This window comes from Macrotis lagotis, chromosome X, assembly GCF_037893015.1.
Source record: "Macrotis lagotis isolate mMagLag1 chromosome X, bilby.v1.9.chrom.fasta, whole genome shotgun sequence".
Taxonomy (NCBI): domain Eukaryota; kingdom Metazoa; phylum Chordata; class Mammalia; order Peramelemorphia; family Peramelidae; genus Macrotis; species Macrotis lagotis.
This window is the reverse complement of record NC_133666.1, coordinates 463,046,099-464,199,531: the sequence shown is the minus strand read 5'-3', so window position 1 is coordinate 464,199,531 and position 1,153,433 is coordinate 463,046,099. Positions and strand designations below refer to the sequence as shown.

General features: G+C 36.1%; 3 protein-coding genes, 2 long non-coding RNA genes and 1 pseudogene across 14 annotated transcripts; 3 read left to right on the top strand and 3 right to left on the bottom strand.

Moving 5' to 3' along the window:
* Positions 1-263,729: 263,729 nt before the first annotated feature.
* On the top strand, positions 263,730-264,393 carry LOC141502127 (large ribosomal subunit protein uL11-like; annotated as a pseudogene).
* Positions 264,394-303,685: 39,292 nt separating this feature from the next.
* L3MBTL4 (L3MBTL histone methyl-lysine binding protein 4) lies at positions 303,686-850,225 on the top strand. Of its 8 annotated transcripts, none has more exons than XM_074202631.1 (20): positions 303,686-303,783; positions 439,840-439,919; positions 440,450-440,552; positions 458,070-458,124; positions 508,637-508,728; positions 532,198-532,302; positions 534,387-534,522; positions 536,641-536,732; positions 542,647-542,801; positions 543,675-543,751; positions 549,172-549,257; positions 558,540-558,650; positions 589,960-590,074; positions 630,287-630,389; positions 675,133-675,306; positions 696,126-696,196; positions 822,766-822,935; positions 847,499-847,561; positions 848,583-848,778; positions 849,031-850,225. In XM_074202631.1, the coding sequence occupies exons 3-19, from the start codon at positions 440,481-440,483 to the stop codon at positions 848,742-848,744; spliced, it is 1,839 nt and encodes a 612-aa protein (XP_074058732.1). In that variant the 5' UTR covers positions 303,686-303,783; positions 439,840-439,919; positions 440,450-440,480; the 3' UTR covers positions 848,745-848,778; positions 849,031-850,225. The 8 variants fall into 8 exon arrangements, with proteins under 8 accessions (XP_074058732.1, XP_074058728.1, XP_074058734.1 ...); XM_074202628.1 differs by adding an exon at positions 360,146-360,188 and having other exon boundaries at positions 303,698-303,783; positions 848,583-850,225; XM_074202627.1 differs by having other exon boundaries at positions 848,583-850,225.
* LOC141499857 (uncharacterized) lies at positions 834,792-840,083 on the bottom strand. The gene is made up of 4 exons (XR_012471775.1): positions 839,757-840,083; positions 838,230-838,525; positions 835,242-835,328; positions 834,792-835,115 (listed from the first exon to the last, which is right to left on the bottom strand). It is a non-coding gene; the product is annotated as an uncharacterized LOC141499857 (long non-coding RNA).
* Positions 850,226-954,721: 104,496 nt separating the features above from the next.
* LOC141498176 (uncharacterized) lies at positions 954,722-956,302 on the bottom strand. The gene is made up of 2 exons (XR_012471575.1): positions 956,085-956,302; positions 954,722-954,868 (listed from the first exon to the last, which is right to left on the bottom strand). It is a non-coding gene; the product is annotated as an uncharacterized LOC141498176 (long non-coding RNA).
* A 491-nt stretch (positions 956,303-956,793) lies between these two features.
* Positions 956,794-961,749, top strand: TMEM200C (transmembrane protein 200C). The gene is made up of 2 exons (XM_074202076.1): positions 956,794-958,558; positions 958,601-961,749. Exons 1-2 carry the CDS (start codon positions 956,925-956,927, stop codon positions 958,737-958,739), a joined length of 1,773 nt encoding a protein of 590 aa, XP_074058177.1. The 5' UTR covers positions 956,794-956,924; the 3' UTR covers positions 958,740-961,749.
* A 37,587-nt stretch (positions 961,750-999,336) lies between these two features.
* On the bottom strand, positions 999,337-1,147,537 carry LOC141501859 (uncharacterized). 3 transcript variants are annotated; one of them, XM_074206233.1, is made up of 8 exons: positions 1,079,697-1,080,026; positions 1,079,465-1,079,557; positions 1,061,301-1,061,390; positions 1,053,855-1,055,441; positions 1,032,603-1,032,739; positions 1,025,358-1,025,518; positions 1,010,752-1,010,864; positions 999,337-1,000,513 (listed from the first exon to the last, which is right to left on the bottom strand). In XM_074206233.1, exons 3-8 carry the CDS (start codon positions 1,061,316-1,061,318, stop codon positions 1,000,004-1,000,006), a joined length of 2,526 nt encoding a protein of 841 aa, XP_074062334.1. In that variant the 5' UTR covers positions 1,061,319-1,061,390; positions 1,079,465-1,079,557; positions 1,079,697-1,080,026; the 3' UTR covers positions 999,337-1,000,003. The 3 variants fall into 3 exon arrangements, with proteins under 3 accessions (XP_074062334.1, XP_074062335.1, XP_074062333.1); XM_074206234.1 differs by lacking the exons at positions 1,079,465-1,079,557; positions 1,079,697-1,080,026 and adding an exon at positions 1,147,249-1,147,537; XM_074206232.1 differs by having other exon boundaries at positions 1,079,465-1,080,026.
* Positions 1,147,538-1,153,433: the final 5,896 nt, after the last annotated feature.

Sequence of the window (1,153,433 nt, the reverse complement as noted above, 5' to 3'; positions counted from 1 at the left end):
TTCTCACTAAAAGTAGCAGTAGGATTTGGCAACACCCTGGGTGTCTGAGCAGCCTTTTAAGGACTGCACTACTAACTTTCTGGTGTGAAGAAGAGACTAGAAAAGATACCCTAAAATGGTCTATTTACGCACCTTGGCCTGATTATCATGGCAGGCAGGGATTTAATCCTACAGTTGAAACACACACACACACACACACACACACACACACACACACAAACACACACACACGAAAAAATACAAAAACTTCTGTGAAGATGATTAGCATCGGTGCTTGGAATGTGCATCTCATAGACAACACAAGATCCAATAGACCTAAAAGATGAATGGGTCTTATCATGTGAAAACTTAGTAAGTGTCATATCCAAACAGCAGCCCTAAGTGAATCATGACTGACAAATAAAGGCCAGTTTACTGAAGATGGAGGAGGTTATACATCTTTCTGTAGTGGCTGAGTAAAGGGGAATAGTGTAAAGCTAGTTCAAATTTTGCAATCAAAATTAATCTTGTCAATAAGATTGTATACCTACCAAAAGGACTGAACAATAGTCCCATGACAATGAGGTTGCAATTTGAATGAAAACTCCACACCACCAACATCAGTGTCTATGCTCCCATCATGACAAACTCTAATGATATCAAAGAAAAATTTTATGAAGGTTTGTAGACCCTAATACTAATGTGCCAAAAGAGAGCATGCTTATAACTCTGGGTATGTTTAATGCTAAAATAGTCTCAAACTACCAGATATGGCAGGGAGTCCTTGGGAGGAATGGAGTTGGAAACAACAACAGCAATGATCACCCGCTACAGAAGACTTGTATATATCTCATGATCTTCTCATCATAAAAACTGTCTTCCATTTACTTAAATGCAATGAAACTTCCTGGATGCACCCTCATAGACAACACTGGTGTGTAGACACCCACCTATGTGATTATAAGAAGAAGAGACAGGCTAGATGTGAGAGTGACAAAGGCAATGTGAGGTGCAGAGTGCTGGACTGAACACAGACTCATCCTCTCCCCATACAAGTGAAGTGATCCCAAGGCAAGGTGACTACCAGAAAAATGAGTGTGAAGAGTGCTTCTCTGAGCAGGAAAAATTTATTGTTAACTTGGAGGAAAAATTGAATCAACACACAGTTGTCAACAGTGAAGTGGAAAAGGAGTGGGTAGTTTCCAGAGATCTAGTGTACAGTACTGCATTTGCTCATCTGTGCCTTACAAATTTACAAACACAAACATCAAGACTGATTTAATGAAAATCATGGGGAAATACAGAAGCTGCTAAATGAAAAATTGAGAACTCTACAGATTTACCAGTAGGATAGTTCATCCATTTCTAAGAAAGCAGCATTTAATTTCATCAAAAGTAAAGTACAAGTGAAGCTTAGAGAGTTGCAGGACTTTAGCTCAGTAAGAAGGCAGTTTTATGCTGATAGTAACAATACAAAGTATTTTTATGACTCTCAAAAGGCTATTTATGGTGCATATGGTGTATATCAACTATTTAGTACTGATGTGATTAGTAATAGGGACATGATCTTAGAGAAATGGACTGAACACTTCCATAGTGTTAACAGCCTATCATTGATCAATGCTAAAGACCATCCTACTTCAGGTTGAAGTCATTTCATCCCTAGTTGAAGTTTCAACTGAAGAAGACATTTTGAATGCTATTAGTTAGACTCCTTTCATGTGGCAAAGCACCTGGTGCTAATTCTATTCCAACTAAAATTTACAAGGTATATGGGAGGGCCCATTGCATATACAAAAGCTATCTGAAATTTTCCAGATTATATGGCAAGAGGAGGTTATCCCTCAGGATTTCATGGACACTTACTTTGTCCATCTTGATAAAAGGAATAGATTGTCCTATGACAGCAATTAGTCATTGCTGACAAAGATTCTTACCAGAGTCCTCCTTAATAAGCTGATCCTTCACCTGAAAGATGGTCATCTACCTGAGAGCCACTGTGACTTCAGAAAAGGCAGAGAAACAGCTAATATAGTGTTTGCTGCCCAACTGGTCCAGGAGAAATGCCAAGAGCAGAATAAAGACATTTTGTAGATTATTGCCAAGGCCTTTGATACTATCAGTTGTGAAGGCTTATGGAAAATTATATCAAAATTTGATTGCCTAGAGAATTTCATCAATATTGAATGTCAGTTTATGATGACATACTTGCCCGGGTTCTAAATAATGGACAATGCTATCATGATTTCCCTGTCACCAGTGGAATGAAACAAGGCTGTGTTATCACACCCATGGTTTTTAGCATGATGTTTTCAGCCATGTTGTCAAATACCTTCAAATTTTGCAATCAAAATTAATCTTGTCAATAAGATTGTATACCTACCAAAAGGACTGAACAATAGTCCCATGACAATGAGGTTGCAATTTGAATGAAAACTCCACACCACCAACATCAGTGTCTATGCTCCCATCATGACAAACTCTAATGATATCAAAGAAAAATTTTATGAAGGTTTGTAGACCCTAATATTAATGTGCCAAAAGAGAGCATGCTTATAACTCTGGGTATGTTTAATGCTAAAATAGGCTGAATGTGGCATCAGTCACTTCACTGACAGTAAATTCTTCAACCTGAAAAAGCAAAACCAAACTTGAGGGAGCGTTGGTGTGTGATTTTTTTTCTTTTTGTTGCAGATAGTTGTGCACACATTACAGTGCCTGAAACTGAGATACAACAATGTATGGATCAAATCTATGTGCTTATACTAATTTTAACCTGACATTTAACACCAAGGAAACATGAGTGTTCCATCAGCCAGCACCATACATGTATACACCTACCAATTACAATAAATGAAAAATTTGTGAATACTGTAGCTAAGTTAATTTAATTTGGTAGTATACCTCCCAGGTATCTACATTGATAATGAGGTTGACATATGCATTGCTAGAGATGGCTTAGTGCTTGTGAGGCTCCAAAGGAAGGTGTGGAAGAAAAGAGATATTAGACTGACTACCAAACTGAAGGTCTAGAGAGCCATTGTGTTGACTTCATATACTGGAGAGTAGACCAGTGCCATGCCAGGAAATCAGATTGCTTTCTTTTGAATTGTCTTAAAATTCTGAAGATTACCTGGAAGGATGGGGCAGCTAGGTGGTGCAGTGGATAGAGCATTGACCCTAGAGTCAGAAGTACCTGAGTTCAAATATGACCTCAGACACTTAGTAATTGCCTGACTGTGTAGCCTTGGGCAAGCCACTTAACTCCATTTGCCTTGCAAAATCCTTAAAATAAAAAAAAAATTACCTAGAAGGATCAATAGACACTGAGGTCCTTTCTTGAACTAAACTTCAATGCATTCCAACTCTACAACAAAAAAAAAAATGTAATTTATGAGCTGGCCATGTTGTTCAAATGTCAAATGTATGCTTGTCAAAAAGACTATCTTATGGAAAACTTACACAGGGCAATTGCTCACATAGTGGATGATAAAGAGTGATATAAGGATACTCTCAAGGTCTCTCTTTAGAACTTTGGAATTGATCGTATGGAGTTTGAATGCTTGACAGTTTAGTTTGAGAAAGGAAACCTATCCTAGAGAAAAATGGATTTAGACCACATTATTTCCATATTTATTTGTAGTTTTAAATCAAGATGAGGTGAACTATAGTGTCAAAATATGCCTAAGATTTTTCCAAAAAGAAATAAAAGGTTCAGCAAGTGCTTTTCACTATAGAATCTTATTTTTGGTGACTATTGAGTCATCCTTTGCTCCTTTAAACTCTGATTTGATCCCATCATGTTAACTGTTCACTCAAGGAAAGTCATAACAATCTTCACTTTCTTCCACTCATAATCCAAGTCAATGAAATGTAGTCAGAGAGTTTAAGACAAACCATCTAAACCCTTGTCACTTAAAATTTAGGCTGAAGTTGACTAGGTTGTGGTTGCTTCATGACAGTCCTTGCGTTCTTCTTTCTGTCACCTTCCCTCAAAAAAGTCCTATTACAGTGACTCATTGTCTAGGCAGTCCTAGCTGGATTAAAGAATAAAACAATTTTTAAATCCCATCTCCAAATATTAACTTATGTAACAACATCCCTACACTGAACCAAAGGTCTGGGGATTGCCCTCTCTCACTGGGAGACTCCAGCTCTGGGGTCACATACATGGATCTAGGTTCCAACCTGGGAGATTCTGAGCTCTGAAGAGAGGATCAGATTATTTTTCTTCCTATTTTGAGATTCTTGCACTGACATCCACCTCCAAGGGTCTGGTGTTCTTAGATTTTTTTTTTCAAAGTACTAACTCTTCAGGCCCCTTCTTTAACATTCAACTAAAGTATTAGGGAATTCAGGGCCTATAGTTCTGGATGATTCTGTCTGACCCAGCTCAGTTAAACTGTGTTGGAAAGCATCATGGTTCTCATTGAACTGATCAGCACCATAGTTTGCACTGGGTTGGTTATAATATTTGTTTTCCATTTATTAAAAAAGACCACAATCTCAGGGAGCTGTCACCATGACAAGCAGGTGAATTGAATTTGAGTGAAGGATTGCTGTGATAAGTCACTAGCCTCACTTTCTCATCCAGAATCATCTGGGTCCAGTGGCCAGACATGAGTCATGATGACTGGGGATGGTACTGGATGTGAGGCAATCAGGGTTAAGTGACTTGCCCAAGGTCATACTTCTAGAAAGAGCCAAGTGTCTGAGGTCAGATTCAAACTCTCATCCTCCTGACTTCAAGGTCAGTGTTCTAACCTCTGTACCAACTGGTCTGCTATTAGACTCTTGGGCTTCCAATGGATTTAAGTGGCATAGTCAATAGAGCCCTTGGAGTTAGGAGTTGGGAAGACCTGAATTCAAATCTAGCCTTAGATATTTACTAGTGGTGTGACTCTGGGAAAATCATTTAAGTTTTATTTGTCTCAAGTTTTTAAACTGTAAAAATGGGGATAATAAATATAAGCATCTACTTCACAGGATTGTTGTGAGGAGTAATTGAGATAATATTTCTTTAAAAAAAAAGAAAAGTTTAGCATAGCACACACACACACACATGCACACATACTCATACACTGACACATACACATGTTCATTTCTCCCATTTTCTTAGTTCTTATTTTTAGCACAGTGACTGGTACATACTAGGAAAGAGTAAATGCTTATTCTTTTCTCTCACCCCACTCGATCTGCCTCCAAGTATACCACCCTGATGATTTCCATCTACTCTAGAGCACTTGCTTCTTACTGCCTCAGGCTGAAGAGGCTTACCTATCTCAGATCAAGTAGGCAAGCACTAGAGCTGGTTTTGTTGAGTTAAGAAGGGCCTTTCCTATTGCCCCAGGGCATGTGACTGACTTTTTGGTGGAAGGTATCCTCTCTGTAGTGTCTTAATGGATTTCTATATCATAATGAAGGTAGGGGAAGAGTCAAAATGGTGGAGTGAGGGCAGGAATTCCCAGAAACATAACCCCCCCCCCAAAGCTCCAGAAATTATAAAATTATTACTCTGGCTAAAATTGAGAGGGGGCAGAACCCACAGAAAGACTGAGTGATACAATTTTCCAGGCCAAGACAATTTGAAAGGTCCACTGGGAAAGTCTGTTTCACCTGGACCAGAGGTTGGAAAGAGTCACAGTGCAACCGGAGCACAACCCACTGCAACCACACCAAACCTGAGCAAACCAACTCCAGCATACCAGGAACAGCCCCAGGGGCACCTGGGTCCCTGGGGGCACCTGGGTCCATTACAATGGACAGTTTCCAAATCTTTTGATCCAGGGATCACAAGAAGGTTTGAAGGGTGGTGAGAGAACTCTGTCTCACCAGAGTGAGCACTGAGCCCAGGCCTGTGCCAGGCTCAGAGAAGCTCTGTGGTAGAAACCTGCAGTAGGACGCTGCAGTGGGAACCTATGGAGCCACCCAGCAGCTGCTTCCAGAGTGCCCAGCCCACAGACAGTAAGAGGGTCAGGAGAGACTGCAGAGATCTCTCTGTTCTCCCTGGGGCAAGACTCTGCTTTTTTGCCGACATTCAGATCAGGTTGCAGTCTGGGCCCCCACACCACCACAGTCACTCAGGGACCATCCTCACAGCTCCAGGACAGAGAGGAGAACTTGTGGGCACCCACAGGCCAGAGCACAGGCAAGAGAGCAGTCAGAGTCTCTAAGGAGATCATGGAAGAATTGAGGTCCAAGGGGAGTATCTAAAAAAAAAAAACCTCATAAGACTTTGGAAGTGTGGTAAATCAATCTTGGACTGAGGAAATGAGTAAACAACAGAAAAAGCAGAACCTGACTATAGAAAATTACTTTGATCCCATGAAGGATCAAAATACAGACTGAAGGTGACAAAGTCAAAGCTTCTGTATCCAATGCCTCCAAGAGAAATAGGAAATGGACTCAGGCTATAATAAAACAAGTAAGGGAGGAAGAGGAAAAATTGGGAAGAGAAATGACAGTACTGCAGGTAAATCATGAAAACCAAATCAGCAGGGCCAGCTAGGTGCATGGTAGATAGAGCACTGACCCTAGAGTCAGGAGGACCTGAGTTCAAATTCAGCCTCAGACACTTAATAAATACCCATCTGTGTGACCTTGGGCAAGTCACTTAACCCCATTGCCTTGCCCCCCCCCAAAAGTCAGCAGCTTGGTGTAGGAGATACAAAAAAATACTGAAGAAAATAACATGTCAAAGAATGCCTTAAAAACAGAATTGATCATTTGGAAAAGAGATAAAAATGCTCTTTGGAGAAAATAATTCCTTCAAATGTAGAACAGAGCTAAAGGAAGCAGATGACTTTGCATGAAATCAAGAAATAATAAAACAAATTTAAAAGAACAAAAACTAGAAGAAAATGTGAAATCTCTCAAGGGAAAAACAACAGACCTGGAACAAGATCCAGGAGAGATAATTTAAAAATTATTGGGTTACTTGAAAATCATGACCAGAAAAAGAGCCTGGACCTCATTTTCCAAGAAATAATCCAGGAAAATTTCCTTGAGATCCTAGAAGCAGAGGGTAAAATAGAAATTGAGGGAATCCACTGATCACTTCCTGAAAGAGAGATTTCCCCCCCCCCAGTAATATTATAGCCAAATTCCAAAACTCCTAAGTCAAAAAGCAAATACTTCAAGCTGTCAGAAACAAACAAATCAACTACTGTGGCACTATGGTCAGGAATTTAAAGGATTTGGCAGCATCTACATTAAGGGCTCATAGATAGGGTTTGGAATATGATATTCCAGAAGACAAAAATTCTTGGTTTACAACCAAGAATCAACTACCCAGAAAAACTTAACATCCTCTTTCAAGGGAAAAGATGGACTTTCAATGAAACAGTGGACGTTCAAATTTTCCTGTTGAAAAGACCAGAGCTGAACAGAAAGTTTGATCTTCAAGTAAAGGAATCAGGGGAAGAAAAGAGAGAGTGGACGAGAAGTACTAACTATGAGGAACTTAATTATATTAAAATGTGTTTAATGATGTTGAAAATGAATTCCTGCATGAGAAGAAGATACTGATAACTCATATGAACCTTCTCATTTATAACAGCAGTTAGGAAGAATCCTATATAGATGAGGCACAGGAGGGAGCTGAATATAATGGTATAATATAGTATAAAGATGGAGTTAATGGCTGATAAAGGAAAGTACTGGGAGGAAGGGAAAGGAGAGGTAGAATGGGTTATCTATTTTACATACAAGAGTCAAGTAAACGTTTTTGCAATGGGGGTGGCTAGGTGGCACAGTGGATAAAGCACTGGCCCTGGAGTCAGGAGTACCTGGGTTCAAATCCGGTCTCACACACTTAATAATTACCTAGCTGTGTGGCCTTGGGCAAGCCACTTAACTCCATTTGCCTTGCAAAAAAAACCCTAAAAAAAAGTTTTTGCAATGAAGGAAGGTGGGCAGGTGAGGGGAAATGAGTGAGCCTTCATTCTCATCAGAAATGGCTTAGTGAAGAAATCGCATAGACACTCAATAGGTTATAAGGAATCTTAACCTTAGAGAAAAATGAAAGGAAAGGGATGGGATAAGGGGGACTGGGGGCATGGATGGGGGGGTAGTAGGTGATAGAAGAGAAGGAAGATTGTAGTAAAGGGTAGTCAGATGCAACACACTTCTGAGGAGGGGCAGAGTGAAAGGAGAGAGAATAGAATACACAGGAGTGGGAAGAAATAAAATGGAGGGAAATACAGCTAGTATAGCAATTGTGGTAAAAGTTAATGAAGCAACTTCTCTGATGGACTTATAATAAAGAAGGTAATTCATCCCATAGACAAGCCGATAGTGAATAAAATGTTGGATCTGGAATCAGAATGAAATGAATTCAAATCTAGGCTCAGACTCTTATCAGCTGAACATAGACTGAAGTAGACTTTTTTTTTCCCTCTCGCTTCATTTCTCTTAAGGTTCCTCTATCTTGGGGGAGGGGTTCCATTTACTTTCACAACAAGATTATTGTAATATGAAAATAAATAAATAAACTATAAAAAAAAATTTTAAATCATGTGAGGTAGATTTGAACTCACATCCTCCTAACTCCAGCATTGGTGCTCTATTCACTGCACCATCTAGCCACTCTGACCTGAGTTCAAATCTGTACTCAGATGCTTGACACCTAATAGCTACAAGCTGATTTTCTTGCTCCAGGGCCATCTCCAAGCGTCCTTATTCATTTCTGGACATTGGACCAGATGACTCTGAAAGAGAAAGTGAGACTGGTGACAGCACTTCTCCTCTCATTCAAATTCAACTCATCTGCTTGTCATGGCATCATCTCCATGATGTTTTGGTCTTCTTTGAGGATGAAGGACAAACATCATCATTACCGTCACTCAGTCTAGTGTGAACTTCAAGATTTTGCCGAAAGTAACACATGTAGTCTGGCTGACTTATCTCCCATTCAGGTGGTCATTTTGTTAGGAAGTTGCTTCCTCTAGTTTTTAAAGGATAAAATGATAATTTCTTTTCTTAAAGTAAAGAAATATGTTCTAAAAACAGTGAACAACCCCTAATCTGTCTCTTTTCTAAACCTGGACTTTCTTGCATTGGATTGTTTGAATTGATGTTCTTATATTAAACAGTAACATTACACTTACACAGAACTATTTATGGCTCACAAAGTAAAAACCCATTAACCAGTTTAGGTGGTGATATAGTGATTAAAAGGCTGGATCTGGAATCAGAGTGAAATGAGTTCAAATCTAGCCTCAGACACTTATTAGCTGTATGACTCCAGGCAAGTCATTTAACCACTGTCTGCCATAGTATCTTTACCTGCAAAATACAGATAATGTAGTATCCATTTGTCCTTCAAAATTCAACTCAAATTCTACCTCTTACAAGACATTTTCTATTTTCTTACCTTTTAAAACCACTTTTTTCTTCCTCATACCTCAAAGAACACTTTAAATGTTCTTTTCACTTCTCTTATCTTATTTGGTATTATAAGAATTTGCCTATGTGTCTTATCTTCTTTGCAAGATTATATATTACATGAGAACAGGGGCTATATCTTACTGTTTTTTTATATCCTAAAAAAGGTGCTCTTTGCATAGTAGCTGATTTTTAAATATTTTATTTTTCTTCAATTATATGTAAAAACAATTAACATATTTAAAACAATTTGATTTTCAAATTCTCTTTCTCTCTTCCCACCTCATTTAAAAGGCAAGAAATTTTAAATAGGTTGTACATGTGCAGTCATGCAAAACACATTTCCATATTAGTCATGTGGTAAAAAAATCCACCCAAACAAAAAAAAAACAAGAAAAATAGAGTGAAAAGATTAAGAATTCTTCAATCTGCACTCAGATTCCTTCAGTTTCTCTGGGTGTAGATAGTATTTTTCATCATTAATCATTCAGAATTGTTTTAGATTATTGTAATCCTGAGAACAGCTAAATCATTCACAGTTGGTCATCATACAATATTGCTATTACTGGGAACAATGGTTTCTTGGTTCTGCTTATTCCACTTTGCATTAGTTCATTGAAGCCCAGGTTTCGCAGATAGCATCCTACTCATCATTTCATATGATAGAACAGTATTCCATTACAATTATATGTCACAACTTGTTCAGTCATTTCCCAATTGATGGACATTCCTCAATTTATAATTCTTTGCTACCACAAAAAGAGTTGCTATAGGTGGGGGAGGGGTGGCTAGGTGACGCAGTGGATAGAGCACCTGCCCTGGAGTCAGGAGTACCTGAGGTCAAATCTGACTTCAGACACAATAATTACCTAGCTGTGTGGCCTTGGGCAAGCCACTTAACCCCATTGCCTTGCAAAAACTAAAAAGAAAAAAGAGTTGCTATAAATATTTTTGTTCATATGGATTCTTTTCATTTTCTTTTGAGGGGAAATATATACCTTTTAGTGGCATTATTGGGTCAAAGGATATGAATGGTTATATAACCCATTAGGTATAGTTTGAAATTGTTTTCCAAAATGGTTGGATCAGTTCACAACCCCACCAAGACTACCTTTGTGTCTCAGTTTTCCCACATTCCTTCTAATGTTTGTCATTTTCTTTTTCTGTCATATTAGCTAAATTTGATAGATGTGAAGTGGTACTTCAGAGAATTTTTATTTGCATTTCTCTAATCAAAAGTGATTTAGAGTATTTCTCATAATAATACCTTTGAATTCTTTGTCAACTACTTCATATTTTTGACCATTTATCATTGAGGAATGACATAATCTTATAATTTTGACTCTACATATTTGAGAATTGGGACTTTTATCAGAGAAATTTGCTGTAAATTTCCTACCACTCCCCTCCAGTTTTTTGATGTTTTTTTTATTGTTGCTGTTATTTTCTTTCCTGTTAATCTTAGTTGCATTGGTTTTGTTTCTGCAAATCCTTTTTAATTTAATGTAATCAAAATTATCTATTTTACATTCTATAATATTCTCTATCTCATATATATATGGGAGTTTATCCATAGTCCAGATAAGCAAACTATTCTGTTCTCCCCTAATTTGCTATACATTTTGATCTTATCTTGGTTATCAATGTGAAATGTTTCAATTTGAAAGTTTCTGTCAGTTTTCCCATCAATTTTTGTCAAAACCTAATTTCTTGTCCTGAAAGCTTGGAACTTTGTGATGCAGTGGATATAGTCCTGGAGTCAGGAAAACTCTTTTTGGTTCAAATTTGACCTCAGTCACTTACTAACTGGGCAAATCTCTTAACCTTGTTAAACCTCCATTTATTCTACTGTAAAAATGAGTTAGTAACAGAAATGACAAACCTTTCCAGTATATTTGCCAAGAAAACCCCAAATGGGGTCACAAAGAGTCAACAGGACTAAAATGACTCAACAAAAACAAACAATTGACTCAACATTTATTACCATGTATCACTGGTCATTTATTACTGTGTATTATGTGCCTTATTATCCTACTGATTTACTACTTTATTTCTTATTCTGAGATTATTTTGATGATTACAACTTTATTAGACAGTTAAAGATCTGGTACAGCTTTTGCATTTTTCCTATTCTTGACATTTAGTTTTTCTATATGAATTTTGTTATTTTTTTAGCTCTATAAATTTATTTTTGATAATTTGATATGGCACTGTGAAAGCAAATTAATTTAGGTAGAATCATCATTTTTATTTATATTGGTTCAACCTACCCATGAACAATTAATTTTTTAATTGTGTTAACATAGTTCCTGTGTTTGTCTTGGCAGGTAGCCTACAAGTATTTTATATTGTCTATAGTTATTTCAAGTGGGATTTCTCTATTTCTTGCTTTTGAGCATTGTTTGTAACATAAAAATGCTGAAGATATATGTGGGTTTATTTTATATCTTACAATTTTGGTAAAACTGAATTATTTCAACTAGTTTTTTTTTAGTTGATTCTATAGGATTCTCTTAAGTACTCCATTACATCACCTGCAAAGACTGATAGTTTTGTTTCCTCATTGTGTATTGTAATTGCTTCCATTTCTTTTTCTCCTCTTATCACTATAGATAGCATTTCTAGCACAATATTGAATAATAGTGATGATAATGGGCATCCATGCTTCACCCCTGATCTTATTGAGAAGGCTTCTAGCCTATCCCCTTTACAGATAATACCTGTTGATGATTTTATATAGATACTACTTATCATTTTAAGAAAAGTTCCATTCATTTCTATGCTTTCTAGTTTTAATAGGAATTTTAAAGGAAATGAGTCTTATATTTTGTCAAAAGCTTTTTTTCTGCATCTATTGAAATAATCATTGTTATTGAAATGACCAATTATGCTGATAGTTTTCCTAATATTGAACCAGTCTGGAAAAAGAAATGACAAACCACTTTAGTTCTTTTTCAGGAAAATCCCAAAGGAGGCCAGGAAGAGTCAGACATGCCTGAAAAATGACATTGTTATAGTGATATTATCTAAGCTCATTTCCCAAATAATGTTCCATATGTGTAATAAGTGGTGCACTTGCATATGATCTCCCCAGCACTGCTTTTTTTGTATTCCTGAAAAATCTACTTGGGACTTAAAATCAACTTTTACTTGTTTCAAACCCATGACCTAGTTTGTTCTCTTATTTAGAATCAGTCCTTAAAAATCATTTAGACTTCAGATTATGACATCACAAAAATAAATTGCTTAAAATAGCAAAGCTTCTGATATAAAGAAAATGCATTAATAGCAAAGCATCTCTAATACTTGTGACCCCAAATAAACCACCTCATCTCCTTCCAGCTTCTAACAGGTGGGAAATTAAATGTCTAGGGATGCTTTTATCAGGAAAGCAAAAATCATCTCCTAAGCATTCATCCTTGAGATGTAGAAGTCCTCGTTAACATGACAAAAATACATTGACTTTCCTGGACTAATGTCTTGCCTAAAGTCTACAAGAGAGAGAACATGGAGTGCCCAAGTTAGGCATCAAATGGAGCAATGAAATGTCCTGGTGCTACATCAGTTTTATTCAACCAATATCCAACATCCAACCTTAGCAAGAAAGGAAGATGAAGTCTCCAAACCCTTCAGCAGGATCTATCATGCTTCACTATTTTTCTCCCCTATTTTCTCTTTTCCTTTTTCCCAGAAGATTTTAAAAACTTTGGTAAAGTTATCTCAAAATTTGTGCTTATCCAAACACAATCTACAGTGGGACTCCTTCATCAGCTGTCATTAGATTCTTATTGTCTGGGAGAAATAGAGAGATTAACAATTAGCACATAATATTTGATCACTGTAACAGATAACTTGACAAATTTGAGCCTAATCCTTCTTTTTTTCATTTCAGCTGTTCAATTGACTTTGCCTATGGAGACATGGGTTATGTTGTCTACACCCTGAAACCTCTAATCTATTCAGTCCCAAACAAAGAATCATTCAATTCATTGGAGGAATAAAAGGTCAAGGAAGGTTTGTTGGGTTTTTTTTTTAAACATGACATAGACAAAATAAATAATTCTTTGGTTGACTTCCCCACCCTCTTTTCATCTGGCTTTTTTTTTTGTCATATAGACATTCTTAAAGGCTCGGTTTTCTAGCAAGATGAATTCCATCACTTTGGGTAATTTGATTCTTTTTAACTGGTTGATTAAATTAAAAGGAAAACCAGGGAAAATAAATTTAGGAGTGTTTTTTCCACAGTCTAAACTTTAGAAATAGGAGAATAAACTCAAGGCTTAGTTGACATGATTCTTGTAAGGAGGTCTTTGACAGCTGTATGAAATTAGATTTTGTTTTAATTAGCTGAACCATTCCCAGGCTTCCATTATAGATCTTGGAACCAGTGTTGAATCTCACTGATAGCCTCAGAGCTTTCTTAATATTCTTTTTCACCATATCTGCTTCAGAAATCCACCAGTTCTTCTGTCTCTCTTTTATCCAAATTTGTTCTTAGGAAAGTTTGTGATATACTCATTCATACAAAGATGTTTCCTCTCCCTATCCTGTGTGTTTGATTATTTGCATAAAAAAGATTTAAACCCAAGGATTGATTTGGGTGGGAGAGAATTAGGAAGAAAAGGAACATCAACATATATGTGCTTATATCAATATCTCCTTGTCCCCCTATTCCCAAATCACTGCACTTATTTCACCTACCCTAAAGTTAACCCTTGTTAAGATTAAAGAACTTTAAAGATTTTCTCTCTATTTCAACAGAGGCAGGCTCTGATTTAAAGCAAAGACTAAACTAAGGATAGGTCTGTGGTCGATTCTTTTTTTCTTATTCTTTCAGTAATTTTGTGAGTTTTGACAAGTCTCTTGATGTCATCCCCATATAATGAAGAGATGAACTAGATAAAAAAATTCTTTTTTTTTCCAGTATCATGGTCCCCTCCTCTCTCTCCAATATCTTTAATGCATAAATAAAATATAAATTTACAAAGAAAATCATTGTTAGGGGCGGCTAGGTGGCATAGTGGATAAAGTACCAGCCTTAGAGTCAGGAGTACCTGGGTTCAAATCCGGTCTCAGACACTTAATAATTAGCTAGCTGTGTGGCCTTGGGCAAGCCACTTAACCCCATTTGCCTTGCAAAAAAACCTAAAAAAAAAAAAAGAAAATCACTGTTATTGAATTATAACTATAACAATATTTTTGTAATTCCCTCCCACAGGTTAAGACCTCTGAACTTGAGGATCTCTAATATCTCTTTCATTTCCAATCTAAGGATGAAGTTTAGAGATGATATAGCCATTGTATCTAAATACAAAATAGGAAGTCCCTCATTGTCTTTCCTTAAAGAGACAAAGATATTATTAGTAATTACCCTTCTTGCAGTGTCAATTTCCCATAGTTATATCCCTTGTAGAATTAAGAGCATATGAGATTGTCCCACTGTGGCCACAGTGACCCTTCTCTCCTCCTCCAAGCTCTCACTTCTCAGAAGCCCTGCTCCACTGCCTACCAATATTATATTTATGCATAACAATGCTTTGCAAGGAGTTTCTGCTAAAGAATTTTTACATGGGTGAAGCATTATTTTCTAAATGGAAATTAAATGGTAAAAATGACCATTACTAACTTCTTAGCATGATATCTGTAATTTCCCTAACCCAAACTTATGATTCTATCATAACTGAATTTTACTTAAATGAATTAACATGTGGATAGTTTTGGTTTTTCTGTGTGAATTCAAGTATGAATTATATTAACTGCTGATTCTACAAAATGGGGTTTTTAATACTACTTTACTTCAACTTGAGACCAAGGGGGAAAAAAGAAGACTCCAGTGAGGCTATGTCTGCCAAATTTATATATATATTTTAAAATTAGAAGTAACTTGTAGCAAAACCCAGCATAATTTGAAATATTTTTGGAGCAAGAAAAAAGTTTAAAACACATTTCTTGCATTACAAAAACCTATCCCTAGAATATTGGTAACTCACATATGTGAATAGGATACAAAACAACATGTAAGCCAAGAATGGACTTGTCATTTCAAAAAGGTAAATGAATTACAGAAAGCAAAGGCAGTGATTTAACAGTGAAAAGTAAACCTGATTTTAATAAATACATTTCATTTTCATGGTCCCTAAGGTACTTGTTTCTGAGCATGTGGGCTTAGCCTTGGCTGCTTTTCTTCAATGGCATGACATAGCTTAAGCTCTCTGCCATAAAGAAAGGCCTCTTGATGTTGCTGATAAACATCCATCTTTTTTTTCCCTTATTTTTGGTGAGTTGAATTCTTGGCTCAGGAATGAGTTAGGGAAGGAGAAGAAAATCCATTGAAAAGAAACCAGACTAAAATTTTTGTTCTTAGTTTTAAATGAGGAATGCCTATTGTCCAGATTATGACATGTGGTTGGATGGTCATCAGTGAATGAATCAGAACATGTATCTTAGAAAGCCAATGCCTACAAAAAATGAGGCAAGCCCAAGATAGGATAAACTACATTGCATTTGAGAAATTGTACAACATTTCAAGTCTGCTCCCAGAAACAAAATCTTCTTTTCAAAAAATCATTCATATCTTCCCAAAGGTGCTGTATGGTAGCAAATCATTAAAAAGTACCTTCCTTCAAAGAATCAAGACTCTGGATGACTGCCAGGGAAGTGGAAAGGTATTTGTTAAATAGGGTACAGTATATGCAAAAAGTGGCATTAAGTCATTGCTAAAGGGGTACTATATGATTGGAAATGGAAGTGGGCAGATCATAGGGGAATAGCTAATAGAGTGGCCTGGCATGTACTGATAGCAACAAAATGTTAAAAAAATAGAGGAAGGCCTCCATAGATCATCTACATAATATTTTATTGAGGATATAGATTGTATATAGAGGAAGACAAGACATGTATGGGCTGTAACCCATGCCAATGGAGGTGATCTCGGATCCATGAAATCAAGGGTTCAGTGATATACTAAATTGTAGGCTCTGAAAGAAAAGGGCAATACAGAAGTATGAAAGTAAACATGACCAAATCTTAAGGACCATATTATAAAGAAAAATAACTTTTTAGTGGAAAGGAAAATGGAAATGGATAATGATAAAAAGGTTGAAATATTCAACTTTTGCTTCTGTTTTCTCTATCATGAAGTTTGATTTTTGGAGTGAAAAGGATAAAATTAAAACTTTAACAGGGAATTTAAGTTGAATATGTCAGGAGGAGAGATCTCTCAGCTACTGTTAATGAGTTCAAGTTGCCAGGAAAATACAAATGGATTACATTCTAGACTAGAGTATTAAAGGAACCAGCATCTATGACTGCTAAACTTCTGTCAAGAATATTAGAAAGAACTTAGAGAATGGACAAGATGCCCTAAGGAAAAGAGAAAATGTTTTCATTTTAAGGAAAGAGAACAGACACTTCAAACAATAGACCAGTGAACTCAAATTTCTGGCAAGATTTTAGAATTGTTATTAATAACTTGATGTTAGCTTCAAGGTGGGTCTTTAGTAGAGTCCTTCAAGATCAATTCTTGACGTACTATTTAACTCTTTTTTTAAAATTAATGATTTGAATGAAGTAATAGAAGGCATGTTTCTTAAACTTGCCAATGACACAAAGCCATTTTGAAATAGCTGCTATGTTAGATGACACAGTTGGGAAATTTAACATGAAAGAGATCTCAAGAGGTGAAAATAATGGTCCAAATTTAATAAGATGAAATTAAATATGTAAAAATATCTTAGACTTCAAAGAAATGACTTCTTGTAATTACAAGATGAGAAATATGAGCCTACTTACTGTGAAAAACTTTCCACCACAAACTCAATTTGAGTCAATAGTGTGATGTGGCAGCCAAAAAATATCAAGGCTATGCTTGGCTGCAATGAAATCCATCATGACATATACATTTATATATAAAATATACAAATACATATAAATACACACATGTGTGTATATGTACACACATGTTATGTGTGCATACATATACTTAAATATTGCTTATTCAGTATATATAATATATTAATTATATATTACTTTATGTTGAATTATACATAGTTTTCATGTGTGCATGTATGTAATATATTTGTCTATATACATATATGTGTTTATTTCTGACTACAGAAAAGAACATCTATTAAGACACAGAATGAGTGTTAGCTACAACATGAGTACTTACATCAATGAAATCAAAAATCTTTTAAAATATTAAATTACTTCTAAGGTATTGATTATTTTAAATAATATGTTAGCATTTATATAGCACTTACCATGAGCCAGGCATTGTGGTAAATGCTTTACAATTACTAGATCATCTGATCCTTACAACAACCTTGGGAGGTAGGCTATTATTGAATTTTACAGATGAAGAAATGGAGGTGGTTGGTAACTGTCCAAATTAGGATTTGAACTCTGGTCTTCTTGACTCTAGTTTTCAGAGCAGTTAGGTAACAGAGTATATAAAAGGCAGGGTCTGAAGTCAGAAAGATTCATCTTCGTGAGTTCAAATATGACTCTGGGCAAATTACTTAACTCTGCCTCAGTTTCCTCATTTGTGAAAAGAACTGGAGAAGGAAGTGGAAAGCCACTCCAGTCTCTTTGCCTAGAAAATCCCTCCCAAAATTGGGTCACAAAGAGTCAGACACATCTGAACAGCTTCCCGACTCCAAGTCTAATTCTCTATCAACCAGACTACCTAGGTGCCCAAAACTGAGACCATTGCAATGAAACCTACCTGAGATTTGAAGGTAATTGGCATTTGTAGACCACTGGAATTGTTCTCTGTGACCTAAAGTCCCTTGATTTCCCTGGGTTTCCCCTAGGAATTCAAACAGGGGCAATGAGCCACATATATTATGTATTTGTCCAAACAAGCATCTCTTGAGGACTTTCTATATGTCCAGCCTTGTGCAAGGGACCATAGAGGGCACAAAAAAAGAGGCAAGGCCACCTTCCCCCCCAGAGGAACTTACCCTCCTATTGCTAAGACAATATAGACATAGAGAAGCTGGAGAACTGGTGTAAAGGAGTATATAAGGCACTATTAGACACCAGGACAGGGGTCTTGAAGAAAATATAAAATTGGTATGGCAGAAAGTAGGGGGTGGGGCCAGAAGGGAGAGAAGAACTAAATGAGCAAAGGAACGAAGGACAGAACATTGTATATAGGAGGAAGAAAAGGAGATTAGTCAGATGAGAGGGTACAGGTAGGTAGGGGATAAGTGGGAGAAAAAGATTATTAGTGATTTTATTTTATGATTTAAGATGATTTTTAATTTATGTTTTTTATAATAATAATAATAATAATAATAGCTAGCATTTATATAAAACTTTGAACACTTTGTAAATATTATCTCATGATATTTTCACAACAACCCTAAGAAGTAGATACTACTATTATCTTCATTTCACAGGTAAGGAAACCAAGGTGAAGTGCCCAGAGTCACCCAGCTAATAAGTATTTGAGATCAGATTTGATCTGGGATCTTCCAGATTCCAAGTCCTAGACTCTATCCACTTTGCCATTCAACTGCCTTTGAAGAACTGTATTGGAAAGAGAACTGGAAGAAGAGTAAGGATCCATGTTCTAGTATTAATTTTGCTGTTTTTGTGTAACCTTCTGCAAATCATTTAGGCTCTCTATACCTCAGTCTCCTTTTCTGAAAAATAAAGGCTTGGGGGGAGCAGCTAGGTGGTGAAGTGGATAGAGCACCAGCCCTGGAGTCAGGAGTACCTGAGGTCAAATCTGGCCTCAGACACATAATGATTGTCTAGCTATGTGACCTTGGGCAAGTCACTTTAATCCCGTTGCCTTAAAGAAATAAATTTTAAAAAGTTTAAAAATTAAAGGATTTTGGATTGTTGGTAGGGTCATTTTCAAATAAATGAAAAGATCTAGAGTCTACATACTAAAAAAACTTGTGAAATAATAGATGTGAAAGTATAGGCTTCTCATTCTGAATTGAATTCTTCCAATTTTGGTGGAAGGGTAAAATTATTTCACTAATGACCACTTCATCAGAAAAAAACTGGATCTACTTCCAGCCATTAACACAGTTAAGGAGTGACTGCTCAAAATGAAAATATTTTAGACTTATTACATGGTGTCACAAATGGAAGTATGACCAGGTACAGGGGGAAAAATAGAAGAAACCAGGATATCAGACCTGAAGGAGACAAGTAGAACCAGATGTCAGAATCTAAACCCTGGCAACCTCAGTGAAATGTTGAGAGGAAATGGTGAAACTGAATGGGAAAAGATGAAAGGGAAAGCCAGAACACAAAGTCAGACTGGACTGATATCAAAGAAACACTAGAGATCTGCCCCTGTGGAGATGAGTCACCTGGCAACTAGGTGGAATGATTTGCTAGATCCTTTGGATGGGGAGGGTTGGCCACACCCATCTTAACACTAGACCCTTCTCAATACTGGAAGGATCAGTGGCCAGATTGTTGGTGTGTTCTGAAAGGAAAAAGAGAAATTCAAGATATTGGATCAAGGGAAGGTCTTCTCAACAAATTGGAAACTTGTACATTTTCGGATGTAGATGAAAGAAAAGCCAGTGGGAAAAGAGGTTCAAGTTCTTTGGAAGGACAACACATGTGAGAGAAAGATCTATAAGAAGGTGAGAAAAGATGGAATCCAAAGACTGGAAAAGGAGTTAGATTTTAAAAGGGGGAGGGATCTCTTTCTAGTCATCTATCTCTTGATCTGTCAATCTCATCTATCTGTCTGTATCATCTATCAATATCATTTATCTATCAGTATCATTTACCATACATATATATATATATATATATGTATACCATCTGTTTCACACATATATTCATCTGTAATTTATATTATCTACCTATCTATTCATCTATCCAATCATATCTATGTCATCTATCTCATATATCTATTCATCTTCATCTCTATTATCTATCTATCTCTTGCTCTGAGACTCAAGAATATACTGGAAAGTTGTGATATGAGTATGTTAAGGTAAATGAAAATGTTCTTGTTTGATTTGGTAAGAGTCACTAAGCCACATAAAGTCACTTGTTAAAACAAAGGCTTGGAAAACTGAAGACAAAAGAAGTTATTTTTATTTTTGTTTTTAAATCAATAAAAACTATGTGGGATGAATTATAGAACATAAGGGTAAAGGTCTTAGGGCAATTGTAAACTTCAGTACATCCCAACGATGGGAAACTAAATGAAAGAGAAGGTGAAGATTCCATGGATGAAGGATGGTCTAAACATAAACATCTAGAAGCGAACTTCTGTCAGATTCAAATTAAACCCAGAATCAGCTGCTTAAGACACAACTCTGTGCTTCAGTGTTTCTGTTAGTAAAAAACAACAAAAACTTGAAAAATCTATGAATTTCTGTAGTATAAAGGCAGAGACAGAGAATGGACATGTGATTTCTTTGGTATAGGAAAGTCCTGGAAGACAATTACCAATGCAGGTCAGTGCCTTCTCTGCAATCTATAGATTGTTTTATAGAATGTTGTTATTCATGACCCTATTTTGGGTTTTTCTTGGTAGATACTTGTATAATTTGCCATTTCCTTTTCCAACTCATTTCATAGTTCAGGAAATAGAGGCAAACAGTGTTAAATGACTTGTCCAGGGTCATTCAGTTAGTTTCTGAAGTCAAATTAGAACACAGGAAGATAATTTCTTCCTCATTCCCAGTCCAGGGTTCCATCGATTGTGCCACCTAACTGTCCCCTGGAGGCAACAAGAGCTTAAATTACTAAACAGGGTGGACTCATCAAGTGAAAAAGAATTTTTAAAGGTTTATTATATACCAGACAGTCCTTTAAACTCTGGGAATATAAATACAAACAAAAAATAAAGAGGTCCTGCCCTCAAGGAATATTCTAACAGGGGAAGACCACTCATTAAAGGAAAAACGAAAAGAATGGGCAAGGATGAAGAGGGAGGAGAGAAAGTACCGCAGTGTAATGAAGCCCTGGTCTCATGCTTTAAAATGAAGCTTCCTAAAATCAGAGGAAGAGATTACAGAGGCAGAGTGATTTTTTCCCGGAAGAGAAAACTTAGGGGCCATGTTGGGGAAAGCCAATCTATATCAGAGGTCAGGTTTGAACCTAGATTTTCCTGATTCCAAGGTCAGTTCTCTATTTGGGACACCACATTGCCCATCAGTGTGAGGCTAAAATAACCAAATGTTAGGTTTGTTTTTTCTAAAATTTTCTAAAAACTTTGAAGACTTTGAAGAAAAATTTAAATAAACTATTACCAATATTCTTATGATCAAGCAAAGCATCTGGTTTGGCTATCTACTTCCAGGGCATTTTATTGAAAAGAAGAAAAACAGAGGAAAATAAATTTGATCCAAAGACTAAGCATGTGCAATTGAAGGATCTTTAAAGTCTACCCACTCATTTAGATTCTAAACTTCACTCCCCCCCCCCCAGCCCTCCCTACCACACACACACATTTTACATTCCATAGTAGGTCAAACAAATAGCACCTCCCCAGGGTTCTTCTCCACAGTCCCCACACACAACATGTTTCTCTGGAACAGGACATTCCTAACAGCCCGGAGTGACAACAAATGCTTTGTGTGTTCCTCCCAACATACCAGTGACAGGCAGCTGCTTCCAAGGTCAATGCACATTAATAATTAAATATGTGATTAAATAAAAACTCCAACAACCTCTCACATTCTCCTTAGATGAACCCTTTTTGTTACTGTTGTACTTTTTTAAGAAAGAGAAAGAAAAGAATTCTAAATTGAACTCAAAAGATATGTTGTTATTAGGAAGTCAACATTAATATTGAGAAATGGCAGAGGACCATTGTAAATTTCTTGGAAATCTCGATAGATTTACCTGTTCAAGATGAAGTCAAGGAACATTCCAGGCTTAGAGCAGAGTGCATGGAAAAAACCCACCAGTATTCAACTACTCCTAACTAGAGTTGAATAGCTTGCCCTTGACACCTTGCTGTGTGTCTATTTTACTCCTTTGTTCCTGGCACTGTGCTACTGAAAACCTGAAGCATCCTTTATTCTTTCTGCCCTGTATATCACCTGGCAACCCATTGCTTCTGAACTCTGCTAAGGATTTAATAGGATGTACATTCCCATTATTTCCTTTGGAGACAAGTTTCTACAGAGTTGTAACTAGAAATGGTTAAACCAAAGGCAAACAGCATCATTCTCCCCTCAGGCAAGTGGAATGAAATCAGATGGCCCTCTAATCCACTTTTTTCCCCTTTTTTGGATTATATCTGAAATTTCAATAGTACAGTGATGAAATTCTCTCTAACACTGAAGGTCCACAACTTCTCTGAAACTTCTATTGTTAGAGAATTGTCTGTGATAGAGAGAGATTAGGTGACTTATCCAAAAAATAAAATCTTAAGACAAATTCAATTGAGAGGGAAAGGAGAATTGTATCACCTAACAGTATACATGAATCAGTAATATAATAAGAATTTATTAATTGCTTACTACTTGTCAGACAATATGTTAAGTAAGTTATTGCCAGGCAATATGAATGCGCTAGACAGATAGCCCAGTGGGTTATGCAATGGTCAATGCAAATCAACTATTGTTGGTGTTCCATCATTTCAGTCATGTCCCACTCTGGGGAACTCTGTCTATGGCAAAGATATTGGAAGTGGTTTGCCCTTTCCTTCTCCAGTGGTATATAGAGATTAAGGGACTTGTCCAAGGTCACACATCTAAGAAGTTTCTGAGGTTGGATTTGAACTCAGGTCTTTCTGACTCCAAGTTCAGCACACTATCCACTACCTCATTTAGATAATTATATGCAAAGCATCTGCTCGAGGATAAATGGGGAAGAGTTCACTTAAATTCAGACCCACAAGTACTATCAGTATCCTCTAACTTTAAATACCTTGGGATAAATCTCTAGTTGACTAGCCCTAGTTATGACCCTGAGTTTCTGACATGATGTTTAAGCAGTCAATAGACTTTGAAACATTTTTGAGGACTGTCATACTTTTTAATTCTCTCATCAATGGTTTGAAACACTCCAGTGCTCTAATGTAACCTGCTTCATAAGAAAATTCCATTCCCTTGACCACTTCCTTCTTTATAATAACCACTTCAGTCTCACAGAGTTCTAAGTTTGTAGGAGTTAATATCACATTTATAATCATGGAAATGTAATACATGAGCTTTTTGACAAATGGAATTTTGCAAATAACTATGATTTTGCAACAGTGTTAAGGTACTAGGAATGTTACATTTGTCATTCATATACTTTAGTTTAGATTACTGAAATATTAAATCAACCCCTTCTTGTTTATAATGAGAAATAAAGCCTTTTCATAATGATGAAACCTTGATTAATGAAATGTTCAGAAAATGGAGCATTCTGATTAAGAGTTAACCCCCATAAGCTACTTTGTCTTTAAAGTCTTTTGGAAAATATTTCCCTAAAATCTTAATACCTATACTTGCCAATGCAAGCATATATGTACATCATTTTTATATGAAGATTGATGATCTTGTAATAATGTCTTGTATGTGGTTATCTTACAAGATCAGCAGTCTCAGGGCCAGACTCTTAAAGTTATGAGAAATCTTACTGTCACTCAAGTTAACCCATACCTAAAGCATGACTACATATTTTGAACATGGATTATTATTCTATCCTTAATTCACAGCCTACCCTCCCTGTTGAGGGTAATCATAACAGTAATAATAGTTGTCCTTCATAATTGAAGAGGACCGTGTCCATATATATATATATATATATATATATATATATATATATATATGTAATATGATGACATGACTTGTAACATTATTATTATGATGATGATGAAAGGAGTGTTGTACAAAGACATTCTTCTCACTACCTTTTCTTGACCCATTTAATCCCTTAGCCAAATTTGACAGGAAATAGGATTTATGGTGATGTCTGAATGCTGTAGGAGTCCTTATTTTATGGATGTGGCCCCTTTCCATCACATTGAGGCAACATGGAGCTCCAGCAACACAGGGAAAGCATCAGGATGATTTTCTGGTGACAAACTGGTGACAACACAATATTCCCAAGCCTATCTCTTGATTAGTCTAATCATTAGTACTATGATTTTATGGCAATAGTCTTCCACTGAAGGTGAAGTTAAACTGTCCCATAATGTTGGTGAAACACGATATCTGAACCTAATCTCTTGATGCTCTAATCTTGTTGAGGATAACCAATAGAACTCAAATTTCTCAGTGACTTATGGAGTTGATCACTCCAAGATGTGAAGACTTTCACCGGTAGAATAGGCAGAGAACAATTTGTTCCAATAACCATGAAAGAGATGAATACTGTGAAGTATTTAGAGAGTGGCAGATATGGAAAACATCAAGTTCATGCACTGGACCTAGATGACTCTAGAAGAGAAGAGTGAGGCTGATGACTATGCAATTCTGCCTCTCATAAATCCAATTCACTTTCAAGTCAAGCCATCACCTTTCTGTTGTCACTGATCCTCTTTGAAAACAAAGGACAAACAACAAACCCAACCTACAATCTAGCTATGTTGTCCTTAAATCTTACCTTTTTCCATACCTATTTCTGGGCCGCCCCCATTAGCTACATTTTTACCCTGCTTTATGGGGCAGCCAGTTGGTGCAGTGTATAAAGTACTAGACCTGGAGTGAAGAAAATTCATCTTTATGAATTCAAATCCAACCTCATATAGTTACTAACCATTTGATCCTGGGTAAGTCACCTAACCCTCTCTGCCTTGGTGTCCTCATCTGTAAAATGAGTTGGAGAAGGAAATGGTAAACCATGTTAGTGTTTTTGCCAAGAAAATCTCAAATAGGGTCACAAAAAGTCAGACATGGTTGAAAAATAAACCCTACTTTATACTTAACCTGTGTCTCTGTTGAATCTTCTTTAGTTATTTAACTGTTGCTTTTTATCTTTCTATTCTCAAAGTCTAGCACTGTTCTATCTATGCATATGGATATGTGAGTGACATATGTGAATGACCTGTTGGACAAAGGGAAATAAAAATTTTCTCCTAAAATTTTCTTTATCACTTCCCTCACAAAAGAGGATTTTAAATCCTACTTTGCTGAGTAAATAGAGACTCTTCTGAGTATAAAATGAAGAAATTTCTAATGCTTAATGTGGCATATTCAAACATATTGCTATATTGGCCTATTGTAGGTTTTATGTTTTTAGCATCATAATCTTTTTTCCCAGTATCTACTTCTGACTCCATTCTGAGCCTTTCCTTAAAATTAAGAAAAGTAGTCAAGCAAAACAAGTTAATAGAGCAACTGTATCTGTTCAGGTATGCCAAGATATTTTCTGGATTACCCTCCTTTGCCACTTAAACAATCATAACCTGAATGTGACAAATTCAAAATGCTATAATTGATCTTTGTATTGCTGGATTTTCTTATTTCTTTTAATTACAAAAAAAAGGATCTGGGTAGGAAGAGAAATAAATGTGATATAAAAAAAGACATCAAATAAAATATTTAAAGGTTAGGGCTCTTTCTGTTTTTCCTTTTCCATTTTTTTAAAGTTGTATTGGTTTGTTTTGTTTTTACATTACAAATATTTACAGATCACTCCCATTTCCCCAGAGACTTCATCACAAAGTAAATCACTTAAGTAAAACTAATAATAGAGTAATCTAGGTGGCCCAGTGAATAGAGTGCTGGGTCTATAATCAGAAAGATCTGAGTTCAAATCTCACCTCAAATATTTACCTGTTCTGTGACTCTTGGAAAGTCCTTTAACTTCTGTCTACCTCAGTTTCCTCTTCTGTAAAATGAGGATAAACAATAGCATTTCACTTTTGGTGTCAGAAGAGATAGTTTTGAAGTGCTTATCACAGTATCCACCACGTAGTAGGCAATTAATAAGTGTTAATTTCCTCTCATAGTAGAAAGTATATGCAACGTTCTACATGTGTAATAACTATTTTTATTTTTCATAAATAAAAAATCTATTTTTTCTCCCTGATATCTGGACTGACTATTCCATTAGTTTTGTTACTGAAATAATGATACCCAATCATGCAACTAGAGTATTCCTTCCAGAACCACCTCTCTTCAGAATCACCAGGGAAATCTGATATGGCTCAGAAATTCAGGATCTGCTCCAACCCTTTTCTCTCTTAGCCTCTGCCTATTTCTTATGTGAGGAGACTGAATTCATGGGTTATTTCTGAGAGGAAGGCTGTGAACAATGTTAATGCCTCCACCAGTTCTGTTTCTATTTATTTTGGCTAGCCTAGCCATATAGCCCTTACAGAGAAAAGGAGAGATGAAGGGGAAAAGATTGATATATTTCCTTTTCAGAAAAGGAAAACTGAAGCCAAGTAGAGAATAGCAATAATTCTTGAAATTAAAGATTACATATCAAGTTGTTATTGAAATGAAAAACACACACACACACACATACACACATATATTACATCTAAAATATATATTTACTTTGGCTAGCCTCATCTTGAATCCCCAGCAGAGAAAGAAGAGAAGGGTACATATTACAACATCTTAATATTTCAAAATATTAATAAGGAAATTAAACAGGATGGCTGTTGCTGATGATCCAATAAGGAGAGGCAGTTTTACATAGCAGATTGGAAACTGATCTAAATCTAAAGAGCCTTGAAGGTTCAAGTCTCACTTCTGACCCATGCTCACTCAGTTAAACCCACAGGGTCTCTTTTGGCTCTCTAATTCTATAAGTTTCCATATAGATGCTTATCTGAATTGGTAGAGGGGAATTATTTACTTTGAATTTCCTACAATGATGAAATCTCAGGTCCAAAAAGTATATTTATATGTATGTATTCACAAACATATGTACATGAATACATACATACACACACACACACACACACACACACACACACAGAGGCATAATTCTATTGTTCTTTAGACCTTTGCAGAAATCATCACTCCTTTAGATTCATTTTATTTATTTGTTTGTTTGTTTGTTTGTTTGTTTTTTAGGTTTTTGCAAGGCAAATGGGGTTAAGTGGCTTGCCCAAGGCCACACAGCTAGGTGTGTGTCTGAGGCCGAATTTGTACTCAGGTACTCCTGACTCCAGGGCCGGTGCTCTATCCACTGCACCACCTAGCTGCCTTTAGATTCATTTTAATTATTATTTCTCTATTTGTGATGCAGTGAGGAGAGGCCTAAATTCACTCAGAGGACTTTATTCAAGCTTAACTTTGTCACTTGGGTAACCTCAGGATAAGTCCCTTAACCCAGCTGGGCCTCATTTTTCCCCAACTGTAGATAATACTCAGATCTTTTTTTCTGCTCATAAATCTATGATTCTATAATCCTTTCCAGCTCTAAATTTATGATCTTCTATCTTTGTTCTTTCTGTGGAGCTTGGTACTTGCTCTGCACTTCCCAGGTCTACTGTAGTTTCTCCCATTATCAATCCAATTATCAATATCAGCATAGTATGTTCTATTGTCATACATCAGTTGCCATGAGCAACACGGGGTTTCAACCTCATTACCATTGCTGCTTCAACCTTTTTAACTACAAGGGAGTCTATTTACAAATGGCTCCACTTAAATCAGCTTTGCAATTTTAAATGAGTCCCTGCAAAGAACAAAGGGTTGCCTTTGGATTGATTGTCTTAGACAGAGTAGACTGATTATCATCATATTCTGATCCATTAAAATCAAACATTTTGCTCTACTCTATATTGAAACTTTTCCTGAGGATTGAATTCATCTCTTTGATTCATGCTTCTTTAATAATTGGTACCAGGTGCAGCTTAAGTTATCCTCAAAATACACTGAGTTGCAAAAATGTTTCCTGGTTCCCAAGTATACTTTTGAAGAGTTTGGAGTACTTTGTGCTAAAAGTACAGTAAGTCTCTAGACTAACAAACACATGATTTACAAATAAGTCATTCCCTGCCCTAATATTTTGTTGGTCCTATCCCTCAACCCTCAGGCCAGACTTTCCCATGCTATGTATGAGAAGAAAAAATATAGAACCTAAATGACCTAAAATACAAACTGTGAACTGTAATCTAGAAAGGAGGAAAGGAGTGAAAAATGAAAGTATTCATTCCCTTTTCCAAGAAGTAAGGGGTGACCTAAATGGTACCTCCTTTTGATCAAAAATAGCTTCCCTTCACAGTCTGATTTTTCTTCCCTTTGGTACCTTACCCAAAAGATTATCAATTAGGATTCAATGGATTTCTGGTCTGGGAAGAGCAGAGCCAAGATGAGAGAATCGCTAAGAACAGCTGAGTTCTTCCTCCTCCCCAAAGATATAGAAAATGCACCAGACCAAATCCTGATTGGGAAATGCAAGAAAAAAAATCACAGCAAGTCATTTTTCCAGACCAGATTGGCAAAGAGGGACAGACAGAAAAGTGTGTAGACAATAGGAATTGTGTCTGGCCTGGAGCATGCCCCACAGAGCATTCCAAACTGTAGGGACTCAAAGAGGAGTGAGGCTATGCCCAAAGGTAAGAAGAAGTGTTACCTATACACCTTGATGTTGTACAGGTTGCAAAAACAGGTGCCCCATTACCCGATTCTGGGTCATAGATCCAGGTCAGATTGAAAAGGACACCTGCAACCAGGAAATGCATTCTGGACCAAGACTAAATACTCAGGCAAAATGTGTTCCAAAGCCAGTGGAAGAATAGTGCCTCTAATCTCAAAAGAAGAACAACAAATTGTAACTTCCAGCTTCTAGCAAAATCTAAAGCCTACAGTGGAATAGGACCAAAGGGGAGGCTGAAGTCCTTTCACTGAACTTGCACAGCTTCCCAGAAGGTAATAATGACTGAGTCCTATCTTAGTCCCACCTTCAAATTAGGGTCAAGATAATAGGAGTGTTGTCCAGACCCAAACCCAGGCCAGGCACTTGCAGAGGTCAAGTTTGTATGGACTTTGTGACTGGACTTTGCTATAAACTGAAAGTTTACAGACCCACCCACCCAGCTTGAGCCTTTTCCAGGTCCAGGAAAAATTCAAAGGTCAACACCTCAAGAAAGCATCAGAAGAACCCAAGAGAACAAAAGTTCACCTGAGACATTGCCCCATAAATGGACAGAACCAAGATGTGCAAGACTTAAACTTAGAAGAAGAGAATGATTGCCAAACCTGTATAAGTCTAACATCTCAAATAAAACCCAGCTTAGTCAAACAGGATTCCTAGAAAAGATGAAGTCAAAATTACAATACAAAGAGCTAAAAATATGAATTTAAAAACCAAATGAGACCACTAGAGAGGAAAATGGGAAAAGAAATGAAAGTTATGGACAAAAAAGTTCAGAAAGATTGGAACAGGAAGTAGAAAACATTCCCCCCAAGAAAATTAACACCCTTCTTTGTAAAATTCTGGGAGAGGGCAATCAACACCTTAATAGTTGTTAGAAACAGTTTTTATCCTAACTACTCAGATTGGGGCAGGTAGGTGGTACTGTGAAAAGAGTGTCAGATCTAGGGTCAAGAAGATTTGAGTTCAAATGTGACTTCAGACAGCTCATCTGTAAAATGAGGTCAAGAAGAAAATGACAAACCTCTTTGCCAAGAAAATCTCAAAAAATGAATCACAAAGAGTCAGAATCAACTGAACAATAACAAATGTGAGAAAAGGGAGATAAGCAGGTTTGTGGATCTACAGTTCTTTGGAGTATGGAGTTCTATATTGGGGAGATTCGAGGCATAAGACGAGTAAGGGAAATGATTCTAGAGGGATGGGAAAAAAGAAAAGAGAGAATGATCAAAATAAACTTCACTTATTTCAAAATTCAGGATGGGACCTTGTGTACCCAGGGAGGAAAAAAGGAACAGAAGAGGAGGAGAAAGAGTCTGTCCTTTCTTACTTCTGCAAAACATGGCCCTTTGCTGTCAGGACCCCAGATCCACACAAGTATATGAGTACTATAGTTTAGCTATATTATATGAATAAATAAAATAGGTAAATAACCTTTGTGTATAACATTTTTTTAATTGAGGTATTTTTTGATTTCCAGTAACTTTTTTTTAGCATGCTACTACATTTCTTCTAGCAAAACATACACAATGCTGTATCCATCTTGCTCCATTTATCTACCATGAGATGATGTGTGTTTCATCTTCTGCTCTCCAAAATTGAGTTGATCAATACAGTTAATTTAATTTTGATTGTTTTTAGTATTATTTTCATTTTTGTCATAATAATATTGTTCTCTTGATTCTGATTAATTAGTTCTGTATCAATTCATTCACATCTTCTCATGTATGATACTTTTTCCCATTGAGAAATGAATTTTGCATTCCAAACTGCCTCACAAACTTTTAGAACCCAGAGTTCCTATAAGCCTACATTTCATGATTGCAGGATAGTTTTAATTTCTCCTCTCCCCTTCCTTTTAACTTTTAATTTGATTTATTTATTTTATAAACATTTATTATCTCTCTCATTGTCTTCTTCCCAACTAAACAAAAAACATTATTAGAAATATTCATAGACCAGAAAAACAATTACTTATATTAGCATGATCCAAATATTTATATCTCAACCTGTATTTAAGTCCATCACCTCTTTGACTGGAGTTGGCTTCTTCCCATGCTTTTGAACTAGATAATTAAGAAATAATACTGGGGCAGCTAGGTGGTGTAGTGGATAAAGCACTGGCCCTGGAGTCAGGAGTACCTGGGTTCGAATCTGGTCTCAGACACTTAATAATTACCTAGCTGTGTGGCCTTGGGCAAGCCACTTAACCCCATTTGCCTTAAAAAAAAAAACCTAAAAAAAAAAGAAATAATACTTTATGGAATTTAAAACATAGGAAGAATGATAACTGAAAGGTAAAGTAGAAATTAAGAGCAGCTCTTCCCATTCCTTGGCTATTCTTATTTGCCAGTGCTTATTAATGGATTTGTAGCTGCTTAAACAATTAGCACTCTCTTGTTCCTTGAGGAAACCATACATAGCTTAGAGTGATGCCATTCAAATATCTCTGTGTAAAGAAGGGCATTTCCCCATACTAGTTTCCATTTACAACCTTATGCAATTTACAATGCTCTTATAAGCCTGTCATTTCATCTGATTTCAGTAAAGAAAGGTTATGGCTATTGTTCTAGATAGCTACAAAGCTCAAATCCTAATGCAGATTGTCACCTCAGATCTGTATTCAGTTTTATCTTTCTTTTCTCACACTCAATTTCTAATAATTCCATTAGACAGTCTACTCACACAGAATAATGTTTTTCCTTTTTATTTTGTTCCAACTAACCTTCAAAACTCCTCTCACAGATATTTAGAGCTACAAATGATCATAACTCATATCACCACACTAACGGACCACTATCATCAATAGACTACCTTGGTTTTTAGTTGGGGAAAAGGAAATAGGAAAGAAGCAGTAACTGTGGATATCCACACTAGGGCTCTCAACACTAAGAGAATTAAAGTACTTTTTTTCTCTTTGATTCCTTGTGAGAGAGTTCATCCAACATGGGCAGTATGAAAATGAATACTTTGTTCTACATGGTCATAGTTAATTCAAAAATGCTCTATTACTACTTGGTTGAGTGAATGTTTTCCCACTTTATACAGTTATAAGATGCCTTGTCCATGAAACAAATTTTTCCCCAGTTTTCAATCTTTCCTTAGTCTCTTTTCTTACTCCCCAACCCCCACCACTGAAAAAGATAACGAAAATACAAAACTCTTAAAACAAATATGCAAAGATAAGTAAAGCCACTTCCTGCACAGGCCATGTTTGAAAATGCATAGTTTGTTCTTTACCTTGGATTCATCACTTCTCTATCAGAAGGTGGGTGTCATATTTCATCATCAGTCCTCTGGAGTTGTGGTTGGTCAACAAATTGATCTGAGTTCTTAAGTTTTTAAATGTATTTTTATAATATTATTGTTGTAAACATTCCCCCCCCTAGATTCTACTCACTTCATTCTGCATAAATTCATAAAAAGCTTCCCAAATTTCCCTTAAAACTATTCAGGTACATTTATATTCCACAATTTTGGTTGGCATTCCTAATTAATGAATGTTTGCCTTTTCTCATTTTTTATTTCTTGCTATAAAATAAAACCTGCTGTATAAATATGTTTGTAGGTATTAGTCCTTTTCTATTTCTTTTGATCTTTTAGGCATACAAGCCTGAAAGTGAATCACTGGATCAAAGGGTATACAGTTTAGTGATTTGGGGGAAACAGTTTTTAATTGGGGTGGCTAGATGGGGAAGTGGATAGGGCACTGGACTCAGAATCATGAAGACTTCTCTTCATGAATTCACATTCAGTCTCAGACATTTATTAGCCATGTGAGCCTAGTCAAGTCACTTACCCCAGTTTGCCTCATTTTCGTTCTCCTAAAAATGACTAGGAGAAGAAAATTACAAACTAGTATCTTTGACAAGAAAATTCCAAACAGCATCATGAAGGAATTGGACAAAACTGAAAATGATAGTGCAACAACAAACTGCTTTGTTGGTTAGTGAGCACACTGTTACTGTATTTGCAAGCAGAGTCTAGATGATCACCTGTCAAAGCTGTTATAGAGATTACCACAATGCATTGTGAGATCACATCAGATGACCCTCCATGCTCCTTCCTACTCAGAGATGCTAAATGAGTGTAAATACTGAAGATTTAGATGAATTGGCAGTGTTTCCTGAGGAAACATTCTATGATTATTTTATAATTAAATTCAATTTGTATAGAGTACCATGTTAATGGAAATGCCTTATATGTAAACTAAAGTTCCTTTAGTTTCTAATGTACCTGGTACCCAGGTGGCAACAGGAAATCTCAGTTTCACACTAGATTTCAGCCAGCTCAGTTTAGATAGTTTCACATATAAAAGTTTATCATGCTGTAATGGCCAGCCTCAATCCTTATTCTAAACCCCATAAATTTAAACCCTCACCTGTAAGAGCATTCCTTCCTTGGATTCTGGAACCTATCCAGCCCTTAATCAAGAGAAATATATCCACTCTCCTAGCATCAAAGTCTTAGCAATTTGACATGAAGTTAGCATTAGGGATAGCTCTGCTTTGACCTTGAAGTCAGGGAACAGTAACTGAGCTCTTATAATAGGTAGCTGGGTGTTACAGTCATTAGAGGGGCGAATGTAGAGACAGGAAGATCTGAGTTCCAATCTTCATTCAAAATCACTCGCTAGCAAGTCACTTGACCTGTGGTAAATATGCCCTTAGAGAACCAAGCGATGTAAATCAAGGGGGTGGATGTTTCGCTCAACCCTAAAGGGTGTTCTGGAGTAACCTCTGAGCACTTAGAGACTCAAAGAGCTGACTGCCTTTCTCCCCACATCCCTCTATGGGTGGCAATGCCCATCTCATTAACACATTATTTCATTAACTGATATGCATTTCTTCCTTCAAATTTCTTTAGCTCTAGCTTACTCTAGGAAAACTTTTTCTGCATCCTTTCTCTGCTGTGTTTTAAATAAAGTTATTCACCAAGACAGGAATAACTCTTTAATCAAACTACTGGAAAGGAATAAAAACAACTCTTTGTTTTTACTTACAAACTCTTTAATCATAATATTAGAAAGGAATGAAAAAAATTACATTAATGCACTTAATCTGGGTATCTCCTCCCAACCCTCAAATTCTTTCCAGACCAGGCAGCCACCCTCCCTTTTGGCAGGAAAGTCTAAACCCAAGAGTTCAGTTCCCCATCCCAGCTGTTCCCTCAGGGAGCAAGTAGTGTCCACCACAGGGGTATTTTACTCATGACAAAAATACCTAGAAGGTCAAGGTCCAGTCATTTGGAATGACTGTTAACTCAGCGTGCCCCAGCTGGTCTCTGCCTCCTGCCAGACTAGGATGTGGCTTAAGCGGGCAGGACAGCCCCTTAGCAGACTGTTCAAGCTCTAATTGTTCTTTGGGGGGGGGGGTTGACTCTTTCCTCAATGAGACAGGGAAGGAGGAGGTGTTTTTCCAGAATAGGATGAAAATTTCCTGAGTCTCTCAGTCCTATCCAAGCAGCAAAAGGACAAATTCTTAAGTCCTATCCAGATACTATATACTATTTCTCTCCTCACATTTTGATTATTTTCTCTTTTTAAATGCTTACTCTTTGACTTTTTCTATTGTAGCCAGGATCTAAACTTTTTCTGAATAGATCCCACAGAATCACTACAAATTCAGATAAATTACATCTTCACCTCCAGTGAAAAAATTAAACAGTTCCTAAAGAGCTTAAAATGTACTAGAATATCAGTGAACATGCCTTAAGTTTCATAACTCAGGATGAAAGGTATATCAAAAATAACCACCTCATTTTTCTAATACAATATATGTACCAATGGCATTCATGTTCAAATTATATGCAAGTAGTGTTAGAACATGCAACAAACTACTGCACAGCATCTAATTAGGAGGTATAAGAACACTGATATATTTGACTAAGAAAATAAATCCTATGTGATATAGCCTTATATGTGTACATCATGTAGCAAAGTTGAATAACCTAATTTATGGGTCAAATATAGAGTCAGAAGCACATCTGACAATAGTACACATATGACACATTAGCACAAATGATAAGGTATTATATTGAATTTTAACATATTTTAAGTCTTATAAAACACATCAAATTTTCAGTTACATACAAAATACACACTACACAAGAAGCATAGTTTGGTCCCATGACCAACCCCTTCTCCAATTCTTCTTAATTAAGGATATACTAGTAAATGTTTAGCAACCAGTTCTCTAAAGAAAAAAAAAGTACACACAACACAGTTTTATGTTTAACCTGCATTGTTAACATTTTTTCTCCATCACTTTCTTAAATCTAGACAGTCAACAAAGTAATAAATCAAGTCCTGATTTAAAGCTTTTGCCAATTTCCAAGATGTAAAAGTTCACACTGAAAATTTAAAAATTCAGTTTCAGGGTCATCCTGTTCTAAGTGAATCACAGAAGCCTCTTCAATGCCCTAATTGAAATGAAATTTGTACCCCAGTCTCCTGAATTGGCAATGGTCTAGGTTACCTATCAACATCTCTAAACTCTTTAGGTTACTTCCTCTCCATTAAGTTTCTCTTCAAGCAGTATTAGTTATTAGATTCTTGGTAAACAAAGAGGGTTGTCCCCTGAATTCATCTCTTCCCACCCTGTCTGAGCTGAGGCTGTCCTATATCTGGGTCAAGCATCATTGATTTTCCTGCCCTCTAGAAGTTATCAATATTCTGTTTTTTCATCTTCTGAGCAATAATCTTCTGAATTGTTTACTATCAAGCTTAGAGAACCTTTCTGCAACTTGTAGACTATCCTCTGAGTCCACTAAGCTAACTTTCCCATCTATTTGTCTTTTTCTCCATGTGTACCAACTTTTCTTAGCAGAACTCTGTCACCTTGATGAAGACTCTGACAGTGAATTCAAGTGTCATACCATCTTTTATTTGTATCAGAGTTTTTCTAGTCTGAGATGATAACTAGACAATAGATATCTCTTAGCTGAAAGGTATACTGGTTTTGAGTTTCTCTTCTATTTACTAATGTGTAAAAGTACAAATAATTGGGGAATTGTAGTTCTCAATGAATCATCAGTAGGTATGGTGTGAAGTCTGTAATATCACTCTTGATAACATCTAAACATATGCTAAAATTTTTTTTAAAGCCATATTGACTCTCCCAAGCCTTCTTTTTTTTTTGGCTTCAGGATCCTTAGCATAGGTAGTAATATGTGTGGTCAAGATGCTTGAGCTGTGGTCTCCCTGAGGGAAGTAATGTGTGTTCTAGATTTCTCGATTCCTGCCAAAGCTAATACTTTCCTAAGTAGTTTGTTTTCAAAGCCTCTGCCTTGGTCAGAGTGCTTTCTGGCAGGAAAATACTTGTTCTATAATACCTAAACAACTGTAAAAGCTTACTGGTTCCTAATTGGGTTTGTCTATATATAATAGGTGAAATGATCTTATATCATGAGAGTGTTGCTTATATGTCTCTGTCTTCCAGAAACCAAAGAAACCTCTCTGTCTCTCTCTGCCTCTGTCTCTGTCTCTGTCTCTCTGTCTCTCTCTCTCTCTCTCTCTCTCTCTCTCTCTCTCTCTCTCTCTCTCTCTCCCTCCCTCTCTCTCTCTTCTCTCTCCTTTTTGTCCCTCTCTCTCCCACATCTTCTTCTTCTCTCTGTCTGTCTCTGTCTCTCTCTGTCTCTGTCTCTGTCTCTGTCTGACTGTCTCACTCTCTGTCTCTATGTCTCTGTCTTTTTCTCTCTCTGTCTATCTGTATCACTCTCTGTCTCTCTCTATTTGTCTCTCTTTGTCTGTCTCTCTCTCTGTCTCTGTCTCTGTCTCTCTCTGTCTCTCTCTCTCTCTCTCTCTCTCTCTCTCTCTCAGTCTTTCTATCCTCTCTCTTCTCTCTCTCACTCTCTCTGTGTGTACACACATACAAACACACACACATGTATATACATATATATGTATATGTATATGTATGTATATATATATATATATATATATATACATATAAACTTACTAGCACTTACATTGTCTAAGTACCCAAGACAAGTTAGTAACCCATTCCATTGAAAGCAAAAAGCACAAATCTCACACTTCTAAAAGTTTATTGATGCCATTTGGGGTGAGTGGATTCCGTATTTTTACTCACTGGAGTGTCCTCTCTTGGTCCTTATCTGATGGGGCCATCATGCAGTGTTTTCATGATTTTAGAATAAAATACCTTTTTGTGGGATTTTTGTGGCATTAACTGCTTTCTGGTACCATTTGCAGGATCTATTACAATGTAGCACAGCACCCCATTGCATGGATCCAACATCTGCCATTGTCTCAAAAATGCCCTTTGGGAGAATGAAGCTCTCAGCTACTTCCTTGTTTCTTGGCTTCAATAATTTCTCATCATCCATCATTAGAGCCATTCCCTCAGCTAGGCAAGAATGGGCTTGTTCAATGCATCATTTATAGCACATTCTCAGCTTGAATTAAAAAACTTTCAGCTGTATCTTCATGTGAAAAGATCCTTTTTCGTATGTCACTGATTGCCTTCACTGCTTCTATGTGTAGCTTCTGATTCACTTAGCATGTGCATCCAAATTATTCTTCTCTGGTCTAGAGGAGCTACTCACTAAGTCAATAGACAGTGTCAGATTTTCTGAGTTTTGTCAGTTCACATTGAATTCAATAAACATTATCATGGAACTTCTCCATAACCACTCATTTCAAATTCAAAGGACTCTAGTTGTAGATGAGATAATGAGTGCCATTTTTTTCAGTATGTCCTCCACCAGAAAAATTTAACAGGCTTCTAGTGAACATCACGGACTTGGTACAAAACTATTCCCAACCCTTCCAGGCTACACTTAGTGGATAAGACAGAGTTTGCCTGGGTTTTCATAAATCAGCACTGGTAGAAGAAATGTGAGATTTGTGCTTTTTGCTTTCAATGGGAAGTGCAACGAACTTGTACTTAGACAATATAAGTTCCAGAAAGTATTTGAAACTTTTATGTGTGCATGCATGTATGTGCTTATACATACATTCATACAGATTTTATATATACATATATACCTACACACACAAAAAAATACCAAGTTCCTGAGAATTTATTCACACTATATGTTCCAAAGATCTTCAAATGGTGACAAGCCAAATTGATTTCTAAGAGGCACAGTGGATAAAGTGCCAGGTCTACAGAAAACCCTGAATTCAAATCTAGCCTTAGAACTTACTTAACTATGTGATCCTAGGCAAATCACTTAATCTCTATTTCCCTTAGTTTCCTCATCTGTAAAATAGGGATAGAGCAGCTGGTAGCACAGTGTATGGACCACTGGTCTTATAGTCAGGAGGACTTAAGTTTAAATAAAGCCTTAGATACTTCCAAGTTGTATGCCCCTGGGTAAATAATTAACCCTGATTACCTCAGTTTCCTCATCTGTAAAATGAACTGAAGAAGGAAATGGAAAACCATTCTAGTATCTTTGCCAAGAAAACTCCAAATGGAGTCACAGAGAGTTAGATACAATTGAAACAACTCAACAACAGCAACAAAATGAGAATAATAATACCTACCTCAAAGGGGTGTTGTGAGAATCAAATGATATAATACTGATAAAGAATTTAGCATAGTGCCTGGTGTATAGTGTGTATAGTGTATAGTGCCAGCTATATAAATCTTAGTTGCTATTATTATTTCTTGGCCATCTGCTTTGGTTCCTCTCACTTTCATAACCATGAGTGAGATCACTGAAATGCTTAATGAGGTACACAATAATCCATCTCTTGCCTATGCACTGACAATTCCCATTAGAAAGTAAGCTACCTGTGAGTAGAATTATTTCATCATTCATATTTGTGTCTCCAGTGACTGACACACAGTGTTTGATGAATACTAGATTTATTGGATAGTAACAATTGCTTAAATCTTCACAAAGCTTCCATAACAGTCACTTAATTCTGGAAACCTTCTTAGGTCTTGTAGATTCTTTGGATTTGGGCAACTCAAAGTTCTCTTTTAGAATATTATGTAAGTCACATACTTGACTGCAGAACTAACATTTGTCAATTATCAATTGCAGACCACCATCTTCCAGTAGCTCTAATGCCTTAATCATATTCTTACATCTTCTCAAAGACAATGAACTCATTCAAATAGACCAACTTCTTCCTTTTCTTCAAATTTCTGACTACCTATTCTTTTAAATTTCTGAGAAATGGAAAGTGCCAATGAGATTCCGGGGTTGTGGGAAGAGGTGGCATGTGCTTAAATTGGTAGATTCCTGCTGGGAAGATAATGATTGCCTTCTCCTTTTTTCTTCTGTCATAGTATTCTGCATGTATGTGCTTATACATACATTCATACAGATTTTATATATGCATATATACCTACCCACTGCATGGGTCCAGCATTAAAAATGCTTGACAATCTAATCCAAGGCATCCCTTAATTCATGTCATGGAGTAAAGGCTTAGATTAGTTGTTAGTTCAGAGTCTACTAAAGCAATATCCATTTAATCTTCCCAGTCTTCTCCTGTACCACCAATGACTATAAATTGAAGAACTCTGTGATGATACTATTGGATTATAGTTCCATCAGGGATAACAATGATTAAGTACACATTAAATCACTAATGCAATGTAACCTAGTCTGTCCAAGGTCTGAAAGAACAAATAATGCATAAAATACTCCCTATTATACTACCCATAGCAGCTATTCCAAACCTTTTCCTCTTTCATGAAGCACCCAATTCCCCCTCTGAAATCTCTCAGTGCATGATCTGGGTTCCTACATTACTAAGAATGAGATTATCCATCATGAGCTTCTTCACCTTCTTGGCTTCTACCAGCACTAATCCTTTTTTTTGCCATTCTTCTTCCCTTTTCCTCTAGTTTCAGAGTGTGAAGTGGTCATTTTCCTGTTTGAACTGTCTTCTTTTGTTTTTAACATCATCCTTTTCCATCTCCTCCTGGAACTTGCCTCATTCTCCTTTATCACTATGCTCTTCCAATGTTCACTGTCTCCCTGTTACTGACTCCTTACGAATAGACTCAGACCTTTCTTATACTTAAAGCAGCCTTCTCTTGACACTACCAACCCCTCAATCTATAATGCTATTTCTCACCTCCATTTTACTACTAAATTTCCAAAAAGAATAGTCTATATTCTTGACCTCTACTACCTTAACCACTATTTTCTCTTGGACCTCTTGAAATCTGGCTTCTAACTCTCCCATTATATGAAACTTCTTTGTAAGAAGTAACCAAAATGGTCTTTTCATTGGTAAGTGAGGTAGATTTTTCAGTCAGTCTTCTTCCACTCAATTCTCACATATTCATATAGTGTTTGCACTTCAAGTCCTCATCTCCTTTTACTTAACCTTGTCACCTGCTTGGTACCATAACTCTCCTCTCTCTCCTTCTCCAATCTATCCTCCTTGAAACTGCTAAAATAGCCTTCCTATGACAAGGATCTGACCCTGTCACTTGGGCACTCAAAAACCTTCAGGAACAAATAAAATTCTTTATACTGTAATTTAAAAATCATCTCAAATTAAACCAGCTTATTTTCCAGGCTTACTCATTTTTATTCCCTTTTGTGAACTCTCTATTACAGTAAAGTGGAACTTTCTAACTGATCCCTGAACTAGATGTGCCATCTTCCATCTCCATGAATTCTTCTAGACCAAATCCCCCCATGCTTCAAATGCCTCCTTATCTCCACCTGTCAAAATATTTTTCTTATTTGATGACATAACTCAGGCACCAGTTCCTTCATGAAGACTTCTCTGATCTCCCCAGGGAAAGGGGAAGGCTTCATGAAGCCTCTTTAAATTTTCCTAGAACACTTTATCTTGGTATGTCGTTTGCCTCCATCACTTTGTATCTTATATATTCTGTCATCCCCATACACTCTACAAACATCTCTATCTATATTTCATACCCCCTTTTCCCCCAGTAGAATAAGAGCATCTTGCAATGAGGGAATAAGTGACCTTTCATCTTTGACAGTACATGAGACATAATAAGAATAGGGACTTACCTATTATTTTCCTAGAATTTTCTTCTTTTTAACAATGCAGATTTCTACTTTCTCTGCAATTTAAAGTTTTGTAAATTCCCTACTTAGAGAAAATCTATAAGGAAGTGAAGAAAAATCAGGTAGCTTTGAAAACAAATATGAGTTTTTCTTGAAATGGAAATTGGTTGTTTTATATTGAATTCTCTCCTGTGATCTGTTGTATACATGATTTTTTCTTTTTTCCATTTTGTATTTATTTAAATGAATAAAAACTTTTCAAAAGAAAAAAGAAAGAAAGTTGAAATGGAAATTTATTGTTTTATATTGAATCATCTCCTATGGTCTACTGTAAAAATGGAAATTTTTCTTTTCTCATTTTGTATTGAAGTTTAAAAATGAATAAAAAGTTTTCAAAAAACAGATAGTTGTTAAAGGAACTGAGAAATTAAATAATTTCCTCTGATCACAATTTGTATGCATGAGAAATAAGACTTGATCTCTAGTTTTCCTGACTTTTTATCCTCTGCATCAAGGGCTTCTCACAGACATAGTAATGACTTAATAAATGTTTATGGAATTAAATCAAATCTATTTTCCTCTACAATGGAGATGAGATAGTATCTGATGAATTTTAGGGTAAAAGCAATGGAAAACAAAACTCTTTGTAATGTAGTGAAAACAAATAGTTTAGAAAATGTATATCCACTTGAATTGGTTCCACCTGGAATGTGTAAGTATTCTCAAAGTTCTTCTTGGAGGCTGTGCCATTTTCTTCAATTAAATGATCAGTTTTGGTCTTAAAGAAAAATTATCTTTATATAATAACCTTAATCCCAAACCATTGTATAAAAAACATTATAATTTTGCTATGCTAGATATGGTTATCCTGAATACTTTCAATCCTCCTGATATCTCATCATACAACACACGCCCTCCCTAACCCATCCCATTTGAAACCACAAAACCATGATCAAAGATTGTCCTCTTAGTGTTTTCTTTGCTTTCATGGACAGTCCAGAAACCCCCAGGATACTACAGATTATTTTGATTAATAACAGTTGTGACATGACAAAAATGAGGCAAATTTTTAAATACTGTCATGAGTTTTTTAAAAGACAACTTTTCTGTCATTGGGCTAAATGACTGGGTCATTACTTATATTTCTGTAGGACATTCAAGTTATTAGTTTCCTTTACCAATTGTAGTTGTCACAGATAGTCTTAGAAAAAAATCACACTGCATAGATATGACCACATCTGTACCTGTCCCCTGTATTTCAAAATCCAGTAAGTTTACTGTATGTTTGAAGGCTTTGATCAGAAATGATAACAGAATAAAGGAAATTGTTGGTCTCTCAGTAGATAGAAGGGGAAACAGGATGAGGGGAGTCAATAATATAACTCCCAAAAGACAAAGAATCTTTAATGTCACATTTTTGTTAACCTCAGTCTTCTCACAAGAATTATATGAGAATTCAAAAGACAGAAGCAACAATAGGAGTTTGGAGAATGGGGGGGAGTGAATTCAAGGAAAGATCATTTATAAAAATCAGCTCAGTGTGTTCAGATCAAGAGATAAGACTAAATTGAGTCCCAAGAATGAAAAAAATTGATCATGTTGTTGTAGTAATGACCATCCCCATGATGGAAATGTTCTCTTTCACCTGTGCTTCTGGGAATCTCTAAATCCTTCATTCAAAGTTCAACTCAACCTGGGAAGATATAAGAACTGATGTAAAGAGAAATTATCAAAATCAGGAGATTATTGTACATTGTAAAATCAATATTGTAACTATGATCAAGTGTGAAAGATCTTACTAATCTCATCAATATAATGATTCACGGTTAATTCCATAAAAATGATTTTAAAAATGTTATCCATCACTAGAGAGAGCGGATGAATTTCTGAGGGCACATTAAAACATTTTCTCTACTTTATATTTCTTGCTTTTTATTATTTTTTTCTTTTGCAACATGACTAATAAAGAAATATATTTTGACTTCACATGTATATTTATATCATATTGCTTGCCTTTGCCAAGGATGGGAGGGAGGGAATTTGGAATTCACCATTTTTTAAAGAGTAAATGTTAAAAATAAATTCAAATTTAAAAAAAGGCTTGACTCAGATGCTTTCCTCTAATACCCCCCCCCAGTAATTAGTGTTCTCCATGCCTCAAATTACTTTGCATTGATTTTGTATGTATACCTGTATTTACTTATCTGGGTGTATACTCTACTCCCCTATAAAATGTAAGCTCCTGAGGGTAGGTTCTGGTTAATTTTTTTCCTTATATTCTAAGTACCTTGTCCAATGCCTTGGGCAATTTTTGAGAGTCATAATTACCCCCACTCATACCCCCAACTACCACAAACATACACAAACTCTGCAATACCTCAGTCTTTAGGAAAGGGAAGGGAAGTAGGTTCATAATTTAGCTAGGTTCCTATAGAGCACAATCCAGGTTCCAACTTCCAAAGTCCTTCAGGGTTGAGCCCCAGGCAGCCTGGTTTCTCTCAATCTTCCATACTTGGCTAGTCAGTTATACCATGTGGGCTCTTCTTGCACCTGAAATTGAGAATGACAAACAATACCAAACAGAACCAAACCCCCTTGGCACATTTCTTGGAGGTGGATTAAAAGAGGGAGAGCAGAAAAAACAAAGTCCTTTTCTTCTCACACTTTCAAATCATGGTGTCTGAGATTCAGGTGAAAGGGCAGAGTGAAGGAGAACATAGAAGAAAGAGTAGCTGAAAAGCAGTGGAAAGAGTTGAGCATAGTTTTATTGTTATTGTTGATTTTTTTTAAAAGTAAGTGATCACAGGAACCCCATAGGAATGTTCCCATATAGGACATGAATTCAGGAGGCATTCTAAAGACAGTGTGTTCTGACCATCATACTACTTTGCCTCACATTTTGTTACCCTACAAAGGACCAGGAAGATGAACTCTGTAAAATGGAGAGAAAATTGATTACAGCCTCCTCCCTTCTTCCTCCTCATGGTTCTCATACTGAAAATACAGGAGCTGTCATGGTACTGTGTGTCATCTGTATCTACCCTCCCTTGACTATATCTTTTATCTCAGAATCTTCTCTATTCTTCTTCCTTTTACCACAGAATACCTGACCTATATCATTTCCTCTTATAATGATTTTAGGTAATCTGATCTATTAAATCACATTAGATAAAAACTGTTGATATTGGACTGAGTGAGAATCTTCTAGGAGAAATTTAATGTAATGTAAAGGATACTTGTTTTGGGAGTCAAAAGACATGGAAGTTTTGTCTCCATCCTTCTCTCCCTTCCTTTTCATTTTCCTTCTTTCCCTCCCTCCTTCCCTCCCTTCTTTTCTTCTTCCCCTCCTTTCAGGTTTCCCTTCCTCTTTTCTTTCCTTTTCTCTTTCCCTTCCTTCCTCTCTTTCTTCTTCCCTCTCTTCCTCTTTTCTTGTATGGTCCCTCCCTTAATTTTGTTCTTCTTTCTTTCTTATTTCTCTCTATCTCTTGCTTCCATACTTTCTTCTGTCCTTCCATTCTTGCTTCCTTCTTTCCTAAATGTTTACTGAATACTTAGCATGAGATGAAAATTAGCTAGAGGCATTTAGGCTGCAAATGAAAAATAATTTTGACAAAGTTTTGAAATACTGGTACAAGCTAGCAAAAAATTATGGGATCTTTTCCCTTGGGGATGATAAATACACCTTGGCTCAGATGTTTGAAATGTGATTATTACTGAGGCTGAGGAATTGGTTTGGCCACTTCTGGTCTTGAGATCTTGCAATTTTGTGTTACACTTGGATTCCTACTCTGGCTATTGAGCTCATGTTTTACAACTCATTTCCTTACAGTGTCAAATGCTCAAACAAGTATGTGTGGTAAGAGGAGGGAGAGGGAAGGAAAGGGGAAGCAAAAGGGGAAAGGGGGCAGGGGGAAAGGAAAAAGGTAGAGGAGAGAGGGAGAGGAAAGAAGAAGAGAAGCTGAGGGAAAGGAGAGAAGGAGAAAGAGGAAAAGAGAAACAAATACAAGGGGTGGGGTGGGAGAGAAAGGAAAGAGAGAGAGAAAGAAACAGAGTAAGAGAGGGATGTTTTTCAAAGAGAGGATCTGGCAATTATCCAATTAATTTCCATAAGTGGAACTAAGGATCATTATTTTGACAGTAGGCATTATAGACTGGTTTTCTTATGTTTCAAAACATCATTGGATCTGTGATTTGACCAATTTGCTCCCTCTATTGCACAGATACCAATGCATATATACTTCCTTACCCTGGGAGATCTTGATCATGTCTTCCTACAGATCTTCCTCAGGGGGTACACCCATCATGCTGGGGTGTTGAACCTATCTAATGATGGAGGACATCAAGTTCTGGAACTAAGGATTACAATTCCAGAGTTGGATTGAAGTCTGTGAGTGGAAATAATTCTTAGGGAGTAGGGGGAAGAGAGAATGATCAAATTATTGTAGAAATTGGACCAGGAGGACACTTTTTGAAAAAGAAATACTGCAAAGACAGGAGTGTGACCCTTTATATCAGATAAGAGTTCTGGCTGTGAACTAAGAAAATGCCTTCCCTTAACCAAGAATATTAATTTACCTTTTTTTGCCATATGTGTTCTCTATAACCTCCCTATAATTTTACTTTAAATTTAAATCTATGGATATGTTTGTGGGAGAATATATACTGCACTTGGACAGAAATTTTCTATCAATCTTATTGTTCTTGCTTTACCTTTGAAAAAATCTTATATAATCTGGCTGGCTAATTATTAATGGGCACCACACTAGTGGATAGTCCCTCAAGGGAACCCTGAAAATGAGAATATCTTCTGTGGACCCTGACCTAGAATTACCAGTGAAAGATGGGGGAGTGACCCTGGAGTCTTGTAGGGCTGGTGGATCATTAAGGAGATTAGAAGAAGATGGATGCAGTACATATGCTTTCCCAAACCATTCTAACTGATCTGGTCCATCATTTCCAGGGAAAGGGGGTTGAGTATAAACCTCTCATCTAAAATTATTAGGTAGCCATCAAAGATATATGAAATTAATAATTGGTATGATGATGAATGTAAGCATATGTTTGATGCAGAATGGAGGTGGAAGATGGTGGTGGTGATAAAGGTATGATAAAGGTATAGAGCAATTATGCCAAGATTTGAAAATTACACATATTGAGATGTCATGTGTATTAAGGGAAGGGAGGACGACTCAGAAAATCAGTTCTATTGTGTATTGGGCTCAGTGACACTTGGAAAATTCACAAATGCTATCTTGCAAAAAAACCCTAAAAAACTTAAGAAGAAATTGGGATCTTGTTTCCTCATCCATAAAAGAATGTTAGATAAATTCCATGACCATCTTTGGTCATGAACATCCATGAGAATGTTCTGTATATAGTAGGTGCCTAGTAAATATTTGTTGCATTGGATTGAACTAAGTTTATTAAATGACCTCTAAAGTTTATTCGAACCTCAAAATTCTCTGAATCTAATGCCCCCAAAGTCATGTCCCATATCTAAGACACAATTACCTTCTTTAAATCAGAGACAAATCAGAAAGAAATTCTTTCTCATCCTAAAGTATGTTCTTTCATTGGGTACATGCTCATAGCTACCTTAACAGATAGATTGAGAGCTTCTTAAGAAAGATGAGGAACAGGGACGGCTAGATGGCATAGAGGGGGCGGCTAGGTGGTGTAGTAGGGGCGGCTAGGTGGCGTAGTGGATAAAGCACTGGCCCTGGAGTCAGGAGTACTTGGGTTCAAATCCGGTTTCAGATACTTAGTAATTGCCTAGCTGTGTGGCCTTGAGCAAGCCACTTAACCCCGTTTGCCTTAAAAAAAAAAAAAAAAAAACTAAGAAAGATGAGGAATCAAACCACAGTTCGATGTCTTTAGATCTGAATACTAAGAATCATATTTTCTCATTTCCTTTCCAAGTCTCTAAGCACATGTTATGTAATTCCTTATGAAAAAAATTTGCTTGAGGATGAACATTTTTAAAACTTTTGTAACAGCTGGGCTCAGAATGTTTCCATGTCATTATTTACCTTTGTGGAAAGCAAATATATCACCATGATGATAGCATAGCTGCCAAGTATAATACTATTAAGAATATTTTGACTGAGATTACTGAATGTGCTGTACTTATTACTGAAAAGAAAAAAAGGGAGGGAAGCAAATTAATAGCATCAAAAATTACCTAAAAGTCACTGATATTTGGGACACATTAGCATTATAAGAAAGGTAAAAGTAAGTTGATATCATAGAATGTTAGGAATAAAAGACCAAGGTCATGGTTCCATGATTATTTGTGTTGGTTGGGTTCAAGATTTCAAGGTACAGAGACAACTCACCCTAGGTTGATCTAACTATAGAATTTATTAATAGTAGATTAATCAATTTATTGGACATAATTCCTCATACAAGAAAGACCTAACATATACTCGATCTTGAGTCTCCACTATAACCTCATTTCAGGAAATTAAGTCACACATACAGCCATAACCAAAACAAGTGACTCTCTCCTGGAAATAGGTCAGTAATGGATAGCCTACAGCTGTTAGGAATGGAATGGTTTTATCCTGAGGGAGAGAAAGGAAATTAGAATGTGGTTAAAATGCATCAGTACAGAATAACTATTATATCCCTTTGGAAATACCAATCATAGTCACAGTGAAAGTCAGTAATTATTATATAGTATATTATATAGAATATACTATATTCTATAAACTAGGGACTGTGCTAAGTTCTGGGCATACAAAAAAATTGCAAAAGATAGTCCTGCTCACAAGGAGTTCATAGACTAATGGGGAAGACAAAATGTAAACATCAATGTAAACAAGATAAATACAGGATAAATTGGGGGGGGCTGATTTCAGGGAGAAGCACTAAGATTAAGACAGACTGGGAAAGTATTCTTGTAAAAGATAGGGCTTTAACTAAGACTTGAAGAAAGCCAGGGAAGCTAAGATGCAAAATTAAGGAAGGAGAATGTTCTAGACATGTAGGACAGCCAATGAAAACATTCAGAGATAGGAGATGGAGTACAGCAAGTAGTAGAATACAATAGTTAGAACTTTTATTTAGAGTTAAAGATGTGGCAGGGTTAACTCACAATTCCTGTTTCAAAATTATTTTACTTTTTCCAATTACATGTAAAGGTAGTTTTCAATATTCAATTTTGTCAGATTTTGAACTCCACATTTTTCTACCTTCTTCCCTTTCCTGTCTCCTCCCCTTGACAGAGAGTAACCTGAAATAGAGTATACATGTACAATCATTTTTGGGGGGGGGGGGTTAGGGGTTTTTTTGCAAGGCAAATGGGGTTAAGTGGCTTACCCAAGGCCACACAGCTAGGTAATTATTAAGTGTCTGAGGCCGGATTTGAACTCAGGTACTCCTGGCTCCAGGGCCAGTGCTCTATCCACTGTGCCACCTAGCCACCCATGTACAATCCTGTTAAACCTGTTTCCATATTAGTTTAGTTGTGAAAGAAGAAACAGAACAAAGTAACCCACAATTTCTGGCACTGAAAGTTTTAGGGCTTTTTGGTCCTCTCCCTCCCCACCACGATAGCACTCCTCTGCTAAGCAGGATTAACAAGGTCTAGTATCTTTGCAGGAGAAAACATTAAACTGGACAGACTAAAACACTGGGTTTCCTTATGTTTGCTCTTCAGTGGGCAACTACATATAATCTTCACCACCTTCAACTTTAGGCTCAGTTGCACTCCTTGACTGGGGTACTGTTGTGTTCTTTCTGAAGGAGAGACATTCATTCTAAGATATGCAGAAGCCTCTCCAGCTCTTTCCAGGTGGGGTCTCCATGAAGCTTTCCTTTCCTGCCTAGGAGGGGAGAGGTAGGAAAAAAGAAATTTGGCCTTTCTTTTGAACAATTCTTGACTCAGGGAGAGTGGTCATCATATAAATTGTTGTTCTGGTTTTGTTCATTTCATTCTGTATCAGTTCATACAAATCTTTACACATTTCTTTGAATTCATCATCTCTTATGAAGAAATAAAATCCTATTTCATTTGCAAAACTACAATATGTTCTGCTATAAGCCATTTGATGGGCATTTGTTTTGCTTTATACAATTATAGGAAGCAGTGATTTTTATCCACTTAGACAAGAGTCTTCAGAACCTCAAATATAAAGGAATAATAACAAAATAGGAACTTGTCTCAGAACAATTTCTACCTGAACTCCAACACAAAAGAAGAAAACAAAGGTGCATAATAATATCAATGATGGTAACAAAACATCTCATTTCCACAAGATAACACTTTTAATAGGAACTTAGATTTTGAACTGGAAAGTACCTTAGAGACCACTGGATTCAACCCAATCATTATATAGACTAAGAGAGATTAGATGATTTACCCAGGGAGTCTCATGGTTAATAAATGACTTACCGAGGGTCAAAGGTAGGATTTGATTCCAAATCTTCCTGATTTCAAGTCCAAAATTCCATTCATCATGCCATATTGCCTCTCTACCTGGTGTAGTAACAGATGATAATGATGGGACAAAGTATAGACTTAAGAGGAGTGAGGCATATGGAGAGATGACATGACAGGAGGTCATTTTGGAATAGAGGCATCTCAGATTTATTGATTGTGGAAGAATAGCTCTGGAAGGTGACATTAGATTAAAGTATAGCCAGACCTGTATATGATTGAGGTGGAGAGTAGTAGTAGGTCATGGGAGATGGGGAAATGGAGGAAATGGAGATGAGATGGGGAATTGGTGAAGGAGGTGTTTGGATTGAAATCCTCTAGTAAAAGAGTTGGGTTTGGGGGCAGAGAAAGACTTGGAAACAAGTGTTAGATTCCTTAAGAAAGAGAGAAAGTAACCAGAGGGCTGGTAGCTAATAGCCACTAGGATCTCGATAGAGTAAAAAATCTGGGTAAAGGCAACCACCTCTTGAAAAGAATAGAACCAAGTCCTTTTTCTACTTGAATGTTAAAATGGCGGTTGATATAATTTTACATGTGACTTCAGGGGGCAATCCTGCAATCTAAATCCAATCTCAAGTCTTCAGCACTGATATCTTCCATTATATATAAATTCTGTAAAACCTTTCCCAGGGACTATATGGTACTTATTCTCTCCTTTTGTCTTTTCTCTTTTGGAGCTGGACTATTTGGGTGCTCCTGTCTCTGTGGCCCCTGGATATGAGTGAAAGCAAACATCAACTCCTGGTTGAAGACTGAGCAGGCAGATGGAAATGCAGGTGCTATTCAGGACACCTTGCGGGGAACCTCCTGCTGCATCCCAACATTCTGTGCATGTGTCAGGAGCATCAGTGAGGATCAGGTTTATGGAGAGAGGTGGGTCCCCATAGGACTAATTATTTTTAAATTGCCCTCATACTCAGAATTTTCACTACCTCCAGATATATCTCTGATAGCTTATTGAGCAGTCCCTATTCAGGCCTTTGGCTTGGGGACAGTAACATTCCAAGGAATCAGTTTAACTGAGCTTGCTTCTAACAGGGAGCGATTGGAGGCCAGGTCCTAGTGGTTATTTCATTTTTCCAGTCATCTAAAAGGAAGATTTATTTAGGCAGTGGCACTATTCTGGCAAGGAGATGTGTGTGTGTATGTGTGTGTGTGTGTACATCTATATATGTATGTATGTCTTTTTAAAAGTAAGAACAATTTCCCACATGGAGGAGGCTGAAAAAAATCTATGTAAAGAAAAGTATAATGTATAATGGTAGTACACTTCTTCCCAATTTGGAAAACAAACAGACAATCTGTGGCTGATTCAGCCCTGTTAACTATTATATGAAAATAACTATTGATTGGCTATAGTGATAGGGCTTGGGTTTATTCAATAAGTCCTGGTCAGCCAGACCAACCCTCTTGGTATGACTCTTTACAGATTGGCATCAAAGGGGGTTTCCAAGTCATGAAGGAGCCTTAGAGTCTTCCTCATGGCAAGAAGCTGAAAGCATACAGCCCTGTTTGTTGCTTCTATCTCTGTTATAATGATTCTCTTCATTTTTAGTGAAGGAGACTGGAGATACATGATGACCCATCCATTCATTGGACATTTCACATTTGGAAAGGAATTTGGAATAAAAACTATTTAGGAACTTGGCAAAGTCTGAGTCCACTCTACTCAGTTACCAAGGTAGCAAAAGGGACAGTATGCCCACAGGTATTGTAAGGGAATGTTTGTAAGCCTTCATAATAAATATTCCTGTATAAAAACTCATTGAAATTGGGACATCAGTCTAACAATAGGACAAACACACTAAAACAGTACAGTCAAAAGCATTAGAGAAAAGTACACCTGACCCCCAGGGGTGCCCTACAACCAGCAAAATAGATGTAACTAGTCTTACTCCAGAACAGTGAGTCCAGAGCCTTACTCCACAAATATTGTGCTATTCCCTTCATAAATCTCCATTCTAGTAAGCAGGGGGATCATTTGCAGTGTCAACTCACTTTTATTTATCTATTTATTTGTTTTTCTAATTAACAAGCTTTTAAAAAAATGAATCTGTCCCATGCACTACCACAGAAATAAAATTCAAAACTAAAGCCATTAGTTCATAGCTGAATGTCTGCCAAAACAAAGTCCTATGTTAGCCATGTCTGAAAATGTATGTTTATTTAAAGTTCATCACTTCTCTGTAAGGAAGTGAGTGGTATGTTTCAACTTCATTCATTTGAACTTCTGATTTATCAGTATATTGATCATAGTTCTAAAGTCTTTCAAAGTTAATTTTCTCTACATTATCATTGCTTAAAATCTCCTACTAATCCTATGTATTCCTGATTCTGAATCTGTCTTCTCAATTTCTTCTGAAACCATCCATTTTATCATTTGTTATGGCATAATAATATTCCTTTATCTTCATGTACCACAGTTTGCTCAGTTGTTCATCAGTATTGGGAGATTCCCTTAGTTTACAATTTTTCACAAAAAAAGAGCTGCTATAAAGTTTTTTTGTACGAGTTGGACCTTTTTCTTTAATTTCTTTAGGGCATAGTTCCAACAGTGGTTTTGATGTTGGGGAAATGTTTTAGATGTTCTAGTCTAGTATTCGAGCAGGTGAATGAAGTCATTTAAAGATATACTCAAACTAGATTTAGGGACCAAAAAAAATTTATTCACATATTACTGTAGCTAAACAAGTAAAGAAATTCAATAGTAATACAGCTTAGGTTTCTTAAGGAAATTTAGCAGAAGCTGTGAGAGAGTAAATAAAGCTAAGATCAAGGGATAGGCAACATAAAGAGAAAGTAGCAGAGAGAGAGAGAAAAAAAATTAAGGACAGTTGGAAAATGATTAAAACCTGGCTAATGCTAGCGGATAAGCAGCAGCTGGCGGGGGGGGGGGGGGGGGGGGGGGGGGGGGGGGGGGGGGGGGGATCAGAGATTATATAGGGTACATGCTGAAAAGGGGGTAAGAAAGGAGTTAGGCTGGTACTAGGCAGGGCATAAGAAATGGGTAACAAATAGACTGAATATTCTGAGGGGTCAACTTAGTGTCTTCAAGAAGTTTCTGTAAAATAGCTTTGAACAATGGGATGGGAGTATGGGTTTATGGGTGACCTTTAAGTAGTTTCAGTAGCTTTGAACAATGGAATGGGAGTCAGTGTTAATGTAAGGCTAGTACAGAAAAAAAAGGTTAATTATTTAACATGGTCAGCAGAGAGGGAACAGATTAAATTTCTGCCTAATATTCCCTCTGCTTCAGTGTAGCTGGGTCAAATGATATGCACAGTTTGATAACTTTCTGGACACAGTACCAAATTTCTTCTAATTTGTTGAACTAATTAATAGTTTCATCAATATGCCCATTTTCCCACAGTTGTTACAACATTTGTCATTTTCTGTTTCAGTAAACTTTGCCATTCTGATGATTATGAGGGAAAAAACTCAGAGTAGCCATAATTTGAATTTTTCTAATTTTAGGTGATTTAGATTATTTTTCATTTGATTCTTGATTTCCTACCTTTAAAAAATTATCTATTGGGGGCAGCTAGGTGGAGAAGTAGATAGAGCACTGACCCTGGAGTCAGGAGTACCTGAGTCCAAATCTGACCTCAGACACATAATAATTGCCTAGCTGTGTGACCTTGGGCAAATCACTTAACCCCCTTGCCTTGCAAAAAAACAAACAAAAAATTCCATCTCCATTCATATCCCATGACCATTTTTTATTTATTAGCAAATGACTCAGTCTTATATATTTAATGGTTCCTTACTTGTCTTGAATATAAGACCTTTATCAGAGAAATTTCCTGCAAAGATTTTTTTCTCCCAGTTACCTGATTCTCTTTTAATTTTTACTTCATTAGATTGTTTGTTCAAAGACTTTATTAATTTTATAAGACCATACTATTCCATTTTGTCCTGTATGATCTATTGCTTATTTGATTGTGAACTCTCTTCTGAGAAGTAATTTCTTCCTAAATTTGTTTATGTGACCTTTCATATCTAGGTAATATATGAATTTGAAGCTTATTTTGGCATGTTGGTCAACATACATTAAAAAGGATATTTATCAGGTTGAAAACCTTACCATGTTTCTATGGAAAGATTATTAAATGTGAACCCAGGATCTCAGTTTGAATCATGATTCTGCAGTGTTCCTCCTATGTGAACTTAGACAAGTTACTTAACCTTTCTGGGCCTCAGTTTCCTCATCTGTAAAACAAAAGCATTGAACTAGATAAGAACTATTCGTCTAAATCCAAAATGATGGTTGCCTCTTATGACTTTTCTTAGATGTGCAAACCCAAAGGGAAGAAAAAAAGGAAATATTTCCCTACAATTCTATGCAAGAAATCAAACAGCATCAAAATGCCATGAAGAATGCCTGGAATGAAAAAAAAAGTTTAATTTTAAATGAAGAAGCTAGAGGTGATTCTGAACAACAAAGGAGTACTTGTTAAAGAAATTAGTGTTTAAAATGTAAATCCCAAGATGCCTTAGGATCTCTTAGCTAGTTGAATAAACCCAGACCAAATATTAAAACACAAAGCAAACATCTAATAATCATGCCTCAGAAAATCTTGAGAAATGATAAACAGATGAATTAAAAATGTAGACATATTTCAGAGAGACCAGCCAGATATCCAACAACAATAATAAAACCTTACATTTCTCCAGTTCTTCAAGGTAAAGTTGTTTGCTCCTAACAATTTTAAGAGGAAGGTTGCCCTAATATTAACTCCGTTTTATATGTAAAAGTTCCATATTACCTTCATGTCCCTAGAACCTAGTTTGTACTAATTATCTGGACTCACCTTTCTCTCTGAATTTGTTTAAACTAATTTCACTATAATAGTGAAAAAGAATATGGCTTTCTTATCCACCACTGGGGGAGACCAGCAAGACTGGGGTATTTTACCCACTCCCTGTTCTGTGCTTAACAGAGTGGTTTGGAGCAGATTCAGGGTAGAATGACCTGCATCTAATTAGACTCCTCTTTCTCATACTCCTCAGCTCAAAAATTTCCCCACCCTGAGGAAAAATTGCTGAAGACTTAGGTTATGGTTTGTGTCTCATTTTCCCAAGTGAAGAATAAAAGATTACTCAATGTACAATATGAATCAAGAATGGGGAAAAGTAATTTATTCCTGCATGCACAAGAAAGACTAAATAAAAAAATTCACAGACTTGCATTAATAGAAGAATCAGATTTAATCAGTTCAGTGGGTTAGAAGTGAATTTTATCTGAACATGAAGCGTTTGTGGAATGGCTGATTAGGTGGTTTTCATTTCTTTTCAGCTCTCTACCTCCAGTGTACTATAAAACTGAGTCTCCTTTGAACTTCATACTCAGCCATTTTCTTAGTCCACTGATGCCACACTCAAAGTTCTCCAGTTTTAAACTCGAGAGATCATGCCTTGGATGTGTCCATCTTGAGGTAGTTGCCTAATTTTCTAAGATCAGGACACAACACAAAGGAGGCACAAGTACCCCAGAGTCCTGGCAAAAGCTTTTCTAATTGCAGTTTATGAAGACCTCTAATTCCCACCATGGAGGGAGAAAATCCACATCACTTTGTGGAGGTCTTAGCAAAGCAGGGGAAGTCTGGACTCAGAGAAATGTTGTAATGCTTCTGTATTAGTAACAAATATTATCTTTTTTTTTGTTTTGTTTGTGTTCTCAACTCTGTATTGGCTTTTGTAAACCCTATTTAGCAGTAAATTATATATCTTTAATCCTAAACCACTCTGGTGGTTTAGGTGCCTGACCATGGTCATGCCTTTGGGCATGCAGCAGCCACCACTCATGCACCATAAATGCAACCTTACACCAGGTACTGGTTAAGCTTCACCCTTGGAGTGTATGTGTTGACTCCATTCCTACATCAGGTGTTCACAGCTCCTTAAATGCAGTCCTCATTCCTCCCACCACAGAAGTATATTTAAAGAAGGTCTGGCCCTCTGGTCCTCCCCTTTTCTCCTACATAACTCAGATTTATTTTCCCTTTCCTTTCTCCATGCTGGATCCATGTGGTCCTAGCTCCATGTGACTAGATCCTGTTGATCTAAGCCCAGTCACCACTAAATGTCTCTTTTTGTTTAACTTTACTATCTTCTTAAAAACTCACATTCAGGGGGCAGCTAGGTGGCACAGTGGATAGAGCACTGGCCCTGGAATCAGGAGGACCTGAGTTCAAATCCATCCTCAGACACATAATAATTACCTAGCTGTGTGGCCTTGGGCAAGACACTTAACCCCATTGCCTTGCAAACCCCCCCAAAAAAAAAACCAAAAAAAGGGGAAAAAATCACCTTCTTTACCTTGTTAAAGAATGAAAGTTTAATTCCCCATGTGGCTACTTTTTCTCTAGTTTGGGATCATTGGTTTCCTGCCTTCACTTTAACCTTTCTTTCCCTCAGCTTCTGCTAACCACAGCCTGACCTTTCCCTTTAGCTGACAGCAATAGTGTAACTCACTATCTTGCTCCTTCTCCAAAGAACCTAACTTGTGAACTTTTTGTAGCAACCTGGGAATTAAAGTCTATGACTTTTCTTACCATTCTAAACCAAGAGAGTCTGGTGATTTCATACCCAGAATAAATCACAGTTGTCTCTCGTGAATATCCTCAGCTACTCTGGCAGCATTCACACAATGGTTAAAACACAACCTTGATTTCCCATCCTAAATTAAGGGCCACTCCCTCGATGAACAGAGCCAGAAAGTAACTTTTTGCATCCTGTCTTCTGAGAGAGGAAATATAACAATCAGTTCCAAGACTCCATTTTGGGGGTCTGACTCTCTAACCTGGACCCCCCCCCCAATGCATACACATCTGTGTTATCAGCCAGCTAGGTGGCACAGTGGATAAAGCACCAGCCCTGGAGTCAGGAGGATCTGAGTTCAAATTCCTCCTCAGACATTTGACATTTACTAACTTTGTGACCTTAGGCAATCCTGATAGCCTCACATCCAGAACCATCTCCAGTCATCCTGATTCATATCTGGGCACTGAATCTAGATGGTTCTGGAGGAGAAAGTGAGGCTGGTGAGGTAGCACAGCACCCTCCCACTCAAATCTAATTCACTTGCTTGCCATATCATCACCACCATGATGTCATTGTCTTCTTTGAGAATCATCATTAGTCAGAAAACTTAGAGAAATATTAATAAACCTGTATGTTAAACCTACCTCTGTTTTACTCTTTCTTGAGACCAAACTGGAGGTTAACACTTGACCCTGATTAGAACAAACTCTGGAGTTTAATATATATATATATATATATATATATATATATATATATATATATATATATATATAAATTTGATTATTATTTTTAAGACCAAACTCACAGGCATCTTCAATAGCCAATAGTATTATGATATCAAGGTGGAGAAGGATCCATCCTTCCCACTGCTCAGAATTGCATCATGTCATCAGGAAAGCCACAGAAGAGACCCAGAGTTTGATATTAACTCTCCCTTTAATAGACACAGCACCCAGCTCCTTTGCTGATGTCAAGGGTTTGGGGGGTAGAAGTGGAAGTAGAGAGAGCCAAAGAGCCACTCACAGTTCCCCATGTTAATTTAATAATCAAAGTTCTTTCAGCACTTGGTCACCACTTGGCAATCTCCTGAACCCCCATTTCATTGATTGGAACCTGCATACCCAAAGGAAGGGGAGAGTAATGTATAGCCTTGCTATTCTTAATATTAAAAATAAAAGACAAAATCAATCAGTTAGTCAATAAACATTTATTAGGCATCTACTAAGACCAGGCAGTGTGTTAAACATTGGGAATATCAAAAGGCAAAAGACATTCCCTGCCCTCAAAGAGCTTAAAATCTGATAGGTGATGTCACAAGTAAACAAATATGTTAGAGTCTTTCCTAATAAGGGATAAACTTTAGATTCCAGTGTTTGACCTCAAGAAAGAACAAAATATGGGGCGGCTAGGTGGCGTAGTGGATAAAGCACTGGCCTTGGAGTCAGGAGTACCTGGGTTCAAATCCGGCCTTAGACACTTAATAATTGCCTAGCTGTGTGGCCTTGGGCAAGCCACTTAACCCCATTTGCCTTGCAAAAACCTAAAAAAATAAATAAATAAAATAAAATTCGGTTAACATACTCATTTATTAAAAATTCTCTAAGTTTACTGATTATGTAGTCATGCTTGTGGGACCCAGAGAATCAGACCCTCAAAATGGAGCCTTGAACTGGGGTTTTTATACAATTTGATTATCAGAAGACAAGATCTGAAAAGCTACTTTCCAAGGAATGGAGCCTCAGGTCTCTAATTTAGGATGGGGCTTTAGTGCTGGATATCAACATTCCATTAAAAGGAGTGCCTCCTCAGTTATGCTAAAGACCTCTCCACAAAGTAAAGTGAATCTTCCCCCTCAGGGTCACCATTGCAAACAAGTCATATGCCACATAAATAGGAAATAATTAAGAGAGAGAAAGCACTAGAATTTAGAGGGGTTGGGAAAAGCTTCCTGTAGAAGGATTTTAGATGGGACTTGTAGGAAACCAGAAAAGGCAAGACACTGAGTTAAGAAAGACCATTCCAAGCATGAAGGGGAGAGTCAGGAAACTGTGGCTCAAACCAAAGCACCTCTCAGGCCCCCTAGGGAGGAAAGTTTATGACTAACCTGGCCCTGCCACCTCACAATTGTTGTTAGCCCTGCCACCACCATTCTTAAGAAACAGGATCCAAGTGGATTCATGGTTTTTCCTTTAAATGGTCAGGGGAAAAAAAGTTTAATTATTTGATAACTAGGTTATTATTGCTGCCTGCTGCAAGAATATTAAGTCTTTAGGAATGTGCCATCTCTGCTCCCTTATCTGGAGTACACAACCAGGGGGGTTCTGGTAAATGTCTAACAACCAATTATTTGAAAAGTATGACACATATTTAAGTTTAATCACTTTCTTAAGTCTAGATTTTAAAAAATTCGAGATATCAAACTCTGATTTGCAGCATTTGTCAATTTCTGAGGCATAAATGCACACACTGAAATTTTAATAATCAGCTGTCTTGAGTCAATATAAATTGTCTCCAGCATGCCCTATACCCCTGGATCACACAACTGTATAATAATCTGAGGAAAGAATTCTTCCATGTTGGTAGTGTTGGCACACCAGCCAATCTTAATGTATGGTGGTCAACAATAATTAAAAAAGGAATTTCATAGCATGGAAGTCACAGGTATATAAATATGGCCATATCAGTCTAACTGATTTATCTATAAGATGATAAAGGAAAAAGAAAGGAAAAGGGATAAAAGATTGTAAGTCAGGGTCATCTCCCCCCCCTATACACACACACACACACACACACACACACACACACACACACACACACACAGACACACATACACAACTTATAAATGTAAAGTTTTTAATTTGAAAATTTCAATATATATGTATCTTAGACTTTTCAATTTCATAATTCTTGGTTCATAATTTCTTTACTTGTAAAAAGAGGTAAAGTCACATTATGTAGTTTTTATGTGCTAGGGACCCAGAGACAAGAATGAGAGTCCATATCTTCAAGGAACTTATGTACAATAAGGCAAGCATTATGTACTCATATAAGTAAATACAAAATATAAGGTAATTTTGGAGGGGGGAAGCACTAGCTGCTAGAAGATTGTCAGAATAGGATTCATGTAGGAGCTGACACCCAAGCTGAGATTTGAAGTCAGTTGAGAATTGAAAGAAATGAAGGTGAGAGAAGAGTCTAGATATTCTTGATAGAAGGGGAAGTTTGTATGAGGGTAAAGAGTTGAGAAGAAATCTTTTGTATGGGTAACAGCCAGCTGGCTAGTTTTGCTGGACTATAGAGATTTTGGAGGGCAGTAATGTGTAAAAGGGGGTAACTAGGTAGGATAGTAGATGGAACCCTGGATTCAAATCCAGCCTCCAGCCACTTACTAGTCATATGACACTGAGCCTGAGAAGGAATTGACAAGCTATTACAGTGTCTTTGTCAAGAAAACACCAAATGAGGTCATGAAAAGTCAGATATGACTGAAACAACTGAACAACAACAACAGCAACATGTAATAAGATTGTGAAGGGCTTTAATTACCAAACAGAAGATTTCAATAGGGAGTCATGGAAACTATAGAAAAGGGAGCAATATGGGAGCGGTTAGGTGGTGCAGTGGATAGAGCACCAGCCTTGGAGTCAGGAGTACCTGGGTTCAAATCCGACCTCAGACACTTAATAATTACCTAGCCATGTGGCCTTGGGCAAGCCACTTAACCCCATTGCCTTGAAAAATCTGAAAAAAAAAGGAGCAATAAAGTCAAATGTATTTCTTCTAGGAACAAATCACTTCAGGAACTTTCAGTTCTGGTACAAGTCAATCATTTTACTGAAATTCAAGAGTGACTTCCTACAGGTCACACAGGTAATTCATAGAAGTGAATAGAGTTGGTTCTATTTTCTTGCCCAACTATTACAAATTTGAAAAAATATCTGACTCTTGGAGAATTTTCCTAGCAAATCTAGATTTGGGAGCAATGTTTAATTTGGGTAAGCACAGATGAGGATTCAGGTCTTCAGTTTCTCCCCCACAATTGCCAATCTGACTGCCTCACCAGATTGCTCTGTTCCTCTTCTCCTTCCAGGGATATCAAAGTATTTTTTCCCCCATCTGGTCCAGTCATGATGTAGCCATGGTTCTATCCAGCTCCATTCCAAAGGAACCTTCTTAGATTTCAAGCCTTTAGTTGTGGAGAATTACACCTAGTTCTTAATGTATCATCATATTTTCTGAATTATTCTTGCTACAATAGTTACTAAGTCCTTAGCAACCTCAGACAATTTCTTAAGAAAACAATAAATGGGGAGACTGGGTGGCTCAGTGGATAGAGCAGCCCTGGAATCAGGAGTATCTGAGTTCAAATCCAGCCTTAGACACTTAATAATTACCTAGCTGTGTGGTCTTGGGCAAGCCACTTAACCCCATTTGCCTTGCAAAAATCTAAAAAAGAATAAAAAAGAAAACAATAAACTTCTACATCTTCCTGTTTTCTAGAACTAATAACATGATACATTACAGTATAATTAATGAATCCATTTTGACCTCCATTGAACCTTAGAATAATGATAACCATGGCATCATTTAAGCTGGTACTCAAAAGATCATTTGGATAGTTTTTCTCAAATGAGAAAGGGAATAAAATGTCTTTTATAGAAGAAACAAGTTACTAACATTGTTTCTATCACCTCAGCCATTCTGAGAGCTAGGAAGACTACAACAAAGCTGCATGGTCATTTCTAAAACTTTTCAACATATCATCCTATATCATTTGATCTTTACAATAATCCTATGATGGACAGATATCTTTAATCCCCATTTCTCAAGTGAAAAGACTGAGGCAAATAATTGTGTACGATTTCCCCAAGTCAACACAAATTAAAAATCAGCATGATCCTAAGTTTCTGATTCAAAGACAATTAGTGGATAAAATTTGTTAATACTTGGAATACCTTACTAACTCCTATATATAAAATGCAAGGTACTGTTCTAGTTTCTGGAGTGCCTGTCCTCAAGGAGTTTACAATCTAGTCTGTAGAAACAATTTTAGAGGCACTGTCTTGGAACCACTTAGCATCTTTTAAAAAGAGGGTTATATATTTCCAGCAATGATTTAGAAAGAACTGATTGAAATGTGAACAAGAAATTCATAGAGAAATACCTACAAGCTTCTCATTTATTCCCAGACTTTATACAAATACAACCAAAAGCTATGGACACCAGAAGAATACTAGGGCATAGATAGGAAGCTTTGATGGCATTACATATGACTGAAAAGCATGCCGCAGAACCCTGATGGGAAAACCCCAACAGAAATACTTAGCTCCTTATAGGGTTGACAGTACATATTAGAACAAAATCACAAGACTGAAAAATAGAAGAAATATAAGGAGAGTTGAAATGATATAAGAAACATGTACATCTTAGAAATTGGTAAATGCCACAGATAATGACTTGATCTATTGTTTTATTGATAGTCTAGACTTCAATATATCATACATTTTTTTTTACCTCTGGGGAATCAATTACTAAAATTTACTGGCATTCTGCTGTATGGAAGAGTTAATTTTTACAAGGGGGTTTTCTTCTTAGTCTGGATTCTCAAATCTATCTTTCTGCCCCAAATTCTCTGCTTACTCATAATATCATATCTCCAACTAACTGCTTTTCAGACATCTCAAACTGGATGTTCAATAAATATTGAAAACTAAGCAGGTTCAAAACTGAATTCATTTCCTTCCCCAAAAACATCCCCCCATATGCAACCCTTTCCCTTTCATTTTTAGAGAACACTGTCTTCCCAGTTCCATTGCCTTGCAACTTAGTTGTCATTCCAGACTCCTCACTCTCTCTCACCCTATAGCTAAGCTGTTTGCCAAATTCAACTTTGTACCATCTCCCAATATGCTCTTTTCTCTTCTTTTGGTACTACACCACTGTAGTATTGGCCCTTATAACCTCATACCTTGATTATTTGCAATAGTCTGCTGGTGGGTCTACCTGCCTATTCATCTTCCATTTATCTGCCAAAGGGTATTTTCTTTTTTAAAAAAAAAATTTGTAAAATAATTTTAAACTTAAATACAAAACAGGAAAGAAAAAAGAACATTTTCACATACACAGAAAAATACAAGGGAAGATTCAATATTAAATAATAAATTTCCATTTCACAAAATCCTATATAATAAATCCTACACATTTTTTTTCAAAGCAACCAAAGTTTTTCTATTCTTCCTTCTAGGTTTTCTTTCATTTTCTGCTAGTTCTTTTAATTTAACTTTTTTCTTCTCCATCCCACCTTAGAGAAAGATATAATTAAATACAAATATATAAAAATTTTACAATATATAATTAAATACAAATATATATAAACATACATATCTATAAATATACATACATATATGCATATATGTAAGACCATACTATGCATATTTCTATTCATCAGTTCTTTCTCTGAAGGCGGATAGCATCTTCCTTCATAAATTCAAGTCTTGCCATGATTTTCTAAATCATCCAACTCATGGTAATAACCCATCACAATCATATGCCACATCTTGTTTGGCCATTCCCCAATTAAAGAGCATCTATCATTTTATCCAACCCAATAGATGTAAGATGATATATTAAAGTTATTTTCATTTACATTTCTCTAATCCATAAAAATTTAGAGTAAATTCTCATGTGAATAGGCTTTATTTCTTCATAGAAAATTTGCCTGTTCATATCCTTTGAACATTTGTCAATTGAATTATGACTTTTTTTTACGAGCTAGACATTTTAAATAGTCTATAAAGCAATATATAATAACACTGGTGACACATATTGTAATTTATCTATTTTTCTCTTTTAATTAAACCCATTTTAGTTTTAACTTTGACTGGGATCATGATTATCCCTGCCTTTTTTTACATAACAAATTCTACAACAGCCCTTTTTATTATGTGTGTATAACACTCATTTTTAATGTGTTTCCTAAAAGCAACATGTTGTTGAATTCAGATTTTTAAATCCATTCAGCTATCTCAGCATGACTTTTCCAACCACTACACACACACACACACACACACACACATACACACACACACACACACACACACACAGTCTAGTGACTCTTCATTACTTCCTGGTTCTACTACAAAATCATCTGTTTGACATTCAAACCCCTTCACAATCTAGCTCTTTCTCCTGCTTTCCCGATCTTTCCCCTTACTCCCCAACTTGTCCTCTTCATTCCAGTGATACTGGTCTCCAGGCTGTTTCACAAATAAGACTTCATAATTCCAGCCATTTTCAATGACTTTCCTCCAGGTCACAATTCCTCTCCATTCTCACCTCTGCCCGCTTGCTTCCCTGGCAGTCTTCAAGTCCAACTTCAAGCCCATCTTCTATAGGAAACTTTTCCTGGTACCTCCTAATTGTAGTGTCTCACCACTTCTAATTATTTTCTATTTATTCTTGTTTGCATGTTGCTTCTGCATGCTCCCCTCCAATAGATTGCAAGCTCCTTAAGCAAAGGGAGTATCTTTTACTTTTTTCTTTTTGCATTCCCAATATCCAGCATATAGTCTGTAGTCAATACATGTTTATTGACTGACTGATCTCTGAGAGCAGAAGGAAGAGCAAAGGTTTGCAATGGATGAAGGAAATCAAAGGTCTTCTTAGAGGGTGAACCCAATCTTCTAAACTAAAGTCTAGGGACTTTATTTTTACTGAGAGGGAATAAGGCTGAGGCTAGCAAGAGGAGCCTGAGAAGAGAGGAGAAAAGGTTTTAACTCTTGTACACCAGAAAATAAGTAAAGGATAAATTAAATGATTTAGATACATCATATATACCATATGCTAGATACTGGGTTAAGGTTTATACCACAAATGTGAGGTGAACTCAGGTAATATAGCTCCATGTTTTTTTTTCCCCAAAGCAATATTGGCAATTAAGTTAAGAATAAAGAAGATATAATGGGGTTACTGCCAAAGTTGTAAGTTAGCCTGTCAGAAGAACAACAGAAGTTAAGGGGGGGGGGGTGAAAAAGTCAAGGATGGAAGGACCTTTACATAGGGTCAAAACTTTAAAGAGAATGAAATGAAGCCAGAATATGTAGAATTGTTGATGGGTTGAGGGCAAAAAGGCAACAATGAGGAAGAAGAGTGGTTTCAGAGGGAGAGATGGAAGAACTGAGAGGATAGGGGAATTTTATGAGAAAGAACAATTTCACAGTTCAGGATCTTGGAGACTGGGGCAATGACAAGATCTAAGGCAGAGGTTTCAATGACAAGGCTGACTAAGTCACATTGCAACATACTTTGAATAAGTATCTAGTCAGTACAGGGTAGAGTACTAGGCTTGGAATCATGTTTTAGGGAATTGAAAAGAGTATGTTAATACTTTTTTCCTAGACCCTGAGTTGAAGTGATGAGAGGAAGTTGTTAGACTTATCAAGGATGGAATGGAATATGCCAATCTAGTGGAAAGCATACTAGCTTTAGAGTCAAGTGGACTAGAATCTAATTTCTACCTTTAACATTTCCTCTATATGTGACTTTAAACAAGCCACTTAACTTTCCTAGGAACCTAGGAATCTTAATTTAGTTAACTTAGTGAACTCTAAGATCCCTTTTACCTCTATGATCCTATGAAAAAGTCACATTTCAAATAAGGTCACAAGGCAGAAGAAGCGTAAGAGGAAGAGGTTGAAGATTAAAAGGAGTTTGTTTATGAAAGTCTCAATGTTCTTCAACCGTACTTTGTAAATATAAATGAAAATTTTATGTGCTCTTTAAAAATTCTGAAAACATTCCTTTGCTTTATTTGTTTATATATGCATTGTATTATTTCATATTGTAACTGATGTGTACTGAAGAAGAAAGAGTATTGGATTAGAGGACTTCAAAGGCTTGCTTTGCCAGTTGTTACCTATTTGATCACATCACTTTAGGTGAAAGAGGAGGTGTTTTAGAACCAGCTCTAACCACCATGCAGAACTGATTATTAAATTTTCAGCATCAGTCTCAGAAATTAGCAATTGCTGATTCATGGATTGTCTAGACATGAGAAAGTGTTAATAATTCAGATTAAACTTAAAATCATTTGTGTATACATTTGTTTCCCAGAGAACCTGGTTGTTAAGCATTCACCAGTACACCCCAAGTGAAGACCTGTTTGTTCATTGGTAAAATGAGATTGAACTATATGATCTCTGATGTTTCTTAAATCCCTGGGAAATTTAAGTGTCAGAGAAATATATTAATTCTATTAAAAAGGCACTAACTTTATCCCCCAAAATATCTTCATTAATATTATCCCTCCAAATAGGTATAAACTTTTGGAGAAATGGAAAGTTTTCTTTTTAAGTTCAATCTGACAAATTGACATTTGAAGACTTCCAGGCTTTTCCATGCCAGAATTTCATCCTGAGCATGTTTCACAGCTGGAGACATACACCCTGTGGGCTATCAGCTGCCAAACCCCAGATATGAGTTATAAATTTTCCATCATATCAGATAAAATTCTGATAATAGAGTTGTCACATAAAGCTTTGATGTGTGGTACAGAAAGATGCTTCATTAACATACTAATTGAGAGTGCAAGATTAAAAATGAAGCCAGAGAGCATTTGTTTTGTTGAACTAATCTTAAATGCTATTAATCTGGGGAGCAGGTTATGGGTATCCATTATCTGCTCTAGGCTAGAGTATTTTAAAATAGTGGCAAAACTAAACTATTTAATAAATGCTCATAATATTAGAAAATAGTAAACAATTGAAACTTAAAATATCACTAGACAGAAGAAATACAATGCTTAAACTTCAGAAAACATACTAATGGACATAAATTAATCCAGCCAACCAACTTTGTTTTCTTTTTTAAAATCCTGAGTGGAAAAAAATATTATCATCATCATATAATCTTAAAGGAAATATTCTCAAAATGATCACTTGTCAAATCAAATTTTAACTGTAGCAAAACATAAAGCTTTTTCTATAATGTCTTTCTCTTAAAGGAAAACATAACTTTAATAGAAGAAGCTTCAAAGGTTCTTAATATCAGGGAACAGTGAAAAGAGTGCTAGGTTTGTGAGCAGAGTAGTCATCTACATTTCACTCTTCAAATCTTGCCTTTGAGATTATCCTTGTAACCTTAGGCAAATATTTAATCTCTTTGGAACTCAGTTTCTTTATCTGTAAAGGAGAAGATTGGATTTAATGACCTTAAAGGTCATTTCCCACTCTAAATATGTGATCCTACACTTCCCATTTCCTTAGATCCAACTTGCTATGAAACATTTTACCCTGTTAACACTTTGAGATTTTTAAACATAAATGGTGTGGATTATTGGAAAAAGCTCTGGAGTAGAAATCACAATCCAGGCTTGAATACTTAATTCTGCCAGTAATTTGTTGTTTGACGTCAAACGAATAATTTCTGGAACTCATTTTTTTTTCATCTGTAAAATGAGATGGTCTGGTCAGATGATCCCTTTGGGGTCTGGCAGTCTATGAACCTTTAAGTGCTCAGTATATGACCTTGAGTGACGCTGAGAGTATATAAAAGCTGGGGAGGGGGGGGGTGTAGAAAAGGGATAAAATGTGTGTAAAGATATCATCTGAATGTCTGTTGGAAGCATTTTAATAAGTTCCTGGTCCCTGGGGAGGGGAGCTAAGTACTGCTAAGCTAAGTGATGGTTGGGGGAAGGACATGGGGATGGGGGCAAGGATGCCCAGCCCCAACCTGTCAAAATCCTTAAATTGCATCAGTCCATAAATTGCACAAATCTAGTCCCAGTTTTCTGAACTTTTCACCTTGTCTCCTGGCTGACTTTTCTTTTTTAATTTTGTGCTGAGCGGCAGGTTTGTATTCAGCAGCTTCCAACTGAGTTTTTGTAATCAACAGCAAAGGTTAAAAGTCACAGCCAAGTGATACTGACAGTGGTGGACAGGCTAATGGCACAAGAGGCAGCCCAAAGGTGGGGAGTAACCAAAGGGGACAGCTAAATGGGAAATGACCCTCTAGGCTTGTACACAGGCAGCAAATAACCTTTTTTTTGGCTTTCAGGTCACAAAGAAATAAAATTTGTACAGAGTATCTGTAAAGACACCTTTATCGTCTCTAGAGAAGCATGCAATGACTTACAGGATCTGATGCTCGTAAGGGAGTCGAATCAAGAGAACAATGAACACATTAACCACAGCATTGATGGAAGCAGCTCCTCTTAGCAGGCCAGAAAGCTAGGACAACTGTATTAAACTAGCTATGGACTATATTTTCCCCATCCAGAGGAGGATAAAACAAAACAAAACACAAACCAAAAAAACCCCAATCCTTCAGAATCTGATGAACACTTTATAAAAATTATCACTTATATATCTCCTTCCTTTAATCCTGATTCCTCATACTGAAAATTACTAATCTGCAAACATGTTTATCAAAATATGTATATACAATGCTAACCTGACTTTGCCACTGAGGGGAGGGGGGGTGGGAAGGGAGGGTGGAAAGAAAATTTATAGCTTAAAAATATACATGTATGTATGCTTGATAATAAATTTAAAAAAAAATTTTTAAAGACATCTTTAGAAACTTTTATTCCAGAGCTAACTCACAAATTTTTCCTGGGGATAAAATTGACTCACATAGAAGAAATGGAGGTGAGAATTTAATACAATTAATTATTTTTAGACTCATTTACTTCTTTTTTTTAAGAATTATGAGTGTGTGTGTGTGTGTGTGCGCAAGTTAGGGTTAAGTGACATGCTCAGGGTCACACAGCTAGCCCTGGCTCTCTATCCACTACACCATCTAGCTGCCCTTGATTCATTTACTTCTGACATAGGATCATCATTGGGTGAAGCATATTCTTTTTCCTCTAATAACCAAACATAAGGGGTACCAGACTGGTCTTTCAGGTTTAAGGTAATTTGTGGTTTACCATCTTCTCAAAACCATAACTCATGGTTCCAGTTGATGTGTTTTACTTATCAGATCAGTCAATAGAAGAATTTGTTCAAATTAAGACTCTTATAAGCATAGCAAAATAAGGAATGAAAAATATTCCTTCTGTGTATACACAAGAAAGAAAATACTATCCAATATCATATCTTACCTTCCATCATCATCTGTAGTTAGGAGACATTTATATGGACAGTTGGGTGGTGCAGTGGATAGAGTACCAACCCTGGAGTTGGGAAGACCTGAGTTCAAATCCAGTATAAGCTTTGCTTCAGCCTCAGATGTGATTGCCATGCATACAGGATCATCTCCAGTCAACCTGCTCCATATTTGGCCACTGGATCCAGCTGACTCTGGAAAAGAAAGTGAGGTTGGTGACTTAGCACAGCAGCCTCTCACTCAAATCCAATTCACCTGCTGGTCATGGTAACACCTCCCTGATGTCATGGTCTTCTTTGAGAATGAAGAACAGCCATTATCACCATATGGATCCACAACACCAAGAAATTTATGTGAAGTGGCAAACATTTAGGTTACACATGGGTATAGGGAACATGGATGACCAAAATAATTGGCATCTCCAACACTAAGGAACTATCAATGCCATCTGGTAGTGTCATTGTGCTACTATCTGATGGCCATCTATGCTGAATTCATGCATCTCTATTGCCATCTGCTGGTCTTCAGTTGGGATGTGACCTCTTTCTCTCAAAGAGCAATCTGCTACTTCTTTAGCTTATAGCCCTAGAAAACTATCTTTAGCTTTTTTGTGATGCAGACCCTAGCCAGCCACATTCAGACCATAGCTAGAGAAGCCTTTAGGTGTTTGAATTTTGTTTTTGGAATTTTTTCTCCTGATGACACTTAGAATCTCTAGGTCTAGATCATCTTTTATTCCTTTGACTTCCTCTTGTTTCTATTTCCATTCTAACAATCCTAAGTCTACATATAGCAGAAGGGATGGATAAAGCAGACTAAAAGGCATTGGTGACTTTTCTCTCCCAATCCCCAGCAAACACTTCATCACATTCTCTATATTTATATCAGATAAATACTGACAAAGATTAAACTTTAATTTTAAAAATATTTTTACAAAAATTATGTCTCTCCCATGGCACTTCTCTTCAACAACAACCAAAGGAAACTCTCTTCACAAATAAACATAGCTCAGCCAAACAATTCCACATTGACCATACTCCAACATACATTTTAAGTTCATTAGCACCCTGGCACAAGGTAAGTGTTCTTCAGTTTCCTGGACCCAAAATTTATCATTGCCTTGATCAGAGTTGTAAAGTCCTTCAAAATATCTTTCTCTATAATGTTGTCATCCTTATTTAAATTGTTCTATTCACTCTACCCAAATTAATAGAGGTATTCCCCTGAAACTGTCAAGTCTGTCCTTGCTTCTGGCAGAATGATAATTCCATTCAATTCATATACTATAATTTATTGAACCATTCCTCAATGGAAGGACATTTCCTTAGTTTCCAAATTGGGGTTATTTATGCTTCAATTTATGCTTCAATTTCCCTGATTAACATTTTGGTACCAGCTTCAATGTGCAAGACTTTAAAAGTCAAGTTGAGAATTTTGCATTTTATCCTAGAGGCAATAGGAAGTCATCGATTATTTTTAAGTGGGACAAAAAATCATTTTGGCAGCTGGGTTAAGGACTAACCAGAGATGAAAGTGACAGGAATCAGGAAGGCCAGGGAGGATACTATCATAAGATATTGTGATGATATCTACATGAGTAGAGAGAAGAAGATGGATACAGAAGAGAATGGCAAATGATTAGATATGGATGTTTAAGCAGAACAATGATCAAGGGGGTTCCTGGGTGACTGAAAAAGATCTTTGCTCCCTCAATAACAATAGGGAAAGAACAAAGGAATAAACTGATCTAAAACAAAGGATATTCTGAATAGTAACAATTTAATAATAGGTCATAATATAGTTGATGTTTATATAATATTTATTAAGTGCCATTCTCTGAACTAAGGGTTTTATAGTTATTATTTCACTTGATTCTCACAACTCTGTGAAGAAGGTGCCATTTTTATCCCAATTTTGCAGAGGTTAAGTAACTCGTCCACAGTCACATAGCTAATAAGTGTCTAAGTCTGGATTTCAACTTGGGTTTTCTCTTATTTTACCTATAACTTATTTTGCCCTGAAGCAATTCATTTTCTCTATATCTCCTACTATCTGGGAAACAACTACAATTCTGTTTTTGTTTTTTTGTTTTTAATTCTCATTTTGTACAAATGTTTTTTTTTTCACATTAATAAAATATTCTTGTTTAAGAGTAAACGAAATACCCCCTTCCCCCCATGAATATAGACTTTCTTGAGCGATAAAGTAAAGGGGAGAGAAAAAAAATTAAAATAAAAAAATAGTAAGAATTGTAGGTATGGCCAGGTGGTGCCATGGGACGAAGCACCAGCGCTGGAGCCACAAGCACCCAAGCCCACATCCAGCCCCATAGACACAAGAATCATCCAACCATGTGACATGCAAGCCACCTGATACCCACTGTCCTGCAAAAACCAAAAAGAAGAAAAAAAAGAGACCCAAAATAAAATAAAATAGTAATAATAGTAGGGATGGCTGGGTGGCAGACAGAGCATTGGCCCTTGAGGCAGGAGCATCCGGGTCCAAATCCGGCCTCAGACACCCAAAGACCACCCTGTTATGTGGCCCCAGGCAGGCCACCCAGCCCCATTTGCCCTGCACCCTCCCCAAAATAATAATAATAAAAAATGTGCTTCAGTCTTTGTTCCAACACCAACAACTCTGTCATGGGTGGATCACATTCTTTATTGTAAGTCCATCACAAAAGTTACTTCCATATTTTTCCAACATTGCCATTGCTGATCATAACTCCCTCCTTTCTTATTTCTCCACTACCATGTACTATATTTTCTCTCTCCTTTCACTCTGACTCTGCTGTAGGGTAGCTGAGTGGCGCAGCAGACAGGTCCCTGGTCCTGGGCCCAAGAGGCCCTGAGGCCCCATACCACCCCTTAGGCCCAGAATCCACCTGGCCCTATGGTTCTGGACAGGCCTTCCAATCCCAGCCCCTTGCAAGAAGTAAAAAAGAAAATGTGTTATATCTGACCACTCCCCCCCATGGTCCATCCTCTCCTCCTTTATTCACATCCCCACCCCTTCCCCCTGCCCCGCCTTCTTACTCCAGATGCCTATAAACCATTGAGTATATATGCTGTTTCCTCTCCTAGCCATCTCTGATGAGAGCAAAGGTTCCCTCATTCCCCCTTGCCTCTCCCTTTCCATATCATTGCAATAGCTCATTGTAATAAAGAAAAATCTTATTATATGGAATATCTTGGCCTATTCCCCCTCTCCTTTTTCTTTCTTCCATTACATTTCCCTTTTTTTCTATTGACTCCATTTTTATACCATATCTTATCTTCGAATTAAGCTTTCTCCTGTGCTTCAACTATAAAAGCTCCCTCTACCTGCTCTATTAGCTGAGAAGGTTCATATGAGTATTATCAGTATCATTTTTCTATGCAGGAATACATGCAGTTCATCATCATTAAGTCCCTCATATTTTCCCCCTCTCCTCCAATCTCCATGCTTCACCTGAGTCCTGTATCGGAAGATCAAACCTTCTGTTTAGCTCTGGCCATTCCAAAAGGAACATTTGAAATTCCCCTGGTTCATTGAAAGTCCATCTTTTTCCCTGGAAGAGGACATTCAGCCTTGCTGGGTAGTTTATCCTTGGCTGCATTCTAAGCTCTTTTGCCTTCTGGTATATTATAATCCAAGCCCTATGAGCTTCCAATGTAGTTGCTGCTAAGTCCTGTGTGATCCTGACTGCAGCTCCATGATATTTCAACTGTGTCCTTCTGGCTGCTTGTAATATTTTCTCTTTGACTTGGGAGTTCTGGAACTTGCTTATAATATTCCTAGGGGTTGGTTTTTTGGGATCTCTTTCTCGGGGGGATCAGTGGATTCTCTCCATTTCTATTTTGCCCTCTGCTTCTAGAATATCAGGGCAATTTTCCTGTAGTAATTCTTTGAAAATGATGTCAAGGGTCTTTTCCTAATCATGACTTTCAGGTATTCCAATAATTTTCAAATTATCTTTCCTAAGTCTGTTTTCCATAACAGTTGTTTTTTCAATGAGATATTTCACATTTTCTTCTAATTTTTCATTTTTTTGGTTTTGAAGTATTGATTCCTGATTTCTGGTAAATTCATCAATCTCCCTGAATTCTATTCTTTGTCTGAAGGATTTGTTCTCCTCAGAGAGTTTTCTTATCTCTTTTTCCATCTAGCCAATTTTGCTTTTTAAAGCATTCTTCTCCTCAATAACTTTTTGAACTGTTTTATCCATTTGACCTAAGCTGGTTTTTAACATGCTATTTTCTTTAGCCTTTTTTTGGATTTCTTTGACTAAGCTGCTGACTTCATTTTCATGTTTTTCCTGCATCTCTCTCATTTCTTTTCCCAGTTTTTCTTCTAACTCCCTCATTTGATTTTCAAAGTCTTTTTTTGAGCTCTGTCATAGCCTGATCCCAATTTCTGTTTTTTTCTTGGAGTCTTTAGATGCAGGAGCTTGTGTTTCCTCATCTTCAGACTATGTATATCCATCCTTCTTGGGATCATAGATAATATATTTCTCAGTGGTGTTCCTCCTTTTTCTCTGCTTGCTCATTTTCCGAGGTTAAGCCTGTTTTGGGGGTGCTTCCTGAGCTTTTGGGGCACTCCCACAAGGGTCTCAGTGTGTGAGGCTCTGTCCTCCCTACTGATCTGTGAATAACCATATGTGCTCCTGTCTCCCACGACCTGAGGTGGGGGGGGGGCTCTGCTATTCTCTGTGAGGGTCTAGACTGCAATCAGTAACTGAATGTGTTCAAAGCCCTAGAGTCCTGTTCCAGGGGCAGAGGACAGAGCTCTGCAGTCTCTCTCTCTCTTCACTCCCCTCCCTCTGCTCAATGGGCTCATGCCCTGGAGGCTCCTGCTTACCAGCTCCGCCTGCTTCTGTTCCTGGATCTGAGCTGCTTGTTGTGTGCCCTGGGGGCTGGGCTCCACATGCACACTCTGGCAGAGGTCTCCCACTGTTCCCCCACTTTGTGCCCAGTGCTCCCCAGGGTGTAGCTCAGGAGACTCCCCTGCTGCTATGAGCTGGGGCTCCCAGTGCCCTGGGGCTGCCTCTGGGAGGCTGAAGTTCTTTTGCTCTGGTGGGCCACCCCTGCGACCCGGGGAGCAGAGCCTTTCTGCTCTTTTGCAGGTTACCTTGAGTAGGAGAACTGCCTCACTGGGTCCCTTTGTGGGTTCTGTCTCTCAAAAGTTTAGTTAGAGTCCTTAGCTTATGAGTTTTATCAGAGAGCGCCTAAGACTCGATCCTTTCTTGTCGCCATCTTGCCTCTGCTCCCCAAACCTTTACAACTACAATTCTGAATGGAGTATTTAGGATAATCAGAAATTCAGCTTAAAGCTGGTAAGTCCAGACTAGTGGTTTGGTTGATGAGAGTAAGAGTTGTGATTACACTTTGGAAAGAGACAGCAATTTTGGTATTCAAGTGAGATTAAAGAGTGAGTCAGTGTCAGGATTTGGAAGAATTTGCCATTTGGTCAACAAATATTGAGAATGCCCTGAGACTAAGTACAAAGCAGAGATTGAAAACTAGAGTATGGGCACTTGAACCTTTCACTTTTCCTCCTTGCCCCTTCACAGGTTTTTTTTTCTGTATACTATGAACTGTGAGGGAAAGGCAATTGAACAGAAGTAGATCATTGAATTACAGGTTTTGTAATGTGCATGTATGAAGGAGGTACTAAGTAACACAGGACACTAGGCTTGACACTGCAACCCCAAAATTGAAAGAAAATATTTACAATAAAAAGCTTCTCCTGTGTCATTCAAATCTATTCTATATATGAATTTTAAAAAGTCAAACAGAAGAAAATATTGTTGAGAACAATTCCACTCCCCATCATATTCTTTCCCTCCCTTTCAATTGGTTCTTTATTTCCTTATAAATAGGTATGTTATCTTTAAAATTTTTTACCTGACTTTGATTCCCTTCCAACTGGCTTTCTCTCTCTCTCTCTCTCTCTCTCTCTCTCTCTCTCTCTCTCTCTCTCTCTTCCCCCTCCCTCTCTCTCTGTCTCTGTCTTTGTCTATGTCCCTCTCTTCCTGTCTCTCTGTCTCTCTCAGTCTCTCTGTCTCCATGTCTGTCAGTCTGTCTCTCCCCCCCCTTTTTCCTCTCTCCCCTTCTTTTCACTTAAGTTTAAGTTTCACTCACTCGCCTTTTGAAAAAACTTCACTCAATGGTCAATAGAGAGATCTATGGTAGCTGTAAATTTACTGCAGCATATTACCAAGAAAGAATGGCATATTAGGATTGCCTTTTAGATATTGTCATCAATGTATATTGTAAACATTATAGAATGAAAAGAAAAGATAACCAGTGAAAAGTTATTGTGTTTCACTATTACTGACAATATCAAGAGCCCTAGAGGAAGACTCTAGTATTTTGAACTGGATATATGTCAGATTGTACAAGATGAGAAGGTTTGGATAAGATACAATGCACCCTCTTTGAGAATCTACTTTGATGTGATAGTCATACTAAGTTTTTTTATTCCTTTTTTGTCTTTCATATATGCCTCCATTCCAGTCATATCTGGCCCCAGATTATCTGTCCCACTATTGTTCTCTCTAATCAGGCAAATCTTAATTTTAACAATGTTCCTAGAATTCCTCAAACTTACACTAGTAACACAAAGGAATCTCTGTCAGCAGCAAAAGGGTTACTACACCAATGATATAATTGGGCCAGGTATCTCTTCATCACACCTAGATATGATTACTATATTGAAGGAACCTAAATTATACAGAATTAGACATTGCACTTTAATTGGTAGAGGTAGGATATTCAGCACGCCTTACACTAATCATATATTTTAAGTCATATGATTCAGAAGCTGGATGGAAATTATGAAACATTCATCTCTTTCTAGCCATAATTACTTGGAATAGGAATGTATGGCCAATGAAGACTATCATTGACTTCCAGAGAATACCATTTAAAATAAAAATTTCTTCCTTCATAGAAGCACATTCATGCAGAATTGATGGTAGATAAGATATAAAAGGAATCCTGAATTGGATCATTTGTGAAGGACTTTCAATTCCCACAGGAAATGATGGAAATTCCTGGAACTCCTTGGGAAAGACATAAACAATGGTTTCTGTATTTTGATGAATGGGATGGTAATGTATTCTCTTCTCTAACACATTCCTAAGGAAACATATACATAAGATAAGTTGCTGAGCTGGGAACCAACTCACTGTCTTCCATTAGGTACACACACATGTATTTGTATATACATACATATAAACACATGCATTTTATATATATATATATACACATATGATATAGGTATATCTGTTTGTGTACATATATATTCCAGTAAAATGTATGCACAAACACACACACACACACACACACACAGATACATACTAAACTTCCAACAGTGAGTATGTATGAGAGTGTGTGTGTGTGTGTGTGTGTGTCTATAAATTTTACTGGAAGTTTAGCACTATTCATCAAACTTGCTTTTCTAGTGTCTTTCATTGCAGGCCCAATTCCTTCTCTTCTGTTAATAAAAAAATTTTTGATATATATTTTCCTCTAAGGACATTTTGACTATACTTCAAAAATTTTTTTAAAGTTTACTCATTGTTTCCATTATCTTTAATAAAATTATCTATTGTTCCTATAATTTGTTGTTTGGTTGATTTTTGTAAGGATGACATGTATGGCTAAAAAATATGTAAACTCCCATCTATTCCCATTCAAAAAGAGCACCAAAGATCTATCATTTCTAAATTTTCAAAAATTCTGTTCAGGTCATTTATTTTTTGGTTAAAATTGCATAGCTATAAGGATATATATATATATATATATATATATATATATATATATGTTTAAGGTTTTTGCAAGGCAATGGGGATAAGTGGCTTGCCCAAGGCCACACAGCTAGGTAATTATTAACTGTCTAAGACAGGATTTGAACCCAGGTTCTCCTGACTCCAAGGACGGTGCTTTATCCACTGCACCACCTAGCCGCCCCTGCTATAAGGATATATTGAAATTAATCACTACTGTAGTTTCAGTCTTTTTTTTCTGTAATTTATTTTGCTTTGTCTTCAAATATTTAGTTTAATGTTCAGTACATATATAATTACATTTAATCCATGTCATGTTCATTTATTATATGTGGTACTTTTCAGAAAATTGTAGTTTCCCTGTTTATCTCTTTCAATTATGCCTATTTTTGCCATTACTTTGTCTGAAATCATACTTGTTACTCCTTTTTTTGAGCTCATCTGAGGTATGGTAGATTTTGCTCTGATCTTTTATTTTATTCTTTGTAAGTGCTAGGTTCTTGCAAGCAGCATATTGCTGGATACTACTTGCTCTTTTTTTTCATTTTATGGGTGAATTCATCCCATTTACATTCAGGTATGATAATTGTGTATTTCCCTCTATCCTAATCTCTTCCTCTCTTTGTTTCATACCCTCAAAACAGAGTCTTGCCTTTTAAATATTGCTTTTAATCCCTCTTAATAATAATCCCCTCTCCAAGTTATACATCATCTTGCTTATCTAAGCCTTCTCTGACTCTATGCCACCCTCTTATTCTCACTTTTCCCCTCTTCCTGTTCCCTCCTGTCTCAATATTGAATTGACTGTATTTCTACACTAAATTTTTTGTTTATGTGTATTTGTGTGTATGTTCTGCCCTCTTTTGATTAGTTCATAATGAACTGTTTTTAAAGAGATGGTTGATAGATTCTAACTTTTCCCTCTTGTTTTAATATGTCAAAATTTCCTTTCGTGACTTTTTGAAATGTGATACCCAAGCTTTTTTTGTTTGTTTGTTTCTAGATTTCAAGTAGTCTAATCTTTCTTAAGTTATCTCTTCTTGATTTGTTTTCAGGTCAGTTGTTTTCAATATGTGATACCTTAAATTTTCTCCTATATTTTTTGTCTTTTGGCTTTGTTTTAATATTTCTTGTTGCCTACCAGAATTGTCGACTTTTATTTCATTTATTCTGATTTTACCCATCTGTTACTTGGGAATGGTTTGTGTACTTATTTTAAGTTTTAATTATCTTTCTAAGTCTTCTCCAAAGCTCTTATATCTTTTTCACTTGTTTTCTCTATTGTCCTTTCATTTAAAATATCATTTTCAACTTATATCATTTCTTTGAGGAATTCTAAATGGTCTTGTGACAAAGATATTCTTCTTTGTGTTTTGCTTGTGGATGTTTTTGAGTTATTTTCATCTGAATTTATTTCTTGAGCGTCCCTGGAATCATATAATAGTTGTTTGCTTACTCATTTTTAGAACTGATGCTTTGTTCCTGGCTCTTGGACCAGTCTCAGATTTCCTTTTCTGCCTTCCCTGGAGTTCTTTCCTTTACATCAGAGGCAAATTGAGTCTCTAGATCCCCACTCCTCTGGGGTTTAGACTGAGTTAAACCCTACTCCTTTATTGCAAGGTTTTTTTTTTTCCATTTGTCTGAACTCTCCCTTCTTTGGAGGTTCAGAGTAAGTTAAACTTTTCCCTTCCCTATAGACATTGAACTCTTCCCACCCTTTACCCCCACCCCTGGAATCTGTCCCAGGACCACTCTTTTCCTGGGAGGGGGAAAGTTCTTCACTGATCCTGGTGATAAAGTCTGACTCCCTCCTCCTCAACAGAAATGCATCATAGTGACCACTTACCAAGTCAATTATATATCAGTTAGGACTGAATTGGAAGTTGTGTGTCAGTTGGTATTGAATTGGGTAGTGATGGAAAAGAGCTGAGATGCATTATTTCCTTCTATTTTACCATCTTGGTCTTTCTCCAATGACCATTTTTAAAGGATATAAGGCATGAGTTTATATGATTCTGAGAAGTGCTCTAAGTTAATACAAGTAGTATGAATACTGATACATTGACTCAAAATCATACTCAAAGAATATAATGTGATAGAATGGAAAAACTCATCAATTTTGGAGTTATAAGACCTGGGTTTAGATTTCATCTCTGTCACTTATTAGAGTGGAATCAGAAAACCATAGATCTAAACACATGACCTAAACACAATCCCCAAATCTATGAAGAGATAGCATACTGAACAACAAAGAGATGTGCAGTAGGGCAGCTAAGGCTGGGCCTGAAGACAAGAATACTCATTTTTGGGTAAAAACATCACCTGTACAAAAATATTCATAGCAAACCTGTTTGAGGTGGCAAAGAATTTGAAATCAAGTAAATGTCCTTCAATTGGGGAATGGCTTAACAAACTGTGGTGTATGTATGTCATGGAACACTATTGTTCTATTAGAAACCAGGAGGGATGGGATTTCAGGGAAGCCTGGAGGGATTTGCATGAACTGATGCTGAGTGAGATGAGCAGAACCAGAAAAACACTGTACACCCTAATAGCAACATGGGAGTGATGTTCAACCTTGAAGGACTTGCTCATTCCATCAGTGCAACAATCAGGGACCATTTGGGGTTATTTGTTATGGAGAATGCCATCTGTATCTAGAGAAAGAATTGTGGGGTATGAACAAAGACCAAAGACTATTACCTTCAATTTAGAGGAGGAAAAAACCATGTCTTATTATGTAATTTTGCTATCTCTTATACTTTATTTTTCTTCATTAAGGATATGATTTCTCTCTTATCTCATTCAACTTAGATCAATGTATACCATGGAAACAATGTAAAGACTAAGAGAATGCCTTCTGTGGGGGGGTGGGGGGAGGGAAGCAAGAATGGGGGGAAAATTGTAAAACTCAAAATAAATAAAATCTTTAAAAAAAATTCATTCTCAAATGGAAAAAAACTACTCATTTTTGTGAGTTCAAGTCTGGCCTCAGACTTACTAGCTGTGTATCTCTGGGCAGATCACTTGAACCTATTTGCCTCGGGTTAAAATAAGCTGGAGAAGGAAATGGAAAACCATTCTAGTATCTTTGCCAAAAAACAAAAACAAATGTCTGTTGGTCAGACATGACTGAAATGACTGAAAAACACCAAAGAGATATGCAGTAGTTTATCAGTGCCAATTGGTACCTCTGTTTCTATTTGAATACTTTTTTCTATTCCCATGGACACTGATCATTAGACCATTACCTCAGATACCCAACAGCAGGGTTTAGGACATGGAGAACAAGGACTGTATAAAATTAAACTCTCAGGGCAGTTAGTTGGCTCAGTGGATAAAGCACCAGGCTTGGAGTCAGGAGGACCTGAGTTCAAATCTGGATTCAGACACTTAATAATTGCCTAGCTATGTGACCTTGGGCAAGTCACTTAACCCTATTGCCTTAAAAAATTAAAATTAAACTCTCTTTACATTATGCTTATCATAATAGTCATAAGAGGAATGTCAGTTTAGTAGATAGAGGTCTATATGACCTTAAGAAAAATAATTTAATCTCTCAGTGCCCCTGTCAGTTTTCTGAGATTATGAAGGAGAGAGAGAGAAGCGAATAAGCCCTTAAATAACTTCTATTATTGTGTGGCAGAGAAGGTAATAATTTACATCAATTTTTCTCTATATCAATGTAATCACTGGTACAATGGAAAAAAATAATCACCTATATTTGTCTAGTGCTTTACAATTAAGAAATCTTGGTCTGAGGGAGTTATAGTTAGCAAAAAGTTTGTGGGGAAAAAAGTTCTAGTGACTGAATGCTCAGTATGAGTCAACAATGTAATGTGGCAGCTGAAAAAGAGTAACTTAATCCTAGATGCCATTAATAGAAATGTTCAGCGGAAAGGGGGTGATCATTCTGTTGTTCTCTGACCTAGGCAGACCACATATGGAATATAATAATCAGTTCTGGAGCTACTTTGAGAAGAGACATTTAAAAAATGAACCTCGGGGCGGCTAGGTGGCGTAGTGGATAAAGCACCAGCCTTGGAGTCAGGAGTACCTGGGTTCAAATCCGGTCTCAGACACTTAATAATTACCTAGCTGTGTGGCCTTGGGCAAGCCACTTAACCCCATTTGCCTTGCAAAAAAAAAAATGAACCTCACAGAGAAGAGGAAAAGAAGAAGGGATGAAAATTTAGTCATATCCAATTCTCCGTAACTGCATTTTGAGGCTTTCTTTGCCAAGGTACTAAAGCAGTTTGACATTTTCTTCTGCAGCCCGTTTGACAAATCAATAAACTGAGACAAACATGGTTAAGTGACTTGCCCAGGGTCACACAGCTAGTAAAGTCTTAATATTTAGTGTGGGGAAGACTTGGGGGAAATTAAAGTTATATTGAAATATTTACTTATCATATGAAAGATAAATTGGACTTTTTTTCCTTGATCAAGAACTAAGGTCAATAAGTAGAAGCTATACGGAAGCAAATTACGTTTCAACATAAAAGCAAAAAATATTCCAACAGAACTGTCCATAAAATTAAACAGGCTATTTCATTCCCCATCATTAAGACTCTTCAAGCAAAGTTCTGGACATTATAGAGCTAGACCTGGTAGGTATCTCAAAGCCCTTCTAGTCCAAAACCTTTTAGTTATAAAATTTAGGAAACTGAGGCAGAGAGGTTAAGTTTTTGTCTAAAATCACAGAGATAATAACTGTCCAAGTTAGAATTTGAACTCAGGTCCTCTGACTTTAATGTAACATCAAGTCAAAGGTGAGATTTGTACTTTAAGAAAAAGTTAGCTCTTCCAGCTAAGATGGCAGAGAGAAGACAGGCACAGTTCTAAAGTCTCCTGATCTTTCCCCATCTATCATATGAATCAAACATCTTAAAAGAAATCCAACCCACAAACCCAGAAAGAAAAGCCAGGAGAAAGAATATCTATCCCAGGATTTGTCTCCCTCAGCAACATTGGATGAATTCGGGTGGGTGAGTCTGGGCGCAGAGGGCGAATCAGCCCCAGATCAGCCAGATTAGCTGCTGAATTGGAGCCGGGTGTCTGAGGGCCTGAGAACTGGACCTGCTGGTTCAGTGGCGGGACTAGAGAGCGAAGGCGGGGGCTTGAGTCATCCAGAGAGCAGAGGCATGCTGATGCTCTGGAGCTTGCCAACAGAACTGGGGGGGGGGGGAGTTCCAGTACAGGAGAGCTACAGACACCATCCCTGGGCCCCTCTGGTCTGAGGAACTCTGAGTCTGCCTCCATTGTGGCTGAGGCCTCTTCCCAGAATAAACAATTGCAGACTACTTCCGCCTCAGGCACAGGTGTGTGAGCAGAAGAACCAGCCAAGCTGACAATAGGGAGAGGAATGACCTCAAGTTACCATTGACTGAAAGCAAAAGGATTCATTAGCTCCAACCCCTCCCTTCAAGCGAAAGGGGAAGGCCTCAATCAAGGTCACAGACACTCCAGAGAAAGCAACCAGCACCTCCTACTGGCAAGCCAGAGAAATTGCACTCAGTGAGTAAAGCCTCTATTGATCCCAAGCCCCTGTGAACAAGCCCCTCCCCAACTCAAGGTCTTAGCAAAATGAATAAGGGTCAGCGGAAAGATTGATCCATAGAAAAATTCTTGGAAGGGAAAGACCCTAACTCAGAAAGACCTAGAACCTCTGAGGAGAATACAATCTGGTCTTCAGCACAGAAAGATTTCCTTGAAGAAATAGGGAAGGAGTTTAAAAATCAACTGGAAAATTTGGGAGAGACAATTAATACCTTGCAACAAGAAAACAAATCCTTAGAAAATACAATTGGACAAATTCAAAAAGAAAATAATTCTCTGAAAACCTCAGTTGGTCAAATGGAAAGCTCTTTCAAAAGTAGAATTGACCAATTAGAAAAGAAGTTGCAAAAGGTTAATGAAGAAAACTCCTCTCTAAAAAAAGAATGGAGTCTGCAGAAACTAATGACTCCATGAGACAGCAAGAGCCAGTTAAACAAAATTAAAAAATAGAAAAAATAGAAGAAAATGTAAAATATCTCATCAGCAAAATGACTGACCTCGAGAATAGGCCAAGGAGGGGCAACGTGAAAGTTATTGGACTTCCTCAAGACATTGAAGAGAAAAAAAGCCTGGACTTGATATTACAGGATCTAGTGATGGAAAACTGCCCTAACATCATGGAACCAGAGGGCAAAGTAGTTATTTAAAGAATATATCAGGGCGCCTAGGTGGCGCAGTGGATAAAGCACTGGCCCTGGAGTCAGGAGTACCTGGGTTCAAATCTGGTCTCAGACACTTAATAATTACCTAGCTGTGTGGCCTTGGGCAAGCCACTTAACCCCATTTGCCTTGCAAAAACCTAAAAAAAAAAAAAGAATACATCGACCCCCTCCAGAAAAAGATCCTAAAATGAAAACACCAAGGAATATTGTGGCCAAATTCCAGAACTATCAGATAAAAGAGAAAATCCTGCAAGAAGCCAGAAAGAAATAATTTAAATATCAAGGAGCCATAGTAATGATTATGCAGGACCTGGCTGCATCAACATAAAGGGATCTAAGGGCCTGGAATGAGATATTTCGAAGAGCAAGGGAGCTTGGAATGCAGACAAGAGTCTACTATCCTGCGAAGCTGAGCCTTCTCTTCCAGGGGAAAAAGATGGACATTTAATAAAATAGAAGAACTGCAAAAATTCCTGATGAAAAGACCAAAGCTAAATAGAAAATTTGGACATCAAACAGGAGGTACAAGAGACACATGAAAAGGTAAAAAAAAAGTGGGTGGGGGGGAGTAAAAGAAAAAAAAAACTGGCTATATTCCAGCATGGGAAAAAGATTCTCATAAATCTTGAGAATTGTAACTCTAATAGAGAGAATATAGTTAGCCAGAAGTGATGGACATTCATGACCTATCCATGAGACTGCTATCCAGTGAGATGTAACTGGCTTTAACCCCACCTGGAAGAAAGCTAGAAGTGACAGATACTCAGAATTTTCTATGACTCAGATAGAATGGTCTACAAAAGGGGAACTTACAAAAGGAAGAGAAGGGAAAAGGGGGGAAAGGGAAAGGGGAAAGAAAGGGAAGGGGTGATATAAGAGGGCAAACACACTGAATGGCGTGGTATTCAGAAACCAAATACTGGGGGATATGGATAAACGGGGGCGGGATATAAATAGAGGGACGAAAGCATGGAGGGCAATAAAGAATTAGTAATCATAACTTTGAATGAGAATGGGATGAACTCTCCCTTAAAATGTAAGCGAATAGCAGAGTGAATTAAAAATCAGAATCCAACAATAAGCTGCTTACAAGAAACTCATTTGAAGCAGAGTGATACACATAGAGTAAAGGTAAAAGATTGGAGCAAAATATATTTTGCTTCAGCTGAAGTAAAAAAAGCAGGGGTAGCAATCCCTATCTCAGACAAAGTAGCAGCAAAAATAGATAGCGTTAAAAGAGATAAGGAAGGAAACTTTATCCTCCTAAAAGGCACCATAGAAAATAAAGCTATTTCAATACTGAATATATATGCATCCAATTGGACAGCATCCAAATTCTCAGAGGAGAAGCTGAAAGAACTACAGGAAGACATAGACAGCAAAACTCTACTAGTGGGAGACCTCAACCTCACACTCTCAGACCTAGATAAACCAAATCATAAAATAAACAAGAAAGAAGTTAAGGAGGTAAATAGATTGTTAGAAAAACTAGATATGCTAGACTTATGGAGGAAATTGAAAGGGGATAGAAAGGAATATACCTTTTTCTCTGCAGTACATGGAACTTACACAAAAATTGACCATGTACTAGGACATAAAAACCTAATGATCAACTGCAGAAAGGCAGAAATAGTGAATACATCTTTCTCAGATCACAATACAATAAAAGACATATGCAATTTTGGGTCAAGGAGATATAGATCCAAAACCAAGTGGAAACTGAATAACCTCATTTTAAAGAATTAGTGGACCAAAAAACAAATTATAGAAAGAATTAATATTTTATCCTAGATAATAATAATAATGAAACAACATACCAAAACCTATGGGATTCATTCAAAGCAACTCTCAGGGGATATATTATAGCTTTAAATGTTTGCATGAATAAATTGGAGAAAGAGGAAATCAATGAACTAAACATGCAACTAAAAAAATTAGAGAAAGAACAAATTAAAAATTCCCAATTAAATACCAAATTAGAAATTCTAAAAATTAAAGGAGAAATTAATAAAATCAAAAGCAAAAAAAACTATTGAATTAATAAATAAAGCCAAAAATTGATATTATGAAAAAACCAATAAAATTGATAAACCTCTGGTCAATTTGATTAAAAAAAAGAAAGAAGAAAACCAAATTGCTAGTATCATAAATGAAAAAGGTCAACTCACCACCAATGAGGAAGAAATTGAAGTAATAATTCAAAATTACTTGCCCAACTCTATGCCAATAAATTTGATAATCTAAGTGAAACGGATGAATATTTACAAAAATATAAGTTGCCTAGGTGAATGAAGAGGAGATTAAATACCTAAACAACCCTATCTCAGAAAAAGAAATTCAACAAGCCATCATTGAACTTGCCAAGAAAAAATCTCCAGGGCCTGATGGATTCACAAGTGAATTCTACCAAACTTTTAAGGAACAATTAGTTCCAATTCTATATAAACTGCTTGGAAAAATAGGGAAAGATGGAACTCTGCCTAACTCCTTCTATGAAACCAATATGGTGCTGTTACCTAAACCAGGAAGAGTTAAAACAGAGAAAGAAAATTATAGACCTATCTCCCTGATGAATATAGATGCAAAAATCTTAAATAAAATCTTAGCAAAAGGATTACAACAAGTTATCACTGGGATAATACATTATGATCAAGTCGGATTCATCCCAGGAATGCAGGGTTGGTTCAATATTAGGAAAACTGTTAGTATACTCAATTATATCAACAACAAACCTATCAGAAATTATATGATCATATCAATAGATGCTGAAAAAGCTTTTGACAAAATACAGCATCCCTTCCTACTTAAAACCCTAGAGAGTGTAGGAAAAAATGGACTGTTCCTTAGAATAATTAGCAGTATCTATTTGAAACCATCAGCAAGCATTATATTCAATGGGGAGAGGCTAGAGGCATTCCCAATAAGATCAGGGGTGAAACAAGGGTATCTATTATCACCACTACTATTTAATATTGTATTAGAAATGTTAGCTTCAGCAATTAGAGAAGAAAAAGAAATAGAAGGAATTAGAATTGGGAAGGAAGAGACAAAACTCTCACTCTTTGTAGATGACATGATGGTCTATGTAGAGAATCCCAAGAAATCATTCAAAAAACTACTGGAAACAATTAGCAATTTTAGCAATGTTGCAGGTTATAAAATAAACCCTCAGAAATCCTCAACTTTTCTATGTATGTCTAGCAAGATAAAGCAGGAAGAACTAGAAAGAGAAATCCCATTCAAAGTAACCTCAGACAATATAAAATACTTGGGAGTCTATTTGCCAAGACAGACTCAGAATCTTTTTGAAAACAATTATAAAACACTTCTCACACAAATTAAATCAGATTTCAATAACTGGTCAAATATCAACTGCTCATGGATAGGTAAAGCTAATATAATAAAAATGACATTTCTACCAAAACTAAACTATCTGTTTAGTGTCCTACCAATCAAAATTCCAAAACATTATTTTAATGAGTTAGAAAAAATTGTAAGTAAATTTATATGGAGAAATAAAAAGTAAAGAACTTCCAGGAGCTAATTGAAAAAAAGTGCAAAAGTGCTAAAATTATATTATAAACCATCAGTCATCAAAATTTTTTGGTATTGGCTAACAAATAGAGTGGTGGACCAGTGGAATAGACTAGGTGCAAAAGCAAGAGATGTTTATAGTAACCTGCTGTTTGATAAACCCAAAGAGTCCAGCTATTGGGATAAAACTCCCTCTTTGATTAAAACTGCTGGGATAATTGGAAGTTAGTATGGAAGAAACTTAGATTAGACCAATGGTTACAGGACTTAGACATAAAAAAACAATACTATAAGCAAATTAGAAGATCAAGGACTAGCTTACCTGTTAGATCTATGGAAAGGGGAGCAGTTTATGACTAAGGAAGAGTTGGAGAACATCACCAAAAACCAACTAGATGATTTTGATTACATTAAATTAAAAAGCTTTTGCACAGATAAAACCACTGTAACCAAGATCAAAAGAAATGTAGTAAATTGGGAAACAATCTTTACAACTAATGTTTCTGACAAAGGACTCATTTCTAAAATATACAGAGAACTGAGTCATATTTTTAAAACAAAAAGCCATTCCCCAATTGACAAATAAATGATCAAGGGATATGCAAAGGCAATTTACAGATGAGATGATCAAAGTAATCCATAGCCATATGAAAAATTGCTCTAAATCATTAATTATTAGAGAAATGCAAATTAAAGCTTCTCTGAGGTACCACTTCACACCTCTCAGATTGGCCAATATGACCAGGAAGGATAATGATCATTGTTGGAAGGGTTGTGGGAAATCTGGGACACTATTACACTGTTGATGGAACTGTGAACTCATCCAACCTTCTGGAGAGCTATTTGGACCTATGCCCAAAGGGCAACAAAAATGTGCATACCCTTTGACCCAGCAATACCACTACTGGGTCTATACCCTGAAGAGATGATGAAAAAGGGTAAAAAAAATATTTCTAGCAGCCCTGTTTGTGGGGGCAAAGAATTGGAAATCGAGTAAATGTCCTTCAATTGGGGAAGGCTTAGCAAACTTTGGTATATGTATGTCATGGAACACTATTGTTCTATTAGAAACCAGGAGGGAGGGGATTTCAGGGAAGCTTGGAGGGATTTGCATGAACTGATGCTGATTGAGATGAGCAGAACCAGAAAAACACTGTATACCCTAACAGCAACATGAGGGTGATGTTCCACCTTGATGGACTTGCTTGTTCCATCAGTGCAACAACCAGGGACAATTTTGGGTTGTCTGCAATGGAGATATGCAGATAAAGAGCCATGGAGTTTGAACACATTTCAAGGAATATTCCCTTTAATTTAGGAAAAAGCAGATATCTTATTGTCTGATCTTGTTACCTCTTAGACTTCTTGTCTCTTCCTTAAGGATATGATTTCTCTCTCATCACACTCAATTTGCATCAATGTACAACAAGGAAACAAAGTAAAGACTGAAAGATTGCTTTCTGTGGGGGGGGGTGAGGCAAGTAAGATGGGGGAAATTGTAAAACTCAAATAATATCTTTAATAAAAAAAAATAAATTTTAAAAAAAGAAGTTAGCTTAGATTGCCTTGTAAGTTCATTCTACCCTGTGGTTCTTTGTTTCAATGCCTTTAATTTCATATGCATTATGTCATAGCATAATGAACTGATAAAGTCCCAATCAATAATAGACTAATAGAGTTTTATTTTTTATCTTTAAAAGTACATGATTTCAGTTATTTCTCACAAAATCTCTGTGACACAGATTGAGCAGTGGTGGTTCAGTGAATTGAGAGACTAGACTTGGAGTCAAGAACACCTGAGTTCAAATCTTGCCTCAGATATTTACATAGCTATGTGAACTTAGGCAAGTAATTTGACTTTTCTAAATCTTCTTTTTCTCATGTATAAAATAGAGAGTTATTGTGAGAATAAAATAAGGAGACCTTAAATCATCATATAAATGCCATAGATGATGATGATGATGATGAAGATAATGGAAATATTTCATCCCATATTTCAGATGTGGACCCCGAGTCATTTTTCTTTGATTATTTCTGTTTTTCCCTTCTCTATTTAATACAACCCTCCCATCCTGGGAGATCATTTTCAAAAATGAAGAGTGAGAAGGCAGAGGGAATGTGGTGATACCTAGTTTGAAGGTGAGTATGAAGATTTTCTGGGAACAGTCATCCTCAACAATTCTTCAAGGCAGTTTCAAGGGTCATTTCCCTCATTTTGTAGATGAGGAGATTGAGAAGTCATTAGAGAAGGGTTAGATTTTCTTGTGATCATACAAGGCAGTAAGTTCAGAGCTGGGTCTCCAAATAGAGTATTTTTGTTCCTATACAACTATTTCCTAACAATTCTGAGCTTCATCTTGAACCGCATAAAGAAGATGGTAAATGATAGACTATTTGAAGATTTAATTTGTCAATATCTACATGGAGCTCCACTTCAATCTACAGGAAAAAATATAAAATCTTAGTGGGCTAAAAAGAGACAGTATTATAGAAACTGCTACTTGTTATCTGTTTATATATGGACAATGTTCTCTTTATAAAACTTTAATTATAAGTTGTATCACATACAGTCTAAAGGATTATCTCTAATAGTAAAAAAAGTTTTAATGTAATTCAATACATATTATTTCTTCCATTTTAAAAATTGATTTTTCATTAAATATTAAAGCATTCCCACACTATCATGCAACTGTGAAAAGACATTAGTAGCTGAGATACCATCTGGAAAATGCTATAAAATTCCCATATTTTTACAATAATAATTTTTTTTTCTCTCTGTCTCTATCTCTGTCTCTCAGCTCTCTCTCTCTCTCTCTCTCTCTCTCTCTCTCTCTCTCTCTCTCTCTCCTCTGTGTGTCTCTTTCTTCAGCTGTCTGTCTCTGTCTCTATGTGTGTGTGTCTCTCTCTGTCTCTCTGTCTCTGTCTCTGTCTCTGTCTCTGTCTCTCTCTCTCTCTCTCTCTCTCTCTCTCTCTCCCCCCATCTCTCTCTAGCTTTCTCTTTTTTTTCTCTCTTCCTCTCCCTCTCATTTTCTTCCTTGCTCTTCCCTCTCCTTCTGGATTATGTGTGTTCTCTTCAATCATTTTTTCTTTCTTTTTCAATGTTTTTAAGCAGTTGGGTATAGTTATGATAATAAATTCTGATATTACAGAGTACATTGCTGATTTACTGTACAATATTATATTGCTTGTGTGTGTGTGTGTGTGTGTGTGTACTTATGCTCTAAGGTATATTGTATCTGGAGGGCACCAGTATTAATAGCATTTACAGGAGTAACTCTCTACTCAGGAAGTGACTAATGGATTATTAATGCCTTTTCCCTCAGTCTGGGGATTTGTTCCTTCTGATTTCTTGTCAAATTCATATGTGCTAAGGTTGCTAAAATTTATGCACTAAAATTGTCCCAGATTTAAAGATTACATGAGTGGAGGTGAGGTGAGGATGGGGAATAAACCAATAGTATGACACATGTTTTAAAATAGCAGCTCTTGTGTTTCATGGGCTAGATTCATTGTTGGGGGGGGGGGGTCTTTTCAGAAATTACTCTGTTTGATTTATTTCCCCAGTCAATTTTATCCAAGTCCCTATAAAAAAAAGTAGAAGGGTTCTACAACTCCTATGTAATCATCCAGGCTCTAACTGTACATCAAATATAGGATAGGATTTATTTAATTTGATCCCAAAATATGCAAAACAGACTTGATCTTGAATCTATAACAATTTAGATAATTCCCTTGTAATACTTTACTATTACTACTCTTAACAGTTAAATTTACTCCTCCTCTTCCTTCTCTTCTCCATTTAGGTGGCACAGTGCATGGAGTACTGAGGCACATAATTCTGTCAAGTTCAGTTTTCTCAATTCTCAAATGAGGCTGCCCTTCAGAATTTCTGTGAGGATTGAATGAGACAAATATTTATGTCCTCTTAACACACTGTGTGGTACATAGTAAACACTTAATATATGCAGGTTCACTGCCCTTCCCTATCCCCACAAAAAAAAAAGAAAGAAAGAAGGAAGGACTGAAGGTTAGTATCAAGTTAACTACTCTCTGGTTAATTAACTGTGGTTAATCACTCTGATAGGCCTACCTTTCCAGGAAATTACAAAGTATCATCCAAACATACAGTAGCTTTAATTGGTTTTATAAATTGCAGTAACATAAGAGTACCAAAAAAAGTCCAAGAATGATTAAACAATTAACTTTCAGTAGAGAGATAGGACTAATTTTATAGTTTTTAGTGGTCTAAAAGGTTTTAGTAAATCCAATGAAAAGTCAAATCACATTGATGTTTGGGGCAGGTTAGCTGACACATACCAACAAAGAATTGATGATGATGTGAAATCAACTATTCAGCTGTGTCTATATGGCTTAATTTTTTTCAAGTAAACAATTTAGAAAACAATATCGATTGTGGTCAGACTACTATATAACAGCAAGTTATTTTTTGGAAAATCAGTTTGTCTGACAGTGGTTGTTGGTCAATAGTTAGAATTCTCTAGATTATAATTACCTAGCTGTGTGGCCTTGGGCAAGCCACTTAACCCCGTTTGCCTTGCAAAAACCGAAAAAGAAAAAGAATTCTCTAGATTGACTTTTTTTTAATATTATTAATGCCCAAAATTTTGTCCAAAAATTTGATATCTTTTCCTTTTTAGATTATTCATTTATTCCTCTCTGGCTTCTCCTGATTCTGTTTCAGATTTCTTTTTCCATAATACTCCAGCAGCCTCCCATCCAAGATGATGTCTCTCTGCCTTCCTGTCCCAGTTGTCTTCTCATTCTTAAAGATGCCTACATACCCTTGTTGCCTCTTCCTCTGATTAAGAGTCTTATTTCCATTATATACCATTTTCATTATCAATAATGCATTTAATTAGGTCAAGATGAAAATGTATTAATTGAGTGATATGTATGTCTGTACATCTATGTGCATGTGTGTGTGTGTGTGTGTGTGTGTGTGTGTGTATGTAGAAATAAAGAGGGAGGCAGTGAGTCCAACATACATAGTAAGACTCTGAGGGAGGTAAACTGGACATCTTTAGCCTTTTCTACCTCAATCCTTCTCTAAGGGATACTTCATTCCTGCCAGGAAAGAAAGTAGACCAGAAGCCACTCTACTCTTTTCAGATGGAGAGGGGATAGCAGACTAGAAATGTATCCATCTTTTCCCATAAATATTGTTTGGGACAGAAGCTACATGAGTGTATACATAAACATGCATGCATTATTATCATTTTCCCCTCAGTTTTATCTTAATTCTAGTCTTTGTTCCAATAAGTTAATGGTATGACTATATAGATTACTGATTACAGGATGATTCTTTTTTCTTGTTTGTTAAATTATAACTAAATCCAATTTGTGTCCATGTTATTATTCAGTGTTAGCTATGTCCAGCACCTACCAGTGCTTTTTTTTTTGGTTTATTATATATTTTTTTGCAAGGCAATGGTTAAGTGGCATACCCAAGGCCACACAGCTGTGTAATTATCAAGTGTTTGAGGCCAGATTTGAACTCAGGTACACCTGACTCCAGGGCCAGTGCTCTATCCACTGCACCACCTAGCTGCCACCATAGTACTTTTTTTTAACCAGATAATTAGGGTTAATTGACCTGCCCAAAGTCACACTTCTAGTGACAAGTGTCTGAGATTCAATTTGAACTCAAGTCCTCATGATTCCATGGCAGGTTCTCTATCCACTGCCCCACCCCATGCTTTTTTTCCACTCATTTATATATTTATTTATTTGTTTTTTTGTTTATTCAGTCATTTGTTTATTTGTTTGTTTGTTTATTTATTTTTATTTTGTACAAATAATGTATTTTGATATTACTAAATTATGTTTAAATTACTTTAATTACTTTAATAATACTTTAAATTACTTTAATTAAATTACTAAATTATATTACTAAATTATGTTTTATTACTAAATTATGTTTAAGAGTAAACAAAAAAGGGGGGACAGAGCCAAGATGGTGACAAGAAAGGATCCAGTCTTAGGCGTTCTCTGATAAAACTCATAAGCTAAGGACTCTAACTAAACTTTCGAGAGACAGAACCCACAGAGGAACCCAGTGAGGCAGTTCTCCTACTCAGGACCCAATGAAGCAGTTCTCCTACTCAAGGTAACCTGGAAAGGAGCAGAAAGGCTCTGCTCCTGGGTTGGAGGGGCGGCCTGCCAGAGTGAAAGAACTTCAGCCTCCCAGAGGCAGCCCCAGGGTGCTGGGAGCCCCAGCTTGCAGCAGCCGGGGAGTCTCTGGAGCTACACCCCAGGGAGCACTGAGCACAAAGTGGGGGAACAGCAGGGGGACCTCTGCCACAGGGAGCATGTGGAGCCCAGCCCTCAGGGCACACACCCAGCAGCATGGTCTTTCGCAGCCCAGATCTGGAAACAGAAGCAGGCAGAGCCGGTAAGCAGGAGCCCCCAGGGCATGAGCCCATTGAGCTGAGGGAGGGGAGTGCAGAGAGACTGCAGAGCTCTGTCCTCTGCCTCTGGAACAGGACCCTGGGGCTCTGACCACATTAAGAACCTGACTGCAGTCTAGAACCACCCATAGAACAGCAGGGCTCCCCCTACCACAGCCCTGTGGCAAAGGGGGGTGCATATGGTCATTCAAAGACCAGGAGGGAGGACAGAGCCTCACACACTGAGATCCTTGTGGGACTGTCCCAAAAGGTCAGGAAGCACCCAAAAACCAGGACCAGGCTGGGAAAATGAGCAAGCAGAGAAATAAGAGGAACACCATTGAGAAATATTTTGCAAATGATCCCAAAAAGGATCAAAATACTCAGTCTTAAGATGAGGAAGCACAAGCTCCTGCATCTAAAAACTCCAAGAAAAAAAAACAGAAACTGGGATCAGGCTATGACAGAGCTCAAAAAAGACTTTGAAAATCAAATGAGGGAGTTAGAAGAAAAACTGGGGAAAGAAATGAGAGAGATGCAGGAAAAACATGAAAATGAAGTCAGCAGCTTAGTCAAGGAAATCCAAAAAAAAGGCTGAAGAAAATAGCATGCTAAAAACCAGCTTAGGTCAAATGGATAAAACAGTTCAAAAAGTTATTGAGGAGAAGAATGCTTTAAAAAGCAAAATTGGCTAGATGGAAAAAGAGATAAGAAAACTCTGAGGAGAACAAATCCTTCAGACAAAGAATAGAATTCAGGGAGATTGATGAATTTACCAGAAATCAGGAATCAATACTTCAAAACAAAAAAAATGAAAAATTAGAAGAAAATGTGAAATATCTCATTGAAAAAACAACTGATATGGAAAACAGATTTAGGAAAGATAATTTAAAAATTATTGGAATAACGGAAAGTCATGATCAAGAAAAGAGCCTTGGCATCTTTTCAAAGAATTACTACAGGAAAATTGCCCTGATATTGTAGAAGCAGAGGGCAAAATAGAAATGGAGAGAATCCACCGATCCCCCCAAGAAAGAGATCCCAAAAAACCAACCCCTAGGAATATTATAGCCAAGTTCCAGAAGTCCCAAGTCAAAGAGAAAATATTACAAGCAGCCAGAAGGACACAGTTCAAATATCATGGAGCTGCAGTCAGAATCACACAGGACTTAGCAGCAACTACATTGGAAGCTCATAGGGCTTGGAATATAATATACCAGAAGGCAAAAGAGCTTAGAATGCAGCCAAGAATGAAGTACCCAGCAAGGCTGAATGTCTTCTTCCAGGGAAAAAGATGGACTTTCAATGAACCAGGGGAATTTCAAATGTTCCTGTTGGAATGGCCAGAGCTGAACAGAAGGTTTGATCTTCAGATACAGGACTCAGGTGAAGCATGGAGATTGGAGGAGAGGGGGAAAATATGAGGGACTTAATGATGATGAACTGCATGTATTCCTGCATAGAAAAATGACACTGATAATACTCATATGAACCTCAGTTAATAGAGCAGGTAGAGGGAGCTTTTATAGTTGAAGCACAGGAGAAAGCTGAATTGGAAGATAAAATATGGTATAAAAATGGAGTCAATAGAAAAAAGGGAAATGCAATGGGAGAAAGAAAAAGGAGAGGGGGGAATAGGCTAAGGTATTTCATATAATAAGATTTTTCTTTATTACTATGAGCTATTGCAATGATATGGAAGGGGGGAGGCAAGGGGGAATTAAGGAACCTTTGCTCTCATCAGAGGTGGATAGGAGAGGAAACAGCATATATACTCAATGGGGTATAGACATCTGGAGTAAGAAGGAGGGGTGGGGATATGAATAAAGGAGGAGAGGATGGACCATGGGGGGAGAGTGGTCAGATATAACACATTTTCTTTTTTACTTCTTGCAAGGGGCTGGGATTGGAAGGCCTGTCCTGAACCATAGGGCCAGATGGATGCTAGGCCTAAGGGGTGTTATGGGGGCTCAGGGCCTCCTGGCCCCAGGACCAGGGATCTGTCTGCTGCACCACTCAGCTACCCTACAGCAGAGTCAGAGTGAAAGGAGAGAGAGAAAATATAGTACATGGTAGTGGAGAAATAAGAAAGGAGGGAGTTGTCATCAGCAATGGCAACGTTGAAAAAATGTGGAAGTAACTTTTGCAATGTACTTACCATAAAGAATGTGATCCAACCATGAAAAAAAAAGGGTAAACAAAAAAACACCTCCCCCAAAAAACTATAGACCCACATGGATGATAAAGTAAAGGGGAGAGAAAAAAATTAAAATAAAAAAAGAAAAATAATAATAGTAATTTTAGTTATGGCCAGGTAACACAGTGGACAGAGCATTGGCCCTGAAGCTAGGAGCACCCAAGCCCAAATCCAGCCCCAGACACCCAACAATAACCCAGCTGTGTGACCCTGTGCAAGCCACCACAACCCCATTGCCCTGCAAAAAACAACAAAAAAGGTATAAAATAAAATAGTAATAATAATAATAGTAGGGGCAGCCGGGTGGCAGACAAAGCACTGGTCCTTGGACCAGGAGCACCCAGGTCCAAATCTGGCATCAGACACCCAACAATCACCCAGCTGTGTGGCCCCAGGCAGCCCACCCAGTCCCATTTGCCCTGCAACCCCCCCAAAAAATAATAATAATAATAATAATAAAATTGTGCTTCAGTCTGTATTCCAACACCACTAGCTCTGTCACAGGTGGATCACATTCTTTATGATAAGTCCATCACAAAAGTTACTTCCATATTTTTCCAACGTTGCCATTGCTGATCGCAACTCCCTCCTTTCTTATCTCTCCACTACCATGTACTATATTTTCTCTCTCCTTCCACTCTGACTCTGCTGTAGGGTAACTGAGTGGCACAGCAAACAGATCCCTGGCCCTGTGACCAAGAGGCCCTGAGCCCACATACAACCTCTAAGGCCCAGCATCCACCCAGTCCTATGGTCCCAGACAGACCAACCAATCCCAGCCTCTTGCAGGAAGTAAAAAAGAAAATGTGGTATATCTGACCACTCTCCACAAATGATCCATCCTCTCCTCCATCACTCACATCCCCCCCTTTCCCCCTGTCCCCCTTCTCTCCTTCTTACTCCATATGCCTATACCTCATTGAGTATATATGCTGTTTCCTCTCCTAGCCACCTCTGATGAGAGCAAAGATTCCTTTATTCCCCCTTGCCTTCCCCCTTCCATATCATTGAAATAGTTCATTGTAATAAAGAAAAATCCTATTATATGAAATCTCTTATCCTATTCCTCCTCTTCTTTTTCTTTCTCCCATTACATTTCCCTTTTATCTATTAACTCCATTTTTACACAACAATATATCTTCAAATTCAGCTTTCTCCTGTGCTTCATCCATAAAAGCTCCTTCTACCTGCTCTGTTAATTGGGAAGGTTCATATGAGTATTATCAGTGTCATTTTTCTATACAGGAACACATGTAGTTCATCATCATTGAGTCCCTCATATTTTCCCCTTCTCCTCCACTCTCTATGTTTCATCTGAGTCCTGTATTTAAAGATCAAACTTTCTGTTCAGCTCTGGCCATTCCAACAGGAACATTTGAAATTCCCCTGGTTCATTGAAAGTCCATCTTTTTTCCCTGGAAGAGGACATTCAGTTTTTCTGGGTAGTTGATTCTTGGTTGCATTCTAAGCTCTTTTGCCTTCTGTAATATTATATTCCAAGCTGTATGAGCTTTTAATGTAGTTGCTGCTAAGTCCTGTGTGATCCTGACTCCAGCTCCATGATATTTGAATTGTGTCCTTCTGACTGCTTGTAATATTTTCTCTTTGACTTGGGAGTTCTGAAACTTGGCTATAATATTCCTGCGGCTTGGTTTTTTTTGGGGATCTCTTTCTCAGGGAATTTGGTGGATTCCTTATTTACTATTTTGCCCTCTGCTTCTAGGATATCAGGGCAATTTTCCTGTAGTAATTCTTTGAAAATGATATCAAGGCTCTTTTATTGGTTATGACTTTCAAGTATTCCAATAATTTTCAAATTATCTTTTCTAAATCTGTTTTCCATATCAGTTGTTTTTTCAATGAGATGTTTCACATTTTCTTTTAATTTTTCATTCATTTGGTTTTTGAAGTATTGTGTCCTGATTTCTCATAAAATCAGCAACCTCCCTCAGTTCCATTTTTTGTCTGAAGGATTTGTTTTCCTCAGAGAGCTTTCTTATCCCTTTTCCAGTCTGGCCAATTCTGCTTTTTAAAGCATTCTTCTCCTCAGCTTTTTGAACTGTTTTATCCATTTGACCTAAGCTGGTTTTTAATATGCTATTTTCTTCAGCATTTTTTTGGATTTCCTTGACTAAGCTGCTGACTTCATTTTCATGTTTTTTCTGCATCTCTCTCATTTCTTTTCCCAATTTTTCTTCTATCTCCCTCACTTGAATTTCAAAGTCTTTTTTGAGCTCTGTCATAGCCTGAGACCAATTTCTGTTTTTTTCTTGGAGTCTTTAGATGCAGGAGCTTGGACTTCCTCATCTTCAGATTGAGTGTTTTGGTCCTTCTTGGGATCACAGGCAAAGTATTTCTCAGTGGTGTTCCTCTTTTTTTCTCTGCTTACTCATTTCTCCAGCCTGTGCCTGGTTTTGGGGTGCTCCCTGAGCTTTTGAGTGAGTGAGGCTCTGTCTTCCCTCCTGGTCTGTGAATGATCATAAGTGCACCCCTCTGCCATGGGGCTGAGGTGGGGGGATGCTGCTGTTCTATGAGGGGACTAGATTGCAATCAGGATCTGAATGTGATGAGAGTCCCAGAGTCCTGTTCCAGGGACAGAGGACAGAGCTCTGCAGTCTCTCTCCACTCCCCTCCCTAGGTTCAGCACTCATGCCCTGAGGGCTCCTGCTTACCAGCTCTGCCTGCTTCCAGTTTCTGGATCTGGGCTGCCACCACCGCTTCTCACTGTGTGCCCTGAGGGCTGGGCTTCATGTGCTCCCTCTGGCAGAGGTTCCCCCTGCTGATCCCCCAAGTTGTTCCTGGTGCTTCCTGGGGTGTAGGTCAGGAAATTGCCCTCACTGCTGTGAGCCCTGGCTCCCAGCACCCTGGGACTGCCTCCAGGAGGCTGAAGTTCCTTTGCTCTGGTGGGCCACCCCTCTGGTGGGCCATCCCTCCCACCCCATGGAGCCAAGCCTTTCCTCTCTTTTCCAGGTTACCTTGGGTTGGAGAACTGTCTCACTGTGTCCCTTTGTGGATTCTGTCTCTCGAAAATGTAGTTAGAGTCCTTAGCTTATAGGTTTTGATCAAGAGCACCTAAGAGATGGTCCTCTCCTGTTGCCATCTTGGCTCTGCCCCCCCCCCGTGCTTTTTTTTAAAGAAAGTATTTTTGATGTAGAGGTTGGAGGTTTCTTTGCTTTCTATAAGTCCTTGGACTGTCTCATTCCTAATCCACACTTTTTAATATAGATCCCACCATTGTCACCTATTTCTACCTTTACATTAAGATTACTGAATTTCTAAATAAACTTTAGAAAAATTTGGAGCATCCTATCAAATTCTAAATAGAATTTTTCTATCCCTTTAGCCTTTATAACTAACACATGAACAGCAATTGAGTTTGTGGTTGTCATATCATTGTCATGGTGGACAAGTAACCAAATGACACTTTTTATTGCCTTTAGGCATACAATAAAACTATCAATACTTTATTTTCTTAGTTGCAAACTCTTTTCCTCTAGTTTCATTTATAGACAGAATGTCAAGATTAATATGATTAATTATTCAGTTCCACTAGTATCACATCAACCAGTAGTCATTGAACAAGGATCTCATATGTAGAATTTTAATAAGTTAAAATGCATAAGTGTTCTAAAAACTGTATGATTCTCATCTCATCACTCTCTGTTCTCCTCTCCATTCCATGACTCTAGAATGGTGTCTACAGAAGGAGACCATGCTTAACTGAGGGTTGTTTGGTATTTTTCATCCACATCAGTCATATTCTCCTCAAACCTGGGCCGTTCTCCATTTCCTTCCCAGTAGCTAGCAAGGCCACCACTCTTAGAACCTCTTTCTCTAATTGTTGTATTTCTCCCCAAACCTCCATTTGAGAAAACAACAATGCTATTTGTGCTCTCTTTAAACGTGAACAGTCCATGACCACTTAAGCCACCACTCTATTTTTCACTCCTCTTCTTTCACCCCTCACTCCAAGTTTTCATTTTCTTTTTTGTATTATCTTCTCCCACTAGAATGTAAGCTCCTTGAAGGCAGGGACTAGATTTCTTTTTTGCTTGTATTTGTGTTCCCAGAGCTTAGAACAGTGCCTAATGAATAGTAAACCCTTAGGGCATGTTTTATCTATCTATTTTCATCTCTCTAAATTTGCTGTATGAGTGGCCAAAGAATTCAACATCATGTGAGCAGCTTATTAGTGATGAGCCTCTTGAACTTAACTGGGTCAATCTTTGGAAAACAAACTATGATTGTGGGTACAGTATCCCAAGGCTTTCCAGCATAGTAGAATCTGCCTCAGTTTATGATCCCCAGACAGAGCTTTTGAGAACCAAGAATCATCTTCTCCCCACAATGACACATCAGAATAGATATAAATGGGTTATTAAATATTATCAAGGAAGACTTATATGTGAGAAATGACATTCGAGGCATTACTGACAGAGAAAGAAAAAAATCTGGTCCTATAGCAAGAATGAAAGACAAAAGATGGAGGGTTCAAGTGTACCATTAGTACCCATGAGATATTTAAATAACTATAAGAAGGATCCTAGCTTATTTAGTAAAAACTTTAGAGAAGATTTTTTTTAGGAATACATAGATCAGTGCAATGATGGTAAGAAAGCCTGGAAATAGTACTATCTGCCACAATGGATGGAGAATCTACCTAGTTGAAAGAATGAATTCATTAGAATTTTTATAAAGTATTAGCAAAGAAGCAAATTTACACCTGTCATTATTGCCACCTTGAAGAAAAAAAAGAAAATATATTTTCAAAATAAATTTGTTTTCCATCTAACTGGTTTTTCTTTATTTAATCTAGTTCTATTATCACTAATATAACCATTGAAACTATGAAGCATAAGAACAAGTATTAAATAACAATTAGTTCTTAAATGGGAGAGAAATATTCCCCTTATTAAATCTTCTTAATTGCAGTCAATGCTGATTAATTCAGGCAAGGTAATGATATGCATAATGGAAAGAGAAATATGTCTGATGGTTATTAGTTCAAACAGAATTTAAGATTTATGTTTTTTGCCAAATGTAAACTATCTCTTTTTCAGCTTTTGGGAAAATTTTATACTTTCTCATCTCTCCAGGTTGTCCAACATGAGAAGCTGCCAATAATAGGAAAGGATAGTTCCCCTAAAGAATGTCATTTGTTATTTACATCCATTTTTTACTTTCAGTAGGCTGTGGGAAGGAAGCCTCAGAGGGGACCAGCAGGGATCAGAAAAGCAGGATGTACATGAAACTCAAGGGTTTGAATTCTAACAAGACAGAAAATAGGTGTGCAGTAGGAATCAAGAATATAAAAATATCATTAGGAAGCTCAAGGTCAAACTCCATGGTTGATGTAAATAACTTACAACCAAGAAGACTTCTAGAGTTTGTTTAAGGAAAGGGAAGTGGTCACTGTCAGGGAAGGAGAGGAGGCTAAAGGATTGAGAGGGTAACAGGATTGTAGGAATAGTATATCAAATATATAATGTAGCAAATAAAAATTTTAAATATTAAATTTAGTGACATTTTTTAAAATATCACCTATATTTCTTAATATATCCCCTCTTTTCTTCCCATCCAGATAATTATCCCTTGATCAAAAGGCATAAATATTCCAAAAAGATCATTGACCCCTAAAAAAAGTTCCAATATACACCAAATTATTTGCAGCAATAAATTTTTGTGGAACAAGACAAAGTAGTTCCCAGTGATTGCAAAATGACTGAATGAATTTTTATAGGTGAATGTAATGGAATATTAATATGCTCTAAGGATTGACATGTGTGATGAATACAGAGGAACATGACTTTTATTATTTCCATATCACTTTCAAATCTTATTGTATCTTTCCTCTTCTTCTACCCAAAGTGCAATTCCTTTGACCCAGAGATTTCACTGTTGGTCATAAACTCCAAATAAGCTATCAACAAAATGAAAGCCCCCCCCAATATACCCCAAAGCATTTATATTGTTGTGCCACTCTTCATGACCCTTTTTAGGATTTTCTTATCAAAGATACTGGGGTGGTCTTCCATTTCCTTTTGCAACTCATTTCAAAGATAAGGAAACTGAGGCAACAACATAGATGTCTACAACCATGAGACAGATAAACAAATTGTTAATACAGGAATGTAATGAAATATTACTATATTATATGAAATGATGAATATGATGAATACAGAGAAGCATGGAAAGATTTACATGAACTGAAGCAAAATAAAAAAGCAGATATTTGCAATAACAACAACAATACAAATGGAGGGAAAGAAGTAAGAACTACAACAGTGAAAAATGAGTATTACTAAATTATAAAGAACAAACTTAGCTCCAAAGAAGAGAAATAAAACAGAAAAGCCATTGGCAACATTGTAAGAGGTAAGATGTAGATGGAGATGGAAATTCCTGAGTATGGGATATGATACTTAATATCAGTCTTTTAAAAATGTATATATCAGTTTACTAGATTGTTTTCATTTTTTCTTTCTTTTCTTTTTTCTTTTTTTTCATTTCTTGGTTTTATGGGATGGTTCTCTGAAGGGGAGGAGAGAGGGGGGCTTGGAATCTAGAAGATGAAAAGAACAAGATATCAGCAAATATCCATTTTTTAAAAATTACATGATGCACAGTTTGGGTTTGTTATTCTTTTCATCTACATTACTGTAGTCAGTGAGAATATTGTCCTCCTGGTTTTGCTTACTTAATTCTTTATCAGTTCATATAAGTCTTCCCATGCCTCTTTGTTATCCTTCATAGTCATAATTTCTTAGAGCTCAATAATATTCCATCACATTCTGGTATCAATTTTAATTATTCCTACTACAACAATGTTCTAAAGATGACCATCTTAGCAGTAGGATCTCTAGGATATGAGCCTTTTAGTCTCTTTCTTATCATGATTCCAAATTGCTTTCCAAAATGTTTGAACTAATACGCAACTCCACCAATAATACATCAATGTTCCTATGGAAGGACCTTGTAAAAATCAACACAAACAGGTATTGGGAACCTAGCAAGATTGAACCTCTGACCCTGATACTAATGAGTAGCCTATTGATGCCTACCAGGTACATCTTTTCAGTCTTGAGTGTATCATTGAGTTTTCATTCCCAGATTAATTTGGCCTAGCAGTTTATCAATGATGATGAGGAGTCAGATGCAAAGAACTGACTGCTTGGTCAATGTGGGAAGGAACTAAACTGTGTAGTTTTTTTTGTGAGATATAATAGGAAAGCTATCTGTATTGGCATTTAAGGATCTGAGTTCAAATTCAAGCTCTCATGCTGTTTAGTGATAAGGCCCTAAGCAAGTCACTTACATTTTCTGAGGTGATCATCATCTGTAAAGTTTATAATAATTATAGTGTATCTTTCACAGGCAGTTTTTAAGTGCTATAGAATATGTTATCAGTCTCTATTAGAGTTTTATAGAATTAGACCTGGAAAGTTCTAAAAGATCAAATAATCCAAACCTATCCTTTTATAGAAGAAGAAACTGAGGCACAGAAGAGTGACTTCCCAAAAGTTATACAGGAAATAATAAATAGAGCCTAGATTTGATCTTAGCTCTTTTGATTCCAGATCTAGTACTCTTCATTGTACCTATTTCCCTCACAGTCTTCACACCTCACAGGCTGTAATATCAAAGAGTTCCCACACAACTATGTGTGGCAAGTGGCAGTTGCTCAAGTAAGTTGCTTGAGCTTGCCCCTTTTCCCCAAAAGGAAGGGGAGACTGACATTTCTGGGGTAGTGTCATTTGGCATGTGGAATGCAACCTGTTAAAGGGATGCCTGAACAGTCTTTAATAATCTGGCAATGGGTAGATTAGAAGGGGATGCATTAGAAGTTGAGCTTTCAAAGCAGTTTATTGCAGAAAGATTACCTGATAACTGAGAGAGAATTCAGGGATATCCTCACAAACTCAGCATGGTGGATAGTCTATGCCTCACCAGACAATGTAGCAGAGCTCCCACTGCTATACCCCAAGGAGTCAGGTTTTTGAAGCCCAGCAGGGAGAGCTGGAAAGAAGTCTTGATAGAGATTTTGAAATTTGGATCAAATGACAAGTTTTAAGTCTACTTTGCAATATATTCCATCCCTGAAAATTTGACTAATCTAGTGGTCACATTCAGAAGAATACAATATCAAAGAAAAGGGTGACTAAGCATGTAAGGGAAACAAGAAGCACAGGCAATCTAATCACAAGATTACAGGCAGCCTCTTGGGGAAATACCATTGTTTTGGCAATTTAGAGTAAGTCGCCACCACAAATCATTCAGTCTACCAGTGATTTGAAGGTTGAGGTCCATGTGGGAGACAGGACCCTGAAGGACTGTCACTATGGGTCAGATGGAGGGCTCAAGTATCCAGAGCAAGCATGTATGGGCTTAGAATGAAAATATAGTTATGATATGCTATTTGATTGTTTCAGTTGTGTCCAACTTTTCATTATCCCATTTGGGGTTTTCTTGGCAGAGATACTAGAATAGTTTGCCATTTACTTTTCCAGCTCATTTTACAGATGATAAAATTGCATCAACAGGATTAAGTGACTTGGCCAGAGTCACACAGCTAGTAAGTGTCTGAGGTCAGGTTCGAAATCAGGAAGATGCATTTTCCTAACTCCAGACCCAATTCTCCACCAACTATGCCACCTAACTGCCTTGGTTGTGGTATAGTATTCTTCTAGATAGAATATTTGTCCTAAAGTCAGGAAGACATGAGTTTAAATCAGGCCTCAGACACTTACTAGCTATGTAACCTTGGGCAAGTCACTTAACCCTGATTGCCTCACATCCAGGGTTCTCCAATCATCCTAATTCATATCTGGCCACTGGACCCAAATTGTTCTAGAGGAGAAAGTGATACTGGAATCTTTGCCCAGCATCCTCTAAGTCAAATCCAATTCATATGCTTGTCATGGTATCATCTCCCTGATATCATGGTCTTCTTTGAGAACGAAAGACAAACATTATAATCATCAACTACACCAAGAAAAATTCTAGCTTTTTATGCTAAAATTTACCAAGTCTCTTTGCATCTGACTGCTATTATCATCACTAACAAGCTACCAGGTCATGTTACCTTGGGAATGCATCTAACAAAGGTGAAAGAATTTTAAATGCATTTGAGATGAGTTAATAAACTACTCCTCAGAAGGGAGGCCAGTGCCCCATACATCATTGCTAACAATACATGCTTGTTCATTTTTACAAGCACCTTCCATAGATACATTGATTCTCTGTTGTTGAAATTGTGAATTAGTCCAAATATTCTGGAAAGCAATATGTAATTATAAGAAGAAAGGGACTAAAATGTCCATATCCCACAACATAGCTATCTCATTGCTAGGCATATATTTCAAGAAGGTCAACTATAGAAAGAAAGATATGATATACCAGAAAAAAAGCACTTTTCTTTGTAGAAAAGAACTACAAATAGGTGCCTATTGGTTAGCAAATGGCAAAAAAGAAAGCAAAGAAATGGGATGGAATATATTACTGGACCTTAAGAAATTATGAATGTGAAGAATACAATGAAATATGAGAAGACTTGTGTAAACTGATGAAGGAAATAAGCAGAAACAGGAAATATTCTGACTAAAGGAGATGGTAAAAAATATTGCAGTTTGGAACTATGTTCAAAGGACTATAACATCATGCATATTTTTTGACGAGGAAATATACCATTATTGGATCATTATCCCAAAGAGATTAAATATACATATATGCATATATATGTGTGTATACAAAAAATTTATAGAAGTTCTTTTAACTGTGGTAAAGAATTGGAAACTGAGGAAATGTCCATTAACTGAAGAATGTCTGAACAAGTTGTATATGACTGTACTATAAAAAATGATGAGCAAGATGCTCTCAAAAAAAACCCTAGAAAGATTCACACGAAGTAATACAAAAGAGAAATGAGCAGAATCAGAACACTGTGCACAGTAACAGCAATACTGTACAATGTTCAATTGTGTTAGACTACTCTGTTTCTTTTTATTTTTTCTTTAAGGACATAGCTCTCTGGGTAGAAAAAATGAAGGCATGGAAATGGTGATATAAAAACAAAAAAAGCAAAAAAATTAATTTTAAAACTTAAAAGTAATAAGTGAAAGAACTAAAAACAATGAATAATGGTCACAAAGAAACAGTTTTAGGCTCCATATAAGGAAAGACTTTCTAATCATTAGAGCCATCCCACATTACTGCTTCTGAAAGAATTGAGTTATCTTTTACTAGAAGTATCTAGGCAAAAACTGGGATATATTGTAGAGATAGGGTTCTTGTTTGGTATGGGCTGGACTAGATGACCTCTAACATTCTATAGTTCTGCATAGTGATCAGGTCTCATTCATGATTTATGGAACAAGTTCTAAGAGGAGTAACTTGGAAACTTTTGACTCTTCCATGGACTTCACTACCTGCTAGAAAATGACTTGCATTTATTAAATAAAGCAAATAAAATGTCTGATGATTCCATTTTTTATAAGCCAGGTTACTTTTATTTAGGTTTAATAAATCATTTCAATCATGTCTGACTCTCTGTGACCTGATTTTGGGTTTTTTGACATGGATGTCAGACTTGTTTGTCATTTCCTTCTTCAATTCAATTTGTAGATGAGCAACTGAGGTAAGCAAAGTTAAGTGACTTGGTCAGTATCACAAAGCTAGGAAGTATCTGGGCCGAATTTCTTTCCACTGTATCACTTAACTACCTTTTATGTAGGTACCACACAGATGAATTTTCATCAAAAGGAGAAAAAAATCACTGCCATAAAACAAATTTGCTAATATAGTTCTAAGTTCATGAGAAGCATCCTGGCCTCTGAACAAACAAAATACTTTTCACATTTAGAGAAAGGCATTTTAGCCTTAGGACATGAAATAAAGTGAATGAAATAATTAAGTCTCTACCACATGGATTAAGAAAGTAGGCAGTTTTCCCTAATTTAAACTGAGGGAGGGGAGAGAGAGAGAGAGAGAGAGAGAGAGAGAGAGAGAGAGAGAGAGAGAGACAGAGACAGAGACAGAGACAGAGACAGAGACAGAGACAGAGACAGAGACAGAGAAAGAAAGTCTTGAGAAATTTCTGATTTCATTATTTCCAGCGAGTCTTTGCTTTGGGAAAATATTATGAAAGCTTCCTTGCATGTTGAAAGGCAAATATTTAGCCAGAGCATTTTTTTTATTTGTTTGTTTGTTTTTTAGGTTTTTGCAAGGCAATGGGGTTAAGCGGCTTGCCAAGGCCACATAGCTAGGTAATTATTAAATGTCTGAAGTTGGATTTGAACTCAGGTACTCCTGACTTCAGGGCTAGTGCTCTGTCCACTGCACCACCTAGCCACCCCCAGAACATGCATATATTTTCAATTTTTTGTGTATGTTAACTTCATTTTTCCACCTAGCCACCCCCTGAGTAGTCACTTAATCCTTTTCTCCCCAATTTTTACACACAGAAAATGTAAACATAGGAAATACCAAAAGTCATTACTGATATTCTGTCTGTATAATGATTGCTCTGCTCTTCATTCATTCATTCATGTTCTTAACCATAATGCAGTCTCTCTAGTAATGACTCCCCCAAATTTCATTTAGATATGTCATTATTTCATGTTAAATAGTCTTAAAAGTCCATAAAAGTTTGGGGAAACAAAAATGTTTCTCATCCTTCTCTAGATGATACATAATGAAACTATCTTTAGTCAAATGGCTCCAAATATTTAAAAATCTATATATTTTTAGTCCTGCCCTCAACCACATTCTGATTTGGATTCCAAAACTCAGATATCACACAAAAAGTTCTACTTTCTCTCATTCAGGGTTAAACCACAGACTTCCTTCCTGCTATGATGTTGGAAATTAAGTTCAAAATCTCTGACCTTGGACCCCTCCTGGAGTTCATGAATTTATGAATTTTTAAAAGCTAGTTTTAATTCTATACTTCAGTCAAATATTTCTTAATCACCATTACGTTTTCCTAATGGATAGAAAGCATATAGAAAAATGGGAATTTTTATTCAGGGACATCTCTAATCACTGCTATTTAAACAAAACAAATATTTTCCTTAGGAGTAATTATTTTAGGAAAGCTTAACTATTCCTCTTCTAGAAATGGCCAGAAAGTTAAGGGAGAAAAGGTATTAAGAAATAGTTGCCTTGAGGGGAGAAATCATTAACTACGCCAAATAACTATATATATCTTAATTAATTTCATGTTTTTCAACACACATGAAACCCTTCCTTTCCTGTTTACTCTTTAAAACACAACCTAATACCATTCTTTCCTTTAAAAGAAAAGGGTTTTATTCAGAGAATTGAATTCTTTGCAAGAATAATAAGTATTTCCTTTAAGTTTCTTTTGCCTGTCCTATATTTATTTGGGGAAGTAAGAGTCAATTGTAGTGAGTACATTTGATCCGTCTTTATTTCTCTTTAAAGAAATACAAAGTAACCTACAATAAACATAATTTCTTTTCTCCCATTGCATACAATGTATATAATGGAACTAAAGATAAGAGTTTTGTGATTTTTTTTCTTACATTTTTTTTTTTGTTAAAGGCTTTCCCATGACAAAAAGAGTCTAGGTATACTTTAGAGGATTTCTCACATCTTGGTCTTTTTTTCCACCTCCCCTTTTACCTAGGAAATCTGTGTATGTACTTTATGACACCAGCCAGTGTATTGTCACTGACCCTCTTGGGAAATCAGCAGATCTCAAAGCTCAGAGAAGAACAAAGTTTATTTAAAGGCTAAAGAAAGCACATATTGCTCTTATAGAAAAGTTCTTGGAAAATGAAAATGCCCACCAATCAGCAACCCTTCTCCAGAGACTCTTTAGGCATATAAACTCTAGGTAGGGGTGACACCAGACTTTGCTTTTCCAAGTTGCTTAATCCCAAGTGCCTCTTACACATCTCTGAAATTGCTTCAGGTATTCTATGTTCTTCCCACAGCCCACAAGTCATGTCTGGGCTATTTTCTATCTGACTACATCATAAAATCAGAGCTCTAGAAGTGGAAGGGACCTAAGAAGACATCAAGGCTACCCTCATCATTTGGCAGATATGGAAATTGAAGTATTGGGATTTTAAGTGACGTGCAAATTCTTAGGGCAAGCTAAATGATTCATCTGCTAAAATAGGACACAAAAAGTTAGGAGAGGAAAGTGGTTTAATAGATATCTGCCTTAGAGGAAAAATTATTAATTATATCAAATAACTTTAATTTCCTAATCCAGATGTAGTTAATTTCTTTCAACACACATGGAACTCTTTCTTCACTATTTCTCTTTAAATTAAAAACCAAAGCCATTAGTGTTGGAATATGAATCCAGGACCTTTCTCTCCAGTCTTCTTTTTCATTCTGCCTACAGAATCATACATCTCTCAGGATCCTTTTATGATGCTTATTTCAGCATACATGATTGTACAACAATACAAAAATCAGACCAGCTTAGGGCTCTAATCTTCAGAGATTTCACTGTTACACATTGGTTCCCAGCAGCCTCTGGGAAGTTGGCTAAGGAGCCAAGGACTCAAATCTGAGCTTATTCTCTTCAAACAAGCCTCCTTAGTTGATACTGTCTTGTGACAGTATCATAGTATGATGACCCTTTCTTCCAAGACCGAATAATCCATCAGTCTAATTAACCCATTAATCAAGTATGTTTCTTGCCCATATCAGTACTTACCATTCATATACAGAAACTTAGCCAAATGCCTCAAATATGCCTCCCCCTTCCAACTGTGTATTCCAGATTACAAGACTTTCTTAGGCAAATTGGGCAGGATTGGGTCCTAAAGTGTAGGTCTGATCATTGCACTCCCCTAATCAATAAAACTCCAATGTCTCTATTGTTTTCACATCAAATACTCTATACAATCCTGTTTAACTTTCAGAGCCCTTCATAAACTGGCTCCTTTCTACCTGTAAAATCTTCTTACATTTTACTCTTCTCCAAATGCTCTAATGTCTAGGAAATTGACCTTTTTGCTGTTCCTCAAACTCAACACTACATCTATATTCTATAATTTTTCAAAGGTTGTCCTCCATGTCTGGAATGCTCCCTCCTCAGTTACACCTCCAAGTTTTCTTTCCTTTCTTCAAGACAATTCAAATTGGAGCACTTTTTCATATATATATATATATATATATATATATATAGCTTTAATTTCTTCATTTGAAAACTATTTATATCCTTTGACCATTTATCAGTTGAAGAAAGACTTGTGACCTTATAAATCTGATGCAATTCTCTATATATTTTAGAAATGAGACCTTTTTCAGAATTCCTTAGTTGTGAAGATTGTTTCCCAGCTTTCTGTTTTCCATCTAATTTTGGCAGCATTGATTTTCTTAGTGCAAAACCTTTCTAATTTAATAGGGTCAAAAATCATTCATTTTGTACTTTACAATGTGCTCTAATTCTTGTTTGGTCATAAACTTATCCCCTTTCCATAGATCTGATAGAGTATTTCTTGGTCTATTATTTTTTCTTGTTATTGCTCTTTCTGTCTAAATCCTGTACCCATTTTGACTTTATTTTGGTATAGGGTGTGAGATGTGGAGCTATGCCTAATTTTTGCCATACTATTTTTAGGTTTTCCCAACAATTTTTGTCAAATAGTGAATTTTTATCCCAGAAGTTGATGTGTTTGGGTTTGTCAAATAGTAGATGGCTGTAGTCATTTACTGCTACTTCTTTTGAACCTATTCTAATCTACTGTTCTGAAAGAAATATTTCCTGGTCCCTCTTCCCTCCCCTCAAGACTAGGACTTTCTCCCTGTGATTACCTAGATTTACAAAACACACACACACACACACACACACACACACACACACACACACACAAACACACACAGGGTGGCTAGGTGGTGCAGTGGATAGAGCACTGACCCTGGAGTCAGGAGTACCTGAGTTCAAATCCGACCTCAGACACTTAATAATTACCTAGCTGTGTGGCCTTGGGCAAGCCACTTTAACCCCATTGCCTTGCAAAAACCTAAAAGAAAAAAAACCACACACACACACACACACACACACACACACACACACACACATTTTTATACATTTAGTGGTTTTCATAGTGTTTCCCTCATTAAGGGCAGGTAGGTGGCACAGTAATTAGAATGGCTGATTTGAACTTAAGAAGATTCAACTTGGTAAGTTCAAATCTGACCTCAGATACTTATTAGTTATGTGATCTGAGCAAGTCACTTAACCAAGTTTACCTCAGTTTCTTCATCTGTAAAATAAGATAAGGGGGGCAGCTAGGTGATGCAATGGATAGCACCAGCCCTGGAGTCAGGAGGACCTGAGTTCAAATGTGGCCTCAAACAACAATCACCTAGCTTTGTGACCTCGGGCTAGTCACTTAATCTCATTGCCTTGCAAAACAAAAACAAAAAATAATAATAAAAGAATGAAATGGCAAACTACTCCTGTAACTTTTTCACAAAAATTCTAAATGGAGCCAGAGTCAGACATGACTGAAAAACAACTCCTCATTAGAATGTGAGCTCCTTAAGAATAGGGACCCTTTTATTTTTTAAATTTCTTTCTGTCCCTATCCCTTAGCTCAGTGTTTAGCACAGAATTCTTGTTGATGAATAGAGTAATGAGATTGATTGATTATTGAAATTATCCAGACATATTTCATACAGCATTCAGAATTTGGGAAGCCAAGCACCCTTCAGCATTACTAAGAGAAAAGATGAACAGAAGATTTTTTTTTAAAAGATCACAGTCCTTTTGACACTAACTTTGGACAATTTGAACCATTGGAGATGTTTAAAAGATGAATGTCACCCAAGCTAAAGCAATGGGTAAAATACATATGTAGACTTTCTGCTATAAATTTGTCTTCTAAGAGAGGTGTGGTATAATGAGAAAAGCACTGAACTGTAATGAGAAAGCCTAAGGTGAAGCTTCAATGATATAACTTTGAGCCAAAAACTCAGCATCTCTGAGCCCAAATTTCCTAATCAACAAGATGAAGATAAACACTTGTATCACTAATATCTCTGGATAATTATGACATTCAAATAAGAAAATATAGGTTAATTATTTCATAATTGCAAAGCATCTCCACTAAAGTACTATTCCAGTGAATCACTGTGGAGTTGATGCTACTCTATGGTCTCAAAGTCAATGCCAAGGAATTGATGGATGAAGTCCCTCTAAGTTGGAAAATATCTTCAAGTTAGGATGCAGCAATGGTATGTATGTCTATGGTCTAACACAGCCTTGTTAAGTTCAGAGGAAGACTCAATTAAATTTTCCCTCATTGCTTGCATGAAATGTAATTGATTGTGATTTTTTTTTCCTTTGGGAAAAGATTCTGACATGATTTTTAAAAAGTCTAGGAGAACTTGACAGGATGTCTCACATCTCACTCTCCTTTCTCCTAATCCAAAATATCTGGTAACTTCATCATATGATGTCAATCAAGGTGCTGTCACTGACTGCCCCTTACAATCACACAGATGAGTCCATTGACCAAGAGACCCTGGTTAGGAAGGGCTTACCAGAAACTGGACCACCAGTAGGAGAATGTTTGCAACTACACCAACCTCTGAACACTAATTAATAAGGCAAAAATTAGTACATTGGTTGAGGCACTTTCCACATCAGTGAAAACATGGATCATAGAAGTAAGACATATTTGTAATTATTAAAATATTTCTGTAACTGTTAATTGGTTGTGTCCAACACTTCATAACCCCATTTGGGGTTTTCTTGACAAAGATACCAGAATAGTTTCTTGTTCTCTTCTCCAGTTCATTTTAGAGATGAGGAAACTGAGGCAAACAAGGTTAAGTGATGTGCCCAGGGTCACACAACTATTAAGTGTCTGAGGTCAGATTTGTACTCCAGAAGATAAATATCTTTGATTCAAGATTTGGTGCTCTATTTACTGTACCACCTAGTTGTTCCTGATAACAATAAGAGTATATCTGAGAGTCAATTTACTTAGTAGAAGAAAATTGGACCCAGCAACTGGGAAACTTGGATTCATTTGACTTATAATGTCATATAGTGACCATGAACAATTTCCTTAACTTCTCAGTTGCTCAGTCCATTTCTTGGTTCTTCTTAAGACCATTAGATTATTAATTATAGATGCCATGTTGGTGAAGAAAGTTTTCCCACTGAAAGTTCTTAACACCAATGAAATTATCACTGTGGACAAAAATTAATTTCCTACAAAATTGTTCAACTGGTCAGTCAGCCAAGAATTTAATAAGCATTTAAACTGTGGCAGTTAGCTGGTACGACAGAGCCAGGCCTGAAGTCAGGAGGAACTGAGTTCAAAATTGGCCTCTGATACTTTCTAGGTGTGCAACCCTGGGCAAATGATTTAACCCTGTTTGCCTCAGTTTCTTCATCTGTAAAATGAGTTGGAGAAGGACATGATAAATCACTCAAGGCTCTCTGCCAAGAACTGAAAATAACTGAACAACAATAAAACATGCCAGGAACTGTACTGTACGATAATGTGGTCTTTATTCTCCAGAAACTGCCATTTTGATAATACGATACAACTCTAGATATATATAATATATGTAATGTAAATGGGAGGCAATCTAAAAGAAGAAGATACTGAAAGAAGGGATGGGAAAAGCTTTTTGACTTGAATAGCAAACATATTAAAATAAAAAATATTTATAATAAAAATGAGTTTATGCATTTATACAATATCAACTTATCCAAACTCCCACTAAATTCCCTTCTGATGCCTATGATTTTCTATTCATGTGTGTCTAAAAATATACATTTTAGAAAATGATATTGTTTTCTCAATGTATATGTAGTTTCTTATTTCTAGATAATGGAATGGGTTTTTTTTTTCATTTTTTATATAGTTTTTTTTCTTTTATGTTCTTCTGATATGTCACTTTTTGTAATAATCTTTATAGTTGTCTTTTGTTTTTACAAAATTATACCTTCAAGGGAGCAACTAGATGGTACAGTAGATAAAACATTGGCTCTTGAGTTAGGAGGACCTGAGTTCAAATTTGATTTAAGGGGCGGCTAGGTGGTGTAGTGGACAAAGCACTGGCCCTGGAGTCAGGAGTACCTGGGTTCAAGTCCAGTCTCAGACACTCTGGCTGTGTGGCCTTGGGCAAGCCACTTAACCCCATTTGCCTTGCAAAAACCTAAAAAAAATTGACTTAAGATATTTAATACTTACTCAGCTGTGTGACTTTGAGCAAGTCACTTAACTACATTGCCTTAAAAAACAAAAAACAAAACAAAAAAACAAAAAAAATTACTTCTCCCAGAATCCCTTTCACTCTTTCCTCTCAGAAAGCTGACCCATTATAATAAAGAATATCACTAAAGAACAAAAGAGGAAGAGGAAAAATGAAGTTAGCATACACAAAAAAAATTGAAAATATATGTATGTTCTGGGGGCAGCTAGGTGGTGCAGTGGATAGAGCATCAGCCCTGGAGTCAGGAGTACCTGAGTTCAACTCCGGCCTCAAACACATAATAATTACCTAGCTGTGTGGCCTTGGGCAAGCCACTTAACCCCATTGCCTAGCAAAAACCTAAAAAATAAATAAATATATATATGTATATGTGTGTGTGTGTGTGTGTGTGTGTGTGTGTGTGTGTGTGTGTATATATATATATATATATATATATTCCAAAGACCAGGACATCCTGTCTTTGCAAAAGAGTGGAATGGAGATGTCTTCTCAGATTTCTTCTTTGGGGTAAACATTCTTTGCAATTTTGTAACATTCCCTTTTGTTGTTGTGTGATTTTTTTTCCTTCCCATTTACATGGTTGTAAGTCATTGCATATATTGTTTTCTTAGTTCTGCTTACTTCATCAGTTCATATAAGTCCATGCTTCTCTGAAGCATATTTCCATCATTTCTTTCAGCATAGTAATATTCCATTATATTTACATGCCATGATTTCTTTAGTCATTTCACAATCAATGATAATCTACTTCGTTAATAATAACTAACATACAGCTCCTACTGTTTCTAGGCACTGTGTTAATCATTTATAAATATCTCATTTGATCCTCACAACAATTCTAGGAGATAGGAGTTATTATTATCTACATCTTATATTTGAGGAAACTGAGGTGGGCAGAGGTAAATGACTTAACCAAAGACACAATTAGAAAGTATCTAAGGCTTTATTTGAACTCAGGTCTTCCTGATTCCACATCTACCACTCTATTCATTGTTCTACCTAGTTATCAGGTCTTTATTTATATTTCTTTGCTACAACAAAAAGTGCTGCTATAATATTTTTGTGTACATGAGATCTTTCCAAAATAACAGTGATCTCCTGGAGATATGGCTAGAAGTGGAATCTCTGGGTCCGAGGGTATGAACAGTTTTAATCAATCTCCAAAACATTTGCAAATTCTCAACTCTATTATTACTCTAATGTACCTATCTCTTCACAACTTCTCCAACATTGACCATTCCCATCTTTGGTCAAATTTACCAATTGCTGAATATGAAAGAAAATTTCAAGATTGTTTTTATTTGTATTTCACTTATTATTAGGTATTTGGAGCATTCTTTCTCAATGTATTTAACAGTTTATAATTCTTTTGGGGGGGGGTTACAAGGCAATGGGTTAAGTGATTTGTCCAAGATCACACTGCTAGGTAATTATTAAGCATCTAAGGCTGAATTTGAATTCAGGTCCTCTTGACTCTAGGGCCCATGCTCTATCTATCCACTATGCCACCTAGCTGTCCCCAATTTATAATTCTTTTGAGAACTATTCATTTAAATCTGTCATTCTTAACCATGATATGATATTTTATTATATTACTTGTCATTATTATTAAGAAAAAAATGTCATTTTCTTTTTTTAGGATATAAAAATAAATGCAAAAAATAATTTGGTATATTGAAAGAAAAAAATTAGGTGTGTGAGAATTTTTTCTTTCTGCATTGAGAGGTTTCTCCCCTTGTATTGCCCTTGGATCAGAACCCTCTACCTTCATTCTCAGAACTTTCTCTGAGGTCCAGGTCCTGAATTCAAGGCTATTTCTTCATCTTCTATTAATTCAGTTACTTCATGTCACAATGTTATTTGCAAAAACATATAACCAACTACTATTATCTTTTATTATTTTTTTTAACTCAGATCAGCTTGGTTTTTGTTAGGCAGTTAAATGGTGACATTAGGGACTGAGAATGATGCAACAAAAGTAGGAGATGAGGGTACAGGCAAAGCTGGAGGCAGGATAGATCAATCAACTGTACTGGTAGTAGGACCTTCTGACTTTTATCTCCAGAACTACTCTATGAATCATTCAATATGACTGCAGCTCCAGCTGAGTTTGACAGCTATTCCCTGCACCTGAATGACTAAAGATTGAGCTAATAATAAATCAATCAAGCTATACAATACCTCGGTACTGTTTCAACAAAATAGATGGATATTTGGAGAGCATAACAGAATTCAATTATAATCTGTCAGCAGGAAACATATATCATCCTGACTTTGACTAAGGTGAGATGTGAAACATTAGAATGCTTCTTCTGTCAGCCCTATGTACATTAAGAAGATACTCTGACCCTGGATGGATAGATTTTATTTTAAGAATGTCAATTATCTCTAAATATTTTTAAACACCATAGAATCATAGTATGTCAAAACTAGAAGGAAGAGATGAGGAATTGTAAGGAAATATATTCTGCTTCAATTAATTATAGACTTTGTACAGCTTAACCCTTTAAAAAGGCAACTTATAAGTAATTCACCAACTTTAACTCAAAAAGTTTGCTGGGAATTAGGTGAACCAAAGTGACATCATCCTAGATATCTTAACAAGAAAAAATCTCAGAGAATTCTAAGACAATGACAGAGGGAGGGAAATTGTTCTAGAGGGAGGGAAACATTCCTTTAAAGACCACCTCAGAAAGGAGGTCAGTTTTAGAAGGAGGGCTACTTCAAAATATATTTAAAAGAAGAGACTTGGAATTTATGATAATGTAAGGGAGAAATTATCAGTGACATTCCTAGCCATCAGCTTCATTAGCTTTCAACAGATTATGCTTCTCAAAGTCAGTAAACTCAAAATTCCATCCATTTGGACACTCCCACTATTCTACCAAATAACTCTATGATACAGAGGGGAAAATTGTCCATACCTTCCTTTCCTTTCCAATTCTTGTTTATTCCCTTCCATAAATTATCTATGTAGTATCTACCCATTGTGCTGAATCTCTTTCTTAAGGTCTTCTAGCATTTCATGTTTACCAGGGAAACACTCAGATTGTCTGTTTACTATCCCTCATTCTCATTATGTGACAGCCCAGTCTCATTTTTTTAGTCATGAAGTCATCTAAATCACTTGTCATATGTAAGCCACATTATCTCAAACTTAACTCTTCCCAGTTTGTGAGCATTCGCTGATTCAATTTATATTAACCTAAAGATGTATATAGATTTTGAAGGTCCACTTTTAACAAAAAAAAGATGAAAATGCATTTTCAAAAAAATGGGTTAAAAGTACAAATATTACAAGCTATATTGGGAATTCAGATTGACTCATTATCTAAGATGGCCCTAAAAAGCAATCATTCTCTCTACAGCTAATGAGCAGAAAGGAAGCAGAGGATTGTATCTAGGATAGGTCTGGAAAAATTACCAGCCCAGTTGGGTTCAAGTAATCTGGCCAAAACATGCAGGGAAGTTCACACCAAAGAGAAAAGGCCAATCCAGAAGAAATAAGAACACGATCTGGGCAGATGTCAAATCTCAAGCATGACTTCATATTGACAAGAGTTCAAAATTGGGTTGGGTCCACCCAACTCTTAGAAGAAAGATGAAAGAGTAGAGGTACAGAATGAGCCGACATGTTTTGCTTGACTATGCTTATTTGTTATTTAAGGAACAGGGGATGAATTAGTAGTTATCAAAAGCTAGAGAGACAAGCTAAAGAGAATGTTACTAAAACATTTAAATGCTATACAGAAGAAAAAAGTTCAGAAGAGAAACAAAAAAGGAAATTTTGTTGCTACTGTGTTAAATGTATTCTATACTTTTAAGAAAATCTTTATGTAACAGGAGCTCACAGTTTCATATAAAACATAAATCTATTCACATAAGGATTTTTAATCCATTTCATTAAAAAATTCTCTTTTTGTTTTTTATATACTAAAATGTTTATTTTTGATCATTAAGCTTATTTTAAAAGATCATTTTCAAAAATAGGTTGATAGATCATAAATTTAAAACTGAAGAAAATCTTTGAGTACAACTCCTTCCTTTCTTCCTGACATTGTACCTCTTATTTATGCCTCTTATAGGATAGAAGTGGAATAGAGCACTATGTGTCCTATATAACAGATAAATTAGTAGTAGTTTAGTTGTGTGAGGGTTCCAAGGTAAGGAGGAAATGGCCAAGAAAGGAATCAATCATTTTGGAGATTATGAAGCATGTGGTTACTAGAGGAACAAGTTGTTGTAGTATCTATCGCCAAGTGAGAGTGCCTGGGCCCCTAGGAACATTCTCAGAAGTTGATTGGTTGATAGAAAGAAGTCCTCAGGAATATGAATGTTGGGAATCTACCAGTCTAATTTCTCTCCTTGGGAACAGAGCCAAGGAAATCTGAGAGAAGAGTTTGCTGCAAGTCAAATTTATTGTTTAAAGGGCATTATATATACTTGTGCTGTTTTCTTTTCCCTTCACCTATATTTTGGTTTTATTTAATCTATAATCCTGGCTTAAAGTGAATTAATGGCTTTAACTTGTCACTACAAATAAAAGTGTGTGGAGTGTACCCAGGCTTTGTCTTGAGTTTTCATTGCCTTTCTGATGGGGACTTCATCCTAACATTGCTGCAATGTCCCTATATAAGATACAAAGGTTTTCAGTAACAGTCAAGTTTTTGCCACCATATTGATCATTTCAATTTAACTGGGAGTAACAGGTTCTCATTTGTGGTATCAAGCAAGGGAAGGTTTGTTCAAAGAAAACTCCAACAAGCTTCTTTTAGGGTTTGTCTTAACAATAGCAAAAGCATCATGAATTATATATTTGGTCTTCTTCAGAAGTGCAAAGAACAGTACCAGATGGAATTTTATTTTTCAAGGACCAGGAAATTTTTTTCGAATCAAGACCTAAAAACCTACAGCAGAACATCAAAGGCAATATTTGTTGGGGGAGAGGGAAGGAAAGGGGAGGGAAAGAGAAAGAATAAAAATAGTAAGCAGTCAATCAATAAACATGCTAGCAGTCAATCAATAAGCATGTATTAAGCAACTATCATGGGCTAGTCATTGTGTTAAGTGATAGGGATAAAACAAAAAGGAAAAAGTCTCTGACCTCGAGTAATTCACAATCTAAGGAAGGACATAATAATCAAACAACTATCCAAAAAGCTATATTCAGGATAAATAGGAAATAAGAGGAAAGACCCCAGTAAACAAATGACAGTTTCCTGATTTGAATAAAAATGGCAGTGCTGAATCACATGCTTTTCCTTTGTATTATTTATTAAATGACATTTCTTCCCTGAAAATTAAACTTAAGAAATTCTTTGAACAAAACTGAATTCTATGTATGCTTGGGTAGATAGGAATCTAATTAAGAACCTTTGAGGATCTCAGCTTTGCAGAAGTTAGCAGTCTAATGAGGAAAAAATAGATGTGTAAAGATAAAAAAAAAAGAGCACCAAGAAAAAGGATATGAAAATACATTAGGAAAGAGAGAGTCTGCCAGAGAGGAAAGGAGCATGGAGCACTTCAGTGGTTTTCCATTCTATAACTCTATTCCTATCTCTCACACACACAACGTGACCCTGGGCAAGTTATTCATCTTCTCAACCCTAGGCAACTAACTTTCTGAGGATCCTTATTATTTGTAGGATAAAATACAAATTCCTCTGTTTAGCATTTAAAATTCCTCATGATAGTGCTCCAGTTTATTCTTCCCTTTTTGATACACATTATATCCTGTATGAATTCTATTGTCCAGCCAATGATAACCCATCTCCTGTCTCTGAACCTTTTTCCCAGACTGTCTCCCATGCCTAGAACACACTCCTTCCTCCTTCCCCCCCCCCACTCCCTTAGAATCTCTTGAGCTTCCTACGAATGTTGGGTTAAATTTCATAGCAGTTTCCTCCCTTTCTTCATATTACTTTGCCTTTACTTTGGATATATATGTTGTTTCCTTTTGTAGGTACCTGTAGTTCTTCCCTGTAGAAAGTAAGCTCCCTGAGGACAGGATCTGTTTTATTTCTGTCACTGTATTTCCAGAAACTAGCATAACAACTATCATAGAAACTAGCATAACCCTATCAATCAATATGTATTTATTAAATACATATTGATTGATAGGGTTATGAGAGTTCAAAGGTGAAATACAAAGGAAAAAGGGACTGTCTGATGCAATGCAAAAGGGAGCATGTATTATTAGTTCCCTAATATGTGACTTTACACATGAGTCTGTATGGCAGGGACCTGTCCAGTCTTTTGGTGGTAAAGTGGAGCCTTCTCTTCCATCACTGTTCAGTTCCATTAGTGAGCGGTGTGCTGACACAACCACTTAGCTTGAGGATAAGGGGCTTTTCTGTGTGTCAGTCGGGCTTTCTTCCTACACTCCAGAGACTTTTGACACATAGAAAGACTTTGAAAACAAAAGTGGAGTCTGTTATGCCCTCAAGGCATAACCTCAAAGGAATGCAGGAGAAAATGACAATGTAGAACTCTAAAGAGGGAAAAAGAACAGTGGTTTCTTCTTGATTGATGGCTGACTTGGCTAGATTTAAGTAGCACGGTTTTTTTTAATTTTTTTTTTTTAGTCTGGCCTGGAGCTTTAACAGAAGAAAAAAAAAATCTTCCTAGCTCCTGCCAACTCTTACAGGAAAGAACCACTGCATTGTATTGCTATGTATCTGTTTATTTCATTTCCTCATTTCTCTCAAACAAATCTCTAGGCACAAAAACTGCAGTAGGATATGAAAACCCTAAGAATGGAGTGGCAGCTAAGCTAATGAATGACTTTTCTATTAGATTTTAAGACTCCCTAAATAGTATGAGGGAGCTGAAAATACATGGCAGGCAGATCTTTTGAAGTCCAAGTTGGCTTGCCTTCAGCTCAGAAAAACCCTTGAAGTGAAGATAAAGGTGACAGTTTTAATGGACACCGCTGAAAACACAGGGAGATGTCCAATATTCTTGGTCTGGACTGCTTTTGATGCTGGCTTCCTGAAAGGAAGTCTGTTAGTATTCTCTTTTTTATATGACTTTCAATAGTATAGAAGAGTGATTCTCAAAAATAGGAATTGAAAAGACTGGAGCCATGATGAAAGAAAGATTCCAGAAGGATGGGCAGTCTCTCAAAAAAAGATGTTTCCATAGTGACTCACTTGCTAGCCTCAATTACCTTTAACTGGCATTCCTTCCATACTCTCCATTGCTTCCATTTTCTCTTATCTTTGATCTTCCTTGCCTAGTAAGCTTGACCTACCCTGAAGGGTAAAGATCAGGCTGTGGCAAGGTCTAGAGGTTGTTGTCCCATGTGAGTGTTGCAATGATGTCCAATTCTTTGTGACCCCTCATTTGGAGTTTTCTTAGCAGAGATACTGGAGTATCTCCAGATCATTTTACAGAGGAAAAAAGTGATCCAAACAGGGGTAAATCACTTGCCCAGAGTCCCACAGCCAGTAAGTGGCCTTAGGTTGGATTCACCTCTCTGCAAATGACTCCCAGATCCACTACATCATGCTGTTTGAAAAGCATGTCACACATGGTATCTTATCTGATTCTAATAGTAACCTTGGAAGGGAGCTGCTATGAGACATTATCATCCTTATTTTACAGAAAAAGAAACCAAGTCTAGAATAATTTAAGCAGTCTCTATGGTACATGTGTGAATGGCAGAAGTGGGATTTGAAGCTTGATTTTCCTGAACCCAAGTCCAACTTGATATCCATGAAAACTACCTTACCCTTTATGTTCATTCTGCTTTATTCTCCTATTTTAATTTCTTTGAGAGAATGTTACCAGTAACAAAAGATGAAAAAGGTGAATTCACACCAGGAAAAAGGAAATTAAAGCAATTATTAAAAAGTATTTTGCCCAAGTTAATACTAATAAAATTAATCCTCTAAATTAAATAGATGAAATTGCAAAAATATAAATTGCCCTGATTAACAGAAAAGGAAATAGAATGCTTAAAGAATCCATCTTAGAAAAGATAATTATTCAAAAATTCCCTGAGACAGATGAATTCACAAGTGAATTTGATCAAACATTCAAAGAACAATTAATTCCAATGCTATATATAGACTATTTGGAAAAATGGTCAAAGAAGGAGTCCTAATAAATTCCTTTTATGACACAAATATGGTGCTGATACCTGAACTAGAAAGCATGAAAAAAAGAAAAAGAAAATTATAGATGGTTTTTTCTAATGAATATTGATAAAAAAATTAAATTAAATACTAGAAATGAGATTACAGTAATATATTACAAGGATAATTCATTATAACCAGGTGGGATTTATACCAGGAATTCAGTCAGTTCAGTATTAGGAAAACTATCAGCATAATTGACCACAGCAATAACAAAACTAACAGAAATCATATGCTTACCTCAATAGATGCAGGAAAAAGTTTTGAACAAAAAAATTTTCATATTTTGTCAAATACTCATTCCTATTAAAAGCAATAGAGGGTGTAGGAATATAAAACTTTCCTTAAAATGAAAAGTAATATCTATCCTAAATGATTAAGAAGCATTACCTTTAATGGAGATAGAAGCTAGAAGTCTTCCCAATAAGATAAGTGGTAAAACAAGAATGATCATTTTCACTCACTCTTTGATAAAATATGCTGGGAAAACTGGAAGATAGTATGACAGAAACTAGGAATAGTCCAAGATATCACACACTATATCAAGATAAGATTAAAACGGGTACAGAATTTAAACACAAAAGGTAATATCATAAGCCAATTAAGAAAAGAAGGAATGGTTTACCTATCAGATCCATGGAAAGGGGAGCAATTTATGATCAAAGAAGAGACTGAGGACATTATAAAAAACAAACTGGATAATTTTGATTACATTTAATTAAAAGTTTTGCACAAACATAACCACTGCAATCAAGATTAAAAGGAATGTAGTACAGAACCAGAAAAACATTGTACACCCTAACAGCAACATGGGGGTGGTGATCAACCTTGATGGACTTGCTCATTCCAACAGTGAAACAATCAGGGATAATTTTGGGCTATCTGTGATGGAGAATACCATCTGGATCCAGAGAAAGAATTGTGGAGTTTGAACAAAGACCAAAGATTATTACCTTCAATTTAGGGGGGGGAAATGTTATCTTATTATGTAATTTTGCTATCTCTTATACTTTATTTTTCTTCCTTAAAGATATGATTTCTCTCTCATCACATTCAACTAAGATCAATGTATACCATGGAAACAATGTAAAGATTAACAGAATGCCTTCGGGAGGGAAGCAAGAATGGGGAAAAATTGTAAAACTTAAAATAAATAAAATCTTTTTTTTAAAAAAAGGAATGTAGGGCAGCTAGGTGGCATAGTGGATAAAGCACCAACCTTGGAGTCAGGAGTACCTGGGTTCAAATCCGGTCTCAGACACTTAATAATTACCTAGCTGTGTGGCCTTGGGCAAGCCACTTAACCCCATTTGCCTTGCAAAAACCTAAAAAAAAAAAAAAGAATGTAGATGTATACCATGGAAACAATGTAAAGCCTTCTGTGGGGGGGGGAGCGTAAGATTAGGGGGAAAATTGTAAAACTCAAAATAAATAAAACCTATAATAAAAATTTTTTAAATTTAAAAAAAAGGAATGTAGTAAGTTGGGAAACAATTTTAATAACTAGTGTTTCTGACAAAGGATTCATTTCTAAAATATATAGAGAACTGAGTTGAATTTATTTTAAAAAAGTCATTTCCCAGTTGATAAATGGTCAAAGGATATGGAAAAGTTAATTCTTCAACAAATAAATTAAGGCTATCTACACTTATTTGAAAAATAGCTCTAAATCATTTTTTGATTAGAGAAAAGCAAATGAAAACATTTCTGATGTATTGGAGAATGGCAGAACAAATTGTGGTATATGTATGTGATGGAACACTATGGTTCTATAAGAAATCGTGAGGAACACATTTCAGAAAAGCCTGGAAAGACTTGCATGAGCTGATACTGAGTGAAATGAGCAGAACCAAAAGAACATTATACACACTAACAACAGCAAGGAGTGATGATCTTTCCAATTTTGCCTCTACTCCTTTCCTTGGTTTTCAAAATCATTTTTGAGCTCTTCCATAGCCTGAGCCCAATTCCTATTTTTTGTGGAGGCTTTGGATACAGAAGCTTTGACTGGCCATCTTCTGAGTGTATATTTTGATCCTCTATAGGACAAAAGTAATTATCTATGGTCAGATTCTTTTTCTTCTGTTTGCTCATTTCCTCAATCTCTGACCTGATTTTAATACACTTTCCCAAGCTTTTGAGTGATTTTTAGGAACAATCCCCAGGGACCTCAATTCCTTCAATGTCTTATGAGAGGCTCTGCCTGCTCTCCTGGTCTGTACTCTGGTCTGTGGATTATCACAAGTCTTTGCCCTGGAGCTGTGAGGGGGGGGTCCCAGACTTCAACCTGGATCTAAGTATGGGCAAAGCAACAGAGTCCTGCCCCAGGGAGCAGAGAACTCCAAAGTCTCCCTCAACCCCTTTACCATCTGTGGACTGAATGCTCTGGAAGCAGTCACTGGTTGGCTCCACAGACCTGCTTCTAGTTCCTGGGGTGGGTCTGCACTGAGGCCTGGCCTGGACTGGGCTCTATGCTCACTCTGGTGCAACAGTTTTCCCATTGATCTTTCAAGTTGTCCTTGGAGATTCTTGGGCTGAGAGGTCTGGAAACTGCCCCACTACAAAGACCCAAGCACCTCAAGGGACCCAGGTACCCCAAGGGCTGTTCCTGGAAGATTGGAGCTAGTTGGCTTTGGAGCAGCATGGCATGGCTACCACCCAGGATGTGCTGCAGGCCTTTCCAACCCTGATGGAACAGATCCTTCCTGCAGATCTTGTCCAGAAAATTGTTTCACTTGGTCTTTTGGTGGGTTCTGTCACTCTAGAATTTGGTTAGAGTCATAATTTTGAGGCATTTGGAGTGGTCTGGGGAAGAGCTTCTGGGAATTCCTACCTCCATGCTGCCATCTTGGCTCTGCCTCCAACATGGAGTGATGATCAAGCATGATGGGCTTGTTCATTTCAGCAGTCCAATAATCAAAGACAATTTTAAAAGATTTACCATGGAAAATATCCATATCTAGAGAAGAAACTGTGGAGTTCAAATAAAGACCAAAACTTATCTTCAGTTTTTAAAAGTTGTCTTATATATTACACCATTTTTTTCCTTTCTAATGTTTTCTTTCTTTTGTTTGGATCTGATTCTTTTCTCCCAACATGATCAATATGGATCTATGCTTAGCACAGTTTTAAATGTAGAGCCTTTATCAGAGTGCTTTCTATCAGGGAAGGGGAGAAGGAAGGGAGAGAGGGAGAAAAATGTAAAATTCAAAAAGCTTGCAAAAAAAATTGGTTAGGGGCAGCTAGGTGGTGGGAACACCAGCCCTGGAGTCAGGAGGATTTGAGTTCAAATCTGACCTCAGATACTTAATAATTGCCTAGCTGTGTGGCATTGGGTAAGTCACTTAACCCCCATTGCCTTAAATAATTTTTTTAAAAACTGGTTAAAATTACCATTGCATATAGTTAGAAAACAAATAAATAAAATACTTTTAAAAATGCTCATTTTCAGTACTATTACTCAGTATTGTACTAGAAATATTAGCTTTATCAATAAAAGAAAAAAATTGAAGGAATTAGCATAGGCAATGATGAAACAATCTCTCTTTGCAGATGATATGATGTCATACTTAGAGAATCCTGGGGAATTAACTAAAAAACTACTTGAAACAATTAGGAACTTTAGCAAAGTTACAAAATTCAAAATAAACCCACATAAATCATCAACATTTATATATATATATGTATATATATATATATATATATATATATATATATATATATATATATATATATATATTGCCCACAAAGTCAAGCAGCAAGAGATAGAAAGAGAATTTCCTTTTATAGTAACTGTAGGCAGTCTAAAATACTTGAGAGCCTACCTATCAAGACAAACCTAAGAAGTATATAAACACAATTACAAAATTCTTTTCACACAAAGTCAGATCTGAACACAATTGCTCATGGTAGGCCAAGTCAATATAATAAAAATGACAGCTCAGGGACAGCTAGGTGGCACAGTGAATAGAGCACTGGCCCTGGAATGAGGAGGTCCTGAGTTCAAATGTGGCCTCAGATACTTACTAATTACCTAGCTTGTGTGACCTTGGGCAAGTCACTTAACCCCACTGCCTTGCAAAAACCTAAAAAATAGGAATCAAGAATAAAGTAGTCCTAATTCTAAAAAAAAAAAAGACAATGCCACCTAAATTAACTTGTTCAGTGCCCTATCAATAAAACTACCAAAAAGTTAATTTATAGAGTTAGAAAAAAGCACAACATTCATTTGGAAGAAAAAAAAGGTAAAGAATATGATGAGATTGATGAAAAATAGCCTAGCAGTTCCAGATTTCAAACTATGTGACAAAGCAATAATCATCAAAACAATCTGATATTGGCTAAGAAATATGATGGTGGATCAGTGGAATAGGTAAGGTACAAAACACACAGTAGAAAATGCACATAGTAATCTGTTTGATAAATCTAGTGTTTGATAAACCCCAAAGACCCAAACTTTTGGCACAAGAACTCACTATTTGACAGAAATTTCTGGGAAAATTAGAAAGCAGTTTGGAATAAATTGAGTACAGACCAGCATCTCACACTATATTCCAAGATAAAGTGAAAATGAGTATGGGATTTATATATATGAAGGGTGATTATCAAATATATAGAAAACTGAGTCAAATTTATAAAAATACTAGCCATTCTCCAGTCAAAGAATATGAACAGGCAGTTTTTAGACAAAGAAATCAAAGTTATATATAGTCATATAAAAAGTGCTCTAAATATTGATTAGAGAAATACAAATTAACTCTGAGGTATCACTGCACTTATCAGATTGGCTAAAATAACAGAAAAGGAAATTGATAAATGTTGAGAGGGATGCAGGAAAACTGGTACACTAATGCATTGTTAGTGGAGTTGTGAACTGACCCAATTTGGAACATATCCAAAGAGCTATAAAGCTAAATATAGCCTTTGAGGTAGCAATAGCACTAAAAAACATCTGTATCTCAAAAAGGGGTGGGGGAGAACATATATATAACATTTTTATAGCAGCTTTATTTCTTGATGTGGCAAAAAAAAGTGGAAATTAAAGGAAGGTGGAGTCAACTGGACTGAACAAATTGTGCTATGCAATTGTGATGCAATATTATTGTCCTATAAAAATGACAAAGATGATTTCAGGAAAAACCAGGAAAGACTTAAATGAATTGATGCAAAGTGAAGTGAGCAGAACCAAGAGAATATTTTACACAGTAATAGTGATATTATACAATGATCAATCATGAATGTCTTAGCTATATTGATCAATGCAATGATACAATACATTTCCTAAGAACTTATGATTAAAAAAAATGCTGTTACATGCAGAGAAAGAACTGATGAAGTCTAAGTATGCAGATAAAACATACTTTTTTAAAAATTTTATTTTTCTTGGGGGTTTGGGGGGGTTTGTGTATTCTTTTAAAACAGAGTCAACCTAGAAATAAGTTTCACATAACTTCATATGTATAACCTATATCAAATTGTGTGTCTTCTCAAGGATGGAAAAGGGGAGGACAGGGATGGAGGGGGGAATTTAAAACTAAAAAAAAAAATTTAAATGTTAATTTTTTGCATATAATTACAAAATATTTAATGAAGTAAATAAAAGCATATTGGGAGTGGGGAATGTAGTCCCTACACTCAAGAAACTTACATTCTAATGGGGAAGACAATAAGTAAGAGTAACTGGAAAGGGAGAGGAGAGAATCAAGGGCAAGAGACAGGAAAAGATACATCATTGCATCACTCTCCAGAGGTCAGAGGGAAGTCCAAAGGAGCAACTACTGAATATAACATCAAATGTTTTTCTTTTTCCTTTTGTAATGTATTGATGATTTTGACTAATTTTTTCTCTAATCTGCTGGTTTTTGTCATTGTTTTTAACGAAATTCTTTGCTAAAGGGACTTGGGGCAAATCTTGAAGGTAAAAAAAGCAAAAATAGCAATAAAAATCTATTTTAAAAACAGCGTTATTTGTAGTCCTATCTTTCTAATAATTATTTTTAGTGCAATGAGAAGAATTCAACAACTTACTGTGTAAAAGCATATGAAGTGCCTTCAAAGTGTCTCTCTCTTTTGTCTGAAATAGATTGAATATATTGCAATTTAAAGTATAAATCTACTATATCATCAAGATCAGTTCTATGTTGGTGGAAACAATATAGAAGCATGAACCAGAAGAGAAGTTGAAAGGCACATATATCTACTAAATTCCCAAAACTCATCATAAAAATCATCTGACAAAAGGGTACACTTTTTTTTCCCCTTTATGATCATTTAATTGGGGGTAGAGGGGAAAGGTCACTAGCTTTGGAAACAGAATACAGAGATTTGATTTCCAGTTCTTCTAGTTGCTATTAGTGTGACTTGAAGAAGTCAAAACTTCTATGGACCTTTCCTCGATGAAAAATGAGGAGGACTACAGTAGGTTAGGAGTTCTTATTATTAAGAGTTCTGGGGATAGATTTTAATCAGTCTATCAACTTGGAAATTTTAATATTTTATAAATGTATTTTAATATAATAAGTTTTCCTTTGTATTCTCATATGTTTTATGCTTTTAAAAACATTATTCTGAAAAGTTCATAAACTTTACCATACAGCTAAATAGATTATGACATAAAACTATTTACAAGTTCTTTCCTTAGATAATCCCTAGGGTTCTTTCTACCTACAAACCCTTGTACTTGAATTACCTGAAAATTAAATAGGGGGATGATTATGTAATAGTCATAGCTATTTAGTCATTGCAAGTTGATCCAACTACATATTTTATAGAATACTTTCTGAAGACCACAGTTATTAACTTGGATTACCTCCCTTCGAAAGACAAATCAGAGGGTAAAGAATGGCAAACAGATTTTTCTATAAATGTCTGGAAGGCAGAATAGATTTCTTTGCCTCCAAATGTCTACTAAACTCTTGAAACTCATCATGAAAGTGATAGAATCAGAGTTAAAAGTTTTGCAGCCTCACAATTTTATGTGTGATCTATCCTCTCTCTACATAGCTGTTCTCTTTACTTTCATTTCCAGTAGGAATAAGGGACTATTTCTGCATGACAGATTCTAAGACAGTGAAGCTACTTTCCCACTTACTAGTTAGCAGAAAGAAAAATAAAATGAATTGATGCAATTCTGCCCCAATGCTGATTTTTAAAAAGAAGTTTCCATTTTTCTTTTGTGTTGACCCAGCCAGAGAGAAAATTAGTCTTTGCTTTTGCATTTTTGTATGATTATTTGTCATGTGATTCAGGACACCTTTTCTTCCTGACTCAGGGAAAGAGATGATTTACAAGAAACTAGCTGCCAGTTTTCCAGTGAACACCAATGAGGGGGTGTCAACAAATGCTTTCTCGGAACATCAATTTGTGTTCAACAGGGCTCGACCAAATGGAAGTCAATTTAGCGTGCAGTTTTGGAGCCTGTTTCTCTGTATGGTTGGTTTCTGAGTTCTATTCCCCATTGATTCATAAGTGTATGAAGTCTGAGCATTACGAGTCCTATGTTTTTCCTCTTTTTATTTAAAAAACATGCAAGAATGTACTCTTCTGACTTTATAAACAAAAACACAAAAAAGGAGAAAATTGTATCCAACAAAATCTTTTAGATATTGAATTCTATGTTAGCCTCATTTAAAAACAAGCTTTTAAAATTTCAAATACAACATCCTGTTGAGATGATATTTGATGAGTATAGACATTTTAAGAGTGGTTAATACAAAGTTTCATGAGGCTTTCAAGAAGCACTAATCTAGCCAGAAATCTTTGTCTCCATTTCTTCTCCATATTTTCCTTTAAGAAGCATTCCAATAGAAAGAAAATCTTGGTAGAAACAGCAGGGAATATGGGGATAGCTAGGTAGTGCAGTAGATAGAGCACTAGCCCTGGAATCAGGAGGACCTGAGTTCAAATCCAACCTCAGACACTTGATACTTACTAGATGTGTGACCTGGGCAAGTCATTGAACCCCATTGCTTTGCAAAAGAAAAAGAAAAGAACAGTGGAGCTCTGATCTTGAAGTCTAACCTGGGTTTGAATCTCAGCTTGACAAAAAAACAAGTGTACAAGAACAAAATCTTTGTAAATGTTAGGAACATTCTCTCTCTGAAGCAAGTTTCCTCATTTGTCAAATGAACAGTTTGACTAAAAGAGAGTGATCAAGGATTATTTCTGGATCCAGATAACTCTTATATTCCTTCAGCAGGTGGAAAGCACCAAGTTAGCAAGAATTAGATAAAACAGGAAGTTACCAGATGGCATAATTCCTCTCTGAGTGAGAAGATCCTCAAGGTTTAGCACCATTCTGCTCTTTCCCCTAGTGGCATCATCCTTCATAGTGGCCTAAGTGTCCTGCAGTTTCTCTATCTCTCTCTCTGTCTCTCTCTCTGACTCTCCCTCCCCCCCCGTCTCTGCCTCTCTGTCTCTGTCTCTGTCTGTTTCTCTCTCTCTCTCTCTCTCTCTCTCTCTCTCTCTCTCTCTCTCTCTCTCTCTCTCTCTCTTTCTCTTTCTCTTTTTCCTCTCCTCTCTTTCCACCCAACTCAGGTCTCTTCATCCATGGAACTTTGTGTCTAAAGTCTCTTCTCAAAGTCTATCCTTCCCCCCAATACATTCCTCAAACTGAATTTGTCTTCCTGCTTGTTCCAGGTTTGTTGCTAGCTCAGAAATGCTAAATATAAACCTTATTTTTTTTCTTTTTAAGACTTCTCCCCATCTTGCCCAGGTCAGAGATACAAGGACTACCAATGGCCTATCCCACCATTGACTGATGAAATAATCAGGTCACTCTTTTGACAACCCTATGTTTTCCTCTCTCTGCCCACCCCCCAAGTGCTCATGACACTGATGTCAAACTTAGTTTATACATCCCTTGGAAAAGACTCTTTCAGCTTAGAACTCCTGAACTCAAGAAATCTACCAGCTGTAGACTTATACAAAATAATGAAAATAATGAAATAATTGAGCATTACAAATCTCATGCTTATAATATAGTGAAAAGCAAATCGAGCAGAACCAAGAGGACATTGAATACAGAAATAGTAATATTGTTTTAATAACAACTTTGAGTATTGGTAAACCATTGTTCTATAAGAAATCATGAGGGACAGGACTTCAGAATAGCCTGGAAAGACTTACATCAACTGATGCTGAGTGAAGTGAGCAGAACCAGAAGAACACTGTACATATTAACAGCAACACTGGGTACTGGTCAACTATGATGGTTTTGTTTACTTCAGCAATACAATGATCAAAGTCAATTTTAAAAGATATATGATGGAAAATATCATCTATATTCAGAGAAGAAACTGTAAAGTTTAAATGCAGACCAAAGCTTGCTATCTTTAATTTTTAAAAGTTGTCTTATGTATTTTTTCCTATCTAATTTTTTTCTGATTTGATTTGATTCTTACTTACATGTAAAACCTATATTAGATTGATTTCTTTCAGGGGGAGGGGAGAGGGAAAGGAGAGAGAGGGGAAAAATGTAAAACTCAAAACCATGCAAAATTGATCATTGAAAAGTACTGTTACATGAAGTTGGAAAAATAAGTAAATAAAATATTTTATTTAAAATTATAACTTTGAATGAATAGGTAATTTTGACTGTTATAAACACCCAAATTAACTACAAGGTACATATGAAGGAAGATGCTATCTGCAATCCAGAGAAAAGAACTGATAAATAGAAGTTTGTATAGAATGGCTCTACATATATATGTGTGTGTGTGTGTGTGTGTGTGTGTGTGTAACATATATATATATATACATATACATGTTCATGGCTAATGCTAGACATTTTTAGAGTGGAAAGAAGACAAAAAAAGAAAAATAAAGCTATATGATACCTTTTGAGAGAAATGGTATTTTCTAAGAGTTTTCCATTTTGAAAATTCAGAAATTAATCATTGTAGAAAATCTTGGGCAAGACTTATTCAGCCAAGAAGGGTAAGGTCTACAGAGAGTAAAGGCATGCTAAGTTTAGGTGAATTGATGGATTCCTGTCAATTTTTTTTACTAAGACAGGTCTGGAAAACTGTGGATTCTCTCTTATTTTCAGACAAGTGGATATAGATATTGATAAGTCCTTAGACCAAGACTAGGTACTCAGTGTCAGTTTAGTGTACAATCATAATTTTTCTGTTCTATTATATTGTATAAATGCTTGTTTTATATAAGAACATAATAAAATCATTTAAAAATTTTTTTAAAGAAACCTACTTGCCTCTTCCTTAAAAATCTCCAAGAACTATAAAATATCAACTATTTTCATTATTGTTATTCTTTCCTTCAGAGATAGCCTTATAAACCTTGTATTACAGCTCCATTTTTTTTATCATTGGTATAGTATTTGAAGACATGAATATCTGGGTTCAAATTCTTCCTCAATATTTATTTTCTGTGTGACTTTGGTCAGGTCACCAAATCTTTCCAGGTCTCAGTTTCCTCATCTGCAAAAATGAGAGGCCCTTACTCAATGACCTTTGGTCCCTTCTAAATCTATATCTATGATGTGAGATCAACAGCAAAGTATTATTAGGGAGTTGGAAACAAGCAACAGGAAGGAGTGAATACCTGCATCTTTAAGCTTTACAAATATATGGGTGACCATTAGACAGGAGAGAAACTTGTACAGATGCCCCTAATTGCAAACAAATAAGAGATATTTCTTTTTGCCCCCAGTCAGACTTGGGCGAGCTCATTGTAAAGCTCACAAGATATTTTTGACATTTGTCATGACCTGCAGGGAGATATTCTCTGGAGGAACCTAGCTTGTTGACAAGTTATCTGAAATGCCCTTTCAGTGAAGGAAGGCAAAAAACAGAGAACTACAAAAGACAATTTCACTGCTCCCCAGAAAGCCACTCTGCTGCCCTCTCTTCTGTTCAATCCCACCAGCACATTATTCTCCCAGCCCAGGCTTTATTTTTATGAGGTTTGATAGAAAAGCTGTACCAATAAAGTCTCCATGAGGTAATAGAAATTATACTTTATTTAGGTTTGAATTTAGGTTTAGATTTGAGTCTCTCTTCTGATATTTACTGGAGAGTAAGGAAATCTTAAGAGTCTTAGATGCAGAGACCATCAAGGCTAATTCCTTCATTTTAAGGATGCAAACACTGAGGCTGAAAGAGGTAAACAAATTACCCAGGATCATAGAGATATTAAATTTGTAAAGGCAGTTTTTAAATTATATTTGAATTTGTCTCCCTGCCTTTCTATCCATTCTATCACTTGATGAAAATGTTTTTCTCTGGGTCTCAATTTCTTCATCTGTAAAAGAAAAGGTTGAACTCAAAAACCTCTGAGTTCCTTTCCAGCTCTAAATCTATGATCCTATGAATCCTGGTTCTACAATTTATTACCCATATCCTCATTTTGTTGCTGTTAAGTCATTTAGTGTGCCTGACAGTTTGAAAACCCCATTTGGGGTTTTCCTGGCAAGGATGAAGTTATTTTCCATTTCCTTTTTCCAGCTGAATTGACAGATGAGTAAACTGAGTCAAATAGTATTAAGAGGATCAAAAGCTAGTAAGTGTCTGAGGCTAGAAGATGAGTCTTCCTGTATTTCAATCTTTTCAGTTGTGTCTGGCTCTTTGCAATCCCAATTGAGGTTTATTTGGCAAAGTTAACTGAAGAGGTTTGACATTTTCTTTTCCAGCTCATGAGGAAACTGAGGCAAACAGGTTTAGTGACTTCCTCCAAGGTCACACAGCTAATAAGTGTCTGAGATTACACTTGAACACAGGAAAGGAATCTTTCTTCTTTCAGGTCCAGCACTCTATCTACTGTGTATCATTATTCCAAGATATTTCTCCTTCTAGTTATCAGTTTCCTGATTTGTAAAAAAAAATGAGGTAATCTCTAGGTCTGTGAGGTCTCTTCCAATTATAAAATTCCCACACACACACACACACACACACACACACACATACACACACATATTCATCTTTGTTCCCACAGTAGATGAGGAACCTAAGACCCAAAACAGGAAATGAGTCCCATGGTAGTAGTAAACAGCAGAACCAGAACTGAAACCAGGTCCACAGATCCAGTGTCCTTGCCACAACACCATAGCTGAGTGAAACATCCCATGATTCAGAGCTAGAGGGGGAAAAGAGGTTTGGGATAATGTGCATCCATCAATGCAGACACTGGTTTGGGAAATCCTGGCACACTGGATGGGATCCAAGAATGGTTGAAGTCTCTGTAAGGACCCACAAGACTTGATTGCCCCCAGCAGTTCCCTGCTTTCCTTCTCAGGGTATCTGATCCTGCTTAAGGGAAAAAAACAAAAAAGCAAAAAGCAAAAAGCATCTCTCAGAATTTTGTGGAGGAAAACGGCCCTCCCTGTTTCAGGGGCATGACTAATGCCAGATTTACTCATCTTCAAAGAGAAGAAATGCATTTGTGCTCTGTTGAACCTAGCAATGAAAAAGTAGATAAGTACATGTGTGAAAAACACAAGGTCAGAGGATTTCCTTTAATCATGACTTTCCATCTCATGTTATGCCAGATCATTTTTAACGTTCAATGTCCCTACAAACTTTGCCCCAACAAGTTGTGAAAGTGTAATGGGTATCATCAGGGAAAGGATCCACCTTCAGACTCTGGCCAATGCTCCCTCGCATGGAGGATGAGTGGAGCTGGGTCCCTTCCAACGCCATGGATGCTTTCCTGGCAGCTGGGCCCCCATGACAGCCACAGAGCAGGGGGGATTAAAGAAGGTTGGTCACTGAAGCAGAAAGAACCATGCAGTCAGTAGACCTTAAAAGGAGTGGGACTTCTGGCTTTTTCCCTCTCAATGCAGGGTTTCTCTCTGAGGTTTTCTGGGAGGAGGAGAGTCAAGGAGGTGCCCATCTCCAAAGAAACAGTAGCTCCTACGATGGGTTTGTATGTGGTTGGGGCTAGAGTCCCGTTGAGAAGGAGGGGACGAGTATCCCTATGCTCTTGAGCCCGGCAGCAGTTCAGTATGCTGCAAATGCAATGAGGAGAAAATAAAAGCACTCCCTGCCTAAGGAAATTCCCTATTCCTATTAACTTGAAATTCATGGATTATTCGGTCAGTCAGTTCACCAGCAAGCAAATAGGTATAAGTAGGAGAGAGAGAGAGAGAGAGAGAGAGAGAGAGAGAGACAGAGACAGAGACAGAGACAGAGACAGAGACAGAGACAGAGACAGAGAGAGACAGAAAGAGAGACAGAGACAGAGACAGAGACAGAGAGACAGGGACAGAGACAAAGACAAAGAGAGAGAGAGACAGAGACAGAAAGACAGAGACAGGGAGAGGGCAAGCAAGAGAGTAGTGTAAGAATACTGGAAAGGTGTGTGGGGAGAGGAGGGAATAGAACTAAGGATTTTATATTTGATCCTGAAGGTGATAGGGAAGGAGTCACTGTAATTTATTGAGTGGGGAGCTGGGGTAGGGGCAACATGGTCAGGATGAATTTCTGAGGTCAAATAATCCAAACCCTCATTCTATAGATGAAAAATTTGAAGTCAAATAAATGACTGAATTACTACTAGTAAGTAGTAGAAATCAGATCTGAATGCAAGTCCTCTAACTCCAAATCCTGGACTCTCTCCACTGTCCCATACTGTCTATTTATTAAATTCTTGCTATGTACCAGCCCCATGCAAAAACAAGGGGGATATAAGGGTAAATAGTTCCCTTCCCTTCTCAGGAAGCTTAGAATCTAGCAGAAGCAAAAGGTATGCACACAAATAATGCATAAAAGGGAGAATATGAAAAAGGCAATGTTCAGGCAAAGCTCTTTGGGAAAATGTGTGTTTGAAAGGATCAAGGAAGGCCTAAGGGGAAGATGGTGTCTGACTAGAATGGTGGAAGAGAGAGAAAGACTTCATAAGGGGTCAGGAGTCAAGGAACTGTATTTCTGGAATCAGAAAGAGGGCAGTTAAAAGGCACATTAGATAGAATCTTCCTAGTCAGGAAAACTCATCTTCCTGAGCTCCAGTTAATCTCATGAACTTGCTAGCTATGTGACCCTGAGCAAGTCACTTAACCCTTACTTGTCTCAGTTTCATCTGTAAAATGAGCTGGAAAAGAAAATGGAAAACCTCTCCAATATTTTGTCAAGAAATCTCTAAATGAGGGGCGATTAGGTGGCACAGTGGATAGAGCACCGGCCCTGAAGTCAGGAGTACCTGAGTTCAAATCTGGCCTCAGACACATAATAATTACCTAGCTGTGTGGCCTTGGGCAAGCCACTTAACCCCCACTGCCTGGCAAAAACCTAAAAAAAAAAAAAAAAAGCTCTAAATGGGATCACAAAGAGTGGGACAAAACTAAAAAAAAGATTGAATAATAACATGAGCAAAGATATAGAGAAGAGAAAAGACAGGCCCTTAAATGAGAGCAGAATGAAGGAAAGTTTGACAAGAAGTTAGAGTGCACGAAATAAGTGAGTGAAGATAGGGGACTTTCAATGGATACCAGAATAGTTTAAAATTTCTTGATTAAGCAAAAGAGGAAGACTGAAGGATTGGGGTAGAACTATGGATTGGAAAGGAGGACTCAAAGGAAAAAAACAATTAAGAGGCTATTGGAATAGTATAGATAAGAAATTATAAGGTCCTAAATAAGCAGTATGCTGGGGAATTTTTAACAACCTGATACACTTTTAGTTCAATCTGTATTAGAAATGTTTTCTCGGGGCTGCTAGGTGGCACAGTGAATAGAGCACTGGCCCTGGAGTCAGGAATACCTGAGTTCAAATCTGACCTCAGACACTTAATAATTACCTAGCTGTGTGGCCTTGGGCAAACCATTTAACCCCATTGCCTTGCAAAAAAAAAACTATTTAAAAAAAAAGAAATGTTTTCTTCATCACTTTCTTAAATCTAGATAATCAATGAAACAATAAATCAAGTCATGATTTATAGATCTATTGTCAATTTCCAAGATATAAATGCTTGTACTGAAAATTTAACAACTGGCTTTTGAACAAGTATAAATTGGCTCAGGACACCTGGTCCTGAGCTCAAATAATTGCAATGGAAATGGAAAAGATGGATACCTAGAATCAATAAGATTTGATAATTGATTGAATGTGGAGATAAGGGAAAGGTAAAAGTAAAAACTTACTGTGAGGTTAAGACTGAGACCCTGAGAGAATGGTTGGTGCCAAAAAGAAGAAATTTAAAAATTAGGAAGAAAACAGACTTTTGGGTTTGGGGAATCTGAGGTAGACATCCCATAGGACGTTGGAAATATGAATCAAAGCCATGATGAGAGGTTAGGATACCAAGACACGAATTTAGGTGTCATCTGAACAGATGAGGCACTTTGGGGTAGTGAATAGTGAGCAAGACCCTGAGGCAAAAAGATCTGGATTTCAATCTTCTCTTTAGCTGGTACTGGCTGTGTAACCCTTCATGAGCCTTTAACTTCTCAGTACCCTAGATAAGGCTTTAAATTGAGAGAAAGTGTCATTAGTAAGATGGAATTTTCTCAGCAACAATTCACAATACTAATAAAACTATAGACTCAGACCTTATCCTAACCTGAAGAATGGTGATAATTAAAGTCTTTGCGGTAGATAAAGTCACTAATAAAGTGAATTGAGAGCACAATCTTAAGAGTCATCCAGATCTGAGAGGTGGTAGAAGACAGAATAGTCTGCTTTCCTTTTCTTCCTTCCCTTCTTTCCTTTTTCTTTCTCTCTTCCAGTCTCAGATACATACTGTGTGACTTTGTTCAATCATTCAACCCTGATTGCCTCATATCCAGGGCCTCCCCCAGTCATCCTAATCCATATCTAGTCACTGGACACAGTTGACTGGAGAGGAGAAAGTGAGGGGTGACTTAACACAGCAGCCCCCCCCACTCAAATCCAATTCACGAACATGTCATTATCAACTCTTCCACTCCTTTCCCCTGACTTCCTCCCCTCCCACTTCTTTTCCTCTTGTCCCCTCTTCTCTCATCCCTTCCCATTTTCTCCCCCCCACCTTTCTCTTTCCTTCCCTCTCCTTCTCTCCCCTCTTATCTCCTCTCCTTTTGTCTCTTCCTCTCTTCTTTTTTTTTTAGGTTTTTTTTTTTTTGCAAGGCAAATGGGGTTAAGTGGCTTGCCCAAGGCCACACAGCTAGGTAATTATTAAGTGTCTGAGACCAGATTTGAACCCAGGTACTCCTGACTCCAGGGCCAGTGCTTTATCCACTATGCCACCTAGCCACCCCTCTTCCTCTCTTCTTTCTCTTCCTCTCTCCTTCCCACCCCTCAGCAAAGACTTGAAGTTTGTATGTGGAAGTGGTTGGAACAAGAGCTGTAGCTTGTGAGTGATTGTGAAGTAGTATGCTCTTTTCTGCATTTTCCTTGTTCCCAAGGAGGAAATCATGATAATAAAGCTCAAAATTCAAGTCATGCTCAAATTGTTCCCTAATCTATCAATCACATTGGATCAAATTTAAGTTTTCAAAGCAAGTGCTACAGCTGCACAGCCTATATGAAATAAAATTGAAAGAGAGTTTAGAGCTAGATTGTTCAGGACCTCAAATACCAAGCTAATGAGTGAATACTTTAGTCTAGGAATCCAATAAAGGTTTTGGTGAAGGCAAGTGACAAGATCAGATGCTTGCATTAGGAAGGTTTATTTCAACAAAAGTATGAAAGGTGGATTTTAGATGGAAGCTATTGGAGGTAGGAAGATATTTAGCAGCTTATTATTATTATTGGCCAGGGGAAAATTGACAAGGTCTGGGTTATTGCAAGAAAATTAGAGAGCAATGATTAAATCTTTGGTTGACACAAGAATATCACCAAATAACACAGGTAGCTAACTAACTTTCCAATTTGTCAGTAATCTATAGCTTGTCAGGATACTTTCTAAAATATGTAAAGTGACTTTATGCATCTAAAAGGATATATCCTCCTGTTCCTGCCCTTTAAAGAATTTTGCTCAATCTCATATCTCACTTTTGGCCTGATGATTCTTATGTTAAGATACCAGAAATGTTAAATAATATATAATTTGGCAAAGTTCTAGTGTATCTTTGTCCATTGTTCAATCTGTCTACATTCCTAATAAAGTATCAGGATAAGCTTTTCCTATTTACCATGTTGTTTTAAATTCAATAAAAGTTCAACACAAATATATTCCCATCTATACATTTTAGCAGATGGCCTATACTGCCAGTGTTAGATGGTTTTTCAATTTTCTGAAATTGAGATTTCTTGTTATTGTTGAATCATTTCAGCCATGTCCAACTCTTTGTGACCCCATTTGGGGTTTTCTTGGCAAAATAGTGAAATGGCTTGTATTTTCTTCTCCAGTTCATTTTACAGATGAGGGAACTGAGGCAAACAGGGTAAAGTCCCAGAGATTGCATAAGAATGATCAATTATACTGAGTAACTGGCTACTCAGAAACACATTCTAAAGATGCTAAAGCCTTCATTTACCTTATTGTGTGTGTGTGTGTGTGTGTGTGTAGTCTGGTCTCCACAGAATTTCCCTTGACAAAGGGAAACTGGTCCAACTAGTTTTAAGGCAGTTCCTGAACTTGTTGATGTAATACCTCTGCTACCAAAAAAGTTGGAGCCCTTTGATTTTTTTTTCTCCTGTAAAATACTTAAGATTAAATAGCCAAAAGAAAACTATTTCAATAGGTACTATATTTAACAAGTGAGTCACTTCCAAAAGAGAGGACACATCGTTTTTGAAGAAGAGAGGAATGGCATCCCCAAATGCCACATACTGGCATTTATATCTCCTCTAAGAAGACTTATCATCCTGAGTTCAAATCTGACTCCAGACACTTACCAGCTGTATGACCCTGGGCAAGTTATTTAACCCTATTTGCCTCAGTTACCTCATCTGTAAAATGAGCTGGAAAAGGAATAATAAATTACTCTGATTATCTTTGCCAAGAAAGCCTCAAAAGGGGTCACAGTTAGACAAAACTGAAAACAAGATTTAATTTCATTTGTAAGAATCTTATTTCTACAACAAATAGTTTTCTTGAGTTTCCCCCCTCCCTTTCACTGGTATATTAAGAAGAACATGGAAATCAGTAAGCAAGATATTAGTTTCATGACCACTATGGGAATAAAAGGAAAAACTTTATGCACAGCCTTCCATCATTCAAATCCACATCATTTACATGTCAAGGCAGGACCTCCCTGATGTCATGGTCTTCTTCAAGAACAAAGGACAAACCACAACCTTATGTCTGACACTGTGCTAAGCTCTTTACAAATATTATCTAATGTGATCCTTATAACAGTCCTTTGAGATAAGTGTTATTATTATTATCTCCATTTTTTAATTAAGGAAAACTGAGGCAGACAGAGGTTAAGAGACTTGACCAAGGTCACATAACTACAAAGTGCCTCAGACTACATTTGAACTTGGGTCTTCCTGAATCCAAGTCCAGAGTTCTATCTGCACCACTTAGCTGCCTGGAATAGAGTTTTTGATTTCAGAAATTTCACTGCTACATTATGATGATGGACAGTTTTGCAGGGATGGGGGGGGGACAGGAAAAGAGAGAGAGAGAGAGAGAGAGAGAGAGAGAGAGAGAGAGAGAGAGAGATCTTAGAGTATTTATTAAGTATTTACTATAAACAGAATCTATACTAAGCCCTAGATATTTAAAAGACAGCAAGGAAAGAATGACAAGGAGAGCTGGAAAGCGGGGGGGGGGGGGGGGGGGGGTATCCACCTGAGGCAAGGTGAGGAGTTAGCCAAGAAGTGATATGGAGGCTGAGGTTCTGACAAGATAAGGCAAAAGCTATCAGAACCAGAGGAATGGAGGATGGATTTCAAAATTCTTCTAGGAAGGAGGTATAAATGATCCTTTCTAGTATAGAAAGCATAAGAAATTTCTGACCTCATTCTTCCACATTTGGGCCAGAAATATCTTCTTTTTAGGATTCTAGAAGTAACAGATATTTTTTCTATTTTTTTCCCTTTTCAACAATTGGGGTTAAGAGATTTACCCAGAATCACATAGCTAGTAAGTTTCTGAGGTTTAAGATTTGAACTGAGGTCTGCCTGTCTCCAGAACTGGTAGTCTATCCACTATATTACCTAGTTGCTCCAGAATAATTTTTCTAATGTTATTAACTCAAACTCACTCTGGGTATGTTCACTGAACTGTTACCTACCAGTTCCATTTAGGGAATAAACATTAAGTATTATGAAGAGATATTTACTTTGAAGATATTGTAAGAACAGAAGTCTGAGAAACTTTCCCATAATCTTCTGGGGTACACTCCTATTTACACTACCTTAGTTTCCAGGGATAGTGGGCTCAGAAAGAATGCTGTTTCTACATAGCATTAGTCACAGTAAATTCAAATAGTTGAGCCTTCTTTTCAGCTTCCACTGGACTGAGTCCCAAAGGTCACTCTCTATTCCTCAAAGCTAGATTGGTTTGTTTCAAGATCTGATGTGGACCCAACTCTCCTGAACCTTTAAAAAGATCATAGTAAAGGAATCAATCATATGATAAGGTCATTGCTATCTCCTGTCTAATAGGTGTTGTTGAGTCATTTCAGTTTTGCCCAACTCTTTGTGACTGGGGTAATTTGTCATTTCCTTTTCTAGTTCATTTTACAGATGAGGAAACTGAGGCAAACAGGGTTAAGTGTTCAAATTTTAACTCTAGAAGATGTCTTCCTGACTCCAGGCTACTTACCTTAGTCTCCTTAATTAAAGCAAAAAAGAATAAAAACCAAAGCAGGTAAGAAAACAAAAGTCCTATTTGTGTACCTAAACAATTTTTATCAGGAAAGATTCTTTAGAAGACTATCTCTCTCCAGAATACTATCAGACTGAAAGAAATCAAATAATCTACTGCACTCCAAGTTATTCCTAGTCATCTTTTGCTTTGCCACTGGACTTCAATGACTCTGAAGAGAGAGTGAGGCTGATGACTTTGTGCAACTCTGTCTTCTTTAAATCCAATTCATATATGAGTCAAGATGCCATTGGTTCTCTTCAAAAATGAAGGACAAACAATAACATAGCCAATCTAAGAGGGTATATGACTATCAAAATAGGCTACTGAATAGCTATTCCAAATATTTTCAAGATTCTACCAAGATGTTCCTGGAGACAGGATCTCAGACTCTCCCATAAAGAATAATTGCATCAGTACCTCTGAACATATTTATAAGTACTGGACTCAGGAGCCTGCTACTCCATGATACATGTATGAACACAGGGAATAAATGGTAAGAGATTCATCCGCTTTTTGAAGGAAGGAAAATGGATGTTGCTTCTTTACATCAATGGTCTTTTTCCTTCTAGGTCTTTACTTTTTGTTCTCTATTTCTTCCAAAGAAGAATTCATTGTCCTAAGGCCAAAGTATCCTAAACATAAATTAAGAAGCACGACTTGCATTTTCCCTCCATTGTACTTCATCTATATATTCTTTCTTCTGAAAGTACTTAGATGAAACAGGAAAGCATAAATTCAATTATGCTGACGTTTCTAGAGAGCAAAATAAACTCCTGTTACTTGTTGGTAGAAAAGTTCATCATTGGGGTGGCTAGGTGGCACAGTGGATAAAGCACCGGCCCTGGAGTCAGGAGTACCTGGGTTCAAATCTGGTCTCAGACACTTAATAATTACCTAGCTGTGTGGCCTTGGGCAAGCCATTTAACCTCATTTGCTTTGCAAAAAAATCTAAAAGAAAAGTTCATCATTGAAAAGTGCCTCAAGGGGCAGCTAGATGGAGTAGTGGATAGAGCACCAGCCCTGGAGTCAGGAGGACCTGAGTTCAAATCCAGCCACAGATACTTAATAATTGCCTAGCTGTGTGACTTTGGGCAAGTCACTTAACCCCATTGCCTTAAATAAACAAAAACATTTTTAAAAAAGAATGAAGTTACTAAAAATAAAAAATAGCCTCCTTGCAAAATGGTCATGATATGTCAATGAGAAAAATTGTAATTTGTCCTATTAGCTAATGATCATATTTGAGATTAATTGATGCTATTTTGATAAATTTAGAGTTGGCATTTTGGAGCACTTTGAATTGGAATTTAAACCTATATTACTACTTATCTTAGAAATAATTTTGGTTTTTTTTTAGTTGATCCATTTTAGAATTCTATGGATATGACCTTGTGTTTTCAACCAAATTATATTTATCTCTTTAAAAAAAATCAAACCATGTGGTTTTTATATCTTATTATCCATTGTCATGGGGAGGCAGGATGAGGGAAGAGAGAGTAGGAAAAATGTGAAACTCAAAAACTTACAAAAAAGGTAAATATTGAAAACTATCTTTCAAGCAATTGGAAAGAAAATAATATTTTAAAATTTGAGTTAAGTGGTTCTTTAGAGTATTCTGGAGAGGGAATTGGCAAACCATTCCAGTATCTTTGCCAAGAAAACCCCAAATGGGGTCACAAAGAAACAAAACTGAATAGACTGAATAACAATAGAATGCATTATAAGTGAGGAAACAAATGAGAAGATGGATGACCTTGTCTTCAAAGTCCAAATTATTTATCTACAATAAATTTTCCTCTACCCATGTAGGTGAAACCACAACATCAATATAACTACATGTTTAATGGTATTTCTAAGGGTTTTGTCTGTCTTAGGGCTTACTGCTTTATCTGACCTGCCCATCCCAGAATTCTCAGTGTCATGAGGTACCATAATTATGAAGGCAGAATAATTGGCCAGTGGGACTTGAAAACTGAAGCCAGTGATCCAAATGAAGAACCAGTCTCTTCCCTATTTTAACACTACTTGTGAACAGCAGATAAGATCACAAGAGGTGTTGGTTTATATTTCACATTCTAATATAATGATAGAGCTATATGTTTTGGAAGAAGAAAGGGTAAGATAACTACATGAGATATTCTTAAGGCCCAATAATGTCACATTGGGAGTGCATTTTCTTAGAAAACTTTCTCCAACGTTTCTGTGTGAATGTTATCTGTTGTCATGTTTGTCCTTGGGGAAAAGCTGGAATAAGCTTTTCTTATCTTTTGTTGTTGTTCAGCCATTCGGTTATATCTGACTCTTTGTGGCCTTATGGACCATACTGCCCATGAGGTATTTTTGGGAGCAATAATATTGCAATGGTTTGCCATTTCCTTCTCTAGTGGATTAAGGAAAGCAAAGGTGAAGTGACTTGTCCAGGATCACATAGCTAATAAGGGTTGAATCTGAATTCAAATCTTCCTGACTCAAGGTCCAACACTCTAAACACTGAACCACCTAGCTGCCTCAAGCTAGCTGCTTGAGATCTTTAGCACAGAGCAAACCAAAAGGCAAAGTAATGACTTGGCATCAAAAGTTCATTGACAGCCATATCCTTACCACCTCCTCCAAGCTCCCCTCCCCTTCATTCTAGTGTGCCTGTGTCAGAGAATTTGGACCTAGAATCTTTATTAATTTTATTCCCCAATTAGATCCAATAATTCATTTATCTTTTTTTTGTTATCATTGCTGCTGTTTTGTTTTTAATGTACCTGAAATCCTTAATTTGACTCCACTTCACTTTCTCTCCCTCCTTTCCCCTTCTCTGAATTTTTTGCTACTTCTAGTATTTCCTAGGCTGACCCAGGCTTGTATGAACACTCTGGATCTCAGACATGGCTTGATCTTGACCAGGAAAACCCCTTTCTTATCTGTCCTTTTCTTCATGGACTAATCTCCCAATTTGGGATCTTCTTCAGAATCATTCTACCAAATGTCCCTCCCTAGACTAATCCCCCTCCAAATTTTGTTCCCATGCTCAGATGCCTGGTCTTTGAACAACCATCTGCATCTATTTGGACCCTTGATCCTAGTTTTCTGAAATGTGTCTCCTCCTCCCATTATTTGAACCCAGTTATGGCACTGTCCTTGAATATCTCAAGCACAGTTAGAAACACACAATTACCCACATTGGATGTACCTACTGACAAAGATATTACCCAACACTGGATGTAGGTACTAACATAGACTAAAGGGGTGCAACTACCATTTGTGGAACTTTAACTGAATGTTACTACATCAAAACCCCTAAAGTTGATGTTGCCATAATGCCATGGTGTTTTGATGACATGGGGAAAACCTATATCTCAAAGGTCAAGGTCTCCTGCTTCATTCAGACCAATACCAGACAGCCCTGTTTCCTATACTATCAGATCTCTGGGTTAAGATGGTTTTGGAAGAAGCAGTGAGAAGGGTGTCTTTACATAACATTCCCTCACTTTAATCAAAGTCATGTGCATATCATGTAGCCATTCACTTGATGTCTTGGTTTTCTTAGATTACGAAGGACAATAATCAATTATTAAGGAACACCAAGAAACTAAGAACTTCTGCCTGGAAACAATATTTACTCTGTCACCAGGATAAGGACAAACTTTGGAATGGGAAAGGAAACTTCCCTGCCCCCATTCCAGAAAATAATTTCTTCAGTAGCAACTTCCCTACCTAAAGCTGGGGGGCAAATCCAAATTGTCAATCCCTTACATTTTTAAAGCCTATGGAAATGCCACTTATCCTTGATGTTATTAAACTTCATAAATAGGTCTGGCTGTCCCAGTCCAGAGAATAATAATAACTGACATTTATCCAAAGCCTTAAGGTTTCAAAATGTTTCGCATACATTTTCTCATTTGAGGCTCACAACAACCTTGTGAAGTCAATAATTCAGATATCCAGTGTAATCACCTCTACTTTAGAGATGGGGAAATTGCAGATCATAGGATTTAGGTGTTACCTGTGGTCACACAGCTAAACATCAGAGGAAGGATTTGAGCCAATCTTCCTAACTACAAATATAGTACTCTAACCACCAGATAGTTCTTAAACCCCAGAAACTTTCCCAGAACAAAAAAAGTTTTATATTATTCTTATCAATAATAATAATAGTTAATGCATAGACAGTACCCCAATATGTGGCAGATAGTATGTATTATTTCATTTGATACTCACAACAACCTTAAGAGGTAGGTGGTATAATCATACCCACTTTGTAGATGAGAAAACTGTATCAAATAGATTAAGTAACTTACCCAAAGTCACATAGCTAGTAAGTATGTGAGTCTGGATTTGAACTCAGGTCTTCCTGACTCCATACCCACCATTCTATCCAATGAACCCGCCTAAGTGGGTATTGGAGAAATGTGCAAAGAGCCCTCTAAAATATTTACAAAAGCAATATTTCTTTCAAATCAAAACTATGAAATTCAATGCAGCAGACTACTTTGGGGAAGGTAGATGGCACAGTGAGTAGAAGAAAGAGATCTGAGTCCAAATCTTGTCTCAGTACTTGCCAGATGTAGAGCCCTGAATGATCATCTAACTTTTGTGAACCTCAGTTCCCTCATTTCTAAATTGAAGATAATTGATATCTCTCAAGAATATTATGAGGCTAAAAAAAGATAATATCTGTATATCACTTAACATTAAAGTGTTTTAAATGCTAGCTATGATTTATTATTATTATGTCCATATATCTTTTAAAAAATATTCAATTATAATTTTTTTTAATTTTCATTTACTTATGTGAAAATAGTATGGGGAAAATGTGACTTTTAAAAAAAGAGAGACATTTTAACAATAGTAGATACTTATTATTTCCATAAAACACAATGTAAGCCTGTCACCTGTCTACTTGATGAAAGAAATACTTCAAAGACGTGGTAAGTGACAGCTTTAAGACATGAATACTTCTCTGCTCATGTCTGATATCTCCATCTTATCTGAAAGCAATAATTAAAAATGCTACCTCTGAAATGTAAAGTTTAAAAACAGTGAACAAAACACAAAGATTTTGTATAAGATGCAATTCATTGATCATATTTCCCCTGAAGACTATTTTGTAAATAAATTGTGACTTTTGAAATCCAAATTTGTTGTCACTATGAGATATCAGAAATTCACATGTAAACAAGAAGTTGAGATTCTTATTTTTTTTTAGGTTTTTTTTCATAAGGCAAACGTGGTTAAGTGGCTTGCCCAAGGCCACACAGCTAGGTAATTATTAAGTGTCTGAGACTGGATTTGAACCCAGATACTCCTGACTCCAGGGTCGGTGCTTTATCCACTAGGCCACCTAGCCGCCCCTGAGGTTGACATTCTTAAACATAGTAAGACTTAAAACTGAAACCTTAAAGAACATCTTATCCAACTTAGATACCCCCAAAAAATGAAGTACCTTAACAAAGGTCACACAATTAGCCAAACATCAGATAGAAAATAATGGACCTAGAATTTCATCTGAATTCCGTCTACTCCACTTTTTACACTGCCTTTAACTTCCTGTTTGGAAGTAAAATTCAAAGGAGGCTAAACTAAAAGCTACCAAAAGGGTTAGCTAATCCAATTACTTTATTTTACCCAGGAAGAATGAAACCTTGAGATAACAGTGAATTGTCTTCAGGTCATAGGCTAGTTAGTGGTGAGTATGACCTGAAATCCTGGTCTTCTCTACTCCTAGTCTTTTTTCGTTTAAAGTATGCTTCCCTTCTGTCATCTTTACTCCTCCTGAAGGCTGACCTTCAAGGTTTTGCCACAGCTTCCTTTGACCCCCAAATAGGAAATATGTATAAGTGCATGCATGCATGCAAGTATATGTATGAATGACTATTTGTATATATGTATAGGTATGTCTATGTGTGTATACATATACAGGTACATAAGTGTGTGTATATATATATATATATATATATATATATATATATATATGTCTATACTACTTATATTGTTATAAAAAAATCCTATATCTTCTTGATCTCTTTGATCATGTAATGAAAGCAGAAAATATAGGCTGCACTTTTGCTTATAAAAATAGAAAGAGATACTTCAGAAATTCATATTTGACTTTATTTTACATCTTAGATTGTTTTCTTTTTTTTTCTTTAGAGATTTACTAGGACTTCTCTGCCTAGGAGCTGCGAAACTATGATTCAGTATTGGAGTTTCTTATTATAACAATGCAAAATTTTAGGAAAATTAGATCATATAGATTTGGAAGGAAACTTAGAGGCTCTCTGCTCCAAATCCCTTATTTTACAAACAGGGAAATTGAGGTACCCTGTCAGTAAAACAGCTTGTTCAAGATCATGCAGTCAGAATTAGATCTCCTCTCCTTATTCTTAATCTAGAGTGCTCTTTTCACTACATCAATGCTAAAATCTCTCTACAGTATCTGTCTCTGTATTTGTGTTTGTGTATTCATTTCCTTAACTACAATGGTCCATGTCTTTAACCAAGAATTTGATTCTTATCCTTTATTTTGGAATCTAAATTTAAACTGGAAGTATTGTTTTTCTTTCTACTCTCTCCTTCTTCCTGAAAATGTACCTATATTTGTGCTCTTTCATGGACAGAATTACCTTTTTTTTTAGGTTTTTGTAAGGCAAATGGGTTAAGTGACTTGCCCAAGGCCATACAGCTAGGTAATTATTAAGTGACTGAGGCCAGATTTGAACTCAAGTACTCCTGACTCCAGGCCCAGTGCTCTATCCACTGCACCACCTAGCTGCCCCCCCTCCAGAATTACCTTTTAAGCAATCCTCAGTTCAAAACCTTATCTTTAAAGTCATTTTCGATGCGTGTGTGTGTGTGTGTGTGTGTGTGTGTGTATGTGTGTGTGTGTGTGTACCTAGGATACACAGTGTATAGAGCATTGGGTCTGGAGTTAGAAGATGAGTTCAAATGTGACCTCAGACACTTACTAGCTGTATGATCTCTGTTTGCCTCAGTTTCCTCAGCTGTAAAATGAACTGGAGAATGAAATGGGAAAAACCACTCTAGTATCTCTGCCAAAAAAACTCCAACAAACCCAAATGGGGTCACAAAAAGTTAGATACAACTGAAAAAAAATCAAACTGTTATTTCATATGAAAGTTGTTTTCAATCTCTTAGATAAACTTTTTAATGTTTTTAAACAGTATTTAAGTAAATGTTTTTAAATGATTTTTTGAAGTATTTATTTCATACCCACACAATAACTTTTAAAAGACAAATTAACAAACAGGAAAGGGAAGTGGTGGTTTGGAGACTATAATCTCGCTAGTTAGAAGATGAAATAGGTATAATGTAAACCCTGAAATCAGGAGGATCTGAATTCAAGTTCAGTCCCAGAAATTTACTAACTGTGTCATCTTGGACAAGTTACTTAATGCTGTTTGTCTCATATCCAGAGCTATAGCTGTCATTTTGATCCATAACTGACCTTTGGACCAAGATGGCTCTGAAGAAAAAAGAGAGAGACTGGTGACTTAGCATAGCACCCCTTCACTCAAATCCAATTCATGTGGATATTATGGTGTCATTTCCCTGTTGTCATGATCTTCTTTGAGAAAGGACAAACATCATCATCTTCCTCATCATCATCTTTTTCCAATAACTCCTAAATCAAGACTTTTGCCTCCTCCTACTGTTAACTCACTTTTTTTCTTATACCCAGTTATTAGAAGAAAACTTCATAGACTTCATTTGAATATGAATGAATGAATATAACATTTATTACTTGCTTACTGAAGGCTACTATGCTAAGCATTGTGGATAAAAATAGAAGAAAAATAAGACAAGTCTCAAGGAACTTATATTCTAATGAGTAAAAGATTTCAGTTACAAGTTAGATGGAATACCACAGGTTCTTAGGGTGCAACAGCAAAGCCAAAGAGTGGTAATACTTATTCATTGCTGTCATTTCCACTCATAAAATGACATGAGTTTGTGATTTTGAACCATTCAACAATGTCAGGGGAATTTAGTATAAAACCCTCCTTTTTTTAGGGTCTTCAAAAAATGCAGTTGTAGTATCTTCAGTAGCACTTGGCAGGTTTCATTTCCACCAAGCTTGTTTCCTAGGATGTTGACTACAGGTTCTGGGTTGAATGCGCTACTATTCCAAAGACTCTTGTGTTCAAGGTCCTGGAATGCCTCCATCAGGATCTTAATGAAGACTGAGATCAAGATAATGATGGTGGTTTGACTTGTCTCATACTTTGCTGCCTCCTGTCTCTCCCTCAGAATGTCCTGCTGGATCAGGAAAAAACGTGTAGAGTATAAATGGAAGTAGCAAGTAAGTCTGAGCATAAACATTTCAAACACAGGTAGCCAAAAAGTGCATCATCTTCCTAAAGTTCCATCACAAATTCACTCCCTCCCCTTCATATTCCATATTTCTGATTCTTCTCTCTAGATAAGCTAATGAAAGTTTCTTTGGTCTCAGGGGACTCCAAGATGCCTTCCTGCTCTAGAAAAAAGATGCTCTGATCTTATTGGCAAAAATATAAAACTTGCCACAGGAGAATAAAAAGGGGATTCCATCTTGATTTCTAAATTGCTATTGACTTTCTTCTCATGGATCACTGAGAAAAATCAAAATCTTCTCTCCCCCATCCCAATCCCAGTCATCTTATTCTCAAAACAGGGGCGATGGTAAAGAGAGAATAATGAACTCCCTTTTACCTTGAGGAGTCTGTGGAGCTAGAGCTATCAGGAATCTCCTAAACTAGGGGGAGCTAGGTGGCACAGTGTTGTTGATTCATTTCTAAGGCAATCAAACTCTCAGACTTCATTTACAACTTTTCTTGGCAAAGACACTGGAGTGGTTTGTCATTTCCTTCATCAACTCTTTTTTTAACCAAATGATTTGTTCAGTGACATACACTAGTAAATGTCTGAGGTCAGATTTTAATTCAGATAGATGAGTTTTCCTAACTCCAAATCTGGCACTTATCCTCTGTATCACCTAGCTGCTCCAAAGTCTCAATTTAGAAACAGAGACCAGGAATGGTACTATGATTTTATTGGTATAGTAGAGATTTTATTGTATAGTTTAGATTTATTGATTTTCTTGAAATAGCTAAATATTCCTTAGTGAGGAAACTCTCTACCATTGTTTGTGGATACTTTTTCAGCAATGATCTTTAGAAAGTTACCTAGAACACTAAATAACTTGCCCAGAGTCACCCAGTCAATATGTGTCAAAATCTGAACTTGAACTCAAATGAGAAAGATTTAGATTCAGGAGTGTGCTAGTAAATGTTTAGCAACCAGTTTTTAGAAAACATAATATGCCCTTTCAGATTTAATCTGCATTATTAACATTTTTCTCCATTACTTTTTAAAGTCTAGGCAATCATCAAAACAATAGATCAAATCTGATTTGCAATATCTACCTATTTTTGAGGCATAAATAAATGCTCATACTGAAAATGTAATAGTTGACTCTGACTCCAGCATATCACTGATAGATGTCAAATATTCATCACATTTCAACACAAACAAATCTATTTTAGAAAGACCTGACTCTGATATCTTCCTGAAGAGGGGATTTCATTACAAATGAAAATGAATAGTTCAGTCTGGTTTTCTAGCTATCAAGATCAGAACATACACCATTGCCTTACCAAAGAAAGAAACAAGCACAAGGTACTTAACATAGAATTCTTCAATCTTTCTGAATTGTTTTTTTCTGAATTCACAATTTTTTTACAATAAAGAGTAATTTAATTCTTTTTTCCATTTCACACTTACTTTTTAAAAGAAACTATGTATTTATTATACATGTATTTATTACATATTACATAATATTACACATCATATGCTTATTACATAATACACATTATGTATGTATTATCCTTTTCAAAGCTACTCAGTTTAGATACAGATATGTCTATACATATAAAGCTACACTATAATACTCCTATTTATCAGTTCTATCTCTGGAGGTAGATATTCCTTCATAGCCCTTTGTAGTTGATTTGAGTCTTTGTAATACTCAAAATAACTCAGTCATTCACAGTAGTTCTTTGAACAACATTGCTGTTACTGTGTATAATTTTCTCTTGATTCTGCTCATTTCATTCTTTATTTCATGTCTTTGCATATTTTTTCTAAACTCAACCATATTATCATTTCTTATAACATAGTAATATTTCATCACATCAAGTATCTTTTTCCCTTTAAGTGTGAGAACAAACACTATGAGTTCTTTTTTACTGCCCTATCCTTGGAAATATATCTGTAAAAATCAGAATCTATCTGTCCTGTTTCCTTGTGATTTGAGAAAAGCATTCCATTCCAGATTACTCCCTGAAAAACAGCAATCAGCAGCTACAGAAGGCAAAGGACAGCTTGGGCTTTTAATGCCAGGAAGGGTTTTGATTTTAACATTTTATATGTTAAAAGAAAGGGCTTCCCTTCTTTCCAGTCTCCTTTTCTTGTAGTCTGTTTTAAAAGAGAAATAAAACAATTGAAAACCAATTCATATCCTAAGTGAATTTGGGAATTGTCCAACTCTCTCATCTAGCTAAACCTGCAGAGAGGTAAAAGACAGCAAAGAACTGTTTTAAGATAAGATTTGTATTTCTTTAATGACAACTGGGAAGGTTGATATAATGATGGGGTTGAGCAAACCTGGGGGAAAAAACTCACAACTTGTATTACTGTTTCACTGGACAATCTATAGACAGACTCTGGAAGTGATAAAGGTAATGGGAAATTAACTTGATAATCTTGTATTCCCTTGATACCATATATCTGAGCATATTTCTTTACAACCAAAGGTAGCACCTCAGCCCCACTGCCATTCAAAGAAAATCACAATAAAAAACTCAAATGCCAAAGCACAATCATTAAAAAGGAAATAAGGGGGTGAAGAGGGAGGAGACAACTTGAGTAATGGTTTTTCCCAAATTGCAGATACTATGGCTCCAGCAGTAAGTGGAAAAATGAAGATTGTTGTTGGCAGAACATGGAGGACCTCAGTTATTATCTCAGGAAGAAAGAGTTAGATGTCAGATATCTGCCAGTCTTTACCACAAAAGAACTGCATTTAGAAAAACAAGATGCTAAAATCTTCCTGGGGTTTTATCTTTTAAGCTAAATTATGAGCTTAACCCAACTGCTCTCTTACATCAGGATATTTTTCTATTAGTATTCTCTTTCCAAAGCCCCTGATTTTTTTGAGTCTTCCCTCCTTTGACTTCCTGAAATAAACATCTAAAGGATGAGAAAGATACTTACAAAGACAATTAGTTCTCCTTGGGAAGACCAATTGGTCCTTCTGCTTATATCTCTAACAATTTTCCATAGATAACATATATTTTTTGTGAAAGATAACCTTAATTGACTTTACAAGACTTGGTAATGTATTTAAATTGTCTTGAGATATTTGTTACAAATCCCAAACCCAAGCTACTTCTAACTTTAAAGCATTGCCTCCCATAGTCTTTTTTCTGAGGCTTTGGTTTCAGGATGAAAAGTAAATCAGGATTTATGAGTTCTGGGTTGGCTCTGATGTGGTTAGAGATGAACCTCTTCCCATGGTGAAGGAGTTTTCCATCATAGGAGGTTTGACCCAGGTACTATGAAACCCACCGAGAGACTCGCAGGATGGTAGCAAATGAGTTCTGAGGATTCTCTTTCCACACACAAAAAAAGCATCCAACTAAAGACAGGTAACAAAAGGTTTTAAGATGAAATAGATATACAGGGGTATCTGAATTCCAGGGGAAAAGGTGTTCTTTAAGACATAAAGAAATAGAATAAAAATTCATCAAAATCTGAATTTGTCAGGAGTAATCATTAACAATCATGCATCAGATTACTAAAAAATAGTTGACAAAACTATTTATTTTCTTTTTTAAAAATTCAGCTAATTTTAATTCCCACAGTTTTGTATATATTCATTTCTGAATATATCTCTCCCCTCTCCCCTATTCAGCAAGTTGTCTTTTGCAAATAATTTTTGTTTGCAGACAAAAAAAAATTTGTCTGCAAACAAAAATTTTCAAAAGAAAATAGTTTAAAGGAAGACAGTATGGTATAAGTAGAGAGAAAGTCAGGTGTACAAACAAAGAATCTTAATTTACATCTAACATGCAATACTTGTGTGACCTTAGGCAAACCTCTCAACCTCCCTGGACCGCAGGTTGCTCAAAGGTAAAACAAAGGGATTGGGTCAAATGAACTCTAAGTTTACAATTTTATAATGTACAATTCCAAAGCCAAAAGCATTTCATCAACACTGAACTAATATGTAAACTGTAGCTGACTATAATTGTCATATTCCACATCCATTGTCCATTACTTTTTCCCAACCTTTCTCCAGGGAGACCAAGGTGATCTATCAGTTACTCATCCCTGCAGTTTTGTTGTTCTTTCCATTTACATTGCTGTCATGATGTGCCTTGTTTTCCTAGTTTTACTCTCTTCATAATGCTTCTCAGGATCTCTGAATTGTTCATATTCATGGCTTTTCATGAAGTAGGAATATTTATTACTTTTAAATATCACAATTTGTTTAGACAGTAGAGTGCTGAAGCTATAGTCAGGAAGACCTGAGTTCAAGTCCAGTCTCAGACTTTTATTAGCTTAATCTGGCTATCTCAATTTCCTCATCTTTAAAACATAATAAAAGCACCCTATAGGATAAATTTAACTAATATATATAATCATAATTATAAAATTAAGCAATATTTTCAAAGCACTTTGCCAATCTTAAAACTCTATATGAATGTTAATTATTTTTTTTTTGGTTTTGCAAAGCAATAGGGTTAAGTGACTTGCTCAGGCTCACACATCTAAGCAAGTATTAAGTATCTGAGGTCAAATTTGAACTCAGATTCCCTGACTTTAGGATCAGTGCTCTATCCACCTAGCTATCCCCTAATTATTACTATTATCTTTACTATTACAATTCCTCAGTCAGTGGACACTTACTCTATTTCAAATTCTTTGCTATCAAAAAAATACTGCTATGAGAATCCATGGCCCTTTCATTCTATCAAGTATTTCCTCAGGGTATATGACCAACAATGAGAAACAAAATATTTTTAATCACACAAACTTTGGTAAAGAAAAAATTGTCCTTATGTTCTATTCCAGTGCTGAACCCACAAACCAAAGGCATAGACTTTTGAGTGGCAAGTCCCTAAAACGATGAGCATTTCTACTTAGTTCATCTAGATGGAAAGAAGAGTTCTGACTTCTGCCTGGATATTTATCCAGAACATATTAGGAAACTCATTCTGCTACAATTATCAACCAACTCCTCCCAACAATAGAAGCTATCACACTGAGGAAACCACAAGGTGGAAATAACTTTCTTTCATTAAGACCCAGCACATACTTGTGATGTGTCCAAACCTCCAGCCTGAAAGACTCATCATGGCCCTTGTTCCCACTTAATGAGTCACCTCTGGAATGGTTTCACTTTATTTACTTAGCATTTGAAAGGAAAAGTCTAAAAGCCAAAATGTTAATAGGCAGAAGACTCATAGTTCCCTACATACCAAGTTGAATAAGCTGAGACTCTTTAATTGAAGAATAACTTAGCCAGAACGATTCAAAACAAAGAAGAGCATAGCCTGGCAAAGTCAGCCAACAAGTCAATAGCATTTATTAAAGACCTCCCATGAGGCAGGCACTCTGCTAAGGCTGATTAGGGCACAGATATTTGACCATGTTTTTGCAATGACCTGGAATTTTAAGGACTAAAGAATTTATCTTGTGTAGAGCCCTGGGCATGGAGTCAGGAAGATCTGTATATGAATTTTACCTCAGATACTTGATACTTGTTTGACTCCGGGCAAATCACTTTACTTGCTTTTCATGGTGTTTCCTTAAAATGGAAACAGTAAAAGCTCTGAACTCAATGGCTTGTTGTAAAGACCAAATACAAATAAAATACATTGTAGATATTAAAGCTCACAATAAATGTGAGTTATGAGGGTTACAATCTTAGGACTTGAGAAGAGAGAGGATCAACACCCACTGTTTTCTATTCTCTCCCTCCTTTTCCTCTAGGGCTTTGATGCTCATTCTAAGTCTCATTACACCCTCATTACAATGACCCCATAGGGACAGCAAGATTTTGCAATATATAGAGCTCTGAAGTCAGGAAGACCTGAGTTCAAATCCAGTCTCAGATTTATGAACATCTTGTAATGTACAAAAATAAAATAATGGTTGTTCTTCATTTTTGAAGAAGTCTATGACATCAGGGAGTTGATGCCATGACATGCACATGAATTGGATTTGAGTGGGGGGGTGCTATGCTAAGTCACTAGCCTTACTTTCTCCTCCAGAGCCATCTGGGTCCAATGGCCAGATGTGAATCAGAACAACTGAAGATGACCCTTGATGTGAGACAATCAGGGTTAAGGGACTTGCCCAAGGTCACACAGCTATGAAGTCAAGTGTCTGAGGTTGGATTCGAACTCCCGTCCTCCTGACTCCAAGGTCAGTGCTCAATACACTGCATCACACATGCCTTAACTATAGAACTGGGTTCTGACATACACTTTCTTATGTCAGAACTGGATTGACAAAGGAGGAGCTATTGAAAGCAGTAGCTGCAGGATCAGCAGCAGCATCAACAAGCAGCAGCAGCATCAACATCACCAGTCATATCTGTTGCAAAACTAATTGGGCTGTACACAAAATAAATTCTTTAGTCCTTAAAAATTCCAGGACATTGAAAAACTATGGCCAAAAATCTGTGCTTTAATCAATTGATATTGTGAGCCCTAGCAAAGTGTCTGCCTCAACAGAAGCCTTTAATAAATGTTATTGACTTGTTGACTGGCTTTGCCAGTCTGTGTTGTTATTTGTTTTGAATCAATCTGGATACTAGCTAAGTTATTCTTCAAAGTAACTGTGGGCCAAGTGAGTGACTGCCTCAACCTTCTGAATAAGGTAGTATTCTTGGGATTCATAGTGACGTGTAGGACACAGGCATGCATAGCACACTCCTGCCTCCGTTACCCAAGAATCATCCCATCCTTGAAATTTGTCCTCCACTCTGAAGGAGCTTATATTGACAGGAAGGGCAGCAGCTACATGGTGCAGTGGATAGAGCACTGGCCTAAGAGTCAGGAGGACGGGAGTTCGAATCCAACCTCAGACGCTTGACACTTACTAACTGTCGGACCTTGGGCAAGTCCCTAATTGTCTCCCATCCAGGTCCACCTCCAGTCATCCTAACATTCAGACAGTGGACCCAGATGACTCTGAAGGAAAAAGTGAGTCTGGTAACTTAGCATAGCCCCCCCTCATTCAAATCTAATTTATGGCTTGTCATGGCATCATCTTCCTGATACCTATATGGTATATTTAGGGAATAACAAAGCATCATCATGACTTCCTACCCCTCCCAATAATCTGAAAAGAAAAAAAAATAACCTTCAGATCACAAAATAAATATATGAGCTGACATGATCCATCCTATAATAAATACTCTAATTCCTCAAATGCAGGATATTCCTCTTTAAGATTTTATATCTCTTTCCATTTGGATAATTTCCTTGGATTGTGTTTATTTTTTCCTAATTTTTCCTTAATGTTTCTGATTTTTGAATTTTTATAAGTTCTTGCAAGAATCAAGAGAATGTTGTATACAGCCAAAGTAATTTGTTTTAAGAATGACGGGGGGGGGGGGTAAGTCATTTTGACTATCATAAATACACAAATTAAAAATAAAAGATATTCATATAAAGAAATAAAAAGTCAAGAATTTCCTGGAGCTTAATGAAAAAAAAGTGCAAAAGAAGGGGGCCTAGCCCTACCTGATCTAAAATTATATTATAAAGCATCAGTCATCAAAACTGTTTGGTATTGGCTACGAAATAGAGTGGTGGACCAGTGGAATAGACTGGGTGTAAAAGCAGAAGATGATTATAGTGCTCTGCTGTTTGATAAACCCAAAGAATCCAGCCATTGGGATAAAAACTCCCTCTTTGATAAAAACCTGCTGGGATAATTGGAAGTTAGTATGGAAGAAACTTGGATTAGACCAACCTCTAACACCCTTTACCAAGATAATATCCAAATGGTTACAGGACTTAGACTTAAAAACAATACTACAAGCAAATTAAAAGATCAAGGACTAGTTTACCTGTCAGATCTATGGAAAGGGGGGCAGTTTATGACTAAGGAAGAGTTGGAGAACATCATCAAAAGCCAATTAGATGATTTCAATTACATTAAATTAAAAAGCTTTTGCACAGATAAAACCACCGCAACCAAGATCAAAAGAAATGTAGTAAATTGGGAAACTATCTTTACAACTAATGATTCTGACAAAAGACTCATTTCTAAAATATACAGAGAACTGAGTCATATTTTTAAAACAAAAAGCCATTCCCCAATTGATAAATGGTCAAAGGATACGCAAAGGCAATTTACAGATAAGGAGATCAAAGCAATCCATAGTCATATGAAAAATTGCTCTAAATCATTACTTATTAGAAAAATGCAAATTAAAGCTTCTCTGAGGTACCACTTCACACCTCTCAGACTGGCCAATATGACCAGAAAGGATAATGATCATTGTTGGAAGGGTTGTGGGAAATCTGGGATGCTATTACACTGTTGGTAGAGCTGTGAACTCATCCAACCCTTCTGGAGAGCTATTTGGAACTACACCCAAAGGGCAACAAAAATGTGCATACCCTTTGACCCAGCAATACCACTACTGGCTCTATATCCTGAAGAGATGATGAAAAAGGATAAAAACATTACTTGTACAAAAATATTTATAGCAGCCCTATTTGTGGTGGCAAAGAATTGGAAATCAAGTAAATGTCCTTCAATTGGGGAATGGCATAGCAAACTGTGGTATATGCATGTCATGGAACACTATTGCTCTATTAGAAACCAGGAGGGACAGGATTTCAGGGAAGCCTGGAGGGATTTGCATGAACTGATGCTGAGTGAGATGAGCAGAACCAGAAAAAACACTGTATACCCTAACAGCAACATGGGAGTGATGATCAACCTTGAAGGACTCCCTCATCCCAACAATGCAACAATCGGGAGCAATTTGGGGCTGTCTGCAAAGGACAGTGCCATCTGTATCCAGATAAGGAGCTGTGGAGTATGAACAAAGTTCAAGGACTATCCCATGCAATTTAGAAAAGCACAAATATCTTATTGTCTGATCTCTAAGGATATGATTTCTCTCTCATCACACCCAAATTGGATCAAGGTGCAACATGGAAACAAAGTAAAGACTGACAGTTTGCTTTCCATGCGGGAGTGGGAGGAGGGAAGTAAGATTGGGGGGAAAAGCTGTAAAACTCAAATAATATCTTTAATAAAAATTAATTTAAAAAATAAAATAAAAGATATATGAAGATATGCTATCTGCATCCAGAGAAAGAATTGATAAATAGAAGATAAATAAATGCATAGAATAATTTTACATACATATATATACCTATTATTGTGTAATAGTAGCCATCTCTAGAGTAGAACAAAGGTGAGAGGAAGAAAAAAAGAAATTTATAACTTTATTATTTATTTAAAAGAACTAGCAAGTTGTACACTTTAGATTTGCAGTTTCATGTCCAATCATCTTTTTTATTATATAATATTATAGAAATGCTGGTTTTGTTTATTATAAGTTAAAATAATTTTTTTAAAATGCTGAGTAGTCTTCCTTCAATTTTATTTTATAGAATAAATAAAATAGGAATAGTAATAGGAAATATGCAAACACAAAAGCAATCAACCAACAAATATTTATGAGCCTACTATGCACTAAGCAGTATGCAAGGTAATGGAGATAGAAGATTAAAAATTAACCTTATGTTCTATCAGGAGAAAAATAATGTCAACATATATTAAATGTGGTGTATGTGAATACAAAGCATAAGGTACTAGGTGTGGATCAGGAAAGGTCTTATTTAGGAGGAAACTCTTGAGTTGAGTTTTGAAAGAAGCTGGGCATTCCAGAGACAGAGAAGAGGAGGGAATATATTCTAGCCATAAGGGGCAACCAGGTGGTACGGTGGATAGAGCACAGGCCCTGAAGTCAGGAGGATCTGAAGTCAAATCTGACCTAGTTTGTGATCCTGGGCACTTAACTCCATTGTCTTGCAAAAAACAAAAAACAAAAACAAAAATAAAAAAAACTAATCTTGGGGGACACCTTACCCAAAATGAGAGTAGGAGATGGTGCTTTGTGTAAGGAAAAGCAAGAAGGGCTATTTGGTCAAACTATATGATATAGTAATATAAAATATTAAGCAGACAAGTAATATATAGTAAGTCTAGAAACATAAGCTGGATCCAGGTTGTGAAGGACTTTAAAAGAGAAGTAGAGACTTGATGCTCACAGCATGGAAGATTCCATGAAACTTCAGATAGTCATGCAACTAGAAATATCTTTAGAAATTTTAGAAATATCATAGTGGCAGTAGTTTGGAGGATTAAGTAAAGATGAAGAAGATGAAGAGAGAGATCAGTTAAGAGGCTAGAGCAATAATCCAGTCAAGAGTAGATAAGGAGCTGCCCTAGGAATGGTGATTTTGAAAGCAGAGCAGTAGAAAGAGTTGGATGCAAGAGATGTTACAGGCATAGATTCAAGAAGACTTGGCAATTGATTGGATTTGTGTGATGAGGAAAAGATAACATAGAGAATGATTCCAAGTTTGAGAAATGAGCAAATGGGAGGATAGTGGTTCCCTTGACGTAAATCAAGAAGTTTGGGGAAAGGGTAAATGTGTGCATGTGTGTGAAAATTACTGAGTCCTGGGCAGTTAGGTCATACTGTGAATAGACATGTAAACTGAAATGTTCAATTGACAGTAAAACAGAATTGGAGGGTGGCTAGATGGCATAGTGGATAAAGCACCGGCCTTGGAGTCAGGAGTACCTGGCTTCAAATCTGGTCTCAGACACTTAATAATTACCTAGCTGTATGGCCTTAGGCAAGCCACTTAACCCCATTTGCCTTGCAAAAAAAAAACCTAAAAAAAACAGAATTGGAGTTCAAAAGAGAGAGTAGGGCAAAAGAAGAAAAGGTTTTATTGGTGATTTTTACTAATTGTTTTAAATAATTTGTAAATATTTTAAATAACAGCAAAAAATGTCTTACATTCATATATTCCCTGTGGCACAGGATCCTCAGAGAAGGAGGACCACCTGTGAAAAGGCATACCATTAGCAGATGGGTTGTCCCATATAGTGGAGTCAAATTCAAATCGCAATTAATCTATGCAAGTCACATATTGACTTAGAAAACCACAAATTAACATTATATCTATTACACTATGTTTTATTTATTTTATTAAACATTTCCAACCACATTTTAATCTGAATCCAAGAGAACTTGGGTGGGTCTTTGCAGTGTAGGACTCCTTGGATTTGTGTGTCTCTTGATTGCTCAAGAACCATCTACTCATGTAACAGCAACAGAAACAGGCAATTTTATGGCCAGGGTTAGGATGTATCTGACTAGTTTCCCATTTTGCTCTTACAGATAGTAAACCACCACCCAGAAAGGTTGAGTGCAATCAGGATGTGATCATTTCCTCCTTGGAAAATGCCAGATAAGAAAAGTTGCAGGAAAAAAGGGAGTTAGGAAGTGGAGTACATCCAGACCTGAGGCAACCAACCTATCATAAGAAAACTTTCACACAAAAAATTAGAGAAAGGTTTGGAATTATGATAATAAACCACTAGTTTCAATTTTCTCATCTGTAAAATGAGTGAGTTGAATTAGTTAAACTTTGAAGTCACTTCTAGCTAAAGGTTTGTGATCTGATGAACTGTTTATTATTATTGTTCAGGCTGATGCTCCGTGACCCCATTTGGAATGCTTTTGGCAAAGATACTTGTGTGATTTGCCATTTCCCTCTCCAGTTCATTTTACAGATGAGGAAACTGAGGCCAATAGGGCTAAGTAACTTGCCCAGTCACTCAGCTAGTAAGTGTCTGAGATCAGATTTCTACTCACAAAGTTGATTCTTCCTGATTCTAGATCTGGCACCCTCTCCACTGTGCCACCTAGTTAGTTACCTGCTCTGATTAACCCTTAATCATCTGCAGTTATCTCAGGGTTCTATAGAAATGACCCAGTATTCCCAAAGGTTATGTTGATGAACAGAGAGCTCAGATAGGTTTCCCACACACACAAACAACAATGAAACTATGGATTCTTGAAATATGGAGGATTTTAGCAACATTAGTCATCAAAACCTTGGCTTTCTAGTTAACCAAGTGGAACTTAAACTAAGGCCCCTGCATTTCAGGGAGTGAGGTGGGAAATATAACAAAGGGATTGTACTGGTGGCTATCTTGGAAGGAAGAGCAATCCAGCTTCCTAGTCTTGAAATCTTTGAATGAGTGAGGTCTTTAGGGCCATTTAAGTCCATAACTGCCATGGCTCAACATCTGTCTCTTTCAAAGTTAAAGGCACAGTGCCAGTGGCAAAGCAGGACAGGGCTACCAGGACACTCACATAATAATGCAAACAAACCAAAACTAATCTGAGCTAGTAGAGACATCATCAAATTGGATTACTAAAATCAATCAGGGTAAATGAGAAGTAACACCAAGTTTTGTCTTGTTTGCTTCAAGGTCATTGAAATTATTACTAAATCAAGGTAAGTCTGTTGTATAATAATAATGACTGCTGTGGCATCTTACATTATCTAATGCCTCCTTCTTCTAGAGCCTGGTCTAATTTTCTCCTTCCTTTTTCTAACCTTTTCCAGTCAAGAAAGTCTTTTCCCCTAAGATCTTAATGACAGTGTGCTTTATTCATCTCTAATGAACATGAAGAATAAAGACTGGATCTGTGACTTCACTGATATAGGGAACTATTAGATACTCTACCAATGTAGGTTAGTACCTTCTCTTTAATTTACAATCTTAGAGAATTGCCTGGAGCATCAAAATGGTATATGACTTACCCAGGATCATATAGTTAATATATGTCAGAGGCAAGTGTAGATCTTCTTGGCTTGGTGGTTAGCTCTTTTGTACAACAGAAATTGCCATACTACCTCCTATGGTCCAAATCTGCTCACTGACCATATTTAAAAAATGGAAAAACCTTTCTTAATTTTTGTCTTTTACATGTTTTTACCATGTATTATTGTCAATAATATTTATCTGCACATACTTCTCTCTCAATCCAATAAAAATTTCCTGAAGGCAAAGGACAATGTCTTAGCTGTACTGTGTTTCTTCTTTCCACAATTCTGATTATAAAGAGGTGCTTAAAATGCTTGTTAATTGGGTTGAATTAGCTCAGATCTTCATAACTGCACTGGGAGATAGGTAATGCAAATATTGCTCCTAATTTACAATTAAGAAAATTGAATCAAGGAAATTAAATGAATAATCCAAGGTTACTCAACATAAGCAAATGATGAGGTCACAATACAAACCCAAATTCTTTGATTTTTTAACTCAAGAACATCTGGGGGAATTTTTAACCTGAATTGGACTTGGTATGGGGGACCTCAACCAGTCAATTTCCTTTAATAGTTCTCCCATATGCCCTCAACAGTTGTCTTAAAGTTTTTGAAGAGTTGATTACATAAATGAAAGATCAGACATTCTCTTCTTGGCCCCAGAGGAATGAGTAGAAGCTAATTAATCAAATTAAGGCTAAATTTAAGCAAAAATTTTTTTATATATTATGAAAGCCATCATGAAGGGGAAGCCAATTTTTCCCCACCCCACCCCCACTAGAGGCCTTTAAGCAATTTGGGGTTGAAGGAAATTCTTGTTCAGATAAGGATTTCAACTACCCAGATTTCTTCTAGCTCTAATTGAGTGATTCTGTGAATCTGTGACAAGATTATGGATGGATCTTGAAGACCCCAGTTCTGAAAATAACATACTAAAGTATCCATCAAATTTATCCAACCAGGCAAGTCAATGAAGGCATTGTTGACTCTTCTCTGTTAACTGTATGCCTGTTGGCTGACTTCTTGACTGGTCATTTAGAAAATCCTCAGGAAGTAACTAGAGAATTGAATATGCCAAGACTTGTGGAACACTACAGACTTGGATTATTACCAAGTTAGAAATGTCAGAATAAGATAAACAAGTTTTTGCTTCAGCCAAACTCCTGCTGGAGGATTAATATTGGTCATTCAAAAAAGCAAAAATATGTAACCTTTTGGGGTACTTTGCAAAAACATAATAAAAACTGGCATATTTTCTTTGAGAATTAGATTGAGAATACCTATTATTTTTAATGAGTAAAGTACCAAAGTCACACAAATATATTCCCTGATAAGAACAAGCTTTCCAGAGCCAAGAGAAGCTATTGCATTTCTGCAGATATAAGAAAGTCATTGATTTACCCATCTTTGGATGGCTGGCTATAAATCAGACAATCTCCTGTGTTTGAAAGGTGGCCATTCAGATACTATCAAGTTTATAAAGCAGAAACTTCTCTGAAACATTTGCTTTTTTTTTCCTGTCAGAGACTTGGCAGACCAGTCAATTTCCTTTAATAGTTCTTCCATATGCCCAAAAAATTGACTTGGTGTTACACTGCCCAGTTCAATGAAAGAAGAGCATGACAAATTTTAAAGTTTTATCCTGATTGTGGAGAATTCTTTGGGAAAGCAGGAAGTAGAATCAAATGGTACAGATGGTATTTCAGTATTAAGTCAATGTTCAAATGAAGTATCATAGGAAGCAGTGTTGAAAAGCACACTGGCCCAAGTCAAGAGATCTACCCCAATACTGTGTTATCTTGGCCAAGAGAAGTCAACCTCTCCTGGCCTTAGTTTTAGCACGTACAAAATGAGGGTGTTTAGATTGATGAATTCCAACAGTCCCTTCTACCTTTTACCCCTAAAATCTTAGCCCTCTCAGTCTAAATTTTGTCTCTAATTAGCTCAGCCAAATCATATCAATACTTTGGACTTTACTTTCTACATCTATAAAATTAGGTCATCATAGGTAATCTCTAAAGTCTGTTTTAGCTCCAAATCTGACAGCCCTAAGATAAGCACCCTGCTCACTGTCTCAGTTCTAATGAGAGAGACATGAATATATAAGATCCACAAAGAGAAAATCAAAGATAACCTTGGAGGACACACCCACCTTATTTGTTCCAATGTTTCTTCCTGAAAATTCACAAGCAGGTAGACATGTGATCTTGGGTAGTCTCTTGGCCACTCTGAGTCTATTTCTTCACTAAGAAAATGTGTATAATAATACATAATCTGCCAGTTTTTCAGGGCTACATTGGCAGGAAAACACTTTTGAAACAAAAAAGTGCAATATAAATATCAGCATTATCATTTCTGATATTAAGTAGTGATACCACACAGAAAGTATTTGCTTGAACCAATTTTGCTCTGCTTTATTAATCAAGCAATCAACAAGTATTATTTAATGCCTTCTATATGGTCACATATTCTGTTAGATCCTGAGAAGCCAGTCAATCATTAAGCTGTGCCTGAGCTCAAAGAGCTTACATTCTATCCAAAAGAGACATGGGCAGTTACTGTAATTGCTTATGCTTTTCTAAGGATGATCCTGCCCAGAGATCAATTTTCATACAAATCTCTGGTACAATCTAACACTACTGTTCGTAATTATTTTCTATTTTGATTTACTAGATGTTCTAACCTGGGAAAGTCCCTTAACCCTCTTTGCCTCACTTTCCTTATCTGGAAAAGAAGCTAGAAAAGGAAATGGCAAACCACCCCAATATTTTAACCAAGGAAACCCCAAATAGGATTACCAAGAGTGGGACATGCCTGAAATGACTGAACACAACCAAAAGAGCACAAAATGTGATAGGTTAAAGGGGACACTAAATTATATCTTGATACTTTGTTGCATCTGTCATCTCATCAATGTGTATACTTCCTTCAACAGTGTGGATTGCAATCCATCCGTGGCTTTGCATCTATCTGTACCCTACCATAAATCCTCCATGAGGAGTTCATATTGGGATCCTTCCTCTAGATCTCTTTGCAGCATTCCCTCTGGAATTACTTCCCTAATTCCCACTGACTTTGGGGAACTGGTTTCCCTGAAGTTACTCTCTCAAGTACATGGAAAAACCTTAAAGAATAGTAGAATTTATACTACTGCCACTCAGGAACCCCCACCAGTGTATTTCCCATTGATCATAAGCTCAATTAGCCTTTGGCAAAGAAATCTTTTAATCCATAGCTGGTGTTTTTTCCTGTTTAAGCAGTGAGGTACCTTGCAGCTAGCTGCTTCTTCCCTCAGTGATTATCTTTCTGCATCCATCTGCATCAGTGCTTGTCCTTACTAAGGATCTCTCTTCTCCCATTCGAATGCATTTTTCTCTTACTAGGTTAGTCTCTTTGATGAAATGGTCAATTAAATAAGGTATTTAAACCATTTGGGCTCATTCCCCTAACATTGTTACATTTTTTTAGTGGGGTTTTTTTTTACAAGGCAATGGGGTTAAGTGGCTTGCCCAAGGCCACACAGCTAGGTAATTATTAAGCTTCTAAGGTTGGATTTGAACTCAGGTACTCATGACTCCAGGGCCAGTGCTCTATCCACTGCACCACCTAGCCGCCCCACATTGTTACATTTTGTTAGGGCTGCAAGAATCAACCTCCTCAGATGTTCCAGAGTTTGGAAACTCCCAAAATTTAAGTATTTCTCTGATAGACTAAATGCTAAAATTCAGCTATTTTCAGTCACCAAAGACACAATTAATTTGTTTGGTTAACTCATTACACTAGTTCCTTCTTGACCTAGTCAAAGTAATTCCCAATTCCTCAGGGATCACAGGATATAATCATTATCATCAGCATCCTCTTTCTTATTTATATGATATTTAGTGTGTGATTCAGCTAGTAAGTATCTGAGATCAGATCTGAATTCAGGAAGATGAATCCTTCTATCTCCAGACATGGCACTCTATCTATTCTACCACCTAGCTGTCCTGGAAGGTGGATGGTATTAATATGTTAATTTTACAGATGAGGAAATTGAGGCAAACAGGGTTAAGTGATTTGCCAAGGGTCCCATAGCTGGTATCTATCTGGGGTCAAATTTGAACTCAAGTCTTCCTGACTCTAGGCCTGGAGCTCTCTATTCATTGTACCATCTTGCTGTCCCAACTAAACTCCTGGTGACTGAAACTTAAATTCTTTGGAGATTATGGTATTCTATTAGATACAAAAATATGGCATCACCAGCAGAATATTGATTAAAGTCTAAGTTCTTTTTTTCAAAGAGAAGCTTGAGTGGAGTCATTGTTAAATCTAGAGTTATATCTAGATACTGAATGGATACCAATAGAGCAAAATGGATGCCTGCTGGCTCTCCCTCACTCTTACTACATGACTGGCTCACCACTTTCTTGGACTAATGGGTTTTGATGAGATCCTTCAAGCAGATTCTCCTTCATATTTCTTCATTGACAATATACTCTACCTTACCTGTCCTGACTAAATGCCCCTCCATTATCCTTTGGGTGATCTTCAACTCTAATTTTTCACAGATTGTAATCATTCTTGCTTCACAACCATGAGATGTCACCAAAAGGATGTTGTTGCTAAAATGATAGTTTTGTTCAAGGGAGAAGCTTGTAGTCATTAAAAGAACTGTACAGTTTTGTAAGGGCAATTCAGCCTCTTCCCATTAATATAGAATTACAGGAGTTGGAAAAGACTTCAGAGCTTTCTGGTCATATGTGAAGCTGTACTTCACATATGAGGAAACTGAGACCTAGGGAGATATTTAATTCTGGATCCATTTCATTGTCTATCCATGCTATTCTATTCAGAATATTCAGCCATTTCAGCCATGTCTTTGTAACCCATTTGGGGGTTTTCCTGGCAAAAATACTGGGCTGATTTGTCATTTCCTTCTCCAGAGCATTTTAGTAAACTAAGGCAAACAGAGTTAAGTGATTTGCCCAGTATCTATGGGGTATCCCTCTACTTGCATGTTGACATCTGAACATTAAGTCTCCTTCCTCCACTTAGTTTTTCCTTGTCTGAATGATTAGATCCAACTTTTTTGAGTGATAATGTTGTCCTTTGTTCTAGAAAAAGAACATGGCATTGGATTTGAGTGAGAGGGTACTGGGCAAAATCACCAGCCTCACTTTCTCCTCCAGAGTCCTCTGGGTCTAGTGGTCATATATGGATAAGGATGACTGGAGATGGCCCTGCATGTGAGGCAATTAGGGTTAAATGGCTTGCCCAAGATCACTCAAGTGTTGAGGTTGGATTTGAACTCAGGTTCTCCTGACTCCAGGGCTGGTGCTCTATCCACTGTATCACTTAGTGATGATAGATTTCATTTAGAAGAATTGATGATTTTCTCAAGATTGATCCAATGAGCACATGCACTCTATAAACAGGTACATCTGGAAAACCGCATTATCTATAAGAAATCCTTCTTCCATTTAAACTGTCAATATAAAAAAAACACACAGAAGTTGTCCGTCATTTATCACTCACTCTCACCATATAAAGAAGCTTATCTCCTTAGTCAGTCACACACCTCTCTGATAACATCTTTTATGCTACTTATATGCAATTCTTCATTAATCAAGTACCACAGTCTTCTCCCAACCACCTTGTACCCCTTCTCTGACCTAAAAACTTAAATCTTTGGAGATCATAGTATTCTATTTGATAAAGACATATAACATCACCAAAAAAATATTGCTGTTAAAAGATAGGTCTTTGTTTCCAAGAGAAGCTTGGCTGGGGCCATTAAGACAGGGATGGGGAACATTTTTTTTCCTGCCAAGGATCACATTTATATAGCATCATTTGTGGACTATATTTGATCAAACATTTAATTCACTTCTAAAAAGCTACTGGATTTATTGATTTCAAGTCTCACCTGGTTGTATTGGCAATGTCAGACCAATACAGCCGGTAGGTCAGAGGTTCCCTACCTCTGCATTAAAAGATATGTAATATTTCCCAAAGGCAACCCAGTCAACTTTCCTCCTCCTGGTCAGTTCTGGGATTCCCAGATACAGCTTACACAGTGCAGCATTTCCAGATAATAGCTTACACACTTAATGAAGAATCTATCAAAAATCATGTAATTCAACCATCCAACAGAGTCACTTGGCATTATTTTACATCTACTTGATGTGAATCAGTAGAGCATGGAAAAGACTACCATGAGAATACTAAAGAAAAAGAAAACTACTCCTGATGGAATTAACAACTCAGATTAGAGTTCATGTGCTAAACTAAAGTGATTGGAATAAACTTCTCATATTAACATATAAAAAAGAATTTAAAATTATATATGCTGACTACTTAATTGAAAGCTTATTTTTAGAGACAGAGTACAGGGTCTAGAGGCAGGAAGAAAACCTCTGATTCTGTCTCTGTCTCTGCTTCTGCCTCTATCTTTGTCCCTATTTCCCAGAGTTTCCCAGAAGATCATATAAGATATTTGTGAAGTGGTACATAGTAGGGACTTAATAAATAGTTGTTCCTTCCCCCTATCCTTTTTAAATAGTTCATCTTTTTTATAATAATTAAAGCTTATTATAGGCAGTAGCCTAGTGACTCCACTGATAAAATATTGCCATTAGGAAGACCTGAGTTCAAATCCTGTCCTTAAACACTTATAATATGTGTGACCCTGATCAACTCATTTAACCTTTGTTAGACTTAATCACTGGAGAAGGAAATGGCAAACCACTCTGATATCTTTGCCAAGAAAATCCCATGGACAGTATGGTCCACAGGGTCATGAAAAGTCAGATACAAATGAATAATAACATAATTAGTCATGTAGTGCTTCATGTTTACTAATCTACTTTAAAACATTATTTCCACACCACAAACCTGAAAGTGACAGAAATAAAAAATATTATTATTTCCATTTTTCAGTTGAGTAAACTGAGGCTCAGAAAAACTAAGGGTCACAGATAGTAACCATAGGGCTTACAACTCACACACTCTTTTCTCTCCATTAAACACTGGCATACTATTGGTGCTTTGAACTGATGCTTTTTCTCTTAACACATACCACACAAAATGGAGGGATGGTGATTATCACCTATGTTTTGTCTCTGATGCAATCATTTGGTTTAAAATCACTGAAAAGATCCTGAATAAGGTCTCTTGGAAAGAGAAGTTAGCTTTGTTAGTGACCCCTTCAAAACTGTGTTGTTAGCCCAACTTCTGAGCAGCCTGGGTTAAAAGATGAAAGGATCTTTGGAAGACATCTAACCCAACTCCTCCATTTTATAAATCAGGAAACCAAGGAAAAGAGATCCAACTTGCTAAGGTCATCAGGTTGACATTAGGGTAATGACTTGCCTTGTATTCATTCTCCTCTGTACTTTAAATTCAGATTGCTGCTAAACACACCTAACATATGGTATTTGCTCTGACTTTCTGAGCCTGTTGTTGTTCTGTCATTTATGAGTCTTTGTGATACCATTGGGGTTTTCTTGGCAAAGATCCTGTCGTGATTTGCTGTTTCCTGTTCCAGCTCACTTTATAGATGAGAAAACTAAGGCAAACAGGGTGAATGGACTAGCTCAGTTAGTTATTGTCTGAGACTAGATTTGAACTGAGGAAACTAAGTCTTTGTCCTTCGTTCTCAAGTCCAGTGCTCTACCACTGAACCCCCTAGCTAGTCATCCATTCAACTTTCCTCTTCCTCCAACCTTCCTCTTACTTCAAAAGTTAAGAAGGTTCCCTAAACTTAGGAAGACAACCTGGGTATTTAGAGGGAAGGAGGGATTAAACTACTCAATACAATTTGAGCTTCTTTGTGGTCCCTAGAATAACAGGGTGTTGCCATGCTGAACCACTGCCATCTAGTGGTTGGTTTTTCATGGGGTTCTCATGCAAACAGAGGGCCCAATTTCATTTCTGAAGTGGCTGAGTTTTATCTGTTTTCAGGCAAAGGCTTCATTTAGAAAATGTACCAGTCATGTAGATAAAACAGAAAATACTCTAGGCAAATGTTTATATTCCCAATAACCTTTATTTGACCATTATTTGTGCAAAGAACTGGGAAGGTTTTGCTAAAGCTCTGGATAAGATTTTGCCTATAATAACTGACCCAAATCCCAAGATTAAAATGTTATGTTGACTGTTTAGAATAATGTAAGCTCCCACAGAAGGATTTTGCTGCTTCCTACAGAGTTGGCAGGGCCTATAAAATGTTGCTGCCCTAAGCTCATATTTGTAAATAGGTTATTTGAATTGAATTTTGCAAGCTCTAGTCTCCTAATGAAATCATTCCAATAATAGCTCACATTTGTCTAATACTTTACAGTTTGGGAAATGCCTGCCTCAGACAGTAGCCAAGGATATAAAATGATTTGGGTCATAGACCCAGTAAGTGATGGAGCTGAGACTTAAACCAAAGACCTTTAGATTTGATGTCTGACATTTTTTCCATTGGATTACCTTGCATTTATGGCATTATTCACTTTCCCCATTCTAAAATGATACCTATCATCCTCACTAATTGATACTTGGCACCTTTGTGAAACTGTGACTGGCCATATCACATTAAAAATCTTGGAGAGTTTCCAAATGTAGCATCAAATAGAAAAGTCTTCAGTTTAACTCTCCATGTTTAACCAGACTTGGCCCTACAAGCAGGAACTGGACTGAGATTTGGAGGTATGGGATAGATTGAAAAGAATGTTGAACTTGGAATCAATTCAGTTCTAGCACTGCCATTTATTCTCTATGTAACCTAAGAAAAGTGATTTAAGCTGAGCTGATGAAGAACATTTCTTCTCTAATTGTTAGAAATGGTGTGATTTCTCTATGTAAATGTATTTCTTTTCCTCTGGTATAATTGGAATAATAGAAGTCTGAGAAATAATATTCAAAATCAGATGTTCTGAACCTAGGACCCAGGGATACCCAAGGGATCTATAGATAGCTTTCAGGGGGTCCATGAACTTAGGTGTGGGAAAATTGCATTCTTACTTTTAGTGCCCTTTGAAAAACAAGCATTTCCTTCCATTATTTGAAAGCATTGTGTAAAAGAGGCCTATAAACTTCACCAGATTGCTCAAGAGGTCCATGATATAAAAAATGCTAAAGAAACTTTGTTCTAAAGAATACTGTTAAAATGGATACATATAGATATGATAACTTCATTTCAAGAAGATATGATTAAATAAATAACTCAGCACTAGTCATTCATCTCTGCTCTGAAAATCAACAAAAAAAAACTAAAAGTCTTCAAATTTTAAAAAAATTCACTGGAACTATGGAATTGCAATAATAAACTATACCACATTATTAAAAGATAGATAAATTTAGATGCTAGCCTAGAGCAAGACATAATGTAAAATAGCAGAAAGAACACTGAGTGAGAAGACCTGAGATCTAGCTACATTTTCTTCTCTTCCCCATCTTTGCCCCCTGGTGAACCAATTCAATACTATTCTCTCTTGAGTCTCTCGCCCCCTTATCATATTTATAATCTTGCCCTATCAAGTCTCAGTCTTGGATCTTTACCACCATCTGCTGCCTTTATTCCAATGTAGGTACTTCTGGTCTAAGCGAGAAAAAGTCATGAAACTGTGCTGGCTGAATGTGCTACAAATTTTTGTTACATAACCTCAACTGGACCCTCACTGTTGCAAGGCAATTTTTTTACATCTTCTTAATCAACTTATTCTCCCATTCACCACAGAAGTTCATCCAAACCTTTTCTTTTCTCCTCAAACTTTCCATGACTCCCCTTCCCCCTATCCTCTCAGCTGAGAACCTTGCCTCATATTTTATTTTAAAGATTGATCACAGAGTCCCTCTTCCCCTGCTGTTCTTCATCTCACATCCCCAGGATACTATTAGCAGCTATTTGCTCTGTCATTCTGATTTCGTATGAAGAGGAGGCCTTTCTTCTTACCAAGTCTAATCCTTCTACATACACAAGAGATTCTATTTTATCTCCTCTTCTCCAGGAGATTGGATGTTCTATCTTTTCCACTCTCTCACTAATTTTCTATCTCTCTGTGTCTCTCTGGCTGGCTGTCTGTCTCTTTCTGTCTCTGTCTCTCTGACTCTGTTTCTCTCTGTCTCTCTCTGCCTCTGTCTCTCTGTCTCTGTCTCTGTCTCTCTCTCTCTCTGTCTCTCTCTCTCTCTGTCTCTCTCTCTCTCTCTCTCTCTCTCTCTCTCTCTCTCTCTCTCTCTCTCTCTTTCTCTACTTTTCTCCTGCCTACAAATATGCAACATGTCCATGTCTCCTCCATCCTCACTTGATCCATCTAATCTTCTTTTGGTGGCTAAATTCCTTGATAAGATCTTGTTCAATAAGTGATTCTACTTACCTTTCCTCTCACTCTCTTCTTAATTCTACAATCTCACTGTCAATCTCAACATTGTACTAAGATTTTTATCTAATGTTGCAAGTATTTTCTTAATTGCCAAATCGAATGATCTTTTCTCTATCCTCAATCCTTTAAACCTCTCCACAATTTTTGACACAATCATCTTCTTAATACATTCTTTTCTCTAGGTTTATATGACATTGTTCTTTCCTGATTCTCCTACCTGGCTCTTTCTTAATCTCTTTTGCTGAATCTTCATCTACATTATATACAATAACTATGAGAGTTCCTCAAAGCTCCATCCTAATCTCTTCTCCTTCTACACTCTCAGATCTACTTGTCTGATTCTAACTCTCCTAACTTCTAGTTTTACATCTCCAAATGTCTACAACTCAAATTGAACTTTGTATAGACATCTTAAAATCAACATGTACAAAACTGAACTTATTTTTCCTGAAAACTTTCCTTTTCCTTATTTTCCTATTACCTTTGAGGGCATCCTCCTCCTCACATTCTTGATTCTGCACCCTTTCTTATCCCTCATATCCAAATCAATTGTCATTTCTATCTCCATAATAGATCTCTATATACTATCTCTCTCTCTTTTGATACTCCTACCATCTAGGTCCAAGCCTTCAACACCTCCAGTCTTGATTGCATGCCTAAATGTTTCCCCATTCCAATTTTTTTTTTCACTCAGCTATCAAAATGATTTTCCTACAGTATAAGTCTGATCATGTCACTCTTCATATTCAATAAATTCCAAATAGTTCCCTATCACATAGTTGTTTTCAAATTGTCTCCCCGCATTAGATTGTGAGTTCCTGAAGAGAAGGGACTGGTTTGGCATTTTTGTTGCAACTATTTGTTGCTACTATTCTATGTTTTGTGGTTTCTTTGCCTTTTTCTGTATTCCAGTACTTATGGTACATAATAAGAGCTTAATAATGCTTATTGACCAACTGACTGGCTCCACAATTTATTAACAATGATTTTTGGAGAATCTTAACCACTTTGGGTCTGTTGTCTTCATCTGAAAAAGGGAGATAATAACACTTTCAGGATCTCTTATCCCCTGTCTGGTTAGACCCAGTATCTAATAATAATATTATTATTACTTACATTTATATTTTGTTATTATTCCAATTATTATGGAAACACCCCAAAATGGAAGAGGAGAGAGAAGGGAGAGAGAGAAAGAAATAGATAAAGGTGTATTATGGACTGTGTGATATAGTGGAAAAGACCTGGATTTGGAAGTAGAAGAATCATCAAAAATGAATAATCATGTGAGCATGAATAAGTTATTTAACCTTTATAAATCTCAGGTTGCTGATTTGTGAAATGGAGATAATACTTAGGTACAATGCTGAAAGAATGAATATGAAGTGCTCTGCAAACCCTAAAGCATCTGTAATTATCAACTATTATTTTTAATTAAGGGTAATCCTCAGCTGGGATAAAGCAGAGGAAATGACAAAATGAGAGAACTGTAGCCAAAATGTGAAAAAGAAGAGAAAAAAAACAGTCCAGTAAGGGGTATAACACCAAAATCAAAATAGATGAGAGAAATTGGTTGCCAATTAGAGAATTCAGAGCCAAGTGAATTCATAAGAGATTGTGAAACAAAAATGAAAAAGTATTTGCCTATTTTCTTAACTCAACTTGATTCCCTAAAGTTCAGGTTCTTTTTTTCCCTTAAATTGGTCCCACTCCCAAGTGGTGCTGATAAGCCCATAGGAGTCTATCATGCCTCCTAAAGGTGATTTACCTTTGCTAAGTCATTCACCCCATAGATTATCTCTTTTTCAGAGGTTTTTGTTTTTCTTTTAGGAGGAACAATAAATAATATAAATGTAAAGGGAAGAAGAATTGAATTTGAATCCTGCCTCAGATTTTTAGCTATCTATGTTGCCAATTTTGTTTGATTATCCACCCGTGAAGAATCACTCTTTTGACCCAGGAATGCAGGTGTAAAAAGAAAATAGAGATTTATTAAAGAAGTTATGACACAAAAGAAAGTAATAGGAAAGCTAAGAGTTTAAGGAAAAGTCAGGTGGATTGCTAATTAACCTTGGTAAACTAGCTGCCAGGCTCCAGAGAGACAGAGACACAGAGACAGAGACAGAGACAGAGACAGAGACAGAGAGAGGCAGATAGGGACAGAGTCAGACAGACAGAAAGTCAGAAGACAGAGAGAGAGAGAGAGAGAGAGAGAGAGAGAGAGAGAGAGAGAGAGAGAGAGAGAGAGAGAGAGAGAGAGAGAGAGAGAGAGATGAAGAGAGGAGGGGAGGCGGCTAGGTGGTGTAGTGGATAAAGCACCGGCCTTGGAGTCAGGAGTACCTGGGTTCAAATCTGGTCTCAGACACTTAATAATTACCTAGCTGTGTGACCTTGGGCAAGCCGCTTAACCCCGTTTGCCCTGCAAAAACCTAAAGAGAGAGAGAGAGAGAGAGAGAGAGGGGAGAAAGAGCCGGGAAGGGCAGGCAGCCAGAGAAAGCCCCATCCTTCTTGGATGGGAGCCCGGAAGAAGAAAGAGCCACACTTCCTATTGAATACACTTCTGGGGTAGTTTGGACAGAGGTTGGACAGAGGTTGGTGCCTAGGAGTGGTCCTACACTTTGGAACCAGGTATCCCCCAATGGCAAAACATGTACTGGTCCTTCTTGTCTCAAGGTGCTTTTACTTGGAAAATTTCAATGTCCGCCAGCACCCAGGTCAAAGTTAAGTGAAAGGGAAAATAGGGACAAGATATAAACAAGTGTCCAAGGGAAGTAGAATCTCAAGAGCAGGAACCCATTTAACGGATTTTGTTTCTGCTACATTCACAACTCTCTACAACATTTAAACCTGGGCATTTAAACTTTCTCAACTTCAGTTTCCTAACTTGTAAAATGAAAGAGTGAATTCAATGACCTTTAAGATGCTTTCTATCCCTAAATCTCAGATACTGTGAAAAGTGAAATAGGGTATAAATTAGGCTGTTTTTAATTTTTCCTCTTATTATTAGTGTGAATCTTATTCTCATTTATTGTGATGGAGTTCAGAAAGAAATGGTCTTAGAACAAGTCACAAATCTACTATTGTTCTTTTATATTCAACTTATTTATAATTTAACTTTTATTTAATGTTCTAAGGACTATTGTGATAATTTTATGCTTACCCATACATATTTGTTATAAAAAAGTTTTCTATTAAGGGACAATGGGGAAGGAAAATACGATGGTAGGTAGCATAAAAAGAAAATGTTTTTCAGTCTTTTTATTATGTCTTAACTCTTTGTGACCCCATGTGGGATTTTCTCAGCAAAGATACTGGAGTAGGTTGTCACTTCCTTCTCTAGTTCATTTTACAGATGAGGAAACCAAGGCAAACAGGGTTAAGTGAGTGGCCCAGAGTCACCCAGCTAGGAAGTATCTGAAGTTGGATTTGATCTACGGTGTTCCTGAATCTAGGCCTGACACTCTATCTAGCTGTTCCAACTTTTTAAAATACACCAAAGAAGATGAAAAAAGGTAAAAGGTAGAAGATGAGAAAAGGTAAAAGGTAAAAATTTTATGAAATACATAAATATATTCATACATGTCTATAGAAATATATTTCTGCATATATTTTTAAATATTGTAGGTAGTAGAAAACTGTCAATTACAACTATTAGGATATAAATTTAATTTCTGTTGGTTCCCTAGAAGCATCCTCATGACAATACTAGAAGTAAATTAGACAACAAGGATAATATGTCTGAATATCTGGAAGAAATTCCAGTCACCTGAGAAGATAACTCGACTTTACATTTGTGTAACACAGGTGAAGGAAGACTGTTATCAAAAGCTATTATTTTATACTTTTGACTATGGTGTAATGAGTATGTCTGAGAGGGAAGGGAATTGGTGTGGAGACAAAATGAAGCAAACACAAGAAGAGTTCATTTTTTAAGAAACTTTTGTTCAAAACTATGAGTGGTATAGTGTAACCCATTAGTCACTATGGTTACAAGTATAGAGCATTAGTGACTTAGCTCCTAGATCTAGTTGAGTACAGGTCTTGATGGTGTTTGAAAATAATCTCCTGACTTCTCCAGCTCACTCCTTTATTTACAATTTTACTAAGTGGAATTTCTAAAATGATTTGCAGAGACAAATGCTGGCAAACAGGAGCAGAATGAAAGTAAAAAGAGACATTCTTACCACACCTTAAATAAAAGTTTAGACCTTTTTTTGTGTCATGGACTTCTTTTGGCAGACTGGTGAAGTCCTTGGACCCCTTCCCAGAATAATTCTTTTTAAATCCCTAAGATAAATATATAATACTACAAAGAAAACCAATTAGATTGAAATACAGTTATCAAAATAGTTTTTAAAACAATTTCAAGGACCTCAGGTTAAGAACCAATGGTTTAAAATAGAGACATTCTATCAGAGACCACAGGAGAGCGATTCAAAGGCAGACTTTAAGGTCTAACAGTTTCTCAAGGTGGCTGTCTTATAATTGACTGGGGTCTTGAATCATAAAAGATCTGAAATACCCCTTGGGCTATGACTAAATGAGATAAGATTCTTGAACTCTAGCTTTTAAATCAGAGGATAGCCTAGCAGGTATTAGAAGAGAGATCAGTAAAGTTTCCCACAGAGAAGTGGAGAGAAAATCAACAAAGACTAAGAGCCTCCCTGTCCAATGATTCAAAGCTCAAAGTCCAATAGAACCATCAGAGGACATTGGTGTTCTGTTACATAGAGAGGAAGCATCAGTGGTGGTGGCAATGGGTATCTAACTATGAATACTTCCAAAGCATAAATATCCACTATGCTTTCCACGTATATTCTTCAACCGCAGAAGTGTCCATCCATGTGAATGCTTTTTCCCTAACCATGCAAATTCCCTGTATGTGTAACTGAAGGGAAAATGTACCCTTGTATCTGGGGGAAATCTTTCAGGTTACTTATTTTGCTTTGATTTTAAATAAGTGTCTTTTGCTTCAACAGATACATTCCTTAGGGAAAGTAGGGAGTACAGTGGTTAGAGGGCCAGGTATGGTCAGGAAGATTCATTTTCCTGAGTTCAAATCTGACCTCAGACACTTACAATGGATACATTGATGATATTCATTGATTTTAGTCCTGTTGAACTCTTTGTGAACCTGTCTGGAATTTTCTTGGCAAAGACACTAGAGTGGTTGCCATTTCCTTCTCTAACTCATTTTATAGACAAGGAAACTGAGGCAAACAGGACTAATGTATCCTTTGGTTGACTGGCAAATGAAGCATATCCATGGGGGCTCCTGAGCTATGATTTGTGTAAATATTGCCTCCTAATAATACTTCAAACCTTGGCTAGGTTTCAGGAGGGCCACGTTAGAAAAGAGTAGGCAAAGTGCTGCAAAAGAATATACCAAAAGAAAATTTAACTAGGTGTGCCTGAGGCATGATTTTGAAAATTCAAACAATTTGGTAATGCACCATTGAACATACTTTGCTCCATGGCCCAAACTAACCTTCCTCTAACTTTTCCTGGGGGATTTATTTTCCTATTCTGAATACCATACTGTGACAATGCCAAATGCCACAGTTTAAAAAACAAAGCAAAAATACAAACAAAACTAGAACTTTTGCTCAATTCAATCTTTCCCCAGATTTCATTTGATCAGATAGCCAGAAAGGATGCCATCATAGATTCTCCTTATTTTTCCCTGGGGGATGTATGATGGCTCGATTTGAGGAAGGCAACAAAGGACAGAACTCGGAACAAAGCAGAAAAATGGCTTATTTCACAACAGGAGAAAAATGGAAGGCAGGATTGCATTGGTAAATGTATCATAGAACTGAGGTAGCACAATGTGCAGTTGAGAACCAAGGGAAAAGGTGATAATTCATTGCAGTCTGCATAGCAAGTAGTGACTGTTAAATTATATACCACTCACTGAGTTCCCACACCCTCCTCTTTTCAAATGAAGATTGAGTTGATCCTTAACTTAGTCCGAGAAATGACTACATGTTCAGTCATCCAAATTTCCCTTTAGGGAAGCAGAATCTCTTCATTAAAAAAAAGGTCCAGTAGATAGGAAAAGTAATACATGAATCTGATCTTATGTAAATTCATAAAATCAGAGTAATAAAAAAAAAAAGAGCAAATTTGGGTCCTACCAAATGTCTTAGCTACACACAAGTTTGTACTACATCTTTAAAACTGTTGATATTTGTGAAGTTCAAAACTCAGTATGATTTTTGTTCAATTGTTTTATTACTTTTAAAATCAGCATTCTTGCACAATATCACAAAGGAAAAATGCTATAAAAACAAATACCAAAGTCCCCTGGTGTGCACAGGAAATGGAGGGGCAAAAATGCAATAAGGAAACCAATTTCATATTTTAGAATCTGAGGAGTTTCATGTACCCCATGTATTTGAAAATAAGAAAACTAGCTTTTAAAATGATGAAACCAGCAATGCGTGAGAGAATGCTAACAGTTCACCAGTTTATTGGAAATTTGAGAAATGTACAAAATAGTAAATGACTTCTGTGAGTGTGATTAATGAGTTAATGTTGTAAAATACATGAACTTGTAAGGGCACTGTATGACTAAATGTTATGTCAAAGATGAATTTTTTCCTACTTTTCTAGACTCAGAGAACAAAAACATACCCTCTGATGTCACTGAGGGAAGAAGGGACTCCTGTCTCTTTCCTTGACTCAGAGATGGTCACATTTTTGATTAGTTGTTTATAGTAGAGTGAGAAGTCAGATTGAATGTAGTCCATGTCCTCACCCAAATCACAAACAGAATTATGATTCTTGCCTACTCTGTATTTCAATGATTTCATATAAAAAAGATGCATACAGGGGTGGCTAGATGGTGCAGTGGATAGTGCACTGACCCTGGAGTCAGGAGTAGCTGAGTTCAAATCCAGTCTCAGATATTTAATAATTACCTAGCTGTGTGGCCTTGGTCAAGCCACTTAACCCCATTGCCTTGCAAAAAACCTTAAAAAAAAAAAGGTGCATCCAATTGGGAGAGCAGAATACAGGTGGAAATATTGAAAAAATAATGGTGATAGCAACACAATTCAATCTTTTCTACAACATGTGCAAGGCAGAAACTGCCTCGGTAAATTAATAATGGAAGAAACATTTACCTTTGTAGCATACCACTTTCTACCTACTCAACTCCTTTCTTTCCCAAGGCTATTTCCAAAGATAGACTTGTTGAAGCCCTAGAGAACAATAGCTATCATTTCTTTCAGGGATCTAGGTGTTAGTCTGAAAAGTGTTTCTAGATCTGCCTTTATGAGACCCTATCTGATGTATTTTTCAGATAATTAAATTTGAGGGAAAAAAAGAGAATTTACTAACGTAATAGTTAGCAAGAATTCATTAAAAGCTCCTACTGTGTTAAGTGTTGGGGATGCAAAGAAAGGAAAAAAATTGTCCTTGCTTTCAAGGAGCTCTCAATCTATTGAAAGAGGCAATATGCAAAAATGCATATGTATATATGGAACTGATCTCATAAAAAAGGCACAAGTGTTAGGAAGAACCGAAAAAAAAAAAACAGGATTTTAGCTGAGACTTGAAGAAAGCCTGACAAGCCAGGAAACTGAGGCAAGGAGAAAAATTTCCAAAAATAAGAGTTAGAACAAATCATTTCCCCCATACCAGGAATATCTTTTTCCCTTATATATCCAAGATTCCTGGGGAAAGTGAACTCAAACTTAGAAAGGACATATGGTGAAAGGATAAACTCACAACTCATGGTTCCAGAAAGTCATATTCTTCCTTTGGAGAGTCCTCATGAACTTCTCTTCTGGTAGAAGTATTTCTCCTCTGAGCTCAGAATCAATGCCACTGTAGAGTCCTGAAACTGCATTTTCTCAACTTGCCTAACCAATCTTCAATGTATTTTCCAATTCCTAATGTAGGTGCTGCAATTGGTTACTACTGTTAGCAGACACAGTTATGGGTATAAGGCCTCTAGCTCTTCTGACCTTACAAGTTCCATGGCCAATGGTGGTATGTGAGGGGATAAAAAAACATGATCCTCCCTATCAACCTTCCACTTCCCAGGTCATTTTCTTTTTCTTTTTTTTAATGTTTTATTTCTTTATTAACATATTACTAAAATAGTCTTATAAAATATAATCCCTCCCCCCCCCAAAAAAAATAGGAAAACTTCAAGAAAAATAAAGTGAAAGAAAAAGAAAAAAAATTGTACTTCAGTCTGTGTTCATATTCCATCAGTTCTGTCTCTGGGATGGATTGCATTCTCTATCACAAGAGAAGTTGCTTCCATATTTTTTCCCACAGTTGCTATTACTAATTGCATTTCCCCCCATCCATTCCTCCCCACTCCCATTTATTCTTTCCTCTCTCTCTCTCCTTTCACTTTGTCACTCCTCAAAATTGTATTATGGGGTAGCTAGGTGGTGCAATATTTGAATTGTTTCTTCCTGGTTGCTTGTAATATTTTCTCTTTGACTAGGGAGTTCTAGGATTTGGCTATATTATTGGCAGTTATTTTGGGGGATCTCTTTCAGGAGGAGATTGATGGATTCCCTCAATTTTTATTTTACCCTCTGCTTCTAAGATATCAGGGTAATTTTCCTATAGAAATTCTTTAAAATGAAGTCGAGGCTCTTTTCCCAGATCATTTTCTATTCAGGAGTCCTTCACTACTATATTCAAACACCATTTTTAATGGAATGGAATTTTAATTTAATGGAATTAATTTAATTTAATGGAATTTTAATTGCTGAATTGGTTTGCTATGTTGTACACAGACCCAGAAATGCTAGTCAGTTATATGACATTTCCTGTGTGGTGTCATTCAATTATCAAATTGATAGACTTCTTCCACCCTTTTTTATAAACTGATGAATTGATTTTTTTTTCAATTAGGCTATCTGAACTTTCTATGATTTATTGCAATGGCATAAACCCCCACTGGTACATTTTTATGCAGACAGAATGGACAGCTTTTTTCCTTACAAATATTTCCCTTTGAGAATTCAGAGGATCTTGAGAGCTCCTAGGTTCTTGTATTCTTAGAGAAGCTTCTGGAATTTCTCAGTTAATTCCACTCACATTGGAAGTCTACCAGTTGGGAATAAACCTTGGCTTCATGCTTCAATGCATAGCTCTTCTTAAAAGAAAGCAGATGTTCTTGCCAATCTAGTGAGTTTATGTGGATTTCTTACCCCTTTGCTCCTCTCTTTATTCACCCTCCAATCTTCTCCCCCAACTTCAGTTCTTCTTCTCTTCCCTAGACTTACTACTTAAGTCAATATTGTCTGATTTGGGAGGTTAAGCTCATCCCCTCTGCTTCGTCCTTAGACCATGACCTGTCTGTCAATGAACAATTATTCATCCCCTACTTTGTGACAGACTCTATGGTAAGCACTGGACCAAACCAGATGATCAGTTTTCAGTTCTTCCTTTTCTTCTGCTTCTTATGAAATTCATAGTACTAATAGTTGGAACCTCCTCTCATAGAGCTGGAAGTTTAGATTAATGACCTGGTTCTTGACCCTGTCTTGTCAAAGTATTATTTTTCAACTGGTTGCTGAAGTGATAGTATAAAAGAGGAAAAAGGTCTTAGGATAAAGTCTTCATAACATGATATGTGGGAAAGATTTTAAGTGCATCATAGTTAATAAAGTCTCGCTAAATGTGATATACTCATTGAACTTCTAGGTGACTAGCTCCTGCTGGCTATATTTAAGATTAATATAGGAAAGAGGGAATAAAATATCTTTAAACATCTATGTTACCTGTTGGGTTAAATAAAGATCTTTCTGAAATCCATGATACCTGTAACTCTGTAAATAATCATTTAAGCTAGCTGTTCAGACTAAAGGAAATAATGACAAAGAATAAAAAAGGACGCCACTTCTGGGGTCTGATGACTTCCTGCATGAATTTTGGGTGATGTATAAAAAGTAATTTTAACCTAATTGACTTGGAAGTGTTTTATTTCATTTTTTCTAGAGTTAGCAGAGTTCCAAGGTCACCTGAGTAAAATGTTTTCAGTGTCCTTTAAGAAAGGGCAAAGAAAAAAAATCACAAATTGTTGTTCAGTACTATACTTCTATGGTAGACAAATTCAACCTCAGCTGACATAGAGATTAAACAAAGCTTTGCCAAAGTACCTCACAAAGCACATTGTAGGGTTTTATCTCAATGACTGGTTTAAATGTCTTGGAGAAAGAGGATCAAGTAGAAATAGAATGATTTGTGGAACACTGTGATCTTCAAAGAATTTAAATTGAGGATCATTGAAAGGGCAGTGGAGAGAAGAAAGGAAGGATGATCTTTGTCCTTCGTTCTCAAAGAAGACCATGATATCAGGGAGGTGATGCCATAACAAGCACAAGAATTGGATTTGAGTGAAGGGATGCTGTGCTAAGTCATCAGCCTCACATTCTCCTTCAGAATCATCTGGATCCAATGAATCAGGGTGACTGGAGATGGCCCTGGATGTGAGGCAATCAGAAAAGAAGGAAGGGAGGAAGGAGAGAGGGAAGGAGGAAAGAAAGGAAGGAAGGAAGTAGGAAGGGAAAGAGGGAAAAAAGGATGGAAATAAACATTCGTTAAGAGTCTATTACTTAGGGGTGGCTAGATGGCGCAGTGGATAAAAGCACCGGCCGGGAGTCAGGAGTACCTGGATTCAAATCCGGTCTCAAACACTTAATAATTACCTAGTTGTGTGGCCTTGGGCAAGCCACTTAACCCCATTTGCCTTACAAAAAAAAAAAAAAAGAGTCTATTACTTGCCAGTTGTACACTAAGTATTGTTGAGGCATTTTTCAGTTGCATCCAACTTTTCATAACCCCATTTGGGGTTCTCAGCAAGGATACTGGAGTGGTTTGCTTTTTCCTTCTCCAGATCAATTTACAGATAAAAAAACTGAGGCTGATGGGATTGGTTTCTATTAAATTTCATTCATCTTATTAGAACCAGATCAATGTTCTATGCTATAAAGGTGTCTTTCATCCTTTGTATTAATTATCACTTCCAGATGTATGCCTAGGACACAGAGCTAGTGTCTAAGGCCAGATTTGAAATCAAGAAGATGAGTCTTTCTCACTGTAGGTCAGACACTCTACTCACTACGCCACCTATCTGTCCCTATGTACTAAGTATTTTACAAATACTTTCTCCTTTGATGATCACAACCACCCCAGGAAATAAATGCTATTATTATTCCCATTTTACAAATATTCCCTTATTCACAAATCTTGGTTTACAATTCAAATCTCATTTGACCCTTAAGATAATCCTATGAAGTATATGCCATTATTGTTCCAATTGACAGTTAAGGAAAAGGAATCAGGCAAAGGTTAATTGACTTGTCCAGGTCACAAAGCTAGTAAGTCTCTGAGGTTGGATTTGTATTCTGGTGGTCTGATTCCAGGACCAGTGCTCTACCCCCATACCATCTTACTACCTCTAAAATTCCTTGTAAAAAGGAATTATGAAAGATAAATGGTATAAACAATATCATTAGAGAAATGTGTGATTTTTAAAAAAAGATATAGTAGTCATATGGTGAGAGTAAGGATTAAATGACATAGATTTTGTGCTCCACGGGTGTGTCAAGAGAAAAAGTCTTCAGAACATTGACCAGACAAACCTGAAAACTTAAAGCAAGACTTGGCCATGTAATAGGATTGGTAGGCATGGAGGAGGGATATTCTGCTCAATCTTTTTTCCTCAGAACAAAATATTACAGACTAAGTCAGTCTAGAGGGATAAATCAAGCAATATATTTAAGCACCACTATAGTTAAGGTACTTGGAATGTGCTCAAGAAGGAAAGTCTGAAGACATAAAGAGGAAAACATTCCAATAAGGAAGAAAAATATGGATTTGTCAGAATAGATCTGCGTATGTAGAAAGAAATCAGGAAAAGGCAGATTTTTTCTAAAGTAAGGAAGATAAAAACAAAACTAGGTAACAGAGGATAATTTTAAAATATGACACTACCTTATAAAAAGTCATTTCAGGAAAACTAAAGGTAATGCTAAAGAATGAACCAAGGTATTCAAGAAAACAAAAAAGGGTAGAAAGTATTATTGACTCTATTTAGAGAAAAACAGTGAAAAAAGAAGGGATATATCACCTTTACTTTGTATGTCAGATTGATAAGTAACAGCAAATAGAAGAAAGAATTGTTCATTTTTAATTTTCCTTCTTGATTCTTGTCAAAGAGAATGATCTTGTAATTAAAATAAAAGAATTAAAAATGTGTAACAAAGAGGTATCAATTCAGGTCCAATTATGTTGTTTAGTCATGTATTACTTTTTGTGACCCCATTTAGAATTTTCTAGATGAGGATACTAAAGTACTTTGTCATTTCCTTCTCCAACTTATTTTACAAATAAGGAAAATGAGGCAAACAAAGGTAAGTGACTTGTCTAGTAAATATCGTCATCTTTTAGACTCCAGGTTTTGCACTTTATCTACTGCATCATCTAGCTGCCCCTCTTAAATCTGGATATCATTATTTTTAAAAGACATTGAAAGGGGTGGATAGGTGGTGCAGTGGATAGAGCACTGGCCCTGGATTCAGGAGTACCTGAGTTCAAATCCAACCTTAGAAACTTAATAATTACCTAGCTGTGTGGCCTTGGGCAAGCCACTTAGCTCTGTTGCCTTGCAAAAAAAAAAAAAAAGATAGTGATAACTTCGGGCCAAGATGGTGGAGAGAAGATAGACACTGTGATAGTGCTCTCTCTTTCCCCACAGAAATAACATGAAAGAAACCTCTTAATATAAATTCGATCAACAAAACCCAGAAAGAGAAGCTAGGAGAGTACCTACCAAGAAAGTCTGTCTCAGAGGACCGGGGATAAACCAGGAAGACAAGAGCATTAGTGAGGATTATCACTGGGGATGGCAGCTGAGGGAGGCCAGAGGGTCAGCCTCAGTTGTGGAGACTTTGGCTAGTGGTGGGTGCGAGATCCAGCTTTAGCTGCTGAGTCTTTGGCCAGGAGGAGAAGAGCTACTGGAGAGTGAGTTCAGAGCACACCTGGAGAACAACCAGCTGGGCCAAGGACCTGAGCTCCATACTTTCAGCAGAGCACTTTGCCCAGAACAAACAATAAACAACCCCCACCCGCTCAGGGCAGCAGAGCTCACTCTACAGAAAGAGAGTAACTCCCTCCCCCAGGGCCCAGCCCAGTGTTCAAGGTCAATTCAGACCCTGCTGCTGAGAGCCCCACTCCAGAGAAAGCAACCAGTGCCCCCTACTGGCTTGACCTTAGAATTACTAAGCCAAGTGAACAAAGCTTCTAGGATCCTCAAAAGCAAACCTGAGAGCCAGATCCCCCCAACCCCAACACAAGATGATAAAAGGCCAGAGAAAAGGGGGGCCCATGGAGAAATACTTAGAAGAGACAGATCCTAACCCAGAGAGATCTAGCACTATGAGGAGAATATGAATTGGTCTTCAGCCCAGAAAGTCTTCCTTGAAGAAATCAGGAAGGAGTTTAAAAATCAATTGGAAAAACTGGGAAAAGAAACTCAAAAGAAAATCAACACATTGCAAGAGAAAATTAACATCTCACAACAAGAAAACAAATACTTGGAAAAAACAATTGGACAAATATAAAATGAGAATAATTCTCTCAGATCTTCAATTGGGCAAATGCAAAAAGAAAATGATTCTCTCAAATCCTCATTTGGGGGATGGAGCCAAGATGGCGACAAGAAGGGATCCAGTCTTAGGCGCTCTCTGATAAAAATTGAAACTAAGGACTCTAACTAAACTTTCGAGAGACAGAACCCACAAAGGGACCCAGTGAGGCAGTTCTCCTACTCAAGGTACCTGGAAAAGAGCAGAAAGGCTCTGCTCCCTGGGGTCAGAGGGGCACCCGCCAGAGGGGTGGCCCACCAGAGCAAAAGAACATCAGCCTCCCCGAGACAGCCCCAGGGCGCTGGGAGCCGTGGCTCACAGCAGCGGGGGAGTCTCCTGTGCTGCAACCCAGGGAGCACCGGGCACAAAGTGGGGGAACAGCGGGGGACTTCTGCCAGAGCAAGCATGTGGTGCCCAGCCCTCAGGGCACACAGCTAGCAGCTTGGTCTTTCCCCTGCCCAGATCCAGAAACAGAAGCAGGCAGAGCTGGTAAGCAGGAGCCTCCAGGGCATAAGCCCATTGAGCTGAGGGAGGGGAGTGAAGAGAGACTGCAGCGCTTTGTCCTCTGGCTCTGGAACAGGACTCTGGGGCTCTGACCAGATTCAGATCCTGATCCCAGTCTAGGCCCCCCCATAGAACAGCAGGGCCCCCCCACCTCAGCCCCGTGGCAGGGGTGGGCGCTTATGGTCATTCACAGACCAGGAGGGAGGAGAGAGCCTCACACACTGAGACCCTTGTGGGAGTGTCCCAAAAGCTCAGGAAGCACCCCAAAACCAGGTCCAGGCTGGGAAAATGAGCAAGCAAAGAAACAACAAGAAGACCATTGAGAAATATTTTGCAAATGAGCCCAAGAAGGATCAAAATACTCAGTCTGAAGATGAGGAAGCACAAGCTCCTGCATCTAAAGACTCCAAGAAAAACAGAAATTGGGCACAGGCTATGACAGAGCTCAAAAAAGACTTTGAAAATCAAATGAGAGAGTTGGAAGGAAAAACTGGGAAAAGAAAGGAGAGAGATGAAGGAAAAACATGAAAATGAAGTCAGCAGCTTAGTCAAGGAAATCCAAAAAAATCGCTGAAGAAAATAGCATGCTAAAAACTAGCTTAGGTCAAATGGATAAAATAGTTCAAAAAGTTATTGAGGAGAAGAATGCCTTAAAAAGCAAAATTGGACAGATGGAAAAAGAGATAAGAAAACTCTCTGAGGAGAACAAATCCTTCAGGCAAAGAATAGAATTCAGGGAGATTGATGAATTTACCAGAAATCAGGAATCAATACTTCAAAATCAAAAAAATGAAAAATTAGAAGAAAATGTGAAATATCTCACTGAAAAAAACAACTGATATGGAAAACAGACTTAGGAAAGATAATTTGAAAATTATTGGAATACCTGAAAGTCATGATCAGGAAAAGAGCCTTGACATCATTTTCAAAGAATTACTACAGGAAAATTGCCCTGATATTCTAGAAGCAGAGGGCAAAATAGAAATGGAGAGAATCCACTGATCCCCCCAAGAAAGAGATCCCAAAAAACCAACCCCTAGGAATATTATAGCCAAGTTCCAGAACTCCCAAGTCAAAGAGAAAATATTACAAGCAGCCAGAAGGACACAGTTCAAATATCATGGAGCTGCAATCAGGATCACACAGGACTTAGCAGCAACTACATTGGAAGCTCGTAGGGCTTGGAATACAATATACCAGAAGGCAAAAGAGCTTAGAATGCAGCCAAGAATGAAGTACCCAGCAAAGCTGAATGTCCTCTTCCAGGGAAAAAGATGGACTTTCAATGTACCAGGGGAATTTCAAAGGCTCTTTTTGGAATGGCCAGAGCTGAACAGAAGGTTTGATCTTCAGATACAGGACTCAGGTGAAGCATGGAGATTGGAGGAGAGGGGGAAAATATGAGGGACTTAATGAGGATGAACTACATGTATTCCTGCATAGAAAAATGACACTGATAATACTCATATGAACCTTCTCAGTTAATAGAGCAGGTAGAAGGAGCTTTTATAGTTGAAGCACAGGAGAAAGCTGAATTCGAAGATAAAATATGGTGTAAAAATGGAGTCAATAGAAAAAAAACAGAAATGTAATGGGAGAAAGGAAAAGGAGAGGGGGAATAGGCCAAGATATTTCATATAATAAGATTTTTTTTTATTACAATGAGCTATTGCAATGATATGGAAGGGGGAGGCAAGGGGGAATGAGGGAACCTTTGCTCTCATCAGAGGTGACTAGGAGAGGAAACAGCATATATACTCAATGGGGTATAGACATCTGGAGTAAGAAGGAGGGGGGAGCAGGGGGAAGGGGTGGGGATGTGAATAAAGGAGGAGAGGATGGACCATGGTGGGAGAGTGGACAGATATAACACATTTTCTTTTTTACTTCTTGCAAGGGGCTGGGATTGGAAGGCCTGTCCAGGACCATAGGGCCAGGTGGATTCTGGGCCTAAGGGATGGTATGGGAGCTCAGGGCTTCTTGGACCCAGGAGCAGGGATCTGTCTGCTATGCCACTCAGTGTGCCTACTCTGTTGTTTAAGTGCCACTCTGCCTACAGCAGAGTCAGAGTGAAAGGAGAGAGAAAATATAGTACATGGTAGTGGAGAAATAAGAAAGGAGGGAGTTGCGATCAGCAATGGCAACGGTGGAAAAATATGGAATCAACTTTTGCGATGGACTTACCATAAACAGTGCAATCCACCCACTTCAGAGTTGTTGGTGTTGGAACAAAGACTGAAGCACATTTTTTATTATTATTATTTGGGGGAGGGTGCAGGGCAAATGGGGCTGGGTAGCCTGCCTGGGGCCGCATAGCAGGGTGATCTTTGGGTGTCTGAGGCCGGATTTGAACCTGGGTGCTCCTGGTTCAAGGGCCAATGCTCTGTCTGCCACCCAGCCACCCCTACTATGATTACTATTTTATTTTATTTTTGGTCTTTTTTTTCCCCTTCTTTTTGGTTTTTGCAGGGCAGTGGGGATCGGGTGGCTTGCATGTCACACAGCTGGGTGATTGGTGGGTCTACGGGGCTGGATGTGGGCTCAGGTGCTCGTGGCTCCAGGGCTGGTGCTTGGTCCATTGCACCACCTGGCCATACCTACAATTATTACTATTTTTTTATTTTAATTTTTTTCTCTCCCCTTTACATTATCGCCCAAGCAAGTCTATATTCATGGGGGGAGGGGTATTTTGTTTACTCTTAAACAAGAATATTTTATTAATATAAAAAAACCATTTGTACAAAATGAGAATTAAAATAAAATAAAATTTAAAAAAAGAAATCATCTAATTGGTTTTTGGTGATGTTCTCCAACTCTTAGCCATAAACTGCTCCCCTTTCCATAGATCTGACAGGTAAACTAGTCCTTGATTTTCTAATTTGCTTATAGTATTGTTTTTTTACGTCTAAATCCTGTAACCATTTGGATCTTATCTTGGTAAAGGGTGTTAGGTGTTGGTCTAATCCAAGTTTCTTCCATACTAGCTTCCAATTATCCCAGCAGTTTTTATCAAAGAGGGAGTTTTTATTCCAATAGCTGGACTCTTTGGGTTTATCAAACAGCAGCTTACTATAATCATCTCCTGCTTTTACACCTAGTCTATTCCACTGGTCCACTACTCTATTTCTTAGCCAGTACCAAACAGTTTTGATGACTGATGCTTTATAATATAATTTTAGATCAGGTAGGGCTGAGCCCCCTTCTTTTGCACTTTTTTTCATTAAGCTCCTGGAAATTCTTGACTTTTTATTTCTCTATATGAATTTACTTACAATTTTTTCTAACTCATTAAAGTAATTTTTTGGAATTTTAATTAGTAGGGCACTAAACAGATAGTTTAGTTTTGGTAGAATTGTCATTTTTATTATATTAGCTCTACCTATCCATGAGTAGTTGATATTTGCCCAGTTATTGAAATCTCATTTAATTTGTGTGAGAAGTGTTTTATAATTGTTTTCAAAAAGATTCTGAGTCTGTCTTGGCAAATAGACTGCCAAGTATTTTATATTGTCTGAGGTTACTTTGAATGGGATTTCTCTTTCTAGCTCTTCCTGCTGTATCTTGCTAGACATATACAGAAAAGTTGAGGATTTCTGAGGGTTTATTTTATAACCTGCAACATTGCTAAAATTGCTAATTGTTTCCAGTAGTTTTTTGAATGATTTCTTGGGATTCTCTACATAGACCATCATGTCATCTACAAAGAGTGAGAGTTTTGTCTCTTCCTTCCCAATTCTAATTCCTTCTATTTCTTTTTCTTCTCTAATTGCTGAAGCTAACATTTCTAATACAATATTAAATAGTAGTGGTGATAATAGATACCCTTGTTTCACCCCTGATCTTATTGGGAATGCCTCTAGCCTCTCCCCATTGAATATAATGCTTGTTGATGGTTTCAGATAGATACTGCTAATTATTCTAAGGAACAGTCCATTTATTCCTACACTCTCTAATGTTTTTAGTAGGAATGGATGTTGTATTTTCTCAAAAGCTTTTTCAGCATCTATTGATATGATCATATAATTTCTGATAGGTTTGTTGTTGATATAATTGAGTATATTAACAGTTTTCCTACTATTGTACCAACCCTGCATTCCTGGAATAAATCCTACTTGATCATAATGTATTATCCTAGTGATAACTTGTAATTGTTTTGCTAAGATTTTATTTAAGATTTTTGCATCTATATTCATCAGGGAGATAGGTCTATAATTTTCTTTCTCTGGTTTAACTCTTCCTGGTTTAGGTAACAGCACCATATTGGTTTCATAGAAAGAGTTAGGCAGAGTTCCATCTTTCCCTATTTTTCCGAAGAGTTTATACAGAATTGGAACCAATTGTTCCTTAAATGTTTGGTAAAATTCACTTGTGAATCCATCGGGCCCTGGAGATTTTTTCTTGGGAAGTTCAATGATGGCTTGTTGAATTTCTTTTTCTGAGTTAGGGTTGTTTAGGTATTTAATCTCTTCTTCATTTAACCTGAGCAACTTGTATTTTTTTTAAATATTCATCCATTTCATTTAGATTATCAAATTTATTAGCATAGAGTTGGACAAAATAATTTCAAATTATTACTTTAATTTCCTCCTCATTGGTGGTGAGTTGACCTTTTTCATTTATGATACTAGCAATTTGATTTTCTTCTTTTTTTTTAATCAAATTGACCAGAGGTTTATCAATTTTATTGGCTTTTTCATAATACCAACTTTTGGTTTTATTTGTTAATTCAATAGGGTTTTTTTTTGCTTTCAATTTTATTAATTTCTTCTTTAATTTTTAGCATTTCTAATTTGGTATTTAATTGGGGATTTTTGATTTGTTCTTTCTCTAATTTTTTTAGTTGCATGTTTAGTTCATTGATTTCCTCTTTCTCCAATTTATTCATGTAAGCATTTAAAGCTATAATATATCCCCTGAGAGTCACTTTGAATGAATCCCATAGGTTTTGGTATGTTGTTTCATTATTATCATTATCTAGGTTAAAATGGTTAATTCTTTCTATAATTTGTTTTTTGGTCCCCTTATTTTTTAAAATGAGGTTATTCAGTTTCCAATTTGTTCTGGGTCTATATCTTCTCACTTCTTTCTAAAGCTCATTTCATGTAATTGTTTTTTGAGACTGGGCAGACTCTCCTATAAGTGAATTTAGCTTCCTTTTCTTTCCAGAGGTCTTTTCCTGCCAGACTTAATGAGCTATTATTTAGTAGCAAAGTGATACAACCACAGGTAATGTGCCTTCAAAAGAGATTTCTACAGTCCGAGAATAACTACAAACAATTAGAGATGGCATGCAGCCTGGTGTATGAAAGGATATGTTCTCAAGGTTGCCTACTGCCCATAGACATAATTCTCTGAAGGAAAATTTTAAAATACTCTTTAAAATGGAAATGGAATTATAATTTTTCTCTTTAGTAAAATTATTTAATGCTTACCCATCTTCAGGAAACACCAATAGCCTTTAGACCTTTTCTTCTGGACAACTTATTTGAAAATAATTGACTGGCAAGAAGATATAATCAGTCCATAATACACCACTTTTATGGGCTATGAATTACACTTAAAACTCTAAAAGGAAATATTCCAAACTCTGAGTTGGAGGGAGAAAAACTGAATTTCTTTAATAGTGATACACACACACACACACACACACACACACACACACACACACACACACGCACACATAAAATGTGCTGGGTCTGGAGTCAGAAAAACCTGAGTTCAAATCCTGATTCTTACACCTACTAGTTCTGTGACCTTAGACAAGCCATTTAATCTGTATCTGCTTTAGTTTCCTCATCTATAAAAATAGAACTAATAATAATTATAATAATAATAATAATGATACCTACCTCCCATATTTATTGAAGGATAAAATGAAATCATAATTATAAAATGCCTTGCAAATGTTAAGCTATTAATAATAATAAATAAATGCTAGAAATTATATAAAAATATTTAATATTATAGTAATAAAAATTTTCTCAAAACAATTATTTGCTTAGCAACATCTCCCTTTCCCCCTTTTCCCTAAAGACCCATCAGCATGCTGTGATTTTTACAGTAACTATTATGGGAGGGGAGAAGAAGAGGAAAGTGAAAAGTAAAGAAACACATACTACTGTATTGTTCTAAATCTCCTCCCTATTTTGACAGTATCCAGAAGACAGGTGCTGACTAGAATACTACATTGGAGATCAAAAGACAATAGAGATTATTTGGCATCTTATCTATCTATGGAAAAAATAGATTCATTCAAGAACTGTTGTTAGAGTTGTGAATTGATTCAATCATTCTGGAAAACAATTTGGAACTATGTCCAAAGAATTGTAAATGGTGCATATCCTTTGAACCAGAAATATGTCTACTAGGTCTGTATCCTCAAGAAGTCATAGATAAAGGAAAAGGACCCACATATGTAAAATATAATTTTTGTGGTCAAAGTATTGGAAACTGAGAGGAAGCCCATCAGTTGGGAAATGGCTGAACCAGTTTTAATATATAATTGTGATAGAATACTATCATGCAATAAGAAAGGATGAACAGAATGGTTTCAGAAAAACCTCAGAAGACATATTTGAACTAATGAAGTAAGTATAATCAGGAGCACATTGTACATAGTAATAACAATATTGTAATGGTAATAAACTGAGATACTGATCAATATAGCAATTTATACAAATTTCAAAAGACTCCTGATGAAAAATGTAATCCACTACCAGACAGAGAACTAGTACAGATGGAAGCATATTTTTTTCCTCATTCTTTATTTTTCTTGCTTTTTTAATTCCAATATTACTAATGTGGAAATTTTTGCTTGTGTTCATCTGTATAATGAGCTCGTATTATTTGTCTTCACAGTGAGTGGAGGAATGAAGAAAGGAGGACAGAGGGTGAGAATCTGAAACTGAATATAAAAATTCAAAAATAAACAAAGATATGAAAAAATGTAATGCAAATTATACTTTAAAAGGGGAAAAACTATTGATGGATTGTTTTGGCAAAAAAAAAAAAGACTTTTCTTGTTCTTTAGTAATGTAATTCAACTGACATTAATTAAAAACCAACTACTTGCAAGGCAAAAAATGTAACTGATGCTTTTAGTCCTTATAATACTCTAGGACTAAGGTCAAAAAGAGGGAAGGAGGAGGTTCATTAAATGGTCCATATTAAGTCTTTGATTAAATTATCATTCTAAGAAGGAATGCTCACATATAAACTGGACCAGGAAGAAGAGTATCTAATATTATTGGTGCCAAATACCCAGCAGCATTAGAACATCACATCAATAGTCTTAGTTCTTGGGGCGGCTAGGTGGTGCAGTGAATAGAGCACCAGCCTTGGAGTCAGGAGTACCTGGGTTCAAATCCGGTCTCAGACACTTAATAATTATCTAGCTGTGTGGCCTTAGGCAAGCCACTTAACCCCACTGCCTTGCAAAAACCTAAAAAAATAAAAAATAGTCTTAGTTCTTTAGGATATGTCTGAGATAAAAGGAAAAGTATCCCCTAACATTTACCCTCTCCACCACACCTTTGCATTGTCTCCAGTGCAATTGTTCCCCCACACACACTCCTGCATCACTGGATAGCACTGACCAGCTCAGTCAAATGAGTTCAGTTGGTGATAGAACAATGATTATGAAGTTGTGATTGTGGATGTTTCCCCTATTTATGTCTCTTGTAAGCCACAGACTAGACCATCAACTAATGTGAAAATTTAAGTCATTTCATCACACTAGTAATTGAGCAAAACATTTTGGAAATGGTTCACCATTTATCACCATATTGGAAAGATAGCCTACATAGATGCTATGCTAATATAGGGTCAGAATCATCAAATTTACAAGTAAAACATGTCTAATCTGTCTAATCTGTATCAATCCTTCTAGGCATCCCAAAAAAATGCCAACAGGCCTTTAAACAAAAAAATGTTCAAAGTTTTCTTTGCACTGCCAATCAAAATTTTGTCTCTTTACCCATTCTCAAAACTGAGGCATTGTTGGTCCTATTTATAAACACCTTTTAAAACAAGGTACTATCAGGTACAGAGATCACAACAGAAAAAGATATTAGAAACCATCTATTCCAACTTCATTTTTCACAGATGAAGAAACCTAAATTAGGTGACTCCCTTGCCCAAGGTTTCACAGCTAATAAGTATCTGAGGAGGGTTTCAACCCATCTTCCTGATTTCCAAGTCTATATCTTTCATACATCAACACTGAGTGAAATGAACCTCAAGATAATTCCACCAAGGTAGACATGAATAATTTAGTTTACTAAAACCATATTTTCATATACAATTACTTTCTCATTAGAATTTGGGTTTTCCATTATATGTATTAGATATTTACTGCATATTACTTATATAACAAAATAGCATTATTCTTCACAAATAAGTTGAATCTATACAGATATCTATACAGATAAACCTAGCAGAATATTATCAATTGAATACATCATATTTTCCTTTAAAATTTTTAATGTTCTTTAGATAGTAAAGTCATATCATGACCACTACTGAGAGTGGCAAAAAGTCTTCCTTCTAATTCTGAAAAAGAGCTAAAAACAATAACCAGAACAAAAGTAAAGTAAAGGATTTTAAATTCAAATTCATGTCATTAAAGGTTATAATAACAAACTTGAAAATGACTTTGCCTCCAATTATTTTGCACTTTAAAGAAAAAAAATGCTGTTAATTATTAATTTATTTGAAATGCCCTTTGTGTCTGGGATTCTTGATTTTCTTGCCATTGGGAAGAATTTATCTTAGACACACATAACATTAAAAATCAAGAATTTCTTTCAAAAATGTACAAAGAGGCTTCACTAAACTACAGATTTGAAAATGTCAGTTTCATGTCATAAAATGTCAAAGATTCATATTGGAGAGGAGAGACCAAAGAACACAAGAAAAGAAATCATTTTTCCTCAGACAAGTAAATATTTCATAAACTTTTTTTTTGTAAGCTCACTTTCTTGGCCAAAATAGGTAAGTGGTAATGAGAAAAAGGTGGCAATTTGGGACAGAGGATGTAGGATTACATGTCAGTTCAGCTATGAACTATCTTTGGTGACCTTGGACAAGTCACAACCTCTCTGGGTCCCTATTTCCTCATCCTTTAAATTAAGTGGCTCTAGTAGATGATTTCTAGAGCTATGTCTAGCACCAAATCTATGTGATCCTATGATATGTGCATAAATTGTGGCTAAAGACTGTGACTAATTACATAACCAGGACAAAATTATTAGCACATTTATTAATACAGGTCATGTTTGGACTTCTGTCATCAGATAAAATTATCTTTTGGCTCAAATTGAGGTCTTGGTCTGTTACAATCAGTTCTGTCTTTAGTCAGGTGAATGATAACTTGATGAGTCAGTTAATATGTTGGCCTCGGTTTCCTCATGTGTAAAATTAAGGAAATATTAATGTACAATACAATTCCTTCCAACATGAATCTTAGTTGATCCTATCAGCATTCTACCTCTCACTTGAATTTCACAAATGCATAAAGTCTTATGAGTCATTTTTCCAAGTAAAGACTCACCCTCAGCCCATATTTTCATTGAAACATAGTTCTCAACAAGATATGTGTTCATAAATTACAATCCCTTATGTAATAGACCTACAGAGAAGAACTTTAAATAACTGATTTGGAACAATAGCTATTCTCTGTGCTCTTCAAATTAATCCAAGTTCAGCCTTTACTTTGGATCTGCTGCACAGCTGTTTATACTACTTCTATTACTCATTGGAAGACCCTGATTTTGTAAATGATTAAAGGCAAAAGGAGAAAGAGACGATTGTATCATGGAAGTAAAGAAGATGAGTTTGAACAACCTTCAGGAGATAGTAGAGGATAGATGGGCCTGAAATGCTATCCCAAAAGATTCTGAAGAGTTTGACATGACTGAACAAATTAACAACAGTTACTACTAACAATAATAATGTATATATAGCACTTATGTATCAGACATTGTGCTCAGCATTTTACAAATTGTATCTTAATTGATTCTTACAACAATCCTGAGAGGTAGGTGCTTTCATTATCCCCATTTTACAGATGATGAAACTGAGGCAGACAGAGATTAAGACACATTTCAGGGTCACATAACTATTAGACAGAATTTGAATTCAGATCTATTCAGAATCCAACTCTAGCACTTTATCTATTGTTCCACCTGGCTGTCCTGGAACAAAAACTAATCCTCACATCCTATTTCTTTAGCCTTATCATCCCTGTCCTAGCCCTATAATGTGAAGATGTGATAGCAGTTTAGAGAAAAACACATTTGTATTGTGATAGAAACTCTAGTGCATTAAACCAAAGAAGAAGAGACTAGCCAAACAAAGAAGGCTTCCTTTAGTTGACCTCAAAATCACACCGTGTGGGCAGAGCCAGACATGGATGAAAAGGCAATATATGTACATATAAATATATTTGATTCACACAAGTATCCTTAACCTGAAGTCCATGTGCTTGGGTGTTTTTCCCTTAATATTTTGATAACTGTTTCAATATAATTGATTTCATATGTATTTTATTTTATGCATTTTAAAAATATTCTGAGTGGGATTCATAGGCTTCACCAACACACACATAAAAAAGAATAAGAACTTTTGTTACAAAGAAATTTTTCCTGTTAAAATACCAGCAAGATGAGAAAATCTCTACAGAGAATGAGTTAGCCTAAAGAAATGAATTAAGCTTATATTTTTCTTTTATTTTTCCCCAATTACATATTGTGAAAATTTTAGCATTCACTTTATAAGATTTTGAACTCCAAATTTTTCTCCCTCCTTCCCCCCTTCTGAAAATGGCAGGAAATTTGATATAGTTTATGTATATCCTATCATGTGAAACATATTTCCATATTAGTCTCAGTTGCAGATGAAGAAACAGATGAAAAGGAAAACTAACCATGAGAAATAATAAAGTAATTGAAAAAATATGCTTTGATTTGCATCGAGAATCCATTGACTCTTTATCTGGAAATGGGTAACTTTTTCCATCCTGAGTCCTTTGTACTCATCTTGAATCATTGTGTTACTGAGAAGAACTAGGTTATTCACAGTTGATCATCACAGTCTTGTTGATACTGTGTAAACTACTTTCCTAGTTCTGCTCATTTCACTTTGCAACAATTCATACAAGTCTTTCCAGGTTTTTCCGAAATCTGTCTATTCATCATTCTTATTGCACAACAATGTTCCATTACTTTAATATCACAACTTGTTCAGTCATTTCCCAATTGATGGGCATCCCCTCAATTTCCATATTTTGCCATCACAAAAAGGGTTGCTTATTTTTTTTTTTTGCACATGTAGTTCCTTTTCCCTTTATTATGATCTCTTTTGGATACAGATCTAGTAGTGATATTGCTGGATCAAAAGACATGCACATATTGTACACCATAACAGCAACATGGGGGAGATGATCAAACTTGATGGACTCTCTCATTCCATCAGTTCAACAATCAGGGACAATTTGGGGTTGTCTGCAATGGAGAGTACTATCTGTATCCAGAGAAAGAATTGTGTAGTTTGAACAAAGACCAAAGACTATTACCTTTAATCTAAAAATTAATAATAATCTTATTATGTAATTCTGCTATCTCTTACATTTTATTTTTTCCTTAAGTATATGATTTCTCTCTCAACACATTCATCTTAGATTAATGTATAGCATGGAAACAATGTAAAGACTAACAGACTGGGAGGGAGGGAAGTGAGATTAGGGGGGAAATTATAAAATTCAAAAATAAATAAATAATTTTTTTAAAAAAAGGCATGCACAGTTTGGTTGTCCTTTGGATATAGTTTCAAATTGTTATCCGGAATGGTTTAATCAGTTCACAACCCCACCAACAATGCATTAGTGTCCCAATATTCCCATATCCTCTCCAACATTTATATTTCTCTTTTTTTTGTCATATTATTCAATCTGATAAATGTGAGGCACTATCTCAGAGTTGTTTTAATTTGCATTTCTCTAATCAAAAGTGATTTGAAGGACTGGCTTTTTTTTAATTTTTAAAATTAGTTCGAAAGGAGAGCAACAGATTTTCCTTGGGCTTCTATTCTCATTAAATCATATCGCTAAGTTATTAACTGGCCTTCTGCTGCCTTTTCTTGGCTCCTTTGGGAACACTGGAGTAGTCCAGTTTGTAGCCTGCAGCAGTTTGGGGAAGTGAATGGGGTAATTTGAGAGGAAAATGCTCAAAAAATGCAATGTTAATTCTAGGATATCTTGTTTGCATAATCAGGACAAAAAGCCCAGGAGCAACTGTTCCCTTTGGAAGTACTAAGCAGAGTACCTATGTCTGCTCAGTTTCGGCAATCCAATTGTACATGAGCACAAAGGATCCAAAGTAGGCTAGTAGTCTGGAGGAGTGGAATTGGCAGCTTGGGAACAATAATCCTGAAGTTTATCAAAATGGTGGAAGAATGGATGCTTGCCTGTGGCCTTCTGTTTTTTTCCTCTGAAACAGCATTCTTTACAATTCCAATTGCTGCTCATTTGACTAACCACCAGAAGTCAATCAAATTGTTACTCCTCTGCCAAATATGTAGACTGTCTAAGCATCATTCAGTTGATCATCCTGTGGATAACTTCCTCTGGTGGCTGGATGGTTGGACCTGGCATAATCTACTGTTTAATTCATTCTCTTTCCTCAGGGGAAGGTCAACTTTGTGAAAGAAGCTAAACACTGATGAGATTGAATTAGTTTCCAGTGAAGAGAGTCGATTTCTGGGTAATTTGTTCAGGCATTTATATACTACTTGGATTAGTTTCCCTAGTTATATTGGGTAGATTCACTGGTCTTTAGGGGATTGTGCTTCATTATCTATTCTTTCCTAATGATACCATCCCAGAGTTTATGTACCTTTACAAAGGAAATGCTATTTCAGCATTGGTTGAACTGGCTCCAGTCAGAAAGTTTCAAATCTTGGGTGACAGTTTTATAATATTCTATATTGCTACCTAATTAATCTCTCTGCTTCCAGATGTATTTCTCTCTAATCCCTCTTTCATGTAGTTAACCAAAATATCTTCTCTCACCTCTCCCCCAATCATCTTTCAACTCTGTATGATGCCAATTTTTGCTTAATCTCCTTAACCCAGTTGTCAATTGGCCCACCATATTGCACTTCAGGGGAGAATGTGGGAGTGATACTTAATCTGCTTCTCTCATGTACTACAAATAGTTACGTGAACTACAAAAAAAATGCTTTGGCTAAACCAAGAAGATGTCAACCACTGAATCAATTCTTCAATAGTAAACTTCCTGAGGACAAGAACTGTTTTTTTCCTTAAAATTTTTGTATTCCCCCAATACCTAGGTCAATACCTTATATATACAGCAGGTTCATGTTTGTTGAACTGAATACAAAAGATTTCAGTGAAATATAGCTAATATATATTTCTAATTTATGACCTAATAATCTTGACACCTCAAGATGTTCCCTAGAAATTTCCTAAAATCACAAATTATAGATTCTTTCCTCAAACCTCCTTATTTTACAGATGAGGAAAATGAGACCAAATAAGGTGATATGTCCAACTAGTTGGAACGGGTGACCAAGACTTGGTCTTGTAGTCAAGAAGACTTGAAGTCAATCATTTTACAACCCCTTTGTGCCTCAGTTTATTTATCTGTAAATGAGGATAATAATAGCATCTAGCTTCCAGGGTTATTGTGAGGATTTATAAAACATATAAAGCATTTTGCAAAACTTAAGCTGCTATATAAATGCTGGTCATTATTATGATTTATAAAGGATCAATAATTCTTTCCTACACCCAACTGGAAGCATTGAGAGAGTTCATCACCTCCAGAGGGCTCAAGCCCTGAGCTAGCAAACCTCAACAGTGGGAAGCTCTCCTGGATGCATGTGTATCCCTTGTTCCATATACATATACATCTGAAAGGCTGGTCCTTTACTATGCTCTTTTACAAGTTTGGTCTGGATTTCTCTAGCAACTCAGCTCTCTAAGGCACCACATTTAGTCTTGGGTTGGACTTAGAAGCATCCATGTACATAATGTACAATGATGGTGGGAGAAGGGGTTAAGAAGAAGAGGGACAGACATAATTTCTGGTTAAAAGCAGGGTGGAAAATAGAGAGGGTTGTTGATAGAGCACAAAAAAGGAAAGAATGAAAGAAAGAAAAGAAATTGAAAAAGGTGAAGTTAGAGGTGATCCAGGAACTATGTAGTAATGAACTTTGGGAGAAAAAGTTAACATGTCAGTCCATAAACAGGGGAGATAAGATAGGAATTTCCAGACTCAGGAAGTTGCCTTTTCACCCCCTTCCTTCCTGTAGTCAGGAGAAACTGCCCTATTATCTTACTTCTCACCCCAAGACTCATTTTAGGATTATGAGAATCAGACAGAAAGAAGCTAGAGGGAGGATAGCAAAGCTTGATTCACTCAATACATAGCCTTGAGCTCCAATTACCAAACCACATTGGAAATTCTGTAAATCCCTAAAATCCCCTTGAAACAAATTATTCATGCCTGGTGCTTCTGGTTCCCAACAGCACAGACATAGAACACAAATGGTTTTGTTCATTCTAAAGGTTTTACCTCCACACAGACTCAAGATTTTACCACTCAGAGACCCCTGGGAATTCTGAAATTCAATATGAAAAAAAAATCATTCTTTATCAGTCTTCTAAGATAGCCACCCCCCCCTCCCCAGGAAACCACAGGCATCCAGCTCTAGGATAAATCAAGAGACTATCTAGAAAGTACTAAATTCAACAGCCCTTTCTCAGTTCTCATTTTCATTCTATTAAATATCTCTTTAGCTTTTACACTGTCAGTGATAATGATCTCCCTTTCCTCCAATTCAGTGATGTGCAGCTTGGACCAGCTCTTGAAAGTCAATTGTTTCAGAGTTCATATCTAGTCTCTGGCACTTACTAGTTTTGTGACCATGGACATGTCACCCTCATTTGCTACCCTGCAGTCAAAGAAGAAAGGAGAGAGTCAACTGTTAAATTTTTAGGGTGATCCTTGACACCTCAGAAATCAACAAGCTACAAATCAAGGCTTGATTTATTGTTTTTGCTAATTGTCTGATCTTAAGAAAGTGATGGAAAAATGTTAATAGTGCAAATTAAATTTATAAATTTACCATACAGTACTATTTTTTTCCAGGGAGCTGGTTGTCAAAAATTTACCAGCACCTGTTCTAACCAATCTGGACCATTCCTCAGGCAAAACAACAAATATTTATTCAGCACTAATGATAATGTTTATCCTTCATTCATGAAGAAGAACATGACATCAAGAAGGTGATACCATAACAAGCACATGAATTGAATTTGAGGAGGTGCTAAAGTCACCAGCCTCACTTTCTCCTCCTGGGTCTGAAGTACAATATCAATGTTTGTGAAATTCCTATATAGAAAGGGGTCCCTGACATCCTTCTGGGCCCTGAGAAATTCCTTAGAAATATAACTTTGGCTAGGCACCTTTGGGTCTGAAAATAGACTGATAGGACACAAGGGGTCATAGACATACCATAAAATTGTCTAAAGATTTACAAAGCACCCTTGTTAGCCTAATTGTCTTGCTGTATCTGTTAAATTCCAGGGCTGCCTCCCCCTTCCCCAGATGTGGCTGGAACCATAAGATAGTAAATTCCTTACTCCCTCCATCTCAGACAATCATTAGACAAAGACCCTGACCCCTTCTCACCCCTATCTATATGGAACCCTATGTTTACATATGTATATGTCAAGATAATATATCTAACTTCTGACTTTGCTTCTGTATCTTGCTTGCTTTCAGTAAACCCCCCCGCAACACTATAAAAACCCTATCCCCTGAACACTCAGGTACTGTCTGATTTGGGTACTCAAACCCCCAGACAGTCCCCGGGAATATTAAAGATCTCCAACCTTATCAAATTCTGGTCTCCATCTCACTCTTTGGGTACAGCAGGTCCAATGGCCAGATAGGAATCAGGATGACTGGAGATAGACCTGGATGCAAGGCAATCAGGGTTAAGTGCTGGGAATTTAAGTGCAAATCAAAAGAAAAACTGTCACTGCTCTCAAGGAGCTTTTCTTCTATTGGGAGAAGACACCTTATAAAAGAAAGCTGAAAATCAGGGGAGTGGGAGTGGGGGGTGGGTTAGGGTTGTGGCTCAGGTGTTGGGGAGGGGCCAGGGAAGGCTTGGAGGAGAATAGATGAAGATATCAGCAGAGGGCATTTTTAAGAAAATTATGGCAGATCTGATGTGCTACTCGGAGAAGACATGACTGGCCTGGAAATCCTCTTTAAAGTGGGGAAAGAAGGGGGGAGAGAGAGAGAGAGAGAGAGAGAGAGAGAGAGAGAGAGAGAGAGAGAGAGAGAGAGAGGAGAGAGAGAGACTGGCCACAGAAAAAGGGTACTTCCAACATGACAAATCCAGGGGTGATGTGAACTTTTCTGAGTTCTAGTTCAATACTTTTCTCCAAAGATAATAATAACAGTAATGATTTTTTATTTGTGTATAGACTTATACAGTTTCCAATAAGGGATTTGTCCTTTATGGGTCCTCTGCTCTTCTCTCTCTATTACACATTCTCTGGTTGATTCACCAGAAGCCATGGGTTTAATTATCATCTCTCTGCATATGACCATATCTTAATTATCTAGTGATGACCTATATGAGTTTGGCCTTAAAAAATAATTAAATCGGGGTGGCTAGATGGCTGAGTGGATAGAGCACTAGCCCTGGAGTCAGGAGTACCTGAGTTCAAATCTGACCTCAGACACTTAATAATTACCTAGCTGTGTGGCCTTAGGCAAGTAACTTAACCCCTTTGCCTTGCAAAATAATAATAATTAAATTATACATGTGTTAACCTTCAGAGTTTGTGCTAATAAGGGAAAAACATTAACCTCAAGGGTTTGATCTCAAGAAAGAGTAAAGCAAAATTAGTTACCATACATATTTATTAATATTTCTTAATTAGGCAGGTTTGGATGGGAGCCCAGCTAAAAAACTAGACCTCAAAATCGAGTTTTGTAGAGGGATTCTTATACTATTCTACTATCAGAAGGCTGGTTCTGAAAAGCTACTTTCTGGTTTTGTCCATCAAGGGAACAGTCTTTTAACTTAGGGAACTCTTAATATCAAACTTTCCGTTAAAAGGAATGCCGTATCAGTTATGCTAAAGACATTTACAAAGCAATGTGAATCTTCTCCAGGATTTCAGTGCCACCCAATAACCATTGATATAATGGGGATTAGAGGTCAACACGAGGCATTCATAGTCATAGGAGGGAGTGAGGGAGGGAGGGTGGGAGGGTGGAGGGAGGGAGGAGGGAAGGAAGGAAGGAAGGAAGGAAGGAAGGAAGGAAGGAAGGAAGGAAGGAAGGAAGGAAGGAAGGAAGGAAGGAAGGAAGGAAGGAAGGAAGGAAGGAAGGAAGGGAGGGAGGGAGGGAGGGAGGGAGGGAGGGAAGAAGGGGGGAGGAAGGGAGGGAGGGAGGGAGTGGGAGGGGAAGGGAGGGGGGAGGGAGAGAAGGGAGGGAGGAGGGAGGGAGGAAGGAAGGGAGGGAGGGAGGGAGGGAAAGAGGGAGGGAGGGAGGGAGGGAGAACAAAAAGGTCAATGAAGCATCTTTTTCAAAAATACAAAGAGGAAAGAAAAAAGAGACCATAAGGAGTCATAGACAAGCAGAACAGCTCTTAAATAAGAGCTGACTTGTGCAATAAGTAATTTGCAACTATAACATCAGTTCTAGCAACACAGATCAACTATGGGGAGCAATTTTTCATTTTAATAAGTATTATCTGACTTTATTCAGTGCTAGACAGCCTTGTGTCCACACCTTACCCAGTTCTCATTTATGGCCTCTCTAACTTGACTACATAGTTTTCTGCTTCAAGGAAGCACCCAGCTTAGTATCCCTAGAAGGCATAGATCATCAACTTTAATCCAAACAGTCAGGAAAGGAGTATACCTATGGATTGTGAAATGGGCAAAGATAAAATAAAAGCTTCAGCATTTGTTTAGTGTGTTATTAGTGTTCCTCTAATACCTTGATTTTAGTCAGACTTCCCTAAGGCCTATTTGAAATAAGAAGATTTTGAACCATTGAACCACTAAGAAATTGCATAAAGAGACTGATAATAGATCATTTCCTTCACATATGCAAGGGATACTGCAACAGGGGAGGGAAGAATGCAATTTCTTCATAGTGCTATGGCTCTATAAGGCAGACAAATCAACAAAGTATTATGAAATTCTGCTAAAGACATTTGTTTAGTGCTCTGTTCTGTAATCGAGTTTTATACCCCAGAGAAAACCTTGGCAATGCTAGAGCCAAAGAAAATCTTGCCTAAGCATTTTCTCAGATGTGTGTGTGAATAAGCAGCACACTTCAAGATTGACTCAGTATAAATCAATCTATTACAACCATATATTTGAAATACTTGGATTTGCTGTAATATTAGAATTGACTGTTACAAAGATGATCCAAATGGCATATCCCTCAGGTTGACACAAAGGTTACATATAACACAAGTTATAGAATGACCTGAGATCACCCCCTAGTCACTGAGGATAATAGTGATGATGATGATAATAACTGATATTTACATATTTTCAATGTTTGAAAAAACATTTATTTACACATACATATGCATATACATGTATGTATATATGTGTGTGTACACATATACATGATTTTCCTAAAACTTTGGGCTAATCAGGTCCCTCTCCTCATAACCTCCTTCAATGGTTCCCTGCAGCCTGTGAGATAAAATATAAAGTCTCTTGTTTAATATTTCAGACTCTTTACAATATTGTTCCAATATACTACATTATATTTGTTCTATACCACTCTCCCTCATGAATTTTATAGTCTGAATAAACTAGCCTTCCTCCTTTTCCCTGTACATTATATATTTCTCTCACCTCCACTCTTTTATATAGGTCATGCCTGTGTCTGAAATGTTCTTGCTTTTCACATACACATCTTAACTTTCACTAGTTTGGGGGCAGCTGGGTAGCTTAATGGATAGAACACTGACCCTGGAGTCAGGAGGATCTGAGTTCAAATCCAGCCTCAGATATGTAATAATTACCTAGCTGTGTGAGCTTGGACAAGTCACTTAATCCCACTTAATCACTAGACCCTAAGTCTATATCCCAAAGAGATCACAAAAAAAAAAATTAAAAACACCACATGCACAAAAATATTTATAGCTGCTCTTTTCATAGTGACAAAGAATTGAAATCTGGGAGGATGTCCATCAATAAGGGAATGACTGAAAAATTGTGGTATGTGAATGTGATGGAGTTCTATTGTTCTGTAAGAAATCATAAGGGATGAGGACTTCAAAAAAAAAAGCTAGAAAGATCTGCATGAATTGATGTTGAGTGAGGTGAGCAGAACCAAAAGAACACTGTTCTCACTAACAGCAACATTGTGTGATGATCAACTATGATGAACTTGCTCATCTCAACCGTACAATAAGCAAAGACAATTCTAAAAGATTTGTGATGGAAAATACTATTCACATCTAGAGAAGTAAACTTTGATATCTGACTGTAGACCAAAACTAACTATTTTCAGTTTTTAAAATTTATTTTATATATATTAGTTTTTCCCTCGTGATTTTTTTCCCTTTTTGATTTTTCTTTCACAACATGATTAATATGAATATATGTTTAACATAGTTATTCATGTATAAAATATATTAATTGCTTTCTTTCCATGGGAGGAGAAAGAAAGGGAGGAAGAGAGAAAAATGTAACACAAAAATGATTGTGGAGAGCTAGCTATGCATATCTTGGAAAAATAAATAAATAAAATATTTTTAAAAATATTCACTCATGCTCCTTTAAGATTGTTTACAGGAAGAATTTCCTCAATACATCATTCAGTTGTTACTGTTACCTGGTCCCAAAATTACTTTGTAAATATCTTGTATTGTTCAGAATGTTAAATGTACATTTGCCTAAAATACAGAGATCTCACATAAGGCAAGCACTTCCAGGGAGGTCAGAAGAAGAGATTCAAAGTTACTCTCAAGGTCTCTTTGGAGAACTTTGGAATCAATCGTGAGACAGGGAGGGAGTATGGTGGTACATACTCCCGCCCAGTATGGTGCGCTCTATGAGCAAAGCAGAATTGCAGCAACAAAAGAAATGTGAGATGCAGACATTTAGACATCTCCCTTCCAAACATGAACTATTTGTGCCTGATCTGTGGTAGAATCCTGAGCTCATATTGGTTTGATCAACTATAGGCAGTCACATTGTAATTTAACCCTAACACAGTGATGTCATTTTGGTCCCCTTCAACAACGAAGGAAACAACTGTGTTTATCTGTGGACCTTTTGATTTTAGTATAATATTAATTCCTCAGAGGTAGGAACCCCTTCGTATTTGTCATTTCTCTTCTGAAGTATGACCACCTTTTTCTGATTGAATTGTAAAGGGAACGCTATACTAAAAATTGTAGGCACTGAAATAGCTAAACCTGGAATCAGACTAAAGACTAGAGGACAAGAGAATCAAGGTAGTTTTGAGGAGCTAGCAACTGTGGGAGCACCTGGCCTTTGTAGAGGAATTCATTTTCGTAATAAACATTTCTCTCTTGTCCCTTTCCCTTCTCCCCACCCCCACCTCGTGCATGATGCATTGAATTAATGGTATTCAACTAGTAAAAGAAACTGAAACCAGAAGAGAGTTGACTAGGAGCTCAATGGAGAGCTAGCTACTCTGGAATCAATAGGATTTTCTCCGGAAGAGAAAGGACACTGGAGCTCTTTAATTCTGAAGTTGTAAGTTGCCTTGGACACACTGATTTCCTTCAAGTGTGCCTGATTATTATTGTGCTCTAAGACTGTGCATATTATTCCCACAAATATTGTGTGTGTTTTGTGGGACAATGCACCTCTAATTTGGGGGGAGAATATTTTAAAGCCATAGAGCTTTATATGCTGTCTTAGTAAGAACTCTTGCTTTGAGTTGACTGTCTACAGTTGAAGGGAAAAATGCTGCTGAGGTCTTGCAAGCTATAGAATTAGAAAAGCAAACTAAAAATGCTTTCCTAGCGAGAATCCAGAATGGTTTTATAAGGACTTGTCCAGTCGGTGAATCAAGTATCTCTTGATTCTTGAGACCAGCATGGTCTCAGAGTTCTAACTGGAATTGGAGAGGCTTTAGTATTTATATAGCCACATCAATGTCCTAAAAAAATCAGCACTAATGTGGTTAGGGAAAATTCCTGATAGTACTGGCAAAAAAGTGGAGTCAAAATTCAAGTCAACCCCTTGCCTTTGTGTTCAGTTTTGCCATTTTCTGTTCTTCTCTTATGAGACCATTCCCCAAGTTCATGCTGTCTGCCTTCCCTTTAACCTTGCATCCAGGCACCAGATAGATTGTGAGATAGGGGCAACCATTAAGTCCTGGAAATGTCCATTAATAGCAAAAGATTATTTGACTATGAAATATTACATTTTTATTGCTGCTGCTACTACAACTAATAATAATAATAATCTGGAGCATGCCTACTTGCATTCAGAGAATGAATTGGTAAGTTTATCAATTCTGTTCTGATAAGAATAGATACTTCTGATAAGAACAATACTTGTCCAAGTGGTCACCACAACTAAAAACGTTTCATTTTCTGTCTTCTAAAGTCATTAGACTCACATAACTTCATGATGTGGCTCTAAACTAACTTTTCAAATTTATTCCCTGTGGTTCCCTTTCAGGAACTCATGAAAAAGTACACTCCAAATTTATGGAATTAATTAATTAATTAACTCCACATTTCTTCTTTCTTCTCCTTTCTCTCCTATATTTCTTTCTTCTCCTTCATCTTCCTTTTTCTTTCTCCCTATATTTTTCTTCTTTCTATCTATCTCTCCTCCCTTTCCCAAAATGTATTTTACTTTATATACATGGCACTTATAATTTACTTATAATAAAAATGGTAGTGAAAGAAAGCATATAACAATTTATTAGTTGTCATTTTTTCATAACAGATGTGATTGACTGTTCCAAACCAAAGAGCCAAAATTGAACCTCTGTTGGCTTTTAAATTGGTCTTAAAATCATCCAGATGGAACATTGCTCTTATGTTAGAGAGTCTTTTAGGGTATAAACCCATCTCTGGGACTGCCAACTTATTTGGCATAAATAATATTGAATTCACAGGAAGATCTGACAAGTGTTAGTGCATCTGCCTTGCTCTTTTAAAGGCTTCTCTTTATTTGTTAAAAAGTTTGGGGCATAGATTATCGTCTTTCCACTGTCTTTGTCAATGTTTAGCTTGCCTTAAAATCAGACTGAATGCTTCAATTAAAAAGCAGTGACTTAAATACCTTTTAAAACTATTTATGAAATTTGTTTCCTGACAATATAAAACTATATCCTTTCTGAGCTAAGTAAGAAGAGAAAGATTATAAGAAAAATTCAGATGGATTCTATTCTCCTTGTAGAACTATCTTAATATATTCTGCAGAGGAATATAGTTCTTTTGAAAATATACATTTTGTAAACAATGCTTAAACTTTTAAAATTCTATAATATCCTTTAACTAATGGTAATTCAATAGTGTGTTTTTTGAAGTAGTATTCTCTGACAGGCAGGGGACTGAGCAGACAATTTGGTTTTATCTCCATCTCTAACACTAACCACTGGGAAAAATTAGTTACTTAAAATCTGTAGCCAGGATTATGTAGAGTTATCAGGAAACTTGGAATGACAAATATCATTCCAACTTCCCACCTCTTCCCCAAACATAGCTGAAGAATTCTGATTAAATCCTGATGACAGCTCTGTTCTGACCAGTTTTGACAAGTTCCTAGGCTTATCCCTGTGGTTTCTGATGATGATGATGATGATGATGATGATGATGATGATGATGATGATGATGATGATAACTTCCATTTCTATAAGGCTTTCAGGTTTTCCAAACTGTATCACACAATTTTGTGAGATCAATAACACTCCAGATTCAAATGGGAATAACAATTATCTCCTTATACTTCCTGCTTACCACATTAGAAAAGTCTTTATAATAAGTAGGACTGACCCAAACTTATATCCTCTTGGTTTAGATTTGATGATAGGATGAAACAAAATGCTTAAAGGTTCTTCAACAGTTAACAAAATTAAAAAAAAAAAGAAAAAGAAAGACTTCCTTAACTATGTCACAGAAAAAAATATCCCACAAGACCACTGAAGAATCTATCTTTGGTAAAGCCCTTTTTCTCTCTCTCCCCCCATCAACTCCCAAATGGAAATAGGTCTGTTCAATAAACACAGTGTGTGATGCAAAAGACTCCAAGAAATTAGCCGTGTCTGAAGGTCCATTTGAATGGGCCTTTTTCTGCCCTTAGAGATGAGGAAACCACATCAATATAGCCAGAGACTAATAGGAAGTTGCTTCAGTGGACATATAAATTGATCCTTAATCCCTCTTAGTCAATCAAATCATGGGGACAATATCCTTGTATTGCAGGGAAAGACCTAACCTAACCTAGATGGGAGTGAGACCTCTGGTAGATAGTGTTCCTATCATTGCCTGTGAAGATACTTCTATACTCTTATATGGCTATTCTCTTAAGGAGGAAACAATGAAGAAATATAGATGTTGACTCAAGAGCAAAAGGATGTATATGAAAGAGTTTCCCAAGAATTGCTGAATCCAGTGACCACTGCCCATTTCTGATGGGTTGTCTAGTGACAAATGATTTTTATAGAAGGAACTTTGAAAACATTGGTGAGGATTATAAAGATCCTGGTTAAAGAAAAATTGAGGCTATGTAGATGCAGGTAGAAAAGAAAGGCAGAAAAAAATTGGATAAAAAAAATGACACCTGAGAATGAAATTTAGATTTCTTGATTATGGTTCAAAATAAAGGATTAATGAGCTCTAGGCAAAACATGTAAAGTTCCTAACAAGGGTTAAGAAAAATGTATATAATAAGAATTTTCTGAATGTAGCCAAGAGGACCTTAAAAGGAAAAGTACAGTCTCTGGTTCTAAGAAGCTATATTATGTGCCAGGTAAAATCATCTTGGAAGACAGACTAAACCAGGCTGAAGTCATCAATAGACCTCAAATTGGTCATTGAGTTAAGGGGATGTCTACTTCAAGCATGTGAAGACTTCCTTGGCAGAATGAGCAGATGAGAGCAATGTGTCCCAATAGAGATAAAGGCAGATGAAGAAAATACTGTGGAGAGCTTAGAGTTTGGTTGGACATTGCTGGTCATCTTGAGCTTTGTTTTGCTGCTGGATTTACATGAATTTCGAAAAGAGAATGAGTCTGACAACTTTGTACAACTCTATCTCACTTAAATCCAATTCATATATATCAAAACATCACCTCATGATACCATCTGTCCTGTTTTTCAAAGGAAAAAATAAAGAATAAATAAGAGGCTGAACAGACAGAAAATTGCCTACATGGGCTTAAGAAACTTATATAAGATAAATTGTCCCTTTAAGGTCTTCTTCATATGGAACAGTTTGACCACTCTTAAGAGTTTGAAAGTTTGGGGGTGGCTAGGTGGTGCAGTGGATAAAGCACAGGCCCTGGAGTCAGGAGTACCTGGGTTCAAATCCAGTTTCAGACACTTAATAATTATCTAGCTGTGTGGCCTTGGGCAAGCAACTTAACTCCATTTGCCTTGCAAAAACCTAAAAAAAAAAAAGAGTTTGAAAGTTTGACTGTAACCATCTGCTAGCTAGAACTTGGATCGTCTAGCTTAACAGAAAGTTGAAGTAAATGAATCAACTAGAGAAAAAGTAGAACTTGACATCCTTGTGAGACATACCCCCCCCTACTTAGTCATTATGGGGGTGTTTGTGCACACACACACACACGCACACACACACACACACACACAAAAACACACAAACACACACACATTTGTAATAGCAAATGTCTATATAGTGATATTATGATCACATATATATGCTTTATGTATATATTGCAGTGGGATCTGACTGCAGACATGGGGCATGTCTATATGATGACATAATGAAATTGTTTATATACATATATATATATATATATCTACAAATATATGTATATCTATATAGTAGGACACTGATAGAGACATATAGTCTATACAGTGACATTATGAGTATATTCATAAACATATGTGTATATCAATGTAGTAGAAGAATAAAAACAGAAGAAATTAATTTATAAGAGATAATATTGAAGTGAGGATCAAGTAATACTAGTTTTGCCACTTGCTACCTGTGTGAACTTATATAAGTTCTTCAGTCTCTGTAAGTCATTATCTTTATCTATAGGATGAGAGATTTTGACTAGATGGCCCTAAAATCTATAGCTACTATCTTATAAGCTTGTGAATAAGACATGGCCCCAGATAGTGATATACAAATTCACAAAATATGAATAATAAACCAGATGTACTGGATAACCTAATTCAGAGAGGAAAATGAAACTTCATAGGTATCACTAAAACTTGAAGAGAAGGAATTGATGAATTGATTTGGGCTCTAAAAAGTCTACCTTTTTTTAAAAAAAAATTTAAAAAGATAAAAGAATGATTTTATATTAAAATATAAACTCATGTGAGGAAATACAGAAAGTTGAAGGGAAAAACATAGTAGAATACAGTTGAGTAAGGAGGAAAAGTAATACTCTACATACCATCAGAACACAGGAAGAATTCAATGAGAACTTTGGAAAGTAGATCACAAACCTTCATGGAAGCATGGTACTGGAATTATAGAGAAATTAAACTATATAGACATGAACTAGAATGTTCTCTGGAAAACACAGAAATCTACTGAACATCAGAATAGCTATAAAATTTTGATTGAACAATAATAATTTCACTTTTTGAAAAGTTCACAAGGTGAACTACTTCTTCTGTAAGAAGGAACCTGTCAATGAAGAAGAAAAAGCAGGAACTTTGATAGCACGTAAAGTACAGAGTTCAGGGGACAGCTAGGTGGTGCAGTAGATAGAGTACCAGCCCTGGAGTCTGGAGGACCTAAGTTCAAATCCAACCTCAGACACTTAATAATTGCCTAGCTGTGTGGTCTTGGGCAAATCATTTAACCCCATTGTCTTAAAAAAAATTTTTTTAAAGGTACAGAGAATTTAGATGCTTTGTCAAGGAGTAGTAATTATATGACCTAGGATTTGAAAGCAAATTTTCTAACTTCAGATCCTTGGTTCTTAACAGGAATGATTTGATCTCATTGAAAGCAACAAGATGCTTTCTCCCTAGTTCTCTCAAGTTTCCATTCCTAGCTCCCAATTTTTCTTCTTTCCAATAGAAAAATCATTCTCCTTGGAAGAGAAAAAAAAATTAAAATGAAAAGTTAAGTAGTTCAATCTTTTCATCACTGTCAGTTATGATCTCATCCACTCTGGGCAGTATTGCTATTCCTTCTTACTCCTTATATAGCTTTAAAAATGTTTTCTTTTTCTTAACCAACTTACCCAGCCTCAAGCTGATTAGAATCAGAGAATGTGGCCTACAATGTCGATAAGATATCTATCAGAGCACTATCACAGCTCTGATAAATAAAATGTCTGCAAGAAGTACATGGGGTTGTTTAACAAAATGTAAAATTGGAGAGTTTTACTAAGAAATATGTTTTATCATTAATGATGGAAATTTGTAGAATTTATTAGAAAACATTGATCTTCAGGGATTTTGTCCAATCTTTTAAAGGCAAAATGAAAGATGTGATTTCCTCATCGTAGGCACTCAGTAATTTAGTCATAGGAAGTTGCTTGAAGACCACAGAGGTGAAATAGCTAACATAGCAGATAATTGAGGGCTAGACTTGAAATCTTAAGGGCTCATATCTCACTCCCAAAAGGCCAGTTCCAGTGTGATCCTGGGAAATTTCCTATTTCTATATATGCCTCAGGTAATTCCCTAGGCCTTATCTACTAAGTGTTTATACTAAAGAAGACATTTCCTCATAATGACTTTGAGAGATCTGACCAGTTCACTAATTTAGCAACAGCCTTTTCTGTTACCCACTTTCATCATTAATGATAAATCTAAGAATTCACACATCCACAAATACCCCCATATAAATGGAATGTTGTTCAGTTGCATCAAACTCTTCTGACCCCATTTCTTCTTATCAAATTTATTGGAGTGGTTTGCCATTTGCTTCTCAAGCTCATTGTACAAATGAGAAAACTGAGGCAAACAGGGTTAAATGACTTGCCTAGGGTCACACAGCCTGTAAGTATCTGAGGCTAGATTTGAATTAAGATTTTCCTGACTCCAGGCCTGGTATTCTATCCATTGTGCTTCCTGTATCTTATTGATGGAGTAGCACTTGATTTATCAGAGCTTTATCAGAGGTAAAAGATGTCTGATTTTCTGACAGAAATGTTTTTTCTTACAATATGTGCTTTGCACATATTCCTATAAACATTATAGTTTATAGTTTGCTGTGTCCAATTAGGTTTTTGTAATCCTATTTCCCTGTTCAGTCTGCCATAATTTAGTTCTAATAAGTAGTTTTGATATTTACCAAAATCTCTTCTTGTTTTGTTTGATGCTGTCAATATTTTCAAGCCTTCACTTTCTTTCTAAAAAAAATAAAGTTCCACGTTTTAGGAATAATGTAATCTCTGGGAAAAAAAACAATATGACTATTCAGATCCATTTATAGTCACAAGAATCTTATGTGGATACATCCTGGGTGATGTATATTCCTACATTTCATGAATTTGGATGAGAACTGGCCAACTGGAACATCTTACGACAATTATTCAAGCTTTGCTTTTTATCATGAAGACATAAAATACTCATGCTGAAGGATGAGAACCCCTGACAGGTTCCCTTGAAATTCATACATAGCTGACAAGCCAAGTGAAAAGAATTTTGAAGTCTGTAAGAATAAAAAACTCCTTTGCTGATGAAACTGAATGGTTATGCCATTCCTTGTGTATGTCCTCTATGTGTGCATAGGTATAGCTCATTAAAGTTTTAAGCTATACTTGAAGTCAGCTGGGCAGAAGTGAGTGTTTGATCATGTGATTGGGGGGCAATTAAAATCATCTTTTTAAGAAAAACTCAAATTTGGATGTGGGGGAGGAGGAAAAGGGAATTATCACTATAATTTTTTCTGTATCTTTAAGGAACTTTGATCTTTAATAGCAGTCTTTAAGTGACATCTTAACATTTAAGATACATGTAAGGGATGACAAATAACTTATGCTCCTCACAGTCTGGACTTTTCTTGCTTGGTGCCCTATCATAAATTTCCTATAAATTAGAGACTACATCATGGAAGGCTCAACTCCTTTACCTCTGGAGCCCTCACTAAACTAATTGGTGATTACCTGTCAATGTATACAACTATATCTAGCCATCCCAGTCATGCTTCACTATCTGGGTTATCTCCTTGCCTATTGCAGGACACTATAAACCTTTCTTCACTTCCAGTGTTGGAACCACAATCAAATCAATACTATCCATGCAGTTAGATAGAATGTATAGATCTCCTTTCCATACTCTCCAAATGACTTTTTTTGGTCACTTGTATAATAGCTCTTTCAAAGATAACATGCTTGTGCATGGGGGTGATGATCAACCTTGATGGACTTGCTCATCCCTTCAGTGCAACAACCAGGGAGAATTTTGGGCTATCTGCAATATAGAATACCATCTGTATCCAGAGAAAGAATTATGGACTTTTAATAAAGACCAAAGACTATTATTGTCAAATTAGAAAAAAAAATGTTATATTATTATGTAATTTTACTATCTCATACTTTATTTTTCTTCCTTAAGGATATGATTTCTCTGTCATCACATTCAAATTAGATCAGTGTATAACATGGAACCAATTTAAAGACTAACAGAATGCATTCTGTGGGGGTGGGGGAAGGGAAGCAAGAATAGAGGAAAAATTGTAAAACTCAAAATAAATAAAATCTTTCTTTAAAAAAAGATAACATACTTGTCCTTACTATGAAAGTCCATCTTCTTCATACCCTCATAAGTTTATTATGTGACTCCACATCAGAGAGCACCAGAATTTCAAAATAATCATTTTTAAATAAAGCAAAATGTAAAGGAAAGATGCAAAGTAGATATGAGCAGGCTCATATTATTGTAGGCAATAATGTTTTCTACATTAAAAATGGATGTAGGGGAAGCTAGGTGGCTCAGTGAATAGAGTACCAACCCTGCAGTCAGGAGGTCCTGAGTTCAAATCTTGCCTCAAACACTTAATAATCACCTAGCTGTGTGACCTTGGACAAGTCACTTAATACCATTGCCTTGCAAAAACCTAAAAAAAAAGTAAATGCTATTATTGAGAACATGTATAACCAGAAAAGAGTGCTTGACATATTTCCTGACACAGTAAGTAGGCACTTACTAAATGTTCATTAATTGATTGACTGGCTTCAGCAATAGTGAGAGTAAGAATTAATAATTAGGAGCAGCTAGGTGGCACAATGGATAGAGCACAGCCTTGAAGTCAGGAGGACCTTAGTTCAAATCCTACCTTAGACACTTAATAATTGCCTGGCTGTGTGACCTTTGGCAAGTCACTGAAACCCCATTGCCTTAAAAAAAATAAAAAAAATTTTAAAAGAATTAATAATTAGAGATCACATGTTCCACTAGAATCCACTAAATATGAAAAGCCCCAAGGGAACTCTTTTAGTAGTTGGGAGGGAAATTCTATAGAAGATTTATCTAACAACTCAGAAAGATATGACACAGAATAAGACAATATGAGTACTTCACAATCTGTAAAACAAGATCATGAATGTGTAACCTTGAATCCAGCAAAATCACTACTAGATGTGTATCCCAAACACATCATTATAAAAAGGGAAAAGATTTTACATGTGCTAAAATATTTACAGCCACTCTTCATTATTAAAGATTTTATTTATTTTGAGTTTTATAATTTTTCCCCTAATCTTACTTCCCTCACCCCACCACCCACAGAAGGCAATTTGTCAATCTTTACATTGTTTCCATGGTATACAGTGATCCAAATTGAGTCTAATAAGAGAGAAATCATATCCTTAAGGAAGAAACAAAGTATAAGAGATAGCAAGATCAGACAATAAGATACCTGTTTTTTTTTTCCTAAATTTAAGGTAATAGTCCTTGGTCTTTGTTCAAACTCCACAGTTGTTTGTCTGGATACAGATGGTATTCTCCATTGCAGACAGCCCAAAAATTGTCCCTGATTGTTGCACTGATGGAATGAATGAGTCCATCAAGGTTGATCATCACCCCCATGTTGCTGTTAGGGTGTGCAATGTTTTTCTGGTTCTGTTCATCTCACTCAGCATCACTTCATGCAAATCCCTCCAGGCTTCCCTGAAATCCCATCCCTCCTGGTTTCTAATAGAACAATAGTGTTCCATGACATACATATACCACAGTTTGCTAAACCATTCCCCAATTGAAGGATATTTAGTTAATTTCCAATTTTTTGCCACCACAAACAGGGTTGCTATGAATATTTTTGTACAAGTGATGCTTTTACCCTTTTTTTATCATCTCTTCAGTGTATAGACCCAGTGGTAGTATTGCTGGGTCAAAAGGTATGCACATTTTTGTTGCCCTTTGGGCATAATCCCAAATTGCTCTCCAGAAAGGCTGGATGAGTTCACAGCTCCACCAACAATGTATTAGTGGATTTCCCACAATCCTTCCAACATTGATCATTGTCCTTTCTGGTTATATTGACCAGTCTGAGAGGTGTGAGGTGGTACCTCAGAGAAGTGTTAATTTGCATTTCTCTAATAAGTAATGATTTAGAGTAATTTTTCATATGACTATGTATTGCTTTGATCTCCTCATCTGTAATTTGCCTTTGCATATCCTTTGACCATTTGTCAATTGGGGAATGGCTTTTTTTTAAAAATATGACTCAGGGGCAGCTAGGTGGCATAGTGGATAAAGCACCAGCCTTGGAGTCAGGAGTACCTGGGTTCAAATCTGGTCTCAGACACTTAATAATTACCTAGCTGTGTGGCCTTGGGCAAGCCACTTAACCCCATTTGCCTTGCAAAAAACCTTAAAAAAAATATGACTCAGTTCTCTGTATATTTTAGAAATGAGTCCTTTGTCAGAAACATTAGTTGTAGAGGTTGATTCCCAATTTACTACATTTCTTTTGATCTTGGTTACAGTGGTTTTTATCTGTTTTTTAATTTAATGGTAATCAAAATCATCTAGTTTGTTTTTAGTGATGTTCTCCATATCTTCCTTAGTCATAAACTTCTTCCTTTTCCATAGATCTGACAGGTAAACTACTCCTTAATCTTCTAATTTGTTTATAATATTGTTTTTTTTGTCTAAATCCTGTATCCATTTGTATCTTATCTTGGTATAGGGTGAGAGGTGTTGGTCTAACCTAAGTTTCTTCCATACCAATTTCCAATTTTCCCAGCAGTTTTTGTCAAAGAGAGAATTGTTATTCCAATAGCTGGACTCTTTGGGTTTATCCAATAGCAGATTACTATAATTACACTCTTTTCATTGCAGCAAAATTTTGGAAGTTGAGGGGATGCCTAACAATTGGGGAATGGTTAAAAAAAACTGTGGTATGTGAATGTAGTGGAATGCTATTGTTCTATAAGAAATGATGAATAGACAAACTTCAGGAAAACCAGAAAATATTTATATGAACTGATGCAAAGTGAAATGAGCAAAACCGGGAAAACAATGTCTAATCAATACCATTCAATGATGATCAAATGTGAATGATCCAGTTCTTCTCAGTAACACAATGATACAAGTACAAAGATGTCACAAAGGAAATTGCTATCCATATCTAACTAAAGAACTGTTGTTGCTGTTTGTCCTTTATTCTCAAAGAAGAACAAAACATCAGAGAGGTGCATAAGAATTGGAATTAAGTGAGGAGGGCTATGCAAAGTCACCAGCTTCACTTTCTCCTCCAGACTCATCTGGGCCCAGTGGTTAAATAGAACACGATGACTGAAGATGGCCCTGGAAGCAGTGAGAGACCTTGGCTTTTTAAAGTTAGGTCTTTCCCAGATCACAGTTGGACTGAGGCAATGCCCATTCAGTCATTAAGGTGAGAAATATGAGGCAAAGAGGCCAAAAAATGACCACTTCCAAAAAAGAAAGAAAAAAAATTGTTGGGAGGTTAAGACCCTTAGGGTATCTCAGTGATTAAGGCAAGTGAGAAAGAAAAGAAACAGAGAGCTGCTTTTTAGCACAGTCAAAAAAGAAAATCTTTTCTGGATTAGAAAATTAAATTGATGACTTTGCATAGCACCTTCTCTCTTAATTCCAACTCATTTGGATGTCATGGCATCACCTCTCCAATGCCATAGTCTTCTCTGAGAAAGAAGAACAATCTCTATGAGTAAAAGGAGAAGCCCCACTACTGGGATACACAGTCATCCATCCTTCCTGTCTTTTTTTTCTCTTTCTTCTCTCTCTCTCTCACACACACACACACACACACACACACACACACAAACACACACAGTGTTTTTTTCCTCTTTCTCACTTCCTCTCACTTCCTTCCTTTTTTCCTTCCCTTCTCTGCCCAAAAGCCTAGCAAGATTTATTAGAGTTTACAGGCCCCAAATTACTCTGGCTTTTCTTGATTGGTCAACAGTGAGTCCTAGGCTAAGTACCCTTAACCATTGTTTGGGCCTTAATTGGTGCTGAGTGAATCCAAACAGCAATTGTTTCTGTTTGGGATAGTAAAGAACTGATGGATTCTGAATGCAGACAGAAACTTTTTTTCCAATTGCTTTATTCTTTTTCATAGTTAATTTTTCCTTCCACAACTGAGACTAATATGAAAATATGCTTTACATGATAACATGTATATAAATTATATCAAACTGCCTACTATTTTCAGAATAGGAACAGAGAAGGAGGAAGGGAGGAAAAAATTAGGAACTTAAAATCTTATAAAAATGAATGCTCAAATTTTCACAATATGTAGTTGTGATACTTGGTAGTCTACCTGCCAAGGCAGATTCAGAAACTCTCTGAAAACAATTATAAAACCCTTCTCACACAATTAAAATCAGATTTAATAACTGGGCAAGTATCAACAATATGTAGTTGGGGAAAAATAATACACTATTAAAAATTAAATTAAAAAATAAAAGAAGGGTCAGTAAACACATATAAAATAAATCTACATAGTGCTACTAAAAAAGAGAAACTGTACTATAATAGTATCATGTCTCACCACTAGGTAGTAGATAGCATATGGCTAACTGCAAGCAAACCTGTCCATTGAATCAAATAGGTGTCCTCCATCAAATCTTAGCTATCCTAAAGATTTTTGACTGCAACAACAACAAACAACTCCCCAAAAACAACAGCAGCCAAAAACAGAAATCAAGTACCTGGTTGTAAGTATAGACTAAGAAATGCTTATGCTGAAAAAGTATTCAAAAATGAATGTTGAGAATAAGCTGAGAGACAGCTAGATGGCACAGTGGATAGAGCATCAGTGCTGGAGTCAGGAGGATCTGAGTTCAAATTCAGCCTCAGACATTTAATAATTATCTAGTTGTGTGACCTTGGGCAAGTCACTTAACCCCATTTGCCTTGGAGAGAGAGAGAGAGAGAGAGAGAGAGAGAGAATAAGCTGAGGCAAAGGAAAGTATCTAACAACCAATGATGTGGGCAAGACAAGACAGAATCAGAATTAGGTACAAATAATAAATTGGGAAAATAAATCAAAATACAATGCTTAATGGTAATTTAAAAATGAGAGATTGGGCTTATGCCAGTGCATGCCCAGTACACAGCATCTTACCTCTTTTTTTTTTTAGGTTTTTGCAAGGCAAACAGAGTTAAGTGGCTTCCCCAAGGCCACACAGCTAGGTAATTATTAAGTGTCTGAGACCCAACTTGAACCCAGGTTCTCCTGACTCCAGGGACGGTGCTTTATCCACTGTGCCACCTAGCCACCCCAGCATCTTACCTCTTTAAGGGTCTTATCCTGTTTAGATTTGGAAATAAACAGCTGATTCCATTGATTAATGGGTAGTGGTGAGCCAAATGTATCAGAATTAATTATTGACAGGGTCAGTTTGCTTCACAAGAAAAAATCTATATTCTACAACCATAAATTGTGTCTTCATTTACATACATTGCCCTGGCCAATAGTCTTGCAATTATGTAACACTTAGTATTATGGAGAGCTGGTTAGATATTTTAGAAGTCTTACTATATTCCAGTTAACTCTATAGAAACAAAATCAATGTATATGCTTTAAGTATCCATCAGAGTAGCTACTCTTTCCATGAGTATAGATAATTCCTTGACATTCTCTTCAAGCAGTTTGTCTTTGTGTTTGCTATAGTCTCAAACCTCCTTAGCCTGTTATCAACTTGACAATGATTACCTCTACACTTTTTTAGGTTAGTACTAGGAAGACAGACATAGAGGTCATCCCATGATAAAGCAAAAGAATATAAGATCCTTGAGGGCAGGGCCAGTTACGTTTTTGTTTTTGTATCATCAGTTCCTAGTAGAGTGCCTGGCATATCATAGGTATTTGGCAAAATCTTCCTAAATGAATTCAGAAAGGCCTGTGTTTGATGCTTCTTCAGTCTGACAGGACCTTGCAGAGTTTGGACTCTCTATTGGCATAGTCTTCAAGAACCAAGGGTCATATCCATGTCACAATAAAGCTTTGTCCAAAATGAGTTATAAGAATTAATTTTTTTAAAAGACATTTTATTGATATATTTTGTTGCTAGATAACCTAAATTTTTCCTGGCAATCTGTCTCTTCTCTCTAGATAATCTTGCCTATGACTATTTTTTTTGCAACAGGAAAAAAAAAGGAAAAGAATCAAAAGTAATCAATATATCAAAAAAGTCTGATAATATATGCAATGTTCCACCCCTCTAGATCCTTCTCATACCTCATATCTCTTTTTTGGTGTCACAATTAATCTTTGTGATTTTGCAATATTCATTTTTATTTTGTGGTGGTTATTCTGATCTACCTTGTTGTCATTCAACAATATTATTATATGACTAAGAAATTAGGTTTTCTGTTGAACTGATAAGATTTATAGGATATTGCATCAAAGATTGATGTCAGAGATTAGGAAAAAGATTGTGACTCTAAGTGTTATGGGTAGCAGGTAAATCCATTTAAGGATATTAAGGAATAGAAATTCAATCACACTGACTTCTAATCTAGCAATAGGGTTCATTAATATGATAAAAAACATTCAAGTCACAAGGGGAAAAAAAAAGCATACTAGGGGACATATGTTTCCTCCTCACTACCACTCTTGAGTCCCAATCACATAAGTAATCACAACCCAGAAAATTGATTCTATCCAAAATGCAAACTAATATAGTATGACCCAGGACAGTCAGGGCCTGGGGAGCTTTTATACTGAAAGAGACACAAGGAAGTTAGAACCTACATAAATAAACAACTTAGACTGAACAGGCTGCAAACACCTTTGAATACAGCATTTATGAACAGTTCAGATAATGACAAACACAAGAATGGATAGAATTACCTTGGCATCAGGGACTGCACCTCTGGACTCTGATCAATCATTTTTGTTATCTTTGTCTACTTATCCCCTCATTCTCCCTCCAAGGGAAGGGACCTTGTCTAACCAACTTATATCAAATAAATTTCTCTGGAAATTTTTCAGATCAGTAAAGCATTTAATTGCCTGGGGATGGTTTTAGTTTAAGCTCTATCTCACAATAAAATAATAATTTAATTAAATGATTACAGAATCACAAATTCTCAGAGTTGGAAGTGGTCCAGAGACCATCTAGTCAAATCCATACCTGACCAAAATTGCTTCAAAAACACCCTGTACAAAGAATCATCCATCTTGTGCTTGAAATTTTCAACTTTGAAGAAATATAGTACCTCCCAAAGCTTCTAATTCTACTTTGGGATATTTCTAAATGAATTCTTTCCATTAACTGTAAATCTATTTTTCTCCAACTTCCACTCATTGTTTATAGTTCTAATCTATGGGACCAAAAAAAATTCTTCTTTTGTATGACAGAGTCCTTTAAATTTTGAAGATCAAGTTTCCAGCACGTCTTCTCTTCCCAAGGCATTTTTTTTTTACCCCAATTCTTTCAAAAGACCATATGAAATGGTCTAAAAGTTCCTTATCATTCTGATATCTCTTCAGTTCATCAACTTCTTTCTTAAAATATGATGCCTAGAACTGAACACCATATTCCAGATATAGTTGAGAATTTCACATAATCTCTCTAGTCTTCTACTTCCCCAATTAAAAAAATGGGAGGATTAGATTAAATGATCATTGAGGTAGATTAAAAGATCACTGAGGTCCCTCCCATCCTGTTAACTTTCCTTTTTGTAGACATTATGACATCACTTGATATAGTTTAAAGTTGAATTAGCTTTTTTTCCCTGACATTAATGAATAAAGCATTTAGTACCATCTATGAGCAAAGTACCATGGTAACAGAAAGTACTGTACAAATGGAAAAGTAGGATGGTCCATGATATTAAAGAAGCTAAGAAAATATATATGAAAGATTTCAGACATAAGACATAAAGGTCCCATGGTTCTTAGGGTGCAGGAACAAAGAAAATGTTAATTTATCTTCTTTAATGCCATTTCTACCAACAAAATCACAGCATCTGATACTTAACCAATTGGTAGTGATAAGAACATTGGTGACAAGTTGGTTTTTCCCCCCTAGATCATTAGTAGCAATGGCCATAAACACCTGCAAGACCAGAAACCAGGCTACCTCTTTCTAGTCAGTGCTTTCCCATTTTACAGATGAGGAAACTGAGGCCTAGAGAGGATGATTTACCCAGCATCACATAGCTAGTAAGTGTTTGAGGCTAGATTTGAACCTAGATCTTCCTGACTCTGGCATCAGACCTCTATTTACTAATACCTACAGGTTTCTATTCCAAGGGATTATTGTGAGGTTCAAGTGAGATAATATATGCAAGCTTTAAAAGCACTATTTGATTGGGGAATGACTGAACAAATTGTGGCATATGCACATCATGGAACACTATTGTTCTATTAGAAACCAGGAGGGATGGAAATTCAGGGAAGCCTAGAAGGATTTGCATGAACTGATGCTGAGAGAGATGAGCAGAACCAGAAGAACATTGTACACCATAACAGCAACATGAGGTTTATGAACAATCTTAATGGATTTGCTCATTTCATCAGTGCAACAATCAGGGACAATTTTAGGGTATCTATGATGGAAAAATACCATCTGTATACAAAGAAAGAATTGTGGAGTTTAAACAAATGCCAAAGACTATTACCTTTAATTTTTAAAAAAGTTATCTTATATAATTTTGCTATCTCATATTTTATTTTTTCCTTAAGGATATGACTTCTCTCTCTCAACATATTCAATTTTGATCAACGTATAGCATAGAAACAATGTAAAGACTATTAGACTGCCTTCTGAATGTATATGATTGTCAATGATCTTTGAAAGATCATGGAGAGGGGTGGCTAGGTGGCATAGTGGATAAAGCACCGGCCCTGGAGTCAGGAGTACCTGGTTTCAAATCTGGTCTCAGACACTTAATAATTACCTAGCTGTGTGGCCTTGGGCAAGCCACATAACCCTGTTTGCCTTGCAAAAACCTAACAAAAAAAAAAAAGATCATGGAGAAGAGGAGAGGTCTCATTGAGATTGAAGAAGGGCAAATGTCCCAATTTTTGAAAAAAGGCAGAATCAACTAATCAATAAGCATGTATTATATGTCTAGTATGTGCCAGGCACTATATTGGGGATTAAAAAAAAAGGGCAAAAGACAGTCTGTGCTCTTGGGAGCTTACAAACTAATGAGGATAACATGCAAATAAATATGTACAAAACTAGCTATAAACAGGATAAATGGAAAATAAAAGAGGGGGGAAAACACTGGAGGGGGAGGGAAGCGAGATTAGGGGGGAAAAACTGAAAAATTAAAAAAAAACAAACAGAATTGACCAAAAGGAAAAGGAGATACAAAATTCACTGAAGAAAATATAGAATGGAAATAAAAAGATTAAGAATTTCTCCAATATAGTAGTTTTGTTCTTGGATGACCAAGAACCTAAGTCCATGGTTCAACCCTGAGTCCCAAAGAGGGATTAATTGCTTTTGTTGGGGGGGGGGGGGGAACTAATCTAGTTTATGCAGCAACTACCTTAGTAGTGTTGTTCCTAATACAAGCTTTACTAAAATATGTTTGAACAAAAAAAAAAAAGCACTATTTGTATATTATTGCATAAGAAATTGTGATAAAAGTCAAATTATATCTAGTTTGCAACAAGGTACCAGTCTGATATTCCTATCAAAAAAAAGAAAACAAAATGAATGGATTTTGAGGACTTCCTTGTTTTAGAATTTCAGAAGCCATCCCTTCAATAAGAAATTCTAAAATTTTTCCAGGATTTGGGAGTCAAGCAAACTGGCCTATAGTTTCAGATTCTACCTTTCAAGTCTTGTTTCTCCCCAACCCAGTAGACACTAATCTCCTGGCTGTTCCATAAACTAGACACTCCATTTCTTTGAGGGTATTCCCCCAAACCAATGCTCTTCCTCCTCCACTGCAACTGCTGACTTCCTGTTAAATCTTACTTAAAATCCCACATTCTCTAGGAAGTCTTCCTCTTAATTCCAGTGTTTTCCCTCTTTTATTTCCTATTTATCCTGTTTATAGCTAGTTTTGTATATATTTATTTGCATGTTATCCCCATTAGTTTGTAAGCTCCCAAGGGCACAGACTGTCTTATGCCTTTTTTTTTATCCCCAATATAGTACCTGGTACATACTAGACATTTAATACATGCTTATTGATTGACTCTAGCTTTTTCCAAAAATTGGGACATTTGCCCTTCTTCAATCTCAATGAGACCTCTCCTCTTCTCCATGATCTTTCAAAGATCATTGACAATAATATACGTTCAGTGGATAGAGCACTGCTCTTGAAGTTAGGACCGGAGTTCAAATCTAGCCTCAGACACTTGGCACTTGAGCTTGGGCAAGTCACTTAACTGATTGTATCACATTCAGGGTCATTTTCAGTAGACTTGTTCCATATCTGACCCAGATGGCTCAGGAAACAAAGTGAAATTGATGACTTTGCACAACAACTCCTCACTCAAATCCAATCCACTTCCATGACATCGTATCAACTCTGTTGTGGTCTTCAAAAACAAAGGACAGGCATCATCATTAGTAATTTCAATACTATGGTACATAATTGATCCGGACCCTATAATGTCAGCTGTAGCTACTACCTCTACACTTATATTGGCTCTTAATTGCTAATTCTGCATTTTTTAATTATGGAGAACACTTTAATAATTTATGTAAATATAAGAACAGGCTAATTAAAACAAAAACATGGAAGAGGAAGAGAAGGAAGTGTCAAAGAATCAGAAGGAGTTAATTCAGGTGTGCTGAATGAGGAATTGGATTATCAGTTGATCTTCAGTTGATCAAGCAATATAGAATGCTTGGACAAACATGGGAAAGGAGGAACCAGGGTGATAGGCAGCAGAGATGCATCTCATTCTCAGGACCCCTTGATGATGAATTTGCCTGTGTTGGGCTTGATACCAGTCTGTGGGTCTCCTTCAAATCTCATACCATATCTTTCCTGTTTTTGTTCCTGATGAAAAAGAATAAAATTTGCTCATCCTAGAAGGAAAATAAGAATTAGGTGTTCCAAACTTGTAATTTTACATTTCCCATATGGATAGATACACACACACACACACACACACACACACACACACACACACACAAATATATATGACAACACAAATAAAAAGATTTATGCACACCAAAGTGCTTTCCACTCTGATGGAGAACTGTTCTCAAAATCAGTTTGAAGAAGGAGAATATCTTCCAAATGTTTCAGCCAACAGAGACATTCTTGTCTTGCTCTCAAGACCATATGAAGAAACTCCTGGTAAAGATCCTTAATTTCTCAAAGAAGTTTGACTAGACTTTCTTTCATTAAGAGAAGAGGTCTTTCTTTGCAAAGAAGAATAAGAGTCATTTTGATCACTCTGGACTGAGTGTAATTGAAAGCCATTGATAACAACTTGGGGTCTCGGTCTAGATATTATAATGCAAATCTTTTCATGTTTTCAAGCACATTCTCAGCTTTCTTTGCTGGAGAAATATCTCAGGGATTTCTGGAAAGACTGGCCTGAACTCAGAGTTGAGTGATTAAAAATGCTTAAGGGGCAATCTTTAGGGTGGTGAGTGTGATGGCCAAGAATTGCCTTAATTGACTTAGAGAGGAGAGCTATCCCAAAGGAGAAGCCAGAGGATCAGAAAGAGGAAAATGTACCTGAAATGAGGAGGGGAAGTCGGGATTCCCCTCCAAGAATTTCCCCAAAAGATCATCCTGGGGGCAGAGAGTGACTATCAGACTTGAGAGACCAGGGAGTCTTGGGACTAGAAGTTCAACCAATGGTTCCAGAGTCCAGCCCCAGTTAAAAGGCTCTCCTCACTTCTGCCTGCCCTTCAAAGCTTCCATAAGGTCTCTCCAGGTCTGAAGGCTCTCTCCCAGTTCTTGGTCCCATACCCAAACTTGGTTTGAGGTTCCAGATTTAGATCTTGTGTGTGTGTCTGGAGATCTGACACTCCTCTGGGGGTCTGCTCCATCCTTCAGTAGCAGGTGTGCTCCCCAATCTGGGCCTAACTGCCACCCAGCAGCTACCAGGCAGTTAAACTCCTATGCAAAAAAAGGAATCCCCTTGATGGTGTTCAAAATAAGGAGCATGTCCTTGGCACCCACCATTGAAGGATAAAGAACCTGCTAGCTCTCTGGGTACCCCCTTCCATTTCAGGAAGTACAGTGTGCTGGGAAATTTGTCCAGACCTCAAGCTAAAATTTGCCTCTTGGCATCTTCCACCCACTGTTGCTGGTTCTCTCTCTCCTTATGGGTCCAGCAGAACAAGCTAATCCCCTTCAACATCCAAGAGTTTTTAAATACTAACTCACATTTATTGAACACCTACTGTGTGCCATGCACTTTGATGAATTCTTTATGAATCTCTCATTGGATCCTCATAATATCTACCCTAAAAGGTAGATATTATCCCCATTTTTTCAGATGAGGTAAAATGATTTGCCCAAGGTCATACAGCTAGGAAATATCTGAGGCTGGATTGCTTCCAGGCCTAGTGCTTTAGCTCCTTTGCCACTTAAAGATAGCTCTCACAGTCATCTGACTCCTCTCTTCTCCAGGACCTTCCACCAGTCCTCATGAGATCTTTCATCATTCTGCTCACTCTTCTCTGACTGTCCATTTCTTTCCCAAAATGTGATGTACAGGCCTGAACTCTGCCCTCTAGCTGTGGTCTGACCAGGATGAAATAGAGCAGAACTATGATTGTGGCCCACTTATCTAAGGGACCTGTAGGCCTCTGGATGCCCCTGGAGAAAGGCACTGGACATTCTATCCCCTAAAACCCCAAGATCCCTTTAACAGAAACTGATATGCCTCCCTCTCCCCAACTCTGTGCATGATGATTTTTTTTAAACTCATGTTGGGGACTCTGTATTTACCTCCATTGAACATTTTCATTTTGGGAAAGTAGCTCCTTCATTCTAGCAATTTGAAACTTCTATCCTGTCATCTGACCTCTCCACACCTTCCTCTCAGCTCTGGCATCAGCATATTTGGACAAAATGCCTTTTGCAGCTTCATTTAAGTCATTGATAAAAATGCTGAACAAGCACTTGGGAAAAGGAGAGAGATCCTTGGAGCAATTAGGACAGTTCCCCAGAGACTTCCTGGTGAGTTGGCATCTGCTCTCTTCAGCTTGGGCAATTTTCCATTAACCACTTACAAATCCAACTGACTCAAAGATTTTACTAAAATCTATGTGTCCTTTGCCACATTTCTCTGATCTAAGCTAAGACTAAGTTACTCATCAGAGGCTGGTTTACAAGGGATCTAGAATCTCAGCAGTGTAGGAGTTATCACATGCAGGTCTCCCCTCCTGTCCAGAAAGGAAACTGCTTCAATTACCTGTAGAGGTAAATCACTCAGAACTGGATTAAGCAGTTGTCCAGCTGAGGTTGAAAACAGTTTTCTTTATGATGCAGTTCCTACCTGCTTGTTGAATGAAACCACATTTTTATATATAAAGCCATGAACAGGAAGAAAGAATTCAGAATTCTTTGTTAAAAGTTCTTCAGGGGGTAGTTAGTTGGCATGGTGGATAGAGTATCAGGCCTGGAGTCAGGAGGACCTCAGACATTTAATAATTACCTAGCTGTGTCACTTAGCTTCATTGCCTTGCAAAAACCTTAAAAAAAAAAAAAGTCACTTGGGGGCAGTTAGTTGGCACAGTGGATAGAGTACCAAGCCTGGAGTCAGGAGTACCTGAGTTCAAATGTAGTCTCAGACACTTAATAATTACCTAGCTGTGTGGCCTTGGGGAAGTTGCTTCATTGCCTTGCAAAAACTTTTTCAAAAAGCCTCAAGCCGCCTACTATAGCGAATCAGTTGTCACCAGAGTCTTGTGTTGGGGGTAGCCAGGGCCTCCTCGGTGGCCAAAAGCTGAATGCTAAAGGAGTGAACTGAAGAGCCATTCTTACTCCTATGAGAGCTGTTGGTGGGAAGACGGAAAGGCCCAGGTGCTACTGGGAGCGGCAAGATTAAAGGAGAGGGGTGGCTAGGTGGTGTAGTGGATAAAACAACGGCCTTGGAATCAGGAGTACCTGGGTTCAAATCTGATCTCAGACACTTAATAATTACCTAGCTGTGTGGCCTTGGGCAAGCCACTTAACCCCATTTGCCTTGCAAAAACCTTAAAAAAAAAAAAAAAGATTAAAGGAGAGACACCTCAGAGGATGGTTGCAGGGTTCCTGGGGGGGGGGGGCAGTCAGCTAGGCCTCCCCACTGGAGCTTTGCTTGCATGGCTTGGGCTCTGGACAACTCTCCTGGTGCCTGGGACCCCCTGACCCCTAGGCTTCCCTGCTGGACGTCTTTGTCTCAGTTTTGCTATCTGAGGAGGCTGCTCCTCTTCCTCCGGGGCTCGTGGTGCCCGGTAGGTCCAGCCCCGCGGCCTTGGAGGAGGCAGGAGAGAGGCTGCCCCGTGCGTGCAGGCCGAGCTAGACCTCCTTTCGAAGGCCACTGGGCAGAAGGCAGCGCGCAAGGCCTGAACCAGTAGGCTCCCCTTCCCCACTCCCCCCGAGGGAGGGTCCCGAAAGGGCCGCGGTGGCTGGAGGAGCGGGCAGAGCCGGAGCAGCGGGGCGGGTCTGTGGAAAGATGGAGCCGGGGGGGGGGGGGGGGGGGGGGCTTGAGGGGCCCCAGCCTGAGAGAGAGACGCAGGAAGGCGGGAGCCCCGGGTGGAGGGGGCGCGCTGAGCCATTCCACATTCCGGCGGGTCCCCGTGGCCTCTGTCTTCTGCCCTTGGCTCCCTCAGGGCTCAGTCTTCCCTCCACGCCTTTGCCCCCTCCCCTCTTCTCTTCCCACTCTGCAGGGCTAGATGAAGCCCCCCCTTTCAGAGGGGCATCATTGGGGAGTGGCATGGGGAGCTGTTATCAAAATGGCTTTTATTCTTCTTTGCAAAAAAGTTTGACTTGACTGTTCACATAGGAAACACTAAATAAAAAGCATCTGTGGCTCAGATCATGGTACTCAAGGGGATGTGCAACTGTAGAGCTTACAAAGCTCTTTTAATAATCACAGGCTTCTCCCAGAAAGAACTGTCCTTTTATTATCAATACTCCAACAAGGTTTTTTTTTTTTAATAATCAGTTCTTCTAAAATGCAACATATGCATTTCTAAAAATAAATACACTATAAAAGTCACAGAGCTTACAGGAAAAAAATGTCTTTAGGGGCACAGCATTCATAAAATATATCAGCAACCCATAAAAAATAAGAACTTGATTGTAATTTAGACATAAAAGGTGTTAGCAAAAGCAAATTAGCTTTACTTGTTAAGAAGGGAAGAATGGATGACCAAACAAGAGAGAGAATATTATGAAGTACTAAATGGAAATTTTAAATTAAGAAGGTTTTACACAAACAAAACCAATGCAACCCAGATTAGAAGGAAAACTGAAAGCTGGGAAACAATTTTTATAGCCAGTGTTTCTATTTCTATTTCTATTCTATTTCTCAACTGAAAATCAAATTTATAGGAATGTAGTCATTCCTCAATTGATAAATGATCAAAGGATATGAACAGACAGCTTTAGATAAAGAAATTAAAACTATCTATAGTTACATAAAATTTTTCTGAATCATATTAAGGAAATACAAAACAACTGAATTATCACCTCATACCCATCAGATTGTCTAATATGGAAAATGCTAAATGCTGAGAAGTTGTGGGAAAATTGGAACACTAATACATTGTTGATGGAGTCCTGAACCTGATCCAATCATTCTGGAGAGCAATTTTAACCTCTGATTCCACAATACTACTACTATTAGGTCTATATCCCAAAAACATCATAAAAAGGGAACATGACCCACATGTACAAAAATATTTATAGCAGCATTTTTGTAGTGGCAAAGAATTGGAAATTGAGGAATGACTGGCCAAGTTATGTCAAGCACTATTGTGCTATGAGAAATAATAAGAAGGTTGATTCTAGAAAAACCTGGAAGGACATACATGGACTGATGTTGAGTGAAGTGAGCAGAATCAGAAAAACAATACAAAGTAAAAACAACATTGTGTGATGATCAACTATGATAGCAGAGGCTGTGTGGCCTTGACACTTTAGCTACTTTGGAAGGTAAGGGTAGAGAGGTGGGAGGGTTGTGTGTTGGAGGACCAGTTCCTTTTTTGACCACATCAGAAAATATACAACAAATATGGAACTTTGCCTTTTAAAAGACCTGAAGTTTGTGGAAGTGGGCATCATAAGGGTTGCAGTTTATGAATTATTACAAAGAGATAGTTTTCTAATTTCTTCATAAACAGTGCATTTAAGGCAGCACTGGCAGTGTCAGAAGCTCCATTCAGGGGTACAGACAAGTACTAAAATACCATGTCATAAATTTGATCAGTAACATGGATTTGTGACTTGGAACCAACCCCAAGATAGCATCCTGTCTTCAGGGTCTTTCTTCAAGCAGGCAGGGGGCCATCTCCAGTTGCCCTGAATCACATTTGGCCAATCAATTCAAATTACTCTGGAGGAAAGAGTGAGACAGGGAACTTTACACAGCCTCCCTCACATAAATATAATTAACTTGCCAGTCATGTCATCACCTTAATGTCATGGTCCTCTTTGAGAATGAAGGCCAAACAGCAGATGATCTGATTGTGCTTAAGCAAACTCAAAATTCACTTTATATTCAAATTGTTCCCAAATACATCAACCATGTTGGTACAGATTTGTGTTTTCAAAGCAAGGGTTATAGCAGAAGTGATTATTTCCATGCAACATGGAGACATGGAAATTTTTGAAGAACTGAAAATAAGCATCACAGTATTATACATTAACACAATGGATATGAGTAGGCTTCAACACATAACTCAATAAGCATTCAAGTGTCAGACACAGGTGATTCAGATACAAAAAGAGAGGAAAGATAAACTCTACCTTCTAGGTACTCACACTCTAATGGGGGAGGTGACTAGCAAATATATACAAGCAAGTTATATGCAAGATAAATGAGGATGATGTTTGTCCTTTGTTCTCAAAAAAGACTATGACATCAGGGATGTGATGTCATGGCATACACATGAATTGGATTTGAGTGAGGGTATGTTGTGCCAGTCACACTTTCTCCTCCGGTCATCCGGATCCAGTGGCCAGATATAAATCAAGATGAATAGAGATGATCCTGGATTCAAGACAATCAGGGTTAAGTGATTTACAGGTACTAAGTGTCTGAGGCTGTATTTGAACTTAAGTCCTCTACTTCAGGGCTAGCACTTAATGGGTTTCCTTTAGCACTGAAAAGTTAATGACTTGTCCAATGCCACATGTTCAGTATTTGTCAGAAGCTAGATCTTCTAATATGCTCTATCTAGCATACTATGGTGACTTTCATTTTCCAGTTATTTTTTCATTAATAAAAATATTCAATTATCACAATAATAGAATAATAGATGCAAGATAAATAGGAAATAATTAAAAGAGAGAAGTAAGAGTTAGGAGGAGTTGGTAAAGAATCTCTGTAGAAGATAAGATCTTCTTGTTCAGTCATGTGGGACTCTTCATGACCCCATTTGGGGTTTTCTTGGCAGAGATACTGGAGTAGTTTGCTACTTCCTTCTCCAACTCCTTTTACAATCAAGGAAACTGAATTAAGTGATTTGCCCAGGGTTACACAGCTAATAAGTGTCTGAGGTCAGATTTGAACTCCAGGACATGAGTTTTTCTGATTCTCAATGATTTCCTCTATCCACTGCACCACATGGCTGCCCAGAAGGTGGGATTTTAGATGGGAAATGAAGGAAGGCAGGGAAGTTAGTACACAGTGGAGGAGAATATTCCAAACTTGGGAGACAGTAAGAAAAAAATGTCCAGAGCTATAAGATGGAGTGTCTTGTTCTTGGAACAATCAAGACACTGGATCAAAAAATATGTGTTAAAATGCAAGATGTGAAAAAAACTGGAAAGGAAGAGGTGGGTAAAGTTAAAAAGGACTTTGAATTCCAAATGGGAAATAGATTTGTTTCTAGAAGTCATTGGGAACTACTGAAGTTTGAGCAGAGAGGTGATATGGTTAGATCTGACTGACTGAAAAAAAAAAGTAAGGAAAACTTCCCAAATATTGGGTGGACTCACTATGATGAAAAGACATGAACAACAATCAAAGAGGATAAACAGGCTGGGATGTATTGTTATCTGCATCACTAGAGGAAATCAGTAAGATGGCACATTCTTTTGCATTAAGTATTTCAGTCTTTCCTCTACTATTTGTTATCTCCATTACAGTCACCCTGTACAAAAGTCCTATCTCTTCCTTACTCTTCCTCTTTTTTATAGCAATAATTTCAAAGTACTTTTCTTACCATTTAATTAGCATTACCAGTATTAATCCATGCTGAGCCTTAGTGCTTTTATTGCCACCAAGGCAAATCAAGAAACTTAGCATGGTGTCTATGACATAGTAGGTTCTTAATAAATGTCAATCATTTGAATTGAATTAAAAATATTAGCTTCTCTGCATTTGCCCAGATTATTGAAGTCCACCACCCCTTAGACTATGATGCTTCTATGCCAGTTGTAGAATGTTCTACAAAGTCTTCATCAATTTCCACCCTCTGTCCATATGGTGTGCAGTATATTTCCAAAATATTATTGCTTTTTTTTCTGCCTCCGCTGATTTTTACACAAATATTCTCTGCCATGCTTGTCCCTTCTAGTTCCTATATTTCCTTATAGGATTATCATTTCTTTATATGAAATGTGTTCTTGCCCCAATTTGAATATATTCTTTTCTACTGGATTATGATATTCCCTTTCAAAGCCATATTCCAGTTATGAGTCCCATGAAGCATCTATAATAGCCAGAAGGTTTAATTTTCTTTCTTACATCAAGATTTCTATTCACTTTGATTATTAACTGTATAGTATGCATTTATAATGGAAGCTAGGTGATACAGTGAATAGAGTGCTGAACTGAAGTCAGGAAGACTCTTCTAAATTCAAACATGACTTTAGACATTTACTAGCTGTTTGATCCTGGACAAGCTACTTAACTGCTTCAGTTTCTTCATCTGTAAAATGATTTGGAGAAGGAATGCAAGCCAATCCAGTATCTTTGCCAAGAAAACCCCAAATGGGATCATAAAGAGTTTGGACACAACTGAAATGGCATGCATTTATAGATACAATTTGAGGTGATAAGATTGTTGGTTAATTCCCTGTGAATCACTGGGTATCACTATTTTTGTTCTTCACTGTTGTAGCTGCTTCTGTATATTTTAGAGGCACCCTAGGGGTGCAGTGAATACAACCCTGGAGTCAAATTCAAATCCAGCCTCAAGATTTTTATTAAATGAACAAGTCATTTTATTTTTCTATAACTCGATTTCTTCATCGGTAAATTTGTGTTAATAATAGTACCTATCTTCCAGCATATAGTAGAGGACCATATTTGTAAAGCACCTTGCAAACTCTAAAAGTGCTATATAAATATTAGCTGTGACTATTAGCAGACCAAACACCTTTCTTTCCCTTCCTTTTTCAGTTCAAAGCCCTCTTAATCTAGATTTTAGACAAATATAATTTTACTGATCATTTTAGGTACACTCCAGCACTGACCAAGATATTTTAAACTGTAATTCAGAAAGTCAAATACTGTTCTCACATTCTGCCTTCTTAATCAGCCTGTTGCTCACTAAATCTCCCTTCCTCATCTAAAGTTCCTGTTTTCAACTGGCAGTAGTAATGAAATAGCACTGACACCCCTGTGCTCATCCATTTCTGGAGTCCTCAATGGCCAACTAGTTCAACTCATACCCAGCTCACAACCTCTGCTTGATGATATCTGACAAATGTGTATGGAGGGGAGGAGGATTGTGTGTGAGGACGGATACCTTCTACATTTACAGACAGTGGTTAAGACAGCCCTAACCCGGAGATTTTTTCCTGACTTTGAGTCTAAATTTTCCTCTTTGGACCTTGCACTCTATTATTGTTCTTTGTTCTATCTTAGGGGGCATACAGATCAAGTTGAATCCCTTTTCCACATGACAGTCCTTCAAATATGTGAAACCTGCTATCGTATCTCTCCTGATTTTTCTTTTCCAGACAGTTTCTTTTCTAAAGATATAAGCCATAGTAAAGCTTTCTATATCACTTCTGATGGCATCATTTATTTTCACATGATACAAAGGAAATAGTAATCACTACCACTGATAGTGGCTATTAAATTTGACGTGTCTGGGGTGGCTAGGTGGCACAGTAGATAGAGCATTGGCCTTGGAGTCAGGAGTACCTGAGTTCAAATCCAGTTTCAGACACTTAATAATTACCTAGCTGTGTGGCCTTGGGCAAGCCACTTAACCTCATTGCCTTGCAAAAACCTAAAAAAAAAAAACATTGACATGTCTTGTGAGTCTCTCCATAAAATGTGTGTGTGTGTGTGTGTGTGTGTGTGTGTGTGTGTGTGTGTGTATGTGTACTTCAAGAAACAACAAACCTTTCTATGGTTTATATCAAGTCAAAAGATACTCTATTTGGAAGTGCTGTCGTCACTAACACCTGCCATTTAAACCTCTCACTTTTACCTTTAATCATCAGTCTCACTTCTGAAATTACATTTACATCATCAAATAACAAATAACTTCTCAGAAGATCCAACATTTTCCTCTGGTCTCTCTTAGCTTTTATCTTCCATTCTTTTATAGATACAAGATACTTGGTTTTTCAGGATTCTTGTGGGTACCCCTTGTAGCTAGTTCCTGTGACAAACTATTCTGGCAAACCTCCTGCAGCAACATTTGACACTACTGATCACTCCCTTCATCTGGATATTTTTTCTACCCTTGGCTTCCTTGATTCTGTTTTCTCCTGCTTCTCCTATCTGATCAACTATTTGATGTCCTTTATTGATGCATCATCCTCAGTAATTTTCATTATCTCCCCAAGACTCTATCCTCAACCTTCTCTCAATGTGCTTCCCTGCAGTCATTTCATACATTGCAACACAGATGTTTTCAAATTGGCATATCCAGCCTCTATCTTTTTCCCCTTGACCTCTATTCCTACATCTCCATTTGCTTAATAATCTCTAAAATTATGATCCAATGAATCCATTTCCAAAACCAAATTTATCATCTTAATGCCTAAGCTTACCCTACCTCCTAATTTCCAATATTCAGTGGATGAAAATCCCCTGAAATCTCCCCAACATTAAACTTAAAACCTCAATGTTATCCTTGACTCTTCACATTTTCTTGAAGCCCCTATGAAAATAGTTGCAATTCTTTCTGATTCTGTCCCTATAGTACTGCTCACATCTGTCCCATTCTCTCCACTTAAACCTTCTCTAACAATACAGATCCTCATCATTTCTCAATTGATAACTGGAATCATGTCTCCCTACCAAACTAATCTTCTTAATGCTTATTTCTACCATTATTGCTACCTAGTTAAAAAATACTTAGCGCCTCCCTACTACTGTGGGAGTATAGTATTCTTCCTGTCCTGACATTTAAGGTTCTCCACAGTTAAGCTGTAACCTACTTTCCTAGACTTATTTCACATCTTCCTTTCACACACTAAACTGAACTACTTACCTCATCTCATCAGGCACAATCCCTCAAATCTCTTGGGAAATCCTATATGTCTGGACTGTGCTTCCTCCTCATCTCTGCCTATCTTTCTTTAAGATCCAACTGAGATGCCACATCCTCAAAGAAACATTCCCTTTTTTCTTTCCTATCCTCCAGCTCAAAGTGATCTTTCCCCAAAATTTTCTTGATGCATTTTATTTCCTTTTCCCACCTCATGGTCTACTTTATATAATACTTATTTGTGCACATGTCATATTTCCCTCCTGCTAGATTATATAATCTCTAAATTCAGTTAGTCAACGGGAAATTGGTTCTTGTACTTCAATATTGAAGGAGACCAAAATGACATCACTATGTTAAAGTTACAGTATGTCTGAGTGTGACTGATCAGAGCAATATGAACTCAGAATGCTCTGCCACAGTTGGGAACCTATGTGCCAAACTGTGTTAAATATTTAGTATACCAAAAAAAAAAAAAAAAAGTCATGGTCCCTGCCCTCAAGGAGTTTACAGTCCAATGGGGCAGGTCACATATAGATGACCACATATAAACAAGCTTCTAGGGGATGAATTGGAGGTAATCCAATTGGAGGTAATCCAATAAACAGGGAAAGCACTAGCATTAAGAGGGTGGGATTCTTGGGGCGGCTAGGTGGCATAATGGATAAAGCAAAGCCCTGAAGTCAGGAGTACCTGGGTTCAAATCCAACCTCAGACACTTAATAATTACCTAGCCGTGTGGCCTTGGGCAAGCCACTAATCCCATCTGCCTTGCAAAAATCTAAAAAAAATTTTAAAAAAAACAGGGTAGGATTCTAGCTAGGACTTGAAGGAATCAGGGAAATTAGAAGATTGAGATAAGGAGAGAAAGAATTCCAGATATGGGAAATATAATGCTCACAGTCAGGAAACAAAGTATGTTTCTTGAGGAATGGCAAGGAGGCAAGTGGCATGGACTATGTCATTTTTATCCTCTTGAATTTTTATCTCCCAATACACTCCTTTACAAATATGTCAAAAATTTTTATTGAATTAAAATTTGTTAATAAATAAATGAATATATCCAGTGTGATTATAATCTTTTTCTTGTAAAGAAGAATTAGGAGCCAAGCTAAAATTAGAAGACAAACTAAAGCATTTTACCTGGTTAGTGTAGGAAGACTCATACAAAGGACTCTTTTTTTAAATTAATAGAAAAAGTAAAGTTTCTTGTTTCAGAGAAAAAATAAATTATGGGTAAGTTCTGTAACCATTTGAAACCTAAGAATCTGATATTGTGTGAGGCAAGGTATTCTGAAGTCATTAAAGGCAAGATGGAGCTTTGTTTCTCTCTGTGAAGCTATAAATGGAAAAGAAGGAAAGGCATACAGATTATAAAAGTTAAAGATTAGCAAAATAGCTTTCAAATTGTGCCCTAGATTTTATTATATTTAAAAGTTGCTCTATATGCATCTGCTTTGAAAATAGAGGTTGGTAATGTGTTTTAATTTGTCTACATCAATAAATACTTAGAAATTTTAGATAAATAGAAATCATGATTTTAGTCTGGATCTCATATGTGCAAGCATTTATCTTGTTTTGATCATGGACCACATAAATAAGACACATACTGAATAGTATTCATTCACCAGTACCCTCAATATATGAAAAAGGGGATGGAGATTAGGGAATAATCATAAATACTAAATCTGGAAATAAAATTATTGCAAATGTCAAAGGATAAAAATAATAAAGAACCATTTACATCCAGAGAAAGAATGAATAATTAGAAGTATGTTTAGGATTGTTTTATATATATACATATATATATATATATTTGTATATTTACATATATATGTTTGAATCTAGTAAGTCTAATAGTAGCTATCTCTAGGGTTGGGGAAGAAAGAAAAGAAAAGCAAAGATATAGAATAAACATATAAGCAATAGCAAGTTGAACATAATAGTTTTGCAAATTCATGTTCAATCATCTAATTTTCTATTCTACCATGTTATAAATATGCTTGTTTATTGAGTTTGGAATAAAATAAATAGAAAGAAAAGTACATCTCAATAGGCAATTTTTTAAAACACTCTACAAAGCTATTTTTGAGCATGTACCCATAATAGATATATGTTTAACTAAAAAATATATGTGTATGTATGCTATAAATTATATACTTGTATAAACTAATACATGTGTTCTATAAATTATGCAAACTATATACATGTGTATTATAAATTATATATCTACTGGACTAATATGGCATTATAATGTAAAATATAAATTAAAATGAACATTAAAAAGAATGCCATAAACATTGAATCAACGATAGTTTTTAAAATTCTTTAAATTTTTTATTTACTAACAGGAAAAAACTTGGTTTTGACAAAAATATTATTAGTAATAACAATATTTTAGGAATAGAAATGTAATTGAATATGCTTCATTTAAAAAAAAATCTTGTTTTACCACTATATTATACAGAGATTTAAAAAGTCCATTTCTAAATTTATTTAAATCCTTTGTTTTAATGGATATCATAACTGGTGAAGAACCTTCAAGATATTTTGATCTAGGGGCAGCTAGGTGGTACAGTGGATAGAGTACCAGCCTTGATGGCAAGAAGGTCTGAGTTCAAATCCTTGCCCTTAGCTGTGTGACCTTGAGCAAATCACTTAATCCCATTGCCTTGCCAAAAGACCCAATATTTAGATCCAAATGGATTTACAATAAATCATTATCTGTATTTACTAGATTATGATAGTTGTTTCTCAGTTCTATCCAAAGTTATGCAAAAGTGTTTGTTTAAATTAGATTATTAAATTGACTTGATTTCAATTAGTTTTCTTTCCAACTAATCAGAAGGTGATTCATTTTCATTTTACAGATGAGGAACAGGGTTGAACAACTTGGTCAGGGACATAAAACTACTACTGAGACCTGAACTCAGGAAAGTGAGTCTTCCTGACTCCAGGTCCAGCCCTCTATCCACTATACCTCCTAGCTAATGACCATGACAGAAATGAAAGTGTTGATTTGATTAGTGTTCCCAGGTTATAGGAAGTATCACAGCATGAAGGTGGCATAATGTTAACATGAATGGAGAACACTGACATGGGATATTCTGGATCTGGTTGGTTTTGAATATTCTCCCCAGTCAGACAAAAGGTCTTTAGTAGGACTTGTGGAGTTAGGATAGAGGCAGAGGGTATGGCATGAATATGGCAGGAGAGGGACATAAGGTTTATATTTTATAAACCTCCTTCTTCACATAAGCCTGTGGGAGAGTGGGGCAGATATATTTCCTCTGTTTTATATCTAGGGAGATTGAGGGTTTTTTTAAGATTAAAAGTTCCAAAGCAATTTGACTTAACTGTAAACAGATATGCATAACAACAGGAATGTGGACTAGGAAGGGAAAGAACATTGACTTTGACTCCCTGGTTTACTTTTTATTTATCTTAATTTCATTTATGGGCAGCTAAGTGGCATATTGGATAAAGTGACAGACCTGAAGTAAGAAAGACTCATCTTTCTGAATTCAAATCTGGCCTCAGACACTTACTAGTTGTGTGATCCTCTATGCTCTTTCATTTGTGCTCCCTAATAATGAGCATCTAATAATTTTTATTTCAAATTTTTTTTTATTCTATTTCATTATCATGACTTACCAAAGAGAAATGTGCCTGGGCATTTTCTGCCATGTGCTTCTAGCAGCCCTAGCTTCTGAGGATGGAAGGACAAGAAATCCCCCTCCCCCCTTTCACCTCTCCCCCAGAAGTCCAAGGAGAACTGTCTGAGTCCCAAGAGATGTCATTGAAAGAAAAGACACTAACCTATCTCTATAAACTCTTAGAGTCAATGAAGAAACAGCTCTTCTTGGCTAGTTTCTTTACCAAAAAATAATAACCCATGGACAGTATGGTCCATGGGGTCATGTAGAGTCAGAGGTGACTGAATTGATTAAAAAACAACTTTCCAACTCCAGACCTGGCAATCTATCACTCTGCCATCTGTTGCTGAATTACTCTTATTTTATAAATGAGGAAATAGAGTAAATGACTTGCCCAGGATCATACAGTTAGTAAGTATCTTGAGAAAAATTCAAGCTCCAGCTTTCTTGATTCTAATTTCAATTAGCCATATACTAGCTCTCAAGTATGTGTTTACAACATTGCAATCACAAACACACCCACACTCACAACAGTTGTATCCTGTAAACACACTTGTAATGTATATTGTCTCCATATGTAATAAATATGTGTTCATGGCTTATCTAAATGTTTAGATTTATATAAATGTATAGGTTTTCGGGTCTCATGAATAGATATAATCTGAGGTGAACCTGCTTTTAGGGAAAGGATGAGAATCAAGAAGAGCCATGCCTCTATTGGCAGTATAAATAGTTGGGTAGTTTCTACTCCACTATCCAAGAAGGATACTGAGCTAAAATTTATCTGCCACACTTCAAAATCTCTGGTCTAAGGAGCAAGTTGGGGTTCAGAAGGAAAGCCACTTCCCTGCTTGTTCTTAAGAGAAATGATAACCTCACCAGCTTAGCACCTTCCCCCCAAAGACTGATTTCACCTTTGTCCATAACAAGAAGACATAGGAAGCAAATACCTGCCAAACAAAGAGCAAATAGAAATCCAAAAAATTGCTTAGATTAGAATATAGCAAATAATATACAAGAATCAACAAACTCTTACCTACAAATGAGAGAATCACAGTTCACAAATGAGAGAATCACAGGTCAAACCAGGAAAGAGGGAAAAAAATAATTTCCCCCATAAGAGTGGGATCTCTAGAATTTCATGTGAGCTTAAAGATAAAATAAGACAATCTTCCTATGCATGTTCCCTGTTCCAAATGATTCCTCTACCACCTCCCCTAGATCGTCTCTACCAAAAGTATTTGGAACTAACTCAAAAGTCCTTTGCACAGATAACATTATTTTCTCTACCAGTAGAGTCATGCCTCTTTCATTATATTCAACAGTATGAAAAATGCTCCAAGTTTGGGTGAAAGCTGGGTCACACATATTCAGAAATACCTTTAACACCCCAAAAGATAGTAAGTTTTAAAAAAGTTGTAAAACATGTCAAAGAAATTTCTTGTTTCTTATTTTACCAATGGGGAGGTGAAATGTGTCATTCTTGGAAGTGATCCAGAGATCATTCTTCCTTTTAATTAATAGTTACTAACATCTGCCTTCAGTGAAAAATAAAAATTCAGGGTCCCTTCCTATCCTATATGGAAGTACCATGGGCAGCTCCAAGACTAAGAAGATAATTTTAAATGCTATATTCTAGTTCTTATGTAAAGATTTTTAAAAAATTAATATGTTAATTAAAAAACTGACCATAGTCTGATACATTAGTCATTGAAAAAATCCTGAATATCCCACATGACAGACAAAGTATTGAGTTACACAATCTTCTTTAAAAATTTCTTCTCTTGATTTTGCAGGCACAAAATAATAAAAGCTAACATTTATATAGTGCTTAATAAGTGGAAGACACTGTGTTGTGCCTTTACCTTACAAATATTATTTCATTTGATCCTCACAACAACCCTAGGAAGTAGGGGCTATTAGGATCTCCATTTTATGGCATGGGAAAACTAAGACAAATAGAGATTAGGTATGTGCCCAGGGTCATACAATTAGTATGTATCTGAGGCAGATTTTGAATTCAGGTCTTCCTGGTTCTATGCCATTATTGGTAGTGGATCCACTATTATGGCATTATTTGCAAAGTTTGTAATAGCTGTGAATAGCATCTTAGTGATTTTAGTTCATCCTCTGAAATTTTATATTAAAGGCTTATAGATTATGTTAGACAAATAAAGGTAAAATTCAATTTACTAATTCTCAACTCCTTCTAATGACTCAGGTTGTTGCCTTCTTGTATATGTTATATCTAAGAGCCAAGGTGCATCATAGGGAGCAAGCTCTCTAAGTCCTGACTCCCCTTCCCCCCTTCCTCCCTCACCCTCCCAACCCAAACCCAATCTTGCTCCACGAAGCAGAAAATTAGAGTTTTCACCCATGACTTCCTGGGACAATGGATGGAGTAGAGGGCAGATCTACAGGGTGAAGGGGAAGGGACCTATGAACAAGAGGACATTGTGCAAACATCCAGAATTATCCTAACATATGCTCTGGCATTTCTGTCCGGCACATTCAAACTTTGCCTGGGGAATGAATGAGTGATAGCTTTGAAAATGGAATTATAGCCAGTGAGACAGGAGCAGAATCTTTTTGCAGACTATCCCCTGTCAAGGTATTTTGTCATGAAGCTCTTTGAAACCAACAGGGAAGAAAGGTGGGTCAGAGCTCACAATGTGACTTGGTTATAGTCCCAGACAGGAAATGTCTAAACAGGTGTCAAGGTCCAAACTGCTAGAGATGTCATAGTGAGGTGGTAAGATGGCCTGCTTGCAATTTCTTTATTCAACCAGTATTTATTTTTTAATACTTGGGACATTTCTTAGAACAGTGCATTTGCTGGGTTGAGTGAGTTAGTTTAGGGTTCTTGAGAGAGCTAGAAACCATTTTAACATCCTGTGTGAATTTTCTCATTTCTAAAATGAGTCAGTTAGCACCTATGATGTGCCAAAATGGGCAGTTAGGTGGTGCAGGGAATTGTGCACTGGCCTTGGAGTCAGGAGGACAGGAGTTCAAATCCAGCCTCAGACACTTGACTCTTACTAACTGTATGATCTTGGACAAGCCTCACATGCAGGGCCATCTCCAGTCATCCTGATTCATATCTGGCCATTGGACCCAGATGACTGTGGAGGAGAAAGTGGGGCTGGTGACTTAGCACAGCACCCCCCAAATTCAATTCATGGGATTGTCATATGACATCACCTTCCTGGTGTCATGGTCTTCTTCAAAAATGAAGAACTAACATCATGTGCCAAGCACTAGGGGATACAAAGAAAGTCATAAGGCATAAGGGACAACATTTATAAAGGGTGGGGACAAGGTCAAAGTTCAATTAAATTCAACTTGAATTGTGTATTGATTACTACTTATTATATGTTAGATACTATGTTAGAGAATATCAAGACCAAAAAAATAGAACAATCCTTGCCCTCCAGATTATGTTCTTAGGTTTTTATTCTACTGAAGGAAGATAATATATGTGTATAACAAGAAGATTGGCTGCTGGCCATGCTTCAAGGACTAGGTTTCCAATGGTCAATCTCCCTGTTATATGTATCATCTGGAGTTTGCCCTCCCAAAAGACACTCACACTGTCCAGTTAGTCCCCACAGTTTCCAACTATTTTCCTCCTTTGAGGTCTAAGAAGTCACCCTTAAGGATTATGGGATTGAGTTTTAATACCGTCATTCATGAGAATACTATCTGTACCCAGAGAAAGAACTGTGGAATTTAAACAAAGACCAAAGACTATTACCTTCAACTTTTTTTTTATAAAAAGTTGTCTTATGTACTACATAATTTTGCTGTCTCTCTAATATTTTATTTTTGCCTCAAGGATATGATTTTTCTCTCAACACATTCAATTTTGATCAATGTATAGCATGGAAACAATGTAAAGATTATCAGACTGCCTTTTTTGGAGGGGAAGGGGGAGGGAAGAGAAGATGGGAGGAAATGTGTAAAATTCAAAACCTTATCAAAAAATAATAGGTAGATCAGTGTAACAATCAGGCACAATTCTGGGGTATCTGCGATGGAAAAGACCAAAGACTGTTACCTTTAATTTAAAATAATCCATTATCTTATTTTGTAATTTTGTTATCTCTCTAATACTTTATTTTTTTCCCTTAAGGATATGATTTCTCTCTCATGGAATTCAACTTAGATCATTGTATACAATAGAAACAATGTAAAGACTAACAGATTGCCTTCTGCAGGGAGTGGGGGGAGGAAAGTGAGATTAGGGGAAAAATTGTAAAATTCAAAATAAATAAATAATTTAAAAAAGAAAAAATGACAGATAGAAACTACTATGTATATAATTTGAAAACAAATAAAATATCTATACTAAAAAAATACTATCATTCACTAATGCTGATATTATATATTCCTCCCAATATGAATCAACCCATTAACATCTCCCCAGTCATCTATCTAATAGCACTCCAATATAATTTTAATCAGTATTAAATAATGATGATGATGATGATAATAATAATGTGTGTCCATTTTCAAAGAAGTTGATGCTATGACAAGCATGTGAATTGGATTTGAGTGAGGGGGTCTGTGCCCAAGGTCACACAGCAAGTGTCAAAGGTGGATTCAAACTCCCATCCTCAAAATTTCTTGAGATAATGTATTAGATAGCTTGCAAGAGGGTGAAGTGAAAAAAATAGGTGTACTAACTAGATTTGAAAGCCCTTCCAATTCTCTCTTTAGTTATTTTTTCTTTCTTTTTCTCTCTTCTTCAATGACTAGTTCTACAAGCAACAAAAAAGAAGAATGAAGAACATCAACAAGATAAGAAAGAAAACAAAATCTGTAATTAGAAGAATGTAGAATAAAAACTGCCTTTATGAGCTTGAACAAGTCATTTAACTCTTACTTCCTTCTATGTAAAATGAAAGGTTGATCTAGGTGTCATCTAAGATCAAATATGTGATCCTATATCATTCCTATTAATGAATCTTTAACTTAGGAATACAGAATGGATTCCATTTGGAGTGAAAAAAGTTGTTGGGAGAGGTGTATTGTTTTTTACGTTTGGTCTTATTCCTTGAACACGTTTAACAAATGCAACTAAAATCCCAAAACATAAAATGTGGTAATTAGAAATATAAACCTATCCTAGTTAGCTGGCTATATCTCACCTATTTCCAACAATGAAATCAAGTGAAGGGCATATTAAAAAAAAACACCAGTGTTGGTATTTTACATTCTTGTATATAATAAATTTGTCTGTCCCTGTTTTATTTTCTAGTCTAAATAAATAACTTCATATAATCAGGCTGATTAGATGAGTAAACATTTTCATTGCATGAAAGCTAAATGGAATTTGATTTTTTAAAAACTGTCCAGCATAAGATAGGGGCAGTATAAATGACAAAGAGAGTTATAATACCAACAAAGCATAGGATACTTTTATTTAGAAAGGCACAAGGTAACAGAGAAAGACAAAATGTTCAGAGCCTTCAGAGACTTAGACATTTATTCCTGATATCCCCAACCAAAGGACAAGGAAATATCCCTGCCACAATCCACTGGAGTATGGTTAAGCAGAAAGATAACTGACCTCTACTTGTGAAGCAGAGGACATAAGAGCTCTCTCACAGATCAATTTTTAACATTTGATAAGTCTTATCATTCTTCTTCATTTTCTTTTGTCTCCGGCATAGTCATCAATCATCATCTGACATAGCAGCTACTTTCTGTTTAACTTAAGAAACCAGAGAGGCTCACATACACAGGTATGGGTCTCACTGTCCCTAGGATGTCATTGCACAGCACCCGGGCCAGTTCAGCTTCAACCTCTCTCACTGATAGAAAGATGCTGCTCCAAGGAGGATGTTTCTGAAGATGTCCCTTGTCAAGAATTCATTTGGTGGGCATTCAAAGTCTTCTACTGAAGAGACTGAAAAACACCTTATTCAAGCACCCCCTCAAGCAGTTTCTAGTAGCTCTGGAACTAGAACGACGTTAGGAGTGATGCCAGTCAGTTTAGCCACTGGAGACTCATAAACATCTGTAAACCATCCTTTCTCATTTTTCCCCCTGCCTCAATCTGTCACTGTATCTGTCACTGATGTTTTCTTCTCCTACTCATTCCCTTATTCCCCAATTTCAAAACATCAATTTCTCAGGCATCCTCTCTTGCTTCATTTCTACTTCCCTGAGAATTCATTTAGCAACTTAAATGAGGGTGGGAGGCATATTGAGGGGAAGGAATTGGAAACTCATACAGAAAGATACATCTGTAACAGATATAGATATGTAGTTAAACCTAAACAAATAGAATTCAAATTTCTTTCAAACTGAAACAAATTATAATATCATCATTTCAGTTCCCTCCAATAATGCAGATTGCAACCCATTCCTTATCTGACCATCCTCAGGAAATTTTATACAAGTCTTTGCCTAAGTTCATCTTCTGAGGTTCACTCAATATGCTAAAGGTTTTCCTTAATTCTGAAATTGCTAGGACATCAGTGGCCACTCATCTGTCACTCTTTTTTCTTGCTATATGACCAGTCTTCCTATCTTATAATTCTTTACTGGTCTTCAGAGTTCCTCATTATCTATAATAAATGGCACAACCTTAAAACTATGCTCACTAACAAGGTAGATGTCGACTGGGGCTCTGACTTTGACCACTGTTATAGGCAGGCACACAATTGATTCAAGAATTATGAGCAAAGGATTATGATGGATAGCCTGGTTTGCTGGGGTTGGGGGAGAAGAAAATAGGGGATGAAAGTGAGATGATATATCACAAAAAAGGTCAGGGTAAGAACATTTTTATGTATAGGGATATTTTATCAAGGGCTGTAGGGAAGTAATTCAGAACATGCATATTTAGTTGCAGGTGATAGATTCCTGACAATGAAAGAGGGGAATAGAATTTAAAGTGACATTGAGAAATTGGACAAACTGAGGGTCAATAAGGACAATAACAATTAACTAGTAAGACAAATTTAAAAATATAAGTGGTCAAAGTGAATTCCAAGCTGAATATGATGAGTAATGTTAACTTGGGTTTTTATTGAGGTTGTTTTGGTTTCTTTTCACTCAATTGTTTCAGTTGTGCCTTACTCTTTTTGAGTCTACTTGGGGTTTACTTTGCAAAGATTCTGGAATAGTTTGCCATTTCCTTCACCAGTTCATTTTACAAATGAGGAAACTGAGACAGACAAGATTAAGTGACTTGCCCAGGGTCATACAGCTAGTAAGTATCTGAGGTTGAATTTGAACTCAGGTCTTCCTGACTTCAGGCTCTGGCATACTATCCACAGCACAGCTATTTAAATATGCCCCTAAACCACAATAAAAAGCAACTTTTAAAATTTTCATTCACATCAAAGTATGTAAACAAATGAAAACAAGTTAAATGTTGCCATCTTCAGAGTCAAAATCTTAACCTAGAGAGATTAGACTGTGACATTGCAACTTCAGGCATTAGACACTAAGAAGGCTTTTTTCCAAGACCTAAAGAAACAGGTCTGGGGATTAGAACCGCCCTCTGGAATTTCCCATGTTTCAAGCCTGTTCTCACTGCTTCATTTTTGGCTGCTGGGTCTGGTGGACCATTCCCAATTTCCTTTCAAACAGCATTCACCAAGCAGAACTACCTTAAACAACATCACCCATCTTCACCCTCACATCCCAACAAACAATCCTCCAAATAGTCTCCTCCAATGCCTTCCTTATTCTCTCTTCAGTGCTGCAATTAGACCCTGGTACCTACCCTGCATAGATTATGCCAAAGCTGGCCATCATTTCCTTTCCTAATTCTAGCAGTTGAGAAGGTAAAAAACAGTCAAAACAGGGGGTCAGCTGGGTAGCAAGTGAACAGAGAGCACCAGCCCTGGCGTTGGGAGGATGTGAGTTCAAATACAGCCTCAGACATTTCATAATTGTCTAGCTATGTGATCTTGGAGAAATCACTTAATTCTATTGCCTTAAATAAATAAAACTAAAAAAATGCAGTCAGAGTCAAACTTCTGGCTCCTCTTTGGCAAATTGCCCCTACCAGAGCTTTAGAACTGGGTACTAAGGGGGAAGCTAGGTGGCACAGTGGATAGAGCACTGGTCATGGAGTCAGGAGTACCTGAGTTCAAATGTGACCTCAGACACTTAATAATTACCTAGCTGTGTGGCCTTGGGCAAGCCACTTAACCCATTTGCCTTGCAAAAAAAAAAAACCAAAACTGGGTACTATAAACTTAGAGAACTCAAGAGGAAGACTCTGGTGGAGGATAACCTTTCATGTTTTTGATCATACCTGCACATTTGATATTTCTATATATAGTTCATATATACTCTTGAGGTTTTTTTTTTCTCAACTGTTCCTTGTCCTGATAAGACAGTCCCCAGAGAGCACAAGACCAGCTACATCTTTCCCTATCATTATTCTAGTAGTATCCCTAAGGTATTGGGGCTATCCTTAATCAATTTGATCCCCTATTCTGTTGTTTTCTCCCAATACTAACTCCCAGTTACAGCTAGTATTTCCCTTATGTTGTTCATATTTCTAGTGAACAGAACTCTAAAATTTAATAACTGGTATTTATTTAAAACTTTAAAGCTTGCAAAGTGCTTTCTAAATATTCTCTCATTTCATCCTCAAAACAACCCTGAGGGAAGGTGCTCTTATTATCCCCATTTTCCAGATGAGGAAACTGACTCTGAGAGGTTAAGTGATTTTCCCAAGGTCACTAGTAAATGTCTGAGGCAGAATTAAGCTCATCTTCCTGATACCAGGGCCAGCATTCTATCTACTGTGACACTCTATGCCCTCTACTATCATATAACAGCATCAATTAATTTTTACAAAATTATATTTATTGGAAAAATAAATCGAAAGCAGATGTTACAAAGCATTTCCCTCAATATTGTGGGTTCAGTTGTGTCCAATCCTTTCTGATCTCATGCGCCAAAGCATCCCATGTCCTTCTATCCTCCATTATTTCCCAGTCTGTCCAAGCTAATGTTCATTGCCTCCATGATATTCCTATCTATCTCATCTTCTATCATTCCTTTCTTCTTTTGTCTTCAATTTTCCCCAACATCAAGGTCTTTTTGAATGAGTTCTATCTTCTAAAGTGGTCCTTCAGTTTCAGTATTTGACCTTCCAATGAGTAGTCTGAATTAATTTAAATTGGAAAGATAAAGAACCTTGGTTGGTTGATGTCTTTTGAATTCCAAGTTCAAGTCAACTCAGTAGCCAAGCAAAAATCAATAGATTTCACCACGAAGGTAGGGGATGAGAAATAATTATAAGGACATATCTTCTTTGATCAGCTAGATGGGTGACTCATTGGATAGACGACCTGAAGTCAGGAAGACCTGAATTCAAATTTAGATTCAGAGACTTATTATTAGTGTTACCCTGGGCAAGTCTCTTAAGTTTGTTTGCCTCAGTTTCCTCATTTGTAAAATAAACTGCAGAAGGAAATAGCAAACTACTACAATATCTTTCCAAGAAAACACCAAATTGGGGTCATGGAGAGTCAGGCTTGACTGAAACTACTCAACATCAAAATATCTTCTGAAGCTTATGTTGGATTTGTAAATAATTGAGCAAAGACTCTGCACAGTTGGGCTGGGTCAGTCCTCTTACACAAACTTAAATTGTTTTGCTGAGGTCCAAGTGATTTATTAATAGCTGAATGTAAGTTAAGCAAATTTCTCAATGAACAGGTGAAAAATGAGCCAAGCTGAACATCTAAAACCTGGGATAATAGGGTTCTTGGGGAGATTACCCCAACTTGGGTATCCATTAATAGCTAATTCTGAGCAAGATAAAATGTAAGGTTTGTAGTCAGGAAGATCTGAATTTAGATATTTACTAGTTTTGTGAACCTGGATAAGTAACTTAACCTCTGTTTACCTCAGTTTCCTCATCTGTAAAGTAGGAATAACAGTAGCAGGAACCTCACAGGGTTATGAGAATCATTAATATATACAAGTTTCTTTTGCACATCTTAAAACACTATAGAAATGCTGTCAGTGATGATGATGATGATGACATTCTAACTTTTCCTGTGATTTGACTCAAAACTCTCAAAAGATCCTAACTTAGAGGCATTGATTGTTCAAGAGCAATGTTCACTTTTGACTAATGGACCATTTCTTCTCCTTAAATGTTGACACAGTCTCATGGGTAAAAATACTGGTGATGACAAACTCTAGCTGAGCTGTCATGTGAATTGAACTCTCAGTTTCAAAGGTGATCAAGTTATTTACAACCTAGAAAATTCCTATTTGCTTTTCTCCTTAGGTGCTAGGAAGGATTATTATCCCTAGAGACTGAGACTTTGTGGCCAATTAAACTATGTCTCATCCTCTATTCCCTAATATCTGTGAGATCAGATAAAAATGAATTCTATTTGCTGAAGGAAAAGTGAAATCTCAAAAGCAATCTGAGCAAGGTGAGCTAAAGGCAAGAAGACCAATCTGGGCTGTTGATGGTGGGAATTATACTTGAAGGCATAAAAATATACAAACACACATATCTTTTTTTAAAAAACACCATTTAATGGAGCTGCCACCTCCTTTAGCTGACTTCCTGAGTCTAATACTAGCTAACAGAGGTAGGGGACATTCTGGTGTGCTTTGATGGGGCTGAAGTTTAGTTCATAGGATTCAGATCTACAAGAGAATTTAAGAGATCTTCTACTCCACTATTACTCAGTAAGAAATCATGACTGACCAGACTTCAGAAAAACCTGAAAAGGCTTGTATGAATGATGCTGAGTAAAGTAAGCAGAACCAGAACATTAGACACATAATAGCAGCATTGTGTGATGATCAACTATGATGAATTTGCTTATCTCAGCAGTACAAGATCAAAAATAATTCTAAAGGACTTATGATAAAAAATACTATATATATATCCAGAGAAGGAACTATGGAGTCTTGAATGAAGACCAAAGCTTACTAGTTTCAATGGTTTAAATGTGTTTTATGTCCCCCCCCCCCATGATTTTTCTTCCTTGCTGTTCTAATTCATCTTTCACAACATGATTAACATGGAAATATGCTTGGCATAGTTATAAATGTATAACTCATATTAGATAATTCCCTGTCAAGGGGAGGGAGGGAGAAAAATGTAGAACTCAAACCTCATAAAGAAAGATTGTTGAAAACTACTTTTGCATTTGTTTGAAAAATAAATAAATGAATTTATTAATTAAAGAGAAGAGAAAGATCTATTTCAATCCCATAATTTTTTATTTTTGATAATTTATAAATGTAATTTTCAATTGCAAAGGAATTTTTGGAGTATGCCCAGATCATCTAACATGAGGACACCATGAGATCCTTGCCTAGATGAGACCAGATTTTCTGACTGAGGCACTCCTCCTTTCTTTTTTCTTTTTTTTCTTTTTTTTTTTTTGGCAGGCAATGGGGTTAAGTGGCTTGCCCAAGGCCACACAGCTAGGCAATCATTAAGTGTCTGAGGACAGATTTGAACTCAGGTACTCCTGACTCCAGGGCAGGTGCTCTATCCACTTCGACACCTAGCTGCCCCAGCACTCCTTTCTGATTATATGCGTGACTGTAGCCTCCTTTGATTGACTACATAATTGCAGTAAAACTGGGGAGATTGAGTCAGGCTGAAAACATGTCTTTCTGCATTTTAAGTTTCTTATCTTTTTCAGGAATTTCCAGGAACTAAGGGACATATTTCACCTTACTTCTTTGTGGCTCCCAGTTGATCCATGCATTTATAAAGTTCTAAAGTCTTTCAAAGTTGTTTATCTCTCTAATGTTATCATTATATAAATTGTTCTAGTTCTGCTCTCTATATTCTACCTCAATTTGTAAACAACTTCCTAGTTCCCTCAAAAATCGTCCATTTCATGATTTCTTGTGGCACAGTAACATCCCACTGCATTCATATACTACAATTTGTTTTGTCATTTCCCAATAAGAGAACATGACCTTAGTTTCAAGTTTGGACTACCATGAAAAATGCTCCTAAAAATATTTTTGCACACATAGAATCTTTTTATCTTTCTTTGATCTTTCTGAGTATAAGGAAATAAGCATTCATTATGTTCTTACCATGTGCTAGGGACTATCCTAAGCACTTTACAAATATCTCAATTTATATGCATAACAACCTTGGCAGGTAGATGTTATTATTATCTTATTTTACAATTAAGGAAACGAAACAAGCCTCCATAAAGTGGCTTGCTCAGGGTCACAGCTTAGAAGTGTCTGAGGTCACATTTGAACTCAGGTCTTCTTACTCCATCCCTGGTGTTCTATCCGCTGTATTATCAAGCTATCTCCAGATCCAACTAAATCAAAGGTTATGCACATTCTGTTCACTTTCTGAGTATATTCTAAATCACTTTCCTGAGTGCTGTTGGACTAATTCACAGTTCTACCAACAGGATACTAGGATGTCCTTTTTCCTAAAGTCCTTCTAACAACTGCCATTTTCTTCTTTTGTCTTTTTTGCCAGTCTGATGGGACTAAGGTAGAACCTCAAAGTTGCTTTATTGTTCAATTCTCTAATCATTACTAATTTAAAGTATTTTTCACATGATTGTTGATAGCTTGGATTTCTTCCTTTTGAAACTTGCCTAATCATATACTTTAATTTATTGGAATTTATTTTATTTATTTATTTTTTGGAATTTATTAATTTTATAAATTTAGACCTTAGAAATGAGACCTTTGTCAGAAAAAACTTTCAGCAAAGATTTTTTTCCACCAGATATCTGTTTGCCTTCTAATTCCTACTAGATCAGATCCATTTGTGCAGTAACTCCCCCATTTTACAAATGAGAAAGTTGTGTCCCAGAGGTCGCAACATACTTAAGGTCAATAAGAAGCAGATCAGAATTTGAACCCAGACCCTTCAGTTCTAAATTAGTTCTTTTTCTAGGGCAGTATATGGATGGTAGGGATAAGGGAGAAGAGGATAGAGATATTTGACCTGGGACAGCTGGTGAGCTCATGGTTTGATCAGGATAGAAATCTTCACAAGGATGCAGACTAGGAGAAAAAAGGTACAAAAGTACCAGAAACCACTTGCCATTTCTTTGTCCCCAGTGAGATACATATAATTGATTTTAAAATTCAGATAAAATTAGCAAACATTTATTAACTTTCTACTATGCACAAGACAAAAATACATTAAAATAATAAAGGGGTATTTTAAAATAAATACAATCACAAAAGCTTGTTTTCCATTTTTAAAACTAATATTTAAAGAAAACCTTTTAGAAATATTTTTATGTGATATAATAACATTTGAATGTATATGCATATTTTAACTATAACCCTCAAAGAAACCTTCCCCAAAAATTTTAATTCCAAAGGGTCAGAAAAGATCTTTTAAAACATTATTTACAGTTGCAACACTCCTCCAGCTCCTCCCCCACCTATTGAGTAAAAGAGGAAAACAATAACCATTATACATATGAAGTCACACAAAAAAGTTTCACATTAGCCATGTTACAAAAAGGGGGGAAAGCTGGGGGAAAAGCTAGATAAAAAGTGAAAAATGAGTTCATCACTTCTTTGTGGAGAATTTTATTCTTTGAGAAATGTCATGGATCATTGTCTTGATCAGGGTAGCTAAGTCTTACAATTTGTTACTGTGCATAGTGTTCTGGTTCTGCCTAATTCTCTTTACATCAGTTCATATCAGCCTTTTCAGGTTTTTCTTAAATCATTCCCTTCATCATTTCTTATATACCACAATTTGTTTAGCCATTACCCACTTGATGGACAGCCCCTCCCCATAGTTTCCAATTCTTTGTCATCACAGAAAAGAACTGCTATACATATTTTTGTAAACATGCTCCCTTTTCCTTTCTCTTTGCTCTCTTTAGGGTACAGAACTAGATACTGATATTGCTGGGTCAAAGGGTATATACCATAGTATAGTCCTTTGGGCATAGTTCCAAATTGTTCTCTAGAACAATTGTCATTCTAGAGTTGTTCATAACTCCATCAAATATGAATTAGTGTTCCTACTTATCCATGTCTCCTCTAACCTTGTCATTTTTCTTTTGTGTCATCTTAGCCAATCTGATTGGAATGAAGTGATACTTTAGAGTTGTTTTAAATTTCATTTCTTTAATTATTAGTGATTTAGTGCATTTTTTCAAATTATTGACAGCTGTGATTTATTCTGAAAAAATGAATGTTCATAAATTTTATCTATTTATCAATTAGGTAAAGCTCTTCTTTTTATAAATTCAACTCTATTCTCTATAAATTTGAAAAATTAGATCTTTAACAGAGAAACTTGTTGGAAAATCCCCCCCAATTCTCTACTTTCCTTCTAATTTTGACTACATTGATTTTGATCTTGCAAACTCTTGGTGATTTAAAGTGATCAAAATTATTTAATTTTACCTTCAATGAACGCCCCCCCCCCCTTGTTTGGACATGAACTCTTTCTTGCCTTATCCATAGATCATTTGTTTATGATATTATCCTTTGTGTCTAAATTATATACTCATTTTGCATTTATATATGGTGTGAGATTTCTATGCCTAATTTTTGCTAGCCTGCTTTCCAGTTTTCCAGTGGTTTTTCTTGAATTGTAAATTCTTGTTCCAATAGCTTGAATTATTGGTCTTATCAAATAGTAGGTTATTATGGTCATTTATTTCTGCATATTGTATGCTTATATAGTCTATTGATTAACATTCTATTTCTTTGAGATCTAGTACAATTTAGACTGCCTTCTTTTACTTTATTTTTTTAAGTTTTTGCAAGGCAAATGGGGTTAAGTGGCTTGCCCAAGGCAATTAGGTAATTATTAAGTGTCTGAGGCTGGATTTGAACTCAGGTACTGCTGACTCCAGGGCTGCCCCTATTTTATTTTTCATTGATCCTTTAAGTTAATTTTATTATTTCTAATTCTATAAAATAATTCTTTGATACTTTGCTTGGTATGGCACTGAACAGGTAAATTAATTTAAATAATGTTGTCATTTTTATTATATTTGGTTGACCTACCAGGAGAAATTAATATTTCTCCAATTGTTTAGATCTGTTGTTATTTGTACCTCAGAAAGCCTTAAAACAACTGTTCAAGGAGAGTGGTGGTCAAGGTACATGGCTAGGAGAGATCATCCCAATTTACAACAATTTGGCAACAACTTTGTCAGGTGATTAATATAAAATATTAATTGTATATTTCTGATAAGTTTCTCTGAAGGTCACAGATAATTTCATTATTCAGCAATTTTTTTTTAAACGGGCCAACTATGTTCAATACAATCTGTTAGGTTCTGAAGATAAAAAGACAAATACAAAATAAGACTGGCCACTAGCTTATATCCTATTGGGAGTTGGCATCCTCTACAGAATGTATAGGCAAGTTAAAAAAACCTGTGAGAAGGTGAGGCTATTAGCAACAAAGGTGATCACAAGAGGATTCCCCATGGAAGAAAGCCTGAAATGAGCTTTGAAGTGAGCAAAGAGAGATTATTTTATAGACATAGAGTGCAACCAGTACAAGGAAATATTCTTTTCACCTCCTAATAGATGTGTGGCAGACTCAGGGTGTAGTCTGAGATAAACTTTTTGGACATGACCAAGGTAGGAATTTGTTTCACTTTTCTATGAATATTTGTTACAAGTGTTTTGTTTGTTGTTTGGGAGTGGGTAGGTGACAGAAATAGATTTTGGTTAATTAAAAAATAAAGGAAAATCAAAAATAGAATGTGAAGTTTGGGGAACAACAAATAAGGCAATTTGACTGAAATACTGAATATTTGAAGACTGATAATAATGGAAAAGCAGGTGGGAATCAAACTATGGAGAGCTTTAAATGTCTGAGGAGTTTACATTTCATCCTAGAAGGAATAGGGAATCACTAAAGATTTCTTAGCAAATACTTTTGGAAGACTAGTCTGTCAGCAATATTGAGAATGGATTCTAGAAGGGAGAAACTTGAAACAGAAAGGTAAATTAGAAGTTATTACAATAGGTGAGACAATAGACAATGAGAACCTGAATTACAGTAGTAGACATTTGAATGGAGAAAAGAGGATTGAAGCAAGAGATACTGTGGGAATAGAATCACAAAGACTTGATAGTTGATTGAATTTGTGGGTTAAGATTTGAGAGTTGCTATAAGGTCCTAATTATGAGTGACTAGCAAAATGTCAGAATCTTCAATAGAAACAGGACAATTTGGAGGAGAAGCAGAAAATGGATGCTACCAACAGAGTCATGCTGCTGATGTGAGTCTAGAAGTGTTGCCAGCTCTCTTCTCTTGTTCTCTCTTCTCTCCTTAAAACTCTCTTGTAGATTAAAATGGCACCCTCTAGTCCTGTTCTCATGTTAGCTTCTTCTCTCCCAGAGTATGGAAGAAAAATAATTTTTTGCAGTTTTTGTAAAGTTCTTTGAGAGGACAGTTAAACCAATACATGTACATATTATCTTCCTCATTAAAGTTTAGGTTCATTGAAGGTAAGAACTGTTTACACTTTTTATTTGTAGCTACGATATTGATATTTAGTACAGTAGTTGCTACATGGTAAGTAATTAATGGGGGTTGAGAAGCAAATATATTCTGAAAGAAGGATGATTTAAAACAAAAGGCATCAAGGAAACATAATATGATGGGGAAAAGCATTGGTTTGGGGCATGGGACTTGGGTTCAAATCCTGAATCTGCTACATATTTTCCTTTGAGAACAAATGACAAAATTCTCTGGACCTGGGGACAAGCTAGGTGGTATAGTGGATAGAGCACCAGCCCTGGAGTCAGGAGGACTGAGTTCAAATCTGGTCTCACGTGTTTAATAATTGCCTATGTTGATGCAGGGGAGATGAAGAAAATTGTCAATGTAGAAATTGGGTGGGGTTGACTACCACCTACCCTTGAGATGTAAATTGACTTGAAGTAGACAATTATGATTGTAACTGAAACAATTTGTAATCTTAAAGGCTGTTCAAATTGGATGGAGATCCCCATTACCATTTGCTTAATGTAAAATTTGCATCCTGATCTCCTTAGGCTTTACCTAATTCCTGGTCTAGTAAGAGAAAGGGAGTTCACCTTTTGCCCTCTGGATGAGAGGCAAGATATAAAAACCTGGATTGGACTAGAGCTCAGGGCCAGTCTTCTCTACCAACCTGTGGCCCTACCAATACTGCTTGGCTGTTCTTTTATCTCTCTATCTCTCTCTCTCCCTAGCCCTTCCTATGTCTTGTAACCTTTTTAATGCATTTTAGTTTTATTTCTACCCTTGCTTTCCTGAGTCTAAAGAAAGATTCCTCATAGACAGAACTGAACTCAAGTAACCAGCAGCTACATGAGTGGCGAGCCAGCCAGGAGACTCTGCCCAGACTGGGAAACTGGATCAAGCTCCATAGGTGGGAAACAACCCTCTTTTTTTTTAGATCCTAGATTTTTAGAAAAGTAGGGAAATTATTTTACCTACTGTTATTTCTCTTTTTGTGGAAAATGGGAAAAGGTTGAGTTTTGTGGGGAGTCGGCTAAGCTGATCCCATGTAGTGTTTCCACAGTAGCCCTGATGTGGGTCTGCCCTGTTTTCAGACTGACCAGAGAAAAGGCAGTTTTGAGGTGTGTTTGGTTTATTCCCCATTGTGGAGTGAGGGTTGTTAAGGCAGGACATTCAGCATTTGTCCAATTGACATACATATACATTGACAGAATTTTACCCCTTGAAAGGAATTAGATTTGACAAAAGCAAAACCTGAGCTCCTGGGAATTATCTTGGGTGGAACTTTTACTCTTTCTCTTTGAAATACTCTTTCTCATTCTCTGCCATCCCCATCCTCTGCAGAGGGTGGGGAAGGGAAAAGGGAAATCTTCCTTTTTTAGAACTTTGAATCTCAAACCTATGTCTCATGTGGAATGCATGCTTCACTGCAGGAAGGGTAAGAACCCCCCCCCCCAAAAAAAAACTTGCTTTGACCCCATTGTTTAAAATAAGGGACTCCCATGCCTTCTTCCTGGTTTGGGGAAGAGAGGGGAAAATGACCATGTTTTTCTTAGCTTGTTTGTCAATTCCAAGCCCCATTTAGCTGAGCTAAAGTCCTACCTTTGGGAGGGGGAAGGGAAATGAGCAGATTGAGAAGCCTTGTGGTCAGTTAGTTAAGAAAAAAAGGGGAAGATTTTTTCTGGGACTAGGAAATTCAGATATCTTTTAATCAAGCCTGTGCTAATAACTAATATCTCTGTACTAGCCTAGGTGGCTCAGTGGATAAAGCACCAGCCCTGGAGTCAGGAGTACCTAGGTTCAAATCATTAATAATTACCTAGCTGTGTGGCCTTGGGCAAGCCACTTAACCTCAATTGCCTTGCAAAAACCTTTAAAAAAAAAAAGAATGCATTCAATTTTAACTATTGGTTGGCTATTTCAAAATCTTAATGAATATTTTACATATACATATACATAATATGAGGTTCCTCAAGAAATTCTGGTTTCTAAAAGTTATTTTTTTGACTGGTCTTAATTGGTACATTCAAAAAATATATAATATAAATATAATGTAAATGTGTATACATGTGCATTTAAACATCAATGGGACATTTTCACATCTCTCTACTGGCCTGGTGATGTAGGAAAATGTTTCTATATTCTGAGATTGGGAGCAGGCCAGGGTATCTATCCAATCTCACCTTGGTAAATTTGAAATCTTCATACAAAAGAGTTGTTTCTGTTGTTTGTGCCTGTGTCTGTGTGTGTCATTCAGATCTGAAATAATTAGTTACCTGAGTTAAATATTATTCCTTTTAGTTTGGGTTTTGAATTTAATTGCTTGAAAGAGTCTAATTTTAAGGAATTAATGAAGTTGGGATCTGAGCTTATCTGCTACCATTTGAAAGTTTGTTAAGTGTGGGAAGTTTGAAATCATTTCAGCTGTGAGCTAAGTTTTTGTTAACCTAATATTGACTGAAGGCTGTATTCAATTTAAGTTAATGGAGACTATAAGGTTTAGTAAATATAGACTCCCTACCCTCAAGGGGCTTTGAAAAGAGGTCGGGAAGACCTTTGATAGGAAAAGGTCACCACCTTGCTTTTAAAGAAAAAAGAAACAGAGATAAATGAGAGTAATTTAGTCACCTTTGAAAGTTTTGTAACAAGTCTTGAGAAGGAAAATATAATTGGGATAAATTGTATGTCAAGAAATTTGGGAATATTGAATCATATATAAATATATCTACTGATTTCTTTTGGGAAAGAGAAATATTATGTCAAATTTTGTAAGCTGTTCTGTTTTGATGTTAAATCAATATTGATAATTGTAAACTTTCTCACAATGCCTTTTGTTGGTAAAGGAAGAAAGTTTGTAATAATCTTTGTCTCTTATCTATCATTACATATTTAAGAAAAGGAATAAAAATGTATATGTATTTATCAGTTATGTGATAGTCTCTTGTAACTTCAAAGAAATTATATTAATAGTGTTTGTTTCCTCTTATGAACATAACATGTAAGCTATTTGAATACTGTAATGTTAAAGCCTGGAATTAAGATGTGATTGTTTTGAAGGGGTGATAAGGGAATATCACAAATTATGACCCCCTTCTGGGATACATCTGTGGATTCATGCATAATATAATGGAAATATTATTTTGTAAAATTTAATAACTCATGTTGTTAATTGATTTGAATGCCTCATTGTTTTTACTATTGTAAAAACCTTAAAAAAGAATGCATTCAATTTTAACTTGGTTGGCTATTTCAAAATCTTAATGAATATTTTACATATATGTATACATAATATGAGGTTCCTCAAGAAATTCTGGTTTCTAAAAGTTATTTTTTTGACTGCTCTTAATTGGTACATTCAAAAAATATATAATGTAAATATGTGTGTACATGTGTATTTAAACATCAATGGGACATTTTCACATCTCTCTACCTAAGATGTTCTAATGGTTTTGAAGAATTCTGAAAGTAATTTGTATTCTGATGATAGCTAGTAGTTAAAAGTTTATATATAGAAATGTTTAACTATATATGTAAACGGGGACTAAACTGTGGTTATTTGCTTTGAGGGAAAAGCACCTATGTAACATGAGGAAGATAAAATAATGATGATCATTTGAGATTTCTCTGGTACTCTCTAGCCAATTGTTATATGAGAAGTATGGAGATGATGGGCAACCTCCTAGCCAGGAGATGTTTTAATTACTTTAAACATTTTTTAAAAAAAAAATAGGAATTAGGATTATTGTGTTTATACATCTCACAATCTGTTTATTGCATTTCATTTACAGCACTGTCCTTGGGTACATGAGCAACAATTGAATTTTGATTTTTTTTCTGGATTTCTTATATCAAATTACAGCCTGACACACTCTTGGTTTTCCTTAGTACTCAAGTCACTTGAAGCTCTGGTAATAGGTAATTGCTATATAACAACGTATTGATAATTGATCGGCCTGACATCAGGTATGATAAAATATAAAGACAATGTGCCAATGAAGCCATTTAACCCTATGGGGTTTGATGTTAAATGCTTCAGATGGAGTAAGTGACCTTTGAAAGAATGACCCTAGCCTCAACTGGGGTAGGATTCTCTTAAAAGTTCCCTCACCTGGCTCATTAAAAAATATTGTCTATTTGACTTCATAAGGGAACATGTCCTAGTGTACCTCTCTGCTCTGTAATAGCAAATTGCCATGATCATTCCAGGTGCATCATCATTAAGTATGAGAGTGAGCCAATGGATCAGGATAATGCCTATTGTTATAGCTTTTAACTGCTTTAAAATGAGATCCATTCTTCAACTGGAATTTTTGTTCATTCTAAACATGGGAAAGGCTAAAATAGAAAATTTTGTTGCAAATTATATTTGGATACATGCAGTTTTAAAATGCTTTTTCAATACATTTGTTATACTATTTTTAAGCTTTTGTTTACAACTTATGTGGCATCTATCAACAAATCTGTGTTATATTGGAACCCATGTTCTTATTAAAGGGTATTTTGATACTGGCTTAAGATTATAAAGTATAATTCTTGCCCCTTATAGACTTTCTATTTTTTCCTAATTATTGGACCCCTATTAAATAACCTTCTTTGTTACAATATCTCTGGTTTTTACTTGTTCAATTTTTTTCCTTGAGTTTTGTTTCTCTTAGCTGTATAGCTCCCAAGACCAGCCTCTGCAGGATGCCAATCAGCTGTGCCAGCCAATCATTCCCTGACCCTGCCTCAGTGAAATCCTCACTATAATACATTCATCTTCAAATAGACTCTGAAAGGCCCAGAAGAATCTGGTCCTGAATAATTTTGAGGGGGGGAATGATGCAGGGAGAGATGAAGAGAGCAATGTAGAAATTGGGTGGGGTTGACTGACTACCACCTACTCTTGAGATGTAAATTGACTTGAAGTAGACAATTATGATTGTAACAGAAATAATTTGTAATCTTAAAGGCTGTTCAAATTGGATGGAGATCTCCATTACCATTGATCCATTGTTTAATGTAAAATTTGCATCCTTGATCTCCTTAGTCTTTACCTAATTCCTGGTCCAGTAAGAGAAAGGGAGTGAACCTTTTGCCCTCTGGATGAGAGGCAAGATATAAAAACCTGGATTGGACTAGAGCTCAGGGCCAGTTTTCTTTACCAACCTGTGACCCCACCAATGCTGCTTGGCTGTTCTTTTAGCCCTCTGTCTCTCTCTCTCTCTCCCTATGTCTTGTAACCCTTTAAATAAATTTTAGTTTTATTTCCACCCTTGCTTTCCTGAGTCTGAATAATGATTCGTCATAGGCAGAACCAAACTCAAGTAACCAGCAGCTACAGTGTGACCTTGGGCAAGTCATTTAACCCATTGCCTTAATAAATAAAATTTTTAAAAACTCTCTGGGTCTATGTTTTCTCATTTGAAAGATCCATTATAGCCTAAAGTATGCAAATAAAGCATTCCTTAAAAACTCGGCATTCTAGATGCTGAAGACCATATGGACTATGGAAAGGAAAGTTTGGGGTGAACCACTTGGATAAGCAGCAGGGTAAATTATTTTTACCTCAACAAACAGCAATTCTGAATCACTAGGATAAGGGTGGGGTTAGGAAGTAGGCATCCTCTGACCATAGGAAAGGGAAGAAGCCAGTTAATCAGAAGTGTCCAAGGTCCTGTGATGACTCATCATAGAGTTGGTGTGAAAGTGATGGGTGAGTTAAATTAATTTAAAAATGGAAATGAAAATTGGCAAATTTTTCCTCTTTAACTTTAAGATTTTTTTTAATAGAAACAATCTACTTCACACTTAGACTGATTTAAATCAGAAAGCATCCTTACTTTCAGTTATGTGTGATCTTCATTTCATGTCATCAGTGGGGAACATATCCCCAAACTGCGGTTATGAATATTTGACAAGCCTTTTCTCCCAGATAACCCAACATCAGAAATTAAATCATGATACTTCAAGACTAACTCCATATAATTCATTAATTTATATTTAGAAAAAATTAATCTCCTGGTTACTGTAAATGCAGAAAAGAGTTCAGAGAGAGGCTGTTCTTTGTAACATTAATGCTGCTAGCCTTTGAAAAAAAATTCTGAGCTGAGATTTAGCAGCAATGTCACTGTGATTCTAGCATTCTAGTGCTCAAATTAGGTCTCCCAAAGTAACTTGCCTGAGATTTGATTTTAATTCTTGTGCAAATTCTTCTCTGTTGTATCAGAGAGTTTTTCCCCAGAACAATTACATTGTTGTTAATAGACCTGATTTCAAACTTTAAAGCACTATGCCTATGCAAGATAAAAATTTCCTCATTTCATTCCCTAGGGTGAAGCAGTTGTTGTGGTTTGTCCTTCAATCTCAAAGAAGATCATGACATCCGGGACATGTGAGTGTTCCTGACATATAAGTGAATTGGATTTAAATTAGGAAGGGATGCCTTGCCTTCTCCAGGGTCATCTGGGTCCAGTGTCCAGATATGGATCAGAATGACTGGAGATGGCTCTGGGAAACCTAGGCTTTTTAAAGCTAAGGTTTTCCAGATTACAGTTTGATAGAGGTAATACCCATTCAGTGATTAAGGTTATGTAAGAGAAAGATGAGACAAAGACGCCAAGAATGACCACTTTTGTTTTGTCTCCCCTCCCCCAAAAAAACTAAACCGGGGGTGGGCAGGGTGGGTGAAGCAGTGAGCTGTAGTAGAAAGAATGTTCTATTTGGAAATGAATCTTGGACTGGAATCCTGGCTTTCCTGTCATTCAGTCCTTTTTTTTTAGGCAAGTCTGACTTTCTGTGCCCTATTTCTTGGGTTTGAGGTTTCTTGGCAAAGATAAAAAACTGGTTTGTCATTCCCTTCAATAATTTTACTGATGAGAAACTGAGGTACAAGGTTAAAGTGATTTGTCTATTGTCTAAGTTCAGATTTGAACTCGGGAAGATGAATCTTCCTGACTTCAGGCTGACATTCTATCCCTTGCACCATCTAACTGCTCATCTAACTTGGGCAAATTGTTTGCTATCTTTGGGCCTCAGTTCCCTCATCCATAAAATTAAGGTGTTGAATTAGGAGATCTCCAAGGACCTGGCCAGTCCAAGTTCAGTAGTAGGAAGGGCATGTTAAACCCTAAGGTGGATAAAGCAATATCCATTCAATGTATTACTGCTAGTTATTATTGAGGAATATATGTAAGGTGGAAGAATTTAGTCTACGGTAAGCATGATACATAACAAACTTTCCCAAAGTGCATGTTCTCTGTCTTTTTAAAATTGTTTTATTTATTTAAGGAAATGGGATTAAGTGACTTGCCCATGGCCACAGAGCTAGGCAATTAATTATTAAGTGTCTGAGGCTAAATTTGAACTCAGGTCCTCCTGACTCCAGGGCTGGTACCCTATCCACTGTGCCACCTAGCTGCCCGCATGCTTTCTCTAGAAGTAAGAAATTATTACAATGAATGAACAAGTAATTTTTATTTGTTTCTTGTACAATGTGGTTTGGTTTTATCTCTTCAATGCTCAGACCAAGTGTGACCTCCTTTGATACCTTTCCTTATTTCCCCAGTTTTTAGTCTCTCTTCCCTAACAATCACAATGCATCTCTTTGTATACAGAATATCCCAAAAGTCTTTAAACTATTAAAACTTAAAACTACATTAATACTTTTTAAACACTTTGGACAAGTTGCATTTATTTAATCTCTGAGTAGTTGTCTCTCCCTTTACTAGGATTAAGAATACCTTTATTATGTATCTCATGGATCCCTTTGGTGGTCTGGTAATCAGAATAATGTTTCAAAAGCATGTAACACCTTTTGGCTCCAGCTCTTGGTGGTGAAGGTGCAACTTCTTTCGGTTGTCCCCAATCCACCGGCAGCCACCCCTGCAGCATAGAGACGGAGCCTCCATCTTCTTCACCTCCATGCCTCCCAAGTTTGATCCTAATGAAATCAAAGTCGTGTTGTTAAGGTGCACTGGTAGTGAAGTTGGTGCCACATCAGCTCTGACCCCCAAAATTGGTCCCTTGGGTTTGTCTCCAAAAAAGGTTGGTGATGACATTGCCTAGGCAACTGGTGACTGGAAAGGGCTTTAGGATTATGGTGAAATTTCACATTCAGAACAGACAGGCCCAGATTGGGGTGGTGCCTTCTGCCTCAGCCTTGATAATCAAAGCTCTAAAGGAACCTCCTTGAGACAGAAAGAAGCAGAAAAATATTAAACACAGTGAAAACATCACTTTCTGGGGGTTTTTTTGTTGTTTTTTAGTTTTTTGCAAGGCAAATGGGGTTAAGTGGCTTGCCCAAGGCCACACAGCTAGGTAATTATTAAGCATCTAAGACCAGATTTGAACCCAGGTACTCCTGACTCCAAGGCTAGTGCTTTATCACTATGCCACCTAGCTACCCTGAAACATCACTTTCAATGAGATTGTCAACATTGCTCGAGACAGATGAGGCACCGATCCTTGGCAAGAGAACTCTCTGGAACTATTAAAGAGATCCTTGAAACAGTCCAGTCTGGGCTGCAACATTGATGGCCAATGTTCTCATGATGTCATTGATGACATCAATAGTGGAGCTGTGTAATGCCTGGCATTATGAAGATTCATCACTTCAAAGCCAGAAATTATGGAGGGTGTGACATCTGATTAGTGGATACAGTTTGGGCAACTGGCCTGGATTTGAGTTCCTTGGATAATTCATTGATTTATTATATACTCCTGGAGGCAATCTGTGTTGTCATTTTGATGTGTGATTTTTACATTGAATCATGGGAGTTACAACTGATTTCACACACTGATTTAAAAGTGAAATACATAAAGTTCAAAATCTAAAAAAAAAGCATATAACAAAATACAAAGGAGTACAAAGGAAACCAAAAATATTGAAAAATAGTTGTCTAAAACTAAAGGTACAACAAAAGAAAAAGTTTACAAACCACAGAATAAGAACCCCTTTTGTATTTATTTTTACAGTAACAAGCAAAAAACTCCTAGATTGTCCATTTAATAACAATTCAGGATCCCAATCAATTCCATTTTCCACATTTCCTCATTCTTTGGATTAATTTTCACCTTCTTCAGGCCCTCAATGTAGGTACCTCTCCTCCTCCCCCACCCCCAACTACATTCCTGCCTTTTTCAGTTTTCTTTTGGGTGTAGTCTTTCAGCATTAGATCATAATCTCCTTGAAGGTGGGGATGATCATTCTTTTACTTATTTGTATTCTTAGCTCAGTGCCTAGTATATTGTATGCACAATAAATATTTATTGTAGTGTATTGATAAATAAGAAATTTGATGCTACTCTTGAAATGGTGATATAAATAAATGCATCTGAATAAATCTATTGTCTTTTGATTAGCAATATGAGGAAAGCTTTAAATGAGGACCTTGAATACCTCCCAAATTGTTTTAAGCAGAATGTGTTGTGCTAACCCATATCTAGTCACAAAATTTCTCAGAAATGTATATTCTAGTAATTCTGAGACTAAGATGTGAATACAAATCACTTTCTTTAATATATATTTTTGTAAAATGTGATTGCCACTTCACTTATACATAAAAATAAAGCTAGATTGAGTTACATAATGTTTTTATCCATTTTCAAAAATAATCAGTGTTTGAATGTTGAAGATTGGAAAGTAGATCACACCATTGTAGTACCATTATTTTTAGAAAATATGAAAGATACCTTAGGAAACTCCAAAATGGAAATTTTAAATTTAGTTTGTGAGGAAAATAGAGACATTTTTTCACATTGCAGAAAGGGGGAGAAGGCATAAAGAATGGTGAAAGAATAAAAGTTCAAGAAAGAATATCATGTTTTAGCAATTTCTACAATAATCTCATTAAAGACCAAAGAAAGAAGATAAAAAAGGAGAGAGTCTGGAGGATTTTAGAGTTCCACATTTATGACTACTCTTAAATGTCAGTTGTTAACTGAACTTTGGACTCCAGAGACTGAGGTGGTGGAAGGTGGAGGGGTGAATAGGCTGAGGGGCTTGGAGGACTTGGCTTTAAATAGCAAGTCACCTAAAACTCATTGAATCATAAGCAATATCCTTGGACTTATCTACTAAACAGTTTGGTTTCTTCTTGGGGGACAAAATTCTCCAACCAGAGGAAATCACAGATCCTTCATGAAGATAACAAGTCAAAAGATCAATGCTTGCTAAGAAATCTGAAAGATTTCTAAACTAAGTACTTCTTCAGAGCTGTCAAACTACCTCCTAGTGCAGCCTGGAGCAAATTAAAATGTCATTAGGAAATATTTATGAAAAACAAAAAAATACAAGAAAAATAAATGATTAATTTCTGAGTATTTTTAAAAGTCAATTTGTGGCCCCTGTGAATCCTTAAGAATGATTTGGTACCTTATTCCCATTTGAGTTTGACACCACTAGAAATTTTCATTTACTCAATACATTTCTACGGGAACTTTTTTGATGAAAATTATGGAAGGAGATAGTATACATGCTGTAAATAAGGATCATTTTCCTCTCTTACAACTAGGGGATAAAATATGGAAGTATTTATGGGAATATTAGCTATCAATAGTCTATGAATATATTAACAGAAAACCCATTGTTATATTTTGATTTTGTTGTTGCTATTCAGTTGTTTCAATCACGACCAGCTCTTCATGACACATTTGGGATTTTCTTGGCAAAAATACTAGAGTGGTTTGCCATTTACTCTTTACAGATGAGGAAACTGAGACAAACAGGGTTAAGTGGCTTATCTAAGTTCACATAACTAGTAGTATCTGAGGCCAGATTTGAACTCAGAAAGATGAGTTTTCCTGACTCCAGATCCAGTGCTCTATCTATTCATTCTGAGATATTGAAAGACATTCTCAAATCATAGAACTACTACCTCCTCCTAATTTGGATCAAGGAAAATTTTAACTGTAGGATGCCTCGGAGGTTCCTCTTTCACCTCCATATTTTGGGCTTTTAGAAATAAGCTCATGATTACATGAATTATAATTAGTGGGGGGGGTTTATCACCAGTATTATTATGTTGTTAGAATGTACTTATGGCTTCACTACTATCTGTGTGTGTGTAATTAATGTCGCTTCTCTACTCTGAAGTGTTATATTCATTCATATGATACCTACTTTAAATAGTGTCCAACTACCTCATTGCCACAAGTTACAAATATGTATGATGCTTCACATAATTACAGTTTAATCTATTCTGCATGCTAGCTGATACTGATCTTACTATGTGAGCAAAATACTTATGAAATCAAGAAAGATAGAAAGATCCTACAAACTGGGTTAGGTAAAAAATATGGACTATAAATGAATATGTGAATGAGAAGAACACAAGAGGTGAAATTGTAAATCAGAGGACTCTGGGAGAAAAATCATGTCTAGTTTCTAGAAGTAAAGAAGGGCTGTGTTACCTGATTCATCAAATCCTTATCAGTTCTCTCTATGGACAGTGATCATTTTGCTGATAACTTGTCACATACTTCAAATCTGAGGATGACTGGAAAACCAGAAATGTTTCATTTAACATTTGTTAAATGAAAAGAATGAAGAAAATCATATTGCTTTTTAAATTTAATTTTCTCATGTAGTAAACTGGGAAACAATCTTTACAACTAATAATTCTGACAAAGGACTCATTTCTAAAATATAAAGAGAACTGAGTCATATTTAAAAAAAAAAGCAGGGGCGGCTAGGTGGTGCAGTGGATAAAGCACTGGCCCTGGAGTAAGGAGTACCTAGGTTCAAATGTGGTCTCAGATACTTAATAATTACCTAGCTGTGTGGCCTTGGGCAAGCCACTTAACCCCATTTGCCTTGCAAAAACCTAAAAAAAAAGCCATTCCCCAATTGACAAATAGTCAAAGGATATGCAAAGGCGATTTACAGATGAGATCAAAGCAATTCATAGGCATATGAAAAATTGCTCTAAATTATTAATTATTAGAGAAATGCAAATCAAAACTTCTCTGAGGCACCACCTCACACCTCTTAGACTGGCCAATATGACCAGAAAGTATAATGATCATTGTTGGAAGGGTTGTGGGAAATCTGGAACATTATTACACTGTTGGTGTTGCTGTGAACTCATCCAACTTTTCTGGAGAGAAATTTGAAACTACACCCAAAGGGCAACAAAAATGAGCATACCCTTTGATCCAGCAATACCACTACTGGGTCTATACCCTGAAGAGATGATGAAAAGGGGTAAAAACATCACTTGTACAAAAATATTCATACCAGCCCTGTTTGTGGTGGCAAAGAACTGGAAAGCAAGTAAATGTCCTTCAATTGGAGAATAGCTTAGCAAACTGGTATATGTATGTCATGGAACACTTTTGTTCTATTAGAAACCAGGAGGGATGGGAATTCAGGGAAGGCTGGTGGGATTTGCATGAACTGATGCTAAGTGAGATGAGCAGGACCAGAACAGCACTGTACACCCTATCAGCAACATGGGGGTGATGTTAGATCTTGATGGACTTGTTTGTTCCATTAATGTAACAACCAGGGACAATTTTTGGGCTGTCTGCAATAGAGAATACCATCTGTATCCAGATAAAGAGCCATGGAGTTTGAACAAACTTCAAGGACTATTCCTTTAGTTTAGGAAAAAAAAACTAGATATCTTATTGGCTGATTTTGTTATCTCTTATACTTTTTGTTTCTTGCTTAAGGATGTGATTTCTCTCTCATCACATTCAATTTGGATCAATGTACAACATGGAAACAAAATAAGGACTGACAGATTGCTTTCTGTGGGGGTGGGGGGTGGGAAGTAAGATTGGGAGAAAAATTGTAAAACTCAAAACTCAAAATCTTAAAAAAAATTTTAATTTTTCTCAATTACATGCAAACAGAAAATTTTAACATTTGTTTTCATTAAATTCTGAGTTGCAAATTATTTCCACCACTCCTTCCTCTCTTCTCTCTGAGAAGACATTATAAATGTGCAACCAAACAAAACATTTCTGTATTAGTCAAGTTGCAAAAGAAAACTGAAGGACAAAAAATAAGAATAATGAAGAAAGTTTAAACAGTATGTTGCAATCTGTATTCAGATACCATCGATTCTTTCTCTAGAGATGGCTAGCAGTTTTCATCGCAAATCTTTCAGAATTATTTTGGATCATTTGTATTGCTGAGAAAAGTCAGCTAATCCATCACTGTACAATATTACTACTACTGTGTACAATAGTCTCCTGGTTCTGCTCATTTCACTTTGCATCAGTTCATTTAAGTCTTCCAGAATTTTTTCCCCCTTTATCATTCCTTAAAACATACTAGTTTTCCATCACAATTATATATCACAACTAACTCAGTCATTCCCCATTTGATGGGTATCTTGTTGATTCCCAGTATTTTGTCACTACAAAAAGAGTTGCCATTAAAATTTTTGTACATATAAGACCTTTTCCTTTTTCCTTGATCTGTTTGTGATACCTGCTGTGTGGAATCAGTAGGTTAAAGTAGTGGAATCAGGAGGGGGCGGAGCCAAGATAGCTGCAGGAGAAGAGCCTCTCCTAGGTGCTGTCTCCAAAATATTTCAAAAATCTTAAAATTATGACTCTAGCTAAGTTTTTGAGACAGAACCCACAGAAAGATCCAGTGAAGCAATTCTCCAGCCTAAAGTAACCTGGAAAATAGTGGAAAAATTCTGTTCCACGGGGCTAGAGAGGTGTCCTCTGCCAGAGTGAAGAAACTTCAGCCTCCCAGGAACAGCCCTAGGGCACCTGGTAGCCCTGGCTCTGGACAGCAGAAGCAGTTTCCTGACCTACATCCCAGGGAGAACCAAGCACAACTTGGAAGATCAGCAGGGAGACCTCTGCCATAACGAGCACGAAGCCCAGGTCCTGAACTTGGTTCCAGCACAGAGTGCATTCAGCATGGCGTGCAGCCCAGATCCAGGAAACAGAAGAAGGCCCATGGAACTTGGAAGCAGGAGCCTCTAGGCAGCTGTGCCCTGAGTGCTCAACCCACTGAAGGTAAGGGAGTGGAGGGAGACTTCTGAAGTTTATCCTCTATCGCTGGAACAGGACTCTGGGGATCTGACCTGATCAGATCTTGATCACAGTCTAGGCCACCCAAAGAACAGTCCCATGCCAGAGGGGTGCACTTGTGGTCATTCACAGACCAGGAGAGCAGTCAGAGCCTCACACACTGAGGTCCTTGTGGGGATGTCCCAATAAGACTCAAAAGCTCAAGAAGCACCCCCAAAGCAGGCACAGGCTGGGAAAATGAGTGAACAGAAAAAAAAAAGGAACCTGACCATTGACAAATACTTTGTCTGTGACCCCAAGGAGGATCAAAATACTCAATCTGAAGATGAGAAAATACAAGATTCTGCATCTAAAGACTTCAAGAAAAATAGAAGTTAGGTTCAGGCTATGACAGAGCTCAAAAAAGATTTTGAAAATCAATTAAGGGAGATAGAAGAAAAATTAGGAAAAGAAATGAGAGAGATGCAGGGAAAACATGAAAACGAAATCAGCAGCTTAGTCAAGGAGATCCAAAAAAATGCTGAAGAAAATAACATGTTAAAAGCCAGCTTAGGTCAAATGGATAAAACAGTTCAAAAAGTTACTGAGAAGAATGTTTTAAAAAGCAGATTTGGCCAGATGGAAAAGGAGATAATAAAGCTGTCTGAGGAAAACTTACTTCAGATGTAGAAAGGAGCTAAAGGAAACTGATGACTTTACGAGAAAGCAACACAATACTTCAACACCAAAAGAATGAAAAATTAGAAGAAAATGTGAAACATCTCATTGAAAAAACAACTGATCTGGAAAACAGATTCAGGAAACATAATTTAAAAATTATTGGAATACCTGAAAGTCATGATCAGGAAAAATGCCTTGACCTAATTTTTAAAGAATTCCTACAGGAAAATTGCCCTGATATCCTAGAAGCAAAATAGAAAGTGAGAGAATCCACCAATCTCCCCCAGAAAGAGATCCAAAAAAACCCCGAACCCCCAGGAATATTACAGCCAAGTGCCAGAACTCCCAAGTCAAAAAGAAAATATTGTAAGCAGCCAGAAGGACATAATTCAAATATCGTGGAGCTGCAGTCAGGATGACACAGGACTTAGCAGCAACTACATTAAGGGCTCGTAAGGCTTGGAATATAATGTTCCAGGATGCAAAAGAGCTTGGAATGCAACTGAGAATCAACTAACCAGCAAAACTGAACATTCTCTTACAAAGAGAAAAGATGGACTTTCAATGAAACAGGGGAATTTCAAATATTCCTGTTGAAATGACCAGAGCTGAACAGAAAGTTTGACCTTCAAGTACAGGACTCAGGTAAAGATTAGAGAGTGGAGGAGAAGGGTAAATTATGATGAACTTAATGATGATGAACTGCATGTATTCCTGCATAGAAAAATGATACTAATAATACTCATGAACTTTCTCATTTCATAGAGCAGGTAGAAGGAAGTTTTATAGATGAAGCACAGGAAAGAGCTGAATTTGAAGATATAATGTAAAAATGGAGTCAATGGCTAAAAGGGAAATATATTGGGAGTATCAGAAAGGAGAGGTGGAATAGGCTAAGAAATTTCATATAAAAGATTTTTTTTTTGCAATGAGCTTTTGCAATGATATGGAAAGGGGAGGTGAGGGGGAATGAGGGAATGTTCACTCTCATCAGAATTGGCTCAGAGAGGAAACAGCGTACACACTCTCAATAGGATATAGACATCTAGAGTAAAAAGGAGTGAAGGGGGACAGGGAAAGGGGATTGAATGTGGGTGATAAAGGAGAGGGTAGCTCATAGGAGAGAATAGTCAGATATAACACATTTTCTTTTTTTCCTTTTTTCAAGGTGCTGGGATTGGGTGGCCTGTCCGGGACAATGGGGCCTGGTCATTGTTGGGTCATCAGGGTGCTATGTGAGCTTAGTGCCTCTTGGCCCCAGGGTCAGTGCTCTGTCTGCTGCACCACTGAACTACCCTACAGCACATTTTAGAAGAGGGACAGCATGAAAGGAGAGAGAAAATATAATACATATGGTAGTGAGGAGGAATGGATGGAGGGATTTACAGTCAGCAGCAGCAACTGTGGAAAAATATGGAAGCAACTTCTGTGATAGACTTATGATAAAGAATGTGATCCACCCAAGACATAGCTGATAGTATCAGAACACAGACTGAAACACAATTTTTTCTCTTTTACTTTATTTCTCATGAGGTTCTATATTTTTGTTGGTGAGGGGATATTATATTTACTCTTAAACAAGAATATTTCAGTAATGTATAAATAAAATCACATTAACAAAGAAAGAAAGAAAAAGAAACCAGGAAGGATGGGAATTCAGGGAAGCATGGAAGGATTTGCATGAACTGATGCTGAGTGAGATGAGCAGAACCAGAAAAACATTGTACACCCCAACAGCAACATGGAGGTGATGATCATCATTGATGGACTTGCTCATGGGGGTGAAGCCAAGATGGTGACAAGAAAGGATAGAGTCTTAGGCTTTCTCTGATAAAACTTTGAAACTAAGGACTCTAACTAAACTTTCGAGAAGACAGAACCCACAAAGGGACCCAGTGAGGCAGTTCTCCTACTCAAGGTAACCTGGAAAAGAGCAGAAAGGCTCTGCTCCCCAGGTCGGAGGGGCAGCCCGCCAGAGCAAAAGAACTTCAGCCTCCCGGAGGCTGCCCCAGGGCGCTGGGAGCCCCAGCTCACAGCAGTGGGGGAGTCTCCTGAGCTACACCCCAGGAGCACTGGGCACAAAGTGGGGGAACAGTGGGGGACCTCTGCCAGAATGAGCACGTGGAGCCCAGCCCCCAGGGCACACAGAGAGCAGCCTGGTCTTTCCCCTGCCCAGATCCAGGAAACAGAAGCAGGCTGAGCCCGTAAGCAGGAGCCTCCAAGGCATGAGCCCATTGAGCTGAGGTAGGGGAGTGAAGAGAGAGAGACTGGAGAGCTCAGTCCTCTGCCCCTGGAACAGGACTCTGGGGCTCTGACCACATTCATATCCTGATCGCAGTCTAGGGCCCCCCCCACTTCAGCCCCGTGGCAGAGGGGTCGCTTATGGTCATTCACAGACCAGGAGGGAGGACAGAGCCTCACAAACTGAGACCCTTGTGGGAGTGTCCCAAAAGCTCAGGAAGCACCCCAAAACCCGGCCCAGGCTGGGAAAATGAGCAAGCAGAGAAATAAGAGGAAGACCATTGAGAAATATTTTGCAAATGAGCCCAAGAAGGATCAAAATACTCAGTCTGAAGATGAGGAAGCACAAGCTCCTGTATCTAAAGACTCCAAGAAAAACAGAAATTGGGCTCAGGCTATGACAGAGCTCAAAAAAATAGAAATGAGGGTGGGGCGGCTAGGTGGCATAGTGGATAAAGCACCAGCCTTGGAGTCAGGAGTACCTGCTGTGTGGCCTTGGGCAAGCCACTTAACCCCATTTGCCTTGCAAAAACCTAAAAAAAAAAAATCAAATGAGGGAGTTAGAAGAAAAACTGGGAAAACAAAGGAGAGAGATGCAGGAAAAACATGAAAATGAAGTCAGCAGCTTAGTCAAGGAAATCCAAAAAAATGCTGAAGAAAATAGCATGCTAAAAACCAGCCTAGGTCAAATGGATAAAACAGTTCAAAAAAGTTACTGAGGAGAAAAATGCTTTAAAAAGCAAAATTGGCCAGATGGAAAAGGAGATGAGAAAATTCTCTGAGGAGCACAAATCCTTCAGACAAAGAATAGAATTCAGGGAGATTGATGAATTTACCAGAAATCATGAATCAATACTTCAAAACCAAAAAAATGAAAAATTAGAAGAAAATGTGAAATATCTCATTGAAAAAACAAGTGATATGGAAAACAGACTTAGAAAAGATAATTTAAAAATTATTGGAATACCTGAAAGTCATGATCAGGAAAAGAGCCTTGACATCATTTTCAAAGAATTACTGCAGGAAAATTGCCCTGATATTCTAGAGGCAGAGGGCAAAATAGAAATGGAGAGAATCCACCGATCCCCCCAAGAAAGAGATCCCAAAAAACCAACCCCTAGGAATATTATAGCCAAGTTCCAGAACTCCCAAGTCAAAGAGAAAATATTACAAGCAGCCAGAAGGACACAGTTCAAATATTGTGGAACTACAGTCAGGATCACACAGGACTTAGCAACTACATTGGAAGCTCGTAGGGCTTGGAATATAATATACCGGAAGGCAAAAGAGCTTAGAATGCCAGCCAAGAATGAACTACCCAGCAAGGCTGAATGTCCTCTTCCAGGGAAAAAGATGGACTTCAATGAACCAGGGGAATAAAAAAATGTTCCTGTTGGAATGGCCAGAGCTGAACAGAAGGTTTGATCTTCAGATACATGACTCAGATGAAGCAAGGAGATTGGAGGAGAGGGAGAAAATAAGAGGGACTTAATTATGATGAATTGCATGTATTCCTGCATAGAAAAATGACACTGATAATACTCATATAACCCTTCTCATTTAATAGAGTAGGTAGAAGGAGCTAATATAGTTGAAGCACAGGCAAAAGCTGAATTCAAAGATAAAATATAGTCTAAAAATGGAGTCAATAGAAAAAAAGGGAAATGTAATGGGAGAAAGAAAAAGGAGAGGGGGGAATAGTCCAAGATATTTCACATAATAAGATTTTTTTTATTACAATGAGCTATTGCAATGATATGGAAGGGGGGAGGCAAGGGAGTATGAGGGAGGGAACCTTTGCTCTCATCAGAGGTGACTGGGAGAGGAAACAGCATATATACTCAATGGGGTATAGACATCTGGAGTAAGAAGGAGGGGTGGGGATGTGAATGAAGGAGGAGAGGATGGACCATGGGGGAGAGTGGTCAGATATAACACATTTTCTTTTTTACTTCTTGCAAGGGGCTGGGATTGGAAGACCTGTCCAGGACCATAGGGCCAGGTGGATTCTGGGCCTAAGGGGTGGTATGGGGGCTCAGGGCCTCTTGGCCCCAGGACCAGGGATCCGTCTGCTGCCCCACTCAGCTACCCTACAGCAGAGTCAGAGAGTGAAAGGAGAGAGAAAATATAATACATGGTAGTGGAGAAATAAGAAAGGAGGGAGTTGCAATATGAAAGTAACTTTTCTGATGGACTTCCCATAAAGAATGTGATCCACCCATGACAGAGTTGTTGGTGTTGGAACAAAGACTGAAGCACTTTTTTTTATTATTATTATTTGGAGCAGGGTGCAGGGCAAATGGGGCTGGGTGGCCTGCCTGGGGCCACATAACAGGATGATCTTTGGGTGTCTGAGGCCGGATTTGGACCCGGGTGCTCCTGGCTCAAGGGCCAATGCTCTGTCCGCCACCCCTACTATTATTACTATTTTATTTTATTTTGGGTCTTTTTTTTTTCTTCTTTTTTGTTTTTGCAGGGCAGTGGGGTTGGGGTGGCTTGCATGTCACACAGCAGGGTGATTGGTGGGTCTACGGGGCTGGATGTGGGCTCAGGTGCTTGTGGCTCCAGGGCTGGTGCTTGGTCCATTGCACCACCTGGTCATACCTACAATTATTACTATTTTTTTTTAATTTTAATTTTTTTCTCTCCCCTTTACATTATCGCTCAAGCAAGTCTATATTCATGGGGGAGGAGGAGGTATTTTGTTTACTCTTAAACAAGATTATTTTATTAATGTAAAAAAAACTTGTACAAAAAAGATGGACTTGCTCATTCCATCAGTGCAGGATTCAGGGACAATTTTGGGCTGTCTGCTATTGAGAATACCATCTTTATCCAGAGAAAGAATTGTGGAGTTTGAACAAAGACCTTCAATTTGGGGGGGGGGGGGGACATTATTTTATTATATAATTTTTCTATCTCTTAAAATTTATTTTTTCTTCCTTAAGGATATGATTTCTCTCTCATCACATTTGACTGAGATCAGTGCATACCATGGAAACAATGTAAAGACTAACAGACTGCCTTCTATGGGGGTGGGGGGAGGGAAGTAAGAATAGGGGTAAATTTGTAAAATTCAATATAAATAAAATCTTTCATTGACAAAAGAAAGTAGTGGAATCAGTAGGTTAAAGTGCATACTCAATTTCATAGTTTTGGGACATAGTTCCATAAATCTCTTATTGTTCTTATTTTTAAAAGACTTATTGCATATTCAAAAGTGATTACTCTTTTACAGTTAAAATAAAACCCTGTATGAGGGCAGCTAGGTGGTGCAGTCGATAGAGCACCAGTCTTGGAGTCAAGCAAAGCTGAGTTCAAATCCAACCTCAGACACATAATAATTAAGACCTTGGGAAAACCCCATTACCCAGAGAAACCAAAAAAAAAAAAAAAAAAAGATAAAACCCTATGTGGGCAAGAGACTATGAAGAAAACTTGAAATTTAGGAGAACTGGGTTCTAGTTCCAACCTTATCACTAATTAATCATCAATGCTACAATTAGATACATAAATTCCCTTTACCCCAGTTCTTCATCTGCATGAAGTTAGACTGGGTATCATTTGAGGGTTTTTCTGGCTATTAACATTCTCTTCTCAGACTCAGAGAACTTGGGTTCAAATTTGAATTCTTCCCCTTAGCAAGTACATGACTTTGAGAAAGCCTCTTAAATTTGTTGAGTCTCTGTTTCTTAATCAGTAAAGTGAAGAGGTTAAACTAGATGGCCTCTAAGTTTCATTATTGCTATTAATTCATTGGTGTATAGATTCCCTTTCTCAACTCATTTTTCATTCTAACCATGTACGGGGTGGTGGTGGTGGTGATATAGTCATGAACTTCCTATTTTCTTTCGGACTCCTACCCCCAGAAAGCTATGAATGAGTTTTCAGCATTTGGAACTTCTGAGTCTAGGGAGTTTTAAAGAGTTCTGAAAGAAATCTAATAGTCAAGATATGATGTTTGTCTGCACAAGAAATGCCTATATAATTATGAAAACACTAGCTTCACAGAATGAGAATTCAATAATAAATTGAAACCTCAATTGTAACTCTTGTTCTCATCATCAAGATCTCAAAGAATGCCAGAGCTCGATATAGTGGCAATTTTCTGCTCATACCTTACTCTTTGTCTACTTCTTCAACATCTCTTGTTTTGTGAAATGTGTGCTAAAGACAATTGTTAGATTTTAATAGAACAATTAACACATTTAACAATACAATAATTAACACCTTTGAAAACAGTGAAATAATAGAGCTTGGTTTACTGTTTTATTGATTGTCTAGCCTTAAGAAAATGATGAAGGAAATGTTAATGCAAATTAAACTTAAAAGTCTATCTTTCTAGATTTTTTTTCCTGGAGAGGAAAATGTTAAACTTTTACCAGCATACACCTGAATGTTCTACAAAACATTTTACAACCTTCTTACTATTTAACAAGTATATTACATGTAGCATGTTGTAGTAAGTAGAGAGCTGACTTCAGAGTTAAGAAGACCTCGGTTTCTCTCTTTTCGACAAAAACTGTTGGGAAAACTGGAAGTTAGTATGGCAGAAACTTGGATTAGACCAGCAACTCACACCCTATACCAAGATAAGATCAAAATGGATACAGGGTTTAGACATAAAAAATAATATTATAAGCAAACTAGAAGGTGAAGGAGTAGTTTACCTGTCAGATCTATGGAAAGGGAAGCAGTTTATGACCAAGGAAGAGATGGAAAACACCATTAAAAATAAAGTAGACAATTTTGATTACATTAAATTAAAAAGTTTTTACACAGACAAAACCACTGTAAAGAAGATCAAAAGAAATGAGTAAATTGGAAAACAATTTTTACAACTAGTATTTCTGACAAAGGACTCATTTCTATAACATACAGAGAACTGGGTCAAATAAAAAAAAAAAGACAAGCCATTCCCCAATTGACAAATGGTCAAAGGATATGCAAAGGCAATTTTCAGCTGAGAAAATCAAAGCAATCCATAGTCATATGAAAAATTGATCTAAATCATTATTTAAGAGAAATGCAAATTAAAGCATCTCTGAGGTACCACCTCACACCTCTCAGGCTGGCCAATATGACCTGAAAGGACAATGATCAATGTTGGAAGGGATGTGGGAAATGTGGGACATTAATACATTGCTGGAGCTGTGAATTCATCCAACCTTTTTTTGGAGAGCAATTTGGAATTATGCCCAAGGGGCAGGAAAATTGTGCATACCCTTTGATCCAGGAATACCACTAACTGCATGTATACCCTGAAGAGATGATGAAAAAGGGTAAAATCATCATTTATACAAAAATATTCAGAGCAGCACTGTTTGTGGTGGCAAAGAATTGGAAATTAAGTAAATGTCCTTCAATTAGAAAATGGCTTAACAAACTGTGATATATGTATGTCATGGAACACTATTGTTCTATTAGAAACAGGAGGGATGGAAATTCAGAGAAGCCTGGAAGGATTTGCATGAACTGATGCTGAGTGAGATGAGCAGAACCAGAAAAACACTGTACACCCTAACAGCAACATCGGGGCAATGATCAACCTTGATAGACTTCCATCAGTGCAACAACCAGGGACAATTTTGGGCTATCTGAGATGGAGAATACTATCTGTATCCAGAGAAAGAATTGTGGTGTTTGAACAAAGACCAAAGACTATTGCCCTCAATTTAGGGAAAAAAAAGTTATCTTATTATGTAATTTTGCTATGCCTTATACTTTATTTTTCTTCCTTAAGGATATGATTTCTCTCTCATCACATTCAACTTAGATCAGTGTACACCGTGGAAACAATGTAAAGATTAAGAGAATGCCTTCTGTGGGGGGTGGGGGAAGGGAAGCAAGAATGGGGGGGGGCGGAATTCTAAAACTCAAAAATCTTTCTAAAAAAAAAAAGTCCTGGGTTTCAAATTCTACCTTTGACACAAACAGGCTTTATGCTCTGGGCAAATCATTTAACCTCTCAATGTCCAAAGGAAATTTCTAAGACTTCAAATTGGAGAATGGTAACTAATTTGCTTTGCTAAGAAATTCTTATGACAAGGAATCATAGATCTGTGATACTTCCTTTTGTAACAAATATATTTTAAAGTGCCAGACACCTTGATAAGTATGGAGTATAGAGATTAAAATGAAATAGTTCTTGCCCTCAAAGAGTTTAAATTCTTACTTATTCCAAGGTTCCACATTCTGTGAATTGAGAGTTTTCCAGGGGATGTTTTTCCAAAGAGAACTTGATAAGACACACCCCCTTACAGAAGCCTGCTACAGGATTCTAGTCCTTGTCTTTCCACAATATTCCATAAAAAACATATTCAATCGGGGCAGTTAGGTGGCACAGTGTATCCACTGGACAGGAGGTTCTGAGGTCAAATCCAGCCTCAAATACTAAATATTACCTGGTTGTGTGACTTTGGGCAAATCACTTAACCCCTTGCCTTGCAAAAACCAAATGCACACACACACACTCTCTCTCTCTCTCTCTCTCTCTCTCTCTCTCTGTCTCTGTCTCTGTCTGTCTCTCCTAAGTAGCCAGTGACTACAGTTGGAGATATTTTCTTGGGTCTTTTACTATTTTGAGTATGTTATCATTCAATCTTCATATATGATTCCCAAGCTTCCTTTCTGCTCATCCATTTCCTTTATTTTTTTATTTCATTTCTTTAAAAAATCATTAGTGATAATAGAAGCAATGTGGTAATAGAAAATTGATAGCCCAGGAGAACTAAAAAAAAATTGTTTTACTCTAGCTTGGGCAAAGTAAAAGCTGTTCAGATTTATAATTGGATTATGGAGTGATACAATTGAAAGAGCACTGGATTGGAGTTGGAATAGTTGGGTTCAAATTCCAGATCTGTAGTTTAATTCCTTATCTCAATAACCACTTTTGTATGATTTCTTATCCCATCCTAAAACAAGGAGGGTTGGACTAGACAATCCCTAAATTAAACTTTAATGTTCTGAACTGGTGATTCCAGTCAAGTCAAAATCAAGGCCAACCAACAGATCCTTCATGTAGATAACAAGACCAAATAAAATAAGATAAAATGCTTGCTAAAAATAAAAAAAAATCACTAAAATAAATTTTTCATTCAGATATATCAAACATGCAGTTGGTGCTGTATTCCTGAGTGAAGCCTGACCCAGATTAAAATTAAAAATTAATTGGGAATAGTTAAGAAAATAAATTAAAGTACAATAAAACATAAGTAATATCAATTTGTACTTTTAAAAGTTAATATGAGTGCCCCTCCCCTCCCCGTCCATCAGGGATTTTCATGTACAGTTTAGCCCCTGTTTCTTTTTTGCATTTCTTTTAAATACAGCTTAGGTTTCAGTCACTTATACTGATGCTGGGTATTTAAAAATGAACCTCCTTTTCTCTAAGGAGCATTCTAGAACAAAAAATTTCTCTGCAAAGATTCTTAACTTGAGGTTCATGAATTTTTTGAATATTTTGATAACTATTTCAATATAATTGGTTTCCTTTTTAATTCTAAGCATTATATTTTATGCATTTAAAAACATTTGTCTGAAGAGGCCCACAAATTTTCACCAGACTGCGAAAGAGATCTATGACAGGGTGTGCTGGAACCAGTTCACACTAGCTCTCAGGGCTGACTGTCAAACTTTCCTCTCTAGGTAAAAGGATGGTGATATGAGAGTTTGTGAAAGCATTTAGATAAGAAATCAGAGAGTTAAATCAAAACTTTTGGCATATGTAATAAGATAGAAACATATGGAAACCCCAAAGTAATCTATAAGATGTGTCTCCATTTGGCCTATCACATGCTAATTGTCGTTGTTTAGTCATTTGACTTGTGTCCAACTTTTTGTGACTCCATTTGGGGATTTCTTGGCAAAGATATTAGAGTGGTTTGCCATTTCCATCTCTAGCTTATTTTGTGTAAGACTTCCCCCAGATTGGGGGGGGGGGGTCCTTACTGAGTTTTAGCCTGTGAGAATAAATGTGTTAATCTTCCCAAAATTTGTCCTAATCAGGGACAAACATTACCAAAGGTTTTGGCTTTAAGAAAGACCAAAACAGAATTAGGTTAACAAGCACATTTATTGATATTTTTCTAAATTGAGAATTATGCAGGCCTAGGACTGGGGTGGGGATGGGGCTAGCTGGAGAATCAGACTCCATAAGATGAAGGCCTATTGTCCTTAAATTATCATGCCCATCAGAAAGTATGTTCTCTGGATGGTTCAATCAAAAAAAAGGTATGCCCCCCCCCCCCCCCCCCCCCCCCCCCCCCCCCCCCCCCCGCCAACTTAGGATGTGGTGTAACTCAGGAAGAACTCACATTAGATATTTCAGTTTAAAAAGTGTCTTCAAAGTCCTTCAAAGTAATGGAAAGATTGAAGTGCTCTTGAAGAGATTAAGAAGTCATTGTTCTTTTTATAATTAAAGGAGTAGCACCTTTTTTCAATTGCTAAATTCACTTGATTAAAGGAGGTTTTCTTTAGTATCTAAGTTCAAGTTTGCTATTACCCACCAAACTCTATTCTTAGAGAAGCAGAAAAATAATTATTAGAAGGGCAAAACTCACTATTGACAAAACTGAGGCAGAGTTAAGTGATTTGCTCAGAGTCATATAGCTAGCAAGTGTCTGAGGCCAGACTTGAATTCAGGAAGATGAATCTTTCTTACTTTGGGTAGAGCACTCTATCCTCCAAGCCACTTAGCTGCTCTTATCAGATGCTATAGGGTAAAGAAAATAACTCTGATTTTTAATATTCTAGTCAAATATTCCATTCTTATGAAGCTTTTAAATTTGTTTATATGAATGTAAATTAAAAAGAAAATTAAATTAAGGGAGCATCTCAATTTTTTAGTTATTTACTGGTAAATAATACTTTCTTTTTTGTTAGAATGCTACCTCCACTCTACCCCCCTGACATAAAAAAACACACCTTTTATTATTCATTAACTTCTACATAAAACAAGATAATGATATTTCTTTTTATATAGAGAATATACTTATGTAAAGCCTTTTTAGTACCATGTCTGGCCACAGTGGGCATTTAATCAATACCTTCTCCTTCACTCCATTCCCCAGGGAGTTAGAATAGAAATTGAAGATGTAATGAAAACAAAAATACCTCTCCTATCCTGAACCAGACAATGAATAAGTATGAGAGAAAATTGGTAACAGTTTCTAGGTGGCAGAGCTTGAGGCTGCCCCAGATCCCTCCACAAGTGAACTATGAGGAGACAATGCTGAGGTTCTCATACAGGCTCAAGTTGAGTAAGGCAGAAACCACATGAAACAGAAACAGGGTTGTTGGATTCAGTTCTGTTGCTGAACACAGAACTGGAGATTTTTTCTGTCCTTACATTAATCTCACTCTTGCGTTATCCCAAGAAACATACAAAGCTATGTTTCATTCCTTGTTTCTTTAAAAGTTTATTTTCTCTTTCATCATTCATTTTGAAAGATACCAGTTTCTCTAAGATAATGTGTTCACTCATTGCATTACTGATTCATAGATGTCTTTAGGGTGGTGAGATCCACATGGAGAAGGATAAATTTTATTATTGCTGAGAGGTATTCCCTAGTAAAATTGGGGGCTCATAGTAAAATAAATGGTAAAATAAAAGGATACATACTCTTTTTACACTTCAATTAAGTTCAAGTCATCAAGCTTAGATAGTAAAAGAAGTGACAGATATAATTGATTAGAGGTTCTGAAGAATAAGAAATGTGGCAAAGCCCTGTAGAAAGACAAATGTTCTAGTTTTCAAAAAAAAGTAGTATAGTTTTTGTAAATTATATAGGACTACTGATTACTTCTTTGGGGGGATTTTATTTATATTATGTTTCTTACATCACCACAGAAATCCCTTTACCTTTCCAGAGAGCTATTTTATAGGATAAATAGTAAATTTTTTAAAGGGGGGGGAGTCATCACAGCTGATTGGTACACTGAAAATATTCAAGTGTGTGTGTGTGTGTACACATATATATGCAATGTGTAACACCTTTGGTTTTCTCAATTCTTTAAGTTTTTTCCCCTTAAAGAACACTTTATAACTGAATCTATATAAGTCTTTTGTATGCTGTGGGAGGCTGAGCCTTAGTTATGCAGTTCATTTTGTAATTATCTGGAATGGGATTTCTCTTTTTAATATAACTACTTGTGTTTTGTTATTATTATTATTATTATATAGAAATGCTATTGATTTTTTGAAGATTTATTTTGTAGCTTACAACTTTGCTAAAGCTATTGTCTCAATTAGTTCTTGCTGATTCCCTAGATTTTTCAAATTTTTCAGTTTTATTTCCTCTTTATTCCTTAATTTCTCTCTTGTCTTATTGTTATTGTTATCATTTACATAAACATATCAAACAATGGAGGGTGTGAGCATTGTTGCTTCATTCCCATATTTATTGGAAAAGATTTCTTATGTCTCCAAAGAAGTATATGCTACTTGCTTTTAAAGTATAAAGGAGTATTTTGTGCTTTGTTGAAGGTTTTTTCTGCATCTATTTGAAATGATCATGTGTTTGGAATATTTTGGGTTTTTTTTATGTTGCTTGTTTTCTTAATATTGAATCATCTTTGTATCCCTGGTATAAATAGCAACAAATAGTTTCTTGAATAAATCACTATCATATTGAGTCACTGTTCATTGATTATATTGGTTTATGATTTTTTTCCATGTTTTTCTTTCTCATTTTATAGAACTAATAGTACAATCTCTGATTTGGATTTTTATTATATTTTTTTCATAAAAGGATTCAGGTAGAGTTCTTTCATTTCCAGTTTTTGAGAATAATTTCAAAGTGTGGTTTTAATTGTTCTTTAAAAGTTTGATAGAATTCTCATGTGAATACATTAGAACCAGGAGTTTTTTCTTTGATGATCCCTTTACAGCTAGATCTATTTCCTTTTCTAATATCAGGTTAATTCGGGCATTTTATATTTTTTTTAAGTACAGTTGTCTTCTTGGTTTTTTAAAGTATAAAGCTGTGCATAAAATGTCTTGGTTATTCTTTTTATTTCTTCTGATTTTGCTCTATCTTTACCTTGCTTATTTGCAATTTTATAATTTGATGTTTTGCTTTCTTCTCTTCTTTTTAATTAGATTAGCTAAGGGTTTATCAATTTTATTAGTCTTCTTGAAAAAACGGATTTTGTTTTATAATTTTTTGTTTTCAATTTATATATTTCCCCTCTAAAATGTTAATATTTTCTCATGTTGACTTTTTTATGCTTGTTTTTGGTTTTCTAATTTTTTTAAGATCACTAATATTTTTCTCCATTTTCTTAATGAATGTTTATAAAGATATGATTTTTATCTTCACAACTGCTTTAGTTGCATCCCAGAAATGTTGGTATGTTATTGTCACTTTCTTTTATATAGTCATTGTTTCTGATTTGTTTATAAGCCCACTCATTTGAGATTTCACTGTTAAATCTTTGTTTAGATCTCTATCTTTTGTTTGTGGTCTTTAAACAAATTTTTATTTTTGTAGTTTTATGGCATATAAAAGATGTTTTTAACTATTTCTGCCTTTTTATATTTTTTTTGCAACATTCCTGTGCTCTACTATGTGGTTAATTCTTTTAAGTTTCGTATGAATATATTTATGTGTATATTATATTCATTTGTTTTCCCATTTAAAAGACACCATAACTCTTTTAACTCTGATATTTCCAATAATTTGTTCAGTTCTAAATTTTACCTTTCTGTTAGACATCTTCAAAACTGATAGAGGGATATTGAAATCTCCCATCACTATTATATTACTGACTGTCTTCTTGAAACTCAGCTGTTTCATTTATGAATTTGCATGCTAATGCATTTGGAGCATATACTTTATTGTTTATATTGGTTTGTTCTCTATGATTCCTTTCAACACAAAATAGCTTTCTTGATTATCTCTATTTTTTGAATATTTGGGTTTTTTTGTCAGATTGGATGACTGCAACTCCTACTTTTTTAAATTCAATTAATGTATAGTAAATTTTTTTTATCTGCCCCAGTTTTATTTGGTGTATGTATTTGTTTTTTAACTGCATTTCTCATACGTGACAGATTGTAGAGTTTTTTTTTCTTATCTAATGTCATCTTTTTTGTTTTATTGTAGTGTTTAATCCATTCACATTTAAAGTGATGTTTCAGAATAATAAGAATTTGGTTTTTATTTTCCTCCATCTGCCTCTATTATGGAGTTTTTTTAATCAAGTTATATTTTTTCCTCTGTCTTCTGCTATCCTTCAATTACTTAAATTTTTTTTTTAAGGTGGCCATATCCTCACTGGCTGTCTTTCTATCACTACCTACTCTTCTCATTTGTTGTTCTTTTCCCTTTGGGGCTTGTTTATGTTACTTTTATTTTCCTGCTTTCATCTGATTATAGAATTCTTCCCTTGATTTCTTTCCACTCAGTTTTAGTCAAGCAGATTCCCTCTTTTTCTCCTCCCTTCAACTTGTTCTTTTCATTACATTTTCTAATTTCTTTCCAAAAAGACTTTTTCCTTACTTTTTTTTTTATTATCCATCCTTTCTATTTGTCTACTCTATGCCCTTACACTCTGATTTATGACATCTACAATTATTTGGTCTCTCTCTTTGCTCAGTATTAATCATGCAATCAAATTTCCCAATTAATGATTCCAAGCTCTCCCCCCTGGGTATTTTCTGCCATTTTCTCACAGGAGTTGCCATATATACATATATATATATATTCCTCTTTTTCATTGTATTTTACTCTTTGAACATTGCCAGTTATTGCAGAAGTTGAAAAGGAAACTTCCCCATAGTAAGGCCTTTCTCCTTTGTGTTCTTGATAAGGCAGCCCGGTCCATATCTATACCTGTCCCTGGTCACCTTTTTCCCACATTCCTCTCAAAATCTCTTTCCCATGTCCATGCTCTCCCAGGTACTGATTGTTCCCTGGGGTTCTATTGATTTCTTCTTTATTGTTTATCCTAATTGAAAAATATTCCCTGCCATGATATGAACTTAAATCCCCAATTTGTTCCTTACTCAGTTTGAGTCCTTGAGCAGAAATCTAACCTTTCTCAATCTTAGCTTCCTAATTTATAAAATGGGTATGGTATTACCCACTAGGCTGTTGTTAGGATTTAATGAGCTAATATCTGTAAAGCACTTTATAAATCTTAAAGCAGATGAGCTATTCTTGTTGTTGTTGTAATACACTTGTTTGTTTTGGCCAAAGGCTAGAAAATTAAACAACAAAGCAACTCTTCCAAAGATGAGAAGAATGTAATTAAATTAAGAAAATTGATTTTTATAAGGGAACTTGATGTAAATGAAATTTAAAAACCCAATGATTCTTCCAGAGCTGCCTAGGAAGAGAATCTGTCTAAATGAGTTTAAGTTGATTAAATAAAAACTAAACATAAGAGGAAACTTGTTGATGAAATCCAGGAAGTTGTAAAATTTTTTATAGATGGGTCATTCCAGTGACAGATTCATTTCAGTATGAATCATCATAGCATAAAGAGCAGAAGTAATGTTACTTGGGTTCTTCTGAGAAGAACTAGATTATGATTTTGACACTCTAATTCTAAAAATATTTTATTCCATGTTATATTGGTATGTCTCCATCAGTTTTTAGATGTATCAACTAAAGTTCTTTAGCACTAATAATTTCATCTTTGTAGAATTGTATTTCAATGGTACAGAGTAAAAGATTACAACCCTTTTAAATTTGGGAGTTTGTCTTATATAATTTTTAAATGATCATCCCACCTTGTAACTGGCCAACCAACTTGGCTGAGCTGGTTTACTCATCATCACTAGGTTAGTACTTGAAGCTCTTCTATTTTGGAACTATCTGCCAAAACATGTGTACTTCTGGCCTTGCCTTTGAGAGTACCAAGTCATCTCCATTCTACCATGAGGGAAAGGAGTAGTGTTTTAGTAGCCCTGTCTGTTAGAAGAAAACCAGCCCTTTTGTAAGGACCAGAACAATGCATTTGATTGTCCAGGGCAAAATAGATAGTGGCTAGAATGCTGAACCTTGGAGAAAGGATGATCTGAGTTTAAATTCTTCCTTAGATACTTAGCAGATATCTTGATCTATGGTAAATCTTGTATTGTCTTTCAACTCCAGTTTCTTTATCTGGAAAACAGGGATAATACCATCTACCTTCAGGGAACAGATAAGATTAAGTGATTTTTGGGGGATATTAATACACTTTATGATTGTGAGCTATTATTAGCTTGGGAACTAGTTTCAACCAACTTTGCAACTTTTTGGCTTATTTCGTAATATTTCAAGAAAATTTTCTAAACAAAAGCTTCCTGACCAATTATAAGTATATTAATTTTCCACCTTGTCATATCTTTAATATCTCATCTCAACAATTAGAATTTGTAGTCAAAAAATACAACACAATAATATTTATTTAAGCTCAATCTTAAAAGTAGTACTATTTCTCTTTTGAATGCTCTTCTTCCTCCTCTACTGAAGCAAACTTACCATATTTCCCCATGTAAAAGACACACCCTAATTCTAGGGCCTAAAATTTGAAAAAAAAATGTATAACATAAAGGTATTGAACTCAAGTTTTATTCATCATGAAATTCAAGGAAATTCTGCTCATAGCTTTCAGGCTTCTTTTGGGTAAGTCTGGTGCACGTACACATGCTTAGTGCATTCTGTTTCATGAACCTGAAGCACCAAGTGTGTCCTTTGAAATTAGTCACTTCTTTTACATCAGCAATTCTTTTTGCCTCTTGCTGAACCATGTTTGTGCATTCATTTCTTTTTCTTTTTTTTTTAGGTTTTTGCAAGGCAGTGGGGTTAAGTGGCTTGCCCAAGACCACACAGCTAAGTAATTATTAAGTGTCTGAGACCGTATTTGAACCCAGGTACTCCTGACTCCAGGGCCGGTGCTTTATCTACTGCCACCTAGCTGCCCCCGCATTCAGGAATTTCAATCCATCTCTTCAATTCCCTCTCTAACTCAGGCCATTTGGCTGACTTTTTTTCTCATGGTCTTCTTCTGAGGGCAAAAGAAGTAGATTTTCTTCTTCCCATAGCCAGTCTCAGATTGTTTTCTCAGTTGGAGGAGGACCAAACCGACATTCAGCACCACCAATTTCCATTCACTTCTGCAAACTTGATCACTTAGAATTTGAATTCAGCACTGTATGAAAATCTTTTCTGAGCCATTTCTGGGGAGAAGATGGCAAACTATAACCTAATATACCAGTAACAAATGTGAAACGTTGAGTGAAAAGACAAACACAAAAAAGTAGAGAAATGCAAGTAAAAAAATTTACAACCACTGTATAAGATGCTCCCTGTTTTTACATTCCATTTTTTTTTTAAAAAGGTGCATCTTATACATGTGGAAATATGGTACTAAGAATCTACAATGAGCTCCTGTTGGGGCAGCTAGGGAGCTATGGATGGTGTCTGGCCTGAAGTCAAGAAGACCTAAATTCAAATCTGCTATCACTTGCTGGTTGTGTGATCCTAGGCAAGTCACTTAACCTCAGTTTTAAAAAATGAGTTGGAGAAAGAAATGCCAAACCATTCCATTATCTTTGCTAAGAAAAAGCCCCAAAGGGATCACAAAGAGTCAAATGCACCTGAAAACCACTAAATAAAAACATAATGTGTCACTCTACTTAACACTAGGGACTGAAAAAGAGATAAAAGACAGTGCCCTTGGGGTGGCTAGGTGGCATAGTGGATAAAGCACCAGCCTTGGAGTCAGGAGTACCTGGGTTCAAATTTGGTCTTAGACACTTAATAATTATCTAGCTGTGTGGCCTTGGGCAAGCCATTTAACCCCATTTGCCTTGCAAAAAACCTTAAAAAAAAAGACAGTGTGCTCAAGGTGATCACTGTCTAATGGGAGAGAAATATGTTAACAAATATAAATGAGGCAAACTAAAGATGGAAAAATAGGAAATAATTAGCAGAGAGGAGTTGGAATTAAATGTAGGGTGTTGGCACATAAAGGAAGCCAATGAGATCAATAATCAGAGCAGATGAGGGCATTCCAGATATGGCGAACAGCAAGAAAGAATGCCTACAACTGAGAGATGGTGTATCTTTTTCATGCAACAGTCAGGAGGTCAGTGACACTGGACTCAAGAGTATGTCAGTGAGTAAGGTGTAAGGAGACTGGAAAAGAGGGTACTAGGTTATGAAAGGCTTTGAATGACAGTGTACTTTGTATTTGGTCTTGGAAGCAATAGGAAGCCACTGGAGTTTATTGTGTGTGTGTGTGTGTGTGTGTGTGTGTGATATAATGAGACCTGAACTTTAGGAATCCACTTGGATGGAGGGTAGGTTGAAGAGGGGAGAGATGGGAAGCCCACTCACTTGCAGGCTAATGCCATGCTCTAGGTATGAGGTGAGGAAACCAGAAAAGAGAGGGAGGAATATTGGAGAGATGCTGCAAAAGTGAAATCAACAGGCCTTGGCAACAGAATGAATGTGGGGATGAGAGGTAGTGAGGAATCCAGAATGACATCTAGGTTGTGAGCCTGAGGGAGTGGGAGGATGGTATTGCCCTCTACAGTAATGAGGAAGGTAGATTAGGAAGATGATAAAGGAGCTATAGAACCAGCCATGAAAGCCCAGTTGAGATTATATGATGTAAATTTGTAATAGACTCATTCAGAATGGTTCTTTGATTTTTCTCCACCTTTGATCAGAAGCATATGAATAGGAATAATGAATAGTGGCAGTGATTCAAGGCTGAAGCTTGACTGGCTGTAATCATTGATATGTTAAGGAGGCTAGGGAATTAAGATAGGAAGCCATAGTAGAGTTGAATTGTTTCACTGAGGGGTCCTGATGGCTAGTGCCTCAAGATGGCCTGGGGAAAAGTTGAGAGATCAAATGCTTGAAGATCAAGGTGTGGATGAAAAATAGAATTTGGTAAGGGAAAGGAGAGGGAGAGGTGAATGACTAATATATCATAATCAGTTAAGGAGATTTCAGAATTCTTGAAGAGAGAGATAGTTCATTTTTGGATAATGGCAAGATCAAAGGTATGACCATCTTTGTGTGACTGAGGTGGGATGGAGGAATAGCTCATGGAAGGTTAGTAGATTGAGGAACTGAGTGGTTAAAATATTTGAGGGAGAATCAATGTCTGTTGAAGTATCTTAGTATAAAGAAGGAATTGGGCAAGAGAGAAAAATTGCTATCTAGGTATTGAACTCATTGTGGAAGGAAGGGGTAGGTGACCTAGGAATCACTGAATATTCCTGTTTCATGTAACTGATTAGATTTAAATGGGGAGGGGTGGCTAGGTGGCATAGTGGATAAAGCACTGGCCTTGGAGTCAGGAGTACCTGGGTTCAAATCCCACCTCAGACACTTAATAATTACCCTAGCTGTGTGGCCTTGGGCAAGCCGCTTAACCCCATTTGCCTTGCAAAAACCTAAAAAAACAAAACAACAACAACAACAACAACAACAACAAAAGATTTAAATGGGGAATCCTAAGGGGAGCATTTTTGTGTTTTTTTTTTAATGTTGGATGGATCCATTCATCCTCAAATTTCAGGAGATTCTAATAAATCAATTACATTACTAACAGTCCTATTTCAAAGTTTCTCTTTTCCTCTAAAGCCCCCAACTCTATCCCTAATTCCAGTGTTTGAAATCTCCTACTTTCCTGAGATAAAAGTTATTATTTATTGTAAGCTCATTTATTTTCCCTTCTTCACAACTCATTGCCTCTGCATTTTTACTTTACTTTCTTTCTATCTCAGACTCAAAGGATGCAAGTAGCCCTTCTTTTACCAAGGCCAGTCTTTCTACTGATATCACCCTTTCTTATCCTATCTAGTAGTTTCTTCACACACATCCCCTTCCTCATTGCTTAGTCAGTCAATAAACATTTATTATGTGCTTGTTATCCACTATGCACTATTTTAAATAATGGGGATAGGCAAAAGATAGTCCTTGCCCTCAAGGAGCTCATAGTTTAGGGGGAGACAATATACAAACAACTTTGTGCAAAACAGTATATAGATATATATATATATATGAAAATGAAAAATTGGAAATAAAAAGCAATGGTCCTGGAATTTAGGGGAATTGGGGAAAAAAACTTCCTGTAAATGGTGCAATATTAGCTAAGACTTGAAGGAAGCTAGCAAGGACAGGAGTTATAGATAAGGAGGGAGTGAATTCTAGACATGGGGACAGTCAGAGAAAGTGTCTAGAGTGGAGAGGGAGTATCTTGTTTGTATAACAAGGATATCCAATGTCACTGGATCAAAGAATATATGAGGGGGGATTAATGTATAAGAAGACTGGAAAGGTCTTGGGGGGCAAGTTAGGAAATAAATGGACATGAACACCAAAGAAATTTTGTATTTGATCCTGAGGGTTATAAGAAACCCCTGGAATTTATCAAGTAGGAGAATGATATGTTTGGAATGGATCTCTGAGGTCATTTAGAAAAATGATTTTAGTGACTGAATGGAGCATGAACTGGAATGGGGAGTGGGGAGAGGCTTGTGATATGCAGACCTACCAGCAGGCTATTGCAATAGTCCAGGCATAAGGAGATAAGAGCCTGCACAAGGGTGGTGGCAATGTCAGAGAGAAAAAGGAGGTATATTTGAAAGATGTTGCAAAGATAAATTGACTGATCTTGGCAACAAATTGGATATGGGGGTGGGGTTAGAGGAGTGAGAGATAGCAGTCAAGATGACACCTTGGTTGGGAGCTATTGTTGTTATTTGTACTTCATTCTTTTTTTCTTTTTTTAGTTTTTTTTTTTTTTTTTTTGCAAGGCAATGTCATTAATTGGCTTGCCCAAGACCACACAGCTAGGTACTTATTAAGTGTCTGAGGCCATATTTGAACCCAGGTCCTCCTGACTCCAGGGCTGGTGTTCTATCTACCGCACCACTTAGCCACCTCTGTACTTCATTCTTTAAGAGAGCCATGACAGCAAAGATGTGATGCCATGACATGCAAGTGAACTGGATTTAAGTGACAGACTGGGAAGGTAGTGGTGCTTGTAAGAGTAATAGAGAATGGGGCAACTAGGTATCACAGTAGATAGAACACAGTCCTGGTATCAGAAAGACCTAAATTCAAATCCAGTCTCAGACAATTGACACTAACTAGCTAAATAATTTTAGGCAAATACTTAATCCTGACTGCCTTGACAAAAAAAAAAAAAAAAAAAAAAGGGAAAAAAGGACATAAAAGAGTTCAGTTTTGGATATGTTGAATTTATGATGTCTACCAGAAATCCAATTCAAGTTGTTTAAAAGGCAGTTGGAGGGGCGGCTCCATGGCACAGTGGATAAAGCACCTGCCCTGGAGTCAGGAGTACCTGGGTTCAAATCGAGTCTCAGACACTTAATAATTACCTAGTTATATGGCCTTGGGCAAGCCACTTAACTCCATTTGCCTTGCAAAAACTTTAAAAAAAAAGGCAGTTGGAGAGACTGAAGATCAGCAAAGAGATTAGTGCTGGATAAATAAATTTGAGAACCATCAGCATACTAATTAAATCAAAATGCTAATTAAATCTTTGAGAGCTGATGATGTCATCAAGAGAAATAGTATAGAGAGAAAAGAGGACCCAGCAGAGAACCCTATGGAACAATTATGATTAGAGAGGAGGCGAATTCAGCAAAGGTCCCTAAGGAATAGCTAGATAGTAGAAATAGAAGAATGTGGTCTTAGGAAAACCTAAAGAAAAGAGAGTATCAAAGAGAAGAGGCTATAGAGGTCAAGAAGGAAGCTTGGGAAAAGTCCATTGTATTTAGCAACTATTAGATTATTGTTCATTTTGGAGAGTGCTTTGGCTGAATGTTAAGTTCAAAAATCAGATGGCAAGGAGTTAAGAGAGTGAGAGGACAGAGGTATCCATTGTGAATGATCTTTTTTTTTTAATAGTATTTTGTTTTTTCCAATAACATGTAAAGACAAATTTTAACATTCATTTCCAAAAAAATTTTAATTCTGATTTTTCTTTCTTCTTCACTTTTCTGCTACCCAAGATGTTACAGATTATATGTGTAAATATGTAAAATGGATTTCCATATTAGACATGGAGGGAAAGAAGTAGACCAAAGGAAAAAAAGAAAGTGAACTTAGTATGTTTTGATCTGCATTCAGCCTCCATCAGTTCTTTTTCTTGATATCAATAGCAGTTCTTTTTTCTGGTGTCAATAGGATTTTTAATCATGAGTCTCATTGGATCATTGTATTGCTAGTTTTGTTATTCATAGTTGGTCATTGTATAATATTGTTGTTACTGTGTGCAATGTTTTACTAGTTATGTTTACTTCACTTTGCATCAATTCATGAAAGTCTTTCTAGGTTTTTCTGAAATCTATCTACTCTTCATTTCTTTTTTTTTTTTTTTTTTTGCAAGGCAGATGGGGTTAAGTAGCTTGCTCAAGGCCACACAGCTAGGTAATTATTAAGTGTCTGAGACCCGATTTGAACCCAGGTACTCCTGACTCCAGGGCCAGTGCTTTATCCACTGTGCCACCTAGCTGCCCCTACTCTTCATTTCTTATAGTACAGTGGTATTCTATTGTATTCTTATAGTACAACTTGTTTAGTCATTCTCCAATTGACAGGTATCCTTTCAATGTCCAATTCTTTGGATGGATGGATGATCATTTCCAGAAGGAAGTCTTGAATTGCAGAAGAGATATAGAATGACAGTAGGAAAGGAAAGATCAATTGAGGGTATTTTTAGGATTGGGGAGACATGGGCATGATTGTAGAAAGTAGCCAGTGAACAGGAAGACATTGAAGTCAGGGTGGAGATGACAGAGGGGCAATCTGCTGGTTTTAAATCAAATTTATCATCTTCTTTCTAATTCCTCCCCTCTTCTCAATCTCTATATTTTTATTGATAGCAAAGATACTCTCAATGTGCCTTTGTTCCTAAATAGTTTGTTCTCTCTTCCTCACCCTCCATACTATCATTTTTGAAGTCCTGTTATTCTACATCATCCCTAGTAATCATCCTCTTGTCTCTAATTACATCACCAGTATCACCATTTCTTGCACAGATTTTGTAACACCTTAACTGGTCTCCCTGCTTCTACTCCCTCAGTTCTTGAATCTAACCTTCACATAGCAACAAAAATAATTGTCTTTTAGTTCAGCTCTGATCATGTCACTCTACTACTCAGAAACTTTCTATGGCTTCTTATAGCAGTTAGGATAAAATATAATATTTTATCTTGGGAATTGTCTACCATTCTTTCTGTCTTTATTTCATAGTACTCTTGATTTACATATTCTACTTTTCAGTTCAAGTGAACTACTAGCTATTCCCTGAATTTGACAACCTGCCTTCCATCTTTACATATCTGCCAGGAATCAATTTCCTTCTTATCTCTATTTCTCAGAATTCTTGACTTTTTAAAAAGTTTTATATCAAGGCAAAATGCACCTTACTGAGGAAAACTTCTCTGAAGATACTCCTACTCCCCATCCCCAAAATTTTCCCAGAGTTCATCGCTAGGTTATCTCCTTTTATCCATATTATACTTGTCAAACAGCTTAACTCTGCCTTGCCAAAAAAAAAAAAAGGAAAAAAGATACTAAGATTTTTCGGGGCTCCTTTCTTCTCTAATAGAATGTAAGCTCACTGAGGACAAGTGAAATTGTCTTTTTTTTTAATCTGTCATGACTAGAACAGTGACTTGTACATAGTAAATTCTTAAAAAATGGTCTCTGAATGGTTTCATAGTTCCTATATTTCAGAGGACAGTCTAAGGGGCCTTGGAGTATGTCCAATTCATCAAGCATGGAAGACACTGCTTCTCTGGGTTCCACTACTACTAGACACCCCCAGGGTTCCGGGGGGGGGATGTTATATAGCCTGCTAGTCCAGTAGGGAAGCTCTGAGCAGCTAGGGTGCATGGGACTCAAGCCCAAGGAGAGGTAAGGTTTGGCTTTAGAATGTAGGATTGTGCTCTAGAGGAATTGTGCTAACCTGTAAACCTAATTGCCTTTCCTGTTCCAGAGACTGAGGTAGTTTGGAAGTTTAGGGGAAAGAAGGAAATTACGCCTCCCATGTGTCATAAAATAGTAGGTTTGTATGTTTGTTAAAAGTTTAAAGTGATTATTTTATATAAGCCAATCTGTCTGTTAGTGACTCCATCTCCTAGACTTGAAGGAACATCATCAATCAGGACTGGAATCGTTTGCAGGGAGCTTAGACAACTCCCTGGTCCTCCTTAAGAATACCAGAGAACCTTGGGGGAAGGGATGAAATGTAACAAACCTGACCTTCAGACAGTGGGGGCCAGAATAGTCATTGTTATATAAGAGAGGCAATTCCTCAGAAGCTTATTGAGCTTTCAATGACAAGTGCATATTTTTAAAAAAGAATTGCAGTTTATTCTATTATAATTACATTGTGGTAATTCAATTTAATTCTTCTATCTTAAATAACTTTTTAATTTAAATCACTAATGGGAATAATAGCAAAACACCAACATTTATATGACACAAGGTTTATAAAGCTATAAATAGATTATTCATTTGATCCTCCCACCCACCCTATGAATAACACCCTAAGTGTTATTATTATTATTACTATTTTTATAGGTAAGGCTGAGGCTGGGAGGAAAATTACTCATCTAGCATCAACTAGTTAATAGAGGTATTCGAACTCATGTTTTCTTGACATCAAGTCCATCACTATCTTCATTATTTTACTTAGCTGACCCATTACCATTAAAATTCTTTATGAGTTAAAAAGTACTAATGTATCAACTTTAGATTAATGTACACCATGGAAACAATGTAAAGACTAACAAACTGCCTTCTGTGGGGTGGGGGAAGGGAAGCAAGATTGGGGAAAAATTGTAAAATTCAAAATAAATAAAATCTTTCTTTTATAAACAAAAAAAAAGTACTAATGTAGATCTAATCCTGAGCTCCAATAGAAAGAACTATTGACTAGGGGTTCAATCCCAGCCAAACCAAAAAAATGCTTCCCATTTCTTTGGGTGGCATCATGGAATGAGGGGAATGATGGAATTGCAGTCAAGAGAAATTTGGCTTAAATGTTAGCTCTGCTACTTGTTCCCTGTGTGTCATTGGTCCAATGGTTTCCATGCTCTATTTGTAAAATGCTTGCACTAGATTTTTCCAGCTCTCAATCTTGGTGATAGTCCAGTCAGGAAAACACTACCAAAGCATTGGTAAGTAATTGACACATAACAATGGAAAAGAAATCACAATGACCATTTCTGAAGAAGTATTACAACAAATGAAAAATTTTGACTGCTGGGTTGTAATACAAAATAATCACAATCCTGTTAAGATTATATACCAGTAAGTATCCTTAAAATGTAAATTAATTAGTTAACAAGAATTCAATAAGCATTTACTGTGGGCCATTATGGTAAAAGCTGGTAATCCAAATATAAAATGTCCTTCTTATGATGGAAAAGGCCATCTACTTCCAGAAAACAAAACAAAACTATGGAGTCTGAATACAGATTAAAGCTTTCTATTTTTAGTTTTTAAAATTAGTTTTATTTTTTTCCATTTTTTTCCCCTTTTGGTCTTATTTTTGTTTTATAAAATGACTTACATGGAAATATGTTAAACATAATAGTATATGTGTATATACATATATATAAAACCTATATCAGATTACTCAGTATCTTGAGGAAGGAAGGGAGAGAGGCAGGAAAATATGGAATTCAAAAATCTTTCAAAAAATCAGTGTTGAAAACTATCTTTACTTGCAATTGGAAAAAATAAAACTTAATTAAAAAAAAGATAGTCCTTGCTATCAAATAGCTTACATTCTTTTAAGTAAAAAAGATTTATTCTATTTTCCTTGATTCAAGGAAACAAGGGAAGACCTGAAGTGCTATAAAGGGGGAAAAAGGAGAGCCAGAAGAAAAATATACATAAAAACAACAATAATAGCAACAATTTGTATTATATACATAAAAGAGAGTGGGAAAAGATAGATAATGTATACATTCTTATGCTAATGTTAAAATGCACATCTTTTGCAATTAAGATTGTGGTCTAGCTACCAGGTAACAAGAATTAACTAAGGCTGAGAAAGGCATACAAATGCAAACAGAAAGACCATAAGAGCTGACATTTCAATGTGAGAAAGAACACATAAAAGGGAGCAGGAGAGTAGTTAAGTTTTGAGAGTCAAAAGTAGAGCTGGGAAAGGAAAATATGATTGTCTTAGGTTCATCCTCAAAATGAAAGTTTTTTGTAGGAGGAAACTAGTGGAAGAAGAAGATTGCTGAGGGATATTCCAGAAAGAGGAGGGCATAGGCATTGAGGGAAATTACACAGTGGTACAGTTCAGAGAATCAGAAACAGAGCCAAAGGAGGAAAGAAGGATGGCTGCCCTAGGCAATATAGACAAATATAGTATTATATAGATATTTGGCAATGAACTTGAGAATATTTTGGATAAAAACTGTTAAGAGATGCACTGTGATAAAGAAATAATGACATTAATATATTTGCTATTGATTTATGCAATAAAGTATTGGAATTTGACAGCAATTTCAGAAAAAACTCAAAAGTCAACTTAAGAACAATATATTTGCTATTGATTTATGCAATAAAGTATTGGAATTTACTGACAGCAATTTCAGAAAAAACTCAAAAGTCAACTTAAGAACAATATACAAGTATGGTAGAGGATTTAAACATTTAAATTTAGCCTTTGTCTAAAAGGAAGTCACTTAAGTTCTTGACAACCAGGATGATTTCAGATTTAGCAATAAAATTAGGTATCTTTCATGTTTTGTTGATATTTAGAAGGTTATTTTTTTCTAGGCATTGGATATGTAAGCTGGGAATTATTATTATTATTTTTTTTTGCAAGGCAAATGGGGTTAAGTGGTTTGTACAGCTAGGCAATTGTTAAGCATTGGAGGTTAGATTTGAACTCAAGTACTCCTGACTCCAGGGCTGGTGCTCTATCCACTGCACCACCTACACGCCCCTGGGAATTATTCTTTAAAATTTATTATTTAATTTTAAATATTCATTTTTATAAAATTGTGACTTCTAAACTCTGCCTTCCTCTAGTCCTCTCCTACAATGATGATGTTTTACTTTCATTCTCAAAGGGAACCATGACATCAGAGAGGTGAATTGGATTTTATATGAGGAGGTGTATTTTTTGTAAGTCACCAGCCTCACTTTCTCCTCTTCAGCTATCTGGGTCCAGTGGCCAGATACACTCTCCCTTCCCTGTCACACTGAGAAGGCAAGCAAAATGATACCAGTTATACATGTGAAATCATGCAAAACATCTTTCCAGATTAGCTATGTTGCAAAAAAAAAAGGAAGAAAAATAAAGTGAAAAAACTATGATTTGTACTCAAGGTTCATCAGTTCTCTTTCTGGAGGTGGATAGTATTTTTCAATATGAGTCCTTCAGAATTGTCTTGGATCACTGGGTGGATCAGAATAACTAAGTCTCTCACAGGTGATCATTAATATTGCTGGTACTGTGGACAATGATCTTGCCCTGCTCATTTCACTCTGCATTCATTCCTATAATTCTTCCCATAACCTGGAAATCTCTGTTCTAAATTTAAATTACTGTTACTTAATTGGTCAGCATTACCCAAATTATAAAAATGAAATAATAACAACATTCAATGCTATGTTATTCTTTCAATTACTCATAGACCAGTGACAATTTTATAGTAGTTAACAATGTGGTAATTTTATTCTAATACACAGCTGTTCCAAATAAAAAATTATTCCTATTATTCTCTTAAAATTCTGCAAAAACTGTTAATGGATTCTTGCCTATATTTCTATATAATTTGAATTAGAATATAACTTAAAAGCACCTCTTATATTTTTCTAATAGAATCTTATGTCAGTAGTATTCACACACAAAAAAATCAGAACAAAGTAAATCTGGAAAAAGTTCTCTTCCCATTTCCTCTGTTTGTCTAGCCTATCTTTTTCTCATTTAAACACCCCATGAAAACAAGGGCTGTCAGTATCTTTACATGCTTAAGCCCAATTTACTTAAGAAATGTCTCAAAATTATGACATTTCCAAAGAAAACAGAAAAACCAAGGTGTTGTAAGTTCATAATTATTTTTGTATCTTTATAACTAGGCCTTAAAAGTATCTACACTACACATCACAGTAGGACTAGTTGTATTCTTAACCTTTTTTTTTTTTTTTTACCTTTTCATTGCTGGCAGCAATTCTGGATTCAAGATAATAGAACATCTCTGTCATTGGAGATAAAATAACACTCCAGGAAAAATTGATCACAATGCAACTTAATCACTTACTCCTTTTAATTTTCATTACCAAGAAATCTGTGTGTATGTCAAGGATGATGTGCCTCCATAGCCCATTATAGGTTGAATAAATCCCCCAACTAAGTTTTATTGCTTCATGGAGTATCAAGATATTTTCATGTATTCCTATTGTTGACAAAACAAACTTTCAGCAGCAGTATCCCAAAAGTCCATACTGTATTACTCTGAAATTCTATTTCTGAGTTTAGGACATTTATGAAAAAGGAACATCAAATATCAGTTTGCCAGTCAAAGAGGATTAATTAGTCAGTTACTATGTGTTAGACACCATGTTGGGCCTGATATAGGAAGAAAGACAAAAAAATCAACCAACCAAACCCCAAACTTGAATAGTTCTTACTCTTAAGGAATAAACATTCTAATGGGGTAGACAACAGGTATATATCCCTGTTGATACAGTTATCCCTTCCACATCAGGGGGTTGAGGAGACAAAATGTTTTGATTCTCCCTTCATACCAGTTAAGACCTAATTTTTTTCTTTTTCTTTTTCTCTTATAGTGCTATTTATAATACCTTATAAAATTTGGGTTGACATTACATTATACATATAATTTATTTATTTCTGACTTTCTAAACTTTTTCTATGTTGTCTGTTGGGATTCATATGTTGTATCTGCAAAACTCCTCCCAAATTCCAATTAAATTGCTTATGCTGACCTCTGATATATCAAAACCGCAATGTAAGAGGCATAACTGTATATACAAAGTAGATTAGATGGCAATAATCTGAGAGAAGGCACTATAAAGAAGGTGGGTGGGTGGACCCAAAGGTTTCCTATAGAAGGTGGAATTTCAGTTGACTCTTGAAGGAGGCCAGGAAAATTAAGAAGAGGAGGTAGGGGAGCTGGGACAAAGAAAATCATTCTAAGAATGGGGGAGCATCGATGCCAAGGAACTGAGGAGTATGAGAGATGTCAAATAAGTTATTTATGGTAGAGTGTGTGAAGAAATACAGGGGTAAGAAGTCTGAAAGTCTAGAGAAGGGACCAGGTTATAATGAGTTATGTTAATTTGTTAAACAGGCATTTTCAATCTGACATTGGTAGTGATTATGAGACATTGAAATATACTAAACAGAAAAAGAGTGGTATGGTTAGATGATACTTGAGAAAAATCATCTTGGCACCTGAGTGGAACAAGATGATGGACAAGAGAGATGGAGGGACGAGGCAGGGAGTCTTAATTGAAATGTTATTTTAGTAGTCTAGGTGAGAGAACCTATGGTAGACTTAAAGCTATATGCATGGAGAGATGCTGTTAAAGTGGAAATGGCAATAGATTGGATATGTGAGGTGATAGTGAAGAGTCAAGAATAACATTGAGACTTGGATGATACATTGGTTAATTTTACTGAATTGATTTTTCCTCTTTTTTAATTCTTTATTAAGGGAATGGGATGAGGAGGATATATTGGAAAATGAAGGTAATACAAAAAACTCCAAAATATATCAATAAAAATTTATATAAAAAACTTATGAACCTGTGTCTGAGTTTCTTTTCTTGCTTTAAACCTTTCCTCTGTTTTCTGTATCTTTCCTTTAACTGTACATAATATTTACATTTAGTTTGAAGATATTTCATATTAATTGGGGAAGTTTTATGAATGCAGTTGAGGTTCTGATTAAAGCAAATAATGAATCCCATAGTCAGATTATTTGAATCGAAATTGTTTTCAGTCAATATATATGCAATGGAAAAAATTTAGAGAAGTTTCAAATCTGTTTACTAACATAATAGGTCAGTAATGGATAGAAAAATATATTTCTGATTTAAACTTATTACAAGGAAAAGAAGTGATTAAAGAAGACAAGATATTAAAAATAATTGCCCAGTTTTAAATTGGAAAAAATATACAATATCCTCCAGCTTGTAGAGTGGATCCCTTTTGCAAACAGGAGGACACATACATTGTCTTTACTGACAATAAGAAAAAAGTCACTATTGTCAATCAAAATATTTTAGAGATATAGACTTAATTGTCTTCACTATCTTTAAATCTTCATTAGTAATGATGCATTTGCATGCTCACACCAAGTGTAGTTGGATGACCTGGAGCATTATTTAAACTCTGCAGTGGTGCTTTAAATGTGATATTGTTGGTCCCTGAAATATTTTTAACCATCTGGCTAAAATATCCAGTCTTTGAAAACAATTTTAATTACCCCTGCTTTCTTAAATGATCACTAAAGAAAGAAATGGAAGCAATAGATGGCTGCAGCCTCTCAGAGTTTGAGGATTTGGGAATTGATAAGCAAACATTGGTTTTAATTTAAAAATCTTCTCAGTTGCTATTGTTTAGTCATGTCCCACTCTTTGTGACCCCCACAGACCACATCACACCAATGTTGTCCATTAGGTTTGTTTGGCAAAGATACTGGAACAGTTTGTCATTTCCTTCTCCAACTCAGAGATAGGAACTTTCTGAGGTTGGATTTGAACTTAGAGCTTCTGATTTCTACTTCCTTCTGAGGGATCTCCCAATAAAAAAGAGTTAAGTGATACTTAGACACTAAATCCCAGGTTGACTTTTTTCCTTCTTAGAAAATGCTTGTTCTGGAAGGCATCATTTCCCAGAATAAGCATATTTTGTTCACATTTAAAATTTTGCTGAACAGTGTTTCCTTCAAAACATCAAGATATTTAGCTTCTATGTCCTCACCAGTATGGGTCACTTTTCAGATAATTTTAATTATCATGAAATTTAACTGATTTTTAAAAGTTATCGGATCAACCAATACTTACAACAAAAGTTTCATCACTTTCATTTCCATTTTTTTCCAGTGTTTTAAATAAACCTGAAGTTTTTGTCTGAATGTTTGATGGCAATCCATCCAGCTAAAACACTCCATTTTCTATCATTGTGACACTTTTATTCCCTGTAGTTGTTTGCCAGCCATAAAAAGCTATTGCAACTTTGCCTTTTTCTTGAATTATATACACCACAGATCTGACATCTGTTCTGACATCTATTTTAGAGTTATTATGATCATTTTCATGCAGAACCATTTTATCCAATTTTTGTTCTAATATTGTGATTGTAGTGTTTCCATCCTTCCTTTTGTTCATTTAATTAAAGATTCTTTAAGTATTTGAATCCACTCAATAATAATATGGAACCTTAGCAACACATCACATCCACACTCCACTTAGAACTTTCAACTAGTTTGGAGGTGCAATGAATTTTAGGTTGAATTAAATGTGACCGACCATCTATCATTTTATAACTCACACATTCAAGCTTCACATTTTCCAAATACATTAATTGGAACCTATCTATATTTATAGATATATCTATATCTATATATTTATAGATATATCTATATCTATATCTATGGATTTGTGACATGAGAATGTGCCCCACCAAAAAAATCATTAAATATTCTTGTTCATGTATGTGTCCTCCTGTTTGCAAAAGGGATCCACTCTACAAGCTGGAGGATATTGTATATTGTATATTTTTTCCAATTTAAAACTGGGTAATTGGACTATTTCACATCTCTAAGAAAAAAAATAACTAAGTTGAATAAAAAAACCCCAACTTTATGAAATCTTCCAGGAGTTCCTTCTCTTTCTGACTTGGCCTTCTTTCCTCTTCTTCTTTTTTTTTTTCCTTTTAGGTTTTTGCAAGGCAAGGGAGTTAAGTGGCTTGCCCGAGGCCATACAGCTAGGTAATTATTAAGTGTTTGAGGTCGAATTTGAACTCAGGTATTCCTGACTCCAGGGCCGTGCTACCTCTTCCATAGATTGCTGATATTATGTAGAAAAGAAAAATTCTTACCCCTGGGATGGGGGAAAGAGATCATTTTTGAAAACTATTGTTTTATGTAAATAAGGAGGCAGTGAATTATAATGGTCTTTCTTCTGCACACAGGACGAGTCAGGAGGATGAGTTTCTACCTAGTTTCGTCATTTTCTACCTGTCTCAGCTTCCTCATCTGTGAAATGAGAATGTAGCAGGGTCATCGAGGCGGCCAAATGGTCCCTCATCACCCACAGGAGCTATTCGGATCACCTCGTTCCCTGTTTCTCCCGTCTCACATCCTACTTTCGAGCTGTATGACCCTGGATAAATCACTTCTCCGCTCAGCCTCAGTTTCCTCATCTGTCAAATGGCTATAATCGTGGCACGAATGAGACAAGGCGGAGGAGCTCTAGAAATGTTGGCTATTACTATTATTATTGACCTATTCCATCCCATTTCTTTTTTTTTTAATCTCCAGTCTTTTTTTTTATAGTATTTCCAAGATGTTATTTGGGTTTTACAATGTCCCCCTAATCTTACGCCCCCCCCGTTTCTTTTGAAGGTCCCCCTCCCCTTTCCCCGCTGGCAGATGCGCACGATCTTCTTTAGCCAACGGCGCTGGGGCTGGCCAAGCCCGCGCGCGCGGCTCTCCCCTCGCGCCCGCCGCGCCCCGGCTCCGCCGCCCGCGCGCGGCTCTCCCCTCGCGCCCGCCGCGCCCCGGCTCCGCCGCGCCCCGGCTCCGCCGCCCGCGCGCGGCCCCGACGGGCGCCCCGGGCCCGGCGGCCGCTTCCGTTCCACCTGCTCGGGCCGGGGGAGGGCGGCCAGCCGGCCTCAGGTGCGCGCCGCCTCGGCCTCCCGCGGAGGCAGGCGGGAGCATGCGCGCCGGCGCGGCCGAGGGGGCGGCGCCCGGCTCCCCGCCCGCCCCTCCCCCAGCCGGGACGCCGGTTGGGCCGCAGAGGCCGGCGCGCTGCCCCCGCCCGCGGGTCGCGGCCCCGCCCGGCCCGTCTCGGAGCCCCGCGCCGCTGGGGTAAGGAGGGCGCGGAGGCGCGCGTGCGGGGGGTCGGGGAGGGGGCGCGTGCGCCGCGCCGCGCCGGGCCGCCGCGGCCCCGCTTCCCGTCCCGTCCGCTTTCCCTTTCTCTTTCGGAGGCCGCGCGCTAGGCTTGCGCCTCGGACGGGGCGGCCCGGTTTGGGGGGAGGGCGGGAGGGCGGAGGGACTCGCGCCTCGCCGCGCCTTTGTTCCCCCCCCGGGCCGCCCGGCTGCCCTCGGGGCCGGGGCCGGGGCCGGAGCCTTCGGGTCTCCGAGGCGCCCTGTGCGAACTTGACTTTGGCCTCTCGAGGAGGGAGCCCCCGGGAGGCGCTCCGAGGACGGGCTTCTTGCTCCTAGTCTCCATCACCCCGACTTGACCCACCGTCGGCCAGGATGAGGGACCCGAGGCCAACTGCAAAGGAAGGAAGGAGGCTAGTCAGGACCAGGACTTAGTATGCACCGCTGTCAAAAAACTTTCCCTCTGCGAATTCCACCATTACAATCATCTCACTCCTTTTTTTCTCTTAAAGATTTTTTACTTTGAGTTTTACAGTTTTTCCCCTACTCTTACTTCCCTCCCCCACAGAAGGCAATTGGCCAGTCTTTACGTTGTTTCCATGTTGTACGTTGATCCAAATTGAATGTGACCAGAGAGAAATCATATCCTTAAGGAAGAAACTTAAAGTATAAGAGACCGCAAGATCAGACAATAAGATATCAGTCCCCCCCACCCAAATTAAAGTTAATAGTCCTTGGCCTTTGTTCAAGCTCCACAATTCTTTCTCTGGATAACAGATACACTCCCTTCTTTATGACTAAATTGACCTTTCACTTGATAAAACAAGACAAAGAAAAAATTCCCTTACTCTACCCCCCCCTAAAAAAAAACACTTGTTATTCTTGTGAGGAGGTGTCAGTGTCTGGTCATTATAGGTACTCAAGGCTTTTGGTGAAATTAATGGCTAGTCATTTGGTCAATATTTAAGAATTTGATGAAATCGGTGCCTGGTCATTCACTCAGTAATCAAAGGTTTTGTGAAATCAGTGCCTGCTTATTCAATCAATAATCAAAGAGTTGGTGAAGTCAGTGTCTGATTATTATCAATTATCAAGGGTTTTGTGAAATCAGTGCCTGGTTATTCAATCAATAATCAAAGAGTTGGTGAAAGTCAATAATCAAAGGTTTGGTGAAATCAGTGCCTGATTATCATCAATAATCAAGGGTTGAGTGAAATCAGTGCCTGGTTATTCAGTGAATAGTCAAGGGTTTGGTGGAGTTTTTGTCTGGTCATTTAGTCAGTAATAAAAAGAGTTTGCTGAGCCACACAATTTAAGTGCAGAGGTACTATCCTTATTTTTAGGACTATTTTTTTTTTTAGGTTTTTTGCAGGGCAATGGGGTTAAGTGGCTTACCCAAGGCCACACAACTAGGTAATTATTAAGTGTCTGAGGCTGGATTTGAGCTCAGATACTCCAGACTCCAGAACCCAGGCTTTATCCACTACACCACCTAGCCACCCCATTTTTTAGGACTTCTTGATCCATGATCATACATTCACATTTGTTTTAACATAGATATCCATCAGAATCTTTGCAGAACCTCAGTTTGCAGAAGGTTATTTCCAACCAGTTTGTTGCTCTAACTCACCTAAAGTCTGATCAAATTTTACAGATAAGGAAACTGAGGCAGGGAGAGAAGAAGTTTGCCTCATGTTTTAAAGTTAGAGCTCTACAACTGAGATTAGAATCTAGGTTTCTGGAGTTCTGGTCTGTATTCTCTTCCTTATGCTTCCTGTTACACTGTAAACTCCTAACTTAAATTCAACTTGGAACTGACTGGGTTTATTTTTGATTAATCATATGATTTCCTTGAGTCTATTTAGCAACATTTATTCCAAAATGAATTTTTAAAAATTATCATGTAATTGGAAAATTAAAATGAAATTTAAAAAAAATTAGTTTTTTTTTACTACCTCTTGTTTTTGTATTGTCTTCCTTGTAGAGTATCTCTCTACCATAGCCATAGAGTGGGAACTTTTGTAAGAACTAATTAAAAGAAAAAAGAAAAAGAGGAAGAAAAGAAGGGAAAAACACAACCAACCAAATCATTAATTAATCATGTCTGACAGCATATGCAGTATGCCATCAGCATAAGTTGGATATATTACATATCAGTATTCCACCTACAGAGAAGGAAGGGAGAGTTTTTTTCTTAGCACCTCTAGGACAAAGCTTGGTCATTATACAACATTTAGGTTTTTTTGTAGTGGTTGTTTCCATTTACATGGTTGCCACCTTGTATGTTATTTTCCCGGTTTTACTTCTTTCACTTTGTATTAATTCACTTAAGTCTTCCTATTTAGAAGTAGAATGATAAGATCATAAGAATTTTTCTCATTTTTCAGATGAGGAAATAAGCCCAGGCCTAGGAGTTGTTCACCAGACTAAGGTCATATAGGCAATAAGCATCTGAGAATTTTAAATCAGGTCTTTTGACTCCAGATGGAATGTTCTTTTCGTATTATGTAGCTAAGTGACCTGGAGTCAGGAAGATCTGAGTTCAAATGTTGCCTTATCATTTTGTGACCCTAGATAAGTCACAATCCTGTTTGTCTTGGTTTCCTCATCTGGAAAATGAGCTGGAAAAGGAAATGGCAAACAACTTCTGTATTTTTGCCAAGAAAACCCCAAATGAGATCACAGAGAGTTGGAAATGACTGAACAACAACATACTTTCTATTTGGTTACAGATTACACTCTTTGCCTCAAAAATTCATATTCATTATATCTGTAAGCAGGAAGGTTTCTGAGAGAAGTGGGATTTGTGAGGTACATGAGTGTTTGGGCAGACAAGTCATTCACTGTTTTGGACAAACATTCACTATCTGAGGTAGTTTTTTCTGTGTAAACAGGACTTGCTAAGTCTACAGGGACACTTATTTTCATAGGTAGAAAGCTGGAGACTTGGTGAAGGTAATAGAATTGGTTAGAAAAACTGGGTTGGGGAACAGCTAGATGGTGCAGGGGATAGAACACCGGCCCTGGGGTCAGGAGGGCCTGAGCTCAAATCCAGTCTCAGATACTCAGATACTCAGATAATTGCCTAGCTGTGTGACCTTGGACAAGTCACATAACCCTATTACCTTAAATAAATGAAATTAAAAAAAAACTGGGTTGGAAGGATGAACTTGGTTGGGTTTTGGTTATGATGTGTTTAATATAACCTTGATTGTATTCAGTTACATTGAGGATGTTTGTATATTAGACTTTTGATTCATTTGACTAGAATTGGAAATAACAAAAGTTTGAGTATGTTAGTTAAGCAATGACAATTGAGTTTCAATTTCACGTATCATGGTTATTCATAATGTTTCAAAATGATTCACTGTGTTAGTTTTGACTTTGGAGATTCTGAAATTGGTTGCTTGGTTTTGGTCCTTTATAACTGAAGAGAAACAAAATGACATGACTATTTTGAGGTCAAGGTATAGAGACCATGGCTGATGGTCAGACTAGTATGATGGCGCTCAGAAGACTTACTAACACTTATTCTGATGAGGACTCACCAGGCTGTGAGCAGTCCTGTATTAATGACTCCCATGACTCACAGTAGTCTCAAGTTCTTCAAAGAGACCTTGAGAATGTCCTTGTATTTCTTCTTCCCTATGAATGCTTGCTTTGTGTGAATTCTTTGAAAATTAGTCTTTTAGTACCTTTTAGTACCTTTCACATTTGGACAGTGTTCCCAGACCCTTGGAATCATGCTTGAAGATGTGACAGTTCCACTCAAGAAGGGACCTCAGTGGGTACTGGATCCTGAAATTATTTACTTCTCTTTCCATCATGTAAATTCATCTCCTTTCCTGGATTTTTCTTTTTTCCTTCTACTTTGGATAGCTAAATAGAGGTATTTCTCAAAGTTCCGAACCTGCCCTTTTGTGTCATTTTACATTTTCTTTCTTGTAGGTCTTATATATGCCATTTCCATGCATTTTACATAATTTTAGTTCCAGACTTTTCCTTGAGCTTTTAATCCCTATTTCAAACTGGACAGCTACACTTGAAAGCATGTAAAACTCAACTTGTCCAAAACTGAATTCATTATCTCCTGGCCCTCACCTGTTTCTCTCTCTAAACAGCTTCTTTGTCCTGGTTTTCCTCTCCTTTTTTTTCCCCCTCTGGGCTACAATACACCATTCTCCTCCCAGTCACTCAAACCAGAGACCTTGGGAGTTGTTTCTGACATCTCCCTTTCCACCCACATTCAGTTAGTCACCCAGTCCTTTTGATTGGATTTGGTCTTCAATATCTCAGGCATCTACCCCCTCCTTTCCCTTCCTCTAGCCGACTCTGAACAAGGTTATTGCTGTGGACTCCTGACTGGTTGCCATGCCTCCAGTCCTACTGCTCTAAACTCTCCTACACATGCCTTTGTCAGATTAATTTTCTTGAAGCACAACTCTGATTGTTTGAATGTCCTCTCAGAATCCATAAGCCACACTGTTTGCTTATGGGATAAAGTAAGGTAATAGATTTAGAGTTGGAAGGGATCTTGGAGTCATCTAGCCTGGTCTCCTCCTTTGTTTTGTAAATAGGGAAACTGAGGTCCAGGGAGATTAAATGACTTTTCCAATTAATATAGCTTATAAATGTCTGAGCCAGACTCTAAATCCTTTGTTCTTTTCCTTTCACTTTATCCTTCATAATTTGTATCTTTCATAATCTGCCCCCTATTGAATGTTATAAAGACCAGCTATAGCAAACCTGATACTCCTTGAGCAACAATTTGTCCATCTGTAAAATGAGGATACTAAGTCATTCATTCTATGTGCCAGACCTTTGCTAGGCACTGAGAATACCAATGCTAGCAGAAAGGACAGTTCCTGCCCTCCAGGAGATTGTATTCTTTTTTTTTTTTTTAAAGATTTTGCAAGGCAAATGGAGTTAAGTGGCTTGCCCAAGGCCACACAGCTAGGTAATTATTAAGTGTCTGAGGTCAAATTTGAACTCAGGTACTCCTGACTCCAGGGCTGATGCTCTATCCACTGCCTCCTAGCCACCCCAAGGAGATTATATTCTAATGGAGGAAGCCCACTTATAAAAGTAAGCTGAAAAGATGGTTCTAAGCTCAGAACCCTGAGTTTTTTTTATTTGCTTTTGTTTATATTGTTTCCTGTGCCTGGGATGTTTCCCTCTTTCCTTTTCCTCTTCCACATCTTTCTGTAGAAAATCTATCAATTTTTAAAAGGTGCATTTTAAGTACTATTTTAAGTACTACTTTTCCAGGTTAACTTTTTACCACCCCCCCCACCCCCCACCCCGCCATGGAAGAGCTTTTTTGAATTTTTTATTTAAGGCTTTGGGTTTAAGTGACTTGCCCAAGATCACACAGCTAGGTAATTATTTAGTGTCTGAGATTTGAACTCAGGTATTCCTGACTCCAGGGTCCATGCTTTATTCACCTAGCTGCCCCTCCTTACTCTTTTAAACTCCTTTCTGTATAACCCCATTTTGTTTTTTTTATTTTATCACCTCAATAAACTCCTTGAAGGTAGGGGGATGTGAGTTGTGGAAGGGGTTGATACTTTCCCCTTCATCCTTATGTTCATTACAGCAGGACCTGACAGTTAGAAGGCCTTTGGTAAGTTTTGTTGAAGGAAAGAGAATGCTTTACTGGGGATAGCCACAAGTAGGAAGCAGGAAGAAACTGTGAAAGGAGTAGTTTGAAAAGAGCGTGAATAAAGTCAGTGCAGGGTTAAATCCAGGGAGAGCATGGTTTTTATAAGAAATTAATTTTCAGCATTAGTATCAAAGGCAGCACTGATCAAAGACCTTGGGATTTGACTAGAATGCAATACAGCATTTTTTAAGGAGAAAGTATACTTAACAGTTCACCACTGAAACAGAGTTGTTTGGTTAGTGCACTGGAGTTGGAGAGATCTGAATTTAAATCCAGCCTTAGAAGCTGACTAGATGTTTGAGTGCTCAATTTTTGCCTCACTTTCTTCACTTGTAAAAAGGGGTTAATAGCACATATTTCTCAGGACTGTTATCAGGATAAAATAAAATAATACTCAGAAAGTTATTTATAAACCTTAAACTTATCCTGAAAAAAAGATCACATTTAAAATGCAACAATGAGATATCATCATATATATAGAAAAGAGACCTATAGTAATGTAGATATTAGGTTTATCACTGATTTGTTAAATGAGTTCAGTAGCCTAAATTCTACACTTCAGGCTATATGCCATACCTTTGGATCCCTTAGAAAGAATTAGTTTGTTCTTCAGCAGGACTATTGTTCTTGGTTCTTGTCAGAGTTAATGATTCCAATAGTTTCAAGTGGTCATTTGAAACAATGTAGCTTCAAATAGTACAGTCTGTTCACAGTTTGGGCATATGACCAGGACAACATATCTACTGAAAACATATCAACTGACTTTAATATAAAATTGGTACCTTTTCCATGTAGGTTTAGTGATTATTAGGTATTTCAATTGGACTTCAAGACTAGTATCATTTATGGGGTCATCTGAAAAATATAAGAATTTATGCATGTTCATAATTTTTTAAATGCAAGCCCAACAAAGATCCTAAAAAAAAAGCTTTCTGAAAGTCTAGCATTCTTAATTGTTTAAAACAAATTAAAAAAAAAAGACTGTGGGTAGTGATTTCTTATTTAAATTTTTTCCCCTTCTATCTTCCCCATCTCCAAAGAACTGATTTTGCCATTATTCCCCAGTCTGTGGCATGAGGCATTTATTGAATTTAGGATAGCTTTGATCCATTCTGAGTTCAGTATTCCCCAAAGAGGTGTGAACCCTGCTGCATTATTGAGGGGTTAATTGTAGATTTAGGGGAAGGGGATTAAAAAAAAATCAGATTGGGGGGCAGCTAGGTGATGCAGTGGATAGAGCACTGGCCCTGGAGTCAAAAGGACTTGAGTTCAAATGTGGCCTCAGACACTCCTAGCTGTGTGACCTTGGGCAAGTCACTTAACCCCATTGCCCTGCAAAAACCAAAAAAAATCAGATTAGGTCCTCTGTGATACAATACTTAAGAAGGATGCTTTGTTTTACTTTTGTGTAAATTATTAATTCAACCAATAGATCTTGTTTTATTATGTCTACACAAGTTACTTTTTTGACAAAAGGGTGCAACCTACTTGCTTAGTTCATAGAATATTTTAAAGATTCAGAACTGAAAAGACCCTTAGATAGCATCATATCAAATCTATAATCTATGCTAGATTAGAACCTAGAAAGAGCTGGAAAGGGTCCTATGGAGTTTAGGCAGCTAAGTGGAACAGTGGCCAGGAAGACCTAAATTCAAACTCCACTTATTATCTGTGACTACCTTAGTTTCAGATGAGTCTCATTTTCTTTATTTGTAAAAGGGGGAGCAAAGTAGAAAACCTTAATGAATATACATTTTCATCTGTAAAATAGATTAACCTACTTTGTAGGATTAGCATGAATATTAATTAAATAATGTAGCTAAAAATGTTTGGCAGACTTTAAAAGCCTAGCTATATACCTCTTAGTTCTTATTATCCTTAAATTTCCTTTTCTTTTTATATATTAATTTTGAATAGTCAATGATGATAATTGTGCTTCAGAAATCCTTATTTTATAAACCTGATACATGGAGATGATGGTTGAGAGCAAAGAACTCCCAGAAAATATGTTGTGAATGTTTTCTGGGCAGCAGTTTAAGATATAACTTTATATTAGGCCTGGAAGTTTGAAACTATGGCTAGTGTTCAAGGTTGGTTTCCCTTTTTTGGAAGGCTGTTGCAAGTAACTTCAAGTCTGAGTTCTCAGAACTAAGTGAAGTTTCTGAGATTTCTGCTAATTGCCAGAGCTGAAGAGCGGACAAACTGGTTGCTAAAGACTTCAGTAAGCAAGGTTGTGGGCTCTGTAAACCATGTAAAACAGCAGCTGTTAACTGGCATCTGTCTTGTGGATCCTGTATAAACTGAAGGAAGTGCGTCTGCTTCCAGCTGTTGCTTTCTTTGTGTGGGGGACTCTGCCCATCCATTATCTTGCAATCAGTTTCTGGTAATCTTAAGAGCTGAGGTTTTTTTGTCTTGTTTGTTCTTTTGTACCCAGAATGAGGACAAGAAGAATGTCACTGAAATCTTTTTAAGAATTCCAATCTTCTGTATCCAAAATAAACAATGCTCTTTGCTATGGCCTGTGAAGAAATATAAAGGTAGCCTGGCAGGTGTAGTTATCCATTAGTCTTCCCATATGATGGAAGGAGTCAATAATGCATGGGTTAGTGGGAAATATTTGTTTGGTGTTTTCCTGCAGTTGGTTTATTCCTTATTTTATGTTTCAAGAGACTTTTCAGTTAAAATGAAATTTTGGTTCTGACTTTGGCCCTTAAATAATAAGAGCTAACATTTATTTTCATATGTGAGTTTTTAATTCTCTTGGTATTTTCTTCCCAAGGAAACATAGTGGTAGAATGTAATTTTAATATTACTCCATATTTAGATTCATAGAATGTTAGAGTAAAAGTTTAGACCTGTATAATTCCCACTCCCTTTTCATTTTACAGAGGAAGAAAATAGGAACCTAGAAATGTTAAAATAACTTATTCAAGGCCATGTAATGAGTTCATGAAAGAAGTGAAATTTTTCTTATTAAGAGGCTTCTTGGTACTTAGAAATTTTCTGCTGTTGAAAAAGTTTTCAGTCCTTGTCAGAAAGTATCTTATTTTAGAATTATACTCATGTGCTCAGCCAGCCCCATGCAACTCATCATATTCCCACTTGCAGCCTGAACCGGATTTGAATGTAAATGGGAATTATTCAATATAATAGTTAAAAATAAAATAAAACATAACTGATATTAATATATGTTTTTAAGTTAAATATCCTGAAGGTATCTTTATGTAAAACTTAGTGGCCACATATCTATCTGAGTTTGATAACACTTCCTTATATGATAAATTATATTTGATATTTCTTGCTAAAATTAGTCATAAGCAATGGGGTGGTACAATGAATAGGCCTGCACTTAGGAAGTCAGAGTTCAACTTTGCTATGTGACTTTGGATGAGTCACTTAACCCTGTTTGTCTCAGTTTCTTCAATTGCAAAATGGCAGATATAATAGAACTTACTTAGCATTCTCACGGACGTTATGATGATCAAATAGGATAATATTTTTTAAATGCACATTGTGAAGGCTGATACCATATTATATAAATATTATTATGTCTGACTCTGATCCCTGGACCATACTGTCTATGGGGTTTTCTTGTCAAAGATACTGGAATGATTTACCATTTCTGCAGTGAATTAGAAGAAAAGAAGTTAAATGACTTCTTCAGGGTCACACTGCTAGTAAGTGTCTGATGCCAGATTTGGACTTGTCTTCCTGACTCCAGGTCCGTCACTTTATCCACTGAGCCACCTAGCTCCCTCCGTTAGCCAATCATAAATCTCTCACCACAGTTAATGAAGTAGGGACAGATAGGTTGTAAAGTACCATATTTTTGGTGCATGTGATTTTACTATGTTAAGAAAAGCAAGCTAAGATATCCCATTGAGAGGACATTTTCCTGGCAATGCTTTTTTTATATAAGCTTTAGGTTTGATCTCAGTCATCTTATTTATGACTGTAGTGTTTCTTTCTCCTACAAACGTTGCTCATCTTCAAGAAGTAAGGATGAACAACAGCAAAATTCTGAACTGCAGTTACATGTGGAGAGGTAGTGTAGAAAAGTCAATAGAGAGCTGGCTTTAATAGCATAAAGACATGGATTAAAATCTACCTTATCACACATTCATGTCATATACATACCCCCCCACCCCGCCAGTCACACAAATGACTGGGTAGGTCACTTAACCTGTCAGTGCTGTAGGTGACTTCCTCAGATACCAGCCTATTTTTTTAATCTTAAAAATGTATTTATTTATTTATTTTCATCCATTTGTACATGCATGTTTCCAAGTTACAAAATTTCCATCCACCCTCCCTTCCCACTCTATATTTTTCCCAACATATTTTCAACTTAGTAATTATTGGCATGAAGAATTAGAATTAAAGGAAAGAGATACATAAGAGATAATTTTTATAAAGTATTCATCAGATTTGGGTTTTTTTCTGTGTGTTTTGTTTTTCTTCCTCTGGTTGGGGATAATATAGTCCATAACTAGTCAAATATAGTTGTCCTAGCTCTCTGGACTGTCAAGAGGAGCCGCTTCCATCAAGTTGTTCATCTCATAATGTTGTTGTTGTGTACATTGTTCTCTTGATTCTACTCCCTTTGTTCAGCATCAGATCCTTCAAGTCATTCCACACTTCTCTAGAGTCCAGCCATTTATGGTTTCACATAGAACAATAATAGTCCTTAGTTTTCATGTACCATAACTTATTTAGCCATTCTCCAATTGATGGGCATCCCTTCAATTTCCAATTCTTTGCCACTACAAAAAGAGCTGCTATAAATATTTTGGAACATGTAGGACTTTTCCCAATTTTAGTAATGGGCTTTTTGCAGACTTTGTAAGAGAAACCAGAATTTTCAACTACATGAAAAATTCCATATTTTTAGTTAATCTCTTCCTTAGCCCTAGGATTGATATCTTGTTTGAATGTTTCAGTTTTTAAAGGCATCAGCTTTCTTACTATGTGACCTTTGCTAAGGAGCCTTAGAAAAAGCAAAAATAGCCTCTGCCCTCTGGCTAGTCTAATGTAATGGACAGCATATATACAGATCAGTATATGTAAGATATGGGCAGCTATGTGGCACAGTGGATAGACAAGAGACCTGGAGTCAGGAGGTCTTATCTTTTTGAATTCATATCTGACCTTAGTCATTTATTTGTTCTGTTACCCCAAGCAAGTCACTTCACATTGGTTGCCCCAGTTTTCCTGATCTGTAAAATGCACTGGAGAAGGAAATGCCAGTCCACCTCAGTGTCTTTGCCAAGAAAATCCCAAGTAGGGTCACAAAGAATTTGACTTCACTGAAAGACATTGACCAATGCATGATATAGTGAAAATGCTCTAAATCATTATTGATTAGAGAAAGGTATATTAAAACAAGCTTGTGGTATCATTTGACACCTATCAGATTGACTAAAATGAATAAAGTGAAAAGTGACAAATCCTTGAAGAGGATGTGGAAAAAATTGGAACACTAATTGACTCTTGATGGAGCCATGTCCTGATCCAACCATTTGGGAGAGCAGTCTTGACCTAGATTGGGCCTGATCCAGCAATATCATTACTAAATCTTGTTTCCAAAGATGATTAGGGTAAAAGGGAAAGAATCTTTATATACCAAAAACTTTTATAGCTACACTTTTGTGGTGGCAAAGAACTAGATGTAGGAATACCTGTCAATTAGGGAATGGTGAAATAGGTTGTGGTATAAAATCATGATAGAATGTTACTGTGCTATAAGAAATCTAATAGAAAAACTGTAGAAAAACATGTATTGACTTTCAAGGAATGATGAAGAGGAAAAATAACAGAATCAAGAGAACATTGTACATAGTAATAGCAATATTGTTTTAAAAGCAGTTTGAGTGACTAAATCATTATGACTGTTATAAGTGCCCAGATTAACTACCAAAGAATCTGTTACTCCATCCAGAAAACTAATAGAAGTATGTATAGAATAATTCTACACACACACACACACACACACACACACCCTATGTGCGTGCATGCATATTTTTATCTAATGGCAGATATTTCTAGGGTGTGGGGAAAGGTGGGAAAGAAGTGAAGGCAAAAAAGTTACATGATAACTTTATATATATTTAAAAGAAATAACAAGTTGTGCATAATAGATTTGCAGTCTCATGCAGTCATCAATTCTTATTTACTCTATGTTGTAGAAATACTAGTATTATTTCACAAATTAAAAAAATAAAAGATATAGTGAAGACACTAGCAGTTTGGGAAAGAGTGACAGGAAAGATCTTTTGGATTGGAATCCAGAGCACTTGGATTGAAGCTTGGGATTCTGAGACTCTCTTGCCTTTTTGGTTGAGGTAGATATCCTGTTTATTTCCAGGATTCATCCTTTCACCTGTGACCTTGATCCATTAATTATCTCCTTTTTTACTCTCATACATAACAGTTTCTTTTTCTTCATTAGCTTCTTCTTTGGCCTGGGTGTCTAGTCATTCTTTTCTCCAAACACAAACAGGCTCCCATTTTTCTCTTCCCTTTCACCATCAGAATTCTAGAAAAAGTAGTCTATAATTTAGCTTCCTTTCTTTTCATTTTCTCCTTAGTCCCTTGAAAGATAGTTTTCCTTCTCCTTTGTGGGTTTATCTTCCTTGATTCTGCCCATTACCTTATTCTGCTTTTTCTTCAAGTTCTTGTTCTTGACAATTTTCTCCTGGCTTTCAACTATTATGTCTATATAGAATATCAACTATATTTTCTCTGGTCCTGCCCACCACACTCTTGCCAGACTCATGGATTCAACTGTTAGCTGGATTTCTCCTTCTGGCCTTCCTGTAAAAGATGGAATTTTTAAGGAAGCTAGGGAATTAAATAGGAAGAATGGAGGAGGGAAAGTGATCCAGGCCTGGGGAAAAGCTAGAGATAATTTATGTCTGGAACTGAGAATTAAGAGTTATCTTGTTTGTGAAATGGTCAGAAGTACAGTGTCACTGAATTTAAGAGTATATGTATCAAGGAATTGGGTGTAAGAAGATTGAAAAAGTGGGGAGGATGTGGTGGTTATGAAGAATTTTGAATAATAAACAGAGCATTTTGATCCTGGAGGTTTTTGGGAACCACTGAAGTTTATTGAATAAGGAATGTGTGACATGATCTTATCTGTGTTTTGAGGAAATCACTCTAGTGGTTGAATGAAGGGTGGACAACTGCTGACTTGCTTGGATTTCCGTTAAATCCCAAGTAAAATCTTACCTTCTAGGTGGCACAGTGAACAAAGTGCCAGGCCTGGAGACAGAAAGACTTATTTTCCAGAGTTCAAATATGACCTTGGGCACTTACTGGCTATGTGACCCTTGGCAAGTCACTTAACTCTGTTTGCCTCAGGTTTTCATCTGTAAAATGAACTGGAGAAGGAAATGGCAAACTATTCCAGTATTTTTGCCAAGGAAACCCCAAATAGGGTCACAGAGAGTCAGTAATGATTGAACAACATCACAGAAGTAATAATGACAGAAGAAACCTTCCCCAACCACATTTAATTCTATTACTTTCCCTTCTCAATTATTTCATGATTATCCTGTATATAGTTTACTTTGTATATATTTGCTTATATAACCCCTGTTCCATTGTAAGTTCCTTTAGGACAGAGACCAGACTTTTGCTCTTTTTGTATTCCCAGAACTTAATAGGTACTTAACAGATGTTTATCGATTGATTTATTGATTGGATGGGGGGGTGAACAAGGTAGGCAGACCCATCAGCAGCTATTGTAATAATCTAGGCATGAGATGATGAAGACCACCTGCACCAGGGTGGTGGCAGTGTCAAAGGAGAGAAGGAGGTATACTTGAGAGATGTTGCAAAGGTGAGATAGACTTTGGCAGCAGCTTGGATAAGGGAAGAGGGGTATTTGGGAGGTGCCAGGATGAAGCCTAGGTTGTTAGTTTAAGGAACTAAAATAATAGGGCAGATAGTAGTGGCAATGGAGTGGAAGAGTTAGAGGGAAGGATGAGTTCAATTTTGGAAGTGTTTAGTTTAAGATGTTTATGTTTATCTATTTATTTTTCATTTTTTTTGAATTTTTGCAAGGCAGTGGGGTTAAGTGACTTACCCATGGTCATACAGCTATGTAAGTATTAAGTGTCTCAGTCTGGATTTGAACTCAGGACCTCCTGACTCCAGGGCTGGTACTCTCTACTATGTCACCTAACTGCCCCTAAGTCTATCCATTTTGAGGTGAGTGAAAGGCAGTTGGAGATGTGAGATTAGAGGTCAGCAGAAAAGTTGTGGCAGAGAGGATAGATTTGAGAATGGTAGTAGTGGTAATTAAATCCTTGGAAACTAATAAGATCACCAGATGAAGTAGTATAAGGAAGAAGAAAAGAAAACTCAGGACAAAGCCATGTGGGACAACCTAAGTTCCAGAGAGTGTGAGACGGAGGAGGGGTCCAACAAAGGAAATAGAGGAGAGGCCACATAGGTAGGAAGAGAAGCAGGATAAAGTGATGACTTGTAAAGCTAGAGAAAAAAAAGAGTGAAAGTGATAACAGTGTCAAAGACTGCAGAGGTCAGTGAGAATGAGGATCGAGAAAAGACAATTTGAATTTGACAGTAAGAAATCATTTGTAACACGGGAGAGAGTAGTTTTGATGGAATGATAAAATTGGAGGCCAGAGTGTAAAGAGTGAGGGGATAGAAAATGGCAGCTTGTTATAGATGGCCTATGTAGTCCTTTTGTGATAACATCCCAAGGTTCAATTTCTGGAACTATGTAATGAAAGAGTTGGGCAGCTAGGTGTTAGTCCTGGAATCAAGAAGACATTTTTTTCTGAGTTTAAATGTGACCTCAGACACATGCTAGCTGTATGACCCTGGACAAGTCACTTAACCTTGGTTTCCTCAGTTCCCTTATTTGTCAAATGAGCTGGAGAAGAAAATTGCAAACTACTGCATTATCTTTACCATGGAAACCCCCAATGGGGTCATGAAAAGTCTCACAGGACTTAACTGACTTCTGAAAAAATTAGACAAGATAGTCTGAAGGTTTCCTTCCTGTTTTCTGTCCTGTGTCCTATTGTTGGTGCACCCTGACTTGCTTCAAACAACCCTTTCTGTGGTCTGTGCTCTAGCCAAAATGTTCTTACTCACCTGTCTCAGTTTTGTGTTGTTCCTCATGCCTCATTCCTTTCTTCAATTATGCCTCTTGAAAATTTACTTTTCTTTAGGACTCAGACCACATGATGCCTTTTCCAGAAAGCCTTCTCCTAATTTTTGTAAACTGAAAGATGGGAGCTGAGCCAAGGAAGATGCACAGTTATCCTGCTATAACCATAAAAGAATGTCTGACAAATTCTTTAAATTTTTTAAACTTTTAATTTATGGAATAAAACAACCATTTCCATAAAATAGTACTATAAAAAAGATAATTGCATACAAAATTGTAAATCTATTATGCATAATTTGCTATTCCTTTCAAATATATAACAAAATTATCGTGTAATTTTTTTCCCTTTCCTCTCCTAAATATATACGTGTATATATGTATTATATACTAGGTGTGTATGTGTGTATATATATATTTTATTTTTTTATTTCTTTCTCTGGATTCCAGATAGTCTTTCTTCATATGTAAATTCTCAGTTGCTAGTGGCTCACGTTTTTTTCCTTTCCATTGGTGTTTTTCCTGAACTCGTTTCAGATTGAAATCTGGTCCTGTTGAACTTTGGACCAAATATTTATTCTTCGACTCAATTTCTGATTCAAATCCTTCTGGACTAGTTGTATTTGTGAACACATGCTTTGGACTTCATGTGGGCTTCCATCTAGATTTTTAACTCCTTAGGAGTATCCGCTTTTCCTTCTTGGTTAGTTAATTACTCCAAATCTTTGGTAGAAAGCATCATAGAATACAAGAAAGAGGACTGATCTCTGCTAAGAATTTGGGCAAATCACTCAAGCTTCTTGGGTCTATGTTTTCTTTTCTGTGAAGTGAGGTGGCTGTACCAGTTGAACTTTTAGGTCCCATCTACCTCTCAAGCTAGAAGTCTATGTATGCTCTTTACTTTTTTGGTACTCCCAATGTCCAACCTTCCTCCTGAAATTGGAGGTGGTTTGGAAAGGTTTAGATGAAGGTGCATTCCTTTTCTTGACTGTGCATAGTTAATCAGAATAATTTGTACTTTTTTAACCACTTGTATTCTACTTTGTATTATTTTATGTCTTATAACCTTTCTAAATAATAAATGCTATGAGATTAGGGATTATATCTTATATCACATAAAAAAAGATATCACCATGTTTTGAAAGTAGGTTCTAGACTAATGTTTGTTGAATTATTGAATATTTCAGGAATATTATATTTTCCCTGAAAGTCAAAAATACATTTCTAGTCTTCAGTATTTCTTCTTCATATTTCCTTCAAAATACCTACAGGTTCACGAGTTATATCTCTAAGTACTTTTGGTAGTTTGAGATATTTGTTCATCAAGGCTCAGGGAACTCAAAGTCTTCATTTAAAGAACGTATTTATTTCTAGCATAGAGGGACTTGTTATCTGTTTTTCTTTCTTGGTCTTTAATTTCTAAATGTGTTTGTTCTGTTTTTTTTTAATCTGAAGAAAAATTCCCACAAATGAGAGATAAGAGTTAAGTATTTCAGCTGTCATATCCTTTAATCTTATTTTGTTTATGCAGAAATCGGCAGTGAAGTGAATATGGTTGTTGGACTTGTAGTCAGGAAGACTGGAGTTTTAATTCATCCTCAGAGATTTTTACTAGTTTAGCTGTGTTACCCTGGGCAAGTCTCTTAACTTCTTCAGTCTGTGTTCCCTCATCTCAAAAAAAAAAAATCTCTGGTTTGCTGTAAGAATTAAATAAGAATGCTTGTAAAGCAATTTGCTATATAAATACAGGTTGGTTCTTTGGTTCTCTTTTTGTTTCAGAGATACCTAAGGAGCTCTTTTCTAATTTCTAGATTCAATTTCAGTTTGGTCTGAGCTTTTTTTTAGATACAACCCCCCCCCTTTAAAAATATTCAGGGTCATCTCAGGTATTCTGATTCATATTTGACCATTGAACCCATATGACTGGAGGATAAAGTGAGGTTGATGATTCAGCCCCTTACACCTTTACTCATCTCCAATTCATAGTCTAGTTATAGCATCATCTCACTGATCATGGTCTTCGAGAACAAAAGACAAACACCATCATCAAACTGCAAAAGGATCCTGATTGCAGAGTTGTAAATGCTCACACTGAAAATTTAGCAATCATCTGTTTTTTTTTTAAGAATTTTTTTTGCAAGGCAGTGGGGTTAAGTGGCTTGCCCAAGGTCACACAGCTAGGTAATTATTTAAGCGTCTGAGGCCGGATTTGAACTCAGGTACTTCTGACTCCTGGGCCCGCGCTCTATCCACTTCGCCACTTATCTGCCCCCTACAATCATCTATTAAAACTGGCTCCAGCACACCTCTGAATCCTACATGATAATCTTATCTGTTTGATTTTTTAAAATTTATTTTGTTAACTATTTCCCAATTTTATATTTATCTCCCCCTCCCCCCTCCATCTCCATCTCCATCTCCATCTCCATCTCCATCTCCATCTCCATCTCCATCATCTTCATCTCCATCTCCATCCTCTCCATCTCCATCTCCATCTCCATCTATCTCTATATATTTAGGTTTTTGCAAGGCAATGGGGTTAGGTGAATTCCCCAAGGCCACACAGCTAGGTAATTATTAAGTGTCTGAGGCCATATTTGAACTCAGGTATTCCTGGTGCTCTATCCACTATGCCACCTAGCCACCCTCCCAATTATTATTATTATTATTATTATTATTATTATTATTATTATTATTTTAGGGTTTTTTTGCAAGGCAAATGGGGTTAAGTGGCTTGCCCAAGGCCACACAGCTAGATAATTATTAAGTGTCTGAGACCGGATTTGAACCCAGGTGCTTTATCCACTGCACTACCTAGCCACCCCTCCCAATTATATTTTAATGATTTCCCTGACCTCCTTTAAGTCCCAATTAAAATTCCACTTTCTACAGTAAGCCTTAAATAATGCCAGATAATTAATTCTTAATTTCATTGCTTTCCTTTTTTTTTCATTATTTCCTCTTTATCCTGCACATAGCTTACTTTGTATATATTTGTTTGCATTTTGTTTCCCATTTTTAATTGTAAGCTCCTTGAGGGCAGAGAAATGCCTTTGCCTCTCTTTTTGTAACCTTAGAACTAAACTAGTGTAGATGCTTCATGTTTATTAAATTGAACTGAACTAGGTTTAGCCCCACCAATATTTAGCCACTGTGTATTTCACTTGTGACTTACATTATTAGCCATTTTAGAGCCATGGAATAAAGGGTTATTCTTTCATTTTTGAATCTAAAACTTGAGGTGCACACATTCATTTACGTCTAGCATATTCTCACTGTGCTTTTAGAAACTATGAAATGACATGGTCACTTCCTCCAAGGTTCTGTCCCTTCCACTTCACCAACTCTGTTCCTGCTTGTTGGTCAGAATTAAGTCTGAGGTAGCAGTTCCCTTATTGCTTCATCAACTTTCTGAGAGATGAAACTGTCAGCAGGACAAGTCAGGAATTTATGAGATGCTCTATTTAGTGGAAGGAGAGATTTGTAGCAGATGTTTGGGTAGTTTGGGAAAAGTCTCCCATTTATATGACAAACAGCTATGCGACTGCTGTGAGCAGTGCATCAAGCCAGGTGCTGGGAGAGATACAAACATAAATAAGATGGCCCCTTACTCCCATCACTCTAATGATGATAATTATAACTGACATTTATTGAGGGACTCCAAGGTTTAAAAAGTGTTTTATATAAATAACTTGTTTGCACATCACAGCTATCCCTTAAGGTAGATGGTGCAAATAAGGATATGATCCCTATTTATAGAAATGAGGAAACAGGTTGAAAGCAGTGAAAATACTTGGCCAAGGTAGCACGGTTAGTAAATGTAGAACCAGGGCAGATATAGATCCTCTGACTTCAAATCCATTGATTATCCACTATACCACAATGGCCTCCTATTCCTTCCTAATTTGATGATTTAAATTAGGAACTTGAAATCCATCTTTTCCACCAGTTCTCACAGTGATCTTGGTTTTATTTCTCTTTTATTCATATTCAGATCCATTTTCCATGTTTCCCTTCTTTCCAGGTTTTGGATTTCCACTTAAGTATATAATTTTTTAAACAAATTTTTATTTATTGTAGCCATAGTTTTCAACAAAAAACTTTTGCAAGTTTTTAAGTTTCACATTTTTCTCCTTCCCTTCCCTCTACATGTATAACTATGCTAAACATAGATATACTTTAATCATGTTGTAAAAGAAGAATCAAATCAAAATGGAGAAAAAATTAGAAAAAAGCATAATACAAAAGATAACTTTTTAAAAATTGAAGATAGCAAGCTTTGGTCTGCATTTGACCTCCAGAGTTCCTTCTTTATATTTGAATGATATTTTTCATCACAAGTATTTGGATGATATTTTCTATCACAAGTCTTTTAGATTTGTCTTTGATTATTGTACTGCTGAAATGAACAAGTTCATCATAGTTGATCATCACACAATGTTTCTGTTAATGGGTGCAGTATTCTTCTGGTTTTCCTCACTTCACTCAGCATTGGTTCATGCAAGTCTTTCCAGGGTTTTCTGAAGTCTCATCCCTCATGATTTCTTAAAGAACAAAGTGTTCCATCACATTCATTTTCCACAGTTTATTCAATCATTCTCCAAGTTGATGGGCATTCTCTCAATTTCCAATTCCTTGCCTCTAGGAAAAGAGCTGCTAAAAATATTTTTGTACATGTGAGATTTTAACCCTTTTTTGTGATCTCTTTGGGATGCAGCCCTATTAATGGTATTGTTGTTGCCCTTTGTGCATAGTTCCAGATTGCTCTCCTGAAAAGTTGGACCAGTTTACAATGCATTGGTGTTCCAGTTTTCCCACATTCTCTCCAAGGTATAGAACTTTTTGACAAATAGTATTACTTCTAGTGATTGTTTATAATTTAAAAAAAATTTTTTAAAGAAAGTATGCTCTTCCATAATAATATTCCAACTATGAGTCTTCTCTTAGAAGGCTTCTTTGATATCCGAGATATCTATACTACATGGTTTAGTGAATAGAGTTCTAAGCCTAAAGTCAGGGAGATCCATCTTCCAACATCAAATATAGCCTCAAATACTTTCTAATTGTGTGGCTCTGGGCAAGTCACTTAACCCTTTTGCCTCAGTTTCCTTATGTGTAAAATGAACTAGGGAAGGGATCACACACCACTCCATTACCTTTGTCAGTAAAACCCATGAAAGAGTTGCACATGACTGAATAAAATAAGAACAGTATTCAAAATTTCAAGTCCCTCTTTTTTTAATGAAATGTACTTTATGCATTAATATATGTAACCTCAAACCATAAGTAGAATTTCTGCCTCCCTTCCCTCTTATTTCTTCCTGTGAGTTACTCAACACTATTGTTATTTATTTCTTCTTATTTTTAGTTTTGTATATTTCTTTGGGTATTTTTCTTCCCTTCATTTTCAGCAAAATCTGTCAGATTGGCAGGTTTTTTTATCCCTCCTGTGTCTCTGTTCTTCAAGGTATTTTTTTCTTAAATTTTCTTTCCAAATTTGTGTGTGTGTGTGTGTGTATGTATGTATATATATATATATATATATGTATGTATATGTATATGTATTGTATGTATATAGTGATTATATCTTAAGAATGCTCTTAAATTTGAGACAACTAGTTGTTGCAGTGGATAGAGCCCTGTCCTGGAGTTGGGAGGACCTAAGTTATACTTACTTAGCTAAGTGACCTTGGGCAAGGCACTTAATCCTATTACCTTGTAAAAACCAAAAAAAAAAAAAAAAAGAAAAAATGCTTCTAAATCGATTTATGTATGTTAACCTCTTAGTCTTGAACTTAGTTTGAAAAAAATTAGAATCTAAATTCAAGGATAAAAGTAGGATAGCATATTAGATAATTTATAAATTCATCTTGTTAAAAAAAAGATCTATTTAATTTGGTAGTAGCAGTTATTATACAGAGAATTATACATTGAAGTAAGGTTGAATTTTCTAATGAATACTTGATTTCTCCTGTGGTTGTCAATGTATTTATGGACTTCTTTGTTGCTGTCCAGTTCTTTCAATCATGTCCAGCTCTTTATAACTCCATTTGGAGTTTTCTTGGCAAAGATACTGGACTGATTTCTTCAACTCATTTTACAGATCAGGAAACTGATGCAAGCAGTATTAAATGACTTGCCCAGGGTCACACAGCTTTTAAAGTATCCCAGGCCAAATTTGACCTCAGGAAGAAAAGTCTTCCAGGTTCTTTACTCTATCCACTGTGCCACCAAACTGCCCTATGGATTAATTTGAGTGCCATACTAATGAGATCAAAGTTCCTGAATGGCTTTTACTCGCATTATCTTAGTCTTGACATTTTACAAACATTTACATAGATTGCCAGTAAGAGAGCATCTTTGGTGAAAGAACTGGTGTTGTCCTAGCATGAATCTAAAGTTGTTTCTACAAAAGTCATTCAAGGTTTGTGCCATCTTGAAGATGTGCCATTCTTTTGTTATGAAGAATGTATGACTTCACTTTTGGAAATCCTTTGAAAAACTATTACCATATATTAAAAAATCAGTTTATAGTCACTTTTTCTTTGAAAAAAACTTATGTTAACTATCATTTATATTAGTGTAACCTTTGCAAAATGCTTTATTAAGCAACTTGTTTATCAACCTTAGTATAAGGCACAGAATCTCAGAACTGGAAGGGATAATAGGAATTATCTAGTCTATTATACCATCTCATCCAAGAATCTCACCTACAAGCACCTCTGAGAAATAGTTACACACCCTTTGGACCCTTGGATGCTTCCTGTAATTAGGAGCTCTTTACCCAACCAAAGACCACCTGCCATTTTTGAACAACTCTAATTTTTAAAAAAAGTTCCTTCCTAAATTAAACTTCTTAATTGGGCTCCACATGACTACTATTAATTCCAAGCATCAAGGTCTACATTAAAGGCAAAATTTTGCCACCACCCTGGATGGGCAGAAAAATGTTTTATTGACTGATAAGAATTAAGTGTTTCAATGTGTTTAAGAGGGTAGCAGCTTTTTAGCCTCCAAAGCCACAATGTTTACTTTTTTTCCCTAGCACAGAAAAAAATATTTAAGTGGTTTAAAACTTAGAGAAAACACTAATGGCACCTTTAGAGAGATTGAAAATATTTCCCAATTAGAAAATGCAAACTTATTTTATGTCCTGAGTTTTGTATAGTTACTGGATGTTACTTCATTTTCATCCATTGGCATTGTCAGGTGAATGGAGATAAAGTGTGAAAACTCAGGGGTAGGGATATTTATTCTTGCTCTGTTAATGACTTGCATATTGTGAGAGTTCAGCTCATTAGACTGTCAACACCTAGGATGAGAGACACAGAGATAGAGAGAGAGCAAGTGAGTAGTAATTCTCATTCTGGCCTCAGACTTTAATTTTCAGTTGTTCATTGATTTTTGTGTTACGCATTAAGCATTTTCCTCTCTCCCTGAGTATATTCCACATTATGGTCATTCAGGGAAGTGTTTTAAGTTTTTCAAAATCATTGAGATCCCTGTAATTATCATTGATTCCCTCCTTCCTATAGTTTGCCTTCTCCCTTCTGCCCCACTTACATCTTTTTCTCCCCTTATAATTCACATGATTAGCTTGAGAATAGAAATATTTGCCAGTGATAAATTATATTAGCAATTCACCATAAAAGAAGATTTACAAGAAAACCAGGTTAAGGTGGTGCAATGGGTCAGACTTTGGCAGAAGAGCCTCTCTGTCTCAGTTTTCCCATCTGTAAAATGGGGATTAAAACCTTATAGGTTTGTTAGGATCAGTTGGAATCACATATATACATCATTTTGCAAACCTCAAAGATCTTTCTAAAGCTATGTTATTGGTATTGTTAAATATCAAATAGATTATGTGTTTTAATGACCACTGATAGGTTTTTCTGAAGGTTTATTTGCCTATTTAGATATATGGCTATGACTAATGGTTGCTTTAAGGGTAATGCTTGCTATCATGGTATTTTTAGGACATGGTGCTAAATAGACAAACTTTTGGTTATTTATCTGTTTAAATCTATTTTTAAAAGCTTATGCTTAGACAGTTTATTTGTTTCAAAAATATGTGGAAGTTAGCACTGCACTCCACATTTTTGTATCATTTTTAATGCTTTTTTAAAATATTATCTCATCTGGTAATATAATATCCAGATTCATGTAAGACTTTAAAGATTTTGAAATGCTTTCCCTATCCCATCCCTCTATGGTGGGAGTCAGGCACAGTGTCTCTTACTTGTCTGAATCTACATAGAAAGAGAGCCAGGGCAGAACTTCTAACTCCTGCATCGGTGCTCCAACAAGGAAGTTGACTTTCCATTTATTTTTAGTTAATGGGAAATTAAAAAAATCTTTTCAGTTGTTTTATAAGATAATCTACTAAAACTTGTAAAATCATGGCAGTGTTTTAGGTGTAAAAATGGAAAAGATGGAATTATGCTTTGCAAGGAATTTAATTTCAGTAAGAATCATGGAATAAATTCTAGTGGAAGGATATAATTTAGCAATGATCTGATTTTAACCCACTGACTGATTGGGGAGCTGGGGGTACTGCTCTACAACATCCCACTCTATTAAGCATTTACAATGATGTGAAGCTCACCAAGTCACAAGGCAACCCATTTGATTTTTATACATAGATGATTGTGATACTATTGTTCACGCCAGATGAAAGACTCCCATCCCTCTAAATCCCTGATCTGTCCTCTTTGGGTATTTTGTAGAAATTTTCTTAGATTTTATTTAGTAGTATTAAGGTGAAAAATGTATGTACCTCTCTATTATTCTTTAACCTATGTTTAAAAAAATTAAAATTTTTATATTTTACAGGATTTAATTTGATTAAAATTTGACATTTAACTTCCTACTATTCTTTGGAAAACTGGCAACACGTATGTCATATCTTAGGAATTCTTTCCATTAAGGATTAAAATAAGATTAAAATAACTGATTAAGATAGTTGCTACTAATGTAATTTATTATTTATATTTTCCAATTACATGTAAAGATAGTTTTCAACATTCATTTTTTGAAAGATTTTGAGTTCCACATTTTTCTTTCTCCTTTTCTTTCCTATCCCCCTCCCCTTGATGGTACTAATATAATTTTAAAGAAAATCTTAAATACAAAGCTATTTCTACAGTTAGGTGGCACTGTTCCCTTTTTCTTATCAAAGATCTGAGTAAGCCTGTTGGAACTACTAAAGCTTAAACCTTTCAGATTATATAGTCAGGTCAAAGGGACTGGTAGAAAAGAAAAATTAAGAAACCTAGATTACCTCTTGCCTCCTTGTGGCTATCTCTCAGTCCCTACTTGAATTTGGAGTTGGGGAGTGATTAGATTTTGTTTGGTGAAGGCTTCTTTTTGGAAATATGGGTGCCAGGTTTTTACTCTTCAACGTTCAGTTAAAATCAGTAAACACTCAATTGAATGTCTACAATGTGCAAAATTATTAGACTTGGAGATATAAGCTGAGATACAAACATTCACCTAAGAGAGAGAGAGAGACATATGCAAAAGAGAAGATGTTTATGTAAAATGCTATGAGAAATTTAGCAATAAGATTACTTTTACCTACAAGAGAAAGGTCTAGGCAAGGGCTTGTACAGGAGGTATATATAAGAGGTGAAATGTGAAGGAAGGGAAGAACAGAGATTGGGGAAGGCAGGGGGTGGGGAAGGACAGGACTTCCTAAGTATTGGGAGATTTCTTAGAAAAGGCAGGCATAAAGAAAGGGAGAGAGAGAAAATGAGAATTAGTATAAGATTAGAATATGAAACATAGGTTATAGAACATAGGATCATAGGACTAGGGCTGAATGGGACCTCACCTTAGAAACCAGCTAGCCTAACCCCTCATTTTACAAATGAGAAAGAATGTTAAAGACTTGCCCAAGTGTCTGAGATAGTATTTGAACTCAAGTCCTTGGATATAAAGTACATGAAAAGGAGTAGTATTAGCTGAGTCAGGATAGGTAGGTGAGATCTTGATTATAAGGGGGTGGGGTTTGAATACCAGTATCAGAATTTTATGGTTTTTTTGGTTAGTAATGGAGACCTGTTGGAGATTTTGCTTAGGTGAGTGACACACACATCAGAGCTGTGGTCTGATCATAGGAAGATAATATAGATAGCAGAAAGGAAAAGAAATAAGACTAGAGGCCAGAAGACCAGTTACTGTGTATAATGTTAACAATAATGAGAAGGGTTTAGGTCTTGGATGACTGGTTAAATTGGTAGAACCAAGTTGGGTAGAGGTGTGAGAGAGGTTGTGGAAGTAGCATCAACAACAATATAATGAAACTCAGGAATATGCTAGAGTCAATTCAAACAAGAAATTGTTAAATTTTCAATGTGAGCATTTACCCTTAGAAATCAGCTGTTGCTACATATAAAGCCTTGATTGATTATTTTGTTGATGGTATAAACTTTAAAAGATTATGGACATAAGAAAGCAAAGTTTGAACATAATGTTTAATATTTATTATACAGCTTTATTATTTAGGCTTTCTTGAAACCAAAACTTATTGTTTTATATTAAAAAATCCTCTTTTGTTTTGCTGTTCACATGATAATTTTTCTAATTTTGCAAAATAACAGATAAAAAAGAAAAAGTTATGAACAAAATATTAATGTACATTGTTTTGAACATATATTCTGCTCTTCTCTTCAAGCTAGCTGTTAAATATTACTTAGTTCACCCCTACATATGAAGTATCAGTGATATTGTATTTAAGATTTTATTTAAAATTATATTAATACCATCAAGGGGAGGGGGGTAGGGAAGAAAAGGAGAAAGAAAAATGTGGAACTCAAAATCTTTCAAAGTTTTAGTCATTGTATATCATCTATTATCTTTTCTTACTTGTATTAGCTGGTACAAGTCTTATTTCTCTGAATTCCTTTCAACAGTATTCTGTTCCACTCATATATTACAGTTTTTTCAGATATTACTCAATCTGTGGTAACATCCTTTATTTGCAGCTACTTTGATATGAATATTTTGGTAGCCTGTCTTTAACCTCTTTGGGATGTATATGGGTTCCTTCCTCATACTTATGAATGTGTTTTTGCAAGTCCCCATAATCCTAACTCTCAGTGATACAGGTTGAAACTGGAGGAGTTCTCAACAGCAGTGAGCTATGCTTATCAGGTGTCTGAACTATTAATGCATTTATGTGATTAGCCCCTCAGACTAGGAGATCACCAGATTGCCCCAAGGAAGGAGTGAAATGTCAGAAATGGAGCAGGTCAGAGCATCCATGTTGAGTATAGTAATGAGATCAAGGGATCATAATTAGTGTACTCTCAGTCTGAATGAGAAAGGGAGACTGAGCTTTTTTTTAAAAAGGTATGAATAGTTTAATGACTTTTCTCACATAATTCCAAATTGTCTATCAGAACAGGTGGTCCAATTCACAGCTCTACCAACAATGTGTTAATGTGCCTGTCTTCCCACAGCTTCTCCAACATTGACTAGTTCCTTTTTTTAAAAATAGTTTTTGTCATTGTGTGCAGGATAAAATTTAAACTATGCTACTTGGAATTTAAAGCACGATGCAGCCTGGCTGCAGGCTGTCTTTCCAGGTTGATGATACATTTTTTCTCTTGAGCACTGCACACTCCAGCCAAACTTGCTCACTCTCAACATCATTTCTATTACTTCCTTCTCCTTATCACTACTTTCCCCATTTGTGAATTGTTTTCTCTTCTTATTTCCTATTCTTGGAACTCCTACTTCCCTTCAAGGCTTTAGCCTTCAAATGCTACTACCTCTTTCAAGAAGCCTTTCCTGATTTTCTTAAGTTGTTATTGACCTGCTTATTTTTTTGTATAGATTATTTACTTATCTTTAAACATATTACATTGAGTAGGGTCATGGGACAGATTTAGTCAAACTTTTGGCTGGGACTTCCTTTTCTTTTTTATTTGTATACCTAGTTCTTTTTTTTTTTAGAAAGATTTTATTTATTTTGAGTTTTAAAATTTTTCCCCTGATCTTGCTTCCCTCCCCCTACCCAGATAGAAGGCAGTCTGTTAGTCTTTACATTGTTTCCATGGTATACATTGATCTAAGTTGAATGTGATAAAAGAGAAATCATCCTTAAGGAAGAAAAACAAAGTATAAGAAATAGTAAAATTACATTATAAGATAACGGGTTTTTTTTTTCTAAATTAAAGGTAATAGTCTTTGGGTCTTTGTTCAAACCCCACAATTCTTTCTCTGGATACAGATGATATTTTCCATTGCAGACAGCCCAAAATTGTTCCTGATTGTTGCACTGATGGAATGAGTGAGTCCATCAAGGTTGATCATCACCCCCATGTTGCTGTTAGGGGGTACAGTGTTTTTCTGGTTCTGCTCATCTCACTCAGCATCAGTTCATGCAAATCCCTCCAGGCTTCCCTGAATTCCCATCTCTCCTAGTTTCTAATAGAACCATAGTGTTCCATGACATACATATACCACAGTTTGCTAAGCCATTCTCTAATTGAAGGACATTTACTTAATTTCCAATTCTTTGCCACCACAAACAGGGCTGCTCTGAATATTTTTGTATAAGTGATGGTAATTTTTACCCTTTTTTATCATTTCTTCAGGGTATACACCCAGTAGTGGTATTGCTGGATCAAAGGGTATGCATATTTTTGCTGCTCCTTGGGTGTAATTCCAAATTGCTCTCCAAAAAGATTGGATGAGCTCACAGCTCCACCAACAATGTATTAGTGTCCCAGATTTCCCGTATTCCTTTGAACATTGATCATTGTCCTTTCTGATCACATTTGCCAGCCTGACAGGTGTGAAGTGGTACCTTAGAGATGCTTTAATTTGCATTTCTCTAATAAGTAATGGTTTAGAGCAATTTTTCATATGACTGAATTGCTTTGATTTCCTCATCTGTAAATTACCTGTGCATATCATTTGACTATTTGTCAACTAGGGAATGGCTTTTTTTTAAAATTTGACTCAGTTCTCTTTATATTTTAGAAATGAGTCCTTTGTCAGAATACTAGTTGTAAAAATTGTTTTCCAATTTAGTACATTTCTTTTGATCTTGGTTACAGTGGTTTTATCTGTGCAAAACTTTAATTTAATGTAATCAAAATTATTTAGTATATTTTTAATGTTGTTTTCCATCTTTTTCTTGGTCATAAACTGCTTCCCTTTCCATAGATCTGACAGGTAAACTTCTCCTTGATCATCTAGTTTGCTTATAATATTGTTTTTAATGTCTAAATCCTGTATCTATTTTGATCTTATCTTGATATAGGGTGTGAGGTGCTGGTCTAATCCAAGTTTCTGCCATACTAACTTCCAATTCTCCCAAAAGTTTTTATCGAAGACAGAGTTTTTATCCCACTAGCTGGACTCTTTGGGTTTATGAAACAGCAGATTACTATAATCATTTCCTGCTATTGCACCTAGTCTATCCCACTGGTCCACCACTGTTTTTCTTAGCCAGTAGCAGACAGTTTTGATGACTAATGCTTTATAATATAATTTTAGATCTGGTAAGGCTAAGCCACCTTCTTTTGCACTTTTTTTTCATTGAATCCCTGGAAATTCTTGACTTTTTATTTCTCCATATGAATTTACTTACAACTTAGAAAAAGTTAGAAATGAGTTAGAAAAACTCATTAAAGTAATTTTTTGAAATTTTGCTTGGTAGGGCACTAAACAAGTAGTTTAGTTTTGGTAGCATTGTCATTTTTATTATATTAGCTAGATCTATTCATGAGCAGTTGATGTTTGCCCAGTTATTTTAATCTGATTTTATTTGTGTGAGAAGTGTTTTGTAATTGTTTTCAAAAAATTTTTGAGTCTGCCTTGGTAGATAGACTCCCAGGTATTTTATATTGTCTGCGGTTACTTTGAATGGGATTTCTCTTTCTAGCTCTTTCTGTTGTATCTTGTTAGTCATATCTTGTTAGTCATATATAGAAATGTTGAGAATTTATGAGGGTTTATTTTAAATGCTGCTACTGTGCCAAAGTTGCCAATTATTTCTGGTAGTTTTTTACATGACTTTTTGGGATTTTCTAGGTATACCATCATGTCATCTGCAAAGATTGATAGTTTTGTCTCTTCTTTCCCAATTCTAATTCCTTCAATTTCTTTTTCTTTCTTATCGCTGCAGCTAACATTTCTAATACGATACTGAATAGTAGTGGTGATAGTGGGCATCCTGACCTTATTGGGAATGCCTCCAGCCTATTCCTGTTGCATATAATACTTGTTGATGGTTTCAGATAGATAGTGCTTATTATTCTAAGGAACAATCCAATTATTCTTACACTCTAGTGTTTTTATTAGGAATGGGTGCTATATTTTGCCAAAAGCCTTTTCAGCATCTATTGATATAATCATAGGATTGCTTATAGTTTTGTTATTGATATAATCAATTATACTAACAGTTTTCCTAATATTGAACCAATGCTGTATTCCTGGGATAAATCCTACTTGGTCATAGTGTATTATCCTAGTGATAACTTGTAATCATTTTGCTAAGATTTTATTTGAGATTTTTGTATCTATATTCATCAGGGAGATAGACCCATAATTTACTTTTTCTGTTTTAACTTTTTCCTGGTTTAGGTATCAGCCACCATATTGGTGTCATAGAAAGAGTTAGGCAGAGTTCCGTCTTCACCGATTTTTCCAAAGACTTTATATAGAATTGGAACCAATTGTTCCTTAAATGTTTGATAGAATTCACTTGTGAATCCATCTGGCCCTGGAGATTTTTTCTTAGGGAGTTCAGTAATGGCTTGTTGAATTTCTTTTTCTGAGATAGGGTTGTTAAGGTATTTAATTTCCTCTTCATTCAACCTGTGCAACTTATATTTTTGTAAGTATTCATCCATTTCATTTAGATTGTCAAATTTATTGGCATAGAGTTGGTCAAAATAATTCCTGAATTATTACTTTAATTTCCTCCTCATTGTTGGTGAGTTGACCTTTTTCATTTATGATACTAGCAATTTGTTTTTCTTCTTTCTTTTTTTAAATCAAATTGACCAGAGGTTTATCTACTTTATTGGTTTTTATTCATAAAACCAACTCTTGGCTTTATTTATTAGTTCAGTAGCTTTCTTGCTTTTGATTTTATTAATTTCTCCTTTAATTTTTAAAATTTCTAATTTGGTATTTAATTGGGGGTTTTAAATTTTATCTTTCTTTGATTTTTTTTCATTGCATATTTGGTTTATTGACTTCCTCCTTCTCTAATTTATTCATGTAAGCATTTAAAGATATAATATATCCTTATAGCCTCCTTGAGTGAATCCCATAAGTTTTGGTATGTTGTTTTATTATTGTCATTATGTAGGATGAAATAATTGATTCTTTCTATAATTTGTTGCTTGATTTCACTAATTTTTAAAATGAGGTTACTTAGTTTCCAATTAGTTTCCAATTGGTTCTGTATCTCCCTGGCCCAATATTGCATATGATTTTTATTGCATTATGATCTGAGAAAGATGTATTCACTATTTCTGCCTTTCTGCAGTTGATCATTAGGTTTTTATGTCCTAGTACATGGTCAGTTTTTGTGCGCCATGTACTGCAGAAAAAAAGTATTTTCCTTTCTATCACCATTCAGTTTCTTCTATAAGTATATCATTTCTAGGTTTTCTAACAATCTATTTACCTCCTTAACTTCCTTCTTGTTTATCTTATGATTTGATTTATCTAAATCTGAGAGTGAGAGGTTGATGTTGAGTTCTCCCACTAGTAGAGTTTTGCTGACTATGTCTTTCTGTATCTCTTTCAACTTCTCTAAGAATTTGGATGCTGTCCCATTGGGTGAGTACATATTTAGTATTGAAATTATTTTATTGTCTATGGTACATTTTAGGAGGATATAGTTTCCTTCCTTATCTCTTTTAACACTATTTTTGCAGCTGTTTTGTCTGACATAAGGACTGCTACCCCTGCTTTTCTCACTTTAGCTGAAGCAAAATATATTTGTCTCCAACTTTTTACTTTTACTCTATATGTATCTCTCTGCTTCAAATGAGTTTCTTATAAGCAGCATATTGTAGGATTTTGATTTTTAATCCACTCTGCTATTTGCTTATGTTTTAAGGGAGAGTTCATCCCATTTGCATTCAGTTATAATTTCTAACTTCTTGTTGCCCTCCATGCTTATCTTCCCCTTTTTTCCCTTTATTTGTATTCCCCAGTATTTTGTTTCTGAATACTGCCCCCTTCAGTCTGTTTGCCCTCCTATATCAGCTTCCCTCCCCTTTCTTTCCCCTTTCCCTTTTCCCTTTCTTTCCTTCCTTTTGTTAGTTCCCCTTTTTCTTCCCTTCCCTGTTCCCCCCTCCCCCCTCCCCTTTTCCCCCCTTAAGACTTGAAAGGTAAGATAAGTTTCTTAACTGAGTGTGTGTGTGTGTGTGTGTGTGTGTGTGTAAATTAACTTTAAGCCCAGTCTGATGAAAGGAAGTTTCAGGTGCTTCTCCCCTCCTCCCTTCTTCTCCTTTATTACAGTAGGTCTTTTGTACCTCAATGTAATGAGTTTTTCCCCATTCAGTCTCTTCCATCCATCTCCTTACTGTTCCCCCTTTTTAAGGAGGCAGTGTTTTTATATAATTCTCTCTGAGTCACAGAAAAGTCATTAGTGTCCCTCTCTTCTGGCTAAGTATATTCTCTCTAATAGAGTTTCAATTCTTAAGACTTATGAGAATCTTTCTCTTAGGTGGGGATATAGGCAGTTTCATCTTATTGGATAGCAGTGTCTTTTCCTTTACCTTATTATTATTTTTTTTTACCTCTTCACGTGTCTCTTGAACTGCCTGTTTGATGTCCAAATTTACTATTTAGTTTTGGTCTTTTCATCAGGAAATGTTGGAAGTCTCCCATTTCATTAAATGTCCATCTTTTCCTTGGAAGAGAAGGCTCAGCTTTGCTGGGCAGTGGATTGTTCGCTGCATTCCAAGCTCCCTTGCTTTTTGGAATATCTTGTTCCAGGCCCTTCGATCCCTTAATGTTGATGTAGCAAGGTCCTGTGTGATCTTTTCTGTGGCTCCTTTGTATCTAAATTGTTTTTTACTGGTTGCTTGCAGGATTTCCTCTTCTGTTTGATAGTTCTTGAATTTGGCCACAACATTCCTTGGTGTTTTCATTTTAGGATCTCTTTCCAGAGGGGATCAATGTATTCTTTCAGTAACTATTTTGCCCTCTGGTTCCATAATATCAAGGCAGCTTTCCATCACTAAATTCTGTAATATTAAGTCCAGCCTTTTTTTTTTTTTTGCTCTTCATTGTTTTCAGGAAGACCAATAATTCTCAGGTTGTCCCTTCTTGTTCTATTCTTGAGGTCAGTGCTTTTGCTGATGAGGTATTTTACAATTTCTTCTATTTTTTTCAGTTTTTTTGGTTTTGCTTATCAGTCTCTTGCTGTCTCATGAAGTCATTAGTTTTCACAGACTTCATTCTTTTTGTTTTAGAGAAGACTTTTCTTCATTTCCCTTTCGCAACTTCTTTTCCAATTTGTCAATTCAATTTTTGTAAGAGTTTTCCATTTGACCAGTTGAGGTTTTCAGAGAATTATTTTCTTTTTGTATTTGCCCCATTGAGGATCTGAGAGAATTATTCTCATTTTTAGTTTTTACAAGGCAATGGGGTTAAGTGACTTGCCTAAGGCCACACAGCTAGGTAATTATTAAGTGTCTGAGGCCGGATTTGAATCCAGGTACTCCTGACTCCAGGGCTGGTGCTCTATCCACTGCGTCATGTAGCTGACCCCCCCCCCCCATTGATTTTTAAACACTTTCCTGTTTTCTTCAAGGAAGTCTTCTGTGCTGGAGACCAGATCATATTCTCCTCAGAGTTTCTAGGTCTCTCTGCTTTAGGGTCTTTTCCTTACAGGAACTTTTCTATGGACCCTCCTTTTCAATGGCCTTTCTTCATTTTCCTAAGATCTTGTGTTGGGGAGGGGCTGGTTTGCAAAGATTTGTTTTTGGGATCCCTAGAGGCTTTATTCACTGAGTTTAGTAACTCCATGTGGGCTGGCCAGTAGAGGGCCTGGAGTGTCTGTGACCTTGATTTGAGGCCTTCTTACTTGGCCAGGAAGGGAGTATTTAAAGTGGCTGAATACTTTCATCTTTGAACAATTCGTGGGCTTTGTCCTAGGGCAAGTTAATTGCTCTCCCTATTTACAACTGAGGGACTTCTGATGCTCACACCTGAGCCTGGGGTGGAGCTGGGCTGTAATTGTGTTTGTCCTGGAAAAAAGGCCTCAGTTGAAATGAAGGTAGGGATTCTTAAATTCCTCCAGACCAGTGGAGCCCAGGGATCAACTCTCCCTCACTGGAACTTGCCCTCCAATTCTGCTGGCAAGCTTCTCAGTGCCACCACCGATGCCTCTGTTCCCCAGTTGGCCCATGTCCCTGAGGCAGATCAAGCTAATCCCACTCTCAGGCTCTCACCCTCTCCCGTGCTCCTGACAGAGTCTGCCCTCTGCACCCGGGCTCACTCACAATTCGGGAAGACAAACCTTGAGGTAGGTGTTCTTCTCCTAGCTTTGCTTTCTGGGTTTTGTCAATTGGATTTCTGTCAAGAGGTTTGTTTCATATTATTTATAAGGGAAGAACAGAATATTTTAACACAGTGTCTGTCTTCTTTCTGCCATCTTGGCTGGAAGTCTCATATACCTAGTTCTTAACACAAATGCTTTTGATATGAGCTTTTATATTTAAATGGCATATCCATTTATGGTAATAGGACAGAGGTATCTTATTCAAATAAAAATAGGAGCCACTAAACCATATATAGAATATTCCCTGGGAGTTTTACTATTGACTTATAAAATTGCACATTTACATGTATATAAAATATAAAAGTTTTAATTAATGCAAAAAATAAAATAAAATGAAATAGAAACTATATTTTTCTCTGGTTCGGGCTGCAGTCAGGTCTATAGTAGACTCTCTCTATATATATGCTTGACATCTCTGGTGTAGGTATTATAAGATGCTGGTCTCAAATTAATTTTTGCTAAATTTGCTTTCACTTATTCTTAGCTTTTCTTGCCGTATAAACAGTTTTCCTTCAAGACATTTTTTTGACTGCCTGTCGTATTCCATTTCTTTTGGATGTTGCTTGCCCCGTCTTTTTCTTGATTCCATTTTTTTTTTTGAGAGAGGTCTGCCAAATTTCAAGATTGTTTTCATGAGATAATTCTTGGGAAAAATCCTTTCCTGCAATGATTAATTACTAAAGGATGACTCATTTAAAATCAGAATAATTGATTTTCATTTATTTTATAACTCAAAATTACTTTATTGATTCCCAGTTCACAGGGGAATGGAAGGTAAAAGTTTAGTCTTAGTATAACTTTGGAAAAGCATTAACTTTACATAAAATCATTAATTTGTTCCAAATGAATATAAAACATCAGTATGATTGACTTGTTTCCAACTACTAGAGAACTGAGAAAGATTAATTTTGAAAAGTTAAGGAGTGATTTTGCTCATTTTTAGAAATGTCCATTACCTCAGTGCTGCTATTGCCAATTATTTTTGAGACTGATCAAAATTAATACCTGAAACATACTGTAAGTAAATATTTTTGTACCAGTACTAATAATATTTTGCAGTGAATTCCAACATGCAACAAATTTTATTATACATATATTTTTTAGAAATGTAATCTAAAATAGTGGAATTAAAATTAATTTAAAGTTAACTAATTTAAAATTAATAGTGGAATTAAAATGAAAAGACACTAAAGTCTCCACATGGTGCATGGACATAATAAAGGACATGACATTCTTCTGGAAGACTGCTGGAGCAAGAGCTGTCAAATTTTACAGAATTGATAAGGCTTCAGGAAGCTGAGGACTATTTTCTGAGGGCCAGAGAAGTTCATTCAGAGAGGCTCATTGCTAGGTTGGCTTCAATAAAAAGAACTTTCTGATTGTAGCCAAATCTGATTTACTAAGAGTTGGGTGCAGGAACTGTAAATCTTGACAGAATCATCAATAAAGCATTTATTGGGTCCTTATTATGAACCAGGCATTATGCTAGATTTAGTTTTGAACCATAGTTTTTGTTTTCTTGCTCTTGGGATAAACTCTGAAATTGCTGCTACATAACAGAGTTGATTGAACATTTGCTGGGTCATGATTTAGGAACAAAATCGCTCTTGAACTTTTCAAAAAGAATCTTTTTCAATTCTTTAGTCATCAGAAATGAGTTAATCATATTGATATTTTATATTCATTTGGAGCAAATTAATGATTTTATGTAAAGTTAATGCTTTTCCAAAGTTATACTATGATCCAAGACTAAACTTTTAAAAATCTACGGTTACAGTGGACAGAACATCAAACCTGGAGTCAGGAAAGTTCATCTTCCAGAGTTCAACTTTTGCCTGAGACAATTACTAGCTGTATGACCCTGAGCAAGTCACTTAACCCTCTTTGCCTCAGTTTCCTCACATGTCTTAGTATAACTTTAGAAAAGAATTAACTTTACATAAAATCATTAATTTACTCCAAATGAATATAAAATATCAGTATGATTGACTTGTTTCCAACTATTAGAGAACTGAAAAAGATTCATTTTGAGAAGTTAAGGAGTGATTTTTTGCTCATTTTTAGAAATGTCCATTACCTCCACTCCAAGTATCTCTTGTCAAAAAAAACCCCAAATGCAGTTAGGAAGAATTAGAAGAGACTGAAAAAAAAAACATATTGCACACACACACAATTCTCTCTAAGTCAATCCAGCTATCAACATCGTAGACAAAATGAATTTCCTACAGAACTGGCCCCATCCTATCCTTAGAACCCTTAGAACTTGCTGTTCTCCATGACTTGGCATGGTTTAGTATGATTTGGAAGTCCTCCTCTGACACATTATGCTTCATCCCTATGCCTTTACACTGACTATTCCTTAGGTCTGGATCCATTCTCTTCACCTTTGCCTCAGAATCCCCACGTCCTTCCTGTTTCAGCCCCTGTCTCACCTTCTGGTGAGAATTCTCCCCTTTCTCCCATCTTCCTACTGTTGTGACTGTATTTGTTTTGTCAGTTTCTAGATATCTTTCTTTCTCTCTCCTCTTCTATCCTCATGTTAGTTCCTTGGAGGCAGAGAATTTTTTACACTAAAGAAGAGGTTTTTAATCTTTCTTGTGTGAATGTCCTAGACCCCATTGACAGGATGAAGTCTTTGGAGCTCTTCTATAAAAAAGTTTTTAAATACATAAAATAAAATACACTGAATGACAGAAGAAATAGAATTGAAATAGAGTTATTTAGAGATACAGGGTATTACAAAAGTTTTTGTGTAAAATTTGAGACATCCTATATGCATGTGTGTACATAGAAAACATGTGTTATATATTTATGTATAAAGCAAGTTTACCAATCTCAGATTGAGAGAGAGGAGGGATGAAAGGGAAAGGGAGAGAGGAGTATATTGAACATCCCCTTTCAGTGACAACATACTATATACATACATATATATATATACATACATATATATATATATATACACACATATATATATATATATACACACATACACACACATTTGGGGAAACATAAACAGTGGTGGTTGACCTCAGAATGGCAATGCAGAGAAAAACTATGAATGATTAGAAAATTCAGATACTCCTGGTGGAAGAACTGAGCAGGAAGTTAGATAACCATCTTTAAAGATTTAAATGATTATAAGTGTGGAAAAGGGAATAGATATATTCTTCTCAGTGTGTGAAACTTATAGAGATGCATATTCTGACTAATGGAATAGTTATATATGTAATACACTTGTATTATATATATGTACATGTATGTATACATACATATATATACATATATATATATATGAATACACTATGGAAAACTTAATCGTAATTAATTGGCAAAAACTTGGAATAAACTGCCCCAGAAGATAATAAGTTTATTGAGAGTCTAGCAGAAGCTACAAAAATAGTGTGTAGGATTATGGTTGATGGGTTTTATGATTCAAATGGGTTTGAAGGGAGTGTCCTTCTTTTGCTCATTTAGTACTATTTGTTTACTGTTTGATGTGTGTTCTGCAAATGAGGGGGGTACAAAGTCTAGATAAAGCATGGATCCTACAATCCTGACCCTTCTTATAGATCAGAGAGGTAATCAGTTAACTTGTATTAATTAAGGACTTATGGTATAGCAGGCATTCTACTAAGTGTTGAGGATATGTTGAAAAAAATGAAAAAAAATCACTATTTTTAAGAAGTTTATATTCTAATGGATGAGAATCTCTCTACCTATCTTTATGGATGTAGATCTATATGTATGTATATATAAGCACAGACATATAGTATGCATGTGTATATTATGACTATGTGGATACATGTATATACATGCATGTGTATGTATGTACATACACATATATGAACAGAGAAGGAGGGTGTGTGTGAGTATGATCACACTTGTTGATTATTGTACTTCAGGCTCTTAAGAGGACCATAATCTAAAATGACATCCCTATTTTGGAGTCAAGGAATTATCTCTGTGTGTTTGTGTGTGTGTGTATGTGTGTGTGTGTGTGTCTGTGTGTATCCACAGTCAAGATACACTATTCCTCAAATATATATTTGTATTATGTATATGCACTATATATATATATATATATAAATATATATTATATATATGTGTATATATATATATATATATATATATATATATATATATATTCTAAGAATTGTTTGGGAGGGAGAGAGTCCTCTGGATCTAGGAGATAGCCAGTGCAGAAGACTAGTAGAGCTAATAGAACACTATGGCCTAACCATGGAGTTACTAGAAAGATAGGATTGGGCCATTTTGTGCAAAGCTTCAAATGACAGATAAATATATATGTGAGAAATTTGTATTGCCTTTATAGAATGTGTGTGTGTGTGTATTCTCTATGTTTGTCTCTCTCTTTCTGCCTAGATGTGACTGGCGGGGGTGAATAGATATCTTATCTTTTGCCTCTCTTCAAGGGATGTGATTCTTGCCTAGAGGGGACCAAATAAAGAGGGCATAAGAATGGCTGCTTGACTCTCTCCAGTCAGAGGGAAATTATATTAGACTTGATTTATACCTGCTACTGCAAATATTGTTAATCCAGGGAAAATAATTTTTGGGTTCAGGCTGCACCTCAGAAAGGTATTCCTTAACAGAAGCAGTACCCCCAGGCTGTATCTGAAAGCTTGATTCCTTTCTTGAGATGCTGGTTACACAAAGATCATCATGCATGGTGATTTCCAAATGAATCTATTTATCCAAGCCTGCAGGGAGAAAACCAGGATCTCTCCTCATCCAAACTTTTGATTAGCTCTGCTATCAAGTAATCATTCTTTCCACTAATGGGTAGGTTCTTAGAGAAATATGAGCCTTGAGACCCAGGTTACATAATAGATTGTACATGAAGCTGCATATTTTTATCGGGAACAGCTTGCTTTTCTTTCATAATATAAAAAAATGTATAAATATAAAATTTAAAATGTAGTAAATTCAATGTTAACTTTCAAAATTATCTTATTTGCCTTTGATTCCTTAAATTAATAGGGAACCATTAGAATTAGAGACTTTATACATTAGGAAAATGAGTTTAAATAAGTGATTCAAATAAGGTAAGACAAATGTAGATAACTCATACACAGATATTAGATAATAAAATGAAATCCTCCGTTAAGTGTAGATGGAGATATGTGGGAAGGCATTATTTAGTTTATTTTTATTCTGAACTTAGCAAACTCTAAATAAAATGAGCATTAGCATATACAATAGCTGACCAGAAAACAAGGATTGTACATGAAGCTGCATATTTTTATTGGGAACAGCTTGCTTTTCTTTTACAATATAAGTAAATTTATAAATATAAAATTAAAAAATAGTAAATTCACTGCTAGCTTTCAAAATTATCCATGCTTGTCTTTGATTCCTGTTGTTTTTTCCTTCAATAAACTTTTCTCTGCATTTTAAGAAATGTTTCAGAGAATGTTTTCTTTCAATTTTTTTGGTTTTCCTAACTCTTTCTCCAACCTCCCCAATCTTCCTGGCTCCAAAAAACCAAAACCATGTCACAAATATACATACTCAAGTAAAACATTGGTACATTGGTCATTTCTGAGAATAACTTTATTCTGCATCTTGAATCCATTTCCCCCCTGTAAATCTATGGGGTTAGAATGCTTTATTATTGATAATCTGTAATCCTGTGAGTTATTTCATTGATTAGAATTTTAAATTATTTTATTCACAGTATTGTACATATTATTCTTCTGGTCCTAATCACTTTATTAAAAACAGCAATAATTCATATAAAATTTTCAGTTTTACTTGAAAATTTCCCTTTTTTTTCTTTTTTTGTTCAAGGCAAAGCGGTTAAGTGACTTGCCCAAGGTCATACAGCTAGGTAATTATTAAGTGTCTGGGACCTTATTTGAACTCTGGTCTCCTGACTCCAGGGCTGGTGCTCTATCCACTGTGTCACCTTGTCTTTTTTTTCATGGCACAATTCTATTCTATTATATTCAAATACTATCATTTATTCTTCAATTGATTGGTATCCCCTTACTTTACAGTTCCTTGTTATAATAATAAAATAATCTCTTTGTAAAAGAGCTTTATAATTATTTTTGAACATATTAGTCCTTTCCTCCTTTGATTTTTATTTTTGGGGTAATTGATTCTGTATATTTTTGCTGGGTTAAGGGGTATATTTGAGGCATATTTCCAAATTGTTTTTCAGAATGGTTGAACCAGTTTATCAGAAATGCACTTCTGTTTCTATTTATCTGGGAAATGCTAAAATAAGAAATGGCATTAGAATTGGGTTTTAGAGATTGTGCTTAAATTTGTGGTCCCATTTAGAAAACTCAAATCTTGTGCAATTTATAGTTTTTTTGAGAATTACATCAGGGCATTGAGAATTTAAGAGACTCCAGGGTCCTATAGTGTATCAAAAGTAGTACTTGAACAGGCCTTACTTTTTTTGAGCCCTCTTTCTATGTGCACTATATGACAGTCCCTCTATTTTAAAATAAGAGGGTGGTGTTCAAGGAAGAAGTAGAAGTCACAACATTATAGTTATATGAATTAAAATATTGACCAGCTGACCTCTCAAAGTCCTATCAACTTTAAAATTCTTTGATTTTATTATGTGTAGTCCATGACAAATGGTAATTTATCAGTACAAAGGTAATGATCTTGGCAGTGATAGTGCTTAAATTTCATAGTAATATGTTATAGAGTAATAGAGCAGATATTAAGAAAATAAATCTGCAAGTGACACAAGGACAGTAAAATCAGTTTCATTAAAATAAGTGCAATTTTCCCAGATATTGGGAAGGCATAATTCAAGTTTTTTGAATTATATCAGCAGAGATGATGTCAATACATAAATTACCATTTTTGTGTTTGTTATTGTCATGCCAATGACATGCATGTTTCATTTATAGCATTGGTATAGCTTAGCACATATATTTTGGATGCATTTTCACTATAGGTAAGGAGTGAACTGGTTCAGGATCTAAGAGGAATAACAGAATGGGCAAGATTGTGAAGGGTTTAAATGTCAGGATAAGCAGTTTGGATTTGTTTCTTTCATCAAGGGAGCCCTTGCAAGATTTTTAGCAAAGGTGTTAGTGACTACAGTGAAGGGCTAATGTAGTAATGGTATTTGAGATGAGACAGAATGGTGAAAACCAAATAAAGGGGGTTTATGAGGGATTAGATTATAGTAGAGCTAATGACAAAGAGCATGGATAATACAAAATAGTGATAGAAATGAGGTCCAGCAATTCAGAGATTGGGAGTGTAAAAAGGTGAAAGCTATTTTTGGTTCTCTTCAAGTGCTTTTTAAGTCTTAAATTGCCATAGAAATAAGAATTGCTATTATTATTATTATTATTATTATTATTATTGTTAAATGAGATGATGATGATGTTGATAATGATGATGGTCACAGTCATCCATCATCAGTGGATAGGTTGTTAGTAGAAAGAGGACAAACCCAAGTCACCTTCCAGTAGAATATACTTGCCTTCCAGTGATATTTTTGTTTACTTGGTATTCTAACCTTAGATAAGAACATTGTCACAAATCAATTTTGTTTTGTCTTACAGTGGTACTTGCCTTTCACATTTGCAGTCATACGATTATAGTTCTACTGATAGAAAGGACCCAAGAGGCTATATCTAGTTCAACCACTTCATTTTTGAGTTGAGGAAATGGTAGCCCATAGTGAATAAGGAATTTGTTTTATGTTACATAGATATGAAGGCTCATCTTATTGCCAGATGAGGAAACTGAGAAGTTAGGGCAACTAGGTAGCACAGTGGATAGAGAGCCAGGCCTGGAGTCAGGAAGATTCACCTTTCTGAGTTAAATCCAGTCTCTGAAATGTATTAACTGTATGACCCTGGGCAAGTCATTTAACCCTGTTTCTTTCAGTTTTCTCATTTGTAAAATGAACTAGCAAAGGAAATGGCAAACCATTCCAGTTTCTTTGCTAAGAAAATCCTAAATAGAGTCATGAAGAGGCAGGCATGACTAAAAGAGGAAACTGAAATTCATAGAATGACAAATGATTTGCTCTGGCAAATATGAGGGATAGAATTAGGGTGGTAGTCTAGTGAGGTATTTTTTTTTAGTTGTTTGTAAGGCTTTTCTAATAGTTAAATATGACTTGTTTATTAATTGCCTTTATTATCTTCTGCTTAATAATGGTAGGAATTTTCATACATTTTGAATTAATGCCTTACATTCATGAGATTTTCCTTTATCAGGTTTTGGAATAGAATTTAAAGTGTTAGAACAGTGTCTGGTGACTGGGCTAGCTCTGGTCCATATTAAAGGCTAAATGAGGTTCAAGCCACAAAATGGGAAGCTTCAGGGTAGCAGTTTTGAGAACAAAGAAACTGAATTCGAAGAGAATTTGAAGAGAACCTACAGATGATAAACTAATAAATATTTGAAGAAAAATATACACTAATAAGATAGAACAATTCAGTTCAAAAGAAGGGTATTTATTGGTGGACAAACTCATGCACTGAAAAAAATGAAAGGATTTGCTGGTAGGATTCAAAAGCTAATGTTAAAAATATGGAACCTTTTTGAGGGTTTTGAAGGTGATAATTACTCTAATTTCACAGTTCTTACATTATTGTTTGTTGGGGAACACTTAGATCAACAGAATTATTATGAGATTGATCCAGTCAATACTAGGCAAGAATCCCTGGAAGGAGACCTAGGTTCTTAACTCCCTTTAGACTCTTTAGGATTTTAAAAGCTCTTTTCTTAAAATAACCTGTGATCTAAGTGATATAAGACTTATCCCTATTTTGTAGATTTTGAGAGATGTGACTTGCCCAAATGTCGTTATATCTAATTGTCTTTTCACAGTACTAGTGTCCTAAACCCAGATTTAGTAAAGTAATCTAAACAAGAATCCTCTGCTAGAGTCAATTGGAAATGTCTGTCTTGAGGAAATGCCTCACAAGATATTTTTCTTACACATGCCAATTGATTTTTTTGAAAATTGTATTGATAGCATGGAGTTCCGGAACCTGAAAACTTGATAGGTAAGAAAGGGTTAATGAAAGATAGTTTTTACCTGGTCAGAAGTTGAAGACATCAGGGTTGAGGAATTATAGTTCAATATATCAGTTAAGGAACATGCATTAATCACTTACTATTAAGATTTAACTACTAATTATTAATTACTTACATATTCACTTTTAGTCACTTACTAAGTTTTCTCCTCTTCTCCACACACATTGGCTACTATGTGCTGGGGGTACAAAAAGAGACCAAAGACAATCTCTGCCCTCATGGAGCTTTCTCATGGGAAATACAACATGCAAACAAACATACAAGACTAATTATATACACAATAAATAGGAAATAATTAATGAAGGGAAGACAATGAAATTAAGAGGGGTTGGTAAAAGCTTCTTGTAGAAAATGGGATTTTAGTTGGGAAAGACAGGGAATGGAGACAGCATTCCAGGAATGGGGGACAGACTGAGAGAATGTCCAGAGCTGAGAGATGAAGTGTATGTTCATGAATAACCACAAGACCGGTATCATTCACTGGATTGAAGAGTATATTTAGAGGTAAGGCAAAGAAAATTGGAAAAGTAGGAGTGGGTTAGGTTATGAAGTGCTTTAAACACCAAGCAGAACATTTTGTATTTGATTCTGGAGGCAATAGAGAGCCACTGGAGTTTATTGAGAAGGAGGAGGAGGAGGATTATTTGTGTTTGTGTGTATGTGTCTGCATCTATGTCTGAGTGCTATGGGCTTGCTTAAGTAAAATCATTTTGGTGACTGAATAGAGAATAGACTACTATTAACTTACCTGGTTTCCTTTGTGGTTGTTCAGTCATTTTTCAACCCTGTCCTATTTTTTGATACCCCATTTGAGATTTTCTTGAGCATTTCCATCTCTAGCTCATTTTAGAGATAAGAAAACAGGCAAACAGGGTAAAGTGACTTGTCCAGCATCAAATAGCTTGTAAGTGTCTGAGACTGGATTTGAACTTGGATCTTCCTGACTCTAGGGCTGGTGCTCTACTCACTGTACCACCTGGTTGCTGTATTGTATATGTTTGTATGTGTATTTATATATATGTGCATATGTATACATATACATACTAGATAGCAGGAAATAACAGAAGAAATACAATGAAATTAAATGTGGATGAGGGAAGGCTTTCTGTAGAAGGTAGAGCAGTTAGATGACACATGGTGGATTAAGAGTGCCAGGCCTGGAATCAGGAAAACCTGAGTTCAGATTCTATGTCAGACATTTACTATCTGTGTGAACTTGGGAAGGTCATTTAACCCTGATTGCCTCACATCCAGGGTCATCTCCAGTCATCCTGATTCATATATGGCCACTAGACCTAGATGGCTCTGGAGGAGAAAGGGAGGCTGGTGATTTAGCATAGCACTCCCTTACTTAAATTCAATTCACATGTTTGTCATGGCATCATCTCCCTGATGTCCTTGTCAACTTTGAGAATAAAGGACAAACATCATCATCATCATCATCATCTTGTAAATTGTTTTGTATCTATATTTTTTTGCATGTTATCTTCCCCATTAAGCTCCTTATTTGTAGAATCTAACCTCTTTTTTAATCCACTGTGCTTAGTGTAGTGTCTGGCACATAGTGGATATTTAATAAATATTGATTGATTATTTAGATTGGAGTGGGCTTTAGGAAAATCACTTTAGTGGCATTCTGAATGGAGGATGTATTGGAGTAAGGAGAAACTTGAGGCAGGCACACCCACCAGCAGATCAAGACCATAGTCCAGGCAGAGATCATGAGAATCTGCTAGTATTTCTGTTTATTTTTGATTGTTAGGGTCCTTGATTGTTAGTTGCAATTCTGCCTCAGATACAAACCCTGTGAAAACCTTTTGTAAAATGGGGGTAATAATAGTAGCTATCTCAGAGGATTGTTATAAGGATCTTGTTAGATAATATATATATATATATATATATATATATATATATATATATATATATATATATGAATTAGTTAATGATAGTAATAGCTAACTTTTATTTAGTGCCTATTGTCTGGCAGACACTGCCTTAAAAATGATCTTGTTCGATCTTCGTCAGAAATCAGAGAGGCAGATGTTATTATGATTCCCCTCTTTCCATTGAGAAAACTGGCAAACAGAGATCAAGTGACTTACCAAAAGATCACACATCCAGGACATTTCTGAGGTTGCATTTGTACTCAGGTCTTCTTGGCTCCAGGTCCAGTGTATCATCAACTGCCTCTGAATGAAAGGAATCTGTTTATTACTCTGTTATTTCTCCATGAAAGGAAAAAAAAAACCCCTCACATTCTCTTCCCTTCAACTCCCCCCAAACTGTTGCATTCAGGGATTTCATACCAGGGCCAGCTGCTTTTCCCCCAGAACACTAAAATGACATAGATGCTTGTTTTATTCCTTACCTATTATATAGATTTTTCTCATGGTCGTGGGTTTGGGAAGATATGACATAGTGTATAAAGAACTGGCATCAGGATCAGTAAAATATGGCTTCAAATGGTTCTGTTTGATGCACTCTGTCTTTGTGAACCTCAGCTAGTCATTATCTCATTTTACCTGGGAAACCTTCAGGACTTTGGAGAGATATCATCCAAAGGACTTTATTCTCTGGGAGTTTTCCATATGGTTGTGATCACAGATCCAACCTTCCTCTACTTCCTCACCCTCAGTTGTTTCAGGCAGCAATTCTCAAGGTTATTGTAGAGCACCTTTCCACACTGGGATTCTTTGACAATATTGTTTGCTTTGGCTCTTAAAATTCTCAGTAGGAAACCTGGAAGGTATCAGTTATAATTTTCAGAAGCCATGACCATAGGTATCAAGAAGCTTCTTTGATACTTTGATGTATCTGTGATTTCATCCACATGACAACCCATCCACATCGTTTTATTCTTTGCTGCTTTTGTCTGTGTCATCTGACAAATCCTCCATAGGTAGCCTACTCAGTGTATTGGGATTCTGCTAGGTCTTTTGACATTGCATGAGTATCAATGAGGCACTCATACAAACTCTATTATGCCTTAGTCTTGCTATATCTGCGATAAGAAACCTCTCTGGATTCCTCTCTATGCTAGTACTTTCCTGATATTAATTATCTCTAGTTTATCCTGTATATTGTTGTTTGTATATTGTCTTCTATATTAGACTATGAGCTCCTTGGGAGCAGAGATTGTCTTTTTGCCTTTCTTTGGGTATCAAGCAGGTTATTATGTGCCTGCCACATAGTAGCTACTAAATAAATGCTTATTGGCTATTTTCATCTCTTTGATGATGTTACTTCTATGCCATTTGTTGCTAATGAGTAGGAGCCCACCATGTGTTATGTATACTAGAGAGACCTGGGCCATCAGTACATATATTTAGTCAGACATTGTAAATGAATGGTGATTTGGACCAAGAATTGGAAGTGAAGCAGGGAAGTGAGAAATATTGTATTTGGATAACTGTAACGTTACTAATGACCCTGCTCTTTCCCCTGGGACAAAAGCTCTTAAAGATAAATCAAAACCAATTATTTTAAAGAAATTCTATATGGATGTAAGTCATGAAATATCACTCTCTTAGATCATCAAAATGACATTGGAAGAGAACAGGAATCCCTCTCTATTCAGGTCTTTTTTCTTCAAAAATGTCATCCATGTGGGAAAACTGGGATAATTATTGTTGGTGGAGTTATGAACTAATCCAACCTTTCTGGAGAGCAATTTGGGACTATGCTCAGCAATAAAACCATGCATACCCTTTGATCCACAATATCACTACTAGGTCTATATGTAGAGAGATCATGAAAAAGGTAACCAAATTCCACATGTATAAAAATATTTATAGCAGCCTTTTTCACAGTGGCAAAGAATTGGAAATTGAACAGGTACCTATTCATTGGGGAATGGCTAAACAAATTGTGGTATAGTAATATGATGGAATACTATTGCTGAGTGAAGTGAGCAGAACCAGAAGACTACAACAATGTTGGGCGTTGATCAACTATGATGGATTCGATCATTTCTGCAGTACAATAATCAAAGACAATACTAAAAGACTTGTGAAGGAGAATATCATTCATATCCAAAGAAGGAACCATGGAGTTTAAATGCAGACCCAAGTTTACTATCTTCCATTTTTTAAAAAAAGTTGTCTTATGAATTATGTCTTTTTTTGCTTTCTAAATTTTTTCATTTGTTTTGATGTGATTTTTCTTTCCCAGCATGATTAATATAAATCCTTGTTTAACATATAGAAACAACATGGTTATTGCTTTCTGGAAAGGGGATAGGGAGGTCTAGGAGAGAGGGAGGGAATAAATGGTTTTTTTTGATTAAAGATTTTATTTATTTTGAGTTTTACAATTTTTCCCCCATCTTACTTCCCTCCCCCCCCACTCCCCCACAGAAAACAATTTGTCAGTCTTTACATTGTTTCCAGGTTGTACATTGATACAAATTGAGTGTGATGATAGAGAAATCATATTCTTAAAGAAGAAGCAAAGTATAAGAGATAACAAGATCAGACAATAAGATACAGTTTTTCCCCTCTAAATTAAAGGGAATATTCCTTGAACTTTATTCAAACTCCACAGTTGTTTCTCTGGATACAGATGGTATTCTCCATTGCATGCAGCCTGAAATTGTCCCTGATTGTTGCACTGATGTAATGAACAAGTCCATCAAGGTTGAGCATCACTCCCGAGTTGCTGTTAGGGTATATAGTGTTTTTCTGGTTCTACTCATGTCACTCAGCATCAGGGAAAGAATAAATATTTTTAAAAAAAGATTGTTGAAAACTACCATTACATATAGTTGGAAAAATAAGAAATAACTGAAGACCAAAAAATTGTCATCCAGTATATGCTTAAAATGGTGTATTATCTCTTAAAGGTTTGTGCTGAAGAAATAATGGACAAGTTGTATTCTAGGTTGACTATAAATATCTTGATGTTGCATTGACTTGTTGAAAGTTTGTTGCTAAAATATTTGTCTTAATATTTTGTAGTTTTTATTTTTATTTTTTTAGGTTTTTGCAAGGCAAATGGGGTTAAGTGGCTTGCCCAAGGCCACACAGCTAGGTAATTAATTATTAAGTGTCTGAGACCGGATTTGAACCCAGGTACTCCTGACTCCAAGGCCACCTAGCCGCCCCCTCTTAATATTTTGTTGAATATTTTATATTTGCATCGGATCATTGAATATATTTACTACTAATGCTTTTATTCTTAAACCATTTTATTTTTTCATAAAAAAATTCATTTTTAATTTCACTAATCAGGTACTTGGAACCCAACCAGGAACTAGGAAGGAAACAGAAAGATCCTAGCAGGCAAATTAGATGATTCAATTGTATTACTTAAGCTCTAGTTATGTTATTCCTCAGAAAACTCTTTAAATCTTTATTTGACTTCTAATACATTTGATTTATCAGGTTTCTGGAAACACAATGAATAAAAAACAAGCCAAAATGATTTCTCATATATCTTTTATTCATTTCTTGTCCCTTTTTTTGATACTTTTAATTTAGTCTTCCTATTTGACTTTTAGTTGATTTTAGTACCCCTGTTTTTGTTTGTTTGGTTTTTTTGGTTCAAAGGGAATTTGTTTTTTTTTTTTGCAAGCCAGTGAGGTTAAGTGACTTGCCCAGGGTCACACAGCTAGGCAATTATTAAGTGTCTGAGGTTGGATTTGAACTCAGTTCCTCCTAACTCCAGGGCTGGTGCTCTATCGCCTGTGCCACCTAGCTGCCCTGATTTTAGTATTCTTTAAAAGCAAGCCTTAAATATAATTTTTATCATATTATTAAAGGATATATAAAATGTTTCTGATTTTCTACATTTATTTTTGAAGTTTATGTCTATAGTCATAATAATTTTTTGTAAAGATATCAGTCACATTTGAAAAATGTATGTTCCTTGCTGTTTTCCTTTCTAAGTTTTCTCAAATTCTATTAAGACCCTTAACTTATTTATTTATTTGTTTATTTTGTTGTTAGCTTTATTTAGAGGTAATTTAGATCCCATATCATTATTGATTTACCATTCATTTATCTTTTTAATTCATTTACTTTTTTCCTTTAATTTTTTAAAAATTATACCATTCAATGAAAATATCTTAAATATTAAAATTAATCTATTGTGTAGGCTACCTTTTAGCAATATGTGGTTTCTCTTTTTTTTATTTGTTAATTAAGTTTATTTTTCTGTTGGCAATATTTGAAATCATTTTTTGCTACCCCAGAATTTTTGTGTCTATTTCAGGCATAACAGATTTTTCCCTAACCATTTATTTCAATCATTTATCTTTCAAATATATTTTTTGAAAGCAACCTATTTTTTGAGTTGCTTTCTTATTCCATCTGCTAATCTCTGTCATTTGTGGGTAAATTCATTCCATTCATATTTATAACAGTTAATTGTTATTTCCCTTTGTTCTCTTCTCTTACTTTTTTCTTTTCCATACTCCTGTTAATTGCAAGTTGTTAATTTTTCCTTCCTTTTAATCTTTTTCTTCTTTTCGAATCTTCACCATCTCTTCACACATACACATAAATGCAATTGTATACATATACTATACTTATGACTCTTTTTTGAAACTACTCTTTTTTCCCCTTCCTGTTCCTATCCTCTCTTTTGTGGGATATATATATATATGGAGAGAGAGAGAGAGAGAGAGAGAGAGAGAGAGAGAGAGAGATGTCCTATACAAATTGTGTTTGTGTTTCTTCCCTCTTTTGCTCAATTTAGATGAAAATGAAGTTTAAGAGATAACTGCTTTCCTTTTTTGTTGAGTATACTTTTACTTGAGCAACTTATTTATGTTAAGAAGTTCTCCCATATTTCCTTCCATTTCCCCTTAATGCATTCTCCTGTCTTTTAATTTTTTTCTTAAAGCATTTGCAAAATATAATTAAACTATAGGTCTTATGTCTCACTTGACTACATCTATTATCCTTTGTGACATTAGAATATTGAAAGAAAGCTTGTAATATCTCTAACTCCCCACCCTATTAGAATATAAACAGTTCATCTTTATGACATCTCTTCTTTTTTTTTTGTTTTTCCTTTTTTAGTTTTCTCTTGACTCTTGTATTTGTATATCATATTTCCTTTAAAGTTTCCATTTTTTTCTTTATGTATTTTTTAAAGTCCTCTATTTTTTTGAAGTTCTATTTTCCTTGTGCAATTATACTGCATTATTTTGGGTAAATTGGTCTGGTTGTTGATTTTTTTCTTTTTACCTTTTAGAATATCCTATTCTGTTTTCTCCACTCTTTTATTTTAAATCTTGTATGATCACAAATGTAACTTGACATTTGAATTCTTTTTTTTCTGAATATTTGCAGTTTGGAATATTTCCCTTTGGAAGTTCTAGATTTTGTCAGTGACATACCTGGGAGTTTTATTTTGAGGTTTCTTTTAGGAGATTATCAATGGATTTTTTCTTTTTTCTATTTTCACCTTATCCCCTTGTTTTTATATGTTTGGGCAGATTTTAAAAAAATGATTTCTTGAGGGGGCCAGCTAGGTGGTACAGTGGATAGAGCACCAGCCCTGGAATTAGGAGGACCTGAGTTCAAATGTGGTCTCAGACACTTAATAATTATCTTGCTGTGTGACCTTGGCAAGTCACTTAACTCCATTGCCTTGCAAAAAAAACCCCCCAAAAAACAAATAATCAAAAATGTAATTTTTATGGCATCATCATCTGAGAAGTGTGCATTTGCTGTTTCTGCCTTTTTCCATTTGATTATAAGATTTTTATGCCCTAGTACATGGTCAGTTTTGCTATATATAGGTGCCATGTACTACCAAGAAAAAGGCATATTATTTTCTGTCCCCATTAAGTTTTCTCCAGAGGTTTTCTAAGATTTCATTCACCTTCATAACTTCATTCTTGTTTATTTTGTGATTAGATTTATCTAGTTCTGAGAGAGGGAGGTCAAAGTCTCCCATTATTAAAGTTTTGCTCTCAATATCTCTTTGTAATTCACTCAGCTTTTCCTAATTTGAAGCTATGCCCCTAGGTGCATTCATATTTAATAATGATATAACTTTATTATCAGTGGTGTCTTTTAAGAAAATGCAGTTTCCTTCCTTTTCCTTTTCAATAAGATAGATTTTTGCTTTTATTTTTTTCTGAGACTAGGTTCACCAACCCTGATTTTTGTAGGTCAGCTGAAGCATGATATATTTTACTCCATCCTTTTATCTTTACCCTGTGTGTATCTGCTTCAAATATATTTCTTGTAAAGAACATATTGTAGAATTCTGGTTTTTAATCCCTTCTGCTATTCACTTCCATTTTATGGGACAGTTAATCTTATTCACATTGACAGTTAAGATTTACTAATTCTGTATTTCCCTCCATGCTATCTTTCTCCTTTACTCTTATTCCTCTTCACCAAAGTTTTACTTTTCCCTTTTAACTTTTCTCTTAAAATTTAAATTTCATTTTTTTTTATACCTTCACCTTCTCTTTTATCAGTCCTTCTTCCCTTATCTCCCCCCCCATATCATAGTATAGATTTTTAAACACAAGTGGGAATATAACTTATTCCCTCTCTGGGCCAAATCTATTGAATCTGGTTCTGAGAGAAGGAGGTTGAGGTCCTCCATTATTAAAGCTTTTTACTCAGTGTTCACACCCTCCCCTTTTTCCCCCTCTAAAATTATAACTCTTGCCTCTTCACCAGGTGTTATTTATTACTCAAGTACTATTAATCAGGTGTCATGCATCATGGTTTGATAAGCTCAAAGTGTTATCAAAGTACCATCACAGATTGATTGCTTGATTGTTTGATGCTCAGCATTGCCTCAAAGCCTCTAAAAGTATCCTCCCTTATTCTGTCTCATTAGAAGTACACTTTCCATGAATCTTGAATTGCATCAAATTATAATTATTTTTTACTTTACCCCCTTTTCAAGTCCCCTCCAAGGACACACAATCCTTATGAGCCAAAGTATCATCTAAAGCCAAATCATTTCATAAACTATTTGTACCCTTTCCCCTCAAACCCATTTTATTTCCTCCTACACTTTATCCCCCACCCAGGGTACTTAACCTCTTGTTAAATAGAGTAAGGATTAAGTCCAACTCTGACTTAATTAATTTTTAGAATCTCTACAGGACTCTTAAGTACTAGGAGGCTCTGAAGTTCTTACTTGAGAACTTTCCAAATGATTTTGAGTTATGGGAGACTGACTCAGCACCACAGAGTTTATGATGCTCTTAAAAGAGAAAGTGCTAAACTTTGTCAGTGCAGTAGAATTAAAGTGGAACAAAGGATATCGAGAAACTTAAGTTTAGAGTTAACATCCCAGCTTTTCATCAAGGCTTCTTGTTTCAAACACAGTGATGTCATCTTGGTCTTCTGCAGTGGAGAGACAAGACCCAACTATACCCATATCCTAAGAAAAATAAAATTCCCACAAGTTAGAAGAGTTATAGCTTCCCTTTTTGAGTTGTATACAATTTGATGGTCTTGACTAACATTTGTTTTTTCCTTTCCCCTTTTCATTTATCTTTTTATATATATCTTGAGTTGTGTATTTGTTATCATCTTTATCTGCAAAGCAATTTTCTATAGTGACTGCTCTTTTAGCTCTTTTGCTCATCTTTGTTTTTAAGCTCTGCTCCTGGAGTATAGAGGGTATAGATCCAAGCTTTTTATGCTGGGCTTGAGGTCTGATCCCTGACTTCTTATTGGTAAAGATGTTGCCTATGAAGTGCAGGCCTTGCCTTTGCAGAGGTTTATTTTCTCCTTTGTATCCAGTTTCTGACTTAGTGGTTTGTTTCCAATCCAATCCTGTCTTTTGCCCTGGTGTTCCAACATTCAGATTTTGTTTCGGGTTGGGACTCTCCCTGCTGGCTTGCTATCTAGCTGCCAGGAACTCTACTGTTACCTGGACTGCACTGTGGCTAAAAGTTTTCCACTGGCTTTTCCCACTCTCCAGCCACCTGGTCTTTACTTCTCCTTTTCCCCGGTAAGAGACATATTTTCACTGAAGATCCTCCATAATGTCTACTGTTGAAAATTTATTTGAATCTTCTCTTTTTCTTGGTTGGATCTATTAACTGAATATCAGCACAGAGGCTTCATTTATCTTTGGTAGGGAAAAGCTTCTGGAGCATGTTAACTTCTCCCCACCATCTTGGCTCTGCTTTGTTAGTCCTCTATTCCTGTGATTTATAAGTTATCTCTCCTTGATTGGATTTCTGGGTCATTGTTTTTGATATTAGAGAGCTTATATTTTTCTCTTGTTTTGATTCTTTTAACCTTTTAAAGAAGATTGTTTCATTTTTTTCCTTGGAATCACTATTTTCCATTTGGTCCATTCTGATTTTAAGAAGTTTGTTATCGGGCGGCTAGGTGGCCTAGTGGATAAAGCACCTGACTTGGAATCAGGAGTACCTGGGTTCAAATCCGGTCTCAGACACTTAATAATTACCTAGCTGTGTGGCCTTGGGCAAGCCACTTAACCCCATTTGCCTTGCAGAAAACCTAAAAAAAAAAACAAAACAAAACCAAGAAGTTTGTCAGTAACTCTAAGCAACTGTAAACAACTCTGTTAAGTTGTTTCTTTTTCCTTGCTTTCCTCTGCAGCTCACATTGCTTTTGTACTTAAAAAAAAAAAACCCTTTCATTATTTCCTAGGTGATTTCTGATTGTTTAGAGGATAAGTTGTTATTTTTTAGATGTTTCTGAGTTTTTTCTTTTCCTCCAGTTCTGTGGCTTGGTCATCCCTGATATCATAAAAGGACTATTCCCCCCCCGCCCCCCATTTTGTTAATACCTTCATGTTAAACAGATATTAAGGAATCCCCATACTTGTCTTTTTGAGTTCCCATATTTTCCAAAAATCCTGGACCCAGAGTATGCAACATGCTCTGAGTGTGTCAAGAATATAGGATTGTAAACCCTTTGGTTTTCGTATACATGTTCATTTCTCTTGTAATAAACTTGGATTTCACAGTCTCTTGACATTGTAATTGTCTGTTGACACCTTTCATTTTTATTGTTGATGCCTCAGGATTTGAGTTTCTAGGTCTTCCCTACTCTAAGGATCAAATCAAGTTGAGGATATTTCTTTTGCCAAGGAATTTTTCTTTAGGCTATATGCTCCTTTATCTGGCATCTAGATACTGCAATGGATAGAGTATTGTTCCTATAGTCAGGAAGACCTGACTTCAAATCTAGCCTCAGAAGCTGTGTGACCCTGGGCAAGTCCTGTTTGCCTCAATTTCCTTATCTGTAAAATGAGCTGGAGAAGGAAATGACAACCCTCTCCAGTTTCTCTGTCAAGAAAACTCCAAATGGTAACCAAGATCAAAAGAAATGTAGTAAATTGGGAAACAATCTTTACAACTAATGATTCTGACAAAGGACTATTTCTAAAATATACAGAGAACTGAGTCATATTTTTAAAACAAAAGCCATTCCCCAATTGACAAATGGTCCAAGGATATGCAAAGGCAATTAACAGATGAGGAGTTCAAAGTAATCCATAGCCATATGAAAAAATGCTCTAATCATTAATTATTAGAGAAATGCAAATTAAAGCTTCTCTGAGGTACTACCTCACACCTCTCAGATTGGCCAATATGACCAGGAAGGATAATGATCAATGTTGGAAGGATTGTGGGAAATCTGGGTCACTAATATATTGTTGGTGGAGCTGTGAACTCATCCAACCTTTCTGGAGAGTAATTTGGAACTATGCAACAAAAATGTGCATACCCTTTGATCCAGCAATACCACTACTGGGTCTATACCCTGAAGAGATGATGAAAAAGGGTAAAAACATTACTTGTACAAAAATATTTCTAGCAGCCCTGTTTGTGGGGGCAAAGAATTGGAAATCAAGTAAATGTCCTTCAGTTGGGGAAGGCTTAGCAAACTGTGGTATATATATGTCATGGAACACTATTGTTCTATTAGAAACCAGGAGGGATGGGATTTCAGGGAACTCTGGAGGGATTTGCATGAACTGATGCTGAGTGAGATGAGCAGAACCAGAAAAACCACTGTACACCCTAACAGCAACATTGGAGTGATGTTCAACCTTGAAGGACTTGCTCATTCCATCAGTTCAACAATCAGGAACAATTTTGGGCTGTCTGCAAAGGAGAATGCCATCTGTATCCAGATAAGGAGCTGTGGAGTTTGAACAAAGTACAAGGACTATTCCCTTTAATTTAGAAAAAAACAGATATCTTATTGTCTGATCTTGTTACCTCTTAGACTTCTCTTCTTTAAGAATATGATTTATCTCTCATCACACCCAATTTGGATCAAGGTACAACAAGGAAACAAAGTAAAGACTGACAGAGTGCTTTCTGTGGGTAGGGGGGTGGGGGGAGGGAAGCAAGATTGGGGGGAAAATTGTAAAACTCAAATAATATCTTTAATAAAAATAAATTAAAAAAAAAGAAAACCCCAAATGAGGGATAGCTGTGTGACACAGTGAACAGAGCACCAGCCCTGGAGTCAGGAGTACCTGAGTTCAAATCTAGCCTCAGACACTTAATAATTACCTAGCTGTGTGGCCTTGTACAAGTCACTTAACTCCACTGCCTTGCAAAGCACCCAAAACAAAACAAACAACTAAAAAAGAAAACCCCAACTGGAATTATGAAGAACTGAACATGACTGAATAATTCCCTTTCTTTATATTATGACCAATCCTTTTTTCTTCATCAGTGACACTAAAATTCTCCTTTCTTGTGATTGGTCTCAGGGCTTTTTCCTTTGTATAATAGAGAGAGGAGTGATGAAACTTTTTAAAACTCTCAGTTAAATCAGAAGTTACCTTTCATTTGTTGGAATGAACCCAGCTGATGAGGGCATTTTTGTTAGGAAGAGGTAGACAAGGGTTATAGACTTTAAATATTGTTTTTTTCTTTATTTTTATGTTTATTTTTTCTTTACTAAATTAAGAATCTTTTCTGCCAGAAAGAGCTAATTTCCTTGCTCCCCCTGCCCCACTACCTTCTTCCTGCCTCAGCTCTCTCTGAGTAGTTTTTTTTTAAAGTCAGGGTCAAGAAGATCTGTGTTCAAATCTAGCTATACTAGGTGTGTGAACCTGGACAACCCGCATAATTTTTGCCTGTCTAAATTATGTCAACTGTAAAATGGGAGTGATAATAACAGCTCCTGGGATAATAATCATTGGGCTGTGAGGATCAAATGAGACAATCATAAATTTCTTAGTAAAATACATTTTAATGAGGAGGTGCTAAAGAAATGCTTGGACCATTGTTTTCCCTGAACACCAAAGACTTTTGTCCATTTTCTTATAGCTGAAGATTTGTCTTCTGAAGCTTTGTGCTTTCATCCTTTAGGGCAGGTAGTCTAAAAATAGGATCCTTAGAATACTGGGTATCCCCAAGACCTTTTCAGGGGGTCCTGTAAGTCAAGACTAATTATTGGCCTATTATTGGCCTCCTCCTTTTTCCAGTACATATTCTTGTTAGGCCAGGTTTTCTTTATAAACTTCAATCAAGACCACATTAAGAAAGAAATTCAATGCATCATCTTGTGAGAATCCAGCTGTCTTTTAATTATCCAGATGTGAATGATATTTATAAAAGTATATAAAACAATACATAAGCTCACATATATAAAATATGTAAAACAGTGCATAAACACATAAAAAGAATTTCTTTGGAATCCTCACTTATCAAGAATATAAAGGAGTCCTCAGTAATTAAAGTGTTTAAAGGATCTTGAGATGAAAACGTTTATAACATTTGGGACATATTACTTGTAAGTTTTTTTTTTTAAGGTTTTTGCAAGGCATATGGGGTTAAGTGGCTTGCCCAAGGCCACACAGCTAGGTAATTATTAAGTGTCTGAGACCGGATTTTATCCACCGAGCCACCAAGCCACCTAGCCACCTTACTTGTAAGTTGTTTGACAGATTGTTTAATGGTGGGATGAACTGAACTCCATTTACCTTCTTATCTACCATCTTGTTACTCCTTTTCTTTTAGGAGGGAATGATTCAGTGAAGGAGATAATTGAAAATTAAATAAGGTAAGGTGAGAAGTCACATAGATTATGTATCTGGACCATTTAATGTAGCAGTTCTATGCAGCCCTATATATAATAGAGTCTTCATTGATTATAATATAGTAATAATTGATGTGTATATTAATGATCCTCTGTCATAAACCCATTAAATTATATTCACTATATAATTCATACATATTTACTATATAATTCAGACTTATTTCCTTAAAATAGTTATAAATTTATTTTTTAAATTAGTGTCTAAAAAGGAATAAGCTTCAGTTTTGATAAGTGTTTATTTTTTTAAGTTTTTATTCTCTGACCAAGTTTGATTAAAAAAGGCATTACTGTACATTTGTGTTTGACAGGGAGACAAAGAAAAGAAAATTAGATCAGATCTTGTCTCTATTGTTTTATTAGTAGTGACCCTTAAATATACAGGAAATGACCCCTTGTATAATGCTTATTGTTTCTGTCTTGTTTCCTAGTTGGAACCATAGAAAATTTAGAATGTATTTGAGGCACATTTTGGTCCAATCTCTTTCCAGAGAGTAGCTTTTCTAATTTAGTTATTTTCTTGCTCCCAAAGGAAAACCCCAAATGTAATGGAGATGGTTTTAAGTTCAAAACAAAGAAAATTTTGAGCTTTTGGAAGAGTAGTACCAATGTGTAAATTGCCATTCTGAGCTTTGTTTAAGAAAAAAATATGTTCAGACCAGTGTGCATAAAAATGAATTTAAATCCCAGAGTTCTAAGCATTTTTTTAAAGGTTTTTGCAAGGCAAATGGGGTTAAGTGGCTTGCCCAAGGCTAGGTAATTATTAAGTGTCTGAGGCTGGATTTGAACCCAGGTACTCCTGACTCCAGAGCCCGTGCTCTATCCACTGTGCCACCTAGCCACCCCAAGTTCCAAGCATTTCTAATCAAGGAAAGTCAAGCAATTATTTTTCTTTGTCATCTTCTGAGCTCTCAAATGATAAGTTCTAGAATAAGATGGAAAAATTAAGATACAGAGGCACTAGACTGTGTTTTTGTTAGAAATTTGGATCTTAAGGAGCTCAGTGCCTCTTCAACAAGTTCTGCTATAATCTTTTAGTAGGTAGTAGGGAGATAGACTGGGTTTGAAGTTAGGAATTCCTGAGTTTAAATCCTACCTAAGATACCAGTTGTGTAACCATTGTGACCTTAGACAAGTCAATTAAACTCTGCCTGTCTCAGTTTACATAATTGTAAAATGGAGATATTAAATTGTGAAGATTTAATGAGGTAAGATTTATGAAACTCTTAGTGCTTACTACATATTAAATGCTTAATAATCCTTTGTTCTTTTCTTTCCCCCCCCTTTTTTCCCCTCTTCCTCTCTCTTCCTTCTTTTTTCAAGTTATTGCTAATTAGTATCAGTTGCTGTACTTCTATGTAAATACCTGATGTATTCCTAGAATTAGATCATAAAGATATTCTATCCAGGGAGCACGGTACTTTTGGCAAGTGTAAAAAAGCCGTATATATGTATATATATGCACATATGCACACACACATATGAGAGAGAGAGAGAGAGAGAGAGAGAGAGAGAAAGTAAGTATTGGTTTTGGTTGTGGTTGGTTGTTCGGGAAGCTTTCAATGGGGAGTAACTTCTACCAATGAATCATCTGTACCTTTTATGCAGTTTATATTCTTGGAAACATGCCTGGGATACTGAAGACCAAGTGATTTTTTTCATGTCAGAGGCAAGAGTTGAACCCATCTGGACTTTGAGGCCAGTCACTATGCATATTCAAGCACTAACACATGTTTATTATTATCCTTTGCTTTTACCTACTTCCTTTTCAAATATATCTCTTCTATCCAGGAATCCACTCCTTGTAACAAAAAACAAAAAAAAAAAAAAGAGAAAATAAAAGCCATTTAACAAAAGTAATTAATATAAATCAACCAAGTCCAACAGTATGTCTTGTTTAACATCCATAGTCTCTCATCTCTGCAAAAAATGGAGAAAGATGTATTTTCTCATCTCAATAGGAACTGAATTTACAAAGGCTCTTAATTAGAGGGACTCTTGGAAGTAATAGGAATAATATCCTTCAAGGACATTCCACCTCTCTTTTCCATGAATTTGCCTTGGTTTTTAGAATGCTGTTCTTTCTTACCTCTTGGAATTTTACTCCCTTTTAAGACTCACTCAAATTCCCTTATTCTAGGCCTTTCTGGAGTTCTTCCCATCTGTCATTCTAGCAAGTCATTTTGTATTTCCTTATCTTGATGTATTTTCCATCTTTCTTCTTTCTATCCTTCCAGAAAGTTCTTAGTGGATTGTTTCATTTCTTTTCATTTTTGGGGGGAGGGGTTGCAAAGCAATGGGGTTAAGTAGCTTGCCCAAAGTCACACAGCTAGGTAATTATTAAGTATCTGAGGCTGGATTTGAACTCAGGTCCTCCTGACTCCAGGGCTGGTATTCTATTCACTGTGCCACCTAGCTTCCCTTAGATTATTTCATTTCACATGTTATTGATAATTAAGAATTTGAGAAACATCAACAAATGACAACACTTCTCTACACAAGGAAAAAGATCAGTAGTATTGTTTATGAAATCATGAATCTGGGTTTTTATAAAGTAGATTATATTTAACACAGTAGTATCAGAACTGAACTACTTATCTGTGTTTCCTCTCTTCTGTGTATTTTTAAAATGTTTCATATGATACTCTTTTCTTTTCCCTTCTCTTTGGTGGTCATTGTTATTATTACCTTCTCTCATTCCCTTCCCCCATTGTCCTATTCCCTCTATAGCCCTCCCTTTATAAGGGGAAGAGTGTAATGAGATGGGAGGAAGGCAGAGGCAGAAAGGACTTGATTATAACAAATTACTATTTGGTTGTTTGTCTTTATATTTCTAATGCCTAAACTAAATAGACACTTGGTAAATGTTCATTGAATATGAATGAAAGGATATTATAAAAAATTCATTTAGTCAGTATTTATTTAGAACTTTGTCTGCAGGAGGCACTCAGACTTGAACAGTTAACTTTGTTTCCTCTTAATAAGATAAAATAAGCTCAATTAGAGTGATACCAATTTGAAGTTTGGAGGCATCTCTTAATTATGAGGCTATACCATGCCTTTGAGAATTGACTAGACAGCTGACTCTTAAAGATTACTGTTCAGATTGATATATGGACACAGAATGAATAGACTATATAAATTCTTAAGTTTCTCCCAACCATTGTGACTCCATGAATTTATTTGTGTCCTGGAAGAATCCCATTCTGCTTCTCAGCCAGAGTTCTTTTCAAGTATCCTTTTGCCTTTTGTGGAGTCTAGCACAATTGTCAGCAGTTTGATTCTGTGAATTAAGATTTGATTAGAATGTCTTCCTGGAAGTTTTTTTTTTTTGTTGGGGGGTTGCTCTTTTATTTGATTTTAAAGTGATTATCCAGAACTGAACGATGCTAATCTGTTCCCAACAGGAGAGAAAATGAGTCACTAACAGTTCATAAATTTACTTTTTTTAGAATGCATTTAGCATTAGGCATGAATAGTGATGCAGATGACCACCCCAGATTCCCTGATATACCTAAATAGGGTCTTTTTGGAGACCCGCTTCTACTTTATAGTGATAGAAACATGTTCATTATCCTAGTACTTTTTTGTTTGACTTGAAATGAACTTCATTTAGATATCACATTAACCAAAATCTTGCTTTTGAATGTTTTTTAATGTTTCTCATTTTGTTTCCTTAATGGAGTGAATATTGGCAGCAAATATTGATAATATCGAAGGAAGTAAAAAACTGGGTATTTATGTGGGGATATGAGGGTTTGTTCATGAATGGAAGTTAATTGTATATTGGGAAAAAACTATTATTTGGGGAGAGGGTAGATGAAGGTTTTTTGTTGTTAACATTTTGTCATTGAAGAAAAGCAAGCTGCTGGGAAGGATGGTGGCAAATACACCAAGAGTAGAAAGGAAGTATCAGAGAAATAGTAGAGATATAAAGAAAGACATGAAGTCTTAATATTCTAAGAACTCATTTTTTAAATTGATAGAAGAAAAGAAAAAAGCAATTTCACTGAATCATTACTTTACTATTCTCATGTTGAAAATCGGAAAGTTTAAGAGAAAATTATTACCCCATCACGAAAGCAAATATCGTTCATATTAATACTATTTGACAGATTAAGAAAGAAAGTTTCCCTTCATTTTTAAAGTGCTATCCATTTTAAATTAAGCAAATAAGATAATGGGATTTTTTTTCTTCTTCCTAATCTTTCTCTATGAGTTTACTTTTTTTTTTTTAGGTTTTTGCAAGGCAAATGGGGTTAAGTGGCTTGCCCAAGGCCACATAGCTAGGTAATTATTAAGTGTCTGAGACATACATGTATGAGTTTTACTTTTACTTTATACTATCAATTTCCTAAAAAGTAAAAAAAAAACCTGAATATAGGAATTATTCAAGTTATATTTTATGTCATGAAAATCTGTTTGCAGAAATGGTACCCTCATTTCTCTAATCCAGGGTACACATGTGTCTGTTTCTGCACTGTTCTAAGCAGCCAAGCTTTTCCTTGCCTTGATATTTGGAACATTTAACTTCTGAATCATCTTTACTTTTGTCTCTTGTGTTATTTCAGGGAAGGGACATATGTGCATGACCTATTCTCTACTTTTCTATCTCTTACATCAGGAAATGGCTCTCTTTTTCTCTCTTATTTCTCTTCTAAAGCTGCTTCTTCCTTAGTTTTGGACATTTATATTGAGAAAAAAGTTTTCTGTCAGTGTACTTTCTTATGTGAATACTGCTTAGGGACATTTCCCTACTTTAAAGATCTAGAGACCAAATTTATCTTCTAGGGCAACCTGACCCAAGATTAAGTTCATAAGCTTTTTATTTTTGCTTTTATTTATTAATCCTTCATTTATAGTGTCAGGGAAAAAGTCTTTGAACAAATCATTGGTTTGGTCCTTAAGATCTTTCCAAAAGGGATAAACAGGGTCCCTTCTAGAATTGTGCTCATTATTGCAATAATAGGAAACTATTTCATCCTTATAACACAAAATGACTCATAAGTGTGTTGACAAATATGTGATATAGTCACCTCAGGACATAACTTGGGCTCATTCTCCTAGTGGTTTTTTTTTAGAGATCACCTTCTGCATAGGAGCTCCTGAATGCTCACATTTATAAAATTGCTGCCAAGCCTTGTAAAATCAAAAGCAGAAGAGTAAGCAAAAGACCTGATGTCCAGTCTCAGACTCATTTCTGTAAGAGAGAACTTGAAGAGCATTAGACAGAATAGTTAGTGGAAATTTTAAATCTTTAAATCTTTTCCTACTCTGTGATTAGTCCTTTTGGACACTTCCCCTTTAATTTTCTATGTCTATGTGTTTGTGTGTGTGTGTGTGTGTGTGTGTGTGTGTGTGTGTGTATGTGGTGGGTTGGGAATTGCCAGGCTTTACTTAATTGATTAATAATAGTAATTAAAGCTAGCTATTCCAAATTGCTAACATATAGCAATTACTAATTGCTAAAACAGAACTTTTAGTTATAGCTTCTAAGATTTGGAAAGCATCTCATTTTATTCTTATAATATTTTAGGAGGGAGATGCTATTATGTTTATTTTATAGAGGAGGAAACTGAGGCAGAGAGAAATTGTGTCTTGTTTAGGGGACACATCTGAGTTTCTAAAGTTGGATTTGAATTTGAGTCTTGACTCTAGGTCTTGTGTTCTATCTATTGGATCTCCTTGCTGTCTTTTTTTTTCCCTTATTTCAGATAATTTATTTCCTTTTTAAAAATTTATTTACATATTACTAAGTAATTATTAGGTTTGAATGTTAGAGCATTCTCTAACCTCTCTAGACCTCTGAGGTCCTGCTGAAATTTTGAGATTCTGTGGCTCTATGAATTTACTTGTGAGCCAGCTGAGAACTATTTATAATATTATAATATTTTTAACCTTTAGCAACTCTTCATTGCCTACTGCGATAAAATCTGAGCTTCATAATTTTGAAATCTACAATTTATGGTCTTCCTACATCCCATTATTGCTTATTGACTGACTGACTGGAACCCTCAGTGCTAGCTTGTCTTTTAAATTTGGCTTCTATTGCTTTTTCTATAAATCTATAAATCAGAAGCAATTTACAAAATTAAGAGCATTATCTTCTATAGTTTTTTTTTTAGAATAAATTTACTAATTTAAGAAATTTAGTAAGAGACACTATCTTGATCTTTAAGTTCTCTAAAATGTCCCCATTCTTGAAGGTATTTGCTCTTCAAGAGATTGATGACATTGAAATTAGTGGGTCCTTTCTGAGGACATGCTTTAAAAGTTTGGTTACCTATCCACAAAAAATCAAGCTTATGTTTTTCTTTATTATGACTCATTTGGGACAAATTTCATTTTTGAATTTTGGACAGCACTTTGCTTAATTTATTAGTTGCTCTGCTGTATAACATTTTTCCTTAGTAGCCTAGTGTTTAGAGTAATAGTTCTTCAGACTTAAAAAAAATTATTGATTTCTCTTGTTCTGTATCAGCTAAGTTTTTCCTGCTGTCTGTCCCCTTACTCCTTTCAGAAAACCAACCCACTGAAGGAGGAAAAGGAAAAAAATCAGCAAAACCAATCATCCATCTTAAAAATTTTGACAAAATATGCAGTGTTCTATTCCTGTGTATTCTTCCCTCCCCCCCAAGAACTTTAGTAATATTCATTTTTGATGACTCTATTTTGCCTCTACAATCAAATATAAAATCCTGTTTGACTTTTAAAGCCATCTATAACCTGACTCTTCTTATACATTACCTCCCTTCCACATCTTCAAAAATCTGTTCCTTCAGCCAGAAACTTCTTCTTTCTCTCTATTACGGTGACTGTCTCTTGTATCTGGAATGCTCTTTTTCCTCAACTCTCTTGAATTCCCTGACTTCCTTGAAATTTCTTCTGAAATCTTATCATCTTAGTGTTGAACTATATGTTTAATTTATCTTGTCTATATTTTGTTTGTATAGAGTTTTTTTTTTTAATCTTGTCTCCTCCTTTAGGCTTTGAACGCCTTGAAAGGAGGAATTGTTTTTGCCTTTTTTTTTTAATTGCCATTGTTTTAGCATGAGATCTTTCAAATAGTAGATACTTAATACTTTGGGTATAAACATTTTAGTCATTTTATTTGGGTAATTCCAAATTGCTTTCCAAAATGTTTGTACAAATTCTCAGCTCCACTTAAAATTTATTGATGTATGTCTCTTTCCATAGTCCCCCCAATGACTATTTTTATCATTTGCCATTGTTATATGTTGTATGAGTATACTGTACAGTATACAGTATACTATGTAGCTTCTAAACTTATTGTTTATAAATCCATTAAATTATATAAATTATATAAATTTATAAATCCATTAAATTAATCAGTGCAGCAACTAGAATTTTATTTAAAGGGGCATAATATTACACATTGAATAAGATTATATTTGATCCAGCTTATTTTTATGGAAACAAATCAGAAGATTTAAAAAGATTAGTCACTTAACCCTGATTGCCTTGTAAAAAAAACCCAAACCAAAAACAAAACAAAAAGTAAAAAAGATCAGCTGATTTTTGAGGAGACCTTGGACTGCCCATTTTACATTTTTAAAAGTCAATCCAGAGATTCCCCCCACCTTTACCTCATTAGAAAATTCTCTGTAGTAAACATAGATAACAGAGAATTAAGCTTAGATAACTAAGACAAAGTATTTGATCTTTCCATAGCATGAAGTTTAGAATCCTTTCCTCAAAATTATGGGGAAAACTTGTTTGCTTATATGCTACTTGCTGTGTTATGAGTATAAAAGGTAATACATTGAATAAAATGCTGGGTCTGGAGTCAAATTCCACCTCATATACACTTAGTAGCTGTATGACTTTGGGCAAGTCACTTAACCTCACCTGTAATATGGGGATAACAAAAGGACCTTTTTTCTAGGATTTTTGTGAGGATTAACTGAAATGTTATTTAAAATTGCCTTATCATTATGCCTTTCACAAGAAAGTTTTATAAATGTTAGTTTTTGTTGTTTATCCCATAGTTTTAGAGCTAGAAGGTACCTCTCTTCCTTTACCTTAGCAATCTTTCTATAAATTTCTGAGTAGAGGTTCTCCTGCTTCAGTTTGTTACAGTTTCGATAATGGAAAACATCTCCCAAGGGCATTTCACTTTGGAAAAGTTCTATTTGTAGGTGGTTTTAAAAAAAAATTCTTTTCAACCTATCAGTCTTGTAACTTGCACTTTTTGCTTCTAGTCTTGTCTTTGGTACCAGACAAAATAAGTCTAAACGAGATGTTCAGAGACAATGATCATAGAATGTTGCCCTTGTCTTTTCTTATCCAGGCTGAACATGTGTTACAGTGGAAAGGACACCAGATTTGGTTGTTGTTCAGTTGTTTCAGTCATGTCTGACTCTTTGTGACATTATTTTGGGATTTTCTTGGCAGAGATACTGGTTTGTCATTCCCTTTTCCAGCTTCTCATTTTATGGATGAAGAAAGTGAGGCAAACAAGGTTAAGTGATTTGACCAGGGTCACACAGTGCTTAAGTGTCTGAAACCAGATTTGAAGTTGTCTTGATTCCTAGCCTGTGCTCATCTTTGAAGTCAATCACAAATTCCGGTGGATAGAGTACTAGTCCAGGGATCAGGAATATCTGAGTTCAAATGCAGCTTCAGACATTTATTAGCATCTTTGACCTTGGGAAAGTCATTATCCTGCTTGTTTCAGTTTCCTCAACCCTACCCATCTTTTAGAGCTGTTGTAAAGAGATTTAATGAGATGATATTTGTAAAGCATTCCATATATTACTTATTCCCCCTCCTCTCCTTTCTGGTGATATCACAAGGCTATATTTTCCAATAATAATAACAATAGTGACAATAACAACAACAATAATAATCAGCTTAATCAGTTAAAACCATATAGAATTCTTTAAGTGATATAGAATAAAAAAGGTGAAATTCTGACTCTACCATTTTTCATGTGAGTGATTTTGGACACATTTTTAATTCTCTGAATAGTAGCTATTTAATTGGTCTCCAATTTCTTCTTTTGTAAAATGAGGGACTTGGTCTAGATAACTTAATGATTCTAAATTGATGATTGTATTGATCCTTCAGCTGGTTTTTGAATGACATAGTTTTGAGTCTGCTATGCCATCTGAGTTGCTTTTCTCTGGATTTGCTCCAGCTTGTCGACAATACTTTTCCCAACAGGTGAGCCCAGAATTGACAAACATACTCTATACCTGGGCGCTAACTAAGGCAGGGGCCAGCAGGATCACAGCCTCTCCTCCTTGAGTTGGCAGTCATTCTTGCATATCCCTTGATTTTGTACTTGGGAACTTGATGTTTTCAATCTGAGTGCACTTCTTTACATTTATAATCCTCATTAAACTAAATGTCACTCTTGTTTGCTTTGGTCCATTGTTCTATTCTGGTTAGTTTTCAATACTGATTGTATCATCTCATTTGTTAGCTATCCTTTACAATTTGCGTCATCAGCAATTTGCTGAGTCAGGCATTTATGTTCTAGCCAGACTGGTTTTCTCACTGTTCTCATACACAATACTCTTTTTTGTCTCTAGGCACAAGTTATCCTTATGTTTAAAATGCACTCCCTTGTCTTAAAATCTCTAGTTTCCTTCAAGTGTCAAATATTAGAATCTTTTGCCTGGCATTTTCACCAAGTTTATAGTTTTGTTTGACTTTCATTCACTTTGAATGAACTTCACTTGATATTTTTATTCCTCTTTTGTGGGTTTGGCTCTTACTTTGAGTTTATAACCTTTCATTATTTTGTGTCTCAGAAGGTGATTTCTTTCCAGATTGTAGTTGTTTTATCCATTAAGTGACATATAAAGCAATATATTTACACAACAGTTTCTAAAGACGGTATTTACAGAGTCTAAGAGACATTTCCTAGCTTTCCAGGCTTGTCTGCTGTACACCCACCTGCATCCTCAATTACTTCCTCTGATCTGTTCCTCAACATATTGGCTTGGTTATCGTGGGTGATGTATTTGCTCAAAGTACTATGTAAATTATATATGTTTCTCCCACTGTTTATTATGTGCTCTTAAAATTAAATTTAGCAAACATTAAATACCTTCTTTTTAAAAATATGTTTTTATTGATGTTGTTCCTTTACATCATGGTGATTTCTCTAGCACTTATCCCTTCTCCTTTCCCAGAAAGTCAACCCACAAAACATATTTTTAAGACCAAAAAAAAAAAATCAGCATGACCCAATCCTGAAAACATGTGCAATATACAATAACTAGGAACCTGTGAAAGGGTGGGTTGCAAGTATCTTCTTATTTCTTTCAAACCATGCTTTTTTTTAAAAAAAATTTTGCACAAGCAAGTAACTAGATTCAAAATATATATTTATAAGTATCTCAGAGGGAATCTCTAGTGGTGGGAAGACTGTGGAATTATGTACTCATTCAGTGACTGCATTGTATATATTTCAGATTCAAGAAACACTTGAAGGAATTTCTAGGATATAAGGTTCAATGCTTGCCTTGTATATAATATCAGCACAAGTGTGGTCTTTTAGGACCTATTCCCAGGGCATTTTACAGATCCGGGGTGTCTCTGGACATCATGTGATTGCCTTAGCCAGCTCAAAGATTGCAGGTTTCCTGACTTCCCTTTAAGATATATTTTAGGGAGCATTGTACTATCTTTCTCATACTGAATGATGGTGTGGGTAAATAGTAGCATTTTTCACTTGTCTGGAAAACTGTATGGGCCTGGAGTATGTTATTCTGATAGCATCCGTGCTGTTCAAATGCTTTATCTAAGAACATTCTGCCCTGAGGTCAGGTATCTTTCTATGGAGATCAGTAGCTGGAGAGTCTTTGTTGAACATGCTTGGTTGACTTTGCCTTCTTGGGAAAAGGGTGTGATAAGAGACTATTACTTGCCCATCTTGCATCCAGGTTTTGAAGAAGATCAGTGTGTTTGTTTTAATTCTTGTAAGGCAAGAACCCAAGGGTGGTGCTTATCATTTAGGAGCCTTTATTTTTTTAAGTTTGAACTGCAGGCTGCACTGACACCTTTCCATCTGCCTACCAACATATTTAAATATTCCTAATTCCAATGGGGAAAAAAACAAACCCCAAACCCACAAAACTCTTTCCTTTGACTCTTCTACTCCATTCAGGTACACCTTGCTCTCTCTTTCTCTTCTTTACTGCTAACTAACCTTGGGGCAAAAAGGTTCCAAAATTTCTTCACTACTCATTTTTTTTTCCTCAACCCTTAATAATCTAATGAAATGGCTCTCCCTCTTTTTCTCTAGAAGATCACAAATGAACTCCTAAGTGTCTCTTGACCTCTTGACCTCTATTATTTCCCATTTTCCTTGATTGATCTGTTGCATTTGGTACTGTGACCACTGATGATATTTGTCCTTCATTCTCAAAGAAGATCATGACACCAGGGATATGATGCCCTGGCAAACAGGTTAATTGGATTTGAGTGAGGGGGAACTGGGTTAAGTCACCAGCTTCGCATTCTCCTTTGGAGTCATCTGAGTCTGGGGGGTCAGATATGGGGAAGTGGTTAGATCTAACTACCCCAAGGGGCAGGTGCTTGTTGAGGAAGATGGGAACTTTTACATCTGAGGTGGGGTGGTGTACAATGCATCTCACTTCTCTTTCCTCATTTCTGTTTCTATGGCCATTTCTCTAGTCCAGTCTTTTGCTCTCCCCAGCCTCCAAGAGCTGCTTAACACTCCTTCTCACCTCATTATAAGACCTTCTTGTCCCTTCCCCTTCTAGCATTGACAACAGGGACAACCTGTTGCCTGCCAAGTCAAGTTAAAGCTCTTTTCACTTGGAATTCAAGTCTTCTATGGTCTGGGGCTATCTTACCCTTCCAGCCCTATCTCATGTTTCTCCCTGCTTGCTGGGGCCATGTTGACCATCTCTTGCATGTTGCCTACTGTCTTATCCCCACCATGCTACCGTCCTTTATGCTCTGAGATCCAGTCTGTGCTGGCTTTCTCTCCCTCAAAGGTGTTTCACTCTTTTACTTTAGGATCTTAGATTTTAGGCTGGAGGGATCTTAGAGATTCTGCTCTTTGTTTTTATATGAGAAGAAGCTGGTGCTCAAAATGGATCAGTGACTTGCCCATGGTCACATAGGACATAGGTGACTGTCAGAATTTGCATCCTCTGACTATAAATCCCAGTGGATAGAATGCTAGGCCATGCATAAGTGAGGTAGGTCGAGTTCAACTCCAGCCTCGGATATTTACTTTCTGTATGACCCTGAGCAAGTCATTTGTCCTGTGCTTGCCTCAGTTTCAACTGTAAAATGAAGACAACACCCCTATCTGCCTTCTGAGGATCAAATGAGATATTTGTAAAGTGCTTATTGGCACGACACGTAATAGTATTATAAATTGATATTTCTTCCTTTTTCTGCATTGCATCACAAGAGTATACTTTTAAATAACAACAGCAGATAAATGCTGACTGGTAATGGTTTGTAGAACACTTAGAACATATTGTCATTTGACAATAGTATTTTGGGGATAGGTAGTACTGCTATTATTGCTTACATTATTGAATAGATCAGGGGAAAGTTAGAGCACCAGTCAGGAGAATCTGAGTTCAAATCTAGCCTCAAATACTTACTAGCTGGGTGACCCCATGCAAGTCACTTAACCTCATTGCTTCCAAACAAACAAACAAACAAACCAAAAAGAATGAACAAGGGAACTTAGATTCAGAGAGGATTTCCCATGTTTACAAAGGTATTAAGTGTTGGAAGTGGCACTTCTCTAATGGTGGAGACAACATGTAAAGAACTTTGTGCAGGATAAATTGAGAATAGTCCCAGAAGGAAGATCCAGTGATTAAGGAGGACTAGGAAAGACTTCTTGGAGAAGATGAAAGTAGAAGGAAGCCAGAGAAAGTAGCAGGCAGAAATGCGGTGGGGGAGAGAGAGAGATCTAGGCATGGGGGAACAGTAAGGGCAACTGAAGTGGAGTGCTGTGTGTGTGAGGAATAGTTGGTGAGCCAGTGTCACCAGAACACAGAGTACATCTTAAAGAACTAAAGTGTGAGGAGACTAGAAAGGGAGAAAGGGAATGGCTTATGAAGTGCTTTGAAAGTCAAATAGATGTACAAAAATATTTTTAGCAACTCTTTTCAAAGTGGCAAAAAAAATTAGAAATTCGGGGGGGAATGCCTATCATTTGGGAAATGGCAAAACAAATTGTGGTGTATGAATGTGGAGTACTATTGTTCTGAGCAGGCAGACTTCAGAAAAGCCTGGAAAGACTTATATGAACTGATACTGAGTGGATTGAGCAGAACCAGAACATTGTACATATAAACAAGAACATGTGTGATGATCAACTATGATGGAATCAGCTACTCTCAGCAGTTCATTGATCAAGGACAATTCTTTTTCTTTCTTTCTGTTTTGGTGGGGCATTGAGGTTTAGTGACTTGCCCAAGGTCATACAGCTAGTAAGTATCAAGCATCTGAAGCCAGATTTGAACCCGGTCCTCCTGACTCTAAGGTCAGCACTCTAACCATTGCACCACTTAACCACCCCAATAAAATTCTAAAAGACTTGTGATGATTAAATGCCATCCATATCCTGAGAAAAAACTATGGAAACTGAAATGCAGAGTAAAGCATGTTACTTTCACCTTTTTAAAATTTCTTTTATATTTTCTTTATATATATATATATATATATATATATATATATATATATATATATATATATATTTTCATTTTTCCCCTTTAGTTCTGCTTCTTCTTTCTCACAATGACTAATAGGGAAATATGTTAAACACATATTGTGCATGTATAACCTATTTTTGGTTACTTGCTGTCATGAGGAAGGGGAGGGAAGGGAGCTTGGGAGAAAAATGTGAAATTCAAAAAACTTTCTAAAAGATGAATGTTGAAAATTGACTTTGTACATAATTTGAAAAAATAAAATAAAATAATATTTTAAAAAAGTCAAGTAGAACATTTTCTATCTTGAGGTAATAGGGAGTCTTTGAAGTTTAGTGAGAGGGGATGACATGATCAGATCTGTGCTTTAGAAAAATCCCCTTGACATCTCAGCAGAGGTCCATGGATTAAAGTGGTGACTTAAGGAAGGGAGATCCATCAAAACACTATTAGGGCAGTTAGGTGGTGCAGTGGATAACACTGGCCCTGGAGTCAGGTGGACCTGAGTACAAATCCAGCCTTAGTCACTTAATTGCCTAGCTGTGTGACCTTGGGCAAATCACTTAACCCCATTGCCTAAAAAAAAAAATTAAAAACACTATTACAATGGTTGAAGCATTAGGTGCTGGGAGCCTGCACCTGGGTGAGGTACTATCAGAGGAGAGAGGGGGGGTTCATAGGAGATGTTAAGGAGGTAAACTGGACAGGAACCAACAGCTGATGGCAGTGAGGATGATCTCTAAATTGTGAGCCTTTGTGATTGTGAGGATAGTAAAGCCCTCTAAAGTAATGTGTCTATAGGCATACTATTTGAGATATGAAAAAGGCAATTGGAATGCTTGAATGGAGGTTGGGTTAGAAATTAGGATGAAAATGTAAAGAAGAGAATTTTAAGAAGAGGGTGATCAACAGTGTCAAAGATTACAGAGGAATTTGGATGAATGAGAATTCAAAGTAAGATTAGTAGTTAGGAGATCTTTCTTTCATTCTAGTAGTCTTAGACTTGTAACATGTCAACCTGGAAGAATTCCAGTGGTTGATAATTATTTACAAAGAGTTAAAAAACTGTAAAAATTCTAGTTTCAGTTGAGTTAAAAACGACATCATCCTATTCAGGGGTAAAGAGGCCACTGAGTGGCTTAGTGGATAGAATGTTGGCTTTGGAGCCTGGAAGAGTTCAAATCCAACCTCAGACACTGTGTGAACTTGGGCAAGCCACTTATTCTCTATTTGCCTTTATTCACTGGAGAAGGAGGATATTACTCTAGTATCTTTGCCAAGAAAACCCCATGGGCAGTTTTGTCACGAGCTGGGGTCTATGTGATCATGAAGAAATGATTGTAGCTGAATAACTGAAAATGCGGAGGAAGAAAAATCCTGGGACTGATATGGCTAATTCTTGGCTAAGTTGTAATGATTTACTGATGAATCTTAGGTCTGGAAAATGATGAAGCATATTTTACAAAGAGTTGAAAAATGTTCCATAGTATAAAATGTATCTTTTAGGCAAATAGAGTTTTGTGATTGTTTATAAGAGAAAAAAGGTTTTGCTGGGGAACAGTAAATAAGTATTAATTATATAATAATTCTTGGAACCTAGACCATCACAAATAGGAAAGATTGCTTTGACAGAAATCTTAGATAGATTTAAATTTTGTTCAAGAATTTTTCTGGTTTCTTGGATTTTGAATTGGAGAATTTTAAGTTGTTATCTTTTCATAGAATATTTTATTGTGAGATCTTAAAAAAATCTACTGTATAAATAATTAGTGTGGTTTTCTTCCTGGGAGAAATTAGTGTTTTGATATTTAATTCAAACACTTGTAAAACTGTGTATTCAGGATAAGCTGTATCTGCTAAGCAGAAGAGCAAATTCTCTTATATTTAAAAAAAAAGATGACATCAATTATATTCTTGGTTATTTTTCCTATTGGTAAACTCAAACTCTAACTTCCTTTTAGGTCTCTAATTTCCTATTATATAATATCATACTCCAGTCAAGTCAAATCAATGAGCATTTTAATATATAAGCATCAATAAACACCAAATAAGCAACAAGGATAGAAATACAAAAAAAAAAATTCAACATATCAAGTGGAACTGAGAGATGAAAAGGGATGAGAGGAAATGTCCTCCCTAGTAATCACCATGATACAGTCAGGAGACTCGAGTAACTGGACTCCTTCAAAATGGAGAATAATATTACCAAATAATATTTTTTTGACAATTAAAAAACCTCATTTATTGAGACATCATTGCAAAGAAATAGGAAAAAAATTGTCATTCAGAAGCTAAAGCAGTTATATGATTTTATAAAAATTTGAAATTCCTGGTATTTGAGAATGGTTTCATAAAATTATTTTATATAAAGTCATAATGTAAACAAAAATTTTTTTTAAGGGTTTTTTGCAAAGCAATGGGGTTAAGTGGCTTGCCCAAGGCCACATGGCTAGGTAATTATTAAGTGTTTGAGGCTGAATTGGACTCAGGTACTCCTGATTCCAGGGCCAGTGCTCTATCCACGGTGCCACCTAGCCACCCCAAACAAAACTTCAAAGTAGAGTTTAGCCTTTTTTTTTAGAGACAACCTTTGAAGTGCTTTAGAAACTTCTTTTTGAAATGTCAATATTATAGCTGTGTGACCTGGGGCAAATGATTTAACCCTGTTTGCCTCAATTTTCTCATCTATAAAAATGAACTGGAGAAGGAAATGGCAAACCATTCCAGTCTCTTTGTCAAGAAAACCACCAATGATGTTAGGAAGTGTCAGACATGACTGAAATGATGCATGAGCAAAAAATTAATGTCATCATTGTCTATTCTGCAGCAGTAGGATGCGCTTTTGGTAGAGTACCAGGTCTGGAGTTAGGCCTCAGAAGCTTACATGGCTATGCGACCCTGGGCAAGTAACTGAATCCTGTTTGCTTCGGTTTTTTTCATTTGTAAAAGAGGTGAACAAGGAAATGGCAACCTGCTCCATAATCTTTGCTAAGAACATGAATGAGGGGGTTAGACTAGATGAATTCTAAGGTCACTACCAGCTCTCAATAAATGATCCTAATGCACTTGAGGGAAGTGCATTTATAAGCTTCTTTGAGGGCTAATTAGCCAGAGTAGCCACTAATGTTATCACTTCTGTATTAGTAACACAATTACCCATTTCACAAGATTTGGTTTCTTTATTTAAAGAATAACAATTGTATATGTAATTGAAGAAATACTATAAATATAAGTCTTTCTTGTAAAAGAAGCAATTTTTATTCTTTACCAAAACAAGACAAATTGATTATTAGGAAAAGTCTTAGCAATTTAATAGCTTTCTTCTCTCTGCTAAAAAAAAAAACAAAAAAAAGTTTACGTTAACATATTTGATAGCATAACATATATTTTTCAATGCATCACCCATTTAAGTTAGGTCCCTTTTGTGATAATTTACATTGTTTTTTGACATAGGAAGTTAAACTTTAAAAAAACTATTTAAAGTTCCTTTTGTAACTTTTTTTTTTAAGTTTTGAGTCTCAAATCCTATCACCACTACCCTTTTCCTCTTCCTGAGAAGGTAGGCAATCATCTGATTATACATGTAGGTTATAATGTGATTTTTCATAGATTATACATGTATAATGATGTAAAACATTTCCATATTAGACATTTTGTACAAGGCAACTTTGATAAAAGAAAAAAGAATGAAAGAAAGTGAAAAATAGCATGCTTCAGTTTCAAAGAATATCAGTTTTTTCTTTGGAAGTAGATAGCATATGTCATCATTAATCCTATGGTATTGTTTTGGATCATTGTATTGCTGACTCTAGCTCACAGTTTTTCATCAAATAATATTTCTGTTACTGTGTACAATGTTCTTCTGGTTTGTTCATTTCACTTTGCATCAGTTCGTGAAGTCTTTCCAGGTTTTTCTGAGCTCATTCTGCTTGTCATTTCTTATATCACAATAATATTCTATCACAATCATATACCATAGCTGGTTTAGCCCTTCTCCACTTAATGGTCATTGTTTTGATTTTCAAATCTTAGTCACCAGAAAAAGAGCTGTTATATAAATAATTTTTTTACATATAGGTCCTTTTCATTTTTTCTTTTTTGTGTGTCTTTGGGCATCTATTAATTCCAACATATATTTATTATGTGACTACCATATTCAAGACATCGTATTAGGTGTTGGCAATAACAAAAAGTGAAAGTTCCAGATATTTGTAAGTTTAATGTTCTACTGAAAGATGTAACATGTAATTGAACAATTTACATAATTTAAGGATGGTGGGTAGAGTACTATCTACCGTAAGTATTAGGAAAATTTTCTGTCTGATGTGGCACATGAGCTAACATGATAGAAGCTAGGGATTTTAATAGCTGATAATAAGAGCAGGGTTTATTGAAGTCTTGAGAGATAGGCTATTCAAAAAGTTAGAGCTAGCATTTTAAATTTAAGATATAGAAAGTTGGAAGTGTGTTTGGCTAAAACAGATAATATACAATCCATTTTGAAAAGTAGGTTGAAGACACATTGTGAAGGGTTTAAAAACTAGAAGGCAATACAGGCAAAAGGTAATGAAGTCATGACTGCTGTGGCAGTTGTATGAATGAAGAGAATGGGACCAGTTTGAGAAATGTTGAATTAGTATTTATAGGACTTGGTTTGAATATGGAGTCGGTGAGGAAGAGGGAAGGATTGAGGATAACCCTAGGTTACAGTTACTGATGACTAAAAGGGTGGAATGATTTTGATAGAATTAGGGAGGTTTAAGGTGGGGGGAGGGGGAGAGGTGGTTTTTAGGAGGTTAAAGATAGGTTTTGCTTAGAAATATTCAATTTGAGATATGTGTAGGATATCCAGTTGGAGCAACCCAGGAGTCAACTGGACAGATTTGTCAAGATTTGAATTTAAGTCCATCCTTGCCACTGCTTCAAGTCACTTAACTTCTGTGCCTTAGTTTATCTGTAGAGAACTAAACAAGCTTGAGGATCAAATGAGATTGTACTTCTGATTCTTCAGGCTTTTTCCACCATTCAGCAGAAAGGTCTTCACTCTGGAAATGTACTCCAACCTAGGACTTCTCACAGTGGAAATGCTCTCTTCTCTGCAACTTCTTCCCTTGATTGGCTGCTTCTCTTCCTTAGTCTCTTTTGTAAAGGGGATGCAAGTCATCCATACCTTTGCCCATTTTGACTTTGGGGACTCTACCAAGATTCTCTCCCAAACCCCTGTTAGCATATCTCCATCCATCTCTTTTCAACTTCCTTTAATGTGTTGTTTTCTTGCATTAGATTATTTTTTCTTATATTTGTATTCCTTGCATTTAGCACAATGCCTGGCTATAATAAGTGTTTAATAAATGTTAGTTTTTAACTGCTTTTAAATTATATTTCATTTAATTCTCTAAATTTTGTTATTTAATTATAAATTCTATGTTTATACATAAAGGCTATTGTTGTGATATATTACTGTGCTTTCAGCATTAATATGAATGAGTGTTCAGAGTCATGTGTTTCATGTTGAAAAACACATTTTTTTCCCCTCTTTAAAGTTTTCTTTTGATTCAGTAACTCTTACTTTAATAGATTGTTACCCTTGGAAACATCAACTCGTCCCTTCTAGCTCTAGAATCCTTAAATTTTGTGAATTTTTTGAGAACTTGGGCAGATAACCCTAAAATGACATTTGTTAAATGGAGTGATTTCCTCAGCAATAGATATCTCTCAAGCATCTAATCGGTCATGTGATATGAGAATATCTTTACCTTTTTTTGGTCTTGTTTTTTTGAGATGGAGGGATCTCCATTTAGAGTCAAAGGTGTATATTGAAATGCTTGGTTAAGCTTTGGTGGCTCAATGGTTAAAATGTTGGCTTTGGAATCAAGAAGACCCAAGTTTAGGGGTGGCTAGGTGGCACAGTGGATACAGCACTGGTCCTGGAATCAGGAGTCCCTGAGTTCAAATCTGGCCTCAGATACTTTTTTTTTTTTTTGGTTTTTGCTAGGCAATAGGGTTAAGTGGCTTGCCCAAGGCCACACAGCTAGGTAATTATTAAGTGTCTAAGGTCGAATTTGAACTCAGGGACTCCTGACTTCAGGGCCAGTGCTCTATCCACTGCGCCACCTAGCCGCCCCCCCTCAGATGCTTTCTAAGTACCTAGCTGTGTGGCTTTGGGCAAGCCACTTAACCCCATTGCCTTGCAAAAACCTGAAAAAAAAAAGACCCAAGTTCAAATCTGGTTACTAGTTGTGTGCCTTTGTTGCCTCTTCTATAACATGGAGTCAACAGTAGCACCTCCCTCCCAGGATTGTGAGTATCAAAAAAGGTAATTTTTGTAATGTAAGGCTTAAAGTAATATATAAATGCTATTATTATTATTAAGAATGTTTGACCAACAAGGAAGTGGTCAGCAAAAATATCATTTTAACAACACATAAAACATCTTTAAAGCAACTTATTCATTCTGTTTTATGTAGCAGGATATATCTGGAAGGAGCAGGTATCCAGTTTCAAATGGATGTGACAGACTGAAGTAGATTTATTGGACTGAGCTTTTTCATAATCAGAGCACAGTTGTATTTGAGAAAATGAATTTTCTCAAAATCCTGCACATGCTAACATTATTAAATGCCCTGTTTACCTGTTTCTAAAACCATATACTAGGTAAAGGCCATACTGGTCATCTGTCTCTCTCTCTCTACATAGTTTTCTGTGCTTAGGGTTACTGCTTTACTTAAAATGATGGAATATATTGTCTCCCAATGAACAGTCATTGGGTAGAGGAAAAAGTTGGTTCTTGAATTTTTTTTTTGAGAATTTTCCATGGCATTTTTCTTGTTTCCCTTCTTGTCACAGGATTCTTAGTCCTAGTTTATGTGGGAGGTAGGAGAGACCTGGGAGATTATTTCTTTCCTTTCCTTTTTTCAGGTTGTTAAGATTTCTAATATTTTGTAGTAGCAAAGGGATGATAAAGGAAATAGCCAATTAATTCTTTTTCTAAGATCAAGTAGACTGAATAATTTGGGGCCAAGCCTAAGTAGCCTAGTTTGTTATTGTGTTTGCATTTATGAGTCAAGTACTTACTTCTCCCTTCTGACTTCATGCTGTCAATCTTCATTTCACCCCCAGATGAAAACAGGGTTCATTCTGCATTAAATTTAAGGAGGGCATTTTATTCATGTTTTTAGCTCTATACAATGCACTTACTGAATTTTATACTAATTTTCATTATTTCTTGTCTGATAGAAATCTAGTCTGCTTTGTCTTGTGAATTTGTATGATTCTCTTTGTATTTCATTTAGCACAATATTATGGATATTTTTGTTATTTTTCGATATTTTTAAAATTTCATTTGTATTACATCCTTTATATTTCCCAGTGCGTCTGTCCCTTCCCCCTTTCAGAGAGTCATCCCTTATATCAAAATATAAAAAAAAGAGAGGGTTTAGCAGAACAAACCAATACATAAGCAGTGGCATTAGATTGAGTCTTCCACAGGTATAGTCTACAACTCTGTAAAGTAGTTTCGATGGGGTGGGGTGGGGGAAAAATGCCTACTCAAAAATCTCCTTTGAGGTGAAGTTTGGTCAAGATAATTTCTCAGCATTCAGTCTCTGTTGTTGTGTTCTTTACATGATTGTAGTCATTGTGTATGTTGATTTCCTGCTTACGCTTACTTTTCTGTTTGGTTAGATTTTTAAGTCAAGTCTGATTCTTTTCTTGGCAGAGATACTGGGTTTACCATTTCCTTCTCCAGCTTATTTTACAGATGAAATTGAGGCAAATAAAGTTAAATGACTTGCTTGGGATCATGTATTGGGATCAGATTTGAATTCAGGGAGATGACTCTTCCTGACTCCAGACTTGGCAGTTCATCTACTATGTCATCTATCAGCCCATGAACAGTTTACATAATTCTTTCCTTACTTCTCTGTATTCAATGGATTTGTCATTTTTAAAAAAATAGCAGTTATACTCTTATGTTCATGTTCCACAATTTTTAAAATTATATCTGGATTTCTTCTTTATTCCTCCCTTGCCCTCTAGTGTGGTGTTACAATAGATAGAGTGCTGTGCCTTGGGTCAAGAAATTAGAAAGACCTGAATTCAGATTCAACTTCAGACACTTATAAGTTGTGTGATCCTGGGCATCACTTTGGCCCTATTTGCCTGGAAAATGAGCTGGAGAAAATAGCAAACCATTCCAGTATCTTAGCCAAGAAAATCCCAAATAGGGTCATGGGGAGTCAGACACAACTATAATGATTGAACACCATTCAGAGAGTCATCCCTCATAACAATTATTTAAAAAGAAAAGAAAAGAAAAAATTCATTGAAACAATATTAAATAGAAAAATATACATATGCAATATTAGAAGAGATTGAAGTGTCAATGTTATGTGTTTCTTTGTCACCAGTTTTATTCTTTATACTTTCATATTATTTTCCATTGTTTTATGGTGGCTGTATACATTGTATATTTACTTCTTCACTTGATCTCAGTTGATATCTTTCCATGCTTCTCCATAATCATATTCACCATTTCTTATAGTACATTAATATATATGTTCTACTATATTTGTGTATCATTTCCCTCTTGAGGGGGTCATCACCTTTGTTTTCAGTTTTTTGTTATCACAAAAAGCCCTGCTATAAATATTTTGTTGTAATTGGGGTCTTTATTTTTGTCATTGACCTCCTTGTTATTCCTAACAGTAGAATCTCTGGGTCAGAGAGTATATTGATTTTCAGCACATGTGCCAGTTCAGTGTATATTGAAGTAAGCTGCAGGAAAAATAAATGTTTTTATTTGTAGGATGCTCCAAGCTTGCTACTAAGAAAAACAAAATAGTCCCTACCTTCAGACTCTGAACCTGGGTCACTAACCTTTGTTATCAGAATAAGAATTAGTGGGAAATGTTTTTATGTAACTAATTTTGGGGAAATTACAATTACTTAACTAACATCATTATTTAGTTTAAAATTTTAGATTGTCCTTGTAATTAAATCTCAGGTACTACAGTTGATGTTTGCTTTTATTTAAGCTGTAATAGCTATTAGTTTGACTTTGGCTGCATAGTCTAAACATTTGGACTATAATTAGGCAAAAAATAATTGCATTATTGGAAAAAATAAGGAAATCTTAACAAATACTTGGAATTACTTTCCTTCATAGATGCCCGATTTCTCTTTTTTTTGACCAAAGTCTCCTATCTACCTAGGATGAGCACCTTTTCACTTCATAATATCTTATCCTTTATCATCACCTTAGCCTTTAAACCTCTGATTTTTTCTAGTTCTTCCAGAAATTCTGTAGTTTCCTACCTAGGCTAGTCCTGATGGGTTTTTTTTTTTTTGCTAGCTATGTTTTTATTGTTAACTCTCCTAGTCCTTTTAGCTATTTTTAGGAGTTCAGAGGTTTCTTTCAAGAAGTGCCAGACCAGGGGGCAGAGCCAAGATGGCGACAAGAAAGGATCCTGTCTTAGGTGCTCTCTCATAAAACTCATAAGCTACCCCATTTGTCTTGCAAAAACTAAAAAAAACAAAAAACAAAAAACCCCATAAGCTAAGGACTCTAACTAAACTTTTGAGAGACAGAACCCACAAAGGGACCCAGTGAGGCAGTTCTCCTACTGAAGGTAACCTGGAAAAGAGCAGAAAGGCTCTGCTCTCTGGGTCGGAAAGGCAGCCAGTCAGAGGGGTGGCCCACCAGAGTTAAAGAACTTCAGCCTCCTGGAGGCAGCCACAGGGTGCTGGGAGCCACGGCTCACAGCAGCGGGGGAGTCTCCTGAGCTACACCCTGGGGAGCACCGTGCACAAAGTGGGGGAACAGCAGGGGGACCACTGCCATGTGGAGCCTAGCCCTCAGGGCACACAGTGACCAAAGTGGTCTTTTGGCAGCCCAGATCCAGGAACAGAAGCAGGCAGAGCCAGTAAGCAGGAGCCCCCAGGGCATGAGCCCATTGAGCTGAGGGAGGGGAGTGAAGATAGACTGCCAAGCCCTATCCTCTGCCCCTGGAACAGGACTCTGGGGCTCTGACCACATTCAGATCCTGATCACAGCCTAGGCCCCCCCATGGAACAGCAGCCCCCCCCCCCCACCTCAGTCCTGTGGCAGAGGGGGGTGCCTATGGTCATTCACAGAGCAGGAGGGAGGACAGAGCCTCACATACTGGGACCCTTGTGGGAGTGTCCCAAAAGCTCAGGAAGCACCCCAAACCAGGCTCAGGCTGGGAAAATGAGCAAGCAGAGAAATAAGAGGAAGACCATTGAGAAGTATTTTGCAAATGAGCCCAGGAAGGATCAAAATACTCAGTCTGAAGATGAGGAAGCACAAGCTTCTGCATCTAAAGACTCCAAGAAAAACAGAAATTGGGCTCAGGCTATGACAGAGCTCAAAAAAGACTTTGAAAATCAAATGAGGGACTTAGAAGAAAAATTGGGAAAAGAAATGAGAGAGATGCAGGAAAAACACGAAAATGAAGTCATCATCTTAGTCAAGGAAATCCAAAAAAATGCTGAAGAAAATAGCATGCTAAAAACCAGCTTAGGTCAAATGGATAAAACAGTTCAAAAAGTTATTGAGGAGAAGAATGCTTTAAAAAGCAAAATTGGCCAGATGGAAAAAGAGATAAGAAAACTCTCTGAGGAGAACAAATCCTTCAGACAAAGAATAGAATTCAGGGAGATTGATGAATTACCAGAAATCAGGAATCAATACTTCAAAACCAAAAAAATGAAAAATTAGAAGAAAATGTGAAATATCTCACTGAAAAAAACAACTGATATGGAAAACAGATTTAGGAAAGATAATTTAAAAATTATTGGAATACCTGAAAGTCATGATGAGGAAAAGAGCCTTGACATCATTTTCAAAGAATTACTATAGGAAAATCACTCTGATATTCTAGAGCAGAGGGCAAAATAGAAATGGAGAGAATCCACCGATCCCCCTGAGAACGAGATCCCAAAAAACTAACCCCTAGGAATATTATAGCCAAGTTCCAGAACTCCCAAGTCAAAGAGAAAATATTACAAGCAGCCAGAAGGACACAGTTCAAATATCGTGGAGCTGCAGTCAGGATCACACAGGACTTAGCAGCAACTACATTGGAAGCTCGTAGGGCTTGGAATACAATATACCAGAAGGCAAAAGAGCTTAGAATGCAGCCAAGAATGAAGTACCCAGCAAAACTGAATGTCCTCTTCCATGGAAAAAGATGAACTTTCAATGAACCAGGGGAATTTTAAATGTTCCTTTTGCAATGGCCAGAGCTGAACAGAAGGTTTGATCTTCAGATACAGGACTCAGGTGAAGCATGGAGATTGGAGGAGAGGGGGGAAATATGAGGGACTTAATGAGGATGAACTGCATATATTCCTGCATAGAAAAATTACACTGATAATACTCATATGAACCTTATCAGTTAATAGAGCAGGTAGAGGGAGCTTTTATAGTTGAAGCACAGGAGAAAGTTGAATTCGAAGATAAAATGTGGTGTAAAAAATGGAGTCAATAGAAAAAAAGGGAAATGTAATGGGAGAAAGAAAAAGGAGAGGGGGGAATAGGCCAAGATATTTCATATAATAAGATTTTTCTTTATTACAATGAGCTATTGCAATGATATGGAAGGGGGGGAGGTAAGGGGGAACGAGGGAACCTTTGCTCTCATCAGAGGTGGCTAGGAGAGGAAACAGCATATATACTCAATGGTTTATAGGCATCTGGAGTTAGAAGGAGGGGGGAGCAGGGGAAAGGGGTGGGGATGTGAATGAAGGAGGAAAGGATGGACCATGGGGGGAGAGTGGTCAGATTTTTACTTCTTGCAAGGGGCTGGGATTGGAAGGACTGTCCAGGAACATAGGGCCAGGTGGATGCTGGGCCTAAGGGGTGGTATGGGGGCTCAGGGCTTCTTGGCCCCAGGACCAGGGATCTGTCTGCTGTGCCACTCAGCGACCCTACAGCAGAGTCAGAGTGAAAGGAGAGAGAAAATATAGTACATGGTAGTAGAGAAATATGAAAGGAGGGAGTTGTGATCAGCAATGGCAACATTGGAAAAATACAGAAGTAACGTTTGCGATGGACTTTCCATAAAGAATGTGATCCACCCGCGACAGAGTTGTTGGTGTTGGAACAAAGACTGAAGCACATTTATTATTATTATTATTATTATTATTATTATTATTATTATTATTATTGGGGGGGTGCAGGGCAAATGGGGCTGGGTGGCCTGCCTGGAGACGCATAGCAGGGTGATCATTGGTTGTCTGAGGCCGGATTTGGACCCGGGTGCTCCTGGCTCAAGGGCCAATGCTCTGTCCACCACCCAGCCACCCTTACTATTATTACTATTTTATTTTATTTTGGGTTATTTTTTTCCTTTTTTTTTTTTTTTGCAGGGCAGTGGGGTTTGGGTGGCTTGCATGTCACATGACTGGGTGATTGCTGGGTCTGCAGGGCCGGATGTGGGCTCGGCTGCGGGCTCGGCTGCTTGTGGCTCCAGGGCTGGTGCTTCGTCTGTTGCACCACCTGGCCATACCTACAATTATTACTATTATTTTTTTTAATTTTAATTTTTTTCTCTCCCCTTTACTTTATCGCTCAAGCAAGTCTATATTTATGGGGGGGAGGGGGCATTTCGTTTACTCTTAATATTTTATTACTGTAAGAATATTTTATTATTAATTAATATTTTATTAATTAATGTAAGAATATTTTATTAATGTAAAAAACACATTTATACAAAATGAGAATAAATATTAAAAAAGTTATAATTTAAAAAAAAGTGCCAGACCAACTAATAAAGCTAAATGCAAATAGTCTCGCCACTCCTAAGATTTTGAACAACTTAGTCATTTTGACTCTCATAAATGCACAAATTAAAAATAAAGGATTTATGAAGAAAGGTGCTATCTGCATCCAGAGAAAACTGATAAATGAAAGTATGTATAGAATAATTTTACATATACATGTAAATATACATACATATACACAAATGCATATACATATATACACACATACATGCATACATATATACATATATGTCACATGCCTTTTTGTGTCTAATGGTAGCCATCCCAATGATGTGGGGGAAAAAAGGAAAGAAAAATAGAACAAAAAGGGAAATTTGCATAATTTTGTAGTTTATTTGGAAAGAATTGCAAGTAGTATGTGATACATTTGTAGTTTCTTATGCATTCATCTTTTTTTTTGTTCTGTGATATGGAATTGATTGTTTTATTTTTTGAATTGAAAATAAATTTTTTTAAAAAGGCAGACAGGCCATTATTACAGCAGAATATTTTAATTTACATGTGAGAAGATGTGAGGCTGAAAATAAGACACCCTGGGCTGGTCAAGGGAATTCAAGGTAGGAGAGTTTGGTGATTGTTATGGAATAAATCAGCCATTTAACCAGTTTTCGTAGAGCCACTATTGTATATACAAAAACAATAGTAAAATCTGAACTACTCTCTAGAAGTTTACATTTCGATGTGTATAATATAGGTGTTACATTATTTAGATTAACAGGAAATGCATAGAATCTTTGAAAAGGGGACTTGGGTGGGTGGGGAGGACCAGGAAAGTCCTTTTACTTTGTGTGATTCTTGAGATGAGTCTAGAAGGAAACTGAGGTTTCTGGACAGAGATGGACAGTTATAACAGACAGGGAATATGGGCCTACCAGGCAAATAGAGGAGTTGTGTCTGGAGCCTTTCATATGAATATTATGGATTCCAGAGAGACTCTCTCTGGGTAATTCTTGGGTTTCTTGACCTCCTTTATACCTACCTCACCAGTTTCCAACCTTAGGTAACCCCCACCTATTGATATTTTCTGTTCCTGTTTCCATGCTAGCAAGCATGCTGGAGAAAATTTCAATATCAGTCCAATTAGTTCCACCACAAATTCAAGCTGGAATAACTTTAATTGGGCTCCATTCAGTGAATACTTTTTGTTCATCTGTTATGGCTTTTCTATTACGTTCCTTGTAGTGATTGTTTCAAACTCTTTCCATTCTTTTTAAACCTCAACATTACCTCCCTTACAGAGCAGGTGAGCTTGCCAGGGAGACTATGTCTAAGTTGAGAAAGTCAATTCTTCAGCTCAGCAACTCCTTGGAAATATTACTCCCAAGAAAATTTTACAAGAGTCAGTCTCTGGGACACAAATTTGGGATAGTGCTTTGAGTATGGTGGCAGATTGCAGAGGCAGCAGTAGAGCCAACAGAGATAGGAATCAAATAAGAAAGAAACTAATAAAATGCTGCATATCCTAAGAGTAATATATTTTGGATATGCTTTAGTCTTAGGTCAGCCCTTGTTAAAACAGTCGATTACTCCCCATAGGAGAGAATCCCTATAAATATGCTACATAGGAAAATAACTAAAAAAATAGTATTTGACTTTATTAAATGTAATAAAAATCAAGGAAGAAAACTTGCAAGTATAATATATGCAGAAAGACCTCTCATTAGTTTGTAGTCATTATTTTATATTATACACTATCTGGTGGAGAGAAATTTGCCTCCAGGTTACTATTTCTATTGTACATCTCCCGACTAGATCTCCGGCTTCTACCCTGGGGCCATGTTGATTTGGTGAGTGCTCACTCCATCTAGTAAGCTGGCTCAGCCATCCCAAACATCCCATAACTTCATCTTCCTCATCATACCCCATTTGTCTAATATGAACTGGTTCCATGTTTCCCCTTTGCCCTTCTGTTCTCAGAATGACAGTTAAGTCAATGCTTCTATTGTTTCTGCAGAAGGCACATTTTTGAAATGCTATCATCCTTGTGATTTCACCGTTTCCTTGCCACTATTCCTTCCCCTATTAAAAAGCAAACTTCTTGAGGGTGGGACAGACTTTTGTATTGAAGCTTCTTAATTGCTTTTGCATTCATTCATTCTTGTTTATGTGAGAATGTGGTTTAAAAAGTCATTATGCAGAGGAGAAACCCTATTTGGGATATTCATGCTGAAGAGAAACTTGATGATATATAGGCAACATGTTATATTGATGCAGAGAATCATGGGCATAGGGAATATAGAAATTTAATGGAAACAAAATTTTGTAACGTTTTGCACTGTTAAAAAACTTAACTCTATCTCTATCATTTTGTTAAAAATACTCCATCTTGACCTTGGCCAATTCTCATTGGTAAGGCAAGCTAGTTTATGCAAGAGATGAAACATATCTTAAGATCACCCAGGCCATAATCAGAGACCCTCTACCCCTCCCCAAAAGGCAAACTCTCCCAAATCACCACTTCTTTCCATGTACCCTGATGGGGGGATTTAAGGAGATCCTGGGGCAGTCTGCCACTTTTGGCTGTCTGCCTCTTTTTACTTTCAGACTCTGCTTAATCTTGCAGCTGTACTGTCAGGGTTAATTAGCAATCCATGTGATTTACTTTAATCTCTCTTTAACTTCTCTTTCACTCTCTTTGTTTTGTAACTTTTTCTCAATAAAATCTTTATTTTCTTTTTAGACCTTCATTCCTGGGTCAAGTAGTGATTCTTTACTGGAAAACTGCACAGTATTGTCCATAAAGCACTGGAGTTGGAGTTTGAGTGTGTGGATTTGAACCCTATCTTTGACACTTAAACTATCTTTATGACTTTGAGCAAATTTCTTAACATTTCTGGCTATCAGTGTTTTTCTCTATAAAGTGACAAAACTGTTCTAAGAAATCTCTAAGGTTCTTTACAGCCAACAGTCCTATGATCCTGAAATAGTATGAAATACTCCTGTAAATGTAGATCAAATAATAGGACAAGAATTTTATATTTCCTTCTTGAAGAAGGAGCCACTCCTGATTTGTGAGGAAAGAAGTGATAGGGTAAACTATTATATTACATCATAAATATGTTCATTTATTTTATTAAAATGTTTTTTGTTGAAATCTTATTATTATTATTATATTACCATTATTTCGCATTGTATCTATTCCAACTATTCCTCTCATGAAAACTACCCTTATAATGAAGAAGAAAAAAGAAGAAAAGGAAAAAAATGTTCTGCAAAAACTTTCTGATATATTACAAAAAGTCTGACCTTATTATATACAATATCCCATTCCTGTAATCACTCTTCTCTACAAGGAAGGCATGAGTGTTGGGGATGGTGTGCCTTCTTGTACCATTTCTCTGGAACCAAACTTGATTGTAATAATTTCATAGCAATCTGTTTCTGCATTGTTACTCTTTCCATTTATATTATTATAGTGATTGTGCTTCTTGTTTTCCTAACATGACTAACTTCTCTTTGCATAAGTATGTGTCTTTATATTTATTATATATTTATATTTATTATATTTTCTAAATCATTCTAAATCATTGATAATAAGATTGGCAGTCAGATGGAGTACTGTCCCTGAAGGTGAGGATCTGAGTTCAAATTTCACTCAGTTACTTACTAGCTGGACAAGTCCTTAACCCTGATTGACTCACATCCAGGACCATCTTCAGTCATCCTGATTCATATTTGGCCACTGGACCTCCTCCAGAAATGAGACTCTTGACTTAATACATCGCCCTCACTCAAATCCCCAATTTCTGGGCATGTCATAGCATCACCTCCCAGATGTTATCCTGGTCTTCTTTGAGAAGGAAGGAAAAACATCAACTATCAATGATGAGATCCCTAACACCTAGAAAACTGACATCATTGATAGTGTAAATATGGGCCCTACTGGCGAATCTGGAAAACAATCTGTAATTTATGGAAAGAGATTGTCCAAATTGTTCACATTCTTTTGATTTGGATTTTCTGGCTCCACAAACAATCTAAAGAGACCAAAAACAAAATGAAATGCCCTGCACACACCAAAATGTGTGTGTGTGTGTGTGTGTGTGTGTGTGTGTGTGTGTGTGTGTGTGTGATATCATTTTTTTGTGATAACAAAAAACTTAAAGTAGATGTCCATCAGTTGGGAAATGACCAAACACATTGAGACATGTAATGGGATATTATGATGTTCTAAGAGAGGTGCATTAATTTGATAACTGTGTAGAGGACATATTGAACAGTGGAGGAACAAGAAACAGGAATATCAGTGAAGAGACTAGTGCAATAATCAGTTGAAAGGTGATAAGGACCAAAATTAGGGTAGTGTCCTTATGAATAGAAAGATGAGATGGATTTGAGAAAAGTCATGGAGATTAGAATCAGCAAAATTTAGCATTAGATAATAGGAGTTGAGGGAGAGAAAGGAATTAAGAATGAGTCTTAGGTAGTTGTACCCATAACACAAAATAAAGAAGATTAGACTAAGATAGGTCAGGAATGAGTGATCACCTTTTTTAAAAAAATATATACATATATATGTATATATTTTTTCCCACAATTACCTGTAAAGACAATTTTTACCTTTCATTTTGAGTTCCAAATTTTCTCTTCCTCCCTCACCTCTTCCTTCTCTTGAGATAGTAAGCAATTTGATATAACTTCTACATGTTTGGTCATGCAAAACATTTGACCATTTTAGTTGTCTTTGAAAGAAGATACAGATCCAAAAGAAAAAAAAAAACATAAAAAATACAGAAAGTGAAAAAATTTTATGTTTTGATGTGCATTCAGACTCCTTCAGGTGTGTCTCAGGAGAAAGATAACATTTTCCACCATGAATTCCTTAGAATTGACTTGAATCATTGTTTTGATCATAATAGCTTAGTCGTTCACAGTTGATTATCATACAGTATTGCTGTTGCTATGTGCAATACTCTTCTGATTCTGCTTACTTCACTTTGTATTACTTCATATAAATCTTTCCAGATTTTTCTGAAATTCATCTGTTATTTCTTATAGCACAGTAATATTTCACTGCAATCATATCACTTGTTCATCTATCCCCTAGTTGATGACCATCCCTTCAATTTCCAATTTTTTTGTCACCATAAATACAACAGCTGTTCAAATAAATTATTTTTCTTTGATCTCTTTCGGTTATAGACTTAGTAGTGATACTAAATCAAAAGATTTGCACAGTTTTGTAGTCCTTTAGACATAATTCCAGAGTGGTTGGAAATATAATCAGAATGATACTTCCATCTATTGGCTCTTAGAAATTATGTTAATCTACTGCTCTCTCCATTTATCATCCCTGAAACTTTTAAAACCAAAATGGCCTTACTGGGCAACCCTCCTCTTTAGATACACATTCTTTACATCCCTTAGTTTCCTGAGATGTAAAATAGAAAAACTGCTACTTATATTATCTCCTGTCATTGTTGTTAGACTCTTAATCAATGTGAACCATTCCTTTTGGTCCTCTCTCCTCCTTTATTTCACTAATGTACTTATCCTCTTTGATTGCCATTCTCTTGTTTCCTAAACTAGCTCTTTTTAAAATCTTCATTACCCTTTAATTTAATGGTGCCCAAAGACTTTTCCCTTTGATCTCTAGCTTTTTTTTCTAATTAGAATATTTCAAATGAATCTTATGCTTCATATTTTTTTTTTAGCATAGCAGAAATCTGCAGGCTAAGACAAAAACTCAAGGGACTATTTTCCAGTTTTCCCAATAATTTTTGTCAAATAGTGAGTCCTTATCCCAGAGACTGATGGCTTTTAGTTTGTCAAATAGTAGATTGCTGTAGTCATTTATGCAGTTTCTTTTGAACCTATCCTAATCCACTGATCCATTACTCTATTTTTTTAACTTATACTAGGCAGTTTTGATGATTGCTCCTGTATAGTATAGTTTTAGATCTGGTAAAGCTAGGCCACCTTCCTTTACATATTTTGTTCATCAGTTCCCTTGCTGTTCTTGTCCTTTTGTTGCTCCAGATGAATTTTGCTACTATTTTTCTAGCTCGGCCAACTACTTTTGACTGATTATGGACTATATTATCCCCAACCAGAAGAAGAAAAACAAATCAAACCAAAACATACAGAAAAAGAAGCAACCCTTCTGAATCTGTTGAACACTTAATAAAAATTATCTCTTATGTATTTCTTTCTCTTAATACTAATTTCTCATGCTCAAAATTATAAATTTGTAAACATATTTAACAAAATATGTATGTAAAATGGTTTCCTGACTGTTCCCTGATGAGGGGAGGGGGTGGGAAGGGAGGGTAGAAGGAAATTTTGTAACTTGGGAACATGCATGTACAAATGGATGAAAATAAATAAGCAAATTTAATTAAAAAAAAAACCTCAAGGGCCTATTTTGTTTAACTCTTACTTGTGCACTCATTAGTTGATTCCCTTCCAGAAAGCTTGCCAATCCTATTTAACTCTTGTCTGTACTATCTCATTAATTCATCATAGTGGAGCTACACAAAGTCCTGGAGGTCTTCTGAGATTTTTCTTACCATCTTGAGGTTATCAGTGCAATATTCTGATTGTCTGCCTGTCATCTCCTACTATGAAATCAGACCAACTTTTCTTCCTGTCACAGGTTTTCACAAAGACATCCTTTATTCCTATTCTTTCCTCATTGCTTCTTTGTGTCAGCCTGTTCAACTACCATGAGATTCACCATTACCCTGTGATGATTAATTCTTAATTCTTCAGAGACAGCTATATTTTGTATCTCGCTACTATTCAGCAACATTAGCAGTATTAAAAAATCTTTGCATGAGTCATTAAAAGAACTTTGCAGTTTCACACAGTTCAGTAATCTATCTGATTTGGTTGGTCAGAAGACCCTGCTCTGTTCATTTTAATTTATTTATTAAGTATCTTTTTAGTAAAGGACACTGATCTAGGTATTGGGAGATTCAAAATTTTAATAAAACATATTCTTGCCCTCATGAACTCAAAGTCTGATGTTTGGTTTGTTTTTGGTGTGCCTTGCCTCTCCCTCTTCATTGAATTTAATCCATTTTTTCCCCTGCCTCCCTCCCTCAGATGGTAAGCAAGCAGATAATAGGTTATACATGTGTAATTATATAAAACATTTCCATATTAGTCATTTTGTACAAGAAGACTGGAATAGAAATTAAAATATGGAAGAAAGAAAATGAAAATTGGCATGCTGCAGTCTATATTAAATTATTTTAGTTCTTGCTCTGGAGGCAGATAGTATTCTTCATTATTAGTTTGTTGGAATTGTCTTGTATCATTGTGTTGCTCAGAATAGTTAAATCATTAACAGTTTTTCATTAAACAGGATTGTTGATAATATGTACAACATTCTCCTGATTCTCTTCACTTCATTATGCATCAGTTTATGTAAGTCTAGGTTTTTTCCCTGAAATCTGTCTACTAATCATTTTTTGTAGCATAATTATATTCCTTCATGATCACATACCATATGTTATTTAGCCTTTCCCCATTTTGGGGTATCTCTTAAATTTCCAATTCTTAACCATCACAAAATGGACTATTATAAATATTTTGTACAAATAAGTCCTTTCCCATTTTTTTCATATTAACCAATCTGATAGGTGTGAGGTGGTACCTTAGAGTTGCTAAATTTGCATTTAACTTGATTTAGAGCATTTTTAGATAGCTTTGATTTCCTTGTTTGAAAACTGCCTGTTCAAATTTTTGACCATTTATCAGTATTTGAGAAATGAGACTTTTTTCAGAGATAACTTGTTGTAAAATTTTCCCCCCAGTTTTCTACTTTTCTTATAATTTTGATTGCAGTGTTTTTGTTTGTGCGAAAACATTCATTTTAATTTAATCAAAATAGTCTCTTTTGCATTTTGTAATGTTCTCTCTCTCTTTTTTTGATCCTATATTCTTTCCTTATCCATAATTCTTTCTTTTTTTTTTTGCAAGGCAAATGGGGTTAAGTGGCTTGCCCAAGGCCACACAGCTAAGTAATTATTAAGTGTCTGAAGTCGGATTTGAACTCAGGTACTCCTGACTCCAGAGCTGGTACTCTATCCACTGCACCACCTAACCGCACCTCCATAATTCTTTTAATTTGCTTATGGTATCTCTCTTTATGTGTAAATCTTGTACCCATTTTGACATTATCTTGGTATAAGGTGTGAGATGTTGATTTATACCTAGTTTCTACCATACTGTTTTCCAGTTTTCCCAGAAGTTTTTGTCAAATAAGTCTTTGTTCCAATAGCTTAGATCTTTGAATTATATACAAGATTACTAGGGTCATTTACTATAATGTAATTTTTAACTAATTGATGAACCACACTATTTCTTAGTCAGGACCAGATTATTTTTATAATTACTGTTTTATAAAACAGTTGAGATGTGGTATAGTTAGACCACATTTTTTCACAATTTTTTTGATTGATTTCCTTGATATCCTTGAGCTTTTATTCTTTAAGATTTTTTTTTATGGTTATTTTTTCTAGCTTCAAAAAATAATTTGTGAGAATTTGATTGGTATGGTACTGAATGTAAGTAGATTAATTTAGGTACAATTGTCATGTTTATTATATTGACTCAATCTACACATGACCATTTAATATTTTTCCAAGTATTTAGATCTGATTTTATTTTTGTGAAAAGTATTTTATAATTGTGTTCATATAGTTCCTGGGTTCTCATCTCCAAGTTTTTCAGATTATCTACAGTTATTTTAAATGGAATTTCTCTTTCTATCTCTTGTTGGACTTGCTGTTAAAATACAGAAATACTGATGATTTTTGTGGATTTATTGTATTTTGTCACTTTGCTGAAGTTTTTAGTGAGAAGTTAATCATTTTAAAGACTTTGCCAGAATATACTGAAGTGGAAAGCTATGTGGAATTAAGTTATTAAAGAATTCTTAGGATAATGTATTTCTTTTAGTTTTCAAATTTGTCAGCTCTTTTAAACTGAAGAATTTAGAGAAAAATTCTTTTGCCTTTCCATACAATTTGATTCAAGGCTTTAATGTTCAAATTATGGGATCTTGAAGTCATCTTTGGCATTCAGGTTACTAACTTCCAAAGATAAAATGCTTTTGAAGATTTCATCTAGATTTTTTTTTGTTTTTTGTTTTGCAAAGCAATGGGGTTAAGTGACTTGTTCAAGGTCACACAGCTAAGTAAGTATTAAGTGTCTGAGGTCAAATTTGAACTCAGGTCCTCCTGGCTCCAGGGTTCTATCTACTGTGCCATCTAGCTGCCTCCTCATCTGTTTCCCATTTTCTTTCTTCATTTGTTAGTGATTAGGAGAGATCTGGTGCTGATGATATGAAAAAGCTAATAATAATATTTGGAGTCAAGATTATTCCTGAATTTAGAGATCTTGAATGCTTTAATCTTACAAGGCATTATACAAATAGCTCATCAGAGGTAGATGCTATTTTGAGTCTTGTTTTGCAAGTGAGGAAAGACTAGGAAGGCAGACCAAGGCTACACAGCTTGTAAGTGCCTGAGGCTAGATTTGACCTCCCCCCCTGTACTCCATGTCTACCTTTCTATTGCACCCCTAAAGTTTCCTCTTGAAAAATTTCCCTTTATCACAATAGAATATTTTTAAAAAATCAGCTTTTATTACCAATAGCATGAAAATTTGGGATTCCAATATTAGCTCAACAGTGTCTTTGTACTTTGTTATTTATTTTTATTTCTGATACTTTATGTTAACTATCTGTAAGATTAATGTAATTGATAAAACTGATTTCAGATTTAATTTGCAACTATAAAATATATCAATTTTTTGATATAAAGTGCTAAAATGCTGTTAAAGTAAAATTTTGTGGACATCAAGCTTTTGGGGAAGAGATGATTATGAAATTATCCTTCTGTCAACTATTCTTCCTTATATATTCTTATATTAATATGTCTGGATTTTTGTGTTTGATATTGTATTTATGTGACAGAAAATTATCTTTCCTCAGTTCTCCAGATTTCTGGAGCACTAAAAAGAAATGATATAATATGATCAAATTTGGTTTAGTAATCTCAATTTAGTAATTTCAATTACAGAAACCTATTTAGTTGCCTGTTTTTGAGAAGAGCAGAGCATCTTTCAATGTAAAAATAGTAAAATAATCAATTCATAAGCTCTCAGCTTTTATGGGTGATTGTTGTGGTCATCCTCAGCATAAAAGGTAAGATTCTAAATCTATAATGCTGGAAATTAAATGGTACAGTGAATTAAATTGATTTATTGTGGGATAATTAACTCTACAAGAGTTAACCTAGAAGGGACTTCTGGGAAATGGTTTAGAAAAAAGGATAGATATATCTGTTTTAAATATGTATCCTGATAAATAACCATATAGGTATAAGAGAGAAAATTTCAGTATGAAATGGTAAAGATTTAATCAGTTTTAAGATTTATTTTTACCGAATCACAATTAAAATAATTATGTCATGAGATTTCACATATACCTGTTTTAAAAACTAAAGTACATTACATTAGTTTATCTTAAAAAAGGTGCTTTCAAAATACGTTTAATTTTTAATGGCATATTATAATTGTATGCTATTATGCTCCGTGGCTTTGTGTGTGTGTGTTTCAGATTTAATAAAAGGTGAAAAGTGTTGAGCTAAACTTTTCCACATAAGAACTTCTTTAACCTGAAATCCTCTCAGAATCACCCTGTGGGAACTCACTTCCAAAGTGGAGTATCTAATTTGAGAAATATAAGTCCATCTGCCCCAAATTGGCAACTTCCTCTTATCAAAATCTCCTTAAGAGATATGTTCCTGGATAAGAGAGAACTCCAGTGCATCCCTGTTATCTCTCCAACCCTCTTATATTGAATCTCTTACTTAAAGATCTCAAGTGAGCTTTATTATACAAACTATGAGAGAAAGACTTTATATTGAACAAGAACTATGGGAAAAATGGAAAGCAGGTTGATGGATATTAGCTTAGATTAGCCAGATACATCAGCAAATAGAAATGGATTTTCAACCTCAATATAAAAAACCTTACAATAAAAGATAGCATTTTGGGGTTTAGGGTTAATGAGATATCTTTCCAAATTACATCTAACTTAGATTTTTATTGAAAGAATATTGTAGGGGTGGCTAGGTGCCACAGTGGATAGAACACCGGCCTCTAGAGTCAGGAGTACCTGAGTTCAAATTCGGCCTCAGACACTTTACAATTACCTAACTGTGTGGCCTTCGGCAAACTACTTAACTCCATTTGTCTTGCAAAATCCATTAAAAAAAAAAAAAGAATGTTGTAAATTAAACATGTTAGCTTTTAAGTTGGTTCTGTTTTTCTGAGTCTCTTTTTTGAATATCTCTCCATTATTCTGTGCATTTCTTTCTTTGTCCTTGACTCTGTGTATTTGCCTTCTTAATCAGTTATTCCTCTTGTATCTATGTGGGGTTTGCCACTTTTTTCTCTTTTGTCAATTGCTTCTGCTTTGCAGCCTATAAATTCTGCTTTCACAGTTCTTATTTTCTCGGACAATTCAGGAACATCCTGCTGTAGTTCTGTGCTTTTTTTTTATTGGAATCCACAGGGTCTTCTGCCTCATCAGGTGCTGATTCATTCTCCCTTGTCTTGCTGTATTTATTCATAGATGTCTGGACTCATTTTGCACATTTTGCCAGATTCCCTTCTGTTTCTAAATATCTTCCCTGTGAGTTTATTTGCAGAGTTTTGCCCCCCTGCTGCAAACTTTGGTAGTCAATGTTTGTTTTCTTTTTATTGATCTATTAGTTCCCTTCTGACTTCTTCTTTGATGTTAGTTTCCTTTGGTGGTTGGACCCTCTTCTAAGCTTGGCAAGTTACATTTTCCTTGCTAAGTTTTGTGGCAGCATAGAAAGACAATGAGCTGCTGATCCAGTCATGGCAAGCTTCTGACTTTAGGTTTGCTCTAGTTTTAGTTTCTGAAATTTAGTCTTATCTTGGTGTTAGAATCAAGCTATGTCCCCCTTTCCACTTTTGAATAGAATGTTCTGCCTTTCTTTGTCTCACTCTCGAGTTCTTGCTCAGATTTCCATCTGAAACTTTGAAATTTAAAATGTCAAATTAGATCTTCAGAGCCCTCTATGGTCTCTAAGGACATCCTTATCATAGTAAGAGAGGGGCATGGAGGCTTGAGGGCTGTATTGATCTACTGTTACCAAGGCAATTGCAAGCAGGATTCAAAATTCAATAAATCCAGTAACTTTTGGGGGTTGTATTAATTAAATGTTTGATCAAATATAGCCTGTGAATTACATTAGAAATATCTGAATTCGGAAATTAGTTTACCATGTTGTAAACCTTGTTATCAGTCCATTTAAGAGAGGTTTTTGAGAATCTAGGGACTGTTTCAGTTTTTCTTTTCTTTTTTTGGGGGGGGGGGGGCAAGGCAATGGGGTTAAGTGGCTTGCCCAAGGCCACACAGCTAGGTAATTATTAAGTGTCTGAGGTTGGATTTGAACCCAGGTATTCCTGAGTCCAAGGCCGGTGCTCTATCCACTGCGCCACCTACCTGCCTCATTTCTTGGTGTTTTCTAGAGAAATGTATATTATACAACTGAAGCATGTCATTTTATGCTACAATTGGACTTAAAGTATTATTAAGTACTATTATTACTTTAAGTACTATGTTTATTTACAGTATGGGATATTTGATTCCTTTCCTTCACCTTCCATTTCTAGTCCATTGTCATACTTAAATATTTCTTTCTACCTCAGCTTTTCTGAGTTCAATTGAAGCATAATAGATTTTTTTGCTCCAACTCTTTTTCTTAGTTGCATGACTATTTCTTGGGAGAAAAGAAAAGAAAAAAGACATGTTGTTGGATTGTGCTTTCCTGTTAGTATGTTGCTATTTTCCATTTTGAAGATAAGTCTATTTCATTCACATATATGTTCATAAATCATATCCTATTCTATTGTAATTTTTCCTCTGTATCATTTCCTCTTAAAATGAAAGTCATGAGACAAGCAAGTTCTTTATGCTTGATGCAATCAGCTTTTGTTTCCCTGCTTTTTGTTCATGTAACTAGATCCCAATCATAGGCTTATACCTTTTCTTTTTTCTTTTCAAACTCTTCTAAGAATTTTCCTTTTCTGACTTTTCTCCACCTTTTAGTTGGATTTTTGTCAAGAAGACAAATTTAGTTAAACATTAGGAAAACTACAAGCATAATTGACTCAATAATGCAATCATATGACTAGACAGAAAATGTTTTTAACAAAATAAAGTACTATTTCTATTAAAAACACTAGAAAGCATAGGAATGAATAGTTTCTCTTAAAAACACTAGAAAATATAGGAATGAGTAGCTTCCCTTAAAAACACTAATTAGCAAATATCTAAAACCAAGGGCCAACATTATATGTAATGGATACTAGAGGCCTTTTTAATTAGATCAATGTTAAAGTAAGAAAGTCCATTGACAACATTACCACTTGAAATAATGTTACAGTTGAAAACCCTAATAATAAGAGAAAAAGAATAAGGAAGAAAGAAAGAATGAAATTGAGATACAAAGAAGAAACAATTTTCTTGAGCCATCTAAAATTAATTGAAAAAAACAATAACTTTAGGGGTGGCTAGGTGGCGTAGTGGATAGAGCACCGGCCCTGGAGTCAGGAGTACCTGGGTTCAAATTCGGTCTCATACACTTAATAATTGCCTAGCTGTGTGACCTTGGGCAAGCCACTTAAACCCCATTTGCCTTGCAAAAAAAACAAAACAAACCTAAAAAAAATAACTTTAGCAGAGTTTCAGATTATTGAACAAACTCACATAAGTTATCAGAATTATTGTATATTATCAACAAAATCCAGCAGAAAGAGGCATTCAATTTAAAATGTCTATAAAATACATTAAATAATACAAGACAACTTGCCATGATATATGCATGAACTATATGACTATAACTATCATCAGTCATTGAACATTCATTAAATGCTTACATGTGCCAGACATTGTTCTAAGAACTTAAAATACAAATATAAAAAAGAATGACAGAGTGCTTCCTTTGTAGTCTAACAGAAGAAGATATCACAGAAAAGAAAACAAAAAGGGATAGAGTAAATTATTGAAATTTTATGTAAAATAAAGACAGATATAAAATAATTGGAGAAATATTAATTACACTGGAAGAATGCAATTGGGAAATTAAATAAGATAGTAAACTTGTTATTTTGGGATAGTTGTCCTGGAATGTTACCTGGATCTGTTCAAAAATGGAAAAAATAAGCCTCACAAGTTGAGAATGTTACTATTTTATGTGGTGTTTATAAGTGTTAGACTTGTAATAAGAAGGCTTGGGCTTGAGAATCAATTCAGTTGTGTGACCATAGGCAAGTTATTAATTATGTTTTCCTATATGTAAAATGAGAATGGTAACTATTTCCTCTGTCTTCAGGACTCGGCTATTTTTAAGAAAGTACTTGGTAAACTAAAAGGGATTGTGAAGGCATGAACCAATTTTAGTTTCATCTACTTTTCAGTCTCACTAAAGAGCAATGAATAGATCAAAAATGGGTAGAGTTTAATATTCTGTGAAGTCTGCCTTCCCAGATACACTCTGTACTTTGGCCTCACACAAATTTTCCTGCCCAAGCTTTGTATTTTTAAGTGAACCTGAAGTGTAATAATGAGATTATATTTTGAACTTTGAAACATTAAACAGATTTAGCCTTAAGATTAATAAGTAGATAAGGGCTTATTTCTATTTTATTATCTGGGTCATTAGTCAAAGGGAAGAAGATCATATATCTTACATTATCAGAAGTGCTTAAGCAATTGATTTTATCACCTAAATGACCAAATGATAATACAAGAACCTCCTTTTTTTTCTTTTTTTGTTTGACTTTAATGATTTTCTGAAAAATACTGATGGTAGTAAGTGATCTAGTAGCTGAAGCAATAGTATTTCAATAAGGACACTTTCAAGTCAGACAATCAGTAATTGAGTGATTGCTGCTTTCATAATAAAGGGGAGGGGGCGCTATCTCCAAAACTTCAGCATCTGGGAATTATAGTAAGTTCTTGCCTTGAAAAACATATTTTTTTTCATGAAAAAGAAGCAAAAATTAAATGAAGCATCCAGAAGGTAGATAACACGATACTACATGTTACTTAGCTACTCAGGATTCTTGGTTTGCTCTTTCTTACATTAACCATAGTTTCTGTAATAAAGTTTTACATAACAAAAATGTAACAATTTTCATCCCCTACTTACCAATATCCTCTGGTCCTAAGTAGGATACACCATGGAAAAAATGTGAAATGCCAAAAGCCCCCCAGTTTCTTAAAAAAAACTACAAATGTATTTTCTAATTAATTTCTGATTGAGGGAGTCATCCAATTTTATTTACACCTATTGTATTTGATACTGCTGGTCCTCCTCTTCTTTCTCGTCCTTTTTTTACTCCCAGGGTTTTCATGCTGTCTTGCTCCTCATTCCTCTGACCACCTTTTCCATTTCCTTAGCTGACTTCAAATATTATATCGTGTCCTGGAATAGTGGTGCTCTCCAAGGTTCTGCCCCAGATACTCTATTTTCCTATCTCCATAACCTTCTGTGGATTTAACTATTCAGTCCTAGGCATCTTTAGCCTCAGTTTTTCCTGAACTTAAGTTCCTAATCACCAGATGCCTGTTAGATATTTCAAACTGGATTTCTTAGAGACATCTAAAACTTAAAATATCCCAAACTGAATTTAATTTTCCTTCAGAAAATTCCATTTCCCAAAATTTACTGTTTCTCTTGAAGGTTTGCAAGATCTTAATCCCGACATATCTTCATTTTTTTCTTACTCTCTGTATCTAGACAGTTGTCAAATAATGCCATTTCTACTTCTATAATACCTCACACATCTAGATCCTGCTACCTTTTCACACAGCTACCAACTTAGTTCAGTGGTACTAATCATTTTTCTTCTAGATTATTGCAAAAGGCAGTAATTGGTCTCCTTGCCTCAAGCATCTCCCACTCAAGTTCCCATCCTGCATACCACTGACAAAATGATTTTTAGAAAGCACATACTTGACCATGTCATTCTTATTCTCAGTCATTCCAACAATTCTCTGTTGCCTCTAGGATAAAAATATAAATTGTTTAGTTTTCAAAGCCCTTGATTACATGGTTCCCAATGTTTCTTTCCAGCCACATGGGAAATTGCTTCCCATTTCTATACTCTGCTGTCCCACCAAAATAGCCTTTTTCTTGTTCCACAACCCATTCCCCATCTCTGTGACTTTGTGTTGGCAATACTACGAGCCAAAAATCCACTTCTTCCTCATCCCACTATTTAATATAATCTCTTTCAAAGGTGTACCATCTTCTATATGGTACCTTTCCTTATGTCCCCAACTACCTTTTAAATGACCTTGTATTTAACTACTTTGTATTTATTTGTTATTATTTTTATCTTGACACTCTGTATGTGAGTATGTGTCTGTCTACACACACACACACACACACACACACATAAATACATGTTCTTTTCATTTTCTTTATTTAATTGTAAGTTCTTTGTTCTCAAGTTGTTTTTCTTGTGTATTTTTAGTACCTAGCACAGTGTCCGACATGTAGTCAGTACTTAATAAATGTTTGTTGATTGATTGAAAAGGATGACATATGGGAACTACTGGGATACATGATCAATACAGTGGAGACAGAGGGACAGGTAAATTTAAAGAGAGAAATTTATATCCTAAAGGGAGAGGAGAGAATCGCTTCCAGTTGCTTAAGAAACAAGGAGTCTTATGTACATGTGAAGGCAATGACATGACCTCTTTTTATTTTTTAATGCTATTTTTTCCAATTACATGTAAAGACAAATATCAATATTCCTTGAAAACATTTATGGAGTCCAAATTTTTCCTTCCCTTCCCTCCCTCCCTCCCTCCATAAGATAGTAAACAATTTGACCCTGGCTTCTTCTATAAGGTTTTTTTTCCTATGTTGATTGCTTTTCCAAGATGTGACTTGGAAGTTCAGATGATGACTTACTCCTTAAAAAAGTGGCTTAGGATCCAGAGGATTGGTATGTGATTTAAAAGATCAAAAGATGACTTACCCTGTATAGAAATAGCTTAGGGTCTAGAAGATTGGTGTGTGACTTAGAAGTTCAGATGATGACCTGTTCCATGTAGAAATGGCTTCAGGTCTAGAGGACCAGTGAGAATGATTCAGAGCTTACATCACTGTTCACATGGAGAAGCTTGGTACAAAGTTATTTTTGGACTGATTTTCCCCCCCCTCTTATCAAAGAAGTCCAGATGATTCAGATGGCTTTTCAGGGCATAACAAAAGCATAATCAGGTTGGAATTAAAAGACTAGAGGTTAATAGTGCTATATCATGTTACAAAAAATCCAGAATTAGTAAGAGGTATTTTGTACATTGTAAATCAGTGACAAAGGTCAAGAGATTCTGTAATGACTGGAATTCCAACCTTCTAGCTAACTAGATTTTTGATTATAGGGGTTTTCCCAGCTCCAGAAATGGGGATAATCCAATCCAGCTCATATATATTAAATTAACTAATAGAAATGTTTCACATAGAGGAAAATCACAATGTTTAGTATTCCACTTAGCTATAATAGAATAAGAGAGTGGGAGCTGATATTTACCTTCATTCAGCATTTCTGTTTTTTAAAAACAGATTATACAAATTGACTTATAAAATTTTGATTATGTGGGGAAGAAGATTTTGGGAAGGAGGCAGATTTTTTTCTCAAGTATTTTAGAAGCACTTCTTTACATATAATTGATAAGCTAATTAAGAATATCTTTGTACTATTTCCCAATTTGCTGTAACTCCTCTGGACTTTATATTTCCTCTATAATTTTATCACCTTGCAAAATCACATAAATCCTGAAAGTCATACACACCTCCTTAGTTCTCTTTGCCCTGAGGCCTTCTCCTTCTCCCTCCAGTTGGAGAGGATGAATGCTAGAGAACTCTTCCCAGATCCTCCATTTAGAAAGAGAGCTTGGGGACATCATCTCTTCATTTCTCACCTGACTGCCTTCCTTTGGCTTTCATCATGTCTTCCATCATTTCTTCTTCCCCACCATCCTATCTTTTTCAACTTCTAATGTTGTGTTCCACCATTAGATTGTGAACTCCTGTAGAGCAACAATATCTATTGCTTTTCTTTTTATCTCCAGTGCTTAGCATAATGTCTGATACACATAGTATGTATTTAAATTGTTATTGAGGTCGTTATCCATTATGCAGTGATTATCACTTTCACCTAATAGGCAGACCATTTGGAAATATGGTTGTTTTTTTTTTTTTTTTTTTGGATAGTTAGGTGGCAGAGTCGATAGAATGTCAAACTTTGAATCAGGAAGACTTACATTCATTAGATCAAATCCAGCCTCAGTCACTAACTAATAATGTGACCATGACAAGTTTACTTAATCCCATTTGCCTCAGCTTCCTCATCTATAAAATGAGGTTGGGAAGGAAATGACAAACCATTCCAGTGTCTTTACCAAGAAAACTCCAAATGGAGTCATGAAGAATTGGACATAACTGAAAAACAACAACAGTGACAAAATGGTTACTGATTGACTGTTTGCAGATGTAGTATGAAGGAACCCACAGCAAACCTACTGTTACCCTGAGTTGAGTTATCAGCAACAAAAGTGCAGTTTTGTTTAAAATATATGGTCATACTTTTCACAAGTTCAGATGGAATTTGTCCTTAATTTGTGAAGTTTTTGCTATTTTGATAATCCCACAAAAAAAATCTCATTTTTGTAAACTTAAAAAAATAACAGTCTTCTTTTTCCTAAACTTTCCCCTCTCTATAAAGAAAAATGGAAAGGAGGACTGTTAGGGCTTTATGCATACATGCATGCATTTTTATTTTTTTAAAGAATCTGCCTGATCATGGTGTTATGAAAGACATTCTAAGTGTCTAAAAAGAAATGAATTATTAAACAACTCTCAGAGTACCTGCTTTTTAAAGCAGGTTCTATACTAAAATCAGGCACTAAATATTCCTAATATTTTTTTTGTGCCTTTTATTTAATCACATCTGCTTAAACTGAAGTCTTCTTGCCTCATCAGGCAAGATACTGACTCAGTGTAGCAGGAAATGCTTATCACAAAAAATAAATAGAATGCACATATGATTACTATCACACAAATATGCAGATCCCTTTCTGCTTTAATCATCTTCCTTTGAAATCTGATATTTTAGAGCTACCTCATGCACAGTCAATTATGCTGTTTTGTTATTATCTTATGAGCAGGATCAGTGGAAGAAAGCTAGGATGGTTTCCTTTATTTAGTACCATTTTTCAAATGTGTGTTTAGAAGAAGGAGAGGCCATGAAGCTGAATGTGTCCATTGTGAATGGTGATGGATTACAGTCACTGGTTTTTGTCTCTTGCTTTCAGTTTAATATGTTGATCTGCTGTAGTTTAATTCATTTGATTCATTCCCAAATTCAGAAACAATACTTGACTTTTAATGATTTCTTTAACTAATATTTGTAATACCGCTGGGTAATATCCTGACTTCCTTCAGGGATCCCTTCAATTGAGTTTTTCTGGAGAAAGAAAATAGAGAAAAATTTGACATATTTGTCCTGTTTATGCTTTGATCTGTTAGATGTGATAGTGCATTATTGGAAATTATCGTCCTGTTTTATTGCCTTTTTTTTGTGAGGGGGGGGTGAATTTTCAGGAAGTTTTTGCTTCAGATTTTCCCCAAAGTAAGTCTGAATATTATTTTTCTCTTTTAAAAATGCCCCTTAACACTTAATTAAAGTCAATTTCTAGTTTTCATAGAATATTTGAGTAGAAAGGGACCTTTGAGGTCATCTAGTTCTGTCCTTTAAATACAGAATGCCTAATACATTCCTCATATACCATCTTCTAGTTGTTTCAATACTTCCATTCACTGTTTAACATAGACGTAGTCACAACGTAACATAGGGACTGTTAGTTGACACAGTGTATAGAGCACTGGCCCAGTAGTCAGGAGGATCTGAGTTCAAATGTAGTTTCACTTATTAGCTGTTTGATCTTGGGCAAGTCACTTGATCCTGAAGTCTAGGATCCAGACATCCAGGGTCATCTACCTTCATACTTATTCATATCTGGCCACTGAATCCAGATGACTCTGGAGGAGATGGTGAGGTTGGTGGTTTACCACAGTACCCTCTCTCTCAAATCCAATTCACTTGCTTGTCATGGTATCACCTCCCTGATGTCATGATCTTCTTCCAGAATGAAGGACAAACTACAACAACTTAACATAGCAGCTCTTTCCATTATTGAGCAACTCTTTTCTTCTCTGTAAGTGAAATATCACCACATCCTTCAACTTTTCCTCATGTAATCTGGTCTCTGACTACTTCACCACTCTTATCATCCACTCTTAGACAAACCCTAAAGGATCAAATGGTCATCCTAATCTGTGGTTTAAAGGATGGAACAAGGTGTTTTTTTTACTAGAATCCTATTTTTGAATAGAGAAGAGTGTATGTAGTGTACTGTTTACCCAACTTAATTTTGGTTCTATTCTTTGAATTTATCTTGAGTCCACATCAAGACTTAAGTTTTGATACTGTAGTGAGGAAGATTTGGATTCAGGTGCTGCAACTGATATGAGCAAGCTTTATAGTTGACCTTGGACAAATAACTTAATCTTTCCGAGCTCTAGAAAAATACACAAACACACACACACACACACACACACACACACACACACACACACACACACTATATTTTGTCATAGTCAGGTTCACTTTGAGTTTGGAACTATCTTAAAACCATGGTATCTATCCAAATTGCAGTTAAGCCATGTGCTTTTTGTTTCCTTGAAAATTCAATTTTTTACCCAAATACAAGACTTTATATTTTATCTCTGTTGAATTTTGTTTGGATTTGGCCTTTTGAGATAATTTTGAATCCTGATTCTCTTTTCTAAAGCATCAGTTTTGTCTTTTAAGTTATTACTATACTTAAATCTCATAGGTGTGCTTTCTCTAGCTTCATAAATTAATCAATGGGTGTTTATTTTATGGTAGACCCTGAATATATAAATACTAAAGTGAAACAGTCTCTGAGCTCAAGACGTTCATATTCCCTTGGGAGTAGAGAGCATGTATATGTATATGCCCATATGTACACAAATTTGTTTATATATGTACACAAATTTGTTTATATATGTACACAAATTTGTTTATATATGTACATGTATGTATATATGAAATAGATATCTTGTGGATACGATATAATTGGGGAGGGAATAATGAAGCACTAGCAGCTAGTGGATAATGAAAGGCTTCATTAGAAAATGGCATTTTAAAAATATTTAATATTTATTCTCATTTTGTTCAAATGTTTTTTTATACATTAATAAAATATTCTTGTTTAAGAGTAAACAAAATACCCCCCTCCCCCCAAAAATATAGACTCGCTTAAGCGATAAAGGGGAGAGAAAAAAATTAAAATAAAAAAAACAATAGTAATAATTGTAGGTATGGCCAGGTGGTGCAATGGACAGAGCACCAGCTCTGGAGCCAGGAGCACCCAAGCCCATATCCAGCCCTGTACACCCAACAATCACCCAGCTGTGTGACATGCAAGCCACCCCAACCCCACTGCCCTGCAAAAAAAAAAAAATCCAAAATAAAACAAAATAAAATAAAATAAAATAAAATAAAATAAAATAGTAATAATAGTAGGGGGTGGCTGTGTGGCCAACAGAGCATTGGCCCTTGAGCCAGGAGCACCTGGGTCCAAATCTGGCCTCAGACACCTAGCAATCACCCTGCTATGCGGCCTCAGACATCTAATGATCACCCTGCTATGCAGCCCCAGGCAGGTCACCCAGCCCCATTTGCCCTGCACCCCCCCCCCAATAATAATAATAATAAAAAATGTGCTTCAGTCTTTGTTCTAACACAAACAACTTTGTCGCGGGTGGATCACATTCTTTATGATAAGTCCATAGTAAAAGTTACTTGCATATTTTTCCATCTTTGCTACTGCTGATCGCAACTCCCTCCTTTTTTATTTCTCCACTACCATGTACTATATTTTCTCTCTCCTTTCACTCTGACTCTGCTGTAGGGTAGCTGAGAGGCGCAGCAGACAGATCCCTGGTCCTGGGGCCAAGAGGCTCCGAGCCCACCTACCGCCCCTTAGGCCCAGCATCCGACTGGCTCTATGGTCCCGGACAGGCCATCCAATCCCATCCCCTTGCAAGAAGTAAAAAAGAAAATGTGTTATATCTGACCACTCTCCCCCCGCCATGGTCCATCCTCTCCTCCATCACTCACATCCCCCCCTTCCCCCTGTCCCCCCCTTCTTACTCCAGATGTCTATACCCCATTGAGTATATATATGCTGTTTCCTCTCCTATCCATCTCTGATGAGAGCAAAGATTCCCTCATTCTCCCTTGTCTTCCCCCCTCCCAAATCATTGCGATAGCTCACTGTTATAAAGAAAAATCTTATTATATGAAATATCTTGGCCTATTCCCCCCTCTCCTTTTTCTTTCTCCCATTACATTTCCCTTTATTCTATTGACTCCATTTTACACCATGTTTTATCTTCAAATTCAGCTTTCTCCTGTGCTTCAACTATAAAAGCTCCTTCTACCTGTGCTATTAACTGATAAGGTTCATATGAGTATTATCAGTGTCATTTTTCTATGCAGGAATACATGCAGCTCATCATCATTAAATCCTTCATATTTTCCCCCTCTCCTCCAATCTCTATGCTTCACCTGAGTCCTGTATTTGAAGATCAAACCTTCTGTTCATCTCTGGCCATTCTAACAGGAACATTTGAAATTCCCCTGGTTCATTGAAAGTCCATCTTTTTCCCTGGAAGAGGACATTCAGTTTTGTTGGGTAGTTGGTTCTTGGTTGCATTCTAAGCTCTTTTGCCTTCTGGTATATTATATTCCAAGCCCCACGAGCTTTTAATGTAGTTGCTGCTAAGTCCTGTGTGATCCTGACTGCAGCTCCATGGTATTTGAATTGTGTCCTTCCGGCTGCTTGTAATATTTTCTCTTTTACTTGGGAGTTCTGGAACTTGGCTATAATATTCTTAGGGGTTGGTTTTTTGGGATCTCTTTCTTTGGGGGATTGGTGAATTCTCTTCATTTCTATTTTGCCCTCTGCTTCTAGAATATCAGGGCAATTTTCCTGTAGTAATTCTTTGAAAATGATGTCAAGGCTCTTTTCCTGATCATGACTTTCAGGTATTCCAATAATTTTTAAATTATCTTTTCTAAGTCTGTTTTCCATATCACTTGTTTTTTCAATGAGATATTTCACATTTTCTTCTAATTTTTCACTTTTTTGGTTTTGAAGTATTGATTCCTGATTTCTGGTAAATTCATCAATCTCCCTGAATTCTATTCTTTGTCTGAAAGATTTGTTCTCCTCAGAGAGTTTTCTTATCTCTTTTTCCATCTGGCCAATTTTGCTTTTTTTAAGCATTCTTCTCCTCAATAACTTTTTGAATTGTTTTATCCATTTGACCTAAGCTGGTTTTTAGCATGCTATTTTCTTCAGCATTTTTTTTTTTTGGATTTCCTTGACTAAGCTGCTGACTTCATTTTCATGTTTTTCCTGCATCTCTCTCCTTTTCTTTTCCCAGGTTTTCTTCTAACTCCCTCATTTGATTTTCAAAGTATTTTTTGAGCTCTGTCATAGCCTGAGCCCAATTTCTGTTTTTCTTGGCGTCTTTAGATTCAGGAGCTTGTGTTTCCTCCTCTTCAGACTGAGTATATTGATCCTTCTTGGGATCATAGACAATGTATTTCTCAATGGTGTTCCTCTTTTTTCTCTGCTTGCTCATTCTCCTAGCCTAAGCCTGTTTTGGGTGTGCTTCCTGAGCTTTTGGGACACTCCCACAAGGGTCTCAGAGTGTGAGGCTCTGTCCTCCCTCCTGGTTTGTGAATGACCATATGTTTCCCCCTCTGCCACGGGGCTGAGGTGGGGGGGGCCCTGCTGTTCTATGGGGGGCCGTAGACTGTGATCAGTATCTAAATGTGCTCAGAACCCCAGAGACCTGTTCCAGAGGCAGAGGACAGAGCTCTGCAGTCTATCTTCACTCCCCTCCCTCAGCTCAATGGGCTCATGTCCTGGGGGCTCCTGCTTACAGGCTCCACCTGCTTCTTTTCCTGGATCTGAGCTGCTAGCTGCATGCCCTGTGGGCTGGGCTTCACCTGCTTGCTCTGGCAGAGTTCCCCCACTGTTCCCCCAATTTGTGCCTGGTGCTCCCTGGGGTGTAGCTCAGGAAAATCCCCCACTGTTGTGAGCCGTGGCTCCCAGTGCCCTGGGGCTGCCTCCAGGAGGCTCAAGTTCTTTCACTCTGGTGCGCCACCCCTCTGGCGGGCCAGCCCTCCAACCCCTGGGAGCAGAGCCTTTCTGCTCTTTTCTAGGTTACCTTGAGTAGGAGCACTGCCTCACTGGGTCCCTCGGTGGGTTCTGTCTCTTGAAAGTTTAGTTAGAGTCCTTAGTTTCGAAGATTTATGAGAGAGCAACTAAGACATGATCCACTCTTGTTGCCATCTTGGCTCCGCCCCAGAAATGACATTTTCAATTACTTTTTAAGGAAATTAACCATCCTGAGAAGAAAGGTGAAAATGATTTCAGATGTGGTAGACTGTCAGTTCAAAAATAGGGAGATAGTAAGTGAAGCGGCATATTAATGGAGAAATGTGGAAAGACCATGTGATTGGTTCATAGAGGTAAGGGGAGAGTAATGTGTAATGAGATAGTAAAAATAAGATGGGCCCAGGTATTAAAAGTCTGGAAAAGCAGAGTAGTTTATATTTGAGTCTACAGATGATAACCACGGGAGTTTAATTGAATAGGATAATGTCATTAAGCTTCCTCTACTTTGTTTTTTTTTAGGGTTTTTTTTTCCCTTTGTAAGGCAATGGGGTTAAGTGGCCTGCCCAAGGCCACACAGCTAGGTAATTATTAAATGCCTGAGGCTGGATTTGAACTCGGGTACTCCTGACTCTAGGGCTGGTGCTCTATCCACTGCGCCATCTAGCTGCCAGACTGCCTCTATTTTAGGGGGGGGAAAAACAGTTTGGCAGCTCTGTGGAGGATGGTTTGGAGGGGGTAGATTCAGTTGGTAGACTTTAGCTATATAGTCGAAAGAGGGCCCAAATTATGATGATGATGATGATGATGATGATGATTGTGGGAGTGGAGAGAAATAGATGGATTTGGGGTGTTATTTACATAGTGTCAGGACCTGGATATTTGGGGAAGAGTAAAGAACAATGAAAGCAAGGAAAATTTAAGGAGGAAGAAAATACTTTCAGTTGGGAAAATGCAAAGGAAAGAGTCAGGGAAGGAGTAGAAGTTGAGCTGATTTTGGGATTCATTTTCTTGTTGCTAATGTGGAGAAAACAAAGTCAGGATCCTTCCCTTGCTCTTATTAGGTATGACATGATCCCTGGAATCATGAAACCTCCTAGACAACTAGACCTATGTCTACAGTAAAATTATCCCTTAGATGACAGACCTAAGGCTTGGGAGACAGGCATAGATAGGAAGGAAGAGAGTCCTGCCGAGCCCAACCTTCTTTGTAAACCAAGTAGAAACTTAATAGAAGTTTGTGGAAGTGAAGTAAAGGCTGTTTTGATATCATCAATATTTTCACACATGTTTTTGTGTTCTTTTCTATGTCATCTTTAGTTATGTGTTCTTCCTTTCAAACCTTTGCTAGAATTTGAAAATGAAGACCGCACAGCAAACTCTTTGCTGTAGCTTCTGTTGACAGTTCCATACTTTTTTTCCTCAGTGGTATTATATATGGTTATATTGTTAGAATTTATTTTTTAAAGCCTGGCATCCATCCTGAGCCTGGTTCCCTTTTAGATTTTCTGAAATGAGTCATACTTTTCCTTTCTTTGCATTATTTTGAAATCTAAATTCTTGATGTCTAGCATTCATTCCTTTAGCAGTTTACAGGAATTTGAAGACATGATTTTGTTTCCCCTCCTAAAACTTTCTGTTATTTTCTGATAGTTTTTTTAATTGCTTCTCTTTCACCAATGGTAAAAGAGGCCTAAATACTGGACTCATAGCTAGAAAAACAGAGTTCAAAGCCTACCACTTATTTTTGTAATCCTGGGTAAATCATTTAATCTTTCTCAGCCCTCATCTGTTAAGTGGGGAGAGTAATAATACCTATCTTGCAACACTTTTCCATAAATGCTAGCTATTATTATCATCAGCAGCCATTGGAGTGGAGAAGAGGGTGAGGCTTATCTAAAGCTGTGAATGATTCATTCAATCATCAGGCAGTTAATTAGGTGCTTTACCATCTATATGGCAGGCACCAGCGATACAAAAATAAAAATCAAATACTACTTACTTTCATTTTTGGGGTGGGAAACAGCATATGCATGTATAATTTTTGGGGGGGAAAGAACCATATTTAGAAAGTGATACATGAGTTTATGTTCCATGGAAACTAGAAATTCAGAAAGGCAGGGATCAAAAGAGAATGAGTGCTAAGTATGGCAGAGAGACTATTTAAAGGATGGTTCAATGGAATTTCATACGTGAAAGGAATGATGTATAATAAATTTAGAGCCTTGTTTTTAACCCCTTGTAGCAATTTGTGAATTCTTTCAATTGGAATTTTTTTCTAGTTTTAGAAGTTTTGAACTGTTCGTTATGGTATGAATTTTTTTGTCACTTTGGGTATTTTTGGGATACTATGATCTTTAGGTTGTCTTTGTACATTCTGTTTTTGAGTTAAATGTGTTTTGCTTACATAGCGAGTATATTTTCTTTTAATGTAATTAGTTTTTTTTCTTTTCATCTTGTAGGTTGTCCTTCATTTCTGTATACATTCTTTGTATTCCTAATGTATTGTTCTTTCTATTCTAACGTTTTTGTTTCTTTGGCAAGACTTGCCAGTGTAGATTCAAGTTTTTCTCTTGTGCTCATTTTTCTTGTTCATGTCATGAATTCTGCTCTCATAATTTTCATTTCTCTTTTAAGGCACTCAACAGCAATGTTTTGTGGTTTGATGTCCTCATTTCACAGGGCCCTTTGCTTTATCTAGTATCGGACCTTTATATTCCTTTATTTTGCAGTAATTGTTAATATATGCCTGCACTCATTTTCTATATCTAGAGGACATATTTCCTTTTAATATAGTATTTTTTCTCTTGATTTATCTGTTTATGTTCAAGATCTTTGAATTTTCTTCTTCCTGAAATCTTTGGTACTTTCTTTCCATCTTTTCTCTTATTATTTTCCTTATTACTACCTTTCTAACTCTCTCTGGTTTCTGTGAGGGCTGGTTTTCAAAGCATCCTAGTATTTTCCCATACTGGGTAGTTCATAAAGAACAACTTCGGTTTCTACACTAATTCACATTTGGTGTTCAGAACTGGCCTAGCAGAATATTGGTGGAATGCCACACCACTCCACTCTCTCACTACAGTGTTCTATCCTGATGTTCTGTCCTTTAGTTCTCAAGTCTGGCACAAGCTCTGCAGAACCTGCTTTCCTTAGCTAGGCAGCTTTAGTGCTTCCGTGTTGCAGCCCCCTGCAAGATTTTTGTTCTGAAAGGCTTGCTCTTGCCAAACTGACCGTTGACGTCTAAGAAAATGTCCCACAGCTTAGAGTTGGGGCTCTATGGTGAAGAAAATAAACGAGGGGCAAGAGGTACAAGGGGTGGTTTTGATGTAAGCCTTTGTTGTGACCTTGGGTCTGCTAGCCAATGTTGTTGGTAGTGTGGGAAGTAGGGGAGGGATACTGAGTGATCTCAGACTTGGTAAGAGTCAGTTCCTGGGATTTTGTTTATTTTTTTAAACCTTCTCTTGAATTCTGAGCCTTGGAGCCATCTGAAGTTGCTTTATCTGTGGTGTAGTTTTTGTTTTCGAGAGGTTGTGAGGATTTTTTGTCTTTGTGACTCAGAAAACCCTATAATCAACCTGGAAAGGTAGGATAGAGCTTGGAAGAGTTTTTTTTAAAGATTTTATTTATTTTGAGTTTTATGATTTTTTTCCCCCAATCTTACTACCCCCCACCGAAGGCAATTTGCCAGTCCCTATATTATTTTGAAAGAGTTTTAAATGCAAAGTAAACAAATTTTGGATTTGTCACAGGCTTAATGATGGATCATAGGTGTTTATGAAGTAGATTTGTGACATGATTAAGCTATGCTTGCAGCTGGTGGAGGATGTTGTGGGGTGGAGAGAGACTTAAAACTTGTTGATTAAAAAAACTGTCAACAAATTTAATTTGTAATTGTTTTAAAGTTTTATATTAACTTGTTTTTATGAGTAGGTACAATTTTCTAATAAATTTGTTTCAATTAAATACTGAAGATTCCTTGTTAAGGGTTGAATCAAGAACAAACCTATTTTGTTGTCGTTTCATTGAATATCTTTCTGAAAATACCCATTCTTTGCTGAGAATAGATTGTTTCAACCAAGTTATTCATGCTTTGAGTGATGTTAATTTATTAGATTAAGAGTAGGGTTCAAGTATTTTTGTTATAAATGTATTCTTTCATAGACAAGAAATATAGTGAAATAAGTTGTCAGCAAAGCAAATTGTATTGTGATAGGTTGGGCTATATAAATTGAACAGCATGATCACCACTGAGTGATGCTTATTTGGGAGATTTATGATTGAGTGTCTTCAGAACAAAGGCTTTTGTCATGAGCTGATGGACTTTGTTTGGGTATAAGATCCAATCCAAGTCTCCATAGGTCATAGTTAAGATTGAGCAATTTAAAACTTACTACTCTTTTGTTTTTATATTTCCTATATCACCCCCATTCTATTACAGAATTATCTTTTATGAAAGAATAAAAAATATTAAGAAAATATGGCAAATTTAATCAACATATTGATAAAGTGTAGTATTCTTTATAATGTGTTCCAAGTCCATGATTTCTCACTTCTAGAAAGAAAAATGGAGATGTGTTCTCATTTTTCTTCCTTGAGACAAAGCTTGAATATTATAATTTCATGGTATTAAATTTTTATTATTTGGTGGGTTGTATATAATATTTTCTTTCCTCTATTTACTTTACTTTGCATCAGTTAATGCTTTTCACTATTGAGTTTACCCATTGTTTCTTATAGCATAATAATATTCCATTACATTCATATGCTCCGACATTAGATTTTAAGCTCCTTGAGGTCAGGGACTGTCTTTTGCCACTTTTTATATGCTTAGTATAGCACCTAGTATATTATAAGGACTTAATACATGTTGAATCATTGATGTGTATATTATAAGGACTTAATAAATGTTGAATCATTGATGTGTCAGCTTTTTAAAGCTATTTCACAGTCAATAAAATGTTTCTACTTTGCTTCTCATTTTCAAATGATACCATAAATAATTAGGTGTACATGGAGCCCTTCTGTATTGTCATTGCCATTCTTGGGGGATGATGGAGTCTCTAGATTAAAATACATGGTCATCTTTGCTACTATTTACATATAATTCCTAATTGCTTTTACAGAATGTTAAGACCAAGTAAAAAACTCCACCAATTAATTATTCATCAGTAAGCTTGTTTTTCCACATCTCCAATATACCCCCAGTTTTGATCTTTTGTCATCTTTGCCAATTTGTAAGGTGTGAGTTGGTAAGTCAGGGTTTTTTTTGATGTACATTTCTCTTATTAATGATTTGGAGCATATAGGTGTTAACAATTTCAAATGCTTGTTAATAATTCACAATTCTTTTGATAATTGTTCAAATCCTTTGACCACTTATATTTTGGGGAATGACTTTTGATAGCATTGTCTATCTCACTTGTTAGTTGTCTCACTTCAGTATCAGATCTTTATTATCAGCTTTTTTTTCTAGTTGTCCTATTCCCCCCTATTCCTAGATCAATTAATTTTGCCATGTAATTACTTGCTTTGATCAATTTGATTTCATGGCATCAAAATGAACTGTTTTGTAACTATCTCTATTCTTTACTTGTTTAAGAATCCCCTGTCTTAGCTGTGAGTTACAGGATCTGATGCTGAGAAAGGGAACAGAACCAAGAGAACAATGTACACATTAACAACAACATTGTGAGATGAGCAACCTTGATGGAAGCAGCTCCTCTCAGCAGTTCAGAGAGCTAGGACAACTTTATTAGATTGGCTATGGACAATGCTGTCCCCATCCAGAGGAAGAAAAACAAAACACACCAAAAAACCCCCAACCCTTCCAAATCTCATCAACACTATAAAATGTATCTCTTAGGTATTTCTTTCCCTTAATTCTAATTCCTCATACTGAAAATTATTAATCTGTAAGCATATTAATCAAAATACATATGTACAATGCTAATCTGACTGTTCTTCACTGAGGGGTGAGGGGTGTGAAGGGAGGGTGGAAGGATATTTTGTAAAAGTGCATATCAATGAAAATAAATAGATTTTAAAAAAAGAAATGCTGGGAATGGCCAAAAAAAACCCAAGAGGAAATGAAAGTTATAATAAAAGACAATAAGGAGTTAAATCCAATGATGATGACATGAATTAGTTAGAATATCCTTAGAAATAAACAAAGAAATTAATTGAGACGACAGTTTGAGTTCCAGGCTATGAAATCTATAAAAGTCAACAACATTCTATGTACTGTTATTCCAGTAAAGAAACTACAAAGTTCATTAAATATCTGGGTTCAATTTACCAAAACACACTGAATACCAGCATATAGGTAGAGTCGCAAAATGTCCCTTTAAAGAAATAAAAAAACTGCATACATTATTGAAGAAATGTTCACTGTTCTTGACTAGACAGTGCCAGTGCAACAAAAATGACAGTACCATTGAAATTAATTTAATAATTTAATGATACATCAAACAACCTGCCAAAGAGATACTTTGGAAAGTTAGAGAAAATAATAAAATTAATTTGGAGAATAAAAGGTCTAGAATATCAAGGATGGTATTTGGGGGGAGAAGTATAATTGAAGGGGAAATTCTAGATTCTGAACAATATTATAAAATGATAATCATCAAAACTAGTTCTGTTTAAAAAATAGAAGTAGATTAGAACAAGGAAGAATCAGAAAAAATTGAATTTAATAACCTTGTGTTCATCAAATCTCCAACTTTCCCCCAAAAATTTAATCTAAGGAAAAAAAATTGCTATTTGGCAAGAAATCAAGTTTAGGCAAACAGTAAGCTACTCTTACACTTTTTATATTTTTATAATATATATTATAACTGCAAATGATATCTCTATATAGTCATATATTTTATACTTTTTGTATTTTAAAAATACATTTATTAAGGTACATATGAATTAATTACTTTTTATATTTATTTATTATTTATGTATGCTTAATAATTTTATAATTGTGGACAAGCAGCTTACTCTAGCCCTGTTTCTTAACCTGTAAAATAGGGACAATACTCTTTGTATTAGTTATCTTACAGACTTTTTACAGAGGAAAAACTTTGTAAACTGATATGCATATCAATTATTTCACCAACTATGGAAAAGTCCTGTTTGAGGTAAAAGAGAAAAGAATATAACATCCAGTTATAGCAGATGCTTTGTTCAACTAAGAGACTGAAATTTTCTTTGTCTTCTTTTAAAAAAATGTATTCCTAACTTGAATTTATTGCTCTCTCAGAAATCGCATTGAAGCCTCTAGCCATGCTGGTCCTCAGGAAGACCCTAAAGCTTTTGTCTGGGTTTACTGACTGCTCCTGAAAGTTGTAGGTATCTGAGTATGAGTCTAAGTCTTAGTTGTTAACAGTCTTTAATCTCTTCTTTGATGCCACTTGAGCCTTCACTGTCTAAGCATGACTGGTCAAGCCACAGCAGTTGGAGTCAAACCTCTCCTGTATTTTTTCTTCTCTTTGTGTTTGTTCTCTGTTAGACTCCCCCAGCAAGTGTCCTTTAAGTCTATAATGGGTACAGACAACTACCTTTTGGGATTTGCCGTCTTTTTCTCTTAGCCTTTATGCCCTCATTTTATGAAAGATGCTGTAACAGGAATTTATTCCTCTCCTTTGGGTAGACCTGAATAGCCTTATTGGCCTCCTGTGCCCAGACATTCACATTATCACAGAATTTCAGAGTTGGAAGGGACTTCAGGGACTACCTAATCCTACCCATTGCTGAAAAAGGATCTCTCCTTCCATATACTTGTTTATCTAGAAGTGCTTATCCAGTATTTACTTGGAGACCTTTCAAGAAGGAGGAACCTTCAGACCAGCCTGGTCTTCTTTTGGTTAGCTCTAAAAAGTTGTCCTTTTTGCCAGACCTAAATTTGTCTTGCAACTTTCACTGGTGCCTCCTGATGCTATTTTAGGGCAGAAGAGGATAAGTCAATTCCTCTTCCACACAGCAGTCCTCCAAATGCTTCAAATACACCCATTAGTTATACCTTTGAGGTTTATCCTCTCCAGGCTAAACATCTTAAATTCCTTCAAATTGTTCTTATATGGCAAAATCTGAAGTTATCACATTATCCTAGTTCTTGACCTTTGGATGTTCTTTAGTTTATTAACTGTCCCTACCTTGACTATGTCTTAAACCCAAATCACTCCCACTCTCAGGGATTGGCTAATAATAGGTTCCAGTCCAGACTCATTTGGTCATGTTTGGATTTTGATGGCTCAAAGTGAGTATAAATGGCAATTGTTTCTGTTATGGCTAGAAACCCTGATGATCTTCCTCTCCCAGTTTGATTTTTGTTGTTGTTGTTGTTGTTGTAGTTGTAGGTAAACTTGGTCAATCTTCTACCTTAGTTCTTACCTAACCTGAATGGGTGTTTCCTCAGACAAAGTAAGATCTCCCTCTGCATCTGGGATCATCTCCAGTTGTCCAGACTGATGACTTTGCACAGTCCTCCTTCTACTTAAAATCATTTACAAGTCAAAATATCATCCCTTCCACTATTATCATTGGTCCTCTTCAAGAATGAAGGAATGTCAACAATCACTTTCCTATTGCTGGAAGCTTTGCTTCTTTTTTTCCCCTTTTTTCATTTATTTATATATGTATGTAATAAGTATTTATTTATTTTTTAGGTTTTTGCAAGGCAAATGGGGTTAAGTGGCTTGCCCAAGGCCACACAGCTAGGTAATTAGTAAGTTTCTGAGGTCGGATTTGAACCCAGCTACTCCTGACTCCAAGGCCGGTGCTCTATCCAGTGCACCACCTAGCTGCCCCTATGTACAATCATTTTTTAACGGTTGTGAAAGAGGAATCAGAACAAAAGAAAAAAAATTAGAAAGAAAAAATAAGACAATTTAAAAAAGTGAAAATAGGATGCAGCATTCTCTTGATGAGGAATTTTGTGAGCAAAGGAAATGGCTTTTTGGCAAGACCTTTTATTTTTGAAATTCTGTTGATTCTCAGAAATTATTTTAAATTATTATTAAATTTTTAGTTAACAAAGGTATTTTTCTATTCACTTTTCATCTTCCATTTGTAAAAAGAATATAGGCATAAACTTGCAACAAATACATACATATATACATATAAAGTTTTGGCATTGTTGTTATACTTATTGTTAATTCATTTCAGTTATTCAGAAGCTTTTTATGACAAAGATACTGAAATGTCTTGCCATTTCCTTTTCCAGCTCATTTTACTGGTGAAAAAGCTGAGGCAAAGAAGGTTAAGTGAACCTGGTCCTTCCTCCAGCAGATTTCAGGAAGATCATTCTTCCTGACTCTGTCCAACTCACCACTTAACTTCCCAATGGTCATGTCCAAAAACTTTATTTCACTTTGTATCTTGAGTTCTTCACATCTCTATTAGGGAGTAATAGCATGCTTCATCATTGGTTATCTGGAATTTGTGATAGACATTGATTGCATTGATCAGAGTTAATATCTTTTAAAAGTACTTTGTACAGGAATGTTTGCTCTTGTATATATGTTGTTTTCATCTTTTAGCTCATTTCAGTCTGCATCACTTCATATGATTCTTTCCAGATTTCTCAATACCCTCCCAGGTTCTTATCAGCATAATAAATTTATATACTATAGTCAAGCCAGAGATTCCCCAATTGACAGAAACTTTATTATTTTCTAGTTCTTTGATCTAAATATTTTTATACATATGAGTCATTTTCATCTTTCTTTGATGAAAGATGATATGATAAATTTCTGAAAACAGTTCTAAATTGCTTTCCAAACATCTGGACCAATTCACAGCAGTTCCAACAGCAGTGAATCAATATGTTTTATTCTCCAAAGAGATGTCAGGAAAAAAAAAGAAAATAAGAAAAAAAATCCATGCAGTGGATAGATAGAACACTGTTCCTGGAGTCAGGAAGACTTGAGTTCAAATTTGTCCTCAGACATTTATTAATAGTGTGACCCTAGCAAGTCACTTAACCTCGATTGCATTAAAAAAAAAAAACGGAAGCAACTATATACAAGCAAGCTATATACAGCTCAAATAGGAAAATATCAATGGAAGGAAGGTACTAGAATTAAGAAGAAATGGAAAAGGCTCACTATTGAAGGTAGAATTTTAGTTATATTTAGTCATTTTGTGCTGCTTTTTCATATGACTACTAGTAGCTTAGATTTTTTTCCCTTTGATAACTCTTGATCATTTGTCATTTGAAAGAATGGCTCTTATCCTTATATATCTTGTTCCAGAGCTCTTTATAATCCTTTTGAATTTAGTGAGGCTAGTCCTGAGACAAGAGATACACATCTATCTGTAAGCCCACCTGGAAAACTTTTCGTGAAGCCTTACCTGAGCTTGCAGCCCACTGTGAGAGCCTTGTAGGATGCAAGACCTCCTACCCACTACAGTGAGGCACTGGAGGGAGGAAATGCCAGAAATGATACTGTGATCAAGGCCCTTTATCATGATGCCTCTGGCACATCTGTGAACCCTGCAGACTCTTGGATAAGTACAACTGCTTTCTTTTTCAACCTTCTACTAATTGGATGTCCAATAGTTATGGAAGGATCAGGGATTGACTTTGAAATCACTTCCCTGCCTTTTTATCAGATTTAAAAAGAGACTACTTGGAGATAGAGGAGGTCAGGGGGAAGATGGTCCAGATTCTCATCTTTTATACCTGAAAAGTGATGGGGCTCATCTTGAGTTATGTGACAGTTGTACAGGAAAGCTTGGAGCAGAGTCTATGTTTCTGGCCTCCCAGAGTTGGATTTGTTTTTTCATTTTAAGTGCTCTCACCCTCACCCCCAGCCCTTCTACCCCTTATTGATTACATTTCCTAGACTATTTTTACCACTTAGGAAAAGAAATGAGCATGAAATTGAAGTATAAACTACCTGTGTCCATTTCCTTTGTTTCTTCCAGATTATTTATTTTTAATATTATTTAAAATTATTTTTGAGTTATGAATTTTTTCCCTTCACCTCTTCTGCCACCCATTGAGAAGGCAAGTATTATGATATCAGTTAGATATGGGAAATCATGCCAAACTGTTTCCATATTAGCCATGTTTCCATTTCCTCCCCCAAGAGGCAAGAAAAATAAAGTGAAAAAATTGTGTTCAGTCCACTCAAATTCCTCTGCATTTTCTTTCTTAACCATTTGTTTCTGTCTGTTCCCCTTCATCTCTGTGTTGCTCACAGGGCTTAATAATTCTTTCATAACAAATCTACCAACCTCTTCAAAGTTGTCAGTTAAGTTTCTTGCTGACAACAACTGTGTCAGATACTTTTTCCCAGAAACAAAACATTAAAAAAATAACACTTTTCTGGAACAAATAACCAGTGTATGATTTTTTTATTTTTGTAAATGGTACCCAAGAAAAATTTATGTTAACTGAAAATAAATTTTAAAGTGATATTTCAGATGAACTGCAATGTGCAAGACTACATAACATAATGGGTAGAATTGTTGAGTCAGGAGGCCCAGGGGTCAGAGTCCTGTCTCAGACATATCCTGAGCCTGTGACCCACTATGGATAGTCACTTAATTTTTCATTATCTAGGCCAAACTCCTCTAATTTCCCAAATGGTTGTTGATCTTCGTTGAAAGTTCCCTATGGCAATGAACACAGGTCTATTAAAAAAAAAACTTCACTGAAATTATTCAAAAAAGCTCTGGATAATTAGATATAGCTCTTTGGAGATATTTGGGTTTGGCTTACCTTTCAAATCACATCCTTTTGTTACCAACTTGATTTGAAAATTTTATATTGAATAAGATCAGAGAGAAATAGATTCATATGTATGTTTATATGTCCGTGTGTGTGTGTGTGTGTGTGTGTGTGTGGCAAGTCACTTAACCCTGCTTGCCTTGCATCCAGGGTTATCTTGATCCATATCTGGCCACTGGATTCAGATGGCTCTGGAGGAGAAAGTGAGGCTAGTGCCTTAGCATATAATACCCCCTTACTCAAATCCAATTCATGTGCTTGTCATGGCATCATCACCTTCCCTAATTTCACAGTCTTCTTTAAAATGAAGGGCAATCTTGTGAATTCATAGATTTTTGTTACATTTTTGGTTGTAATTAATCAAGGTAAATATCTTTAGGGGGGGAAAATCACTTTTTTGGCTAACACTGTCATTTCTCAGAAAATATATAATATTTCCATTTTATCCCTTACATCATTTCTTTGTTCATTCTCTTGTCCCCATCTTAAATGTTCTCTGTCCATTCACTTCTAAACAGTTGCCCTTGATCTAAATTTTTACTGGCCTTCAAGATCTAGGTCAAATCCCACATCTTGTCAACAGTCTTGTTTAGTCTATTATAATCTTTTTTTTTTAGGGAGAATTTATTTATCCTTATTCTGTACAAATAATTTTTTTATGCATTACTAAAATATTCTTGTTTAAAAGTAAACATAATACCCCCACCCCCAAAAAATATAGACCCGCATGAGTGATAAAGGGAAGAGAAAAAAATTAAAATGAAAATGAAAAAAATAATAACTGTAGGTATAGCCAGGTGGCACAGTGGACAGAGCACCAGCCCTGGAGCCAGGAGCACCCGAGCCCAAATCCAGCCCCAGATACCCAACAAGCACCCAGCTGTGTGACCCCATGCAAGCCATCCCAACCCCATTGCCTTGCAAAAATCAAAAAAAAAAGACATAAAATAGTAATACTAATAGTAGGGGCAGCCGGGTGGCGGACAGAACACTGGCCCTTGAGCCAGGAGCACCCTGGTCCAAATCTGGTCTCAGACACCCAATCACTCAATCACCCAGCTGTGTGGCCCCAGGCAGTCCACCCAGTCCCATTTGCCCTGCAACCCCTCCCCCCCCCCAAGAAATAATAATAAAAACCATGTTTCACTCTGTGTTCCAACACCACCTGCTCTGTCACCAGTGGATCACATTCTTTATGATAAGTCCATCACAAAAGTTACTTCCATATTTTTCCACCATTGCCTTTGCTGATCACAGCTCCCTCCATTCATACTTCTCCACTACCAGATACTATATTTTCTCTCTCCTTTCACTCTGTCTCTGCTGTAGGATAGCTGAGTGGCACAGCAGCCAGATCCCCAGCCCTGGGGCCAAGAGGCCCTGAGCCCCCCTACCACCCCTTAGGCCCAGCATCCACCTGACCCTATGGTCCCAGACAGGCCATCCAGTCCCAACCCCTTGCAAGAAGTAAAAAAGAAAATGTGTTATATCTGACCACTCTACCCCCATGGTCCATCCTCTCCTCCTTTATTCACATCCCCACACCTTCCCCCTGCTCTCCCCTCCTTCTTACTCCAGATGCCTATACCCCATTGAGGGAGAGCACCTAAGAGACATCCTCTCCTCTAGTCTATTATAATCTAAACTGATCTCTTATTTGTGTTCCTATTGTACTTGGTTAGCACCATATAGTTTATATCTTTGGTTTCTTTTTTTTTTTTGTTTGTTTTTAGTTTTTGCAAGGCAATGGGGTTAAGTGACTTGCCCAAGGCCACACAGTTAGGTAATTATTAAGTGTCTGAGGTCAGATTTGAACTCAGGTACTCCTGACTCCAGGGCCAGTGCTCTATCTACTATGCCACCTAGCCGCCTCTGCTCTTTGTTGTTTTCTAATCATCTCCTAAATGATTTTTTAGCATATCCTTCAAAGTGTATTCTCTTCTTTTGCTTTTGTATTATGACCTCATAGAGCATGTTTAAGAAGTGATAGTGTTATTTTATGTTCCAATAATGCTTATAACATTTTAAAAGGCATTTCCATACTGAAACTTTTCTTCTTTAAAACTGTAATTAATGTTTTGTGGTTGTCTTCTAACAAAATCAGTCATTTCTTACTGTTCCCTCAATCAAAAGTGACCTTCAATATGCCTACATCTGATTCACATGTTCCTGTAGCCTTTACTTACAGGAAAGAAATTCATTTAAATTCTGTGAGTACTCCTGTTTTGTAAAAGGCATTTAATAGATACTGGACTTATAAGATAAACAACCCTTGACCCCAAGAATCTTATATTCTCATATAGCATCTCTTTTCCTAGCATAAGATTGGTCCTTTTAGTTTTTTCTGTGTTCATTGACTTAATGCTGTTTTCATTTATGTTATTGTATGTACATTTTGTTCTCCTGACTTTGCTTTCCTAATCTAAGGGGCTCACATTTTTCAGAATTGTTCATATTCATCATTTAATATGTATAAAATAAATCATATTTACATGAATAAATACTATTTATGTGAATTAACTATTCTTTTTTCATTGGTGGAGTCCAACTTTGTGACTGGTTTTTGATACCTCATAAATTCTGTTCTATATGCTTTAATGCATATGATATCTTTCTCTTTGGTATTGGATCTCTGGGACTATAGCTATAAATGGTTTGTGAGTTTTCTTGCACAATTCCAAATTGTTTCAAGAATGATTGGTTTAACTCTTAACCTTATCAATAGGTTTGGTATATTCATTATCCCCAGACTCTGCCAGCATTATAATAGCTATTTCATTTGATCTTTACAATAGCCCTGAGAGAGATAGGGACTATTATTTTGTTGTTGAGGCATACTCACATATAGACCCAACAGCAGATATATAACTGTGCAGATATAGTCATCTTAGTTTTATTATATCTACATAGATGTAAGTATGCATATAATTACATCCTTATAATAATGTTCTCAGCTATGCATATTTTTATGCTTGTCAGTTCCTCTGCAGAATTCACTTTCTAACACATCACTTTCACACATATTGTATTTTTTTAATAAAAGAAAGATTTTATTTATTTTGAATTTTACAACCCCCCCCATTCTTGCTCCCCTCTTCCCATCCCTCATAGAAGGCAGTCTGTTAGTCTTTACATTCTTTCCATGGTATACATTGATCTAATTTGAATATGATGAGAGAGAAATCATATCCTTAAGGAAGAAAAATGAAGTATAAGAGATAGCAAAATTACATAAGAAGATAATGGGTTTTTTTTCCCTAAATTGAAGGTGATAACCTTTGGTCTTTGTTCAGACTCCACAATTCTGAATATTTTTGTAGAAGTGATGTTTTTACTCTTTTTCTTAATCTCTTCAGGGGATAGATCCAGTAGTGGTATTGCTGGATCAAAGGATATATGCATTTTTTTTGCCCTTTGGGCATAATTCTAAATTGTTCTCCAGAAAGGTTGGTTGAGTTCACAGTTCCAGCAGCAAAGACTTAGTGTCCTAAATTTCCCACATCCCTTCCAACATTGTTCATTATCCTTTCTGATCATATTGGCCAGTCTGAGAGGTATGACGGGGTACCACAGAGATGCTTAAATTTGCATTTCTCTGATAAGTAGTGATTTAGAGCAGTTTTTCATATGACTATGGACTGCTTTGATTCCCTCATCTGTAAATTGCCTTTGCATATCCTTAGACTATTTGTCAATTGGGGAATGGCTTGTTTTTTTTTTAATTTGACTCACTTCTCTGTATTTTTTAGAAGTGAGTCCTTTGTCACAAACAATGTTGTAAAAATTGTTTCCCAATTTACTACATTTCTTTTGATCTTGGTTACAGTGGTTTTGTCTGTGCAAAAGCTGTTGAATTTAATGTAATCAAAACTGTCTAGTTTGTTTTTAATGATGTTCTCCATCACTTCCTTGGTCATAAACTGCTTCCCTTTCCATGGATCTGACAGGTAAACTATTCCTTGATCTAGTTTGCTTATAGTATTTTTTTTTATGTCTAAATCCTGTATCCAATTTGATTTTATCTTCGTATCTTTCTATAGGATGTGAAGTGTTGGTTTAATCCAAGTTTCTGCCTTACTAACTTCCAATTTTCAAACAGTTTTTATCAAAGAAAGAGTTTTTATCTCTAACTGGACTCTTTGGGTTTATGAAACAGCTGATTAACTATAATCATTTCCTGATATTGGACCTAGTCTATTCCACTGATCCACCCTTTTTCAGTATCTGTCGATGTGATCATGATTTCTTATTGATACTATTAATTCTACTAACAGTTTTCCTAATATTGAACCTACTGTGCATTGCTGGGATAAATCCTACTTGGTCATAGTGTATTATCCTAGTAATAACTTGTAATCATTTTGCTAAGATTTTATTAATATTTTTGCATCTATATTCATCAGGCAGATAGGTGTATTTTTTTAAATTGAGCTTTGTAGCTCACCTAAAGGATTATTAAACTTATTAGTTTTCCATTGCTAGATTTTCTTAACTACATATGTATGTATGCATGTATATACATGCATATTCATGTATTTAGTTATATACTTATATATGTGGAATTGAAAAAATCTAGGAATGATAAGCTAATAAGTTCAATATGTATTTAGGTTTTGGTTTTTGCAAGTTCTTAGGTGAATTTAGAGGAACTCCATAGCTTAACTGTTTAAAAAAATACAGTATATGTGAAAGTCCTCTATAGAGCAAAGCAATTCCTACTAAGGAATTGATAGAGCTAGAATAAAAAGGAATTGTCTGGGGGTGAAGTGCATAATCATTTGAAAAACACGCTCAGTTTATGGGAAGAGAAAATAATGTGGCTTCAGAGGAATAAGATCTAATTATTTTAACCTGTGTTTCTCATGTACCATTGGGTTAGATTTGAAGCTGGAGGAAAAGAAATTCAGCCAACTGTATAATTTTAGAGATCAATAAGAGAAAACAAGTGAAAAATAAAAAAAATGTCTTCAAGTAACAACTCATCATTTCTAGGGGAGCCATAAGGCATAGTAAAGGAGCATATATTATTTTTAGCTTGCAAAGCCCTATTGATTTCAAAACACTCAAGGAAGCTGTAAATATCCTCATGATTAGTGTGTTGTGATATGTGGTATTTTTTGTCTCTGAAAGTGCCATTGAAAATCTTGACATTTTTATGACAGATTTTGGACCTAATAAACAAGGGATCAGAGTGACAGACAATCCTTTTGTGGTGACACTGAGAGATGGTCTTAGGCCATTTCCTCTGTGATATCATATTGGTTGTAATCCTGTTACCTATTTTTTACAAAGTACTAAATATGGGTCCAGTTGAACGTTACTCCCAGAATTTACTAAGCTACATGATATATAAGTCTTTTAGGATTTCTGAACTTCAGATTCCTCATCTGTATTATGGATATAAAATACTTGTAGTAACTTCCTTACAAGATTGTTATAAATTCATATTATGCAAGCTATTTGAAGTGCCTGGACACTGACTCCTCCTAGTATGTTAATTTCCTGAGGACAGGGACTTATCCAGATTTTTTATCTTTGTACAGAAAAAGGAGAAAATGGATAAGGAAAATGCTCTGGTTACCATGTCAGGAAGATTATCATGAGACATTTTCAAGATTTGTCTGAAAACACTGAATAATGAATTTAATTTATATATAGGAGTTATAAGTTTCCATAACCCATTCATATGTGGTGTAATTGGCCTACCTGGGAGAAGTATTAAGTTTGAAACTAGATCCAAGGATGGTTGGTCTCTCACCTGAGGGGCTGGTTCAAAATCTTTTGCATTTAATGCTACTACTAACTTTTCTTTAAAGGGTTTGAATTGCCTTCCCTAAACTTTCAGAAACATAATATATCACTTTACTTATCCAGAAAGTTTGTTTAATTAGCTTAGCCGTACCTGAATTGCTTACAATGTGAAATCTACTTAAGCTACCTCTCTGGAGGTTTGGGAGGTGGATTGGAGAGTAGCAATAGAAATCCAAATATCTAGACCCTCTATGTGCAACTCTTGTTGATGCTTATGAAAGAGTTGGGGCATCCTCTCTCTTGCTGATTAATTCTTATATTAAGCTAGGATTTAGAAAAACAATATTAGTCAATATTTTAATATGTGAAGTTTGCTTTATTTATCAGGTTCCCAGCTCCATCCTCTAGTGAATTTCCATCTGGTACATTCAGAGGACTAACATCTGTGACCACAAGCTTATTGTGCATTAGAATAAAATAAACGTAAGAGCCAAAATGCAGCTGTTGAACTCTCTTATCTTAGATATTTGCAATTTATGAAAGGAAAAAAAGGTGGAATGGATTGCATACTATCTTAGACTTTTGGTCTTAAAAAACCAATAAAACAAAACAAAAAGCCAAAACCTGAAAACAAATTAAAAAAAAAAGGAAAACTGAGAAGACAGTGAAAGGGGTCTCTTAAGCTTCATTTTAGGAATGTGAACTAATAGAGAAAAACAACTCTCTGAGGTCACCAGCTAAATGAGTATTTATAGCAGTTAAGAGTTTCAGAAGTTCTTTATCTTCTTTCTTCTTGGCCTTCATTTATTGTAACTGTCCTAGGATCAGCAGTAGTCTCTGCTGTAGTGACTTCTGGTGGAATGGAAATGGCAGCCCTAACTTTCTCTCTAGACCTTGATCATTCTATCTGCTCCCAACCTTTTTCTGAAAGACAATGTAATATAATCAGAAGAAGGAAGTAAAAAAAGGTTATTGCAGTATTCAGCTAGCATCCCTTTATCCCTTGATTTTTTTTTTAACCTTTTGGTGCCCTGAACCTTTGCCTTTGACATTATGGTGAAATATATAGGTGCCTTCTAAGGACAAGTTAAAAAAATCACAAAGGAAGTCAATGCTAAATTTTAGTTAGAGATGAGTGAAAACAAAGATGTTTCCAATCTAGATTTATAACCCAGGAAAGAAACCCTGATCTGTGAATCCCAGGTTAAAAACTTCTGCTCTAGCCTGGCATATATTTTTGATTGTGATCTGCAATGAAGGGTAATAAACTTCTGGTTTTAGGATTATCAAAAATGGTTTTGTCAATCTGTTTCAGTGAATCTTCTTGGGCCAGAGGAGAAACAGTTCACAGAAATAATAGGGCAAGGGGCAGCTAGGTAGTGCAGTGGATAGAGTACCGCCCCTGGAATCAGTTCAAATCCAGCCTCACACTCTTAATAATTACCTAACTGTGTGGCCTTGGGCAAGCCACTTAACCCCATTGCCTTGCAAAAAAAAAAAATAAATAAAAAAACCCAAAGAAATAACAGGGCAAGCAAGGCATCAGCTGTCTGAAGCTGATGAAAAAAAAGGTCACATTTGAGGCAGTATAACTATCTACTAAGAAAAATCACTTATTTCTCCCAAGAATAATATAAACAGTCTTGTAGCAAGCTCCACTGGACTGAGAGCCCATTGTTAAAATTTTCACCTTAAACATTCACACCCAAGAAATGATTAAAAACTTGATATATTATTTGGTTGACTGTCTCAACTTTAGAAAGTGATGGAGGACATTAGCAACATATATTAAACTTAAAAGTACATCAGGTACACATCCTGCATTCCTTCTCTTTTTCCTCATTTATCATTTTAAGATACACCAGCAGTTCTATTCTAATGGATATATATGTTCCTAGAAAGCAACTGTCTATGCAGAAATCACACAGAAAATCCAAAGAATATATAGGGAAAATGGGGTTAGGGACCAAATATTTAAGAACTTCATTAGTGACACATTAAAAAAAAAGAGAAAAACCTAATAAAAAAAATGATAGTCTAGTTTCACCCATATACAGTGGCTCTATCTGGGCCCCACAGGTTGGTCAGATTGGGCCAAGTGACCATGGGTGTCAAGAGTAGTAGAGGATGGGTGGAAGATTAGTAGAAAGAAGTTCTTTCCTCACAGCTCCTACTATTCCAGAAGATAGACAGTAAATAAGGTACACTTTGAGAAAGATCTGAAAGTTTTCTTGTGCAAGTGGGCAAGTCTGAAGGGTTGTAGCATGTGAGTTATCATGAAGTGGTCTAGTTTTCTGAATTTCTTCATTTCTTGTCGAAGAAATCAGGCAGCAGCATAGCCAAAATTTGAGTTATTCTCAGAATGATCCCTTGTATCAATTGTATTAGAACAAATGGGTGTTTTTGAAATGCATTTTTTTTGCAGTTATGTGCTTTATCTCATTTGGTTTTCACACTGATCCTATGAATTAAGTGTTGGAGTTATCTTCATTTTACATTTGAGAAAATTGAGGCTGTTACTGCCCATTTGTTTCAGTTGCATCTGACTCTTTGAGGCAACATTTAGGTTTTTGCCAGAGATACTAGAGAGGTTTGCCATTTCCTTCCCTATCTTATTTTGTAGTTCAGAAAACTTAAGTGACTTGCCCAGGGTCACACAGCTAGTAAGTGTTGCAGAACAGATTTTTATTTATTTTTTTAGGAAAGTTTGTTTTGGAAGTCATGCTTTAAACTCTGGAAGATAAGGATTCCTGACTGCAGTCCCAGCATTCCATCCACTGTATCATGTAGTTACTTCCAGTGAGACTGAGAAAATTTAAATTTAGAATTATCTGGTTTGATTTGTCTTGATATATAGCTTGATAATGTCCTGGGACTTAAACTCATTTTTATTCCACTTTTAAAAAAATATTTATTTTTCCATCTTCATACAGTGGTAGATTTTTATAAGCATTTTTGCAAGGTTTTAAGTTTTACATTTTTCTTCCAACCTTCCCTTCCTTCTCAACAGAAAGCAATCTAAAATAAGCTATAGGATGGCTAGGTGGAACACTGGCCTTGGAGTCAGAAGTACCTGAGTTCAAACCCGGCCTCAGATACTTAATAATTACCTAGCCCTGTGGCCTCGAGCAAGCCACTTAAGCCCATTGCCTTGAAAAATCTAAAATAAAAAATAAGGTATACATGTATAACCATGCTAAACATAGATCCAACTCTAATATCCAAATGGGGAGAAAAAATATTAATAAGAAAAAAGACACATATAAGATAACTTTTAAAAATTGAAGATAACAAGCTTTGATCTGCATTTAAACTCCATAGTTCCTTCTTTGAATATGGATGGTATTTTCCATCCACAAGTCTTTTAGAATTGTATTTGATAATTGTACTGCTGAAATGTCTACCATAGTTGATCATCACCCAATATTTCTATTATTGTGTATAATGTTCTACTGGTTCTGCTCACTTCACTCAGCATTGGTTCATGCAAGTCTTTTTAGGCTATTTTGAAGTACCGTCCCTCATGACTTTCTTTTTTAGTTTAGTTTTTTTTTTTTGCAAGGCAAATGGGGTTAAGTGGCTTGCCCGAGGCCCCACAGCTAGGTAATTAAGTGTCTGAGACCAGATTTGAACCCAGGTACTCCTGACTCCAAGGCCGGTGCTTTATCCACTATGCCACCTAGCCGCCCCCTCATGACTTTTTAAAGGTCAATAGTGATCATCACGTTCATATGCCACAATTTGTTTAGTCATTCCCCAATTGATGAGCATCTCGTCAGTTTCCAAGTCTTTGCCACTATATAAAGAGCTACTATATATATTTTTGTACATGTGAGTTTTTTTATCCTTTTCATGATTTCTTTGGGATACAGACCTAGTAGTGGTATTGCTGGATCAAAGAGTTTGCACAGTTTTATTGTCCTTTGGGCATATTTCCAAATTTATCTCTAGAAATGTTGGAACAGTTGAACTCAAAGTTCATCACAATTTACACTATTCCTCATTGATATCTCAGCAAGAAGATTAATCACCTCTGGCAACTGTACTGTTTGTTATGAATCAAGTGTCAATGTTTTCTTTTTCTTTTTTCTTTTGGCAAGGCAATGGGGTTAAGTGACTTGCCCAAGGTCATATAGGTATTTAATCATTAAGTTTCTGAGGCCGAATTTGAACTCAGGTCCTCACGAATCCAGGGTTGGTGCTCTATCCACTGTGCTACCTAGCCACCCCAAGTGTCAGTGTTTTAAAGAAGTTACTGGTATGAGTATTATTTGAACAACATTTAACTGTGTGATGTTAGGGAAATTTTCTTTTGGGAGTTTGTTAATGGATAATTTTTTTATATGGATAATTTTTTAGAAAGCCACTCTATTCAAAATGTTATCACCAGTAAGACATGTTTATTGTGGTAGCATCTTCTCAAGTTAGGAATCTAGCAGATTTTTTTTAGGAAGAATTTGCCTTCAATCAATGATAATAAATAATTGTTTTGAATCTCTTTGTGGGGAGTAGGGTATAATTTAATTTATTAAATGCCAACTATCTTCAAGGCATTTTGTTAAGGTTGATTGAAAGACAAAACACTGTTCTCTCTCTAAAACTTATTTTTCTCTTGGAAGATGTGACATGTAAACAAATAAGAAAATTTATGAACAGTTGAGAAGGAAAAGAGACAATACATCTGCGTTGGGGAGTGGTAGAGAGGAAAGGAGGATCATCTACTGGCAGTTGAGTTGAGCCTTGAAGAAAGTTATTCATTATAAAGTTTTGAGATGAGGAGGGAATGTATTCCTGCAAATTTTTCATTCTTTCAATCTACTAAATTTTCCCTCAATTCTAAATCTTCTGAAGTTTGGCATCTGACCTCTTCATTCTTCTGAAATCTCTTCAAAATTATCAGTGGTTTCTACATTGTCAGATCTAATAGCCATTTCTTATTCGGGATCCTTTTGACATTATGATCACCCTCTTCTCCTGGATACCTTTTCCTATTACTATTGAGGGTTCTTCAACGCTCCTGGGTCACCTAGTGCTGTAATCTTGGTATCATCATTGGCTCTTCCTCCTGGTTTTCCACTGCCATCTTTAATCTTAGTGTCTTCCCCTCTCTTATATTTTTATCCATTTTGTTTTGCTTATTCAGTTATCTACATCATGGGGGTGAGAGGTATGGTGCCCCTGCAATCTGGAAAATCTATGTAAAAATTTTTTGATTTGTCATAATAGAGTAGTCTGAATTTTTTTCTTTTATAAAGGGTATTTACTGTGTCTTTTTGCAACTTTGCTAAAATTTCCCCAAAATTTCCAGTTCATTTTTTATGTTGACCTGTGAAAATTCAAAGATGCAAAAGGGGAAAGCTTCCATATCACAAATTCATGATTGTTTTCATGCTGTCTTCACTATCAGACTGTGAGCTCCTTGAAAGCAGGCCCGAGTTTTTTTTGTTTTTTTTTTACTCCCTTGCTTTTAAGTCTCTCCCCCATTCCAGGCCACCCCAACTTATCTTCAAAAATGACCTTTCTTAGGTGTGAGTCTACCCATAGCATTTTTCTCCTGCATCATCCCAGTTGAGCAAACTAGTAGTTTCCTATTATCTGCAAGATTAAATATAAAGTCCTCTGTTTGACATTTGAAGGTTTTTTTTTTCAAATAGCCTGGCAGGCCTTTAAATTTTTGTATTTGATTCTCCAAAATACATTCCTCAGTGACATTGGCCTTCTAGCTATCAGTGTTTATGTGTTATCTATCTCCCTGCTAGAATAAAAAAAATTGGAAGCACAGACTATATTTTTGCCTTTACATAATTATATCTATGTACATGTATAGCTTGGCACAGTGTTTAGTTTATAGTAAATACTTAATTAGCTGGTTGTTAATTAAATTGATGGAGGATATAGCCCATATAACCACTTTTGGGGGCCTTGGCCTTGTAGTAATTGTTCATATCTCTCTTTCTTTCTTCTTCCTTTCTTTCTCTTCTTTTCTTTCATGAATTTGATTTAAATGAGGAAGGGCTGTGAATGTCCTTACATAATAAAATTATATTATAAGTTAAATAGAGTTTTGTGGGCTAGCTCACTAAAGACATTATTCAAATTATTGGTTTGTGGGAAACTATGTTTGGTCATAATTGAAATTGAATTTCAAACAGACTTTAGGCATATTATCTGTATAGTGACTTTTAGTGAGATTTCTATTAGGTTTTTCATATGTGTATGTGTGTGTGTATGTGTATGTGTATGTGTCTCACACACTATTTGAATACAGAAACAATTTTAAGATTTCCCTTGTTAAGATTTCTACATTCGATATTGAAGGCAAAATTGAAATTCAAAAGAGTAGAGATTCTGTTTCTAGTTTGTAAACTCTTTGAACATAGGAACTGGTGGTATTTTGTATCTTTACATGTTTAGTACAGTGTTTTGCCCCTATTAAGTGCTTAATGAATATTTGAACAGAGCTGAATTACTTAATATTCTTAACAAGGTACCAAAGGTAACAAAATCTGCTCTATGTATCTGTATTCACTGTTAATTAAGGTTATATTTTATGTGCTGTATGTGGTCTAGATCTTTAGCTCTTTCCAACTGTTTTTTTTTTTTTAAGGTTTTTGCAAGGCAAATTGGATTAACTGGCTTGCCCAAGGCCACACAGCTAGGTAGTTATTAAGTGTCTGGAGGCCGGATTTGAATTCAGGTACTCCTGACTCCAGGGCCAGTGTTCTGTCCACTGTGCCACCTAGCCGCCCCAACTCTTTCCAACTCTTGAGGAATATATTATTCTGGATCGTTGAAAGCTTATTTATATCAATAATGTGCTTACATATGCAAATGCACACTAGAATAAGAAGAAAGGATTTTCTAAAATAGAAGTTCTTTTTTTTTAGGTTTTTGCAAGGCAAACGGGGTTAAGTGTCTGAGACCAGATTTGAACCCAGGTACTCCTGACTCCAAGGCCAGTGCTTTATCCACTATGCCACCTAGCTGCCCCTAAAATAGAGGTTCTTAAGTGAGTTCCATGAACTTTTAATACACAGACATATACTCTCACACATATTGCATATACATAATCTATATAAACTATTATTCAATAAAATGGATTATCATTGTAATTATTTTGTATATAGCTCTGCACTTAAAAACATTAAGCTGAAAAAGGAGCCATAGACTTTCTCAGATGCTCAGAGGGGCACATCAGAAGTTAGGAAACAGTATTCTAAAATGTATGATTAATTCTGTGTGGTAGAGGAACTAGGAAAAAAGTAAGTGCTCATTTATTGGGAACCTTTTTTGAAGTATGGGAGATTAATGTAATTGAACAAAGATTTGTGCTAACTGATGCAGTGAAATAAACAGAATCAAAAGATTTGACGTACATTACTATGAACATAGGTAATTAGGTAACATCAGAAAATATAGAACTCTTGACCTAGAATTAGGAAGATCTCAACTTAAATTCTGCCTCAGACATTTAACAGCTGATCCTTGGGCAAGTCACTTAATCTCTTTTGGCCTCAGTTTCCTCAATCATCAGCTACATCACAATTTTGTGAAGTTCAAATGTTTTATGAAGATCAAATGAAATAATAATTGTAAATTACTTAGTAAAATAAAAATCACTTTAACCTGTCTGCCTCAGTTTCCTTATCTGTAAAATGGAGATAATGCTAGTAGTGCTTGTTACATAATAGATGCTTTGTAAATATTAGCTATTATTATTGTTAATTTTAACAGGAAGAACTCAGTAATTCTAACACAGAATAGATAATGATATGACTATCTTCTCTTCACAAAGAGGCTACAGAAGCAGAATGTTGTGCATATTGTCAGACATGGCGGTTCCCTCTGTTGTTTTTGATAACTTGCTTTACTCTATTTATTTGGGAGTGAGGTGGGATAAGGGCCTTTATCCACAAATAATTATGATATATAAAAAATGAATTAAAAAAGTGTGAATAGAGAACATGTTTCAGAAAGTCATTGTCATCAGTCTAAAAGCGAATTACTGTATTACAATACAATTATATGTTCTGGTCTAGTATGTTGTATATTTCTATCCTTAATGACCTTTAAAAATCATTGTGCTTTTTAGGTCTTGTTCCCCCTTTTTACTAATCCTGTCGGTCTGTCCCCTTGGGCCAGCTTTCATGTTTTCTACTCTTTCATTCTCTGAGCTCCTTTCAAGCTTTGGGACTTGATTATATGATATGGTGCTTTGGTTTTCAAAAACAGCTAACTCAGCTTGTTAGAATAGTATGAATAAGAGTAAATCGCTTATGAAACTTTAGAATTTTTCTAGGGAAGTAAGCGTTGGCCCATAAATTGATGTCAGTTTGACAGACTTAAAAAGGGTAAGGGGATTTGGATTTGAAGGTAGAGGACGGGGATTTTAATTTTTTTCTTTGCTTTAGACCCCCCTTTTCCTCTTTATTTCTTGTGTTTGTCAGGCTCAAATGAGATAATTTTTGTAAAGTCATTTGCTGATATTAAAGGGCTATCTAACTATTAACTATTATTTTCTTGACTTGAAGATCAATTTCTGGGTCATTTTGCAAAAACAACGGTTCCTTGGAGATGTTTTTCCTTTGAATCACCACTACTTTGAGTTTGTATATATCCCTAAGTGTTATAGTTTATCTTCAGGATTGCTCATTCCTGTTTATTGAAAATTTTGGACTCCATCTTTCTGTAGTATAACAAGTGTAATCCAGGTTTGATATTTTGAGATTTTGCCAAGAAAATCAAGTCAAGTTTATTTCAACTGAGATGAGTTTGGTTGACCTCTATACATTCTTAACTGGCATTTGAAGAGATTAAAAGATTTCATTTAATTTTCTGCTCTGGCTGAATGTTAGGTTCCTTTTTCTCTATGGTATTGAATACTTAATTGTCTCTGGTTAGGCAGCTTTCTTGTCTTGCTTCGTTGTTTCTGGGTTGGAAGGAGATACTGTTAAATATCACTCAAAGGTAAATAATGAGACTGAATTTTTAAAAAACTATTCTAAATTGAATGGCATGAATTCTTTCTCTTATGAAACATGGAAATCCATGTTTACCTCATAAAATAACTAATATTCATGGCATTTTAGATTTTCAAAGTGTCTTACATTTTATCTCATTTGCTCCCTACAACAGCCTTGTGAAGTGGGTGCTGTTATTATCCTTTTTTTTAATAGAGGAAGAAACTGAGACTAATAAAGATTAAATGACTTGTTCAAGGTCACATATTTTAATGACTGAGATAAAGTCTTTGACTTTCTGATCCCAAGCCTAGCTTCTTTAATTTTTACATTTACATTACATTTTTAAACATATATTTATGTATTTAAGTAATTCCCATTGAATGGAAAAGTCAGAGTGATGAAATAGATAAGAGGCAGAGAAAGAGATGGTGTTGGGAGAGGGGGATCTCTAAGCAGAAAGATTGCTTTTAATTTGCTAAATTTTGGAACATTATTAATAATGAAAGGTAAGCCAGGGTGGGTGGTGGTTATGTCTTGTGCAGTAATACTTTGCCAGAGGCATCAAATCTAAATAGTTCATTTGCATAGAAGTGCATAATAGATATCACCAGGAGCTAGTCATGATAAATTTTATTTATAGTCCATGAAATGAATGTTATTTTATTGAGTTCAGTCAGACAAGTACATCTCTCAGGGACATAAATAGCCTCTAAATTGAAGTAAATAGATACTGACCATGAAGAACAGACTTTTGTACTTTAGAGAAAAATGAGGAGATTGGTAAACTTGGTAACTATGTACAATGAAGCCAAGTAGTATTCTGATGAGAATCTTACTTACAAATCCAGTCCTGGTCAATTAATGGCTCATCATCAAGTTAACAGATTGGTCACGAATATATGTCTGATTAGGAGTAACATATTGTTGTTTTGATTAAGTGGGGCGCTTTTTGCTTTTCATCTATAATAAAAGGCAAAACATTACTTTGATGTTTTGTTTTATATTATCACTTGCAGATTTTAGAGCTAGAGGGGATGTAAAACCTCAGAAGTTAATGTGATGAATTGGTAATTCATTGAAACCCAGTTTCTTAGTTCTCCCTAGACCTTCCAGAGGCTAGTTCTACTTACTTTGGGGTCTTATTTTTCTCATTAGTAAAGTGGGAAATTTTTTAGTGATATCTAAGTTTCTTTCCAGTTCCTAAATTCCACACTATTTTAAAGGAGATTATCTTAGAGAGTTTATAATGATTGCCCAAAGTTAGTCAATAAGTCAACCAGCATTTATTTAATTTTTTCCCATGCAAATCATATGTCCATGTTGGCTATGTTGCAAAGAGCCAAAAAAATCCCAAGAAAAATCAAGTTAAAAAAATTATACTTCAATCTGCCCTCAGAATTAGTCTGTTTTCTCTCTGAATATGAATAGGATTTTTGCTCTTTGGGTCTTTTAGAATTGGATCATTGTCTTGATGCAGTAAAGCCTTACACAGTTGGTCATCAGTAAAGTGTTACTAATCCACTGTACAGTGTTGTTCTGGTTCTACTTCCTCCACTTTGCATTAGTTTATGTGTCTTACCATATTTTTGTAAAACTGTCCTGTTCATCATTTCTTTTATCACTGTTGTATTCCATCACAATCACATTATACCTCACCTTATTCAACCATTTCCCAATTCATGGACATCCCCCTCAATTTCTAATTCTTAGAACAGGTATAAGTATTTTTGTACAAACAAGTCCTTTTTTCCTTTTTCTTTGGGATATAGACCCAGTAGTGGTGATAAGTGGCATTTATTGAAGTGTTTTTTTTTTTTGTTCCTCGCACTGAGGCTGCAAAACCAGATAAAAGTTATTCCCCACCTCAAGGATCCCACCATCTAATAACTAGGTACAAACAAGATGTTTACAGGATGCAATTTCAAATGGAAAGTGCTAAGATTAAGACAGGTGGGAAAGATTTCTTGCAGAAGGTAGGATTTTAGCAGAGACTTGAAGGAATCTAGGAAAAAACTAGGAGACAGATGAGGAAGGAGAGTATTTTGGGGCATGGGGAACAGCTTAGTCTAGTGACTTACAATATACATTCATTCTCTCCCATAGAGTTTTTTGAATTTCTGCCACCAGATGCATATAAATATATATGTGCATGCACATATGCATGCTAACCTGAAGACATGTATGTGTATATACATATATCACTACATATGCATTGTGATTTATACTGTGTATAAGTATATATGTGTATATACATATATTTATTCACATAAATACTTGTAATAAATATGCATATAAGAATATATGTGCTTATATCTATATCTCATTGTTGAAACCTTTGTTTTCATTTCAGAGTTTTGTGATATGCTTTTGATAACTCACATCTTTGGTGAAAACTGCCCTTGGCCAGACATTTCTAGTCACTCAGAAAATGTGAGTACCCATCATTTGTGGACAGTATAAAGAGGAAAGACTGTGATATATTTTCTTGAATTATCATTTAAGGAGAAGAGAAGCATGGTAAAAATAATAAAAGCATTATAGACATTGTAAATTTGTTCTGAAAATTGCATATACTGTGTTTTTTAACTTGATTTTCCTACTCCACCCTGGAGAATTAGGTGTGATAGATAATCAACTCTACACTGGAGAATTAGGTATGATGCTTAATTAACTAAGCAACAAAACAAAACTTACTTGGCATAAAATTTGCAGTAATACTTGTCTTCAAAGTAAATTCCAGATGCATTGGAAAATATTTCTAATACTTATGATTGTATGGTTCTATTTAAAATTTTATAGCTTCCTTCATTTATTGAGGATTACAGATGCATTGTGTATTTTTAAAAAAATATGTTTTTGGAATCAGTTCTCCTTATCAGTGTTTGTAAGATTTGTAATTTAAAGCATGTTTAATGAACTGTAGAAAAATATTTCTTTTCTCATGTTATATTCTCTTGTAGAGAACCACTGATAAGGAGTGAGGAAGTGACAATGAAACAGCTCCACAAAAAGAGGAAATGTAATGTAGATTCAAAAGATCATCTGACCCAGGAGAAAGGCAGGGTAAGGTCTGAACATCTGATCCTTAGTATATGTAAAGACTTTCTGTGTAAAATAAGTAGCTTGATTTTATATTCCTTATCTAATTATTGCTGCTGGGTTTCTCATCCACACCCTAATTTTTTAGGACTTGATTGAGATTGACTGTCTATCTGTCTTTCTGTCAATCTACATTTACATATACTTTATGTAAATCTCTCTCTCTCTCTCTCTACACACACACACACACACACACACACACACACACACACACACACACACAGTTTACGTATACAGAATTATATTTATGGTCAATTCATATACTGATAGAATCTGCAAAATCATGTTTGTTCTGTTCAGAATGCAGAAAATAAAAAAAAATGGCAATATGGGGTAGGGATTGGCTGTTGTTTTTCTTTTGTTCTTAATGAAGACCATGACATCAGGTAGGTAATGTGAAAAGATGCAAGTGAATGGGAGGATTGCACAAAGACTCCAACCTCACATGCTCTTCCTCCAAAGCCATTTGAGTTCAGTGATCAGATATGGATCAGGACAATTTGAGATGATCCTGGATGCAGTGGGAGACCTTAGCCGTTTTAAATTTTGGTCTTTTTCCAGATCTCAGTGTGACTGAAGCAATATCCATTCAGTGATTAAGGCTAGGAAAGAGAGAGAGTTGAGGCAGAGAGGCCAAGAATGACCAATTTTACCTAGTCTAAAATAAAAAACCAAACTGGGAGATCAAGACCCTCAGTTATAAGAAAGAAATGAAGCAATGAATTGTCTTTTGCATAGTTAAAAAAAATTCTAGCTTCCAGGGATTTCTGGCTCAAACAGAAACAATTACTATTTCCTTTCACTCTCAGCCAATCAGGGCCCAAACAATGACCAAGGAACTGGACCCAGGATGGTATAGACAGTTTCTCCCAGATGAAGAAACTTCCACATCATCCCTGCAATTTATATTATCAGAATATTGCCTAGAATATTGAACAGTGAAATGACAGCATCAGGGTTACATACCCAGTATAAGTTAAAGGTGAAACTTGAACACTGGTCTTCTATTTGAGGAAATTTTTTTTGAAAAGCATAAAAATATTTTTATTTCAAAAACATGGTAGCAGTAGCTTATTTTCATTAATGAATAGAAAAATTGTAGGAATATCTTTTGAATCTTTAGGAGATCCTGGTTCCCATAGTTCAGGGCAGCAATTGGGGCAACATTTTGAGAACAGGGTGAGTTATAGTTGATATCTGTGGATAATACTCTCATACAAAATAGAAATGACAAAGCAGGTTTAGCAGTCAGAAGTTGGGCTAATGGGGAGCAAGGCTTATGGTTTCTGTGACTGCTTTTTCTATTCCCCCTTTCTTTTTTTTTAGATGCACATGTGAATATTTGTGATCTGCTGCTGGGAACCATATGTGAGGGTACTCTTAGTGACTCCCATTTCATTTTTTAACACTAGTTTTGAGGAGTAGTGATCTTGGAATTTTTAGGAGTCTAATTCTTATGGCATGTTTGGTAGTTGCATAAAATCAATATTTTTGGTGATGTGACCTATTGTATTACAATGAGTTTTATTCAGCAAACATTAAAGAATCAAGTAGGTAACTTAGTGGTTAGAAAGTTAAACCTGGAGCCAGGAAGACCTGAGTTCAAATGTGGCCTCAGAGGATAGTTCTGTGCCCCTGGACAAGTCATTTAACTTCACTTTGCCTCGGTTTCCTCATCTGTAAAATGAAGATAATAATATCAGCTCCCTCTCAAATTTGTTGTGAGGAGCAAATGAAATAATTGTAAAGCACTGGTACATGGTAAGAACTATGTAAATGTTAATTTTTATCATTATTTGTAGAGTGCTTTGCAGCCCTTAAATGAAGATATAGATGAAAGGCATCAAAATATATTTATTTATTTATTTATTTATTTATTGAGAGCCTGCTGTGTACAGAGCATAGTATTAGGTGTTAGACATGGAAAATTTGAATGACAGTTTTATATTCTGCTAAAAGAATAAGACATACAAATAATTATATATTTAAAAATTGCAAAATAAAATCTTGTGTGAGATCTGAGCTGGAATTTTTTTTTAACAGTTAGGATATAAATAGGGAAAATTGTGGAAGAAGCAGCATTTGAACTGAGCTTTGGATTTTAAAAAGTAGATGGGAATAATGCAGACATGTAAGCATTAGAAGCATTGTAAGCAAAAACAGTCCATGTTTGAGAGCAGTTCATTTGGGAACAAAAGAAGGACCAGATATATGCTATTGTATCCTCCTACTAAAGAGTTTATTGTTAATTTTTTTAACATTCTTTTTAAAATTTTGAATTTTAAATTCTTCCCTTCCCACCCCTTTTCCATTTATTATTATACATAAAGTCATGCAAAACATTTACATAGTAGATATTTTATAAAACAAAAGAAAAAGAAAGATTGTGTCACCATGCTGCCTGTAATAATAATAATAATAATTAGTGACTTTTATAAAGTACTTAAATATTTGTAATACTTGACACTACTATACTGATTTGATCTTTGCTTTGCAACAACCCCATATCTTGTTTAGTAGTGATATGTTAGGGTATTTGTTATGTTGCTTTCCTGATATTGAGTACATATTTTTAGTATTATTTAATATTTGCTAAGTACTCATGCTATCATAGGTCTTTAGCATATACTTTAAGAAAGTTTCTTTGATGACTTTGTGATTGAATCATACTTGTATCCTCTGAACCTGTCTTTCTTCCTGATTATGAATCAAGTTTTTAGTGAGCATTGAAGCTAACTATTCATCTTCAAGTTTATAGTTTTGAAGTGAAAGTTTTAACTCATTTTAAAAATTTCACTCAGTTAACATTTGTCATTCAGCAAGCCTGAATAACTAACTTTGTATCAGAGCTAAAGAGTGGTGAATGGGGCATCTCCACCTGAGCCCTGTACTCTTTTCTGATCACAGCACACCTGAAGTACATGTCTGGCCTGGCTACCACATTTTAGGAGATTAATAAGGTGGAGAGAATCCAGAAGAGGGGAAACAGAATGTTGAAAAAAACTGCAAACATGTGCACATATATTCTTCCCTCCTTTGGCTCATTCAAATGAGAGTGATGTTCAAATGTCAGCCACTCCCTCCCTCTTTGGCTGTATAGATTTCTACTTTCAAACTCCCTTCATGTGATATGATTTGTCCCTTTCTTTGTATCCTTTAACTTAGTGTTGCTGTGTATGCCTCTTTTCCTCCCTTTGCATTCATTTAGGATTAGCAATTCAGATTTTCCAGACCCTAGACTTAGCTCTTTGTCACCTGAAACACCTAGCTGCCACTATAGTAATGGTTCTTAAATCTTATGTTATCCTGATTATACTGCATTAATGCTTGAATTTATTAGTTCTGGCTGTTTGTAGTATTTTTTCTTTATCTTGAAACTGCATTTTGGGAGTTTTGTTTTGGGATTCTTCAGGAGATGATCAGTGTATTCTTTCAGGCTGTATTTTGCTCCTTGATTCTTTTTTTTTTTTTTCGATTTTTCAAGGTAATGGGGTTAAGTGGCTTGCCCAAGGCCACATGGCTAGGTAATTATTAAGTGTCTGAGACCAGACCAGATTTGAACCCAGGTACTCCTGACTCCAAGGTCGGTGCTCTATCTACTGCGCTACCTAGCTGCCCCTGCTCCTTGATTCTAAGATATCTGAATAGTTTTCTTTGGTGATTTCTTAAAAATAACAATATTCAGTTAGAGTTTTCCTTTATTGGTCTTGGCTTTTATGATTTCCAGTGAATCATAATGTTTTTTCTTTCTCATTTGTTTTCTAGATCACTTTTTAGAAATCAGATTCTTCATGTTTCTCTTTTTTTCTTCAGTGTTTTGACTTGTTTTGATATTTCTTGATGTCTCATGGAGTCATTAACTTCTGTTCGGTCCATTTTCTTTTTCTAAGCTGTTAAATTCTTTAATCATGTCTTTCTTTCTTAGCTTTTACTTTCTTCATTTTCCCCTTCTATAATTTTTTAAAAATAATCTTTAAAATGTCTTGATTTAATTTTTCCTTGAATTGTTTTGTCTGATTTTTTTGTCTAATTTTGTCTAATAACATTTGTCTAACTTCTTTGAGAGAATACTTGCAGATGTGTTTGACTCATTCTCTTCTCTTTTAATTTTGAGGGTTTTGGTCTCTATAATAACTCTTTATAATATGATTCTTTTCTTATTTGCATATCTTCCCATCTGCTTTTTGTCTATGGACTTTATGTTAGTGCTAGACTCTACATATTTTTTTTTTAAGGTTTTTGCAAGGCAATGGGATTAAATGGATTTCCCAAGGCCACACAGCTAGGTAATTATTAAGTGTCTGAGGCCAGATTTGAACTCAAGTACTCCTGACTCTGGGGCCAGTGCTCTATTCACTGTGCCACCTAGCCCCCCCTCCCTATTGTTTTTTCATTGCCTCTTAGTTTTATTTTCTTCACTCTGTTAATTATTCCCTATTTATCCTATATTTAACTTATTTGTACATATTTGCTCCCATCAGATTGCAATCTCCTTGAGGGCCTTTCTTTGTATCCTTAGCATTTAGTTCAGTGCCTACTAAAAGCTTAAAATGATTATTGATTGACTAAACTTTTCCCTTCACTCAAATAACATGTTAAAATTTATCTGCTTTATTAATATTTTCTTTATCACCTTCTTACAAAATGCTAATTCAAAGTTGTAAATGTTCTCACTGAAAATGTAATTATTTAGATCTTTTGAACTGGGTCCAGTCCACCCCTTAACGACAAGGACTATTTATGTGCTATAAGAAATGATGCATATTTTCTGTGGGGGGGTAGGGGGAGGGAAGTAAGATTGGGGGAAAAATTGTAAAATTCAAATAAAATCTTTAATAAAAATTAAAAAAAAGAAATGATGCATATGAGGGATTCAGTGTAAACACTTAAAATTAAGAACTAATCCAGGATAAAGTAAGAACATGAAAACTATATAATGGGGGCAGCTAGGTGGCGCAGTGGATAGAGCACCGGCCCTGGAGTCAGGAGTACCTGGGTTCAAATCCAGACTCAAACACTAAATAATTACCTAGCTGTGTGGACCTGGGCAAGCCACTTTAACCCCATTTGCCTTGCAAAAAACTAAAAAAAAAAATCTATACAATGACTCTAGGGCTGTAAGAGGAAAAAACAATGTAGCAGAACTTGAATGCTACAAAATTATAATGACTAAGTATGATCCCCCAAAAGATAAATGAGAATGCATCTCCATTCCTGCTCATATAGATCAGGAGATTTTGTGGAAAACTTCATTGGTGTGAGATTTAATTAAATTAATTTTTCTTTCTCTATTTTTGTCCTGTATTAGAAGAGATGACTCTTTGGGACAGAAAGGGAAGAAGTTCATATTGGGAAATGTTAAAATATAAAAAATAAAAACATATCAAGAAGAATTAAAATTCAAAATAAGATTTGGATATGTAACATAGTTCAGTTTCAAGGTGTGGTAGCATTTTTTTTATGTTCATTTATTGTCTGGCACACTGATACCATGCTAACAGATCAACATACATTTATTAAGCACATGCTATTTGTTAGACAACATTTTAAGTTCTGGGCAAAGAAAGGCAGATATCCATAATGATATTGGGAAATCTTCTAATCTTTGAGAAGATTCTCTTTCTTAGGGAGGTAAAGGATGGTGACTTGAAATTGCAAGTTGGGAAAAAAAGCTTGAAATTCTTTTATTTTCTTTTCCAATTTGAATTTATGACCAGCGAAATGTAGAAGCTGGTTAATTAGGGAAAAAAAATTATTCTGTTACTGTAAAAGAACATGATGAAGTGTAGGCAGTTGAAGGAAGAGAACATTAAACCTTTTGGATTCTTTTCCTTGTTTGCTAATCCTCTCTTGCTCTCTTGGATTGTAAATCAATGAATGGAAATTTTCATGCAGACAATTTTTATTTATCTTGAATTTATTTTCTGGTGCTTTATTATGCAAATAATATTCATTCTTTCCATATTTTTCTTGGGGACACAGATTTATTTTCAATTTTCAAATCTAACTTTCATTTTTTTATGACTGATTGTATTTGTTTTTATTAACCCTCGAGGTGTTGTCCCAAATAGATAAAAGACTATATCTTCATTTTTTTTGTCTTTTTAAAATGATTCTTTTAAAAATTAATTACAGTTACGTTTTATGGCATGTTGATGTATGAAATAAGCAATTATTTTTTCACATTTTATAAAATTATCTAACAATTAGGAGTAATTGATCATAACAGTATTATAAAATATTCTGAAATTCAAAATTATGCTCAGCTTTCTGGCTTGTTTGAAGTCCATTATATCCCTGCAAATGAATTTCATTCGTTCCAGTAATCTATAAAGAGCCTGCTTTGTGCAAAGGATTCTGTAGGAGCTGGGGACTTACAGATATGGGTTAAAGCCCAATCCTTAGACTTTACCATTTAGGCTTCTTTGCAATCCTTGGCCTCCTTTACTGAATAAATTTTTGTTTTGTTTTCATAATGTGCTTTGTAAACTTCCAAGTGCTATGTAAAATAGCTACTTATATAAATATATAAGAGAGAGTGCTAAATAAAATATCTTGAAATTATTGAAGTAGTAGAGATCATTTCTGTCTAGAAGCATCAGGGAAGGGTTCCAGCTTCTGAACTTCATAGGGAGGGATATATTGTAATGGAGTGAGAGAAGGGGAGGGAGAGGGAGAGGGAGAGGGAGGGAGGGGGGGAGAGAGAGAGAGAGAGAGAGAGAGAGAGAGAGAGAGAGAGAGAGAGAGAGAGAGAGAGAAGGCATTAGTAGAGAATAGAACTGGAAAGAATGATTTCAGCAGTGAGAGAAGACAAAGTGTTCATTGTGCCATTTATTATAATAATCTGTGACAAGAAATAGTAGGGAATTGAACTGGGATGGTGACATTGGTCACAGAAAGGAGGTGATAGAAAGGAAACCTAGAAGTTGTTGAGTCATTTCAAGTTGTGCTCAACTTTTCATGAACCCAATTTGTTTTTTTTTTAAGAAACGATACTAGAATGGTATGCCATTTCCTTCCCCATCTTATTTTACAAATGAGAAACTAAGGCAAACAAGGCTAAATGACACGGTTACATAGCTAGTAAGTGTCTGAAGCCAGATTTGAACTCAGGAGGTTGAGTCCTGACTCTAGTCCCAGCAGTCTATTCACTAGCTGCTCCTGAATCATTATAATTTGGCAACTAATTGGATATTGGAATAAAGGAGTAGGAGAAGAATAAAAGATAACTGAAAACATTCTGGATTTGTTGAGTTTAAAATATTGGTGGGAATAGCTATGTCTGGCATGTTAATTTCCTTATAATGTTATTTTTGTTTATTTAATATCTGTTAGCTGCACCATTTCCCCAGTTACTCAGACTTGAAGTCAACTTTTACTCTTGTGTCTTCTTCATTCTCTCACATTCAATCAATTGTGAAGTTCTGTCCCTTCCTATTCACAATATCTCTTATTTTCTTCTCCCATGGTATAACCCATATTCCATTCTCATTTTATCAGTTGCCTAGATTTTTTTAATAAGGTCTTAAACTCTTCCTTTATTTTGGTGCCAAAAGTAGCCTTCTTAGTGTTTAGCATGGCAGGTTAGAAAGAACTCTGAATTTGAAGTCAGAGAACCCAAGTTCAAATCCCTGTTCAGCTACTTGCTATTTTTAATGATATCCTTACATATCTCACTCCACTTTTCTTGATCCTGATTTTCTCATCTGTAATTTGAGATCATGCGACTATTTATGTAGTCTTAGAGATTTATGTAGACTTAAAGTTACCTTTAAGTCCTATGTCCCTTCCTTTACTGAAAAAAAAAATCCTTTGCTGCCTATTTCCTCAAAGAAAATAGAATTTGTTTAGCTTAGTTTTCAAAAATCAGCACAGTTGATCTATCCCCTACTTTTCCAACCTTATTTTACTGTGATACTTTTCATACATTTTGTTAAACTGAAAAATTAATCACTCCCTAATTTTGTCCTGTGTCTGCCGGTCTCTCTGCCTTTGTCCTTGTTCTCTCTTCCAAATCTGGATCAAACTCACTCAGCAGCCTGTGTTCAGCTCCAACCTTGTGACTAGTGGTGGACCCTTCTTCCTTATTATCTTCATGTATTCCAATTTGTGGATGTATATATACATATACATATACATATACATATACATATACATATACATATACATATACATATACATATACATATACATATACATATACATATACATATTCATATATATATATATATATATATGTATATATGTATATTATTGCTAGATTGTAAGACCAGAGACTGCGATGTTTTCCATCTTTGTACCATGTTAAGTGTCTGCCAAAGTTTAAATAAATTCAGAAGGAATTTTTTTTAAGGTAGTGAAATTTGCTGATTAGAATGTGAATGAATAGAATATTTTTTAATGTAAACCAGATTTTACCAATTCACTAACCTACTCAGATATTTGATGCAATGCACAGAGCACATGATCTGGAGTCAGGAATATCTGAGATCAAATGTTGGTTGAGACTAGCTGTGTGACTCTGGATAAGTCATTTAACCTGTCTCAGACTCAGTTTCTCTGTAAAATGGAGATAATAATAGCATTCCTAGGGGTATTATAAATAAGATAATATTTTTAAAGCATTATATAAACCTTAAAGTTCTTTTTTTTTTAATTTTATTTTTTAAGTCTCATTTTGTACAAATGTTTTTTTTTACATTAATAAAATATTCTTGTTTAAGAGTAAACAAAATACCCCTCCCCCAATTATAGACTTGCTTGGGCAATGAAGTAAAGGGGAGAGAAAAAAAATTAAAATTAAAAAAGAATAATAGTAATAATTGTAGGTATGGCCAGGTGGCTCAATGGACAAAGCACCAGCCCTGGAACCACGAGCATCTGAGCCCACATCCAGCCCTGTAGACCCAACAATCACCCAACTGTGTGACATGCAAGCCACCCGATCCCCACTGCCCTGCAAAAACCTAAAAGAAGGAAAAAAAGACCCAAAATAAAATAAAATAGTAATAATAGTAGGGGTGGCTGGGTGGCAGACAGAGCATTGGCCCTTGAGTCAGGAGCACCCGGGTCCAAATCTGGCCTCAGTCACCCAAAGATCACCCTGCTATGTGGCCCCAGGCAGGCCACCCAGCCCCATTTGCCCTGCACCCTCCCCCAAATAATAATAATAAAAAATGTGCTTCAGTCTTTGTTCCAACACCAACAACTCTGAAGTGGGTGGATTGCATTGTTTATGGTAAATCCATCGCAAAAGTTGATTCCATATTTTTCCACCGTTGCCATTGCTGATCGCAACTCCCTCCTTTCTTATTTCTCCACTACCATGTACTATATTTTCTCTCTCCTTTCACTCTGACTCTGCTGTAGGGTTGCTGAGTGGCGCAGCAGACAGACCCTGGTCCTGGGGCCAAGAAGCCCTGAGCCCCCCTACCACCCCTTAGGCCCAGAATCTACCTGGCCCCATGGTCCTGGACAGGCCTTCCAATCCCAGCCCCTTGCAAGAAGTAAAAAAGAAAATGTGTTATATCTGACCACTTTCCCCCCATGGTCCATCCTCTCCTCTTTTATTCACATCCCCACCCCTTCCCCCTGTTCCCTGCTCTTTCTTACTCCAGATGTCTATACCTCATTGAGTATATATATGCTGTTTCCTCTCCTATCCATCTCTGATGAGAGCAAAGGTTCCCTCATTCCCTCTTGCCTCCCCCCTTCCATATCATTGCAATAGCTCATTGTAATAAAAAAAAAATCTTATTATGTGAAATATCTTGGACTATTCCCCCTCTCCTTTTACTTTCTCCCATTCCATTTCCCTTTTTTTCTATTGACTCCATTTTTATACCATATTTTATCTTTGAATTCAGCTTTCTTCTGTGCTTCAACTATAAAAGCTCCCTCTACCTGCTCTATTAACTGAGAAGGTTCATATGAATATAATCAGTATCATTTTTCTATACATGCAGTTCTTCCTCATTAAGTCCCTCATATTCCCCCCCTCATCTCCAATCTCCGTGCTTCACCTGAGTCCTGTATCTGAAGATCAAACCTTCTGTTCAGCTCTGGACATTCCAAAAGGAACACCTGAAATTCCTCTGGTTCATTGAAAGTCCATCTTTTTCCCCTGGAAAAGGACATTCAGCCTTGCTGGGTAGTTCATTCTTGGCTGCATTCTAAGCTCTTTTGCCTTCTGGTATATTATGTTCCAAGCCCTATGAGCTTCCAATGTAGTTGCTGCTAAGTCCTGTGTGATTCTGACTGCAGCTCCATGATATTTGAACTGTGTCCTTCGGCTGCTTGTAATATTTTCTCTTTGACTTGGGAGTTCTGGAACTTGGCTATAATATTCCTAGGGGTTGGTTTTTTGGGATCTCTTTCTTGGGGGGGGGGTCGGTGGATTCTCTCCATTTCTATTTTGCCCTCTTCTTCTAGAATATCAGGGCAATTTTCCTGTAGTAATTCTTCGAAAATGATGTCAAGGCTCTTTTCCTGATCATGACTTTCAGGTATTCCAATAATTTTTAAATTATCTTTTCTAAGTCTGTTTTCCATATCAGTTGTTTTTTCAATGAGATATTTCACATTTTCTTCTAATTTTTCATTTTTTGGTTTTGAAGTATTGATTCCTGATTTCTGGTGAATTCATCAATCTCCCTGAATTCTATTCTTTGTCTGAAGGATTTGTTCTCCTCAGAGAGTTTTCTTATCTCTTTTTCCATCTGGCCAATTTTGCTTTTTAAAGCATTCTTCTCCTCAATAACTTTTTTGAACTGTTTTATCCATTTGATCTAAGCTGGTTTTTAGCATGCTATTTTCTTCAGCATTTTTTTGGATTTCCTTGACTAAGCTGCTGACTACATTTTCATATTTTTCCTGCATCTCTCTCCTTTCTTTTCCCAGGTTTTCTTCCAACTCCTTTATTTGATTTTCAAAGTCTTTTTTGAGCCCTGTCATAGCCTGAACCCAATTTCTGTTTTTCTTGGAGTCTTTAGATGCAGGAGCTTGTGCTTCCTCATCTTCAGACTGAGTATTTTGATCCTTCTTGGTCTCATGAGCAAAATATTTCTCAATGGTGTTCCTCTTATTTCTTTGCTTGCCCATTTTCCTAGCCTGGGCCTGGTTTTGGGGTGCTTCCTGAGCTTTTGGGACACTCCCACAAGGGTCTCAGTGTGTGAGGCTCTGCCCTCCCTCCTGGTTTGTGAATGACTATAAGCGCCCCTCTCTGCCACGGTGCTGAGGTGGGGGGGCCCCTGCTGTTCTATGGGGTGGGGGCCTTGACTGCGATCAGGATCTGAATGTGGTCAGAGCCCCAGAGTCCTGTTCCAGAGGCAGAGGACAGAGCTGGGCAGTCTCTCTTCACTCCCCTCCCTCAGCTCAATGGGCTCATGCTGGGGGGGCTCCTGCCTGCTTCTGTTTCCTGGATCTGGGCAGGGGAAAGACCAGGCTGCTCCCTGTGTGCCCTGAGGGCTGGGCTCCACATGCTTGCTCTGGCAGAGGTCCCCCCCTGTTCCCCCACTTTGTGCCCGGTGCTCCTCGAGGTGCAAGTCAGGAGAATCCCCTGCTGCTGTGAGCCGCGGCTCCCACGCCCTGGGGCTGCCTCCGGGAGGCTGAAGTTCTTTAGCTCTGGCGGGCCACCCCTCTGGCAGGCCGCCCCTCCGGCCCCGGGGAGCAGAGCCTTTCTGCTCTTTTCCAGGTTACCTTGAGTAGGAGAACTGCCTCAATGGGTCCCTTTGTGGGTTCTGTCTCTCGGAAGTTTAGTGTCCTTAGTTCCGAAGTTTTATCAGAGAGCGCCTAAGACTGGATCCCTTGTCACCATTTTGGCTCCCCATCTATATAGATAATCAACTTTAAAGTTCTATATAAATTCTGTTGTTTCTTGTGGTTCATTTGTTTGATTTTTTTTTTTTTTGTGACCTCATAGGGGTCCAATATTTGATAAAGCTACAGGGTAGATTTCCAGGTCCTTCTCTAGCTCATTTGATGGATGAGAAAACTGAGGTAAAGAGGGTTAAGTGACTTGGCCAGTGTCTCACAGGTAGTAAGTGTCAGAGGATCGATATGAACTCTGAAAGATGAGTGCTTCTGACTCCAGGCCCAGCCCTTTATCCATTGTGCCACTTAATTGCCCATATGGTTTGGTTGGTTATTTTCTCTTGTTTTCGGAGAAGACTAGGATGACTTTACTATATTAGAGTCTTACAGTGTATCTAATTGAAGCTGATCAGACCAGTATGAATGGTAACACCTGAGATGGGTACTCTAAACTTAGGTATCTCCTATTTCCTTTGACCTACTTTCATTCTGCCTTGTTCATAGAGCACAGCACCCTCTCTAATGAGGACATGCCATGCTAGACAGTCCTGTGCCAGTGTCTCCCACATCGCATAATTAATTCCAAAGTTCTTAAGAGAGACCCTGAGCATGCCTTTTTCTGAATCCCCTTTGAACACTTGCCCTGCATGAATTTTCCATAAAATAATCTTGTTGGCAAGCTTACATTTGACATTTGTATAATGTGAACAGCCCATCAGATTTGTGCTCTCTTTAGAGCTTGAATCCTTGGCAGTGTAGTTAGAGGAAAGGACCTTAATGTTTGGTCTATTATCCTGATCTTCAGTATGTTTCTAAAACAATTTAAATGGAAGTGATTTGGTTTCCTAGCATGATGCTGGTAAACTGTCCAGGTTGCATAGCAATGAGATCAGTACACTAGCTCTATTTGATAGTCAGTCTAATATACTTTTCTCCCCTGCACTTTTCTTTGAAACCTTCCAAACACTGAGATAGCTTTGGCAATGCTTGCTTTGATAAATGAACCTATCCACAGTATTCAAAATTACTCCATTTGTTGTAACTGATGGTTCCACTTGTGGATGGTGCAGTGCTAGCGGTCAGAGCACCTATGTTTTCTTGATGTTAATTGTTAAGCCAAATTTAGCACAAACAGCAGAGAATTGATCCGTATTTTGGTGTATCTCAGCTTCAGAGGCCACATTGAGTGCACAGTCATCTGTGAACAGACAATCATTCACAGTCCCTCCATTTTGATCTTGGTTTGTAGCCTTTTCAAGTTTAATAATTTTCAGTCAGTGTGATAGTTGACCATGTTCATCCTCAATGAAGGCATCTGACAATTTGACTGAAAACATCATATTAAAAAGCATGGGAGCATGGAAAAAGCCTGGGAGGTGGGAAAGTGTGAGAGCATTATGCACTATTTAGAACCCGGGCAAGCACACTGTCATGATATTGATGTACATTACTAATGAACTTCTCTAGGCAACTGCATTTTGATATAGTTTCCCATAAATCCTCATGACTGATGGTATCAAAACCCTTGGTCAGATCTACAGAGCTTGTATACAGTCCCCTGATTGGCTCCTGACATTATTCCTGGAGTTGTTGGGAAGCAAACACCATATGGACTGTTCCTTGACCCTTTCTGAAACCACACTGGTTCTCAGGGAGGTGAACATCTTCCAGGTGAAGGTTCAGCCTTTTGAGGCAAGAATCTGGCAAGAATCTTATCAGCAATGATTAAAAGAGAAACACTATCGCTTCTCAGCTTTTTGGCTAAGATCAAGTGTAAGAGAAGCACTCCTGTGATTTTCAAAGGACAATCTATTCCCTTTACCTTTTTAGAGATAAACAATGGAGGCATTCTTAAACATCATAATCCATATAACCTGGAAAATTTCAGTCACCTTTTTTATGAGCAGTGGACTCCTCACCTTAGAGATTTTAGCTGCAATAGAATCAACACCAAGTACTTTGCCACTTGAAAGAAGACTAATGACATTCAAAACCTCTGCTTCAGTTAGAGCATCAGCTAGGGAATGATTGACTTCAACTTGGAGTAGATAGTCAGTGACTTCCACATTGATTGATGCGAATCTGTTGAGAACACTATGGAAATGTTCAGCCCATCTCTCTAGGATCTTGTCCCTGTCATTAATCATTGTGGATCCTTCAGCACTGAGTAGTTGAGATGCACCGTATGTCTTTGGCTCCTAAATAGTCTTCAAGGCATCATAAAATAACTCTGGATTGTTATTGTCAGGGGAAAAAAAACCAAACTTTAATTTATTACCTGTATCTCTCTAAACTTTACTTACACTTTACTTTTGATGGAATTAAATGATACCTTTATAGAAATGGATGACCTAACCTGCTGGTAAACCCATGTGGAGTTCTTGTTTTTTCATTAGCAGATTCTGTATTTCTCCATCATTCTCATCAAACCAGTCTTTTTTTTTTAATTTTTCAAGGCAGTAGGGTTAAGTGACATGCCCATGGTCACATAATAAGGTAATTATTAAATGTCTAATACTGGATTTGAACTCAGGTCCTCCTGACTCCAGGGACAATGCTCTATCCACTGTGATCAAACCAGTCTTGATGATTGTGAGTGTTCTGATGCCGATGAGCAAATGCACTGCTTTACCCTAAATCTCTAAAAGCTGCCCACTCTTTTTCTGTTCCACTGGTTGTCAGTTGTGTTTTGGTTCAACTTTCCCTCCAAATTAACAACAAACTGTTCTGCTTGAAAAGCACTCTAATCTCTTGGCATTGATTCTTCTGGAAATTATTTGCCTTGGGGCTGCCACTTTTGTTGAATACAAATATTTAGTTTGGAGAAGATGAATGTCTGATCTGACTATCTCTCTGTTGCTATACGTTGCCTTTTGTCATGCTCTTATCCTGTCTTATCTCTTCTTCTTACAATAAATAGTGTATTAGCTGCCAATGTTTGCTGCAAGGGTGCATCCATGAAGTTTTATTATGTTTAGGTAAATGGAAGACTGTATTTGTGATGAGAAGGTCATGACATGTATAAATCTTCAGGAGTAAATGACCATTGCTGTTTCCAACTCCATTTCTCTTAAGGACTCTCCGTTAAGTATGCTTTAGCATTAGACACCCAGAATTATAATCTTGCACATTGATGATAAAGGTTTCCAAGTCTTCATAAAATTTTTCTTTGACTTCATTAGAATTCATCATGGTGGGAGCATAGGTACTGATTATGGTGGTATGGTTTCATGCAAGTGGCAATCTCATTGTCATAAGCCTGTTGGTTGGCATTCAGGCTTGTTGCCTAGATAAGTTTTGATTGCAAAACCTATCCCAGCTTCATGGAGGTCCCCTTCAATTCAGCCACTCCAGAAAAATGTGTTTTCAATCCCAGCTTGAGTAAGCTGGCCTTTATTTGCCATTATTATCTCACTCATAGCTGCAATTTGGATGTTGTACCTGCTGAGTTCTGTTGCACCAAGAACTGTTCTTCTTTCAGTTCTGTTGGAGCTTGTGTTATCTATGAGTGTGGGCAAATTCCATGTATTGATGGTGTACATGGTGATGGTGAGTAGAATCATCTTTGAAAAAATTTTTGCATCTTATTTTATGTTTCAACCACAAGGTAGGATCCCTTCCTGCTGCAGTCATCAGGCCAGGGTTGGGTAATCAGACAGTCTTTAGGGTACCTTTTTTAGTCCCCTTGTGCACTTCAGGAGGTGAGCAGTACGATCATTAAAAAATCTGCTCAGACATCCAAGGGACTGCTCAGTCTCATTACTGCTTCCAGTGGCCTTGTGGCCTGGGCCACCTGTGTGTAGAGTTGTGACTACCACTCTCCCAGTGTACCTGCTGCTTCATCAGATTTTTTCCACAGGACTTTGAATTAGAAATGGTATAATGGTATCGGTGATGTCTTTTGATTTGTTTGTCAAGTGAATTTAAGTGAATTTCCTCCACTCTCCCTTCTAGAGGCATCCAGTCTAACAGCAAGACAGAGTCAAGACAATTAGTGATGGCTCTAGACACAATGGATGTGGTGTCTTTGATATCTAACCAAGTTCTAAGTGTTCCACAGCATCTGTTTCAGCTGCTTTCATGGTTATTGCAATGAATTTTTCTCATCCACCTATTCCACCATATGCTTGGGGTAGACACCCCCCCCCCCCCAACTCACCAAATTTGACCTAGTTTAACCTGTCTCCTGAAATGGTTTATCAAGATGTGGCTTCTGTGTATACTATACATGCTAGTAAGATGTAGGTGGATCTGGTGAACATCAAAGATAGAAAACAGCCCTGAAAAGGATTCAACAGCCCTCATACTAGAGATATTATTCTTACCCAGTTGCCCATATAAATGCAAGCTGTTATTATTATTATTATTTAAGGTAGATATGGAATTATATATCTCTCATTTTAAGTGTTTCATTGCTTATGAAAAAAATTAGGTAATATATTGGTATTGTATAGAATTAGGTGTGACCCAGGTGGGCATTATTTTATTTTCACTAGTTCAAGAGGCAGAATGAGGTAGTAGATGGAATACTGAACTTGGAGTCAAGACACTTTGGTTTGAATACCACCTCTTACTAGCTGTGTGACAATGGGAAAATCTCTGAGTCCTGGTTTCCTGTAGAGTAGTGGTGATAATAATAACACCTATTTAAAGAATTCTTTTGAATTAAAATGAATTAAATGAGTGTGTGTTTGTGTGTATATATATATATATATATATATAGGCATATTCATGTAAATATGTGTATAAATATATATATGTAGTATCTTGCAAATGTTAAGGATTATGTAAATGAGAGTTTCTATTATAACTTGAAACTCCTATTTTCATATATACCTTTTCAAGCCAGAGATGAAAACTTTTATTAGAGATTGGCTATATATTTGTAATGGTTACACATTTGTATTGGGAGAAGAGAAGTGGATTTGGGATAAAGGACTTTCCTTTGAAAATGAAACCAGCATTTCACATACCATTGGATAATACTGAATATTATTAAATTTGCCATGGGGGAAAATGTAGCAGGTTGCATTATTATGCCATTTTATCTTTTCTTCTACTTATTTATTTTCTTTTTAGATGTCTGCTGCATAAATTTACCTGTATAAACATATTATATAAAATCCTCATAGTGGATCAGAAACTTTTGATTTAAATTTTTTTATTTTTATTTTTTGCTTTTTAGTTAGGTTTTAGGAAGTAAGTGGGAAGGGAGAGGGGGAATGGACCTCTGATTACTTAGGTGTAGAGGATACCTACAGCAGCCTTTGAGTTCTACAATCTGTGTATATATCACAGGAGGTCTTAATTTAAAGCTGCTATGTAGTTGAGAATACTTCATGAAATAGAAGAAAATTAATGGATCAGTTTCCTGGAATATTTTATTAATTTTCATGAAATTTACATAATATCCTGTCTTATCTTTTCAACTCCCATTAGTTCTCAGAAATTTATTTATACATTTATGATTCATTGTGAATTGTTGAAGATTTCAAGAACCAAGGCTTGAGTAATTTAGATCTACTTTATTCAAATATATTTGTCAGATCATGTAGTATAGCATTCCCATGTGAAGACTTCTTATTTCTGGACCATATAGAAAATGTGGTATTTAAATTGTCTTATTATGAACCAAAATATTCTCTAAACTGGAAGTTTTCTTTCTTGTAGGAACAAGTGAAGGATGACAAAAACCAGAAGAATGGCTTGACCACTTCCTGTCATGGTAACTATAATTATCTTCTTCAAAAGTTTAACTGCCATAGTAAACCATGAGATCTAAGGGTCATATTTTAATAATTCAGCAATTTGGATGTTTAGCTTTTAGAATTCAGGGTATAAATGACTGTTTTTAGTTAAAATATGGCTGTGTGTGTGTGTGTGTGTGTGTGTGTGTGTGTGTGTAAATCCCTGATCTCCTTGATGTTTGGAAGAAATCATTGTATTTCTAACACTGGTGTAAATTATAACTCATCCATGCCTTTTTTGGTAAACTGTATATCTTTTCCATGATCTTCCAGATTTTCCCCATGTAGGAATCACTCTTTTGTATTAGCACTTTATAGATCTCTGTAGATATAATATGGCTTATTAAGGCATTTGCCACTAAATTTAATGGCAAATGCCTCTCTAAGTAAGTCATTTTTGCAGTAAACAATTGCACTCAGAAAGTTAAGAGATCCCATAGATAACTTAGATAACCAAATCAGATTTACTGAAGGATATTCTTTTTTTATCAGACTGAGTCTTTAGAAAGTACAGGGAATATTGGGAGAGACTACAACTTTTTTATTCTATGTCTTCCTCTGGGTTTCCACTGGATTGGTCAGCTAGATATATGATTATTGCTGCTTAATCAAACTGCTGTTGCAATTAGATGACTAGAATTTTTACAGTTCTTGAGAGGGAGAGAGATCACATCTATATTTCAAAATACTGTTCAAGCATAGTTTTATTTAATAATGATCTTTTTTCCTTAAAAAAATCCCTACCATGTATAACCTGTAACTTTTATGTAATGCTTTTTGAGGACAATTAAGTGGTATCTTCCTGAGTTAAAAATCTGATCTTAGACTTATTAGACCTGGGCAAGTCACTTCACCCTGTTTGCCTCAGGTTTCTTCATCTCTAAAATGAGCCAAGAACACCCCAAATGGGCTCACAAAGAGTCAAGTCTTGACCAAACATCATCAAAGTTCTTAAGGTTAGCAAAGTCCTTTATATTTTATTTATTTTATATATTTATATATTTTATTTTTCTTTTATTTTCTCATTGGCGTATTAGGAGTGAGTGCTATTTTTAATCCCCATTTATTAATTGAAGAAACTGAGGCTCAGAAAGGTTAAGTGAGTTCTTCTGGTAGAGGCTGAGGAGAGTCATAAAACTAATGAGCATTTTGAAGCAGAAATGAATCTTGGGTCTTAAATCACTTCAACTTCCACACTTTGACATTTAGCTTCCTTCTTCAAACATTTGATTAGCACACACCTAAACTGAGTTTGCCATCTGTATTGTTGGATGTATCTAGTGAAATAAAGAATTCATAAAAATATTTCGGTGAGAGGACAGTTTCATAATGTTAGAAGTCCTTACAGACAAAGAAGTGAGAGTTTTTCAAAACAGAGTTAAACCAGACCTAGGATTCACTAATTAGTTCTTGTTATATAACTTTTTGCTTTTGTTTTTGTTTTTTTGAATCGGTGTTAAGTGAATCAGAACTGGGATTCACTGATTGTTACAGAATTTTTGCTACAGAAATTTTTTTCTTTGTTTTGTTTTGTTTGATCAGTTGGGATTAAGTGACTTACCCAGATTCACACAGCTGGTAAATGTGGAGCTGGATTTGAATTCAGGTCCTCCTGACATAAAGTCCTTTATCCATTGAGCCATCTAGTTGCTCCTTCTTGTTATGAATCTTTGAGTATCAAAGATGTGCAATTTTTGTCAATGGTGTGCAGTTTTTCCACATGTGCTCAAGGGACATCCCAAGAACTACATTGGTACCTTTCTATATTAAAAGAATCAAAGGGGAAGCTTCCAGGGTTGAGCCAAGGTGGCATCCTGAAGCTAGGAAGCTCCTAGAACTTTTCCCAAAACAATTTTGAATGAAGCCTCTTAATAGATCCTAAAGCAATAGAATCCCCCCCAAAAACAATGAAACAAATTTTCAGATTTGGAGAAACTTCAGGAAGAGCATGGTGATTGGATGGGAAATAAAACTGACAAAGTGGAAAAGGAAATCAACTGATCTTAAAGTAAAATTAACCAACCGGAAAAGGAAACAGTAAAAGCTAACTGAAGAAAATAAAACTCAAAAGCCTAGAATTGGACAAATGAAAACTAAAGACTGTATGAGACCAATATTCTATCAAACAAAACGAAAAGGCTGAAAAAATAAAAATAATGTAAATTACTTCTTAGGAAAAAATAACTGACCTGGAGAGATAGTTTACAAATTGTTGTTTTACCTAAAAGCCACGATCAGAAAAAAAAGATTGTTCTAATATCCTAGATCAGAGCTGTCTAACCTTATTTTTAAAAGTCTTTATTGAAAAATAGACAGTATATTTTAATTTGTCATTTGAGTGAGAGCTCTGTGGTAGCTTGGCTTCATTTACTAAAACATTTGGTAAACCCACAGGGGGCCACATAAAATCTCACTGCAGATCCCATTTTGTATAGCCCTGTCCTAGAACAAAGAGATAAAACAGTTCCTGAAAGATCCATCCATCACTCCCAGAAAATGATCCCCAAATAAAAGCTCCAAGTAATATTTTAGCCAAATTTCAAAATTGTCAGCTAAAGGAGACAATACTATAACCAAACAAAAATAAGCAATTTAAATACCAGGGAGCCACTCAGGATTTTATACAGGACTTAGCACTTCAATATTAAAGGATCAAAGGACCCGGAATAGTCTGGAGGAGCTTGGATTATAACAAATAATCTGCAAAATTTTGCATATTCTTTCAGGGGAAAAGGACTTTTCATTTTTTATTTATTTATTTTTTTGGTTTTTCAAGGCAATGGGGTTAAGTGGCTTGCCCAAGGCACACGGCTAGGTAATTATCAAGTGTCTGAGGTTGGATTTGAACCCAGGTACTCCTGACTCCAAGGCCGGTGCTGTATTCACTGTGCAACCTAACCGTCCCAATAGGAGACTTTCTAACTTAACCTGATAAAAAGATCAGAACTAAACAGAAAATTTGATCCTCAAATACAATACTCAAGAGATAAGTAAAAAAGTAAATGGAATATGGGGGAAATGTTAGTCAATAAGACTGAACTGTCTACTTCCCTACCAGGGAAGACAATACTTGTAACTCTTGAGAATTGTATTTCTCTTAAGATACTTGAAAGGAATGTACATAAACAGAGGATGTGAGTATAAATTGATCATAATGTAATCAAACTTTTGGCTCTTGAGGGTTGTATTTCTATTGGGACAGTTGGAAAGAGGGGACTTTGAAAGGGGATGTGAATATAAATTGACTGTGATGTGATCAAAAGAAAGAAGAATTAGAGGAAAGATTCCATCATTTTAGATAGATCCAGTGAAGGAAGGAAGGAAGGAAGAAGCAACTTGGAAACATGAGCAAAAATCTTGCAAGAAGAAAAAGCAGTGAAGGGTTTTCAGTCTCTCCCAGTGGAGGGCACACTCAGACTGATGAGATCATGGATTCCTATAAGTATGAGATCTTTTACTCAAATGATGTATGTTGCAAATAATAGAGAACATGCTTCTTATTGTTAATAGAAGGTTGCTGCTTTGTAGTTATCATTCCCCGGAGACCTATCTTAATGTTTGCTGAAAAAGCAAAATAGATTTCACTAATCTTGGCAATTATATAACTTGACATTCAATCCAATTGAAATGCGTTTTAGTTATGCAACAGTGGCATCTCAAAAATAAATGTGAAGTGTCTCTAGGCCTAAAAGCAGGGGTATATGGTTGCCTTAATAAAATGAAGAGAGAGAAAGTTATTATTTATTGTTATTTTTCCTCTGTTCTTTTTTTTCACACACACTTGCAAATTTGCTTTTGGCATCTCTTCTATCCTGCTTTTGAAGCATTTCTTTCATTTTTGAAAATAGATTCCAATCTAAGATTTTTAACAAATCCAAGTTATGAAAATTAATATCTTTAATAAATTAACATGCAGTTTTATTATTCATGATTATGTAGTATATCACAAAATATTTCTCAATTTTAAGGTTAAAAGACCCTTCATTTGTTTATCCTTTGTTACACATCTCCTTCTTGGGCTTATCCCAAAGTCCATTTTTCAGAAGTTTCACAGTGTAAAGAAATGTAAGAGTTGATGCCTGGTCATCTTATTCATCTATTTCATTTTGTTTTTGTTTTTGTTTTTGCAAGGCAGTGGGGTTAACTGACTTCATCTACTTCATTTTATAGATGAGAATACAATTTCCAGAGATGGGTGGTAACATGACTAAGGTCACTCAGCTAATCTGTAGATGACCAGGAATTTTGGCCTTGTTACCTGACCTCAAATCCAATGCTTTACCCACTATATTTACAATATACTCTTTTCTTGACTTTTAAAGAAAGATGTAATTACTCTGTTATCTATCTGACCTTTAGCATTGGTACATGCCCACATATTTAGGAAAAGAAGAGCTTTAGGACAATCTATATCTACCTATATTATTTCTCTCTATCATCTGTCTGTCCCACCATCCATCCATCTATTTTTGTCATATACTTTAAAAACTTCTATTTGAATTATCATCTAAGAAAATTTTGGGGATTTATTTAACCAGGACAATACATTTTGTGTTCCCCGGTAATGTTTAAAAATTATGACACAACTTGAGCCGAAGTCTTGCTTTCCTTGTGTTATGTTCAAAGGGCCTCATGAGTTTCCTTAATATATTTGACTTGTCATAAATTAAATAACCATAATTCAAAAGAAGTGGTCTTTTCTGGCATTAAATATATGTACACATAGAAATTGTAATTCTTAAAAGTTTTCTGCATTGCCTCCCTTCTATCTGAATATTGCATTGCAATCTCCCCTGCCTACTCTTAATCCCAAGACTACTTTTTTACTTTATTGGTAGACAGTGATGTACTATTAAAAATAATTTATGTCCATAAAATTTTCATGCATAAATACATATCTTTACATAGAATTTACAAATTTTGTAGAAGTACAGCAGTGATCTTTTTACTTGGTCTCTGCATGGTGTTAAAGGCAGCTAGTTGGTCCAGTGGATAGAGTGTTGGGTCTGAAGTCAGAATACTTATCTTCCATGTTCAAATCTGAGGAAGTCAGAAGACTTATCTTTCATTTTTAAATCTGGCCTCAGATACTTACTAGCTATGAAACCTTTGATAAATTACTTACCTCAGTTTGCCTCATTTATAAATTGAATTGGATAAGGAAATGGCAAGAAAATTCCAAATGGGGTCAATGAAGAATTTGATAAAACTGAAGACAAACTGAACAATAATTCTGTAGTCTGAACCATATGATTCCAGTGTAAATAATATTTAGCAGTTTTAGAATAATAAACATCACAGGTGACATTTCAAAGTGCTATACATATATATATATATATATATGTATATATATATATATATATATATATATATATATATTTATATAAATTTTACTTGATGTTCACAGAACCCCCATGAGATAGGTAGTCAGGTAGTAGTCTCACTGTACATGAAGTAAGAGAGTTTGAGGTCATTCACTGATTATCACAGATAAGATTATATTCTATGTTTCTCCTTATTAAGAATTATTTATGGTATCCTGATTGGAAGTCTTCTTGGTTCTGGAGATAATACTAGAAAGACAATGTAGGGAGAGGGAAGAAGACTCAGGAGAGTCTTGATAGTAAACCCACATTTAGAAGGTAGCGGGTGCTTGATAATCTAGCCAAGAAAAGACAAAAAGGATGAAAAACAAGGAGCAACATCATGAAAACCCAGAGGATAGCTAGAAGGAGAGGTATGTGTTGTTGCTATTTAGTCATTTTCAGTTGTATTTGACCCCATTTGGGGGTATTCTTGGCAAAGATACTATAATTGTTTGCCATTATCTTCTCTAGCTCATTTTACAGTTGAAGAAACTGAGGCAAACAGGTGACTTGCTAGGGTATCACAGATTGTTAGTGTCTAAAGCTATATTTGTATTCAGAAAGACAAGTCTTCCTGTCCCCAGACCCAAAACTCTATCCATTGTACCTAACTAACTTGTTAGCAGAGTACAATGTGGGTCAGTATAGAAGGGTAAATATATCATGTGAAAAAAAATATCAGATAGGCATTTAAGACTAAGATTATTAATTGAAAATTAGAGTGTCAAATGTGACCTGTAGACTGCAGGTGATTCACAACACTTCTAAGTGTGAATGAACCAAATTAAAATTTAACTGGGAAATACTTAAGAAAATAAATAAAGATATAATAAAACATAGTTATTCATTTTAAAACTGTGTCAACATATAGCCATGTCCAGGTTAGTGATTCCTATTTTCCATCTGAATTTGACCATATTGATCTAAATATGTTAAAGTAGCCAGCAAAAGTAATCAATTCATCCTAGGGGAAGTTATTTCTCATTCATTTTTCAATTTTATTTATTTATAACTAATCAGATGTATAGCACTGGAGAATTTAATTTCTTCATTTGTAAAATGAGAATTAAAATACTTTCCTTAACTATTTCAAGATTTATTGTTGTTATTTTGTGTACTTCTCTATGAAAATGAAATAATATTCTCCACATAATAAAATACTATTTTGAAAGTCAAAAGGCAAAAGGAATTATTGTTAAAGCAAATTAGGTAAATTTGAGCTTCTTTCCTTCCCATTCATCTCCAAAGGATGTTTGATTGGGGCAGCATCCTGATAATGGTATTTAATGAACATTTATTAGATGACTATGTGGCAAGACTTTACATCAGGGGTTAGGAATACAAAGGAAAATAAAAAACAACCCTGCCCCCAATAGTTTTCATTCTAAATGCAGGAGAATAGGTGTGTGTTTTTGTGTATGTGTATTGTGTGCATATATCTATCTATATGAAATAGGTGTGATAAATATTTTTTGGATAAACAAATTTTCTTGGCTAAATACTTTTTGCTTTGTGGAAACTCCAGCTTTTTGAAGCTTTGACTTCTCCTTTCAAGAGCTTCTATCCCTAAGAAGAGCTCTGGATTAGATGTAGGTACTCATCTAATTTCTTCCAGTCTTCAGGTGTATGATTCAGAGCAAGTCATAATCTCTCTGCATTAAATTTGTAATCTTAAAAATCGGGAGTTTGGATGAAACTTATTCCAAGTCTTCCTTCAGTCATAAATTTCTCTCATTCATTAAACCTACCTTGACCTTAAGTGGTCTGACAAGGTGGAATAATTTGAGTTTTCTTTGGGACTGATGTGTTGCTCAAGTTTAAGTGCCTTCTGTTTCCATAGTTCTTTTTTAGGTTTTTGCAAGGCAATGGGGTTAAGTGGCTTGCCCAAGGCTACACAGCTAGGTAATTATTAAGTGTCTGAGGCCAGATTTGAACTCAGGTACTCCTGACTCCAGGGCCAGTGTTCTATCCACTGCACTACCTAGCTGCCCCTGTTTCTATAGTTCTTGGTGTGAGATAAGTCCTTGATATCTACATCAATGTTCCTTTTTTATATAAACTTTTATTGTTATCTTTCTTTTTGTATCACCACAATTTCTCCCTTTGTTTTTCTTTTTCCCAAAGAGCTGTCTCATATGACAAATAATATTTTAAATGAAAAAGAAAAGAGACAGAAGAGATAAAAATCACAAAATGAATTGATCTTTGGAAAATATTGGAAAATATGCAATCTACCATTCCTGTGACTCCTCCACCTTTAAAAAAAGGAGTAGGGTACTGGTATCTTCTTATATATTTTTTTGAAATTATGCTTGTTTATTGTAATTTTTCTTCATCCATTTTTGATTATTATACAGTTGTTTTTTTCAGTTCCCAGTGATTAGAATAACCAGTTCTGCTACTAGCTAGAAAATATAAATCATTCTGAGGTCTGCAAAGACTTTACCAGTGTTATTTCAATTTGTTTGCACAGTCCTGGAAGGCATACCAATTAAACTTGCTAAGAGTCACATATGTATTAAGTGCCTGAGACAGAATTCGAACTTGTCTTCCTGGCTCCCAAGTCCCACACCCTATCAGTTGTGCCACTTTGCTGCTATAGTCAGTGTTTATATTGCTATCTTGTCTCTGCTTACTTCATTTTGCAACAGAGTGGAGAAATCTATCCATGCTTGTCTGTATTCATCATATTTAATATTTCCATATTAATCATTCATGTGGAATACAACACAACATTCTATATATTCATGCACCAATCACAATATTTCTAATTTATAGGAATGACTAAGGTAAGAATTCTCTTCCTACCATTCCATATGAGATAAAGTGATTTAGAAATTTTGGGGAGGATATTAGAATTCTGTCTTTTGGAATCATTGTGAAGTAATGGGTAATGATTACAAAATTGATGACACATCACCATGATTTTGGGATGATTACCTAATTTTTTATATTGATGCCATGCTTCTGGGTTCATTCCTTGATTAGTTCAATTAAACTTTTTACTGAAAAAAACAACTTGATTTCATGGCTACAGAACTCTGTCTGAGCATCCCATAAAGTTATTTTTAAAAAAATCTCCATGGACTCTTAGCTTTTTTCCATGTTAAATGAGGAAAGAATATGACTTAATAAACTTCTATTGTCAGTTACCACCTGATTCTCATTCTTCAGACTGAGGTTGCAATAAAAATATTGAATTAGTTCACTTCCTTTACTAATGACCTTTTTTTTTCTTTCTGAATTAACAAGTGAACTGCCTTACTATGAATTTCACAGGCATAATTGGAAAGGGGCAGGTGATAAGTCTCTCCTATCCATTTTTCTCTATCATTTAATAGTGAATGCTCTCCAAGACAAGTGATTTTGCTGCTAGTCAGTGCCATACTAGAGAAGAAAATGCACAAACAAAACTAATAATACATACTAATTAGGTTTTTTTGGAATTTTTTTAAAATAGCACTAGAAGACAGGCACATAAACTGATAAAGGATAGATAGAGGATCCTCAAATAGTGCTAAGCATTTTGGAAAATAATTTGAAATTAAGTAAACAATCTCCTTTAAGATTATCTTGTTTTATTTGAAAAATTAAAAAGAAAAGAAATTTTAAAAAACGTCACTAAACAATTAATACTCTTTGATTCAATTGCGAAGTCTAGAAATATGGGGAAGAATACTATGGTTTTTAGGATCTGAATCTCAAATTAATGCTCAACCAGCTATCTGAACAACCATCTATGGCATCAGTTTAACTCAGTGTGGGAAGACCAGGAGCAGCAAGTTTCTTAACCATTTGCTCTGTGCCAGAAACTACTAAGTACTTCACAAATATTATCTCAAAAAAACCCTGAGAAGCAGGTACTCTTGCTACATTTTATAATTTATAATTTGAGGAAACTAATATAGAGGTTAAGTAACCTGAACCTGTCACAGAACCAGAAAGTGTCTGATGGCAGATTTGAACTCGGATCTTTCTGATTCTATGCTCACTACACTATCCACTGTGCTGTTTTCACATTTTGAGGCATCTTGCATTTATGAGATGGAACAATGAGCAATTACAAAGGCATAATACCGGCTTTTATACACTAGTATACCATTCATTCAGGCTTGCATACTTCACTCTGCATCAATTCATGTAACCCCATGTTTCTTAGAATTTCTCATAGTCATCATTTATTGTAATGCAGTGTTTAACATACCATTATTTCCATAGGCACAGTTTCTTAGAATTTCTCATAGTCATCATTTATTGTAATGCAATGTTTAACATACCATTGTTTCCATAGGCAGTGTTACTCAATCATTGGATAGCAAATTTATTTTTAGGTGTTTATCAAATACTATTAGAAATACTATTATAAATATTTTGGAATAAATGAAGGTCTTTCTCCTCCTCTTGACTTCTCTGGGGTATATGTCCAGTAATGGGACAATTGAATCAAAGAGTATTAGTTGTTTAATGACATTATTTTTTAAAATTTCTTTTCTTTTTAATTTTTCAGATAAATCACGATAATCTTAAGGAGATTTTACTTAATTTCAAATTATTTTCCAAAATGCTTAGCACTATTTGAGGCTCCTCTATCTATTCTTTATCAGTTTATCTGCCTGTCTTCTAGTAACTCTCCCAATATTGAACATTTCTGTCTTTTGTTATCTTTCCCAATTTTCTGGGAATAATGTGAAATCTCAATTGTATTCAGTCATTCATTTAGTATGAAATAGGGGCAACTATGTGGCACAGTGGATAGAGCACTAGTCTTGCAGTTAGAAGGATCGAGTCTGAATCCAGCCTCAGATATTTACTATGTGACCTAGTGCGAGTCACTTCACCCTGATTTTCTCACATTCAGGGCCATCTCTAATCATCGTGTTTCATATTTTCAACTGGATCCAGATAGTTCTGGAGGAGAAAGTGAGGCTGGTGACCAAACACAGCATCCCCTCAGTCAAATCCAGTTCATGTGCTTGTCCTGACATCGCTTCCTTGATATCATGGTCTTCTTTGAGAATGAAGGACAAGCATACTTTATGATGATGATGATGATGATGATGATGATGATGATGATGATGATGATGTTTATTATGTTTATAACTGAGGTTACAAAGAGAGGCAGAAGGAAGACCCTGCTCTTGAGAAATTCACAACCTAATTGGAAAGATAATAATCAGACATTATGTATTGTATTAATTTCCATTTTTCTTTTCTGATGATTTTGAATTATTTTTATAAGACTTTTTAATTTAATTCTTTTAAAAACTTTATATTCTGTTTAAACCAAATGAAGTAATATTTGTAAAATATTTGTCATAATGCTTACCATCTTATAGATGCTTGATAAAAACTTATTTCCTTCCTCCTTCTACTTCTTTGACCATACACTATATACATGCCTCCACATATAGAGATATTTATAACAATTCAGATTCTCCCATTGTCTTAAGTAACTTTGGAAGTCACATTAACCCTTTGAAGCCATTAGAAGGCATAGCATTTTTAATCAATAGTTTGCTAAATTTAGAAGAGAAAATAAATTATTTTCCCAAGTACCCAACTTAATTCTAGGGATTAGTTTTAAATATTGACTTTGAAAATGGGGCTCATTAAATGTCTTTTTAAAGCTTCTAAAAGGCTCTTTGACTATGATCCTTAGAGTCTTTTGTCATAGTCCTTAACTGACTTTCTGGATAATGACATTGGCAAATTATTGGAAAATAAATGTGTATCAGAACAACTTTGTTGGAACAAAATGTTTGTGTGCCTTAGGCAAAGTTTAAAAATTGTTCCCCCTGTGTGTTTACTGTTTACCAGTTGCTGAATCCTTCATTGTGAAACATGTGACTTGATGGGTTACAAAAATCTTTAGCTGTGTGCTATCAAGATTTGAATTTCTCACCTTTTTTACATGCATTTCCAAAAAATATTAAAAATCTTACATGTTATGCCCTAGTTGGTTTCTTCAGTATTTGAGCTAGGTTAATTGATACATTACTTGGCCATCAGCTGATGGTGGATTGAGTTATCTTCATTATTTATTCTCTTTGAGATGCCTTTTCACTTTGGATATCATCTTAGCTAAAGAAGGAGATTAAAGTTCACAAAGGCAAACAAAGATTTCCTTTTTTATATTCACAAATAGTATTTCTGTGCATCTTTACATATTTAAATAATGACAGTGTAACCTTTTCATAACCCCAGTCTTGCAATCCATTTTCTGAGATCACCATTATAAGAGAGACCTTCTCCCTACTTGTGACAAGTCTGTTTAAACCTCAGTAACCAAATATTGAATTTAATATTTTTAGTAAAAGGTAACAGAGACAACTAGGTGCTACAGTAGATAGAGGACTGGGACTCAAGTCAGGAAGATTCCTTTTTGTTAGTTCAAGTCCAGCCTTAGATACTCACTAGTTGTATTACCCTATTTGCTTTAGTTTCCTCATCTATAAAATGAGCTGGAGAAGGAAAATCAAACTTCTTCAGTATTTTTGCCAAAAAAATTCCAAATGGGGTCATGAAGATTTTGACACTATTGAAAAAAGACTGAAGAACAGTAAAGTTAGGGAGTCCAGTGTATTCTCATGTCATTTGTTTTAGTATTCATGTGAATTTTGGAACTTTAATACAATCTCATTTTGAAATTAACCAGTGTGCCAAAGTTTTTATTCCATTTTTTCCTGTCATCCTCATTATATATTTTATCAAAGAAGTTAAAAGAAATGAAAAAACAGAAAACAAAAACAAAAAACCCATAATATTTTAATGACATCCAAACGTGGAGGTTATTGGTGAACAAAATATATGAAATAGGACTATGTTATCTTGTCATTGATTTTCCTCTGAAGTTTTATTCTGATGCCCCATCATGATGTTCAGGTTTTTCCTGAGTTTATCTACAGGCTGTAGTAGAATGAATATTATAGAGTGAATTTTATAGAATGAATATTATATATTTTTTGTCAGTCTGATGAGACTAGAATAATGTTTTCAAATGCATTAAAAGCATTATGTAAGATTAAAAGGAAAACCAATTATATTGAAATAACAGTTATCAAAATATTCAAAAATGTAAATTACCAGATCTACAGTTAAGAACAACTTTTCTTTAAATTTTGCCAAGCAGGATAGGATTTGAATATGGGTCCATCTATAAATTATGTATCTCTTGTCTAAGGACAAATCTAGTCAAGGAGAGACAGTAACTACTGGGAAGTTGACATTGAACATTATTGACTATTTTTGGTTATGGCATTCATGTAATGGAAAAAAATATAAAATGACTTATAATTCTTCAGTGATAGTGATACTAAAAAGTGACAGGTTGCTCAAGAGTCACATGGCTTCTTATATCATAACATGAATTTAGTTCTTGGTCCATTTATGAGAAAATTGAACACTACTGCAGAACTGAACCATATTCTAATATTGGAACTATAAATGAAATCAAAAGACATAATGCAAAGGACATAATCCTTGGAGTGGTGAGAAAAGGAGCTAACAGAATTGGTATCATGGTATAGCCAAATTTAATAGGAAACATGTTTCATGATGGCTCTGGGAATTTAGAGTATTGCTAAATATAGAAAAAACTTTCTGCAGTAAGACCTATACCAGAAAATTAAATTGACTGCATTGGGAAGTCTTAGATAATATAGTAAAAGGCTTTAACAAACATTTACTAAGAGAGGTTTATAGTTTGTGAAAAGTTAGACGAGATTATCTTTGAGATTTAATAATACTAAAACCCTCCTGATAGTCATTCTTAAATAGGGTATATAGAAGTAGTCATTAGATTTTTAGAGATCTAGGCCAACCAACTCCCTTATAATATTAGCTGAGGGACTCATCTAGCTGAGAGAACCCTGGACTTAGGAATCAGGAAAATTTGAGTTAAAATATGTTCTTAGACATTTACTAGCTGTGTGACATTGGGCAAGTCATTTAATTTTTTTCAGCCTCAGTCTCCTCATCTGTAAAATGGGAGTAATAATAGTACACTTTAAAGTTTTATCTCTATTATTCATATTTTCTCCATCACTTTCATTAAGCTTAAACAATCAACTAAGCAGTAAATCAAGTCCTAGTTTGTAGCATTTGCTTATTTCCAAGGTGTAAAAGCTTTCAATGAAAATTTAACCACCTATTGCTCTTGAGTCAGCATAATCTGGTTCTAGCACACCCCAGCTCTTGTTCATATGTGAACATCATTAAAAACTCCTTAGAAGAAAGATGTCACAATGGAAACAATTCTTTGATTTTTTTTTAGTCCTTTGATAATATACTACATCAGATAGGATATAAAAGAGGAAAATATATGTTTATCAAAAGTATTTAACACTAATGGAACAAATCCAGGTTGAGGAAGATTCCCTATTGGAGGATGATTCCCAGATGCTTCTGTTTGTAAATGACATTATTTTGACTATATAAAACCCTAAGAAGAATTTCCTGAAAGAAATTTTCAATAATTCAAATGAGTTTGTTCCATCCAACCACAAAAGAAAGACCAAAGTGAATGAAAAATATTTATTGTTTTGCTATAAGCATATATTTGAATGGACATCCTAAAGAGCTTGTGTCATAGTATATATCTTTAAGACTAACAACTAGTAAGAACAATGAACTAAGCCAAAATTCCAAAGAAGAGCAAACTGAATTACATTTGGGAAATTGCAAAGCTCCTTTATTTACCCAATGCAAAGACTTAATTTCAAACCAAACATTTTTTTCCTCTGTTCTCTTCACTCAAAGGACAATGGAAAGGTGCGTGTTGGGTGTGAGGAGTTTGCAATACATGCTTATTAATTTGAACAGTAATTAACAGATGATATCAAGGAATTATATGACAAAAAGAGAAGATGGAATGATCATGTTGCCAATGTGAGGAATGAATGTTTATATGACTGTATTTCTTCACTGGCACTGAAATGTCAGGAGAAAGTAAAAAAGGCTTCCAGTATATGTGGGTAGAGCCCCTGTGTTACCTTTAGGGGAGGACATGAAAAAGTCATAAAGGACAGATTTGAATCAATTATAACCTGAATAGATGGCAGCAACTTCTGAACTGATGAAGGTATAGGTCCATTTAAATATTTGTAGGTGAGTCCAATCCATTCATTTCAGGCTGGATTCCTGGGAAAGAAAGACAATGTCTTTTAAATGCTGAATGTCTTTTTGAATTCAACCTTTGCCCTTATTTCTTTCCTAGGTTACATGATTGCCAGGAAGAGCTAAAAGTTTGGAATTTTAAAGGATTTTTCTCTTGCAGTCTTTGCCTGGTTGGCTCAATTAAGAGTCCCTATAAGTAGGATGATGGTTTTGTCCGTTTCTGTTTTTTGTCTCTGCTCTTTTTGATAGACTTGGAGGCTTAGCTTCTCTTTCTGCATAGAGAAAGAGTTAAAGTTTCATTAACAACATTTATTATTTCCTCCAGTGAGTTTCCTTTAAGTGCAGTAGGTCTTCAATTTAGTTTTCCTAATGCTTAAGGAAGAAGTTATTTTTTCTTTAGGAGTAGCCAGATATGAACTTTTAATCTTTGAAACTCATTTGGTTTATAATAGTTTTCTTTTCTTGCTTAACTGAAAGCTCAATTTATTTTTCTTCAAATCTCTTCCAAATAGTCACCCTGGGATATGTACAAAATAAATTTGTGGAAATGCATTTTGAATAAAAAGGAGATTATTATTGAAGTCTAGTTTGAGCCTTATCTTTATATTCTTGGGAGTTGTCTGATGATAATAACTTGGGATGACTCAAGGAGAAAGCAAAGTTCTTTTTTCTGGGAAGACCTTAAAAAACTCCAAACACTTATTTGTTGAATTAGTTTTTTTTAAAGATACTTTTATTGGCATATTTTGCTTTTCCATCATTTATTATTTTCCATTTTATGACTTTCTCAAACCTTTTCAGGGAGTCATCTGTTAAAGAATGAAAAAAAGGGAGCAAAGAAAATCTGAGCAGCTTTGTAAACAATGTGTAGTATTTGTACATAGGTTTACTTGAAATGGAAATTTATTGTTTTATATTAACCTTATATTCTACAGTTTACATGGCAGTTTTTTTCTTTTCTCATTTTGTATTTGTTTATAAGAAAAAAACTGTTTTAACATCACTTCTGATTTCTACAAACATTATGCAAGGCAGAACTCAAAGGAATTTATAAACAAGGGAGTAAAAAACTTTTTTATACAAAGATGAGATCAAAGTGGATATATGACCTAGATATAAAGAGAGATACTAGGGGGCAGCTAGTTGGTGCAGTGGATACAGCACCAGCCCTGGAGGCAGGAGAACCTGAGTTCAAAAATGGACTCAGACACTTAGAAATTATCTAGATGTGCAACTCTGGACAAGTCACTTAATCCCATTGCCTTGCCAGAAAAAAAAAAAAGAGAGATACTACAAGCAAACTGGAAGAACATAGAATACATTGCATATTAGATTTATGAATAAATGATCAATTTATGAATAAACATGAAGAACAAAATTAAGTATAAAATAGAAAATTCAATTATATTAAATTAAAGATTTAATTCAAAGAAAGCACATGTAATCAATATCAGAAGGAACGTAGAACATTGGGGAAAAGTTTTATAGATAGTTTCTCAGATAAAGGTCTCACATTTCAAATAAAGAAAGTTGTTAACTCTATAAAAATGTGAATCATTCCCCAATTGATAAATGATCAAAGGATATGAACAGGCAGTTTTCTGATAATCAAAGCATTTTATAATCATGTGAAAAAATGTTCTAAATCACTTTCATTAGTGAAATGCAAATTGAAACTACCTTGAGATATTATTTGAGATCTATCATATTGGCTAAGATGTTTGATGGGGAAAATGGCAAATATTAGATGGGAGGTGGAAAAAATGGGACACTGTTTCATTGTTGGTCAAATTGTGAATGCCCCAACCATTTTGGAGAGCAACCTGGAGTTATGCCCAGAGTTATTAAATTTCCTTTGACCCAGCAGTACTACTAGGTCTATTTCAAAAAATGATTGTTAAAAATAGAAAAGAACCTATGTGTTCCAAAAATGTTTATAGTAATTCTCTTTCTTATGGCAACGAACTGGAAATTTCAGGTATGCACATCAATTGGAATAGCTAAACAAATTGTAGTATATGATTATGATAGACTACTATTGTAATATGAGAAATGATGAGCTCAATGATCTTATGAAATAAATGGGTAGGCTTCTATGAAATAATGAAAAGTGAAATGAGCAGAACCAAGAGAACATTGGATTCAGTAACTGCAGTGTTGTTTTAAGAATTACTTTGAGGAGGTGGGTAGGTGGCGCAGTGGATAGAGCACCGGCACTGGATGAGTTCAAATCTGGCCTCAGACACTTAATAATTACCTAGCTGTGTGGTCTTGGGCAAGCCACTTAACCCCATTGCCTTGCAAAAAAAAAAACAAACGTTAAAAAAAAAAGAATGACTTTGAGTGAATAAGTCGTTTTGACTATTATAAATATCCAAATCAACTTTAATAAAGAGCATATGAAAAAAGATGCTATCTGCATATATATGCATATTATATATATGTATGTATCATATATATATATAATATTCATGTCTAATAGCCATCTTTAGGGCAGAGAGGAAGAACAAAAGAAATTTACATAGTAACTTTATTATATATTTAACTTACATTTATTTATTTATTTTATTTATATATTTATATTATATTTATAATATATATTTATTATTATATTAGTCATCTTTTTCATTATGATATTATTAATTACTTGCTTTATTTAATAAATTAAAAATGAAATTAATGTGAAACAGATTTAAAAAATAAAAAAAAATTTAAAAAAAGAATTCCACAAAATCCAACAACATATTCAAAGACTGTATGTAGAATTCCATACCTGTCTTCTGCAGGGGCAGAATTTGTTTAGGTGATGGTAGAGTCAATTTATTTGAGGGAAAAAAACAAATTCTAAAAATATATTGTGAAAGAGTTTCTTGTTATAAAGTCAGCTTAGATTCACTTCATCATTCCAGATTAATAATAAAATGTTCAATATATGAAAGTCTCTTGTTCAAAGAAGAGGAAATATATATATATATACACACACACATATAGCTTGAACTTGTATTGTTTGAATACAGACTGAAATATGGTACTTTTCACTTTATTTCTTTCCTTCTTTCTCATTTATTTGAGTCTTGTACAAAATGCTATGGAATGTTTTACCTGATATTGCACATGTATAGCCCTATTTGATTGCTTACCATCTCAGAGGGGAGGGGAGGGGAGAGAGGAAGGATGTACACACACACACACACACACACACACACACACACACACACACACAGACAACACATACACATGATAATCTCCATTGATATCCTAATAAGTTTATACCTGCTTCTTCTACCTTGAAGATCATTATTGTGTTTAACTCAATTATTTTATGATATAGGTAATCTTCCCTTACCAAAGGAAAAAACCCAATGACTAATTACTCACTTTTCTCTATAGCTTTTTTTTTTAATTGTACTTCAGTGACTAAGTAGGTACTATTTGCTAGGCCCAAAGAAGGGAAAAAGTAACAAAGTGCAGTCCTTTCCCTCAAGGAGCTTATGATCCAATAGCGTAGACAACATGCAAATAAATATATACAAAAAAACTGCAACCAGGATGAATAGGAAATAATTAGCAGAGGGTAAGTTCTGGAGTTAGAAGATATTGGGGAAAAAAGTATAGTATTTCAGTTGGAAGTTATAGAAAATTTGTGAAAACTCTTAAAGTTCCCCCCCAAATATATTTCTTTTTACTAGAGAAAATCAGTACAAGTTGCAGTTGTTTAATTTTCTTGAAAGTATTATTCTCACCCTCTTTAGAACAGAATTTCTCACCCTCCTATAGAGCAGAATTTCAAACTGGTGGCTTCCAGGAGCTACAACTCTTTTTTTTTAATTTATTTTTTATTCTCATTTTGTACAAATGTTTTTTTTTACATTAATAATAGATTCTTGTTTACAAGTAAACAAAATACCCCTCCCCCCAATGAATATAGATAGACTTGCTTGGGTGAAAAAAGTAAAGGGGAGAGAAAAAAAATTAAAATTAACAAAAATAATAGTAATAATTGTAGGTATAGCCAGGTGGTGCAATGGATGAAGCACTAGCCCTGGAGCCACGAGCACCCAAGTCCATATCCAGCCTTGTTTTCCCAACAATCCCCAAGCTGTGTGACATGCAAGCCACCCAATCCCCACTGCCCTGCAAAAACCAAAAAAGAAGAAAAAAAAAGACCCAAAATAAAATAAAATAGTAATTATAGTAGGGGTGGTTGGTTAGCAGACAGAGCATTGGCCCTTGAGCCAGGAGCACCTGAGTCCAAATTTGGCCCCAGATACCCAAAGATCACCCTGCTATGTGGCCCCAGGCAGGCCACCCAGCCCCACTTGCCCTGCACCCTCCCCCAAATAATATTAACAAAAAATGTGCTTCAGTCTTTGTTCCAACATCAACAATTCTGTCATGGGTGGATCACATTCTTTATGATAAGTCCATCACAAAAGTTACTTCTGTATTTTTCCAATGTTGCCATTGCTGATCGAAACTCACTCCTTTCTTATTTCTCCACTACCATGTACTATATTTTCTCTCTCCTTTCACTCTGACTCTGCTGTAGGGTCGCTGAGTGGCGCAGCAGACCTGGTCCTGGGGCCAAGAAGCCCTGAGCCCCCCTACCACCCCTTAGGCCCAGAATCCACCTGGCCCTATGGTCCTGGACAGGCCTTCCATTCCTAGCCCCTTGCAAGAAGTAAGAAAGAAAAGTGTTATATCTGACCACTGTCCCCCCATGGTCCATCCTCTCCTCCTTTATTCACATCCCCACCCCTTCCCCCTGCTCCCCCCTCCTTCTTACTCCAGATGCCTATACCCCATTGAGTATATTTGCTGTTTCCTCTCCTAGCCATCTCTGATGAGAGCAAAGGTTCCCTCATTCCCCCTTGCCTCCCCCTACCATATCATTGCAATAGCTCATTGTAATAAAAAAAATCTTATTATGTGAGATATCTTGGACTATTCCCCCTTTCCTTTTTCTTTCTCCCATTCCATTTCCCTTTTTTCCCTATTGACTCCATTTTTACACCATATTTTATCTTCGAATTCAGCTTTCTTCTGTGCTTCAACTATAAAAGCTCCCTCTACCTGCTCTATTAGCTGAGAAGGTTCATATGAGTATTATCAGTATCATTTTTTTATACATGCAGTTCATCCTCATTTAAGTCCCTATTATTTCCCCCCTCTCCTCCAATCTCCTGCTTCACCTGAGTCCTCTATCTGACGATCAAACCTTCTGTTCAGCTCTGGTCATTCCAAAAGGAATATTTGAAATTCCCCTGGTTCATTGAAAGTCCATCTTTTTCCCTGGAAGAGGACATTCAGCCTTGCTGGGTAGTTCATTCTTGGCTTCATTCTAAGCTCTTTTGCCTTCCGGTGTATTGTATTCCAAGCCCTATGAGCTTCCAATGTAGTTGCTGCTAAGTCCTGTGTGATCCTGACTGCAGCTCCACAATATTTGAACTGTGTCCTTCTGGCTGCTTGTAATATTTTCTCTTTGACTTGGGAGTTCTGGAACTTGGCTATAATATTCCTAGGGGTTGTTTTTTTTTGGATCTCTTTCTTGGGGGGGGGGGTCGGTGGATTGTCTCCATTTCTATTTTGCCCTCTGCCTCTAGAATATCAGGGTAATTTTCCTGTAGTAATTCTTTGAAAATGATGTCAAGGCTCTTTTCCTGATCATGACTTTCAGGTATTCCAATAATTTTTACAATATCTTTCCTAAGTCTGTTTTCTATATCAGTTATTTTTTCAATGAGATATTTCACATTTTCTTCTAATTTTTCATTTTTTTGGTTTTGAAGTATTGATTCCTGATTTTTGATAAATTCATCAATCTCCCTGAATTCTATTCTTTGTCTGAAGGATTTGTTCTCCTCAGAGAGTTTTCTTATCTCTTTTTCCATCTGGCCAATTTTGCTTTTTAAAGCATTCTTCTCCTCAACTTTTTGAACTGTTTTATCCATTTGATCTAAGCTGGTTTTTAGCATGCTATTTTCTTCAGCATTTTTTTGGATTTCCTTGACTAAGCTGCTGACTTCATTTTCGTGTTTTTCCTGCATCTCTCTCCTTTCTTTTCCCAGTTTTTCTTCCAACTCCTTCATTTGATTTTCAAAGTCTTTTTTGAGCTCTGCCATAGCCTAAGCCCAATTTCTGTTTTTCTTGGAGTCTTTAGATGCAGGAGCTTATACTTCCTCATCTTCAGACTGATTATTTTGATCCTTCTTGGTCTCATTTGCAAAATATTTCTCAATAGTCTTCCTCTTATTTCTCTGCTTGCTCATTTTCCCAGCCTGGGCCTGGTTTTGGGGTGCTTCCTGAGCTTTTGGGACACTCCCCCAAGGGTCTCAGTGTGTGAGGTTCTGTCCTCCCTCCTGGTCTGTGAATGACCATAAGGGCCCCCCCTCTGCCACAGGGACGAGATAGGGGGGCCCTGCTGTTCTATGGGGGGGGCCTAGACTGGGATGAGGATTTGAATGTGGTCAGAGCTCCAGAGTCCTGTTCCAGGGGCAGAGGACAGAGCTGGGCAGTCTCTCTCTCTTCACTCCCCTCCACGTGCTTGCTCTGGAAGACGTCCCCCGCTGTTCCCCCACTTTGTGCCCAGTGATCCCCGGGATGCAGCTCAGGAGACTCCCCCGCTGCTGTGAGCCACAGCTCCCAGCGCCCTGGCACTTCCTCTGGGAGGCTGAAGTTCTTTTGCTCTGGCGGGCCACCCCTCTGGCTGGCCGCCCCTCGGACCCCGGGGAGCAGAGCCTTTCTGCTTTTTTCCAGGTTACCTTGAGTAGTAGAACTGCCTCTGTGGGTCCCTTTGTGGGTTCTGTCTCTCGAAAGTTTAGTTAGAGTCCTTAGCTTATGAGTTTTATCAGAGAGCTCCTAAGACTGGATACCTTCTTGTCTCCATCTTGGCTCCGCCCCTCCAGTGGTTCGAGCTACAACTCTTGAGTGAAATCCTGAACCAGATGAAAATATATTTGGGAAATAATGAACAAAATAAACAAAAATTTAATACAACATAGATCTTGTTAATTTGTGGTTTTGTAGGCAAAATGTGGCCTAGAGGGATCCATTTCTATTTGAATTTGACATCATTGATATAGAATATTGTGTAGTCAAAAGGAATACTGGTGTTAGTATTTGAAGCCCTGGATTTTTGTCCTGACTCTGCCAGCTATGTGACTTTGGATCAGTCTCTTAACCCTTCTGTGGCTCAGTTTGCTCATCTAAAAACATGATAGGGAGTTTTACTGGTAGTCTGTTTCAGCTCTTAATCTTTTTTTTAATGAAAAACGTTCTTTTACTGTTCAACATCTTGCCCAGCTGTCATTCCTGCCTCTCCCTAAACATAATTTTTATCAGTTTTCAATTCACAGGGATTTCAATCACTATTGATTAGTTCAGAGAATTCAACCTAGAAATGAGAAGTCACTTCATTAATACTTTGAAAACAGGGTATGAATGAGTTTGACTAATAAATGATCAGGCAGTTCAATCATTAATATTTTTCAAACATGGCAGCCCCTAAAAGTGATGAATTAAGTACTTTTAATTTTCTGAAAGTCTATAATAGGAATAAAATATTCCTGTATTTTTTATTAGTGATTTTTAAATTGATTTATATTCCTAATTTATCGAACTTTCCAGCTGCCTAGGAATCCAGGCTGTCAGCAACTGTGTTAGCCATAGTCCTAACAACCAAGTTCTCCAGGCTCCTCCCGCAATGATCAGCTGGATTTTCTCTTTATAACATAAATCTCATTTAAGTAGATGATTAAATTACAACATTTGGTCACATCTTCAAAAACTATTCCTATGTGAGAACAGCTTCACATAGTACCAGACTTGTTTTTTTTTCGCAAGTCTTTTCCTTTCCAAGACAAAAAACACAAAAAACCAAGGAATGGAATGAGATGGGTTTTTTCCCCTATCAAGATGAAAACAATGAAATTCAGAACTGGATCACTTGGCCCTTTCTCTTAACTCCTCCCAGTTCAAAATGCTTAAACCTCTTCACAGCAAGCTTCCTCTTAGACCTGCAGCTGGGTTCCACACAGTCAAGCCTCAGTACAATCTTTTTTGTTTTTTTTTTTCCCTTTTTCTGAAAACTTTCTTTTGTCTGCCCACCACAACCAATCTGCTTCCGATGGTTTCGTCTTTTCCCCAGTTCCTTCAGGGAATCCTGGCTTTTCCGCACTTTTTGCACAAAGTTCTACGGATTCAGGGACATTCACCAAAGGACGACGCCTGCTCTCCACCAGGCTCCTCCTGTGGCCAGGCGGCCAGCGCCAGGCCCAGGACGAGGTCGAGCTGCAGAAGATGACCGGCGGAACACTCAGCTCTTAATCTTTGATCCAAGACATATCCTCTAAATTGTTTCCAGTAGAATAAAGGAAGGAATTATTTTCCTTTTGTCTAGCACATAATTTGTTCATCCTAGGTACTAATAGTTATTTCGTGAACTAAACTAAATTTAAGAACAATAATAATTCTCCTTTGTATTTATAGAACATTCTGAACTTTTCTATGCTTACATTATCTTTTGTCCTAGTAACTAGAGCTGGCTAAGGGATCTATGTTGTATCAATTGGAATTAATAATGCAATTAAGGGATAATACATTATCCCCATTTTACAGGTGAGACATCCATGCTTATGAAAATATGCCAAATTCTTTTAAGTCCCACATTTAAGTGAGGCACTTATTATCATTTTACTTTTTGTTTATTTAGATATTATCACTAGTATTCTCATTCTATTTACATGTACACTGGAATATCCATGAGGAATTAAACAATCATGACTAGTAATTCATTAAACTATTAGATAATGAAGCTAAAACTGCATTGCCATTGTACTCTGCAGTCTATAACCATATCTTAGCTTGTCTTATATTCCCATGATATCTTGTATTCTTAGAGCTTTATCTTGAAGACAAAGGATAGAGATGAAGATGCGCACTGTCTTCCTCAGTTTCTATCTTCTATGAATAATTATCTCCATTTCTCTTTAAGTTATATTTGTAAAATGACAAGCTTAAACTCTAAATGTTAATAAGAACTAACTTCCACATGATACTTCTAATAACTATCTTTTTCTCAGCTTTGGGAGAAATGGAGGTGTTTTACATGTAGAGTCTAAGTAAATATTTTTTGTTCTGTTGGTGAATCCTCAAATTGTTTTTTTCCTTATGGCCTTGGATAGTACTAAACTTGGTGTCAGGAGAACCTTTGTTCAAATTCCACTTATGACACATGTGCATGATTGAAGCAAATCAGTTCTAAATTTCTTCCTGTTAAGACTTACATGAGGGGCAGCTAGGTGTTGCAGTGGATAGAGCACCTGCCCTGGAGTCAGGAGTCCTGACTTCAAATCTGGAAGACACTTAATAATTACCTAGCTGTGTGGCCTTGGGCAAGCCATTTAACCCCATTGTCTTGCAAAAAACTAAAAAAAAAAAGACAAAAGACTTAAATGAACTTATGCAAAGTGAATTGAGCATAACCAGGAGAACATTGTAGCCAGTAATAGCAACATTGTTTGATGATCAACTATGAAAGATTTAATTCTACAACAATGCAACCATCCAAGATAATCCCAATCATCCCAATAATGATAATTCATACTGTCTGTCTGCATTGGGAGAGTTGATATTGTTTGAATACAGACTGAAGAATGAAGTTTCTACTTTCTTTCATTCTTTCTCATTTATTTGAGTCTTATACAAAATATTATGGAAAGTTTTACTTAATTGCACATGTATATTTGATTGCTTCCCATCTAAGAGGGAAGGGGGGGGAGAAAGGAGAAACATAATTTAGAACTCAAAACTTTGAGAAATGTTACAAATTTATTTTAACATGTAATTAGGGAATTATATAGATAATAATCTAAAACCATATAAATGTTTTTGCAATAAATTTTACTATAAAATCAGTTGCTTTGATATTTTAGAGTTAAATGAGATTTTCTAGCTTTCCATTTTTTTGCTGTTAATTTTCTGTTCCTTTTGGTTTATTTAGCTTGGTTCAGCTGACCTTTTTTGACCCCTGAGGCCAGAGTGAAAAGACTAGCAATATTGACCAATTAATTGTGAAGAAACAAAATGTAAAAAAAAAAATAAGTGAGGGTATATTGAATTTAAGACTTTATTAAATCTTACACTAATGAGTAAAATGTCTGCAGTCTTGTTTCCTTTTAATTTTTTCTCAAATTGGGAAGTGCTGAAAAGGAAGTGATTAGAATGTGTTAGGTTTAAAATGTGAGTATGCACAAATGCTGCCTCAGTTGTTTGTGGGGATCAAATGCAATTAATGGGAGAAATAGTACTCTGTCTTCAAGGACATTACATTCTATTGGAGGAGGGAAATCATCTACACAGTTAATAAATATCAGTTTCTGAGGGCTTGAGGACAGCATTAACTGAGGGGATCAGAATAACAATGATGATAGTAACTAACAATTGTATAGTACTTTTATGGGTTGATTTGATTCTCACAACAATCCTGGAGGACAAGCAATATTATTATCCTCATTTTACAGATGGCAGGCAATTAGAGGTCAATTGACTTGCCCATGGTCTCTTAGCTGGTAAGAAACCAAGACCAGATTTTCAGCTAGGGCCTTCCTGACTCCAGGTCTGGTGTTCTATCCCCTGTGCCATCTTGCTTCCTTGGATTGCTTTTGTGTAGGAGGCTGGATTAAGCCTTGAAGGAATCTAGAGATTTTATAAGGGGAAGAATTGCCCTCATAAAATGTGGGTCAACCTATGTTAACACAGTGACATATATAGCGAATGGTTTTGAGTGATCTGATTTTGTTTACCATTCTCCAGACATGATTCCCTTTGATAAATATCACATCTCTATAGAATTAAAATATTTAATAGATCAGATACCTCTCTTCACCCGTGTAGTAGTCAGTGTCTCTGTTCCTTCTCATCCTTCACAGCTCTAGTTTATGTCCTAGGGAGGTTTAAGTACTAGGGTGCCTCCCTGAAGGAACCTAATTCCATCTAATTTCCCAAGTAGATTCATCAGGAGATCTAATTTTCTGGGTACCAGGGGTCTAAGGGATTCTACTCCCATAGATATAGAGGTCAGTGCTTGATCTGCTCAAACAGTGTGTGTACCTCATCTAGAGCCACACTCATTTGGGGTGTATCTCATCTTCCACCATTATGGAATGAGGCTATATAGGGACAGCTGCCCAATGCTTGAGTTTAGACCTTCTCAAGGTTCCCAAATACTTTTTTTATGATCTGATGTTACTGAGGTCTAAGACTGTAAGACATCGCAAGCATCAGCCAGATATAGAGTACAGATGTGTATATCATTGGATGTAGGGATGCTTTCATGTGTTTCTTCCCTATTAAGCAAATACATTGTAGAGCTTAGTATTTTGGGTGGAAAAAGTACTAATGCTTCTGACTCCTTGGATTTGAAAAGCCAATGCTTATCTGGTATGCTTGATTGCTCTCGGGTGCCTCTTCTTCTTTGCTGATTGTGGATGATTCTGCAGGTCTGGTGCTCATTTGAGGAACCTGATTCGTTACTGTTTATCGACAACCTACTGCTTCTATCCACCACTTGGACCCTGGAAGCCTTGGGAATTTCCCCCTTAGTTACTTATTTCTATGGTCACATTAGTCTTGATTAATTTTAATGCATAAGTAGGAATAATCTTAAAGGAGAACCTAAAATGTCAAAATATTAAAATGTCAAAAATAGAATGAAATCTTATTTACATTAGTTGAATGAATGCTTTGCCTAGAAAAGTAATTTTGAAGGACTACTTTTAATATTTCTAACATTGATAGTTTCAATTTATAGATAATTTTTGTCAGAATTTTAGAGATAAGAAAGTAGGTAGAAGTTGTTGCCATGTTATCTTTTTTTCCTTTTGAAAGATTTTTATTTTGAGTTTTACAAATTTACCCCTATTCTTGCTTCCCTCCTCCCTCCCTCACCCCCCACAGAAGGCAGTCTCTTAATCTTTACATTGTTTCCATGATATGCATTGATCTAAGTTCAATGTGATGAGAGAGAAATCATATCCTTAAGGAAGAAAAATAATGTATAAGAGATAGCATAATTTCATAATAAGATAATGGGTTTTTTTCTACATTGAAGGTAATAGTCTTTGGTCTTTGTTCAAACTTCACAACTCCCTCTCTGGATACAGATGGTATTCTCCATTGCAGATAGCCCAAAATTGTCCCTGATTGCTGCACTGATGGAATGAGCAAGTCCATCAAAGATGAAGATCACCCCCATGTTGCTGTTAGGGTGCATAACATTCTCCTGGTTCCACTCATCCCACTCAGCATCAGTTCATGCAAATCAGTCCATATTTCCCTGAATTCCCATCTCCTGGTTTCTTTTTTTGGGTTAATATGACTTTATGCATTACTAAAATATTCTTGTTTAAGAATAAACATAATACCCCCTTCCCCACAAAAATATAGAACCTCATGAAAAGAAAGAGAAAAAAATGTGTTTCAGTCTGTGTTCTGATACCATCAGCTCTGTCTCTGTGAATCACATTCTTTATCATAAGTCTATCACAGAAGTTACTTCCATATTTTTCCTCAGTTTCTGTTCCTGATTGTAATTCCCTCCATGCATTCCTCCCCACTACCATATATTATATTTTCTTTCTCCTTTCACTCTGTCCGTCTTCTAAAATGTGCTGTAGGATAGTTGAGTGCTTCAGTGGACAGAGCACTGGCCCTGGGGCCGAGAGGCCTCAAGTTCACATACCACCCCAGAGACCCAACAATCACCTGGTTCTGGACAGGTCACCCAATCCCAGTACCTTGCTAAAAAGTAAAAAAAGAAATTGTATTATATCTGGCTATCCTCTCCTATGATCTATCCTCTCCTCTATCACCTACATTCCTCCCCCTTCCCCCTGTCCCCTTTCTCTCCTTTTTACTCTAGATGTCTATACCCCATTAAGTGTATAGTTTCCTCTCTGAGCCATTTCTGATGAGAGTGAAGGTTCCCTCATTCCCCTTCAACTTTACGCCTTCCATACCATTGCAAAAATAATATCTTTTATATGAAATATCTTAGCCTATTCCACCTCTCCTTTCTATTACTCCCAGTATATTTCCCTTTTAGCCATCGACTCCATTTTTCCAATATATTATATGTTCAAATTCAGCTCTCTCCTGTGCTTCATCTCTAAAAGCTCCTTCTACCTTCTCTATTAAATGTGAAGATTCATATGAGTATTATCAGTATCATTTTTCTATGCAGGAATACATGCAGTTCGTCATCATTAAGTCCCTCATAATTTACCCTTCTCCTCCACTCTCTGTGCTTCACCTGAATCCTGTACTTGAAGGTCAAACTTTCTGTTCAGCTCTAGTCATTTCAAGAGGAACATTTGAAATTCCCCTGTTTCATTGAAAATCCATCTTTTCCCCTGGAAGAGAATGTTCAGGTTTTCTGGGTAGTTGATTCTCGGTTGTATTCCAGGCTCTTTTGCCTTCCAGAATATTATATTCCAAGCCCTATGAGCCCTTAATCTAGTTGCTGCAAAGTCCTGCTGATCCTGACTGTAGCTCCACGATATTTGAATTGTGTCCTTCTGGCTGCTTGTAATATTTTCTCTTTGACTTGGGAGTTCTGTAACTTGGCTATAATGCTTTTTTAGGGTCTCTTTCTGGGGGAGATCAGAGCATTCTCTCCATTTCTATTTTGCCCTCTGCTTCTAGGATATCAGGGCAATTTTCTTGTAGGAATTTTTTTTTTTTTTTTTTTTTTTTTTTTTTTTAGTGTTTTGCAAGGCAAATAGGGTTAAGTGGCTTGCCCAAGGCCACACAGCTAGGTAATTATTAAGTATCTGAGACTGGATTTGAACCCAGGTACACCTGACTCCAAGGCCGGTGCTTTATCCACTACACCACCTAGCCACCCCTCCAGTACACCACCTAGACTCCCCTACAGTACACCACCTAGCCGCTCCAGGAATTCTTTAAAAATGAATTAAAGGCTATTTCCTGATTGTAACTTTCAGGTATCCCAAGAACTTTTAAATTTATGCATTAGTAAAATTATCTTTTTTCCAGATCATTTGTTTTTTCAATGAGATTTTTCACATTTTCTTCTAATTTTTCATTTTTTTTGGTGTTGGAAGTATTATGTCTTGATTTCTTATAATCAGCTTCCTTTAGCTCCATTTTACATCTGAAGGATTTGTTTTCCTCAGAGAACTTTCTTATCTCCTTTCCATCTGGCCAATTCTGCTTTTTTAAAGCATTCTTCTCTTCAACAACTTTTTGAACTGTTTTATCCATTTGACCAAATCTGGTTTTTAACATTTTATTTTCTTCAACATTTTTTTTTTAATCTCCTTGACTAAGCCGCTGACTTGGTTTTCATGTTTTTTCCTGCATCTTTCTCATTTTTTTTTCCAATTTTTCTTCTATCTCCCTTACTTGATTTTCAAAATCTTTTTTTGAGCTCTTTCATAGCCTGAGCCCAACTTCTCTTTTTCTTGGAGTCTTTAGATGCAGAAGCTTGTACTTCCTCATCTTCACATTGAATATTTTGATCTTTCTTGGGATCATAGACAAAGTATTTGTTAATGGTCAGGTTCCTTTTTTTTTTTTACTCATTTCCCCAGCCTGTGCCTGCTTTGGGGGTGCTTCTTGACCTTTTGAGTCTTATTGGGATACCCCCAGGACCTCAGTGTGTGAGGCTCTGACTGCTCTCCTGGTCTGTCAATGATCATAAGTGCATCCCTCTGGCATGGGACTGAGTGGGGGAGGTCCCTCTTCTATGGGGGGCCTAGACTGGGATCAGGATCTGAATGTGGTTAGAGCCCCAGAGTCTTGTTCTAGGGACAGAGGATAGACCTTGGAAGTTTCCCTCCACTCCCTTACCTTCAGTGGGCTGAGCACTCAGGGCACAGCTGCCTACCAATGTTTGCCTCCAAAAGCCTGCTTCCATTTTCTGGATCTGGGCTTGCTGAGTGCCATGGCCATGCTGAGTACCTGGGATTTGCGCTTACTCTGACAGAAGTATCCCTGATGATCTTCCAGGTTGTGCTTGGTTCTCCCTGGGGTGCAGGTCAGGAAACTTCTTTTGCTGCTGCGAGCCATGGCTCCCAGGCATCCAGGGGCTGTTCCCCGGAGGCTGAAGTTCCTTCACTGTAGCAAGGCTGCCCCTCTAACCCCATGGAACAGAGTTTTCCCACTATTTTCCAGGTTACCTTGTGCTGGAGAATTGCCTCACTGGATCTTACTGTGGGTTATGTCTCTTGAAAATTTAGTTAGAGTCACAATTTAAGATTTTTGAAATACTTTGGAGAGAGCACCTAGGAGAGGCTTTTCTCCTGCCACCATCTTGGTTCTGCCTCCCCTCCCCATGTTATCTTTTTGCATTCCCTGGTGCCTACCCTCCTTTTTTGGAGGATATTTAGGGGAAAATAAAGACTAGTTAAGTGACATAGTAGATTGAGGATTGACTGCCTGACCTGGAGTCAAAAAGACCTGAGTTCAAATCTAGCTTTCAGGCACTAGGTATGTGCCAAGTAACTTAATCCTCTTTGTTTCATTTTCCTCATCTCTAAAATGATCTAGAAAAGGAAATGACAAACTACCCCAGTTTTTACAGATGAGAAAACTGAGGCAATCAGAGGTCAATTGACTTGCCCATGGTCAAACAGTTAGTAAGAGTTTAGGCCAGATTTGAGGTGTAGGGTCTTCTTGACTCTGGCTCTGGTGCTCTATCCACTAGGCAATCTTGCTTCCTTCAAAAGCTCTTGTGTAGGAGACAGAACTTGAACTAAGCCTTGAGGGAGTCTTTGAATCTTTGCCAAGAAAATTCCAAATTGCATCACAAAGAATTAGGCATGACTGAAAAACCACTGTACAACAACAAAAGGGAAAGAGTAAAAGAACTGATCTCTCACCTTTTCCTTCTTTTAGAATCTTTTTTTCTACTTGATCTTAAATGCCTTAAAAATATGCTTAAATGCCTTAAAAACTGTGCTACCTGCAGATTTTGCTGACTTGATCATAAATTTTTTCATCACTTCCTATAGGAAATTGGCTCTTGAGGTGGTAGAATACAACTTGACAGTTCCCAATCATACAGAGGGCAATTGTTCCAGCTCATCCCTGTTATTGTGATTCCAGTCTCATCTACAAAGGTTCAACTGGATTTTATGGCAAGTTACAGTTTAGGGTTGTTTACTCCACAACTACTTTTTAATGTTTTTCAGATAATACTAGTTTTTAATCTCATTAGAGGCAGTTAGGCAGGTGGTGCACAGGGTCCTGGAGTGAGGAAGATGAGTTAAAATCTAGCCTCAGATAACTGATGGAGACAGAGTAAATATCAAAAATACTTTTTCTTTACTTTTATTTTTTTGGTTTTATTTTTTGTTTTGTTGTCTTTGATAGCATGGCTTATTTGAAAATGTGTGTTTTCATGACTACACATGTAGAACCTTTGTCAAGTCATGCTGGGGGAAGGGAGAGAGGAAAAGAATTTGAAACTCAAAATTTGAAAAAATGTTAAAATTGTTTTTGCATGTAATTACATGTAATAAGATATTAGATTAAATAAATAAAAAACTTTTGTCCTCATATTCTTAACTAGTTGTATGACTCTGAGTAAGTTATTTCACTTCTACTTGCCTCAATTTCCTTTTCTGTAAAATGGGGATAATTATAGCACCTAACAGGATTTTTGCAAAGAACAAATCGGGTAATATGTGTAAAGTGCTTTGCAAGTCGTAAATCATTTTATGAATAATTTTACATTTTGTGAATATTTATACAGTGATCCTCTTCTATTGTGTTTTGCAAATGAATTTGTTCTTTAGATTAATATTACCCTTGGCTGTTACCTTTCTCAATCATAAAGAGTATCTTAGTACTCTTGACTCTTGATTGCTTTGCACAAAAGAAAGTTTGCAACTTAATGGTGATGGTTAGGGATTGTCATCCTCATTTGTTTCTTGGCTGACTGATTAGCTAACTGACAGTTTACTAAAGGAATGACTTGAGAGAAACAATTTAAAGAACTTTGTCTCTGGCTTCAGAGGACCAAGATTCACAGTCCACTTCTGATGCCTGCTACATGTGTGACCTTAGACAAATTACAGCTTCTAGGCGTCAGTTTTATCATTTGTAAAATGAAGGCTTAATTAGGTGATCTATAAGGTCTTTCCAGCTCTACATCTGTGGCCATTTGTTCTTTTGATCCCAAGATCATAAATGCATCTTTATAGGGTCCATTGTGATGAGAGCAAAGGAGAGACCCAGATGCTGTAAGAAAATTGGAGGAAGATAGCGCTTTGGTCTGGAGACTCAGAAGACAGAACATCTGAGCCAGGGAAAGAAGGATTTAAAATGAAGAGTAAAATGTGGAAAGTAAAATTGGCTCTATAGAGAGTAAATAGAAGCATCTTGGAAGTAGAAGGATGGAAGTGGAAGATGATCTCTCAAACAATTCACAGTTTAGTTTTTTTTGACATATAGATTGTAAAAGAACTGAAAAGGTAATTTGGAGATACTTGTAGAGGGCTTTAAAATCCAGACCATGGAGTTTATATTTCATCCTAAATGTAATGGGCAACTTCTTTATGGGCTGTAGATCAGAGGTGTCAAACGTGATCTACAGTTCTGAATTGCAGTCTGAACTGGATTAAAATAATGTTCCCATCAGATTTTAATGTGTCAGTGTACTAATAGAGAAAGGAATATGTGTGTGTGTGTGTATGTGTGTACACACACACACACACACACACACACACACATACATTTCACATGTTTATGTGATTTTCTGACTTAATATGTCTGAAGGGATCTTTTTGTATATGGGGGTGGAGAATCTTTTCTGCCAAGGGTCATTTGCATATTTAAAACATCATTAATGGACTATATTTGGTCAAACATTTACTTAACCTCTAAAAAGTGCCTAGATTTTTTTTTAGATTTTTTTTTTTGCAAGGCAAAAGGGGTTAAGTGGCTTGCCCAAGGCCACACAGCTAGGTAATTATTAAGTGTCTGAGACCGGATTTGAACCCAGGTACTCCTGACTCTAGGGCCGGTGCTTTATCCACTACCCCACCTAGCCACCCCAAAAGTGCCTAGATTTATTGAATTTAAAACCCCACCTGAGTTTGCCTTAGCAATGCCAGACCACTACTATCCTTGTGCTACAGGTTTCTCCACCCCTGATGCACAGTGTAGTGACCCCTTTTTTGAGTTTGAAACTACTATTACTACTATAGATTGCATTCCATTCACATCTTCCTATTCTTTTTTAAAAATAGTTTATTTATTTGTTTTTCCATCTACATGCAATGGTAGTTATTATCAGTCATTTTTTTTCACAAGGTTTTGAGGTTTAACCTTGCTAAATATAGATCCATATTTATCATATACTTTGTTATTTGAAAGAAGAATCAGATCCAAATGGAAGAAAACATTAGAAAAAAATGCCATAATATATGACAACTTTTGAAAATTGAAGACAATAAGCTTTGGTCTTCATTTCTACTCCACAGTTCTTTCTCTGGATATGGATATTTTTCATTGTAAGTTTTTTAAAATTGCTTTATTATTATAGTGTTGAAATGAAAAAAGTCCATCATAGTTGATCATCATCCTATATTGTTTTTGTGTGTGACACTCTTCTGGTTCTGCTCACTTCACCCAGCATCAGTTTATGCAAGTTTTTCCAGGTTTTTCTGAAATTCTGTCCTTCATGATTCACTGCTCACTTTTCCAATGGTCTGATAGGCAAACTATTCTTGTTCTGCCAATTGGCTTATGATATTATCTGTTATCTCCAAATCCTGCACCCATTTTGACCTTATCTTAGGATAGAGGTGTGAGATGTTGGTCTCACATCTTCTAATTCAGAATAACTTTTTTCCTTGTATTCTCCAAAAACCACCCCAAGCATTGCCATATAACATGCAACAGGCCTTCTCATTCTTTTGATGTTGTAGAGATGCTAGTGGAGCATTTAGGCTATTTATTCATTTTTTTTTTTTTTTTAGGTTTTTTGCAAGGCAAATGGGGTTAAGTGGCTTGCCCAAGGCCACACAACTAGGTAATTATTAAGTATCTGAGACCAGGTTTGAACCCCGGTACTCCTGACTCCAGGGCAGGTGCTTTATCCACTGCACCACCTAGCTGCCCAGATTGTTTTCAATACATGACTGGACTATCTTTCATAAATTTTTCTCAGCTGTAGCCAAACGTCTTCATGATCTCATTTAGGGTTTTGTTGGAAAAGATACTGCAGTGGTTTGCCATTTCTTTCTCTAGTTCATTTTATAGATAAGGAAACTGAATCAGACAGAGCCAGGTACTGTAAGCCAGTGGACTACCTACTCCAATATATCGTTTTTTTTTTAACATTTTAAAATTTATTTTTTCCAACCACATGCAAATGGTTGTTTTCAGGCAATCATTTTTTGCAGGGTTTTGAGTTCATTTTTCTCCCTCCAAAAAAAGCAATCTCATATAAACTATACATGTATAATTATTGATACATATTAATGATGTTGTGAAAGGAGAATCAAATCCAGATGGAGATAAAAAAACACTTGAATTACATAAAACAACATTTAAAAATTAAAAGGAGTAAGCTTTGGTGTGCATTTAAACTCCATAGCTCCATCTCTGGATATATTTTTTTCCATCACAAGTCTTTTAGAATTATCTTTGAATATTATACTGCTGATATTAGCATTGCCATTATGGTTGATCATCATATAGTTTTGCTTTTAGTATGTCTAATGTTTTTTCTGGTTCTCTTTTCTTCACTCTGCCTCGGTTTGTGCAAGGCTTTCCAGGCTATTCTGAAGTCCAATCTCTCATGGTCTCTTAGACAACAATAGTGTTCCATCATATTTGCATACCACAGTTTATTTAGCCTTTGCCCACTTGTTGGCCATCCCCTCAATTTCCAACTCTTTTGCCACTAAAAAAAAAAAGAGCTGCTATAAATATTTTTGTTGATGTGCATTTTTTTTAAACTCTTTTTGTGTGTGATCTCTTTGGGATACAGACTTGTGGTGGCATTGCTGGCTCTAATAATATTCTTTATACCACTTCTATTGCATTGTTTCTTTTGTGTTAGAACCTGATTATTATGTGGCTCCCTATTGTCTTTTGGGTGATCTTCAACTTTATTTCTTTTGAGACTGCAGTGTAATATGTGACTTGAAACTATATAACATCACCAGAAGAATAATGGTATGAACCTAAAATTTTTTTAAATTAATTTTTATTAGAGATATTATTTGAGTTTTGCAATTTTCCTCCCAGTCTTACTTCTCTCCCCCCACACCCCCACGGAAAGCAATCTCTCAGTCTTTACTTTGTTTCTTTGTTGTGCCTTGATCCAAATTGGGTGTGATGAGAGAGAAATCATATCCTTAGAGAAGAGACAAGAATTCTAAGAGGTAACAAGATCAGACAATAAGATATCTGTTTTTTTTTCTAAATTAAAGGAAATAGTCCTTGAACTTTGTTCAAACTCCACAGCTCCTTAACTGGATACAGATGGCACTCTCCTTTGTGGACAGCCCAAAATTGCTCCCGATTGTTGCACTGATGGAATGAGCAAGTCCTTCAAGGTTGATCATCACTCCCATGTTGCTGTTAGGGTATACAGTGTTTTTCTGGTTCTGCTCATCTCACTCAGCATCAATTCATGCAAATCCCTCCAGGCTTCCCTGAATTCCCATCCTTACTGGTTTCTAATAGAACAATAGTATTGCATGACATACATTTATACCACAATTTGCTAAGCTATTCCCCAATTGAAGGACATTTACTTGATTTCCAATTCTTTCCCACCACAAACAGGGCTGCTATAAATATTTTTGTACAAGTAATGTTTTTACCCCTTTTCTTCATCTCTTCAGGATATAGACCCAGTAGTGGTATTGCTGGGTCAAAGGGTATGCACATTTTTGTTGCCCTTTGGGCATAGTTCCAAATAGCTCTCCAGAAAGGTTGAATGAGTTCACAGCTCCACCAACAGTGTAATAGTGTCCCAGATTTCCCACATCCCTTCCAACAATGATCATTATCCTTTATGGTCATATTGGCCAATCTGAGAGGTGTGAGGTAGTACCTCAGAAAAGCTTTAAGTTGCATTTCTCTAATAATTAATGATTTAGAGCATTTTTCATATGGCTATGAATTGCTTTGATCTCCTCATCTGTAAATTGCCTTTGCATATCCTTTGACCATTTGTCAATTGGGGGATAGCTTGTTTTTTTGAAAATATGACTCAGTTCTCTGTATATTTTAGAAATGAGTCCTTTGTCAGAATCATTAGTTGTAAAGATGTTTCCCAATTTACTACATTTTTTTTGATCTTGGTTACAGTGGTTTTATCTGTGCAAAAGCTTTTTTTTTTTTTGCAAGGCAAATGGGGTTAAGTGGCTTGCCCAAGGCCACACAGCTAGGTAATTATTTAAGTGTCTGAGACCAGATTTGAACCCAGGTACTCCTGACTCCAGGGTGGGAGCTTTATCTACTTGCCCCATGTGCAAAAGCATTTAATTTAATGTAATGTAAATCATCTAGTTGGTTTTTGGTGATGTTCTCCAACTCTTCCTCAATCATATACTGCTCCCCTTTCCATAGATTTGACAGGTAAACTAGTTCTTGATCTCCTCATTTGCTTATACTATTGTTTTTTATGTCTGAGCTCTGTAACCATTTGGATCTTATCTTGGTAAAGGTTGTTATATGTTGGTCTAATCTAAGTTTCTTCCTTCCTTACTTCCAATTATCCCAGCAGTTTTTATCAAAGAGGTAGTTTTTATCCCAATGGCTGGACTCTTTGGGCTTATCTAACAGCAGATTACTATAATCATCTCCTGCTTTTACAAGTAGTGTATTCCAATGGTCCACCACACTATTTCTTAGCCAGTACCAAACAGTTTTGATGACTGATGCTTTATAATATAATTTTAGATCAGGTAGGGCTAAGCCACCTTCTTTTGCACTTTTTTTTATTAAGCTCCTGGCAATTCTTTACTTTTTATTTCTCCATATGAATTTACTTACATTTTTTTTCTAACTCATTATAGTAATTTTTTAGAATTTTGATTGGTAGGGCACTAAAGAGATAGTTTAGTTTTGATAGACTTGTCATTTTTATTATATTAGCTCTACCTATCCATGAGCAGTTGATATTTACCCAGTTATTCAAATCTGATTTAATTTGTGTGAGAAATCTTTTATAATTGTTTTCAAATAATTCTGAGTCTGTCTTGGCAAATAGACTCCCAAGTATTTTATATTGTCTGAGGTTACTTTGAATGGGATTTCTCTTTCTAGCTCTTCCTGCTGTATCTTGCTAGGCATATATATAGAAAAGTTGAGCATTTATGAGGGTTTATTTTATAACCTGCTACTCTGCTAATATTGCTAATTGTTTCCAGTAGTTTTTTGGATGATTTCTTATGTCATCTGCAAAGAGTGAGAGTTTTGTTTCTTCCTTCCCAGTTCTAATTCCTTCAATTTCTTTTTCTTCTCTAATTGCTGAAGCTAACATTTCTAATACAATATTGAATAGTAGTGGTGATAATGGGCACCCTTGTTTCACCCCTGATCTTACTGGGAATGCCTCTAGCCTCTCCCCATTGAGTATGATGCTTGTTGATGGTTTCAGATAGATACTGCTAATTATTTTAAGGAACAGTCCATTTATTCCTACACTCTCTAGTGTTTTTAATAGGAATGGATGCTGTATTTTGTCAAAAGCTTTTTCAGCATATATTCATATGATCATATGATTTCTGATAGATTTGTTGTTGATATAATTGAGTATACTAACAGTTTTCCTAATATTGAACCAACCCTGCATTCCTGGAAGAACCTGAAATTTTTTGAGGAGTGTGAAATACTTATTTGCATTAGTAAGATTTTTTTTTGGCAAATAAACAGTTACATTTTTGAAAACCAGTATTATTTTATTGTTCTATCACTGTGAGATAGTGCAATATTATAATTTCCAATGAATTGAAAAGGGAAATCACTCAAAGCACAGTGCAGAAGGATTTGAAAAAGTTACATGCTACAGACAAGTAAAACAAGAAAGAAAATAAAATAGTTATAGGGTGGAACATAGGCTTAGTAGATAGGCATTTCCTTGGTATATTTATACTGTTAAGAGAAATCAGGTTTGCCTGATTATTTAGGCTAAGCATCCCATTCTAGTTTATATCCAGTTCTATTTTTTCAACTCTTCACTAAATTACGAGAGGCCACATGGTAAAGTGGAAAAAAACACTGAATTTGGAGTTAGAAGAAGACAGTGATGCTGCCAAGAGCATCATAAATTGTTAAGAAGTTTTCGTTTTATTTTTCAGAGAAGAAATTGATGCTGAGAGGGTAATTGCTCAGGATTACATGACTAACAAGAGGAGGTCAAACTCAAATCTTCTGGCTCAGTATTCCCAAGCCTCTTTTTGTACATCGTATTGCTTCTGTATCAAAGTTAGAAAGAGCTATTGCACCTAAATTTTACTATTTATGGTTGGTACTACATTTCTTTCCATCCTTCTTACTTATCTCAAAAAAGGTAATTATAAAAATGAATGATGCTTGTAAAAGCAGTGTATATCTCTAAATTCTAACGTTGTCCAAGGGTGAAATCATTCAATAATTTCTCACTGGTTCTTTCAAAATGTTAATTTCAAAACAATCTTTTCTGTAAATAAATACTTAGTTATGTCTTGGTTTATTCCAGGAATGTTTTTATTATTATGATAGTTTCTGAAATTATGATAGTTTTAGAAATGAAAATATCAATAATTTTTATTGATAAATATTAATCGTCTTTAGTACCTAGAGAATAAGCTTAAAGTTTATCATTCTCATTGTACCTTTAAATGATCAGTGATTTTGCTTTGAATAACACAGAATTTTAGGAATATTTAATCTCATTAGGCTATTTTTGATAGTAATTAATTTGACCTTAGTCACTTAGATTCTCTTTACTAAATACAAGGGATTTTGAAAAAAATTGGCCACTATAGTTAAAAGATATAAGGCACATGTAATACTCAGGCAATTGGAGCATTATTTCCTAAAAAAAGTGGGGTGACACTTATGGAAGAAAACATTATAAGCTCTGCATGAATGCATTTAGATATATGGTTTTTACCATTATCTGTATGTGATACACTTGCATTATATGTTGTGACCACCTTAATGAGAATCATCTCAGAAAGCTTTGTTACATTCACATTCATTCTCTTTTTCATAGAATGAATTTTAATTGTGATCTACTTGTTATTTTTGGATTATCTTTAAAATTATTATTATTGTTTTTTATTTTGAGAATTTTATCAAAATAACATGAGCAGTGATTGTTGGGTGATGCTAACTGTTTGCTATCCTGATATTAACTGTTTTCTTGCCAGTGAGATACTAAATTTGAAAATAATGGCTTGCTATAAATGGGAGCTATTTTATCTTTGTTGCTAAGGGAACAGTACATTATTGATTTATCTAATATATGGTTCTAATTGCTTTTATCATTAGTTACAACAGTTTTGGAATCAGTCTTGGTATTTTAAAACTTTTTAATTCAGGTCAGTACTAATAGGGTCTTAAGCATCAGAGTTTCATTCAAAAGCAATTACATTCAACAAGCTCTTATCTAAAGATACCCCTGTGTGTACAAGACTTGAGACTAAGCATAATGATAGTCCAACAAGAGGAAATACCTGTATGTTTCACTTAATGATGGTAGTTAACCAAAGAACTCAGCTTGCAATTCCTAATTTAATGGGACAGAATAGGTTTCTGTAAATGTTTACTGAGATTGTTGTGGAGATTGGAGTTAATTTTTCCATAGAGAGTTAGCACGTGGGTTATGTATAGGGCTTAATCCTGAAGCCAGTAATTTGAATTCAGGTTCTTATTCTTTTACAAGCTTTCTCATATAGTTGTTTACTGAGATTTTTATTGATATCTTTTGATTTTACAATGTTCATATTTTCTCTTCTTCCTTTTCAGAGTCATCCTGTAAAATCTTTTTTTATAGAACAAATAAAAAGTTGAAGAGAAAAATAGCAACACTGATTAATAAATTAAACAAATTTGACATTGTTACACTTTGGTAGAAATGTTATAGTAAAGGAGTGGGAGAGGTAGCCTCATGTACTTCTCTGCCTTGATGTCAAGCTTGTTCCTTGCAGTATCTATTATTTTTATTTATTTTATGTTTTTTTCTTCCCATTTACATAATTGCAATCATTCTATATAGTTATCCTTTTCACCTTGCAGGGATTAAGGGTATAGTACTGCCATAATCAGAAAATTTGCATAAAATTTTTTGGCAGTTTACTTTGTACCAGAGATGATGCTAGAATTATTATAATATTAAAAGATAAAGTATGTTGATATTGTAAAATTTGATATATATTGTATTCATTGCTGAGTTTAAAATGCTTTTCTAGGTCATTTTCTGCTTCCACAGAACTTTCAAAAAATTTCCATTTAATTTCTTATGCCCACCCATGATATATTGAAACTGAGATGTGGAAAGTTGTCATGTGGAAGGGTTAACTCTGTTTGTTTGTGTGTGTGTGTGTGTGTGTATTTTTTTTCCTCTCAGATTACTTCATTTTATTAGTAAGTGTGTTTTCCATAAGGATAACAAAAAGGCTCAAGAAGGAATAAATTAGCATGCAAATCATGAATCAAAGAATAAAAGCTTAGGAAGGAAAGAAAAAGAAAAGAATTAAATGAAGTAACAATCTTCTTAGAAAATTTTAGTAAAAGGAACAGAAAAAAAACAAGCAGAGAAAGAAAAATGGTGAAGAGAAAAAGATTTGAATTTCCTCTATAACTGAAAGCAGGAAAAGAAATAGGAGAGGAAGACATAAGGAATTACTTTAAAAAATTGGAAGAAAGATAAAGAAATCAATAAATTAAATAAAATTCCAAAACTCGAGAAAGGTTTGAGCAGTAGAAGAGTGATAGAAACTTTTAGCTGGTTATTCTGAATGATTAAATTTCAGGTGAATCCAGAAAAGCTAAAATTAGAAAGAAATAATAATAACATTAACTATATAAATAGTTTAAAAAATTGGATTATACTGAAAGTAGCCAAGATAATCACTATATTAAATCAAATTCATATATTTCAAATTGCGTAGTGTTAGTTCATAAAAGAAAGGGCTGAATTACAAAAAAACCAAATTGAAATACAATAATAAGATTCTTTTATGTTTCTCTCTTATTTGGGCAAATCCAGTTGAATTATAAGCAAAAAGGAAAATATTCAGTTAAACAAATTTCTGGAGAAATTAGAGCTAAAATTAATTATCAACAAATAGGGGCATTTAAAAAAAGAAATTAGAGCTGAACAATATGTACCGCCTTCTGAATGAGTCCATGAAAGAATATATTTCTTCACAATAAATGGAACTTTTATAGAAATTGAAAATGTATTAGGATAGAAAAATTGTGTCTGTGTATGTACACACACACACACAGACACACACACACACACACACATATGTGTGTTAAGAAGTCAGAAATAGTTAATGTTTTTATTGACCATAATACAAAAATAATTCTTCCAGGAAGCATTAACAAGAGTCATAGGTCTAAATGGAGAATTAATTAAATTCTAAACAATGAGAGGCTTGCAGAAGAAATCATTTCAACAAGAATAATTATGTGAAAGACAACAATTAAACAACCTACTAAACCTAATGGGAATTTAGCCAAAACAGTCCTCATAGGAAAAATGATACACCTAAAAGCATATATTTTCCCATTAGAAATGAAGATGATTAGTTTGCATATTAAAAAAATCAAGAACCTTAGTAAATCCAAAATAAGTAATGAAGAAAATCTCAAAAGTTAGAGGAAAAATATGTTAAGTGGTAACTAGGAAGACAGTATAACTGATTTAAAAAACAAACAACAAATTTCTAGTTCGTTGAACCTTTGAAAGGAAAAATAAAATTCACAAATGTTTAGTAAATCAGATTAAAACGGAGAAAACCAATTCAGTAAAACAGTATGTGAACAAGGAGAAATCACAAAAAATAGAATAAACATTATCAGAACCTACTCTACACAGATAGATTCACTAAATTTTACTGTGTTGGAGGCATTATGCAAGCCTCTGCAAAGACTGTTTTATAGTTGATTACATTTAATACATGAGTGAATCTTGATAGATATAATACGAAATATTTTATAGCTTCCTTATTTATTTTGAATGGAATTTCCCTTTCTAGCACTATCTGCTAGTTTGTTTTTTTGTTATATATAAGAATTCAAATGATTTACCTGAATTTATCTTTTTTCTTTAATTTATTTTTTTATTCTCATTTTGTACAAATGTGTTTTTTTTTACATTAATAAAATATTCTTGTGTACAAGTAAACAAAATACCCCTCCTCCCCCATGAATATAGATAGACTTGCTTGGGTAAAAATGGTAAAGGGGAGAGAAAAAAATTAAAATTAAAAAAAATAATAGTAATAATTGTAGGTATGGCCAGGTGGCTCAATGGACAAAGCACCGGCCCTAGACCCACGAGCATCTGAGCCCACATCCAGCCCCATAGACCAAACAATCACCCAGCCGTGTGACATGCAAGCCACCCGATCCCCACTGCCCTGCAAAAACCAAAAAAAAAAGAAAAAAAAAGACCCAAAATAAAATAAAATAGTAATAATAGTAGGGGTGGCTGGGTGGCAGACAGAGCATTGGCCCTTGAGCCAGGAGCACCTGGGTCCAAATCTGGCCCCAGACACCCAAAGATCACCCTGCTATGTGGCCCCAGGCAGGCCATCCAGCCCCACTTGCCCTGTACCCTTCCCAAAATAATAACAAAAAATGTGCTTCAGTCTTTGTTCCAACACCAACAACTCTGTCATGGGTGGATCTCATTGTTTATGATAAGTCCATCACAGAAGTTACTTCCATATTTTTCCAATGTTGCCATTGCTGATCGCAACTCCCTCCTTTCTTATTTCTCCACTAGCATGTACTATATTTTCTCTCTCCTTTCACTCTGACTCTGCTGTAGGATCATTGACTGGCTCAGCATACAGATCCCTGGTCCTGGGGCCAAGAAGCCCTGAGCCCCCCTACCACCCCTTAGGCCCAGAATCCACCTGGCCCTATGGTCCTGGGCAGGACTTCCAATCCCAGCCCCTTGCAAGAAGTAAGAAAGAAAATGTGTTACATCTGATCACTGTCCCCCCATGGTCCATCCTCTCCTCCTTTATTCACATCCCCACCCCTTCCCCCTGCTCCCCCACTCCTTCTTACTCCAGATGTCTATACCCCATTGAGTATATTTGCTGTTTCCTCTCCTAGCCATCACTGATGAGAGCAAAGGTTCCCTTGTCCCCCCTTGCCTCCCCCCTTCCATATCATTGCAATAGCTGATTGTGATAAAAAAAATCTTATGTGAAATATCTTGGACTATTCCCCCTCTCCTTTTTCTTTCTCCCATTCCATTTCCCTTTTTTTCTATTGACTCCATTTTTACACCATATTTTATCTTTGAATTCAGCTTTCTCCTCTGCTTCAACTATAAAAGCTCTCTCTACCTGCTGTATTAACTGAGAAGGTTCATATGAGTATTTTTTTATTACTTTTTTTTTGTTATGAGTATTATCAGTGTCATTTTTCTGTGCAGGAATACATGCAGTTCATCCTCATTAAGTCCCTCATATTTCTCCCCTCTCCTCCAATCTCCATGCTTCACCTGAGTCCTGTATCTGAAGATCAGACCTTCTATTCAGCTCTGGCCATTCCAAAAGGAACACTTGAAATTCCCCTGGTTCATTGAAAGTCCATCTTTTTCCCCTGGAAGAGGACATTCAGCCTTGCTGGGTAGTTCATTCTTGGCTTCATTCTAAGCTCTTTTGCCTTCCGGTATATTGTATTCCAAGCCCTAAGAGCTTCCAATGTAGTTGCTGCTAAGTCCTGTGTGATCCTGACTGCAGCTCCACGATATTTGAACTGTGTCCTTCTGGCTGCTTGTAATATTTTCTCTTTGACTTGGGAGTTCTGGAACTTGGCTATAATATTCCTAGGGGTTGATTTTTTGGGATCTCTTTCTCAGGGGGATTGGTGGATTCTCTCCATTTCTATTTTGCCCTCTGCTTCTAGAACATCAGGGCAATTTTCCTGTAGTAATTCTTTGAAAATCATATCAAGGCTCTTTTCCTGATCATGACTTTCAGGCATTCGAGTAATTTTTAAATTATCTTTCCTAAGTCTGTTTTCCATATCAGTTGTTTTTTCAATGAGATATTTCATATTTTCTTCTAATTTTTCATTTTTTTTGTTTTGAAGTATTGATTCATGTTTTCTGGTAAATTCATCAATCTCCCTGAATTCTATTCTTTGTCTGAAGGATTTGTTCTCCTCAGAGTTTTCTTATCTCTTTTTCCATCTGGCCAGTTTTTCTTCCAACTCCCTCATTTAATTTTCAAAGTCTTTTTTGAGCTCTGTCATAGCCTGAGCCCAATTTCTGTTTTTCTTGGAGTCTTTAGATGCAGGAGCTTGTGCTTCCTCATCTTCAGACTGAGTAGTTTGATCCTTCTTGGGCTCATTTGCAAAATATTTCTCAGTAGTCTTCCTTTTGTTTCTCTGCTTGCTCATTTTCCCAGCCTGGGCCTGGTTTGGGGGTGCTTCCTGAGCTTTTGGGGCACTCCCACAAGGGTCTCAGTGTGTGAGGCTCTGTTCTCCCTCCTGGTCTCTGAATGACCATAAGCGCCTCCCTCTGCCACGGGGCCGAGGTGGGGGGGGGGGCATGCTGTTCTATGGGGGGTGGGACTAGACTGTGATCAGAATCTGAATGTGGTCAGAGTCCCAGAGCCCTATTTCAGGGGCAGAGGACAGAGCTCACAGTTTCTCTTTACTTCCCTCCCTCAGCTCAATGGGCTCATGCCCTGGGGCCTCCTGCTTACCGGCCCTGCCTGCTTCTGTTTTGGGCTCTGGGCTGCAGAAAGACCAAGCTGCTCCCTGTGTGCCCTGGGGGTTGGGCTCCATGTGTACGCTCTGGCAGATGTCCCCCGCTGTTCCCCCACTTTGTGCTCGGTGCTCCTCGGGGTGTAGCTCAGGAGACTCCCCAGCTGCTGTTAGCCGTGGCTACCAGCGCCCTGGGGCTGCCCCCAGGAGGCTGAAGTTCTTTCGCTCTGGTGGGCCACCCTTCTGGCAGGCCGCCCCTCCAACCTTGGGGAGCAGAGCCTTTCTGCTCTTTTCCAGGTTACCTTGAGTAGTAGAACTGCCTCCCTGGTTCCCTTTGTGGGTTCTGTCTCTCGAAAGTTTAGTTAGAGTCCTTAGCTGATGAGTTTTATCAGAGAGATCCTAAGACTCCATCACTTCTTGTTGCCATCTTGGCTCTGCCCTCTACCTGAATTTATCTTATGGCCTGACTTTTACTTAAGTTATTTTAATTAATTTTTAGTCTTCTAAGTATCATCTGTAAATAGTGGTATTTATTTAATTTGTCTATTTATTCCCTCATATTTCTAAAGCTACCATTTCTAACATGATATTAATTACTAGTGTCAGTTAGAGGCATCCTTGCTTTACCCTTGGTTTTTCTGGAAAGGCCTCTGACTTTTCTCCATTACATATAATATTTGCTCTTGGAATTAGATAAATAGTTTTCCCTGGAGTCAGGAGTACCTAAGTTCAAATCTGGCCTCAGAAACTTAATTACCTATCTGTGTGGCCTTGGGCAAGCCACTTAACCTCATGGTCTTGCAAAAAAAAAAAAAGAAAGAAAAAGAAAAAGAACCATTCATTCCTGTGATTTTTAGAGTTTTTGATCAAGATGAGTGCTTTATTTTGTTAAAGCACTTTAATCATATTGATTAATATTTTATTTTATCATAGTATTATATTAATGTTATATTATATTTTTATATTATTGTTTATTATATTTAATATTATATATTTATTTTATTTTTATTTTTTCATTATCTGGTTCCTTCCTACTTTTCCAAAATGGAAATGCTCTTCTTCCTCATCCCTAGCTCCTTTTAAAAGGAAATTCAGTTCATACCTTTTATAAGACATTTTTCTTAGTCCTTCTTAATGTTAGTGCTCTTCCTATGAGACTATGCCTCAATTTATCATGTGTATAACTTGTTTTCTTATTTGTTTGCATGTTGATGAGCTCCTTGAATAACAGGGCTCTTTTTTGCCTTTCTTTGTTTGCCTTGCTTTGTATCCTTATCTGATTCCTGGCACATAGTAGGCACTTAATAATGTTTTTTGATTTGACTCAGTTCCTTATGTTGAATCAACTGTACCTACATTTCTAGTGTTAACCTAATCTGGTTATGGTCTATAATTTTTCTAATAAATTTTTGTAGATTTTAATATTTTATTTAAATATTTTTCCATTGCTGTTGATTAGGCATAGTGTTTCTTCTTTGCCTAGTCTTTCTTTAAGTATCAAGACCATATTTGCATCATAGAAAAAAATTGGAACTACGCTTTCTTTTATTTCTTTACTGTGGGAACTAGCTTTTTCCAGGTTTTGATAGAATTCACTTGTAAATCCATCTAGACTTGGAGTTAGTTTTTTTTCCCCAATAAACTTCCATGTTTATTAATGGCTTAATTTCTTTTTCCTATATAGGATCTGTTATCAGTATGAATTTTTTTTAATGAATCTTCATTAATTTCATCTAGGTTTTTTTTTGCATATAATTGGACATAATAGTTTCTGATCATTTTCTTTATTTCTTTTAAAATTGTTTTAAGTTCTCCCCCCCCCCCCTTTTTGGTAAGCCAATTGGGTTAAGTGATTTGCTCAAGGTTACAGAGTTAGCTAATTATTAAGTGTCTGAGGCCACATTTGAACTCAGGTCCTTCAGACTCCAGGGTGTTTGTTCTATCCACTGCACCACCTAGGTACCCCCATTTTTCCTCCCATTTCAAAAATATAATATGATTTTTCTCTTTCTATAAACAGTCACTTATTAATTAATTTTATTTTTAAACCTTTTTTTCATATAGATTATCTTTTGCTTTTAATTTTATTAAATGCTTCTTTCAGTTTTATATTTCTACTTTTTAGTTAGATTTGATAAAATATTTAAAAATGCTTACGCAATTCTTTCATTTATTCTTTTTCTGTTTTTTGATTGAAATATTTAGAGATAAAAATTTCTTCTTAGAACTATTTTAGCTGCAGCTGATAAGTTTTGTTATATTGGTCTTTATTGCAATATTCTTTGAAATTTTCCATTTCTAAAATTTGTTCTTGTTTCCAACAATTATTTAGAATTATATTGAACATTTTAAAAATAATATTAATGACCAATAAATGATGTGTTGAGCATTTCTACTTTTTTCATTTTTTGGTAATTTCTTTATGCCTCAGGACATGATTAGGTTTTGAGAAGGTGTTATGTTAAAAAAAATGTATTTCTTTACATTCCTATTCAAAAAATGTCAGAGATTGATTATGTTTCACTTCTTTCTCCATGACTGAATTATCTCTTTTCTTCTCCATTTTTCAATATAGACTTCTTACCCATAATAGCTTTCAGACTATTCTGATAATTCTTATTTTTTTTAAATTTCAATTTATGTACTTATTTAATATTTTTGCAAGGCAATGGAATTATGTGACTTGCCCAAGGTCACACAGTTAGGTAACTATTAAGTGTCTGAGGTCGGATTTGAACTCAGGTTCTCTTGATTCCAGGACTGTGCTCTATTCACTGTGCCACCTAGCTGCTCATATCCTGATAATTCTTAAATTATCTTTTGATAAATCTCTTAATAAATCTCTTGATCTATTTTCCAGGTTATTTGTTTTTGTTATTATATTCCTTAGAATTTTTAAAAATCTTTTTTAATCTGTGTTGATATTTCATATCATATTGTCTTTTTTTTTTGTTGTTTGTTTTTGCCTGTCCTGAGGAATTCCATTTGGAGTGAAGTTTTCTATCTTCTGTTTTGAGGTGTTAGTTTTCCATTTTTCTTATGCTTCTTGACTGTGAGTCTTCCATTCTATTTTTCTTGTTTAATTTCCTCAGATATTATTTTCATAGCCCCTGTGGCAAAGTCAGTTTCCTCCAATACTTTATGAAACCTTGTTATGCGGTCCTTTGATTTTGTGATTTACCTTTTGCACATATTTCTTATGAAGCTATTTCTTTTAGGTATTTAGAACTTTCTTGGCTTGCATGTGATTGAGGTGTGATTGGGTGGGGTGGGTGGGATTGGGGTTGTTGTGAAGGTTTGCTTTGTGTTAAAGCTCCTGAGCTGAATGGTATGGGCAGGTTCTGTCTGTCACTGGTTCTGGAAATTGCTTTCTTGTACTGTTCCTGCACCCCCCCCCCCTCCTGTTTTCCTTCCTTTATATTAAGGTAACCAACAACAAGAATGGTTGTGCTAGTCCAATGTCTCTGTACTGTCTTCTGGGCTACTTCTTTAATCTACTCAGGTTTGTCTATCAAGATTTCTGTGGGATTCTGATGGGTGGATGTTCAGTCTCAGTGGATTCCTAGCATGAGTCTAGAGTTAATTTCTTTCTATTTCTTAGTAGATGGAATGGGTGATATGTGATGCTTTTCATCTTAATCTGCCTCAATCTTCCTACCACCAGCCTTTGTTGAATGTACTTCATCTTTTTCCCAGGAATGTCAGTCCTATATTTTAGACTGTGATACATATCCTAGTTTTAGACATCATTTTACTATCTGGCTGGTTATTTCAAAAGTTAATTTTTTCCTTTTGTATCTATTGCCTGTATTGGACACAAAATAAAGAAAACACCCTGTGACTTTGCAGGGAGAAAGTTCAGTTTTTTTTTACTTTAAACAACATTGATTTAATTCTTAACTAGCAAAAGTGCTCTCCTGGGCTCAGACATCAGAGGTCTGAGATTTAATGTATCTTTCAAATCCCCAAATTTGTGTTTAGTCACCTTTAATGTAATATCCAGTTTTAGTTTTGAAAGGTCATGAATTTATGAAGTTAGGATGTAATTTTGTAAAGAACTTGAAGTGGTTTTTCTTTTATACATTGCTAAAGATCTGGAGAAAATAATCTTAAATTATATTTTAAATTATTCCTCTCTTGAGGCACAAGAGGGAAAGGATTTCTGGTTTAGGTTGTAAGTCAGAATTCTTACTGATGGAATCAGCTCAATTCATCAATCCAATGTATTATAGTAGTTGACTTTTTAGCTTACATCCTAGAGTCAAATAAATTTGTGATTAATCATTATGTGAAGGGAAATGTTGCCATCTTGTTTTAGTAGTTATAAACATGAATTATTTGCTCTATGTTTGGGATGGTTATGATAATATCATTTTTTTGTTTAATTTTATTTATTTAAGGCAATGGAGTTAAGTGACTTGCCCAAGATCATATAACTAGGTAATTATTAAGTGTCTGAGGCTGGATTTGAACTCAGATCCTCCTGACTCCAGGGCTGGTGCTCTATACACTGTGCCACCTAGCTGCCACCATTGATTCTTTTAGGATAAACTTAAGGAAACCTTGGGGTCAGTGAATTTTAGTAAAAGCAACATGATACTGCAAAGGAAAATGATTTCAAGTTAAGACTAGGAAGGAAGACTTTTGCTTCAATAGAATTGCCTGGTCATTATGAAGTAAGGAGTTTAAGAGAGCCCATAATTTCAATGGCAGACTACTTAAAGAGTTCATTACATTGGAAGGATGACTTGATAACATGAAGGGAATTACTTCATTTGCAATTGGTTCCCTGAGAAGAGGCATTATCCAGAGCAGCATGCTCAGATGTTAGGCAGCTAATGACAGTTATTTTACAAGAATTTAACTGAAGTGAAGCTGTGTACAAGACAACTTTAGAAATAAAGCAGAAATATTGAAAAAGAGGAGCTACTGTGTATCATAACTTTATGTTGCTAGGTACTAACAGTGAGAATAAGTTCATATAGCCTCAAATTTTAATTTTGTAGAAAATTCCTATTTTATCTTATGGATTTCCTTAGCCTTTAGTTTGTCTTCTAAGTCAAGTAATCAAGTTGGACTAAAATAATGTCTGCCTCTTCCTGCTCTGAATTCTGAAAAATTAGATTTTGAAAATGATCATTTTTCAGGTTAAATAAATTATCACAATTGTATAACAAATTAATCCATTTGGAATGCTATCTCTTTTCAAAAATTTTTAAAAATATATTTGGCATTTATCTTGCCTAAATTTCCTGTTATATCTCTTTCCCTTTCCGTTATCAAAAGATATCCCTTTAAACAAGGAGCAATATGACAAAACTAAAGTAGGAAATCAACTTTTTTTTTCATTTTTACAAGGCAAATGGGGTTAAGTGACTTGCCCAAGGCCATACAGCTAGGTAATTATTAAGTGTCTGAGGCCAGATTTGAACTCAGGTACTCCTGACTCCAGGAGTGGTGCTCTATCCACTGTGCCGCCTAGCCCCCCTGGAAATCAACTTTTTAACAGCTATTCACATTTTATCAAAAGGGCATAGGGGCAAAGGCCCTGATTAGAAGAAAGAAAATGAGCTCTCTGGCTATCACTAGGCAGCATCCTTGAAACATCTGAGACCAAGGCTTTGAGCTCCCTCTGGCAGTGGATTCTGTTCCAATGCCAGCTGCTGCCCAAGGGGGCAAAAGTGGGTAGCAGCCACTAGCTGTTGGCATTTATTTTGGTGGAGAGGAACAATTTATTCATAGGAAACTGACTCTCCTGACTTATTAGACAACATTCTGTCTTCAATAGGAGAAAGGAATTAAAATTTCTAATTGACATGGTGTTGAAAAAGGTTGTTTCAAATAAAATTTCCTGAAAGGTGAGAAATATATTTTCCTTACGTTATAGAAGGAGAATTGGAGTATGGGAAGGACATGAGTTTAATAATTTCTTATGACAAACCAGAAAGAACTACACGTGGCTCCAGGGTTCCCTTTCTAGTTTGTTATTTCATTAATTAACTTAATTCATAGGTTTCAAGCCATAAAATAAACTTGTGGCTTATGAAAATATATTTTGTTCTTTTTCTTCTAGTAAGCTTTGCTGCTGGATGGGAGACTTGGTCTTGGGATCAATACTTGAAAGAACAGAACGCTATAGCAGCCCCTGCTCAACTTTTTTCCAGGGTAAGTTGTTCCATATATTGTTGTTATTTTTTTTTTCTTTTAGAAAGATTTTATTTTGAGTTTTACAATTCCCCCCACCGAATGCAGTCTTACATTGTTTCCGTGGTGTTATTATTATCATCCATGGAGAAACTCTTAGCACATTCAGTCTACATAGACTTAGTGAGACTGAGATTCAAATTACTTGTCTTCAATGAACTTCAGTGGAAGATTTGCTAACTTTGATTATGACAGGTGAGGTGGGTGGGGGCAGAAAAATCATCCCAAATAGGAAAGGATACTTCTATTTTCTTTGTTCTCATCATGCATTGTACATCTCCCATTCAGATGTGGTTTTGTGGTTTTGTCTTGGTGAGTTAGATTATAGAAGAAGTTGGTGAACAAGATGAGATGTTGAAAGACTCGCTGAGAAAATCCCTGATTAAAATGTCATATGTGACCCAGTAGCTGTTGTTTTAGTGTAAGTGTACCTTCCTAGCCAATTTGTATTTTCTCCTATTGATTTGAGGTTCTGAGATATAATCTGGACCTAAAGGCACCAATGCTTCTCTTATCCTTTCTTTCCTATCTCACTCTCCCAGTGACTTCATAGTTGGATCATAGATTATTCTTATTTGGCATCTGATATATTGATGACTCCTGTTGTACTGGAACTGTTATGGAAAACATATGGCTTCCAATTCATATTTGCTCCACATTTGATCTCTAACTTTAGGCCAGACTCTTTGTTGTCATCTGAAAATGCCATGCTATTCCTATATCATTATTGCATTGCTATTTTCTTCACCTGTAAGTTTTATCCAAATCCTGCCCATTCTTTGAGACTCAGTTCTGATCATCCATTAAGACTTTCTGTATTCACATCATCCAGGTGGCACACTCTTGATCTTATAGTCAGGAAGATCTAAGTTCAGATTTGACTGTGGCTACTTATTGGCTGTGTAATCCTGGGCAAGGATTACTGACTGCCTCAGTTTCCTTTTGTACATGTGTAAAATGCACAGAATAATATTTCCTATTTCCCAGGGTTGTTATGAGTATCAAATGAGATAATATTTCCCAAGTGCTTTGTAAATCTTCAAGTGCACCTAGAGTCTGGCCATCTCCTTCTTTGAACCACTGCTGATATATTTAGACATTAGCTCTTCATTATATACCATCTGGTTCCCTATTGTTTCAAATGTATTGTTTGCCTTCTCACTGAAATCACAAGCTTCTTGATGGGAAGACTGTGTTAATTTTTTTTGCATTTGAATTTTTTTGCAAAATGTTTAGGATGTAAATACTTGTTTATTGATTAACTCTAAGTTTTGAAACATGTTAGAAGCAGCAACTTGCCATTATATTTCCCTTGTATAAAAATCCAGCTCTTATAGTAGAATGTAAGATTCTTGAGAGAAATGACTTTTTTTTGTTTTTTCTTTGAATTCCAAATCAGATCTTACTAAGGGTCTAGCACAGTAATACATACTTAATATAGTTATGTTGAATGATTTGGATTTCATTGGATCAGCTTTATGAGTGTGATATGTTACAAAAGTCAGGCACACCAAAACAATCATATCGAAGTTCCCATATTGGCAGAATACTTTGTAGTTGACCGTAGAATCGTTATTTATTTTCTGTCTAGGGATTAGTTATTACTCATGGGTTTTAAGGTCTCCAAAGGCAGAAGCCATTTTTTTCTTTGTTCATAGCAATTTAGTATTGAACATACAGTAAATAGATTAAAATTTGGGAAGGAATAGCCTGTATCTAGTACCAATTTCTTTTTTTAACAGGTTTATAGGGACTTAGAAACTTCTTGAGCTTAGTGGCTTTGTTTTGACTGATAAAAATAGAAAATTTCTTACATGTACCTCTTCTTATTAGTACCAAGTTATGGAAATCAACAGGGAAGACCAAAGAAGCTCTTAACTGTTTTTTCTATTTATGTGATCCTACCACCTCTTAAATATGAGTCTTCCTCCTACTGCCCAGCTCCCCTCAGAGATCCCCACTGACCTCAATCTTATTCTCTTTCTACATTTTGTTCTTTGCTGAATGATCATATATCTCAAGGACATTCTCCTTGGCTCATTCTTTCTGTTTTCTTTATATATTCTCTCCTTTAATGATTTTATCTGCTCCCATAGCTTCAGTTTTCATCTCCAACTAACAACTAAGTAACTTATCTATCATCCATCCAATCTCTCTTCTTATCTCCATTAACTCACCACCACTTGACTGCTAGACAGCCTCTACCTGCATGTTCTGTAATCTTAAATCTCAACATATTAAAGATAAAACTTATTACTGCTACTTTCCTTCCATACTTCTCTTTGTTCAAGGTGCCACCATAATTCATGTTCATAATTATGATTTCATCTTGTATATACAACTAATTTAGTAAGACTTGCCAATTCTGCCTCTATAATTTCTCCCTTCTAGTCCTCCTGACTCCAGGGCCAGTGCTCTAGCCACCCCATAATTTCTCCCTTCTGTTTCTAAATACTCAGCCAACATTCTAATTCTTCATTATTATTAGGGATTTAAATTTGGATGGAAACTTAGAGATCTAATACTCCAATCCTTGTCACTTGACAGGTGAGGTCATTGAGACCCAAAGAAATTAGGTTCCTTGCCCAAGGACAAAAAATAGACAAGATTCAGGCCAGATTTTCTGACTCTAATTCCAGAATTATTTCCATTGTAACATGTTATCTCTTTCTCAATCTTTCTCAGTCCTTTTCTTCAATGTTTACTTTTTTAGACGATCTCTTACTACTTTTAAGACAGTCTTAAGATGGGTCATAAAGTTGTAATCATGATCAATTAGGAACTGTCCTGTGAGAATAAATTGCTTGAATTATCCATTGAATGGTTACATTTTTTCTTGTGTATCTCTTCACCCTCAGTCTCCTCCTAGGCTTTTAGTTACTTCTTGCATAAAAAGTGATATTAGGTGCAATGCCTTTCCTATGGCATCATATTTTTTTTTTCACTGCTGTCATATAAACCCTTCATGGTGCTAGATCTGGTATTAGGGGCTCTAGTTCAAATCTTGGCTCTGCCATTATTACCTATGTGAGTTTGGATAAGTTACCTCTCTGGGCTTTATTCAATTTCCTCATCCGTAAAATGAGAGTATTGGAACAGGTACTTCAGAGGTCTCTCTCAGCTGAAAATCTATGATTCTAATTCTTTATCTTGAAGCTTGCTGGTTCCTGATCCTAGCTACCATCTTTTTATTGTTCTCTTCAAAGACTTTCTTGATGGTCTAGCTCTATAAGTATTAATTGACTACCTTTGCAAAAACTTACAGGAGAGATGGAAGGTGGAGATATTTCTTTCCTTTTAAATTATTATTATTAATTAATTATTATTATTGATTTAATTTAATTAATTTATTAATCTTAATTAGTTCATTTTACCATTTTTTCCCCTCTAATCTTGCTTCCCTTCCCTCCCTCCACACAGAAGGCATACTGTTAGTCTTTACATTGTTTCCATGGTATACAATGATCCATGTTGAATGTGTTGAAAGAGAAAAATCATATTCTTAAGGGAAAAGAAATATAAGAGATAGCAAAATTACAAAAGTGAATGTCCATGTCAGATATCCCAGAATTGTGCCTGATTGTTGCCCTGTAGGAATGAGCAAGTACATTAAGATTTATCTTTAGCCCCATATTGCTGTTAGGGTGTACAGTGTTTTTCTGGTTCTGCTCATCTTGCTCAGCATCAGTTCATGCATATCCTTCCATGCTTCCCTGAATTCTCATCCTTCCTCCCTCCTAGTTTCTTTCTTCAATGTTTTCAGGAAGTCCTATAATTTTCAGGTTGCCCCTCCCCAATCTATTCTCGAGGTCAGTGGTTTTTTTGATGAGGTATTTTACATTTGCTTCTATTTTTTTCTATTTTTTTGATTTTGTTTAGCTGACTCTTGCTGTCTTGTGGAGTCATTAGTTTCTGTAGACGCCATTCTTTTTTTTGGAGGAGTTTTCTTCATTAACCTTTTGCAACTCCTTTTCCAATTGCTCAATTCTACTTTTGAAAGAGCTTTCCATTTGACCAATTGATGTTTTGAGAGAATTAATTTCTTTTTGCATTTGCCCATTTGAAGATCTGAGAGAATTATTCTCATTTTGTATTTGTTCAATTGAGGATCTGAGAGATTTATTCTCATTTTGTATTGGTCCAATTGATACTGTGAGAGATTTATTCTCATTTTGTAATTGTCCAACTGATGATCTGAGAGATTTATTCTCCTTTTGTATTTGTCCAATTGTACTTTCTAAGGTTTTGTTTTCTTGTTGCAAGGTATTGTCTCTCCCAAATTTTTAAGCTCCTTCCTTATTTCTTCAAGGAAGTCTTTCTGTGCTGAAGACCAGATTGTATTCTCCTCAGAGGTTCCAGGTCTCTCTGAGTTAGGGTAGATGGCAGGGGCTTGAGTCAACTAGGGAGCAGAGGCGTTGGTGTTGGGGCTGTCCTCCTGGAGCTTGCAGACAGGGCTGGGGGAGAGTTCTGGAGCAGGAAAGCTTCTGACACCATCCCTGGGCTCCTCTGGTCTGAGTTGCATTACAACTCAGACTTCTTCCCTAACAAACAAATGCAATCTACTTCTGCCTCAGTCCCAGGTGTGTGAGCAGAAGAACCAGCCCAGTTGAGGAATGACCTCAGGCCAGGGCAAAGCCCACCATTGACTGAAGGCAAAAGAATTCAAAGCTCCAACTCCTCCCTTCAAGCAAAGGGAGAAGGCCTCAATAAAGGTCACAGACACTCCACAGAAAGCAACCTACACCTCCTACTGGCCAGCCAGAGAAACTGCACTCAGTGAGTAAAGCCTTTAGTGATCCCAAGTCCCTGTGAACCAGCCCTGCCCCAGCTCAGGTTTTAGCAAAATGAAGAAGGGTCAGTGGAAAGGTAGATCCATAGAAAAATTCTTGGAAGGGAAAGACCCTAACTCAGAGAGACCTGGAACCTCTGAGGAGAATACAATCTGGTCTTCAGCACAGAAAGACTTCCTTGAAGAAATAAGGAAGGAGCTTAAAAATTTGGGAGAGACAATACCTTGCAACAAGAAAGCTAACATTTCTAATACAATATTGAATAGTAGTGGTGATAATAGGCATGCACCCTGATCTTAATGGGATTGCCTCTAGCTTATCCCCCATTGCATATAATGCTTGTTGATGGTTTCAGATAGGTACTGCTTATTATTCTAAGGAACAATCCATTTATTCTTACATTCTTTAGTGTCTTTATTAGGAATGGGTGCTGTATTTTGCCAAAAACTTTTTCAGCATCTATTGATATAATCATGATTTCTGATAGGTATGTTATTGATATAATTAATTATACTAACAATTTTCCTAACATTGAACCAACCTGCATTCCTGGGATAAATCCTACTTGGTCATAGTGTATTATCGTAATGATAACTTACTGTAATCATTTTGCGAAGATTTTATTTAAGATTTTTGCATCTATATTCATCAAGGTGATAGGTCTATAATTTTCTTTCTGTTTTGACTCTTCTTGGTTAAAGTATCAGTATAGAAAAATTAGGCAGAGTTCCGTCTTCACCTTTTTCCAGAGAGTTTATATAGAATTGGAATCAATTGTTCCTTAAATGTTTGATAGAATTCACTTTAGAATCCATCTGGTCCTGGAGATTTTTTTCTTAGGGAGCTCAATAATGGCTTGTTGAATTGCTTTTTCTGAGATAGGACTATTTATGTATTTAATTTCCTCTTCATTTAACCTGTGCAACTTAATATTTTTGTAAATATTCATCGATTTCACTTAGATTGCCAAATTTATTGGTGTAATTGGGCAAAATAAATCCTGAATTATTACTTTAATTTCCTTTTCATTGTTGGTGAGTTCACCTTTGTCATTCATGATACTAGCAATTTGGTTGCCTTTTTATTTTTATTTTTTTTGGTAAGGCAAATGGGGTTAAGTGGCTTGCCCAAGGCCACACAGCTAGGTAATTATTAAGTGTCTGAGACTGGATTTGAACCCAGGTACTCCTGACTCCAGGGCCAGTGCTTTATCCACTGCACCACCTAGCCAATCGCCTTTCTTTTTTTAAATCAAATTAGCCTGAAGTTTATCAATTTTATTGGGTTTTTTCATAAAACTAACCCTTGGTTTTATTTATTAGTTCAATAGTTTTCTTACTTTTGATTTTATTAATTTCTCCTTTAATTTTTAGAATTTCTAATTTGGTATTTAATTGGGGGTTTTTAATCCATTCTTTCTCTAATTTTTTTAATTGCATGTTTAGTTCATTGATTTCCTCTTTCTATAATTTATTCGTGTAAGCATTTAAAGATATAATATATCCCCTGATAACTACCTTAACTGTATCCCGGAAGTTTTGGTATGTTGTTTCATTATTGTGATTATCTAGAATAAAATCATTAATTCTTTCTATAATTTGTTTGATCCATTCATCCTTTAAAATAGGCTATTTAGTTTCCAATTAGTTTTAAGTCTGTCTCTCCCTGCCCCATTATTGCATGTGATTTTTATAGCATTATGATATGTGAAACATGTATTCATGAAGTTACTTTGAATGGGATTTCTCTTTCTAGCTCTTTCTGCTGCATCTTGCTAGTCATATATAGAAATGTATTTCTGCCTTTCTGCATTCAATTTTTAGGTTTTTATTCCCTAGTACATGGTTAGTTTTTGTGTACTGTAGAAAGAAAGGTATATTCCTTTCTATCCCCATTCAATTTTCCCCAAAGGTCTGTCATGCCTAGATTTTCTAATAATCTATTTACCTCCTTAACTTGCTTCTTGTTTACTTTATGATTAGATATATTTAAATCTGAGAATGGGAGGTTGAGTAGAATTTTGTTGTCTGTGTCTTCCTGTAACTTCTTTAAGTTCTCCTCTAATAATTTGGATACTATAATATTGGGTGCATACATATTTAGTATTGAAATTGCTTCATTGTCTATGATGCCTTTTAGGATTATATAATTTCCTTCCTTATCTTTTTTAATGAGATCTTATTTTTACAGCTGCTTTGCCTGAGATAAGGATTGTTACCCCTGCTTTTTTCACTTCAACTGAAGCAAAATATATTTTGCTTCATGTTTTTACCTTTATATGCATCTCTCTGCTTCAAATGAGATTCTTGTAATCATTATATTGTAGGATTCTTTTTTTAATTCACCCTATTTGCTTTCATTTTATTGTAGAGTTTATCCCATTCAGAGTCAAAGTTATAATTACTAACTCTTTATTGCTTTCGATCCTATCTTCCCTCTGTTTGTATTTTTCCCCTATTTTCACTTTTCCATATTCCCCAGTATTTTGTTTCTGAATACCACTACCTTCAGTGTGTTTTCCTTATTATATCCACCCCGCTACCCTTTCTTTCCCCTTTCCCTTTTCCCCTTCTTCCTTCCCTTCCTTCTCTTAGTTCTTCTTTTCCTCTCCCTTTCCCCTTTCCCCTTTTAATACTTGATAGGTAAGATAAGTTTCTTAACTGAGTATGTGTATGTTGACTTAAAGCCAAATCTTATGAGAATCATATTCAGGCAGTTCTCACCTCCTCCCTTCTTCCCTTCTATTGCAATAGGTCCTTTGTACCTCTTTATGTAATGTGATTTACCCCATTCAGTTTCCTCCATCCTTCCGTCTCTTAACTGTCCCTCCTTTTAAGGAGATATTATTTTTAAATAATTCTATCAGAGTCATGGTTAAGTCATGGGTGTCCATTATTTCTTGCTAAATATATTCTCTACTGTAGAGTTAGGAGAGTCTTTCTCCCAGGTGGGGATATAGCCAGTTTCATCTTATTGAATAGCAGTTTTTTTCCTTAACCCCCTTTTTTAAAAATCTTTTAGTGTGTCTCTTGAGTCTCCTGTTTGAAGTCCATATTTTCTATTTAGCTCTGGTCTTTTCATCAGGAAAAGCTGGAAATCTCTTACTTCATTAAATGTCCATCTTTTCTCCTGGAAGAAAATGCTTAGTTTTGTAGGATAGTGAATTCTTATCTGCATTGTAAGCTCCCTTGCCCTTTGGAATATCTCATTCCAGGCCCTCTGATCCCTTAATGTTGATGTATCCAGGTCCTGCATAATCCTTACTTTTGTTCCATGGTATATAAATTGTTTCGTTCTGAGTGTTTTCAGGATTTTCTCTTTTATCTGATAGTTTTGGAATTTGGCCACAATATTCCTTCTTGTTTTCATTTTGGGAATCTCTTTCTGGAGGGGATTGATGTATTCTTTCAGTAACTATTTTGTCCCCTGGTTCCATTATATCAGTACAGTTTTCCATCACTAAATCCTGTAATATTAAGTCCAGGCTTTTTTTCCCTCTCTTCAATATTTTCAAGAAGCCCAATGATTCTTAAATTGTCTCTCCTGGTTCTGTTCTCAAGGTCAGTATTTTTGCTAATGAGGTATTTTACATTTTCTTCTACTTTTTCGATTTTTTGTTTTTGTTTAATAGATTCTTGTTTGTCTCATGAAGTCATTAGTTTCCATTGACCCCATTCTTTTTTTAGAGGAGAATTTTCCTCATGTACTTTTTGCAATTCATTTTCCAGTCGGTCAACTCAATTTTTGAAGGAGTTTTTACAGTTGTTCAGTTGTGGTTTTTAGAGAATTATTTCCTTTTTTCATTCATCTAATTGTATTTTCCAAGGATTTGTTTTCTTGTTGTGAGGTATTAATTTTCTCCCAGGTTTCTTTTCCCAAATTTTCCAATTGATTTTTAAACTCCTTCCTGATTTCTAAAAGGAACTCTTTCTGTGCTGAGACCAAATCATATTGTCCTCAGAAGTTCTAGATCTCTCTGAGTTAAGAGTCTTTACCTTCTAGGAATTTTTCTGTGGACAACCCCCCCTTCCACTTGTCTTTTTTCATTTTCCTAAGATCTTGTGTTGGGGAAAGGGCTGGTTCACAGAGATTTGGTGTTGAGATCAGTAGAGGCTTTGCTCATGGGTTTAGTAACTTCAAATGGGCTGGCCAGTAGTGGGTGCTGGTTGCTTTATCTGGAGTGTCTGTAACTTGAATTGAGACCTTCTCCCTAGGCTTTGAGGGTGTAGGTTGTGTTGCTGGATACTTTTATCCTTGAACAATGTGGGCTCAGCCCTGGGGAAAGTTAGTTATTCTCTCTAGGGAGCTTTGCTGCCCAAGCCTGAACCTGGGCGTCAGGTGGGGGTGGGGAGGCTGTTACTGTGTTTATTCTGGGAACAGGATTCAACTAAAATGTTCATATGGAGTCCATAGTCCTCCAGACCAGCTGAGCCTAGCAGATTGATGTCCAGCCCCACTCTGCAATTCTCTGTGCTGGAACTTGCCCTCCACCGTTCCTGGGACCCTTCCTGACCTGTACTCCCTGGGCCAAAAACTCTGGGGCCTTAGTCCCCCAATCCCACAGTGAAAGCCTTCATGGCTGATCTTAGGTTAGTTCCAATCTCACCCTGCCTCCGCTGGCTTCTCTGTTCTCTGCCCCTAGCTCATCCACAATCACTAGAGACAGATCTTGTTGGTAGATGTTCTCCTAGATTCTCTTTCTTGGTTTTGTTAACGGAATTTCTATTAAGAGTTTTGTTTCATATTATATATGAGGGAAGTCCAGGAGACCTTAGCACAGGGCCTGTCTTCTCTCTACCATCTTGGCCAGAAGTCAGAGATATTTCTTAATCTAGTCCTTCAGATTTTCTTTATTCACATCAGCTTCTTTTTGCACTGTATGTTCTCTTAAGTAATATTAGCAACTCTGGGATCAGAGCTTCATTAGATCCTGAGGGTATGATGGAGTATGAGTGGATCAGATATGCAAAAGACAGAAACCATCTGGTGAAATGGGGTAATGACTGAAAGCCAGGAAGACTGAAGAACAAAAGTGAGTGTAAAGTGTCAGAGATAAGGGCATTTTGAACTGGGACAAGAAATCTTCTATGAGTCATCTTGATTTGTGATAAGATTTTATTGGTGGCTGCCTAGGGTTTTGTGAGCCTAAAACTTAGGGCTGAAAAGTAAATTCAGTAGAGTGACTCACTAGATACAGCAGATGCTAATACTTATTAAGCTAGTCGATAGAATGCTTAGTTTGTAGTCAGGAATACCCAAGGTCAGATCTGAACCCCGACATTTACTAGCTAGCCAACTCTAGCTAAGTCACCTAACCTCTGTTTGTCTGATCCACTGGTGAGAGGAAATGGCAAACCACCCCAGTGTCTTGCCAAGAAAACCTCCTACAAGGTCCCAAAGAGTCACCCACAACTGAGCAAGTGAATGAGTATATTTATTATATAATATCTTACTTATTATTTTTTTTTTTGCTATTCAGTTGTTTAAGTTGTGTCTGACTTATTGTGACCTCATTTGGGGATTTCTTGCAAAGTTGCTGGAATGGTTTGCCATTTCCTTCTCCAGCTCATTTTCTAGATGAGGAAATGGAGGCAAACAGAGTAAAGTGACTTTCCTAGGGTCACACGGCACTCTATTCAATATGCCACCTGGCTACCTCTCACTTATCTTATGGCATTCTATATGTTCATTTTGTTTGCCAGTGAAATTGTAAACTCCTTAAACCTAGAATGCATTTCTGAGCATCCTTTATAGTGCAAGAGTCATTGGAAATGAGTATCATTTCTTTGTAGCTGATATACTGTACACATCATATATAGATAGATAGATAGATAGATAGATAGATAGATAGATAGATATAGCTGTATCTCTCTCTTTTGATCTATCCATCTATCTCAAAGTACTGATGACTGTTGATAACAAGATTCTGAATCAAGAATTGTCCTATTTACTGAAATCATAGGCCTGCCCTCTACTTCTTTGGTCACTCCCTTTGGAACATTTATAATGTAAACTGGGAGTAGTGCAGCAGATAGGAGTGTAGGCCCTGAAGTCAGAAGTAACCTGAGTTCAAATTAGACCTCAGACACTGACTAGCTGTATGACTCTGGGCAAGTCCCTTAAACTCTGTCTCATCAATAAAATGGAGATTTTAAGTGTGTCCATCTCCCAAGTTTGATTGAGGATCAAATGAGAGATGGTAATTAATAAGTGCCAATACAGAGTAAATAATATATAAATGTTAGCCATCTATTATCATCATCATCATCATCATCATCATTATTGTTTAGAAGTTCTTAAATTTCTACCTAAAGCTTTTTTTAAAGCATTTTTTCAGATGTGCCTTTGGAAATATTTTTGGATATGAGAAATTCTCAATCTTATCATCATTTCAGATGCTTCTTGAGCACAGCATGTTTGTTCCAGTTTAATCTTCACAGTGATTTTAGTAGAAGATATTTTTGGTATAGTATTTGGAATGGAAGAGACTAAACAGAACTCTCTTGGATATGTGAAAGATGAATCATTAAGTCTTTTCTGAAGACTACCTCATAAATATGATCATATCTTAGATGTTATCATATAACCCATGAATCTCTTTTTTCAGTATAACTTTTTTAAATATCTATTTAGTGCCTGGTACATTGTAGACCTTAATCCATCCTTTTTTTTTGTCCATTATCACCTCTTCTGCCCTCTTACTCTTTTTCTCCTTCACTGGTACCTATTGATAGTTATTTTAATCTCACTATTTTCAGTCTAGAAATCTTTGATTCCCTAATACTTCCTATTCTTGCATAGAACCAATTTCCCTAAACATGTTATCTTAATTTCTCTTAATTTATATGCTGTAGAATACCATTAAATACCACTTGATTCAGCCATTATAACATGATTTTTCTTATCTATTATTTGACTCAAGAGTAGATTAAGTAAACTACTATTGACTACATATAATGCTACTTGAGTTTTTTTGTTTTTTTAGCTTTTTGCAAGGCAAATGGGGTTAAGTGGCTTGCCCAAGGCCACACAGCTAGGTAATTATTAAGTGTCTGAGACCTGATTTGAACCCAGGTACTCCTGACTCCAAGGCCAGTGCTTTCTCCACTACGCCACCTAACCTCCCCCTATATAATGCTACTTGAGAAAATGTCTTTATGGCACCATTAAAGTAAGATACTGCTATGGACAAACCATAAAGAGAAGGTATCCAGCATGATAAAGGGTTCCTGAGTGCTATATAATTTCAAATTATCTGGACATATCTATTTTAGAGAGAAAAAAGACTCAAGAGTGGGTTGAGGATATCTCCCTTCAGATATTTTAATTCACTTTGAACAAATATGTAATAAGTACCTACTATGTATCAACTACTGTTTTCTGATGTGGGAGAGGAATTAGATCTGTTCTGTTTAGAATCTTTTTTGAATGAGTTAGGTTAGAAAGCTGCTGTCATCCATCTCAATTCTGAAATTCTTTGAGTTTCATGTTTTTCAGACATCCCTTCTCACTTGATGCCTATACTCCCATTCCTTCTTTAACACTAATGAACTGTAATCTTCACAAAAATGGAGAATTCTTAGTGTACTGTATCCCTTTTACCTTTACATAATCAAATGCTTAGAAAAACTGTCTTTTGGTTTGTTTTAAATGCTTGTAGTTTCCCCTGTCTGGGCCCTCATATGTTGTTTCCCCCCCAATTCTTTTTGAAAACTTAGTTTTCCATAAAGTATAATAAAGTTCTGGGCAAAAAAATAATAAAAGAACTTAAGACAGTGTCTTCATTATAGCTGCTTATTCAAAATGGCCTCTTCAGAAGATAGGTTAATTTGCAAAGTAAATAGATGGTTAATATGATCGTGATTGAAAATGGATTTGAATTTCTCTCTCAAGATTTATGTCATAAGAATGGTCAGGCAGGAACTGCAAATAGATAACACTAGGAAATAGATTTTCCTGGAGACCTGTAGGTCTTATCAAAATAAATTTAAACTTTCATTGGATAGAGAGGGAGAAGATTGTTCAAATACATCTTTCAAGCAAACACCACCGACTATAGAAAACAGGCTTTAGGAGGAATACTAATACAGAGGTTTAGTAATTAAAAGTAAACTGTAAGAAATAGCAGTAATAAAACATATCTACTAAATTCCAGTGTAGAATATTATTAATAAATTTACTTGCAACTTAAGGCAAGAGGTATTTATTGAGTGTCTGCACCACTTGCAAGTGTCTGAGGTTGGGTTTCAAATGAGCTCCTCCTGATTCAAGGGCCAGTGATCTAGTCACTGTGCCACCTATACCCAGTAAAATGTATGCATGTTTACATATGTAAACATATAGAATACACCCATACACACACTCATATTTAATATTTTTCTAAGTATTGGAGAAAAACAAAACAAAAACAGGATAGAACATTCTCAGCCCTCAGGGATCAAATCATGAGATTCTTTTGGGGGCTCAACAACATGCCTACAGATAAACATATACACCATTAATTTGGAGTTAATACCAAGTAATTTTTGTATGGGAGGGAAGAGAAGGAACATTTTTATGGGAAAGACCATTTCTAGATCATGGCAAAACTATTTTCAAGAAAGGTAAAGATTGGTAAGATTGAATTGAGTAGGAAGAGAATCATAGACATTGATGACAGCCTGTAGAAAGCAACAGAAGTGGGAGGTGGAATGTCTCAGAGAAAGAACAGCCAGTAGATCATTTTGGTAGGAAGATAGAATTTATGGCTCAGTTAGAAATTGTAATTGTGACTGATACCAATAACTCTCTTTGAGGAACCTCTGTCTCTCTCCCCCCATCTCTTTCCCTTCTCTCTTTTTTCTTTTCCTCTTCTCCTTTTCTCTAAGGGGTCTCTGTTATTTATCACATTGTATATGTATATATTTATGATATTTATCCTTCATTCTTATATTTTATTCTATTTTTTCTCCAGTTACATGTAAAACAAATTTTAATTTCAAAAAAATTTAATTGTTTTTGCATACAAGTCATTGCTGGTAATATGTTGTAGTCTGTTATATTCATCGTGAATCTTTCTATTTCCTTATGGATCAATCACAATTTGATTTTTCTTAGCTCCTAGGATCTCTTCACCTTCAAACACCCACCCTCCTACTTTCTATACCTATTCCTCTTCTTCTGTTAGGAGTCCTGGTACCTCTTTTGTCCTTCATTCTCTCTCCCCCCCCCCCCCCCCCCCCCCCCAAGGCAATGGGGTTAAGTGACTTGCCCAAGGTTACACAGGTAAGTAAATATTAAGTGTCTGAAGCCAGATTTATTTTGTTTTTGTTTTGTTTTTGTTTTGTTATTTTTGTTTTTTTAGATTTTTCAAGGAAATGGGGTTAAGTGGCTTGCCCAAGGCCACAGGGCTAGGTAATTATTAAGTGTTTGAGGCCAGATTTGAACTCAGATACTCCTGACTCCAAGGCCAGTGCTCTATCCACTGCTCCACCTAGTCACCCTGAAGCCAGATTTGAACCTGAGGGCTAAGCTCTATTCACCTCACCACTTAGTTGATCCCTTTGTTCATTCTTTTTTTTTTTTTAAGGTTTTTGCAAGTCAAATGGGGTTAAGTGGCTTGCCCAAGGCCACACAGCTAGGTAATTACTAAGTGTCTGAGATTTGAACCCAGGTATTCCTGACTCCAGGGTCAGTGCTTTATCTACTACACCACCTAGCTGCCCCACCCCCTTTGTTCAGTCTTGAAGAAGACCATGACATCAGGGATGGGAGGCCATGACAAGCACATGAATGGGATTTGAGTGAGGGTGCTGTGCTAAGTACCCAACCTTATTTTCTCCTTTAGAGCCATCACAGTTCAGTGGCTAGATCTGAATCAGGATAAATGGAAATGGCTCCCGAGGTGAGGCAGAGTTAAGTGACTTGCCTATGGTCACACAACTGGAGGCAAGTGGCAAGTGTCTGAGGTTGGATTTCAGATTAGTTCCTCTTGATTCAAGGGCCAACTGATCTAGCCACTGTACCACCTATACACAGTATAATGTATGCACGTTTATATGCATGTACTCATATATTGTATACATATAGAAGAAGATGTGATATAGATACACTCAGAGGAGACACCCATAGAAAGAGATTGAGAATTCATAATGCACAGTTATAACTGCATATACACCCACGTGCATATCCCCAGACCATAAGAATGAACTTGCCCTTCTTTATTATAAGGCACTTCCCTAGGGTCACAGAAAATGTTTCAGGTAGGACTTGAACTCAGGTTCCAGGATCAGCTCTCTACCAGCTACACCACCCTGCCTCTCACCTGGCACATGAGAGATACTTAAAAATCCTGATTTATTTGATGCTCTATGTAATGATAACAATTTTCATTTTTATAGTATATTACAGTTTACCAAAATGTTTCCCTCAAAACAACTCTGTGAAGTAGAGGATACTTTTTACTTTGTACAAAAGCATAGCTTTTTCTCAAAAATTAGTTCATTTGCTCAGATAAAGAATTATTTTAAAATAAAGTGAAAAAAATTTTCATCTTTGGTGCTTTAAATTCATATATCTTAATTATTATAGTTAAGGACTTATGCAACTGAAAATGACTTGGAGCTCTCAGGGTTTTTTGCGACTCTTGACCTTAGCTTTTAACAATCTTTCCTTTCTTTTGAATTCTCATAGTACTAATTTTCCCTCAAATGATTTTCTTATTGTTTCACTTGTGTGCTGTCTTGCTTCCTAATTAGATTACGTCTTCCCTAGTGACTGTGAACATGCTCACTGCTTTTATATCCACCACACTGTCAAGGACACAATCAATACATAGGTGCTTGGTGCATGTCTTTGTATGTAGTTTGTAACTTAACTAAAAAAAATTTTGTGGGAATCATATCATTACTACCTTTTCAACTTCCTTTTAATATCAAAAGTTTCAAAACCATTCTATATTAGCAAAAAAAAAAATACAACCTTATAGGAGTAAAATTCCTTATGCAAAATTAGATGACCCCTTCTTCCTCATTCAACATTGAAGTTCTTTTTTTGTGCTTTTTCTATATAGGCAAATGCACTTGGAATGTCTGGTTATAAATAGTTTTAAGCATCTAATCAGAACTGTAGCATTGTCAAATGGAATTCAGAAACTCCTAGATATATTGAGGATAAAAAAGTAAATGGGCAAATGAGTTTGGTTTTAAATCTATAGTCCACTACTGTGGTGTTTCTGTTTTGTCTGTATCAAATCCCAGGTGAATCCTCTTTAGATCCTTTTCTTTCTGAAAAATCCAAGTATATATATATATGCTCTTTTCTTGATTTCATTGTAAAAAGCTCCCTGACTTCAAGGTACCATTCCCTTTCCTCAATTTAAATAATTTTAAATAAGTTTAAAGTTCCTACTCTGTGTGTGTGTGTGTGTGTGTGTGTGTGTGTGTGTGTGTGTGTGTGTGTCTGTGTCTGTGAGTTCTCCTCCTATCTTACCAAGGGTCTTTTCAGAAATAGGTTTTATAGATCACTAAATATTATTTATATGTGAGTTATATTTTGCCTAGTAATTTGTTCTGTATATCTTAGGAAACATGGTAGTACCACTAGATTTAATTAATATAAAATATCAAAGTTAGGCATTTGTCAAATAGTGAGAGTTGTGATGGAACATTTACCTATTGCAAAATGGTTTTGATTAATAGTATTCATCTAAGTATTTTTCATCAGATTTTGTGTCATTGAAGTTAAAAAAATGTAGTAAAGAGAAAGGTGATCAAATATTTCCATTACTGTGGCATAGCAATTGATCTCAGCATCAAATGGTATAGATATCATGATTTTTTAAACTGCTCAATATAATTATTTCTACTATATTTTAAGTCAACTTTTATTTTCTCTTTGTGAAGAAAATTGTATTAAACTTTGAAGAGATAGAAAATTTAGATGAAATATATCCCCTCTCCCAATTGAGGAAATTCCTTATAGACTTGAGGGACTTTAATTTAGTAGGGGAATAGATTACAGCAGAGATAAAACAGATACATATACTATAATATGATTGGAGTTGTAAATTAAAGGACCATGTGAGTAAACATGAGCTCTTCTACTCTTTCTATTAGCTTTTAAAAAGATATAAAACACTCCATTTATTTTTATGTATTTGACTCTACTAAAAATCAAATTATGTCTCTACTTTGTGTATATATATGGTTGTATGGATATACATGCATAGAGCATACAATCCTCTCACCTTAATGTGGTTGTTCTATGTTTTCCATTTTTATTTCTGTACCCATTACATAATTCTTTCAAATATGTTTTAAGTAAATTTTATTTATTTTGTTGGCATTTACATTACCAACATTTTCTACTTTGTTACTGAGTTATCTCTTTAAAAATGAACAATAAAAAATAGGAGAAATGTTCAGGAAAAACACCAACCAGTATATTGAAAAACTCTGATACATGCAGAATTTTAACCACTGTTCTGTGTATTTCAGTGTTAAGCAGGGTTATTATGAATGCAGTCATAGGAAAAAGCCCTTTTGAAAACCAGGATCCACCTTTATTTTCTGCTGTTATTTGTCAGGCTAACCTAATGCTTGCTACTTGTGTTATGTAAAGGCAACTTTCATTTGAGCTGTCTTTTACTTTTCTATTATTATAAATATTTCTATTTTTTGAGGGAGTAGCTAAGTGATACAAAATAGAAAATTAAAAACCTAACAGCTCATCATTAAGCTCAATTTCCCTTCACAGAATCAATCTATTAGAGGATAAAGGCCTAATTCCAGATATTGTCATTGATATCGAATAATACAGCAAATTCAAAGCAATAATACTTGAGAATTAAGTAAGTGCTGCTTATTTGTTTTAAGTAATGGTATTCTCGTTTTCTACAAATGCTAACAGTTGCTTATCTGAATTTCTAGCTCGAAGTTAAATGCCAAGTTTATAACTGTTTAAGAAGAGAGATCAAGAGAAAATGATGTAGTCTTCCTTTCCCCTGCCCCAGTCAAGAAATGGCAAAATCCATTACTGTCCTTTAAGTGAAGATTTTATTAAAAGTGACATTGACTCTTTGCTCAGGAAAAGCTCACCCCAAGGTTTTGTTTTATTTTGTTTTAGACAAAATATTCTGTAAGGATTCTTAACATGAACTTTATGTTCTTGAAGATTTTGTGAACAGCTTTGATAAGAGCATTGGAAATGCTCTGCAATATTTTGAATTTTTTACATATAATTTCTTATCTAGGCAGCATTTTGACTTTATTCATAGAGAACTTCTTAGACACATTAGGATTTGCCCCTTTCTGTATTTCACTCACAAATGTGTTGTATATTTTGTTTTATGTCTGAGAATTTAAGCTAAGTCAGTTATTGAGATGTCTGGCATGTTTTTTGAGACCGAATTTTAATTATGCAATCAAACATGTTAACATAATTCTCTTATATTTTAGAGGTAGAATAGAATTGTTTAGAACTGCATGAAGAGGAGAATGAGTTTATTACCTCATTGAAACCTGAAAAATATAGAGTGACCTATCTATAATGCAGTACTCTTGTTACACTATTGACATATTTCTATTTTTCATCTCTCTTCCCTCACTGTCCATATACACCATTCCTGAATGTATTCCCTCCTCCTCCTCATTTCTTGGAACCCTTCACCTCTTTCAAAGTTAATCTCACCTTCTGCTCCAACAAAGAGCATTTCTTTGCTTTCATTTTGTCATAACTTGTGAAAATGATATATTTCTGTCCAGTAGGATATAAGCTTCCAGGAAGAGAGATTGCCTCACTTTTTGTGCTTATATACCACAATGCCTACTATGTAGTCAACTCTTTGAAAGTGCTGATTGATTGATGTGTTGCTTGTATATTTGTGTTCTGCACATGAAACATATATATATATATTTAGAAGCCGTTTAAGAAAACTGACTAGAATTTCAAGACATCCAAAATAGTAAGAAAACACCATATAAAACAGGAACTGCAAGATAGACCTTATATTCAACTCTAGGTTAGCCTCTGCTCTAAAATTCAATTTTTTCCTCTTGAAATTAAAAATAATTCCTATTAATCTAAGAAATCAATAGCATAATCAAGAACAATTTATGTCATGAGGAAATTAAAAATTGATTTTTTTTTAGTCCAGTCTGAGTATTTGGAAAAATTGTAATGTGTTTCTGGGATAGAGTAATAGCATATCCTTTTGGAAGGAAAATTGATATGTTTGGAATGGACAGCTTCATTAAAGAGAGACAGAATGTATATTTTATGATATATGTATATATATATACATATATAAATATCACTGGTTTTGAAGTAATAGAATAGATACTGATTTGTTGATTGATTTTTTTTTTTTTTAGCTCATTAGGAACACATTTATTAGTTGGGGCCTGGTAGCTTAAAAGAATGGAATCATTTCCCCAAAGTATATAATATATATAACTCTTTTAGAGGTTAATAATAGTGTTTGGTTTGTTTAGTAAATGATATTGTGCTCAATAATTGCAATTTATTAAGATCCAGGATTTAGTGAAAAAATATTTTTATTGGGGTGGCTAGGGGGAACAGTGAATAGATCACTGGCCCTGGAGTCAGGAGGACCTGAGTTGAAATCCAGCCTCAGACACTTAATAATTAACTGGCTGTGTGGCCTTGGGCAAGCCACTTAACCCCATCGCCTTACGAAAAACCTAAAATATATATATATATTTATTCACCATGGGATATAGTAGAAACTCAATCTGAGAACCTCATTATCAGCCGTAGGCATGAGATATTTTTAAATGATAACTTCCCCCCCTGCCCCTCCAAATAGGCACTTAATATAGTGCCTAGCTTATAGCAGGTGCTTAATAAAAGCTCATTTTCTCCCTCTCTAAGTGTGAATGAAGTATTAAAGGAGAATATTTAGAAAAGAGTTCCCAAAATGATGACATTCACCTTTCAAAATTTTGAAAATGGTATGTTTTATTTTCATTTGAAACCTGAAGAGGAAAGACACTTCTGTGTTATATATATCTATATACATACACACTGTGTTGGTTACAGTATTATATAAAGCTCCCAAATGTTCAATTGGGAAGCAGTTTTGATATGATGATAATAGTAACATTGATCATCTTAACTTCTGGCTGTGAATTTCTGCAAGTGTCTTGCCTCTATCATTCATATGTGATAATAAGGAAGAGTCTGTTCCACTGGAAGTCATGTTTCCCTTTTTTATTTTGTGACTGACATTTCTACAAAAGCATCTTCTGTCAGTCCCCACAACTGCTTAAATTTCATTTCAATGTTATCAATACACATTTTCCCCCTTGTTTTCATTTGAGGGTGATGGAGGGGGAGAAACTACAGAGAAATTTCAAAGCAGTGAACAGGAGGTAGTCATCTAAAACTTGTTAAATAAAATCTGCTGGAAAACAGAGTAGATGTGAGAAGAAGCCTGGGAGAGTTAAACACACACATGGCATTTTATTCTTGTACAAATAAAAAATGCTTCAGAAATCATTCAGTCTTAGCATTTCATTTTAGCTCTTTTTGTCATCTTTTAAAGAACCATTTTTCTTGGTAAAAAATCTAAAATGATACAGGCATATGGGGCAGCTGTTCAGGATATTTTTTTGGGTCATTTCCTAGGATTCTGCACAAATATTTCATGTTCCAGTTGGGATTAAAATGTTAAGCTGTACTTTCTATTAAAACAACAGTAATGGATGAAATGTTTTGTTTGCGATTTTTAATCATTATCCAATCTTCATATACTGATCATTTTATTTTTAATTATTAAAAATTGATGGTCAGTGTTTAAACTAGATTCTTCCTAGATTTTTTTTTGAAATTATGTGCCTAGAGAAATAGGCTAAAATGGGAAATGAGGTAACTTGAAGTTATGCTTTTGACTTCTCCATGAGGAAAATGGGCATCTCATTTTCCTCATCTTTTAATATGATCACAAATAAATATTGCTTATTTCTTTTCCAGAATATATTGAAGACTAATGTGATATTCATACAGAATATGTTAGGATAAAGGATTACACATCATTTTCATTGTAGAGTGGCTAAAGAGCTGACCTCAGTGGAAAGTAGATCCTGGGTTAAAGTCTTGACTTAGTTACATATTAGCTGTGTGACTGTATAAAACAATAAATTGCGATCAAGGTTCTGCCTTTTTTTGGAGACCGGGACATTTTTTTTGGTTGTTCATAAAATATGTGGTTGATCACTATATCAGCTAGATATCAGTATTTCAGGAAACAGTCCATTATAGTTGGTTTTAATGTTCAAATGGACATTTATAAAAATGACAACTTTTAGTTGTATGATCTTTTATTTTTGTGAAATGTGTGGCTTTATTTCTCTGAAACTGAGTTTCCTCATCTATAAAATGAAGTAGTTGAACTTGAAGCATTCCATCCCCCAGTTCTGAATTTCACTGATGTTTTGTTTTTGGTACTAAATGTTCACATTGGAAGTATCTTACCCACTATATAAACAAGACTGTCCAGGCTGCTGCTTTTAGAACACCAAATCTCTTAAAATGCCAGTTCCATTGGTTGGTCATTATTAATAATGATAAAGAGCCCCTGCTTCTCTATTTATTGACTTTGATTAGTTGTTAGAAGGTAGTTAAGAATTTTATCAGCAACTTGTCTATTTTCTTCTTGCTTATCAATTTGATTGAACATCTGTTTTCTCTTCTAAAGGTATCTTTCTCTTCCAGAAACATGTCTTCCTTTTTAAACTCTTAAGACTTTTAAGCCCAGATTAATTATCTGCCTGTTTGTTATCTCCTAACTTTTTTTTGCAATAAGAGATTTTCATAGAGTTCTTATTCCTGTTGTCAGTAGTGGAATCTTGTGTCATTTGGTCCCATATCTAGATGTGAAAAAGAGAAATGTAATTCAGTATGCATTCTGACTGTGTATAAAGCATTGACGATACAAAGAAAAAACAAAGTGCCTGTCCTGATCAAGTTTATGTTTCCTTATAGGGATGGAATCTACACATAGACCCATGTGCATGATAACTAGGGCTATCTAGAAATGTTTCCCATTGGAGGGGATGTCTCCATTGAGCTTTGAAGGAATACTAATGAATATAGAATGTGAGATTGAGGATCAAGTACATTTGAATCAAAGGCACAGAGAGGAAATTAAACTTTGAGTTTGGGAGACAACAAGAAGGGTATTTTGATTGGAATGTTTTTTGTATTCATGAAGAGAAATTTGAAATAGCTGGAAGAAATTTGAAATATCTGAAATATCTGGCTAGAGCCAGACCAAATAGCTGGGGAGTTTCCTTTTTATCCTAGGTAAAAATGGAAGTCACTGAGATTCTTAAGCAAAGGAGTGACTTTGTTGGAGTGTCATTTAGGATGACTATTTTTGAAAACTATGCAGAAGATATGTTGAATTTGGGAAATCGGTTAGATTATTGTAGTAGTTCAGTTCTGAAATGATGAAAATGTGAATTAGTTTGTTTGCCATGTGAGTATAGAGAAGCAGGAAGATGGGAAGGAGACTGTGGATGATTTAACAACTAATTAGATTCAGGAGAGAAGGGGTGTGAAGAAGAAGAGATGATTAAGAACTTGCCAACTAGGCCTGGTTTATGGAGGAAGACAATGAATTATATATATGAAATATTTATTATTTGATATACCTAAAAGTCATTTAATTCGAGGTGTCCTATAGACAGTGGTTTATGTGGGAAATCACAGAAGAAATATTAGGGTATTTATTTAATGAGATGAAAAGGGAAGGTGCAGAGTAAAGAATGGAATAAAAATAACATATATATATATATAAATATAAATAAAATCACTTATAAAGTATATAAATAATATATGTATATATGTGATTGTATGAATGTATATATGGATATATATATATATATATATATATATTTATTTATGGTATTACCCTTTGTACAAAAGAAATGTTTTTTTAAAATCTATCTGATAATATTTGCTTAGCAAAATGATGCTCATAAGTTTTGTTCATGATGCATTTGTTGTTCAGTCATTTCAGTTGTGTCTGACTCTTCATTACCTCTTTTGTTTTGTTTTGTTTTTGACAAAGATAATGGTTTGCCATTTCCTTCTGTATATCTTTTTACAAGTGAGGAAATTTAGGCAAACAGAGTTTAGTGACTTGTCCAGTGTCACATTAGAAAAGGTCTGGGTCCAGATTTGAATCCAGAAAGTGAGTCTTCTGGACTTCAGACCCAGCAATCTATTCATTGCACCACATAGCCGCCCATTTCTCTAAGCTGCCACCATACATAGATTGGATCTTTTTCCAATTGTCAATTCCAACTCATTTTTTAATATTTCATGGAAATAAGAAGTGGCCCTTTACAAGAGAAAGGCTGAGGGACTCCTTTAGGATTGGGGAATTTCAGATATAATGATTATCATTTGAAATGTTGTGAAGTACTTTAAAACTAGCATGCCATTCATGTTTGCTAAGTAATAGCAACAAACTACTTTTTAGAGATACATACTGCTGAATTTTATAAGTTGTACAGAGTATTCCCATTTGCTAATGTACATGCTAAATCTTTACTTACTTTACTTACAATACTTATTGGAATAGTAATATTTTAATAGCTAGGGTTTAATTATCTGTATTTTGAATATTCCCTAGGATCAGTCCTTTCCTGAGCATGAAAATGGTTTTCAAATTGGAATGAGATTAGAAGGCATTGATCCCCAGGATCCATCTAAATTCTTTGTGCTCTCTGTAGCTGAGGTAAGAGAAGTCTATTATAGTTTCATTGACTACAATATAATAGTTAAAATAAAACTCCTTGAGAATAATAGATTGGGTTTTCAGCACTGGAGCAATATTCCAATGTGTTTTAAAATTAATTTTAATCATTAAAAAGGTATCTCAACAAAGATACCCAAATAGAACTTGGTGAAACCATATAGTTAAAATTAATTATATTTTAAAAGAATAGTTTAATATAACTATCAATTCTATTACCCCTCCTGATATCTTTTTTCCTATGGACATAAAAAGCCTTTAGTTTTTATTTAGTTTAGATTGTTCATTTTTTCTTTTATTTGTTCATATGTATTTCCATATTTCTTTATAATTCTCATTTTATCATCTTACATTGTTTAATCAGTTTCTTTATTTCCTATGTACTGGTATGAAGATTGTTTCCTAGTTTTTCCACTGTTAAAGTTGGGTGTGAATATTTTTATACAAATTAGCCTTTTGTTTCTTTTTTTTATAAGATCCTTAGCCTGTAGCACTGGCAATTACATCATCAAATCCATTGCTATGATCAGCTTTGTAGTTATTACTGTGTTTTGCAAAATTGAATTGAAAAGAATTTCATTAAGTTACCGTTGCATATTTTTTGATTTATTTTAGTCAGGGATGGTTGAATATGTTATGTAGTATTAAGAATAGAACCTGTGACTTCATTTGGAATGGCAGGTTCTTGAATGAGAAGTCCCTCTAACAATGTAACTGCACTTCTGGAAGGCATAGGGAGTTAACTGAAATGTGTTGAGATTAAAGGACTTTTCTGGGCCCACATATCTCATGTGTAACAGAAACCCCAGGTCCTTCTGCCTTTAACTTCCCTATTCAAAATGAAAAATCTTTGGACATATGCCACCACATAAACACTTCTGTATTCCTATGTTACCTTCATTAGGAAGTACTTTTCATTTAAAGGTGGTGAATCCCAGACTACTGATTTTGAGAATTTCATCTCCCTATTACTTTTAAGCCTTTCAGCTCAATTCATGAGAAATGATTGAGAGGTATTATATTAGTAAAATATTGAAAAACCTGTATTAGAAGTAAATGATTTGTGAAAACTATTTATTAAACAAACTTTACTGTTCAAAGTAAAAATACTATTTAAAAAATTAATAAATTCCTGTATTGGCATAACAATCAACATGAGCATTAATTCTAACTACAGTTAAATAAAATCACCTTCCATACTTTAGTTTACTAATAACATTGGTAAATTGCTACTTACTGCCTTAGTTTCTTGGTAATCATTGTCAGTGTGCATTGTTTTTCTAATTTTGTAGTTTTCTATATTTTTTCCATTTTTATTTTATGTGCTTGCTAATTTTGATGGTAATACATATAGAGAACATGTTTCACTAACTGGCTTATTTGTCACATTAACAAATATACAGTCTTTGGATAAAGCAGAAATAATGTGTTTCTGAGGGTATGCATCACTTTTAAACATTGCATTTGAAATTGTTGGATCTATATATGAGAGTTTTAAATACCATAACTTATGTAAGCCTGGATTTTCTATATTAGCTATACCAAAGAAGTTCTAGAGGCAGTGTTGCTGACAGGATGTGAGTTGGTATATTTAAGCTTGTTTTTCAGTCACAGTTTAGGAAGGGAAGAAAAAAAGACTTTTGATAGAAGAGTCCCAGTTATGAACTTTCCAGACAGAGATGTTACTTATATTATCTACTCTGAATGTTTGAGTTGGTTTTGTCAAAAACAAAACCAAAAATTTTGTACATGCTTTCTTTGTACACCACTTTAAATTCCATAAATGTTTATTAAGCCCCTATTTTGTGGGAAAAAAACTCTATTAGTCATTGTGACTACAAACATTTCTAGCCCTCAAGAAACTTCCTCTGGTAAATCTTAGTAAAAATATTAGAGATAAAAAATATTTCAGATTAGTCTTAAAGAAGGTAATAACCCTTAATTACAGAACACTAATTCTTTTATATGTGGATTTAAGGTAAAAATATATAGTACTTGGTGAATTTTACATCCGTCTTAAATAAAGGAAACAAATTACAGCTATTTCCTCACATCTCATTTTATAGGTATGTGGTTATCGCCTGAGACTTCACTTTGACGGCTATTTAAGTTGCTATGATTTTTGGACCAATGCAGGTTCCCCTGATATTCACCCAATGGGATGGTGTGAAAGGACCAAACATGAATTGCACATTCCTAAGGGTAAGCTGGGGAAATGTTTACCCACTCGAAAGGTGGTCAACTGCTATTTCAATTTTCCTTTAAACATTTATTTCACTAAGCAAGAACATGAGAGTCCAACATAGCAGTTTCCAAGTTGAGAAGTTCATATAAGGAGACCTAGTGTCCAGCAGTCATTACCTTTGTAAATTATATAGAAGCACATATATAGATACTACACACACACACACACACACACACACACACACACGCACACACACACACACACAGAATATGTCAACACATTTTCACTCGAAATGTTGTCATTATGTGTTCTTAGACAAACAAGCAAGCACTTTGGGTAAAGAAAGGACTGCATTAGATTTTATCATTGATTTGTGTAACAGAAATACCAAGATTCTTGCCTAATGAATTCTGGTGTTGTAGAAGGAGCCCTGGACTTAAGTGTCAAGAATTAGTCAGATCCTAGCTCTGACATTTACTAACTCTTCTCACTCCAAAAACTAATTTCTCTGATAAGTTTCCTCTTTTTGTAAAACAGGAATAATAACCCATTCTCTGCTATTATATACAAGCTTGTTAGAAACAAAGTTAGAAACAAAGTAGCCTGTGACTATTAACAGACTAAAGAAAGAGGCAGTCAATCAATATGTATTAAGAACTTACTATATATCAGACACTAGGGATGCTAAAAGAGGCAAGACAGTTTTTGCCTTCGGTGAGCTTACAAACTCATGGTAGTGTGGCACTTTAGAAAAGCGGTGAGTTTAGAGTTAGAAGACTTGAATTTTTATTTCAGTTCTTCATTTTAGTAGGCAAGTGATCTCCTTACAACTCAGGATCTTTCTCAATACATTTGTGAAGTGATGTGAAATGATTGATTGTATGTTCTTTCCAGTCCCTTCCAGCTCTTAGTTCACCATCTTGTGATCTGAAATTAAATTTTCATCAGTGGAAAAATCATTTGATAAAGATTAATCACACTTGAAAAAATGTGTCTAATGAACCATCAAAAAAATAGAAAAAAATTGTCATCAGCTGTATTCTTTTAAATTGAATATTTTAGGCGATTGTGTTATGCATCTTTTTAATGTGAGAGAGGTATAATGGAAGAGACATCATGAATAGACAACTAAATATAATTGAGCCCCTCTTGGACTCAGCTTCATTCTTATGAAAATAGGAGCAAACATTTAAATAGGACTTTCTGATTTACAAAAAACTTTGTCCATAATGATGCCCTGGGAAATCTTAATGCAATATTGTTGCTCTTATTTTATTGATGAGGAAGCATACTCAGAGAAGTTAACTTTATTAAATATAGTCACCTAACTAGTTATTGTCAGAGCCAGGAATCCCTTGAGTCCAGTACAATTTCTTTTATATTAAACTGTCTTCTTTACCAGTAATTAAGGCAAATTATGGATGGGTGTAACCTCATTAGAGCCAACATTTTTGGTCAGTAAATTATCAGCCAGGTTTTCTTTACTAAGCAGCTCAATAGAGTCTGTGATTTCTTGAAGCCCCTGTATGATCGTCATTTCCCTTGGAATTAATTTAAAATTGAGTTCGTGCATGTAGATTCTTATGTTTTGTTTTGTTTTTTGACTCTTAGGAATGACTTGTAGGACCTGAGGCTGGAGTTCTTCAGGCCATTTGATAGGGAACTGGAAATTAATTGTCCAGTCAAACCAATACAATTAATGCTGATCTTGGTATGATGATGGGGTGGTTGTAGGGATGATGGTGATATGGAGGTAGCATTGATTTTCTGAGAGACGGGTATCTTCTAAGTTCAAATCCTTGACAGGATCTCTGAGCAAAATGCCTCCTTGATGGTCATTATCTTCTTCTCCCTCCTTAAGAAATATTTAATGACTAGACATCTAGGGATCCAGGACTGATTAATTTATAGTAGGAAATTATTTTTGTACATGGAAAATTTGAGTGATCAGTTCTACATTTCATGAATTAGGTCGTTGAATAGACACTTGAGATCCTAACAGATAAATCCTTAGTGTTCTTTAATGTCAGAGAAATAAAGACAAGAAGATTTTAAAAATTGGAATAAAACTAACAATCATTAATTTATTAACCATATATATGGTGTGCATTTATTGGAATTTTCATTTCCATTAGGTTACAGAAAGGACAAAGTCACTTGTATGGACAACTTGAAGACCTCTAAATTACAAAATGCCCCCAAGAAATTGTTCCTAAGCAGAAGTATTGTAAGTATCTACTATTATAAATCAAATTTTTTTTCAAATCCTATTTTTCCAAAATATAGTTAGCAGCATTTTGGTTGTCACAACAACTAATTTAGTGTAGTCTATAATGCATACAAAGCACTTTTTATGCTTTAGTGTGCCTTACAGATATACTTATGCCCATTTTACAAATAAAGTTAAGCCTCACATACTCAGAAACTTTTTTTGTGGTCACACGCTAGTGTACACACAATGTTTACATAGTATATATTTATATATATGTGTGTACACACACATACACACATACACGCATGCACACATGCACACATGTGCATGTGCAATCAGCAAGTGTCTTGAGGCAAGATTCTATCCTAGCTCTAACCTGTCCTCCAAGATCAGTGTTTTTTTTCCCCTAGATTATACCATCTCTATTGTTGATTATTTAAAATCCCTTTTTTCTACTTTTCATTTTTCTCATCCAACTTAAAAACTAATTATTTCTCTGGTATCAGTTATTCTTAAAAGAAATATTTAAATGTGGGAAGTAAATGAGCCATAGGTAAAAGGGATTATATTTGAGAATAATAAAAAATTAAAGGTCTCATTTCAAACCATGTTCATCCCCAGTAACTCATACTGCAACTTGAACTATTTATGAGTGTTTTTCAAAGCAGGGCAGATTCTTCATGCATCTAGAAAAGCTGTGCTTAATATTGTAAAAGCAATAAGCTCCAGATGCTATTCTGTCTATTATTTTTTCCCAAGGATTATTATCACTAGAAGCTCCAGATTTTAGGTGATAATGCTAGGTAATGAAATGAACCCATGAAACTGAAAAACTCAAAGTGCTCATTTCTCCTGGGTAATCTGGGTGGTAGAGTAATGAAGAAGGATTCTGAGCACTATTAGAATCATTCAATTGATAGACTTCCTCCAAACATTAGTGTGACTTCTACATCTCTGAATGAAAGATCTGTTTTCAGTGACAAAGAGACAATTTCTGCAAGAACATGAAACTCATGTTAATATTACTATAATAAATGAAATCAGAAGACATAAATAACTTGTAGTGACATGGAAAAATAGATCACAGATTTTCCTTGGAGAGGAAAAAGGAGTTAGTTTAGAAGCTTTCTTTGGGTTGTCTACTATTACTGACTATCAAATTGAAACTCTACAAGAGCCATTCTGCTGACCCCATTTCTGTATGCTTGTGAAACCTGGACAGTCTACCAGACCATATCAGGAAAGTGAATAACTTACATTTGAATTATCTGAGGAAGATTCTGAAGATCACCTGGCATTATATATCAAGATACCAGATGCTGAGGTCCTTTCTCACACAGTACTACCAAGCATGCAAATTCTGATGAGTTATCTGTGTTGTTTGATTGCCAAGTATATGTTTCCCTAAAAGACTATTATATGGGCAGTTTGCACAAGGCAAACTCTTACATGGTAGTAAAACAAAAAAACAATGAAAGGACATACTCAAGATCTCCCTTAAGAATTTTGGAACTGCTTGTGATTCACTAACAAAGGACCACCCAACATGGCATACCCATATCAAAGAAGGTTCTGTGCTCTATGAGCAAAGCAGAATTGAAGTAGATCAAAAGAGACACAAGATACATAGCTTTAGAGAAGTCACCCCAAATATTCACATGGACTATTCATGCTCAGTATTCTGAGCCCTTATTGGTCTTAGTAACCACTGTCAGACACACTGTAACTTGACACTAACATAGTGATGGCATTTTGATCTTCTTCAAGAAGGAAGGGCAAGAACCAACCAACTCACAATATAAAAGAAATGACTCCATGATGATTATTGTAGTTTTATATCAAAATCTGTTGCAAAGTTTGAAGAAGTTGAGTATTTTATAAGGAGCTAGAGAATGCTCCTAAATAAAGTAAACTTTTTTGCTTCCTTCTTTATACCTATATATTCTTTAGGAAAGCAAGCATTAGACATCACAAGAAAAGCCAAAACAAAATAAAAAAAAAAATTCAGCACTGAGAGGCAAGGCCCACAATAGGTTGAAGATGGAACAAAGTTTTTAGTATTTCTCTTCTCTTTTTAAAAATTATGTATTCTTGGGGCAGCTAGGTGGTGCAGTAGATAGAGCACCAGCCCTGGAGTCAGGAGTACCTGTGTTCATATCTGGCCTCAGATACTTAATAATTGTTTAGCTGTTTGACCTTGGGCAAGTCAGTTAATCCCTTTGCCTTAAGTAAATAAATTTTTTTTAAAAATACAAAAATTATACATTCTCTCTGTTCACTTTCTATTCTATCTTTAAAAACAAAACATTGCCTTATAACAAATATGAATATTCAGGCAAAATAAATTCCCACAACTGATATGTCCAAAAATGAGTATTTCTTTTTGTATCCTGAGTAGTATGTTTCATCATTGATCCTTTGAAGTCATGATTGAAGATTGCTTTGATCAGCTTAAATTTTAAGTCCTGAAGTTGTTTCTTTGTTTTTATAGTGTTGTTGTAGGATAAACTATTCTCTTATTCTCTAGTGTTGTTGTAGTATAAGCTGTTCTCTTATTCTCTATTTCTTATTTCACTTTTTCATTATTTCCTAACAAGTCTTCCAAAGTTTTCCCTTAAATCATCCATTTCATTATTTCAGGACAGTAATATTCCATCACATTCAGGTACAATGTTTTGTTCAACTATTCTCAAATTACTAGGTTAAGCATAATCCTATAGGACAAAATTGCACCTTTAATGAAATAGAAGTCTGTTATTATCAATTAAAGTGGAAGCATCACATTGAAATTAATGTAGAATATCTTATAGCAAGAAATGGAAATTAAAAAGATAAAACCAAGGATGACTTGTAAACTAAGTTTGTGTTGAATATGGATAGGCTTTGTTTGAGATGACATTATTAGGGTGTAAATGAAAAGTAATTTTAAAGATATCTCAACACTGGGGGTGAGGTAGGGTATGGTGTTTTAAAAATATGGAAAAGATCATGAATTATTATTCAAATTGGTAATGTTAAAGATTTTAATAATTATAGCTCCCTGTGATATAATAACTTTCTTTTCCCTCTAAAGCCTTTATGAGAATTATCCATATCTACTAGCCATTCAGTAGCTCACGAGCATATTGAGGATTTACTTGAAAAAAACAGAAGAAGGGAAAGGCTTGAATTTGGCAAATGGTTTTCCATAGACAGTTGCATCTTATGTAAACTTGACTGAGAGGGTTAGATGGCATCAGATCAGACAATTCTATTGTGTTATTGTGAGTTGGTTAAAAAGTAAATTGATTTTCTAAGATTTCAAAGCACAACCTTAAGAACTCTCTCCTCCAACCTTATGTCTCCTATGCCTATATCAAAACCAAACAAAATTCTGAGACAAAAGTAGTCACCATAACACTTTTGTTCAGTAATCCTCCAAGGGTCACTAAAAAAGGTGGAAAGTTGGGACATATGTCCAAAGTTTGGTAGTGTCATGTGAATATTCTGAACAAATAATAAATGGAAGAAGTTTACTATCAATGGAGAGTACCTGTAGGTATGTTACTCTCTTTTAAAAATCTTAATAATATTTTATTTCTAATCCATATAAAAAGTGTTCAAAATTCATTTTTAAAAAATATTTTGTTTTTCCAGCTACATGCAATGTAAGTTTTTACCAATCACTTTTTTGCAAGCTTTTGAGTTTTACATTTTTCTCCCTCCCTCCATTCCCTCCCCACCCCCCGACAGAAAGCAGTCTGATATAGATTCTTTATAACCATACTAAATGTAGATCCATATTGATCATCAACATTCATTTTTGTAAAATTTTGTGTTCCAAATTTTTCCCCTCCCTTTCTTCCCTCCCTCTACCCTAAGAGGGAAGAAAATCATTCTAAACATTTTCATATTAGTCTTGTTCTGAAAAAAGAATCAAACAGAAGGGGAAAACCTTGAGAAAGAAAATGCAAAAAAAAAAAGTGAAAATAGTTTTTAGCTATGTCTCTTAGTTTTACTTATATAAGGCCCTAGGATCCTACATAAAGGGCAGCCAAGTGATGCAGTGGATAGAATATAAGATCTGAAGTCAGGAAGATTGATCTTCCTGAGGAAAAAAAACCCAAATCGGGTCATTAAGGGTTGGAAACAATTGAAAAATAGGTGAACACAGCAAGATCTTACAGAGAATGCATATTACCCATATTTTGAAATGAAGGTGAATGGGTAGCCCATTAGTCCATTATGACATATGTTTTACACAAGAACTTAAAATGGAGGAAAATTTGCTTCTGAATTGAATAGGAAGAATTGACCAAATTTAGTATATTTGAGGAATAGATTCCATGAGAGGTAGATGGAATTTTCCTTGTGCCATCTTTGCTTTCTTGCTGCCTTTAAAATCCATAGATGATGAGAAGGGAAATGCCAAGTTGCAATGCCAACTTTCTAATCTGAGAAGCACTTCCGTGCTTTAGAGGCTCAGTGGCCTAGTATAAAAGGACATGTTAAAAATTAGGAAAATAAGTTTTTTTTCCCTGGTTCTGTGATGTTTTTGTCCTTCATTCTCGAAGAAGACCATGACATCAGGGAGGTGACAAGCTCAAGATTTTGGGGCATGGCTATGCTAAGTCACCAGCCTCACTTTCTCCTCCAGAGTCATCTGGATCCTATGACCAGATATGAATCAGGACAACTGAAGAGGGCCCTGGATGTGAGTCAATAAAGGTTTAAGTGACTTGTCCAGGATCACACAGCCAGTAAGTGTCAGTTGTTTAAGACTGAATTCAAATTCCTGTTCACTTGACACCAAGTCATGTGCTCTATCCACTGTGCTACCCCAGCTGCCCTATTCTCCTGGTTCTACTTCCAGCTAATTGGATGATTTGGTTGTACACATCTTGGTTTCCCTTTGTTTTGCATGAAGATAGAAATATCTACTTTATATGCCTCATAGAGATTTTGTGAAGATTTGGTGACTAGTGTGTGAGAGCATCTAAGGATCTTCAGTGCAGATAGTTTCTTTTTGCCTCCAGTGCCTAGTGTCTTCCATGGACCTCAGGATTCAGAAATGGCATTAAAGCCATTTTGGAAAATTATATTTCAATTTCAAATCTGGGCATAGAGCTTATATGCAGGAAATGTGTGCCCTTCTGTAACCTGAAAATGAATTCTGATCATGAGCAAATGCTAGGTGCTTTCCCACTAATTTTTGAGTATGCAGTTTAAATCTTGTGTGAGTATGTATAACTTTCAAGAATATGAGGACAAAGTGTTTAACTTTTGATTTGAGGTGACTAAAGTATATGCTTCACATATTTTGCAACTTTTGTTATAGTTAAAACATTATTTTGGGTTTTTTTTTGGTTTTTGGTTTTTTTGGGGGGGGTTTTGTAAGGCAGTGGGGTTAAGTGATTTGCCCAGGGTGATATAGCTAGGTAATTATTAAGTATCTGAGGTTAAATTTGAACTCAGGTCCTCTTGACTACACGGCAGGTGCTCTATCCACTGTGCTACCTAGCTGTCCATCATATTCTTTTTTAAAACTACTACTGCATTTCATAATCATAATTTTTAAAAAAATCAACTGTGAGTAAGACCTGCAAGGAAAGAGAATTAAGTAAAAGTTAAAAAAAAAACTGGTGGATATAATGCTGAACCCAGAGCCAGGAAGATTTTCAATTTAGCCTCAGACTTATTTACCCTGGACAAAATCACATATTCTCTTCCACCCTCGGTTTCCTCATCTGTTAAATGGGAATAATATAGTACCTGCATCCCAGGATTTTTGTAGAAATTAACTTAGATATTTTTCAAGTGCTTTTCAAAACTCAAAGTGCTGTAAACATGCTAACTATGATGAATAGAAGGAAATCATAAAATAAAAGCTAGCCTGTTCACATAGTCTTTACAGCCTTATTTTCTTTCATGATTTTCCCTGCTTTGCTAGATCGGAACCCCAGGGGAAGAATTCCGGGTAGGAATGAAGCTTGAAGCAGTGGACAGGAAGAACCCTTCCTTGGTGTGTGTGGCCACCATTGCAGATATTGTTGGAGATCGTGTTCTTGTGCATTTTGACAACTGGGATGACAGCTATGATTATTGGTGAGGACCTGTGTCCTTATTTATCTAAAATGTTGTGACTTCCCTCTTTTCCATTGCATAAAACCCTGTGGTTACGTGTAAGATTTTCAGTCAGACACCTTAGTACTCCATTTTACTGGTAAAGATAATCAAATGTGATCCACCTTCAATGTGGTCATAGAAGCTTGGAGAAATTGGTTGCCTTTTTTCACTCTTCTTCTTGAGATGTAGTTGAGTTATAGAGCTTATGACCCCCCCCCCCCCCCACTATTATATGATAGACTTTTTGATGGTATCATATTCGAATTAAAGTGTTTAGTTCAGGTCATCTTGCTACATTTTGTTTAATTAGTAAAGAGTGAAGGAGTACTCTAGAATTTAATTTAATTCCCCCCCCAAATTTCAAGAACTAGTTCTGCTACCTGTCATTGCACTAACATGGAATTATAAAGGAGGGATGGCATTTCTGAGCTACAACCCAAAATAAGTAAGAAGTTGTCATTAAAATAATTTTCTTGCACTTCTTCCTAGAATGTATAAGTAACAGCTACTTCTGAAAATGACTAACCCTGAGCACATTTTGATTGCACAGTGAATGTAAAATGAAATGAGAGAATCATGCAAAGTATAGGCTTGAGGCAGTGAGGGCGTTATAAGTGGTTTTTGTTCTATAAGGATTTGTGAGACTTCAAATATAATATAGCATACTAAGGCACAGTTGTTATTCAATTTTTTAAAATGATTATTAATATAAAGTGAAATATATAAAGCTGTTTTTGATTGTCTTTCACCTCAAGATAAATGTTCTTGATATCCATTATCAATCTTGAACTCTTTCTCTAGCTTTAATTAAAAGATTTATCTATTTAGATTAATAGTATATATTTTTGGCAGGTGTGATATTTATAGTCCTTTTATACAACCAGTTGGATGGTGTCAGAAAAATGCAAGAACTTTGATAGCTCCCCAAGGTGAGTAGATCTTTTTTTTTTAATTTGTCCTGTAGTTACAGTGTGAATGGCAATCTCCAGGGTGTGTTCTGGGATATACATAGTGAATTCTAGCAGCAACACATATAGAACAAAATGAAACCATATCAACTACTCTCTTCAATGACAAATGGTAGAACTCATCCCATGTCCTTTACCCTTCTCTTTCATACCCTACCCCCATCTAATTATGAGATTTTAAGAATAAAATAGGAAATCATTTAAAACAGACAGGGCTTCAACCACTGACTATACTAAATGTGAAATTTTGTGAGATCGACTGGATGGCATAATGAAGGTGATTTTGGCATCAGAAAACCTAAGGTTTGAATCTTACCTTTGACACTTTCTAATGAGTGAGCACATGTCTTGGCTGACCTTTCTGACCCTGAGTTTCCATACCTTTAAAATGAGGATGGACAACCAAATAGTATAGTTAATAGAGCAAGTATGAGGAATTAGGGAAACTCATCTTCCTGAGTTCAAATCTAGATTCAGACATTTATTAGCTGTGTGACTCTGGGCAAGTCAGTTAATTTTCCTCTTTTCTAAAATGAGCTGTGGAAGGAAATGGAAAATCACTTCATTATCTTTGATAAGAAAATCCCAGATGGGGTCACAAAGAATCAGACGTGTCTGAAATGATTGAACAACAAAAACGGGAGTTATAATATCACCTATAGTAAGGTTGTTGTGAGGAAAATCTTAAATTATATAGTAGTTTCTTGGTATTATTGTTTTGTTTATATAAAATAATATCAATATTAATTATTATTTGTTTAGTTTAATAGTCACCATGATTTGATCCCTAGACAGTTACAATTTATAACAATTAATTTTATAATTTTTTTTCACACACACATCATTCTTTCCAAATTTTATCCAATTTTGAAAGCAGTATCAAGTACATAGTAATTTATGGCAACCTAGAAGAAGAGATGCCATATAATCCAATAGTATTGGCATCACACGATCTGAATTCAAATCCTACCCATAATATTTGCTACTTGTGTGACCACAAACAACTTTTCTACTCTCTCTTAATCTCAGTTTCCTCATTTGTAAAAGAAATGATTTCTACTAGATGACTTCTAATATCCCTTTTAATTTTAAATCTCTGACTCGATGAACATTGTTGTAAAAGCTCAGACTGAATTCTAGCTAATTTAGAAGTCTCTTAATGATTGGTTAGCTAATAAAAGAAAACTCTTTCAAAGGACCTTTAGAAGACTACAAAGATGATCAAAGAGTTGACACATTATTCATTATAGCATTATCAAAAATCGCTTGACGAAATGATCTGTTAATACTTTTGCCATTTTTGCATCTGGCACATAGCAAAAAATGAGCTGTGTATGATAGCTATCTGTTTAATCTCAGCATGATATTTAAATAACAGTTCACCGGAAGAAAACTATAACTTTTTATTTAAATACAAATTTTGTATTCTAAAAATTCTGAGAAATCATCCAGAAGTTCACTTTTTAATTCTAAGGAGTTTATGAAAAATGACTTTTCACTAAAAAAATTGAAGATGTTTAAAACAGTTACATCTGTAGAGGAGGATCTTCCAGAACACAAAATTATTTACTCAAACTGATTTTGATAAATCAGACTTATATTGAGCCTCTTGTCCTTTATCTCTGTAAAAAAAAATGGCTAAAGCCAACTTTAATATAATCTACTTACAATGAGCTGATGATTTTTGTCAGATCTCAAAATATACATAATTTTACTTGGAGTTAGCCAGATATTACTTCCAGTTTCTGAATGGATGACTATCCTTTCTGCTCATTTCACATTGTTCTTCTTTCTCTAGGGATAACATTTGATACTTGAGTTGAAGTCTATCACACTCATCTCTTGGCACTGGGGAAAAATCTAGAAATAGTTTCAATAATACATTAAGTAGATAGAAACAAAGTTACCACCATTGTTGTCATGAGCCTTGAGCAGGATGATGTAAATCAGGGGATCCTGATATTCCAGAGACTTTAGAGCCGTAGAGGGATGTGAGTAATAAAATGGATTAATTAAGTTTGTGAAAGTGAATAAATTACTGAGTTCCACTCAGTTTTATGCCATTGGGGAGGAGGATTGGTGTCTTTCTCTAACTACTGTACCATAGTTTGGTTTCAAATAGGCTGAAATACTATTCAGAATGTTAGGTTTAAAAAAAAAGAAAAACCTGACAAAATCAGTTTTCTTTCTTCCATTGCCACTTGGCACTTACAATGCATTGTTCATTGACTCTGGTCATTGGTATACCTTGCAATATTGAAGAAATAAAAGACTTCTTTCTCACAGCCAAGTGAAAGAATATATAAAGATTAACAAAGAAAGAGAACAATGTAAAGGCAATAAATTTTAAATTTCAACTTGGTAAAAACAAAGAGAAGACAGAGAAATTTTACCTCTCTTATAAGTCTTGGTGTCTGAGGTTCCATTTCTCACTTCCCTTTCAGTATCTCATCACTAGTAAAGTATCTGGTGTCATTCTTGAGGCTGAGAACAGCTTAAAAGAGAGTCATGTAGAGATCAACATTATGTAGGAAATGAAAGTGAGAACACTGATATGTTCTTAAATCTTGATGAGACCTTAGAAGTCATATTATTTGATCCTCCGATTTTACAGGTAAGGAAACTGAAGCTCCTAGAGGTCAAATGACTTATAGGTAGGGACTGTTTTATTCACTGTATTTTATGTCCCCAGTACCTTACACATCTGCCTTACAAAGCTGATTGTCAGTTGTTTTTTGTATTCAAAGAGAATGAAAATGACATTATAGTGTTGGATTTTTGTGTCCAGATATGAGTGATCTGTCCAACTCTCCATAACCCCACATGGATTTTTTTTTGGGGGGGGGTAGTGATACTCTAGTAATTTGCCATTTTCTTCCCCAGCTCATTTTACGTAACTGAGGTAAACATAAGTAAGTGAACTGCCTAAGGTCATACAGCTAATAAGTGTCTGAGACCAGATTTTAACTTAAGAGTCTTCCTGAATTTAGACCCAGTAGTCTATACACTTTGCCACCTTGCATATACATATGCATGTACATACATACATACATAAATATATATGTGTGTGCCTGTGTGTGTGTGTGTGTGTGTGTGTGTGTGTATATATATATATATATATATATATATAGTTAGTTAGTTAGTTAGTTAGTTAGTTAGAGCTTAATAAATACTCAATAGCTTGAGATGACTAGTAACAAATAATCTCCGTGTTTTTCCAGTTTTTACTATTTCTTATGGCTTAAATTTCTTTTTTTTTTCTCTCTTAGCAATTAGTGTAACTTATAGAAAATGCTTATGTGATTCTGGTCTTAAAAAAGCCTTGAGGAATTCATTTCATAGAAATTTGCTTTCTAACATTTATCTGGTATTCCTTTTGCCTGAGGATAAGACCTAGGAATTGTAATACTTAAGTCTTAATTTACTCATGCTTTTTTTTATATACCATTTGATAAAATGATGAAAATGTCACCTCCATTTGTCATATCACATTCAGGGCTGCACAGGGAAAAAGGTATTTTGAGCCAATGTCCTATTCAGTCTTCCTATATAAGGCAAAGTATTTCTCTGACAGGGATTTGAACTGTCTTCATCAGTGTAACTGAATTGAAGAGTTGATAACTATGATCATCTGATGAACCATATGCATGAAGGCAGTTTGAACTATTTGGTTGATTCATTGGAATAAGTCTGAGACCTGGCTCCTGACATTTGAACAAAATCCCCTATTGTTTAAGGATCATAATTTTAGAAAGTCTTCTAGTTTAACCTCTTAATTTTTCAAATGAGAAAGTTGAGGGTCAGACTTGTCCAGAGTCATACAAATTGAGGGCAGAGCTGAAATTTAAATCCAGATCCTTGATTTCTTAATCTAATGATAAAATCTATTGCAGTTCCAAAGATCAGGTAATAGTTTATGAGGTAATAGTTATATTAAAAATACTTATTTTTCAGACCCAATCATTTTTTAAAATTTATTTTATCTTCTGGTAGAATATGACTCTTGACAATGTAAAAGAATTAAACTCAATAAGCATTTTTTTTTTTATCTTCCTTATAGGTAGATGCTTTAGATGCTTAAAATATACTTGTTGAATTGAATAGACTCAAATAAAATCAAATCTCAACTGATCTGGATGAATGAACAGAAAATTATGAAACTATTTTTGAAATGGCAAAAAATAATCTCGAAAACTTTTTGTAAGAGGACTTTTCCCCTAAATTTAATTTAAATTGCTCTAATTTTTTATACCATATTATCATTCAGACTCTTGTTTTCTAAGTCATTGCTAGGACTGCCTGAATCATTCCTTTTTTTGTTTTTGCTGACATAAGTGTAACTCATAAGAAAAATTAGGTAATATGCCCATTAGTGATTTTCTTCTTAGAATCTTTGGATGAAGAATTTGGATGAAGAATAGTTATTTTCCTAAAAAAATCACTGAGTTTTTCTGTCATAATTTTAAGCCTATAGATTTTATATCATTTTATTTTATAGTTTCAATAACATTATTGTTAAAAAATATATTTGCTTTATGAGAAACAACTTATTAGTAATTGCTTTTCTGAAAATAATTATGGAATTTGAAAGTAGAATAGTATATAGTTTCCCTTATTGAATATTTCTGTTCTTTTAGATTTGAGATAAAATCACATAAGAAAAAAATAGATCAATTTTAAAAGTACTTAAATCACAAAAATAAAGAATTTTATATTTTCGTAATTGTACTTCAGTGTTAGTGAACAATGCCACAAATCTCACAGGAAACTTATTAATCTTTAGGACCCAATTTGCTTAAAATTTGGCTTGAATTCCTTTAAAAGCAATGAAGCTAAAATTATATTAAACTCTAATAGCAAAAGTCTTATTCATTGTTTTGGGAAGAAAATATTATTGCCTAAGAGTTACTGAATCTCATAGAAACAGTCCCCTGATATCCTAAAACTTACTTTAGTCACAAGGTGGATGAATGGGAAATGTTCTAAGTGTTTTTAAAAAATATATCATCTCATTTGATTCTCACAATGGGTGCTGTTATTATCTCCATTTTATACTTCTAAGGCAGAAAAGGGTTAAGTGACTTACACAAAGTCAAGCAATTACTTTCTCAGGCCAGATTTGAATTCAGTGTTTCTGACTTTGACACCCAGTACTTTATCCATTGTTTTGTCAGCTGTCCCGTATATTATTTTATATTATGTTGTTATTATATTATATTGTTTTATTTAATTTATATAATATATTATGTTGTTTTGGTTAAAATTGGTTATGTCATTTTTAGCTACTGTTGTTTAAATATTATATAGTACATATAATTAAGGTAAATGTCTCAATGGTCTTATGGTTATTGTTCTTCTCTGTGTCTCTCTTTCTCTCATAGGTCATCCTGATCCAGATAATTTTTCTTGGACAGACTACTTGGAAGCTACTCAATCTTCTGCAGTACCAGTCAAAGCTTTTCAAATGGTTAGTCTGTGTGTGTGTGTGTGTGTGTGTGTGTGTGTGTCTGTCTGTCTGTCTTTGACAAACTTTAAGACTATAAGAATCCTCTAGACTGATAAATCACAGGTGCTGATCAAAACCCACCTCTCCCTTCCTTAAAAAAACAAAATAAACAAAACAATCCCAAACAAACTAAACTTGATTGTCATTATTAGCTATTGAATTTTGCCTGACAAAATTACTCAATTCAGTAAACATTCACTGCCTTCAGTTCAACTATGTGCAAGTAGAGTCAAAAAGTCCTTACCCTTGAGTAGTTTATGTTGTACTGGACCATACAGCTTGTATTCATATAAATTACAGAGTGGATAGAGCACTGGCCTAGAATCTAGAAACCTGAGTTCAAATCTGGAGGACCCTGGGCAAGTCATATGCCTATATTTGCAGCAGTTTCCCTCATCTGTGAAATGAGCTGGAAAAGGAAATGACAAACTACTCTTAGTATCTTTGCCAAGAAAACTCCAAATGGGGTTATGAATTGTTGGGCACAACTGGAAAATCACTAAGCAACAACTTTCAGAAAGAAGAGAATACCAATATGAGGTCAATAAAAACCTCTTAGACAGATGGCACCCTAGCCAAGCTTTATAGGTCACTAGAGAGTTTAACTAAGTAAAGGTAAGAAGTGAGTGCAACCAAGAGTGTTGTGTAGTAGGAATAATTAGCAAGAGAGTGTATCTGGAATGGATATGAAGGTCTGGAAAGATTCATGGCAGCTAGAAGGCACTGCTTTTTAAATTTTGTATTTTATCTTAGAGGATGAACAAAAAGTCACTAAAATCTTTAGAGTAGAGGGATGACATGATCAGATCGTTGTTTTAGGAATTGGACTGTGTGGATGAAGAGCAAGAGGAGGCTAAACCCAGGGAGATTCTGGGAGACTTGGCAATAATTTAAGTGAGAGGTAATGAGAGTTTGAGGCAGCTAAGTGGTATGGTGAATAAATTGTCAGAAAGACAATTTTCTGAGTTCAAATCTAGCCTTGGTCATTTATTAATCCTGAGATCCTTTTGGCTTCAGTTTCCTTATCTGCAAAATGAACTGAAGAAAGAAAGGTCAAACTACTCCAGTATCTCTGCCAAGAAAACCTCAAATGGGGTCGTTAAGAATTGGACACACTTGAAAAACTAAACCAAAAAAATAATGAAGGGGCAGCTAGGTGGCACAATGAATAGAGCCACTGACCCTGGAGTCAGTAAGACCTGAGTCCAAATCTGGCCTCAGACTCTTAATAATTACCTAGCTGTGTGGCCTTGGGCAGGTCACTTAACCTTATTGCCTTGCAAAAACTTAAGGAAAAAAAATGATGGTTTAAACTAGAGTTGTACTGTATTAGAGAAAAAAGTGTGTGTGGGGGGGATCATATATCTAGTGGACATTTTTTACATAGTATTTACAAGACTTGATGACTGACTGAATATAGGGAATCATGAGATAGATGGAATGATCAAAAATGACTCCAAATTTCTGAATCATATAACTACAAAGATGACAATGCCCTCAGTTGAAATTAGCAGGTTTGTTGAATGAATGTGGGTTTTCCATTAAGAAAATGAATTACATCCAAGTGAAAGTATCCAGCAGGCAGTTGACAATCTAAATGATTCAGGAGATAAATTATTGTGGGATGAATACATTTAGGAGTCTTCTGCATAAAGCTGATCATTAAATACTTGGAAACTGATGCAGTCACCAAAGAAGAGAGGAGACTGAGAGAAAAGGAAATATGGCCAAGAGAGAGTATTGTGGGATCAACTTGTTTAGTGATCAGATGATAGATAATGATCCAGCAAAAAGATCCTAAGCTAGAATGGACATTCTGAATGGAGTAGAATCTAGTGATAATAGTCTCAGAGTATCCAAAGAGATGAGAGAAAGTTCTGAATTTAAAGTTCTGAGTGGCTGAAATGATAGCCAAAATTCAAACATTAAATGTTAAGTGTGGGAATGGGAGAGGAAGATTTACTCATCTGAAAAACCTATATAAAGGATTCCTTAACTAGATTTCTTCCCCCTTGCATTCATCTTTTAAGAAAAACAACTATATGTTAGGAAATAATTTGTTTATACTTTTATCCAAAAGTATCTTCTAGGCTATAGACTTTTTTAAAAGAAACTTAAGCTATTTATTTATTTATTTTGAATTTCATAATTTCCCCCCAATCTTGATTCCTTCCCCCACCTCCCCACAGAAGGCAGTCTGTTAGTCTTTACATTGTTTCCATAGTATACATTGATCTAAGGTGAATGTGATAAGAAAGAAATCATATCCTTAATGAAGAAAAATGAAGTATGAGACAGAGCAAAATTATATAATAAGATAACTTTTTTTTAAATTAAAGATAATAATATTTGATCTTTGTTCAAGCTCCACAATTCTTTCTCTGGATACAAATGGTATTCTCCATCTCATATACTCCAAAATTGTTAGGCTATAGATTTCTAATCTTCTGTGTCTCATGCATTCTTTACAATATCCACCTATTTATTATTCTATTCATATATATATATATATATATATATATATATATATGCGCTATATTACAGCTAAACTAAATTATCCCTTATTCTCATTCTGCCTCTCTCATGCCTCTTATGACTTTTCCCTTTTCCAAAATACATTACTGCCTCACTCCCAATACTGTTTCTTGACATCTTTTCTTTCTCTTCACCAATTATCAATGTTACCATTATGGTTTTGCTGATTCCGGTCAATTGGACATGATCTCTCTCATACAATTCCCATAAAATTTTGTCTAGACTTCTCCCATTTGCCTACCACATTATTTTTTGTATCACAGTTATATATTCATATGTCTAATCCCCCCCAATTACACATGGTATTTAAACTTTATTAACTTAAAACACCTCCCCAAAGGCTTTTGGATACCCTGCCCTATTCTTTCATGGCCAGAAATGTTTCTATTCTAAGTGCCATGCTTATATAGTGTGTGATTAAGAGATATTTAGTGAATTGATTTGGAATCAAGCTAGATTCATTTCAACCACAAAATCTTAGAATTAGACCATGTAGGTGTATACACCTGTGACTCATGGACCACATGCAACCCTCAAATCTCATTCATGAGGTATTATTACATTTTATTATTATACTCATTGGTAATATGGATTACATGGATTACATTATATTAATAAATAAATATTAAATTCTAAAGTCTTCACAAGTTTTTGTGGGGAAATGAAAAAAGGTTGGATACCCATAATTAACTGGCCCATAGCTTTACCCAACACGGGGTCATCTAGCCTTTCTTTGAACACCTCCAGTGAGGTCCTAAGACATCCCATTCCACTTTTAGATGACTCATTTCTTAGGAATATTTTCCATATATCATCCTCAAGTGTTTGCTCTTTTGTAACTTCTATCCATTTAGTTCTATCTCTTGGGGTCAAGCAAGGCAGGTATAATTCTTTTTCCCTATGCCATCCCTTCGGGTATTTGAAGACAGTTATCATGTACCTCCTGTATCATTGCTTCTTCCTCCTAAACTTCCTAAGTTGTTTAACTAGTACTCATGTTAAATGAATTTCAGCATTCTGTTTGTTCTCCCTTTTTACATTATTCACTTTGTCAATATCCATCATAAAATATGGTGCCCATATTTGAAGACAGTTCCTTCTGCTGTGATCTAGTAAGGACTAGATATGGAAACAATATAACTTGTATTATAAAATAATTGATGTTTATAATGGTGACTTAGATTATTCCAGAGTAATTTGAACAGAGATAACTTTAGCAGTATGCTATTTAATTTATGAAAGAATTATAATGAAGATTAAATTCAGTGAACATCTAAGTGCTTACTACATGCATGGCTCTGGCAATATCCTTCAATAGTTAACTGTTGAATAAAGAATTTGCATAATTATTATTATAATCTAAAAGAATTGTAATAAGGGAAAAAAGTGATCCAAATAGAATGCCATGGAAAATTTAGGAAGAAAATCATAGGGTGATACAAGGAATCTGACTTCCTCATTTTACAGATGAGGAAACTGAGGCAAGAAAGATTTAAGTGACTTGCCAAAGGTTGCTCAGTTGGTATTGGTTTGAGGTGGAATTTGAACCCTGGTCTTCCTGCATTGAAGTCCAGCGCCATATCCACCATGTCAACAATTTTCAGACCTTTTGATCTTAGAGCCTCTTTACACTTTTGCATCTTTTGTTTATATATATTTATCTATTGATAGTTCCTGAATTACAAACTAAGACATTTAACATTTTAAAATATTTATTGTCATTTACAAACAATAAGCCAATTATATGTTAACATAAATACATTTTTAGATAAAAGCAATTATATTTTTCAAAAAAAATTGAAAGATGAGTGGTATTATTTAACATTTTTACAAATCTAATGTCTGTTATTTAGGAGACAGATGAACTCTCATAATCTGCTTCTGCATTTATTTTGCTGTGATAGGCTGTTTTGATTCAAGTCTGTGAAGAGTCCTTACTTGCATATTTAGTTGGAAAAGATTAATATTTTAATGAGTGGTAAGGCAACACAATGAATGGAGTACTGACCTGGAGTCAAGAGGACCTGAATTCAAGTATGGCCTCAGAAAATTAACTAGCTATGTGACTTTGGACAAGTCCCTTATCCCTGTTAGCCTTAGTTTTTTCATTTGTAAAGTGAACAGGAAAGGGAATGGTAAATCATTGCTATATCTTTGCCAAGAAAACTTCAAATGGCTTTACAAAGAGTTAGCCATGACTAAATGACTGAAAAAAAAAACAATATTTTGCTAATATCATAGTATTAGCATTAGCATAGTATTAGCATTACCTCTCAGTCTCTCCAAAAGGGTCTCAAAGACCTCCAGGGATTCATAGACCTTTCTTTGAGAATACTCCACAGTGTTCTGGAAGAGAGGGAGAAAGAGTTGTGTACAATCAAGGATGACTGGGGAAGAGATATATGTGTTAGTTTTAGAAAAAAAGAGAAAGATTTAAAAAGCTCAGATACTTGGTATAGGGACTCTTTCAGACAGTGCAACAAAGTAAAGAAAATTGAGAACAGGACAAGAATAGCGATTAGAAGCTGTCAAATAAAATACATCAAAAAGGATATATGTACGAGAGAAAGCTAGAATTAGGAATAGCAATCACATTATGGGTTAAGGAGTATAAATAAAATGCATTGATATATATATATATATATATATATATATATATATATATATATATATAAATATAAAATACCAAGCTAATGACCATATTCTTGCTCAAGGGAATAAATATTCATTAAAAGGTTTTGAATAGAGGAGTGATTTCATCCTAGCAATGCATTAAGATTACTCAGATAACCACATGATTAATTGATAGGAGAGAAAATGGGAAAGTGGAGAGATTGGCCATAGGATATCTAATTAGCAGTCATCTGTAATAAGCTGTTTGTTGGGTTATAATCAACTAAACAGGAAGGGACAGATTTGTATATGGGATAGGTTCAAAGATAATGCAAACATTTTCTAGACTAGGTGGCTAAAAGATAATAATAATGTCAATAGAATGTAATAGACAGGAAGTCTTTGAGAACAAAATGATTGATTCATTTATGTACCAGTTGAAAAAGAGGTATGGGTCTACATCAGTGTCTACACTGATGTTAGCTCGTATGGGTTAGACACTGATGTTAGCTCGTAGGATGGAATTTTAGAAGACTTTAGAGATCACATAGTACAACCACTCATTTCAAGGATTAAGAAACTGAGGCTTGAATTTTTAATTTCCTTGTTTGAGATCACATAGGTCATAAGGTCATGTATTGAGGACTTAAAGGGATTTAGAACTAAAGAAACCTATATGTAACAAGGACAGAACTGAGGGCAAGAAAGACTTATGACTGGGAGCAGCTGGGGCACAATGGATAGTGCACTGGACCTAGAATCAAGAGGACCTAAGTTCAAATGTGACCTCAGACACTTAATAATTACCTAGCTCTGTGACCTTGGGCAAGTCACTTAACTCTATTGCCTAGAAAAAAAACAAAACAAAAAAAGATTATGACTTGACTAAAGTAACAGATCTATTAAATAGGATAGTTATGATTTAAATAATAGATTTGTAATTGAAAAGTACCTCAGAGGCAATAGAGTCTACTGCTTCCACTCTATTAATGAATAACTATATTCAAGAAAGTTTAAGTGATCTGGCCATAATCACATAACTAGAGTTAGTAGAATTTGAGCTGAGGTCTTCCCAATGCAATAACCAGCATTTTATCACTATATCATTTTGATACTTATAATAATGGATAATGCAGTAAAATACATTTTCATCTTCTAGTTTCATCATTCTAGAATTTTAAAAAACACACAACTCTCCAAATGTTCCATATTTTAAAAGTTGTGAAAAGGTAATGTGATGTAGTGGATGGAAACACTGCACAAATCATTTAGCTTCTCTGTCCTCTAAGCCATTAAGTTTCTTCTTCTATTTGTCACCTTCTGTATTACTGAGCAAGTGATGTTACCCTTGAACCATTTGTTCTTTTCTTTTCTTTTTTGGGAGTCAGTGGAGTTAAATGTTTTCCCAGGTTAAGTGTCTGAAACCAAATTTGAACTCAGGTCTTCTTGACTTCAGGGCTGTTGCTCTATCCGTTACACCACTTAACTGACCTTTTCTTTTAAAATATATTTTTCATATCTTTCATTTTAAAATAATTTGTATTTTCTAATATATTCCTTCCTTCTTTTTCTCCTCTCAGCGATCAACCCCTTATTATAAGCAATAAACACAGTGGGAAGGAAAAGTGGGGGAGGCTTTGATAGTGTTGACCATCATACTGAAGAAGACATTTTATATGTTTTACTCCACATCCATAGGCTCCCATTCCTGAAAAGAACTGAGAGGAAGTACCTTCTCCTGTCTCTTCTTTGAGGGCTAATATCTGGCATAATTTCACAGCATTGTTTCTATTGTTCTGTTGTTCCTATTCTTTGCTTTATAACAATTATTTAGTTTAGCATTATTTTGCCATTGCTATTTTTTCCTGACTTTATTTTAATCTGAATCAGTTCACATATATCTGTCTTCCTAATCATTTCTCATAGCATGATAATATTTAATTTTATTCATGATAGTACTTTGTTTAGTGGTTCTTTTTTTTTTTTTTTTTTGCAAGGCAATGGGGTTAAGTGACTTGCCCAAGGCCACACAGCTAGGTAATTATTAAGCGTCTGAGGCTGGATTTAAACTCAGGACCAGTGCTCTACCCACTGTGTCACCTAGTTGCCCCTGTTTAGTGGTTTTCAAGTGATAGGCATCTACTTATCCTCTCTCCCTCCTTATCTTACTTCTTTCCTTCCTTCCCTCCCTTCCTCTATTTTTTCCCCTTTTTCTTTCTTCTCTTCCTCCTTTTTTTTCCTGCCTCCTCAGTCCTTTGCTACTAGAAAAAGTGGTACTATAAATATTTTGGAGTATTTAAGGCTTTTTGTCATTCATTTCCTTGAAGAATATGTCTGTGAATAGATTTGCCAATGATAATGATATTTTAGTTAATTATTTTACTTATTCAAAATTGCTTTTCAAATTGGTTGTATCAATTTAAGACTCTAGCAACAGTACATTTTTTATGCTTCTCTTTTTTTAAAATCCTTTCTCCAACATTGACTAAACTCAATGTTTTTAATTTTTGCTATTTTGCTGAAAAAAACCTCATGTTTACTTTTTTTTTAGGTGTTTTTTTTTTGCAAGGCAAATGGGGTTAAGTGGCTTGCCCAAGGCCACACAGCTAGGTAATTATTAAGTGTCTGAAACTGGATTTGAACCCAGGTACTCCTGACTCCAGGGCTGGTGCTTTATCCACTATGCCCCCTAGCCGCCCCCTCATATTTACTTTTGTATATCTTTTATTATAAATGATTTTGATCATTCTTTCATATGATTGTTAATAATTTTTAATTCTTTGCATAACTAACTATAATCCTTTGGTTGTTAATCTATTGGTGAATGACTTTTGGCCTTATATATTTCTGTTTCTTTTCCATAAAATTTGGATATCAGATAATTATCAGAAACATTTGATTGAAAGATTATTTTTCATAGTTAATTACTTCCCTTATTCTAGTTGTATTTTCTTCGAGTAAAAGCTTTTTTTAAATTCATAGAATTGAAATTACCCATTTTATCTCTTGGAATGCATCTATTCCTTTTGTTGGTTAAAAATTTTAAACCAATATTATATTCTCATTGAAGAAGAAAAGCCAAATGTATATAGTGTCCAGGGAAGGTGATTTTATCTGACAAATCATCTTAATTCTCATCCCTTTAAATTAAATCCCTATTTGTTTTTACCTTATTTTTTGGTTGCTTTTTGCAAAACCGTGAAGTGAATACAGCCAATGGATTATTCAAACTGCAAGGTGTTAATAAGAAAAAAAATGCAAAACACACAAAACAAAAATAGTCAGATAAACTTTCAAGAAATTAAAGATTCTGATGGACCTTCTCATTCCTTAAATTTGTAACTTAAACATCGTATGTCTCTGAATATCCTCAGTATTTTAAATAGCCACCTATTGATGGTTCAGTCTGTTTAGCTCAAAATAATATTTAAGGCACTCTGAACAACTTTGAGCAAAAAAGCATTGACTTTCATCTTCCTGATTCATTTCAGCAGTTAATATAGGTTAATTTTCTGCCATTAAGAAACTGGACACTGAGGGTCAGCTAGGTGGCGCAGTGGATAGAGCACCGGCCCTGGAGTCAGGAGGACCTGAGTTCAAATTCGGCCTCAGACACTTAATAATTACCTAGCTGTGTGGCCTTGGGCAAGCCACTTAACCCCATTTGCCTTGCAAAGCATAAAAAAAAATAATAAAAGTAAAAAAAAAGCTGGACACTGAAAGGAATGCCAGATATCAGGACCAAGTTATCTGGATTCAAATCCAGACTCCCCAGGTTATTAGTTATGTGACTTAATACAAGTAAAACCTAACTTTCTGATGCCTTAATTTCCTCATCTGTAAAATAATGTCAGACTAGATGACCTTTTAAGTCCCTTTAAAGTCATTAACAATGTTAAATATGGTTCACATTTCTTAGAATGAATTTCACAGAGAAATATTTACTTTGCCAGGGCAGAGTATCTGTCCAATTTCCTTTATTTTTAAAATGATCAAATATTAATTTAAAGAGCATAATGACTTCAGTTTTCTTCTGTTTTTATGACTTTGCATTGCTCTATTGGTTGTGACTTGTCTTTATCATGTTTGTTGCAGCGAAAGCCTCATGGATTCCTGATTAATATGAAACTTGAAGCAGTAGATAAGCGTAATCCCAGTTTAATTCGTGTTGCCACTGTTGTGGATATAGAAGACCAAAGAATAAAGGTAATGTTTTCAAATTATTAATTTTCCAGTCTCTTTACCCCAACCTGCTTTCATTTCCAGGATATCATCACATTTACTATCTTGCAGGGAGGGATAGAACTTGCTTCTGTGAATGTAAAGCCTATTATATAGAGTGCAGATTTGTCTATATTGGGAATGGTAATAATAGGCACTGTAGAATTCCAAAGATAAAATGTGCCTGATTTATTGAAAAATTAAGTAAAATGAGACTGACCTCATTTACCAACACAAGCTTTACTGAGTATGATTAGTCCCTGCACTCTCATTTATTTAAGAATGAGTAGGTTATGCAAACTAGAAGTGACACACAAGCTTTAGAAAGATGCTAATATATTTTCCATTTAGGCCATCACTAGAGTTTCTTAGATGCTGATAGCATCATTGTTTTTTTCCTCCCCTGAAAGCAGCTGTGCCACTGCAATTCTTGACAACTCCAACACAGTTTTGCCTTTTCTTCTTATCTCAATCACATTGTGTAGATTAGAAATGTAATTGCAGTGCTATAACTAAAAGAAGAGATTATGCTTTGAGGTATCATTTTGATTAATAATCACATCTCTGAACTTCCTCAGGATGATATATATGTATACATATGTGTGTGTGTATGATGAATGAATCAAAACCCTTAATTTTTTTATGCTCAGCATGTTCATTAAATCATTGAACTCACATGACTTCAGTTCAGAAACCATTTTTCACCAAGGTGCAGTTCATTTTCATATAATAAAGAAATTAAAGCAACATGATTGTAATAGATGCCAGTCAGAAATAAGTTTTTATTTAGGCTTGATATACATATATAGTCAAAAATAATGACCTTTTAATGTATTGTTTCATAAAACTTGTATATTGTAACTGACTCAAATATTTCAAATGCATCTTATAGAGAATAATCTAATGATATACTATTATTTTTTATTTTTTATTTTTGCAAGGCAATGGGGTTAAGTGATTTGCCCAGGGTCACACAGCTAGGCAATTATTAGGTGTCTGAGGTCAGATTTGAACTGAGGTCCTCCTGACTCCAGGGCCAATGTTCTATCCACTATGCCACCTAGCTGCCCCTCCTTTATACTATTAGTATAAAGGTAATGTTTTCAGATTATTAATTTTCAAGTGTCTTTACCCAACCTGCTTTCATTTCCGGGATATCATCACATTTACTATTGTGCAGGGAGGGATAGAACTTGCTTCTGTGAATGTAAAGCCTAATATACAGAGTACAGATTTATCTATATTAGAAATAGTAATAATAGGTACCGAAAGCTCTTTCTTCTGTAGAATTCCAAAGATAAAATGTGCCTCATTTATTGAAAAAGATATATATATATATATATATATATACATACTTAACATATTTACATATATATTTATTAGGTTAAATGGAGACAGAGTTTGATATGTTCTTTATAAGTCATCCAATTCAACCCTTTTATTTTTCAGATGAAGAAAATGAGGCTCAAATCTGTAAAGTTAGTAAAGTGGAAGGGCCAAGATTAAAACCCAGCTTTGTGATATAATTTCCATTGAAGTTCTGCTTCCTTTCTGTCATGCTGCCAACTGAAGGTTGCAGCATGTTGGGCTTTTAAGGTAAAGAGAATCTTAGTGATGCTCTAGTAAAATTCCCCATTTTACAAATGAAGAAACTCTGGCCTAAGAACCTGCTTAATGTGAATTATTCCAGTTTGACAGAGTAGGGGGTAGTAGGACCTGATGGTGTTTTAATTAGCTTTAGTTCCTGTATTCAGGAAAATTCTAGGAAGAATCTTAATCTTACAGTGAAAATGTGATGTATTAAAAGATAATGAATGACTTAGTACTTTATTTTATTTAAAATTTTAACATTAATTGTTATGACTTCTTTGAACTTTTTGTTGTTGCTTATTTTGTGTTTTTCTCATGCAGCATCTATTTCACCCAATTTTGAGTGGAATTTTCTTGGGCTTTTTATTAAGCTATTGGAATCTTTTTGTTGTTTAATATACAGATAAACATCATTTTACGTATTCAACCTGCTCCTGAAAGTTGATTATAAATGAATTTCTAAAAATTGAATTAAACTTTTCTATTGACTATCAATTGTTTTGTGTATGTATATATGTGTGTGTGTGTATATATATATATATTTGTTTGTTTGTTTTTGCAAGGCAGTCAAATTAAGTGACTTGCCCAAAGTCACACAGCTAGTGTCTGAGATTTGAACTCAGGTCCTCCTGACTCCGGGGCCAGTGCTCTATCCACTGTGCCACCTAGCTTCCCTCATTTGTTGTATTTTTATTGAAAAATTAGTTTCCCACTTAAAAATGTGTCAGGTTGTTGTAGGATGACAGTTAAAGAATGTTTAAAAAAATTTCCAGTCAATATATAAAATATACATTTTGAACTTTAATTAAAATATCTTAAAATGCATGATACAAATATATGGGAGTCATGGTGGGTTGCAAGCTAAATACACATTAACAATATGATACATTAGTCAAGAAAAGCTAATTCATTCAAACTGATAGTGTCCCATGGAGGTCAGCAAGAGATATTTGTATATTCTTTCTGTGTTCTGTTGACATAAGATAGGATGAGGCTGAAACATATTTAAAGAGTTATATTATTAAGGGCATTAGACTTGTTCTACTCCTCTCCATAGATCAGTGGGTGGAAGTTGGAAAAATTTGGTTATACTCTGTATGCGAGACATGGAATTTTAATCTTTGAAGAATCAAAGTTGAGTATTATTCAAAGAGCAAAAAAGCATGGTAATCTTAAGTACCTTGCAGCACAGTATTACTTAAAATACAGGAGAGTAACAGTGAAGAGAGGATTTTTGACCAGAAATAAACATAGACTAGTCATGTAGGAAGAGGAAGGGATAACTGATGGAGAGGCTGTGAAACTTATTTATAATGTATTTAGAAGAGACCATCGGTATACTATAAGTATAATCAGTAAACATAGTAAGAGGGTGTAAATTGCCTGTAATTTGTTTCATTGGCTGGATTAACATGATCATATCAATAGAAGTTTCTTAAAACTTATTCCTTTCCAAATTTGAACATACTTTCTTAGAGGGGAAAAACTTCCTTCTCACTAGAAATCTTCAAGCAAAACCCAGTTATTGGTGATTGTATTTTGTCATTGCCATAGAGATGTATAGCTTTAACTAATCTGAATCTATGATCTTTGGATTCAAAGGAGATGAATTTTGTTTCTTCCACTGCTTAGACCTCTAACCTCATTAATATTCTTTCCAAAATTATTAAAAAAGACATACACAGAAACACACAGTATTTAATTTAGTATTTAGCCCATTCTTCTAAATTGATAATTTTGCTCATTAAACTAATTCTCCATTTCATAGTTATCACTCTTAATAGCTGTTTACTGTATTTAATTACCAAAGTAATCCATGTAAAAACAACAGTGTCCTTTGGGGGTTCTTTTAACTCTGCCTGTGTGTAATTGCCTCCATGTACTTTTTTATGCATTCAAATAATCTGAAATATTGTTCATACCACTGATAATGTCCCTCAAAGAAGTGGGGAGAGTAGCTATTTCTATATAACGTATCTGTAAACCAGAAAATTCTGCAAATATGTGCTACTATATATTCATTGTGATCTACCTCTAACTTTACTCACAGGTGAGTGCATTCTAACTTTTTTTAGACTGCATGGGGTCTCCAAAGTGCTGGCTTCCTCTTTGTTGTGTTTATTAATTACCATTCCTAATAAATATTTATGATATCCTTCCATCAATGTGTCTTGTTCAATTTATAGTCATTATTCTGTTTAATAATCATTCTTTTGTTTGGTTACACAATGTCTCTTTTGTGTCTGAAAACCCATTCCTGCTACTGTCTCAGAAAATAGATGTTAAATTACCACTGACTGATGGATGTTCTTAGGAAATTTAGCCTTTATTTGGAAAAATATGTACTTCTACAAATAAACGTATGGAGATAACTTAAAACATAGAAATATTTAATAAATATTTGCCCTGTGGGAATGGCAGCTAAGCTGTGAAATGAATAATAGATGAATTTCAAATAGATGCTTTTCAGCATAAGGTCTATTGAATCATTAATAAATTGAGTTCCTTCAGTTAGTCTTTTCATATTTAATGTATTTAACAGGCTGTACTTATGGCATTTCTAAAAAAGAAATCAGAACATTATGGCCAGAAGACATTAGCATGGCATATTGCCAACTTAGACTAAATACAATTCTGAATTTTAAGTCACATTAATAAATTTAAAAGTTTCTGTTTTAAAGCCTACAGGCAAAATGATTGAAGGTGTTTGTCCAAATGCAAGGCAGCTAATACCCATTGAAATTAGGGGTTGTGCTCTGCCTTCAAGAAGTCATAGATATTGGTGAGTCTTAGTTGACTATCAAAAAGGGAAACAAATGTGTGCATCTTTGAACTTGCCAAAATTTCTCACCAGAAAAATTAATAAAGCGTTTTGAAAATTGGGGATTTATTAAAATAGTATTAACTAGTTGCTCTGTTCTCTAAAATTTGACCTTCTAATTACTGATTATAATGGTGTTGGGTTAGGTATAGCCAATTTTTTTTAGTTTAGATGAATTTGAAAATGTTGTTTTTTTAAAAAAACATTTTAAAACTTATGTTTTAATAGAGATCAAAACACAAAAATTTTAAATTTAAATTTGGTCTTTAAAAAAAGAAGACCAAAGTGGAAACTGGTATTATTTCTTTAAGATTGAGCTAGGTAGGATAATTTAGAAAAGTGTACTGCTCTGTATAAAGATTATTCATACAAAGTGAAATTGTTGTTAAAATACCTAATTTGCATGTACTCATACATATAGATACATTTTAATTGTAATATAATTGCTGAACAAAAATTTGTTTTATATCAATGAAACTATTTCCTCCCAGTCTATACAGCCTATAAATCTAGGTAATGAACTTTTCCTAAATCTTTCTAAACTATTTCAATGTAGTCTGGGATTTTGTATTTTGTTTCTCTGTATTTTTTTCTTTCAGAATTTTAACGGAATATAGATCACAAATATAAAATTTTGTGTCCTTTCTCAAATATAACTGCTTTTTTTGTTTAGGAGAATTAACACCTTTAAATATTTACAAATGGAGGTATAGTACTTCACTCTCTTATTTTATATTAAAGTTGTTGCTTCCTCCAATAAACACATTTTGCCCTCTAATATTTTATTAGATGATATATTGGTTTGCTAATTAGATCACCACCCACTGAACCATTGCTTTTTGTGATGTATTAGCCAACTCCAGACTCCTAATAACTGAAGATTTAGTATGGATGAAAGGATACTACAGTGAGAGTCAAAGGATTTCAGTTCTCCACAACCCTGGGCAAATCAATTAACTTTTCTGAACCTTAATTTTTTTCCTCCAGAAAATGGAAACAAGTAATACACTTTTTACCTCACTTATACACATCAAACAGTAAGCTATAGATAGAGAATTTTGAATTCTCAAGTGCTGCATTAGATACAGGGGGATGATGATTATTATTATCAAATCTAGAATCCTGAAATTCATCTCTCATTCTTCCCTCACTCCCTCCAAGCAGTTATTTGTCATGTCCACTTGGGTATACTCCCATGACTTTCAATTCAGGTTAGTAAGCAATAATTTAATATCTATTATGGCCAGGGCAATATGCTAGAGATATAAAGAAAAGAATCTAATTCATTGCGTATTATTCTTTTATAGATATCCTAGTTTATTACCTTAATCCAACATATTTTTAAGCATCTACCATGTACAAGACATTGTGCTTTTGGGGCATTTAAAATGACAAATAAAACATTCTTGTTTTTTGATAATGGTTTTTTTAAATTTATTTTTAACTTGACCTTTTTTAAAAAAGCATCTGTATTTTGATGATATTTTGACATAGGTTTCATTTTGAACCATTTAGTTTTAACTTTTTGTGTATACAAGGAGGCCTTTGAACTTCGTCAGAATATCAGTGGGGAATCCATTTTGTAACACAAGGTTATAAAATCATTAGATTAGGACAATATGTTGAGAATATTAAGATATACTAAGAGGTAATTTGAGATAGAAGATGATACCTGGGAGTGGTGGTATTGTGGAGAGGTGTAGAGATAGAGGAGGGGAAATTGAAAAAGCTAAATGATAGATTCTGACCTGAACTTGGAAGGAAAATAAATACAACATGAGACTAATACAGATGTAGGGTACTCAAGAGAATGATTTTTTTCAGCAAAGTATTCTAGGGAAATTAGAAGAAGTGATTATTTTCCATAGAATAACATTTAAGTTAACTTGGAAATTTTTTTTTCTAAATTCAGCTTGATTTGGATAGCAGCTATTGAACTTATATGCAATTTCTCTCCTCCTCTTATCTGTATTATGGTTGTGGGTGACAATAGTTGGATATCTTGGGGTCATACAAGGTTAGAATGGTAGTAAACAGTAGATACCATGGCTTTTGGGTAAGAGATCACAAGATGGTATCAGCACTGTTGGAATCCAAAAAACAAAGCTGTGGTCTTTGTACAAATGGGATAGAACTCAGTCAAGCTGGCCAGGACCAGTGTCTTTGAGGATATACTGTTTTAGCCCATGGTTTCATCTGCAAGGATGAGAAGTGGAAAATGATGGATCTGGTTTGTGACCTCACTTTATTTTCTGAAAAGACTATATGCTGATGGTTTTTTATAAAGGGCTGAACCTTTGGGAGTTGCTGAGTCTGTCTGAGCAGTTCCTGTTACCTTTAACTTTAAATGTCTTCATCTTGTAAGATAATATCATCCTTGGTACTCAAGATCTCTTTGGTTTCCTTTGACTTTGGACTCCTCCCTCCCTCTGGTTGCAGGATGGAATCTTTTCCTCCCAGAACTTTCTTTTTAATTAGGGTGCTCAAGTTAGGCAGGGCTTCATTTCCCTGGGCACAGAATACTTTTCTCTAGGATTCTTTTCCATTTCCCCATTTCCCCTCCCTCCCATTCCCCTTGCTTTTATATTTTCTCCCTCATTAGATTGTAAGCTCCTTCAGGGCAAGACTTTTCTTTTCTCTTTCTTTTTATCCCCAGCCTTTAGAATATCTTGTTTAACATCTTGTAGACATTTCATAAATAGAGTCACTGACTACCATTCTCAGCTTTCTCAGTTTTGTTTCAGCTCTAGCATTTTTGGCATTTCTGAGAAACTCTGGTTTCTGATTTAAGCTGGCCTTTGGTTTGCAGTCCCCTGGATCCTATTGTTTGGATCTCACCTGTCATTGCCCTGGAGAAGATGACCTATTGAAGAGAAACTTATTCATTTGGAGAATAGCTTAAGAACTGGGTAGGAAGACAGAACCATGATATGCAGAGAGACTGGAGAATAAAGGTAGACTTGATGCTTAAAGTCAAGGAGTAGTTGACCAATTCTAGATATAGAATTAATGCAAAGGCAGAGTTGGGGGAAGGATTATTTTCAGACATGGAAGCCTTGAACTCATTTCTGACTCATTCCTATCCCTCACTCCAGTCACTTATACTGTCTGTTGGTTCTTCTTCTATAATTCAGAGAATTATAGGGTAGATATGTCCACAGAAAGTATATGTAACAGTATGGCTGAAGATGTGACCAGTGATATTAGAAGAAATTTTTGCTACATACCCTTATTTTAAGTATGTTTAGTTAGGACAATCAGAATATATACCCATGATGAGGTAGAGCCCACTTCAATCCCCCACAGATGTTTGATTTTGCTCAGTGTAGCCTAGAGAATGGTCTAGATACTTTAGGGCAGGGGTTCTTAACTTTTTTGGTGTCATGGATCCCTTTGGCAGTATAGTGACTGCTATGGACCCTTTCTCAGAATAATGTTTTTAAATGCATAAAATAAAATTTGTAAAATTACAAAGGAATCCAATAGTGTTGAAATAGTTACCAAAAAAGATTTTTTTTTTGATAGTTCAGTAATCCCGGATTAGAACCTTTGTTCTATGCTTCTAGCACACCTGTCAAGGAACTTTATGAAGGTGTCCTCATACTCAGAGCTCCATATTGCCAGAATTCCCATTGTGTACTTCTGTTTGGTAACCCAACCTTTTTAATAGGATGTGGATACTTGAGAAGCTACCATTTTGTCTTGTTTTCCATAACTCTTATCTGAGAGGTATCACTTGTAGCTTCACCTTCTACTCATTTCATTTGTTAATAGGAAGACCTGTATTCAAGTTCTCTTAATACATATTATTTTTATGGTTATGGGCAAGAAACGGGTTCATGGGTAAGAAACAGGTTCATAAGCACATAAATCATAGTCATATTATCTCTTAATTCCACAGGCAATTCTTTAAGTTAACTTAGCCATATTAGTGGAAGGGGGATGAGTTCCTGATATGGTTAAAATTACATTCTTTAGGTCTCATCTGCACCTATGTGCTCCCAAAGAAGTTTTCACCAAAATTCAGAAGCTACCCCATTTCCAAATAAGCCATCTTTGTAAAGGATCTATAAATCTGGTCCAACTATGTAGTGATATTTTGGAATGTTTATAACCACAAGGATTCAGGATCCTGTCAAGCAAAATTCAAAACAGATTAGAAAGGCTGGAATTCTAATTCTCTCTTCTTTAATTTATCAAACTCTGAGTATCTTAAACCTAATAATCTCACTTTTTTATGTCTCATATTTTTCCCAAGTGCAGGCAACGTCCTGTTTTTATTGCAGATGGACTTCTTTCAAGATCTGTTAATATTTCAATTGGTTTTGGATGCTCCATTATAGTTTCTTCATTTATTGTAGTCATTGGCTCATTCTCAGATAGGTGTCCTCTTTAAAAGTTTGTGCCTGTGGGCTGTAGCATAAATATATAATGATGGTAATGAGCTCTAGTGTGTGGGTTTTACTGACACAGGTTATTTGTGAGTGGTGACTTATTCCTTAGGCATAACAACTGTGAAATGGCTCCTGGTGTTTATTAATAACTGGATGCTCTTCTGCAGTTACGTTGTTTCATAAGGAAGAGGCCATTAGTAATGCTGTATGCAAACTGATTAATCAATGCTTTTGTATTACTAATGTTCTTTGATGAACCAAAGTGCTTCCTGTAAGCATGGCTCAAAGAGGATTATGTCCTGTTTGGATAATTGAAGTAATGCATCATTTCATTGCTTATGGTTCTATTTATTCTTGAAATATTGTCACAGTGAATCAGTCAAGTTACAACAGTGTCATTGAATAGCATATCATAGGATCATTATACTAATATTATATGAGAAAGTAGAAATATAGGGTAGCTCTGAATAAAACATAATGGATAATCAATGCTCAAAAGTCATTTAGAATGGTAATGTTGCTAGTGGTTTTCTGTCATTAATGATGGCCTTCTTTTAAAATTAACTAAAAATGTCATATACTTTAATTTCAGATATTCATTGAATATTTGTTTTTATGTTGCATTTTACCAAATACAGTGCTCAAAGAGAATTAGTGATTTATTCAGGAGGACCTTATATTTTAGTGGTGATTAGCACTGTTATTCTGTGGTTTGGAGTTGAGTATGAGGTATTAGTTCCAGATTTCTCTGTATATTCTGCCTATATTGCATCTATCTAGAAATTCACATTGGGTTGAAAAAATTTTATCCTTGATAACAATCACAAAAGTAGTTCTACCTTTTTGTTTAGTCATTTTTTCAATCATGTCCAACTCTTTTTGACCCTATTTGGGGGTTTTCATGGCAAAGATACTGGATTGATTTGCCATTTCTTTCTTCAACTCATTTACAGATAAGGAAACTGAGGCAAACAGGGTTAAATGACTTCCCCAGAGCCAAACAACTAATTAATATGTGTCTGAGGCCAGGCCTAACATTCTATCCAGTGCATCACCTAGCTGCCCTCTTTCTGCTATGCCATACCATAAAACAAACACATAAATGTTTTTTTTTTTAAATCTAAAAACACAGAGTTAGCAGTGGCTTAGTGAATAAAGAAGTTTGCTTCAGAGTCAGAAAGATTCAAGTGATTCCTCTGCCCCAGATTGACTGTATGATTCTTGGAAAGTCCCTTCACCTTTTATCTCTCTATGTTCCTTGGCAGTTCTCTAAGACTATGAGTTGTGGAGAAGGAGTTGACTTGCATTAATGATGGGGTTTTCCTTCAAGGGATTTCACCCTAATAATGAAACCACACATGTCTGAATCAAACAGATCAAGCATCACATACTCAGAATTTAGAACACATCAACCCCTTTTCTGATCATCCCTTCCTCTTTGTAACTTCTGCTTAGCAACCGTCTTTGATCTATCTATATGTCAATCTTCTCTCCTTCCTCAAATTATGTTTACTTTCTTTTTATTTAGGACAATGATTGCATTGATGCAGACCAAAAAATGTCCTGCAATGTTTAGTCTTGAAAAGGCGTAGAAGTTTCTGAAAAACTAAATCACTTGTCTAGGGTCTCATAGCCAGTTTGTGTCAGAGGCAATATCTGAAGCAGGAACATCATAACTCTGTGATTAACTGTCCAGTAAGAAAAGCTGCCTCTTGTAATGTTTCTTTAATTGTATAAATATTGGATCTTTATATTAGAGACTTTGAAATGGAATAGAGGATATAGACCTGAGTTCAAATTCTGCCTCAGATACTCCCTTGACTTAACTAAACTCAAGTGTTTTTTCTCTTCTCTAAAATGAAAAGCCTAGGCTCAGTTTTCTCTGTCTCATTGTTTTTGTTGTTTAGTTGCTGCAGTAGTTCCTGATTATGACCCCATTTGTGGTTATCTTGGCCAAGGTATTAGAGTGGTTTGACATTTCTTTCTCCAACCAACAAGTGAGAAAGCTGAGGCAAATAAGACTTTGCCTAAGATAGTATGTGTTGGATACCAGATTTGAACTCAGAAAGCTATGAGTCTTTCTGACTGCCCATCCTGGCCCCCTATCCACAATGCTACCATGCTGCCCCATTTAATTTATTAATGTCTGGCCTGCGTTTTAAGAATATAAGTTCCTTAGGGGTGGCTAGGTTGTGCAGTGGATAAAGCACTGGCCCTGGAGTCAGGAGTACCTGGGTTCAAATTTGGTCTCAGACACTTAATAATTACCTAGCTGTGTGGCCTTGGGCAAGCCACTTAACCCCGTTTGCCTTGCAAAAACAAACAAACAAACAAAAAAAAAGAATATAAGTTCCTTGAGGTTAGAGACTATGTCAACCTTTTTTTTTGATATATAATAGATGATTGTTGGAATTCAATTGATTTGTTGAGACTCTTGTTTTTTAATTAAATTTCACTACTTTTCATTAAATTTTGAGAAGGTTAATGTTACCACCCAGCCTAATAGGCATTTTAATCAACATTAAAATTCCTTGTCAATCCACAGTGCATTCATTATGTAAAAGCCAAGAAAAGTTTATTTTCATGTCTTAAATAAATTGCTTATTATAAAGCATGGTATCTTCTTTTGAGAGATAGTCTGATTTGGAGGCACAGGTCTTAGGTTTAAGTTGGTATAAGTTTCCTAGCTTTGAGAATAGAAGGAAATCTCATTTACCATTTAGGTTGATAATAGCCAGAAAGGAAAAGAAACTACTATTAGTGCAATAATATAGACTGCTTCCTGATAGCATCTTCACTTTCTTTTGATAAGTGTGGATCAAATTCTTATAGCTCTTTAGGCTTATTAATCAGAATACATAGCTTCAATCAGCTGTATACTGTGGCAATTGTATTTGGGGAAGGTATTCAAGGTCGGAGGTCACATGATCTGCTAAAAGTCATATATTCTTTTGGAAGTTGTTTTTCCCTTTGTTGTCTTGGAATCTTGAAAATGGTGAAGGTCCTCTTCAAAATAAAATCATTCTTCTTCATCATTTTGTCACTATGAAGGTGAGAAGTACAATCTCCATATTTCTCTTTCATTGGCCTCAGAGGTATCTGGGGAGGATATTCCTTCAAACTTATATATAGTGCTCATGTTCATCCACTTCTTTGCAAAATCTCTTCTCTGTACCTTATTACTTATGTGTTCTTGGCTAAGTCATTTTTATCTTTTAAGAGTGAGCCTGCTAATCCATAAAATGGAGTTAATGCCCTTTGTATCACCTACTTCGTAGACATTTAATGACTGTAGAAATGAAGGCATTTATTACTATTTCATCTTTGGTTGATGACATACTTGTTTTAAAATTCTTTTCTAATGTAATTTTCATTTGAATAGAGATTTACAGAAATTTAAAATAGACTAGAAAAAGGAATAAAGGGGACATAGCTAACTAAGAAAACAATAGGAAAACATATTTTTAGGTAAAAGATTAATTCATTCTATGTGAATTATTTATTATGATTCTAAAGCATTGTGGGTGTTTCACAAGATACAGAATTAGGGCAAAAAATGTACTTAGAGGAGTAGAGCTTAATATATTAGAAAAGATTAAAATGTATTCAGAACAATATAGAATAGCTAGTCTAATATGAATCATGTTGAGAATAGAGTATAAATCAGGTCAGCATGAGAGGAATCAAAACAAATATAAATATCTAAATAGAGATGTGAAGAGAGATCTTGAGTTACAGCCCCAGATAAACTTGTGGCTGTTTTTGATGTGCAATTCCTATGACTTCTGTGAAAACATGTCTACTAAGAATGATGTAATTTTACAACAGCCACAAAATTAGAGCTTCAACGAAGACAGAAGAGAAGATGAAAGCAGCTTTTAGAATAACGTGAAAGATCACAGTGACATGAGAGATGGAGTGAGGATCAAAGACACACACAAAGATTTAAGAGAAAGAGCAAGTGGGTTAGAATCAGAATCAGAAAAGAAGTGAAAAACATCCAAGAACTGAACTAGACCAAAGTCAACCATGTGAATTCAAATAAATGTGTTTAGAAGCTTGGTTGCTCACTCTTGGTAGTCAAAGAACTGGGCTTAAAATCAGATGCTGCTAACTCACATTTACTGTGTGACCTAGGTTAGATACCTCCCCTCCATCCTTACTTTGAGATTTTAATTTTCTAATCTTGAAAATTAGTGATTGAATTAAAGTCATCTCTAATATTCTTTCTCCTTTGCTTCTGCTTATGTGATAGAGTGAATGTCAGAGAAAAAAATATTTAACATATCTTGAAATACCTTAATTAATAATCCATATAAATGAGTATCACTCATAATATGATCTTCACTTTTGAGCTTATAAGAGGTTTATTCATCCCAAAGATGTTTATGTACACATATGTACTATTCTCTTGTTTTCTTTTATGGTAGAAAAAAGACTTCTTGAGAGCAAGAAATGTTTATTCTTTTCCTTTTTTATCCCTAGACCTCTCTCCATTCAGTGCCAAATAGCTAATAGACACTTAAATATTTGTTGATTGATTGGATGATTGATCTATTGAAGGAGGACCTACCACCTTCTCAGATAGCCCATTTCATTTTGGATAATTCTAATGCTTAGGAAGCTTTTCTTCTATTAAGTCAAAATTGTCATCTCAACAATTTCCACCCATTAAAAATTTTCATTTTTATACAAATCTTATATTCACAGGTAAATTCACAGGATGAGGGAGGTGAGATAGTACCAGTTCTGAAAGAGATTTGAGAGTTCTTCAAATCAGTAATTGGATGTTTTGGCCAAAAACTATCTTGGATTGCATTGAGGGACATACCTTAAGGATTAGGGAATTGATAGTTCCATTGTACTCTCCTGACCTTTTTTTGGGTGTGTTATAAAAAGTATGTTTCTTTCATGTATAGTTTGGACTGGACATTTCCCAGGGGCTTGGCTATCTAAATTCTGTGATTATTCTTAGTTTTGCCTGGGAATCAAGCAGAAGAGATCCATAGTCATTCTATACAATATATCTTAAAATATTTAGAATTGTAGAATTACAGATCTAAAGGGATCTAAGAGATCACTTAATCAATCTTTTCCACCATCTCCTTATTTTATAAATATGGAAACTGAGGCCTAGAATGTTTGACTTGCCTTAGCTCAAATATTTCATAGCAAAAAAGGTGATTCAGAACTAAGATTTCTAATTCTAAATTCTGTACTCTTACCACACTGTCTTTTTTAGTTTTCTGATTAGATAGAAAAATAATCCCTGTCCCCATTCACCCCCTAATTATAAGCAGTTTTCACCATTCCATAATATAACATTTTGAAATCCCTTTGTAATTTTTTCTTTCTTTTTTTTAAAGCAGATTTCCTCAGCCACAAATCATAACATTGTTCTTATAGAAATAACTACCTCCTACTCCAACACATTCTCTTGCTTCTGACAACAACTATGACACATATTATGGAAAGATGGAATGAAGTCGACCCTCCAGCTATACTCCAGAGAATTCTAGTTTCCCTGTTAGCTTAATTTGTGAGGCAATAACCCAATAAGTAAACTTTTTTAGAAAAAAATTGTCAATCCCTTGTTATTTTGTAGATTTTAATTTTTTCATTCATTTTTATTCTTTTAGATTTCTTCACAGATTGACAGTTTCTAATCTTTTTAGTATTATCTCACCATGTGTTCCCTGTTCCTGTTACAGTTTAATTTCTTTTCTCTAGCTTGGTGAGACCATAAGAAGTACCCACTGTTCCAGGCATGGACAGACCATAATTTAAACCAGAGAAGGATGGTGGTTTCTATTTTGTTTCCAATACTTCCCTTCAGGTGATGCCTTACTTTTTTATAGGACTTAAATTTTTCCCCAGCATTCCACAAACATTCCTCATTTAATTTTCACAATTACATGACTGGTAAGTTGTGTTCCGTGGGTAAATCACCTTCTCTGAGTCTCACCTTTGAGAAGAATAACTATAATTTTACTATCCACTTTAGAGTACTTTTTGTGGATTATTCTTTGCAAATTTAAAGGGCTTTAGATATGTGAATTATTATTATTGAAGGCAGTAAGGCATGGAATGGACAGTCTGTCATCAGGGTACTTTGATGATAAAAGTCTTCCTTGTAAGCAAGAGAGTTGTAGGTGGGTAATAAAGTTCTGTAGCTTAGAGAGGGGCATATTATGGAATATCTTGAATGCTAGGATGAGAAATATAGATTTAGTGTGATATGCAGTATATAAACATCGTAGAATGGATGTATGTGAAAGTTTAGGCAGTTGTAACCAGCAGTTATATGGATAATGTGTTGGAAGGAGCAGAGGTAGTAGGGTAAAAAATGGAACCAAGATTAGGGTCATTATTCTAGAGCCAAAGGTATTATGTTCTTTGGTAATTCAATGTTTTTATCCAAAATAGCTTCAATTCAGTGAATATTTATGTCTTCTTCTTTATGCTGAGCACTTTGTTAGACACTGAGGATGCTGAAATTTATAATGAGTCATAATGATAATGGAGAAAAAAAGGTCATAAATATGCTATATGAAGGAAGAAGAAATGCAGGTAAAAGGCTGCAAGCCAATTACAACCTTGAGTGCAGCCTGAATCAGATTAAAATGTAATTGGAATTAAATAGTTAAGAAAATAAATAGAAAACAGAATGTAGATAATGTTAATATATTATTTTCTAAATCAATATGCAACCCTCAGAGATCTTTCTGTACATTTAATTTGGAGGTTTGCATTATAATTTGATAATACTGCTCTAGGACATTTTGAAGAAGCGATCACTTTCAGCTGACAGAGATCAGGAAACACTTTATTGAGGTGACACCTGAACCATGGCATAAGAGAAGGAAAAGGCCCATTGAAGTTTTAAGGTGAGAAGAAATCATCTTCTAGGCATGGAAAACTAGTGTCCTAGAGGAGAAAAAAAAATTGACAATCATTTGATTAGCTCATTGGTTTGGAAAGTTGTGAATTTTCTTTTAGACTGCACAGATAATGAACTGTGATAAGACATTTCCCACTATGCTTAGTCTCAGATCACTGACATATAACAAGTGACCCAATTTTCAAGTTCATGTTGAAATTATTAAAAATGAACAAATAATAAAACACACATGACTGTGCTGTAAGGGAGAGGCAGCCTTCTTCAGTTGACCCAAAGATGTCACCAGTTTTCAATGACACAGACTAATCACTCTCCTTTTGTTCCTTTTATAAAGTTTAACTTTTCTCTTACATCCTCTGTAATAATATTTACCTTTTTTGAGGTGTTTGTATTGATGGGGGAGGATATCTTCTAGTACCATTACTGAATCACTTTTTATACTTCAATTATGGAATATTTAATTCTTCTATGAGAGATCTTTGTCACATTTTTAGTGCAGGTAGGAGGTCTGATCCATTAGACCTTTTTTTCTCTGACCACATCAATGATGTTGTTCACAGTCAAAAAATCTTAAAACATAGAGGCTTGATAATTGAATAAGTCCTTAATGGGGGAAGGAGTTAGATAGATTTAAAACTGAATTCCTCTTTCAAGTAGTACCTCACAGTCTCAATGATTGTGCAAAGACTAACTAGGGTGAATTTAATGGAGTGTCCTTTCAGATCCCTCAGTTACAGATCATATATGAATTGTATTTATTTAGCTATGGCTCTTGAAGAGGTAGGAGCTGCAGCACTTTTATGAGGAGATGCTAGGTTGATGTTCCACAAGGTTTGCTTCTCTGGATAGTGGCCACCTGCAGGGGGCAGTTGAAAGCAGGACTAGGGGGTGGGGTGGAGTACTGTTCCTGAAACGCGGATTTTTCTGCCTTTATTTTTGTCAGCTGCAAATGGCAGCTATGGCTCCCCTTGAAGAAGGCTTTGGGGATACTGGTCAAGCTGGAAGTAGAGGTAAGGATGATGCATACCAAATGATGATTCATCTCTTCCTGTTGTTTCCTCATGTGCCATTGGTATATTGCTCCTGTCTATTGGAGCATTAGATGTGGGTACTAAACTTCAGTCGATACCAAATAATTTAAAACTCATTTGAAATCTCATTAATTTTACATCTGTGGTATTAACCTAATTTCTAAGATAGTTGCTAGACTCATTATCATGAGTGTTTTCATTGGGCTTCAGAATCCTCAAATACATTCCTGTTTTTAAATGTTAAATAGCATTAATCTTGTCTGTGTAGGAAAATGAGAGTAGTGAGATGAGCCAAGGACAGCTAGAACTATAAAAACAGGAGCTATGCAGTAGGTAGATCAGGAGTGGGTGTGCTGGAATGAAAATTGAATAGAAGCAGAAAGTCTGCAAAAGAGAGCAGGTATCCAGAAAAACCAAGTTTTTCTTGGATAGAATGGCAGTGCCACATAGGGGAAGAATGCAGTTATCAGAACTGGGGCATATGGTTTGGAATCCCAACTTAGAGTTAATAACTGTGACACCTTGGTCAAGTCAGCTTACACCTGAGTTTTCATACAGAAAAAGTGATAGTTATTATAAGGAAAAATACTGTTAATGAATATGAACTGGTATTATACCTCAGTACTCTTTTTTTTGGCAAGGCAATGGGGTTAAGTGACTTGCTCATGGTCATACAGCTAAGTATTAAGTGTCTGAGGCTGGATTTGAACCTAGGACCTCTTGACTTCAGGGTCAGTGCTGTATCCACTGTGCCACCTAACTGCCTCTTGGTATCTTTTTTTTTTTAAATGAAGACTTTAGTCGGTTGAGTTATTTTCTTTTAAAAATTTTTTTTATTTAAGGCAATGGGTTAAGTGACTTGTCCAAGGTCACACAACTAATTAATTATTACATGTATGAGGCTGTGTTTGAACTCAGGACCTCCTGACTCCAGGGCTGGTGCTCTATCCACTCAGCCACCTAACTTCCCCTCAGTATTCTTTTTAAGGCATTATTAAAACCTAAATAAGAAGATATGTATATTTGTGAGGCCAGCTTTAGCACAGACAACTTAAAATAAAGATTTATGAGTAGAAATTATTTTGTCCCTGTTTTTTCTTTTGCTATATATATTATAAGATGTTTACTCAAGATAGAACATAGAATTGAGAGTGCTGAAAGTAGGAAAAATAAATTATTTTAGGTATATGCCTAATTTTTTTAAGGTATCTTTGTTTGTATCCTGAAAGGTAGCAGAATGTCACCTAAAAAGAACAACATATCAAAGATAATGGCCTTCTTTTAAGGTTTCTTTTTCTTTGAGGATTTACCAAAAAACAAAACAAAACAAAACAAACATATTTAGATCTTGAAGAGATTCAAAGAGGGAAAAAAAATCCTATTTCTAGAGGCTTTGTTGAAAAAAAAAAGCTGATATTCAGAAAGCTGTTAAACAGTACCTATCCTTTGACCTAGCAATACCACTTCTAGATAGGTGCGCCAAAGAGTTCAAAGAAACAGGTAAAGGATCCATATAAAAACAAATATTCACAGAGCCTCTTTTCATGATAGGAAAGAATTGGAAATTGAGGAAGTGCCCCTTACTTTGAAAATAGTTGAACATGTTATGGTATATGAAGTAATGAAATACTATGAGACTGTAAGAAATGATGAAGGGTGTGGTTCAGAGACACCTGGGGAGACTTGTATGAACTGATGCGAAGTGTATGAACTGATGTGAAGTGAAGTGAGCAGAACAAGGAGAATAAATTGATACAATAAAAATACTGAAATATAATTTTGAAATGCTTAAGTTCAATACAATGGATCCAACCACTTTTCCAGTGTATTCATAAGGAAACAAACCCATTATCTATCTCTAGATGGACAAGTGCAGACTAAAACTTTTATATATATATATGTCTAATATAGAAATTTGTTTTGTTTCAGTATACATATTGGTAACAGGTTTGTTTTTCTTGATTTCTCTGTGGGTGTGGAGGAAGAAGGAGGAAAAGAATTTGGATCTGAAAATGAAATAAAATTGAATTAAAAATAATGAAAAAGTAAATAGTGAATCTTAATGCAGATTATGGTAGTTAGAGTTAATGTATTTCACTGAACTCTTTCATAAATAGAGGGATAGACTTTACTAGCTCACATGTCTGTAGGTAGTGTTATGGTTTACAAGGCACTTTGTTTAGAAATAAATCTGTGATATAGATAAGCAATATTAATAGATAATAGATAAGTACTATTATTTCCCTTCTTATTTATGGATAAGGCCCATAGTCCCTGGTTAAGTGTTTGACTGGTTGGAGTGCTTTTGACTACAGTTTTCCTTTTGGAATAATAGAGTCTGGAACCTAGGTTTAAGGCTGAACTCTGGGGATTACTGACTGTGTCATTAACTTCACCGGTGAGAACCGTTGATGCATCTTCTCCTAAGTCTTTTCTAGTTCTAAATCTTCCTTAAAATTATATCTGTTTTGAGATAAATGTACAGTGTTTCGCCCCCTTAATGATTTGTGAACACAGGAATGTTTAAAATAAAACCCAAGCGAATTTGTTATGTGTAAACAATCATTCATTCTCAGTAACCTCAGTGTTTCCCACAATTCTTTGAAATCATTAGCGATTTAATTAATCTTCAGGAGTCATTGCCGTGGTTCAGGTAATTATTCACTTACACAAGAAAGACAAATAGAAAGCTCCTGCAGTCACTTGGATAAATTACATGGTTCAGAGCAAGAGAACTAGTCAAAGTAAACAGCAGAAACTGATACAGAAACAAAAATCTGCAGGCTGTTCAAATCCTCCTTTTAAGGTCACCTTATTTGCTGTTTATCATGAACATGTATTTTCTCAGCTTACTTTTAATTTCAAGTTTTTATTCATATTGCACAATAAGAGAACTATCAAGATTTAAATGTAAACTTTTGAAATTCACATTATTACTAAACTTAAAAAATACAGATAAGAGCTGTCTTGATATTTAAAGTTTTCTTTTTGTGTTATGTCAGAGTTAAATGGTTCATTTGTGAAAAAAAATTTTATTTAAAAGATAAATGATTTAAGTCTCAAGTATTAATCTTTGACTTACACATACTTGTTTTGATTGCTGATAGCAATGTATTTGAATCAAATTATATCTGCAACCATACTAACACAATTTCTATTACATGTGTATCACAGAATTATATAGCTGAGGAAAACATGCCAAACTTTTATCATCAAATATCAAATGATTTGAAAAGAAATTTTACATTGATGTAATCTTTTAATATTTAAGTGGTTCCTAGGATACTCTTTGTCCAACTCCAAGCTTCTACATTGACACCAAAGCCAGAGATGTTCATGAGCCCCATTACTATGATTTTCTCAAAGTAAGGACCAGACTCTTGGAACTTTTAATCCTCAGAACAATTCTAAATTGCTCAATTGACCTGTTAGTCATTCAGGAAGCATTATTAAGTACTTACTATTTGTTAGTAATTTTCCTAAGTGCAAAAGTGCATTCCTTTCTTAATTTAAAAACAAAACAAAAAAAGTCCTTCCCTTCCAAGAATATACTTTCTAATAGGCAAGTCAACCTATAAATAAGAAAGCACATATTTTTAACATCAATATAAACAAACAGAGTGTAGATAAGAGTAATATGAAAGGGAGAACCTTGAGGCTGAGAAACCAATTAGAAAGCTATTGAAGTAGTTCAAGTGAGAAGTGATTCCAGCTTTTTTCAAGGTAATGGCTACCTGAGTAGAGATAAGGGGAATTAGACTATAGAGATGTGTAGGTAGAAAGCAATTAGGTGAAAGAGAATAAGAATCAAGATTGTGGATTTGAATGACTAGGGTGATGGGGATGTGATGCCCTAGACAATAATTGGGATGTTTAGAAAGAGGGGAAGCTTTAAGAGTAAAGACAATGAAATCTGTTTTGGACATGTTGAATCTGAGATATCTTATTCCATTCAAAATATTTATGACATGACTGCCACTCAACACAAAAACTATGGGACTAGATTTATAGATTTGGGAATCATTTGCAAATAGGAACTGATACAAGTGTGATTATATAGAATGGAAAGAAAAGTGGGTTTAGGGGAAAACTTTGGAGAAAAAAATAGGTCAGTAACTAGGGGTATCAGATCTGGACTCAGGAAGATAGGAATTCAAACTTGTCTTCAGGTGCTATTTGGAGACAGTGCAAGTCACTTAACCTTGTTTACCTCAGTTTCCACATCTGTAAAATGAATTGGAGAAAGAAATAGCAAACTACTCCTTTATCTTTGCCAAGAAAATCCCCAATGGAGTCAAAAAAAGTCATATACAACTGAAAAGACTGAACAACAAGATAAATAGGTATGGCTTGAAGGAAAGGAGATTGAAAAGAGCAATAGGTAGGAGGAGTATGTAGGCCAGAGATACAAAATCCTGGTGTAGAGGGAAACTTCAGGGGAATGTGATTGTGATGAATCAAAGAGGATCAAGATTGAAAAAAGGTTTTTACATTTGGCATTTGATGATATCTTTGTACTTTGGAGAGGGCAGCTTCAGTTTAATTATGAGGTCAGAAGCCAGATTGCTGGGGTTTAGAAGAGAGTGAAGGGAAGGGAAATGTAAGTACCAGGTGTAGACAATTTTTTCAGTGAGTTGGTCCTGAATGATTGCTTTAAGGAAGGTTCAGATCAAATGTTGGTTGTGTCGTGTCTTCCCTCTCCCCCCATAAAGGATTTGCAGACAAGTTGCATTTTCAGATACTTATTTCTTTTAAAAAAAGAAATAATATAGTAGAGAGAAGGGGAATTAGACAAGAGTCATACATATATTGAAAAATGGGATAGTTTTTAATAGGTTATTTATTATTATATTGGGATACCACACATAAATGCATAAAGTAGAATTCCTTGGGGAAATTTATATTTAGTAGTTTGATGAAGAGAGATATGCTTGAAGGTTAAAAAGATTTCCTATTTGCAGTTTTGATTCCTATATTGCATTATTGAGAGCATCAATTCAAAGGATTCAGAAAGTCTCAAGTTGCTGAATTGCATTTAAAATTTGAATCAAAGCATTTGAAAGATCTTCTGGAATAATGGTAATTTTTAATTATATAGCCAATTAAAAATTTAGTATTCAGAAATGTTATATTATCCTAATTCCATGCCAAGAATACATACAAATTTTAAATTACTTTTTTTTTTAGTTTTTTTGCAAGGCAATGGGGTAAAGTGGCTTGCCCAAGGCCACACAGCTAGGTAATTATTAAGTGTCTGAGGCTGGATTTGAACTCAGGTACTCCTGACTCCAGGGCCAGTGCTTTATCCATTGTGCCACCTCGCTGCCCCCAAAATTTTAAATTACTTCTTAAAGATGAGTGACCAGTCCATGATGCCTTCAGGTAAATTCATGCCTAGTATTCACAGTTGTTGCGATAAGAACAGTTGTTAACTATACCAAAAATCAATGTAAAATATTCATTCATTTTGCTGTGGATATGCATCTATAGATTCTGCAAAATTTAGTTATATAAATTCTTATGTGTGTGACTTAGCATAAAATCTTTAGTTATTTACTAAAGTGTGGAAGCAACGGAGGAAATTCAAACTTCTTGCAATGATTTGAGAGATTTTTCTCAGTAATGAGACATACAGAAAGTTTCTACCAAAGTAATAAGCTAAAGGAAAGCATTTTATTTTTTTTTTTCAGAAGAGACCAGTGCCCTTGACATAGCCTCAGAAGCTGATTTTTACAAAAGTGTGGCCTCCATTCTAATTGGTTTTTGGAATGCTTCAGTGCTTGAAATGATGAGATATTTATAAGTACTATGATAACATTTATAGGTGTAAACCAATTTTGAGATTTTGTATTTTCCATTCTTATAGAATATCAGTCATTAGAATATATTCCCTGAAGATTGTTCATTGTGTGAACAAAAATTTTAATGATTTACAGTGCCCTAACTGAAAGCATTTTAAGACATCATAGAAAGAGACAAAACTAGGAAGCCTTTTAGAAATTTAAGATTTTGAGGATTCCAAAATAAAATAGAATTTTAATTTTATTATTTGAAGATTCAGTTTAGCTACAATTATAATATTAATTATGACTAAGACCCTCTGCTAGACTAATTAGTGTATCAGATATAGGGCATCACTCAGCATAAAACCTGGGTTCAAGTTCAGCTTTCAATATATACATATGACTCAGGGCAAGCCACTATATGACGGTATTTGCAGTACAGTGGGCATTCCATATGAAATTATAGGTCTAGACTTTCCCCCACCTTTATCCGTTACAAAAAAAGTCCCAGACCCGAGAAATAGAAAAACACAAAATGTAAGTATAGTACATAGAATAGAAGTCTTTTTCACATGGTTTGTAACATTGGCATCTCACTTGCATTTTCTTGTACCTTAATAATACCGTACAATGTTAAACACTGGGTTACTTATTTGTGGCTTAAATTGTTTTAATGAATTTTTGTTGATCAGTTTAGTTATTTAATAATTATACTATCCTCAGAAGTAAGTATCAAAGATGATAGAAGATAAAGGGAGGAGGATGGGAGGAGAGTCAGAGAGAGAGAGAGAGAGAGAGAGAGAGAGAGAGAGAGAGAGAGAGAGAGAGGACATGTGATTGTACTAAAATATTAGTATATATATTGATGGTAAACTATTATTTATTCTTTTTGGAATTTTATTATGTTTCAGTCATATTTATTTATTAAGCACTTATTCTTTGCCAGACATTGTTCTAAGACATGAGAATACAAATAAGCATAAGATCGTCCTTGCCTTTAAGGAGCTCACAAGAGGAAGAAGACAAAAAGGGAAACTGAAAAGATGGGATGGGGAGGGAAGTTCCCTGGTGTAAAGACTTGAAGGAGAAAAGCAGAGAAGTGATAGCCAGGTGAGAACTGAAGTGATGGCTGCCCTGGGCTACCTCCTTACATGGAGGAGCTCTCCATCTCTACCCTCTAGTCAGAGGAAAGAGTTTTAGGGTAGAAAGTACTGATGATGGAATTCTGGGGCTTATGTATTCTTGCATGATGAAGTCATTCATTTGTGTGGCATGATGGAGAAGTCCAGAAGAGTGCCACTGTCAGGTCCTAGAGATCATAAGATCATAGATTCAGAGCTACAAAGGATCTTAAAGTCCATCAATTCTGCTTCCTCATCCTTCCACCCCAGTTTTGCAGATTAAGAAACTGAGGCACAGAGGGATTTAGTGAATTAGCAGGGGTCACACATCAAGTAAATATCTGAGACAGGAATCAAACTCAGGTTTTCTTGACACTAGTTTTAGTACATTATACCACCTCCAAAGGAAAAAAATTAAACAATGCCTGCCCTTGAGTTGCTTATATTCAGTTGGTGCAAACAACATGTACACAAATGAATAGTTTGTGTGTGTGTATGTGTATGTTTGTGTGTGTATATCTGTGTGTGTGTGTGTGTGTGTGTGTGTGTGTGTGTGTGTATGAAAAGGAAATTTTAAAAGTGATCTTAATTCTGGGGTGGGAGTGAATATAGGAATAGAAACACCAAAAACTAGAGGGATCAGGAAAACTCTTATACGTGAGCTAAGAAAGCACTTGTGCTGTTCAATGGAATAGAAGCAGATGAGAACAAATGTATTAATATGGGACAGAATAGGGAGGATGGAATGTTCAGGGAGTAAGACAGTAAAAGAAATTGAAAAAGGCATTTATCTGGAGTTGTGTCAAGATGATAGAACAGTCCCAGACCCATGGGGTGCTGTTGTTAGATGCTTTGGTTAACAGGTAAGCTTCCAAAAAAATTAAACTTTCATATAGCAGAAGAGGGAAGAATGACACAGGGTCACCAAAACCCAAGAAAGTTCAGCTTCCAATAAAGTATACAATATTCACTCTTGCCATCACAGATGAATCCAAATAGAATGGATGAAGAGGTTGTTTTTTACCCCAAAGAAGTTGAAAGGAATCTTGTCCAGCTTCACCCTGAGCACAAATGTCTATCCATAGTCTTGTGGTGTTCTTCACCTGCTTATTGGTTCTACAATTTCCCACACTGGGTTAAAGTATTATTCATAAAATGTTATAAAGTATACTTCCTCAATAAAGTATGGATGGCAATTCATAAAGATTTTATACAAATATTCCTCATCTTATCCTGCTAGTATACCATGTATACGTGTTTTTTGACTACTGCTTCATAGGAAAAGAGGTGATTTGAATCTAATCCAGATAAAGAATTTATATCCATCTATATCCAGGTGTCATAATGACCATGTTAAATTAAATTCTACTTATATTTAGAAGAAAATTTAAGTCCAAGTCTACTTAATTAACATTAATTAAATTGAGAGAAATTTAAATGCTCTATAGCTCCTTTAAAAAAATTAAACAACTTTTTTTTGTTGCTTCCAGCAATACAAATGAACTACTAATGGCAATGATTATTTCTGTTTCTTATACTTAAGTAGTACTTTAGATTTTCAGATGATTTTTTTCAAATATTAATATACAAAATCTGAAGAATTTCCTGAGGGCATTATCTGTCAAAAATGATGAAACTGATGTCTATCAATTGGGGAATCTGTGATGGAGAATACCATCGGTATCCAGAGAAAGAATTGTGGAGTTTGAAGAGGGGAGGCAAGGGGGAATGAGGGAACCTTTGCTCTCATCAGAGATGGCTAGGAGAGGAAACAGCAAATATACTCAATGGGGTATAGACATCTGGAGTAAGAAGGAGGGGGAGGGAGCAGGGAGAAGGGGTGGGGATGTGAATGAAGGAGGAGAGGATGGACCATGGGGGGACAGTGGTCAGATTTTACACATTTTCTTTTTTACTTCTTGCAAGGGGCTGGGATTGGAAGTCCTGCCCAGGACCACAGGGCCAGGTGGATTCTGGGCCTAAGGGGTGGTATGGGGGCTCAGGGCTTCTTGGCCCCAGGACCAGGGATCTGTCTGCTGCGCCACTCAGCGACCCTACAGCAGAGTCAGAGCGAAAGGAGAGAGAAAATTTAGTACATGATAGTGGAGAAATACAAAAGGAGGGAGTTGTGATCTGCAATGGCAACGGTGGAAAAATATGGAAGTAACTTCTGTGGTGGACTTATCATAAAGAATGTGATCCACCCATGACAGAGTTGTTGGTGTTGGAACAAAGACTCAGGCACATTTTTTGTTATTATTATTTAGGGGAGGGTGCAGGACAAGTGGGGCTGGATGGCCTGCCTGGGGCCACATAGCAGGGTGATCTTTGGCTGTCTGGCGCCAGATTTGGACCCGGGTGCTCCTGGCTCAAGGGCCAATGCTCTGTCTGTCACCCAGCCACCCCTACTATCATTACTATTTTATTTTATTTTGGGTCTTTTTTTTTCCCTTCTTTTTGATTTTTGCAGGGCAGTGGGGATCGGGTGGCTTGCATGTCACACTGCTGAGTGATGGTTGGGTTTACGATGCTGGATATGGGCTCGGGTGCTCGTGGCTCTAGGGCTGGTGCTTTGTCCATTGCACCACCTGTCCATACCTACAATTATTACTATTATTTTTTTTCTCTCCCCTTTACTTTTTTCGCCCAAGCAAGTCTATCTATATTCATGGGGGAGGAGGGGTATTTTGTTTACTTGTAAACAAGAATATTTTATTAATGTAAAAAAAAACATTTGTACAAAATGAGAATAAAAAAATCAATTAAAAAAAAGAATTGTGGAGTTTGAACAAAGACCAAAGCCTGTTACCGTCAATGTAAAAAAAAAAAACCCAAAAAACATTATCTTATTATATAATCTTGCTATCTCTTATATTTTTTTCCTTAAGGATATGATTTCTCTCCCAGCACATTCAATTTCGATCAGTGTGTAGCATGGAAACAATGTAAAGACTAACAGACTTCCTTCAGTTGGGGGTGGGTAAAACTCAAAAATAAATAAATAAATTTATTTTAAACATTAAAAAACAATGATGAAACTGGTTCAATGAAAGGTTAAATGATTTGACCAATATGTAGCCCATGAAAACCAAAAGAATACTAAACATATAAATGATAGAATGAAAGAGTGTTTAATCTGAGACTTAGTGATCATCTTGACCAAATTTCTTATTTTAGAGTTGAGGAAAATGAGGTCCAAACAAGGAGAGAAATTTGCTCAAGGTCATATATTCTTTAAAGGATTAATAGAACTTTGATTTAAATTCAGGTTTTGATGTCAAGTTTATTTTTTTATTTTATGAATGCCTTTTCTTTTCATCAGCAGAGTATTGTAATTTTTCAATACATTTCCAGTTAAACCCTACCTGATAACAAAGAAACACAATTAAATATAATTGACAAAACAGATGGGAGTAGCAAGCATGATCTCCAATAAGGCAATAGTGGTCTTTCTGCTGCACTACAGTGAATTGATCCTGTATCTTTTTGTTAAATTTTTCTTATTTATAACTGACTGCTCTTGTCCTGTAGTCACTTAAGTCATGGTTCTAGTTGAGAGATTCAATTGGCTTGTAGTGGATTAAGTTTAAAAATCTAGCTTTCTTGTTAACCACTATTTTTTTTAAAGCTCTTTGCACGGCAAATGGGGTTAAGTGGCTTGCTCAAGGCCACACGGCTAGGTAATTATTAAGTGTCTGAGACCGGATTTGAACCCAGGTACTCCTGACTCCAGGTTTGGTGCTTTATCCACTGCGCCACCTAGCTGCCCCTGTCCTGTTCTTGATTCAAGGAATTTTATTATCCCTGGAGGGGGATATGTGGTCACCAGTAAAGATACTAGTCTTGTATTTTTGCATCATCAATCTATCTTTCAGTTGTTGAAGGTTTGCTATCCAAGTCTGACCCACTAGCTTACAAGTGAACTCAAATAATGAATGCTTCTTAGTCTCTGTAGGGTCGGGTGGGGGTGGGGGGTCCCTTGCTAATCCTTCATTACCCAATTTCAACCAGTCATGTTGTTCCCCTCGCCTCATCTCTCTCACCAGTCATCTATCCTGTTTTGTTCTTCGTTCTGTACTCTCCAAAGCCTATAAAAGGGGAGCTGTCCTTTTTAGGGTCTTTGGCATAAATGGAAGCAGACCATTGACCTTTTATTAGAAAGTGGTATACCCCTGTTAATAAATGATATCTTTCTCAGAGAAACTGGCCTAATCTTACCTTTCTTTCAGATTTCAATCCTGACAACAGTAATGGATTATAGGAATGCAGAACTATATATACATTTTCAGGAGGTGTCAATGTTTTGCTTGAGTATTATTTGCTTTTGGAGACCAACTTTTTTCTTTATTGGGGAGGAAAAGAGGAAGGGATTGGGAGGGAGTCTACTAAAATAGAAAAGAATGTCAGTGAAAATTTTTCAATGTACACAGAAGAGAACCAAAAGAAGTTTAAAATGCTACTCAGATGAACAGATATATATTGATTCCACTGTTTGAATGTAATATTATTTCAACAATACTTTCTCTTCCTTGTTTATGTTTTTCATATATTAAAGAAAAGTTTGGAAATATACCAATTCCCTTCCCAATCTATCTCCTTTAAATATTCTATTGTAGGAATTTTTAACTTTTCTTGTGTCACAGCCCCCTTTGGTAGTCCCACTAAACTTATGGACTCCCTCCTAAATTGATATTTTTTAATAATTGAAGGAATAGCCAAATTTCATTCAGAAGTTAATGAAAATAAAGATGAATTTTTTTATTCTATCCCACTACATGATTCCCTCAATCACAATTCTAGGTTAAAATTCCTGGCTCATATGGAAGTTATTTGCCACCATCATCCAATTAATTCAGCTCTCACATTGATTCTAAGTTACTATCATAATTTCTGAGTCATCTTCTAAATGCTATGTGAAATAAATACCTCCTGACTTGACTTCCATTTTTGAGACCCACATCACCTCTTTCCCCTACTATATTATACTGACAGTAGCCTTCATACTGGAGTTTTTAGATTTTTATGCATAGAATATCAGAATTAAAGGGAAGTTCAGGAATCATCTAATCCTAATGATGCCTGAGGGAAAAAATCCTCACTATGACATTTTAATATTTCTTTGTTTGAAGGTTTCTCCATAATGGTTGGAGACTTGACTACAAAAATGTAGTTGTTAATAACTCATTATCAGCAGAGTATTCTCTGGGGGTATCCTCTATAGTGACTCAGAGATTTGTGCTTGACCTGATGTTGTTTATCAATGACTTACTGGATGGTCAGCTTACCAAATTTAAAGATGACACCAGGTTGGGAGGAATAGCTAATAAAATAGATGGCAGAGTCATGATCTGTAGAGTTCTTGACATTATAAAGCACACAAGTTTAATTCAGTTGGGATAAATGCAAAATTTTACAATTGGCTATGGGAAAAGTTCAATCTCACAGTATAAGGCATAATTAGATAGAAATTTGTCTGACAAAGATCAATGGGTTTCAGTGGACAATATATCCAATATGATTCATCAGTGTGACAAAAAAAAAAAACCAAACTAATCAATCTTTGCCTTCATTAAGACAGGAATCTTCCAAGAACAGGGAAGTAATAGCCACATCGTACTCTTCTCTTATCAAGTATTGTGTTCAATTCTGGAAAATACAGGAGAATAAGAGGAATATTAAGAGGATGATCAAAAGTCTTCATTCCACAGCATAGAAATATATGTTGAACATAACTAAGAAGTTTAGCTTGGATAAAAGAATTCTTAGGGGAGGTATGAGAACTGTCTTATGATATTTGAAGGCCTATCATGTATGAAAGGGATTAAGTTTGTTATGTTTGGCCCTAGAGGACAAAACCAGTAGATTGCAAAGACTTGACATCAGGAAAACCTTCCAAACATAAAGTTGTTATAAAAATGGAGGTGATGAGTTTCTTTTGTTTTGAAGGTCTTAAGATAGAGACTGGATGGACATTTGTATATTAGGATGAAGTTTATTTTCTAATGCAAGTTTTACTAGATGGTTTCTGAGGTCCCTTCCAACTTCCATGGCTAGAACACTACAACTTTTGGAAAGCTCTATCTTTTAATCTTCCAAATCCCTCTTCTCCCCACCCCCCAATACCACCCCCCAATCTCACCCATCCTCAAATTTGCAAATTCTATCCAAAGTTCTTGGTTCTTGTTAAGTCGTTTTTCAGTCTTGCCTTGACCCCATTTGGGTTTTTCTTGGCAAAGATATTGGAATGATTTGCTATTTCCTTCTCATCTTAGAAATGAGGAATTGAGGCAAACAGAGTGAAGTGACTTGCTCAGAGTTTGAGGCTAAATTTGACCTGATGAAGATGAGGCTCCCTTAGCCCAAGCACAGGGCTCTATCCACTGTGTCACCTCTCTGCCTCTGTTCCTGATTTTTCTCAAGTCTTATCCTTTTTTTTTTCCCTTCATATGTTTGTAGAAAGTTATCTTATTTCTCCCAAAGTCATGTGGAGCCACAAAGTGCACTCCAGGTATGTTTTTATTACACTAGAACATCAGTCTATATTAATATTTTACTTCTATAAATTCAGACTATGGTATCTTTTGAATTGTTTTCGTCCGCCACTGCATACTATTTACTGGTACTGAGAGCTCTCCCCCCTCCCACTCCCTACTATGTTGTTTTGTTTTTAATATTTGGGTAAATGTAAGACTTTAATCCCTGCTAATTTTTTTTTTTTTTTTACTCATAGAGGCAACAGTGCCATATGGCAACCTGATGTGAGCGATTAGGAGGTATATTTTCTTTTGGGTGCGTGTATTCATGTTGTGATGAAAAGGCTCCTGCTTATAATCTATGCCATTTCTGAAGATAAACATTATGGAAAAAAAAGATGAGATCATAATTTAAATGAGAAACATTCATGGAGATGATTAAGCTCTGGATAGAAATCAAAAAAATGTTTTGGTGTGTTTTTCACTGTTTTTGATTATATAAAAAAAGATGATATGAGAAGTCAGTGGCTGGTTAAATAGAATATGACAATGGCATTTGTCATATACCATTCTCACTATAAGAATTCCCACCCACATCTGAATCTACTCACTGTCATAAGGAAAAAAAACAAAAACTAAGTCAAAAGTTTTGCTATTTCTTTGAGAAATGTATTTGCCTTCTCTTTTGGAAAATGCCATCTATATCCAGAAAAAACAAAACTATGGAGACTAAATGCAGGCAGAGCAATGTTCACTTGCAGTGCTATATTCACTTTTTAAAACTTCTTTTTTTTTCTTTCTTTTTCATGTTTTCCCCCTTTTAATTCTAATTCCTCTTTTACAATATGACTAACATGGAGTCGTGTTTAACATGTACAGCCTACATCAGATTATTCATGCCATGGGGATGAAGAAGGTGGAAGTCAAAAATTTGCAAAAGAATGAATATTGAAAACTATCTTTGAATGTAATGGAAAAATTTAAATTAAATTTAAAAAGAATTGTATGTGTCTAGAACTCTAAATTTGATTTTATTTGTATCCCCTATGATCATAGATAATATTTTTTGGTAATTTTATACTCTTGGCATGTGCTTGATCTCTGGTTAATAAAATTTCTTCACATATATTTGGATGTAGAACTATCAAATGCTGTTTATTCAAATTCTACTTTTTCACAGGTCCACTTTGATGGCTGGAGCCACAAATATGACTATTGGATGGATGTTGACAGTCCTGACATTCACCCAATAGGATGGTGCAATATGACAGGCCACCCACTAGAAGTGCCATGTCGTAAGTACAGTCTTTTTTTTTTTTTGAGTTTTTCCCCCTCAATTGCTTTGTATGCGGTTAAGCTTTAGAGCTGTAATTAGCCAAGTATTTAATAGGTAAAAGGAGATCATTGAAAAAATAATAATAATAAGTGGTTTGTCATGTATAACACATTAGGTATGATAATTAGAATGGATTTTTAATAGCATTAACTATATTTATTAGTCTTGTCTTTTTTAAGAATGGAAACTAAGCAAGTTAATGTCCATCTTGTGTGCATAGATTTTGTTTTTTTCAATATGTAATGTGCTATGTCTTTGCAGCATATCTTTCTATATATGTGTCAGTATTTACTGGAGTGTGAAAACTTTAGAGTGCAGAATTGAGTATTCATTGTTTTTCTATCTAGTCCTTGACTTTGCCTTTCATATGGCAAATACCTAATAAATATTTGAATGAAAAAGTACAGATTCATGAATGAGTATGTTTAATCCTTAGGTGAGTTCATACATACTTTATTAACTGCATTTCCTTATTGTAGAATTTTATTTCAGTAGATTGGTAGAAGGAAGTTCTCATGTAGAAATAGAATGAGTTACAATAATTCCTTCTTGATGTGTGAGCAATAATAAAATTTCTTTGTTCTAAGACTCTGGGATGTATGTGTATTTGTGTGTGTGTGTATTGTTATAAAATTCAGGAGAAAATTATCCATACATTTTATACTTGAACCATATAGTCAGTGTCTGATTTCTTTATGTGAGTGATTCCTCTGATTTGATTGTACTGTCATAACTAGTAACTTGTTTCTAATACATATAAGCTTTTTCTGCTTATTGCTCCAGCTCTTATCTATACAAATTTGAAAGAAGTGTTGGCTTTTGATCTATTAATTAGATTGTCTTCTATTAAACCTAAACCAGAGAGACTTTCTTAGTTTCTGTAACTATTGCAAGCAGATAGGTCTTTCATAGAATTCTTAAAATCTTAAAAGATTTATTTTAGAATGAAACATATTCCACTAGTGCAATTATCAAATATAAATAGTAAAGGTAGGTATAGTAGAAAATATATGACTGGATAGTTTTATGATCATTTCAGTACATGAATATGTAGCAAGAAAAAGTAGAATGTAAAATTTAGTAGAGTAAAATTTTACTATAAGATGTATAGACTTTTAAGGAAGAATGGGATACTATTAGAAACTAAGATATATGTATAATAGAGGCTGTAATTTTAACCAAAAATGCCGAAAAACTTCACTGTTTGATTTTAGTTTTTATTTCCTTATGATTTATTACCTTTTAAAAAGAGTGAAGAGTTCTAGAGCAATACAAAGATCAGAATACCTGGGTTTGAACCATCCCTGTTAAATTAGCTGAGTGATCTTAATCTCTCTCTCCATTTCAATTTCCTAATCATTGAAATGCTATCTTATAGGGTAGATATAGGATGACACTTTGTGGACCTATGTGAATGGGAATTATCACTGTTACTGTAAAATGGGAGAGAGAGGAGCTCTCATTTTCTGTATCATGGGATCGTTGTGTGGATACAGTATTACACTGTGTGTATGCTTTGTGAATCATAAAGTGCTATATGAACATCATATCTGGCTAGTTTTTCACTATATTTCACAGCACATATGATAATAATGTGTGCTGTCCTGGTTTTAAGTGATACCTTGGACATGTGGAGTGCAGAGAGAGAGAAAGCCTGGTAGATTTATTAGATTGGTGAGAATTTCTGTAACCCTAAAGGTGAGAGTCCCTGAACATGAAGGAAGGAAGGAGAAAAACCAGCATATATTAAGAGCATACTACTTGCCAGACCCTACACTAAGTGATTATAATACAGATTCAAGAGAGAATAAAAACAGTCTCTGCCCTCAAGGAGCTTACTTTTTAATAAAGGAAGACAACTTGCAAAAGAGATCTGAAAATCAAGGAGAAAATAAGGCAGGTTGGCCTGAGTCCTTCCACAAAATGGAAGAATTCAACAATAGGAGGGGAGCTGGCTTTGCCAAGAGATATTCCATGATGAGCAGAACTCAAGACTAGCCGTTGACTTGAGACAAATTTACAGCAGTCTATTATTCCTCTTGACCCCATCTTAGTGAGTCCAGGGTCTGGATCTAACTTGCAATTAGATTAGGTTGAAGTGATTTTTTTTGTTGTTGTTGTTGTTCTTGGTTTTTTTATTTTTTTTTTATTTTTTTATTTTTTGCCAAGCGCTGGATTGGGGAATGGGCTTTGTATAGACCACTGTGTCAGGGGAGAACTGTCAGTGGTTCTTCAAAGTTCAGAGACTGTGGTCATAGACTTAAGTTTCACTGAGTAAATGAAAGTGGCGGGGTGATGATTGGAGCAGAAAACAGGGGTCACAGAATCTCAGAGTTAGAATGGACCTATTATTCTTCCTTAAACCTAACCCTAACCTCTTTAAGAATCTCTGTTCAGCAAGGGTTCTTAACCTGGAGTCTGTATATAAATTTTGATATAATTGGTTTCTTTTGTTTTTATATGAGAAGGGATCCATAGTCACCTGAGTGCCAAAAGGGCTCAGGATATCAAAAATACCCCAACCCTTTCCTACAATTCCTTCAACGAATTATCAGAGACTCTGCATGATATAGCTAATTATGGAGAACCTGGTGACTCCCAAGGGAGTCTATTTCTCTTTTGGATACCTCTAAGTAGTACTGAGTTTTTCTTTCTAATGACCCAAAATCTGCCTCTAAAACTTCTATCCATTAGAATACATTTCATCCCTCTTATAAGGGTCACTAGATGCCACAGTGATAAAGGGCTGGGTCTTGAATCAGGAAGACTCATCTCCTTGAGTTCAAATCCGGTCTCAGACACTACAAGTAACTTAACCCTGTTTGACTCAGTTTCCTATCTGTAAAATGAACTGGGGAAGTAAATGACAAATTATTGTAGTTCATTTTACAGATAAGAAACTGAGTCAAACAGGGTTAAGTTACTTGTAGTGTCTGAGACCGGATTTGAACTCAAGGTTTTTCCAAGAAAAACCAAAATGGGATCATAGAATTGCACATGACTGAACGATTGAACAATACATCCCTCATACCTTTTTTACAGATTCTTGAAGATAGCTATCAACTCTAAATATTTTCTCAAAGTTAAACAATCTCATTTTCTTCAGCTGATGCTAACTTGTATGGCATGGAATTGTGGTCCTTCACCATCTTATTTCCCTTCCTCTAGACTAAAATTTCCAACTTAATATTCTTTCTAATATGTAGCACCTAAAATTAAACAGGATACATTGGAAGTATTGTCTCCCTTTTCTGTGTCCCCAAGTCCCTCATTAGGTGTTCTCCAGTGACATTGCCTTTTCCAACTACAGTGTCCTATTTGTCAGCTCATAAATTTTGTGATCTACTAAAGCCCCTAAATCTTTTTGTGATGAACTACTGCTTTTGGTACATTGTTCTCCCATTTAAAAAGCTCATTTTTGGAAGCTGAGTATAAGATTTTTCATTCATCTCTATTCACTTGCATCTTAGTAGATTTTATCTTGGTGTTCTAGCCTATACAGCTCTTTTGGTGCCATCAAATGTATTTATTATTCCTTTGAGGAGTGTGGCAATTATGCCTTCATCCCAGCCACTGATAAAATGCTATCCTCAGTTTCTGAATCAAACAGGATTTATTAAGGGAGTCAAGAAACAAGGTCCAAGGGGCAGATTACAAAATTTGTTGCCTAGTTAACAATGAATAATCTTATTTGCATAAGCAGTTTGTATAATTTGGTGCACTGAGTTTCCTATGATTACTTGTGTAATTTTGGACTATATCCAGTAAGGCCTTAAAGCTTCCTCTAAATTTATTGTAGTCGAATCTCTCTTACTGACAATCATTATTTTCAGGGGAACAGTGGAGGAAGACATCATGTTCCTGGACCTGATACTTTTAGTAGGGGTTTTGATATTGAAATGCTGTTATGATAGACCACAGGAGTTTTGGTCTTTTATGATATATTTATATATATGTTCATGCAGCCCCCTAGCATTTTTAGAAGTTGAAATTTTCTAGATTGAGGAAAATTTTTTATCCAGCAGATTTCTTTAAAAGGAGCATCTATCATTTCTCTCTCACTGTTTTGATTTTCAGGTGTGTTGGAGATATTTGATATTTTAGCTCCTTGTATTTTAGCTGCTCTAAGATACTATGTACAGACTTCTTGAAGTTGTGGTGCTTGGTCTCACATTGTACCTTTATCTCCCAGCAGGTTTATCTCCATATGGTCTCTCTGCTTTCTGCTGTTGTTGCTGCAGAATGTATGCAATGTGGTACCAACTGGGAATAGGGTAACCTAGGCTCTCATAGCTGAGGCATCTGTCTCTACCTTAAGTAGACACCATTGACATCATTATAATTCACATTTATATAGTACTTTGAAAAATAAATTTTATTATTTTGGGGTTTTATATCACTTATACCTTCCAGGTGCAGCAAAACTAGCTATATATTAAAAAAGTTTAATATCATACTCCAGATCCCTAAACCACATTTTCTGTCTTTTTTTCAATTTCAATTTTTTTTTCACAGCTTCTGTGTTTACAAGGAAGCTGGGTGGGATGTATTTACTCAGTTTCTTTGCTTATCCTCTTCCCCATTTCTTTCCCTTTTCCCTTCCCCATCTCCTTTTCCTTTCCACTATTTCTTTTTCCCTTTCCCTGTCCCTGTTGTTAACTCCTTCCCTTTTTCCCCTTCTTAGCTTTAGAGTCAGAAGACCTAGGTTCAGATACTGCCTCTGATACTTACTATCTAGGTGGTGCAAGCAAATCTCTTTACCACCTAGGGCCTCAGGGTTACAATAGACACATTTCTCCCTTAAATCTAACCCTCTTAGCTCTATGAGAATCTTTATTCAGCAATGGTTCTTAACCTGGTATCTGTATATAAATTTCAATATAATTGGTTTCTTTTTATAATGCTATGTATTTTTAAATGTTTGAGAAGGGATCTATACCAGATAGAGGGAATGGAGGTGTTGAATAAAGTAGTCTCTTAGGTCCTTTCCAATTCTGGATCTGTAATCCATGTCTTCTTTATCTAATATTTTTAACCAGTTGATTTTTTCTTGAGTGTTGCTTTTGTCTTGTTGGGAATTTGGTTTTGCATCCATAAAGAATACAGTCCACCAAAGGTCTCTTCCATTTTTTTCCTTATGATATGGAGCTGACATGGAGTTTTTGAAGACTTTGCCTGTTGAACACAAATTCTGACGGGGGTTGATAATGTCAGAAAGGCCATCCTTGAGGTGGCTAAGTGGCACAGTGGATAGAGCACCAGCCCTGGAGTCAGGAGTACCTGAGTTCAAATCTTACCTCAGACATTTAATAATTACCTAGCTGTGTGGCCTTGGGCAAGTCACTTAACCCCATTTGCCTTGCAAAATTCTAAAAAAAAACCCAAAACAAAAAAACTCAACCCTGGGTGAGTGCAGAGAAGTTCATCACCCAACAAATGGATGCTGACTAGATGGAAATTTCTCAATGCTACAGCAACTCCTATAATATAACACAGAAGAGTTATGATTTTCAAACCTGGAAGATCACTATCTGAGTGAAACCACTGATTCTTGCTGCATTGAGGTATGATGTGAGCAATTCTGAAATGGTGAGGAACATAATAGAAATAACATTTCAGTAAGTAGAAATGCCCAGCCAAATGGAATATTTTACAGTATATTACAGATCCTTATGTGAGAAGATCTGATCTCTTAGATTGCCTTTGACTCTTGCATTTTATGATTCTTGGAATCTGTGAGATAACTTTTCAAACTCTAATCCTTAGATTTCAGGTATGGTCCTTTCCCCTAGATTCCCCATGAGAATTTGCCTTTTTTTTTTAAGGTTTTTGCAAGGCAAATACGGTTAAGTGGCTTGCCCAAGGCCACACAGCTAGGTAATTATTAGGTGTCTGAGGCCAGATTTGAACTCAGGTACTCCTGACTCCAGGGCTGGTGCTCTATCCTCTGTGCCACCTAGCTGCTCCTGAGAATTTGACTTTAAACATAGATAAGTGACTCAGCATTTGCTCCCAGTGACACCTTTGTTACAGAAAAAATTTTTAAAATTAGGACTTTATTTGTCCTGTTCATTGAACAAAGAGAAGAGCTGCAATATCCCCTATGCAGAGGAAAGACTGTGTATGACAGTATTGAGGGATCTTGGAATGAAAGCATAATAGAAAAATAGTCTTGTTGGAGAGGCTGCTCAGTGAAGCTAAGTTTTCAGTTATATCTACATTGTGGGCATCAAGAGAATACTTAGGATAACTGAATTGGAACAAATTTGTATCTTAGAGTAAGAAGTCTCTTCAGGTTAGATTGTACATACCAAAGGAGATAAGATAGATAATCTATTGAGGTTCAAATGCTGCCTCTGATACTACCTAGGTAGTGCAAGCAAGGCTCTTTACCCTCCTATGGCCTCAGGGTTAGAAAGACAGTATAAAACTATGTATTTTTATCTACTAATCAATAAACATTTATTAAGTACCTATACATGTACCAGGCAATGTGGCAAGTACTATGGGTACAAAAGAGGGAAAAGGCAGCCCTTGCCCTAAGAAAATAATTTTTAAAATTAGGGCTTTATTTTTCTTGCTTGTGGGCTTATAATCTAATAGAAGAGACAATAGGCAAGCTAAATATATATAATACACACACACACACACACACACACACACACACACACACAAAGTAATCCATATAAATGACTTCATGAAAAAATTTAAATTTTTCTCGTAGATGTAACCTTGGTCCATAGTCAGGTAGTCACATGTTACATGTGGTATTTGAGATATCCTGAGGAATGAGTGTAGCTTCCATAAGAGGGAGAAATTGACAGTACATTTGTTTATTTGTCTTCATAACATTGCTGATTATTCTTGCCTGCTTAACTAGGATTTGAACTTAAATCTTTGCATTATATCTACTGTACCACCTAAATTTTTTTGTGTTGGTCTTATTTTTTTTCAATTAAAACTGCCATTATAATTAAGGAAAACATGCACAAAAACATATTAGAGAGAATGAGATGAAGATTAAATAATATTTTAAAATTATTTTGTTAAATGTTAAGTGCTTTCATACAAAAGAGCTTTATAAACCTATCTTAGAATCATTGTCAAACCAAGATTTTAAAAATAATGAAAAATATTCAATCACATTCATTTCACTAAGATGCTATTAATATAGTTTAGTGAGAGCAAATATTGTTTCATTTTTAAATTACTTCTTTCATTTATGTTTTACAAAGTACATTTCTACTGTTTTATACTTTATATATGTGTTTGTGTTTATACCTATAAATATACACATATGTAATGTAATATGGCCACTGTTAACTTACCTTTTTATAATTGATAGGAATATGTGATCAAAGCATTTTGGAGAGCACTAACATTATTGTCTAAAGCCTTAGATTGTCAGGAGATATCTATCTGCAAATGATTTTGAAGACACTAGAAAGCAGGACCGGCCTCATACAATTGTGAATAAAAATACACATGTCCTGGCACAAAACATGGTGTGGATGATTAAAAGAACTCTTTGTATAATTCATTCTCAATTGTCCTGGTGTTCTGTGCTTCATATTTTTCTCCTCATTTCTCCAAAGGTTTTGACTTTGGCAGGATAGAGTCTTGCATCTATCTAATTCAGATACTACCTCCTTTGCCCAATCTAGGCTCAGTATTCTGAATTTTTGGCAACGGCCTTTTGCAGGATTAATCCAATAATTCGGACTCCTACCTAGGTGGTAATCTAGTGGTCAGGACTCCTCCTTTAGCCCAGCAAAATTTCATTGCAGTATAGTATAGAAAATTTTCTTGTCCAACTTTGGCTAATATTAAGAAGATTGGGATGGGGACTAGCTTCTGTTTGCTGATAAAAATGTTACAGTCTCTTTTATTATCAATGAACCTTATATCATAAATCAACCACTTTAGTTCATTTTTACTTTCTCATCCTGTAAAATCAACCATCATTTTTAATGTCATAGGATGTATCTTCTTTTTTATTTTTTTTAAATTTTATTTATTCACAGTAATGGGGTTAAGTGACTTGCATGAGATCACACAGTTAGGGAGTTATTAAGTGTCTGAGCCCAAATTTGAACTCAGGTCCTTCTGACTCCAGGGCCAGTGCTCATGGAATATATCTTTTGCTGAAAATTTTCCTCTGATTAATCTATTAATACAATAACATCTTAGCAAAAATTCCCAAGTCATATATTTTAGCTAAGATGGATGACTTTCAGTCTTTTACATCTAATCTATTAAATTCATCTGCCTTGGAAAAAAAATAGCTACAAAGAGCTTTCTTTAGAAGGATATCATTAAATTCTTAGACAGCTTCCTATCTACTCTGGTTAGGATTATTTCATCTGGCTTCTATCTGTCTTTCTTGTGCCAGTTTTTTCTCTGAGATTCTTCATGTTCTATTGCTTCTATAATTATCCTTTCATGCCATTCTCCTCAATCTCCTGCTCAAATCACTTAAATTGTGTTCCTGTTTTATCAGATCTTAACTTTTCTGTTTTACTTTCATCTAGGGCTTCCATAATTTGGACCTCCTTTTATTGATCCATTTTTTTCCTTCCATCCTGCCAAATATCATTCTTACCATTTGGAATTCTCTCTTCATGTCATCTCTGGGCTTTATCTGTTCTTCCCAGTGAAAGTTGCATAAGATAGAGCAGAAGTGTCTGGTTGCTGAAGCCCAACAAAACAGTATAATCAGAACCAGATCAGAATGCAATTGGGAAATGTTTTTAAAAATTAATCAAAATGAGGGGTGGCTAGGTGGCGCAGTGGATAAAGCACTGGCCCTGGAGTCAGGAGTACCTGGGTTCAAATCCAGTCTCAAACACTTAATAATTACCTAGCTGTGTGGCCTTGGGCAAGCCACTTAACCCCATTTGCCTTACCAAAAAAAACCTAATAAAAAATATTAATCAAAATGCAATGCAACATGGGTAAATGTTGATTTGTGGTATTTGAAGTCAATATCCAACCTTCAGGGTTTCATTTCTATTTCAGTTTGACATTTTGGATATAGAGGAAAGATTACCTTGACTACATTGTTTGTAGAAAGTTTGGCTTTGAAAGACAGAAAGTTCAATTCTTCATCAGTGGAGCAGGAGATAGGAGAGGATGATGACAGAAAGATTTGAGGTGATGGGAGGAGTCTCTCTTCATAACCCCTCCTCTTGGCAAAGATACTGGAATAGTTTGTCATTTCTTTCTCCAACACTTTTTCAGATGAAGAAACTAGCATAAAAATGAATGACATAGGTCACATGAGTGTCATGTTCTATGTACCACATGAGTGACATTTCTCTTTCTCTTTTATTACATGACTGACTTATTTTATTTTCCAGTCATACATTTCTCTAATGTCATCTTTCTCCTCCATATGCCAGAATGAATCTGTGGAAAGAATGTTGGATTTGGCTTCCCAAGGACTTTGGTGTTCAAATATATTTGCTATGAGACCTTGGGCAAGTTGCTATCTGTTTGCCATGTCTTCTCTGAAAAGTGGATATATATATATATATATATATATATATATATATATATATATATATATACACATACATACACACACAGACTCTTGTTTACTGATGTATGACTTCTGTGTGGGTTGTCTATTCAATTATATGTCATATCCTTTTACTCAATTCCTGATTACCTTGCTAGGCAGAAACTTGTTTTTGTGGGGTTTGATTTCCCCAGAGGCACCAGAGAATTTATTTATTTATTTGTCTGTCTATCTATCTGTCTGTCTGTCTGTCTGTCTGTCTGTCTATCTATCTATCTATCTAAGGCAGTGGGATTAAGTGACTTGTCCAAGGTCACACAACTAGGCAGTTATTATGTGTCTTAAGCAGGATTTGAACTCATGTCCTCCTGACTCCAGGGCCATTGCTCTATCTGTTAGGCCACCTAGCTGCCCTGAATTAGAGAATTTTTATGATCAGTTCCATCCATTGCTTCCTTTAAATGGCAGGAAAATTATGAGTTGAGTATTTGCTAAAAATTAAGCAACTACATTATTCCCTCAATCCTTTACTGTAGTTGTTCTATCTCTGTATGTGCTTATGAGCCATACCTAAATGTGGAAAAATCTTTAGGTTCAGTCAACTCCATTAAAATTGTTGCCTTTGACTTCCCTTAGAGTTCTTGACAAAGTATTTTATTTCTTCCTTTTCTTTGTGATTTTCTAAACCATCAAAGCCTCATATCTTATAAATTAGTCCTAGGAATCTCAGTGTTTTATCAAGCTCATCACTGGTGCAAGTAAGCCCATATTTGCATTGCAAATAAACTGCTTTTCAAGTGAGTTGACAGTCCTGGTTGGTATGAGTATCCTTTAATGTTTACCTGCATTTGGGGAATGAAGATTGGCCCATTCTCTGATAGATAGAACCTCTTTAAGTGGGCCAAGTTTCCCTAGTGGGTCTATAACATCAATATTTAATGATAGCAATGAGCTCTTATGTGTAGATTTTATTAACACCAGTTATTTTCTTAGATGTAGATTGTAGGATCCATAGGATTCCTATCAGCAGTTTTTCTTCAATGTTTGTTTCTGGAACTGATTTCCTACATTTTACCCTGTGACTTCAGGATTTCTAGTTGTGTACTTTTGATCATTTTAGAAAACTTGAATCTGATAAGAAGTTTCTTTTAGAGAGTTGAGGCAAACAGTATTCTTCATCCAGGGCCACTGAAATCTAAATCAGGTAGTATGTCAGAACCCTCTCAAAGCTGTAGCTCACAATCCCAGATTGTGCTTGATACCTAATAGGGCTTTCTCCATAAGACATGAAAAAAATGTTTATTCTTAAGTTCTAAGAAGTTCCAGAAGTCTGTTGTAGAGGCAGGCAGTACAGCCACAGCTTGAGCAATCTCTAGCAAAGTGACTATAAAATCAACATTGGTAAACTGAACACATTGCACTCTCAACTTGAGAGAAACAGGGAGCTGTTCTCTCAGCTCACATATAGGAATAAGTATAAACCAAGAAAGATATTCCAAATCACTTAGAAATGTGAACAAATCTTAGAAGTTTGGTTTTTCACTCTTTGGATTTAGTAGTGATGATTCCCAATGAGCAGTATGCAACAATTCCTAGATCTCTTGGCCCCTTGTAGTTTGTTGATGATTTAGAAGTATTCAGTAAAGCAATTTCAGATTTACTCCACAGACTTTAAGGTGATAAGCAGGGTGTATAATTTATACCCCCAGGGAAGAATTTACGTTGGAATTTATTTTATCAAGATTGGATCTTCAAAAGTGACATTTTGAAGCATGGGTACACATGGATATAATGGAAAGAGGAAGAGTTACAATTATTATCATTATTATTATTTGGTGGAGAAAAGGAGATGCTCATAGCAGTGACCTCACTGTGGCAATTGTTGTTCAGATATTTTCAGTTGTGTCTGACTTTTCATGAGCCCAGTTGGTATTTTCTCAACGAAGATCCTGGAGTGGTTTTCCATTTTCTTCTCCAGCTCATTTTACAGATGAGAAAACTGAAGCAAAGAGGATGAAGTGATTTCCCTAGGGTCACGCAGGTAGTGAATGTCTGAGACCAGGTTTGAACTCAAAAAGATGAGTCTTTTGGACTCCAGCTTTCTACCCACATTTATAACTACTCTGGCTGTAAGTTTACAATACATTGATAAAAGGAGATCATATTTGTAAAGCACTTTGTAGTCCTTAAAGCCCTCAGTAAAAGGTAATATTCATATTCTTGTTGTTATTGTTATTGCCATCTAGCAGGGCAAGGGATACCATCAGAAACTAGAACACCTGCCTTCATGTATGGGAAATAACTCTATGTCAAATTCTTTGGTTTATACCTTCATATCTCTGAAGAAGCACAATAAAAGTTTGATTTCTTATCCGCCAAGTTTGATAGATAAGGACTTTGGACTGAGAGGTCTGAGCTCCCTTAATCTTGAAGCTTTTGAAAGGCATCCACATATTTTATTCACCTGGGCTATCAAACACGATTTTGTGTTTTGTTTTGTCATCCTTCCAGGAACTTTTCAAGAGTCAATTATGCCTCATATTTCCACTTCAGTAAAACACTGATGCAAATTCATGGTTGGTCTCTTAAAACCCCTATAGTCCTGAGTCTGGTTGGCTGTTAGATCTGGAAATAATCAATATAGAGAAGCTTGAGATCACAGACATAAAACTAAAAGAGACCTTAGGAATCAATCAAGTTTAACCCCCTCATCTTAGAGAAGAGACAACTGAGGCATAATAGAACAGGTGATTTGTTTAGGGCCCCACTTGCTGTCAGTGCCAGAACTTGGATTCAAACAGCCATCTTCTGCCTCAGACTCAGTACTCTTTCCGTTGCATCAGAGAACCCAGAGTTAAGCATTTCTAGTCCCATCTCTGTAGAGCAAGAATCAAAGGTTTCTATAATAATAACCTTTGCCAACCAAAGAAGTTTTTATATGCAAAGCTGACAGGCTGAACAAAGACAGTTTCATAATTAGTTTCCATGTCTGAATGATATTACCATTGTACTTTTGGTGCCTGTTTTGTTTATGTTTGAATTAATTATTATGCTTACTGAGTAAATGAAATGAAACATTAATGTACAAAGACCATGAGGTATTTTTTCTAAAGCACACAAAAGAGGAGGAGACTCTGGAATATTCCTAATTTTTACCCATAATAAAAAGACATAGATAAGTAAATGAATGAGTAAATAAATAGATAAAAGGGGAAATAAAGTAATTGATAATAATAAAGTAATAAAGTAATAGCACAACTGTAATCTAAATATTATAATATTATAGTATAATCAATTATACATTCAGCAGTTGGACTTAGAAGACTGAATAAATCTTACATACTATGAAAATGACTTGCTCATTAAGGTGCTTTGCCAGTTCTATCATTGATAAATCAATAAACATTCATTGCACCTACAATGTGGTAGGTATTATGTGAGAAGTAGCGAAATGATCCCTGCTTTCATGGAGCTTATATTCCTTATACTATATAATTGAGACTTCTGTTATTCAAGTACTTTTCAATCATGTTTGACTTTTCATGATCCTGTATTTGGGGTTTTCTTGTCAAAAATACTGTTGCAGTTTGTCATTTTCTTTTCCAGTTCATTTTATAGATGAGGAAGCTGAGGTAAATAGGATTAACTGAATTGCCCAGGTTCACAAAGCTGTTAAGTTTCTGAGGTCAAATATGAACTCATGAAGATGAGTCTTCTTGACTTAAGTGCTTTATCCTTTGTGCTGCTAAAATCTGATAGTAGAGTCAACTGATAACTTGCAAAAGCTAAATATATTATCCTTTATATGAAAATGACTTATTCAATAAAGTTCTGTACACGATTAGTCAACAAACATTCATTGTACCTGTGATATGCTAGATGTTACGTGAGAAGGTAAGGTCATAGATAAAAAATGCATGAACTCCTACTCTCAAGGAGTTTACATTCTATATTATGTAGAATGGAGACTATACAAAGGAATAAATGAATCTTTTTGATGAGAACTACAAGAATATGAAATTCAGTCTAGCAGAGATGAGAAATCTCATTTATGTTACAAAATTATAGATTTCAATGATAGATTTCAAGTTTCAATCTTGACCTCTAACTATGATAGAGTACTTGTGTCATTCAGAAGAAAGAGGAATGCTAATTTATCTATGCAAGTGAGGATTCTTAGTTGTATTCTATTTCAAAGGAAATTTCATAAGGATTTTTTTTTGCAATTTGCAGGTTTAAGAGTCCCTAAGTACTCATTGACTTAATAGACAATTACAGTGTATTGTGTTTTTTTAAAAAAGAAAGAAAGAAAAAGAAGAGAAAAAAGTCAGCTATTTTAAAAGTCCCTAATTACAGATTTACATGATAGACTTATCAAGAAAATAATACATTTCAAAATGTACTTACAGTCTTTTCTTAATGATATCACATGCTTTTAAGTATTTCTAGTTAAGGCATTTATCCTACATACTCTGTCTTATGGATCCTTTCTGAGTTGTAAGAGCAAAGGCTGCTTACTTTTCTCTAAAATCTGGTCTTTGTATTTCAAATATCAGCATAGAGCAGTTTTGAAGTGCTTGACATTTTTTTGCCATTTAAGACAAGCCATACATTCTTTTGTCTTGTTTTTTTAAAAATTATTTTTTCTCAATTACATGTAAAAATAATTTTTAACATTCATTTAAAAAATATTATGAATTCCAAATTTTCTTCCCTCTCTCCCTTCCCTGCCTTCTCATTGAGAAGATAATATGATATAGCTTATACATGTACAGTCATGTAAAACATTTCCATTAGACATGCATTGTATGAATTTAGAACAAAACTGATATATGAAAATAATAAAATCACTATGGTCAATGACAGCATTGCCACCTAATTTCTTCAAAGTTTTTAATACCCTTACAAATGAGACATGTCCTTGTCCATTCCTTAATCCCCCTAAAATATTTCTAACTTATTCCTGCTCTTTAAAAATTAAACTTGAGCAATCATTTTTGCGTCTCAAACATCATCTCTCACTGTATTTAGATGTAGACTTTTATCAAAGGCAGTTTGTTGTTGTGCCAGTGTTTTCAGTTGTGTTTGACTCTTTATGACCTCATATGGCATTCTCTTGGCAAAGGCACTGAAGTGGTTTTGCCATTTCCTTCTACAGCTCATTTTATAGATGAGGACATCAAGGCAAATATAGTTTAATGACTTGCCCAAGGTCACACAGCTAATAACTGTCTGAGACTACATTTGAATTCAGGAAGACTCATCTTCCTGACTACAGGTCCTGTATTCTATCCAGTGTATCAATTAGCTACCCATCAAAACCTATGCAAAAATGATCATGAATTGTGGTGGTTAATCTGCTCAGAAAAAAATATATCAAAAGTCTTTTGGAGAAAAATGATGGAAATAATGTTTCACTTCACAAATAAGAATTCTGCCTTAGTGGCAAATAATTGATAAACACTATTCATCTATTAATCAAATCAAAATGTATTGCTACTTCTTCAGATGCTGTTGTTGTCATAGAGATCTGACTTGTAGTCTGTAATAGTGCTTATTATTTAGAGTATTCAAATCTTACTTTAATAAACCATCTGTTATTCATCAGAGCATTTCTGGGGGGGGTTCTGCTTTGAAGTGCTTTTGTTCTTGGCTGTTTATGGGAGCATAAAGATCATCTTCTTCTGCCTCCCTCATTTTACAGATGAAGAAACTGAGACTCAGAGGTCTCCAAAGGAGTAACTGATAGATTTAGGATTAGAACCCAAGTTTTTCAGTTCAAATCCATTGCTTTTTCTATAATAATTGGTTTAACTTGAAGGCAGTTATTACATGTCACTCTGAGTACAAGAAAATCATTAGATTGAGATGGTGATAATGCAGTTTGGTAGACTACTAGTAGTAAAGGAGGCAATTAAGTTATATAGTGGATGGAACACCAGGCTTGGAGTCAAATCTGACCTCAGATGCTTACTGGCTGTGATCTAGGGCAAATCATTTAGTTTCCTCATTTGAAAAATGAGCTGGAGAAGGAAATGGCAACCACTTCAATTTCTATTTGCCATGAAAAAGATCCCACTAATCAATGTAAAATTATAGATTTATATTAAATTTTACAATTTAAAAGGACCTTGAGGATTATCTACATACCCTTCTCCCCATTATCATCTTTTTTAACTGAGGAAAGAAAAGAATAAAGAAGTTAATCAGTCAGCTCAAGGTCACAAAGTTAATTTGAAAAATTTACAACCTTTTCTACAAACAATGAATATCACTTTATATTCTGTTGTGGCAGACTTTAATTCTCTTTTAGAAAGAGACACATAGTCAGAGCCAGAGTAATGCACAGAGATAGAGCTAGTCAGAGATTAGTTTTAAAAAGCCATATTTTCACTTTGTTAGCATTTGTAATCAATTGTCCTTTTAGGTCTGAGATGGGATATCAGAAGGTGGCAAACTAGGAATATGTCTATATTGTTGTCATTTATATAGGGACAGCTAGGTAGTATAGTGGATAGAGTACTAGCCCTGGAACCAAGAGGACTGAGTTCAAATCTGGCCTCAAACACTTTATATTTACTAACTGCAACCTTGGGCAAGACACTTAACCCTGATTGCCTCACATCTCCAGTCATCCTGATTCATAGCTGGCTACTGGACCATGTGGTTCTGGAGGAGAAAGTGAGGCTGTTGATTTTGTACAGCACGCCCTCACTTAAATCCAATTCACATGCTAATTATGCATCACCTTCCTGATGTCAAGGATGAAGGACAAACATCATCATCATCATCACCATCATCACCATCACACTATTTAAAGCTTCACATACACAATCTAAATTGATCTAAGTTCATTCACACTTGCAATGTTCATGTTTTATAAATGAACAAAGCAGATGCTTCAAGGGAGTTATGAATTGACTGAAATCCTATAACATATCAAATATTCAAACTCAGGTGTTCTAATTCCAGGCTTAGATCTCCTTCCAGTCCACCTGGTCCCACAGTCTATTAAAAATAATTTTTAAAAATGTTAATGCCATCTTTAATAAGTATAAATGTCCTTTTAAAGGAGCGTAGTGACTAGATGGCAATGTGGAGAAAACCCTGGACTTGGAATCAGGAATATTCATTTTCATGGACTCAAATCCTGCCTCAGATACTTATTAATTTTGTTACCTTGGGGGCAAGTTGTTTAACCCCGTTTGCCTCACCTCATCTGTAAAATAAGTTAGGGCAGGAAATGACAAACTGCTCCAATATCTCTGCCAAGAAAACCCCAAATGGTCATGAAGAATCATTGACTGAACTTAATGTATCCTTTCAAAAAAAAAAGTTGAAAAGATACACTTTTAAATGACTCTTTCAGAATAAAGAGTAAATAAAAAAATACATTATTTTTTTTTTTTATTAGAGAGAGCTCTGGAAAAATTGCAATCTTTTCTATTTCACCTTGCATTCTTAAGTATTCTGCAGTCAATTAGTTGGAGAAGATGGACAAACATAAAATTCACTGAGTAATAGGAACAACATAAATCATAAGAAATGAAAATCCATAGAGCAAATGTTGGGGCCAAGAATATTTTGCTTATAAATTATCTTTCAAATATGTTATGATATTAATTTCAAATAATCTGATTTTTTTCCCTCTCATATTGAAGTGATTTGTCCCATCTCACAAAAATGTGGAAACAAGAATGGATAGGAGATGATGGATTTTTTTTTAAAAAATAAGTTTTAATCTGGTAACTGAGCATCTGAAATCCATTATTCTTTCCATTTTCTTTTCCTTCCCCATGACCTTTTTCTTTGTCTGACTGTCAGCTATGAGTAACAGTAAATTTATCCATCATGCCAGATTTTTTATCTAAGTGCTTTCCTTAATTTTTCTCTACCAAATTTATCTATTATACTAGATCTTTTATCTAATAAGTGCTCTCCTTAATTTTTCTCTACCTGATTCAGATATTCAGATGAATCTGTGTGCACATAGACTTGGAAATTCTTTCCAATTGTGCCAACTGTAGCTCTTTTCTCTGTGTCCATAATACATTTCTCAAGATCCTTGCTTTTGGCAGCTTAATTTCTGGTCTCTCCTTACTCCATTGGTGTAGTAAGAAGATAACTGAATCTGGGAGACAGGAGGGATCTAGTTTCAAATTCTACCTTCATTAGGAGTTGTGCAGCTATCATAAATCATCTAATTTTCCTGTCTCAGTTTCATCACCCATAAAATTGGAGTAATTATATCCCATTAGCATGGTAAAGATCAAATGAGATAATGTATGTAAAGTATTTTGCATTCCTTAAAAAGTCCTATATAAATGTTAGCTCATGATTATTCCCTCTGGTACTATTTCCCTGCTAATGAATTTTCCCTTGAGTCGTATAATGACATAAGATAGGAGCCATTCTCTGAGTCATGGACACCTTAGTGAAAGTCTTGCCCCCTACCTAAAATAGGTAAGAGTCATGAGTAAAAGAACTTATTGGTTACCTAGCTAATTTAAGAATATAAATTTAATTTATAGAACAATGTAGCCTTTATTGGTAGGAGGGGATTCCACACCAGGGATTTCTTACTTAAAAAGTTGTGACAAAATATTTTTTTCTTGGTAGCTACAATGTAAATTGTCATGGTTATCATCATCATCATCATCATCATTATCATCATCATTGCTAGCAGTTATATAGTGTCTACTATGTACTAACCACTATACTGAGCATGTATATTATTGTCAGGATCATCAGTTGGTAAAATAAGCAAGAATATGGATTGTCATTATCAAATCTATAACATTTTAAAATTCATTTCTTCTTAAATTCACTTACTTCTCTAGCTCTGGTCTTTATTTCTCTACTCATCTAATTTGACTAAAAAGTTTCTAATTTTGCCTTTGAAATTTGACAAATCTATCCATTATATGTATTTATCTTATTTCCATTTTTTCAGTTATCATTCTGTCCCTATTAGAATATAAATACAGAATTTTATTGAAAAATAATTTTCCCCAAGCTTAGCACAGAGACAGACAGGTATACAGGGTATGTGTGTATGTGTGTGTGTGTGTGTGTGTGTGTGTATGTGTGTGTGTGTGTGTGTGTGTGTGTAAAATATCCATTGAAAATGATCAATCAGGGGTGGCTAGGTGGCACAGTGGATAGAGCACAGGCCCTGGAGTCAGGAGGACCTGAGTTCAAATCCGGCCTCAGACACTTAATGATTACCTAGCTGTGTGGCCTTGGGCAAGCCACTTAAACCCATTTGCCTTGGAAAAAAACCTAAAAAAAAAAAGAAAATGATCAATCTTAGACACATAGTAAATACTAAGACCTTTTTTCAATACAAGTACATATATAAAAGATTTGATCTTATTTACTTTGTAGTCTGAAAGACTCACATATAGGCTCAAAGTCTGGTTCTACCACTATTTCCACAACTCATTTTCTTCACATAAAATGTTGGGGTGGGCTGGCATTCATAGAGTTTTTGTTTGTTTGTTTTTTTTTGGTGTCTGCAAGGCAACAGGGTTAAGTGACTTGCCTAAGATCACACAGCTAGGTAATCATTAAGTGTCTGAGGCCGGATTTGAACTCAGGTCCTCCTGACTCCAGGGCCGGTGCTCTATGCACTTTGCCACTTAGCCACCTACATTGATAGAGTTTTGAGAAAAATGTTCTATAAACTTAAAGCATTCCATCAATGCATTTTGATGGTATGCTTGCTATTACTAATAGTGTGATAATAATACATTACTAACAATAACAATAGTAAAAGTATTACTAATGTTATGTTAATAAGCTAAGTTGATACTGACACTATTGAAATTAAGGTAAACAGAGGCTCCAAGTTCTGTGCATGTTCAGTTTATTGGTAAGGTAGCAATGGGTAGAAGTTACAAAGAGATAGATTTATGCTTACTATAATGGGAAGTTTTTCTTATTTTTTGAACTGTCTAAAGTAGACTACATTTCTCCTAAGATAGTGGCTTCCTCCTCAATAGATGTCTTTATATATGATTTAATTTTAGTTTTATGGTGATATAAATTAGCATAGTTTCATTACTGGGTGGTTTTCAAAGATCTCCCTATTCAGAGGAACCACACATTCATTGACCATGGGTATTCATAGTATAAATACGTATATTTGATAAATACTATCACAATTTGTCTTGTAAATAGTGAGACTTTGACTCTGGTGATTTTACATCATACAGAATAGTACATCTAATTTTTTTAAAAGGTATTTAATATTTTCAAAGAAAAAAAATTAATGCTCAGAATCACTAAAGATGTTTGGACCTAAACTGAAACCATTATAATTCAGCAGCATGGATTTAAGTTTCAACTAAAGTCCCTCAGTCACCTTTTGTTTCCTGTTAAGTAACTGAAGTTTTGGGGGAATTTTGTAACATACAGCAAGTCATCAAGTAGATTTATGGTCTTTTACAGTCAACACAGCATGGAAGTTGTGAAAGGTGGCTTTAGTTTTTCTGCCACTTCTGATTACATTGTAGTTGCTTCTTATGCTGCAATATGAACTTTACATTGGTTAAATAATGGTCTTTCGTTTGATAGATTGTAAGCTTCCTCTTTCATTTTGTCTTTGTATCACCATTGCCTTATATAATCCCTAACAGGTAGTTGGTCCTCAAGAAATGCTTGTTGATTTACTAATTAGATAATGAATTGTACAGTAGCCAGAAGAAAGGCATTAATTTCCTCAACTATAAAATGGTGCATATAATAGCGCTTATCTCTCAGGGTTTGTTGTGGGGATAATATAACATTTGTAAATATCTTAGCACTGTGTCTGGCACATAAATTTTTCCCTCTCTCTCTTTCATCCTTTATTTTTCTTTTCTTTTCCTTCCTCTTTTCCTTTTCTGCTCCCAGCCCCAATTCCCAAGCCATAATAATTCAGAAGCTTAGCACTAGTCTTTTGTCATAGGAACTTTATTTGATCTTTAGAAACTACAATTAAAGGACACTATTATTATTTGCTTTTTGAATAGACATTCTGGCGGCTAGGGACTGTTCTGTTGTATCTGTTACCAGAGAGGTTTCTCTGGGGCAACAGTCACACTTTAAACTCCCTGAAGGAGTTGTTTCATGTATTCTGTCTCTTTGCTATGGTCCCTGAATTCAGACTAATTAAAAGGCTAAGGGATGAGTAAGCAGTACACAGATCTTAGAGGGAAGGTAACTGGTTTCATCCATCACACATAACCACCTATTACAACTAGCACTATAGAGAATTTACTTACTGTAATTGTGCCATCTCTTGCCAGCTCATTTCCAGGCAATTAAAGAAAGCAGTGTCATTAGGTGCAGAGGAGGGGTTAAAGCAAAGGCCAAGGAGAGAAAATATAATTGGAATGAAAAAAAAAAGGAATTTTTCATGTAATTGAGTTTTGTAGAGTATTATCTGTTAGAAATGACTAGATGCCTAATTCACTACTAATGCTTGTTTGCTGTTTATACATATCTTATTTCAGTTATGGTTTGATTTGAAGAAATATGTTTTGGCTTAGTACAGTACAGTATGACTGATTCCTTCTTTGTCTTTTGATTTTTTTTTTAAAGAAAATCTTATTATTTAATCATTTCTAGTTGGGAAGTGGGGGGAGTGGGGATGTTCTCTCCATCTCCTTGCAGATTGAATTATCCTTTGTAAAAGAGATAAGCAGCTAAGCAAAAATTCCTGATTTTACTTCATCTGAGAGTATTCATGACATTTCCCCCAAGTGGTCTCCCACTAACCTTCAGTAGTCTGTGAGGAAGTCAGAATTCTCCTTTCTTTTAGGGATCTTTATTACAAATTTATAACTTTTTAATATTTGCAAAATGCTTAGCACAATGTTTCATACTTGTTCAAAAAGACTATTTATATAGTGATTATGTTTTTTCTTAGTTCTATTTATTTCACTCTGCATCAGTTTATACATAGTTATATATACTTATTCATGAATATACTTATCTTCCTCAACAGAGTCTATGCTCTTTGAGTCCAGGCACACTTTCATTTATGTCTTTGTGTAGTCAGGGTCTAACACAGTCCTTTGTACTTAGTACAACTTAATAAATTTTTTTATTTGTCTAGTTGATAAATCTTCTCTTCCTAAAGTCCATGGCAAAAAGATGAGGGGACAGGAAGCTGTTGATTTTTTGATTTTATTACTTTTTATTTACTATACTTTATGCTAGATGTTGGGGTTTCAAATACAAATGCAAAATTGTTCTTTCTCTCAGAGAGCTTCTATGTGTATGTACATATAATTCTCATAGAGATGCAAATACAAAGTAATCTGGGCAAAGGGATGTGAGGTACTTACAGCTGGGGACCCAGGAAAGACCTCCTATAGAAATTGGTACTTGAGCAGAGTCAGAAAAATGGGGATTACAAGAAAAGATTACAGACATGGAGAACAAAGGTGTGGAGATAGACAGTGCAGTGTCATTTGTGAAGAATAGCAAGAAGTCCAGTGTGATTGAATCATAGAGTGTGTGAAGGGAACTAATGAATGAATAAAGCTAAAAGGTAGAAGGGAATAGGGTTTAAAGAGATTAAAATGCCAGAGGAAATTTATATTGATGAGATGGGAAGTTGCTGCCATTTATTGAATGAGGGGTGGGGGATGGGTACTATGCTATGTTTTTTAGAGTGGAATAGGAAGAGATGTGAGTTTTGCTTAATATTGAACCAGTTGTTTTAAGAGGCAGAAACCTAAAATAGTTGGGGAAAAGGAACTGAGTGAGAACAGGTGAATGCAGACTAGAAGTTAAAGTGGCAGTGCCAGAGGTTTCTGATCCGTACATTGTTCTTAAGTGCAAGCTGGACTATATATCTGAATGAAAAATCCAGATAATTTTAGGATGTGGTGAGAAAGTTAATAGCATATGCTTTGAACACGATACCTTATGTGTGGCTCAAAAAATAATTGTATAATGTAATGTGACTTGTGAATCTTGGGAATTAGTTATGTAGGTTCACAGCACTTTGCAATTGGTGTCTAGGGACCTGAGTTTAATTTTCAGATTCATCCCTTATCACTTGTGTTACTTTGGGCAAATGACTTGGGATTACAAATGAAAATGTAAATCCTGGGCCTTACTTTTTCTGTACATAAAATGAAGGGGATCAACTAATTGCTAACTAGGGCCTTTTCCAGGTAAGGGTCTTTGAACCTATGATAAATTGATCATGTGACAGTTGAAATGCTATATAATGAGCCTTTGTTTTATCTTAGGATCTTTCTCCTAGCATGGCCATATTTTGGGAATTTTGTAGGATGATCTTTAACTTTTAAGGTTATACAATGTTATTTGTGACATTGAGCCTATTTTTATTTTCCAAACCATAGGCAAATTTATTTTGTTTTCTTTTGTAAATCATTAGGAGAGATTGGTTCCATTGTTTCTGAAATGTAAGGTAGATTAAAATACCAGACCTGAAGTCAGGAAACTCCTCCTTCTGATTTCAGATTTGGTCTCAAATGCTTAACAACTGTATGACCCTGGACAAATCACTTAATGCTGTTTGACTCAGTTTCTTCAACTGTAAAGATCTGGAGAAGAAAGTGGCAGATGACTCCATTATCTTCACCAAGAAAACCTCAAATGAGGTCATGAAGAGTCTGACAGGATTGAAATAATGAACAACAATATTTTCCCTGACACCTTTCCCCACCCATGGCTCTCTCACTCCCCAATCCTTACACAGCTAAAACAGCATAGTAAATCCTTTGCCTCACACAAACCTAGTTTACTCTAGTATGGAGTCATTGTGGTCGACATTGTATTGGCTTATGCCATTTTATCTAATTTCTTTATTTGTTCTTTGATTGATTCCCTTTTTGTGTTTTATTATTGATTAGATTACCAACCATTTTTCTATTTCATTCCCTGTTGTTGTAAAAGGTCATAGTTTGACAACTAAAAGATCATGATCCTCTTCCTCTTCAAGACATTGACAGGACTATGTTTTTCTAGTTGACTTATTTTCTAATTTAGAGTCTTATATCTGTCACATTTCTTAGATGGAGAATTTGTGTTTTCAGAGAATCAATTTCTTGAATTCTTCAGTGATTTATCCATTTAATGAAGTTCTTTGAATTTTTTTCTTTTTCTCTTTTTTCATGTGATTTACAACAATTTTGAACATTTGGAGTGAAACAACTTTTAGATTTTATTATGGAATTTTGTGAAATTCAGGAATTGAGATTTTTATTAAACTTAATTTATGGAGAAACGGAGAATGTTTATAATTAACTGATTAACTTGGTTTGAAAGGTGTTCATTTGCTTTTCTTCATAGTTGAAGGCAACTATTTCATTAGCTTTTCTAAATAACCTACCATCTCTCTACATCCCCCCCCCAAAAAACTCTAAACCTTAAGGCAGAACACCCACAATATGTCTGACTCACTGAAAATAAAACATATGTAGATTTTAATTGTTTGAACATTTTAAATTAGATGAATAATAAATTTCTGGGGGGAAAGTGGAGTGGCTGACATTTTGTAACTTTGTCTGTAGATGTCTTTGTAGTCGAACTTTAAGTGCATTTAAATTTTTTTCACTCAAAGCTAGTGTAATTATTTGATAAAACAGCATTGCAAACTTAATGTCACTTCTACTGATACTGCTACCCAAAACTAATATTATTTTCTCTGCAGAAAAATTTGCTAATAGAATCAAACCAAATTGAATATTTTGCTAGTGGTAGGAAATTAGTCTTGGCATAATTAACATCATCCTTCTTCCTCATCTCCTATTTCTTGTCACTGACTAATTTTTATCTGGAACTTTGAATGAAAGAGATTCTCTTGCATCAGATCCATTAAGGCATCTTCATTTGATTCAATCAATGTCAGTTTTCTCATTTTGCATTGGATCAGGTGATTCCAGCAGCAGAATAAAAGAGGGAATTCTTCCATCCTCCAAGGAAGGCAGAGAACAGGCAGGAATAGATGAAAGATGGCCTCAGCTGCTAACCCAATCTGGAGATCATAATAAACTCCATTTACGCCTGCCAGGGTTGCCACCTCTGGTCAATTCCGAATGAGATGGGGAGACAATTTCCTCGGTCATTTTCTGGAGACAAAGAAACCACCTATGTATTTAGTCTACACTGGCTTATAAGGAATTCTCATACTCATGTATTATGTAGGATAGCTTCATATGACCTAGAGGGTTGTACATTTTGTGTTTCCTCTATGCCTTTCAAAGTAACATTGCTTACTTCCAGAAAGGGCACATCAAATAACAATCACCATATGCACTTATTGATTTGGTGTACTCAGCTGCTTGGAGAGGTAGTGAACCATATGTCCTGCTTATAATTGCAGCCATGAATTAGTATTGACATTAATATTATATTTTTTTTCATTATTCAAACAATTTGGAGTTTTCAAGGGTATTTCTCCTTCTGTTCTTTACTCTTGACAAGGAAACTTTGGGAAATTTAATCATGCTTTTGTTAGCACTTCACAGATACATTCCTAGGATTTAAAGCTGCTAGGAACATTTGACCATCCCCTTTATTTTATGATGGAGGAAAATATGGATCCAAAGAGATTAATAGATGTACTTGAGATCATATAGCTAGCAAAGGATAAAGCTATATGGCTTAATATTAATGCTAGCTTTATTTATACTAGCTATTCCTAGTGACCTACTCAGAAAAGTTTAAAAATCAAGGGGAAAAAATGGAAGAAACATTTTCAAGAAGACAATGTTTTTATGAAAAGGATTAGAATAAGATATTTAGGTTTCTACAATAACATCTGGTTCTCCTAGAGATAATTTTTTTCAACTAATATCCTGTTACTTAGAAAGTCCTTGTCTAATGTCACCATATAACATGGAAGGGGTTCTGGAAGGCTATGCAAACTTAAACTTTGAGTTCAGTGGGTTCTGCTGTTATTTAATCATATCAGTCTCATCCCACTTTTCATGAACCCTTTTGGAGTTTTCTTGGTAAAGATACTGGAGTGATTTGCCATTTCCTTCTCTAGTTCATTTTACAAATGAAAAAACTGAGTTAAACAGGATTAAGTGAATTGACTAGGGTCACAGAACTAGTAAGTATCTGAGACTGAATTTGAATTCAGGAAGATGAGGAGTGTTCTTGACTTCAGAACTAGCATTATATTCTCTTTACCACCAACTGCCCCAGGTTCTAGCATGTTGAAATGCATTTCACCAAGGATTTAGCAAGCACCAGTTCTAAGCATTCTTGATAGTGGACTGGCCTTGGTGTCAGGAAGACTTGGTTCCATTCCTGCCCCAGTTAATTTACTAGTCATGTGTAAGCTTCCTCATTTGTAAAATGAGAGAGTTGAACTAGATGACTTCTGAGATTCCTTTTTCTTCCAAATATAGGATCCTACTTAGGTCCTGTGAATTTGGGGGATGAAAGACATGCACAGATAAGTAAATACAAAATAAATTCACCATAATTGGGGTGGTGCAGCTAGATGACATCATAGTGCTAAATCTGGCCTCAGATACCTGCTAGCTGTGTCTCTTGGGCAAGTCACTTAATCCTGTTTTCCTCAGTGTCCTCAATTGTAAAATGATCTGGAGAGGGAAATGATAAACCACTCTAGTATTTTTGCCAAGAAAATCCCAAAGGGTGTTGCAGAGAGAGAGTCAGACACAACTGAAAAAAACCAAACCACAATAGTATTAGAAGAGACTTGGGATGAGGGAAAATCAACTGTGCTTTGAAGCAAATAACAACATAGGAATTCCAGGAGGTAGACTCCAGGTGAGAGTATCTTTTAGATATGGAGGAAAGAGTATAAAAAAGACATAAGGATGAAGATGAATTATTTTATATAGGAAACAGCAATTAGGTAGTACTACATAGGGGAATATGATGGGAAAAGACAGTCTGAATCTATCTTGCAAAGGACATTAAGTGCCAAGCAGAGCAATTTGTGGTTTACTAGAGCAGTGGTTCTTAACTCCTTTCTGTTAGATTCCTTTGGCAGTCTGGTGAAGCCTATGAACTCCTTCCCAGAAGAACATTTTTTCTTGTATAAATTAAAATCTATACAGTTGCAAAGGAAACCAGTTATGTTGATATAATTGTGAACGTTTTATTTTAGAGAAAAATTCACAGGACCCAGTTTAAGAATCTCAGATCTAGAGGAAATAGAAAGGTTCTCAGGTTTCTTAAGGAGAGTGACATATTCAGACTTGCCCTTTAGGAATTTAAATTTGTCAACTATAGTAAGGAAAGATTGTAGAGGGGGACTTACTAGAAACTGGGAAAATAATTGGGAAGCTATTGCAGTAATTTAGAATATTGGAGATGACAGCTTGAATTGGAGTGATGACTGTGCTGAAAAGGAGAAATATATAAGAGATGCAATGGAGGTAGAATTGATAGGATTTGGCAATTAATCGAATCTGTGGATTGAAGATAGTGGGTCATTGAACATCCCTTAGGAAAAGGGATATGTTTGGTGATTTTGAATGGACTCTGTTTTTGAAAGTCCACCCTAGGTAGGCATGCAAAACCTTATTACCTATGAGTATTATCAGTGTCATTTTTCTATGCAGGAATACATGCAGTTCAACATCATTAAGTCCCTCATATTTTCCCCCTCTCCTCCAATCTCCATGCTTCACCTGAGTCCTGTATCTGAAGATCAAACCTTCCATTCAGCTCTGGCCATTCCAAAAGGAACATTTGAAATTCCCCTGGTTCATTGAAAGTCCATCTTTTTCCCTGAAAGAGGCCATTCAGCCTTGCTGGGTAGTTTATTCTTGGCTGCATTCTAAGCTCTTTTGCCTTCTGGTATATTGTATTCCAAGCCCTACGAGCTTCCAATGTAGTTGCTGCTAAGTCCTGTGTAATCCTGACTGCAGCTTCACGATATCTGAACTGTGTCCTTCTGGCTGCTTGTAATATTTTCTCTTTGACTTAGGAGTTCTGGAACTTGGCTATATTATTCCTAGGGGTTGGTTTTTTGGGATCTCGTTCTCAGGGGGATCGGTGGATTCTCTCCATTTCTATTTTGCCCTCTGCTTCTAGAATATCAGGGCAATTTTCCTGTAGTAATTCTTTGAAAATGATGTCAAGGCTCTATTCCTGATCATGACTTTCAGGTATTCCAATAATTTTCAAATTATCTCTCCTAAGTCTGTTTTCCATATCAGTTGTTTTTTCAATGAGATATTTCACATTTTCTTCTAATTTTACATTTTTTTGTTTTGAAGTATTGATTCCTGATTTCTTGTAAATTCATCAATCTCCCTGAATTCTATTCTTTGTCTGAAGGATTTGTTCTCCTCAGAGAGTTTTCTTATCTCTTTTTCCATCTGTCCAATTTTGCTTTTTAAGGCATTCTTCTCCCCAATAACTTTTTGAATTTTTATCCATTTGACCTAAGCTGTTTTTTAGCATGCTATTTTCTTCAGCATTTTTTTGGATTTCCTTAACTAAGCTGCTGACTTCATTTTCATGTTTTTCTTGCATCTCTCTCTCCTTTCTTTTCCCAGTTTTTCTTCCAACTCCCTCATTTGATTTTCAAAGTCTTTTTTGAGCTCTGTCATAGCCTGAGCCCAATTTCTGTTTTTCTTGGAGTCTTTAGATGCAGGAGCTTGTGCTTCCTCATCTTCAGACTGAGTATTTTGATCCTTCTTGGGCTCATTTGCAAAATATTTTTCAATAGTCTTCCTTTTGTTTCTCTGCTTGCTCATTTTCCCAGCCTGGGCCTGGTTTTGGGGTGCTTCTTGAACTTTTGGGGCACTCCCACAAGGGTATCAGTGTGTGAGGTTCTGTCCTCCCTCCTGGTCTGTGAATGACCATATGCACCCCCCTCTCTGCCATGGGGCCGAGGTGGGGGGGCCCTGCTGTTCTATGGGGGGGGGGCTAGACTGGGATCAGGATCTGAATGTGGTCAGAGCCCCAGAGTCCTGTTCCAGAGGCAGAGGACAGAAGAACTCTGCAGTCTCTCTTCACTCCCCTCCCTCATCTCAATGGGCTCATGCCTTGGAGGCTCCTGCTTACTGGTTCCACCTGCTTCTGTTTCCTGGATCAGGGCTGGGGAAAGACCAAGCTGCTCCCTGTGTGCTCCAAGGGCTGGGCTCCACATGCTCGCTCTGGCAGAGGTCCCCCGCTGTTCCCCCACTTTGTGCCCGGTGCTCCCTGGGGTACAGCTCAGGGGACTCCTCTGCTGTTGTGAGCCGCGGCTCCCTGGGCCCTGGGGCTGCCTCCAGGAGGCTGAAGTTCTTTCGCTCTGGGGGGCCACCCCTCCAGCGGGCCGCCCCTCCAACCCTGGCGAGCAGAGCCTTTCTGCTCTTTTCCAGGTTACCTTGAGTAGGAGAACTGCCTCACTGGTTCCCTTTGTGGGTTCTGTTTCTCGAAAGTTTAATTAGAGTCCTTAGTTTATGAGTTTTTATCAGAGAGCTCCTAAGACTGGATCCCTTCATGATGCCATCTTGGCTCCGCCCCCTGTAATAAATTCTTGGGATATGAAGTAACACCAAAGGAAGAAAAATACAAAATAATGCTAAGTCCTCTGGAGCTCTCTTCCACTTCTTCAGTAACAGATTAATGGGAAAAGGGGGCAGAGTATTCTAAGAATCACATAGTTTTGAGATAATTTATAAATATTTACCTATTGTTATTCAGTCATTTCAGCTGTGTCTGACTACGCATCCCCATTTGTAATTTCCCTAGGAAAGATTATGAAGTATTTGCTGTTCCCTTCTCCAGTTCATTTTTCAAATGGAGAAACTGAGACAAATAGTGTTAAATGATGCTGACACAGGTAGTAAGTATTTGAGACTGGATTTGAACTTAGGTCTTCCTGACTCCATTTTCAGAACTGCTTTCCACCTTTGATGTCCACTTGAACCACCTAACTCTCACTTGTGGCTCCACAAAGCTGTAACATCTCAGTGACCACACCCCGGTAAACCATTTTGGCAAACACTCTAAACAATCTTAAGGGTAATGAAGGGCATCTCAAACCTTTTGGTAAATTGTGGGGATGGGGAGGGTGTGTGCTCCAAGCATGTGAAGTCTTCCATTGGTGAAATGGATGAATGAGAATATTTTGTTCCAATGGTCATGAGGGCAACTGAAGCAGGTGCTGTGAAGTGCTCAGAGCTTGGTTAGGCATCAAAGATACCAAGGTCATCCACTGCATCTCAAGCCATCATCAGTTGTCTTTTGTCTGTCTTATCATTGGAAAAGAGAGTGAGACTGATGACTTCATGCAACTCTGAATCACTTAACTCCAGTTTGTGCATAACTCAAAACCACATTACCATTTCTATCTCAAAGTTCTGTGATAACAGGCAAGTGATGAAGCCATAGATGCAAATATACAGGGAGCTGTAGTCACAATCCTGCACACAGGTGGCCCCGACCATATTGGTCGTCTCCTCAGTAGAAGCAGCAGTAGGATTTGGCAGCCTCGTGAGTATCTGGGCTATCTGTTAAGGATCGAACTGCTCATCTTCTGGTGTGAGGAAGGGGCTAGAAAAGTGCTTTAAAAGTTGTCTGACTACCTTGCAGTCATAATAAACAAATATACAAAAACTTCTTCAGACACGATTATACTCACCATAAGTATATGGACTGTACCCACACTCATAGATAACACATCATCCAATAGGCCTGAAAGATAAATAGCTCTTGTTACAAGAGAACTCAAGCAGATAACATAGCCATTTAATTGTTTTGAGTGAAGCAAGAGTGACAAATGAAGACCAGCTTATTGAAGTTGGAGATAAATATGTGGCTTCAGTGAAGGGGAGTGCTGTGAAGCTGGTGGTAGATTTTGCAATTAAATCCTGTATTCCTACCAAAAGGAATCACATGACAATATGATTGCTGCTTGCGGTAAAGCACCATGCCACCACCATCAAGTGCCTGTTCTCCTACCATGATGAATCTGATGAAGTCAAAGAAAAATTTTAGGAAGACCTGGAGACCCTTATCATCAATGTACCAAAAGAGGATAAGATAATTCTGAGCAAGGGGTTCTTAGGAGGAATGGAGTTAGAAGCAGCAGTAGCAAATAGTCACCTATTTCTGAAGACATGTGCATCTCATCACAAACACTGTCTTCCATTTATTTAACTGCAATAAAATTTCCTGGAGGCAGCAAAAGGCAGCAAACATTGACATCTAATAGGCTATGTGCTTATAAGGAGAAGTAGGCGTTATGAGAGTGATAAGGGCAATGTATGGCACAGAATGCTGGACTGATCACAGACTTAGTCTTTCCAATCTAAATATTTATAATGAGCCACAGTGACAGCCACAAGACAAAGTGAGTCCTAGAAGAATTAATGTCAAGAGATTAGAGTGTTTCCCTTACTGAGAACAGTTTGTTGGTTACATGGAAGGAATATTGAACCAACATACAGATGGCAACAGTGAAGTAGAAAAAAAATGAGCAGCTTTCAAAGATCTGGTGACAAAAATCTATTTACTTATCTGGGTCAGAATCCTTAGAGCCATCAAAACTTGGTCTGATGAAAAAGATGGGGAAATACAGAAGCTGCTAAGTGAAAAATTGAGAATTCAGCAGGTTACCAGCAGGATAAGAAGGCAGCATTTAATTCTATCAAAAGTAAAGTACAAGTGAAACCTAGAGAGATTCAGAATTATTGACTCAGTATGAAGGCAGATGAAATTCAGTTATATGGAAATAGTAACTATTCACAATGCTTTTTTGATGCCCTGTAGGCTTTTTATGGACCAAAGATGTATGGTGCATCTCAGTTACTCAGTTCTGATGGATCCACATTGATTAACAATAGGGACATGATCCTAGAGAGAAGGGCATCATCAATCAATGCAGAAGCCATTAACTGTTTACCTCAAATTGAAGTCAGTACATCCCTTACTGAAGCTCCAACTGGAGATCTTGAATGCAATGATGTCTTTCATTTGGCAAAGCACCTGTGCTGCTTCTATTTCAGATGAGCTTTACAAGGTGGGGGATCCATTGTGCATACAAAAACTGAATGAAATTTTCCAGGTTATATGGCATGAGGAGGTTATTTCCAAGAGTTCAAGGATGCCTCCATTGTCCATCTATATAAAGGTAATGGAATTAGATTGTCCTGTGATAATCACAGGGTAGTTTCTCTCTTAGTCATTGCTGACAAAGTTTTTGCCAGAGGCCTCCTCAATAGGCTGATCCTTCACCTGGGAGATGGTTACCTCCTTGAGAACCAGTGTGGCTAATGAAAGGGTCGAGGAACAGACAACATAGTATTTGCTGCCTGACCAGGAAAAGTGCTGCAATCAGAGCAGAGGTCTGTATACACCATTTGAGAACTGATCAAGGTCTTTGATACCATCAGTTGTGAGGGTTTATGGCAAATTATGTAAAAAAATTGGTTGACTGGAGAAGTTCATCAGTATTGTATAACAATTTCATGCTTGTCCAGGTTCTGGATAGTGGATAATTCCCTTATGATTTCCTGGTCATCAGTGGAGAGAGACAAGGCTGTTTCCTTGCTCCCATGATTTTTAGTATGCTGTTTTCAGCCATGTTATCAAACACCTTCATTGAAGGTGAACACAGGTCAACTCCCACACTGATGGTAAATTCTTCAATCTGAAAAAACTAGAAGCCAAGACCAAAATAGAGGGAGTGTCAGTACATGATCTTCTGTTTGTAGATGATTGTGCACTCAGTACAGCCTCTGAAGCTGAGATGCAACAAAGTATGGATCAATTTTCTGCTGCTTGTGCTAATTTTGATCTAAAAATTAACATCAAGCAAACACAAGTGATCCATCAGCTAGCACCACACCATTGGTTTCAGCAGATGGAGGAGTTTGGAATATTGTGGACAAGTTCACTTACTTTAACAATGTCCTTTCCAGGGAAGTACATATTGATAATGAGATTGACATCTGCATTATTAGAGGGAACTCACTATTTGGGAAGTTCCAAAAGAAAATGTGGGAGAGAAGAGTTATTAGACTGACTACCAAACTGAAGGTCTACAGACACTTTGTGTTGACCTCATCTTGATACCTGGAAAATCTACCAGTGCCTTGTCAAGAAACTTCTATTTAAATTGTCTTAGGAAGATTCTGAAGATCACCCAGCAGAAGAAGATACCAGCCACTGTGATCCTTTCTGGAGCTAAACTGCCAAGCATTCAAATGTTACTTCAGAGAGCACAACTATGAAGGCCTTACCATGTTATTTGAATGCCAAATAGACTATTTCATGGAGAGCAACAGTGGAGCAGAGGACCCCATACAGGTGTGGTAGGGGGTTAGAAGAAATGCTACAGGGACACCCTGAAGGTCTTTCTTAAGATCTTTGAATTGATTGTTCATCATGGGAGACACTGGCACAGGACCATCCAGTATGACATGCCCTCATCAGAGAGGGTTTTGGGCTATGATGAGCAAGGCAGAATGAAGCAGCTCAAAGGAAATGTTAAGATGTGAACACCTCAGTTGTTCACATGGGTTATTTGTGCCCAACTTGTGGTAGAATATTCTGAGCTTATATTGATCTAATCAGCTGCAATCAGACATATTGTAACTTGTCTCTAGCATAGTGATATCATTTTGTGTTTTTTTTTGATAATGAAGGACAATAACCACCATCCAATCTTTATCTCACTCTAAATAAAAACTTAAGAAAGAAGAATATTACAGCTAATAATGATTCAGTTGGAATGACAATAAAGGAGTGGTTGGAGTTGGGTTTTTTAAATATGTTCAGAGAAAGTATATTTCATGACAACTTCAATTTATATTTTAAAACTGAAGAGAAGTATTTGTGGGTTGTCTAGTTAGTATAGTAAGTAGAGTGTAGGACTTAAAGTCTGGAACCCTCATCTTCCTGTTCTTCAAATCGAACCTAAGACATGAGCTAGTGTCCCTGGACATCACTTAACCCAGTTTGTTTCACTTCATTTTTAGAATGAGCTGGAGAAGTAAATGTCAAAGCACCACACTATTTTTGTTAAGAAAATTCCAATTGGAAGGGGCACCTAGGTGACATAGTGGATAAAGCACCGGTCCTGGAGTCAGGAGTACCTGGGTTCAAATCTGGTCTCAGACACTTAATAATTACCTAGCTGTGTGGCCTTGGGCAAGCCACTTAACCCCGTTTGCCTTGCAAAAAAAAAAATTCCAATTGGGATCTTGAAGATAAGACTAAATATGACTCAACAACAAGACTATGTATGAGGTGCTGGTGTTAAGTAAAAAGTGAGGAACAAAAAGAAAGCCAAAAACAAAAAAAATCATCCCAGTCCTTATCTTCAAGTAGCTCATTGTAACAGGGGAGACTGTGTAAATGAAAATCTACATGATCTACAGAGATTAGATGAAAAATAATCTCCAAGGGTATGATACTAGGAGCTAGGGGCAAGGACAGGACTAAAAAAAGCCCCCTCCAAAAGCTGAGTATTGCAGGAATACATAGAAATCAAGAGTCAAAGTGACAAGGAAAGCAGTCCAGGCATGTGGGGCCAGCACCAAGGTAAAAAGACAGAAAATCAAATGTTATGTGGAAGGAGTTGCAAATATATTATTTTATGTACATTCTTGAGTGCACAGGGTGAGTGAAATATTGAGGGCTCTTCATATTACCAATGAGAGCACTATTTTTGATCATGGGCATAAATGAAGCCACTGTAGCTTATTGAATAATTGTTGACATGGCCATCTTTGCTATAGGAAAATCACTTTGACAGTTGAATGGAGGGTAAATTGGAATAAAAGGAGCAGGAAAGACTTAAGACAGAAAAAAATATTAGAAGACTGTTTTAAATAGTTAAAGCAAAGAGGTGATGAGGGTGTTGGCTTTGCAAGTGGAGAGAAGAGGACATATATGAGAGATACTGGGGAAGGCAGAATTGATAGAATTTAAGAACAGACTATGTGAGGTTAAAGAGTCACATGGTTGAGCTTGTATGACTGGGAAGATGGTAGTTCCCTTGACTGAGAAGAGGGGAAGGTTTCTGGGGAAAGATAGTGAGTTCTGTTTTTGGATATGTTGGATTTGAGATGCCCAAAAGGTCAATTATAAATCAAAGAAAAGATAGATTGTGTCTATAGATCTGGGAATCGTTGACAAAGACATAATTTTTGAACCCATGATAAATGACTCCCCTAATGAAAGAGTATAGAGGAATAAATGAAGAGGGTTCAGAAAGAGTCTTGGACCACTTGGTTGGCATATATAATATGTGTGGAGAGTCAGCAAAAAGAAACTGAGAAGTGATTAGACAGAGGAAGATCAGGAGAGAAGTGTCACAAATATCTGAAGAGGAGACATTCTCCAAGAGGAGATGATCAGCAGGATCAGATACTGCAGGAAGATCAAGGCGGATAAGAATTGAGGGGAGAAAAACCATTGGATTTGGTATTTAATATCTCTGATGAGGGAACATTGAAATCAGGACAAAGATTGCAAAGGGTTTGGAACACAGTGAGGATGAGGAAACGGAAGCCCAGTGTTGCCTACTCTCTCAAGGACTTTAGTTACCAAGGGGATAAAAAGATACAGGATGATGGCTAGTCAATCCTAGTTGCTAGGATCAGGTGAGGGTATTTTAAAGATAAGGAAGATAGAGGAAGCAAAGTTGGGGCCAATAGATAAGGAAAGATTGAAGATATTAGAGAAGTGGGAATAATATTGGGGCAATCTGCTGACAAGATGGAAACACATGAGATCAAGAATGCATGTCTACAAATTAAAGCATCTTTTTTTTTTGTTTTTGCAAGGCAAAAATGGGGTTAAGTGTCCTGCCCAAGGCCACATAGCTAGGTAATTATTAAGTATCTGAGGATGGATTTGAACTCAGGTACTCCTGATTCCACGACTGGTGCTCTATCCACTATGCCACCTAACCGCCCTCCAATTTAAAGCATCTCTGAGGTACCACCTCACACTTCTCAGACTGGCCAATATGAGCAGAAAGGCCAATGATCAATGTTGGAAGAGATGTGGGAAATCTGGGACACTAATACATTGTTGGTGGAGCTGTGAACTCATCCAACCTTTCTGGAGAGCAATTTGGAATTAGGCCCAAAGGGCAGCAAAAATGTGCATAACCTTTGCTCCAGCAATACTATTGGGTCTAGGGCGGCTAGGTGGCGCAGTGGATAGAGCACTGGCCCTGGAGTCAGGAGTACCTGAGTTCAAATCCGGCCTCAGACACTTAATTATCTAGCTGTGTGGCCTTGGGCAAGCCACTTAACCCCATAGCCTTGCAAAAACTAATTGGGTCTATACCCTGAAGAGATTATTGAAAAAGGATAAAAACTTGTACAAAAATATTCATAGCAGCCCTGTTTGTGATGGCAAAGAATTGGTAATTAAATAAATGTCCTTCAATTGGGGAATGACTTAACAAATTGTGGTATATGCATGTCATGGAACACTTGTTCTATTAGAAACCAGTAGGGATGGGAATTCAGGGAAACCTGGAAATATTTGCATGAACTGATGCTGAGCAAGATGAGCAGAACCACAAAAACACTGTACACCCTAACAGCAACCATGCAAGTGATGATCAACCTTGATGGACTGCTTATCTCATCAGTGCAACAATCAGGGACAATTTTGAGCTATATGCAGTGGAGAATACCATCTGTATCCAGAGAAAGAATTGTGGAGTTTGAACAAAGACCAAAGACTATTACCTTTAATTTTTTTTAAAAAAAACCATTATCTTATTATGTAATTTTACTATCTCTTATACTTTATTTTTTTTCCTTAAGGATAGGATTTATCTCTCATCACATTCAACTTAGATCAATGTATACCTTGGAAACAATGTATAGACTAACAGATTGGCTTTTGTGGGGGGTGGGGGGAGGAAAGCAAGATTAAGGGGAAAATTGTAAACTCAAAATAATTGAAATCTTTCTTAAAAAAAAATCAATGTTGGCTTAGCCAAATGGAGAAATATTTTGTATTTCAGTCAATTGGGACTGGATTTGTATGGTGTAAAATAATTTGCTCCTTAATTTAATTTAATAAAGGTTTATATAGAAAAGAAAAAAAAGAAAGAAATGAATGTATGTCTATCAGTTGACCTTTGGTGATGAGAACTGCTTCAAAAGAACCTAAACATTGTTTCAGCCAGAAATTGCTTGAATGTCTTGCCAGCTGGAGAGGGATGGCAGCCAAGGGCAGTACCAGTTTAGAATATGAGCTTGTTTGTAAAATCATACAGAGAAAATAGAGATTATGAGGAATATCCTCTCATAAAACAGCAAGTGTGGAAGGAAATGAAAGGAAAATGAAAGATTTTTTTTCTTTTTACTAAACTGATATTTTTTGTTTGGCATTTCTTTAAAAAAAATTGAGTTCCAAATTCTCTTCCTCCCTCTATCCCTACTCCCATCCATTGATAACGCAAGCAATATGATAATAATTATTCTTATGAAATCATGCAAAAATTGCAAAATTATCCTTGTTGCAATAAAAACAAGCAAGAAGTTCTTCTTTAATCTGCACTCAGAGTTCATTCATTTTCTTTGGAGATGGATAGCAATTTTCTTTGTGAGTTATTTGGAATTGTCTCAGATCATTGTATTCATCACAGTTGACCATCTTTACTCTTATTGCTCTTTCTTTTTTGTAGTTTTCTTCTGGTTCTGCTCACTTCCACTTTGCATTGGTTCATATGAGTCTTTCAGATTATTCTGAAATCAACCCCTTCATCATTTCTCATAATACAGTAGTGTTATAATATACTACAATTTATTCAGCCCGTCCTCTTTTTTAAAAAAAAATTCATTTATTTAAGGCAGTGAAGTTAAGTGACTTACTCAAGGTCACACAGCGAGGCAATTATCAAGTGCCTGAAGCCCTATTTGAACTCAGGTCCTCCTGACTCTGGGGCTGGTGCTCTTTCTACTTTGCCACCTAGAACTGCCTTGGCCAGTTCTTGATTTCCAGTCCTTTACCACCACAAAAAGAGCTGCTACTTGTAGATGCTAGGGAAAAAAAGCTTGTTTAAAGAAAGTTTGGCAAGCAGATCCAATGAAGCTCTCCTCTTTTCCATTTGTTCTATCATCACCTGACAGGGCTCTGGCCATCTTTTGTCTAGACTATTGCAATAGGCTCTTAATTAATCTCTCTGAATCTAGTCACTAATTCATTTTCTTACTGCTTCCAAATGGATATTCCTAGAGCACACATCTAATAATATTATTCCCTGATAAAGAAGTTCCCAGTTGCCTCTAGGTTAAAATACAAGCTTATCTCTTTGACCATCTTATTATCTCTTTACTAGTCTGGCTCTAGTCTTTCTATTCCAAACCATAGAACTATACTGACATTCTATTCCCTATATGTGAGATTCCATCTCCTTCCTTGGAGACATTGTACCCACTGTTTCCTTATCTTGTTCATTCATCTGCTTCATATTTTGGAGGGAATAACAGAATAAATATATAGTGCTAAGTACTTCACAAGTATTCACTTATTTGATCCTCACAACAACCTTTTGCTATTATTAGCCTTGTTTTACAGTTGAGGAAAATGAAGCAAATAGAGGTTAAATAACATCCCCAGTGTCACAATAGCTAGAAAGTATCTACAGCCCATTTGAGCCCGATCTGAACCACCTAGCTATCTTTCTTTTACAATTGCTAGACTCTAGGTAGCTAAGTGGCTCAGTGGATAGGAGTTTGGGGTTTAGAATCAGGAAGAACACTCACTAGCTATGTAACTCCAGGTAAATACCTTAAATTAAAGGAAATGACAAATCACACCAGTCCTCGCCAGGAAAATCCCATACAGGATCCTGAGAGTCAGTTATGACTGAACAACAACACTCCCTGCTTAATTAATTTTTTCTTTTTTAACATTTATTTATTTTTAATTTATGCAATAAAACAAGCAGTTCTATAATATAGTATAATAAAAAGATTATTGCACATGAAACTGCATATATATATATTTTGTACAACTTACTATGCCTTTTAAATGTTTTATAAAGTTAACAATATTTTCATTCTTTCCCTTTTTTCTTTCTTCTTCTCCCACTCTAGAGATGGCCACCAATGGCACAAATGTGTGTGAGTTTGCGTGTGTGTGTGTGTGTGTGTGTGTGTGTAAAATTTTTTTTAGACATAGTTATATTTTTGAATTCTTTCTCTGGATACAAATAGTTTCTTTCCTCATATATCTATTATAGTTAGACAAATATAATAAAAATTACTATTGTACTTAAATTAATTTATACATTTAACACCGTCTCAGTTAAATTATCTGCTTAGTTAATTGTTTGTTTTTTGCTGATATTGCTCCATGAAAGGGGATAAAGAAAATATGTTCCTTTCTCAGACTCAATTTATTTACTTATTTGTTCATTTATTTTAAGATTGTCACCTTTTCTTGCCTAAGTTGGACTTCAGTAATGCTACTTATTGACGTAAGATTCAGCTCCATATATGACCTAGGTTAGTTCTCCTCTAGGAAATCTGGTGGCCCTCTACTCCCTGGGCTCAACAACCAATGCCTAGTAAGAACACTTAGTCATCTTAGCCCACTATAACTCAGAAGCTTGAAGTCAAGATTTACCAGCCTCAGCCTTTCAGGTAGCAGAGATGACTGACATGAGGCAATAGCACAGGCCTATTGTGTTATGTTTTATGTTTTTCAGTTCAGTTCAGTATATCTTATTAGTCCCTATTGTGTGAAAGTTTCAGTGTTTGGTTGACTGTACAAAGGCAAGTCCTTAGCTTTTAGAATGACCACATTCTACTATGGGTTGGATGTTCTGATGCATTCTCAGAAAGATTTAAACAAAGTAACAACACAAATAAAATTCTCTAAGAACATTTAAGAATCAAAAGAACACTGTTAACTAGAAAACTCTGAGAAGACTACCTGGAGAAGGTGATGCGGAGCTAAACTTTGAAGGAAGATGAGGATTCTGAAAGCCACGTGTAAGGAGGTGGGAGTTCAGACATGGAGAATGGCCTGCTCAAATGTAGTCTAGATTGGTTAGATGAAGGATGAATGAAACTGAATAATTTGGCATAAGATGCTTGAAAGGTAGGTTAGAGCCAGAATGTTGAGTTTGTATTTTATCCTATAGGCCTGGAAGTTGACTATATTTAACCCTCTACCTGTGTTGCTGTGACCTGCTGTTAAGAATGTTCTGCACATTTTTAAATTTAATAAAACTTTTTTTTTTAATGCAAAATCCATTCTTAGCTTGTGGACTATACTAAAATGGAGGATCATAGTGGACCTTTTGGACCTAAAACAGTGGGGAGCTACTAAATCTTCTTGAGTAGGAGAATGACTGTGCCTAATCTTTGACTTACACAGATCATCTATAGAGCTTTATGAAAGATGAATTTATATATTTCATTAATGCCTATTATTCAGTTACTGCTGTGTCATCTAGCTCAGGTCTTGAAGGTCTTATCTTTTATTCTGCCCTTAAGAATGAAGATTACTCTACTCATTCCTTACTGAAACAAATGCAAATCAATCCTTGATAAGAGCTTTCATGATGATGATCATGATGTTGGTGATACACATTTTATAGAAGATAAAATCTGAATTGTTGATATAATTTACCTATTCTATTCTTTCCTGTATTCTTTACTCAAAGTTTATTTTTAAAAATATGTATGCATATTATTATTATTTTTTTTTTCAAAGGAGAAAATTTTGAGAAAACTGCTCCAGGCCAAGGTGTTTGTCCCACTCCAGGATGCAGAGGAGTGGGCCACATCAGAGGTCCTAGCTACATGGGACATCACAGGTACCTTTTTTAAAAAAAATTAATTTTGAGTAAGTTCTGTTATAAGTTCAGTTATCCATCCAGATTAATACTAACTCTTGACTTAAGATAAATTTAGAAAGGTCTGAAGCCAATCCCATATCAGGTATTTTTGATCTCCCTGTTCTTCAAAAAACTTGGAAATTTTGTGCTCCTCATACCCACTTTTACAGATGGCCTTCCTTCTCTTTCCTTCTCCTTCCCATAACCTCCTAGAATTCTCTGCCCTTTCTCAGGTTTTCTTTCCCTCGAATCTTTATTCTTTCTAGTATTCCACATAACTCTCTGCCCTTTTACCTGAAAGACTTCATGCCAACTAGACTATGCTTTCAGCCCATTGTTCTGCCTTCAGATCTTCTTATTTCCTTTGATACCCATGTGTCTTCTCCCTGGAGGATCCACAAAGCTTTATTGCCCTCTGCACCTCCAACTTCTGTTGCTACTTTTGTCTCTCAACTATATTTCTCTCTGTCTCTTACGTATGTGGATGGTAGTAGGAGAACTGTCAGAAAAGAATAAATCACAAAAATATTGCCACTCTCAATTTTCCAAAAGAATAAAACACAGAAATGAATATGCAAACAAATGAACTAATTCCAATCTGCCTCTTTCTTCTTACTCCTGGGAATTCTGTAAACTGGGAAAGAAAATGTCAGGTTATTCATACAGGTGATTCAGACATTCTGTTTTAAATAATCTCCAGGTTCATAGATATGAAGTTGATTAACTTACAAAGAAGTTTATACAAATGTCTGAAACAGGGAAACGGTTGCTTAAATAAACCATCAGTTTCTTATCCTAAGAGAAGTTATCCCTGAGCAGTTGGTTATGAATTTGACCCCATTGTTTATGATGGAAAACATGTCATTTAAAAGGGAAGATATCTAGAGCTCACATTCTCAGGAATTACTAAGCCTGATCATATCCAAGTTGCCATATAAATAAATTACTTATTTAGTGCAATGGACTTCTGATTCTTGGTGGGATGGAAGTGATGGAGTTTTGAAGATTAAACTTATATATTGTGCTCTGTGATAGTCTTTGAATGCAGCTTAGATGAAGTATCAATCTCATAATATTAACCATCCTAGTTGGGGGTGCAGTTCATCTTCAGAAGCTTGGCTACCAGGTTTTGACTCAGGTAACTAATTGTAGAGATATTATAATTAGTATAGGTGAAAGGAGTACATGTGCTTACTAGCTTACAGATTTTTTTTTAATATTGAAGTGAAATTAAGAAAGGGAAATGCTGCAAACATTCATTATTAAGGGAGAGGAACATTAAAACATTCATAATTTCTAATTCTAATAACATTATACAGCCAAGATAGGGGAAAGAATTTCTTGGGAATTCCTGTTAATTGCAAGTTGACTTATTATAAATTAGTTCTGTAAGCCTGTCTTTATTTCCCTTGTTTTAATCATTTACTCATTTCAAGTAGCAGTTTGTGGTATTTACAGTGAAGCTCATAGTTGCTCTCCTGGAGTTATCTGATTTAAATGTTTTTCATATATTACTTTTTTGAAAACTGCTAGTTCTGTTTATGTATACCATAGGTGATTATCCTCAGAATATCAGTTACTTAGCTAAACCCTTCATTTGTATATTTAAAAACAAAAATAAAATCAAGATATAATTCTGCAATGATTGTCAGGGCTAAAGATATTTCATTTTGTATCTATAATCTCTGACTTGTGTTTTCATATTGCTTTTGATTATTTTAGTCATGATTTTATGTATCCCAAAAACCCTATATATATATTGATGTGCCATATTTACTTTTTGACATGTCTGTTTGAAATTCATGTTTGTTTTTATATTGTAAATAGTATAAATATTTTATTTAGAAATTTGCCATGTTTTTGGAGTATATTTTCTTTCAATGATAGCAAGGGTAGAGGGCAGAGGGAAAGAGATAGGAATCAAAGAAATAAGGATTTCCAAACTGCTTTCAAGTCAGTTTAGTTAGAAAGACTTGGGTTCCCACCTCTGATACATAAATGTCAAATAAACCCCAAAATTATTTTAGATCACATGCTGGTTATCAATCACTGGACAGTTCCTTATTTGAATTAGTGAAAGGTATTTCCTCACCCAAAAATCTTATACTGATGAAATTAGAAGAGTTCACTCCCACCTCCAGATTCCCAGGAAAAACTATTACACTAGTTAGGTCTTCTAACCCAAGTCTCCCTCTTAACTGTCTGCCACCTCCAGTCCTATAAAGTGCATTCCTACATTTTGAAAATCATAACATTTTTGAAATGTCTAAAATTTCTTTCAGCTACCCTTCTATAAAATATTTTTAGGGACTGAGAGGTTTGAAAGTAAAGAATATGTGTGTGTGTATATTTTAAAAATCATTGATTCCACATTGAGTATTTATTCTTAGAAAAGAATGAAGCAGTATGTCTTAAAAATAAGGTATTTAAATGAGATATTTACCACTTCTGATTGAATTCTGCCCAACATTGAAATGTCAATACTACTAAAATTCCTTTATAATAAATGTTATGCCAACCATGTTAACCAAGCAGGTAATATCTAGAAGTTGATATAATATTAAAATAGCTTTGGAAGAACAAAAGATCTAGAATTTCAGGGGAAATGATGGGAAATATTAATTTAAGGTGCTTGACATTTCTCAAATGTCAAAATGTGTTACATAGCAGTAGTGAAGGAGAAGGGAACAGGGGCAGCTAGTGGGCACAGTGGATAGAGTGCCAGGAGTCAGGAAGATTCATCTTCTTAAATTCAGATTTGGCCTCAGACACTTATTAGCTGGGTGATCCTGAGCAAGTCATTTAAGTCTGTTTCAGTTTCTTCATCTTTAAAATGAACTAGAGAAGGAAATGCCAAAGCATTCTAATATCTTTGCCAGGAACTTCTCAAAAGGGTTCATGAAGAGTAAGACATTACTGAAAATAACCAAACTAAAACAAAATATGCAATGTACTGTACTAAGCACTTTTCAAATATTATCTCATTCAGTCCTCATAATAACTTTATGAGAGAGGTCCTATTATTATCCCCTTTTTACAATTGAGGGAAGTGAGGCAATGCCCAATATGCCATATAAATAAATTGCTTATTTAATGTAGTAGACCTCTTGGTGGCATGGAAGTAACCTTAGAGTCTTAATATTTATGCTTTTTGAATGTGCTTTCTGGTGGACTAGCTGATTTATGGGATCCTAAAATATTAAGTTAGTTATCTCTGTAATTTAGTCATCTCTGGATTGAGATAGGAGAGAAGAAAAAAGAAAAAAGAAATTTACGGGATATTTTCTACATTTCTGCATTTAAAAAGAACATTGTCTATCATCTTTTTATAAGACTATTATGTAAATGATTGTTTTATTCTATAAATATGTATATATATATTATATAAATAAATAAAATGATAAAAATAAAATATATTTTTTAAAAGATTGTTAACTGCCCAGGTTCATTGAGCTAGTATCAGAGGTCAAATTTGAACTCAATTTTTCTTAATTGCAGGTCCAGCACTTACTTTTACTTTGTTGACTGCCCCACCTAGCAATAATCATCATAATTATTTAGATACTGGTTATAGAAATAGAGAAGCAGAACAGAAAAATGTATTGTAATTTCCTAGTGTGTAATCAGTCTAACAGTATAAATTATTGGACAGAGCACCTCTTTTTTAGCAAAAAGTACAAGGAAAACTAGAAAGTAATCTGGTAGAAATTAGGTATTTACCAGTTTTTTAAACTCCATAAACCCAGTAAGTCAAAAATGAATATTCAACCTGAATATCAAAAAGTTTTATCATTAAAAAATGTGGAAGAAAATAAGATCTTTTGCAGCTTTAACTACTGGAAAAATTCTTAAATATACAAAAAATAGAGGGCCTCATAAAAGATAAAAGCAGTTATAACTGTTTAAAATGAAAAAAAAGCTTTTGCCTGAATAAAATAAGCAAAAACTGAATTAGAAGAGAATTGATAAAGGCATAGTATTTATCAAATAAAAAGTCCACTATCTAAAATGCATAGCAAATGAATACAAACTTGCAAACTAAATGCTGTTACTCAATAGAAAAATAAAAGTTATAAACATTTTCAAAAGAAGAATTACAAATTATAAATAACTTTGTGAAATCATATGGCAAATCCTTAAGAGTAGGAGAAATACAAATTAAAACAAATTCTGAAAAGTGTCACCTTATATCTTGCAATTTAGAAAAGATAATGAAAATTAGAACATATACATGTTAACCATGAGAATACTGGTACATTGATGTGCTGTCTTTCAGTGGAGTTGTGAATTTATCTATTTGGACTGTTTGAAATCATATAATAAAAGTGATTAGACAAGCTGTCTATACCTATTTACCCCTAATTTATCCCACTCCTGGGCAGAGAGTTCAAAGACTGAAATGAAAGTTTAATATAGGACAAAATATTCTTAGCTAGACTCTGTAGTAGAAAAGAACCAGAGACAAAAGTGGGTCAACATTAATAAAATACCATGATATATGAATGCAATTTACTATTATTATATAGTAAGAAATGATGAAATGGGGAGTTCAGAGAATCATATAAAGATATATATGAACACAAAGCCAAATAAACAGAAGAAAATAATATACATGACTACAGCAATAGAAATAAAAATATCACTAAAATGAAGTTAAATGCTTAATAATCAACAAATAATGATGGTTGAAAAATCAAAGAAGGTCTAAGAAAATAGATGATGAAACTTAGTCCTCCAAGAATAATTTATATACCATCAGATGAAATCACAATATCAGATTTCTTTCTGAACAGTTTTTTTTGGTACATGTCATTTAATAAACATTTATGTGCCTATTGTGTAACAGTCAGCTATTTCCGAACCAATCATATATGGGTAAATAGGAAATAATTAACAGAGAGAAAGTACTACAATTGAGAGGAATTGGGAAGATAGAGCTTCCTGTTTAAGATAGAATTTGAATTGGAATTTTAAGGAAGCAAGGGAAGGCCAGAACAATACCAGAAACCTAGAGATACATGGAACAGCCAGGAGGTCATTGTCACTAGCTCAAAAAGTACATTGTGGTAGTAAAGTATAGGAATGAATAAAACATAGGAGGTGGCTAGATTATGAAGGTTTTTGAATGCCAACCAAGTAGAGGAGTTTATATTTGATCCTGCAGGTGATAGGGAAACCCTGGAGTTTATTCAGTAGGTGGGTGATTTGCATAGTCAAATCTATGCTTTAGGAAAATCACTTTAGATTGATTATAGTGGGGAGAAACTTGAGATAGGCAGACCCACCAGCAATCTATTACAGTAATCAAGACGAGGTGATGGAGGCTTGCACTAGAGTTATGGGATTATCAAAAGAGATTCAAGATGTGACAGAACCTTGGCAACAGCTTGGATATGAGAGGGGCAGAGATAATGAGAAAGTTCAGGATGACTCCTAAGTTCAGAGCACAAGGAACTGGGAAGATGGCGGTATCCTCTGTAGTAATAGGGAAGGGAGAAGGAGGAGGAGAGAGTTTAAGGGGAAACTATAATGAGTTCTATTTTAGACAAATTTAATTTAAAATGTCTATGGAAAGCAATCTGAAATTATGCCCCAAGAATTATTCAACAGCCTATATCCAGCACTACCACTACCACAGTTATTTTCCAAAAATGATTAGGGGAAAAGGAAACCAATCTATATGTTCTAAAAAAGATTTACAACAGCTTTCTTTGTGGTATCCCCAGAAATTTGGGGTATGCCTATCAACTGGGAAATGGATAAACCAACTGTAGTATATGATCATAATGAAATATTACTGTACTATAAGGAATGAGCTCAGCGATTTTAGAAAACTTGGATAGACTTGCACAAAATAATGAAGGGTGAAATGAGCAGAGCCAGGAGAGTGTTATATATAAGTAATAGCAATATTGTTCTAAGACTAACTTTGAGAGTTAAGGCATTTTGACTATTTTAAATACTCAAATTAACTACAAAGGATATCTGAAAGAAGATGCTATTTGCATCCAGAGAAAGAATTGATAAATAGAATGATTTTACATATATATATACATATATATATGTTATATATATATATATGTATACATAGAAATAATGTCTAATGGTAGCCATCTTTAGGGTGGGGGAAGAAAAAATTACATGATGGCTTGATTCTATATTTAAAAGGAATAGCAAGTTGTATAGAACAGATTTTTAGTTTCATGTACAATCATCTTTTTTATTATACTATATTATGGAAATGATTATTTTATTCCATAAATTAAACAAATTTAAATTAAATAAATTAAAATAAATAAATTTAATTTAATTTTAATAAAATAAAATTTAATTTTAATAAAATTAAATAAAGAAAAATAGTTTCAAAATGTCTACTGGACATCCAGTTTCAGATTCCTGAGAATTGGAGATTCAAGATCAGAAGTCAGTAGGGAAGTTAGGGTAGAGTATTTTAGTAAATTTTGGGAATATAAAGAAAGACAAATAACAGTCCTTCTTCTCAAGACAACACTCAGAAGGAAGCTGAAAAGGAGAGGAGAGTAAAGGGTAGGGGTGTCATGATGGAGAAGTTCAGAGAAGCTAGATAGGTAATGAAGAGACAGCTGACCTGGGCACTTACCTTCAAGTTCAGGTTCTGGGTGGATCCCTCCAGCCTCCATTAGATAGAGGGAGAAACCTCAGAGGCAGAGTGATAGGATGAATTACAAGGGTAAAATGATCTTGCAGAATGAAGAGGTTTCTAGGCCATGATAGAATAGTCCAAAGGAGCACAGCAGGGTGAGAAATCAAGAGAAGTCTACACATTGTATGTATGCAAGAGGAAATTTTTAGTGCAATCCACCATTTGTTTGGGGGCACACTTAGTCATGGATTCCTTGATGAATTTGCCACTGTATCCTGGCAAGACTGGAAAGTATCCTGTTATCATCTCTTCTTTCTCTCAGGTGGATCTGAATGCTCTGATTCTCCTTTTTTTTGGGGGGGGGGAGGCTAATGACTAGCTTCCTGTTATCATCATTTGAACTTGAACTTGTTTCTGAAGTCCTTTAACTGCTAAGTGTGGAATCTTAATTCTTTTTCCCAGTGTACTAGTGAGTAGTATGAAATTTCAGTGAGGGTTGGGTTTGAAGCAATGCACTAAGATATGAACAAAGTCCATTTTGTTTGTTTTTTTTAAATAGGATGAAATTTTCCAAAAAGGCAATGAAGGCATATTAAACTTATCAAGGGACATTAGTCATTGGGAATCCTGAAAGTACAGACCAAAAAATAGAAATGATGGGAGAAAATGTTACTTGTCAGTTTCTTATTTCATACAACTGATAGGATAGCTAAGATATTGAGAAAACAGGATATTGGTATTAGAAGCATCATTAATTTATATCACATGCCTTCTTTGAAAGTCTTTATTGATGAATTTCAGACAAGTTTCTTTGTAACCTTGATTAAAGTAATAAAGGTGTTAACAGTAATGTGAATAGCCTTGTTGGATTCATGTAGGATCTGCATTAATCATTATTTGAATGGAATTAGGTCAGTTATTCTCTGTATGAAACTAAAACATTTGGCACACAATTATCAAACAATTTACATTTTATTTGAAAGCATTTGCACTGATAAAAATGAAGTAGGTGTATTTGTGAACAGAAAATTTTTAATGAAATGAAACTATTAGGACTACAAAATACACATTTATTTTTATACTAGGACTATGATTAAAATTAGAACCATTTTCCCCAAACTTATAGTAAAAACTGATCTAGCAAGTAGCAAGTAGTATTCATAAATAGAAATTATATTATCTACCAGTAAAGCTGAGTGTTATTTATGTGGATCCTTTCACCTTAGTGCAACCGAGACATAGCCAATTCATGTCTATCCTCAGAGGATACCCATAGAGAAAGAACATCTATTGATTGAAGGTGGAGATGTGAAAAGAAATATAACTACTGTTTTAACTGCTTTTATAGGAAAATACCAAGCTTTGCCCACAGCAACTATTAATGGTCAGAGATCAGCCAGAAATGGTACATCACAGAGTTCACAATGATAGATGCAAAACTGAGGTTGCTCTAAATGTAAGCATCTTGTTAATAGAGATATTATTCTTTTTGTTTGTAACCCCAGTGACTAGAATAGTGTCTAATACCTAGTAATTGTTTTATAAAAGCTTGTTGGTTGATTGAATTAGGACTTACGGACAAAAGCAAAGGCATTTTGATAGATAGGCAACAGAACTTGGAATCAGGAAAATTCAAGTTCAAATATAGCCTCCACACTTGCTGGCAAGTCACTTCCTGTTTGCCTTGTTTTCTTATCTGTAAAATGGAGCTAATAATAGCACATAGTTTTGAGGGTTGTTGAGAGGATTCAATGAGATAATAATAATAATAATAATAATAATAATAATAAAGAACTTAATACAGTGATTGATTCTTAGTTCATATTATGTAATTTATTAGCTGATGAATAATATATTTTTTAAAAAGCATTCTACAAATAATATTTTATTCTTAGCATTTTATTTTCTAAATAATCCTGGGAGATAGGTGCCATTTTTATTTTAATTTTACAGTGGAGTCTAGAGATATAGAAATTAAATTATCTGCCAGGGAGTCATAGAACTAATAACCTTCTGAGGCCATATTTGAACTCTTTCTAACTCCTGCACCAGAACTGTATCCTCTGGGCAGCTTATGGAAAATGTACAATTCATGAAGGGCAATAGAAAGGTTAAGACTTGAAATGATGGCTATGTAGAAGACGGTCTTGAATATCAGGAGCAGATATATCCTTGATTTGCTTGGCTATGTAGAACCATAGTAGGTTTTTCCAGGAGTGTATTCACATGATTGGATCAGAAGATGACAAAAATTACTCAAAGAGTAAGGGGTAGACACAAGGAAACCGACTGTTGGTAGTAATCTTAGTTGAGATGAGATGAGGGCCTAAGTCATCTCAGGATTAATGATATAGAAATGCAGTCAGATTTCAAGGTAGAATTCTCAGGGTTTGGTAACTGAATGAATGTGGGGATAAAGAGAAAAGGGTTCAGCTTCTGCTCAGATCCCTCCAGTGACAAGCTTGCTGAGTTCCAGAAATTCATTCTATTGTTGGAATGTTTTATTTAGGAAGATCTTCTGTATATTAAGCCTTAAAATTGCCAATTCAATTGACTCTAATTCTTCTCCTTTCAGAGCAGGGCAATACAAAGAAACTCAAAATTCTCCAGTACTCCAGGTCTGAGAGAAGTGTTTTTACTAAACAGATGTTCATCTTGCCTAGCATATGTTTAGACATATCAGGAGGACTTTTGTATTCAGGCACCAAAGTTAGAAATACTGAAGTGATTAAGGACCTCATTGCTCTTTTAGTCTACCTTTTAAAGTTCTATTTTCTGCTTAATTCATGACCTTGTGAAAGTTTATTATGTTAGCATCTGTCCTGAGAAATAGTAAATGACATTATCACCAAGTTATCTAAAACTCCTTTTCAACCACTACAAGGAAAGATTTAGGACTTGGTATAACTTGGAAATTTGTGTTCTTGAGATAACAGAAAGACAAAACTATTTAATCTTCTACATTATTTTCAATTATGAATAATAGATCTAAGATCAAGAAATTATTTCCTGTTTAGAAGCAAGAAAAACCTATTGCTTAATACAGTTTGATATTTAATTTAAAGCTTTGGGAAATTCCATTTACCAGGGCATATCTTTGAAATTAATGGACTCCGTTGCCTTTGTATATTCAAGAATAAATTTAGATTTTGATTTAAATACTTGGAAAGAGTTTTAAATTTCATTTGAAAATACTGTTTAGATGATTAAGAAAAATAAAACTTATGCCACTTAATAAATAATGTAATAGAAATTAAAGAATATTATAGGGAATTAAATACCATATTCTATTAATTTAAAAATTAACTTCCATTTATTTGCAAAAATGTTATTTGAAAAATGTATTCCTTTAAGCATTGCAGTTATTTCTATTTCTTTTTGGGGGCCAAGGCAGTGGGGTTAAGTGACTTGCCCAAGGTCACACAGCTAAATATTTATTAACCCCATGAGGTCAGATTTGAATTCAGCTTCTCCTGACTTCAGGGTCAGTGCTCTATCCACTGGGCCTCCTAGCTGCCCCAGTTATTTCTTTTCATCTAGTCTTTTAAAACTCAATATTTAATGCATCATAAAGTGAACAGAAGTACCAAGTAAAGTTCATAAATTATTTTCTAATTTATAGTCTGGGTCTCAGAAACTCAGTCAGACTTTGATTTATTGTATAAAATCTGACCAATTGATATATTTTCATGAAATCATTTTTGCTGTGTTGTTTTTCCATTAAAAATGGAACTATTTATATTTGAGAAAAAGAATCTTCAAAAAGACTAACTTTATAACATTAGTTAAGAAGAGATATATTATAGATGCTTAGTAGCCCTGTGGCATACTGAGCATCACACCTTTTGAAGTTTCTTCATTGAACTCCCCATATGGGCCCTGAACCATTTACATAACCTTCCCCAAACTACAGGAATTTTTAAAATTATGTTTAGAAATTTCTCAACTTCATATAATCAAGCTGCAATATTCTTCTTCCATTCTATTGTCACATATTCAAGCCTGAAAAATTATTAAACTTTTAGACTTTAGGTTTGGTAAAATGAATAAATGTGTTATTTTTATAACTACTATCAGAATTTCATATATGCTGCTTCAACATGCTTTTCTGGATATTATAATGAGTTTTTTAAAAACTCAAATTCTCATTCTCAAGATTTAGGATTGGACTATTGCCTCACTTATCTATAGGGCAACTTAAGATTTATAGTTGTACACCTTCAAAGTAAAAGGTTTAAATGGGAGTCTGCAGCAACATGAGTTGAAACTGTGTCTCATATTTACCAGTTGTGTGATGGTCCACAACTCACTTAATGTGCATGAATTTCCATTTTATTATCTGTAAAATGGAAGTAATATTTTCAGTACCTCCCTTTCTGGGTAGTTGTAAAGACCAAAGGCTTTATATAAATCAACCAGTGAAACATATATCAAGTACTTCCTATATTAGGAGCATATTAAATATTAGTATTTTTATAAACTTTTTAAATAGCAGATTCTAATAAAAAAGCTATTGAATAATAGTTCAAAAAGTAAGGGGCAGCTAGGTGGCAAGGTGGATAAAACACCAACTCCGGAGTCAGGAGGATCTGAATTCAAATCCAACCTCCACTTATAATTACTTAGCTGTGTGACCTTGGGCAAGTCATTTAACCCCATTGCTTTGCAAAAAGCAAGAAAGGTAGTTCAAAAAGTATTGGAAATGGTGGGTGTAATTGGTTTTCATTCTAATGAAAATGTTCAGATTTTATAATGAACTTTTTTTTATTTTAGGTTTTTTTTTTTTTTTTTGCAAGGCAAATGGGGTTAAGTGGCTTGCCCAAGGCCACACAGCTAGGTAATTATTAAGTGTCTGAGACCGGATTTGAACTCAGGTATTCCTGACTCTAGGGCAAGTGCTTTATCCACTATGCCACCTAGCTGCCCCTTATAATGATTGCCCCATATACATACATATATATATACATACATTATATATATATATATATATATATATATATATATATATATAATGCCCCTTAAAATGATTTTGGATTAGCTTTGAATAGAAAGGTGAGTTTGACCAATAAAAAATAACCTGTTTTTAATTTTCAGTATTTCATTCTTTATATTGGCATGTCAAGGACATGTGTTTTTTCTTTATAGCAGTGATTAGCATCTATATTTTCACTTGTCTTGCTGCTTTTCCAATTTTAAGAAGCTTATGCTAGGAAAGAAGGAAGAAGGAAAGAAAAAAGAATTTATTAAGCATCTACTATCTGCCAGGTGCCTTACAGTTATCTCATTTGATCCTCACAGCATGCCTAGGAAGTAGTTGCTATTATCATCCACATGATTTGCCTATTATCACATAACTGGTATGATTACAGCAGCCAATGCTGATACTATTTTAATTTTTTTTTTAGGTTTTTGCAAGGCAAATGGGGTTAAATGGCTTGCCCAAGGCCACACAGCTAGGTAATTATTAAGTGTCTGAGACCGGATTTGAACCTAGGTACTCTTGACTCCCAAGGCCAGTGCTTTATCCACTGCACCACCTAGCCGCCCCTATTTTACTTTTAAAAGCAGAAAAGAGTGACTTCTAAGAACATTCTTAAAATGACATGATCATGCAATTTAGTATAAAAATCATTAAGAAAAAGATTAGTCACGAATAGATGAAGCCTTCCTCTTTGTTACTGTAAAAATCTGGAAGGTTAACAGATAGGACTTGCTTTATTGAACAGGAAAATACTTATAAGAAAAAACAATTTTGACCTACGATCTTTATGGAATGGAAGTGCAAATGGAATGCTGAATTTTAAAGCAAAAAAGGGGAGCAAAGTCCGTATGTTTAAAGTATATATAACTATTGAATTCCACACAAGGCTAAATGGAAAAAGGACTGTTGAATATCACTAAGATCCATATTTGATAAGAATGTAAAAACGAGAGGGATAAGTCCTGACTTTTATTTTATGTGACTGTTAAATTCATGATTAAATTAGAATGTTTGCACAGATTATACCTACTTATCCAATTAGGTTATATTTGTTTCATTTTTCATCTGATGTTCATGGATATTGATTGAAGCATGGTAAAATGACCTTTAATTTGTGGGCAACCTATATCTTTCCCTCATTATTCAAGTTATCTGAAGCTGAAAAGAAGGTCTCTTGTGTCTTCAATAGAACCTTAAAAGACAAATTTTGTAGAAAGACATTGTCGAAGATTGTTGAGAGTATGTAATTATGAATGTTCTCCAATTAATCATTGCATTGAATTCTTTTGTATTTGACACCATGATGGTGAGTGGACTTTTTTGTGGAGTTTAGTCTCCTTCCTTAATTGAAAATAAGGAAATTGTTAGTCATTCTATTTATCCACCAAAATCTATTTTTCCAAGTCTACTGGAAAATCTCTTGTGATGTTGTACTTATACTATATTAAAATAAATTGTAGATTGCATAATTGGCACTAGTTAGGACTGGATAGGAGTGTGAAATGGTGAATAATATTTCATTGGAAAAATAATTCAGAGCAATAGTTTGGATTAGGAGACATCTGATTGCTTCACTATATTTTTCACTCCGTAGCCTTTGATTTTAAAGTTGTACTAGCAACATCATAGGTTAAAAAAAAAGATCACAGAATTTTGAAAAATGACAGTCATTTGAAGAATATCTTTAAGATGTCTACAAGATCCTTTGGAAATAGTAAAAGTGATTACTTTTACAAACTTATAAACTTTCACTCAATATAATAAAACTAAAGTTTGAAAGGTGATTCCACATATAAGCACAGCCAGTCATTACCAATAATATTATTTTTTGATTTCCCCCATCTATGTGGCATCATAGTGACTAGAGGGATTAAATGTGGAAAACCAATCTTGTCAAATCCAAGGAAGATGCAAGGATCTTTGTCTATTGCAAGAAGAGTGACAAGGGACAGGATTTTTTGTTGATGGGCATCTTAATGGAGAAAGAATTACTGTTGAGGATATAGGGATGGGAAAGTTGGGAAGGTATACTAGGTCAGCTCTTTACTACTTTGATTTTCAACTAATCAACTAATTTCTTTCCTCTTCACCCCGCCCCCCAGCCAAACAAAATCAACACTTCAAACAAGGCTGTGCCCAGTCTTGAAAATTTGAAACAAGCTGTCTGTTGAACCATTTTCTCCTAATACATCCATATAAAGATGCTTTACAGTTTAAAATTTTAAATAAGAATATCAGTTATTAAAAATAAATAAAAGCAGGCACAATTTAATATATTGTCCTTTTTAAAACTAAAAATTCACCTCATCTCAATTCTCTAATAAACTCTGAATTAAATTTCAATTCCTGTTAATATAACTAATTGATAGTACATGCCAGTTTTAATGTGTGTGAATATGGTGCCAGATGGAAGAGAAGCATTGCCTATTTATAAGAAGCAAGTGGTGTTTACTAAATTTTTCAGATCCTCTGAATAATAACTAAGCAAATAAGGAATTGGCATTCATAAATAAAAGACATAACCTAAAATAAGCAGTGCGAGGCAATGTATATATCAAATGATAACAAATTATGAAAGTAGTGTTACATTGGCTTCATTTACAATAACAAACAATATAGAAGATTCTGCTATGAAAAAATACATAAAAAGATACTTCTCTTTATCCTAAGTAAAGCCATTCTCATCTTAGAATTATTATATGGGTTGTGGTTAATAGTGGTCATGAACTGATTTTCTTGAGGTCATTTGTGAGATCATTTCTTACTATATCCACAAGAATTTTAAATTTTCAGGGTGACTTTCATCATTGACTATGCAATAGGTAGCTCTGGGAATAATCCAGATGAAATGTTGGCCAGCCTCAAAGAAATTCCCCCATTATTTCCTCCCATTCTATAAAAATGCATTAAAAATCCAGGAAAAAACAACAACAATAAAAATACCAAATAAACAAAAAACCCAATACCTGGCCATTCTTAAAGCTGCTTATGACTGTGTACTCTGGTTCCCTGAAATGTTGACTGATTCAAGGAAAATTGACTAACTACACAGTTATAGAAATGTAAAAGGGAGGGATATTGCACAACTTGGTGATAATGAATACTGGCATTCTGGTTCTTTTATTCTCTCTCTGACATGTTGTAATGCAAGGTGCTTGCTTCCTTCCCACCTCAATTATCCTTTATTTTTCCCTCCCTCTCTTCCACATTCCAGGAAAAAAATAGGAAAAATAAAGCCTTTTAACAACTAAGTATAGTCAAGCAAAACAAATTCACATACTGGCCATGTCTCATTCTGCAGAATAGTTCATCTCAAGGTAATAATTTAAAAAAACTAGTTGATTTTATTTTACAAAATTCATCTGAGTACTGAGTTAGACAGCAAGAGTCTTGTGTTTTTCCTAGACCTAGTTTAGCCAAAACCTATTTAATGTCTTTGGCCAAGACACTTATTGCCTTGGACTTCAGTTTCTTCATTTGATAAATGAATAGATTAAACTAAATGATCACTAATGTTCTTTCTGGTTCTAAAATGAAGATTTTAAGTTAGAAAGGATCTTAAAATTCATCTAATTCAACTCCCATTTATTAATGAAGAAAACCAGGTAGGCAAGTATTCACATATTATAAAGGATAAATGGAGGATTTTATTATAGATCTTATGATTATACATTGTGTTCTTTCCTTTAATATTCATATTCTGTCTTGTGGTAGTTATTGTCTTAACCATTTATAAAAATCACATCTTTAGAATTGAAAGAATTCTCAGAGCATAATCTAGATAACCTTCTTTCCAAATCATGCCAGATGACCTTGAAAGTGAACTGACTATTCCATAAGGCATTCCATTTTACTTAGAGACAATTCTAATTATCACAATCCTTCCCAATAGTGTTCTAAACTTACTGAGGGCTGGTAGGCACACTCTTACCATCCCATTTTTTTATTTCCCCAAAATTCATTTATCTTCTTAAATAGTAGCAAAAATAAAAGTTTTTCTGTGAATAACATCTGCTATTGGGGTCTTCTCCCTTTATTGATGTTCATCTTATTCCCAACATTACTTTTTTGGGGTTTTTTTTTGTTTGTTTTTGTTTTTGTTTTTGTTTTTGCAGGGCAAATGGGGTTAAGTGGCTTGCCCAAGGCCACACAGCTAGGTAATTATTATGTGTCTGAGACTAGATTTGAACCCAGGTACTCCTGGGTTCAAGGCCGGTGCTTTATCCACTGCGCCACCTAGCTGCCCTCCAACATTACTTTTAAAAGTGCTTTTAATTAGTATTTATAAAAGATCCCCTCCTTGTAATCCTTGTAAGGATTTTAGCATGAGGGTTATGTTTTGTTAAAGATTCTCTCTTTTCTCCACAGCTGTGGATATAGTAGTTAGATGGGTTTTTCTTTTTAATATGATTAATTTTCTTCACTGTTTTTCTACAGTTGAATCCCTAACATAAATTAAGCTTTATCATAGTAGATTATATTTTAATACATTGCTCTACCATTTTTGCTAAAATTTTACTTAAAATTTTGAAATACATTCACCAATAATATTGATCTGTAATTAGCTCTTTTTCTTTGCTTTATTCTAACCCACTTTAGATTTTAAAACTAAATTCATTCTATGAAAGAAGTATCTCAATTTGTGGGAATAATTTGTAAAAATTGATCTAATTGTTCTTTTAAAGTAAAACCATCCAGACTAGGTCGTTTTCCTTTACCCACTGTGGTAGTTCTTTTACAACTAGTTCAGTTGAGTATTTTAGTCTACATTGGAAACATAGATGATATAAAAGCAAAGAATATCAATAAAAATATTTAGAACATAAAAATATTTAAAACATAAAAAAATATTTAAAACATGAAACATAAAAACATAAAAAAATATTTAAAACATAAAATATATTTAAAACATAAAACATAAAATTAAGATGCTGTCTATCCATCCAAACATTTATCCATCTGTCTATCCATAGGCTTTATTAGAGATCTCAACTTATAGTATAACTATTCTAATGTTAGTCATAAAAAGTCATGCTACTTTTTTGTATGTCTTCAGAAATTTGCCTTTGTTTCCCATCTCTTATACATATCCTTTTAAATTTCAGTGTGGTTGATGAATTCTCTATTCAGACATATCCATCCTTTTAGACATTTTTCCATTTTCTTAATCTGAATCAATTATTTAATCACCAGGATATTGTGCTTGAGACCCTCTTATCATATTTCTTAGGTGAATTCCCCTTTAGAGTCTCAGGCCTTGAGACTCTATCTATCCTGATATTCAGCTATGAATTTTGTTCTAAAAGCTGAGATCCATTTCTGATTATCCTTGGAACTTCTATCTTTATTGATTGCAAATTCTAAAATGACATGGTCTCTTGTGTCTTCCTTTAGTGCAGATACATTTCTTCCTCCAATGAAGTAATTCTCACTGAAGGAACTACTAGAATTCTGGACCTTGATATCTATGTTTTACATTTATCACAGTCAGATTGTTAATTTGTTATGTTAATGTATGCCTTGTATTAATGGAAGAGGACCAGAAATCTTTTTTTAAAATTGTAGTCCTATAGTGGGGGGAAAGAGAGACACAGTGACAGAGATAGACTCAGAGTGAAAGACAGACATAGAGAGAGACACAGAGAATGTTTATGTGTGTGTATGCTTGTTGCTTGCCCAATAATTCATGTACAGTTATATACCTGGAATGCTGTTTTACTTTGACTGCTCCTTTTCAGAATTCCTTGTCAAACTTGGAGGGTTCCTGCAAATTTGTTTTTGCTAGCAAAATATCATTATGAACTTAATGAAACACTTTAACTTCAACTTCTGCACCCATCAGCTGCTGATCAGCTATGTCTGTGATGTAAAGGAGTCACTCTTACATGATTTTCCTTGACTGCCTATCCAAGGTGCCTTTCCAACTTTTGTTCACGTTAACAGTTCCTGAATTATTTCTTTAATTATCATCTAAAATACACATCATTGACTACCAATTCTTAAGGAGAGAACAATCAGAGCTCTCTTTTCATAAAAAACAGATAAAAAACTAATATGGGGGCAGCTAGGTGGCACAGTGGATAGAGCACCAGCCCTGGAGTCAGGAGTACCTGAGTTCAAATCTGGCCTCAGACACTTAATTATCTAGGTGTGTGACCTTAGGGAAGCCACTTAACCCCGTTTGCCTTGCAAAAAAAAAACCCTAAAAAAAGAAAACTAATATGGATGGGATATTTATCCATTTTTCTAAAAAGTCCTTTGAAGTAAAAGACTTATTCCTAATGACAGAATGAATTCCAAATTTATTACAAAGGCACTAAATAAAATATGTAATTGTATCCTTATCTAAACATTCATACTGAGTGATTGATGCACCATTTTTCCATAATACATACAAATAAATTGCAAGCTTATTAAAAATGAATATTTTCATGTTCATTTAACCAATCAGTACTAAAATCATTTAACAGTATTTAAAAATAAGGTCACAGAAGCAGTCTATAAAATTTTTATGTAGCTTCTGAACAGAACAGCTGGTAATCTGACTGTCCTAGTGAAAAAGTATTAGAAAATTCAGGGTCAGTCAAATTACAGTTGTAACAAAAGTACAAATTTAGATATCTAATATGATTTCTTGTCTTCTCTCCATAGTTCATTTATTTAGTAAGCATTTATTAGTCCCAGCTGTGCCAGACACTGTACCATAAGAAATAGTCCTTGTCCTCAAATAGCTTATATCCCTTTGGGGGAATTTGCATGTTTTCATAAGTAATTGGAGGACACTAAAAACCAGGGAATCAACAAAAGTCTTGTATAGAGTAGTTTGTGTTTTATCCTATGGCTCATGAGAAAACACTAGTGTTTTCTTCAGTAAGGATTGATATGGCAATACCTGCACACTTTAGTAGTATAAATTTTGATGATGATTGATTGATGTTTATCATTCTTTCTTTAAGAAGACTTTGAAATAAATTTCAATAACTATTTGGCAGATGTATTGAAGATGGGAGAGACTGAAGAAAGATGTAATTAGGACATGAGTTTAAAGTGTTCATTTAGTGATGCTAGAGATGTAAGTAGAATCATCAGTCAGGAAGTATTTACTATCTCTGCTAAGCACTAGGTATACATATTGTTGTTTGTCCTTCATTGAAAGAAGACCATGACATCAGAAAAGTGATGATATTACATGCAAGTGAATTGGATTTGCACAAAGGGGTGTTGTACTAAGTCACCAACCTCATCTTCTCCTCTGGAATCATCTTGGTTAAGTGGCCAGATATGAATTAGGATGACTGGAGATGGTCCTGTATACAAGGTAATCAGGGTTAAGTGACTTTTTCCCAAGGTCACACAGCTGGCAAGTGTTAAGTGTCTGAGGTCAGCTTTGAACTCAAGTCCTCCTGTCTCCAGGGCTGGTGCTCTATCCATTGGACTACCTAGCTTTTGTGCCCAAGGAGCTTGCATTTGAATATGGAGATAACCTGAAAATAACTATGTATATACATACAATGACTATGCAATATGAATGGGAGGCAATCTCAGAGGGAAGACTATATGGGGAGGAAGAGAAGGGAGGGTCTATATGAGAAAGAAGAATTTGAGTTGAGCTTGAGGAAAGGCAGACTAAGAGGCAGAAGTGAAGGGGAAGTCCATTTCAGGAAAACCTGAATATGGGAGGGAAGACCATCAATCCTGTAAGGAGATAGAGAATTGTGGTTAAGGAACTCCATGAAGGCCAGTGTCACTGAATGGCAAGATACTTGAAGGCTTTAAAGGACTAACAAAAGATTATATTTTTGATTCTGATGAACATAGGGAACTACTAATCAAGTATAGGATTGAAGTTAGTAAATACTTGAGACATTGAGAACAACCAGAAAACAATTGTAATAGCCCAACAATGAAGTAATGAAGATCACGAAATGGATGCCACAGGTTATGAATTTGGGTGATTGAAGTAATTTCTGAAGAGGGAAGGGTACAAGGGGGGGAAATAATTAGTTCAGTTTTGGACATACTGATCATGAGATATCTATGGTGAAGCATGGTAGAATATCAGGAGAAAGACTAGATAATTGAACTCATGGGAACTGATGTGATCATCAAGAACTGATTGCATATAGGAGTGGTAAAGAGTGAGAAGTCCAAGTAAGATTTGGATTAACAACTCTAGAACTGGAAGGATGGTGGTTCCCTTATCAGATTTATATATACTTGGCAAGTGTGGAAAAATGGTTACATGGTGAGGGTGGAACAAGAATAAATTCAGTTTGAGATCTATTAAATTTGAGATGTCCATGGGATTTGCAGCTCTAAATGTTCAGTACTCAATTGATGATATGGTTCTGCAGTTTGGAAAGACACAGGGTTAGATTTGGAAATCATCCACACATATTTGCATTCATAGTTAAGATCACCAAGAGAAGTTGTAGAAAAAGATGAGAACATAAGACTAGAATCTTGGAAAATTCACAGGCTTCAGGATGTATGTGATGAGCAAAGGAGACTAAGAACAGGTTAGAGGAGAATCAAGAGAAATGTGCAGTAAAAAAAACCTGGAGATAAGAGCATCCAGGGGATAAAAGTAGTCAAATTGTCAAAGTCAGCAGAGAGGTCAGGAGGGATGAGGACTAAGATATATAACAATTGCTGTATTGTTATTGTTCAATCTTCATTTTCAAAAAAGATCAGTGATATAATGAGGTGATGTCTTGACTTCTGGGTGAATTGTATTTAAGTGAGACAGAATTACAAAGAGTTGGCAGCCTCACTCTCTCCCAGAGTCACTGAAGTCATGTGGCAGTACAAAAGTCAAGTTGACGAGTATTGGCCCAGGATGCAATGAAAAACCAAGCTTTATCATAGCAACTCCTTCAGCTGCCTCCATGACCGTTACAACAAATTGTTCTCATCCACTGACTTTGCAGATGTCTTCATATGCTTGGGGTTGACTCACCCATAGGTTTGAGGCCTGTAGGTTACCCTCAATTATGTTTAGTTGGTCTGTGGAAATGGTAAGTGTGGTCAAAACCAAAGATAGAGAGGCAGTATAGAAAAGAGTTCAGCAAACCCTCATTATCAAAGGTATACACTCCACTTAGCAATTAAGAAATCATTGGTAACTACAGAGAGAAGTTTCAGTTGAATTATGAAGTTGGAAGAAACATTGAGAATTGAGGATTAAGAAATAAATGATAGTAGAAGGAGTAGAGGTAATGGGATTAGATAGTGTAACTATCCAACATCTATTGCAAATACAAACGTGTCTAACTAAAGTTAAGAGAGTAGTAAAGAATGGTTTCATAATCATAGATGTAGTGAATAAGGGAGATGACATTCAAAGTCCTGAATATCTCCTAGACTATGCTTTCTACTATGCCATTTTTCTTCAGTGCAGATTGTTAAACTGCCTTGATTTTATTTTTATTTCTGCTGTTGTCATCTTTTTTGATTTTTAATTGCTATTTTTCACCCTCCCAATTAAAAACACCCCACTGCCCTCAAATTTGTATTTTCATTTTGTTACTCTAGTAGAAATGACATTTCCAGTACCTGGTTGCCACAAAATGAGGTGTTTATAACATATTTATTTTGAATACTGCCCCCCCCAAGTCTTTGTTCTTTTCTCTCATAGTTTCTGAAAACACAGAAAGCTTCATGATCTATGAATATATTAATCTCTAATTCTAAACAGATAATACACATTTACAAAACACAGGGAAGCAATTTTTATTTCTCTAAAGACTCCTGTCTATCTCCTTTTGTTTTGGTTTCTATATACTGTTATGTAAAGCACTTTCTCATTGTGATATCTTTCTTTTTGGAAGGCACTGTTTGAAAGATGCCAGTATACAAACAAATTGAATTATGAAATTACAATATCCAATTGGGATCTTTTCTTTCATAGAGGTGCTACAGTTAAAACAGGTACAATTCATTGTTACTAATAGAAAAATCATTATTCATATATACAAGCCTAAACAATTCAGTAGCATTCCCCCCCCGCCCCGATCCTGTGCCTTACTTGCTCTATTAGCTTGATTACTCCAATTATAGTAAAAACCTAAAGAGGTGCTATTTTTGCAATCATATATCTCAAATGATATAGTCATTAATTTTGTTTAAAATTATATTTGTCCAATGAGAAAAGTTGACCTTGTTTCATGAACATTTTTAAGATCTATCACCTATCCAGAAGGAGGTTCCTTTCCATAATTCCCACTGGAATGAATGGGATCCATGACTATACTTTTTCATGCAGTTTATATTTCTGTACGTTAATGACCCTCTCAGCTCTCTACTAGTGATGGTTGCTACTCAAACATGGTAGAAGATTCTGAGATCCTCTATGATTCTTTTGCATCTTCTCCCCTGAATTGGAGCCCTTCTTCATATGGCATTATTAATTGAAATGTTCATCTAGATATGTTGGTTCTTTTCCCAATGATAAGAATAGATCACTAAAGAACAGCTGACAAATTTGTTCTATTTTCTGATGTTCTTGACTTAAGTTGGTTTTTATAAAATGTTTTTGCAAATTAGTTTTTGCTTCTACTGCTTCTCATTGTTTGTGAAGTCATACTACTTGTAGTCTTCTGTTATTGGTTTCCATGATGTTTTATAAATGTATGTGCTAAAAAACTCAATGATGTTATGCCAACTGTCTGGATTTTTAAAAACTGATTTTTACATTTTTAAAAAAGTAATGCTTTTAATATGGACTTAATTATTTTTAGTCATTTTGATGTCATAGGTTCATAGATTTATGATTGGGAGAGATCTGAGAAACTATGTAGTCCAATTCTTTTAATTTACAGATGAGAAAACTGATCCAAGTGAGATAAAGTGTTTTCTCCAAGGTACGCTGAAGGTAAAATGTCTTGCCCAAGGCAATAAATGATTGAACTGGGATTTGAACCCCACCAAGGTCTTTCATTCTTATTTTAATTCTGTATGAAGAGGTTTCCAAGTCCAGAAACCCTTCCCTTACCTGGAGCTCACATTTTTGATAGCCTCAACATTCTGAAACACAGATGAAAAGCAGAAGCAATCCCATCCTCCATTTTACTTTTACTCCCAAGAAAAAATAAAATGCAAAACAAAAAACATTTTTTAAATATCTAGTATTTTTAAAGCACTATAGGGTGCTTTAGGGAATCTGAAGAGGCTAGATAAAATTGAATTCCTATCCTCAAGATATTTAGTCAAGAAGGTGCATAACACCTTGATATGAATAGCTGATCTACATCAGATTATAAGTGTTAGAGATTTACAAAACTAAGGTTTAATAAATTATGTTGTCACAAATGAAAATAGACCCTGATGAAGATTTTGAGAAAGATTTAATTCTTAGTTTGGAGATGTTGACATTTAGGTGCCAGTGGGTTGCCCGGGCATAGTTGTCCAACAGGGATTTGGAGTTACATGTCTGAAATTCAAGATTGGAGTTACAGCTGAATATATAATTTGTGTATACATAGAGTTAGTAGTTGGAGTCTTGAGATTCAATGTGAATTTCAAGGATATAATCTACAGGTATGAAAATAAGACCAATGAAATACCCTACTAAGAAGATGAGAAACAAAATTTCTATATTTCAAAAAAGAGTATTTCATTTTCACAATGAGTAGTTTTAAGAACCGTAGACTCTGCTTTTACCTCCCTATGGCAGATTACAGTCATTTAGGGAATGGTAAGAAGAGATCATTGGGAAGCTAGGTGGTATCCATGGATAGGATGCTGGACCTAGATTCAGGAAGAACTGAGTTCAAATGGGGTCTCAGATACTTATAATTTTGTGATCCCGGGCAAGTCACTTCACCCTATTTGCCTCAATTTTCTCATTTATAAAATGAACTGGTCAAGGCAGGGGTGAACTATTTCAATATCTTTGTCAAGAAAACCCCCAAAGGAGTCATGAAGAGTCAAATAGAACTGAAATTAATCAACATCAACAAAACAAAAAACAGGAGATTGGAGGTAGAGAAAGGCAGTAAGAAATGATAATAGCCAAATTAAAGACAGAAAAACCGTTAATTCAGACAAGCATTATGAGCACAGCAGTTTAGAGGCTGTTAGTATATGAGCCAAGAGTCTTATATCCCTGAAGAAGTATCACTGTTAAACTAAAGTATATTTGTTAATTTTCAGTATGACAGTTGTGAATTATTAAGAAGCCAGTCAGTTTTAATATACAGTGTCTAAGAAACAAGAAATTAATATAGTGTACTTAAGTATATTTCTATTATATTTTATGATAGTTTACAAAATTTCTTTAAAATAGCTGTATATGGATGATCAACTATGATAGATTTAGCTCTTCTTAGCAATACAATGCTCAAAGACAGTTTTTAAAGACTTGTGATGCAAGATGACATCTACATTCAGAGAAAGAACTATGGATTCTGAATTATAGACCATAGCATACTATTTTCAAGTTTTAAAATTTTTTTATGTTTTATATTTTTTCCCTTTCATGGATTCCCCCCCCCCTTTGTTCTTATTCTTTTTCTTTCACAACATGGCTAATATGAAATATGTTTGACATAGTTGCACATGTATGATCTGCATCACATTACTCACTGATATAGGGAGTAAAGGGAGAAAGGCAAAAATGTGGAATTCAAAATCTTATTAAGAATGATTGTTGAAAACTAACTTCACATGTAATTGGAAAAAATAAAGTAAAAAAAAAGAATAAAAATACCATATGGGCATTTAAGGAGATAAATTGTAGTTATTTGGGAGAAAAATCATTTATATAGTGCATTTATAGATTTATTTTCCCCAAAGTAACTACAATTTGCTGATAACCCATGAAAATGAAATATTACTATAGTAGAAATTAAAAAGAGGTAGAACTAGGAATATTTTACTTGAGGTATTTACTTGGAAGGAAGGATATGGTTGCAGTCTAGGGAATAGTGCTCAGATACATGGGCACAAAGAGCAAACCTGTTTCATTGTTCCCCATCTTCTGCCAACCTTAAGGTCAAAGACTTTTGTTTAGTTTTGTATCTCCAGCATCTTAGACCAGGGAATGACAGAACTAAACACCCATTATAATTGTTGCACAAGGTTACTGAGCTGAATTTTGAAAGAAAATGAGGATTCTCAGAGAACCAAGAGAGCTGAATGGATGTCCTTGAAGTATGGGGGATCAGCCTCTGCCAATCAGGCACCAAAATGGAAAATAAAATGCCATAGGAGAAGAACAAATTGGCCATTTTGCCAGGCCAATAAAGAGAAAATTAAGGTGAAATGAGCCTGGAAAGCCAGCATCAAACTTATCAAATGCTTTCAATAGGTCAGACCCTTTGCTGAGGTTTACATTCTGAAGAGTTTTAAAAGTCAAGTATTTTTTTTAATTTTATATTATTTTAGTGGCAATAGGGAATCACTGGATATTTTACCTGTACTTTAGGACTTTCACTTTGGTAACTTTATGGAGGATGACCTCGAGAGGGAAGATACCTTATTGCCTTGATTTTCTTTGATATGATACTCAGAGCTTATGTAGGCCAATTTTGGGGTCTGTAATATTTTACTTCTCTACTCTCTCTCCTAATAACTTCCTAAAAGACTTTTTTCCTCTTTTTCAAAGGCCAGCTTTGTTCCAACTCTGCTCCTAAAGTCCTGAGTTTTTTAGATAGAAATATCTTTTTTTTTCCATTCTCATAGTACTTTCATTGTAACACCCTCACTTTCCCCAAGATTATTTATATACATATACGTATATGTATGTGTATGTATATATGTATGTATATGTGTATGTATATACACATATACTTATTTTATAATGTAAACATATCACTGGATTTACAGATCAATATTTAAATCCTTATTCTTCTTAGTATGTGACCTTGGGTCAGTTACTTTCTTTCCGAAGCTTTTTTTTTTTCTAATCTTAAAATGAGGGACTCCATTAGAGACTGTTCCAATTTGAAATCCTGTACAGCTGTGATCAAAATGAATTAGCAGTATAATTGTATAGCTATCAGTCACTCAATAAACATTTATTAAATGTTCAATGCTTCCTGAATTTTTAATACATTATAACTATTTGTTCAGTTTAAATGTATCATGTACTCTGTGGTTTGCTTTCCTTCATGCATAATATTTCTTCTGCTATTTTTGTACCATTTATTCCTCATGCCTGAAATACACATCCTTCTGGAATTCACCTTTTGATTCTTTTTTTTTTGAAACAATTGGGGTTCAGCAGCTTGCCTAAGGTCCGAGGATTTGAACTCAGATCCTCCTGTTTTCAGGGCCAGTGCACTACCCACTGTGCATTTTACTCTTAAATCCTCTCACGTCCTTTAAACCTCTTTTCAAATTTCATCTCTTATATGAAGCTTTTCCTTGGCTTTCTCACACCTTCCCAATACTCTTGAATTTATTTTTAAATGCATTTTGTAAGTACATATATCTATAAGTATATCTAAATCTAGATCTAGATCTATATATATGTATATATGTACATGGTCTTGTTTTGATTTTTCCTCAATAGAACATAAACTTCTTGAGAGTAAGCATTGTTTTATTTTTGTCTTTTGTATTCTACAACCTAGCAGAGTTCTTGGCACAGTGTTGAAGCTTAATAAATGTTGTGTTGATTGATTAGATTATATGTTATCACATGTATGATATACCTGTGTACAACAGGTTGATGTGAAAAGAACATGGAATAATGTAAATTGTGAAAAAAATCTGAGCTGTGAATATTTCTGTCTGCTCCATCATAGTTTATTCCCCAATTCATAAATGTTTCAAGAATTTAGTTAAAGAATATGAGGCAGAGGCTGATAATCCCTCCCACATTACTTTTTGCATGTGTATTCTGGTTCTAGTCCCTACAAAAAAATTCATCTATAATGTGACCCCAGTATTCAGGTCAAGCTGTTGGGATTAGATGCTGTTTTCAGTGGCATAATTTTCCCAGGAGACAAAGGATCTTTCATATATATATTGAGTTTGCCCAGTCACTGTTGTGCCATTATGCATAACAATAGATTATAAAATCTTCCATCAAATTAATCCTCTTGTCATCATCTCTTCATAACTAAAGTTCTTTTCCCTATCTTCCTCTTTCTCATTTCTTTTCTCTTTTTCCATCTTCCTATTGTTTTCTACCCCCTGTTAACCTTCTCTTTCTTCTTTAGTCTCCTCCTTTTCTCCCTAGCCTCTTCCTTCTTTGTTCCCTAGGCATCACTGATTGAGTGAACTTCTTAGAGAGAAAAAGAAAATCACCAGTAACTTGTGGACTAGAATGGAACACTAAGGAAAGAGAACCTAGCTCCTCTAGATTTTTCCTCCCAGTCATTTATTAATTACTTCACTAGTCCAAGTTTTTATTGGAAACTTATACCTCCTTCAAGAGAATAGCAGGTTTCTGTTTTCCATTTTTTCTCCTTTTAAATATTGATGTTTACCAGGTTAATTTCATCCAGTATCAGTGTTATATGACTAAAGTCAACATTGCTGTGGGAGATCAGGGTGGGGGGTGGATAAAGAGAGAGAAAAGAGGAGAGGAAAGAAGAGTAGAAGAGGAGAAAATTAAAGCAAAATGAAAGAGAAGGAAGGAAGAGAGAGAGAGAGAGATAGAGAGAGAGTGTTAGAAAGGAACTTAGAGATTGTAGTACAACCCTCTCATTTTATATATTTTATATTTGAGACCCTAAAAGGTTAAGCATAGTAGTCATTTAGATAGTGAGTAGCAAGCGATTTCAACCCTGCTCCTTTGACTCTAAAATATAGTCCTATTTCCATTATAGTTCATTCTGGGAATTAATAATTGATGTCTTATATATTTATTCCATTATTGCTAGAAGGTTAACTTTGGGAACTTTGCAGAATTATTAAGTATAAATTATATAATTTTTTGCCACTGTAAATGCGATCAGTTATCAAGTTAATAAATATTTATCGTGTCTTATGTGCTAAGCATTAGGAATAGAGAAAAGGCAAAAAATAAGTCCCATCCTCACTGCCTTCAGGGAGTTCATAGTCTAATAAGGAAAATATCATACAAGTAAACTATATATTAGGAATTAGTATAGCCTAAGTAATTAGACTACTTCAAATTATTGATTATAAATAATCTTTTGTATTTGGCATAAATATGAAGAAAGCAGTATCTCCTCTACTCTGCAGACTCAAGCTTAAAAGGGTCACTACCCTTAATAATTCCAGAGTTTGAATGTTCATTAAGAGCTCTGCCCTTGTACAGGCACATTCTCTATTACCATTAATGATAATTACCACTGGAATAAAGAAAGGAATGTCATGGAAAGGAAAGTGACCTTCTTGACTCTAAAACAGATTTTTTTTTTTGGAACTGGCTTTAGAACTTTGAATTCATTGGTAACTATCTATCCATTATATAGATCCATTATAGGTATATAGAAATTAAGTATAGATTAAGTGCTTGTTATGTTCTAGGCATTGCTAGATTACCCAGAAGGAACAAATATTCTCCAATAATTTGGACATATATAAGTAAATATAATGAAAATAAATGCAAATAACTGCAAAGGTGTTTTTTGTTGTTCATTCATTTTAGTTGTGTCTGAACCTTCTTGAGTCCATTTGGTTTTGGTTTTGGTTTTTGATAGTGATAGTAGAATGGTTCATCATTTCCTTCTCCATCTTATTTTACAGAGCAGGAACTAGTGAATTACTCAGGGTCATACAGCCACAGCAAGTAAGTAAAATCTAGTGAGAGGCTGAATTTTAACCCATCTATTCTTGACTCTAGACCTAGCACTCTATCCATTGAGCCACATCTCTGACCAACTACAAAGTGGTTTAATGCAAAATAGTTTTAAAAAGAGGGTGTTCTCAGTTGGGAAGTCAGGAAAGCCTTTATATAGAGGACAATGCTTGAACTGGGTTTTACATTGTTTCCATGGTATACATTGATCTAAATTGAATGTGATGGAGAGAGAAATCATATCCTTTAGGAAGAAAAATGAAGTATGTGGGATAGCAAAATTACATAAGATTTAAAGAAAGTTTTCTTTTTCAGATATTCCCTATACCAATGAAATAAAAAACATTCAGTTCCTATCCCTTATATTGAAAAATCAAATTTCTTTTATTTGGGGGCATGATGAGGCAGAGAGAGTAGAGTTTTAGTGAAACTGGGTTTTTTGTGTCTGTTTTAAATCTAATAGATTTCTAATTTTGCCTACATATTTCTCATTTATTTCTCATTTTCCTATTCCCAAAAGTACATGCACCTTTAAAATCCCTGTTATAAATAGGAGGAAGAGCAGCAGGGCAAGGAACAATAACAACATAGGAAATTCCTCATTCAGAGGAAAATCAGAGCAGCACAGCTGTGCTTCTCAAGTTCATGAAGGCATCTGTTTCAAATCACTTAATCTGCCTTGAATCTTTTGGACGTATACTCCCAACTGGTGACTCTAACTGGGAAATCTAATTCTATAAAATAGTAGTAGTTTCACCTTATGGTGCATCAGTGGGATACACTATTATAACTGAACCATTTTTCATTTTATTAGATTGAAATGGTAACAGATTGAAAAGCTTAAAATTCTAATTTATGTAAATAAAAATGTCAATTAAAATATCAACAAATAATAACCTGTTGTTTAGTCATATATGATGCCTTTTTGGTGTATTCTTGGCATAGGTACTGCAATAGTTTACCATTTCCTCCTCTGGCTCATTTTACAGCTGAGGAAACAGGCAGACAGCTACTGTCTGTACATCTGTACAGCTGTACATCTGTAGAACTGTACATCTGTACAGCTATTGTCTGAGGGCATATTTGAACTCAGGAAGTTGAGTCAATCCTAGAGCTCTATCTCCAGTGCACCACCTAGCTGCCCCCCAAATAATAATCTGTTTCTAAATATTTAGGGATAGTTTGAGATTTTTAATAAATTTTCATAAGGGAAATTAGGTTAAAAGAAAAGCATCCTCTACCTATTTATAGCTTTTCATCTTACAAGGTCCAAATCCAAGTCAAATTCCATATCTTCCTTGAAGCCTTTCCTTACCCTTTTATTGAGTTGTCCCTTCCCTTAATGACCTCTCATTTAGCATATAGTCATCTGTTCCCTAATGGGGAATATATGCTTACATATTTTATTTCTCCAACTGAGTTTGTAAGGGACTCCTTGAGGCTAGAAACTGTATATTAAATTTCTTTGACATCCTTCTTAGGACTGAATACAAGGTAATGCTTGGACAATATAATAAATAAATTGGTTTCTTTTTGCTTCTCCTTTATTTTTGCTGATTTCTTCTCTTTGCTTTGAACAAGCCATTTAAACCCCAGAACTTGAAGAGCGCAGGCAGATCTGTGCATGTTTATTGAACAGAGGTTCAGAATATGGTCATGAGTCATGAAACATGACAGTCTCCAAAGAATTAAATTTGAGTATCACATAAATAGTGATGAAGAATCATGTGGTGCTTATGGAATAACAGCAATCTGTAAAACATAAGGAACTTTAAAGAAATAAAGTAAGGAAGTCTATTGAAGAGATAATGTGATCAAAAAAGTGATATCTAGAGAGAACTGCTGATAATCTTTTTGTTCCACTTAAAACTCTACAGTGTTATGGGAAAGCAAGGATGGCCAACCAACAGGTTGAATCTATGTGGGGACAGGACAGGAGAAGGAGCAGACAGGAAGAGCATGCATGGAAGGGTTATGACCAACATCAGTGGTGGAAGTAGCTGCTTTTATACAATCCCAGATCTATGAGTATATTACAGTGAAGGTCCACAATAAATATAGTAAATTCACAGGGGCATTCATTATAGCCATCCCAGGGTTCAGAATAATGATTAAAAACTTGTGCACTTTTGGCCTCAACTACATTTGCTAAATAGATTACTCCTAAAATTTCTGTCATTTATAAACCTTCTATTATATTTTTGGTTGCTCATGTAACATTTTCACTTAAATATGCTGCCAAAATGTTAAAAATTGAAATTGCTATCTTTCTTGCAAATAAACACCCCTTCCTGATTTCTTTCTTGGTTATTTATGGTACTATAAATCTTCCTGTCTTTATTTCCCTAAGGGCAACCTAAGAATTGTTATTTTTTTAAAACTTTTCTTTCTTCCTTAGCTGCTTGCATATTCAATGAATATGGCACCATCAAATCCTGCTGATTTGTTCTCTATTCTGTCCTACATTTATTTCTTTCTAATTTTTAGAGTTCCTACCCTCAGCCATATCCATATCACATCACATCTGAATTATTCACATAATCTTTTAGATGGGAGCTTTTCACTCTAGTATTTTCTATTTTACTTTATTCTGTACTAAGTTGCCAAGTTAATAATGTTTAGCCATTCTTCAGACTTCCTTTTCCATTTTTTATCTTGTCACTTTATACTCATAAATGTAAAACATTACCTGAGTACATATATATATATTATATATAAAATGTATATACACTCAATTTTTTGCCTTCCAAATTTGCCTTCCAGAGAACATCCCTTCTATTTTTTTTATGTCCTCACAGTCTCAGTAACAGTTCTAAGCACTCAGTAGCCATTTCAGTGCTGCTTATTATTGCAATAAGATATTAAAGTTCTTTTTGTTGTTGTTTTCTTGCTTTGTGCTTTACTTAAAACATTGGAACATTTTAGGTTAATATATTGATACTTGATTTAAGTCAGTTTTCCACTAGCACCATCAGGAAATAGAAAACATTTGGATAATTGCTATCCAATTGCTAAAATGACTAAATATATTTGTCATCAGTGAGATAAAGCTATATTGGGTCAGTGAATGACTGTATATTTTGTATGTATATAGAGAGATATAAATTTGCATTCATATATATTCTGCTTTAAAAATGTGTTAGTGTTGAACTATTTAATGTTTCACCAGTAGAAATGCAGTGCTCCTCAATTCATCTTTGCTTTTCTTTCCCTTCCAAAGGCTGTGCAAATTACAGCTTGTCCCAATATAAAATTATCCAGATGGCCAATTTTTCACATCACATTTCATTACATGCAGACCATGCACCTTTGTTTCTCCAGAATTTTTTCCCTTTCTTATCAAATATTGTCTTGTGTAGTTCAATAAATTTAGGATTGACTAGAATAAAACTGGAAGACATCTTCATTTCCCAAAGGTGTTTTCATTTATCCTTTCACACATACAATCATCCAGGATCTATTACTTTATAAGAATATATTATTGTCATTATTATTACTACAGAAGTAGCACAGATGAGTGAATAGAATACTGAATAGGAATTTCAAAAGCACAGGGTTCTAGTTAAGTCTCTGCCCTTCTTCAGTTCCTTACCTTCTTGTTTCCCCATTTGTAAAATGAGGTTAATTGTGGCAATATATTTCCTTGGGATTCTGATTTCAATTCAACAAATAATACTCTAAAGTATCTATAACGAAGCACCAGTTAATTCAGTGGATAGAGCACTGGGCCTGGAGTCAGGAAGACCTGAAATCAAATGCAGCCTCAGACACTCACTAGCTGTGTGACCCTGGGCAAGTCACTTAACCTGTTTGCTTTATCCATTAGAGAAGGAAATAGCAATACAGTATCTTTCCCAAGACAACTTTATATTTGCTTTGGTCACTGGCATCTCAAAGGGTAGAAGACATGCCTGAAGGACTGAACATCAAAAAAATGTTTATATTTGGTAGGTGCTGGGCTACAGAATATAAAGCGATGCCTTCCCCAAAGGGCTTATAGTTCAGTAAGGAGGAAACTAAGTACCTGCTATACATAAAATATAGTGCAATAGTAGCAAAAAATATTTTAGGAAAATTTGAAAAGATAGGAATATTTTCTGCATAAGGAATCAGGGAAGGTTGCAAGGAATATGTGGTATGGAAGACTTAATGCAAAATGAAAGGAAGGGAGAGAACTGACCCTCCACCTGAACTTTTGCAATAAGCTCTTGGCAGATCTCCCTGTCCCCAGTCTCTCCCATCTTTATTCCATCCATCACATCGTTTCCAAAACAATCTTTCCAAGACACAGGCCCCCTGCTTAACAACTTTAAGTTCATAGAATTTAAGCTGGAAGGGACCATTTTACAAATGAGGGAACCTAAGACTTAGAAGCCTAAGTAACTCCCAGAGTCACACAGATTAAAACCTGAAGCAGAATTTGAATCTAGGAGTCAATAATCCAGGTCTGTCTATCTGCCATACGTGCTCTAACATATAATCTAACTCTCTTGTCCTAGAATTTAAAATCACTCTACAATGTGGTTCCAAGATGCCATTCAAGCCTTTTTAATAACAGCCCTTTGTCATACGCTCTTCATTCTAAGAAAAGTGGACTACTTTCTGTTCCTGCCAACAGATGATTGGGTCCAGAGATAAGGGAACAAGAAGTAGGCTTATAAAATTTCTAGGGACATATTGTGTAAGAACTATGAAAATGGAATGTGCTATACAAATATCTGGAGGCGGCATTGCATGGTGGATGTGAAAAGAGAGACAGCTTTGTGCTGAGAAGGGTTAGGGTTCAAAGCTTTCCTCTGACACATGCTAGCTCTGTGATGTCTGGCAATTCATTTAAACCTTCATCCCTAGATAACTTTCAAAGACCATAATTAAAGAGGAAGGTCCAGAGATGCATTTGTAGAGAAAATTTCCTCACCAGGAAAAGACCCTAAATGAAGTCACAATTCTGGTTCCCCCTCTCCTTATCCCACATCATTGTAAAATAGTGTTGTCATTTTAGACAACCTAGACAGAAATTGATTTTTTATTAAAGTTATTTTCTTTCCTAAATTTTCTTTTTTGAATAAAAACATTATGGGACAAATTTTGTTTTATCATATGGTGAGAATTAAAAATAACATGTGAATTTGACTCCCAAAAGAGTTCAAAAGAGAAACTATATGTGGGGCTTTTTTTTTTGAGAAAAAATTGAAAATCTATCCTGATTTATTCAGGGTCAGAAGCTATGTCACATTATTTTTAGTCTCATCAGATTTAAGAATTTATAAAAAACCCTTCAAAATTGTAATGAATAATTCCTATTATTGGCACCTTTCTCTGCTTTTTAACAGGAATAATACTTGTTCCACTTAATTCATGGGGTTGTTGTGAATTAAAAAAATGATTATATAGAAGGCATTTTTGGCAAAAATTAAAATACTATAGAAACTTCTTTTACTTATTACAGTAACATTTCTTATAAATTAGCTATTGCATAGCACTTTTAAGATTTGCAAAGTTCTTTACATATGTTAAATTCACTTGATTCACATAACTACTCTGAGTTATTATTATTGTTGTTATTATTATTATTAAAAATAATAATAATAATATTACTCCCATTTTGCATTACTGAGACACAGAACAATTAAGTGACTTTGCAAGGTCTGAGGCGGGGTTCATACTCAGATCTTCCTGCCTACAAGCTCAACCCCCTAGATAGGCTTACACACACACACACACACACACACACACACACACACACACACACACAGACACCCTACTTCTGGTGTTTTCACTGATTTCATTTACATAAAATTGAATTAGTAGTCAATCATGTAAAATTGTTTATCTGTATTTAATAGAGTGGCTTTTTTCTCTCTAAAAATTGAAGAATATTCTAAACTTAATGCATACAATAAATTCCAAATTTCATGTCTACACTCTTTCTTAAAATACTTGATCATATGAGTGTAACGTGAGCAATTGAGAATATGTTTATAAAGTGGAGTTACTAGAGGAGACAACTAGGTGACTGGCATAAGGTTTAACATGCCTTTCCTAAAGTCAAGAAGACTCATTTTTCTGAGTTCAAATCTTACCTGAGACATTTATTAGCTATATGACCCTAGATAAATCACTGAACCTTGTTTGCTTCATCTGTAGAATGAGCTGGAGAAGGAAATGGCAAACCATCCCAGGATCTTTGCCAAGAAAAATCCAAATGGAGTCAATCAGACACAGTTGAAATGATCAAACAACAACTACTTAGAAACAATGAAGGGGCTTCATATATTCTAGTCTGTTTAAGTAGACATGTGGCTTTTACTAGGAAAAATCATAATGAAGGATCATAGAAAAATAGATCTAGGCCTAGAAGGAACCCTAGACATTATCTAATCTTTATTTTATGGAAGAGAAAAGTGACAGGGTGCTTTTGATTTACCTGACCTCATACAGGTAGTATCAGATTTAGGATTTGTCCTGACTTAGTGACTCACACTATTTACATTGTAATGTATTGCTTCTCAAAGGTAGGGGGAAGCTGCTGTGTTTCAAGTCAGCATAGTCTATCTTTGGACAGGCTATTACTGCCAGTTTTGGTGGCAGTGTTTGTTTTGCTTCATGTAGTTTGCTTTTTTAATGAAACCTGCATTTATTTCTTAGTGGGATGTACACCCAAATGTTCTGCTCTCTAAGTTACATCCATCTTCTATGTAAGAACCTTTCAAATGCTTTATGATAACTATCTTGCTACCAATTAAGTTTTCTTCTCAATGCTAAATATTCCAATTTCTTTCAGGTGATATTCATTGGGTCAGATTTGAAGCTCTTCCCCATCCTGGCTGTCATTTGTTAGTCTCTTCCCAACTTCAGAATATCTCTATCTCTTTATCCTTCGTAAAATATGACAATCAGTACACACAGTACTTTAAATTATTCAGAGCAATAGAGATTAAGTAAAATAAACTTTCAGCACTAAGATTTTTATAAAACCTCCTTATTCCTGAATGCTTTGACTCTAAAATCAGATTGGCTCTCTTGGCTATTGCATCAAACTCTTGACCCATAATGGCTTTCAGTTTATGAAAACTACTAGTCAAGATAAGCTGTAGTTCAGCTATGTCTCCTCATTTTGTACTAATAAAGATGAATTTTGAATCATATGGAGTAAGGAATAGTTGAATTCTAATCCAGCCTCAGATATGTAAAAACTGTGTGACCATGGACAAATCACTTAACCTCTTTTTGCCTCAGTTTCTCCACCAATTGTGTCTTTTTCAGTCATATCTGACTCTCTATAACCCCCTTTGGAGTTTTCTTGTTAAAGATACTGAACTGTTTTGCTATTTTCTTTTTCACCTCATAGTACAGATGAGGAAACTAAAGCAAATAGGGTTACATGACTTGTCTAGGTCACACAGTTTGTAAATGTTTGATCTCAGATTTGAACTCAGGTCTTCCGAACTCCAGACCCCGACACTATCTCCACTGGGCCACATAAATAATTTCTTGACAAAATGTCTACATCTTTCTAATAATTCATCTTAGACTTTGCTTCTGTAGTCATTTTCCATCTTCCTGCCATGCTGTTACACTCTACCCTCCCTTAGTTGGATGACTCTAACCAGGTACTCCCTCTCCTACCTTTCCTGTGTGTGTGTGTGTGTGTGTGTGTGTGTGTGTGTGTGTGTGTGTGTGTGTGTGTGTGTGTGTGACTACTTAACCATAAAACTTTCCCTGGAATCACTGCTGGAAGTAATCTTTCTTCCCTCCAATCTATCATATATCTTGGTATAAACCTTATTATTCTTTCACATTCTGCCATGTACCTTAGTTTTTTGTTTATGGATTTTATTTTTCCTATTAGATTGAAAGCTCCTTGGAGATAGGTATCTTGCATAATATAGTCCCCACCTATATAGTGGGCACCTGATTGCTATTTGCTGGGTGAATCAGTGAGTTGTTATTCTTTCATTGCTGGAATCAGAACTTAGAAGTACTTCTGGGCAATCAAAAACATATAATTTTACAATGTTCATTCTGTTTTTTAAAGAATGACTTTTGACTATTTGTCTCAGCAGACTATTTTATAATATTTTGAAATAGATGTGTATATGTATATGCGTGTGACTATATAGTGCATACATGCTCTATGTAGCATTATATTTATACGTGTGTATATGTGTATAATATACTGTATATACATACACTAGATATCTTTTTATTTTAGAATCACCTTTGCATATAAAGGAATATAATGGAAACAGGTGCTTTTGTTAATTAGATTTCTTTTGTGTTAATTCCTAGAAAAATAAACCTAGAAAATTTTGATGTTTTCCCACAATTTAAGCATATTATACAAAGAATGAATTTGCAAGAAAATTTTTATAAAATAGATAATTGTTATTATTGTAGTGGAAACACATATTTATAACTGTTTTTATTAGTTCTCATTGAATCAGTATTGTAGTCTAATCATCACTCCATCTGTTTAATTGACTGTGGGATGTTAACTATGCACAGGTAGTAGCTGTTGGAAATTTCCAAACTATGCAAGCCAGATGCATTTCCTGCACGATTACTCATGGGGTACATTAGGCATTGGATAGAAATTATTTAAAGCCAATTAACATGTTATTTATTGAGATGTTGCAGTCCTTTATTATAGTTTACAAATTAGGAGGGTCTGGGGACTATTAATTAAAGTACTTTAGGAGAAAGAGACTATAGAAGTAGTTTGCCCAGTGGAGAGAAAGCTGTGCCTGGAATCAGGAAAATCTATGTCCAATCCAGCCTTCTTATTAACTGTAAGTTACTTAACTTCTGACTGCTTCAGTTTCTTCGATTGTAAAATAGGGGTATAATAATAAATTATATAATATGATAATTATAACAATATATAATAAAATAAAATAATAAAAATCAACCTCCCAAGGTTATAGTATGAATCAAATGAGATAATATTTGTTTAACATAATGCTTGGCACATAAAAGGTAGCTCATATATGCTTTCTTACCTATATTCTTAACAATTTTCCCTGTTCTGGCATCATTATTCAAAGTGTTGCAATAGCAAAACAACTCAGAACACATTTGTTTATTTTTGTACAGTTCTTAAATGATCATTCCTAATGCTTGCCAACTAAGTGTGACATTCTCCCTTTGGTTTTTATGCTTTTAAAAAAATACTTATATTATTTGAAATTATTAAATGACAAGGAGTAGCTTTGTGAAGGAGAAATAAAAAATATGCAAAATATCCTTATATTTAACTTTTGTTTTCTGTGTAGTTCATCAGAATGAAAAGCTTTCAGGATTTTTTTTTCATCCAGTGCAGTAGAAAGAGTACCTGTTTTTTTCTTCAATGTTTTCCTTTGCTACAAAGATAAGTTTAATGGAATAAAGGAAATTATCATGATATAAAAAAGCTTCAATTCTTTTTAAAAGAAGTGTCTTCAATTAGAGAGTGAACAGACTTGGACTCAAGGTCCCACCTTCTTCTCTAGCTTTGTTATTTTAGAAAGGCTTACTTCTGTATAAATGAAAGAATTGGATTAAATCAAAGTTCTTCAACTAAGGGCTATGCACAGAGTTCAAAGATGTCTATGATTTTCATTACAAAAAATAAATAAATAAATTTCACATTCACTTAAATGAAATTGTTTTCCTTCATTATCTTATGTATTTTATTTTATTCTTTTGAAAAAAATTATTCTGAGAAATGGTCCAAAGGCATCACCAAATTGCCTGTATGTATTAGAGGATCTCTTAAGATTTCTCCCAACCCTACCATTCTATCATTCCTCTACATCACTGCATTCCTGAATTGTAGATGACACATGAAAAAGAGAAGCCTTTTGGTGGCTTTCCTTTGAGTATCCATCTCACATGGAGAAGGCATAAGATATAGTTTGGAGTTTGGAGTATATTGGATTTCATCTTTTTTAAAGCAAAAAGAAAGAGCACCTTCCTATAAATAGTCTTTGCACAGAGGCCATTGATCTTTAAAGGAATCATTGATCATGACTGATGTTCCACAGAGAGGCCCAGTTTGTAATAGTTACTCCAGTATGTTCTAACCTTCTAAGAAAATTCACTGACAGAATTCACCTAGGAGTTCTGAGAGATGTCTTTTCAGAACTGGTTCCATCCCATCCAATAGAAGCTAAGCTTTCCATGTAAAATTATTTTTCATTTTTGTGCTGTAGCTATAAGGTTCCTTTAAAACCATTTGAGAAAATGTTTTTAACTTGTTTTTTATGCTTTTAAACAATTTTTGCTCAGCATTTCATCGAAAAGTAAATGGAAGAGTTTGATTTTGTTATAAACAAAATGTATTTAAAAGTTTAAAAAAATGTAAAACGAGAATTTAAGTGAACTCATTCATTTTTCTGCGTGATAATGACAGAGTGATCCAGAGAGAAAGTCTCAGATTCAGAATTCAGAATAGAGATTCAGACCCTGGTCACTTTCTACTATATCACTCTGTCATTGTCTTGGGTGGATTGATTATCATATGGGGGAGAGAGTCAAAAGAGAGAATAAAGGAAATTAGGTTTGACAGCCTTCATAGTCAAAGGATCTGGCTTCTAATTCCCCTTCTGTTTCTATCAAGGTGAAAAGTAACTAACACCTTTTTAAAGATGAGTTGTGATATTCCAAGAGAAAATCCCTTAAATCATCTTCAGTAGACACTAAAGTTCAAATTTCTGGAAGATTAGCCCCTACCCCATCACTACCTACACACACACACACACACACACACACACACACACACACACACACAGAAGAATCTGTTTTAAAAGAGAAGGTATATCTAGTTTTTAATGTGTTTAATTCTTAAGGAGGATACCTTTTTTTTTTACCCTACTTCTCAACACACCATTTTTTAAATCATCAGCTCCTTGTGCTATAGAGTTAAATCTATACATTCAGTATTCAAAAGACTGCTTCTTCTTTAACAACAGACCTGCCTAAATTTGAATCGTGTTATCTCTAACATCTTCCATATCAGGTCAGTCATAGGTGGAATTTTCTTTTTTGTTCCTTTTGTAAATACTATTTTTTTAGCATTTGTTTTTTGGTTTTTGCAAGACAGTGGGGTTAAGTGACTTGTACAAGATCACACAGCTTGATAATTATTGTCTGAGATCACATTTGAACTCAGATCCTCCTGACTCCAGGGCTATTGCTCTATCCTCTGTGCCACCTAACTGCTCCCCTTAGCATTCATTTTTAAAAAAATTTTTTTTAGATTTTTCAAGGTAATGGGGTTAAAAGGGCTTGCCCAAGGCCACACAGCTAGGTAATTATTAAGTGCCTGAGGTCGGATTTGAACCCAGGTATTCCTGATTCCAAGGCCGGTGCTGTATCCACTACGCCACCTAGCCACCCCCTTTAGCATTCATTTTTATAAGATTTTGAATTCCATATTTTTCTCCCTCCCTCCTTCCTCAAGACAACAATCTGATAAAGATTATACATATGCAATCGTATAAAACATATTTCCACAATCATTTATGTTGTGAAAGAAGAAATTGAAAAGAAAAAACACACACAAGAGTGAAAAAAAGTATGTTTTAATATGTATTCAGACTCCTTAGTTCTTTTTCTGGATGTGGATAACTTTTTCCATCATGAGTCTTAGATTAGTCTTGGATAATTGTTTTGCTGAGAAGTGCTACGTCAGTCATAGTTGATCATCATACAATGTTGCTGTTATTGTGTATAATTTTGTTGTTAATACATTGTTGCTATTATTGCATACAATGTCAGAGGTGGAATTTTCTGAAAGAAATTAGTAAACTTAAAAAAAAAAGTCTTTGTGTTTCTAGAGATCATGTAACCCATGTCATTCAGCGCTTGAAGAAATTGAGGCCTACTGATACTGAGTAATTTGCCAAGTGAATTGTTCTTTTTCTTTAAAAATGTAGAACTCTTTATTACAACAGCTAAGTATTAAATGACAGTTTTTAATTGGATACACATATAAAGCAAGAGAGTAAAAGAAAGTTTAACTTTGATCCTCTATTATCCATCTTGAACTTTTACTATTATTTAATAATACCCTGATTTTGTTCTCAGATTTGATGAAAGTTCTTCTTATAGACCTACCATGTATCTTTATCTTCTGTCCAAATCTCTTTGAAGATAGTCCATCTTGGCATCAAAAAAGTTTTCTAATAGTTTCCATTTTTTAGCTGCCTTTCATTCCTTAGACATAAGCCGTCTGTCTGCTCTGAATGTGGTTGTGACCTTACTTCTTTATTTTCCTCCCTTGTTTCTTTCCTTGCAAATAGAAACAGCCAGATTCCTATTATATAATACATGCCTGGGTTAGCACTGGGAACCCTTCTCACTCTTCAGTGTTTTTCTGATTCTTTGTTTCAGGCACTTTGTTCTTTCTTTTTTTTTTTTTAAAGACAGTATTAAGAAACCTCCATATTTTTTTTTTTTGGCTAGGCAGTGGGGTTAAGTGACTGTCCAAGGTCACATAGGTAGGTAATTATTAAGTGTCTGAGGCTGGATTTGAACTCAGGTACCCCTGACTCCAGGGTCGGTGTTCTATCCACTGTACCACCTGGCTGCCCAAATCCTCCAATATTTTAAAAATGGCTTATTGATATATAATTTTTAAAAATATAATTAGTATATATGTCACTACCTACACACACACACACACACACACACACACACACACACACACACGCAAACAGAGGAATCTGTTTTAAAAGAGAACACTGATGGAAAGGTATCTCTAGTTTTTAATGTGTTTAATTCTTAAAGAGGATACCTTACTTTTTTTTTTACCCTATCACTCTCCTTCCCTGTAATAGATCCTTTTTTAATGGAAAACTATGTTTATTTAAACTATGTTAATGCATGCCTCATTCTAAATCTATAATCTACCATCTTATTTGCCAAGAGGAGGGAGGTATGTTACAACATATTTCCTTTAGAGATTTGGTAATATTGGAAAATATAGTAATGGGAGTTCTGTTGTCTTTCATGATGATTTTCCTTCCGTTAATGTTGTATATTGTGTTCTTTTGCTTTTAGTTTGTCCTGTTTAAAGTTATTTAAATTTCCCAAGGTTCTCTGAATTATTTTTATCCATAATTTCTTATACTACAATAGCTTTCCATTAATTTGTATAACTAAATTTATCCATCTATTCACCAGTTAATAATCATCTATGTGATTTCTATCATCTCTAAATCAACGATCCTTTATTATAAATGTTTGTTTTTATGCTGATTTCCTTAGGAAGTTTCTTTTCAATTGTCTTTTCTTCACATGCTGTGTTTGCCTTTATCTTTCAAAAATGTTAAATTGAACTTGTAGTTTTTTTCCCATCTTTGTGATTTGAGAATATGTCCTCAGAATATTTGCCTCACAGAATTCAGAAAATTTTCTACTCTAGTGAGGAGGTGGTGTTGCACTTTGTATAACATATTGCCAAAGAGATAAAGTCTAGCTAGAGGGATTTTTGAAAAAATCGAATGAGTACAGTTAAATGACTAGAGGGATTGATATATAGTATGGATTAAAGGAAATAAAATGTAATTCAAAGTAACTGCAAGCAAGTATACATAATAAATGAAGGGGAATTAAAATTTCAGAGGAGAAAACTTTAATGTTATATGGATTGTTAGTGATGTGATAAAATTAAGAGGAAAAAAGAAAATTTCAAGTAAAGAATGCTAATAAAAAATTTTGTTAACAGAAAATTATTAAAGACTGCTAGATCCTTCCATACAAAAGTACTAAGTTTTGTGGTTTTGGGGGAATTTTCTACCAGAATAAAAAGATTTTTAAAATACTACCTTTCCCTTTGTTGTCCTGGATTCCTAAAATATAGTTAGGTGGTATAGTAGATAACTGGACCTGGAGTCAGGAAGATATGAGTTAAAATTTAGTCTTATTGCTTTCTAGCTATATGACTCTGGTCTACTTCAGACTTTGCATTTGTCTCCCTTGGTTGATAAAAGGATCAAATGAGATAATATTTGTAATGTGACTAGCATCATGCTTTTCCCCTTCCTCATCTTCTATTTCTTATCTAAAGTTCTCATTCTATATTTAAATAGAATTATTCCTTTCTTGTGATTGGGATAAGGGAAATGAGAGGATGCTAAGAGGATACTGAGCTTTATGTATGTTTTTATTTCTTACTTCAACTTTTTCCTGTTGATAACTAAACCATTAATGTTTTCCAAAGGATGATTTTTCTTTTGCTAATCTTTGATTCTTGGTTTTCTTCTCCTTGATGATACTATCACCCAGGCCTTAACTACCAAACCATTTCAGGTTATTGTCAATATTTCAGTGGTGTATTTCAATGAAGACAGGATGATATAGAGAATGGAGAACTGGTCTTGTCATCAGGCCAATCTGGATTCCCACCCTGTCTTGGGCACATTCTGCCTGTATGGACCTAACTTAAATAAACAAAATATTTAGCATCATCCTTGACAACTCTCTAAGACTGTGTATTGCAGAACAGTTGCTAATTCACATTGGTGGAGGGATTTTCTTTTCAGGAATTCCCTATACCAATAAATAAATAAATAAATAAATAACAGGTCCAGGTTTCTTAAGTAACAACCACAATAAAAAGTCAATTAGTTGACAAAAACTTCTGGGGAACCTGGGAAATAATCTGACAGAAATTAAATTTAGATCAAATACCTCATACTATATATCAAGGTAAGCTCTAAATGGAAATTAAAGTTACATATAAGCATTTACAAACAAATCGGAGGAATAAGGAAGTAGTCATTTGAATCTATATGGATAGGAGACAGTAGACTTGATTGCATACATTTTAGGGGTTTTTTTGTAGAAACAAAATTAATGCAACTAAATTAAAAAAACAATAATGGGAAAAGATTTTGTGGCAAGTTAAATAAAAAATTATAAAGCTATTACAAACAGTTGTAACAATATTGATATTTTTACATTTTTTCTGAATATGATTGATAAATCTCCTACTAAATTGTATGAGCACCCTGAACCTTCTTTGTGTCTTTCACAGTGCCTTGCATATATTAAAATACTCAAAATCAATGAACAAATGAACAAATTGGTATAGGTAAAAAGTTTATTCCTGAAGCATCAAATAAATGTTCACTGACAGGTACAGCAACTATTAGATCAACTTGAAAGCTTCTCATACCCACTCATAGCCCTTTGAGGAGATGTCTAATTTGGTTATGGGTTGCGTCCTAGCTTTTATTGATAAGAGTCGGTTGCAGACGTTCCATAGATGTCTATGGTGGAGGCAAAGTGAATAGTAACTGATCAGAGGCAGAAGTAGCAAAGAGAGTGGGAAGATAGGAATCTGAAACCAAATCATCTGTTTAGATATTATCACCTGGAAATTTTAGCTATAGAAAAGACCTTTTTTTGGTAACTACTAATTCACTCCATCTTCTACTCCTATCTAATCCCAACATTTTGAAAGACTCTACTTGCTGATTTGGGTTATGGACCCTGATATCAGTGTTAAATAATCAAGAACATGCAAGACTTTTGGAGGAACCAAATATCTAGTCATTGTCCATGGCAAACCTTTGTCATAAAAACTCTGTGGAACTCTATGGGAGTATGTATCAACCAGAGCTCTTTATCAGTTTTAGTGAGATTTCTTCATCTTTATTTGGGTTCATGGAGGCTAACAGAGAATAAACTCTGAAAGGTTTTCTAAAGGTGAAAAGGATTCAAATATGGGCCTGATTTCAAGAGTAACTAAGTTGGGAAAGGCTTATCACCAGATGGTGGATCATCAAGGTATACATTTTTTCAGGTCCCTCTAAAACTGAAGAACATTTGCTAAAGGAAAAGAAATTGTAATTGTAAATTTACATGATTAAGACCCTCACTCTTCCTACTCTTTCACCTAATTGCTTCTAAGCAAGGGAATGAATGCCTATACTGATGAAATTAAGGTTATTTAAACTATGCAGGCATTTAAAAAAAAAACCATACATTTTTTAAAAAGCAAAATGACATTCTCAGATTATTGGTACAAAAATAAATTATATTGTCCAGTTGACCATAAGGAAATCCAACTCATAGATTAATATCCCCATGGGATATTATCTATTTTGTTAAAAAATGCATTATATCACTAATTGGAAAATATTTCCTTATATTTATGAAAACTTAAATAATTCAAAGTACCATGTCTGCTGACTATTACCTATGTATCTGGTAATCTGACATTTTATCAGACAAAAGAATTTGAAGAAAAGGAAAGACCAATTAAGTGCATTTGGTGCAAGCAGGGTATATCTTCTCAATTTTTAAATACTGCTATAAATTTATTCTGACTACAGTAGATTGCTTCTTCATCACTACATACTGACAACTGGGCTTTTTTTCTTTTCCTTTTTTTTTTTCAAAATATAACCAGTGCTTATGGCTGCCCCTATTCAGATATAAACTTGAAAAAAGAAACAATGCTTCATCATCCTTTGGGAAAAGAAACACAGGCAAATTTTGTGGCTGACTCTTCACATTCAAAATTGAAAGGTTTTTGTAGCATGAACTTAAATGGAAAACATGAAAAATTGAACAGTAAATTCAGGTAAGAAACATTTTTGTGAATGCTACTCAGAATGTAATACCCATGAAAAGTGATTTTTCATTTTCAGATCATTTGGAGTTGACAGTTCCTTATGTACTTTGCACTTGATTTTTCACCATAATTCTTCTTTCATAGATATAAAATTGTTACTTTCATTGGCATAATTCCCAACAAAGTCTTTTTCTTACTTTGAAAATTTTTTATTATTACTTATCTTCAATAATTATTCATATTTCTCTCATTGTGTTGAGAGTCCAATTAAGCAATGAGAAAGCATACTTTCTTCTATAAAACTAGGTCTTTTGTTTTCCTAATAACCTCTCTAACCCCTCAGAACAATTATTTAATATATTAACTGTGATCAGTCTCTTTTGCTTTTACTGTTACGTTTGTCTTTTTTTTTATTAGTTTTGCCTAGATATCTTTATACTTTTATTTTCTTTCTTCCTTCTCCTAAATAGTGTTAACAAATACTTTACAAATATTTTAATAATGGTTCCTTCTGTCTTTTTTCTTGGAATTTTCTTTTCTTATTTCTTTTTCTGAATGTAAACATATCATTCACCCAAAGAAGAGTCAGCTTTCAATTTATCCTTTATAATCACTCAGTAAAGTGATGGAAACAAACTCATGGTTGTTTAGAACATCATTTTTTTTTATCTATTCTCTCAAAAGATTGCTATGGAATATTTTGTGTAAATAACTCTCAATGTCCCATACTGAGAGAATCATAAATAAAAATTACATAACATAACTGCAGAGATGCATTGTGATATAACAGAAAGAATTTTAGGTTTGAACTCAAGAAATTTTAATTCAAATCCCAGCTCTCATATTTATTAGTTATGTGACCATAGCATGTCACTAATCTAATCCTCTTTCCTTATCTGTAAAGTGGTTAAATGATGCTTATCCTGCCCATCCTACTGGGTTGTTGAAATTAAAGCAGTTTGCCAATCTTAAAGTTTAATATAAATGTGAATTAATAAGTAACAATTTTGTATGAGTATTTAGACTTAAGATTTCCTCAGTGTAGAGAGCAATCAGTATAGGAACTTGTTTCACTAATGGAGATTGACAAATTCATGAGTGATTTATAGACTGAAAGTTTCTTAGGGTCACAATCAGATTGTGACTCTTCCATTGCTATTATGTTTCATTAACAGGATGTAAAACAGATCTTTTTAACCAGTTCTCTCTTCAGTATTCCATACTTTCTCTCAATTGTAAATGAATGAATGGATCAGTAAATAGCCACATAGAGAAATAGATAGGTACAATGAACAGAATAGGCATACAATGTAATAACCACCAGGTCCTAATCAAACCCAAGAAGATGATTGATAGAAAATAACCACAGAAGGCAGTTAGGTGATATAATAGACAGAGCACCAACCCTGGAGTCAAGAAGGCCTGAGTTCAAATGTGGCCTCAGATATTAGATACGTAGTAGCAGTGTGACCTTGGGCAAGTCATTTAACCCCAACTGCTTTGCCAAAAGAAAAAGAAAACTACCATAAATTCATTGATTTTAGAACTAAAATGAACCTTGGGGATCATCTAGACCTGTTCTTTCATTTTACAAGTGAAGAAACTCATTTGAGGCTCAAAACATTTAAGTAATTTGATAAAGGTTACATAATTAGCAGCTAAATTATAGAACCCCAGTTGAACCCAGACTCCCAAATCCAGTAATCTCATAGTAGTAGAATAGTACAATATTAGATATGAAAATATCTTTAAAAGTGATTTCTAACTTATCGATAAGAAAACTGAGGGTATAAATATTAGTTCATAAATTGACTTGCTGGAAGTGAGGGCTGGCAGTCTGATCACCACCATCTTTTGGTTAGATTGAACTAGAACTTGGGCAACCTGATTTTTTTTAGTCTCTAATGCTCTTCTTTTTAACCTGTATTTCTAGTTCTCTTTAACAAAATAGAAAACTTTTTGTTTAATGAGGAATAGTAGGATTACTGATATGGGTGAGAGGGTTATTACCCCAAGCTAAACCCTAGTATTCTTGCATTTTCTAATAACACGTATGTGTAGGAATTGGAAGGTCCTTTTGTTTTATGTATTTCTTTGGATATCATAGTGATTCCCAGTTAAACTCTACCCACCCACACTATGAGCATTGTAACCAAGAAAAATCTATTAAAAAAAGAAAAAATAGTTCAGCCAAATTAGCTTATATGATAGTCTGTACACTTAGCTCTCTACCATACTAAGGAAGGGAAGGGGATACATTTTCTCATTTCTTGTCAATGGGCCAAGATTGTTCATTATATTACACTGCATTTGTTTTAAGGTTAGCCTTCTTTTGGTTTACATTTATAGTTTTCCTGTTTTTGTTTACTCTGCATCAATTCACCCAAACTATTCCTATGTTTCTCTAAATCCTCTAAAATATTAGTATTCCAATTTGTTAATATAACCCATTTTGTTCAAGTATTTCCTAATCAGTAAGGACCCTGATTATTTTCAGTTTTTTAGTGACGACAAATAGTGAACTCTTAAAATTTTCTGTACTGGGGAAGGGAATAAACATTTTTTAAATGGCTAATTTGTTCCAGGCACTGCTCCAAGAGCTTTACAATGATTTTCTCATTTTTTTCCTCACAGCAACCCTGGGAGACAGATACTACTTTTATTCACATTTAACATTGAGAAACTGAGGCAGGGAGACTTAATGACTTGCCCATAATCATTCCGTAAAAGGGTGTGAGGTGGGATTTGAACTCATATCTTCCTTACTCAAGGCCTGGAGCACCATCAACTGCCTATTTCAGCTCTCCACTTCAGCACCAGGAGTTATAATGAATGTAGCTTCTCTAAATACCTACTTTATTCCAGAGGAGCAGCTTATGTATTGTGGGAGAAGTTGAATTGAGCAGTTAATAAATGCAGAAATAGATTTTTACACTGAAATTTCTTAAAAGTTTTTGTTCATCCTTCACACTGACATGATTTAGTATTGATGTCACATTTAATAATTGTAGAGTGATTTGTGTTTATTTGGATGATCCTGAGGTCTGGCTTTTCTCCTTTTTTATATTACATGATCTATTTCTTGTGTATGCACATGTTTCTCTATTTTTATAGCCGTCTCTTAGATTTTGTTTGTTCTACACCCACTTCTCTTGTTGAAACTTCACAGGGTCTAGTTGTTCTCTAGTGATTTTTTCACACCCACATTATTTACAACTTGAAATAGTTGAAACACACTTGCCTTAGCATCTTCTCCATTTCCTAATCCAGGCAGGTCCTTTTTTTTTCTCATTTTCTGATTTCCTGTTTCTAGAGTCTTGAAGACCATTACATCCATATACTCTACTATATTCTTTCAAAATGAAATTCTAGGGAATCTCTTGTTTCCTTCCAGATATTCTAGGTATTCATTCTTACAGTCCAAAATCATACTTGACTTTAACAGATCCAGATCTTGAACTTTAATAGAGGAAAAAAGAAAGAAAATGTTTTGGACATCTGTGTATGTTCAGCAACAAAATATGTATTTTTTTCATCAAGTGCATTGTTTTCTTTTTCCTTGTGAGCTCTCAGGAATTTACACTGTTTTCCATGTATTGTTTTGATATACTCTTATTTCTGTCACAAGTTTCTTTTCTGTGTTTATAATTTCAGAAAGCTTTTTCACCAAAAGAACATTTTTGTATAAACAAAATGTCTTAGATAAAATAGTGAAAGTGATGCATTATTTAAATTGGTAGTTGAATATAAAATCAAGCTCCATCCTCTTCTATTAATATCTCTTATTTTTCCTAAGTACTAGATGGAAACCTCCTGAAAAGTAATTTTACATGCATCCTTGGAGTCTTTCTGTTTGCCTTTCCTTTCAGATTTGAGGATCAAGGCTGTTGCTCTTTTTCTTGCATTAAATGATTCCTCTCACCTCACTTTCTCTTCTTCTTTTCTCATATATTTTTACATTGAAGAGGAAAGTACATCACTAAATAGATAAGAGTAGTAGACTTCATTTCTTACATGTAACTTTTTATTTCTTCTCTCTACTTTGAAGAAAGAACGAAACAAAAGTAGGAGAATTGAAACTGAAACAAGGATATTAGATAAGGAGAATATCTCTGGCAAATAAAGTTGTCCAATAGCTTATCTTTGTTCAAATTTTCTTGCTTGAAATAGAAGAAGAGCAGGTATTTATTGATTTTTAAAATTTGATGAGATTATTAGAATTGTTTGTTCTCTTCTAAAAATTAACAAGATAGCATTCTTTTTGTTCATTATTGCCAGTACTTAGCACAGTGACTGGAACATAATTGTTGCTTGATAAATGCTTCTTGACTTTTTAAATACTTTTTTTATAGCTTTGAACTCATGATAATTATAACTACAATTATTTTATTATAAGCTGTCTGATCAAATATACTAGATAAATCTTTTGTAATTTCTTAATCAAATATGAATTCTACCAATTTAAATACTCAGATCTTCTTAGTGAAATCACAAATGCAAAATTTTTTTATTCATTCTTCCTTTTATTGAGTCATTATTCCATTTATTGAGTCAGTCCAAGGACCTACTATATGCTAAAGTCTGGTGATATAAACATGAGAAAAGAAGGAAGGAAGGAAAGTGGTAGGTAAGGAGACAGAAGGAAGGAAGAAGAGAGGGAGAGAGAAAAGGATGTTCCTGCTCCTTAGGAGTCTACAATCTAATGGTAAAAGGAAACACACAAAAGGAAACTGTGAGTGATTGGAAAGAAGAGGGAACATGACACTAATTTTTCAATTCTCTTCACATTCACAAATATTTGGCATTTAGTTGATATTAAATTCCTTTGTTCTTATAAATACTTGTTGAATCATATGCTGTCTTTTGTGAAGGTCTCTAATATTAAATTACTAAATGCTTAAGGTTAATCTCTAATGAAATATTTGTTTCTCCAAATAGTGTCTTCTAATTTTCTTTATGAAGTGTGACATTTCAAGTAATATTAAAATGTGCTACACCAAAGCATATTTCAAAGTTCTTACCTTAAAAATGATTAGCCATACACATTTATATCCCTATTCTTAATGGAACTGATATAATCACAATGACAGACTATTGCTGTCTTTGGAATGTTTCTGTTTTTTCCTGTGTTAAGATGGTTTGCAGTGTTATGATTTTATGACTTTTAGGAGGAAGAACAATTAATAGATTAATTTTAGTAAGAACCATTAATTTTATAGATCCATTTTGCAGACTGATGTTCACAGACTTCAGAGGATCTTAAAAAAATATCTTTTAAATTGTTATTGTTAAGAAGGAACTACTTTCCTTTCTCATTATTTACACTCATTTTGGTACTGGGAAAGGGCAAAGTGGAAAAGCTGACAATCTACTATGGTGCTCTTGTTGAAGGATCTCATAACACTGTGTAATAAAGATATCGCTTCTCTACCAATTAACTAATTTTTAATGAGTGTCTGTTAATCACTATACTAAGAATCATATAGGGTCGAATGTGACAATTTTGAAAGAATTGAAGGATTGATTTTCAAATATTTCAAAGAAAGGAAGATTTTAAAAAATGGCGAGGAAAAAGTCATAGACAGTATTAATATCCACTAACTTCAACTAAGAAGATATTAGCAACTTCTCACTTCCATGATTACTTTTTTGCCCCCCCTAAAAATTCTGTAAGATTGATCAACACACATATTAGAGGCATTTGGAATGAAGTGACTTGCCCAAGGTCACACAGTTAATAAGTGACTGAGACTGGTTTTGGACTCAGGCTCTCCTGGAGCTGTATCCTTGTGCCATTTGTGACCCCCCTCCCCTTTTTTTGAGGCAACTGACTGTTCTTTTCCAATCTCATTTATCTTCATTAAATATGGGTATTTTCCTTCTTCTCTTCTTCCTCTATTCTTTGTTCTGCTAATCTCATCAATTTCCCTGGAGTCAGGAGGGCCTGAGTTCAAATCCAGCATTAATAATTGCCTAGCTGTGTGACCTTGGGCAAATCACTTAACCCCATTGCCTTGCAACACTCCCCCCAAAATTATCATTTCTATACAGATGATTCTATACAGATGATATATGTATATGTTACATAGACATATAAATATATATATATATATATGTAGAGGGATATATACATATATGTATATAGATATAGATGTAGATATGCATCACTGTCTGGGGCATCTTGAATTGGATGTCTCACAGGCATCTTAAACTCCTCATATCTAAAACAGAATTCATTAACTTTCTATTCCAAAGCCTCCCCTCTTTCAAATTTCCTCTTATTGTGACTGAGGTGCTATCATTTTCCAAGTTATCCAGGTATGGTGTTTTCTACTCCTTACTCACACCTCACATTTTCTCTCTCTCTCTCTCTCTCTTTCTTTCTTTGTTTCTTTCTTTCTTTGTTTCTTTCTTTCTTTCTTTCTTTCTTTCTTTCTTTCTTTCTTTCTTTCTTTCTTTCTTTCTTTCTTTCTTTCTGCCTGCCTGCCTGCCTGCCTGCCTGCTTTCCTTCCCTTTCATTTTTGCAAGGCAATGGACTTAAGTGATTTGTCTAAGATCACACAGGTAAGTAATTATTCAGTGTCTGATGCTGGATTTGAACTCAGGTCCTCCTGACTCTAGGACCTGTGCACTACTCACTCCCCCACCTAGCTGCCCCCCACACACCTCACATTTTCAATCTGTTGTCAAAACTTATCATTTCTTCTTTTACATTTGATATAGCTTTCTCTCCACTCACACACCTTCAGGCCCTCTTACTTATTCTTGGCATAGATCCTGGAGTGGTTTGTCATTTCCTTCTCTAGCTCATTTTACAGAGGGTAAAACTGAGACAAACAGGGTTAAATGACATGCCCAGGGTCACACAGCTAGTATCTGGGGTCAGATTTGAAAGGAAAATTGAGTCTTTCTGACTTCAAACCCATCACTCTATCCACTTCACAATCTAACTACTCTGTCTGAACTACTAGAAGAAAATAATTAGTAAGTAAATTCTAATTATCACTTTTTTATCTCAGAAAAGCAAACTTTTCTTTATTCCCTCATTAAATTTATCACTTAATTTTCAATTTCTTAGACCATGATTTGAATACATTCTAATTGTTGTCCCCTATTTTTCCAATTCACTCATCTGACCATGTCTTCTTCCTACTCAGGAAAGTCCGCTGGCTCCCTATTGCCTCCAAGGATTCTCTTCTCTCTGGCTTTCGAGTCATCCATAGTCAGATCATTTCCGACCTTCCTTTTCTCCTTCTACTTCCTTCCTTCCTTCCACAGTCCCCCTGAGCAGGCCTTCCTACTCCTTGTGTATTCAGAGATGCAATGTCCTATGTGAGGGCCACAAGAAAGCATGGAGAAAAGGATTTACTTCTTCCTACACTCCAATTAGTTGTCAGTGTTTTTCCTCAAACATAGGTCTGACCATGTCATCTCCCTATTTGCTCTGCAAAGAATTCACCATATCTTTGCTTTGCACTGGCTGTTTCCCATTTCTGGAATGCTCTGCCTCCTAGCTTCTTTAAGAAGATTCAGTTAAAGTCTCCCTTCTGGAGGAGTCTCTTCCAAGTGTTCCTCTGCTTTCCTTCCTCATCAACCCCAAGGGGAATGCCTTCCCTTTAAGACTGCCTTCAGTTTACACTGTATATATTGTGTATATATGTATAATTATTTACATGTTATATCGTCCATGAATCTGAACTCCTTGAAGGTAAGAAGGATGTTGTCTTTCTTTATAACCACCAAACTAATTCGCAGGAAGTGGTTAATAAAAGTTCTCTGACTGAATAACTTATGATGAGAACAGTGGGAAGAGGGAAAGAAATTGCATTTATTTAACACCTACTACATACCAGGGCATTATGCTCAACACTTTACAAACATTTCATATGATCTTCACAACAACCTGCTAATTAGGTGCTTATTATTATCATCCTCATTTTACTGTTAAGGAAACTGAAGAAAACTGGTTAAATGGTTTGCCCAAAGTCACACAGTTAAGTAAGTGTTGAAAGCCAAATTGAACTCAGGCCTGTCCATAGGCTCTTTATTCTATTTACGTTCCCACCTGGTAGCCTTTAAATTTTGGCCAATATCCATATTCCATTGATTTGTTATCCTTTCAGTTTCAGCTATTTAATGTTTCTAATTTCATCTCATTTAATTGTTTCATGACAATCATTTTGTAATTCATTTTCCTTTCTGCTTTTAATTATTTTTGAAGTAGTCCTGCCTGTCATCTTCCATCATCTTTTTTCTTACTCTTTGTTAATGAATTTTTACTGTGCATTGATTGATATGACTTTTGGTTACCAGGGCAACTATGTATATCTTTGACAAATATGGCAAATAATGAATAGACTATGGCTCAAATTGATAATAAAGTAGAAACAATGGCTGTAGATAACTCTAAATGTATGGGAATTATAGGGAGCAGAGTACCAGAAAAGTTGAGAAAAGTTTAGATTGTTTTTGTTTCTTTGTTCCTTAATGTTAATTCCTTTCCTCTGTTGTTATCTGCAAATTTACCTCATCTATAACTTGTTTGTCCAGAGTTGTATGCATGTATTGTCTTTTTTATTTTAGTGTCTTTTTTCTTATCAATTTTTTTAATCTTTTAAAATTTTTTTCCCTAATTATATATAAAGATAGTTTTCTGTATTCATCTTTTTGTAAGCTTTTGAGTTCCACATTTTTCTATTTCCCTGTCTTCCCTCCCCTCTCTCCTTAACAGTGAGGAATATGGTATGGGTTATACATGTATAACCTATCTGAGAAAACAGTGACCTGTCATTATTATTAGCATTGAGTAAATTGGGGAGACTTTTTGTTATTTGACTGTAATGTCAGTTCAATCAATGCATATCTTACCTCCAAAAGAAATGTGATATATGCAAATTTAGAGCCCCCCCCCAATATTCACATGGACTATTTGTGCCTGATCTCTGGAAAAACATTTGGAGCTCATCTTGGTCTGATCAGCAAAGTCAGATATCCTGTAACTTGACTCTAACATAGTGATGTCATTTTGATTCTCTTTGAGAACAAAGGACAAAAATCAAGAATATGTTGTCTTCTCTGTTAGAATGTGAGCTTTCTCTGGGCAGGGATTGCTTTTGCATTTCTTTATATAGCCAGTACTTAGCATGGTGCAGGGTTAAGTAAGTGCTTGAACTAAGATATGGGGAATTAGGAACATGCATTCAGACAGAAAGAAAGGAAGGGAACCATTAGAGGGAAAGAGAGATCTTGAATATACAAGAAAAAGTAGGTAAAACTTTTTTGGAGAAGAAGATGTAAACATATGGGATTCAAGGAATAGTTACGTTTGGTGAGACAGAAGGGTCATTTTATCCTCTGAGACAGTATAGGTTTATGAAATTACTAAGATATATATACAACATTTTCATACTTACATTCTTTATATTTGGTATACTTTCTGGAGCTAGAAATATTAATGGTAGTAGACTGGATAGTAGATATAGCCATCTCACCTTAGATGCCGCAGGTACCAACTACTTGACAAGGTCATTCTTCATAATTTCTCATTCAGTCACACTGCATTACACAAATTTTGAACTTAGCCAGAGGACTTAGATGTGAATCCTGATTCATTCATTCCCTGTTGACTTTGGGCAAATCACTCAACAAGTTTCAAAAAAAAGTCTTAGCATTTTAAAGAATCAAAGAACTGTAATTCCTTATAGAAAAGGGCAGACTTCAATTTCCCCATCTGAATATGAGGAGAGTTGGACTAGACTGCCCCACAAGTCCTTTGTAACTCCAAATGATCTTATCATCCTCTGCTTCAAATTCAGTGTCTAACATTTCCTCATCTCCATGAATTATAGGAATGACATTACTGTCAAAGAACAAGAAGTCTCCCCAATTCACTCAAGGCTAATAATAATGACTGAAGGTCACTGTGTTTTCTCAGTTTCCATGTAATCTTATGCGTTTTCTAGGCAAACAACTGGTAATAAAAATGGCTAGAATAGAACTGTGGTAATTAGAGAATGGTATAGTGGAAAACTTTCTTAACAATCTTGATAATAAATTGCACTGCCAGTAAACAACCCAGCTTATTTTCATTTCCAAAATTAGCAACATTAAGACTGATTTTCAGAATTCCAAGTACATAAATTTATTGTTCGACATACCAAACTAAGTCTGTATGCCCTTGGTTCATTAGTTAATCAACTTTATTTCTTCATCTTTCTTGTCCTCTTCAGGCCAATGGTCTCACTGCCCTCACCCCACCAGCCCAGCCTCCCAATCCAAGTTCCTTTCTGTATCTTTCATTTGTTCCCTGTCTGTATCTTACTGAGTCTTTGCATCTTGTATGTTTTAGCTCTTCCTGGATAAACAACTCATGGCAGTCTGACTTTAATTCTTTTTAGACTCTTTGCTGCCATGAAACCTTCTATTTTACTGTCTTTTCACTCATTTTCTACTTGTAACTCTTGTTTGCCAAACCAATATTTGAGCTCTTAGGAGGAAGCTTCATATTTTATAGTACTTTGTATGCTCACACTTCTGGATACATGGTAGGTATTCAGTCAGTATTGTTAATTATCATCACAATAATAATTGACCTTTATGTGACTCTTGTCAAGTGCTTTTCAGGCACCATTTCATTTGAGCTCTACAGTGACCTTTTAGAAGATACAAACTGAAAATATCGTCTTCATTTTACCAGTGAAGAAACTAAGAATCAGTAACTTGCTCATTGGTTGACTAGCAAATTTCACAGGTGGGATTTAAATTCTGGATTTCTGGTATTCTACCTTCAACAGCCTTCTCATTGTGTGAAATGACTTTTTATGCCACATCTATTTGTCTTTAAGTTTATCTGCTCATAATGTCACAGTAAAATAAATATAGCTCATTGTATTTCTGAGCACGAAGCCCATCATCCCACATTAAGGTTTTGGTTGCTACTAAAAATAAAAATAAAATGATTAGAAAGCACCCCCAAAAAATCTTAACTTGAAGAAACAAGACAATTTTATCAAGCCTGTCTGTGTTCATCTTCTGCTATGTACATGTATAAAATTTCAGGAATTTAAGTACTTCTTTATTGGCTTTAGATGACTTGGGGGTGCCTCAACTAATTGAATCCCATGATGACTGAATTGAATTCCCTATTAACTGAAGACTAATTTAAATACCTACAGGAATCCAGAAGCAATCAGGCACTTGTAGTATATTGGCTTAGGAGCTGCTAGTGATCCAGTGAATAGAATACTGGGCCTGGAGTCAGGAAGGCTTGTTCCAATTCATACTCAAGCATGAGCAGTGTGCCCATGGGCAAGTCATTTAACTCAGCTTACCTCAGTTTCCTTTTCTGTAAAATGAGCTGGAGAAGGAAATGATAAACCATCCCAGTATCTTTGCCAAGGAAACTCAAAATAGGGGCCATGAAGAATTGGACACAACTGAAAAAAGGCTAAATAACAATAACAATATATTATCTCTTGACTAGAGACTGAAAGACCTTCTCAGTCCAGAATATCTCTATCCCAACCTGAAGAAAGTGCTTTTCCTCTATGATGCTCATAATCATAAAATCTGAGAGAATAAAAGGAATCCTATTGTTTATCAGATTCAACCACTTCCTTTACTTAGGAGAAAATGGAAGCCCAGTATTTTTAGGTGACCTGACCATGGTCACAGCCCTGGTTAACCATCGGATCACCATTATTGTAGAATTCAGGTATCCGAACTCTCAGTACATAGATTTAGCACTTTCCATACTGCCTCTATATTAGAAACCTAGAGGTATAGGAAAACTGAATCTTTCTGTGGAATTCAAGGAGCAAAAACCCTCCGGTTTGCTGGGTTAAGTTCCATGTTAATTCTCATGTCCATTCTGGTTCTTCTTTTGAAATTAGATAGAGGGCATTTTTTTGTTGTTGTTGTTGAGGTAATTGGGAGTGATTTGCCCAGAGTCTCACAGCTATTAAGTGCCTAAGGTCAAATTTGAACTCAGGTCCTCCTGAATCCAGTGGTGGAGCTCTATTTATTATATCAACTATCTTTCCCAGATAGAGGGCATTCTTAAGTTAAGGGTTAAGATTGAACTTAACTGCTATCAGTGAACCTCAAGAAGTTCTTTGGATTTATTTAAAGGGTTCTGTGAACTTGTTTGAGGGAAAAATAGATGTTTTCACTAACTTCTTGAGTGAAATTTAGCTTTTCCTTCAATTATTTAAAAACATTATTCTGTAAAGGGAATCTGTAGACTTGAATTGATGACCCAGAAGGTTCATGATACAACAAAAGATTAGTATCCCTGCCCTTGATGATCATAGAGGTTCCTTTCAATACTGAGATTCTAAACCTTTAAAAAACCACATAACAGCCTCAACTGTTATTCAGCTATACATGATCTAAAGCTCTAAATAGAATGCCCTATTACAATACTAGTACAATGCAGGCAGTTTTCCCTTATCCATTTTATGGTTTCTCCAGGAAAAAGTTCCAGCCCTAGTTTTGACTCCCCCGTTGCCCTGGGGCATGCTTCTGGGCTGTCTTCCCTATAGCTAGATAGCCAGTATTAAATAATATCAATATATTGTTAGCAACCTGAACTTTACAAAAATAGAAAGGCAAAACTGTCAAAGGTAACATAGTGATATAGTGCACTCTCAAAACAGATTTAGTAATTCTTTTTTTTTCATTGTTCTATAACTTTTGGGCTATTTTGCTTACTGTTCCTCTCTGTCACTATAACCAAAGGTTAGCTATTTGACAACTCTTAGGAAACATGCACACATTGCTTAAATTAGTTCTAATATATTTTTGGTAAAATATTATTATCCATCCAGAATAAGCACTGATAAGCAAATATCACTGCACAAAACCAAAACAAATCCAGACCTTTTCATTTTTTTGTCTTTATTCCTTACAAGATAGAAATTGTCAAGCGTTCTGGACATTGAATCTCCTTTTCTAACAAGAATTGATATTTTCATTCATTGAAGTCCTATCATAGGAACTGTTTTTTCAGTGTCATGATATATACTCATGACTAATACTGATCTCACTCATCACACCAAGGGAAACAGAATAACTTCATTAAGTGGGACAGTTTCCAGAAATAGATTGGTGGGAGTCCCAATGTTCTCTACTTTCATCAAACCTCCTGTGAAATGTTGTATCTAGTTGTGGGCACTATAACAAATGGAGATGTTGGAGACAAGAAGAACCAGGATGTAATGAGTAGAAGTTTCATGGAGTAAAAGTTAGTCTAAAAATGACATTGAAACTTCCCGGTGATTAGAGCTTGTGAAGTGAGAGGTGGGCTGCCTGGAATGTAAAGATATGGTTTAGATCTTGCTCTCTAACTTAATAATATAATTGTAAGTTGTGTTTTCTGCAGAGATTCTTTTTGTGTAAAGGCTTAGGTGACAAATGAAGTCTTAAATTCTCTAAATGACCTATTGACTTAATTTAAATATCCCTTATTTATATTATCCCTTATTTGTAATTACAAAATTGGCTTTTTAAAAATATCACTCCACAGTAAATAGCTTTCTTCTCTCCCCAAAATATTTTATGTATTTACCTCAAAATGTATAACCTCTCCCCAAGTTCTGCTCCTGTGTTTCCTATTTGTTGCCCTAGTGCTACCTTAAACTTAACTTAAACCTTAACCTTAACTTAAACTGTCCAAAAATAATTCCTCATCTCTTAATCCTGCTGTTTCTTGCAGTTTTGCAATTTCTGTTTAATGCACTGACATTTGACAACTAGTCTGAGGTTGGATTTGAACTCAGGTCCTCCTGACTCCAAGGCTGGTGCTCTACTGCACCACCTAACTTCCCCCCTTGCATACTCTTAATAGGGAGTATTTTTTTAGTAATAAAAAATTCTATTAAAAACTGCTCTGATTCAGAAGCTGGCTGTTTGACCTTGGGCCAGTCTTTTACCCTCTTTTTGTCTCAGTTTCAGTAGTAAAATGGGGATAGTCATTGCACCAATTTCCCAGGGTTATTGTGGGGATAAAATAAATAATATTTGTAAAGCTCCTGGCATTTAGTAGGTATTATATAACTGTTAGCTCTTGTGGTTATTATCTATTTTCTTCTCCATCTGTCCTCTTTCTGTCTTTTTACCTCTCTGCTTACCAGTTTACAGTGTGTGGAAGGTTAATAAACTACGAAATATTTGAAGTAATTAAATACATTGAGGAAAGAAGTTGTATGGGTTTAGCTGGAGGTTAACCTGGGTTATCGGGTTATGATGGGTCAAAGAGCACAAATTCTAGTACAGTCTGGAACAAGGCAAGACTCAAACTCAAGTCTAGTGACTCACTAATATGTATGGGAAATCTTTGAATGCCATCTACTAAGTTAAAGGACATTGTAATCTCTACTTAAGGAGAGAATACCTACATAATCAAAATAACAGAACTTTGGAATATTGAAGCATATATATATATGTATATGTATATATATATACATATATATATGTATATATATAAATACAGACATATTCAAATTTTTAATCATGGAAACAAAATTGGTAATGTAGAATGAGTCAATAATTTGTTATCTATATTCATAGGGTTACTTTTTATTATGAAGTTAATAGATAAAAGAATTCATAGTTTTTCTTTTTTTATCTGGTGTTTTAAGCATATCATTGTGTTCAAAGTAATATTAAATTATAGCACATATCAGATGTATCTGACAACATTTTTATTTTTAGTAATCTTTAAGCAGTTTTTTTTTTGCTCTTTTTTTTCAGGAAATATTTTGAAATTCTTTTACAAATATATAAATCTGTAAATTTCTAAATATCTTCCTTGATTCCAGACTAGGCAGGAAAGGAAATACATATATATTTATATATAATGCAGGTATTACATATATATATATATATATATATTTGTGTGTGTACACACATATATGTGTATGTATTAAATTACCATCCATTTTCTTTTTCCTTCCCTCCTTCACTTGATAAAAAAAGAAAAAGAAAATTCTTATAACAAATAGTCAGTCAAAACAAATCCCCACATTAACCATGTCCAAAAAAAAATCTCATTTTTTGCCTTGAGTTTATCCACATTGTAAAACCCAAGCAACTTTGAAAGATTTAAGAAATTGGACCAACAGAATGACCAGTCAGCCATCTGTATTAAAACTATTCATACTTCCATATGTAGAAGAGATATTGGTATCTATATGATCAAAGTACACAAATATACACATACAGTCATATACTATGTGAAAACAAAACTTCACCAATAGAGCTAATGCTGACTTTTCACTTCATATTTTATGTGACCTTTAACTAGTTATTTTTTCAAAAATTTTTCTTCAGATTTCTACTTTATCAGAGTCTTAATATAAATAGAAATTTTGAAAAGATTTAACTCTGTTTCCAAGACTATCCATGCCTCATCATGGGTCTGTCATGGTTAACCAAAGGTAGTTCCCTAATGAATGAAGTAGAAGAAGGGGCCCTGAAATCAACTTCTGCTGTTAACTTGCTCTGTGATCTTGGCCAGGACCCTGAGCTTCTCTGGATTTCATATACCTCTTCTGGAATGAGAAAGATTTGAATGAGGTGATTTCTGTGATCACTTCCATTTTTCTAATTCTTTTGGCTAATTCTGCTACCAGCTCCTCACATTTATATAATGCCTCATGCTTTCTAAAATATGTTCTCAGACAAGATACTCATTTTCCAATACTAAACATAAATGTGTTCTATACCCCCCCCACAAAAAAAAGACAAACCAAAAACTGTTTAACTGTAACAAAAAGTGAGCAGAATCTTCCAGGATCTTAGCCCTGCTATTTCTGTTTTCAGTAAGTATGACAAGACTTGGAGGAATGAGAGGCTTATGGGAAAACAAACACATCAAGTGACAGTGTAAGCAATCATTAATGACCATCACAATGTTAGGGGACACTTTGTACAAAATTTGGATGTATAAAATAGTGATATGCTGTTTTTAAAAGACCTTAAGCTTCCTTTTTCATGCCTCAAGAAGACATGTTAACAATAGGAGATCTGTTGAACACAATTCCATTTCATTATTTGTGCTAAATGTAAAAAGTATCATAGCCAGCCTTTAAAGAAATAAAAATAAATAAAAAACCAAAGCAGGATGTTACTTCTGCTTTCCTTATGATGGAAAAAAAATTTCCTTTGCTTTTCAGACAAAATGGGTTTTGAATTGTTCAGTCTTTGTTTTTATTCTCTACATGGTTTAATACACTTCCTTTCTTTTCCTTATTCTTTCCATCTTACCCAAGGTCATGATGGTAAATATTTAATAACTATCTCTATGAAAAATAAAAGCATTTATATGACATACTTTTTTTTTTTTAGATTTTTCAAGGCAATGGGGTTAAGTGGCTTGCCCAAGGCCGCACAGCTAGGTAATTAATTACTAAGTGTCCGAGGTCGGATTTGAACCCAGGTCCTCCTGACTCCAAGGCCGGTGCTCTATCCACTGTACCACCTAGCCGCCCCTATACTTTTTAAACTTAAAATGCATTATTACATTTCCTCCAATATTTTCTTAAGTATGGACACTCAGCAAAATGAAGGTGTGATTTATAGCTTTGGAAGTTTCCAAGGTGCAAATGCTCAGAAAATTTAACAATTGACTCTCAATTCAAGCTGGCATATGACTGGATGCAAAAGATCTATCTAACTCACTTCAGAAGTTCATCACTTGAAGGTTAGCATGGGCATATTAGCAACTCATGAAGATCTTCTAACCAAAGTTTTATTATTCTTCAGTGATAGAAATATCCAGGTGACTGAAATTACAAATCTCCTTAACTTGCCATCTGTGAACTTTTAAAAAAAAATATGTTAGTCATTTTATCAGACTATAATCAGTTTCTTTTGTAATTCTTTGTTTTTCATTTTATACAATTACGATTCCTTCCTTCCTATCTCCTAATGCTTAGCATAATGCTTTGAATATGATAAGAGCTTAATAAAATTTGTTGAATTAAATTGATAATAAAGGTTGGAAGTGACTCTTACCAACAAGGGTCTGATTTTACCATCAGACACAGACTGGATGTGTAATATACTATTCTCTTTTTAACAAACACATCCTAGCATTCATCCCCAACATACTTTTACAACCTTAATCCATTCTTTGAGATCAACTCAGTTATCATCATATTTTCCTTTAGTACTTAGCATTTTCCTCAAATTCCCACTTTCAATGCAAATGAGTTATAGTTCAGTGAAATATAGTCCTAATAATCCCAGTGACTTGATCAACCCCATTAACTATAGATTGTTTTCTTCTCTTGGTTTTTAAAGTAGTGACCCTTTCTCTTCCACCTCCCCTAGGTAGGAGTGTACCTTTTAAGATTACTTATTTACTCTTCCACATGGAAAATTTGAATATTGTAAATAGAGCAGCTGAACATATCTGATAAGTGCTAAGTATATTTCAGACCCTCTTAGTTCATCTACACAATGCATTCTACCCCTCCTTTATTATACATATTAAACATTATCCTGTTAAATTAATTATTAATGCTGTAGTCTACAATAGTGTACATAATGAATTTCAATGATGCATGCACTCCTCCTTCATCACTTGATATTGTCACAGATTATAACACTGCTAATGAATTTTTGTTTACTGAAAAATATTCATGATATTTCCCCTACTTTCTCCTTTTCTTGAAACAATTCTAGGTCATAATACCTTCAACTCTTGTTTTGCTATCACATAATGGTCTTTTTCTCTCTATTACAACAATCCAGTGAAACAGGAATTGGATCATCTAGCTTGGTGAGAGTTTCCTCATTAGCCACTAGTAAGATTATTTTTTTTTCCATGTTATCTAGTTCCTTGTTCAATGTCACTTTACTCAGATAAGTTGAATCTGATTTTTCTCTTTTGAGAGTGCCTAGTGAATGCATTAGATTTTGTAATATGTCTGCTGCACTTACTAGTTCTGAGAAATTTTTTGACCAGTTTCTTGGCAGTATCATAATTATTTAAACTCTTTTTTTCTTCATATTTTTCTAGGTCATCTCCTGATTTTTAGATAAATTTATCTGATCTTTCTTCTCACACTGCCATCTTTGCTTGCAAGATGTCTCCCATATTATCTGCCCTCTAATCATTTTGCATTCTTGCTTTGCTATATTTTGCTTCTGCTGCAAATTGACCTTCTTACCCTAAGGATTTGATTTCTCATTGATTCTATTTCTTTATTTAAAGTTTCTATTTCTTGGACCATTGTAGAAGTTAATCTGTTTTTTCCTTTTTCTTGTGGATTTTTTTATCCACATATTTGTTCATTGTGTTGAAGATTGTTATTTTCTCCCCTTGCTGCTTTATTGACTCTATTTTATTTCCTTTTCTTTATCTAGGAAGCTATTCCCTTAGGACATTCTTTGGATGCTTTCTCTCTCTCTTTTCTTTCCTTCCCCTCTCATTTATGTTATTCAGGAGTCTTTTAATTCATTCCAGTATGAATTGAAGAACTGGGTTCTTATTCATAGTTTACAGATATGCAAGGCTTTTATGTGAACTTTTAGTTCTTTTCATTTGTTTTTTAATATATTTGTACTATTACTTTTGTTATTACATCACTGAGATTTCTTCTTGAATTCCTTTCCTTATCCCCTCCCAGAGAGCCATTCCTTATAACAAAAAATTTTTCATTTTTAAATAGGTTAGAGCAAAAAAGGAACTTTAGAGACCATTTAATAAAACCTTCATTTAATAACTAAGGAACATGAGACCCAGGGAGGTTAAGTGATTTATCTAAGGTCACAGAGAAAGTATATTATAGAACCTTAATCCATACCTGTTTATTTTTGATCCTCACTATGACCCTTTGAGATAGAAATCACAGATATTACTATCTTAGTTTTTATGAATGAGGAAACCATGGATCAGAAAAGTTAAGTTGAGTGACTTGTTCACTGTAATTTTGCTAGTGTCAGAGATGGGTTCCATACTCACATGGGTCTTTCCTGATTTCACATATTTTTTAATATGCTATGGTGTCCTTATAAAATATTAATCATTCTTACCTTTCAATTTTAACATTCTTCTTCTGGTTTTTATCCTTCATTACAATAATTAATAAAATATATTTGATGTTTTATGTGATTACATTCAATTTGTAATAGGTATACATTATATAGATATACCATTATAAAGGTGCCCAATAAGCTACATATGATAGCCTTTTTTACAGGAATAAATTTACATATAAAACATCCATTGTTGTATATAATGTCTTCTTAAATATTTATAATTTTTGAATGTGCTCTAAATTGCATCTACTTGAACTGTTACCTTGAACATTACCTTACAGTGATTGTTTTAATCTCACCTCTTCCTCATATTTTCTCTTTTACAATTGAGATAACCCTTGGTGGCACAAAAAGTTGCCTTGAGGACTTGGGAATTGGGCTTTGCTCAAACTATATCTGGAACACATTAACAAAATTTAATTAGTTCTCTGACATTCAGCTATTTAACCAGTTATGTTAGTACTATATTTATAATTATGTGATTGCAACAATAAATTCAGTTCTGGTTGCTTCATTTTAGGAAAACTAGTGTAAGCTGAAAAGTCTCCAGAAGAGGGAAACTAAGATAGTGATTTGAAATGATATGAAGAATGGGCAGAGGAAATTGGGGTGTTCAACCTGGAAAAGAGAAGATATAAAAGGAACCAGGATGGCTTTGTTCAAAATGTTGAAGGGCTATCACATGGAAAAAAGAATAGGAGTAGTCCTTTACCCTCTAGAATAAGCCAGGAACAATGGGTGAAAGATGCAGAGACTTAAATTTGAACTTTTTTTTGTTTGTTTTTGCAAGGCAATGGGATTGTGACTTGCCCAAGGTCACACAACTAGGAATTATTAAGTGTCTGAGGCTGGGTTTGAACTCAGGTACTCCTGACTCCAGGGCCAGTGCTCTATCCACTGCGCCACCCAGCTGCCTCCAGACACTTAAATTTAAGTCTCATATTAAAACAAATCCTTATTAAGTAAGAGCTCTCCAGGAATATTTGCTTCTTCTGAAGATAGTGAGTTTCCCATCACTGAAGATTTTGAAACAATGGCTAGATGACCATTTGTTGTAGACCTAAGGTCTGGGTTGGACTAAGTAGTCCCTGGGAGACCACTTCTGAGATTCTATGGTTCTCTGAAAATGAAATGAAACAGTAGGAGGGGGAGAAATTAAGTAGTTTCAAAATGTTGTAACAAGGAAAATAAGTTTATGATTTTACTAAACAATCGTAACATGCAAATCAATTAAAATGGGTCTGCTTCCTGCCTACTTAGAAACAAGACTATATGTTTAACTACCTCGTATATATTTCTGTCTCTTTTACATCTTTTAAAGTGTGCTAAGCCAAGTTATATTATCATTCCATGATCAGAATTGCAAAATTAAGCCTTGAAAGATTCTGCAATGCTGCAAAAGTAATGAATTCAGTATCTTAACTAAAGCCCTATTTTCTAGTTGTTCTAGCATCATGTTTATAAACATCTTTTTAGCAACAGACTCTAAAGTCATTAGTAGCAATTAGTTCTTAACTCAAAAAGCTCTTAGGTTCTAAAAAACATAGAATCGGAATTTTAAGTGACTTTTACCTGTGACAATACAACATTTCAGCCTAGTGCCTGAATAAAATTGTTTTCTTGTCCTGAAAAAAAATTCAAGAAAAAAATTAATGCAGCAAAATATCTTCTAATTCACTACTGTTTACCCTGTGGTGTTTATTTAGATTCATGCTGCTACCATGATTTATTCCCACCTCACAGGATAATGAACCTAGATTTTATTTCTGTTCTTTGCCCAGACTTGTACAGCAGGCAAAGTGTCTGAAAATCAAAGGAAAAGAAGATATTGACTTGGATAATTTGTTCAGAGGTAAAAACAAAAAAAAAACTGCTTTTATTTGGGGAATTTCATGGAGTTTTTGTTTGTTTGTTTAACTGTTCTTACTGAGCTGGGTGATAGAAAGAGCCATTAGACTGGGAATAGGAAGATCCTATTAGAATTGTATTTTTTTTTAAGTAAGCAAGCCATGCTAGAGTTTCAGTTTCATCATGAATAAAATAAGGATATTGGTTTAATCTTTAGATGATCTTTAAGGACCTTTTCAACTAAAAAAATTCTATGCTTGTTCTATAATTGGCCACATTGGGAGGTGTGTTAAACTATATACTCTATTAAATAGGATCATGAGAGTAAAGTAAATTGTGGTAACTTCTACCTTTGCCTTCAGCATATAGATCATCATAACCAAAATATCTCTGATGTTATTGTTATAACCTAGGAGTATAGCATTTGTTCATATAGCCTCATCTATTGAGTGACTTCTAAGGTACCTAATAGTGCTGAAATTCCATAATGCTATGATGCTAATTTAGATAGATAAGACTATACTTGCCTTAAAAAAATAATCTCTTAAATACTGGAAGATGTGTTTATGGGTATATTCAGAAGATATTTTTGTTGAATTCTCTTTCCAATCAGGGTTCAATAAAGATATGTTTTTGTGTTATCACTCTTCATATTAATGTAACAAATCTGTTTCTATTTATGTAACATTCAAATAATAATGGAAATATCTTGGTTGACATTTCAGTAGTAAGAATTACAAAGCACTTGTATATTTATTGCTCATCTGAGTCACAGTAACAGTGTATACAGAACAGACATTATCTTCATTTTAGAGAAGAAATTTGAGACTTACAGAGGCTTAATAATTTGCCAAGGTCACAAAGCCAGGAAGCTTTAGACAAGGATCTCTTGCCACTCCAGATCTAGTATGCTGGCCACTTAAAACCATTTTTTATATCACCTTTAATTAATTAGCACTTTTGTTTCTCTGACTGAACTGGATTTCTATCTCCAAAGGAAACCTTTCTTTGCTATTGTAGATGAAAATGAGATGCAAAGTTTTCTACTGGCTTAACCTAGAGCTCATTGAAATGAACACAGCTATGTGGTTCGGCATTTCCCTTTCAGGAAGGCAATAACCCATCAGACTTTTCTAAGGAGAAAAAGAAAGTGTACTTGGCAGTCATTGAACGAGAGGGCTGGGATTCCTGCAAGCATGCTAGCCTATTTCTGCTCATCACAGTAGGGAGTGAAGCACAGCTTGTGGTCCTGGGAGCAGCTCTTGATTGTATCTCAGCCACAAAAAAGAAAATGGAGGGCTGATAAAATACTGTGGTTCTCTCTCTCTCTCTCTCTCTCTCTCTCTCTCTCTCTCTCTCTCTCTCTCTCTCTCTCTCACACACACACACACACACACACACACACACACCCCTCTCTAAAGCAGAGCAACTTGTGTACATAACTGAGAGTGAAACCTTGTTTTTAAAGGAAACTGTAGAAAAAGGAATCTTTTGCTATAATCCCAAAGCCCTTATCTTTAAAAAGTACCATTTATGAAAACAATGTAAGGGATGTTAAAAAAAAAAGTTCTAAATCAGTTTTTCACAAAATTTGGAATGTCTCAACAGAATAATTATATGTTTTTTATTAAAACATGCAAACACATGGGTACATGTGCACAAACATCCAAACCATTTTTTTACAATTTAGATAGTAAATATAGTAATGAGGATAATCCTTATTAATAGAAAAATATATTTGCATAATGTGAAAAATGAAATCTATTTTAATTATTCAGTACCTACTTGTTCTCTTCATTTTAAAAAACCAAATTCTTGGCCATATGTTTCTATTTTCTCCAGGCATTTACTATTTTCTTTGGTTTGAATATTTTAAGATCCTGAATCCACAATTCTATGCTATGCTAAGAATTAAAAATGCTTTTGTGGGTTCCTTTGATGGGTTCTTGAGAACCTCAGATTTGATATCAGCATATCATAACTTTGCTTCTTAATACTTATATGACCTGGGGAGAATCTCATAAGCTCTCTGGGTATCAGTTACTCATATTTTAAAATAAAGGGATTGCTCTAAATGACTTCTAAGGTTTCTTCCAGCACTAAATCTGTTATCCTCCTGGCTGAAATCTACATAAAGTAGAAGCTAATGGGATCCAGAAATGGCAGTAATTTAGCATTGTCCTCTCTATGTATGGTCATGTTAGCGAGTCTTTCTTTTGTCTAACCCAAATGATTTTTTTTAGTTTGACTTAATTTAATTTTTTTATAATTTCACCTTTCCCTCTCAGATGACAGCAAATGATACTGTTTTCTCTAGTTTTTAGAGTATTTCTCTTCTCTTTGCATTAACTTATGAAGAGGGGAACATGAGTTTCTAATCAGATGGACTATTTTTGTTTGTCTTGTTTTTTTTCTTTGGGAGTTTTATGGTTAAAAAAAGCAGACTTATTATTATTATTATTATTATTATTATTATTATTATTATTATTATTATTATTATTATTATTATTAAGAACTCCTAGAGAGGAGACTCCCTCTACTAATGTGCAGATCGCTAACTTCTCTGAACTCTATAATCTCAGGAAATTACCTAGAACTCTGAAAGGTTACAAAAACTTGCCTTAGATCATGTAACTATTTGCTAAAAGGTATAACTTCAGCCAAATTCTTCCCTGGCATGAGGCTGGCTCTCTGTTGACTTCTTCATGAATATTCCATTTCAGGACATAAAATTCTTTAAAATTTTTTTTTAAATATTTCATTTCATTTTGAGTTACACATTTTTATTCCTAAAGAAGTTCATTCACTACAGTGGCTGGACTTGGCAGGTATTATTAAAAAATTGCTGAATTGCTACCAGATTTTTAGCAAGGTACAGTTCTAAGATAATCAGAATCAGTACTCTTTGTTTTCTCACAGTAATGTATAAAAATAGTTTTGGGTGCATGAAAATTTTAATTAAGTACGGAATTGTAAGGTATTAATTAAGAAAACCAGGTTTTCAAAAGGGAGTTTTGATAGCAAAATGGACAGAAGTAATTTGAAATTTAAAAAACCCATTCCTCCTGCCAGGTGGTAATAGCTAAAGTAATTGAGAGATTTATCTAAGGTAAACATTATTAAGATCTGATAATCACACATTGGCTAAAGGGATATTTATGATACTGTTTATTATTTTCTTTGCCAAAATAATGGGAAAGACTTCAGTATCTTACTTGGAGGTTGTTTTATATCATTCACACACCATTACATTGTGTTTTTTTTTAAATTTTTTTGCAAGGCAATGGGGTTAAGTGACTTGCCGAAGGCCACACAGCTAGGGAATTGTTAAGTGTCTGAGTATGGATTTGAACTCAGGTCCTCCTGACTCCAGGGCCAATGCTCTATCCACTGCACCATCTAGCTGCCTCCAACAGTTACATTGGACCAAATTACCAGATAACACAATTCTTTGGGATATAATTGGAATTTTATTTTATTTTCCACTCAGTTTCCTAGATTTGTCCAAAAACTGCTCCAAAGTTAATTAATACATAATCATACACTGATTATGACTATAAACAGTTATAAACAGTTTGGCTGTGTTCATGAATCTTGGGATTCTGCTCAACTAGGAATGCCCTCTCACTTTGCCAATAATGGCAATATTGATTCCATAGGCTACTTAATTCCTTAGTACCAGTAATGGGAAACAAATAGTATCATATTTTGCATTGCTGCTTTTTTGCTAGGGACCATTATTTAGGAGTTATTGCTGATAAATAAATAGTATTTTAGTGGATGTATCCACCTCCCTCCTAATTTGAATAATGCACAAATAAGTTAATTTATTTGAGATTATTAATAGGAGATGACTCGGGTTTGGGGATAATCTAGGGGAGCAGCATTAAGATATTTAATATAGGGGCGGCTAGATGGTGTAGTGGATAAAGCGCTGGCCCTGGAGTCAGGAGTACCTGGGTTCAAATTCGGTCTCAGACACTTAATAATTCCCTAGCTGTGTGGCCTTGGGCAAGCCACTTAACCCCATTTGCCTTGCAAAAAAAAAAAACAACCCTAAAAAAAGATATTTAATATATGTCATATGACCTGCCTAGCTATTGCCACTGAATCATTTGTATGCTAGTTTACTATCATAGCTTCTTGAGTTCCTTACCTATTCTACCAAACAGGAATGAAATCTAACTTTCAGAAATGCACAGAAAACGGGGAGAAAGGAAATGGTGTCCAATAATTTTGAACCTCTGTTACTTATGAGTGTGGGATTTTGATGAAATGATATTAACATTTCTAACATTTACACTTATTTGTAGAGTATTGGAACTCAAGAGCCATCATAAATTTTACTTATTAATAATTATAATTTTTTGACAAGTTATTTTGATTTCATCCATGGGAAGACTCCTCTTCCTGAAGCAAACCACCCTTTCATATCTATGTGTAATTTTATAAGTATGAATTATCATTGATTATTATTATTATTGTATTTTGTTATTATTGTCATTATCATTTCTCTTTTTAAGTTTGTTCACCAAGCAATACTTAAGTGTATTGAACAAAGTACTAAATAGTAAGGAGAAAAAAAATCAGTGAAAAAGACTGTACTCTTAAGGAGATGACTACATATACAACCTTACATACATACATACATACATACATACATATATGTACACATCTATCTATTTATAACCAGAGACTTCATATAAAGAGGACAGGTGGGTTGGGTAGGAATAGTACATTATATTTTAGATATGTTATATTTGAGATGTCTCTAGACCATCCATTTTGTAATATCCAAAATGCAATTTTTTAAATCTTTTTTTTCCTTAATTGGATAATGACATTTTCATGTTAAGAATAATTGCCTGGTCCAGGAGGGATAGGTCAGGAGTGGAGAAGGTTTATTATATAATGAAGAGGCAGGGGAAAATGAGATGAACTGTCCTGGGAGCCCTTAATAGTCTCAGGAAAATGGGAATCAGATGAATCTCAAGTTGAATCCTTGGGGGTAAAAAGGATGGTACAGCATTAAAGGTCAGGGCAAAGAATTCAACTGGATATGAAATTTGGATATGGATATATCTCTAGATATATGGTAGTTGATGGAGGGTACAAGAGAAAGGGAACGCAGAGGCTAGGAAGCTAGGTGAGGCAATGGTTTGAGCACTGGCCCTGGAGTCAGGTGTACCTGATTTCAAATCCTGCCTCAGATACTTATTAACTATTTAGCTGTGTGGCCTTGGCCAAGCCACTTAACCCCATTGACTTGCAAAAAACTAAAAAAAAAAGGGAATTAGAAAGAAGGGATGGCTGGGGGGTAGGGGGGATGATGGTAGGCTTGGGAAACAAAGGTGTCAACAGATTCTAGAGGAGAAAAATAAAAAAAATTACTCGGAGGGAAGATGGCTACAGTGAGGCCCCACTTGAAGTTGGATAGCATGAATTTATAACATACCCATTCAGCAGCTTCCCAGCTCCATGCAACAACACATGAGTAGGAGTTAACTAAGTGCATGGATAGTGGGAGTAATCCAGGGCTGAGCTTTGACAAGGACCGATAGGATAAGAGGATAAGGGATTCAGCAATGGAGAACAGTATAGAATTGAATTGGATAACTTATTGAGTTGAGAATGGAAAGGGAGAAAAATGAATTAAGAGTAAGGTAATGCCAGAAGAAAATATTGAGGGATTGAGGTTTCATGAGAGCAAAGAATAGATTTAGGTGGATTGAAGAACAAGGAGAAATGGAATAAGAGCTTATAGTCAAATAGAGGAATATCAGAGTTTTTGATTATGGTGGTATGAAGTGAGCAATCATCAACCAACACAGACAGTCCAATAACAAAAGTATATCAACAAAAAATTTTATATAAAATCATGAACTTTTAAATATAAAATAATATATGGAAACTTTAATTCCTTCCTTCCCTCTCTTCCTTTCTTCCCCTTACTTCCCTTCTTTCCTTCTTCCCTCCTTCCTCTTTCTCTTCCTCCCTTCTTTCTTTCCTCTCACATTCCACTAACAAACCCCTATTCCCCCACTCCCAAACATAATGGTTACAATTCCTTGTAACAAATATGTATAGTCAGTTTGGGTATGGCCAAATAGTCCTCCATTCCTTGGTATTGGGGAAGCTGAGCCTTGTGGAGGTTCATTTCTTGAGCTTAGGAGTTCTGAACAGCAGTAGGATTAGGCTAATTGGTGTTCATACTAATTCTTGGTACCAATAGAGGGACTCCCTAAGAATGGACAGCCATCATGATGCCTGAGGGATAAACCAAAGCATGGTGAAAATGGAAGAGGTCAAAGCTTCTGTTAGGAGTGAGATCAAACCTGAGTATGGCTATTGTATCTCCAGCCTGGGTGAGATAGAAGTAATTTTAAAAAATATATATATTTTATGTATAATCAAGCAAAATAAATCAATGCATTAACCCACATCTAAAATTAGGGTTTTTCTGCAAACTCTGTATTAAAGATAGACCCAAAATGTTGCAGTTTTACCTTTTGGAAAAGACTGTTCCAGCTGTCCAATCTCTTCTCTCATTCTCTGTTACTAATTTTCTCCAGAGGGTGGTTGTAAGTGGGAAGGTTTACAACACACAAATAAAAACATGAGCAAGATAAGGTAATTTGAATAATGAATATACCACTTCTCATGGACAAAACATTGGAAAAATACCAAAACACACCATGAGGCTTTCCTTTGTCCTTTTTATTTCTTATAATTCCACTTCTTGAGATTGTGATATTCCCTAAAACAAGTTTCTCATAGTACTTAGGATACTACCACTTAACAAAATGATTGACTTTCTGCTGTGAGGTAGCTTGCAGAAGTTTTAGGGCTTACCAGGTTTTATGAACTTGAGAATTGTTTTTTCCAAGGGCCCAAATCTCTGCAGAAAGATTAGTGTTCTCTGCTGAGCACTTTTCTTGATTTAGTCAGTAAGTCAATAAACTAGCATTTCATAAGTATCTACAATGGGCACCTTCTTATTAAACTAGGGACATAAAAGTAAAGAATTGAAACTTCTCTTGTAAAGCAATTTACTTTTTGATGGGGGTTGGGAAGAAAGTTCTTGGAGGGACTTTCAAACTAATTATCACTAAAATAAAAATGAACTTTATATGACTTTTTTGTCATATAAAGATTTTAATTAATTGTTACAACTAAAAATGAAATTTTGTAGGTGGTACTTCATGTGTTGGGATAGATTAAAAAGCAAAATAGAAGATTGTAAGGTATTTGATGACATCTATAATTAGTGTTTTTCTCCAATGTTAAAGAACAAAAACAAAGAGAAACTAGTCTAGGAATTATAGCATGTGTATTCTAAATGTTAAGAAAATAATTTCACTGGCTATTACAAAGCACTGAGATACTGTACTAGTCATAATTGATGTACTGTGTGACAAGTACAGCACTATTATTTTATTATGAAAAATGTGAATTTAATCTGACCCCAATACTGCCTTCTTGAAGAAAACTTTTATCTTTTTTAGAGATTAATCCAGATATTAAGAACTTTTAGAAATAAAGAGTTGAAAGATACTTGTTTTAAAAGTATATAGAATAGGGGCGGCTAGGTGGCGCAGTGGATAGAGAACTGGCCCTGGAGTCAGGAGTACCTGAGTTCAAATCCAGCCTCAGACACTTAATAATTACCTAGCTGTGTGGCCTTGGGCAAGCCACTTAACCCCATTGCCTAGCAAAAACCTAAAAAAAAAAAAGTGGATAGAATACCTCAAATTATTGTCAAGAAAATCTTCACAAATTACTTTCTTTTCCAGAAACCTTCAAATATTTCCCATGATCTAGTGAATAAAATACAAATGACTTAGTCCACCCTTTAAAGCCTTCTACACTGCTTCCTATTTGCTCTTCTAAGCTTTTTTTTCAAAGTACTCTCTTTCATATCATTATTAGCATCAGTTCCTTGATCATGTCTTTCTTCTTTTCTCTATATTTCCTGCCCTCTGCACTCCAAACTGCCCCCAAATGGCAGGGCTTAGAACAGAAATCTTTCAAGTCTATACCTATTGAAACCGGTCTTTTCCTTCAAGAACAAGCTTAGAAACCCACCCCTTCCATAATCATGCCTTGACCTCCACCAGATCCATTCAAATAAGTCCTCTATTCTCAAAGTTCTCTTTGATCTTTTTTTTATGTACTTAATAGAGGCAGTGATGGTATGTGTGTGGTAATGTTGTCAAACACTAATAGAAATGGGGGTTATTAGACTGTATATAAGAATCCTTTCAGGCAGCATATGAACTTAGAAAACCATATGTAACTATAAAATTTGTTTTATTGTATTTTTATTAATTTTGTTAAGTATTCCCCAGTTACATTTTAACTTGGTTCAGTCTACAGTCAGGAAAGTTGTGGTCTGCATGAAACTTGTAAACCATTTATGAAATGCTTCTCAGAACCATTCTGAGAATCAAGAAGACCTAAGGTCAAGTCTTACTTTTAATATATGATGGTTCTGTGTCTGTGGGCAGATCATTTAACCTGGGTCCCCATGCAATTCTCTGTTTATAAATGACAGAATAGTTGATGATAAGTAGATAAGGTCTTTATTAAAAACACTTTTTATATACTAAGCACTGGGAATATAAAAACAAGATGTCTCTAAAGAAACTTCCATTATAAAGGGGGGGGGAGCAAATAAAGGGGAAGTAGAATGTGAAATATGGGAAGAGTTAATGCTGCAGGAAATAGGCAACTGGGTGGGAAATGAAAAGCATATCTAGGACTTTTGATAACACAGATGTGCAACATGGACCAGGAAGGCTCCTAAACAGTAAGGGGAATTTCTTGGAGTTGCATGGTATCAATGAAATCCTAGGCTGTGCGCACGTGTGTGCATGCGCACACACACACACACACACATACGCTACACACACACACACACACACACACACACACACACACACACACATACTTAGAAAATAATTATAATTTGTGTACTCCTGGAATGCAACACATGCATTCTTTTCATTTTAATTTGAATGCCTTGCCCCTAGTGGTTATTTGGATTGAACTGAGTGATATTTCATTTTTCTAAAATCACTAGTAATAATAATGTCCTACAAAGAGTCCTCAGCCAATGACTTTCATTAAGTGGGCCCAAAGGTTAGATTGGAGTGTCTGGGTTACCTCCAGCCAAGCTGGAGGGAAGTAGGGGCAGGTGAGCATCCAACTGAAAGTGGACATCTTTTCCTGATGGGATTCTGAGAACTGGATATTTGGATAAATTGGGGGATGGGGAAAGATTGACCAAGGTCAATTCATGTTGGTCCTTCAAGATGTCCCTTGGTGAAGTGAGTTAAAAAGAAAAGCAATTTGCTTCCTTTTATTGAACTCCATTCTTGAGTTATGGGGTTTTAAAAATATAAACATTACTAACAATATTATTGAAACTTAAATATGGAAAGAAGCCTGGTAGAAAAATTAAGGATATCTGGATAAAAATAAACATAATAAGTAGATAACATATTTTTGGGTTATGAGGTTTGAGGGGACTGTCAACTCTGGAAACTAAATTCTGCATTGCCAAGTCTAGTGTGATGTGGGCAGTCAACACCACAAACTTTCTCAAAGTGTTCCAAAAATATTCATCACTCTCTGTCTCTGCAACATCCTCTTCTCTAAACCACCACAACATTTACCTAGTTACCTTGTAAAGTATTCTTTGCCTTTCACAATTGCTCAAAATGAGATATGTAATTGATTTCAGAGACAGGATCCTTTACCATCACCTATTGTAGTAAAATATTTATTTTTCCCAAAATTTAACCTAATTCTAACTAATGCTTGTGTTGCATGAGTTTGTCAAACCTTCTAAACTTTGAAAAGGTTTCTTAATTTACACTTTTCAACAGAATACTACCTATGCTTCTTTCTTTCTTTCTTTCTTTCTTTCTTTCTTTCTTTCTTTCTTTCTTTCTTTCTTTCTTAATAAGGCAATGGAGTTAAGTGACTTGCTCAAGGTCACACAGGTAAATAAGTATTAAGTGTCTGAGGCTTAATTTGAACTCAGGATCTCCTGAATCCAGGGCTGATGTTCTATGTACTACACTACCTAGCTACCACTGCTTCTTCTTAATTCTAAGTCAATATGTGATGCCAGGAGATCAGATAAAGTGATATTAAGTCATCATATATTAAGTCATCATGGCTATCTCCTTTCTCCTTTGATTCCCCTCTGACATTTGCAGGTTTGCAGGGAAGGAACATGTATTTACCTAGCCTTTGAAAATTCTTTAAGAATGATATAAGAGACCACAGAGCAGAGACACCCTATCTCTTGTTAATTGTTCCTTTTTGTGCTATTAAAAAAGTCTTCTTTCTAATTTTGCTGCTGGGGGGAAAGGGCTCCTACTAATTCTGTCCTTAAGTAGAGTATAGAACATAAATATATTTGTGACTAGAAGAAAAAATTATTCTGGCTTATCTGATAGACTTGAGTTCAAATCTGGCCTCAGATATTATCTAGCTGTGTGACCCTGGGCAAGTCACTTAACCCTGTTTGCCTCAGTTTCCTTACCTATAAAATGAGCAGGAGAAGGAAATGGCAAAACACAACAGTATCTTTGCCAAGAAAATTCCAAACAGGGTTATGAAAAGTCAAAAATGACTAAAAAACAACTGAAAAAGAATTGCTCACTAATCAGAAGACTTATTTTAAGAAACAGTTCCCTTAGCTTTGAGATTTATAAGAAGCATTCAAAAAAAATATGATTGGTGGATTCAGCCTTAAGAACTGCACTTAGCCTGCTGCAAAAAGACATTATGTTAAAAAGGAGAATACTTCCTAATGGAAGGATTTAAAACATGATAGTGAGACAAATTGTAGCATCCCCAAAGGCCATTCAACATCACATGGATTCCCACTGAGCCTTCCTAGACCCATATTACTTCATGTTGAGATTAAACAACTTAGAGGGGGACAAGCCTCTAAAATGCCCCCATTTAACATTTAGGTATGCAGAAAAGTTAGTCTAATATAATGCCTTGAGACTGTGTTCATGATGCTGGAAGTATACCATTCAGAGTCTTGAACTGTCGGCAGGTCAGATTTCTGAACTGAAGTATGTCACACCTAAAAATCATATTCCTGAAAAGAGGAGATTGAGAATAATTGTTCCTAATGCAGGGAGCTTTGTTTCCATTCAGCCTATTCTGTTAAGTAAGTTGATGGAGCTAAATCACCTTTAAAAATAGATAATAGCTTTACAGATAATTAATTTTACATAAATATGGAACATGAAATATTTCTGTACAATGTGAAAACAAATGTGTCCTAACATCTCTTGGACTCTATAGACCACACATCAGTCAGAGAGTCTGTTGAGTCACAATGAATTCGTTGCCCCCTTGTTGTTGCTATAGTTACCGTTGCCTTGTAGGCTACATTGTGTATCACTTATGTGTTGTACTTTATTTACTAGGAAAAACTGCAGTTTCATCTATTATTTACATTGTTCTTTCTCATTCACTATTTTACCTTGTTCTTCTGCCTTGTTTTTTTTCCTCTTTGAAGAAGAAATTTGTATAATTTCAGAAGGCACTTATAGCATAAAGATCCAACATTATTTCTTTTTTCAAAATTGGCTGATAAGGCTTTGGTGGTTGCCTTGTACAAAGGAAAATCATATTACAGCATGTACACTAGCTATCCATCTCAAATAAGGTTCATTCACAGTAGTAGAAGAAGCTTTTTTTTCCCCCCAGCCCTTGGAAAAGCAACACTTTAAAATGTAAATAATACTAAGCAAAGTAATTAAACTGATAAAGACATTAGTATAGCAGAAGTGAGGGAGGAAGGTCATCTTTCTTACTAAATATGAATGCCAGAATAACACTTATTTCATATTTTAAGTGAAGATGGTGCCTGTCAAATGCCAAGCCTTCATCACCAATTAGGTGGAAAAACTGTTGAGTTTTTCCAATAGTGTTGAGTGATACCGAGAATCATGATAACCTTCAATTTTTCTAACAGCAAAATTGTTGGTTGTAGTCTCATATAATGACCCTTGGTCTCATTAAATTTATGCTTATTATGTCATAATAACAGAATTACAATTTTTAATAGATGTCAATATCAGTTAACATCTGGACTAACACATAGCTGAAAGGTATCTACCCTTTCAAGTATCTTAATACAGTCATCAGTTGAATTGAGCAATCCAGAAAGACTCAGAGCAGCCCATGACAATGGAAGGAGCACCAAAGGAGAATTTAAGGGAGCTATTCTTTGTTCTGAATTATTTAACATTTTTTTTCAATAGTTTGGATGAAGATATAGATGTCATGCTTATCAGATTTTGCAGGTGTCACAAAAAAGAGTGATATCTAACATAGATGAACAAGTCAGAGTGCAAAATGACTCAACAGGGACCAGAACTAGAAATTTAATTGGGGAAAATATAAAATTTTACGTTTTGGTTCAAAAAAAAATCCCTGCACCAAGTATAAGATGAAGAAGTTGTAACTGGACAACAGTTCATTTGCATGTTTTAGAAGGTTTTTTTGGGTGATTGCTGGTAGTAGTGATGTTTTTGAAGTGTCAACTCAGAGCCATCCATGTGTGATATTACAACAACAAAAGCTAATTAACCTTCATCAAAAGAAATATAACATTCAGGCCTGAGGGTTCTTGGTCCTAGAGTCCAGCTGTTTTCTGCCTAGCCAGATGACATCTGAAATACTGTTTTCTATTAGGGTAGTAATTTGTGAGGAAGATCACTCCCAAACTCACAAGTGTTCATAGGGCAGTGAAGATGATGAAGGACCTCGATGTCATTTTCACCATGTAAGGATCAGTTTGGGTATATTTAGCCTTGTTAAGAAAAAACTTAGTATTGATATGCTGTCAAATATTTGAAAGGATGACATATAGAAAACAAGAGTAGAAGCAATAAGTTTACAGAGATGCAGAGTTCAGCGCAATGCAAAGAAAAACAATAATTAGAGCCTTCTAAAAGGTGAATGAACTCTCACATAAGATAGTTAATTTCCCTCTCCCTAGGAGTCTTAAGGGATAGACAGCAACTATTGCTGGGATCACTTGCTGGATATTATTGAGACAAAATTCTTAATCAATAATAGGTCTCTTGCCAATGATCTGATTCTGTGACTGATTTTGAGACTAGTGTTGCTCTGCTTTGATTGTTGTTTCATTAACAGCTGGTGTTAAGGTTTGAAAACTATTTTACATATGTCATTTCATTGATCCTCACAATAACTCAGGGTAGTATTCCCATTATTTAGAAAAGAGGAAAATGACTTGACTGGGATCGTGTCTAAGGCAAGATTTGAATTCAGGTCTTTCTGACTTCCAAGTCCGGTACTGTATCCATTATGCCAAGCTATCTTTGTTACATCACTTTCATTTGAAGTCACCAGTCCTAAACTAACTAAACATCTAGAATTCATCCTCTGTCCTTTAAAAAGCCCAAAGTTAATAGAAAATCACAAATACCTTAGACTCATTGGAAAATACATCCAAAGGCTTGACTTTTTCTTTTCTGTCCACTAAAGAAAAGTTTCAGAAGCTAGAAGAATTTTGTTTTGTGTTGTTCTTATTGGCAGTGAAGCTTATAGTCATAAAGCATTTTGGCATCTCTGACATTCTTATTCAATTTGTTGACAGTCTTTTCTTAAGTTGAATACCTTTCTGCTTCATCCTTGAAGTAACACTATTGTTGTCTTTCTGCTAATGAATTTTGTAACCTTGGTCCTTTTCATTTAATAGAAATTCGGACATATCTACACAAAACCAATACTTTAAAGGAGAGAAAGAAAGGAATCTAAAGGACTGATATATTTTGGCTCTGGCATGAGTGCCTTCAAATAATTGACTTTGAGTCATTTATTTGCAAAGGCTCAGAGTATAATCACTTGTTACACAAGTAAACATAACAATATTGAAGGATTTGTGATTTCATCAGTGTAGGTGTTCCATACACCAAGTTGCTGTGACTTAAAAAATTCATCATTTAATGGTTAACTTTTTGGTGATGCCACTCTCTGACCTCAGCTCAGATTTTTGCTTACGAAATACACATTCAGTGCTTTTACTGCTTATTAAGATCTTCTAAAATATGGGTTTCACAGGCATAGCCTGTGATGAAAATAATTTTAATGAAATTATTCTCTCTTCTACTTTGTTTTTATTCTGTTTTACAATTAAGGGTGTCATTTAAAATTGTATCTGTCATGTTTTCCAAGTAAATGGCCTATTTCTTATGCAGCTTTAAATGAATTTCTTAGTCTACTCAGGGGCAGCCTGGATTGAGATGCTTGGGCTCTTCTCTCTCTCCCTCTGATGCTTAGCAACCCATAAGCTACTGATTTAAGGAATAATTATGGATTAGCTATATGTATATGACTATACCCAGGGTTCAGTAAACAAAATGAACTTATCTTGAAATGAATACATAATTTCCCAAGTAAAATCATATAGCAAAGGAAAATCTTGCCCTTTTGGGAAGAGTGGTAGAATTAATTTGAGTCTTTGTCTTGGGTTTTTATGTTTTCAGAGATTAAGATCTCTGAAAGCATTAAAAAAATATCCTTACCTTGTTTTTTAAAAGAATGACCAGAAAAATGCAGAGAATTTGGATTAGATTAATTGTGCTATCCATCATTCAGATATAATGATACTAGTAATCCACTTAGCCTCTGTGGCATTTGATATGAATGATCACCTCTTGCTCCAAATACTTTCCCTTCCATTACATCCACGTTGCTACTTTCTTGAATTTTCCTCCTACCTGGTGTCTTTCCCAATTAGAATGTGAATTTCTTGATACAAAGGCTACATCATTTTTCTATTTTATATTTCCATTGCTTAAAATAATGCTTGATACATAATAAAGATTTAGTAATTGTTTTTCTCATTCATTTGTTCACTCATTTATATTAGTCTGACCTTTCTCATATATGGTCTTTGCAGGATCATCATCCTTATCCTGCCTACTCTGGCTGTTATGTACCCTAAGGCTCTGCCCTAGGACCATTTTTCCTTTTATTTCCTTATTCTGTTTTGCTAATCTTAAAGGATCTATAGGTTCACCTATCACTTCTGTGCAGAAAATTCTCAAATCTCCATATGAAGTCCTCATCTCTTTCCTGAGTTCTAGATCTTCTCTCCAACTGTTCAATGAACACCTCAGTAATGGTATCCTATAGGCATTTCAAATTCAAAATATCCATATCAACTCATTATCTTTTTCCCTAAACTCACCCCTCCTTTTAACTTCCTTTTTTTTCCTCTGAGGAGGAGAAAGGAATAGCCATTAAAATAGTGCCTATTATGTTCCAAATTAAGTGCTTTTTTTGTTTTAGGTTTTTGCCAGGCAAACGGGGTTAAGTGGCTTGCCCAAGGCCATATAGCTAGGTAATTATTAAGTGTCTGAGACTGGATTTGAACCCAGGTTCTCCTGACTCCAGGGCCAGTGCTCTATCCACTAAGCCACCTAGCCGCCCCTAATTAAGTGCTTTCTTAAAAATATTTCATTCGGTTATCAAAAAGAATCTACAAGGTAGGTGCAAATTTTACAGTTCAGGAAACTGAGGGAAACAGAGGTTAAGTGACTTGTTCAGCTTCACATAGCTATTACATTGAACTTAGGCTTTCCTGACTCCAGGCTCAACACTCTATCCACTATACCACTAGCTGCCTACCATTTTGACAGTCACTTGGATTTCTTCTTAACTCTTTCTTTTAAAATATCTTATCTTTTCCAATTTCATGGAAAAGCAATTTTTGACATTCATTCTTTAAAACTTTGAGTTTAAATTTTCTCTTTTTTTCTCTCTCCCCTTCCCCATTCCCAAAGATGATAAACATTTTTATATATGTTATACATATGCAGCCATTCAAAACTTTTCTCAGATGATGACCTTGTTCTCATTAAATTTATGCTTATTATGTCATAATAACAGAGTCACAGTTTTTAATAATGTCAATATCAGTTAACATCTGGACTAACAAATAGCTGAAAGGTATCCACCCTTTCAAGTATCTTAATACAGTCATCAGTTGAGTTGAGCAATCCAGAAAGACTCAGAGCAGCCCATGACAATGAAAGGAGCACCAAAGAAGAATTTAAGGGAGCTATTCTTTGTTCTGAGTTATTTAACATTTTAGCATTAGTCATGTTGTGAAAGAAAACACAAACCAAAAAAACAAAATCCACAAAAAAGTGAAATAAATAAAAAGTAGTATTCTTTGATCTACATTTAGATTCCATCAATTTTTTCTCTGAGGGTGAATTAGCATTTTCATCACAAATCCTTCAGAATTGTCTTGGATCTTTGTTTTGTTGAGAATAACTGAATCATTCATAGTTGATCATCATACAGTATTGTTGTTTATTGTATACAATGTTCTCTTGATTCAGAGCATCATTTCAATTGTTTCCAGATTAATCTGAAAGCATCCTGCTTATCATTTCTTATTGTATAATAATATTCCATCTATGCCACAATTTGTTCAGCCATTCTCCAGTTGATGATCATCCCTTCAATTTCCAATTGTTTGATACCACAAAAAAAGGAAAAGGATTTATTCGTATTATTTTTATTGTACAAATAAGTCCTTTTTCTTTTTTTTTAATTCCTCTAGAGCTTGAACCACAATTTTGACTCTGGACCCTCTCTCCAGGTTGATTTGGGATACAGACCTAGCAGGGGTCTTTCCCAGTTTGATAGCCCTTGGGCATAGTTGTAATTGCTCTCTAGAACCTCTTTACTCTTACCCCATATCAATTAGTTGCCATGTCTTGTTGATTCTCTGTAAAATCTTTTATATATACACCCCTTTCTTTGTAGTCACTCCACAGCTTCCCTAATTTAGGTCTTCATTCCTACCTGGTTTTGAAGCATAAACTTTCCTTACAGAAGAAAATTGGGTGAAGATGCCAAAATATTTTGAGAAATAGAAAGAAAATTGTAACTTATGTCTCATCTCATGGGATCATGTCAAATGGCATGTCTTCTAAATAATTTCATAGGTTATCATTTACTATGAAAATAGAAGTACAGGGGCGGCTAGATGGTGCAGTGGATAAGAGCACCTGCCCTGGAGTCATGAGTACCTGAGTTCAAATCTGGCTTCAGACAATAATTACCTAGCTGTGTGGCCTTGGGCAAGCCATTTAACCCCATTGCCTTGCAAAAACTAAAAAAAAAAAAAAAAATATAGAGGTACAGTGGGAGAATCAGGAGAAATAAACAGGTTTGGATTGTCATTATTCTGAATGTTACAAGGAGTCATTAAGTATAAAGAAGAATCCATAAGTATGTAGTCAATGAAATTAGCTTGAGTGTGTGATTTTCCCAGTGATGCTTACCTAAGAATTGGTACAAAGAAATCAGAATATGGGATTTCTCTGGAGTTGAGCATTAAAGTGTAGGGAAAAACTTAAATTCAGAGAAATAAGGATTCTAGGATAATAACTAGATAAATATTACCATTGGGTCAAAACCATTTAAGGAGAGAAGCGAATTCAACTTGAGTAGAATATACTGGAAGAAAAAGGATAGCTTAAAGATCTGAGATTAAAAAGTATCCCAGAATCTTATAGCAGGAAAGTCATACAGAAGCCAATATAGGCCAACTCATACCTGACCACCGAGTTTGACAATCAAAGGCAGGCAGGAATCCTGGAACATAAATATATGGAGTAGAAGAATGAAGGGAAGTTTTTGTTTTTGTTCTTTAGAAAAAATAGATAGAAAGTAGATAGTCAAGTAGATAAGGCGAGACTGAAGATGAATGAGAAAAACAGAATAATTGCTGGAAAAAGGTTCAGGGGAGCCAGGGGGAAATGGAGTCCAGGGCCCAGTTAGCAGAATATTCTTTAGTGAGAAATAGAGATTACTCCTCCTGTGTAAACAGAGGGAAAGAGAAACTAGATTTACTGTAAGTGAAAGTGTGAGGGAGGCAGAAACTTTGGATATTGGATTCCCAGAATGGAATTTCATTATTATACTGCTGTTGTATTGGAAACATTAACAAAATGATAAATTGAGACAGATCTCTGAGCAAGATAAACTTCATTAGCAGGAGCATGCTGTCTGTCAATAAATGATTTGCTTCCTTGAATGCCAAAGATCCTGAGCAAAATGAAAACATAGGTTTGTATAGTATAAAGAGCAGAACAAGGTAGATGGCATCATGCAATTAAGTGAACCATTATTGATTACAGAGCTGAGGTGCAGACAACAACATAATTGATTAGAATTTTGGTAATAGGAATAGCAGTATATATCTCATATATTGAAGTCCAAGGATTATGACCATAGTGGTATGTGGCTGACTCATGGTGGAGAAGGGCCATTGGATATGGGAAGGTTGGAAATTTGTTGGATAATATTATCAACCTTAACATCAGATGTGTAAGGATAATGTCAGGGGATATGGTAGAAACTACGCTCTGAATAAGTTACTAATTCTCTTAAGAGCATTGGCATAGTGACCTGACAAGTAGTTGATGACAAGGTTGTAATACATGGAGCATCAGTTTAGGAAAGGCTAATGAAGGATAATGATAGGGGAAATGGTCTGAAAATGGGAATTGAAAGGGAAGGAATTGAGATAGAGCCTAGGTGGTGGAGTGAAGGCAGGGACTTGTCTGAACTCTCCCCAAACCACTCCAAACCTTTAAATAATGACTCTAACCAAATTATAGATTGGCAGAACCCACACAAAGACTGAGTGAAACACTTTCCAAGTCCAAGACTACTTGGAAGATCTGGAGGGAAAGGTCCGCTGTCCAGAGGTGAGAGGAGTACAAGGCAGCACTCTCCACCCTAGAGCAGGAAACAGGGCAACCAGGTCACTGGCAGCAGTGATAGTTTCCATACCTCTCAGCTCAGGAATTGCCATGGACCTCTTGGAAGGTCAGCAGGAAAAGTGGTTTGAGAGTGAAGCACAGTCCATCTCAGGCTTCAGCAGCTCAGACCCCACCCCAGCAGACTAGAAGTAGCTTCAGGGGTCACTGAGAAGCAGAGGCAACCGTTTCCAGGGTTTAGAACCCATGAGTGGTAAGAGGATCAGACAAAGATTACAGTTTTCTCTTTGCTACCCCTGGGGCAGGACTCTGTTGCTTTGCCATACTCAGATCAGGTTCACAGTCTGGGGCCCCAGTCCCAGGAAGAGGTGCAGAAGCACAACAGAACTTACTGGCTTAGTGGAGCAGGGGCCATCCTTAACAATTCTAGGGCAGAAAGGAGTGCTTAGAGTCACTCACAGGCCAGAGCACAGGCACAAGGCTGGAACAACACTGGAAGAGGGGCAGCTAGGCTGGCGCAGTGGATTAGAGCACCAGCCCTGGAGTCAGGAGTACCTGAGTTCAAATTTGACCTCAGACGCTTAATAATAATTACCTAGCTGTGTGTGTGGCCTTGGGCAAGCCACTTAACCCCATTGCCTTGCAAAAAAAAAAAAAAAACCTGAGAAAAAAAGTAACAGGAGGACATGAAGAAGAAGGAGAAGGAAAAGGAGAAAGAAAAAGGAGCAGGAGTGGAAGGAACAAGGAGTAGGAAGATGAAGAAAAAGGCGAAAAAGAAAGGAAGAGGAGGAGGACAAATTTAAAGGATATTATTTTCCCCCAAATGAAAATATTTGATAAAAATGCCTTCATACTATAACTTAAAACCACTGGATCATCCAGTTAGTGCTTAAATTTAGCTTTAGTGAGAACGAGTTATATTACCATATACACAAAGGGTGGTCTATGGTGAAAATTGACTTTTATTTACCTATAGACATTGTTATAGTTATACCACACTATGTCTAAATACAGATTATTCTGTTTCTATGCCATAAAACAAATGACATTTTTATTTGTTTCTGAAAGAAGACATATTTATATTTTGAAGACATGCTTAAATTTCTTCTACTCATTGACTTTCATTTGCAGGGACAAATCTGTTTCTTTAAAATTGGTTAGAAGAACAAGTAACCTGTATCTTATCTCATAAAATTCATTCTGAAAAATATTGAAATTTTATTCTTTTGTGGTTCATACCCCCCATCATAGAAAAAGAAATAAATTAAAGACACATTGTTTAACACTATGTTTTATAATTATGTACGACCAAATTCATCCCTGCATTGATCACTTGTATAGCAGTTCTCTTAAAGAGTCTCTAAAAGACCAATAAATTTGAAGTAGAGTTTCTGTCCTCCATTTAATCTGTGGATTTAGGTTGATTGAGTTGTAAAGGGAAAAGTAGGAAATGTTTGAAATTGTGGAAGCTTTCTGTTGTGCTGGATCAACATTTGCTGTAAGAAAAGGGGACTAAGGGTGAGACTAATGCTGCTCATCTCTTGAGGTCCATCTAGTGCTAAATTGTAAGATGAAATTGAAAGCTTGGGACTTTAAGAGCTCTTTGGAGGAGAGATCTCTTTGTCAAGAATAGGCATAGATGAAAAGAATTAAGGATTAATAATAACATTATACATATAGCTAAATATATGTACAGTAATATACATATATTTATAAAATAACTATGCATATGTGTATATATGTAGATAAAGAAATAGATAATCATCAAAAGGACAGCAATTGGACCTGTGATTTCATTGGTATTGGGAAATTCAAGATGAGGAAACTACCAGGGATAGTTTTGATTTTTGTCCAAAAATGCAATGCCCAACATAGTGCCTAGGATATAACAATGCATTTAATAAATTTTTTTGATTGGTAAATTTCTGTCTTGGCAGTTTCATATTGCCAAAATTACTTTGTCCATACAGAACCTGTGGCAAAAACAGACAATATCAAGGAAAAGTAGAAGGAAGACTTTTCCTTTCCAAAAGGAAAAATAATATCACTAATCAAATCACTACAAGTATTGATGCCTTTGCTTCTTTTATCAAATGTATCTTAACGTTCATGTCCCTTTGCTCTGTGGGGTATTGGTCTTGCTCATTTTCTCTGCCCTGCAGTGCAGAACCTGAATTTCTATTAATTGGGATATTGAAATAAATGAGTAATTGATAAATATCTTTAGTTTACAGATTTATTACCCTCCCAATACTATTTTTAAACCAGGAATATACATGGAGTGAAGCAAAATGATGCTAATATGCATCTACTTTAGAATTTTTGCTCAGAAAGACAAACTTTCAGTGGAAAATGGCAAACTTTCTAATGAGATCTCCTACAGCCTTGGTGGTTTTCCCCATATCCACTGAAGTGCACTGACTGTAGTTTGAGATTTGTTGCATTCAAATTCACATTTACATAACACAATTTCATGCTATTGCTGTACATTTTCCAGTTTGTTGACTTGTGCTTTCCCAGCAAACTAACAATGACAGAATTCTCTATATCCATTAGCCTACTTATTCACTGGATCTTGAAACAGAAAATCCTTTAGTATGAGCAAAGTAGAGTTGGCTGCTTGTAAAACTTCAACTGAGATTTTCATTTTCTTTAACCTTAGGAGGCTGGAGGGAAAACAGTAATTTCTATAACCTGCTGCCTTTTATTTTACTAAGGTCAAGTAAAGCAATATGTGGATTCTTTTGTCTTCATTTAAATAAAGGTTGAAGCTCAATTTACTTTTCAGTTGTGTCTGAGATAATCTTAATTATTCAGGATGAATTCTTACAATGCAATTTGCATAGTAGGAATTCAAAAAATTATTTGATCAAACATTTTGTTTGTCAAAGAGTCATTTACATGGATTTTACATTATATCCTGAATATAAATGAACCATTGATGACCCAGGAAACATTTAGAGAGTGGTGAATATCAGGGTCATCATATGAATATGAATTGCACTTTATCCTGAGCCATCATTGTGATTATACCAGTTTTCTTCAATAACGAAGGACAAACAACAACAATTATCACCATAGTGATAGTTAGAGATTTCTTGGCAATAGATATTGTGTAGCTTATGTCTTAAAATATCTGGGTCTTATAGAGATCTTTCCAGTGCACACAAATCAGTAATACCACCTCCTCTTGAATTTATCTTAAGTTTATTTTCATAGTGTAATATTTTTATAAATTACACCCCTCTACACACCAAAATGAAAAAGTCCTTTCAATTCATATCTCCTAAGCCAAAGAACTTAAAAATAAATGTTTTATATTTTAACAGACCTGCAGCCTTTGGACACGTTCATCATCACAATGGAGATTCCGTGAGAGAAACCTATCAGTCATGAAAGCTTAGTGGCCAAATATAAACCATAAATGTTTAATGATACAAAATAGCCAGGTGATTGGTGATATTACAGGACTCCTCTAGTTCTCTACAATACCTACCTACCCTGCCAGCCAAACCCGCCACTGCCAATTTTTCTACTTTTAATATCCATCCTCTGAAGCCAGAAAATTTTAATACAATGTAGTAAAGCTCATTGCCAAAATATGGCACCCTAACAGTGCCAAAGTACATGAAATCATTTTCTTAATAGAGCTGTTCTTCATCATTGGTGTGGCATGGCAGAAATTCTTGACCTGGGTTCTGTGAACTTGTGAGCTTGTATATGTTTTAATGATATTTTGAAAGTATATTTCAGTATAATTGATTTTCCTTTTAATCTTTGTATTTTATTTATGAGTTAAACCATCTAAGGAATGTCTGCACAAATTAAAAAAGGTTTACATACCCTGTAATATGAATGCAATCAGAATAAAAGAATGTTAGCTTCTCTCTAAAATGCAGTTAAAGGTGCAGTGAAACATTTAAAATGAAGAAATGTGTGTGTGTGTGTGTGTGTGTGTGTGTGTGTGTGTGTGTGTGTGTTAAAATCCCTGTTAATTATGGTATTCTTGCTGGCTTTGTCAAGGAAGGCATAAATTGCAAAGTTGTCTTTTTGAAATTGTCTTCAAAGTTTAAGAGAATAAATACTTGAGTTTCCATTAGTGCTACCATCATTAGGATTTTCCTAAATATTTCCATCTCCACCATTTTCTAAAATTTTCCTTTACTTTGAAAATCTTGTCAATGTCTTTGTGTTCTCGCAATCTCTGCCTTCTTTTCAACTCCTAAGATCTGGACCCTTTTTTCTCCTTCCCTGAACTAAGATATTAGTCTCTACATTGGTTTTCTTCCTTCCAATATATCTCCTGTACAATTCATTCTTCAGGTTAATACTCAAGTAGTATTTCTAATGAACTTTTCTGATCTTGTCATTACTCTTCAGGGAAACCTTCAATAGCTCTCCATTGTCTGGATGCAGTCTTACAATTCGGAAAAGCAATTAACCTTGTAGTCTTCCCAGTGTTAAGAATATTAACATAAACTCCTAAACCTGGACCTGAAATTGATCCCATGTACAGTCTGATCTCAGTTCCTATCCAGTCTCTTCCCATTTCCACAACTCTGGGAAGAACCAAAACACTCAACTTTGAATTTTGATAGATCATGGTCCTAGTCTACCATTGTACATACACTCTTCATGCATACACACACACACACACACACACACACACACACACACATACACATCTCTCTCTCTCTCTCTCTCTCTCTCTCTCTCTCTCTCTCTCTCTCTCTCTCTCTCTCTCCACATCTTGCTTTCACAACTATAATCAAAACTACACTGCCATTTCTTTTGGAAAGGCTATTTCAATTGACTTCTGTTCACTAGCCTTGGGACTTTGTAGATCAGAATACTTTTCCTAGCCACCACTCTCCTGTTGTTCTCTCCTCTTAATAGAAATTAAATTCCTTGAGGGCTGCATTTGTATTTCTGTTCTCAGCACTTAACACAGTGCCTATCATATAGTAAGGGCTCAAATGTTTGTTTCTTTTTATTTCATTCTTATAGGAATTTTTATCTATAATCTATCTATAATAAACTCCCCTACTCCCAACTCTTGAACTTCCTCTATCCATTGATGAAAAGAATTCCTCCCTCTTCATATTTCTCATCACACTTAATTTAGACTTTTCTTTTGCATTTGCCTTATTTTCCTTGGTGTCATAGTTACTATATCCCTGTTCCAGATTATGTTATGAACTCCTTCAGTATGAAATCTGTGCCATATCAGATTTTTTTTATCCTTCCTATCTAGCCTTGAGGGAGTGCCTAATGCATACTTGTTGAATTGGAAGTGATCAAACTTGATGGGAGAGCTATATTGGAATCTCACTGGCCTCCATTATGGGTCAAATGCTTGCTTCCAGAATTGCCTTGTTGATTCAATGTAAGAAGCATTGACTAAGTGCCTACTGTGTGTCTGTTACTTTGCCAAGTCCCAGGGAGGCAAAAACAAAACAAAAATTGAAAAACTGTAACGTAAAATTGCCCAGATATCTTTAATGAATGACAGATTTTTAAAAACTGCAAGGAGAATCAGCAATGTCTAGATACTTTGTTCATTGAATCTGTATACAAAAGCATCTGACATTATCACCTCATCCATTTTCCCCAAAAACTCAAGACAGAAGGTATCTAAGAGACCCAGTCTTTCTGAATATTGATTAGCATAATTATTATGGCTTTGTTCTTTTATGCATAAGAAAAACATTAAAACAAAAGTATAAGTTCAGTGTATTTACCACAGCAAGCTATAGTTTTTCATTTTTCAGAGTTTTGTATAAATCAACTACAGGGAGAAAAATTAATATCTTTTTCTCCAGAGCTCATTTGCAGACCTATGTTACTGCCCTTGGAGAAGCACACCATTAAAAAACAGAAGCCCTGTACTTAAAAGCAGCCCTGTGGAGCTACAGGGAAGGAAGGAGATTTTTTTGCCAAATCCAAATGCTCAGAACTATTGTTCATGCTTGAGTCAAACTATATTTGCATTTTAAAAAATACTGTCAGGTATTGATTTTATTGAGGTACCTAAAATTAAATACTTCAAAATTTATGTGCACAGGTGTTAATAATAAGAGTATCACAGCTTGTAAAAGACCTAGAAAATTTGTTCTTAAATTGTAGAAATTAGAGTTGAAGTTATTAATATTTTTATCACTGCGAAGACTACAAGGTTAATTGCTTTTCAGAATTGTAAGACTGCATCCAGTAGCAAATTTTCACACAATATTTTTTCAGGTAATGAGAAATTTTATTAAATAGGAATTTTACATGATCCTAAAAAAAGTATGTCTGTCTGATACCTGTATGTCTGTCTGATACCTGATTCAGGACCACATAGGAGAAAGGACATGATTCTGTCAAATTCTTCATCTAGATAACAACAACAACAACAATAATAATAATAATGATAATAATGTTAAAATAGTAAAGGAAGTGGTTTAGATCTAAATCTTATTTATGCGAGAAATTCCCAGGGTGAAAATACAATTTTCCCTATAATTTATCTATAATATATAGTCATGTATTATATACTATAGTTTGTCATATATAATGTATGTGATAATAATAGTTACTAATATAATAGTATCTTTACAATATATAGGATTACTATTATTCCCATGGTACAAGAAAGAATATGAGCCCCAGAAATTTTGAAGGATTTGGTTATAGTTGTATTGCTTGTCAGGGTCTACATTTATGCCTTCCTGACTACAGGTTTGGAATTCAATTCTTTGTTGTTGTTGTTGTCATTGTTGTTTACTAAGTAGTGGGATGAACTGACTTGCCCAAGGTCATACAATCAGGTGATTCTTAACTATCTGAGCTCAAATTTGGATTCAGATCCTCCTGACTCCAGGACTGGCCTGGCATTCTATTCACTGTGCCACCTAACTGACCCTAGAATTCAATTCCTGACTCAATTCTAAAAGGGTTTAGGGAGCATCAGCATTCCTTTTCATCTTACCAAATGATTGCCTGAGTATAGAAACTTAACTTACATAAACATGTTGTATAAAAAGCCTATTTGTTTTTTTTCCCTTTCCCTACATATTCCACAGCAAGCATCTTTATTAATCTGATCCTGAACTTCACTCAGGAGGGTGAAGAAGGCAACCTTTCTTGACCTCCCTCCTGTGTTTCCACCAGCATATTGGAGATGCGTGCATTGACTGGTCAAACGGTTAAATAAAATTGCATCCCTGGACTTGTTCTACACTCCTCATTCTATGACTGCACTTTATACCATAGGTTGGAAAGAATCCGCTGTTTTCTGTCTATATATTCCCAATGGGAGGATCAGAGTAATGGTTAAAAGTCAAGCACAAGGCTTGCTGAGCAGCATGCTGGTTGTCAACCAGACATGTTGTAGATCAGCAGGTGCATGGGAAGCTCATTAACAACCCATGTGGTGCCAGTTTCTAGGACATGAGAGCCTAGCCCAAGAGCAAGTTCATGGCAGAGAATAGTACCTTGGGGTCTGCTTAAGTCAGCATGAAGCCCTAGGAAAGGTACTCAATTGAACCACTCACATGCTTTCAAAATTTGTAAAGAATTATTTTGTAAATTGTAACAAGTTAAATACAAGGCACTCTTATTATATAACGTGTGTTTTTATAGTTCTTAAATATTACCTTATTTTATCTTCAAGCCAACCCTTTGAGGTTATTCAGGATGGTGGCATTTTCCCCACTTTGTAGACAAGAAAATGTCTTTTGTCCAAAATCACATCAAAGTGATAAAGCAGAGATTTTACCTGTTTCTCAGATGCCAAGAGTAGTGATCTTTCCAAATTGATTTCATAATGCACTCTCATACACATGACACATTCCTGCCAAATTGGTTTCTTTGTGATTTCCATGTGCCATCTCCATACCTTTATATAGTCTGACTGATATATTCATAATGCTCTCCCTCCTTACCTCTGCCTTTTGAAATACTCAGCACCCTTAGGCAGCAACTCTGGTGCTCTTTACTTGTGACCTTCCATGATCCTTATAGTTTGTTGGTATTCCCCACTTTATAAATACTTTCTCTGTATGTTGTATACAGAAAAGTTATTTTTATATAGAAAAGTTTCATATATAATAAAATATTATATAATATTAAAAGTAGAATATAATAAAGTATATACAATAGAAAAGTTCTTGAAATACAAGATGACAGTTATTTCATCCTCATATCAAAGAAATCACAGCTTCAGTTTTTTAAAATGTCTCAAATATCTTGTATCCATCATTTCTCCCCTCTTCCCTGCAATAGAATATAAGCTCTTTGAAAACAGGTAACTAGTTCATTTTTATTTCATTTATTATTATTATTCATTATTTTATTTCATTTTTATTCTTTAACTGGTAGTAGATACTTATGAAGTGCTTGTTGAATATCAGTTAGAAGTCAGGTGAATGAAAACAAGACAGAAACTTTATGTACTTTGCCATTTAATTGCCCGTAGACTTCTTAATGTTGATTAAACTGGGCTTATAAAAGGTTGGGTGGTGTACAGAATGATTGGCAGCAGCAAAGGGACTTCAACATATGTTAGCTATGCATGAGAAACACCTTTTCTAGTGCTGGGAGATGACAGAATTAAGAGGACAATGAAAGATGGATGAGTTGGCTGCTCACCATGGGCATCTGTTGTTCTTGCAAACATAAGTGAGAAAGAGGAATACATTTCTAAGAGAGAGTAATGGATTGTTGGAGTCTTTTTACTCTGCTTTAGACAACTGGTGCCATCTGTCAATATTAATGTTCTTTTGATGAATCCTTTTAGGGATCTTCCTAAAGCACTCATCACAGAGCTTGAATTCCAAACATAATTTAAAATCATAGCTGAAAATTAAAAAATCATTACCCTGGCCTGGTACATTCAGGAACACATTTGTGTTTAGACTGGACATGTAAAAATGTAATCTAATCATTTCCCTGCTGTAAGATATTTACACTGACTGATGATGTAAAGACTCAAAGAATCTATGTATTCCATAGGCCACACTGTCCCACATAGACCTCTGTTGAACAGTTCTAATATAGTTATCCCTTCCACTTCACAACTTGCCTCATGGAAGTTTGACTTTATTGCAGTTGGGCATAAAAAATTAAATAGGAATTTCTAGGGAGTTTTGCAGAAGCTGCAAACATCACATGAAGGCCAGCAGACAAAACAGAGCCTATGACCAATACTTAATTCAAATTTTACAATAAGGTTATTGTATATAACCAGAAAAGAAAAAGAATAAATTCAGATTTCTTCTCTAGTACAAAGGGAGGATCAAAAATTTTTACATCAATTTTCCAGATTGGGGACATACCTCCCAATCCCCACAATCTAGAAGGGATAACTATCCTTAGGGAGATTTTCCTAATGTCAGACTCTACCTCACAGCAATTTCCACATTTTCACTGTAATTCTACTTTAAGGGGTCAAGAGAACAAGTTAAACACCCCCTTCTCCCCTCCTTCCACATGGCAGCTTTTTGAAAACTTAAAAAACAGTCTATTTACAACTAAGTTTTCTGTTCTTTAGTCTATACATACCTGTTCTTTCAACTCATGGAAAAACCATGGTCTGATCTTGGGACACCATATGTATAAATACTTATTTACAAGTTGCATACAGAAAGATAGAAGCAAGGAGAATAAGGACCTAAGTTCAAATCTGGCCTTGGATATTTACTAGCTGTGTGACAAAACATTACTGCCTCCAAGGAAATAAAAATAAAATTTTCTCATTTGTCTTCACCTGAGTCCTGTGAGGTAGGCATTATATGTTTCCTTATACACATTTTGCAGATAATATAACCTAGGTGACATGGGTAAAGTGACTGACTCATGATCACATAACTTGTAAATATTGGAGATGGTATTTGAATCTAGGTTCCTTCTGACTTTGAGTCCTATGCTTTTTCCATTGCAGATCCTTCTTAATTAATTGTGAAGTTGATCAGTTTTTCCCATCCCCAATTTAGAGATAAGGAAATGAGAGATACCCGGAAATTGGCTGTAAAGGCACTTTTACAAAAGAAACTTGAGGTTTTATGGGAGCTGTGACCATGAATCACACTGAGTAGGCCTTGTGGAAGATTGGTTTGTGCTTACATACTCTACCACTGGGAAGGTTTCCACATTAGTAAGATCACTGAAGGACTGAAACATTATATGCCTAAATTAGATTAAATGCCTTTGCCTTGAACTACTGATTGTGTGTAAATAGATTGGTGGGGGCTCAAGAATTATACTTTTATGTCATGAAGAATATTTTGACCCTGGGGATTTCATTTGTGAAATGGTGACACAATATTGACTACACAGATTTTTATAACTGAGAGAGTACTGGGAACCTGAAGTAAGACAGACTGGTGAGAAGATAAAGAGTTTGGGGAGGGTTGTTTTGTTTTGGATTTTGATTTTTTGTTTTTATATCTGACTTATTTTTTCTAACATAAGATTCTGGGCACATATGTACTAAACAGTGGGGTGTGTAAGAGTATTCAGGAAGACTAGCACTTTTGGTCTGAGGAGTTGCCAAGCCTTTTTCAGGGCTCTTCATGTTTCTTTGGTGACCATATGTCATCCAGCTCTCACTTGTGGCTCAAAGAACCTGTAGCTTATACAGAAGCTATATCCCAGTAAAAACCATCTGGGCAGATGGACTAAACCAGTTAGAGGGAAACTAACAGGCTTGAAACCTGTCAATGTGTTAGGGGATTGTCTTATCCAAGTATGTGAAGACTTCCAACAGCAGAATGGGCAGATGAGAACAGTTTGACCCGGGGCCAGGAAGGCAACTGAACAAGGCACTGTGGAGCATTTAGAATTTGTTCAGACATGGTACATACAAGGTCATTCACTTCATCCCTGGCCATTGCCACATTCTTGACTTTTGTCCTGCCACTGGACTTCAATGACTCAAGAAGAAAAAGACTGATAACTGTGCATCTGCCTCATTTTAATTTAATTCATACTTAAGTCGAGATATTACCTATGATGTTTTATTGGTCCTCTTCAAAAACAAAAGACAAGGGTGGTTGGGTGGCATAGTGGATGAAGTGCCAGCCCTGGAGTCAGGAGTTCCTGGGTTTGGGTCCAGCCTCAGACACTTGGTGGTTGCCTGACTGTGTGGCCTTGGGCAAGCCACTTAACACCATTCCCTTGAAAAAAACTTAAAAAAACAACAACAAAAGACGAATCACATTTCTATTATTATAATAACTCATTTCTATAGAACTTTATAATTAAATGCAAATATTTAATTTAACAAAAAATTTTCCTCACAACAGACCCTAGGAGAAAGTTGGTTTGGGCTTTGGGAGCAGGAAGTCTATTTGGACCTATGATTTCGTCAAATCAGGATTTCCCAGTATGGAAGCTACATCTACAATTGCAGGCCAATGCCTTATCTCTTAACTCAGAATTTTAGAAAGTTGCATTGGGTGGCTAAGTGACTTGCCCAGGATAAGCTTTCAGAAAGAGGACTTGGACCTTGGGCTTCCTGTCTCTAAAGCAAGCTCTCTATCCTTTGAGGTTTGTCCTTTTTGTCTTCATTTTTAGTTGAGCAGACTTCAGCTTCTGGAAAAATTGTCCTAAGTCATAGAAGCTGAACCTACCCCAATATATACTGATTGTATCTCCCTGGACATCTAACCATCTTACATCTAACCAAGCAATTCTTGCAAACAAAAAGCACAGACCTAGATTAAAAATAAAAAGGAAATACTTAAGCTTAAAAAAGTTTAAGAAGGTTAACAACAATAACACAACAAATAGCTAACATTTATTTAGCATTTTGCTATGTGCTAAGCACAGTTCTGAAAGGTTTAGAGTCATTTATCTCACTAGATTTTCACAACTCTGGGATGTAGGTGTATTACCCCATTTGATAGATGAGGAAACTGAGACAGAGGTTAAGTGACTTGCCCAGGATTATACAACTCATAGGGATCTTAAGTCTTTCTGACTCCAGGCCCAGTGCTTCATCAGTGAACCATCTCTAATAATTTACAAAGCTGCATCTGGGACTGACTTTTTTTGACTGTTAATTCAGTGCTCTTGCCACAACTCTATACTGTCTGCTCCAGCCTGTAAAATATTTAGATAAAGCCCTTAAGTGTTTGCTCTGGCTTCTTCAGTTCAGTGCATCCATCTATTAATAATGTGAGTACATTATGACACATCTACCTGTTTGGGTTGAAGAGGGGAAAAAAAGATGTTTGCCCAAGTTTGTGATTAGAATAGAAAGATCTGCAGGTGTATTTGGGGACAGAGGGACACTGTCCTTAGAAGTAGAGGGCCTGGGCCCTTTGCCCTTGGAGGCCCCAGTTTCATCAAACAATATGATGCCATGACCTTCTCCATAGCATTTTTTTAATTCTCAGATTTTAAGAATGAAAACTGGTTTTTAATATTTCATGGTGGACAGATGAAAAGATTTTGAACCCCATGACAGGTGTCTCTACCAGGTTCCTAGAGGTGCCTGGGTTTGCTAGATTTTTATAAAAATTGCTATTGTAATACTCATGCCAATAGGAATAAATTTGAAGATTCACTGTCTTCATCATCATCCCTTCTCCCATACACTCTCAAATATACATACATGAAGAGTCTTTGAAATAAATGAGTATTTTAATGTTGGGAGGATTATACAGTGCTACATATAGCCTTTTCCAGTCCCAGGCATTCTGTAGATACTTAATTTATATTCATTGAAGATGATAGTAGAATTTTTCTGATGTTAATATTAGAAATGCAAATAGAAACATAGCTTAGATAAGGACTTTAGAACCTGCCTCATTTAAATAGTTCAAAAAATTACTTAATTTCTTTACTTAAATCAATGTGATGTAGAGCAGGTATTGTCCACATTTTTAAGTGGAAAGATAAGCAGAGTGAAAGGAGATTATATACACAGTCACTATCCTCAGTGCCTAGCTCAGGGCTTGGCTCACAAGCAGGCAAATAATAAATGCTTACTAATTGACTGATTTATTGCCAGTAATAATGTAAATGAAAATTACACTAAAAGGAAGGTACTCACATCAATTATAATGATGTATATCCATCCTAGAAAATGAGTGAATAGAGCATTTATTAACCATTTTACTATGTGCAGGATACTCTGCTAAGCACAAAGAACAGAGTTACAAAAGTGCTACAGTTTCTACTCCTAAAACTTTATATTTAAATGAGGGCAAACTGCACATATATGAGATTGGCAACCAAGGAGGGGAGCCTTAGTCTGAGCAGTCACCAAGATGGTGAATTGATCCAGGAGAAACACAACTTATGATCAAGATCTTAATGAAAAAATCCCAAATGTCCATCCAGGTAGCATAGTGGATGGAGTGCTAGACCCAGAATCAGATCCAGTTTCAGACATTTTAGTGTCTGTATGACCTGGGCAAGTCACTTATAACTTCTGTCTGCCTCAGTTCCTCAATTATAAAATGGATATAATAATTTCAAGGTTATTGTGAAAATCAAATGAGTATTTGTTAAGTGCTTAGCACTGAGTCTGGAACATAGCATGTAAATAAATGCTAGTTTCCTTCCTTCTTCCCTCATTAATTGGCATGCTTGACTATCTAGGTAGTTCAGCCTGGCATGCTTGTCTATCAAGGTGGTTCAACCCTAGGACAGTAGTTCAAAAGGTGAGTTCAGTTAATTCTCTCAGATACCAGGGAAGAGTAGGTGACTAAATACCCTTCCTTCTTTTCAGCTGTTAATGGTGAGGGGAAGAATATCTTATTTTTCTTTGTAACAAGGGATCATTGTAGCACAGATAGCATAATTGTGAAATGACTGTAATGTCCATAACAAGACATCCATGAAACTTTTTTTAAAGAGAAGTAGAGAATTAAACAATATGCTCAAAAATAGAAAACAGATCTTCAAAATATCAAATTTTGTGCTCTGATCAAAGAGATAGTACCATACAGAAAAAGAGCAAAATTAAAATATTAGCCAACAACAAAGAAGTCAGAATGTAAGATGGGAGCCCATCTATTAATACTGCACTTCAGTAGTCACATCTATATTTTCCCATTGAGGAAAGTTTACTCCTTGATTCAAGAGTTCAAGAAATGTTTCTTGGTAAAAGATAAAGGGTACTATCTAACCTAGCCAGAGTTTTAGAATCAGGAATCATTTGGGAGTGCAAAGTCTTTAGAAGAAAGAGGGAAAAAAGGTATCTGTACACTGAATATCTTAACTAAATGACCAAAGATAGTTCAGGTATTGACTAAATAAAATACAGCTGAGTTTGTAGGTTCAATAAACCACTTTATGATATCACTGGAAAAAACTAAAATTGTCTTGTACATTAACAGAGTTAAACCTGGATTTTATTGTATGAAAATATTATATTATTGCAGTCTTAATTTATTTGGGGACTGCTAGCTGGCACAGTTGACAGAGTGCCTGGCCTGAAGTCAAGAAGACCTGAGTTCAAATGTGGCCTCTGAGAATTCTTATGTGACCCTGGGCAAGTCACTTAACCTTTTTCCTTTATTTTCCTCAATAATGAAGTGAGGGGAAAAAGTGAGATGGAGAAGGAAATTGCAAGTTGCTCTAGTACTTTTGCAAAGAAAACCCCAAATGGGGTCATGAAGAGAAGGATAACACTGAAAAAGGACTGAACAACAAAAGGAGTTAGAAGACCTAAATTTTCATCCTTGTTCTGTTCCCAGTACTTGGGAAGGAGTCACTTTATTAGTCTTTCCAAGTCATTTATTTAATTTTCCATATCTATAAAGTGAGGAATTTGACTTCTTGCTTTTTCGAAGGCAGGAACTCTTTTTTTTAAATTTTATTATTTTAAGGCAGTGGGGTTAAGTGACTTGTCCAAGGTCACACAGCTAGGCATTTATTAAGTGTCTGAAGCTGGATTTGAACTTAGGTCCTCCTGACTCCAGGGCCAGTGCTCTAGCCATCATACCACCTAGCTGCCCCCCAGACAGGAACTCTTTAACCTGAAGTCTATGGACTTTATTTTTTTAAAAAATGCATTTCAATATAATTGGTTTCCTTCATAATCCTGTGTACTTTATTTTATAAAGTTAAAAGCATTATTCTGAGAAGGGGTCCATATTCTTTAGCAACTGCCAAAGGGTTCCATGGAACAAAAATGGTTAAGAGCCCCTGCTCTAATTTATACTCCAGGTTTCTCCTTTTTATTTTATTCTAAGTAAATCAGAAAATAAAATCTGAAGATCCATAAATAACAAATCACCAAAATAATTCTGTAGGAAAGAAATAAATGTAAATAGTCTACACAATATATAATAAATATAACCAAGTCATCCTTTCTTAATGCTCACTGCATAGCCTTCATTAGGTAATAATAGTTTGGGGACGTGGAGAAGCTGGTTTTGTGAAGATACAGAGCCCTCAAAGAGGATTCTGGAGGAGAACAATAGAAGCAATTAAATGTTTGGCAAACATATGTTGTAAGAAAAGTCTAAAGGACCTCAGCTGGGATTGTCTGGAAGGGAAACTGGAGAAGAAGAAAATTTTTAAATGTTTGAGTATGGAGTGGCAATGGATATTTCTTCTCTGTCTGCCAGAAAACAGGGCAATATTGAATAGACTTCAGTCAGAGCAGGATATTGATTAAAGGCAGTCAAGAGAATGATACTATATTGTGGTACAAAGTGGTCTCGTTTCAGGATCCTGCACTGACCCTTACTAGCTATGAGACCGGACAAATCATTTATTGAGTTCTTGGAACCTAAAGTAAGATTGATAGAACTTGTACTGCCTACTTTCCAAGTGAGGTTGTAAGAGCAAGGAATGGTTTGTCGTGGTTGTTCTTGTTGTTGTTATTGTTGTATGCCCATATCATTACCTCCTGCAACTCTGAATCAGTGAGTTGTTGGAAAGCTACTGCTCTGCATTGACTCACTTAGGAATTCCCTAAACAAATGGTATTACAAATCTAGACCCTATCCCTATCCCCCGCAAACATGTTTGGCACAAAATTGGTGCTTAATAAATATTTATTCATTGATTGACTTGATAAAACTTAAAATCCAAATAAAGTTATCTCTTTCTATAAGGATTGTGAGATACTGAAATGTCCTATCACAGGAAATGTGTGGAGTCTTGTGAAAATAGAAACTCCTTGAAGGCAAGGACTTTTATATCCCAGGTTCCTCATGTAATGTCTGGTACAGATCAAGTGTATTAAATACCTGCTGAACTGGATTCTCTGGAGATTCTTCTATAGCAGTTATCTCTGTACCATTCTTTTAGCAGTTCATCAGATTTGGTGGCACAGTGGGATAGAGCATTAGACTTGGAATCAGGAGACCTCATTGTTATGAATTCAAATCAAGTCAGACAACTGTTTCACTGTAGGACCATGAACAAGTCACTGAGCATTTTTGCCTCATTCTTTTCATCTGTAAAATAAACTGGAGAAGGAGATGCAAACTATTCCTTTATCTTTGGCAAGTGGAGTCATGAAGAATCAGACACGACTGAACAACATTATTAATTGCATTTTCCTAAATCTATTACTAAAGGATACACTGCCTGAAGGGAAAAAAACACCTCTTAATTCTTAAGTGTAACCTACAGCATCTAAAGCAATAAAACATAAACACATACAGTAAACTTTCAATAAATTTGGTTTGAGTGTATACCTTGCCACCAAAAAACCTCCTCTGATGCCTTTGATGAAGTTTGATCCAAGAGCATTGAAGTCAAGATGTTTTATAATGGTCCTTATGACTTAAACCACTAATGTGATATTTCTTCCACCCTTTATCTAGGAACTGATGCTGTTTCTGGGCTCTGTTTTTTTTCAAATTGAAATTTTATTTTAATTTTTCCAGCTTCATGCAATGGTGGGTTTTCAACATTCATCCATTTATAAGTTTATAAGTTCTATATTTTTCTACCACACTTTCTTCTCTCCCCCCTCCCCATGCAGTGAGAAGTTGTACAAATTCTACATGTACATTCCTGTTTAACATATTTACATATTAGTTATGTTGTAAAAGAGGAATTAGAACTAAGAGGTAAGATAAAACCATAAGAGAGAAGAAAAAACATAGAAGAAGTTTTAAAAAAGTGAACTTGGGACGGTTTGCTCTATATTCAGACTTTATATTTTTTCTCTTCTGGATGTGAATGGCAATGTCATCCATAGCAGGTTTTCCTTGATCTCTGAACTGTGAAGACAAGGTTCATCCATCATAGTTGATCATCTCACAATGTGTTACATTATTAATGTATACAGTGTTCTCTTGATTATACTCACTTCACTCAGCATCAGTTCATGCAAGATTTTCTATGCTTCTCTAAAGTCCAATTGCTCATGATTTCTTATAAAACAATAGTACTCCCTTACATTCATATGCTATAATTTGTTCAGCCATTCCCAAATTGATGGGCATTTCCTCAATTTCCAATTCTTTTCCATTAAAAAAGAGCTGCTATAAATATTTCTGAGTATGTGAAACTTCTTTTTTTTTTATGATTTCTTTGAGTTATATGCTTAGTGTTAGTATAAGTCTTTGGGCATAGTTCAGATTGCTCTCCAGTGGATCAATTCACAACTCCACCAACAGTGCATTAATGTCCCAATTTTCCCACATCCTCTCCAGTATTGATCATTTTCTTCTTTTATCAAATTACCAATCTGATAGGTGTGAGGTGGTACTTCATAGTTGTTTTAATTTGCATTTCTCTAATCAATAATGATTTGGAGCATTCTTAATATGATTATAAATAGCTTTAATTTCTTCTTCTGAAAACTGCCTGTTCAAAATCTTTGACCATCTATCAATTGGGAGAATGGCTTGTAATCTTATAAATTTGATTCAGTTCTCTATATTTTTAAAAATGAGTTCCTTATCAGAAACAATAGTTATGAAAATTGTTTCCCAGATTTCTGCCTTCCTTCTAACTTTGGCTTCATTTGGTTTTATTGGTGCAAGAAATAATCAAAATCATCCATTTTTGCAATTTATGTTCTTTATTTCTTGTTTGGTTACAAATTTCACCCCCCCCCCCCATAGATCTGACAGGTAGAATATTTCTTGTTTTCTTAATTAGTCTTTGGTGTCACCCTTTATGTCTAAATCTTATTTCCATTTTGATTTTATTTTGGTATATGGTCTATGTCTACCTTTTTTCTATACTATTTTCCAGTTTTCCCAGTAGTTTTTGTCAATTAGTGAATTTTTATCCCAGAAGTTTGTCTTTGGGTTTGTCAAACAGTAGATTACTATAGTTATTTGCTACTTTCTTTTGTGCTTACAGTTTTGATGACTGTTTGAGTTGGTTTTCAAGAGTAGTATCCTATAAAGAGTAAGCTCAGAAAAGTAAGATGTAAGACCTTCAAATGTGACTTGATAATGGATTCTGTATTAATCATCTACAGATGATAGTGGATAGAATACTAGACTTGTCATTTTCCCAAGTTCAATTCTGGTCTCAGACACTTACTAGCTGTGTGTCTCTGGACAAGTCACTTTACCCTCTTTGCCTCAGTTTCCACATCTCTTGTTTTTTTTTGGGGGGGGGGGCTAGGTTTTTGCAAGGGAAATGAGATTAAGTGGTTTGCCCAAGGCCACACAGCTAGGTAATTATTAAGTGTCTGAGGCCAGATTTGAATTCAGGTACTCCTGACTCCAGGGCTGGTGCTCTATCCACTGCGCCTCCTAGCTGCCCGTTTCCACATCTGAAAATTAGCTGGAGGAGGAATGGTTAAACTACTCTAGTATCTTTGCTAAGAAAATCCCAAAATAGGGTCGCAGAGAGTTAGACAGGACTTAAGATCTAAACAACAAATTTGTCATCTGAGGACAGCCTATTTGATTTTAAAGAAGCACGTCATAGTAACTCAAGAAGATCCTTAGCTAGGGTAGTAACATCCATGATGATGTAATCACATAATTAAGAATAATACTTAGAATTAGTAAACAGTGATTGAAGGCTGCCTCTCTGAGATGGTATTAATGTAGCACTATCTTAAAAGGAGATGGATTAATGATCTCTTCAGGTCTCTTCCAGAGCTAAGCTTCTTTGTCTAATTGACAGCTCTATTATAAATATTATATTCTTGCACATAAAGATGCTATTCTGTGAGAGTACCATATTACAATAAATCTGCTTAGCAATTCTCTGCTTACAGGTTTCCTGGGGCATCTAATTGTACTTTCACACCATTTGAGCCTCACTTTGTTTACTTTACTTCTTATTTCATTATATTCTTTCTCCCTTTCAAGATAAGGAGGCTTCTTTTTTTTTATGACAGCACCTTAGCTTAAAGATAATTCCAATTTCTGGGAAAACCATAGATTTCACAGGTATTTTTTCACTCTATTTGAATGATTTTTAGAGTTTCTTTTTGTTTCTGGAAGTTCCTGGAAATGCTGTTTGTGACTGAGCATGCATCCTTGGTGCTCTTAGGAGCATTTTGTTTTCCTCAAGGGAAGCTCATCTTTAGTTATTTATCTCTTTTGCTATATGAATGCAGAATTGTCCAAGAGCATTGAAGTTCAGATGTTTCATAATGATCTCTATTACTTAAACTGCTAAATGTGCTGTTTCTTCCCCTCCCTTGTCTAGGGACTGATGCTGTTCTGTACCACAATCCTTTCTTAAGTTTGTCACGGTCTTTTCCTTGTAAGCAGAACCATCAGACTTTACATTTTTATTCTTTTCATTTCAATGGTGTCTGATTCTTTGTGACATCATTTTGAATTTTCTTGGAGTAGCTTGCCATTTCCTTCATTTTTACAGATGAAGAAACTGAGGTTAGAAAAGATTAAATGATTTACCCAGGGTCACACAGTTACTAAGTATCTGAGATCAGAATTGATTTCAGGAAGATGAGTTTTCCTGATTCTAAGCCAGATGCTCTCTTCACTTCACTTTTAAGTAAGTCAAATCAAAATTTTAAAAAATTTCTGCAAAATAAACATCTTTATAAATTGTTATGATGTCTAGTGAATATTCATTTCTTCTTCAGTCATTTAATTTTTCTATGCAAACTAATTCCCTTCAAATTTAATTTTCTAGGCATAGTTAATAGAATATGGAGACCTCACAGTGCTTAGCAGTAAGGTAATATTTTCTTTTAGAGCTGAGCTGGTTGAGCTGTTTGTGTGTTTGAAGAGTGACAGACCATTTCTCCCAAGCTACATCCCAGGTGTCTACTGTCAAAGTTGTGTTTTGAAACTCACCTACTGTTACTGCAGTGTTTTAATATTGACTATCCTTTTGGATATTAAAAAATAATTAAGTTCATCTGAGCCTACAAATTGTGTTCATTTCTTTAAACCATAGAAGGCTCAAGTTTCTAGGTTTATATTATATTCAAAGAAAGCTCCTCTCAAATTCCCAGTGGATAAAAGTGAGAACTGTCACCTTATAATATTTCAAACAGAATAAAGTAGAATGGTACCCTCAGAATTCTTTGAGACAAAGCAGTAATCCCTGACTGTTTTTTTTGTTAGGCTTTTTTTGTAACTTATACTCTCACGTAATGTGGTTTTAAGGTTTCTCAGTACAATAGTGTCTCTCAAATACCTATATTTTTCTCTTATACCAGACATTTTCAGTTTCTGATTACTGTCTTTTCTGTGGAATTTTTCATTCTCCAATGCAAATTTAAGGTTTTTCTGCATAATTCCATTTGTTCTCTTTGGGGGTGCGGATTGCTCAGAATTTCTTCTCCATTCTACTTTTTGAATTCCTCAGAGACAATGTAATCTAACCTTAGTCAGTTGAAAGTTTTACTTTGCTTTTTTTTTATAAATTGTGATGATGTAAAGAAATTTTAAGTTACTGAACACAATTAACTAAGTAAAAGAAAGATTAAACATACTCTTTTTTTTTTTAATTTTTGCAAGGCAATGGGATTAAGTGGCTTGCCCAAGGCCACACAGCTAGGTAATTATTAAGTGTCTGAGGCCAAATTTGAACTCAGGTACTCCTGACTCTAGGGTTAGTGCTCTATCCACTACACTACGCCACCTCGCTGCCCCCTAAACATATTTTCAATGTCATAAATCATTATATAATAAGTTCTTATATCCAACGTGGTCAAAAATTAACTCTACTTATTCAAGAGTGCTGTTTAATTGATGATTGCTCTATGTAACTTTTAGAGAGCCCCAGTTTTTAAAGAATTATTGTATGACAATTTAGAGGCAATGGCATCTAAAGGCATATTGTTTGTGGCTTTATAGACTTTCATTGTTGATGCCGAAGGCATTTAAATATGACATTTCCTGTTCATTGTTATGAATACTGGTTATTTTTTATGTTCATTTTATAGGTAAGTGTTGGTAATAAAGATGTATCTGGTTGTTAGACTGCCTGGAAAAGCCATCCTTTGATAGAGAATAACTATAGTAAATTAATCATAGGGTGAAGAGAATTAAAAGAAAGAAATGAAAATTGTAATATTAGCTTAACTGCTATATAGATGAGCCATCAACTTAACCTCTTTACTTTTATTTTGCCTTGTATAAATGGAAATATGAGATATTCATAAAGTACTTTATACTTGTGAAGATTTTTAAAATCATAATTGTGATTCTTCAGTGGAACCATCTATATTAAGTTGATATTATAAGCAAATATTAGATTTCATTTTCCCCATTTAAAATAGCTTTATTATAAACTTAATGATAGTTAACAAATATTAATATTAAAGATAATGTGTATTTGAATCCCATATAAATACAAAAAAAGTTTCCTATGTAGATGTTTATTTTTAAAAAGTTTGTTTCTAATTTGTTTCCTATTTGAAGTAAAAACTGCTAGAAGTATTTTTGGATAAATTAGTTGTTTTCCTCCATTTTAATTATATCCTTACTATGCCACAGAGAGTTAGTATGGTATAAAAAATTCTAAGATTGAAAATATATGATCCTAGATGGTTCAAGCAAAAGGCCCTTTTATTGTTAGTTATTTCATTCTTCGTGTATATTGAAAGTTTCTACCAATTTGTAATCCCACAATCAAGGTAATCAGTTGACTTACTACTTCCCTACAGCCTTCTTGGAATTGAAATTTAATGTTTTTAAACATCTTTGACAATAGAATGAAAACCAATGATAGTTTGTATATATTTCTCAGTGATTACTAACAATGTCTTTCTTCCTTTGAAAAAAATGTTCTTTCTCACACATCCTTTGATCATTTTGCTCCTAGAGAATGGGTAGCCAGTCACTAAAAAAAAGAAAAAAAATGAGTTACTTATACAGTCTTTATGTCAAACTTTTATCAATTATGCTTAGCACATACTTAACCCTTCCCATTTATTTTTCATTTTATTTTGAGAACATGTTGTGAAGAATCTTTTTTATTTTTTATAAGCAATATATCAATTTTGCTTACTAGCCAAGAATATTTCACCTTCGATATATATATATATATATATATACATATACATATTTACACATATATATGTTTTCTCTTTCTTTACATTTTAAAATAATTATTTAAAATATTCATGTCCTTGACCCAAGCTGGAATTTATGGATCTGGACATATGAAGGTTGGATCTAAACTACTCACATGATAATCTGCTATCAATCCCCTCCCCCCCTTCAAAATCAATCAATTAATTAATTAGTTGCTATTGTCTTGATTTTAAGTAAATTTTTATTGACAACTCTTTTTTTCATCATTATTTTACACATTATCCACCCCCATATGTATTTTTTTCCACAGTCCTCATGATGGTCTTGTCTACATGAATTTTATTATAATTTTAATACTATAAAGCAGCCCATTCACATTGTGAATGATATTTCATTAAATTAAATTAATATTTTTTCACATTTTACTTTGCCCTTTTCTCTCCTCTCTGATTGTCTCCCATTTCTGGAATGTTCTCCTTCTTCAACTCTACCCACTGAGCTCCCTGGCTTCCCTTAAATTTTCACAAAAATCCCACCTCCTAGAATGGGGGTGTGGAGCATCCAGCCTGAGGACTCTGTACAAGGCTTGTGAAATCATTTGATCTGATGCTCCTGTATTAACCATAGGCAGGCCTCAGAATCCAATAAATCTAGGAACCTTTTAGGGATGAATTAATTAAATGTTTGACCAAATATAGCAGTCTAATTTTTAAGGTAATAATTTTGTAAGGCTTGTGTAATGATGTTATAAATATCCAAATGGCCCTTGGCAAAAAAAAAAAAAAAAGATTTCCCACCCCTTTCCTAGAGGAAGGTTTCTGCAACTCTTCCTAAATCTAGTGCTTTTAATTATTTCCTATTTGAACTTTATATAGTTCAACTTTTACATATTTGTTTGCATGTTGCTTCCCTCATTCGATTGTAAGCTCCTTCATCTGTTATAGACAATGTCATCCACATCCAGAAGGGAAAATCAAAAACAAAACAAAATGCCAGAATCAAATGTATACTAAATATCTAAAAGAATCTAAATGTATGTTCACCTTTTTAAAACTTCCCTTATGTTTTTCCTTCCTATCTCATAGTTTTCTTTTTTCCTTAGTTGATTCCTTTTCCACAGAATGACTAATTATGTAAATATGTTAAACAAAAAATGTACATGTGCTCCTTTTACTAGACTGTTGGCCACCAAGGAGAGAGGGGGGTAGGGAATGAAGAGTGGCAGAAAAATGTGTAACTTATTGCAAATGGATCAATGTTTAAAAACTAACAAAGCATGTAATTGAAAAATTAAAATAAAAATATAAATTAAATTAAAAGAAAAAATATTACCATGTAAGCTAAAGTGTGCATGTCTCCCCCCTTAAAAAATTATTTTATAATTTCCTTGAGGACAGCTTTTTTTTATCCCCAGTACCTAGCACAGTGATTGGCATGTAAGTAACTTTGTAAATTAATATTTTTGCTTGGTTAATAACCCTGTATATATGGAACATCTCAACAGTATTAATTTCCTTAATTTCTTTTTTATTATATAAATATTTCATTTGTTTTCCAATTATATACAATAATAATTTCTATCATTTTTTGATAAGGTTTTGAATTTTACACATTTTTCCCCACCCTCTCTCTTCCCTCCCCCTTTTCCACCCCCAGAAGGCAGTCTGATAATCTTTACATTGTTTCCATGCTATACATTGATCAAAATTGAATGTGTTGAGAGAAAAATCATATTCTTGAGAAAAAATAAAATATTGAAGATAGCAAAATTATGTAGTACATAAGACAACTTTATTTTTTAATTGAAGGTAATAGTCCTTGATCTTTGTTTAATCCCCACAGTTCTTTCTCTGGATACAGATGGTATTCTACACCACAGATAATCCAAAATTGTCCCTTTCTAAGGGTTAAGGTATACAGTGTTCTTCTGGTTCTGCTCATCTCCTTCAGCTTCAGTTCATGCAAGTCTTTCCAGGATTCTTTGAATTTCCATAATTTCTCAGAAAATTATTTAAAAGGTTTTTTTTTATATTTGTCACTTGTGTATCTTGTTGAGTTAATAACCAAATAATTGATATATTTTGTTACTTTTGCTTAATTGGGGTTTTTTTGGAAATCAATGTGTGGGATGACATTTGGGTGTTTGTTTAGTGATATATGTTATACTAAAATGTCTCCCATGCCTGACATTCCTTGCTCCTTATCTCTCTGTGTCCCCATCCTCACTTCCCTGGTTTCCTTCAGGTCTCAGCTGAAACCCCACCTACTTGTAGAAACTTCCCAGTGCCTAAGATGAACGCCAATTTCATTCTAAGTATAATTTTTTTATATATAGTTCTTTGCCTGCAGTTTACCCCCATTAGATTGTGACCTCCTGTTTTTTATTTATATGTTGTCATTTTTTTTTACTTTGTGTCTCACACAAAATAGAAACTCTAAGTCATTATTTATTAGGGAAATGCAAATTAAAACAATCTTTAGATAACCAATTTACTCTTATCAGATTGGTTAAAAATGACTGAAAGGGAAAGTAATAAGTGTTAAAGGGAATGTGAAAAAATTGGGACACTAATTCACCTGAACTAATCTAACCAGTCTGTAGAGCAATCTGGAATGAAGCCCAAAGAATTATTAAACTGCCTATACCTTTTGACCCAGAAACATCACTACTAGATCTGTTTCTCAAGATGATTAGGCAAAAAGGAAAAGAACCTATAGCAGCTTTCTTTGTGGTAGTAAAGGACTACAAATTGCAGGGATGCCCATCCGTTGGGAAATGACTGAACAAGTTGTGGTATGTGATTGTGATGGATTACTGCTATGCTATAGGAAATGATGAGTTCAGTCATTTTAGAAAAAAGGGGAGATTTGCATAAAATTATGAAGAGGAAAATGAGCAGAGCCATGAGAAAATTATATATAGTAACAGCACTATGTTTTTAAAACAACTTTGTATATTTTTATCTATTACAAATACCTAAATTAACTCAAAGGATTTATGAAGAAAAATCCTATCTGTATCCTGAGAAAAAATTATAAATAGAACTATACATATATGTGTGTGTGTATGTGTATGTACAGATCAATACAAAAAAAATTTGGGTATAATGGTAGCCTTCTGGAGGACAGGGCTGTGGAGGGGAAGGAAAAAAATGCATGTTAGATTAGATTGACTTGCCTTTGAAGAGTCCAGAGAACAAATTATGAGGGAGTATTTGGAAAGAGCAATTTTCATTTGAAAGAAGAAGTTGGAAAACAGTCTACAAAGGGTGTAGAAGAAAGTAGGAGTAAAGGAAGAAAAGTCATTGATTTGTGGATGACTTTCTCAAAGGAGGAAAAATATAGGGTGATAACTAGTAGGGTGGGCAGGTGGCTTAGGTGAGAGTTTTTAAGGGAGAAATCTGGGGTTGTATAAACAGTAAGGAAACAGCCAGGTTACAGAAAGAGACAGAATGGGAGGATTAGAGGGATAAATCTGCTGGAGAAAACTTACTCTTATTCTATCACATGTATATTTTTATTGCAGTTCTTCAGCTTGTTTACTATCTTTTCTTGTGTGACTTCATAGTAATGGTATTCTTTTTGATACTTTTATTTTTTCTTTCTTTTTTCTTTTCATTTATTCATTTATTTTTTTGGTTAGGCAATTAGGGTTAAGTGAGTTCCCCAATATCACACACTAAGTGTCAAGTGTCTGATACTGAATTTGAATTTAGGTCCTCCTAAGACAGGTGCCCTATCCACTGGCCACCTAACTGCCCCTGCTTTTGCTTTCTGAGAGGAATTATGTAGAGTTGGATCCCCTTTTTAACCTTTTTGCTCTACCAGAGATTTCTCAGATATTAGAGATGCTAGATATGCTGCCTCCCCACAGTGCTAGTTATTGGTTATCCACTTATCCTTTGAGGAGGTTGTAAAAATTATTTCTGTCTTGCTTGCTAATATAATAGAAAGAAATTTTAACCACCATGTGCTTTCAGGTTATTGGTTTTTAAATGAAAGAGCTGGAGTAGTTGGTCTCCAAGATTTGTTCCCAGTCTAAACTACTATGATTCTATTATCCTATGAAGTTTAAAATGTCAGCTTTTACAAATGCCAACGGGCCTTCCATATAATAAATTAATAACTATTTCATGACCAGTATGAATGCAGTTAAAATTATGAAGAAGTATAAAACTTAAGGAAAAATCAATTTGATCCAAATTATTTGAAGGAAATATTTGAGAGCAACCAAGATTTCCATCAGTAACCTATATAAGTCAATTCTCCTTCCTAGGTAACTTTGCCCTTTTCTTGGTACTTATGACACTCTACTTCTCCCCCTCCTCCCCACCTCTATATCATACACAAAATAGTTTTAGTAACAATATACAAACACAGGAAGTCTATGAATGTATGGAATATGCCACTGATTATTGAATTTTACATCTTTGCAGCATTCACAGAATATATAGGCTATATATATATAATATATATTATTATATTATATATAGCTTGCAACTAAACATGGCTACACAAAATAGTTTTAGTAACAATATACAAACACAAGAAGTCTATGAATGTATGGAAGATGCCACTGATTATTAAATTTTACATCTTTGCAGCATTCACAGAACATATATATATTCTGTATATATAGGCTATATATATTATATATAGCTTGCAACTAAACATGGCTAAACATGAAACAGAATTCTTTAAGGAATACTTAGTGTTCTCATCAAAATATCCATTAATACCTTTAAAAGATGCAATGGCAAGAGTATTCTAATCAAGTTAATGGACAGCATGAACCTATATGCATTAGAAATTGAAAACAGAGAAAATGGTTTTAGAAAATTAAAACTAGAGTGTTCTTAGCTGAGTAAATACAGAAATTAAATGACTAATCAGAATTTCACTCTAGTCATTCTTGATTTGTTAAAAAAAATGGCTTGCAAAAATTTAGCTTTAAGCAGGTCAAAGAACTGGGGGAAGGTATATGTGCTGTTTGAATTTGAATTGTATTAGGGACCAAAAAAACCAGCTGATCAGCTAATCTTCTCTTCTTAACTATAGGCTTCCATGTAGCTAGGGATCATCTTTTTATAACATTTAATTCCTTCAGTCTTAAAGAATGCTTTAGCTACCATAGAAACTTGTTAAATATTGATTGAATAAATGAAGAGCAGCTAATGATCTTTATGTAAAACATATTTCTTTGCCCTAGTTGCTTGGTTCAAGTAGGTTAATAATGAGTTCTTCAATATAGAACCAAAAGGAAATTTATAGATTATCTAATTAGTTCCTTCATTCTTTTTTTAAATTAGGAAACTGAAACCTAGAGTTTAGATTAAATACCTCACTTAATGTCATACAGGCTGTAAAGAAAAGAATTGCAATTCAAACCCTCATCATTTGTCTGCACATTTTTCCACTGAACCATGTAGGGTACTATGTACTCCCTAGGGTAGTTAGTAGAGAGCAAGAGTTCTGGATGGTATCGTTATTAATAAGGACATTGTTTCAGCAATGACACAACCAGAACCCTAGTTCTACCAGCATCATTTTGAAGATTGTGATATTATTAAATAATTGAAAAAAATCTAGAAAAGTGGTTACCCCTAGCAATATAGAAGAAAACCTTGACTCTCTATGAGAAGAGAAACAGTAAGAAAGAAATAGTCCAGATGAAGAGAAAATGTTTCTTGGAAGAGGGAATATTAACATTTATTTTTAAACATCCTCTGTGATTATTTAGCTAAATGTGGTAGGCGTACTATGCTTTATTTTCAAGTGCATGACCTTTTCATAATCATAAACTAAATTCCTGAATGTGTAGTTGTTCTAATTAACAATGCCATTTTCTAAAAGCTGAACTCCTAAACAGAATGTAAGATTTTTTTTTCTTAACTACCGATTGATTTGAATGACTGGAATTGTAATAATAATTATAATAATAGCAAAATTTATATAATGATTTCAAGTTTGTAAAGCACTTGCACAAATTATCTCATTTGAACTTCAAATATGGTGAACCTTAAGAAAAATGCTTATTGAATTGTATTTAACTTCACCACTATTCTGGGAGGTAGATAGTGGAATCATTATTACATAGAAGCTCAGGTACTCAGTAGCTTAATGACCCTAGGAATGTCACTTAACTACCTGGGCCCACAACTCCTTATCTACAAAATGAAGAAATGAAATGGAGTTAATGTTCATTAAGTGCTTACTGTATGTTATAGGCCAGCATGTTACACATATTATCTTGTTTGAAGGATTTGGATTAGTTGGCTTCTGAAGACCTTTCTAATGTAATACATATGATTTTTATTATACTGTAAGTTACCCATGACTACACAGCTAGTAAGATGCAAATCCAGTTTTCTTGTTAAAAGTACAATATTCTATCTGTATTAGATGTGTTCACCTCTTAAAAAAGAAATATTTTTGATACTTTTTTTAAGTCAGAGTCTTTTCATGGTCTTTTAGTTCTTAACTAGTAAATACATCCTTTCTTGCCTTTCAAATGAATTTGACTGGCTAGTTAGGGTATGATTGTTCCAGTTCTTCCGTGGTGAATGGTAGCTTTCGTGACCATTTCTAGTATTCATTAGAGTGGAAAAGATATTCATTAGAGTGGAAAAGTACGCAATTTTTATGATTGAATCTCTGGTCTTTAGAGATCATGATTTAGCATGATAATATCTTGGAATATGTTAGGAAATTACAGTGATGGATTCATTTAGTATTTGCTCCTTGAAAAGTCATTTACTTGAATAAAAATGTTGTGTTTGAAATATAAAAATGGTGAAACGATTCAAATTCCTCAACCATTTTTCATAAGATTTTGTTATAAGATTCTAAATTTCTCTTGTAGGAGACTCCTATGAAATCCCTTAGTTCATTAGCCCTGTACATAAATACAAGCAGATATGATTCTTTTTTTTAAGCTCAATCTGTTTAGAACCCAAATTTGTGAAATTAATCAATCTTTGACTGTTCTACAAAATCCCTTCAAATGTTGGGGAAGGCATGGACATTCCAGATACAGAGGTAAAATATCTCTGGAAGCATAGAGTAAAAATAACATTTTAGTATATATCCTCACTTTAAGTGAACTGTCAGTGATGTACTTTGAGTGTTGCCAGATTTATCCTAATAATCGTGGTAGATTTTCATAATGACATTGAGATTTCACCATAATAATTATTCATATAAGCACCTTACAGTAGAGAAGCAACTAGAAAATAAGAGGGAAAAAAGCTGCTTCTAGCTTTTCCTGTGTCTACAAATATCCATCTTTATATTTGAATCTAAGTCCAAATCATACACCAGGACATCTTTTGTATCCCTCACTGTTCCATGCCTATTAATTGGCAGATACCAAGTTCTTAATAAATGCTTGTTCTATATAATAAATTAATTTTAATGGAATTTTATTTCCCTATTCTTTGGAAAGTTAAGCAAAAACTAAATTCTTGAAAAGAAATCTAGTTTTGCATTTCCCTACTTGGTCCAGCTAATGTTTTGCATTCTTGTATAAAAGAAAAAAGGAAATTTTAGTCCAAAACTTCAGTTCCATTTGTTTGAGCTGAAATTTTCTTTGCTGCCAAAAAACTAAGCTTGAACTCATCCAACTTTTCTGGAGAGCTATTTGGAACTATGCCCAAAGGGCAATAAAAATGTGCATACCCTTTGACCCAGCAATACCACTACTGGGTTATACCCTGAAGAGATGATGGAAAAGGGCAAAAACATCACTTGTACAAAAATATTTATAGCAGCCCTGTTTGTGGTGGCAAAGAATTGGAAATCAAGTAAATGTCCTTTAGTTGGGAAATGGCTTAGCAAACTATGGTATATGTATGTTGTGGAACACTGTTCTATTAGAAACCAGGAAGGACGGAATTTCAGGGAAGCCTGGAGGGATTTGCATGAACTGATGCTGAATGAGATGAGCAGAACCAGAAAAATACTGTATACCCTAACAGCAACATGGGGGTGATGTTCAACCTTGAAGGACTCACTCGTTCCATCAGTGCAACAATTGGGGACAATTTGGGGCTGTCTGCAATGGAGAGTGCCATCTGTATCCAGACAAAGAGCCGTGGAGGTTGAACAAAGTTCAAGGACTATTCCCTTTAATTTAGAAAACAAAACAGATATTTTATTGTCTGATCTTGTTACCTCTTAGACTTCTTGTCTCTTCCTTAAGGATATGATTTCTCTCTCATCACACTCAATTTGGATCAAGGTACAACATGGAAACAAAGTAAAGACTGACAGATTGCTTTCTGTGGTGGGGGAAGTAAGATTGGGGGGACAATTGTAAAACTCAATTAATATCTTTAATAAAAAATTTAAAATTAAAAAAAAGAACTTTGCAAACCTTAAAATGTTATGTAAAGGCTAGCTAATAATACTATTCGGCAAGCTAGGTAGTGCAGTAAATACAGTAGGTGGTACTGTGAGTCAGAAAGATTCATTGAACTGACTTCAGATTTACTCTGTGACCCTGGGCAAGACACTTCACCCTGTTTGCCTCAGTTTCCTTGTCTGTAAAATGAGCTGGAGAAGGAACAGCTAGCCACTCTAGTATATTTGCCAAGAAAATCCCATCAAACAATGATGTTATTATTCCTATTAAGAATACCTTTGCTAATTTTGATCAATGTATAGCATGGAAACATTGTAAAGATTATCAGACTGCCTTCTGTGGGGGTGGAGGGGGGAAGGGAGTTTGGGGGGGAAAATTGTAAATTTTGAAGCATTACAAAAAATGATAGGTATTATATATAATTGGAAAACAAATAAAATATTTATATTAAAGAAAAAAAAACAAAAAAAATCTAAGCTTTCTATTATCTTTCCTTTATCTCACAACTCACAATCTCTGTAGTCACTAGATTAGCATCAGAAGGGGTCTTTGTTCTCTTTCCCAACTTTCCAATATAGATTGCTGTTTCTTAATGTTATGAGAGCAACAGATCTCCTTCTGTTTATTACCACAGCTACCTAGACTTGTAAATTATTGTTGTAAATCTTCAGTATATGTACAACTGTCTTAGTGTCAAAGATGGCTTAGGAAAAGTTTGTTTTTATTTATTTTAAATTTTAATTGATGCTTTCTTCTTACAGCTATTTCATGATCTACCTCTTCTGTCTCATCCTCAATAGAATCCCTTGTAACAAGAAAAAAAGCTAAGCTGTGTCAGACTGTTTATGACACTATCTGGGGTTTTCTTGGCAAAGATACTAGAGTGGTTTGCCATTTCCTTCTCAAGCTTATTTTTTTTTTAACTCATGAGAAACAAGCAGACAGGATTAAGTCACTTACTTAGTAGCACACAGCTAGTTAAGTATCTTAGGTCAGATTTGAACTCATGAAGTTTAGCCTTCCTAATTCCAAGCTCACTGCTCTATCCACCTCACCACCTATCTGCACTGACCACATTAGATAATGTTGACAGAGGTCATAACTTTGTAATCTTTACATGTCTGCTTAAAGTGGGAACTCAACATTTTTTTAAAATCATGAATCCCTTTATCAATGTGAAACCCATAGATTCCTTCTCAGAAAAATGTTTTTAAGTGCACAAATGTAGAGATTTATAAAGAAAGCCAAATATATTAAAATGAAGTTATCCAAAGAATTTTTAAAAGTTCACACATTCCAGAGGCTAGGTGGCACAGTGGATAGAGCACTGGCCCTGGAGTCAGGAGTACCTGAGTTCAAATCTGACCTCAGACACTTTAATAATTACCTAGCAGTGTGGCTTTCGGCAAGCCACTTAATCACATTGCCTTGCAAAAAACAAATAAACAAAAAAAAAAGTTCACACATTCCAAGACCCTTGACTTAAGGAAAAAGAATATTATTATCAGTTTTTTGTTTTTTTTACCAGATTGGTCATTGCAATTAATCTAACAGGAATGAACTATTCTTAACTGTTGGTTTCAGTTACATTATTGTGGACATTATAGATATTATTCTCCTATTTCTGCCTTTTACACTGGGTATAGCATCATCTAACTTATATTTCTTTGAATTCCTTATTTTTGTCATTTCTTATTACATAGTTCTGTTATATTCGTCATAGCTTGTTCAGCCAGTCAGTGTAAACCCATGCTTTTCTAATAATAAAAAAATAATATTTTTATATCACTTTCATTACCAATATTTCTCTCCTTTTTTGATCATCTACAGATTGATCATAATAAATTTGAAAGAGAGAGAAAAAGGAAGATACCAACCAACATATAATATTTCATATCCCATAGTTCTATATGTCTGCAAAGAAGGGATTGGAGGAGGTACATTTTCTCAACTCTTCTCCAGGGCCAGGCTTAGTCTTTATAGTTACACATCATTCATTTTCTTCTTTCATTTCTTTCTTCCTTTAATTTCTTTTTTCTTTCTGCTTTCTTTCTCTCATTCTTTCCCTTTTTGTATTTCTATTTACATTGTTTTAATCATTTTATATTATTTTCCTTTTCTCCACTCTTACTTATGCTTACTTCTCCCTGTATTAATTTGTATATCTACCCATATTTCTCTGAATTCTTCACAGTCATCATTTCATTTGACATAATGATATTCTTACACTTGTATCTATTGTCAATTGTTTAGTCAATACACATTCAATAAGCATTTGTTTTGTTTCCAGTTCTTTGCTATCACAAAAATGCTTTTATTAATATTTTGATATTTGGGAAACTCAGTCGTTGATCTTCTAAGGATATATCCAATCAGTGGGATATTTGAGTTAAAGTATATGGTTATTATACTCTCTTTTTAGCATAATTCCAATTGGCTATTCAAATATTTGAACCACTCCATCAACAGGTTTATTCATGTGCCCTATCTATCTACAGCCTCTCAAATTTATTATTATTATTTATTTTGTCATCACTGCCAATTTGTTCAAACCTACAAAGGTTTGAAATGTTTCCAAAGAAATATTTTTTGATAAGAAGCAATAACAAAGATCAGGGCACAGAGTAGGTCTAAATTCATGGTGTCTGACCAAATCTGACAAAAAAAACCCAACTTTGGACAGTGCCACATAGATATACTTTCATTGTGTCAGCACTGTCAGTGATTCCTGATATGCCCTACCCTAGTGCAGTCACTTGTCACTATAACCTGGTTATCTTTATTGTTATTTTCCATTTCTTTAGCTCAATATATTTCTTAGGGCACATGTTTCTTAAGGAGAATGGTTCTGTCTTGGTAACTTAACAACTTACGTTTCTGTGTCTTTTTTTTTTTATGTTGACTGGTGTTAGTGTGAACAGTTTGTATTATTTCCTTGTGTCTTAAAATCACCTCATAGTTTTAAAATAGGTCATTTCTACAGTTTGGCATTGACTCAGCAGAGAAAAGAAGGAAGGGGGAAAAAAGGGCTGAAGAATTTAAAGGAACTTAAAATTCTTGATTGGTGTGTTTTATTAACAAATCTCAAAAATATTTTAAGAGTATCTTCCCTAAAGGATACTCTCTTTTAAAATATCCCAGTTATATATGAATATCCTCATAAAATTTTTAGATTATATACTAATATTACCTTGAATAATGAGCTTTATTTCCAAAAGATTAAGAGGAAGCTTTGACTTCCATAGTGAGTCCAATATCATGAGATTTGAAACTGGCAGCAGGAAAGACAAAGAGACTAGAAGATAGTATTAGACACTAGAGCAGACATGAAAGAGAACCAAGGTATGAGAAATGAAAGCCCCAATTTAGAGATAGAAGACGATTTGGTTGGGAAAGACTCCCCCCCAAATGAGAGAGAAACAAGTGGTAGCTAAAAAGTGATGGTGGTTGCATAGAAGAACCAATAAATAACTTCAAAAAAACATCAGGGACAAGGAAGCCCTAGAATAAAGAGAATATTGCTACAGAGAGAGAGTAGGGAGAAGGCAAGGTAAAAGGACATGTGAGGTCATATGAAGGATTGAGGAAGGAAGATGCTAGAAAAGGATAGGCAATATATTTAAACAGATCATTTCTTTGAGGTGTTTCCTACACACGGTCAGCTTTCTAAATGTATACAATATTATTAGCACTTTTGTAATACAACACACGTGTCAGAAATCTACTATGTGGTAGGAATGCTCAGTATTAGGGATATAAAAAAGATAAAAATAATTCCTGTCCTCAAGAAGTTTACAATTCAATGAGTAAGGCAACAATGCAAACAATTATAGACACACAAGATATATACAAGATAAATTGAAGATAATCTCAAAAGACAGGCACAAGCATTAAGGAGAATAAGGTAGGATTTTAGTTGCGACTAGAAGCCAAGAGGTAGGGAAAAAGAATGAGAAAATTCCAGGCAGGGAGGACAGCCAGTTAAAATAGAGTTGAATTGAGGGGAGTAAGGTATAAGGAGATTAAAAAATCAAACTAAAAAGTATGAGGTGATGACAAGTTGCATGCAGAGTTTGGGTGTAGTAGTAGAAGGGCATTATCCTCAACCAGAGGGATTGAAAAGGTAGAATTATCAGGATTTGGCAACAGATTGAACTGGGGGGAAGAGAGGAGAGGAAGGAATCAAGGATGACACCTAGGTTCCAGCCCAGGTATTATTTGGGAGGATTATAGTGTTTACCTTAACAATAAAAAAATTTCAGAAGAATGGAGAGGCTTTGGGAAAAGAATTAGTTCAGTTTGGGACATATTGAATATCAGATGTCTAGAGAACATGTGGTAAGCAGTTAAGAGCTGTGAGGAATAAGACATCATACTGCCTGCTTCATTGCTCTCAGAACAATATGAGAGAATTGAAATCATAAAAGGTTAAAGTTGGAAAAGAATCATCTAGTCCAACCCTCATTGTTTTGCATTTGGGAAAATTGGGTCCAAAGAAGTTGCCCAGAGTCACACACTTAATTGTGACAGATCCCCAAACTAAAACTCTTGTCTTTCCAGCTTTCAGCCTCTTATTCTTCCCATTACACTGATTCTCAGAGGAACCACTTTTCTGTGCATATGTCAAAATTTGGATGGGTGGATGAGATAATGTTGTTAGGAACATTGGGAGAGTGAAATGATCCTTGTAAAATAATTTGTGACAGATTTTAATAAGTTCAGCATTCTGTTATTCCACTGCCTTGAGATCTGCTTCTATTTGTCTTTAATGAATAGAATTTCATAGATACTCTCAAGACCAAAATATTTATATCATTTAATAACATTTAAGAGTCTATTTAAGGCATAACTGCCTTGTCATTTCAGAAAATCATAATTATTCATTGATACTGCATTTTACAAAGGGGAAGGAGTTTATCCTTAAAGGTTTTGCTTAGGACGCCAATATTTAAAATTGTAGAAGTGGAAAGAGGTTCAGGTTTGTCATCTGAGACCCAGAGTTGAAATCCTGACTCTGCTGCTTACTATCTCTGGGATTCTGAATAAGTTACAATCTCTCTTTTCCTCATTTTCCATAACTTTAAAGCATAGGAATAATGATGATGATGATGATGATGATGATGATGATGATGATGATGATGATGATAGAATACTACTGTGGTTACCTCCATTTCCCTTTTAAAAATTTTAAATGTTATTTTAATTTTTCCAATTATATAGTAAGATAGTTTTCAACATGCACCATTTTGTGAGATTTTGAATTCCGATAAGTTTTCAATGTTCACCATTTTGTGAGATTTTGAGTTCCACATTTTTCTCCCTCTCTCCTTCCCACAATAGCGAATAATATGATATAGGTTATGCATGTTCAGTCATGTTCACATCCATTTCTTTTTTCCAATTGAAATTTCATTTTATTTTTCCAATTACATGTTATTAAAGTTTTTCAATATTTATGCATATGCATATTTTTAAGTTACATAATTTTCTTCCACTCTTCCTTCCTCTCCCCCTTCCCTCAACAACAAACCGTCTGATGAATATGGTAAATATCTGTTTGTGTTTAATATGTTTACAGATTAGTCATTTTCTATATGAGTAATTAAGACTAAGGGGGGAAGAAAACTATGAGATAGGAAAGAAAAAATAAGAGAAAATTTTAAAACATGCACATAGTGTTCATTCAGATTCTGTAGGTTTTTCTTTGTTTTTCTTACTCTGGATGTGGATAGCATTGTCCATAATAGGTCTCCCAGGCTTGTTCTAGCTTTCTTGCCTACAGAGAGGAGCTGTATCCATCAACTCACACTGTTGCTGTTAATGTTCTCTTGGTTCTGCTACCTTCACTCAGCATCAGTTCCTGTAATTTGTCCCATCACATCCATTTCTAAATCTTAAGATTTTGTAAACTTATGTTAAGTTTTCTTTCAAACAATTTATGCTTGACAACAAGGAAGGAACTTTCCCTTGGTCCCAATAACACCAGCCTTTTTTTTTCCCTACATCAATATCTCTAAGCACTGTCCTATGGAATATGATCAATAAAATAGTTCACTATGTACTTTTTAACATGTAGACAATTAGAAACATCAAAGCAGGGGATATATAATTAGAGAATAAGAATACCTGGCTTGTGGTCCCATATTGGCTAGTAAATATCTCTTTTTGACAGTGGGCAAATTACTTGACCTCCCAAATGACAAATTTCCACCTTTATGAATGGAGAAGTTTGACCTAGATGACATTAAAAGTTCCATGTTTCTATGTCTACTTAGTTACAAGCTATTCTTAGACTTGGTATCCCTCATTTAATTATTTTAAAATTGTAAATCATGCAATGAGTATTTGTTGTTGTCCTTGATCTCCTTCAGTGATTAATATTTTCTCCCTATTTAAATTACTTTGTATTTACTTATGTGCATGTATATATGCATATGTATATATACATATATACATTTTATAATTTTCAAATACCATGCAAGTTCATTGAAGAGAGGTGATTTACTATTTTTTCCTTTAAGTCTTTAGAGCCTTGCTTTCATGTCTTGAATATAATATATACTTAATAAATTTTCAAATTGAATTAAAAAGAAGTAATTTGATATGGAATGAGTGAATGAGTTTTGTTGCTTGGTCATCTTTAGTCATGTCCAACTCTTTGCCACCCCATTTGGGTTCTCAGAATGACTGAAATGGTTTGCCATTTCCTTCTGTAGGGTGTTTTACAGCTAAAGAAACTGAGGCAAACAGAGCTAAGTGACTTGCCCAGGGTCATACAGTTATAAAGAGTTTGAGACCAGTTTTGAACTCAGGCCTGACTCTTGGTCCAGAACTCTATCCACTGTGCCACCTAGCTGTCCAAATGAAGAGACTAGAGTCAAAATGTAAGAAATAGTTTGTTTTCTTAGTATAACAAATTCATAAATTTAATTAAGGCATATAATTGATTATAATTTAACATTATCTAACTTTACTCCCCCCTTGCCCCATTCCACTATCACTGCTTTATTTTCATCATGGAAAGTAGAATAACTCTTAATGCAGGGTTAGAATTTTACTTACAGACTCTGATTTTTGTCTTGAAAACTCTTCATTAAAGCTCTTCCATAATGACTTAACCTTTACTTCATGATTATGAATTGGTTTATTCCTTAGTACCAAAGAAATCTTTTATTTCTGTCAAAACACTAACTGGTTTGGAAGGATCTGTTCACCTCGTTTCCAATCACTGTATCTTTGCATAATTTTACCTAATGTCATCCATCCCTGAGTCATACCCTTAACTGCCAAACTTTTAGGCCTGTCAAATTTAAAATTTTGGACCCAGAATTGAAATAGGAGAAAGAAAGTAGGTTATGTTTCATTTGTGAAATTTTGTGGTAACTTTTCCGTGACCCCAGCCTTTTTCTTGTAACAAAATCCCATGTTTAAAACACCACTATTTTTCCAGTGATGCTATATGGCAGTGAATCTGAGGAATCAAAATTGCAGTTCATTCAAAGGGCAAAGTAGAGGTACATGGTAGACATAATAAAAGATATTATCAAAGAAGTGCATGATTAGCTATAAAAGATATCATCAAAAAAAGGATGAGACATGAACAAGAGTTACACAAGATAATAAAGTATAGGTGAGTTGGCAGCCTCCCCTGCAGGAAGGCAGGCAGTCTCCCATGAATAGGAGCATGAAGTAAATTAAGTAAAGGTTCTAACTATTATTATGATAGAAGGAAGTTCTTGAAGCTATATTACACTTATAAAATGTATGATTCTAACTTAAATTGATACCCGTTGATTAAAATAAAGTACTCAAAATGTTCAGGGACACTATTTAGCATATCTAACATTTAAATAAAATTTGCCTGGTGTGGGAAAAAAAGAATTAGACTAGTTTTCTTAAGGGCTAAGTTCTTTTTTTCTTTTTTCTTTTTGTTTTAGGTTTTTGCAAGGCAAATGGGGTTAAGTGGCTTGCCCAAGGCCACACAGCTAGGTAATTATTAAGTGTTTGAGGGTGGATTTGAAGTCAGGTACTCCTGACTCCAGGGCCAGTGCTCTATCCATTATGCCACCTAGCCAGGGCTAAGTTCTAATAAAGACTTTATCATCTATTTAATTGGAGGGAGCTAAGTGGGGCAAGTGGATAGAGCACTGTCCCTGGAGTCCTGAATGTAGTTGCTTAACTTCTGGCTGCCTCAGTTTCCCCTATTGTAAAATAAGAATAATCTTAATACCTGCCTCCTAGGCTTGTTTTGCAGATCAAAGGAGATAATTATTATAGAGCATTTAGTATATAGTTGATGCTTAATGAGCCCATCCTTTTTCCCTCCCTACCCCCTTCATTTCCTCCCTTCTTCTCTTCCTTTCGGTAAATTACTAAACTTTGCTAAGTCCCAGTTTCTTCGTATTTGACTTACCTTTCCTTTTTGACAAGGTTGTTTCAAGATTCAGATGGACTAAATACTTAGTAAATGGTCTTTTTAAGCTACTAAAAACCATATACATTTAAATTATTTTTCTGTCTGTGTATAATTTAGGGTCATGGCCTTGTCAAAAATATGTAATTTGGTAATGATGTAAAGTGCCAGTATATGGAATTTAAAGCTCAAGCATGAAATCTTTACCTACCTTGGCAAAAGCATAATTTCCACAATTCCAGAAAGTTAATTACAGTTTATTCTCCCCTAAGGCAATAGCAAATCATTAATTATATTGTTGTAGCTTAATTGAACTTTGGATTGAATCATTGCTTCTTTTCCTTCTTAAATTGTGCTAATCAGAATCTTGATGCACAGTGTTTTTCTTTTAACATTATATGAGTCATTTTCAGATCCTAGAACATATACAACATTGGGCTGGAAACCATTAGCTTAACTATTTTAGTACAATGGGAGTTCAAATGGCACAACAGAAAGTCCAAAAATACCATGTACATTCTTCTTTAGGTAGGGCTTTTACCCTTATCCTTCTGAGAATTCAGGGGTCCTCAGACTGACTGCACCAATCCAATCCTTGTTGGTTTTCACTTCATCCACTGAATTCCTTCTGTGTTGCTTATCTGTACTACTCATTTAGCAAAATCTTGTAGCTTTGTTTGCATATGCATATATAGATATTATACACACATAGATATATATGTGTGTATATATATACACATAGATATATGTGTGTATATACATACACACATATACATACATACACACATATAAGGAGGGGTCCTCTGTGACTTGACCTTAAAAATAATTTTTAAATGAAATATGTGTTAACCTTCAGAGTTTGTCCCAATAAGTGACAAATGCTAAGCATCAAAGTTTGGTCTTAAGAAAGATCAAAACTGAATGAAACCAAAGGACATGGGGAAATGGGGAAATTGGAAAAGATTTGTAAATTTGGGGCAGATAGGTCGCACAGTAGATAGAGCAACACCCTGAGTCAGGAGGACAAATTCAAATTTGGCCTCAAGACACTTAGCTGTGTGTGACCTTGGGCAAGTGGGCAACTCAACCCCACTGCCTTGCAAAAACAAAAGCAAAAGCAAAAGCAAAAAATAGAATTAGGTTAACATATACATTTATTAATATTTTTCTCAGTTTGCAGATTATGTAGATATACCTAGGGGATTCTGTCTAGAGAGCCAAACCCCCAATCTTTGAAAGATTTTTGTGTTGTTTTTTTTTTAAATACAATTTCACTGTCAGAAGTCAGGATTTGGAAAGCTACTTCTGACTTGTCCATCAAAGGAACTTAGGATAGAACTGAACATCAGGAAGACATGCCAGGAGGGAGGACTCCCAAACCTATGATCTTTTTGCCTTTTCATTTATGCCAGGATCTCCGCAAATGTGAATCTCCCCTTCAGTAGGTCTGCACCCCCAGTGACTTTTGATACAATGGGAATAGTTATTAGCGTTTATGCTGATAACATGATTTGGTAATGATAGGGAAAGTACTCTCATAACACATACATGAGGTCATAGAGCAGGTATTGTTATCCACATTTTACAATTGATGTATAGAGCGAAGATCAGTCATCTATACTGGCAGATCCAGTACTGGAATCAAACTCTTTTGAGATCCAACCTTGGATTTTTTCCTCTTCTCCATCAGACTCAGCAAAAATGCTTCTATTTCCCAAGCTTTTCTGTCCTATAACCTAGTTAATAGAAAACTTAGTAAACCCATTTATTTTTGCCCATAAAGCTCTAGATTAAAAAAAGAATTGGTTTAAAAATGAATCATCAAAAATAGGAACATAAATAAATAATCAGATTAATCCCCTTGATGAAGACAGGTTCCCAGTAGTTTAAACAGCATAGCAGAGACAGAGATTTTCTTCGTCATGAGAGAGCATCGAAGAATTTTTAAACTTGATTTCTTTTCAGAAGTTACATGTGGTTTTTTTTTAATAGCACATTCTATTTGAGTCAGCAAAGGTGCTTAGTACTAAACAATATATAGTTGGGGAAAAAATCTCAAAACAAAGAGCAGTAAATATTATAAGAAGCCAAGAAGGGAGAAAAATGATCACAGAAAAGTAACAAAGGAGTTTTCCCTTCTTAACTGTTGGATTCAAAATTAGAGAAGCTCTATTCTCACTGTCTATAGGCAGTACATGCTTCTAGGTAGTCTTGAAAAATCACTAAATTAGGGCACTTTTTCCTTGATAATAGAAATGAAACTTGAGGCACCCTGATTACTTCATTATTTTGGTGGGGTTGTATGGGTGCTTAACATATAGAAAAATCATTACATATTTTAGTTTTCTGTTTCATCATTTATCATTGATGTCAAGAAAGGAAGACCAAGATACAAAATACACAATGTGTCAATCTATTCTTTCCACTGTAATGGACACAGGTGTTTAATGGAAAAGGTGGGGAAAGCAGTATATAGATGATCAGAAGATGGGGGCAGGTGGAAATGAATGATAGAGTTGGAGATTTTAATCAGTAGAAAGACATTCTCATGTTGAAGACACAGGATGACTGTAAAATAGGCCATATAATTTTACATCCACCCAGGAATTCTTCCTCTCCCTCTTTCTCCTGATGCAAAATTCCTGGGATATGAATGATTGACATTTGGCTATGTGTTTTGGTAGTCACCATAATTAAGAGGGAATTTATTGATTCTGTTGATTTCACATGAAACCATCATTAAAGTTCAGCATTTATTTCTACATTAGGAACTTACTCCCTAAGTATTCATGGGATTGAAAACTTTTATGACCTTTTATCTTCTTTGATAAGAAGATAGCCATACTTCAGACAACCTTTTTTCATTTCATCCTCAACCATTAAGTTTGATGCATAATGTTAAATCTTTGATTATATTTATAGAATCCCTTCCAGATAACCATTCATGCTAAGTCCTCCTTAATTCTTCATCTTTATTGTTTTGGCTTTACATCTTGTTCTCTCTTTTCTCTCTCAAATCTATGTTTTACTGAAGTCTGCTCCAGTGTGCTGAAATGCAGGAGTCTAAATTGAAGCTTGAAATGTCTCTCCATACTATTATTGCACTGATGCTGGGCACATATTGGCGTTGTTATGACTCTGTCAGCAGTTCTATTACAAATTCTATTTTTTAAGGGAAACTTGGTCTTACCATGCTGCAGGCGATAAAAGATTTCAACCCAGATTATTTCCATCAAAAGTTGGGAGGAAAAAAACAGCCTTTTGGGACCATTTTAAGCTAGTGGGGATAGTTTCTCCTTTTGTGCAAAATTGCAGTTAGTTAGATAGAAATATTATTTTGAACTGAAATTTGTAATACAGAAAATCATCATCAAATCCACACAAAAAAAGATTTTTAGAATTAATATATATCTAGGGGGAATAGTTTGTAACTGGAAATAAGTTGATTTTCCATCATTTGAGAAATGTACAAATGATTGTGATGAAAAATTATTTTATCATAATAAATTATAAAATTAAGACTGAGAATCTTTGGAACTGATGGAGAATGATATACATAGTAATGTAAAATAAAACCTTTACCCCTTCTAAAATGAAAATACAAGAGAACTCAGAAAAACATAGTAGCCAATCTTGACTGCATAGGACTGCTGGTTTAGCATGTCTCCCTCCTGTCAACCGAGAGGAGGTAGATGGCAGATATAAAATGAAATCTCAAACATGATCAGTGCTTAACTATATATTCCTCTTGATGATGCTTCTTTGTTATAAGACAGTGCTGTTTTTAAAAAGAATCACTAGGGTTAGCTAGATGGCACAGTGGATAGAGCATCGGCCCTGGGGTTAGGAGGACCTGAGTTCAAATGTGGCCTCAGACACTTAATAATTGCCTAGCTGTGTCACCTTGGGTACTTACCCCCATTGCTTTAAATAAATAAAATAAAAATAAAATAAAAAGAATCACTTAAAAACCTTAAAAAGAAAATTATTTGCTTAGATGTTTTATTGTTTTCAATACTGATAATTTCATCAAGTTGAAATATACATCTTGGAGCTCCAACTTAAATTCCAGTACCACTTCCAATGTTCATGGCTGTTTATGGTAATTACAACTTCCATTTATATTGTTTCGTTTAGTCATTCAGTTGTATCTGACTCTTCCTGACCCCATTTAGGGTTCTTAGCAAAGATACTAAAACACTTTGCCATTTCCTTTTCCAAATCATTTTTCTGATGAACAAACTGAGGCAAACTAGATTAAGCAACTTGTCTGGTCTTACAGTTGATAGGTGTCTGAGGTCAGATTTGAACTCAGTTCTTCTTGAGTCCAATTCCAATACTCTATCCACTGGGTCACTCAGAAACTCTTATATTACACAGTGTTCAAAGTATACTTTGTAGATCCCAAACATTAGAAGGAATTTGCTAATAGTGTTTATTTCAGATAAAATTATAATGTCAGGCACTTACTCCTCTTTTGGGAACTTATCACTTTCAGTGTCTTTGATATACCTGGTCATGCTTCTATTGATTATAATTTCAATATCACATAAGTACTAGTAGAACAAATAGAAACCAGCAGAAAGAGCTCTTATTTAGAGTCAGAAGATCTCTGTTTAAATCCCAACTCTGTTACTTATTACTTATACTATAAGTCATCTTTTATGTAAAATGAAAGTTTAATCCCCCAGGTCTCTTTTTTTAGTTCTAAGTCATTTGATACTATCATCAATCACATGAGATATTTATAAAGTGCTTAGGATAGTGTCTAATAATAATAATGCTCATTTTTCTTCTTCCTTATCACTATCTCCATTTTAAAGATAGGGAGACTGATTCCCCAAGAGGTTTAAATAGTATATCCATTGTCATGAAACTACAAGTGGTAAAGGAGTAAAAGATGGCTAAGTTCTCAGACTTCATATCCAGGGTTCTGTCCTTTCTAAGGCATTGCTGTTCTTGAATGGAAGGTAGCCATAGAAAAGAGATGCTTTATTTTTAATAGAATGAGCAAGAAGAGAGAAGCTTTAGCCATAAGATAGGGGAAAGAATTTATAGAAAATACAGTGTATATAGTCCCATTTCAACATGAACTGAAGCAATATTATAGTTCTGCTTATTTCAGAGGCAACATGGTACCTAAACTTGGAGTATGGAAGTTTTATATTCAAATATAGGCTCTGAAAATGACTTGACATGGGACCTTTTATAGCTCATATCTCTAAACCTGAGTTTCCTCAAATGTAAAATGGAGAGGATATCTGTAGTACTGACCTCACATGTCTAGGACCTATTCCTACAATGAGTTTCAAATGATTTTATAAACAGTCATTTAATGTGTAAACAATAATTTGGCAGTTATTATTTGACTCCCTTTCCTACACCACCACTCCCCAACTCTCACAGAGACACAAAATCATTAATGTCTGGCTCATCATTAAATGATATCTTTTGCTGTCTTCCTATTTTTTTTTCTTCCAAAAATCTGCAACCTTAATTGATAGACAAATTAAATAGGCACTTGTCACATTCAGCTTTTGCTTGTCTCCTTGTATATTTTCAACTAACATTAAATACATAAAGGGTAATAATTAAATCTTCCCTTGCAATCATTTCTCACTACTAATGTACTTTTCAATCTTGTCAATAAGACACTGTAACTAGATAAATTATTGCACTTGTAGCAGTAACAATAGCAGAGGTCACTGGATTGTAAATATTCTCTACGTTGATAACCACACTAATTTCCTCACATTGAAATGATGATGTCAGCATTACTGAGTATTAGGGTAATAGCTGCAGTTTTTCTAATTTTCAGACTTTTATAAAGAATCACTAATCTAAAACACATTCAGAGAAATACAGAACCAAAGGAACAGGTTTGTAACTAGGTCCTTATAGAATAATTTCCTTTTTACTGTTTTTCAAGATCTCTTGGTACGTATTGTTCATTTGACTTGAAGGAGTGAAATGTACTTTGATACTTCTTAATAATATCTCATGTAAATACCACAGACATACAAGATTCCTTGACAAAAACAACCCTAAGTTATAACTCTTCAGTGACCCCTATGATTATTGTCAGTCGAGATATAAAACAAAAGTTGACCTAGAGGATGTTCAATGTAGAATCCAGAAAGAAAAGGCAGTTTCTGTGGATAGTAAAGTCTTCAAGGTGTTCTACTTATGGAGAAGAATCTTAATGAGATCCATGATTCCTTAAGATAAGTCAGCCTAGGCAGTGGAGCCAAGATGGCAGCAGGAGAGCAGCCTCTTTTAGATGCTCTCTCTAAAATATTTCAAAAACCTTAAAATTATGACTCTACTAATTTTTCAAGAGACAGAACCCACAGAAAGATGCAGTGAGACAATTCTCCAGCCCAAGGTAACCTGGAAAATAGTAGGAAGGCTCAGTTCCACAGGATTGGAGGGATGGCAGCACACCAGAGGGACGGAGCTTCAACCTTCCTAGAATAGCCCCAGGGTGCCTGGCAGCAGAAGCAGTTTCCTGGCCTGCCACCCCAGGGAGCACCAAACCCAACTTGGAAGATCAGCAAGATGACCTCTGCCAGAGTGAGTGCAAAGCCCAGGCCAGCACGGCCCTCCTCAGTGTGGCTATGGCCCTCAGTGCAACTCAGATCCCAGGAAATGGAAGCAGACCTGTAGAGTCACCCAGCAGGAGCTGCCCAGCAGCTGCTCCTTGATTCTCAGCCCATGGAAGGTAAGGGAGTGGAAGGAGACCACTGAGATCTGTCCTCCATCCCTGAGACAGGACTCTGGGGCTTTGACCACATTCAGACCCTAGTCCCAGTCTGGGGTCCCAGAGGGGTAGTTATGGCCATTCAACAGACCAGGAAAGTAGCCAGAGCCTCATATACTGAGGTCCTTGTGGGGGTGATCCAATAATATTCAAAAGCTCAGGAAGCACCCTAAAACCAGGCACAGGCTGGGGAAATGAAGAAACAGAAAAAAAAATAACCTGACCATAGACAATTTCTTTGGTCCCATGGAGGACCAAAATATATAATCTGAAGATGAAAAAGTCTAAGCTTCTGCATCTAAAGACTCCAATAAATATAGAAGTTGGGCTCAGACTATGACAAAGCTCAAAAAAGATTTTGAAAATCAAGTAAGGGAGATAGATGAACAATTGGGAAAAGAAATGAGAGATGTAGGACAAACATGAAAATGAAGTCAGCAGCTTAGTCAAAGAGATACAAAAAAAGCTGAAGAAAATAACATGTTGAAAATCAGCTTAGGTCAAATGGATAAAACAGTTTAAAGAGTTACTGAGGAGAAGAATGCCTTAAAAAGCAGAATTGGCCAAATGGCAAAGGAGATAAGAAAACTCTCTGAGGAAAACAAATCCTTCAGATGTAGAATGGAGCTAAAGATAGTTGATGACTTTGTGAGAAATCAAGACACAACAATTCAATACCAAAAAAATGAAAAACTAGAAGAATATGTGAAATAACTCATTGAAAAAACAATTGATCTGGAAAACAGATCCAGGAAAGATCATTTAAAAATTATTGCATTACCTGAATGTCATTATCATGAAAAGAACCTCGACCTCACTTTTAAAGAATTTCTACAGGAAAATTGCCCTGATATCCTAGAAGCAGAGGGTAAAATAGAAATCGAGAGAATCCACCAATCTTGCCTGGAAAGAGAGCCAAAAAAACAAATTCCCAGGAATATTATAGCCAAGTTCTGGAACTTCCAAGTCAAAGAGGAAATATTACAAGCAGCCAGAAATCAATTAAAATATGGAGATACAGTCAGGATCACACTGGATTTAGCAGCATCTACATTAAGGGCTCGTAGGGCTTGGAATATAATATTCCAGAAGGCAAAAGAGCTTGTAATGCAACCAAGAATCAACCACCCAGCAAAACTGAACATCCTTTTCCAAGAGAAAAGATGGTCTTTCAGTGAAATGGGAATTTCAGATGTTCCTGTTGAAATGACCAGAGTTGAACAGAAAGTTTGATCTTCAAGTACAAAACTCAGGTGAAGCATAGAGAGAGTGGATGAGAAGGGTAAATTATGAGCGATTTACTGATGATGAACTGTGTGTATTCTGCATGGAAAGTTGATACTGAATACTCATATGAACCTTCTTATTTAATAGAGTAGTTAGAAGGAACTCATAAATGAGGAGAGAGCTGAATTTGAAGTTATAATATGTTGTAAAAATGGAATCAATGGATGAATTGGAAATGTACTGGGAGTAAGGGAAAGAAGAGATAGAATAGGCTAAGATATTTCATACCTTTTGCAGTGGTATGGAAGGGGGAAGGTGAGTGGGAATAAGGGAACTTTCATTCTCATTGGAAATGGCTCAGAGAGGAAACAGCATACACACTCAATAGGATACAGACATCTAGGGAGGGGCGGAGCCAAGATGGCGACAAGAGTAGATCATGTCTTAGGCACGCTCTCATAAAACTTCTAAACTAAGGACTCTAACTAAATTTTTGAGAGATAGAACTCACAGAAGGACACAGTGAGGCAGTGCTCCTACTCAAGGTAACCTGGAAAAGAGCAGAAAGGCTCTGCTCCCTGGGGTTAGAAGGGTGGGCTGCCAGAGAGGTGGCCCACCAGAGCGAAAGAACTTCAGCCTCCCGGAGGCAGCCCCAGGGCACTGGGAGCCCTGGCTCACAGCAGCTGGGGAGTGTCTTTCTTGAGCTACTCCCTGGGGAGCACTGGCCACAAATTGGGGGAACAGCAGGGGATCTCTGCCAGAGTGAGCACTTGAAGCAAAGCCCTCAGGGCACACAGCGAGCAGCCCAGATCCTGGAAACAGAAGCAGGCAGAGCAGGTAAGCAGGAGCCCCCAGGGCATGAGCCCATTGAGCTTAGGGAGGGAAGTGAAGAGAGACTGCCCAGCTCTGCCCCTGGAATAAGACTCTGGGGCTCTAACCACATTCAGATCCTGATCGCAGTCTAGGCCCCCCCATAGAAGAGTAGGGTCCCCCCCACCTCAGCTCCATGGCAGAGGGGGGGCGCATATGGGCATTCACAGAACAGGAGGAAGGACATTGCCTCACACACTGAGATCCTTGTGGGAGTGTCCCAAAAGCTCAGGAAGTACCCCCAAAACAGGCCTAGGATGGGAAAATGAGCAAGCAGAGAAAAAAGAGGAACACCATTGAGAAATACATTATCTATGATCCCAAGAAGGATCAATATCCTCAGTCTGAAGATGAGGAAGCACAAGCTCCTGCATCTAAAGACTCCAAGAAAAACAGAAATTGGTCTCAGGCTATGACAGAGATCAAAAAAGACTTTGAAAATCAGATGAGGGAGTTAGAAGAAAAACTGGGGAAAGAAAGGAGAGAGATGCAGGAAAAACATGAAAATGAGGTCAGCAGCCTAGTCAAGGAAATCCAAAAAAAAATGCTGAAGAAAATAGCATGCTAAAAACCAGCTTAGGTCAAATGGATAAAACAGTTCAAAAAGTTATTGAGGAGAAGAATGCTTTAATAAGCAAAATTGGCCAGATGGAAAAAGAGATAGAAAATTCTCTGAGGAAAACAAATCCTTCAGACAAAGAATAGAACTCAGGGAGAATGATGAATTTATGAGAAATCAGGACTCATTACTTCAAAACCAAAAAAAAAAAGAAAAATGAGAAGAAAATTTGAAATCTCTCATTGAAAAAACAATTGATATGGAAAACAGATTTAGGGAAGATAATTTAAAAATTATTGGAATGCCTGAAAGTCATGATCAGGAAAAGAGCCTTGACATCATTTTCCAAGAATTACTACAGGAAAATTGCCCTGATATCCTAGAAGCAGAGGGCAAAATAGAAATGGAGAGAATCCACTGATCCCCCCCCGAGAAAAAGATCCCAAAATACCAACCCCTAGGAATATTATAGCCAAGTTCCAGAACTCCCAAGTCAAAGAGAAAATATTACAAGCAGCCAGAAGGACACAGTTCAAATATTGTGGAACTGCAGTCAGGATCACAGAGGACTTAGCAGCAACTACATTAAAAACTCGTAGGGCTTGGAATATAATATACCAGAAGGCAAAAGAGCTTGGAATGCAACCGAGAATCAACTACCCAGCAAAAATGAATGTCCTCTTCCAGGGAAAAAAGATGGACTTTAAATGAACCAGGGGAATTTCAAATGTTCCTGTTGGAATGGCCAGAGCTGAACAGAAGGTTTGATCTTCAAATACAGGACTCAGGTGAAGCATAGAGATTGGAGGAGAAGGGGCAAATATGAGGGACTTAATGATGATGAATTGCATGTATTCCTGCTAGAAAAATGACACTGATAATACTCATATGAACCTTCTCAGTTAATAGAGCAGGTAGAAGGAGCTTTTATAGTTGAAGCACAGGAGCAAGCTGAATTTGAAGATAAAATATGGCGTAAAAATGGAGTCAATAGGAAAAAAAAGGGAAATGTAATGGGAGAAAGAAAAAGGAGAGGGGGAATAAGCCAAGATATTTCATATAATAAGATTTTTCTTTATTATAATGAGCTATTGCAATGATATGGAAGGGGGGAAGGCAAGGGGGAATGAGGGAATCTTCACTCTCATCAGAGGTGGTTAGGAGAGGAAACAGCATATATACTCAATGGGGTATAGGCATCTGGAGTAAGGGGGGCAGGGGGAAGGGGGGGATGTGAATAAAGGAGGAGAGGATGGACCATGGGGGGACAGTGGTCAGATATGACACATTTTCTTTTTTACTTTTTGCAATGGTCTGGGATTAGATGGCCTGTCTGGGACCATAGGGCCTGGTGGATGCTGGGCCTAAGGGGTGGTATGGGGGCTCGGGGCCTCTTGGCCCCAGGACCAGGGATCTGTCTGCTGTGCCATTCAGTTACCCTACAGCAGTCAGAGTGAAAGGAGAGAGAAAATATAGTACATGGTAGTGGAGAAATACGAAAGGAGGGAGTTGCAATTAGCAGTGGAAAAATATGGAAGTAACTTTTGTGATGGACTTATCATAAAGAATGTGATCCACCCGTGACAGAGTTGTTGGTGTTGGAACAAAGACTGAAGCACATTTTTTATCATTATTATTATTATTATTATTTTGGCGGATGTGCAGGGCAAATGGGGCTGGGTGGCCTGCCTAGGGCCACATAGCAGGGTGCTCGTTGGGTGTCTGAGGCTGGATTTGGACCCGGGTGCTCCTGGCTCAAGGGCCAATGCTCTGTCTGCCACCCAGCCACCCCCTACTATTATTACTATTTTATTTTATTTTATTTTAGGGTCTTTTTTTTCCTATTTTTTGGTTTTTGCATGGCAGTGGGGTTGGGGTGGCTTGCATGTCACATGGCTGGGTGATTGTTGGGTGTATGGAGCCAGATATGGGCTTGGGTGCTCCTGGCTCCAGGGCTGGTGCTCCGTCCATTGTGCCACCTGGCCATACCTACAGTTATTACTATTTTTTTTATTTTAATTTTTTTCTCTCCCCTTTACTTTATCGGTCAAGTGAATGTATATTTTCTGGGGGGAGGGGGTATTTTGTTTACTCTTAAACAAGAATATTTTATTGTTTTGTTTTGTTTTTAGTTTTTTTGTAAGGCAAAAGGGGTTAAATGGCTTGCCCAAGGCCACACAGCTAGGTAATTATTAAGTGTCTGAGACCAGATTTGAACCCAGGTACTCCTGACTCCAGGGCCGGTGCTTTATCCACTATGCCAACTAGCCGCCCCTAGAATTTTTTATTAATGTATAAAAAAAATTTGTACAAAATGAGAATAAATATTAAATATTAAAAAAAAAGATTGTGAGCTTGTCTTACCAGTCAATGGTGGGATCAGACAGAAATTAGAGGTAGGATTATTATTTTTTTATTATTATTTTATTATTATTATAAATAGAGACCTTTGACCTTCTATCTTTGACAAAAAAATAGGATACAGACATCTAGAAGAAAAAGGAGAGAAGGGGGACAGGAGGGGAGGGGTGATATGGGTGATAGAAGAGAGGATAGATCATAGGAGAGGCTAGTCAGAATACATTTTCTTTTTTACTTTTTGCAAGATGGTAGGATTGGATGATCTGTCCAATACCACGGGGTCGAGTGGTTGCTGGGCCTCTGGAGTGGGATGTAGGCTTGGGACCTCTTGGTTCCAGGGCCAATGCTCTGTCCGCTGCGCTGAATCACTCAGCTACCCTGCAACACATTTCTGAAGAGGGACAGAGTGAAAGAGAGAGAAAATATAATATATGGTAGTGGGGAGGAATGGATGGAAGGAATTACAATCATCAGCAGCAACTGTGGAAAAATATGGAAGTAACTTCTATGACGGACTTATGATAAAGAATGTAATCCACCCAAGACAGAGCTGGTGGTATCAGAACACAAACTGAAACACATTTTTATCCTCTTTCTTTCACTTTATTTTTCATGAGGTTTCATATTTTTGTGAGGGAGGGGTATTATGTTTACTGTTAAATAAGAATATTTTAGTAATATGTAAATAAATTAAAGAAAATTTTTAAAAAATTTTAAAAAAGGTAAGTCCTAACAACCAATATGCAAAAACAAAACAGATGCAAATTGTCTGTTTTCCAGACTATGGCATAAATTTGGATAGTCTATCCATAATGCTACTACTACCCAGCAATGCGTACATATATATATCACCTCACATCTTTATAAGCATAATTTTATCTATTTGCATTCCATTCATCTTTTAAGTTTGACATAATTTTAGACCAAGCTGTGATAAAATTTAAACTCAAAAATAAGAAAAAGAGAACTTCTACTTTCTTATTCTTCTTTTTTAAAATTTAATTTATTTTTTTAAGTTCTAAATTTTCTCCATCCCTGCATTAGAAAAGACCATACTGTTTGATATAGATAGATAGATAGATAGATAGATAGATAGATAGATAGATAGATAGATAGCTGGATGAATGGATGAATGGATGGACAGATGGATGGGAAAACAGAGATATATATATGTAAAACCATTCTATACATACTTCTATTTATCAGTTCTTTTCATGGAGGTGAGTGTTATCTTCTTTCTTAGGTGCTTCATAATTGATTTGAGTATTTATAATTCTCAGAATGACTTAGTTGTTCACAGTTATTTTTAAACAGCATTGCTACAATTGTATACAATATTTTATTGATTCTGTTCATTTTACTCTTCATTATTTCATGCAAGTCCTTTTATGTTTTTCTAAAATCAACCTGCTTATCATTTCCTACAGCATGATAGTATTTCCATCACAATCATATACCTCAACTTATTTAATCTGTTTCCCAATTAATAGGCATCTCCTCAATTTCCAGTTCTCTTTACTTCTTTCTTATACTTTTTCAGTATATGTACCCCTTCAAAAGTATATAAACATATAATTATATAATTATACTCACAAAACAAGAAATGTGGGCAGGGGGAGGTGGGTGTACATGTGCACACACAGACAAAAATAGTAAAAGAAAGTAAATTTTATTTTTCTTTTTATCTTATTTTTTGATCTAAATACTGTCAGACTGTATAATATGTATGTATTTATTATCTTATAAATATGATTTAAAGGTGAAGTTATAGTACACTCATAAAAGGAGATAAATAAATCAAAGGGGTCAAAGCTTTTTATTATTGCTCCAGATTAATTTTTAAAAAGTGAAAGAATACAGATTGAAACCAGCTTAAATGAAAACTTGTATAATATCAAATTCCAATATACAAGCATTATGGATTAAAGAAATGGTTTGCAAAACTGTTGCTTTCAAATTAGAAAGGTTTGTTTGCTCTTTTGAAATTCTTTTGATCAAAGGATAAGTATAGGGACTGGACCTGAGACTTTCACTGATATAGTGAATGCCTTGTTAAAAGAAACTCCCTCCATCAATGTAGATTGGTACCTTCTCTGAAACTTACGGCCAGAGATTTAATGTGTTTCTGTTTGTGTGTGTGTGTGTGTGTGTGTGTGTGTGTGTGTGTGTGTGTGTGTGTGTGTTCCATGTCCCATTCAAATGGCCTCAGGGATGTAGGTATAGTTCAAACTTTCCCTTCTCTATGATTCCCTTTGCTTTGGGTTTCATCAAGAGCACAAGTGTCTTGACACTCCTTGGAGCTGACTTCCAGGGTCTAAGGATGAAGAAAACCTCTGAGAGGCTTTGACCAGAAGAGAAAAGGACTGGTTGTGGGGACCAAAGAGAGAAGAAGGAGGACACAGACCAATTCTCCAAGGAAAACCTCTTCTTTTATTCTTTTTTAAACCTTATTGGACATCTTTGGCCCCTTGGGGACCCGGGCTTTTCTTCCTTTGTAATAAAGAGATTTATATCAGTTATATCAGATATGCAAATCTCCCTCCTACAACCTCGGGATGAACAAGAGCAGAGACCAAGTTAGAGAATAAAATGAACTTGTCCTATGTGTGTAAATAGGGCAAGAGGCTGTGTGTGTGTGTGTGTGTGTGTGTGTGTCTGTCTGTGTGTCTGTCTGTCTGTCTTGGGTTCTCTCCTTTCTGGAAATTTCAAAAATTCAGCCTCTTGATCTTTCCCCTTTTACTGGGAATTAACCCATCTTTTGAAGTGGGGTATGGGAGAAAGAGGTCAAGTGTGGCATATTTCAAGGGGGCCACAAAGAAAGCCCCTTCCTTAAATACTCACCACTCCTTTCCCCCTATAACTTTCCTAGCTTTTTCAACCATGTGATTGTAGAGAATACAGTCGGGCTCCACTGAGCCACCTCAGACTTGGTTTCAGACACAAAGAGTTTGTTACTAAATTAAAGAATGACCCATTGATACATATGGTTCCTGCAATCTTAGTATCACTAAAATGTGGTATGTGTGATAACGTGTAATAATAATATGCATATCATCTTTTGAGTATATCTTTTAAAATGCCCTCCACATCCAGAGAAAGCATTATAGAGTCTGACTGCAGATCAAAGCATACTATTTTCATTTTTTAAAATTTGTTTTTTGTTTTGTTCTTTCTCATAGTTTTTCCATTTTGTTTTGATTCTTTGTTCACAGTATGACAAATATGACTCAGTAGACAGAGCATTGGCCTTGGAGTCAGGAGGATAGGAGTTTGAAACCAGTTTCAGATGCTTTACTCTTACTAATTATGTGACCTTGGCAAGTCACTTAACCCTGATTGTCTCACAGCCAGGATCATCTTCAGTTGCCCTGATTCATATTTGTCCACTGAACTCGACTTACCGTATCACCCCCTCACTCAAATACAATTCATGTGCTTGTCATCGTATTATGTCCCTGATGTTATGGTCTTCTTCAAGAATGAAGGACAAACATCATCATCAATATGAAAGTGTGCTATAACCTGTATCAGATTACTTACCAAGGTAGAGTGGGGGAAGAGAAAAAAACTTTACCAAAATGAAAGTTGAAAACTACCTTTAGATATAAATGTAAAAATAAATAAATTAATAAAAAAATTTTAAAAGGCAGTGATCTACATAAGGAAAGGAAACATCCATGTTCAGAAAATCATTAACTCTTGAAGTATTTAAATAGGTATTACATTTTATGATTTGACCTTTATTTAGTTCCTGTCATAAAAAAGGTAAGGAAAAGGAGAAAGCAATTATCATTAGGAACAATATGATCTCTTTCCTCTTTCTTTTTCTCTTACTTCCCTTACCATGTGCAAGTGTTTCATTTCTTGTCTATTTCATGAGCAAAAAATTCATATACTGGTCAGATTTTTAGCAGTGAACCTCTCTAAGCTTAACTGAGCTGGTCCTCATATATCAGGAATATCAACCAAAAGAATGACTTTCCAATTTTGGATTTATCCTTCTTTGATATAGCCTTGAAATATACAAGTTTATCTGTTGCCAGAATAAGTTTTGGAATAGAATATACTTGTAATTTTTATCTATGTATATCTATAAACGTATTTGTGTGTATATATATATATATATACATATATATATGTATTAGAACCTTCAGAATAATTGATCAAGCACAATTTAAAAGGGGGTATCTGAGGAGGATAAGAGATTAAAGATTTGAAAATAAGAATCATCAGGAAATGAGAGACCTGGTACCATTCTTTCTAGAAAAGAGAAAATTGAGGGGGCAGATTAATAATGAGAAGTCTATAAGGGGCTCTTATTCTAGAGATGAAGAACAACTGTGTCTTCAGTCTTCATTAAGACTAAAACAAAAACTAACAGATTTAAGCAGGAACGATTCAAATTAGAAACAGAGCAGGGCCAAAGGTCCTAGAATACCTCTATGCTGGAAATAGCTTATGTGAACAGTAGCACATATGGTGATCTTGGTAATGTGAACAAACATTATAATATGGGATTGAAAGTTAATTATTTTTAGACATCACATTTTGCTGCAATATGTATTTAATATTGATGAGACTCTGACAGAGTCTCCTCCTGAGTCCTTCTTAACCTATTCTATTCCAATCTGATGCAGAGACTTCTTGCCTGCATGAATATGAGAGACTTCATAGAAACTGGGGCAGAAGACCAGCATAGTGTCAAAGATTCTTGTTGACTTTTGCCTTTGTGGTCTCTTTGTAGAGTTCTTATTGAATCCAGAGTTAGATGGGACCTCAGTGGTAATCCGATTTTCCTCATCACTACTCATGGTAGAGATGAGAAAACTGAGATGCACCGCCCCCCCCCCCCGAGTTAAATAAATTGCTTAAAGTCATGTAGGTAGAATATGGCAAAATCAGGACTCATTTGCTCTGATTTCCTATTTTTCATTTGATCGCCTTTCTGCCCGAATTCACTGTCCTGCGTTTTGAATTTATTACCTTGACTTTTTGCTGTTTAAAAACTGAATTTCTTAGATCCTGCTCTTCTGGTTTTGTCCCATTGTCTTGCTCTGATCTATAGTATATGTGCATTCCATGACTCCAAATGATTCATCTGATTCTTGACTCCCTTCTGCACTTCGGTAAATGGTTTCTAAGCATTCCCTTATATTCAGTTTATTCCCATGCCTACCTTCTCTGTTGTTCTACCAGACTGACTTTAGTTTTATACATCTCATTCTTCTTCCAACAGCCCATTGACACATATGGTTCCTGCAATCTTAGTAGTACTAAGTGATGCTAAAGTGATAATAATGTACATATCATTTATTGAGCATACCTTGTGTAATACATAGTTTCCTTCAGATATTCAACCACTGAATGCATTCAAAGGTATTTAAAGTAAATAACTGTAGTAAAGTAAAAATGACTTTAGTAGATTTCTGAACATATTTAATATTTGCTAAACTTTGGACTAAACTCTGGGAAGTACCAAAAAAATGAAATAACAAGCTTGTATTCTTAGGGGAAATATAAGACATGGGGGGGGCAGTAGTAGTCTGATGAGTGAAGCCTTGGAGAAGATGATTGTCACATCTTTTCCATTAGCAATGATTTATTTTATATCACTTCTCAGAGCAAGTGGTAAAAGGGATAAGGCAGATTGATATATATGTTTATTGGAAAGGTGATTGCCAGGAAAATGATTAGGGTGTAATGGGAAGCATGGCTAGCTATAATGGACCATGTGAGTTCATATTTATATACTCACCAGGCAGAAGTACTCTTGTCAAAAAGACTATTTTATGGAGAACTCATATAGGGCAAGTGCTCACAAGTGGGTCAGAAGAAAATACTGGGACATCCTGAAGATCTCTCTCTTGAGAACTTTAGAATTAATTGTACAACATGGGAGACACTGGCACAGGACTGCCCAGCATGGCGTGCCCTCATCAGTGAGTATGCTGCACTCTATTACGAAGGCAGAATTGAAGCATCTCAAAAGAACCATGACATCTGTAAGTTTAGAGTAAGCACCCTGGTGTTCACATGGACTATCTGTGCCTGATTTGTGGTAGAGCATTCCAAGCTTATATTAGGCTGATCAGTCACAGTTGGACACACTGTAATTTATCTTAAACATAGTAATATCATTTTAGTCTTCTTCTACAACAAAGGACAAGAACTCATTCTTTAGAAGTCTGGACTAGCGGTCCAGAAGATAGAATAGATGACAAAACAGTGAAGATACGATGCAAGGCATGGCTGGTATGACCTAGATAAGAGTTTCCATTTATGCACTTTTAAATGCTTTCCTCACAACAACTTTGTAAGGAACATAATTTAACTTTATTTTCCTCTGTTTAGAGGTTTAAAAATTGAGACTTGGAGCAGTCAAACTACCTGCCTAAAACCTGTTAAATGGCAGAAATGAAGATCCCGTCAAGTTCCCTTCTTCCAAGTTTAGACTTCTTCCATTATTACCACTCTGCCCTGCCTGAAAGCACGAAAGTAGACTAGATTAACATCCTATATTCCTTTCTTATCTAAGGGTATGAAATTTAATGAACTTCACTTTTCTTAAATGGGAAAGGTACTGCAGTAACAAAGTAATGTCAAAAATCATGAAATTTGATATGTGTACTGGCCAGAATGTAGATTTATGCAAAATTCAATCATTTTAGAATGGATCCATAATTGAAGTAGTAGGGAATCAGATCTCTTATTTATTTGGTTTTTTTTTTATTTTGGTGAGAAAGGGTTTCTACAATCAGGGACTTCCCAATTTAGGTAAATTTATGAGATTACATTTTGTTCCCTAGACAGTAGAATTGTTGAAGGTATAGGCTCTCATAAGGTCCTTATGAGATACACTTGAACCTTTCTAGACCATTACCCCAGAGGTCTCTTCTTCCTGGAATCTTATTTCAGCCCTGAATTCACACAGTGGAAATAGGTTCTACACCCATGTGACTTCTACCTCTGACTGTATGGCTCCATGTAGAACCTCCAAAACTGGGAGATACCCAAGCCATCCATGTCTTCATTCCTCTCCATTTTTCTCTACCATGGCTCTCATCAAGTACAACTTCCCCTTTCTAGCTCCTTAAGTACTTAATAAACTCCTGTTGACTGACAAGAAGCACATATCTCAAGAGATTGGAAAAGATGATGCTTTTAATTATATATAAAAAAAAAGATCAAAAGAGCCAATTTCCCAGTAATAGAACCAAAACATAAACTGTAAGCTCTTGCATTTGGTTTGAACTGTTAACACAACTATAACTTGAGGGTTTTTTCCCCTCTTTTAGTTTATGAAAAATAAACAATACATCTTGTAGGAACCATAGGTGTAATTGTCCCTTGAAAATTTTAATTATGTCATAGATCTCTTTATCTTATAATTCCTTTTTAAATTTTTATCTGCTGACTCTACTAGAAAAGGTCAGAATAAAAAAATCAGTAAAAATTAGAGTAAATTATAAAGGAAATCTTGGAGACTCATGACTTTTAGTTTTAGCTTCACAGAATCACAGAATGATAATCTAACTCTATTTTACAGATGAGAGAACTGGATGAGAGACAGAGATGGGGAAATTACCAGCCTAGGGCTACACGAGTGATAAGCCACAGAGCCAGGAATTAGACTCAATTCCCAAATCCAAAATTCTGTACCATGCTTCCACCATTTATCCATTTCATGTAGAATCATTAAATTAATAAGACATAATACTTTAGTTGCTTTCTATTGGAGCAACTAGGTGGCCCTCTAATTTCAAACATAAAATAGCAGTTCCTCAGTTTGGCTTTTAATGTACTCCACAAACTGACCTCTTTCCACCTTTCTTCTTACCCTTTTCCATATATTCTGTAGTGCAGTCAAATTGATCTTCTAGTTATTCTGGACATATGAATCTCTGTCTCCTGTCTTGGCATATTTACACATCCATGCCAGAACTGTATTCCTTCCATACTTCAACCACTATAAAATCCTTGTTTTCCTTCAAGATGTATCTCAGTGATCACCTTTTACATGAAGTTCTCCCTTCCTGGTGCTCACAGCTGCTAATGTACTCCCTCCTTAAATGAACTTGCAATTTGTCTTTTTATTTATTTATTCTGTAAATACTTATATTTATGCATTAGAATTGAGAGTCTTGTTCATAGGGACTATTCCACATTTGTGTTTCTATCTCTAATGTTTAGTGGTCATGCTTATTGATTGATTGATTGATTAGTAGGGTCCTATTCATTTAAAAGACTTCCTACTCTTTAGAAATTGTTCTCTTCAATCTCCCAATGTCATTTCCTTTAGCCTAAGAATAATGAAATATAATTGCGCATTTTCACTGTGTTTTATAATCACGACTTCTGCCTCTTATGAGTTGCTAACTAATGAGTATGGTTTCTAAACTCAGCCTTCAACCACCATATATAAAGTTTTTTTTTTAATTTGTTCATTTTAAAAATGACAAAAATGGAAGTTAAGTGTTTTGGAAACAGCTAATTCAGCTTGTGAATGGTAAAACCAATCTAAGAGTCACCATCATCTATCAATATCTCTCAGTCACTGTAGTTCCCTGAAAGCCACCCTGTAGCTTCAGGGGGTGAGGAATGGAAGGGTCGTTGTATAGCTCAATCCTGAGTGTTACAAATAATGAATCTTCCAAAGATTATTTGAAATCACACTGCATATTTCCATTGCATCAGAACTAATGAACATATTTTACATAATTATAACTTCAAATAGTGTGAATTCAAATACTTGTGGCCACTTCAGAGGATTCATTATTCACACTATTTGGAACCTAGATATATTTTTGTTTTTGCTGTTTCTTTTTTATAAACATTTGTTGTTGGTATTAGTTTGAATTTGTTGTTTTCAGACAAACATGTTTAATTTTTAAAGATATTAAACTAGATAAATAGATTTCTGTAGTCATTTTGTTTCTTTTTATTGCATATTTCTGAATCTCTAAATCATACCTTTTCAAAAGTTAGTTAATCTTCTTTAGACAGTCTTGCATAAAGAAAGAAAATACATTTTTCTTAAACCTGGTTAAAGTTATTATCTAAACCAGTGAGGAAGAAAGCAAAGAGCAGCAGAGCCATAAATAACCAGTTTTTCTTTTATAAAAAAAAAAGTTTTTTTCTGTTATTTCTAAGCAGCCAATTTCCTAAATTTCTGTTTTCCTTATTTTAATAAATATGGAAAGGCTACCCACCAAATAAAGTAGCCTATCTTTAATATGTTAGATTTTTTTTAATAGTTTCAACTTCAATTTTTTCAACCCTGCCTCAGCATGAAAGCTACAGTTTGGGAACAATAGTAGAATGAGTTAAGGTGCTATGGCAATAAAATTCAGATTTATTCAAATCCAGCAAGCCTACTGCTGTTTTATTTTTTTTAAATTCTTGATTGAATCCTTACCTTCTAGTGTCACTGTGTGGCATGATCACAACTGAAGAGCAAACAAATGGTAGCTGTCAACTACATGCATCAAACCTATGGCCCTCCAAACTTGTAAAAGTTTGCCTTTAGCTAGTGTTCTAATTGGAAAAATTTCCTCACCATTTTGAAAATCAGTTTGGGATTCTTAAATGCACTTTTGGAAAATGCTAATTTGGTAGATAACATACTTTTCTAGAAATATACTGTACTGGACATTGTTGCTGTTGTTGTTTTAATGATATTATGTATAATATCAAGGTCTCTCTGAAGAACTTTGGAACTGATAGTGTGATATGGGAGATATTGGCAAAGGATCACCCAGCAAGATGTGCATATCATATAAGGCACTAGTTCCTTCAGTGAAACAGAATTGCAGTAACTCAAAAGAAATGTAAAATGTTCAAATTCAGAGATATCACCACTCTAAATGTTCATGTGGATCATTTGTACCCAACCTATGGCAGACCCTTCCAACCTCTTATTGGTCTGATCAGTCTCAGACATACCATAGCTTGACTCCAACAAAGTGGTACCATTTTGGTCCTCTTTAAAAAGGAAGGACAACAACTGATCAGCAATCCTGCCTTCCCAAAGGATGACAAAAGGGCTAAAGAAAGGAGGAAAATTTGGAAATCAGTTTTTTTAAATGAATGTTAAGTGATAAATAGGTAAATAATTTAGAAAATGATGTTCTAGTTCAGATTTTACCAGAGAGGGCCACTCAGATGTGGTCAGGGGCAAGGTGGATATGGGATCTGAGTCCTTGCTTTGGCATTGCAATTAGCATGACCATGGACAAACAATTTAACTTTATAAAATGAAGGGGGTTATAATTTATAAAATCTCATCCAGTTCAAATACTCTAATGTTATTTCCAGGAACCCAATATGGATCATTTATAATGCTGGACACTTAAATTAGGCTTGAAGATTTTTGTGGTGGCAAAAGGGTCAGTTAAATAGGGGGGTTTTTGGCCAATAAAAGAGTATAAGTAAACTAAACTATATTAAACCAAAAAGTCATAATTCATTGTATTTACATTATTGCATGATACATAAAAGTTCTGAGACTGGATTGCACTACTTGTTTGATTCTATAAATTCCAAAATCATGGAGACCAGTTTAATTAGTTTTTATTTTTAGGAAAACAGGGTTTATTTATATTAGAAATACTGGAAAGGAAAAAAGTGTACCAGCATAGTTTTACAGATTCACTGTCATATATTACATATCAACTGAAATAATTATTTATATTTGTGGCATCTGTTAAGAGTATGTACTTCTGTCGATTTTTTGTTTGAGGATTACAGAGAAACCTATCTGTAGATACTACCAAACTTCAGTTCTTTCCTTAAGTGAGTTAGAACCAGGTGTAAGCTCATTTGGTATGAAAGAATATTTCTGAATATTGCTCCAGTCCTATGAAAGAATCAAAAATGAACCATGAAAATACCTGGAGTATGGCAACCAATATAAAAGCAAGATTTTTTAGTTTCTTCACAATAGAAAAATTAGGGAAATGATCTAAAGAAAATATATTCCCATTTAAGCTTAATTTTTTTTTCTTTTTGTTAGCTCAGGAATGTTTCTTCACTAAAATCAAGGATATTCTGTATGGCTCTTTGCCTTAAACCTGTCTCCTTCCCTGAAAGGTGCAGGCTCAAAATTTGCCTTGACTAGACATTTCATTTTTAAAACATGAATATTATATATACCCAGACTCTCTAGAAGTCCAAATGCTCAAAGTCATTTTTTTCCTACATAAAGTATACTTTGTGTGTGCATTAGCACTCACATACTCCTTTTGAGAACAGAGAGAGGAGAAATAAAAACTAGACCTGTTTGGGAAAATCTTTTTAAAAATTTATTTTATTTTTAGTTTATAGGATAAAGGATATTTTCATGACATAATATAATAAAAAAGATGATTGCATATGAAATTGCAAATATATTAAGTACAATTTGCTATTCCTTTTAAATATATAATAAAATTATCATGTAATTTTTTTCTTCCCTTCTCCCCCCATCCTAGAGGCGACTACTTTAGATACAAATATATAAACAGATATAAGTAGAAAGAGAAAAAAATTTATATATATATACTTGTATTTTTTTCAGTTCTCTCTCTGGGTATTGATAGCATCTTTCTTCATATGTCCTTTATTGTTATAATTTCTAATATTGTTATATTGAGTTAACCTTCATCATCGAAGACTGGTACCTTCTTAGGTACCAACTTAGATAGTTGTCTTAGATAGTTACCTAAGGCACAGAGAGCTCATAAAGCCAATATATGTCATTCCACCCTCAAACACAGCCAGAAAAACACAAATAGTTTTCCTCTTCACACGGTAAGCAGACCTGAAGATATTCCTGTGCACAATAAGGAATTTAGGGCTTTGCATCAGACAGAGTTTCCTGTGCAAGCTCCTAAGGACAGGGTTCTCTATTGGCCAAACCCCCACTAAAATATGTATAGGTCTATGCTATGCATGTAGACATATGTGTATATGTGTGTATGTATGTATATATGAATACATATACCTATATGTACATTAACTTCTCTGAAAATCTTCATTATATAAATGCTAGTTATTTTCATTATCATCATGTTATTATTATTATTATTAGAGCTTAGATTGTGTTTGAATCAGGGAACTGGTTTCAAGTTGTAGCTCTAGTATTGTATTGTATATGGCCTTAGACAACTCACTTTATCTTCATCGATGTTCGAGGTCATCTAATCTCTCCACCCAACCCCCGTTTTCTATATACAAAACTAAGATTTCTTTTAGCTCCCAAAGCCTGTGATTCTAATAATGTGTTGCCAGGCACCAAGGTGCAAGGAGCTCGGGGCATACTATGTTTTAACTTTGCTTTAGCACATTTTTATCTTAAATAAATTTGAGAGGAAAAAAGAAAAGATTACCATATACAAGAAACAATTATCAACACCAAGGAAATATAGCCCAATTTTCCTTTTAATATTTAGCAGATATTGTTAGTTTAGTGGCTAAAATAAATTTTGTGGGAGAGAAAATTGTTCAGCTTTCCTAATGCTAAGGGTTTCACTCATTTCTGTTTTAGGAACTACTTTAGGTGAGTTTCAGTATGTTCTCAAACTCTCCAAGGTGACTTAAGAAGAGTGGTTGATTATAACTTTTTTTTCATATGCTACATATGGGAATTGATATTGATTGATGTTTTAGTACTTAAGCAAGAGCAGAGATTTCAAGTGTCTCCTGTTTCACTTTATCTTTTGTTACTGAAGAAGTATGGGCTTAATTTTAAACAAGAAAGTTGTAATTCAAATGTAGACATTTACTGGCTGTGTGACCCTGGGCAAGTCACTTAACTTCAATTGCCTCCAAAAAAGGAAAAACACAATATGCACCAAAGACAAAAGCAATGTCGTTCCCTTGCCATCCATCCCACACATCTATTAGATTAATCTTTCCAAAACACCACTTTAATGTTGTCATCTTCCCTGCTCAGAGACTGTCAGTGGCATAATGCTATTCGTTCTATCATTCAGAGACCCAATTATCTTTCCAACCATTTCTTTTTTTTTTTTTTTTTTTTGGTAAGGCAAATGGGGTTAAGTGGCTTGCCCAAGGCCACACAGCTAGGTAATTATTAAGTGTCTGGGACCGGATTTGAACCCAGGTACTCCTGACTCCAGGGCCAGTGCTTTATCCACTGGGCCACCTAGCCACCCCTTTCCAACCATTTCTTGAAGGAATCCTCTCCTCTAATGATACTAATTTGTGAACCATTGTCTCTTGGACCCAACTTGTAATTTTATCGTCATCAAGATAACAAGAAATATCTAGCCAATCACTATACTAAGCTTTGGGGAGACAAAGAATGGGGAAAAAATCATCTTGCCTCAAAGAGCTCAAATCCTAATGGGGAGCAATGTGCAAGTAAATATGTACACTTAAGATATAGATAAGATAGTTTAACAGTAATCACAGAAGAAAGATAAGCATTAAGGAAAACCATGAAAAGTATCTTATACACAAAAAGGTAAGATTTGAGCTAAATCTTGAAGCAAAAATAAGTAGAGATGAGCAAGGAGAGTATATCAAGAATGGGAGACATTGAAAAGATGGAGAAGGATTCAGGAGATAGGTTATCTCACACAAGGAACAGCAAAAAGGCCAATGTTCCTGGGTCACATTTGTGGGGGCAGTGGAGGGTGGTAAAGTGTAAGAAGACTGGGAAGGTAGGCAGATGCCAGTTATGAAGGGTTTTGATTAGGAGTGAATTGGTCAGAGATGTGTCATTGAAATACTTTTTCTTTTAGTTTTTTTGCAAGGTGATGGGGTTAAGTGACTTGCCCAAGGTCACACAGCCAGATAATCATTACATGTGTGAAGCTAGATTTAAACTCAGGTCCTTCTGACTCCAGGGTCGGTACTCTATCCACTGTGCCACCCATGAAGGGCTTTAAAAGCCAAACAGAAGATTTTATATTTGGCATTATATTGAACATTCAAGGTGAATAAAAGAGATAAGGAGGACTCTGAAATTGCAAGCCTAGTTGACCAGAAAAAACAGTGTACCTTAAACAGTACCTTAAAGAGATGAAGTTTGGGAGAGTGGAGGGTTTTGAGGGGAAAGATAGTAATGTTATTAGGAATAAATTGAATTTCATATTTGTGAGGCAGGAATTTAGAAGAGAACTTGGAGCTAGTTAAATAGATCTGAGAATCAACTGCCTAAAGATGCTAATTAGATCTAAGGGAGCTGATGAGATCTCTAAGTAAGATAGTATGAAGAGAAAATTGTTGTTTCTCCTTCATTCTAGAAGAAGATCATGACTTCAGGAAGATGATGCCACAACATACAAGTAAATTGGATTTAAGAGAGGGAGGGCCTCACTTTCTGCTCCAGAACCATCAGGGCCACTGGAGATGGCCCTGGATGCAGTGAGAGACCTTGGCCTTTTTTTTTTAGTTTTTTTTAGTTTGTTTTTTTTTGCAAGGCAAATGGGGTTAAGTGGCTTGCCCAAGGCCACACAGCTAGGTAATTATTAAGTATCTGAGGCTGGATTTGAACTCAGGTACTCCTGACTCCAGGGCTGGTGCTCTATCCACTGTGCCACCTAGCTGCCCCTACCTTGGCCTTTTTAAGCTAAGGCTCCTTTCAGTAACTGAGGCTAGGTAAGAAATCAGGCAAAGAATGGCCTTTACCTAGTCAAAAAATAATCAATCTGGAGAGGAAAGACTCTCAGGGTTTCTGACCATAACAGAAACAATTGCTATTTACATTCACTCTGATCCTTCAGCTCATTTTACAGAGGAGGAAACTTGAGTCAAACAGGGTTAAATGACAGGGTTACACAGCTAATAAGTGTCTGAGGCTAGATTTGAATTCAGGAAAATGAATCTTCATGTCTCCAGACTCAGCGTACTATTCTACCTAGCCACCCTTTTGTCAGAGAGAGAGAGAGAGAGAGAGAGAGAGAGAGAATATATATATGTATGTATGTATGTGTATATAATTATATATAACATATAACGTGCCTATAATGTGTATATAATTATATAATATATAATTTATATGTGTGTATACATTTTTTATGGGACAACAAGGTAGTGCAATATGGATCAAGTGCTAGGTCTGGAGTAGTCAGGAAGACTCATCTTCTTGAGTTAAAATCCAGCCTCAGACACTTAATAGCCATGCTGATAATTGGACAAATCACTTAACCTTGTTTGCCTCAATTTACTCATCTGTAAAATGAGCTGGAGTAGGAAATGGCAAGAAAACGCCCGATAAGGTCACAAAGAATTTAATACAACTGATAACATTTGAATGACAAAATTATTTTTATATATGTCTTATCTCTTCCAATTAGATTGTAACCTCCTTGAGTATAAAACTTTATATTTTCTTTGTACTTGGTACCTTGCATCAGTGCTCAAAGTATTTGTGGAATTTATGCATAGATGAAATAATTGCCAAAAAAAGCATGTTTTAACAGATTTTTTTCCCTCCTTGTTCTATTCCCTGTTTTGACAGTTGGAACATTTGCCCTTCTCCACTCCTATTTTCTATTATTATTCAAAGCTCACTATCAGTGACACAGCAATTGTATCTGCCAGTTCTTGGAGAACCTCAGGTTGTTCTTCATTTGGATCTGGTGACTGTAATTCACCTTGGGCAATAAAAGTGCTCTCTTCCTTATTGTGGGTATCACCTCCTGATTATCCATTTTTATTTTGTCATTTCTCCTACAAAGGTCATTCTCTTCACAAAACAGAAACAAAGTAAAAAATTAAGCAACTCTCCCTTGTCAATGTTATGATCCTTATGGATTCTTTACCCACTCCCTGTACTAAGCGAAGGTCTTCCGATTTATTCAGTCCTCCCCAGTCAAAAGGACTGAGGATGCTTAATCTGGAGAAAAGAAGGTTTAAGGACAGAAAGATTAGATTTGTTCTTCTTGGCTAGAAGGCAGAACTAATAGCAAGGGTGGGAATTATAAAGAGTCAGAATTTAGCCCTATGTAACTTAAGGTAGAACTTTCTGAAAATTAGAATCAAGTGGCAGTTTAATACACCTTTATTATAGTTACACACACACACACACACACACACACACACACACACACACACCATGTGCCAGCACTGTACCAGAATACACAAAGACAAAAATGTAACAGACATTGCCATCAGTTGTATAATCCATATCCATATAAACATTAATAAAATAAATATTAGGCAGATTTTTCTTAGGGAGGTCCTAACAGCTGGGGGAATCATGAAAAGAACTCACAAGGAAGTTGTGATTTGAACTCAGTTTTAAGAGAAATAAATATTCTAAGGCAGGAGGGAATGTATTCTCCTCTACATGTTTTTAAGCACAGGGAACCTGTGCAAAGGCTCAGCATCATGTTTAGTAACAGCAAGAAGACCGATTTAGGTGAACTGTGCATTACGTGAAAGGGAGCAAAGGTACCATATAGTTGGAAAGGTAGATTGGAGCCAGGTAGTAAAGGACTTTAAATGCTTTCTTTTTTTTAAATTCTAGAAGTAATAGGGAGCCCTTGAGGTTTCTTGAGCAGAGAAGTGATATAGTCAGACTTGTACTTATAATACTTGCCAAAAGGGAAAAGGACTGCTTCTACAGGTAGTAGATTGATTCTCTTATCACCAGAAGTCCTAGGGCAGTGACTGATTGGAAGGACCCCTCATTTAGGATATTCCATTTCAGTTATAGTTTGGACTAAATGGCATCAGAGATACTTTTAAACTCTTGAACTTATGTAAACTTTTTTTTAGGATTTTTTTTCTTTTGAAAGGTATGTGATTTTCTGAAGAACATGTTTCAGCACATTGTATTTGCAGATTCCAGTGTACTTTCTTGATTAGGGTTCTGACAATCAGTAGAGTAATTCATGCAATGACTCTGTACCAATGAATTACATTACTTTTTAATGGCCTGCGGAGTGTTTAATATTTTAATATAATTATACATAATTATATATTGCAAACACACAGTGGCTATGCTTTGTATCTAGGTCTGAGAAAAGTATATCTAATGATGGGAAATTTTCTTAACAATTTTTCAGAAGCAAGAAATTAAATGCTAATATGAAATTGAATGCCAATCACATAGGCAGTCTCTTGAAGGGAAAATATTGATGGGATTCATCTGAATGACCTAGTTTATTAGTTCAATTGAGTAATCCCCAATCATATGCTAATTTAGAACTATTTAAGAAGTTCTCTTTCCCACCTTTTAGGCAACCTACTTTTAGGTACTTCTTTGCTTTTAACACTTTTTTTTGCCAGAATGAGAATCAGGTAAGGGGCAGATCTGGAAATATATTTAAAGTATTGCTTATCAGCCATCAAAAGAATGCTTAATTTAGAGTCAAAAGATATGGGTGTGAACCTCACCTCTGCTTAGACTGCTTTTGTGACTTAAGCACATCATATAACCTCATTGTTTTTCTGTTTCCTTCCTGATTTTTATAAAAATTACTTTACAGTTGTGTAGAAAGAGAGTGGAAATTACAATAAGATTTAGAAATTTCATGAGTGCAGCAACATTATTGAGGGCTAACATATATATATATATATAATAAAAGTGAACACCAGTAATCTGAACTGAAATGATGATTTTCCTATTATAATATTCACTTAGTGAATACATTTCAGGTAACATGTTCTCTGAGAGCAGGAACTATCTTTTGCCTCTTTCTGTGTCTGTGGCTTAGTATTGTGCCTGGGAGTAAGGTATTTAATAAATGTTTCTTTGCCATTTGACCCCCAGGCAGAATTCCTTGAAATGTTACATTTTAGGATGGAGTTTGGAAATACTTTAATTATACTCTGCAAGAGAGGATTAAAAGTGGTTCAGAACATCTTCTTGAAAACTTCTTTCTTACATTGACTATGTATTTATTGGGGTGTGAGTTATTCATTGAGGACTAACAGCTCTGTTAAGGAGCTTGCTGGGTCCTTTTTAGGGCTGCTCATTCACCTATCGTGTTCACCGTTCACTGAGCTCTCACCTGTGGCTCCAAGAAGAAGTAACATTTGCAGTGGCCATATCCCAGTGATAAAACCACCTTGGCAGATGGGATAAACCAGGTTGAGGGTAACCAACTGATTTCAAACCCTTCATTGAGTGAAGGGAATAGTTACACAATCTCATAAAGACCTCCCCTGGAAGAATGGGAAGTTGTGAACAACTTGTTCCAATGACCATGAAAGTGGCTAAAGCAGATGATCAGATACTGAAGATGCCAAAGTGATGTTCTCCATCCTGGACTATCAGCAGTCATTTTGATTTTTGTCTTGCTGCAGGACCTTGATGACTGATTGAGAGAGTGAAGTTTAAGACATTGTGCAATTCTGCCTCATTTAAAGCCACTTCATTCAAGAGTTAAAACATCACCATGATGTCATTGAAATGGAGGACAAACAACTTATTTATATGTATTGCTTTGTCATCTCTTTTCTTCTAACTCATCTCTGGGGAAGTAAGAGAAGAAGAGAAATATTCTAGCCCTCTTCCATCCCCATATCCCATGTGGTCATCATTATGAGGCTTCCAATCCTCAATATTGATTGGTGACTCATCTTCATTCAAGAAGTTCTCTTCAGATTATCATCTCCAGACATTTGTCTCAGCCTCAGATGACTTTAGCTTAAGATAATGGCACATAGGAAGAGTTTTAGTATAGGGGAAGACACACTGGCTATGTAATCAAAGAACCTGAGTTCCAGGCTTTCCTACAGGTTTCTCATCTGTAAAAAGAAGGGTGTTAAATCAGATGGCCTTTGAGGCCAACTCTTGATCTGTGATCCTAAGTATATTTCATTTGTCTCTTTGGGATGGGAGGGTCTTACATATTTCCTAAGAATATTCAAAGTCTATTTCATTTCCTCTATCTACACCCCTTCCTCTTCATAATTAGTAAGAGCTCTCTTTATCCTATCATCAGAAAATATTTATTAAGTGCCTTCCAAATATATCTCATTTTGTGACTATATCTCATTTCACCCTCACAACAACCCTGGGAAAGAGGTGTTATTCAGGGGGCAGCTAGGTGGCGCAGTGGATAGAGCACCGGCCCTGGAGTCAGGAGTACTTGAGTTCAAATCCTGCCTCAGACACTTCGGCCGTGTGGCCTTGGGCAAGCCACTTAATCCCATTTGCCTTGCAAAAACCTAAAAAATAAAAAAAAAAAAGAGAGGTATTATTCTTATCCCCATTTACTAACTGAGAAAACTGAGACTTGCCCAGGATCACATAAATGGTAGATATATACAGTAGAGATACAATAAATGTTTGTTGAATAAAATGCTTAGACAAATGCAGCTTTCTCCTTCCTTGCTATCAAATTTCCATCCTATCAGCCTTTCAAACCCATTTAAAGTATTATATCCAGACAATCACACAGAGATTTGTTTCCTGAGGATACATTATTGTGGCAACAGTGGGATGAGCAGATAATAATCACTAAGAGAAGAAATACTGTGATGAATGAGTTCTGTGTCATTGCTTCTAACATTTCAGTAAATTAAAATGCCATATAAGATACTGCCTATTGTCTGAATAGCAGAGCTGTAAGGTTTCAATATAGTAAACATGCATTAAACATCTACTTTGTGCAAAACATGCATTGAATATTATTGGAAAGAGAGAGTTTAGATTTTTTTATCTTTATAGAACTTCAACTTTCTTGTTGGTTGTGTATTATAATTATAGTAGCAGTAGCAGCAGCAGTAACAACAGCAGCAATAGTAGTAGCAGTAGTAGTAGTAGTGGTAATAGTTGTAGTAGTAGCAGTACTGGTAATGGTAGTGATAGCAGTAGTAGGAGTAGGAATAAGTAGTAACTACAGCTACAGCAGTAGCAACAACAGTATTAAGTTTTAATGGTAGTAGCAGTAATTGGGAAAAGGAGGAGAAGAGAAGAGGAGAAGATGAGGACAAAAGGGAGAGAAAGAAAAGGAAGCACAGTTATATAAAACTTTAAGCAGAGTATTCATAGGGTTGTGGTGAGAACCAATTGAGATATGCATATATGTAGTGTTGTATGTATAATTATAAAACATTAAAATATAATTGTGCAAGACAAACGTAAAAAACAAATTATAGGTAAGATTTGTGAGGAAAGATGTTTACAGATGATGGGAAGGAAATTAAATTTAAATTTTAGGGATTGAGAAAGAGAGGGAAGATATTCTAGAAATAAGCAATATTTTGAAGAAGAATCTCAGAGGTTGAAACAGAAGGGAATAGAAGAGTTCAATATGTCCACTACAAAGGAATAAGGGTTTAGTTTGGATCTGTTCCCCCATCAGTGTTACATATAGTGTAGAAGGTCTCTTAGAGAATTATTTGGGGGGTAATGATTGATTAAAAGATTTGCCCCAAGGTCACAGAACTGTTGTGGGTCAGAGGCAACAATTGAACCCAAGACTTCCTGACTTTGATTCTGGCTGTCTATCCACCACACCACATTACTTTTCAGAGATGTAGTTGGAAGACAATAATGAGAAGATTGGAATGTAAGATGATTTCAGATTGCATGGGACTTAAATGATAAACTATGGAACTTAAATATTATAGCTAGATGGTATAATGGATAGAGCACTGGGCCTGGAGGCAAGAAGGCTTGAACTCAAATTCAATGTCAAAGTCTTGCTACTTGTATTAGCCTGGGAAAGTCATTTTGCCTCCCTCTGTTTCACTTGCCTATAAAATGGAGATATTTAAAGCATCTCCTACCAGGAATGTTGTAAAGTACTCTACAAACTTCAAACTACTTTATAAATGCTAGCTATTGTAGAGAGTAGTCTAGATCAATTTATAAGGAAGATAAACATGACAATCATACAATGGATTGATTAGAAGATAGAGAATAGTAGAAAGCTATTAAAATGAGCGTCATAATGAGGGTCTATATTAGGGTGGTAGCAGTGGGAATGGAAATTAAGGTGGGAAAAAATAGATCTTAAGGGGGAACCAATAGGATTTAGTGACTGATTATGTGAAACATGAAGAAGAAAATGTTTCTATTAGCAACAAGGTTTCAATCATGGGATCCTAAACCATGTTGGTACCAGTGACAGAAATCATGAAGGCAGAATATGATACAAATTCAGGAGGAAAGATAATCAGCTTGGTTTGGGATGTGTTGAGTGGGAGGTGTCTGTTGGGAGATGCAGATCTGGAGCTTAGAAGAAAGAGGATGATTAGAAAATATACATTATCAAGTTATCTGCTTAGAATGATAGTTGGAACCTTTGGGAGAGAATGGGAGTGCTAAGTGATTATAGAAAGAAAAAGAAGGAAATGTTAGAAAATTTTATAACAGTCACGTTAAGAAACTAAAAAGATCATGAGGAGGTAGGAAAGTAGATAGTGGAACCAATTAAAGAGATAGAGAATGAGGAGAGTAGAACCTCTAAAGTCAAGAAAATATCTAGTAGGAAGTAGTGAGTGATCTGACATCTAGGGAAAAGCCATTGAATGTGAAGATGAATGTGATAAGTGATTAGTTTTCATTTCTACCCTAGTTATGAGAAACTGAGGAAAGTAGTTTATCTTACTGAGAAACAGAGAGGATGAGGAAAAAACTAAAGTGGTAGAATTAAAGAAATGTAGGTTGCAGAATGTAAATCAAGCCAATTTACATCTTACTTGAAATAAAAGGAATTCCTTTCTATAGAGAGGAGGTAGATAGACTTATAGCAGGAAAGCAGGAGTCCATAGAATTAGAATGTTGGGTGAATTAGTGAATAAAACAATGTCAGTGGAAGTGTCAGATTCACACATCTGTATTTACCTTTCAAGGACCTGGTTACCATGGGGAAGGGGAGGTTTGATAAGGAATTGGAACCCACTTGGGGAGAGAATTGGGTACTTTGGATAGGCCTTTGACCTCTGCAATACCCAACCAATTGAGGACATGGGAAGAACTTCTATTTCTAGACAGGAGGGAAAAGATCATGATTTCGTGCCACAGGTGGCCCATTTGTGTTTAGAACACCTGTTCTTAAGGACATTTCATTAAAGGATCCACTTTTCTTCACCAATGGGGGGTTTGAGTTCTTGGTGAGATGTATATTTCTTACTATGAAGAATCAGTAAGACTGAAGAACACAATTTCAGTCAAGAGTTGGGGTAGAAGTCGGATTATAAGGGATAGAGAGAGAGAGAGAGAGAGAGAGTGAATGTTGAAGGATTAGAGGTATCATGCTTAAATACGTTTTCCAAGAAATTTGTGAATGGGGAAGAAAGCAACTAAATATGACTTTTTTTGGGGGGAATAAAACCAAAACACTTTGAAACTATTGTTGCAAAGTGTGTGTGTGTGTGTGTGTGTGTGTGTGTGTGTGTGTGTGTGTGTGTGTGTGTGTGTGTGTGTTTTGGGTGGGAAACTGAAAGAATCCCAAGACCTGAGGACTTTTGTAGGTAGAAGGAATCAGAGGAGAAAGACTGGAGGGAAGGGTCCTTAAGGGAACTGGAGCTTTTGGGATCAAAAGTATGGGTAACATATGAAGAATAGAGATGCAGTGACACTTCTGTGAGAAAGTAGATTGATGGCTTGAAAAAGTTTTGACAAAGAGAAGTAGGAATCTAAATCATCTTCAGTCAGTATGGGAGTTTGGGGTGCCATTGAGGGCTAGAAGAGAGAGCAGTTGCAGGGTAGAGTAGAAGGGAGATTTTAGTGAATACCAACTTTGTCAGATAAGCTTATTCACTTCACTGCATTGTGTTACTGTAAAAAACAATTTCTTTAGATGAACCTCCTGTTCTGCTGACTTCCTTATGGTCATTTCCTTGAGTCACCTTGTAACTTAGATGAGGAAAATTCCATTGTGGGCAGGCACCCATCCAATTGATTCTCATCCCTAATAAAATCACTTTCCCTATCACTAAGATCTTTAAACCTTCCTTATTCCTCAAAGAAGCCAGCACACTTAAGTTCCCCTTAGCATTGCTCTGTTTCTGGATTTTAAGCAAGGCTGCTACTGTACAAAAGGGCAACTAGATGGCACAGGAGATAGAGATCTGGGCCTGGAGTCAGGAAGACTAATCTTTCTGAGTTCAAATCCAACCTCAGACAATTACTAGCTGTGTGACCCTAGGCAAGTCACCTAACCCTATTTGCCTCAGTTGTATAACAACCACATTAAGGAACTAAGAAGAGGATAAGCAAATAGCAAAAGATAAGGAGAACAATTGGGAGCAGTGAGTGGAGAGTGAGAGGAGAGCTTCTGAAGCCAAGAAGAGATAAATATCTTGTCAAATGTTGATGACAACTAGGGAAAGGCCATTGAATGTGAAACTGAATTCCATTTTACAGAAGGAATGAAGGAAATAGCAAAGTACTCCAGTGCCTTGCCAAGAAAACATCAATTTGGCATCACAAAGAGTTGGACATGATTGAAAGGATTGAAAAACAGTAACAGGTTGTGCAAAAGGATCTTAATAAACCACATTAGTTATTTTTCAGTCATCAAGAATTTATTTAATGGTAGCCTGTAACAGAGGAGAGAACCAAATTTAAAGTCAAATCATCATGGTTGGAATTCTGTCTCTGACACTTAGACCTTGAGTAAATGCCAACCTCCCTGGCTCTTCCATTTGATCATTTCTAAAAGGTAGGATATGGACTAAGTGAATTTAAGTTCTCTTTCAGCTCTTAGTCTGAGATCTTATTAGAGCTTGTTTGTTGAAACACTTTATTGAGCAGTATGGTAGATGCAATATAAGGAGATGGTCAGTTAATTGGTCAGTTGAATTGCACTCAACTTTGGGAAATGAGGAATGAGGAAGATGGGCTGTATTTCAATGAGGATCTGAGATACATGACTTGGATAACCTAAGTCTTGTTAAAAGTGACTTAGTAATTTCCATATCTCCTGTTAAAAAGGGAAGCAAACAGAAGAATCAAATTTTCCCAGACTTGTCTGAATAAACACAATGAACAGGAATCTACCCATTCACCAAAGCTTAGAATTTAGTCTTTGCCCGTATCTTAACCACTCTACCTGGGTAAATCTTTTGACTTACTTATTGAGAAAACAGAAAAAGGGGAAAACATTGGTCTTGATTCAGTTATTAGTTATTGCTACAAGAGAGAAATAATCACTTCTCTCAAAACAGAATCCTTCATCTTCCCCAAATAAAGTCTTCCAGATTGAAAACTTTATTATCGTTGTTCTCTCTTCTTCATACCTCTTTGTATACTTATAAGGTTTATCTCCTTTGTTGCCATTTTCATCATGGTAGCAAGACTATACTGTAAATATTTAATAACCAGCTTCCCAAACAGCAAGATACATTTTTTTAAAGTTTAATTGCCATTATTAACATTTTCTCCATTACTTTTTTAAAAGTGTAGACAATCAATAAAATAATAAATCAAGTCCTGTTTGCTGATTTTCATACTGTAAATGGTGAAAGATGGTTTGAAATAGGATAGATAGAGGTGTGGGGATAAAAATAAGGAAAAAAATAATCATTTTTCTCTCAAGATACCCAGAATACCGTTGTACATATTTTAAATAATGAAATAGAAATCTTATGTTCTCTTTACTGCGAGAACCATGCTGATTAGTGTTCATATATGATTTCCTCATACTGCTGCTATAGCATTTCACATTATTTCCTTTTCATTAATATAATGTTCTTTTGTGTAGTCTTACTTTTTGGCTCACTTTCTCATTTGAACTTGAAATGGGTAACAGCTTTTTGCTTAAAAAATATTCAATCTACCTTTAAATAACCTAAGCTGTTAGGAAGGAAGATGGGTAAAAGCCTTTCCTGAATTATTCTATCTTTTTTCATAATATTCAGGATTAGTAGGACAAACAAAGGATGCTGCATTACTAAAAATTTATTATGAAAATTTCCAAGAAAACAAAGTTTGATGACCAGGTGAATCATGACCTAGCAGTTATTTTCTTGTACCCTGGAACATCAAACTGACATTCAATATTTTAATCATTAATTTGGATGAAAGCAGGAAGGACTTGCACTTGGTATGCACTTTTCAGATCTGCTCATCCCCTCTTGGTGTCTACCTTCACCCAATTCTTACCTGTGGCTCCAAAAAACTATAGCATGAACAGTTTCTTGGTAAAACTGTCTTGATGAAGCCAGACTGAAGGTAACCAACAGGTCACAAAACTGTCAGTGAATTAGGAGAATGTCTACCCCAAGTATACGAAGGCTTCTTTTGGTGGAATGGCTACATGAAAACATTTATGTTCCAGCTGTCATGAAAGCCACTGAAGCAGGTGATGGTAGAGTATTTATAGCTTGATGAGACTTCAAGGATGTCAGGATCATCCACTTCAACTTGAACCATCGTCAGTGGTCTTGCTTTTGTCTTGCTTAGACTTTGATGACTCAGATAGAGAGAATAAGACTGACAACTCTATGCAACTCTACCTAACTTGAATCCAAATTCACTCAAGTCCAAATATCCTGTGATGTCATTGGTCCTTTTTTGAAATAAAGGAAAAACAATAGTTGACCAAAATCCAAAAGAGCTAGCTAATACAAGGAATGAGGGACTGAATACTAAATGATTTCAACAGTCTAGAATGATGTCCACATTTAATAATGTGAAATTTAATAGCTATAAATGTAAAACTCTATACTTGGATTCAAAAAAATCAACTTCACAAGTAAGAGAAAGGAGCATCTTAGCTAGACCATATAAGTCTAGCTGAAAAAGACTGTAGAATAAGCTCAGGTCAAGCCACCAAGACAACCAAAAAACTTAATATAACCTTAGACTACATTAAGAAATGTTTGTAGGGACGGCTAGGTGGTGCAATAGATAGAGCACTGGCCCTGGACTCAGGAGTACCTGACTTCAAGTCCAGCCTCAGACACTTAATAATTACCTAGCTGTGTGGCCTTGGGCAAGCCACCTAACCCCATTGCCTTGAAGGAAAAAAAAAGAAATGTTTGTAACATGAGATATAATTGTCTGCTCTTCTCTACTGAGCTCAGACCAATCTAGAACATTATATTCATTCCTGCCGGCACATTTCGGGATGGAGATTAATAAGCTGGATGGACTGGATACCATTTTCTACTAGTTCAACAAACTTTAAATATTTATCTTGGAGAAAACAAAGGGAAGATGTGTTAAATGTCTTCCAATATTGAAAGGACTCCTGTGTGAGGAAAATATTAGGACTGATCTGCTTGACCATAGAGGGTAGAATCAAGAAAAATAAATGATAGTGCAGAATCAGATCCCACTCCCCCCCAACCCCAGATAAATAGGAGGATGAATTCTGACCATTAGAATTGTCAAAAATGAAGTTGTCCCATTCAGAGAAAGAATTAATGGAGTTTGAATGCAGATCAAAGCATGCTCTCTTCTCACTTTTTTCATGGTTTTTTTTTTCCTTTCAGGTCTGTTTCTTGTTTCAAAGCATGACTAATACTTGAGGGTTTTTTTTAAATAAACTATCTTAGGTGATTGCATATGTATAACCTATGTCAGATTGCTTGGGGAGGTAGAAACATGTGGAACTCAAAATCTTTCAAAAAATGAATGCTGAAAATTATCTTTACATGTAATTTGAAAAAATATTATTTAAAGAATAAAAATGAGGTGGAAAGCCTTGAGAAGTATCACATTTTCTATAACTAGAAATCTCTAAGAAGAGATTCTATGACTCTGATAAAGATAATATAGAGGTAAATCTTGTTGAGAGACTGGTAGAACAAGATAATTTCTATGGTCCTCTCTAATCCTGACATTCTTTGATATAACAAACATGTAAAGTGCTATTCCTTACATTCTTCCCCCGCCAACATCTTCCCTAAAGGATGCTCAAACCACTTGGTGATTCCCTAAATCTATCACATTAAATAAGACTTATGGTCTGGCATATCAGTTAATTATATCACCAAAAGAGAAATGGGAACCAAACAGAAATAGTCATCTTTGATAACATGATATATTATAATTTGAAGGGGAAAAAAAGGAACAACTTTATAGTCTGTTTAGTTAGCTTTCAAATAAAAGGCTATTAGAATTCAAAATTTTTTCTAAAGAGTTCTTAATTGTTTTTGAATGATAGGGGTGATTGAAAAATTTTTATTCTATGGTGAATCTTAATCTCAAACATTTACGTTTTGCAATATTTTATTTGAATTTATTTTTATTAATCATCATCTTCGTAAGAGGTGCAGTAGAAATTCCTTAAAAGGATTAGCTATAAACAGTCCTGAAGATAAAAGTTTTTTTCAGCATATTGTATATCATAACTATAGGTTTTAATGTTATATTTTTCATTTATTTTAAATATTAATTTGTGCTTTCTAGTCTCACATTCATTTATTAATAAATCCTTTGTCTTATGATACATCATTTTAAAAAAATGGGGAAGGGGAAAGAATAGGACAACAAAGTCAACCAATGCATTAATCATCACTGACCATGTACACGGCATTTCATACCCCATAGGTCCCCTATCTCTTCAATGAAGGGGGGGGGGAAGGAGACAAACAGAAAAGGATTTAATCTTGGAAATATTGACCTGAATTCCTTTATCCTTGTGTTCTCTAAAGCCTTCTAGCAATATGGATTGATATATATTTCCATGACATTTTCAGCATTTCAGTGTGGCCTGACTTTTGAAATGTTAAAATAAAATACTACACAGAGAAGAAACTAAGGCACAAAGACATTAAGCTGAAAGTAGTTTTGACAAAGAACTCATTTCTAAAATATATAGAGAATTGTGTCAAATTTTTAAGAATACAAATCATTCCCCAGTTGACAAATAGTTACAGGATACAAACAGGCAGTTTTCAGGTGTAAAAATTAAAGCTATTTATAAGTCATATAAAAAATTCTTTAAATTTATTATTTAAATTAATCATGTAGTACTTTGAGCTTTGCAAAGCACTTTGCAAATATTATCTCATTTGATCTTATGACAACTTTAGAAAATAGCTATTATTATTATTATATTCTTCTTACTAAAAGGAAACTGAAGCAGATAGAAATTCTTTAAATCATTATTAGAATTAATAGATTAAATGATTAGAGAAATGTAAATTAAAACAATTCTGAGGAACCATCTCACATCTATCAGATTGATGAAAATGACAAAAAAAAGGAAAAGGATCAAAGTAGGAGGGAATATGGAAAAACTGGGACACTAATGTAAGTGTTGGATTTGTGAACTTATCTAACCATTTCTGAAGAGCAATTTGGAACAATGCACAAAGAACTATAAAACTGTGCATATTCTTTGATCCAAGACCACTATTAGATCTGTATCCCAAAAAGATCATAAGAAGGTGAAAAAAAGATCCACATGTACTTTTTTGGAGTGGCAAAGAATTAGAAATTCAAGGGATCCCCATTAATTAGGGAATGGTTGAACAAATTTTGAATGTGGTGGAGTATTTTTCCTGTAAGAAATCCTGAATGGGTGAACTTCAGAAAAGCCTGGAATGACTTGCATGAATTGATGCTGAGTGAAGTGAGTAGACTTGTGATGGAAAATGCTATCCATATCTAGAGGAAAAAACTATGGAGTCCAAATGCAGAGCAAGGCATGTGATTTTGCTTTTTAAAATGTTTTATTTTTTTATTTTATTTTTCCCCTTTAGTTCTGATTCTTCTCTCACAACATGTCTAATATAGAAATATGTTAAACATGATTTTATATTTATAAGCTATATCAGATTACTTGCTCTCATGAGAAAGGGGAGGGAAAGGAGAAAAGTAGAAAAATATGGAACTCAAAAGTTTACAAAAAGATCAATATTGAAAACTATCTTTGCATGTAATTGGAAAAATATATTTTTAATAAGATATTAAACTGTAGAAAGAAAGCTAAAGCAAGGTAGTATTGAAAAAAAGGGAAACTGGTTCTGAAGTCAAAGGCTATAGATTCATCTCTCGCCTCTGGTGACTGCTATGTGACCTTCAACAAGTCATTTAACCTTCTTGATTTTAGTTTCTTCAGATATAAAAATTAAGTTGTTGGGCTAGAAGGACTCTTGAAGGCCTTTCCAACTCTATATCGCTGATCCTATCAAAGACAATGGGGTTCAGTTTTTTGATTTTTGGATACTTTCTGTTTTGTTTTCCTCTAGAAATATATATATATATATATATATATATATACACACACACACACACACACATATATATATATAGTCTTTTGAGACTGTAGTCATCAGTTGATCTGGAAAACATGTCACTTATTTTTTTTTTAGCTAAACAAATGCATTTTCCTTTAAAATACTTTTTTTTAAATGCTTTGGAAAGATTGTAAGCCATAGACATTACAAGAAATAGATCTTTAAGTTTGTGCAACAGTTATTCTAAATTAGTTTCTAAGAACAACTTCTTTTAAATCTATTTTCTGATATCTGTTTTATCCTCTTCCATATCATATATATATATATATATTCATGCTTGCACACAAGCATTTTTCTCTTGATAATTAACAAAAACACAGAAATAAAAATGTTGATGGAACCATCTTAGGTCTTAAATTATATGCTTACAGTCATCCAGTTTTCTTTTAACTTCAAATTTTAATCTTTAAAATATAAACCCACTCTACTTACACCACTTTAAAAATTCCCCTCAGCCAAGAAGTTGTTGTTCAGTAACATCAGATTCTTCATGACCCCATTTGGAGTTTTCTTGGCAAAAATACTTAGAGTGGTTTACCTTTTCCTTATTCAACTCATTTTACAGATGAGGAAACTGAGACAAACAGGGTTCAATGATTTGCCCAGATTTAAATAACTAGTAAGTGCCTGAAGCCTGATTTGAACCCAAATCTTATTGACTCCAGACCTGGTACTCTATCCATTGTACCAGCAGTCCATTGTTAAGAATAGTCCCTTAAAAGGGTTTGAGCACATTATTTTCTCAGGTAGTGCTTCCTACAGTAGCTCTCATTTACTCTGGCAATGCTCTGTTCCTCTTTCTTAAGTGGAAGTTTTGAAAGGATTCAGATTCACAGAGTACTTGGAAGACCTTTATTTATTTTTTAAAAGGGTCTCTTTTCTGACTTCAAGATTGTCCTTGCCATTTATTTCATTATTGTCCAACTTTGAAACTGTGTTCCATTTTAAACTGTGATCTCTGTTCCAGGAAACTCAAGTAGATAACTATTAAAAATGGATGAATGCCATCATTTTCTTTTTCTCAGATGCCTTTGGCAATTACTTATAAATCTGATGGGTTGGGTTTGAACTAGTTACTTGAAGGTTAAAAATATGATATTCAGTTAATGATGCCCTGAAATCTACAGACTCAGGCTCCAAATCCTTGTCCTTCATTGACAGGTTTGCAGGATTTAATAGCCTGTAATGGCTCCAAGATCAATAATCCCACTAATTTCTTCATACCCACACACATCCACATCATAGTCAGCAACATCACATAGAGTAGCTATTTCTTTGGTTGAGTTTCAGTCAGCTTTCTTCTAGACATTTCACAATCCTTTGATTATGCCTTTTTAAAAGTTGTATATATGGTTTTTGGGGGGGTGAATTTTTGCAAGGCAATGGGGTTTTGCTAAGTTCACATGGCTAAGTAAGTATTAAGTATCTGAGGTCATATTTGGACTCAAGTTCTCCTGACTCTAGGACAGGTGCTCCATCCACTGCAACACCTAGCTGCCCTTATAGATATATTTTTAATATATAAATATTTTATTTTTCCCCAATTATACTTTAAAATAATTTTTTAGCTTTTTTTTAAAGTTTCGAGTTTAAAATTCTCTCCCTTACTCCCTCAGCCCGGTACCATCCTTGGGACAGTAAGCAATGAGATATACATATGCAATTGTGTGTAACATTTCCATATTAGTCATTTTTAAACAAGAAGATTTGAATTAAAAAATGAAAGTGAAAAATAACATACTTTAGTCTGTATTCAGATTATATCAGTTTGTTCTTTAAAAAGCACCAATTACACTCCCATCCTCACTGTGCCACTCCCCAACTCGCTATAGCACCATCCTTTGAGAGAGAATTTAAGAAATTCTACATAGCATATACTCCACTTCAGGATAATTCAGTATTTATCAATAGCATACCAAAAATTATCTCCAGAACTGCCTTTGCCCACATCATCTGTTCAGCAAACCTAAAAAAAAAACAAAACAGAAAGAAATGAACTCTAAAGTGTCAAGAATCTGACCAGACTAATTGAAAACAATTCAGTGCTAGAAACAATATATCAAAGAACCTGGCAGAAAAAAATATGAAAGGGTATGGTGGTATATATATATATACACACATACATATATACATACACACATACATGCATGCATACATACAAAAAAGAGCATATTTTGGTATTACCTTTCAATAGCCTTTCTTTAAAAAAAAAAAGGAATATACTGATCTGGTCCTTTATGTTTATATATGCCTCTATAGTTGCATGTAAGTGTGTTTAGATAGCATCTGCTTCTTAAAACTCCTCTTTAAATTCAAGTTTTTCACCTTAAAAAAAGTGAAATGCTTCTATCTCAAGTGCTACTGAATTGTTATTTTTCAATCATTTTTATTCTTGAACCTTTTTGATCCCATTTAGGCTTTTCTTGGTGAAGGTACTGGAGTGGTTTTCGCATGCTCTTTTCCAGCTCATTTTACAGATAAGGAAACTGAGGCAAACAACATTAAGCCTGATTTACACAAGGTCACACAGTTAGCAGGTATCTGAGGCCATTTTTTAATTGAAGATGAGTCCTCTCTGCTCCACTTGGCTTTCTATCCACTTCAACTGGCTCCTCTCATTGATGAATTAGAATAGATTAAAAGTATATTACCTGTGCATATAGACAGTATAGGATATCTGTTTTAAATAGAGAGTCATAATCATTGGACACAGGAGCTTTTGTGCAGTTTACTGTTGTTTTATTTATGAGACAAGTATCAGAGGGAAATTTGATGGTACATGAAAATTTTATCTTAATTCAAGAGCAAATCCTGTAAGCAATAATTTGTCCTTTGATAAATTTAGCCAGGAAAAAAACACTTAGTTAACTTTTTTTTTCCAATTCTATCTTTATAATTTTCAATGGGCACAGCCCACCAGGTTCTTTCTCATTAGCAAATGTGTGAAACCAGGGGAAATAACTTATGAATGAATGAATAAAGGAAGTCACTAAAGCCAAAACTTGGATGGCTCATGCTTTTACTGATTTCCAAAAGAGAAATATTTGGAAATCAGGAAGAGGGAGCATATGAGACCACCAAATGAGAAGTAAAAGTTGACCTGGGTGAATAATGGGCAGCTAGCAATGTGATTTGTTCCCACTATTTTACATTTAGGGATAGAATAGTGGAAGATGAGCCACTAACTTTTTTTTTAATAATGAGACTTTGAAGAGTTTTTCTTATTTTACTTTATAAAGCAGAAAAGCAGAAAAAATAGTTAAAATTTGTATAACCCCAAAGAAGGAAATTCCCTTCTACTGACCTGGATTGTATTGGCCCCAAATTAGAAATAACAAATCCATAAACAGAAGTGTATTTGCAGGTTCTAGACTTGAGGAAGAACTGCCAGAAAAATCAGAAAAGAATAGCTCCTAGCACAGACTTATTTTTCAAAAGTTAGGAAATGCAGCATCTGACTCTGCCCAGATCAGCATCATTCAAGAACGGTAAACCAAAGATATGCCTTTCTAAGCATCTTTGGAATAACCTTGATTCTAAGATTTTCTCCTTTACTGAAATTCACTTTAAAACAGTAAATAACAAACAAAAAAATCATTCAGGTTAGCCTAAAATAAATAACAGATCATCCTGGGGACTAATACCAGTGATTTCTGAGACATGGAAAGAAGACATTCTGGATACATGTTTTCCTGGAAACCCCCAAAACTAACTATTTTTTAATTTGTCTGTGAAAATGTCAGCACTTCCATGGGGGCTGACCCTGGCACCTCCACAGAGTTAACTTCTGTGCTGTCTCTCCTTGCCAAGGCAAGAGGCAAATTTCTGTGCCAGAGATCAGCATTTGTACACATCCTCATCAGTTGAAGAGCTAGGCCACCAGAAGCTGCACAGATGCTGAGCTTGGCACTGGAAGATCTTTGAATGCAGATGCCTTCTCCAGCCTGCCAGGAGAGATGCCAGGGTCTGCCTGCAAGTACTGTCATTTCTACAGCTCAGAGTTGCTTTGTTTTGTTTTTGTTTTTAAACCAAGAATATACAGGTCCAGGTAGAATACCACAGGGTACAGGGAATATATTCCAAAGTAAATCAGACATCTTTGGAAAGTTCAGAGGTTCAGAAAAGCAACCAGAAGTATAGTTCTATGATATCCATATGTAATCTCTAATCCCAAACATTACATACATGGTCTGATAACTGCCCTTTCTCTGATTTTCAAATATTTCTCTTTTGGAAATCAGTAAAAAGATGTTTTGGCCCTATCACCTTTTTTTTTCCTTTAGATTTTTTCAAGGCAAATGGGGTTAAGTGGCTTGCCCAAGGCCATGCAGCTAGGTAATTATTAAGTGTCTCAGACCGGATTTGAACCCAGGTACTCCTGACTCCAAGGCCAGTTCATCCACTACACCACCTAGCTGCCCCCCCATCACCTTTTAGGAGGATGTACTAGCCCCTTTTTCTAGTGAGAATATCTGTATCTACCTCCAAATTTCCCATTCTGCATCTATTAGATTATAAACTCCTTGAGGGCAGGGTCTATCTTTTGCCTCTTTTTGTGTCCTTAGCACTTAGCACATGGAACTTAATATTGATTGATTGATTGATTGATTGATCACTTCATTTGGGCCAAAGAAGTATAATGGGAATAGCATTTAATCTGGAGTGAGAAGAATCAGCTTCATATACTCATTTCATGACCTTTAGCAAGTTACTCTTCCCTTTTGGGCCTCGGTGTCCTCATTTGCAAAATGAAGGGGTTGACTAATTGTCCTCCAGCTGTTAATCAAGGAAACTGTGAAATCTAGAAATGGTAGAATGAGAATGTTATCTATTTTATATTTCAAAACCATCATTTGCTAAAGGAAAGAGGAAATAGAGTCAAGGGGGGAAATGTCCCATTAAAGTTTTTCTGATCTCCTTGCTACCCCAAAGTGAAGCATTTATTCTCAAAGAAGCAAGTCCAGACAGGGCCACTGTGGCTTGAATTGTTGGCCAATTTGAAGTTGTGCTGACCCACATAAGCCCCAGGTTATATCCATTCTGGGATCAACCACAATTCAGAGAGTTCTAGTTTATAGTCAAACCTGCTTTCTACTTCTATTTCTGTGCCTTGGATAAGTCACTTAATCTCTGGACCATAGCTTCTCATCTGTAAAATGAGGGAGTTAGAATAGATGGTCTCTAAGGTATCTTTTAGGAGACAGCTTAGTGGCTCAGGATAAAGCCCTGAGTCTGGAGTTAGAAGGACTGGGGTTCAAATCCAGACTTATTAGCTGTGAGAGTGTAGGTGAGTTACTTAACTTCTATTTGCCTTAATCTTCTGATGAAGAAAATGGTGAACCTCTCCATTATCTTTGCCAAGAAAATCCCCATTGACAATATGGTCTATGGATCACAAAGAGTAGCACATGATTAAATAATACCAACAACAACAAAAATCCCTTTCATTTCTGAGTAGATTATCCCATTAATCCTACAATAACAACAAACAGCAGCAACAATTCATTTATATGACCCTTTAAGTTTTGGAGAATGCTTTCCTCATAACAACTGTGTGAAGTAGTGGTAGATAGCATAAGCATTATCACTTCATTTTTCAGATGAAGGTGCTTAAAGACCAAGAGATGAAGTAATGCAATCATTCCTCCCTAACTCCTAACCAATATCAATGATATACCTAGGACTTTGGGACACTTTATAATTTACATATATAATCATATATTATCTCACTTAAGCTTCATAAAAACCAAGAGAGGTCAAAAGTTTATTGTCCTCATTTTTATAAAGAAAAAAGCAGGCTGGGGCAGCTAGGTGGCACAGTAGATAAAGCACCGGCCCTGGAGTCAGGAGGACCTGGGTTCAAATCCAGTCTCAGACACTTAATAATTACCTAGCTGCGTGGCCTTGGGCAAGCCACTTAACTCCGTTTGCCTTGCAAAAACCTAAAAAAAAAAAAAAGCAGGCTTAGAGAACATATGTGACTTGTTTGGTTAACAGCTGCTTAGTGATGAAGGGGAGTTGAAAACTTAAACCTTTTTATTTCCACTTTGTACTACAAGATGCTGCCTCTCAATGGAGCCCTGGAAATTATGAAATCTCAAAAGGTTTTTTAGCTTTTTTTTTTTAGTTTGGTTTTTTTTTTGCAAGGGAAACGGGGTTAAGTGGCTTGCCCAAGGCCACACAGCTAGGTAATTATTAAGTGTCTGAGACTGGATTTGAACCCAGGTCCTCCTGACTCCAAGGCCGGTGCTTTATCCACTATGCCACCTAGCTGCCCCATGGTTTTTTAGCTTTTTAATTTGAAGGAGATTGCTACCCATCACAGCAAATAAAGTCTTAGAAGCATTTGAGTTCTAATCTTCTCAAAACCTGCTAGCAACTTTTTGATTATTGTTGTTAGTAGATGATATTATTTCCCCCACTTACTAATAATAAAAATTATCTTGAGAGAGATTGAGTGACTTGCCCAGAGTTACAGAGCTAATCAGTCAATCAACAAGTATTTATTAAAAGGCAGCTAGATGGTGCCCTGGATAGAGCACCAGCCTTGGAGTCAGGAGGACCTGAGTTCAAATCTAGCCTCAGACACTTTCTAGCTGTGTGACCTTGGGCAAGTCACTTAACCTTTACTGCCTCACATCCAGGTCTATCTCCAGTTGTTCTGATCCATATCTGACCATTGGATCCAGATGACTCTGGAGGAGAAAATGAGCCTGGTGACTTAGACAGCTTCCCCTCACTCAACTCCAAATCATCACCTTGCAAGGCATCACCTACCTGATGCCATGGTCTTCAAGAACAAAGCAGTGTGATAAAAGAGGGAATGCAAAGAAAGACAAAATACAGTGCCTGCAAGCAGGGAGCTCACAGTATAATGATGGCAGAAGACATGCAAACAGATATGTACAAACAAGATATATATATATATATATATATATATATATATATATATATATATATATATATATAAAATTTGAGGATAATCTCAGAGGATTAAGGAGCACAAGGGAAACCTTTTTGCAGAAGGTGGAATTTTAGCTGAAACTTACAGGAATCTAGGAGGTAGGAACAAGGTAGGAGAGATTTCATCTTGAGACAGTCTAAGAAAATTTAACTTAGACTGGGGAGATGTATTTTGTATGATGAACCACAAGGATGACAGAGTCATTGGATCACAGAGATGATAGAGGGAGATCATGTATGAAAAGATTGAAATGGTAAGTAGGAGACAGGTTATGAAGGGCTTTAAAAGCCATACAGAGGATGTTATATTTGATTCTATAGGGAATAGGGAACCAGTGGAATTTATTGAATAGGGGGCTGACATGAGTGAAGAATGGACTGATTTGGGGAAAGATGAGGCCAAGAAACCAACCAGCAGACTAATGTAGTAGTCCAGAAATGAGGTAATGAGGTAGTATCAGATAAGATAAGAATGTAGAAACCACAAAATTTGATGACTGATTGGATATGGGCATGAGAAAAAAAATGAAGAATTGAGGATGACACCTAGATTGTCAGCCTGGGCCACTGGGAGGATGGTGTTGCCTCCAACAGTAATAGGGAAATTGGGAAGATGGAAGGGGAAAAGGAAGGGGAAATAAGGAATTCAATTTTACTATATTCAATTTTTTTGAATTTAAATTCAATTGAAAAGCATTGACTTTTAAGCCATCCAAAAGACATCCAAGAGCAACATAGTGAGCTTGGAATCAGAAAGACATCTTCATGAGTTCAAATGCAACCTCAGAAACACTAGCAGTATCACTTTGGGCAAATCACTCAACCCTGTTTGCTTCAATTTCCACATCTATAAAATTAGCTGGAGAAAGAAATGGAAATTACTTCAATATCTCTGCCAAGAAAACCCAAATTGGGTTATGAAGAGTTGGATACTGATGTCTGTTAGGTAGTTGGAGATGTGAAACAGGAGAACAAGTCAGGGCCGGACAAGTATATCTGAGAATTGAATGCATCAAAGGCAATGGACTCATTAAGTGAAGTGGAGTGACATGTAAAGTACTTTGCAAAGTTTAAAATGCTACCTGTTATTAGCTATTATTAATCTGTCATTTTAACAGTGAGGCTTACACCCATTTTCATTTCAACTGTTCCATCTAAATCTGACAGGTTATTTACCGTGACCTATTTTATTTAAATGATAATGCAGTCAATCAATTAAGTATTTATTAAATGTTTATGCCTAGCCAAGCACTGTTCTAGGGGAACTCAAAGAAAGGTAAACATAGACCCTGAACAAGCTTTTCAGAGTGAGAAAATCCTAGACTGAAACACACCAGTCACAGATCATAGTCCTGGACTCATAAAGCTCACATATTTTTGGCAAAAGAGAAAGATTTCCTGTGCTCACCCTTTGCCCCAGATTTCTTTGATTTGGCTTGCAGGGGGTATAAGAGGGCACTTCCAAAGTTCAGTGACTAGTTAGTTGATACAAAGCCACAGATGTTTTTGCTTTCTCTTTACCTTCTGTTCTTCTCTAAAGTCATTCCAAACTGCCTCCTGAAAGACTAGTGATCACATCTTTGTGAAGAGGGACTCTCTTGCTCACTCTAGTCAAGTTGATGTGAGTATTCATTAAATTACAGTGTCACCTTTGCAAATGAAAGAAAATAGCCTTGCAGAGCATGAAAGAGACCTGCTGAGTGACTGTTGCAGTACTCAATCAGAAAAAATGGGTAATTAATGGCATCTCCTACTGTGTGGAGCAGATCTTATAGCATGAGGCAATTCATCTTTAGGGAACTGAAACTAGGTTGTGCACAAATCTTTGGTTGAGAGGCTGATAACTAATTTAGAGTCGATTGTTGCTTGCTGCCCAGTTCTAATGAGGAGTGCCTGACTCAAATCGATGCTCTCTGGTTCAAAAACAAGCTCAGATCTCTTCCTTCCAAGAGTGCTATTGAGACATCACAGAGTAAATGACTGACATTCAGTGGTTTTGCCAACATGATGAAGTCAATATGCATTTACTGTGTGGCAATTCTAGGTTAGAATCACTGGATGCAAAACCAAAAAGGAGAGCAATCCCTGCCCTGGAGGAGTTTATGTTCTATTGAAGGGGCTAAAATAGCAGGTGGTTAGGAGTCAGAAAATATTTTGCATAGAAGGTGGCAGGTGAGCACAAAATTGAAGGAATTGAGGGAAGAGTTTGGAGATGAGAGTGGAGTGGACTCAGTGCTTTGTGAGAATAGCTTGAGCCTTTGCACAGAGATAGGAGATGAAGAGACTGTGAGAGAGACAGTGAGAGTGTAAGAAGAGAGTGAGAGAAAAAGAAAGAGAAGCAATACAGAGAGAGGGAGGGAGAGAGAGAGAGAGAGAGAGAGAGAGAGAGAGAGAGAGAGAGAGAGAGAGAGAGAGAGAGAGAGAGAGAGAGAAGTAAAGACCAATTTGCCTAGATTTTAGAGACTGGAAATGAAAGTTGGGCCCAGATTGCCAAGATTTCTAATATGCTAAACAGGAGTTTATATCTGATCCTAAAACTGAAGTATGTGTGACTAAGTCATTTGCTTCAGTTAGTGAACTTACCACAACCACTCATCAAGCTGTATTAGTAATTCATGAATTAAATAGGTTCAGGAGAGGTAACCTGCAAAGAGGAGTTCTGATTCCAAGTGGTGTCTGCTCTGTCATTAGAAATCTTAGAAATTCAAAAATATGCAAAAACTTCGCACAGCCTGTACATTGTGTCATGGAAAGCCAGAGCTGTAGAAACTGAATCCAATTTTATTCAGTGAGCAGTTATTGGCATCAGGGATACAGCAAAGGTGAAACCATCGCTCTCCTCCAGGACCTTCCGTTGCACTATGTACCCTGTTTAGCATAGGGGATAAGAATTGGGGGTGGAATTTCACTTCCTCTTGAAATCGAACCTGCCCTCACAAAGTTTATTGTCTGTTCGTGAGGGAGAGTGAATAATGCACAGACAAGTAAATATAAAATATGTTGTTGTTAAGTTGTGTCCAACTTTTCAGGGACCCATGTGAGCCAAGGGGTTTTCTTGGCAAAGATACTGGAGTGGTATGCCATTTTCAAAAGACCTGAGTTCATATCTGGCTTACTAGCTGTGTGACCTGGGCAAGTCACTTCACCCTGTTTGCCTCAGTTTCCTTATCTGTATAATGAGCTAGAGAAGGAAATGACAAATCATTCTAGTATCTGCCAGGAAAACTCCAAAGATGTCACTAAGAGTCACACACAACTGAAACAACTGACCAACACACATTGCAGGCACTAAGAAAACTAAAAAAATGGTGAAACAATCTCTGTCTTCAATGAACTTTACCTTCTGATGCCTTCAGCTCTTATACTGTCTCTGATTCTTGTCTGCTCACATGTCTTATGTGTCATTTAAAATGGAATGGGCACTGGGTTTTTTCCCCAAGGGGACAGCTTTTAGGAAACAAGAACTATTACATGAATATCTTTTCCAAGATAATGCCAGCAAACTTTCATCCCTGCCAGCTCTCCTGGGCTTCTAAGGGGCTAGGTAGACCAGAATGTTGCTACTTCTCATTGGGTTTCCTGGCTTCTTCCTTAAGAAAGGAGCTTAGAACATGACTTGAGACAGGCAGGGAGCCAAGCAATCAACCAACAAACCAGAGTTCTTCTCATTCTTTTTCTTCCCCTTGTACTGGTTCACTGGATAGACTTGGACAAATCTCCTGCTTCTCTGTGTTTTCATTTCCCGCATTTGAATAAAAGGGACTGAGAGGAGAAAGGCTTGTTGTGAGGAATGACTAATAGCTATGATTATAAAGCACTCGGCAGATATAAATGTATGAATGCAAAATAAATGTGAGAAAATAGATGCTGGGTGAACAGAGCAAACAAATGGTGCACTGTATTTTGGTAATGGCATTATTTGGCATTTAGGAAGTGTCCATGATGTTCTGTGCATTCAACACAGAAAAATAAATTATTACTCTGGAGAAGCTCAGATTTCTAAGCTGGGGAAAATAAGCTCATAAAGTGAAGCAGAAAGGATCTTCCAACATCCTGGGTAGCTCCCTGGTGCCTCTCATTTCCTCTTTGTTGAAGGGAAGCATAAGAGAAGAACCAAGATGATGGTAGGCCCCAGGAGGAATTGAAAGAGGCCAAAAAATTGTGAATTTAATTGAAAAACATGGAAACCATGTGGATTCAGAACCAACTTTAGAGGAGCAAAGATAGAATTTATCATGGTGACTTCTCAACTTGAACCCCTAATATCCTCACATGTAAAATAAAAGATTAGATTATATTAAATTTAAAGTTCCAGCTCTAAATCCATAATCCTATGAATAATCAGTTTAAGTGCTTAAGATACTTTATTAAATGATGTAAATACCAGTACAAAAATGAAAACAATCCTTAATCACAAGATTATATCCTATTGGGGGTAGCTAGATGGTGCAGTGGATAGAGCAATGAGTCAGGAGGATCTGAGTTCAAATCCTCACATACTTAATAATTGCCTAGCTGTGTGACCTTGGGCAAGTCATTGCCTTAAAATAAAAAAAATTAAAAATATTATGTTCTATCAAGGGAGAAAAGAAGTTTATAGAGAAATATATGCAACACAAATGTGAAGTTGCTAAATTCAAGGTATCCTGAACAGGAGGAAGTTGTCAGGAAAAGCTTCATGTGGAGAGAATGGTCTTGGGCTCCATCTTGAAAGAAGGCAGGATGCTATGAAACAAAGGTAAAGGAGGGAGCACATTCCAAGAATAGAGAGCAACCAGTACAAAGAAATGAGGATTTTTGTGTGTATGAAATAGAAAAAGTCTATTTGTATGTATTGCCCGCTGCTGGTGGGGAAGTAACGTCCAATCATTTTAGAAAGATAGGTTGGGGCCAGGTTATAAGATCTTTTAAAAACTAAATAGAGCAGCTTCAATTTTATCCTAAGGACTATGGGGAGTCACTGAAGTTGAATCAGTAGAAATGGTCCGATTGAAATTTAATGAAAATGTTTTTGGCATCAGTGTGGATGATGGACTGGATTGGGAGAGATTTGAGACAGGTAGAACAATTAGGAAACCATTGCAATAATCAAGAGGAGAAGTAATAAAGGCCTGAACTAAAATAGTAGTGTGTAGAGAGAAGAATTAGGGTCAAATGAGAGAGACACTGTGGGGCCATTTTTATTAATTCTCTGTCTAATAGATAAGAGGAAAGAGGTAATAGAGGGGGGAAAATGTTTATTTGGTTTGCAGAGTGCATCTCTTTTTTGGTGGGTTTGAAAATGCATGAAACCCTTAACATATTACCCATTTGAAAGGTACCTCATAGCAAACTCTTATTTTTTCAATTTTTAAGGAATTTCTTTACAATGAAATTGGGCAATAGGAGCTAAATCCAAAGAGAAGGAGTTTTAGATTGTTTGGTTTACTTGTTTCCCTGCTCCCTATGATGATTTTTTGGGGGGGGGGGACAATTTTAGTTTACAAATAAAAAGAGACCCCTTTAGCTAGTTTATATTATTTTCTCCATTAAAGAGAGTCAACATTTTGCCTTTGGACCTCTATAATCTCACTTGCAATTGAAGCTTGATTAATCATTTCTCCCTCTCATCAGGGACCCACAGGCAGATTTCAGCATGTAATTGGCTCAGCAAGAAAGGTAATGTTTTAAAAATGTGTTTGAAGACAACTCTTTCCTGCTCTCCTCACAACATTCTGAGTGAATCTTTAGAGATGTGGAGTATATGACCAAGGTTCTTGCTCTCACTAATCCAGAGCTCCCTTTGGAGCTCTATCCCAAGTTCTGAGGAGATGTATTTTTGCAAAGGTCTAGTCATGCTGGCAGCAGAAACTTGATAGTCCCCTACTTAGAAGCCTCTGGGTACCTTGACAGAAATAATTAAAAACTTAATTATAATAAACAAAGCAAAATGCCTATGAAGAAATTCCTAGTGTTGGAGAAATGGGGAGAAAAATTCTCCTAACCACATGAATTCTCAAATGGTATTCAGTTGATTCAGTGTAACTCTGTGGCTGCTTTTGTTTTGTTTTGTTTTGTTTTTGACTGGGCATGGGGGGGGGGTGGAAACGGGATATAACATGAGATGAGCCAATGTAGTATTCCTTGTCATTTTCCATATTGATAGAATAAGCAAAATATGGTTTAAATGCATGTTTCATGCATTTCCCATTAGGAAAAAAATTGTTAACTAAAACAATCAGCCCTCTCAAAAGGAGAGATATTTCTAAAGTACTAAATTGTTCTTGGCTTTTTTCTGAAGACTTTGTAACCCCATGAATGAAGTACCTAATTGTGCTTCTGGTGAAGTTATCCTCATTATTTGGCTGAGATGTATTTCTAAAATGGCACCTTCTTTCATACTTCAATGGGCTTCAATCCATGCCTCTTGGTTTGGTGAGACCAGACACCATAACCAAATGTGGGCACCTGTGTTTCTTTTCTCAATCAAGTGGTGTATGTAATGAGATCCTAATGCATGCACAGCATTTAATAGTGGAAAGCTGGCTGGACTTGATATTGAGAGACATGGGTATATGGTTCAACCTCTTCCCTTTAATCACAATAGCTAACATTTATATAGTACTTCAAGCTTTGCAAAGCAATTTGCAAATATTATCTCATTTGATCTTATAACAACCTTAGAAGATAGCTATTATTATTATTATTATATTCTTACTAAAAGGAAACTGAAGGGGATAGAAATCAAAGGACTTGCCCAAGGTCACTTTTGCCTGAGGGCAAATTTAAACTCTTCCTGACTCCAGGCCCAACTCCTCAATGTGTTGGGTGACCAGGAGCAATCACTGATCTTTAATTTCCCCATTTGTAAAATGAGGATAATAATTCCCCTAGAGTTGTGATTTAAATATATATATAACATACATATATGTTAAGCATAAAATGTTAAAATGTTTTGTAATCTTATAGCACTGTGATTATCAATATTATTTTGGTTATTCTCACCATATAAGATAATAATTGGTTCATAACCTCACAGAAGTTTACAGTTTAATTGAGAAGCTTATAAGTTGGTTGCTTGCCTTAGAAATTGACTTAGAGCATGATATGTCTAATGGCTGTGTAGAATAAAGGAAAGAGAGGATAAGATTGCAAGTCAGTGTCCCAGCTCTTTGTGAATTGGAGAATCAATCAGTCAATTAATCAACAAGCACTATTGAACCCTAGAAATTCAAAACCAAAAGCGAAATAGGCTTTTCCCTCAGAAAGGTAACATGGGGGGGGGGGATAATACGTATAAGATGCAAATTTATTGAACATTGATACAGGGTGATTTGAAAACAGAAGGACATTAACAGTCTAGGAGATCCAAGAAATGCTTCTGGAGTGGCATCTATTCCACATCGAAAAGGTGGCTGATGAAGTGAGTCTTGAAGGAAGCTAGGGATTCTAAGGCCCAGCAAAGTGAATAAGCAGGAAACAGGACATGAAGAGCTGTGTATGAGGGTAATCAAATCTGTTTGACCAGACCATATACTTGAAAAGGGAGTACAGTAACTGGAATCCACTAAAGAATCCACTGATCCTTCACCCAGAAAGAATAAACACAGTGGGAACAAGAGCATTCCTCCCTCCTTGGTTTCCTCATTTAGTAATGAAAAAGTCATATTAGTTGGTCTCTAACATCCCTTCCAGTTCCAAGTCTATGAAACTGAGTCCCTATAAAATGAACCCATGTTCTATAAATGTGTCATAAGTCCATCAAATACAACTTTCAAACTTTTAATCTCTGACATTAAAACTGATTCAGCTTATAATATGTTGCTCTGTTACAAGATATAAACTGTTTTTGGCCTTCTCTTTCCACCTTCCCACACCCTCAACTCAGGGGATGTCTTTTTAGTTGGACAAATAAAACCTCTTTTCTTTTTATTAGTGTTACTTTTCCCTACCACCCACTGTGGTGTTGATATAGTAAATAGAGTCTATTCACCATAGATTTTATATACTCCCATATGATTAGGAAGCTTTTTTCAGTCTTTGAGAAATCTAGATGATATTTCTCTACTTTATCAAATTGTCCCTTTGATCAGTCCACTAGTGTGGCATAATGAGTATGGATGCCCCCCCCCCCAAAAAAAAAAAATAGATTGAGGCAAGAAACCACTTCTAGGACCTTTTTACCACCAGGATTAGCTTAAGTGCTTGTTCTAAATTCTTGGGTAACCAGATCAACTTCATCCATACACTGAAGTGAAAAGACCTAATTTCATCCATTTGGTGATAGGGTTATATTTCTGAATATATGCTACATAACCCAAAGCAGTAAGTACATTGGCTTTCAAGAAAACCATGGCATGGGAGAGCTATTCATTTGGGAACACAGTGTTTATTTCATTTTGTTTTAATACATTTCAACTTGCACCTTCCACCTTCCTTGTATTCACAACTCTTCTGAATATAATGATAATTTGGCAAGGTCTGGCCCTTTGGCTGTTACTGAACTACAGGTAGCTGCCAGACACTCTGCCTGTGGCCACTTCTATATATTCCCATAACACTGAATTCTGAATAACTTGATGCCTGTAGGAGCTTACATCCAGTTATCATGGATTCTAAAATTCCTGAAGTTTAAACCTATCCATGGCCAATGTGGGTCTGTGGGAACTGGAAAGAGAGTAATAAAGAAAAAAAAAATTTTATTTCCTTTTTAAAATCCACATTATTTATACAGGAACAGGCAATTGATTGACAAATTATGTTTTGTTTTGTTTAATTTTTCTTGCCAAACTAAAACTAGGCTTTCCTAAGGCGTAATCTCTCACAGTACATGGCTCCCTCCATGGTTGATGTCTTTCTCTGGCCACTGTTCTTTTACAAGTTGACCTTGGGGTATGATGAGAGTAAGTGTTTTATATATATTCTTGTCCCAACCAGACAACTTCATTAGTGAGCATCCTGTAAACATCCTGGCTCTTAGAAGGAAATATGAAGTTTTCCTTCAGAACTGCAGCCTCTTACATTCTGTTGTAGAACTATACAGAGAGAGATAACCTATTTACATACTAAAAAGGTCAATGTTGGACAAATCAGCATTTAAAGATGAATTTGCTGCTGCTGCCTGCAAATGAAGCATGAGAATTTGGGTACAGCCAGCAATTTTGCTGTCTTGTTATCTGTATAGACAGAGAGCATTAGTAAATATTCCTGAGACATCTTGGCCATGCTGTACTCAAAGTGCTTTATAGAGAGGCCAGGTGATTGACAGTTCATTTGTAGTTTCAAACGTTTCTGATTACTAATGGGTATTAGCAAGTGGAAGGGGTTATGTAAACTGCGTGTCAGGCTCATCAACTAAAAATGGTGATTAATTTAAGGGTGTACTATTTGTATAATGCTTCATATTTTCAAGACCAGTTGGGAAAATAGAGACCATTATAATGGGTTTTAAATTATGTGGCTACTGCTTACTTAACCTATCATTTGCCATAGCAAAAATAGATTTTTAGATTGCTTAAAATACTTCTTTTATAGTCTTTCTCTTAAAAGTCTTTAAAATATCAACAATTTCTCTAATGTATGATGATAGTACCTTAAAATAAATTCCTTTTTAATGTAAGCACATTGGTTTTCCTGGCACCTCCATTATGTTTTTGTTTCTTATCTGGTTTCACTATCTGACTCGATCATCCCCATATAACTCAGACTCTTCGAATGTGAAGTAGATAGGCAGAAACGTGGCTAGAATCTAAACCTCTTTAAAGCCAGAATGACTTTTTTTTTAAGGTAGAAAGACCAATTGAGAAAGCTAATATGCCCTTTGGACAGTATATCAAACTTACCAGGTCAAAGCAAAGGTCTGTTGAGCAGTGGTGATATCCAACCTATGTAAACAGTTATCATCATATACAACAGTTTCTCTTAGATTTGTCATAAACCCAAAAAAGATTTCTGAGTCTTACTTCTACTGCTTTTTCCTAGCAAATTCAATCAAGTCAATACACATTTATTAAACCAGACACTGTACTGACTGCTGGGGATATAAAAATGATGCAAAAAACAATATTCCCTACTCTTGAGAAGCTCATAGTCTAATGGGGGAGACAGCATGCAAGATTTATGCATATAAAGTAAATTGGAGCTAATCTTAGTGGGAAGACACTAGGGGCAATGATGGTTGGCACCTCAAAAAAGTCTTCTTGCAGGCAGTGGGATTTTAAATGAAACTTGAAAGTAGTAAAGGAAGCCATAAAGTGGAGATGAGAAGAAAGAATGTTCTAGGCTCAAGGACAGCCAGGGAATGTACAGAGTCAGAAACAAGTGTGAGGAACATTTAGAAAATCAGTGTCACTGAATCATAAAATATGTAAAAGGAAAAAAAGAGAGTAATTAACCTAGGCATGTGTGGAAGTGGAGAAGACTAGATCACTACATCAATAGAGCACTGGGCTTGGAGTCAGGAAGACCGGAGTTCAGATTTGGCTTCAGACATTTACTGCCCATGTGACCTTAGGCAGGTTATTTAACCTCTGATTGCCTTAATCCATTAAAGAAAATGGCAAACCATTCCAGTATCTTTGCCAAGAAAACCCAATAGACAGTATGGTTCGTAGTGTCATATGAGTGAGGTACAAATGAACAACTTAAGAACAACAACAACAACAAGGAGAGGCCAGGTTTTAAAGGACTTTGATCTATAGTGACTAAAGTTGATCTATAGTTGTACTCCATCTCTAGTGGCTCCCTATTACTTCCAGGATCAAATAAAATAAGATATTATAGTTTATATATTATATTATATATTGTAATATTACAATATTTATATATATAATATATTATATTTGATCAGGATCAAATATTACAGTTTATATATTAAATTCTATATTACATGTAGAAAATATATATTATAATTTATATGTATAATACAAAGTACTATATTTGATTTTAGAAGTAATAAGGAGCCATTATAGATGGGGTACAGCTGCATTCAAGGTAAAAGTAGACATGACCTTTTTCCAGACCAACCTCTCTTGTTTTGATTCAATGCAACAAATATTTAGTAGGCTTCTACTACATGCAAGGGGTTATGTTAGTCCCTGGGTATGCAAAAGATAAACTAAGACTAATCTCTGCCCTCAAGGAGTTCATTACTGATACTGGGGGAGAGAGAGAGAGAGAAGGAGGAATACACCATAATATTGTTGAGGTTAGGGATATGGGACCCCTGCAATCTGCAAAATCTGGTTAAAATTTTTTTGGCTTTCTTTTCTTAACAGAGAATAAGTGGGGTTTTTTTCCTTTTTCTTTCATGGGGTGTTTATAGTAGCTTTTGGTAAAATTTGGGTTAAGTATTTGGTCATAGGTTTTGTGTTATCAGCTGACTTTTGCATGCCATTTGCAACTTTTTCAAAATCCAACCAAAATTCCACATTATATTGAACCAGTGAATGGGAAGTCCAGGTAAGAGTTATACATATGTGTTTGTATATCTGTTTACTTATAAATCTATATATGTACATATGAGAGAAAGAGTATGTATATATATATTCAAATTGAATGTAGGGGTTGGGATGTCTTTAGGAAAGGGCAAGTAGAGAGGGAAACTCTTCCAAAGATTCCTCTCTTATCTCTGCTTCTGACTATCTGGACTTTGACTCAATTGCTTTCTCATTCTGGAATTTCCCTTTAACCCTTTGCTCTTCCTCCCTGGAAGAGTCCTCTACTCCCACTGATGACTTCCTCTTGTAACCTCCATTCTAAAAAAAGACTAAGCCACTCATCCCTCATTTCTCTACCAACTGGATTTCACCACTATTTTCCTATGTGCATAATGCTCCCAACCAATCTCCTTTTTTTTTTTGTTAGATTTTTCAAGGCAATGGGGTTAAGTGGCTTGCCCAAGGCCACATGGCTAGGTAATTATTAAGTGCCTGAGGTGGGATTTGAACCCAGGTACTCAATGACTCCAGGGCCAGTGCTCTATCCACTGTGCCACCTAGCTGCCCCCCCCCCCCCAACCTCCTTTCAGGTCCCTTTATGTGTTGTCTTCTCCAATTAAAATGGAAGCTCTTCCAAATTATGGCTTTCATGTACATTCTTTTATTTAGTGTAGCCACCATTCACTGAGTTTTCCTATTGTCAAAAATCTTGATATGAACTCTTTCTTCTCTTTTATTCATTGGTTATCTGTCTAGTCCTATTACTTCTACCCTCACATCTCAATTTTTGACATGTTGAATTTGTTATGGAGGAACATCCAGGGGTGTAGTTCTCCCATAGACATGAAAAGCTAAAATTTAAATGGGCAATCCAGGCAAGTTAATCTGACTTGTTAACTTGTTAACTTGACTTCACATTATCTCCTCCATCTTCTCTATTATCTCAGCTGTCACCTTAATATAAGCCCTTATTATTACTCACATGGACTCATACATTTTCACCTACCCTCTTTCCACATCCATCCTTCATACTACTGCAGGACCTATCTTTTAATAAAGATTTGACCATATCACTCACTCTTCTACTTAAAAATGCACTGAAAAAGTAGGGAAAAAAATCATAAAATTGTATTGACTTGGTTCTCTACAAATTTATGTTTCAAAGTCTCAATGGGGCATTTACAGTGGCAGGGCAATCCTTTTAGTCCTCCCTAATTGACTTACTACTTTACTCACTGCTGCATCTCTTCCAAAATGTTTCATCCCATCTCACCTGTCCCCCACCTTGAAAAAATCGAGGACATTTGTGAGAGCTTCCTCTTTTCACTCTCTTAATCTCACATCATGAAAATGTCTTCTACTACTTTCTCCTCTTGTAAGGGTCAGATATGTCCTGCCCTAATTATGCCAATTGTAGGGTAGTATACCCTCCAAGAGTATACTGAGACAGAAGAAAGAGGAATCCAGCTTGATTATTATTGAAATGTAATATTTTATTTCCCCTAATTACATGTTAAAACAATTTTTAACATTTTAAAAAAAGTTTTGAGTTCCATATCCTTTCCCTCTATCCTTCCCTTCCCTCCCCATACAGAAAGCAATATGTTAGTTTATACATGTGGAGTTATGTAAAACATTTCCATATTAGTCATTTTGTATATGAAGAATCAAATTTTAAAATGAATAAAAGAAAGAAAAATAGCATGCTTCAGTCTATTTCAGACAGTTTTATTTTTCTCTGGAGGAAGATAGCATACTCATCACTAGTCCTTTGGAATTGTCTTGGATTATATATACCAGCTTGATTATTTATAGGTTTTATTAGTGTTAATTGAGAGAGTTTACTCACAAGAGGCCAGTCATCCTGGGCAGCAATAGGACAGCAATAGATCAGGCCAGATATTATAAAGAAACAGAACAAAGAAGACATGGTGCCAGGATGGCCGAGGGTGATGTACAAGTTTTCCCGTGTGATAATTGGAGCTTTTTTTTTTTTTGCTTTTTACATTCACTCAAGGTAGTTCACAGTCTTTCCTGGAATTATAGGTCACATTTTGGCTCTGATTGCCATTATGTATCTCCTTCACCCATCTCTCACAAGAAGAAAGATGGTCCTTCTCCTTGGCAAGGCTAACCCCACTTCATGCCTTTGAATGATCCCATTCAATCCCCTCTTTTCCAGTAAGTTACCCCTTCTATCATCCTAATTCTTTCATTTATCTTCAGTTTTCCCTTATCTCCTGGCCTATAAACACAACCATTTTTCTTTCCTCCTCAGAAAAACATTTACTTGATCTATTTGTTCTTACTAGCTATCATCTTCTACCTCTTTTCTCTTTTCTGGTTAAACTCTCAGGTAAGGCTTTCTGCAGTTAATGTTTCTGCTTCCTTTTCTCTCATTCCCTTACTTTCTCACCAACTGCACTCTTAAGACTTAATCATGCCCCTGCTCTGAGTACCTTCCCCCTTCTACCCCTCTGATCACCCCATTTCTCAGTTTCTTTTTGTCTAATGCTTTCTTCCATTAGAAGCCCCTTCAGTGGAGGGACTATTTTTTTTTTGTATTTGTATCTTCAATGCTTAGTATAGTAGTAGATATTTAACAGACATTTTTGACTACTCTTTGCAATCCAACTTTTACCCTCATCAAGCAACTGAAACTACTAAAGTTACAAAATCTAATGATCCTTTCTCCAGTTTTTATCCTTGACTTTTCTGTAGCTTTTGACACTTCTTGATATTCTCTTTTTTCTAGGTTTTCTTGATATTGCTGTCTTGTCATTCTTCTCCTATCTATCTGACTGATCCTATACAGTCTTCTTTTCTGAATATTCATCCACATCATAACTGCTAATGAAGTGGGAGATTGGGGAACCTAGCCCTTGTCCTGGGACCTTTTCCCCCCTCCATACTGTTTCATCTGTTGATCCTAGCAGCTCCTGTAAGTTCAGCTATCATCTCTATCAGATGATTCTCAAGATTTCTTTGCCTAGCCCCAGGAGCATCTATGTGGTAGAATGAAAAGAGTATAAGACTTGGGAGTCAGGACCTGAATTCATATCCAGCCTTAGACACTTACTTGGATGACCCTAGGTAAATCACTTGTCTTCTATTTGCTTTGGCTCCTTATCTTTAAAATGGAACACTGGAGAAGGAAAGTCAGACTTCTCCAGTATCTTTGCCAAGATAATTCCATGTACTTGTTCATGGGATCACAAAAAAATGGATACAACTAAACAACAGTTCTCTCTTGACCTGTTCTCTTGCATCTCCAACCACCTATTGAACATTTCAAACTGGATGACTTAAACTTAACATTAAAAAGTGAATTTATTATCTTTTCCCCAAAACCTTCTCCTCTTCCTAACTTACATATTACTATAGAAAGTACCATCAGCCTTCTAGTGACTCAGATTTATAATCTAGGAGTCATCCTTGCCTCCTCATTCTCTTATTCCTTCCACCTCCATATCCAATAAGTTGCCAAGACCTCTCATTTCTGCCTTCATAACATTTCTAATATGCCCCCTTCTCTCCTCTGACACTGCCACTTCTACAGTTCATAACTACCACCCCCACTCTGTCTGGATTATTGCAATAACCTACTCATTTTCTCTGCCTCAGTCTCCCATTTAATTCCATCCTCCACTCATCTGTCAAATTCATCTAACTAATGAGAAAGATTGACCATTTTACCTCTTCCTCCATTACTTCAATTCCAATGTCTCCCTCTTGCCTCCAGGATCAATTAGAATACCATTTTGCTTTTTAACCCCCTCCATAATCTTGCCCCTTCCTGCCTTTCCAATCTTACTCCTTAGTCCCACCCTCATATTCTGTAATCCAGTGGCATTAATCTTCCTTTTCCTCAAACTAGCTACTTACCTCCCTATTCTGGGAATTTTTTTACTTGCTATGCCACAGTGCTATCCCATAATTTCCTCATTTCCATCTTCTAACTTCCTTAACTTTTTTCAAGTATCACCTAAAATTCTGCCTTCTTCAAGAAACCAATCCTGATCCCTTTATATTAGTACCTTCCTTCTATTGATTATTTCCAATTTCTCCTGTGTACGTATTTCTTGTTTATACAGAATTGTTTATATGTTTTATCTCTGATTAGGCTGTGAGCTCCTTGGGAGTGAGGATCATTTTTTTTTTTTGTATCTCTAGCCCTTAGCACAAGGCCTGGTCATAGTAGGAATTTAATCAATGTTAACTATTACAGGTCCTTTAAAAAACCTTCCATAATACAGACTTAACTTGCCTTAATAACCTTATCCACACACCTTATGCTACATTGAAAAGTAACTACTTTCCATCCTTTATATATGCACTGTGTTTTCCTACTTTTGTTAACATTATTTTCTTTGTATGATTTTCTACCATGTCTGTCTGTCTCATATAGACACATACATGCTCATGCATCCACATGCTAAAATACTCCTTACTCATCCTTTAAAACCGCATATAAATTATACTTTATGAAGCTTCCCTAGATCCCACCTCAACTCTCCTATTTACTATTTATGTGACTTTGAACAAATCATTTTAACAGATATACCTCCTCTTGGAGGGGAGCCCAAGAATTCTGAATAACTTGGATACTTCACAGTGCAAGCAAGCATTTGATACAATTTCATTTACCATTTATTTTGTGGTCCACTGAATGAATGAGATGACACAGAATTCACGCCCATCTCAATATTAGTCATCTCTGTAAGGATGTAGATGCTATTGAACACCATTCCTAACCACAAAAAGTATATCCTCATCACTTTCTTTGCCCTATGACATATTCATTCACCATCATTTAACCTTTAGTCTACTGAACCTTTATAATTTACCATTAGCCCATGTACAAACCTCCTTGCATGTGGAAAAGCCCCCATTTTGTAAGGTTCTAAAATTCCCTTTCCCCTTAAAATACTTCTAGAACCATCTTTCCTTCTCTCTAATCCCATTTACCCTACTTAGCATCATCAGATGCAGCTATCTTTACTGATCCAACTCTTCAAAAGCAGTATCTCCAGTAGATCAATGAATGCCACTTAACTATGATAAGATCAATCTTCTTTCTTGAAAATTAGTTAATGCTGCTTATCAATTCCCTTTGCCCAATCCATTGAAAACCCTTGGTGTGCCTGAGTTTCTAATATTGTCCCAACATGCTTAATCCTTTCAGCCTGTTTCCTTATCTAAAAAGCAGGAGGGTTGGATTAGATGTTCTTTCAAGTGTTCTGTTAGGCCTACATCCTATGACCCTACAATGTTCTCCTTTCTCCATGCCTCTCACATAACACTTTGTTTAGAACCTCTCTAATGTACATGTTATTTTGTATTATGATATTTTTGAATTTATATACATATATATGAGAATTTGTAATAATATGGGAGCAGCATAATACATTGAAAAGAAAAAAAGCTTTAGAATCAGAAGACATGAATTCTGGCTCTGCTATTTACTGTGTGAAGTTGGGGGCCAAATCATCTCTGAATTTTCTAAGCTTTGAAATGATTATAATAATATTTACACTTCCTATTTCACAGTGCTGTTGTGAGGATCAAATGAAATCTTATTTGTAAACCTTAAAGCTTTAGATAAATGTCAGCCATTTTTTTCATTACTTCAACAACAGAACACCATGATGATATGAGAGAGAAATGCCTTCACATTGGTAATGAAGTATTCCTTTCTTTTCTTTTCTTTTTTTTTTTTTCATTTTTTTTTTGCAAGGCAGTGGGGTTAAGTGGCTTGCCCAAGACCACACAGCTAGGTGAATATTAAGGGTCTGAGGCTGGATTTGAACTCAGGTACTCCTGATTCCAGGACCGGTGCTCTATCCACTGCGCCACCTAGTCACCCCATGAAATATTCCTTTCAAAACTCAAAGAAGGACTTCACTGTATAAATAAAGAAAAAAACATATAAAGAGGGAAAAGGGAATTCTGTATTAGGAAAGTGTAACACAGGGAAAGAAAAGAAAGATCCCTAATAAGGAGAAATTTGAGAAATACATATACAGTCTTACACATGAATTTTTTTTTTAAATTCACAAATACAATAATAAAGAAGATTGGCTAAGCAACAAATCATTTGAAAACAAGATCTAGGATTTTAGTAAACTGCAAGCTTAATATGAATCACCACTGTGATAGGATAGTTTAGAAAATTAATGAATTTTTAGTTTATATCAGAGATCAAAGAATGAGGGAAAAGTCCAATATGTACTAAGATATTGTAGCACTTTTTTGTGGTGATAAGAAAAAAATCAATTATCAATTGAAGAATGGCTGGGTAAGTTGTGATGTATGAATATGGAATATTATTGTGCTATAAGGAATAAGGAAATGCATGATTTCAAAGAGCTATGTAAAGACTAGTGTGAATTGATGCAGAGTGAAGTGAGCAAAACCAGAACAATTCATATTGTGTAATATCAATATAAAAATGAACCATTTTGAAAATGTTTATAAGCTAATAAAGAATGAAATGAGCAGAACCAATTTATACAACACTGTAAAAATAAACAACTTTAAAAGCTGTAGGAACTATGATCAGTACAGTGACCATACATGGATCCAGAGCTTAAAACATGTTCTCTATGACACAGAGATGATAATTTAGAATGCAAAATTATATGTGGATATGAATATGTGTACATTTCTGCATATAAACATTTAGGAAATGTGTTTTATTTAATTATGTTTATTTTTTACAAGACATTTGTTTATCTATTCTTTCCCCCCCAATATTATGGGGAATGGAGGAAGAGGAAAGCAATTTCTTTTCATTAATAAAAACAGAAAGGATAGGAGTGGGGCAGGACTACTGATATAAAATAATGTGTACACTTTTCAGATCACTGTATTATTTAGTTTGACTTCACTATTTTGCTTTTTACAAATGACCTCTTATAAAGTGGAAGGTCTACAAATGTTTGTAATGTTAAAACTTTGCATAACAATAAAACTTTTAAAAAGAAATAAATCATTGATTACATTCAGGCAGGCATAGTGTCCAGGACTAAAAAGATGATGTTTTTCCTATTTACTCTGTTCTAGTCAGACTGTGTCTGAAAACAGTAATATTTTCAATATTTTTCAAAGGATATCATGTGGTATTCAAAGGACAGTTAGGCTTATAAAGGCCTTTGAGATTCTGCCATATGAGAATTAGTGGAGGAAACCTTTTCATCTGGAGAAAAGGAAACGAGATTTAGTAGTGACATTACTATATTCAAGTATTTGAAATGTTGTGATGTGGAAGAGAGATTAGTTTTGTTCTACTTACCCTTGGTATTTGTGGTGAATACCAAGGACTAATACCTCTGATGTGAGAGATTGCCAAACTCTTTTCAAGGATCCTCACCCAGCTTTGGTCTTCATGTGTCATTCAACTCACACCTATGGCTCCAAGAAACTGTAGCATTTGCAACAGCCACATCCTGGTAAACTATCTCAGCAATTGGGCTAAACCAACTTGGGAATAAACCTCAGACAGCTTCATTGTTTACCGTAGGCTTCCCCTGGTGAAATGGGCAAATGAGTACAATTTATTCCATTTATTCTTATTTATTCTAATGTTGCTGAAGCAGGCATTGTGAAGCCCTTAGAACTTAGTCAGAAATGGAAGAAGCTAAGGACATCTACTGCATTCCATTACACTGTCTTGACTTTTGTACTGTCACTGGACTTCAATGACTGTGGAAGAGAGAGTTAGGCTGATGACTGTGTGCAACTCTACTTCACTTAAATGTAATTCACTCATGAGTCAAGACATATCATTGAAGGACAAACATCAACTCAGCCTTGGAGGGCAGATTAAGAGGCAATGAATGGAGCTAATAAAGAGAGCAAGGTAGACTTTTCTCTAAGCAGAGCCTTCGTTACAACATGAACTATCCAAAGATGGAATGGGCAGAAGGAGGTACAAGGGCATTGCCCCTCACTGGAGGTCTGTAAGCAAAGACTAGGGTGATCTTTTTGGCAAGTGGATGATGTAGCATATAGCATCAAGAACTGGGAGTCAGGCAGTCCAGAGTTCACGTCCTGTTTCACACTTGCCAGCTATGGAACCCTAGAGAGTTAATAAATGTAAAGCACTTTGCAAACATTAAAAGTATTATAGTGTTGGTATTAGTAAACTTGATGGTGGTGGTGTTCTTGATGTTGGTATTGGTGATACTCAGATAAGGATTGATATAAATGCCTTCTGATATCTCAGAAGAATTATAGCATACATCAGAGTCATCAGAGGAAAGCTAAGGAGAACAAAAATATGTGGGTTTTTTTAAAGCTCTATTGAGGGGGAAAAAGGGGGGAATCTATACATTTAGACCCCATATCCTCCAAATCAGAAGAGATTGTTTAACCAGTTGCTATAACTAAAAATCTTTTCCTGATGACCAACTTCTTCTGGTAGTGCTCTTTCTCAGTCCTAATGAAGCTGATTTGTGAACATCATAACAGTCACTTTGATACATGACCTTTATTTGCTTATTCCAATGACAAGTAGGTGTCTGAAAACCTAGCATCACTTTCAAATACCTTATTGGAGGATTATTATTACTATTATTATTCATTATAATAACATGATTAAATATAATAGTCATTCAGCATATCAGATTTGACCCAAAGTATATAAGGATGATGATGATAATAATAATAATAATAATAATAATAATAATAATAATAATAATAATGCTTTGTCCTTCATTCTCATTTGTCCTCTCAAAGAGGACTATGACATCAGGGAGGTGATACTTTGACAAGCACATAAATTGGATTTGAGGGAGGGGGATGCTGTGCTAAGTCATCAGCCTCACTTTCACCTCCAGAGTCATCTGGGTCCAGTGGCCAGATATGAATCAGGATGACTGAAGATGGCCCTGGATGCGAGGCAAGCAGAGTTAGGTGACTTATCCAAGGCCGCATAGCCAGTGGGTATCAAGTGTCTGAGGTTGGATTCAACCTTCCGTCTTTCTGACTCCAAGGCCAGTGCTTTTCAAAACTTTTGTATCTACCATTGCACATAGCACAGTGAACTCTGTAGACAATGAACCTAGAGTCAGAAAAACCTGAGTTCAAAATCTGGCCTCAGACACTTTCTAGCTGTGTGACTGAGCAAGTCATTTAACCTCTTTATGTCTCAATGTTTTTGTCCACAAAATGAGACTAGCACCTACCTCCTAGGGTTGTTGTGAAGATCCAATGAGATAATGATTGTGAAGTGTCTGGAATATCATAAATGATATAAATGTTAGCTATTAGAATTATTGAAATTTGTTAAGTTGAATAAATTGGTTCCACATAGCCCTACTTTTTCCCCCTAGAATACTCTACAGAAAGTACACAACAGACCCTCCACCAGTCAGTCTTCCTCTCTGCCATGTCAACTCATCCCTCTCGGGACCTTCCCCTCTGCAGGGAACAACATTGCAAGCTTCTTCCAGGTGTGGCTGATATCCAGGCAAGTGAAGTCGCCAAATGGACTGTTGATGAGGTGAGAAATCTATTTCCTTTCTTTGTTTTGAAGCTTTTCGAGGAAGAATAACTAAATTGGAACTGTGACATTTAAAATGATCTTCATATTCTTGTCCTTTGTTCTCTATAAAATAGTTTTTGCTAAGTGTATGGTTTTTTGGCTTCCAAATGAGTTTTTTTTTTTAACTTGCATTAAACCCTTGCTTCAATATGATGGGAAGGTTATGGTCAGTGCAGAAGATCTAAGTATATTAGGCATAATCCAGGAAAACTAAGGTAAGATCCCTTCCTTCTTCCTCCCTCCCGCCTCATGCAGGAATGATTTGTTGGCAGAAATTAACTGTATCTCAGTAAAATTTGAAGTTCTTATCCTCAAGGTGGCTAAGTGAACCACATTTAAAGTTTTTCAATTGTGCATGTAGACCTCCACTTTGGTGATAGATGAAGCAACATATTGTATATTCTGACCAATATTCTGATAAGTACTAAATTAGATGCTTCCAATACAGAGATAGCAACCCCAGTCAACCATGAGTCCAATATGTATTGCTGGTCAGGGAGAACCAACCAATAAATCCAGGTAATCCAATCTAAGGACATAGTGAATCAAAAAACCATGGTAATCCTAAGAACACAGTCCGATTCATGGCACAAATATTAGGAAGAACATCTAAAAAAGGAAAATAAATTTAGAAAGGGGTAGTAAATGTAGGCAAGTACCAAAGTATTTCCTTCAGAAAACTAACTGAAGTAATTTTGCATCCCTGAGCATGGATGATTGTTTGTTAATCAAGCTATAGGATGAGAGAGTTTAGCAACCCCAAACCACAGAGGGTTATAATTAGAATATCTCTTTTGGAGATGGAGAATTTTTCATAATTGTCTTTTGCCTTATTGTTGTGTGAATAAAATGTTTTAAATATTTAATGTTCTTATTAGTCTGAGTCTTTCAGGGGGCAGGAGGTGCTTGGGGGAAGCAAATTGAGAAAGACATTGAAGTTTTCAATGTTTCTCTAGTTATGAGTGCAAGACAAATGTCTATGAAAACACTATCAAAATTGCACCTCTCTCCATTTATCTGAACAAATGCTCTGTTGTTGAAGGGGGAGAAGAAAGTAAAGCATGCAAAGAAATCATGAAAGTTATTTAAAGTTAATTGTCTTGGTTTTTTCCTTTGCCTCAATTTCCCATCTTTATCTTACCCCCTCTTTATTTTGATTGCAACTGGAATAATTTAATTATAAGGTTCATAACTTTCATGACAACATATTACTGACTTAAAATTTTGCATGTAATCATGAAAAACATGAATGTTGTGTCATTTCAAGGTTTACTAATTGCTTTCTTGTACATTTTCTGATTTAATCCTTAAAGGAACCCTAAGAGGTTGGGAATAAATCAGTAATCCCATGATTTCCCTTTGGAAGTGTGTGTGTGTGTGTGTGTGTGTGTGTGTGTGTGTGTGTGTGTGTGTGGTTTGACTTGAATACAGATCTTTAAGACTTTTAAGGCCAATTCTCTATTTTTTTTCCATTACAGATTTTTTTAATTTATTTTGAGTTTTACAATTTTCCCCCCTAATCTTACTTCCCTCCCCCCACCCCACCCCCACAGAAGGCAATTTGTCAGTCTTTATATTGTTTCCATGGTATACATTGATCCAAATTGAGTATGATGAGAGAGAAATCATATCCTTAAGGAAGAAATATAAAGTTTAAGAGATAACAAGATCAGACAATAAGATATCAGGTTTTTTTTCCTAAATTAAAGGAAATAGTCCTTGGACTTTGTTCAAACTCCATGGCTCTTTAACTGGCTACAGATGGTACTCTCCTTTGCAGATAGCCCAAAATTGTCCCTGACTGTTGCACTGATGGAATGAGCGAGTCCTTCAAGGTTGATAATCACCCCCATGTTGCTGTTAGGGTGTACAGTGTTTTTCTGATTCTGCTCATCTCACTCAGCATCAGTTCATGCAAATCCCTCCAGGTTTCCCTGAATTCCCATCCCTCCTGCTTTCTAATAGAACAGTAGTGTTCCATGACATACATATACCACAGTTTGCTAAGCCATGCCCCAATTGAAGTACATTTACTTGATTTTCAATTCTTTGCCACCACAAACAGGGCTGCTATGAATATTTTTGTACAAGTGATGTTTTTGCCCTTTTTTCATAATCTTTTCAGGGTATAGACCCAGTAGTGGTATTGCTGAATCAAAGGTCATTCACATTTTTGTTGCCCTTTGGGCATAGTTCCAAATTTCTCTCCAGAAAGGTTGGATGAGTTCACAGTTCCACCAACAATGTAATAGTGTCCCAGATTTCCCACAACCCTTCCAACAATGATCATTATCCTTTCTGGTCATATTGGCCAGTCTGAGAGGTATGAGGTGGTACCTCAGAGAAGCTTTAATTTGCATTTCTCTAATAAGTAATGATTTAGAGCAATTTTTCATATGACTATAGATTGCTTTGATCTCCTCATCTGTAAATTGCCTTTGCATATCCTTTGACCAATTTGTCAGTTGGGGAATGGCTTTTTTTAAAAAAAAAACATGGCTCAGTTCTCTATATATTTTAGAAATGAGTCATTCGTCAGAAACATTAGTTGTAAAGATTGTTTCCCAGTTTACTACATTTCTTTTGATCTTGATTACAGTAGTTTTGTCTGTGCAAAAGCTTTTTTTAATTTAATGTAATTGAAATTATCTAGTTTGTTTTTAGTGATGTTCTCCATCTCTTCCTTAGTCATAAACTGCTTCCCTTTCCATAGATCTGACAGGTAACCTAGTCCTTGATCTCTTCTCTATTTATTAAACCATTATCACCAAACTTTAAGTGACCTGTCTAAGATCACCCAGCGAGTAAATGTATTTAAAGCCTAAATTTAAAATCACTTTTCTGGTTACACGAATAGTTTTCTTTCTATTACCCTAAGCTTCCTTCCAACACAAATGTAAAAGCACATGGAAGGACTTCAGGTTTTCTCTTTTTCTAGAATCTTGCTTACTGCAACATGTAACTCTTTCCTGAATCAAAGCAAGTGCATACTCTTAGAGAGGAAGTGTTTGCCTAATAGTATCTTATTGCTCCAATAAAATTGATTCATTTCTTAACCCTAAATTCCTCTCTCATATTCTCTCACCTTGACTTTGCAGAATTATGGGATTAAGACTAAAAGGATTTTGCAAAGATCACGCCCTCTGCCCTCTCATCATACAGAAGAGCTTATAATATATAATGTACATAATATATAATTAATATATAATATGAGTGCTTGTGACCGCACTAGACTGCCAAAGATCAGGTCTAACTTTAGAATTATTGCTAATATTCATCATCACTAGCATTGCCCAAGTGGCAATGCCATTCAGTTGACTTAAGTGCTTACTATGGACCAGGCATTATGCTAAGCTAAAAATACAAAGAAAAAAACCAAAAAGTTTCCTTTTCCTAGAGGAAGGCCTTCTGTTGGGGAGACAGTATGCAAATAGATGCAAACCAAATACCCAAAGAATTACAATTAAGGAAACTTTCCTCCATTTAGTACTGTATTTCACCATGCTACTTTACAAATATTTCATTTAATCTTTTTAAATTTATATTTCATTTTATTTTTCTGATTACATGTTACGAAAGTTTTTCAACATTCATCCACATGCATATTTTATGTTACTCAATTTTCCTCCACTCTTCTCCCCTCAGCAGCGAACAGTCTATGTAATGTTCATTACATAGTACATGTACATTTGATTTTAGCATGTTTAGATATTAATTTTTTCTGTATGAGGAATTAGGACTAAGGGAAAAGAAAGAAAACCTTGGAAAAACATAAGAGAACATAAGAGAAATTTTTAAAAGTGAATATAGTGTACATTCAGATTCTGTAATTTTGATTTTTTTTTCCTTTATCTGGATGTGGATAGCATTGTGCATAGCAGGTCTCCCAGAGTTGTCCTAGCTCTCTGAACTACTGAGAGTAGCTGCATCCATCAAAGCTCATCAACTCATAATTTTGTTGTTAATATGTACATACTTCTCTTGATTTCTACTCCTTTCACTTAACATTAGTTCATGTAATTCTTTCTATGCTTCTCTAGAGTTTAACCATTCTTGGTTTCTTATAGAATAATGGTACTCAATAACATTCATATACCATAACTCGTTCAGCTATTCCCCTCGATTTCTTCTTTACTCTACAAATAGAGCCACTATAAATATTTTGGAATATGTGAGCACTTTAACATTTTTATGATTTCTTTTTTTATATTGTCCATGTCAGATATCCCAAAATTGTGCCTGATTGTTGCCCTGTTGGAATGAGCAAGTACATTAAGATTGATCGTCAACCCCATATTGCTTTTAGGGTATACAATGTTTTTCTGGTTCTGCTCATCTCGCTCAGCTTCAGTTCATGCATATCCTTCCAGGCTTCCCTGAATTCTCCTCCCTCCTCCCTCCTGGTTTCTAAGAGAACAATGGTATTCCAACACACACACACACACACACACACACAAACATATCACAATTTATTGAACTATTCCCCAATTGATGGACATTCACTCAATTTCCAATTCTTTGCCACCACAAACAGCTGCTGTGAATATTTTTGTAAAGGTGATATTTTTTTACCCTTTTTCATAATCTCTTAAGGGTATAGACCCAGTAATGGTATTGCTGGATCAAAGGGTGTACACATTTTTGTTGTCTTTTGGGCATAATTCCAAATTGCTCTCCAGAAACGCTGGATGAGTTCACAGCTCCACCAACAATGCATTAGTGTCCCAGATTTCCCACTTCTCTTCCAACATTGATCATTGTCCTTTCTGGTCATCTTGGCCAGTCTGAGAGGTGCGAGGTGATAACTTAGAGATGTTTTAATTTGCATTTCTCTAATAATTAGTTATTTAGAGCAGTTTTTCATAAAACTATGGATAACTGATTTCCTCATCTGTACATTGCCTTTGCATATCCTTTGACCATTTGTCAATTGGTGAGTGGCTTATCTTTTTTTTCCCCCAAGGCAAATGGAGTTAAGTGACTTGCCCAAGGCCACACAGCTAGGTAATTATTAAGTGTCTGAGGCCAGATTTGAACTCAGGCACTCCTGACTCCAGGGCCGGTGCTCTAGTCACTGTGCCACCTAGCCACCCCTGTCTTGTTTTTGTTTTTTAATTTGACTCAGTTCTCTGTATATTTTAGAAATGAGAAATTTGTCAGAAATACTAGCTGTAAAAATTGTTTCCCAATTTACTACATTTCTTATGATCTTGGTAACAGTGGTTTTGTCTGTGTAAAAACTTTTTAATTTAATGTAATCAAAATTGTCTAGTTTATTTTTAATGGTATTCTCCATCTCTTCCTTGATCATAACTACTTCCCTTTCCATAGATCTGACAGGTAAACTATTCCTTGATCTCCTACTTTACTTATAATACTGTTTTTTATGTCTAGATCCATTTTGATTTTATCTTGGAATGGGGTGTGAGGTATTGATTGGTCTAATCCAAGTTTCTGCCATAATAACTTCCAATTTTCCCCAATAGCTGGACTCTTTGGGTTTATCAAACAGAAGATTACTATAATCAGTTCCTACTATTACACCTAGACTATTCCACTGATCCACTACTCAGTTTCTCAGCCCATACCAGACAGTTTTGATGACTGATGCTTTATCATATAATTTTAGATCTGATAGAGATAAACCACTTTCTTTAGCACTTTTTTTTTCATTAAATCCCTGGAGATTCTTGATTTTTTATTTCTCCATATGAATTTACTTACAATTTTTTCTAATTCATTAAAGTAATTTTTTGGTTTTGTGATTGCAACTTGGATCAATGTATACCATGGAAGCAATGTAAAGATTAACAGACTACCTTCTGTGGGGGGTGGGGGGAGGGAAGCAAGAATAGGGGAAAAATTGTAAAACTCAAAATGAATAAAATCTTGGAATTTTGATTGGTAGGGCACTAAACAAGTAGTTCAATTTTGGTAGAATTGTCATTTTTATTATATTTGCTCAGCCTGTCCATGAGCAGTTGATATTTGCCCAGTTATTTAAATCTGATTTTGTGTGAGAAGTGTTTTGTAATTGTTTTCAAAATGTTTCTGAGTCTGCCTTGACAGGTAGACTCCCAGGTATTTTATACTGTCTGAAGTTACTTTGAATGGGATTTCTCTTTCTAGCTCTTTCTGCTGCATCTTGCTAGTCATATATAGAAATGTTGAGGATTTATGAGGGTTTATTTTATATCCTGCAACCATGCTAAAGTTTATAATTATTTCTAGTAGTTTTTTAGATGAGTTTTTGGGATTCATTAGGTTTACTATCATGTCATCTGCAAAGAGTGAGACTTTTGTCTCTTCCTTCCCTATTCTAATTCCTGTAATTTCTTTTTCTTCTCTAATTGCTGAAGCTAACATTTCTGATACAATATTGGATAGTAGTGGTAATAATGGGCATCCTTGTTTCACCCCTGATCTTATTGGGAATGCCTCTAGCCTATCCTCATTGAATATAATGCTTGTTGATTGTTTCAGATAGATACTGCTTATAATTCTAAGGAACAATCCATTTATTCCTACACTCTCTCTAGTGTTTTTAGTAGGAATGGGTGTTGTATTTTGTCAAAAGCTTTTTTAGCATCTATTGATATAATCATTTTTATGATTTCTTCTGGATATAGACCAAGTTGGATCAAATGGTTTGAAGAGCTTTATTGTTCTTTGGACATAGTTCCAGATTGCTCTCCAGAACAGTTGGATTAGTTCACAACTCCACCAACAGTGCATTAATGTCCCAATCTTCCCACAACTCTCCAGAATTGATAATTTTTCCTTTTTTGACATCTTAGCCAATCTGATAGATGTGAGGTAGTACTTCATAGCTGTTTTGATTTGCATTTCCCTAATCAGCAATTATTTGAATCAGTAATGATTTTTTCATTTGCTTAATATAGCTTTAATTTCTTCATTTGAAAACTTCATGTTCATATGCTTTAACCATTAATCAACTGAGGAATGACTTGTAACCTTATAAATTTGATTCAGTTCTCTACATATTTTAGAAATGAGATTTTTATCAGCATCCCTAACTGTGAAAATTGTTTCCTACCTTTGTTTTCCTTCTAATATTGGCAGCATTGGTTTTATTAGTGCAAAAATTTTTTCATTTAATATAGTCAAAATCATCCATGTTGCCATTTATAATGTACTCTTATTTTTTTGTTTGATCATAAATTTCTCCCCATTCCATAGATCTGATAGAGTAGTTCTTGATCTATTAATAGGTCTATGTATCACCTTTTATGTCTAATTTCCGTACCCATTTTCACCTTATTTTTGGTATAAGTGTGATTTGTGAGTCTATGCCTAGCTCTTGCCATACTGTTTTCCAGTTTTTCATCTCATTTAATTTTGACAACAACCCTGGGAAGGCAGTTGCTATTGTATCCCTGATTTACCATTGAGGAACCAAAGACAAAAGAGTTGCAGTGATTTGCTAATAGATGATACTGGTCACATTTGAGCCCAGGTCCTCCTCAGTTTAGACCCAACCATTTATCCTCTATACTAAATAGTCAGCAAGGGGAGAGCATTGGCTCAGTATGGGGCCTGGATGGAGTGGGGAGGAAGAGGGGAATCTTCTACAGGAGGCATTACTTAAGCTAAGTACTAATCTGTTTAAAGGATCCCAGAAGTTCTAAAAAAATGATGATTTTAGGGCAGAGGTGAGGAAGCTTTTTTCCTGCCAAGGCCCCAAAACTTAAAAATTATCTTGCTATATATTTGGTCAGGCATTTGATTAATTCATCCCTAGAAAGCTCCTCAATTTATTGAATTTTGAATCTCACCTTTGCTTTCCTCTGCAGCACCAGACCAATGATTTCTCTGGCCTTATACTGCCCAAGGGCTGGACTTCAGGGATGGAGAGTTCCCACTGAGCAAGGGCAAGGTTGTTGGTCTGATGGTAGAGCAGACCATAGAGGGTGAATTAATCAGAGTGAAGTGTGCAGGATGCCTGGGTTAACTGAAAGGAGATGTGCAAGAGATATTGTGGTAAAAAAGAAAAGGATATAATGTTAAGTGCAAAACAGAAAAAAAAACAGTCACTTCACATCAGTTTGCCATTAAATTTTGAATTTAATCAAGATCAATTAAACTATACATTGCTCCAAATTTTCCTCTGAGCAAGATATGAGGATTCTTACTGAAAACAGTCTCTTAGTCTACTATTTCTACTTGGAGGTTGGAGAATGTATTTTTTTTCCTTTTTACTGAGCATGGAAAAAAACTGAGTTCAAGGTAACCTAATATTACAAGGAAAGAGTAGATCCAAATCACTTTATCAGTCATCAAACACTTTTGAGCACTTACATCGCACAGGGGAGAATAGGGAAACCTACTATCTTGTCCCTTCCACTTTAGTTGATTATATCTTCACATGCTTATCCTCGAGTGGCTTTTGAGAGATGTATTACTGGGTCCAGTGTTCTATAAGACTAGGCTGATCAAATTTATGCTTTTCTGTGCACCCCCCAGCTTTTTCTTTTATACTTGAAATAACATCTAGCAAGGAAGTTGGTAAGACTAGGTGGTACCGTGAATGGACTTGGAATCAGAAAGACTTATCAGATACTTATAGACTATATGACCCTAGGCAAGTCACTTAATCTTGTTTGCCTCAGTTTCCTCATCTGTAAAATGATCTGAAGAAGGGAATGGCAAATTTGTGTGTATGTGTGTATATTAATAATAATAGTAGTAATGATGATGATTAATATGATGGAAGTTTGCAGAATGCTTTTATGTTATTTTATTTGGTCCTCACAATAATCCTGTGAGGTAGGAGCTATTTTTTTTCAATTTCTACAGATGGGGAAACTGAGGAAAACAGAAGTTAGATGATTTGCCCGGAATTATACTACGAGTTAATTGCCTGAGACAGGATTTGAACTCAGTTGTTCTTGACTCCACACTATTTACTACATCACTTAGCTGCCCCCAGACCTAGAATCAAAAGGTCTGGCTCCACATTTAAGATATGCTATTAACTAGTTGTATGTCTTTGGACAAGTCACTTGATTTCCTCTGATTGACCTCATTTTCCTCATCTGTAAAATGTAAGCATTGAACTAAATTATATTTATGCAACTAGAAAGTTCTCTTTGTTTCTGATGAGAAAAGTAGCTGTAGATGCTATATGAAGCAGGCAAATACTGATAATTGTATTCTTGAGCCTGGCTTTGTATCATCATAGATTTTTACATTCTTCTTCCCTGGAGCTCTTTCTCCTGATTGATAATTCCCTACTTCATTTCTTGAGGAGCCCCAACTGTGCTATCTCTGGTCTCAATTTGGCTCGCTTTCTGTACTTTTCTACTTGCTAGTTAGTCATTCCCATTCCCCCACCCTAATCCCCCAGAAATATAATCTGATACCCTGCTCTCTTTATTGAGACTTCTTCACCTTTCATAAGTGATGCCAACAATGCTCACATCACTCCCAATTAACTTTGCTCTCCCTTTTTGCCTGCTGCTTTTTTGCTGTTTGACAGCTGCCTTCTCCCCATTAATGTACCATTCCCTTTACATCTAACTTCCTCTTTTTATGAATTATCTTCCCCCATTAGAATATAAGCTCCATAGGGTAGGGACCATCTTATTTGCTTGTATCCAAAATGCTTAGTACATTGTCTGGAGCATAATAAACACTCAAAAATGCTCTATTTTTAGTTGGTTTTACTATTTTTAAAAAGTGACAAGTTAAATAGTAATACAAAATTCTTTTATTAATTTTTTTAAAAGCATTCAACTTATTAACCCGAATACTAATGAGTTTCATGCATTATTATAAATCTTCAGACAGAACTATTATTTTAATTTAGTACCCTTTGATGAAAATCCCATGGTTGGAATGGACTTCTGGGGTTATTTGGTCCAATCCATTCCCTAGGCTTTTAGTTATGTAGCTTAAATTTGAAAGGAAATTTAGCATGATAGATATATGATAAGTCAATATGGAAAGGAAATCCTAAATTTAAACCCCACTTCTGCCACCCAATGTCTGGGCAATCTAGGACAAATCACTTTCAACCTCTCTATGTCCCAGGCAAATCCCTGACTGTACTTTTTTAAATAAAGAAAATAATATTTTATTTTTTTTTGAATTACATATAAAGACTAATTTTGACATTCATTTAAAAATTTTTGATTTCTGTATTTTCTCCCTTCAATTTGATATAGGTTATATATGTGCAATCATATAAAATATATTTTCATATTAGTCTTGAGTTGATAGGCATCCCCTAAATTTCCAATTCTTTGCTACCACAAAAAGAACTGTTATAGATATTTTTATATATAAGTAGATCCTTTTTCCCTTTTTAAAAAATTTCTTTGGGACCCAGACCTAGTAGTGGTACCTCTGTATCAAAGGGTATGCACAGTTTGATTGTTCTTTGGGCATAGTTCTGAACTACTCTCCATGATGGTTGGCTCAATTCATAATTCTACCAGCACAATATTAATGTCCCAATTTTCCTTTCCTGTCATTGATCAATTTGATAGGTATGAGGTGGTACCTCAGAGTTGTTTTAATTTGCATTTCTCTAATCAGCAGTGGTTTAGAACATATTTTCACATGATAACTTTTTATCTTTTTTTAACTTTTATGTATCTTTGATTTTTTTTTTATCTGAAAACTGCCTGTTCATATCCTTTGACCATTGGGGAATGACTTTTATCTTAAGACCATAAATTGTAGAAGTGTTCTTAGAACACTCCATACCAGGGGCAGCTAGGTGGATAGTGGATAGACCACTGGCCTTGGAGTCAGGAGGACCGGAATTCAAATCCAGCCTCAGTCACTTAATAATTGCCTAGCTGTGTGACCTTGACCAAATCACTTAACCCCGTTGCCTTAGTTAAAAGAAAAAGGATGCTCCATACCAATAAAACTAAAGATCAAGGTGAGAGAGTACAACCCAGGATTTAACCTCAGGATTAAGGAGGAAAGTATGTGGATTAGGTTTCAGAAATTATGGATTATTTCTGTATTAATCTGAGGCTGCTTCCCTCAACAGATGTCCACTATCTTAATACAAATATTCTTCCAGAGAAAATACATGGAACACCCTGCTCTCAAAACTAAATTTCTGATGACCCTAAATACAATGGAAAGATACTTGGTAGTTGCAAGCATATAACCAACAATAATTAACATGCACTAAATGAAATAAAGTTGTCATTTTGAAAATGTGTGAGCAGAAGTAGAGATGAACTATTATAGAACAAAAGCAAGGGATAAAACATAGATGGCTCAGATGTGGCTTTAGTATCCTTGAAATATTTAAATGAAAATATTCAACAGCCTGTATGGATCCACTATGAAGGATTTGTGGAAGATTGTGGATAAAGATGCATGAAATGTAAAGGCACAGCTGATTGTAATCTATACAGAAGGTACCCACATTGGTGAAATCATGGATCTGCCTGAAGTTTGAGTTAATTCACATTGTTGCTATTGAATCTCATTGAGCTTGGAGACTACTAAATCACCCGCTCCCTAGCTACTAGTATATAGTCAGACCTCTCTCCTTGTGTGGGATCATCTTAAATCCCAAAAAAAGACTTTGCATTTATCTCAATTTAACCTTATTTTAAATTACTTCTGCCCATCTCTGTCTAGTTTTCCAGATGTCATCAATGGTGGTACAGAAAGTTCTTCAGGACTATGATTTATCTTTCCCTGGTGACTTGAAGTCTTTGGGGAAAGCTATATACTTTTTTTTATTACCTACCCTATGTTGGATTACAATTCTTTATTAATGTTTTTTACATGAATATTTTTACTATACAATTTACTATAACATAATTTTTATGATCTTTTATTGTCTTTATACAAGGGTCAAAGAGAAACATTTACAATTTTTTTTACAACTCCATGAATGTTACCCACAGTATGACCATTCTGAAAAAAAATCTAGCAATCAAAACTTCTTTTTCTTCAATAAACTTCCAGCAGCCATCAAAGAGAACAAAGGCAGTGATTTGGGTTTTGTTGTTATTGTTATTGTTAATTAGAACTCTTGCACATTTTCTCATGGCAGAATTGATTTGCATGGTTTCCACTTTTCTAGTGTCCTTTTTTCTTGGTTCTTTTTTTGTTTCTCCTGGGCAAAGATCATGGTCTTGGCTAGAGGAAACAGAAAATATGACTTGTGTAGTTTTGCTAGCTTGCAGTTGACCTATCATTGCAGATGTTTAAAGAATGTTTTTTGAACAATAGATTTGCCAACTACCAAATCTAAACTCTTCTTACCTTTCAAATTCCATCTCCAATGCCTCCTGCCTTCTCAACCTTCTCAGACAACTTCAGCCCATGCTCACTTCTTTTTCTGAAATCCTACTGCAATAGAAGGCAGCATTATACAAAAGGATGGAAATGCTAGATTTAACAGTATACTTGAAATCTGGGTTCATAGCTTTCTAAAAAAATTTTTTTTATTTAAGGCAGTGGGGTTAAGTGACTTGCCCAAGATCACACAGCTAGGCAATTATTAAGTGTTTGAGGCCAGATTTGTATTCAGGTCCTCCTGATTCCAGGGCCAGTGCTCTGTGCACTGCGCCACCTAGTTGCCTGGGTTCATATCTTAACTCTTGTCTGTGTGACCTTGGGAAATAGTTACATTTCTTGGCCTTAGTTTCCTCATCTGTAAATTAAAGGCATGGTCTAGACCTTTTAGTGCTAAATCAGATGATCTTTTGGCAATTCATATCATATAGTTTGTGGTGCAGTGGATAGAGTGCCAGACCTGGAGTCAGGAAGATTCCTCTTTCTGAGTTCAAATCTAACCTCAGACCTTTCCTATCTGGGTGACCCTGGGAAAGACGCTTAACCCTCTTTTCCTCATTCTCATCCTCATCCATAAAATGAGCTGGAAAAGGCAAACTATTCCTATATCTCTGCCAAGAAAATCTTAAATTGGATCATCAAGAGTCAGACACAGCTGAAAAGTACTGGAAAAGTAACATCATATAATTTAGCCCCAATGAATAGTTCCGTATATGTTATTTGTCTCTCCAAAATTTTGATCTTTGTGATCATGTCTTATAGTACTCTTATATCTCCAGTTACATCTATGACAGAATTGGACACATACAAATAAGGGAAGTTGAAGAGGGAAATTCAGTGGAGAAAATATTTCCACTGGTGACAATTTTGAGACAGCTTGAATCTGGTATGGCATTCTGATTGACAGTGGTGTTCACAGCAGAAGTCATTTGGAAAAAAGCAGTTCTAGGATGGCTGGATTAAGAAAAAATGACTTTGGTGTTTCCCCAGTAGTGAAAGTGATGGAGCAGAATTTTGCATTTAGTATGTACCAAATGAGCTGCACTATTTCCTTTAGATGGCAAAGAAGATAAAATGATGGAAGATATTCCCTTTTGCCTGGTTGCAGAGAAAGACCTTTTCAATATTGTTAGATATTTGATGACTTCTGATCATGTTTAGTTAGAAAAAAAACCAGGCACCTCTTTTTTCTATGCACAAAGGAAGCATGATTGAATTGACCAAAACACTGGCAGAATTTGGCAGAATTTCACTTGGTCTTTAAATTCTATTGATGTTCTATTGCTGTAAGATTGTAAGCTCCTTGTGGGTAGGGCCTAGGTCTTTTCCAACCCTGTCTTTCTCTTCATAAGAACATTTTTTTTCAAGGGCACACTCATGTAAAAAATATATGTATATACACATATATATGTATATACATTATATATATACACACACATATATATGTATATACATATATGTATATACACACATACATGCAAACAGTCCTATATATTTTGTATGTATGTACATTTACACATATGTTGTGGGAGCAAGTGGGCAGAGCATATGTATCTATCTCACTGGCTACTGTAGAGAGAACTTGGTATGTGTTCTAGGAAAAAAGCACAGGGATTTTTATTTCCTTTAAAAAAAACTTTTTAAAGCACAGTATATAAATTGCCCCATCCCCAGCTAAGTGCTCCCCAAATGTTCATTAATGCTAAAAGATGGCAGCTGCTTTCAAAGCAAGCTTTACACAGGGGAGCACAGTTCAAAGAATCCAGGGCACTGCTAAGCTGAGGATGGGAATGTTATGCAGTTGGACCTTGGGGGGATAAAACAGGCAAATGACAAACTCTGCTGTTTAAGGAAAAAAATGAGACAGGCTAGGAACATGATCCCAAATGTCCTGTGAGGTGGCACAGTCAGACACTCTGTAAGAGGCTCAGCAAAACAGAGAATCCTGGCATTTGGAGAATACAGCAAAGCCACTGAAGAAAACCAGGACTGCCGAGATCCAGAGATAGATGTCAACAAAAGTAGGTTATTAAGCAAAAGAGTGAGATAAGTTTCCAGGGTCTAAAAGCTTCGACTCTCCAAAGTGCTATGTTACCCTTCATGTTCATTGTTCTCCCAGAGCAGGGGCAGGTTCTGACCACATAGTAAAACAGTGTCTAGGTAAGGACCAGGAAAAGTCATTCCACATACTCTCCAAGAGAAGGACATCTCCTGGAGTGACTGGTGAGGGTCATGCTGGCCATTCTTATTATTGTTCTAATCCCAGGCCCACTGACTCCATAATCAGCACCCTTTCTATGAGGCATGCTTCATCCAAGCTTTTGGTCAAGAATCCCTCATCCTTAGGTTTCATGGAACTTACTTGTTGATATCAAAACCAAGAAGATAGACAGAACTGGAATTCAGACTTCTATTTTTGGAGGGGCTGGGAAATCCATTGATTAGACCATGAAGATATAGTCAGGATCAGATATAGACACTGATCACTGGCCACAGATTTAATTGTCCTACTGCTGTGTATTCATTGAATAGGCAGTCTCTTTATAGTTTGATTTACAGTTAGAAGGGACCTTGTTCAGTAGTTTTCAGTTGTGTCTGACTCTTCATGACCCTATTTTTGTTTCCTTTGCAGAGATACTGCAATAATTTGCCATTTCCTTCTCCAATTCATGTTACAGATGAGGAAACTGAGGCAACTAGGGTCAAGTGATTTGCCCAGCTGGGCAAGTAAGTGTCAAGCTAGTAAATGTCTAAGGCTAGATTTGAACTCAGAAAGTTAAGTCTTCTTGGCCTGGCACTCTATTCAAGGCACCATCTAGTTGCCCTCATAGGCCATCTAATCCAATCCACTCAGTTTTATAATTGATGAAACAGACTCAGAGAGACCTGTCCCCCACCCCCATGTTTCAGTCTTCTTACACTCATCTTCCCCACCACTTACTCTGATTCAGTTACCTTGACTTTCTTCTTGTTCTTCCAATAAGACATGCCATTTCCAGGTTCTGTGGATTTTCACCAGTTGTCCTCCAAAGTCTGCTATTCTCTCCCTTCTCATCTCTGCCTCTTAGTTTCCAATTCCTTCAAGTCTCAGTTAAATCTCACTTTCTATAGGAAAACTTCATAGATCTTCCTTTATGCTAAAAATGCCTTCCCTCCATTGATTATCTTCAATTTATCCTTTCTATCATAATGACTAACAATTTCTGGTTTCAGGGATCAAGAAAAAAACATAGTTTGGTGCCTTTGCTGACCTAGAAAAGAATAATTAAACTTACATGCAGACAAAGCAAGTCAATTTATGGGGCTAAACTATAACTATAGAACAGAACTACTTCTCTACTTTTTTGAAACTGAAATTCCTATGATTATAAAATATTAGAATTGGAATAGACCTTACAAAGTGTCTTTTCCATTGCTCTCATTTTTACTGAGGAAGAAACTGAGTCCCAGGGTTGGGGTGTAACTTTCTAGTTACAAATCTGACACTAGAACTTAGATCTCCAAATTCCCAGCAGGATATTCTCATTCATTGCAAGGCAGTGGAGTTAAGTGACTTGCTCAAGGTCACACAGTTAAGTAATTGCTAAATGTCTGAAGCTGGATTTGAACTCATGTTCTCCTGTCTCCAGGGCCAGTGCTCTATATACACTGCACCACGTAGCTGCCCCTGCATATTCTCTTGTCATATAAAATCATTTCTCTTACAAATGGACCAAAATGCTGGAAACCTTTCCCTGAACTCAGCCGCTAAAACATTTTCCTCAGAAATGAAGAATTATTTTTTTGGTCCTCACTTGTCCTGAACAGATGATGCATCTTGAAATATCAATAAGATCATTCACTATCCATAAAAGCCACCTGGGGAACCGTACAATTCCTGATCCCCCATGAGTGCTCTTTGCCTCTGAAATTTCATTTTATTCATTAGTTTGGAGGATATCTAGATTTCCAATCACATTTCTTTTCATCCTGCACCCCAGTAGGCAACCCAGTATTCAAAGAAAGAAGTATTGATAAGTTAAGATTACAAAAAGACAGTTCAGTGCTTCTTGTTCACCTGAAAGAGAAAAAATAATCTTTTCACTTAATAAATAGGATTGATTTCCTTAGAGTTTGTGTCATCCATAATCTAGGTGGATAAGAATGCAAAACCTGAAGTTAGGAAAACTTGAGTTCAAATACAGCTACAGACATTTCCTAGCTGTGTGACCCTGGGCAAGTCATTTATTTCTGGTCCATCTCAATTTCTTCACAACCATAAAAGAGAGATAATACCATATCCTACCTCCCAGAGTTATTGTGAGGATCAAATGAGAGAATATTTGTAAAGTGATTAGGACAGTGACTGGCACATGAGTAGTATATAATAAATTCTTGTCAAGATGATATGATATGACAACATAATATATAATATTCAATATAGTCATGTAATGTATGATATAATATTTTACATTTATGTGATATGATATTATATAACTTTACCTGAAGAATTCATAGAGAATCTGGCTTCATAACTAAAAAAAGTTTATACTTGCTAATAATTGAAAGAATTCAGCAGATGTTACATACAACCAGTGTGTATGTGAACTGCCCCTGGCTCAAATGCTTTCTTAGGTCATAGTAGAAAGAATGCAGAATCTCAAGTCAGAAGTTCCAGATTCTTTCTCATGTTATCTCTTGTCTAGTCCTATTTTTCCTTATTCAAGACATAAGGGTTTGGACCTTTTAAATCTTTATGTCCCTTCCAGGTCCAAATATATGAATCTTTTGTCCCTTTCTTGATGTCTTTTTTGTTTGGTTGGTTTTGATTTTTGCAAGACAATTGGGTTAAGTGACTTGCCCAAGGTCACAAATGTCTGAGGCCAGAGTTGAACTAATCCTCCTACCTTCAAGTCCTGTGCTCTGTCCATTGCACCACCTAGCTGTCCCATTATCTTTTTCTTGATGAACATCAGATCACAGGATCTTAGGATCTTAGAGGTCATCTACTCCCACTTTCATTTTCAAGAAAGGAAACCAAACAGCAGAGAGGTCAAATCTGCCCACGGTCATACAGCTTGATGAGTGTAGCAGATTATCCAGGACTCTTTCCTGTGAGACCAGCCCTCTTCTACTCTGTTATACTGGCAAGAACATTTTGTTTCCTAAAAGCTTGATGCTTGGCTATTTGTGGTGATGTTTTTATTTTCATCCAGTATTTTTTAAAAGTTCATTTTTAAAATGGTTCAAGGACTCAAGATAAAATTATACTTGTGGAGTCAGTGCTGACCAAAGCAGACATCAGCATACTGATTATTTCTAAAAACAAAATATTCTGAGGCTTTCATTCTAGGTGTAAAACTGAGGAAGACTAAATATAGTGAAGAAATGTCAGGGTGAGTGAGCCCCTCAAGATGTGCATACAGGTGCGAAATTCTGCTCTAGAGCTCACTGACTTGTAAGTGACCTTGAGAAAACCAAACAGCTATTGTGTTGCTTAAAAACTTTTTCTCTAAATATTTTTATTGCTATCTTATTTTTAACATAACCTACATTTACCAGTATTTCCTCTTTACATCCCAGATAGCCCTCCTTTATAATAATAAAAAAGGGAGATGGGGGAAACTCAGCCAGTCTAACAACTTGTCAGAAAAAAGTCTGACATTATATGTAGTGTTCCATATCCCCAATTCTCATCTTATGCAAAGAAAAGGGTATATCCTTTTTTGGGGGGCCAAACATTATAATTATGATTCAGCAACATTGTTTTAATTTTCTGGTTATTCTTTAGCCTGAAGATTAGTTAGTTTTCCAATCATATCCCTTTGCAGCCTGAACACACAAAATATAGGCCAGCAGTTCTAAGAAAAAGTTATTGATAAGGTAAATTTTGTCATTGTTCAGTTGCATCTGATTTTTCATGATCTCATTTGGGATTTTCTTGACAAAGATTATTGAAGTGGTTTGCCATTTCTTTCTCCAGCTCATTTTATAGATAAGGAAACTGAGGGGAAAAGAATTAAGTTATTTGTCCAGGGTCACACAATCTGAGACCAGATTTGTACTCAAGATGAATCTTCCTGACTTCAGGCTGGCATTCTATTCACTGTGCCACCCAGCTGTCCAATTGATAAGCTAGACATAGGTTATAAAAACACAGTTCACTGTTTCTTGTTCACCTGGGAAAGAAAAAATAATTCTAATTTACTCAATAATTAGGATTAGTTCTTAATGTTGTAATCATACTTTATTTTGTATTTATTCCAATGTCTTGTCATGATTTTCAATATTAATTATATTAATCATTTCTTATAACACATTCCACTATAGTCTTGCACAATAATTTGTTTAACCATCTCCAGTTGAGGACCATCTACTTTGTTTCCCATTCTTTGCTACTCCAAAAAATTCTGTTATAAATATTTTGTAAGATATCAGATCTTTATTTTTGTCATTGACCTGCTTAGGGTATATGCCTGCTGGTAGTATCTCTAGGTTAAAGGATATGGATAGTTCAGTCACCTTCTTCTCATGATTCCAGAAAAGTTGACCAATTCATAGCTCCAATAAAAAGGCATTATTGTCTCCATCTTTGTACATCTTTTGTTGTCTTTGCCTGTTTGCTGATTGAGTAAATTCTCAGAATTAATGTTGATTTCCATTTCTCTTACTATAAGTGACTTGGAAATGATTGTTAATAATTTGCAATTCTTTTGAGGACCATTTGTTCATATTCTTTAACTATGAATGTATAGCGGTGGCTTTTGTTATTCTGTATTTCTATAGGTTTCCTAAGTATTTTGGATAGCAAAGCCTTATCAGTGATAATTGATATGTTCCCCCCAATTAATCATTTCTCTGCTTATCCAAGTTGCACTGATTGTTTATGCAGAACCTTTTCACTTTCATGTAATTAATGTGTTTTGTTTTATCATTTGTGATCAGTTTTATCCCTTGTTTGCTTAAAAAATCCATCACCTGCCCTTCACTGTGAAAAATATCTTCTCTTGTTATCCTCTGATTTTTTTTGGTATTATTTTTAATATTCATTCCGCCTATCTATTTTGAGTTGACTGTTGTATATAATGTAAAATAGGATTGTTCCAGGCTTACTAGCAATTCTTGTCATATATATCTTTCCTAGGTAATTTTTGTTTTGACATTTATTACATATTAGACTATTGAGTTCAATTATTTTTTATTTTTGTCTATTGATCTACTTTTTAAAAAAAAGACAACCAAATGGTTTTAATGATTTCTGCTTTATAATGTTGTTTGAGTTCTAGAAGTACCATTCTCTCTCCATTCTTTTTTCATTATTTATTTTGAGACCCTAGATTTTTTTAATTCTTCGAAATTAATTTTGTTATTTAGTCTAGCTCTGGTAGTTTGATTGGTAGATCCTATAGCTTATAACTTGTGTTTGTCAGTGAAATTTTGTTTTAAAACAGATCAACAGATCTTGTTGGTGAATCAAAATGACTTTTATTTACACTGAAAAAGCCAGAGTTTCCAATGCAGTAGTCCTGGAAACAAGCTAATATTCAAATCATGTCCCCTCCATGACTCATGACAATGTAAATTCTGCAAGGATTGGCATTGTTGAACAATACCTTCCATGAGTTGCTTGGTTAATTGGTTCATTTTTTGATGGGTGAAATAGTAGATAAAATCATCTGAACCTGACATTTCATTCTTATGGGGGCTCCCAGTGTAGAAATAATGATGATGATGATGATGATGATGATGATGATGATGATGATGATGATAACAATAGCCATAGTATCATCTCATTCAATCCTCATGACAATCTGAGGAGGTAGGTACTATTATCCCCATTTTGCAAGTGAGGAAACTGAGGCAAAGAAAGATTAAATGACATGTCCAAGGTCATAACTATTAAGTAACTGAAGTCATATTTGAACTCTGATCTTCTTGACTCCAGGCCCATTGCTCTCTGCACTGACCACCTAATTTTCTTCTACTAATACCTATAACACTGATGGACAGTTGCCTGGGATAATAATTTGTCCATAGTCCCTTGGCTAGTAACCTACAGAGGAAGCAGAACTTTCCTCCCTTGCTATCACTGCCTCTCCCCCTGAATGGGGTAGATGCTTAATAAATAAATGTTTGTTGAACTGAATAGAGTTGAATTGGTTTGGATAAAACATGAAAGGAAATCATGCTAAGCAATGCTTCCATCCTAAATGCCACATGATATACTCCCCAAGCATCTGGAATAGCTCTCTTTATTTCATTGTTTCACTGCATCTGCTATATTGAAGTAAAAAGCAGAGAGCTCCAAATTTATAATGAACCAACTGGAGTAATATATTTTGCTGTTTATCACATGTAGCCTAAAGAATGAGGAGAGAGTACCAAATGATATCCTTGAAACATGGCTCATGTTTGAGAATATTTTGTGCCCAGAACAAAAATGGGAGAATGTGGAAGTATATAGGACCAAAACATCAGTTCTGTCATAAGCCATTGAAAAATATTATGACAATGTCTCAGTCTGAAGTCCTTGGAACCACTTGAATCTTTGAAGAGAAGACAGCCAATTTTAGACAAAGACCCTGATTCCTGAAACAAGAATTCTTAGAGAGTATTTGTCCTGTTTATGGTAACCTTCAGCCAGATTTTAAAGGGAGCAGTAAAAGAAGGGGGGAGTGATTTCTAGTCAAGTCAGTCAGCATTTGTTAGGCCATTGTGCTTGTTCTAACAAGGAAAGGTAATACATAAAAAGGAATTGAAAGGGGGAGTCAGGAAGAAAGTTCCTAGCTTGGGGGATGCTGAAGTGAAACTCCTCTTCTGTAGCTTGGAGAGGAATAAAAATAGTTAGCTTGAGCCTCCTCCTTGAAATGCATGTCCTGGGAAGAACCAGCCAACAGGTCACAGAGGTGGAGGGTGCTGTGTTTCCTAACTGAGAAGTGGCTCAGGGGTGGGGTAACCTTCCTGGGGGAAGAGGCTTCTGGAAGATTTTCCCGTCAAAAGCAAAAGCACACTGACATTAAACTGCTGTTGTGCTTTTTAAGTAAACCAAAAGCACAAGGAATTCTGAATTTCTTTTCTAGCAGAAATTTGTCTATATTAATAAATTGTCTCTGAGAGACTTAGGCTTACACACACACACACACACACACCGAATGTGAATAGTTACCATTTTCTGTTCACCAACACTAAGCACCTAATGTGTGTAAGTCCACATAGAAGCCCCTTTTGAAGATTTATCATGCATTTAATGAGGGCAGGAAAATACTAGCTTTGTTGCCTTTTAATTTTTCCAGGAGAAAAGATCTGCTTAAGACCGAAATTTATTTTTCTCCAAAGGGCTGACCTTCTCATCTGGCTCTTAGGAATCAAGCTCAGGAAGACTATAAACCTGAACTAAGCAGATCACCTGATAAAAAAAACCCTGATAAACTCTTGTAGCCACCAGGCATACAAGATTTCCCAAAAATCTGTTTCTGCCTATTGAGAGGAATGATTGTTTTGCTATTTTATTAACACCCAATTATTAAATTAGGATCCAGACTTTTTTCTTCAAAAATGCTCTTCAATCTTGGGCAGTATGCTACTCAATTAGAAGACTCAACTTCAGTGTAGAAGGTAAGCTGGTCTGAGCTAGTTTGTGCCCCAGGGAAAAGAGCCCTTGTCCTTATACCTATCCATTAAATTTAGAGTAACCCTGGTTATAAAGGAGAAAACCAGCCAGAATGTTCTGGATGGAGATGGACGCCCATATCCAGATTGTTGGACTCACCTCTACTGAGTCTCATGATTAAACCATATTCTCAGCAGAAGCTGAAGACTTCTAGCCCACTTTTGCTTATCCAGATTGTTGGACTCACCTCTACTGAGTGTCGTGATTAAACCATATTTTCAGCAGAAGCTGAAGACTTCTAGCCCACTTTTGCTTTAAATGTTCACCAATCAGGATTGTGTTTCACTTGTCAGGGGAATTCCCTTTCAGAAGGAATTTAAGGTGATTCAGAGCCTCCTTTTGTGTCTTTGGTTGCCCAGAGAAACCAGTGCCCATCAACTAGCCTAATTAATGAATTGCTTATTAATTACACAAAAACTCTCTAAGTGTGTGTGTTGGGGGGGAACATTAATTTATTTCACTATGAAAATATTTTCCTGACATTGTGAATAAAATAATTGAACTGGGTCAAAGTCCTTTGTAGGACAAGGAACAAGCTCTTGAGCATCTTTTACACTTTTGTTTGATCTGACATTCTTAAGAAATTTGTCTTTATGGAAAATTTGTTGTTTTCCTGAATCTACAGCCAGATCTTTGTTAGAACTTAGACCTGGATAGAAAACCATTAAATGTGTGTAACTGTTTGAAAAGATCCGAATATCAAGTCTATTATCCTTTATATAATGAAAGAATGGGAAAGATACCCATAGCAAACTTCAACTGACCCTGCAAGCCACTGTTCTGTATCTCTCCCTTGCTCACTGCCAAACTCTTAGAAAGAATTAATTATCTTTATACTCTCTAACTTCATTTCTTCATCACCCACTCACTTTACATTGCATTGCAATCTGGTTTCAACACCTTATCACTCAAATGAAACCACTTTCTCTAAAGTGACCAGAAAGTACATTGGTCCCTAGAGTCAGAGAACTGGAAGGAACCTCTGAGGCTTATGGCCCCATGTGATCTTGGGTCATTTAAAGTGACTTAAATCACTTAAACTCTTCCCTCTCCTTTACAATAGCTGCCAAGTCTTGCTCATTAAACCTCCATAATAGCTATCACATCCATTCCCCCCCTCTTCACTAGGCCAATATTCTGGTTTATTAAAGCCCTTTAACCTCTCATTTCCAGTCTTTCCTTTCACCAATTCATCCTCCAAACAGCTGTCAGGATATTTTTCCTAAGGTATATGTCCTATTAAATCACTCAGAAACCTTCCATATCTTTCTATTACCTCTAAGACAAAAATGCAAGCAGCCTGTCATTTAAGACCTTCCACACTTCGTCTCCTGCTTACTTTTCCCACCTTTTTTCCTACCATTCTATATTCCAGCCTTACTAGATTACTAGCATATGTTTGGAGAGAAGGGGCATACCCATTGTACAATTTAAAATGTAATTTACATTCTTAAAATTTTCCTAATCACTTTGTTGAGACTATATAAACAACAAATAAAGCTCTGATTGTAGTACTCATTGCTTTCTAAAGTATAAAATGCTCACATTTATAATTTAACTAGCACATCCCCAGATGTTAGCTGATCCCCAGATTTGCTCCTTTACATTTGCACAAGCTATCCTGTCTGTTTGGAATTTACTTCCCTCTGATCTTCCTTAAATGCTGAGCTTTAGGATCAGTTTTTCAAAACATCCTTCTGGCAGCTAGGCGGCACAGTGGATAGAGCATAGACCCTAGAATCAGGTGGACCTGAGTTCAAATCCAGCCTCAGACACCTAAATAATTACCTAGCTGTGTGACTTTGAACAAATCACTTAACCCCATTGCCTTTCAAATTAAAAAAAAACAAAAAATCAAATCATCCTTCCCCAATTCTCCTAGTCCTTGGTGCTTCCCCACCTCTACAATCATTCACCTCAAGGTCAGGAAGCATTTTATTTTTGTCTTTATGCTTTTAAAGTCTAATATAGTACTTTATGCATTTTGATGTTTATCCTTTGCCCTTGAAGAAACCATCACCTCAGGGAGGTGATGCCATGACATGTATGTGAATTGGATTTGAGTGAGGAAGTGCTGTGCTAAGTCACCAGCCTCACTTTCTCTTCCAGAACCATCTGAGTCCAGTGGCCAGATATGGGTCAGGATGACTGGAGATGACCCTAGATGTGAGGCAATCAGGATTAAATGACTTGCGCAAAGCCACACAGTTATGAAGTGTGGAGCTGAATTTGAACTCAGGTCCTCCTGACTCCAGTGCTGGTGTTAAGCATTTAATAAATGTCTAATGAATTGAATTGAGTGATCTGGGGATATACAAGGTTTGTCTTTGACAGTGAAAAATATATACTTATAAATATTTATGCAAAGATATAAAATTTGTTAGAAAAAATAGAGTCAAAGAAAGACAGAGCAATTGTGAAGTGTTTACTATGTCCCCATGCCCTTTGTCAAGTCATAATATAATTCACTTATGATCCAAAAAGTTATTTATATAATAAATTTGAACAGATAAAATTTAAATTTTTAAGGACCTACCATGTACATGTTTAAAATTATTTGCATTTTGTGTTGTAGGTGGCAAATTTTGTACAAAGCCTTCCAGGCTGTGAAGATCATTCCAGATACTTCAAGAAAGAGGTAAGAAATGTCAGCAAAAGTATTTCATTATCATCCCCAGTTCTTGTCTTCGGGACCCAATTGATCATTATAATCACAATTTTTGTTGTTGCATAATATGGCTCTCCCCCCCCCCCCATCATATATCTCTTCATGCCTTTCCAAGGGAATGTCTCCCTCCCAAGATGCCAACCGAATTTTAAACCAGACCCACTTGAGCAGCCAAAGTTATTCCTATCCTCACCTCATAGACAGGTCAATTAGTGTACACCCTCTGCTATGACTTAACAACATTGAATGGTCAAATTGATTTAAAAAAAACTAATTGGAAAGATTAGTTCCGATGGACTAGCTCAGAGAAGCCATAATCCTTCTTGGCCTTACATCTCCTAAATCAGGGCATAGCTGGTTAAGTGACCTATGTGAATATAGTTCTGTACATTTCTGGCTCCACAGGAGTTGGTGGTGGTGGTGGTGATGGTGGTGGTGGTGATGGTGGTATTGAGCCAGATCTAGCTGATGTATATTGCTACAACTTATTTACAATTAGTTTTAATTGCCTGGGTCATTGAAATATCAAATAACTGTTCACACATTGTATACTTCCTGTTTTCCTGATTCCAAAGCCATTTTTTCTGTCTGTTTTATAACAATGCCTCTCTTTGTTGTAGATAAATGGATTTATAGTCAGAAAATGATAATACAGTCAACAGCAAATAATTTATATTAAGTGTCTACCTTGTATCAAGACAGTGCTAAGAAGTGGAAATACAAATATACAAGCTGTGGGGGGGAGATAGCTGGGCTTGTGCCCTCAAGGAGCTTATGTTCCTAAGTGGAAGACAGCAAATCAAAAGAAACAAGGTAGGGATTGGGATGGGGCGGGGTTGTCAGGAAAGAACCAGAAAAGGAATATAAGGAGACTAATGACCTTATCTGGCTCAAAAATATTGTAGAGAAAATCTAGGAGACTCAGAAGTATAGTCTGGAGAAAAAATGAAGATAAGGTTCTTTTTTGTTCTTTCTTCCTTCTTTCTTGCAGCAGATTGATGGCAAAGCCTTCCTGCTTCTGACCCAGACAGATATAGTCAAAGTGATGCACATTAAACTTGGCCCAGCATTGAAGATTTATAATTCCATCCTAATGTTCAGGAATGCCCAAGATCTCGGAGAAACTGATTCTGCTTCTAGCATCAGGGAATAGATGTTCCATGCTCTCCAGGACACCTTGAACTCTGGTAATTCAAGCAATAAAATTTAGAACGTGTTAATTTGGTTTTTCATTTTTACCTGGCCATATCCATACTGAAAAAATATTGTGTGTCTACGTTTTCTACATTGAAAAGATTTTGATGATTAAGTGCCAGAATTCATAAAGTTTTAGGCACATTAGAATGTCCATCAACATTGTTATCCTTTGATGGTCTTATCTTGTCAGACAGACAGACAAAACATGTCCACATATACATACATTTTTCTTCTTTCCCTAGATTCCATTAAAGAAGTCATTTCCCATCTCCCAGGCATAAAACCCTCAAGTGGTGAAATATTAGAAAAACAGTGCTTGTAAATACATTGTTAATATCTTCACCAGAACATCCGAGCTTGGCTCAGATTTGCCATCTGGACTGTAATGACTCTGCTAGAGATACATGGAAAGAAGAGACAAAGACCCGGTGCTTTAAAAAGATGTCTTGTGAGATTTTTGTGTATTTTACTCAGGAAAGTGTGAATGCTTTTTTTTTAAGCACATGTTTTCATGATTCATTAATATTCTCTCTCTCTCAACTAAGTAACCATTTCTTGGTTACTCACTAAAGACTTCATGGAACCTTAAAAGAAGGATGTGATGGTATATTGTGACAAAAATCAGACCTAGGCTTTTTAAAATGAAACACTCATCTGCCTGGCTCTGACAGTCATCCAATCCCCTGGTGTTTTTAATGGTGTAGCATTGGGATCTGTTTATAACCCTGCTTTTGGCTGACAATCTGCCTTTATAGATGAACTGTACAATGTCAGGCTTCTGCTTTGTGTAGTTGATCACATTCAGGGGAAGGGACTTATTCTGTACATGTAATCTGGACAATCAAGAACTGTGTTATAATGGACAATGAGACTGTTGTATTTTTAAAGCTAGGGATATGTCATCATAAAAGAATGATCAGAAGAAGGGAACGTGAAAAGAATTGTCTCCCATATTCAAGTGTTTGTGTAAGCTGATGTTTTCCTACAAGTAATTATACCTGAAACCAAAATCCTATGGGATCCTTCATAATTGGCACTTCTTTTCTGATGGGCACATCCACAAGGGAATGGAGAGTGCATTTACATTAGTAATACCAACATATTTGCAGGAGGGAAACTGGGGGAAAATGATAAAATTCTACTCTCGCCCCCTCTATTTGCAACTATTACGTTTTTCTAATATTGTATCTATTTGGATAGAAGTATCACCAGTACCTTACTTGAAGAAAAACACCATCTCTAAAGTATATTTCCTTGGGAGTCTTTTATTTAGATAGAATTTTATCACATTATATATAGGTTGATGTAAATTTCGATTTCTGTGATTTTAGCAAATCTTTGCTGGATAATTGAAATCCCTGCTTTTATTGTATTCATATTTTAATATATTTTAAATGCTAATAAAAATTGATATTCATGAGATAGTCATGTCTCTCCTTGCTTTCATTAACATGATACATTGTGTCTAAGCTTTGAAACTCTTTCCCTTATGTATTTTTAATTAATATTGTATGTTTTCCAATTATATACAATAATAGTTTCTACTTATCATTTTTTTGTAAGGGTTTGAATTTTACAATTTTTCCCCTAACCTCCCTTCCTTTCTCTTATCCCCACCACAGAAGGCAGTCTGATAATCTTTACATTGTTTCCATGCTATACGTTGATTAAAATTGAATGTGTTGAAAGAGAAATCATATCCTTGAGGAGAAAATATATTATTAGAAATAGCAAAATTATGTAGTACATAAGACACTTTTTTTTTAGGTTTTTGCAAGGCAAATGGGGTTAAGTGGCTTGCCCAAGGCCACACAGCTAGGTAATTGTTAAGTGTCTGAGGCGGGATTTGAACTCAGGTACTCCTGACTCCAGGGCCAGTGCTCTATCTACTGCACCACTTAGCTGTCCTCCATAAGACACTTTAAAAAAAATGAAGGCAATAGACTTTGGTCTTTGTTTAAAATCCACAGTTCTTTTTCTGGATACAGATGGTATTCTCCATCACAAGCACTCTAAAATTGTCCCTGATTATTGCATTAATGGAATGAGCAAGTCCATCAAGGTTGATCATCACCCCCATGTTGCTGTTACATGGGGTACAGTGTTCTTCTGGATCTACTCATCTTGCTGAACATCAGTTCATGTGAGTCTTTCCAGACTTCTCTGAAATCCCATCCCTCTTGGTTTCTAATAGAACAATAGTGTTCTTTAACATACATATACCACAATTTGTTCAGCCATTCCCTAATTGATGGACATTCATTGAATTTCCAATTCTTTGCCACCCCAAATGGGGCTGCTATGAATATTTTTGTGCAAGTGATGTTTTTACCCTTTTTCTATCATCTCTCCAGGGTGTAGATCCAGGAGTAGTATTACTGAATCAAATTTCCCTTACATATGAAATCAAGACAAAAACCACAGTGACATCTTCTGCATTAGAAAACAAATAATCTAGTATACTTTGAGAGCTGCCTATATGGAAGTAGATTTCCTTGGGAAATTTGTAGTTTTAATATTGTTTGGAGAGTAGGGATTCACAAAATGTAATTCAACAACAGCAACAAAAATTAAACACCTGTGAAATACTTAAAGAGAAAATGCAGGAAGCCAATATGGCGACAAGAAGGGATCGAGTCTTAGGAGCTCTCTGATAAAACTCATAAGCTAAGGACTCTAACTAAACTTTCGAGAGACAGAACCCACAAAGGGATCCAGTGAGGCAGTTCTCCTACTCAAGGTAACCTGGAAAAGAGCAGAAAGGCTCTGCTCCCCGGGGTCGGAGGGGAGGCCCGCCACAGGGGTGGCCCGCCAGAGCAAAAGAACTTCAGCCTCCCGGAGGCAGCCCCAGGGCAGGGGGAGTCTCCTGAGCTGCACCCTGGGGAGCACCGGGCACAAAGTGGGGGAACAGCACAAAGTAGGGTAACAGTGGGGACCTCTGCCAGAGCAAGCACGTGGAGCCCAGCCCTCAGGGCACACAGCCAGCAGCCCAGACCCGGAAACAGAAGCAGGTAGAGCCAGTAAGCAGGAGCCCCCAGGGCATGAGCCCATTGAGCCAAGGGAGGGGAGTGAAGAGAGACTGCAGAGCTCTGTCCTCTGCCCCTGGAACAGGACTCTGGGGCTCTGACCACATTCAGATCCTGATCGCAGTCTAGGCCCCCCCATAGAACAACAGGGCCCCCCCACCTCGGCCCCGTGGCGGGGGGGGGGGGCGCTTATGGTCATTCACAGACCAGGAGGGAGGACAGAGCCTCACACACTGAGACCCTTGTGGGAATGTCCCAAAAGCTCAGGAAGCACCCCAAAACCAGGTCCCGGCTGGGAAAATGAGCAAACAGAGAAATAAGAGGAAGACTATTGAGAAATATTTTGCAAATGAGCCCAAGAAGGATCAAAATACTCAGTCTGAAGATGAGGAAGCACAAGCTCCTGCATCTAAAGACTCCAAGAAAAACAGAAATTGGGCTCAGGCTATGACAAAGCTCAAAAAAGACTTTGAAAATCAAATGAGGGAGTTGGAATAAAAACTGGGAAAAGAAAGGAGAGAGAGGCAGGAAAAACATGAAAATGAAGTCAGCAGCTTAGTCAAGGAAATCCAAAAAATATGCTGAAGAAAATAGCATGCTAAAAACCAGCTTAGGTCAAATGGATAAAACAGTTCAAAAAGTTATTGAGGAGAAGAATGCTTTAAAAAGCAACACTGGCCAGATGGAAAAAGAGATAAGAAAACTCTCTGAGGAGAACAAATCCTTCAGACAAAGACTAGAATTCAGGGAGATTGATGAATTTACCAGAAATCAGCAATCAATACTTCAAAACCAAAAAAAATGAAAAATTAGAAGAAAATGTGAAATATCTCATTGAAAAAACAACTGATATGGAAAACAGATTTAGGAAAGATAATTTAAAAATTATTGGAATACCTGAAAGACATGATCAGGAAAAGAGCCTTGACATGATTTTCAAAGAATTACTACAGGAAAATTGCCCCGATATTCTAGAAGCAGAGGGCAAAATAGAAATGGAGAGAATCCACCGATCCCCCCGAGAAAGAGATCCCCAAAAACCAACCCCTAGGAATATTATAGCCAAGTTCCAGGACTCCCAAGTCAAAGAAAAAATATTACAAGCAGCAGAAGGACACAGTTCAAATATCGTGGAGTTGCAGTCAGGATCACACAGGACTTAGCAGCAACTACACTGGAAGCTCGTAGGGCTTGGAATACAATATACCTGAAGGCAAAAGACCTTAGAATGCAGCCAAGAATGAACTACCCAGCAAGGCTGAATGTCCTCTTCCAGGGAAAAAGATGGGCTTTCAATGAACCAGGGGAATTTCAAATGTTCCTGTTGGAATGGTCAGAGCTGAACAGAAGGTTTGATCTTCAGATACAGGACTCAGGTGAAGCATGGAGATTAGAGGAGAGGGGGGAAATATGAGGGACTTAATGAGGATGAACTTCATGTATTCCTGCATAGAAAAATGACACTGATAATACTTATATGAACCTTCTCAGTTAATAGAGCAGGCAGGAGCTTTTATAGTTGAAGCACAGGAGAAAGCTGAATTCAAAGATAAAATATGGTGTAAAAATGGAGTCAATAGAAAAAAAGGGAAATGGAATGGGAGAAAGAAAAAGGAGAGGGGGAATAGTCCAAGATATTTCACATAATAAGATTTTTTTTTTATTACAATGAGCTATTGCAATGATATGGAAGGGGGGAGGCAAGAGGGAATGAGGGAACCTTTGCTCTCATCAGAGATGGCTAGGAGAGGAAACAGCAAATATACTCAATGGGGTATAGGCATCTGGAGTAAGAAGGAGTGGGGAGCAGGGGGAAGGTGTGGGGATGTGAATAAAGGAGGAGAGGATGGACCATGGAGGGAGAGTGGTCAGATATACACATTTTCTTTTTTACTTCTTGCAAAGGGGCTGGGATTGGAAGGCCTGCCCAGGACCACAGGGCCAGGTGGATTCTGGGCCTAAGGGGTCAGGGCTTCTTGGTCCCAGGACCTGGGATCTGTCTGCTGCACCACTCAGCAACCCTACAGCAGAGTCAGAGTGAAAGGAGAGAGAAAATATAGTATGTGGTAGTGGAGAAATAAGAAAGGAGGGAGTTGCAATCAGCAATGGCAATGTTGGAAAAATATGGAAGTAACTTTTTGTGATGGACTTATCATAAAGAATGTGATCCACCTGTGACAGAGTTGTTGGTGTTGGAACAAAGACTGAAGCACATTTTTTGTTATTATTATTTGGGGGAGGGTGCAGGGCAAGTGGAGCTGGGTGGCCTGCCTGGGGCCACATAGCAGAGTGATCTTTGGGTGTCTGGCCGGATTTGGACCCAGGTGCTCCTGGCTCAAGGGCCAATGTTCTGTCTGCCACCCAGCCACCCCTACTATGATTACTATTTTATTTTATTTGGGGTCTTTTTTTTTCTTCTTTTTTGGTTTTTGCAGGGCAGTGGGGATCGGGTGGCTTGCATGTCACATGGCTGGGTGATTGTTGGGTTTACGAGGCTGGATATGGGCTCAGGTGCTCATGGCTCCAGGGCTGGTGTTTCGTCCATTGCGCCACCTGGCCATACCTACAATTATTACTATTATTTTTTTTATTTTAATTTTTTTTCTCTCCCCTTTGCTTTTTTCTCCCAAGCAAGTCTATCTATATTCATGGGGGGAGGGGTATTTTGTATACTTGTAAACAAGAATATTTTATTAATGTAAAAAAACATTTGTACAAAATGAGAATAAAAAATAAATTTAAAAAAATGCAGCAGGCTAAATAGACTATGGAGTTTTGCATTACAGTTATTTTGGTTGTAGAGCAACTACTTCCATTAAATTAAATTTAACAGTACCTACTGTGTGAACTTATTATTATGAATATTTATTATGTGTCCCACCTTGTGCTAGCAATTCCTTGTGTTTGAGTTAGGTTTTCCTCTGTTGTGCATCTCTTCTTAAATTCTCTTACATTTGCTTGGTAGGCTCCAAAATATGAAAGGCTACCTACATTCTTGCTTAAATAGCATTCCAGATATCCAAATAGATTGCTGTTCATTAAGCTGAGGGCTGTACCAGTGGTGATAAAATTACTAGTCCTGAAAGAGTGCCTTTACTCTTATCTTTATCCAGTCAGTTGTCAAGTTATCAATTCTATCTCTGTAATATTGACTTTTTCTATATCTTTTCTACCCATTTTACTAAGAAAGGATACAACATTTATGTTTATTTAAGGGAGTACAAGATAATTTAAGGATATATATTTTTTAAACCAAAAGAAAACTGAAAAAGCAATTTGCCAATAATTAGGTTTAGACCAGCGTTTTATACCATATAACACAATATGCTCAAAATTAAAAAAATATAATCAGATGCATTTCTCAACTAATGGCCTGGGAAGAATTCTTATCCAAATGAAATAAAGATCACAACAGATAAAGGCCTTTTCTTCCCCCCCCCCCCGACTTTTAAAATCTTTATTATAATGGATTATTTTCTGACTAGGGAAGGGAAGGATTTATTTATAAATAAATTTGATAGAAAAACAAAAGACAAAGGCATCAATACTTTTAAGAGAGGCACTGATGAGGGAGAGAGTACAGATCAGAAAAGCTTTGTCTTATGGGTCACCTGGGTTCAGAATTCAAGGAAGTTATGTATTCTAAGATACAGAGTTGAAGAAGTAAATTCTGTATGTGAGGGGAAAGAGGAAGAAATAAGTTCCACATGTGTTGAGCTTATCTGTGCAATGACATGGAAACTAAAAATTCATGAAGAAAAGTGTGAACTATCTCTGAAAAGAAAGACTGGAGCTAGACTGTGATGTGCTTTAAATTTCATTTTGAGGAATTTATATTTTTATTTTTATTTTATTTATTTTATTTTTATTTTTTCTTTTAAGCAAAAAGAAGCCTGTGAATATTCTTGAGCAAAGGAGTAACATTGTTACATTGTTACACATGTATCCTAAGAAGACCACTCACAGCTTATATGTAGGAAGGTCTAAAAAGTAGAAAGACTTGAAATAAAGAGACTAACTTCTGAACATCCGGGGGAAAAATAATAGGATCTCACTGAGTTGGGCTAATATCTCTATTACCAATGTTGATATGAATGATTCCTTCTAGAAAAGGACCAGTTAAGCTCAGAACCTATGACACTATGGTGCTTTTTTTTTTTGAAAATTGTCATTCATACTGAATAAAGTTGTAAATTTTGGCAAAACTTCCCCTTTTTCCCTTAGCCTCCCACTTCTTCCTCCTTAATGGATCTCCAATGTTCCTCTTCAAGTATCAGAGTCCTTATGCTTTTTCCTAACAAAGCTTGATCTTAAAAAATCCAAAACTTCTTAGACTTGTTTCCACTAAACTGCTAAAGACTGATAAGATCCGAAAGATTAATCATTATAGAAAGATACTTATAAGAGTCTACTCTACTGGACCACCTCATACCAGTTTTAATTCTTTCTCCTGATACCATGTGTCAACAAGAGAATATAGTTTCTAAAGAGAAGCTATCAACTTCCCATGTCTAGGTCCTGGTGATGGGAAGGCACCATTATCTGATCCTCTTTTTCCCCTCCTGAGACACACACACACACACACACACACACAGAATTCCTTCCTCTGACCCATTGAGTTTATGATGCTGGGTGAGTTACTTAATATTTCTATGTACCAAGCAAATAATACTGTTACAAATAAGTTGCCAACCTGCAGAGATAAAAGGACTTTATACCAACAAAATCATAGGTACTTTCCTTTCCTTTCCCTACTCTACTCCACTTGGAATATGGTTTGATTAAAAGGAAAATATTCAAAGATGTAACAGTGGTGCAAAAAGATTTGCCTTCCTTTTAAGTTCCACTCAATTCAAACACCATTTATTAAGCATTTATATAAGATGCATACCTCTATTCTAGGTGCTTAGTAGAAATGAATCCAAAGATACGACTGTCACTGTACTCATGGGGCATTCAAGCTAGTAGGGGGAATAATACAGAATTCTAATACTTGACATGATTTAAGAAAAATTTTCCTAATCATTAATTAGAATTATCCTCCTCTATTTCAATCATGCTGAGAAAGCTCCTATAAAAGAAAATGTTACCAATATTCTAAAAATATAATTAATGGTATAGAACATTCAGGGCTCTCTGCATCTGGCAGTAATGCTAAATTAGGCTATTGCTCCTTTGACTAGACTCCTAGTATATCAGGCAAAATTTGCAAAAGGAATCTGACCATTCTTCAGGTACTGAACAATTGATTCTCATCTTATACTGCATCTTGCCCTTTGGGGTTAGAAGAAATGGAAGAAATTGAAAGGGTAGCAAAGAAAGAGATCAACTCAGTGGTTTTTTTTTGTTTTCCTTTTTAATTAAATTTTATTTTTCATTTAATAAACATTTATTTTTCTTTCCTCACCTCTTCCATCCTTATTGAAGAAAATAAAAGTAAAATCTATTCTAAAATTATGCTCAAGAAGATTCCCCATATTAACCATGATCAAAGATTTATGTTGTATTTTGTTTATTGGTTCTATCAACACTCTGTCAGTGGGTAATGTGCTTCATCGGTCCTCTAGAATCAAGAATCAGGTTGCTTTTTTTTTTAATATTTTATTTATTTTCCCAACTATATGCAATGATAGTTTTCAACAAAATCAATTTTTTGCAAGATTTTGAGTTTCACATTTTCCCTCTTCCTGCCTTCCCCTCCCCCTCCACCCAATACAAAGCAATCTAATATGGGTTATATGTGTATAACTTGGCTAAACATAAATGCATATTAATCATATTATGAAAGAAGAATCAAATCAAAATGGAAGAAAAATTATAAAGCGAAAAAAAACATAATACATAAGACAACTTTTAAAAATAGAAGAGAGAAATCTTTGGACTGCATTTAAATTCTGTAGTTCCTCCTCTGGATATGGATGATATTTTCCATCATAAGTCTTTTAGAATTGACTTTGATTATTATTCTGCTAAAGTCCATCATAGTTGATCATCACCCTATGTTTCCATTAGTGTGTACAATGTTCCTTTGGTTCTGCCCTCTTCACTCAGCATCAGGTCATGTTAGTCTTTCCAAATTATTCTGAAGTCCCATCCTTCATGATTTCTTCTAGAACAATAGTGTTCCATCACGTTCATATACCAAAGTTTGTTAAGCCCTAATTGATGGGCATCCCCTCAATCTCTAATTCTTTGCCACTAAGAAAAGAGCTTCTAAAAGTAGTTTTGTAATGTAATAAAAATCAGTTTTAACATACATCTCTGAATAATGAGTTGGCACCTTTTACTTGCTAGGTGCAGAATTTAAATGAAGCTGGAAATTTCCGGTTGAACTAAATTCATATATGACCTGCAGTCACACAACAGTGTCACTGAATTATCAATGACATACATTTTATTTGTCCACTTAACTTTTGGAGAAAGTGGAAAGTCAGTAAAAGAAACTAAGAATAAAATATTAAATTTTGAATGCTAATCTCTAAGTACTAGCAGTATTCTTTGATCTGATGATATTGGACACAGACATGGGTACCTCTGAGGCAACCAGGTGGCACAGTAGATAGAATGGTGCACCTGGAATCAGGAAGACTCATCTTTCTGAGTTCAAGGCTGGTCTCAGACACTTATAAATTGTTTGACCCTGGATAAATCACTTAACCCTTTTTGCTTCAATTTCTCATTTGTAAAAAGAAAATGAGTTGTAGAAGCAAATGGTTAGCTGTTTCAGTATCTTCACCAAGAAAACTCTGTAGACAGTGTTGATATGGTCCACAGGGTCACAAAGATTTAGATACAATTGAACACATAGCTACCTCTAACAAGTTGTTTAAAAGCTACCAAGAAAAGCAATCAATTAATTATTAGACATTAAAATTCCTCTTTGGATGAATAGAATTGAAGTATCAAAAACACTAGGGGCAGCTAGGTGGCGCATTGGGGGGCAGCTAGGTGGCGCAGTGGATAGAGCACTGGCCCTGGAGTCAGTACCTGAGTTCAGATCTGACCTCAGACACTTAATAATTACCTAGCTGTAATAATTACCTTGGGAAAGCCACTTAACCCTATTACCTTGCAAAAACCTAAAAAAAAAGATCTCTGCTAAGAAAATCCCAAAAGGGTTTATGAAGAATTGGACAAGATTTAACAACTGATGAAGAACAGATTGCTGCCCCCTTTGTCTCTGCCCTCTTTTCTCTTCCTCTGGCTAGCCCTGAATTACCTTGACCGATCTGCTATTAATAAGATTGTTTTCTGCTTTGATTTGGGATCAAGTTCTCTTATTCATTTTCAGAGGGTATTTAATTCTCATAATGCATGATGTTTGCATCCAAAGTGAAAGACAGTCAAAAAAGCCATTTGATCTTAATTATACAATGATGTTTACAAAGCTGGAATTTAAAGTTCCTTGAGGGATCAGGATAAAACATAAGGAAGCTATGGGGACAAGAATTATTTGGTAGTAACAGAAGCAAACTGGAGCCTACATGAGCTAATTAGTCAACCACCAAGTATTTATTGAGGACCTATGATAGGCTAAGCACTATGCAAGTGCTTAGATTCCAAATGTGAATGATTGGATTACAAATACAAAGAATGCAACTCTCTTCTCTCAAGAAATATACATTCTGACAGAATGAGCCACCTCTAGTCTCCCATGCTTTGTAAACAAAATAGAGATTTGTTAGAGGATAGTTGAGTTGGAGCCTTCAGAACTGCTCTAAGACCTGAAAACCAGATAAATTGATACCAAATGGAAATGTAGTCTCTAGGAGAGTATCTCTGAGATCTGCTCTTAGCCCTGTTCTATTTAATATCTTGATCAAGACAGGAAGAAACCATAGAATAACTCTTTATCAAATCAGAGTGACACAAAACTAGGAGGAATTGTCTCCAAAAAGATCTCAACAAGTAAGAATTGTGGGCTATATTGATAAAAGTTAACAATAATATAATTAACATTTATGCACTATTTGCTCTGTTTCAGACACTGTGCTAAGTGTTTTACAAATATTGTATAACATTCATAATAACTGAAAGGTAAGTATTATTTATATCCCCATTTTACAGTTAAGATAACTGAAGCAGAGGTTCACTGACTTGCCCAAGGTCACATAGCTAGAAAGTGTCTGAGATCAGATTCAAACTGAGGTCTTCTTGACTCCAAACTCAGCACTACCCACTGTGTCAGCAATCTGCTACATCTAATGAAATTTTTAAAATGGCAAATGTTAAGTTCCTCCATGTAGTTTCATAAAATTAAGTGCATGAGAACAGGGTGGGAGGAGGAGAAGACTGCATAATTATAAACAACAGTACCTTTGGAGATTTCAGTGACCTACAAACTAAATGAGACAACAATGTGCCATGGTAGTCCCCCCGGCCCCAAATAAATGTAATCTTAGGTTGACTTAGGAGAAGTATAGTTTATTTTCAGGACAAGGGAAGAAAGAATCCTCTTGTTTTAGTCAGACTTCTTCCAGATTGCAGTGATCAATTTGGGGCAGCTCACTTTAAGAAGGATATTAACAGACTGGGGTGCATCCAGGGGAGGAGAACCAAGATTGTTAGGGGATGGGGACCAAAGCTTGTGGGTATCAGAGATTTTTGACCTGAGAGATGGGTATAGCTGTCTTTCAAGATTTGAAAGACTTTCTGGAAAAGGGATTAAATTTATTTTACTTTGCCCCTAAAGGGGAGGAAAAAAACTAGGGGCAGAACATGAAGGTTTTTGACTCACTGTAGAGAAATTTTTCCCAATAGTTAGAGCTGAAAACTTATTGAGAAATCAGAGAGATCTTCATGCCCCAGAGTCTTTTTAGGTAGGACTTGGATAATTACTTCTCAGGATAGTGTATAAAGGATTCCTCTTCATGTGTGTGTCTTGGACTAGATGATTTATGAGTTCCCTCTGATACTGAGAATCTGGACATATGCCACATTGATACCTGTAGAATTAAACCAGAATTACAGCATTCCCATCATGCATTTGGGAGTGGTGCTCCCACAACTATGGAATTCTTCTTAATTTAAGAGGATAAGGATTTCCTACCCTCCCTTTTTATCTTTGTAAATCTGGTCCATTTTGTCCTTCATAAGTGAAGGGAACCTAAGGGACATCATGATATTGGAGCCATTATACAGTATGTCTGATTCTGGATGATCAAAACAATACAAACTTTAAAGACTCTTCACCACAGGTGGGGTGTGAGTTTTATGGATACCTTGTCAAAATGATTTTCTTATGTGACTAAAATTTTATATAAAATTTTAGTCACATAAGAATATATATAATTAGAAACAAAACCAAACATGTTGAAATGACGATGAAATATTTTTCAAATTAAGTTCTCTGTCATATACTATAGACCCCTTCTCTCAAGAAGCATAGGAGCAACTATACATGTATAGAAAGTTTTAGTTGTAAGTCAGAGGGAAAACCCTCATGACTTTCATGGGATAAAATAATATTTAAGGGAGCCAGGAAGTAGAAGAAGAATTTAACCTGTAACCTTCTAAAAAACATGAAATAAATCATGGCATTCCCCTCTCCCCTTTTTTAGTTCCAAATCAGTGATTTGGTATCATGGCACCAGACTTCAATGGGTTTTTATTTGCCCACAGAGAACCTTCTGCTAAGTTCTTCATTTCCTTCCACTTGAAGTTAGACTGTCTTCCCTATGATTTTAGAAATTAGGCCCCAAGAAAAAAGTGATATATGAACAGAAAGTGCTGAAAATCCCAGGTTAAGCCCAGATGTTCCTAAAAGGGATTTTCAGTGATCATTGAGCTGCAGCAGATAGCAGTTCTTTTAAATACCCAGATGGACTGTTTGAATAGGGATGGAAGAGTGTATTTTGCCATGAACTGCTGGGCCCTCAAAGGCTTTTTTTAATAGAAGATGCCAGTAACTCTTGACTGTATTGGCTCAGCTTCACTGCAAAAGTCAATAGGCAAGAAATGCTTTGAAATTAACTCTGCTATTTCTGAATAAGCTAAACCGTTGTTTTTACATATAAGTGGCATCAAAGGACATAGGTGTCTGTTCAATGGAACAAAGAGAATTCGTGTGTCTATTAGACGGCTAATGTTGAGGCTGTACAATTCTGTGTTTAGACAGAATCCTCCCTGTGGGGCACCCATATTTCTTGGAATTGTTCTATAATTTGATGTCTTAGTTCTTTGTTTGCTTCCAAAGGATGAATGCATTTTGTTCATCCCCACCCCCAAGAGACTGATCCTCTCTACATGTTACCAAGTCAGCTTATTATTGTAGTTCAAATATATATATATATATATATATATATATATATATATATATATTCTAAAATTACTCATTCTACCTGAGTTATTGTCATTGTGAAAAACTATTTCACAAACTAATTTGGAGAGACTTTGGGACTTAAAATACGATGTTAACAAAGGATGACTGGATATGAATGGGCTGCAAACTACTTTAGTGAAGGAAGGACCCAGTTGGTGAGATTCTGGAAGAATTTTTATTCACATCACACCAAACAGGGTTCTGAGGACACATTTTAGAAATATAGGCAGGGAGGCCTGGAAGTGGGACCCTGGGTATTTGAATTTTTCCACTTTTTGAATGTGTTTTGACAACATCTAAGTCTGATTTTATGTAGATTATTTCTGAAGAACTGCCAGAACTTCCCTCTCAAGAATAATGGTGTTTATCTTCTTAGTAGCAATGGTTCTCATCATCTCTTTTAGACCTCAAGAGTTTCATTCCCATCACAGACAGGCCCCCCAGGGTATGGAAATAGTTGTAGATTTTTGGAATCCTCATTCCAACACTACCATTTACTAGCTATATGACTCTGGACAAATCACTTATCCTTTCTGAGCTTCCTCTTCTTCATGCATCTATTGAAAAGAGCATGAGACTTGGAGTCAGGAAGACCCAAATTCAAATCAGATTCTTATTAGCTTTGTCACCCTGATCAAGTCACTTAACTTCTATCTGCTTCAGTTTCCTCAACTATAAAATGAGAACATTAATGGTACCTATCTTATAGGGTTGCTTTCAAGATTAAATAAGTTAACATATATTAAAGCATCTTGCAAACCTTAAAGCACTATGTAAAATGTTATTAACATTATTATTATTATTATTATTATTATTATTATTTATAAAATGAAAGGAATGGACCAAATAGATCTTTAAGGCTGCTTCCAGCTCAAAGTCCTTTTTTCTTAGGTGTAAACTTGATAAAACTGAAACTTAGGTTCCTAACCTTTCTTAAACTCAAAGAAACTGCTACCTTTGTCTTTGAACACTGCAGAGCGTATGAAAATTACTAAATAAATATTAGACAGTTCCTCACCAAGACTTTCAATCCATGTAAATATGAGTTTACACCTTCATGCATACTATTGACAATGCAGACTCTTTTTCTCATTTAATTGAAACTCTTTATTACTAATATTCATTTATACTACAGCAATATGTCCTTGTCTGCATATCTCACTTTAAATGCTTTTCTTTTCCTTTCTAGGGAGTTGGAGGAACCTTTTAAAGTTAAAAACATTATTAAAAATTTGAACATCGGTATGAACAAACTTACAGCATAACCACATTTAAATTAATTTCAAAACAATTATACAAAACATAGCAATTTTTCAGGCACTCCCTCAAAGTCATCAGCAGGATTCTTGTGTATTCCTGTTCATTTCTGTTTCTCTCATGGGGTTCTAGTTAATGTGAGCTGAATTATTCTTGTTCAGATTTCCTTTCATGTTGACCTTGCTTTATATCTCCATGTTTTTCTCACTCTGCTCTCCACTTATTCAGACAAGACAGCTCAGGTTTGTTTGTTTTTTCTAGAACCACCTCTGTCATCATTTCTTATGATAAAGTAATATTCTATTACATTTATTTAGCATAAATGCATTTCCTGAACGGATGGGCATCTTCTTAATTTCAAATTCCTTGCCAATACAAAAAGAGCTGCTATAGTTTATTATATATGGACCTTTTTGTACATTTTACTCTTTCTTTGATGTCTTTGTAGGATAGGTCTAGTAATGACATCAAAGGGTATGTACAGTTTAGTCACTTTGGGAGCATAATTCCAAACTGCTTTCCAGAACTAATTCATAGTATTATCAACTGTGTGTCTGTTTTTGTGCAGTCTTGTTGACAATTGTCATTTTCCTAATCTGATGAGAGTGAGGTATAACTTGAGTTGTTTTAATTTGCATTCCTCTAATTTTTAGTAATTTGGAACATTTTTGCACATCTTTCTTTGAGAACATCTTTTTATATATCTTTAGATTAATTATCTATTGGAGAATGGTTCTTGTTTTTATATATTTGAATCAATTCCATATCTATCATGTATAAAAAAAATCTTTTTCAGAGAGACTTATTGCAAACATAGTTTTGAAGATAATGTTTCTCTTCTAATTTTAACTGTATTATTTGTTTAAAAAAAATATCAAAATTGTCCATGTTATCTTATGCAACCTTCTATTTTCCATGTTTGGTTTCTTATCTATAATTATAAATGATGCTTCATTGTTCCTCTACTTTTTTTAATGATGTGACATGCCATATCTAAGTTACGTATCTTTTTAAAACTTAACCTGTATACATGGTGTGATATGTTGATCTATAACCAATTTCTGCCATATTGCTTTCCAGTTTTACTAGGAGGTGGGTCAAATAGTGATTCTTTTCTTCAGTAACTTGGATCCTTGGGTTTATCAAATACCATGCTACTTTGTTTATTTGTTTTAAATCTGAAGTGTTAATAATCTTTTCCATTGATCAACTTCGTTAATATTTAACAGTTCCACACTATTGTTCTAGTAGAAACCAGGAGGGATAGGAATTCAGGGAAGCCTGGAGGGATTTGCATGAACTGATGCTGAGCAAGATGAGCAGAACCAGAAAAACACTGTACACCCTAACAGCAACATGGGGGGAGATGATCAACCTTGATGGACAGGTACATTCCATCAGTGCAACAATCAGAGACAATTTGGGGCTGTCTGCAATGGAGAATACCATCTGTATCCAGAGAAAGAACTGTGGAGTTTGAACAAAGACCAAGGACTATTACTTTAATTTAGGGGAAAAAAAACTGATATCTTATTGTCTGATCTTATACTTTGTTTCTTCCTTAAGGATATGATTTCTCTCTCATCACATTCAATTTGGATCAATATATACCATGGAAACAATGTAAAGACTGGCAAATTGCCTTCTGTGGGGGGGGGGGGGGAGGGAAGTAAGATTAGGGGAAAAACTATAAAACTCAAAAATAAATAAAATCTTTATAATTCAACACACACACACACACACACACACACACACACACACACACACATACACACACACATACTTAACAGTTCCAGATAATTCTGAGAACTGCATTTTTAAGTAATGAATTTGTCTAGAGTACAGCAAAGTTGCTTTGCATTCCACTTTTAAAAAATTATTTCTCTTAATATTAGTGTCCTTTATTCCTGAACATGAATATCATTTTTATTTTTCCAACTTGATAAGTTAATCCTATGGCAATTTGATTAGTAATAGTACTACCCAAGTAAACTAACTTGGGTAGCATTGTCCTTTTAAAATTCTTGGCAAAGTCCAATGATGAGCAATTAACGTCCCTCCAATTATTCAGGGTCTGTCTTTATTTCTTTAAACAATATTCTTATTGCTTCCCTTGGTAGGTAAATTTCCAAATATTTTTTATACTGTGAAGGTTTTGGATACACCTTTTTTTGACAATAAGCATAAATTCTAATGGTTTATGTTTATTTTATATCCTGTTGCTTTGATGGAATTTGTTTCATTTTTTAAAAATTTGACTCTTTAGGGTTCTCTAAGGGAAGCAACATATCACCTGAAAAATGATTTTATTTCTTCTCTGACTACCCCATTCACACAAAACTACAGATTCAGAGCTTTTCTACAGTATATAGTTTTCTTCCTCTTTGTTGTCTTTCCTTGTTTTAGGTATCAAATCTATACTTGTACCATAGAAGAAATTTGATAAAATCTTTTCTTTTGGCATTTTTGCACATATATAATATTGAAATTAACTTTTTTTTCATTTAGTATTTTCTTTAACCTGGTTACATGCAAAAACAATTTTTAACATGCTTTTAAAACTTTGAGTTTCAAATTCTCTCCCTTCCCCTCCCCCATTGATATAAGTTATACATTTGTAGCCAGGCAAAACATTTCCATAATAGTCTTGTTATGAAAGAAAACATAGATTTCCCCCACCCAAAAAAGAAACCTCAAAAAAAGTATGCTTCAGTCAGTAATCAGGCATCATCAGCTCTCTCTCTCTCTCTCTCTCTCTCTCTCTCTCTCTCTCTGAGGTTAGAAAGCATTCTTTATCATTAATCCTTCAGAGTTATCTTGGGTCATGGTATTGTTCAGAATAGCTAAGTCATTCATAGCTAATCATCCTACAATATTGCTGTTTACTTTGCACACTGTACATTTTACTTTGCATAAGTACATGTCTTTCCAGATTTTTCTGAGAGCATCCTGCTCGTCATTTCTTATAGCAGAGTGACATTCCATCATGAATTATTTGTTCTTTAAGGATAAAATTCTCTTCTATTTTATGTTTTTAATTAAAAATATGCTCTAATTTTATTTATCAATTTAATGCATCCTTCTCATGGTTATGATCACTAATAGTTTTTCCTATCATCTTATCTTCTTAAATTCTTTTTGTCCCTTTGCCTCTCTTCCACACTTCTCTTTAATCCAGAAAAAGAAACTGTTTAGAAAGGAATGTACTTAACATCAATGATAGATAGATAGATAGATAGATATCGATAGATAGATGGATAAAGCATTTATTTAGTATAGTTGAAATAAAATACACTAATCCCTACAGATCCTTGTGGAACACATTAAAATAGTCTTAAAATGTAATGTTATCTAGGTATTACTGCATTTTTATTTATATTATTAAATATTTCCCAATTAAAATTTAATTAAAAATTAAATTCACAATTTAAAAATTAAAGTTTAAAATTTTAAATTTAAGTGTTCAGGCCACACTAAAGGTATTGTGGACTTGATGCCTCTGAGTTAATGTTTATTATGTGCCAGTCAACATGCCAAGCGCTGGGAATATAAATAGAAACTTTTAGGCCTCCTTAATATTTTGTAGTCCCTATCAGATCATAAACTTGTTTGTTGTGTGTGTGTGTGTGTGTGTGTGTGTGTGTTCATGGTTCAATGGCTCCTTCAACAGGACATCTGGTGAGTACCTGGTAAATGTTGGTGACTGGCTGCCATTTTTGGATTTTATTACCATTGCAAACACTAGTTTTATTTTAATAATTATGTAAACTCTTACCTGGAAATTTCCAGCAAAGTTCTTCAGACTGTAAGTAGCAATTAAGAAGGAGTAATCAGAGATACTTCTAATGTGATTAAGTAAAATTGTCATCAGGAATATATTTTGTTCTGTAATGCTTTCCTACAGGCTCATTAATTTTAGCTCAGTAGTAAGCTGATGTTTATGAGGCATACCTATGAATCTGCAGTGTGTATATATTTTCATCTCACTCTGCTGCTCAAATAAACCTTCCATCTTACAACTTCAGAAATTTATCCAATACTTAATTCTCCTGGTCTTTCCCCTAGTCCCCCAGAGGGGATAATGGAAGTTTATTATTCTAATATAAAAATGAGAAAACTGAGCAACAGTGTAAATTGATCTCCTGAAAGTCAGTCAGTGAGCCAGAAATAGATTTTACTAGGGAACCAATGAACGCTTGACACCCAGCATATGTCCTTTAATCAGAAGTTTGGTGGTGTACTGCAAAGGCCTGAAGTCAGGACAGACTTGAATTATAGTCCTGCCTACTTACTGGCTATGTGACCATGAGTAGGTACTGTAAATTCTAGTATCTATGTCACAAAGTTGTTATATAAACCAAATGATATTTGAGCTGTTTGTGAATATAAAGGAGTTAGTCTTAGAAAGCATAGTATCTAATCACAGAAAAGGGATCAAGGGGGAACAGTAAGGAAAGGTCAATGTGAACAAGTACCTTGAATCAATCCAAAAGGGAACAGTGCCATAGAACAAAAAAATGAATAGTGACCTTCAAAAGTCATGTCATTCATTAAATTCAAAAAAGAAACTCTAACAGGAATCAGGCCTCTGAAGAAACAGGTGGAACCTTGAGAAACCATATGGAGCTAGAAGAACAGACGTGTGGGCATAGACAGTCACAATAAAGAAAGAAGCAGAGACTCTGGTGATTTGGACCCCCTGAGAACAAGGACTATCTGGGCAGATGTTATGTTGCTAAAACCTCCTTCTCTTCCAACACCAGTACCCAGTATCCAGCCCACAGAAGTAATCCTGTATTTCCTTGATCTAACAATAAGAGATTTTTGCCAGAGTACTGTCTCTGGTAAGGGACTGAGAACTGAAAAAAAAAAGGGGGGGGAATAAAAATATTTTTATGCTTAATTGCATATCCCTTAATACAACACTGCAGAGCATTTATACCTGATGATGATGATGATGCTTGCCCTTCATTCTGATTGACTACACCCCACTGTTGCTACATAAACTATGAATATCACTAACTACTATGACTTTTCAAGTGTTTTGGCAACCACTCCTTGAATTCCATTGTCAAAATAACTGTAATAATGGAATGTAAGCCCATTGAGGGTAGGAATTATTTTAAAAAACTGTCTGGTTTTGTTATCTTTGTATCCTTATGATGATGTTTGTTCTTCAACCACAACATCAGGGAGGTAAAGCCATGACAAGCAAATGAATTGGATTTGATTGAAGGGGTGGTGCTAAGCCACCAGCCTCACTTTCTCTTCTGGAGCCATCTAGGTCCAGAGGATAATGGCCCTGGATGTGAAGTAATCAGGGATAAATGACTTGCCCAAGGTCACACAGCTATTAAGTATCAAGTGCCTAAGGCTGAATTTGAACTCAGATCTTGTGACTCCAGGGTCAGTGCTCTATCTACTGCACCTCCTAGGTGCCCTACAATCCTAGGGATACAATTAATAAAAAGAAAAATAATTCCTACCCTCCAGGGACTTACAACCTAATGGAGAGGTAGACAACATACAAAAGGAGGGAGGAAAGTGGAGCAAATTGGGGGATAGGATGTCACCTTGTTCCATGGAGTAAAACCAGGCAGAACAACAGTTGCAGTAGAGTGAGCTCCAAAGTCCAGTTTCTGCCCTTTTCAAGACATTAGGTGAGTTTGGTACTCCATCCTCCATCCCTGGAACCAGAGAAGAGGTAGTGTCATCATGTTTGAAGTCCCTTGGGAACAAATTCTGTAACAAAGGTTGGCCACCATCACTTCTTCTGCAGCCTCCTCCACCACCACCTTCTTTGCCTCCTTTGCCTCTCTACATGTCATACTGGCTACCATGTTGCCTGCTCCCCATGACTTCTTAGGAACACCATTCAGTGGTTGCCCCCTTGACCCCTTTCTTGCTTTTTCAGGAGAGTAGGGTTAAACTTAAAGCCACAATTTTAGGTTATCCAAAGGCTTAAATAGACAAACAGTGAGGAACATTTGACCTTAAGTATCTAAATAAATGTGAAGTACTTTAAATATTTTATGGTTAAGGAATCTATGCCCAAGTCCTTATGTTATTGTTCAATAGTTTTAGATAATGTCCAGCTCTTTGTGACCCCATTTAGGGTTTTCTTGGCAAAGATGCTGGAGCAGTTTTTCTTTTCCTTGTCCAGTTCATTTTATAGATGAGGAAACTGAGGCAAACAGGATTAAAACTTGCCCAGGGTAACATAGCTAGTGTCTGATACCTTCCTAATTCCAAGGCCCAGTATTCTATCCACTTTACCATCTAACTGCCCTTATCCATGCCCAAGTCCCCATAGATAGCTATTTAGTGACTTAATTAGTCAAAACAATGACCAGCTATTTTTAGGACTCAAGTTATCTCTCACTCTTCTTTAAAATAAATCCCATTTCCTTTAGCCTCTTTCCAGAAGTTTGGGTTTTTGACATTTTATTCACTTTTATAGTTAATGTTCCTATAATTTATTTTATCTTCATCTCTTCTTGTTGCCTCAACCCCCCAACCCCCCACCCCACCCCCCAGCTACTTGCTCTGAAATAAAACCTCCTCATTATCTCTGAATAGCCTATTAAGGAGAAGATAGACTGTTATCACAATGACCTCAAGACCAATTCTCCTGAAAGTTAATGATGCTGCAGATAGAGTCACTCTCTAACTATGCCAAATATTACAACAGGTGTGATTTGTCTGACATGAGGTGGAAACACCCTAAAAACTATTGACACCCTATTGAAGAGAATGAGGATATTTGGTCTCTCAAGATAAAACAGAGTTCCTAGGGACCAAATAAACTTTCCTTTTATTTTAAAATGGTTTGTAAAAATGACTATTCAAAACAAGGTTTTAAATGCAATGATGAGGCATTAATCAAAGCATAGGACAGTTTTCAGGCATGAGAGCTTGATCCCACCCTTCACATTGGATAACCAATGTGAAATGCCTTGAATGAGAAGTCCCTACATTTTGACCTCTTTAGTTTGGACCTTTCTCCTGTTCCCCTCCCTCTCCTTCCTTCTATTTCCCCTTCTTCTCAGGAAAAACCCCACTACACTGCTATAGTCACATCACATTTTTTGCCATTTAATTGTTCTCTGTTTCCTGCCTGATACTTCTAGATACCCTTCCTGACTAAAAATTCTCTAAAACAGAGATACAATCTTATATCTCTTCTGAATCTCCTCCAGCAACCAGTTATGGCTAGAAATTCAGTCAAATCCAATTCAGCAAAAATTTATTAATCTTCAAAGAACTTACATTCTATGAGAACAGAGGCAGTACCCAAACCATATTTGCTGACTGATTAACTTGATGTTGCTACAGAGATTCACCGAATATTGGAGTCAAAAGAAGCACTGTGTTGGGTTTCTTTCTCTCATTGTAAGGGAAATAGTGACTTTGAGTTAACCAGAGCAGAACCAGCCTATTGGGACTCTCCCCATCATGGTCCCCCCACTGTTACCTCAGTGTCAGGAGATGTTATATCCTGGCACATAGGAGGTGCTTTCCCCTCCTTCTCTTCATGTGTTTGTTCAATAAAAACAAGCCTAGGTCCCAAAGCCAGTCAGTAAGGGAACCCAAGTTTGCCTAACTGCAAGGCTAGTTCTCTCTCTACTTCACCATGCTGCCTCCCATAGAACAATTCAATCTAAACTAATGTGGAGGCAAATTCAAATCAGAGGTGCCTAATCCAGGACTATAAATGAATTCAGTATTAGTTTGATGTCACTGCCATAAAATCCTCAGATTTTGGACAATTACCTTTCTCTTAGGCCCGAAGGACCTTGCACAATCCCAATTGGGAAAGCAGACACAGGTTGTTTCCACCTCATATCACACAGATAGCACCTGTCATAATACTTGACTTAGAGAGTGACTCTATCTGCAGCATCATTAACTTTCAGTAATGGTCTTGAGGTCATTTGTGATAACATCCTTGATTAAACCCTTGCCCTTGTTTTTAGTAGTGGAACTCTCTTGGAAAGACATTATCTGGATTTGGATCTTGACTCTTGTCACTTTTTAATTATGTGATCTTAGATAAGTCATTTATCTTGCCTTAAGTTTTCTTTTTTGTTTGGTTTTTTTGCAAGACAATGGGTCTAAGTGACTTGCCCAAGTTCACACAGCTAAGTAATTATTAAACACTTAAGGATTTGAACTCAGGTCCTCCTGACTCCATGACTGGTGCTCTATCCACTGTACCACCTAGCTGCCCTTGACTTGAGTTTTTAATAGTAGAATAAAAGGATTAGAAAGGATGTCCAAATGTTGACCCCATATCTCCAGGCTCTATGAGTTTCACTGTACCCATATCTCTAAATCCTAATGAAGTTTCCAATGCCTTGGAAAGGAAAAAGTAAACCCTAAAATAAGATATTTTGCAAATAATGAAGATTATTTTCAGGTTGAAGCTCCTTGTAGAAATTCAGTGCTGAAGTATGCATTCTGAGTTTCTTCTATGCTTTCCACACACAAGGAAAGTCATTTCTCTTCCCTTTGTGTGAATGTAGACACAGCATCTTCTCCCTCTCCCTCCTCCACGTGATGAAACACCCCCCCTCAAAATCCCTACAAGGGGAGCAGGGGAGGGAGGGACCAATGGAATAACTACAAAGTCACCTTGTTCCTGACTAGATCCTTTCTTTAAAACAACAACACGGAATGGGAAACGGGGCCCTCACTGCCAAAAACTGCAAGCCTGACAGGCTACAGCCAAGAGAGCTAAGCAGGCCAAGTGTGGAGGAGATCAAGGTAGGTAGGATGAGCCCGGCCTCCTCCCTCCTCTCTCACCCCCCCTTCCCATCAAAAGACAAGAGTTGGCAAGACTACAGCTTCTGAACAATGAACTCATTCGCTCAGTTCTCTTTCTCCTTCTAGCCTAGAACATTGACTGCTGCATTGCAGTAAGAACTATGCCTAATGCACGCCACCCTGTCCCTTCAGGACAACACCAAAGTGTGGAAGTCTCGGTTCATCTATGGAGCGCATCTGCCATCTGCCTCCATGCTGGGAAGGGACTGAGGATGGGGGTGGCACTTTCTGGGTCTGTGCTTCTGGAAATAGCATACATGGAAGTTTTGTGGAAGAAGGGATAGCTTGGGTAAAATTAATAATAGTAATACATCTTTATATTTTGGTTACTCTTAGAATGAATGGGCACAGTGACTTCCTGGGAGGTGGTTCAAAAGTAGATAGTTTCCCAGAATGAAGTATTGACTTAACCTTTGCGATCAGCTCCAGAGTCTTCTCTAACAGATCTTAAGGTTTTGCAGCTTAAGATGCTGCAAAGAAATATAAATGAAAAGTGTAACCTGGCAATAGCACCTCACTATTGTTGTTCAGTTATTTTCAGTTGTGTCCAACTCTTTGTGACCCCATTTTGGCAAAAATATTTAAGTAGTTTGTTATTTCCTCCTCCAGCTCATTTCATAGAGGAAACTGAGGCAAACAGGGTAACATGACTGACCCAGGGTCATACCACTACTAAGGGTCTGAGGCCAGATTTGAACTCAGGAAGATGAGTCTTCCTGACTCCAAGGTCTTGCATTCCATCCACTGCACCACCTAGCTGCCCCAATTATACAAGTATTTAAAAACGTATTCATCAATCAATCATCAAGTAAATAAAGACAAAAATGAAAGTGTTCATGCCCTCAAACAGCTAACTTTCTATTGGAAAATATATTATCTACATTTGTATGTATATGTGTATATATGTTTATATACACTGAGTTCTTAAAGAATATATAATATATAAATGTAGAATACATATAAACATATGTGTATTCATATATGTACAGGTTAGAGGGAGAACATTTAATATGAGTGGAGGAGAATAAAGTTTCCTAACTCCCCAGCAAACCAGAGCTGGTTTGCAATCATCAAAAACCAGATCAGCTTGGTTTCTAATCTGAGGGTAACCTCCACTTGACTATAGGCCCTATATCCCCTCAATAAGAGCCCCATATGCTCAAGGAACTGTGTAAGGGACAAGGATTGCTACATATACCCCATATCCCAGGAGAGAGGCTTAATTTTCTTTTTCTTTCCTTTTTTCTTTATTGTTTTGAGTTGAAGCAGCAAGATAGATATTGTTGACTTACTAAAACTATAAAATGTTATTTGTTAAATTGTGTCATTATGTATTTGGATGAATGGAAGAATATTAATTTCTAGGGATGATTACAAATTAGGCCACACAAACTTTTTCTGTGACTACTTAGTGCAAAGCTCTGGAAAAGCATTAAAAAGAATAATGAAGAACCTCTCAAAGTCTCTAAAGAGCTATTCAAGATTTGGGACTGTGCACTTTGGCAAAAACACTCCAATAGATTTGTTGAGGATGGCAAATATTAAAACAGTAATGGGGGAAGGGTAAAGGTGGAAGCTGATTGAATAAATCAATCAAATTACTCATCCCATTTAAGAAAAGATCCAAAATGCTAGCCCAGATACATTTATCAAATTAGAATACATATCAGTTATGCAGTAGGTTTGAACATTTCCCTCCCCCCTACCCCTGTTCCATTTGTCTAGAGAGGGACTTCTTGAACTTTAAAGGTCCAGAGCCCATGCCTTGTATTAGAGGAGTTCTTTTTCATTAATGCTTGAATCCTAGCAGTTAGTCTACATTGTGAGCTGAGGACAAAAGAGATTCATTGAAGAAAGATCCTAGGGTTTACAGAGAGCCTCGCAGAACATCCTGAAGACACATAGCAAAAGACTTTTCAGGATCCTTTGCCACATGTGTTGGATTCCATTTTCCTCTGGATTCTATATGTATTGGTGATCATTTGGGTTATCATTTGTTTTGTACAAATCATCTAACTCTGGAGGTATTTAGTAAACATCCCTTTATAAAAGTTGAATGTTTGGGCTAATTGGTATCAAACTGATAATCTTGATGAGAAACACAACAGTGGGGGCTTATGATATAGCAATAAAATGACAGAACCTCTTCCCTGATGGCTAACCCTATAGTCCTGAGCACCTGAGCAGCCATACTTTGGAGGAATCTGATTCATCAATGAACTTGGGATTTGGCGCAAAAATCTCCATAATATGTGTTGCACATAAAAAAAAGCTAATTTGGGCATTGAGGCACTAGCAACTGGTGGGGTGGGAGAGATCAAGAAAAGGCCAAGAAAAATGTAAAAGATGGCAGTACTTGAGCTGATCTTTAAATGAAACTACATTCAGAGGCAGTTTGGTGATTCTGTGAGTAGAATGCTAGGCTCAGACTCAGGAAGACCTGAGATCAAATCAGACCTCAAGACACTAGCTTGTGTAACCCTGGGCAAGTCACTTAACTTCTGCCTGCCTCAGTTTCCCCAACTGTGAAATGGGGATAAAGAGAGCACCAATGTCATTGTTGGGAGGATTAAATGAGATTATATTTGTAAAAGTATTCAGTACCAGGTCTGGTGTATAGTAGATACTCAATAGATGACTTTTTCTCCTTTTTGTTGTTGTTTAGTCATTTTGCAGTCATATCTGGCTCATTATGACCCCTTTGGGGACTTTCTTAACAGAGATACCAGAGTGGTTTGCCATTTCTTTCTCTTTTTCATTTAAGCCAATGGGGTTAAGTGACTTGCCCAAGGCCACACAGCTAGGCAATTATTAAGTGTCTGAGGTCGGATTTGAACTCAGGTATTCCTGACTCCCAGGCCAGTGCTTTAACCACTATGCCACCTAGCTGCTTCTCAACCTCATTTTATAGAAGCAATTTAGAAACTGAGTCAAACAGCTCTCCTGACTCCAGGCCTGGCACTTCATCTACTGTGCCACCTAGTTCTTCCTTCCTTCCAACAAGGCAGAGGTAAAAAGGAAGCACACTTCAGGAATGAGGAATCACTTTTCCAAAGGCCAGAGAAGGGAAATGAAATGTCATCTCTAAGAAACAGCAACATCAATTTTTCTGGATCATAACTTATATGAAGGACAGGAATATGTAATAAAACTGGGAAGGTAGGTTGGTGTCAGAATGTGAAGAACTTTAAATGCTAAACAGAATAGTTTATCAGCTTGTGGGGGGGTGGAGGTTCCTTTCTCTCTCTCTCTCTCTCTCTCTCTCTCTCTCTCTCTCTCTCTCTCTGTGTGTGTGTGTGTGTGTGTGTGTGTGTGTGTGTGAGTCCAGGACCCCTTGGGAACTCTGGTGCCTATGGATCCCTTCTCAAAATATTTTTTAAATCCATAATTGAAGAAAATGCTGAATTTAAGTTAGAGGCTAATGAATATAAAGATGGATTTTTTTTCCCTATTAAAGTTCACAGATCCCCTGCCATATACCTATGAACTCATAATCTAGACCACAAAGCTTCCCTGGATTAAGACACAGACAAGCTAATTAACTCCACAAAGTGAAAAACTGTTTGAAGATCTTAATGCACTAAGCTTAACAAGGCAACCCTGAGATAATTTTACTGGTCAAAAGAGGGACAGGAATCCTGAGTAGGCAACTAAGCCCAAGTCTACTGCCATCAATAGGGGAAAAAATATAATTTGGGGTTCATATTCTACTAAGAAGACACCATATTCATATGTCAGCAGGTCATTTTCATTTATTAAATGATTTTTATCTCTTTTATGAAATACTTTCTCAAAATGAAGATTGTTGGTGGGCTCTGCCACTAAGTATGTGATCAAGGATGGTTAGCAATCATTTGCCTGGGTGTCTTGGGGAAAGGGATGGTTTTGTTTCAAAATGAGCTAGTCTTCTCTGAATAGTCCTCCTGGCTAAGATTTCTGTCAAGGAATTCTTTGAGAAAAGTGAATAAACAGTTCGTGCTCTTTGACTCAAATATCCCACCAGTGGGCATCCAGCCCAAGAAGATCAAAGACAGAAAAAAAAGCTCCAGATAAACAAATATATTTATAGCAGCACTCTTTGTGGTAGCCAAGGGCAGGAAACAAAGTGGATGGATTCAGTGGGAATTGCTAAGCAAATTGTAGTATGTTAAAGTAATGAAATGTTATTGTGTAGCAAGAAGTGAGGCATATGAGAAATTCAGAAAAAGAGGTAAATATTTATTAGAACTGATGCAGGGTGAAGTAAGGAGAACCAGGAGAACAGAACAATATCTACAAAAAAGACAATGAAAGGAACAGAAAAAGAAGATGATCTATGAATGATTATAATAATCACCCTTGATACCAGAGAAAAGATAATAAAATATCTTAAAAGAGAGGCAGGAGGCTATGAAGCATACAGAAGGGTTTTGTTCTTAATGAGTTTGGTTATTTTTTTCTAATAGCTCTCTCTGTCTCTGTGACTATCTGTATTTCTGTCTCTTTTGTCCATCTTGTTCTCTCTCTTTTTTTTCACCCTCCTCATTCTATTCTTCCCTCCCTCCCCATCACCCTCTTCCCCATCTTCCATTTCTCTCTTCTTCTCTGTCCTTCCTTCTCTCCCTCACTTTTGGTGTCTCTGTGTCTCTGTCTCTATCTCTGTCTGTCTCTCTTTCACATACACACACACACACACAGATGACTTCCCAATATAATTGGAAAATGCGATGACATGAAAGCTAATTATATCAATGAAATTAAAATTTAAATAAAACAAATATATACAAGGATGTATAGCTCCAGAAATGACTGAACAAACAAAATTTGTCAACAACTATTTTTATGAAACAAAAGACAGAAATCAAGGTTTTTTGTCAAAGACAGTTTTTTATCTAGAGACATCAACATCTCACTCCTTCAAGCTGGGCATCAACCACTTGAACAAAGGTCCTTTTCTTTAGTCCTCCTGAACCATTGTGTCTCCTTGTTGTTCTCTGTAGCAACTGCCCCGGCATCTCATTGTCATCTCTGCTCTCCCTATGACAAGCCCAACATGGCTGAGCCGCTTGGAGTATGACTTTGCACCTGCACTGCAGACTGTTCTACCTGCAGGCTTTCTCCTGCCATTCCACATTAGACATGGCAAGCAAAGGGCACCAGGGCATCTCTTCTGAGAATAGAATGTGCCATCAGCAGCAGGGCTGAGATGTGTGGCCAAGCAGCCTGTTGGATGGTTTTAGTGCTTGTCAGAAGAGTCTGAAGCCTGATACTGTTTTGAGCCTCCATCTGCTCGCCTGCCCCTGACTTTGTCAATATGGTATCCTCACTCATCATCCATCCAGGCTTCATTTGGCCACAGGCTGTTAGTGAGTCAAAGCCCATGATGAGATTCTGCTGTGGGCTCTCAGTGGGAATTTTTGGCCAGAGACCATGGCTTTCTTCATAACACTGGCAGGTATCCCTACAATGGAATTCTCCTAAAATTGACAAACAGAAATCCTGCCTGGTCTGACTTCATCCATAGAGTCTGAAATCACTGGCTTTTATTTTTCTTTTTAATCTTCTTTATCCTACTATAAGACCCTTGAGGGTATGGTCTATTTTATTTTCTAAATAAATATAATATTTATATTTATTAATATAATACATTAATTATCAATTATCAATTAATATTAAAAAAATATGTTTAGAGGTGGCTAGGTGGCAAAGTGGATAGAGCACCAGCCTTGGAGTCAGGAGTACCTGGATTCAAATCCAACCTCAGACACTTAATAATTACTTAGCTGTGTGGCCTTGGGCAAGTCACTTAACCCCACTGCCTTGAAAAATCTAAAAAAATATGTTTATATCCATTGATATAATATTGTAATATTTATAAATATAATAAATTAATAAAAGATGCTTAATGAATGTTTGATGACAGTACTTGGGACTTTGGATAAAAATCTGAGATTGCAATTTTAGCTTTGAGAAGATGTGCAAGCTCAACCAAGACCCCAACATTCTAGTGATGTACCATTATTTAGCAATTCTCTACACTCTTTTGACCCTTGTCCCATGACCAGATTTTGCCCACAGATTCTAGCATTCTTCTCTCCAGTATTCTTTTGTCTTATATGACATACTTACTAATTTTTTCTTTATTTTTTATATCTCTTGAGATTGAACTTTTTACCATTTCATAATAATATTAGTAGCATTCAATGGTGTTTTAATGCTTGTGAAGTGCCTTACAAATAACCCATTTTGTCCTCAAAATAACCATAATTTAAGTGCTATTATTATCTTCATTTTACAGATGAGCATTTATTAAACTTATACTAAGTACTGTGTTAAGTGCTTTACAAATAAAGGTTAAGTGACTTACCTAGGGTCACATAACCAGTAAATTTTTGATGATAGATTTAAACTTAGATTTTCCTGATTTCAAGTTTAGTTCTCTATCTACTGAGTAGTCAAGCTGTCTCTGTCACTAATAATTGTTAAAGTCTTTTTCATTTCCAGAATTCTTTGTTTCTATGTTTCTCATAATCACTATTGAGTTATAAGGTGGAGTCAGCATGAGATAGTAGGAAGAATGCTGAATTTGAAGTTAAGAAAAACCTAGGTTCAAATCTTGGACCTGATAGAACTGAAAAGAGAAAAGATGTTGGAGCCTTGAAATGCTGGAAGTATTGGTTGTGGTGGTCATGTGTGATTCCCACAAAGATTCCTCTCTTATAGAATAGTCTATGTATCTACTCAGTTTTCCCATTTACACCATACATTATTTATAGATTTCAGGATAGGATGTTTTATAGTGACTGTTCTTATTATACCAACTCAATAAATGCACTTGAGTTAATTGTGTCCTTTGTCTAACTATTAAAGGAAACACACCAGATAGGGCTTCCAAGATACAGTTTTAGCACTGAGGATCACAAAATCCATTGAACCTGGGAAGTTATCCCTCAAGGGAACCAAGCTGTGAGTGTGAGTTGGGGGGGTTAACTCTCAAAAGGGTGCCACTACTTGATTCAAGAGCCCAAGGAGGAGTTAGAACCAAAGAATAATAAAAGTACAGAAAAGAAACAAAACCTGGAGCTTATCTTTGACCTTCACTGGTACTGATAGTCAACTGGAAGAAAAAAAAAATCAACTTTCAAACGATCTTGATTTTTCCCCACTTGGGAAAGACTCAATAGGTGCTCTGAAACAACCACATAAGTAGGGCTCACCAAAGGCAAGGGAATGCTAGACCTCTTGGCAACCTGAGATCTTTTTCTACATGAGGATCAAAAGGGTCTTAACCCCAGAGGAGCATTTGTAAAAGGTCAGAGGACCTGCATAAGGAAAAGGGGCTCACCAGAAGAAAAGTTTCTTGATTGATAATGGTAGCAGTCTTTTCTGAACAAACCTTGTTAAAATCACACTTGCAAGAAAACTGATGAATAGTAGGCAGCTGCAGAAGTCCACTAATTAGTTAATGCTTTCTGTTTATCCTCTCTGTAATCCATCTTTTATTCAGATGCTGAATTAATAGTCCTAAATCACATATCTGACCATAATACCCACATATTCAAAATCTTCAATGGCTCTCAGATCAAAATAGGGATACCATAGCCTACAAAGTTCTGTGAAAGATTCCGTGGAGTTAAAAAAAAAAGACAAAAATAAAACATCCCTACATTTAAGCAACTTGCATTCTGTTTTGTTCATCAGGTCCCTAGCCCCTACCCAGATATCCCACAAAAGAGCTCTTCATTGTGAAGATCTGCTCTATCCACCCCAACCAACAGTTTCAAACTCTCAGTCCCCAAATTGAATTCCATTGATCTCTTCTCTGACTCAAGGATACAAATGATGCCCCTAATATGGTTAACAGTACTTACTAAGTCTCTTTGTTTAGGCTGATGATACATATTCAAATCCCTTAACATTTTTCACTTTTTTGACCCCTCATCATTTGCCCCCTCAACTCTTTCCATGTATGCAAATTATATTGGGAATAGAAGCCTTAAAAAGTACTAGAAACATGAGAAGAGTAAAGGAAAAACTAAGTCAATGCCAAGCAAACTGCTACGGAAATAAAGGGTCTTGTCCCTCTTAGAAGAATGTGGCCAGCTGGCCAACATTTTGTATCTTGGAAATATTGGGAATCCAGCCTTGGTTGGGTTAGATAGATATTTTTGAACCCAACTACAGGATGGAGGAGGAGGCTGTTAACTTAAAAAGTCAAGCCAGGAACTTTGCAAAGTTGCTGACTACAGCCGTTATTATAGAGCTGCTGCTTCCCATCAAAGTCATCTGAGACACCTTAAGCAATAATAGTGAGAAACTGCAATGAGAGTTTCCCTAGTTGATTGGCACCAATAAAGATGAAAGATGCTACAGAAAATGACCCACTTTCTACCACCTGAAGGATGGAGCAAGGACTGTTCTGGTTTGTTATGGATTTCATTTCTTAAAGATGCAAAGAACCAGGAGGGACCCTGGCTTCTGTATTTTTTGGAATGTCATGTCAAACTGCTTTGAAAAATCTTTATGAGAACCAACCCTGTCTAGGATTTAGGATCCCTGGTTTTTCTTTCCATCTCCATTACCAGTGTGGTATTCAATTCAATGAATATTTGTAAGACCTTAGAGACCTCTCTAGAACCAACCTGAGCCTCTCAGAAGCTATTTATATCCTAGACATGTTACTATTGGACTTAGGAGAATAGGGGGTAAGACTGATAAGCCTATCTTTATCTACTGTGGATCAGGTTAAGCTCTTTGGAAGTAAACATTAATACTAAATGACAGTTGAGGCATTGTAGTTAAAAGGGATGAACTTGGAGTCATAAAGACTTGCCTAGTTGCATCAAATTCTGGGCAAATCATGTCAACCTTTCTGAACCTTAATTTCCTCATCTGTAAAATGGATATAATAATAATAATAATAATAATAATAATAATAATAATGATAAATACTTACCTGAGATAATGTAGGTCAAGTGTTTTGCAAACCTTGAGCTACTGTATATGTTTCAGGCTATTGGCATTGTTGTTCTGTGAACCATATTGAGGGGTGTCAGAGGTCTGGCTTCCTTGCAGGAGAGTAACACTGCCCTAAGTTGGTTGTATTGAGAATGACAAAAGGTACAGGTATGACCTTCAGGTACAGGAGAAAGTAGGAAATGAATGGTAGTATCATCTTTTTTCCTCTATGGAAAACACAAGCCAAATCATTTGAAAATTAATGTGAGGATATTGCACTCTCTCTCTTTTATTCTCTCTCTCTCTATGTGTCTGTCACCATGCAAGTCTTTGTCTCTGTCTCCATGTTTCCTCCTTGCTCTGTCTTTCAGTCTCTCCTCTCTGTCTCTCTCTCTCTCTCTCTCTCTCTCTCTCTCTTTATCTCTGTCTCTCTTGTTCTCTGTCTCTATCTCTGTCTGTCTCTCTGACTTGTCTGTATCCTTGTCTCTATCTCCCTCTCCCTCTCCCTCTCTTTCTGCCTGTCTGTCTCTCTGTCTTCTCCCTGTCCCTCTCCCTCCCTCCTTCCCTCTCTCTCCTTCCTCTTTCTTTCCCTCCCTCTGTCTATGTTCCTCTCTTTGTCTTCGTTTCTGCCTGTCTTTTTGTCTCTATCTTTGTTTGTGTGTCTCTCACAGCATTGAAAAGAGCACTGTGCAATTTGCACAGAAAATGAATCCAACAGTCACCACAAAAGCACAGCCACACTGTGCTGTATTCCCGTAACATTTTTGGGTTTCCTGGACCACCTCCATATGGCCTGAGTCATGAAGGCCTATAAAGTTTCATTCTTATTTACAGTCAAAGAGGAATTTTAGAAGTATTTGAATCCATATAAATCTTTTAAAAGTATTTCCTCATTCTTGAACCCCATAATGAGAATTCATATTTTATGTAACACTTTGAGGTTTATAATGTATTTTCTTTCTTTTTCTTTTTTTGGCAAGTCAATAGGGTTAAGTGACTTGCCCAGGGTCACACAGTTAAGTATTAAGTGTCTGAGGCCACATTTGAATTCAGGTCATCCTGACTCCAAGGCTGTTATCTACTGAACCACCTAGCTGTCCCCTTTATATTTTCTCATAACCTTGAGAAGTGGGTAATATTATTCCCACTTTAGAGCAGAAAAGTCCAAGGATCAGAAACGTTAATTAACTTCTTCAGAAACATAGCTGTTAAGTGGAAGAGTCAGGACTCAAACCCAAATGTGGCAACTGGATGGCACAGTGGCTATGGACCCAGAAGAATGGAGTTCAAATTTGACCATAGACACTTACTAACTGTGTGACCCTGGGCAAGACAATCTCTGTCTATCTCAATTTGATCCTCTGTAAAATGAAGATAATAATAATAATAATAGCATCTAGCTTATAATATTGTTGTGAGGATAATAAAAATCTGTGGGACAAGTAGGTGAGGCAATAGATAGAGCACCAACTCTGGAGTCAGTAGGGCCTGAGGTCAAATTTGACCTTAGATACTTAGCAGCTGTGTGATCATGGCCAAGTCACTTAACCCTCATTGCCTCAAAATCAACATTCCCTCCCCAAAAAGACAATATTTGTAAAGTGCTTTGAAAGCTCTAAGGTGCTAAATAAATGCAAGATATTATTATTATATCTGATTCTAAAATTTTTATGACTATCACTAAACTTCCTCTTAATCTACCTTATCATTCCTTTAAAAATTCATATATTTTGTTATTATCTTGTATAAATGCATCTTTTCCTCCACTCAAGGAGCCATTGATTGTAACATCAAATAATTTTTTTTAAAAGTTTGGCAAAACTCACCTACACATCAATTAAGATTGACAGAATATGTAATATTCCATACTCATAATGCTTATCTCTATGAAAAAGGGTGGGAGATGTTTTTTTCTCTTCTCTCTTCTTCAGGGTAAAGCTTGGTTATTATAATGACAGTACTGTGGGTGAGATTGTTAGTATTCCACCTCAATTTGGAGATTTCTGTTCTGGGACATTTCTGTTTCTCAGTAAAGCTACATATTTATTAGAGCTCATCATTACCCCAGTGAACGCAAGATTTCTAGATTCCGTGGAAGTAAAAATTCCCCAAACATTTTTTGGGGAAGTGGCCATTTTACAATGAAATGAAAATGGTCAGATTGAACAAGTTCAACTGGACTTATTCTGACAGTTTTTCATAAAACCTTGAATGAAAAATTAGTTTCATCAATAGAAATCATATATTTTCCTTATCTTCAGGACTCTAGTCTCTTTATTGTTTTGCCCATAAAATTTCTTTTTTTTTTTTCATAGCAGCAGTTTTTGTTCATTTGTTTATTTTTACTGGTCTTTATGCTGTTTTTTTTTTAACTTCAAGAAGCCTCTACCATACTATAAAAGGACACAATAAAATCCCTCAGTTGCCAGGTCCCTCTGAAATTCTTCACCTTTTTTCTGATGATGCATCAAGCTGTTTTGCAGCAATAGTTTGTCAGTACTTGAGCTTGATTTTCAACTTTGACAGAACCTTCCTTTGTACTTGAATGAGACAGTTCCTTTTCTATTGTGGGAACTGAATGATCTTTGAAATATTTGACTTCCCTATACCAGTAGCAACTGCTATCCACTCCATGTACTGTTTCCTACGATGTATCTGACATTATCTAAACCCTTCTTGAACCTAGTTATATCACCCTGCATAGATTCATTAGAACAATATTTTCCTGAATTGAGTGTGCTACTAGAAAAATTGTGGAACATACATATCTATATGTTCTATACATAAAACTATACCTGTAGAGATGAATATGATCTTACAAATCACCTAATCCAACATCCTAATTCTGCAGATTAAAAAAAATCTGAGTTTGGAACAGGTAATAAGTTACAGATGAGCTAAATATGAATCCAGGGACTTTGATTTCCAGAAATCTTCCAGCTCCACCTTATAGGACTTGGAGAAAGAATACCTAGGTTCCAACCCCACCTTTCATATTTTCTAGCTGGATGACCCCATATCAGCAAGTGACTTAACCTGCCTGAATGTCAGTCTTCTCATCAGTAAAATAGGGGTAAGGATCCTTGCCCTTCTAACCTCACAAGGCTGTTGTTAGGAAAAGTCCTATGTAAACTTTGAAGTCTCAGAGAAATTCCAGTTATTATTTTTAAAACCTCCTTTAAGTTTCGAGTTGTCCCTTAACTCATGTATTCTGGGATTTAGTAAAAGATTCCATTTCTACCCCATCCCACTTCCTTTGACCCCTACTTTGTCTTTAGTCTTCCTGATTACATAAGCTTTGAGAGAATCATGTTTTCAGGTGAAAAGTTCCAATTTTAAAATTCTCCTCACATACAGGAACACTTTTATCTCTATGATCAGTTCAATGACCTTTTTCCAGAGGCTTTTGGAACTTGAATATAATACTCAAAGTGTGATGAACTCATGACATGAAAGATTCCACCTGTAAACCATTAAATAATTATAATAACAATAATAGTCAGGTTTCTCTAGGATTGTTAGGGTCGCAAAGCACTTTAAGCATATTATCTCATTTGATAAATCTACTACCACCAAGAGGTAGGTACTATTATTATCTCAGTGTTACTGATGAGAAAACTGAGGCTGAGAGGAGTTAAATAACCTACCCAATATCACATAGTTAAGTGTCTGAATCAGAATTGGAACTCAAGTTTTCATGATTGTCGCCAATGCTAAATGAAATGAACATAACTAGAACAATTTATACAATAATAATAACATTGTAAAAACAAACACTTTTGAAAGATTTAAGACTTCTGGATCAATGCAGTGACCAACTGTAATTTCAGAGAATAGTGAATATTACCTGTGTGCTGACAGAGGGATGATTCAAGATGCAGGGTATGACAAGTATTTTTGGAGATGGTCAATATGAAAATTTGTTTTTCTTTTTCTTAAGAAGTTTATTAATGACTTGTTCAATTTCTTTTTCTAAGATGTGGTGATTTAGGCAGTCTATTTCCTGAACTGTTTTTCTGGATAATTTATATTTTCAAAATTTTCATCAATTTCATTCAAATTTTCAGATTCATTGATACATAAATGGACAAAATATTTCTTAATGATTGCTTTAATTTCTTCTTCATTTGGGGTTATTTCAATTTTTCATTTTTGATACTGGATATTTGATTTTTCTTCTTTTTTTAAATCAAATTAACCAATGTCTTATCTATCTTATCCCCCCCTCCATAAAACCAGTTCCTAGTTTTATTTATTTATTTATTTATTTATTTATTTGTTTACTTTTAATTTTATTACTCTTTCAATCTGGTGCTCAATTAGGGATTTTTAATTTTTCTTTTTTTTTTAAGTTGCAAACCCAATTGATTTATCTGCTCTCTATTTTGTTGATGTCAAAATTTAGAGAAATAAATTTTCCCCTAGGTACTGTTTTGATTGTATCTTGTTAATTTTTATTTGTTTTCTCATTGTTGTCATTCTCGTTAATGAAATTGTTGATAGTTTAAAATTATTTTTTCTTTGACCCACTTGTTCTTTAGGATTAGATTATTTAGTTTACAAATTAATTTTAATCTCTTTGTTCTGTGCTGAATTTAATTTTTATTCATTAAGATCTGAAAAGGAAACATTTAATATTTCTGCCTTTCTACATTTGATTTTGAGGGTTTTATGCCTATATGTGATCAATTTTTATGTAGATACTATGTGCTGATGAGAAAAAAAGGTATATTCTTTTCTGTTGCCATTCAGTTTTCTTCAAAGGTGGGTCATATCTAACTTTTATTAGATGCAACATATTTTAGGATTTTGTTTATAGGAGTGAGTTTATCCCATTCAAATTCACAGTTAGTAATCAGAACTGTGATTACAAACAGTGTATTTCCCTCTATCTATTTTTTTTCTATTGTTTTTCCTCTCTCACCCTTTCCCTCCTCACCAATGTTTGGCTTCTGTCTACCACTTCCCTCCATCTGCCCTCCCTTCTGTCAGTCTCCCCCGCCCCTACACACACACACGCACACACACACACACACACACACACACATGCATACAAAACAAAAAAAAAATCCTTATTTTAATCTCTTCCCCCTCCTATTTGCCTGTTGGAGAAGACAAATTTCTACATTCAACTTATTGGGTATATATATCATTTCCTCTCTGAGTTAATTCTAATGAGAGTAAGGCTCAAGCAATGCCCATCATCTACCTTCCCATTTTCCCCTCTCCTGTAATAGGTCTTTCACACCTCTTCATGTGATATAATTTACTCTGTTCTAACTCTTCCTTCCTTCTGCAGTCAGTGTATTCCCCTTTCTCACCCCTTAATTAATTTTTAAATGCTATTCCCTCAAATTCACCTTATACCCATACATGTTCCATACATATCTTATATGTATTCCTCCTAGCTGTACTACTGGGGGTACAGTTTTTAAGACATAAGTATTGTCTTCCTATGTAGGGATGTAAACATTTTAATTCTATTGAATCCCTTATGTTTTCTTTTCCCTTTACCCCTTTTTTGGCTTATCTTGGATCTTCATATTAGAGAGCAAATTTTCATTCAATCTTAATCTTTTCCTTTATGAAAGCTGAAAATCCTTCTTTTTTTTTTTTGAATGATCAATTTTTCCCTTGAAGCATTATGCTTAATTTTGCTGGGTAGATGATTCTTAGTTGTAGCTATAGTTCCTTTGCCTTTTGGAATACATATTTTATGACCTCTGATCCTTTGATATTGGTGCTGGTAAATCCAGTGTAATCCCAATTATGGTCTCCTAATATAGGAATTATTTCTTTCAGTTGACTTGTAGTGGTTTTTTCCCTTAACCTGATAATTCTGAAATTTGGTTATGTTTCTTAGAGTTTTTATTTTAAAACTTCTTTCCAGTTGTGACTAGTAGATTCTTTCAATATCTGTTTTGTTCTCTGCTTCCAGGATATCAGAGAAATTTTCCTTAAAGATTTCTTGAAAGATGATGCCCAGGTCCTCCTTTTGATTATGGCATTCAGTTAGTCCAGTAATTCTGAGATTATCTCTCCTGGATCTAGTTTCCAGATCAGTTGTTTTTCCCATGAGGTACTCTATTTTCTTCTATTTTTCCATTCTTTTGATTTTTTTAATTGCTTCTTGATGTTTCAAAGAGTCATTAGTTTCCACTTCCCCAATTCTAACTTCTAAGGTGTCGTTGCCCTCAATTAATTTTTTATTAATTTGACCAATTGTATTTTTTAAAAGTTTTTTTCCCCTAAACTGTTGATTCTTTTTCATAATTCTCTTCTGGGGTGGCTAGGTTGCACAGTGGATAGAACACTGGTCCTGGAGTCAGGAGTACCTGAGTTCAAATATGACCTCAGACACTTAATAATTACCTAGCTGTGTGGCCTTGAGCAAGCCACTTAACCCCATTTGCCTTGCAAAAATCTACAAAATAATAATAATTCTCTTCCATATTCTCATTTCTTTTCCCAATTTTTCTTCTATAATAACTCTTTTTTGTGATTTTTAAGCTCCTTTTTGAGTTCTTCCATGAGTTTTCCTAGACTTGAGAGCACTTCTAGTTTTTCTTTGGAATTCTATCCATAAGTGTTTTGACATTGTCCTCTTTTAAGTATGTGTCTTGGTCTTCTCTGTCATCATAATAACTTTCTATGGTCACCCTCTTTTTTTTTAACCTTTCTTAACTTTTTTGGCTTCTAGGGTGGAAGGGGCACTATCTCTATCTCAGGTTTCTTATTTAAGGGACTATTTACCTGTGTTGCACTGATGTTGCTCTGGGGTTCACAGGGACCCTTGTGTCTGGTGATGAATTGAGAGGAGGGATGAGGAGTGACTGGCAGGGCTGGAGGCTGAAGGGGTCTGGCAGCTTACCTGGTGCTGAGCTGGAATCTTAGTGCTGGTGTCTGTCAGGTGCTGAGGCTGGTGGGGTGTTTCTGGACTGTTTGCCCAGGGCTATGATAAAGCATGTGGCAGGTCTCTATGCTGCTGGTGTCTGCCAGTTTGTTTAGGCACCTGTGAGAGTCCCCATCATTGGCATCTACCCATTTTCTGGGGACTATGCTGATATACATAGTGGATTCCAGAGCTGGTAGCTGCCTGTTTTCCCAGGCAAATGGAGATCCTAGTCTTGGTGTTTGCCTACTCTACTATCCTGGGGCTCAGACTCTCCCACCGTTTTGCTGAGATCTTCCTGTTTTTAGATTGACTTCCCTTTAAGCCGAGGGACACAGACATTTCTTGCCAACCTTCTAAGTTTCTTATGTTAAAAGATTATTTTACCCTGTCGTTTTGCTGGTTCTGCTGTGGCAGGATTTCTTTTGTGGTATCATTTTATGATGATTTGGAGATGAGTATGGGAGTATTGTGGTGATTTCCTGTTTACTCTGCTATGTTTTCCTTGACTATACATAGAGGGAACAGGGTTTTCTTTTTTCTTTTCCATTCTCCTCAAATCCTTGATTATTCACTGTATGACCCTGGGGAGGGGGAAGGTGGCAGGGGAGAAAACAGATGCTTGATTGAAAAATAAAATAAAATGAATGTTTCCTGAAGATGAATGGCATTCATAGAACCTATGCCATGCATTGAGATGCAAGCTTGTTAGAGAAAAAGTGTAGAATTGTGAAAAGAGATAAAAGTCATGAGATCTGAGTTCCAGTCTTGGCTCTGCTGCTATTTAGCTTTGAATAAATTACTTTTCCATCTTCTATGGATGATGATGACGATGACATTGTGTTAAGTTTTTAGTAATTATTATCTCATTTAAGACTAATAACAACTCTGGAAGTTAGGGATAATAACTTCCAGCTTCCTTCACCAGATTGCTGTTTTAGGGATCAAAAGAGGACATGAAATTGCATTGAAAAATAAAAGGTAATAAACACTAGGAACAATTTCCATGACTCCAAGATCCTTTCCTTGGGATAGGACAGAGGTTTTCTGTAAGTGTACTTTAGAGTTATTCCCCCCAGAATGTATTACCTTACATTTGCCCATGCTAAAGCTCATTTACCATTTTCTGCCCACTCACTAGACCTTGTGAGATCTTGTTTCCGTTTATCCCTGTCAGCCTGGCATTTCACTACCTATCTGCAGTGTTGGAGATTTCATTGTTTTCACTCTCATCCAGATCATTATGAAAAATTCCAATATTTCTATATTTATAACCTTCCATTCAGAGAAGTGCCTGTTACCCCTTTATATCTTGTGTCCTATTTTAAGCCAGTTCTCCATTCAAAACAAGTCATAAACCTTTCTCTCAAATCCTTGATTATGGGGCAGCTAGGTGGCACAGTAGATAGTGTATACTGGCCCTGGAGTCAGGAGGACTGAGTTCAAATGTGACCTCAGATAACTTAATAATTACCTAGCTGTGTGACACTGGCACGTCACTTAACCCCATTGCCTTGCAAAAAAGAAAATCTGTCAAATCCTTGATTAATGACCCTGGACAAGTCTCTTCATTTTACAGTTTCTTCAACTGTAAAATGGGGATAATAATAGCCCCTACCTTACTGGGGTTCTGAGGATCCCATTAGATAATATGTATATTGTGCTTAGCATAGTGAGGCTTACCAAAGCTTATTCCCTTCTTTCCCTCCCTTGGAATAAGTGGTCCCTCTTGTCTGAAATGAGCTCTCTCCTCACTTCTATCTCTTGGAATGCACAATGCCTTTCATGATCCCTATTTCCGCCTGCAGGTATTAGCACTCTCTATCATCTTGAAATTAATCTTTAATCACTCAGGTAAATATTTATTAAGTGCCAACTATGTCCCAGAGAATGTGCTAAATTTTGGGTGATTTGTATTACTTTATATTTTGTATTTCTTTGAACAGACTCTATAACTACTAATATAAGTACTAATCCGCAGTATTTCTTTGAATAGACTTTGTAATTACTACTATCTACTCAGTATCTCCCTAGTAAACCATAAGCTCCTGGAGGAGAGAATTGGTTTCATTTCCATCTTTGAAGACCCAGCACCTAACACATTGGCTGACAGATTGGCTGGCAAGGGCTTGATAAATATTTATTAAATTGAATCAAAGGATAATTCTATCTAACCTCTAGTCCCTTTCTAATTTTCAGAGGAAGACTGTTAAATCTTCATAGAGGGGATTCTATGTCCACAGACAACATTATCCGTGGTCATAAATTCCTGTGTGGGTCCTATGGATCCATCTCATCCTTGCAGTTGCCACTACCCTTCAGGGAAAGGACTGAACTGACCTTCAGCTCTTGGAATTCTTGCTGTTTGCTGACATTTTGCTCCTTTTCCTCATCAGCTCTTCCCTGCACCAAATGGCTGGGCCCCTTTGATAACCAGGCAATGAATATGAACTGCAGAGATTAGTTTCATCATCATTTTTGACTGCAGGAAGTGTCATAGTCACTGCATGAAGGAAGGAAGATATAATTGCATGTCTGCCTTTTTCATAACTCTCTCTCTTTCTTTGTTGGCTCTGTGGAGCTCCCTTCAGGTACTTAGTCATCGATCCCCTGTACCTACACCTGCAACCTTCTTTTCTCTTTAGCTGGAGATTGACACATTCTTGGTGTAATATTTCATAATACTGTGTGCAAATGACACACATAAATTTATAAAATATATTCCACTGTACGGGAAATGAGGTAAAAGAGGCCTGGAAATAGTCAAAGTCTTGAGCTATTGGAATAGCTTAGGAAAGAGCATGCATAACTCACTTATTGTGGATTTCCTGCCCAGAATGAAACCCACTACCCACTTCTGCATTCCAATATTTGCAGGTGATGCCCCCGGGGAACAATCCTTAACCAGATTGCTTCAGAAACCAATTTCTTCCTTTAAATCAAATATACTGGGAAGAATAAATAGCCTCAAATTTGAAAATACAATGAATGTATCTGTGTTTCATTCCTGCTTTATGAAACTTTGAGACGGGTCCCACATAGCACTTCCAAATAATTTATTTTCTATAGGCTAAGCTTGTTTCTACACAGTCCTTTCTGATTTTTCCCATATGTTTGTAGAGGCATTCTCCAGCACTATCTCAGGAAATCTTCCTCAGAGAATTTAAACTGCTTTATTCCATTGTTTCTAAACATGAGCACAGGTAAAATGAGCATAAAGCTATTATGAGTTGTATACTGTTACAGGTGTACAGCACTGAAAATAGCCGTATTCGAGAAAAGCAACCAAATCAAAACAGCTGTTATCAAAAAGAAAGTTTCATGACTTCCCAGTTTAAAAGTTATCCTCAGCCTCAACAATGAGCTCCAACTCTGGCCTCCCCTTTCAGCCAAATTTCAGCATGATCTAATGGATAGAGAAGTGACCTTGAAGGTCGGAAGACCAGTGTATTGCCTTTGAAACATAATAGCCAGGTGAACTTGGCTACATGGATAAAGATGTGTCCTCACTCAGGAGTTCCCTCCAATGGCAATGAATCCCAGTCCCTATCTCTATCACATTTTATGTCCTTTACATTTTAACCAATGGGCAGCAAGGTGTCACAGAGGACAGAGTGCCAAGGTGGAGTGAGCATGAGGAAGACCTAAATTCAAATCCATCCTCAGATACTTAGTAGATGTGTGACCCTGAACAAGTTCCACAATCCTATTTATCCCAATTTCCTCATCTATAACATGACCTAGAACAGGAAATGGCAAACCACTCCAATATCTTTCCCAAGAAAACCTCAAATGGAGGTCACAAAGACTGAAAAACAATTGAATCACACCAAACATTTCAGCCAAAATGGCGTTCATGTTCCATATCTATCTCCCTACCTTTGTGATTAGAATGAACCCCCTTTTACTTCAGCCATTTACAGTGGCTAGTTTCCTTCAAGGCTCATTTCAGATGGCCTCCTCCATGAAGCCATCCTTTTTTTCCTTCTTTCCTCCACCTCAGGACTTAGTTTTCTCTCCTCAAATTATCTCATATTTGCTTGCCTCCCCCATTCTCTGCTTTCAGGATTAATAATCTTTTCCTCCCTATGTTCTCTTGTATTTGCTTTTTAAATTATGTTATTGCATATAAGTGAATTTAAACATTTTGTGGGAATTACTGTTTCCATTTTTTCTTTATATTCCCAGTTTAGTGTACTTCATTTGAATGAATGAATGAATAAGCTCATTAGCACAAATTCAAAATAGTCACTAGATTTTTCCTCCTCTCTTGTTTCTATTCTCTTAATATCACTTTTCACCAAATGCTCGATTCCCTCTCCCCTCATTTATTAGAAACCACCACATATTTATATAACATTCAGGGTTTCAGTCTCTTACATTATCCTGACACTTTGTATTATACTGTACTAGGCCTGTTAGCTAAAACAAGACTATTTGCTCTCAAAATAGGGTATCTGAGGAATGATACAAACTCTCCTAATTTGACTGGTAAAGTCTGATCAGAACTTTCCCAAAGTTTCTGATTTTGCAGTTCTGTGTCCATTGTTATTTCTAGTGATTAAAAGAGAGAGTTCTGCAGTCCCTTAAGAAGTGCTGGAGAAAATTGTAACTATCAGGGATGATTTTAGGGAAAATGGTCATGACTTCACTAGGATTTGTGATATAGTTAGAATGCACACAATTTTATCCCTTAAAGAAATGAGGCTATCATCATGTTTTATATAGAGATGGCAGTGGAATTTTTAAAGGGTAGGTTGGGAGTGGAGTAGCTACATGGTGAAGTGGAAAGGATACGAGTTCAAATATGATCTCAGATCCTTGCTGTGTGACTTTGGACAAGTCACTTAGTCCTGTCTGCCTCAGTTCCTCATCTGAATATCTGCCTCCTCCTCTGGTATATCTGCCAGTGGGGATTTCCAAGAGTCAATCAAGACTGAAATGACTCCACAACAGCAGTAGATAAAGAGCTAACCAGAGGAACCAGGCCAAGTCCTGCCTCTCATACGTATTAAATGACTGAGTTGCAACCCCTAAATGCCTCCAAAAGACTCACTTAAGACTTTAAGTTGCAATGAAATTGCCAGCCTCCTCTACTATTGGGAATTTCCCATTCCAGTGATTTCATGGGTCCATATCCTCTATCCTACCATTCTGATTTGTAGTTTAGTCATTTCAGTCGTGTCTGACTTTGTGACTCCATTTGGTTGTTGTTGTTGGTTTTTTTTTTTTTTTGCAGAGATACTGGATTGGTTTGGCATTTCCTTCTCCAACCATTTTTATGCCAAAGCATTTTTTAAAATTTCTATATGTGGAATGACTATTGCCTTTTTGTCTTCTTAGACACTCTTCCTAAGAGAGTTCACCTGGCTATTATTCCTTCCTTAGAGGACCAAAGGTAAAGGTTCAAGGCAGTATGCCCATTTTTTTAGACCTTAAAGGGAATCTTGGATTCCCAAAAATATAGCAGTCCCAATCATCTGATATTCTCATTTTTGTCACCACTGTCTTAGAAACATTGCATAAGCAGTTTCTATATCTGTGTATTTGTCTGCAAAATAAAGATAGTAATAATCTTATATAGACATCTGGTAGATTTTAATTAGTTTATGTGGATAAGTATACCAAAGCATGAGAGGATTGATTACTTTTTGGATAGAGGGTGGTTCTTGGAGATATAGTCATAGATATATAATACTATTTTCTTCTATCCTTGAGAAAGATATGTTGGAATTATTGTGGGGTACATGATTCAAGAGATGAGCTTAAGTAAGTTATTTGGCATGTGAGAGGTTCTAACCTATTTTTTGTTATGACTTTTTGGGCAATCTGGCAAAGTTCATGAACTCAGAATAATGTTTAAAATGCATAACATAAAGGATTTATGATTGCAAAGTAAAATGAATAATATTGAAATTTTTAAGAGATTTAAGACAATTTCATGGTCCCTAGGTGAAGAACCCCTGGTCTAGAGACTGTACAGCTGAATGTTGGGTCAGCATGTCTATTATGGTACTCCTCTCTGTATTGTATTCATCTCTGCTTTCTTTAGATAGAATAGGAAAGTTGAAGACACTTTCCATTAGAGACAATAGGTTATAGTCAGTCCCATCTCCATATTCTATCTGCCTGAGATGGAAAATAGGTATTCAAGTGGTTTTGCTGCTCTTTGAATTTATTCAAAATTTCTTATATAAATAGCATTTTAAAACTGGCTTATTCTAGATAAAAATATGATTGACTATGACGTCTTTTGATGTATATGCTTTATCGTTTGGAACTAGGGGGATGCAAAAGAAGAGAATAGTGAATGATTCTGGTATATAGAATAAAGTGAATGATTTCTAAATCTGGAAATTCATTGGGGGGCACAAGAGCAATATGAGAGAAAAGGATGATGCTTTATTAATTTTGTTAAACATTCCAGAGTATGTAAAGAGGATGTGAGTCAATAAATCAAAGTGAATTGTCATTGCTATCTGGGAGAAGACTAGGCTCATGAGTGATTCTGTCTTTTCAGTTGCTTTCTCCCTCCCTTCATGAATGTACAGAGAAATCGCTGTAGGGAGGGAACTGATGGCAGTGAGAGAGTAGGTTAGAAGAGGAGGGAAGAGAAGGGAATAAACATTTAGTGCCTACTATGTGTCAGGCACTATTATTAAGTGTTTTTTAAAATTTTCTCTTATTTAATCCTCACAACAACTCTGTAAAATAGGAATAATTATTATTTCTATTCTACAGTTGGGGAAACTGAGGCAAGCAGAGGTTAATGACCTGTCCAGAATCATACATCTCGTAAATGTCTGAGGTGAAATTGGATTTTCCTGACTTCAGACCCAGGGCTCTGTCCACTGTACCTCCTGAGGAGAAGAGGATTGCCTTCCCAGGTCAGTAATGCCCAAATTCCAAGGGTGGGACCAGAGAAATAACTGAGTATCCCCATCTTTTGTTTTTCTCCTTCAACCTCTAAACTCATATAATACAAGGTTACACAAGGTCCCCACACCTTTGCAGCGACTGTCTCCTGTGCTTGGAATATACTCTCTCCTGACCTCTATCAGGGGATTCCTCTTTCCAAGATGCTGCCCAAGTAACATCCTCCACAGGTAACTTTTCTTGATCCCCTCAATTGCTAGTGCTATTCCTTCCAACAGTCATGTATTGAACCAGTCTGCATATATTTCTATTTATTGAACATAGCCTCACATATGTCCTTGTTGTCTTCAGTTATAATGTAAATTCCTTACAAGGATGGATTGCTTATGTACAAGCAGGAACTGACACATATTAGACTTTTTTGATTGATTACTGTTTCTGCTTGCATTTGTGAACAATTAGCTCCACAGTGCTCTGAGATTCTCTGAACGGTCTTAGTGTATAATGTCACCATCTAAGCCTTTTCTAAGTGAGATTTGTATGCTTTCATAAGATTTACATATATGTGCTACATACAAATTATATATAAATATATATATACACATAAATACACAGATACACACATATCTATCTAGTTAGCTAGCTATCCATATTTCTATCATCTCTCTATGCAGATTGTCCCAAAGGTTTTAATGCAATTTAAAGATTTTAAAGTTATTTAAGTAATTTAATATATATTCATTATCATGTACAGAGATAACATAAGAGACAGAAGGAAACAAAAAGATGTTTCTGTTTAATAGCTAGCTAATAGTTATATAACTCTTTAAGGTGTGCAGAGTGCTTTACAAATATCTTATTTTATCATCACAACTATTCAGGAAGATGCTTTTATTATCCTCATTTTACAGATGAAGAAACATATAGAGGTTAAGTGACTTGTCCAAGGTCACAAAGCTAGTATCTGAGACCATATTTGAAATCAGAATTTAACTCTAGGCCTAGCAGTCCTTCTACCATCTAGCTATCATAGTCCAGTTCAGTTCTTAAAGTGATATTCATCTTGTTAAGAAACAGATGTTGGTTGATATAAATGACAATAATAATTTCCTTTTTTTTAAAAGAACATTAAGGTTTACAAAACACTTTCTTCACAGCAACACTGTGAGAAGGCAGTACAATAGTACTTTGTCATTTATAGATCAATGGATTATGGGATTTAGAAGCAGAAAGGATCTTAGATAACATCCAATCCAACATCCTTATTTCATTGATGAAGAAACTGAGATTCAAGACAGTAAAATGACTTGTCTAGGGTCACAGAGGCAGTATTTTTAAACAAGGGCTGAGACTATAGGCAATATTTTCTGATCTCAAGATCTGTGTTTGAAAGACCCAATGAGAGTGTGGATATATCCAGATACTAGGGAACCATGTTGATCCTTTATATAATATATGCATATAATATATAAAATTTGTGTGTCTGTATGTGTGTGTGTGTGTGTGTATAAAGCCAGACACTAAGGAGCCAATTCAGTAAATTGGCTAACACTCCCATTTTCTGGGCTTGATGCATTTTGCCCTGGATACTTCAATGGAAGAGGAGATTGTACTGTATGTGTTTCTCAGGTAGATGAGACTGGACACAGACTGAACAATTCAGATGCTCAGATTTTTCCTCATCTGGAAAACAAAGCAAAGTAAATATTATACCATTTACTTCTGTATAAGGAGTATAAAGTTACTGTAAGGAAAGAACTTCATTTTTTTCCACTTAATAGTATTTTATTTTTTTCTGATTGCAGGTAAATATTGTTTTTAACATTCATTTTCATAAGATTTTTGAATTTCAAATTTTTTTCCTCCCTAAGACAGCAATAAATCTAATATAGGTTGTACAATTACAATTGTGTTAAATGCATGGGGAAAGAAGTTAATAGACTTTTAAAAATAAATATATATATATATATAAATTTATTTTTTATTTTCCAATTACATACAAAGATAGTTTTCAACATTGATTTTTGTAAGATTTGAGTTCCACATTTGAAAGGCTACAGAGAAGAGAGTTGAGCAAGTGAATGTGGTGGTAGAGAAAATGAGAGGGTAGAAATTCAAGAGAGGTGAAATTGAAAATCATATTAAAAAGCCCTAAAGATAGGAATGCAGATTTTATAGACAACAGGGGTTAGGACAAGAGCCAAATCAGGTTCAAGTGGAAGGAGACAGTGGAAAGAAATGAAAAATGGAAAAGAATGGAAAAAAGAAGTAGAGAAATTCCTGCTTTCGATTGGTGAGGGGCTGCATCATTCTGAGTGGAAAGTTCCCTATTTTAGGTTTTCCTCCTATGAGAATAGAGAAAACTGAAAGCCAGCATTAGCCATCTAAAAACAGAAAAGTGAGAAAGACAATGTTACTGCTATGTTTTGGCATTTTCATCTTTCTCCATGTCTCATTTTATTAAATCACTAACTATAGCTGTATCTAACTATAAGATGAACTCTGAATGGCCAAAGTCCTCTCAGGTAATGCTAATAATGTCCACTTGCAGAGAGAACCTCAAGACCCTCAGGCCCTTGCCAGAATCAAGGCCTGGAGTATAGGAACTGGGCAAGGGACTGAAAGAGCTTGGGTTCAACCAAGAAGGGAAAGGGTATCTCTCCTAATCATCTCCTGGAACACATAAAGTTATGCTTAATTCAATGAAACAAATATTTATTAAGTCCGTAATATGTGTGACTGAGAGGCCCAAGAGGGTAGTGGAGAGAAAGGAGGTAAGCGAGCCAAAGAAACCTGGACTCAAGGCCTGCCTCTGCTCTCTACTGGATGTGTGATCTTGAGCCATTCACTGATTCCCTAAGTGCCCAGGACTCTAGGACTCCAAATTGCAGAAAGGAGTTGACCTACTTTGAAAGAGGAATTCAGTAATTCCATAAACTATTAAAATTGTAGGCCCAGTCACTTTGTTCATCCCCTATGTACAAGACATCCTATTAGGTGTCGGAAAGACAAAGACAAAAATAAAACAGTCTCTGCCCTAGCGAGAATTGTGTTATGGCTGGGAGGAGAGGGTGTGTGGAGGAAAACATGTGCACAGATAAGTAAATACAAATATTCACAGTCTAAGCACATTTTTTTTTTTTTGGCAATATGTGGAGCAACATTCCTAGGGAATGAAGGGTGGTTTCTTATACTAGGTGTGGGAGGTGGTCTCTGAGGTGAGCCCTGAAGAGAGCTAGGAAGTCCAAAGGTGGAAGAGAGCAGAGTTGGCAGAATTTTGGACCAGAGGGACCCTAAGCCTGGAAATCTTACCCCAGAGCACCAGCGTGATATAGGAGAATGTATATAGGGACAGTATCTGATTGTCACCCTTCCTGCTGCTCATAACAAAGTTTCTGGCAGCCCTCTCTTCTCTGAAAACACACACACACACACACACACACACACACACGCTTGGAAGTTGGAAACAGTTTCTCCATTCTCCTGCACCCGGATCATTTAGGGTTAATGTTGCAATTAAGAGAGGCATCTTTGGTATCCTACTTGGGGAGCAATCAATCAAAACCAATATCACTTTTGCATCCTGGGTCCATGGGCGTGAAGCTGTGTTCCAATTATGTCACTTGGAAAGCATTTCATTCCAACCTTCTGGTAGCTTATCTTGCACACAAAAAAAAAAGAGTATATTATAGCTACATGGTGTCTTCAAAATCTTAGTGTCATTTTAATTGTAAATTTTGATTCATTTTAATTTAGCATTTAAATTTCAAAATGGCATTAGGACCTTGAGGACGCTGTTTTTTATATATGTATATAGACTAAATATATGGAACATAGATTGCTAAAGCTACTTATGAAACTGTCTACTAAGGCATGGAAGTCTTTCAATCTACATCAGGGGAGGGATACTTGCACCAGTGAAATCCCAAATTGCAGGATCATAAAACCAGTGCTGGATATCCCTGACGCTTTCATTTTATTAGAGAAGGAAGTTAAGGTCCAAAGGAGATTTTGGAAGAAGAATAAGAAGAAAATTTTGAATTTAGGTCCTCAGTTTACTTCATCATGTTAACCATGAAGTCTTGTTAATTTTTTCCTAGGCATATCTATTATATATTATATCTAGGCATATATATTATATTTCTAGGCATAGCAAATAATTGGCAAACTTCTAAAGGAGAAACCAGATTTTATATTTTTTATCTTTATTACTTACAGTACCCAGCATAATTCTTAGCACATAGTAGGTTCTTAAGAAATATTTTTGAAGAACTGAAACAAAACAATAGCAAAGAACATCATTTTTTTTTCATGAGGCAATGGGGTTAAGTGACTTATCCAAGGTCTCATAGTTAATATTAAGTGTCTGAGGACAGATTTGAACTCATATCCTCCTGCCACTAGGGCTGGTGCTCTACCTATGGTGCCACTAGCTGCTCTTATTTTTGTTATTTTTTACTGACACTTATATATGCCCTTAAATTCTGCAAAGGCATTTGTATCACATCATCTAAGTCATGCAACAATCTTAAGAAGTAAATAGTATTGGCATTAATATCCTCATTTTCCAAATAGAGGAAATAGATATTCAAGGATAGTACGATGAAGTGGTCATGCAGCTTAGACATGCCAGAGTCAAAATTTGAACCCAAGTCATCCCGTCTTCAGATCAAGCCCTCCTATCCACTCTGCTACATGGATCACTTAATGATCAAAGACCATCAAATCTAGAAGAGGTCTGAGATCAGTATCATCTGCAAAATGGTGACAATGAACACTTCTGAAGGGTTGTTTAGGAGAAAGTGCTTTATAAGAATAAAATGTGAATAATTGTGAGTAATTGCCATTATTATTATTATTATTATTATTATTATTATTATTGTAGTGATTAAGGGTGTGCATCTATATGTGAAAAATCTGAGCTAATTGCATAACTTGTGTCTTCTAAAAGTTGTGTAATTGAATAAAAAGTATTTTAAAACACCTGAGTATTTAGCTGCTGTTCAATTACCAAAGAATTGCCTAATGCTGTAGTCATATTAAAAACAAATTAACTGATAATTGTGATTTTATATCCTGAATGCAAAAGGAATCATGAGGAGCTGCTTGATGTGAGTTATCTGGAACATTTTCATTATTGTCCTTTAATTAATTGCTCCATAATCAGAGCACCTGAATGTCTTTCTGTAAGCGTTGCATTGTTGTATTGGTTTTTTCCCCAGAATTCATCAGCTGTTGTATTTGGGTCAGAACACCATGGAGAGGAAAAGCCATTTCGTTAGTGGGACAAAATGGTCTGTCTTGCTACCATGTGAAATCTGGTAACTGCAGTGTTCAGTAATTATGAAGATGACCACTGTGTGAGAGACAGCAAGCGATTCCTGTTTCTTAGGGTTATCCCCGCCTTCAGCTGGTAGCACTGGAGCAAGGGGAGTCCATGGTGAGCTAACCAGAACACAGCTCTCCTCAGAGTTGGGCCAATAGCCAGCGTTGGCTCCAGGCCAACAGCAGCAGCTACAGCCCCTATTCCAGAGCTCTGTCTCTACCCCCTAGGACCAAGGGATTGGTAAACTTGTCATCAAGGGATAGGTGAAAGGTGCTCTTCCCAAGAAAACTAGGAAAGCTTGGATGTTTGAGTCCTTCTGGGTTATAGATCCAGGGGTTTCACAGGGACCTCAGAATAATATCCCTCACCTCCTCCCTGCTTTGCCTTTTCCCCCTGCCCAGGGGAGTCACATTTTGTATTCATTTTTTTCTCCACCACCCCACCCCTCCAAGACTAGAATAATTTGAGTATTTAAAGGAAAAGCCTCATTTCCAGAAATATCTCCTCCTAAAGTTCTGCCAATTAAAGATGAATTCAATGTAATATGCAAGCATCCATTCCAAGAATGTTAGATTTAGTGATATGGTATTCTGAACCTGGTGGCACAGTGGATTGGGCTTGGAAGTCAGGGTAGGAGTCAAATCTGACCTCAGAGTCTTAGTGACTGACCCTGGGCAAGTCACCTAACCCTGTTTGCCTCAGTTTCCTCATCTGTTAAATGAGCTGGAGAAGGAAATGGCAGATCACTTCAAGAAAACCCCAAAAGGGTCATCGATAGTCAGACATGATTGAAAAATGACTGAACACCAACATTCTGCACACAGTATGTGCTCAACAAATTGAATTGACTCTAGTACTGCTAATAGGGCTACTTTTTTCTTATATGCATTTCTCCTTTAAATATATTTTTCTATTTGAATCTTCAGTCCTTGGTAGCTAATAAGCATTAATGAATGCCTTTTCATTCATTCATCATTCATTTTCAAGTTTTAGAGTTGTGTGGCTCATTACCCAGGGGACCGTTCCCTGTCTCTCCCTTTCCCCTTTTCAGGGATTTTTGAGTAATCAATGAATAACTCATGTATATGTAATACTTCAAAGTCTATCAAGTTCTAAATTGTGGTGTATGAGTGTGATGGAATGCTATTGTTCTGTAAGAAATCACAAGCAGACAGACTTCCAAAAAACCTGGCAAGTCTTGTATGAACTGATGCTGAGTGAAGTGAGCAGAACTAAGAGAATATTGCATGGATTAACACCACAACTATGATAGCCTCAGTTCTCCTCAGAAGTACAATGATCAAAGATAATTCTTAAAGACTTGTGCTAGAAAATATCAACCATAATCAGAGGAAAAAACTATGAAGTCTGAATGCAGAGCAAAACATACTATTTTCCATTTAGAAAATTTGCTTTATGCTTTAGGTTTTTCCCTTTGTTCTGATTCTTCTTTCAAAACATGACTAATATGGACGTGTATTTAACATAGTTAAACATGTGTAACCTATATCAAATTATTCACTATCAGGGGAGGGAGAGGGAAGAGAGGGACAGAGAAAAATGTGGAACTCAAAATCTTATAAAAACTGAACGTTGGAAAATATCTTTGCATGTTGTCTGAAAATAAAAAATAAATTTATATATATTTTTAAAAGTCTAAAAACTTCTTTCCCCATATGTTTAACACAATGGTACATGTATAATATACATTAGATTTCCTGCTTTCTTAGAAAGGAAGAAAAACTTTGAATTTAAAATCTTATGAAAATGAATGTTGGAAACAATATTTACATTCAATGGGGGGGGATGAAGTTCTTTACTCGCAAGTATTTGTATGTACAATGCTACAAGTATTTGCTTTGCTCTGTTTTCCAGATGAGGAAAATTGTAGTTTCCTCAAGATCTTATGATTATAAAGAGACAAAGCTAAGATTTTAACTTGGATTTTACTTCAAGTCCAGGTCTTTTTTTAGAGACAAATCAAAGGCTGACAACCCAAACGGCCAACCAGAAACAATGTTTCACTAAAAACAATGATCTTGATTACAATGGAAGGGGCTTCTTTCCTCAAATTCCCTTCTACTCAAGGCTCCATGGACAGGAGCTGTAGAAAGGTTCCCTCCGCCTTCCCACTCCTCCCCACCACTAAAATATTGAAGGGATCCTCACTGAGTTTTGGTCTCAAAATAATTATTAGATTAACCATGTGTAAACTCTCAGTTTGTCCTAATCTTTAAATGCAAAACAAATTAGGTTAACATACAGATTTATTATTATTTCTCTAAGTTTGTGGATTATGCAGACACGTGTGAAGAAGGGATCTGACTAGAGTCAAATCCCCCAAAATACAACTTTAGAAATGAGTTTTATGTAGCTTCCACCATTAGAATGTAGAATCTGAAAAGCAACTTCTGACTTGTCCATCAAAGGAAGGGAGTGACTTTCAACCTAGAAGGGGGGCTGCATATTAGACACTCCCATTAAGTGATATGTCCAGGAGTTCATGCCAGGAAGCTCCTGGCTCCTCCCAACCTAGGATCTTTGTGTTTTATCAGTTATGCCAGGACCTCCCCAAATATGAATCTTCCCTTTGTATGTCAATACTCCAAATGACCTTTGGTATATATTACTTGAAGTTATCAACCCTTTCCATTGCAAAATAAATAGATGAAGTGGAGTCAAGGATAACATTTCTTGAAATTTTTTTTTCAGTTATATGTCGATAACAAGCCTCAAAGACTAAACATAGGTGTACAGAGTGTGGGAATAAAATAAAACTTACAGCAAAGTTATCAGGCTGATTTTTAAATTGTAATGGAGAAATTTTTGTCTGATGATTATGCATAGGTTGCATTACATTTAAAACCATAGGCTCAAAAACTATTTCAATATATCAAAGGTTCAAAGCCTATTTGAATAAGACTCTTTTCATTGGTAGAGACTGATTGCTTTCAGACTTGACAAGAGCTTAGGAGAAAAGAGATTCAGGTCTTCTGGAATTCCACTTCAGGAAGGTCCCTAAAGGGAAGAGGAAAAACATTGTAGAGAAGCTGGCATCTTGATCATCCCCCTTTCCCCAGTTTAGTACACTTAGAAACTTGTATAATTTCCCCATATGTGAGATCTAGAACTCTCTTTTGGTTGAACTGAGAAATCTCACGTCCAGCAGGACAACTCATTCACTCTATGTATTTATTATGTTACATTCTCATTTGTATCACTGCTCTGATTTCTGATTAACTTGGATATATGGGTTTATTTCCCATTCTCTATATGTGGTCTTTGCATAACTGGCATTTCGTGGGAAGAGAGTCAAGTTTTTTAATATATAGCTTAGGGCACTCCTTCATTATGGAATAGTGATCAAAAGTACAGATTTAATTTAAAATTACTTCCTCTAGGTTAACAAGGGTTTACCCCAGTACCGCCTTTCTAAGGAAAACAGACTGGTCTGCTTCTTTGTTCCAATCACTTCCTTCTCCAGCTGGCAGGAATTAGTCTCCCTTAGAGAAGGGTGAATAGAGAAAACTCTAAAGTTATCTAGGCAAGCCTAACTGTGAGCTACATCTAGGAAGAATCATGTGGATACAGATAACCAGAAGGCACACCAGCTAGTAAGATCAATCAGCTCTTTCAGAATGAACAATTACATTCAGAAATCAGCAAATACTACAAATCAGGGTTTGAATTATTCTTTTGTTATAATCTAGACTGTTCACAGCCTGAAGTAGATTAAAATATGATTGGGAAATAGTTTTAAAAATAAAAATGTGATAACATGTAATATTACATTTGAAAATTACATCAATATGTGACCCACAGAAATCCTTATTGTGTTTTAATGGAGCCTGTTTCTATTTGACTTAAAGAAAGTGATGGAGAAAGTATTAATAATGCAGGTTAAATTTAAAAGTGTGTCATCTATATTGAGGATTAAATATTTATAAATTATTATATAAATATTTATTTATAAATATTAAATATTTACAAAGGTATCCTTGCACATAACCTACATGGAAAAGAAATATACTGTCATTAAAAATAAATTATTAATATTAGTAAAATATTGCTATTAATAAAGAAATTACAAGTGACCCAGCATAAGTGATATCAACAGAGATGTATGATGGGAAAAGAGAAAAAAGAATGAGAAAAGATGGAAAGACCTAGTGTTACACTGATATCCAAGCAACACTAAGAGATGTTGAGGAGAAGTTGCATTCCCAAAACTTTGGAAGGACCTCCTGTAAAGAATTTATGAGAGAATATGGAATGGAGTCATACAGACCAAGAGAACATTGGAGGGATGCTCCTCATGGCTAAGATGACAGATACATCAAAATATAAAAGAATCGAAGCACAATTATTATTATGCAGGATAGCAATTAGGGATAAATGGTAAGTAGTTCATGTTAATGACTTCAATTAGGATTGCTTTTATATCACCAAACTAAACATTTCTTCAATGAACTGAAGAAAAAGATGGTTCATAGAGGAGAAAAAGGGGAGGAGAGTTTATTCTTCACAGAATCCAAATTTTTTTTTTTCAGATGAATAGTATCTTCACTAAAATACCCCCCTCTGCTTTTTTTTTTTTTTTTTAGATTTTTGCAAGGCAAACAGGGTTAAGTAGCTTGCCCAAGGCCACACAGCTAGGTAATTATTAAGTGTCTGAGACCGGATTTGAACCCAGGTACTCCTGACTCCAGGGCTGGTGCTTTATCCACTATACCACCTAGCCACCGCCTAGCCACCCCCCTCCTCTGCTTCTAAACCTCCCAACTTGTTCAACCCTAGCTGTTTCAGTCTATTATTATTATGATAAGATGGGGCTTGACTTTAAGTCAAGTCAGTCCCACAGTCATCCTTCCTTCCCCCTATGCCTGTTCCTAGTACCAAGGCGCAGGCAAAACCTGTCTTCTGGGATTAGAGGAGGGAGCTCTTTCCAAGATCCCTGGCCTGGCTTGGGAGTGCACTTTCAGAGAACTACAAAGGTTTGGATACTTGAATCTTTCTGGGTTATAGATCCAAGGGTCTTCAAAAGGACTTCAAAATAATATTTAACTTTATCAGTCTCTTGCCTTCTTCCTGCTTTACCTCTTCCCTTTGCTAGAGTGAATAGGCTAGGAACCATATACAGTATAATCCTTTCTCTGTATCTTATTCTCTCACAGGACTGAAATAGGTTGAGTGTGTTTAAGGGGAAGGCTTCAGAAATATCTCCCCCCCCTCAATGGCCTGAAATTCTACTAGTTAAAGATTAATTCAAAATAATAAACAAACATCTATCCCGAGGAAGAGTTAAGTTCAAATCACAGAATATATTTATGGAAGTTAGTTATGAATAAATAGAGTTCACAATTTCCTTTTTTTTTTTTTTTTAGGTTTTTGCTAGGCAATGGGGTTAAATGGCTTGCCCAAGGCCACACAGCTAGGTAATTATTAAGTGTCTGAGGTTGGATTTGAACTCAGGCATTCCTGACTCCAGGGCTGGTTCTCTATCCACTGCGCCACCTAGCCACCCCTCAAAATTTCTGAACAGGAAAGTGGCAAAGCTTTTGCCATGAGGCCTGGAGGATATGGTAATCTTCTATTTAATTAATGAATAAGGGCTTTTCCTTGTTTATTCCTTGCAGAGCACTTTGGATTTCTCTTGGGTATCCTTTATAATCTATTTGGAAAGGAATATATTTATAGGAAGTTATTTCATATTTACTACTACCCTCCCTACCATGCCAATTATATTTATATTTCCTCTAATACCTAGCATAATGTTTTATACATAAGAATTTAAATATTTTTGAATGAATAGATAACCCTAGGAAAAGTAAATCTTACAACAGCAAAATCAATCAGTAAATATTTATGGTGCCAGGTACTATGTTAAGTGAAGGAGATACAAATAAGAAAGAGAAAAAATAGTCCCTGCCCTCAAAGAGCTTACATTCCACACAAAAAAGAAGCTATACAAGGGTGAGGCACCATGTGCAGGGGCATGGTGGAGGCCAGTCCAAGAAGTGAAGCTGTTAGGAAATGAAGAGTTGGCTGGTCTGGTAGCCCCGTTTAAATGGAAACTTTGGGAAGAATTCTCCCAATCAAAGGGGAAGAGGGTGCTGAGGGCTGATATAGAGCATATGTTTAAGATTTAGGATGTGAGACATTTATTAGCTTTGTGACCTTGGTCGAGTAACTCAACCTCTCTGAGTCTCAGGTTTTATAATCTGTAAAATGGAGTTAGTGATGCTTTTGCTACCTATTCTATAGGGTTGTTATGAAGAAAGTGTTTTAAAAACCCTATAATTTTATAGAACTATAAAATATTGTCATAAGCAGCAGTAAGAAGGTTCTAAAATGAGCAGCAAAGCAATGAACAGCTTACTTTTTGGCCATTGTAGGAAGAATAAACTTTACCTAAAAGAAACAATATCCAAATATGTCTGTAGGTATTTCTTAGCACTCAGAAACTATTGAAGTCATTAAAAAAAGGAAAGAGACATACTATATGAAGAATATTAGGGAACATTTAAATTTCAGATAAGGTACTGGTTCTTTCTCTCATAAAGCCTTCCAGCTTGGCAAGCCAAACTTACAGACATAAATCTAAACACTTTTGTAGTTCCACATTTGAAACAATCACATAGACACAGACAAAAATCATAGAGGATTAAAAGACATGGGTGGGTAAGGATATGTATGAAGTAAGTGCCACATAAGGGAGATTTTGCATTCTTTCTAGTACTGCATCTTAAATGTGAGTTCAGCTGTCATAGATCTGAGACCCTCTTGGGGTCAGCCCTGTGCCTCCAAAGCATTAACTCATTAGTCCTCACCAATGTATTTACTTTTACTAACTAAACAGAGGACAAAATCATTCAAAGAAAAGCTATTTAAGCTATCAGCATAGCAAATAAAGTGTCAAAGAATGATTACCATTCACCCTCATGTACAAATGGGATACATTTTCCCATATGTTGCCACATATGGGAAAGGGCACACATCAGATATATGTCATAAGGACTACATCCAGAGGGCATGTTTATAAGAAATATGTTTGACTGGCATGTATATAAGGAGCATTTAAATAGTGAAAATGGATAGTCTCATGATGATGTTGATGATAATGTTTTTGTTCCTTATTTTCAAAGAAGACCAGGACATTAGGGAGATGTTGCCATGACAAGCACATGAATTAGATTTGAGAGAGGAGGTGCTGTGCTAAGTCACCAGCCTCACTTTTTCCTCTGGAGATTTCTGGGAGTGACCAGATATGAAAAACAGGACAACTGGAGATGGTTCTGGATGTGAGCCAATCAGGATTAAATGATTTTCCCAGGGTCACAGCTAGTAAATGTCTGAGGTCACATTTAAACTCAGATCCTCTTGACTCCAAGGTCAGTGCTCTACCCACTGTGCCATCTAGTCACCAACTAGGAAACTGTCTGATCAGGGCACATGAGCAGAATCCTTGATAGAGGATACCCATGTGTGTGGCAAAAGCAATTCACATTTCTGATGCTGCAGAGCGACTGATCTTCCCTGGTGATGTTTTATTATTGTTCTCCATACTCTTTGCTAGGTATCCATCTCCACTGTCTGGTCTCCTGGCTGTTTGTTCTGTGCTGGACATTCCGTCTCTGCTATCTCCTGGAAAGGCAGACAGGCAATATTCATTTAATAAGGGCTTACTTTATGCTAGGTCCTGTACTATGGGCTGGACTAAAATAAAGCAAAGAGAAACATACCATATAATGCAAAGAGTTTACATTATAATGGGGTAAGGCGACCCATAAAAGGAAGCTGAAAAGGAGTTGGACCAAAGGGGGAAGGTGTTGAAGTCTAAGAAGTCAGAAGCCTGTCTAGGAAGGGCATCATGTTGCCTCTTCTTTGCAACTCTACTGATCTTGAAATCATGGACCTTCTCTTTGCCTGTATTATATCTCTTCAGGGTCCCCTGCTGATCATTTCTGTTACTATGTGCTCAGGTACAATGGCTAGATCTGATAAGTTTGAATAATTAGAATGCCTCTCTCTGATAATATCAGACTGACCACACCTTGGTTATAGCTGAAACTGTGAGCCAGGGAACCTAACTAGGGATATTAAATAAAAAAACATGCAGAGTATACTCACTGTCTAATTTTTGAAATCCCTCTGCTTGATATTGAATCAAGATCCTTTGTCCTATATTACTATTTGACTTGGGGTTAGAAATTCCATATAAAACCTCTTTTGGTTATCTACTATCCTTAAAAAACAAACAAACATTTCCAAAGTTTCTGCCAAAGGAACATTATGGATGCTATTTGGAGGCTGAGGCAACAAAGATTACTTTGCTCCCCTAATCATCTTCAAGTTGGCATATAAACAAATCCAAGCAAATATAAAAATCACCTAAAGAGAAACAGGTCATTGTATTTTACTCATCCAGTTCATATTCCTGCTTTTGTGTAGCTTATCTGTCAGCAGTAGAAAACAAAGAACAACAACCATAAAAGCAGCAATGACAACAAAATTTTGGTTTTTGTGATGCATTTTAGAGAGCATAAAACATTTCTATCTCTCTACCCTTGGAAATAACCAAGTATTAAAAAAAAATAGCATGATCATGAAATATACAAGACTCTCCTGGATATAAAGAAAGAAAATGGCTTATACAGAGAATGTTTGAAATCAACTCACATATGTACAAATTCTAAGGGATTCCCATATATTCAGATTGTTGATTTCTAGCAGGGAAGGAATGAGAATTTTAAGGAAGAGAGAAGGAAATGATAGGTCACTTTTAGTATACTTTCCAGGAAGTTAATATTAAGCAAGTCTGGGTGGGGGCTAGAAGTTGAGGGTTTGGTATGTCATAAGAATTCCTGGGCAAGGTGATAGGAAAACTTCACATACTTTGAGATTTGACTGAGTACTAACCTATCTTCTCTCTTTTAGAGATCAATGTGGTTGTCATAAAGTTATAGTTGTAGAGCTGGGAGGGATCTTGGAGGATATGCATTCTAACCCTGTCATATTACAGATAAGGACCCAGAAGCACAAAGAAGTTAAATAATTTACTCAGTCTCATAAGATTGCAAGTGAGGATTTGAACTCGGGCCGTCTGACTTTAAAATAAGCAATCTTTCTATGTGTCACTTAGCATCCTTAACTCCCAATGATTTTCATTTCTCCCCTCTCCAGCTCATCCTATCTGTAATGGAGAATCATATTGTGGAGAGTGGGGAGGAGAAGTGAGAAAGTCACAGTGAACTGGTTTTTAGAGTGAGCCTGGGAGATGCTTCACAAGATGGACAAAGAGGAGCAAACAGAGATGATTTTTGCCATGTCAAAGGTCCTTATAGGAGCTGTGTTCAGCAAGGATAATCCCCCTGTTTTTTAACTTTTATTACTTCAGCATCTGATTTTTCTTTACCAACAGATTTGATCTCCACCTCTCTATTTCTTGATATTTAAAAATTGAAGAACATTGCTTTTATGAGACAGAGAGTAAAATACAGAGGGATAGTGACAGAGAGAAAGATAGAGAGTAAAAGAGAAAGGAAGAAGGAAAAAAGAGAGATGGAAAGAGAGAGAATAAAAAGAGAAAGGGGAAGACAGAAAGGAGGAAGGGGAAAGAGGAGAGAGAGAGAGAGAGAGAGAGAGAGACAGACAGACAGACAGAGAAAGACAGAGACAGAGAGACAGACAGAGACAGAGAGACAGAGACAGAGAATGGAAAAAAAGAGGGTTTTGAATCTTAGACAACTGATTTACTAAGTATGGTGTGGCTGTGTATCACTTAAAAAATGGTATTCAGAATGTGATTCTTATTTTTTTGTTTGGCTGAGGCTTCTCTTAACATCAACTCAAAGTGCTCTGAGATAGACTCACCAGCAAGTATGCAGGAAGGAAAATAAATACAAAAGACATTGTTTTTAGCTAAGGACCAATTCTAAGCTCATTTGGCAAAATGAGCATGCAGTAGTTCTGTGATAGTTTTCCTCTGAAGAAGGAAAAAAATCATATTTAAGGTCCTGTGATTTATTGCCTCCTCCCCACTCATATAGTTTTTTACTTAACCCTACCTCAGTTTCTCCACATTCATATTGAGAGAAGGTAAATTAAGCCTCAACTCTAGGGATTGAGAAATAGCTTTTAAAGATAGTTGGAGCAGAAAAATGCAGAGACATCTTATTTGGAATGATTCTTACAGCCAACTAAGAAGACAAAGGCTGGTCTGACAGAAAAAAAGAGAGAAGTCATTATTCATGTACAATGTTTCCTGTGGGTAAACAGAGATCTTCATTGTCCATCTGTCACCTTTCAGGAGTACTGAATTATTCATTAAAAATCAAATACATCTCCTGAAATCTATCTAATGGCATGTTAGACTTGAAAAGAAAATAAAGATGCAGCTTTGAAGGAAGAAAACAAGAATTTATTAAGGGCCTATTATGTGTCAGATGCTTTGCAGATATTATGTCATTAGATCCTCATACAACTCTGGAAGGTAGGTGCCTTTATTATCTCCATGGTACAGAACTGAGGCAGAATTACCCAGAACTACATATCCGATGCCAGTCTAACTTATCTACTGCACCACCCAGCTGTCTCAAAGTTTTAAACTATGTGCTATAATAGAAAGATTCCTGGATAGGACCACTATTTAAAAACTAGTTATTGCTATCTTTATGCCATATTTACCAGGTTTGTGACCCTTGGACAAGCAGGTCCTCAACATCCCTAGGGTAAGGTTTACTCATCAATCAAATGAGGATAGTAAGTTCTGTATTCAAGAGGATTAAGGATAAGATACTTGAAAATACTTTGTAGATTGCACTGAAACTTTAATTATAACTAGCTTGAAAAACATGTACACAAGCAGGAATTGCCCTTCTTACTGCCAGATTAGAAAATGTAGGTCCTGAAAGTTCCTTAAAGGTCATCTCTCCTCCTCCTTCTTCCCAATACACACTTCAAAAATCTCTTATCCATTAGTCTGCCAAGGAACCACCTTTCCTTGGCTTTCCACATGGACATTAGAGCCAATGCTGCCAGAATAATCTTCCTAATTGTCCATTCTGATTAATTTTTTTTCATTCTCCTCCATTTACTGCATAAAAAATAAATTGCTAATATTGTCATTCAAGCTCCTTCTCAGAGTTACCTTGCCAGTCTTATGTCATAATTTCTCATTTGCATGCATTGTTATCCAACCAAATTAGAACAATGTCTATCCCTTCCCTCTTATTACATTCTCCTTTCCCTACATCTTTGTTTATGGTATTTGCTATACATGGAATTGATTCTTCTTTCAAATCCAACATCCCCCAAACTCCCAATACACATTTTTTAATCTATTGAAGTCCCTCCTTTCCTTCAAAGCCTTCAAGGTCCCATTTTCCCCCGAATACCATCAAGTAAAAGTTCTCTCTTCTAAAATTTCATATACAACTTTGCCTGGATATCTCCTTTATGCTTATCTTGGGTCCTACTTAGAAACATGTCATATGATGAGATAGCACATAACTTGGAAGAATTGTTAAGAATACACTTACCTGCAGTCTTGCAAAAAAAGGAGGAATTTTTTTTGAGGGGAAAAAAGGAAATTGTGTTTATTAGCAGAAATTAAACTTTTAGATCTCCAAGGGGGGTCTGTCAAACTGCCTTAGGAAAAGTATAATTATCAGGGCTTACATTGAAAGAATATTTTCTTTGGTATTCAGAAAATGGAATATATGGAATTTTAAAAATATTTTATATCAATTTTTTTCAAATGACTTGCCTAAATAATTGACATTGGTCTTAAATTATCATTATTTTATCAAAAGGGATTTAAATTGAAAAGGATTAATATTGTGTGCCAAGAAGATACATTCATCAAGAAAATTAATAAACCACAAAGAAGGAAACTTGATGGAGATAATTTGGGTGAGGAACAATAGGCAGAAATAAAACTATGTTATCATACAGGTCACAAAAACCTAAAAGGTTCACTCAGTTCTCCTTCTGCCTTTTTGACTACTTCTCAGTGTCTTTTGCTGGATCTTCTTTCAGATCACAACCTCTAAGTATAGGTATCCCTCAAATCCCTGCCCTAGTCCCTATTCTCTTTTTATATTAACTCTCTTAGTGATCTCATTCCCCTCCCATGATTTTATTTCCAAGATATATAAGGAACTGAATCAAATGTATAAGAAAAAAAATCATTCCTAAGTTGATAAATGGCTTAGGGATAATTAAAGGTAATTATCAAGAGAGGAAACTTAGGTTTTCTATAGCTATATGAAAAATTCTCCAATGTACAAATAATTAGAAAAATTAAATTAAATAATCTTGAAATTTCACCTTTTAGCTATCAGATAGGCAAAGATGAAAAGAAAATACAAATATTGGGATAGCTTTGCTATAATAGGTACATAGATGACCTTTTGGTGGATCTGTGAATGAGTGCAATTATTCTGAAAAGTAATTTGGAATTATATATTAAAATTTATTAATAAATATATGCTCTTTGACTCAGATGATCTCTATTGGGTCTATAAAGAGATAAAAGAAAAGAAATATCAAAATGTTTGCAGTAGTTTTTTTGCAATGATAAAAAACTGGAAGGAAATTAGGGGAATACCCATCAACTGGAAAGTAGATGGACAAATTGTGGCCCATAAATATAATAGGATACTATTGTTCCATAAGAAATGGGGGGGAAAAGACTGTTTCACAAAGTCCTGGAGAGACTTCTATGAACTGATGCAGAATACAATGAGCACATCTAGAAAAACAATTTATACTATAATATCAAGTCTATAAAAATGTAAACTTTGAAGATATAGAAACTAATGAATAATGAAACCATCAGAACCAAGAAAACAATTTATGTAACAACATTCTTAAAACAAAAACTTCTGAAAACTGCTCAATGAATGGCAATGGCCATCCATGATTCTAAAGGTCTGCTATACACCTCCAGACAGGTCATAAACTCAAGGTGCAGAATGAAACATATATTTTTTTTTATCATAAACAATAAGGGAATTTGTTTTTACTATGCATATTTTGTAAAGATTTTGTGTTATTGGTTTTTTTCCAGTTGAGTGGGGTGTGAAAAAGAGAAAAAAATAGATTTCTGTTAATTAAAAAATAAAATTTAAATTAAAGAAGACAGAATATGCTCCTCAGCTCCTGCCAGAAAGAAGAGACAAAGAAAGAAATACATTTTCAGACAAGGCCATTTTGGGAATTTGTGATGAAGATTTTCTTTTTCTTTTTTTTTTTGTTCAGTTACAGGGCATCAGTAGATTATAAATGAATGTCTAAATAAATGTATTTTAAAATGTTAAAAGTATATCAGCTTGGTGTAGATGATTCTTGAAATCAATTTCTCTAACTCTAACTTCTCTTTTGACTTTCTCAAATTACCAACTGTCTAGTGAATATCTCAAACTTCATGTCTCATGGAAATTTAAACTTAATATGTCTAAAACAGATCTCAATATCTTTTCTCCCATTCGTTTTTTTTTAGACTTCTGCAAGGCAAACGGGGTTAAGTGGCTTGCCCAAGGCCACACAGCTAGGTAATTAGTAAGTGTTTGAGACTGGATTCGAACCCAGGTCCTCCTGACTCCAGCGCCGGTGCTTTATCCACTACGCCACCTAGCCACCCCCCATTCATTTTCTCTGTGCAATTCCTCTATTATTGTTTAGGACACTACCATCCTTCCAGTCAGTCAGGCTTGCAATCTATGCATCATCTTTGATTTTTCTCTTACACTCACCTCATCATATCCATTCTGATGCCTAATCTTGCTGTTCCTGTCTTCTCAATAATTTACTTCTTTTCTCCTCTGACAGAATATCAGAGTAGTCTCTGATGCAGACCCTCATGACATCATGCCTAGATTATTGCAATAATTTGCTGGTTGATCTTCCTGCCTCCAGCTTGTCCTCATTCCAATTCTTCACTCAGCTGTCAAAATGTCATTCCCCTACTCAATAAATTCTAATTGTTCTTGTTGTCTTTAGGATAAAATATAAAATCCCCTGTTTGGCTTTTATACCCCTTCATCACCTGGCCCTTTCCTCCCTTTCCAGTCTTACAGTTTACTACTCTACTCTACAGTGACACTGACTACATCTCTTCTTTGAACACACCATTCCAACTTTTCACTGTCTGTTTCCAATACCTGGAATGCTCTCTCTCCTTGCCTCTGTTTCCAGTTTTCCTTCAGGACTCAGCTCATTTCTCATATTTTGTAAGAAGCCTTTACTGGTCCCTTTCTACTAATAGTGCCTTCTCTTTGAAATTGCCTTCTTTTTATACTGAATATATTTTGCATATACATACTAGTTTGCATGTTGTCTCCTTTTTCACAATATGAGATCCATAAGACCAGAAGTGATTTTTTTTGCCTCCCTTTATATTGTTACCTTTTTTAAAATAGTGATTGACTTAGTAGTGAGTTCTTAATAAATGTTTATTGACAGATTAACTGCATGAAGAATCTAGTAACTATACCACAAGACTGGCATGGGGATATGACAATGTAGTGATGGAGGTTGGATATTTCAATGATTTATGCCTCTGTTGCAACTTTCTCTCTTGACTTGCTTAATTTCATTCTTCAAAATATGGAGAAATCATCAAAGGGAATGTCAATTCTGAATATGAAGCTCACCAACAAAGAGAAACATATTGAGATGGAAAGGATAGGCAGATCAAGGAATGTGTGATAAAGGGAGAGAAATCCAGTCTGACTGATAGGTGTCCTAGGTTTGGGTAGGGAAGATTTCAGAAGATTCTGAAAAAGAAAAACAGAGCTACCAGGGATTAAAATTCTCCAAATCAAATCAGTCTAAGAAGGATCAGAAACTTTTAAAAAGGAAATTCTGAAGACACACAAAAAAAACTACCACTGAAGAGTTAAAAAAGAGGTCTCTAATGAGATCCATGTATATTCTCAGAGAACTCACTGACCAACTCAAATTTTAAAAAGATGTGTAAAGAATATGAGAGTAAGAGCAGTTAAGAGAGGATGAATATGAAACAGCACAGTCTTCCAAGAAGAGCTTCAGGAGCACTCAAGCTCAGTATGAGCTGAAGTTGGCAGAGAGAGTTAAATGATATTTTTTAAAGCTACGTTGAGAAAAAAAGATCAAAGAAGAGATAGGATTGCTGCTCTGGATGGGAAAGGCAATATTAGAGGACAATGAAGAAGTAGAATGGTTCAACTTTATTTTGCTTCTGTCCTCTCTGGTTGATCTTTGGACCAGAAAGAACAGAATAAAAATGGCTAATGGCTAGTTCATAGGATCACATATTAAGATCTGGAAGAGATCTCATAGGTAATCTCATCCAACATTTTTACACCTGAAAAACCCAAGGCAAAGAGAGTCAAAGCTCAAATTCATTAAGTGACAGACTGGGTTCCAACTGAAGTGCTATGACTCCAAATCTAGTGTTTATTACTTGTGCTCTTCTTGATACTCATGGTAATAAAAAGAGATGAGTTTGAGACAATAGACTCAGGTCAATTCCATCTTAAGGTATAAACCACTAACAGTGATTTTTGAAAGATGTTGAAGGGAGTCTTATAGGACATATGACCCTAAATCTAGAGAACTAGCCATTTTCTCCAGTCTTCACTAACATTCAACCCCCCCAAAAAAGAGGACTTTTGCAGTTATAAGTATCTGCTCTACCTACTGAATTTATAGGACAAGAAAGCAAGATACCAATAAGATGTGAATTTTAGGACTTAAAATAGCAAGATTACTAATCTATAATTCTTTCATTCAGCTCTCTTTTCCCATCAGCCTCCAAATCCAGTTGATACACTAATCTGCCCATGGTCTTGTGCTATGAGACCAGCTTAGGGATTTCCCTCCTGTTGCAGAGACTTCTAATACTACACACACTCACATGCACAATATACAGATATATACATACATATAGATATATACATATATATGTACACACATACACATGTACATATATACATGCAGTTAGATACAGATATACATGACAGATAGACAGAAAGATGGATAGAAAGAAAGAAAGAAAGAGAAAGAAAGAAAAAAGAAAGAAAGAAAGAAAGAGAAAAAGAAAGAAAGAAAGAAAGAAAGAAAGAAAGAGAAAGAAAGAAAGAAAAGATAGATTCTGTAATGGGAGTTCAGAAACTCAGCAAATAAATATATTCAAAATAAGCACAAAAGAGGATACTTGAAAATTAAATAAATAAATAAATATGAAACAAAAATTGATAAAACTAAAAACTTTTTAAAGACTAACAAAATTGATAAACCTTTACTCATAAAAAATAAGCATGAAAAAATTTGCTATCAACATAATAGCAAATGTAAAAGGCAAAAATTCAATATAAGAAATGAAAAGAACTATTAGAGCCTATATAATTATATGCCCAAACCCCTGAAAAATACAAAAGAAACAGAAATTTTTCCTTTAAAAATATAAAAACATCCAAATGAACAGAATACCACATCTTAAATAATACAGTTTCAGAAATGAAAACAGGACTAGTTCAAAAGACTAATTCAAAAGAATTAAACAAGACAAAAAGTTCTTGTTCCTGATGGGTTTACAGAATAATTTTATTAAACCTCTAAAGAACAATTAATATCAATGCAATGAAAATTTATGAAGCAACTTATCAAATTCTTTGTATTAAAAAAATCCCAGTACCTAAATCCAAAACAGAGAAAGCACAGAAGAGAATAACATTAATGAATGTGAAATTCAAAATTTATAATAAAATTCCATTAAACATTCAAGGAACTATTAATTATAAACAAATAGTGTTTATATCAGGGTTACAAGGAGGGTTCACAGAAAGCAATCAACCCCATCATATTAAAAACAAAACATCCCAAACCACATTATCTGTATAGATATTAAAACACTACTAATTATAAGCATAGAGAGATTTGAAATAAAATCATAAAAGCATGTATTTAATAACTTATAGCAAGCATCTTATTCAGTGTGAATATACTGAAGCTTTCACAATAAATAGGAGCAAAGCAAAGATGCCCATTTTCACTATTATTGGATCTAGTTCAAGAAATGCCAAGTAGATCAATAATACTGAAAAGAAAAATTAAAGGTATAAAGATAGGCAGAGATGAGACAAACCTACACGTATGTGTTGATGACATGTTATTTTGCTTAGAGAATCATAGGAATTCATCAAAGAAACTAATTAAGACAATAACTTCAGCAAAACTGTTGGCTACAAAAATAAATCCACAAAAATCAACAGCTTTTTATATAATGACAACAATAAACTGCATGAGGCAATATAAGAGTTTGAAATATCATTCAAAATAATTATGAAAAGCATAAAATATCTGGGAGTCAGTCTACCATAGCAAATGAATTTTCACATACACACATGTATGCATGTACACATACACAAATATATATATGTATATAAACATATATCTATCTATCTATCTATCTATCTATCTATCTATCTATATATATATATATATATGTTCATTCTAAAATTCTCCTTAATATAATGAACTATTTAAGGCACCAGAGAAATAGTATATGCTCATGGTGAGGCTAAGGTACTATAAATATAAATGAAAATACTTATAAAGTTAAGTCACATTTTGTTTACTATGACAAACTACTAAAGAATTACTGTACAGAGGTAGATAAAAAAAAGATGAAAAAATAAAAAGAAAGTATAAATGAAAATTAGCATTTCCATACCTCAAAACAATCATTAAAGCACTTATTAATGGTTTAAAAAACTGAAAAGTAGAGGAAATAAACTGATTAATACAAAGAAAAATGAAAAATAAGGGAACTCAAAACCCATTGTTCCATAAATCTGAAAACATAAATTGAGGCAGCTAGGTGGCACAGTGGATAGAGCACCAGTCCTGGAGTCAGAAGGACCTGAATTCAAATCTGACCTCGGCACCCAATAATTGCCTAGCTGTGTGACCTTGGTCAAACTGCCTTAAATAAAATTAAAAAAAATAAAATAAAAAAAACATAAATCACCTAGAAAAGAATTCCCTATTTGATAAGAAACTAGAAAGCATATGGCAGAAATTAAGTTTAGATCAACACAGTTATACCATTGTCCATAATATAATATAAACATATACTTACTTTGAAATTAGATATTAAAATAAGGGCTAGAAGCAATTGCATAAAAGAGATAATTTTGATCATATGAAACTGAAATACTATTGCATAACCAAATTTAAGCAGAAAGAATAAGAAGGAAAATATTGACTGTTAAAAAAAAGTTTTGTGTCTCCTTTCTCATCTCTGCCTCCTACTTTCCCTGGCTTCCTTCAAGCCTTTCCCAGATTTCCCTAATCTTAGTACCTTCTGAGACTACCTCCAATTTAGCTTATATTTACCATGCTTGTACATAATTGTTTCCATGTTGTCTCTCCCATTAGACCACGAATTCCTTGAGAGCAGAAACTATTAATTTTGTATTTCCAGTGCTTAATACAGTGTTTGGAACTAAATGGCTCAAACTGTCTTTAACAAGTGACTGATATTGAAGAAACATATACAATCTCCAGTGGATGAGTGGTCAAATAATATAAACAAATAGTTTTCAAAAGAATTATAAACTATTAACATTCATATGAAAAGATGCTCTAAATCATTAATAATATGATAAAATCTAAACAAACCTGAGGTTTCTCTCTCAAACATAGCTAATAGGCAAAGGTGTCAAAAATTGGAATGGTCAATTTCATTGAGTTTGCGAAAATAAAAATATAGGAATACATTGTTAGTGAATATATGAATTAGAACATCCGTCCCAAAAAGTAATTTGAACTATACAATTTTGAACTAAACCCTTTGATTCAGAGATTCTATGCTGGCCATATATCTCAAGAAATTCGTTGACAAAAATAAAGAGTCTAGAAATAAAAATATTATACATATTATACACACACACACACACACACACACACGCACATATATATTTAAAGCAGCATTTTTGCTATGGCTGACAAAAATTGTAAATCAAAGTAGATGCCCATCATTTTAGGAATGGATAAACAAATTTTGGTACATTAATATAATGTTACTATTCTGTAAGAATACAGATAGAGAAGAATATAGAGATTCATATTAATCAATGCAAAATTAAGTAACTAGAGTCCAGAAAACAAATATAAACACTGTAAATAGAACAATTCCAGAAAACTGTTGAAAATTAACATTGAAAAAATTACAAATAATAAGCAAACACTCACAATCTCTTGAAGTGGTGGGAAGTTCTAAAGGAGTTGAACATTACATAAAAGTTGGATTTTAATTGATCTTTCAGAAGTTTTTTACTTCCTCTTTTTTTTCAAAAAATTTTTATACATAAGGATGACTCTCTAAGAAGGGAAGGAAGGAAATTACAGGGTAAAATCTAGGTGTTGTAAAATTGACTTCTTTTGAAAAAAAATCTCATTTTTGAAAAGAAAAATTTGAAAATTCAGAGGTATTTTGAGACTGGAGAAATATCCCAACTTTCAAAAAAGGTTATATATTAGAGCCTGATGACTTCCTGGAAAAAATTCCTGGAATGTGTTGTTAAAGAAATGATTAGTGAATATCAAGAAAAGGAAGTAGTAACTACGGAGAACTAGTCTATTTTCTTCAACAATGGATCATACCCAACACCATTTCTTTTTAGACAGAACTGTAAGTTCAATGGGTCTAGAATCAGAAAGACTCAGCTTTCTGAGTTCAAATCTGACCTCAGACACTTACCACCTATATAACCCTGAGCAAATCACTTAACAAAAAATTACTGTTTGCCTCAGTTTTCTTATTTGTAAAATTAGTTGGAGAAGGAAATGTCAAACTATTTCAATATATTTCCCAGGAAAACTCCAAATGGGGTCACAAAGAGTTGTTCATAACTAAAAATGACTGAAAAACATGTTTACCTAGATCTATGTATAACAATTAACAAAGTCTTTAATGCAATTTTTGTGGGCAGTATATGTAAGATGATAGTTTGATCAGGTGGAGTCAGAAGTAGTTGAATTGTGGATCATAAGAGTTGTCATTAATGATGCAGCATCAATTTGAAACTTTTCTAGAACACTCAATGGATCTGTTTTGGGTCCCATGCTGTTTAACATTCTTTTTATTGTTTTGGACAATGTCAGCATGGCAAGCTATCAAATTTCCAAATGGCAAAGTTGGAGAGATAGCTAACACTTTGAAAGACAGAGTCAAAATCCAAAAATATTTTCACAGGCTAGAATGTTGAAACGAATCTAATAAAGTGAAATTTAATCAAGATAAATAGAGAGTCTCCCACTTGGGCCTAAAAAACTTAACAAGTACAATACACAGAGAACTGGCACAAGAACTGGAGGTTTTAGTGGACTTCAAACTCCATAGAATCTAAGAATATGATATGGCAACCAAGGAAGCTAAGACAATCTTAGTTTTCATTAAAAGAGAAAAACATTGCTTAAGAGCAACAGGAAAGTAACAAAACAGCTGGGTAGAACAGTGGATAACCCACGGAATGAAGGAAAGGGAATAATGTTTAAGATAAGGTATTTTAAAGAAAGATTGTGGAAGTCTTTTAATGCCAAGTAGGAGCTTGCATTTCATTCTAGAAGTCATAGGGAATTATTAGTGTATACTGAGTTGGGGAGTGGCAAGCTCACTTTAGGAATATCCTTTTGATAGTTGCATAGAGGATTAGAAAGGAGAGAGGCTTGAGGCAAGAACAGTTAGGAGGCTACTTGAATAGTCCAGAGTGGAAGTTATAAAAGCTTGAAATAGTACTATAATTATGAATACAGAGACATGGAAAGATTGAGGGATGTTCTGGAAGAAGAATCAAGAAGAATGGGAACCACCTGGCCTTGTGAAATGAGTCCAAGTATAGTTTAGGTATGATTGAGATTTCAGACTTGGAAGACTATAAGGTTGGTGGTGCCTGGACAGAAATATGAAAGTTAACCTAAAAAAGAAGGGTGGATTTAAGGAAGAGATAATGAATTCTGTTTGTACATGTTGAATTTGAGGTATCTATAGAAATCCTGTCCAAAATGTCCAATAGGCAAAACCCCTTAACATTGGGAAAGATAAAAGGCAAAAGGTAAAGAATATGGCAAAGGATAGGATAAATAGAAAGTGTCATGGAAATGATGAACATGAACTTGGATAGACTTTAAGATAGAGTGAAGGATAGAAGGACATGGCATCTCTGGTCCATAGCATCACAAAGAGTCAGAATGAACAACTGAACAGATAGAGAAGTAGAGTTCAGAGGGAGCAGAGTTGGATAGATAGATTGGGGAGTCATCAATATAGATATGATACCTAAACCCATGGAAATGGATGAAATCTCTAAGAGAGGGCATGGAATTAGCTCCTTGAAAGGTATGTTAAAGTGGGCATTTGTCTTTAGATATGAGTTGGGATAAGAAAGCACCTGAGTCCTCTTATGATTCCTAAGATTCTTTGTTGTCTGTGTATGATTACTATTTGTGTGACTTTCTCTTTTCCATAATGTCATAAGATCCCAGAAAGTGGAATCTGTATTCAATTTATTGAATTGAATCGTTTATCTTTGACACTTATAATAAGAATATTTGACTCAAATAATCCTTTAACATTTAAAAGATGTTTTGTGTACAATATCTCAAGTAAGCTTCATAATCTCTGGAGGTAGTCAATACAGGAATCATCACCCCCATTTTACAGTCAAGAAAAATGCGGTTTTTTGAGGTTTTCTCTCAGTAGCCACTTGGAGACATAATTTGAACACTGGTCTTGACAAACTTCTAGTGCAGTAGGACCTGACTCAAAAAAACTCAACAACAACAACAACAACAAAGCTAACAGACAAATAGATGGCTAAATAACAATGTTTTGTCCTTCATTTTTTTTTTTTAGGTTTTTTTTCAAGGCAAATGGGGTTAAGTGGCTTGCCTAAGGCCACACAGCTAGGTAATTATTAAGTGTCCGAGGCCAGAATTGAACTCAGGTACTCCTGACTCCAGGGCAAGTGCTCTATCCACTGCACCACCTAGCCACCCCTGTCCTTCATTCTTGAAGAAGACCATGATGGCTAAATAGATGAATAAATAAATGAACAAGAACAAAAATGACTGAAAAAAATAAATAAATGAACTGATAGAAATTCCCATGTTCCAAAAATTCATCACCTTGAGACTAATCTGATGATGTCTTTCCTAACAGAATGATCCTTAGACTAAAGATATACAGTCTATCTCTGAAATTCTTAGTTTATAACTAAATAGAATCTGCAACTGCTATAGCCTTTAAGAACCCAGATTCACTCCCAGGTCAGGATGAACCATCAAAGTACATAATAGGAATTAAATAAATTGAAGGGTAACAAAATGAGTACAATTGTTAAAATGTATTAAACAGTACTAAAGAGCAGCCCTTTTTTTCATATCCCTGGGACACCTGGTGAGTTTGTCTGACTAGCTAGTTGACATCTTGATGAAGAGAGGATTGCTATAGCACAGGTAACTATGCCAAAGGGATGGAGGAAGAAATTAAAAAACAGTGCAAGTCTGGACCAGTTCATCTCCACCATCTCTCACCTATGTGTACCTTGTTTAGTCAGGGAATCTGTATCTGTAACTTCCCCTTGATTCTTTAAGTGTAACACCCCTCCTTATGGAAAGGAGGAGGAGAAGAGGCAGGGTGAAGATGTTCTCCATTGAGAGAAAATGAGGGAGAATATTGGGTGGCATGATTATATCCTACATAAGTCTATATTCTATCTCTGATTTAGACAATGGGATATTAGAAATGGTGGGAGGAGAATCTAGCTAACAGAAGTCAATGCCCAATATTGTGGTGTGGCTAACTGTTGGACTTGTGATAGTCCACAGCAGTTTGAGAATTGGCCTTGGGTGCCAGTCCTCCTGAGTCTGGCCTAGATTCTCAGTCCCTGGTCAGAGATGGATCATGGCACAGGATACTGGTCCAGAGAGAGAAGCACCAGTGGCATATGACTGACTCAGTTCAGGGTGACTATTGTTTATACCAGTCTGGCCAGGATATTTTCCTGGGGAGTAGAAAATGTCTGAATATGTCCAGAAGCAGAGTACACATATTCTTGACTGTACAACTTAGAAATAGGTGACTGAGACTCATGTGAGATGTAAAGATGTAATGATGGATCCCTTGTAAAGATGTGCAAATTGGGGGAATTGATAAGGGAAACTGTGATTATGAATTAGTATGGACTTGCAAGGAAAGTGTGGAAATGGCCATTTGTAAAAAAAAATAATTTAAGGAACATCACTAGATATATTAGCTATTCTTGGGGTTAGTCCAATGGCACAAAATCAGGAATTTATTTTGATCAATTTTAGATCCAGAAAGACCTATCTAAAAGACATTGGTATAAAAACATGCCAGTGGAAGGAGGTACAGCAACTTTGGAAATGTACCTATTATCATGATGATTATAAGGCTTATTTAGAAGGACCCTTGGAAGTAAGGATGAACAGTATTGGAGTAAGGATGAACAGTATTATCTATTTGTTGGAATCCTCAGGAAAGTATTCCTAGAAGACCTAACAGCACTAAAGGGACATTATTGGATTTGTAGGACTACTGCCCTCATCCATTTGTCCAAAGGGTTGGTCAGGGAGTTAAGGCCCTACTACCTGGACACAGGATGGGAGTTGGGGCTATGGAATTTATATCCTGATTAGATTCTAAGCTGTAGTGGAAACAATTACCAATTAGTCAGCTAGGGCCCTCAACTTTCTGGCTGGCTAAGCCATGCAAACAAATCTGTTGATTAGAGGAGGAGAAGTCTGAAGTAAATTGAATCAAGTTGCTGCCCCAAGATAGATGACAAAAGACAAATAGTAAAAGACATCAGAAAGTTGACGTGCTCCTGCACAAACCTGGAAAATAGGATGGATCCATGTCTCTGATAATGAGGAAGTAAAAATCTTGATAGAAGAAAAAAGTCAGTAGTTATGTCAGTAACAAGGGTTGTGATTTAGAAAAGAAATCACTAATAAGGTATTGGAACCCAAATTCTTATTATAAAAGGGAGAAATAGTGAGGAAAATGTGGGTGTTTGGGTTCTACAAGAATGTGAAGTCAGGATTGTTAGCTTACGTTACAAAGACTAAGGTCTGCCTATATGGTTGCCTTTTAGGCAAGCAGCCTCAATCTGATTTAAAAATTTAAGATTAGGTTGCTGTGCCCCACCTTTCTAAGGTGGGTCTTGACCTTCTCTGTTCATGCTCAAGGAGATCTAGCTGTTCTTGCTCATTAGTATAATGAGTAGGGCAGGGAAATGTATAGGAACCAATGTATCAATTAGATTTGTAACCCCACCCTATGATTGGCATGAGGAGTTAGGAACAAGGCCTTTCAAACTCCATAAAAGAGCTTGTATTTTGGGATTTCCCCCACTCCTTTATGACATGAAAGAGATGTGCCATTTTGTTAAGATATCTTAATAAAAACCATTTTAATCACTCTTGGGGGGAAAAAAACAGTGCAAGGGGGGGGAAATTCAAGTTCAATTACTCTTGCTTAGGACCAACCCTCATTTTAGAATCTGAGAGACTCCTAAATCATATTGATCAGTTCATCCCTCAGACCTGGAAGAATTAGATTCCATTTCCTGCTAATAGCCTAAAATTTCCAAGAATTTGAAGCTTAAGTTTTGGTTTTAAGTTGGTTTTTTTTTTTTAAATCTAAGTTTTTAAAAATTTTGAGCTTCAAATTCTCTTCTTCTTTTAAGCCCCTCTCCCCTACATTGAGAAGGGAAATAAAATGATACCATTATAAAAGTGAAGTAAGAAAATATGTTTTATATTTTAATATATTAAAATATTTAATATATTAAATAATAATGCATACCTGAGAGATCTGTAATTGAAAATACCATCCATATCCAGAGGGGAAAAAACTATGGAATCTGAATGGAGAGCAAAGAATACTTTATTTACTTTTTAAAACTTGTTTTAGGGGCAGCTAGGCGGTGCAGTGAGTAGAGCACTGGTCCTGGAGTCAGGAGGACCTGAGTTCAAATTTGACCTCAGACACTGCTAATTACCTAGCTATGTGACCTTGGGCGAGTCACTTAACCTCACTGCCTTGCAAAAAAACCCTCTTGTTTTATATTTTTTTCTTTCTCATGATTTTTTCTCCTTGGTTCTAATTGTCTCTTCAAAACATGACTAATATGAAAATAAGTTAAACATGAATTGTATATATACAATCTAAATCAGATTATTTGCTGCTATGGGTGGGGGGAAGAAGGCGATGGTGGTAGAAAAATGTGGAACTTAAAAACTTGCAAAAGGATGACTGCAGAAAACTATCTCTGCATGTAAATGGAAAGAATAATTTTTTAAAAAAGATAATAATGCACACAACCAAAGTTATTTCAAAACAGGAATAAAGTGCTGGTCAAGGAGAAGGATATTTCATTCTCTAAAAGTCTTTTTTAAAAATATCTTCCACAATCCATCCTGCTTTCTTAATGATGTACATTTTACAAATCTTATTCAGAAGTAGGGGATTTTGGAATTGATTTCCAAAGACTTTCCTTTCTATGTATTTATCTAGAGATCCGTATAGTTCCACAATTTCAACCAGTTCACACAATACATCACCTGCCATCTTTCTTCTTTAATATTGACCTTAGTACTCTGTTCAAAACTCTCTGTTATATGTCTTCAGGTCACAACAGTTTTTTAAATTCACCAATACCATGCTTTCCAAAGTATATTCCACATATTCTTTAGGGTTCCTTCCTTCTCTATGTTCCTCTCAAAAAAGGGATGGGGAGAAGAAAGGGAAAAGGAAGGTTCTTGTATCTATCTGTAACATAAAGAATAATGGTAATGATCAAGGAAGGTATCTAATCTTACAGGGTTGGGAAGCATTTGGTTGGGACATTAGAACTTTGCTTCCCTTTGAAGGGTAAGGGTAATTGTTTCCTTTTGTTCCTGTAGAGTTCACCTCTGGGTGTTCTCAAAATATTTTGAAACTCCTTTGAGGAGGACTCTGTTTTTGTGCTACCCTAGAAAAGATGGGACCCAAACACCCACAGATCATACCAGTCATTTATCACTTTCTTCTTTTTCCCAGATACACCTTGGGTTATTTATCACATCCTTGGTACAGAAATACATGGAAGGATTTCCAGGGCAGAGTCAAGATGGTGGCATAAAACTAGCATGCTCCTGGAGTCTTTCCAGAGCAACTTTAAATGAAGTCTCTCTATAGACCTTAAAATTGCACTTCTCACCACCACCAACAAAAAAAAGAGTAAAAAAAGTTCTCAACTCAAGATCTTCAGTAAAAGTCTGTCTCTTTTAGGAATAAAGGGGAAGTATACTACAGCATAGGTGGGAGTGTGAGGAAATAGCAGGAGGCTCTTAGCCACAGTGCAGCTCAGGTTCCAAGCCCAGACAAAATTTGGGTTACTTGGGTAACACCTTGGCAAGCAGTCAGCCAGGGACCAGATCATAACTCCAGAACAAAGCCTTGGGACTATACTCCCTGAACCCCAGGAGTGAGTTCAACTAACAAAATGAGAAAAAAAAAAAGAAAACTCATCTTAGAAGAAGAAAGCAGTGACACATTGACTACATGTGAAGCCTCAAAGAAATTTATGAATTGGATTCATATCCAAAACCTCATGGAAGAGCTCAAAAGGGAATTTTAAAAACTAAGTACTGGACTTCCGGCCAAGATGGAGGAGAGAAGACAGGTACAGTTCTAAAGTCTCCTGATCTTTCCCCATCTATCGTATGAAATAAACTTCTTAACAGAAATCTGACCCACAAAACTCAGAAAGAAAAGCCAGGAGAAAGAACATCTACCTCAGGATTTGTCTCCTGCAGCAGCATTGGACAAATTCGGGTGGAGTGAGTCTGGGCTCAGAGGTCGGATCAGCTCCGGATCAGCCAGATTAGCAGCTGAATTGGAGCTGGGAGTCTGAGGGCCTGAGAGCTGGACCTGCTGGATCAGTGGTGGGGCTCGATGGCAGGGGCTTGAGTCAACTAGGGAGTAGAGGCGTTGGTGTTGGTGCTGTCCCTCTGGAGCTTGCCGACAGGGCTGGGGGGAGAGCTCTGGTGCAGGATAGCTGCAGACACCATTCCTGGGCTCCTCTGGTCTGAGGAACTCAGAGATCACACCTCCATTACAGTTGAGGCCTCTTCCCTGAACAAACAATTGCAGACTACTTCTGACTCAGGCCCGGGTGTGTGAGCAGAAGAACCAGCTAGCTGACAATCCAGAGAAGAATGACCTCAGGCCAGGGCAAAGAGCACCATTGATTGAAGGCAAAAGAATTCAATAGCTCCAACTCCTCCCTTCAAGCAAAGGGAGAAGGCCTCAATCAAGGTCATAGACACTCCAGAGAAAGCAACAAGTACCTCCTATTGGCCAGCCAGAGAAATTGCATTCAATGAGTAAAGCCTTTAGTGATCCCAAGCCCCTGTGAACCAGCCCCTCCCCAACTCAAGGTCTTAGCAAAATGAAGAAGGGTCAGCAGAAAAGTGGAGCCAGAGAAAAATTCTTGGAAGGGAAAAGACCCTAACTCAGAAAGGCCTAGAACCTCTGAGGAGAATACAATTTGGTCTTCAGCACAGAAAGACTTCCTTGAAGAAATAAGGAAGAAGCTTAAAAATCAACTGGAAAATTTGGTAGAGACAATTAATACCTTGCAACAAGAAACCAAATCCTTAGAAAATACAATTGGACAAATACAAAAAGAGAATAAATCTCTCAGATCCTCAATTGGACAAATACAAAATGAGAATAAATCTCTCAGGTCATCAATTGGATGAATACAAAATGAGAATAAATCTCTCAGATTCTTAATTGGGCAAAAGCAGAAAGAAAATAATTCTCTCAAAACCTCAATTGGTCAAATGGAAAGCTCTTTCAAAAGTAGAATTGACCAATTGGAAAAGGAGTTGCAAAAGGTTAATGAAGAAAATTCCTCCCTAAAAAAAAGAATGGAGTCTGCAGAAACTAATGACTCCATGAGAAAGCAAGAGCCAGTTAGACAAAATCAAAAAAATAGAAAAAATAGAAGAAAATGTAAAATACCTCATCAGCAAAACCACTGACCTTGAGAATAAATTGAGGAGGGGCAACCTGAGAATTATAGGACTTCCTGAAAACATTGAGGAGAAAAAAAACCTGGACTTAATATTATAGGATCTAGTGATGGAAAAACTGCCCTGATATCGTGGAACCAGAGGGCAAAGTAGTTATTAAAAGAGTACATCGATCCCCTCCAGAAAAAGATCCTAAAATGGAAACACCAAGGAATGTTGTGGCCAAATTCCAGAACTATCAGATAAAAGAGAAAATCATGCAAGCAGCCAGAAAGAAATAATTTAAATATCAAGGAGCCACAGTAAGGATCATGCAGTACCTGCATGCATCAACATTAAGGGATCGCAGGGCCTGGAATGAGATATTTTGAAGAGCAAGGGAGCTTGGAATGCAGCCAAGGATCTACTATCCTGAAAGCTGAGCCTTCTTTTCCAGGGAAAAAGATGAACATTTAATGAAATGGAAAAATTCCAAAAATTCCTGATGAAAAGACCAGAGCTAAATAGAAAATTTGGACATCAAACAGGAGGTTCAATACACACATGAAAAGGAAAAAAAAAGGGGGGGGGCAGGAAAAAGGAAAAAAACTGCTATCCAGTAAGTTGAAACTGGCTATATCCTAGCATGGGGAAAAATATTCTCATAAATCTTGAGAATTGTAACTCTAACAGAGAGAATATACCTAGCCAGAAATGATGGACATTCATGATCCATCCATGAAACTGCTATCTAATGGGATGTAACTGGCTTTAACTCCACTTGGGAGAAGGACTCTAATAACTCTCAAGGATTTTAACTCTATTAGATAGAATATACTTAACTGGAAGTGACAGATACTCAGAACTTTCTATGACTCAGATAGAATGATCTAAAAAATCCACTACCCCCTTAAAAAGGGTGACAGGAAAGAGACAGGAGGAGGGAGGGGATTGAATGGGGTAAATCTCTACACTAAGAGGTACAAAATACCTATGGTAATAGAGGGGAAGAAGGGAGTAGATGAGAAACACCTTAATTTTCTTCTCATCAGACTTGGCTTAAAGTCAACCTACACATACTCAGTTAACTTATAAAACATCTAACCTTTCAAGTATTAAAAGGGGGAAAGGGGTGGAGGGAGAAAGGGAAGGGGAGTGGGAGAAAAAAGGGGAAATAACAAAAGGAAGGGAAGGGAAAAGGGAAAAAGGGAAAGGGGAAAGAAATGTGAGGGCGTGATATAGGAGGGCAAACACACTGAAGGGGGTGGTATTCAGAAACAAAATACTGGGGAATATGGATAAGGGGGGAAGGGGGAAAATACAAACAGAAGGAAGATAGCACAGAAGGCAATAAAGAATTAATAATCATAACTTTGAATGTGAATGGGATGAACTCTCCCTTAAAATGTAAGCAAATAGCAGAGTGGATTAAAAACCAGAATCCTACAATATGCTGCTTACAAGAAACTCATTTGAAGCAGAGAGATACATATAGAGTAAAAGGCTGGAGCAAAATATATTTTGCTTCAGCTGAAGTAAAAAAAAATCAGGGGGTAGCAATCCTTATCTCAGACAAAGCAGCAGCAAAAATAGATAGTGTTAAAAGAGATAAGGAAGGAAACTTTATCCTCCTAAAAGGTACCATAGACAATAAAGTTATTTCAATAGTGCACCCAGTGGGATAGCATCTAAATTCTTAGAGGAGAAGCTGAAAGAACTACAGGAAGATATAGACAGCAAAACTCTACTAGTGGGAGATGTCAACCTCCTGCTCTCAGATCTAAATAAATTGAATCATAAAATAAACAAGAAAGAAGTTAAGGAGGTAAATAGATTGTTAGAAAAATTAGATATGGTAGACTTATGGAGGAAACTGAACAGGGATAGAAAGGAATATACCTTTTTCTCTGCAGTACATGAAACTTATACAAAAATTGACCATGTACTAGGACATAAAAACCTAATGATCAACTGCAGAAAGACAGAAATAGTGAATACATCTTTCTCAGATCACAATGAAATAAAAGTTATATGCAATATTGGGCCAAGGAGACATAGACCCAGAACAAATTGGAAACTGAATAACCTCATTTTAAAAAATAAGTAGACCAAAAACCAAATTATAGAAAGAATTAACCATTTTATCCTAGATAATGATAATAATGAAACAACATACCAAAACCTATGGGATTCATTCAAATCAACACTCAGACTGAGAAACATTTTGAAAACAATCATAAAACACTTCTCACACAAATTAAATCAGATTTAAATAACTGGGTAGATATCAACTGCTCATGGACAGGTAGGGCTAATATAATAAAAATGACAATTCTACAAAAACTAAACTACCTGTTTAGTGCCCTACCAATCAAAATTCCAAAAAATTACTTTAATGAGTTAGAAAAAATTGTAAGTAAATTCATATGGAGAAATAAAAAGTCAAGAATTGCCAGGAGCTTAATGAAAAAAATGTGCAAAGGAAGGTGGCTTAGCCCTACCTGATCTAAAATTATATTATAAAGCATCAGTCATCAAAACTGCTTGGTATTGGCTAAGAAATAGAGTGGTGGGCCAGTGGAATAGACTAGGTGTAAAAGCAGGGGATGATTATAGTAATTTGCTGTTTGATAAACCCAAAGAGTCCAGCTATTGGGATAAAAACTCCCTCTTTGATAAAAACTGCTGGGATAATTGGAAGTTAGTATGGAAGAAACTTAGCTTAGACCAACACCTTAACCAAGTTAAGATTCAAATGGTTACAGGACTTAGACATAAAAAACAATACTATAAGCAAATTAGAAGATTAAGGACTAGTTTACCTGTCAGATCTATGGAAAGGGGAGCAGTTTATGGAGAACATCACCATAAACCAATTAGATGATTTTGATTACATTAAATTAAAAAGCTTTTGCACAGATAAAACCACTTTAACCAAGATAAAAAGAAATGTAGTAAATTGGGAAACAACTTTACAACTAATGATTCTGACAAAGGACTCATTTCTAAAATATACAGAGAACTGAGTCATATTTTTAAAACAAAAAGCCATTCCCCAATTGACAAATGGTGAAAGGATATGCAAAGGCAATTTACAGATGAGGAGATCAAATCAATTCATAGCCATATGAAAAATTGCTCTAAATCATTGAGTATTAGAGAAATGCAAATTAAAGCTTCTCTGAGGTACCACCTCACACCTCTCAGATTGGCCAATATGACCAGAAAGGATAATGATCATTGTTGGAAGGGTTGTAGGAAATCTTGGACACTATTACACTGTTGGTGGAGCTGTCAACTCATGCAACCTTTCTGGAGACCTATTTGGAATTATGCCCAAAGGGAAACAAAAATGTGCATACCCTTTGACCCAGCAATACCACTTCTGGGTCTATATCCTTAAGAGATGATGAAAAAAGGGTAAAAACATCACATGTACAAAAATATTTATAGCAGCCCTGTTTGTGGTAGCAAAGAATTGGAAATTAAGTAAATGTCCTTCAATTGGGGAATGGCTTAGCAAACTGTGGTATATGTATGTCATGGAACACTATTGTTCTATTAGAAACCCAGAGGGATGGGATTTCAGGGAAGCCTGGAGGGATTTGCATGAACTGATGCTGAGTGAGATGAGCAGAACCAGCAAAAACACTGTATACCCTAACAGCAACATGGGAGTGATGATCAACCTTGAAGGACTGGCTCATTCCATCAGTGCAACAATCGGCAACAATTTTGGGCTGTCTGCAAAAGAGAGTGCCATCTGTATCCAGGTAAGGAGCTGTGGAGTTTGAACAAAGTTCAAGGACTATTTCCTTTAATTTAGAAAAAAACAGATATCTTATGGTCTGATCTTGTTACCTCTTAGACTTCTTGTCTCTTCTTTAAGGATATGATTTCTCTCTCATCACACACAATTTGGATCAAGGTATAACATGGAAACAAAGTAAATACTGACAGATTGCTTTCTGTGGGGGGGATTAAGATTGGGGGGAAAATTGTAAAACTCAAATATTATCTTTAATAAAAATAAATAAAAAAAAAACCAAGTACTTCTTTGGGGCAGATCTGTTGAGAGAAGGAATAACATAAGTTCCCGATTGAGTTTTACAATCTGTCTTGTTGTCACAGGGAAGTAGGTGGGGAAAGGGAAAGAAAGGAGAAGGGATTGCTAAAAGGGAAGGGAAAGATAAAAATCAAAGTAAAATTAAAATTAAAAAGTAAAATTAAAGGGGAAAAGGAGCAAAATATTGATGAGGAGGGATAAGGGAAAATGAAAGAAAATTATATAAACACAGAAAGATAATATGGAGGAAAATACAGAATTAGTCATCTTAAGTGTAAATGGAAGTGGGATGAGTTCTTCCATAAAATGGAAACAGTAGGGTGGAGCCAAGAGGGTGGCATGAAGTCAGGATTTCCCAGTAGCTCACTTCCAAGAAACCCCAAAGGCCTTAAAATTATGATTCTAACTAAATTTTGTAAAGGCAGAACCCACAGAAAGACCCAGTGATGCAATTCTCCAGCCCAAGGTACCTTCAAAGATCCATGAGAAGGTTCTGTTCCACCCAGGTTTGAGGGGTCAGCAGCACAGCCAGGATCACACTGAGCCAGAGCAAAAGAGCTTCCAGGAACAGCCAGAGGGGTGCCTGGGCTTATAGCAGTAGAAGTGTTATCCAGGTCTCCCAACCAAGTTCAAGTTGGAAGATTGGGAGAAGCCTCTGCCAGAGTAAGCACAAAGCTTAGTCACTATGGCCCTCAGTGCAGTCATGGCCCTCCATGCAACCACAGTCCCAGGAGATGGAAGCAGGTCTGTGGAGCCAACCAGCAGGGAGCCACCTGGCAAACTGCTTCAAGAACACTCAGCCCACCCATAGTAAGAGGGTGGGGGAGACTGTTGAGGTCTCTCTGCTATCTCTGGGATAGGACTCTGGTACTTTGTTCACATTCAGACCTTGATTGCAGCCTGCCCCAGCCCCTCCCCCCCCATTGCCATAAAGCAGGGCCCCTCCTCAAGTTTCAGGGAAGAAGAGAGTGCTTATGGTCATCTACAGACAAGAGCAAAGGCCAGGAGAGCAGTCAGAATCTTTCCTAAGACATTGAAGGAACTGAGATCCTTGCATGGGGTGTCTCAATAACACTCAAAAGTTTGGGAAGCACCTCAAAACCCAGCACAGACTGGGAAAACGAGTAAACAGAAAAAAAGAACCTGACCATAGATAATTAGTTTGGTCCCATGGAAAATCAAAACATACACTCAGAAGATGACAAAGTTCAAATTTCTGTATCCAAAAACCTCAAAGAATAATAGGAATTGGGTTTAGGTTATGGAAAAGCTCAAAAAAGATTTTGAAAATAAAGTAAGGGAAGTAGAGGAAAAATTGGAAAGAGACATAAGATCAATGCAGGAAATCATGATAACCAAGTCAGCAGCTTGATAAGGAGATGCAAAAAAATATTGAAGAAAATAACAAGCTAAAAACCAGTTTAGGTAAAATGGAAAAATTGGCCCCAAAATGTTAATGAGAAGAAGAATACATAAAAAAGTGAATTGACCATTTGGAAAAGGAAATAAGAAAGCTCTCTTAAGAAAAAAACTAAATTAAAGGAAGCTGATGATTTTGTGAGGAATCAAGAAATAATAAAACAAAACCAAAAGAATGAAAAAACTAGAAGAAAATATGAAGTATTTCATTAAAAAAACATCTGATCTGTAAAAACAGATCCAGAAAAGACAATTTAAAAATTATTGGGCCACTTGTACAGGAAAAGAGCCTTGATCTCATTTTAAAAGAATTTCTACGTGAAAATCACCATGATATCCTAGAAGCAGATGGTAAAATAGAAATTGAGGGAATCCACCAATCTTCTCCTGAAAAAGATCCCAAAAAATAACTCCCAGAAGTATTATGGCCAAATTCCAGATATCAGAGAAAATATTACAAGCAGCTAGAAAAAAACAATTCAAATATTGTGGAACTGCAGTTAGGATCACACAGAATTTAGCAGCAACTACATTAAGGACTCATAGGACTTGGAATATGATATTCTGGAAGGCAAAAGAGCTTGGATTACAATTGAGAATCAAAATTAAAAGCAAAACTAAACATCCTCTTCCAGCAGGAAAAGATGGACATTCAATGAAATAAGGGACTTTCCAACTTTCCTGTTGAATCGACCAGAACTGAACAGCAAGTTTGAGCTCCAAGTAAAGGACTTAGTTGAAACATTAAGAAGGTAGATGGGAAGGGGCAAATTATATGAGGGATTTAATGATGTTGAATTGCTTGTATTCCTGTATAGGAAGATGATACTGATAAGTCATATGAACCATCTCAATTAATAGAGAAGTTAAAAGGAATATCTAGAAAAGGCATAGGAGAGAAATGAATATGAAGGAATAGTATAATATTAAGATGGAGTCAAAGGGTGAAAAAGGAATGTACTGGGAGAAAGGGAAAGGAGAAGTAGAATGGGTTAAGATATTTCATGTAAAGGAATCAAGAAAATGTTTTTGCAATGGAGTGGAAGGGGGTAAGGTGAGGGGGGGATGAGTGAACCTTCATTCTCATAGAAAATGGCTCAGAGAGGAAACAAGATACACACTTAATAGTGTATATAACTCTATTTTACCCTAGAGGAAAAAGGAAAGGAAGGGGATAGGAAAAAGGGGACAGGGAGGGGATGGGGGGGGTATAGGTGATAAAGGAGAGGGAAGATCTTTTTTTAAAAAAAATAAGGCTATGTAATTGGGTTGCTTGCCCAGGGTCACATGACTGGGTTGGGTGTATTGAGGTGAGACTTGGGCTTGGGTCCTCCCAGCCCCGGAGTTGGTGCTCTGTTCTCTGTACCTCTTGGCTGCCACATAACACACTTTTGAAGAGGGACAAATGAAATGAGAGAGAGAATAGAATCAATGGAAGTAGGGAGTAATGGATGGAGGGAAATAAAATTAGCAAAAACAACTGTGGGGAAAAAATATGGAAGCAACTTCACTGGTGGACTTATGATAAAAAATTCAAACCACCCCAGAGACAGAGCTGATAGAAACCAAACATAGACTGAAGTATGGTTTTTCTTTTTCTCTCACTTTATTTTTTTGTGAGGTTTTTCTATTTTTATGGGAGAAGGGGGGGATTATGTTTACTCTTACAACAAGACTATTTTGGTAATGTGTAAATAAATATATAAAAATAAATAAAATTTAAAAATAAAATGGAACTAGATAACAAAATGGATTAAAAACCAGCATCCTACAATATGTTGTTTATAAGAAACACATTTGAAGTAAAGAGATACAAAATAGAGTAAAGGTAAAGGACTGGAGGAAAATATATTATTCTTTAGCAGAAATAAAAGAAATCAGGGGTAGCAATCTTGATCTCAGACAAAGCAAAAGCAAAATTAGAACTCATTAAAAGGGATGAAGAATGAAATTACATCTTCTTAAAAGGCATAATAAACATTGAAGCAATATAATTTTTAAACATATATACATCCAAATTCTTAAAAGTTAAATGAATTACAGAGAAACGTAGACAGCAAAACTATACTGATAGGGAACTTCAACTTCTCTCAGAATTAGATAAATCTAACTACAAATAAAGAAGAAGGAAGTTGGGAAGGTGAATAGAATAGAAATAGAACAGAAAACACTGATATGACAGACTTCTGGAGAAAGTGGAATGGGATTAGAAAGGAATATGTCTTTTTCTCTGCAGTACATGGCACCTATGCTAAAGTCGATCATGCAGAAAGGCAAAAATATTAAATTAAATATTAAATATTAAATATTAAATTCATGCCTTTCAGATCATGATTCAATAAAAATTACACATTAATAAAGAGCCATGGGAAGATAAATCAAAAATGAATTAGAAACTAAACAACCTATTTTTTTTTTAGGTTTTTTGCAAAGCAAATGGAGTTAAGTGGCTTGCCCAAGACCACACAGCTAGGTAATTGTTAAGTGTCTGAGGCTGGATTTGAACTCAAGTATTCCTGACTCCAGGGCCGGTGATCTGTCCACTGTACCACCTAGCCACCCCTTAAATAGCCAAATTTTAAAGAACAAATAGATCAAACTACAAATCATAGAAATAATCAACATTTTCATTCAGGAAAATGACAACAATGAGACATCATACCAAGGATTTCCATTATCTCTATTCAAATGCAAATTAAAACAACTCTGAGGTACCATCTCACATTGCTCAGATTGACTAAGATGACAAAAAGGGAAAATGATCAGTGTTGGAGAAGATGTGGGGAAAACTGGAACATTAATGCACTGTTGGTGGAATTATAAACTGATACAGCCATTCTGGAGAGCAATCTGTAACTATGCCCAAAGAGCAGAAAAATTTAATTATAACCTTTGATCTAGCACTACCAATATTTGACCTATATCCAAAAGAAATCATAAAAACAGAAAAAAATATCACATATTCTTAAAAATTTTAGCAGCTCTTTTTGTAGTGGCAAAGAATTGATAATTGAGGGGGTGCCCATCAACTGGGGAATAGTTGCATTAAGTTATGGTATATGAATGTTATGGATTAGTATTGTTCTATAAGAAATCATGAGAGGTCAGACTTTAGAAAAACACGGAAAGAATTACATGAACTGATGCTGAGAGAAGTGAACAGAAACAAGAGAACGTTGTACATTTTAACAACAACATTGTGAGATGATCAGCTATGATGGATGCAACTTCTCTTAACAATTCAGAGATCAAGGACAACTCTGAGAGACTTGTTATGGATAATACCATCTATATCCAGAAGAAAAAAACATGGAATCTGAATGCATACTATGTTCATTTTTTTAACACTTTTCCTATATTTTTCCTTCCTTTCTCATGGGTTTTCCCTTTCCCCTTAGTTCCAATTCCTCTTTTACAGAATGACTAATATGTAAATATGAGAAACACAAATGTATAACTTTTACCCAACTGTTTGCTGCCATTGGAGAGGGAGGAGGGGAGGGAGAGTGGTAGAAAAATGTGAAACTCATAAATTTGCAAATGGATGAATGTTGAAAAACTACATGGCATATAACTGGAAAAATAAAATAAAATTTCAATTAAAAAAAAGTACATGGAAGCTACCTGTGGACTTAAGTCCACTCAGGTTGTGTAAAAGGAATTGATGTTGAGTTGCTGATATTGATATTGAGTTCTTTGAGGGTCATAGTCATTACTTTTTAAACATGACAGTCATGGAGAATGGAACCATGTGGCTAAATGGGAGGAATTCCTGAGAGTCACCATTCAACCAGTTCCAAGTTTGAAAGTCCTGAATCTGTTCTGTTAATCAGAGAAGGGGGATTTCCTGGACAACATGATCCCAGAATCTTGCCTTTAGTCAGAGAAGAGGTCATTTCTTGGGCAGTTCCAGTTTTAAAGTTTGCCTTGTTACTAACAAAACAGCTTTAGAGTTCTGGAAAGGGGATTTCTTGCAAGGCACACACCTCTTTGCCTGAGAAGAGGGTCTTACATTCTGCCTTTGATTCCTGGGAGGAACGGCTACAAAGGAGCAGGATAACTGAACTTTGTACTCCAGAACAAAGATGGATAATGAGGATAAGTATCTGTCTTGGAGCCCTAAGAATTCCTTGGAAATCCTATTAAGATTCACTTTCCTAAAGGAAGTGTTTCCTTTCTAGGGGAGTCCAGAAGGTTTCCATGGGCAAAAATAGACTCACTAGAATGTCAGCATATTGCCTGTCTTCTTGTTGTTCAAGTCATGTCCAATTCTTTGTGACCCCCATTTGGGGTTTTCTTGACAAAGAAACTAGTGGTTGCCAATTCTTCTCCAGATCATTGAGGAAACTGAGGCAAACAGGGTTAAATAACTTGCCCAGGGTGTTATAGTGATACTATCTGTGTGATAGCAAGTGTCTGAAGTCAGATATGAACTCATGAAGATGAGTCTTCCTGATTCCAAGCCCAGCACTTTATCTATTGTGGCACCTGACTGCCAATTGCCTATCTAGCAACCCCCATTTCATTTTCTTTTTGAGAGAGTTCAGACCACAAGGTAGTGATACAGGGTTGGAGGTCTTCAGAATCTTAGGGGAAATTATAAACATCAGTTATAGTTACTGTTCACAGACTCATGAACACTTGATGTGATTTCTATATTGTTGATGGACTCCTCTGAGTCCTTTTATATTTTGGGTATTCTGTGGAGTTGATATAAAGGCTATCTTGTTCCTAATTTTTGCATTACTATCTTGAATACTTGCAAGACATTGGGAGGCCTTTTTATTCACATCTGTGAAAGCTAAGAGATAAGTTGTATTCAGACATCTTTCCAGAATAAATGAGACAAAATAAGCCAAAGAAAGAGTGGTTTTGGGGAAAATGGTTCTGAAGATTGGATTCTGTTCATATATACCAGAGCATGAGGTACTGGACCACCAGTTACAATTATTTTTAGGCTCTTATTTTTAAAGCCTACCTCAAATGTTCTGACCTCATCCTTAAGAAGGAAATTCTTTTGGTTTGTATCCTTGGACCTTGTCTTGCAAGCCACAGTTGTATCCTTGGACTTTGTCTTGAAAATCACAGTTGCTCAAAAAATTTCTACTAAATGGATGAGTGAATTTCACAGAAATCTTATGAAGAGTAAAATGTTGAGGAGGGGTAATAACATGGAGAAAAAGATTTAGAGGGAGAGATGCTAGCAATAAAGAAACCAAGAATGCAGGAAGATCTAAAATACACATGATAAAAGAAATTCCCACTTTGGTCCCCAGGGTACTACAAGGTTCCTAATGATCTTGAAGAAGGAGCAAACAACAAATTAATGGGGATGCTAAATTATAAGGTATCATAGACACTTATAAGGATTGGATAAATTGCACTAAAGGATTTCTGACTGAGGAGGATAGACATGAAAAGAAAATGGAACTAAGACTGGAAAAAGTTCTAACTCCTCCTGGGGAAAAGCCACAGAGAAAAAAAGGTAATTAGAAAGAGGGAAAACCTGAAAAGCAGCACTGCCAAATGAGACCAGAAGGCATGGTGGGCAACAAATGAGGTGGGAGTTAATAGGTCAGTATGAGTTTAGGTTGCAAATGTAGAAGCTATGGCTCACAAAGAGGGATACTTAGCTCTGAAACTTTCACAGCCAGAGAGCAATAAGACAGCAGACATTGGAATGTAATAACTCTAAGTGCAATGCCTTCCTAGTGCATTCTGGACTGTGCTTTCTGATTGTGATTATGCCATGACTTGAAGGAATTCATATGTATGATAACATGAAAGTTAGAATACCAGGTGATCTTTTGCATATTAAAATTTCTATATTTCTCTAACCTCAAATGTGTCTTGTCATAGGCTCAAAAGACTAGCAAGAATTTTAAAAAGTTATGTAATTCCTTCCATTCAAGGGTAGATAGATCCAACTTATCCTCTGAGCCTCAATTTCCTAAGCTACAAATTTATTTCAGGAAACATATTTGAAGTGACTGCATTTATTATGTGCAAGGCCCTCTGTTAGGTTCAAAGATAAAAATAGAGCAGTTCTTGACCTTAAGAGCCTTTCATTCTATTTCTTGGGATTTGATCCATAGACAAGTTCCAAATTAATTTAGAGAGTACAAAATAATTTTTATTTTATCATAAATAATATTAATACTGTAGATATAAATTATAAATAAATGAGTTATGCAATTATATAATGTATTTTATAATATCAAAATATGTATAGATATTTCTATTATTGGCTTCATTATAAGAAAATACAAAATTTTATATTTGTATTATATATAAAATAATAAGCTATACTGCATAATTACATAATTTATGATTATATTATCAAATTATAAATATAAACTATAACTAATATTTATATTATTTGTTATGTTAAATACAAAATAATTTTAGGAAGAATGGGAAACTAGTAATTGCTTTCTTTTTGGGAGAGGAGATGGTAAGTGTCATGAAAGATTTTGCAATAGGAGCAAAGCCATAACTAGGAATTTATAAACCTGGAGGGAAAGGGAGAGGAAAACACAGGGAAGATAAGAAGCTTATCTGGGGTACAGCTCCTGGGGAGGCGTTCTTCTTTGGGATATTATGAGGTTTCTACAGAAATAATGGCTCCTGCTAGAGAAGTGTGGTGGAAGAAATTTTAGACTATAGAGAATAACTGTGAGCAGTAGGATGTGAGCTCTGAGATGGTGTTTTAAGTGCTTTCGAAATTTTGGTGCCCTAGGGCAAAGATTCAGTTATCATACACTAGTATTACTCTGCATGGAAGGTAAGGTAAATATAAGCAAACAAGATAGTTCCTTGATTCAGGAAGCTTACATTCTAATGAAGGAAGACAGCATATATAGATGAAAAAGAAAGGAGGGTAGGGCATCCCCTTGGGGTAGGGCAAGGTGACAGTCATGGAGAAGGAGGAGCTCTGATGTGAGTTCATTCTAGGAAGAGGGAATAAAAGACCTGGGCAAAGAAGATGGAAAGTTAAGTTCAGATTAGTGGACCAGTTTGACTGCAACAAAGAATTGGAAAGAAGTAACATGAAACAAACTTGAAAGATAAGTTGGATTCACAATGAGGAAGACTTTGGATGCCAAGTTAAGAAGTTTGTATTTTATTCAAGAAACAAAAAGGGACCATTGAAACTTTTTAAATGGAGTGCCAAGGCCAAACTTATATTTTGGGAATATGAATTTGGAAGCTTCATTGTGATAAACTATAGAGCAGAAATATTAGAACCAATTAGAAGAAGAGAGCAATTAGAAGACTGTAGCAATAGGTCACACAAATGTATAAGGTGATGAGACCCTGAACTAAGTAAATACCTTTATGACTGAACAGAAGGGTATGGAAGCAAGTTATATTAATTTGGTGAAGACAGGGTCTAGGAGGAGGAAAGTGAGTTGTCCTCCTGGAGCTGAGCCACTCTCTCTACATTCATTGCAATTCTCTACTTATATTCATTTAATCAGGATGGGGCGGGGGAGGGAAATGATGAAGAGGGCACTTGTTATACTCATAAAGCCATATGGAGCTTAAAGTTTTAGAAATGGTTTCATTTGCCAAGCCACAGAGTAGTCACAGGCTCCCTGTCAAATACTCCCACGAGTCTTGGCAGGACAGTGGACTCAAGCCTCTGATAGACAAGGTCATCCCTCCAGATGCTTCTGTTACTGAGTTATGCGCTACGATGCTAGGATAAAACCTCTCAGTTCTCAAATTAGTCAAATGAGGCCTGAGATATCTGTACACAAGTGGATATGATCTTAAACCAACCATTCCAATTACCTTTTATTTTTCTAAGCTTCCTCTCTTTGGATTCTAGCTTTCCAATTTCAATCATACATGTATTTATCTCTGTAAATGAGGAAAATCATCTCTTTTGAGAAAAAAGATCTCCTGGAGCTATACACTGATTGGTATCACATTTCCATTAAGTCTAATTTTTATCAAGGCATTAATATTGATCTCATCAAAAGCCTGAGGGTGTCAATGATTCTGAAGTCCTTATAGGAAAATCAGAGACTATGGCTCATCCTTTTTAAAAAGTGAACTCTTTGCTAGGAGATTTGCTTTAAGTGTCCAATGGATTTCTTTTCATTCATTCCCTAACCAAAAAAAAAAAAAAGATCTTCAGTGAAAGTGATTATGACATATTTTAAAAATCAAAATCAGTCGTTTGAACATTGATTCATCATCTTTCTATAGGGGCAAAGGATAGTATGTTATTTCTCACTGTGTGGGATGTCTCTTTGGCTAAGTCTGCTTTAAAAAAGTTGCTGTGTTCCATATTAGAAAAGAAGCAATTGGGATATACCTTTATTATAATGGCACCTTCCTCTGCCCTTAGATTGTCAATTGCTACATTTTATAGAAATTCAGTTTATGAGCAATGAGAAGCATTAGGTTTCTTTTCCTCCCTCAAGAGCAGTTTAAAGAAATACATCCCTCCCCATGTCCACATTCACATGCTGTTTCTCAAAATGTTGTCAGAACATTTAAGATGCCCTTTGTTTCATTGCCAAGATCAAAATGATTTCTTACAAAAAGAAAAGCATTTAGATCTGCTTTATTGATTGATTTATTAATGTCTTTATATGTGCATGATGAATTGAGGAAGTTGGTTTGTTATTCATTTGTACTATTTATTTATAGAGAGGCATAGAATTTTGCAATTGAAAGAACCCTCAAAAGTAATTAATTGATCCTTTAAAGGAAAGCATAAATCTCCTTTATGACATCTCTCACATAAGATAGTTAACATCTGTTTGAACACTTCCAGGGAGAGAGGGAGCTCACTACCTCAAAAGGTAATAGCAAAGACTAGTCACAAAGAACAAAAATAGTTTTATATACTACCAATATCTCATTTTGAGATTTCTGTGCACATTTGTGGACTTTAAACAGTTTAAAAGTATGTTTTGTTCAAATATGCTGTTTTTGTATCAAGGTTTCTCCTTATATCTTTCTCTTTCCTCCCTCCCAGAGATCTAGCCTTTAGGCAATTTTTTTTCTAAGTAAGAAAAAAGAGGAAGAAAAAAATTGACACACTGAAAAAAATAAAATATTACATGAAATATTTCATACTCATGGACCCAGTCATTGCAAAGGAATGGAGTCATTTTCCTTTTATAATTTCATAATATTAAGTTTTTATTGATTTGTTGTTCTCTCCATTTTTCATGTTGTGTATATTTTATTTTATTTTTTAACTGATTCTGCTTATTTCTCATTGCATCAATTCATGTAAGTCTTCTTGTGTTTCTCTACATTAATCATGTTCATCTTTTCTTATAGTACAATGATATCTCTTTACATCCACATGCCTCTGTAACCATTCCCCATACAACAAGCAATCTAGTTGACACCAAAATACAAGCACACACATACAGATATACTCACACTTTTACAAACCAAGGAGAACTTGAGATGAAAATCATAAGTATGCAAAGTATTCTTTGAGTCTTCTATTTTTTCCTCTCTTAATAGTCTTTTATTTTTTCCAATTACATGAAACAATAGTTTTCAGACCCTCTCTCCTTACTGCCATCATGTAAATGTTATCCACACAAATTGTGTAATCCACCTCCATATTATACTGCTTCAATAATATATGGGTCTATTTGAGCTCTTGGTAGCAAGTTGTGAGAATTGCTCTAAGAGCATCCCAGGGAAATGGTCATGTAACTGAAGTTGTTTCTGTTGTTCAGTCATTTTCAGTCATGTCTGACTAAACTCATTAAGGGTTTTCACTGCAAAGATGGAGTGGGTTTGCCATTTCCTTCTCCAATTCATTTTACAGATGAGAAAAACTAAGGCAAGCAGGGTAAAGTGGCTTACCCAGGGTCACAGAGCAAGTCTTTGAAGCCAGATTTTTTTGTTTGCTTTTGGTTTTTGCAAGGCAATGGGGTTAAGTGACTTGCCCAAGGTCACACAGCTAGGTAATTATTAAGTGTCTGAGGTCTGATTTGAACTCAGGTCCTCCTGACTTCAGGGCTGGTGTCTATCCACTGCATCACCTAACTGCCCTCTGAAGCCAGATTTTAATTTAGGAAGATAACTTCTGACTTCAGGCTTATCACTTGATCTACTGCATTACCTAACTGCTTGAATCCATTTCAATTCACCCCTGCTTCAGGAGGAAGAAAAGGATCTTCATAGTGATGTGGGCAGGTTGAGGATTTGTTCAGATAGCCAAGGTCTCATTAAGGGCTTCAACAGGACTCAAAAATTTTATCCTGTCAATCACAGATAATCCATACTTTGTAGCTACCTTATAGTTACATAGATAAAGCAAAGAAAAAAATAGGAGCTAATGAATTTGACTGCTAAATAATTCAGTCTTCTCCCCTACCTCCTTTATTACTAAACTAAGGGAAAAAATCTAGTTAAGGATTAATTTACAAACTATCCATCTCTATTTGCCAAATTTATCAATTATTTAATGTCCACTAAAATTTGCATTTTCCTAAAAATATTTTTCCTATATTTCCTATAAACCTTCTGAATCATTATTTATGATATATACTTTAAATATAATCTTTCACATCCACATCCACATATACACACATATAACCAGGTACATAAATATGCATATAAATATACATATATATATATATATATATATATATATATATATGTGCACCTGTAGACACATGCACACACACTCACATATCAGAAAGGCTAGAAACCAAAAATAATGGAGCAAATGCTATCCATAGCTCTCCAACAACTTCTCTGTCTTCATTAACGAACCTTCTTTCCTTTATCACTTGAACTAGGATATTCCTGTCTGGTCAGTCTCCTTACTGTTTCTCTTATGACTCATCCTAATCTAGTTATGGAGCTTCTATTTTAAGGGAATTTCATACACAATAATTATATATAGAAAATAATATATGATAAGTAAAGTCATAAAAGAAGTACAAAGTGCTGTGTAAGTTCCAAAAGAAGAAAGATTACATTACCAGGGTTGGTGAGGAGTAGGAAATAAGGCCTCCCAAAGGAAGTAGATTCCAATTAAGTTTTTTTAAGGGTTTTTTTGGTTTTTTTGCAAGGCAAATGGGGTTAAGTGGCTTGCTCAAGGCCACACAGCTAGGTAATTATTAAGTGTCTGAGGTCAGATTTGAACTCAGGTACTCCTGACTCCAGGGCCAGTGCTCTATCCACTGCACCACCTAGCCACACAATCTACAATTAAGTTTTCCAATTAAGGTTTTTTTTTTTTTTTAGTTTTTTGCAAGGCAATGGGGTTAAGTGGCTTGCCCAAGGCCACACAGCTAGGTAATTATTAATAAGTGTCTGAGACCGGATTTGAACCCAAGTACTCCTGACTCCAAGGCCCGTGCTTTTATCCACTGCACCACTTAGCCACCCCTTCCAATTAAGTTTTAAAGAAATCAGAAGAGCTAGACATTCAATCTAGTTATGTGACTTGGGGGGAGGGCCTACTTGACTTCCCTCACCTCGGTTTCTTCAAAAGGAATTAGACAAGATGACACTTAAGGTCCCTTTCATTTCTAGCAGTCTGTGAGTTGTGAACAAATAAAAATGTTTAATTGATATCTTTATGTGGGTGTATGTCTGTGTGTGTGTGTGTGTGTGTGTGTGTGTGTGTGTGTGTGTGTGTTTGGAAGGAGCAGTGGGGGAAAGAAGGAGGGGCATTCTGATTTGAATCAATTCAATTTAGCCAGATATTTAATGAGTTCTTCCTTTGTCCCATACATTACATGAGGATGAAAAGATGAAAATACATCATTCTCTGCCCTCAAGGTGCCTAAATTCTAATTGGATATCCTAAACAGAGATGAGCGCAGGTGGGAAATTATACTGAACCTGATCAAGTAATCTCATTGGACTGGGTTTAGATTGTTCATGACCTTAAATACCAGGCAAATAAATCTGCTTCTTTTACTAGGCAATAGGGAGCCATTTAAGGGATTCTTAGACTAATACCACCACAGTGAGTTTTTCTTTCTCTGCTTCACTATTGCACATTTTCACTTTGCCTATATTCTACTTATAGGCATAGATATATTTGTCTATAGCTCAGGGCAATTGTGGCAGAGTGGATAGGGTGCCAGACCTGAAGTCAGGAAGATTCCTCTTCCCAAGTTCAAATCTGGCCTCAGATACTTACAAGTGTGTGAACATGGGCAAGTCACTTAAACCAGTTTGCCATCTTTTCCTTATGTGCAAAATGAGCTGGAGAAAGAAATGGCAAACTCCTCCAGGATCTTTGCCAGGAAAACCCCAAAAAGGGTCATAATGAGTTGGACATGACTGAAAAATGACTAAAGAACAACAAAAGGGATAGTGTAGATGAATGGTCTATACCTCCATGTTTATGTGAACATTTATACACATATATGTTGCACCACCCAAATACCAGCAAGCAGAGATAAAACCTCAAGAAGCTCAAATATAATCATTCTTTTAGAAGCCAAATGGTAGTAGGATGAGACTGGGCATATAACTAGTGATCTGTCCATGCTTGCTGAACGAGTCACAAATACTATTATTTCTGTTGCCCTCATGCTCTTCAAATCTTAAATGAGTTTTTTTCCCCTACTTTGAAAAGCCTGTTTTGTGCCTCTGTGTTTCCTCTTTCCAACTGAGCCCTCGCAGCAGCCCACACCACAATTAATTCTGAAATGAGATCAGACATGGGAGTTACTACTAGCTCTCAGTGGGACAAATCATCTCTTCACAGTGCTTGTAGATTGTGAGAAATAACATCAACGACACAAGTCTGAGAAATCTTGGATATGTTTTAGGAACATGGGGCAATATTGGCTGGGAAGCTGTTGGCTGTTATTTTCATGGTGGAGAGATGTTCCTACACAGCATTTACCACCACCAGCTTTGCTCTGTTTTCAGGCACACCAACCCATCCTTAATTTATGAATGTTGCATCTATCAGAGCCTGGCCAATTGTTTTGGAAGGCATACAATCTGGCTTGGATAGTATGCATAGAAAATAGAAGAGAATTCTGACTAAAAGCAAAAACTGCATTTAAAAAGCCTACTTATCAAGAAAATAACAGTTGGTAGTTCTCTAATTAAGGACCAGGTTGCTTAAAAAAAATCTTTTTAAAATGAGTGTGGCTGAAGGCAGGGAAAAAAAAGCTCCTTCTTACAGATGCATTCAATTTGGAGAGGTAGAAACCTATTCTAAAAAGAGCAGGGCCCTCCAAAATCTGAGTTCTAAAGAATTATTTTGAGCTTCTATGTTGTTATTGTTGGTTTTGCTGAACTTTTTAAGGGAAAAGGATCCCTGTTGAAGCAATTTGATCTCCTCCAAGGTTATAGAACATGGGCTTGTCTTTGACCCAATACTTCTTTTAATACAGCCTTGATTTCAAATCTTGGGCTCTTAAAAGAGATGCTGAGTTCTATCTTTTTAAGAGGTTTGTTTATGGGACTCTGGGGATTGTTGTTGGAGCTAAGTGTCCCTTCAGTATAATGCTATTCTACAGGGAAAAATGGAAGCAGTGACTACATAGCCAACCATATAACTAGGTGAAGCCCCAAGGCTCTCTACTCGCCAAGCTAAAAATCAGAGCTCTGCTATCTTGGTTTAAGGTTTGAAGAGTGGTTTTTTTTTTTTTTTTTTTTTTACTACTCTCCACTTTTTCAAAAAAAATCTGACACAATTTCAATGTTCTCTTCTGTTTCATTCTTTATCTTTTTACAAAATTCTTTTACAAGTACTGAAAAATAAAAGTGAGAGATGGAGACCAAAGTACATAATATTTAGGATGTGACTTGGGAAAAAGTTTAGTGTGGAGGGTGGGGGAGGGGAAGTGACAGAAATAATCTTAACTTTGGAGAAATAGTACCTTTCCATTTCTAAACCAATTTCTTTTTCTTTTTTTTTTTTTTAGATTTTTGCAAGGCAATGGGGTTAAGTGACTTGCCCAAGGCCACATAGCTAGGTAATTATTAAGTGTCTGAGACTGGACTTGAACTCAGGTACTCCTGACTCCAGGGCTGGTGCTCTATCCACTTTGCCACCTAGCCACCCCTCTCTAAACCAATCTCAAGGAGATGTGAGGGAGGGCCAATCTATGGCTATTTGTTGGCCATTTCTATAATTAAATTTGTGCTACAATTATTCTCAAAAGATCACAGAATTTAAAGTCAGAAGAGATATTAAAGATAATCTAATTCCTTCTCTTTCCAGATAAGGAGGGTCAGAAAAAAAGGTGAATTGGTAAATGTTGCAAAGTAAGTGGGGTTTGAACTCCAGTCTTCTCGTGGTCTCCTGATTGTTTACACTTCTATACTTGCCAGTTTTGGGACAATTGCCCAAGGAAACATTTCAAAAGGAATATATTGTTCATTACAATATAAACAAAGTTCTAGAGTTCCTTTTTCTGTAATTCAAGAGTTATTTGGGTGATATCCATGCCTATGTGTCATTTGACAGACAATAGATAATTTAGTTTAAATAGTCAAGTAGCACCATCAAGGTATAGTCCAAAAGAGGTTCAGTCAAACAAATAATAAGTATCTATTATGTGCAAGGTACTCGAAATTGTTCTAGGATAAAGAGTATAAAAAAGGAGCTAGTATGATGTCCTTGTTCACCTCCTCATTTCTCTCCACATTTGTTTCTCTGGTGAGCCTCCCCCCCCACCCCCCTTCAATACCTGTTTGTACTAAATCTCTCTAATGGAGGAGGAAAAAAGAAATGTGCACAAATATTTTACAAATGAAGGTGTGATAGTTGTGAAAAAGAGGTTAATTTAATGTGTACTGAGAAATTCAGTGCATCAGAGATCACTTTCAAAGGGAGGATGGGTCAGAAAGAGCTTCATGGAGGTGTCATGCCAATTGAGTCTTAAAGCGAAGGACTTTAATAGATAGTGATTAAGGGATGATAGAACAGAATAAAATTGAGAGACAGAATTGGTCAGTTCAACTGAAATTATTTTTCAGTAAGCATGAATTTTATCTCCCTCTCACCTCTCCCTTGGTGGGGGGAGGGGAGAGAAAGACTGTGGATTGTAAAGCAAAACAAATTCCCTCTAATCAGGTCCAAGAATGGATCTTGGGTTAGAAGAGGGATAGCATTCTTCACCATCATGACTCATCATGGCACTGATCAGAGTTCTTAGTTTTTCAAAGTTGCTTGTTTTTACCTTGTTTTTATTATTTTATAAATTGTTCTTCATTCTATTACTTCACTCAATATCAGTTTATAAAAGTCTTTGCAGGCTTCTCTAGAACCATCTTTTTTTTTTATCATTTCTTATGGCACAACAGGATTCTGTTACATTCCCATGGAATATTTTGCTCAGACATTCCCAATTGATTGGTATCCCTTTATTTTGTAGTTCTCTGCAGTTTGGCTTAAAATTTAAAGTATGTGAATGGGAGTAGTTTAAGACATGGCTATATAGACATGGTGCCAAACTGTGGAGGGTTTTGAACATTAGCATCAAAATTTTATATTTTATTTAATATACAGATAGAAGTCATTAAATGATTTTGAGAAAAGGAGTAATGAGACCAGATGTGAGGGGGTCGGTGGAAGTATGTGGAGGATGGATTGAAAAAGGGTTAGATTATAACTGGAAGACTTGTTAGGAGGCTTGCAGTAAGGGAAGAAGAACAAGCATTTGTGAAGTACCTAATATATGTAAGGTAATGTGCTAAGCATCGTGCAAATATATGCACAGCAACCTTGGAGTTAGGAGTTTTAGGATCTCCATTTTACAATTGAGGAAATTGAGGCAATTACAGGTTAAATGATTTGCCCAAGATCACACAGTTTGTACACATCTGAGGCTGGATCTGAACTCAGATCCTCTGGGCTCCAGGTCCATCACTCTATCCACCTTACCCACTTAAAAGAGAGAAATACCCAAACTAGGGTAGTTACAGCGGAAATGAAAAAGAAGAGACCAACATATGGGACACTGCAGAGACAGAACTGAGTGAACTCTATAATTAACTGGATGAAGGAAAGGGGATGGTAGAGGGGGAAGTATCAAAGATATCTCTGTGATCATGAGTATATGTTTAACCATTGCCAAAAATAAAGATGTGAGGAGGAAGGGCAAGTTTTTGATAAAGATAAGAAACTAAGTTTTGAATGTGTGTTTGATGTGCTGGGAGATAAACCCAGTAAATCATTGGAAATTTAGGAATTGGAAATCTTGTGGGAGAAAAGTTGGGAGTCATCTGAATAAAGGGGATCAATGAAGTCAAGGGATTGTTTGGGTTTACCAAAAAAGAAGGTAGAGAGATTAGAAACTAGACAAAGGAAATCAGCATTTCTAATACCTGCCAGCTTTGGGATATTGGCTAAGTCTTTATTATGGGGTCTCAGTTTCTTTATCTGTAAAATGTGGGTCATGAACAAGACAGTATCTAAGGTCCCACTAAATCTATGCTAGCTAAACCTTGTGCGACACATAAAGAGTGAGAATAGGGTAAACTCACAAAGGAGATAGAGAAGAAAAAAGCAGGAGAAACATAAGTGCAATGTTACCAGCACTGCCTGGCTCTGATTAAGTACTAGAGAAATGTTTGTTGTTTATGAATGAGGTCCTTCCAAAGCTGAAGCTTGGGAATCAAGAGTGAAAACTGTTCTCTAACCTCAGCGTGGGGCTTTGGTTCATTTACCCAAAATTTAAGGAGAAATATGGCTGAACACCAGGAATCTATAAGAGGTCAGGTTTTGAAGGTAAACAGATTCTCTGAAAACAAAAATCACAAGATATAGGACTAGGAGGAAAATAAAAGGGGAGGGAAGATAGACACACCCAGTTTCCATGTCCCCCAAGGGATATTTCTGGTAACTTTCTAGGAACTAGGGAAGACTCTTCAAATCTAGGTTGTCAAAAGGTAATTCAACCAAATGGAAAGAGAAGATAGGTTAAGATTTAGGTGCCTGAAGGTTCTAGAAGGGTCTTAATCCACTATTATACACAGAGAGGGCAAAATAGGGCTTTGTTAGGTCACTAATATCTTCTCCTGAATAGCTCTAGGATAATGAGTAGGCAAACCTAAGAATTTATTTATATAAGCTGTGTTAGGCTGCCAAATGAAATGAATTAAAAAAAATTGGCACAGTGAATGAACTGTGAACAAATGATGAAAAATGAACAAATTAAAAAGGATTCTCTTTTAGAAAACTAGTATTAGAGAAGTGAGAGGTTGTAGGTTACTTTAATTCAACTAAGCCAGGGATTCCTTTACTCTTCCAACACATTTTATCCCAAGATCTTCATTATTTCCATAGTTTTAACATTTGTTTTCAATTCCATAGCCAGTGTAGGACTAAACTCTTAATCTTGAAGATATCAATAAAAAAATAAAGTCCACTGGTCTTAGCCCTTCCACTCAACTATAGGTCAATAAACATCAAAAGGAATCCAATTAATCATCCCTAAAGTCACAGTTAGTTGTACTGATGAAATTTAGAAGGAAAATTTCAGAAAAGGGGAGAAAATATCATTGTCCTTTAAAAATCTCCCTACAGTAGTAGGAGGTCCTAGGGTCCTGGGAATGTCTGGTCAGATGTTGCATTATTGCTATGGAAAAGATTTCTGATGGAAACAGATATTACATTTTTAGTTTTTTTCTGAACTGAAAACAAAACAAATTACTAAATATCTTAATACTCAGGTTTAATGGAAAAGCCCAAAACAGCAGCATTTGGATAAAAACCCTCATTGTGTTTACAGTCATCTTCATAAAAAATCCTTAGTTATCTTTTGAGGTTTGTTGTCCCCATAGACTTCTTTCTCTCCCTCTTCTTCCTCCCACTCCCCCTGCCCCCAACCAAATCCCTCAAATGAGTTTCAAATTAACATGTTATAATGATGATAATGGACATTTATACAGCAATCTGAAACTATTATCTACTTAATCTACCTAATACCCTAATGAGATGGAACAGCAATTCTTTCCTACTTTTTATAGCTGAGCAGAGACCTATGAAGGAAAGGACTAGTTCAGAGTTATTCAGAGAGCCTGTTGTGAAATGTATGTTGGCATTCAGGGCCAATCTTTGTATTAGACACAGCCAGGCTATTACTGAAATTTGAGAAATCTGAAATCTCAGAGACCCAAATCTACAGGCAATGATAATCAGTCCTGGAATAGTTGCTGCTCTGGGTGATTTCTTTATTTAAAAGAAAACCAGTCCAATAAGGACACCTAAAACTTCATTTTATTATCCCACAATTCCTGGATTCACACAACTTGCACCAAAATAGATAAGGCTGAGGTGGAAGGAGGTGGAAACAACACTATTTGATAAAAGTCCAGTTTCCTAATCTGCTTGACTAGAGGATCAAGGCTACCTTTCAACAAGGCAGGTGTGCAGCTCTCTTCAGGAATTTATGTCTTCATTTTCCCCTTCACCTTCCACACACCCATCACTAAACTTACTCTACCCTTCCTAGATGTATCTTTTTATCTCTTTTGAGGAAAGTCCCTAATAATTAGGTGAGCCACTCTAATGTGTTTTACCATTGAACCCTAAACAAAGCATATGACACATTTCAAATGGATTACAAATCTTGGATGCAATGCTCTCTTTACTTGCGTCTCTCGGCACTTTTTGTGGCCTTTTATTTTCTTCATTAGATAATTGAAATCTTTTTTACTTTTCTCAGCACTTCATAGAGAGAAGGGGAAATTCCACTTTGTAATCTTTTCCCCCTTTTATTGGTGCTCATTTGCAGAACAGAACACAAATTAGGAAACAAGCCTTTCATTTACGACATAATGAGTTTGAATCTTTTCCTTCCCTAACTCTCTCTCCATCCTGAGGCATTGAAGAGGTTTTGTTTCTTTGTTTTGGTGATGATGATGATCTGATGATTATTACTCCGGTGGTCAGAAGAGGAGGGACTCCCAAAGAGACTCCTCAGGGGCGATTCTAAGCTCATCCTAAATGAGCAGCAGCAGCCAGTGTCCGAGGGAGACACTGCACTCTGGACAAAAGCGGGTCAAAATGCCCTGCTTCGCGATGATAACATCAGTGTGAGGCAGATCAGCCTAACTAAGAAATTGCTGCTCTGCAGAGAATGAGGTTTGGGCTTCTTTGAGAAAAACTTACCGTGTTCATCTACAGCTCAAACACAGTTGGGAAATGGGGAGAAAAAGTGTGTGTCAGAGAGTCGATCCAACAAGGAAAGAGATAGAGAGAGGAAGGGAGAGAGAGACAGAGAGACAGAGACAGAGACAGAGACAGAGCCCCTTCGGGGCAACGTCGTGGCTTTCTGCTTACCCTCTCCAGCCCTGCGGATCAGACAGGTAGTTTGTTGGAAAGAGCAAAGCGCCCAAACAAGGAAAGGAAGACGTTCTGTCATGCTAGGAGGCTGGGGTGGGCAATGCCAAGATGCCACCCTCCATTCAGTTTTGTCCCATTTCCATCCACCCTCTCTTTCCCCCATCCCTACCTCCCCGCTCCCCTTAGATAGGGAGCTACAACCGCCAAGCTCTCTCCTCTCCCTCTCTCTCCTCTCCCTCACCTTGTTGCTCTCGGGGTCGACCGGAGGGACCCAGCAGCAGGCAGAAGAGGAAGCGGGGTAGGAGGAGGAGGAGAAGGAGGGGCAGGACTGAGGAAGACAAGAGGAAGGGTGGGAGGGAGGGGAGGAGGGAAGGGTGCTGCAAGGGGGTGGAGGCGGGGGGGCTAGTGATGAGGGGGGATGGGTACGCTCCCAAAGAGGAGAGTTAGGAAGGGTGATGATTGCCATCCTGCAGCAATTTCCCTGTGTCATGGCTCCGGTATCTTAGCAACAGCGCCGAGTCCGGCCAGCAGAGCGGCGGCGGCGGCGGCCAAGCCCAGAGAGAGCAGCCGCCGCCGCCGCGGGCTCCACTCCGCCGCCGGAGCCCGAGCCCGAGCCCGAGCCGCGGCGGCGGGGGCTGCGGGGGCCGCCGACCCGACAGCAGCCAGAGACCCGAGAGCCGTCGGCCGAGGCGGGGACCCCGAGGAGCCCCGGGGAGCGACGGGGAGAGAAGGGCAAGAGGAGCAGGAAGGAGCGGGAGCAAGGATGAAGGATGGGGAGCGCATAGCACTTCTGGGACACTCCCGGCCCCGGCTCCCGCCACAGGCTCGGCGGCGGGGGGCTGAGAATCCCCCCGGGGCGACCCCTCCCGCCGGCCCTCCCGGGACTCCGAGCCGCGGGCGGGCTGCGGCTTCGCGCAACCGGCCGCTCGGGCTGAAAAGTTTCTCCATGGTTCCTTTGTGTCGTCGTCGGAGCTCTCCTCCTGCCACCTTAGACTGCCCCCGGCTTGCTCGGTGAGTGAGACTCCGGGGTTTGCTTCTAGTGCTTCCATTTTGAGCAAGGAGTTCGCTTGTCAGTCCCAAAGCGTTGCCTCCGGGGTCTCCCCATCTTCCACTCCCCCCTCCCCCCCGCATACCCCTGTCCTCCCCGGGCGTCTCGTCGGGGGGAGGGCAGTCTCCTTGTGGTGTCTACAAGAGGGGGATGCTTCAGAGAAATTGGGTTCTCGCTTCTTTCCAGAGGCGGACAGAACATCTGCTGCACTCATGTGACTCAAACATAAAGACTCGGAGGGGGGTAGGGGTGAGGGTGGGTCGGGGGCGGGGGGGGGGGGCGCCGGTTCACTTCTCACTCATGTTAAATAATGATTTAAGAACCTGGCTTATGTGGGTCTCGGGCAAGACGTGAATCACAAGCTCTAGCGAGTCACAGAGCACATTGTGGGACCTAATCCATCAAGAGGGGAAAAGCTGAATGTCTCACTTGGAGGCAGTTGTATTTTTAGACACTTCTTCCTTTCCTGGACCCGTACCCTCCCCCAGCTCAGAATCGACTCCGTGCAGCAAAAATTGCAATACAAAAAGCAAACAACAACAACCCCCCCCATAACCCCCAAACTGCAATATTCAAAGAAATGACAGAGCTGAAAAAATATTCCATGGTGTCTGTTTTATTATACTTCAAACATCCAACAGAGAGCTGAAGATATCTTGTTGAAGATCGTATCCCTTCTTCCCGTATCTTATTGTCCCTCTTCAATCCTAGAAATCCGTCCTTCGGTATCCAACTGGGGTTGCTTCTGTTAAAAAAAAAAAAGAAATCTGATTCCCCCAATCTTAACAGAGCCATTAATTTCCTGGTTACTACATTAAAGATCCTCTGGAGGTTACTTAAACAGTCCTCAATATGTTACAATAAGGTAATGGGTATACTTAAAAAACCATACAAATACGTAAGTAGTGTTCTGCAACCTGTTTTTAACTCATGGATTGATTCTGACCTCTCCCTTCCTAAAACAATATTGTAAATGGCTTCAAGATAAGTCTCCTATCCCCTTCCTAATCCCTCTGCAACCAACCTTATATTTCTCTTTATTGAAAACCGACTAAGTACCAAGGAGACATTGATTTGCAAACATTTTATAAGTCTGATTACCACCTGCTTTTTCCTTTCCTTTGGAAAAAGAGTAGTATTGATATTGATATAATGGAGGGAATCAAGAGCAAAAGTTCTTTGCTGATCAACCTATCAAGAGCAAAATTCCACTTTCAGTAACACATTTGACTAAACCATTCTGAAAATCAACAATTATTTCTTAAACAGGAAAAAAATAAAAATGTCCATAAGTGGTTCTCTTTCTCAGCTCCATAAAATAACTACGTTCTAGCCTTCCCATTTTATATGGAGAGGTCTCCATAACATACTGAACAACAAATTATTCACTCTGGGGGGCCAGCAGGTGTGCAATTTTTCAGGAATGAATGACCCCTAATGTGCATTTATGTGGTTACTTGAAAAGCTTTGAGTAAATAATTGAACTTTGTATAGTGTTATGCAGAAGTGGTCTATGGGTTGCTGTTGTGTTCTTTTTCTATAAATGATCCCTGAACCTTGGGAAGTTAGGTAGGGGGAGGGGATGAAGGAAAGAGGATGAGAAAAAACATCCTTCATCGGCAATAATATGTATGGCTGATTCCACAAGCCATCATTCTTGTGTGGATTGTTTCTTACATAGCTAATCACCCACTCATTTGAATCCTGGGATCATAAATATTGACAGTACAGTAATAAGGGCCTGAACAGCTATTTCTAATGACATTAAAAAAGGGAGGTTGTCATTTTCCCTTACACAACAAAAACGACCTTTCCTCTTAAGTCCAAGAGCATACTCTTTTCCACTAATAAGACCTGACACTCTGTCTTCAAGGTACTTCCTTCCTTTTGGGGGAGGAGAGAGAGAGAGAGAGAGAGAGAGAGAGAGAGAGACAGAAGGGCTCAGTTACATAACCCATTACCTAAAACTACATATTCCAAGATGAGGCAGCTGGCCAGATGTTTCATTGCAAAGGGAAAGGGGGTTGGTTGTAAGGAAGATCTGCACCCCTTTGCTTGCGGATAAAAATGAGTGTGTGTGGGGAAACTTTTCAAAGGGATGTATTTAGGTTGGATATGTCAAATATCCAAACTAAGTAAACCTTGCTGTTTCCCCAGCAACTAACTATCTATCTGAAATAAATACTTGGACTGATGATTCCTGATGTATATCCACTTAAATTCCATCCATTTTGGATTAGTTAAACAAATCTTGCTCTTCTTGTTCTGGGGAGTTTTAGTCAATAACCAGTTAGGGTCCGGAAACTCCTCAGAATCCTTCAGACGGAAGTTCCTGGGAGGGTCCAGATCTTCTGCGTCTCTCTAGATGTGTGACAAAGGACTCATGCTGGCAAAGTCCTTGGCAAGTTTTGGGCACGCGGAACTTGTTCTGAATTTGTTGGAAATGAGTAAGACAGGATTACTACCCTTTAGCTGTGGGAGTTGGTGGTGGATTCTCCTTCACAGACTTGTCCTTTCCCATCATTAGTGCCTTCAGCCACCCCTGTCCCTAGGCCAGACTACCACCCTCAGCCTCCCCACGAACCCTCCCTTCGGTTTAATGTGCACCTCTGCGATCCTTCCCCGGTGAAAGTATGTGGGGGGAGGGGGAGAGGCTCCAGCTGGTGAGAAGCGAGTTGCTGCTCCCATCCCCTGCGGTCTTTGACTCTCTTTCTCTTTGCAGCAGGCGGTGGAGGAGAAGCCAGCTGCCCTTCTAGCCCACGCCTCCCCCCCGCAACTGCCCCGCGGTCCAGGGGCCCGCGATGATCGCCACGGGGGGCCTCCTCAGGATCTCCGCCAGGAAGCAGGATCCTCTCCGCCCGCAGAGCCAGGTCCCGAAGCGTAAGAGGAAGGCCAAAAAGAAGCGCAAGAACGACGTGGTGGTGGTGAAGGGCAAGCTGAAGCTCTGCTCCGTCTCGGGCCTGATCGCCCTCTGCGGGATCCTGGTCCTGCTGGTCGGCATAGCCATGGCCGTGGTGGGCTACTGGCCCAAGGCCGGCGGGCCGCACCGGGAGGGCGCCAAGCACCCGCCCCCGGCGGGGGACGGTCGCCGGGCCCCGGCCGCCGCCGCCGGCAACCGCACGGGCAGCCGGGCCCCGTCGAGGGTGCCCTCGGCGGCCCGGGCCAACTCCAGCTGGGCCTCCGCGGCCCGCAGCACGCCCCCTCCCCGGGCGGCCGCCCCTTCCTCCTCGGCGGCGCCGCCGTCGGCTTCCGTGGGTCTGCTCTTCCGCCTCTTCTCCGGGTACCTGCACTCCGACAAGCTCAAGGTCCTGGGGCCGCTCATCATGGGCATCGGCATCTTCCTCTTCATCTGCGCCAACGCCGTGCTGCACGAGAACCGGGACAAGAAGACCAAGGTCATCAACCTGCGGGACCTCTACTCCACCGTCATCGACGTGCACAGCCTGCGGGCCAAGGACCTGGCGGCCGCCGCGGCGGCGGCGGCGGCGGCGGCGGCCGCCTCGGGCCCCTCGGCCGCGGCCCCGGGGCCCCCCGCGGCGCCCCCCCTCAACGGCTTCCTGGGCTACGCGCAGCCGCGGGGCCTGGAGCTGCGGGCGGCCTCCGGGGGCCCGGCCTCGCCGCCCGACCCCGCCGCGTCCCCGCGCTGCCCGAGGGAGCCCCCGAGCCTGGCCGAGGCGGTCTACAGCATCTACCGCGAGCGCTCCGTCCTGGCCGGCCGCCGCCGCGCCGCCGCCGCCGCCGCCGCCGCCGTGGCCGCCGCCGCCGCCACCGCCGCCGCCAGCGGCAGCCCCCCGGCCCGCAGCCCCCCGGGGAGCACGGCCAGCTCCACGCTGGGCTCGCCGCTCGGCGCCTTCGCCCCGCCGGCCCGGCAAGCCGGCGGGGGCCGCGCCGGGGCCGGGCAGGGCGCGGGCGGCGGCTGGCAGCGGCCCCCGGGGGAGAGGGGCTCCCGGGAGATCCCGCGGGGGGACTTGGAGCTAAGTTGGACGGACCTCAGCGGGGGGGCGGGCCGCGAAGCGCGCGGGCCGGGGGAGGAGCGGGCAGCGGCGGCGGCCGCGAAGCCCGCGGCCGGCAGAGGGCAGGGCGGCCGCCTGCCCAGGACCGGCAGAGGCTCGGCCTTGCGGCGCCGGAGCACCGGCGGCCTCCTAGACTGCCGGGGGGCCGCCGGCCCGGACCCCGGCCCCGGCGCGCCGGACGCGGCCACAGCCACGGCCACGGACAAGGCCACGGCCACGGCCACGGACGCTTGGACGGGAGCGGCCGGCGCGGCGCCCCGCCCCCCGGGGGCCTCTCCTCCCGCCTCGGAGCGGGGGGGCGCCCCGGCGGACCAGTGCGGCGGCGACGAGGGCGGCGCCCCCCCGGAGGAGGCGGGGCCCCGCCTGGAGCCCCTCCCTGAGGCGGCGGGCGCGGACCGCGAGGAGGGCGCCCCGGAGCCGGGGCCGGGGCCGGGGCCGGGGCCGGGGCCGGGGCCGGGGCCGGGGCCGGGGCCGCAGCCGGGCGCCCCGGAGCACCCCCCGCCCGCGCACAGGCGCTTCACGAACAAGGAGAAGCTGCTCATGATCTCCCGGTCTCACGCCGCGGGGCCGGAGGACGGGGACGCGGAGGATGCCGGCCTTTAGCAAGAGGCGGCAGTCCGGACTGGGGCCGCCGCGCAGCCCCGCATCTCCGCCCCCCCTTCTCTGTGGACTGAACCCGGGGGCCACTTCGCACCCGGAGAGCTGCGGGGCAGTTTTCCTTGAACCGACTTCCCGGGACTCCTGTAGATAGCGCCAAGCCGTTTTTTAAAAGAAAAATGCAAAGAATCCTCTATGTCCGATTGTGATTGTACGTTCCATGGAAACCAAAATGTATTAAAACATCAGCAATCTAGCGATTAGTAACATTCCTAATTTTCTTAGGAGCAAATTAATATATTTTTGACACTGACTGCACTTTATTGCAACTTTTGATTTAAGACCCTCAGTTGTCTGTTTACTCCAGCCCCGGTTTGGTCAACAGTGACTTGAGAAGGACGGGTCCTCCCTTTCCTCTTTTCCTGCCCTAGAGCGAGTGGCAGCGAGATTTTCCCTTAGTTCTCTCAAATTGGATCATGCGAAATGTTTTCAGGACCAAAGGCATGAGCAAGCAATTCCCCCAAACCAATTAGGAATGACTTCCTTGCCCCCATCCCTCCAACTCAACACTCTCCCTACCTTCTCCTTTTTCCTACTCCCCTCCTCCCTTTAAAAAAAAAGTATTTGATTCCCCCCCCCCCCATACAGAGAAGGAATTGGTCAAAGCTGGGATCTGATTGATTGTGACATTCCTAAGTTCAAAAATTATCAATTTATTGAGTATTATTACACATGTATTGACAGAAGCGTTAATCTTTTTAATAAATGTTTATACACGAAAGAGGGTTAAACATAAGTTACTTAATTTTTGCCTTTGAATTAGTGAGACACAACCAACTTTAATGATTAGATCATGAGGCAATACCAAAAAATCTAATATTGATGAAATTCATTCAAATTATAGCCTCAGGAATGAAATAAGGTGACATCTAATAGACAAGAAAAGTTTGCTTTTCTGTGACAAAAAGGAATACTAACAGAAATTAACTTCTCATTTATTCTCTTTTAGTTCACATTGAATAGAGTCCTGGGCCTGGAGTTAGGAAGACTTAGCTTTCTGAGTTTAAATTTGGCCTCAGAGACCTCCTATTTCTGTGATCCCGGGCCAAGTCCTTCAAAATGGTTTGCCTTAATTTTCTCATCTGTAAAATGAGCTAGAGAAGGAAATGGCAAACCAATTCTGTATTTTTGCCAAGAAAGCTCCAAATAGGAGTTTTCCAAAGACTTGGAACTTGACTGGCTGAACAAGAAGTTTAAAGTTTTCCTGGATCTTACTTCGATAATTTTCATTGAGTTTTCCAATATTTTACTAAATTAATTTAATACAGGATCAAAGATTTAGAGCTAGAAAGGACATCAAAGTTAATGTAGTTCAAACGCCTTGAAACAGATTAAGAGATCAGGGACACAAACTACTTTGCACTACTTGTCAGTATTTGAATTCGTGGTCTCTGTGGCTAGAGTCAATCCTTTTCTCATGTTTTATGTAACTTCTATTCATATTTATTACCTGTTGATTAAACTGAATAGAAGTATCAAGATTTTTCTCCCCATACATCACAAAATAGTAAACAATAGAGACAAGTTCCCCTCATCTTACCTGTAGAGGAGAATAATTAAGATGTTAGTTCCAGTAAATATCAATTTTTGTCATAGAGAACCAGATTTTCCTATTTCCCCTATTAGATTTGTCACTACATTTTTAATTTTCTTAAACCATGATTTGAACATGCAGCATTAGGATTTCAGTTTTTTTGGTATTCTTGCTGATTTAATCTTGATAGGGTTTTAAACCAAAGATGCAACTGTAATCCAGATAGGAATAGTTTTGAGAAGTTAACTGAGTACTAAAAGCAGAAATGACTTCCTTCAATCAATATGAATAAGCACATTTCACATACCAGGACTGCTTTGTACTGAGCTATAACAATGAAATAGTCCTTGCCTTGAAGGAGCTTTCATTCTACCACCATTTTGGTTGAGGGCTGGGTGTGGACCTGTGGATTTTAATAATGTGGGTCACTGCTGGCATGGAAATACTCTTTTCTTCACTGATAGAGATCAGAAACTCATCTGTAACTTTTATTCATCATCATACAACTAGTACATGTCAGAGGCAAGGCTTGCCAAATCTTAAAATTTTGAATCTATACATCATAATAGGGTCAAAAGGTGAGGTTTAAGTCATTTAGCTATCTGGTTGGTTTTATTTATTAAACTATTTGGAATTAATTTTCAGATACAATATAACTCATTTACAAATAAGTCATAGCTCTTAAAGTGAACTTCCCTAGGAAGCTAAGGGATGTCATTTCTTTCCTTAGGCCATTTGAAAAATGGATATGTCTGTGAAAGCTCTATGGTACTGTACAAAGAAGTAGGGACTGGCCCTCAGAATAACTGGACTTTACCACTATTGAGAAGTTTTGCCTTGTGTTGGTTTACTTTAACCAGCCTCAATTTCCTTAACATTTATAGATCTAAATGTTAAACCTCACTTTCCATGAAATCACTCTCCATACAATACATCGCTTTAATTTGAACACCTAAGGAATACTTGTCTTATAGACCAAAACAAGTGGTTTGAGGAAATTGTTTCCCCTCCTATGCTTCCTCCCACTAACTGAATTTAATCAAATAAATTCTTGTATATAGATAAAGCTTTACAGGTTGGAAAAGAGATTCATTCCTGGAAACTCTTCTATTAAGCATATCACAAAAATAATCAGGAGAGGTATCATAATTATAGTGAGTTTCCAGGAGGCTTGGGTTAGGAAGACCAGAGTTTATAAGAGTCCTGTCTCTGGTACCCATTGGCTGTTTGATAATGAGCAAATACTTAATCTTAATCTTTTGGTGCTTTTGGCAATTCTAAAATTTAAAATTTGCAGCAAAGGTTTTGGCTGTGATAGAGGGAGTTTCCTCCTCCTGGAGCTTCCTACTCTTAGAAATTCAAAAGTCCAGTCCCTATCCCTATAAATAATGGCTTTCATTATGCCGTCATTATTGCCAGACCAGGCATCTGATGAGAAATTACTGGGGTGTTCTCAGTTACTTGTTTGGTTGTGTTCATTGCGGCAAAAGTGAGAGCTTTCATTAGTAAGAACAACAAACACTAATGATACCAACAGATTGTGGTAAATCTCAACAATCCAAATTGGTTTAACTCACTTCTAAAGACTTTCAATTTGCACTGGTATCTTTTTTCCCTTAGAATAATTTAGGCACCAAAGAGTCTGATGACTCACTTTTAAAGGAAAAAACATAGTCTAGTAGCTAGAATACACTCTCAGAGACTAAATAAAAGACTTGTATAACCTGGAACTAATCAGGTATCTTAGTTTTCATGTTTGAAAAAGATGAAATGATATTTTCCCCCTGAACATTTTGGAAATTTAATATCATTAACATTACTAAAATCCCCCAGAGTGGTCGTCTGCACTGGTTAGATTAAATATATTACAGTTCTCACCATTCCTGTGTGGACATAGTCATATTGGGATGATGTGAGAATGATTGTTTATTTGCTTGCCTAAATGTCAACCATGATCTGATTTCCACAGGAACAGTTTGACTGGGCAACTCCTTGATTAGCATGCTGAAGTTAAGTCCACCATTTCTCTTCAGGGGTTGGAGATTTGTGCTTTTAGTCACCCTCTCTGGGGAGCCTTTTGCAGGTTGTTTCAAGACTGTCTAATTCACAGCCCTTCCTTATATGGTAATATAACAGCTGTGCATGCTGCTCGCTTCTCTGAAGGTATGTAGGCCTACTGGAGCATGTTGGCAGAGCATGGATACAAGCTGAGTTGAGAATTTCTAAGAAATAAAGCACTGGGCCCAACTCCCTGTTGTATGCCTTTTTTGCCTATATCTGAAAGACATCTTAATAAAGGAAATGTCTCACAATAGAAAGCATGCTAGATTTAGAGTCAAATGACCTGGAATCAGATCCTGTCCCTGCCTCTGATTAGTGAATGACCTTGAATCAGGCATTGGTATCTCTTTGGTCTCAGTTTCCTTATCTGTAAAATGAGTGTTGGGCTATATGACCCATGAGGTCCTTTCTAGCTTTCAGTACAATGAACTAGTGTTGTTCTTCTGTCTTTTACTTGTATCTGACTCTTCATGACTCCATTTGAGATTTCCTTGGCAGAGATACTAGAACTGTTTGCCATTTCCTTCTCCAGCTCATTTTATAGATGAGAACACTGAGGCAAACAGGGTGAAATGATTTGCTTTGGATCACACAGCTAGTAAGTATCTGAGACCATATTTGAAGTCAGGTCTTCCTGATTCCAGGTTCAGGACTCTATCCATTGCACCATCTAGATGCTCTAAATGAACTCTATGGGTCAAAAGTTAGAGTGGTAAGTACAATTAAGTCTTCAAAATGATCACAAGGACTAAATCTAGTGGGTTCTGAAGTAGAAGAAAATCTTTGTTGCCTCCAAGCCTACAGAGTTGTACCTTGTAGTACTGCTGACAGGCTCAGTATCTGTCACATGGCAGTAAAGAGCACTAGAGATTTGATTTTTTTAATTTATACTAATAATAAGCATTGAGTTAGGAGAAGTTGCTGATGGAAATAGATTTTTTAAAAAATTGAATCTTCCCAGGATCCAAAGCATCTATATCTTGGCCTAAATAAATTTGAGTTCAAAGTAAAAATTCAAGGAACTAATGATTAGCAGGTTATGTTTATTGCTCCATTAATGAAGAAAACTATACACTTACTGCAGGGCTGCAAAGGTATTCATGATTAGATATATGAGGGACATAATTAGATTTTAATTTTTTTCTTCAGTGATACAGATAAAATGACTAGCCTGCCATGTTGGTAAGGCATTAATGTAGAGGAAAAAACTAGAGACAGATATAGTTAGGTGCTATCATATCACATCATAGTATTATGCAATAAATTATTATACAGATAGTTTTTTAACTCTGCTTCAGTTGTCCAAGTTCCATTTGTTGAGGTTTACTCCCTTAAGGGCTACTAGGTAGCAAAGTGGATAGAGTCCTGGATCTGGAATCAGGAAGATTCATCTTCTTGAGTTCAAATCTTGCCTCAGACACTTTCTAGCTGAGGGATCCTGAGCAAGTCACCCAATCCTGTTTTTTTTCTTCAGTTTCCTCATTTATAAAATGAGTTGGAGAAGGAAATGGTAGAATACTCCAGAATCTCTGCTAAGAAACCCCAAACAAACAAGCAGATACATAAATAATTAAAAAAAAAGAAAGAAAACCCCAAACAGGGTCAAGAAGAGTCAGGTAGGCTGGAAAAGTCATTTAACAATAACAAAGCTATGCAAAGCATGGGGCACTATAGTTTCTTATTCTCCCAGAAATGGGAGAGAAAATGTAAATGACATTCCTAGAAGGGAAAACAGAATTCCATTTTAATGTATTTAAATCACCAAAGTGAAGGACTCTTCTTCTATTCTTCTCATACTATAGGGATATGTTTACTTGAAAAATTCATTTGCTTCCCTAACCCCACCAATTACAGATGAACATTTTTAAAAGTATTAATGCTATCATACGAGAATTAGCATTTTCCTTTTTCTCTTTTGGTCAAAATGTGACGAGCATATTAAAGCTGAGTAATTTGTAATTCAAATCTTTCTTATGAGACTTCTTTTTCTTTCGGTTTTTTAAGATGTGGAATAGATAAATAGATGAAGAACAGACCAGACTTGGAGGTTTTTTGCTATAGTCCAGCACCATGGTTTATTTGGTCTATTGTTTGAGTGTCTTTTTGGATGAGAACTCGGGAAATCTTCCCAAGTTTTGTTTAATTTTTTTTCCTTTTAAATAAAATAATCTTAAATGGGTATTTCCCCCGGTTTGGGTAGGAGAAAGAAGAGCTATTTTACATGTTTGAAAGCAGTATGTTATATCCATCTCCAGCTGAAGTCCAATCTATTATATTAATAGGTCCAGTTAAACAGTTGGATGCCCAAATTCCAGTGACTTTCCAAAAATCCCAAATGTCAGCTTTGATCCATCCATCAGAGAAAATGAATATAAAAATCACGTGGGTTCTATGGACTTGAGCTTGTAGCAGAACTTTCTTCACCATCACCATATGGTACTCCATGGACCGTTTAAGCCATTTCCCAAGAGGCCAGGCATAGTCCCCATCTGCAAAGACAAACAATCCTGTGTGTTATAGGGCACATTACATAACTGTAGGTCAGCTTGAATGAAGAGTGCAACATGGTGTTCTTAGTTACAGCAATGAAGCAGAGTGAATCTGTTTCATTTTCACTGGAACTGCTCATGTACATTGTGTGAAAGCTTAACTAACATCTGGGAACAAATCCTTACTCATACTTTAAATTCCTCTAATCTCCTCCCTCCATGGCAGTTTAGCTTGTGGCATCATTCTGCTTGGTAATGATCTTGAGTCATGAATTTTTTTTATGGACTTATCATCATGTTAGGATAAGATGATATTTTCTTTCTTTCTTTCTTATATAGACTCCAGATCAAAAGACTAAACTCTGTATATAAATATAAATATAAATAAATATCTATATCTATATCTATCTATCTATAGATATAGATATATATCTGGAGTGTTATAAAGTATATAGACATACACTAGCCAGGATGCTTATGTATTTCTTTTTTACATATATTACTTCTTGATGGAGAATTGACTGATAATTCCTGAAACTACTTCTAATTGACAATTTTTTGGTAATTGACAAATCCAAGAATTGAGAGGGAAAATCGAAGAACAGAAAAGGAAAAAAAAATGTAGTGACAAAAGAAGAGACAAATGATACCTGGCAGAAATGTGAAAAGTGACAAAGTTAAGGGTACTCTAGGTAAAGAATTTAGGCAAGGAAAGATGACACAGGAAGTCACTCAATGCCACAAATCCCTATTTTCAAAATCCTTACATAGTTTTTCTTCCAATATAGACCACTTGATATTGATTTAAAAATAAAAAATAATTGTGAAATGTTATTTTGAAAAAATATTCTTTCAGCCAACACAGGCAACACAATAAAGAATTTGTTCCAAACTTTTATATAATGAACAATGTTACACTAATGACAAAGCAAATTCATTTGACAATCTGTTGTGAAATATTTAAGGTGACTTATAGTATATAGATTATTTGGTACTGATTGGAGAGTTATTTTTATAATGAGAAATATAAGAAGCTTTAGTTTATATTTATACACACAAGGAAGAATGGAGAGATGATGACATATTACAAATGTATGACAATCTAACAATGATGAAGGCAAGGACAAAGATCATCAGTAGTAGTTAGATATCATTAGCCTGAGGTCAAAGGAGCTAGAGACCATCACCATTTCTTGTTCTTTAACTGCCCCCCTTACTTTGCCTTAGATTTTTTGCTTTGGAGTCACCCAGCTTCTCATCAGAGTAATTAGTCTTCCTAGTGATCCAACTAGAGGCAGCTAGGTGATATAATAAACAGAGCATTGGAACTGGATTTGGGAAAACCTGAGTTCAAATCATGCCGCAGATATTGCTAGCCATGTGGACAAGACACCTGGTGTCTAAACCTGGACAAGACACCTAATATCCATCAGGCTCAGTTTCCTCACCTATAAAATGAAGATAATAATAACGCCTACTTCCCGGGGTTTTTGTGAGGATCAAACGAGATAACACTGTATTTTGCAAACCTTACAGATACATACAAATGCTAGGAATAATGTTATTATTATTATTATTATTATTATTATTATTATTATTATTATTATTATTATTAAATTCCACCCTCCTACCCCAGATTATTGAGGAAAATTCTATGTTGAGCTCTCATAGAAGCTAGTCACAAAGCACCTAGGGTGATGCAGTGGATAATGTGCTGAGCCTGGAATCAGGGGGACCTGAATTAAAATCTGGTCAGATACTTACTAGCTCTGTGATTCTTGGGAAAATCATTTAACCCTGTTTGCCCACTGTCCTCATCTGTAAAATGAGCTTGAAAAGAAAATGGCAAACCACTCTAGGATCTTTGCCAAGAAAACCCAAATAGAGTCTGACCAACTGAGACGGTTCAATGACAACAAAGGAAGTAAAAAAGGTCCTTAAAATACAAATATGAATTAGATTGGAAGAGTCAGTTTTATTTCCATAGACTAAAGGAAATACTAAGAAATAAAGGGTCAGATTTGAATGCATGAAGAGGAGTCTTGCTACATTGTATCACCTAGCTGCCTTCTCTGCATAATGTTAGAAAATTGAAATTAAGACCTGAGTATTATAGCAACCAATCAGCATCAAATATGTGTGAGGGTCTTTTGGAGGCAAAGTTCAGGTCTATGTTCTTGGTGAAATACAAAGTTTTAGATTTAGTCTTTGTTTTTGTTGAGAAATTCCTCATTTTGTTTTCCTTGAGAGCCCTGAGAGAATCATGGGACCAAAGAAAGATTGTTGGTAAAATAAAGTGAGTAGCCAAGCTGAAAGGGAGAGAAATTTATTCACACAATAAAGAAGATTTCTTGCTAGAAGCATCTTCTGCTTCCTAAGTCAACAGAGTGGATTTTAATAACTTTTTAGACCACCTTAGAGACCACAACCAATCAATAACATTCGGTGACATTTTACAATAAACAAGTAAAAAAGACAGATAAAAAAAGAAGTAGTAGATGAAAGGAAACTTGTTGGGACATTTGCAAACAATTTTTTTTTGTAAAAACTATTTTACATTTCCACTCCACTGGCCCCAGACTGGTCAGTGCCCAGTGAGCTATTTCTTTCTGGTGGCTTCTGTGAGTGACATTTTTCTTTTCAATTCATCTGTCTCTGTTGCTATTGCCACCCAAACTGGTCTGGAAACCACCCTGCAATTCATAGTAAGGGGAAGATACTAGCTATTTTTCAAGATCTCTCAAGATCCTATAGTAAAGGAAAGAAAACACAAAGAGGGGGTGGGGTGTAGTCTCATCTCAAACACTGGCTTACCTAAATGGCCAGATACTCATGGGTGATTGGAGCAAAGGGCATTCCTCCTCTTCTCCCCCAAACTGGTCATCTTCAACTCAGAAAACCCATTCTTAAATTTAAGTGTAATCAGGAAGAAGAATTCCTAGGGACACTCCTTTATTATATACATGAAGTTCTTCATGTGAATCCTTTCACTATCATAGTCAATAGAGCATACCTCTAAAGTGATTAGTGGGGAAAACTTCTCCATCATGTATATTTATTTTAAGTTTTCATGAATCTGAAAAGAAAACTTTTTGAGCATGGGGGGAGGGGGAGCAGAAACAGCATAAAGGATTTTTTAATACCAAAAAAAGTAATCATTTTATTCACTTGCTCAGTAGTTTACATAACATTAAACATAAAAGAATAATAACAAAATAACCATCTTTTCTGGGACTCTTTATATCTGAATGCCAATAAACAAAGATGAGAAGAATGAGCTAGTAATAACAACTGTATTTTGAGAGTACTTAGTTTGCAAAACACTTTTCAAGACATTATCTCATATATATATATATATATATATATATACATACTATAAGCTGACATTTAGAAAGTTATTTCCCATAAATTCTCTCATTTGTACTACAGCTCTATGGAATATGCAAAGCAGATATTATTACATAATAGTTATTTCTTTTTACAGGTGAGCAAACTGAGGCTCATAGCAGTTAACTGATTTGTCCAAGGATTGCATGGCTAGCAAAAAGCAAATGGATTTGATTACTCTAGACTTTTCAAGTCATGTGATTTTGCTTAAATGGAGGGACATAGTGATTGCTATAGTTTTGCTTCAATTAGATCTACAATTAATGCAACTCTTCACATTGCTTTCGGTGACAAGATTGTTTGACATGATACTCTCTACTTGCTAAGGCTCCTCTCTTTGTTTTATTCTGAGACCAGAACTCCCTTGTATAATTTGCTCTATCCTTTTCCCAGTCTAGGAACATACTAATAGCGAGCTTTTTAATCTGTCCTATATTTCTATACTCCAAAAAACAGGTCTGTGGATAGGTGGAGAATTCACCAAAACAGTGACAAATATCAATAGAAATCCTGTGGCATTATTTCTTTTAATCTTTGTGCCATTATTACTGGAAATATTGTAAATATGTGCTGAAAAGACCACAGATTGCCTCCTTCTTCTCTTGCCTCAGTTCCCTACACATATAATTGGGTACAATTGAAAGGTTCTAGCTGGAGTTTCCTTAGGGATGCTAAAGAGTAGCTCTGCATTTTTAACTTCTACCAAGTTAAGAATTGCTTGGCATAAATTGCTTTCAAAATTTATTCTGGTTATACTGGATCCTGGTAGGAACCTGGGAAATCCTCCTCCAACAACACTGTGCCACCCTCTGTGCCATTGTGAACACGCTCTGATTCCCGGGTGGGTGGGTGTGCTTGTACACATAAAGAAAAAGCATCAGTTCCAACTAGTACTTTGCTCACATTCTCAAGACATTCTAAGTGATTTACAATTCCACCTAGTGGTGTAGGAAATTAATTGCAATTCAGGTTAAATGGACACAACTGTAGAATTTTAGAAGAAAGTTGAAAGGACTTCAGAGGTCTCTGATCTTCTGGATCAGGAATCTCCTACAACTGAAGGTCTTTAATAAGATCCATTTAATTTAAATTATTAAACAAGTCCTGTTTATCTTTTCTCATACATACTGGAATTGCCCAATATAAGCTATTCAAAAGCTTAATATAGCTCATAAATATATACATATATGTACATATATGTGTATATGTACATATACACACAGACAAAACAAGAAATTCCGAATTTTGACTTCAAAATATTTATATTCTTTTTGACCTCAACTGTCCCAGATGGGAATAATGAATGTGCTAAATATAAAACATGTCAGCAAATTGACTAATGACAGTTTGAATTTTTAAAATTCCCTCTAATGTGTGGTAGAAACACATTTGAAATATAGATTTAAAAAAATTGGAAAAAGTGAAATTAAAGTTTTTATTAGAATTGTGGTTCACCCAAAACACGTTCACTGTAGAGTAGTGCTTTAGAACACTATCTTCATAATGAGAAATTCAGAGTCATAACAAAAATCTATTCTTTAAATTTAAGCTGTTTACATATTGTTGTTGTTTGTCCTTCTTGACAAGCAAGTGAATTGAATCTGAGTGAGGGGGATGCTGCCCTAAGTCAACAACCTCTCCTTTGAAGCCATCTGGGTCCAGTGGCCAGATATGAATCAGGATGACTGGAGGTAGCCCTGAATGGGAAGCAATCAGGGTTAAGTTGACTTGCCCAAGATCACATAGCTAGTAAGTGTCAAGTGTCTGAGGTCAAATTTGAATTCCTGACTCCTAGGTTTATGCTCTATCCACTGCACTGCACTGCCTAGTTGTTGTGATAATTTCATTCCCAATATCATATATTAATGTTGCTGCAGTTAAAAAACTCATAATTGGATCTTAGGATCTAGGGTGGTCCCAGTCCCTTTGTGTTTACCTTGAAAAAAAAATTAGTTCAAAGTAGACCCGAGTCACCTTGGCTGCCTCAACTAGGAATAATGGAATAGAACTTTGGTTCTAATTTGATGGTTTTCAGAACTGCGGTGATTAAGAGGGCCAGATGGGGGCTGTACCATTAGAGATGAAATTCCTGGACCAGTGAAAGATGAACCAGAGCAACAGCTTTTGCCAAGAATGTTTTCATTAATCAAAACTAAAGTCAGAGGTTTGAAGACTCTCAGGGGCAGCTAGGTGGCGCAGTGGATAGAGCACCAGCCCTGGAGTCAGGAATACCTGAGTTCAAATCTGGCCTCAGACACTTAATAAATACCTAGCTATGTGGCCTTGGGCAAGCCACTTAACCCCATTGCCTTACAAAAAAAAAAACAAAACCAAAAAAAGGTTTGAAGACTCAGATACTACCCCAACCATAAACAATTCACACTAATGATCCCTCTATATTATTCCTGTGAGCCACCTGGCAGCTTCCTGGAAACCAAAAGTCTGTGGTTCTGGGGGAGTATGGCTGTAGAGCTGAATAGAATAGACCATCCAGAGACAGGCTAGCTTTATCCTACAAAGTTTGTAGCCTGATGATCTAGTACCTCCATATAGCCTGGGTGATATAGGAAAGAAAGACCTGACTCTAAAAGGTCAATGTCTTCCATTGATCAGCACCTGTCCATTCACATGGGATAGTGAGAATGGTGTCTTTGCAGAACACTTTAATCAATCTTATGTGCAAGTCACTTTCCTCATGTCATGATCTTGAACTTTGAGATCAAAGGACAACTACTACTAGTTGCTTATGACTCTGGGCAAATTCCTGGACCCTGTTTGTCTCCGTTCATCTGTAAAATAAGGAAATGGCCGACCACTGTAGTATCTCTGCTAAGAAAACCCAAAATGAGGTCATAAAGTGTTGGACTTGGGTGAAATGACTGAACAACAACAATATCATGCATTGGGACCCATGAGGGGCACTGGGGCATCTAAAGAAGAATGAATCCCATTTGATAATGCTGTGGGAAACCTGGAAGGTGAATTTTAGAAATGATTTTTCTTACTTCTGGTTCATTTTTTTTCAGAAATATTCACAGATTTCAATAATCAGCAACATAATTCAAATTAGGGCTCAACCTTCTCATCTTTCTTCATAAATATTCTGATCCTATTGTGTTTTCCACATTTTTATGGTATCAAAAAGAAAGGTAATTTGAGGTCCATAGCTTCCTTTGAAATTGAAATCTGTCCTTTAAAAAGTAACACAGGAAGAATGAGGCAGTCTTTTAACCTCTGAACAAAACATTTCAGAAAATTCAGTGAAGATAACCAAACTATAAAAGGTAATGAGTGGAAAGTCTACTAGAAAAGGCATCAGGAGATAGAGGTTCTGGTTTGGGGTCTGCCAATGACTCCTGTGTGTGACTTTAGCCAAGTTACTAAATCTTGTTGACACCTGTTCTGGTCTGGACCTGAGTCTGGTTAGTCCCCTCAGTCTTTTGGACCTTGGAAGAAAATAAGACTGTCTTTAGCATATCCCATAGATAACAAAAAGGGATTTTCTTAGCCATATTAGGAAAATATTTAACAAGGATTTCACTAAGGCATTGAAGTCACCTAGGGTTGATTCAGTGAATGAAGCTCCCTAGTTTGAGCTGCCCAAAGTTATCTAATGGCCAAATCTCCAAACCTCCCCACTAGCCACCTCCCCACTTCCCCCACCAAGCCCAGGCTGCTTTTGAATTCAGAGAATGAGGAAGTGAAACAGATATCAACAATCTGAACCCTTAGTTCTCACAGCCAACCTAGTCTGCAAGAATATCTCAATATCTTTTAAAGGAAAAAAAACCCACCTAATCTGCAGGAAGCTTAGATGGTTAGGGGTGAGGATGATGACAGTGGTGGGGAGTTGGTTGAATTACTTATCTGGAAAAGTTAAAGAATCTTTCCTTTACAGGCTTTTATGTTTCTTCCAGTTAGATTACAAGAAGACAAGATATTTCTCCATATCCTCCACTTTACCCTGGCTATGTTGACACAGATTGACAGAGAGTTTAGCCATTTTTTCCTTTAACTGAAGAGAAACTTTTGAAGGAAAAAAAAATTCAATTTGACTCTAAAGATTAAATCCAACAGACATTATTTATTGCAGATCTTACTGCCAGAATCACCAAGTAAATCCTCCATGAAGATATATTTATTGGTAAGGAGCTTTAAAACTGAAAATTAAGATGATAAAGTTCTCTGGTAAATCTGGCATTTCTGGAAGGCAAATGTAATACTTGAAGAAATCAAGAGAATTGAAAAGGCTAATTCAGTGGCCTATATGCTAAACTTTCAGATTTAATATCACCACATATTTCAGAGAGGGCTGTTTGGAGCATGAGAGAAGACTCCAGTACCTTAAAATCTTGAGCTCTTGGTTTGTATAATTTTTTTTCCCATTTACATTCTTAATTCCATTTCAACTTTATGCCTGAGATTTTATTCACCCCATTCATTATGAGTACTTTAGGAAAAAATAAATGCATTTTGTTAAAAATAAAATCATCAACAACTGGGAGGTATTAAAGAAGAAAAAATAATTTAAATATTTTTACAATAATGTGATCATTATTACCCAATTTTCCTCCCTTTTTTAATGTACCTCTCACCCAATTGATAATAAATTGCATGGTATCTCCTGGAAACACATATAGCTGAAAAATTTCAATGAAGTTTAAGTTCATGTTTGAAGTCTCTTGGATTCCCAAATCATAAGAATGTCAAGCAATGGAAACATTCTGAAACTTATAGACTGTCTCCTGACAAAGTCACTAATATTGCTGCTTATGCTTTCCAGGGTTTCTTTTAATGTAAGGTGAACAAAAAGGTGCTTTGGTCACGTTATCTCTGTCAGAACAAACGCCAGTTTTGAGACCTGATTAAGTTAATGGCAATTATATCTAGTAATTAAAACCAAATTGAACAGAGCCACTTGGCTAAACTGCCCACCATGATTTAATGGAAGTTTAAGATCATGGGATAAGACAGTCAATATAAATAGATATAATAAAGAGAATAACACATCTTTTCAGATATTAAAAAGTCAATAAGAAAAGTAATCCAAAATGGTACTGAAATTCACACCATAAGAAATGTCTGCCTGAATATTGATTCCTATTAGAATGTATTTATGTTGCTTGAGGTCATCTACTGCCACAATTTTGAAACTCAAAGCTTCACAAATAGTAAGAGCTTAATCAGTACCTTTTCATTCACTTGCATTGGTGTAGCAAAGTGATATATTCCTGGAGAATATTAATTAAGCTACTTCCTACATCACCTGAGACAAGTGAGTCTCATTCAAGATATTTGCATAATCATTTGTGAATTGTAGTCCCAAGGTTACAGTTTCTGAACTATGGCAGCAAAGGAATAGATTATTTAAAAAGAATCAAATTGATTCCATTGCACAAATAGGAGTTCCTCCAATTAGAGGTAGGTGGTTCAGTGACAAAGTCCCGAGATTGGAGTCAGAAAGACCTGAGTTCAAATCCAGTCTCCATTACTTACTAGATGTATGACCCTAGGCAAGTCATTTAACCTCTGCTTCCCTCAGTTTCCTTATCTGAAAACCAGAGATTATGACAGCATCTACCTCCCAGGGCTGTTGTGAAGATCAAATGATATTTGTAAAGTCCTTAGTAAAATGCTAAGGCATCTAGTAGGTGCTAAATAAATGCTTCCCCTTGTCTCTTCTGAGAAATGCATGATGTCACCAAACAGTTGCACAGGTGACCTTTACCTGCGAATTCAAACCAGTTGATCTTTGATCCTTAAAAATCTTCACTTGATCTTGTCATAGTTTTCTTCCTCTTTTGAATTAAAATCCTGGAAGACGCCCAGAATATATAGCAAATAGGTGTCTCTACTTCTCTCTCTTCTCATTTTCTTCCAAACATTCTGTAATCTGTTTTGAATCTCACCTTTTATCTGAAACTGCTTTCTTCAAAGTTATCAGTGATCTCTTGCTTGTCAAATCTAATGGCCTTTTCTCAATATCCATTCTGACCTTTCTGAAGTCATTAGCTGCCAACATTGTGGCTCTAGCAGTTTAACTAAGCAACTTAGAGAATCCTGGTTTAAGAATAGTTCTAAAAATAATATATATATATATATATATATTACCTTTAAAAGCAACAACTTTAAAGTGGGGCAGGGAATTCGGTCCACACCAAATGAACATTCAAAGAGAATAATATTCATATTGAGTTGAGTATAGAAATCTATCTTATCCTATAGGAAAGTGGGAGGGAGGAGGGATGAGAAAAGAAGTTAGAGCTAACAGAAGGGAGGCTGGATTGGGAGAAGCAGTAGTCAGAAACAAAACACTTTTGAGAATGGACAGGTGAAAGGGGAGAGAGAATAGATGGAATAGGAAAAATAAGAGGGAGGAAAGTAACTTGTCCAAAGTCACATAGCTAACACTTGGTAAACTGAGACTAGATTCCTTATCTAGGTCTATCCTGACTACACCATGCTGCCTATCAGCAACCACTTCTGTATATCATTCAATACTTACTGTGAGATCATAGACCAGAACTAGTTCAGATCTGATACTGTAAGCCTGATGGAAAAGATCCATTGATAAAACTTTCCAGGCAATTCTCACAGTCAGGCTAAGGCTGTTTCAAAGGGCCTAGGATAACTATTACTGAGTATTTATTGAACAACAGTACTGGTTTGTAAAATAACTAAGCTTTGCCTAAGGATTACTGAGATTTGCAAAGATCTCTGAGTGAGTAAAACCATTCAAAATGGTTGGTAACCAATTAAGAATTTGGTCTCAAAATGATTGCTGCTGTTCAGTCATTTTTCAATTGTGTTCCACTTTTTATGACCCCATTTAAGGTTTTCTGGGCAAAAATACTGAAGTAGTTCTCCATTTCCTTCTCCATTTTATTTTATAGAGGAAACTGAGGGAAACAGAGTTCAGTGATTTGCCCAAGCATTCACAGGTACTAAGTGTCTGAGGCTGGATTTGAACTTAGGAAGATGAGTCTTCCTGACTCCAGGCATTGAATTCTACTTCAATGAATCACCTAGCTGCCCTCAAATGATGCTTCATACTAATTCACATTTTTTTTTAGGTAAAGAAATTGATTACAGTCTATATTTACAAAGATTTAATGAATAAAGACATGGAAGATTTTAAGATGCTGGAAAACTAGCCAATTCACATAACCAGGACTTTTTTTAGGTTTTAATTACATAATTCAAAGATGGTCCAGGTGTCCATGGTTTAGTTGCGTCTAGTTCTTAAATAGGAGACTAAGAGACCTAGGTTTGAATTGTAGTGCCTGAGTGGTCCTGGCAAAACTGTGAAGGGAAGCATGATATAAACCTTAGCTCACCTATAAAAATGCCAGCCATTGTTAATTCATTCCCCTAATCCACAGTTTCAAGCTAAATAGATCAGATGGCATAGGACGTTTGGGGGCAAAAATATTGCCCCTACTCTAATGGGACACATTCCAATTGGGGGGGTATTTACCAATGAGATATATATCCTGGAGGAACTAGAGATAATCTGAGATAAGGTACCAAGATGAAAAAACACTTGGAAAGATTTCAAGCCGAAGATGGGACTTTGGCTGGAAGTCATTGAAAATGATCAGAGGAAGGAGTGGGGGGGGGGGGGGGCGGGAGGGAGGCGGGAGGGAGGGAGAGAGAGAGAGAGAGAGAGAGAGAGAGAGAGAGACAGACAGACAGACAGACAGACAGACAGACAGAGACACACACACACACAGAGTGAGTGTCAGAGAGACAGAGAGAGACAGAATCAGAGACAGAGACAGAAAGACAGAGAGAGAGAGAGAAACAGAGAGAAATAGAGGGAAAGAGAAACAGAGAGCCAAAGCCTGAGCCAGATAAAGAAGAGAGGGGAGGGATGGAGAAGATGCTGGAAAAGCATTCATATCACTACTCTTTTGAACTTCATGAAGATCCTCCCCTATTAGGAAGATTCTGAGGTAGTCACACACAAACACATGTGCACATGTGTATATATGTGTGTGTGTGTGCATGTATATAATCCAAGGAACAACAAAAAAGCTAGTATTGGATGGAGAGTATATCATGGGGAATAAAGTATAAGATGACTTAGAAAGGTAGGAAAGAGGTTATGGAGGTCTGTAAAAGATAGAGGATTTAATATTTTATCCTGAAGTAATTAGAATGTCCTTGAATTTATTGAATAAAGGAAGGAGATTATATGATCAGAACTGCTCTTTAGGGAGAAAAATTTGACAGCTGAGTAGAAATGAACTAGAGTAGGAAGAGACTTGGAGAGGAGACAAACCAGAAGGCTACTGATTCTAGGTACATCAGGATGGTGATGGTGTCCTAGGTGAGCTGAGGACATATATAAGATGTGAAGATAGAAATGAAAAGACTTGACAACAGATTGGATATATGAGGTGAGTTTGAATGAGAACTGAGATAACTTACAAGTTGTGAGCCTGAGAGACCGGGTGGATGGGGATCCCCTCAGTAGTAAATGGGAAGTTAGGACAAGGATAGAGTTCGGAAGAAAGATACTGGGTTCGGTTTTGGACATGTTCACATAACTTTGGCCCTATGTTTTTGTGCTCTGTGTCCTGAGTCTTGAAATTTTGCTACATCTTGCTCCCCCTACTGCTAAACAGATATGTATGCTACATTAGGTGAAATTTCTTCCTCTCGGCTCAGACCATTTTATAATCTGTTTTTTCAATGTGAAAGCAGAGGCCTTTGTCTTAAAGGAAAACAAAGATAAATCCTTAAACCATTAACATTATTACTTTTTCTTTTTCATTTTCTTTAATCCACAGGCAAGCATTACTTCCATCAATATGTTCATTATTTCTTTAATGAGTAGATCGAATGGTAAAATGTATATTTTTTCAAATTTCAAAGCACTGTGTAAATGAAAGCTATAATTATTATTTGTCATTATTTGTGTCCAAGATCCTACCTTATTAGGCAGATTCTGAGATAGCCACAAACACAAATATATATTTTATGTAATATTATATATATATAAAATATGTTTATATAGATATACCTACATTTAAATAATATACATATATATATACTCACACATACACACACATGTGCCTTACATCTACAGGATCCTCAAACAAAGCAGTGCACATCCATACCAGAAGCAATGTTTTGGGGTCTCCATTTGCCTCCCATTTTTGTTGTGAGAAAGTGAACCCCAGCAAAACTCTCATCAGCAATGGTCCCAGCTGCTAGCAAAAATGCTTATCTCTAACCAAGCAACTTCTAATTAAAGATTTTATTTATTTTGAGTTTTACAATTCCCCCCCCCCCAATCTTACTTCCCTCTCCCCACAGAAAGCAATTTGTCAGTCTTTACTTTGTTTCCATGTTGTACACTGATCCAAATTGAGTGTGATGAGAGAGAAATCATATCCTTAAGGAAGAAACATAAAGTATAAGAGATAATAAGATCAGGCAATAAGATATCAGTTTTTATTTTACCAAGAAACTTTTAAGAAAAATTCTTTTTACTGGCTCAAGTGGGAAACTTTTTAAACATGATATGCATTTTTTTCCCCTATTAAGTTGACAGTAAATGCTCTAAGTTTGAAAACCTTGATTTCTAGGGTCATCTAGGATTCAGTCCTAAAATTCTCACTGCATTGTGGCTGGCCTAGCTGTTCTGCAATGCTACCTCTGAACATTTCCCTCTACTTATTACTAAGAGATCTTTTATAGACTTTGGAAAGAGAAAATGATGACCTTGCAAGTAGACCTTATCTGTAGGTAGATCCTTGGGGCTTCTGGTCTAACCATCTGCCATCCAGTTGAATTTCTTTTTATATGATATCTCTATCCCATTAGATTGCAAACTCCCTGAGGGCAGGAATTATCTTAGGTTTTCTGTATGTACTTAGCAGACCACCTTAGTGAGCTCTTAATAAATTCTTTTAAATCCATTTTTCATTCCAGTCTTCAGATGCCAAACTAAGTGTTCACATACATTGCCTTCACACTTAAACCAGGAAACACTGTGGTGAAGTGAATAGAATGTTGAGCTTGAAAGTCAGTAGAAAATCCGGTCTTTTAAATCTGGTCTTTAATACTTTTTAGCTAGGTGATCTTGGATAAGTCACTTAAAATTTCAGTTCCCTATCTATTAAAATAGGGATAATGATCTCTGTAGTACCTATGTCAAAGAGAATTGTAGTGAGACTCAAATAAGATAATGCATGTACCTTGTAAAGTGATAAGACCTTTGATGATTGTCTTTTGTTCTCAAAGAAGACTATGAAATCAGGAAGGTGATGCCATAGCATACATATGAATTGGATTTAAGTGAAGGGAGGTGTTATGCTAAGTCACCAGCCTCAATTTCTCCTTTGGAGTCATCTGAGACCAGTGACCAGATATGAATCAGGATGACAGGAGATGGCTCTGGATTTGAGATAATCAGGGTTACATGATTTGCCAAGGTCACACACTAAGTGTCAGAGGTCACATTTGAACCCTAATCCTCACTTCAGAGTCGGTATTCTACCTGCTGCATTAAATAATATACTAATTATATTAATAATTATTTTTTAATTAGTAACAATACTTGAGTGACACAGGGAAATCTCTTTATCTGGTGCCATAATATAATCTTTGAGATCCAATAATTTTGGATCAATTCATTTTTTTTTTTGCAAGGCAATGGGGTTAAGTGACTTGCCCAAGGTCACACAGCTAGGTATTTATTAAGTGGCTGAGGCCAGATTTGAACTCAGGTACTCCTGACTCTAGGGCCAGTGCTCTATCCACTGCACCACCTAGCTGCCCACATCAATTCATTTTGATCAACAAAGTACTTGAATTCATGTTCAAGCTGTGCCACTTACTTAATGTATAATTAAGGAAGTCACTCTTTCTGAGCTCAGTTTCTGTTTTTAGGAAAATGGCACAAGCCCTATTTGTATTATCCATTACCTAGAACTGTGGTAAAGAAGCTGAAGATGCCAAAATGATATTTTCAAAGCCTAGGTCTGATGACATTGCTCCCTTGCTCACTCTCCACTGATAGGCCTGTATTACTTCTAGGCTTAAGCCCAAACTCTTCTGTTTGGCATTTAATAATCCTTACAACCAGCTTCTGGATAACCTTTTCAGGTTTATCCCACATTTTCCTTTTACACAATTAATATACTAACTAAATCATTGCCTGCTGGTTTACCTCTCTTCCAATATTCCACCTCCCATCTAATGTGTGTTTGCACAATTGCCTCATGTCTCCCTTAGACTCTCTACTTTCCATCAAAGTCCAACTCAAGAGCTATCACCTATGTGCTTTTCCCTGAATTTTCTTAGTGCCCTTAAGATTACTGTATATTCATTCATCTTGCATTTTTTGTTGTATTTCTGTATAAATTTTGTATTTGTAGAATCTTGTATATATTTCATATAAACATATACATACATCATTTCCCGGTGGATAAATTGTCACCTTCTTGAGGATAGGAACTATCTCATTTTGCCTTTGTATCCCTCAGAGCTTTGATGGATGAATAAGTAAATGCCTGTTGATGAATTCATTGCTATTTAGCACCAATAAATGCTATTTTTGGTGATAAAAATCTCATTGGAACTAGATCTGTTTGTATTATCCATTACCTAGAGCTGTGGTAAGGAAACTGAAGCTGCCAAAATGTTATCGCCAAAGCATAGGTCAAGGAACCTAATGGCTAACTTGATACATTGTGAGCATAATTGTTGTCTTGTCTTATTTTGAAAATCATCTCAAGTCCCAGAAATTCATTTATCAGCTGGGATGAATGAAAAATGCTGAGAGACAGTTTCTGCATAATTAATGTTCAGTTTATTAATTAAGATAATCAATATGAGGCAGCTAGATGGCACAGGGGCTAGAACACCGACCCTGCAATCAGGAGGACCTGAGTTCAAATCCAACCTCAGGTCCTTAATAATTACCTAGCTTGGGCAAGTCACTTAACCGTATTGCCTTGCAAAAACAACAAAAAAACCAAAACAAGATAAACAATAAATTGATGGAGTAGTTTCTCTAGGTGACCAAATACCCTCAGTGGAGAAACTAAATGTCTTAAAAATCTTTGTAAAAGGGAATGGCCTTGTGTTGGGGCGGGGGGAAGAGGCTTGGCGGTCGCTTAGAGGGGAAACATAATCACCTTATAAGGGAATGTTACAGAACTCGGCCCCTCATTGAGTAAGAGTTCATGGGAGGGAGGACAGAGGGGATAAAAGTGTCTGCTGAGAGGTGGGGGGGAGCGGGAATGTGATCACAGAAGAATAAAGACTCATTACCCACCTCAGGCGCTCTGTCTGGTTCTTCCCCCATCAAAGAGTGGGGGCCGGAGGTACCCCGAAGACTCATCACGCGTTGGACTGGTGAGTAAGAGGACGGACTAGCATAAAGAAGCCGGCGTTGTAAATAAAAACCCGGCAAGTGGCGCCCGGAACAGGGACCTGATTTTGCTAGGGAACGTCTGAATCCGCTGGTCGGATTCTCCAGACAGCCTCGGTCGTTTCTGACCGGGAGGAAGGAGAGGGCGTTTACTCTCAGATATTGCCTGAGGGACATATCCCTATTGTGTTGACTATGCTTCCTTTCCCTTCCCTTTCTCCTTCTGCTCTAATCACGCTCCTTGCCGTGCTGGCCTGTCTGATTGTGCCCTGCTGCCTCCTTCTCTTTTGCCGAACGGGAACTTTCCAGTTCTGCCACCTGTTAGGATTGCAGCCTCGGCTAGTAGACAGCATGGGGGGCCGGAATAGTATTCCCGCCTTTGAGCCGGAGGAAAAAGAGGTCGTTGCAGGGCAGCTTTATAAACTCTGCGCTAAGCATGGCCGTAAATTACCTATCAAGACGTGCCGTGCTTTTGTTGAGAATATCTGGAACATCTGCCCTTGGGTGCAACATAGTGGGATCCAACCAGATAAATGGAAGGTGGTAGGGCAGCAGATGGCCTCCTATAATGACACCTGCCCGGGAAAACTGACCCCCAAGGATTTTACAGTGTATAAGATAGTGGATGCAGCCCTGCATCCCCAGAAGGTGACTTTGGCACGAACAATCAGCACTCAGGTGGGTAGCTCGTTGGCGGGATCGGATTCAGAGGGCTCAGAGGAAGAGGGAAGGCCACCCCCTCCCCTGTATCCATGGGAGGAACTTAGAAGAAACAATGGGGGAACAAGAGGCCCCCAGGGAGAAGAAAATGCCGCATGCCCCTCCTTACCGAGACAGAAAGAAAAGGGGGAGGGCGATGAATGTGGCACACTTAGAGATTCAGGGCCGGAAGTTTCTGAGCGCGGGAAGGGAGGGGTGCAAACAGTCCTCAGGGGTGGCAGGAAGAGGAGCGTGAGTAGGTGGGACCGGGAGGCTGCTGACGAGGAGGGAGGAGTCTGCACTGATTGGACAGCTGCCGCGCCCCAGGCTTGGCGGCCCAGCCAGGAAACAGAGGCAAAAAATCCCCCATGTTCCTTGTCCGCCCTTCAGAGATCCCCTCAAGGGCTCCGCCCATCCGGCCTACTTGCCACCAGTGCCTCCATAGCAATAGAGAAAGGGGAGGAGGTGGACTGGGATGATTGGGGCCTCTACCCGGTATTTACGGACCCCCTTACCGGAGCCCGAGACTACCGCCCTGTCCCTTTTAAGATGCTTAAGGAACTTAAGGAGGCCGTGACTAAATACGGCCCAAGCTCCCCTTATGTAAAAAGACTGATGCAAAACCTCTTTGCTACGCACCCTTGGACCCCTGCTGACTTTGACGAAATTGCAGCCGCGTGCCTAGATGCCTCCTTATATTTAGCTTTTAAGGCTCAGGCCCGCAGAGAGGCCTCTAAGCTGGCAAAATCCTGGGGTTATACTCCCCTGGATTTAGCCATTGACCTCCTGTGTGGAACTGGAGCCTATACTGACCCTGCTGTTCAGGCCCGGTATGGCCAGTTTGAGCTAGAGACTGTTAAAGAAACACATGTTGCAGCTTGGGATAAGATTGGAGCCATGAAAGGGGGGAGAGCCACACAGAAGTTGGTGGGGCTGAAGCAGAGAGCAGATCAGACACCCCTCTCATTTGTGAACGAGGTTAAAGAGACAGTGACTCGTATAATGGGAGACACCCCGGGATCTGATCTACTTATGAGACAATTGATTAAAGAGGGTCTTCGCCCCAAAGGGATCGCAGCCATTAGCAGCCTTCCCCCCGACGCTTCATTAGAAGAAATTGTTGACAAATTGCTGGACATGCCCAGCGAGGATTCAATTCAAGCCTTAGTGACTGCCATGGAGAACCGGGAGGATAGCCTCCTGACCGCCCTTCACGGTATGCAGGTGAGACCCACCTGTTTTGGGTGCGGAAAGCCAGGGCACCTCAAAGCACAGTGCAGGCAGCGGCCCCCCTCCACTTCAGTTCCGACCTGTTATTCCTGTGGAAAGCCAGGTCACATAGCCAGGTTCTGCCGATCCAAAGGGAAGTCGGGAAAAGGGAAAGGGAGGGGCCCGGCCGCGGGGCCCCCCCCCCCCCGTGCTCGAAGACAGCGGCCCCATTACTGTGACTATCCCCGTGAGGGTTGACTATAGAGAAGGGACACAGCAGAGAGAGATCGGGCCTTGGGAAACCTCGATGATTCCCATTGAGCTAACTATTTTCCCAGCGCTCATCACAGGGGCTGAGAGATGTGTGGACTTAGTCACCCATACCCAGGTCATTTTTGGTCCCGGAAGTCCCACATCCGTAAGGGTCACAAACCCCCACCCCTTTCCCACCTTGGTAAAACAGGGCCAAGAGGTAGGAAAGGCGCTGCCCTTGCGGGCCCCTCCCACTCATGTGAACTGGGTCCACCCGGTCAGCTCTGGGCGACCACTGTTAACCGTCACGGTGGAAAATCAGAAGCTCGAAGGGATAATTGACACTGGAGCCGATTGCTCTGTCATAAATAGGGGACAGTGGAGGCGCGAGTGGCCACTCCTACAGAGCCCTCAAGCAGTGACGGGGGTGGGGGGCAATAGATCTGCCATGAAAGCAGCACACGCCCTACGGTGGTCAGCTTTGGAAGAATCTGGACTCTTCACCCCACTGTGCCTACCCGACCTCCCTTATGCATTATGGGGTAGAGATATCTTGAGCCAGCTTAACCTGACACTTGCCACCCCTGATAGCCTGCGGGGAAATTAATTGGGGCCACTCTAGAGATGAGCTTTTCCCCCAGAATAACATGGATTAATAAGAAACCTATTTGGGTTGAGCAGTGGCCCCTGACAAAAGAAAAGCTCATCGCCCTCACAGACATAGTAATGACCCTCCTGCACGAGAACAAAGTGGAACCGTCCCTTAGCCCGTATAACTCCCCCGTCTTTGTCATAAAAAAGAAAGGGGGGAGTTGGAGAATGTTGATTGATCTTCGGGCAGTAAATGCCAACATGATACCCATGGGGACCCTCCAACCTGGTCTCCCTATGCCCACTGCAGTCCCGCAAGGGTGGACTATTATAGTGATTGATGTTAAAGACTGCTTCTATAGCATTCCCCTCCACCCGGAGGACAAAGAAAAATTTGCCTTTTCCCTCCCCGCGATCAATTTCCAAGCCCCCAGTAAACGTTATCAGTTCACCGTCCTACCTCAGGGAATGGCCAATAGCCCCACCCTGTGCCAGCTTTACATGGATACTCTGCTACATCCTATCAGAAAAGAATTCCCGAATTGCATGCTCATACATTACATGGATGATATCTTGATTGCAGCACCTTCTGTGACGGGGGCTCGGGCTTGCTTGCAACGCACCACCCATGTCCTCCGCAAGAAGGGGCTTCACATAGCCCCGGAAAAGGTACAGATGGATTTCCCCTATGATTACTTGGGGCATAGGATTTTTCCGGGAAAGATTAGTAGGGCACTTCCTCCGATCAACGTCGAGGGATACACTACTCTTAATGATTTTCAGAGGCTTGTTGGCGCCATACAGTGGCTGCGTCCCGCTATGCCCCTCCCATCCTCCTTAATGCAACCTCTATATGATGTCCTTAAAGGCGACTCCCATCTGTCATCCCCTAGAAGTTGGACCCCCCAGGCAAGACAGGCGCTCTCGGAAATTTTCCGCAGAACCTCTTCCTTCTTGGTTCAATACGACCCGGAGTCGCCTGTCCTCTTCCACACACTGGGGGACAGTTCCCTGGGCTGGGGATGTTTATTCCAGAGACATGGATGCCTTGAATGGCTATACCCCCGGTCCACTAAGAGCATCATCCGGGACCGGTGGGAGGCCCTGGCCTTATTTTGCCTTCAGGCCTCAGAGCGATGCCAGCGTCTCTTTGGCCTCTTGCCTGTCCTCAACTTTACCCTCCCAGAGGAGGTGACCCACTCGCTAGTTGATAGATCTATCGCTTGGGCCACTGTCCTGACTACCCTCTCTCAGACCAGACTCACGCCACCTCCCGTGGTTAGAGTGTTCGCTGAACTGCACCTTTCCCGCCCGCGCCCTCTAGTGTCCCCAGAACCAGTGACCGGCCCTAATGTCTTCACTGACGCTACCAGGTTGGGCCGTGCTGTGGTCCATGACCCTGCTAGACCCGCCACCTGGATTTTTGATACCCCCTTTGACTCCACTCAGAAGAATGAACTATATGCTATACTTCAGGCTTTCCGTCTCTACAGAGACACCCCTTTTAATTTGTTCTTCACGTGCGCTCTCACGTTTCTTCCACCGGCCCCATATTCCAGGGCAATGCGGAGGCAGATAGGGCTCTCTTGTTAAACCTGTCCACACCTGCCCAGCTGGCACATGGTAAGTATCACTTGTCATCCAGGTCGCTCCGGCGCCTATACAGCATTCCCCGGAAGGAGGCTCGCCAAATTGTGCGCTCCTGCACTTCTTGTGCTCCCTTTAGACAAGCCCTCCCCGCAGAGGGGTCTAACCCACGTGGGGACGGCCCCAATGCTCTTTGGCAGATGGACATTACTCACCTGGGTTGTAAGTACATCCATGTCTCGGTGGACACCTTCTCCTCCTTCACCTTCGCCTCTCTACAGCCAGGAGAAGCGGTTAAACACGTTCTCTCACATCTATATGCCCAGATGGCTGTCTTAGGGGTCCCCTCGGCTATCAAAACCGATAATGGGCCTGCCTACACCTCGAGAGCCTTTGCTTCCTTTTGCAAAGAATTTTCCATTTCCCATTCCACCGGGATCCCTTACAATCCCACTGGCCAAGCTTTGGTAGAAAGAGCAAATCGCACACTCAAAACTACGCTCTTTAAACAGAAAGGGGGAGTTGGCAGGTCACTGACCCATTCAGACCTGTCTCAGGTACTATTTACCATGAATTTCCTACAAGTCAGGGATGACGGCACTACAGCCGCCCAGAGATTTTTCTCCCCAAAAGGACATGCTAAGAAAGAACCAACACTCCTGCCCTCTCCCACCAAGGCCCTACCAGGCTCTAAAGTCATGTGGAGAGATGAAGAGGGAGGTTGGCATGGCCCTGTAACGGTAAAGAACAGAAGACAGGGCCACCTGTCATTTCATCCCGAGGATAAGATAGAAGAGCCAGAAAGATGGCTCCCTGTTTACAAGATAAGAGACCTTGATTAATGCCCAACCCTACGGGGTGAGAGGAATTTCTTCCTTTTTCAGGCCTTCTGATCATCGTAGGGATCCTTGGAGGTGCTCCATCTGAAGGAAATCCGACATGGGGAATACTCCGAGTTATTCCCTCTCCCCTTCCGGTAGCACGGAACTCCCCGATCTACCCTCGCCTGCTAGTGACCAATACATCGATGGGGCTCCCTTCTGCCTCGGTGGGGCCCCTCATGTGTGGCCACAGGGGAAGACATCGAGGATCCCATACCATGGAGGGATTGCCAGATGGCGGGAGGATACCCCCTTGAGGGTGAACAAGGACGCTGATTCTGGGAATCACCCTACTTGTTGTCTGTTTCTGCCGCCTAGCTAGGCGACAGAGGGGCTATATGCTTCTTACTCAGAAAGCCTTCATGGCCATGGAGACGGGGGAGGATCCCCAAGTCTGGCTAGCCGCCATGCATGACATGTGACACCTAGGGGTAAGACGAGGTAAACCCCAAGACGGGCAACTTCTCCTGACCCAGCCACCTAAGACGGGCAAGGTCCTGGGTTGAAGGAGATGACCTAAGACAGGGTTCCTCGCCCCCGGCGGATCCCCAAGTCTGGCTAGCCGCCATGCATGACATGTGACACCTAGGGGTAAGACGAGGTAAACCCCAAGACGGGCAACTTCTCCTGACCCAGCCACCTAGGACGGGCAAGGTCCTGGGTTGAAGGAGATGACCTAAGACAGGGTTCCTCGCCCCCGGCGGATCCCCAAGTCTGGCTAGCCGCCATGCATGACATGTGACACCTAGGGGTAAGACGAGGTAAACCCCAAGACGGGCAACTTCTCCTGACCCAGCCACCTAAGACAGGCCCTGAGGGTGTCGGGCGCCTAGGACGGGCAAGGTCCTGGGTTGAAGGAGATGACCTAAGACAGGGTTCCTCGCCCCCGGCTATCAGAGGCCAGTAGAAATGACACCGCTTAAGGCTAACCTCAGCACCGCTTAAGGTCACACCAAGTGATAACCTTGTAAAACAGAAAGGGGGAGATGTTGGGGGCGGGGGGAAGAGGCTTGGCGGTCGCTTAGAGGGGAAGCATAATCACCTTATAAGGGAATGTTACAGAACTCGGCCCCTCATTGAGTAAGAGTTCATGGGAGGGAGGACAGAGGGGATAAAAGTGTCTGCTGAGAGGTGGGGGGGAGCGGGAATGTGATCACAGAAGAATAAAGACTCATTACCCACCTCAGGCGCTCTGTCTGGTTCTTCCCCCATCAAAGAGTGGGGGCCGGAGGTACCCCGAAGACTCATCACGCGTTGGACTGGTGAGTAAGAGGACGGACTAGCATAAAGAAGCCGGCGTTGTAAATAAAAACCCGGCAGCCTTGACAAATGAAAAATCAACTCAGTTATTAAATATTTAATGAAGAGATGAACTAGAAGACTTCGGCTCCTCTTGCTGAGAATGTGGCTTGATCATGAGTCTCAGCCCCATCAAGCAGTCTGGACAAAGCAATCCATCTTCATTCAGTCCACTCTGCTTGCTTTTTTCTTTCATGAGTTGAGTAACCCTAAACACTAATGGAGAGTTATAGTGATAGGGGCTCATTTCCTCAGAGTTAAAAAAAAAAAACTTGCCTAGACCATATTTAAACAGAAGTAAGGTCTCCTATTTGAGTGGGTTCTGGGCCAAGAGTATGTTCTCTAAGAGTTAGGGTTAATCCCAACTGCCCATGCCCTTTAGAGTTTGATATTCCATAGAAGCTGGGCCTCAATGAAGAAACGGAAGGGAAAAAGCTTGCATCTTAATTTAATAATTGATTATTAATATAATAGAAAAATAATTTCTCTCACTGTCATGTCCAACTCTTTATGACTCCATTAGGGCTTTCTTGGCAAAGATACTGAAGTAGTTTGTTATTTTCTTCTACAGTTGATTTTACACATGAGGAAACTGAGGCAACTAGAATTAAGTGACTTACCAAAGTAGTAAGTATCTGAGGTTTGATTTGATCTCAAGAAAATGAGTTTCCTAACTCCAGGCCTGGCCCTCCAACCATTGAACTACCTTCTGCTCCTTTAACTTCTCTGGCCCACAATATCCTCACCTGCAAATTGGAGTACCCTTTCAACTCCAAACCTGTGGTACTTTATGACATTCTAAACTTGAAAGTTTTCTTTATGTAATTAATATCCTTCCAAGATGAAGAAAGGACTTTTCCCTTTGGCTGTGATTTCCCAATACATATGTCAGTCTCTCATTTCAGTTTCTCCAGATTTCAACAAAAGCGTTCAGGCTGATCTGCATACCACTAGATTCTCCTCACAAAACATGTTCCATGCAGAAACCTTAGGCAATCTCTATAACATTAATATTTATCAAGCCATTCCATGGCTTATAACCCCTACATTATTAGATCAGTTTTCTCACTCTACATGGACCATAACCTGCCCATTCCTATCTCCATGACAGCCATTATTGTCTTTCCAGAAAATGAACTCCACTAGTTCAGGGTCCAACTCTCATTCTAGTTATTCTAAGAGAATTTTCTCCTCTGAATTAAACAGCAAAATCGCTTGTTCAATTGAATAAACTTGCTAAGTTTTTGTATTATGTGCAGGAACTGGGCTAAATGGTTTAAGAAGATAGGTGCCCTGTCTCTGTGGATTTTACATTCTAGAAGGGGGATATGAGTGTTTTGGATGGGACTGAACTGGTAAAAAGAAAATAGTGTAAACAAAGGTATGAAGGTTAGAAAACACTGATTAGGATCAAGAAATAGAAAGCAGTCCAATTTGACTTGAGTATAGAGCAATCACCCATAGTATTCTGAGTACACTAAATTTTATGTGAATCTATATTACTACTTAATGGTTTTGTGGGAGGCTATATTATCTGACCAAATGAATGAGAATTCCTGGAGGAAGGGAATCATATTTATGCTTTTTTGTAGTTTCCTCAACAGGACAATGTATAAGATACCCCAAAAGTCTTAGTATAATTTTGAGATATTAAATCTTGCTACAGCAACTAAATAATTAATAGAGTCAATCTTATTGGGTGAATCTGGTTCTCATTATCCTTTGATTAGTCTTGGGAAAGAAAGAAAAGGAATAAATGAAAGGGGGAGACCAATATGATTTAACTTCTAATTAATCAAGATAGACTTATTGCCATTCTCCCCTTATGTTCCACTGTGAGCTGTTAGAAGAGACAGTAGATAGAGCACTGACCTTGGACTCAGGAGGACAGGAGTTGGAATCCAGCTGTGTGATCTTGGGCAAGTTATAACTCTGATTCCTTGTTTCCAGGGTCCTCTCCAGTCATCCTGATTCATATTTGGCCACTGGATCCAGATGACTCTGGAGGAGAAAGTGAGGCTGGTGACTTTGCAAAGTGTACCCATTACTCAAATCCAATTCATGTGCTTGTCATGGCATCACCTCCCTGATGTCATGATCTTCTTTGAAAATGAAAGACAAACATTATGATTGTGATTATGATTAGTATTGTGCTAGATAACAAGCTTTGATTGTACAGTGAAAATTTCCACAAATTAAAAAATATTTCAAGTCTCAGAAAATGACTCACTTTAGAAAATTTTTCATATAACAATATTCTAGTACAACAAAAAATTTTACATAGTCCCTTAGTATGAATGTAAGAGGATAGAGTTCCTTCTTTCAATCAATGATTGAATTCAATAATATCAATTAACTAATTGTCTATCATGTGTAGGCAATATGCTAAGTGCTGGTGATACATGAAAGAAGTAAAAGACAATTTTTACCCTCAAAGAGCTAATGAGAGAGACAACTTGCAAATACATATAAAGCAGGTTATACACAGGATGATTAGGAAATAAGTAATGGAGGGAATGCATTGGATTTTAGAGGGGTTGGGAAAGCCCTCCTGTAAAACACAGAATTTAAGTTGAAATTTAAAGGAAGCCAGGAAGTCAGTAGGCAGAATGGAAGAACAACATTCCAAGCCTAGAATGCCAGAGAAATGCCAGAGAAAGTGCTTGGAGTGGATTGATGTAATATCTTATTCATGGAACAGCCAGGAGTCCTTTATCACTGAATCAAAAAGTCCTTATTGGAATGTAAGGTATAAAAGCCTTGGAAAGGTAGAAGGGGATTAGATTATAAAGGACTTTGAATGACAAAGAACATTTTGCTTTGATCCTGGAGCCAACAGGGAACCATTGACTACTTATGGATTGGGGTCAATATATCTAAAGTTTTTTTCAACTTGAAGCATACAATTCCTTTAGAAGATTTCAAAATGAATGCATTAAACAACCTGAAAATTCATTTACTGTCAGGTCCTGGCACTTATTTCTCCTTCTCCCTACTGGTTAGCAGGACAGTGCTGACTCATAGGGAGAAAGACAAAAATAGACCTAACTCAAACAGCATTTTGGGCACTCGTTCACCTTACAGGAGCAAACATATGGATGTAATAGATTTAGAATATCCTCTGTTTAAAAAAAAGTAGAGTCAAAACAAAGCAGTTATGCCCCAGTCAGAGTTTTCAAATTGCCCTCCTTGTTCCACTTATGTTCAACGGGAACTTCCTATTTATTTGACTTGCCATAGATCAGTATCTATGCAACACAACAGACATATATTTAAAAAGTTATAGTAAATGGTAGCCTTCCTGCCACCTTTCCTCTGAAACCTCAACTTGGTTTCATTTTGGGCAGTTGCCTACTTTGCCTAACAGTAGCCCAGGTTTTGGATATACATGTAATATATCAGGGAATATTTCAGGTTGTTTTGTCATCACGTATAAAACATACTACAGGAGTTCCACCTGAAAAATCATGTATTCTCTATGGATAATTCTGCCTCCAAACACTCAGAGTATAAGGGGCATAACATTTGGCATCATAATGACCTGGGTTTAAATCTTACCTCAGATATGTATTAGCCATGCAAATCCAGACAAGTCACTTAAGCCTCTGAGCCTCAAAATTCTCATTTATAAAATGAAAATAATTATAGGACCCATCTTGATGTTGTGAGGATCAAGTGAAATAATATACACACTCTCTCACACACATCACTTAGTAAACTTTAAAGAACTGTATATAAGTATGAGCTATCATTCTTTTCTGAATTAAAAGGCAACAAGTTAGCACTATGGATAGTGTTCTGGAATCAGGAAAACCCAAGTTCAATGAAATCTAGCCTCAGACACTTCTTAACTGTGTGACCCTGGGCAAGTCACTTAAACTGTTTGCCTCAGTTTCTTCAATTGTAAAATATAAAATACAGCACCTACCTATAGCAGGGTTGTTGTAAGATTAAATGAAATAGCATTTTGTGTAGCACTTACTAGGCTCTAAAATGCTTAGTCCCTTCCCCTCTATTTCACCCCAATCCTCCCCTCCATTTACCCCATGGGCAAATAACATAGCAGTCACAAAACTCAAAAGTATTCATAGATTAATTTGACTGTCTCTGGATGATTTTTAATGCAGTATCATTGACTATCAGTGATTAAATTAGAAATCTATATGGGGATGAGAGTACGTAGAAGAGTAGTTGGGGATCTTATAGAGATGTGATAATAAGGTCCTGAGACCGAGTGTGACTCTCAGAATCAATTTTAATTCTTTAAAATCATAACATGTATAAAGTAAATCAAATTCAACACACAGGTATTAAACACTTGCATCCTGGTGCAGTGAAGAGAGCATTGGATTTTGAGTTTGAGGCTCTGAGTTCAAATGGGAGCTCTTCTACTTAGTATCTATCTTTTGGTATTAATTTCATCTCTCTGGATCTCAGTAAAATGAAAGGGTTGGGGGGGAGCAGCTGGTTGCCTCAATGGATAGATCACTGATCCTGAGTCAGAAGGACATCAATTCATATCTGACCTCTAGAAGTCACTTAACCCCAGTTGCCTCCCAAAACAAACAAAAAAAAACAAATAAAAAAAATTGAAATGGTTAAACTCAATGATCTCTAAGATTCCTTCTAAATTAATGATCCTCTGACTCTTCAGTGATGTGAAAATTGGAATAGATGGGCACAGGAGCTGTAGTCATCCATTTCTTTGCTTTCTTCAAAGTACAGAAAGGAAGGTTGTCCATTAATCCATTTACCAGTCAAAGAATATAGTATGCATTTTGGTCACCAGGTAGTGATATCCTCAGGCCACTAGTCTGGTGACTTCTTCAGAGAGCTTTTATTGCCCATTCTGGGCTATTCTCAGTGGTTCCCAATGTATTCTTTTTCCTTGCCACAACCCTTGAGTATTGCGGGGTTTACAGTCTATTTAGATTTATGGATAAAGTGGATAAAGTGATGGGCTATTTATTATCCTTTCTGACTCCCTTTCTGAGTTCAAATCTAATCTCTGACACTGTTGTGTGACCCTGGGTAAGTAATTTAACCCTGCTTCTCAGTTTCCTCATCTGTAAAAAGAGCTGAAGAAGAAAAATAGCAAGCCATTCTATTATCTTTGCCAAGAAAACCCCAAATAGGATCACAAAGAGTCAGATACAACTTAACAACAGCAACGGTCCTTAAGGAAACCAAGCCAGGAAAACTTTAGAACTGGACCAAATGATGGACTGGCTGCATAGCAAACATCTGAAAAACCTACTAGTTGAATGTGTAGAGGCTCATTAAGTGAATTTCTATTGAATTTTTTCAACTACAGAGACTTGGAAAATTAACCTTTAAGTTGTAGAAGGGTTGCTTTTGTATTAGTGTAGTGATCCTCTTATAATTGGACTTACAGCTTTGCCAGTGTCAATGGTAATAATTTATAGAGTGCTTCATTAAAAAAAAAAATAGTTTCAGTAAATGAAAGTGGGAAGGAATAGAGTGCTAGTAATGGCAACCATGGGAAAAATAGTGAAACAACTGATTCCAGAGACAGAGCCATTGGAATCTGAACACAGACTGAAGTATACTTTTTTCCATCCTCACTATTTTTGAGGTTTCTCTATCCTTTTTGGGAGGAGGTGGGTTTATGTTTACTCTCACAAGATTATTGTAATAATATAAAATAAAACAAAAAAAGATTTAAATGATATGTTTTTTCATAGGAAGTAATTATTCAAAGATCCTATGTCAACAAGTTTAACAAACTGATTTTATTTTATTTTTCATGTTTTAGAAGTTTTGTGTTTGAGTGTAGGATGTTCTAGTAAAATCAGTGTTTAAAGTGCAAAAAAAAAAAATTAGTTTCCTCACAATAATCCCCTGAAGTAGGTAGATCAAGTATTATTTCATTATAGATTTGGATCTGGAAGGGGTCTTAAATGACTCTGAGATTAATACTCTCATTTAAAAAATGAGAAAACAGACTCAAAGTGGTCAAGTATCTTGCCCAGGGTTGTGAATTGGTTCTGAGGCAGGAACTTGAGCCCAGGATTTCCTGACTCCATGTCTAACTCCATTTTCCAGAGAAGAGGGTGAGATAATGTTTACCCATTTTACAGAGGGTGGCACCAAAACTCAGAGATAAATAGACTTATCCAATTTCACCTAGCCTAAAAGTGGAAGAGCTTGTCCTTCTAATGCAGTATCCTTTTCATACAGAATTAAGAAATGGATACAGATCAAAATTTTAAGGTTGTATAAGTATTAGCCACCACTACTTCTGCAACTGCTCCATTTCCTCTTTGTGTTGAAATGCTTATTCATCATCAGGGACATTTCCCATCTTTCATATATTGTTCCAAATGAAAGTCTGGAATTCACTAATCAAGTCTGTGAGGGAAATATTGCAAATGTGTTATTTGGCATAGGCTGATCACACAAACTAGTCCTTGCTGGCAAAATCCAATTACTTCTCTGATAAGAAGCAAATATTTTAAGCCTCAATTTCTACTATGTGAAGTGAAAGGACTAGTACTTGTAAAACCTTTAGGATAACTTTACTCTCTACCGACCTCTCCATTTAAAAGCAGCACATTCTACCTTGACAGCAAGGGCATCTTTTATTGAAAGAAGACATGTTTTCCGTAGATTATGACTCTCCTCTCAGTCCTCAGCAGTTCACAGATTTCTGGCAACATGAAAGGAGGGAGGCAACGAAATGGAACACTTCCTGAATATGGTGAGATTCTGGTCCTTCAGTCTCTTTGAAGAAATAATAGTGTCAGCAACACCTTTCAGCCAAGATTATTATCATTCCAAATAGCAGTGAGGAGGTGGGAGAAACAAGACTCTTAGGGCAAAGCAGTCTTACCTACCAGATGCAAACCAGGAAACTCCTAATGACTGGATATGCTAAGACTTGCTATTAATTGGTCTATCAATCATAATTATTCAGCAGGCTGGTATTTAGGGAAGTTTGAAACTATAAGAAAATCTAGGCAGAGTAAGCAATTCTGTTTAATCACTTAATAGAATCCCTAAAGGCAGAAAGTTTCCTCTGCCATCACACCTTACCTCTTGTCACTTCAGTGATGAAAAAAATGATTAAATTTCTTTTTCTAAGGAGACCTGTGATTTCATTAATGTAGAGAATTCCCTGTGAAGAAGTCCTTATAACAATGCAAATTAGCACATTTTTTGCACTTCCAATCTTCCAGAAAGTCACCCAATACTCTGAGGGGTCCCTATGTAACCTTGCAGTCAGTAAGTATCTGAGGAGGGACTCAGACATGAGTATTCCAGACTCTGAGGCCATCTCTATCTACTAGACAATGATAGATAATGATGTGGTTAGAGAATACTTTTGTAACTAAACCGTGGTCCTGTCAATGGATTTCTGGAGCAGTTCCTCCTTTACAAATGGTGGCAATTCATTCTTGTCAGAGTGGTGATGGAGGTGCCTTGTGAAACCTTTTGCAAAGGCAAAAAGTTCTTTATTTTAACCCTTTATCTGCTGTTTCTAGACTGGAGGCATTTTACTTCTCTGTCTGCACCTGATTTTCCTCATATGTAAAGAGAAAAGGTGGAGTCAAATCATTTCCATGGACTCTTCCAGCTCCAAATCAGACATAGAATAGATATATAGATGACTAGACATAATTTACTAAGCACTTAGTACAATCCAGAAACTGTGTTAAACTTAGGGATATAAATTCAAGAAAATATTCAGTCCCTTTTCATTCTTTTTTTTTTTTTTTGCAAGGCAAATGGGGTTAAGTGGCTTGCCCAAGGCCACACAGCTAGGTAGTTATTAAGTGTCTTAGGCCGGATTTGAACTCAGGTACTCCTGACTCCAGAGCTGGTGCTCTATCCATTGTACCACCTAGCTGCCCCCAAGTCCCTTTTATTAAGAAGTTTACATTTTAATAGTGAAAGACACTAGAAAGACAACATAGAAAGGGGAACTGGAAAGCAGGAACCTGAGTTTGGGGAAAAGGCTGCTGAGGACTTTATGTAGCCTGGAGAATAAGTGGGCTGGGAATTTTATATTTTTATCAGCAGAAATGAGAAGCAGTCTTAACTTCCCTGACTTAATAGAAATATTGGTTGATAATTATAGTTAACATTTATATAACCATTTATGACTTGCAAAGTGAATTGCATTTATTATTGCATTTATTGCTTTCAGATATTTTCCATTGAATCCGAATCTTTGTGAACCCATTTGGGGTTTTCTTGGAAGAGATAGTAGGGATTGGTTTGCCATTTCCTTCTCAAGCTCATTTTTCAGATGAGGAAACTGAGGCAGAGTTAAGTGAATTGTCCAGGGTCACACAACTAGGAAGATGAGTATTCCTAATCTCAGGTCAAGCACCACCACACTACCTAGATGTCCTTAATTTAATGCTTACAAAACCCCAAATTGTGAGATATTATATACATTTTACAGATAAGGTAACTGAGGTCGAGGCTAAGCAACAGAGTCACATAGATAGAGGCAATATTCAAACCTGATCTTTTACACTTAAACCTAGTGCTCTGCCCATTATACCACTCTACCTTGTCATCAGCATTCTTTCTGGGTCCTACTATCATAGTAACATAGCATCAAAAAATTTAGCTTAGAAAAGGGCCTCAGAGGATCAACTTCTCACTCATCTCTTATCTCATTTATGTATCTCCCTCATTTCCCATCCTTTCTAATACAGGCATGATCAAATATAGAGAATAAAGAGAAAGAATTTTTTAAAATCCAGAAATAGCACTCTTCAGGATATGAACCATACTTTTAACATATTTAAGAGGATGCAAAATTCTCATTTTAATTTTTAAAAAGGGCATTACTTTTAATTTTTTGCCCATTGTAGATGTGGCCCTCAAGGACAATTGAACAAAGTTTAATATTCTATTCCTGCATCTATACCAGGAGGGGAAACAGTAAATTGCAACCCTATGTCCCTTAAGAAGTGTGAATTTTTAGTTTTAATTAAATTTAAATATACATATATATGTATATATATATATATATATATATATATATATATATATATATATATATATATATATATATATATATATATATGTATATATGGTGTCCACTAGGAGGTGAACAATGGGTGCTGGGGGAGATACTAAATTCAGATTAGGTCAATCAATCCTTCAACAAACCTATAAAGTTCCTATGATCCAGATATAGTACAAATGCTGCTGATGTTTGTCTTTTTTTTTTTTTTTTTTTTAGGTTTTCAAGGCAAATCGGGTTAAGTGGCTTGCCCAAGGTCACACAGCTAGGTAATCATTAAGGGTCTGAGGCTGGATTTGAATCCAGGTACTCCTGACTCCAGGGCCGGGGCTTTATCCGCTGCACCACCTAGCTGCCCTGTCCTTCATTCTTGAAGCAGACCATGAGATGATGTTATGCCAAACAAGTGAATTGGATTTGAGTGAAGGGGTGCTGTGCTAAGTCACCAGTCTCACTTTATTCTCTGGAGTCAGGGGTCAGATATCAATTAGGATGACTAGAGATGACCCTGGATATGAGGCAATCAGGGTTAAGTGACTTGCCCAGGTTCACACAGCAGTAAGGAGTGTGAGGCCAGTTTGAACTCAGGAAGATGAGTGCCCCTGACACCAACCTGGCACTTTAACCCCTGAACCACCTAGTTGTCCTGCCTGACCTGACACAAATAATTTTTTAAAAAAAGTCTTTCTGATTTTTAAAAATAGAATTAATAAGACTTGGCACCTGCTTAGCTAAGTAAGTGGATAAGGGATGGTGAAGGTGTTTGGACAAGATGGCACTGAGGTCCTGCCTGAGGTCCCGTCTGATTCAAAGTATAAGCAGCAGTAGATTTTCCCAGTGTGAAAACCTAGGCTAGATTCCCCACTCTGTCACTGATTAACTGGATGCCTCTGGTCAATTCATTCAACTTTTCTGACTTTATTTCATCATATTTAAAATAGGGAGAACACTCTGACAGGTAGGGGTGTGTGTGTGTGTGTGTGTGTGTGTGTGTGTGTGTGTGTGTGTGTGTGTGTAAAGCACTTTGTAAACTTCAAAGTTGCTACAGAAATCTTAGCCATCATTCCTTATAGATGATCCAATTCTGTGACAATTCACTTTTGTAGGAGAGTCAGTCCCCTGGGTTTACCATCATTTCGGAATTACTGCTTTTCACCATCTTTATACTTATATGTATATACATTCATACATATATAAATATATATATACACATATATGAACATGTGTATATATGTATAAAATGACTTAATTGTGGATAATGAATAAAGGTTGTAGAAACGATGGGTCCTATTTCCAGAGTGTTTTAGGATTTACAACCACCCTGTGAGACTAAATATCTTTTGCTGTTCATTTTACAGATGGAGAAATTGAGGTTTAGGTGGGTTTAGATGACTTGCCAATCATCACAAAGCTGCAGAACAGCAAGGTGAAACTGGAACCCAGATCTTCCAATTCCCAAGGCAGTGCTCTTTTCAGCATCCTGAGACTGAAGATACATACATTATTTTTCTCTTGCAAAATCCTTAAAAGAGCAGGTTCCTGACTCAGCACATTTTCACCAAGGGGACAGGAGGTCTGAATTATGCAAACAAATTATGAAAACCATCATTTCACATTGAAATGCCACTGAGGATATACTTATCTGGTTTATAACTGATGCTACACAATGAAGCTCACTTTCCCAAGGGGAAACTTCTCCATTCCATTAAATTATGTTCCAATGAATGCCCCTTGGTTTAAGATAAAAAAAGGAAAGGGAGCTTTTCAGGTCTGCAGACCTAACTTCCTTCTTTCCCTGTTCCCTTATTCAATTTCAAACCTTAAGTTTAAATTACAAAGTTCATAGGATAGAAAAGGCTTCCTGCCCCCAAGCTTGCTCTAGCTCTCTCCAAAACCTACAACATGGGGCAAACATTTTCTTTTTTTCTCCCAGTAACTAGGATAATTTTATAGTGTGTACTGGGTGCTAAGATACATCATCCATTTGATGTATTCATCATAATAAGATGTGCTTGTCTATTTTTTACCCCTCTCAGATATGAATTATTAAACACTCTGTCATTGTTCCTCAGTCACTTGTAGTTAATAGAGTGCTCATCTGGAGGGGAAAGAAAATGACTGAGAGACTACACAGGAGAAGCCAACAAAGCTCAGGCAGTAAGATCAAGACTCCCACTAATAGCTAAGACAATCTCTTGCACTTTTGTACAAAGGCAAAATTTTTCTGTTTTGTTCCCATTCTGGGTGCACAAGACAATTACTCTCCAGAGACACCTCCAGGGAGAGTCTGTGTCTAGAATAGCTAAGGTCTGTTCAAACTGCTCTGCCTCAGATACCCACCCCCACCCCACCTCGACAAGCTGTGCCCAATAGGAAACATAACACCCAGGCGACTGAAGCAGATGAAAAGGCTTCCTGAAACGTGCTAACATGGGTCTCAGCCTACTCCAGTGGCTGCCAGGCAAAGGCTCATCAAACAGTGAAAACACAGAAGTTTAATAAAGATTTACGAAGTTGCAAGCCCACCCATCCCCTGCCAGTGTCTGATGAATATCCCATCTGTTACTGTCTTCCCAATATGGATAAACAAGTTTTGTGGTAGTAATTCTTTTTTTTTTTTTTTTTAGGTTTTTGCAAGGCAAACGGGATTAAGTGGCTTGCCCAGGGCCACACAGCTAGGTAATTATTAAGTGTCTGAGACCGGATTTGAACCCAGGTACTCCTAACTCCAGAGCCCGTGCTTTATCCACTACGCCACCTAGCCACCCCATAATTCTTAAAAAAATAATTGTATAATGGAAACTTGGTCTCTAATGCAGTTATTGAAAATAAAAACTAATTCTACAAGTTCAAAAGAGAGAGAAAAGAGGATAATTTGGAGATCTGATATTACTTCCTTCCAAAAATCCATTTCCCTGTTTCTTAATTGTAATAGATATTTTTTCCATCATCTTTAGCCTGAAATTTTAGCTTTCCCCAATTTTCATCACTGGCTAAATCTAGGGACAGTTGGTATTCACTAGCACCATCTACTGGTTTCATTATTCTTTAATTTGCTGAGAAAGACCCAAAATTAAAACTACTTTTAAAAATGACAAAAAAGTCTTCACAGGTTGTTTTGTGAATGCATTTTTTTTTATTACATGTAGAATGTTAAACCCCTTCATTACCCAAGAAAGATTACAATTCCTCTCAAAAACTCATCAAATATTTTAAAGAGGATATTTTTCATTTTGATTATGGTACTTTGAGATACTAATAGTAGCATTTTATCCCATCAGAGGCAATCAATTTTGGGAACCTCATTCCAAGGCTTCCTGAAATAACACATTTCTATTATTGGCAAACAATACAGTTCCAATAGATTTACATTCATCTTTTCCAAAATCAGAAAATAAGCCCTGGATTAAAAAAAAGTGACACAAAATCAGTCTACAAAAAATATATAAGCAACTTAACGATGATGATGATAGTTAAACAGCTTTGTTTTTTGAAGTTACTAAAAGTAGTACTTTGTCAACTAGATTTCCTTGGTTTTTGGTTGAGACCCTCCACATTCCTGGAAGGGTTTCATGTTTGGTTTTGTTACCTCATTTACAAACAGATAGCTTCTGATGTGACAAAGTAATTTGTTACCCAGATGGCATTCAAAAAAGTGGCACAGTTCAGTTTCTATATTGTCATCTTGGTCGGGAGGCCACTCTATGGGTTAGTTTAAAGAACCTCTCGGCACTGGGATCATCCCTGGAGTTGGCTGAGCCTTGGAATAAGTTCTACCCTATCCTGGGCAAGCAGACTGATCAGATACAATTTCTGTTGATTCAACTCTTTACAAATTACCATCTGTCAGCTTCATTTTTTTTTTGCCTGATCCCTCATCTATGTTTTTCATTGCATCTGGTTGTGCTGGCAATATCTCAGGAAATGGCTCAATGCAGACCTTCTCATCTATAGTAGAGATGTCCTCTGAAACTAAAACATCTGTCTCATGGACTGCTATCTCACATTCAGCCCCAGTTGAGGTTATGCCTTCAATGGGTTTTTCATCATCTTCAGCTACACAAGAGATACAATGGCAATATTCAGTGGTTTTGACTTGCAGGCAAGAGTCAGGAGAGATATGAGAACCCAATTCTTCCAAATGCTCTTTCTCTGTGGGTAGTTTCTGGGGCTCTTCTATGCCCCCAGGAGCAACAGAAATTGTACATTCACAGTGATAGTATCCTGATTCTTGCTTCTTTTTATGCATGGAGCAAAGATCAATTTGACTGAAGACTTCAGTCCCAAAGGGGCAATCTTCATATTCTTTATATAATTTGGGATAAATCTTTCTGAAGCCCTAAAAGCAGAAAAAATTAACATTATATTTCTAGGAACTGAGGTAATGACTTTGACACTGTCCCAATACTGTTTAAAAAGATTTAAATGATAGAAAGATTATATTTAATCTGAAAATTACAGTCAATTGTCTCCCTTCTGCCCTGTCCCATCCCTCCCAAACAAAGCAGTCAGTGTCACATATAAAGGTCCAGAAAGTGAAACACTTTATTCAAAAGAAGCACTAGGCTGAGAAGGAGTCTGACCTGTGAAAGAGTATTTACTCTTGTGACTTGTGACAAGTGAAAACAATTTGTGACAGTGAAAACAATTTTGTAAGGGAATTCGATCCAGGAAGAATGGGAAGTTCAATAGATGAAATTCTCAAGCTCTGAAGAGAAACAATTTCAATGAGGAAGAAAATGAGGATAAAGAAATCAATAAAAGTAAAAAGTGAACTTATTGACCAACTTGTTTAAAAGCATGCAGAGAAGTTCAAAGCAAGTGTCATGGTTCTGTTGGAATGTCAGAAGCTTAGGGTATAAACTTGGCAAAGCTCATGCAACCCAACAACAACATTCTTTGAAGTTATGTTGGTGAAAAGATGATCATTGAAGATTGGATAAAATCACTGCTCAGGGTGGATGGGATGATAACGGATAACAAAGAAAGCAGAGCTGCTGCTTCTAAGTTTTCTCTGTCAAAAAGAAGATTCTTTGGACTTGAATGCTAAGAATCCACAATGGCGAATAGGGAATGCATATCCAAAGAAAGGGAGATGATGGTAAGAGAGTATGTAGCTGTTCTTGACAAATTCAAATGAATAGACCCAGATCAGATACAGCTAAGATACTGAAAAACTGGCAGATATGATTGCTGAGCTGTTACCAGTGATTTCTGATTGTAGTGAGGGGAAGAGGTACTATAGAATAGCAGCACAACAAATGTCTCCATTTAAAAAAAAAGGAAGAGAAAGAAGACTGTAAACTGTAGACCACTAAATTTGACCTGAGTTCATGGCAAATTCATGGGTTGGTTAGTGAACATTTATAAAATGTTCAGTAGTCATATGGTAGCTGTAATTATTCTTGTAGTAATGAGATGTGACCCAGATGATTGGTAAGTAGAACTAGAATTGAGTGAATTGATGGATACATGACAAAATTATTATTCAGTTCATTAAAGTGAATCAAAAATCTTTCCTTGCTCTATGCTGATCAATATTTTTGTTGGATTTTATATTAAAACATAGATGTCTTGCTTACCAAATGTTATGATGACCCAATGAGGATCTCAAAAGACTTCGATAATCTCAAATATTGAGCTGACAGGAAAAAGGTGTAAGTTTAATAGAGTTAAAAATGAAAATCCTATACATTTATGCCAAGATTTCTTTTTTGCTAGTAGAAAATAAAATGTTTGGCTACACAGCCATTTATCTAATAAAAACCTAGGTTTTTAATGGGTTGCTAGCTCGATATGAGTCAATGGTATTTTAAGGCAGTCAAAAAAGTTATTAAGATCTTAGACGGAATTAAGAGACCTAGTGTCCAGGATATCCTGTATCCAGTATCCTGCTATACTCTGCTGTGATCAGACCACATCAGCAATCTTGTTTTCAATTTTGAGTGCTATATTTTTAAACTGACACTGAACAGCTGTTCAGTGCACAAGCTAATTACCCTTCAGAGATACCTACAGGGAGAGGCTGTGTCTAGAATAGCTGAGGACTGCTATCCCTCAGACCCTTTCAGCAACTCAGGTACCCCTGTCCCTGCTTGCAACAAATCCCATTTGGAGACTGCAGCAGATGAGACATCTTCCTGAACAAACATCAGCCTTCTCCGGTTCTTGTTGGGCAAAGGCTCCTCAAACAGCAAAAACACAGAAGCTTAACAAAATTCTGCCTGTACCACAAAACTTGCCTATACTTTGTTCCTCTTCTTTACCTTCTGAAATCTGGGTTTGAGCCAATAACTTAAATCTTTCCAAAGATTTTGCAAAAATCTTATGATTTTTTTCTTGGTCTCATCCTTTTTGACCTTTGATCATTGGTGATCATCTCTTCCTGGATATCCTCTTTCTAGGTTTTAGTAGCACTTTCTCCCTTGGTCCTTCACCTATAGGCACTCATCATCTCCCTAGCTGATTTGCTCACTAACCTTGGATGTTCTAGACCTCTTCGTCTCCCACTATACTATCTTGCTTGGAGATACCATCACCTACCATTGGCTCAACTACCGACTCTAGATGATTCTCAGATCCAGCCAGTTCTAATTTCTTTCTTGAGCCACATCACCAGCACACTTATATGCATCTTGATTTGGATGTAGGTACTTCAAATTCAACAATTTCAAAATGGCACTCATGCTTTCCCAACTTTCCTTTTTATTGGTGGGAATACCCAGATCAGCTCATCCATTCATGTTTATAACCTTTGTGTCATCCTTGACACATTCATACTCACTCGATAATCCAATGTCAGACATTGCCATTTATATCTTTAAAGAGCATCTCTTGTGTACCTGTCTCTTCTCCTCCATTTACACAGCCACCATGTTGGTGTAAGCACTCATGCCTTTGCTATTACAATAACCTTCTATTGGTCTATCTGCTTCACCTTTTTCTCCACTCCTACATTCAGTTGTCAAAACTTTCTATGTACTTATATTAGTTCATCTCTTCCTCTACACTCTGAAGCTTAGAAGGAAGGGGCTAAGCTTCTCTCCTTTGGAATATTGTATATAGTACCCATTATAATGCTGTTAAGAGTTTGGTATAATAATTTCCATAATAATAATAATATATTATGTAATATATTATAATAATACAGGTTCCATTAATTCATTGATTGATTTTATTAGCTCCACCTAGTCTCAGATTATATATAGTCTGAATATGTTCCACTAACTCAACTTCACTATCTCTCATTACATCCAGGAGCAAATAATATTCTCTATTTGGCTTTTAAGTCCCTCTGCAACCAGGAATAGAGAGCTCCCCATCTTTCTAGTCTTCTCACACTTTATTCCCCTCCATGCACAATATTTTCTAGCCACACTGGCAGACTTATTCCTTGCATACAATAATCTCTCTCTTGCTCCATGCCTTTTCACTCCCTGTCCAGGAATTGGTTTCTGAGGCTTGTTCTCTTTCTGAGAGTCTGAGGAGTTAATAAAACAAATTAGTGAATTAATGGAATTTACCAAACAAATCACAGTGCTGGGCTTTAAAATAGGTATTATACACTATTCCAAAGGAGATGAGCTAAGCCCATTCCTTATGGAAAAAGTTTAGAGGAAAAGCTGTACTAATATACACAAGCAGAAATTTGTACATAAATTCACACACACCCATACACATACACACAAATACTGCTATTATTCAGAGTATGATACACCCACTGAACCAGGTCAGTAAAGGAGGAAGTGCCTTTTTTTCATGGTCATAGGTTTTCCTGATTTCACAACAGGGTTGGTTGGGTTTAGGCAGGTGGTCTGTGGCTAGGAAAGAAAATAATGGTATCTAGGCTACATGGAAATTAAATTTCATTAGCAATATATTCTATGGTGCTAGTAGTATATAATCAGGAAGATGTTAATTTTGAATGAGATTGTTTGAATCTTAGTTGCTCCTCAACCCTGCCCCAAGGAGTACCTAAACTTCTCATCATCTTGTCTTTTAAGACTTCATTGTCAAACATTGATTGGATTTAGCCACTGTCATGCTACAGGGGTCCTTCAAGCTCCATCTCAGGTTAGCTTGAGTCTCTGGAGCAATTGTGAATCTTGAGTCAAAGAGCTCAGGATTATATAACTTCTTCAATTTTGGATTTTTAAAAAAAAGTATGGGCAAAGTAACAGACTAGGGAGTATAGAGTAAGTTCTATTAATAATCTAAATTTAGTCATATATAATAAATATTATGAGTGCATTTATCTATCTACTATATGTTCTATGTAAATTCTCATGAAGATTCATGAAAAGGACTTAAAAGTTTTCACCAATATGCCATAGGGGTAGAGGACACAAAAAAAGGTTTAGGACCCCTGTTTTGAATAAAATTTACATTAACAGTGTCAATCAGATTCTACAGAAGGCAATCTTTTCCAGAATATTCCTATGCTGATGAATCACAGATTCCAATAAATATGGGAATTGGTCCTGTTCCTCAACCCGAGTTATAAAGACTATCCATTAAAAATAATAAAATTGCTTTTAATTAATAAAATAATTCTTTAAAAATATATTGCCTGATTTAATAACTTTGAGCTAGGGCACATGCTACTGCTCTATATTTATTAACAGATAAAAGTCACTATCCATTGTCATATTTTTTGTGTTCTCCCTTTAATTTGTCACCTGTATAATGAATCCCATCATATATTCACAGTCCAGTTATATTCATCTTTTTGTTTCTGCAAACTCCCACCATTTGTCCCCAAGAAATACAATGACCAATTACACAGTAAAACTCATTATGAAGTTCTTATAGTTTGGCATATACTGAGCAATAACAATCAACCCTGTGGAAATTAGATTCAAACCAGGTGAATTGTGAAGAAAACACATACACTCTCTCACCCTTCTCAATTTACTTTTCATTTATTTTTTTTATTGATTTATCTGTACACATGTCATATTCTCCTTTCTTCCTCTGCATTGTACCCCACTCCTACTCTACTCCATCCTTGGAAGAATATAAGGGCTGAGACTGTTTATCACTTTTGTCTTTGTAACCCAAGTACCTAGGTACAATGTCAATACAGCAGGTGCTTGACAAATGTTTGCTAAATTCATCTAAGAAGGAGGAAAAGAGGAAACCTAAGTTATAATATCCAAAGACATTATTTATTAATTGGTGATAAATTATATTGTGATCCAATTATATGAAAGGAATAAACAGAGAGCCTTTCAAGGAGAAAATAGGCTGTCACATACAGGATACTGGGCAGTTAGAAATCTGATTTAGGAATAACTTGATAACTAAGAAAAGTTCACCCAAACAAAAATGTAAAAAGTACTAGTTGTTCCAGAAGAGGGGTAAAAAAAATTACAAACATCTGGGTCATTTTAATTGCTGACCATTGTATGAGACTTCTTTTCTTGTAAAACTACAACTCCTTATCAGAAATCTGTATTCCTTGCCTCTGGCCCAATCTTTGAAGGAAAGCTTATGGTTTTGTAGCATGATCTAACTGCCCAGTGCCAGAGCATCTGCCTCCCAGTATGGCACAGTCTGCTCTTCTTATACTTTTCCAGAAGGGGGAGAAAGGAACCTGGTGCTTTCTTATTCTCTGAAATAGTTCAATGCCTTGGTTTCTTGGGAGAATTTATAACTTATTTTGTGAAGGTAGGCCAAGGCTGATGAGAAATGACATTAGTAAGATTGAAAGTGATTCTAAGTGGTAATGATGAGAAGAAATCATGAATTTTTTCTTTTGATTAGGCAGTACTATTCTCTCTTCAACCATGCTGTAATGGAAAGGGCAATGGATTTGGAATCAGAAACCACATGTTCAGAATCTACTCTGTCACTTACCACTTGTGGAGATTTGCAGAAGTCACTTAACCATCCAGTATGTCAGATTTGTCATTTATAAAATAAGTCAGTTGGACTAGAGCACCTTTAGGGCTTCTTCTAGGTGAGGCAGAACAACAACTTTTTTTAAATGCTGTCAACTACAGATCTTCTGTTGGAATTCAAATTGAGACCAGAAGAAGGGGGAATAATATAGTTTTAATTCATAACAGAATTTGGAAACTCTGAAATTGACTGTCCTTTCTATAGCCAGCACATAAACTATGATTAACTATAGTGCAAGAAAATCACCCTACCTCCTGACTGATCCATAATAGTCCAGGTTAAACAAAATTTATATCCAATGGATGAGGAAAATCAAAGTCCCAGTCCCCTACAATAGAATCCTTCTATCCCTAACAATACAATCCTTCCTTATTGCTCTCTATGTATAGGTAAAATCAAATTTTAAAGTACTATATTTATTTCCATACAGATCAAGTTTCAACTAAAAAGACTTTACTGCAGCTAATAATAAATTACTTTGATGGTGATAACAAAACCTCAGATTTATAACTTTTAAAAAAGCACTTTCATAGGATCAATCACATTTTATACATGTACATATAAAATACACATACTCACATGTATATGTATTATTATATATGTGGATATATATTTGTGTGTATATACCCATATGTGTAATATACTTATATATCCATATATATTGTATATACCCACATTCACATGTCCATATAAATATAGACAGATAGAAGTATGCTATATGTGGAATGTACATACACACATATACATACAGACAATATGCATATGTGTATATGTAAATAGCCTCATTGATCCTATGAAAATATTTTATAAAAAAGCTATAAAATCCAAGGCTTTGTTATCACCACCAAAACAGTTTGTTATTAACTGCAGTAAGATTGAGTTGAAGCTCGGTCTGTATATCAAAAAATATAGTACTTTTAAAAATTGGCTTTACCTGCATCATGAAGAGTCACTTTCCAGAATCTGAGATATTCCTATTGTGAAACAGAATGCAAAGACAGCCTCTAAAATATATCACATGTTTTCCAGTTGGTTCAGTTTAATTAAGAACCAAGCATTGTTACAATTTGCATTTGGTAGTCTGGGGTTTTTTTTTTTTGAGGGAAACATTTTCTCTCTCATTTTTTCTTGATTTGAAGCAGATTGATTCTTACATTTTTATGTACAATTTGTGAGGAGAGCCCTAAAGACAAGCCAAACAGTTATGGCAAATAATTATATGGATATAGCACAGGTTCCATGCTATTTTGTTAGTGTTTCCCAAATGGCAAGCTCTCCCCCTTACTTCCACCTGATCCCTCACTACTGAAAGGCATCCTTTCCTTTGCCTTTCTATGTTGAGAAGTCCCCTTTGCTGGACTCTTGACTAGGATCTAATTTCCTGTCTTACACGAAATGATTCACCATTTTCTTGCATCCTAGAAGGTTACCCTTAGTCTTCTCATTAACAGTTGAGCAGGAAATCTGGTATGAATCAACTAACTAGCATGCCTTCCCTGTAACCTTGAGACAGGGGCCACTTTGGTTTTCTTTTCCTTTGGTGAACTCTATTTTTGAATGACAAGCAGGAAGCTTTGGTATACTGCTTATGTCAACTTAAGAGAACCACATTGGCTGTACCTTAACCTTTTAATTGAAAGGAAACCCATATGATAAATTTGTATTTGTGAAACTTCAGGGGAACTGTCCATAGACATTAATTTCCCCCCAATTATAAAATCCAGAGGCAATGCTATTTTCTTTTTTCTTCTTTTTTAGGTTTTTGTACACAATGGGGTTAAGTGGCTTGCCCAAAGCCACACAGGTAATTATTAAGTGTCTGAGGTCGGATTTGAACTCAGGTACTCCTGACTCCAGGGCCAGTGCTTTATCTACTGTGCCACCTAGCCGCCCCTGGCAATGCTACTTTAATCCAGAATCCTTCCCCAATATTTATACAAGTAGCTAACATAGTTTTGCTTCAAAGGATCCTTCTGCTAGAAATTACAAGTATGGAATGTGAAGAATTGAATCCTGTAGAACCCTGAGGGTTCTATTTATTCTGGACACCAGTGTGGTTATCCTTAAACACAGAAATGCAGATGGAGACTGTCTACATGGTACTCCATAGTACATGAAGCATGCCATTTGACTTACTTCCCACATCCTATGTGGTAAGCAGCTGGAATCTGACTGCTTTTGCAAAATGTATTAAGGTACAATCACAAAGGAACCATATCCAGTTGTCAATACATGGCAGTACATCTGGAAAGAATTGGACTTGTTGAAGCAATAACCCTCCTATTCACCTACCACACAGAATCTTTGGTGAATAGTAGCTTTGGGTTTTTGCAAATACAACTAAAATGTAAAGAAAAGTCTTTATATTCATGGCAGGCTTAAAAAAAATGGAGGCTGAAGTGGAGAATGCAGCTTTGCCCTTTCAAGGAATGATATTCACCACAGAACTCCACGAATACAGCCTTGAAAATGAAACAAGATGTTATAACTTTACATGTGGGTGACTTAAATATCCTCTCTAATACTGCACTAAGACTTCAATATCCTCTCTAATACTACTGTACTTAGAGTGATGCTGCAGTGTATAAAAATGTAATTACAGCCAGTAGATGGCATCATAATAGCTAGAACAATATTTTGGTGCCTTATTTGCTTGACATCATATCTCTTGTGGTACATGGAATCTCCCTTGATTCTTAGCAATGGGCCATTTTAATTTTCAGCTCTACTTATGCTTTTCTTTTTAATTTTTATCTGACAGATGTTACTAATTTTTTAAAGGTTAAACCTCACAATCCTGCTATTAAGTGATTCTATTATAAAAGTCATTAAAAGGCAAATTGACATTCTTTAATTACTAAATGAATGTTATTTAAAGACATTAATTTTTGAAAGTTTGGTGTAAGCACCCAAATAGAGAATTAATTCATAATGACAGAGTGTAGTCTATGAAGCTGCTCACCAACAGAACAGGATAGGAAAAAAGTGATGGTAGATACCTCAACCCTTCCAACTTAGTTTAACTCCCTGAAAATCATTGAATTTAATCCAATTCAATTTTTTTTCACAAATAATTACCTTACTAAATAAAAAACAGAAAGAAAAAACCCTAATTTTATTCCTTAGAGCTAAATTTCCCTTTAAGTTTACTGTATTTAGCTATCTGCAATCCTAACAACTTAAGACATTAAAATCTTATTACTTTTTCCTTTCTATGCAACATGAATGGAACTTAAATTTAATTCTTCACATAAAGACAATAGCACTGAGTATGTGGTGTTCAACACTTTACATTTTATGTATTGCTTAGCCAAGTCAATATTAAAGCATAGAGACTTAGGATTCAAGAATAAATGGGAATTTCTTATTGCACCACATTTTCTGGTTTGGATAGATGTTATTTGGTGGTTGGGTATGTATTAGATTGATCCAATAAATAAAAGAGTGTTCTTGCAAATGTGAAGGACAATAGTCTGCTGGGGAGAAGACTAATCTAATCAGAGACTTGTTTCTTACCTTCAGCATAAGTCATAAAAACAGCCAAATCCCATGTCATGCTGCAGTAAAGGTTACATCAGCACTTCATATAATATTTATAATTGTAAAAAAAATACTCTGCAGTCTGGATACCAACATATTAATCTCCCCCTCCTCTCCCCCCCTCCCCCCTCACTCAAGCTAAATGCTTTCCCCAGTCTCAGTCTGATAATGGAAGTGAATGACTTCACAATTCCGATATAACAGGAAATCTTGACCACAAAAGTAAATATAGAATCACATTAGGTCTCAAGCTACACACATTAAGGACATGCTTGGTGTCTTTCACGTCTGAAGATCCCTAAGTGAAACCATTTCACTTTCATCCTTTGAGATGTCATCACAAGGATAGGAGTTTAAATATATTGCCAGTTGCTGGAAAGAGTCCTGTTGGTATCGTTGGTTTTGCTTTGAAGTTAATGAGGCCAGGATTCACTTCCCACTTGGAGTAGCTACCTTGCTACTGAGACTAACTCTCTTATGGCCACAAAATTCACCCCAGCACACCTGAGCATCAGCTTCTGTAATTATAAGGTCAATTATAGGGTATAAGATGGTAGACAATTCAGAGCAATCCATTAGCCCTACTAGAACACAATGACAGTGGCATCATTTTCAATTAATTGAGAACACATAAGATGCTATAGTACACAACTATAGTCTTTGCTACAGGGGAGACTGATGTTGGCGGATCCCATGAATTGGGGAGTTCTGAGTAGGGCTAGAACAGGTTTAGTATCTACACAAAATCTTGCATTAATATGATAAACCTCTGAAGGAGGGTGGAGGGAGGTAGATGTTAGGCTGCCTAAGGGGGTATGAATCAGCTGAGGTTGCATATAGGAGCTCAGCACAGGTAGGCAGTGGGTGGGCTCAAGCCTGTGTGTAGTCATCATACTTCCAGTCAGAGTGAGAGAGGGAGACCCAACCTCAAAAAAAAATGTAAACACACACATACTTAAATATTGACACATTCATACAAACATATCTGAATGTGTGTATGTATGCATACATACATATATACAGAAACCAAGAACAACCTATTTTGAAAAATTATTATTTTTTTTAACCATAAAGAAGAAAATAGAGTGGAAAGTGAAAAAAAGAATTCTTAGTAGAAAGAATTAACTTAATTACCTTTCTCCTCAGGGAGGGTACTTTGGATAGCTTCAGGAAGGTCAGATGTGGTCTGAAGTCCTTGCTACCTGTGATGTCAATGTTCATTTCCTGAAAAGATTTCTCCACGACCTCTGATAAACAAGCAATTCGTACTTATCTTTAGGTGCAGTCCGGAAGGAGCATATGCTGCATCATTGTCTTTTATCAAAATATCTCATTAGTTGTAACATATGATTATGACTGATTGAGTAGCTAAAGTTTACATTTTCACAGCTGTCACATATTTAAAATAAAAATTCAAAATATGAAATGAATATTTGTATTCATCAAGAAAATTTAAACTGATGACAAGTTAGTGAGTTCAGATGATGGAAATGACATGGAATCTATGAATTGTGCCATGATATAATTGGCATATGCAGAGGGTTGAAGCTTTGGTAGATAAATCCTCCCTGGTTCCTACCACTGTGCTTCTACCTCAATTGGATTCAATGCAGAGATTGTCTTGGACAATGGTTTGCAACTACAGATGGAAAATTTAGAGATGATATAAATTATAGGAACAATTTTCCTTCTTTTACATAAAGAACAAAGGAATATGCTAACATTAAGAAATAAATGTGTTAAAAATATAGATGGCCAAGACTGGCATCCAATGGTTGGGTTCTTTTGGTTGGAGAAAGGGATCTCAGAAATTCATTGAACTCACTTTAGAATAGTGGTTTCAAACTCAAAGAAAAAGGGGGTCACTGAATGCATATGCATATTGATTTGGAAAACATGTTAACATTATCTATGTTCCATTGGGTTATTTATTAGGTAAATATTTCCCAATTACATTTTAATCTAGTTTAATCTGGGAGTATGGGCTTGCTTTAGAGACATGTTGGCATTATCTTTAAGCTCACTGATTAAAAGGATTATATCTTAAGAGTTATAGGACTAGCATAGTACTAGGCTCATCATCTGTGATCAAAATAATACTTGTTGATTAACTGAGCAGGAGGGTTCTGACAGGTGCCTCTGTTTCAGAAGTGGTGATTTGATACAGAAAAGCATTTCAACTTCACCTACAGAGATGATATTGGACCTTAGTAATTTTTCACCTCTTGCAATTAAACTTTTGTTATTTTTTGTTTCAAAATGCTTGAACCCTCCCCCCACCAGAATAGCCAAACATCAAGTTTACCAGGTTCCCCAAGGATGAAGCATGATGGGTGACAAAAAGAACACTGGATTGGGAGTTAGAAGACCCCAATTTTAGTCCTTGTTTCACCACTAACTGACATTGTAATCTCAGCCAAGTTTACATCAACTCTCTGGGACTCAGTTTCTTGAGGGCTGGAATGTGACCTGGGAACACAAAGAAGTTGTTTTTGTTGTCCAGTTGTGACAAACTCTTTGTGACTCCCTTTGGGATTTTCTTAGCAAAGATAGTGGAGTATCTGCCATTTCCTTCTCCAGTTCATTTTACAGATAAGGAAACTGAGGCACTCGCCCAGTGACATGCAATAATGTGAGGTCTGAGTGAAACTCAGGTCTTTTTGACTCAAGGCCAAGGTTCTATCCACTGTACCACCTAGCTACCTATAGAGTCTGGAGTAATTTCTACAGCTTTTTTCCCCCTCCAGTTCCATAATCTCTGAAGGTGTTTAAAACTTAGATGAAAAATTAACATCTGAGAGAAGAAACAGCTCTTTTATAAAGTGAAGGCATGTTAAAAATTAGGAGAACTCACCAAATAAATGAGAAGAGTTCTCAAGACATTTGGGGATTATGAAAATGGGTTAGAAATTTCTACCTGGATTGAAAAGGAAAAAAAAGACATTTACACTGATTGTCTGATAGCTAGTTCAATTTATGTAGAGTCAAACCATCTCTGCTGCAGCTGGCAGATCCTCCAGGGCCCATGACTCATTCATAGTGCAAATCTCTGATTCAGAAGATGAGCAAATAAAAGTTCAGGCATATTGGGAGAATAAGAAGAGGGTAACTGCTGCGCCTCTCCTAGTGGTACTTGTTCAGACAGCTTGAGAGCACTTACCTCTTCTATTAGTCAAGCACACTTCTGAGGGAAAAATATTCAGTCCAGTAGCCATAAAATCAGAGACCCCAAAAGAATATCGAGAGGCCATTTAACCCATTTTCGTGCACTGAGGTTAGTTTACTCTAAATAATTTCTGCCTAATAGATATTTCTGCTACTTTTAAAGATCTCCAAGCAAAGAGATTCCAGTTTTCAAATACTTCCTCAACTTGGCTAGGTTTCCATTCAGAGAGACAGCTTTTCCTAGTATACATCCAAACTGATAACAGACCCACACACACACACACAAAAGACGAATCTGGCTTCATCTCATTTCACTTGTGTGAGATTACTGTTATATTTTTGAGTTCTTGGTGCTGTTACCGTTGGTTGCTACTGAGATTTGGAACTCACTCTTCTGATGCTGTCAGGATCAGGCTCCCCAAGATCCACTAAACTTCTCTGTTCACATTCTCTGGGTTCCTCTGTTCTGTTTTTTGATAAAACCCATTGTCATTCAAATGGAACAACCTGACTATGCCTTTAAACCTCTTTCATTGGATTTTGAGAGTTCAGAGTCAGGTGAATAACAATTATTTCTATTCTGTCCAGAAACTTTGAGGGTCTTCCCCTTCCAGTTTGATTATTTTGTGAAAGCAAACTAAGGTATCTTTGGCCTCTGTTCTTATCTAGACTTTAATTACTGAATGGATGTTGCCTCAGACAAACAGATTGAGAAAGACCTTAGCTTAAAAAGTCCATGGTCTCCATCTGGGGTCATTGCCAGTCATCCTGTCCTATGTGACCCTGGACTCCCATGACTGTGGAGGAAAGAATGAGATTGATGACTGCACAGCTCTGCCTCACTTAAAATCCTATTCACTTGCAAGTCAAGACATTACCCTCCTGAGGTCTTTGGTCTTCTGAAAGAAAGATAAGGAATTTGGTGAGGAATTAGTATTTACCTAGACTTAAGTTTTATTTTTTTATTCAAGTGCACCCTTTACCTGTTGTTTTCACTCCAGAAAAGGGGTGAGGCCTGCCTCTTGCCCTTACAATGTTAGAGAGTGAGTACCCTTTTCAGGAGTAAGATCCAGTCCAAATATGAAGCTTATGTTTCCAAATTATGAAATTACTTAGTAGATATAGACTGGAATTAAATTTTTATTCATATAAAATATTCTATTAATTTAGGGAGGCTTGGTCAGGACTTCTGATTTCATCAGCATAGGGAAATCCCACTGGGGGAAAATGTTTTTAGCATGGAGAAATCCCAGTGGGGGAAAATATTTTGGCATTTAATAGATTTAGAGAATTGCCTAGGCCTGGAGACCATAAGTGACTAAGCCCAATGTCATAAAGTCAGTATGAAATCATGACTTGAACTTATATCTTCTTGACTGTGAAGTAGGCTTATCATTGGTATTTGCTTTCTCTCAATAGCTCCTACCTTCCTTTAAAGTCTGATTCCCTCTCATTTCCTTTGAGGTGGCCCCGGGTTCTTAGAGGCTCTGTTAGCAACTAAGAAGTTCTGTGAGGCACTAAAAAGTAGAGAGATTTCATGTTTGTGTCCTGTGACAAATGTTGTATTTCTGTCACTTAAGAGCCTAGTTAAATTGGGAAAGACTCATTACCAGACAGTTAGTCCATGTACAGATTTCTATTACATATTGAAGTAGAGGAAATGTTAAGAGAAATATAATTTTTCCCCTCTTTACTTGCCATGTGTATAACACTGTTCTCTCCCCATCTCATTGTTCAAACTATGAGATGAGGACAATGAACTTTTAGTAAAGTAACTTGCCCTTGTCAAGGACTCCCATTAAATCCATGCTCCCAGGCACAGAAGTTTGCTCCTATATCTTTCTTTACTGCCCAATCTCTCATAGTGGTTTAGGTCTAAGTTGTTCTTTCCTTTAATTTCATCCTCTTAGGAATCAGTGGTTTCCTGCCCATTAGTCTCTCCTTTCCTTAACTCACAGTTGCTTAGGGATCAGTGGTTTCCTGTCTTCACTTTTTTTCCCCCTTTAGCAACCTGTGAATTTTTTGTAGTAACCTGTGCAATCTATGAATAAAGTCTACACCTTTTCTTACCCTACTGAGTCAGAGAGTCTGGTGATTTCTTCAGTCAAAATAAACCCATATAGATCCTTATCCCTCTTCTCCTGAAGCCCATATTCATGATTTCATAATTGGTAGTCTACCGCATATGTCGCAGGAACAGTTCTTAAGAAATGGCTGATGCCTGATGGTAAGGTAGTATTGCTGCACCAAGGAAGTGACCAAGGTCAGACATGTAGATACCCACCAAGTCTAGACACAGGGATACCTGGAGGGGTTTCTAAAAAGCCAATACAGAATCAAAAACACTTCAGTCATAAAAGAAAATTACAAGATTTGTTTACAAATACAAAAGAGTTACAACATTTCTCTGGGCTCAGAGTTCCTCTGCTTCAATACAAGTATTATCTACAATATATTTAAGAAGTTAGGTGGTAGAGTGGTTAGACCCCTGAGTTTAGAGTCTGGAAAACCTGCATAAATGTTGCCTCAAATACTTATTAGAAGGGCAAATCACTTCATCTGTTTGCCTCAGTTTCCTCATCTGTAAAATGAGCTGGAAAAGGAAATGGCAAATAACTCCAGTATCTTTGCCAAGAAAACCCTATACAGGGTCAGAAAGAGTCAGAGCAACTGAAAAATGACTGAACAACAACAACAATTAAAGAAGCAGAATGAAATAGTAGATAAAGCACCATGCTTGTTTCAGAAAAACCTGGAGTCAAGGCCTGCCTCTACTCATACTGACTGAGGGATTTGGGCTACCTGCCTCAAATATTTCTTCACTCCAAGACATTCTCCATTCAGGCTCTAAAGTGATCCTCTTAAAGCAAAAGTCCAATAATATCATCTTTCTACTCAATAAACTGCAGTGGCTCCTTCCTTATTATTTCTAGGAACAAAAAAAAAATGCTCTTTGAGCATTCAAAGTCTTTTATAACCTAGCCCCATCTTAGCTCTCTAGGTTTTTTACACCTTATTCCCCAACTCATACCCTTTAACCAAATGACACGTCTTCTGGTTGTTTTCATGAACAAGATACTCTATCTTGATGTCCCAAGCATTATCTCTGGCTATCTCCCACACTTGAAATGGTCTCCCTCCAGTGATCTGACTACTAATTTCCATGATTTCTTTTAAATTCCAACTAAACTCCTCCCTTCTACAAGCATACTTCCCTATTCCCTTTTAATTCCAGTGGCTTCCTTTTGGATTATTTTCAAATCTATCCTATAAATAACTTGCTTTGTTTTCATATATATTTCTTGTATGTTATCTCTCCCATTAGATTTCTTTTTTTCCCCTAATGTATAATATTTTATTTTTTTCCTCCAATTACATGTTAAAACAATTTCTGACTTTTGTTTTCTTTTTCACATTTGAGTTCCAAATTCTATCCTTCCTTCTTTCCCTCCCTTCTCCCCTCCTTGACTTTGTAAGCAATCAGATATGTCTCCCTTTAGATTGTTAGCTCTCTATGGACAGACTATCTTTTGCCTATTTTTGTATCTGCAGCACTTTGCACAATGCCTAATAGTAGATGCTTAATAATTGATCATTATAACTTCTTGATGTTCTAAGGATAGAAGCTTTATGGAAGGAGTTTACAGACTAGATTTTACACACTGATGATATCAGAGGTTAAGATCCCCTCCCCGGGGTAGCTAGGTGGTTTAAGTGGATAGAGAACTAGTCTTGGAGTTAGGAGTACTTGAGTTCAAATCTGACTTTGGATACTTAATAACTACTTAGGTATGTGACTTTGGGCAAGCCACTTAACTCCATTGCATTGTAAAAACAGCAACAACAAAAAAGATCTCCCCACTGCAATGTTTAGCATATAATACATTTTTTTAGTTATGTGTATTATATGTATGTATGTATAGCTATGTCTAGCCTTATATATACAGGCACACATACACTCTATAACTATATGCATACTGGACTGTGCAGGAGTGCAACTCCATATGGATATTAGCATATATACCCATATATATAAATACACACACACAAACACACACACACACACACACACATTTAAATATCCATTGGAGGACCTAAGCTCAAATAATGGGTCTATCATTATCTGTGTCTCATTTCTGTTTCAAGATTGACCTGGCTTCTTTCAAGTCCCAGCTAAAATTCTTTCTACTAAAATAAATCTTTCCTGATTCCCCTTCTTGCTTATTTAATTCTTTCCTTTTTTTCCATCATCTCTGAGTCATTTTATATCTATCTTGTCTTTGAAGCTAATTGTTTGCACATCAGACCGTGAACTTCTTTAGGGTAGAAACTATATTTTTCTTTTCTTTTTTTTGTATCCCTCAACCCTTAGGTTAGTATCTGACAAATACAGGAAGCTTAATAAATGTTTATTGACTTGACTTAATGTTGGGTGGATTGATTAATCTCTCTGGGTCTCAGTTTCTTGAGCTATAAAAGTGTTACTATGGGGCTATTTGACTTTTTAAGATTTCTTCCAATTCTAAGTCTGTGATCCTATAAACATATAATATATATACAATATATTATCTATATTGTAAGCAACATTTATTGTCAATTATGTACCAGGTCACTGAATTTAAAAAGCTGGGAATACAAAAAGAGCAAGAAACAGTCTCTGCCTTTAAAGATCTCACAATCTAATCAGGTAAACAAAAATAAAATACATAAATACATATATGCATGTATGTATATATGTATATGTATATAGATATGAGTTACATCATACATAAGTGGGAAGATATAAAATACATATATATATACATATGTATATGCATAAGATATGAGCTATAATATGCATAAATAGGAAATAATTAAAATAAGGAAAGTGCTGGAATCAAGAAAAGTTGGGGAAGGCTTCCTGTAAGAAGATTTTAAAGGAAGTCAAGGAGGTCAGTAATCAGAGCAGAGGGAGACCATTCCTGGCATGGGGGAAGGATCAGAAAAAATGCTTAGAGTTAAGAGATGGAGTATCTTGTCTGTGGAACAGAAGGAGGCCAGTGCCACTAAATTGAAGTGTGTAACAGACAGTAAAGAAAGGTAGATGAGTTTAGTTAGTGAAAGGCTCTGAATGGCAGTGTTTTGTATTTGATCCTGGGGGCAATAGAGAACCACTGGAATTTGAGTTGGAGGGAGGGTAATATGGTTGGATTTATATCTTAGGAAAATCATTTTAGTGGATGAATGAAGTAAAGATTGGAGAAGGGATAGACTTGAGGCAGCCAGACCCACCAGTAGGCTATTACAGTAATCTAGGTGTGAGGTGATAAGGGCCTGCACTAGAGGGGTGGCAATGTCCAAGGAGAGAAGGGGGCATACTGGAGAGATATCATAAAGGTTAGACAGACATAATTTGGCAACAGACTGGATATGGGGGGGTAAGAGAGAGAGTGAGGAATCCAGGATGACTCCTACCTTGACATCTTGAGGCACTGGAAGGATGGTATTTTCCTCAACAGTAATAGTGAAGAGTTCAAATGGGGAAGTTGGTAGAATATATATAATCCACTTGTCAGGGTGTTATGGGGGACTGAGGGAAAATGTGTGAAGCGAAGATCTATATTCTCTTAGCCTGTGAAAATGAGTTAGTGAGCGTGATTGGAGAGTAGAAATGGTTATACGGTAATATGGAAGCAAAATTAACAGAGTTTTGGATGACTGAAGAAAGTCTTACTAATCCTGCAGTTCTTGGATAAAGATTGATTTAGAAGAAGACTGTTGCCTGTACATTTAATGCCATTTTTTTCTAAAATAATTGATTGAAAAGTGTTAGTTATCAACTCCCTGTGTGACTTTGGACAAATCGCTTCATGTCTCTGGTCCTTAGTGTTACCAAAATGGGGGAAGTATGTGTGTATTAGAAAACAACTAGCATCCTTTCCTATTCTAAATCTGTGGGTCTAATGACCATTTCTAAAAGCTGAATTCTTTCAGATAACTCTGTGAGAGCAGAGACTCTGTGGTTCACTTTGAATAATGTCTTGTGCTTAATAAATGTTTATGAAACCATTACTTAGACAATCATAGGGCTTCATGATACAAAGAGGAAGGGAGTCTAATTCTTCTTCCCTTAAACTTTGCTGTGTTCCGACATCTGTTGATATTGTTTGGTCACGGGGTTTTCTTAGCAAAGGTACTGGAGTGGTTTGCTATTTCCTTTTCCAACTCATTTTCTAGATGAGGAACTGAAGTAAATAGGGTGAAGTGTCTTCTCCAGGCTCATAGATCTAGTTAAGTGGCTGAGGCCAGATTGGAGGTCATCAAGATTAGTCTTCCTGATCCCAAGCCCAGCATTCTATCCACTGCACCACCAACCTTTCCTGTTTTGACATCTCCATGGAAGGAAACCCCTACAGATTAGTGCAGTCATATAAACATAGCCACCATTTCCAGTTCCACTTGATCTTTGATCAAAACAAAACCAAAGCAAATTAACTAGGGTAGCAGACTCAGCCTACAATATAGAGTTTAAGTTCTTCTGAAACTCACTGTGAGAGGCATTGTGAAACAACAGTACTTTGATTTGATGTCATAGAAACAGGGTTCTGTTAATTCATTGGTGATCTTGGGCAATCTGTGTAACCTTTCTGGGCCTCAGTTTCTTTATCTGTAAAATGAGGGATTTCGACTTGATGACCTATAAGGTCTATAATCTTATGCTCAAAAGTATGATTCAGCTACCAAAAAAAACTATTTCAATGCATAACTAGAAATACATAAATAAAAATACAACATCTAGATTATGGGAGATGTTAGACAACTAGATGGCATAATGAACAGAATATTTAGTCTGAAGCCAGGAAGATCTGATTTCAAATTTGGCCCCAGTCATTTCCTAGCTTTGTGACCTTGAACAAGTCACTAATTTCTGTTTGCCTCAATTTCTTCATCTATAAAATGGGGATAGTAGAATCTATCACCTAGGATGTTGTAATAATCAAATGAGATAATATTTCTAAATCACTTAGCATAGTGTTTGGCATATAAGTATTATGTAAGTGTTAGTTAATAGTTATTATAATAATAATTATTGTAATCATAATTATGTTAATAATAATTATTATAAGTAGTATTAAAAATAATTTTGAGTCTTGGAGTCAGGAAGACAGCTTCCTGAATTCAAATCCACCCTCTGACACTAGCCCTGTGACTTTGGGCAAGTCATTTAACCCTCAGTTTGCCTCAGTTTCTTCATCTGTAAAATGAGCTAGAGAAGGAAATGGCAAACTGCTTCAGTATTTTTTGCCAAGAAAATCCCAAATAGGGTCATGAAGAGTTGGATATGACAGGTCAACAATTGAATAGCATTTCAGACAGGCCAATAGTACTTTGACTTGTTCAACTAGGATGTGAGGCATTGAGATTAGTTCTAATCCAATATTTGTAGGACGAAAATTGCTCCAAAGGAGCATAGCTAGTAGACCACCAAAATGATGAGGGGAGATAGTTGGTGCATATTATGTTGTAAAGGATTTGATTGAGGAAACAAGGATTGTTTTAATTTAAGAGAGGAGAAGCCTTATTGGGGGGGACAAGGAGGAAAGATTGTTCAAAATATTTAATGAATTGTCATTCAAAAGGAGTAGGTATACTCTGCTTGAAATCTATATAGAAACTGAAACAATAAGTAGAAGTTATAGGGAGGAATATTTTGGCATCAATAAAAGAAGAAACTTCTTAATAATAAGAATTGTCCAAATATGGAATGAATGGGTCATAAATTTTTCCAGGAAAAGAAAACAAGAGGATTTGAGAGCAGAGTAATAGCAGTAGATGATCTGATAGGCAAGGCAGAGTATTTGATAATCTCCAAGGTTCTTTCTAAAGATGATTTGCAGTTTTCTTTTTATTAGTGATTAAGAATGTCTTTTTTATATGGTTGCTATTAGTTGGTAATTCTATGCTGACTAGAATCCCATAGCATTATTCCCCTGACCTGCCAGGCAGTTTTTGGGAAATCAAAGTCTTTGGGTTTTGGGGGAAATATAGTTGCAGAATTGAGTAGACCAATTCACTTTTTTTGTTGGTTAGACCATCAAGAAACAGGTTAGCTATTCAGCTTTTTCAAAAATTGTAAATGTACTGTGCTAATGAGTAGACCTTTGTGAGACAGGTTAGCTATATTGTGTTGTTGCAAAGTCACCAAAAAAAAATCACCATATTGATATTTTGCTGGGTATTACTGAAATGCTTTGATGTTTTGCTGATATGGGAGGGACCCCTTGTCCTAAAGGACAAGGACTCTCACAGCATCTAGGCTATCACCAAAAGTCCTTTTTCCTACTAGATCAGGCCATGAGGTGATGACAGTTCTGGAAAAGGCAGTGAGAAAGAAGGCTTTGCACAACATTCGCCTCACTATAATCAACATAATGTGCATGCCATGCCATCACTCATTTGATGTCATAGTCTTCTTCAATTTCCCATTTAATTGTTTCCTTTCTTATACTAGGTGCATTAGCTTTGTTTGTGTAGAAGTTTTTTTCATTTCATATAATAAAAATGATGTAGTCATTTATAATTGCATATATGCCTTGTTTGATTTAAAAGACATCTCTTATCCATAACTTTGAGAGGTATATGATCTGATTTTATTTTTTAATGGAGTTATCTTTAATATTCAGGTGATGTGTCCATTTTGAATTTATATGGCACAAGGTGTCAATCTAAGCTTAATTTTATCCAGACTGCTCTCTAGTTTTCCCAATGGTTCTTATCAAGCAGGGAAATTTTTCCCAAGTAATTTATGCTTTCTGGGTTATAGAATGCTGAACAATGAATTTCATTATTTCTGGTTCTCCCTTGCCAGTCACTCCATTGATGTGTTTTCTATTTTTTTATCCAGTTCCAATTGGTTTTGATGACTACTGTTTTACAATAAAATTTTAGGTCTGAAACATAATTCCTTTCTCATGAAATGATACACTTACCAGTCAAAAAGAGCCAAGTCATAATCCTGTTTTAAACATTTACTAGTTGTATGACCACAGGCAATTCATTTAACCTCTGGACTTCAGTTTAATAATCTGTAAAATGGAGCTAAACAATAATATTAGGTCACAGGATTATTTTGAGGACCAAAGATGTTTACAAACTTTTAAATACTATTTAAATGTGAGTTCTTTTTAGGGAACCCGGGATAAGGATAAGGAGAAGATTTCAGTCTTTGATTTCATTGGTTTAGAGATCTTCCAGGGAAGAAAAGCCTTTCAAATTCAGATTATCAACTGTATTATTTTGCAACTTTTAGGTTTACTAAATCTCCTTCATCAGTAACAGGTTAAGTGCCTTGTTCAACGTCATATAACTAGCATGTCTTAGAGTTATGACTTGAACTCCAGTCATCTTGATTCTGAGGCAGGTAGAAACCCACTATTCCAGATAGCATCTCTTGAGCTATTATTGTGATGACCAGTCTCAAGAAAATGGTACTCTCTATATTTGTCTATATAAATAAGTGATGTGGATTGGTACATATACACGTGTACATTAGAGAGAAAGATAAAGAGCACATGTAGACCAGTTTCCAAATGATGAAGACAAAATTTCATTTTTTTTCTTTAGAGTATTTGAGTTGTGGAAGGAAGAGCATTTGTCCTAAGACTACATAACATTCTGAACTTTTTGAGATTCCCAACATTAAATGAAATGCAAATATTACAGGGAAGGAACTACTATATGAAAACTCTATATGTTGGGAGGAATGAGATGATGGAAACAAAATATTCTGGTCCAAATGCAGCATTGTCTCTCAGGCAGACAGGCAAATCAATGAGCTCTCTGTTTATGCAAGACCCATTAAATGCAATCAGGGTCAGCCCCCTTCCCACAAGATATTAAATTAAACCCCTTAAACCAAACCCTTGCCTGCTGTCAATGAGACAGAAATCTTCCTGGTGGTGTGCTCCCAGTTCAAGTTCAGGGTAGATATTCCAGGAATTCATTCCCTGATGCACTATCTATAAAAAGGACAGCTGACTAGGGCTTAATATTTTGTCCAAGATACAAATCCGATAATTATTTTTGTCTCATTCACAAACCAACAGCAATTCTATGACTAGGATAACCTAATTCACAAATGCAGCAATCACTTGCTTTGCTTTACTTATATGGAGACCTAGCATTGTCTTCTATCTGCTCACATTGGCCCAGAGCCTGAACTTTTTTCCTTTTTTAATGAGCTGCCCTTTGGGAGATAAATCATGATGACTCTTCTTAATTTTTAGGAGGATGGAAGAGGGTAGAGTGAAATTCTGACTCAAGTATTTCTTGATTACAAGTAAAAACTAATTTTCCAGTGGCATTAACCCTTTTAAGGTTTCAGAGCATTGGTTTAACACTGAAACATTAGGCATTGAAATACCAGGGTATCTTTGTGACCCCAAAACTTTATCCCTCTTCAAAAGATGCCTAAATCTTAACCAGGAAATGACTTAGCTAGTGTGGGATCCTATCAAACACTTTTGAGTTTCTGAAATAAATGAAGTTGTGTGCAAGGTTAAGGTTAGCACACATAGTAGGAGTTTAATAAATGACTATTAACTGGCTTGCTATTTTTCAACTCTGCAGTTTGTCAGTATAAAGTGAGAAATGAGTTCCAACAACGTGAGTTTGAAAAGCAACCAAATTCTATTAAGACATTTTATAACAAAAAATAATGAAACTTTTAAATTTTTCTCCCAAAGCATTTCAAAATGCTTCCTATGTCATATTTATACTTATGCAATACTTTTAATATGAAATATTATATAACTATACTTCTATTATGTATAGTCAGAGAGGATGGGTGAAGTCCTTGACTTAGCTCACATAAGGAGTCTGTGTTAAAACCATTACTGGGATCTAAGGATCTTGAGCAGCTGGAATCTTCATCAAGTGAACTGGGCAAATTTCTTGGATGTGGGGGCACTAGGTAGAATTTTAAGTGGGGGACAGTTCATTGTTGCTGCTTCTTTTCCTCTAATAAACAACAAGTAACTGGATGAGCCATTGTCTATTTGTCCAATACTCCATGGTATACTTGGCTCTGTGGTCAAACATTCTCTACTTTATTCTGCAAGTTAGCTTAGTAACATGGAGGGATTATGTCTTCTATCCAGTAACTGCTTCTACTCTAGTTTAGATCAAGAAAAACTATCTTGGATTGTCTTGAGTTTCCTCTCAAGGAGGTTACTGTAATTCTATTCTAAGTAACTAAGCTATCAAGTCTAAGGGTTGACTAGATAAGATGACTACCACCATAGGAGACAATTTCATTATAAGACTGTACTTAGAGTAAAAGAATCAACATTTTAAAGAAGCAAATTTTGACCACAAAATCTAAACAGACCAAGATCAAGAAAATATTTGGATATTGGCAAGAACTGTGCTGATAATCTATTTTACTGAGCACTTTGGAAAGATTGAGGAAAGGTACAGAATTGGAAAGGGATAGTCTTTGTGAGGAACCATGCTCCAGGGCCACTAGAGGCTGTGCATATTCCCCTACTCTGAGAAAATTTGCTTGGGTTTGCAGAGTGAGAAAAGGAAGGAAAATTAAAACTGTAAGACAACTGCTTTTCAAAAGGGCTATAATCCCTAAAGTCAAAAAGTTGGAAATGGATAGGTGGAGATTTCTTCTGAAAAGCAGTTTTCCTCTGAAAATACAGTTTAATGAAACTAATATGGGGCCTGACTCATGCTATGATAGTAAGCAGTTAAAAAAAAAAGAGGCAACAGTAGACTCATCCTGGGGGTGGGAATCATTTGTATAGTCCTCCTCTTCTTCAGTCTCATGTAATACTTGTACTGTCAGGAAAAAGGAGAAGGGGTCTCCCCTCACACTATTCTTGAAGGCCTACATCAATCCTTCCATCTCTTAGGAGCCCCCAAAGCATCTTCTCTCAGAATAGCACTCATGAAGAGAGCTGGTAGTAGCTGGTTAGAGGCCTAAAGAGTGATGATGACGGGGTTAATTGCTGGAATCAACATTCATGCAAAAGACCTATACCTCAAATCATAGCCTAATTACTCATTCTCAAAATAGACTGTGGCCCTGGGTGGATAAAAGCTCAATCACTGGGGAATAATGATCATGATCCTCCCATCTAACTGTGAAGTCAGAGGCAGTCCTGTGAATCCTTCAAATCATCCCAGATCATCCCTCTCTGTTGGATTTCTTTGGTTTTCTCCTTTTGAATCAGGTCAACAAACAATTATTAAACACCTACTATGTCTCAGACACTGTGCCAAGTATTTCTTCCCCATTAATAGTCATCCAAAATGGTTGAAAAGAAACTGGGATATTCAGAGATTGAAGAAAAATGCACTAAGGAGATGATGAAGCACACAAATTCAAAAGGACAATTATATTATCCAAATAAAACAAATGGAGAAAATTTGAAGTTTTTTCTCTTTCAGGAATACATTGTTTTCTTTCATATTCAGAATAAAATGTGTAGTAGGGCATAAAATGTCAAAAACAATTTAAATAGACCTAACATTTCAGATCAACATCCTTGAATGATTTTACTTAAACACATGTTTAGATACTTAACCTGCAATTCTGCTCAGCAGTTGTTGCTCCTGCTCTCCAGACATTTTCACATATATCACTTGATTGCTGAACTGGCCAATCCCATGAAATGTCATATTAAGACGTTTGCCCTCCAAAAGCTCAACCACATAAACCTTGCTCTGCTCTAGAGCTGAGACGGCCCTGGTAAAATAATGGAATATGGTAGATTATTAAATACAGTGAGTTGAGGGGGAGAAAGCCATTTTTCAATTCTTATATTGGGAAGGCTTCTTCTCCTAGTCTCCCCCCCCCACCCCCGTCCTCCTTTAGGAAAACTCTAGCTACATGGTCCAAGATGTTGTAGTGCCACAGTAGACGCAGGGTATTTTTCCTACCAGAATGCCAGTTTCCATTAGCATATTAATAAAAAATGCACAAGTAGTCAATGGCACTCAGATAGACCATGTACTACACTTTTCTAATCAGAATTAATCCCTCTAGGCAATGTATGTGAAACATCAAAGACTTAATATTTGATACATCAAAGGTTCTCTTACTAATTCTTTTGAGGAATCAAAAACTATGCTAATGAAGGTTTGGGATATAGGATTTGAAATCAGAACTTTTTTTTTTCTCCTGGATTTAAGATAAACTTTTTATAACTTCATTTGGTAGATAGCATCAGCAAGGCCGGCCCCATGATTAGTCAAGAGTAGGCAGCTGCCCATCTGCCACTACTCGAGTCTGTGGAAGCTTCAGTCAGCCTTGCAAAATCGTTCTCTGCCAAAGTACCTCATATCCAGGCCATCAGCATTCTTGGGATTGAACCTCTGCTAATACTCTTAGCCCAAAGTTGCAATCAGTTAATCAATCATTTATTAAGCATCTACCCTGTGCTAAGCACCAGAGGGGTAACAAAGAAAATCAGACTTAGTGGGTCATCCACAGAACTCCACAGGGACTAAGACTCATGATGGTTAAATCTTTTTGGGAAATTAAAGGTCCAGGAATGGAGGCACTGGCCATCTAGGGAAGGAAAGATGATAAGTCCGAAAGCAATGAAATGAAAGTTGGAGAGGCCCTGGTAAGAGACTGACTTTTCACTCAATTACCTGGTCTTTTCCTTAAACATAAATATAATTCTCTTAAGCAGCTAGAAGGCTAACAAAAGAAAACAATTTCTCTTCCAGAGAGAGAGAGCCTTATTTTCAATTAACAATGGCAAAAGGGTACATTTCTGGAATGTACATTTACATTGATGTACATGTACATGTACACTGATCTACAGTTATTGTTATTTATTTTAATAATTCAGAGAGATTGCATGACAAGTTTCTGTGGTCCTAGATAGAGTGAAGCTACATGACAATTTCCTAATGAAAAAGTATAGAACTGGGGAGTCAGGAGACCTGCGCTTGAATTCAGAATCTTTTTCTTTTGCTAGTCTCAGTTTCTTCATCTATAAAATGAGGGGGTTAGATGAGATGCTCTTCCTCATTTAACATCCCTTGGTCCATGATTTTTAGAATTGAATCAACAGCTAATTTAAGTCCTTGACCTGCAGTTTTTCTTTCTCCCCTGGCACTGCCTTCACTGTATCTTATCTTCTCCCTGCATGTATATGCAGAGATCTAGGAACCTATAGATGGTCTTTCTTAAAAATATAACAATTGGTGGTAATCTTATGGGATACTTTCAGAAGAATTCCTTATATAACCTGGGGTGGGAAGTGAGGTCTCACTGTCCCAGGACAACTAAGTCTTGATTAACCCTGTGGACAAGAAATCTGTGGTAAGAGATAACAGAAATAGTGAGATAATGGATTAAAAATTTAATTTCAGCATAGGTAGAAACTTCTGCTTGAGGTTTCAATGTCTTCAAATAGCAAAGACCCTCAAATTCTCTAGCCTGGTTTCATTCCTACATGAGGAAGAAATAAAGGCCATGTGAATTATTTCAGGAGTCTGGGCTTTGGTTATGAAGGACGGGCCTACACAAGCAAAGTGGCCTGTTGAGTATAATTGATATTGGCAACCTGGATGATAAGCTCTTAACATTCACTCCTTTCTCTCCCTCTGTATCCATTTCTCTTTTTAATAGTTGAGTTTTCTCAACTTCCTTTTGAAATGAGTATGGCATTGTATTTGGTTTTATTCAAGTCATTACAAATCCCTTTCCCAGAACTAAAGACTTTTGACTCATGTATTTGGAAACAGAAATGAATTTAAAATATTCCAAATTAAGATACCTGGTACATATTAAAGGAAGGAAAACCCTTGGGAAAGGCATCAACAGTGTAGAAGCATTTTAAATTTTACTCAGTTCATTGCTCTTTCACAAATCACATCTCTTTAGACGTACATGTCCAAAGGACATAGATGGTATAAGAATAGACTTAGGGGTGTTTCTAATTAAAGTATTTGGGGCATTAACATAATGAGCACTCACTTTTTTCCTGATTATGTTAGGAGGTTGATGAGGGAATATTAATCTGAAAATCTCCTTTTTCCTTCTACCTGGGTTTTCAGTAATGGTTTGATACATGCAAGAATGTAATTTTACATAAATACTAGAGTGTTTTCTCAATTGAGTATCTGTTTTCAGACAGCCTAGTTCACCCAATATTTTTCTGCTACTAATACGTTTTTTGCTTTGTTTTTTTTTTTTTGCAAGACAACGAGGTTAAGTGAATTGCCTAAGGTCACACAGCTAGGTAATTATTAAGTGTCTGAGGCTGGATTTGAACTCAGGTCCTCCTGACTTCAGGGCCGGTGCTCTATCCATTGTGCCACCTAGTTGCCCCTACTAACATGTTTTTTAGATGAATGCATTTACACATTAGATTGTGGGATCATAGAGTTCGGAGGGGTGTCTTGAAAGACTTCAAGTTTAATTCTTCCATTTTACTGTTGAAGAAATTGAGGCACAGAAATGGTGTAGTGACTTTCTCTGAGTCATAAAGTTAATAAATATCTGTCTTAGGGCCTATCTGCAATTCCATCTTCCAACACCCTAGATTTGGACCCACAGTATCTATGAATATCTAAGTGATGCAAATACTTATCACAGTAAAGGAGGCAGGGAGTGGGAACATAGGGGCAGGCAACAGAATTTAACATGAAGGCTCTCAGTTTGATCCTTGCTTTTTTTCTAATTGAGAAAAAAAAAGAACTCTAAAATCTACTCATGGTGACTGGCCTCTACAGCTCCATTAGTGGTTAGCTCTTTACCCAATGTATATACATTGGTTAAACTTGTCCTGTTTCCTGTTTCAGTCCCTGCTTGGCTCAGTGTCTACTCTACATTCTGAATAATATTCTTGACAAGAACTCTTTGCCACTTATCTGTTCTCAACCCTTCACAGGCTTTAATCATAACTTTTCATTCCACCTGAAAGGCACTGCCATGACACAAAGCTAAAAATTTGATTTAAAGTTTACTCCCTGGAAACCAAGGACAGATAAATGGAAAGCACTTCCCATTTATCTTCCATAATAGGTCCCACAAAGATTTGGACATCTCAGAATTAAAAAAAAAAAATAGGTCATCACTGCTTATCTAGTCTGAAAATTTTAACTGTTTAAGTAATCCAATCCTATGTCATCCCACTTAGGAACTAGTTAGAAAGGTGTTAGTGTATGCTCTCTACTTAATTAGGCACTTTAAAACCATGATTCTCACAAAAACCTTGGGTAGTGGGTGTTATTATGATCCTCATTTTACAGTTGAGAAAACTGAAGCAGACAGAGGTCTAAGTGACTTACCAATTATCATATATAACTAGTGTCTGAGGCAAAATGTGAACTAAGGTCTTCCTGACTCAGTCCCTATGTTCTATCCACTATGCCATCAAACAACCTCTATCTAAGTAATTGTGAAAATGGGATGATAGTGGCTTGATAAAATTAGCCAAGTGTATTAGATGCTAATATTGAAAATTTCTGGTGGAGTGGGTTACCATTGTCATACAGTTACTCTACCTGTAAGATAACCAAACAGTAATTTTTTCCTACTTAATGATAACAAAATGAATATGGAAATAAGATTAAATAAGAGATTATGTATATAAATTCAAAACAATTTAGCTTTCAAATTTCTCTACTCCTCCACTAAAGTCCTACTCCAATGCTTCATCATAGAATGGAAATGGTTTGGGTTTTTTGGTTACTAATACATTTTCAGTCATGTCCAACTCTTCATGATTCTTGGGAAAGATCCTGGAGTGATTTGCTCTTTCCTTTTCTATTTCATTTTATGAATGAGGAAATGGAGGCAAACAAGGTAAAGTGTCTTACCCAGGGTCACACAGCTACTATGTATTTAGGGTCAGATTAAAATTCTGAAGATGTGTCTTCCTGACTTCAGGTCCGATACTCGATCCATTGTGCCATCCAGCTTGCCCTTGTAGTTTTCACTTACTAGCGTCTATGTCTATGAAGTATGAGTGTTGATGGGTCTTATGAAAAAAGAGTCTTGTGACTGATTGTGCCTCTGTCAACTGAAGACTATCCTGGTAAAGTTGGAAGAATCTCATTCCCTATCTCTATTCAAACCCTGTTTGGGTGCTGAGGTGATTTCTCATATAAAGCAACTTTCTTTTTTTTTTAATTTTTATTTATTTAAGACAGTGGGGTTTAAGTGACTTGCCCAAGGTCATATAGTTAGGCAATTATTAAGTGTCTGAGGTCAGATTTGAACTTGGGTCCTCCTGACTCCAGGGCTGGTGCTCTATCCACTGCCCCACCTAGTGCCCCACCCCCCAAGCAACTTTCAATGAGTTTATGGGTGGAAAACTCATAGGGATGGTTGAAGCATTGAAGTCAAGCCTATCCTGCTCTTGAGAGTTGGGGGTTGTAGAAAGAACACTAACTTAAGAATAAGAAGACTTGGGTTCTATGGGCACCAGCTGAGACCCATTCTCTTATACTGAAGAGGTAGGTTTGAATATACAAGACCCAGGAACTCTTGGGCAAATAAGGATTTGAAATGATGCTCCCATTTTCCATTTTGGTTACTCAGTTACAACCTGGCAATGTTAGGTTTCTCTTGACATCTTTACCTGTGTTGTCTTCTTCCCCTTCCTAGATTAAATTCTGTCAAAGGATCTTGGTTTGGTTTAGGTAGTATCTCAATTCAAGTTCCTTCTTGGGACTTCTCATTTGACCTCCCAATATCTGTTGTTATTGGCAACTATAACAGGCTGGATGGTCAGGGTGTCCCAAGATAAGGAAGAGCCTTTTGAATTTATTCTTAAGAAGCTTGTCAGAGTTAATGTAGTACTATCTGTTTTGAAGGGCAGCTAGGTGGAGCAGTGGTTCAAATACGACCTCAGAGACTTTCTAGCTATGTGATACCCGACAAGTCACTTAAATCTCACTTTGGCTCAATCTCCTCATCTGTAAAGTGAACTGGAAAAGGAAAAGGCAAACTGCTCCAGTATCTTTTTTTTAGGTTTTTTTTTTTGCAAGACAATGGGATTAAGTGACTTGCCCAAGGCCACACAGCTAGGTAATTATTAAGTGTCTGAGGCCAGATTGGTACTCCTGACTCCAGGATCGGTGCTCTATCCACTGCACCACCTAGCTGCCCCTGCTCTAGTAACTTTTCCAAGAAAATCCCAAACAGGATCTTGAAGAGTTAGACAAGATTCAACATTAACATCTCTTCTAGTCCTTGTAAAGTAGAATCTATGGAAGGATCTTGGAAGTCATTAATTCCAACCTTATTATTTTATTAATGAAAAATTATGATCCAGATAGACTAAATGATTTGCCCATGGTCTAGGATTTCAACTCAGATCCTTTTTCTGGTCAGTTGGATACTTTAGCTTGAAATTCTCTTCCTATTATTTAGTCTGTAATGGAAACTGGGCTTGATCAGGACAAGTTAACTTAAATCTTTTCTTCCTCACTTATTAGTTGAGGGACTGTGAGAAATTAACTTCTTATCTCCATATTCAAAGTCATCTCATCTCAGCATCCTCATCTATTAAATGGGGATAAGAATACTGCCATTACCTACTTCACATGACTGTTATGGAGGAAAGGAAGTGCTATGTAGTCAAAAAGCAATATTAATCTCTGGGCACTTGTGAGGGAGGCTAATTTAATTCCCTAGATCTCTGTGCATCTAAGGTACGTCTAAGAATATTTCCACATAATGACCCCAAAAGGCTTTAAAGAAAACAGTGAAATGGATGACACTGTGGTCACTAATGCCCAAAGCATTCAATTTCAGCCATTGCTCAATTTATTAAGTACCTTTAATTCCCTCTTTCCAATCCCCATTCCCAAACTAAAATTAGAAGATTTCATTATGTGAAAACTGTCAAGCTGGTTCGCCTTTTGCTTTTATCTCCTGCCTCCTAGGCTTTCCATGCTTCTAAACCAATTGGCTAGTAGCAGTGAAGGAGAGAGAGGCATAACTATCCAAATAGCATGCAAATCCCACTTGGACAGCTCTTTATAAACTAGATTGATGATCATGGCAACATCATCTTTGTATGAAATAGCCAAGATTAAATGTCCTGTTCTCCACTTATTTCCCTAGCTTCCTCACCTAAAGAAACTTGGATCACTGAATTAACCACTTTTATCCCAGTATAATAGCCACTCACATTTAACTTTCAAAACTTAAGTGCAGATGGGCTTATTAAGGAGAATACTTTGGTCAGAAAGTTTGATTTTATAGTTTGTATACAGAAATTTCCTAACTCACTCTGTCATTAATACTGTTTCGTACCACATGGTAATCTGTAGGGCAGATTTACCTTGACTCGGCTATGTGCATTTAAAGAGGCAACTAGAAGGCATAATGGATAGACTACTGAACCTGAAGGTAGGAAAAACTAAATTCAATCCAATTCTACTCACTGACTAGGTACGGGTCTCTGGTCAAATTATTTAACCTCTAGCTGCCTCAGTTTTCTCAGTGATTAAAAATAAGAATAATGATAGCACTTACCTCCCAGGGTTGCTGTAAGGATCATATAAAGTGTTTGTAAAGTACTTAGCAGCAGCCACCCTTTATTTAAAGACTTTTCCCATGAACTCAATTAAGTTCAGTGCCCAGCACCCTAAACAGACACCACATAGGTGTCTTATACATATTCTCATGCCAAAAATCTAGTGAATTACAAATAACAAATAACATTTTTAAAGAAAAATATATTTGTGTTATATGTAAAAAACATTTCTTTAAATATTTTATTCAAATGAAGTGAAGTTGGGGAAAAAATAAATGCCACATGAATAAAATCAATTTTGTAGACTAATGGAGTTCTTACCTTTGCACATCTTGCTCAGTTTTGAGGTGAGCTGTAATGATGGTGATATGCATGGTCTGGACAGGAATCAGGGCTTTCAGCAGTTCAGGTTCCTTATTATAAATGAATTCCTGCACATCTTCAATTTTATCCAGAATCTAGTGTCACACATGAAAAGAAAGACATGCTTTGTTTTAATCGCACATTATATCATACATTGTCAATTCAAGACTATTTTGATTTTGCAACCATTTATAGAAATACTGGGTGAATAAGTTGTGGTGTTTGCTCTCATGGGGCTTAAATTCTAGAAATGGAAAATAAGATGTGAACACAGACAATTATAATAAGAGGTAGAACATAAATGTGCAGTAAAAGAAGTATGAAATGCTTGTTTCAGAGGAGAGAACAATTAATTGCAGATGGGAGTTTTCATGGAAGAGTTAACATTTGAGTTTGTCCTTCAAGAACGAATAGCTCTAGAGATGGCAGGAAGGGTCTTTAAGTAAAAAGGAATGTTTTAAGTAAAAAGTCAGAGATGAAGACATACAGGTGATATTCCAGGAATAATGAATACTCTAGTTTAGGTGCTACGTGGGATCTGTGAAAAGGATCCCCAGGAAATAAAAGTAGGAAGTTATGGTGGCACTAGACCATGGAGGGCATTGAATGCCAGGCTAATGACTTTGAACATAAATACCTTCAGGATCTCTAATGACTAAAGATTTAAGAATAGTTAGTAAAATAAGCTATTTTAAGAAGATCCATTCTAGGAGTAGTGTGTAGGGTAGTCTAGGGGGCAGAGGCAGAGAGATAAGATAAGACCATAATAGTCCAGGTAGGAAGCAATGAGAATGGTGGTATGCCTCTGATCATATGCCAACTGAATTTAGGAAGATTAATTTAGCAGCACCAATTTTGAGTTAAGTAGGTTGAACTAGATGCCTCTTTATGATCTAGATCAATGATTGTGTGTTTTATGATCATTTTCTTCCACAAACATTAATCACTGACTATGCTAAGGGAGATACAAGGATGAATGAGATAGGAGTCCTGCACTTAAAAAGAGTTTATACTCTAAAATGAGCAGATGTAGATCACATACACAAAGGCAAGATAAGCAACTATAGATGGAAAGATTTAGAGGTGACCCAAAGACAAGTCTGTTTGCCTATTAAATCTGCCCCTGCTGTGTGTGGGGAAGCTAGATGGTGCAGAGCACTGGCCCTGGAGTCAGGAGTACCTGAGTTCAAATTCTGCCTCAGACAATAATCACCTAGCTGTGTGGCCTTGGGCAAGTCACTTAACCCCATTGCCTTGCAAAACACCTAAAAAATAAAAAAATAAATAATAAATAAATCTTCCCCTCACTAGTTTGAAATCCCCAATTGAATTATTACTGTTGGTATTTCCAAAATGTCTATGGTTAAAAGGAACAATTAATCAATTATTACCTTGGAAAATGAGCCCTGAGGGAGAAGAGCATTTTGATGATGAATTTTGTTAGAGAAAAGAAAATAAGAAAGGTCCAAATAGGAGGCATGAAGAAGGAAAGATAAAGTCAGCTGGTTGGGGGAAGAACTAGAAAGAAAACCCTTGATGCCTAGAGGTAGGAGTGGGGAATATCATGAAAAAGGTAGGAAAAGAGGCAGTTAGGTTGGCACAGTGGACAGAATACTGGCCCTGGAGTTTAGAGGGTCAAGAAGATCTGAGTTCAAATTTTACCTCAGACACTTAGTAATTACCTAGCTGTATGACTTTGGACCAGTCACTTAACCCCACTGCCTTGCAAAACACCAAAAATAAAAAGTGGGCAGGAAAGGACATTCTATTCCCTCAGTCTCAGTGTTGGGAATACTGACAAATTTCCCCTAAAATTTTTTGCCCTGTATTTGACATTTAAACATTTAGGAGATGATGAATAAACATAGATAAGCATATTTAAGGCATGAATATACAGGTAAAGACTCATAAAGAAAATACCAGGGACTCAGATAACTCATGCTCTTGGCTGTCCCTCCCAGAGGACTACTGACCAGTAGTTCACACAAAGATGAAATGGTTGAATGTGTGGAAACACCAAAACACAATTGTATGTCTCATAGTGGAGTGGTTCCACCTCTATCCTGCTCTTGATGTTTTTTTTTTTTTTATTAAAACTCTCTCTGAAATAACATCTTTGTATAATTCAGTTTGTTTGCTAAATCTGGCAGTGTGCCAACTTCTCCTTTACTTTATGGATTGTATTCAAGTAGACAGTGTAGAAAAGTAACTGGTATAGTTCTTAGGAGCAGGGAATGTGATTATACCTTTTATGTCCCTAGTTGCCCAGCCTTTCCTATAAAACCAGGTGAGGGGTATTGGAAAGGACAGCAAAAGGACACAGCATCAGGACAGCTAGGTGGTACAGTGGATAGAGCACCAACCCTGGAGTCAGGAGTACCTGAGTTCAAATCTGACTTCAGACACTTAATAATTACCTAGCTGTGTGGCCTTGGGCAAGCCACTTAACCCCATTGCCTTGCAAAGACAAAAAAAGGACACAGCATCTAGTGGTAAGGAGGGAGAACTATTAGAAAGGCAGAAAATAGACTTGCAATCAGATTTGTCTTACTCTTGCTGCAATTATAAGAGATCATATTGTCTAGCTTTTCTAACATTAGACAGTGAATTAAAAAAAGTGACAACCCCCAATGGAAGTCATAACACAAATCTTTGGGATTTAAAGACTGCTCTCATGTATTCTAAGGAAAGGTCTTTATAAGAGGGGTCAGACTGGCAAAGAGCTATTCCTCATCCTGATACCATAAAACATGAATTTAATGACAAGAACCCTGGAGGAATCTTTGAAGGGACACTATTTTGCCTAAATATTGATCCTGGATAGAAAATCAATAATAATTTGGCAAACATTAATGAAAAATTCAAAGCAAAACTATCCTCTCCTTGAATGCCATTCATTTGAAAGGCAATGTTAATCAAATTCTCTTTAAAAAGTCTAAATATACTAAATCAAGGCTCAGAACAATGTTTATAGTTCAATAAAATTATTAATGGGGTCTTTGTGCAGCTGCCTGCTAATTGACTACAAAAATTGGACAGCATTTCCATAAGTAGCCAATGACAAATTTGGTATAATGAAACTAATGGGTCTTCAAAAGCAATGGATGAAATAATTTTCTCAGACAATTCAATATGGTACCATGGTCAATCTTTAGCCAGTTGGATTACTTACTCTCTGAAACTCTTGGCACATGAAGAATAGAGACCAAGAAATCCAGATGTGTTATTATAATGAGTCAATTTTTTTTAATAACCTGAGTAAGGTGAAGTTGTTTGGTAAAGAGAAATGACCCATGGGATTCATATGCACTGAACAATTTCATTCAGCAGTGCAAGACAGTTCTTGAAGTGGAAGAACTAATGAACATAATAATCAAATCTGGCTCATTTCATTTTGACAACACATATACTAGCTTAGAGAGGAATGTGGTGGGGTCACAAGATCCAAATTCATCCTAAGGCTGGGGAGAGGTTGGGAGGGTGGGGAAAAGTTGGTTTAGTGTATTCTAAATTCAGTGAGTCAATAGTTTATATCAGGGATTAATCAGATATGCCCCTGTCTGGTTTTTTTTTAGGTTTTTTGGTTTTTTGGGTTTTTTTGCAAAGCAAATGGGGTTAAGTGGCTTGCCCAAGGCCACACAGCTAGGTAATTATTAAGTGTCTGAGACTGGATTTGAACCCAGGTACTCCTGACTCCAGGGCTGGTGCTTTATCCACTGTGCCACCTAGCTGCCCCAATGCTGTGTCCTTTTGCTGTCCCTTCCAATACCCCTCACCTGGTTTTATAGGAAAGGCTGTTACCAAGCTTTTATTAATCACTTACTATATACCATTGCCTTTGCTAATTTCTGGGGATGACAAAAGGGGCAAAACCACTGTCCCTGATTTCAAAGATCTCACATTGTAATGGGAAGACAACATAAAGAAAACTGTTATTGTAAGTTATACATAGGGTAGTTAGATGGAATGATGCAGAGGAAGGAGTAAGGAACACTCTTTTTCCAAAACTTAAATCTGCTTCAGACATTTACTAGCTGTAAGGAACTATGGACAAGTTACTTAACCTTACTTGCCCAAGTTTCCCCATCTATAAAATGAGCTGGAGAAGGAAATAGCAAATGGCCCCTGTATCTGTACAAAAAAATTCCAAATGGGGTCATGAATAGGCATGACAATTCATGACTGAAACAATAAAAGATATACATAGAGTAAATGGATCAGGAAATCTAAAAAGTTACTGTGATCCTATGATGCATTGAGAAACTGTGTCTAGAAAACACAGGGGGGTGTGTGTGAAGATTCTATACCTCTGCTCAGATAACTGGAATATGTTCTGTTTAGTTCTGGGCTGCACAATGATGTTGATAAGCTAAAGACTGGAGCAGGGTTGTCCAATCTTACTTTTAACAGTTTTTATTGGAAACAATAGAGAATATATTTTGATTTGCCTTTTTAGTGAAAGTTCTGCAGTTGTGTAGCTTAAAATATTTAGTAAACCCACAGGTGGGCTGTATAAATTGCACTGCGGGTCACATGAGGCTCATGGACAGCTTTTTGGACAGCCCTGGACTGCGGCATCCAGAGGATTGCACTTAGGGTAGTGAAGGGCCTTGGGATCATATCATAAAAGGACTAGTCAAAGAAATGGAAAGTGTTTATTCCAGAGAAGACTTGATAGAAGGGATATGATAAAACTCTTCAAGCATTTGAAAGTGGGGGTGGGGGATATCTTTTTCAGTTTGAACTCAGAGATCACAACTTGGTCTAATGGGTAGCAGTTTCAAGAGAGGAATCTATAGTATCAATGTAAGAAATATAACTTCTAGGAATTAAAGTTATCTCAAGAGTAGAAGGAAATCTTTGGAGTCCTCCCCTGGAGAACTTCAAATAGAGGATCGGGGGGCACTTATTAGATTGTGGAGAAGCTTTCTATTTATAGATGGATTCTAGTACCAAGATCCTGAGTCTGAATTCTTACTTGGACACATACAACTGAGTGATTCTGGACAAATGCTCTCTATGCTTTAGTGTCCCATTAAAAAATGAGAATAATATTTGCAATACCCCATTTAAGGTTGTTGTGAAGACAGCGCTACGTTAAATGTGAACTAATAATCCCATCAGAGTAAAGTAAATGTGGATTACTGAAGGTCTCTTCTTAGCCTCAGTCTAAATATCAAATGTTAGTTAGAATCTGCTGTCTCAGGTACAATTTGAAAAAAATGTCATAATCATGGAAATTTGTCTTCAATTAAATATTCTCCAATAAAATTGACCTACTTGTTTTTCTATTACAAAAGCACTGTCTTGGCCCTGGGAAGAAACCTTGAGCCATCTGTCCACTCCCAGTTACCACTGACAAGGCAACCATCCCTTGAGCTAATGGCCTAATTCCTCAGTGCTGTACAGAACATAGAGACAGTGACTCACACAATGGGAGGGAGAATAGGCACCAACTCCTATGAGGGAGGAAACCATTCAAGAGGGATTCTTCAGGAGAGAGAGAGAGAGAGAGAGAGAGAGAGAGAGAGAGAGAGAGAGAGAGAGAGAGAGAATGAATGAGAATGAATCACTGAGAATAAGCTAGTTGTCCAAAGAGTGAACTTGTGGGCAGATGTGAGAGAAGGTTGTATTATAAACAGTAGTAAACTCAAAAATAGCATCATAATATCCATAGAATTAAGGGACCTCTGAAATCTCATTTTTTTAAAAATCACAATTGCCTCATTTCAGATGAGGAAACTAAGAATCAGAGAAGGTAAGTAACCTGTCTAAGTAATATAGGGGTAAAAAAGCAGAATTTGGTATTGAACCTATTTTTAAATCTGTTCTTCTTTTCACTGTTCAGAGAATCACAGTATTTGAGAGATGGAAGGGATCTCAGTGCCTATCTTGTTCTAACTTTACACTAAAAAGAATTTCCACTACTAGACACTCAACAAGTGATGATCCAGTCTCTGATTAATAAAGAACTTCAATCTCCAGGCTGCTTATTTTGTTGCCAGTTACTGTTATTGCCACTGATAGTTTGAGGGAATCTCTTTTGACCTCCTCAGGGAGTCTGGTGATTCTAGTCAAAAGAACCCTCTTTGGCAGGCATAAGCATCCACAACATTGGAGAGACAGAAAATGTGCTCAACAATAGGATATGCTAAAAGATTTTACCTGCCCTAAAAGTTTATATTGTTGGTCATTCTGAATTTGTTTCTTTTGCCCTGATCTGCATTTGCCATCATGAGTGTTACACATTAAAATCTGATAATTTGTCTCCAGAAGGTCACTACTATAATGCACTTACTAATAAGACCTTGGACAGGAGAAACAGTCAAGGACCGGCCTTCTAGAACATCAAGTGTCTATTAACAAGTTTACACATTAGTTTATCAGCTTTGTTCACTTTCACCTTGGAAAGCTAAAACAACAAAGTTCTAAGGTGCTGAATCCAGGATAAATCAGATTGTAGGGAAGCTATGAGTGTGGAGTCTAAAGCTCAGGTTGACGTCCAATTTTAGGTGGGGAAACTTCATTGGGGGGCCATAGGGAGCTGTGTGGCAGCAATGTGGAAACATAGAAGGGCACCACTTTTAAAAGGAGTGTAGAGATTGTGGAAAGAAAAGCAATTCCAGCTGCTTAAGATCTACTCGGAAATTTACAAAGTTAGGAAACAAATTTTTTTTTTTTTGACAATGTTATTGCATAAATTGTTCTCTACATTCTGCCTACTTTACTCTGTCAGTTCATGGACATCGTCGAATGTTTCTCTGAAATTGTCCCTTTTATAATTTCTTACAATGCTATAACATGCCATTATATTCTATTACCTTAATTTTGGAACCTTCCTTTCTAGTTGAAATGTTGCTTGTTTTTTTTTTTTTTTTTTGTAAGGTGCCACACATATCTAAAGGGCTTGGATATTCTTCTCTGTTTCTATTTAGGAATTGCAAAAGATTTAGAATATCTTTTTTGTGTAAATTTTTATTCATTTCCTTAATTTTTTGTTCTTATTATTTGTGCCAAAAAGTGAATGTTGAGGTCTTCTATCTATTATAAGGTTGCTATTTCCCACTATAATTTGATTTTTTTAAAAAGAGCAATTGCTATTTGTTACATGTACTCATGTTATTTCATTGCTTAGGTTGCCTTTCAGCATAATGTAGTTTATTTTAACCATTTTTATTTTTACTTTTGCTTTTCTAGAATCATGAATTCTAGTCATTTCTTTTTTATTCACTTTGAATCATAATTTTGCTTTATTTCCTTTATTTAACTGTGAATATACTTTAAGATTAGTTTTTAGGCTTTTTTCCAAGGCAATGGGGTTAAGTGGCTTGCCCAAGACCACACAGCTAGGTAATTATTATGTGTCTGAGGCTGGAATTGAACCTAGGTACTCCTGATTCCAGGGCTGGTGCTTTATCCACTGCACCACCTAGCCACCCCAAGATTATTTCTTATAAACAAATGTTAGAGTTTTGTTAATCTATTCTGCTAGCCACCTTTATTTTATGAGTTCAAATGTCACATTTTCATTGTTGATTGTTAATTGGGTATTTTCATTTGCCATTTCTTATACTTTTTCTAGTTGTGCTCCCTGCCCACCACTCTATAAAAGAAAAAGCCAGAGAAGAATGCAAAATATTCACAATGCTACTAACTCATAATTGTCCCTACTCTTTTCCTTTCATCTAGATTCTGATCAATAGGTATTACTCATTCTTTTTCTTCCTTCAAGATCCACTCCCTGCAGCTGAAATTTGTTCTATTTGTGACTATTCCTTTCCCCATATTATTGTATTTCCTAATTCTCTCCCTTCCATTTCCTGACCCTACCTGTTTCCTGTTTGATTTTATTTCTACCTGTTTGATTTGTTTCTACAGCAACCTCTCTCTGTTCAGCTCTTGTCCAGTTCAGATAATGAAGATGCTCCAATGCCTTCTTCTATGCGCATTTTCCTTCATGCTTGTATATGTTATATATTACAATTTTGAGATATAGTAAATTTGGCTTCCTTCTCCTTTATATTCTAGTATATCCCTTTTACCTTTCCTTTTCTCTCTTAAATTCAACTGAATAAATCCCAAGTCCCTAGTCTTATTTAATTTCCTTTATGGTCTTTGAAGACATTAAAGGCCTCTCCCCATACAGGAATGTTAGAATTTCCTCAACATCACTTGAGCTTCTTCTAGTTGCTTGGATCTATTTACCTTAATAGGTTTTTCTTGACTTGTGTTTGAATTTCAAAATTTCTACTCAGTTTTGATATTTTATTTATTCAGTTTAAAAGTTCTCTATTCTGTGAAAGATTCTTTCTTTCCCTCTAGTATATTCAGTTTTATAAACTATTATCCTTAGTTGTAAACTTTTACCTTCTGGAATATAGTATTCCAAGGTTTCCTCTCATTAGTATCTGAAGCTACTCATTATTCAATCCTGTCTTTCTTGGTACTTGAATTCTATTTGCAGAATTATTTCTTTTACCTGGAAACTCTAAATGTTCCTCAGATTTTTGCTGTTGGGATTTCAAGAGGTGACTGTGGCTTAATTCTACTTTTACATTGCCCTTTAATTCTATTAAGTCTGGGCAATACCTAGGATTTATTTCTACTGTTTCTTGTCTCATGAACCACTGATTTGGTTTTTTTTTTTAATTTCTTAATTTTCAGCAAGTTACTTGGGTGCCATTGACTACTTTCTGTCCTAAGCTGTTTATTCTCCTTCCAATTCTTTTAATTGCAAACTCATTAAAATTTTTCTATCTTGCTTGATTTCTTTCAATCATTCTTGTAGTTCTTATGTCTAATCAAATTTTTTCTCTTTTGCGTATCTGCAGGTATTGTGAAGTTACTTCTTTTGGTCTGGATATTTAGATGTCTCCAGATCTATAATAATTCTTTAGAATGGTCGGTTTTCTCATGACTCCAGGCTTCATTTCTGAATGAGGATTTTGACAAAGTCAGGTTCCATATTCACCATCCATACTCAGGAGTTGGGTGGTTTGCTTTGATTGGTCTCTGAGCAACCTAGATTCCTTCATGGACCTCTAAACTTTGAGGTGTAACTGTGCTTAGAGGACTGGTAGAATTTGGAACACTGTATCTTTGAGGTTCAAAAATGCTTCTGTGGAATCTCAAGTTATATTGCCATAGACTCCTGATGCCCTAGGCCTAGTATGTCCCTGTCTTCTAGATGATTCTAAATTCTTTGTACTGTGACTTTTGATCACCACAAGGTTTCATTCCGAGGTCTCTGTACTTATTTACATAGAGGATGACGTAATTTAGATAACCTTGAACTATCTCTGGCCCATATTGGGAGACTTTGTTCTTGCCTATATTGATGCTACCTTTTCTGTGGGACTTTTCTTATCATTTAAGGTTTCTGTCTGACTTTTTGCACAGTTCTCTGGCCTGGATGAAGTCACTCATTACAGTGTCTCTTTGGCTTTCTTGACCATTATTCAGTCTTGTGCTATTTTTAGATTTTTGCTAAAGAAGGTATGTGAAAACTTGGGCAGCTTACTTTTTTTTTTCCTTCTTCAGTTGGAAGACTTAAGACTTCTTAACCAGAAAATTTTTCTTACTATTTCCTTGCCTTATTTGGATAGTACCAGTCAGATGATTGCAATGAGCAAAGGCATTGTTACTTAAGCCTACTCATGTTCAGGGCTAAAAATGAAAATTCTCATGAGATTCAAACTCTTCCAATGTGGTACAATAAGGTAGAAAGAACTATAGTGGCCACTCTAGTCTCTAGTCCTGACACTAACTTCTTGTGCCCTTGGATAAATCACTTAATATTTGACCATTTAAAAAATTAAAATTAAAGCATTAGGATTCTGAAAGCTTAAGGGTACTTTTTTCAAAGTAGCAAAGAATAAGAGACTGGGAATACTACATTGGAAGTGAGGGGACTTGTTTGCATACTTTCTAAGATTTATAAATCCCTTGACCTTCCCATTCTAACATTCTCAGTTGACTATGTGAAGAAAGGATTGGGTATTTTGTCTATGTGAGGGATTCCCACAAAGACAGATCACAGGCTTCATTAATATATCTAAGGACATTGCTTGAAAATTATAGAAATTGAGTAACTTGCCCAGGGTCACATTAGTTAGTTTCAGAGGCAGGATCTGAACGAAGTTATTCTTGGCTTCAAGTCTAACAATCTAGACACTCCAACACACTGATGAAGCTTTGACCAAATCTACAATTCTCATTCAAGTCACCTATAAAACTGAAGTCTTCAATTCCTCCTTCAGGTCAAAAACTCAGTGTTCTTCCAAACTCAGAGGTCCTTTCCATAAATTTGGATGGCCTTGTGCCATTCAATTTAGTGAACAGGGTTCAGGATTAAGCCATTAACTACTCTATTCAATCAAGAAAATTAAATTTAAATTCCCCACACATAACCTTTTCCATTACCCAAGATGCAAAATTTGTTTAAAACATTACAATGGATATGGCAGATGAGTGAGCAGCGATAAATAGGACATCCTGGAATAATCATATAACATTACAACATTTCCAGTACAAGCCTTCCTCACTCCAGGATGGCTAAGCATTTTCACTTAGGCTAGGGGCCAGTTCTCTTTAAAGAATATTGAACTGGCCTCTTGAGATTTAATACATTTATCCATTAGATTAAATTTTGCACTAAACCACCACACCCTTCCAAAAGGCATCAAACACAGTTTTTCTTTTAGGATTAGGCTGCAATGATATGTGTCAAGCAGCTACTATATTAAAAAAACCCCCCAATAAAACACAATGGAAAACAGTTTTCAAAATGAAGAACTGTGCAGAAGAGTAGGAGGAGGTTAGGATATAATTTATAATTGTGATATTACAAGATTGAATAATTCTGCAACTACTATCCTGCCTAGAATTCAAACATCTCAGAATAGTATGGGATAGCCTCCCTTATTACACAAATGGATAGGTATTCAGAGAAGTTTAAAGGTTTCATTAAACAGGTAATAGTAAGCCTAGGAATCTATCTGTCAGTCCCATATGGAATGTGGAGGGGTGGGGAAGCAAGCATTTAATATTACAAGTATTTAATATAGACCTTTGTGTTGGACACTATGCAAAGCATATTTAACAACTATTTACAAATACCATATTTGATCCTTACACAACTATGGAAGGTAGGTGCAATTATTATTATTCCCATGTTACATTTAAGGAAACTGAGATAGGCAGAAGCTAGTAATTGTTTGAGGTTAGATTTGAACCAAGGTCTGACTCTAGTATTCTAATATTCTAATTCACTGACCCCCAGCCAGCTGCCTCGGCCCATAAACAGTCTTCCCCTCCAACCTCCCCAGTGCATGATTCCAGGTAAAGAGGAGCTAGAATGTTAAGAAAAGTTGGAATTAGAACTGGAAGTTAGTACTTTTAACATTTTTGCTTTGGGGTGAGGGTAGTTTTTGAACCTAAATTTGTCACCCTGAAGTATGAAAGCTGTCAATGTAATAAGCATGAGACACATTTCTATAGTATTTTTTACTTTATGAAGTACTTGTCTTTCAACTCTATGTCATAGGTAGTGAAAATATTAACAAAATATTATTTTCTCTATTTTAGAAGTGATTTGTCCAGGTCATGTACCAAGTATCAGAACCGGAAATCAGATTTGATTGAATTCTGATTATTGAAGATTAAGGTCCAGTTTTCAATTTCTTTACTCATTATCATAATGCTTACCTAAAACTTTGACCTCTAATCCCAGTTGCCACATGATCTTCTGTTGAAATAGCATCAAAAATATATATATATATTTTGAGGCAATAGGGTTAAGTGACTTGCCCAAAGTCACATAGGTGGTAAGCACCCAGCGTCTGAGATTAGATTTGAACTCAGCTCCTCCTGACTCCAGGACACTGCATCACCTAGCTGCTCCCATCCTAAATATTCTAAGACAACAATGTGTCCTCTACTATGGTGGAGAAGAGGATAAGTTAAACTCTATGGGCAGAGACCCTGGGGTCACTCAGATGCTCCTGCTGGAAAGGCCCTGGCTTCTAAATCTAGGGGAGGAGAGGGGAAGCAAAAGGAAGGAAGGAAAGAGATGGCATCTTTTCCTGATAATTTTCTATATTAGATGATTATTCTTTCTCAAATTTGAACACAATTATTTCTATGTATCTGAAGAAGTGCAAGTGCTACTAACTTCCTGGGTCAAAGCCCTGAGTATCTCACCCTAGTTGTAGCTCAGAACATCATTTTGATAGTATTTATTTCCTCATCTTCCCACTTTTTAACCTATTATCAAATATTTTCTTTTAGTTAAGAAGTATTTCCCATCTTTGTCACTATGATTCAAAAGTCCTTCCCTTTAATTTTTTAGTCAGTGTCCCTGCCTGTTACATTCCTTGTTGCATTCTTGTTCCAGGGAAAGCTGTTGTGAAATGTGGTCCTTAGTCCTTATGAGTTCTTCTTTTGACCCACTTGGAGTTCCTGCAGACATATTTCTAACGTTTTGTTTTGAATAAGGTTTTTGTTCAGAGTAGATCACAGCAATCAAGTCGGTCTCTATGGACCATATTTTACAAATAACCAGCATACCCTCTGTGACAAAAAGAATGGATTTTGTTGGATTCATATAGTTATGCAACCCCTCCTCCAAATACTTGATAAACAGGTGAATTTAGTATCTCCTATATTGACCTGTGAGTTTTCTCCTTGTTTTGAAATGGCTACTTTGAATTATATTGGAGAGATGGTGTCAGAGCTGTCCAAAAGCAGTTCCTCATCAAATGGAAGCTGAATGTTTTCTCAATCTGGGATGTTACAGAGAGGTCATATCAGAGTATCATAGGCTTGGTGCTGGAAGAAATGTTAGAAACTAACCAATTCATCTGCTTCCATTTTTAATAGATGGAAAAAAAACAATAGAAAGGTGAAGGCAATCTCTTCATAAGAGATTGGATTTGATGACTCTTGAGGTCCTTTTCCAGCATTGAATTTTGTGATTTACTCTAACTAACTAGAATTCATGTGACAAGAGCATCAAGAGAAACTGAAATATCCCTTGAAGCAAATGGGATAAAAGATTCTTATGTCATATATTCTCGTCAAGACTATGGACCTCAAATATATTCACTTCAAAAAAGCACTTCAACTATATGCAAAGCACTGTGGTAGGTGCTGGGGATTCAAAGAGAAAAATCAAAGTCTCCGGCTTCAAGGTATTTGAACTCAGGGTTTTGGGAAAGCCACATGAACACAAAGTAGACTACAAAGTAGAGAGTAAGGAGGACAAAGGGAAGAGTCAAAAAAAAGACTGGATGATGATTTCAGGTGTGAGAGAATGATCAAGGAACACTCCATAGAGATCTTGACATCTGAGCCTTGAGGAAAGAGAAGGATTCTGAAAAGTCGAGATGAAGAGGGAATGCTTTCTAAGCCTAGGAAGGAAGGAGGAAATAAATATTTATTAATTGTCTGTCACAAGTCAGAAATTGTTACTTAACACTTTACAAATATTGTTTTATTTCATCCTCATGACCATCCTGGAAGGTAGGTGCCATTATCGTTCCTCCATCCTTTTTTATTATTCTTATCTTTTTAGTAATAGAAATGCTTCCCATCTCTGTCCTCTTTGCTCAAAGTGGTCTCCCTTTTTTCCTTTTACTGCATGTACTTGTCTGTGATTGCTTGTAACATTCTTGTGCCAGTGGAAACTATTGTGGAAAATGGCTCTTATTTTTTTGAGTTTTTGCTTTATCCCTTCTGGAGTTCCATATTACAGTTAAGGAAACTGAGGCAGGTGAGGCAGACAGCAAACTTGTCTAGAGTCATATAGCAGTACCAGAGGCAGGATTTGGACTTGGGTCTTCCTGATTTCAGGGCCAGTATGTTATCCACTACAACACCTCACTGCAGGGAGGACATCATGGACAATTGATGGAGAGGGAAGATGACATGTCAATTGTGGAAAAACAGTTTGAAGGACTTAGAAAAAGTGAAGATGAAAGAATTGAGACTAGAGGTAGATTGTGGAGGGTTTCATTTGGCAGATGAAACAGTTTGTATTTTATTTTGGCTTCAAGAGGGAACCAATAAAAAATTTTTTTAGCAGAGAGTAGAAATGGTCAGAGAAGTTCTGGTAAGAAAGATGTCATATCATAATTTGATTCCTTATCTATGACGTATAAGGAATCTGTGTACTTATTGGTGGGGTGGCAGTAGTGGAGAAAATATTGGTCTTGGAATCCAGAAGACTTGGATTCAAATCCTATCTCTATTGATGCTCACTTATGTTAGATCTCTGATTCTTCCCCAAACCAATACAAGACTCTCCTGCTTTTTACCTTTCCCACCTTTCTAAATTTTCACTGATCCCACCTTAAGGCACCAGACCATTTAACCTTCCATCTCTGCTTCTGTCATCACAACTGAGCACCCAATTCTAGTATTTGATCCATTTTTCCTTTCTGTTCCTTGCTACTATACACTAGATCAAAAGAATGTGCTTTTATTTTGGTTTGGTTTGGATTTTTGTGGGGCAATAAGGTTATGCGTCTGAGGTCAGATTTGAACTCAGGTGCCCCTGACTCACACCTAAGTCATCAAAAGAATGTATTGTGTGTGTGTGTGTGTGTGTGTGTGTGTGTGTGTGTGTATTTGTGTGACAAGGGAAAATTATGTTGTAAAATATCTGGTTTTAATCTTTGTCTTCTCTTACCTGAAAAGATAAAGTCACCACATACTTCTAGGTATTTCCAAATCTGACTGCCACAGGTGTACTCTGTCTCTCCCATCTCTACTCCCATGTTGCCTTCCTCTATTAGAATATGATCTTTTTGAGGCCAGGAACTATCTTGTTTGTTTCTATATCTCCAATATTTACATAGAAATACTTAAGAATTTTTTCATTCATTCATGGGGATTCTGATTTATAAGATATCATGTGTGTGTGATACATATTTAAAAGAAATATGGGATATACAGAATATGAACCAACAGGTTTCCAAGAAGTCTTACATTGTTTGAATACTGCAGATATCTGAGTAGACAAAAAAGACTGTATAAACATAACTTCCAGTGTCACAATCAGTCATGCAGATAATCTCACTACCAATATATGATCCATTCAATGATAAACAGTAAAGACAGTAGAATTTTTCTCATACCACCCTAAAAGAAAAAGTCATTCAAATCTTCTTTGGAATACATTCTACAATGTTTTCTTCCTACTCCCCCTCCCCACCAATAACTTTTGTTAAGTCCTTTCATTGATTATTGAAAAGAGAGTAGTCTATGACTTTGGACTTGCCAGTATTAGAATATAGCCATTCTGGAGTATATAGCAATCATTGACTTGACAGATAAAGCATTTGTTGAGTTCCTACTGTGTATTCCAGTACTGGGCTATACAATGGGAATACAAACATGAACAGAGAAGGCAGTGTCTATCCTCAAGAAGCTTTTGTTTGAATGGGGAGACATAATATAAAGGGAACTGGAGAGCAGGGTAGTGGGGTAGGACAATAAAGTGATGCCAGGGGCAGTAGGAAAGTACTAAAGTTAGGAGCAGAGTCAGAAGTGAAGTGGGCATGACCTGGGTGATTCATAAACTGATGGTCCAGGCTAGGGACTCACCAATTAGGGGGGCGGGCCTGAGGACAGAGGCTATCTCCCAGGGGATGAGGCTATTGATGAGGAGATGGAGACCTTCAGATTCTGTGCTTTTCTGTTATGATGAATCATCATTTTATCTTATCACTGAAATGTGATCTCAACAGTATTGGGGTTTAGCCAAAAAAAGACAAGAGCAAACTTTTGCTTTCAACTCCAGAGCAAGGTCATACCAAATGCAACTATCAATGCATTCTCAAAGATGCTCTTTTTGCCACTGATGCAATCAAGAAACTCCACTAAACCCCTATTGTTTCTACCGATCTAGGTCATACGTTGGCATGTTCATCAATTGCAAAAGAACTCCCCCTCTTAGAAAACCTTGACAACTGCAGAGTAATTAGAAGGGGCTCCTCTGAAGTCACTGGACTCCCCAGAGCCACAAAGTGAAGGATGCAATTGTTCTTGTCTGGCAATTGTACCTCCTGCAGAGACATTGCCTGGTATTTCTCCAACCAATAGTACATCATGCAGACATTCTCACTAGAGGGGAGAGCCTCACTGGCTAAAAGATTCCATTAGCTAAGTACCTAAAGAGGGCAGGGGTGGGGGAAAGCATTCTGTGAGATTGCCAGAGGGCACTGGGTGCCAATGTAGAGGTAGTTCTCCTTTGCAGTTTAGGAGCTCCTATAGTTTCAGACAACAATATTTCTTTCTCCTCACCCCTCTCTCTCTAGAATGAGTTTTGTCAAGAGTACATAACAATGAAATTTGGTTACTTTGAAGACCCAATTATTGTTTGACTATTTACTGATGATGCAGTGGAAAGTACCCTGACTCTAGAACCAGGGAGCTTGAGCTAAAATTCCCATGACCATGAGTTAGTTATTTAACTTCCCTGAGCTTCAGTTTCTTGGTCTGTAAAATGAGGGGATTGGACTAGATGGTCTCTCAGGTTCCTTCATGCTCAATATTTGTGATCCTGTTTCTAGATAACATTATCCTTACTACTTAGATGACCTTGGGCCAAGTCTCTTAGCTCCTTTGGGCCCCATCCTCATCATCTGTAAAAACAAAGGGTTGGACTGGATTAAATAGGATTTCTTAAAGGAAAAATTTTAGCTGGCAAAGTATTTTACAACTCATCTGAGCCTCACAATGACTCAGAGAAGTAGATGTTACAATTATCCCCATTTTACAGATGAGGAAACTGAGACAGAGGTTAACAATATGGAAAAGTCTTTTGAATGATTGCATGTGTAAAACCGATATCAAATTGCATGTGGTCTTAGGGAGGAAGGTGGGGAGAGGAGGAGGGAGGGAGAGAATTTGGAACTCAAAATTTAAAAATAGATTAAAAATTGTTTTTACATATAATTGAAAAGAATTTTTAAGCACATGTGACTTGTCTCAGGTCACATAGCTAGTGACTAAGGCAGAATTCAAGCTCAGGTCTTCCTTGCTCTCTTACTAGTAAGCCAACAAAAATAAGGGAAGTGTAATAGATGACCTCCAATCTTCTTTAATCTCTAAAGCTATGATCCTTGCTTCTTCTTTATAATATCCTAGATGTTTTGATTGTTTTTTCTTACAAGAAAGACAGTTGGCTTATACCAGGAGATCCTCTCAACTTTGTTTTCTTCTAGAGCTCCCCAGGGCTTTTTTCTTCTAATTTTTAAATGACAACTTTCCTTATCTATAAAATGAGGAAATTATACAAATCTATTCTGATGGTCTTTATGAAGTTTATCTATGATTCTATGGTACTTGAGAGAATACTTTCCCTCTATTTGTTCCAAAAATTGGCTCCCCTCTATCCAAATGTCTCCTAAAGCATGATTCTTGAGATATGTAATAACATAATATATATTAACATGTCTGTCTAGAAAAGCACATACAGACTCCCTTTATACTTTTTGCTTGATAATAGCTGCTTTTGAACTTGTTGAACTGGGGTAAATCTCATAGGTCCTGTGCCACCAATTAGGAGACAGTCATTTGGGGAAGGGTTGGGTCAACTGGTTAAAGTGATGAAAGGATCACTTAAACATCATCAATTCATGACTTCCTCCAATGAACAAGGCAAAGGAGGTGTGTCCGCTCCTCTGCAATTACACATACCCTTCCTCTCATTCATTTTTAACCTGATTTGACTTGATTAACCTTGCTAAGTCAAAAAGTAACACAAAAAGATATGACCTTGAAGTCAGGATGATATGGGTCTTCTTTTAACACAAGTTAAAGCAAGTCATTTAACTGTTCTGTACTTTTGGCAGCTCTCTAAGACTAGAAGATGCCAACTTGCACTTTTTAGAGGGAATCTCTGCTAGAGTTCCTTATACCAATAAAATTACAGGAACAATTCTAACCTTTAACATAGGGGAAAGGAAGAAAGGAGAAGACATTTCCTTATAATTTCTACCCCAACCTCACTTTACCAACTTCCTTAGTTATGGCTCTGGGTCACGTATCCTACTGGAAATGACTTAAGTCAAAGATAGTCTCCAGTGGTGAAGGGATACAGAGGAAGATTTTTCTTGAAGTTGTCCAACATTAATTCTTAAGGTGGGGTCTGTGGGTCAGCTAGGTGACATACTAGAATGAGTGTCAGGTCTGAAGTCAGGAAGATTCATTTTTCAGGAAGATTCATTTTCTTGAGTTCTAATCTGACCTGAAGCACTTACTAGCTATGTGACTCTGGACAAGTCACGTAACCCTATTTGTCTCAGTTTCCTCATCTGTAAAACAAACTAGGGAAAGAAATGGCAAGCCATTCCAGAAACTGCCAAGAAAACCTCAATGGGGTCATGAAGAGTCAAACAGGAATGAACAAACCTACATAAGTATACCTATTACGTTTTGGCAGCTAGGTGGTGCAATGGATAGAATGCTGGACCCGGAGTCAGGAAGACCCAAGTCAAATCCAGTCTCAGAATGGGGTCAAGAAGAGTTAAACACAACTGAAAATGATCGAACACTAACAAATCTTTTAAGACAAAAAAGCCCCCTTTTGTTAACACTAAAAAGCCAAAGAACTGATTGCATCACCTGAAGATGCAAATTTTCTAAAGGATTACTTCTCAGAATATGTTTCAAAGGCAGGGATCATTATAAAAAGGAAAGATGAAAATTTTCATTCCTTGTTCTTCACTTCCTTTACTATTCCTATTACCTTAAACACAACAATAAAATAAGCAGAACACGAAAAACTGTCTGTAGTATATAAGCAATCAATGAGTGCTCCAAAAGGATTCAAAGTAGTGTCAAATCATTGTCCTCTCCGATTAAAGCAGTGGTGGAAAATTTATCATTAGGACTATTTGCAACTTAAATTATAAACACAGAAATCAAAATTTGACTCATTTAAAACTATTGTAGACCCAGTTTAGGACCTTTTCTGAAAACCTCAAACCCCATTCTGTATTTTGTATTTTTCAACACCTAACAGATAATACATTGGCTCACACTTGATTCTGTACAGACCTAGCTTTATTTATATATAGCTGGCATATTTTGGCATGGTAGGAGCAATTATTGCACAAAATATTAAGTGCACTTATTAATTTTATTTATGCACTGCTTTATTATTTATTACATTTATGCACTATTACCATGCACTTATTATTCACAGCTACTAAATACAAGTTACCATGTTTGGCTCTAGGAATACAAAAATTAAGCCAGGAGAGTCACAACTTAGATAGACTTTGCATTCTTCAGGGTGAAACCAATATACAGATTAATAACTGGGCTAATAAACAAAAAGTCTCTTACAAGAAGTGACCCCTTGAAAGAAGATGAGAATTCTGAAAAGTGGAAATGAGGAGGAATTGCTTTCAAACTTGTGTACATGCATGGGAGTTGCTAACTTGGCTGGGAAAGACTATATACAGAAGAGTAATGTTGTATAATGTTGGAAAGTTAGGACCATATAAAAAGTCAACTTAAGGAGTTTTTATCCTCTAGGCAATGGAGATCCACCATAGATTTTTAAGCAAAACAAGTTCTCACCTGAGGATTATTTTGGCAACTTTGTGGAGGTAGATTGGTAAAGAGAAAATGAAGGTAAAGAAACCTATTAACCAGTTTCTTTCTCTAAAGGCATTAGAAAATCTTTCTCTTGGAACCCTAAGAATGTCACTCATTTCCTTAGCCTTGTTTCTAACTGCCTCAACTCCCAACTTCTGCAGTACAACAGTGAATCTGGCCTACAGTTAGAGGGAAAGAAAAGACACTACAAACCCCTCTTTCAGCAAAACCATTAACCATAACTTTTCTAGAAAAACAAAACAAAACCCTATTCTGATTCCTTTCCTTCACTTACTCACATTTTTCTTCTACTCTCTACCATGCCATTTTGAATTTACATCCCTTTTGTTTACATCCTAACTCTTCTCAGGATCAACCTTTTCCCTTCAAGAGTTTCTTCACCACGGGGTGGCTAGGTTGCGCAGTGGATAGAGCACTGGCCCTGGAGTCAGGTGTACTTGAGTTCAAATCTGACCTCAGACATGTATTACCTAGCTGTGTAGCCTTGGGCAAGCCACTTAACCCTGTTTGCCTTGCATAAAAAAAAAAGTTTCTTCACCACAACAGAAAGTAATAGCAACAACTAGGCATTTAGGATTAGAAGAGCTTTGACTTCCCCTTAGAAGGAATGAGAGTTGCTGCTGTTTAGACTACAGCATATATCTGTATCTGTCTGTCTGCCTATCCTAAATTGGAGATTAAATCACATTTTCTTATAGAAAGACTGACATTGGTAGTGGGTTCTGTAGTGTTCATGAATGAAGCAGACTAAAAAGGTCTTTCAAAGATGTTTCTGTAAACACTATGCATAATAATTTCTATGTTGAAATGTTTCAGGTTTTAAATAACCAAACCATAAATGAACTTTTGGATATAAATCCCCATTTGTAAATTGACAACTGTCTCCATTTTACTCTTCAGTATCCATTTTGTAGGGAATAAAAGTTTATTTTCTTTATTTTTTATTTTTCTTTATTTTCTTTATTTTCTTTCAGTTCCTGTTTACTTTCTTACCTGCTCTCTCTTAAGTGATAGTACTTTTAGCTTCTAGGATGAAGAAGATAAAAGGCAAGGATGCTTAAACTCTAAACACTGTACAAGGTCATCATTGGCTTAAGAACTATAAATCTTTCCCTCCCTCCTTGACCCCGATTTGATCATCAGGAAAGGTCTTAAAAATATTACTTCAACATTGTTTTATTCAGTGAGAGAAGATGACAGCCAGCTATCTAGTGACCTGAGGAAGAAACATTGTGTACCTGCCATACTTTGCATCTTGTGTGTCTAAGTAATTATACAGGTCATACAGCAACAGGGAGGAATTGGACATGGGAACATAAAAGTTTCCAAGTTTCTTAATACTGTGGAGTATGTGTATATGTGTGCATATATGCAAATATATATATATGTCTGTGTATATAAATATATATGCACATATATAAATGTATGTACATGAGTATATTCTTTAAAAAATTGAACTTAAACTATATTATAATTATATTATACAATAAATGGTTCAACTTTAGGACATATCTTTCAAATCCTTAATATTATCCTTAAATTCCCAAAGAATATTATCAAATCTGCAAAATACTTTACCTGATCATTGGTTACCGGAATTGCTACAAAATAATTGGGAGTGTCTCTTTTAGGTTTCTTTGATTTCTTTTCTTCCTCTTGATTCTGTTCTACCACCTTATTATCATTCTCTTCCTCACATAGTTCTTGCCTTTGATCTACTGTGTCTTGGATTAGCTGCTCTCTTTTATTTGAAACACTATTTTGGGAGTGCTTTGGTCTTCGCCGTCGACCTACTCTCTCTTTAAGGGTAATTGACTTCCTGTCCAGGTCCTGTGACTCTTCTGTGTTTTGGGACTTTGACTCATGCTTCATCTCCTCTTTCTCATAGTCATTTTGATCTGGCTCCATCATCTTGGGGTCCTCTTTTCCTTGACACTCCAGCTGTCTTATCACTTTCAAAATTGCCTTTTCTTGGGATTCCTGCTGTAACTTCACAGTCTTCAGAATGGCTTCCATTTGGTGCTGCCATTCTTGTTTCATGACCTTGAGAACCATCTCTACTTGACATTGCTGATCAATGACCTTTCGAATTGCCTCTTCCTGATGGGTCTGCTGTTGATACATCACTTTCAAAATGGCCTCTTTTTGGCAGTGATGATGCTCTTTTACCACTTGCAGAACTTGGGATATCCCTGTTAAGTTGGCGATATTTTCTTTTTGCTGTTCTAGATGCACTACTTTGGGCTCATCACTCTTTTGGCCTTCCTTTTTGGACAATTCTGAAACCTCATCTTCTTGTTCTGGCCATCCTTTGACTGGCCTTTGATGTTGCACAGTTTTTTGATCTCCTCTACCCAACTGGACTTCTGTGGATACTATTTCGAACAATTTTCCATCTTGTTGGGGTGGCAAGGATAGAACTCCTCCTTTCTTCTGACATGGATCCCATTTTCCCAAGGAATGCTCATGGTCCTGTATCTCCTGTGGTTTCACTAGACTTCCCAGCTTGTTTTGGGAGCCATGCTGAAAGAGGACTTTTTCCTCTGTCCACTGTTGGTGTATTACCTTCTGCATCTCTTCTATTTGGGAACGATGCTGTTCTTGCATAACTTTAACCACTTCATTTACTTCCCACTCTTGCCACGATCTTGTTACCTTTATGATTTCTTCTTCAAGCAACCTAAGGAGTCCCCTTGATTGTCCTTTGTCTTGTCCTTGCTGCTGAGTTTTTAGGTCTTCTATATCATAGACTTGTGGGTCTGTTCCACTTGAACCCCTTGAGTCATGAGGATTTTCTGGACTCATGCTCCCTTCATAGCACCTCTCTATTCCTACTTCATCAAGGCCAAGATGATGGGATTCTTCTTCAGTGACTCCTATCTCCTGAGAGATTCCCTCCTTTTGGAGAGGGTGCTGATTTTCCAAAATCTTGAAGTCATCCTGTTGGTCCTGCTCTTGTGCTGGTTTTGGCAGAGAGTCCTCATCAGGGGACCAGCTTGACAGCACTGCTGGGCTACTTTCAGGTAAGTTCTGCATTAGTTGCTCAGTGAGAATTTTCTCTTGACACTCTTGCTTCTTCTGGTAACTTTGGTTTCTGGAAACTCTGTTTTCTCCTCCAAAATTCTTCTTCTTTCTTCTGGGACTTGAAGTCAGTTTTGATAGCAACTGAAAGATTGCAAGGAATGTCAATACTAACAAGGTATCATTCTACCAATGAATAAATGGTATTAGATGTCCCAAGTTAACATAAAGCATAGCAAATAAATGGAGCAGGAGCTTTGGGAAACATTATCTTCATATTTTCAGTTGGAAGAAATATGATTATAGTTTCACAATAGCCCATGCATGATTTATTTTATGATTCTATCCCCAGCTATGTGAAAAGTGCAGGAATTTTGAGCATGTCAGGAACCTACAACTCAGGACCTAGCTATCCCTTCCATTCCCCATTTTCCAGACACTGTGCCATGAGGAGGGAAACTACTGAGGTTCGGCTCATATACTCTCTTCTCCCCTCTTCCCACTATGTCATTGTTGCATAGAACTTAGCCAAGGTCCCAAAGTTAGTTGTAGGATTATTGTTTTTTTTAAGCACATTTAAGAAATTATTGTAGATTTCTATTGGTGACTCTCATTTCAACCCTAAAACAAAAATTCTTTTTGAGGATCAATTGTTGATTTATCTATAACTTCTACACATACTCCTCCCCCACCTTTGCATCTCCTTATCTTCTCATTTGGAAATGGATGGCATTGGGGTTGACTTGTTTCGATAAGTTTTATGGGTGACATGTTGGTCAAGTAGAACTAGGATCCCGAAGACCTGGAGTTAAAATCCTCCTTCTATTACGCCAATTTTGGAAGGCCAGATTCTTTGTGTCTTTGTTTCTTATTGTACTGGGGATAAGAATAATCATCTTTTAGCTAAAATTCCATGACTGGTAGAAAGACTTAAAGACTGGTCATGTAATATCACCATTTCATATCATTTTTGTTACAAAGATTCTGAAATTGGATTGTTATTTAAAATCAAGAGTTAATTATTGCTATATTATTGAAAAATCTGTATTCTTCATATTAGCCTTAATGGTTTTTTATTTTCTTAATCACGAGAGATCATTAAAGAAAAAGGTGTGTTCAGCATATTATAGTTGCATAGTCACAATAAAGATGTTTCAATTTATGTTTTGTTCATAGTATCTTTTCCCCAACACACCACAATATGTAATATACTGAGCATTCCTTTCCAAAGGCAAAGGGAGACAAAAGAATAAGGGAAGACTTTTGTATAGGGTTAGAATGAGAGTCACCAAGAGAAAAAAACAACAAACTGACAACTAGCTGTGTGACCTTGGGTAAATCCTTTAACTTCCCTAAGTGATTCCCAATCTATAAAATGGGGTCCCTGCCTTTAGTACCTCCCTCATTCAGTCTTTCTTAAGATGAAATGAGATATGTATACAAAATGAAATACTATATATGTGTTAACTATTATTTTTGAAATGATCTTTTTTTTTTACTTAAAGAAATGCACAGAAGGTGGCTACAATGATCTGGGTAAGACATAGTACTCACTTTCACATATCTGATATCTGTAAAACACACAGTTCTCTACTTTGCTCTAGATCAGCTGAAATGAAAGCAAGGTCTCCAAATGCTGTTCCTTCCTCTGGAAGGAACCAAATGGCTCCAGTGAGTGTCCTAGTTGGGGAAGTGCTCTCTTCTCTCAGACAGGTGGAAGAAAACCAGGGAAAAGTGAATTTAACCATAGGTTTGGTGCCCTGGGGTGAGATATAGGCAAGAAAGTAATTGGACTCTCAGGGATGACTAAGAATTTGACCCTAAATGAACTTTTAGGACCCCAGGGATGGAGGCACCCTAGTATAGTAGAAGCACTGAAGTCAGAATTTGGAGAGTTTATTTTCAGTTGTGTTGTAACCCCATTTGGGATTTTCTTGTCAGAAAGACATGAGTGGTTTGGCATTTGAAGTAAACAGGGTTAAGTGACTGGGCCAGGGTCATTCAGCTAAAACTCTCTAAGGCTGATTTGAACTCATGAACACAAGTCTTCCTGACTCCAGGTCCAGTACTACCCATTGCTCCCCCTAGCTGTCAAGGGAAAACTATAGAAGTCATTAAATAGAATATTATCATGTGATAAAGTACTTTGCAAGTTTTAAAGAACTACTTTATAAATATTACGATGAAGCCTCAAGCATCTAGGTAGCATCTAGAAGCCAAATGTCCTCACAATCCTTTGACTATGGGGATCTCTTTTTCCATTCACTGGTAAATGCTATTTTCAGGATTTGCTTTTAGTGACTTTTAAATTGTCTAGAAAACAAACACTGAGTCCTCCAAAGCACTATATAATTTCTCAGGGCAAAGATTGTTCCACCAAAGGAGCTCAGCTTCCATCAGATAAAAAGGTCAGTGACAAACAAACAATGGCAGTGTGGGAAATTTCTGTCAGGGAGAGAGTTCAAGTAATAAACAATAGTTCAGGAAGCCTATGTTAATTTTAAGTTGGTATCATGGGTTTCATTTCCAAATGCTAATACTGGAGTTGCCAAGTTGATCTCTGAAGTGAAACATTAATTGGATAGGAAATGTCTGTGGAGGAACTGAGCTTTAAGTCGGAAAAACCTAGGTTCAAATCCAACTGTTTGACCTTGGACAAATGATAACTTCAAAAGGCTTCAGATGCTCTCTCCTGGGATGGGTGGAAGGAATTTCTACATAGGGTGTATTCCCAAGTTGATAGGAAATACCAAGAATTCATCTTAATCACCAAGAGTGATCTTATAGATGTATTCCCTGAGCCTCCTATCCATATTCTCCCATAAATTCTGGAGATTTTCCTCTCTTTTTCCCTGACATCAGAAAGATTCAAGAACAAGTCTGCTTGACCTCATCATTCTTCTCTTCTGCTATGGGGAAAAGCTAGGTGTTACCCATAGTGGATAGACCTCTGATGCAGAAGTCAGGAGGACCTGAGCTCAAGTCTGGCCTCAGACTAGCTGTGTCATCCTGGGCAAGTGACTCAACCCTGTTTGCTTCACATTCAGGGCATCTCCAGGCTCCAGAGGACTGGTATCTTAGCAGGGTACCCCATCACTCAAATCCAATTCATTTGCTTGTCATGGCATCATTTCACTGATGACATAACCTTCTTCAGGACTGAAGGACAAATAGCAACAATAATATATGAATAGTCCTCCTTTTTTACCTTGGTATAGTTGAAGTTGAAGAAATCAGAAATAGTTACATATAAAGTCAAATCATCAAGCAAAATATATTCTAAGGGTTCCCCATATTTTAACCTTGTTTAATTTTGGGGTTTGTGTTCAGTCAGACTGTAGACTACTCCCCTCACCAGAGAACGCTTATCCCAATTCCTCATTGAAATGTCAATCAATTGGGATTGTCTTACCCTTCCATATAAACTGTTCTATTACTGCTTTTAAAAGCACACTAGAGCTTGGATTTAGCAACTGGCTCCACTCCAACTGTTTTTTTATGTCTTGGCCTGCCATTAATTTTTTTTTTTTTTGGTTTTATTTCCAGAATTTTCCTTTAAGTGATCAGGGTTGAAGCCTCAATGAGAATATTCCTTTTAATAGTTAATGAAAAGAAATTATTGTGATTCTTTTTTTAAACCCCACTATTGTTCAATAAGTATGCTCCATCGTTTAAAGAATTTGCAGTGACCTGTGCCCCACTTATGCTGGGGTACCAAGTAATAGAAATCCAGCCCCTTCAGTACTGCGCTCCTTCTCTGCCATCTTAGAGTTCCCTGATTGGTGTTATCAGGGTCAGGGTCTTTGTCCTCTTATCATCAACCAGTGATCCCTTATCCATCCTTGCTCAGAGGAGCTGATTTGTTATCTGGCATGGCCATGCCTAACTTTGTGGACTAAGGGTCAGGAATAGAGAACATGGCTCTGACACTGTTCTCCCCTCCTACCCCAACCCCCGGGTCATATCTTTGAGGATGACCTATTCCATGGCATCCCTTCCCTCAACTTTCTAATTGTCAGTAGGTTGTGAACAAATCTGCGTGCTTTGCCCACATCCTGCCTCCATGGTTCTTGCTACTTCCTTCAACATGCCGCAGGACTGACCTCTGGCCCTGCACATGGACTGAGAGTGTGAATGCCATGCCCCAAAGGGAGACATTAGGGCTGAGATTAGTGCCTTGTTTCCTTCGCTTCCCCTCTCCCCAACCTCATAAAGCAGAGCCAGTAGGGGCAAGACAGAGTTTCAGGTAGATATAGTATATGTTTTGTTATCTATTCTTTTTTTTTTAAGTTTTTTGCAAGGCAATGGGGTTAAGTGGCTTGCCCAAGGCCACACAGTTAGGTAATTATTAAGTATCTGGGACCGGATTTGAACTCAGGTACTCCTGACTCCAGGGTCAGTGCTTTATCCACTGCACCCCTAGCTGCCCCTTATCGATCCTTTTTTTTAATCAAAACTCCATTAACTATAAATCTTACATTGTACTTAAAGGGCAACACTAGTAGGTGTAGAGGAAAGAATATAGACATGGAATAGCACACGTGTTTCCTAGGTAAATAACTATGAATGAGCCTATCCAAATTTCCTCAGTCTTATTTTCCTTCAAATTTTGTGAGTAAAACGCTATGGAAGTGAAGGTTTTCTTGTTTGCATTTCTGTAAGTCTATAGAGAGCAGTCAGACATAGTGAATAGAGAGCTAGTCTTGGTGTAAGGAGATTCAGGTTCAGTGATTTTGGGACAAGTTCCCTCACCTGTCAATGGCTCCAGGAAGTTCTCAAAGATTATAAATCGCAGAGAAGGAGCTGATCTACATTGGTAGAATTGTACTTAGATAAATCATCAAAAGTCAAATTGCATTCAGCATAGTTCCTGGTTGTAATTTCTTGCTTGAAAATTGTTTATAAACTGTTAACTTACTTGCTATATCTAGGCAACTCTGAATAACCAGAGCATTTCCATTCCTTGACAACATCCAATAATAAGAGTCTTTAATATTTGTGTTTCAAAAAAGTCATCCAGGAAAATTTCATGTAATCTAATATGGTAATTCACATAGTTACTAAATGTTTTATCACCAGTTAATCAACTGTTTGCTGTCATCACTATAGGACCTACAATAATATTTCCTCCATGGAGAAGCTATTTTCTCTGTAACAGACCCAATAAATAGCTGAAACCAGTGAACATTTACCCTCAAACCCTGGGCTAACCCTGATTCTTCTCAACCCTCTTGTTATAAAGCCCAGTGCTGGAGAGATCATTGTTCATCAGACAATGGCTTCAATTTGTTACATAACCAGCAAATTCTGCTCTCATTTCATCCTTGCAGACTACAGCTCACCAGAGGATTTGGGGCTTCAATTCACCCAACTTAGCTCATTTCCGAAGTACATTTTCAGCAAATTTGCACCCAATTTCCACACAAGCTGGCTAAGCCCAATCAAGCACTAGAAGTTCAAATGAAATTAAATGCTAGCATTCTCCTCAGAAATGAGTCTCCCTTAACCACAAAATTTCCTTCCAAGGTCAGACTTTGCTTTTAGTCAGGGGAAAAGTTAAGTAGTCTTATGTTATTGAAATTCTAAGACTACCCCAGTGCCATCCTTGGCAAACATTGCTCTGAAACACAATGAGGTTCATGAGATCATAGATTTAAAGTTGAGAGAGACCACATACCACACCTACATCATCCCCTTCATTTTAATAGATGAGGAAACTCAGGCCAGAGAAAGGATTCACCCAGACAGTAAACGAAAAAGTTGGATTGCTACCTAGGACCTTTCATTCCTTATTCAGTGAAGTGGAAGGAAATGAGGGTTCAAATGAGACTCAGAGAAGAGCATATTAACCATCTCCTTTCTGACTCAGATCTGAAAAATTACAAAGCAGGAGAATCATTCAGAATTTTTGTTTTCATTCCCAAGAAGATGGAATTGAGTGCTTTCTATAGGGAATAATGAATAAGAGAATATTTGGGGGGTCCATTTTCCACATACACTTACCTGGATGTCAGCCAGCATATCCTTTCCTCCTTCTTCCTCCCAGTAGCTGGGCAAACTGATTTGTTTCCATGGGGAAGAAACAGGTGTCTCCTGTGAATAGATTGCGAGCTGGTTGGCAATGCCCAAACTAAAATAGAAAACTCAAATGGAAAGCACTTGCTACATTGAACAATGGAGAAAATAAGATTTTAAAAGATTGGTTGGTTTATCTATAGATAAAGAATTAATTTACCTTCTCTGTGAAACACCTGAAGTAATTCTTTTTTTTTCTATTCTTAATCTTTCTAAATTTCAGTGCTAAGGGCTGATATGGCTCAGCTGCTGGGAAATAATGTTTTGACAAGAAAAGGGAGGATGTTTAAAACAGCTTTTCAAATGGTTCTTCATTAGGCCCACACAAATTCTATTGTATCTGCTCCACCCACAGGCACCAATGCTACCCCTTTTTTTCCTGTCTTTTCCAACCACTTCCTATTGATTGAATGTCAATTCAATTCAACAGATGTTTCTTTTGAACAGCTGTGGGTTCTAGATACTGTACACATAAAGACATAAAAGGAAACAATCCCTAATCACAAGCTCATACAGTATTCTACTAAGAGGTTTTGACAAGTCTACGATTTCATTGATAGAGGAACTCATGTTACCAAGACAATTTAAAGATCTTGGAGAGTTACCTGGGGGCACTAGGATGTTAAACAACTTATCCAGAGTTATTCCCATATTTACTGGAGGCAGGAATCAACTCAGATCTTCATGACTTTGAGAGCATCCCTTATGGCTAAGCTGCTTAGATACACGGGTTTTGATCAATTCAGTCTTAGTAATATTTCACTTAAAATCCATATTTTTTATTTTCTCAGGGATACTTCTTAGATATTTGCTATGACTGTGATAACTGTGAAAAAATATAAAACTTAGATATATCAATGGATCCATTTTTTATTCATATAGTCACTTGCTTTATAATAATAATAATCAAGTTCAAACAGAAATGGATGACTGAGGGCTACATAGTTTCTTAAATACAAACTCACATTAATGTTATATCTAATTGATATTTATCTTGTTAAACATTTCCCAATTACATTTTAATCTGTTTCTGGCTATACAAGTAGGCCCTAGTTTGACACCTTGGCTTTACAGGATCAAATCTCAACTCCTCCAAGATTTTTCTTGTATGATCATTGTCCAAACCTTTTGGTAAGTCTCTCAAAGGAGATATGCTGAGTTTGCTGAGTACTTTTTGTTTTTGGTTCTTTTAGTATTTCTTGGCTGCCACCAGCCCTCAGATTACCCATCTGTTCTTATCCCTCACATTTGCTATATGACTGGCCCACTTCCTATTTTGGTTGTACAAATCCTTATTGATTGAAAAGCAACATTGTGTAGTGAAAATTTTAATGGAATTAGATTCAGAAGAATCCTAGTTAATTCCACTTATTATCTATGTGACCTTGAGTAAATCCTATCGCCTCTCTGGGGCTCAGTCTATATATATAAGTCTATAGTGTGTGTACACACACACACACACACACACACACACACACACACATATATATACATATATATAAATTTACTCTGGAGTTCTGTATCCTCAGGAAAAAATAAGGAGGTGGGACTAATTGAGCTCTAAAATCTCCTTCATTCTTTTTTTTTTTGCAAGGCGATGGGCTTAAGTGGTTTGCCCAAGGCCACACAGCTAGGTAATTATTAAATGTCTGAGGCCACATTTGAACTCAGGTACTCCTGACTCCAGGGCCAGTGTTCTATCCACTGAGCAAACTAGCCACCCATTCTCCTTCAGTCTTGAATCAAATGAATCACTGAGACATGCTACCTATATTAGCACAACTAAAATCTTTGGTGGTTGATGAAGATTCTGGACCATATTTTACAAGAGACCACCGAAATGATTTGTGAATACTCGCAAAAGAGAAGTAGTGGACAAAGCATCACAGTTTAGCAGAAATATCACCAAATTAGCTATCAGAAGAACTATGTTTGAAATATGGCTCTGCTTTTTACCAACTCTAAGTTTCTTCTGAGATTACCTTTTATGTTTTAGTCATATATCCATTTGAAACTTGTGGTATATGACATTAAGATAGTCGTCTGATCTTTATTTCTGCTTCACCAATTTTTTTTTTTTAAATGGAGTCTATCCCTTAGTGGGTAATGATCATAAATTTACTATTTCCTGGGCTATAGTGTTCAATTGCTTTTAGGTTTTGATGTTTACTACTTTTTAATAAATACTAATTTTAAAAAAATAGCTACTTTATTATATGATTGAAGTCTACAAGTTCTATGCTTCCTTCAGTCTTACTTGAGATTATAGACCATTTTCCTTCAATTGTCACCTTGGTCATATCATTTGCTCTCTCTGGGCCTCAGTTTTCTTGACTGTAAAATCAAACAGTTGGGCTAGAAGAGTTCTAATATTCCTTTGAATATTAAGTCTTCTGATCCTACTAGATCCAGTCTGGGTCTAAAGTCAAATGAGATAATTTTTGGAAGAGTGTTAGCACAGTGATCAGCCCGTTGTAGGTACATTCCCTTACCCCTTCTTTTGATCGTTTATCATGACACAGAGGCAACTGCATTCTTACCCATCAGAATACAAGTTTTTGAAAGGATCTACCAGTCTGGATCCAGTGATAGACTTTCTTAAATATCTTGTCTCTTGACCAGCCTTGCTAAGTTCAGAAAACCACTAGATTGACTACAGAGTGATGAATTCTTTGGTTATAATTCTTGAAAAATTATCTTCTAGGTAGTAGAGAAGCTTTAGCCTGTATCAGTGGAGAGAATATTTATATTTATAGAATAATGGAATTGCGAATTATTGAATGAAGTAGAAAGGTTACACTCTGATTAAGGAAATGTCATAAAGATGTTTTATATTAATTAATTTACATATACATGTTTATATGTAATATATTTATAAGTATATGGATGTAATATATATAGACAATATGAACATTTTACAACATAAAATCATTAAGGAGAAATTTCAACAAAATAAGGATATAGGAAGATGTGATGGAGATGGGAAGGAAATAAGCAATTATATAGTGCCTATTGCATGTCAGGCATTACGTTAAACAGTTTACAAATATTATCATATTTGGTCCTCACAAAAGCCTGGGAGGTAGGTATTACTGTTGTCCTTTTTTGGAGTTGAGAAAACTGAGGTAGATAGAGATGTAGTGATTTTTCAGAGTCAAATCACTAATAAATGTCTGGGGAATGGATATGAATTCAGATCTTCCTGGCTACAGACCCAGAACTCTATCTACTTTACCACCTAGTGACTTCAGCTAAAGATTGAAGAATTTTTAGCAGAATAACAAATCCATATGTATTAACATGTGTGATGCCATGCCAACCAGAGGAGCTAATATAATTTTAGGTTTTACTAATAAAAATAAAATGTCCAAAACAGGAGAAAATAACTCCTCTTTGCCATGGTCAGACTCCACCTGGAGTATTGTGTTTGATGCTAAGATTCCCTCCCCCCACCACACTTTTTTTAAAGAGGGATATCATCAAAGTGGAACCAGATTGAGGCTGGATGACTGGGATAGGATGACATATGGGTTTATCAGGAAGATCTGAATTCAAATCCAGTCCCCAGACATTTGATAGTGATGTGACCCTGACAAGTTACTACACCTCTATCTACTTCAATTTTCTCAACTGCAAAATAAGGATAATACTAACACCTACTTCACAGGCTTTTGTGAGGATCAAAGCTGTGACAAAGGGAATTAGATTGTCCTCTGACAGGTTGTCCTGTGTTCTACCTTGAGTTAGCGGGATTCCTTCATTAGTTGTAAGATTCTATTAAAAGACCTCTCATCAATCAGCAAACATTTGTTTAGGACATACTTTTTAAACACCATGATAAACAAAGAGGCAGGGCTGCTAGATGGCTCAGTGGATAGAGCACCAGCCCTGGAGTCAGGAAGGCCTGAGTTCAAAGAGAATACAAAGTAAAAAGATAGAGCCAATCCTGCCCTCAAGGGATTTTTATTCTAATAGAAGATGCATACATGTAAAGTATATAATGCATATAAGGTAACATTAATGGAGAAGGCAGTCAGGGATGACACTGTTGAGTTGAGTCTTGGAAGAAGCCAAGAGGCAGAGGAGAGATCAGGGAGACTTACAGGAATGAAGGACAGTCAAGGAAAAGGCATGGAGAAGAGCAGTTTCTGAGGAATGGCAAGTAGGTTGGTATAGAGAATTTGCAGGGGAGAAAAACATAAGAAAACTCAAAAGACAGGCAAGAACCAAGTTGTAAATAACTTAAAATGACCAACAGAGATCATCCTAGAGAACAATTGGAATTCATTGAGTATAGGGGTGACATGGTCAGACCATCACTTTAGGAAAATTAATTTCAGTGATATGGGAGAGGATTGGAGTAGTGAGTGACCAATTAGAATGCTTTTGTACTAGTCTTCATGAGTGGTGATGAAGAACTGAGCTAGGCTGGTGGTTGTCTTAGTAGAGAGAAGGGATGTATACTAGATTTTGTGGTAATAGAAATGACAAGATTTGGCAATTGATCCATATATAAATGAGGAAGAGTGGGGCATTGACATTGCAAACCTGAATGACAAGAAGGAAGGAAGGAGTAGCCTTCAACAGAAAAAGAATTTCATAAGAAAGATGGTTTTGGGACAAAGATAATAAGGTCTGTTTTAGGTATGTTGAGTTTGAAATGCCTATGGGACATCCATTTCAAAATCTTCAATAGCCAATTGGTGATGTGAGACCAGAGGTCAGACTAGTTCCTTAGGCTAGCTATATAGATCTGAGAACAATTTCATAGAGATGACAAATGAACCCATGGGAGGTGATGAGATCACCTGGTGAGATAGTTCATATTTTTGGACCCCCTTGGAGGAAACATAGTTGGGGTTGCTAGACAGATGAATACCCTCTCATTCTAATGAGCCCTCAGGCCCCTTCACAGTCAGAAGTACCTTACCTTTCTGGAGTGTCTAAGCCTTCAAGAGTTCCCCCAGAAAGGAAAGGTATTTCTGATTGAGAGAGAGGTGATTCTATCTCATTGGTCCAGATGGCATTGTCTAACTTCAGCGAAAGCAGAGATAAAAAGTTCAGGTCTTTTAGCTCCCCTTTGTTATTTTATTCTCTTGCTTTTCTTCCCACCCTTGATACCACAGGAGTAATCCTCTTCTTCCTCTACTACACCTGCTCCAGAAGATATACTCTTTCTCTGAATAGGAAGCTTTGTTTCCCTCATCTTACAAACTTGGGGTCATTTGTGAGCAAATCCACAGACCTTATGTTACCTAATAAATTTTTGGTTTTTTTGGCTAAATTCTGGTATCCAGTTATCTAGGAAATTCCTTTACTCTAGGTAGAAGATTGGTAAGACTCTTGAACTTAGTAGTTCTTGCAAGTTACTTCATGAAGTTAGTGCTTCCCAAGAAATTTCTTTTCTCTGGCTAGAAGGTGAGGTTCTGGACTGTGTTACCCTGATGAGACAGGGATTCAGGAATAGCTTTCATGGATTCCACAGGCAAGCAACTGTCTGCCACCTGTCTCTTTCAAGCTAACATTAATAATTCTTGCTATTATTAATAGTTCTCTGATTCTTTTTAGAAGATCAGAAAGAAATGAATCAAGAGGATTTGAGAGCAATCTGTAGGACCTTTACAAGTCAGAACTGAGATTTGGGGCTAATTAATTTTGGGAGCAGGCTTCACCCACTGAAACTTAATTAAGTGTCCTATGACCTTTCAACAAGAGTGGGTATATTCCCTTTCCATAGGCAGTTATAATTGCAATATCTAATTACTTTTAGACTTTTGTATATGGTGCAGATACATAAAATGTGCCATTTATTCATTTTTATTCCCTCCTTGGAAGGCAACTATGCAGCTAAGTGGATAGAATACTTGGACTAGACTCAGGAAGACCTGAGGCAAATCTGGCCTTAGATTTACTAGCTGTATGACACTGGACAAGTCAATTCACTTCTGCTGACCTCAATTTTATCTACTGTAAAATGAAGCTAATAATGGCAACTATGACCCAGGGTTATTGTGAGGATCAAATAAGATATTTGTAAAATGTTTGTCACATAGTAGGTGTTTAAAAATGATTGTTTTCTTCCTTTCTTGAATGGATGATTATCTATGAAATGGCTTGAGTTAATTCTCTCAATTAGTGGACTGGGAGTTGAGCTTCTAGCTTGTGCTAAGAAGGTCACTTTATTGTGCAGCTCCTATAGTTTCATGCCACAAAGGGATGTTAGTAAGAATCCAGAGACAGTCAATCACAGGGGATTATAATAGATAATATAAAAATCAACAAATAAGTTGCTGTAATAGAATTTAAAAAATAAAAAGCAAACAAGATAGTAGTAGCATAGCAATTGAACATTTCTTGAGGCTACAATCAGAAAAAAAAAATCACAGCTCTCCACTTGGTCATTTAGAAATATCTCTTATATCTCACAGTCATAAAGAAGGTAACTGCAGATGGGGTAGACAATGGACATCATGATCATATAGCTCTGCTATGAGATAACTCCTACCTCTCTAGTCTTCTCTCCTCTTTTTCAAGAATTCTTCAAAGCTCCCATTTTATACTATGAGAGAACTGATCTTGTATTAGTTTTCTCTCTAACCAAATTGGGAATAATAACAAAACCTAAGGTTGAATTTATTACATAAACAAATGTTTTACCACTCAGTTTCACTGAGGATGTCTCTTGATCAGTCTCTTATACCAAAATCTCATATAAAAGCTCCCCCCCTTAAGAAACACATCAAATTGATCAGGAAACTCCTTTGATCAATTCTCTGTGTATATAAAAAGGACTAGGGTATTTGAGTGAGTTACAAGCCTTATATATGTATACATTATAATATTATTGTCTAAAAAGTGAGCCTGGTATTAGACTGAATTAATAGAAGTATAAAATGCTCCCCAAAGGGAAACCTTATTCCTACTTCTGAATCTTTTATCCAGGCTGCTTCTTTGAGCTCAACTTACTCAGAATGTATAAAAACAGAACCATTGATTCTTACACTTGGATCTGTAGGTCTATTTATCTACACTGATTTCAGGTTCCTAATATATCAAATGAGAGTGTTTAATCTAGAAAATCTTGAAGGTATCTTCTAACTGTGAGTCTATGTGACTCCAAAGATTGAGATAGTCTCCAGATTGAAGGAAAATTAAATTATTTTTCAGAGACAAATGTTATCTTATCTTTGTAATGTTTAGTTGCTATTTCATAAGTGGTTGTCAAAAATATTTTGACTAAAATATCAGAGTTAGTGGTTCTATATTAGACAAGACTGAACTAAAGAGGAGGGAGGTGCTGAAGTTGTTTCATAAAGTTGCCAAGTATGGGGCAGCTAGGTGGTGCAGTAGATAGAACATTGGCCCTAGAGTCAGGAGGACCTGAGTTCAAATCTGTTCTCAGACACATAATAATTACCTAGCTGTGTGGCCTTGGGCAAGTCACTTAATCCCACTGCCTTGCAAAAAAAAAGTTGCTAAGCAATGTTGCCTTGACTATAATTTAAAACAAATAATTGAACACTCCAAAATGGATTGATCTCAGCACAGTATCATTCAATTTTAATGAGATAACAGCTCAAATCAGTCCTTGTCTCTTATCATTGAATCATTATTGATCTCAAAACAGTGATATTTCAGTTGGTTCACTTAATAGGAAATATGACAGCAGCATTTGATTCATTAATTGAGAAAAAAAGCATATTTTCCTACTGCATAAATGTCCACGACTAACATAAAACTTGTCTCATTTTCAAGATGCAGACGACATGGAGGGGGGGATTTTTTAGAGCAAGAGAAGAGTGTTGAACTTAAAAAGTTAGACCTGGATTGGATCTTACATCAGAAACTTCTATTTTGAGTCTAGACCAGTTACTTCACATATCACAGCTCAGCTTCCCTATCTATCAAAGGGGGATACTTGTTAATATCTACTTTTCACAGTTATGGTGAAGAAAGCTCCTTATTAAGCTTCAAACACTGGATAAATGTGATCTATTATTATATGTTTGTAAGTTTATGTTGCCTTTCTATCACTTTTATGATTACAAGAGTACTTTCACATGCATTATCTCATTTGCTCTTTACCCAGTAAATTGTTAATTAGCTACATATATCATTATCATCATTATCCTCCTCCTCATCATCACCACCATCATCAACCAGGCCTCTGATCCAGAGCCTTCACAAGGAACCGTTTCATCCTTTAAGCCAGGTCACTAGCTTCTGGCCTCTGCCTTCATCCCAGACCCTTCTCCAATGTGCTGGAGGTTTTCCCCCTAGACCAGATCCACCTCAAACTACCATTTCCTACTTCCTTTCTGAACTCTTTCAGTACATACCTCCACCTGGTCTTACTTATTATGAAGTAGGAGTCCTCATCCTCAAAGGACCCATTACCACCTTCCACAAAATTGCATCTCAAGGGAAGGTCTTGAACTGTTTAATCATATGACTCCTTTAACAGGTCTGTCTCTCTCTCTTTCTGGTCACTGATGAGAAACTTGAGACGAACTCATTCCTCAATGATTAGCATATTCCAATCCCCTCTCACTCTACTCCTCCTGAACTACTGACTGTCCTTTTACAAATCAAGCCCATTACTTATCTCCCATTCCCATCTCTCTCCTTCTCTACTCCACTTCATGTTGTTCAATTCCATATCTACCAGTCCCTTCCAATGTGCTCTCTAACTCACAAACTTGCTTTCATCTTAAAACTTTTTTCCTTTTGTAATCATGCTCTAATGCATATACAGAGTGCCTCAGATAACATCTCCGGGACTGAGAGTCTGCTTCTGGGAGAGTTGTAACAAGGTGTTAAGAGATATGGCATATGTAGACATTCTGTTCCTGGTTCCAGTCTGCCAATCATATAATCATTAGGAAGCTATTTTATTATTTGCAGAAGTCTTAAAAGATCTTAGTTGGGAGGTGGTTAGGTGGCACAGTAGATTGAGCACTGACCCCTGAGTTTAAATATGGCCTCAGACACTTAATAATTACCTAGCTGTGTGGTCTTGGGCAAGCCACTTAACCCCATTGTCTTGCAAAAACCTAAAAAAGATCTTAGTTGGCTTCTGCCAGTTTTCTCCTGCTTTAATGCTTTGGGCTGCTCTGTTTGCTGTTGGACTCTACTGTTAGTGTATGCTAAGAGCTCAATCTTTAAGTAGAGAGGTCTTGGTGAATTCTTTCTTCTGAGACCATGTTATCCTGAGAACCAAGTCCTTAATTCCTCCTTTTGGTATTTTCTCTTCTGGGTGATTAGAGTACAATCTACATTACATGAGTTTCTAAAGGTAAAGAAAGCAACTCATAGGAACAGGAGAATTGAAATCTAGGCAGAGTTTTGCATACATCTCAAGAATGATGTCCTGAGGAAAAAGATCACTGACCTTCTGGCTACATGTCAGGAGAATCTGAAATGAGGACTCATTCGACAGTCATGCTATATATGGACATGAACTTGGTAGGAGCAAGGCTATGTAGAATCTAAGTTAAACTGAGTCTACACCCAAGAGGTAAGTTGTGCTAAGGAAAAGTAGGCACCCAAGGTACTAAGGAAAATATTGATGCATTGTTCTTATTTTTTAATATTTTATTTATTTTTCCAACTACATGCAACAGTAGTCTTTAACAGTCCTTTTTTTGGCACAGTTTTGAGTTTTATATTTTTCTTCCTTCTCCCCCCTTCCTTTTCTCTTCCCTGACAGAAAGCAATCTAATATAGGCTCTTCATGTATAACCATGTTAACCATAAGATCCATATTAATCATGTTATGAAAGAAAAATCCAATCCAACTGGAAGAAAAAAAGAGAAAAAAATGACATAATACATAACACAATTTTTAAAAATTGAAGATAGTGTTGATCTGTATTTAAACTCTACAGTTCCTTTTCTAGATATGGATGGTATTTTCCATCTCAGATCTTTTAGAATTGTCTTTATTGTACTGCTGAAATGAACAATTCTATCACAGTTGATCTTCACGCAGCCTTGTCCTGGTTCTGTTCACTTCACTAGGCATCATTCATCCAAGTCTTTCCAGGCTATTCTGAAGTCCTTGCCAAATTTTTGAAATATGTATCCTTTTGAAAAAGCTAATTGAAGGGGTGGCTAGGTGTCTCACAGTGGATAGTGCACTGGCCCTGGAGTCAGGAGTACCTGAGTTCAAATCCGGCCTCAGACACTTAATAATTACCTAGCTGTGTGGCCTTGGGCAAGCCACTTAACCCCATTGCCTTGAAAAAAACCTAGAGAAAAAAAAAGAAAAATGCTAAATGATGGTAGTGACACTTGGAACTTGGACCCTAGTCACTAGTGGAAACTCCAACTGAGACAATAAAGAAGAGATAATACAGATCCCTCAGGTAACCTAAGATGCTACACTATGCATTCTCACTACCTCCATTTTCTGTTTTCATTTAGGCCTGGTTCCTTCCAGATGACATACATGGGGCCACAAAGGGGGAGTCAGACAACTTCAAGTTCCTTATTACTACTTCAAGACTCTCCCAACCCCTTTTGAGGTTCAATGAACCCCAATTCATTATCTAATCAAGATTCTAGTAGGTGTAACCCGCCCACCCCAGGAGGATTCTCCTTTCCTCAATGCAATCCAGGCCTGGATCACAGTCTCCCTTAATTCTTTCCCTTGTACCAGCCCTGATGCCAGTGCGAGTTGTGGGGTGGGGCCTGGGAGCAGCTGGTGGGCAAGCCTGTTCCCCTTGGGGGTGGGGCGGCCATGGCACTTCCCAGGCTGCACCCACAGGGTCAGGGTGGCTACCGCAGTCTTCCGGGGGTGGGGCTCCTTCAAAGGCCTGTCCTGTCCCTGGCACCACAGCTGAAACAGCACAGCGCTCTCCTTGGTTCTGACCCTCTGCTCCTCTGGGGCCGGTGTCCCTGGCCTCTGGGCCCTCTGCTGCCTCTTGATGTTCTACTGGAAGTACAGCAGCTGTCTTGAAGATTCCCACACAAGCCCCTGGCCTGGCATCTCTCTGGGCTCAGCAGCTGCCATCTTTCTGGTGCCCTCCTCATCCTGTAGCCTATGATTCGGCACCTCTGCGCTTCCATCCTGCACCTCAAAGTTGTGGACAGAGGTTTGCCTGGGTGCCCCTGGACTGGGTTTACACCTCCATTCCATCCTTTACAATGCAGAAGCTTCCTCCTGGGTGAGGTGTTGTGGTGCCTGCTCCTGGCAGTGCAGCTGCTGCAGTGGAAATGCGAGTGAGGGGATCCTGGAGACAGATGCACTCTTTGGGGGTCGACCATCGCAGCCTCCTGGCCAAAGACTAGATGCCCAAATATCTGTGACTGGAAGGTCTCCCCCACCCCCACCTCTGCAGCTGCAGAGGCTCCCTCCAATGGGGGAGAAAGCCAAGGACCCTCTCCCATCCCCTTTCCTGCTGCTGCTGTTTTTGTAGCTTAACATTGCAGACTCTCACTTTAAACATGAACTTCCCAATGAATGAAAACATTATGGGATATATATATATATATATATATATATATATATATATATATATATACACCAAACCAGAGTGTAGGGTGTGGTCAGGGAAGACTAGTATCTTGGTGTGAGGGCTGCTTTCCACCTTTGATATCTACTTGAGCTACCTCTCACTTGTGGCTCCAAGAAGCTGTAGCATGTGCAAGGGCCACACCCCAGTAAACCATTTTGGCAGGCTTTTGGCAGGTAGGGCCAACCAGGTTGAGGTTAACCAAGAGAGTCTCAAACTCATCCCTGAGTAGTGGGGAGTGTCTAACCCAAGCATGTGAAGTCTTCCACTGGTGGAATGGGTGGAGGCAAACAATTCTATCCAATAACCATGAACCCAGCTAAAGCAGGTCCTGTGGAGTGCTTAGAGCTTGGTTAGACATCAAAGAAGTCGAGATCATCCACTGCATCTAGAGCCATTACCAGTTGTCTTGACTCTGTCTTGCTATGCTTGATCATGATGACTTTGGAAGAGAAGAGTGAGGCTGTTGATTTCCTGTGGCTCTACCTCACTTAAATCCAATTTATGCATGCAACAAAGACATCACTTATAACTTCAAAGTCTTATGGCAGCAGGCAAATGTTGACGTAGCAGGTCAACACTGGGAACTGACAGGTGCCCTAGGCCATAGGGTTGTTTCCTCACTGAAAGCATCAGTGATATTCTGCACCCCCATGAGTGACTGAACAGCCCTTGTATTGCATTGCTTACCTCCTGCCGAGGAAGGGGCTAGAAAAGATGCCCTAAAAATTGTCTTCTTACCCAGCCTTGGCCTCATTACTGCAGCAGGTGGGGAATCCCTCGGTGTGATCAAGACATGAAAAAAAAATCTACACAAACTTCTTCAAAGAAGATTGCATTCACTATTGGTACATGGAATAATGTGTACGTTCATAGACAACACAAGATCGAATAGAACTGAAAGTCAAACAGCTCTTGTTGCTGGAAGACGCAGCAGGTACAGTATCCAAATAGCAACCCTGAGTGAAACAAGACTGGAAAATGAAGGCCAGCTTACTAAAGTCAGAACTGGATACACATTTTTCTCATGAGTGAAAGGGAACTCCATGAAACTGGTGTAGGTTTTGCAATTAAAAACTAATCTAGTCAACAATCTTAAATGCCTACGAAAAAGAGTGAATGACAGACTCATGACGAATGAGATTGCCACTTCCAGGAAAATGCTATACTACCATCTTAAGTGCCTATGCTCCCACCATGATGAATACTGATGAAATTAAAGAAAAATTTTATGAAGACCTGGAGATCCTTATCATCAATGTACCAAAAGAGGACAAGTTTATAATTCTGGGTGATTTTAAGGCTAGAATAGGCTCAGATTACCAGAACAGCAACAGCACCTTCTACTGAAGACTTGTGTATCTCATGACCTTCTCATCACGAACATTTTCTTCCATTTACCTAAATGCAATAAAACTTTGTGGATGTACCCCCATAGCAAACATTGGCATCTATTAGACTATGTGATTATAAGCAGAAGAGATAGACAGGATGTAAGAATGACAAAGGCAATGTGTGGTGCAGAGTGCTGAACTGATCACAGACTCATCCTCTCTAAGCTAAATATTCATATTCAACCAAAGTGGTAGCCCCAAGGCAAAAAGCATACTAGAAGAGTTAAATAATTAATTAAGATTAGAGTTCCTCTCTGAACAGAAGGTTTGTTGCTAACTTGGAGGGAAAACTGAGCCAACACACAGTTGGCAACAGTGGAACAGAAAAGGAGTAGGCAGCTTTCAGAGATCTGGTGAACAGCACTGCTTTTGCTTATCTGAGCCAGAGCACTTGTAAACACCAAGACTGATGAAAATGATGGGGAAATACAGAAGCTGCTAAATGAAAACAAACAAGAACTTCACAGGCTTTACCAGAAGAATAGTTCATCCATTTCTAAGAAGGCAGCATTTAATTCCATCAAAAGTAAAGTCCAAGCAAAACTTAGAGAGGTGCAGGACCCATGGCACAGTAAGAAGCTAGATGAAATCCAGTTTTATGTAAACAGTAACAAACCAAAATGCTTTTATGATGCCCTGAAGGCTATTGATGGGCCAAAGACATATGTGTATCTCAATTACTCAGTGAATCCACAATAGGACCATGATCCTAGAGAGATGGTCTGAACACTTCCATTGTGTTCTTAACAGACCATTATCAATCATTGTAGAAGCTATTGACCATTTATCTCAAGTTGAAGTCAATCAGTCCCTAACTGAAGTTCCAAATGAAGAAGAGGTTTTGAATGCCATTAGACTTCTTTCAAGTGACAAAGCACCTCGTACAGATTCTATTCCAGCTGAGATCTACAAAGAGTGTGTGTGTGTGTGTGTGGGGGGCTTCATCCAAAAATTGGTCATCTAAAAACTGACTGAAATTTTGCAGTTTACATGGAATGAAGAGGTTATCACCCAAGAATTCAAGGATGTCTCCATCATCCATCTCTATAAAGGTAAAGGGAATAGATTATCCTGTGATAATCACAGGGGCTTCAGAAAAGGTCAAGGAACCGTCGATATGTTTTTTGCTATCCAACAACTCCAAGAAAAATTCCAGGAACAGAACAAGGTCTGTATACAACATTTGTAGATCTGACTGAGGCCTTTGATACCATCAGTCATGAGGGCTTATGGAAAATTATGTCAAAATTTGGTTGCCTGGAGAAGTTCATCAGTATTATATGTCAATTTTATTATGGCATGTATGTCCAGATTCTAGATTTCCCAGTCACCAATGGAGTAAAACAAGGATATGTCCTTGCTCCCATACTTTTAGCATGATGTTTTCAGCCATATTATCAAAAGCCTTCACTGAGGATGAACATGACCTCAAGGTTAGCTACTGCACTGATGGTAAATTCTTCAACTTGAAAAGGCTACAAGCCAAGACCAAAGTGGAGGGTGTATTAGCACAAATCACTGAACCCTAATTGCTTCTCATCCAAGACCATCTCTAGTCATCCTGGTTCATATCTGGCCACTGGACCCAGATGGCACCAGAGGAGAAAGTAAGACTAGTGACTTAACACAGCACCCCCCTCACTCAAATCCAATTCACTTGCCTGTCATGGTCTCACCTCCCTGATATTATGGTCCTCTGAGAATGAAGGACAAGCAAAAATAACTATGTTCTAAACTCTGGAATGCAAAGAAAGGTGAATTCAATACCTACCCTAAAGGAGTTTACATTCTAATAGATTGTAAATTATATCTTTTCCTCTGCCTGGTGACACTTAACCTTGATATTCATTTTCACCTCCAACCCCTCTATCCTCCAGTTCTTTCCCAGGCCACCATCACCTCTGCATTGTTCTCTTCCCTTCCCTAGCTGTTGTCTTAGTGAAGTAGTTTAAACTAGACACTATTCTCTATACTTTAATCTCTTCCTCCTTATTCCAATGCCTTTTCAAATCCCAACTTTGTGTTTCTCTCATTACTTGTGGTCTCTACTCCTTTTTAGGTGCTGCTGAAGAGAACTAGTGAAAATTCACAAAACTATGCTAATTGGGTCAACTACAAATTTATGTGAAAGAATAACAATTGGGTCCTTATTGAAGCAAGGCAATTCCTTCTCTATTAAGTTTATTACCCTATTCACCACAGTATCTATTTCAAGTTTTCTTCCTACCTGAAGCCTCCATGATACTACTTATAGCCCCACTTTTGGCTAAATATGTCTCTTACTACATAAATATCTTCACAAAAAAATATACTGAGGTCATTTGCGAAGAGCTCCCTTTGCCATCTTCCTCAATTCACATCATTAAATAGTTTTCTTCTTTTCCATTTCTATTTCATATGAAAAGGTGGACTTTTCCAATGTCAAGGTAAAACACTCTACATGTACCCTTGATCCCATTCTAACCTATCCTCTCCAATACATGAGGATGCAATCCTCTCTTCTGTCATCCCTTTTCTCTCACTAATCTTAAATGGTCTCTCATTTACTTACTGTTTCTCTACTTCCTACAAATATATCCATAGGTTCAATTATTGTTTTATGCAAATGATTCACAGATCTATCTCTCCATCTCTAATCTCTCTTCTGACCTTCAATCTAGTATCTTGGACATCTTAAATTGAATATCATATAAAAATCTCAATTCCAATCTTGTTTCTTGGACATCTTAAATTGGATAGCATATAAAAATCTCAATTCCAACATATATAAAATATTGTTTTCTTCCCCAAAACTTCTCCTCTTCTGAACTTCCTTGCTATTCTTTTTTTTAGTTTTTGCAAGGCAATGGGGTTAAGTGGCTTGCCCAAGGCCACACAGCTAGGTCATTATTAAGTGTCTGAGACCGGATTTGAACCCAGGTACTCCTGACTCTAGGGCCGGTGCTTTATCTACTGTGCCACCTAGCTGCCCCCTTGCTATTCTTTAAGGCACAATTATCCCTCCCACTTATCCAGATGGCAACTTCATTGCCTGTTCTCAATTCACATACCCAAGAAATTTCCAATATTTGTCTTCACAATATTCAACCTTCACAATCTCTTGTATTCAGTTCAATAATCCAATGAATCTGTGACTTCATTGATGTAGTTACTTCCTTGCAGTGATGCAGATTATAATTCATCTTATGTAACCTCTCATCCTGTGCAAATCTTGTCTGGGTCATATATACATGAACATACAAATGTAGATATACAAATAAAATATAGATATACATATCTTATATACATATGGGTATATATGTGTGTATATATATATGTGTGTGTGCGTGAGACACAGACAAGACTTGCACATATATAAATATATACACTTCTATTTGACTGTGAACACACACACATACACACACACATGTATATATTTATATATATATATATATATATATGTATATCCTGTATAAGAATTCACAAAAACTATTGATAAAAACAGAAAGGAGGTAATTCAGAAATGGGATGCCTTATCTCTCAAGTTGTCTTTTTTATTTTAAATTTAAATTTATTTTTATTAATGATATTATTTGAGTTTTACATTTTAAGTTGTCTTCATGAAAAGAAAATGAAGACATATAGGTGCCTTGAACATTGGACTTTTAACTAATGACTATATTTGCAAGTCATAGGTTAATCTTCTGAAGTACTTGGCATGTGAAGGACAAGAGTCACATTTGCAGAAATATTGATAATTGTCAGAACCATTTTCTAATACAAATTAAAAACCTCCATATGATTTGTGTTTAATGTGTGAATACACATAAGAGATATAAAAACATGACATGTCCCCTGAATTTTATTTTCATTACAATTTTTTTCCTCTCTTAATCCCTTACCAAAACAGGAAATAGGTGATGTCCCAGTGAACACATCACTTTTAAGTTTAAATGTTGGACTCAATGCATTTTGACAAAGAACACTTACCTAGCACTCTCTCCTCATTGGTGGTGATGAATTCCCTGTCCAATTTGAGGGGAAGGGACAAAGTTGATGAGAGGCAGGGGAGCTACCTCTTTGGGACTTTTCAAGATGAATCCCCTTTGGGATTCATTAAACTTTGAACCTTCTTTAAGCATCAAGGCACTTCAGGTAATTCTTCCAGTTTTGCAAGAGATAAGGAAAGAGGTCATCCCTACTTCAGGTCCCTGAAGGAAAAGATTGGAAACATAAAAGTGGACCTGGAAGTCTTCATCATGTTCCCCTGTCCCCAGCTTACTACACTGGAGACTGCAGGGAGTTGCTATTAGGGTGAGATCCAGGGCATGCTCTCTTAGTTGAACTGAGTTATCTCTTTCCCAGTGGGAGAACTCCTTCATTCTGTTTTTGTCTGGTATATATAGGTGTTGCAGTGGATAGAGTGCTAAACCTGGAATCAGAAAGGCTTGGGTTCAAATCCAGTCTTAGACACCTACTAATTCTGTGACCCTGGGAAAGTCACTTAATCCTGTTTTCCCCAGTTTCCTCAACTGTTACATAAACTGGGGAAGAAAATGGCAAACTAGTCTCTGCCAAAAAAACCAAATGGGATCAAAAAGAAACTGACACAACTGAAATGACTAATCAACAACAAATATAAACTCTTTTTGTTTTTTGTTTTCCTGATTTTTCTTTAATACACTCTCTATATTACATGATGGATTGTCAGGTCACTTCAATCTAACTAGTGTTTGTGGCATACTGTATAAAAATAAACTTCTATGTATACCTTTTCTGATTTATGTTTTGCTATGATTTAGATAAATGGGTTTTGTTGTTGTTCTCTATGTGGAACTGTTCATTTTAGAAGTGTTAGGTCATAGGAAGGGAGGTCAAGACTTGGATATAGATCTTGGGGTCTTTTTTATAATCCCAATAATTATGAGAAAATAACCAGAAGTTAGTTTCAACTTGATTATAATCTCTAGATAAATAATATTTCAGGTAACAGATTGATATACTTCTACCCCAGAACCTTTTCTGAGTCAGAATGGTGGCACTTGGTACCAACCTTCTGCATCTATCTGATCCTGGTCAGAATGAAAGTCTTATTTGCAGAAAGATGGGGGAGAAGAGGTTAGAGACATAGGCATGTACCTTTCTCTACATTTGGAGGTTTTTCCTACACAAGATTTATTGCATTTTGACAAAGAGAACATACCTGTGAGGCACTTATCTGTTTTCTCCTAGTTGTACTGTTCTCCCAGGCAGGGAAAATGTCTACCCAGGTGCCATGATGCTAACTGATGTTTTCCTGTCTTGCAGAGCAGTTGAGAGGTTTTAAAGGAAGCAGTGATTCAGGGAAGGAAGGGTAGGGGATTTAAAAAAATCAAATCAGCAGAGACTGGTGCCTGGGAGTTAAAGTCTTGGAAGTAAAAAGGTCAGTCACTTACACTATTGGAAGCAGAGGCCAAGGTCAGGGTCTAGAGATGCACATTATGACATGAATGAACCAGAAGCAATTGTAGTATCCAAAGAAGAAGCAGGTCAAACCAAAAGTACACTCAGGTTGAGGACTAGAGGTGGGGTAGGAAAAGGTTGATGATGTCTACTGGGAAATGAGAGTCAATGTTTAGGAATCAATAGGAATCAAGGTTAGATAGAGTAAGAGGATACTGAGCCAGATGAGGATAATTCCAATTTGACGCTTTCATTATCCTGGGTACACAATGGGTTTTTAAGGTGGGCCACATACCACCTGCCTCCTGCCTCCAACTTCTCTTGAATTCTCTTCAGTTGGAGAACTCCCAATACTGCTCTCATTAACTTACATAGCAACCATGGAATGTATGCACTAGTCACTGACTGATAACAGTAAATTTTATTTGCTATACTTTGTGCTTAGAAGCAAGATAGATGTTTATATTTAGCACTTTGATAGGCCCTGATGATACAAAGATAAAAATGAATTTATTCCCTCAAGGAGCCTACATTCACTATGGAAGATCTAACTTGTACTCTTAGCATAGAAAACTATATAGGATCCTGGAAAGTAAATTCTCTAAGATAGTTTTAATTGTTTTGGGAAAAGTGCTTTAAATCCCAAAATCTCATTATACTTTGCTGGCCAGTAGCAAGAAGCTAGGAGGCACTTAGATCAAAAGGCCACATGTTTAGTAATATATTTATATCTTCTTAACTAGAGACTTTTTTGGATCTGTGAGTGGATATGCCTGGAAATGAATAATAGTAAGCACTGTTGTCTCCTGTATTAATTCATCTGGGGCTAAGGAAATTCATATTTGATTTCATTCAAATTATGCTCTGTCTCCAAGTGAGTGATGGATGCTATTTGAGAAAATGAGGAAGATGATCGCCTCTCCAGTTAATAGCCCATGAAGAGATTTTTGTATGTGTGTGTGTTCTTTTATAGAAGGGGTGGCTTATTTTTTCCAAAGGAACATGGTTAAGTTTGTGGTTTAGGGATGTTAAGGATTTTATGGTCAAGTCTAAGTAGGAATGTACTTAAATAGTAATTGATTTGTGACACGATTATCATTTTGATTAATTTAGCCCTTCCCTGAGCACTAGAGGTGGTGGGAGGATTAGCTATTAATGGCCTTTTGAATTACTGTTTCATGTTTTGGGTTCTGAGTGGAAAAGTCTCTTTTAAATCACTGGTATGTCACAGTCAAGTATTTTATTCAGTTTGCTTTCTAATTAAAGTTAAAAGAGAGCATGTCTGTCACCATAAAGGAAGAATATGTTAAAAGTTAAGGATGTTCTCATTGTTTCCCTTATTTTGCTCCTTGAAAAATGAGAATTTTTCTATTGCTTAGGAAAAAAATAAACTAAATAAAACAGAAAATTATGTTCCATCAGGAAGGCAACATTATGAGTTCATCATGAACTCATAGAATTGGAAAAGGACCTTAGAGGTCAACCCCTTGCTCTCTGTATATCTGATAGAATATCAACCTTTGAAGAGAAGAGATATTTCATTTTTTTGTCTTTGTATCCCCCCATACCTTGATCAGTTCCTGGCAAATATTAGACACATTTATCTAGTTCTATTGATTGACAGATGGATGGGTCATCTCTGTAATATTCCTTCAAAACAGCATTTTCCTTTGTTCTTGTTTCAGAGATTCACAGATTTAGAACTAGAAAGGAAGCTTAGGGAGGGGATCCACTTTGTTTTATTTTTCAGTCATCCTCCAGTTAATGGGTACCAAATTTGTTTGCAGTTCTTAGCTAGCACAAAGAGCAATGTTGTGATTATTTTGTTACCATATATTGGATTTTTGTTTCTACTTTTGATTTCCTTGGTCATATATGCCCAATAATAAGACTGTTGATTCAAGAGGTACTATATGGATGGTTGAGTCATTTCTCTTGAATACCTTCAAATTGAAATACAGAATATTTGAACCATCTTTAAGATGTCTTCCCACAGCAATAGCAGTATCACTGTGTCCATTCCATTCAACATTGGCTGTTCTTATTTTTATTTATCAGGGAATATTTTTTATCTTTTATGGTGTTCAGAATACTTAATATCACTGGGATGGACAAGCAAACTTCTTTTTTTTTTTTTGCTCTGCATCCCCAACCCATAGCTTGGTATCTATTTTCAGATCTCTGCCTCCCCAACTGGTTCTTACCTTAATATTATTATCATCATCTGCCTCCACTCCCAATCCTAAACTCCATGTTTCCCATCAGCAACCCAGAACCCTACCCTTTTATTGATTCTTATCAGTAAGGTCAGATATCTAGTGTCATATGTCATATGTGAGGTAGAATAAGGGAGAAAAACCTTTTCCCCCATAACTAGGGATGAGGCTCAAAATAGCTTTTGGAGAAATAATATATTTATTAAAATTTACAAATATTATATGGTTATAACTTCTTTTGTACAAAAAAATGCCATGCCCCCACATTTTTCATAGGATAATCCATAAAAAATAATTTCCTAGGATTTCAATTCAGATAAAATGAATATTTTGTTTTATTTTTTAAACACATGAATCAATGTTAAATAGACAATAAAATAGCAAAATATAGATTTTGAATGATACAATAATTTATAATGTTTATGTTTGTGAAGTGTAAATTCATAACCAAAATAATTTTGTTTTGTGATGCATGAGCTGTTTTGGCATGAAACTATAATGATGATGTTGTTATTTGCATCTTTTTCAATCACTAATTGAAGCTGACGTTTTGTCTCTATGATAGCTAAAGAAGAAATTTTCATTTCGTAAAAAGAAGACATAATAGCTATTAAGACTTGAATAGCTTTGTTTTATAAAGCAGAAAACTCTTTAATCACCTGAAGCCAAAAGATAATAAGATTTTCATATTCAAATACTAAAAATAAAATGGGGGGAAGAGACTTGCTTTTATTTTATTTTTTACTAGACATGTGATTTCATCAATATTCCTAAGTAAAAAAATTATATTACCAGTGCACATTTGTACCTGCTTTCCTTAGGTTCATTAAAAGGTTAAATGACTTGACTATGTTATATAGCCAGTATGACTTAGAGGCAGCCCTTGAATAAAATCTTTCTGACTTAAAAGCCAGTTTTTTTGCACCCTATCTCATGATACTTCTCTTGCTTTTAAGGGACTTAAAAAATAGAAGTTACCCTCTTGTCCCAACTTGAAAAATTATAGATCCTTATTCATATTTCTTAATTTAAATGTTTGTAAAATATGTGATATATCCAAATTACATGAGGATAATAATTACAGAGTTGTTGTGAAGAAAAAGTGAAATGATCTTTGTAAAGCACATTGTACATTTTAAAAGGACTATATATAACTGTTACTTCTTATTGTCATTTCATTTTCCAGTAGTACTTATAGACCTTTATTTCATTCTGGCGTTGAATCATATCAGTGCAAAATCAATACAATTCTCTCATATTATATACTTTTCATGAAAAAAATCTGTCAATTGCAATGAAAATTTCTCCTGATATGATATTGCTAGCCATAGCTTTGCAAAGTAGTATATCTTTTCTAATATCTGTTTAAATAGCATTGCATACAATGGAATTAAATGATCATTTTAAACTACAGCTGTTGCCTCATCACATTGAATGTGAAACAGAAAGCTTTCAGTTTTTCAATAATCACAAAGGTTTTCAGACATACTTCTCTCTATGTTATCTGTTAATGAAGATCTTTGAAACTGCATTGCGTATGAGTCAATAACAATCTTTTGGATCTTGTTGATAACCCCAAAGTTTCTTTCAATAATTGAGGCTCTTTACACTTAGTGACTCCTTTATAAGCAACCATATATAAGTAATCCTACTGATGTCACAGATGTAATTTTGTAAAGTTTGTCACTGCTTATTTTATTAAGAAAGATTTTGTTTTAAATTTCCCCCCCTATTCTTGCTTCCCTCCCCTCACCCCCCCACAGAAGGTATTCTGTTAGTCTTTACATTGTTTCCGTGTTATACATGATCTAAGTTGAATGTGATGAGAGAGAACTCATCCTTAAGGAAGAAAAAATAAATTATAAGAGATAGCAAAATTACATAATGATAGTTTTTTTCTAAATTGAAGGTAATACTCTTTGGTCTTTGTTCAAACTCCACAACTGTTACTCTGGATACAGATGGTATTCTCCACTGCAGACAGCCCCAAATTGTCCCTGATTGTTGGACTGATGGAATGAGCATGTCCATCAAGGTTGATCATCACCCCTATGTTGCTGTTAGGGTGTACAGTGTTTTTCTGGTTCTGCTCATCTCACTCAGCATCAGTTCATGAAACTCTTTCCATGCTTCTCTGAATTTCCATCCCTCCTGGTTTCTAATAGAACAATAGTGTTCCATGACATACATATACCACACTTTGTTAAGCCATTCCTCAACTGAAGGACATTCACTTAATTTCCAATTCTTTGCCACCACAAACAGGACTGCTATGAATATTTTTGTACAAGTGATGTTTTTACTCTTTTTCATAATCTCTTCAAGGTATAGACCTAGTAGTGATATTGCTGGATCAAATGGTATGCACATTTTTATTGCCCTTTGGGTATAATTCCAAATCATTCTCCAGAAAGGGTGGATGAGTTCACAGCTTCACCAACAATGCATTATTGTCCCAGATTTCCCATATCTCTTCCAACATTGATCATTGTTCTTTCTGATCATATTGGCCAGTCTGAGAGGTGTGAGGTGGTACCTCAGAGGTGTTTTAATTTGCTTTTAAGTAATGATTTAGAGGAATTTTTCATATGACTATGGATCACTTTGATTTCCTCAACTGCAAATTGCATTTGCATATCCTTTGACCATTTGGGGAATGGGTTGATTGTTTGTTTGAAAATTTGACTCAGTTCTCTGTATATTTTAGAAATTAGTCCTTTGTCACAAATACTAGTTATAAAAATTGTTTCCCAGTTTACTACATTTCTTTTTACAGTGGTTTTGTCTGTGCAAAAGCTTTTTAATTTAATGTAATCAAAATTAGCTAGTTTGTTTTTAATAATGTTCTCCATCACTTCCTTGATCATAAACTGCTTCCCTTTCCATAGTTTTGACAGGTATACTACTCCTTGATCTTCTAGTTAGCTTATAATATTGATTTCTACATCAAAATCAAAATCCATTTTGATCTTATCTTGGTATAGAGTGTGAGGTATTGGTCTAATCCAAGTTTCTTCCATACTTACTTCCAATTTTCCCAACAGTTTTTATCGAAGAGAGTTTTTATTCCAATAGCTGGGCCCTGGGTTTATCAAACAGCAGATTATTATAATCATTTCCTGCTATTGCACTAATCTATTCCACTGGTCCACCACTCTATTTCTTAGCCAATACCAGACAGTTTTGATGACTGATGCTTTATAATATAATTTTAGATCTGGTAAGGCTAAGTCACCTTCCTTTGCACTTTTTTTCATTGAATTCCTGGAAATTCTTGACTTTTTATTTCTCCTTATGAATTTACTTACAATTTTTTCTAACTTGTTAAAGTAATTTTTTGGAATTTTGATTGGTAAGGCACTAAACAGACAGTTTGGTTTTGGTAGAATTGTCTTTTTTTTAATTATATTTGTTCAACCTATCCATGAACAGTTGATTTTTGCCAAGTTATTTAAATGTGATTTTATTTGTGTGAGAAGTGTTTTGTAATTGTTTTCAAAAAGTCTCTGAGTCTGCCTTGGCAGGTCGACTGCCAGGTATTTTGTATTGTCTGAGGTTACTTTGAATGGGATTTCTCTTTCTAGCACTTTCTCTGTATCTTGCTAGTCATATAAATATATAGACATGTTGAGGATTTATGAGGGTTTGTTTTATATCTTGCACCCTTGCTAAAGTTTCTAATTATTTCTAGTAGTTTTTTAGTTGAATTTTTGGAGATTCTCTAGGTATACCATCATGTCAACTGCTTCTTTCTGAATTCTAATTCCTTCAATTTCTTTTTCTTCTCTTATTGCTAAAGCTATCATTTCTAATACAATAGTGAATAGTAGTGGTGATAATGGGCATCCTTGTTTCACCCCTGATCTTATTGGGAATGCCTCTAGCCTAACCCTGTTGCATATAATGCTTGTAGATGGTTTCAAATAGATACTGCTTAATATTCTAAAAGACAATCCATTCATTCCTATACTCTCTAAAGTTTTTAGTAGGAATGGATACTGTATTTTGTCAAAAGTTTTTTCAGCATCTATTGATATAATCATGATTTCTGATAGGTTTGTTGTTGATATTATTAATTATACTAATAGTTCTCCTAATATTGAACCAACCCTGCATTCCTGGGATAAATTCTACTTCATCATAATGTATTATTCTAGTGATAACTTGTTGTAATTATTTTTCTAAGATTTTATTTAAGATTTTTGCATCTATATTAATCAGGGAGATAGGTCTATAAATTTCTTTCTCTGTTTAAACTTTTCTTGGTTTATCTATCAGCACCATATTGGTGTCATAGAAAGAATTAGGCAGAATTCTGTCTTCTATCATATCTAGATTTTCTAGCAATCTATTTACCTCCTTAACTTCCTTTTTGTTTATTTTATGATTAGATTTATCTAAATCTGAGAGCAGGAGGTTAAGGTCTCCCACTAGTAGAGTTTTGCTGTCTATGTTTTCCTGTAGCTCTTTAAACTTCTCCTCTAAGAATTTGAACACTATACCATTGGGTGCATACATATTTAGTATTGAAATTACTTTATTATCTATGGTACCCTTTAGGAGGTTATAGTTTCCTTTCTTATTTCTTTTAACACTATTTATTTTTTCAGCTGCTTTGTCTGAGATAAGGATTGCTACCCCTGCTTTTTTCATTTCAGCTAAAGCAAAATATGGTTTGCTCCAACCTTTTACCATACTCTATATGTTTCTCTCTGCTTCAAATAAGTTTTTCATAAGCAGCACATTATAGAATTCTAGGGTTTTTTTTTTGCAAGGCAATGGGGTTAAGTGCCCAAGGCCACACAGCTAGGCAATTTTTAAGTGTCTGAGGCCGGATCTGAACTCAGGTACTCCTGACTCCAGGGCAGGTGCTCTATCCACTGTGCAACCTAGCTTACCCCTAGGATTCTAATTTTAATCCACTCTGCTATTCGCTTATGTTTTAAGGGAGAGTTCATCCCATTCACATTCAAATTTATAATTATAAACTCTTTATTGCCCTCCATGCTATCTTCCCTCTGTTTGTATTTTTCCCCTATTTTCCCCTTTATCCATATTCCCCAGTGTTTTCTTTCTGAATACCTCCACCTTCAGTGTGTTTGCCCTCCTATATCAACCCCTCCCCTTTCTTTCCCCTTTTCCTTTTCCCCTTCTTCCTTCTCTTCCTTCTGTTAGTTTCCCTTTTCTCCCCCTCTCTGTCCTCCCTCCCCTTTTCCCCTTTTAATACTTGAAAGGTAAGTTAAGTTTCTTAACTGAGTGTGTGCAAGTTAACTTTAAGCCAAGTCTGATGAGATGAAGATTCAGGTGGTTCTTACCTCATCCCTTCTACCACTCTATTACAATAAGTCTTGTGTACCTCTCACTGAAATGAGATTTACCCCATTCTTCTCTATCCTCTCATTACCTTACTTTTTATGGAGGTATTGTTTTTAAATCATTTTATCTGAGTCACAGAAAAGTTATGAATGTCCACTACTTCTGGCTAAATATATTCTCTCTTATAGAGTTAACAATTCTCGAGAGTTATTAGAGTCTTTCTCCCAGGTAGGGATTTAGCCAGTTTCATCTTATTGGATAACAGTCTCACTGATAAGTCATGAGTAATCATCACTTCTGGCTAAGTATATCCTCTTTAATAGAGTTACAATTCTCAAGAGTTTTGATTATCTTTCTCCCAAGTGAAGATATAGCCAGTTTCATCTTATTGGATAGCAGTTTTTTTTCTCTTTACCCTCTTCCCCCCCGCCTTTTTTAACCTTTTCATGTGTCTCTTGAGCCTCCTGTTTGATGTTCAAATTTTCTATTGAGCTCTGATCTTTTCATCAGGAAATGTTGGAAGTCTCCCACTTTGTTAAATGTCCATCTTTTCCCCTGGAAATGAAGGCTCATCTTGGTCAGATAGTGGATTCTTGGCTGCATTCAAAGATCCCTTGCTCTTTGGAATATTTCTTTCCAGGCTCTTTGATCCATTAATGTTTATGCAGCCAGGTCCTGCATAAACTTTACTGTGGCTCCTTGGTATTTAAATTGTTTCTTTCTGGCTCCTTGCAGGATTTTCTCTTTTATCTGATAGTTCTGGAATTTGGCCACAACATTCCTTTGTGTTTTCATTTTAGGATCCCTTTCCATAGGGGAACTGATGTATTCTTTCAATAACTATTTTGCCCTCTGGTTCCATGATATCAGGGACATTTTCCATCACTAAATCCTGTAATATTAAGTCCAGAATTTTTTTCTCTTCAATGTTTTCAGGAAAGCCTATTATTCTCAGGTTGTCACTTCTTGATCGATTCTCAAGGCCAGTGGTTTTCTGATAAGGTATTTTACATTGTCTTCTATTTTTTTAATCTTTTGGTTTTGTTTAACAGAATCTTCTTGTCTCATGAAGTCATTAGTTTCCACTGATTCCATTTTTTTAAGGTTTTTTTTGGCAAGACAGTGGGGTTAAGTGGCTTGCCCAAGGCTACAAAGCTAGGTAATTATTAAGTGTCTGAGGTTGGAATTGAATTCAGATACTCTTGACTCCAGGACCAGTGCTCTATCTACTGTGCCACCTAGCCATCCCCATCCATTCTTTTATTTTAGAGATGAATTTTCTTCATTTACCTTTTGCAACTCCTTTTCCAGTTGGTCAATTCTATTTTTGATGGATTTTTCCATTTGCCCAAGTGTAGTTTTGAGAGAATCATTTTCTTTTTGCATTTGCCCAATTGAGGATTTGAGAGAATTATTCTTGTTTTGTATTTGTCCAATTATATTTTCTAAGGATTTGTTTTCTTGTTGCAAGATGTTAATTTTCTTTTGCAATGTGTTAATTTTCTCTTAAGTTTCTTTTCCCAATTTTTCCAGTTGATTTTTAAACTCCTTCCTGATTTCTTCAAAGAAGTCTTTCTGGGCTGGAGACCAATTCATATTCTCCTCAGAATTGTTAGATCACTCTGGGTTAGAATTTATTTCTTCTATGTATTTCTCCATGGACCCCCCTTTTTGATGGCCTTTCTTCATCTTTCTACAATCTTGTGTTGGGGGGAGGACTGGCTCTTAGAGGTTGCTTTTGAAGATACTAGAGGCTTTGTTCACTTGGCTTAGTAATTCCAAGGGCCAGCCAGTAGGGGGAGATGGTTGCTTTCTCTGGAGTGTTTGAGGTCCTCAGCAGCAGGGTCTCAGTTGACCTTGAACAATGGGCTGGGCCCTGGGGGAAGGTATTAATCTCCCTTTTAGTTGAGTGAATTCTGTTGCCCATAACTGGGTTCAGGTTGTTTGCCATTTATTCTGGGGATAGAGCTTGGCTGAAAGTATGGCCCTCAGGTCCCAGAAACTCTCTATGCTGGAACTCACCCTCCTGTGGCTCCTCTTCCCCCTGGCCAAAGATTCCTCTGATAAAGGTGGCTCTTGTAGCCGCCACTCACCAAAGCCTCTGAGGCTAATGCCTGTCCTCTGGTTTCTCCCAGCAGCTATCCCTGCAATGACTCTCTGGTCTCTGCTCCCAGTCCCCTGAGACAGACCTTCTTGGTAGATGTTCTTCTCCTAGCTTCTCTTTCTGGGTTTTGTCGATCGAATTTCTGTTAAGAGGTTTCTTTCATGCTATTTTTGAGGGGAATCAGGAGCACTTAACACTGTGCCTGTCTTCTCTCTGCCATCTTGGCTGGAAGTCCTGTCATTGCTTATTAAAAGCATTTTGCCTTGTCTGGAAAAAATTTCTTGTCTTTGTATAATCAAATTTTCACATATTTTAATTTATTGCTTTATGCTATATGATGCATTTGTCCAAAACAAATATAGCAAATTTTCCTTTCTTTCCATAATAATTTGGTGAATTCCAATGATAAATATAGTGGATCATATTTTCTGGATTTAGACTTTATAATATGTGTTCCTGTAATTTATTTCAATTGTTATTTCTTGTACTAGTTTTGTTCCAGTGGATTTTCTCTTCATACCAGTTGTGTAAATTTAAATGTTTAAAAATTTCAAATTCACAAATGTATCTGTATGCATATATATCAAAATAGACTTGATTGATAAAATCCTATACAAAACATCTCATGTAAATAATAATAAATCAGTTATGTGAAATTATATGCCATTCTTTAGTTATTTCAATTTTTGAAATGTTTTATTTGCAAAGCTATTTGTTACATTTTAATCACAAAATGACATTACATTATTCAACTTCTACACAAATGAAGCAAAAAGATCTAGGACACAATTTTTCATGAGCCTGAGTCTAATGATAATAATCATAGCAGATCATATCACATCAAAATTTGATATGTGCTGAATCAAATGTAACTTTGTTTTCATAAAGCATATTAAATAATTGTACTTTATTCTCTGTTATTCGCAGTTAATTCTGTGTTAACTTTACCTTTATTGTTTTGGATTTGAATTTTGTTTTTATTAAGAAAAGCGTATGCACTCCAGAGAAGCAATTAAAAATTAATTGCAAAAAACACTACAGAAAAGTATCAGAACAAACACTCTAAAAACATTAGTCCTTCAGCAAAATGAAAAAAATCAAAATTTGTTGCAATTCTATTGAAATCAACCTCACATTGTATAAAATATTTGAGAATTCATTTGCTGAGATACAAAAGAATTATAGGAATAAAATTATAAATTACTCTTTATAAAATTTTCTTTAGAGAAATAAAAATCCAAATAATTGAAGAGATGTTAATTGATCATGGGAGGAAGAAGCATGTGTTAGTACTGGATCTCAAATTAAACCAGAAATCTATAATCATATAAAAAACTAGAAAATTTGATCAGTGGGATTTAGCCACACAAGATGAGGGAGCAAATGAGCTCAGTAGCATTGTGTTCATTAAATCCCCAAATCCCAGTTACTAAAGTAAGGACTTATTCTTCAACAGAAATTGTTGGGAAAGTTGAATGTAGTCTAGCAGATATAATGTTTAGGCTTACATTTCATATTATATTCCAAATAGATATGTAGTCATATAATAAAGTAGAGAGGTGGGAAAAAAAGAAACCTTTCATAGTTGAGGACAAGGGGAAGAGCTCGTGATTAAATAAGAAATTGAGAAGATCATAGGAAATAAAAGCAATTTTGATTATATGAAATTGTAAAGTAATTATGCAAGCATTATTAATGCAGCTAAAATTAGAAGGGAAATACTTGGGGGAAATATCTTAAAGCATGTTTCTCTGATAAAATTGGGATATTCAAGACAAATATGGAACTATTTAAGTATATAAGAGTAAAAGCCATTCTCCAGTTGATAAATAAACATATAGCTAGAAAGTTCTCAAAGAAAGAAAATCAAATTGTCAGCAACTATCTTTAAAAAGGACTTCAATTCACTAATCATAGGAAAAAATTAAATGCAAATACCTTAGATTTTAACTCATACTAATGAGATTGGGAAAGGTGGCAGAGGAATATAACAATTGTTAGAAGGGACATGGGAAGACAAGCATGCTTGTACATTGTGGAGCTCTGAATGGTCTACTCTTTCTGAAAATCAATTTGTAAAAATCATTAAATTATGCAAACTTATCACATGCCTCAAAGAGATCAAATAAAGAAAGGAAGGTCTTGTGAATATAAAATTATTCAGAGTGGAATTATTTTTGTTGCAACAAAGAACTAGATATTAAGGAGATGTCCATCTTTTAAGCAATAACTGAACCAATTATGATAACTGAATATTAAAGAATATTATTTGGTAAGAAATGATGAAAGGGATAGATTCACAGCAACTTGGGAAATGTATGAACTGATGTGATAAAAAGTGATCAGGACCAGGAAAACAATTTAGACAATTACTACAAAATTGTACAGAAAAATAACTTTGAATGACAACTTTGAACAGTGTAAAGACCAACTATGATTTCAAAAGACCAATGATGAACCATGCTTACCACCTATTGATAGAGGCATAATGTATATAGAATGAAATATATATTTTTGTACATGTTAAATGTGTGGATTTGTTTTGCTCGAATCTACTATAGTAGCTTGCTACAAGAGAATGTTTTTTGTTATTTGGGAATAGAGACAATTGGGGGAAGAGAAGGCACCAAATTATACCAATTAACTATACCAAATAAAAAAGAGCAACTTTCTTCAATTGATGATGTTTTTTATTTGGCATAGTTATTTTATTTAACATTTAAACATTTTAAAAATTAAATAGAAGAGAAGAGTTTCACTCTGCAATGCAGTCAATTTTAGAATTGCTGAATTTAGTATATAACTAAAAAAATAAAAGAAGCTCTAGGAAACAGAGTTATGGTTTCACATTGGAAGGAAAATAAAATAAAGCTTTACAAATATTACCTTATTTAATTAGACCAATAACCCTATGAGATACATGATGTTTTATTTTATAATTGAGGAAACTAAGGCAAACAGAGGTTGAATGACTGGTCCAGGGTTGGACAACTTGTGACAGGCTATTTTTTGAACTTGGGTCTTCTTGACTCCTGATCTAGCAATCTGTCCATTGTACTAGCTAGCTATTTCTAATTGCAGTCATCTTTTTCTGTTTGTTTTATTTTTTTTTTTTTGCATAGAGAAAGATGCAATTTTGTTTTTTATTGTTTAGAATAACAAAGTGAAAAATAGGAATAAAATGGATTTATTTATGGGGAAATTATACTTGAAAATATCCAATAATTTCAGTTATTGCTTTGTATTAAAACCAGATATTCTTTATGTTCCAACCAAAGTATTCCGTACAGTTTGGGAGACTGTATTCAGTTGCAAATATGACTCAGATAAGATCATATATAAGATTCCCAAAACCTTTGCTGAGCAAATGTTTAGACTGGACCTTGGGCGTCCTGGAAAAAAAAAACAGGACAATATCAAGTTCTGGAAGTAACTAAGCAGGATTAGGGAAATATGTGGCAGGGGGAAGGAGCATAGGAGAGTGGGGCTGACTAGTTTAGAGCATTTCCTCCCTCTTCTCTCCAGACAGTTACTCTTTAGGGTTCTTTCTGCTTTTAAATGCTTAAAGTGGCATTAATATCTCAAGTGGTGGTTAGCTGTAGGAGAGAGATTTTGTCATGAGTTTTAAAATGTCCTTTAAATCCTTATTATGATAATAATTCACAGTGACACTGTATGTTTTGAAGATCATTTTCCTCACAACTACTCTGTGTTGTATAGAATATAAATAGTATTAACCTCGTTTTTACAAATGAGGAAATTAACTCAGAGTCTACTAGCTGGCATTGTGAATAAAGTGCTGAACTTGAATCAAAACATGAGTTCAAATACTGCCCCAGACACCAGCTTTGTGACTTTGTATAAGGCATTCAACATGTCTCAATCTGTTTCCAAATCTGGTAAATGAGGAGCCATTTATACCAACTGCCATATCTAGGGCAGGCAAACTAAGCTGACCAAAGCATCAAAGTACCCTGATGGAGGGAAGAAGCAGCATGAGCCAAGCAAGTCAATCCACCACAACCACATTGCCCTTGATCTTTCCTCAAATCCTGATGGAGATAGCCAGAGTCCCAGAGTTTTGGGAATAGCAATGCCTCTATCTGGTTGCCATCTACCATCATTCTGGGAAGTAAGCCCCAGGGAGAGGCAACCTGTGGGAAGCTCCTGTGGGTGCTACAGCCACAACTACCGAAGAGTCAGAAAAGAAATGTCTTATTGCCAAAGTCTTTGGCAATGTGAAATGGTTCAGCATCAGGAAATGATATATTTTGTCAGGTAAAATGACATTCAAGAAGCTTATATGATGAACCATGGGATTTTTCCTTCTGACTTGAAGTGAAATCTTCCAAATTTGTTAACTGTCCATTAGAATGCAAACCCTTTGAGAGTAGGGACTGTCTTACTTTTCCCTTTGTATCCCCAACATTTAGCACAGTGCTTTGCACATAGTAATTGCTTAATTAATGCTTCATTCATTCATTAAGCTAGGAATTCAAATCTTACACTTCCAAATCTAATTCTCATCAAATAAATCATTTTTCATTTTTCATTACTTTCAGATTATTTCTCTCCTAACCTATATACAGAAGGCTGACCCTGGGATAATCTAGCAGAAGGAAAAAGGTCATTTATATTTGTCATAAATTATTTTATTATTTCAATAGAAATAGAAGCTCCTTAAAGACAGAGACTTGATTTTTTCTGGCAGCCTATAATTGGGACCAACCTATTAAAACCATACTTGCATTTCTAGTTCAAGCTCGTGTCTGAGTATATTGATCTAGTGACACAAGGCCAGTCTCCACATAAAAATACTACATTACATTTATATATCAATCCCCTCTTAAGGTTATTTTTGTATTTTTTTGATTACTCATGGCCCAATCTGTACCTTGTGGGGAGGGGCAGCTTTTTCTCAAATCATCAAAAGAAATTATGCAGATAACATGGAGCTCAATAATTGCAGTGAGTAATCAGAAGGACTTCTGCAAGTTTCTCCATGATGCTATGAGACATTTCGAGAAGGTCAGTGATTCCCCTGTGACCTACCCTAGGGAGGCACTGCCTCTCAGAGGACCAGTCTTGGCCTTACCATCCATGCTCAGAAGAGTAAGTCAGGAAACTCAAACAAAGGTTTCTGATCAAAAGAAATGACCTAAATATCTTTGGTTTTTCATAAAGTAGCAGTGATTGCCTTTTACACATATCCTTCATCATCATTACTGGGCACCAGCTCCGCTTTCCCATAAAAGGATATAAAAACAACAGAGGGAACAGATAGGGTTATAGAAGCACAATGCAGTCAGCAATTACAGAGACACACAGAAAGGATAAAATAAAAAACTATGGAGCTGAGACATCATTGTGAATGGCAAATGTTATGCTCCATTACACATGTATTCATTTAACATGCCAAGGACATATCAAACTACATTTCATATCAGCACCAAATTTCCTATTTTATATTCATGCACTCAAGAATGTTAGCAAGGGATTTTTAAGTCCTTCTTTTCTTTTTTTTATTATTTTTTATCCCCTTGCTGTAAGATAAATTACTTTTCAGTAAAACACGGTACAGAAGCACTCTATAAAATCCTCCAGGTTTAAAAAAAATTGTCTGTCTTCCTCCTTTCAGAGCAAGATCCAAATAAAGTCCAAATTGTTTGACAAAATGCTGCAGAGCAATGAAAAGTAGAATATGAATCCACTACATTATGGGTGATGTATATTTTTATTACTAAGAAGCTTACATTTAAAGGTATTATATGACTACCCATTCTTATTCCTCCTGGTGAAATAGTTCATGACTATAAAGCAGGAAATACTAACTGTATTGTGAACCACCTTCTCTTCACAGTCATCCAAACTGAATTTCCTCTGGTAAATTGCTTATTTTGTAAATGAGTCTAGATGATTTATAGACTTTTGGGGGAAAAATCTGAAATTTATTCTCATGCACATAAAAGGTTCACATGTCAGGGGTTTCATAACGAAATAGCCAGACATTGGAATCTGTTAGCCTATGGGGGGAAAAAAGAAATTAAGAGACTGGAAGAGTACCAGAGAGTTCTCAGAAAACACTAGGATATGAATCCTCTTATAAAATCAGTAAGGAGCCTGGAGACTGATGCATATTTGGTGATTGATTTGAACATCAATCAAGGCAAGCATTAGCTAAAACAGTTGAAAGAAAGAAGGGGTTTCTCCATCAAAGAGGCAATATTTAGCATTATTTAACTTCCTGTCAATTATACTCCTCACTCTTATTGAAAATATAACAGAAAATACTTATGTAATTTATGAATATAATCTATCTCAGATATCAGGATTTGGTTAATTTGGAAAAGTAACAAACATTCAGAATAAAGGTTTGTAAGGATGAGACTAAATAATAAAAAAAATTATCTCACAATTTGAAAATTTGGTAGAAAACCATCCAGATGTTGGAGAGGGAAAAATTGATCCTGGGTCAGCAATATAGTACTGAACTGAAAGAATCAGGAATAATAATGAGTGGAATCACAAATAAGTCTTATTAAGAACCATGAGATTTCCCATTTACTAAAGTATTACATTTAGTTCTGAGATATCTTCAGAGATGCATAGTTTTGGGTCTAGAAAAGATCTTAAGATCATTTAGCCTATTTTACAGTTAAGAAGATGATGGCCCCAAAAGTCAAGTTAACAAGCTTTTATTAATTACCTATTATTTTCCAGGTGGAAAACCTTGATGATACAAAAAAAAACCCCCAAATAGTCTCTCCCCTCAAGAAGCTCACAATCTAATGGGAAAATCAGAACAAATGAAATATATCCAGGATAAACTGGAAATAATCAACAGAAGGAAAGCACTAGGAAAAGAGGCTGATACAGGGGAACTTGATGTATACTTCGATGATTCATAGCCTTTTTCCATATTTCAATATTAGCTATGTTGAAAAAACAAAACAAAAAGAAAGTGAAAAGACATGCTTCTACACTCAGAGTTCATCAGTTCTCCCTCTGGAGGTGGATAGCCTTTTTCATCATGGGTTCTTTGGAATTGTCTTGGATGATTTTATCAATCAGATCATCTAAGTACTCCAAAGCTGATCACTGTTAGAAGGAATCATAGGGTTTTAAAGCTAAAAGGAGCAGCCCTTTCATTTGAGGAAATTATAATACAAAGAGATAAAAATGATTTCTTGATTGTCACACAGCTAATTAATGGCAGAGCTGAAAACATTGGTATCTTGATTGATTTTAGTGTTCTTTCAGGACATTGATATTAAAAGGCCAGGAAACAAAATATATAAGCAGAAATTGGATGAGTTATGCTTTTTACCTTGAATTCTCTCATTTCTATTTACAATTTTGATTGAAGGAATAAGGTAGGATGCTAATCAAAGCGAGTAACCCAGCCCCACAAGCCAAGGAATGGGATACTTGTGGTAATGATGAACTACCACTTATATCCTATATTCTAGGATCAGAATTATGGGGGCATTTGTGTTAGAAGAACACTGTTCTAGGAAGGATTGTGTCCATTTCCCAGAAGTAGAAAGTAGTTTAGGCATCAATTCTATACTCTGCACATAATCACTGGACCTTTATTCTGAGTCTATTTGTGAGGAAAGGTCAAGGTCACTGCAATCACACAACCAGAGGAAAAGACTATGGAGTTTTGTAATTCAATAATTGTCTTTAGGGTTCTGAAATTATCCTTTACATAGGCAACTAAATAACCATTCTCTCTTCCTAACTAGGATCTAAAAGGACAAAAGAGCCCAAACTACAGTGTGAAGGAAGTAGGTGAGATATAAGGTTATTAATACTTTGCTGAGAGAGCAGTTAAATCTGGGAAGGTACTATTTGCAGAAGAAAAAGAATCTTCCTCCCTGGGAATCTCTGAATAGATGATAGCTCCCTGAAGATTAGATAGTCAATGAACAAATCAACAGTGGGGAAAAGAGTTCAAAATTAAAAACCCTACAGGTATCTTTTCCTAACCTCTTCACATCATTGTGCTGTTAATATAGAAATGGAGAGATCCCTCAATTTTGTCAACTTGCTAGATGCTGATGTTCTTTGGAACAGAGGTGTCAGACATTCTGAGGATCATATAGCAATATTGGGGTTGCAGGTGTCCTCTTACTACTATATTTCCCCATATATAAGATTCACCCTATTTCTTTTTCTTTTTTCTATATATTTTCTTCTTTATTTCTTTTTATTTTTTTAAAGATTTTATTTATTTTGAGTTTTACAATTTTTCCCCTAATCTTACTTCCCTCCTCCCATCCCCCCACAGAAGGCAATTTTCCAGTCTTTACATTGTTTCCATAGTATGCATTGATCCAAATTGAATGTGATGAGAGAGAAATCATATCCTTAAGGAAGAAACATAAAGTATAAGAGATAGCAAGATCAGACAATAAAATATCAGTTTTTTTTCTAAATTAAAGGCAATAGTCCTTGGTCTTTGTTCAAACTCCACAGTTCTTTCTCTGGATACAGATGGTATTCTCCATTGCAGACAGCCCCAAATTGTCCCTGATTGTTGCACTGATGGAATGAGCGAGCCCATCAAGTTTAATCATCAACCCCATGTTGCTGTTATGGTATGCAATGTTTTTCTGGTTCTGCTCTTCTCACTCAGCATCAGTTCATGCAAATCCCTCCAGGCTTCCCTGAATTCCCATCCTTCCTGGTTTCTTATAGAACAATAGTATTCCATGACATACATATACCACAGTTTGCTAAGCCATTGCCCAATTGAAGGGCATTTACTTGATTTCCAATTTTTGCCATCACAAACAGGACTGCTTTGAATATTTTTTACTAGTGATGTTTTTACCCTTTTTCATCATCTCTTCAGGGTATAGACCCAGTAGTGGTATTGCTGAATCAAAGGTCATTCACATTTTTGTTGCCCTTTGGGCACAGTTCCAAATTTCTCTCCAGAAAGGTTGGATGAGTTCACAGTTCCACCAACAATGTAATAGTGTCCCAGATTTCCCACAACCCTTCCAACAATGATCATTATCCTTCCTGGTCATATTGGCCAGTCTGAGAGGTGGATCCACCCTTTTTCAAAAGATTTGGGATCTAAAAACAAGGCGCATTTTATACAGTTGTCGTTGATTTTTTTTACTTGCATTTCCCATTTTGCTTGCTTGTTGTCTTTATGCTTATTTTTTCACACTTGTAACCAGAATATTAGGTTACATTTTGCCACATCTGCCTAGAAATGGCTCAGAAAAGATTTTCATACAGTGCTGAATTCAAGTTAAAGGTGATCCAGTTTGCAAAAGTGAATGGAAATTGTGCTGCTGAATGTAAGTTTGGTTCTCCTCCAACTGAGGAAACAATCCGAGACTGGCTAAGGGAAGAAGAAACTCTACTGAAAACACCTCGGCAGAAGAAGGCCATGAGAGACAAATCAGCCAAAGGGCCTGAGTTAGAGAGGGAATTTAAGAGATGGATTGAAGAGCAAAGGGCCATTGGAATTCTTGGGTCCACAAAGAAGGTTCAGCATGAGGCAGGAAGAATTGTTGATGAAAAGGAGTTAGTAATTTCAAAGCAGGACACTATTGGTGCATCAGGTTCATGAAACAGAATGGACTAAGTATGTGCACATGCACCAGACTTGCCCAAAAGATGCCTGAAAGCTATGAGCAGAAGATTCTTGAATTTCATGATGAATAAAATTTGAGTTCAATAACTTTATATAATACATTTTTTTTAAAATTTTGGGTCCCAAAATTATGATGCATCATATACATGGGAGCATCTTATACATAGGGAAATATGGTATATGGTTTAGTGTTCTCCCTTTCTATGTGAGTTTAACATCACTGATTTAGAATATCATCCATGTGGCATTTATGAGTTCCCTTATAACTTAACATTGAGGGATACAGGAAGGATGGGATAGATAGAATAGAGTGATATAGTATAGCTCTAACTCAGAAGACAGAGGATGTGGGTTTGAATCCTACCTCTGACCTACCTGTGTGATATTAGGCAAAAGATTTCCCTTCCTCTATAAAATGAGGGAGTTGGATTCAATGGCTTCATAGGTCCCTCCCAAGTCTTAGAAATATGATCCTAAGATCTTCTAGGTGCCTTTCAGCTGCAGGAACTTGAAAATCAATACTCAGATTCTTCTGAGAACATATATGTATATTATCCAAGGGACTGGAAATATCAAGGAGATTCAAATGTGGTTCTTTCCCCCAAGGAGTTAATGCTCTGATATAATATGCTTATAAACCTATATTACAAAATATAATCTGAATGAGCATGAGAACTACAAAATATTTTGAGGATCTTGAGAAAGAAAGCAGAGAATGCTACTGGGTGACAGGGGAATACTTTCCTGAGAAAGTAATAGCATCTGAGCTGGGCAGTGAAGAAAAGAGAAGACTGAATAGAAGGTGACAGGGAAAATGAGCAAAAGAAAGCAAAGTGAGAAATTATGGGATATGTTTGGGGAGAGTTGAAGATATAACAAGTATTTATTTAATAATAATAATAATTAGCATTTATAGAGTGCTTACTTTGTGCCAGACACTGTGGCTGAGTGTTTACAATTATTCCTCTAACAATCTTTGGAGGCAGTTTCTGTTTTATTATCCTCAGGAAGCTGAGGAAAAACAAAAGTTAAGTGACTTGCCCAGGGTCACCCAACTGATAAGTTGGTGGATTTGAACTCAGATCTTCCTGTCTTTTGGCATGGCATAGTTCCACCTAACTCTCTAAGGTATGTGAGTGGCATAAGGCTTACAAAGATATGTCAAAGTCAGGGCTTTGGATACCTAGTTGAGGAGTTAGAACATTATTTAGTAGACAATGCCAAAGAGTAGATGGAATTGTTATTTAGTCTTTGGCAATAACTTTGAGGTAAGTTCTGTTGGTAAATAGACAGACCTGGAGTCAGGAAGATGTGTTCAGATCTTGCCTCAGATCAATTTTATAATTCTGGAGCCTCTCTCAGACTCAGTCCCCTCCTCTATATAAGGGTAATAATAAGTATGATTTCCCAACATCTTTGTTGAGAGATTCAAATATAAAGGATCTTCTTAAGCCTTAATGTACTATAAATACCAGTTGTTTTTCCTGTTTTGGTTGGTTGGTACTGGGAGGGGAGGGGTTTCCAATCCATTTTCAAATAGAACCATAACAGACCCTCTTCAATGTGATCTGGATGGGCCAGAAGGTAGAGAATAAGTGATTTCAAAAAAGTACAGGAGGGGCGGCTAGGTGGCGCAGTGGATAAAGCACTGGCCCTGGAGTCAGGAGTACCTGGATTCAAATTCTGTCTCAGACACTTAATAATTACCTAGCTGTGTGGCCTTGGGCAAGCCACTTAAGCCCGTTTGCCTTGCAAAAAACCTAAAGAAAAAGTACAAGAAAAGAACCAAATAGGTGTGAAGTCAGAACCATCAGTGCCTTCCCTAGTCTGCTCATAGTTCTGCTAATGACTTGGATTCAATATATTAGACTCCTGAGGAGAAATATTTTAGGACACAATCAAGTTCTTAATTAGACATTAGTCTCATTTAGTATCAGTTTTTGGGGGGATGGAGCATGGTGTTCAGGGAGGGGAAATACTTCCCTGTGGGTGCTTTGTGGCCCACTTGTTTCTGTCAATAACTTTATTAAAAGATAGCAAAATGGAGCCTGCCTATTAGCATCCCAGCATGAATTAGATGTTTGCTGCAAATGAACCTCCTGAGATCGCTTATAAAATTGTAGATTGTGTAGAACTCGAGTAGGAGCTAGAAATAATCATTCAACTTCCAAGTCCTGAGTGTAAAGGCTTAGTGGGCTAGGTGGGGAGGACATAAAAAAGTACAGTCAGCAATTTGAAGGGTGCAAAGAAGAAAGAAATAGAAGTAGCATCCATCTCCTTGAAACTGTATTTCCAGTGTACGTGGTGGGCTTTGGAGATGTGAAAAACAACTCTCTGAATACAAATGTGATACATTAGAAATAGTACAGTCTGATACAGTAGCCTGGTCTTTGAGATTAAAGATCATTTCAACTGCAAAATCCCAAATATCTGAAGTCTCCCCAATTCCCAAATCTATTTGACCCTTTGAACACAAGAGAACCCATCCATGCATGTCTCCTGAGTAGAGGAGGGAGATGGTTTTCATCTTTTGGGACTAATGCTCAGTTCTTCACTCTTTTGAAAAACTAGCAGAAATGAATTCAGAGAACAAGTTTCCGTGTTTTCATACTAGATTGAACAAGGGTCCAGATATCACTGTTGTTAGATTTCAGGGAGGGCCTGCAAACTTGAACAGGAAAAAAAATCCATTTTTATTTCAACATAATTGATTTCATTTGTAATCATTTAAAAACAGCATTTTATGTAGGGATACAGATGCTTTACTCGACTTCCCAAAGGGTCTATCACATAAAGAAAGCTAAGAATCTTGGGAGAGAGGAAAAAAGTCCTAAAACTAGGTGATTTTCTGTTATAGCTGGCTCTCTTCTACCTTCCAATCTTTTTATACTTTAGTCTCTTTGACATTCTTTATGCCACAGATGCACCTGTCTTCTTACTGTCTTTTGTATACTCTCCATCTCTCACTTGTGCCATGCTTTTGTTTCCTTCCTCTGCCTCTTGACTTCCTGAGCTTCCTTAGCTGAATATTACCTTCTATTGGGGGGGGGTCTTTCCAAATCTCCTCACCCCTCCTTCCAGGGTCTTCCTTCTATGATTACCTTTCATCTCCTCTGTATATATGTTATATGTATATGGTTAGTATATTGGTTCTCTTGAATCAGGTTTTTGCCCTTCTTTGTACACTCAGGGTTTAGCAAAGTTTGTAGCACATTTTTATTGTTAGTTATTTTTGACTCTTCATGACTCTATTTGGTGGGGTTTTTTTTGGCAAAGATACTGGAGCAATTTGCCATTTCCCCTTCCAAGTCATTTTATAGATGGCAAACAGGGTTAAGTGACTTGCCCAGGGTCACATCGCTAGTATGTGACTGAGGGCAGATTTGAACTCATGAAGATGAGTCTTTCTGATTCCAAGGCCAACACCCGACATACTGTGTCACCTAGCTATCCCATATGGCACATTGTAAATATTTAATATGTGCTTATTGACTAATAATAATAATAATTTACAAGTGCCTCAAAGTCCAACTCATCCTCCCAGCTGTGTGGAGGAACAAGGCAAAATGCTAGCTGGGTTGTTATACAGCTGATGATCTATGTGTCCTGACACCCTATAGTGGCTGTGAAGATCTGGCAAGAAACCTGAAATACTCTGGTGACTGGAGAGCTAAGGCCAGTGTCCCAGCCAATATAATGTAACTGCTCCTATGAATTGAAGAAATCAAGGGAAATGCAGAGGGTTACCTGCTGACCTTCCTCAGAATTGGCAGATCTTGAAAAGGAGGATAGGGACTAAGTGGTACCCTTTCAAGTTAAGCTGCTGTAAGAAGACCAGGAACATTAGAATAAATCAGAATAAAAAAAAATACAGCATTCCCCCTTCTGGAATTGTTTCAGTTTTCATTTGGGGCCAACTACTAAAGTAGGCAAACCATGATTACTGAAGTTCATGAAATGGGCTGAAGATATAAGTGCTTTATTAAGCACTAGTAACATGCCATAACAGAGTTAGAAGGAAATCTTATTCTTTATTAGCAATGGCTTCATAATATATTTTGTAAATGACTTCCTTAGTTCCAAGTTACACAGTAACAAGATAATAAGTGACATTTATATAGTACTTTAATTTTTGTGAAAAACCCCATGTAATCCTTCCAAAACGCCTGTGAAAAAGCTGCTATAGATATTATTTACATTTTACAGATGAGAAAAGAGAGGCTTAGGGAAATTAAATGACTTGTCCATAGTCATAGTACAAACAAATAGTAGATACAGGATTTTAACTCAGGGCTTCCTGACTCTAGGACCATAAAAGTCTTTGCAGTTAAGCAAAAAGCCAACAGGCAAATAAAAACCTTCATTACTTCCTTTTTGGAAAAAAAATAACACTTTGTATCATCCTTTTGCTTTCTTCCACATCCCCCTGCTTCCTCACCAAAATAGAACACTAAATTATAGCCCCAGAGAGAATATTAGGATAGCTAAACAGACCTCTACCATATTCCTTTTTTACCATTCCAAAAAAAAAAAAAAAGCAGAAACCCTTTGGAAAGCTGTAGCTAACACAAAAGAAAAAAGCATTTGGAAGACTCGAGAGGGCCTATCACTGGTTCCTTTCTCTCTCTGCCTCCATTGGGGGTTGTGAGACTTGGGCCCATAGCCTCAATCTAGAGGGAAAAGCCTTGGGTATCTCCTTCCCTCAGCCTACCCTTGTGATAACCTTCTGCACTAAGTCACCACAATGTTATGAATAAAACAATACACAGTAGAAACTCTTTGGAGATTTGAGGAAGAACAAGGAAAGTTTCCCATGATGCTAATAGCCATTGCAGTTAAAAGGGGAAGGAATATTTCAAATACGGATTTAAAAAGGTAGACTCATATAGGTTTAAAAATATCCTTCAACTAATAGCTGGAAAACAAATACACCCATAAGGACCAAAGGGATGTAGAGTTTATTCAGGTAATAGAGCATAGAGAAGCCAACAGTCAGGTGCCTGGGTTTGTATTCTGGTTCTGCCTCTTCTCTCAAGCTCAAATTCTCATCAACAAAATGGAGATTGCTGATCATGGTTGCTATGAGAGGAGCACATTGTAAATCCTAAAGTGCTGTAGAAATTATGGAAATATTACTCATTCAAGAATTAGAGTTAAAAGCCAGAAGATATCACATTATTACAAAAGACAAAGAAAAACATATTCATTCTCTCTCTCTCTCTCTCTCTCTCTCTCAAATTCTTCTCTCTTTGCAACAAGAGACTGAGTCCTCAAAAGTGATGACAGTTGAACTCATGTTCAAACAGTTTTATGCCTCTGATAGAATACAAACACCTTGAGGACAGGGACTACTTTGGTCTTTCCTAGTATTTACTGCAGTTCCTGCTACATGGCAGGTACTTAGGAAATGCTTATTAACTGATAAATGTGAGATTATGGTCCAATAATACACTACTGTCTATACTACCAGGGGAATGGATTCATTAATTAGTCACATTTTTGCTCTAAACCAGTGATTCTAAATATGGAATTTATGAATTTGGTTTTATAAAAAAAACCTTGATAGCTATAGTCCAGTATATTTGGCTACCTTTACACACACACACACACACACACACACACACACACACACACACACACACAAACACCCCTCTTATGTATTATCTGCATAAAAAATGTTACACTGAGAAAGGGGCCATAGGTTTTATCAGACTGTCAAAGAAGGTTATGGGTCAAAAGAATTTAAGAATTTGGGGGTAGCTAGGTGACGCAGTGGATAGAGCACCTGCCCAGCAGTCAGGAGGACCTGAGTTCAAATCCATCTCAGACACTTAATAATTACCTAGCTGTGTGATCTTGAGCAAATCACTTCACCCTGTTGCCTTGCAAAAACTAAAAAAAAATTAAGAATTCTCACTCTACATGAAACAAAATGGTACAAGAAAGTTACAGCCAAATGAAAAGGTGATTCATGAGATTCCCATTGAAGAGGTGAAAAAGATAACTGTGAAAAACCTATTTTATGAGACTTTTGGTCCTTTCACTTTTCAGTCCTCACAATAAGCATAACAAAAAGATCACCATGACAATGATTTCAGTTTATCCTTCAACATCTGCTGCAGAGGAGGAAGAAGCAGAGAGAGTTTGTGAAGCCTGTGACAAGATCCCCTATAACATGACAAGAAATACCTCTGACGCTTGATGAGATCAGCATCAAGGCAAACTGTGAACAGTGAAAAGTGTTGAGAAATATGATGAGAGGGAAAGAAATAAAAGCTAGAAGACTTAGAGGTTATGCAGTAGCATCACTCCTAATGACATGACTTAGAGTCAGCTAGATTTCTAGGCTTGGAGTCAGAGAAACTTAAAATCTGGCCTCAGATATTTAATAGTTGTGTGATCCTGGGTAAGTCATTTAATCTCTGCATTAATCCACCAGAGAAAGAAATGACAAACCCCTCTAATGTCTTTGCCAAGAAAACCCCAAGGACAGTATTGGTGGGCCATGGTACATGAGGTCATAAAAGTTGGACACAACTGAAAAACAAAAATGATATTTTCTTTTTAAAAATAAATGGAAATGCTTAATTTAGAAATTGACACAATTTGTTATGAAAAATACATCCTAACAAATGTTCAAATAATGTCCTAACTACTACAAAGTACATTTCCAGAAAAAAACTTAATTGTTGATTGTTAATAGAAAAGTTATTTCTTATTTGACAGTATGACACTATCACCAACTAATGTATTTGACCAGCATTTCCTTGCTGCTTAATATTAACTTTACCTTATTGTAGTCATTGTTAAAAAAAAACACCCTATTGGGTTTTTTTTTTTATTCAAGGCAATGGATTAAGTGACTTGTACAAGATCACACAGCTACACAATTATTAAGTGCTTGAGGTCAGGTCCTCCTGACTCCAGGGCTGGTGTTTCATCTGCTGCTCCACCTAGCTGCCCCTAAACCCTATTGTTTCTTGGTTGCATTTTGAATCTCATACAGGTCTTCTCATGTTTCTCTAAATTCTTCATATTCATATGTGGAAATGGGGATAGACCTTTAATTTTTGTGGGTAGGAAATCCTAGTGTGGAATCTCTCTTCACTAATGCTGACCAGCCACTCAGCTGCAACATAGAGTCTTGGAAAATTGTCTTGAGATATTGAGGTGTTAGTGACTTGCCCATACTCAGGCAACTACTAATGCTAATATCAGAGACAGTGATTGAATCTAGTTTTAGAACTACAGAATGGTAGACTGCTTTTCTGGGCTATGTTCCCATGGGAAAAAATTTGAAAGTCAAACTCCAGAGATGATCTTCTTTACACTATATCTTGTGGGTTCTATAATATTCTATTACCTCCATTTACCATAGATTATTCAATCATTCCTAACCATTAAACAAATTCTTATCAGAAATATCTAGGTTGCTCAGTAGAGGCCAGGGGAAGGGGGCTGGTAACTTGGTGGCATAGTGGATAGAGTACTGCAGACTCTATGTGGCCACAGACATTTGACACTTGCTAGTTGTGTGACCCTAGGCAAGTCGCTTAAACCCAACTGACTTGCATGAAAGAAAGAAATAACAGAATTATGAACACTTTTGCACATAGGCATCTAGTTGGACATTCTCTGGGTCAGTTTGAATAATTTAGCAACTTTTCTTGAAAAATTCCAAATTGCTTCTCAGAATGGTTGAACCAATTCATCTCTTTTAACGCAAAATTATCACGTCTTTCCTCTCATAGACACTTCAACAGAGAGCTTTTCCATCATTCAGTCTACAAGGTGATGCTCCAGGGTTGTTTTAATTTGCATTTCTCAGATTATTAGTGATTTTGAACATTTTAGATGGTTATTAATAGGTTGCATTTCTTCTTTTTGAAACCTGTTCATCATGAAAACAATCTTCAAGAAGAGTCAGAAAGCTTATTAACATGACAAGCACCAAACAACACCACAAAAAAATGAAATTGGCTATTGATGTGGGAATCATTTCAGAATCAGTTGTCTATGTACTGTCAGTTTGTCAATTGTTTGAGGTCAAAATGGCAAATTAGAAGAAAGCCTAAGGATGTGACAACTGTGAATAATTATAACAGCTCCAACAAGATTTAAACAAGTTGATGACTTAAAGATAAAAATGGATAAAAGTAAAGTCATTAATATTTTCTAGCATTATTTCTTTTTTTTATATAGCTAGGCAATTTTTAAGTGTCTGAAGTTGGATTTGAACTCAGATTCTCCTGACTCCAGGGCCAGTGCTTTATCCACTTTGCCATCTAGCTGCCCCTAACATCATTTCTTAGAGAAGTTTTTTTCTCTTGGACTTCTCTAGATTAAATATCCCATTTCTTCAAATGATCCTCAGGAAATTGAAGCATTGTGAAACAATTGTGAAAACAAGGAGGCCAATAGAGCCCAGAAACCATCTTAGTAAATACTTCACCTTGCCAAATGGAGATGCATGGCAGTTAATGGAGAGACTTTAAACAGCACCTGTTTAATATTCTATCACTGATCTCCAGCATTAGATCATTGATCAGTTGATAAATTACAAAGGAGGGAGATGGAATTTTATGAAAAATGCAACTTTCATAAAACAAAAGAGAATAATGGAGGAGTAAATGTAAGAAGACTGGCATGAGATAAGCTAAGGCCAGTCACTTCAAGAAAATTAATAAATAAAACTAAAAAGGAAGCAATAAAATAGGATTGCTAGCCATATTCTCACTCTGGTATTAAAACTGCTACATTTGTATGCTAATTAATATTTTACTATCCAGGATACTATATGAAGAAGTAGAAATGGCACTTTTAGCAAAATAAGGAAAAGCTGTCAGACTACCAAATATTTACTCAAAGGAGGAATGTGTGTGTGTTGGAGGCAAGAAAATTTCAAAGGCATTCAGTAATCTAATGTTAAAGTATATTAAAAGAAAATTAATTTTATAAGGAAATAGAAAAAAATCCAACATTGACAGTTGCCCCAAAGGGAAGACACCAACAAGACATTAGCAGCTAAAGACTTTTACCTATAAAAATCTTTTTTAAGAATGTTCTGTGAATGTATTGAATGTGTCCTTGTCGAAAATATTAGAAAAGAATCAGCAAGCTCTTGCAGATTGTTTTTTGTAGCCAGTTACCCGCTCATAAAGACAAGACTTACTGAAAATTATAGTGAATACAGTACTCAGTGCTTAGCATAGTGCCTGGTATTAGTAGGTGATTAATAAATGATTATTGATTGATTAAATTTCACTTTGGTTTAGAAGCCCTTTGAGGGCAAACACTATCTCATTTGCTTAGATTTGTGACCTTTAGAGTCTTCTCAATGACTAGTACATAGCTAGCACTTAATAAATATTTTTTTCATTGATATATTCATCTGTACAAAATCATTCAATAGATGGAACTACAGAAACAACTTTATTCAATAATCATCTGATCAGAGTCAAATGAAATATAAAAAAGAGAGCAATGTTTGCCAAAGGTGCTCATCACTCTCATGGAATATCTTTCATTCGGAGACTAAATATAAAAGGAATTCCCTATAGATGTTGAGTTCCTTCAGATGCTTCTAGAACATTTTACACATTGACAGCAACACTGTGTGATGATCAACTGTGAAACATGCAGCTTCTCTCAGCAGTTCAGTGATCCAGGAAATTTTTAAAAGACTTGTGATGGAAAATGTCATCTACATCTAAAGGAAAAAACCATGGAGTCTGAAGGCAGGTCAAAGCAAACTATTTTCCTTTTTCTAAAACTTGTTTTATGCTTTTGTCTTTTTTTATGATTTTTGTTCCCTTTAGTTCTGATTCTTCTTTCATGGCATAACTAACATGGAAATAGGTTTAACATGATTGTACATGCTTAACCTTAATCTGATTATTCATTGTCATGGGGAGGGAAGAAGAAAAACGTAGAACTCAAAAGCTTACAAAAAGATGAAGGCTGCATGTCTGCCCCCATACTCTTTGTGGTTATTAAAATGTGATTATAGCCTTATTTCTCTCTGCCATCATGGACTTTCACAGCAAGTGCCCAAAATAACTGTCTTGCCTGCCCTCATTTCATAATATAATAATTTCAATTATCAATTCAATGACACACTGGCTAATACCTTTGGTGAGCATGATCTCACCAAAGGCTACAGCAGAAAAACAAGCTAAACACTGGCTAAATTATTAAAACTTATCACCATAACATTTTTTGAACTACAACTTAGTGAGTAAGGTTTAAAATAGTATTGTTCCTATTTTATGGATGGGTAATATAGAACAACAGTGACTTGCCCTTTTATAGCTGTCTGTAATGGAGAACAAAAAGTATAGAGTCCCAATTCTGAACTCCCTTATCTTTTCCCCAGGCCAGCATTGTAGGGGCAGGAGACAAGAATTACAAAGTAGACAAGTACTCCACCAAGATTTCCAAGTGCTCTGTTTAGTTACCAAAACACCAGTGCTTAAATACCTTTCCACTTTCTCATCCACTCCCACTCCCGTGGCAGTTAATAAAATAAGGTTCTGATGCTCAAAGGCACAAGGTGCTGATAATCTACAGTATTCCCCCCCCACACACACACACAACAGTCTCCAACAAAAAAGACAATCTTTTTGACTTGAAATCTGGTTCTTGTTCCTCTATTCCTCTATATTAATTTGGTTTGCTGGTAAATCTCAACCCAAATTCTGTTTAATAATGTGCTTGATAAAAATAATAAAAAACTTTTAAACTGCATTATTATATTTTATCCTTCATTTTCTTCAATCTAGACAATAATTAAAACAAATCAAGTCCTGTTATGTAGCATTTGCTGATTGCTGAAGTGTAAATGCTCATCCTTAGAATTTAACAACTGGCTCTCCTGTAGAGTTCACAAATCAAAAAGAAACTTGTGTATCTATGGAATTGCAACAAAGAGAGGAGAAACAGAAATTTCTACCTAAATGGGGGTGACAGGGAGGAGAAATGAATAATTAAGATAACAAAAGTGGCATTCTTTTCCCTTGGGAACAGCTAGACTGTGATGATCTACTTATATATAAGGATTTCAGCTACACAAACAGTTTCCCAGACTAGAGCAGATTGACTGGTGTCTGTCTTGACTCCCATGGACATGCAGGGAGTCCAGCTTGGGGTGCAAACAACAAATTATGTCAATTGTGAGGAGGGGGAATCATTCTTTTCATGTTCAGGATTTTCTGCATGTTCTGAGGTCCAGTGTTGCTGGAAAATATGGTATCTCAAAAAGACACATTCAAGAGACCCTTTAACACCTGAGATTGTTTGAGCTGGCTACAGCACACCACTATCAGGAGGTATTTGTTTGGATGGACTTCTCTGGGGTGATAAATAGCAATTTTAGCAGATGGGGATGTCTCTTGGTGGCATGCCATGATTTACTTTTGGAACTGGGAGAGTAGGAGGAAAGCAGAGAGGAGATTCAATATCTTCTCAGGTCTTTGCTGCAAGCTGATCTTATCCAGTTCTGTTTGTGTTTTTCCAAGAACAGGTTTTCCTGAGAATGCATCAATAAGCTGAAGAAGATTTTCAGCATTATCAAAACAATGCCTAAATACTTGTGAATATGGAGCATCCAAACCCCAGACTACCCAGCAATGGAAACATCAGTTTGAGGTATGGGTAGAAACATTGGCTGTATTGAAAATAGTAAAAATATTAAATTTGAAGCCAGAAAACCAGGGTTTGAAACCTGCTTCTTCTGCTTACTACCTCTGTGAGCAAAGCAATAAATTTTGCTGGGCCTCAATATGTTTGTTTATACAAGGAAGAGTTGGATTACATTGAACTAAAGTCCCTCCCAACTCTAAACCTATGATCCCATTCATCCTGTGCTTCCAGAGATGCTTGAAGTAAAGGTTACTGTGCTGAAAAATAATAACAAAAAATGTTGCTGCCAAAGGAACATGGCTGATGGCTTCAGAATGAGTGCCAACCTCTAAAAGTTGTACTGAGTCTAGATCTGTATAATAGCAAAGAGGGTACCTGGGCATGAGAGATGGAGGATGGTTTTTCTCCTTTATTTGGGAATTCCTCTGCAGTTCAATGGCACCATACATAGGTTTTCTCTCCAGTGTGGGGATGCATAATGAAGATATATGTATTTATGAAATGGAACATGGTGTCCAATTATCCAGTTTAAAAAACTGGGGCATAAAAGTGTACAATTCCTATTTAAAATTTCCTGGCCAAATTCCTTATCCTTCTTTCTACAACTAGTTCTGCTTTTGTCTGTTTCTAGAGGATTCTGCTGAGCAATAAAGCTCTGCTAAGGAAATAACAGCTGTATGTTTTTCACCAGTTGTATCTAATGGTTTTCCTTTATGGTTCTTTGTGTAAAGATTATATTTTTTGCAAAACAAAAAAAGCAAGCACAATAAAGCAAAACAGAGCCCTGTAAAACTAAATCATTCTAGACATTTCTAGGCCTGGGTATAAACTGGTTTCCTAATCTTAATTAATGCATGAAGAAATCTTAGGCAGCCTGTTGAATGCTGTGGCTCTTTCTTTTTTTGCTATTGAAGGCTTGAATCCCTTAATCATGAATAGTAAGTATCATGATTATTAATATTTATTTAGCATCAGTAGTGTGCTTGGATGCTACACAGAAGTAGTAATCAGTGATTTCTGTCTAGTGAAGCAACCAGATGAATCTAGATCATTTAAATCCAACAAAGAAAAAGAGCTCACTTAGAAAAGTATAACTGAGAGGTTAGGATTTTATAGTCAAACTGAAATGATTAGATAGAGTCTCTGAGATATATAGTACTCTCCTTAGGCAGGATTTTTTTTTGTCTGAAGGAAAAGATAAAGGGATTTATTAAATGGAGAATGGGTTGTATGTGGATCACTGAAAATCTAACTGACCACATGGAACTTCTGATCCTTTATAGGAGAATATTAAAACAAACTTACAAACAAACAATGAGATCATTAAGGGCCCTGATATTGGGGATTTGCTTATTTTGATGTTTCTCTAACATGACAGTAAAGCTCCTATCTCCTGACTTCAGGCATTTTCCCAAGTTGGCCCCCTAATCTGGAATTCTCTCCTTCTCCTTCTTCATCTCTGTCCTCTGATTTTTCTGGCTTCCTTCATGTCCCAGCTCAAATCCTACTTTCAGCAAGAAGTTGACTTCCCTTAAAAGTTAGTGCCTTTTCTCCAAGATTCTCTCCCCATTTATTTTATATTTGTCATTATTATTATTATAAGTATTTGTATGTTGTCTTCTCCATTAGAGAATAGACTTTATTTTTGTTTATTTGTTTTTCTTCTGTTTTTGTTTTCTAACATTTAGCATATAGCAGGCTCTCAATCAATGTTTCTTGACAAAGGCTTGAAGAATGTTCATAATTGAAAGAAGAGTAATCATAACAAAGAGGGAGTTCCATAAAGGAAGACATGATCAACAGGAGTGAAGGCAATACAGGAAGTAAGAAGAATAAAGTTGGAAAAAAAGAGGAAATGATAACATGATTGGCAAGATGGCAGAATGGAAATTTTTAAAATTGATATTCTATTTTATTTTTCTAATTATATGTTATGAAAGTTTTTCAACATTCATCCACATGTGAATGCATATTTTAAAATTACATAATTTCCTTCCATTCTCCCTTACCATCCCCTCCCTTTAATGGTGAACAGTCTGTTGAATATTGTACAAACACATTTGTGTTTAACATGTTTACAGATTAGTCATTTTCTGTATGAGGAATCGGGATTAGGGAAAAAGAAAGAAAATCATGAGATAGGAATGAAAAACTGGAGTGAATAGGTGGTACAGTGAATAGAGTACCTGCCCTGAAGTCAGGAGGACCTGAGTTCAAATTCAGCCTCAGACACATAATAAAAACTACTTACCTATGTGACCTTGGGCAACTCACTTAACTCCATTTACTTACCAAAAAAAGTAAGAAATTTTAAAAAAGTGAATGTAGTGTACATTTAGGTTCTGTAGGATTTCTTGGAGTTTTGTTTTCTTTCCCAGATGTGTATTATCCATAGAAGGTCTCCTAGGGTTGTTCTAACTTTCTGAAGTGCTGAAAGGAGCTGCTTCCATCAAGGTTGATCATCTCACAGTATTTTTGTTAATGTATACAATGTTCTCTTAGTTCTGCTCCCTTCGCTCAACATCAGTTTTTGTAATTCCTTTCATCTTTTCTATAATCCAACCATTCATGGTTTCTTATAGAATAATAGTACTCCATAAAGTTCATATACCATAACTTGTTCAGTCACAGAATGGCTATTTTTCCTAGAACTCTTAAACCTGCACCTTCTTAAAACAAAAAGGAATATAACTAATACAGAGTAATTAAAACAACAAAATTAAAACAGCTGTAAGAAGAAAAGGCAAACTGGAAAGACTTATATGAACTGATGCTGAATGAAGAACCAGGAAAAGATTGTACAGATTAACAACAATATAGTGAGATGAACAATTATGATGGACTTAGGTCTTCTCAACAGTTCAGTGATCAAGGACAATTCTAAAAGACTTATACTGGAAAATTCTATCCACAGTCAGAGAAAAAACTATGGAATCTAAATATAGATCAGAGCATACTATTTTCATTTTCTAGAACTTGTTTTATGCTTTATTTTCTTTGTCTCATGGTTTTTTACCCTTTAGTTCTGATTCTTCTTTCAGGATATTTCTTATATGGAAATATGTTAAGCATAATTGTGCATGTGCCTATATCAGATTACTCACTATCATGGGGAGAGAAGGAAAGATGGTAGAAAAATGTGAAACACAAAAGGTTACAAAAAGATGAATTTTGAAAATCATCTTTGCATGTAATTGAGAAAATAAAATAAAATAAATAAAATAACATTCCATCTGTTTGCATATGGAATTGTAGTGGTTGTTTGCATAAAGAAATTTTATCTCTTCAATAAGAAATATGATTTCTTTAAAACTATCAACATACTAAGACACATGAGGAAAATAAAAAAGACTAAATAATATTGTCCAAACTGTGACATGAAATTGGATGGGTACAATGTTGAATTTAGTCAGAAACAGATACAAATATATATTTATGTATACACATATAAATGTATGCAAATCTACAGGAATGAAATGTAAGGTACAATGAGCTCAGAATGGAACAGAAGAAGGGTAGCTGGATTTGAATTGGAAACTACATAGAATTTTGAATGATTCCAAAGGACTCATGAACATAAAGGTCTATCTCTTCAAGAACAAAATCTTTTCAGAAATGATTAGGGTGAGGGGCAGAATCAAGATGGTACAGAGGCAGGAATTCCCAGCTCTCTTCCAGAATGCTCTAAATACATTAAAATTATGATTCTAACCAAATTCTAGAGAAAGACCAAGTGAAACAATTTTCTATCCCAAGTTAACTTGGAAGATGGGGATAAGGCTCTGTTCCACCAGGGTTGGAAATGGCCCAACACAGTCAAAGACTCCCACCCTAGAGCAACTGAGCTCCAGCCTTCCAGAACAGCCTGCAGGGCCCCTGGGTCCCTTGGGGGGTCTGGGTTTGTGGCAGTGGGAGCGGTTTCTAGACCTCCCAACCCAGGGATTGCCAAGGACAACTTGGAAGGTCAGCAGAAAATTCAACCACAGTGAGCATGGAGCCCAGTGAAGCTCAGACCTTAGAGCAGCCCTGACCTGAGAAAGGGAAGCAGGCCTGTGGAGCCACCCAGCAGGGAGTCACTTGGCAGCTGCTTCCAGAGAAGGTAAGGAAGTAGGGGGGAGACTGTCAAACTCTGTTATCCCTGGGGTAGGACTCTGTTGCTTTGTCTATACTTAGAACCTGGTTGCATTCTGGGGTCCCCTCTTGCCATATCAGAGCAGGGACCTTTCTCATAGTTCCACAGCAGAGGGCTTTGCTTGTGGCCATCCACAGACAAGAGCACAGACTAGGAGAGCAGTCAGAATCTTTCATAAGACAGTGAGGGAATTGAGGTCCTGGGGAGGAGGGTGTTCCAATAACACTCAAAAACTTGGGAAGTAGGGTGGGGAAATGAGTAAACAGAAAAAAAATAATCTGACAATAGGCAACTACTTTGATCCCATGGAGGATCAAAACACACAGAAGATGACAAAGTCCAAGCTTCTGTATCCAAAGCCTCCAAGAAAAAGAGGAATTGGTATCAGGATATGGAAGAGCTCAAAAAAGACATAGAAAAGCAAGTAAGGGAGGTAGAGGAAAAATTAGGAAGAAAAGTGAGAGCTGTGCAGGAAAATCATGAATACTAAGTCATCAGCTTGGTGAAGGAGATACAAAAAATACCAAAGAAAACAACATATTAAAAACTAGTTTAGGTCAACTGGAAAAGGCAATTCAAAAGATCAATGAGGAGAAGAATGTCTTAAAAAGCAGAATTGGTTGGTTGGAAAAGGAGATAAGAAAATTCTCTGAAGAAAATAACTCCTTCAAATATAGAAAGAAACTAAGGGAAGCTGATGACTTTGTGAGAAATCAAGAAGTAATAAAACAAAACAATTGTTGGGCTACCTGAAAGTCATGACCAGATAAGAGCCTTGACTTAATTTTTAAAGAATTTCTCCAAGAAAATTGCCCTGATATCCTAGAAGCAAAGAGTAAAATAGAAATTGAGAGAATCCACCAATCACCTCCTGAAAGAGACACCCCCACCCCCCAAAAAACTTCCCAGGAGTATTATAGCCTAGTTCCAGAATTCCCAAGTCAAAGAGAAAATACTACAAGCAGTCAGACACAAACAGTTCAAACATTGTGGCTCTATAGTCAGTATTAAACAGGATTTAGTCTACATTAAGGGCTTGTAGGGCTTAGAATATGATATTCTGGAAGGCAAAAGAACTTGGATTACAACTGAGAATCAACTATCCAGAAAAACTGAACATCCTCTCTTAGTAGAAAGGATGAACATTCAATGAAACAGGGGACTTTCAAACTTTCCAGCTGAATTAACCAGAGCTGAAGAGAAAGTCTGGTCTCCAAGTACAGGAGTCAGGGGAAACCTAGAGAAGGTGGATGGGAAGGGCAAATTATGAGGTATTTAATGATGTTGAACTGCTTGTATTCCTGCATGGGAAGATGATGTTGATAATGCAAATGAACCTTCTCATTTATTAGAGCAGTTAGACCAAGGACTATTACCTTTAATTGGAAAAAAAGTTGTCTTATTATGTAATTCTGCTATATCACATACTATATATTTCTTCCTTAAGGATATAAATTCTCTCTTATCACATTCAACTTAGATCAATGCATACTATGGGAATGATTTAAAGACTAGCAAACTGCCTTCTGTGGGAGGTGGGGGGGAAGGAAGTGAGATTGGGGGAAAAATTGTAAAACTCAAAATAAATAAAACCTTTCTAAAATTTAAAAAAAAGAAAGAGCATATATGGACAAGGCACAGGAGAGAGAAGAGCTGAATATGAAGGTATACTATATTATAAAGCTATATAGAATCAGTGGGTGAAAACAGAATGTACTGGTAGAAAGAAAGGAGAGGTAGAATGGGCTAAGATATTTCACATGAAAGAGTCAAGAGACAGCTTTTGTAATGGAATGGAAGGGAGGAAAGTGAGGGAGATTGAATGAGCCTTCATTCTCATCAGAAATGGCTCAGGAAGGATCTTAACCCAGAGGGAAAAGGAGAGGAAATGGGATAGGAGAAAGGGGATGGGGGAGGGGAGATTATAGGTAATAGAGAAGAGGCAAGATCTTGGGAGAGGGTAGACAGATATAACACACTTTTTTAAAAATAGGGTGGTGTAATTGGGTGTCTTTCCCAGGGCCACACAACTGGGTGGTTGTTGGGTGTCTGGAGCCAGATTTGGGTTTGGGTCCTCCTGGCTCCAGAGTCAGCTCTGTCTGCTGAGCCACTTGGTTGCCCCACAACACACTTTTGAGGAGGGACAAAATGAAAGGAGAGAAAGAATAGAATAAATGGGAGTGGGGAGGAATGGATGGAGGAAAATACAGTTAGCAATAGCAACTGTGGGAAAAAATGTTGAAGCTACTTCTCTGATAGACTTATGACAAAGAATGCAATCCATTTCAGAGACAGGGCTGATGGTATCTGAACACAGACTAGAGTAATTTTTTTTTCCTTTTCTCTCACTTTATTTTTGTGAGGTTTCTCTATCTTTTAGGGGAAGCAGAGATTATATTTACTTTTACAAGACTATTGTATTAATGTGCATATAAGTAAGTAAATAAATAAATAAATAAATATTCTTAATAAAAAAAGGAAATGATCAGGATATATTAAAATTTCTGAAGAATTGCCTAAAGGGCAATGGAACAAACTATGGGGAAGGAAGCATAATAAAGTTATACATTATCAGTGAAGACTTGAATTCAAAAGATGATACAGATCTACATTTACTCTTCAACTTGTAATCTTGGTCCCCTAGACCAATGGTGTTGAATGGAAACAGATGAGTACAGGTCTTCTGTTGACTCAGAAAAATCACAAATTAATATTATCTACATGGCATTATTTTCTTATGCATACTGCTATTGTTGTTGATGTTTAATTATATTTTAATCTGTTTCCACTACACCCCAGAAGTTTTGACACACACACACACACACACACACACACACACACACACACACACACATGCACACACACAAAACCTGATATTTTGGTACTTTCGTGAATTTTGGTTCTTTGCTTTACTTTACTATAATTTATTTAACTCAACCCTCCTGATTGAGCATTAAGTTGCTTACAATTTTAAAAATTAAAATGAATGTTGCTATGAAAATGTTTGAACAGATAACATATATTGTTTTTTGTTCTTGATAGCACTTTCAGAGTATGTTACTAACATTGGAATAATTAGGGCAAGGTAAATGATTATTCAAGCAAAATTGGGGTGGTGGAGGATTCATTTTCTAGGAATTCAGGAGTTTCAAGAAAATATAAATTAGGTTAAAGTTCTGATCATCTTGGATGTCATTGAAACTCCTATTTCAAAGTTCTTTTTAAAATATTTTTTCTTTTTAGTATAAAAATTACATTTAATTCAAATTAAATTTAAAGCACAAATAGGTTATAATGATTTGCTGATGAAATTATCTTTATTTGATTAAATTTTAAAATGTTATTTATTACTTCTCTCTTAAAACTTTTTTCATTTCTGTTGCAAATTGACCTCCAACCTGTTGAACATAAAACATCTTTTAATTTTTGCCAATTTATAAGAATCAGACAACAATGTGAGATGCAACCCCCCCCCCAAAAATCTAAAGTTATTCTCACATTTTAATAATGCATTAGACAGTTAGCCATTTAATTCAATCTGTTAGGAAGAGGAGATGGGACTGATTTGCATTTGGAGCTTTTAGGTTTAAAATCAAAAGTTTTTCACTCAGCACCTAAGCATCTTTTCAACCTTAGTATTTGTCTGCTGATGTTATAGAGCTATATGTAATGAAACTTCAATATCTGAATATTTTGATAATAGAGAAAATCTAACTGGAAAAGGAGATGTGTTGATTATATAGAAGGGGGGAAGAGTAATAAATGAACAGGAAGTGTGTTGTACTTGTAAATATGAAATGCTACAAACACATTGGGTAGGTCTTCAATTAAGAATTTATGGGGATGGCTAGGTGGCACAGTGGATAAAACACTGGCCCTGGAGTCAGGAGTACCTGGGTTCAAATATGATCTCAGACACTTGATAATTACCTGATTACCTAGCTTTGTGGCCTTGGGCAAGCCACTTAACCCCATTTGCCTTGCAAAATCCTAAAAAAAAAAAAAAGAAAAAAGAATTTATGGAAGGACATGACTCAGGATCACATGGGATGAGAAAAAATGGATAGGTTGTGATCTATTCTAGTGGATAGAGGGACACTATTGATGAGATCCGAGACCCATAAAAGCATATAAAGTCTCTCCAGAAAGGACTTGAAAGTTCCTAATAGAATGCATGCCCTTCTCTTAACCATCATCAGTCTTGTCTCTCTGGCAGTTCTTGCCTCATTTTAATTGCAACTGATTGATTCCACTGCTTTCCAATGTGATAATCCACTCCCTGTCTACTCTCCTGAATGCACATGGTAATTACTGTTATGAAAGATAATCTAATAATTTGTTACTTTTCATAAAACCATGTACCTTCATTACAATAGCTGGTTATACAAAAACATTGAGTCAGCCCTAGACCATTTTAGGAAAATCACAAAGCATGTGGTTATTATTAATGGTAGCCACTTGTAAAATCCAAGCTCATTATCTCTTACTGACAGGTAGTAATGACTATAATAAACTAAGACCTCAGTTCAAGCTAAAAAATGATTAGAGTTGATAATAGAATGACCCTAATTAATGAATTTGCTAAGTGATGTCTGTTTACAGGGAAGACATAGAGAGAAGCATTCTTGCAAAGAGACTAAGAGTTACAAAACTTGGGTGTGATTCATTGTTTCAACACTTAGAAAGGTGACCTTGAGTAGGTAATATAAACTCTCTGAGTCTCAGTTTCTTCTTTATTTGTAAAATGAAAAATAAAAACTTACATTGTGAACCTGGCAGAGCTGTGGTAAGACTTAAATGATATAATGCATGTGAAGCCCTTTGGAAATTTAAAAACAATGAAAAGACAAGCCGTTATTAAAATTTACTAAAATTTTGCACTAATACTTCATCATGGTGAGAACTCTGAGTTCTAAAAGTCTATGCCAATAGAGCCTAATCTTTGGCAGGTTCTATGAAGCTGGAAGGATTTTAAGTATGGACCCAGCAACAGACTCTGTGTCCAAGGACCAACCTAGATAATTTGAAAAGGCTGAAAGATTTTTCAGCCAAACTTCCTTCTGAATACTGTTTACCAACCTGGAGAGGTGGTATCTGAATGGAGTTAGTGACCATACCAATGATATCATATATAAATGAAATATGCCATTGGCTAGATCATAAATTCAATGTAATGTTTCTACATGAATCTGTGTATCATCTTTATCCTGTTATGCTTTGGGATAGTAACTAAGCAAACAAGTCTTTACAGAATCAAAGGGCTGTCAGATGCAACAACAACAGCAATAGTACAACAGAATTTATATTAGTACTTCTGTTGTATAGAACTGTGATTTATAAATATTAGAAATATTAATTCATTTGATCTTCACAAGAGCTTTGGGAGATAGATACGATCATCCTCATTTTCAGTTGAGGAAACTGAGGGAACAAGAGATTAAATAAATGACTTTTCTAAGATCTTATAGCCATTTGCTGTTTGAGATGGGATTGATATACAGATTAGGTGTATCTTGCATTATTCCAGAAATCAGAACTAGGTCCAGTGTATAGAAAGTACAGGGTTGGGGCGGCTAGGTGGCGTAGTGGATAAAGCACCGGCCTTGGAGTCAGGAGTACCTGGATTCAAATTCAGCCTCAGACACTTAATAATTACCTAGCTGTGTGGCCTTGGGCAAGCCACTTAACCCCGTTTGCCTTGCAAAAACCTAAAAAAAAAAAGTACAGGGTGTCAGGAAAGTCTCCAAATAGTATAGGTTATCCAAAAATGGAATGTAATATGTCACCGAGGTATCCATCCTTATCAACTAGTAATTCTGTTTACTTTTTCATGTATCGTCTACAGTAGTATTCAATGTTCTAAATACATAGTGAATAACTGATAGAACATGGGCAGTTTACCAGATATCTTCTGCAGGTGATTTTCACCCAGTCATTACACATAGCATGTCCCTTTTCCAGATTATTATATGATTAGGAAAATAGTTAGTGGTCACTTTCTGGTATACTGAGAAGTAAGTCTGACTGCATGAAGGAGGCAAAGGAATAAAAAAAAAATAAACACTATCTCAGGTGTTAAGGGGAGGATCTCACTGTTTTGCTTGGTGGTGTTTGTTTAAAGAGGGAAAATTTGCAATGATTCATCAGGCTGCTCCATTTCCAAGTTATATAGAAAAGGGAAAGTATGTTATAGTAACTGCTCTACACAATAAGAGAAAGTAAAACTTATCACTAAAAATAAGCCAATATTAACTATTTTAATGAATTTGGACACCTTGAAATAGTGGAAAGAGAAGTAATTTAGGAATCAGAAACCTTAGGCTCTACGATTAAATTAATACTAGCTAGCTGAGTGATTTTAGTCGTCAGTCTTTTGGAGCTTCAGTTTCCTCTCTTGGTTGATTGAACCATTTCAACAAATATTGATTAATACAGTGCATAGAACAATGTTTTAGAGATCATGGAAGAAGTCATGGTAATGTTTATAATCTTACAGGGGAATAAGAAAGACAGAGATAATTATATTTTACTATATTATATAGGAAATGAAGCAGCATAGTACAGTGGATAAAGAATCAGGGAAACCTAAGTTCAAATGTTACTCCCTGGACAAGTCACTTAATCTATAGAGAACTTAAGACAAAGACAGTCAATGTGAAGAGAAGGTACCAACCTGCATTTATAGAAAGAATCTTAATCTTAGAGTTCCCCTTTTCAATGAAATCATAGGTCCAGTCCCTATTTCTATCTCTATCTCTATCTCTGCCTCTGTCTCTGTCTCTGTCTCCCTCTCCCCTCTCCCCTCCTCCTCCCTCTCCCTCTCCCTCTCCCTCTCCTCTCTCCCTCTCCCTCTCCCCTCTCCCTCTCCCTCTCCCTCTCCCTCTCCCTCTCCCTCTCCTCTCTCCCTCCTCCCTCCCCTTCCCTCCCCCCCTCTATTATATGCCAGGTACCTAGAGAAATATAAAACAAAATGGTATACAAAATCCAACAGTTGAAAGGTCCTGGAGAGGTTGAAGATTGTGACATTTGAATGGGTTTTTAACATTGTAGACATGGGTTGGAATTCACCAGATGAAGAGGGGAGGGGAAGATATAATAGACATAAGGAATAGTATGAAAAAATCGCAGGGGGAGGGGAGACTTAAACTATGTTTGGGGAACAAATAGTAGATCAGCTAGTCTGGTATGTAGAATTCAGAGTATGATGTTGTATTATAAATATTATACAGCGTTACATAATATACAGTATAATTATATATTCATTATAATATATTATACCATATTACACCATAAAGCCATAAAGAAAGGGAACTACAAATTTATGGAGAGCCTTGAATGCCAAGCAAAAGACATTAAAACTTTACTGAGAGCACCGATAATCAATCTTTCTGCACTCAAAGTGTCTGTCCTGAAGGTCAAATAAGATTACATATTTAAGTCATTATATATGCATTATATAAATATATAGCATCATTAACTCTTTCTCTAGCTAGAGCAAGTTAAATTCTTGTTCCAAGAAGATAAATCCTGTTATTGCAGACCTCACTAAGTTTTTCTCTACACCTATTAGTTTCATGACTTTTACCTTCTGTTTCTGAAAATAGGAAAAATCTATTTCCTCAATGAGGCACCATGAATATTAATTCCTGAAGCCAGGAGAGTCTTTTGTGAATGTGTCTTCTGTGAATGTATCTTAACCAATAATCCAATCCAATAAGTATTCATTAAGCTTCTCCTATATTCCAGGCTCTGGACTAAGCCCTGGGTATACAATTAATAAAAAGAAAAGACAGTCCCTGACTTCAAGGAGCACACAAATATGATGTAGAGGAAGAGATAACATATAAAAGGAGGTAGGAAAGAGGGTAGGAGAGACACCAGAGAGTATTCAGCTGGGACATCTAGTTCTGTGGAGTTGAAACCATGGAGAACAGCAAATACAGAGTGGAGTGAACTAAAAAAAATGAAGGAAAAGAAAAAAATTGAGTTTTTGACAAATAGAAAGAAAAGCCTTAGTCTTCCAATCATAGGAGAGAAGAGCTGAAGGAGAGGATGTCAGTCAAGGCTTGAATGAGCAGCATGGTGACAAGATTAAAGGAGTTGAGATTAACTTGTGAGGGGTATCTTGTTCTGTGGAGCTGAAAACAGAGAAATGCAGAGTTAGAATGAGCAAACTAATAGCCTTTGGGCAGAGACCTTCAGGAGGCTAGGTGGCTCTGTTGTTAGAGTATAGGTCTTCCTGAATTCAGATCTGCTCTTCAATACTTAAGAGCTATGTGACCCTGGACAAGTCACTAAATCCTGTTTGCTTCATCTTCCTCATCTATAATTTACTCAACCACTCTTTGCCAAGAAGATCCCAAATGGGGTCCTAAGCGTCAGACATAATTGAACAACAACATAGAGTGGAGTCCATGCTTATTAAGTTTTGCAAGCCACTTAACACCCATCTCTTTCCTGCATTCTACTGAAAAAATGCATATATATATATATATATATATATATATAAACACATACATATATACTGAATAGTAATAATTAGTTAGCATATATTAGCTAATTATTACTATTCCACTTTCATATAGGTTGTCTTAGGGATTCTTGCAGGGCAATGGCTTGAATTACATATTACTTCTTTTCTCCCGTTTTTCTTTTCCTGAAGAGTAAAATAGTTGTTTCCTTGAGAAGTTGGAAGTAAAGAGCCATTGGTAACAGTGCCATTTTGTGATCAGGATAACCTGAGAAACATTTTTATTTTTTACATGTATGTGTTTTTCCTGTTTTTTTGTTTTTACACAAGATAATAGGGTTAAATAACTTGCCCAAGATCACATAACTAGGTAATTATTAAGTGTCTGAGGCCGAATTTGAACTCAGGTCCTCTTGACTCCAGGGTCAGGGCTCTATCCATCAAGCCACCTGGCTGTCCCTGGTTTTTTTTTTTAATTTTACATGGGGTTTATTTCATCTGAATGGGGAGTTTTTAGAGAGTAATTTCAAAGAAACCCTACTCTGCTACTTATAGGTCTTAGATAGTTGCATGGGACTCTATAGGGTTAAGTGAATTGCCCTGAGTCTGCCATTATATGTCCACTTAACCCTGATCTTTCCAACTCTGAGTCAATACTCTGTCTCCTATGCTATGTTGTCTCTCAGACTTTTTATTTATTATTTCTAGCACTTAGTACAGTGCCTGACACCTAGTAGGTACTTAATAAATATTAGTTGATTGATTGATTAATTGATTTAAAACAACAACAGACTAAAGGTATAATGTTTTACCCCAAAGTTGTCAAATTATTTCAAAGCAGGTAACTCTGGTAATTTTAAAAAATCTGATCTCATCTGAAAATTCAAAGTTATTCTCAATTACCGCCCCCCCCATAAATCTAGGTTCATAAGGAGAATGCTATATATCATTTAAAAATGTGATACCTTCCCCCTTCACTGCACTTGTAGGGAGCTGTGGGTGTGGACAGATATAGTCAGTATGTCAGTTGATTTTGATGTACTGCTCTTTTTTCCCCTTGCTTGCTTAATCTTTATTAGGAGGGATAGCTGATTGGATGGGAGAGAGTTACTTGGAAATGAATGTGATATAAGAATAAAAGTCATCGATAAAAGTTAAATTAAATTTTTAAAAAATAGTTAAAAAAATCAAAAGATGGGACCTTGCCTTGAAATGATTTGAATTGTCCAATTCAATGCTTAAACTCACAGGGACCATCTGTCCTATGAGATAGCAATGCTTCTTAATACTTCTCAACATGGATGAAATCAAGAAAGTGACACAATTATTATTATTTTCCAGTCTGAAAATTTTCATTTAAAACCAGACGATGACAAATCAATTCTCAAGTCATGCATTTTCATTAAAGAAAGTGGAGGAAAAGCATCAAACCCTAGAGATTCTTAGTTATGTTCTTAAAAAAATAAAACTCAAATAAATCTCTTGCGTCTGGGGGATTTTTCCCCCCTCTCTTAAGTCCTTTCTAAATTATTTTCCTAAAGGAAATTAGAAACATAGTGATTGTGATGAGACCTCCTCTGACAGAGGAGGGGGCTGGCCCTCAGGCTGATGTAGGAGCAATGGACCTGAACAGATTGATTGGAATAACCACCAATCAATGTGCAATTCAATACTTTAATGACTGAGTTTCTCTCTTGGCTCTTGTTTTTAATTCTCTGATCCCATGAGATTCACTTTCTTATCCTAATCTAACCTTTTTGGAAGAAGACAAAGCCATAACTTGGAGGGAGAAGCTAAAAGGGCAAAAGATTAAAGACTGACGCATGGATTGATTACTGTTGGAATTTATACAAACTTATTATTATGATCATCATTATGATCATTTTGGTATGCTTGCTGTAGCAGGAACAATTGGTCCCTGCAATAGAGACAATTTTAATGCAGACACAGAAATTACTTTCTTGCTATATCCAGAAATTTTGACACTATACTTAAATGCAAAGCCTCTGTATGATCTCTAACTGGAAACTTAGAAAGAGTGTGACTAGGGAGAAAGCCCAGAGGCAATGTGAGGATTTACCCTTCTAAAGGTATCTCATCTGTAAAACAAAAAGGGTAGGAGTATATGTCCTCTATGGTCCCTTCCATTTCTTCATCTGTTTCTCTGATCCTAAGAATGTGTTTAGCTTGTGTCCTCCAAAGACTGGGGCATAAGTTTAGTTTTCTCACAGGAAGAAGAAAGAGAAGAATTGAACTATGACCTCTAGCACCAATGCCAGCTAAAGATGGCACCAAGAAAAGGAAGAAAAACGTCCTTTCTTGAGGGAACTTCTTTCTCTTTTGTTGCTGAGTCATTTCAATTCTGTCTGACTCTTAGAAACCCCATTTCAATTTTTTGTTTTTTTAGCAGCAAAGATTATGGAGTGGTTTGCTTTTTTGTTCTCCCATTTTATAGATGAGGAAACTGAAGCTAGTAGGATTAAATAAGTATGTGAGGCCAGATTTGAATTCAGGAAGATGAGTTTTCCTGATTTCCAGTCTGGTGCTCTATCTGCTGCATTACCTAGCTGCCCTCTTTCTAGCTCATTTCTAAATAAAGAGGAATAGTTAAAAGGAAGTAATGTGTCTCCCCAGAGGAGAAGAGGGAGTGTGCTTGGTCTAAGCACTTTTGAAGACAGAGAGAAATGTCAGTATTTTTGTTTATTCTTTTCTTTCAGACGCTAAATGCAATCCCTTTCTAATTACAACATAATTCCTAACATGTTTTTAAAGTCAGGGTTTTGGAGTCCCTGGTGGAAATGAGATAAGTGTTATTGAACTGCCCGGGCTGTTTTGGATGCAGTCTCCTAAGCACCTCATTCTGTCCCTTTCTTCCTTTCAACCCTTGAGCTCATGCTAATTCAGACTTGGGAGTTAGTCTAAAGGTCTCCATCTGTATTTGCCTTTATGAAGTTATTGGTGGGAAACTGCAGGTTCTTTCATGTAGCTTTCTGACAACAATATGTGAGGGGAAAGCAGATGCTGTAGCAAAAAGAGGGTCAGAGTTACTATACAGTAATGGGGTCAGACAGACTTGACTTGAAAGAAGATCTCTGAAAAATGTACACACTGACCACAATCATGTAAAAAAAGGCACAAAACTGAAAGATTTAACAACTTGAAGTAAAGTGATGCCCAGTTCCAGTTTTCAGGGAATAATGGTAAACCTCAAAGAGAGGTGTAGGTGCAGAACAAGGCAAAATTTTTCTGATTTGATCAATGTGCTGATTTGTTTTGTTTGATTATGTTGTTGTTCAGATGTTTCAGTTAGCTCCAATGCTTTGCTACGCCATTTGGGATTTTCTTGACAAAGATACAGGAGTGGTTTGCCATTTCATTCTCCAGCTCATTTTATGGATGAGGCAACTGAAGCAAACAGGGTTAAATGATTTGCCTAGTATCACACAGCTAATAAGCATTTGAGGTTGCATTTGAACTCATATCTTCCTGACTCCAGATTTGGTGCTCTCTCCACTGAACCACCTAGCTACCCCTTACTTTATTACATTTATTTATTTATTTATTTATTTGTTCACAGAAGGATTCTGATGGTGATAATGAGATGTTGTCACTGGGAAGTGACAATGATGGAAGAAAAAAAAGAAAGAAAAGATCATTAATAAAACATAAAAAGGAAGCACCCCTCCCCCCATGTAGCTCTCTGCTCATTATATTTTCTGGGTTACTGATAGAATTTTTAGAAAATATGAATAATGATGGTAATAATAGCTTGCAAATTTAAAAGCCACCTTATATATGATATCTCATTTGAGCCTCACAACAAACTTAGTAAGAGTTTGTAGTGTTCTTTGAACCTAGCTGTTCCTGTCCTCATGCCCAACCCTCAAACCACTTCACCACACTGCAGATTAGGTCTCTGAGTCTTGGAATAAAATTGAGAAGCAAGCACAAAGAGGGCAGTTGTGAGCTGGGAATAATACAGACTTCTCTGACCTTTGGGGTGAATAAGAGGAACTGAAAACCAGATGTGCTTGATTATGGTCTTTCATAGTCCAGTGGTTCCAGGGAATTGGTTTGATGTTATTATGTTGTAAAAATGTTGCAGCCAATTGTAGCCCAGAAAAAACAGAATTTATGATATATGCTCTTATACACACACACATACAATCAAACTTTGATTAACAGTCTGCTATAAATCTCATATATATTCACCTCTTTAAAAAAACTATTTGAAGAATGATGTGATCAGGGCAACTTCAGGTACCCTTGGGAATATACATTTCTTCTCTGAAAAATCCATCATAAGGTAAATAGGTTCTGTATTATCTTCCATGAGCTTCCATTTGGAGGAGGAGCAAAGTCTTAGACCAAGTAGCCTGTTGTGAATAGAGACTTACTGGGACAAATGAGATCCTTAGGCTGGGGGACCCCATGCTCTTAAGGATTTTTCCCTGAACATGCCTGCTATTTCTCTTTCCAGGACTGTAGTGTGCTTTTCCAGTCTAGTTCACATGGAGACAGGCAGGCGGTATGGCAGTTTCTAATGCTACTGGATCCCTTCTCATTAAAAGCTAGCAAAAAAGGACTGGAGCCTTCCGCTGAATCTGGTATTAAAATAGGGAACCAATGTAGTCAGCAGTGAATAACAGTGATTCAGACTTAGAGGTTTATCTAGAAGGGCACTGCAGTATTAATCATTTACAATGTTCATGCAGTCATAGTCAGAGACAGATAGAATGATTTAGAATAAATTAGACCTGATGAACACATTTTATTATTTCAAAATGAATTTTTTGGAAGAAGAAACATAATCTCCTGATAAGGTCAAGATGGAAAAGCCCATTTGGACTACAAACCTGGAGTTGGTCAGGAATTCAGCTTACATAAAGGCCCAGATTTGCACATGACAGGGATAAAATAAATATCTTTTTGAATTTAATTAAAGAGGAGAGTTGAAGTAATTATTTAGTTAAGTGAAGTTAAATCCCAGGAAATGCCTCTATCATCTGGTGGGAGATTTGGTCAATGACAGTCATTCAGTGACTCATAATACATACTTACTAATCTTTTTTAGTCTAAACTTCTTTCTTATTCAATTCTTATTATAATGTTCCTCCATAGCATACTGATATGATGTAGATGTTGGGGGGACACTTGGTGTCCTTTAATCCCTTTTTATTGGGAAGACCAAAGCTGGTGGATCTTGAGTTTGGGAATTCTAAGCCAGAAAGGAGCTAAAGTCAAGTGGGTGTCTGTACTAAGTCTGGCACTAATTTAGTGAACTTCCAGGAGCAGGAGACCACCAGTTTGCTTAAGGAGGGGCAAAATAGATTAAGTTAGAAATTGAATAGGTCAAAACTTTTGTGCTGATCAAGAGTGTAGAAAGGTTGATGAGTGACACTGGACAAGATAAAGAAATACAATCTTTAAAAATACATGTTGAAGGGCAGCTAGGTGGTGCAGTGGATAGAGAATCAGCCTTGGAGTCAGGAGTACCTGAGTTCAAATCTGACCTCAGACACTTAATAATTACCTAGCTGTGTGGCCTTGGGCAAGCCACTTAACCCCATTGCCTAGCAAAAACCTAAAAAAATAAAAAATAAATAAAAAATAAAAATACATGTTGAATGACATAGATTTGTAAAGACTACTTTGCCCAACTGTGATCATAGAATTAATTCCCTAAAAAAAAGTATCCAAAGTGCCTTGATTTTTTTTGATCTTTTATAAATCTTTTTTTTTCATGAAGGTGGAGTGGATAACATAGATAACAACATGACTTTTCTCTGTATAAAATTAATAATGAATCAGAGGTGAAGAAGTCTTCCCCACTGGCTTTCTAATCCTTCAGAAATGCTCTCCTGCATCTGTTAGGAGTGTTCTTTGGCATGTTAGATTCATTCAAGACTTCATCTAGAATTTCTGTGGCATTGACATATTATATCACTTTTCATTAGTGTGCACTCACATTACTATCTCATTTGCATTGTTCATGCATAAGATATAAAAGAGGAGTAACCTTTACTAACTCTAAAATTTGTTCTGGTATCTTAGGAGGGCTTACTCCAAAGATGAAAATTCTTCACTTGCAGAAAAGGAACATAACTTGTCAGGTGAATGTCATAGGTTATGCTTTGTTTGATTTTTAATAGGGGACCCAAGGAACTTTAAAAAATTCATCTCTATTGTTATAAGATTAGAGAGCCTATGTAGTATCTTTTACATGGGCAGTTATGTGGCACGGAGGATAGAATATCAGACCTAGAGCTAGAAAGACTTCTCTTCTGGGTTCAAATCTTGTTCAGATACTAACCAGCTATGTGACCCTGTTTGCCTCAGTATCCTCACTTATAAATGGAGCTGGAGAAGAAAATGGCAAACCACTCCAGTGTCTTTGCCAGGAAAATCCCAAATAGGGTCATGGAGAGTCAGTCATGACTGAAAACAACTGAACATAGCATCAGCACAATGCATCTACATTTTGATGAAATCTCTTCTGGAATGTTTCCTTTTTTAGCATTATGAACAAAACCCTGTTCCCATTATTTGAAATATGAGGGGTGGTAGTGGGTGAATAGGGGACAGGAATATGTTTACCTTAGTTTCTTCATCTGTAAAATGGGTACAAGAATAGTACCTACCTCCTAAGATTATTATGATGATCAAATAAAATAATATTTATAAAAGGTTTAGCACAGTTCATGCTACAAAGTAATCTTTATATAAGTGCCAATTATTATTATTGCTATTATTGTTGTTTTATTATTATAGAGATGTGTAGATACAGATCTAGAACCACAAAAATCAATTTATCATTCAGGATTATGAAGTTCTACTACTCACTTTGAGCTATTCAAAGTACTGGGGAAACAAAGTAAAAGTAAAAACAATTCCTTCTATTAAAAAAAATTTGTCTATGCAAACACTAAGCTTTATACCTTAAGTTACAGGTAAATATGTGACCCCCCCCCTGAAAATTTAAGCATGACATTTTCCAGTCATTAAATTAATTCTAGTCCTTCTTGCCCTCTATATTTGACTTATTGATCCCCATCTCTTAGAGTTGCTCTCCTCAAACTGTTTCTCTTCTTGTTCTCTTCCTGTTTGACTTTTTTTCTCTCAGTCTCCTTTGATCGTTCTTCATGTACATCATACCTACTAAACAAAGGTGTCTCCCAAGGCCTCATCTGTTCCCATGAAGCAGTGATGATTTCTGTACAGTTGATTCTCTAAACTTTCTCCTGAGCTCTCTAATTTCATGACAATACCTACTTTTTGAACATATCAAACTCAATATGTTCAACACTGAACTCATTTCCCCCTCTAAATCCTCCATACGTCCCATCTTTTTTCTTTATTATGGAGCACACCAATATCCTTCCAGTTACCCAGATTCACCACAAGGGTGTCATTCCACACTCTACTGTTGCTCAAAAATTCAATCCATTGCCACATCTTATTATTTCTATCTTTAGGACATCTCTTACATGTTTTCTTCTTTTCACTCACACAGCCACCCCTCTAGTTTAGTCTTTTCTACTGCTCATCTATATTATTACAACAACCTTCTGATTGTTTTCTCCTCCTTCTAATTTATTCTCTGCTCAGTTACCAAAGTAATTTCCCTAAAGCAGAGGTTTGATCATCTCATTACCTGGTTTGCTGAACTCCAGTGACTCTATCACTAGGATTAAATATACCACCAAGATATTATATTATAAGATCATATATTGCATTGTATCATATTGTATCATACTATACTGTATCATATCATATCGTATAATATCACATTAAATTTTTATTATATTACATTATATTATTATATATTATGTATATTATTATATTAAATATTACCACCAGGATAAAATATGATCTCTTCTGTTTAGCTTGTAAAGCTCCTCACTAACTGAATACTTTCTACCTTTCCAGGGAAAATAACACCTTTCCAAGTTGGAAAGTTAGAATGGTGCCAGTTGGAAAGGACCTTGAATGTTAAGTAAATAGATTAAGACTTAGTAGGCAGTAGGGAACTAATGAAAAAGTTAAATCAGAAGACTGACTATTTTATATATATATATATATATATATATATATATATATAATATATATGTATACATATATATATATGTATGAGTTGTTTATTTTTTCTAGCAGTTATGTGAAGTAGAGAGATGGGATTTTTAGGTTAGGAAGTTCATGTAATGAAAAGAGAAGAGAGAACTAAAGGTGAGAGATGTTGAGAGGCAGAATTGGCAGGATTTGGTAAGTGGATAAGACAGCCAAAGTGAAAAGAAGAATTCAACCAACTCCAGGGTTTTGAAGATGGCAGAATGGATAAATGATGGTATCACTAAAAGAAATAGTGAAGTTAGAAATAAATATAGGTTTAAGGGGAAATATATTAAATTTGGTTTGGGAAAGTTGAGTTTGAGATACTGGAATGATATCCAGACAAAGATTTCTTACAGAAAGTTAAAGATTGCTTCAGCCGGGATAAGAATCAAAGATGAATCAGTGATTCAACTGCATATAAATAGAAGTTAGTTGAGATTGTTGATCAATAGAATACAGAGAGAGAAAGGAAGTGAACCAAAGGGACCACCTTAAAGGTCAAGAAGAGTTAAGGAGCTGTTCTGGTTGTCCTTCATTCTTAAAGAGTCCACAACATCTGGAAGGTGATGCCAAGATATGCAAATGAATAGGATTTAAGAGAGGGAGAGTTGTTTAAAGTCACTAGCCTAACTTTGTTCTCTGGAGCCAAAAGGGTCTAGTGGCAAGATATAAATCAGGATAACTGGAGAGAGAGTCCTAATGCAGTAGGAGACCTTGTCCCTTTTAAGGTGAGGTTTTTAACAGCAAGTCTCAATTTGTCTGAGGCAATGCCCATACAATAATTAAGGCTAAGTAAGAAATGAATCAAAGAATGGCCTCTATTTTACATATATATATATATATATATATACATATCTCAACCTGGGAGAGGAAGACCCTTAGGGTTTTTTGGTCAAAATAGAAACATGAGGAACCAGGGAAAGAGACAAAGTTGAAACAAGTCAGAAATAGAATCATATCCTGATATTTTCACTTTAAACTATTCATACAAAACCTGTTATTCACGCTTTATGTTAGTCAGGTTAATCATATGGTATTATTCTACAGTTTTAAACCTATTATACATAACTTCAAATATAGTACATAGGTGCCTCAAGGAAGAGGAGTACAATGGATATAGTGTTGACTCTAAAGTCACAGTGAGTTCAAATCTCACCTCTGATGCTTACTCCCTGTGTAAATCAATTAGACACAATCTTCCTAAACTGTGCAGGGGATTGAAATGGATTACCTTTAAGGACTGTTTCAATCAAGAAAACTATGATCTTATGAGTTCAGATGTTAACCAAGGAAGAAGAAGCAATGCTGCCCTAATCCTCCTATATTTTTCACATTTTTTTGTTGTTGTTGGTTACATACAAATGTCCTTTTTTTTTTTTTTTTTTTTTTTTGCTTAAGATAAAAACAAACTTTGTATGAGGCTATAATCTGTGTGGCTTCCACAACTCTCCAAGCTCATAGTAGTATTTGATATTAGTTCTGATATTGGGGCATAGATAAGAGTATTTTTCTGTGTAATAATTCTGCTTGAGATGTTGTGGTATGGAGTTGTCATATTCACAGCCCCTGGGATAACATTCAGCCTGCAAAGCTCTCAAATACAGGTCTGATCAGATCAAATGAAATTGAGAAATGTTTAAAAAAATAAATAAAAGTATCAATTAACATTTTCTAGATCAATATGTGACCCACAGAGATGCTTTTTTAAGTTTGATGACACCCCCCCCCCAATGTAGAGAATAGAGATTCTACATCCAGAGCTAGGAAGATCTGTGTTTAAGTCTGAGGGGACCCTAGGCAAGTTAAGGACTCAGTACCCCCAGCAGCTCTTTAAGACTATAAGTTGCAGCCAAAAAGCTAAAGTACAGGTCCAGTTCCCAGCCCTTTGACTTGGGTGTGTGTGTGTGTGTGTGTGTGTGTGTGTGTGTGTGTGTATGTGAATACCTCTCTCTCTCTCTCTCTCTCTCTCTCTCTCTCTCTCTCTCTCTAATTGGGCACACTGATGCTTAGAGAGAACATTTGAGTCTAAGTTCTCTTTGCATTCTCTTTATGAAGTCAGTAAAGGTGCTTTATGCATCCAACTTCTCTGAAGGTATAGTGAAGATTTCTCTTGCCCTTATCCACTCCAAATTCGAAGTTTGAGAGTCACTCTACTTTCTGTTTCTTTTTCATTGCTTCTCCCATCAGCTTTGCCTCTTATTGAAGTGGTTAACAACAATTTGACAAGCTGATCAGTCACAGAGGATTTAGAGCTAGAAGGATCTTTAGATATAATCTAGTCCAAGTTTATCATTTTACAGATGATGAAGCTAAAACCCTTAAAAGCAGAAAAATCTTAAGTTGAAAAGCCAGGATATGAAATGAGTCCTCTGATCCTAAATGCAGCATTCCTTTCCCTCCTCCCTGTGTATGTTCAAAATAATTATTGGGGCTTTGGTTCTCTTAAATCCTGGGTTTTTTTTTTCCTTTCTTTCCTGATCACTAGAATTATTTCCCCTGACTCATCCTCAGGATCAGTCCAAGGAAATGGATAGTTAGAGACAGTGGTCTGTGACCAAAAAAGGGTCCAGATGGGTTAGGGGAAGTCAAGATGACAGATTCAGTAGTGATGGCTCAGAAAAAAGTGGTGGATCCTATTTATCCTTAGGTCACAAGGTCAGAGACAGGAAATATATCTGAGGGTCTATATTTGGGAATGCTAAGAGTAAAATATATAGGGATGGTGGAGTGTCAGTTATGCATCCAAGGAACTGGACATGATCCTGTGTGTCCTTGGGCAAGTCAGCTGCCTTCAGTTTCACTTTCATCATCTGTAAAAACAGACCATTAAGGTCACTTCCATGATCCTGTCCAAAGCAGAATTGAATTCATTCAAAAGGAATAATTGCCAAATGCATTCATTCATTTCAATGATCATTTCAATCCTACTGTTTAGGAAAATTTGAACTCCTCCCCCCACCTTGGCTGCCTTTGATCTTTTGCCCAGGCTTCAGATGATGACATGTTCCCCCTGATGCTAGATCTTCTTTTATTGAAAATAGCTATATTAAACTGGTAGCAAACATTGCTAAGGGGTGGTTTGTTGCCATGAAAAGAAGAGTTTCAGGGGAAAAAAAAGACTTGAATTTGCATTATGGCCATGCTAACTTATTCATATGAACTTGGGGGAGTAGCTTTCTATCATTTTTTTCCTTTCTTTTTTTTTTAAGAGAAGATTTTGGACTAGGAGATATCTTAAAACTCTATGATCCAAGTGTTTTTTGTTTTGTTTTTGTTTAGTTTTTTGTTTTTTGTTTGACTACTTTCAAATTAAGGAGTAGCATGGTATCATGGTTAGAATTTCAGATTTGGAGTTTAAGGGTATAGATTTGAAATTATCTACCATATCCTGAATGATTAGAGGCCAGCCTCTCTCAGCATTAGTTTTCTTTTCTTCAAAATTGAAGCAAGGTAGGGGCAGCTAGGTGGCACAGTTAATAGAGCACTGGCCCTGGAGTCAGAAGGACTTGAGTTCAAATCTAACATCAGACACTTAATGATTGCCTAGCTGTGTCACCTTGGGCAAGTCACAGAACTCCATTGCCTTAAATAAAAAATAAAAATAAAAATTGAAGCTGGGTAGAATTGGACTAGGGGCAAGTAGGTTATACAGTGAATAGAGTTCAGAATTGGAGTCAGAAGGACTTGAGCTCAAATCCAGCCTCAGACGCTTACTCTGTGTGACCTGGGCAAGTCACTTATCCCTGTTTGCCTCAGTTTCCTCTATAAAATGAGTTGGAGAAGGAAATGGGAAACTATTCTAGTATCTTTGCCAACAAAACCCCAAAACACAAAAAAATTGGACATGAGGGGCAGCTAGTACATAGAGTGCAAGGTATAAAGCACAGGCCCTGGAAGACTGGTAGATCTGAATCCAAATCCAGGTCAAATATTTGGCATTAACCATTGTGTGATCCTGGAGAAGTCACTTACCCTGACTGACTTATTCCCTCCCCACCAAAAAAAAAAAAAAAAGAAATGGGCATAAATAATTTTATGATGGGAGCTTTTTTGTAACAGTAGGTTCAGGGATTCAGACAAACCAAAGGAATGTTGGAAAGTCCAGGGGAGCAGATTCACACAGTTTATTTTGTAACTGTGGAGGCAGAGGGTTTTTAGGGGGTATAGGGACTACACATCCATACATATATCTGCCTACAAATCAATGCACTGCTGCAAGTATCTGCAGTCCCCAAGTTGCCAAATTCACCCTCTCTGCCCACAGGGCAGGACATTTATAGGGACATAGACCAAAGATTGCACCAGGCCAATTTTGAGGGTTAAATAAATCTTAAGACAGAAACAAGTTGCATTAAGGGAATTCACATCCTTACCCATATATGGCATTCACATTTAGCCCAATATGCCTTGCTTTACACTTATCAACAAAATAATAACAATAAAAATTTGAATTAAATTATTTTTAAGTTCTCTTTGTAACGCTCAGCTTCAAATCATTTGTTCTATTCCAGAAGTTTGAGAATTCATGAGTTTAGATTCTGAGAAGAGCAAGACCAACTCCATCCTGGAGCAACCTTGACAATTAGAACAGTAAATTCTAAATTTCTAAAGAGAGGGAACTGGGTTCATGTAATTAACAGAGTACTATATCAAAGCTAGTGCTTTGGATGGCCACCTTTGTGATTGGTTTAAAGATGTTTTATCTCTAATTTAAAATGTTCATTAAAGTCTTAATTCATTGAAGGAGACGCCTTAAGAAGTATAGGTCTAAAATAAAACTAAGATAAGAAATGTGTGTAGCAGCTTGGAAAAAATTCATCTTGCAGAGGAAGATGCCAATAAAATATAGATGACTTATTGATCAAAAGGAGGGAATGGGACATCAAACTTTGATCCACTATTTATTGTAAAGGAAGGATAAGAACCAACAGGGAACAAAGTCACATCTCAACAAGTCAGTAAATCAAAACAGTTATATTAAGCACCTAGTGTGTGCAGACCACTGTGTTAAGTGCTAGAGAAGATGCAAACTTTAATCAATAAACAAGGAGTTTTGAAGTTTACTATGTACCACACACTATGGTCCATGTTGGGATGCAGAGACAAAATTGAAATAGTCCTTGCTCTCAAGGAACTCACAAAGGGAGTTGTGGGGAAGGTCCCATTGAAGGAATCTGGTGACAAATTCCTGATAAAGAGTTAGTAGAGGAATTAAACACAGCTGTGTGACCCTGGGCAACTCACTTAACCCTGCCTCAGGTTCCTCATATGTAAAATGAGCTAGAGAAGAGAATGTCAAACCATTTCAGTATCTTTGACAAGAAAACTCCAAATGGGGACACGAAAAGTTAGACATGACTGAAAACAAATCAACAATAATGAAGCATGGCTGACTTGGTCTTCTCCACAAAATGAAGGAAAAAGGGAACTGATTAGGTTGAGAGATGAGAGTCCCAGACACTAAGGAAACTTCTAGAATAAAAATCGTAAAGTCCATCAAAGTATCACACTCAATACATGTCAGAGGAGGGACACATATAAGCATCATAGGCAGGTACACATAGAATCATATTCAAAATACATTTAAATAAAATACAAATTAACTGCTGGTGGGAAGAGGGAATCAGAAAAGGTCTCATGTAGCAAATGGTCTTAGACCTGAGCTTTGAAGGAAGATAGGCATTCTATAAAATGGAGATAATAGAAGAGTGAATTCCAGGCCCAAAGAACAGAGGTACACATGGAACCCAGAACTGGATGAAAGATTGCTGCATATGAAGGCTAGCAAACAGGCCAGTTTGACTGGATCATAGAGTATAAGAAGGTGAATAATGTGTTTTGCTGTGAGGATTAGATGTATGTAATCTTAGTAAAGTGTTTAGAGCAATACAGTTGGCACTTAATAAATACTTGGTTCCTTCCTGTTAAAAAAAAATGTCAAATGGTGGATGAACAGACCATGAAGAGCTTTAAACATCAAACAAAAAAGATTCTGATTTATTCTAAAGGCAGTTAGGTGGCACAATGGATAAAGTGTCAGAACTGGAGTCAGGAAAGTTCATTTTCCTGAGTTCAAATCAAGACTCAGACACTTACTAGTTGTTTTACCCTGGGTAAGTCACTCAACCTTGCTTGCCTCTTTTTTCCTCATCTGTAAATGAGTTGGAGAAGGAAATGGAAAACCACTTCATTATCTTTGTCAAGAAATCCCAAATGGGGTCTCACTAGTCATAACTGAAAGAATGACTTAAACAACAATAAAGCCAATTAGAAGCCATCATAACCTCTTGAGCATAGAGCTTGTTGCATAGTAGGCACTTTAAAATGTTTGTTGACTGACTCATTGTTGACATCAGAAGGATTCTTTGGAATTCTCAATTTGGCAACTATGTGGAGGATCATTGGAGAGGGGAGAAACATGAGGCAGGAAGAATAGGTTCTTACCATATCTAATCAAGAGGACATGATTTGAACTGGGGAGTGGCCAAGGGAGAGATGTGGACCTAGAATCAATAAAACTTTACAACTGACTAGATATGGGTATGAGAGAAAAGGAATTCAGAATGACTTTAAGAGTTTGAATCTTGAGGCGGCTAGGTGGTGCAGTGGATAAAGCACTGGCCCTGGAGTCAGGAGTACCTGGGTTCAAATCTGGTCTCAGACACTTAATAATTATGTAGCTGTGTGACCTTGGGCAAGCCACTTAACCCCACATTGCCTTGCAAAAACCTAAAGAGCTTGAATCTGGATGACTAAAAGAATGGTGGTACGCTCAGCAGAAATAGAAATATTAAGAGTGTGTTTTAGATAAAATATAATGATCAGTTTTGGATATGTTTGAATGTGCTGAGTTTGGACTGGAGCTCAGAAGACAGATGAAGTTTGTATACATAGATCAAACAGTTATCAATTTAGAAATGATAAGTGAACCCATAAGAGCTTATGGAATCTCCAAGAAAGAGAGTAGAAAAATAAGAAAGCCCAGGATAAGGCCTTGGGGTATACTGACAGGGAGATGTATGATTCAACACAACAGATTGAGAAGGAATAATCAGAGGTAGGAGAACCAAGAGAGAACAGTGTCACAAAAACCCAGTGATGAGAGATACAGTAATAGATGATTATGGTTCAGTAGAAGCATTTTACAATTCTTCATTGTAGTAGTAATGTAGTGGTTATAAATACTTATTTTCTTTAAGGTCTTTAAAAAACTCTGAATCTATGGTAATATTAATCAATTAACAATCACTTAACTTACTGTTCCAATTACTGTGCTAGGACTAGGAAATAAACTCAAAGATTGAAACTATCTCTATTCCAAAACCTCTTATTTTAATAAAAGAGATAATAAGCATTTATATAAGTGGATACAGAATATATATATATAAATAAATATATACCAAGTAATTAAATACAAAGAAATTTGAGAGGGAGGCACTAGCAGTCAGGTTGGGGAAGTCAGGTAATCAAAAAGTAGTCAGGTAGAAAGGGAGGGCTTCAGCTATATGTGCCTGGATGGCAGAGAGGGATTCTATGAGATAGAAGAGAGGAGGGAGTGCCTTCTAGGCATGGGTGGATAGCCAAGGAAAAAAGAAAGAGAGGAGAGATGGAATGTTCAATATGAGGGAAAGAGGCTAATTTGGTGGATCATTGAGTTGCAGGCAAGTGATTAATGCCCAATGAGGCTAGAAGATTGAGGCCAGATTATAACGGATTCAAAAGTCAATTAAAGGGGTTGATACTTGGATGTTTTTTTTATTTTTGAAGAAGACCATAACTTCAGGGAAGAGATGCCATGAGAAACAGATGAATTGAATTTAAATGAAGGGGATTGTGCTAAATCCCAGCCTCACTTTCTCCTCCAGAGTCATCTGGTCCATTGGCCAGATGTGAATCAGAATGACTGAAGATGGCCATGGATGCTGGGGGATCAGGTTTAATGTTTTACCCAAGGTCACATAGCTAGCAAGCATCAAGTGTCTGAGGTTGGATTCAAGATCCCATCTTCTTGATTCTAAGGCCAGTGGCTATCTACTGTAGCACCTAGATGCCCCAATACCTTTTCTTTAAAAGTAATAGGCAACTCCTGGAGTTTTTGAATGACATGATCTAATCTACCCTCAAGAAATCTACTTTGCAGTCACATCTCGGATGGATTGGGTGAAGAGATACTTGAGGCAAGGAGACCAGTTAGAAGACTATATAATCTAATGCCTCTGCATTGTGATCTTAACTAAGATAGTTGCCATTTGGGTAGAGAAGAGGGTCATATGGATGACATGTGGTAGAGGTAAAAATGGTAAAATATGACAACTGACTGGATAAATAGGGTGTGAGAAATAGTGAGGAGATGAGGATAATTTCAAGGTTATTAACCTATGAATAGAAAAAAAGACAGTTTGAAAGAGGAAAGAGATTGGTAAGAGGGAGGGGAGAAAGAGAATAAGTTTAATGAACTATGAAGGGATATGCTAGTGTCAAAATCCTTAGCACTTATCTATAGGACAAGAATAGTGTGATCCATGTATGCACAAGAGACATGGAATTGATGCTGGATTGTTGGAACTGTTCATAATAGCTCAGAAAAACTGCTGAAACTCTATTTTCTTCCTCCCTTTTCCCATCCCATTTTCTTCTCAGGATTATTTATACCTGATCACCCAATTTCCATTTCTGAAAACTGTATTTACTTTACTATTTACTTTGTCATTTAACTATGATAAATGTACTTAACTATCACCTTGCTGATCTAAGTGTGTAAGTGTCATTACCCAAAATTCAACAGAGAAAATAGGGCAACCTACTAAAGATTTTGGTGGGGGTGAAGGTAGAATCAATTTTACAACTGCAGCATATTTTGCCATCAAAGTTCCTGGCTGTGGAGGGTCAGAACAAATGAAAGAGGATTATTGATTCATTTTTAAAAATAATTTCTCACACACACATATACAGAGAGAGAGAGAGAGAGAGAGAGAGAGAGAGAGAGAGAGAGAGAGAGAGAGAGAGTTATCTTTTCCTGAAGGAGGCTGTGTGAAGAACTGGTACCCTTGTGAGAAGTGGAGTCTTGGCCACTTAAGTTTCTTATTATTTTTTCTGAGGCCTTTGAAAGGAAAACCATTTCTACAGAGGGGAGGAATAAAGGGGCTTCCAATGGATAAGAAAGAGTAGTGCAATCCATATAGGGTGAAATGAATAAGGGGGAGTTACAACACCATAAAAAAAATTTTCTGGCACAGGTTAGAACAAAATCATGACACTACTGCTAGGTGGGAATATTTCTCTTGTGGCTTCCACATGACAAATAATAACTATTACAGTATTCCAGATGCTTCTTTGAAAATCATAACTAGAATGAACATTACACTCTTCCAGACTCTTTTTAAAGCCCATTTTACAGTCACATTGCTTCCAGTCTCAACTCTCATTTTTATGTTCTTGGCACAACAGAGGCAAGTTAAATGGGGTTGAAGATATTTTGTAATCAATTGAAGTCAACTCAAGTTAAATATGTATGAAGGTTATAGGATCGAAGTCTTTTATGCCAAAAAATGGGAGCTTAATTTGTGTATTTGTGTCATATGGGCATTGTTAGAGAAACTCCTCAACTTGCAGTATATTTTGGATTTTTCTCTCAAAATTATATGAAGTAAGTGCATGGGATTGCATTACTTATCCTAATTTTTAAAACTTATCAGTGCAAGAACCCATATGATGCCTTAGAACCAATGTCAGTTTTGTCAATTCTTTAAATGAATATCTAAATAGTCTGTTTTCACCTATTTCTTAACACCTTAGGATTTCTGTCATACTAAAATGTGAAGAAGTTGGCAATGCTCTGCTTCAACCCAGGCTGCCTGAGATTCATTCTCCACTATCACCATTCTCCAGTAGGACTATATGAAGGAGGAAAGCAAGAGGATGACTGACTTGTATAGAAGTGCAGTTCAATTTTCTTCTGAAAAATGAAATATTAATGGTCTGTGGAAGGAACTAAATGCCTTCCTTCTCAACCAGAAATAGGCCAGGCTTTCATTCCTTCCTGCATTCATCTCTCCTTTTCCTAGAAAAAGACTGGCTTTAATTTAAAAGGAACTCTCATAAGTGAGAAAGTTAACAAAGGACAGAACATGGCAAAAGAACCAGATTCAACATTCTGGAGATAGGGAAGTAATGGGAAGAAGAAACTCATATAAAAATAATATATTAGAATAATAGATCTAGAAAGGGCTTTAAAAGTCATTTAATTTCAACTCCATTTTAGAAACAAGGTAACTGAGACCTAGAAAGGTCAAGCAACTTGGCCAAGATATTTTCTAATGAGATAAAACATAGTGAAAATTTAGTTACTGGGCATTATCAAGAAATAGTAGAGGATGGGGGAAGACAGATATAGAGAAATGGTGAGAGAAGAAGAGATGGAGACAAAGAGACAAGAAAAAGGAATAAGACAGAGAGGAAACTCAGCAAGGTTTCTGAGTGTGGGATTGTACTAATCCATCTAGAATCCCAATAAGAATTCCATTATGATGTTGAATTATACCATTCAGATACAGATAATAATTTTGTTTCAATGGAAAATGTATGAATTTGGAATCAGAAAAACTAGAATCAAATTCTGACTCTCATAGTTAATACATGTATGTCCTAGATAAACCAGTCATGTCTTTGAGTCTTATGCTAATCTAACAACTCTATAGTACAAGCAGTGTTTGGAGTTAGGTAAAGAACTTGTAGCATCAGCAATGTATAGTTCTGAATTGCCAGTGTAAGAGCTGTACAGCACTCAATGAAGCCTAAAGGAAAGAGCAGTATCCACTTAGGGTCAGTTCTGACTTAAAAATAAATTAGGTTAGACTTTAGACTGGGAACTGTGAATCATCAAGTTGGGGACGAGGCTAAAATGCTTTGCAATCCAGCCCCCAAGGAAATCACAATCAGAGAGGAAGGAGTTAGAAAGTGAATGATAGGAAAAATGGAGGGGGGGGGTACTGGGAGAGGCTGAGATAACCCAAGATTACAGGAAAAAGAAAACTCAAAGAAAAAATTAAAATGTGTACTTTACATAGAAGTAAAAGATAATCTAGAAGAATTGAAATAAAAATCAATAAATTTAAAAGAAAATATTCTCACAATGTAAGTAAAACATATTGAACTCAAAGACAAGATACACAAAGACAATCTAAGGATCATAGGTCCTCCAGAAGAACATAATAAGACAAAAAAAAGATAAAGGTCACTGATCTTAAAGAGTATATTGTCCAGTAAGGGAAATGGATTTTATAGAGTCAGTAAAAAGGACCCATTAAAAGTTTCTAGCATAAAAGTAGATGTTTATAGCTGGGTATTAGACTGATTAGTCTGACATTAGTATGAAGGATGGCTTGAAGAAAAAAGGAGCAAAAGTTGGGAAATAATAATAACAATAATAATAATAGATCCTATTTATAATTTACTTCAAGGTTTACAAAGTGCTTTATGAATATTATCTCATTTCTAGACTTTTGAAGTGATTTTGATTCAATTCAGTACAATGTCATTAAGTCCAATGAACATTTTTGGGGTGCCTATTGGCAAAAGCAAGCAGATAAAGAGTCTATTTCAATGTTGAGAGGGTCCGAGTTCAAGATTCATTTCTGATTTCTCTTGTTTGGTTCTTGGATAGGTCATTTAATTTTTCAGTATCCCTAGGCAATTTTTAAAAACTATAAATTGCAGTTGTTGCTGTTATTTTTCAGTCTCATCTGACTCTTCATGACCCCATTTGAGATTTTCCTGGAAAAACTATTGGAGTGGTTTTTCATTTTCTTCTCCATCTCTTTTTAAAGATAAGAAATTGAGGCAAACAGAGTTACTCTTGCCCAAGTCTGGGGTTAGATTTGAATTCATGAAGATGAGTCTTCCTGACTCCAGGCTCAACATACTATCCATTATGCTACCTAGTCTTGCCCTGAACCACCCAATATTTGCTAATTTACATTTGGAGAGGTACTTAAAATCCAATAAGATCAAGGTTTGGGGAGAGAGTTGAGATGGTTGAATGGAGAGAAGATAGGAGACCCAACAGACCATTATGGAATACTTAAATTTAAGGGTGAAGATGAGTAAAAGAAACCACTAAAGCAGACAAAGAAGGAGTAGTAAGAGAAAGAGAAGAGCAAGGAAAGGTGGAAGAGAAGAAACAGTATAGAGGTTGGAAGGGAAATTTAAAAGTGTGATGTCACAGAAGTCAAGAAAAGATAGAAGATTATGAAAGGAGTTGTGGTCAGCACTGTTAAGTGCTGTAGAAAGAAAAGGATTAATATATACTAAAATATTTATGCCAGTACATTTTGTGGCAGCAAAGAGCTAGAAACAAAATAGGAGCTACTGATAGGGGAAAGGTGAATAAATCATGAAATATGAAGTCTATGGAATGGTACTACCTCCTATGAAATGACAGAAATGATATATTTAGAGAGGGAAGACATAAACTGATGCAGAGTGAAGTAAGCAGAACCAGAATAATATGCAAAATAACTACTATATATATATTTTTTGTGTATGAAACTGAATGTTTATTCTATTTAGCATTTTTAAAAGAGTATAATAATAAATTTAACATTCTAATTTTTTCTGTCTGATATTTTCTGTATGTTTTATTTTATATTTTTATAAGTCTATTATTAATTTAATGTTTATTTATTCTCATTTTGTACAAATAATGTTTTTATACATTAATAAACTATTCTTGTTTAAGAGTAAACAAAATACCCCCCTCCCCCCAAAAAATATAGACTCGCTTGAGCGATAAAGCAATGGCAACGGTGGAAAAATATAGATATATATTTTAAAAAATGATGTTATTATGATCAGGTTTAGTGTAGAGAAGACTAAAATAAAAACACTTAATACTCACCCACCTTTTTTTGGCAGAAGGGAAAAGAAATGTTGAACATTGCATATATGCAACCAGACATTTTTGATGTCATTTCAAACTGCTCTTTTTTAAAACATTTTTAAGGAAATATAAAGGAAAGATAGGGAGATAGTTGGGTCAGAAAGGGAAAGATATTTGTTAGGAAACAAGTAATATAAAAAAATAATATTCACTAACATTTATGGAGTACTTAGTAAGTGACAGGCACTATGCTCAGTACTTTGAACTCAAGTCTTCTTGACGCTAGACCTAGTACAGTAAAGCATCAATAATAGCATGATTAAAAAAAGAAATATAATGACTTAGTCATTCTTGAAAACTAAACAAAAAATGGGGACACATTAAATTATTTTCTAGCCCACTGTTCAATTTACTTTAGGACTACTAGGATATGAAACCTAGTATTAAGCCTAGGATATAAAGACTGATGCTTATTTTCAAAGTTGATTTAGACCACTTGTTAGTTAGTTTTCTCTCTGCTACTGTTTCAGTGGTTTTTCAAGTTCCTAAAGAGTCATTACGCTACATATGCAAAGCCAGATCTGAGTGGCTGCACAGCTGCAGAGGCTCATTGATATTTAGTGGTGAACAAATCTCCCCATTTTGAAAACTCAGCTGTTTCAAAATACTGAATGCAAAATCATTGGTGAGTTACAATGTGTTAAATTGCTCTAATTAAATGCCTCTATACCATGACACAGTTCATGATATTTCATTGCAAAAATTATAGCTCGAGTACCTACAGTGGTGTACACTAAGTTCTTTCTTTCTTTCTTTGGAAGCAAAAAAGAAAGGCACAAATAGGACTTAGTAATATAATTGCATTCTGGGAAGTTTCACCATTTGAATTCTTTTAGCCCTTTTATAACCTTTAGCAAATGATTTTTAGTACAATGTCTCACATTGTCTGTATGTTTTTCATCTATTTGCCAGAAGAATGGGGAACAAATTACTTTTAAATGAAATTTCAAGCTGATGACAAGTTTCTTGATGACTGGGATGCTGTTGTTGTTGATGTTTTCCTCATTTGGTTCCTTTATACCAAACTCTAACAAACAGTGGCATCAATGTAGCCTGGAATACTAAACGCCCAATAAACTCTCTTTGCAATCATTGTGAAAGGCTCTTGTGACCAGGTCCTAATAGAATGTATTAACTTTCACATTAAAATAAATCCTCCTGAAAAAATGAACCTGACCTTAGTTTTGGCCCTTATGATGTGATGCATAGTACTATTCATAAGAGAGACAGAGAACTCCTTTTCACTCTACAATATAAACCTCTAAATTGGTCAAGATCTCTATAGACTAATATGTTGGTCAAATCTAAAAAGAAACTCAGTAGGAATAAATATTATGTTTGATTCTTGAATTCAAACAATTTACCCTGTAAGTTCAGGATGGAGAGGATATGACTAAACAACATTTTATATAAAAAAGATCTAGCAAATCTGAGAACTTCAAATTTCTGGTCAACAGTATGGCATGGAAACTTGATAAGCTAACATGATGTCAGATTACTTTAAGGAAGGGTCAGAGGTGTGTCCAACACAGTTCTATGTGCTTTATAAATATCTCATTTGAGCTATACAGCAACCCTAGGAGGTAGGTGCTTTTATTATGCCCAACTATAGATGAAACCCAGGTAAACAGCTGTTAAATATCCTTTCCCGATTCACAAAACTGGTACATATCTGAGACTGCCTTTGTACTCAGGTTTTCCTAAGTCCAAGCCCATGCTCTCTGTCCACTATGGCACTTTAGGAAAGCAATATTTTTAATGCATTTTGCCTTAGAAGATATCTATAGTATTATTTTCAGTTCTAGGAACCACATTTTTGAAAGTATATTGAAAAGGTAGAGGTGATATGGTTTAATGGATAGGAAATAGGCTGTCGAGTCAGAAAAACTGGATTTAGGTCCTGCTTCTGACAGTGATTTTTGTGACTATGGGCTTCTCTAAGGTGTCAAATGGAGCTGATCTGAGTTAAACATTGTAAGTTCTTCATCTTTCATCCAATTAAAAAAAAAAGACAAGGGTTGGGGGGTGGAGCCAAGATGGCAATGTGAAGGCAGCAATTCCTAGAAACTCCTTCCCCAAAAAGCTACCCCCCCCAAAAGACAATCTGGAGAGCACCTGGAATAAAGTGAAGGGGATTCCAAACCATGCCACACAATCCTCAATTGAATCACAGAATCTCATCATTAGAAGGGATTTCACAAAGGATCAAGCTCAAGTCAAAGCAGAACAGGAATCTCCTCCAAACATATTCCTAAAGTATCCAATTTTTACTTGAAGGAACTGGGAGGAAGTCAGATGACCTAAAAGTTGTCTTTTAAAAATGACACAGTGAAGAGGTCATGGAGCTCTAAACTGGAAGTGATCAACAGATATCAGAGAGAAGCAGATTTGAGGCACATCTAAGGGAAAACTGAACAGTCTCAAAATGGAATATTCTGCCTTGGAACAGAATGAATGTCTCATTACTCATGGGGTTCAAATGGAACCTGCTTAGTCAATTGTAAGGGCTTGCTGTACAGGAGATCCATGACTGGGTTTGAGTCAGACAAGAGAGATGATGTGATTGATTCAGTACCCTCATTGAAACCCCAAGCTGAATTTCTACTTCTTTTTAAAATATTTTTTGAATTCCAACTTCTTTATGAGATTATTTCTGTCAATGATTAGATTAGCTTTCCAGTTTATTCTTAAGTACAAATAGTAAGAAAGATTGATATTTGCCTCTTTAGCAGGACCAACATATAATATCCTACTAAAATATAATTTATGAGCCTGACTTGGCAGTCACAGTTCCCAGTGAAGTCCATTATTCAGATTGTCGGTATGAGTTTTGCTTGAATAAGACCATAGCATTCAGTCATAGACATGATAGATATTCTTAGTTCAAGGGTATATGGGTGGGTATTCAAGGAGGACTAGCACCTCCAGTGTGAGGGCATACTGATCCCTTTTCAGAGCTACTCATCTAATTTAGTGTCTGTCTAACATTGTCCACTCACCTGTGAATCCAAAAAGGTATTGCATTTATGACAGCCACATCCGGTAAAACCATCTCAGCAGACAGGCAGGATGAATTCCCCAGGTTGAGGGGAACTGACAGGTCAGAAAACCAATGGTGAGTTAGTGAGTTGTCACCAATAAGGTGAAGACTGCCTTCCCTTCCCAACCTCTCTCCCATGAAATGCACAGATGAAAACAATCTGTTCCAACAGCCAAAAAAGCACTTGAAGTAGGCACTGTGGAGTTTTTAGAGCTGGTTCAGACATGGAAGACTCCCAGGTCAGCATCTTTTTTTTTTTACCTGATTTACAGATTTTTTAAAAAAAAAATTCTGTCAATTTGAAAATTTTCCAGAAAAAGGATTTTCTTGATTAGTTTACCCATAAATCAGGTCCCCATCTTTTCTTATCTTTAGTCATCCTGACTTTTGTCTTGCCACTGAACTTCAATGATGCAGAAAGAGAGAGTAAGGCTGACAACTTTGTGCAATTTAAATACAATTCATTTTTTTTTTAGGTTTTTGCAAAACAAATGTGTGCCCAAGGCCACACAGCTAGGTAATTATTAAGTGTCTGAGGTTGGATTTGAACTCAGGTACTCCTGAATCCAGGGATGGTGTTCTATCCACTGTACCACCTAACCACCCCAATAGAATTCATTTTTAAGGCAAGATATTACCTTGTAATTTTATTGGTCCTCTTTGAAAATGAAGGTAAAACCACAAAAACATCCTGAGTTCAAATCCCATTGCTAATATTGACTTTCTTCATAAGACATTTAATCTCTGTGTCTTCATCTAGAAAGTTTGACTCTTAAGTTTGACCTTTTCCACAAGGATACAGAGCAATTTGATTTAGGGATGACAAAGAGCTTTGCAAATATAGAGGCGTTGGATATTAATCTAATGATTAAACTTAATTCTCCCTAATTAATGAGTGCAGTGAAGTCCTCCATTTCCAACTAGCTAATTATCATGGGATCCTAGAATTTAGTGCTAGAAAGAACTTTGGAGATGCTATAGTCCAACTCATTCATTTTAGAATTAAGGAACTGAACCATAGAGGTGATTTGCCCCAAATCACAAAAGGCAAGGTTTTCATCCAAAAAACTCTGACTCCCCCAAATCATCTAAATAAAAGACCTCTGAAATGAAAGGTGGGAAAGGTTATATAATTTGCTGAAAAAAATAGTAAAACCCATTAACTCAATGCTCTGAAGATCTCTTATGATTAGGAACAAGGTACCATATTTACATTACTTTTAGTAAAGGTCTACATATTGACCTTTATATAGCATGGCACCTATGATGTGAGTAGTGGTACTTTAATGCTTATCTCTATAGCATCTTTTTTTTAAACCTGGATTTACATATTTTTTAAAAATATTTCTGTCATTTTGAAAATTTTCCAGAAAGAATTTTCTTGATTAGTTTCTCCATAAGTCAGGTTCCCATCTTTTCTTATCTTTAGCACCTTCTGTAGCATTATGTAGAAAGAACACAGGTTTGTTTTTTTTAAAAAGCTTCTTCTTAAGAATCTCATTTTAACACAGGATTCTGTTCAACCAAGATATTTCCATGTTCATGTGCATGGCTCTTGGTAACAAAGCTTTGCTGATCTGGTTTCAACAAATTCCCCTAAGTGGAAAATCCTATAGAACAGACGGAGCCTTAAAAGTCCCCATCCATGGAGCAGTAAATCTTTTGTAACAAAACTTTGTTTTGGTGCTTAGACTTATGCTCAAGCTGTATTTGAAATGCAGCATGAGATTTTCAAAGTAAAATTGGACAGGTTTCATAAAAGATATGTTTGTGTTTTTCTTTTATGTCAGCAAAGTGTTTTTTTTAAGCAAGGTCTGAAAATTGTCAGTGGAGGGGCAAGCTGTGAGCTAGCATCTCTACAACTCCAGGGTCAAAATAAGAGTGAGAGAATTGGCAAAAGATTCAGTGAGGAGGGGAGTGATAAGGGATATAAAGAAAGCCAGGGTGAAGTTGAAATCAGATTCTCAAGGGTAAATGAAGAGAAAAGTCATTAACCAATGGAGCCAAAGCAAAGGTTAGTATGTAGCATGGTAGATAAATCATTGAACTTAGAATGAGGAAAACATGGGATCAGTCCTTCTCTAACCAGACTCTGCTAGCTGTAGGACTCTGGACAAGTCATTTAGTTTTCTGTAGCCTCAGTTTCCTCATCTATAAAATGGGGATAATAATACCTGTAAGCACTTTCTTACACCTTTGTTGGAAGAATCAAATGAGAAACCTTAAATTCCTACATTTTGTATGAAGTCAACTATTATTTAGATGAAAAGGAGATAAGGGAGAAGTGAGAAGTTTCCAGGAAACTATTGACTCCCGTACTTCGGGTTTCAAAGGACTTCCAATGACATCTATTCTTCACTTATTTTTACTGACTCAGAAACCTTAGAGATTTATGTTCTTGATTTGCCCTTTACCTTCTTTATCTTTTCTTGGGTTATTCTTTATAATATCACCATCATTTAATTTCTCACAGAGCTGTAGCTTGGGCAGGGCAATCAGGGCTCTTCCAAGGGTACTGAAATTTAAAGGTGTGCCTTTAGCATTTGAAATTCTTTAGCAATATAAAAACAAGTGATCTTACAATAGCTAGCAAGAATAACTAGTTAAAATAGGAAGCTACCAGATGGCTATGATCACACCTTAGAGAGCTTGTTCTCAGGCCACTGTGCCATCTTTTCTCTGGAGCATACCCAAGGCAACCTTCCCAGCAATGTTTGAGGATACATTGCATGTGATTTTCTCAGAAAGTTATGGCTCGGCTCTCTCCAAACTTCAAACTTTCAGTTTTGAGTCTATAGACCTTAGAAAGAAGCTGATGGCCTTACTGAGAAGCACTCAGCAGAGAAAGAATAAGGCTAAAAGACTATCTTTTATAAAAACTTACAAATTTTAATTTGAAAATATCAAATGTCCTAATTGTACTTAAGCAGATCAGTGAATAAACTATCAACATGGTCATGCCATATGCCATAAACAATACTTTATCCTGCATATATTCTATAGTAATGAAGTTTCTTTTCAACAAAATTTGAATTTATGTGAGGAAATTTTGATGCAAAATAAAATGAATTAAAACAGAATCAACCTATCCTCGATGAAGCCTATGTGGCATTGTGGATCATGCTGAGTTTGGAGTTAGGAATACTTGGGTTCAATTCCAGCCTCTAACATTTACTGGGTTGTGACGATGGGAAATCACTCAACCTCTCTCTCTCTCTCTCTCTCTCTCTCTCTCTCTCAATATATATATATATATATATAGTATATATATATAATATATGATATAGATATAGATATAGATATAGATATAGATATAGATATAGATATAGATATAGATATATAGATATAGATATAGATATAGATATAGAGTATATGGATATATATGTAATGGGTGAGGGAAGAGTTGAAAAGCAGAACTGACAACCCCCCTCTAGTCCCCCTGTACACCCCCCCCCCAACTAGAATACATTCCATAGAATGGTATCAGGAACTAACTAGGATTTGCTTAGTCCTTTAGTTCTCTACCTAAGCCACTATTTCACTTCTCACCATTGTTAAGATTTCAGCTCTCCTATCTTTGTTAGGATAAGGGGGAAAGGGAGACTTCTTCTCAGACACAGTCATAGCTCCTTTAGTCTTTGGTCCTCATCAAAGGGGCTACATAAAGTACTGAACAATTTTCCTGTCTTGTAAAATTTTTTTGTTATAGTTTGAGATCCAAGCTGTCTCTCTCCCTCCCTCCCTCCCAATTTCACACTAAAGAAGGCCAACATTTCACACAAATACACAAACACACACACACACACACACACAAACACACACAGATAGACATAAACACGCACACATATATATGTGTGTATGAAAATAAACAATATATACTTTCATCTATCAGTTCTGTCTCTGAAGGTGTGGTCCTCTTTTGATACCAAAGGACTAGTAGTTAGTTCATATCCTTTCACCATTTATCAATTGAGGAATGACTCATTGTCTTCCAAATTTAACAAAGTTCTCTATATATTTAAGAAATGAGGCCTTTATCCAAAAAACTGTATATAAAACTCCCCTCCCCCAATTTTCTGCTTTTTTTCTAATCTAGGTTACAGAGATTTTATTTGTACAAAACCTTTTTAATTTAATGTAATCAAAATTATGCATTTTACATCTCACAGTGCTCTCCATGTTGTTTATTCATAAATTATTCTCCTCTCCATAAAATCTAACAGGTAATATTTTGCATGTCCTAATTTATATATAGGGAAACTAGATGGTTTAGTGCAGTGAACAGAGCATCAGCCCTAGAGTCAGGAGGACCTGAGTTCAAATTTGACCTCAGACACTTGACACTTGCTAGCTGTGGGATCATAGACAAGTCAGTCCTGATTGTCTCACATCCAGGACCATCTTCAGTCATTCTGATCCATATCTGGCCACTGGGCTCAGATTGCTTCAAAGGAGAAAGTGAGATTGGTGTCTTAACATAACAACCCCTTTACTCAAATCCAATTCACTACCTTGTCATGACATTATCTCTCTGAGGTCATGGTCTTCTTCAAGACTGAAGAACAAGCAAGAATTTATTTTTCCTTTATGTCTAGGTCATATACCCATTTTGATTTTGTTAAAACATGAACAACATTGATTTCTACTTGTTTCTACCATACCTGTTTCACTTTTCTAGCTTATCCCCATTACATTTCTTTACTAGTAAATTCTTATCCCCTAAAATTAAATCTTTATATTTATCAAACATAAGATTATGATAATTTATTGGTATAACAGTAAGAGATAGTTTTTACAATAATAACCAAATAATATAGCTTAAGATCTGATACTATTCTTTTACATTCTTTTTTTTTTTCATGAGTTTCTCAGGAGTTCTTGACCTTTTTGTTCTTGAATTTTGCTATTTTTTCCTAGTTCAATAAAATGATTTTTGGGTGGTAATTTAATTGGGATGGTATTGAATAAGTTGATTCATTTAGGTAGAACTATCATTTTTATTATATTGTTTTGGCCTACTCATGAATATTTAGTATTTCTCCAATTATTTAAATCCAATTTATTTGTATATTAAAAAGTGTCTTATAATTGCATTCTTACAGTTTGTGGCTTTGCTTGGCAGGTATACTTATAGGTATTTGATACTGTCAGTGGCTAGTGGAAATTTTAAATGAAATATATCTTAGTATTTTTTTCTTGCAAGGCTTTTTTGTGATATATATACATATATATATCATATATCATAGATATAGATACATGTGAGTTTATTTTCTATTCTATTTTTTCTATTTGATTCAATGAACATTTTAGTTGAATCTTAAGGACTTTCTAAGAATATACTCATATCATCTGCAAAAGGAGATCATTTTATTACCTCATTACTCAATATGAGTCCTTCAATTTTCTTTTCTTGTACTTTTGCTATCATTAGCCTTTCTAGTATAGTACTGAATAATATTGGCAGTGAAGAATAGGCACCCCCTGATTCACTCCTGATCTTCTTGGGAAGGTTTCTAGCTTATCTCCATAACAGATAAAGATTACTGATGTTTTCGATAGCTGATTCTTATCATTTTAATGAAAAATCCACTTATAGCTATGCCTGAGTATTTCTAATATGAGTGTTGTATTTTGTCAAAAATTTTTTTGTATCTCTTGAGATGGTCATGTGATTTCTATGACTTTTGTTAGTAATATAATCAATTGTCTTAATAGATTTCCTTATATTGAACCAGCCCTGAATTCCTGGTATAATTCTTACTTGGTCACAATGTATAATCTTTGTGATATATTGTTGTAACCTCCTAGCTAGTATTTTAGGATTTTTGCATCAATTAGTGAACTTGGTCTATAATTTTCTTTGTCTGTTTTTTTCTTCCTGGTTTAGCTATTAGCTACTAGCACCATATTTATTTCATATAAGGAGTTTAATACGACTCCTTTTGTCTATTATTTCTAATAATTTATTTAGTATTAAAATTAGTTGATCTTAAAGGTTTGGTAGAATTCACTCTTAAACCATCTGATCTTGATGCATTTTTCTTAGGAAGTTCATTAATAGACTATTCAACTTTACTTTAAAATAGATTAACTTAAATTTTTAAATTTAAAAATAGATTAATTTAAATATTCTGTTTCCTTTTC

Coding starts and splice junctions, on each gene's coding strand:
- LOC141501859 (XM_074206234.1), bottom strand. Junction 1,032,740..1,053,854: donor TTCCGGTAACCAATGATCAG/GTAAAGTATTTT, acceptor GTGTGACACTAG/ATTCTGGATAAAATTGAAGA. Junction 1,010,865..1,025,357: donor ACTGCTGAGCAGAATTGCAG/GTTAAGTATCTA, acceptor CTTGTTTATCAG/AGGTCGTGGAGAAATCTTTT.
- L3MBTL4 (XM_074202631.1), top strand. CDS start 440,481: ATGAAACAGCTCCACAAAAAGAGGAAATGTAATGTAGATTCAAAAGAT. Junction 630,390..675,132: donor AGCTACATGGGACATCACAG/GTACCTTTTTTA, acceptor AAATATAACCAG/TGCTTATGGCTGCCCCTATT. Junction 847,562..848,582: donor CCAGATACTTCAAGAAAGAG/GTAAGAAATGTC, acceptor TCTTTCTTGCAG/CAGATTGATGGCAAAGCCTT.
- TMEM200C (XM_074202076.1), top strand. CDS start 956,925: ATGATCGCCACGGGGGGCCTCCTCAGGATCTCCGCCAGGAAGCAGGAT. Junction 958,559..958,600: donor GAGGGCGCCCCGGAGCCGGG/GCCGGGGCCGGG, acceptor GCCGGGGCCGGG/GCCGGGGCCGCAGCCGGGCG.